Genomic DNA, 917,500 nt, shown 5'->3' on the forward strand with positions numbered 1-917,500 from the left:
TATATATATATATATATATATATATAACTAAATTTTTTAATAATATTAAATATATTAGAATTACAGAGCATATATACAAAATTAAAAATAATAAAATAATACATCAAATAAATTTTCTAAGTTGATGACTTTATTGTCTAGAATTCCATTTATAGCTTAATTTGTTATATTTTGTATTTATTGTACTTTTTAAATTATACACACACACACACATATATATATATATACACTGTATTATTGTATCTTTAAAGATGTCTTACATAACATATCTTATATAAACATAATACAAATGAGTTGATCTTTTTTATTTTATTCTGTATATAGCTTATTGTATTATCGTATTTTTATTAAATCTGTTGTTAATGTGCCTAAGTGTTATATTTAAATTTAACTTTTAAATTTTGATTTAATTTTATAGTAAACCCATAGGTATAAACTAAAATTGTGTGTGCGCGCACAGTTATTGTTTAAAAATACTACATGTTGAAAGCGGTGTTGGTGTGGGAGGGCAGAGAGAGGGGTGTTCCTTTAGCAGGGCAGCCAAAGTACAATGTCTTCCTCTTGGCTCTCTGTCTCTCTCTCTCCCTCCCCCTCTTTAAGGTGGGGCTCATTTCCTCTGACACACACACACACACACACAGTCTTACAGCAGAAGACCATCACCGTCTCTATACTGTAGCGCGGTGGCTCAGTACACTCTTTAATGTCTCTGTAGCACCACAGGATGACAGTAAGGTCAGCATGAGAATAAGAATGTAAAACTGAGATAGGCATGTCTTAAAAAATCCAAAGGGCATTAGATACAATCTAAATAGGCCCCAAAAATATTTGAACACTTCAGTCCCACCTAAAAATGTTTGGATGTCATTACCTAATGAAATATATAATCAGCCAGTCAAGATGTGGGGAAAGCTAGTTGTTAGCTTTCACATGTTGAAGAATCACTCTTACAGTATCAAGAAAAATACTTTTTTAAAGCATTTATACAACTGAACTTTCAGTGAACCTTCTGAAATAATGTTTTCATAACTTAATGGCAACATTAATAAAACAATATTAGTACATACATTTGTTAGCTGGGATACTGCTTAATACACCACAGCATAATGTATATTGCCTACTATTTTTTTAAATATACAGGTATGTGAATCAATACATTGCATTACCAAGTGATTAGTCACATGACATTTACAGCTCAGGTGAGATTGGCTCTTACATGGTCCCACGAGTAAAGATCTCAAATCATGTATGTACTTCGAGACAATTCTGTGCTATTAAAAGAAGAGTAAATACTAACAGACAGCTTTCTCCAAATGTTACAGACCTGCTTGGGTCGTTTGGATATTTAAGGTTATGTTTAAAGAATATGTGCCTAAGGTGCACAGTAGACATATTACATAATGGTATTATGGTAGCATGCTATTTTGAATATAGCCAGTGTGTCTGTTTAATGAAAGAGAATGTGGAGCATTACAACTGATGGTCACCAGATGGCAGTAACAGACTGGAAATCCTGTACATGTGAGCTAAAGAGAATATATATATATATATATAAATAATCCTGCTGTCAGCCAGGAGAGGGCGTCAAGCAATGAGATACAAGGATGTGAGTTTGCCTATAAACCACTGTAATGATGGAAGGACACTTAAAGGCACTCATAACAAACTTAAGCTGAATAATGACACTGTTTTGTTGTTTGAAATTGTCTCATATTTGAAGAAGTTTGCATCATTGTTTATTACTGTGAATCTGCTTTGAAACTAACCATTTTGTAGAAAGTACTATCGAAATGTGAAAAAGAAAGAAAGAAGAATGGGATGATATTGTAGTAATAGTGACAGTAGTCGTCTTAAAATTAAACATTGAAATTAATGTATAGGAAATATTCAAAATTAATATTATACAACAGACAAAATGGGAAAAATATACAGTTAAATTACATTAAAAATGTAATAAATAATAATAGCAAAAAAATTTGAATTAAAAATGAATAAAAGATTAAAAGAAAAAATGCTATGCAAATGGCAATTTACTAAAATATTGTGCTATTGTAGAAGATTTTTATTAGTCAAAATATGAATTAATCAAGTATAATTAATGTGAATTTAACCACTTATGTATTAAGCTATTTTTCCATTATAAACATGTGCATGTGTGTGTTGGAGGCATGCACGGATGAAATGTGCAGAATGTGGAAGGGGGCCTCTTTCTTTACTATAACACCTATAGCTTCTCCCTAGAGAGAGACTAAATTGTATATATAAGGTAAACACGGCCTAAAAAGGTAAAACGTGTTTCTGAAATGTATTGAACACGCCTAGAGAAAAGACTATTTAAAGAGAAGACAGAAAACGTTCTGGAGATCTTTTCTGCAGAAAACTTCTCGGCTTTATTCTCTTTTAATAAAGTCTATTTTCTGGCATCAAAACCCCAAAGCTCTGAGAGTGATTCTTCATAGGAAAGGGAAACCACCATACTATTCAATACATTAATATAGAAACGTGTTTCCGCCACGTGATAAAAATAAAATAAAAAGGAAATTGCTATTTTTTTCTCATAATTCATACTTCTGAGAAAAAAAAAAAAAAAAAAAACTAATAATTGTAGAATGTAAACTTGGAATAGTTAGGAAAAACATCGGAATTATACACTCATATCATATTTTCTTCTCAAATTTGCAAGTTTATATAATTGTGATATTTAAACAGAATTGCAAGAAAAAATATATATCTGCAAAAACAGGCTTTTGTTGATGTATTAATATATCATATATATATACACACACACACATGCTATATGCTACAGAAATGTAACATAAAATGTTTGACAGGCTTAAGAGTCGATCTATTTGTGGAGTCCTCCCTGGACTGTGTATTTGCACAGGGATTCCTGTTTATCCAGTCAGAAATACACTGCTGAACACAGACTCTCCATTCAGCCCAGGCGTGTGTGGCGTGGGTGAATGTGAGCGCAAGTGTCTACACTGAGAAACTCTCTGTCTCTGTGCTATAGGACTGGGGTTAATTACAGTAAAATACCCCTGCAGTTCATTTAACACCAACCCAGTATGTACAGCAAAACTGCATCTACTAACTTAAACACACTCAAGACTGAGAACTCCTGGACACTGAAAGACTAAAGTGAAACCAATGCTGATACAAACACATACTGTTCCAAACTAAACTGATGGCGCATACATGATATTTGACTGCGAACTAGATTTGCAATCCCTGAAGGACACTGCTTGCAAGGCAGCAAAAGAATTGTGTTGAAGTATGAAGTACATTTAGGTTGTAGTCTTTGGTTTTTGGCATTATGCATTTTGTTTTCTGTCAGCTGCACACAAGAAGCAGAACAGTTGTGAGGTTAAAAGGAGCATATAAATAGTTAAACTGCAAAGAGATTAATCCAATCACAATTGTATGCAAATACATATACGAAAGAAGACCAATCACAAACATTACAATGATGATACTGCTGCCAGTTCATTGGCTGATTTTGAATTGCTGAACATTAATTTGTTTTCAAATGTATGATTATAAAAAACAAAAATAGATTAAAAAATCAAAAAAACAAAGATGAAAACTTGAAATAATATTAAATGGAGACTTTTAATATTACTTAAATATTAAATAATATTTTTTACCCCCCCCCCCCCCCCCCCCCCCAGTAATCTCCAAACAATCATGTCAAAGAGTTGTAGATACATTTTTAACAATGTCCCCAAACTGTGATCTTCTGCAAACAAGTCAGAAATTTCAATATGAAACTAAATATTTTGCATCAAATTCTTCTAAGAGCAAATGATCTGAGCTATCATCTACGTTAATTTTACAACTCTTTACTCCCACTGTATGTCAACGACTGATTCATCTGCATTTATTTTTAAGTCTCCTGGGGAATTTTAGGAAATCATATGAGACAAGCCTGATACTTAAATGAAACATGACAGAGAACTCCATTAAGGTTCCTGAGCTATTAAAGAGCAACCTCATGGCAATCAGATATTCCTCTGGGTGAAGTGAAGCTATATAGTAACTGCAGCAGTGCTAGTATTTATAGCATTACTGTAAGCTGCCATCATCGTCCTACTCTTCTTACAGACGCAATCAAATCATAAGCAAAGTTTTGCACCTTTTAGTCTGTCTTTTAGCTTGATGCTATATTAAAAGTTGGAAAAATTTACTTTTTAGCACACTACAATTGAAAAGTTTGGGATCGGTGACATTTTTTAAATGGTTTTAGTCTCCTTTGCTCACCAAGGCTACAATTATCTGATGAAAATGACAGTAAAAGAAATATTGTGAAATCTTATTACAATTCAAAATATCTGGTTTCTATTTGAATATATTTTAAAATGTAATTTATTCCTGTGATCAAAACAGAATTTTCAGTATCATTGCTCCAGTCTTCAGTCACATGATCCTTCAGAGATCATTCTAATATGCTGATTTTCTTATCAATGTTGTTTTTATTATTATCAATGATGCTTAATATTTTAGTAAAAAACCATGTATTTTTAATGTTTTGATGATTACGAAATGCATTAAAATTAATAAAAAAATTATATTTAAATCATATGATTTTAAACATATTTATTATTATTTTTTTATGAACCTCACTCTCGATCAATTTAATGCATCCTTGCTGAATACAATTCTTTATATATATATTAATGACTCCAAACGTCTGTACTTTTTATTGCTTATTAATGCTTTTATTGCTTATATATATATATTTATATACACACAGTGGGGTAAATAAGTATTTGATACACTGCTGATTTTTCAAGTTTTCTCACTTACAAAGAATGGAGAGATCTGTGATTTTCATCGTAGGTAAACCTCAACTGTGAGAGACAATATATAAAAAAAAAATCCAGAAAATCACATTGTATGATTTTTGAATAATTAATTTCCATTTTATTGCATGAAATAAGTATTTGATACAATAGAAAAATATAACTTAATATTTGGTACAGAAACCTTTGTTTACAATTACAGAGGTCAGATGTTTCCTGTAGTTCTTGAGCAGGTTTGCACACACTGCAGCAGGGATTTCGGCCCACTCCTCCATACAGGTCTTCTCCAGATCTTTCAGGTTTTGGGGCTGTCACTGGGCAACACAGAGTTTCAGCTCCCTCCATAGATTTTCTATTGGGTTCAGGTCTAGAGACTGGCTAGGCCACTCCAGGACCTTGAAATGCTTCTTACGGAGCCACTCCTTAGTTGCCCTTGCTGTGTGTTTGGGGTCATTGTCATGCTGGAAGACCCAGCCACGACACATCTTCAATGCTCTTACTGAGGGAAGGAGGTTGTTGCCCAAAATCTCACGATACATAGCCCCATCCATCCTCCCCTCAATACGGTGCAGTCGTCCTGTCCCCTTTGCAGAAAAGCACCCTCAAAGCCATCCCCATGCTTCACAGTTGGGATGGTGTTCTTGGGATTGTACTCATCCTTCTTCCTCCAAACACGGCGAGTGGAGTTTATTCCTAAAAGTTATATTTTGGTCTCATCTGACCACATGACCTTCTCCCATGCCTCCTCTGGATCATCCAGATGGTCTTTGGCAAACTTCAGACGGCGGACATGCGCTGGCTTAAGCAGGGGGACTTGCGCACGCTGCAGGATTTTAATCCATGACGGTGTAGTGTGTTACTAATGGTAACTGTTGAGACGGTGGTCCCAGCTCTCTTCAGGTCATTGACCATGTCCTCCCGTGTAGTTCTAGGCTGATCCCTCACCTTTCTCAGGATCATTGATACTCCACGAGGCGAGATCCTGCATGGAGCCCCAGTCCGAGGGAGATTGACAGTCATCTTGAATTTCTTCCATTTTCTAATAATTGTGCCAACAGTTGTTGCATCCTCATCAAGCTGTTTTCCTATTATCCTGTAGCCCATTCCAGCCTTGTCGAGGTCTACAATTTTGTCCCTAGTGCCCTTAGACAGCTCTTTGGTCTTGCCCATAGTGGAGAGGTTGGAGTCTGATTGATTGAGTGTGTGAACAGGTGTCTTTCTTTCGTTTTTTTTTGGCGCGTTGCATTCATTGTGCATATTCATTGCGCCACCTACCTTTGCTGTTATGCAGTCATGATTTCTCATGATCAGTATTGCCCTTTTTTTTTTCTTTTTTTCTCTCTCTCGCCTCTTTCTCACATATCCATCCATATATAGAATTATTTGATGCTCCATCCCATTCCATCTCCCAAAGCCCAACCTGGCGCTGCGTGTTCAGCTCCTCCAGACAGGAACCTAAAATCTGGAATAGACCAAAGCATCCTTACTCTATATCCTTTCACTTAATCCAGTAGTATATATATATTCTATTAATATTCTATAACCTACTCCATGTCTATTAAAATCATAACCTAACAAATATTCCAATCCTTATTTACCTTCCCTCTCTCATTTAAATATATAAATTCCTTTCTTTCCTCATCATACCTTTTACAATCATATATCACATGCTCCACTGTTTCTTTCTCCCCGCAATTCTCACAGAAACCAGTCTCATGAACTCCAATTATAAAGAGCGATGCGTTCAATCCTGAGTGTCCAAGTCTCATCCTAGTCATTATGACCTCTTCTTTCCTATTTCTACCGTTTATACTTTTCTTAGTATCTACCATTTTTTTATATTATATAAATACCGCCCCTTATTATCTGTATTCCATTTTTCCTGCCACTCTTTAATAATATTTTCCTTAATAATAGATTTAACTTCACTTTTACTTAATGGAATATTAAAATCTATTTCTTCCCTTTTTAAATAATTTGTTGCTAATTCGTCAGCATATTCATTACCAGCTACTCCTACATGTGCTGGCACCCAGCAGAATCCAACTACTACTCCTTTCCTTTGTATTCGCCATAATAATGAAAATATTTTGCACATCAAATCTTCTCTAGAAGTACAATGAGTAAATAGTGATGTTAAGACAGAAGCAGAGTCAGAGCATATCACTACTCTGTCTGGCTTTACCTCCTCTACCCATGTTAATCCTATTATAATAGCGGCCATTTCCACAGTATATATTGACAATTTAGATGTTAATCGTTTGTGAACAGGTGTCTTTTGGACAGGTGTCTTTTATACAGGTAACGAGTTCAAACAGGTGCAGTTAATACAGGTAATGAGTGGAGGATAGGAGGGCTTCTTAAAGACAAACTAACAGGTCTGTGAGAGCCAGAATTCTTGCTGGTTGGTAGGTGATCAAATACTTATTTCATTTAATAAAATGGAAATAAATTATTCAAAAATCATACAATGTGATTTTCTGGATTTTTTTTTATATTCTGTCTCTCACAGTTGAGGTGTACCTACGATGAAAATGACAGATCTCTCCAATCTTTGTAAGTGGGAAAACTTGAAAAAACAGCAGTGTATCAAATACTTATTTGCCTCACTGTATGTGTCACACACACAATGGAAATATATACACACAATGGAAATATATACAGTATATTATGATTCTGGATAGATCTTGGGCCCTCTCTCTTTAAATTGTCAGACAGAAAGAGGGCTGTGATTTGGTGGCCGGCTTTATGAGACGCACTTGTGTTCAGCAGGCCGCTGGAAAGGGAGGGTAGGCGGCAGTTACAAACGCTCCTCTTAACTCACTGACAGCCTCTGGCACTACTCTGAGTGAGAGAGAGCTAGGGAGAGGGAGACATTTCTGAGCATACAGGGAGAACTTGTTCAGTGGTAGACTTTTATCATGCTGAACTGACCAGCGTCTTCCCTCTGGAATACTCTACCAAACAACTGCAAGGAAGAGATTCACAACACAGGGATCATTTCACTGCAAGACAGAAAAATGCTCAGCTTTGGTGAGTCTTTCAATCCTCTTCAGTGGAAACTTACATGCGACATTTAGCCACACCTGATTCAGAGCTCAGAAACAGATGTTAAGACACAAACACACACAGTTCACCATGTCAGGTTAAATGGCATCAACCACACAAATGCAGAGAAAATAGCATTGCATGCAATCACTGCACGCGTATCCCAGAGCTTGTGCACGTTTCCTTTGATACTGTACTGAACTCCAGACGCTAATGTTTGTCATAAATGGATTGGATGGAGACAGATCCATCAACGTTGTCCCAGCTAAACCATGCAATCTGTCCAATGCATCAGAGGAAGCATAACATGTGCTGATTCATATTGCAGTTATGAGGGTAAAGTACAATTTATTACCATTATAAAAAAGTTGAATGTTGAGTAATTGAATGCAGAGTTTGCTGGGGCGGCTTTTAATCATTGCATAATATGGAAATGGTTTGATTAGAAAAAGCACCGCTTGCTGGGATCTGACAAATGCTTTTGATTAAAGAGAAACAGTGACAGAGTGGTAATAACGTGAAAATTAAACAATGGAAATCTGCAATCTAGACTAATTAAACTAGATATTCAGTTAGTTTGCAAATAGCAATAATTACCCTAGCAACCACCTAGTAACATCCCAGCAACCACCATTATGTTTCATGCATTATTCAGTTGTGCTGTTGTTGATAAAAGGCTATCTGTTCATCAGGGGAACAGGAACAAACAAACACATTTTCTAAAGGTTTTCATTGTCATTGATTTATTTAAATGCTACATCCTGTCACTTCATCGTTTCCTTGAACCAGTGTTGCTTTTGGTCTATTTTTCTTTCAAAAGTCTTCAAACTAAACACTATGACGGCTCTGCACCATTACATCAATGGTTGAGTCAGCACATTTCAAACGGGAAACAATTTCATACTGTGCCACTGAAATTACAGCAAATTATATTCTGCGCACAGTTGGAAAATATTGCTGCAAATAACATACAAATAGATGGAGTGTGCCATTAAAACCTTTCACCTACATCTTACCATTTTAGTATTCTGGGAGGTAAATGACATTTTATTGCTCAGATCACATTAATTTACCCATATTGCAATGTACCAAACCTTTTTAGCATATTTTTCACTTTTTAAAAACATGCTTGTGATGCTTGCAATGAAGAAAACATATGTTTTGTTCCAGGATCAGATTAAACAATTTACTCTAGTCTTAAAATGTTTACAAAAGTGATCGACAAAGTAAAGAAGCTTGTTTCCTTGTATGTTAGTCGCTTTGGATGAAAGCATCTGTTAAATAAATAGATGTATCAGCTAAAGAGCTGATCTCAGTGATTGCAACACATCTTGGCAGATATATTGCTACTTTTGCTCCGGCCTAAGCAGGCAAGCACAAGGTTTATATTTTATCGTGAATAAGACAGTACATCTCAGTGATTCATCCAGACATCCATTAAGAAAAAAACAACCCCACAAAAGTACAGGCTCTGTTTTAAAACACTGTGAGCTGCCCTGCTGGCTACAGCACATACAATTGAAACACCATACAAAGGCAGGAGCTAAACTCTAAATTGGTTTCAATAGAATTTGGTGTAAGTTAGGGTGACTATATGTTCTCCTGGTCTCTGAAATCTAAATTGCCTAAAATATCTGGTTTTCGGCTTTTTTAAAATTGTCTTATTTTTGTTGAAGGTATTGAAGTAGTTTGTAAAAAGTAAAAACCTTAAAAATTGTAAATTCAATGAATCATATTTTTCAGTGTCTGACCAATAGCGTGCAGGCATTAATCGATCAATCATGGGGCGTGAGTGGGGTGGGGTCTAAACAGAATGGACTGTAAAGAGCATGTCAATATGAAACCAAAGCCAAAATCTACAATCCGAATTCCGGAAATGTTGGGACATTTTTGAATATTGAATAAAAGGAAAACTAAGACTTTCAAATCACATGAGCCAATATTTTATTCACAATAGAACATAGAGGACATAAATGTCAAAACGGGTAATTTTTACACTTTTATCCACTAAATAAGCTCATTTCAAATTTGATGCCTGCTACAGGTCTCAAAAGAGTTGGCACAGGGGCAAAAAAGGGCTGAAAAAGCAAGAAATTTTGAAAAGATTCAGCTGGGAGAACATCTAGCAAATAATTAAGTTAATTGACATCAGGTCTGTAACATGATTAGCTATAAAAGGGATGTCTTAGACAGGCAGAGTCTCTCAGAAGTAAAGATGGGCAGAGGCTCTCCAATCTGTGAAAGATTGTGGAGTACTTTAAAAACAACGTTCCTCAACATCAAATTGCAAAAGCTTTGCAAATCTCATCATCTACAGTGCATAACATCAAAAGATTCAGAGAAACTGGAGAAATCTCTGTGCGTAAGGGACAAGGCCGAAGACCTTTGTTGGATGCCCGTGGTCTTCATGTCCTCAGACGACACTGCATCACTCATCGGCATGATCCTGTAATTGACATTACTAAATGGGCCCAGGAATACTTCCAGAAACCCCTGTTGGTAAACACAATCCACCATGCCATCTGCAGATGCCAACTAAAGCTCTATCACGCAAAAAGGAAGCCATATGTGAACATGGTCCAGAAGCGCCATCGTGTCCTGTGAGCCAAGGCTCATTTAAAATGGACCGTTTTCAAAGTAGAAAAGAGTTCTATGGTCAGATGAGTCCAAATTTGTCTTTCTTGTTGGAAATCACAGACGCCGTGTCCTCCAGGCTAAAGAGGAGGGAGACCTTCCAGCGTGTTATCAACGTTCAGTTCAAAAGCCAGCATCTCTGATGGTATGGGGGTGCATAAGTGCATACGGTATGGGCAGCTTGCATGTTTTGGAAGGCACTATGAATGCTGAAAGGTATATAAAGGTTTTAGAGCAACATATGCTCCCCTCCAGACGACGTGTATTTCAGCAGGACAATGCAAAACCACATACTGCAGCTATTACAACAGCATGGCTTCATAGTAGAAGAGATTGGGTGCTGAATTGGCCTGCCTGCAGTCCAGATCTTTCACCTATAGAGAACATTTGGCGCATCATTAAATGAAAAATACGTCAAAGACGACCACAAACTCTTCAGCAGCTGGAAACCTTTATCAGGCAAGAATGGGACCAAATTCCAACACCAAAACTCCAGAAACTCATAACCTCGATGCCCAGATGTCTTCATAATGCTTTGAAAAGAAGAGGAGATGCTACACCATGGTAAACATGCCCCCGTCCCAACTATTTTGACACCTGTAGCAGGCATCAAATTTGAAATGAGCTCATTTTGTGCATACAATTGTAAAATTTCTCAGTTTAAACATTTGTTATGTTAGCTATGTTCTATTATGAATAAAATATTGGCTCATGTGATTTGAAATTCTTTTAATTTTATTCAAATAAAAAAAAAAACGTCCCAACATTTCCGGAATTCAGGATGTAACCATTTTAGGCATTTCTGGTGCTGAATGAATTCTAAGTATATTTATTATTAAAATCACTTCTCTCACTCCACTTGCCATCTTGAATGTATTTTGCCATATTGCTGTGGCTATATCACTATTAGTCAAACAAAGTTGTCACATTAATTTATTCCAACAATTACAAAAAGCACAATAACAGAATACCAAACAACGTATATTATAGCTTATACAAAGTGAAACTCAAGGTTTAAATCACTGTTAACTGAACAGTCACATTCACATCTCATTCAAAAGATAAATCCAAACATCTCAATTGTTCACGACACACAAGAGCCAATGGAAATTCACATTAAAGCTGCCTTTAATGCAATATCATGTTAACGTTTATTTAGGTGGCCATTTTTGAAAGTGAGCAGGTCTGCAGGTTTGATTTGAGTGTTTCTATGAATTGGGATGGCGATCACCTTTGAGACATTTCTTTACACAAAAAATCGCTTGACCTCGGAAGACTTAGATTTTTTTTTATAAATTATTTTGACTTTTCTTATATTGTTCTATATTGAGAATGTTTAGGTTTAGAAGTTGGTTAGGTGCTAAGAAATATCTACATAACAATACAATGTGACTGACAATGACAATCATCCTCTAACAAATAATTTCATGATAAAAAAAATCCCCATGTCTTTGGAACAAGTAAAAGGTTATGTCAGTCCTGTGTCTTGTTTCCCCCTCCTCTCGTGTCCATATTTGGCCTTCCTGTTCCTGTCCTCGTTCCCTGTCATCATGAGTTAATTTGTTCCCAGCCCTGCGTTTAATTGCCCCGCACCTGTTTCTGTTCTTCCTTGTTGATTTCCCTGTGTTCATAAGCCCTGTGTTTCCCTGCCTCTGTGTCCAGTCTGATCATCGTCTAATACGTCAATCTGTGTGTGGCTCGTAAATAAAATCTAAGTATTCGAGACATTCCTCGCCTCCTTGATTCCCTGCTCCTAAGTGTGATGTGACAGGTTACAGTGTATTCAAGTCCTCTTGGCATAATTACGACATCAGATGTGTTTAAGTTGGAGCAAGATGCAAGGTGGCCGAGAGAGGTCAACGCGCAGCAACTTCAGAAAACACATGCAAATAGTAAAAGCACCATCAAATCAAGAAAACATCTTCATGTGGTTGTGTATTTGTAGTGCGTGTTGTAAAATTGCTTATTTTTAAGTTGTTTTCTTAATTTGCAGGTGTTTTTTCTATTTGCAGCGTGTTTCTTTGTTTGGTTGTGTTGTGAGTATTTGCAGCGCATGTGTTGTCAAATTGATGAAGTTGTTTTCTTCATTTGCAGGTGTTTTTTCTCTTTGCAGCGCATTGAGCTCTCTCGGCCACCGTACGAATTCTTCAAACCTGATTCTAAAAAAAAAAAGAAGATAAAGAATGTGCATTAGCCTTGCTTTTGCTTTGTTTTTATTCAATGTATAAAGTTGCTGTTAATTGAATGGTTATTCTACTGTAATTGAACAGTACAATCATATTTTTGTACATGCAATTTAGACAATTTTATTGCAAATGTAAAATAATAATTTCATTAATTTCAACAAATTTATCAGTAGGCTACAGATGCTGCGTCCGCCATATTTTCTCACTGTCACACCCCGAACTCGGAAACTCAGGGCTTAAAGAAAGTTCCAAGGTTCCCGCTAACAATTACAACATTGTGGCGGCATTGATGTGCGTTCAATTAAATGCGCTCTTTCCTGACATGACTTTAACACATGCACCATTAAAGACTGTGTCAATTAAATTACGTTATTTGTATCTTGACGCGCGTTTCTCCTACCTTTCTGAACATCCTTTACACCAGCAGCACGTCTGATGATTTTAAATGCAGTCTGCGCATGTGCAGCTCACTTGGTGTTGGAACAGAACCTCACTGTTCATTGCATCAGCATCCATGCTGCTAACGAGCCTAGACAAAGCTCTCTCGGTAGACTAATTACGCTATCAAACTTCAGCAGCACCAGAACGTTAGAACACTTTGTTGATGCTGGAGTCATTTATCAGTATTTAAAGTTGGGACTTTTTGTGGAAATCAGTGCCAGAGAAAACAAAGGATAATGTAGTGTTTAAAGGCCAAGAGTGGGAGCTGCTCTCATAAAGTTTCATTTGTGGAGGTCATAATATTTCTAGACTTCAAAGGGGGGAAATATTTTAATTCACATATGAGCAATCTTAATAAGATTGAGGGTAATGTCTTTCCATAGAAGTGATTGATGTAAAAGTGATGCGGATTAAATATCAAATAATTGTTTGACCACTAGAATGTATTATGACATATAGTTCACCCAAAAAATGAAACTTTACTCACCCTCATGTCAATCCAACCCATATGAGAGCAAGTGTTTTTTTTTTGAGAAGCCAAAGGAAAATTTCCACAATGGTGGATAATAAAGTTTAATCGATCGATCAATCAATCAATCAATCAATCAATCAATCAATCAATCAATCAATCAATCAATCAATCAATCAATCAATCAATGGCCAAATACAAGTTATTATTGAAAAAGTGAAAAATAGCTTTACACACTGTAAAAAAAAAAATTAAGTTGAGCCAACTTAAAATTTTAAGGCAACCAGCTTCAGCAGATTTGAGTTTTCTCAACCTGTTTTAAGTTTATACAACAAAAAGTTGAGAATCTTCTACAAAAATAAGTTGAGAGAACTAAAAAATCTGCTAAAGCTGGTTGCCTTAATTTTAAGTTGGCCCAAAATTTATTTTACTTATTTTTTGACAGTACAGTGGATATTGTAATGTAAAATCATAGCATGAAAAATCATAATCTTGACTATATGCACATAAATGAGTTGCATTAAATTAATAAACCCACCTTTGACCCTAAAACTGTGTAAAATTGTATTATTACAAATATTATTTTTTATATAAAATACATTTGTCAATGTCATTATTTCAATGATTTTGTACATTTATTTCTATGTTTGAAATTACATTGATCTAATCAAATTATTGACATTAGATTTTTGACGTAGACTTTTTGAAATAAGCAAATGCTCAACTTAAACTTACTCTATAGATCAATAGATCTCATATTTATTTATCAAAACAGATCATGGTACAATATTTACGCAAAGTGTGTCTCTGTGATAATGTATCTCAATGGCAAGTCCGTGTGGTACATTTAGCTACAAGGCCTGAAGGATAAATTTGTGAATTTTATCAATCCTATCATGATACATAGTATTTATATAACACAAAAATATGATTTACATGATCTGCCCCTCCCATTTCAAAACTTGAGTGGCATCTGTGAAGTAAATAGGAGCAATTTTAGCCAACAACTCCTGGAGGTGCAGGAAGTTTACTAACTGACCATCCCAAACAAATCAATCTGTTGAGTCTCAGACCCCAAGGCTTCTTGTACACAATACCACAAAAGGACTTCATAATGCATGAATATCTGAGAGGTCATGAAACTGCAGTAATGCTCACTATCCCCAGCAGGTGATTATGACTTCATTCTCAGCAAAGTACAGTACATGGCGCTTTAGACGGTAGCAGTCACAGTATATTCCCACATGTAAGCATGAATATGAGCTCATCTCACATGACTGGTAATGTATGTGCATGATGGATCCCGTCATGCAAAACAACAAAACCATTAGGTTTAGACTCCTCAATATTGTACAGATAATATAATTCTGTTGAGAGATTTGCATCAGACTGGGTTTTCTAATTAGAAAAAATAACTTGACCATCATACATTTAAATGAAGAGCCAAGATCAAAATGTTCAAAATTTCTGTCTTTGTTTACTTACAGTTATGTGAGTCCAAACTTGTATGATGTTATTTTTTCCTTCAAAAGGAAGATTTTGAAGTATCTTTATGCTTTATTACAGCAGATTAAAGTAACTATCTGTCAAACTCCAAAGAAGGATTAAAAAAGCTCAAGTTTTATGGGACTTCATGGTGCTTTTTTGTCATTTTTTGGAGATTTTGTCACTTTGAACGATTGTTTGTCTGAAAAATAACTGCATGACGCATTCTTGTGTGCTTCACTGAAAAATAAATATATAAATAAATAAGAGCATATGCATTGAAAAAAACAAAACAAACAGTGTAGTCTTTGAAAAATTTTCACTTAGAAACTGCTAGTAAAACAAAGGAATGGTAAGTAACACTGAATTAAATGCAACATTTTAAAGTACACTGAAAAAAAATTGGTGAATAACAGTTTTCACTCAGAAATTGATAGAAAAAGTGTTAGAATTTGTTAAAATTGTTAGACTAAAATAGTATTTTCTTTTAAACTTCAGCTTTTCAATAATCTTTATTTACAATTTTGCTAAATATTTTTTTAGTGTATTTTCTTAGTGTAAAATATACTGAAATAATTTTTGTTTTCTATACAATTTTTTTTACTGTTTGGAATTAAAACAGCATGAGGTTGAGTAAATAATGACAGATTTGTTTTTATTTTATATACTATTTTATTCTATGTTATTTTTATTTCTATTTCAATTTTGATTTAAATTAAAAAAAAATTTTTTTACTGTATTATTTTTATTTTATAATTTTATTGTATTTTCCATGAACTATCCCTTCATGTCTGAGCAGAACATTTCACTTGACTATTTCCCTCCTTTTTTCTTTATACACACAATAAAAAAAAAACTCTCTCACAGTAATGGGGCAATACTATCTTTTTTTACTCTGTCATGGATCAGAGAAGAAAAGCGCTTTTATTGCGTCTGTAGCCTCTGCGATTTCTGAGAACACTTTGGGCACGGGAGGATGGCAGAACATACTCCTAACTGAATTTTCTAATTACTCTCGTCTGCAGAGCAGCCCCCTCCATTAGCAGTGATGCATCCTGGGAGAGAACCTCCCTCTGTGGCCATCCTGCCTCTGAGAAACACCCACCACCAGCAGCTGCATCACAGGAGGAGAACCAAGAGGATGGAGAAGGGCAAAGCGGGACTGCGCTCCAAGAAACTGGCCATCCTGTCACGGTCGCTCATCACCTGCAGCTCCAGCACCAATGAGGATGCGTCCAGTCCAGAAGAGAGGTACCGTGAGCCCTGGGATGGTGGGCTGGAGGAGACACACCACAGGGACCCGCTGGAAGGGTCCATGAGAAACTCGGAAAAGTACATAACAAGGAGCGTCAGCATCCAGGTGCCTCAGAGGGGCCAAGAGGCCCCCAAAAGAACCATGAGGAGGTCCTTCTCCATCAAGGTATGTGATACTGATGACATCACAGCAGCTGGGCTTGCCTATTGGTTGCATCTGATGACATCGCAGAAGAATGAACTTCTGTCAGACCTGCTTCTGTCAGAAGTTTTCATCACTCTTATTCCAAATATGAATACTTCTGGGTAGCTATAGATACTTTGAACACTTACATTGTGAATTTAGCAGACTTATGAGGAACAAAAGCAATTGGTCAAAAAGCCAACAATATTCTTAATTTATATTGCCAGGTTTATTCGACTATCTAGATATAAGAAATAAAGACTAATAATTTTTCAAGTAAGAGCATTCCAGAAGTTGTTAATGCACTGCTTTCCTGTCATGTTCACAAAACACGTGTCCACCAGTCACTGAAGTGTTCATATATTAAGTAAAGCAAGTATATTTATTATATAGTACATTGCAAACACAATGTTAAAAGAAATGTTTACACAATGAAGAAAAAGTCAAGCTTAAAACATAAGGAAAGAAACATATAATTATTCATTTATTAAATAGATGATACCACAATAATACAGAGCAGGAAAAAATAATATAACGTATGTTGTATCACATTCTGCAAGTGAGTTGTGCAGAGAAAAAAAATATATATATGTGTGTGTGTGTGTGTAAAAATACAGTTAAAACTTTTGTAATTTAATAAGAAATGACAATTTTACACTTAAATTAAAAGAACTGTACAGTATGTTCATATGAATGACTGTGGAAATGAAAAGCTATGTAAAATCTACAAATTATTATGTATATAGACAACAATAACATACAGCATTGAACTATGACCCTTGTATTATCTTCCGTGGAGCTGCTTTACATCTGAAATTGAATTAGTTTCATATTTGATGAATCCTGATGATGATATCTGAGAATGCCAGAGTATTTCTCAAAAGTTTTCCGTGCAATCTTTAATTCTGGCTTGCCTGCCTGGATCACAGGGATGTCTCCTGCTGAAATGAATCATTATCACATGGCTGGTGTGATGGGAGATTCTGTGGTTCTGCCCAACTCATTACTCCTGCACAAAAGAGAACTTGTTGTGATACAGAGAGACACAGAACGCAGCTCTCATACAGCTCACATACTGTAGGACATTCACTGTAAAGTCTTAAATCATAACATACTGATAATACACCCCCACATTGAAACAACATTTACTTTCTTTATATTTACTGTAATGGCACTGGTGGGACTTTATGAATAAGAGATATGCTATGTTCGGAAAGGAATGATATAGCCAGACGACTGATTTTACAGCATACAGTCTGATACACGTTGTAACTTACTCTGGTCAAGAAGAATAAAATACTTTTTTGTTTTAGTGCAAAGTATCCTTTGCATTAAGATGAAATAAAACATTATATATAAATATTCATTGTATTATCTTTTTTTTTTAATTTAATGTATTAAAATGCTAAATTATGTGATATATATATATAATTCCTACTTCTATGTATAATTATATATCTATATATATTACTATTTTTTTTGTCCTTGTCATTAAGGTGAAATAACATCAAGGAGATGTAGAAATCACAGCCAAATTAGTTATTTATAACACTGACAGTGAAAGGTCAAGTCAACCATACTGCATTGTGGGATACAGTGTTTCACAATTGATCATCTGAATATTTCATCCACACAGAACATTTGCATACTGTGCACAGCAAGCATACTGCATGCTGCATAAATAGTATGAGTAGTATGTTAGTATGGTATTTCGAGCAAAAGCGGGACTGAAGATTTTACCAGCACTTGACAGTTTTGATCATGATGATTTTTGTTTCCTAAGCCCTTCACATATGAAGTTACCCTGCTCTCTCCTGCTCTCTTAACTCTCATCTAGTTAATTCTGTGAAACATTACAGCTCTTTATAGCGGGGCCTGTAAAGGTCACTGATGTGGTTCATGGTGTAATAAAGCACAGCTATTATGGTCACATTTACCTCAGCTGTCAAACCGTAGATTTCTTTTGGGTTGTTAACAGCTCTTTTTATATGGAGGAATAGTAGTGCCCTTGTCTGACTGATCTGATGGCTCCTCTGGAACAGGAAAGCAGTTTCTGGAGAATGTGTGTCGCCACGCGGGAGGAGGGTCTGCAAGCGGGTGATAACAAACTTCAGTCCAGCAACAATGGCGCGTCTGTTGGACAAGATTTACACCGGTAATAATAAGCTCATTTTGACTGCTTTATATGTTGTCCAAACACATGGTTCAACAATAAGGATCTTTCTGCTGGGTCAAATGAGCAGGTAATTTCACTGAAGCATTTTTTTTTTTATAGTTAATATGCTGAGAAATGTTATACATGAAACATAAAGAAAATACCATTTCAGTCTTTATTTAATCTTTAATTCAAAGTGTTACTACAATATTTTTTTTACTCTAAGAATTTTCTCACAAGACAAATTTACAAACGATAACTTTTATTATTAAAAGTTAAATATAGCAGTTCATGCTCTAATCAAAATTTATAAAGCAATCTTCTCAGTATATAGAGGAACTTGAAAAAAACATTTAAATTACATAAAAATAGTTTATAATAAATAATAATAAATAAAAGTGATTAAAATGTGAATTAATTCAACAATAATAATAATATTATTTAAATTAAAGAAAAATAATTATATTTTTTATAAATTGTAATGAAATTAAAAAAAATTTTTTAAACTAATGAAAATATTTAGTAATACAATAATAGTAATAGTAGTAATAATAATACTACTAATAATAATTGTACTTAAAAGTAATTGCATGGTTAATGTAATACTATTAATAATAATAATAAATGAAGAATATGGTGGAACTAAATAAAATTAATCACATTATATAAAACATTAAAATAATATTATTATAAATACATTTTAATTCATTAAGATTAATCTAATGTTGATGTAATGATAATACATTTTACTAATACATTAGTAAAATATTAATAATAATAATAATAAAAAAATAAAACAAACACTTAAATCATGTAAATAAGTGCTCACACTGACCCTGGTCCATCTGTCTATCCTTATTGTTGAACCCTCTAACAAATGTCCTATTCACATGTTCCCATGAAATATGCATGTGTGTGAACGTACACCGCACATACACACAGCTCTCTGCATATTACAGCGTAAACAGAAGTGCCTTAATGGAGATATTTTGTTGTTTTCTGTCTCTAGGGACACTTATGTCTACTTTGGAGACAGACTTGCCCCATTTAATGGACAGATTTTAAACGATCAAACAAAACTGGAGGCTGATCCAGAGAAAAGGCCCATGCTGAAGACTGTGTGTAGAACCAGCAGCACTGAAGTAAGACTTTATCAGCTGTTTGACCAGTTTAAACATCAAAACATTCCTCTAAACTGATCTGAAGCCAGTTCTGTGGGTTGGGATAGATGAACGTCTTTTCTAAGCATTCTGAAAATGTCAGACGACCGGCCGAGATCCCAAATAACTCCTACACTCCCATAAACTCAGCTATGCCTCTGACAGCAGGCGGACATTGCCATGCAAAAATCAGGAGGATATTTCTTTGAAACAAACTATCTATTGTTCTTGTTTAATTTGAAAAATCTAACAAAATGAGTGTGCTATTTAGTTGAGAATGGTTTCAATTAGACAGAAATACTTAAACTAATCAGCGAAGTTCAAAAATATCAGGAAACTGTCTGCTTTGGAAAAATGTAGGAACTCAGACCGTCTGAAACATTTTTAATCATTGCATGATTATTTTCAGTAAAATGAACCATTTTGCTTTGTAGTTCTGACATATAGGTTATATTTATTCAAACAAGGTAAACTTTAGAAAAAGAAGATAAAAATGAATGTCAACAATTTTCAGGAGGTTTACATTAATTGAAGAAAATGTGAATGCAAACATCAAACAATATGTTTTCAAATACATTTAAAATATACATAAAATAGCCTAAAAAAATTAAATTAAATGTTTAAAATTATATGTAAATATATTTTCTAACAATACATATTTTGGCCATTTTTTAAAAATATAAATATATTTTTAAAAGCATAGATTTTGCCCTCTATACAGTATTTCAGTTAAAAAAAAATACATATCTCACATTTTAAGAAAAACTTAGTTGTCTATAACTTGTGTGATCATATAACATAAAAGTCAAAAGGGCGCACCATTAATTCACTAGATATGGTTTGGATCCTTTTTCAATGTAAAAAAAAAAAAAAAGTCTAATCACTTAGAAAAATAAAAATACACTTCTCGTCCAAAAGCAACATGATTTGAGGTACAATCTTTTGCATAAATTGTGTGAGACAAGTTACAACCAAAGTTTAATACTTATGGGTTATGGGTTTCTTCAAACGACTGAGCTGAAGTATAAGTATTAGTAATAGTGAAGCTTACCTTAGCAAACTGCACATAACCAGCCAAGCATACTTGGTTCGACCTCTCTTAGGGCAGATCTGAAACGCAAAGTCAAATGTGATTAAACAGACCTTAACCAACACAGAATCCATTCAAGACACTGAGCAGATCCCAGATGCAGCAGAAACTAATTTAATTCAGGATGGAAAAAGAGACACCGAATAGTATGAATAGAATAGAATGGTACAGGTTTTTTTTGGTGCGACCCATTCAGATTTTGAGGAGAATCGTAGCATGTTTATCTGTTGTTTGTACTGCAGGGTTTCTCTCCATGTGAAAGCAGAGCTCTGTTCGCTAATGTCAGTGAATCAGACCAGCTTGGCTACACTTATGGAGAAAAGGAGGCAATGGGAAACAACAATAACTTGAAGGTGGGGAGCATACCCTGTTTTTCCCTTCAGCTGTAAAATCCTCAGATTCAAAGTGATCTTTAGCTTAATTAGGGTCATACGTTGTGTTTTGAAAGAGGGGTGGGTGGTATGACTGAATTGGATATGCTATGGATGCCAGTTTCTGCCTTATTTATATCTTATTGTTTATTATTTAATAAAAGTCATTTTGAGATATCTACAGTTTGAACATTTAGGGTCAGTAAGATTTTTTTTAAATAATAATAATAATTATTATTATTATTTGTGATGATTTTGAAGTCCCTCATGCTCACCAAAGCTGCAATTATTTAAACAAAGGTACAGTAAAAAAACAGTAATATTATTTAATATTATTACAATAAAAAAAAATCTAGAGGGAGAAGCCATGCAAGAGCCGGGGGATGAAAACTTTTGAACAGAATGAAGATGTGTACATTTTTCTTATTTTGCCTAAATATCTTCTTCTTTTTTTAATTTAGTACTGCCCTTCAGAAGCTACAGAAGATACTTGTATGTTTCCCAGAAGACAAAATACGTTCAATGTACCCTCATCTTCAAATTAAAAAAGTTTTCACTTAATGCATGGTTTCTCCTTCTGGAGCATCATTGAGCGTTTGAACCTTCTGTAATAGTTGCATATGAGTCCCTCAGTTGTCCTCAGTGTGAAAAGATGGATCTCAAAATCATACAGTCATTGTTGGAAAGGGTTCAAATACACACAAAAAAAAGGCTGGAAAACCAAAGAATTTGTGGGAGCTGAAGGAAAAACACAGCTGTGGATCATTCAGGTAGCAACACAGTATTGAGTATCAAGTGTATGTAAACTTTTGAATGGGGTCACTTTTATAAATTCAACTATTATTTACTCTTGTGGACAAAATTAACAGTTTGCAGATTCTGCAAGGTGTATGTAAACTTTTGACTTCAACTGTATATTCATACTGTATCTCAGAATTCAGAAGATTCTCTCAGAAGAGCAGCATTAATTTGAAATACAAACCTTTTGTAACACTATAAATGTCTTTACTTTTGTTCACTTTATTAATTTCTTTAAAAACAAATCTTACTGAAACTTTTCAATGTTAGTTAAGTCGCTTTGTGGGATATGTGACCCTGGACCACAAAACCAGTCTTAAGTTGCTGGGGTATATAATAGCCAAAAATACATTGTATGGGTCAGAATTATCGATTTTTCTTTTATGACAACAATCATTAGGATATTAAGTAAAGATCATGTTCCATGAAGATATTTTGTAAATTGTTTTGTAAATATATCACAACTTATTTTTTGATTTGTAATATGCATTCCTAAGAACGTCATTTGGACCATTTTAATTTTAGAATAACTCTTGTAACTTGTCAACTATGAGATATAAAATGGCAATAACAAGGTATAAAGTCACATTTATGAGAAATAAAGTTGCAAATGTGAGAAATAAAGACAATTATGAGAAATAAATTACACAGTGACTTACATATAGTTACATTTGCTGACAATTTAACTGAAAAGGGTTTATTAAATAACCAAGTGATCATTTTTAGGATAATCCAAGAAGTGTTTGGGACACATCTCGTTGTACATTTTTGCATTAATCTGTGTTTTTTGCTCCATAACATGATGCCGCCATGCCCACTGATATACACACTGAAATCAAGAATACAGTATAGTCTCTTTTGGTCGACACATATCCACCGTATTTTGTCATAGCATCCAAGCCCATTTCTGAATGATTTCTAGAATACCATTTCTTCTAGCATGCTAATACCATGTGCATGTTTGCAGATGCCAATTATTAAGGTGTCAGACGATGACAGCAAGAACTGCGACAACGAGGATCAGAGCTGCCAAGAGACGTCCTGCAAGAGATCCCGCACCAACTCCACCAGTGAGACAAACCTGCATGAACACAAGAGTCATAGCACTGTCCCAATCCATCTCTCAGTATTTGTTAATAGTATAACTCAACTGTGCTAATCCCAGTTCAAGCACTGACTACACACATGCAACACTGCACTGAAGAAGAATGGCCTTTTTCGTTACATAACTTCATGGACTCTTGAGAATATCCCACAGGAGATGTGAACATGTTTTTGTGCTCCTGAACATAAACATATGATGTTGTACTCTTGCCACACTGATGCTCACATGCTGTTCACATCATCCAACATCGAGAGCATATTTTATGTAACTCCACATATCCACATGGTTTTAGGCGTTCACCCGTACTGGATCGGAGACTTGGATACCATCATTATGAAGACGCCAGAGCTGTTCCTGTGTCCCGCCCACGCCACCGCAGGCTTTTACGGCAACAGGAAGTCTCTCTCTCAGCAGCTGGAATTCCCTCACAGCATTCCACAGGTGAGGGAGGGAGAGCCGGTCACAGAATCTGGACTGTTTTGGTCGCATTAAAGGGAAAAAATGGAAAGTTCACCCAAAAATAAAAAGTTGATCATCATTTACTCAAGTTGTTCCAAACCTGATTTTGAAGAATGTTGGTAACCAAACAGTTGATGGTAGCCATTGACTGCCATTGTATTTTTTTCCATATATAAGTCAATGGCTACAGTTAACTGTTTTTAAGAACGTGTTTTTTGTTGCCAGAAATAGATTGCCATTCAGACATTGTCATGGTCTATCACAAGTCTATCTTGTATTTATTAATATTCTAAATTGGCTTTTATTTTTATATTTTTAGTTCATTTTAGTTTTGAATTTAGTAATTTTGTTGTATGTTTTTGTCATGTTTTTATTAGCCTGTTTTAGTTCTAGTAATTAGTACTTTAACTCAAACTTATTTTAAGGCAAAATTATTTAACTTATGTTATTTGCGAATGGAACATTTCCAATTTTTGTTTACATATTTACATTTTATTTTATTTCAGATTTATATCAATAAAAAAAAAAAGGTTTCGTTAACATTAACAATAACTGTATGGTCAAAATGATATCACGGCATAAGTAATTTTATATCATAATAACGTTATACACCACACTATATATTTATATGTATGTATAATGTATATATATATATACAGTGTATATATACATATATATACAGTGCCCTCCAAAACTATTGGAACAGTAAAGACAAAATTGCTCTGTTGGCTGTGGAGTCAAGACATTTGCAAATATGATTAAAAGATGAATATGAGACAAAACTACAGAATGTCACATTTTATTATTGGGTGATTTAACACAGATATTTTACCAGCTAAGCAGTTCAGCACTTTTAGAGTTTCATCCCTCATCTGATGTGAGCTTAAGTATTGGAACAGTTGCCTCACAGGTCTTTCTAAGTGATCAGCTGTGTCCTGTTGCATTAATTCTTCAGATATTAAATGCAGGGAATGTGTCGAATCCGTTATATCCATTACTCCTGTATTCTGAATCTTGCATTTGATGATGACACACACAAAGCAGGATGAAGATGAGGGAGCTGATTTTGAGAGAAAAGCAAGTCATTTGGATGCTAAAAGAAACGAGGAAATCAATTAGAGCTCTAGCAAAAACAAAGGGCATGGAGAAATCAAGAGTTTGGAAACAACCAGCGACACCAGCAACCAACAACTACCTGATTGGCCGAGAAAACAACAGTAGTTGATGACAGACAAATCATAAAAGCTGTGAAAATGAACCCTAAAAGAGGTGTCTGTAAAATCACCAACAACTTCCAGAAAGCTGGGGTGATGTTCTGACAATTTACTGTCCTCAGGAGTCTTTGACACAGAATTACAGATGCTACACAGCAAGATGCAAACCTCTGACCAGCACCAAAAATAGAAAGGCAAGATTAGAGTTTGCAAAAAAGCACAAAGGTGAGCCAGAAGAGTTTTGGAACTGTGTTTATGGACCGATGAGACAAAGAGGAACCTTTATCTAAGTGATGGGAAAGCAAACATGTGGGGGAAAAAGGGAACTGCAATGATCCCAAGGATACAGCCTCATCTGTAAAGCATGGTGGAGGTGGTGTCATGGCATGGGCATGCATGGCTGCCTCTGTAACAGGCCCTCTCAACTTTACTGATGACTTAATATATGATGACAGTAGCAGAATGAATTTGGAAGTGTACAAAAACCATCTTGCCTACCAATATTCAAGAAAATGCAACAAGATTCATTGGGAAGTGCTTCATATTGCATCAGGACAATGACCCAAAACACCCTGCCAGTTCAGTCAAGGAATTTATAAGAGCAAAGAAATGGAAAGTCTTAGATTGCCCAAGTCAATCTCCAGATTTAAATCCGATTGAACATGAGTTTCACCAGCTGGAGAGGAGAGTAAAGGCAGAAACTCCATTAAAGCATTAAAGGCATTTCAAAAGATGAGACCAAGAGTCTGGTGATGTCTATGGGTCACAGACTCACTGCTGTGATTGAGTGCAAGGGATCTGCAACTAAATAATAGCTTTTAATCTTTTGTATCTGCCTTATGTTCAACTGTCCCAATACGTATGCTCACATCAATGAGTGGGATGAACTCTAAAAGTGCTGTTCTTTTTATTTGGTAAAACATGTATGTGTTGAAACGGCTAATAATAAAATGTGACATTCTGTAAGGGCTGGGCGATAAATCGATTTTATCGATTAACTCGAATGTGTAGTTTACATCGATTTGTTTGATTGAAAATCGGTTTTCTTTTTTACATCCGCCGACGCTCCACTCTGAGCTTCCGTAGCTCCGAATGAGCTCAGTCCTCCCCCCGCCCGTTTGCCATATAGGGTTTGGCCGATGGCTGATAGACATCATGATGTTAAAGGCCTAACGTTACTTCGTTTTTGTACGCGAACGCGCATCCTTTCAAAGTTTACTCCATTTGAAGTTGTACGCGAACGCGGGCGGCCAGAAAAAAGTCCATCATTTTCTCCACACTCCAGCAGCTGTAGCGACAATGTCTTGTAAGCAATGCAGGTGATGTTTTGTGATGTAGAAAAACATAAGAATCTTAATTTTTTTCCTGACATCAGAGCCACTGAGGACGCAGTGCATTAGTTTTGTTTTTAATGGTAATGTGCCACCGAATACACCTAAATTTGTTTATGTCTGCACAAATAATTTTACTCCACACTGCTTTCTGAACGAGGGACAATTCAAGGCAGGTTTTGTTAAAAAGTTCAAACTCAAGGATAGATCAGTACCCATTGTTCGTGATCCAGCTGCACCTCCAGAAGAAGTAAGTCTGACACTTTATATTTTTTATGATTATTTGCAAATTGCCTCTTCCACAGAAGAAAAGGGCAGGTGAGCAGACCTCATTAGCATTTAAAGGGACATGCCCCAAAATGAGTCGCTGTGAACAGAGCAAGGTAAAAACGGTGTTGTTTTACATGACCACTGAGGAATTTTAACCAATGTATGTTGCAGACCTTTCATGAAGACACTAAAGAATCATACCAACTTGTGGAAGATCAATGTCCCCTTTGAAACACAGCCCCTGCAAAAAATCTGACTTATTTTGAAATCATTCTGAGGTTAAATACATATTTAAAATCATAACAAGAAATATTTTATTTGCTATGATACTGTTTTTGAAATCAAATCTTTGCATAGCTATGACACTGGAATTTAACAGTACCTTGGAAAAAAACAGTTAATCTTTAAAAAGTGAAGCATAGCTATACATAAACCCATGTATGAAATAAAAGGGTTTTCGAATAAGCATGTTCTAAACTCCTGAAACATTGGTGTTTCATATTTTAGAGCAGTCACTGCAATTTAAGAAAGAAATCAATTAAATTTGTATATGGGAGTGTGTGTGAAAAAAATCAGATGTAACCCCGTTTGTAATCCTTAACATTTTCATAAGTAACTGTAAATTAATTACAATTCTTTTTCTCCGTAACTGTAACTGATTACAATTACTTTTATTTTCTAATTAAATTAAGTAATTCCGTTACATGTAATTAGTTACTCCCCAACACTGCTTATGGATGGTTAGTGAATAAGTCATGGGTGTTTACACTGAAATAAATCAATGGTGCAGCTGTTTAGTTCTAAGTTCAGAACGTGTTTTGCCTGAACAGTTCTGGATGAGAGAACGGCAGTGACTGGCTGTTGCACTTTATCTGATAAGGCAATCATTATACTGGTAATCAAATAAATGGCTGTTGCAGTAAGTGCTCAAAGCATCTCTCCTTCTCTAGAAGTGCTCTCTACAAAGTGCTTCTCTGCACATAAGCAGAGTGGCTGTTTTTAATGAATGTCATAGGAATGTCACATGTAACTCAAATACAGAATGGCCACTTCTGCTCTGGGTAGCAGAATTTTATAAAATGAAAACATCTCATATTGTTCTTTTTGACCCTGAACGTAGGCCGCTCACCTGCTTACCACATTATTTGTGCTCTTTTTGGTCTCTGCAGGCTGTGGTTAGACCGTCTCGCTCTCTAAGTTCAGCACACTTGGTCCCGTCCTGCAGCAGCGTACAGGCCTTCATCATCTCCAACATTGTTCTCATGAAGGGCCATGGAAAGGTATCCAAATGTGTATCTGCAACAAATAATAAAATGCTCTGAATTCTCAACATTAAAAGCCACTGTCCTGGTATTCCAGGGCCTGGGATTCAGTATAGTTGGAGGAAGAGACAGCATGTACGGCCCAATGGGGATTTACGTGAAGACCATCTTTCCTGGAGGCGCAGCAGCCGCTGATGGAAGACTACAGGAAGGTAGGCTCATTAGTTAAATATCACACTGTAAATGGTAATGCATGATCTGTCCAGACACTTACTTCAAAATGAAGCTTTCCCATCAACACTCACAGCTGCATTACCCAGAAATGGATAGAAAACTATATTAGTGTTTCTGGTTCATAGGAGACGAGATACTGGAATTGAATGGTGAATCTCTGCACGGCCTGACCCACGAAGATGCCTTACACAAGTTTAAAGTGAGTAACCTCATCCGGATGGCTTCATGTTTCAAAGCTGATCTGTAATTAATGAACTGGCACACATAATGAAGAAACACATAATGCATATTAGTAGACTGATAAGGGCTGTTTAAGCGCTGATTGCTAACAGTAACTAAATTAAAATGCCACAATAATATGGTTAACTGGAAGTGAACCGGGAACCTTATATTTATTTTTTAAAATTAAAATACGATATGTATATATATATATATATATATATATATATATATATATATATTTTATTTCAGCATTATATTAATTAATAATTAAAAAATATTTATTTATTTTTTACTTTTCAATAACAACACTGGTATGTTCAAAATTATGTATCACAGCTTAATAATTTTTTTTTTATCACAGTAGTGTATATACCACACAATATACTTATTTTTGCTGTAAATATAAAATTACAAATAATTACATTTAATGTTAAAATTATAAGTTATAAAATTATCGAATTTTTTATACAATTAAATATTGAATTACATAAAATTAAAACGTAAATTCCATCACAGATATAGTTAATGTTACAAACAAGCTCAAGAATATTGTGCTGATCATGATTTGCCCAGCAAAATTCCACATTTTACAAATGCATATAATTATTTTAATCAGTATCCCTTTTTCTTTCTCTCTCTCTCTCTCTCTCTCTCTCTCTCTCTCTCTCTCTCTCTCTCTCTCTCTCTCTCTCTCTCTATATTAAATATATAAAATATATTAAATAAACATTTATTTAATACAAAGTAAAAAAATAAAAATAACCCAATATAATAAAAATGACCCAATATCAGCTGATTAATCCACCTAGAAAATATGTCGATCTATCATTAATCTATCAGGTTTTACCTGTCTTTTATTGTCTTTCTGAAGCAAGTGAAGAAGGGTTTGTTAACGCTGGTGGTGAGGACCAGTCTGCGGATGGGCACCATGCTGGGCAGCCATGGCCAGGTCTCTCAGTTATGCCGATCCAGATCTCTGAGCTCCAGCACTGGTATCAGTCGAGTCAGTGCTGATCTGGGAGACTATAACTGCCTCAATAACCCCGCAAAAGCCCAGGACAGAGTCATGATGGATATCACGCTGCAGAAGGGTGAGTATCCAAATCTCATCAATCAAAGTTTCATCACATACACACTTCAAAGGCAGTGAAAGTTTTCGATTTGTCTACCAGGCAGTTAAAAAGGTTTAACTTTAATGCAATTAAAATTTTTCTCATGCAAAGCTATAAAAGTTGTATGGACTAATTTTATGATATTGTAATGATGATTTATCATGCTTTTTGAAGTCTATAATTGCAAATAAATATAAATCATACATGTTTGAAAGACATGAGGGAGAGTAAATAACAGACATTCTATTTATGGATGGACTATCCCTGTATTTCTAATTCTGACTGGTTTAAAAAACTGCATTGCAATTGTTGGTTAACTGTGTTAATGCGGAAGGCTCAGAAACATACGCACAACACACCCTATCAAAACTGAACACTGTCTTGGGTGTGATAAACACTCTGATGAGCTCCAGTCAGCTTTTGCTGAAGTTTCACGTCAGACAAACATGTTCATTCTGAGCCTTGCACATAAACGTCTTCAGAGCCAAACTGTCGTGTTTGTGTAGTTGGGTGACAGCATAAATTAAAACACACATCCTTGAGTTACTAAAAATACTTGCCTGGCAGTAAGGACGTGGTCTCATCTTTACTTTAATTTAGTCTTAAAGCCATACTTCACCCAATAATGCATGTTCTGTCCTCATTTTGTTTGATTTTGTATCCTACAATGGAAAAAATGGGAGATGGTATGTTTTGAAAAAAAAAAGTAAATTGCACTGTCACACTTCAAAAGGACAAAAAACATCATAAAAGCAGTATAAAAAAAGTCTCTTGTGTGTTAAATTTTGAAGCTGTGCAATAACTGTGTGCCTTTGTTTCAAGAACAGACATGTAATAAATATACAGCTTTCAAATGTCATCTCTAAACTTCAAGATGGAAACATGTAGAACACTGGGGTGGAACAATGTTTAAGGACGTAAATAAAGACCTGACCCCATGGGGAATGTTCTTTATTTAAAATAATGAAATAAATCAAGAATTTAAATGGATTAAGGGGAATAAAGAAAAAGAAACAAGAACATTAAAAGGACAATAATACGTTTTTTTTTGTAAAGTAGGCTAAACTATTTGAACTGTTTGCTAATATTTTTTAGGCAGCGGCTATTTGCACTAAGTGCAAATAGCATATTTTTTTAGTGACAGATGCTATTTACACTAAGTGCAAATAGCGATGGATTCTATTTACACTAAGTGCAAATAGCGATGGATTCTATTTACACTAAGTGCAAATAGCGATGGATTCTATTTACACTAAGTGCAAATAGCGATGGATTCTATTTACACTAAGTGCAAATAGCGATGGATTCTATTTACACTAAGTGCAAATAGCGATGGATTCTATTTACACTAAGTGCAAATAGCGATGGATTCTATTTACACTAAGTGCAAATAGCAATAGCAGTATTTTTTAACGATATGCTATTTACACTGTGCAAATAGCTATAGATTCTATTTACACTGTTAAAATAGCAAGATTTTCTGCTATTTATACTACTTATTGCAAATAGTGGCAATTATCTGCACCTCAGTATTGTAGTACATTATAAAACAGTACGCAATAATAACGTACTGAGTGTAAATTATAATTTTAATTCAAATTTATTAAATGGATGCCACCTTATTGGGACAATAAAGCCCTCCCTACACCTACCCTAACCCTACCCGATACTTTATTTTCAACTTTTTGATTATTTCCTTCATTTTTATTTAAAATAAATGCCTTTCTGATGCGATATGAGATTTGAAAAGGGGAAAAAATGTTTGGCAAAAGGTGGGCTCGAACTCGGGTCGATCGCGTCAAAAAGCATGCGCCTTACCACCTACGCCACTGAAACTTATGCTGAGCTAGCTTCTTTTCTTAGTGGGCGGAGTTAGTGTAAATAGCCTTTGCCAACAAGATGGGCTATTTGAACTTAGTGTAAATAGACACTCCGTATTTTTTTAGCCTGTATTCACCCATTCATTCTTATTTGTATGCCTAATGTGTTGAAAATGCAAAACAGAAAAATGCTTCTTCCCTCGTCGCATTCCTTTTATGAATTAAATGGATCATGGAAATGACAGCCTATATTTTCAATTCAAAATGGCCAAATTTGAAAAAACAAAACAAAACAAAACAAGACAGTCTACAAAAAACTAGTTTGCATCACTGGATATTACTGTTAGTCATTTGACATTTTTTATTATAAAACAATTGTCAGATATTACATATTTAGCTTCGTACCTCGCACTCTTTCACTCAAGCGTCGCTGCGCTCGGATTCTGTGAAAAGTAAAGCCCCGTCTTCTTTTATTTGATTGGCCTTCTTAGTCATTTTGACATTGAGGAATGGCAGGTGAGCCTAAAAATGTGACTTGTAAATTTTTTGTCAAATATTAAATATTATAGGGGACAGTTTGGCCATTTCTAATTGCTTTACGGCCCTGCTAAAATTGTATGTTATTGTAACAGATTACGATGCCTACAAACATCTGAGAAGAAAGTGAACGTGAGTATTTCTAAATGTGTTTTCTGCATTGGCTCAGAGTTTGGTGTAGGTTTAGGTATTGGCCTGTGCTGTGTACCTTCTGCTGGCGGCTGTCCAGGAATCTACATTCACACTCTGTCACCAGGATCAGTGGCCCACATGGATGGACGATTAAGGTCTGACACATCTTTAAACATTTGCCAATAAGAGACATAGATATGAGACACTACTGTTGGCTTCTATACATTTTTTTCATAATTAGTTAGCCAGTCTAAATTTAAATGGTCATAGTCAGTATATGATTCGTGGAAATAAAAAAATAAAAATCCACCTACCTGTAGTTAACAAAAACATTAGGCCTATATTTAAATACAATGAAGGGTCTCGTATGTAAGTTACATTTTTTTTGCACACTTTCAAACAAACTTCTCCATCAACTTTGAATAATTTTAATCTCAATTTACTTTAATGAATAAAACAAAATTATAAATAAAACAAAGATTATTGAAGTATGTTTCACAAGACAATACTATTTCGGTTTTTCTACTTCAAAATTTCATGTTTAATTTGATGTGTTACTTTCCGTTTCAGTCTTTGAATAAAACTATTTTCTGCACTCTTTTTTTCAGTGTACTGCTAAATCAAGAAAAATCCATGCATTTAGTTTATACCCGTAAAGCAAGACGAAAGAAATAACATTTTCTTGAAACAATTTAATAGATTTAAGTTCCTGTTAGATAAGCATGTGAGCATGCCCAGCCCAATCTAACGGCAATTCGTACATATTTTACGAGGTGGCTAATTCGTACAATCTCACTCGTACAAATTCATAAGATTTTTGCTAAATCGTACGTTTTTTACGAGTTGCACAATTCGTATGAATTTGTACAAATTACCTAGACTTAACCCCCGTCCCTAAACCTATCCCTCACTCAGGTTAAGACAAATCGTACAAAATCGTATGAGTGAGGTCGTACGAAATAGCCACCTCGTAAAATACGTACGAATTGGTCGTGCCTTCAACAATTATGCCAATGCGAAGCTTACTGGGAACTACAGATCCACTGCCCAGCTAGTTACTGTATATCAACAAAAACAATTCATGTAGACTCAACACAATATGATTGTTTTTACATTTTAAATCAAATTTTACAATATAAATGGATTGGACATTAAATTGTGACAAATTGTTCAAGAAATATGTTATTAGCTAATTTTAACAAAGTAATATGGTCTGGTTTTATTTAAAGCAAAAGCAATTTAAATTGATGTTTTGATGTTACTTCAAGGTAGACACTTTAAAATTAAGACGTATTAAGCTGAAAATGTAGCGTTTCCCAAAGTTGAAGTTGGGTACTGATCAGTTTTGGTTATAAATGGCAACATTCTTTTATGTTCCTAAGTGTGGTTTCTAGAAGGTTTTACAACTAACCAGACTGCAGCCCTGTGAATTGTTGTAATAATGTATGCGGTTGCTGGGATGTTAGTAAGTCGTACGTGAATGTTTGTCAGATGTGGCGATGAGATCATGGAGATCAATGACACAGTGGTTTGCAACATGACGCTGAACGATGTGTACACGGTTCTAAGTCAGTGCAGCCCGGGCCCGGTTCAGATCATCATCAGTCGACACCCCGACCCAAAAGTAGGTCTGCTTTCCTTTCAGACGTACAAGAGAGCATAACAGAGGCCAGATTCACTAAGCCACACATTAACACAAACTGTGCTAAAACAATTTACACTTCATAATGGCTACAGTCAAACCTACACTTTTGTCTTCATAGCTAGATTTAAGTTGTCAGAGAGTGCTAAAATATAAACTTGCATGTGTTTGAAGGTTTCTGAACAGCAGCTGAACGAGGCCATCGCTCAGGCGGTGGAGCACAGCAGACTGAGGAGAGACAGGAGTCAGTGGAGTATGGATGGATGTAACAGCAGTGAGTTATTGATCTTTTGTTTGCTCTGAAATCAACTTGTGATGGTCATTTCCGAGGCCTGTTTCACGCATCCTGCATCTGCAGATTTTAAGTAATGTTGCAGCGTAATTTCAACTGTAACTGTAGCTCTATAGAGCAAGTAAAGGTTACCACACTGCATACTACTTGTATTAATGGTCTTAAAATTGCAACAGGAAGTGGATCAACATTATCACGAAATCGAATTAATATTATGAGGACCACAATTGCACCCAAATGGTAATGCCTCGTAGATATGGTTGTGTTTGGATTCAGTCAGATTTACAGGGGGAAACGTGAGAAACAGGCAAAATTTTAGTTGTAAATTTATGCTCCTGAGGATCCCGAGGCACATGACTTGGACTAAAAAAGGCAAAAATATTATGAATAAAAATATTGCCCACCTGAGACATGGTTCAAATCATGTCCAACATGATTTACAGTGTTCCTCCAGTCATGGAAAACTTGGGAATGGATGGAAATTTTCCAGACCTAATAAAAAAAAAAAAAAAAAAAAAGTTGTTGTTATTATGAATTATATACACTGTGTTGTATAATAAAAATATTACATATTTTATAACATATATATATATATATATATATATATACACACACACACACACAAATATATATATATATATATATATATATATATAAAATAATTAAAATAATCATTTAATATGATTACAGCAATGATAACTATATAAATGTTATACTTTTTTTTTTAAATTTACTATTAATAATTAAAATATATATCATTTGGTATAATTTAAGAATGTATTAAAAATTATACTATTCTGTTAGATATTGTATTTTTTTAAGTGTTTGTGTAGAGTACAAACAATTGTGCAAACCAGAGAAAAAATATCCATTTGTTTGTATAATAATAATCATTTAAATTCATTATTTAAAAAGATTGGTATCAAATGGAAACCTGAATAAATTATAATTATTTTTATTTCAATTAATTTATTAATCATGAACTCATGTAGATGTCATGGAAATTCATAGGTCAAAAAGTGTGGGAACCCTGGACTTGCATCAAAGATGAGCCATGTCTGCTTAGTGTCTTGTTTACTGTTTGTATAAAATGAACTGGTCTATGATTATTTCTCCTGTGAAGAAGATCAGTAGTTGGTTTAGACATGTCTGTATCTGATCTCAGGTCTGAGGAGATCCGATGCCTGTTCTCACAGCAGACAGAAGTGTATCCGCTGTCTGGACCGGAGCACGAGTCAGCTGACCTGTAGACGAGCACAGAAACCCATGATGCGATCGTGCAGTGAGGGTGCCTACAGCCAGCGCTGTATGCCGGCCAGCGCCACCACTCAATCCTTCCTCGAACCGCAGAATGTCACAAGAGTACAGAGCATGAACGTCTCTTTAACAACCAACAGTGAAACTTCACTTAATAACACACTGTCCCCAGCCTCGTTCACAGACGACGACTATAACATTCCCTATAAATGTCCAATGAATTTCACTGGACAACAAACATTAGATGTGCATGCAGGTGTGGTGAGGAGCTCTACGCAAGGAGCAACAAACCAGGCACGGAGGTACTGCAGACGACAGGAAGTCAGTAGTCAGGAAGCGCTGACTGATTCGAGCGGCTCTAGTCGAGGTTCACCACTGAAAGAGGAAGATCTGCTGCCTTCTCAAAGCAACTGCCAGGTAGGGCTAGTCACATTTGTGAAATGCACTATTTTTATAAAACAAAGAATATTCAGGTGTTGTTTTGACTCAATAAAATGATTATTTCTTTGTTTTCTTCTCCTTGTGTAGGTTTGCCCAGCAATACTTATCATGTCAGTGAGGTTATGCACAATAAATTAATTATATACAGGTTTAAGTCTACTTTACACTACTGCTTTTTGGCTCTGTCAAAGAGACTGTTTACAAGTGGGCGGTTTTCACTGTAAGACTGATGCATTGCCCATAAATGGTAGTTGAGTAAGTCAAGACACGATTGGCTTAACTGCAACCCTTGCCTTATTAATCTTGCACCATCAAAGCGCAAGTGAGCAGCTGTCATAGTTCTCAAAGAGAAAAAGGGCATTCGTTTTTTTTCCCTTATATTTTTTGAATGGATTTTTGAATACATCTGACTGGACAGCAAATAGAAAATTATATATAAACATAACACAGTGTGTGCAAATAGTTTTTTATTTTATGCAATTTCCGCTAAAATGCGGAAATTGTTCAACAGGATGACTGTCCTCATCATGATCTGTGAAAAACAGAAATGTGTCAAATTTAACGACGTGAAAACTGTTTAAATATATTGCCATTATCTATTTTCAAATATAGCAATATAAAAAATCATTAAAGTAAGTCCATTACTTGAATATTTTGTCAATTATAGACATTTTTAAGTTTTTAAAGGTGCACTCAGTCATCAGTCTCACACAATGCATTATTTGATTCATTTAGTTTCATTTATTTTACAAACAAAAGTGCACCATAACAGGGGTCAACCAAATAAAACTAAGCAGTATTCAGTTGGTCAGACTACAGTGAATACATGCACACCATCTTTCGTCACACCACAGGATCATTGAAATGAATCAGTGAAATCAGAAAGTTGATTAAACACTGATAAAAACATGAAAAATGGGGACAAATCTAAAACATGCACTTACATTTTTACAAATGTATTTCCTTTATGCTTATTTCTATTTCCTTTACAAAGAAATAAATTTTAACCTGAATAGGCATTTATTTTACAGTGACTATAATTATTTAAAATCCTTACACAATCTTTTATTGTCTCTCCACATTCATCTAGTATTTCTGCAGTCTATACAGGGCTTTGAGAAAGATCTCAAGGCTTCTGTTTAAGAATGTACGTAGAAATTCATGCTACCTCTTTCTGGACGTGTTCATGTCAGTGTTTGATGACAATTGTTTTAAATGAATCTGTGTGCACTTTATATGAACATTTATTTGCACAATAGTGCATCTTTTTGTCATATAATTCAGGTATTGAAATGCTTGAGTGTTTGGCATGAGGCATGGCTCTAGTGTGTGTATATGCCTGTGTTTCTGTGTGCAACAGTGATGCATGACGAAATGATGCCGAATGCATTTCTACACCTTTTCGATTTTTTTGTAAGACTCAAACTCAGCCAACCATTTCCTGTTTTTGTGACAGGAAGTGGTTGAACGTGCAGAAGTCGGAACTAAAGCATCTGCCTGTATCTCTGAGCATAAAAGTGACTCAACACACAGAGGGGACAGACAGCACAGAGGTACGTTAATCTGAAATACACCTACTACTGGATAATATTATTACATGACAAAAAGAGAAACATATGTCATGTAGGTTTGATCAAACTTTGATTTAGATATTTACTTTATACTATTCTGAGCAAGATCAAAACATGTATGCTGAGACTTTTCATTTCCTGATTCAGCTGATAACAGTAAGTGGCTGTATAGCAAGGTTTTTATAAAAGAAAATCAATGTTTTTTTGGGTTTTTTTTTTTGTAACATTCCTATTATAGATATTCTTTTTTTGAATGAAAATAAAACAATTGTGACAAATATTGGATGTAAGGCAGCATGTGAGTTAGTTCTCACTTTGCACTTCTCTGTTCGGCGGTTTATTAAAAGGAAATTAATAGGACACTGTTATGTTGCAGGTCCAGAGTCCCCATCTAACGTGTGTAGTCCGAGTATTCGGGTCGGTCTGAGACGTCAGGCTCGTTTGGAGGTCAGTACTGATCAATCACTTGACCCCTGGGTAAAGCTGACTGACAGCCCAGAGAACCAGTCTTACTGCTACCAAACCATGAGTGACGAAAATGGAGATAGTGAGGTTAATGGCACGGCCCCTGACACCACAAACACCACCCCAGACTCCAAATCTGAGCAACCTCCCAATGTCAAAAAAGGCCCCCCGGTGGCTCCAAAGTCTGTATGGGCACGGCAGAGCATTAAGAGCATTAAGTCTGGGAAACCGATAACAGAAGCTTTGAAGCATCCGGATAACAGGAGTCATGATACTGGCAGGACCTTTGGGATTAGTCTGAGGGCTGCTTCATCGGGAGCCAATTTGTCAATCAGGCAGAAGATCAGCTCGTTTGAGACTTTCTCAAGTCCCGATGGAGCCGAAAGGCCAAGCAGGCGACTGGCCCCAACTGCATCTCTTCCTCCAGTGGAGAAGACGACTAAAACCTCATCTGCAGACTACAGCAATGCAGGGAGAACTAAAGTTACCACAAGCAACTTACACAATAATGATGACTGCCAGTCTACACCAACAATTTCAGCCACCACCCAGCCTCCAGAAGAAGAAAAGCAAGAACCAGCTTCCATCGGTTCAGATATCATTTCAGAGCTCCATCATTCCCCTGCAGAGGAAGAAAATCAATCAACTTCTCATGATTCAGAGCCCTGTAAACCGATCCCTGTTGAGGAACCTGCTCTTGACTCCACAAAAGAGCTTCCACCTGCTACTGAGACTGAGCAAGAACCCTCACCTTCTGAAGAGGATTTGCCCCCTTCAAGCCACGTCCCGAGGAGATCGAGCAGCTCAAAGGAGGGTCCTATAGAAAAAACTGAAGATGCAGGAACTCATGCGGTGAGTGTGAGGACTCGGAGTCTGCCCCTCAGTTCCTCTTCAGATGCCCCCAACTCAAGCGGCTTGGAAGGGGAGAGCCTGGGGATCATCTTGTCCTTCAGTAACCAAGTGTCCAATGCTTTGATGCGATCAATGCAATCCCTGCCGCAGTCGCCTTGCATTCGGTTTGGGAACCCCTGGAGCGCCCCACCAGGATCCCCTCTTCATGACCCAATAGAGGAAGACTCTCCGGGTGAAAAGCCCCCACCTTCAACAGCACTAGAAAACAACGAAAAGGGTTTCTCTGTAAGGTATGCAACTTATCCAAGCATATTATCTCTGAAAATGATGCAGGACAAATGTGCTGGGAACATGAAAGCGTTTGGGGTATAATTGCACTCTGTGCAGTGTTGTGTTGGCTGATGGGATGGGATAAGATCACTTGCAGGGGCCGGAGCCAACAATGTCAGCTTCTTTTATGTTGAGAACTGGCTGCACGATAAAGGCATTGCAGAGGTTTGAATCATTGGGGAATCTGTTTTAAATTAAACAAGAAGTGGAAATACAGCTCTTTTGTTAGTCACAAACAACAGACCATTTCATGCTAATGTCTTGCAAGCTCTCATACTAGTCCTTATCGCTGTTAGAAAAACAACACTTTCCTGTCATGTGGTGAGATGTGATTAAATTGGCCACAACGTGTGCAAGTGAAACATAAAATTTGCTTGTAGTTCGAAGAAGTCTAAGGCTGGCCACACACTTAAAGATTTTGAGGCTTCTTTGCACCCCCATAGCAATGGGGGCAGGGGATTTTTTGTCCAAAAAATCTTCAATTGTGTGATGTCAATATGACTGTCTGGTCTAATCGTGTAGAGCAGGGGTAGGTAACGTCAGTCCTGGAGTGCCGCTGTCCTGTAGAGTTTAGCTCCAACCCTACTCAAACACACCTGAACAATCAAGGTCTTCAGAATTACTAGGGCTACAGGCAGGTGAGGTTTTTTTCAAGATTGGAGCTCAACTCTGCAGGACATCGACGCTCCAGGACCAACGTTGCCTACCCCTGGTTTAGAGTGTGTGTTTGGAAGATTATAATGTTAAACATCTGTTGGAACTGGCCTTAAAGGGTTAGTTCACCCAAAAATGAAAATTCTGACATTAATTACTCACCCTCATGCCGTTCCAAACCAGTAAGACCTTCGTTTATTTTCAGAACACAAATTCAGATATTTTTGATGAAATCCGAGAGCTTTCTGACCCTCTATAGACAGCTACGCAACTAACACGGTCAAGGCCCAGAAAGGTAGTAAGGATATCGTTAATAAAGTTTGTGACATGAGTGGTTCAACCATAATGCTAAGAAGCTATGAGAATCCTTTTTGTGCGCAAAGAAATAAAAATTAATGACTTTATGCAACAATTTCTTATCTTCCGTGTCAGTCTTCAATGGTTTGTTCAGGAAAATACCACAATGCAGCGTCCATCTCGCTTAGTTCATCATCTGTACATTCTGATTCAAATAAGTAAGGCTGGGCAAAAAATTGCAAGTCATCCTCTGTCAAAATCTTCAGACATGCTTACAAAGTCTGTTTTATATACAGCATGCATCTTCTTCTGCTTGTAAACGAGATGCAGTGCATCTAATTCTACTAAAAGTATTCCCGTAGATTCGTAACATTACGGTTGAACCACTGATGACACATGGACTATTTTAATAATGTCTTTACTACCTTTCTGGGCCTTGAACGTGGTAGTTGTCTTGCTGTCAATGCAGGGTCAGAAAGCTTTCGGATTTCATCAGATATCTTAATTTGTGTTCTGAAGATGAACAGAGGTCTTATAGGTTTAGACCGACGTGAGGGTGAGTAATTAATGACAGAATTTTCATTTTTGGGTAAACTATTCCTTTAAGTTTGTTAAAGGAATCGTTTAATAGTTTAATTCCTTTAATCGGCCTAATGTGTCCCAGGCCTAAGTTGTCCAATCCTGCTCCTGGATGGCCATTGTCCTGTTGAGTTTAGCTTGAGCCATAATTAAACCCACCTGACAGAGCTAATCAAGGTATTTTGATATTTTACTAGAAGCTTTCATGCAGGTGTGTTGTGTCTCCTTATTGAATTATCAGCTCATTTGTAGAGACTCCAAGTCCTGAAATGGGTGTGTCAGATAGCGATGTTCAAAACATGCAGTGTTGAAGGGGCAGGAACAACTGGTCAGGGCAGGGACACCTTCCTACAGACTTCAGTTACAACCCTGCTCCAATGTATATTTTCAATTAATCTTGAACACCTTGGTTAGCTGGTTCAGCTGTGTTTGAATAGGGTTGGAGCCAAACTCTGCAGGATGGTAGTCTTTCAGGAACAGTGATGGCTACCCCTGGTCAAAGGTACTTTCAATCAAGCTAACTTGTATCTGTTCTACAGCTTGGCTAAATTGAGAGAGCGTACCATCGAGAGAGGGGAGGAGTGTGAGAAGGAAGAATGGAAACCTGAACGACCGTTCACTTCAGCCACAGATGTCTGTGCCCAATCCATGCTCTCAGCCCTTCCGCCACAGGAGATTCAGCGGATGATTCAGGAAGTCAAGGATCTGGATGAAGACACGCTAAGGGTGAGTTTAGCTCTGGTTTGATAATCATAGAGCCATTACAACAAAGTACACGCTGTTGGCTATTGTCTGGCATTGATTACTTCCACATCTTGCTCCGCAAACCTGAATATGTATGAGAGGTGTGACAGAAGAACAATCGGTTCTCTATAACGAAACAGCATATTTGAAGGTCAGTGAGCTTTCTTTTATGTTTTGCTATATTCTGAAGCTCACTTGCTAGCAGAGTTGAAAAAAAATATAAAAAGACATGCTTCTCTTGGTCAAGAGTGCAACTTCCTGACCATGGCAGTGTTGCAATGTCCCTCTTAAGTGCATTTTGTTGCACTGTTTTACATTTACGACTGTTCCCTCTGCCCCATTTTCTGTCTGCAGTTAAACAAAGCTGTCCATATTCCTTCAGATTAATGAAGTGATGAGCACTTTGTACATTCCCTTAGACATAACGTGTTTTGTGCTGTAGGAGCAAAATGCAAAAAAACAGGAAGTGTCACTATTTTGCAGAAATGTCTTGAGGCCATGCCAGCTTTTCTGTTGGCTATATAAATAAGGGAACTGTAAAGTAATCCAAAATGAGTGGTTTGCTGTATTTAGCTGTATTTGTAGTTAGCAGAGCTGCATTATGGACTCAATGAATCAAATGATCTTTTTGATTTTTTCTATTGTTTATTATAAATGGTCCTGTGGTGTGACTATATATATTTAAATGTAACAATCTTCTATGCAGTCTCTCAGTCATTTTAGAGGGAGTTTGAGCATGTCATGCCAGAGGATTGTTTAAATTGGGCAGACATTTTATAGCTTTAAATCTAACATCTAGTATAAGGCCTTTAAGTCCCTCAATATAATTTGTATTTATAAATAAATTCAAAACAGGAATGGAAAGAAATGTTAAAACCAAATAAAATTTAGTTTAATGATCAAATTACTTTGGTAATTCTTACAAATATTATAGCAATTTCTTGCTATAAAATACGTCCCGAGACAAATTCAGTATGTGCCTTAAAATCAGGCTTTGTACTTGAGGACAATCCTGTTACAAATTTATATTTACAACCAAGTAATCTATAAATCATATTTAGACAGGCGCCATCTTTTTAGACAGTGTCAGATGCTTATTTGATTTGGACAAAATAGTTATTAACGAGATTCTTAAGTGCTATTTAACATTAGGGAAGGCAATATCTCTATATTTCTCTCAAAACTGCATGATGTAATGGAGTGGGAACAGGATCCAGCCCGCCTGGAAATCATCAATGTGGCAGCTGTTCTTTACAAAGCGATAAACCCGTGTTCACAAATGCAGATTGTTCTTCAGCACGTTCTAGAACAACTGCTTTGCTAAATGCAGTTCTGCTTACAGTACAACCACAGATACAAAAGGGGGTTTGACCCACAAAATACACTATAAACAAGTCTGATTTGGATTTCTTAATGTCCATTAGCAACTGGAAGACATCCATGTTGTGATTCTACATAAAGAAGAAGGAGCTGGCTTGGGTTTCAGCATCGCTGGCGGTATTGATCTGGAGAACAAAGCAACTACAGTGAGTGATGTCTCTATATCTCTATAAACCACACACCATAGCTCATCCACTTCACCTGTCAACAGGAGACACAGCCTCTTCAATTTGGCCATCATTTGCACATGCGTAGATCGGTATTATTTTCTTGCTTCCCTGAAACACAAAATAAGATCTCAGGCAGAATGTCTAAGCTTCAAATCTCATTCATGAGTGTAATAAATAAAAAATGATGCATTTGGACCAGGGTTGACGTCACTGACAATAATCAAATTTAGGTTTCAAATTTGTTTTTCCACATTAAATGTGAAATCTATGGCAGAAGGGATGATTTTTAGTAGACAAACCACTGAAATCTTGGGAAATTAGTGCACAAACAGCTGAAATTTTGGTCTATTTCTTATATAATATGCCACAACAGACTACTTCTGAAGTCCTTTTAAGAGTTTAGCAGCGATTATCATCATGCACTTTTGTTGTATGAAAAATAAATAAATGGACATTAGGATGACATGGACATGAGGATGAGTAAATGCTGACAAATTTTTAATTTCAACACTACCATTGAACACTACGGTTAGATTTTTAATTTTTATTTTTTAAATGGAAAATAATACTTTTACTTGTTCAGGTGACAGTAAACACATTAATAATGTTACAAAAGGTTCTATTTCAAATAAATGCTGTTCTTTTAAACTTTCTATTCATCAAAGAATCCAGAAAAAAGGCATATGAAGACTGGAGTAATGATGCTGAAAATTCAGCTTTGCATCACAGAAATAAATTACATTTTAAAAAATATTCAAACAGAAAGTGTTATCAATTGAAAAAATATTTCACACTATTACTTTTTTTTTTTTTTACTGTATTTTTGATTAAATAAATGCAGCCTTGGTAAACATAAGAGGCTTCTTTAAAAAACAACAACAAAAAAAACAACAACATAATGCTACCCTACACTTTTAGGATCTTATAGAATAGTTACAAACTTCCAGTGGTTCCACTGTAAATGCAAAATGTATACTGTTAATACTAGCAAAATAATTGTATATATTGATTTAATTTACTGTATATGCTTTTATTTATTTACTGTATCATGTACCTTCAGGTTCACAAGGTGTTTCCCAGTGGTCTGGCTGCTCAGGAGGGCACCATAGAAAGAGGAGATGAGGTGCTGTCCATTAACGGTCAAACGCTAAAAAACATCACACACAGCGACGCCACGGCGATTCTCAGGCAAGCCCGCACCATGAAGCAGGCGGTGATAGTGGTGTCCAAAAACAAAGACCCAGAAGGGAAGGAAGGCGCTAACGCTAATGAGTCCAGCTGCAGCAGCGGGGCAGAGAGCACCATCACAGGTGGGCCGCCAACATTACTGACGTCAGCACAGAAATGGCATTAATGTTTAATGTCAATGTTTAAAAGGGCACAAAAGGAATACAGGAATGTTACAAGCGCTATATGTTGTGTAATAAAAATAAAATAAAATAAACTGTATGACTGAAGTCAAATAAAAAGCCCTATTTGAACTGGACTAGTTTTCCATGAGGAGGAGAATTCATGTTTCACAGATGGACTAATTCTATCCAAATCTGACACATCATCTGTTCTTGCACAACTTTAATGGAAATTGCTGAGAAATTTTAGTTTTAGATAACTTGGATGGAATATTAGTTTTTCACAATGCTTCATAACTAAAGCCAAATGTATTGCGCAGCCATTATGGATTTAGTCCTTTAACAGCTGATGCTTCAAGAATCACATTTCAGTGGGTTTTATGATATATCTGGACACACTGTTAATGTCAATCTTATCCAAATAGTGCTTAACACAAATATAAATATGCAAAATATGTTAATTCATTCTATGGTTTTTGTTTCAAAAAATGACTGTTAGGGGAAGATGGAGGTGAAATTGTAACAATCGAGCTGGAGAAGAATGCAGGTGGAGTTGGATTTAGTCTTGAGGGAGGAAAAGGCTCCATTAATGGTGACAGACCACTAACCGTCAACAGAATATTTACAGGTGAGACTACAACTGAACCTTAAATGAATGATTCACCCAAAAATTAACATTTGCTCAAAACGTACTCACCCTCAGGCCATCCAAGATGTAGATGAGCTTATTTCTTTATCAGAACAGATTTGGAGAAATATAGCATTGCATCACTTACTCACCAATGGATCCTCTGCAGTGAATGGGTGCCGTCAGAATGAGAGTCCAAACAGCTGATAAAAACATCACAGTAATCCCCACCACTCAAGTCCATCAATTAACATCTTTTGAAGTGAAAAGCTGCATGTTTAGAACGGTTTAAGAAGTGTTAAAACGTCTTGATGGACTTATTACAAACATGCATTTTTTCACTTCACAAGATTTATCAGCTTTTTGGACTCTCATTCTGACGGCACCCATTCACTGCATAGGATACATTGGTGAGCAAGTGATGTAATGCTAAATTTCCTCTTAAGAGTACTGTGAAAATGTTTTTTTTTTTTTTTTTTTGTAAGTGGGAAATAAAACCGTGATTATTGGAGTTCACTTTACGAGCATATACCATTTGTCTTTCTACCAAAAAAAAATTCACAACTCAATGCTACTTTGCTGTTTCTTGTAATTGTAAAATTCTGAGCATGTGGGCCTGCAAACTAGAATGTAACATGAATCATTCGGTATATACTGTATTTTCTCTGACAGGGAGTGATGCTGAGCAAAAGGGGCTGAAGTCTGGTGATGAGGTACTGCAGATACAGGACTCGTCTCTGCAGGGTCTCACACGCTTTGAGGCCTGGACACTCATTAAAGGCCTTAATGATGGGCCGTTTACACTCGTCATTAAGAGAAAAAAATGCGATTAGAGCTAAACTCTACTCCGAAGCACCCAGAAGAAAATACTGGACTCATCCCAAATTTGAATCAACTTTAAATTATGCAAAAAATCATTTCAAGCCTTGGGGAAAATGCCTCCACTTGCTAAAACATTTTATATTACAAATCAGTGTTTCTTAAAAGCAGGGTTCCCATACGATTTGACCAATTAATTTATTTCAGTTTTATTTTTCTCACCGCAATCAAGACTGTAGTAAAAATCCAATTAAGTGTTTTAGAGTTGAGCAAGAAAAACATTTCCATGACTTTTTCCATGACTGGGTAACCCTGCTGGGATCATTCAGTTGCCTTGATTGCTCCATTTTGACAGTATGACTTTCATCTCCTATATGATGTGCATCACTGCATGATGTGATACTACATGATCAGGAAAGCTTGTTTTTCTGGCCAGTTTTATAGCGCGTCACTGTGCTTGTATAATACTGTTTTACCGTCACAATCAGGGATTCGTAAAAAAAAAAAAAAAAAAAAAAAGATACTTTTCAAGTCTGCCTGTTTTGATGCAATGATTTGCACAAGCCTGTAAATAGTTTTAGATATATTTCTACACCATTTCACCAAAGCAGAATGTAAAGAACATGTCATGAAGCATCTGTGGCATGTGGTTTTCAAGAGATCAGAAATAGAATATTTCAAAAATCTTTTTTGTCAAATGCTCCCCCTAAGAATACATTGCTCTAGTTTTTCATCAAAGCCAGAAATAATAAATATATTAATTTGATATTTTCAAAAATATCTATTATCTAACAGATTACACCTTTGACAGTTAAAAAAACAACTTCTGTGCCTCTAGTATTCTGGTCTTGTTAGTTTTTTTTTCCCCTTAAAAAGAAAGGCCTTAATATATTGTAACAGTGTCAGAACAAATGTTTTACATGTAATTACTTGTTAACGTTTGTAATGTTGAAATAAAGTGAGATACAAATGATAAATATGGTCATCAATCATTTTTAATATCTGAAAACAGAATCTAAAAGGAGAATCATACATGGGTTTTACAAAGTGCAATTTCCTTTGTTTTTGCTTCTTTTAAGTATTAACAAACAGTACACAGATGTCCCACGGTCAATGGCAGGTGGACATATAATAAACTGCATTGAGCAAAAACAGACACATTTGAAGTCAACATGAAATGATAAATGACCTGATTTCAATGCATTTTTTCTAGGTCCATCACTGCATGTTATTAAAAATGATGTACAATGAAAATACACTGGCTTGCTTCGACCGTTACGAATCTCCCATCCAATAATCTGCCTCCATTCTGGTTTTTACCGCCCACTTATCACAATCCAATCAATTCCAGGAAGATCAAATAAAGTACAGACAAATGTTTTATTATAAATACATCAGTTTACAGAAATAAAATGACTTGCGAATGACATTTCATGTTGGCTTCAAGAAAATTACAAATCTGGAATAATCAAAAACGCACTTGACAGAATTGACAAACTGTATACACTGCTTTCGGAATGTAAATCGGTGTGTATTTTTAAAATATACAGAGACCTTTGCACAATACTACTGAAGGCAAGCACACACTCCTTGCAAAACGGATGTAAAATCTAGACTTCCAAAATAATCCTGAAATGCACTAGAGCATACTGCTCATTTACAGTATATAAAAAAAACACATGAGCATGCGTTCACAGAAATTTAACTGATGGCATACAGGCATAAAAATACAAAGTACCTACAGCTCGAGATGCGTGTCAGGAGGACAATCGTGCAGCTAGACACAAACGGGCAAACGGTAATTAAAGAGATAAAAAATAAATAAAAAAAAATCACACAACAAACTGGGTTCTCTCTGAGGTCAGTCATATCATAGACTGATATATTAAACAGTCCCTTTCTCCATGTGCGATTACGACAAGCACAGAAAAAAAGGCCAAAATGGGATTCATTTCTACTATGTCTATGAAAAAAATCATAATTTCCATATTTTTGGATTTTTTTTAAAAGGGTTGGGCAAAACTGTCAATTTAAAAAAGCACTCCCTTTTAATTCATGCATGTGAATTTGAATCGAATTGGCTAGGCCCCACAGGATGCAAAATTGGAATAGAATTTGAAATGAGGTTTGACTCAATTGAAATTCAAATATGTTCAACATTATCAAACAACAGAGGAATTAGTCTAACACAATCATTTAGACTTTGGGGAAAATTAGAGCATTTTGGGAAATTAAAGGGAGAGTTTCCACCAAACCTGTATGAGTCTGAACCATATAGTTGCTGGTAGCCATTGCCTTCCATTGTTTTTTTTTCTCATACTAAGTCAAAAGTCAAAGGCAATCATTTGTTTACCCACATTCTTCTAAATATATTTTGTCTTCAGCAAGAAGACAGAATCTCATACAGATTTGGAACAGCTTAAGGGTGAGTAAATGATGTCAGAATTGTTCGGTAGACAATCCCTTTTCACTTTCTTCCACCATGGTTCATCAAATTATTAACTCATTGAGTTAACTTATTAAGTATATTATATACTATATTTGATATTAATTTTAAATATTTCAGATGATTTCTTTAAATCTCATAAAGTCACTTGTTTAATTCAACTTAAATAAATTCAGTAAATTCTAATTCAAAATTTGCATCCTGTTCTCTACCTCAATTCAAACTCAGGAACTAAACAATTTGGAATTTCCACACAGGATTCCACTCAACTCCCTGTTCTATTAGAATTCCCATTCATCTTAATGGCAGTTGCTGGTCTGGTTGGCACAGGACCCAGTGGATGTGGATACTTGTATACACAAACACAAGGATACTTTTGGTCGGCCATCAGTGGAGAAAAATGCTTTATACTGGTTACATAATCACCAGCAGGGGCCACTGGGGTCATGCTAACCAGCTAAACCTCGAGCCTGCGGGCTATTCTTTTATCATTATATCTAACATCCCTCATCATAATTCTGTCATGATTGTTCTGTCCTTTTTTTAATACAGTACATAAACTCAGTTGTGTTAACCGAGAACAGCAACAAATGCAATTCTTCAAATTTGTCTGAAGATATGTCTGTCAGTAAACTCTGATTTGCCAAAGCCATTTATGCGCTAAAATATCACTATTCAAATATAGAAATACTTATAGGAAGTTTCAGCATAATTAACACCCAGACTTGTGTATAAGAGTCAAGCTTGAGCATCTATCAAGAGCTGTATTACTCAAAAATGTAGTCTCCAATCTAAGACAACTGTCCTCAAATATGCAAGTGTTATTAAAATAAAACTCTGTTCCAAAAATTAGTGAACTGCTTGTTTAGGCCAGACATCAAACACATACTCCTGACACAGAAGCAGCAACCTTAGGTTGCCTTCTAAGATACCTCATTCTAAAGCAGCGTCATGATACATGTTAATGCCAAACTATGTAAATCTTTCATGAGTCGAGTCCCTTATGCTTCATGTGAGGAGCATTATTTGTGTTGCCTATGTAGGGAGCTCCAAACCAGTAACTCTGCAGATGGCAAGGCAGCTCACTACCTTTTAAAATAGAGCTGTAAAGTCCAAAAAAGTTAACAATAGCCTAAATGAATGACAATAATCTAAATATATTATCATGCTACATTATGGGATTACACTGCTGAATTATGGTAAAAAAAAAAAAAAACAACCCTGATGGAATGAAGCAGGAGAGCATGATGCTAGCAACACCAACATCATGTGTTCAATTCCCATGAAACAAACAGACTGATAAAATATCACTTGAACGCACTTTCAGTCACTTAAAATATAAAACAGGGTTTCTGCAGGTTTTTATGAAGATATTTTATGACAATGTAAAGAAAATGTATGAAATAGAGTGAAGGGAACACTAAAGATCAATATGTTCATTGTCTAGGGACAATGGGTTGTATTAGCAACAGTTTGAAACTTCCAACAAAACTCTTTTACTTTTTAATACATTTTACTAAAAAATAGCATATGGCTTAAATACCTCTGCTCCCAATCAAAAATATGGAATAACTTTTATTGTAACTTCCGATCACACTGCAAAAAAAGAGATGTTCTTCCTCAGTTATTTTGTCTTGTTTTGTGGTGCAAGCTTCTAAAAAAAAAATTAAAATCAAGAAGCAAAATGACGTTTCTGAGAAATGTATCCAAATGGAGTTTATGAATAAAACAAGAACAAAAATCTGTTAAAGGGCTAAAAAAAAGACCCCATTTCAGAGGTGTTTAGTTTTTAAGGTGTCCATAATACAGAATAATTACCTAATTAAGTACTTCGTAGTAGCTGTTGTGCTTACATGAAACAATGTATTTACCATGTAACTAAGTTATGGAACAGCCTGTAATTACAGTTCTTAATTATATAGATGTAATGGGCAGTTACTGTTACACACATGTAACAAACCAAGTCTGTTACGCAGCTACTTATGTCACCAAAAGACTGTTACGTGTTGCAGACATTATAAAATGTAATTATAAATGTAAGTACACAGACATAAGCTACTTAAAGTGTATCAAGATTGTACTTAAGTGTATTTCAAGTGTATCTATACTGTACACCTTATTCAGCTGCACCTTAGTTTGATTTATCCCACCAGTACACAGCTTAAATACATGTAATACCTTTCTAATTACATTAAAATTACAGAATATTACACAGGCATAAGCTCCTTAAAATAAAGTGTATCAAGATTGTACTTAAGTGTACAAGTAGCTGTGTAACAGACTCGGCCTGTTACATGTGTGTAACAGTAGCTGCCCATTACATCCACATAATTAAAAACTGTAATTACAGGCTGTTCCATAAATAGATTAAATAAAATGTACTTACCATGTAACTAAGTACAACGGCTACTACTAAGTACTTAACTAGGTAATTACTCTGTATTATGGACACCTTAAAATAAAGTGTTACCCAGACTTCATATATTCATTTTGCATCTCAAGTAAATGTATCTTGATTAAGGATGTTCAGATATTTGATCCGCCAAAATATCAAGACAAAAATACTGAGGAAAATATTCATTTTTTTGCAGTGCATGCAACATTTAATGCCATAACTTCATAAATGTATAAACTTTCTGCACTTGTTTAGAGCCTTTTTAAGACCTTAATTTGTGTAAAAGTGAATTAAGACTAAGATCTGAAGAAACCCTGCAAGAGCTGAATTATCTGAAATAATATGTCAAACAAACTGTTCCAGTACTCTTAACTCTGCATAAATCGGTCTATGTGCAAGTGTGTTTGGACACGTGTAGCTATTGGAAGAAGCAGGAATCAATCTAAAAGTAAATTCACTTTCCACTAAAGCTTGATTAAATGCAATTAAGTGCTTCAAATTATTAAAATATTCACATTTAAGATTAAAGGGGGGTATTATTTATAAAGTGCCATTGGTGCTATTTCAGCGATTTTACGGCTTTGGTCAGGTTGCTGTAAAACTCCACCATACTAGTGGGGAAAAATGAATCGACAACCGAACGAGGAAGCAAACCTCCAAGATCAGTCTGGAAAAAGCTGAACAGATGCGTTTTGCCTGGTTCCCTACAGAGAGGGGGGGAAAAAATAAACATTCTAAGCTATTGATGAACCAATGCATGTAGAAAAAAAAACACCATCTGAAATGTAATTTTTTGCCACCATCTGCTGTCTTATGTTTGAATTACATCAACCAACGATATGAGAAACTCACCCATGAACAGGAACACAAAAACAGCCACACGGATGGTTGAAGCCTCTAACGTAGCGAGGTTGAGGAGGACAGTTTGGATGGCTTACATTGGTAGCTAAAAATCGATAACAATACCATTAACAACATTAAGATGGATATATGGTCTAATGTTTATTTATAATGATCCTATTCAGTATCAGATTCAGATCCAACTAAAGGAGAAAGGCCATGCGTACCATTTGATGAAACTGTGCCATCCTCATAGCGTTTAACGGAAATAACATCAACAAAATCTCGAGGTGATATAATACCCATAGCAGCCGAAGGCGTGATCGTTCGACAGATCGAAACATCCTATGGAATGAAAAAGGAAAGGTATAGAAATCTATAAATCTACTGTTGCATCGCTGCTTTATGTACTAAATCATTGCAATACCATGTGCATCATGAACATCTCAATGTAATTTAAAAATATGAATTATTAATAGTGACGCGAAGGCAAAAATAATTACTGTTTTCAAACAGGTATCCCAGATATTTCTCTCGACTGACATTGATGGGACAAACTCATGCTATTGCTTGAGCAAATGTTGATTTTTGGGCAGGTTTGTAAACTCAACAAACAGATCAATGTGCCATACACCCAGTGTTTACACTTTTCAGGATGTTAGCCAACAAATGGCATACTAATAGCTGACTGTGCACATTAAACCGGGATATAAGAGACCGTTTTAAAATAAGAAGTAGCATCACCGATCTTTGAGAATTTAAATAAGAATCCTGAAATAAAATACTGTTTCTTACACCTAGCTGAAAGAGAAACTGGTCAGGTCATATGATTTAACTCAACAATGATCTCCTTTCACATGGGTGTGTATTTGTGTTATTCTTACCGAAGAAACCTGCTCAAGCAGCTCAAACTTTTTTATATTAGCATCCCATTTTACACGAAGTCCATTGATTTCAGGTTTCAAGCAGTCCCACACTTTCTCTGGACTGCCATTGACAATCCCCTCTCCCTTATACCTGAAAACCCCAAAGAACACACAATCACTGCTCATGCATGAGGGACAAAGCTTAACGTCACTGCTTCTGCCATGATGTTTGCACACGACTTAGACGGTGTTCAAAATGCTAGAAAAAAATAAATATGTAAATATAAATAAATGTAAATAATACAATTAACATTTGTATAAAATATCACTGTACTAGGCCTATATAATGTTTATTAAGCAATATTACAGGGTTCTCACCTTTTCAATTGTACACAACTTTAATTTATATATACATATATTTTTGTTTTTGTTTAAAAAATAAAAATTTGTTCAGTTTCATTAAGTTTTTAGGAACAAGTGCAACTTTTAGTTTGGTTTAATCTATGAAGGGAAGTTTTCTTAAAAGAGGAGTAGCCCAAAATAATAAAATTCTGGTAAACATTGTTTAATATTCTTACAAAAATGTCATTAAAAAGAAAAGAAAATTAAAGTTTTTTTTTTTGTTTTTTTTACCAATGTTTCTATAATAGAAGCAGCATCCATGTATGCCATGAACATAGAAGATATTTCAAAACAATTAATTTTCAGTACATTATACAAAAATCCTCACGTTTGTTAAGGAGGTGGTCAAATGATGTCTTCCGGACTTAATAGTTGAACAATGTTTAATTTCCTACAAATTGAAGTATTCAAAACTGACCCTAAATGAAGACTGAGCTGGTGATTACGCCAATTAGAGCTAAGCATAACTAAAGCAATATATTTCCAAAAGAGAAATGTCCTTTTATTTTTCCTTCCCTGACAGCATGAGTATGGATATGTATCGATCTCAGTCTCACAGGCTGAATAATGTCCAATTTTATGATGATATTTCTCATATAAAAGCTATGTAACAGGAGTTTGGGTTTTTTTTGTTTGTTTTTTTACTTTCAAAATTACAAAATTCAACAGCAAGTTCTTCTCATATTTACACAATTTGTAAATATAAATTGAAACCGTTTTAATTAAAAAAAAATAATAATAATATTAATTAAAAAAGGAAAGGAAAACAAAATTATACAAAATAAAATACAATTATAGAAAAAGGGCATCACAAGCATATTTTCAAATCATTTAGCAGAGACACAGTCCTTTGGGCTTTCCTTTTAAAGACTTCATTTAAAGGCTCTAACTAAAGTATTTATGCAACACCAGAAGTCAGCACATATAACACACCACGGTGACAAATTTGTAATTTACAAATGTATGCTTACACATATCCTGCGAATTCACAAGAGGGTCTCCAACACACCACAACATCATTCTAGAAATAAAACACAATGTTTATTAATAGACCAACAACTGCAAAAGGTGACAGAATGAGACAGTTCTGTTGAATACTTACAGTTTTCTTGCACGTTTTCCATCCGGACTCGTCATTTCTATAGCTCAAGAGACGGTCTTCCACTGATCTGGCCGTGTGAATGTAATCCATGGCGATGGAGAGTGCTTATATAGTTTATTTTATATTACTTTATCGCTCGTCCTCTAATAGCACATGCATTCGAAGCGTTATAGCGCGAGCGACCGGTTGTGATCTGAAAAATAGCGTCGAATTAAACAATTTACCTTCGATTCTTCCGGGATCTTTGTTCAAGTACGTCCAATATCCAGACACTAACAGTGGCTACAGTAAAATATGCCAGTTTGTGGTATAATAGGTCAGATGTTTTCGGTTCATTCATTAGTTACAGAGTGACTGTCATCGTGACTGACCGGCTGCGACAGATAATAATCGATATACAGATCAATGGAGCGATGCATTTAAACATGCGCGATCAAAACTGCTAAAAAAAAGATTATTTAAAAAAATTAAGCCCTCTAACGCCACAAAATCTTCACAATTAAAAAAGAAATCGGTAAAAGGCCACTTCCTTAGTCAGTGGCTCGTCAGAAGAATGTTGCATTCTGGGAATTTGAGTTTTCTGTTTTACATTGACTCGTCCCCATAGTCGTATGTATTAGTTATTAAATAAACAGACGAATTATTTACATATGAGTTAGTTTAATCAAAATATTTTATTAATCTCACATTTAAATGACCATAGGGCAATTTTAAATAATCAAGCTACTTTTGTTTGAACAGATTTTTCATTTTTATCTATAGCATAATAAATAGGCTAATTCAGTAGTATTAACAATGATTTGATTAGTTTTGTGGTATATTATCTCAAAACGTTATATCCTTCGATAAAGTTACAGAAATCAGTAGCTACATCAATCTCATCTAAACTAATTTTTTAAAAATGGCATGGATTTTGTGCTTGAGCTTGATAAGAAATTTTTGCCCTGCCCTTTATAAAAAATGCTTCCTCTTAAGACCCTGCGGCCTCATATGAGGACATTATATTTTAGCGAATTCCTCTGAGACTATACATGCCAGGGCTTTTCAGAGATAATAAATGATTGGAAGTTTCACCGTGGCCACGCCCTCTCCTGGGTCTTCAAAAATGTCTGAAATTAATTTTGTGACACTCTTATAGAAATATGATAATATTTAGAAATTATCATTTAAATCTGTCAAATTTTTAAATTGTGTGTCATGAATCAACATCTCAGGAAAATGTTATGGGGTTTCAAATCAAAATATGACTGTTATTAAACAGGGTGTTGATTTCATGTCCTCATATTAAGCATGTTTATTACGCATTTTGGGAGACATAAATGAATAGGGATTTCAATATTCTATGAAATATATATTATTATTAAAATCTTGTCAATTATTACATTATTACACTTATTTTTCATTACATGTTGCCCCAAAACACATTAACATGCAAATTAGATTTAGTTTATAGACATTGTATATAATGAGAAAACCCGTTTGTGGCCATTTTACACACATTTTGCAGAAAGAATATCAAATCATTCTGTTACAACATAGTTGAGAATTATCTTTATACAAAGTTTGGTAAAAAAAGAAAAAAAAAAGAAACTAAAACTGTAGGCGATTTAAAAAAAAAAAAAAAAAAAATCAATTGTTTTTGCCTATGCATGTTCATTCATGTATTTTTTTTTTTTTTTTTAAATTTGAGCCCCAATGTCCTCTACCGAGGACATAGCATAACTTATGAATGAAATATAATTTTTTAATTATTATTTTTTAAATTATTTTTAATGCTCTGAACAATGTAAAGACATGGAAATAACTTTTTTTCCTAAAACTTTTTTTCTCGGGTCATAAGAGGTTATAGCTTACTTGCAACACAAGCATATTCATAACCCTCCTGGACTCAAATAGTGTTTATTTCAAACACATATTCCTATTTCATGCCAAAGCTTATGGAGAACGAGAAATGACTTAAGTATAAATAAATAAATGAATAAATACATGAAATACATAAATTAAGAAATAAATAATTAATTAAATGCTGAAATAAATAATGAAATGCTGAAATAAATAAATAAATAAATGCAGATATGAATAAATGAATGAATAAATAATTGTCAAAAGTGTCATTTTTTAATTGTGCAGCTTTGTTACCACATTCAGAATTGTAATAATTTGGGATTGGCCATTAACCTGTTAATCTGAATATTGATATTCAAAGTGTTGCGCTAATCATAAGTGCTTAGCGGGAACGCTTACATAACCTTTTCCCCTGTTGCCCATGATCATTTGGATCAATACCACAAAGCCCAAACACACTGAGAGGGAAAAGTGTTTGATGTGGGGTTTTCAATGGTTGACTCTTAGGCCTGGTTTCACAGACAGGGTTTAGACTAAGCCAGGATTAGGCCATAGTTCAATTAGGACATTTAAGTCATTTTTATAAACATGCTTAGAAAAAAGCATTACTGGTGTGCATCTTGAGACAAAACAAAGGCACAGATGTATTTTAAGATCAGTCAGAGCAAGTTTCTTTCAGTTGAAACAGCTCAGATTTATATTTTAGTCAGGGACTAGTCTTAAACCTAGTCTGTGAAACCAGGGTTTAATTTTTTATTTTTGTACACACCTAATCTTGAATTAACATTTTTAGCCTTGAATCAGACAGCACAATCTACAAATATCCAAACATTATAATTTGTTTTTATCAGATTTAATGGAAATCTAGATACAAGCAAAGTATATAGACTAGTTATTTCTTTGTGCTTTACAAGGCAAATCTGCAACTTTTATATGATAAACCTATATGTATTACACCACATCACTGGCTCTGTTTCAAACCCTAGTAAATTGCCATGCTGTCTACTGCTTACATAGGCAGCTAACTTTTAAGGAGGGATCCTAACTACAATGGAAATTCATAAATGACTGATTTGGAACGATTTTGGAATAGATAGCACCTGGCACTCAGAGTTTGTCATTTGCATGTTGCTACACTATACACAAACATATTTTTTTCATTATTTAATGGAATGTGCTATATTTATAATAAACATTTCTCTCACCTCTATCCACCATCTTGGATGGATAAACTGTACGCTGTGTTTCAGATACAGTTAAAGGTGGGAATACTCAAGTTCCCCATTTGCGACGTCAACCATTTCTAGTCATAATGTGCTCCAAACAACTTGGAACTCAGAATGAACACACCTTCACTTAAAATAACCAAAAGAATGTCAATTTAGTTGCCATCAACTTGAAAAGTGTGCTTCTCCTTGAGGTTGGGAGTTAATTGATCTGCTCTAAATAAGTTGGATTATACTTGTGCACTCTTCAAGTGGTTATTTTTAAGCAGAAGTGGGGGGAACTCATAGATATATATATATATATATATATATATATATATATATATATATGATCCCACATTCGATCACTCCGGAGCCACCATCTTGGAACGGTCACTGTCATCACTTGCAGTTAAAAGCAATTATTTTTCCAAGATGCCACAACATTGTGCAGCCTCTAGTTGTAAAAACTGCCATAATTCCTGAAGAAATGGGATAAACTTTCATAAGCGACAATGTGTTGGCTCGTGTTTTTAATATGCATTAACTCAATATTACAGGTTTTTAAACTATAGTAAGTTTTTAATGCGGTGTTAGCTAATGGCTTCATCTGCTTGTATTGTATTAGTGTATTGTAACAGCTTACCAGTGTTTTCGAACAGAGCCATAATCTCAGTTTAACTCTAAACAGGTTAAACTTTGGAGCAGACAAGATCATTAGTACCAGACACATTGAGTTTAACGCGGTTCTTGGATTTCTTTTTGGTCACCTTGGCGCTGGACTTCAGGTACTTCTCTTTGTTGTGAATGACTTGGATGTACTGGTCAGTGCTGCTGTTTTGTTGGTCACTACTGGACGCCAGCGATGCCGAATCCGACTCGGTCAGCGACGGCTCCACTTTATGCTTGGTCTTGGGCTTGACGTATGGTTTGCCGTACCTGTGAGCCGACTCTGGGCCTCGGATGTTTGTTTGAGGGTCATTCACCCAATCGTCTTCTTGATCGTCCTCTTCTTCATTGCCGTGTAAACCCTGCTCCATAGACAACTGACTGTTTATTGTATCGCCAATGTAGAATCTCGCGTTCTGATGGATATCCGACAGCGATCTTGGACGGTTCGACTGTTTGGACGACCCCCTCCTCTTGCTGCTCTTCGGATCTTCCTCCTCCTCTTCCTCGCTGAGGTGTGGCTGGTGGCTTCGGTGAGGAGTACGAGGAATGTAGCATTTCACGCTTCGTGGATAAAGCTCTACGATCTCCGTAGGTTCGTCCGCGAGGTGGTAATGTCTCGGTATGCGTGTATTTGGGCGCATGAGCTTCTTGCGAGCTTCGTGTTCGTTGACGATGACGTAGCGTGTGGTATGTGCCCGGCGGCCCGCGTAGCTCTGAGCTGTGATTACGTCGGGCTCAGTGCGCATAGGCCGGAGGGTCTTCCGAAACAGCGGATCGGAGTGGATGTTCTCGGCATACCGTGCACACAGGTTGTAGGCCATGTTGTGGTAGGACTTGGAGCGGGAGGAACCGCTGGTGCTGCCCGAGCACCCAGAATGTCTGGATATCAGAGAATGCAACATGTGAAATTAATATGTAGCCTATGCTTGCACATATTCACCCTACCTTTTTTAAACTCAAGAAACAGACATTTACCTTTATGATGCAGCTTGTAATTTATGTTAAAGGAATAGTTCAACCAAAACTGCAGTTCTTTTTTTTCATCATTTACCAAGTAATTCCAAAACCTTTATTGTTCTTTCTTTTTTGAAGCAAAAAGGAGATGTTAACCAGAAAAATGGATGGTGATTTATACTGTCAAGGACTAAAAGCACCATAAAAGCAATCTGCCCACATTCTTCTTAAGAGCTCACTTTGTGTTTCACAGAAAAAAGAAAATAATGTAGGGTTGGAATGACATGAGGGTGAGTAAATGATGACTGTTTTCAGTTTTAGTGAATAGTTCCTTTAATTAAGTAGTATGAAGTGCATTGCATTTTATGAAATGAAAGGTAAAGCCAAATGAAGTTTTACTCTCAAAGTGCAAGCACTAATGACCCAATCTGTGATCTGATATGATAGAGCAATATAAATAAGGTACAGATTCAGATAGATATTTAAATGAGCTTTTTTTTAAGTTAAGCTCTTTCAACAGCATATTTACATTTATTCTTTTAGCAAGAACTTTTATCCAAAGCGACCTACAAAGAAAGAACATCACAAGCAATGTCAATGCTTCATGAGACACATAGTGCCAAGTATAATATAAACAAGTAAAACATCAAAGGGTTTAAAAGCAGAAATATAAAGTTTGTATTTTGTTAAAGCACTTAACATTAATTATTCAGAAAGTATTTACTGCAGTTTTTTGTTTGGTCAGTAAAGCAGTCTAAATTATAATTTTTGAGCTGGGACTAATTTGGATGAACTTTGGGTTATGAATTATAGAAATAATTCATCCGCCCTCAAAAAAAAAAAAAAAAAAAAAAAAACACTCTTTCCCTCTATCTTTCTCTCCCTCCCTTACTAGCTTGTACTTTGGATAAAAGCGTCTGCCAAATGACTAAATGTAAATATAATTCCTGCAATGCAATTGCTTTATGCATCCTTATGCATATCAAGCTGAAGTTACACAGTATAACATATTAAATATTTGGATTTATTACTTCAGCATCGGCCAGTGCTTCTGTCACAGTAGTCTTACATTGTCAAAACCTATAATGTTTGAATATAGTGCCTGTGCTTTTGAAACAGTATTTCAAGTAGGGATGTAACGGTATGAAAATTTCTTATCACGATTATAGTGACCAAAATAAAAATGTGCTGGAGATGTTCAAAAATTAAATCGCTTCACCAAGTTTTATATTTAAAAATCAACAAATAAATTAAATAAAATGACTTTTTGTTTGCATAATCACTAAAACAATAACATTGTACTAAAATGTTATTGTTTGAAAAAGTTTGAAAGGCTTTGAAAAAGTTTCATACGTATTTTATCTGCACCATAAATATAACTTATCTGAATTGTTTACATGTGTAGAATCCACATAAGCTTGTTTTTCATCAACCAGTCAAAATTTACAGCAGGGCATGCAAATTTGGTCCGTTTTTGGTCAGACAGAAACTGCACACAGGCTGAATATAAATATAAGTCTCTGTAAATCCACTCTCTGACACTAGGTGGCGCTTATGAAAGCTGAATCACAGCCGTTTCCCGTAAACTACGTGGACAAACAAAGCAGCATTGCGATTAAGAACACTTATTTTGGGTATTACATGGAGCACACTCTTAAAACCTCCCAGCTTTTCCGCCCTATTTTCACTCAAAACTAAAGTACTCTGCTGCTGTGCGCACGTGAGACTCTTACTGAAAACTGTGCTTTATGCTGGACAATATTTATTTATTTATCGTATATTAAAATATGAAACGGTAATACTAACCGTGGGGAATTTTATCATGATTTATCGTCAAACCGGTAATTGTTACATCCCTAGTTTCAAGTGTAGTATTTATTTTTGGAATTAGCATTTATTTTTCTTCAGTATTTTAATTTTATTTTGCGATTTTTGTTTTTATGTAGCTTTATTTTAGTTTGAGAAATTTATTTTTCAACTTAAATGAACAAAAAAAGCATTTAGTTTAAGTTTAAGTTTTTTTAATTCAATATAAATCATTTTTTTCAGCTATTTCAATTTACAATTTAATTTTAGTTACAACACAACTGTAATCGTTATTTTTACCTTTAAAAAAGGACATATTTTCTGCAGTAATCTACATTATGCCACAAATGCTGTTGATAGAGCTTCATTTGTATTGAATTCTGGAACACTGCTTTAATAGATTACCATCATAGGTAAAAACTAAATTGCAGAATTACGTTTATGCATAATCAAACTTCATGAATATACCAAACCTGACGGGTATGTACTCCACTCGTCGTGCTTGTCTTTGAGGAACTGAGGGGCTGCTGTACATTCTGAAAGCACTACATGGGCAGAAATGGAGGGCAGTGAAGCTTCATGAACTGCAGATGTATGGAAGCTAAGCAGCAGTGAAATATAAAGCCAGAGAGCAGCACAGACCTACTGGCCACAGGCTCTGCTTTGTGTTTCTGCCGTACGGGGACAGAGGGGCTCCGTGGCGCTCCGGTGGCTCTAGGGATGTCCGGCCTTGAAGCCGACTGTGTTATGGTCTGGATGCTGTTGCCATGGAGGACGGGAGATTCGAAGTTGGTGACGGTACCGTTGCGGCGTGGAGGAGAGGCGGAGCGGGCGGACAACTCCATACTAGTAATGTCGCTCTCTTGTTCCGGCTTTTTATCGCTGCCCTCAGGTGGCTGCAGACATGCTGTAAATCACACATTTACACACCCAAATGTCCAGCCAACTGGTGACAAGCTGATATTGACTTATGACGTTATATATTGGGAGTACATCATTTTGGCCATTACTGCTCAGCAGCCTGAAATGGGCCCAAAATGTTCTCTTGTATTCGTAATGAAGATAGTTTATAGACAAAGTACCTGCAGCTAACTGAAATACTTTCTTCTTGTCGTCTGTCCTCTCCTGCAACAGGAGATTTAATTAGCGTTATAAAATAAACTGCTGGAGAAATTAGATTATATGAAATCCAAAGACCTCATCCTGTTCTTATTGTAAATCATGGATCTGTTAAATGAACTGAAATGCATCATGATGATATTCAGTTTCGAGTGCTTACGGTCTGCAGCTGCAGTCTCAGCTGGCTGTTGGTGACTTTGAGTGATCTAGCGATGGACTGGAGGTAGTAGATCAGCATGCTGAAAGAGACAATGACGAACAGCACAAGGTTGAGTAACTGAAGGCATCTGTCCTGCTCGCCTGGTCAAATTATGTTGGCTTGACAAAACCAACATGCTGATATTGTACAAACAGGGGTAAGGACTTTTTCTAACTCTCTAACCATAGGCCAAAACTTGTAAAAGTAACTCCTAAAGTTTTCAGTCTACATCCTCCTCCAAACTCCGCAGCAATAAAGCTATGCTCTTCCTTAATTAAATCAACCTGTGTTTTTCCTACATCAGGCTATGAAAAACACCTACAATACATAATATAAGTATTTTCTGTTATCTGTTTTATTTATTATTTTTAAATAGTTGTCAGCAAGGACACATTCAACTGATCAAAAATGACAGTAAGGTTTAATTACTTTCTATTTGTCAAAAAAAAAAAAGTGGCAAAATGACTGGATGATGATGAGATCAGATCTGTGTGGAACAAACTCTGTGTGGAACAAAAATCTGACTGGATCTATTTTTGATCAAATAAATGCTGCCTTGGTGAATAAAAGAGACTTTTGAGATCTCCTAAAACACCTTAGTATCCACTTAGCCATGCATAACAAACAGAACATTCTACGAAGAAGCTAATCTTTCAGATAAAACTTTGTCAAGCCAACATCTGTTTGTTGTTGGTAAGACTGGCTTTTTTCTCAGTGGTAATTAAGGCCAGTGTAGAGAGAAGTACTTACAAGAGTAGCAGCAGAGCGGGCAGCACCACCACAGGACTGGTGACGTAACTCATCACTTTACTGAACCACAGCGGAAAGTCATTGGCAATGGTTTCAGAGATGATGTCGTAAATCTTCTCCTGTCCACTACAGAGCAGTAGAGGAGATGTGAAGAAATGCAGCTGTGCACTTTAATGCAAATTTTAAACAATTTTTATACTGCGCTAATATTTGAATCTGAATGGTGAATCATTTTGCAGTGCAATAAATGATGCTAAACTGTATGAAGCAGGCAAATGATTTTCTACATATTGGTGCTGGTCACATTTTAAATTAATTTCAACTCAAATTTCACATGCATTTATTACATTATTTTGAGCGCAGCTGTGTAGTTAGTAAGATAACCTAGGCATCACTGCAAAATTGGATTGGATTGGATTGGAAGTCTGATCACATGGATTTATTTTGCACATGACCAGTTGACTAAGCATTTGTTATTAAATCGCAGGGGCGATGTTATTATAGTATAACTAGTTTATTAATTTTTATTTTTATTTTCCATTTAATTTTTGTTTAAAATTGAAGTTTGAAGTTTTAGTAATTTCATTGTTTTTTAATATGTCTATATACTGTAGTATTCATTAATTATTTTTGTAGGCTATTTTCAGTTTCAATTATTTTAGTACATAAAGTTAAACTAAATGAAAATGTAAAACCTCGCCTACGCAAATAGCTGAAAAAAAAAAGAATATATATACAGTGTTGGGGGTAACGCATTACAAGTAACGTGAGTTACGTAATCAGATCATTTTTTCAAGTAACTAGTAAAGTAACGCATTACTTTTTAATTTACAAGAAAATATCTGAGTTACTTTTTCAAAAAGGTAATGCCAGTTTTCCCATTTAGTGACTGACAAGTCTCCTGTCCCCATGTTCAGAAGTACAGAGGTGCTGTGTGAACATGTTACTGTAGTTCTAGACTAAATGTCAACATGTATTAATTCATCTCACTCACAAAAAAACTGATTTAGTATTCCTCAAAATGAATTAAAACTCAGAATATGACGCAAGCCTGCAATACTTAAATATGTTAAACAACACAAATGTGTCTAATCCCATTTTATTAACCAATATCTTTGCTGCTGACCTTTGATGATCCAGTTCAACCATACTAATAAGCAAAAATGACTTTAGATAAACTAACAATTGTGCTTCATTGTTTCTTGTTTTTTTTATTGCTGAAGAGTATTGAATCTTGAAAGTGAAAGTGACGTGAAATACGGCCATCTTCTCCTGCGTTCTACTGTACAGACGTGAATTTACTTTTCCTTCAGCCTGAGGTTTATTCATTACACTTTTTGGTGTGAAAGGGCTTTTACATTCGCTATAATTAGAACTTCTTGTATTAAACGCAAACAATCAAGCCCTGCTCAAATTTAAAAAGTAATGCGAAAGTAAGTTAGTTTACAACCTAATTAGTTGCTTTTTAGGGAGTAACGCAATATTGTAATGCATTACTTCTAAAATGAACTTTCCCCAACACTGTGTGTGTGTGTGTGTGTGTGTGTGTGTGTATATATATAACTATGTTGCAATGTAGAGTATACTGTATGGTTTCTTTGCATTTCCATTAGAGCCACCAACCAAAATGACAAAAACAGTGATAATTTCCAAAAAAGATACAAAACGCTCCCTGCATCTGCAATTTAATCTCATCCCAAACTCACACCAATGTTTGAGTCAGTATCGCTGTGTCGGCCTATTTGTGATTCAGAGTAATGCTTTAACACTTTGAAGGGTAGTCAACCGCAAATGGCTTATTTATAGGTGTCTCCACATATCTCTGGGATACGAGAAAGTATTTCAACATCCCAAAAATGATGATACACATCACCTTAAATGAGATTGGATTTAAATGCAGCCCCACACAGGACAGTTTTATTCACCTGAACGGTCCACAGTACTGAGACGGCCGGTACCTCACAATGGCAAAAATGGTCGGTAACATACACAGGAAAAGCATGAAGAGAAGCATCGCCAGATAGAAGTTATTTGATCTGGGGAATAAAATTAATTTCAATTAAAAACCATAATCTACTTATAATTCACTCAGGTAGACAATGAAACTGATAATATCTGATAAGCTACACACTCCCCACCTGCAATGGAACGATTCCTTTTTATCATTTAGAACACAGCACTGAAGATGAAATACGCTTAGACTACACGGTAATGTTTCGCCTCACATCTGCGACTGACTGATAAAGCTATGAAGATGCAATTACATAAATCTGAAAGGGAGAGCGAGAATAATGCGTTGACCAACCCAGTCGCTTGTCACACTGAAGTATCCTCTGTTATCTCTATACTCACCACACTGGAAAATGAGAGGGATTTGAATTCAGTCAAGCAGAGAACAAAAGTGTTGCGATCAGAGAGACCCTGAGCCACACACTGAATGCTGGCTGACTTTAAATTAATCTCACAGCTCGTCAAAAGCTAAATTGTTTCACATTGCAGCTCTTGCTAGAGGAATTTACACTCATTGTTTTCCATCAAAGGAAACATGTAGAAATAGACTGGGGATGTTTTTAAGTAAGAAAGATGTAGAAATAACAGTTCTTTGTTGTAATTAAATCTAAACGTATCTGGATTTGACAAAAGCCTCGGTTTAGGTTAAGGGTCGATTTTACTAACTCTGTACACTAACCATATGCAATGCTATACGATTATAAGAACAAGCTATTTTTTTTTGTCCAAACTGAATGTAAAATGCAACACAATTCATCAGCTAATCAGAATATATTTGATGTTTACATTTAGATTAATATGCATTTGGTATACACTTTTATATAACAGCCTAACGTGCCTTGCCGAGATATTAATGTCAACAGTTTTAAGTGAATGTAAACAAACAGGACAAAAACTGATTACGCTTCAAAATATGGTGTCTGTGCAAGCCTTGCAGGGCAAATGTAGAAATGCTGAATATATCCATTTATAGATTCTTTTCTGCCACTGTCAGTGCTTCATTTAAAGTGGTCTGTGCTTTAGTGTTGATGCCAGCTCTGTCGAGCGGTTTTGGCAGGCTGCCTCTTACTGCCTACAAGTGTGTGCAGTGTCAAATATAGGAAAACATCAAAGGCCAAGAAATGCAACTTACAAACACTGAATATTAAATGTCAACTGCAAACATTAATATTAAAAGAGATTTGATGATTAAAATGAATCAAACAAAGCTCCTTCAGTATTTTAAATGCACCTATCTATCATAATGTGTGCAGTTTTAGTATTCTGGATATCGGATTATTATACATTGAATATTCACATCCACTGATTACTTGCATCCACTTTGGTTTAGTGGTTCATTCAAATCCTTAACTTAGCAAGCACCACTAATTATGAAAAATACCTACATAGATGGGCTAAACCACTTTGATCCCAATATGAAATTAAAGAATTAAGTATTTTAAGTTTTTTATTAAAGACATTTTTACATTTCTACAAATGTGTGGAATGATCTTTAGCAATTATACTAATTGTTACAAATAATTACAAAACCTGGGAATATGAGGAAAATTAAATAAATGTAATATTTGAAGGAATATATAATAGAAATTTTACATTAAAATGAATTTTAATATTTAAGTAAAATAAGTTAATTGATTTTTACATTTGATCTGAAATGAGGATTTAATAAAATACATTTCTAGTACTTTCATCATTTCCATTTCTTTGATTTAAACATGCAATTTTTGAGACTGAACTCAACAATTTAGAGCTGATGATTTTTTCTAGGGATGAATATTATTTAAAAAAAGTTTGTATAATTATTAAAAGACAGAAAGAATGAGTAATGTTCAGCCAAATTCCACACATCTGTAGAAATGTAAAATTTTTCTTTATTAAAAAAAAACTTACTTACTTACTTAAAACTTACTAAAATACTATAGCATCAACCTGCTCAATCGGCCCCAGGATTGATGAAACCAGTATTTCAATGGTTTTGTTATAAGCAAATGATGGCAGATTAATCAAGCTCAGCTCGTAAGCCAAATTGCCTGAGTAAGTTCTCATATCAAAGCATTAGATTGACACTGACCTCAGGTTAGTTCTAAATGAATGTACTGTATAAACTCTAATGACCTAATTCTGCCTCGCTGACCTGGAGGCCCTAAAGACCTGCTGATGGGGAACATTACAGGTCAGCACAGCCCAGCTCCGCAGGTACATCAAGCCAATCAGCTTCAGGACATTAAAGGCGGGCAGACAGGGTGAAAAGAATGCTCCCATCCTACAGGGAGAGACAAGGACACCGGAAAGATTTATTTCCCATCTTAAAGGAGTTCTGCTTGTGCACCTATAGCTTCAGACAAGTCATTATTGTAGGATTACAGTCTGAAGCTGGAGAGCAATGGAGCATTGAGGACCTGGTAAAGAGCACCATGGGAACAGGAAGAGTTTATTGCAGATATAGATAGGAAAGCTCATATATGATAATAATGATATACACAGAGAGAAATAGTATTTTAAATTAGAAGTGTGTATCAGAGATAAACAGCAGTCAATCTTATCTTAGACAATATATTGATAAATGATGAATCATCACTCACTTACCATATCATTCCTTGGTTGTATATCAGATGAAGAACATTTTCTGCAATTTTAAATTCACCATATTCTGGCTGGAAAGGGAATTTAATTTCATTAAATAGGGAATTTAAGGCATGGTATAGAAGAGGGTTTCCCAAACTGGGGTTTGGTTCACAAGCTGATGAAATGTCAATAATTAAAAACATCTTAAAATGTAAAATTAATATAAAGCATTTAAATAAATACAATGACAATGAAAAAAAAAAGTAAATTGTTATGTTATTTTTATTTTTATGACCATCAACATTAGAGAACCATGGATATGCGAATGTGTTGTTAAAATACTGAAATATTAATGTCAAATTTCAGGAAGTACTTCAAATAAATATTTTAGGTCACGGTGGCTGAGAGAGCTCAACGCGATGCAACTTCAGAAAACACATGCAAATAGAAAAAGCACCGGCAAATCAAGAAAACATCATCAATTTGACAGTAGGTGCTGCAAATACTCACAACACAACCAAATAAAGAATCTTATTTTGTTTTTATTTTATGTTTCTTTGTTTGGTTGTGTTGTGAGCATTTGCAGCACGCGTGTTGTCAAATTGATGAAGTTGTTTTCTTAATTTGCAGGTGGTTTTTTTTCTATTTGCAGTGCGTTAAGCTCTATCGGCCACCGTATTCGACCGACAAAAAAATGTTTGGGAATCCCTGTTACAGAAAAATGTGAATCTAGAACAAAAACGACAACTTGTAAATTCACTTCAATTAACATAATTCTTTTAATCATATCGGTAGTATTAGCCCACATGATTTTCTGCAGTTTATCAGAGTACATCAGTATAATTCTGCAGACGTACGATTTACTTTAAAATTAGTTTTTGTCAACAAGAATTTAGAATTTACAAGACACTTTAACAATACAAACTAATTAACAGATTTGTCGTCTAGCCTTGCTTTAAATTACATCATAATAACAATTTCGAAGGACTAGGGTCTGTTGCAAGTATATTACTATACATCACAGTTATTGCTTGTTTAAACTGAAGTATTAGTTATTTTTTAAGGAACAAGTATATTCCTGTGGTAATCAAAAGCACATCACAGATAAAAGTGATGTGTGCAATGTTTTCAATATTAAAATACTTTATTCTGTCTCAACTTAATTGACTGACCAGATATAGAAACATTTGTTCAATATTCGTTTCAAACCTGTTTGAAAATATTTAGCTATTTTGTTTGGTTTTGCTGGCAGCACAGATTTGACACACCTGATCGTTAACTTGTATTGAACCTGGAGCGTTGCTTTAAATGTGTTAAATTTGTTAAATGTGTAAACAATATGGAGTCCTACACAGTTTTTGATGTTGTTTGAAAATGTGACCAATGTTTTCAACAGGTGCAGATTCCAGGCAGGTCTATCTATCACTCATATATCTGTTTGAAACACCTCTGAAAGTGTGTTTTTGAACAGAAGTGACCGACTTACAAACTTGCTCTCCAAGTCCCAACAGCAGCAGTCACTCAAGTATCGAACCACCAGTCCACGGATGAAATCAATGAGCAGGATACTTGCCACCGTGAAGATCATATCAATGATGGAGAGCTTTAACATCTCCTGTAAATAAGATAAACAAAATAAACCGTCTGCATTTACCTTCCTTGTGCAGGGTGCAGTGTTACCCCTCCGCAGACCATCAGTGTCACCAAGCAGCACTCTCAATCAGTCCATTGGATTGAAACCAAGAGAAAGTCAGCGCTGACAGCACTTTTATTTAATAAAAGCCGGGCTGGATATTTCAAGCCACGTATCCAATCCATATTCCTCTCCTTCAGAGGGAAACGTACTTACACTGTCACAATAATGCCGTTAATAAATAAAAGTGTAGCTAGGAATTGAGATACTTCATTAGTTCACTTGCTTTCACGGTTAAAAATAATTGAAAAACGGCTCAGAAAAGTGGCATTAGTTCTAAGAAAGCCTTCCAGAATCACTTGTTTGAAGATGCCACTTTTATTTATTTATTTTTAATATATTATATATTGTTTCATATTTAAGGAATTTTTAGTTGCAACAGTAATATTTTAAGATTTTATTGGGGTGTTTTTGGAAGTAAAATTAATTTTTTTGGAAGGAAAGTAATACTTTTATTTAGCAAGTAAATATTAAACTCATCTAAAGTGACAGTAAATCCATTTATATAAATGATTAGAATACATAAGCGATTACCATTTCAAATAAACATTGGTCTTCTGAACTTCCTATTCATTAATGTATACTATAAAATGTATCACAGTTTCCACTAAAATATTAAGCAGCACAACTGTTTTCTATATCCACGACAATAAATAAATCAGAATATTAGAATGATTTCTGAAGGATCATGTGACAAAAGTGGAGTAAAGATGCTGAAAATTCAGTTTTGCATCACAGGCATAAATTACATTTTAAAATATATTCATATAGAAAATAGCTATTTTAAATTGTAATAATATTTCACAATATTAATGTTAAAAACAGTAGACCCCCTAACATTTGAATGGTAGTATACACAACTATATTTTGTGAGATATATTTTTAAGAGCTTCATTTTGCTTGGCCATAATTTCAAGACATTGAAAACAATTTAGGGAGGAACTTTATGAATCATATTAACTATGAATCAAGGATTATGAAAACCTTTTGTTTACTTGGTATAACAATGATGCATTGTGTCAAATAAAAAACAGAATTAAAGTAAATTTTAGAGATTTAAAAGATTTAAAATTTTCATTTTTAAGACCAAGCAGAAGGCTCTGCCAACTGGTAACGTCAGAGTGAAGTCAACAAATGTGCTAAGTGATAATTGTTTAGCTAGCACCTATGAAGGGTTCATTGGTATCGTCCAGTCAGGTGTGGAAACCAGGAAAGCCCCGCTAAGCTAAATCTGGATCAGAGCAATGATTTCCATGTGAGCGAGTACCTGGCCGACATATGTTTCCCAGCAGGGGTCCTGCTGTGATCTGGTGTTGTACTCATAGAGGACGGTCTGGTTTAGCAGAGACTGCATTCTCATCGGTTGTGCGGAGGATGCGGTGCTCTTGATGGTAATCATGCTGTAGTTGAGGTCCAGGAGAGTCATGGTCAGTGTGCTGTTCCGCCGCTCTGTGATATCCGGGACGATGGTGGACAGGTTGTCCTCGGAAGGCTGGGAAATTGTCGCTAGGTATGATGTTGAGTCAGACAGGTTTCCTGGAACCCCAGTGATCTGAAATTATTCAAAACCTCTATGATTTGTTTGTTTGTTTATTTCTGTTGTGTTGAATTTAATTTTTACATAAGTAAATTTCATTTTCTAACTAAAGGGTGGTAAAAATCTGAATATTTTCACTGCACAGATATCAATCGTTTGATGTTAAATGAATGTTCTGATTTCATTCATTCATTCAAACATGTTATATATTTTCAGCTGAGTAGTACATCAGAAAACAATATGGCTGCTCAATTTGGGAAAAGAGTGTTTAATTTTTTCTTTTTTTTTTCTGATAAAGTTGTGAATGTGATAAAGTGTGTATTTGTACTGTGTAAAGTGCTGCACAATTTGGCCAAATTTGTTTGATTATTATCACTATAAAATTATAATAATCATAATAATACTTATTATTAGGCCTATTATTATTATTATTATTATTATTATTATTATTATGTAAAATATTAGACAAAATAAAGATTACTATTCTAATATTTCACTGTAAATTAAGTATTAGTATTTAAGATTTTTTTTATATTTAGTATTTAAGAACAACAACTATTATTATTATTTCAATTACACTAAATATTTATGACTGTCCTAATTCCTTCATTTTCAATGCAAACTGAGCCATTCTGAGACACTAAAAACACTGGATCATGAGTTGCTTATGTGTAAAAGAACACTGTGCCACACTATTTGCAGTGCATATTTGTATTGTTTTAATTAAAACAAAGCTTTTACAACTAGATAAACGCATTAAGTGATGCTGCGATTTCAATTTTATTGATTAATCATGTAGCCCTAGAGAAAAGGTTGAGAATGCAAAAAGAATGTAACTGTGACTCACAGCAGAGCTCATACTGTTGACTTTATCCAGGAGGGCAATAATCAAACTGTAGAGGTTTCCAAGGTACAACACCAAAACTCTAAACAAAAGGCATATTACTCTTTTGAAAAACAAAATGTAAAAAGGTAGATCCAAACTAGAGAACCAAGAGTGTTGAAAGTGATTTTCAGACCTGGCAAGCTGGAAGCGGAGACTCGTTCTGGGGTGGTACATTTCCAGCTGAGCCACTAACTCAAAGGCTGAAGGAGCAATCATTGTGATGAGGGACACAACCACACTCACCTAAAGAAACAACCCAATACATATACAGTAAAATCACTCATCTTTCTCTAATGCACAGCACATCATCCCTAATGAAATATGGATATGGCAGACAAAAGAAAAAGAGGCAGAAAAAGCAAAAGAAGAAGAAAGAATAGTAATTAAATAATTAGAAAAGAAAAAAAAAAAGAACAATGCTGCGTCCCAATTTACATACAATATTGTCCACAACCCATTTTTCTTTTCTTTGGATGTGGATTCATTTAGAACTACAAACAGCAATATATATATATATAAACAAGACCGACAGACAAGTAGAGAAAGGGGTTTGAGTGATTACCAATAAATATCTAACCTGATAATAAAAAAAATAATAATTATAATAAATTGTTATCCATGTTATATCTCATCTGCAACAAAACTGTGAACTTCTATAAAGATAGATTTGGTCATTCATTTTTAAATGCATCATCAACGTACCTCTTAATTTCTCTTCAATATGGTAGGAGATTAAATTGAACGAAATGTGGATGATGTTAACTGAGACAAGATGATTGACAGGGCAGTTTAAACGTAACAACGAGCGCTCCGTTAAAGATTATGACCAAAAAAGGGTACATACTTTCAGGGCGTAGTACAAGGAGGCAAATTGGGATGCCACACAAGAAAAAGAAGAAAATAAGAATTAAATAGAAAAATAAGGAGAAGGAGCGGAAAACTTAAATATTTTGTCAAGTACTCATGTAGACAATGTATAAAAAACATAAAAACTCAAGTGTACCTCGTTCTTCTCCCAGAGTGTTAGCTCAGGTTTCTCCTGCTCTAGTTTCTGAGAACGATCCACCACAAAGTAGATGATGTAGATGCTGCCGGTCAGGGACAGCAGCACCAGAATGTTTGCCAGAATCCGCAAACTGATCAGTACGGCTCTGCTGGGACAGAAACAACACAGTCAGATACACCTGCAAACATCTGATCCTGTATCATCAAGAAAGGAATTTATTTAGCGATGATGAACAGCTGACTGTACATGAACCCACTTACAGGGCTACTTTCAAATCAATTGACATGAACTATCATTTATTCACTTATAGTTATTTTATGTAAGAGTTCAAAGAGATATGGAACCTGAAACTAGGACTAGGTAACATCTGTATAATGCTACGATTATTATAGAGAGCCGAGAATAAGAAAACCACATTGTATCATATTCTGATTTACTTTATGACTGAAGTGTGCACTTTCTATTTCCAGGGACCAATAACCCCAAAAGATTACTTTAATAAAAGTTTTTTTCTGCCAGCATCTTTCTGATTCAGGAGGTTGTATAATTCTAATATCATAACAGGGGTTTTTTTTCCACCCTAAAGCTCTAAAATTCGGCATTGGATGAACACTGCAAGCACATTATCAATAAACAATTCCTTTCTGACTTGATGCACTTCATTTCCCAGTTTGCCTGACAAGTTTTATCACAGACAAAAGCACAAGTACTTCAATATCTCATGGGTTTTGTAAGATAATATAAGATAAGAAACAAAATGACAAAAAGTCTTTCTAAAAAAAAAAAAAAAACATCCACTGGGCGCAGACAAATAATTTCTTAATTTTCGCGTCTTAATTTAAAGGGAAAACAAGTTTTCATAAGCATAAACTTTTTTTTTTTTTTTTTGCAATTTCTCAGAAAACAAGACTTGATATCTTCATTTTGCATCTAAGTAAATATATCTTAATTTAAGGATGTTGAGATATGTATTGGAAAACAAGACAAAAACACAAAAGGAAGATTTTCATTTTTGCAGTGCATGCAATATTCCATGACTTTATGAATTTAAAACTTTCTGCTACCTTTTTAAGGCCTTAATTTGAGGAAGGACTTTTTAAGACCTGCACAAATCCTGTTAAATGTCCATAATTCAATAAATAAATAAAATAAACAAATACATAAGCAAAATATACATTTATTACTTCTTTCAATTATTTGATTCTGGGGTGAAATGTGTCCTGGTCTTGTTAGATTCAAGTATAGAGTTTAGCTATAATTATCTAGAGATAATGTACAAATGTTAGCATAACCCTGTGTGCATGGGTGTCACAGTCCCACAACATATTAATCGGTTTTAATGTGTGAGCAGGTCTGCTGGCGATTTAGGTGCAGTCATCCGCCCGCAGTAAAAGCCGCTTTTGTATAAAATATAGCGGGAGGAGATGTATAAATCACGGCGGTCTGAGGAAGCATTACAGGCGCTCTGACAACAGCTTCAGATAGAGAGAAACAGCATATCACTGTAAGTCACTTACTGATACTATCTTTCCCACCCTCAAAAGACAGTTCTGTTAAACATGCACTTCTGAGAGAGTTTGGAGAAAACACTTTGTTATGTTATGTTGAGGTGATAATGGAAACTCAAATAAAGAGGAAAACTTGCAGGCTTGTGTCTTTCTTCTTTTCTTGCTCCTCTACAATGGCCTCCTAAAAACAGTAGCAATTTTTTTGGTTAGTTAGCATCAGGGTTATTACAGTTGTCTAAAACTAAAACCATAAAGGAAAATAAATAGTTTATACTTTATATATGAAAAACAAAAATACTAAAAAAAAAAAAAAAAAAAAAAAAAAAAAAAAAAAAAAAAAGACAAAACAACAAAATTGAGCTAAATTACTAAAACTTTAAAATGAAAAAGAAAACATGTTATTTGAGTTTCATCTGTGTCATGCTAAATTACAGATATTTCTTTGGAATATCATTCAATTTGTTCATACACAAATGTTGCACTTGATTCATGTTTTTAAAAGTGCAAAAGTTGTAATTTCACATAGATGTATGTGATGACGACTAACTGGGGTCGACGAGGTCGACTAACTGGACCAGATTTGGCCATTGTTCACATTTGAGGTATTATATTTTCTAGATATCAGTAGCAGAATCAACCATGTTGGTCAATCATTTCCAAAATATGTCATTTTCTTTCTATTTTTTGTTTTTTAAATGACTACCAAATTACCACAATTTTTCTGAGGTAACAGTTACTATAATATGTGTACCTGTTTGGCAGAAATGGATGTCAACCAGTGCTATTTTGGTATCATTGAGAAACTATTACAGTTTTTATTTATATTTTGAATCAGTATTTTTTCATATTTTCTGTTTTCCTTGGAGAAATCAGCACTAATAGTGGAACATAAACCTCCTGTGTAGGCAATGATGAAGTGAATTAAAACTGGATGATCATTGAGAATTGAATCAAGGACAGATTGTTTGTTTGGGTCTGTTGGATGTAGGAGATACTCACTCTGATGCTATTGACGATGGCCGCCCCTTTACTCTCGGCCGCCTCTGGGTTCCCAATCAGGTAGTCCCACGCACAGAAAACACGCCAGCAGAAGGTATAATTCTCATCTGAGGCGCCAGCTAAACTCATGCGGGAGTTTTTAGCCATTCTGATAAAAACAACAACACAAATTGAGTATTATTAGTGAATATGACCCAGAGAGAATGTCTGGAAATGCTAGTTCATGTTATGACATTGGACTAAAATGCACTGACTTGGCATTTTGCTCAAAAATTTATCATTTTTGTGGGATTGTTTGCCACCTTGTTACATTTGTGGCATTCCCTGTCGAAAATGACAGCCCTACAAAATTGTATAGGGATTTTCTTTTGTGATGCTATATTATTACTAAATCTTGGATTAAATCTTTTTATCAGATTGTTTTCTTTTACTTTTTGGAATTAACTGATTGTAAGCCTCATTGATCTGAGCTCATGCACCTCAGTACCAAAATTATCCACAAATAATTGGATGAAAAAAAAAACTGCTAATTGAAAGAAAACAAGATGACAAAAACACAGAATTTATGTTTTGGTGATAATGTAGCATAATAGATTTACAAGCAACATCAAATTAAGCAAAAGATTTTCAGCACAGCACAAGGGTTAAAAAGCACTATAATTTTTTTAGCAGATACTTTCATCAACCCTGTTAAAAAAGACAGGTTAACCAGATCCTGTCTTATCTGCAGTTAAAGCCATGAGTTTGACATGAACTGAAAATATCTAGCTTGAATGGACTTGTAAGTCGCTTTGAATAAAAGCATCCACCAAATGCATAAATGTGAATGTACGGAGGTTAATCAGTGATTTCAAGCAAAGCGTCTTTGAAGTAGTGATTACTTTCTAAGCAAAGTGATGAAGCTGTAGGCAAAAACGGCCATCCCGACCAGAAAATAAGCCAAGGGTAGTCTGTAGCCGGCACTGCCGATTTTACGCACATTGCTGTAGTAGCCGTAAAAAAGCACAGAGTATTGTAGATATCCCTGAAATATGGACATAAAACAAAAATGGTTGACAAACATCAAAAATAAATTATTTGTAATTAAACCCCGAAGTTCTGCAGATAATATGCACATCATATTTGTAAAGCAGTAAAAACGAGAGATGATAGTCTTGCCCCCAGCGACCAGATGGTGTCCAGGTCTTGTGCGGAGGAAAGGTGCTCCTTGGGGATGGTCTTGCTGCGGGTGGTACCGAACGGAGCACCGGCCAGGAGCTGATTAGACAGATTGGAGAGACAGAGGGAATGATAGAGGACAACAGATGATACCGAGCAGAAATTGGTTTGTGTCTCTGCACTGCGAGTGAAATAAATCTAACCATATTTTCCATTTCCTGGTCTAAAAACATCCTTGTTGAGTTTTAATAAAAGATGTTGTCTACAAATTATATACGAGCACACAGCAGCATCTAAATATCTGTATGTGCTTTCGGAAATAATAATAGAGAAGCATAATGTCATGCACTGTGCAATTCTTTTTAGTATATCCTTATGTAATGTACTTTTAAACTGCCGTAACCTTTTGATTTGTAAGCTTTCATATCTGAACATATAGCCTATTATTTACTTTTAAGAATGAATGCAGTGCATACTTGCCTCAGGCAGCACGATAAAGGCTCCAGTCATAATAGTGAGAACTATATTGATCCCAAATAGCCATCGCAGGAATATGAAATAAGAGGCCACACCTGATCCAAAGTGACCTTCAAAAACAATATATACTGTACATTTAATGCAGTATGGGGTTATTTTGACCTGATCTGACCCTTAAAATACTTTATTTATAGGGTTATGCTGATTCAGTCAAATTAAATGACATTTTTGACTTTAATCACACTACTAATTAATCTGAATACTTTCCACATGGATGCACATTTTTAAGTCACCTAATATATTTTACAGCATATTTTACAGTGAATATGCATATTTACCATATCAGAGCTAGTTTATCATTCACAAAAATGTGATCAAATGTTTTTCTTTATGCCTCGCAATAAGAGATTAGCATATTTATCTGCAGACAAATTAAACATATTGTGTTTCAAGATACTAACTTTCAATCTTTTTAATCCTCATCTCCCAGGGAATGAACAAGACAACAATGTTGTACAAGACTCTAGAAATCTTCTTTAGCAACTGCAAACATTTACAAAAAATACAACAGTTAGATAATACATTAAACATTAGATTAGTATAGTTTGCAGACAGAGGAATCCAAAAATAAATGCATATTCAATGAATGCATATTCAGTGTTGAAAGACCTGTAAGATCTGAGCTCTCATGTATAAGGATAGGAGATCATATAAAAACTGAATTTTGTTAAACCAATGGGTACAGATATCTGATTTTCAGTCTGCCATGAAAGCCATAATCAAAGTTAATAATTTACCATCAAATCCACTTGCTAAAAAGTCAATTTTAATGGGGCTTGAGCAGCCTTGGCGAATGCCATTGGACATTTTAATTAAACCAGGCTATAACCACAGGCCATAAATTTGAGTGCAGCGTCTGTGAACAGATGAGGAAAGCTGCTGAGGCAGAGACACGCACAACCTAACCAGAATCTCTCATACACATAGAGGGAAATAAATTAAAGAGAAAAGGAGAGAAGCTATAATATGAAAAAGACAAAAGCAGGATGGATGGATAGACAGATAGAAAACACACCTCTGCCCCGGCTGCCTGGTAACCCCTCGTCCTGGTTAGTCTGCCCTCATATTTCAGAACAATCTCTCTGGCTTGCCTAAAACACACAGGAATTCAAACAATCTAAGAATGCTATGGATTGACAGCTGTTGCTAGTGATAGTGAGGGCAATTATAGAAGGCTTTCCTGTTCTATGATCCTGAACACATTTCTAGAACACTTTTTTTAATGTTTGTTTCCATAGATGTTTTACCCATTAAAAATGGTGCTTCATTGGTTTCTTTATTAATAAAACGAAAAACAAACCAGCAACAACAAAATTAGGCCATAAAGTTCAATGACAACATAACAGAGGAATCAAACACCTCATCCAGATGGAATTTTTTTTTTGGGTTCTTCAGAAGGTGGGTGTATATAATCATGAGCGCATGATGAGGACACTCGTAAAATGGAGCATGCATCTTCTTCATGCACCATCAAGCAGAAACCTGCCAGTTATTTTAAGAAACTTCATAGATAAATGTGCTAATGAAAGAATTAGTTGGACAAACAAACATTCAGAACCCCTGAAATAAATGAATAAAGAAAGCATATGTTGGTAGCTATATGTGTGTGTGCAAATTTAATGCGGTATTTTTGACTTTCTTACATTATAATTATATTAAATACGATATATTTTTATTGCACTGAATTTGGACTCCAATGGTCTCCTTCTGTCGAGTGGGTTGCACACATCGGATTGCACTACCCTCTGATCGTGTTGCAAGCGGCCATCTCCCCTGTGCGCTTCAGCACACTAAAAGAGTGCTTTTCTCTAAAAGAGCATTCACGGGTGGAACGTCTTTTTAAAGACGCGTCTTTTTGAGAATATATTTGAGGTGAGAATATTCGTTGCGTGCATGAGGGTGGGAACGTATGCTTGTGTATATGTGTGCTTGTTCGTCTACGTCTATGTGTCAGGTCGGGCCTTAGACTCCACCTCACTCATCATCTCAGTCGACCCCCACCCCACCACCATGCCCTGCCGGTGGAGGATGCCGCCGGTGCTTTGGTGGTTTCTCGCGCCGGGGCAGGATGCTCGGGTGAGCGCTGGCCCACTCTCGGCGGTCGCTTGGCGGGGCCTGGCCCTACTGGCCTTGCTGGGCCCCGGTTGGGGGGTGGGGGGCCCTTGGATCTCCGGGCCCAGGGCTCGGTCTGCCCTGGTGTGGTCGGCTGCCGGCGGAGCCTGCGGGCTTGCCGCCACGGCACCCTGGGGTGTCTATACTGTGGCTGTCGGATGTCCCACCTTCGGGCTCTCCTCTGCCCTTTTCTGGGTGGGGGCCGCAGTTGTCCCTGCGGTGGTTCCCCTGGGGGTCCCGTGCCCTGGGGGGCCTCCGGATGTTTGGGGCCTGGGTCTCTTCCATGCCTGCTTCATGCCTTGCGGGATGGGGCTGTTGTTCCCCACACACACACTATTAAACATTTACATGGAGGAACCTTATGAACACAAGCGCGCTCACACACACAGGTGTACACTCAAGCATTCACATTGGTGTAAAAACGGGTGCTCACAGACACACATTGTTCTGATCTGCTGTTGCTTCAAAACTTATTTTGTAATATTAGTTATGCGTGTTGCTCAATAACATTTAACATTTAGAATTTATTGTGATTCATACAGATGTTGGTTGTTGCTGCAGTTTCTCTGATGTTGTGTCTTCTGTTGTTTTCTCTTTTTGTCAGCAGGTATCGAAGCAAATTGTCTGTTTTTTTTTTTTTTTTTTTTTTTCCTCTCTCTCTCTATCCCCCATTCTCTTTTTTTTTCTCTCTCTCTCCCCCTTCTCTGTTGACTTTATCCACAATTTTTTTTTTTGTTTGTTTTGTTTTCTAATTCCTTTTTTTTTTATTATTATTATTATTATTATTATTTTTATTATTATCATTATTATTATTATTATTATTTTTTTTCTTTCTCTCTCTTGTTTTCTCTGTCCCCTGGTCTTGTCGGTCATAGTATGGTTAAATAAAAGGGTATATAAAATTTTATTAATTAATTAATTAAAAAAATAAAATAATAAATAAATATATAAAAAAAAAAAAAAAAAAAAAAAAAAGGCTGTGAATGATGATAGCATAGCTACACATACGTACTGTCATGTGTTATCTGTGTTACTGACAGGCCGGGAAAAAAAAAAAAAAAAAGACGCGTCTTTTTCAAGATGCCTTTCCACCCGTGCGTTTCTGGATGCGGTTGTTACCTGGCGCCGGGTGATGGTCACGATCGTTGCCTCTCGTGTCTGGGCTTTGATCACGCTGAGGCAGCTTTCGTGGACGAGTCATGCTCTCACTGCGGGAGGATGACCGTCGCGGAGTTGCGGACCAGGCTCCGTTTCCTGCAAAGGGGCGGAGTGCCCGTGCCCCTGCCTAGATCTAGGGCTCCTCCTGGCGGCAGCCGGGGGACCACTACCTCTGACAGTGGCCGGACTGGTCTGACGGTGACAGTGAGGAATTCCCCTCAGGGGGGGGTTCTTCCTGCCACCGGCACTTCGCAGCCTGTGGAGCTGCCACGGGAGCATGCTGGACCCTCTCATGGAGTACCAGCTGTATCCTTTGGTGCTCCCCTCAGCGACCAGATGTCAATCGCTGCGTCGGAGGGTGAGTCTGACCTCTCTGGAGGTGATGATTCGGCACCGTTGCCACCCTCTGGGCGGTCAGCGGTTCCGGATTCGGATCCAGAGATGGTGGCTATGCTTGCCCGGGCCGCCGAAAGGGTCGGGCTCGAGTGGAATCCTCCACCGCGTCCCGAACCCTCTAGGTTGGACGATTGGTTTCTCGGGGTGGCTCGCGCTGGTTCTCAGGGCCCCACCCCGGTGCCTTTCTTCCCGGAGGTGCATGATGAGCTCACTAGATCATGGAAGGCACCTTTCACTGCCCGAAACCGGTCTGGTGGTTCATCCTCCCTCACCACCCTTGATGGTGGGGTAGCGCGGGGGTATACGGGCATCCCGTCGGTGGAGCGGTCAGTTGCGATGCAATTGTGTCCGACTACTGCTACCACTTGGCGTGGGGTTCCATTGCTCCCCTTCCAGGCCTGTAGGCACTCGTCGGCCCTGACCGGCAGTGCGTATACGGCTTGTGGTGAAGCTGCTTCCGCTGCTTTCCGCTATGGCGTGGTTGCAGGTTCATCAGGCTAAGGCACTGAGAGACCTGCACGAGGGTGGTCACGACCCAGAAGTTCTCAGAGAACTTCGTACCGCCACGGACCTCGCGCTACGGGCGACGAAGGTTACGGCGCGGTCTCTGGGCCGTGCGATGTCCACTATGGTGGTCCAGGAGCGCCATCTCTGGCGGTGTCTGGCGGACATGAGGGATGCGGAAAAGAGACAGTTCTTGAACGCCCCTGTGTCCCAGGCCGGCCTTTTCGGCGACACAGTGGAGAACTTTGCCCAGCAGTTCTCCGCTGCACAGAGACAGACTGAGGCCATCAGGCACATCCTGCCCCGGCGTGCAGCTGCTGCCTCCACCCGGCCGCCGGTGGCAGCACCTCAGCCTGCTCGTCGCCGAGGGCGGCCGCCTGCCGCCGCCCCCGCTCCTCCAGCTAAGCAGCCTCCAGCTAAGAAGCGCCGTGGAGCCGGCCGCAGGGCAGTCGCCCCGCCCGTCCAGGCCCCCGCCAAACCTGGTGGCAAGCGTAAGAGCAAGCGACCCTGAGACGGGCGACCCAGAGATGGGGGGGGGGGGTGCTCTTCGGGAGATGGTGAACGCACCACTCCCTCCCCCGGAGGAGGGCCGGGCGGAGAATCTTTTGTTTCTTTTTTCACCCAAAAACTCGACAAAAGAGCAGTTTCCTCTATCTCTGGGTCCCCCGAGGGGACGGGGAGTTGTGGACGAGGCAGTCTTGATTCACACTATCCCACCTCTCTCGCCAGTGAGCAGCTGTGGGCGGTTCGGGAGTGCGGTCAACCGTACTACCCACGCACCCTCTGCCAAAACGCAGGTTGGTGTTCCACACACGCTGACCCTGCTTCGGACCGGCAAAGAGACCCTGTGTTTCTCCTCGCTGCCCCGCCGCGGGTACATCAGTGGTTCCGCTGGTGCCACTTGTATGGTTTCTGGGGGCCTGGTTAGGGCTTCCCAGTCTGTCTCGTTGGCTCCGCCAGACCATCAGACTCGGCTATGCGATTCAGTTCGCCCGGCGTCCTCCCAAGTTCAGGGGCGTCCACTTAACTTCAGTGAAAGCGTTAGATGCTCCTGTCTTGCGCGCAGAGATCGCAGTCCTACTGGCGAAGGATGCGACAGAGCCGGTCCCTCCAGCCGATATGAGGTCGGGGTTTTACAGCCCCTACTTCATTGTACCCAAGAAAGGCGGTGGGTTGAGACCGATCTTGGATCTACGTCTCTTGAACCGGGCTCTTCACAAGCTTCCGTTCAAGATGCTCACGCAGAAACGCATCTTCGGGTGCGTCCGTCCCCGAGATTGGTTTGCAGCGATCGACCTGAAGGACGCGTACTTCCATGTGTCGATCCTTCCGCGCCACAGGCCATTCCTGCGGTTTGCGTTCGAAGGACGGGCATATCAGTACAAGGTCCTGCCCTTCGGGCTGTCCCTGTCGCCCAGTGTCTTCACGAAAGTTGCGGAGGCAGCCCTAGTTCCCATGAGAGAACAGGGCATTCGTATTCTCAACTACCTCGACGACTGGCTCATACTGGCTCAGTCTCAGGACCAGTTGTGCGAACACAGGGATTTGGTGCTCTCACACCTCAGCCAGTTGGCAAACTCTCCCCGACGCAGAGGATCTCTTTTCTCGGTATGGAGTTGGATTCGGTCAGTCAGACAGCACGCCTCACGCAGGAACGTGCTCAGTCGGTGTTGAACTGCTTGAATGCGTTCAAGAGCAGGACAGCGGCCCCACTGAAACAATTTCAGAGGCTCCTGGGGCATATGGCAGCTGCAGCGGCAGTCACGCTGCTGGGGCTGCTTCATATGAGGCCGCTTCAACACTGGCTCCATGGCCGAGTCCCGAGGTGGGCGTGGCAGCGCGGCACTCACCGGGTCCAAGTCACACCGGCCTGCCGCCGAACCCTCACCCCGTGGTCAGACCTTTCGTTTCTGCGGGCAGGAGTGCCCCTGGAACAGGTCTCCAGGCATGCTGTGATTTTCACGGATGCCTTCACCACCGGCTGGGGTGCCACGTTCGACGGGCTTGCGGTGTCGGGGGTTTGGACGGGCCCCCAACTGCACTGGCACATCAATTGCCTAGAGTTGCTAGCGGTACGTCTGGCCTTGATCCGTCTCAGAAGGCGGTTACGAGGCAAACACGTACTGGTCCGCACAGACAACACTGCGACCGTTGCGTACATCAACCGACAAGGTGGTCTGCGCTCCCGTCGCATGTCGCAACTCGCCCGCCACCTCCTCCTCTGGAGTCAGAAGCATCTGAGGTCACTTCGTGCCATTCATATTCCGGGCTTGCTCAACCGGGCAGCCGACGAGCTGTCACGAGCTGCGCTCCCCGGAGAGTGGAGACTCCATCCCCAGGCGGTCCAGCTGATTTGGAGACGTTTCGGACCCGCTCAGGTAGACCTGTTTGCGTCTCTAGAAACCTCTCATTGCCAGATGTTTTACTCCCTGACCGAGGGAACACTCGGCACGGATGCACTGGCACACAGCTGGCCGCGGGACCTTCGCAAGTATGCGCTTCCCCCAGTGAGCCTTCTCGCACAAACAATATGCAAGATCAGGGAGGACGAGGAGCAGGTCCTGCTCGTGGCGCTGTACTGGCCCACTCGGACTTGGTTCTCAGAACTAATGCTCCTCGTGACAGCCCCTCCTTGGCAGATTCCTCTGAGGAAGGATCTACTGACTCAGAGACGGGGCATCTTATGGCACCCGCGTCCAGACCTCTGGAAGCTACATGTCTGGTCCCTGGACGGGACGCGGAGGTTCTAGGTGACCTACCCCAAGGGGTAGTTGACACCATCACTTCGGCTAGAGCGCCGTCCACGAGACAGGCCTACGCCTTGAAATGGAACCTGTTCATCGAGTGGTGTTCTTCTCACCGAGAAAACCCCCGAAAGTGCCCGATCAGAGTAGTGCTTTCCTTTTTGCAGCAGGGGTTGGAGCGAAGGCTGTCTCCCTCCACCCTTAAAGTCTATGTGGCTGCGATTGCTGCCAACCATGACCCCGTGGAAGGGAAGTCGGTGGGTAAGCATGACTTGGTCATCAGGTTCCTTAGGGGGGCAAGAAGGTTAAATCCTCCACGGCCCCCCTCTATACCCTCTTGGGACCTGTCTCTAGTGCTCAAAGCACTACAGCAGGCCCCATTTGAGCCTTTGCAGTCAGTTGAGCTGCAGTTTCTTTCAATGAAGACTCTGCTCCTGCTTGCATTGGCCTCCATCAAAAGGGTAGGGGACCTGCATGCATTTTCGGTCGACGATTCGTGCCTAGAGTTCGGTCCTTCAGGGACCAGGTGGTGAGCCTGCAAGCGCTGCCCTCGGAGGAGGCAGACCCAGCCCTTGCTTTGCTTTGCCCCATCCGAGCGCTAAGATGCTACGTTGACAGAACACAAAGCTTCAGGACCTCAGATCAGCTCTTTGTCTGTCACGGAGGCCGGCAGAAGGGGAAGGCCGTCTCCAAGCAGAGGATGGCCCACTGGATAGTGGACGCCATCACCCTGGCTTATCAGGTACAGGGTGTGCCCTGCCCGTTCAGGTTGAGCGCTCACTCTACTAGAGCTGTTGCATCCTCCTGGGCGTTGGCTCGTGGCGCCTCGCTGGCAGATATTTGTAGAGCTGCGGGCTGGGCGACCCCTAACACGTTCGCTAGGTTCTATAGCCTTCGTGTGGAACCGGTTTCCTCCTGTGTTCTCACCTCAAACGGGTAGAAGCACTGAGAGGTTCCGTTTTCGGGTCGGCTTGCTAAAACTGCTCCAGAGAGTCCGTACTGTAGACCCTGTCGAGTTCCTCCATCCCCTCGGCAGTCAGATGTGGCGGAGCATCTGACGCCAGGCCCTCACTCGCTGAATCCATGAGAACCGGTAGAGGGCTGGGTTCCATATGAAAGGCCTTTTGGACCCATATGTGTATAGTCCACGGTATAGCCTGAGAGCCCGTGTTTCCCCGCCAGGTCTTCTGCCAATCTCCATGAGGTACAATTTCCTCTAATTCTCCATATGCGCCTAAGGTTGATCATATGCGTAATTGCTCCGAACCTCCTGCGGGAAGGGCGAGCTTCCGTAGCGTCCGGTTCCAACTGGAACGGGTACGTTTTCCCAGTGTTATCCAGTCTTACTGAGTGGGTAGTGCCATGGCAGCAGTAGCTGGTCTTCTGCGGTAGCCCTGACCTGCGCCAAAAAATAGGGGCTCAGGAGGCTTCCACAGGACACTGGAAGGGGCAGTACCCGTGGCCCTTTGGTAGGGATCCCAATTCGTCGGTCACCGACGTGACTCGGAGTGACCGACTGATAGGGAACGTTCGGTTACGTATGTAACCCTCGTTCCCTGAAGAAGGGAACGGAGACGTCACGTCCCGTCGCCACGGCTGCTGTACCACCGCTGAGCGGCCGGGTCACCGGCTCGGCTCCTCAGCGAAAACCTGAATATGCGCTGCACCCGCTGCCTACTTATACTCACGCTGTGATTAGCAGCAGCTGGATGCAATAATCGCATGCCAATATCCATTGGCTTGTTTAGATACTCTCGTAGGGGATTGGTCTCTCTAAGTGAGATCCCAATTCGTCGGTCACCAACGTGACGTCTCCGTTCCCTTCTTCAGGGAACGAGGGTTACATACGTAACCGAGACGTTACAAACGTAACCTGAGACGTTCCCTTCCAGGAACTCGAGCTGCGTCAAAACGCTAGGGGAACGAGATGCCCACGCCTCCAGACTTCCAAGTCTCTGCTCTGTGTTTGTCCCTCAGGAGTACAACGAGGGCGAGAGAAAAAAGGCCACGAGTGGCTAAAGTGGGCAGGCCTGCGCTTTCCCAAAGGCCAACTTCTGAGAAGCGAGTCTTGATCCCCGAGAAGGGGGAGAGCAGAGGACTCGAGGCTATGAAATAGCATCCTGATCCACCACATAGCATAAGCTCTCTGGCCGGAGGCCTCAGCCTCTGAAGGAAACATGTAACTAGGGGGTGCCTACCCACTGAGAGGCCACCGAGAAGGGCGTGGTAGGCCAATAAAGCCGCCACGTAAACCTTCAGGGTGGAGTGGGTTACCCCTGTGGAGAAACGCCCTGCAGGAACTCCAGCACTGTACCAATCGGGCAGTTAACTGGGTCGAGGTGGCGGTCTCCGCATCATGAAGCGTACAGTTTCCTCGTAGAGGGAGCTCTGGATTGGAGGATGGTCTCAGCAACCTCGGTTGAGACACCTGAAGCTATGAGCTGTGCATCCTCAGAGGCCACACCCACAGCAGAGGGTGGACGATAGTGCCCCCCCCGCCTGTGAGAGGAGATCTCTCCTGGCAGGAATCTCCCATGGAGAGCCGTCGAGGAGAGAAATCAGGTCCGAGAACCATACTCGGCCCGGCCAGAAAGGTGCTACCAGTAGTAGACTGACCTCGTCCCAGCGCACTCTCGCCAGAACTCCCGGGAGCAGAACAATTGGTTGGTTCAACCCCTTGGTTCTGAGCCACCACTGTAGGGGTCTCATGTACAGCAGGCCAATAGATATCACGTTGGACGCAGCTGCCATCAGACCCAGCAGTTTTTGAAACTGCTTGACAGTGAGTGACCGGCCTTCTTTCACTCTCTTGACTGACGTGAGGATCGATTCGATCCGAGCAGGGGACATGCGTGCCTGCATCGTGGTCCAATCCCACACCATGCCTAGATAAGTGGTTCTCTGTACTGGAGAAAGCACACTTTTCTTGGTGTTCAGTCTCAACCCCAGCTCTTTCAAGTGCGCGAGAACGACACCTCGATGTCCAATCGCCAGCTGCTCCGATTGAGCTAGAATCAACCAATCGTTGATGTAAAAGTGCGGGGTGAGAGTGCAAGGCCAACGAGAAGAACTCGATATTGGTAAGCTTTGCCCCCAAAAACAAACCTCAGGGACTTCCTGTGAGTGGGAAGGATGGAGACGTGGAAGTATGCGTCTTTTAGATCGAACGTGACAAACCAGTCCTCGGACTTGATCTGAGATACTTACCTGTTTGAGTTTTGAGCATCTTGAACTTCAGTCTGCTGACTGAGCGGTTCAACTGACGCAGATCTAAAAAGGGACGCAACCCTCCATCCTTCTTCGAACAATGAAGTACCGGCTGTAGAACTCGGGCTCTCTTTCGTGAGGAGGGACCACCTCAATGGCCTCCTTCCTCAAGAGTGTGTCTACTTCCTGTTCCATGACCAGAGCCTGCTCGGGGCCCACCAACGTGGGAATCACCCCGTTGAAAGGCGGCAGCGGAGCACCGACTGAATACGATAGCCTTTCTCTACAGTACGCAGGACCCACTGAGACACATTTGGCAGTAGTTTCCACGCTGCCAGATGGTCTACTAAGGGAATCAGTCTCTCGAGACTGGCCTCTGATGTACTCAAGAGCTGCTGGCTCGGTGCCCTGAAGCGGAGGACCGGCAGGACACGGACAAAACAAGGAGCTCTAGAGACCCCCGCGGGGGTGGCGAGCTTCTCAGCTCCGCTACACTTCGGGGCAGAAATAACTGAGAGAAGCGCTCGCTGGAGCCAGCTGCGCCCTGGAACTCTGGCAGGGTTGGCAGACTGGTCTCCCAAGGGCACTGGGGGGAGACGGACACCGTATCATGAGGTGTAACCCGCTCTGCCCCAGAGGGGTCTGTCCTCGTAAGCCCGGTTCCACGCATGTCAGGGGTTTTTGGCCGAGGATCTCTTAGACTAAAGAATGGTCCGCAGATCCGGCTTAGCCTTAGAGGTCCCCGACCCAGAATGTTTGCTGCCACGGCCCCACCTCGGTGGGGTGCGAGTAGCCACGCTCTGTTTTGTGCCTCTCTGTACAAGGAGCTGGGACGCGGCGAGGGCTGCTCCTGCCCAGCTGCCCCCTGAGCTAGAGATTGGCGAGGGAGAAACCGCTGAAACTCTGCCACCTGTTTACGGGCCTCTTGGTACCTGTCGACGACAGAATTGACGGCGTCGCCGAACAGGCCAGAAGGCGCAAGCGGGGCAACCATGAGGAAGACTCTATCTTCTCCTTCATGTAAAATATGGTTAACCACAGTCAGCGTTTCTACAGAGCTCAGAGGTCAGTTTTTCTTTCAATCTAAATTGAGCTCCTCTCCCTCATCTAGCTCTCTAAGCAGGTACGTCGGCTTGGTACGCCTGTAACACTGCCATGGTGTGCAGACACGCACCAGCCTGACCTGCAGCCACGAGCCTTCAGAGACGACGCCGTTCCAGGGGACAGATAGCTTGCGAGCGTCTGTTCCACCCGGGGCATCGCTTCTGATATGAACGAGAATGAGGTAATGCACACCTCGGCAACACACGCTGCAACAGCGAGCTCTCACTCAAAGGGGGAAGAACCACACCGCAGGCTTCCACGAGAGAGAGCGCTAGATCTGTGGGAATGCAGGAGGAGATGGGGCGAACCCGTTTCCAACCCGTCCGCCAGATCCATGTTGTGATCCCCGCGATCTCACTCGCCGCCGTGCCTCATCAGTGGCGGGACCGCGAGATGTACGGCAGGGAGAAGCACAATCAGCCCCTATTTTTTTATTTTTTTTTTGGAGCTGACCGCGTGTCGTTCTCATTCATAATATGCTTGTGCAAACACTGTTACATTGACGTCCTTCACGTCCACCTCCTCGGAGAAAGACAGGCGGAGCGTCGAGCCCTTTCTCTGGGGGGAAGAGACCGCGGGGCGGGCTTACGATCCCAGAGAGCGGGCGCTGGATCTGATGGGAAAGGAAGAAGATAGGGGCTCGCCCGTCTTCATTCCCTCCACCTGATCCATGGGTGATTCCCACGAGCGCAACCACTGCTCCACCTTTTTTTCTTTTTCTTTGGCAGAAGTGGGGCCGGAACCACGAGGAACGCTAGTGAAGGCTCGCTCCTCAAACAGATTTTTCCGAGAGCAAGCAGACGCAGTGACAAATGCTCACAAAGCGGGCAGCTCCCTCGAGAGCCGACTATGCGTGCTCTGCTCTCAAGCAGACCACACATGAACTGTGTGTATCCCCAGCAGTGATATAACATTTTCAGGGAGGAACATACAGCCTGTAATACGATCTGCACTCGCCCAAGTGCTTGCATACATTGTGGAGCTTATTTCAAGTGATTGTGCTTAGGGACAAACAACAATAAAAAAGACTCACAACACAGATCGACAGACGCGCACACACACACACACACACACACACACACACAGAGTAGCGGTTGCTGAATGACAAAAAGCAAATGCCGGTTCCACCGCACGCGCTTTTATGATTCCTGGTCGATTACGTCACCCGCCTGTGACGTCTCACCCTTCCATTGGACAGATTACACACGTGATTCAGAGCGCGGTCACACTGAAGACGTTCCCCTAGCGTTTTGACGCAGCTCGAGTTCCTTGAAGGGAACTATAATTGCTTGTACACTGTACCAGAATGTGATCTTGGCGTAATCCATCATTCACAGCGGGTACATTTGCGCATCCCTGAGCCCAAAGAAGCCGCAGCGATTGCTACCCAGTAAAATTAGAAACTGCTGGCCAGGCTAATGAAAAAATTACTCAGCCAATTTAGTTTGTTCGGCAATCATGTTGTAAATATGGCGATGGCTTACAGGCACTGAAAGTTAATTGTTATTTACCTTACGGGTTCAATGCGAGGATGCTTCCCTAAGCCATTATCATCAGTTTAAAACATTTTCAAATGCCATTTCCTAGCAGGCTAGTGGCAGTAATGGGGATAAATAATAATTTTAGACAGAAATAATGCTTAGTTCTTTGCATCCTTCCTATATAATAAATCTTACTCATTAACAATCATGTGAACTGCTGTACAAACACTGGCATCAGCTCAAAAATACCTTTACAGCACATTTTACCCACACATTCACATTTACGCTCACATTTTGGTCTTATAAATGCTGAACTTATAAATCCTTTATCCTTTTTTATCTTATGCTATTTAAACCGCTCTACTAGAGAACTATTCAATTTTATGATCTGTAATAATTTCAGTACAGGATGTGCAGAAATTTTGATGGCATTTTCCTAACATACACTTGGCGGGGTCTTACTTGAGCACTTTTAGCTTGCGTCTTATTGGCCAGGGTTTAGTTCGGATGTTGGCGATGATTTCCTTCTGAAGCTGAATGTTCTGGAACAACTCCTCTGGATCATTACTGTCCACTCTTTCTCCATCCTTATCCTCATCATCAGATGGTCTGAAACACGACCAAAGATCAATAATCACTGCAATTAATCTAACAGTAACATTAGATTTTTATTTGTGCAGCACATAACAAATCATTGTTGATTTATATTAAAAAATAACATGAAAAATACAATGAAAATATAAAAAATAAAAATTTAAATTAAATAAATAAAAATACACATACACATTTGCATAAATTCCAATATTTGTAATATTATAATTACTAAATTCACTTTATGTTCTCTAGTTTGCTTATGAAACTTGTTATATGCAAAGTGGGTCGCACAAAAATCATACTGTATTTATGTGAAGCAATGTGGACTGTGTATATAAAGCAACAGATCCACATACATGTGTAAAAGACATGGATATTTTTCATTTAAATTCTGTGCATGATAGAAATAAGACTCAGAAATTATGAAAACATGATATACAACATTTTTCAAGAATTATATACATTTTTAAACATACATTTCTATAAATATAGTTTATAACTAAACAGTTTATATGCAATCCACAAGTTAAGAAGTTTTACTTTTAAATTGAATATAATGCTTTGTTCTGCTATAAAGGATAGATATTCCAAATAATAAATTAATTAATGAATAAATAACAACATACCTAAGAGACTGAATGCTAGTCTACAGGTGTCAAGTGCAAAATTAGCCAATGTAACCTAGAGTTAAAAAATAATTTCTATCAGATTTAGACAGAGGTGACTTACCCATTATCGTCTTGATATGGGGAATAAATCCTTCTGGAATTCTGTCTTATGCTCTTATGTCGCTTGGAGGATATCAGGGGTCTGGTTATAGTTGCTGGTTCTGCCATTTCGCTCATTTCCCAGCATTAAAAGTTTCTGCAGTCTTCTGCGAGCATGTGTCCCATCTGTAGGAGTTCTCCTGTGCCGGCGTTGCTGACGGGACTCTGAGGAGAGCAGGAGCGAGGTGCGCTATCTGCCCGATTGGATCCTACTGAGACGCTGCATAAGCCCCTCCACCAGAGGAGCTTAAACTCAGACAATCACTCCAATGACAGCTGGACTGGCTTCTTAAAGGGACAGCGCGAGAACTGTAGCCTGCTGATGAATACATACGCCTCTGTACAAAGCGATACTAACAAGAGAGATGTAAACACTATCCTCACACTTCACAACAAACATTGTACATCAAAACACTAGTTAACAACCAAATATTAAATTGATTAATTCTCCAATTTACTTCCCCAAATGTTATTCTTTCTTCTATGAAACAAAAGCAGAATGTCTGAGCTTCTGCTTGTCACATGAAAAGAAGATTAAAATATTTATATAGCTGAGCTTCAAATGGGACAAAACTGGCAGCATAAAATAATTACAGCAATTAATACATCTAGTTATATTTTAAATGCCATATAATTCCATTTTGTATTTTTTCTTAACACTGATATTTTTTAAGTCATTAGTCATAACCATTTGTCATTTGTGGTCATGTTTATCCAAGTTGCAACGTCACATTCAGGAGACGTGATATAATGTTATGTCCTGCATGATACTTCTAAATATGTAATTTTTTGATTGCACACCAACACAAACTTTCCTCTTCCTTTTAACATTCTATTTTAAATAAAAAAAAAATTAATTCCCCCTGGAAAGCTGCATGCATACTAGATTTTCAGTTTTTCTCTTGACAATAGTTAGTGTTCTGTGCCAATAGTGTTAATTCAATCGTGTTAATTTACTCTGGAGTTTTGTCTGAGCAGTAATAAACAGACAGATAATATAGCCTGAAAAACACACAATGAATTTTAAGTAGGCACACATGGGTGAATTTCCAGTTTTCCTTATAAAGTGGCCTTCGAGTGCGCTGAAATTAAACAAGATTCTCACGTACAAGAAAAATAAATGTCCCCACATGTAAAAGACAAAAGGCCATAGTAGCTCAATATGATAATGTGCCATATGTAACACTAGCTCACCGCTTTCATTTTCTATAAGCACAAGTAGTAAGCGATGCAATCTTTTTCTCTGAAGCAGTCATCTTACTAAGCAAAGATATCTGGATTATAGTTAGTCAGTGCTTGACACAAACCCCAGAATGGCCAACAAATGCAAAAATTATGAGCTTTGACATCACAAAATAAGAAATAAAGAACAATAGTAATAAAAACAAAAAAGTATGAAAGTCAGTAAACAGCAAATCAATAATCCTATAACCACACAATTTATTCATGCTGCAATGCATGTTGGGAACTCAATTCAGCTATAACAAATGCAACTGATACTGTGACAGTAGACAATATAGAGCTGTATGGTCTAATACAGGAACTGGTCAGGTATTAAAAATGTACTCAAGCACTGAATAATACGGAAGCGTATTGAATTCACTTGAGGAAAAAAAATCTACTCTGTTTTTCTGAATTAACGACTTAATTATCTCGTAATTCTGAGATAATTAAGTCATTAATTCAGAAAAACAGAGCAAAAACTTTTTTTTCATGAAAAATTATCTCGTAATTCTGAGATAATTAAGTCGTTAATTCAGAAAAACAGAGTAGATTTTTTTTCCTCAAGTGAATGCAATACGCTTCCGTAGAATAAAGCAATAAGAAGAATTCTTCTTTTTGGAGTAGGCTATAGCTAATGCTATAATTATCATAATTGAAAATCTATTTACAATCTCTTGAAATACTTAAAACTATGCACAAACATATGGAAGTAAGATGCAAGAAATAAAACTTGTGATTGCAAGATAAAAAGTTGCAATTACCTTTTGTAAAAATGTTTCATTCCTTGGCAGAATTTGTTTAGTTTTTTTAATAAAGAGAAAGAAAGTCAGAAATGCAAATTCTCTCACCATTTCAAGTTTAGATCTCAGAATTCTGACTGACTTTCTCTGAATTATGAGTTTACATCTTGCAATTTTGTTCAAGTTCAAGTTTATTTGTATAGCGCTTTTTACGATACAAATCGTTGCAAACCAGCGCTACAGGAAATTAAGTTTCCACAATATATTTATATATTGCAGAAACTTAATATATTTAACTTATGGCAAAATTTATTAATTCTGTATGTTGTCTGAGCGTTGGCATCCTCTGAGGTCATCCTTTCTCAGGTGTTCGGTCATCTCAGATCATTTAATGGTTGGATCCAGACTGAAGCTTCTGTAATTCCTAGTTATCACGGTATGTTAATCCTGTGGCAGAAACAGAGAAACAAATAGAGTCATAATTAGCGTAGCTGCTGTTCCATCTAAGCAAAAATGATTTGTTCAACCCAAGTTAAAGAATAATAATAATGTACATTTGATCAGATATAACTGCAGTACAAGATTATAAGATGCATTATGTGAATGCTTGGCTAAAGAGATGTCTTTAATCTAGATTTAAACAGACAGAGTGTGTCTGAACCCCGAACGTTATCAGGAAGGCTATTCCAGAGTTTGGGAGCCAAATGTGAAAAAGCTCTACCTCCTTTAGTGGACTTTGATATCCTAGGTACTACCAAAAGTCCAGAGTTTTGCGACCTTAGGGAGCGGGTTGGATTGTAACGTGGTAGAAGACAAGTTAGGTACGCAGGAGCTAAACCATTTAGGGCCTTATAGGCAAGTAATAATATTTTGTAAATGATACGGAACTTAATAGGTAGCCAGTGCAGAGACTGTAAAATTGGGGTAATATGATCATATTTTCTTGACCTGGTAAAGAATTCAAAAATGCATGATGCAAACTTACAATTCAGAGAAAGAATGTCAGAATTTTGACAGAAATATAAACTCAAAATTGTGAGAAACTTGACGTTTACATCTCAATATTCAGTTTCTGCCATAGAAAAAAAAAAGAAAGAAAAAAAAAAAATAGTAGTGAGACAAAAAGTTGAAATGACCTTTTTTATTTTTTAATTCCGTGGTGGAAAGAGACTTCCATATATTTATGTCTAGTGCCTTTATTTTTTAAAGTATGTGTTAAGCCATGTAAATAAACAACCGTTTTTTTGAGGAATCACTGCAGCACTGCACTCCTTTAGTTGTCTATAGGGATGTGCTTTTATTAGCTATAGTCCACTAAAAGTTATGTCTCACATTGTGCACACACATCTAACCCTGATCATTGTCGTGACTAAAATGTGGTCAAGAGAATGAGCATTGTGCAGTCCATATGTGCAAGCGGAAATTAATTAAATGAATTCTAACAGAGCACAGTTTTAATAGGCCTTTGTTAAATGTTCTCTCATTAGGTTAATTCTCTATTCTTCACAATGCTTGGACTTTTAGATCAGTTTATATCAGATTTCATATATGCACATTTACTGTATATAGCATAATACAAAAGGCGGCAGAAGTTACAGGTAATCAAAAAATACCTCTAAAAGCATTTATGCCATCATTGGTCAGAATCATATGTATAGAGCCATTTTGTTGTAATTTTTCCACCACCGACTGTCTATCTTGAGCCCTGAAACAAATGACAAATTACAGTCCCAGAGATCAGGTTTCAATTTAACATTTAACACAATAAACACAAATCAATGAGGCTTATTGATCGCATATGAGCTGTGCTGAAACAGTAACGTAAAAAGATCCTTTCCCAAACATCAGTTATCATTCCAATCTTATTATGATATCAGTTATCATGCAAAGAAGAGTAAAATCTATTTTACTAAATACTTTACTAAAAACTGAATGACAAACATATTTACAACCATCATAAATTCAGTTAGAATAATAATTGTGATTACTTTTTTATTAGCTGTTCTTTTTGTTGTTGTTTCTACTTTCTACTGAGCAAAATTAAAAATAAAACAGAATAAATCATTAATGGTGAACTATGGAGGCACCAAACACAGGTCAAGTTCAAAGTCACTCATTTACACTTCACTTTACTGTGGTCCCAAATAGGCATTATAGTCTTTATGAGAGGACAATCCTAAAAAGAGTAGAGTCAAGTCAAGTCAAGTCAAATTTATTATCCCATAGAGGAAATTTGTATTGCCGGCATAGTGGGTAGTTTAGCCATTGCTATAACTCTAAAAGACAATCAAGGCTGGCCAAAGTGAATCGTTTGAGTTGCGATATAATCAATGTCAATTCAAAAAGTAATTGCATGCCCCTCTGTAAATCCTATACAAGGTTTTATCTGGTTTGCAGTAATGCAGTTCGCACATGGGCAAAGACCTTGCGGGGCAAAGAGAAGACATTGGGTCTCACTCTCTGTTAGGTAGAGGTAATGAGAGAAGTTGGTAAAGAGACAATTACAAAAGTCTATTGATAAGAATACAATGCCATGGCACATGCACAAAACTACAGAAGTGAACACAATGCATCACTTTAGAGAATACACAAATCAGATAAAAACATGTTTTTCTGTAGAAGCCAGGTTAATTCATTGAGAAGGTTTAGACTCAAGACCAGAGATAAAAGAGTGAAAAAAGTAGATATTTGCTAATGCACTTAAATAAACTGCCTAACTTGTCTAAACAATGCGGTACCAAAACAACCAATCAAATAAGAGAAAGAATGTTACTGCATGTGTCAAACGACCAATCAAAAGAAAGACAAAATAACCAATCTTCTCAGAGTTTCTAAACGTCGTTTTCAACATGACATATACAACAAGGGAAATAAAGTAAATATATTATCTGTTTAAAGTGAAATCTATGATTGTAATCTACAAAACGGTACGAATAATAAAACATTTATTATTAGCGAGCAGCAACACCAAACTTGAAGAGTTTACTGTCCACAAGCTTTTACAAAGGCTTATGTAAATGGTATTTGGTAAATTTAATTATCTTTAATCTAGAAAATATGTATTAATTTGTGGAATATAAACTGCCATAAAACACCAGAAGAAGATTTTTTGGAATATGTCTGAATAGTGCCATTTGGAAATTAACAGATGCCATTTTGTCCAGTAACAGTTAATAAACTTGACTGGGACAGCTTATTTGATTTGAATGTATAAATGAATTATTCAATAATATCGATACACTCAGTTTACTGTCATTTTCCGTTCACTTGCCTGCGACCACCATTCACGACAATCTCCCGCGTTCAAGATGGCGAGGCTTGCATGAGGAGGACAAACGAAACAGAACGGATTAACGTTCCTGCACGATTCCCCTCACGTATTTTTTTTTTCACGTATTTGGCTTAGCTAAATTGACAGTTCCTCAAGAAGATTGATATAAAGCATTAAAATAAATTTTAAAGAGATCTTTTAGATTTGGGGTCTGAGGAGTTTCTGATCTTTGATGGTTGATTCTTCAGAGTTGTTCGGATGTTAAGTTTCGCTGTGGAGTTGTTGTCATTACCTGTGCCTGAATTTGGTGAAGATTATCAAATTTAAGAAAGAACAAGACAGGACAATTTAGAAAATTTTGTGAATGAAAAAAGTAGGATTTAATTTGTTCTTAATTGGAGAAAATATATATATATTTTTTTGTGGCTAACCAACAACGTTCTCGGAACCAAAAATTGTAAGCTGGTGGTAATACTTTCTTTTTTGTCTTGGTCAGAATATTTGTTCAGAATTTTATATCTCATGCTACTTTAGTGTTGGCCAAGTAATGAAGTCAACTTGATTATTTGGACAGTGACACAAGGCAACTACCATATTGTGAGTGTGGACAATGATACAAAGACAAATATACTGCCATCTGCAGTGATTTAATCACGGTCAGTGTAAGCGCCACTTAATGTAAAATCCTAGATTTATGTTACAATTCTAGAGATGAAATTGAAGATCGTAAGTGCTGCAGTAGTGTTTTTTTTTCTGAAATCTGTGGTGGCTGTTTTGTTGTACTGTCCAAACTCAGAGTGAACAATTTAATTCCAAAATGTTATGTATAAATGGGGAAAAAACAAACAAAAAACTAATTTGATTTATAGTATACAACCAACTTTTGCTCTACAACTCTGTATATGTATCCCATAATCCTTAGAGGGAAGACATCTATACTAAAAAAAATTAATAACTTAAAAGCAGTGCTAAAGATTTTTTTTTCTTTCTTAAGGTTGTTAGGTGAATGTTTGCAGGTGAAATCCAATCATTTGATTAATAGGACCCATGCTAATAGGAATTTCTTGTGAGGGCAAAAGATTTTGCAATGGGCTCATGTTGCTTCCATCCTCTCCTAATCACTATCTGTTATTGTGTCTTAGATTGGGGGGTGGGGGGATGATTAATGCTAAATTTTAATACTTAAATGTTGTTAATGCATTACAAACTTTGTCATATTATTGTTTAAACATGGCACCTTATTTATCCCTGTAGGTGGGGGATGTAATCTTAAAGTATAAATGGTGCTGCTAGAGGCACATAATTAAACACAACCTCTGAATTTTTCTTATGCAGTATAAGGCACATTTATCCAGAAATACTTTTACATGCATCAAGGATGGCAGTTGCAAAAACATTATTATATAATAATAATAATAATAAAAAAACAACAATATTTTTGCTGAACTTTCTTTTAAAGGGTTAGTTCACCCAAAAATGAAAATTCTGTCATTAATTACTCACCCACATATCATTTCAAACCTGCAAGACCTTTGTTCATCTTCAGAATACAAATTAAGATATTTCTGTTGAAATTCGAGAGCTTTCTGACATGAGGTTGATTAATTAATAACAGAATTTTCATTTTTGGGCGAACTAACCCTTTAACGTCTTTGAGAAGTGTTTGTTGTTTTCACTCCTCTGAGATGGTGGCGTGGTCAGACAGCGGCTGCTCCGGGTCCCAAAGACGGTGCTTCTATGTCTTTTAATGTCATCTGTTTGTCTCCAAATAGTGTAAAATTACTGCTAACTCACAAGGAAATCACTCCAAAACACATATGATCGCCAAAGCCTTTTGGATATCGGCAACGCATACAAACACCAACTCTCACCGGCGGCTACTGAGAAGCTACGAGGACTTTGTTTACTGCTGGAGCTGGACCTCGAGACTGCGGCCTCGCCTACTGACGCTAACCGCACAAGGCAGCATCGCAAGCGGTGTGAGAGAGGACGGAAGCGCGGTAAGCGCGGAGGTATACGAGCTAGGCTAAGGGCTAACCCCACAAGACCGACTCTTCCAACACTCATGCTCAAACGTTCGCTCTCTGGAAAACAAACTGGACTTAATTCAACTCAGTCGGTCTACAAAGCATGAGGCAAGGGATTGTTGTGTGTTTGTTTTCACCGAAACATGGCTAAACGACAACATCCCGGACTCCGCCATTCAGCAGCACGGGCTAACCAGCTACCGAGTGGATAGAGATTCATCACTGTCTGGTAAGACCCGTGGAGGTGGCTTGTGTGTGTATATATCAACAAAGACTGGTGTAACGATGCTGCCGTATTATCAAAACACTGTTCATCGCTGGTGGAGTTCATGTTTGTGAAGTGTCGAACGTTATATCTGCCGCGGGAATTCACGGCCATTGTTATTGTTGCGGTCTACATATACCTGTGTGCAAACACTAAGGACGCGCTTCATGTATAGCGCCATCAGTGAACAACAAACAAATAAATCTGGCGGCTTTTTCATCATAGCCGGTGACTTCAACCACATAAACTTAAAGACAATTTTGCCAAAGTTCTACCAACATGTGAACTTTGCAACAAGGGGAAACAACACACTGGACTTTGTTTACACAACAGTAAAGAACACTTACAAGGCTGTACCCCGCCCCCACTTCGGGTACTCGGACCACATCTCTGTTATGCTAATCCCAGCATACAGACCACTTCTCAAACAGGTTCAAAAACTCATCACAATTTGGCCAAATGATGCTATCTGCTTTCAGTGCACAGACTGGAACATGGAACAGAGGCAGCCACCTACAACAACCACACAGACCTGCATGAGTACACTGAAACTGTGACTGCTTACATCAAAAAGTGCACTGATGATGTGACAGTCACCAAGACCATCACCACACGTGCAAACCAGAAGCCATGGATGACAGCAGAGGTTCGTGGGCTGCTAAAGACCAGAGATGAAGCATTCAGATCAGGAGATAAAGCAGCCCTCAAAACAGCAAGAGCCAATCTGTCCTGTGGCACTAAAAATGCAAAACGTCATTGTTGTAAAACAACGAGATTACATTAGAGCCTCAATCGACAGTGCAGTTTCTTAAAGTGCAAATACATAGAATGTAAACATAAGGTCTAACATGATCAACAATATCCCAGTATGTAATTGACACAGTACGACATTGACAAGGAATAAGGGTATGAGGTAGAGAAACAGTAATAGCCAATAATGATGTATATTGTTGTGTGTGCTGCAGCAATGCAAAGTCTAGTTCACAGTTAATGCTATTGTTGAAGAGTGGTACATGATAAATCCAAATGTAAGTGGGTGGCCAGGGGAGAGGGGAACAGTATTTGTTCAGCAGTCTAACTGCCTGGGGATAAAGGCTGTTGGCCATTCTGGTGGTCCTGGCCTTAAGAGACCTGTAACTCTTACCAGAGGGCAAAAGGTGGAACAAAAAGTGTGCTGGATGAAACCGGTCTCTTATGATGTTATGTGACTAAATGACTACCGTCCCATAGCACTGACTCCAATCATGATGAAGTGCTTTGAGAGGTTAGTCATGCACAACATCAAAACCAGCCTCCCCAACATACTTGACCCGCTCCAGTTTGCATAATGTCCAAACCGCTCTACGGATGATGCAATTTCCTCCACCCTCCACCTGGCTCTTACCCACCTAGAAAATAAAGACTCCTATGTTAGAATGCTGTTCATTGACTTCAGCTCGGCATTCAACACAATAATCCCACAATAGCACATAAATAAACTAAACCTGCTGGGCCTTAACAATTCCCTTTGTAATTGGATCCTGGACTTTCTAACCGGAAGACCTCAGTCAGTCCGTGTCGGTCACAACACCTCGAGCACTACCACACTAAGCACAGATGCCCCACAAGGCTGTGTGCTCAGCCCGCTGCTCTTCACACTGCTGACCCACGACTGCACTGCCAAGTTCAGCTCCAACCACATCATCAGGTTTGCTAATGACACAACAGTGGTAGGTCTCATCAGCAAGAATGATGAAACGCACTACAGAGAGGAAGTGGCACAGCTGGCTGAATGGCATGGCACTAACAATGTGTCCCTCAATGTGGGGAAGACAAAGGAGGTTGTCTTCTGGTGAAAAGAGCAAGTCTCCCTCCACCCATCCTTACCACATTCTACATGGGCACCATTGAGAGTGTGCTGACCAGCTGCATCACTGTCTGGTACGGGAACTGCAGTGCTGCTGACCGCAAGACCCTCCAACGGACAGTGAACACAGCTGCAAAGATCATCTGTGCCCCTCTCCCCTCCATCCTGGACATTTTCCTTACACGATGCTCCAGCAAAACCAACAGCATCGTGAAGGACTCTACTCATCCCTCCCACAGTCTCTTCCAGCTCCTACCATCAGGAAGACGGTACCGGAGCATCAGAGCCCGCTTCGCCAGACTGTTCAACAGCTTATTCCCCCAGGCTGCGAGAGCCCTGAACTCAAACCACCCTGCCCCCCTCTGAAACACCATGCAAACCCCTACCTCCTGAAACATGGACCACCCCCCACCCCAAACCTTACCACACCAAAGAAAAAAAACTGTATGGAACTTTTTTGTGCAATTCGAAGTGTGCTACACACAGGTGAGTGGGCCTGTACAAACCACCTGTAGTAACACACTCTCCTCTATGTGCACTAGACACTTTACACACACTGCTGCGTGTACACAATCCCACAAAACACTCAGCAATATATGTATGTTTACATGCTCACGCACTACAAATCATCCTGCAATGTTCCCCAACCAGCTGCTTGACTCAAAATGTCTCTCTTTGCACATGTACAGTATTTATGTGAAGTATTCGTATAGTTTGTATTTTTTCATCTTTTATTTTTTTAGTTTGTATAGGGTAAATATTTATTTATGTGACGTATTCGTATTTTTTTTATCTTTTTTTATTGTTTGTTTGTATAGGGTAAATATTTATATATAGTATACTTATAGTTCAAATCTGTCAGTAGGTTAGTTGTGTATAGGTTTATAGTGTTTTTTACTTCACTGTTGTATGTCTGTATTTATGTAGCACCGTGGTCCTGCGAGGCACGATATTTCGTTCCACTGTATGTCCCCACATTTAGCGGAATGACAATAAAGCTCAACTTGACTAACTTGACTTGGCATTTCTCTCAAGAAGGCTCGTCAGAGCGCTGATAGATGGGATGACATCTGCTATAGATGTTGCTAATATCTCTTGTCGGCGCTTCAAAGGGTACAATAATCAAAACAGAATTTTCAATTAACTTCCACTGTGTAGCAGTGAGTTTTAGGATGTCATAATCTGCTGTGTAATCGATTGTAGCACATTTTATTCCAGCAGAGAGCTAATTTTGTTGTAAGCGCTATTTCAGCATGTGTTTACGAGCCTGAAATCCCCAATAGTGTGTCTGCCATTAACCATAGCATCACAGATTGCGCACTGTGAAAGGTTGGCATCTCTCACGGCCTTTGGCATTTTGATAGTGAGAGTCACCTGCTACTAGCTACAGCTTCACACTTTCTAGCTTTTTATTCAGCTGTTTTTGGTATAACATGCATCATGACACTTTTTAAGCATACAGCTCTAAATGAAATGCTCCTAGAAACATATATATATATATATATATATATATATATATATATTCTGTTCTCACCAATGCGTTACTTAAGCAAAGGGTTAACAGATAGCAAACAAAGGAACCTCCAGAAAGCAGTCTTGTGACCTGGTGACTTTACTGGTTATTTTAACTGTAACACTACAAACAAAGAAGAAAATGATGTTTGTTTAAGCATTATATTTATATCTATGACATATACAGTTAAACAATACAATGTATAGTTTCTTCACAACATTATTTTAGCTTTGTATATACTATACAGGGGCAGGGGCTCAAGTGGAAAAAAGGGCACTTCTCATATTAATTTCATTATTTTCTAAACAAAACGCTAAATATATTAGGGGTCTGCGATATTGACAAAATATATCAATATTTTCTGGGACTTTATCGATAATTAGACAATATTTTGCTGAGTGTGTTATTGTGCTGATATCTTAAGGACTACCGTGGACAGCTGACAGTTTTTGATATTCTGCATATTCTGTGGTGATCAGTTCACAGTAGTGGTAGAAATTAATCTTTTCCAATAAGTTTAAATGTATTTTTTACCTTTCATGGGCATTTTTACCTTTATAAAGCCCTGCATGAGTGTGCATCATATTTTTAGTCAAATTCTTAAATTGAATCAGTCAATTAAAATAAGTCATTTAAGCTGTTACCAAGCAAATTAAATCAGTATTGACAAAATTAATCTTTACAATGCATAGAAAACAGAAGCTGCATTAGAAGTGGTATTTAGATGCATTTACACACCGTTTAATGCAGGACACGAATGCATTTAACCTGTAGTTACAAATGCATTAATACTGTTTTGATATTTTAAACAAACCATTGAATACTGATAAAAAAAAAAAAAAATGAATAGATACTTTAAATGTGAAATTAAAACTGCCAGTAGGTGGCAGCAAGTCACTGTTAATAAGGGAGTCATTGCAACTGAACCGAATCATTTAAATGGTTAATTCAACAAAACAGGAACAAAACAGCTGTTGCTCAGATACGCAAATTTAAATTATATTTGTTGGGGAAATAGAGCAAAAACCGTCAATATTGTGTCTAAAACATAAGTGTGTTAATATAAAATTCTTGTGTATTTAACTGCTTTATAAAATCAACATCACATTTGTAATCATGTTGCTTTTTGCTGGGGAAAACAACAACAAAAAAAAAAAAGTCAGTCTTCGCGTGATACTGATTGATTGCATGAACTATATGAATTGATATAAATATATACATTTCTGACCCCATATCTTGAATATTGTGATCATTCTTAATCTAAATGCATTTTAATAAACTGAATCATGCAGTGAAAGAACGCGCACTGGTCTATGGTAGCTGATGTTAGCAAGACAAATTAACTATATTTGCCTTTTGTCTTTTGGATAATTAGCTGTAAATTCGAGGCACAGGTAGCTAGTCTTTTGTTTATCACCACTCACCTCCACACCAAGATAAACACAACTGGAGAGGGAGGGAGGGCTTCACTTGTGCAGGTCTCTGCCTGTCTGTGATGTGCATATGCCGGTGAATGTGTGCTACACTGGCTGTGCTGCGAGACGTGGAGGGGAGAAAGGTATCGGAACTCAACACAGTCTCAACATTTTCCGACCCGACCTGATATTTGGATTCTTTTTATTTGTTTGACAGGGAGAGCCGTGCGCAAACAGAAACACACACGCATACATATATACATAGGCCTATATTAATTTATAAAAAAAAAAAAAAACTCCCCAGAAAAAAGGGCACTTTCTCTCGAGGAAGAAAAAGGGCAGGTGCTCCAGCCCCCTTTTATATGTCTATATGTGCACGCACCTGTATAAATATATGCATTTTGTGTTAAACAAAGAGAAACCTAACGTTCCCTTAAACTATTAGCATGCAGCATTAATTATTAAAGCAATTTGTTTTCCGACAATAAATGCAGTATCAATAAATTTTCAACAATTAAACAACTCCAGCAACAACATCAGGATGTTTTAACACAAATGTGGCACTTAAAAACTGTAAAAAAAAAAAAAAAAAAACCAACAGGTCCAACAAACACGCATGCACTAATTTGTGACTGTGTGTTTTGAGTTTGAGCTCTATCAAGTTGATTCTTTATCGTCTATTTTCTATCTTAAAAACAATTTTATACACTATCATTTTTGTTTCTATAACGTGTGAATATATCCCCTATAGCGTTCTAAAACAATAACCACCAAATGGATTGCAGAATTATACAAGCTATTTTAGTCATTATACATATTCCTGCATAGTTTTTCAATTATAAAATAATAGACAGATTTATTTGAGCACTAAAAAAATACAAAAATAATTATGAGTAATAAAAAAGGAAAATAAATAGAAAAAAAATGCTTTGTATATAGTATGTACACTGAAGTATTCTGATTGCCAGACATGAAGTGATATTGGCAGACATGGTCATATAGTCAGTAATCACACGCTGATGTGCTTCCATACAGATGATAATCATACAGATGGGCCATATAAATCAATAGCTGATCATTGAATCACAATGATAGCCATCATAGAGTCGTAATAAACACGTTGATGTCCGTCCATACATATTATAATCATGCAGATACAGCCACATTCCCCACACAATACACACACATATATAAAAAAAAAAAAAAAAAAAAAAAAAAAAAAAAGTAGAAGAAAACAAAAACAGTTTTTTTATGTAAAAAGCAGATCGCTAAGTTACGCCCCGCTCAGATGACAGCTGCGTCACGCTTTCAGGAGGGAGCGTCAAATTCAAATAAACTATATTCCGCTTTTCTGAGACTTTTTTTTTTTCCGTGGACGGTCTCATTCTGTTTGTAAAACTGTATGCTACAACACAGTGTTGTTTTTTTACCACCAAGACGCTGTTTTTGAGCGTTATTTATTCCATAACGAACGCGAACAATAACGTTCCCGAGTTAGATTACGGTACAGATTACCGTAAGGCAAATGCAATTACAAAACCTGATTCGTTTCCTCTGCCTTTAATGGAAGATTGTGTAGATTAATGTGGGCTCAGCTCAGTTTGTATCGAAATTAGACCTTTTGAAGGGTTACTGACAAGTTCCCTTAACAGAACGGGCAGCTGAAATTTCTGCATTTGTCACTTCCGATAACTTCCTTAATTATACAGTAATGCCTTTCGGACTTCGGAACGCTCCAGCGACCTTTCAATGCTTAATGAACATCATATTAGGCGATGTTGCAAATTGTAAGGCTTATTTAGATGACATTGTGGTCTTTTTGTCTAATTGGAGAGAACATGTGAACGCATTATTTACTGTCTTCACGCGTTTGCTTAATGCTTCCCTTACGTTGAACTTGGCAAAATGTGAATTTGCCAAGGCTTCTGTTACCTATCTAGGGAAACAAGTTGGACAAGGTCAAGTACGTCCTGTTGCTCTAAAAGTACAGGCAATTGTTGATTTTTCCGTGCCTCAGACGAGGTGCGAACTTCGCCGTTTCTTAGGAATGGCAGGCTATCATAGAGCCTTTTGTCTAAATTTTTCCAATTTTGTTTTGCCTTTAACCAATTTGCTTCGTTCTTCTCAAGTTTTTGTGGTCTGATGAGTGTCAACACGCTTTTAAATCCGTTATAGCCCTGTTGTGTAGTGCACCAGTTCTTCCTGCTCCGGATTATTTGCGTGGTTTTAAAATTTAAGTTGATGCCAGTGCCACCGGAGCTGGTGCGGTCCTTTTACAGGACGATGATGATGGTGTTGAGCATCCGGTAGCGTACTTCTCGAAAGTTTTTACAACACCAGAAAAATTATAGTACCATCGAGAAGGAGGCACTAGCTTTGTTGTTATCGTTACAACATTTTGAAGTCTATGTTGAATCGAGTTCTTTCCCTGTACTTATTTTTACTGATCACAATCCGTTGATTTTTCTATCACGAATGCGCAATGCTAATCAAAGACTTATGCGTTGGTCTTTGTTTATTCAAAGGTCCTTCCGCAAACGCTGAAGCTTTCGGTTTCTTTTTGACATTTTTCTTTTGTTAGTTAGGTTAGGGAATTTGGGGAGCTTTATGGGAATTTAGTTCTACTTTTGTTTTTTGATTTGGGCGCCACTCAAGTTCCTTTTCCCTATGTTAGTGGTAATTTTGTTTTGGTAATTTCATTAATTTCCTTTTTTTTCTCTCTTTATTATTATACTCATTCCAGCAGTTGTAAATAGTGCATCCCATTCATATTCTTGTGGTTTCGGCTTTATGAAATAAATTACTCGCAATCAAGCTTTATCCTTGTTTATGGTCATTATGGTTCAATCTACCCAGCAATAATCTATTTTTCTAAGTTTTGCGAACTAACTGACTTATAAGTTCGTAACAGTTGCAAAACTCTGGACTTTTGGTAGTACCTAGGATAGCAAAGTCCACTAAAGGAGGTAGAGCTTTTTCACATTTGCCTCCCAAACTCTGGAATAGCCTTCCTGTAAACGTTCGGGGTTCAGACACACTCTCTCGGTTTAAATCTAGATTAAAGACATATCTTTAGCCAAGCATTCACATAATGCATCTTATAATCTTGTACTGCAGTTATATCTGATCAAATGTACATTATTATTATTCTTTAACTTGGGTTGAACAAATCATTTTTGCTTAGATGGAACAGCAGCTACGCTAATTATGTCTCTATTTGTTTCTCGGTTTCTGTCACGGGATTAACATCCCCTGGTAACTAGGAATTACAGAAGCTTCAGTCTGGATCCAACCCTTAAATGATCGGAGATGACCGAACACCTGAGAAAAAATAATGCCAACACCTCAGAGGACCTCAGAGGATGCCAACGCTCAGACAACATACAGCATTACCAAATTTTGCCATAAGTTAAATATATTAAGGTTCTTCAATATAGAAATATATTGTGGAAACTCAATTTCCTGTAGAGCTGCTTTGCAATGATTTGTATCGTAAAAAGCGCTATACAAATAAACTTGAACTTGAACACTTCTCCCAAGATGACCCAGCCTAAATCCAGACGCGGAGCATCAGTTTCCCGTTTCATTATCTCACGTTTGACAGGGTTAACATGATAAGCATTGTTTGATTGGACGGCGATCAGCAACATCAATATCATGCTTTATCACAGAAGTTACAGTAGGCACATCAGAAAAGTGATGAAAATCTTTCAATTAACTGTAACAACTCATTCCGAGATGATTCAGATAAATGGGAGAGTTTTGAACTTAAAGTTACAAGGGTTTCTGAATTTTGTAAGCGAGCACTAGATATGGCAGCACTGTCCAAACTAAGATCATCCACATATGGAGAGTCAATAGACGAAACAACTTCTACAGAAACTGCTACAGAGGGAGAAGTTGTTGGAGCAGAACTAGAAATTTCAGAGTCTAAGCGGGAAACGTAGGACTTTAACATGTTTATGTGGCAAACACGGGACTTTCGGTGTCTCTCAGGAGTTCGTACAACATAGTCTGTATCACTTAATTTCTCCTCTATTTCATATGGGCCTGCAAACCTTGCTTGCAGTGAGGAACCCGGCAAAGGCAATAACACAAGCACTTTATTGCCAACCTTAAATTAATGCTTGACAGACTTTTTGTCATAATTATCCTTCATTTTGGACTGTGACGAGACTAAAGACTGATGAGCTAGCTTCCATGCAGAATGCAACCTTTCACGAAATGAACTGACATAATCTAGCACAGGGGTGGGGGACTTAGAAGGTCCCTCAGCAAGGAGATGCGCTTGAAGCAACTTTAATGGCCCACGAAGGGAGTGACCGAAGACTAATTCAGCTGGACTGAACCCCAAGGACTCTTGCACTGTGTTCCGAATAGCAAACAATAAAAGTGGTAACTGCTCATCCCAATCCTTCTGATGTTCTACACAATAAATACGAATTATAGTCTTTAAGGTTTGGTGGAACCGTTCAATAACACCCTGAGATTGAGGATGATAAGCACTAGACACAGTACGGGTAATGTTCAGTTCGTTCATTGCTTTACGAAATATACGCAAAGTGAAATTTGTTCCTTGATCAGATTGAATAACCTTTGGTAGACCAAAAGTGGTGCTAAATTTTACAAGGGCTTTCACAATGTTAGGGGACTTCAAAGATCGTAATGGAACGGCTTCGGGAAACCTGGTAGCAGAGCACATCATAGTCAACAAATACACATGTCCTGATTTAGTCTTGGGCAACGGTCCTACACAGTCAATCACAAGTTTTTCAAATGGTTCATTTAACACCGGAACTGGCTTTAAATGTGCTGGGGACACAACCTAATTGGCTTTCCTGCAACTTGACAAGAGTGACATGAACGCCAATACTGTGACACAAAGGATTTAATTCCTGGCCAAAAGAAATGTTTCAAAAGGTTAAGATAGGTCTTCCTGACTCCTAGGTGTCCTGAAAGTTCGTGGTCATGGGCTAGATTTAGTACATAACCACGGTAGGGCTGTGGAACGACAACTTGAAAAACTGAACTCCAGTCATGTTTTACTTTCTCGGGACTCCACTTTCGCATGAGTACACCATCATCTAGAAAATATGCAATTGCATATTTCGGCAAATCAGACTTATCTATCACAGAGGATATACAGGTTAACAGTGTTTCATCAGCGTTTTGAGCACTGATTAATTGTTGCCTACTGAAAGGAAAGTCAAAGCAAGGCTGAACAATCACACTTGTAGAACTATTTTCAACTTCGGCCTTTGTATCTGGCATTATTGAACCCATAAATGAGTTAGAAAGATCAACCTCATCCTCGAACTTACGGGCTTGTGCTCGAGTGACAACACATGACTGAAATACATTGGGAAATTCCTGCACTAACACTTCATCTTCAGATGCACATGGTACCTCAGTAACTTCTGGCAGAGAATTAACCTTACTTCCAGCAAGATCGTTTCCAAGAATAGGGGAAATCCCTTTCACTGGCAATTGAGAACGTACAGCAACTTTTACTACACCCGTCACAATGTTAGAACGCAAGTAAATGGTATGTAAAGGAACCCTTACTATCCCCAACTCAATTCCTTGAACCAACACATCGGAGCCACGACTGGAGTGAGGAGAGAACGGTTGCGTACTTGGTAAAATGAACGACTGCACAGCACCCGTATCCCGCAGGATGCGCACAGGTTTAAACTCAGAATCAGAAGTAGACAAAGCTACAGCACCATCAAAAACAAGCGGTTCAAATGTAGGGTCAACAGAGTTTAGAGTCTCAGCAGAGGGTACGCAAGTGAAAGCTACACCCTTAGACGTGTTTTGAGCTTTCCGCTGACTTTTACGTTGTAGTGCTGGACAAGCAGCAATCAAATGCCCTTTTTCATGACAATAGAAACATTATCTGGCTGCCAAAGTGTTGTCAAGTAATTGGTCATCTTTTTGTGTAAATGACATACGCTTAGAATTATAAGAACGATCTGCAGAGGTGCGTGGTAAAGAACGAGGTGACGAAAAAACAACCTTATTGGTGAGCACAAACTCGTCTGCAAAGACAGCAGCATCAGCAAGAGCGGAAACTTTCTGTTCATTAAAGTAGACAACAATCTTTTCAGAAATGCCATTTTTAAACTCCTCAACCAAGATTAACTCCTTTAGCTGATCAAAAGTAGTGACTTTACTAGCATTACACCATTTCTCAAACAAAGTAGTATTCTCATGAGCGAATTCAACGAATGTTTGACTGGGAATTTTTACATGCCTTCTGAATTTCTGACAATAAGCCTCCGGAACTAACTCGCACGCACGTAATACGGCCGCTTTAATTGCATCATAATCCAAACTTTGTTCTAACGTTAGAGCGGAGCACACTTCCAGTGGTTTTCCTAATAATTTGCACTGCAAAAGCAAATGCCAAATATTCTTAGGCCACTGTAATGTGGTCGCGATGAGTTCAAAAACAGTGAAGTACGTGTCAACTTTACTTTCTCTGAATGACGAAACTAACAATATTTGTTTACTAATATCAAATTCAGAGGAACTTACCCGTACAGATTGCGACGCTGCAGGGAGAGGAGAGGAGGCATTTACTGGAGTCTGCACTGGAGTATTTTCCCGTGACACGGTAGAAGGTGAACGCAGAGCCAGCCCGGTCTTTAGTTCAAGCTCCAGCTCTTTCAGCCAGATGTCTCGATGCGTCTCAAGCTCAACTGCTCGGACCTGCAAAAGCTGATTCTGGTATTGTTGTTGGCATAATTCCACTTCCAGTTCTTTCAACCGGACTGCCAACAATGGGTCTTTTGGCGAAGGATTAACAGGATCCATGCAAGCAACATCTTCCGATTCGAATTTTGCTTTCGCAGCCTCCAAATCGTCAGATGAAGCGGTAGTTGCAACACCCTTAACCACAATCGCACCAGGTAAGATCTTTTGCCTCACAAGCTCCGTGTGCAGTGCCTCCTTTATCTCCCTTTTTAGCGCACTTCGAGGTATGACTATATCATAAAAAATCAGCGATCAACAACAAAATCATCTTAACAACATTTTTCAAATTGCTCCTCGATTGGTGTGATCGCAAACTTATCAAGCTCAAATTTCGATGACATGCTAAACTCTATATTTCCTCCCACACGAAGTAAAAACCCCAGGCAAACAATCAGCTGAATGATGCTTAAATTACCTTGTTTCACTGACGAAAAGGTTTGCGGTTTCATCTGAGAAATAAAAATCGGACGAGTCCCCAATTTCATGTTACGCCCCGTCTAGGGGTAAAGGCGCAACATGAAAGGAGTACGAGAACACAGTAGTTTTGAAAAGCAAAATGATCAGTATTTTAATGAGAACAATGGTTTCAATGGTAATTTAGCTTCAGGAGCCGACAAGGCCAAAATAACAAACAAAAGCCAACTTATTTTTTCCCTCTAAATTCCCTAATTCACAAAACAAAAATAAAATAAAATACAGATTACTTACCTAACTCCCCATCCAAAAACAAATCAACAAAGAAATTCCAACAAAAATAGCGTTGGTCTCCCTAACTCCCCAAAAGGTTATTATATACAAATATTTACAGTGGTTAGCAAACAAGTCCAAACAGGGGCAATACAGAATCTAGGTCAGAGAACAGGCGGTAGTCAATAGCACAAACAATTGGGAAAAACAAACTAGCAAACAACAATTGAACTCTCTCACGGCCAAACAAACACAGATTCTCAGGCTAACTATGTAACTAACAAGCTGAGCAAACAGCAAGTGAGCACGAAGCAAAAGCAGGAAGTGATGACGAAGTCTCTTATAGGCATCCAGAAGTCAGCTGACCAGGCAGGGTGTGGCACCAATTGGATGGCAGGAACCAATCAGACATCCTCCTGCACAGAAACACACACAAACACCTCCCAAACAAAAGACAACACACAGAAATAGAACAAAAGGTGCATAACAATATGGTGTGTTACCAGGTCCACTTGTCAGCCATTGGCTTGAGATGAGAGAAGTACTTTGCTATTTCAGGTGTTGGAATTTCGTCTCGATTTCAGGCAACATATTACATTCTAAGAGTGTTGGAAGTGACACCTGGATTTAGGTCTAGGAGCTTTACCACAAATTTATGTGCACATGGAGGTAACTTCGGATGATATGTCTCCTTCGGACTCCCCGCCTTGCTCTGTCACTGGAGCTCCCTCTGCCCATGGAGCAGGCCCTGGGTGCATTGCAGAGACATGGCGATCACTGTGACACTCTCGACATTTAACATCTGCCTCACATTCTTTTGCCATGTGTTTATTGGAACCGCAACACCTGAAGCAGATAGACAGATCTTTAAGGTATTTCTTTCATCCAGGGACTTTACTCTAAATCCACGGCATTTCGACAATGGATGCGGCTTGTTGTGAATTGGACATTGCTTACTAGGATCCAGAATATTCTGTTCAGGGAGTTGCTTGGCTTGGAATTTGAAACCGTGGCTAGCACCTCAGTTTTCCTCACTCACACAGGTATTTTGTTGCTGAGCCGTGAAAATTTATCCTGTTTAAGATGACTCTGCATAGACTGGGATTATATCTTATTCTTGCTTGGTCACAAACAATTTGCACACAGAAGCCAAACAGTGGGAAAGAGTTATGATGATCCTGTTTATACTTGGCTCCCTGAGTGATCCATCTTTCTTGCAGGTTAAAGGTGCCATAGAATGAAAAACTGTCTTTACCCTGGCATATTTAAATAATAACAGTTCTGTACATGGAAATGACATACAGTGAGCCTCAAACACCATAGTTTTCTCCTTCATATGTAAATCTCGTGATTAAAAAAGACCACTGAAAAACACGCGAATCAGAACATAACACCGACTGTGACGCAACAGTCAGGATCACTACGCCCCCAACATTTGCATAAACCCGCCCTTGTTCTAAGCCGGCCGAACCATCAGAAGCTCTGCAGGTATTGTAAATAAACAAGCGCGGACAACAGCGAAAATAACACAATAAATGTTATGTTCCAGGCCGTGCAGGGGGTGTGAAGTGCAGGGATGGGTTGGTGTCTGTATTCAGAAAGGCACAGAAAGCAAATAACGCGAGCCACTAAAGGGACATGGTTAGCTCCTTGCTAGCGGTAGCCTGTGACAGTACATAAGATTTCACTCTCAGTAAGGAGAGATGAGGATGATGGCGAATGACTTACAGATCCTGAGCACCACTGACAAGCATCTGATCTTGTGAAATGTGTGGTAAGTGCTGTTGCTCCATAATGTAAACATAGTTTGTGTGATCGCGTCTCTTGAAAGTGAACTATAACGCGATCTATGGATCGTTCAAAAGCAGTTTCAATGCCTCGCATATTAATAACGGCTCCCTGATGCCCGCGTTTTATAATACAGTATAATTACCCGACGATATAACTGCGAGAGAAAGTATTTAAATATATATTTTCCTCCCTGTGCTTCCTTCTTGCTGATGAGCCGTACTGTGAAACAGCCAATCAGAGCAGAGCTCATTATTATTCATGACCCTGCCAAATAAGCCAATAACAGACCGTTTCATTCTAGGGAGAAATCCTAGGGTTGTAAATGGACATGTAAAATCGTTTCTGGAGATTTTTTGCCCTTACCTAAGCCACATACCTTCTGTGTAGATATCAGAGAACAATTTAAAAATACTGTATCAATGCATTCTATGGCACCTTTAAAGGGAAGTTTTTCAATGATGAGATTGACTCCCCTTGCTGTGTCAAGAATTGCCAACCCAGGTAAATGTCCACCTGTCTTTGCCGATTCCAATTCCAAAATCATCTCTCCTAGCTCCCTGAGTCTCTGTCCATCTCTGTTAGAAATCCTTGGAAACTCTTCCAGTTTTCTCAACAGTGCATTCTCAATTACTTCTGGGCTCCCGTAACACTCTTCCAAGCGCTGCCAAAGCATATGAACACCTGCTATTGGATAGTGTGCATGGACAGATCTAATGCGTTTGGCTTGCATGGATAACTCTGGGCCGAGCCATTTTGTAAGACGAAGCTCTTCTCTGGCTGTTAAACCAAGGACCTTTGTCACATCTTGAATAGAGGATTTCCAGGCCCAGTAGTTCTCAGGACAATCATCGAACTTCATGAGACCAGAAATTACCATCTCTTTTTTCACCATGTAGTTAGCTAAATCAGATGTGTATGGCAAACTAACCATGGGAGCTCTAATGCTGGGAGTAGGAGATGCTTCGGAAAACAGAGCGACATCCATGCACTTCATCTTTCTGGTTATCCATTGTCTCCTGTTTAATTTGTTACTCCTCCATCCCATTTGATGGATATTCACGATGAGAAGTTCCTGTAGCCTCATGCTGAAGGGGTACTCCTTTGTCAGTCTATGTGAGAGATGCGTTCAGAATCAGCACATGGTCACTGTTTAGTGGGCTTTGTTTTCAAGTGCGGAACTCATGGCATTCGCTGTTCTTCTGCTGGCGGTTATCAAACAGTGTTGTATTGCTGCGGGCGCCCCCTTCTGGATTGGGAGTGAATTGCCTGTATTCGTCGACCCGTGTGCTGATTCTGAATGAGTCTCACATAGACTGACAAAGGAGTATATACTTTAAAGGCTTGCGCACTCAATTGTTTGCTAATTGGCGCTTTGTGCTTGTGTATCCTACCTCTCTCATTCGGCACACATCCAAATATTCCATAATATTTCCATATTTGCGATGTAACGAATCTGAATGATAAACTATTATTTATTATGTAAATGATAGGCTTTGTACTTCAGTCGCATTCCAACGGTGACACAGAGGCGGGTGCGGTGATGTTTGGCTCACTGTTTTATTTTGATAAAGTACCAACTGCACTGTCAAGTTAGCAATGCTGGAACTGATGTGTGTGTTTTTTGTTGAGTTTTTTTGTGTGCGCGCGCTCTGGCGTGATCACTTCAACTGTTCCTCATACCAGCAGAATCAACTTTAAACACTTATTGTCTTAATTATTAAACACTTTATAAAGGTCTTTAATATACAATTAGTAATTGTATATTAAAACTGGTCTGTTTGGACGGATATGGCTCTTTAATTATAGACCTTTTTATTGTGGTCTGCGGTAGGAAAGTTGACTAATAAGGGGTCGTGGAGTAGTATTAGAAATGCAGGTCTCTTTGACATTAGTTAAGAAATACTCAATGGTGCTCAGTCTGATGAAGAATCCATCCATCCATCCATCTTCTTCCGCTTATCCGGGGCCGGGTCGCGGGGGCAGCAGTCTAAGCAGGGATGCCCAGACTTCTCTCTCCCTAGACACTTCCTCCAGCTCTTCCGGGGGGACACCGAGGCGTTCCCAGGCCAGCCGGGAGACATAGTCTCTCCAGCGTGTCCTAGGTCTTCCCCGGGGTCTCCTCCCAGTGGGACGCGCCCGGAACACCTTCCCGGGAAGGCGTCCAGGAGGCATCCGGAACAGATGCCCGAGCCACCTCAGCTGACCCCTCTCAATGTGAAGGAGTAGCGGCTCTACTCTGAGCTCCTCCCGAGTGACCGAGCTTCTCACCCTATCTCTAAGGGATCGCCCAGCCACCCTGCGGAGAAAGCTCATTTCAGCCGCCTGTATCCGGGATCTTGTCCTTTCGGTCATGACCCAAAGCTCATGACCATAGGTGAGAGTAGGAACGTAGATTGACCGGTAAATCGAGAGCTTCGCCTTGCGGCTCAGCTCTTTCTTCACCACGACAGACCGGTACATCGACCGCATTACTGCAGAAGATGCACCGATCCGTCTGTCAATCTCCCGTTCCATCCTTCCCTCACTCGTGAACAAAACCCCAAGATACTTAAACTCCTCCACTTGAGGCAGGAACTCTCCACCAACCTGAAGTGGGCAAACCACCCTTTTCCGACTGAGGACCATGGCCTCGGATTTGGAGGTGCTGATTCCCATCCCAGCCGCTTCACACTCGGCTGCAAACCGTCCCAGTGCCTGCTGAAGGTCCTGGCCTGATGAAGCCAACACGACAACGTCATCTGCAAAAAGCAGAGACGAAATCGTGTGGTCACCAAACCTGACACCCTCCGGCCCCTGGCTGCGCCTAGAAATTCTGTCCATAAAACTTATGAACAGAACCGGCGACAAAGGGCAGCCCTGCCGGAGTCTAACATGCACCGGGAACAAGTCTGACTTACTGCCGGCAGTAAGTCTGATGAAGAATATTAGATATTAAAGTTATTAAATTTATGTGAGCATTTATCATTCGGTGTTATTTTAGTAATATTTATGTTACAGTATAAATATTTTTAATTGGCTTTTATTTTTATATTTTCAGTTTTCATTTTAGTTTTATTAATTGTATGTGCTTATGTAATTTGTATTTTTTTGTTAAAATATTTCTATTAAGCTCAAATTTAAAATCTTTTTAGGACTTTAATTTATTTTATTTCTGTTTAGTAAATGTATGTGCATTTTTATTTGTTGTTTAATGTTTCTATCTAGCTTAATTTGTGTTTTTTTTTTTTAGTTTTAGTAAATTTAATTAAACTTTTCTATTTCAGTTATTTGCACCATTTCTAACTTGTTTAGTCGATCATGTTTCATAATCACAGTCAAAAGTGAGCTGTAACACAGTGAACTGTAAGACATTGTATATCTTTATATGTCAAAGACAGCAAGCATAGGATTGCTTGCTCAGATTTGGCAAATTATTATCGGCTCTATCCTTCTCATCTTGTTCTGCAACTTGAGTAGAAGTCTTTCACTTTCCCTGCCTTGTGTCCTACCCCTGGGGAATGTAATAGCAACTGTAAATGTTTTAATAGAACTCTTGGCGTGCATCTCAAGCAGCCTGATGTTGAGTGGGGGAAATGCAGGATTGAAAATAATAATAAAAAAGAGCTATTAATAATTTTACTTGTGGTGTACAGAAAAGGAAGCAAATTTTGCCAGTCATAAAATTAAATCAAGTGCACTTATGTAAAGCTATTGTTGAACAAATCTAACCGTTCATAGAGCACTGCTAACACCTAGTGGACAAATCGTCAGCTTGATGCCAGTTAATATTTTTGTAAAGTACATGATATGTACAGATATAAAATAAGCCATATAGCTGTGCTTTATAAAGGACATGCATTTACTTTGCGAGGATTATGGGTTTTTGAAGAAGCAATAAAATAATGAAAAACCTCTCTGTATGCCTTCAAAGAGCACATTAAAGTATGGAAATGCAGTAAATGACAATTATTAGAATCCCCAAATCTGCTAAATTAGACATATATAATCTTATCATTTCCATTGCATTTTGAATGTTAATCAAAAAGGTTCAAATAAATTAAGCTTATTTTCCTGCTAATTATAGTAAGTGATTTTAATTTTTATTATGCATAATTCAAGGAGAACATGAGCATGTATCATTTTATGGAGGCTAAAAACGGCAGCATTAAATATTGAGCTGGTTTGATTCAGTATGAAGTGCAGATTAGATCCTTTTGCTACAGTGGGCGGCTGGGAGACAGACATGAAAGGCTTGTCATATGAAAGAAAAGCAGACGTGAACTTCCTGTGAACTTGTCTCATTTTTGAGTATACTGGAGCCAACTGAGAGATCAGCCCTACTACCATAGCTGCCGCTTAGACAAGTTTCATTTTTCTGCCTTTTTTTTGGCTAGGTAGGCAGAGTGACCCTATTAAGTCCATGTACTACATAAGCCCTCCGTTTTGTTGTTTTGCAATAAGGACAAAAAGCATGAAAGAAGTATTCTGTTTTACAGAACATCATATTGTTTTCTTATCATGGAGCAAATTAACATTGAGTTGATTATGAAGTTGTCTGAATATTGAATGCTAAATTTAAGATACTCTAAGCATGCCTATTAATAATACTATTTTAGTATTATTTATACATTATATTATTTAGAGTATTTAATAATATTTTTAATGAGCTTGTATTTTTAAATGTTCAGTTTTCATTTTAATTTCAGTATGATTTAGCTAATAATCTTGGTATGTGCTTATATGTTGTACCTTTTTTAATTATTTTTTATTTTGCTGTATTTTTATTTCAGTTTTATAAAATGTTAGTAATTTAAGTTAAATGTTTTCATCTACTCATTTATTTTATAACAAATTTTCATTTTTTAACGAATGTTTAATTTTAGTACTTCCTGAACTTTCAACCCCTTACATTGTAGAAACAATGGCACGCTGAGAGAAAAATTATACAGGCTACCTAAACATAAGGGAAGCCAGTTGTATGCTGTAAGTCTCACAAGCATGCTGCTCTGGCAAAAATGTGGAGCTGATAGGAAGACTATATTTCAGAGGGTGAAGGAACTCAGGCATTTAAAAAGTACTAAAAAAGACACATGCACAGTAAGAAAGGTTGTAGACAAGACAATTCTAAGGTAATATATAATATGTCCTTCAAGTGGGGTCATATATATTGAAGCAAAGTCATGTTTACACATGGAAAACTCTTTGAGTTCTTTGATACAGAAGTTGGCGAGTTGTGATGTTGGCAGGGGCATGTTGATTTGAATATATCTATAATCCAAAGAGATCAGTAAGCAGAAGTTGTAATTTCACATACTGTATCTCATTCATTTTAAAGGTACAGTACAGATGATAAACAACACTTAGTTTTTATACCATGTACACTTATAAATAAGTGATTAATGTTAATACTTATCATAATTTTGAATTCAGACGTAGTTATTTGGGGTTATTGTTCACAATAAGTTTTATTTTGGCAACTTCTGTGTTATGTTTCCATGTGACAATATCGAATGCCCGACTCTGAGATGCAAGTTTCCCAGGTGCACTTGAATGCAGGAGATGTCATGGGTTAGAGATGTTTTTCTTAAACTGGGATACAGCGCCCGCTGGTGGTGTTAAGAATTTGACTTGTCAAGTTGAAACTCATTCACAAGCTTTTGTTTTCACAAGGTTTTGTTTTCTCTCTACTAAAGCTGTAAATTATATTGAAGTATTTGTTAAAAGCCTCATTAGAGTAATGTGTAAACACTGATTTTGATTCTCTATAAAGAACTGGCTTATAAAAGGTGATTTATTTGTGAATCAGACTATTGTGTATTGTTTTTCATCATTTCTTTTTTAAATATTGTGCTCATAGAGATTTTTATTTGCCTGGTGTCGATAATTTTTTTAGAGTGGACTTTAGTGACCTTTTAAACGAGCAAAAGATTGTTCTTAAGCTGAAAGAGAAGCACATGGTTAGACAGACCAAAAAAACAAAACAAAAGGGAAAATCCAAGATTTTCGATTAATTTTAGGACCAAGACAAAGTAGGAAAGAATGACTTGTGGAAGAAATGACAGCCCTGAAATGCAATGAAATAGATGGCAGAGCAATGGTCTTAAAATTCTTCCTCTGTGATCTGGAGATTGTCGAGTTTAATTTATTATGCTTATTGTACTGGATGAATTAATTGTGTTTGCCTCATGTTTTATCTTTGAAAATAGGCCTGCTTTGCATCAAATGTGCAGATTTTTCGAGTACAAGCATCTGTGCACAATTGTAGTTTTTGTCCTGTATGTTAGAGCGTAAGACGGAGGTGCGAGCACACGTCTGCACATTAAGATTGATGAGTATGTGCCTATGAGAAACCCAATCTCTCTCTGTTAATGAAACAGGCCTGAAGTCAGCTCTGTATCTACATCAGCAGAAGGTTTATTCTTTTCAAGAGACCTTGATACTGTAGCACACAGCTGATTTACTTTTGCTAATCGCATTGGTCACCTAACCAGCAAAATGAATTTTATCAATTTCTTACAGATGTTCACCTAGAATGTGATGTGAAGGAAACGGATTGTGTCTTCAGTGTTTTTGTGATTCTGAAATTCTGGGTCTTATTTTCCTAGCTGCCAAGGCTCTTTTGCATGCTTCACAAATCTAAGTAAAAGTAAGAGGATTTAGCACTAATCTGGAATTATATAGTCAACCCAATATAAATGAAAAACCTGGGCATGGTGATGCCTAACCTAAAACGGTACAAGGTGTACAGAAACACACGGTGAAGATAACTCGAACTAAGCAGTGTTTTGGAACGCAACCTGCAGGCCGTCTATGAGTTTTCTGATGCATAGATTCTTTTTGTACTTCTTTATTAGCGATGATCGCTAAAGATTTTTTAGAATACCTAAGACTTACTGTTAAACTTCTGCATGCAACTTGTCCTGTACTGTTTTTGCTATGTACATGAATGATGCCTCAAATCAAGCTTGAGGAGCTGTTGCATTAAGTGATCATGATGCAAAATGTTTTTTTTTTTTTGCTTGATGATTGATAAAACAGGCCAAATTATCTGATAGAGTTACACCGAAGGAGGGACTCAAAATATAGTTTCCTATATTGAGAATTTTTTTACACTTTTGGGGGGAATCAAATTGTAGACCATATAATGAATTAAATTATGTATTTCATCTAACTAGAAGTTAGAAGTGTATATATGTATACATATACATGTATGTAGGAGCCTCTTGGGACTTTTCTCGAGTGAGAGCATGATGCTTTACCTTTCTTCCTCTGAGGAGGTTGAGGTGATCAGCAGGGGCTGCTGGGCGGAACAGCCCCAACCTTGGTCCAGCTCCTCATTTAGGGAGCATCACCTCTCGTACTCCCGATAATATTAGAGTCAGAGTCGCGCTCCCGGGCATGATGCTTTACCTTTCTTCCTCTGAGGAGGTTGAGGTGATCAGCAGGGGCTGCTGGGCGGAACAGCCCCAACCTTGGTCCAGCTCCTCATTTAGGGAGCATCACCTCTCGTACTCCCGATAATATTAGAGTCAGAGTCGCGCTCCCGGGCCGAAAGCTTCTAGCAGAAGGCGGATCTGTGGATCGTCATTCTCGCTGGATAGTCTTTGGCTAAAATATCCTGCTGCCTATGACCCAGGACTTCTGAGGGCCGGCCCCTCTGGGGAAGAGCGGCGTGCATCGCATTACACGGTGCCCATCTCTCCTCAGTGCCCTCGGGAGATCGGTCTGCCAACCCTGTTCCAGGGCGCAGCGGTCTCCAGCGAGTGCTTCTCTCAGTTACTTCCGCCCGGAAACGTAGCGGAACTGAGAGGCTCGCCACCCCTTCGGGGGTCTCTAGAGCAGCTAGTTCGGCCGTCTCCTGCCGTGCCATTCCAGGAGACCGAGCTAGCAGCTCTAAGCACAGCAGAGGTCAGTCTCGAGAGACTGGTTCCCTCAGTAGGCACCTGGCGGGGAGAGATCCCCTGCTAAGCGTGTCTCATTGGGTCCTGCCTGAGCAGGCTCTGGTTCTATCAGTCTAGTCTTCCTATAAATGATGCGGGTCTGAGGACCGTCGTCTCAATAGGAGACTTCAGCTGAGGCAGTCCTGATGCTATGGTCCAGGACTCATGAGGACAGGCCCCTCTGGGGAAGTTCGGCGTACACCACGGTACACAGTGCCCGTCTTTTCTCAGTGCCCTCGGGAGATCGGTCTGCCAACCCTGTCAGTGTTACAGGGCGCTTCTCTCAGTTACTTCCGCCCGGAAACGTAGCGGAACTAAGAAGCTCGCCACCCCTTCGGGGGTCTCTAGAGCAGCTAGTTCGGCCGTCTCTTGCCGGTGTGCCATTCCAGGGTACACCAGAAGCCAGTCTCGAGAGACTGGTTCCCTTAGTAGACTATTTGGCTATTGCCAAATGTGTCTCCATGGGTCCTGCATACTGTAGAGAGAGGCTACAGAATCCAGTTTGGTTCTCCTCCGCCTCAATTCAACGGGGTGAATCCCACTCAGGTGGGCCCTGAGCAGGCTCTGGTAAGGGAACGAGAAGTAGAGTACTCTCTTGAGGAAGGAGGCCATTGAGGTGGTCCCTCCTCACAAAAGAGAAGTCCGGGTTCTACAGCCGGTACCACATAGTTCCCAAGAAGAATGGCGGATTGTGTCCCATTTTAGATCTGCATCAGTTGAACCGCTCAGTCAGCAGACTGAAGTTCAAGATGCTCAAAACTCAGATCAAGTCCGAGGACTGTTTTGTCACGTTAGATCTAAAAGACGCATACTTCCACGTCTCCATCCTTCCCACTCACAGGAAGTCCCTGAGGTTTGCTTTTGGGGGCAAAGCTTACCAGTATTGGGTTCTTCCCATTGGCCTTTCACTCTCACCCCGCACTTTTACATCAATGATTGGTTGATTCTAGCTCAATTGGAGCAGCTGGCAATTCGACATAGATATGTCGTTCTCGCCCACATGAAAGACCTGGGATTAAGACTAAACACCAAGAAAATTGTGCTTTCTCCATTACAGAAGACCACTTATCTGGACATGGTGTGGGATTCGACCACGATGCAGGCACGTTTGTCCCCTGCTTGTAATGAGTCGATCCTCACAGTCAAGAGAGTGAAAGAGGGCCAGTCACTCACCAAGCAGTTTCAGAGCCTGCGGGGTCTGAGGGCAGCTGCGTCCAACGTGATACCTTTTGGCCTGCTGTACATGAGACCCCTACAGTGGTGGCTCAAGAAGACCAAGGGGTTCTCCCCGAGGGGAAAACCCCTCCGCACTTTCAAGGTCATGAGACGTTGCATACGTGCCTTAGACATGTGGAGGAAACCTTGGTTCTTGTCCCAGGGCCCGGTGTTGGGTGCTCCTTGTCGCCGTGTAACACTAGCGTCCCTCACCGGTTGGGGAGCGGTCATGAGTGGCCACCCTGCCTGCGGTCTGTGGAGTGGCCGCCATCTGACATGGCATATCAATTGGCTGGAGATGCTGGCCGTGTTTCGAGCACTCAAACACTTCCTCCCAGACCTAAGAGACCACCACGTGTTGGTGCGCACCGACAGCATGTCGGTGGTCACGTACATAAACCACCAGGAGAGTCTGCGGTCGCGACCCTTGTACAAGCTGGCACACCAGATCCTTGTGTGGTCCCAGGGAAAACTCCTCTCATTAAGAGCAGTGCACATTCCTGGGCATCTCAATGTGGGAGCAGACGTGACTCTGCTCCTCAATGTAGGAGCAGACGTGACTCTCTCTGAATCCTCCAGTTCCTCTAGGACTGGATGCTATGGTACAGACTTGGCAGAGGCTTCGTCTGTACGTTTTTCCCCCTATCGCTCTGCTCCCGGGAGTTCTGGCGAGAGTGCGCCGGGACGAGGTCAGTCTACTTCTGGTAGTGCCGTTCTGGCCAGGCCGAGTATGGTTCTCGGACCTGATTTCTCTCCTCGACGGCACTCCATGGGAGATCTCCTCTCACAGGCGGGGGGCACAATCGTCCACCCTCTCCCGGAGCTGTGGAAGCTGTGTGTGTGGCCACTGAGGGGGCATAGCTCATAGCTTCCGGTCTCTCAACCGAGGTTGCTGAGACCATCCTCCAATCCAGAGCTCCCTCTACGAGGAAACTGTACGCCCTGAAGTGAAAGCTCTTCACTTCATGGTGCGGAGGTTGCCAGCTCGACCCAGCTAACTGCCCGATTGGTACAGTTCTGGAGTTCGTGCAGGCCCGTCTCTCCGCAGGGTTAACCCACTCCACCATTAAGGTGTACGTGGTGGCCATTGCGGCCTACCACGTTCCTGTCAGTGGTCGGTCAGTGGGTAGACACCCCCTAGTTACACGTTTCCTCCGCGGTGAGCTGAGGCTGAGGCCGCCGGTACGTTCACGTGTCCCCACGTGGGACCTGGCTGTGGTACTAGAGGCTCTTTGCAAGCAGGCCCTTTCAGTGGCCCCTGCCTATCTTGACTTTGCGCACGGTATGGCCAAAGTTTTTTCTGTACCCCCGAGCGGGGTATGTACCTAAAGTTCCCTCTGTGATGCCACAGCCCGTCGTACTTCAGGCCTTCTGTCCTCCTCCCTTCAGGGAGCCCGACCAGCAGAAGCTTGGATAGTGGATGCTATTAATATTGCCTATGAGTCCTCTCAGCTCCTCTCGCCGATGGGAGTCAGAGCTCAATCAACCCGAGGTGTGGCGGCCTCCTAGCAGGTGTGTCTATGCAGGACATCTGCAATGCTGCTGGGTGGTCCACGCCCCTCACTTTTGTAAGGTTTTATGACCTCGACATTCGAGCCGCTTCGGACTCTTCTGTCCTCTCGTCCTAGTACACACTAGGCAGGGACTTGTCAGTCTGGCGGCGTAGGTATCTCGTTCCCAAAGCGTATCTGACGCAGCTCGAGTTCCTGAAGGGGAACGTCTCAGGTTACGCATGTAACCATGGTTCCCCGAAGGGAACGAGATGCTGCGTCTCGAGGCCATTCCTCTGGCATCCCTGCCAGCACTTGCTTCATTCTTAGAAGCTGAAGCCGGCTCCACCTCACGTGCTTTTAAAGCTTCCTGGTCGTGACGCCACCCGCCCGTGACGCCTCGCACTTCCATTGGACTGATTGTACAGATAATTCAGAGCACGGTCACGCTGAAGGCGTTCCCAAAGTGTATCTGACGCAGCGTCTCGTTCCCTTCGGGGAACCATGGTTACATGCGTAACATGAAACGTTCTTCTTTTAAATCCTTCGAATATTGTCTCTGTTACTTCCATTGTAAGTGCCTCACACGTCAAAAGCTAATTTTCGCAGCATTAATACTATTCCTGTTGTAAGTGCTGTCATTTGAGACTGACTTGTACTGATGCCAAATATAGGAATAGGACCACCTGTAAATAGCATGAACAAAATAGATGTTTTATGGTATAGTTCAGCAATGAGAGTAGGATAATACAGAAACATAATTATGTTCTGTTTGCTTGTTTTCATGAATGGAGGCATATATCCAGTATAAATATCCAGTGGCATTGGCCTCAATACCTGCATGGTGTTTTTTTCACAGCTCCAGGTTTGCTTCCTGTGTGCACTTAACCTCAGATGCATAATGTTAGCCAATATGCTCCACATCTGTATAATGACACACACGGCGATCTGTTATTCTTTCCCATAATGACCAGCAGCTCAGATTAGACCTGTAAGCATCAGCCACCTCCTTAAAAGGCATTTATTTTCCATTTAGTCTAGCCGCCTCGCTGAATTTTAACACTGCGGATGTATTGTTTGCTTTAGGCTTTTACTTCTGGGCTTTTGCTATTTTGTAATGTCACTTTATTATCGTGTGTAAATGTTTTCTGAGTTTGCTTGGAAAACTAAACACAGCTGTCTAATCTATAAGTAACACAGGGATTCTTTGTGAACTGGAGGAATGTGGACTCTGGTGGAATGTGAGATCGCCATCTTCACCAAACCAACAATAAAATAGCAGAAGATGGAGTTTGAGTTCCATTAGTGGGATTTATTTTAAACAATAGTCATGGAACACATTTCAGATGGTATCAAAGTAAACAACAGTACAGTTTCATCACCTCCAGGATTCAATAATTCTGGTCCAGTAGTTCTGAGTTTTACTTTCTATGTGAATTTTCACTGCTCCCATCACAAAAGTATGATCAATTTTTATTTTTATGCAGTTTTTATGCATATTTGCTGGAGATATTTATATTTCTCATTACATTAACATCAGTTCATTAATTATTTTAAAAAATTTATTTGATTTTAAATTACTTTTCTTTCTTTTTTTACAAAAAAGAGTGAGAAGATGGGAAGCTATTTACATAAATACACTTTTTCTGGAAACTGATGGTAAATGATACAAAACATTTGAGATTGATTTGTAATTTTCAGTACTGATGCTTTCATGACTTATTACAGCCCCCCCCCCCCCCCCCCCCCCCAACCTCATTTGCTCGATACAATGATGTTACAGATTGCTGAACTGTGACCAAGATAATGTAGAGTACATCACAGAAAACTAAATGTTTGCAAAAGTTTGCAATGCAGAAAAATACAAGATTTCAGATCTAAATTGAATTATTTTCGTTTTTTTCTTTACAAAAAAAAAAAAACTAATTCTAACTCTATAAACACACTTTTTACCCTTTTAATTAATGGCATACGATGCAAAACATTACTGACGTGGTTGTAGTTTCATTGTTACTGAGGATTTCAAGACTGTCACAAATCCTTTTTGCAAGCATTGTCAAAACTCAGATTTTCCGTAAACTGTCACGCAGCAGGCAATCCTTATTGCTGAACCCTATTACTTGTCTTCTTTAGAAAAAATGCTTGTATTGAAAAGTTTTTTACAATGATGTAATGAATGACAAAAACATTTTTTTTATATATTGTAATGTTGTGCCACTAGGGGGCAGCATCAAGGTATCAGAAACTGTGCATTGTCTGTAGTCTTTTGTTGGGTTGCTTGTTCTTAATGTTTCCTCAGTCTTCTTGTCATCGCCACACTTCTTACAACACCCACTTACTTGTCCATTCAAAGAGACATTCAATTCATGTGAGGGCCAAATGGCTGTTGTATCTTTTTAAAATATAATAGGCCTTCCTATTATATCACTTCCATATTATTCACCACTTTAAAATAATGCATCTTTCTCATTGCTCTGTGTGCCCACACACTTTTGGGTAGTTATTTGTCACAAAGCTTCAGTCTACGTGGTGCAGGTCTGATTCATGAAGAAAGGTTGCGTAACCGTTAAACCAGCATGTTATGAATGATTGTTGTTCATTATGCTGCAGGGGAACCAAATCAGGTTCCTAAAATAGCAAGCTCTTCTGTAATTCCAAAAGAAGTTTCATATTCCTGATGCATGCTGAAATACTGCAGTAGATGCTGAGGAAGCTTTCTGTGATTGTGCTGTAATAATGTCACATTAACACCGTGTTAGCAGGCTAGCTGGTTTGGGGCTTGAAGTATTTCCTGGCCCATTTAAGACTGGTGATGGAGTTCAGCAGGCCTGCTCTACTGTTAGTCTAGCTGTCCGTGAGGGAGCGTCACGGCCGGCGCAGCCCGGCCAGAGATCAAAGAACATTATTGATGAAGGTTCCTCACACCTCTCCAAGTCTGTGCTGTAATGAGGCCAGCTGCAGATTCATGAAGATCCTGTAGGATGGGTTGCATTGACGAGCAAGTTAAAAAGAGATGTTCTGTAAAGAGAAGTTCAACTTAAGTTTGAGTTGGTTTGTTTACATAGTAATATGTAATTTAGAAAAATTACACTCAGTGCATTGCTTGACTTCTTTATTTGCAAGGTAATGGAAAAAATTAAATGATTGAGGCCGGGGATTCAGACTCGCAGCTGAACAAGTGTGCTAACCCATAGGTCATATGTCCAAGTAGATTAAAGTTCACTTAAATTAAGAATTTCTAGAATATGACTAAAGCTTTGTGAATGCTTGCAGTCAGGAAAAGAATCTTTTCATGCTACCGATGGTTTTTGAGATGTTGCCTGTCCTTGAGTGTCTGTACTTGCTGTAATGACAACATCACACCGGAATAGCTTTCATTTGTGTACACCTTGATGAGTTATGCACACAAAAAAAAAAAAAAAAAGGGGAAGTCTAATGGTTAGAGAGTTGGACTCGTAATCCAAAGGTTGCGGGTTCGAGTCTCGGGCCGGCAGTGATTGTAGATGGGGGGAGTGAAAGCGCTCTCTCCACCCTCAATACCACGACTGAGGTGCCCTTGAGCAAGGCACCGAACCCCCAACTGCTCCCCGGGCGCCGCAGCATAAATGGCTGCCCACTGCTCCGGGTGTGTGTTCACGGTGTGTGTGTGTGTTCACTGCTGTGTGTGTGCACGTTGGATGGGTTAAATGCAGAGCACGAATTCCGAGTATGGGTCACCATACTTGGCAGTATGTCACTTCACTTCACTTCACTTAAAAACAGTGTGGTTTCTCAGCCACAGCAGTCCGTTTCTGCCAGTAAAAGACTCTGTATATTTAATTAAGGTAAATCAATTCAGGTTCACAGACAAGGTTTAAGGCATCTCCCAAACTAAAATGCATGTCTCAACTGAAAATATCTTGCTCTGACATATCTTAAAATATGTCAGTGCCATTGTTCTATCTCAAGATGCACACCTGTCACATTTTCTTTTAAGGCATTTTTATAAAAGCTGCTTAAATATCTTAATTTTTTACTAAGGCCCAGTCCTGGCTTAAGCTAAACCCCGTCTGTGAAACTTTGTTTTATTTTTGCTTTCAAATTGTAGAAAATAGTGAATTTAAGAATTAGTTTTTAAAAATGCACATTGTATTATAATTGGGTATAATACAACATTTACGTTGCATACCTCTGTTTTAGACATTTATAGAAGTACTAGATGCAGCTATACCTACATGCATAATTGTGCTCTGAATTTTCCTTTGGGGCTTTGTAAACTACATTAATATATCATTGTGTCGTAAAAGCATGCACCTGCTTGAGACTCTAAATGTGTAACATACAACTTCATATAAAGGTCAGGAGTCAAAAGGTGACACACAAGAATAACTGTACAAACAGCCAGAAATCTGGTTCAGGGGTCTTGGGAACAGACCGGGATGGGTAATAATGGTCCACAGAGTCATTCTTGTGTATCTGGAATATCTATTAGGGATGTGCGTTTTGGTAACTTTCGAGTACTTGACAAATAAATCAGCAAAGTATGCAAGAGTTCATAGGTTGGGGGATTCACAGCCAATTTCAGAGGCGGATCAACTTATTACATTTTGATAAAAGATTATGAAGATAAACAGTTTAGTTTGTGCTTATATGCATCAATAATTCATGTACAACAAGAGCAGGAAAGTTAGTTTAAGTAGACCACCTCGATTTTGATTTCATGTTGACTTTAAAATACTCATCGTATGTTTGTGATTTGTGCACAGCTAGATTGCATGACTGGTGTCTGGCTGCGTCTATTCCTGTCAGCCAGCAATTCCCTGCAGTGTCTCTCTCCTATTTTTCTCTACCTCCCTCTCCCTGTTTCTCTCTCTCACTCTCTCTATTGTTGAAAGCATGAACAAAAGATAAGCAGAAACAAAGGAGAGCTGTGGAAGCTCAGCAAGCATGTTGCAGTTCAGCCCGACACCTTCCCAAAGTCAGGAATATGAATCTGCACATACAAACCAGTCTAGATGACAAACACCTCAGCTTTACACAAAAAGGTCTGCATTTCAGTGAACTGAAGCCAAGAACTGTTTAATTGTCTCTCACCCGCACAGACTCCTTAATGCAGTCTAGACTGTGCTCAGTTGTAGCCTGAGGATGAATGTGAATTCTTAACACGGCTTTGGCAAGAGTTACTGTAGATTTGTAGCAAGCGATAACAAATAGAACGTGAACAAGTGCTGTATAAGTTGAAACGAGATTAATTTGCTTGGGGTTGTTTTTCGATTGGACAGTCATGAAAAGGACTGGGAAAACATACTTTGGATCAGCTCGATGTTTATGATACCTGTAGGGACCTGAATTATTGGCAAGAATACTGCGATTCTTTCAATTGATTTCACTTGATTCAACTGAGACTTTGTACAAAAGATGTTTTGAAGGGCGTTGGACAACACATTACCCCTCTGACTTTTACTGAATGGAAAAACACATTGTTCAAAATATCTGTTGTGCTGCGAAGAAGAGGGAAAGTCATACAGGTTTTAAACGACGTGAGAATTTCAAACCTTTAGAAATGTTGACAGTAGAGCTGCACGGTTTGGGGAAAAATGCTTTTATTTATTTACATTTATGAGTCGGTATATTTTTGATTTGGATTCAAATAAAGATAAATATAAATATATTAATATAACTATAAATATTGTTATTGCAATTTTACATTTGCCATATGGTAAACTATGTAAAAAAGAATTGTAAATTATATTTTATATATTTTTTATACATTTATTTTTTATTACAATACTAACATTTTTATTTAGTAAATGATATATTTTTTAGTAACTTCGATTTTTATTTATTTTTTTATATTTTATATTTTACATAGTCGTACAGCCCTAGCGTCTGTGTGAATTGTAGTTTTGTATAAATCTATAAACTCTTGTTCCATGAATTGATCACATAGTGAGAATGCGGATGTTTTGGACGAAGAGAGTGTAAACGTTATGTCTGAAATCAATGTGTTTGTGCGCTCTGCAATAACAGTGTTTTGACTGCGTTTAGCTAGTGGACCGCGCTGACAGGAGATGAATCAGACCCAGAGAGTGGGAAATTACGGGGGAGGCGCGTACATCCGGCGCCCCACTGTCTCCCATTGTCTCGCTGGAAATTAATTTGCATTTCCCTTGCTTTCTTAAAATTCCTCTCTCTGGTGAATTCCTCTCCATATCTGGAAGGCCTGTTTTTTCAGCACCCTCACTTCTGGGATCGAGTCTAACACCTGTGTGTGAACATCACTTTGCAGACAGACCAGATTATTACAGTCAGACTCTTGACGATGTAAATGCATCTTACTCAGCAAGCTATCCAGAACCGTTCCGCTGCATTTGAGCTGATGCATCCGTGCGCAAGAGACGTTTCACAGTCAGATCAACTCACGAGGATCATAAAATGTGCAGATAAGGACTTGTTTACAAACAGGGGCATACTGTTTTGCCAAGCCAAACTGCTTGTTAATGTTCAAGTGCATCCTTGACTATTTGTACAGGCACAGAAAAGCTCATGGAGATGAATTTCAATGCATGACAAGGCAGTGGCATCTGTCTGGCGTCTGATGAGAAATAAACCAGCATAAAGAGAACCGCATGTAATCAGTCTGTTCAAGTTGAATCTATCGAATGACTTGGGCAAAACTTTTGATGAGCTTTTAATGGCATGTCTTTCAACATAAATGAAATATTGGACTTGAAACAGACTGTGGTTTTATGGGATTAGCATTAGTCTGACAACTTTCTATTGGTGCTTTCTGGCAGCAAGATGATAAAGACCAATATTCAATTACAACCATAAAGTAAAAAAACAATCTATATCCCATCACCCCATGCACTTTTACATGCAATTTATTGTGTCTATATAAAACCACAGATTAATGTTCTCCCATTTTTTTCCCAGGTGCCATGTGATATTAAAAATAGTTCAATGTGACATAATTGATCAATAAATGTGTTCGGTACATGTTTCATCAGTGCTAATGTTGTTCTAAAATGTTTTTCCTCAAATTTGAATTTGCTTCTGAAATGACTTTGGATAATGTTAATCAATAATATTATAGCCTAACTTGTTTGATCCAGTCAGATCCTGTCTTAATTTATTTTTTGGCTGAAGTTAAATGTATTGTCAATGCAGTTTAATGTCTTTTAAGGTCAACATGAAACACGGCAGACTGTTTTGCTTCTGTAGTGAAAAAATAACCTCAATAACAAGAAAAATTTCTTTGGATTACCATGCACTGATGAATCATGCACATTAAGATCTAATGTGCATGATTCATGTGCATTAAGAAGGAAAATTTTGGGTCCATTTTGGGTTTATGTTCACCTTTATTGCTGTTTGAGTAAGACCTGAAATTTCTACATACATTTATGCAGGAGACATTTTACGAGCTGTGCTCTGAAAGCTCTGAGGCTTTTTTGAAACTTGTCATTTTACCCAAATCTGAAGCTGTTTGCTGTAGCTCGGGGAAGAGGTGGAGAATTGTGAAATATTTTATATTAAACAATATGCTTTAGTGTACAATAAGTCAGCGTATTTAAACAATCTCCTGAAGCAATGACACACTCACTAGAGGCAGTTATAAACACAGCGCATTGTTTTAGTGCAAGGATATCAATGCAAGTTTGAGAGACTAGCTTTATATATTTGTTTATTTTAAATAAATTGCTCTTATCAGAGTACACTAGCCTTAATTCAAACAGAAAATATCCGGCTGTATGGCTCCAACCTGTACTTAATCAACTCTCCTTTATTTTATATATGTGCATGGCATCTGGTTTTGATTTAAGCGCACTGGTAGACATGCCATGTTAAAGCCCACTTTATGCCAAGAAATATTATTTCTATTCGTTTTACTTCCATGAGCAAATATCCAGGACGTTGAGTTTAAAGAGGAAAAAGGAGAGTAAAGTTGAAGGATGGGAGGAGAAGGCCAGAGAAAAGAGCGGTGCTTTTGTAAACACCCTCTGCTGCCCTGCTCTGGGCTGAAGAGGTGATGGTGAACACTGCGATGAGGGCACCTGGTTTTGATTTGGCCTCCATGTGATCAGCTGCAGTGCGCAGTGATGAGTCTAGCAGAGCTCCACCAGTATTAGATTCCACGGTGACAAATTAAAGGCACTAACTCGCTCGTCTCTCCTTTTTCTTCATTTTATCTGTAGACTTCTCACTCCATCTCTCCCATAGAGTATTGTGCTTTCCCTCCGACCGAGGGACATTACAGGAGTAGCGGCTGCCAGGAAAAATAAAGCAGCCGGCTGGATTTGGAATGTTGGAAAATTAATCGGCTGCCAGCGAACAAAGAGATGTAGTCAGGCGTTTGCATCAAGTGCTGTGATGGTACTGCAGGATGACCTTGTTGCACAGCACTTAAACAGCCTCAGAGTCCAGTAGGGCCTTGAATGGTTCACCAGTGTATTGAAATCTACAGCACTTTCTTGCTGTGTAGGATAACATGACTTAATGTGAAAGTCAAGGGTAGACACCGTATTTACTTTCGCTCATACAAAAAACAAGGCTTTTGTGTTTCTGGGCATTTAAGTGAGAAATGGACGTCTTCACAAATTTCTAATGGACAAAAAACTCATGGGCTGTTGAAACTTCAAGGAATAGTTCACCCAAAAGTGAAACTTGTCATCATTTACTCACCTTCATGTCATTCCAAACCTGTATTACTTTGTTTCTTGTGTGTAACACAAAATAAGATATTTTGTAGAATGTTGGTAACCAAACAGTTTTGGTTGAATTACATTGACTGCTATTGTATTTTTTTGTTCATAATATGGTAGTCAATGCAATCCGAAACTTTGGAGTGAATTAGAGTCACAAAAGGCAAAACATTTCCAAAAAAAAATCTGGAAACTTTCCAGGATTGTTTGGAAACTTTCTGAAAATTTTGGAATTTTTCCGGAAATGTTCTGCCCCTTTGCAAGTACTTCATGATGATTTTCATTTCTGGATGAACGTTACAGCTATGCAATTGAAGTACTGCATTGAAAACTGGGGGGGAAAAAGTATATTAAGTTTGATTTACAAATTGATAATAGTTAGGTCAAATCTTGATCCTTTTTTTTTTTCTCAATGCTAATGTTTTTAGAAGCAAGTAAACTTATTCCTTGTCAAAATAGAATGGTTTCTTATATTTAATGTCAATGTGTTTAATATGAGATTTTCAAAGCTATGGCCAGTTGGGCAGTCCACCTATAGCGTGAGAGGCATGCACTTCTAATCCTGACGCTCTCCAGTGGTCAATGTGAACGTTTAGATATGACCAAGGACAGTACCGCAAAACCGTAATTTTGTCCCTCATCCTCGTTTTTCTTTGTTTCAAATTATAGGCTATGTGCTGTCTACTTTGATTAACCCGAGATAAATGAAAGCAGATCATCGTTATCCAGTCTAGTATCTTTTTACGTCATGAACAAAGCTACATTTTCAGCCTAACAAAGAGCTTTTCAACTTTATCTCATAAATGTGGAGAGCGAGACACAGGAAGCACATTTAAATGCCATTAATTACTACCTGTGCTAAAAATAGATACTGTGAAACTGAAGCAGTTCCCTCTGTCCGGGATCACTATTGCCAAAAGGCTGCTGTGGGAAATAATGTTTATTGGAATGAAGCTTCATTAAAATTCCGTAGAGAAATGTTCTCTCATTGTTAATTGGGTGCTGCTCATCACGGAGCAGTTTAAATATCTGCTTGGTTCATTTGCACAGTCTGTCTTCTGGAAAAAAGAAGAATATATTTTGCTCATCTGAGTGCGTTCGGAGCATGCGGTACTCAAACAACATTCTGCTTTTCAATGCTTTGCTTTGGAGGTTGCTAATCTTTGGTTGTGTAAGCAAGACATTGATCCCTCCAGCAATCAGGAAGACTTTCTCACTGTGAAATTGTTTCCATTTAGCTTCATTATTACTTTCTGTTATTCTTGTTTGATACCGGTGTAGTGTTTGTTTGTTTCAGAGCACCCTTCAAGAAGAGACAAGCTCTGACATGTTCCTGATTTTATTAAATCAAGTTCAAATTTTACTTTTAATAGTTAAAACAAATATAATTAAAAAAAGAATGTTCCAAGTGCAATTCAATTTAAGCTCTATTGACAACATGTTTGGAATAAAGTTGATTTAGCTCAAAATAATTTCAGCATCTCACATTTTCTACACTAATGCTCTTACAAATACGTTTTGTACCATTTAAAAGCAATATGAAACATATTTTTGTATAAGGGTCAAAGACGAAAGGGTTTAAGCATAAACACAATGCAATACTGCTTTAAATTGTTGTTGTATTTTAATATGTACAAGTCAGAATAAGCATTTTTTTTTTTACATTTTTACATAAATATTGTGTTACACTGAATGACAATATAACATTATTTCAACCAAATTGACATTTTATTCTCCAAAAACGTATTTGAAACCTTAAAAGTAGACACTTTACTTACATTTAATGTGCTTTATATGGACAAAGTCACTTTTGTATATATTTTTTTTTTTAAATTCTTAACGTCTTTGACCCATAAACACTGAATGTTTCAAGAAATTAAGATTTTCTGAATCACCATTTGAGGTAAGACTGATTTAGGTGGATGAAGGTTTGGTTATGCGTCCCTCAAGTTGGCTGGCAATAAAACTGACCACATATTCAGATTCACTATCACTATTTACTAGATTGACAGATTCACTACTGCTTTATCTGGTCATGACATTGAAGACTGGTTGTATACAGTAAAACTTTTTATATTAGTTTCATGCCAACACATGTTATGTCTTACAGATACACTTATACATTTTTTTCATGATTGTTCCTTGCCCTTTAACCTCAATGTTGTTTTGTAGATTGAGGGATGAGTTGAAATTATTGTAATCGATATTATGTCACAAATTCTGTCAACAAGAGTTAAACTTGGCCAGAATATTCCTTTTAAGGCAAAACTGAATTCAAACCTTTGCATCGCTGATGTAAATGATTCCTAACGCTGCTCGTTGGACTGTCACCTTTTATATAATCCATAAAGCGATGTCTTGCAGAGGAAATGACCCATACGCGATTCAGGGCAATTTATTATCTTTCTTGCGTGCACTGCTGTCTCATGTAATATATTATTGCATCATGTTACTACTGAAATGCTGTGTTTATTTTCAGAAACGGCAAGCTGAGGTGTCATCTGGCAGTACTAGGTAATGTTGAGTGATCTGCAAAAGTAATAGGGCTTAGCGAAAGAATATATCCACTGTGTGCGTCCTGTAGAGGTTGGCAAGATTTTTATTGGCTCTTGCCAAGCATCACTTACTATTGAACAAACCCTTAACCTTAAGTATTAAGTGTCAGCGTGCAACTTGTCTTGCACTGTTCATGCTACAAACATGAATGATACCTTAAATCATGACTTGTGGTCGGCTAAAATTTAATTAGTCACGACTTTTCTACAAACGTTGTGTATTGTTCATGGGTTATTATACACCAGTGTAAAATTTAAAAGTACATGGGAGCAAAGGTAGTCTTAGATGGACAAATTAAGAGTGAGTGGTGTAATATTTATTATTCGAGCAGATGAAGTGTCTATGTTTTGAGGGCCTCTGCAGGGAGAAAGAGGCAGTTAATGAAGGAGGATCCTAATTACAGCTGCTCTGTGGAGCCAGGAGGAGAAATCTCCAATCCAATCAGCTTGAACCTGCCAGACACAGCAGGCCCTCTCCCAATTTGAAAGCACAATTTAGATGGGGAAAGAAGGTGTCTGGAAAGAAGTTCCAAAGAGGATGATGAGCTCTCGTACACTGGAAACTGTATATGACATCTCTCTCCTGATGCTGATAGTGGAAGTGGAGGAGACGTGGCCAGTCTAGCCACTTGTTTACACCTGGTAATGATGACATGATGCCAGACTTTCCTCATTTGTTGCATGGATATAGAAACACACACCTACAGTATGATTCAGATTTTTTTATTTCCCAAAGATTTTTTTTTCAGGGTATTCTGGAATTACTGCATAACTTCATATTTCACTAGCTGATGAGTCAGTGTTTACCTTATGTAAATGAGTCGCCACATGCATGCAGCATCAGCGGTCTGACAGTCAGCTGGAGAGCTTCTCCCACGCTTAAACCAAGCATCTCGCATATCTCCATTCATGCTGCTTGTGTTTCAATCTGCAGTTTGTGAATAGAGACATTTTCCTCTAGCTGTAGCCATATAGAACAAGTGCAGATGACCCTGATATTCCATGCAGTTTAATCAGTTCTGTGAATTTATTTGAAGACATCAGGTGATTATCACGGTGCTTGCTCATCCAGCTCCTCTCCCCTTCTAGTCAGCACTGAAGAGAGTGATCATAAAGTAGTAAAACATCATAAAGTAAATTGATTTAAGCAGTCACCAATAATTCCTGTTCTAAAGAACATCTACAATCATCTGTGTCTATCTGATTTATATATCTATCATCTTTTTTTCTTTGTTGTTCTATCTGATGGTCTGTCTGTCTGTCTATCATTCACTCATTTGTTCTATCTATCTATCTATCTATCTATCTATCTATCTATCTATCTATCTATCTATCTATCTATCTATCTATCTATCTATCTATCTATCGCTCGCTCATTTGTTCTACATCCATCCATCCATCCACACATCCATCCATCCATCCCTCCCTCCCTCTGACCGGACTGTTTTTGAAGCTGCTGCAATGATCTGGAGGAGCTCACAGAGACTGTAACATCTTATATCAGTTTCTGTGAGGATATGTGCATTCTTACCAGGACTCATCTAACTTATAACAATGACAAACCATGGTTCACTGCAAAACTCAGACAGCTCCGTCAGGGCAAAGAAGATGCTTACAGAAAGGGGATAAATTCTTGTATAAACAGGCCAAATACACACTGGAAAAGGAGATCAGAGTGGCAAAGAGTAATTATTCTGGCAAGCTAAGGAACAAATTATCTTCCAGTGATTCTGCTTCAGTGTGGAAAGGTATGAAAGATATCACCAGTTACAAGACACCATCCCCCAGCACTTTGGAGAATCAACAACTGGTAGACGACCTGAATGAGTTCTACTACATGTTTGAAAAATCACCCATTCACAACCATTCACACCTCCAGCAACCCCCCCTCTCCCCCACACTTACAATTCAGATCAGCAAAGATGACGTGTGCCAGGTCTTCAGAAAGAACAAAAGAAGGAAAGAACCAGGCGCAGACGGTATGTCACCAGCCTGTCTGAAATCCTGTGCTGATCAGCTGGCCCCCATCTTCACACAGATCTTCAACAGATCACTGGAGCTGTGTCAAGTCCCCTCATGCTTCAAACGCTCCACCATCATCCCCGTCCCAAAGAAACCCAAAATTACTGGACTTAATGACTACAGACCTGTGGCTCTAATGTCTGTGGCCATGAAATCATTTGAAAGACTGGTTTTGGCTTATCTGAATGAGTCCACTGGACCCTTAATGGACCCCCTGCAGTTTGCCTACAGAGCAAACAGGTCTGTGGATGATGCAGTCAACATGGGACTGCACTTCATCCTGCAGCATCTGGACAGACCAGGGACTTATGTGAGAATCCTGTTCGTAGACTTCAGCTCCGCTTTTAACACCATCATCCCGGACACCCTTCAGAATAAACTGACACAGCTCTCCGTCCCCACCTCCATCTGTTAGTGGATCACTAGCTTCCTGACAGACAGGCAGCACTTAGTGAGGCTGGGAAAATTCACATCCAACACCCGCACCATCAGTACTGGAGCTCCTAATGGCTGTGTTCTCTCCCCACTGCTCTTCTCCCTCTACACCAACGACTGCACAGCTAAAGACCCCTCTGTCAAGCTCCTTAAGTTTGCAGATGACACCACACTGATCGGCCTCATCCAGGATGGTGACGAGTCTGCTTACAAACAGGAGGTTAAAGAGCTGGCTTTCTGGTGCAGTCTTAACAACCTGGAGCTTAACACGCTCAAAACTGTGGAGATGATAGTGGACTTCAGGAGAAACCCCCCTGCTCTCCCCCCACTCACCATCATGAACAGCACTGTGACTGCAGTGGAGTCATTCAGATTCCTGGGCACCAGCTGAGGAAGTTCAACCTGCGACAGGAGCTGCTGAAACAGTTCTACTCCGCCATCATTGAATCCATCCTCTGCACTTCAATAACTGTCTGGTTCAGCTCAGCTACCAAATCTGACCTCAGAAGACTACGGAGGGTAGTCCGGACTGCTGAGCGAATCACTGGTACAACCCTCCCCACTCTCCAAGAACTGTACTTATCCAGAGTGAGCAAAAGGGCTGGTAAACTCACTCTGGACGCTTCACACCCAGCACAATCCCTCTTTGAAATATTACCATCTGGTCGACGCTTCAGAGCTCTGAGAACCAGAATGATCAGACACAGAAACGGTTTCTTCCCTCAGGCAATCCATCTCATGAACACTTGACAATAAACGCGGAACACACAAATCTATTATACATTATTTATTCACCACCAGTGTTGGGGGTAACGGGTTACAAGAGTTACGTAATAATATTACTTTTTTCAGGTAACTAGTAAAGTAACGCATTACTTTTCAAAAAAGTAACGTCAGTTACTTTTTTCCCATTTATTGACTGACAGTGCACTGTGTGAACATGCTGTTACTGTAGTTCTAGACTAAATGTGAATGTGAATTCATTCATCCCACTCGCAAAAAGCAGATTTAGTATTCATCAAAATGAATTAAAACAGTGAAATGCAGAAATCAGAATATGACGCAAACCTGCAGGGGCGTAGATTACGCGGGGGACGCGGGGGATGTGTCCCCCCCACTTTTTATAGAAAGTAAATTCGTCCCCCGCACTTTTTCATTGGACAGTTGTGTTCTCGACATGTTGAGGTTTTAATGGAGCAATGTATATAAATGCAGAATGATTTAAAATTCGAAGAGACAGGATAATTTATACATGACGTTTACGTTTCCATGGCAATCAGTCACTCAGTTTGTGACGTCACGACATGCCCAGGCTCGCGCCTGCGGTCCCGCGCTGTATCCATCATTCATTAGCGGTCGAGATGAGTTCAAAGCGGCAAGAAACTCTTCACTCCTTTTTTACGAAAAAGTGAAGCAGCGTAAGTTGTCATGTGGTATCCGAATAGTGTTGCACAATGTTGAGTGACTCTGCCTATTGCTCTTGTTGAATAATTAGCAAGTTTTGATGTTCATTATATGGAGGGGAAAAAAGCTGGCTGGACAAACATGCACTTATTTTCAGTGTATTTGTCCGTAACTCTTTTGTGACGTCTTTTATTTTAACACGTATGTATGTTATCAGAACCCTTCAAATAAGAATAAAGATAATGTTGAACTGAGATTTAACAGCGTTTGCAGCATTGTGACATGTTTAACTCAATTCTACATGATGTATTTCAATCAAATATGCAAGCACTGATCTGATACAGGACCGATCTTCATTTAGGGCTGCTCTGTCATTATTGCACTAATTTGACTTTTATCTGTTGTCAAGAATGAACAAGAAACAGTCAGCCTAGGTTTGTTAGCAGAAGCAGGACGACACACAAGAAAAACAAACTTCACAGGTGAGAAGAACTGATAGAGTGGCTTTTAACACCTGGCTGTTTTTACATTGTATAAAATCTATTAATACACGATCGTTTGTAGGATTATATATGGACCAATCATAGAAAACACAATTAGTCAAATATAGAAAAATAAAAAATAACATTAGTATGATGAACAACTTCTCAGCTATCATTTTTAACTACAGTATGTAATTATTAGCTTGCATATTCGTTGTTTATTAGCACTTAAGCACATATTAATTCTGTATTCTTCATGACCATATTCTACATCCCATAATCCTACCTAATACCTAAACAACTACAACGACTACCTTACAAGCTATTAATAAGCAGTAAATTAAGAGTTTATTGAGGCAAAAGTAATAGTTACTAGTGAATATGTGTTCCCCATTCTAAAGTGTTAAAAATATATTTAGGATACAAATTATTGGTTATTGTCCAGCAGTGTACTTATTGTGTTATTTTCTTCTGTATGTCACTATTCCCTGTATGTAGATGTTTCAAACACTACTTTCTTTGCTATAGACAGAGGCAGAAGTGAATTCACAGCTGAGAGTGAATGAGGCAGATAGTTTCAGTGAGGCTTCAGAGGTAAAGATTATTTAGAGCATTGTCTATGATAAGATATTTCTTTTAACATAGAGTAATCAGACTAATATATAATAGAACAGAACAGAATAAAGGACTATGTGAATGTGCAAGTATCCATTACTGTGTGCCATGTACTGTACATACAACACACACAAAATACAATCTGAATTATGCAAACAATAGTACCCTTATAAGGACATCTTTGTAACTTATACTCAAAAAGGTGCACATTAGTACATTAGAGTACCAATATGTACCGTAATGTACAACTATGAAACTTTTTGGGGTAAATAAGGTACAAAGATGTGCTTTTAAGTGTACTGTCCCAGTGACAAGCTGTTGTATTTCTTTCTTTTTCTTTTTTCTATCTTTCTTTCCTTCTGTTTTATAATCATATATAACAATATAATCATAAAGCATATTAAGCAAAAAGGTATGATTAAAAATAAAACCTGTCAATTAGACAAGGGTTAACTGAAAAAAAAACAACAACAAAAAAAAACAGGTATAACACTAGACATTCCGTCCCCCCCACTTTTGAAATGATGGCTACGCCCCTGCAAACCTGCAATACTTAAATATGTTAAACAACACAAATGTGTCTAATCCCATTTTATTAACCAATATCTTTGCTGCTGACCTTTGATGATCCAGTTCAACCATACTAATAAGCAAAAATGACTTTAGATAAACTAACAATTGTGCTTCATTGTTTTTTATTGCTGAAGAGTGTTTAACCCTCTTCTCCTGCGATCTACTTTACAGACGTGAATTTACTTTTCCTTCAGCCTGAAGTTTATTCATTACACTTTTTGGTGTGAAAGGGCTTTTACATTTAATATGATTAGAAATTCTTGTACTAAAAACAATCAAGCCCTGCTCATATTTAAAATGTAACACAAAAGTAACGTAACGCATTACTTTCCATAAAAAGTAGCTAAGTAACGTAATTAGTTACTTTTTTAGGGAGTAACACAATATTTTAATGCATTACTTTTAAAAGTAACTTTCCCCAACACTGTTCACCACACATACTTATTTTTTCATTTAAAATTTGCACATATCAGACCTGTACACACATAATTGTCTATATTATATTGTGTTTTTGCTGTTTTTTTACATTGCCTGTTTGTATATTTGTATATTATTCTTTTATTATCTGTGGCTGTCTTTCTGTTGCACTGTGGAGCTTATGTCACTATAACAAATTCCTCATATGTGTAAACATACCTGGTCAATAAAGCTAATTCTGATTTTGATTCTGTTATATGAATTTCTTTATATTTTTATGAATTTTTATTCTGTTTACTCGCATTAATAATAATAATTTATTACATTTATATAGCGCTTTTCTGGGTACTCAAAGCTCTTTACATGGAAGGGGGGGGAATCTCCTCATCCACTACCAATGTGCAGCATCCACCTAGATGATGCGGTGGCAGCCATATTGCACCAGAACGCCCACCACACCATCTTACATTTGGAGAGGAGACAGATTGATGCAGCCAATCAGTGTATGGGTGCAGTGCATGAGTGCATTCAATTTCAAAGTGCAATTCTGCATCATTTTCTATCGCAATTCAAATTCAGGAACACCTAAAAACATGTCACCCTGACACCCTGCAGATGTAATGCAAGAACATGTCTGGTGTTAAGGATTTCATGTTTGCATTCTCTTCCTCATCAGAAGTTTGGTTTTTATTTTGTGACACAATGTTCTGAATATCCTGAGGAGTAGGCCACAGACTGTCATGGAGAATAATGAAATGCCCTGTGCTCTGGCCATCACTGCTGAAGGGCTTCAGGGCTCCTCTTCACAGTTCTAATCACACACTAAACATAAAACTTTCAGGACTGCTCAGTCTGATCAGAGCTGTGGCCTAACAGCTTTGACACATTGCCACATGGGCACCAATATTGAGTCTGACTCGCGTCATTCGCAACCCTCCCACCTAATATCCTATAAAATTAATAAAGGCCCCAAAATAAAATGAATTACATTCAGAAACACTCTCTTCCTGTCAATCATTTGGTGGGTTTTGCGTTTGCTGACATGTCTCTTTTTTTGGATTTCTGTATTCCAGTTTCATTAACAATCACAAACTAACGTTAATTTCTGTGTATAATACATTTTAACATTAAGTTACAGAAATTAGCATTTAACGTAGATTAATAAATGCTGTAAGAAATTGTCAACCCCATTTCATGAGAAAACAGCTGTTTTGCCAGTTGGTGATTTCATGTGAATTTGTATGATTTGAAAACTTGAAGGTCGTGAAGTTCAACCTCTCAATGGAGTTTAAGCAGATTCTACAGAAACATGCAAATGAGAATGAATTAATGTGTAAATTTGGCAAATCGTAAAATAGTTGTAAACATACAATGTATTCAGAATAGTTCATTGTTGGATATCTGATAACTTAACAAATTCAACCAAATTATGTATGCATGTAGTGTTTTTTAATTAGCTCTTTAAGCTCTCCCTTGGTAACCATTGCAATCGATTAAATATAATCAGACACGCTTTTGTTTTTCCTAATGTAAGTCTGTGCAGGCCTTGTGTGTTTGGATTGTTTGAAAATAGAATTTGCAGAAATTACCTTAAAATGCAGCAAATGTAGATTTCTGAGGTGTCACACTTTCCAGATTCTTGGGTAATATTAATTTTAAATTTAAATTTTAAATATTAATTCAATCCTTATTAATTAAATTTGTTTTATATGATTTTTATTGTACTGAAAATCGCAATGTTTATAATTGTTTATATTCTGAAGATTCTGTGGGATGTTTTGTCTTGTCAGAGTGAGACACAGTAGCCCAGAGGTGCAGAGCTTAGTGATGAGTCAGTTAGACATACAGACAAACAATTTAAGTTTGTGTATCGTTGGGCAGAGTATATGGCTTCAGTAAGAGCTGTTGACATGACAGCATTGTGCTTTTCATCAAGGAGACATTCATGAGGCATTTTCATTGCTGCATCTCCGCTAAGAAATATATACAACGATAAATTGCCTTGCTGACTCCTTTTTTTTGTAGTATGAGGTCATTCACATCATAAAGCCTACTGAATTAATCTTAAGTTTTCTGAAAAGATCTGAAGACATAAATTTAGAAGAGCATTTGTTTGATTGTGCACTCTTTGCCATTAAATGCCATGTCTGTCCTGTGCACACTGTGCTGAGTGCTTTTGTGCTTTACAATTGCTCTTAGATTCTATGAATTAAGGCACTTAGTGATATAATTCTATAACGATAGCACATTCAGTGTGTCTTAGTGCAAATATGACCTTTAATGTGGGGAAGTACTGTACATGGTTACAGTACTTTCGTACAGTACTTACTGTACATCGCTCTGATATGAATGAGAATACATAATGCACGCGTCGCCTCGGCAACACGTGCATTATGTATTCTCATTCATATTAGAGCGATGCCCCGGGTGGAACAGATGCTATCTGTCCCCTTGCGTGGTGGCATTGTCTCTGATGGGCGGGAGCAGCCCTTGCCGAGTGCCAGCCCCTCTTCAGAGAGGCACAAAACAGAGTGTGGCTACTCGTACCCCACCGAGGTGGGGCTGTGGTGGCAAATGCTCTGGGTCGGGGACCTCTAAGGCTAAGCCAGCACTGCGGACCGTTCTTAAGTCTAAGGGTCCTCGGCCTAGAAGCCCTACGGGCGTAAGGCTCCGGGCTTATGAGGGCAGAACCCTCTGGGGCAGAGCGGGTGTCCGTCTCCCCCCAGTGCCCTCGGGAGACCAGTCTGCCAACCCTGCCGGGGTTCCAGGGCTCAGCTGGCTCCAGCAAGCAATGTTCTCATTCTCTTCCGTCCCGAAGTGTAGCGGAGCTGAGAAGCTTGCCTGCCCTGCGGGGGTCTCTAGAGCTCCTGGTGCCAGCAGCTCTGAGTAAACCCTTAGTAGACCATTTAGGCAGCGTGGAAACTACTGCCAATGTGTCTCTTTGGGTCTGAGGACCGTCGTTCATTAGGGGGCTTCGGCTGAGGCAGTCCTGATGCTATGGCCAGGACTTACGAGGGCAGACCCCTCTGGGGCAGAGCGGGTTACACCTCATTATACAGTGCCCCCCCCCCCCCCAGTGCCCTCGGGAGACCAGTCTGCTAACCATGCGAGAGTTCCAGGGCGCAGTTGGCTCCAGCGAGCGATGTTCTCAGTTTCTTCAGCCCCGAAGTGTAGCGGAGCTGAGAAGCTCGCCACCCCTGCGGGGGTCTCTAGAGCTCCTGGTGCCAGCAGCTCTGAGTACATCAGAGGCCAGTCTCGAGTGACTGGTTCCCTTAGTAGACATGGATCTGGCGAACGGGTTGGAGACAGGTTCGCCCTATCTCCTCCTGCATTGCCCAGATCTAGCGCTCTCGCTCGTGGAAGCCTTCCCCCTTTGAGTGAGTGCTCGCTGTTGCAGCGCACGTTGCAGAGGCGACGCGTGCATTACGTGTGGAAGCTGTGGCCTCTGAGGGGGCGCAGCTTATAGCTTCCGGTCTCTCAACCGAGGTTGCTGAGACCATCTTCCAATCCAGAGCTCCCTCTACGAGGAAACTGTATGCCCTGAAGTGAAAATTTTTCACTTCTTGGTGCGGAGACCGCCACCTTGACCCAGTTGACTGCCTGTTTGGTACAGTGCTGGAGGTCCTGCAGGCCCGTTTCTCTGCAGGGGTAACTCACGCCACCCTGAAGGTTTATGTGGCGTCTTTATCGGCCTACCACGCCCTTCTCGGTGGCCTTACAGTGGGTCGACACCCCCTGGTTACATGTTTCCTCCACGGTCGTACAGGAGGCTGAGGCTTCCTGTATGACGTGTCCCTCCAGGGACCTGGCTGTGGTTTTAGAAGCTCTCTGTAACCTCCATTCGAGCCTTTGAATAGATTTTTGATCGCATTCTCACTTTGACACTTCCTTCCTTTTGGCGATATCTTCTCTTAAGAGAGTAGGGATTTGCAGGCCCTTCATGGCCCCTTCTTATCTAGTCTTTGCCCCTGGTTTGGCCAAAGCGTTTATCTACCCTTGAGCGGGTTATTTCCTAGATCCCCTCTTCTATACCACGGCCTGTCGTTTCTATACCACGGCCTGTCTATACCTCACCTTTGTTTGGTTCTATGACCTTGATCTTAGGGCCACTCCGGGCTCTTCTGTTCTTTCGCCCTCGTAGTGCTCCTGAGGGATACACACAGGGCAGGGACTTGGAAGTCTGGTGGCGTGGGCATCTCGTTCCCGTAGCGTCGTTGACGCAGCTCGAGTTCCTGGAAGGGAACGTCTCAGGTTACGTATGTAACCCCCGGTTCCCTGAAGGGAATGAGACGCTGCGTCTCAAGGCCATACTTCCTGCACGCCTGCGAGCGGTTGCTTCATTCCTAGAAGCAAACGCCGGCTCCACCGCACGTGTTTTTATGCTTCCCGGTCGGTGACGTCACCCGCCTATGACGTCTCGCCCATCCATTGGACAGATTACACTCTAGTGGATTTACCTTTAGCAGCTGGGTGCCGTGTGGTGGTTAAATGGTCTTCATGAGCATAGGTGAAGATGGGATGCTGTGATATTCTGGGATCAGTATAATTACAGTTAATCAACAGCATTTGTGTCATATTGTTGATTAATTATTTTGGCTTTTTGTTCTTTAAAATAAAAAATAAAAAGACTTATAATGGAAGTGAATGGGGCCAGTTTTCAGAAGATGTAAAAATATCCAAAATCATCATGTTTGAATCAGTCAAAGTTTGTCATAGTGATTGATTGATTTATTGATTAATTTATATATAAATAAATAAATAAACAACACAATTTAGGATAGATACATATTGTTTACATCTTGTCTTCAATATTTTAATCAGAATCAGAATTATCTTTATTGCTAGGTATGTTTGCACATACAAGGAATTTGTTTTAGTGACAGTAGCTCAGAGCCGGCGCCAGGGCACCTTCATCAGGGGGGCATTTGAATTTCTAGGGGGGGCACAAATCATGTTGTGGGGGGTGGGGGGGGGTTGGGGTTCGATCCAGGTGGAAAGCGTGCTTGCAATCTGTGATCGCATGCAGTTGCTGACGTGCAATTGCGCTGTTTTATTGATTTCACTTTTGCTTTCGAAATCGATCACGTTCAGCAAGGAGGGGAAAGGATGGAAAGTGGCAGGCACAGTAACTTGTTTGGGGGGGCACGGCCCGTGAATGCCCCCCCCTTGGCGCCGGCCCTGCAGTAGCTCCACAGTGCAACAGAATGACAGTGACAGGACAGGACACAGATAATAAAAAAAACAATGTACAAATATACAAAATGGGCAATATGAAAAATAGCACAAACACAATATACAAAATAGACAATTCAGTATGTACAGGTATGTTAGGTGCAAATTTGAAATATAAGAAGTATGTGTGTTAAAAAATAAAAAGTATGATAGTGTTGTATGTTTCATGTTTATTGTTAAGAGTTCAAATGTTCATGAGATGGATTGCCTGAGGGAAGAAAATGTTCCTATAGGTCGTTCTGGTGCTCAGAGCTCTCAACCAGATGGTAACAGTTCAAAGAGGGAGTGTGCTGGATGTGAGGGGGCCAGAGTGATTTTACCAGCCCTTTTGCTCACTCTGGATGAGTACTGTTCTTGGAGACTGGGGAAGGTTGTACCAATGATTCGCTCAGCATTCCGGATTACCCTCCGTAGTCTTCTGAGGTCAGATTTGGTAGCTGAGCTGAACCAGACAGTTATAGAAGTGCAGAGGACAGATTCAATGATGGCAGAGTAGAACTGTTTCAGCAGCTCCTGTGACAGGTTGAACATCCTCAGCTGGTGAAGACAACCTCTGCTGGGCCTTTTTGACAATAGAGTCAATATGAATGTCTCACTTCAGGTCCTGAGAGATGGTGCTACCAAGGAATCTGAATGACTCCACTGCAGTCACAGTGCTGTTCATGATGGTGAGTGGGGGGAGTGCAGGGGGGTTTCTCCTGAAGTCCATGATCATCTCCACTGTTTTGCGCGTGTTGAGCTCCAGGTTGTTAAGACTGCACCAGACTGCCAGCTCCTTAACCTCCTGTCTGTAAGCAGACTCGTCACCGTCCTGGTTGAGGCTGATCAGTGTGGTGTCATCTGCAAACTTCAGGAACTAGACAGAGGGATCTTTAGCTGTGCAGTCGTTGGTGTAGAGGGAGAAGAGCAGTGGGGAGAGAACTCAGTCCTGAGGAGCTCCAGTGCTGATTGTACGGGTGCTGGATGTATAGTTTCTCAGCCTCACTAGCTGTTGCCTGTCTGTCAGGAAGCTGTTGTTCCACTGACAGACGGAAGTGGGGATGGAGAGCTGAGTTAGTTTGGGCAGGATGAGGTTTGGAATGATAGTGTTAAAGGCCGAGCTGAAGTCCACAAACAGGATCCTCACATAAGTCCCTGGTCTGTCCAGGTGTTGCAGTATGAAATGCAGTCCCATGTTAACTGCATCATCCACAGACATGTTTGCTCTGTAGGCAAACTGCAGGGGGTCCAGTTATGTCCTTCAGATAAGCCAAAACCAGTTTTTCAAATGACTTCATCTTGTCTTGTAATTGGTGATGTCTTTCAGACCTTTCCACACTGAAGCCGTGTCACTGGAAGAGAATTGGATCCTTAGCTTATCGGAATAATTCCTTTTTGCCACTCTGATCTCCTTTTCCAGTGTGTATTTGGCCTGTTTATAAGACTCTGTCCCCATTCCTGTAAGCATCTTCTTTGGCCTGACGGAGCTGTCTGAGTTTAGCAGTGAACCATGATTTGTCATTGTTATAAGTTAGATGAGTCCTGGTAGGAATGCACATATCCTCACAGAAACTGATATAAGATGTTACAGTCTCTGTGAGCTCGTCCAGATCGTTTGCAGCAGCTTAAAAAACACTCCAATCAGTAAGGTCGAGACAAGCTTGTAAAACCCGCTCTGTCTCATTGTCTAATGTTTATAGATTGACCCATTCACTTACATTGTAAGTGCCTCACTGTAACCCAATAGTTTTTTTAAGGAAAAGGATGGAAAAGTGAAAAATTATTGTGGTAATCAGTATTATGCCACAATTGCTGTCAAATGAGCTTCACTTTACAGAACCCTGATAATTGCTTTAAGAAGAAATGTTATGTTAAATAATGTTATAATATATTATTTTACTGTAGGATATACTTGTGGAACTTTCAAGACAATGTCAAAGGAAACAGCCTCATTAAATTAAGCTGGAGTTGAACAGCATCAGTACACACGAAAGCTATTTTGGATTGAAAGCTTAAAATCATCAAAACACTAGTAAATTAAAAATGAAGCCTATTAAAAATCTTCTGTGGTCTGTGAAAGAAGAATTCATTTTCATATGAGCCATGAGAACCCTTATATGGGTCCATGGGTCGTTTACATAAAAAGAAAATACTACATCCATATGGTTATGCAACCTGATTTATTGCCTGCTTTCTCAAAAGACAGCAGGGAAGAGATGAAGACAATGCTATAGTAAAGTGGATCTGAATAAAATGTGATAGAGCTGGGAAAAAAGGTGGGGAGAAGGAGGACATGTAAGAGGAAATATGTGCTTTTTTTGGTTCCTGAAGCTGACACACCAGTGTTATGGCCTCCTTCTCTATTCATATAGCTTTCAACCGCTCAGGGCTTTGGCTGTGCTTCTAACAAGCCCGGCACCAATCACATTGCTGCTGAGCATCTTATATCGGCGTGTGTTGTCACCTGGTGCATGCTAAGGATACTTTGTGCCTATCATTTGAAGAGCAGACTGAAATAAGCCTACAGGAACAAGAGCAGAGAGAGCAGGAAACAGTGAAGACTTCATATGGGAGCGTCTGCTTTGACTATGGCTTTGATTTGGGGGAAAAATCCAAAGGCTGTCCCTTCACAACCAGTGGCTGATAATTTAATTTATATACTGTACATATAACACACACAAAGGTTGATACACTAACAGTTTGCTAATGTTTTATACATTTATCCACCTTATTTTTCTTGTAAACAGCCAGGCACAGCCATTTGTAAATTAAATGTGTCTGGTTTACAGCTATTTTTAACTGTACAAAACAGCTTGTTTTGCTGCTTGATATAGCAAATGGGTGTTTCTTACTATATTTTTTTACCATGTATTGTCTTAATTATAAACACACTGGTTTGTATTGCGAACAATCTTACAGTTTACTGCTCTTTATTATTCTTTTTATATCCCTATAGCGGCAAATTAAGTGGAACTCTTGCACATTCACAGAAAGCGGCTTACTTCCATGTTGAAAAATAAGGTGGGTATGTATAAAACATGCATTTATATTTTACATTTAAATGTCTTTGTTCATTAAACATTCTGTCTTTGAGAGAGAGAGAGAGAGAGAGAGAGAGAGAGAGAGAGACTTGCTCTATATTTATAGACCTATTTATATTATATATAAATATATTTATATTATATTATATTTCTATATTTATTATTTATATTTATATCTATATTTATAGATTTATAAATAGACCATTTTTAGTGATAAACAGGAAAGTGGGTCCAAGCGCCAGCTGAAGACAGTGTAAAGAAATAATCTTTAAGAGAAGCAGTCTATCAGCGGAAGTTAAAAACAGCTCGTAAGTGTATTTACTTGTCTTAGTGTTTAGCGCATTTGCCGTTGCTAGGAAACGCTTATTTTTGTTTACTGTGTTGAGAGTTGCTGAAATCGCGTTTGGTCTCGTACTGTATCGCGTATCTTGTCAGTGTCTGCACTTTCTTGGCCATTTTTAGAGATAAACAGGAAAGTGGGTCCAGCTGAATTGTAGTAGTGATTTGTTTGACGGGTATAAAAAAAGGTTATTATACCGCGGCAGCGGTCGCGGCAGCCCTCGTGTGAAGACCGAAGAGTGTAAAGACCATCGACTCTACCGTGCGACTCCACCGAGCAGGGACACCGGCAGAGGTTTTTAATTATCATCATTCCTACTACTTGTTTCACTTCTGTTTCAGTTTATATAACCTATTATTACTATGTGTTTCCAGATCACTACCATCACTACCACTCGCAAACCACGCATCACACACTGTAGACAGCGCAATCCTATCAACCTGCGCACTTTGCCTATGTCTGCTAATACATTAATTTCTTTTTCTATTGGTCTCTGGAATTGTCAGTCTGCTGTCAACAAAGCTGATTTCATTACTTCCTTTACTAGTCATTCAACGTTAAACCTCATGCCCCTGACAGAGACCTGGATCAAACCAGAGGACAATGTTACACCTGCAGCACTCTCCAATAATTTCTCCTTTTCCCACACCCCCCGTTTGACTGGAAGAGGTGGAGGTACTGGTCTGCTCATCTCTAATAATTGGAAATTTACTCCTTTACCATCTCTGAGTATCAACAACTCTTTTGAATTACATTCCGTTACTATTACCTACCCTCTAAAAATCCATTTTGTAGTTGTTTATCGTCCTCCAGGATCACTAGGTAACTTTGTGGAAGAATTAGATTTATTGCTCTCAACCTTTCCTCAGGATGGTACTCCCTTTGTCTTACTTGGAGACTTCAACATCCACCTAGATAAACCTCAGGCTGCAGCCTTCCACACTCTGCTTGCGTCTTTTGATCTCAAGAGAGTGCTAACTACGGCTACTCACAAATCAGGGAACCAACTGGACCTTATTTACACACGGCACTGCTCCACTGATCATGTGCTGGTTACTCCACTGCACACCTCAGATCACTTCCTCCTTACTCTTAACCTCAACATGATTCCTGACACATCACATATCCCTCCACATGTCAATATTCGACGTAACTTGCGTTCACTCTCACCCTCCCGGCTATCTGCTATGGTTTCATCTTCGCTTCCTCTCCCTAAACAGTTATCCTCTCTTGATGCTAACAGTGCTACTGATACTTTCTGTTCCACTCTGACATCTTGTTTAGATACTTTTTGCCCCTTTTCATCCAAGCCAGCCCGTAGTACCCCTTCTGCCCCTTGGCTATCTGATGTTCTCCAAAAACATTGTTTGAAACTCAGGGCTGCAGAAAGGGTATGGCGCAAATCACAAAATCCTACTGACCTTAATTTATATCGATCACTCCTCTCTGACTTCTCTGCTAATGTTTCCACTGCTAAAAGGACATACTATCATGACAAAATTAACAACTCACCTAACTCTCGCATGCTATTTAAAACATTTTCCTCCCTCCTTTGTCCTCCTCCTCCCCCTCCTTCATCATCTCTAACAGCTGATGACTTTGCCACGTTCTTCATTAATAAAATTACAAACCTCACTGCACAATTTTCCACACCACAATCTATCAAGCATATCTTACCAGCAAACATACACTCGTTCACATCCTTCTCTCCACTCTCTGAGGCAGAAGTCTCTAAACTCATCCTTTCCAGTCATCCTACTACCTGTCCGCTTGATCCTATTCCATCTCATCTCCTTCAAGCCATTTCTCCTGCAGTTGTACCTGCACTCACTCATATCGTTAACACATCCCTTCACACTGGAATTTTTCCCTCAGCATTTAAACAGGCTCGTATAACTCCACTTCTTAAAAAAAAACACTCTTAACCCAACTCTTTTTGGGAACTATAGACCGGTTTCCCTTCTTCCTTTCATTGCAAAAACACTTGAACGAGTTGTGTTCAACCAAGTCTCTGTCTTTCTCACACAGAACAACTTCCTGGACAGTAACCAATCTGGCTTCAGAAGTGGACATTCGACCGAAACTGCCTTGCTTTCTGTTGTTGAAGCCCTAAGACTTGCAAGAGCGGCTGACAAATCTTCATTACTCATCTTGCTAGATTTGTCTGCTGCTTTTGATACAGTCAACCATCAGATCCTCTTGTCAACCTATTGAGAAAGGGCTTCTCAGGAACCGCACTCCAGTGGTTTGAGTCTTACCTCTCTGATAGGTCCTTCAAAGTATCTTGGAGAGGTGAGGTATCCAAGTCGCAACATCTAGCTACTGGGGTGCCTCAGGGCTCAGTTCTTGGGCCACTTCTCTTTTCTGTCTACATGGCATCACTAGGTTCTGTCATTCAGAAACATGGCTTTTCATATCACTGCTATGCTGATGACACTCAACTCTACCTCTCATTCCATCCTGATGATCCGACGATAGCTACTCGCATCTCTGCGTGTCTAACAGACATTTCTTGCTGGATGATGGACCATCACCTTCAACTTAACCTAGCTAAGAGAGAACTGCTTGTAATTTCAGCTAACCCATCGCTTCATCACAATCTCAGCTTCCAGTTAGGCTCATCTACCATAACTCCTTCAAAAACAGCCAGAAACCTTGGAGTTGTGATTGATGATAAGCTGAATTTCTCAGACCACATTGTTAAAACTGCCCGGTCCTGCAGATTTGCATTATATAATATTAAGAAGATCAGGCCCTTTCTCTTGGAACATGCAACACAACTCCTTGTTCAGGCTCTTGTTCTGTCCAGACTTGATTATTGCAATGCTCTCTTGGTAGGTCTTCCAGCCAATTCTATTAAACCTCTACAATTAATCCAAAATGTCGCTGCAAGATTAATCTTTAATGAGCCGAAAAGAACGCACGTCACGCCTCTGTTCATCAATTTGCACTGGCTACCAATAGCTGCTCGCATTAAATTCAAGGCATTCATGTTTGCCTACAGAACCACCACTGGCTCTGCTCCCCTTTACCTAAATTCTTTACTTCAGACTTATGTGCCCTCTAGAAGCTTGCGTTCTTCAAGTGAACAACAAATTATTGTACCATCCCAAAGACACAGAAAAACACTTTCAAGGACTTTTTCATTAACTGTTCCCATCTGGTGGAATGACCTGCCCAACTCGATCCGAGCAGCCGAATCCTTACCCATCTTCAAGAAACGGCTAAAAACTCATCTGTTCCATCTTTACTTGACTCTCTAACTCTAGCACTATCTATTCTAATTGTATTTTATCTATGTCTTTTTATTAAAAAATAACAATAATAATAATAATTATGTGTACTGCGTTAGGCTAACCAAGACTTGTAATAGCACTTGCACGTTGTTGCTCTTTTGTTGGTTTTGATTGCTTCTTATCTCCTCATTTGTAAGTCGCAAATGAGCCATTTGCAAAATTGCTAAAATTAAATGAATAATTACTCCACGCAGTGTTTACTGCATATTCACCCCAGGTATATTTGAAAACCCCAAAATGTGCTCTGTGCATTTCCAAAGGAAAATTGTCTGCTAATCGGCCTGGTCTTTATATTAGTCCATAATAGCGAACCATAAGCTCTATAATGTGAAAAATCAATATTCAGTACTGTACAGGTACATCTCAAAAAATTTGAATATCATGAAAAAGTTCATTTTTTTCTTGTAACTTATTTCAAAAAGTGAAACTTTCATATATTTTAGATTCATTACATGTAAAGTAAAACATTTCTAAAGTTATTTTGATTTAATTTTTATGATTAGAGCTTACAGCTCATGAAAGTCAAAAATCAGTATCTCAAAATATTAGAATATTTACATTTGAGTTTCAGTTAATGACCATCCCTACAGTGTACATTCTGAGTATCTCTTGTTCTTTGATACCACAATAATGGAGAAGACTGTTGACTTGGCAATGATCCAGAAGACGAACATTGACACCCTCCACAAAGAGGGTTAGTTACAGAGGGTCATTACTGAAAGGTGTGACAGAGTGCTGTATCAAAGCATATTAAATGCAAAGTTGACTGGAAGGAAGAATTTGGGTAGGAAAAGGTGCACAAGCAACAGGGATGACCGCAAGCTTGAGAATACTGCCAAGCAAAGCTGATTCAAACACTTGGGAGAGATTCACAAGGAGTGGACTGAAGCTGGAGTCAGTGCATCAAGAGTCACCACGCTCAGACGTCTTCAGGAAAAGGGCTACCAAGCCACTTCTGAACCAGACACAACGTCAGAAGCGTCTTACCTGGGCTAAGGAGAAAAAGAACTGGACTGTTACTCAGTGGTCCAAAGTCCTCTTTTCAGATGAAAGTAAATTTTACATTTCATTTGGAAGTCAAGGTCCCAGAGTCTGGAGGAAGAGTGTAGAGGCACAGAATCCATGTTGCTTGAAGTCCAGTGTGAAGTTTCCACAGTCAGTGATGATTTGGGCTGCCATGTAATCTGCTGGTTTTGGTCCTCTATGTTTTCTGAAGTCCACAGTCAACGCAGCCATCTACCAGGAAATTTTAGAGCACTTCATGCTTCCTTCTGCTGAGAAGCTTTATGGAGATGCTGATTTCATTTTCCAGCAGGACTTGGCACCTGCCCACACTGCCAAAAGTACCAAAAGCTGGTTCAATGACCATGGTGTTACTGTGCTTGATTGGCCAGCAAACTCATCTGACCTGAACCCCATAGAGGGATCTATGGGGTATTGTCAAGAGGGAGATGAGAGACAACAGACCCAACAATGCAGATGACCTGAAGGCCGCTATCAAAGCAACCTGGGCTTCCATTACACCTGAGCAGTGCCACAGGCTGATTGCCTCCATGCCACGCCACATTGATGCAGTAATTCATGCAAAAGGAGGCCCAACCAAGTATTGAGTGCATAGAAATGAACATACTTTTCAGAAGCCTGACATTTCTGTTTAAAATATCCTTTTTTATTGATCTTATATAATATTCAAATTTTCTGAGACACTGAATTTTGGGTTTTCATTATCTTTAAGCCATAATCATCAAAATTTCAAGAAATAAAGGCTTGAAATATTTCACTCTATGTGTAATGAATCCATATAATATATGGGTTTCACTTTCTGAAATGAGTGACAAAAAATATTGACCTTTTTCATGATATTCAAATTTTTTAGATGTACCTGTATGTGTAGGCAAATTAATATGTAGGTGTAATAATGTCCTGCATGCTTTGCTTTGGTTCTCGTTGGCTTTTCTGCTTGTGATTAGCACATATGAATCTGCATTCAGAAGCAGTGCGTTTGAAGGCCTTTCTCCCTTGCTGACACCTTCCCCATTTGCACAGCGATCATCTGGGTGTGTTTTCTCCATACAGAGAAAGACATGAAATGCCAAAACACATCCGCTCTGTTTGGAATTAGAAGCCAAGCATTACCCATGATACCTTTGTGTAGATATTCATATTAAGGGCAAGGAAAAGGTTGCACAAGCATTAATTGCTTATGCATTAACTTACATAATGGTTGGTACAACACAAATAAAGTAAAAAAAACAAAAAACATAGATGCTTATGCTTTACATGCTGCGCTTTGGCTTGATGGATCTTTCTGTATGAAATCATGAGAAACGCAGCAAACATCATATTTACTTCAATCCTTCACCAAATGTTTTGGCATGTGAATTGTTATTACAGCTGGCTGTTTCCTCTGTGCAATTAAATTAAAGTGGTTGACTCAAGGGCACAGTATCCCAGTCCCACCCAAGCACTGGTTTGCATTTATAACTGACAAAACATTGAATGTAGCTTACTGGGATACTAGTATTTTAATGATGTCGCTATAGCTTTGTAAATGTGGTCTTATGCAAAGCTAGTGAAATGAAGGCACTTGTATGCACAGAAATGACCTTGTAGTATATTTTGTACTGTACCATTTGTGTTCTCAATCAATGAATGGCTCAATGCTACCTGAAACACTTTGAGTTGTACCTCATTTGAAAGAGCTGGTGATTCACTGAGAAATTTTTAACATTATGTTCAGTTTTTGTGGCATATCAGACGAGTTTCTGGCCAATTTCATGTGAAGGATTTAAAGGGATAGCCATTGTAAAAAAAAAAAATCAGGGGAAATGGTGTGGTCGGCGGGGGGTGGCAGGGGTTGTGGTCCTGTGGCTAATTTTACACAATGATTACAAAATTGGTCTCATTTTTAAAAAGGTTTCTATTGAATGAAAAATTACCCTTATTAAATGAACTATTATTTATAAGTTTTGTTTTGTTTGTTTTTTCTTCTGGGGCCTGAAATAGAGGAATTTTGTTCAATATTGATAATTAAACAATATTTTGCTGAATGTGTTTTTGTGCTGGCACCTGCTTTAGGCTTATATCCGAGAGCATGCATCCGGTTTTTGAGAGCAAAGGAAATCCACGTGAGAGCGGGGAGATTCGTGCTCGCACATTATATTAATCTACTTTCGCGCTACAAAAATGCGCTCTCAACATTTGGCAGTAAAATAACGCCATATCCCATTGTCTCTCAGTTCCTCGCGGTCACACATACATTATGTCAGGAGAAATTCTTTAAATTCTAATCAAGGAAAAACCACACATTCTTTTTCACAATCTTCTTTTCAAAGAACTTCAAAAGTTGCGCTTGAACCATTTTGAGCCAAAAATGACGAAATTGCTTCCACTTGTGAACAGCTTGTTACAGTACCAAGTTCCGATTGGCCAATTGCCGTTATTGAGTTCATAAATGATCATAAGTAGAGAATTTTAACATTTCATGTGCATGATAGGTTTTACTTAATACACAAAATGTATAATCCAAAGGGGATGGTGGTTTTACAGAGGGGATGCTTTTTGGCATTTTTTTTTTCGACCAGGGGGATGCCATCCCCAGCATCCCCCCTCAATTCGAGCCCTGGGGATAGTTCACCCAAACATGAAAATTGTCATAATTTGCTCAACCACATGTTGTTCCAAACTTGTATTACCCCATTGACTTTCATTGTATAAACAAAAAGGAAATTTTTTTCAGAATACCATCTATTGTGTGCAATTTCCATGTACTTCTTTGTACTTCTTCTTGAAAACAACGATTTTGTGAGTTTTGCCAACCAGTGGACCAACAAATTAGTGCAGATGACATGGACAGTCCACATGGATGCCACTGGTTATGAAATGTATATCACATAATGTGTGAGAGACATAATGACAACCATAAACCTGAAGAATACTTTCTCCTTCACTTTTAACAGTCTAGTCAGTTTCTTTTTTTTTTCTTGTTTATCACTTTTTCACTCTGAAATGCATCAGATTACAGAAAAAAAATAGGTTGCAAATGCCATTTCACATAGTTTTCTTATGTTTGTTCCTGTAAGAATGAGCAGGAAGGTCGACAATCTATCATATTTTTCAATGTGGACGTAAGCCATTTTCTGCGAATGGGCAAGACTTCTGGTTCATTAGCCACTGTAGGGAAATACTGAGAAGAATAATAAAGTTATAATAATATGGTAAGACACACAAAATGAGCTGTTTTGTAGAGCTAATAAAAGCTGGAAGTGGATGAGACCAGAGGCCTCGCAAATAAAATTAAAAAATTGATGTGCTCGCTCTTATGGGAAAAATAAGGTGGATAAATTCTAGCTGTGTAGCTGATTTTGAGAAGTAGAAAGGTTACAACTAGTGATGCACAATATATTGGAACTTTATTGGTTATTGTTAAATAATAGTTGTTTTTTTTAAACTGGTGATGTTAAATATTTAATTGTGTGCGCTCATTTCCTCTATTATTACATTTAGATGATCTTTGTTGTCATCTAACACTGATTTTGTTAATTAAAAAAAATGAAAACTACATTTATAATGTTTTGATGCACTTGCAGCATTTTAAATGATTTATGTTTCTACTGTCTTGTTTTAAAAATTGTGTAGAATTTTAAAATCGGTCATAATTTTGAAAGTAGTTGTCGACTTGGCTAGTGTTGGTCAAAATTTTAATTCTCTATGAGTTTTAGCTGAAATGATGATGAATTTGCCAAAATATTTCATGTACAATGGGCAAGGGAAATGTCCCTACATGTGGGAATCAAACCAGTGACCTTTCAATTGCAGCTGTGAGCAATATCACACCAGTGCTTGTCATTAGATGGAAGACTTGATCTTGCAAATTAACTTCCAGTATGATTGCAGTCCCTTTGTTTCATGGCCAGTGTTTCCAACTGCTTTATAGTTTGTATAATTTGTAATGGTTTGCTGACCTAATTCAGAGGCAGACTGTGTAAGACAGAGCAAGAGAAAGTATCTATTGAAGTAACAGAGAGGCATGAAGATGGAAATGTTGAAAAATAAGTCTCTTGGGCCACCTCAAATGTTTATTTGGGATGTCGAACATGTTTTTCTGTGCCAGAACCCCATCAGGAAATAAGCCAGACGAGGCTTGTGACCTCCCTCATTTCTTTGAGATGTCAAAGTAATATCCAAGCAGTATGGCCGAGTGCAAGCCGATAGCTTTAGCAAAGCATTTTTTAGAAGTTCAGCTGCAGCCTTATCTAAAACAGAGTTTGATACCTGGTTAATGGGATGTCTAGCCACCGTGTGACCTTGTCACAGCGCCAGCTGACAGGACACATTTGCACCAATATCATACTGCATCATTAAACTTACCCTAGTGTTCAAATGTGTGATGCAGAGCAATGAAATCTCATCCATTTTTATGCAAACTTGACAGATATGTACGTTAGATCTTATTCAGCAATGCTTATTTTGATGAATCTACTTCAATATCAGTATTTAGAGATGCCATGTTATAAATATGCATCAGCCAAGTGAATGTGTTTATAAGTGTCCATGGGAAGAATGTTTATGTAGAGATAAACACAATTAAAGGAATGCATAAATAATCACATGAAATTAATTATTTTAAGAAGCAGCAATGACATGCAAATACATTCATTTGTTGCTAATTTTGTAGCCTTTGGGGAAGAAAATCATTGTGCCGCCAGCAAACACTTCTATACTGTGTATAATTATATATAAAAACAAAAAAGGCTATAAAAATGATAGTTTTAATGTGGGTGAATGATTCATAATACTAGTAAAACAGGTGTGATTTCACCCTCAAATTCAAATTCATCACATTGCAGTAGGAAAACCTTTAGAAATCAATTACAAATTGGCTGTGTGGTTTCATTCTTGCTGTCCTGATGTTAAAAATAAATAGATATTTAAGCAAAATCCTGTCTAACTTGAGATGATACTTTCCAGCAGATGAAAAAGACATCGCTATGCAAAGTACGACTTTATTACTAGCCAGGGAATAGGATGAGAAGGAAACGAGGAAGAGATAAATGAGGATCAAATGAGATAATTACATCCATGTGGTGTTCTTTAGATGCCTTGCTTGACTGATTTCAAAGCAGTGCTATTTAGTCTTGGCCTAATACCTAAAGTCAGGCATGATTCACAAGTGCAGTACAGTGTAGCTTAACTCCAGTGAACTCTGTGCCCTCGCTGGGGCTTTGAATGAGGGCATGGTGAAAGGAGGAAGATCTCTGTCAGCATCATAGAGCTCCACGCCAGACTGCAACTTAATCCAGACCTTTGCCAGAAATCAGCTGTGCAAACTACAGGACGCTAGACGTGAGCTCACCATATTGAGAAGTACACACACATACAATGATGCACATTAACAACAAAAGAGATTGTTGTTCCCCAAGAAAATGTTGTTTTTATGGCAACATGAAATCAATTAACAATGTTTGCTTTCTCCTAGTCTTATTGTGCATTGATACATTAGTGCATGCCATTTAATAAAAAAATATTTTATCAAATGCAATGACTTTATCTACCTCTGAAATGACTTCTCATTTCTGCTAATGTAACCAAGCAAAGGTGGACAGAGAACAATAGTAAGGGATAATGGGATAAGGAATAAAGAAAGGGATTTGTTTTTCTGATTAAGCATCTATTACATGAACGTAGCATTAGTGGACCCTTTTCACATTTCTGGGGTCCTGGGTTCCCATTTGGTCCAACAGCAAAATAATTACTATGTCTGTGAAAAAGAGGAAAAAATTGATTATGCTGCTCAGAAAAGAGAAAGATTAACATTTGTCGTCATTCTTTCAGACGATGTATTAGAACTAGTTTTCTGTAATTTAGTTGCAAGGTAATATAACACAAAGTATAGCATTACAAATGTACATGTATTTCTTTAAATGAAAAGTGTATATACAACTTGGCTAGATTTACAATAACTGTAAACACAGCACCATAGTCTGTGAAAAGGATCCATCACCTAAAATCATTTGTCAATCAATCAGAATCAAAAATTGATAAATAGGTCTCATACAATCCTCTCTATCCACAGAAAAGCTTGAAACTTGATCAATAAAACAACATTCAAAAGAGCCTGTGAATCTCATTGATGTATATGTATTAATTATTATTTTTTTTGTCCTTCAACCAGTCTTGTTGACCAGTGGTGGGAGAGGAAGTGAGATCATTGGAGTCAGTTGCTGAGTAAGCACGTCCTCCCTGCACTTCTAAGTTTCTTCCTTTCATCTCCTTGCCATCTCCATCTCTCAGTGTCAGACTTTCCATTCATTAAAATACCAGAGGGGATTCCTCTGAAAGATGGAGCAGTGTTAATGGTTCTAGTCGAAAGGGTTTATCCTTTATCTGCTCTGGGAATGGACATGATTTGTTGATGTTTCACTTTGGATGTATGAGCAGTATAGAGACGGGTCATTCAGTTAACATACAAAGCTTTTAGGATAACAGAGTAGAATGAAAACACAGGTTATATTTCTGATCAAATAATTAATTTTCCATATTGCCTACACGAACTTATTGACCTATGCAAGGGGAAAAAAGCTAAAAATAAATAAATAAAAAACCGAACAGCTCAGACAGAGAATATAGTTTATGTACGGTAAGTGAATATACAGTATGAATCATCCAGGTAATGAAGAAGAGATATTAGACCAGTGGCATTTGTAGTGTCAGTCTCAAATAGCAGGAGTACAAACTAATCATTGCAATTTTCCAAAGTTTGCTGTGGAAGTTTTAAATATTCTTTCAGTATCTATTTTCTCAGAATTCCACCTCTAAATGACATGTAAAACCAAAATATACCATGATTTGTCACTTTTCCTGTCAAACAAATGGTTTCTTCCTGTCTAAGTGGGCAGTTCTTTGTCAGAAACGGTTGCAATGTAAAGCATACTTTGTTCAATAAGTCTATGTGAGACCACAGAGCCAGAGTGTCTAATTTCTGCTTCTTGTTTGCTTGGGCTTACTGATCGCCTGGTTTCTAAACAATAATGGGTCAGTGGACAGAGATTTGGTTCTAGTTCAGCCTTGTGTGGGTAACAGGCTTGACAAGCTACGTTTTAATAAACCACTGTGATACTACCTGGACATATCTCTGACTGTGTGCATGATGACCAGACCTGTGAGAAAGGCATAGACCAGAACATTCTTGTGGAAATATGAGAGAGGAAACACGCTGAAAGAATGTAGACTTCTTTCTTTTCAAAACTGAGATCTGCAGTAGGTGTGTGTATGTGCGTGTTGATTAGATGGTGTCTGTCCCTGAGGAAACTATCGAAGAGGATAGGATCCTAGAGTTGGTCTCAATAAAGAGATGTAGCTGGCCTCCTCTGGGAATTTTGAAAATATCTACTCTAATACTAGCAGATGTCCATCAAAGGTCTACTGCTAAGTCACTTTTTTAACAGTCAGAATCCAGTCTAAAGTCTGTGCCTGAGTCTTTGGACAAATCATGATGCTAATTTGAGGAAAAAGTCTCCAGAATAGATTTAAAATACAGTATATCAAACAGGTCAGATAGTATATGATTAGTGTTTGAATTCAGGCCTAATTATGATGGAAAAAGCTTGACAGAAAAGTCACAGGTTGTAAGTGAAGTCAAATCACCTCACCTCAGGTACTGAAGTCTCAAACTATACTGTAGAAAATCTGTAGAAAAATGCATAAGGTCCTGGAAGAAAGTTACCAGGACCTTTTCCGTTAAGTTTAAGGACATTTCTTTTAACCCTAAAATACAACACAATGAAATGCGTAATTCAAAATACAAGTAAAATACCTGTGAAACAGAAAATTCTTTATATTAGCATGATACATTTTACCATATTTTTCAAAGTATTTTGTCATCAAAGCCTTTCTTAGCTGGATGACATCAGTACCTCATTTGCATGATCTGATTCAGACTCATACATTCATAAAACCTGTTTGCTTCACGGAGTTGTCTTCAATGAGGATACTAAATAACAGAAATAACTCTTGTAGGGACGATGAAAGGTCATTGGCACAATGAATCTAGTGATGGCACCACCTGGTGGAAACTATTGGCTAATTATGTCACATTATGACTAAAATATTAACATTTATGAATATTATTTTGAATATTAATATTCACTTGGATTGTGAAACATGGGCATTACTTGTAGTTGGAGGGATTGAGAAGATATTTTTATTATTTGAAAACGGTTTAGAAATCGCTGTTATCGAGACTTTAAAATTACAAATTTATATGAAGTAGGATTGGATAAAGCAGCTGCAGATCCAGTGTTTACGTGTATGTTCAATTTTAATGGAAGATAACCAGTGGTTGGTCAGGAATCAGGCACAAGAAAAGCAGCTACAATCCCACAAAGCATCTTAAGTCCAGCAAACGCTTTTAGAAAATACCAGTGTCGTTTCTCGCCTGGATAAATGCATAGAGCCGGCTCATCGGCTCATTTTCGGTAGTTTTCAGCCCTTTCTGTCCGCTAATACATCCCTGCACGGCTTTTAAACAACAGCTTGTCATGGAGCCGAGGGTCGATCTGATCGGGACAATGGTCACCTAAGCTCTTTTTCCCAGCTTGTAAAGATAGTAAAGGAGGGATAAGGGAGGAAAAAGGCAGATTTATTCTCTGCTGATGTCTTCTTTGCTATGCCACAATGCCTGCTGTACACATACGCAAGATTTATGAGCCTCTGTCTGACAATAAGGGCCATTCAGTGGAAAGCCACTGAGGCAAGGCCTGAGCACAAGGAGGTTAGAGGTCATGGACTTTGACCTGCAGAGTCTGAATTGGCATGACTTTGTGCAGTCAGACTGAATGGCTCAGAGAAGAGTAGGGTGATCCCTCTGAAATGGGTCAGTGTTTTCTTCTCAAATGTCTTTAAGGGAAGAAAAAAAACAAGAGAGAGAAAGGAAGTCGTGCTATGAAAGATCAGAAATGAGAAATAGATAGTCGAGCTGACAGAAGATGGTCAATTTATAGAACGCCATCATGCATGGTTAGGTACACAGCTGAATGCTGGGAAAAGACGAGGTGCCAAAGACACAAGGGGATGAAAAAACAGAGCACCGACTCAAATTGGATCAGTGAACAAATTCATTGAGTGTTGGAAAAACACTTTGGGGATATTTTGAGGTCTGTCTGTCTGGTATATGTATTCGTGTAGGAATATAATGTGTGCTAGTAAAATCCTTTTAGTCGAAAACATAACAATTCTGTATGCGCACAGACTGTATTTTATGCCAAGTAAGACAAACAGAAGAAAGTAAAACTAGTAATTATAATCTAGTTTATTTTGAAAGGGTGGAAATAAAGAAGTAAAGGGATTGACAATTTTGTTTACATAGTTATGAGGGTGTTCATTTTTTTTTTAACAATCATTTAACATTATCCTATCTTACTGGGTTTCTGAGAACTCGTGCAAATGAAATCTATAAGATAACGGAGAAACGGTAAAAATTAAGAACAATCTGGATTTTTCATTTTAGAAGGGAAAATGTCAAAAATAACATTTACTCCGTCACTCTTAAAAATAAAAAGTTCCAATAGGGTGTTTTCAGAGTGATGCCATGACTAATAATTTTGGGTTCATCGGAGAACCTTTCATTGAAAAGACATTTATATAATCTATTCTAAAGAACCTTTTTTTTGCTATTATAAAGAACACTTTTATGCAATGCAAAGGTTCATGGATGTTAAATGATGCCAATAAATAACCTTTCTTTTAAAGAGTAAAGACAAAGTAATAAAATTATTTTGAATTCATCCATATGTTCACATAATTTTGATGTTGAAAGGAAATGATTTATATATTTAAAAACAAATTTAATACTATATATATATATGTATATATATATATATATATATATGTGTGTGTGTGTGTGTGTGTGTGTGTGTGTATATATGTATTGTGGCGGGAGGAGCAAACGACAGACACAGTGGGCGTGGCGTCAGGCCTTGGAGAGGTTTTTATTAAACAATAATAATCAAAATAGTGTCCAAGGGGAAAAAGTGTCCAAAATAAACAGGGGATCTGGTGTCCTCGTCGTGCTGCGGGGTACGTGAAGGAGGGCAGTGTTCAGGAAGGAAGGGTCCAGGGAAGGGGCGGAGTCCGGTGGCCGCACGCGCTCCCCTCTCGGGTCCGGGAGCGAGTGGCGGCGGCTTCTCTCGAGCGGCTTCGTCCTACTCCTTGGCCCCCGGAGCTTCTGGGGTATTAAACGGCCCGGCATCCTGGCCCGTCAGCCGGAACGGGTGCGGCAGTCTTCCTTCTCGACGCTCCCTTCCTGGACCCACGAGGACACCAGCGTGCATGCACGGGGAAGAGACCGGTCTCCCGAGGACAGGCGCGCTCGGCATTTAAACGGCGGCGGTGATGAGGCTCTATTCACATCAAGTGCGCCTCATCACACGCCGCCAGCCCTGGCTGTTTCAGCGCCCCTCCTCTCACACACACCCACTCCCGTCGGGAGCCTGGTGAAGGGCGGCGAATACGGGACGGGATGGTGATGATGATAAGGGGGGAGGCAGCCGACTCGTCACAGTATTTATAATATATTAAGACCCCAAAAGTTTTTGGGCGCCTTTGAAAACTTAAGTCCAATTGTAAATTGAGTAAATGAATGTCACTACACTGCATAACAAATCATGAAAGCATTTTCAATAGCGTATCTATTGCCTATTGCAATGACTTTCAGGCATTTTTAGTGTGGTAAATTTTGGGACCTCTGTGTATGATAGGGACATCAAAATGTAGGGCTACAGCAGAGCAGTAGTAAGTGTTATGACCCTGCTCTATCTGAGAATGGACAGCTACAGCTGAAATCACTGCCTTTATATGAATTAACTTTGTATGAAAGGGTCAGTGATGGAGTCTGTGAAAGACCTTCAGCAAAGCACAGTTTGTTCCTTGGGCTTTTTTTTTCTTTGCTTTTCAGTGTAGCACATGTTCTTGGCCACTAGACTCATTTCTCAGATTGCTGATGAAAGGGGAGCATTACAGTGATCAATGCCTCGTGCTTCTTAAGCCAAGAGATTTTAGCAGTAGATGGCTTACGACGCTCCTTACCTTCTCCATAAACAGCTTTCCCTGAGGTATTTTGCAGATGCAATTCTTCAAATTGGGTGCGAAATCCAACAAGATTTACATAAACTTGCGCTGATAACTTTAAAAAATCTGCTCATTAGAAAATCCCCACAATGCAAGTGTTTACATGAGATTTGATAAAGATTGCTGATAAAGACATTTATATGCCAAATTAAATTGGACTAAAATTGTCAGCTTATTATTGTGGCGATGTGAACATGCTCTTTGTTCATCAGCTAACCTAGCTTGAGTTTGATTGTGTTTACAGCATCTTACATGCATTCGACATTTGTGAGATTTTTTTTCTATTATTATTTTTTTTTGAATCATGTGAAAGTTATAAACAGTTCAGCCCACAGTTTCTTTTTGTCCTTTACACTAGATGGAAATTGCAAAAACTCTTGTACTGTCAAGAGTTTTATGATCTGATTTTTTTAATTATCAGTGTTTTATTGTACATGTAAGCACACTGAGCTTCTTTTTTCAAAAGAAGATATTTTGAAGAAGTGAAAGTCACATACAGCCAAGTATGGTGACCCATACTCAGAATTTGTGCTCTGCAATTAACCCATCCAAAGTGCACCTACACTGTAAAAAATATCTGTGTATTAACAGTTGTATGACCAGAAATTTTACCAGAAATTGTCCGTAGGCCGTGATTCACATGTGTTTTTCCATCTATTTACATTTTCGCTTTGCATTATGCGATCTTGATCTCTGCTCCGACTACTTCTGGTGGCCGTTACAGCACATCGTTTTATTCACCTGTTTGAGCGGTAAGTCTTTTTATGAAACATTATCACTGCAATTTAACAATTTGACTGTTTAAATGAGATATTGTCTTTGTTGGTCATGTGAAATACTATACGGAGTTCACGTGAATATTCAATATATTTTGACAATGTTCCTTGTCCAGTTTAAAGTATACTTAATTTTGCAATGCAAAGTGGCATTATCATTTTTTTTGTTTGTTTTTGTCTTTGACACAGGAGCCTGTTGGGTATAAATCCAGAACGTGGGTCTAAAGTGGAAAAAAGGGCACAAAACAATACAACACCAAAACACCCTGAGTGACTTTCAGAATCCTTGGAAGATTTAAAGGTCATTACACACTCCCTTTTGATTTTCACACTTTCTCTCTCTCTGTTCATCCACAATATAAATCTATCTTTTATAATATAAATTGTCAGAACAGTAATTGATTAATTTATGACAAGAGTGTGCATAAAACATGTATATCCTGGCTGCTAAATGTCACTGTTCTGCCTGTAGAACTTGTTTACTTTAATATTTTGCAATAGAATTAGCCTATTTCCAAAAAACGGGAGTGTTCCTTTAACTAAGTGACCTTTAGGAATCACTATTGAAACACAGCATCTGAAAGTCTCCCAGAAAACTTTATTACACACAACTTGGTTAGATTTGAGGCTCTGACTTTCTAGTATTTTTTTTGCTGAAACATTTTTTTAAAAATTTGGTAACACTTTATTTTGATAGTCCACTTTAGACATTCTACTAACAGTAAGTAACTTTGCAACTACATGTCAACTAGCAGTCATTAGAGTATTAGTAGACTGTCTGTTTAATATCTTCTAACACTTTATTTTTATGGGTCCACAACATACAATATACTAACTATCAGAAACTCTGCAAGTATACGTCAACTTCTTCTACTAACCCTAAACCTACCCTAACAGTCTACTCTGAGAGTTAGTAGACATGTAGTTGCAAATTAATGAGAATTAGTTGATATGTAGTTGACATGTAGTTACAAAGTTACTTATAGTTAGTAGCATGTCTAAAGTGGACTATCGAAATAAAGTGGAACCAAAAATTTTATTAAAAGAAAAATATAATATTAATGTACATTTTCATAACAATAAATTTAAACTTGAATAACTTTTAAGAAGTAGCATCTGGAGAGGACCGAACCAATACAACATGACTGCTGTAGAGACACATCCCATAGTGTTTCATTACAGCACTGGTGCTTTGATGCAATAGTGATCCGATAGGCTTTGAGAATGATCCCTCTGGGAATCAGTGGGTGGATTCTGCGTTGACAGTGTTCTTTTTCTTATGACCAATATACCTTCAGGATTACACATTAGACAGACAGCACACCCATGAGCAGGACCCTGACCTTTCTACGTCAATATGACAGTTGCCATTCTCTCTGAATGCCTTTTTAAAGGTACCTTTTTGTGTATTTTCAATTTAACCAAGGATTTAAACAAGGCTTCACTCAACATAACCCTCCGTTAGGCTCTGTTATGTCTTAGTTCTGTGTCTAAAATGTACAATAATTTTGTACTTAAGAAACCTCATGTTGATCTCTATTCCTGAACTGTATTGTGCTTTTGCTTGACCCATGAAAGTGGTAATTTTCAAGTTTATGTTCATATCCCAACTGTTAAGGATGTTATGAAGTTTCATGTTATTTTTTTTTCTTTCATAAAACAATGAAATTGTTTTGAGGCATATCCTATCGTCAATAAGTTAATAAAAAAACACTGTTTTTCTCAGAGTATTTTGCTTGTTTTTTAAAAGGTCACTATAGCTACAGTTAACAACAAATAAATGTAATTGTTTGCTGTTGGTATAATATTGAACAATTTTGTTTTAGAAATGTTTAGTTTTTTTCATTACAGGACAAATTACAGGATGGTTACCATCATTCTTCATCACATCTTCTATTGAGTTTAACAGAAGAAAGAAACTCGCACAGGTTTGGGCCAACTTGAGGTTAAGAAAATGATGACAATTTTAGTTTTTTCTAGTGTCATTGTGAACAAATTTGTCAGTTTATGGCCATTACTGTACATCTACAGTGATATTATGATGATTAGAGTTTTACAGAAATCCACTGGAAAATCTGTTTTTTAAGTAAAAGTACTACGCAATTCAAATGTTGGTTGTCAAACTCTTACTGTAGATGAAATGCTCCAGTGCATTAGTAAGAGTGGTGGGAGGTTATATGAAAGCAGGCTTTGTTCTCCACATGTTGTTACTTAACTGTAGAGTCCCTGAATCCCTTCGACCAACTGGACTCCAGCCAGCTCTGCTCAGTTTGACAGTAATCCAGACAAACCAGCTATGTGAATAACCAACATAAATTAAGGGACATTTAATGGAAATCACATCCATTGGTGACTTGCAATTGCTGGTCACACTCATTAGTTATCCTTTTAATGCAGTTTGTAAAAATGCAGACTTTATTGACTTAAGCCCTCATGGTTTTCAGAGACAAGTTACTGTACAAAGATCTCTCAAAGTTTTAAAGCAGGGGTGTCAAACTCAATTCCTGGAGGGCCGGAGCCCTGCAGAGTTTCGTTCCAACCCTGCTCCAACACACATACCATATAGTTTTCAAATAAGCCTGAAGGACTTGATTAGTTGGAGCAGGTGTGTTTAATTAGAGTTGAATCTAAACTCTGCAGGGCTCCGGCCCTCCAGGAATTTGAGTTTGACACCCCTGGTTTAAAGTTTAAGGTTGTCGAGAGTTTTTTTTTCTTTCATGAGGTTTTGTTTAGTAAAGGCCCATGCTGACCAATCCAGAGACTTTGGATGAGATGAAGAACACGGTTTAACTGACAAATCTAAATGTATTTACATAAGAAATTTTATATCTTTCTTCGCCTCTGAAACATCTTTCCATTTCAGCAGACACCACTAATCACTTTTATTTATTCCTGACTCCTTTCTGCTATGTATTTTCTTATGAACCAATCAATTCCCAATTGATTGATAAACTCTTGCCCCTGATTTTTTTTTTCTTGTTGAACGTCCTGTTTAATTTGGAAGTACATCAGATTGCATAAGTTAAAATGGGTTGTGTGATCAGTGTTTCATGCAGAGTTTAATGATTTGAGGTTCAAAAGTACAGTTGTGCTTGTAATTTTCTCTCTCTCTCTTTTAGTAAAACTACCAAATATTGTCAATATTTTGCAAGTGGCATGTCTTTGTCATATGTTTTGTGCTGCCTTAGGTGAAGCTCCATAATGTCACGGTGCACTCACGAGGAGGACACAGGAACGCGCAGACAAGGACGTAAACTCAAATAATAGTCTTTAACGTAGACATCAGGACAAGACATGGGACACACAGGACACATTATTGCATTCAGTCTGTTCTATATTTTAATTGTTAGTGTATGTAAAAATGGTTTGTTTTTGTGTGACGTCTTGCTGTTTATTTATTAATTGTTTTGTAAACCATCTTCTATCCACTACAGCACAGTGGCTTTTTGCCAGCCAAGGATTGGGTAACTGGGAAGGTAGGACCAGAAGTGAATTCTTTCTTGACATATAGACAAGACAAGCCGTAGCCGAGGTCTTTGTAATGTAACTTATCTACAACCTGCAGACACTGAATTAGTACTACAGTACATACCAGATGTTTAAATGATAGATCCTAACGAATGAGCCCTACTCCCTTACACTTTCTGGCCAAAGGTAGGATGTCCTTAAACAAGGTTAGCAGCGGACAAAGAGAACTATTGCTCAGTTGATAACGGACACAGGGGAAAAAGTGAACAGACATATAATTTATCTTCCCTCCCAGGACAAATAGTTAATCATCACAAAGTTAGAGAGGTTGAAATGGAAGTTTTGGCTCTTGTGGTACCAGAGGCTGTCCAGTGGCATAATTAAATACATACATAACATGTAGGTGCGGTGTCGATATGCTGTCTAATAGAGTATGACAGTGGAAAAACAAGAAATTGACCATATTAACCTCGCTCACATGCAAACGAAAACCGGTTGCAGTTTTGAAGGGGAAATTCATTTCATTGACTGATAATGATGGGCCTCTGTCCACAAAGCAGCTGCTCCAAGAAGTTTAAATGAAAGAATGTGTATTATTGTATGTGGTTTTACTTGGATTCACTTGAATTCAACAGGTAATGGCATTCTGGGAAATTCATTTCTTCTTAAATGTGTCTGTCTGTAAGAACAAAAACTGTCAAGCCAACATTTTCCTATTTCTTCCTATTTTCCTCTTTCCTATTACACTTGTTATGAATGTACATGAAGTACAAAGAAAGAAAGAGAGAAAGAAAGAAAGAACATGGCTTTTGGCTTACAATAGGACTGCATGTATTCTTCATGTACCGTAATAATTGGCACAACTTCATCTGCAAGAAGAATTTGCTGAAATCTTTCCTGTAGCAATAATTATATTGTCAGTGGTTCTCTTCCGATGAGTTGCTTTTCTGTCTACATGGGCAGCTGCCTTCTAATGCTGCTTCCTAACTTAAATGGAATGACATTAGTGGCAGATTTTGCCTCCAGAATGGAGTTGTCATCATTGCATCTACCAGTATAAACTGGATCATGCTAATCAGCCATAACACACTGATAATGCCTTAAAATGCTGCTTGCATAAGCATTTTACTATGTTTTGGAACAGTGTCATTTAGTAACTGAGATGACTGTCAGAAAAGTGAACCTGAATTCTAAAAATGCACCTGAAAATATGCAGCACATATAATGATACAGCTGTGAGTTAGGAGGATTCTTGTAAAAGTATCAAACTAAACTACTATCTTTTATAGAGCTGAGGTTATTAACCTTTGGCAAATATAGTCACTGTGTCTTTCCTGGAAACTGAAAAGGGAGTCAGATTAGTGGTTGATTGTATTTACTTATTTTAATTGCAGTTTTGCATGCATTATGCATAAGGTATATGAGAGGTTCATAGGTGGTCCGTGGACATCTGATGAGATTTAGCACCCATTGAAGAGGTGGAGGCCAACTGATTCAGTTGTTCCGTGTAAATAAGGGAGAATACACAACACATCTCTCTTGCAAAAGTGTTTTATTACTGTTATTGTTGTTGTTTAATGAACTTTACTGCAGCCGTGAGCATTATTTATGGCCAATTATTTCCATTTTAGCTTTTGCTTTCCTCTTCAAGGCAGCCTGTTTATTATGAGTAATCACACTGAGGACTGCACATTCATGATTCATTGTTCCTTGATCTTCCAAAACAAACAGTGAGAGAGGAGGTCCAGCTGAACAGACTGTATGCAGACAGTATTTTCAGAGTCTATGTGAAGGTACGACAATGTCAGTGTTTGAGATTGAAGATCCTCTCTGGAGAAACATCCAGCACTCTAGGGGGTTTGAAAGTATTTATTTAGTAGGAATAACTGAGCTGACAAAAATTCAGTTCATGTGCTCAAAACTGCTGTGTGACATGGTTATAAATTTGTGTCAGTGATCAGGTAGGAATAGTAGCTAACAATGTACAAGGTTATGTAAAATGTATAGTGTTTACATAACATGGTCACTGGCCTCCTTGCACCATGTCTGTCTGCTGAGGATAAAACACAGCAAGCTTCAAAGTAAGTATTTGACCTGTAATGTTTTAAACACGTTTAGCGATTAAAAATGGCACCATTCCCAACAGACAACTTTGGCAACAGTTTGTTCTATTCACACAACCAAGCCCATTCAGTGAGGTATAGTATTTAATAATGTTGAATGCTTGATTCGGATTGATTCGTAGATGTTCCAAGGTGGTGATTCATTTTTAAATGAGAAGTAGCTCACATTCAGGGTTGGCAATGTACATGTGGTCACTGATGTAAGCGGAATAATTGACTCCAGAGTGTTGAATTATTAAAAACCCTTCATGAATATTGGCCACATTACCATCTCAAGTTGTGCAGTTTTTTTTTTTTCTAATGAGATGATCATACTGAAGTTTATGTCTTTTTGCTGGGCTTTTATGAAGCTCAGGGCAAAAGTGCTAGACATTCCTCTAAGCATGCATTTTTAGACAGTGTCATAGATGAATCCAAATATCAGCTTCCAACTATAGGGCTGTGCAACCGATCGCAAAAAAAAAAAAAAAAAAATGCGATATGAGAATGTGCAGTTTCTAAATAGTAAAAAAACCTCCATTTAAGCATTTTAATTAAACTTATGACTACACTGTGCAAAAGATGTTCACCCATCAGAATGCAGCATGCTGAAAGAGGTACACAGTGTGGTACCGTTATTAATCAAGCTGCTAAAAAGCAGCCAATTTTATTTCCTTCTGATACATTTTTGAACAATAAAACTGCTTTGATTAAAGTGAGTGCATTTTCCAAATATTCCACAATATCTTTCAACAAATTGGAATATGATTAATTTGTCCATGTTGCACAGCCCTACTTCCAAATTGAAGGAAAAAAGTGCCAAACCACATTTTTGCTATACTTGTATGCTTATTTATAATACTGGTGTTCTTGGAACCGTTTTGCAACATTATTTTTCCAAAATTCACTCCAAAGAAAAATATACAGGTTCACCCTGATTGGGCCTAATTACTACAAACCCAAATCCCACAAAAGGGAAACAAAAGAATACATCATCAGTGCTTTGGTGTCTGAGGGTGATTCATAGTTACAATAAAATAGTCTTTTTGAACAATGACAAAACTTCAGTGCTAAAAGAGGAAAAAATCAAATAAACTACAAAAACATCATCATCCATGACGTTGTCCCTCGAGTGCCCATCTGGTTATCATGAAATGGCCCCTACCCCTCAAACACAAATATTAATTTGGAGGGATATGGATTTCTGAAATCTCTAAATCTCACAAATAATAAGGTAGCCTTTCACTGAGCAAACATGGAATAAAATGAAATGCAGTGGGTAAGAAAGAGAGAAGCGGAGAGAGGTATTGCATATTCAGAGAATGTTTTATAGCATCGGATAACAGAAAGAGTAAGACATTATCCAGTTTTTAATTAGATACGGATCCTCTGGTTTCGCTGAAGGAGCTCTCGCTGGAGACTGTCTTAAAGGAAGTCGCTGCCATTGAGGCGTCTGGAAACTTAAGCTAATGGACCATAACGCACAGTTACAAATTGGGACAAAACAATTTTGAAATTTGGACATAGTGAGAAACTGATGAACAAAGAAAGGTCAAGCATTCCTTGTCAGGCCACTGTTGACTACTGCATTACTGTAATTCAGCTGTTGACAGATTTGAGAAACCATGAGAAACTAGAGCCCTGCATTTCAGCCTTTTTTACTCCTCTAGAGCCGGGCTTCGGGCCAATTTCCTCGTCATAGTTCAGACACGGGCCAGGCCTCGGGCCTGTTTTGGGTTTCTCCTTATTTTTATATTGTAGACCTCTATCAATTAGTGATGAAAAAAATTGCCGAGCTGGTGGAAACAACACGAGACCGTGCTGCGACTGAGAGCAACTCGACGGTGTTTAGTGTCCCGCAGCAGGTGCGCAAGTGACTTCAGCGCAGCTGAATAGTTCTGCGTTCAAATGCACGCAATAGGCTAAAGCTTGCTGCAAAGCCCCAGCAAACATAACCATGAATGTCTGCGGGAAATAGTAAGGAGATTTGAATTATTTACTAATAAACTAATATTTTCTGAGTCTGTGTCGCAAGGATGAAGTTGCTGATCCTGACTCGCCGTCTCCTCATTAGACGTTATTGATTATGATTAAGATTATAATAAAAGAGTTTTTGTTTTAATTTAAAGCGTTCTATAGATATATTTATCATGTCTGTGAGGCATGTATTCGCTCAGCTTCGGTTAAATTTTTTGTGAAGCGCTCCTGTTCAAGACGGCAGAAAATGCATCATGTTTGTTTTCTTTGTTTTATAAAAGAACTACCTTTTGTTGGTATTGTGAGTGCATACAAATACAAGTAGACCCTTTACAGGTCCGAATGATGTATTACTCTTATAAAAAAAAAATCCAAGTGTTTGCGCTGGTGCCTCCATGTCCAGCAGAGCGCGCTTTAGCTTCCACTCTCTGCACAAACTTAGATATAGGCTAGCGCACATTATTATTATAGCGCAGGTTTAACGTTTAAGCATTGTTATATACTTGAACTGTTTTAGTATATCTATAGATTTTATTTTAGGCAAGGCGTGATGATATGAGAAGGCTAAATTGATCAAACATAGGCTATGATCAGCTCATGCAGCTGACCGCTTGGTCGTCACTTTAAAAAAACTAAAACTTATAGGCTATTTAACGAACAAAAATGCTCCAAACGTTTTTCTAAATTAACTTAATAAAAACAAAACGAAATATAATAAATTTGCCATTACACACAAAACTGAACTATTTTAATAGCTGAAACAGTAGTATAAACTGTTTTAGGAGAAGGGGGAAAAAAAAGACTGGCTCGGGTCAGTAACTCTTATAAGCTGTCGGACCTGGGCCGGGCTAGGGCCTGAGCGTCTCGGGCTAGGGCCTAAATTTGGGGCCCGTGCAGGGATTTATGAGAAACTCAGTAGCCCAGCTGGAAAACAATCAAAATAAATAGTATAAATCAACAAGTGTGAAAAAGCAGTAAGGCAAAAAGTATTTGTGGATAAAAAAAAAACACTCTGAAGTATAAAATTACATGTTTTGATGCAACCTGAATTCCAGAAATGTTGGGACGTTTTGTAAATGTGAATAAAATGAAAACTAAAAGATATTCAAATCACATGAGCCAATATTTTATTCACAATATAACATAGATAACATAAAAAATGTTTATATGGAGAAATTTTACACTTTTATCCACTAAATGAGTTCATTTCAAATTTGATGCCTGCTAAAGGTCTAAAAAAAGTTGGCATGGGGACAACAAAAAAGCAAGACATTTTGAAAAGAGACCATCTAGCAACTAATTAAGTTAATTGACATCAGGTATGTAACATGATTAGCTATAAAAGGGATGTCTTAGAGAGGCAGAGTCTCTCAGAAGTAAAGATGGGCAGAGGCTCTCCAATCTGTGAAAGAGAACGTAAAATGATTGTGGAGTACTTTAAAAACAATGTTCCTCAATGTCAAATTGCAAAAGCTTTGCAAATCTCATCGTTTACAGTGCATATCATCAGCAGATTCAGAGAAACTGGAGAAATCTCTGTGCGTAAGGGACAAGGCCGAAGACCTTTGTTGGATGCCCGTGGTCTTCGGGCCCTCAGACGACACTGCATCACTCATCAGCATAATTCTGTCACTGACACAATCCACTCTGCCATCTGCAGATGCCAACCAAAGCTCTATCATGCAAAAAGGAAGCCATATGCGAACACATGTGTCCTGTGGGCCAAGGCTCATTTAAAATGGACTGTTTCAAAGTGGAAAAGTGTTCAATGGTCAGACGAGTCCAAAATTTGACATTCTTGTTGGAAATCACGGACGCCGTAAAGAGGAGGGAGACCTTCCAGCGTGTTATCAGTGTTCAGTTCAAAAGCCAGCATCTCTGATGGTATGAGGGTGCATAAGTGCATACGATATGGGCAGCTTGCATGTTTTGGAAGGCACTATGAATGCTGAAAGGTATATAAAGGTTTTAGAGCAACATATGCTCCCCTCCAGACGACGTGTATTTCAGCAAAATTTCTCAGTTTAAACGTGTTGTTATCTATGTTCTATTGTGAATAAAACATTGGCTCATGTGATTTTAAAGTCTTTGTTTTCATTTTATTCAAATTTAAAAAACGTCCTAACATTTCCAGAATTCCGGTTGCATTTCGTGTTTGGACTGGAGCAGTTGTGCGTTCAAAATGATACTACATAAACACACGTTAACACAGCCAGTTTTGTGAACTCCAACAGAAGTCTAGTCCTACTTATCACCAATTTTGAAGATTCCTCAGGACATCAGAGTTACCCATCACTCACCTTGTAATCAGTCATTATTTCATCTAATTTTACATCTTAATAAGCCCCTACTCTCATTCTTGGAGGCTTTCACTAAACCGGTGCTTCTAACAAGAGTGTGGGCTGGTGTTATTTTGTTTTAGGTCCCTAATGCTTTTAACTTCTCAATGTAGCCTCGCAAAATGCAGTCTCTGCAGTTCTAAAGATCATTATGAGTCAATTAAATGATCTCTTGATACCTCCTCGCTTTCTAGGACACTGTAATGCGGTTTGATCATCAGATAAATTTTGTCTTTGAGAGCGCGTATGCTAATGCAGTTGTTAACCATGCAATCTAAAGGAAGCATAATATCAAACGAATTTGCCCATTTAGGCTTGTAAGGGGTGTATCCCACTTGGTATTTAATGTGCTTTTCAACAGAGCTGGGTAGTAACTGATTACATGTAATCTGGATTATGTAATCAGATTCCAAAAATTAAGTACTTGTAATGAGTAAATTACATTTTAAAATACTCGTAATCAGACTACAGTTACTTTTTTATGGATTACATGATTACATATTATTCACACAATAGCAATAAATTATTCATAAATCATTGATTCCCCCTAATTTCTCTTTTTCATCTTTTAAATTTTCCTTTCTAAAATAGCCTACTGATTATATACTTATTATATATATGTATAAATAGTCCAGTCTTGCGGACATTCACACAAAGATCAGTCATTAGTCAGGTGGCGACAGCATTTGACCACTGGATTTACAAAAATCATTTCAGGTTTAAGAAGGGTTTCAACATTGCATCAACTACTGATGAACACATTCATTTTTATTTGAATTATTACTCTGTAGGTTTTTTAACCACGTATTATTAATTATTCATAATTAAAATGAACATATTCACGTTATTTCTTAGATACATGTAATGCAGGCATTCCAAAACGTTTTGTCATCTAAACCTTATTCACCAAATATATTTGCTTTAAGTACCCCTGAGATTTTAAAATAAATATTTCAATAATTAAGTATCACATTTGCATGTTCACAGTTTCTTTGATTAATGATCACATGGCATGCAGGTAAATAAAAATATTTTATCTTTTTTAGTAAGTGTTTTATTTAAAACAAAGACTATAGAAACACAAAGACTGTTCACTCCTATACTTATGAATGGGAGAAACTGCAACACGCAATATGGAGGAATAGTCCCACCTTCGAAATGAAAGAGTAAAATTTCCCATAGAAACCTGACTAGACCTGCCAATCCACATGCACAGTATAAGCAGGTTATGATTCTGCATGCGCATTGCCTGGTCTAGCCTGAAAAATAAGCTTTTTAAACGCTATTTGAGCATAAGAAACAACATTCATGGGGCAATTAATTTCAGATTTTTGTTGCTGATTTGACATAATGTGAGTTCAGCGAGCAGTTTTTGAGATTTCAGGATTCCCCTGTTCACTAAGATTGTATTGTATGAGCTGACTGGAGGCGTTGCAAATATGGCCGCCAAGTGAAGAGACTTTCCTCAAAAGGGAGTTCAAAAAAAAAAAAAAAAAAATTAATAAAAAAAGGGAGTTTGTTTTAAAATGATTTATTTTAAATTTATTTTTTATGATTTAATTAATTGTCAGCTTTTCATTTAACTCACAACCCCCCTGCAGTTCCTTTACGAACCCTAGCTTGGGAAACTGTAATATAATGTTTAATGCGCTTCATGTTGTAAATTACAATGAAGGGAACAAGTTTTCTTACTCTTTGCATTTTTTACATCATTATGGTACAAGATAATGCTATTTAAATCAATGTGATAAACGAGTTAAATCAAAAGTAATCTAAAAGTAATCTTAAAGTAATCTGATTATATTATCTAAAATGTGTAATGTAACAGATTACGTTACTGACTACAATTTTTGTCATGTAATCTGGAATCAGTAACAGATTACAATTTGTAAGTAATCTACCCAGCTCTGCTTTTCAATGTACTTTTTAATACTATCATATTAGTCCACTTTAATTAAATAAAAGAAAGTGTGTACTGCTGGTTTAACATAATTGTAAAAGAAGCAACAAAATTAACTACATTTCTACAGTTTTTTGTGAAGATGCTTGTTCATGCAGAACATCTTTATGGTAGGGTGTCATAATGGACCAGCCAAGACACTGAAGCCAACCAATTCTCTGATATTCTGGATATGGCTTGGGTTCTACTTTTAGTGCTAGTCTATATGATTTAACTATAAATTACTGTAAGTCGAGTCAGTTTTATTTTTATAACACTTTTTCAAAGTGATACTGTTTATTTGTTGACCACATTGAATAGTAAAGAGCTGGGCAATACAATAGTATAGGCCTACATTTTGGTAACTATATTAACAATTCGCCATTCTAGATTTGCTATAGTTTATAGCTTTATGTGAAATGGCATACAAATCATTTTAATTATTCTTTTTCAAAATGTACTGTTTATCATAAAAATAGCATGCTATTTGAGGTAGAATTCTTGTCTGTAGCACAAACGGTGTGATGCAAGTTAGACGCTAAATTTCATGCATTGTTATGTGGTTGCTAGGGTGTTCTAGGTGGTTACTAGGGCAATGCTAGACACGTTCATAAATCTAGCAGTATAACATACGACAAAATAAGCCAACAAAAAATTAATTTCTTTAACAAGCTGCGGGTTTCAAAATTAAGCTATGATTGACCAGACAGAGAGGAATGTTCATTTTCTTGACCAAACGTCAATTCAGTATACATCTTTTTCTGTGATGGCATTGACTGGATGTACACCAGATCGTGTTCTGAAAGCTCTCAAGGCCAGAAGTGTAACACTGCAGTATGGATTTTATTTTATAATGAAAAAGAAGAAATTGCTGATCCCAGCTCAGCCTTTGAAGCGCAAGACAAGACGAGGAAAATAATGAACTTCAGCGTACAGTATCCCGAGCCGCTACATGCCGTTAATTGGCAGTTGCAGTCTATTAAGATGCAGCGAGGGCTCTGGGATGGCAGTAGCTGGGAGGCTGGGCACTTTGTCTCGAGCTGCGCTGGAGAGCGTGAGCTGCAGCCTTGAGAGGTGTAATAGCTGCCCCTCCCAGCTCTTTGTTCGACACTCCACTGAAAACACATCTGTTTCTGCCTCCCTCTTGCTCGCTGTCCTTCTTTGTCTCCATCTCTTTTTCTGCTGCTCTGTCTTTTCCTTTTCTCTCAGACTTTCTCTCTTTTGGGGGAATGCTTGTTCAGTTTCTTTCTAGATATCGTGATGAAGTCTTCCTGGCGCTTTCGGATAGTCTTTTTAGGTTATTAATGTGCTGGCCTGCTCTGACATCTGAGATCTCGTACTGGGCTTTCATAACAGCACAGTACACCATCATAAAAATTAAGCCAGCCACGCACACACAAGCACACACGCATACACACACACACATACAGAACAGATCTGCAGCCTTTCTAAACCGCCCCATCATAGCCATCATGGGACTGTCCAACTATGCTGCAGCGATAAGAGGAGGGAAAATAGTATAAAGGAGATAGGAAACAATAAGACAAAAGGATGGGAGAGAGAAATAAGAGATGGGGTAGTGGAAATTCAGCTGCAGTTCCTGTTGTATCCAGCGGTAGGCGATGCAAGTCTCACTTGGGCTCTGTGCCTCTCCCAGATAACTCATTGTCTCCCTGATGCGCACACACACAAACGCATAATCAAATACACAATCAAAAACACATACACTCATCATGGATCTTGGGCCCATGTCATTCTATTAAACTGGATTTTTATAATAATAATAAAAAAAACCTTGTTGTAACGTCCAAGCTACCATCTCCAGCTTCAGGCTTATGGACGAGTTTAAAAATAGTTATAATGTGCCACCCTTTGCGTTTTTTTATTTTATATCGTAATATTAAATATGAAAATGTAAATGCTGTAGTTCTGTTGTGCAAACAAAACATTGCTCGCCATAATTTCTTAACCAGTGGTGTGCATTTGAGGCTGAACTATCTGTTGGTTTGACCAGTGGCAGAAGAGGGGAGTGTCATTTTTTTTTCTTTTGCAATTACATTTGGTGACACTTGTGGGACAAAAATAACACACTTTACCTTTTAGAAAAAAATAGTAAATACACGAGGACTTAATTTCTTGACTGATTTGAAGGTTAGAGCTGCATGTGTCCTAATGTGTAATAAGACATTAATGACTAGCTCAGATGTTGAGGTAATTTTGTGAATGACTTGTGTTCAAGTTATGCAGAAATGCTGCAGAATTTTGCAGTTTTTGAGTGCACATTATTTACAATATTATCTCAATGTAATTCTGCACACATGAGGGCCATAACAAAATGTTTAATAGGTATTTCTCGGATTTTGGATCATTTATTTACATTACAACTACACAACTACAGATGTTATGAAAAAAGATCAGGGCGCGCAAAATTTCAAAATCCCTGGTAGCCCTTTGGGGGTTACAGATCGGCCAGGCTCTATTACCAGCCAATCACAGCGCACTCCCTCACCTGAATTCTGATCACACACACCTGCACATTGTTTGGCCACTAATTACCCTTACCACCTTGTATACTTACTTCCAGTGTTCTCTCCAGTGTGTGTTCTCCAGTGTTTCCCAATCTGTCTGCTCCAGTGTCCAGTCCCGGAAACCGCCTGTATGAGGTGTATGTTTAGCTCCTTGCTCCTAGAACTCCTGTCAAGACAAAAATTCCAAGTTACTGTCTCATCGCACTTAATCTGGTCTATCGAATTATTCACTCACCTTATCCTGATCCATCTGCTCTGCTGTTCATCAATAAACACCTGTTATTTCACTAATATCTCTGTTTGAGTCCTGCTTCTGTAACAGAAGACCAGACCAACATAGAAGGATTTACAGCATGAGCAACACCGATCCCTTCCAAGAACTCGTGGATTCCCTCAGACGGGTGCTCACACCAGCTCAATCTGCTCCGCCCCCTGCACCCCCCCATCATTCTCTGGTGTAGCGGAGGAATGCAACGGGTTTCTACTTCAGTGTTCCCTAGCTCTTGAAAAGCAACCACATCTTTATCCCAATGAAAGAGCTAAGATCGCCTTCATTATCAGTGGGCTGAAACCATCTGGGCCCAAGCCGGGTACGGTTACTCAATCACTTAATAATTTCATTAATCACTTCAGAGAAGTTTTTGGCAAACATGCAGGAGATACCTTTATCAGTGACAGGCTGTACCATTTACGCCAAGATTCATTGTCTATTAATGAGTATGCTCTCCAGTTTCGTACCCTTGCAGCAGCTAGCGGATGGAATGAAAGATCGCTCTTAACTGCCTACCGGCAAGGGTTGGAACCCAGACTGCGCTTGCAACTCGCTGCTTATGACAACTCTTGCGGTTTGGAAAACATCATCCAGCTATCCATTAGATGTTCCACTCGGATGTTGTCTTGTATTGAGGAACAAAATCAGCTCTCACGTTGCATTCCACTCCTCCACCACCCAGAAGTTGTTAACCCTCCAGAACCAGAGAATGAACCCATGCAAATGGATAATGCTCGACTCTTTTACTATGAGCGACAGAGAAGGTTTAATCTTGGCTTATGCATGTATTGTGGAGAGAATGGACATCTACGAGCATCATGCCCAGTTCGTCCACCTTGACTCTTGGTGAGTGTGATTCAGCTGGCAATTCAAAACCTGAAACCACTGTCAATCGTTGCAATGCTTACTGCTTCAAAATTCTCTCTTCCAGTCTATGCCCTCCTCGATTCCGGGTCAGCCGGGAACTTTATTTCAGGGAACCTCTGTCACCAGCTCAACCTCCCGACCACTGCCACCAAAACCATTTACCAAGTCCAGTCGGTAAACGGCAAACCCCTCAGCCGTAAGGATGTCCAATACAGTGCCGGTCCTGTCCAGCTTAAAATTGGACTGTTGCATGAAGAGGAGATCCATCTACTGGTTCTGGAGGAATCCACTGCAGATATCATTCTTGGACGACCCTGGTTTGCACAACATGAACCATTAATTTCCTGGTGAGGTTCTTAAGTGGGGTAACCAATGTTTTCTTGGCTGTTTTCCTCATGTTCCTCAACCTGCCTCTCTCCGTGTCAAGACTGTAGCCCTTAATTCCACGTCCATTTAAAGTCCTCTGGAGAAACAATCAGTGACCATTCCAGCCTGTTACTCCCAATTCAGTGACGTCTTCTGCCCGAAGAAGGCCTCCCAGTTACCTCCACACTGGCCATGGGACTGTGCAATACATCTAATACCGGGTGAGCCAGTGCCCCGTGGAAAGATTTATCCACTTTCACTCCCTGAACAGAAGGCCATGGAGGAGTATATTGAAGAGGCATTACAGCAAGGTTACATCTGTCCATCGACTTCCCCTGCTGCATCGAGCTTCTTCTTTGTTGCCAAGAAAGACTGAGGCTTACGATGTCAGAAGGTTCGTCCAGGGTTGTGCCAAATGCGCCATGTCCAAGAGCCCATGCCATTTACCATCTGGCAAACTTCTCCCGCTGCCCGTTCCTAATCGTCCTTGGTCACACCTGGGAGTGGACTTCATTACTGACCTACCTGCCTCAGATGGTAACACATGTATTCTTGTGGTCATTGATCGATTCATCAGAAGTCATGTTGCCTTCTCCCACTCAAGGGTCTTCCTACGGCTATGGAGACTGCAGAATTGATGTTTAACCACATCTTCCGGTACTATGGCATCCCTGAGGATATCGTTTCAGATCGAAGGCCACAATTTGTATCAAGGGTATGGAAATCCTTTTTCAATCTCCTAGGTGTGACCATCAGCCTGTCATCGGGATACCACCCCCAAACGAACGGGCAGAGAGAAAGAAAGATCCAAGAGATAGGACTATTCCTGCGAACCTTCTGCCATGGCCACCAGGACTCTTGGAACCAGTTCATTGGCTGGGCCGAGCACGCCCAGAATTGTCTGCGCCAGCCCTCCACCTGAATGACGCCGTTCCAGTGTGTGCTCGGCTACCAGCCACCCCTGTTTCCCTGGTCAGGGGAACTGTTGGATGTACCATCAGTGGATTACTGGTTCCGAGAGAGAGAGAGAGAGGGTCTGGGACGCCGCTCACCACCAACTTCAGCGTGCAGTGCGTAGGCGCAAAATGACAGTTGACCTTCTTAGGTCCGAAGCCCCCCAGTATCAACCTGGACAGAAGGTCTGGTTGTCGACCAGGGACATGAGGATGCGCCTACCCTGTAAAAAGCTCAGTCCCAGATTTGTTGGCCCCTTCATCATCTCCAAACAAGTCAACCCAGTTACCTACCAGCTTCAGCTCGCTCCTCAGTATAAGATTCACCCCACATTCCATGTCTCCTTGCTCAAACCTTACCACTCACCTGTTTCTCCTTCCACATAGCCTGGAGGAAGGAGGAACCCCCTCTCCCACTGATTCTGGAAGACGGCGCCACCTATGAAGTCAAGAAGATCTTGGACTCCTGGCGCCGTGGTGGTCAGCTGGAGTACCTCGTTGACTGGGAAAGGTACGGCCCAGAAGAAAGAGCCTGGGTTACCAGAGACGACGTCCTAGATCCCAAACTGCTCGAAGATTTCCATTCAAGTCACCCGGATCGTCCAGCACCCAGGGTAAGAGGTAGACCACCACGACATTGGGGTCCTCGGACCTCTAGAGCGAGCCGTGGAGAGGCGGGTGATGTTATAGATCGGCCAAGCTCTATCACCAGCTAATCACAGCACACTCCCTCACATGAATTCTGATCACACGCACCTGCACATCGTTTGGCCACTACTTACCCCTGCCATAAAAGCACACACCTCACAACACCTCATTGTCCGGTCTCATTTTTACGAAGAGGACTGCTTATGATACCACAGCGAATTACCTGCTACTTACCTCCTTGTATACTTACCTCCAGTGTTCTCTCCAGTGTGTGTTCCCCAGTCTGTCTGCTCCAGTGTCCAGTCCCGTGTCCCGTTGGTGGTGAGCGGCGTCTCCAGTGTCCAGTCCCTGTGTGAGGTGTGTGTTCAGCTCCTTGCTCCTAGAATTCCTGTCAAGACAAAGATTCCAAGTTACTGTCTCATCGCACTTAAACTGGTCTATCAAATTACTCACTCACCTTATCCTGATCCATCTGCTCTGCTGTTCATCAATAAACACCTGTTATTTTACTAATATCTCTGTTTGAGTCCTGCTTCCGTAACATCGAGGAGGTACTTTTCAGATTTTGGTAGCCCAGAAATTAGTCTAAAAAAAAAAAAAAAAAAAAAAAAAAAAAAAAATATATATATATATATATATATATATATATATATATATAATCAGATAGGAGTCTAATTGTCAATGAAAAATATTTTCAATACACAGATATCAACAAATATGAAGGAAGGAAATTTCACTATTTACAAGGTATCTGGGACAAATCAAGCATATAAATTATTATATTAAATTAAAACTAATAAATATTACTGTCTAATTATTTAGATTTTTAAAGGCACATTAACTTCTTTCTCATTTACAACTCTGTGTTTGCTTCTTAACAACATGGGTCGATATTTGCATTGATCTGACAATAAACAGCAAGAAAGGCTTATTGGAAATGCAAATTCATCCTCTGCCACAAGGTGGCGCTTTAGGAGCGTCTTAATATAGCGGTTTCCAGTACACTAAGCAGCACCGTCCGCGCTCAAACGCTGCTTTATCAGGCATTATGGGTAAGATGAAATGAAAATGCCAACGACACGTTTATGAGGATAGTCAGTTCCCTTCAGATACATTCAAATAAAGACATCCGTGTTGTGTTTTGACTTGAAATGTGCAACGCTCATATTTATTCAATGACAAAATTGCCTTTTGAAATTTAATCCAGCCGTATCGCCATTCTTGTCTTTCTGTCCCCAACTGTAAAACCTCTTGAAATTATAATTTATTATACCATTTAACGTTACAACTAAATTGAAAAGTTTTTAAGGACCTGCGGGAGCCCTGTATTTTAAGGTAGCCCGTCGGGCAGGGCAGTGATACATTTTGGTTGCCCGACTAGAAAACACAATAGCCCCGGGACGTCAGGCTAGCGATTTTGCGAGCCCTGAAGATGCTTCACTTTTTGTGCAGATTCAATGTTTTATATTTGGAATATAGTTTTTGATTTGTTAAAATGACTGTACATGTAATGAGTGTAAACATGGAAAGCTTAATTTTTGGAAAGCTTGGTCTTGTACCATATGACCACTACAATGTCATGCGGAAAAACTAAAAATGGCAATGGCTTAAGCAGTAAGAAATAAAATAATTAAGCATAATAATGTTCCTGTTTAATAATGTTATGATAATCAAGAGAAGGATTCAATTGCGGATAAACAACAGTTTATTGAGAGAACAAACAAAGTCACTAGAACGGTGGAGCTCGTGCACAGCGTGGATGGAACCGGACGCAGGGACGCAATGGGCAGTCCAGACCAGCAGAGAATCCTCCGAAGACAGAGCAGAGACCAGAAGGCAGATCGAGTGGCAGAAACAGGAACACAGAGAATACCTGAGGATCTGACAATGAGAGGAGCGTGAGTTGATCTTAAATAGACCCAGTAATGATCCACAGTTGGGACAGATCAGCCCGTGATCACGAGCTAGGACACACCCACTTATGCCACACATCACAACAGACAAGCAAGGATGCGACAGTGATTCTATGAACCGTGACAGTACCCCACCCCCTAGGAGCGCCCCCAGCCAATCTTACCCGTAGATGGTAATCATCAATAAGGGAGTGATCCAGAATGTCCCTGGCAGCAACCCAACTTCTTTCCTCCGGACCGTAACCTTCCCAGTCCACCAAATACTGAATTCCGCATCCCCTCCGCCTTGAGTCCAGAATACGATTGACCGAATACGTTGGTTCCCCGTCTATGAGACGCGGCAGTCGAGGAACCGGGGTAGGCGGATTAAGGGGTGAACGAAATATGGGTTTTATTTTTGAAACATGAAACACGGGATGCACTCTCCTGTACACTGGAGGAAGTTTGAGACGGACTGCCACCGGACTAAGAATTCTGGTGACAGGAAACGGGCCAATGAATTTAGGAGCAAGTTTATTACAGATGGAGCGGAGTGGAAAGTTCATTGGCTGGAAGAAAGCCACACTTTTTGACCAACTACGTATATGGGAGGCTTTGACCAGTGGCGATCGGCCTGAGCATTAGTGCGCGCTCCCACCCGGAGGAGAGTCTCTCTGGCTCTTATCCAGGTGCGATGGCACCTCTGGACGAATGCGTGGGCAGAGGGAACCACGACTTCGGATTCCAGACTAGGAAAGATAGGTGGCTGGTACCCTAGACTACACTCAAACGGTGAGAGGCCCGTGGACGACACTGGTAATGAGTTATGTGCGTACTCAACCCATGAGAGTTGTTGACACCAGGAAGTGGGATTCTGCGCAACCAAACATCGCAACACTCTCTCAAGATCCTGGTTAGCCCGCTCCGTCTGGCCGTTGCTCTGAGGGTGAAAACCAGAGGACAGACTGACACTCGCCCTCAGCAGACGACAAAACTCTCCAAAATTTGGATACAAATTGGGGCCCCCTGTCGGAAACTACGTCCATTGGGAGGCCATGAATACGAAAGACGTGATCAACGACAGTAACCGCTGTCTCCTTAGCAGACGGTAATTTGGGTAAGGAGATGAAATGAGCCATCTTTGAGAATCGGTCCACTACGGTCAAAACGACCGTCTTGCCCAGGGAGGGCGGGAGGGCTGTAACCAAATCTAATGCAACGTGGGACCAGGGTCTCGAGGGGACAGACAGCGGTTGAAGTAACCCCTCTGGGGTTCGATTGGAAGTCTTACCACGAGCACAGACTGAACAGGCCAAAACAAGATCTTGAATATCGTGAGCCATAGCGGGCCACCAGACCTGTTGTTTAACTAGAAACCTAGTGCACCCAATTCCTGGATGGCAAGCCACATTGGAACCATGACCCCACAGAATAACGTCGGACCGTAATCCCTCCGGCACGAATAACCGATTCGGTGGGCACCCAGGCGGAGGCATTTTCCCCTCTAAGGCTGTGCGAACCTTCGACTCGATCTCCCAAGTGAGCGTAGAGACAAAGAGTCTCTCGGGTAGTATGCACTCGGGAGATGACGGGCGTTTGGAACGATCAAAAATACGAGACAGCGCATCGGGTTTGATGTTCTTGGAGCCCAGGCGGTACGACAGTGAAAAATCTAAACGACCGAAAAAAAGTGCCCACCGTGCCTGCCTGGAGTTGAGGCGTTTAGTGGATCTGATGTATTCCAAGTTCCTATGATCGGTCCAGGCGACAAAAGGTACCCCCGACCCTTCTAACCAGTGATGCCATTCCTCCAATGCTAACGTCACCGCCAACAACTCTCTGTTACCAATGTCGTAGTTACATTCGGCAGAGGACAATCGATGGGAGAAAAACGCGCAGGGATGCACTTTGTCCGAGGAAGCCCGCTGGGACAGCACCGCACCTACCCCCACCTCTGACGCGTCGACCTCCACCACAAACTGACGTGTGGAATCAGGGGCGATCAGAATAGGCACCGAAACAAAGCGGCGTTTCAATTTGGTAAATGCAGCCTCAGCTGCACTGGACCACGTGAACGTCGTTTTGGGGGAGGTCAAGGCCGTCAGAGGAGCGACTAGTTGGCTGAAATTCCAAATAAAACGTCGGTAGAAATTGGTGAACCCCAGAAACCTCTGTAGGGCCTTACGGGAATCAGGGATTGGCCAATCCACCACAGCCTTAACCTTATCGGGGTCCATGCGAACTCCTTCGACTGATACAATGTACCCTAAAAAGGGAACCAACTGTGCATGAAACACGCACTTCTCTGCCTTGACAAAAAGCCCATTCTCAATCAGCCTCTGGAGCACTCATCTGACGTGCTGCACATGTTCCTGGAGAGACGAAGAAAATAATCAATATGTCATCCAGGTAAACATATGAACTGATCAACCATGTCTATCAACAGATCATTGACGAGTGCTTGGAAAACTGCGGGACAGTTGGATAACCCAAACGGCATAACCCAATACTCAATATGCCTCCTGGGGGTATTAAAAGCAGTTTTCCACTCATCCCCCTTCCTTATGCGAACCAAAGGATAGGCGTTACGTAAATCTAATTTGGTGAAGATGGATGCTCCCTGCAACCTCTCGAATGCAGAAGACATCAACGGTAAAGGATAAGTATTCTTTACCGTGATGTTGTTCAGACCCCGGTAATCAATACAAGGTCGCAGAGAGCCAGCTGCTAGAGAATCAGAAATATATTTCTCCATGGCCTCCCTTTCAGGAATCGAAAGGGAGTATAACCTGCCCTTAGGCGGAGACGTACCTGGAACTAGATATATGGCACAGTCATAGGGACGATGGGGAGGAAGAGAAGCAGCCCTGGACTTACTGAACACCTCCTTCAGGTCAAGATACTCCTTGGGCACGTTTGACAGACTCACCACCTCATCCTGCAACGGAACACAAGAAACAGGAGAACAGGCAGACACAAGACAAGACGCATAACAGTTCTTGCTCCATGCAGAGACGGAACTCTGGCCCCAATTTATTGTAGGGTTGTGTCGGATGAGCCAAGGATGTCCCAGTACCACTGGTGTCATAGGTGAATCAGTCAATAAAAACTCAATCGTCTCTGTGATGACGGGAAGTGATTGTTTAGTAAGTGCACTGACAGCGATCTTGTGACGGAGTGGAGTTGTAGGGATATGGAGCCAGTGATAAGGGATAAGGCTTGCTTCAGCCCCAGAATCCATCAAAGCCGAACCGTCATGTCTTCCGGCCACCCATTGCAGTCTTATCGGGAGGAGCGTGGTGGTAGAGGATTGATTCAACTATACTCCACCCGACAGTAACCTCAATTCTACTGTCGGGCTTGCGCTTTTACTGGGCATTCTGCCAGGAAGTGCCCCGATGCACCACAATATAAATATAATCCTCTAGCTCATCGACGTTCTCTCTCTTTCCGAGAAAGCCGAGCTCTACCAACCTGCATGGGTCCGCCGTCGGACAGTTGGTTGACAGTACGTCCAGACTCGACAGGGGAATAATCAGGAAATACTGGTAACAACTGATGATGAGCTCGCTGGTCATGTTGTTGTAAACGTGAATCTACACGGAGAGCTAAGTCAATCAATCCATCCAAGCTGGTGGGTAATTCCATGACGAATATCTCACTCTGGACCCAGTCAGCCAACCCATGCAAGAACATGTCCCACTGCGCCTCCTCGTTCCACTTGCACTCGGACACTAGGGTTCGGAACCTGCGCACTGCTTCGCGTCCAACCACCGCACAATCGAAGACTCTCTTCATCTCCTCAGAAAGTGCATGGAACGAGGAACAGCAGGAATGATGATTCTCTCACACCGCCGTTCCCCATAAAGCAGCCTTCCCAGACAGCAGGGTGAGAACTAACGCCACCTTGGACTCCTCTGTGGCGAAAGTCTGCAGTTGTAGGGAGAAAAACATTGACCATTTTACTAAAAAGGCTCGACATAGGTTAGGCTCACCGTTGTATGTCTCCGGTGTCGGGAGCCGCGGCTCGCATTGAGTCACGCTGTTAATAAGAACCGGGGAAGCAGGCGGGGGGAGTGGCGCAGCGGGCATTCTCAGTTGTTGAAGTTGAGTGGTGAGCTCAGACACCTGCGTCACTAACACTTGCACGGCTCGTCCCGTCGCGAGCAATTGCTCATACTGATGATCCAATCGTGCGTTGTTATTTTCGAGGCATCCTTGAAAGGTTAAGGATTCCGCTGAATCCATTGATGGTCAGAGCCTTCTGTTATGATAATCAAGAAAAGGATTCAATTGCGGCTAAACAACAGTTTATTGAGAGAACAAACAAAGTCACTAGAACGGTGGAGCTCGTGCACAGCGTGGATGGAACCGGACGCAATGGGCAGTCAAGACCAGCAGAGAATCCTCCGAAGACAGAGCAGAGACCAGAGGGCAGATCGAGTGGCAGAAACAGGAACACAGAAAATACCTGAGGATCTGACAATGAGAGGAGCGTGAGTTAATCTTAAATAGACCCAGTAATGATCCACAGCTGGGACAGATCAGCCCGTGATCACGAGCTACGACACACCCACTCACGCCACACACCACAACAGACAAGCAAGAATGAGACAGTGATTCTATGAACCGTGACAAATAATTGCTGTAATTGACTATTGTTAATGTCTAAATGTGAGAATAATCTGAAAATAAACAAGACACTCAGTCCAGTTTAATGCAGCTAATACAGAGTTAATAACAATCCAATGTTCTGCTAAATAAACTATAAGTTTATTTACTATCAATTTAAAATTTGCACAGCCACTTGTATTGTTGTTTTGTCTTTTGATTACTCAAATACACATTTTGGCATTAGAAACATAATTCCTGCTCCAAAGACATGCACTGCTCTTGAGTAGAGCGTTGTCATATAGTAATTATGGTAATTATGACATGGCGTGAATGCTGCACATCATACTAGCATCCTACTTGTACTATTTCTGCAGTGCGTGCTATATATTCTGTGCATTTTGCATATGCACGGCATACTTGGATGATTTTTCTCATCTGTCTGAAAAAACTAAATACAGCTTGCTAGAATAAACATATTACACAATGGGGTTAGGTGACAGCAGCGTGGCATGCTACAGACTGACACATCTCGTTAGATAATGCATTTGTCTGCATACTATTTAAAAAATAAGTAATGTTCAGTGCATACTTGTAACAGAAGGACCAGGCTCCTCCCAGAGCCAGTTACCCCGATCCACTTCACCTGAGTTTTAATCACCTGCACCTGCACCTCATTATCACCAGCCACATATAAGCTCAGTCACCAAAGTCACCAGTTGTCCGATCTCAGGATTACTCCATGGACCATCTCTGCTTCCTGATAAGCTGAGTATAACTACCTACGATAACTTACCTGTCCTTACTTACCTTCTGCCTTGTCCTCTTCCAGTCCTCCTCGTCTGTTCTGGTGGCTTGGTCGGATCCACGTATGTCTCTGCCGCTCTGCTGCGGCCAATCCCCAGGATCTGTCAAGACAGAGACTGATTGTGATTTACATTCTTATCTCCTTAACCTCACGAAGTGACACTCACCAAGTCCAAAGAATCCACACGTTTGCTGTTTCACCCTGTAAATAAACCCCTTGTCATTTCACTTACCTTCTGTGTCAGACCCGTTCCATTACAATACTGTCTGAAAACAAAGGACATGAAACATTGTTTGTTGAAAAAGTTTGGCTTTTCTCACTTAAACCTGAATTACAGTTCATAGCGACACATCTTTAAAAAGAGACACTCACAGAATCAGATCTTTCGATATAGGTTCTAATCTTCCATTATTCATGTGTGTTACACAGGCATCAAATGGTTGAATATTGGCATCGCCTGCAGCTCTCAAAGCCATGCTGTCTGATGGGGGATGGTAAGCATCTCTCTTACTGTCTGAGCGAGTACTGTACCGAGACACAGGAGAAAATGTTCCAGTCTTTGTCTGTCTGGATGCATGCATACATTTGTGTGAATGTCTGTACAGTGTGTTCACTTTGTTTTGGAGTGTGCATATTGTGTGCGTGTTCTGAGCGTGTGTGTGGGAGGGCGAGAGCTCTTCTCGCAAGACCCCATTAGAGAGCAGAACAAGAGGTAAAGGTCTGCCTCATGTCTGCTGTTCCCCACCGCAACAAAGCCAATAAATGGTATCTGCTGTATCGCTAATGACATAATTGTGTGCAAGTGTTCAGATTCACACAGTTTCTAATGTGTTTTGTTGTGGAGGCTTTTCAGTGGATACTCACAAGTCTTGAGAAATAGTGAAAAGGAGTCATGAGTTTACATTTAGTATGCCAGTCAGAGAACAGAGATATTAGATAACATTTGCATAATACGAACTCGTAACAATATCACTATCAAGGTTTTGATAGATTTTGAGAGTAATGTTTTTCTGTGTTAATCTCTGCAGTTGCTAGGATGTTCTGAGTGGTTAGGAAATCTGTTTTCATTTTTCCTAGATTCTTTTTTTTTTCCCCCCACTTTTTCTTTTCCTGGATTATATTTTTTTTAACGGTGCAGTTAAATTTTAGTCATCAAAAGGCGTCTAATTATTTGAAATCACGAAATGTATACAAATTAGCATTAGTGTATTAAAAGTTTACCAAAAATTTAAGCTATAGGGACTGATGAAATCTGTCATTCTCCCCAAATTCCCTTTTTGCATTTTAAAGATGAAGTATGTAATATTGACTGCTAGAAATGGATACTGCAGTCCACATTCAGAATATTGTTTCTGCCGCCCCTTCCTCCTTAGACTTATCACTCACACAGGTTGCCTCCATGCAGACACACTGAAGACATTTAACAGGAATGAACGTAATTGACAATGGAAGGTGACTGGCCTTACACGATTTGCTGATGAGGTGATTTATCCACATTTAATATGCCTCTGGTCATAGAGCTTTTGTTTGCTTGTTTCCATAACTGCAATATGTTGTGCTTTCCACCAATTGGCAACCCGAGGTGTCAAAATGCTATTGGGTAAATTGGCATGGGGCAGAATCATGCAAAACAAGAACAGACATTCCGACGTTGAACGCACGTTGCAAAGCAGAATAACCCCTGATAGCACACATACATCTCGGAGACATCTATTTGACATCTGCATTTACATCTGCAAGATGTATTTTTTTTAGGGTGTTTGCTCATCTGCAATACGTCTATAGGATCCTTTTAGATGTCAAATAGATGTCTATTAGATGTCTTTAAGATGTTTATGATTTAGAATGTATGTAAAACTGACATCTTAAAGACATCGGTCAGACGTTTGTAGACAGCAGATGCTTTCCAGATCAAGAGATCTTTAACAGACATCTTGCAGACGTGCGTGTGCTATCTGGGACTGTCCGTAGCACGGTTTTTCAGAGAAACAACTGTGAACTTAGCATGTTTCCTAATTATCTGCAATTATATGTGGCATTTTTATGCTTTAGTACAGTCAAAAATTACATGCAGCACTTAATTTTTTAATGGTTAAATTTTAAAGGGGTCATATTCAGGGGTGTGCGATATACAGTGCCCTCCAAAAGTATTGGAACAGTAAGGCCAATTCCTTTATTTTTGCTGTAGACTGTAAACATTTGGGTTTGACATCAAAAGATGAATATGAGATGAGAGATTAACATTTCAGCTTTTATTTACAGGTATTTTCATCTGGATCTGATACACAACTTAGAAGATAGCACCTTTTTGTTTGCACCCATTTTTCATGTTTGGACTACAAAGTTGTTTTCCTGTATTTGTGACATCACAAAAATAAATCCCGCCTACGGAAATTCGAATGGTTGGCGGGTGGGGAGAACGCTTGGTTGAGCACTGCAGGTTTTCAAAATTATTTCTGATGGAAACCGTCTGTTTTCAGAACATTTTGGATGTCATTTTCATTTCATCTTGCATGTAATGTCTGATAAATCAGCATTTGTGAGCGGAGCTCTGCTTTGTGTACAGCGTTACCGGAGAAACCTCGCTCTCTCCTGCTTCAACAGCGCCTCCTGCTGGCAGAGAATTCATTTGCACATATATGCGGCACAAATAGTGTAAGTCTGTGGGACTATGGTATAAATAAATCCACTGTATAACAGTTTCACTGCAATTCATGTTATAATGTTAGAATCAAAGAACAATAAACATAATACATATTACCATTGCACTTATCTGTACATAGTAAATGCAGTTTTTTTTTTTTTAAGCTGTTGTTGACATCCTGTCTAAAACGTGATTTAGCCAAAAAAACAACAATATTCTCAGGGTCTGTATTGATATGGCAATATTGACGAACTTGCTGTTTTGGCAAGGGGTGAGGCAGTACTGAAACACTTAGCTGTTCATCTATCACAACGCACTAAAACAGCTAACCAATCACAACATATTTCGTTTTTCGGAAGGCTGGCCTTCATCAAACCTGGAACTGATCGAGCCGTTTGTGCCAGGCTGGGGAGAGAGGTATTGTAATAATGTAACAATAAAAAGCATGTTTGTAAAACTTAATTTAATTATTTTATTAACAATTTTAACATTTTTATGCCTAGATTTTGTGACTTTGCCCGCGTTTTCTGCATGGCAGAGAGATAGGGCCTTAGGTGATGCTCCGTGGTTGTTACTGTGTGGATGTCACTAAGTAATAGTGCTGCTTGCCTTTGCAAACGCCACTGATGAATAACTCGGAGAACTGCATGTGCGTGTGCATGTGTGAATGAGACATGTCTTTGTTCCTCTCCACATGCTCAGGACTCTCAGGCAGCTCTTTGTGTGAGAGCGCTCTGTGTGCTCATGTGGGTGTGTGCCCAGTCAGGGCGACTGAGGCCATTCCTGCCTCATTTATTGCTTAGGGTCAACTTTGTCTCAGGTATCTCTCCTTTTTTTTTTTATTATTATTATTATTATTAAGTGAAATTTAAATTACAAATAAGACATTTCATTGCATGCTGACTTTAATATATAAAATAACTGCATAATATATTCATATTTAATTAATAATATTAATAATAAAGAATAAACTAAAGTATAAAAATTTAAAATAAATAAATTATTATTTAATATCTATTTTAAATTATTTTTGAATGATTTAGGCCAATTCATGCACTTTTTTTGTAGATGGACAAAATCCAATACATATGTGATGTTTTATTAACAAATTTCGGGAGGAGCACGCGCAGATAATTAACATGGCCAATTCATAGTCAGTAATCACACCATCTATCCAATTCATAATCAGTAATCACACCATCTATCCAATCAGCATGAGAGAGAACCCCTATAAATAATCAAGCAGTCTTACCTTCATCATTTCTAGTCTTTCAGCATTTGGTTCGCTCCTTTGCCATTATATCACAGACCCAATTTTTCCCCATCCAAACAACAAGACATATACTCAAGATTTTCAGATCCTCTGCAGCAAATCCACCGGCCCCAGGATCATCCCTTCTCCGCCAGTCATCGCCGCCGAGCCCCAGGCTCCATCGCAGCCGCAGCTCCGCTCGACCAGCCACAAGATTTCCGACACCGGGGCTTAACCTCGCTTCCACTGCCGAAACTTCCAACTTCCCCAGCATCCTCGTATCATGAAATGAAAGTGGACTGTATTTAAAATCGTATATGAAAGTGGACTGTATTTAAGCCAGAGGCAAACGCTGATAAATTCCGACGCACCGTTTTCACGGAGGATAAAAAAACAAATCTGTACGATCTATTGGTCACCCTGCAAATCAGCCAACCTCACTCCTAAATCCACTCCAGCCGCCAAGGCGGCCAATAGATCGAGCAAGCCCCGAACTCACCTTGCCCGACACCATCATTGTCGGCGAGCGTCAGGTCACAGAAGCAGGCCTTCAACGAGCCTGGGCCGCGCCCCAGTTCTCACTGAAGCAAAGCTTCCCGCTTCGGCTCAGCCTTTCACCATGGCTCTTCCACGGAAACTTCCATCTGGAAACAGAAGTTTCCAGATGCTAGCGCAAGGCTGCCTCCGCTAGCGGCGCAGGCCACCAGTGTTGCCAAATAATTTTCAGGTAAAAATTGTTAAAGGCAGATCATTTGTTGCTAAAAGTTGTTAAATGACATCGTGACATCATCGGATGTTAAATGTCATTATGTAATCATGATGCAAGTGCTTAGAATACACACTGAAATTACTCAAAACTTTCTGTATTTTCACCAACATTTTACCTGTATTTAATTTTCTCATTACATTTCGATAAATGGATAATTGGATAAGATTAATTTTTGTTTTGTGGTTAAGATTAACAGTGGAAGAGAAAGTTTCACTGTTGATCACAGTGGACCAACAGTAAATGATTAACAATAAGTACAATCTAAAATTATTAAGGCGTTTCATAAATAAACAATTACTGAACAAGTGCAACCTGCAACAATTCATTTGTGAAGTGCGTACTGCTAGGCACCTCAAGTGTCTAACGTTACCAGCCGATGTGCCGCTTAGCTGGCTAGCTGTTTCAATACTTTTTTGTGTGTGGTTAAGAGAAAAACACATGCCTTTTATCATTTTAGCACTTTTTAAAGGCTGCCAAATAAAATTTTTAAAATATCTACAGTACATTTGTTGCTATTTGCTTAAACAAGTCGCTAGGGTAGTCTGAGAAATTGTTAAATCTAGCAACAAAATTGCTAAGTTGACAACACTGCAGGCTACCTGGACATTTCAGCATGTCCCGCCAAAGTCACAAACCACTCCCCTTTTTTCCGCAGCCTACAGCTACAGCAGAAGCAAGCATGTGCCTGCCTCCACTTGCAACACAGACCCTCACATCTCAGACTTTCCTTCTACTTCCCCTAACCCCTTTCTTTTTTTAGCGGCCTCCAGCTCCCGTATCGGACATTATCGTGAGGCCGCCTCTGCTAGCAGTGCAGGCTGCACAGGCTCTACAGATTTTCTCCCCGAATGTCACAAACCCCCGTGGCCTGCAGCTACAGCAGCTGAAGCAAGCTTAAGGCTGCCTCCACTTGCAACACAGGCCCTCACATGTCTTTTTCTCCTGTTACTTCTAACTCCTTTTCCTTTTCAGTTGCCTCTAGCTTCCATAGCAGACGCTAGCGTGAGGATGCCTCCGCTAGTGGTGCAGACCCATCCACAGTCTTTTCCTTACCTCACTCCCAACCCCATCCCCTACCCATGGCCCGCAGCGCCACTGTCCAACTCTAGCGTGAAGACACCTCTGCTTGAAGCACGGGCCCACACAGCTTGGTCTTTTCTTGCTGCTACTAATAACCCCTTTTCCTTTTGTAGCCCGTTGTTTCGAAACACCCTTAATAATAACCAAGTGCAGTTTTATGGGCACAATAATCAAAATCTAGGTTCGAAGGGAGGATTCTTTCTTCGTTTTTTTTTTTTTTAGAAATGGACAGCAACACAACAATCACGAAGGTAAGAATTGGAAAACGTACTGTAAACAAAATGAACTAGTATCACCACATATGCAAAAAAAATCAGGCCTGTAACCATAGAGAATAAGAAGTCCCAAAACACAGTAAAAGAAAAGTTCCTTTCCAGTCTCTTTGTCTGTCTTTTATAGAGTCAGTTTCCCCCCCCAAAAAAAATATGAAAAGGAAATTAAAAGTTCTCTACCCGGGTAGTTTAAATGATCCAATCATGTATCAACGTGTGTGTGGTATTTGGTATATTCCCCTTATCTATCTGCATCCAAGAAAACCGATGCCCTCCAGGGAGTGCTGAATTTGACCAGGAAGAATGCAGTGCAATATCGAAGATCGTGGATGGCTCGCCGTTCAGTTTCCGTTATCGACTCGGGAACTGTACATCAAAAAGGGACTACAAAAAAAGCCAACCTGCACAATGCAGGCAAGGTGTTACTCATTGTGCTTCACATGATCTAAATTAACGACAGACCTTTCACATGAAATGACATTCAAAAAAATTGATTATTTTCTTTCAACTGTCTGTCACCCTCTTTTCGCAAAGAAAATACTAGGTTGTCACACACTGAACACATTTTAACAATCGACTGTTTTTTTTTTTTTTTTTTCACAGCAAAATAATGCTTATATCTTCATTTCAGTGCACATCTGTCAATAGTAGTTTGTCATCCATTACAATCAGTTATATTTCTTAACGTTGACATGTAAGAACAATTACAAAACCAGTTTCAAATGAAGACGGCAAAACTCACCGGAGTTCCATGAAACAAATCATGAAATAGTGCATCATCCTTTGAATTTTATTAGAATCAGCCTAAACTTTTTTTTCACTTGTTTCACTTTTTTTTTTCTTTTTAGTAGTTATCGTGCTGAGTCAACAGACCTTCTCTCCGTTCTGGTTTTTTTTTTTTTTTTGCAAGATCGTCTACTTCTCTCTCTGATTATCTTATCACTCACCAAGAGGAATTTACTAGCTACTACAACATTTTCTATTCTTTTTCTTTGAATGTCTGTGACCCTGAAATTTTATTGGGGTTACACTTTTCAGTGACCTTCAGCTTCTATAGCAGATGTTCGCGTATGCACGCCTCAGCTAGCACAGTCGCTAATGTTTGGAGTCAAGAGAAACATTTAGGTGGAAACCCGGTGACGTGTCAGTATACTGGATCTGTACATTTTGATCTTAAAGTAACAGCAGTATAATTTATCCTAATGTCACCTGCAGTCGGTCATAATTTTAATCAAACAACAAAATACTAAAGAGAAAATCACAAAATGTATAGCGGCACAGACCTATCCACAGCCCTTGCCTCACCCCACTCCCAACCCCCTCCCCTACCCATGGCCCGTAGTCCCACTGTCCAACTCTAGCATAAGCACGCCTCCGCTAGAGGCACAGACCTATCCATAGCCCTTGTCAGACCGCTTCCATATCAAAGGAGCTCACCGAACGCTCATCAGCTGACCCCTTTAACGCTAGTCCATCCCTATTCACTCTAACTTCAGACCCGCCATAACCTTCCCCTCCAACACCACCTAATCCACCCATAGCAGCTCATCTCCAGTTCAACCATCCCAGCAGCACCTCGTTCCCCCAGGATCCTTATGTGTATTTTCCCACGGCCGCAGCAGTGTCTGCTCCCCCAGGAGCCCTATCTGTATTTCCCCACTGTCGCAGCAGTGACCGCTCCCGCAGGTGCCCTATCTCTATTCCCCCACTGCCGTAGCAGTGTCTGCTCCTGCAAGAGCTCTATCTGTATTTCCTCACTGCCGCAGCAGTGACTGCTCCTGCAGGAGCCGTTTCTGTTTTTCCCCACTGCCACAGCAGTGTCTGCTCCCGCAGGAGTCCTATCTATATTTCCTCACTGCCACAGCAGTGCTCGCTTCCGCAGAAGCTGCTATCTCTTTTCAAATGTTGCAGCAGTGCTCACTTCCGCAGAAGCCACATTCTCTTTCAGATGCCGCAACAGTGCCTGCTTCCGCAGAAGCCACTTTCTCTTTTCGGATACCGCAGCAGTGCTCACTTCCGCAGAAGCCTTTTTATCTCTCGTTCCCACCACCATAGTGGTGTCTGCTCCCACAGGAGCCAAACTCTCTTCTATTTTATTCTAAAGCCACAGCAGTGCCGTTACTCCAAGTTTCGTCCAGAACCCCACCAACCTTAAGCTCTGCAAATTTTGGGGGGTTATCAACACACCTCTCTGGCTGCTGTCCTGCGCTTATTGCATCTTTAGGTGTAGCACTCTGGGTCCGGGCTAAATGCCGACCTCGGACCCCTCTCCCCAGACAGGGGGAGTACCCCGGGCTTGGGAGCAATTACCGAGCTCGGAGCCCCCTCCCTGGACAGCACGCCAAATACGCATAACCTTTATTCAGTTTATTATATGTAAGTGTGAACTCGTGAAGTGATGTTTTATTAATAAATTTCGGGAGGAGCATGCGCAGATAATTAACACAGCCAATTCATAATCCGTAATCACACCATCTATCCAATCAGCATGAGAGAGAACCCCTATAAATAATCAAGCAGTCTTAACCTTCATCATTTCTAGTCTTTCAGCATCCCTCCACCACCCCAAATCCTCACCTTCAGTCCGTAACTACCCCAGCATGGGGAGGAGCACTCGGGGGGGGGGGGAATGCTCTGGGTCCAGGCTAAATGCTGAGCTCGGACCCCTCTTCCCGGACAGGGGGAGTACCCCGGGCTTAGGGGCAATTACTGAGCTCGGAGCCCTCTCCCTGGACAGCATGCCAAATATGCATAACCTTTACTCAGTTTATTATATGTAAGTGTGAACTCGTGAAATAGAAAATGTGTGAGTGCAGCTCAGATGATTTGCTTTTGGAAGATTTTAATGTTATTGTGGAGATTTTGATATATTAGTCATGCACATATGTTATCACTGTTTTGGGACCATTTTGTTCACTGTTACAAATAGTCTACATGCTCTTCCATACACGTGTCTCCACTGCTGTTACAGTATGATCAATTGAACAAAACAAAGCAGTCCAACTTCCTGTATCAATGTGATACAAGTCATAAAACATTTTACCGTCACATCATTCATAGACCTGAAGGCATCATAATGTAGTTTGCATGTTACATATGAGATTTACAGGCAAGCATTGCACATAATTCTCTCTGCAACAAATCCCTGCTGATCCTGTGCTGGTGCAGAGCATTGCACTTGGCATGCTGGTACGCTGAATGGCTTTGGTTAGTTTGGACAGATGGATGAGGGAGGATGTGAAGGATTGATGGCACAATTCTGGGCTTATCTCCACTTCCTGTTGGTGTGCTGTTGGCCAGCTCATTGGCTAATTAGTATGGCAGTGATGATGTCATTGTACAGTCGAGATCACTGAATGAATTTATCAAATTTGGGGAAGCCTTTTGTATTAATATTGATCGTAATAAACATTAAGAATGCCAAATTACTATTTATTATTAATAATATAATATTATTTTTGTAGCTATATTTTATAATATATTTGTGTATGATTTGTAATATATATTAATATAAATTATAAAAACATAAATGTTTATGAATAAGAAAAATGCAGTGACATTTTCTTGTCTTTTAATATCTTTCTTTAAAAGGATGTCTTTAAAATAAGTTAACCTTCATTATAAACCTAATTAATAATAATAATAATAATAATTCATTACATTTATATAGCGCTTTTCTGCTTATTCTAAGCACTCAAACTGCTCTACATTGTGAGGGGTGGTGTCTCCTCGTCCACCACCAGTGTGCAGCATCCACCTGGATGATGCGACGGCAGCCATAGTGCGCCAGAACGCCCACCACACACCAGCTTAATGGTGGAGAGGAGACAGAGTGATGAAGCCAGTCAGTGTAAGGGATGATTAGGAGGCCATGATGGTCAGAGACCAATAGGGAAATTTGGCCAGGATGCCGAGGTCACACCTCTACTCTTTTCGAAAGACATCCTGGGATTATCCTATGTTGTGATGTGTATCATAATATTGTTTTTATAAATATATTTTATAATGCACAATATATTTTATTTTCTATTTATAATACATGTATAATTAAAAATATGTATTATTGTTGTTGTTTTTACTATTATTATTATTATGTTTTTGAAATTATAAAAAGAATAAAATATTTTTATGAATTTATATGCATGTGTGTGCATATATATATTAATTAATTAAAAAATATCATGACATTATCTTGCCTTTTAATATCTCTTTTCAAATGGATGTCTTTGAAGTACTTAACTTTTATTATAACACTAATTATCCTAATGTTACGATGTGTATCATATTTTTATAATTATATTTCATAATAATTGATGGCATTCATGTACAATTTAAATTTACAGTGTATTTATAATTCATAATATATTATTGTATACGTCATATTTAATATCATACATGCAGTATGTACAGTGAGAAAAATAGTCACATTTTCTTGTCTTTTAATATCTTTTTTTCAAAAGGATGCCCTTTATTATAACCCTAATTATCATTATGTTGCAATGTTGATCATGCAACTCCATGAGTTCATAAATGGAGATGAGCTGCAGTATGAAGTAGGTTTAAGTGTGTTGGTGTCTGGTGTTAATGTTCTCTGCTGCTGTACTACTGCATGATTTGCTATGATTAACAGAACAGCCCAAGTGCCTGAGGGGCTTTATTAAGACCGCCAAGCAAATGAAAATGACAGGTTGTTGACCCCTTTTTGGAAAGTGTGTCCTGTGATCAGAGTCTCTCTCACTCTCCTCGCCTGGCTCAAGCCAATATGACAATGAGGACACATCACAGGGGATCGCTGGGTTGGAGAAGACCGCCCTGCATTTCAACACACACACACACACACACACACACACACACACAAGTAAGTAGAACGTGACCTTGAGAAGCCAGCATTCATTTGTCTCTGTTGTGGAAGTTCGAGCAAGTAACAGTGTGTGTATGTTTGTGTGTTTAGTTCTTTTATGTTGAGCTACTTTCCTAACACTTCTTGAGTATATAGTTTAACAAATGAAACCCTAATTAAACTAAAGTAAGCCATTTACAATTGTTGTGTGGCTGAATTATCTATCTGTGTATGTATGTGTGTGTGTGTGTGAGATAGGTTTGATATAGGTTAGATTTTTATGAAAATTTTTATGAAAAGCAGCACAACTGTTTTCAGCATTGATAACAATACGAAATGTTTCTTAAGCAGCAAATCAGCATATTAGACTGATTTATGAAGGATCATGTGACACTGAAGACTGGAAATTCAGCTTTGATCACAGGAATAAATTATATTTTAAAATATATTCAAATAGAAAATAGTTATTTTAATAATATTATTTCTGTAATTTTTGTAATAATAGTTCAAAATGTTACAGTTTTAACAGTATTTGAAAAAAAATGAATGCAGCTTTGGTGAACATAAGACACTTTAAATATATACAGGTATATTACTGAACCCTTTTAAACATTAATGTAAATAAAAAGATTTCCACTTTAATAGCTCTCCATACATTGGTGTTGTACATTTCATTATCTACTAAACCCTGAAAAATGTATTCATGCTGCAACTCTACAATACAAATACCCAGAAATACTAATGAAATCATGTTTAATATTGACAAAGTCAATATTAAAAGTTAAAGATGGTTTCATTGAATTACAGGACACGAACTAACCTATAGCTGCACAAAAAGTTACTTTGAAGATGTGGAGTGAGTGAGAGATGAGAATGCAATCCAGTGATTTTAGTCGCTGTTGTACTGTATGTGATCAGTCTTCAATAGACGGACCGTTCAGATTATGAACACTTGGAAGAGAATGAGTTTAATGGAAGTGTCTGGGCTACATTTCTTGGTTCATTACTGTTCCTATTAGCTTGAGGTGGAGGATTGTACTGTGTGAAGAGGAGAGAGTGCACTGCCTCACTAGACACACAGAGTCAATGTTAAGGTCATCTGTATAACTACTGCCTCAGAAGTAATTTTTTCACTTATCTTATTCTGTGTTGGACAAGCTTGATTTTTTTATTATTAATATTCACTGTAAACCCTAATAAGTTAACAGAAATAAAAAAAAATTCAATGCAATTTGAGTGAAATAAACTAATTTAATTTGTTTTTATAATGTTGTTTGTCAAAATGTATTTTCAGAATTTAGCATCTTACTCCAATAACAATTCTGGGTGAATCCGGATGTTCGGAGAGAGAAAACATTAGTAGCATTAGTATCTGACTGGATCATGAAAAGTGGACGATACTTACTAGAATGGAGTCAGGTGGTTGAGGAAGAGGAGTTGCAAAGTAAATCATTGTACTGCACAATTATATTTTTCTACTACTGTTGCAGACATGTAGTGTTACGTATGTACTCCAGGGAGGTAAACAAGACATGGCAGGCAGGTATATCCAAAACAATCAACTTTACTCAGGACGATTAAGGCTGGTGTAACACATAATAGCGGACAACAGAACTGGGGAGAACACAGGCTTTAAAGGCAGAACACAATCAAGTGGGGAACAGAAACAGGTGTGGAACTAATGAACTAATAAACATGGGCACAAACTAGAAAGGCTGAACACAGACATAACTAAACAAAAACAGATAATAACTGTGACAGTTCGCTCCCTCCCGGAACGGCGCGTCCTCGCGCCGAAAAACATAAACCAACAGAGGAGGGAGGGTGGGGGTTCAGGAGGCGGGCATGGAGTAGGAGGGAGCCGGGCAATAGAAAAGATTTCAAGATTTCAAGATTTTCAAGATTTTTATTTGTCACATACACAATTATACAGAGTATAACCAGCAGTGAAATGTAGGTCAGGTCCGCTCCAAGGACAGTGCAATTATAAAGTATACAAATATTAAGAAAAAGAAATAAAAGAATAATAAAAGAATAAAAAAAATAAAAATAAAAGAATAAAATAAAATAAAAGATAAAGAATATAAATATAAATGTGCAGGTCAGTATGTTGTTGACTTAAATAGTAATAAGAGGAATGTGCAAAAGTTGTGCAGGGTATTTAAATAGCAGCAATATGAGGTAGAAAAAATTATGAATAGCTTATTGATATGGTGATATTTACATGGAGTCAAGTGATGTTATGACACAGAGTTAGAGTTTAGGAGCCTGATGGCCTGGGGGAAGAAGCTCCTCCTAAGTCTCTCAGTTTTTGCCATCAGGCTATGGAAGCGCTTACCAGATGGAAGCAAAGTGAATAGTCGGTTACCAGGGTGATTAGAGTCCTTGGTGATTTTGACAGCTCTATTTTTGCAGCGTTTGAGGTAGATGTCCTGCAGAGAGGGGAGAGCAGACCCTGAGATGCGCTCAGCTAAGCGCACAACTCTCTGTAGTGCTTTGCAGTCCTGATTGGAGCTGTTTCCATACCACACCAAGATCCAGTCACAGAGTGAGGAGTTTAGGCCGAGGTCTGTGAGTTTAGAGGCCAGCTTGATGGGGACTATAGTGTTGAAAGCTGAGCTATAGTCAATGAATAGCAGCCTTACATAATTCCCATTGTTGCTGTCCATGTGTGTGAGGGAAGAGTGGAGGACGTGAGAGATGGCATCGTCCGTAGATCTGTTTGGGCAAACTGAAGAGGGTCCAAAGTATCAGGGATGGAGGAGCAGATGTAGCTCTTTACAAGTCTCTCAAAAACCTTCATGACTATAGATGTGATGGCAACTGGGCGATAGTCATTCAGGCAAGATGGTTTATTGTTCTTAGGCACAGGGATAATGACAGATTTTTTGAATGAGGTGGGAACCACGGAGGTAGCAAGGGACTCATTAAAGATAGACGCGAACAAACCAGCGAGCTGATCGGCGCAGGACCTCAGAACACGGCCTGTTATCCCATCAGGTCTGGCTGCTTTCCTGACGTTCACTTTCTTTAGTGCCTTCCGAACCTCATCCTCCAACACGGTGATTACAGGACCATCGCTGCTCTGCCTGCTGCTTCCTGACGCGCTGGGCGGCAGAGACGCGCCGCCGCCGTTGCAATCGAAGCGGCCGTAGAAGATGTTTAACTCGTCGGCCAGCAACGGATCTGATTAGAGAAGGTCCTTACGGTTATTGTTTCTGTAGCTTGCTCGGTTAGCGTGTTTACAAAGCTCAATGCTACATCCGTGAACTCACTGGAGCCGGAGGGAGGGAGGAACCCGACGGAGCAAGAGGAATGGAGGGATAAAGCGAAGCTGGAGGAGTGGAGTAGGCAGGGGGACCACTGACCAAGGCGGAGCCGGAGGGACGAGGGAGCCCAGCGGAGCTGGTGGAATGAGGGGCCACGGTGGAGACGAGGGAGCCAAGAGCCAAGGTGAAGCCGATGGGTCAGAGGGCCGAGGTGGAGTCCGGGTCTCGCAGGCTGGAGGCGAAGACTGGGGATCCTCCAACCCCGAGGTAGCTGGTCGCAGGAAGTCCCGAAGCACAACCGACCCACCGGACATGGCGTGCTGAGGGTGAGCTGAGGGGCCTTCCTGAGGCAGCTGAGGGAGGACTGATGGACTGGCTGGCTGGTACAGAGGAGGAGGGAGAGGGAGGCTGGGAGGGACCCTCAAGACATTCTTCGAGGAGCTGGCTGAGGAAGGTGTACAGGACGGAACCAGCAGGGGCACTGGAGAGCATGGGGGGTGGGTGGGAGCAACGGGAAAGGGAGAAGCCAGAAATCCTCCTCACACCAACAGTCCAACAGATCAGAGTCCAGTACTAGCTCACCCTCAGTGGTGGAAGTGTGGGCTGGGAATTCATCCATTCCCTCGATCTCCACTAAGACTCCCACGATGCACGATGTTGCTGGCTCACACACCTGGTCAGTCACGTTGAGTTCAGGTTCCGGGGCGATGAGTGGCTCTGTCACTTTAAGTGGTGACGGCTCAACACTCGCGGCCGGCTCGGGCTCTGCGGCTGCGGTGGGCTCTGGCGAACACTCCGTGCAGCGAGATGGTGAGGCTGGGCTCTGGATCGGGAGTGGGGCTGGAGCTGTCCTCAGCAGGGCCGACGGAGAAACAGTCCATTATTCTCCAGCACCCACTCCACACAAACGGCGAAATTCTCCTTGGGACCGGTCGCTGGTAGGCGTGCACAGAGCGAGCGGTCCGGGAAGTGTGTAAGGTACGCCAGATCGAGAAAGTCCCATGTATGATCCTCCAGCGAACGGTCCATCTGCTCCAGGCACAGGAGCTGGATGGCGGGGAGATCCATAGTAGGAGAGGGAAACTATTCTGTTACGTATCTACTCCAGGGAGGTCAACAAGACACGGCAGGCAGGTATATCCAAAACAATCAACTTTACTCACAACGATTCAGGCTGGTGTAACACATATAATAGCAAATTATTTATTTATTTATATATATATATATACATACATATATGTAGTGAGTGGTGCGGGGCCGAGAGCCGTGGGAGCGAAACGAGGCAGGTGGAGTTAATGATAATGAGCGACACCTGCGCCACTCACCGGTCTCGAGTCACACGGAGGAGCTCCGGAAGGATAAAAGGAGGAGTGACGACAGTGGAAGACGAGAGAAGACCAGGCCTGGACTTTATTTTGTGTGCGGCAGTCATCCGTGAGGGGCTGCCGCTTTACTTTTGTGTTATATATATATATATATAAAATTTACTTTTGTGTTATATATATATAAAATGTAATTGAGGTGGAGCAATTTAATTTAATAATTTAATTCAATTTATTTAAATGAATATATATTAACAATAAATTGTTTATAAATGTATTTATGTATTTAGTTAGTTACCTTTTTTTAGTAACATTTATTTGAATTGTTCATAATGTGAAGTGGGATTTGTTGTCAGGCAAAAGGAAAGTTGTTTCAGAGGTGAAGCAAATTCATTTTATATTACATTTAATTTTGTTTTAATTGTTTAATTTGTTTCAGTGAACATTTAAAGAGACTTTGTCTTGACTCTGAGAAATTTAGCAAACCAGGTTTTTTGGGGATAACAGGCAACATGGTTTTAAGCCATTTTGTAGTACAAACCCAAATGCTGTTCCATGCTGGTCGATACTTTAACACGTTTTCCTCTGGACCACAGGACATCCATCACACCATGACATGATCCTACTTCCTCATGCCCAATCCAGCCTTTAGCCTACTTTCCCCAATGATAGCGCCGGATGTCCCAGACTTCCCAGTTCCGCCTAACTGAGTGAAGCACTCACAGAATCAGTTTTAGTATACTCTTTTTGAAGGAATTTTTAAAACCATGAAATCCTGTGGAATAAAAATGTTATAGATTTTTTTAAAGATAAAAGAGCATGATGTATAATAAAAAAAAATCTTTAACCTTGTGCAAAAGGCACACAAAACACTGAATCCAGCAGTTTATAGCTACACTTAAGGATTTGAGTTCAGTTCTGTATGCATTACCATATAGATGTAATTTAATGTAATTTAAACAAAACATTGCTTTATTTTCTGTACAGACCTGCAGTTTTGTTCACAGATGTTGTGCTTACTGTATGTGTGGCGTGAAAGATATTAAGGGTGGAAAATGGTCATGAAAACTGTGAAAAAAGTATGATGTGACCCCTTTCACATTTCTAAAGATAAAGGCCAGACTTACGAGAAAAGTTTGCAGCTGCATGTTTTTGTTTTTTGTCAGATTCAGAGACTGAATCATCCAAGGAACAAGGTTATCCTGCGCTCTCCTTCTTCACTCTTGTTTTAAGGGGAAGATGCGAATACTTGCATTATGACTCACTGAAAGGGAATATTCTAAAGAAACATATTTTGCTGGCAATGCGATATGCATTTCTAATTCCACCTCATTTGAACTGCATACAAAGGCGATTCCAGGATAAACATTCGGATGAAAGCATACTGTCTGGCAGCGCATCAAATGAATGAGATCAACATCTAAACATGCAGCACAGTGGAAAACGATATGACCACCAATCGAGCATCACGCATAATACATACAAATCAAAGGCTCCATACACATCTGTCTTCTGTTCGCATTGTTGGTTATTTGAGGATACAAGGAGCAAAGCTGCAGCAATTGTGTCTCTTCTTGTAGTCTTTCTCTTAGCTTATTTATCTGTCTTGTTGGGGCAAGGATTGTCGGGAATGTAATATTAGTAAAAATGAAATAATTCTATCATGGGACTGTTACAATAAGAAAATAAACTGAGATTCTTTTTATGTTTTTCAATAAATTTTGTACAGGACATTTTTGTCTGACTTCAGTAAGTATAATGTTTCTTTGCATGATTCAAATTCAAGACTAAATTTTCCTTGTATAAGATATTGCAACATATGTTGTACCCTTTTCTAATTGATTTCTAACAAATAGACTTGAAAACTTTATTTCCCATACTTGTAGAAATAGTGGTATATTTAAGGTGTGCGAGTATTGTAGTAGTATTTGTGAGCATGGTGAATACTGTAGTTCAAGTGTGCTTATCAGTTTTCTTATAGGCCACGAGTGTTATTTTAGTATTAATTATACTCTATAATAATTTTTATTAAATAGTATATATTTAATTTTAATTTATATTTAATTAATTATTATATTTTACATTACATTTTAATTCATTTTGTTTAGTAATTTTACTCATATTTTCATTTTACTTGTACTCTCTCTCTCTCTCTCTCTCTCTCTCTCTCTCTCTATATATATATATCAAATTAAAATAAAATAAGAAAATATATATACAGTATATAAAGTAAGTGCATGTGTATATATATATATATATATATATATATATATATAATTACACACACAAACAGTATGTATTTTGAAAATATTTACATGTATACACATTTATATATTTATATTCTTATATTTGATATTATATATATATATATTTAATATATAAACATAATATATTTTTCTTAAATATATATATGCATGTGTTTGAATTTATATATACATATTAAATATACACAGTACACAGATAAATATTGTATAAACAAAAACTTTTATTTTGGATGTGATTAATTGCGATTAATCGTTTGACAGCACCAATACATACATATATATACAGTATATACTTACTATATAATTATTTAGTTTTTATTTATTTAATTCTAGTTTTTGTTAATGATAATAACCCTGTAGCCCACAGAAGAAAAATTCTAAATACTGCATCCAAGTAAGCAAATAAATCTGTGTGCAAATTGAACACCAGTTTGCATTTTGCTGTTCTTCTTTCCTGGAGCTTCCAGGTGTGGTCACCATAAACTTTGCCATTTTTTTTTTATATTAGCTGTGGATGAAAAAATTTGTGACAACTTAATGATGTTTAGGTGCTGTTGTGCCTGTATTGAGTAGCTCAAAGCATTAACAGTCTCTTGTACTTCACCATGCTTTCAAATATTTATTAGTCTTCGACCCACTTTTTTCCCCTTCTTTAATAAACAACCACTTCAATTGTCAATGTGTTTTTTTTTTTTTATCACAGATACACTTAGTGAAATCAAAATGATGCGACACAAATCAATAAATATGAATAAAACACACACTCATCTTCCTTTCACTTCTGTGTGTGTGATAACATAGTATAGCCAGCCAGGGAATTTAAAGTCAACATGCAATTAAAATGATTGATGATGATATATTGACTTTAATGCTATGTCATGCTGAACGTTATGTGTTGTAGCCAAAATGCCAGTGCTAGAAATTAAAAAATGCTGCCATCATTTCCATTTATTCTCGTACACCTGCACACGTTTTCATAGTCTTTCATCATCTTTTTCTGAACTGTATCTAACTTTCGATGCTTATATATATATATATATATATATATATATATATAATTGCGATATATAATTATGATGTGTCTCATTACAAACCTGCTGCTGTTACACACGTAAACAAACGTAAACAAAACCATTGCGCAAGCAGCAATTATAATATAAGAGCCGGTCGTATAGCAGATATAAGAGCGTTTTTTTCCATCTGAACTAATCTGTCACAGTTTAACCACATCACTCTGACAGTTTCCATCCAGCATGTGGTGGATATTTCACCCTCCACAAGCAGTCACTTCTTGTAGTTTTTGCATATTTAATCTGTTAAACGTGTTAAGCAGGATTCCGTCTGTCAAAGAATAATGGAAAACATCCATTAAGGAATGTTATGGCGCACTCGACTTTCAGACATATCAATTATGAATATGAAGGAGGTGTGAGGTAAAGAACGCTGTAGATGGCACAAAAAAAACTGATGTATGCATGACTGAATTTGAGCGCATGGCTGTGTTTGTGTATAGCTGCGTCTGTATTTTCTCTCTAGAGCTCTGAACAGTGGGATGTCCTCGACCTGAGGGATTGCACTCGGCAACAAGAACCGTCTTGTCTTTCCCACACTGTTTGAGAAGTGAAGGCATGTTTTCTGCGAATAAAGATAAGAGAAGGTCCTCAGAAGATCACTGCAGTGCGGCGCTCATTCTGTTAAGCTTTTCTTCACGCAAACAGAAGGCCCACGTTCAATGACCACACAATATTTAATTACCTGCTGCAAGTCACCGTTTGTACAGAAACATGCAAGATCAATAGACTTGTGGTGTATTTTAAACACAATGATTGCACTTGCTCTGAAGGCTGTACATACAGCACTGTTCAAAAGCTGCATTTACTTGAGCAGGCATACAATAAAAACAGTAATATTGGGAAATATTATTACAATTTAAAATTACTGTTTTCTATTTGAATATATTTTAAAAATGTAATTTATTCCTGTGCTCAAAGCTGAATTTCCAGCATCATTGCTCCAGTCTTCAGTGTCACATGATCTTTCAGAAATCATATTCAAAACAACAGCATTTTTTTATATATTTTATTTTATTTTTAATTTTTTTGGTAATACAAATGTCTGTAATACTGTGTACTGTCATTTTTGGTCAATTTATTGCAACGCTGTGGGATAAAAATATTATGTCTTAAAAAAAAATATTGTGTACTCCAAACTTTTAAACTGTAGCGTATAATGTACCATAAAGCTTTTCAAATTGCTTCAAATTATATTTTTCATAAATAATTGTAGCTGCAGTTATTTAAGCAATATCAAACTAGCTGTGCCGTTTTCCACAACTTTGTCTATTTTTGCTCCGGCAGCGAAAATAGTTGGACAGCAATTTAAAAAAATCGTCTTCCTCATTTTTATTTAAAATGTTGTGACAAATTAAATGGCAGGTTTAATGGCCAAAGCCTTATACAAAAAAAAAAAAAAAAACTAGTTATGACAGAAAATATACAACATAACAATAAAATGTTGCATTAAAATAAGGTGTGAAGTAAAGAATGAATAAGCTGAAAAAATAAATATGCTTATAATATAAAACCAATGATCAATTATTAAAAAAAATGAAGACAAATGATGTAATATGGACATGGATAGACTTTGATTATATTGATTAAGGCTGTAGTTGGTTTCTGAGGGTGTGCAACTAAAAAATTTTGAATTTACATCTACAAAAAGAACTGGAAAACTTTGGCACAAGGTTACAGAATTTATCAAAGTTTTTCCCTCTCACCTCTTTATATTTAGTACAGACTTTTCTCTGGTGACTTCTGCCATCATTTCATCTGCTTAAACTCCAGCCCATTCTTACATTCGACTGCAAACTCGCATTTACGCTGCGTCAGTTTTTGAGTGCAAGGTTTGTCAATACACTTCAGCCAGGAATCATGAGCCTCTGCTACATATAAACTGATAACTCGTGTTCAGGTCTTATTTGCTTAATAACTAACTGTTTTTTTAACTTTATGATGCATTATACATATAGTCTTTAGAGGAAGTGTTACCTGCCTCTCTTTTAAAGAGAACCCAGGAGCCACTCTCTCAAGGTGAGGCTCGTGTTGTCGCTCCGCATTAGGGCTCTTTTAGAGGTGTGGTGACTAATGCATGAGATGGCACAGTCATAAGAGAAGCTGACAGGTGGGCGAGCAGGTGGAGCAAGTAGACTGAATTGAATCAAAGCAATGACAGAGGCAACCCCTGCAGGCTAGTGCCCCATCAGAGACACTCTCTGCCAACCAGATACCTGCAGGTAGAATGGCAGAGGTCAGAGGGAGAAACGCAGGGGGGTGAGAGGCAGGAAGAGCTGCAAATGAGTGTGGAAACAAGTGAATGGGGAAGAGAGAAAGCAGCGGGAGCAGGTTGGGTGCAGTGCGGATCCAGACACCTTCTGGGTTCACCTCCACAGGCTTAACGCACACACAGGGCATCATGCAGATATTTTATGAAGGGGCTACAATGATGTTCAAGGCACATTTGCTGCCCCAGACAATAATGAGTAGTTGGTTTATATGTTTGATGCTTTTATCTGTGAAAACCACAGATTTCTTTATGATGCTTTATTCAGTACTGTTCAAATGTTTGGCATCAGTAAGTAATATTGTTTTTTGTTTTATTAAGAATTATTCAGTAAAGATGCATAAAACTAACATTTAATAATTTTAATCAGCATCAATCTGTAATCTGTATTAATAAGTAACAGTATAAAAATAAGTATTTGAATAACACATAATTACCAATAATATTTCCAGTTGTGATGCAGAAAAATAGCCTTAAGATCAAAATTAATAATCAAAAAATCCAAAATTACCAATAATAGTCTAAATTAATCACTGCAATACAGAAAAATGGTCTGAAATTAATAAATAATCAAACAATATAAAATTGCCAAAATAGTCAGTTAATCCCTGTAATATAGAAAATTGAATCACTGCAATATAGAAAAAATGGTCTGAAATTGACAATCAAGCAATCCAAAATTGCCAAAAATAGTCAGTTAATCCATGCAATATAGAAAAATAGTCTGAAATGAATCAATAATCTAATAATCCAAAATTGGCAATAATAGTCTATGAATCACTGCAATATAGAAACATTCAACTGTAAATCACCTCCAAATCAACATATTGGAATGATTTCTGAAGGACCATGTGACACTGACGACTGGAGTAATGATGCTGAAAATTCAGCTTTGAAATCACAGAAATAATTACATTTTAAAATGGATTAAAATAGAAAATAGTGATTTTAAATTGTAATAATATTTCACAACATTGCTGTTTTAACTGTATTTTTGATCAAATAAATGCAGCCTAGGTGAGCATAAGAGTCTTTTTTTTTTCCAGAAACTTGTGTGCGTTTATGCATATGTGTATGTATGTTGAATGTTGCATTCAGAATCCAGTAGGCTGAGCTATCTGCAGGAGTCTTCTGCACACATGTGCACACACAGCAGTCAGCTACATGTAATCATGCTGCTCGCGCACAGTCTGAGATATCAAATCCTCCCTCAGCCATTTTCCCCCTGAACACACCTCATGGACCCCCGTAGACTGTCTGCCTCCCGATTCATTCAGGCTCCCACAAATTCATTCATTTATTCATCTGTGCATTCATTTATTTATAAATGCATGCATTTTTATGCAATGCAATATTTCCTCATGCAAACATAATTAATTCATTTTTCATGTATATTATTTAATGTATCTTGTTTTATTGATGTTTAGATATTGTGCTGGAAAACAAGGCAAAAACAGTCATTGGTCCCTCTGTTTCACAGCACCCATGCTGCATTACCTGGTTCAGAGCCAAAATGGTGGTGTTGTCCAATTTGCCTGGTGTTAATTTTGGCTCCACCCTGCCACTGGCATGTCTGCTGTTCAGAAATTAGCATAGCCTCACGCCTCATCCCTCTCTCGTTCTGTGTGTCTGCTCCATCTGCCGTGCGCTAGTCACCAGCTTGCCTGCTGTGTGGCACTGTATTCCCAGCGCTCACGGCAAACATGTGCGATACCCACAAAATCACCACTCGCCTTACAACAGCATTTCAGCCATTGCACGCTGAGTACTTGATGATCAGGACAAAGGCAATGTGATTTCAAGTATCAGATTTACTATGGAATAATCGTATAAGGGTAACACTTTACAATAGTCCAATTTGTTAGTATTAGTTAATGCATTAGCTAACATGAGCTAACCATCAGAAATATACACAACATTTATTAATATTAGTTATGAAAATACTCATCATTTTTTCATGTTAATCCATAATGCATTAACAGTTTTTTAAAATGTGTTAGTAAATGTAACTTTAGCTAAGATTAATAAGTGTTCAAAGATTAGAATACAAGAATAATATAATAATAATATAACAATAATACAAAGATTGTCAAAAATGAAAAAGTACTTGAATATTGTGTAGTTGCCAATAATATTCCAAGTTAATCAGTTTGATATAGAAAGATCGCCTGTACATCGAAAATAATAATCCAAAATTACCAATGATATTACAAAGTTAATCACAGCGTTATAGAAAAATGCCCTGAAATTAATAAATAATGAAATAATCTAAAAAATGCCAATAATCGTCAGTTAATCAGTGAAATATAGAACAAAATATTCAAAATTAATAATCAGTCAGATTATCTTAAATCGACAGTAATTGTTAAAGTAAATAACTGCAATTTTGAAATAAAAAACAAATGATTTTATATTGCCAATAGTAGTCAGTTCATCTCTGAAATATAGAAAAAATAATCTAAAATTAATAAATAATATAGGAATCCAAAATTGTCTAATAATAATGGCAATAATAGTCAGTTAACCACTGCAATACATTTTGCCTACAGGACAGAATCACGGCCTCTACTATAACACATTATGTGATGTATATGTAACTGCGTTCATGTTATCTAATCAGTCTGTTTTCTTTGTGTATGTTTCATGCTGGATTCATCCATCATGAGCATAAGCAGTATTCAGCACATTACATTGCTGAGCTCAGAACAGGCCGCTTGGCACCTGTGACCAAGTATAGCCAGTTGTGTGTGTGTGTGTCTGCCCCAATTCCACATAAAATAGGTCAGTACTAACCAGCATCTGTTGAAATCTACATGTCCTCTGCATGCTAATTATAAAAGGAATATTACATCTCTACATAAGTCCCCACAGGCACCGCCATCGACATGCAATCATTTCCTCTCCTGTCATCTTTCTAGATCAACAAGTAGTGTGCAGGATCTCTCCATTCACGGGACGTGTGCGTAGGAACCGGACAGGTTGAAGTGAAGAGGCTTGCATTTGAAAGGAAAGGTTAGCGTGTCTATTTGCATGGGCTATGAAATGAGGCTGGAAGCTTTCTCCAGCTTTCTTTTTCTCTGTCTCTGATACAGACACACACACAGAAAGGTTAAAACGGAGAGCTGGCGCCCATCTGTATGAGAGGATGAGAGCTTTATCTTCACCAGCACTGACGCACAAGGGCAACCGAATCATTTAAATGCATGGCGGTGCACTTGGAGAAACAGATTCGGTTGACAATCCAGTAGGAAAGATGCATCACAGATGTGATCTCTAATGTCTCAGTTGTTTCTCCTTGAAAGCATAAAATAATAATTATCCTCTTTCTCAGATTTATCTCTGGAGAAAGAGATCTCAGGAATCAAACACGTGTGTCCTGTAGAGCTTCAGAAGAGATCAGTGAAAATAATGTCTCTCTGTGCTCAGATTGGGCCAAAGTCTGCAACCTTAACTGACAATATTGACTCATTTGTTGCTATTTTCATTCCTAATCATTTTAGGACAAGAAAGATAAAGCTGATACTGTGAAGCAGAGCTCTATACTGTCCTGAGCTATGAAAGAGCAATATCTGAGCAATAATTTATCAGAATCAGAATTAGCTTTACTGCCAGGTATGTTTGCACATACGAGGAATTTGTTATAGTGACAGAAGCTCCACAATGCGACAGAATGACAGTGACAGGACAGGACACAAATGTAAAAAAAAATTACAAATATACAAAATGGACAATATGCAAAATAGTACAAACAATATACAAAATAGACAATTCAGTATGTACAGGTATGTTAGGTGCAAATTTGAAATGTAATAAGTATGTGTGTTAAATAAAAAGTATGATAGTGTTGTGTGTTTCATGTTTATTGTTAAGAGTTCAAATGTTCATGAGATGGATTGCCTGAGGGAAGAAAGTGTTTCTGTGTCTGGCCGTTCTGGTGCTCAGAGCTCTGTAGCGTTGACCAGACGGTAACAGTTCAAAGAGGGAGTGTGCTGGATGTGAGGGGTCCAGGGTGATTTTACCAGCCCTTTTGCTCACTCTGGATAAGTACAGTTCTTGGAGAGTGGGGAGGGTTGTACCAATGATTCGCTCAGCAGTCCAGACTACCTTCTTTAGTCTTCTGAGGTCAGATTTGGTAGCTGAGCTGAACCAGACAGTTATAGAAGTGCAGAGGACGGATTCAATGATGGCAATATAGAACTGTTTCAGCAGCTCCTGTGGCAGGTTGAACTTCCTCAGCTGGTGTTCAGCTCCAGGTTGTAAAGACTGCACCAGACAGCCAGCTCCTTAACCTCCTGTCTGTAAGCAGACTCATCACCATCCTGGATGTGGTGTTATCTGCAAACTTTGGGAGCTTGACAGAGGGGTCTTTAGATGTGCAGTCGTTCGTGTAGAGGGAGAAGAGCAGTGGGGAGAGAACGCAGCCCTGAGGAGCGCCAGTGTTGATGGTGTGAGTGTTGGATGTGAATTTTCCCAGCCTCGCTAGCTGCTGCCTGTCTGTCAGGAAGCTGTTGATCCACTGACAGACGGAGGAGGGGACAGAGAGTTAGTTTGGGCAGGAGAAGCTGGTCTGTCCAGGTGTTGCAGTATGTAATGCAGTCCCATGTTGACTGCATCATCCACAGACTTATATTATATTACACTACATTATATTATTATTTATTTTATTTAATTGCTTATATTGTATTAAATTGAGATATTGTATATTTTTATAATTTATAACATTCCTAAATGATAAAATATTATAAATGTTATGTATATTATACTTAACATATTATAAAATAATATATATTTATGTATATGTATTATACATGTATAAATATGTATATATATATACATGTATTATACATATTTTGTTTTTGCATACATATTTATACATGAACAGTGTACATCTGTCAATGCAATTAACTTTATACTAATAATGTTATTTTAATATAATTAATTTTTTACATTTACATAGCGCTTTTCTAGGCACTCAAAGCGCTTTGCATAGTAAGGGGGTATCTCCTCATCCACCACCAGTGTGCAGCATCCACCTGGATGATGCGACGGCAGTCATAGTGTGCCAGAACGCCAACCACACACCAACTTATTGATGGAGAGGAGACAGTGATGAAGCCAATCAGTAGATATGGGGATTGTAAGGAGGCCATGATGGTCAGAGGCCAATGGGCAAATTTGGCCAGGATGCCGGGGTTACACCCCTACTCTTTTTCAAAGGATTTTTTTATGACCACAGAGAGTCAGGACCTCGGTTTAACGTCTCATCCGAAGGACGATTAATAATATAATATTATTTTAGATTTTAGATTACATTTTATAAAATGTATTTGTTATTAAACAGTATTTAGTATTAAATGCATTATCCATCAATTAATGTCATTTATTTATTTATTTCCTCAGTACTTGTTTTTATTGACAGTTTTTAACATTTCTGGAATCACAAAATTAATCATGGTTAATTTATAATTACATATAGATACTCCCAGTTTCTGTTAGTAAAAAGTTTTGAAAACAAGGAAGCTTTGTCATAAAAGTCAAAGAGGTTGAGAACCACTGGCACAAACAAATCTACTACACTTCTCTAATCTGATTTATTTACAATTAATCCAGAATATTTAATGTGGGAAAAAAACGTATGACTTGGTGATTTTTATCCATTGGAAAATAATTAGTCTCTAAAGTGAACTCTAAATGACAGGTGATGGAGGAAAGCGTTTGAAAAATAAGAAGACTGATGAGAAGGAAAGTCTTTTTAGAGGCAGAGCATGTTGTTATACTGTGATGAGCAATTACAGAGACAAAGCAGATCAGAAATGTCCATGATTAAACTCCATAATCCATTTTGATTTCATGGTGACAGTAACTTTTTAAGATTCACTGTCATTTTATCCTTAAAACTGGTATTATTCATTAAAACCAGAGGGTTTAAATGAGCGTCACAGCCTGCAAGAGACGGGGATGGTCATTTGGCACAGAGGACGATGCATATTTGCTGTCTGGATGCATATTTAGAGATATCACACATACACCCACTGCTTCAGTGACTGAGACGCATATGTAAGTACACACACTTCTGTGTGAAATTACACCCGTGTATTGTAGTCATCACCATCCACATCCAACCTGTTTTCTAGAGATGCATTTTGTAGCTTCACCTTGAGAAACTTTGTGAGCACACACACCAGTTTCGCTGAAAAAGCAGCACGTCGATTCAAACCTGTCCAAGCAAAAGGTCAATCCCGATCTGTCTGTGCTGAATGAAAGGCCAGCAGCCTTTTTAGTGGGCTGCAGTATTGATGTATCTTTAGAATCACATGAGTGCGAAAAATCATCATTTTTTAGCACTCTTTGGGATGGTAGAAGTTTTATTTATTTTGTTAAATTTATTTTACATTTACATTTTACATTTAGTCATTTAGCAGATGCTTTTATCCAAAGCGACTTACAGATGAGGACAATGGAAGCAATCAAAATCAACAAAATATCAATGATATGTTATAACAAGTCTCAGTTAGCTTAACACAGTACATGTAGCAAGGTTTTTTAAAATTATATAATAAATAAAAAGAAAACAGAATAGAAAAAGTATAGAGCAAGCTAGTGTTAGAGGCCTTTTTTGCTTTTGTTAATTGTATAACAAATAAAAAGAAAACAAATAGATAGAATGCAAAAAGATTAGAGAAGCTAGTGTTATTTTATTTTTTTATTAGAATTCAAAAGAACTGCATTTATTCAAATCAGGATTTTTTTTTTTTGTAAGATTATAAATGTCTTTAATGTAACTTTTGATTAATTTAATGTTTCTTTGCTGAATAGAAGTTTTAATTACTTAAAAAAATTACTGACACCAAACTTTTGCACTGTAATATGACATGCTCATGTAATATTTCTCTCATTTGTTCATTAAACAATGATGTGTATCTCTTTATTACCAACCAGTTCATTTTCTTGTCATTGTGTAAACAATTACGATATAATAATGCATTTAAGTCCTTGAACTTAACCAGAATCTGGTTTACCTTTACGTATGCTTTTATACCAAATTTAAGTGGTATATAAACAAAAGCATATTCATTGTTGAATTTACCAAATTCAGGATGAACAGGAATGATCCAGTAGTGTGATATGAAATCAAGGACTCATTACACTTGAAAAAATAGGGTATGTACCAGTTTAACACAGTGTCAGTGGAGTGAAAGCATGGTGGATGTTAAAATGCTTTTCCTGTGAGGCTGATGAGTCACAGACAGGATGATGGCATGTGTCATATGTAGGCGCTAGACGCCACACAGATGGAGCGGATGAGTGTCTTGCTCTCTCTCATTTCTTACCATTTATTTAAAGAGACAAAGACAGTCTGACTGTCAGCCCAGACTCAACACTGGGCAACAGCACTCTTTAATAGAGAAAATTACGTCTCACTTGACATTTTGTATAGTGTCTTTAAATGATTTATAATGTGCAACTGAAGGAATGGTTTACCTGAAAATGAATATTTATGTCATTTACTCACTCATGTTGGTGATTGGCATCATTATTATTGGTATATTTTATTTTTATTCTGTGAAACACAAAAGGAGATGTTTTGTGTGAAACACAAAAATGTCAGAGTTTTACATACAATGGTGATGAAGTGAATGGTGATTTATACTTAAGAGCTTTAAAAAAGAACACAAAGTCTCCATGCAATGCAATTGAATCAAGACTTCCGAAGTCATGAATGTACTTTGCATAAGGATCAGTCTGAAACTGAAGTGTCTAATCCGCTCATCACAATTAAAAGCACAATTTTTCAATTGAATACAAGATCTGTAGTGAGTAATGATTGCAGTGAATTAAATGCATTCATTCTTCTTTTATGATGATCTTGTTTTGTAGCTTACCTGTAATAATTACATGCAATGTTGTTATTTGGAAAGCAGAGTCCTGAAAATTCTTCATTACATCTCCTTTTGAGTTTCAAAACAGCATGAGGGTTAGTAATTGATGACAAAATGTTTATTTTTGGTTGAACCATTCATTTAAATGCTTGTAAGTAGCAAAACAGTCATAACAATAGCATTCATTATTTTGCACATTCAACAGAAGCGTCCTTGCTATTTTTTATGTAATTTATTTTTTAATTCATTACTGTTTTAACATTTTGTAATAAATGTTTCACTTTTTGATATTTTTGTGCAGATAAAAGCATATTCGACATGAAAAGTTAGAAGGTATTCTGATTCATCTTTGTGAATAACAGTATTTATTTTTTCTATCATTAAATATAGAACAGAAAATTTTTCCTAGTTCTTAGTCCCACAGAATTTTTTAATCCTTGTAGATTCGGCAAAATCTGTTTCAAATTTGACCTTTGAGAAAAACAATCCATTATTGCATTTCATTAGGCAGAAAGAGATTTCAGTATTTCAATAATGAAATATAATTTCTGCTTTACTACGGATTCCACTACAGTCATTTCACTCCCTCATTGGAAGTGGAAAATTTAAGTTTTTTTTTAATTACCAGCAATTAGTCATAAATCGCGGGCTGTTATCTCCAGCTCTCAGAACCAGAGACGTTATTTTAAATCAGACTAAAAAATTCACCAAAGTCAAGTGACATCCATTAATGTCTCAGTCCACACAAGTGAGACGATGAGTTTCTGTTCTCAGTTGAAGTGGTTTTGGGTTTCTATGATTCATATGCCATTGTTCATTTGCAGTATTGCTCTTCATACACATCTAAAAAAAAATAATAAAAATAAAGAGCCTGAAGCACACTGAATGAATCTGTTTGAGAATAATCGGTCAAGTAAGTGCACTAATGTTATTCTCACTTCAGCTAAATTATCAAATCAAGTCAAGTCTGAAAAGTATAGGACAGATTGATCTTATCTATAAGAAATTGATATATCTATCTATCTATCTATTAGGAGTGGCACGATACACAGATGTCACGGTTTGGGGGGTCACGGTTCGATATACGATTTCGGTACAACTGGGAAAAAAAGAAATCTACTATGCTCAGTTTCTTTTCATTTATTTTGAACAGACAGTAGTGCAAATTACAATGTGTTCCATCTAGATGTGAAAATACTGAATATTATTACATGTTATATACTGTATATAAAATCTGTTTTGTTTTCATTGTGAGTGTACACAAATAAAAGCAGATATTTATACAGTGATTATTAATAAGACAATAAGTGATTAAAGTTGATTCTGCTGGTATAAGGAACTGTTGAAGTGATTGTGCCGGAGCGTGCACACACACACTCACACACACACACAGACACACACACACACACACACATCAGTTCCAGCATTGCTAACTTGACAGCGCAGTTGTTACTTTATCAAAATAAAATACAGTGAGCCACTGTGTCACCGTTGGAACGCGACTGAAGTACAAAGGCTATAATTTACATAATAAATAATAGTACGTTACGTTACATAGTAACAGGTACGTTACATCGTAAATATGGAAATACTATGTAATATTTGGTTTGTGATGAATGAGAGAAGTAGGAAACACGAGCACAAAGCTCCATTTTGCTATCTATCTATCTGCCTGCCTGCCTGCCTGCCTGCCTGCCTGCCAAAAAACAACTGCATATGTGTATGTACAACCACACACACACACACACACACACACAGACATATACATACATATATATATATATATTGTGACGAGTCGGCTGCCTCCCCCCTTATAATCATCACCACCCCATCCCGTATTCGCCGCCCTTCACCAGGCTCCCGACGGGAGTGGGTGTGCGAGAGAGGAGGGGCGCTGAATAGCCACGGCTGGCGGCGTGTGATGAGGCGTACCTGATGTGAATGGAGCCTCATCACCGCCGCTGCTTAAATGCCGAGCGCGCCTCTCCTCGAGAGACCGGTCTCTTCCCCGTGCATGCACGCTGGTGTCCTCGTGGGTCCAGGAAGGTAGCGTCGAGGGATTCCCCGCACCTCCAGAGACATGAGCTGCCGGACCCCCCCCCCCCCCCGCCCGAGATGGGACCAGACTCCGCCCCTTGCCTGGACCCTTCCCTCCTGAACACTGCCCTCCTTCACAAGCCCCGCAGCACGACGAGGACACCAGATCCCCCTGTTTATTTTGGACACTTTTTCCCCCTCTCGGGTCCGGGAGCGAGTGGCGGCGGCTTCTTCCAGCGGCGACATCCTACTCCTAGTCCCCCGGAGCTTCTGGGGGACTCGACGGCCCGGCATCCTGGCCGTGAGTCTAACGGGTGCGGCAGTCCTCCTACTCGACGTGCCCTTCCTGGACCCACGAGGACACCAGCGTGCATGCACGGGGAAGAGACCGGTCTCCCGAGGAGAGGCACGCTCTGCATTTAAACGGCGGCGGTGATGAGGCTCTATTCACATCAGGTGCGCCTCATCACACGCCGCCAGCCCTGGCTGTTTCAGCACCCCTCCTCTCTCACACACCCACTCCCGTCGGGAGCCTGGTGAAGGGCGGCGAATACGGGACGGGGTGGTGATGATGATAAGGGGGGAGGCAGCCGACTCGTCACAATATATATATATATATATATATATATATATATATATATATATATATACACACACACACACACACACACACAAACACATTTATAAATTCAGTATATATATTATTTCATTTCCATTTAGTTTTCTTAAGTATTAAAATAACACAAATTAAATAAAACTAAAATTTAATAAAAGACCTATACAGACATAATAAATTCAAACATAATTTAACTAAAATTAAAATAAATAACAAATACAAATCAAATGACAGTAGTTTATCAGTAATCCTTAAAAATAACACCGCCAAACACACATGCTGAAAAAAAAAAAACTTACTTGCACATAGTAAGAAATGGTTATAAAAACTGAAACAGAAGTGAAACAAGTAGTAGGAAAGAGGAGAAATAAAAAGTGATACTTATGTTATATCCTTTGCCAGTGTCCCTGCCCAGTGGAGTCGCTGGTCTTTACACTCTTCTGTCTTCACACAAGAAGGCCTTCACGTGACGGCTGCTGCGGTAAACTAAGCTTTTTTATACTTGTCTAACAAAATACTAATTGAATTCAGTTGAACACACTTTCCTTATTTTTTTCACAACAAATGGCCAAACAAGCACAGATACGGACAAGATACACGAGACAGAACCGAAACCAAATGCGATATCAGCATATTATAAATTATATGTAATATATATTTATTATTAATATTTAATTTTCACTGGAAAGTTTTCTACAAGATCTTGGCAAAAAGTCTGATGATTTATTTCCAGAACATGATACACGATGGGTTACGCTTTGCCTCGAAAATCGCTTTGGAGAGGTATTTGTGCATTTAGTGTGCCTTATGGGCATTATGCTTTGGCATTTTTGAGACCGGGGACTGTCTTGCACACTTGCTTCCTGTTGCATGCACATGCTCTGAAGTTTAACTGAACTTTCTTCAGTTAAACAAGGAGAAAACTGAAATCATTGCATTTGGAAACAAAGATGAAGTTCTCAAGGTAAATGCATACCTTGACTCTAGGGGTCAAACAACTAAAAATCAAGTCAGAAATCTTGGGGTGATTCTGGAGACAGACCTTAGTTTCAGTAGTCATGTCAAAGCAGTAACTAAATCAGCATACTATCATCTCAAAAACATTGCAAGAATTAGATGTTTTGTTTCCAATCAAGACTTGGAGAAACTTGTTCATGCCTTTATCACCAGCAGGGTGGATTACTGTAATGGTCTCCTCACCGGCCTTCCCAAGACCATTAGACAGCTGCAGCTCATCCAGAATGCTGCTGCCAGGATTCTGACTAGAACCAGAAAATCTGAGCATATCACACCAGTCCTCAGGTCCTTACACTGGCTTCCAGTTACATTTAGGGTTGATTTTAAAGTACTTTTACTCGTTTATAAGTCACTCAATGGCCTAGGACCTAAATATATTGCTGATATGCTCACTGAATATAAACCAAACAGACCACTCAGATCATTAGGATCGAGTCAGTTAGAAAGACCAAGGGTTCACACAAAACAAGGGGAGTCTGCGTTTAGCTATTATGCGGCCCGCTGGAACCAGCTTCCAGAAGAGATCAGATGTGCTAAAACATTAGCCACATTTAAATCAAGACTCAAAACTCATCTGTTTAACTGTGCATTTGTTGAATGAGCACTATGCTATATGTCCGAACTGACTGCAATACATTTTATGTATAATTCTTTAAATTTATTTTAAATCATTTTCTATATCATTTTAAAATTCCTTGTTTTTATTATTTTTATTACCATGTTTTTATTGATTTTAATGTCTATTTCACTTTCTTTTATGTAAAGCACTTTGAATTACCACTGTGTATGAAATGTGCTATATAAATAAACTTGCCTTGCCTTGCCTTGAAGTGTCCAAGACTGAAAATGTGGGTATTTGGACAGGCCCTATCTTTCTGTCTGTTGTTCTATCTATTCTACTACATTTGCTTAATAGCTCTGTGCTTAACAGTTGTCTGATATGTTTCTATTTTTATTTATTATCCGCTTATATTTTTGCTCTGGGTGCAAAACATTGTCTGCAAGATCAAATTTACTCAATTAAGCTCAGGCAAAGAATCATGAAGGTTAATCGTATCAACCCAGATCCATTTCCTCGGATCATTTCACTTGGATGGTTGCTGTCATGTGATGGAATTCGGTGCCCATCCCATGTCACTTTGTCATTGTTGTGTCTCCTCCTCCCCTCACACGACTTTGTGACCTTTGAGCTCTTTCATGATGTCACACCATAGGACTCTGTGACCTCTGACCCCAGGTCCTCAGTGCTTGCGCTCACAGCCAGTGGGAACACAGGGTCATCTGCACGCTCCAAGCACACATGAGAACAGGGGGAAGGGTGGGAGAAAACCTGCAATTATTGATACTCCTCAGCAACCGAGTCTGTTGAATATCAAAACTGCGGCCTGCTCTTTGTTCGTCCGACAAATGCACTACAATTGATTAGAAGCTGAATACTAAGAGGAGCATCGGTCTTGAGCGAAGGCTTTCTTCTTCCCATGCTTTCAGAGTTCGAAGGGCCATGCCAAGAGAAGAGTCAGTCAGTGTGTGAGAATACACCATGCTTAATTAATGGAGACAAACCTGTGGTTCACAACATACTTAAAGGAATATTGTGGATTATTTTCGACTTAATGTCTATGGGCGCCATCTGTGCCATGCTGTCGTTTACCTCAAACAATAATTTGGACTCATCCCTCATTGAACAGACGACGCATTTACAGTAAAACAGAAGTGGATGAAGTATAGCAGGAAAGTTGAAAGCACTTTGTATCTTTATAACAATGTTTTGAAAATATAATTTACTAAAATAATCAAATTTATTCATATAGGCCTAGCACTTTTCACAATAAACATTCAAAGCAACTTTACAGAAAATCATGATGTTTTATAATATATTTTTTTCCTCATGCTTTATTGTCACATTTAGCACATTGGGGCCAGACGATAATATCATTACAGTTTGCAATGATACAAGCAATGACACAGTTGAGATTAGCTATATGGTATATATTTCCCTATGCAAGTATACTGTATGTAGATGAAGTTGGATATAAAGAGCTGGGGCGATAATATAGTTACATTTTGCTACAACTGAAACAAACACACAGCTCCGATTTGCTATATAGTATATAGTAAAATAATGAAATTGATTTGTATAGCACTTTCCACAATACACATTATTTCAAAGCAATTTTACAGAAATGATACATCACTTTTAATATATTGAAAAGTATCTAATATCTAATAACTTTTAATTGCTAATTTAGAATACTTATTTAGTTTAGATTACATATAGTAAAATAGTAGTAGTAGTAGTGATGTAGTTTACAAGCATATAGTACATACTGCTTAAAGTTGGATATACTTATAGTAGTATAATTTGTTATTATTTGTATTATATTAATAATGATTTAAGACTTTCTAAAAATTGCTGTTTGTTTGAACAGCCTGATAACAGAATTTTAATATACTTGCTATCTGTTAGCATTCTCATTCAACTCAATGGCAAATAACCCAGAATATTCCTTCAAGATCTCAATCACAGGCCGATATTACAAGTAGTTCTTGCTGGTGAGGCTATCAGCTAGAGAGCGCGAGAGCTCCTGAAGGACTAAACCATCACGACTGATAACCATGCCAGCGAACACTCAAAGATAGAGACAGAAGGACAGAAAGAAGAGTTTGATTTGATTAAGCTCGCAGACACTCACGATTTCCCGCTAACCTCTGAAAACACACATATGTGGATGCCTCTCAGAAGCACTTGAAAGAGTGAAGCAGCTCTTCAGAGACTTTTAATGGTTATAGTACATCCCGTTGCGCTTCCGAGACAGACGAAGATTAGAGAGAGGACAAGTGTGACACATTAGAGTAAGAGAAAAGCAGAGACAGACGCTTAAGACGGAAAGACAAAGACATAGTACGAAAGGAAAGGGAGTTAGTGAAAGAGTGTTCATCAATGTTTGGCTTTTGTCATAATGGTGAAAAACAGATTCAGTTCAGTTTTGCAAACAATTTAGGATGGCAAGAGGCACTTCTATGTCACTATTGTGAGTTTTCATTTATCACACTATTTGCTTTTTTTAGTGAACAGTTTAATGCCCTGTATGATTCACTCCTCTATATCCAAGATGCACTTAGTGTACAACCAGTGTACACTTACTAATTCATTAATGCATTAGCCAAAATGATACTAGTGCTAATGAGTTGCCCCCCCCCCCCCCCCCTCCCAATTAACTCACCTTAATGCTAAATTAAAAAAAAAAAAAAAAAAAAAAAAATTAACGGTTTAATTGGAAATTATAGTCTAATCAATGTTAATGATAAACTGATGTTAATGTTAATGATATTTAGGCCTGTACGTAAGATGTCATCACATAATCACTTCAATTGGAAGGTTTCCATACAGCATGAAACATAATAAACTAAATAATGTACAATGTAATAATGTATAATGTTATTCTTTATTTTTGAAATCACTATGATATACAGTACAATTTTAAATACGTGCATATATAAAACACACATACAGTGCATTATATCATACCATTCACAAACATATGTATTGTTCATCATTATTTGAATAATTTATTATATCTAAGTGTTCTTTTCTTTAGTATTCCATTTTACATCAGCAACCTATCTACATTTTGTTAACACTTTTTCCACCATATAGTGCAATATGTGGCATTCACTATATAGGGAGTAGTCAACGAGTGAGTGATTTCAGACACAGCAGCACATTCTGAAGAGACAGAGCTAGCAGAAGTTGAGATGTGGGCCGATTTCTGAATCAAATGAACACTGGGTCACATGGGTATGTGTTGGTACAGCTAATCTTCTCAAAACGTGCTGACCCTGCTCTTTCTGCTCTCTCCTTTAGGCATGGGTCTCTGTGATTCTCATTTGAGCAGAGGTTGGCTGCTGTGGCGTAGGGTGGTGGTGTCTTCAAATGTCAGACTGTCCTCATTAAAACATTCCCAGGTCTAGCGCAGTGACTTTTCTCTTTTAGCGCTGTGGAGCGGAAGTGCAATTCTAGGTGTCAGGCCTTCCATCTGAGGCAACTGAATTAATGCCTCAACACTCTGCACTTTATGGCCCATATCTGCAGTTATTGAAGATTTCGGAGAGCCATGGCTATGGGTTTTTGAGTTGATGTTGCATTGAGCTGTTTGCTGTAACATCAGTGAGAAGCTCTTATAGAAGATATCTCAAAAATATGGTTCATTCTATGAAACGGGTGCCTTTTGTGTCCCTCGTATTCGTCTAATAAAATGATTTAAAAAAATTAATGGCTAATGTTAACTTTTATTTTGCATGAAACACATTATTTTATTCATTCTTATATTTCCCCCCTCTTTGTTCCTAAAGATGTATTTTCTGTATTTTTCCTTGCTGTATTAGCAAATATGTCAGTTTTAATGAAAACAAGATATACAATATGAATTATATTTATTGCTGTGGCGACAGGAACAATTCAGTGTCAAGTGATCCTTCAGAAATTATTCTAATATGCTGATTTGCTTCAAGAAACATTTATTATTATTATTATTATTATTATCAATGTTCAAAACAGCTATACTGCTTCGTACATTGTTTTTAGGATTTTTTAATGAAATTATTAATTATATAAAAAATATACATTTTTGTAACATTATAAATGTCTTTACGCTCACTTTTGATGAATTTAATGATTGAATTTTGTTAGCAAAACAAAATCTTACTGCCCCCAAACTTTTAACTAAATGTTTTTATGATACAAAATATGTGTTTCATAAATCTCCCTCTGCAGCTGGAAAAGGCACCTGTTTCATAGATTGACCCAAATGCTTAGATCATCACTTTTGCCCTTTTCTGGCTTAGAAAGTGGAGAGATGACAGGAAATTATGCAAGTATAGTCTCCCACATGAGCACCACAACTCAATTTGCAGGACAAAACAATGACACTGACTGCTAAGCCACAAAACATTTCTTGCTCTGTAAGGGTTTGTTCAGATACAATAATAATTTGAATTAATACAGAGGGATTTGTGTGTACTTTTATGTTCATGTGATGTTTTCTAAAAAGGGAACTGACAGAAAGTTTTGACCATGAACAAATTAAATTTGTTGTCAGGCAGAAAATTGCTACTAGGTAGCGTTTGGACAACTCAGAGCTGGCAAACACACAGAGCGTTTGCCTGAAGGAGACAGAGTTGTTAAAATATGTGCAGTTTGAACCTTATGGTGATGGCAAGCGGATTATGGTGCTGTGGTCCAACTAATCGTCCTGGCAGGAAGATATACGTAAATCAAAATACTCAAGAGAAACGTGGTTTTACTCTTAAATACAGGCCACTGTATTTCAACAGAAAATATCCTTACATTTGTCAGGACTGGGAATGCTGCCATATTCGGATGTGGAAATTAAACCGTGATGTGACAAAATTCTTTACACGAAGAGATTCTTTTGACACGAATGAGAAGTTGTAATGGTCTCTACAGAGCAAGTATTATTTCCATTGAGGAGCCTTTCAGAAAGAGCTAGTAATGAGGATGTGCGTCAGATTATGCAAAATAATTGCCTGAAGAAACTGTGCTGTACGTGTCCCCTTGACTTACTACTGTTATAATTAACAGCATACTGAACTCTGTCACTTTTTTGGTAGTATGTAATGCAAATTGCAAACAAATTTAAATTTTATTTATGTTTCTATTGTTCGCCATTACATTTTATTGGGTTAGTAGTATAATTGTATAGTATGTATTTTTTTAATACTCTATATAGTCTAAATAGTAGAAAAAAATATTGTCTAATATTTCAATATTATTTTTTTATATTTATTTTCATTTTTTTATATTAACCATATTGTGCTAGTTTGTTTTTCTACTTTTGGTCATTATTAGTCATGTGTGCACACTGGATTTTCATAAATTGTAATATAAATTAAGTTTCTCACCAAATTACAAGTATTTAAGCATTAGAATTACAACTGAATTTCATAAGGTGCTGTGACCAAATTGAAATATTTAATTGCTTTAGGGTTAGAGTTTATTACTTTAACCCTCTATAGGACTAATTGTAAATTTACGGCTTAAAAAAATAATTGACTTTATATTTTACATATACTTAGGAGTAAAATAATTTTCCAAAATGTCCTTTTTTTTAGGGATCCGTCATTTATAACTGATGTTGTCCAATTAGGGTAAATTATTTTTGCCAAATTGTCTGAAACTTCACACACAATCAAATGCTTTTTCACCATCTGGAGAGAGGTGAAAAGCTCTTACTGTCAAAAACACATTAAAAATCTTTATGAACATTACATTTTTTTCTTGTGCTGCTATATTTGATTTGGAACTCGTGCGTGAAAATGTCTAAAACTTGACACAAATTTGGATGCAATTTCCCTGCCTGAAAACCATGTCTTAGTGTTTCAAAAGCATTAAAACAACTTTAACTCTTTACTACGATGGTAGCCTACATAATGAACATGAATTAACATCAAAAGGTAGGCTATTTTATAAGAGATCCTACAGTACAACTTACTGAAATGTCTCACGTAAAAGCTCATTCAGTGTTTCAAACTGCTGAAAAAGTGTAAAGCTTGTAAACATTTGCAACGTGATAAGTTTACCTCAGAATAACCATTCTACATACATAAGCTCATTAGTTAGCTAGAAAAATAACTATAAAGGAGCATTTTGCTATATTTATGCGCTATTGCATGTTAATATTTTTACTTAACCTGTTGTCTACATGATTCAACTCCTCCTATAAAATTGCATTTATATAAAAATAAATAAAAACAGACTGAATGTGTGAAAGACATATGGCAACATGTATTGGATGCATTGAGGAGGAGCCCAAACTACACTCAGTGAACAAGTGAAGCTTATGGTCCATGACATTGGTACAGATTCTGTGTAATGAACAATTCTTTGTGACTGTATATTTCAAGTTGGAAAATATATTTTGGTCTCACTTTAAGTGGAATTTAGTTCCCAGGTCATCTACAAGATGGATTAAAATGATGATAAAGTCAAGAAAAGATGAGACATAACAGTATGATTGAAATTTAAAAAATATATATATAATAAAATAAATAAGACATGTTTATTCTGTGGCACCTAAAAAAAATTATATTGCGCCTAATTTTTTTCTTATAGGAGCCAATGGCTACTTACTTGATTTTTTTTTGTCTGGAGCCCTGTCACTATGGAGCTTTGAGAGCATGTGACCTAATATGTGCTAACGCCTCGTTTACTACATTGTTACCAAAAATGTAAAGCACATGGCAAATAAATTTAAATTTTTCTGGTTGTTATTTGACATCACTAAAATTAAATTTTGTTGGTTGAACATTAATGTTGTATTTTAAATGCAATTTTCTTAGCGTCATTTATAAATGTTAAGTTTACTTTTCAGATTTGTGGTAGTTTTAGAATTGGAAAATGTGAAGTTCAGTAACTTTTTTTTTTTTTATGAAATGATTAAGAATACATTCTGACATTTCATGAAAATGGGCCAATTGTTGTAGGAGAGGAGAGGAGGAAAAAGAAACAAAAAACACGAGGATGAATCCGACAAAGCCTCAATATGACTTAATGTAAGGTATTCTAGAGGCTTCAGGGTTTGTGGCTGAAGGAGGATTGGTGGTGTTCTATGATAATTTTGATTGTCCCTTCAAACGTGCACATACACAACATGCAGCTGTGACTCACTAGAGACGCATTAGCTCTGGTCTAATCCTCTGTGTGCAGGGGACCAGAAGACCGAGGTGGAGGAGCAGATTTCACTCTGAGGGTGGATATGCTCTCAAACCAGTCATTTCCAATTACACATGTCTTAGGCTCTTTTGCTTTCCCGTTCTCTTTCTCATTCTTTCTCCTTTTGACAAAAGACGTTTGCACCTTTTCTTCAACCTGAGCCACAAATATGAGCCTTTTAAAGGTAATCTGTGTATGTTTTCAGAAAATATTATTTATTTCCCAGCTTAATATGTTGAGATGACTATAAGTAAGCCATTTTAAGTTTGATTACCTTGAGTGGATGCTGAAAATGTCATATACTTAACTATAATGCATATTTGGCCAGTTTGATCAGCATTAATTTGTTAGGCTGACTAATCAAAAATTAATCTAAGTTGGAGTGTTTATAAATGTTTACAAGTTGACTTAATGTGGACTTTTAACCTTTGCAATTAATTTCAGTTTTTATCAGTTTATGCCAAAACATAACTTTGAGTGTTTAGGTGAGTGAATAATCCTTGATTTAATATTCACGTAACTGGAAGGCAATTCAGATATCTAAAAAAAAGAAAACACTTAAAAACCAGATTCGGGTGGAGGATATTTGGCTGAAACTGAAGTGCTTGAAAATCATTTAAGAACATTTATTACTAAGTGCAGCAGATGAGAGACATGATTTTTAACATTTCAAGAAATTTAATGCTAACTGCACATCACTGTGATAAAGGGAGGATCTAAACCTTCACTAAAAATTAACATAATTTTAACAGTAAAAGACAGTAAAAACCCGTTTCCTTGCTAAATATATGGGGAAACATTTCATGCAATTTGTACAAGTACAATACTGTTAAATTCACATTTTTTGGAAATTAAAAACAGCAAGTCATATTATATAATTTACAGTAGAAACTGTAAATTGACATTCTCAGAATTCCCTTTGTGGCAGTTATTTCAAAACTCATCAAATGTGAGCTGTTTCTTATTAGTTTTTTCACTTATGTACATCAAGGTTTTGTGTTACATCTTGTAACATGTTGTTAAATGAATGTTCATTGCATTATTTTAGTGTTGTGTGTTACCATGGTGGCATTTGTATCTGTGTGAATGACATGGTATGCCATTTATAAATTACTATTCAACTCAGTTTGTGGTAAAGCTACTTATGATGAACTTTGATTCATCATATGGTTTTCTTATTACCACCTGTGTTTTTAGTGCTTGTCAGTGCATTAAAAAGATACAAATCAGATTTCACTAACATAACAGTTAATTATATACAGGTTTTTCACTGTAAAACCAAAACTTTTTTTTTTTTGTAAAACCTCAAATTTGATTTATGGTAAGGTTCTGGCAACCCAGCTGCCGTTATTTTATAGTAAATCATGAATCAATAATAGCATGACTTGAACGTATCATAACACACCAACCACAAGAAATACATTACAGATGCAGAACATCCTGTGCTTGCATCACATATGAAAATCTTATATATCCCGTCTCTACTCAGCCATCAAATGCTACCATCATATAATGGTTTCCAGCACTCTCAGCTGGATGGTGGAGTCCTCTGTTGCTCTTCAGGGAGGAGGACAATGGCCCACTCCCAGCTCTCCTCCGTGGGAGCTTGTGGAGATCTGAACCCTGTAGGGGGAAAATGGCTTTGTATTCCAGAACTTTCCATGACATCTGCTTGACACCTGTTGCCAGGATGTGATGAGTGTAACTTTCCTGTCGTATAAACAAATCTGTGAAATTTACAGTAAAAATGGCATCTGGGTTGCCAGATCTTTACCCGTAAAAATACAGTAGCAACTTTTTAAGTCTCACAGATTGAACTGAAATATACATTAACTCAATTCATTAACTGATTTAATGTTAATATAACAACTTACTGAAGCACTAAAATCTGTTTTTAAATCCAAAAACACAAGTGGTAATAAGAAAACCACATGATGTATCAAAGCTCATCACAGGTAGCTTTTCCACAAGCTGAGGTAAGTATAGAAGGTGCAATACAAAACCCCATCATGGCAAAATGAAGAATAACTTAATGTAACATTAACATCAAATTTGATTAACATCAAACCCTAACATACATAACAAAAAAGAAAAGGTAACATTAGTTTAGGGACCAATTCTCACTATTAACTAGTTGCTTATGCTTTATACTGCATTATACTAGCATATTGGCTGATTATTAGTACTTATAAAGCACATATTAACGCCTAATTGTACATGACCATATTTCAGATCCCTTAATCGGAGCCCATACTGTTCCTAAACGCAATAGCTACCTTACTAACTATTAATAAGCAGCAAAATAGGTTTATTGATGCAAAAGTCATATTTAATCGTTAGTTAATAGTGAGAATTGGTTCCTAAAATAAAGTGTGACCAAAGAAGGAACTAACAATAAAAAGTTATTTCAATGAAAAATCATCAAATGTGGAGTCATGTGACGTGTTCATGAACTTAGTCGCATTCGAGTAGAGCTCCATACGTTTGGCCTCTTTTTGCAGATTTTTTTCGTTTTGTTTTAAGTTTTATTCATTGGTGGTGCTTTACCTGATGGCATGCAGTCGTAAACAGCAGGAGTTGTCTCCATCGGCTTCTCCGATTAAAAATAAATCCAAGCCATCGACCGTGAGCAATATGATGGACAAGATGGCGAACACTGTTACACACTTTGAGGACATTCTAAGAACTGAGTTGACGGTGACGCGGAACGAGTTCGCTTCTCACATGTCAGTTGTTAAGTTGCTATGCTCTAAACTGGAACTTCTTACAGGGGAGATGAGAGAACAACAGAAAGTTGTTGTTGTATCACAATAGGCGAGCAGCCCCGCTCGAGCAACAGGTTGTGGACTTGCAGGATCACAATAGGCGCAATAGCAATCTGCGTCTGGTCGGATTGCCTGAAGGTTCCGAAAAGGATGACCCTATGGGCTTTTTGAAAAGATCGCTACCGACGTGGTTCCCGTCTCTGGAGGGCAAAGAGATTGAAGTGGAGCGAGCGCATCGCGTGTACACAAGGCTCTCCTCAGATCGTGCTAAACCACAGGTTTTCATCTTTAAACTGCTGCGGTACACGGAGCTCATTCTGTGGGCCACCAGACTTCATTCCCCGGTGAAAACTTCCGACGGAGCAGCGCTGTCTTTCCTTCCAGATTTTTCTCCAGTCACCACAAAAAGTCGCATTTGTGCCAATTAGGAAGGAGATGAGATATGCTGGCATCCAGAATTTTCTCCTTTATCCTGCAATGCTGAAGGTCATTCTCAATCAAGGTTAACCTAAAATGCTACACTCCCCAGAAGAAGTTGATGTGGTGAGCGTCGATGAGGATTCGCCTCCTCAATCTCCCCAGTATGAGGAGCTGTTGGAGGTGTTTGGCAGTTGCCAAGCAAGACATCAACTGGCTCGCCGAGAAAAAATCTGAGCCGCAGAGAAGCAGGTTAGATGAACGCTTTCTGCGAGCAAGGCCACCACCTCCACACAGGAGCCTCCCATTTTTCCCGATCTCCACACTGAGGTGTCGAGATCGTGGGCAAAGCCATTCTCGGCCCGCCTCTTCATCCCCGCATCTGATTACTACGGTAATATGGGGGGATTGAGTGAGCGCGGGTACAGAGCGATGCCATGGGTCGAACAGACGCTCGTGAGCTATCGGTCGCCTGGAGAAGCATCGTCTCTGAAGGCTCCACATTGCCCACTAAACCGCTAAATCTGCATTGGTGAGCAAAGGGTATGCGGCAGCAGGTCAGGCTGATGCGTGTCTGCACACAATGTCTGTGTTACAGGTGTACCAAGCCGAACTGCTGAAGGATTTAGATGAGGGCGAGGAGTTCAAGTCAGAAGACATTTCTGAGCTTAGAAGAACCGCTGATTTAGCTCTCTGCGCCACCAAGGAGACCGCTCGTGCCATTGGGCGCTCCATGGCAGCTATGGTGGCAGCGGAGAGGCATCTGTGGCTGATCCTCTCAGATATGAGTGATAAAAATCGGGTCTGCCTCATGGATGCCCCGTTTGCGCCTTCTGGCCTGTTCGGCGATGCTGTCAACTCAGTCGTCGACAGGTACCAGGAGGCCCGTAAACAAGAGGCGGCGTTCCAGAGGTTCCTCCCTTGCCGCTCTCGACCTCTGGGGGCCGCTGTGTGGGAGCGGCCTCCTCCGCATACCAGCTCCTCATACAGGGACACACAAAAACAGAAAAACAGAGCGTCGCCTCTCGTGCGCCCCCGCAGAGAGGCAGAGGTCAGCGGCGCTCTGCGCCGGGGACTGCCCAGCCTAGAACGGACCTGCAGGCCGTCATCCAGGCGAGAAAGTCATCGGAGAAGAGGTCCTGATGCGTGTGGCCTACTGGGGTGAAGCGGTGGACACCCCATTACACTGTGCCCGTCTCGCCAAAGTTTTTCTCTACCCTTGAGCTGGGTATGTACCTAAAGTTCCCTCTGTTACACCACAGCCCATCGTACTTCAGGCCTTCTGTCCTCCTCCCTTCAGGTAGCCAGACCAGCAGAAGCTTAATTGTATGTGTCCAGTGTGAGCACTGGGCACGTACATCCACAGAGCTGCCCTGTGGAGAAAGGCAGACCAACTGCTTGTGTGCTATAAACGGGTTTATGGAACCCGTTGTGCGTTTGAACTCATTTACAATATGAACACTTGCTTTAAAGACTTAAAAGTCGACGACTGCTGGCTTTGAAGACCCACATCAACGTTGCCTATACCTCCGCGTGGGTTGGTGGGATCAGTATATAAGTTATAACTTTGCACAATGACTAAGGCGGGTCCGGTTCTTTGAAGTTCTCCATGAACAGATGCGCACCCTCTGCAGTTTGTTTATCCCCACTCATCTGGCAGCTAGGCGGAACAAACTGTTTTGTTTTTCCTTTCAGGATATTAATTCATCCTCTGAATGTTTAGGATTCAGAGGATGAATTAAGAGGGGTTAATTCCCCCCAAGAGGGGTCTTCCTGCTATGAAGCAGACCCTCAGTAGGTGGAGAGTGGATGCGATTAACACTGCCTATGAGTCCTCACAGCTCCCGTCACCTATGGGAGTCAGAGCTCACTCAACCCTAGGTGTGGTGGCCTCCAAGGCCTTTTTAGCTGGTGTGTCGATACAGGACAACAAAGTGTAAAGACCATCAACTCTACCGTGCGACTCCACCGGGCAGGGACACCGGCAAGGGATAGAAGTATCGCTTTTTATTTAAGTTTTTTCATTTATATGTTTATTATTGAAATGTTGTTATATGCATGTGTCAATTTTATTTCATTTCTTTATTTTCTTAAATATGTGGGTATATAGTATTTATAGAGTTGTAACTTTTAGTTTTAGTTACTTTTTCTTATTTGTAAGTCGCTTTGGACAAAAGCGTCTGCTAAATGACAAAAGTAAAAGTAAAGTAAGTAAAAGTAGGACATCTGCAACGCAGCTGGGTGGTCCACGCCCCTCACTTTCATGAGGTTCTATGACCTCGACATGCGAGCCACTCCGGACTCTTCTGTTCTCTCATCCTAGTACACACTAGGCAGGGATTTGTCAGTCTGGCGGCGTGGGCAAAGTGGGCATCTCGTTCGCAAAGTAATTTTGGACTCAACCCGAGTTTCTGAAGTGGAACGAGATGCTGCGTCTCGAGGCCACACTTCATTCTTCATTCCTAGAGGCTGACGCCGGCTCCGCCGCACATGGTTTTAAGCTTCCTGGTCGTAACATCACCCCGACCGTGACGCCTTGCCCTTCCATTGGACTGATTGCACATGTGATTCAGAGCACGGTCACGCTGAAGACCTTCCCAAAGTGTTTTCGGACGCAGTATCTCGTTCATTTCGGGGAACCATGGTTACATGCGTAATGTTACGCCTCTCTAGGGGTCAGCCGTAACAGGAAGAAGGAATAGTCTCAATACCAGAGAGATGTTGGATAACAAGAATTTATTAACAAATAAGGGTTTAGCGTCAGGGACGCTAAACCTGAGACGTTTTCAGATTTTGAAATTGTATTGGGTGCAGATATGAATTCTGTAATTTCGCATATCCTAGATAGATCTGGACCAAAGGAATCACACTCTCAAGCTTTGTGTTCTGACAAACTTCGGCAATGTGTAACCTCATCCTCGTTGGTGGACAGTTGGCGTTTATTAAACCCTTCTGCTAAGTCTTTCACTTTCTTTTCTGCTACTCATAAATCCTATTTGCGAACTGACTATATTTTAATTTCTACTTCTTTATCTTCAGCTGTTCGTTATGCCGATATCTGTTCCTTATCTCTATCAGATCATGATGGAAATTTGTGCAGATTATCTTTGATCCCTCTACCATCTCATGCCACTAGATGATGATTTAACCCTAAATTGTTACAGGATGAAAACTTTTGCAGTCAATTCAGAAATAAATTTGCTGAGTTTATTGAAATTAACCTAGGTTCCTCGAACACTTTGAAATGCAGTTAAAGGATTTATAAGGAATAACTCAATTTCATATGCCTCTTTCCTTCAGAAAAACCGACACAAAAAGATAGTTGTTACGTGTCTGTTTCTGTTCAGTTTGGTTTTGCCCATATTTGGTTCTTCCTGTTTTAGTTCCTGTCCTAGTTTTGTTAATCAATGATCGTCTTCACCTGTGTTAGATTAATTATCCTGTTTCCTTGTTTGCCCGATCCCTTTATAAGTCCTGAGTTTTCCCTTAGTCCTTTGTCGGATCTTAAGTTAGTTTAATGTCAAGTGTGAGTTGATGCCGTTTAATAAAGAATACTCCTTTTTGTTTACTCCTTCGTCATGCGCCTTTTTACTACAACCACCCGACCGTAACAATAGTTGAACTGGAATCACAGCTCCAGAGTCTGACTAGAGATAATTAGCATTGTTTCTCAGACAATACACTCAGTAAAATCATGGTGGTTAGGTCCGAACTCAATTCATTACTGAGATCCAGGGCACAATTCCTGATTCAAAGATCCAGGCAGAATTACTATTTTCAAGGGAGTAGACCAAGCCACCTTTTAGCCCTAAGATTACGCAAGAATTAAAAGTTTGCTAATATTTCAGCTGTGAAATCCCAATCTGGGCTCATTATGACAGACCCAAAAGACATTTATATCGCCTTTCACTCTTTTTACTCTAATCTCTATACTTCTGCTGATCGTGACCCTGACTCTTTTGCATCTTTTCTGTCCAAACTTGATTTACCTAGGCTGTCAGATTCGGATTCGGAATACCTGGCTGAACCGATTACTCTTCAGGAGCTGGAGTCAGCAATTCGATCTATAAACCAGGGGAAATCCCCAGGCATATATGGCATTCCAATCAAATTGTATACTACTTTTTGGTCGGATTTAGGCCCCCTCATGTTAGATACGATACATTTTTCAGTTACTCAAGGCTCATTTCACCCATCCATTAATATAGCTGTTATTTCTCTCTTGTTAAAAAAAGATAAATATCTGACTTCCTGTTCTAGTTACCGGCCACTTTCTTTGATAGGGACTGACGTTAAATTATATGCTAAAGTACTATCTCATCGTCTAGAGAAATTTATGAACAGGCTAGTTCATCATGACCAAACAGGATTCATTAAATCTCACTCAGCTTCGGATAACTTACGCAGGTTATATCTTATTATATTATTAATTCAAAGAATAGTTTGTCCTCTCCTTGCGCAGTATTATCTCTAGATGCGATTAAAACTTTTGAACAGCTAGAATGGAACTATTTATGGGCGGTTCTACAGCATCTGGGTCTAGGATCGAGTTTCATAAATATGATAAAAGTTCTGTATGCCAATCCAGCAGCCACTGTTCTCATAGGTGCTGTTCGCTCTACCCCATTCTTTATACATCAAGGTACTCGTCAGGGTTGCCCGCTGTCTCCTCTGTTATTTGCCCTATCCTTGGAACCCTTAGCTCAAGCGGTCCTATAATCCAAAAACTATAATGGTATTCTAGCCAATGTATCCTCAGATTTGGAAAATTGGTCTCGTCTTCCTACTTCTTTTCAGGCCCGTATATCGGTGATTAAAATGAACGTTCTCCCACGTATCAATTTATTTTCTTCCATGATTCCTCTCGCTCCACCGGTTGGCTACTGGAATTTCACGGTATATATGGGATGGGAAACATCCTCGTATTAAACTGAATACCTTATAACGATGTGTATATTACATGGAGGTCTTTCTTTCCCTAATTTTAGACTGTATACTCAAGCCTTTTTCCTCCACCCTTTAGCAGTTTGGTTTGATCCTGACGCTTCTGTGTCTTGGAAAGCAATTGAGGAATCTATTGTTTATCCGTATAAATTGATGCATCTTGTTTTTTGGGGAGTTCCGCTTAGGCAGTGTAAATCTTGGTTTGGTCCCATTGTAACCCACCTCCTCTCCACATGGACGGACGTTCACAACTAGCTACAAAATGGCATAGGCATTCGCCTATTTTCCACAATAATAACCTTTTGTCAGGCAGTACTCCATTTCATTGTCCACAATGCACTCATAGTAAAATAAACACTCTGGGAGATATCTATGATGATAGTGGTTTAAAATGCTTCCAGAATCTTAAAACTCAAAAAAGGAGGTGCCTGGCAGATTATATTATGTATTTGCATATTAGATCGGCCCTACGGGTATATGGGGTGCCTTGGAACTCTCAACTGCCTGTTCTCCCTTTGCACAAACTAATCCTTCCTTCTGAGGAATCTCCCTCCTCTGCTTCAGTCATCTATCTCTTTCTTCTTGAGCATTCATACAAACCTTTATCTATTATTACTGTTTGGGCTAAGGTTCTTAATGAGGATGTTTTATTTTCCGATCAGGTATGGGGTATGTTTAAATTGTCTTCTAAAAACCCTAATCACCAAACTCTTCATTGGAAATTGCTGCATAGGGTTTACTTGACTCCAATGAAAGGTTTTTATATATCCCCATATCTGTCGTCTTCTCCTAAGTGTAATCTATGTTCCCAAAGAGTTTTAGGCACATTTTTGCATTTTTGTTGGGAGTGCCCCTCTCTCTCACTGGACCTTACATATTTGTTGGGTACTGAGATATGTTTGACTCCGTGCCATTTTTTCATGAATGAATTTTGGGACTTCACCTTGTCCGTCCAACAAAGATCTTAACTGTTAGCTGCTCTCACAGCAGCAAAAAAAATTGCTGGTCACCCGTTGGAATCCAACTCACACAATGGACAGACGAACCTGGACTGTGTATTTGTTGGACATTATCTCAATGGAACTCTCTACTTCTCGTATACATGGATCTAACATGAAAACTGTTCATTCATGGCATTCAGCTTTTAATGCTGTGTCTTCTTTTCTAAAATCTTTGTAAAAATTATTTTATTGTTATTTATCTATTAATATTAATGAATATATTTATTATTATTATTTATTTATTTTATTTTTAAGTCTACCGGGGGGTGAGATGTGTTGGGGTGGGTTCTAAATTTGTACAGCTGCTTTTTGTTTTGTACTACTGTTCCACAGAATAAAATTCAATAAACAGTTGTTAACAAAGAAAAAAAAAAAAAGAAAACAAATGTGAAACGTCACACAGGGAATTCTGGGAATGTAAATTTGTAAAATGTTTTTGTAAAATTATGATCATTGTAAACAGTGTAGGATGCACAACATTGTTTTAGCACTGGTTTGGTTAGGTTATGGTTATCCACTGGTAGCCACAACACAAGGTTATAGCTTTGAATCTCAATCATCTATCGCCAGTCAGGGTCGTTTGCCTTGTGTTTCTCCAGAGTGATTGGATAACAGTGCATCCAAAATGGTAATTTATTATCCTATTTAGGATGCAGAATAGTCATTCAGTCTTCTTTTAGCAATTGGATTTATTTGTGGTCAGCAGGCTTATTTCAATGTGACCGAAAAAAAGGAAAGCTCAAACTTAAATAAATAATAGACCAATTGGAGGATGCAAATAAGTATCAAAGGCTATGTCTAAGATCACAGTCCTACTATGACCCTAATTAATATCTGAGAATGCTGAGTGCAAGTGTGCCAAATTTCTGGTCAGATATAATATCTCAGTGCTTTTGCTGCCTGCTGGAGGATCGTAATTACTTTTTTGCCAGCTGCACAGCAGAAGCTCCTACACGATGGAAACTGTGCAACAGCAGGGACCGTTTACATCAAGCCAGCAGATAACTAGAAGGGTGTTCATCATTTGGAGAGGTTCTTTACTGACAGATAGGTTGTTCGTTAACTACCGGAGGGAGAATAAAAATAATATATATATGTCTGTGTGTATATACACCTTATATATGTATATACACACATACATAACATATATATATATATATATATATATATATATATATTTGTCACGGTGCCCACAGCAGGGAGGAACACGGAACACGGAGACGAGGACGAGGACGTAACTCAAATAATAGGTCTTTACTGACAACATCACGGCAAGACATGGCTGGACAAGGAAAGGCTTACAAACAGGAACACCGGGGAGTAATGAGTAGACCAGACGAAATGGCACTACACAGACAGGACTTAAATACCAGGGATAATTAACTCAAACACACACACCTGGAACAGAATAAACTACTAATCATCAAACGCGGACAGGAAACAAACCAAATAAGGACACAAGAGGCAGGAACACATGACACACAGGACAGAGGACTGACAATATTTGTTTTTTATTTAATATTTTATTTATTTAATAAATGAATATACAGTGCCTTGTTGGCTGTGGAGTCAAGACATTTACAAATATGATTAAAAGAGGAATATGAGACAAAACTACAGAATGTCACATTTTATTATTGGGTGATTCAACACATAGATGTTTTACCAGCTAAGAAGTTCAGCACTTTTAGAGTTTCATCCCTCTATCTGATGTGAGCTGAAGTATTGGAACAGTTGCCTCACAAGTCTTTCTAAGTGATCAGCTGTGTCCTGTTGCATTAATTCTTCAGATATTAATTAAAAACAGGGAATGTGTCGTATCAGTTATATCCATTACTTCTGTATTCTGAATCTTGCATTCGATGATGACACCCACAAACTAGGATGAAGATGAGGGAGCTGACTTTGAGATAAAAGCAAGCAATTTGGATGCTAAAAGAAAAGAGGAAGTCAGTTAGAGCTCTAGCAAAAACAAAGGGCATGGAGAAATCAAGAGTTTGGAAACCACCAGCGACACCAGCAACCAACAACGACCTGATCAGCTGAGAAAACAACAGTAGTTGATGACTGACAAATCATAAAAGCTGTGAAAATGAATCCTAAAAGACTTGTCCGTAAAATCACCAACAACTTCCAGAAAGCTGGGGTGATGCTCTGACAATTTACTGTCCTTAGGAGACTTTGACACAGAATTACAGATGCTACACAGCAAGATGCAAACCTCTGAACAGCACCAAAAATAGAAAGACAAGATTAGAGTTTGCAAAAAAGCACAAAGGTGAGCCAGAAGAGTTTTGGAACTGTGTTTATGGACCGATGAGAGAAAGATTAACCTTTATCTAAGTGATGGGAAAGCAAAAATGTGGGGAAAAAAAAGGGAACTGCAATGATCCCAAGCATACAACCTCATCTGTAAAGCATGGTGGAGGTGGTGTCATGGCATGGGCATGCATGGCTGCCTCTGGAACAGGCCCTCTCAACTTTACTGATGACTTAATGCATGATGACAGTAGCAGAATGAATTTGGAAGGGTACAAAACCATCTTGCCTACCAATATTCAAGAAAATGCCACCAGATTCATTGGGAAGTGCTTCATATTGCATCAGGACAATGACCCAAAACACCCTGCCAGTTCAGTCAAGGAATTTATAAGGGCAAAGAAATGGAAAGTCTTAGATTGCCCAAGTCAATCTCCAGATTTAAATCGGATTGAACGTGAATTGCACCAGCTGAAGAGGAGAGTAAAGGCATAAACTCCCCAAAACAAGCGACAGTTGGAATTGGCTGCATTGGCTGCTGGGAAAAGCCAAAATTGGCTGATGAGACCAAGAGCAGTGGGGGAAAGAGTACTGACAAATATACTCAAGTAAAAGTACCATTACCTTCCAAAAAATGTACTGTGAGTAGAGTAAAATTACTTGTCCAAAAAAGTACTTGAGTAAGAGTAAAAGAAAAGAGTAGCCTGTTTAAAAGTACTGAGTAGTGACTACTGAGCTGTGGATTCTACCCAGTCACAATAAACGCTGTACACTGCAATTTATACATTTAAAAAACGTTGTACATTCTGTAATTCACATTATCTTGTTTGTCATAAAGAACGAAGAATATCTATCATCCAGCAGTTTTAATTTTGACTGACAACTCTTTAAAACACATCAAAATAGCACGTAAACAGTATTCATTGAGCAAAAGATGAAAGTTATTCTCAGTACAATCATCATAAAGTGTAAGGCCACTGAGACAGCATGCTGTTGTTGCACATAAAATATTAATGTTTAGAATAGTGCAAATACAAACACCATTAGAAACTCATAGTTCAGCATCACACACCATGATATGGGTTCAAATGAGAGCCCATATTTCTCTCCAAAACAGTGCCAGTTTTAGTGTTTTGCAATAAAGAAATAAGAATAACTAAACTTGATAATTTGTTACAATTTTAACATAAATGCACATTGTTCTAGAAGGGTGACATCATGCCATTCCTTTTATACATTTACTCAAATCGTTAAATGCATTAAATAGCAAAGTATTTCTGGGAAAACATTTTCAAAAGAAAACACAAACGCACGTCTCTTTGCTGAGCCGCGGCGGTCTCGGTGAATCAGCAGCATCCACAACTGAATGGAACAAAAAGTGCTGAACCTGAAAATTGTTTATGTGCGAGTGCACTTATTCGTTACTTCACACCCCCGACCAAGAGTCTGGTGATGTCTATGGGTCACAGACTCACTGCTGTGATTGTGCTCAAGGGATCTGCAACTAAATAATAGCTTGTAATCTTTTATATCTGCCCTAACTGTCCCAATACTTATGCTCACATCAATGAGTGGGATGAACTCTAAAAGTGCTGTTCTTTTCATTTGGTAAAACGTGTGTTGAAAAGGCTAATAATAAAATGTATTCTGTAGTACATGTATTCATCTTTTAAACATATTTGCAAATGTCTTGACTCCACAGCCAACAGAGCAATTTTGTCTTTACTGTTCCAATACTTATGGAGGGCACTGTATGTATATATATATATATATATATGTGAAAGTGAAAGTGAAGTGACATACTGCAAAGTATGGTGACCCATACTCGGAATTCGTGCTCTGCATTTAACCCATCCAACGTGCACACACACAGCAGTGAACACACACACACCGTGAACACACACCCGGAGCAGTGGTCAGCCATTTATGCTGCGGCGCCCGGGGAGCAGTTGGGGGTTCGGTGCCTTGCTCAAGTGCACCTCAGTCGTGGTATTGAGGGTGGAGAGAGCGCTGGACATTCACTCCCCCCACCTACAATCCCTGCCGGCCCGAGACTCGAACCCGCAACCTTTGGATTACGAGTCCGACTCTCTAACCATTAGGCCACGACTTCCCCTTCCATATATATATTTTTTTTTTATATGGATTTTTAAATTTCCCATCCACAGGGCCAACCAAAGCGGTCTCATCAGCTTCTTTGTCCATGTTCACTGTGGTTTGTTTTTGTCTGTTTCTCAATATGCGTTCTTCAGCGATCTTGCGTCCTTGTGTTCTCGTTAACCGTCGAAGTTCAGTTCCAATTCTCAAGAACGCAAGTACAGAGGATGCATGAAAGTGCCCGGATATGTTCTTGAAACTGAGGATGCATCGAGTGCAGACTTAAGAGAATCGAGCCGTTAGAAATCGCAGAAAACGCTGTGGGCGGCCGGTGTACGGAAGCCTGTAAGCTTTAAAGTCGCTCTCACAAATACTTAACGGCTCTTCAAGTTGAAAGTAAACATTTATCGTTTTGTTTTGGTTAATTTTAATAAAGTTATAAGACCCGGAGAAAGTCTGCATTTTTATTTGCATATTAAAATGAATCTTAACAGTAAAACATATAACGCTGTAAAATAAAACAATACAATTATATGAAAGTAATATCTATAATAGTATGAAATGTTTTAATAAGTTCTGATATGACATTTTGTAATATTTATTGTTCATTGGCCGTTTCTTATGCTGAGACTATGCGGTCAGTTAAGCAGGAATGCAGTAAGTTACATCTCAATTCTCATAAGTGTGCGTCCTTCCGAGTTCGTTCTTCCAAGGAAGCTTGCCAAGACTAGGGCTGGGTATCGTTCAAAAAATTTCGATATTGATACCGATACCTTGAGTTCGATACCGGTTCCTGAACGGTACTTTTTTCGATACCAGTTTTATAAAATCAGTTTTAATAAGATTACATTATCTGAAAAAACTATTTTTTTTAGCTTGTTGATATTTATACAGACTCAAAGTCTCATCTCCTGAGCCACTGCACAAAGGAACAAAATATATCCAACACAATAAATAAATAAATAATTTTAATAAAGTTCAAATTGTTTTCAGTTTACACATCTGTTAGGCTACGTTTACATTTGTGCATGTTCATTTTAAAACACATAGCTCAGACAGAATCATCATTTCTAGGTTGTTAAAGACTTCAAGAAATGTAAAACCTTCATCCACTTTCATAAGTGGGTGTTTTATTTTCTTTCACCACATGTTTTATTGTTATTAAATTCTGGTGTAGTATGTCTAATTATTTGAATGCATAAAAACAACTTAGTTTATTTAAATTTATTCTTAAAATAGCCTAATGAAATGTTTTATTTTTCCTCAGAAATTCTGTGTTCTGTATCTGGTTTTCAAATCAAGACATAAAACATTAATTTAATTTCTCTTTAAATTATTGAAAATCAAAGTTTATTTATTTTGGCAAACAAAGGGAGGTTACTATTAAAATTAAAACATGGAATAACTGTTGAGTGATCATTACTAAAAAAAAAAAAAAGTTTTAATAATTTTAATAGTAGCCTAGTATTAGCAGGGCTGTCTGCTGAACAATATTAATACCGTTAATATTAAAACCGAACTTTTATTTTGACGGGTTGCCTGGAATACCTTTACAGTTCTGTGTGTATATGAGATGAGTTCAAACGGTAAAATCAAACGAATCAAACGGTAAAATGCTCATGAAGTGACTTTCAGAGCAGGTCTGGAGATGTTGTTCATGTCCTCATTTAGTGAGGCGGCAGACGCTGAAATGACCGCGAACGTCACTCGAGCTTCAGTCTGTGTATAATGAACAAACCGCGCGATTTAAAGAGCTGACTGCTCCGTGCGCTTTCGAAACGCTCTCGCGGAGGTCAAACACTGATCAATCTGCACGTCGCCGTTTCTAGTCAAACACAGCTAGTGATGCAGGCTTATTGGCTCACTGATGTGATGAGATTAACCCCTTAGGTATCGAAATTTGGTACCGAACGACAAGACGTTTTTCGATACTCGGTGGTATCGAGGCAATTCGGTCGGTGCCTAAAAAGTATCGAACTCGATACCCAGCCCTAGCCAAGACCGGTCTCCACGAACGCAAGTCCGTTCTGACGCTAGTTGGTGCTCCAGTATAATCGGTCCGCCGAAACTCATCCAGTGAGAAACGTTCCGCGGTGCAAAAATAAGTGCGATTAAAATGCGTTAAAAAAAATTAACGCGTTATTTTTGTGTAATTAATTAATCTAAATTAACGCGTTAAAGTCCCGGCCCTAATATATATATATGGAAGGAAGGTGTATATGGCTGGAAGGTGCTGACTCCACTCTTCAACATCAATTCCAGCACACAGACTGGAGTGAGTTTGCTGCCCAGGCCACCACAAACTCTCAGATTAACATTGACATTTATACCAACTCTGTCCTGGAGCACATCAACAGTTGTGTGAGCAGAGTGACCACACACAAAAAAATAAACATTTTCCCCAATCAGAAGCCCTGGATGAACAGAGAGGTTCGCCTCCTGCTCAAAGCAAGAGATGCAGCCTTCAGGTCTGGAGACCAGGAGGCTTACAGCTCAGCCAGAGCCAACCTGAGGAAGGGTATCTGCCAGGCCAAACTCATACACAAACAGAAGATTGAAGATCACTTCAATTCTTCAGACCCCCGGCGTATGTGGCAAGGCATACAATCTATCACAGATTACAAACCACCTAACTCTGTGCCCCCCTCCAGCTCTGCCTCCCTACCAGACGAGCTCAACCACTTTTATGCTCGTTTTGATCAAAATAATAAGGAGATCTCACTCAAAGCTGAGCATCAACCCAGTGAACTGCCTCTCACACTCTCCACATCAGATGTTTACTCCACTCTGCGTAAGGTGAATGCACGGAAGGCAGCTGGCCCTGATGGAATACCTGGTCGTGTGCTTAAAGCCTGTGCGGAGCAGCTAGCTGAGGTCTTCACGGACATTTTCAATCTGTCCCTGGCCCAAACAACTGTCCCCACTATCTTCAAAACCTCCACCACCGTACCAGTACCGAAACACTCCACTGCCTTGGTCCCTAACGACTTCCGTCCTGTTGCACTCACCCCCATCATTGCCAAGTGTTTAGAGAAACTGGTTGCATCCCACTTAAAATGCTGTCTCCCTGCTACACTAGACCCATTCCAATTTGCCTATCGCCACAATAGGTCAACAGAGGACGCCATCTCAACAGCACTTCACTCTGCCCTCACCCACCTGGACAGTCAAAACACACATGTGAGAATGCTGTTCATAGATTTCAGTTCTGCATTTAATACTGTAATCCCCTCCAAGCTGATCTCCAAGCTCAGCCAGCTTGGAATCAGCACACCCATCTGCAATTGGATTCTAGATTTTCTGACTAACAGACCTCAGTCCGTTAAGTTAGATAACCTCTCCTCCTCCATCATCACCCTGAACACCGGCGTGCCACAGGGCTGCGTACTGAGCCCTCTCCTGTACTCCCTCTTCACCCATGACTGTGTTCCTGTTTATGGCTCCAACACCATAATCAAATTTGCAGATGACACCACGGTGGTAGGTCTGATCAAGGATGACGATGAATCAGCCTACAGGGATGAGGTGCAGCACCTGGCTGTGTGGTGTGCCACCAACAATCTAGAACTAAACACCCAGAAGACAAAGGAGGTCATTGTGGACTTCAGGTGGACTAGGAGTCATGCACACACACCCATCTACATCAACGGAGCTGTAGTGGAGCGTGTGTCGAGTTTCAAGTTCCTTGGCATCCACATCTCTGATGACCTCACCTGGTCCCATAACACCTCCACTCTGGTCAAAAAGGCACAGCAGCGCCTTTACTTCTTTATTAAGAGCCTTAATAAAGAGCCTTAAGAAAGTTCACCTGAATCCCAGGATCCTTGTTGAATTCTACCGCTGTACCACTGAGAGCATACTCACAAACTGCATCTCAGTATGGTACAGCAATTGCTCCGCATCTGACCGCAAAGCACTCCAGCGGGTGGTGAAAACTGCTCAACGGATCACCGGCACCCAGTTAACTTCCATTGAGAACATTTATCATAAGCGCTGTCTGGGCAGGGCAAGAAACATCATCAAGGATGCCTCTCACCCTAACCATGGACTTTTCACCCTCCTTCCATCCGGCAGGCGTTACAGTTGCCTACGCTCTCGCACTAGTAGGCTCAGGAAGAGCTTCTTCCCCGAGGCTGTGACACTTCTGAACGCCACACCACCAATCTAACTCCTGCACCTGCTTATTACTGCACTGGTCACAGTACTTTACACACATGCATTTGCACTACTCATATTTTGCACAGACTGCACATTGTTAAAGTTATTAAAATATAAACTGTCTAAAGTTGTTACTGTACAAAGCACAGTAAACTATTTCTATAAAATATTGCACTACTGTTATTTTGCATAGAATACATTGTTCTATCAATACTTGCACACACTCATCCAGCTGTATTTATTTATTTATTACCACTGTTCTCACGTCTCTGCTGTTCATAATGTGTATATATAATCCCACATTGCTCTGTTCATAATGTACATACAATCCCTACATTGCACTCCTATTTATATTCTGTATATACTCTGCTCAATACTCTATATAGCAATTCCACTGTACATTCTGTAAATCATATCTTCATTTACTCTGCACTTATATGTATATAAAACACTATATTCTTGCACTTCTGGTTAGATGCTAACTGCATTTCATTAGCTCTGTACTTGTACTCTGCATAATGACAATAAAGTTGAATCTAATCTAATCTAATCTAATCTAATGTATACCTTATGTGTGTTATATTATGGTTTTTAGAAGTATATATAGTTTAATGTGAAATAATAAATCAATTAAAAATAAAATTGTGGTACACATACATTATATATTACTGTAAAAAGTATGATTATCTTTCTGGACATCATGTCCTCACATCAAATCTGTGACACTTTTATCTCATATTGTATAATATGACTGAAAACCTAAAAGCTCTGCATCTTAATTTAATTGTCCCTTCTAATAGCCTGAGCATACAAAGGTGCACAATGTCTGTCGTGTCATGCAGATCTTGCTTGTGGCGGTGTTTGGCATACGTATAATTGCTCTAATTGGACTACAAACACTCTGGGATGAAATTGAATTAAGGCCGCTGCAGTGGTTTAATTAAATGCAATCCTAATGTACTTCATTAAGAAGGCTGTGGCTAGCAAATTAGACAGTAAAACTGAGTCATTAAGAAAGGCTCATGAAATCTAAATGGGTCTCTTAAATGATTCTATTTATGGTACTAACTTATGATTATCATAAATGCTCAGCAGGCTCGTGTTTATATATTCAGCATTTACTTTTTGAACTTTGATGGTGGAATTTGGGCAGCTAATAATTTACCGCACACAAAACACATTGAGGTCGACACAAACCATGTCTATTTTCACTGCAAGTGAACCCGTATTTTTATCTAGTCCTGATTGTATTTTTTGTACTTTGTGTTTTGTTCATGGTTTTTAATAATAAGGGCACATCACGCAACCCATCCACATTGGCACTGGTGTAACATGGCTTCTACTAAGTGCATACTGGGGTCTACAGAACAGCAAACACCCAGTAACATGCTAATATTGCAGGATTTCTTGCTTTGTTCAAAAAGAAAGGCTTCTAGATTTTGCATCGTCGTAACATTATGATCAGTGTTTTCAGTATACAGTTCACCTGGTTATGTTATATTGTCGTTATGCAACCATGCAGAACAATCATTTGACCTAATGGTTCTTATAAGATCTCTGCCAGTGCTATTACAGATCTCCTGATATGTTTAACTGGCCACAGATACTATGGGTTGAAGGCATACTTTGGCATCCTGTAAGCATAGCCCATATGGATTAAGAAAACGGGAAGAAAGATGACTCATCAGAACATGTTACGTTTGTTTCATTGCTTAGGTAGTCTACAGACAAACTTTTCATTTGCGGCATAAATTGTAGCCCACATTGAAGCTTATCCAAATCAAGACATTCCTACTTAAACAGGAAGACACTTTCTGACCAAAGTGTATATTTTTTTATTTTTTTTTAGGAGTGGGTTGATCTGAAATGCTTGATACCACAATAATAGACTGTCTGACGGCCGGAATTGAGCAGAAGCCAATTAAAACTGTGAGCTTTTGAATAGTACATGTCAGTTTTGTCTGCAGTACGCCTCAATATGTCAGTGAACGACTGTGGAGCATCTGAGGATGTTGCTTACATATCCATTTTTTGGCATTGGCCTTTAAAAAAACGCTTTCCGTATAGCAGCCCTGACTGAAATTCCAGCTTTGTGGTGTTTATAACATAAATTATTTTTCAAAACGGGTGCGGAATTAGTTCCCTATCTGTCGGTGACTACAAGTTATGTTGTGACGACATTAGGGCATTCACTTGGGAGCCCCAATCATCTCTGACTTTAAGAGAAAATGCCAATGAATATTGGCTTGTGGATTTTGCATACCTGAGCCACTCCCCGTGAATACGGGTATAAATAGGCGACAGGTGCATCCACTCATCAGAATTTTGCTTCGGAGCCGAATGGATGAACGTGTTGATCTCCACAAAGCCATTCATCATCTGTCTGGAAGCTGTTCTGGTTGGCGTCACGGTGCAAACAGCGGTGTCCCTGTCTGCAGCAATTACCCTGGGCACTTCAACTAAAAGAGCAGATTTCCTAAAAGAGCAAATCACGGTCTGTTCACGTCTTTTTAAAGACTTTCCGGCCGTGTCCTCTTGGTTGCGGTCGTTTCCTATTCAGCCACGATCGTTGTCTGGGCATCCAGCACACTGAAGCTGCGTTCGTGGATGGTTTACGTGTTTGTTTGAGCGTGTAACCATGGCAGCGTTGTAATCGTGCCTCTCTCATGGGGATGGGTGGGGCTCCCTCTGTCACTACCAAGCCAAGGCATTAAAATGCACGAGGGTAGTACCAACCCGAGGTTGAAGCAAGAATTGCGCTTAGTAACTGACCTCGCCCTATGGGAAACGGAAGTCACAGCGCAGTGCCTCGGGATGGCGATGTCTGCACTTGTGGTCCAGGAGCGCCATCTATGGCTCAGCCTTGCTGAGAGGAGTGATGTCGACAAAGTGCACTTTCTCTATGCTCTCGTCTCCCAGGCTGGACTGTTCAGCGACACTGTCGAGGACTGTGTCCAGCAGTTCTCGGCAGTACAGAAGCAGGCCGAGGCCATCCAACACATCTTGATGCACCATCTGCCACCGCTCCGCCGCAGGGCAAGCCCCAGTCTGCTCATCGCCGTGGGCGCCCTCCTGTGTCCTCCAGAGCTGCTCTGCCCCATGCTGAATCGTCACCTAGGCAGCGCGTCGAGCCTCTCGCGGGAGCGCGACGCCCCCCGTGTTCCAGTTGGCCCCGATATCATCCAGGGAGGCGATAAAGCGGCCAAGACATGGGCAAACCAGAGATGTGGGAAGCTGCTCGATCTCAGGAGATGGCGAGGACAGCGCCAAGAGATTGCGGTTGGGAGACGCAATGCCTCTCCACGCATCTCTGGCCAGTTCCCCCGGAGACCTGAGGAGTTCGGTGGGGATGTGTCAGAACGCCACGCCTTCTGTACCATCCAGCTCTGCTCCGCTGCATCACCGCAGGTATGTCGATTGTCCCTTTGGTGCCACTCGCATGAAGTTTGGGGGCGAGGCTTGCACTGCCCAACCTGTCCTGCTGGCTCATTCGCAAAATCTGACTCGGCTATGCGATTCAGTTCGTCAGGTGACCTCCCAAGCTCAGCAGCGCTCTTGAGACTTCGGTGGCAGTCTGAGACGCACTTGTCTTGTGCGAGGAGATTGCTGTCCTCCTGGCAAAGGATGCAATCGAGCCAATCCCTCCAGCCGAGATGAGGCAGGGGTTTTACAGCCCTTACTTCATTGTACCTAAGAAAGGAGGTGGATCTGCGACTCTCGAATCGGGCCCTTCTCAAGCGCCCATTCAAGATGTTGACGCAGAAGTGCATCATCAGATGCATCCAACCCCAGGATTGGTTTGCAGCGGTCGACCTAAAGGATGCTTACTTTCATGTCTCGATTCGCCCTCGACACAGGCCGTTCCTACGGGTGGCGTTTGAGGGTCGGGCATGGCAGTACAGGGTCCTCCTCTTTGGGCTCTACCTGTCCCCTCGTGTCTTTGCAAAAGTCACGGAGGGCGCCCTTGCCCCATTACGGGAAGTGGGCATCAGGATCCTCAACTGTCCTGAGCATGGCCCACGCTCGAGAATAGTTGTGCGATCATAGGGACCTGGTGCTCCGGCTCCTCAGCCAGTTGGGGCTTCGGGGCAACTGGGAAAAGAGCAATCTCTCCGCCATGCAGAGAAACTCTTTTCACACTATGGAGTTAGACTCTGTGAGTGTGGTGGTTGCGTCTCACCAACAAGCGTGCCCAGTCTATGCTGACCTGCCTGAGTTCCTTCAGAGGCAGGATGGTGGTACCACTGAAACACTTTCAGAGGCTCCTGGGGCATATGGCAGCCACAGTCTCGCCACTCGGATTGCTTCATATGGGGCCACTTCAGCAAAGGTTACACACCCGAGTCCCGAGATGGGCATGTCGCCGAGGTACAGTTCACGTGACCATCAACACATTGCCGCTCATTCAGCCCCTAGACAGACCTTGTCTTTCTATGGGTCGAAGTACCCTTAGAACAAGCGTCTCGGCATGTCGTTGTCACGATGGATGCCTCCAGTGCGGGCTGGTGCGCCACATGCAACGGGCAGGCAGCCTCAGGGTTCTGGACAGGGCTTCGACTGCTTTGGCACATCAACTGCCTCGAGTTGCTGGCAGTGCTACCGCCCAGCACCATGTTGCACCCGTGTCCAGATCTTGGAACCTCCATATGTGGTTCCTGGATGAGACGTGGCAGACTTGAGTATTTTTTCCACCGTTGGTGGAAGACACTTTCACTCAGGCCAGAGCCATCTCTACGAGGCGAGCTCTTGCCTCAGAGTTGAGTCTGTTTGCGATCTGGTGTTCTTCTCGCTGAGAAGACCCCTGAAGATGCACGACTGGAGTAGTGCTTTCTTTCCTACAGGAAAGGTTGGAACGTAGGCTGTCACCCTCCACCTTGAAAGCATATGTGGCTGATATCGCAGCACATCACGTTGCAGTGGACGGCCGGTCCCTGAGAAAGCATGGTCTCATCGTCAGGTTCCTGAGGGGTGCCAGAAGGTTAAAGGTCCCATGACATGCTGTTTTTTGGATGCTTTTATGTAGGCCTAAGTGGTCCCTAGTACTGTATCTGAAGTCTCGTTCCCGAATTCTCATTCCAGAATTTCAGCCACTACAAGCCAGTCCCACAATGAGCTTTCCTTAGGACGTGCCATTTCTGTGTCTGTAGCTTTAAATGCTAATGAGGAGGAGAGAGGCGGGGCAAGGTGGAGGGTGGGTGTGTGGCCTTAACCAGCTTGCGGCCACGGTACCATGCGCTAATGTTGACAGTGGATGTATCGCAATGGCTCACAGACACGCAGTAGTTCAAACTTTTCAGTTCGACCCAGAATCTGATCCAGATGGAGAAGCACCGGATGAAGAAGTTGCAACTCAGCGACTACAGCAGGACGTCTCCGAATGGTTAGTTTAAAACAGGGATGGGCAACTTCGGTCCTGGAGAGCCACTGTCCTGCAGAGTTTAGCTCCAACCCTAATCAAACACACCTGCCTGTCGATTTCTAGTGATCTTGAAGACCTTGATTAGCTGGTTCAGGTGTGTTTGATTAGGGTTGGAGCTAAACTCTGCAGGACAGTGGCCCTCCAGGACCGAAGTTGCCCATCCCTGGTTTAAAATATTGTGTCTGTTTCCCACACATAGATTTTACCTGGGCGGGCCGCAACAATATCCACCGCCCACTGCCATCAGCTCCCGTGTCTCACACACACACGCGCGCGACTTTAGAACAATATTTAGTAACTTTCATACCCTTTTGGCGGCTTTTTTCCCATAACGGGTACATACTAACAAACCTAGCGACTTTAAAAAAAAAAAAAAAAACCTTAGCTATCATTCAGTTGGAAGATGTCTCCAGTAGTGTTGCTTTCGTCAACGAAAATTATGACTAAATATCGTCGTCAACGAACCTTTATCACGTGACGAAAACGAGACGAGACAAAAATGCTGGTCATGTGACGATGACGATAACTAAATGTATAATGCAATATTGTTGACAAATAAAAACCAGACTAAATGTGGTATACAAAATGAAAACTATGCTAAAATATCTCTTCATTTTCGTTGACTAAAACGAGATTAAACGAAATGTTATAACGTTATTTTGTTTCGTTTAGTCGCATTATTATTATTATTTTGCAGTATTTCTGTTTCCGGTGTCTCACTTCAGGTTGCACTGCACAGACGCAGGTGACGTCACTTCCTCAAGCCCCACTCGCAGCATTATTTAGAAGACGACAACAAAAGTGAAGTCATGGGCGGACAAAGCAGAGAAAGGGGAGGTAATCTTTCCCCGTATGATGACATAAGGGGAAGATTCCATATTGGGCCATCTGAGCTTTCATTTTCTCAAAGGCAAAGCGGGATACCCAGGGCTCGTTTTACACCTATCGCCATTTCTAGCCACTGGGGGACCATAGGCAGGCTAGGGGAACTCATATTAATGTTAAAAACCTCATAAAGTAAAATTTTCATGCCATGGGACCTTTAAATCCTCCTAGGCCACCCCTGGTGCCCTCCTGGGATCTCTCCATCATCCTGTCTGGACTTCAGAGGGGTCCCTTTGAGTTGCTGGTTTCAGTCGAGCTGAAGTTCCTGTCTGCTAGGACAGCGTTCCTGACCGCGCTCACTTCCATCGAGAAGGTCGGGACCTCCAAGCATTTCGGTGAGCGAAGAGCGCCTTGTGCTCGGGCCGGACTACTCTCACGTTGACCTGAGACCCCGGCCTGGATACGTGCCCAGGGTTCCCACCACGCCCTTCCGCGGTCAGGTGGTGAACCTGCAGGCACTGCCCTCGGAGGAGGCAGGCCCAGTCTTGGCGTTGCTGTGTCCCGTAAGAGCGCTGCGCATATATGTGGACTGCACCTGGAGCATTAGAAGCTCTGAGCAGCTCCTTGTCTGCTACGGAGGTCAGCAGAAAGGGAAGGCTGTCTCCAAGCAGAGGTTGGCCCACTGGATAGTCGATGCCATCGCCTTGGCGTACCTATCTCAAAGCGAGCCGTGCCCCCTGGGGGTGAGGGCTCACTCCACACGGAGTGTTGCCTCCTCCTATGCTTGGCGCACGGCGCCTCTCTGGCAGACATCTGTAGAGCTGCGGGCTGGACGACACCAAACACCTTCGCAAGATTTTCAGTCTCCGCGTTGAGCCGGTTTCTTCCCATATGTTGGGTAACAGGTAAGTGGAGGGAAGAGCTGGCCGCTGTCACGCTTGCTACGCCTTTTTCCTCCTCCAGTAGACTTCCCCCGGATGGTGAACCCTGGTGGAGTTCCTCCAGCACCCTCGGCAGTCAGACTGGACGGAGCAGTCTGACACCAGGCGTACTGGTGTTAGCTTGCCGGGTCTCCGGTCAGCCCCTGTACTGGGCTAGGTGTCCATATGGCTTGATTCCCTATGGGCAATTCCATATGTGTATTCTTCCCGTGTCTTCCCTTTGACAGAGCACTCTGTCTGGCTTTGTTGGCAGCTCTCCTCCCTACTCCTAGGTGGGATCTGCCTCAGAGTCCCATTTCGTATGTAGTACTGCCCCAAGCCTGGGTCAGTCCATATCAGTGTCTCCACATTTTACCTCCCTTCAGGCAGGATGTGGCCTCCGTAGCGCCCTGCTCCGGAAGGCTCGCTTCCCCGTCTTTACTGCCAAGCTGTAACAACAAATAGGAAAAACTTGAAGCAATCTTTCGTTGAAGGTCGAAATCCCTTCTAAATTCTGTGGTGAAAGGAACAGCGCCTTGGCTATATCCAGCAGCGATGTACTCACCTGTGGTCCCTGCGGGTACCAAGGTCAGCAAATTTGCGCTGGGGCGATGGGAAGGTTATGACCGTTGCATGGCTAGCTTGTCAACATTTGCAATGCCATAAGGTTGTGACGGGGTTCAGGTTGTGGCGCATTCCATGGTCCCCTAATGCCGTCACGACATAACTCGTAGTGACCGTCAGATAGGGAACATCTCGGTTACGTATGTAACCCTCATTCCCTGATGGAGGGAACGGAGGCGTTATGTCCCCATGCCACAATCTTGAACCATCGCTGGGTGCCAGGGACACGCTCTCAGCTCCTCAGCGGAAAACCTGATGAGTGGATGCACCTGACGCCTATTTACACCCGTATGCATGAGGAGTGGCTCAGGTATGCAAAATCCACTAGCCAATATTCATTGGTGTTTTCTCTTAAAGTCAGAGATGATTGGGGCTCCCAAGTGAATCCCCTAATGTCGTCATGACATAACGTCTCTGTTCCCCCATCAGGGAACGAGCGTTACATACGTAACCGAGACGTTCTGTGGTCAGTTTTGAGGTTGTGCTTTTAGGCAGTTTAGCAAAAACCCTGTAAAATGTCCGTCAATGATAGAAGCTAAGAGCCTGTGTGTATCTGAAAGCATGTTTTTTATTTGCTTTGAAAACTTGCTAGTTGAATTAGTTTCAGAAACATGTCCGACTAAAAGTGCAGACTGTATGAAAAGCATTGACATTACCATCGCGGCTCAGAGCAGTTGACTGCCGGTAAAGTCAGCAAGGCCGTGACCTTTTGGCAGAATATGTTTTGTATATCTGTTTTGTATTAATAACACAGTCTTTCAAAATATTCCCATTTTCTGGACTTCAGCCTCTCAACTGAGAATGAAATCATCTCTCATAAGTGGATGTCCTCAGTGACTGAAGGCTGTAGCTTGACATATTTATAACTTGACTCGATTCACCTCCGATATCTGTTCCAATAGAATGTCAAAGGTAAAAAGTAAAGAATTTCCTGTTTTTGGCAGCTCTATTTCTAATATATAGGTGCAGTTCTTGGAAAAATCAAAGAGAAACATCTCGCTTTCACAGACACTCAAAGTAAAGACTGTTTCAGAACTCTTTTAAGTGATAGAGGCTGTTGTAAGGATCGATAAAAATATCTACAGTCCACAGAGTCCCATTAATGATTTTTTCCATAATGTGGCTGTGCTTCTTTTCCCATTCAATTTTCATCACAAAAGTGAATTTTATAATGCTCTATAATCAAAGGCTTGATTTTAGTTCAAAGATAAATAAACCATTATTATTTCGATTAAGTGTTTCAAGTTATTTCCAATTGATCACACTCAATTCAGTCCAAGGTCTTGCTTCTTGAAGCACTACGTAAAATATTAGTAGCCTGTACATTATTCTTCATCTCTACATCATGTTTCCTTAACGCATCATTCTTAGTCCATATGACATGGGGCGTAATTTTCCAAGTCTTCTGAAGTCATGTGATATGAGTTTTTGTATTATAGAAATAATAACATGGATCTTATGAAGAACATTAGAAGAGCATATGATGGCAAGTAAAGCTTTGCATACATAACAACTTAGAGCTAACGATTGAAATGGACCTGTACACTCAAAAAAAAAATAGTTTTGTCACTGTTCATTTTACTCCAATATTTTTTGTTAAAACAACAGTTCACAGTTGTCAGTTCAGCTTTTACTCCTTAATCGCACTCTGTACACACATAATTCACTAAAATACGGGAGTGACAACCGCATTCGACAACCACATTGTGTCTTCCTCTGTGTGAGATGCAAGAAAATAACAGTGAAAGAAGTCTTAATCTTAGCACATTTTGACACGGAACTAGTTGCACTCACGAGCACTGTGGTAGTTTTAGTGTTGCCAGATCTTCATAAAAAACAAAAAAACAAACAAGGACGAGCACAAAAGACACTAAAACGCCCAAATGCTTTGTTTTATAACACCAAAAAAAATCATATCTCATATCCGCAACAGATTTTATTAAACTTAACACTTGGAGTTAACACTTTATTAACTCCATAAAGTGCCTATCTTTATGAGCTAAGATCAAACAACATTCCTAAAAATGCTTGTAAATATGAGGACATGGCAAAACTGCAAGACAGCGTTCTCTAAAGCAGCCTCCTGAGTATAAACAGAATGCAGCACGTCTATCAGCGGTAGTTTATTTAAAATCGATGAACAAAAAGAGTCTTTAGCCAAAAAACTCCTGCAAGAAATGTAGCTATGGTTACAAATGCAGGAGTGACTGCTGTTCTGTACACACATGGAACGATAATTAACAGGACTCACTCTTGCATTTAAATGCGGTTGTCCTAGCATCAGGGCTAGAAGTACCAGGTACTTCTACGAATCATAATGACGGTGTTGTATCGACATTCACACACACACACACACACACACACACACACAAACAAACACATACAGTGGTGTTCATTAGGGTCACACTGTAAATCTGTCTAATTTAAACATTAAACATTTTTTTTTAGGATTTTGAAAAATTTAAAAACCTTTTATGAAAAAATGCTTCAGGAATATTAGAAAGTTTGCACTATTTGTATATCATCCTAGCACAGGGTAAGTCTCAAAATGTAATGGTATTTATAGATGTGTGACTATGAGGAATGATTACCTCAAAATGTACGTTTTCCGTTATTATCCATTTGCATGCCAATGTTGGTACAAGTGCCATAGGTTGCTGACCCCTGGTATAGGCTCTCATTGAACTGCGGGTTATGATGTTCATCTCAAAATGAGCAAGAACTGTTGTGATATATTTGTTATTTATTTAGTTACAAATTTTGCTTAGTTAAATAAATGCTTAAGACTTCTTATGACCCCACTAATCCAGTATGTCCCTATGAATATAAGACAGCTTTCCATCTGGGATCATGTGCTGCATTTTAGCTTTCCCTGTAGTTTTCCTGGATTAATTAGGATAGAAATTGAGAATTTATTCCAGCTATTATACTAACTGTCAGTGGATGTGCTGTTATGTTCATTAGCACACTGAGATGCCAGTTGCGTAGCTGATGCTAATTAGCATTTAAATTCAGTCAACCCAAGCAATGCACTGATATTAAACTGAAGCTCTTTCACTTGGAAATTTTAAAGCAGAAGTTATTAGAAGGGATGACAGTCTTTAGTTTTTTTTAAACAGACTTTTTTTCAAACATATTTGACAAACTCAAGTGGATTGCTGTGGACTCTGTGGTGATAATGATATTATTTATAATTATTCTTTAGAAATATATCAGTTTTGCAATTATTGTTTTAACAAATGATCAGAGTGCATTTGCCTTTTGAAATCACAGTTCCTCGTGGCTAATTCTAAATCTTTTATTTGCCAATGTACACTTCCTCTTTGTGCACTACATTAATGATTCTCCATGATTGCATAATAGACAATCAATTAATGAACACAAGCTGTTTTAAACTCAAGTGGATGCATCATTAATGTCGGCCGTCTGTCTGTTCTCACAGTTACAAGAGGATAAAGAAGGAACAAACCAAGGTCGCCATGTTACTTTGCTCAACATCGGCTTTGTGTGAACGCATAAATCAGCAGCAACAAGCACCATCCTCAAAAAACCCCTCAGGGTTCAGACAACTACTTCAGTTTTCAGTGTTTTGGTGGGCAGTGGGGGAAAAAGACTAAAGCGGGTCTGTTAATTACCTAATTTTCTTCTTCTCAGCGAACACTGATATATTTCCAAATGATCCAGTAAGTGTTACATGTATGATCTGTTTTATGTTTGGTTTCATGGTTTTTTGATTCATTAATTACACACCTGTTTTCTGTTCCTAAAATTACACACCTGTTTTCAGTATTTAAAGCCTGTGTTCTCCTATGTTTCTTTATCTGCTATCGTTTTGGATTTGTGTTTGGTTGTGCCCTGCCTGTGGATTATTAAAAAAACTCTTTATTATACTCTTTCGTTTTGCGGTACACACTAGACACGTAGTAGTAAGTTGACTGGCATATTATATAATTGACTTGATTAATTTGTTTAGTTAATTGACAATCCTAGCCTAAATCTTAAAAGCCTAGTCATTTCTTTCGTTAATCAGATGCATTGGTGAAGGAGAAACACCAGCCAAGCGCTGTGGAACATCTGTTGAGTTAGTCTGCTTTGCCCCAGACGAGGGAAGCTGTCATGATGAGTTTGCAGTGATGGGAAAGAGGATGAACAGTAGGTATGGGAAACTGGAAATTCAAATCAAAGATGACGCCAAGCACATATCATGTCTCTGGTTGGGAGACGAAACCCAGAGTGGAAGTTTAGCAAGCTGTTAAACACATGAGCCTAAACGTGTTGTGCGTCTCATTCTCTTATGCAATTTTGCCTCTCAAGTAACCGGACCCAAGCAAACCATAAATGTGTTTGCACATCTCAACAGTAGCAATCAATTCAAACTGTATTTCCTAAATCTATCAGAGTGACTGCATGCTTCATTTGGTTTCTGCACTTCCCGTCTGTCCATGGGATGTGTCTCTGTTCTACATTGATTCCAGTGATGCTGACACAGATGTTTTATCACTGTAGAGGGAAAATCTGCCAGGGGTAACTATTGCCTCAGACTAAATTTGTCTTTTGCGATTGGAAAATAAATATTTAATCTGGCGTATAAGCGTATTGCCCAGTTTGCAAAATGATATGAAACACTAAGCCGAGTCCCTGTGAGTTTCCTCACAAACACTATTAATTTTTCACTCATCTGCTTCGTGGTAGCACTTCATTTAGCATACAATGAAAGTTTATATAACAAAAATGTCCATTTTGGCATCAAATTGATGGTTTTTTTTCTATGCTTGACTAATGTTATATATTAATGTATCCTGGATAATATAAACCCAGAAATGCCAAGAAGATGCCTACTTGTGTGCATTAAAACGGTCAGAAGCGGTTGAGCGCCAGTTTGGACTAAGCCATTATTTACGTTGTTTTTGTATTTTTATTTGTATTTATTCATTTATTGGATCCTGATACAGCTAAAAAAAAAATTAACCCCTCACTGGGTCACATTGCATTTTGAATGACCATCCAGAGTCAAAGTACTATTTCAGTCTCAGAAAGCAGGGCCCAGGATAGATTTAAATATATATATATATATATATATATATATATATATATATATATATATATATATATATATATATATTAGATCTTGCATGCAAATGTGGTCAGTCACGAATGGGGCAGAAGTGATATCAAGCTTGAAGAAGCAGACCTAAGATGAAAGCAGCTCAGTTTAGAAACATTCTGGCACTTTTCTCTTGGATAGCACATCTATAATTTATTGACCCAGATCTCTGATAACACTCCCCTCAAGTTACATGAGTATATATGGTTTCTATATTTTCAAATTTATATTTGGTATATGTACACACACATTTTATATATATATATATATATATATATATATATATATTTATATATTTATTTATTCTAGGCATTTTCTCTCTAGCCAACCTCCAATCACAGACAAATTGTCAGGCCTGTGTTATTGGCACCTTTGATGAATGTGTAATAATCTACGTAAATAATTAGTTGCATTTCTTGTGTACAAATAAATGCTGTCAGCTCATTAGTGATGAGTGAACAATTTTTTTTCAGTCTGTGGCTTCTGTAGGCTGCGGTTTGAACTTGTAACATGTGCAGAGGTGCTATTTGGCTAACAAATGGCAGTGCTTCCCTCTTATGACAATTAATCCTCTTTATAGGTAGACTAATGAAATGATCCCCCCTGGAGATGAGTGCAAGTTAGTGCTAATGGGTTTGCATATCATTGTTCATCCCTGTGCAAAAAACTCCTCTCTAAATGCTAAACACACTGTGGTTAGTGGTAGTGCTTCATAATTTGCTAATAAATTATTACATGTAGTCTCCCGTCCTGTACATATACAGTATCTTACAGAAGTGAGTGCACCCCTCACATTTTTGTAAATATTTTATATCTTTTCATGTGACAACACTGAAGAAATGACACTTTGCTACAATGTAAAGTAGTGAGTGTACAGCTTGTATAACAGTGTAAATTTGCTGTCCCCTCAAAATAACTCAACACACAGCCATTAATGTCTAAACCGCTGGCCACAAAAGTGAGTACACCCCTAAGTGACAATGTCCAAATTGGGCCCAAAGTGTCAATATTTTTTGTGGCCACCATTATTTTCCAGCACTGCCTTAACCCTCTTGGGCATGGAGTTCACCAGAGCTTCACAGGTTGCCACTGGAGTTCTCTTCCACTCCTCCATGACGACATCACGGAGCTGGTGGATGTTAGAGACCTTGCGCTCCTCCACCTTCCGTTTGAGGATGCCCCACAGATGCTCAATAGGGTTTAGATCTGGAGACATGCCAGGCCAGTCCATCACCTTTACCCTCAGCTTCTTTAGCAAGGCAGTGGTCATCTTGGAGGTGTGTTTGGGGTCGTTATCATGTTGGAATACTGCCCTGCGGCCCAGTCTCTGCTTCAGTGTGTCATAGTACATGTTGGCATTCATGGTTCCCTCAATGCACTCATGTAGCCTCAGACCATGACACTCCCACCACCATGCTTGACTGTAGGCAAGACACACTTGTCTTTGTACTCCTCACCAGGGGCTCGTTCTTCGTACGTTGCTTAAAACATCCGAGATCAAATGAGACATCCGAGATGATTTCATCGTGCTAATTATGATTCGGCTAATTGGGTTCTTCGAACACACCTGTTGTTTATGATTAGTATCGCTGGATTGAGTTATCTGAGAGAATTGCGCGTTCATGCGTTGGTTTAAAAGGGGATATGTATCGATAGTAGAAACAATGATTTTAAACGCTGTTATTGGCTGTTCAGCATGGCCAAAGAACGTGCCCAGTTTTTCTCCCAAGCAGAACAAGAGCTTTTAATGGAAGGTTATGCCGAATTTGAGTCTTTAATTAAAACGACAGGAAACACCTCAAAGTCTGCAAAAGCCAGGAGAGAGGGCTGGCAAAAAGTAGCAGACAAATTAAATGCGTAAGTGCTGTCCATGGTAGATGTTTCTATTACTTTCTACAGTGTGTATTTTTGCATTTTAATAATTTCATATTTACTTTGTTCTTTTATGTCAGAGCCACCACGGGACCCACTAGAACATGGGGACAAGTAAAAGTGAAGTACAAGAATATTCTACAAAATGGTAGCCTTTAATTGTTATACTGTCTTTATTTTAAAAAGCCACTTTTTTCCTTTTTAAAAGCCACTGTTAAATAATGTGTTTGTCTGTTTATAACAGCCACCAAGAAAAAGGCTGAAAAAAAAAAACAGGTGGTGGTCCTGCACCACCACAATATACCCCAGCAGAGGAGCTGGGGTATATTTTAATGAAAACCGAACCATTGTGGAGGGCATCCCAGGGGGCAGCTCTTCCTCAGACCCAAAGCCAGGGACCAGTAGCAGCAACACCTTCATTACTGGTAGGCTAAATGAGCTTTCAATTCGCTTAGTACACTGTAAAATTATTTGTTGCTGCATTAAATGAAGTATAATCCAAATGGCTGGTACAGTCATTTCAACCATTTGTGAAAGTGAAGACTTCTACACTTTTAGTTAATATAAAATGTTGCCATGAGTTATTGATCACATTATTTTTTACAGTGTAGTTAATTGTAATGACATTTTTTTCCCCCTCTTTTGTGCAGTTTTACATAATACACCAACACTTTTACCTGTTCCCAAGCAAGTGGTGGCTGAAGCATATGCAGTAAGTTGTGTTCTTTTTCTAACTTGCATAAAGGGAAGAGAGTGCAACACTTCGGAATACCCATTTATTTCCATTGCACAGGACAGTGAAGAAACCCTCTCAGATGACTGTCCTTTGGAGGAAGAACCTGTAAGTGCATAAATAACTTTACACTAATTTGTATATACTTGTGTACCTATTCTTTCTGTCTGCAATATGAGTTGCAGGAGTCCACACCTAGAGAAAGGCCTACAGAAAGGCTTGCAGAAGAGTCTGCACAAAGAACTGATACAGAGGTGGACAGTGTTGTACTTTTACTTTTTACTTTTGTTGCATGAGGCATGTTTTGACCCTTTTTTTTCTTTCACAACATGACACAGGGTGACATCCGTTCCCTATATAAACGGCATCTTCAACAAAAAATCGAGTATTTTGACCTGGAAAAAACACAAATTAAGAGGAGAAATTGAACTCGACAACTTGAAAAAGAGAAAAACTGCACTAGAGATAGAGTTGCTTCAAAAGGACCTTCAGAGTAAGTGCTAATACACCATCTGACACATAGTAGTATTGTTGACTTTACATAACTATCTCTTATTGCAGGCAAAAGATGACTTGCTGGCTTTTCTTTATAAAAAAATGTTTAAATAAAACTCCAGGAACTAAGCATATTTGTCTTGTCTTTTATTTTACACATTCAAAAATGGTGCTCCACAATTCTGTCCCGTGCAGCTCTGCCACTAGGTTGGTCCAAGTGCACTGGCTGGAGGTCATCATCAGGCTGCACCTCCACCACAGGGGTCCTCTCCTTTCTGATGGTGGCAATATTGTGGAGGATGGCACATGCAACAATTATGTCACAGGCCCTGTCAGGTGCAACCCTCAGACCCTTCAGACACTGAAATATTTCCTTTAGTTGCCCAAAGGTCATTTCAATGCGTGCCCTTGTCCTGGCTAGAGCTGCATTGTAACGGGTTTGTGGTCCAGGGTTTGGGTCAGGGAAGGGCCTCATAAAATGCTGCCTGCACGCATAGCCCCTGTCTCCAAGCAGGATCCCATCAAAATCCCCTGTATAATGGAAAAATGCAGTTTTGTTAGGCTCAGCATAAGTGTGTGTAATACTGTGAGCTTGACATTTGTATGTTCCCTTACCACGTTCAAATAATGTGCATAAATGTGACTCTCTGAAAATTCTTGAGTCATGCACTGATCCTGGCCATTTTGCTTCCACATTTGTTATATGGAACATAGCGTCACACACCATCTAAGAGATTTTAGTCAGTCAACTGCATACTTTTTGATCCATTTCTTTTTTTTTATGTAATATATTACTAATCTGGAATATTATAAATTGTAATAGTAATTTACCTGCACATTTATACTGTGAACCCCCTTTCTGTTCACAAAATCCCCTTCATTGGGGCCTGGTGGGGCCTTGATGGGGATGTGTGTGCAATCTATGGCACCAATCACGTTAGGGAAGCCTGAAGGACACATACTGTTAGTCATACTTTTTGGCATGGTCATGATTGCATGTCATTAACAATTATAAATGTACCTGCAATAGCAAAAATAATCTGCTTTACCACCTGGGGTCTTAAGTGGCTTGGAAATACCACAAAAACCCTTAAAAACTGCTTGAGTGCCAGGTAAACTTTGCGAATGGCATGACAGACAGCACTTTTCACTGGGTTCTCTGCATTTCCAATAGTGTAAAGGAAAGTGCCACTCGCAAAGAATCTCAGGGCAATGCACACAGTCTGTGCAGTTGTCAAAGCCCGACTCCTCCGTGTTGAACACTTAATGTGTGGTTCCAACAAATTAATGATGTAAATAACACCCTCACGAGAAAAACGATATCTCTCAACAATTACATTTTCGCGCTGCGCCAAAGGATCCTGTCTATCCCGCAATACGCGATTAATTCGAAAAGCTCTGCGAATTATTCTTGCACCTTCCGCAACAGGTTGCTGTCGTAAAAATGGACAAGACGTGGCTGCGACAGACTTCCCTATCTCCTCCGCTTATAAAGCCGCGATCTAATCCTGTTTACATGAAATAAGCCTGCTCCCGAGCAGGTTTAAGCTTGCGCACCTGTTGCTATGACAGCAAGTCCAGGATGAGTGTCGAAGAACCAAACAATCCAAGATCATGCCAAATCGTCAACAATCAAATCCAGCTAACTGAGTTAGCGACGTACGAAGAACGAGCCCCTGGTTGCTGCCACACACCCTTGACACCATCTGAACCAAATAAGTTTATCTTGGTCTCATCAGACCACAGGTTCCAGTAATCCGTGTCCTTAATCTGCTTGTCTTCAGCAAACTGCTTGCGGGCTTTCTTGTGCATCATCTTTAGAAGAGGCTTCCTTCTGGGACAACAGCCATGCAGACCAATTTGATGCAGAGTGCGACGTATGGTCTGAGCACTGACAGCCTGACCCCCCACCCCTTCAACCTCTGCAGAAATGCTGGCAGCACTCTTACGTCTATTTCCCACACACAACCTCTGGATATGATGGCGAGCACATGCACTCTTCTTTGGTCGACCATGGCGAGGCCTGTTCTGAGTGGAACCTGTCCTGTTAAACCGCTGTATGGTCTTGGCCACCGTGCTGCAGCTCCGTTTCAGGGTCTTGGCAATCTTCTTATAGCCTACGCCATCTTTATGTAGAGCAATAATTCTTTTTTTCAGATCCTCAGAGAGTTCTTTACCATGAGGTGCCATGTTGAACTTCCAGTTACCAGTATGAGAGATTGAGAGCAATAACACCAAATTTAACACACCTGCTCCCTGTTCACATCTGAGATCTTGTAACACTAACATGTCACATGACACCGGGGAGAGAAAATTGGATTGGATTGGATTGGATTGGATTCAATTTATTGTCATTGCACATGTAGGTACAAGGCAACGAAATGCAATAGAGAAGAAGAATACAGCACAACATGAGGAAAGAAAGGAGAAAAAAATAATCCTCACACTATGCTCCTAAACGGGAGTACAGTGTGAGAACAGACAAAAACCTCAGCATAGAGCACAATCAACACAGGAACAAACAACTTGCAGTAGGGTGAGAGTAATCCAGTTCAGACAAACAGCCATCCGGTCTGCAGCCATTACAGCACCAACACAGACCCGTTTATCAGACTGACGGGAAGAAGCGGCAAAGGCGTTGGATGGGGGTAATGGGAGGTGAATGAATATCTTTATGTATGAGCGTATGAGTGTGTGTATGTGTAAGTTCGTGTGCCTAGAGATCCGCCACGCTGGCACTCCAAACAAGTTGTCTCAGTCCGCAGATTTGTGGTGCGACATAGCAATTGCCATGGAAACGACCTTGGCCGGAACCCAAATGCCCAACAATCACAAGGTGTCTGTTGAGGAGGGAGGGAAGAAAGAGCGTCTCCCTGCAGCATTCATCCGGGGAGTTAGATTCCAGAGCAACCTTGCCAAGCTGTCTGTTGTTTTGGGAAGCCGAAAAGAGATAAGATTGTTTGGTCTTTGGGCGAACAGCTGCCTTCTAATTTCACAGCTATTCTCATTGTCCATCAATTTTCCTTTCCAAAGCCGAGAGCTTAGCCGTGATCGAATCCATATTGCGGTTAATAGTCTCTGTCGCAGAGCCGACCGCTCTGCCCACTGCTTCAATCATGACGGGCAGCCTTGTGAGGTTTTGGACAGCTGTTCCCGTCTCCTGAATTCTCCGATAACAGGGCAAAGCCTAATCCAATCAGCAGAAACCCAGTTATCATGGTTCCGAATAGGTAGATGTCTTCAATGTCCTCCACGGAAAGAGCCGCCAGACACACGACCCGCCACCTCTCCCATGCGTCCATCGTGTAGCCAGCTGCGAAAGTCCCAGCAGGACACTTGGGTTCTCCCGATCCCAAACTTCTAGTCGAGAAGATGGTGTCAATTGCGTTAAGAGACCAGTTGATCAGATCCATAATTTCGGTTTTGTAGAATAGTGCAGCGAGAGTCTCTTAAGTGTTAGACAAGGACAAGACAAGAGAGCAAGCAGGGGAGATAAGGGTAGGGAGAGGAAGAAAATGCGACCGCCTTCGCTGAGAGCCAAACGAGAATGGCTAATGGGGCCAATTTGGACATTTTCACTTAGGGGTGTAGTCACTTTTGTGGCCAGCGGTTTAGACATTAATGGCTGTGTGTTGAGTTATTTTGAGGGGACAGCAAATTTACACTGTTATACAAGCTGTGCACTCACTACTTTACATTGTAGCAAAGTGTCATTTCTTCAGTGTTGTCACATGAAAAGATATAATAAAATATTTACAAAAATGTGAGGAGTGTACTCACTTCTGTGAGATACTGTAACTACATACATGCCTACATCTTGTTTGAATTCTTAGTGAGGTCTCAAATGAATTCTCAAATGGTTTGCTAGACAAAACCCCTTTTATGATTTCCACATCATCTAACACTTTATTTCAGTAAGTGACTCATATGCAGATTCATTAGTTCTGTGAGTTAATTCAGTGAAGGATATGTTAGACTGATTTAAACCAAGTCTTCTGGGTGATTTATTAAAAGAACCGACTCATGAGACTTGATTGTGAATCAGACTACACAGATCGTGCTGCATTATTCTTTACATGTTCAGCCTGTGAGTTAACTGGCTTTTTTTTTTTTTGCAATTATTGCAGATTTTGTGTGATATGAAGTCATGCATTTCATTACAGCAGGCAACAATCTTAGCAATTTTAGTTAATCTGCTTGTAGATTCACTGAATCCATGTTTGCTCGTAGTGTTTCATAGATACCTATATTGCCTTTGTTTGCTTGAGATTTTCTATTTCAGAAATGGCAAATATGTTCTAGCTATGAATTTCTAAATTCCAAGCCATAGTATCATCATATTTGTAAGAAAATCATTGTTTTATTGGTTATTTTCAATGAAACATATCTTGAATTGGTCTGAATGTTTCATTAGTAGTTTTTAATCAGCTGAACAACTACTTAAAGTCAAATGGATACCTGGACAATTTTCAATCTGGTTTCCGAGCACATCACAGCACAGAGACAGCACTCATTAAGATAATAAATGATATTCGCGTCAATTCTGATTCTGGCAAAATATCAGTGCTGGTACTACTAGATCTTAGTGCTGCGTTTGACACTGTCGATCATAACATACTTTTAGAGAGACTGGAAAACTGGGTCGGGCTTTCTGGGATGGCACTCAAATGGTTCAGGTCATACTTAGAAGGGAGAGGTTATTATGTGAGTATAGGAGAGCATAAGTCTAAGTGGACGGCCATGACATGTGGAGTCCCACAAGGCTCAATTCTTGCACCGCTCTTGTTTAACCTGTATATGCTCCCACTAAGTCAGATAATGAGGAAGAACCAAATTGCCTATCACAGCTATGCTGATGATACCCAGATTTACCTAGCCTTATCTCCAAATGACTACAGCCCCATTGACTCCCTCTGCCAATGCATTGATGAAATTAACAGTTGGATGTGCCAGAACTTTCTTCAGTTAAACAAGGAGAAAACTGAAATCATTGCATTTGGAAACAAAGATGAAGTTCTCAAGGTGAATGCATATCTTGACTCTAGGGGTCAAACAACGAAAAATCAAGTCAGAAATCTTGGGGTGATTCTGGAGACAGACCTTAGTTTCAGTAGTCATGTCAAAGCAATAACTAAATCAGCATACTATCATCTCAAAAATATTGCAAGAATTAGATGTTTTGTCTCCAATCAAGACTTGGAGAAACTTGTTCATGCCTTTATCACCAGCAGGGTGGATTACTGTAATGGTCTCCTCACCGGCCTTCCCAAGAAGACCATTAGACAACTGCAGCTCATCCAGAACGCTGCTGCCAGAATTCTGACTAGAACCAGAAAATCTGAGCATATCACACCAGTCCTCAGGTCCTTACACTGGCTTCCAGTTACATTTAGGATTGATTTTAAAGTACTTTTACTCGTTTATAAGTCACTCAATGGCCTAGGACCTAAATATATTGCTGATATGCTCACTGAATATAAACCAAACAGACCACTCAGATCATTAGGATCGAGTCAGTTAGAAATACCAAGAGTTCACACAAAACAAGGGGAGTCTGCGTTTAGCTATTATGCGGCCCGCAGCTGGAACCAGCTTCCAGAAGAGATCAGATGTGCTAAAACATTAGCCACATTTAAATCAAGACTCAAAACTCATCTGTTTAACTGTGCATTTGAATGAGCACTGTGCTATATGTCCGAACTGACTGCAATGAATTTTATGTATAATCATTTTCTTTAAATTTATTTTAAATCATTTTCTATATCATTTTAAAATTCCTTGTTTTTATTATTCTTATTTCCATGTTTTTATTGATTTTAATGTCTATTTCACTTTCTTTTATGTAAAGCACTTTGAATTACCACTGTGTATGAAATGTGCTATATAAATAAACTTGCCTTGCCTTGCCTTGCCTTGCCTAGCAAATCTGTCTGAATCAGATCAGTGATTACAAATGCCAGGAAAGTCATAGAAACTCATTGGTCAGAATGTGAGAACCCTGAATTAATCATGCCATTATTGAGATCTGGTTTTCAGATGTGCGTCATGTGTGTCTCGTCCAGCTAATACTGATACCTGCAATTATGTCTCCATCAAAACACGTTTGGGTTAAATAACGGTGCATCTCTGACGTCCGGTAATTTCCTAATGCTGCCGGCACTCATTTATTACCTTTTCTTCTTTTTCCCTCCATTTTTATTTATTAGCTCAGTGCTTTTGTTCTTTCGTGTAATGTCTGCTTTTAATTTTATTTTAATTCATACGCGGCTATTAAAGGTAACGGTGCCGTTTCTAATTGCCGGCTGTCCTGTGATTATTCTTGTGTGGAGGGATTTTTGAAAGAGTCCATTGAGGGTCCTCTCAACTGACTGCAAATTTTAATCAGTCCAATTATTCTGCTTACATAAAGCTCTAAACTATGCTAATGCTATTGCAGTGCTTGTACGGCCCATTATCAACTGGCTACAAAAGGATGGGTGGTCAAACCAGAGGAGGAACAGCCACTAATATCTGTTTTAGAATTTAAAAGTATGTTGATAGACACAACATGATTGATAAGGTTTGTCCTCAAGGTCAGCAGCATGTGACATCAGTTAACAATAGCAATTCAAGAGTGAAAAGAGGAGGGGGTTTTGGTTGTTCTCCAGTCCATTTCTGCAACTAGTCCTCTTAGTTTTCTGAACTACGTGGAGAAAAAAACAAACCTATATGCAGCATACTGTTTTTATTTCTGAAAACAGAAGTGACTAGCAATTATATTTCTGCACACTACTTCCATCTACTTTAAAACTTTTGGTGTTTCTTCAACTTTTATGTCCCATGCAGGTGTTGATTTTCCTTATTGCTATAGGAAGGTCACATTGAATCTGGCCTGGGAACTTTTTTTTTATTTTGCTACCTTTAAAGTGGCTTTTATGTATTTTGGGATTGTATTGTTTTACTCTTGTCTCAGACCCTGGTTTTCAATCTTAAACTTTTAAAATCTATAAAAAAATAGAATAAAAAGAATAAAATAAACAAACCATTCCACATTTAAAGTGTGAAAATAAAAACATGCTACTCTTTCCACTACAGTTTTACCACTATAGTTTTTTTTTTGTTTTTTTTTTTCAAATGTTAGAGTACTTGTAGAAGCCCATAAAAACTTTATTTCTAAGAGTGAAGAGTCAAACTTCTGATTCCAAAAATGTAATTTCCACCGTATGATCTCAAACACAAAACATAATTTTGATGTCGTGGCAATTACATTTATTGGTTCATTGGTTTAAAAAAAAAGACAGAATTGTTCTCTGCATGCATGAATCTACACTGTTAAACATTGTTGGTAGACATATCAAACCAGTGAAGAGTATGAAATGTACGTTTTAAGAGAGTCGACAGGGTCAAAAGAGGCCATAGATGAACAAACACTTTTACACAGACAGTCAATAGCACTGAATGTCTTGATTCAATAACATTCTTCAAGTGAAGCCATTTTATAGAAGATCGTTAGAATGCATTGAACATCACAAAGAACAGACTCGGTCTTACATCAGTGACGATCAGCAAGTGGTAGATTATAGAAATGCTTGTGAGTGGCGTCGTGTGATGATTATGCGTGGGTTTTTCACCTCGTTCCTCTGGCTCTTGAGGTCCACTTAGCAGCCTCATAAATCTGTTCCCAGACAACCCTTTCCACCCTCACTCCTGGGGCTCACAAGGGCTTTCTTTAACATTTGAATAATTAAGCCTGACTTTCTTTTACCCTGCCGTCATGAGTCAAACCTCCTCTTTAGCTTATGCGAGTTTGCACTGACACTGAAGGGGGTTTAAGAGGGAGAATGACTTGTTTTTAACGGCAAACAAGGGCCGTCCACACTTCAAAAGCTGTAGAACAATTGGTGGAGGTGGACAATGGAGAAAGCTTTATTCAGATCACCCAGTGGATCGACCAGTTGTCTAAATCCAATTTAGATTTTTCAATATGCAAATCCTTGTTTGTGCAAACTGTGTTTATAGTAAAGTTAATGGACTGAACATTTTAAATATTAACTCAAACACAAAATATTTAGTTGTTTTACAAATATTCTTGAAACCAAATAAAAGAAGAATGATTAGAGCGGTATTTTTTACTTCTTCAGATTTACATAAATAAAAGTTGAAGTAAGGAAGACATTTACACTAGATGCAATACTAGAGATCGTAAATTATTTGTGATCTTTATCCCTATCTCCTTAACTCATGAATACTTTTATTTTATTAAAAAACAATGAAACAAACTTTTTGGTGATGATAAGAGCTTTTTGTTGATGCACATTTGGTGATGCAGGTTCGATGTTGTCAAAATATGTATTTGTTATGTTTAAATATACCCCAGAGGCCTGGCACATTAAGTAATAAGATAAAATGATTCATTGTTAATCATTGCAAATACATTTTTGAAACTTAAAAAAAAAAACATGCAGCTAATTAATTTAAAAGGGTCATTTGATGCGATTTCAAGTTTCCCTTTCTCTTTGGAGTATTACAAGCTGTTAATGCGTAGGTAAGATCCCTGAAGTTGCAAAGACTAAAGTCTCAAAAACTGTGAAAGTGAAAGTATTATGTTTGGGCTTCCAAAAGAGGACACAACTAGAAATCAGTGGTTAAGTTGTATTTACAACACTGTTCCAGAGCAGTACAGCGCAAATATTCCAGTGTGTGCAGCGCAATTTACGGAGGACTATTTCCTGAACCTGGCAGGAGAGTAGTCTACAATGCTGGCTGGCTCAAAGGCTGTTTCTATAAAGTGGGGCAATTCCAAATTTGAAAGAACTGTCTGACGGTTCTGACTCACAGCCTGTAAGTACATTTGTCCTACCGACTTCACTAGTCAAACGTGAGTTTTGAGCTCTTGTTGTTTGTTATTTCTCTGATCTCAAATGCAGACATGGCAATGTTTATGCAGCGCGATGCAAAACGATGCGTGAATAGACAGTATAAGTCATTATAATCAGTAATTATGTCCCCACTGGATGCAACAAATGCTTAGTTTGTAATGGGTTTTTGTGTCGTTGTGCCGGGAAACGCCATCATTATACGGTGAGGGGCGTAACATTTCAGTCACACGCTTGAGGTATTCAGCCAATCACAATGCACTGGATAGCTGGCCAATCAGAGCACGCCTTGCTTCTCAGAACGATGAGGTTTGTAAAAATCGACACGTTTCAGAAAGGCGGGGCATAGAGGAGCAACAATAATGTACAGTATGTGGAAAATGTTTTTTGAACTTTAAACCACATAAACACATTGCATTACACCAAATACAAAATATTGTTCTTTTTAGCAATGTCATATGACCCCTTTAAAATATATATAAATTTAAAAGTGAACACCAGTTTTGTACAATATATACATGCTCATGAACTGGTGTTCACTTCCAGTTTTTAAAGCATTACAGACACAAATACCATGTTTATTTTTTTCCCATGTTGGTGAGATCTACTGTATTATTACATCTTTATATTGGTAATTATTATATTCTGTAGATTCTGAAGTACTTCATTATTTTTTAAAAAGCATTTATTTATTTATTTTTAGATTTTTTATTTTTTTTTGTCCTATTTTGTACCCTGTTTCAAGACAGTTTCAGACATATAATCCACTATGGACAGCACAGTTGAATGAAACATGTATGAAAGAGGGAGGATGTGTTTGATGGCCTCTGACCGCCCATCTAAAGGCCCTGTGCTGAAGATCCAGAACCTTCCATCCCAAGCGCACAGCAGGCCTGCTGATTCCTAGCCCAGTGGGAGGTAAACTGAAGCCAAGACATTGTTCATGAACCAGCAAGCATCATGTGGCCCTCCTTCCCAAGAGCTCGTCTCCAGCTGAGGGAAGGTACTGCTACTACTTAGCATAATGCTTTGCTTCGCGGTAGAATGTGGGGGAGGTTTGCGTCTACTGTTGAGGAGTGTTCTTGTTATCCATCAAATTATAGGTGGACAATCGCTGTCAGTGTGCATTCAATTCATGTCACACTCTGTGAACTAGATTGCCTGTTTACACGGGGTTGTGAAGTGTAAAGGGTCTATTTACAGCAAAAGAATAACATTAATCATCCCCAAAAAAAGTTTAATTCTGAGCACATTTTGAACTTTCAAGCTCTTCAAAAGTTTGTGTACCTGAACGAAAGTGATTGTGTGTGAATACAAAAGATTGTTTTAGCAGCCTAACACTACTGTAAAAATAATTTTCTGAGGTTTTAGAAGAATACACCGTACTATTTCATTATTTCTACTTCAAAATTTCACATTTAGTGCCATGTGTTGCTTGCATCTTCCTTTGGAAATATTATTGTACTTTTACAACTACTCATAATATTGTAATATATACTGTATATATAATATATATATATATATATATATATATATATATATATATATATATATATATAATTTTATTTATTTTTATTTTATTTCTTTCCATGAACCCCATCAGACCCAATTTTAATTGTTGTGATGCTGAAAGTACAATTACCTTGTTATTCCAATTCATTCTAGAAATTAGAACAATCGTCAAAATTGTCACACGACAACTGAACAAAATTATTTTCTTATTCAGAATATGATTAAAGATAAAGATTAAAAACCAGACATTTTAATTTAACTCGGCTTACATGAGCGAGGGTTCAAAGATTAGCATTTGAAGATTAAGACTGTAAAATGACCCAAGAAAACAGAGATAGTAATGTGACCAAAAAGAATTGGATGCAAACTAAATCCCTTACAGTTGGATATACTCAGGTGGCACCTCAAACGTGTAACTTTATAAAGAACTTAGAGCAGAGCACACAAATAAGGGCAGAGCCCAGTGTGCTCTTACCCAGATATGCCTCAGTACACAGTATTAACAAGTAGGGTGGGTCTTCATAAATGGGACGGCTGTAATACTTAACAACTTGCAGGTGTAGGACCAAATGGGTCTGTTTGTAGACTGTAGTACTGCTTTGCCCCTCTGGCTTTGGTTCACATCAAAGTTGCTCGCTCTCATTTGGCCTTTACCAAATTAACTACAGTACCTCTTCCTACCATCCACAAACACTCCAGCAACAGTGTTGCTTGTCTTTTATTGTCTCTTTCCTGTGTTTAGACGGCCTTTTATTTGCTTGTTAAAACAAACAAAGTAGGATTTTGTCCATTGAGACATTTAAGCCATTCTTTTGGTAAAAAAAAAAAACATGAATCACATAGCTCAATGAATTTTCTTTGTACATTTTGAGTGAGTAATGCTGGGTGTACTTATCATATCTAACAACTTGCAACACATTTCATCACCTAATTCTGAATGTTTCTTCTGATGTTGGTTCGCTGTGAATAGTAATCAGATTAAAAAAAAAAAATGTGGTCAGTGTTTTGTTTTACTATATTCTTTACAATAACTAGCTGGAACATACACTGAAGATACACAACCGTTCAAAAGTTTGAGTTTTTTTTTTTTCCAAATATAAAATAAAAAGTCCAAATATATTTGACCAAATATAGGAGTATTAAAATATCTCATTACTATTTAAAAATATTCTAAAATGTAATTTCCAGCATCCTTACTCTAGTCTTCAGTGTCACATGATCCTTCAGTAATCCTTCTAATATGCTGATTTGATGCTCAAGAAACATTTATTATTATCAGTTTAAAAGAGTTGTGCTGCTTCATATTTTTGTGAAAACCATGATGCATTTTTTTTATTATTCTTTGATGAAAGATCAAAAGAACAGCATTTATTTGATCTAATTGTTTTTGTAACATTTTACTTAACTGTCCCTTTTGATCATCTTTAATAATGCATATATAGGAAAAGGTGTCCGTAACCATGTTTAAAGGAATAGTTCAGTCCAAAATGACTATTTTGTCATAATTTATTATAGCTCCTAAATCAAAGTACAATTAGACAGTCACATTAAGCTTGATATCCAAATTTTCAGTAATAAACAGCTTACATTTCTTTTTGTTTATCACACAAAACTGTCATACTACTTCAGAGGACATGAAATAGTGAATACATACTATGGTATGTATTAGAATATAGACTGCTTTCACTATTTGTCTTGCTTTTCTGAAGTTTGACAGCACCATTCCCCCTTTTGCTTTCATTGTATGGAAATTAATGGCTAGAAAATTTCTCCTTTTGGTTCGGAATGACTAAAGGATGACATTTTTAATTTTCAGGCGAACTATGCTTTTAAGTACTCTAAATAAAGTTTTACACCCTAAGAAATAAATAGTATTTAGGTCAACGTGCACTTCTGTTTCAAGCCAACTTTCACATCAGGCAATACAACTACAACAAAAATGACAGCATCTTGTAAGTAGTTTTGTGCCCTTTATGTCTTTAATGGCATAACCGCTATTTCAAAGCAAGCATCATTATCTCTTCCATGCACTATGTTCTTTTTCATGTCAGTTAGTTATATCAGTTGTTGCCACATGACCAGATATCTGTGTGTTTTATCTACAGACTCTCCCTGACCTGCAGTAATGCTCTTGTCAATTAGCCTCCAATTTCCACCGCATGCTTTTATAGTGCCTCTAATGCATCTTAAAGTACAGAAGTGGCTTCCACATCACAAGAACATCGCTCCAGGTCAGTGACATCATCAACCTGCGATTGCTGCAGACAGAGCATGTGTTTGAGACAGCTGTAGATGTGACATTTCAGAAACTTCTCGACACATGCAGGCTTTACCCTCATGCTCTGTTCAGATTGATTTTTCTTCTACATTGTTTATCCGATGCCTTATGAAATATATATGATGTGTATTCCGATTGCTTCAAGTCGGTGAGAACATGATTGGCATCTTCTGACCTTGGAATATAATATTTAAGTACCAGCTAATGATTGGAATCAGGAGGATTTGTTTGAGGTAAATAAAGGATCGCAGAAGGCTGAGTAAATGACGTAAATTGTGTGAAAACTGGTGAAGTAATCAGTGCTGCGTGAGGAGAGACCACTTACCTTCTGTTCAACCTGTCAACATGCACAGCGTTTTGTGCAACGGGGAGAAAGGTGGAGCTTGTTTTCAAGAGGGAAAACAAAGAGAGAAAGCGAAAGAAATCACCAAAACCCTCAGGGCTTCTTGAAACAACAACAGCATGTGTGGAGAGAGGAGGCCTCGACAATCGGTCCATTCGCATTGAGCCAGCGTGTCTGTATCCGACTGCTGCCACAAACAAATGAACATCATTCGATATTTATTGAGCTGTTTGCAGCATCAGGCCTGACTACTGGACGCACATTGATTTGAGTCCGTACGCACGGCATCTGTCTTTAATAAACTGGTTAGTCAGGTGGCATGCAGCCACTTTTTTGAGCGGTTTAGATTATTTGTGTTTTTCCTGTAAGCAGATGCTCACACATATGTTAGGGGTGATGTGCAGTCAGTCATTATTGCAAAATATACCCAGACGGGATGGTTCATTCTAAAGGGGTTTATTTTGCAATAATGACTGATTGACTTTAAATTAAATGGACTGCACAATTATTTGCGAAGTAATTAAATGCATAGGCATGAAATATTAGTTTTTGGGTGTCAGTAAGAAATTAATTTTTTCTAATTAAATTTAGCAAGATTGTATTAAATTGATCAAAAGTGACAGTACATATTTTTACATGATTAAAAACAAATTCTATTTTAAATAAATGCTATTTTGAAATTTGCGTTAAAAAATCCTGAAAAATGTGTCACAGTTTCCACAAAAATGTTTCTTGTGCAGCAAATCAGCATATTAGAATGATTTCTGTAGGAACATGTGACACTGAAAATTCAGCTTTGCATCACAGAAATAAATTACACTTTAACATTTATTCAAATAGAAAATTTATATTAAATTTCAATAAAATTTCACGATATTAATATTTACTGTGTTTTTGATAAAATAAATGCAGCATTGGAGAGATGTGAAATAAAAAAATATAAATTATAATCTTAACGATTAAGAAACGTTAATTGTAGTGTAGGAAGAGAATGTGATCCAAGCATAAGCGTATGTTTGGAATTGAGAGCGTGTCAAAAATATTTGACCGCAGAATGCCACAAATGACTAATTGAATTAAATTATTGCTTAAAACTGAAAAATGAGATGCTGCAATGCATTACCTGCTGCGGTGGCACTGGTGGTGCAGTTAAAATGTAATTAAAATATGCATTATTATTGTAGTAGTGATATTTTTAGTCTTTATTTGTAATTCTTATTTGTTTTTCGAAGCACATACGAGATCTGACAGAATGCTGTAGTAAATGAAACGCTGTTGTTTGCTCGTCTCTGTGTGAGAGATGTCGTACTCTTAAACTTAAAAATGGAATTTGTTTGACTCTGCTCTTTGTTGCTTTTCCTCCTGATCAAAGTTGCTTTCATCTTGGTGAGGAACACAACTCAAAGCTCAAGGAATCTTTGTTTTTTCTGTGCCGCTCTAGGGAATTTGAAGTCATTGTAAAGCGTGGTCTCATCAACCAGTTCATGGTTTTAACCCTCCACGTTCTTCTCCCACATGCAAGTCGTTGTCTCTCTAATTCAAAAAATCATTTACGTACTCATTATTTTTGGCATGTTTTGTGTTCAAAATAATAGCAGTCCAACATCACAGATCCATCAATGTTTTTGGTAGAAATTATATTTCTACATGGCGAATATTTTACTAGTAGGTGTGGTAGAGTAATAGAAAACCAACAGACCCAACAGTCAATGACATGCATGCTGTTGATTCTGTGTAATTGAATCATTAATTGAAAAGGACATGTTCAAAATAATAGCAGTGTGGAGTTTAATTAGAGGGGTAAATCATTCTGTGAAAAAATTGGTCTCAAGCAAGTGGCCCTTATTTAAGGATGAAAGCAGCAAATCTTGTACTGTGCATTTCTCTCTGAAAATCTGAGTAAAATTGGTCGTTCCAGACATTATTCAAAAGAATAGCGTACTTTGATTAAAAAGTTGATTAGAGAGGGGAAAACATATAAAGAAGTGCAGAAAATGAATGATAGGCTGCTCAGCTAAAATTATATCAAATGCTTTAAAATGGCAAACAAAACAAGAAAGATGTGGAAGAAAACAGAAAAAGATAACGTTCAAATGGATCGAAGAATAGAGACTCCAATGATCAGCTCCAGGGTGATCAAAGAAAGTCTAAAGTTACCTGTGAGTATTTTTATTGTAACAATTAGGAGACGCCTATGTGAAGCCAAGCTATCGGAAAGATATATATATATATATATATATATGTATATATATGTGTGTGTGTGTGTGTGTGTGTGTGTGTGTACACACACTGTAAAAAATAAAAAAGTTGAGAAAACTTAAAAGTTTAAGGCAACCAGGTTCAGCAGGTTTTTTTTGGTTTTCTCAACCTTTTGTTGTATAAACTGGAAAAAAAAACAAGTTGAGAAAACTAAAAATTCTGCTTAAGCTGGCTGCCTTAAACTTAAGTTTTCTCAACTTTTTTTATTTTTTACAGTGTGTGTATGTATGTATATATATATACTGTATGTATGTATATGTATATGTATGTGTGTATATGTGTGTATATGTGTGTATATATATATATATACAGAAGAACGTGAAGGGTTAAAACTATGAACTGGTTAATGAGACCTCGCTTTACAATGACTTCAAATTCCCTAGAGCGGAACCAGCATTAACTTTGTGCGTACATAAATCTTTACATTTCCATCTCAGATCGTTAACTATTTTGTTACACCATATATAACCACAACCTCCTGTTTCACAATTCTCTTCACTTGTTATTATGTGACAGCAGAGCAGGGCTGTCAAACTCAGTTGAAAGGCAAGTTAGACAAAACGATTTTGTTATCGTTAAAGAATAGAGAGTGCAAGCACAACACAACAGTACTGAAAAGAAAATGACAACCCCTCACTGCTTTAATAAACCATCTGAAATGAAACATTAGCACATAATTAGGCCTAAAAAAAGAAACTGTCCGACTGTTAATGTTAACTATAGGCCTGCAGCATCAAATCATGACTAATATATGTATATCTAATAATTATTCAGGTGAGACTTGTGTAATTCTCTTATATTCCTAATATCTTTCTCCATACCTGTCCATGTTGCCTTTCCTCCCATTTAGTTGAGTTTTGCACAATATAAAATATAAACAATAAAAAGCAAGAATAAGTATATTCTTGCTTTTGTATTGGTTTATATATATATATATATGAAGAGTTCAGATGCAAAACCCTCTAAGAAATTTACTTCTATAAATGCATAATCAACAATAAATTAGGAAAAACTGTTACAAAACAACAATAAAAATAAAATGGTCTTTCTGTAAAATGTAATAAATAGACAGGTTTTCGTTAGCATATTTACTGTTAGTCCTCAAATCATCCCACAGGCTGGATTGGACACCTGCACAGGATGCATACGGTTCACGGGTCGTGACTTTGACACCACTAAAGCAGAACAATACATGACCTTAATTTTTGTTTCTATATTTTGCACCTGCAGACTCATGGCCTGTTTTGCAATAACATTGTCAATTCAACCTCCACACTGAAAAAAAGATCCTTCTTAGTATTTTTGTCCTGTTTTGCTTTACAAATACCTAAATATTTTTTTTAAATCCAGAAACATTTAATTGAGAAGCAAACTGACATAAGTGTTTTGCATTCCAGTCAGGCTTTGTGTCCTGGAGCGGGACCTTCCTCCGCTGCTGTGCCACTTGGCTCGGTGCAGATGTGCTGTGACACTGTTCCTGGCCAGCCAAGAATGACATCATCCACTTCGAGCCAACTGTACGGATTCACAGCCAACCCAGAGAGGCTGCACCGTCACATGTTTAGCACCGAGCCAAGTTTGTTTGTATTCTCCCAGGCTCTACTGTAAGCACACACGCTACCTCAACAATACCCCCTGTGGCTGGAGAATACTGTACACCAAGGAGAGGACGACACGTTTGACCTCATTGGTCCCACTGCATGCACACCGGTGGGTACGGACACACTGGAGGACACTGGAAAACATGTTTGGGCTTGTTAGACACACACACAGTTTACTGACACAGCTGTACAAGTGTTGTCACACCTGCACATATACAAAACACACACATATATGCAAACTCAGACATGGGGAAAAAGGATCTGTACAAAATCTGGTGAGCCCCATTGCTGTCATAGGCAGCATCCTAACTGAGATGGAACGTGATTTGGGACACTTGCATCAACTCTGTGCATCATAGTGCTCTTCATGGGATGTGCATAATAAACTGACTTGATACTCAAGAATAAAATATGTTGATACTTAAAAAAAAATACTTGAAAAAAATATATATTCATATTTAATTTATTAACGTTTATAATTAAGAAATATTCTGTCAAATATTAAAGCATATTACAGTTTTTCTCAGTCGCTTTGGTGCATTTCTCGAATCATCCTTAATATTTGCAAAGAAGTTTGTGCATTTCTCAAAACAATTCGTACAAACAGCACCACACAATAGATTACCTGCAAAAGTCTACCTGCAAAACTTAAGCCCGGCTCACACTGTGCGATTTTGGCCACGATTTGTTCGTCTGAGACAAATTTTGAAAATCCTAACATCCTAAAAGATTCCTATAATCCTAGGCTAAAATCGGTTGTCTAGATCGCTGGTTTGACATGTTCACCGACAGCCGATTAATGGCCGTTGCGATCAATTTTTTCCTCCGATTAAATTCTGGCAGTGTCAGAAGATTTCAGACACTTTCCTCAAGTTTCCTGCAGTGTGACATCTCCTACGACGACCGTCAAACCAAGAACCAATAGGAGCACTGAACTTGATGACGCAATTAGCGCGACAACTTCAAACCATTCATTATTTGTAAAAAACAATATATGTACAACGTAAAGTTTACTTAAAGTTTATTTATTAAGGGGCAGGATGTTTAAACTCGAATAACAAAATTACCTCAAGTTCGCTCTGTAGAACTGGAAGTCCATAAAGTCCTCTTTTGCCCAGCCATGACTTGCTCCACACACGTCGTCTTTTTCGTTTTTTGTTTTTTTTTTTACATCAAGGCATGTAATTAATAAAACTAACGCTACACGTTGCTGTTGTTTGCTAGCTACCATTATAGCGAGAGAACGCGGGTCACGTGTTGATGACGTAAAACTCCGGACAAGTCTTCTTGAGTACGTCCGTTTTTGTCGCGTCTTGACTGTCGTACAGTCTGACATTAAGACAACTGAGATCCTACAGTCTGACATGGGGATCATGTTCGTACAGTGTGACAAGCAGCAATCGCAAAAGACTATTAAAAATCGCACAGTGTGAGCCTGGCTTTACTCAAAATCTTTAGTTCATCTCTCAAAAGTAAGTATTTGTCAATGAACATATCAGTGCCATCAGAATGAAAAGTCCTTGTTTCAAACAAGATAGTCAAAATGCTTAGTCATGTTGTCAATATAACACTGCACTCTGTTAGTATTAGCTGATGTAAACTATGGCAACAGTTTAGATGATAGGTAGCTGAATTTGTCCGCACACTGCAAAAAAACAGACCAAAAAGGTTTAGCAAAAATCAAATTATTTTTCATATGCAAAAGTGAAAAAGTGACAAAAGTTCATGAGCACTGAAGAAAGCATGAGCTGAAACATCTGCTCTCTGGTCTGTTTTTACTGTAATACATTTTGCATTTTTGTCACTTTTTCACTTTTGCATATGAAAAATAAATAATTGGACCTTTTTTGGTCAGGTTTTTTTGCAGTGTACGGACAAATTCAGCTACTTATTGGACTAAAAACTTTCTTCTTTTTGTTCTACGCACCTGAGAACCTTTGTTTTGTTTTTTCTGAGCACGCACAATTCCTGCTTTATATAACAGTTTAGATGACAAATGCAGAAGGCTGCACTTCTTATGTATGCCATATATCCTTTCAAAAGTACACATTTACACATTACTGTATGTGGGAAATTGATTGAAAGAGACTGTTTCAAAATGTTTGAATTATTGAGGATATGATCGATCTCCCAATATTTAGCTGCACCCTTCAGCCACTGTAAGGCCATGATTGACAACATTATTTCATCTGATATGCACCTCTGTCCTTGGCCTCTTCTTCCTCTTCCTCTGTTTTGCCTCTGTACACTTCCATGCATCCTTACTCATCTTCTTCCTCTCGGCTGTTGTCCCTGATCGTTTTCTGGATGTTCATCCATCATCAGAAATTGTAACTCTTGTGTTGTCCTCTGTCTATATATGCTTTCCAAATGAAGGTTCATGAGATGCACCTTTGAGCTTTTTCAGAGAACTGGTTTATAATCGGTTGATCTATATTCTCTTCTTTAGTGAAAGCCAAGATTCACCTGCACAATTCATGGCAAATTTACAACAAGTCTAATAGAAATGTGTAGAAAATATGCTTGACAGTTTATGACAACTAGATCAACCATTTAGCATCTAATGACTTATACGATGAACTAATGACTAGATGTTTTGAGGGGAAAGGCTATAGCACAGAGAACTATATAATACATTTTGAGCAACATATGATATTAGCAACTGAAAATGTAGGAAACCGCAGACAAATGTACATAATCAGTTGCATGAATGTACCAAAGCAATCACAACTTGTTCAAAAGAATGAGAAACTGCTTGTATGATGTGCACAAGTGACTAGATGACGTGGAAGTTGAACAAGTAGTTTTGAAATTTCATTTCTGATCAGAGAAATGCACCAAAGTGACTGAGAAAAACTGTAACATTTCTTAAAATATATTTAATATTTAATTTTTATTTAAAATACACAATATTTGTGGTATATATGCAAATATTTTTAAAATAATCAAAAATAATACTATTTTAAGTTATTGTAAAATTTTTGTTTTAATAAAAATTTGAAAAAAAGTTTAATTAAAAAAATAGTGAAACAAATTTACTCAAAAAATAACTAATGTGTCTTATGTAAAGAAATATTATATATTTTAATTTTTATTTATATTTATGTGTTTATTTATTTATTTTTAAATAAATGTATATATTTTTAGTGTTTAATGCATTGAGTATATTTATAGTCACCATTTTCTCATTTCATCCACTGTCTTAGATGTTTTATCACTGAGCTTGTTGCATTGCATTTTGGGAATTTTACCAAAGAATGTATTATGCTGCCTACATTTTACCTGTTTCAAGCATGCTTGAAATGTCTATAAAGACTGCCTACATAAACAGCTCTTTAAATTTTGAAACAAAGCCAGATACTCCCTCTTTCTGTATCGAACACACTCATAAGTGCTCAAAATATTACGCAAAGACCTTCACTCTCATGCAGTCTAATAAAACCAGTTGCATTGCATTGCTTCACCAACTGCCATCACATCTGCGATGGTCACCACAAACAGCGGTTCCATGCAATCCAGTGCTGTTTAAGTAAAACCACATTATAGCAACCAATTAAAGACTTCCTTGCAGTTAAGAGGGCTGTTAAATCCAGCAACAAGATTGTGAATGTAAATATTTCCTCTGTCACGTTATGTTAAGTGAAGAGTGGATTCTGGGAATCTGTGAATCATAAGTCACCGTTTAATGCCAGTGATCAAAGTGTAAGTACGAGTGGGGTGACGAGACCCCAAATGGACCGTGTCAGCGTTAAAAGCCTAATTATTTCGGCTTGCACACTGTGCAAATGTGGCTTTGCCATAAGTCAAGGGTTGCACACTGCCTTTGGCCCCAAATAGGTAATAATTTAGCACCGTGAAGACACCTGGGACTGTTCGGATAAAAGCAGGTGACCACTTTTGTTATTAAAAAACAGTCAAAAGTTTGATTTCATTAGTGCACTTTAATGTCTTTTCACGCACATGTTCTTGAGAATAAAGTACACTAATGAAGTTCATATGAGGCTGGAGGAGTGTGACCCGTCTGTTCATAAAACATTTAATAACCCGCAATATTTCTTGTGTATTAAAGCCATTAGCTAAAGCAGAGATCAAAGTGATGGAGGTGGGCCCGCAGAGCGATCGAGACTCAGATAACACTCTTAAACGGCTTAGAGGAAGTGAGTGATGTGCTTTTTAGACGGGGTGGCATTCCTCAATGGAGTGTGTCTTGATAAAATGAGGCAGTGTGTGAGTTCTCAAGCATGCACACACACACACACACATGCAGGCGTCAGGGTTCAGGTCAGTCTCTGTTCTGGTTTCTTTACCTTGAGATATTTTGTTTATACGTGGGAGTGAGGCCCGAAGTCATCCGGCTTGGGCAGAAAGCGATCTGAACATCTCTTTGCTGCTTTAGTCATGCTTTAAAGTACTTATGTGTGAATGTGTAGTGTTGTTTCACTGATCTGAGGTCATTTTCTGTTGTCTGCAGTGTCAAGCTATTAGCGGCTGCTGTCTGTAAGATGCACGTCTTTTGAAGGAGTTCAGACTGGAGGTGGGTGATGCTCTTACAAAACTTTTGTACAAATTCTGTGCCTTCCAGAATTTGACCGATGAGAAGAGAAAATCATGTCTTCTCAAAAAGTACAGGAAAAAAAACTTCAAGTCAACATGAAATCAAAATGGGCCTGTTTATTTAATACATGTTCCTGGTCTCCATATGAATGGTTCATGGCGCACATTATTTCAAATAGTATCAAAATGCAGTAACTTACTCTGGTGTGATTTGCCTTTACAGCTGGTATCATAAATCTCTTGCTTTTCAATTTCTTCCCTCTAAACAACAGATTCCATTCTGGTACGTATCACCCACTTTTCACAATCCACTTGTCTTGCTGAATTATGAAATATGCCAAATAACAGCAGTTTCGTGTCTGTCTTTGAGCATTGATTATACTGAAGTTGCATCTTAATATTTGATGTCATTTGAAACTATGGCAGTATTTCAATTTATTTATTTTTATTTTTTTTATGATTTCTAAAAATACATCAGTGTTCTGGGTGATGGCCAGGTGGTGTTAAAGTGTTTAATGTTAGCACATTGCTGTGCATTTGCTATAGAGTGTTGTACTGGAAACATGTGTCAAAAGAGCCTGTCCACAAAGTTGCTATGATATTCTGGCCCTCATTATTGTAAATCTGTGGGATTTTTTTTTTCAATTTTATTGTCCACCATGTGAAAATCTCTTAGCAAAGTCATGATTTGAGGCATCATTCTTGTCTGTATATCACAAACTTTAACACTGTGCAAAATGTAACACTCAGAGTAAAGGGCTTTGCAAAATGCTTAGCAAACACTATTATATTTGTGTGAATAAACTAAGACAAAAATCATTAAGATTTTCTTTAAGAAATTTACACTTATTCAGCAAGAATGCTTAAAACTGATCTAATGTGACAGTAAAGACATTTATAATCTTACAAAAGATTTCTATTTTAACTAAATGCTGTTCTTTTGAACTCTATATTCTTCAAGAATCCTGAAAATAAAAATATATCTCAGTTTCCACAAAAACATTAAGCAGCACAACTGTTTTTTTTCAACACTGATGATATAAAACGTTTCTTGAGCAGCAATTCAGCATGTGACACTGAAGACTGGAGTTATGATGCTGAAAATTCAGCTTTGCATCAAAGGCATAAATTACATTTTGCAATATATTCACAGAAAAAAATATATATATTTTAAATAACTAATTTCACAATATTACAGTTTTTTATCAAATAAATGATAAAAAACATTAAAAAAACACACTGACCCAGACTTTCAAACAGAAGTGTAGATTGTATTGAAATCAGTGGATAGTCTTTGATCTAACTGTACATAATAATAGTTTATAACTGAACAGTTGTCTGGCAAGCAGTGTACTCAAGAGATTATTTGGTGTACAGTCTTTGTCATAATACCTTTAAGCCTTTTCTTTTAAAGTCTAATTTGATTCCATGTAAATTCACTGTATTTGTATAGCACTTTTTGCATTACACACAGTTCCAAAGCAGCTTAACAGAAAATAGAAAAATAAAATAAGATAAAAGTACACCCTCAAAAAGGATGTGTTAATTAATAACACATTTTTTGTGTTATGGCTATTTTAACACATTTTGTGTAATTTTAAGTTGATCATGTGTAAAAGAGAGAGAGAGAGAGAAAGAGAGAAACAACACAGTGTGTCCAACACAACATGTGTTAACTATCATCCAATCACATTGCTGCTACGTCACTCCGCAAGCCGTTAAGCAATTTCGCGCCTCCATCTCCATCCATGGGTGACTTGGATGCACATATGTCAGGTATTTGGATTTATTATTTTTAATTATTAGAAACTGTCATATATATGTTTAATGTGAATTTTTTAGACGGTCAAATGTGCGTTTAGTTAGCAGCCTCTAGTCGTGCATACGGGTATTTTCGGTAGTCACGAGAGGCGGTGTTGAACAGGGCGAAAACGGCGTCAGATAGTTAATGCTTCACACATTATTATTTCTTTACATTTTGGTAAGTTTGTTCCTCGCTTTCTGGAGCGAACTTATTTTTAACGAGTTTTATGTTTTTCTTTGCTTGATTTGTTGCCAATTATATGACGTCCGATAAAACGCTGCGGCCATGGCAGGATTGTCGTTAATGAGTTTGACAAAGCGGTAGCTGCTAGCAGCTAACTCTTATCACTTTTCACTGCTATCCGTCGCCTTTCTTTCATTAAACAACATAATGTATTGATGTCTTGTTAAATGTCTTTAAATAATACTATGATTTATTACTGTAACATTTAAAATTTGATTGACTTCGACATTCGCATGTCTTTATCTCAAAAAGGATGTTTAGGTTTATATCTTGGTTTATCTAGCTTTTGTTAGCTGTTTTTGTAATAAATATTCATTATAACACTGTTTGTTAACTACATTTTACATTATGAATGTATGTGTAATCAGTATATGTATATAACAGATTGGTGTTTTTCTTTGCCTTTTTGCAGCTTCAAATGGAGGACACTCCAAAAACACTAGTTGCAGTTCTTCTAGATGAAAAGGAGATATGCAAAAAAATTCTGCATCTCAAGAGTGCTGCAGAAATAATTGATACTTGCAAATGTCTTATACCCTGTGCTGCAGAGTACCACCGAATTTTAAAATTTAATGTGGATTTTAATGAATTTATTGACACAGATCTTACTGAGAAAGTGGAAACCTTGGACAAGTTTCAAGTTTTTTTTAAGTCGGTTAAGAGAAGTGGATCACAGGCTCTGGTATGTAATATCCCTTTTTATAACTGTAATATACTGTAATATAATTATAATAACTGACCTGTGTGTCATGCATCAATTTTGAGCATGGTAAGAAACGGTTCAAGTTGCATTTCCACTAACTTGAAGATGGTGTGGCATGATATAATTACAAATGATAATGGCAGTGTAGTTTCATTCTACACTTTCTTTTTCCATTGGCATAGTAAGTAATGGTAGTTAATTAAATCTCATATAACATGTCACAAACACACTAGTTTGGGAATGTTCAACTTTGTATATATTATATGATCATCCACCATGGAATGCTTCAGTATTTACCTATAGTATTACACCATCACACCTTTGTGTCACATACATTGTAATCCTGATTTCATATAACCACAGTTTAAAAAAAAAAAAAAATTTTTGTTTGTTTTTTTTTCATTCAGACCAGTGGTGGAAACAGGCAACTTTATCAATTAAAATTATTGTGCAAAACAGAGTATATGCGCTTTCATTTTATTTCATATATTTATTGTAATTTTCATCTTATTTGTTGTCCTTTAAGGATGAAAAATTGGATGTAGATGCAGCCGGTCCAAGTCATCAACAGAATGTATGTTCATGGAGGACTTACATGACTAATACAAGTTATATATTTGACCATGTTTTAACAGATTTTTTTTCTTTTGGAAGGTTGCACCAAAGAACATACGAGAAGCTGGTCCAAGTAGTCAACAGAAGGTTTGTATATATAACTGAGTGCTGAAATAACAGCACCCTTTTCAGTATTTGTATCACTCTGTTTGACTTTGTTTTTCCATTCCAGAGAGACTGTTAGTTTGTACACTTGTACATCTGTATGTTTTGTCAGTAGATGGTGATAAATGATTGTCTTTATGAGCGAGAGAATCATTCAACCAGTTTATTTAAAATTTCTGATTCATTCTTTAAAAATATACATGACTGACTTTGAGCAACTGAATCATTAACTTTTTATATTTCCAGCATCAACGCAATAGAATTGATGTAGACACCCTGCGAGCACTAATTGAAAGCAAAGGTCCAAGTATATTGAAGGATTATGAAGCTTCAGGAATGCTTTCAGAGACATCAAGAAAACTCCTCGTCAAGATAGGAGTCAGTGCGTTGGTGGAACAAAGTGGATTGTAAGTTTTTACGGTTAAGAAATTTAACTAAAACAACTCTGAATACAACAATGTATGAAAATGATAAATACTTTGAATACACACTGATTACTTTTAATAATTTGAACATAATTATGAAAAAAACTTGTGAAACAAACTGCTAATCACCAGTAGAGAAAATTGACTGAATTTTATTCATGTATTTTGTTTTTGATGTGTTATATACAAGTTTAATTGAATTGGGTAATTCTTCTATGTTTTGTTTTTGTTTTGCTTAGTTACCCTTGTAATGATGAGAAACAGATGTTGGCAGAAAGTGTGGTAACACTGTTTCCTTCTCTGAAGATCAAGATGGAAGAAGAGAATGAAGGATTTGTAAGTTGTACTTACTTAAACACACAAAGCTCACTTGTAATAAATGCAAATTGGAATAGTAATTGTGGTATGTTACTTGGTTAATAGGTTACACAACAACTGAAAATTGTGTAAAATTGTAGTGTAAAATTTAGAAAATTTAGTTTTTTTTAATATAATGAATTACCAATATTAATTTTACAATAACACTAAAAGTGCATCCATTCTGCTGTTTGCTCGTCACACATGATGGGTTCTTAAGAAATTAAAACAAAATTACAATTTTTGTACTTCCCCTATCATACAGGAACATTTCTATGACCCAGTCTCCCACAGTGGATTTATTGAGATGAGACTTAGAAATCTACGGAGGAAACTTCATGATGATCAGCGTCGCTACCAGCGCAAACGTAGTCGAATCAGTGCTTCCTCTGGAGTGTCTATTACTTTGGATATAACATATGCTGAAGGGGAGGAGGACTCCACTCAGGAGTGGATGACTGTGATCAAAAGGATGAAACCATCTCCAGAAAACCTCAATACCATCAAATTGGGCATGGAGAAAACATACAGTAATCGCAGGTTATGGATTGCAAACACGTCCCCAACAGTGCAAGAGATTTTTGAACAATATCCTCGATTTGTAGACATGCCATACTTGGTAAGAACATCTTGTGTTTTGCATCTTGTGTTTTGTGTTTTTTTCTTCTAGCTAGGTCAGTACAGGGACAAGGCTGCTAAATATTAACATTTAAAGTCCAAATGAATTCAAAATGTTTTTTTTTTATACTTTGTTAGTGCACATTACTAATCTTGTGATGAAAAATTCTATGCAATTTAATTAAAATAAAGTATAAAATAAAGTCCTTTAAACATCCTGCTGCAAGCTAGAGATTGTAAGGTGCACTGAAATCAAGCTCCACCATTTATTTTACTTCAGTTTAATTCAAATCATAAAACTGAAGTATAGTAGTTTTTTTTTTTACTGTTATGATTGCATAAACTTAGATTTGATCATTTGTGAACATACTGAGAAAACACGGTAGTGTTGTAATTGTGTATTGTATCCTATGTTGTAGCTTGACACTGAGTTTGGAAAAATGTTTCCTGGGAAGGCTGACCTCTTTCTTCGAAAATGGGAAGGTAATATTGTTCCGAAGTTGCAAAAGATGTCCACAGTGAAAGATCCTCTGGTCATGCCAACTGATAATGAGAGTGAAGGTAGGCTACTTTGCTTGTTCTGTCAAACCGTTGTTTTTCTTTCAGTGGACACCATTAGTTTTACTAGTTCTCTGAAGGCAAAGTTGGAGATCAAAGTCTGCCATTATTTCAGCCATTTGAAAAATGCCATTATATTTTGTGTTTTTTTTTTATTATACTACAGAGTCATGTTACAGAGCTCTTCAAATTCTTACTACACTGCTGCCCCCCACTGCGTCCGGAAGGAGCAAAGGTTGGGCCAAATGCAGTACAAAGTCAGCCCTTTCTTACCTCTTGGACATTAAGCCGGTAAGCAGCTTGATTGCCCTAATATGTTTATGTTTTAGTTTGTTAGTTTTCTGTGCAAGCACTTTGTGATGTTACTTAATTACATGACTCTCTAATTTACATAAAACTATACTGTTTTCATTTTGTTTTCTTTTAGGGATGCACAATATTAGGTTTTTGTCAGTATTTTTTAGCTCACTTTGGCTAAGTATCTTAAGGTTATTTGTGCATTTTACTTTTTATTTTGTTATAAATAGACCAACAGCGGCCACTAAACAAACAAAAAAAACGCCTTACCGAATGAACATTAGTACCAAAGGGAGGCTGTTGCTGCTGTTGTCACTGCACGGTATCACACTAAACACATCATTCTGTATGTGCATTCTCAAATGAAATGCAGTGATACAAAACAGTGAAGTGATAATATTGTGCATTCCTGTTTTCTTTTGAACATAAATAAGAAAATATCCCTGGCCTTCAGTTCAATGAATGCAAATGAATTAAAGAGATAGTTCATCCAAAAAAGTTTTATTACTTAGTCATTAATTATTCACCCTCATGTCGTTCCAAACCCGTAACACCTTCATTCAACTTTGCAAACACAAATTAAGATATTTTTGATGAAATTCAAAAGCTTTCTGACCCTCCATAAACAGCAACACACCTGAAATGTTCCCAAGCACAGAAATGTAGGATATAGGTAAAAGAGTCCATGTGACATCAGGGGTTCAGTTGTGCTGATATGAAGCTATGATACATTTGTGCTCAAAGAAAACAAAAATAACAACTTTATTCAACAACTCTTCTCTTTATCATCTGACGTGGTGTGCTGCAGTTTTGGAGAGAGTATCACGACGTATGCACAGGCTTTCCTGTCCATGTAAACAAAGCACTCGTCGTGTTTTGTTTATGAGCAGAGGACAGCAAATGCATGCCTTGTTTACATCAAGCGGAAGCAAGTACATGCGTCATGATACTCTCTTCACAATGGCGGCATACAGGCAGCAGATGGAATGAGGAGGAAAAAGTTGTTGAATTTGTAAAATTACAGATGAATCACTGATGTCACAGACAATTTTACTGATGTCCTTTCTACGTTTCTGCATTTGGGAACATTTCAGTTTTGTGTCAGTTTTGTTTCTGTTGTTGTTTATGAAGAGTCAGACAGTTCTCAGATTTCATCAAAAATATCTTAATTTGTGTTCCGAAGATAACAGAAGGTCTTACGGTTTTGGAACGACATGAGGGTGAGTAATTACTGACAGAATTCACATTTTTGGGTGAATTATCCATTTAAGAAAACCTTCAGTCACTTGAATTGTTTTAATAATAGCTTTTAAAAAATGTACTTTTATGTTTACAGGCTGGAACCAGCATCTCCAGCCTCCTGGATCATTCCCAGACAATGGTGGAAAACCATCAACCCCACATTGTCTGTTTAGGAGCCCCCAGTTCTACAGCGCAATACATCATTGTGGCCGAGAATGACAAAGTCACCATTCCACTCAACGATAACAGTCTGACGTGTGCCATTGACAAGCTGTTCAAAACGTATTGGGTTTGCAATGTACAATATCCTGTCCAACTTACATCGGTCTTTAATTTCCTTGAAAATGTATATGACATTCCTTTCTCTGGTGGGAAGAGATCCAAAGTTGTGGAGCTTATTTCGAAGCTTCAAGCACTATCCTAAATTGTACCACCATGTACATATGTCCAAGGTGTAAAAAATCAACTTCAAAAGACGTCCGGAAACTCATAAGTCATCTTAGGCATGTCCATGCACTTTCTGATGGACAGGATTATACAATTGTTTGTAGTCAAAACAATTGCCAACGAACATACCATAATTTCAATTCTTATACTAAACATCTCAATAGAGAGCATGCTCAGGTTGCAAACCCATTACATTTAGAACAAGACCGTGACACCAGCACGAGTGAGGACTTTCCAGCTCCATCTTGCTCTGCTGCTGTTGATATTCCAGAAACTAATTTTGATGGCTCCAGTACTTGCAGCACCTCTGACTACCAAAGCTGTGCAGCAGCATTTGTTGCAAAAATGTACTCCTCTTCAAATTGTACTCTGACTGATGTGCAAAGAAGCATCACATGCACAAAAGAACTGCTCTGCGAAACCCTGGACTGTTTGCAAGAGAAAACCACATCTCTGCTTAATCGTTACTCTATACCCAGTGATGAATTGCAGACTTTGATGGATGAATTTGAAAGAGGACGACATATGTTTGAGGAAGTTGATACCCCCTACAAAATGACCAAATATTTTGCAGCAAACCACTCTTTCATCAAGCCAACAGAAATCTTCCTTGGAAACAGAGGTGATACTGCAAGAAAGCAAGGTACATTAACTCAAGTGTTAATAGCAGATACATGTCAGTACATATCTATTATTGATACTCTGAAGTTTCTTTTTGACAATGAACAAATGCAAAAGCTCTTTGTGGATTCAACCGAAAGTGACGGCAAATTGCGTGATTACTGTGATGGCTCACATTTTAGAAATCACAAATTGTACAGCAGATATCCTCAAGCTTTACAAATTCAACTTTATTTTGATGATTTCGAAACAACAAACCCTTTAGGGTCTAAAACCAAAGTTCACAAAATGGGAGCGGTTTATTTTTGTTTGAGGAATTTACCTGCTAGATTTAACTCGGCTCTTGAAAACATTCACCTATGTTTGCTTTTTAATTCAATTGACAAAGACGTTTATGGTTTCAACAAAATCTTTGAGCCACTGTTGGATGATATTAAACTTCTTGAAACCAGAGGGATAGAAGTACAGATAGGTGGCCAAAGTACATTGTTATTTGGCACAATATGCGTATTCACTGCTGATAATCTGGCCTGCCATTCACTTGGAGGTTATTTGGAGAGTTTCGCAGCCAACAAATTCTGTCATTTCTGTCTGATTGACAAACATGAGATGCAGCGTATATTTGATGACGATTGTTTGGAGTTGCGCAATGAAGTAAATTACAATGAACACGTCATGCTTAAAAATCCTGGTTTAACAGGCATAAAAGCTGACTCTTGTCTAAACTCTCTAAAGTACTTTCATATTACTGATAATGTCTGCGTTGACATTATGCATGACGTTTTAGAGGGTGTGGCTCCTCTTGAGATCAAACTGATGTTACAACATTTCATTTATGAAGAAAAACTTTTCACTTTAGACCAGTTGAATGATCGAATGATTAGCTTTGACTATGGTGTGGCAAACGAGAAAAACAAGCCTAGTGCCATTCATAATTTAAGAACATCTGAGAACCCCATTAAGCAAAATGCCAGTCAAATGTGGTGTCTCATACTTTTTTTGCCTTTCCTGATCGGAAATTTTATAAGTGAAGGTGATAGTCACTGGAAATTGTTTCTTCTCCTTAGAGAAATTTGTAGTATCATTTTTGCACCAGTTGTTACCAACGGATTAGCTGTATTTTTAAAGCAGCTAGTTATCGATCACCATAACTTGTTCAAGACGCTTTACCCAAACAAATCACTAATACCAAAGCATCATTTCATGACGCATTACTGGCGAATGATGATCAAATTTGGCCCACTGTCTAAATTTTGGTGCATGAGGTTTGAGGGAAAGCATGGTCCTCTAAAAAGACAAGCGCAAACTGTATGCAATTTTATAAATATAAGTAAGACATTAGCATACAAGAGTCAGGTTCAGACCATGTTTCATTGGAAACTGGGCAGTCCATTAACAGAAAAAATTTCTGTCCCAAAAGTTTTTCCGGTCATGGTTGGATCTTTAGAAAAAAATCTTCTGTTTGTTGAAGGTATGAAAGACTTTGGCTATGAACTTGTCACATGTAGCACTGTTCTCGTTTCTCACTCTGTTAATGCGTTCGGTCAGACTTTTCAAACTGGTTGTGTAATTGCTTTAAACCGTGACTTAAGAGAAGAGCGTCTCTTTGGTGAAGTTTTACACATAGTTCCACAATGTGAAAAAGAAAGGGTTTTAGTTTTTCTTAGAGTTCTATCTCAACTGTATTTTCACCCACACTTGTATGCATATGCTGTCCAAAGAACAAATGAATATAAAGTCATTAATTTAAGCAATGCTGCTGATGTAAAACCACTTCACATGATTTCTAACAAAGAAAACCTTTTTGTAAATCCAAGATATAAAATTGTTTAAAAATCTTTATGACATTCAAATGACATGTGAATATTGCCTTTGTGAAAATTCAGAAGTGAAGTTTTAATAAATATGTATATATTTGAAAGAAAAGAGTTGTTTTTGTATTGCATTCATTGTAACTGGTAAAAAATAGCACATCTATGACACAAATTGTGTTATCAATGACACATTAGTGTGTTAAATATTTTAACACACTGAATGTGTAAAGAAGAATAACACACTGGTTGAGTTAAAAGTAACACAAAATGTGTTGTCCTTAACTAGACACACGGGTGTGTTAAGATATAACACAGGTTGTGTTGTTTTTAACACATCTGTTTTAAGAGTGTAAGAGGAAAAGACAGTGCCAAGTAATCATGTGCATTCCTGCCACCAGCTGCTTCATCAGGCCCAAAGAGCTGCCAGAAAGAGAGAGAGTGTGTGTGTGTGTGTGCGTGTGTGCGTGCGCGTGTGCGTGCATGTGTGCGTGTGTGTGCGTGCGTGTGTGTGTGGACAAGAAATGGGCATCAACCGGACAGATGGGCAAACAGAAGTCATGTATTGTGGTGACGATTGAATTCCTTTGAAAGCCAAAAGAAATACTGCTTTTCCATATTTATATAGAGGCAAACATTCTGACTTTTAATCTGGTTGGAAATCAGATCTGATGAGACATGTGACTCACGTTGAGCTAAGAAGTAACTGTTTTTCCATCTAACAGAATTTGCATTGGACTTTCTCTAGTCTGTCACACCCATCGATTTTCACAGTAGTGGTAAAACAGCTCTAGTCCAATCGTAACAGGGGAATGTAGACTTAAGTGGGTCAGAATCTCATCTGCATCCCAGGTGCTGTGATTCCTGGTTAGGTATCAGGAAAGCATGCCCCGCTGAATGCACTGCCACTTTACCCTTCCCTAGCGAGACTTTAAGGCCAATGCCTCTATTGCATTTGAGAAGGTTTTTCCCTGTATATTTGATGGGAGGGAATGTTGATGTAGCAAGACTTCTGTTGTTTCCTTCACCATTTAGACTGGAGGAACAATCCTTAACCAGTTCAGACCAGCAAACCATCTCATGCTGGTTTAATCTTCAATGTTTGTTCACTGTGATTGTTGTAAGCTATTTGTCTCTGGCCAAAAGTCACTGCAGTGTAAATGAATATACGCTCATATCCAGCCACCTGCCCTCTTCATCGTGTCTGGGCATGTTGCACGCCGACTCACTCCGAACGCTGCTGATCTTGGATCAGTTTCCCATTCTTCAGATTGTGCTCGTTATTAATACATGAGTATTTATGGAATTGGACTTGGATTGGTGCAAAAGGGCACACTTGGGAAATATACCAATTGAGCTTGAGAAGCGTTATGACTGAATTCCTTTACAGGATAACATAACATGCCATTGCTCCCTTGTTTTCATAATTTTATCTCAATTTCCCAAGGAAAGGTTTGACAATTTGACACATATAATATAATATAACAAATATGTTATTTCTATCAAATTATTATATAAATAAGCTTTATTTTGTTATCTATTCTAAATTATTCATTTAGTCTAAATTACATAGCAGGTGCTTAAAGGTTTAAGGTTAATCATTCTAATTGTATTTTTACTAACTGTTTTATTATACTAATTGTATGTTTTTAAAATAATAATAATTATCATCATCATATGGTACTACTATGGTAACTGTCAACAAACATGGTTTTATCATGGTGCTTTGTCCAACCAACCAACAAATTAATAACTAAATATATGGTTTGATGGATCTTAACCTTGGATCTTAATGTTAATGCATTGAATTTGCAAATCAAAGTACTATGGTATGACCAAAGTACTTTTTGTGAGGTAAATAAAATAAGTGATAGTTTGGTTGCATCCCACATGGTCAGTAAGTAAGACAATAAATGCAATAATGCATTTTTTCATTATGAAACACTTCTGTATCCCCATGAAAATCCTGTTTTTTTTTGTTTTTTTTTTACATACTGTACATGGTCTAGAAATGGCAGATGTCTCTGTGTAGATGTCTCTGAGAGAAATCAAATGCTAGGAGGGGGAAAAAAATATATTTGTTCTTTGTTTACAGTGGCACCTGCTTGCACTGCTGTGAAGTCCAACTGCAATTTTATAAAACCCAGCTGAGAGCACACAGAACAGAGAGCTATAAACATGAGTGGGTGGACTTCATATTTCCATATTCAATGCACTCACATAATGGGAGGTCAAAGAGAGACATTAAGAGTTTAAGACAAACAGAGAGGGAGAAAAAGAGAACTCTGTATTCACAGGATAATTAAACTATACAGTCTGAAGCAGACAATTAAAAATAAATAGTTTAAAATGTTAAAATACTACACAAATCAAACAAACAGTGCACAGCATTGTTGGGGTTTCTTTTTGTTTCCAGCATATGCATATAATGAGACCACTAATGAAAACATCTTTATTTTTTCACAATGGAAATTAGAAAGATAACGAGTGAAAAAGAAGTCTAGGCATGTAGACCATCTCCCAGAATGCACTGCATTGTATCCCACCCGTCAGTCTGTTTGTCAAAGCCCGTGTGAATCTGTAGTATGCATGTGGCCAGACGTGTTGATGTGACATTGAAATGTTCTTCTCCAAAGGAAGCCTGAATCCTCAGTGTTTCTTGCAGTCTGCCATGCTCTCCTGGGTACATTGTGTCCAAAAATACAGGCAGCAGGAAATTCTCTGTGAGTGATGTGATATATTCTCTGTGAGTGATATCATATTCTCTGAAAGGGCAGAAACGCGCTGAAAAAGCCCCCTCTAATTGCACACTACACACGCTCCCTCTTCTCCTCTCTTTCACACCCGAGAAGCATATCACTCAGCCCACACATCATTTGTATCAATCATTTTATTGGACTCCGAGTGTGTTGAAATATGATAATTGGGGGGAGGGAGGTGGAACTGAGAGGAAAGGAAGTGAGATTTGATAGAAATAAAGCAAAGGAAGCAAGGCATGAGAGGAGGAACGGAAGTGAGGCCTGAGATGAAGATGAAAACAAGAATATGTGAGTAAGAAAAAGAAGTGAGGTCAAAGAGAAAGATAGGTAAGGACATGACAGGAATGGAAGTGAAAATGAGTGGAAGACAGGAAAAGGAAGGAAATAAGATTCGAAGTGAGATGTAAGAGCAGGAACGGAAGTAAAAGGAAGGGAAGTGAGACATGACAGTACTACAGGGATGGAAAAGAAAAGAAAAGAAAAGAAAAGAAAAGAAAAGAAAAGTGAAAGCAACTGGAAGAAAATCATTTAAGGAAAGGAAAAGGAAGTGAGGCATGAGAGGAGGAAAGGAAGAGATGCATGAGATAAAGACGTGTAAAGGAAAACAGTGTTAATTGAGTAAGACAGGAAAATAAGTCATTTGTAAGAGGAAGAAAGAAAATAGAAGGAAGTAAAACAAGGAAGGAAGGGAAGTGGAAGAAAGGAAGAAAGGGAAGTGAAACAGGAAGTGAAACAAGAAGAGAAGAGGAAGTGATGTGAGGAAAGCAAGACAGTACTGGAAAAGAAAGTGAGATGTGTGGAAGGGAAAGGGAAGAAAATAATACACAGAAAGGAAATTAAAAGCAAGTGAGGTATGATGAAAGGAAAGGAAAGGAAAGGAAAGGAAAGGAAAGGAAAGGAAAGGAAAGGAAATGAAATGAAATGAAATGAAATGAAATGAAATGAAATGAAATGAAATGAAATGAAATGAAATGAAATGAAATGAAATGAAATGAAATGAAATGAAAGAGGAAGAGAAAGGATGTGAGACATAAGAGGAGAACAAGAAACTAAAAGGAAAGAAGAGGTAAGATTGGGATGTATGAGAGGAAGACAAAGGGTAAGGAAAGGAAGCAGTATGTGTAAAACAGGTAAGGAAAATAAGTGAGTTGTGATTAGAAGAGGGGAAATGAAAAAGGAAGGAAGTGAAATGAGAGGAATGAAGAAAAGAATGCGAGATGTGAGGAAAGTCAAAAAAGTGACGAGAGTTTATCTAGAAAAGGAAGTGATGTGTGAAAGTAAGATTATAAAGGTAAGGAAGAGAGATGTGTGGAAAGGAAAGGGAAAAAAGGGAGTTATGAGAGGAAGAACAGGAAAGAAGAGGCGAAGAAAAAAAGTGATATGTGAGAGGACGATAGGAAAAGAATGGAAGTGTAACAAGAAAAGAAAGGGAGTGATTTGTAGGAACACACTGTAAGAAAAGATACACCATATCTAATTAATAAAAATGAGGCAACAGATTACAAGCAATATTATTAATTAAATTTCACAAGGTTTGGTATTGAGTAAATATTAATTAAATGAGACCCTTAATAGTTATCCATTTAATATGAGTAGATTTGAATAGAAAACAGTACAGAATTAATTAAAACCTAAACAAAAATATTGATTTGATTTGAAAGAAACTCCCTAATGTGTAAATAGTACTAATAAAAATTAATTTAATTCTACATATCATAATTGAGTAATCATCATCTACATTAATCTGCACATTGATTTAAATTTAATCAATGCAATTAATTAAATCTAAACATTCCTTTCTCATGAATAATATGGCCCAGAAAGTACAGAACTTAAATACTCAAATAAGAATTTTATTAACAATTCACTTTTGTGCTTTCAACACAGTGTAGCACATCATTGTACACTGTAACCACAGTCTCATTTCAAGCCAGAAGTTGGATCTTGCATTTCAAACCAGATATTTGAAAAGGACAGAATGCTAACTTCAAAATATTTTGTAAAAACAAAAATAAAATCCATATTACATAATGGTGATGTGTCCATAAACCTGTTTCCATGCTCTCTCACCTCACTTAGCCACTAAATTGGGTCAATAATGATCTTAAAGAAAAATCCTCCAGAGGTGCATGTATCAAAACAAAAGCAGAAAAGTGTAATTTGTACGGAGTAAAAAACATTTCGTACCTTTCGTAACTAGAAATCTCACAGATATTCGTGGGATAAGAGTCCAAATTAGTGCTAACTTACAAACATAGCACTTTCAGATGTGCAATTCCCAAGCTCTGTAGAAGCTAAACATTGTGTAGCTAAACATGTACACTGCAACTACAGTCTCATTTTCAAGCCAGAAGTTTGCTCACGCATTTAAAACCAGAACTATGAAAAGGACAAAATGCTAACTTCAGCTATTTTAAAAAAAGAGCAATATTGATCTTAAAGAAAAATACTCCATAATGGCATGTGCCAAAACAAATCATAAAAATGCAAATTGAACAAGAAAAATACATTTGTACTTTGAACTTACAACAATCGAAATGTCTCGACATTTGTGGGACAAATCAGTGCCAACTTACAAACATGGCACTTTTAAATGTGCAATTCTCAAGCTCTGTAGAAGATGGACATTGTGTAGCACAAAAGTCTGCACTGTAATACAGTCTCATTTCAAGCCTGAAGTTTGCTCTTGAGGGACTGGACTTTGTTTGAAAGCTTTGAATCATTCAGTTCCAAGAAAAGTTTTTGGAAAACCTCAAAGGTGTACTTCAGCTGTCTGGGATAATCGAGATTCAGCGCGTAGGTCAAGCCAAGGAGGAGAGAGCAAGCCCTTGCAATATCTCCAAGTCCTGTGATGACTTCCACACCCTCTATGATGATCCCAATGTTCTTTGGGCTGTTGCTTGTAGAAGCTCCAGGCTTTGGGGTCACAGTAATGGCCATTATGACCCGTTCAAGTTCCTCCAAGTTCTCAGTGTCCTGCAACATGAAATTGTTATTGTCTTAGTATAAAACTGTCAGAAATATATTGCAAGCATTTCACATTACTATAAAATACATTCATTATTGTTTTCATAGCTTATAAATCTATTTTATTTTTTTAATTTAAATTTTATTTTCTCGCAGGCCTTGGGTTCAAATTGTTCTTTGTTTTGTTTTCTTCTCTATTTTGATGTTTTGTAGTCTACAAATCTTCTTCCATTGTAATGAGGGATTTATGCTGTTCTACTATTTTCTATTTTCTATATTTTCTATATTTTTCTATAGTTCTCTATGTACAGTATCTTCATCCCTCTATAGTGGAGTTCAGAGATTTAGACAAGAAGCACTGAAGCTATTAAAAAAAAGATACTACAAAAAACAAAGGTCACATATCTAGATCATGCACCTACTTGAGGATTTAAGGAAATATGGTCCTTGAATTAAGTTAATGTAAATTAAGTTCACCTACGTTTAATTCTTTGATAAGATGTCCCCCTTGTTCTCCAATGTATTCTATAAGACACCGAAGAACAACCTCTCTGGTCCTCTCAATCGAAGAGTGCACTGAGTCCTGGGGAGAAATGCAACAACTGATAAGTCAATCACTAAAAACTAAATAAACAAATACAAATAAAATTGCCTTGCCTCTGATCAATTTGTAAAACAAAAAAACAAAACAAAACAAAACACAGCATCTTACAGGCATGAGCTGTTATTAGTTTTTCCTTTTCTAAAATAGGGCAGCAGCTCTGGAGGACAATGGTCTATCTTTCAGATTGATGTCCTTATTCATATAATTTGGAAATCTTATGGAACAAAGCTACTTCTAATTTGGAAAATTACTGTACCTGCAGCAGTTCCATTATGATCTCCAGTCTTCTTCCAAGTGCTCCACCTTTGGCACGAAATAGCGTCAGTAGCTTGGGAGTGTGACGGTCTAACGCAGACATAAATTTCGGTTCCAGAAGTACAGTAGTTGTTCTTTGAAATTCTGCATTGATCTGAAACACAAAGGCAACAAAAGAGACAAAGGTATCACATCAGTTCTTAGCCTCTTAAACCTCTTTCATATAAATTGTCTAACATTCAATACCAAAGTAAGAGTATTTTTTTTACATCTTGAAGTCAATTTGACAAAATTATTTGGAAGCAATCCCATACAGGGTCGTCAGTTTCACATTTTCATTATTTCTTAACTGGAATTACAAATTCCAACTTACTTGATAAGGGTCAAAAAGGGCAGGCCAGCGGTCCTTCATGGCTCGAACAGTTGGACACAGATTGATGATTTCATGCCGTCTGAGGGCAAATGTTTTGCTCATTTGATCTTTGACTACATTTTCGTTGTTCTTCTTTTTTGACTCTGTGACCAGCTCTTCCCTTACTTTCTCCAAGCTCTGCTCATTTTCACCAGCTGGGTAGGGTGGCAGATAATTGACCTCTGCTCTTTTTGCCTTTTTCAAATTTTTGGCAGACTTCCTGTCAGCAGAGCATTTATGTTTTAGAGCATTGCATGTAACATCTGGAATACCAAAGCCTCTTAACTTGGTTCTGTAGTTGGCCATCTTGTATTTAATACTATTCTGCCTATTAGCTAAGTTACCTTCACATTTGCAAATTGCAACAAAACAGTGAAACAACAGTGAGAAGTTACGTTACCTGCCTCGGGAAGACGAGCTCCACACACGGGAAGAAAAGCCAACGGAAGTGCGTCAAGTGCCGTCTTGAAATATAAGATGCTCTTCCAGCGATAACCCCAAATATTTCTCTTTATGGAACCTTAAAATTAAACCCAATGTACTTATTAACGCAATTTCATAAAAACATACTGAGGATATGATATTAACACGCAAAGGACCTAGGAACCATGATAAGTTAGTGGAAATGCTAACCCACATCCTTCAATATAAAAGTTTGACTTCAATACATAAGAATTCTTACAAAATGTATAATCCTGTGTTCATATTATAGCGCAGCAAAATCACACTAACTTTCTACGTTACATTAGTTATATAGCCTTTCAACAGAAGCCAACTTTGTGTTGCTGCTGAGTCTCTTTTTCTGTGATAACTCATTTTATATTGTAATATACCACTAACGTTACATACGTTCTTCACTAGCCCAGTGATAACAAAAGACGTTTTCTTACCTTAGTCAACCAGTTTAATTTTGCAAGATGAGCAATGTGGAAGAAGACGAACATTCACTGTCTGTAGCCTACTCTCTTCAAATGCCTTGTGGCTAGGTAACGTTAGCCTGCTGCATTTGTTTTGTTATTTTCTTTTTTTTTTAAAAAGGCGCGCTTTGACAGGAAGTGCTTTTCAATTAAAATTTGCCTGATTACATTAATTTGAATTCACTCAATATTCTCTCCATTTGGGATTAGATAAATATAATGCTTAAGTTTTATTTAACTACAATGGGTAGATTTTATTCCAAACATTTTTATTTTAAATTTAATTAAATATTTGCCTCAAAATCCAAAACACAATTATATTGAATACATTTTAACCAAAAACATTAATTGAAATCTATATGACCACAGAATCATTTCTTACAGTGCAGGAAAGGAAATTAAAGTGACAGGAAGCGACACAAGAAAGGAAAGGAAAGGAAAGGAAAGGAAAGGAAAGGAAAGGAAAGGAAAGGAAAGGAAAGGAAAGGAAAGGAAAGGAAAGGAAAGGAAAGGAAAGGAAAGGAAAGGAAAGGAAAGGAAAGGAAAGGAAAGAAAAGAATAAAAAAAATGCAAATGCAATGTAAGGAAAGGGACAGGAAATGAAAAGCCGAAGGACAGAGTAAGGAAGGGAAAGTGAGTTGAGAGCGATATGAGAGGAATACATGAAAGGTGAGTCTTTCCTCGTCATGTGGCAGCAGATGTGCTCGGTAGGAACCGGAAGCTGAAGCTGTGGAGTTATGACACTGATACTTGGAGCGCCGTTAATAATTGATCAATTAGCTCTCTCTCACACACTAGTGCCCTGCAATAACAGCCTGAGGACTGGACTGCTAAACATCACCGGCAGCACAACAGAAGCATTCACTGTATTATTTCAGTCTCAGGTGTGAGGCCATTTAAAGTAGCAGTTAAAAAAATCAACGTTAGTCTTACATGTATGATCTGTTTGAGTTTAGTTTCTATGTCCCTGTCTTCCTGCCTCGTTTGTTTCCATGGTTTTTGATTAATTAGTTACACACCTGTTTTCTGTTCCTCCCTGATTACATTTAGTATTTTAAGCCTGTGTTCTCCCATGTTCCTTTGTCTGCTATTATTTTGTGTTTGGTTGTGCCCTTCTCAGTCAGTGAATTATTAAAAGAACTCTTTGATTTCTACTCCTTCGTCGTGTGCTTTGTTTTATACACGCCAGACCCATTACAAAATAGCAGACCTACAAAGTTGAGTATATATAGCAGCGTTTTTCTTTTATTTGTTTTTGTTTAATTATTAATTACAGACCGATCTCGACTCTCCCTTTTCTGTCAAAGATATTGGAAAAAGTAGTATCATCACAAATATGCTCTGTCTTAGAGAAAAATTATATGGGCGAATTTCCAGTCAGGTTTTAGACCATATGGTACTATGGTACTGAGACTGCTCTCATTTATTTTATTTATTTGTTTAGTCATTTAGCAGACGCTTTTATCCAAAGCAATTACAAAGGACATAAGAGGACATAAGAAACAATCAAAACCAACAAAAGAGCAACAACGTGCAAGTGCTATTACAAGTCTTGGTTAGCCTAACGCAGTACAGATTATTATTATTCTTATTATTTATTAAATAAAAAGACATATAGATAAAATTAGAATAGAGACTGCTAGAGTTAGAGGGTCAAGTAAAGATGGAACAGATGAGTTTTTAGATGTTTCTTGAAGATGGGTAAGGATTCGGCTGCTCGGATTGAGTTAGGCAGGTCATTCCACCAGATGAGAACAGTTAATGAAAAAAAGATTATTAGATCATTAGAGTTACAAACGACCTGCTTTCATCATCTGATCGTGGTTGTTTCTCTCTATTAGTGCTACTGGATATTAGCACCGTGTTTGACACTATCAACCACAACAGTCTTTTAAACAGACTAGAAAATTATGTTGGTATTAGAGGAAGTGCACTGGCATGGTTCAAATCGTACTTATCTGACCGCCATCAATTCGTGGCAGTAAATGAAGAGGTATCATACCAATCACAAGTGCAGAATGGAGCACCTCAAGGCTCAGTACTTGGCCCCTTACTTTTCACGCTTTACATGTTACCCTTGGGAGATATTCTTAGAAAACATGGTGTTAGCTTTCACTGTTATGCTGATGATACTCAGCTCTATATTTGTTCGCGACCTGATAAAACTTACCAATTTGCAAAACTAACAGAATGTATAGTTGATATCAAATCTGGATGACTAGCAATTTCTTACTTAAATTCTGAAAAAACAGGTGTTAATTATTGGACCAAAAACTTTTGCATGCAATAACCTAGATCACTGTCTAATACTTGATGGCTGCTCTATAAATTCATCCGCTAGGAACCTAAGCGTACTTTTTGATTGCAATCTTTCCTTCGAAAACATGTTTCTAGCATTTGTAAAACTGCATTTTTCCATCTTAAAGATATATCTAAATTACGACCTATGCTCACAATGTCAAATGCAGAATCATTAATTCATGCATTCATGACCTCGAGGCTAGATTATTGCAATGCTTTATTGGGTGGTTGCTCTGCACGTTTAATAAACAAACTCCAGCTGGTTCAAAATGCAACAGCTAGAGTTCTTACTAGAACCAGGAATTATGACCACATTAGCCCGGTTCTGTCAACACTGCACTGGCTCCCTGTTAAATATTGTATACATTTTAAGATCTTGCTAATTACCTATAAGGCCCTGAATGGTTTGGCACCTCAGTATTTGAGTGAGCTCTTATCACACTATAGTCCTTCACGACCGCTGCGATCTCAAAACTCTGGCCATTTGATAATACTTAGAATATCAAAATCAACTGCAGGCGGGTGATCGTTTTCCTATTTAGCGCGCAAACTCTGGAACAATCTACCTAACACTGTTTGGGAAGCAGACACCGTCTGTCAGTTTAAATCTAGATTAAAGACCCATCTCTTTAACATGGCTTATAAATAATACACTATCACATTTCTATAATTCAAATCCGTTAAAGGATTGTTAGGCTGCATTAATTAGGTCAACCGGAACCGGGAACACTTCCCAAAACACCCGATGTACTTGTTACATTGTTAGGAGAATGGCATCTACGCTAATATTAGTCTGTTTTTTTTTTTTTCTTATTCCGAGGTCACCGTAGCCACCCAGATCCAGTCTGTATCCAGATCAGATGATGGATCAGTACCTAGAGATGACCTCTACAGCTCTGAATGTCAGTGGAGACCAGGACAACTAGATGAGCCCCAGAGACTGTTCCCCAGTGAAGACCCTTTCTCCTAGACGGCCATCGGGACAAGACCACAGGAACCAGATGAGACCTCAGCACAATCTGACTCTGCTTTAGCCTAGATTTAAACTGCTGATTTTGTCTGGCCAAAGGAGAATGACACTATTTCGAGACACTATTTCCCCGTCTAAATACTGTAAAGCTGATATAAAGCCACCAAGCTTTATATCAAGCTGATGTAAAGATGCTTTGACACAATTTGTATTGTTAAAAGCGCTATACAAATAATAGTGACTTGACTTGACACAACAAATTAAACATTTCTAGAAATATGGGATTTTATTAATAACGACACTATATAATTTACAGACCATATCACAATATTTAATAAATTAACTTTAATTTTATAGGCCCTGGTGGAAGAACACTTAATTTCCAAGAATGCACAAATTTACCACAAAGTCTTTCAAATGGAGCTAAATAAGACATGTTTTGTTCTTAAAAATAAGTTTTCTGTTCTTGACAATTTTGTTGTTTATTTTATTTTATTTTTTATAGGAATTGAATTGCGTTTTTGGACTAATTTATTACTCATTAATTAAAAGGGAACACCCATTTTTTTTTTTATTTTGCCCTGATAGGGATGTATTGTGTCTTTTACACAAACTGCCAAACTACCCACTTGCGCTATTTTTTCTTTAACCCTGTTTTAAATGGAACTTTTTTTTAGACAATATATTAAAAGAAAAATGCATGTTACATGTTTTTGTTTAGTGCCATATTTGATAGCTCAGGATTTATGGCACATATGATATAGGAGAATATAGAGCTAATAATCAAGTTTCAGTTTTATTCAGAAAACAATACGTTTTATTCAGATGCCCAAACTGAGCAAAAATATGCAATTTTGATTCATGTGGATTTATTTATTTGTATGGGCTTTTTATGCATTTTTTTATAGATAGGACAGTAGAGAGAGACTATAGGAAAGCACTGGGAGGAGAGAGGGAGCAGGATCGGCAAAGGACCTCAAGACGGGAATCGAACTCGGGTCGCTGTGAGTGCTGTATGTCGGCGTACTAACCATGAGGCTATTGGCACTGACATGTGGAATTTTTTTATGAAAAAAAGACATTTGTAATGTAAACCACTGAGATCTTCATAGCACTATAACAGACTATATACATAAACTACATATAATATCAGTTGACATTCTATTTCTTTCTATATGTCTTTCTATATGTAAGATGATATTTAAATGCTTAGTTGTATTATTGAGGCTCTGTAGTTTTTATTGGGGGCAAAACATATAATGCAATGCAATACAAGGAGGATTGAAATCAAAACAAATGAACGTTCCTCAAAAGGTTGATATTTCACATTTTCTAAAAATAATACTAATAATATGTATGAATGATCAAGTAAACCTACACTGGTTCATTCCAGTAAGTGTTCATTTTGAAATATTACTAGCAATATAAAATATTAGAAAAAAATTATATCAGTAAACAGTAGGCACGTATTTTTTTATCATATTGATCATTTAGAGGCCTAAGAAATTTTCATATCAAATATGATACAGTGGGCTTTGTAGGGTTAAAAATAATTGAATCTACACCTCTAAGATATATAAAATAATAAATGTGATACAGGTTGTCAGGCAATTGTTAAACAAAAATATTTGTTTTTCAAGGTGCATATGCCACAGGTTATGGTAAGCTGTGGAGTCAACACAACAGAAGTAAAGTTTCAGCAATCAGAGAACAGAGCGGATCAGTCACAGGAGGCATGAGGAAGAGTCTGTTCTGAACATCCATCCCCTGCAGTTCCACTGCCCTGAAGGCCTCCGTCTTCTCTAAAGTTCTCCAAAGTCCTCCACCGTGTTCGAAACTCGCTGCTGGCACTCACCAAATGTCACCTTTCATGCCTCCAACTTCAGCTCGACTTCAGACTTGGCACCAATTGTTCATGAACCCATGGATGTCAGTTCTATACGTGCATTAGGCAGAACTCAGCAAAGGTTGTTGTCAGGACTCAATGGTGCGCTTTCTCTGGCGCGGATGCAGGAAACTTTTCAATCTATATTTACATCAGCCGGTCTGCCTGGAGCTGCGAGTCAGCCTGGCTTATGTAAAAGAAAAAAGGGCAAAATCAATAAGCACATGTTGCATCGGGATTCTGAGTGTTGAATGCAAGTATGTAATAAACACATGCGGGAAGTATGTGTAACTCAAATACAGCTTCTTCACAAGGAATTGGGGACTAACTAATAAAAAACACAAATTAGAAATACTAATAACTATATTTTTCAGATCAGGTATTTTCACAGTAACAACCAACTTTTTTGTCCAAATGAAGTAATAAACTGCTCACCTGAAATGTCCACTCACCTATATTAAGTATTGGAATTCATTTTAGCGAATTGGTTCATTCAGGTAGTTAATTTCAATGAACAGTTCCATGAAATGATTCAGTGATTCTTTTGAGTTATATGAACAAACACTGTAGTGGTTCGTATGCAGCAGCTCTCTTTTACTGGCTTATGACAAACAATAATTAATTTAAACAATATGGAGCCATTAAGCAATCCAAACTCAATTATTAGCTGAATCACTTTTACGATACATCATTCTTCTTCCAGAATGTTCCAGTATGTCATATATTAGCTCTTCATCAAACCCAGACATAAAACTCACATTAATTGCAGCATAGATGGTTCATAAAAAATCATAGAATGGTTTATACATTTATTCAAATCATGATTCAGTTTGTCACCTGGCTAATAATCGAAAAGGAATAGTTTCATATGTCATTATTGCTAAAGTATTAAACTTGAATGCAGCTTCTTGAGATGTTTCAAAGCAATTAAACTTAGTGTTTGCCAGCAGTCAATAAAACAAGAAAAATGACATACGTTTATGCAAAAGAAGGGAATAAGCCATTTCAGAATCTAGTGCCCAATTTCGACAAACCCCTAAAAGTTAGGAAAATCATTCATGCGGTACATTTATAAGGGTAGAAGTCATAATTATATTATCACTAATGGTTTACACATTCATAAAAACAAACGTTCTTTACTGGCATCTAAAGGTTTCATGAAGAACCTTTAACATCAATGAAAACTTTTTGTTCCACAAAATGTTCATGGCAAGAACAAAGGTTAGATTTTAAAAATGTTCTTGACACTAAGAAAAAAACTCTCAAGAAATGTTCCCTGAGGGTTCTTGGGGAACAAAAAAATGGTGGTTCTATGGCATTGCTTCAAAAAATATATATATATTTTTAAGAGTGTGGGAGTTTTATGTTTTGGGTGCTTACTGGTTCAAGTAACCTCCAGAAAGCACAAACCACTCATAACAGCTTAGCAACTACATGGCAACACCAGTGAGAAATGTAATAATACTTGCTACACACTAACCATTGCATGCCCCTTACAGCATTTATAGGCCTTAAGGCATGAGCATTTTTATTTGTAAGTCTATGTTTACAGAGGTTTTATTACTGTTGTGAGCCATTTTCAGAAACGACACACAGAGAGATCAATTCATACTTCACTCTTCTCAGGTCATGAACGTACAAACAGGGTAATTCTGAGAGCTTGTGAATGAAGACGCGAGCAGGTGGCTGATCTGTAGGAGTTTGCTGGATTTCACACAGAGCCATAAACACAAGAGGTGGCTCAGGATGAGCGGCTATTGTCAAGCAAATAGCACCATCACATCAAAGGAGAAACCACTGGTGTGTTTTAATGCAAAGAGGAAAGGGGGAAGGTGGGATCAGAGATGGAGGAGAAAACAGGGGTGATGGAGAGTATATCTGAGACAGCTGACTACTTGAAGGCGTTGAGATTGAGAAGCATTTGCCACAGCTGAAGAGTTAGAGAACATTAACATGGAGCTTCTCAGAGTTCAAAAATAAAGGTTATTTTGCATTGATGGTCACAAAAGGTTCTTTAGATTATTAACATGTTCACACTTAGAAAATATGGCTCTTTTAAAAGTATCATTCACCGAAAAGTTCTTTGGGGAACCAAAAATGGTTCATTTGGTGTCACTGCAAAAACAACCTACATTCTAAGGCAGCATCATAATTGAAATGGAGCCAAATCTAGAACATTCTTAATTACATCATACTACACAAGCATTATGTAAAGTCTCAAAACTAAAGGTTCTTATTTGGAATCTTTGGTTCTACGAAGAACTGTTAACCTCTGTGGAACCTCTCCATTGCACAAAAGGTCCGTTACAGTGGGAAAAAGTTACTGAATTAGCAATAAGACTTATAACCAATCAGTTCCAAAAAGAAACACAAAACCTGTGCTATCTAAAAAAAACAAGGTAACAAAAAGATTGAATCCAAGTTTTGGTGATTTACATGCTACTTTAAAAGGCCAGCCATTTTTGTACTGGGAAGGCAAAATATTGATTAAAAGTGGCAAAAATACAAATATATTTGAATATATCATTTGAAATATATAATATACAAATATATACCTGTAAATCTTGAATAACCGAAAGGATATACCGAAACCTTTTTCTGCCTTGGAATAAAAATAAATAAATAAGGTAATTGACCTTATTTCACAATTATTTCACAGTTTTCTCGCAATTGAGTGTATATCTCATAATTCACTTTTTCCTTGCAATTTTCTCACTATTTGTTCTCAGAATTGTCAGATATAAACTCAAATCTTTTAATTTGCAAGAACAGCTTACATTTCCAAAAATCTGCAGTACTCCGACAAGAAAAACTGTGTACGTCTGCTCAGACCCTGACATGACGCTCAGCACTTTTCCACGTCAAAGGCAGTTTTTGGTCAAAGGCACTTTTCCACGTCAAAGGCACCATAGGCCTCATTTATAAAGCATGTGTATGCTCAGATTTGATCTTAGGGTATGCGTACACTTAAATCGCTTAAATATTTGTCTGAGCGTCTGCTCAGACCCTGACATGACGCTCAGCACTTTTCCACGTCAAAGGCAGTTTTTACAAATATTTAAGCGATTTAAGTGTAAGCATACCCTAAGATCAAATCTGAGCATACACACGCTTTATAAATGAGGCCTATGGTTCTTTTAAGAACTGTTCACTGAAAAATTTAAGGAACCCAAAATGGTTCTTTTGAAACCTTTACTTTTATATGTAAATAACAAAACCTTTTGTGAGTTTCACAAAAGACACTGCGATAAAGTATTTGGAGTAAATACTTCCATTAGATGACCTTTCGTTTTTGGGGTTAATTCACAGGTAAATGAAAAGCAGGAGCCTCAAATGGGAGCAGGAAATATAATTTGAGTAAACTAATTATCAGAGCTGAATTATTCATCTTCCTTCAAGAGTACTAGTGACGTGAAAGTCAGCAGCTGAGAGCGGGATGATCAGACGGCATTTGTGCTTTCTCTTCCTTACATACTAACAGACGCAGCGAGAGCCTTATTAACACTAGAAGTTTGTGTCCTTTAATTAGTGAGGCAGAGCAGAGATTTGTATGCTTCAGTTACTGGAGATGACATAAAGATGTGTTATCAGTAAATACAACCCCAAATCAGAAAAAGTTGGGACAATATGAAAAACGCAAATAAAAAAACAAAGTAGTGATTTCTAAATTGACTTTGACTTGTATTTCATTGCAGACAATATGAACAGAAAATATTTCATGTTTTGTCTGGTCAACTTCATTTCATTTGTAAATATTCATCCTTTCCTGTCATTCAGACCTGCAACACATTGCAAAAAAGGTTGGGACAAGAGCAATTTAAGGCTAGTAATCAGGTAAATTGGTTAAATAATGATGTGATTTGAAACAGGTGATGTCAACAGGTGATTGTAATTATGATTTGGTACAAAAGCAGCATCCAAGAAAGGTCTAGTCCTTTAGGAGCAAAGATGGGCCGAGGATCGCCAGTTTGCCAACAAATACGTGAGAAAATTATTGAAATGTTTAAAAACAATGTTCCTCAAAGAAAGATAGGAAGAGATTTGGATATTTCACCTTCAACAGTGCATAATATAATTAAAAGATTCAAGGAATCTGGAGGAATTTCAGTGCGTAAAGGACAAGGGCGCAAGCCTAAGCTGAACAACCGTGATCTCCGATCCCTCAGGCGACACTGCATCAAGAATCGTCATTCATCTATAAGCGATATCACCACATGGGCTCAGGACTACTTTGGCAAACCTTTGACAAGTACCACAATACATAGTTACATCCACAAATGCCAGTTAAAACTGTACTGTGCCAAAAGGAAGCCCTATATTAACAGTGTCCAGAAGCGCCGTCGACTTCTCTGGGCTCGCAGGCATCTGGGATGGACCATCACACAGTGGAAACGTGTACTGTGGTCAGATGAATCAGTATTTCAGTTATTTTTTGGGAGAAATGGACGCCGTGTGATCCGGACCAAAGAAGAAAAGGATCATCCAGACTGTTACCAGCAACAAGTCCAAAAGCCAGGGTCTGTCATGGTATGGGGTTGTGTCAGTGCCCTTGGCAAAGGTAAGGTAAACTTCACTTCTGTGATGGCACCATTAATGCTGAAAAGTACATAGAGATTTTGGAGCACAATATGCTGCCTTCAAGAAGACATCTTTTCCAGGGACGCCCATGCATATTTCAACAAGACAATGCAAAACCACATTCTGCACACATTACAAAGTCCTGGCTGCGGAGGAAGAGGGTGCGGGTACTTGACTGGCCTGCCTGCAGTCCTGACCTGTCTCCAATAGAGAATGTGTGGTGCATTTTGAAGCGCAAAATGCGACAACGAAGACCCCATACTGTTGCCCAGCTTAAGACTTGTTTGCAGGAAGAATTTGACAAAATTACTCGTGAAACACTTCATCACTTGGTGTCTTCAGTCCCTAAACGTCTAAGTGTTGTGAAAAGGAATGGCAACATCACAAAGTGGTAAATGCTTTACTGTTCCAACTTTTTTTTTAAATGTGTTGCAAGAACCAAAATTGGAATACGTGTTTATTTTGAAAAAACAAAATTCATGAGGAACACATTAAATAATGTGCTGTTGTATTGTTTTCAATGTAATAGAGGTCAAAGATAATTTAACACAGTACTGTTTTCAGTTTGATTTTAATTTAACATACCGTCCCAACGTTTTCTGACTTGGGGTTGTACATCCTGGTACCAGCTGTCAGCTCTCATATCAATTCATGTGTTAATTTGAACTTAATCAATATATTTACTTGTTATAATATGTGCCTGTCATTGACTTAATGTACAAACAAACAATACAATGCGCCACAGTACAAAGACAAAAAAAAGTTTAAACTTTAAAAATATTCCTTTTTAAATTATATGTAGCAAGTAAAACAAAATTCTAGGCCTGTTATAAAAATATAAATGCAGTGTATTCTCATCCAAAACAATGAAGATGATTATATAGATTGTTGTTTTTGTTGTTCACTTGCTTGTGACTTTTTCTGATTTAATAAGAATGGATTTATTCAAGAAACTCAAGCAGCAAAATTGATTTCTGATTTCTGTGTAAATAAAAATGTGATCCTGGACCACAAAACAAGTCTTAATGTATGGGTATATTTGTAGCAATTCCCAACAATACATTTCATGGGTCAAAAATATTTTGGTATTTCCATGCATCAATGGAAAACTTCTTTATTCAAAACTTGACCCTTATGATTTGTGTTGTGGTCCAGTCTCACAAATGTCCATAAATTGATTAGAAAATTATTTAACTAATTGAGGCACTTTTTTTTTTATTAACCCATAATTTAGTTTTAGTTGTGTACCATTTTTAATATCCATTAATGTGTTCACCTTCTCTGGGCCTCTGCAAAAGTTACGCAGTGTCCTGCCATAAACCCTGGCAAATTAAGCCAGCTGTTAACGTTTACTCTGTCCTCAATGTTAAAGATGTTTTGAAAGCATAACAGAAAATTTTATTGCTTCTAAATGACACCAAGGGCTAGAAATTGATCAGAGGAAATCTCAGTCAGGGCTTCACGTGATTAATAAAGCTTTTCCCTTTTCTGTGTCATTACGCAATGATGTAGCAGGCGGACGAGGACACAAAGGGTTAATGGTTTGAATAAAAACAGCTGCTATGATGAATTTTAGTCCATTAAATGTTACTTTATTAACCAAAGAGATGTATTTGCATTCATAGAACCAATAGTGTCCTTTTATTCATAAGCTCATTTTCAGCTAAGTAATGGGGTGAAATCAGGTATATTGAGCAGCTTTTCACAAATAAAGAGCAGCATTAAAGTGTCTCTGCACATAATGCTGTTTTCGTATAAAGTCAGGTCTCTATATAGGATTTAAAATGTTAACCATTTAAATATCAAATGTGTACATCAACACAAGTGTTTAGGCAAAATAGGCCAGTTACTCAATTGTGCTTTTTCTTAGGAACCATCACAATTTTATTTAAGCTTGCAATAAAACATTTAATTTTTTACCAGCATATTAATTTTCTCATTCAAAGTTAGTATTTCTGAGAAGAAAAGAAAGAATTAAGAGATGAAAGAATTAAGAGATATCAACTTGTAATTACAATACAAAAACAACAAACAAAAAACAAAATTGTGAGATAAAAAAGGAGCTTGTTTCTGCCATGGAATAAAATAAATAAAACTTAAATGCAAATTTTTTTAAAGACTTTTTATTGCACAATTTTGACTTCTTTTTTTTTCTGAATTGTGATACTCAAAAGATTTGTGAAATACAAATTCTCAATAGATTAAAAAAAGCTGTAATTGTGAGATTTTAAAAAACATGAAAGAGGATTTGGACCAAACTATTTTTTTTAATTTTGAGAATAAAGTAATTGTGATTCGAGAAAAAATATTGTTAAATTGAGTACAAAAGTTTAAATAAAATGTTAAAATTAAAATCATACTTTAAGAATAAACTTGTGTTTCAAGAAAAAGTCAAAACAAAATGAAAACACACTCATGTCTTGTTCATTTTATCTTGTAAGACAGTATTAAACTGCATCTGCAATAGTGTATGTCGTAATGAGTAATGCTCGTGGATGTGGCATATGATGCGATCGACCCGAGTTCGAATCCTCCTTTTGCCGAACTCACTCCACTTCCTTTTCTCATCACGTATTACATCAGAAAGTGGAAATCAATTGCCTAAGGAGTGTTTAATGTGTAGGTTTAGGGGTAGGTATGCTATAGGGAGGGTTCTGTTGTCCCAATAAGGCAGCATGTATTTAATCATTTAAATCAGTAATAAATAAATAAAATAATTTACACTGTATATTATTATTGCACCCTGTTAATGTAAAACAATACTGAGGTGCAAATAGCATCTGTCACTATTTATAAGAATAAATAGCATCTAATTACTGTTTACACTTATTGCTTTTACATAATCTAAAAAGAATCGCTATTTTCACTTAGTGTAAATAGCATATTGCTAAAAAAAATCCATTAACTGTTTATTTGCATATGTAAATGATCCATTGTCACTTAGTGTAAATGGAATACATCACTATTTTCACTTAATGTAAATACAACCCGAATTCCGGAAATGTTGGGACATTTTTTTTTTAAATTTGAATAAAATATAAGCTAAAATACTTTCAAATCACATGAGCCAAACTTTTATTCACAATAGAACATAGAGAATATAACAAATGTTTAAATGGAGAAATTGTACACTTTTATCCTCTAAATGAGCTCATTTCAAATTTAATGCCTGCTACAGGTCTCAAAAAAGTTGCCACGGGGGCAACGAAGGGCTGAAAATGCAAGACATTTTCAAAAGATTCAGCTGGGAGAACATCTAGCAACTAATTAAGTTAATTTACATCAGGTCTAGCTATAAAAGGGATGTCTTAGAGAGGTCTCTCAGAAGTAAAGATGGGCAGAGGCTCTCCAATCTGTGAAAGAGTGTGTAAAAAGATTGTGGATTACTTTAAAAACAATGTTCCTCAATGTCAAATTACAAAGGCTTTGCAAATTTCATCATCAACAGTGCATAACATCATCAAAAGATTCAGAGAAACTGGAGAAATCTCTGTGTGTAAGGGACAAGGCCAAAGAACTTTGTTGGATGCCCATAGTCTTTGGGCCCTCAGATGACACTGCATCACTCAGCGGCATGATTCTGTCCTTGACATTACTGAATGGGTCCAGGAATACTTCCAGAAACCACGGTCGGTAAACACAATCTGCCGTGCCATCTGCAGATGCCAACTAAAGCTCTATCATGCAAAAAGTAAGCCATATGTGAACATGGTCCAGAAGCGCCGTTGTATCCTGTGGGCGAAGGCTCATATAAAATGGACTATTTCAAAGTGGAAGAGTGTTCTATGGTCAGATGAGTCCAAATTTGATATTCTTGTTGGAAATCACAGACGCCGTGTCCTCCAGGCTAAAGAGGAGGGAGACCTTCCAGCGTGTTATCAACGTTCAGTTCAAAAGCCAGCATCTCTGATGGTATGGGGGTGCATAAGTGCATACAGTATGGGCAGCTTGCATGTTTTGGAAGGCACTATGAATACTGAAAGGTATATAAAGGTTTTAGAGCAACATATGCTCCCCTCCAGATGACGTCTATTTCAGGGAAGGACTTGTGTATTTCAGCAGGACAATGCAAAACCACATACTGCAGCTATTACAACAGCTGGTTCGTAGTAGAAGAGTCCGGGTGATGAACTGGCCTGTCTGCAGTCGAGATCTTTCACCTATAGAGAACATTTGGTGCATCGTTAAACGAAAAATACATCATAGACGACCACAAACTCTTCAGCAGCTGGAAACCTATATCAGGCAAGAATGGGACCAAATTCCAACACCAAAACTCCAGAACCTCGTAACTTCGATGCCCAGACGTCTTCAAACTGTTTTGAAAAGAAGAGGAGATGCTACACCATGGTAAGCATGCCCCCATCCCAACTATTTTGAGACCTGTAGCAGGCATCAAATTTGAAATGAGCTCATTTTGTGCATATGGGGTGGTGATGGCGCAGTGGATAAGACACATGCCTTTGGTGTAAGAGACCCGGGTTCGAATCCACTGTGAGACACCAATGTGTCCCTGAGCAAGATACTTAACCCCTAGTTGCTCCAGAGGCGTGCGACCTCTGACATATATAGCAATTGTAAGTCGCTTTGGATAAAAGCGTCAGCTAAATGAATAAATGTAAATGCATAAAAATTTAAAATTTCTCAGTTTAAACATTTGTTATCTATGTTATATTTCGAATAAAATATTGGCTCATGTGATTTGAAAATCTTTTAGTTTTCATTTTATTCAAATTTTAAAAATGTCCCAACATTTCCAGAATTCGGGTTGCAGCATCTATGGCTATTTGCACTTATAGTGTAAACCGCATCTATTGCTATTTTTCACAAATAGCCACTGAAAACTGAAATCATACGCCATTGGCTGTACAGAAGGTTATAGTCGTTCATTGTAAGGATGGAGACGTATCACAATTCAGATGTTTTCCCCCAGAATTTATTTATTTATTTTCAGAATTGTTGCACATAAACTCAGAATATTGAAATATAAACTCGCAATTGTGAGAAAAAAAAAAGTTCTTCTAGTTCTTGTAATAACTTGTAATAAGATTAAAAGTTGCAATTATCCTTTTAAATTGTTGTTCTGTGGGAGAATTAAGATTCCAGATGAGTCTGTCAGGTTTAGCTCTTATTTGCATGACTTAATGGATGTGTGGTGGTGCTGCTGCTGTGATGAGAGCCACAGACAGCAGTGAGAGGAAGCAGGCGACGGGATGCGCAGACACACACAGGCCTGCGTTTGATGTGCAGACAGCTGGAGGTGTGAACGGCGCACACACACACACACACCAACAAACCTACTCTACCGACACTTCCACAGCCTGCCTGTCTCATATCAGCAGATATTTTCTTTATCTCTGTTTCTCTGTCTGTATTATGTTAGATCATCAGCTGTCCATTACTGCTCAGCAATGTACTGTCCCAGCATTCATCACAGCTCATTTACATATGCAAATAATCAAGCCATTTTCACATTTTCAGGAAACAAAAATATATATCTATATGTGTATGTGTGTGTGTATGTATGTGTATATATATATATGTATATATATATATATATATATATATATATATATATATATATATATATAATAGAATCATTTCAGGGTGTGACTTACCCAGCACTTTATACTGAATTACATTTATATGCGACATGAAATACATATATGTATTGACATCAGTTATTATATATATATATATATATATATATATATATAATAACTGTTGTCAATACATATATGTATTTCATGTCGCATATAAATGTAATTCAGTATAAAGTGCTGGGTAAGTCACACCCTGAAATGATTCTATTTAGGGTGAGTGGTTTGTTCAAATTACTAACAGCAATAATGAGCAATAATAACAGTGATACTTTATCAAACAGCACTAATTACCACAATAAATTAAAGAGGTAAAAAGCCAGCACATTATAGCACATCTGAGAGGCAATAAACTAAGAAATGATCTGCACTAATCTGGGTGCCTTTCTAGTATAATGCTCATATTGCGAAAACAAAACTAAGCACAGTTGACTTTATATAGTAACTCTGTAATCTTCACATTATCCCGTAACAATGAGGTAATGTAATCAGTGTGTGTTGGGATGAAAGTCATTACTGGAGCTCAGGCTTTTATCTGACTGCTAATCAGCATCATGTCATTGTGAAGGAGATTAATATGAGCATTTAGGATGAGATGTCAAACACACTGACTTCTGTCATGAGTTTGAGCAGGGGATTGTGTCCCAGCTCAGCATTAGCACAGGATTTACATGTATCATGTTCATTCATGGTCAGGTAAATAAAGGGTCATAGCATACGCTGTTTTATCTTGTTATTTGATGTAAAGAGTGATGGGCACCTCATGCATTTTATTCTTGTGTGATCAGATGTATTCTGTCTGACATAATGTTGTAGAAATTCTGAATTCAGAGTTGTTTTAGTGGTTTAGTTTGAATTAATGGTGGGTTCTTTTTACATCGAGTTTAGAAAGTTACAGGATACTTTTATAATACATCAAGCTAATTTATAAAAAAAAAAAAAAAAAATAAGGTGATGATTAGAACCTTCTATGAATCGGTGGATGGGGAAAATGCATTTTTCCACAACACACACACACTACTGTTCAGAAAATCTGAAGTCTGGAAAAATGCATCATGGTTTCCAAAAAATATGAAGCAGCACAACTGTTTCAAGATTGATGATAATCAGAAATGTTACTTTAGCAGCAAATCAGCATATTTGAATGATTTCTGAAGCATCATGTGACACTGAAGACTGGAGTAATGATGTTGAAAATTCATCTTTGCATTACAGAAATAAATTATATTTTAAAATATATTCAAATTAAAAACAGTTATTTGAAAGTGTATCTTTCCAAAGCAGTGTTCACTGATAAAAAGTAAAAATTACCAACATAAAAATGCACTCACCACTATGTCGATCCAAGCACATTTTTTTCTTCCACACACAAAAGCTGGTTTGTAATACACTGATAGTGGATTGTGATCAATGTCTGTCAAGCTCCGAAAACACAAAAGTGCAACATGAAAGTAAAATATTACTCTATAAACAATTATCCATATGATACAATACAACTACAAGCAAATAAGGAATGGTCATTATTTAATAAGTTAAATCTATGCATAATATGCAATCCTTCAATAGCTGGCATTCGGTATGACAGAGAAAAGGATTGAAAATATTTATGTGCTAATTAATGTTCCAAAACTTTCTGAACTGCAATAAGTCTGTATGAATAATCTTCTTGCATTAATCACAGTTGTAAATAGTTGTGGATTAAGCTAAACAATACTGATAGCACACCGGTCATACCTATTAAACTGGTAGCACATGTTTGATCCTAAACTGGAGCAGAGTTTGATACTGAAGAGAGCTTGATAAGACTTGTGAAACATCTCTGCAATTACTACTGCTTGTGTGCTGATGTTTTAAATTCCACTCTGTATAATGAAATCTCGCCATTTGGGTCTCGTAAATGCTCCAGTATGCTCATTTAAAACAATAACACATGCATTTGTATTACAACCTGAAGTCTCTGCGCACACCTTTACTTAACCAAACAACCCAAAACAGTCAGAACATACAGCATTTGAAAACCACGTGTCCTGCAAAAGTAGTGTATGAGACTAAAATTAGTATACTGTATTTTGTCATTGGCTCAGATGAAAAGCTTAGAAAGAGTTTCAGTAGCTTTAGGCAAAATGAAGCAAAACTTAAGATCCCCCCACTTTAATTTCCAAGTCCTCTGGAGAAATGAGGCAGTAATTACTAATCTAGAGAGTTATGATGCCTACCTAATTGCACTTTTTGCATAAAAATCCCTCAGCAAGAGAAACAAAGGGGTTCGCCCATGAAAAATGCACCCAGCAGCTAGTCTTATATTTCATTAGCTTCTTTTGTCTTGTTCCTGCATCTCATTCCCGGTTATTAACGCTCCTCTTCTCCACAGCTGACGAGCGTTCAGCATTACATAAGACCTCAAATAAAGCAACCTCTCCGCTGCGAGCGACACAGGCTTGTATCTAATCATATTTCCTGGGAAGCACTTTGCTGCAGAGTGCATGGGCTTATCTGTCCAGAGATGGCTTGTGCTGATTATAGGATGAGTGCAAGTCGTCTTCTTTTATTGACCCACAATGCCCTCTGTCATGCAATTGCATCACACTAATTCAAGGAAATGGAAGGGTTTCATATGACCTAATGGAGGCTTCATCTGTTTGCAAATGGGTCCGGGCACTTCCTATATTGAAGGAAAATGCTCTTTGCGTTTTTTAAGCGAGCTGATGCATATTATGCGTATAAATGTTTTTGTGCGATAAAACATTTCTGTAAACCTCTCAGGAGGGAATTTGTCAATGGCCAGATTCATCTTGTGAACAATTACTTAGCGTTTCCACCATGCAGAGGCTGGAAGTCTTTTTTGGTGGCCAAGAGTGTTGTCTTCTAGCGCCGGATCAGGAGAAAAAAACGCATGAACAGCCATATCTCCTCCAGAACGGGTCTTCACAGACCAAGCACAATTCATTTGGAGAGCAAAGGACCACGCTGACTAAGAAATTAGCAAAATAGCACTAATTTTATAATATATTATAATACACGCTGTGCGTGTCACAGCGGCTTTTGAAGCCGGAGGCTGATTGGTCTCAGCTGTGGCCGGCCCGCCGGTGATGATGGTGCACAAGTGTTTCTCCTCTGTTCCCCGTGAGAGGAATCAATGGTAAGTGCATCATGGCTGCTGCTCAGGGATGTGAGTGAGGAACATCTGCAGTGTTAGTGAGGTCACAGTCATGCCACACCACCATTATACACTTGAGCAGTGCACTTAAAGATAAATAAATTATAAAAGCATAATCACTCGCCCCGTCCCTGAAATTAACACGAGAGCCAGCAATGCACAAACCGCTGTTTGTTTTCCATTAAACCTCTTTGAGAAATGTTTTACAATTTCACATTTTAAAGAAGTACTATGGTATTTTACATGTACATTTACGCCTTTAGCAGAGGAAATACTGACATGGCAACATTGTAACTTTTTTTACTTTATTTTATTTTAGGTATTCTATTCAGAATATCAGAGTAAAAAGAGCAATTAAATACCATAAATTAATTTATTTATTTGCCATTTTATACTTATTATATACGTTTTATATATTTTAGATATATTTTAAATGTTTTTGAAAGTCTCTTATGCTCACCAAGGCTGTATGTATTTGATCAAAAATACTGTAAAAAATAGTAACATTCTGAAATAGTATTACAATTTAGAAGATTTAAAAGAAAAAAAATGTCAGCATCATTACTCCAGTCTTCAGTGTCACATGATCCTTCCGAAATCATTTTTAATATGCTGATTTGCTGCTCAGGAACATTTCTTATTATTATAATCAATGTTATAAGCAGTTGTGCTGCTTAATATTTTTTGTGGAAATCATGCAGGATTTTTTGAGGAAAAGAAAGTCTAAAAGAACAGAATTTATATCAAATAGAAATATTTTGTAATATTATAAATGTCTTTACTGTCACTTTTGATCAATTTAATGGGTCTTTGCTAAATAACATTTCTTTAAACAAATTAAAATACTACTCAAGTTCATTTTAATCATGGTGTTTGGAAGATGCATGATCATATCATGGTATTATATTAAGAGCACAGGAGAACTATTTAAATACCACAGTATTTGTACCTGATTCCATCGCTGTACCATGGTACACACCACTAAAGCTAGACATTTACTGTTACAATGGTGAAATTTTGGTGAAAACACTGGTATAGGGCCAGAAATTAACTGAGGAATTAAAAACAAAAGTTTGTGAAGACTAACTCTGAATGTTTGAACAGTTGAAGGTTAGTTTGACGTCTGAAGGTTTTGTAGGCCTCATGCAGTATACTTTGGCAGTTCTGGGATGAGTTGCATTTAGACGTTTTGGTCTCTGGTTGGGCATTTTGAAAGAAAAAAAAAACTAACCTAAGTTTGTACTATAACAGTATGTTAGCTTTGTCAAACAAGCATAATTAAGACACTCCAAAAAGCATGTATTTCTAGCACTGTTTCCAGAGAAAACCATCAATTGGCAAGCGGTGATGTTCTGTGCTCCTTTTACGACCAAAATGCATGTTGCACATCTCATACTAAGAATCATGTGAATCACACTAACATTTATGTATGCCTACCTGAACACTGTCTAGCATTAACAGCTGAAAGGCAAGAAAAGCAGAGCTCAGAGAACACATCCTGCCAATAAATAGTTATCATATATATGTATCAATGTATATATTGTATATATAGTATATATGAAACAATTACATATATCATTGTCTGTGAATGGAAACAGGTGTAATATTTCGCCAAATTCTGAAAAAAAAGTCATTGCAAGATATAAACTTGTGAATTGTGAGATATAATGCAGAATTGCTGGGAAAAGGTCAAATTTGTAATTCATAAACGCGGAATTCTGACTTTTTTCTTGTAAATCAAAGTTCTGAGTTTTATCTTAAATTTCTGAGTTTGAATCTCGCAATTCTTGCATTTTTTCTCCAAATTCTCAATTTTTTCTTGTAGTTGCGAATTTATATCTCACAGCTCTGACTTGTTTTGCAATTCTGCATTTATACCTCACAATTCCAAGTTTAGAACTTGCATTTCTGAGAAAAATTTCAGAACTGTGAAACTTGTGAGATATAAGTGCAGAATTGTGATTGAGATTGTGATTGAGCTTCTCACTTTTTCTTGCAAATTTATCTCTCACAATTCTGAGAAAAATTCTTCAGAAATTGCGAATTTCAGAGCTGAAAGCTCAGAATTGTGAGATAAGTGGAAGATAAGTGCAGAATTGTGGGGAGGGGGAGGGGGGGGGTCATATACTCAGAATTATTATTATTATTTTTTTTTTCAAATTGAATTCCATCATTCTTTTCCCTTGGTATTCTGATTTTATTTTCTTGCAGTTGTGAGTTTACATTACACAATCCTTATTTTTTTTTTCTCAGAATTCTCAGTATTTTCTTGCAATTGCGAATTTATCTTCAAAATTCTTTTTATTTTTAATTTTTTTGCAATTCTGCATTTTATCTTGCAATTCTGAAAAAAAATCATAATTGTGAGATACAAGTGCAGAATTGCAGAAAAAAAGTCAGAATTGCAATATTCAGAATATAGTCTAAAGTATAAAAATAAAAATATAGCCTACTTTTTTCTCAGGTTTGACTTCTCACAATTCAGACATTTTTTCTCGCAATTCTGTTTACATCTCACAGTTTGCGCATTTGCATCTCGCAATTCTCACGTTTTTCTTGCAATTGTGAATTTAGCTCTCACAATGTTTTTTGTTGTGTGAGATACAAACTCAGAGTTTTGACTTTTTTCTCACCATTACAAGTTCACATCTCATAATTCTTACTTCCTTTTCATAGACTCTTTACTCATTCAGACATTTGCTTGCAATTCTGAGTTTATATCTCGCAATTCTGAGATAAAAAGTCTGAATTGCTAGATAAAAATCATGATTATCTTTATTTTTTTATCCCGTTGTGGAAACAAGCTTCCATACAAGCATGACGTGCACAGTTTCCTCATTCAGAAGTTTGTTCATTGTTTTCATTGGGCAGTTAACACAGAGGTTTCATTTCACTGGTAATGTCGTACGATCCCCAGAGGCTTATTGAAACCATTTGAATACTTTCCCCATCAGCTAATCACTTTCATAGTCGTAACCAATTGCTCTTTTGATTCCGTAGGCTTTGCGGGACTTTAAGGGGTAATTTCGGGACAATTAAGTTGTTATAGTTGACAGTCGGTGGATGTATAGGCTCATCAGCACGGTACGTTGATGATGGAGGGCTGTTATCAGGAATAGCTGTGTCTGGCGCTCTCGCGGTGGACGTGAGATGGTGCACTCTGACAGAAATCCTGGATGGTAGTTAGCAAGCAGCAGTGCACTGTCAGGTGGCAGGAGTCAAATCAAATGAAAGCCAAGCCACTCCAGCGCACAATGACAACCACTGTGTCTCATGAATTAAAGATGACTGTATGACGAGAGGGAGGAGACCCAGAGCGAGAAGCACCAGCAGAGACAAAGACGGATCAATCCCTTCCTCTCATACTTCTTTGTGGGCCACAAGCTTGAATAATAAACACAAGTGGGGTTTTTTGGCCAGATGCGACGTGCCAAACGGCAGTCTGGAGCGCACAGACACACTGCTAAATCTAATGGCTTAAGTTGGCGATTTAAAAATAGATAACGACCTCCTTCCTACAAATCGTTACCGTCACATCCAGCTAAGGCTGCTGGGAGACAGACACCCCAGACATTTGCTCCCAATCTCAGTTTCCTACTTAGATCCAGCGGTTTGATTAGCTAGGGGAGCAAAGGGCTGGGAATATGATGTACTTGGAGAGGACGGAGATATTTTATTGGTATTCTGGATGTTTCCAGGATATTACATTTACATTTATGCATTTAGCAGACGCTTTTATCCAAAGCGACTTACATTGCATTCAAGTTACAGTTTTTACATTTTATCAGGTCTTGCTTTCCCTGGGAATCGAACCCATGACTTTGGCGTTGCTAGCGCCATGCTCTACTATTTGAGCTACAGGAAAGCTTTCTCTATAATATCTACAGGAAAGATATTAATACTTTCACAACTGAATATTAAGCCAATGCTGCAGCTTGATATACAACAGGGTAACCTGACCCAGCTGTGGTTCGCAGGTTAAAAAACAAGGTTGGTTGGCAGTATTATATATTTATTATACGATTAATTGTTTAGTTTAAAAAAAATATTTTTTTTAGTTTGGTTGGCAATGTTAAAAAGCTAATATATATATATCAGACCCCCTTAAATGTTTCACTCTTTGTTACATTGCAGCCATTTGCTAAAATCATTTAAGTTCATTTTTTTTCCTCATTAATGTACACACAGCACCCCATATTGACAGAAAAACACAGAATTGTTGACATTTTTGCAGATTTATTAAAAAAGAAAAACTGAAATATCACTTGGTCCTAAGTATTCAGACCCTTTGCTGTGACACTCATATATTTAACTCAGGTGCTGTCCATTTCTTCGGATCATCCTTGAGATGGTTCTACACCTTCATTTGAGTCCAGCTGTGTTTGATTATACTGACTGAACTTGATTAGGAAAGCCACACACCTGTCTATATAAGACCTTACAGCTCACAGTGCATGTCAGAGCAAATGAGAATCATGAGGTCAAAGGAACTGCCTGAAGAGCTCAGAGACATAATTGTGGCAAGGCACAGACTGGCCAAGGTTACAAAAAGATTTCTGCTGCACTTAAGGTTCCTAAGAGCACAGTGGCCTCCATAATCCTTAAATGGAAGATGCTTGGGACGACCAGAATCCTTCCTAGAGCTGGCCGTCCGGCCAAACTGAGCTATCGGGGGAGAAGAGCCTTGGTGAGAGAGGTAAAGAAGAACCCAAAGATCACTGTGGCTGAGCTCCAGAGATGCAGTCGGGAGATGGGAGAAAGATGTAGAAAGTCAACCATCACTGCAGCCCTCCACCAGTCGGGGCTTTATGGCAGAGTGGCCCGACGGAAGCCTCTCCTCAGCGCAAGACGCATGAAAGCCCGCATGGAGTTTGCTAAAAAACACCTGAAGATTCTCTGGTCTGATGAGACCAAGATAGAACTTTTTGGCCTTAATTCTAAGCGGTATGTGTGGAGAAAACCAGGCACTGCTCATCACCTGTCCAATACAGTTGCAACAGTGAAGCATGGTGGTGGCAGCATCATGCTGTAGGGGTGTTTTTCAGCTGCAGGGACAGGACAACTGGTTGCAATCGAGGGAAAGACGAATGCGGCCAAGTACAGGGATATCCTGGACGAAAACGTTCTCCAGAGTGCTCAGGACCTCAGACTGGGCCGAAGGTTACCTTCCAACAAGACAATGAACCCAAGCACACAGCTAAAATAACGAAGGAGTGGCTTCACAACAACTCCGTGACTGTTCTTGAATGGCCCAGCCAGAGCCCTGACTTAAACCCAATTGAGCATCTCTGGAGAGACCTAAAAATGGCTGTCCACCAACGTTTACCATCCAACCTGTCAGAACTGGAGAGGATCTGCAAGGAGGAATGGCAGAGGATCCCCAAATCCAGGTGTGAAAAACTTGTTGCATCTTTCCCAACAAGACTCATGGCTGTATTAGATCAAAAGGGTGCTTCTACTAAATACTGAGCAAAGGGTCTGAATACTTAGGACCATGTGATATTTCAGTTTTTCTTTTTTAATAAATCTGCAAAAATGTCAACAATTCTGTGTTTTTCTGTCAATATGGGGTGCTGTGTGTACATTAATGAGGAAAAAAATTAACTTAAATGATTTTAGCAAATGGGTGCAATATAACAAAGAGTGAAAAATTTAAGGGGGTCTGAATACTTTCCGTACCCACTATATATATATATTCTAAAACAAACTATCACTTATTATTAGGGTATACATTAACAATATACATAATTAATCAAATAATATTATATTAAACCAAATAATTTTAAACCAGACTAACACCTATTAAAATAATATATAATGACAAAATAAATCATATATAATAACTTTTTTTTTAGGTTGGCCGTCAGTAATAAAAAGCTAAAGAAAGCTATTTTAAACCAAACGGACTCCTATCATAATATATATTTATAATATACATAATTAAACAATAATATGATAAATTTATCATTATTAATTTTAATCCCTTATTTTATTTTAGGTTGGTTAGCAGTGTTAGAAAGCTAAAGAAATGTTTATGTTACACCAGTCATAATACATTAATAATATATGATACATTTATATGATAAAATTAATTCTAACCTTCTTTAGATTGGTTGGTTGTCAGTGTACTAAAACTGTACTAAATCATAAAATATCTAAACTAATAATACACAATCATAATAATATAATACATTGATGTAATTTATGATCTAGGCCTATTTATGATATGACTAACTTAATAACTAACTTAAGGTTGGTTGCCAGGTATATAATATATAATAAATAACACCTATGATGATGATAAAATAATAAAAATGAAAAACCATTTTAAAACAAACTAACACCTATGATAATAATATAAATTAATAGTATACATAATCAGAATCATATGATAAATTCTATCCCATTTTTTAGTCTTAAATGATGGTTTTAGCTCCATCTTTCATTTAAATAAACAGCAGGGAGGCTCATCAGCTATAAATAATTAATTAACCTTAATTTAATATTCAATGTGCCAACCAGCCCATCACTATGAGGGAAAATGTACAGTTTATTGCACCAGCACACACTCCTGACCCAAAAGTGCAACCTTGTGCCAACCAGCTCCATTCTACCTTACACAATACAAAATATACCCACCCAGGGACCAGCCCGACAAAATATTTGCTTCCTGCATTTATTTGCGTCTTGTTAAGAAGTCAAGCTGAGAGAGATGGTAGTTCACGTTGTGTCAGAATTATTGATTTATTACCCTCATAAAAATTCCACCCCCCTCCCATAACTGGACACCTGTTTGGACACCTGTTTGTACACCCCTAGCCCCCACCGTCTCTAAGCGGCCATTTTATTGACCTTATGGTGAACTTAAGAATTTATGACTGTGTGTGTGTGTGTGTGTGTGTGTGGGACCAATGTTATGTGCTTTAAACTTTAAATGATGAATTTGTGTTAAATGGGTAAAGGGATATTTTATTAAAGTGTTTTCACATACACATCAAGAAATAAAAAACATCAAACATGTACGTAAAACGTACAAAGACTGTTTATTTCCCTACAAGTGTAGACTTAAAACAGGAAAAACGTAGAAAATAAAACCAAAAAAGCATTAGATACTATCTTTCCTATCTTAAACTAGTTGTTTGACAAAGTTAAATAGAAGAAGTGAGCGCGTTCGTTTAAACCTATTTTGCGGTTTTAAAAAGTTGTGAGTTTATAACAGGTACAAAGTTAGATAATATAGATTCGTTTTTATCTTACGATGGTACGTGTGTTTTTCCCTTACAAGTGGACACTAGTCTTGTTAAAACAGTTTTAGGAAAAACTAAAACAAATAAAAAAGCATTAGATACGCTATTTCCTATCATTAGAATTTAAAACTAGATCGTTTGACAAAGTTAAATAAATAGAAGAGTTGCGAGCACGTTCGTTTATCTATAACAAAAAAGAATCGGATGCGTTAGTTAAAACAATAAGATATTTATCAAAAAACTATGTCTTGCTTTAAAAAAATAGTTTGACTTTATAACAGACATAAAGTTAAATAATATAGAGACGAGTTCTCTTACCGTGAAGTGAAATAAAAAATATCAGACCGTTAAAACACCAGCATAAGATAGCTGTAAAATCTTCTCACATTACAATTGAAAACCTAGTCTTTGTCCCAACTTAGAAAAGTTAAACAAATGTCTATCTTACGCAGCGTCCGTTTACACAACCTCACGCTTCTGTGTCAAAACTGAGAATGAGCTGCGGGCCGCTGTCAGGACACACCCACAGCACCGCCCTCTAACGCTGTAAGGACAAACCGGGCTGAAGATTTGCATGTTAAAGAAATTAAAGTAATGTTTTAACATTAGAACAAAGTTATTTATAAATATTTTACATTTCTCAATTAATGAAACCGTTCACCATTCATCATAAAGCTTTTCACTTTTGAAATTAGGTTAATCTATACAACTTTTCTTTTAAACATTCACCTCTAGGACACAGGGGAAAAATGTTGTTTTCAAAAACATTGTTTGAAAAATGTTCTTATTTTATTTAAGCGTCTTAATTCCTATAATAGACCTTTGATATCTGTCAAGCTTCTGCCGTGGTATAACCCAGACTTTTTTTCGTTTTAAAAATGAGGTTACACAAGCTTCTTCTAAACATTCACCTCTAACCCAGGAAAGTGTTGTTTTATTTTATTTTATTTTAGTTATTTACACTTAACACCTTTTATTTATTTACTCTTTGATATTGTCAATCTTAAAACTTCTAGGATGCTATGTCGGTTAAAATACACATGTGTGAGGACAAACTGAAATGTATACAGAGTAATAAAATCAGCACACCTCTCTGATTTTCTTGCCGTAAGACTTGTTATCAGTTGAAACAGACGTACAACCTCTAAACATTTACATCAACACACAATATGCAAAATATCACCGCTCATGCACCGCAATGAAACGAGAGAAGTTTGAAGATGGCGCGCAGAATCCTTGACGCTGTGCTATATCAGTTGCACGCGCAAATATCAGAATGAAAAGTGGTAAGAGAGGATTACACTTTGATTTTCTCACCGTAACACTTGCGTGTGTTATCTATCAATTGAAACAGAAGTGCGTAATTAAACCTCTAAAGTTTTACAACATGCACCTGCGAGCGCGCAGGGTCTGATGCGAACTTTGCCTAAAGTTCACTGATCAAAGCATCTCTATGACATCTATTTTATGACGTGCACCTGCGCGTGTGAACTCTGTCGAAGGTTTAGGCAAAAGTTCACTGTCCGGTCAAAGAAACTGTGACCTATTGAACCTTTTCATGACACATATCTGGTGAAGTTAGGTGTACTTGAGAATTGAGTATTTATAATGTATTTATAATCTATTCGAATGGTGGGGTTTAAATTAACGTTCAGGAAGTGATGAGATAGAAAAAGAAGGCGATAACCACAAACTTAAATACATGTCCCACAAAGATGACGATTTTAATAAGACGGTGCTGTAGGAAAACATTCTTTAATTTACTTCATTCACCTATTATTTCTTTGTTTCACTCATATATTTTTCAACCGTCAACACACACACACACACACACACACACACACACAAGCATTCAACATATCTACATGTAAACATCCACATAAACAACCATACAGTTAAATATTTAAACTTTTATGATGTCTCATACAAACCTTTTTTAAAGAACGTTTAGAATCACGCTGGGTATCTTTACAAGATGATGAAAAGCAGCATGATTAAACAATGATATAACTTTTGTTTTAACAAATAAGTTTAATCTAAACTTATAACAAACCTAAAATCATGATCCTTTAGACCAGACCAAGGATTAGAAGCCAAACGATCCTCTGAGTAAAGCAAGACACTTACAGAGATTTTTCTTTAGGAATCGGACCTAAATTAGATAGATAAAGAAAACACACACACACACACGCAAATCTGAGTATGCTAAATTTTAAATACGAGCAAAATCATATATGTTGTTTTTATTTAAGAAATGTTTTCATTTTAATCTACACTGTAGATAGTATGTGTACTGTAAAAGAACAAATATACATTTCACTTAAAACTTCAGTAAAATAATTACACCGGCAGTTTTAAACATGATTAAAAAGTTTTAAACACTTTGTGTGTCACTAAAGTAAGTCATGATGTCAATTGTCTTTAAATTAAACTTTAGTTTATTCTTCAATTTCTTTAAAATAGCTTGATGATAATGTGTCCCAAGTGGTTTTCTCACGAGTAGATAACTCTTTGGATGTCTTTGTGACAAACATAATTTTTTACTTCAGAAAAGTTTTCGAAACGTATGACTGAACTTTTACACATTTGACAGACCTACGTTTCAAATTATTTACCCGAGGCGTTTAACACCCAGACGGGTTACATGTTATTTTCTAACGTTCGTGGGAACCTTTATCGGTGTAAATTTCTCACCTAGAACGCAAAACTTGTAAATCTTTTGGATTGTGTATGTTTTTAGGTGAAGACAGCACTTTGCGAAAGACACCTCTTTAAGTCTTGCTGTTTTAACCTTAAACCTATTACAGCTGAAGCAAATCAAACTATTGCACTGAAAGCTGCACAGTCATTTAAGTTTGAACATGTTAAAATGTCCGCACTCTTGTAAAGACACATAAAACACACACACACACACACACACACACACACTAAAACAAAACCCTATACAGTTAAACATTTAGACTATTATGATGTGTATTTATGTTTTCATCTCTACAAGATGATGAAAAGCAGCATGATTAAACAATGATATAACTTTTGTTTTAACAAATACGTTTTTAGATCTTCCAAACCTAAAACCACAATGTTCTAAAGCAAGGATTAGAAGCGGTCAAATCATCCTCTGATTAACGCAAGACACTTACAGACATTTTTCTTTATGAATTTGACCTATATTAGACTGAAAATTACTTAAGGTTGTCTGCAACAAAAGTATAAGGTCCCGCAAATGCTTCTCAGAATCTTTACAACAGATTAGACTTTCTTTCTCAATTTAAAAACGGTATTATTAACCGCAGAGTTTAAATGTAGCATTTGTTCACAGTATAATGTTCTATTAAAATAAAAACAACTGGTCTATATAGGTTTATTTGACTAAGATTTGATCAAATAACTGATATAAGAAACATGCAAATATTTGATAAGTCCATCTTATCACACCACAACCTGACGTGTCTGATGGTTTATGATAAGATCTTACTGATACAGATGTGTTAAGTGTCTGTAAAATAGTTTAAAAAGTCATCTTTTTAGCTTCCACGTAGGATTTGTGTCCACGCTCGAGTGGTTTTTGTGTAACAGAATCCTGAGACAAATGAAAACAGAATGTGTGAAAGGCTTTACTCTTTAAGATATTTGTAATGACAGACTAAAAGCTTTATAAAACAATCGTGCGTATGCATTTCTCTCGTACATGTATACAGTAACCGATGAATACACAAAACACCATTAATACATAACCTTCCTGACTCCATTGTCAGGAAGGCCCAGCAGAGGCTGTACTTTCTTCGCCAGCTGAGGAAGTTCAACCTGCCACAGGACTTACAGAAACAGTTCTACTCTGCCATCATTGAATCCATCCTCTGCACCTCAATAACTGTCTGGTTCAGTTCATACCAAATCTGACCTCAGAAGACTACGGAGGGTAGTCCGCACTGCTGAGCGAATCATTGGTACAACCCTCCCCACTCTCCAAGAGCTGTACTTATCCAGAGTGAGCAAAAAGGCTGCTAAAATCACTCTGGACCCCTCACATCCAGCACACTCCCTCTTTGAACTTTTACCATCTGGTCGACGCTACAGAGCTCTGAGCACCAGAACGACCAGACACAGGAACAGTTTCTTCCCTCAGTCAATACATCTCATGAACACTCAATAAATAAACGTAGAACACACAACTAATACATTAGCCATTCACCAAACTCACTTATTTTATTTTCTCATTTCTAATTGCACATACTTGACCTGTACATACATAGTCGCCTATATTATATATTATATATTGTGTTATTTATTTTTTTTGCTGCTTTGTACACTGGTTATTGGCTATTTCCTGTTATTTTGTTTCATTACCTGTGTCCTGTCCTGTTACTGTCCTTCTGTTGCACTGTGGAGCTTCTGTCACTACAACAAATTCCTTGTATGTGTAAACATACTTGCCCAATAAAACTCATTCTGATTCTGATAAATTCAGTGTGATTCTATCATATCAATCAATAATAAAAGATTTAATTTATATACCATATCTGACTTTCTCTTCAAAACACAATAAACTTTCTTACGACTTTTTAAAATGTGTTGAACAACCGGTTTTGGGGGAAAACCGTATAGTGTTGTGTTTCTAATTTAGGATGGTTGTAGTTAATCACGTCTTTATCTAAAACATTTTTTATTCAAACTCTCTTACGCACACACACACACACACACACACACAGAGCTTTCCCGGACAGCTGCAAATTGGCAACAAATTATTTTCTTTGTTTTATCATTCAGCTGTAGCTAAAACCCTATAACGGAGTTATTTTATGCATTATCGCAACTATAGATGCTGAAAGTGCTCATTAACCTGTTTAACTCTAAAAATGTGAACAATGTCACTAACGACTAGTTTAACAAACAATGGTACGCTTATAAAACAAGTCTGGAAGCGATTTGAAGTATTCTAACAACAAGTTCAACCGCTTCAGAAAATAGCACCGCAGTAAACTCTGGATGTGATAACGAACGCCTTATCAGATGTTCAACATATTATTACAAGGCCTTGCTTATAGTTTATGATGAAGGTAGAAAAATATAAGAACACAACCAAATCCTAACACTATTTCACGAAATAACGCAACAACGGGTGCTCCGTTTCAACATATAACTTACACGTCAAATCTGTTTTACCCTAAGTATATCGTATTCTTCTTATATATATCTATATATATCTATATATAGATATATTTATATATTTGTTTAGGCTAAATAGCTACGTTTTAACAATTCTTTTTGTTTTTACAAAGATGTTATATTGAACGCGTGTAACTAATACCTCCTTCAAACGTTGCGGCCTTTCAGGTCAGCGAACCACAATACCCAGCATACACCTCAGACTACAAACGTGGCCGTCGGGGATCCATATCCCAAAATGCTTGTGCGTGACAGCGCTCTAAACCGTAGGACTTCTGATTATACGGGCGCACAGATATAAAAAGACACGCATTTCCACACTTTTTGTGAAGTACACGCACCTTTCCGTGTTGTGATGATGTAAACCCTTTTTGTGGTCTCTGTTAGCGACGTGAAGTCCAATACATTTCTGCGAAACGATTCTTTCCCACAGTTCGGTTCAGTGATTCGGTTCAAATAACCAATTCTTTGTCTCATTAAGTCGTCTCGCTGTAATCAAAACGGGTGTGAAAGGTGGGATAACATATTAACGTGATGTTTTGGTACGTGTCTTACACAACCGTGCGTTACTTAACGTTTTTATTAAGTTTTAATATAAAAGGTAATAGTCTGTTAACAATTTTGATGCTTTTATTATGAAATCGTACAAAGAACCACTAAAGTACGCACTGTTTGTTAACACGGAATAGTCAAAATAATAACCTACTACGAGGTTTATTTACAGCATGCCGAATGTAATACAGTTAAACAGAAACATTACAACATTTCAAACTTGTTAAACAACAGCTTCAGTACATTCCTCTTATGAAAACGATTAAAATCGAATGCTGTCAAACAGAACGTTGTCTGCAAGTTCCCGACGTGTAAATTACCAACAAGTTCTCAATATTCTCAATATGAAAATATGTTCAAAACGCATAAACATCCATCACGCATATAGTTTGTGCGTCGATTTAACACGTTCTGTACATACGATCAAAAACACGACCGACAGACAGACAAAACCTCAACGATAGCTGAGATGGATCAGGAGGGAGGACAAAATTATTATTATTCGTCACAATAACATACCGGGTCCGAGAAATTTGATACCCTTACTACAGATTTTCGCGACATTCTTTATTCTAGTTGTTATTTTCCTCTTATTCAATCATAAACCTGCAAGAGTTAAATTAATTGACAACATTTGAACAAATTCTCTAAGTGAAAAAATGAAATCCTGTGTTTTACGTTCAGATTTGTCTGATCGTTTTGCGATATTGCATCATTCTGTAATTCGGGTTAACGGGGTTAAATTCTCAAAAGAAATACAACAACGATTAAACGACAGTCCTTCTACATGACACCGCTTAAGACTAAACAACACTAAAGGACTTCTTTCTGGTCTGTCTACGATGCGTGCGTTCACAAGACAACCCGTGCACGAAAAACGGGGGTTTGTGTCTTTCTGTTAGCTACATACGACTATTTCACTTCAAACTTTTCTAACTATTACGCTTGAAGCTACGCGTTTCACAGTACATACGCAGATACGTGTTTCTTTTTCGCATGTCTCTAAACAATAGTTAGGTAAATGACTTACATACAGCTGATACGTCATTTTAAGTAAAAGGTGGGACGATTTATGTCTTTTTTATTTTGACCACACCAATGCTTTGATACCCACGTTTTCGACGTCTGTCTTTTAAGCCTGACCCCAGAAAACAGATGTCTCAAAATTTAGTTCTTCTTTTTATGAAAACGTGCGGTAAACAGTTTTTGTCCTCATCTGCAGTATACCGATGCGTTTTAACACGACATAAATCCCAATAGTTAGTTAGCAAACACGACTGTTTATTACTGAGATAAGTCACATCAGAGCTGCATTCTAGTTTATATTCAACATTTTTCATCTACCTACATGTTTAACGGCGCTACTGTTCTAGGTCTCCTCACGCCGTTGTGAGATATAAACCGCAAACTTTTTTCATAGCGTTAAGCTTTGAAACCATAACAATTTTTACGTTTCCATGACTTTGCGCGCTCTTTCTGCTTGAATTTGTTTACCGCAGTTTCACCATCCTTATCTTATTTTCCCCCGCCTAATTGTATTTGTTAGGCCTTACGCTTGCTAGTTTTGTGCTGTTCATATAATTCGATATTTCTGCTATTTTTTATTCAATAAATATACCCTCTTCATTCACAATATTGTATCAGGTATAAGATACAAGATCCTTTCTTATTAAATTGATAACAAACAAACAAAAAAACTTATCTTAGCCGTGACCGATGTTTAGGAATTCCTGGCGACAACCCCACCCACCCTGTACACCAGCCAACAGGTTGAGGGCGGTTCCGAAATCTAAAACCGTCGATGACTGGCCTGACAAACTCAGTTACGGCGTTGCTACCAGGTTTGAAAGTGCAGACGGCGGAGCTACCAAAAACAATCAAAACGTTATATACATGGATCGACAGAATCAGCTTCAAGAATCCAATTCATCTGAGCCTGACGCCCCCCGCAATGTTTCTACTGATAACGCCTCGGCGGATCTGAACCATAAACCGGAAACTGAAAGCGAAATTCCACAGGACCATCGCGGATTAAAACGGTCAATCAAGATTTTAGGAAACGGGGACAACGTTCTATATCGGTTAGGGGACAAAACGTATCTCTTGGAAAGAATCGAATTCTGAAAAATCGTCTGACGCTGTGCAAAAGCTAATGGATCGTGACCGGAGTTCTGGAGATGTTGCGGATGTGCGACTGGAGTGCGACTACGGTACTGGAAAAACGTGTCTTGTAAAAGACGTCATAGACCCCGCTGTTAAACCGCATTACCGAGGACAGATGATCAAACTGATGCAAACGGTCACCGAGCATGCTTGCGATCCGAATCACGATTGTGCGGGGGATACAGAGCGTGTAAAAAATCTCAAGAACGAAACGGACGTTGTAAGAAGCCTGAAAAATAACCCATGGCCTGATTTGAGTAGCATGTTTCTCACCACCAAAGAGTCTGCCTTTTTAATAACCAGAAAAATTCTGGATGTAACGTCCGAATGTGAGGATGAAATGGACATTAACGAGGTTCTCTGTCTGTGTACGTGCATAACAGATTTATGCACGTCGTTGGCTGCAAAAAATTGTGATTCTATAACGTGTGAAATTGTTGAATCGCTGGTTGATTTTATATTTGAGCAAAACATGTTTGTCTGCAGAGATTTTCTTTTCTGGCTAGACCACCGGTATAATGTCGTTACTACCGCTTGTTTGTAAATTTGTCACTACTTCAATGTATGATTGTATACTCAACGATATATTGTTGAAATAAAAGGTTGTCACAACTCCTTGTTCTGTTCTCTGACTTCATAAAAATGTCATTATTTAAAACGTTTAAAGGTAACTATTTAAGCGGTACAGATAGTAAGTTTTTTGTTTGTTTGTTATCAATGTAATAAGAAAGGATCTTGTATCTTATACCTGATACAATATTGTGAATGAAGAGGGTATATTTATTGAATAAAAAATAGCAGAAATATCGAATTATATGAACAGCACAAAACTAGCAAGCGTAAGGCCTAACAAATACAATTAGGCGGGGGAAAATAAGATAAGGATGGTGAAACTGCGGTAAACAAATTCAAGCAGAAAGAGCGCGCAAAGTCATGGAAACGTAAAAATTGTTATGGTTTCAAAGCTTAACGCTATGAAAAAAGTTTGCGGTTTATATCTCACAACGGCGTGAGGAGACCTAGAACAGTAGCGCCGTTAAACATGTAGGTAGATGAAAAATGTTGAATATAAACTAGAATGCAGCTCTGATGTGACTTATCTCAGTAATAAACAGTCGTGTTTGCTAACTAACTATTGGGATTTATGTCGTGTTAAAACGCATCGGTATACTGCAGATGAGGACAAAAACTGTTTACCGCACGTTTTCATAAAAAGAAGAACTAAATTTTGAGACATCTGTTTTCTGGGGTCAGGCTTAAAAGACAGACGTCGAAAACGTGGGTATCAAAGCATTGGTGTGGTCAAAATAAAAAAGACATAAATCGTCCCACCTTTTACTTAAAATGACGTATCAGCTGTATGTAAGTCATTTACCTAACTATTGTTTAGAGACATGCGAAAAAGAAACACGTATCTGCGTATGTACTGTGAAACGCGTAGCTTCAAGCGTAATAGTTAGAAAAGTTTGAAGTGAAATAGTCGTATGTAGCTAACAGAAAGACACAAACCCCCGTTTTTCGTGCACGGGTTGTCTTGTGAACGCACGCATCGTAGACAGACCAGAAAGAAGTCCTTTAGTGTTGTTTAGTCTTAAGCGGTGTCATGTAGAAGGACTGTCGTTTAATCGTTGTTGTATTTCTTTTGAGAATTTAACCCCGTTAACCCGAATTACAGAATGATGCAATATCGCAAAACGATCAGACAAATCTGAACGTAAAACACAGGATTTCATTTTTTCACTTAGAGAATTTGTTCAAATGTTGTCAATTAATTTAACTCTTGCAGGTTTATGATTGAATAAGAGGAAAATAACAACTAGAATAAAGAATGTCGCGAAAATCTGTAGTAAGGGTATCAAATTTCTCGGACCCGGTATGTTATTGTGACGAATAATAATAATTTTGTCCTCCCTCCTGATCCATCTCAGCTATCGTTGAGGTTTTGTCTGTCTGTCGGTCGTGTTTTTGATCGTATGTACAGAACGTGTTAAATCGACGCACAAACTATATGCGTGATGGATGTTTATGCGTTTTGAACATATTTTCATATTGAGAATATTGAGAACTTGTTGGTAATTTACACGTCGGGAACTTGCAGACAACGTTCTGTTTGACAGCATTCGATTTTAATCGTTTTCATAAGAGGAATGTACTGAAGCTGTTGTTTAACAAGTTTGAAATGTTGTAATGTTTCTGTTTAACTGTATTACATTCGGCATGCTGTAAATAAACCTCGTAGTAGGTTATTATTTTGACTATTCCGTGTTAACAAACAGTGCGTACTTTAGTGGTTCTTTGTACGATTTCATAATAAAAGCATCAAAATTGTTAACAGACTATTACCTTTTATATTAAAACTTAATAAAAACGTTAAGTAACGCACGGTTGTGTAAGACACGTACCAAAACATCACGTTAATATGTTATCCCACCTTTCACACCCGTTTTGATTACAGCGAGACGACTTAATGAGACAAAGAATTGGTTATTTGAACCGAATCACTGAACCGAACTGTGGGAAAGAATCGTTTCGCAGAAATGTATTGGACTTCACGTCGCTAACAGAGACCACAAAAAGGGTTTACATCATCACAACACGGAAAGGTGCGTGTACTTCACAAAAAGTGTGGAAATGCGTGTCTTTTTATATCTGTGCGCCCGTATAATCAGAAGTCCTACGGTTTAGAGCGCTGTCACGCACAAGCATTTTGGGATATGGATCCCCGACGGCCACGTTTGTAGTCTGAGGTGTATGCTGGGTATTGTGGTTCGCTGACCTGAAAGGCCGCAACGTTTGAAGGAGGTATTAGTTACACGCGTTCAATATAACATCTTTGTAAAAACAAAAAGAATTGTTAAAACGTAGCTATTTAGCCTAAACAAATATATAAATATATCTATATATAGATATATATAGATATATATAAGAAGAATACGATATACTTAGGGTAAAACAGATTTGACGTGTAAGTTATATGTTGAAACGGAGCACCCGTTGTTGCGTTATTTCGTGAAATAGTGTTAGGATTTGGTTGTGTTCTTATATTTTTCTACCTTCATCATAAACTATAAGCAAGGCCTTGTAATAATATGTTGAACATCTGATAAGGCGTTCGTTATCACATCCAGAGTTTACTGCGGTGCTATTTTCTGAAGCGGTTGAACTTGTTGTTAGAATACTTCAAATCGCTTCCAGACTTGTTTTATAAGCGTACCATTGTTTGTTAAACTAGTCGTTAGTGACATTGTTCACATTTTTAGAGTTAAACAGGTTAATGAGCACTTTCAGCATCTATAGTTGCGATAATGCATAAAATAACTCCGTTATAGGGTTTTAGCTACAGCTGAATGATAAAACAAAGAAAATAATTTGTTGCCAATTTGCAGCTGTCCGGGAAAGCTCTGTGTGTGTGTGTGTGTGTGTGTGTGCGTAAGAGAGTTTGAATAAAAAATGTTTTAGATAAAGACGTGATTAACTACAACCATCCTAAATTAGAAACACAACACTATACGGTTTTCCCCCAAAACCGGTTGTTCAACACATTTTAAAAAGTCGTAAGAAAGTTTATTGTGTTTTGAAGAGAAAGTCAGATATGGTATATAAATTAAATCTTTTATTATTGATTGATATGATAGAATCACACTGAATTTATCAGAATCAGAATGAGTTTTATTGGGCAAGTATGTTTACACATACAAGGAATTTGTTGTAGTGACAGAAGCTCCACAGTGCAACAGAAGGACAGTAACAGGACAGGACACAGGTAATGAAACAAAATAACAGGAAATAGCCAATAACCAGTGTACAAAGCAGCAAAAAAAATAAATAACACAATATATAATATATAATATAGGCGACTATGTATGTACAGGTCAAGTATGTGCAATTAGAAATGAGAAAATAAAATAAGTGAGTTTGGTGAATGGCTAATGTATTAGTTGTGTGTTCTACGTTTATTTATTGAGTGTTCATGAGATGTATTGACTGAGGGAAGAAACTGTTCCTGTGTCTGGTCGTTCTGGTGCTCAGAGCTCTGTAGCGTCGACCAGATGGTAAAAGTTCAAAGAGGGAGTGTGCTGGATGTGAGGGGTCCAGAGTGATTTTAGCAGCCTTTTTGCTCACTCTGGATAAGTACAGCTCTTGGAGAGTGGGGAGGGTTGTACCAATGATTCGCTCAGCAGTGCGGACTACCCTCCGTAGTCTTCTGAGGTCAGATTTGGTATGAACTGAACCAGACAGTTATTGAGGTGCAGAGGATGGATTCAATGATGGCAGAGTAGAACTGTTTCTGTAAGTCCTGTGGCAGGTTGAACTTCCTCAGCTGGCGAAGAAAGTACAGCCTCTGCTGGGCCTTCCTGACAATGGAGTCAGGAAGGTTATGTATTAATGGTGTTTTGTGTATTCATCGGTTACTGTATACATGTACGAGAGAAATGCATACGCACGATTGTTTTATAAAGCTTTTAGTCTGTCATTACAAATATCTTAAAGAGTAAAGCCTTTCACACATTCTGTTTTCATTTGTCTCAGGATTCTGTTACACAAAAACCACTCGAGCGTGGACACAAATCCTACGTGGAAGCTAAAAAGATGACTTTTTAAACTATTTTACAGACACTTAACACATCTGTATCAGTAAGATCTTATCATAAACCATCAGACACGTCAGGTTGTGGTGTGATAAGATGGACTTATCAAATATTTGCATGTTTCTTATATCAGTTATTTGATCAAATCTTAGTCAAATAAACCTATATAGACCAGTTGTTTTTATTTTAATAGAACATTATACTGTGAACAAATGCTACATTTAAACTCTGCGGTTAATAATACCGTTTTTAAATTGAGAAAGAAAGTCTAATCTGTTGTAAAGATTCTGAGAAGCATTTGCGGGACCTTATACTTTTGTTGCAGACAACCTTAAGTAATTTTCAGTCTAATATAGGTCAAATTCATAAAGAAAAATGTCTGTAAGTGTCTTGCGTTAATCAGAGGATGATTTGACCGCTTCTAATCCTTGCTTTAGAACATTGTGGTTTTAGGTTTGGAAGATCTAAAAACGTATTTGTTAAAACAAAAGTTATATCATTGTTTAATCATGCTGCTTTTCATCATCTTGTAGAGATGAAAACATAAATACACATCATAATAGTCTAAATGTTTAACTGTATAGGGTTTTGTTTTAGTGTGTGTGTGTGTGTGTGTGTGTGTGTGTTTTATGTGTCTTTACAAGAGTGCGGACATTTTAACATGTTCAAACTTAAATGACTGTGCAGCTTTCAGTGCAATAGTTTGATTTGCTTCAGCTGTAATAGGTTTAAGGTTAAAACAGCAAGACTTAAAGAGGTGTCTTTCGCAAAGTGCTGTCTTCACCTAAAAACATACACAATCCAAAAGATTTACAAGTTTTGCGTTCTAGGTGAGAAATTTACACCGATAAAGGTTCCCACGAACGTTAGAAAATAACATGTAACCCGTCTGGGTGTTAAACGCCTCGGGTAAATAATTTGAAACGTAGGTCTGTCAAATGTGTAAAAGTTCAGTCATACGTTTCGAAAACTTTTCTGAAGTAAAAAATTATGTTTGTCACAAAGACATCCAAAGAGTTATCTACTCGTGAGAAAACCACTTGGGACACATTATCATCAAGCTATTTTAAAGAAATTGAAGAATAAACTAAAGTTTAATTTAAAGACAATTGACATCATGACTTACTTTAGTGACACACAAAGTGTTTAAAACTTTTTAATCATGTTTAAAACTGCCGGTGTAATTATTTTACTGAAGTTTTAAGTGAAATGTATATTTGTTCTTTTACAGTACACATACTATCTACAGTGTAGATTAAAATGAAAACATTTCTTAAATAAAAACAACATATATGATTTTGCTCGTATTTAAAATTTAGCATACTCAGATTTGCGTGTGTGTGTGTGTGTTTTCTTTATCTATCTAATTTAGGTCCGATTCCTAAAGAAAAATCTCTGTAAGTGTCTTGCTTTACTCAGAGGATCGTTTGGCTTCTAATCCTTGGTCTGGTCTAAAGGATCATGATTTTAGGTTTGTTATAAGTTTAGATTAAACTTATTTGTTAAAACAAAAGTTATATCATTGTTTAATCATGCTGCTTTTCATCATCTTGTAAAGATACCCAGCGTGATTCTAAACGTTCTTTAAAAAAGGTTTGTATGAGACATCATAAAAGTTTAAATATTTAACTGTATGGTTGTTTATGTGGATGTTTACATGTAGATATGTTGAATGCTTGTGTGTGTGTGTGTGTGTGTGTGTGTGTGTGTTGACGGTTGAAAAATATATGAGTGAAACAAAGAAATAATAGGTGAATGAAGTAAATTAAAGAATGTTTTCCTACAGCACCGTCTTATTAAAATCGTCATCTTTGTGGGACATGTATTTAAGTTTGTGGTTATCGCCTTCTTTTTCTATCTCATCACTTCCTGAACGTTAATTTAAACCCCACCATTCGAATAGATTATAAATACATTATAAATACTCAATTCTCAAGTACACCTAACTTCACCAGATATGTGTCATGAAAAGGTTCAATAGGTCACAGTTTCTTTGACCGGACAGTGAACTTTTGCCTAAACCTTCGACAGAGTTCACACGCGCAGGTGCACGTCATAAAATAGATGTCATAGAGATGCTTTGATCAGTGAACTTTAGGCAAAGTTCGCATCAGACCCTGCGCGCTCGCAGGTGCATGTTGTAAAACTTTAGAGGTTTAATTACGCACTTCTGTTTCAATTGATAGATAACACACGCAAGTGTTACGGTGAGAAAATCAAAGTGTAATCCTCTCTTACCACTTTTCATTCTGATATTTGCGCGTGCAACTGATATAGCACAGCGTCAAGGATTCTGCGCGCCATCTTCAAACTTCTCTCGTTTCATTGCGGTGCATGAGCGGTGATATTTTGCATATTGTGTGTTGATGTAAATGTTTAGAGGTTGTACGTCTGTTTCAACTGATAACAAGTCTTACGGCAAGAAAATCAGAGAGGTGTGCTGATTTTATTACTCTGTATACATTTCAGTTTGTCCTCACACATGTGTATTTTAACCGACATAGCATCCTAGAAGTTTTAAGATTGACAATATCAAAGAGTAAATAAATAAAAGGTGTTAAGTGTAAATAACTAAAATAAAATAAAATAAAACAACACTTTCCTGGGTTAGAGGTGAATGTTTAGAAGAAGCTTGTGTAACCTCATTTTTAAAACGAAAAAAAGTCTGGGTTATACCACGGCAGAAGCTTGACAGATATCAAAGGTCTATTATAGGAATTAAGACGCTTAAATAAAATAAGAACATTTTTCAAACAATGTTTTTGAAAACAACATTTTTCCCCTGTGTCCTAGAGGTGAATGTTTAAAAGAAAAGTTGTATAGATTAACCTAATTTCAAAAGTGAAAAGCTTTATGATGAATGGTGAACGGTTTCATTAATTGAGAAATGTAAAATATTTATAAATAACTTTGTTCTAATGTTAAAACATTACTTTAATTTCTTTAACATGCAAATCTTCAGCCCGGTTTGTCCTTACAGCGTTAGAGGGCGGTGCTGTGGGTGTGTCCTGACAGCGGCCCGCAGCTCATTCTCAGTTTTGACACAGAAGCGTGAGGTTGTGTAAACGGACGCTGCGTAAGATAGACATTTGTTTAACTTTTCTAAGTTGGGACAAAGACTAGGTTTTCAATTGTAATGTGAGAAGATTTTACAGCTATCTTATGCTGGTGTTTTAACGGTCTGATATTTTTTATTTCACTTCACGGTAAGAGAACTCGTCTCTATATTATTTAACTTTATGTCTGTTATAAAGTCAAACTATTTTTTTAAAGCAAGACATAGTTTTTTGATAAATATCTTATTGTTTTAACTAACGCATCCGATTCTTTTTTGTTATAGATAAACGAACGTGCTCGCAACTCTTCTATTTATTTAACTTTGTCAAACGATCTAGTTTTAAATTCTAATGATAGGAAATAGCGTATCTAATGCTTTTTTATTTGTTTTAGTTTTTCCTAAAACTGTTTTAACAAGACTAGTGTCCACTTGTAAGGGAAAAACACACGTACCATCGTAAGATAAAAACGAATCTATATTATCTAACTTTGTACCTGTTATAAACTCACAACTTTTTAAAACCGCAAAATAGGTTTAAACGAACGCGCTCACTTCTTCTATTTAACTTTGTCAAACAACTAGTTTAAGATAGGAAAGATAGTATCTAATGCTTTTTTGGTTTTATTTTCTACGTTTTTCCTGTTTTAAGTCTACACTTGTAGGGAAATAAACAGTCTTTGTACGTTTTACGTACATGTTTGATGTTTTTTATTTCTTGATGTGTATGTGAAAACACTTTAATAAAATATCCCTTTACCCATTTAACACAAATTCATCATTTAAAGTTTAAAGCACATAACATTGGTCCCACACACACACACACACACACACACACAGTCATAAATTCTTAAGTTCACCATAAGGTCAATAAAATGGCCGCTTAGAGACGGTGGGGGCTAGGGGTGTACAAACAGGTGTCCAAACAGGTGTCCAGTTATGGGAGGGGGGTGGAATTTTTATGAGGGTAATAAATCAATAATTCTGACACAACGTGAACTACCATCTCTCTAAGCTGTGAACCCAACAAAGGGCATGTGGTCTGAATTAAGGTCTTGCACTTGTCAGCTCTTTTCTGCGAGCGCTGGGATTGTTTCCTAATAGTACGGTTTATGAGGGCTGGTTTGTGAAGCCAGCATTTGGATGTTTCCATTATAAACCGGTCATTAAAGCCCTTTTGCTGTGCATTTATTAGCTACAACCAGGGAATATTCTCAGTCAGTCTTTCCACAAAAAAAACACATGACACTGCAAATGCTGCTGGAAGGAATGAACGTTAAAAACCAGAAACGAGGAAAACATGAAGATGCACATTACTCAATAACTGTAAACAGCTGACATCAATGTAACCCCTGACCTGTCTAACACAGTTTGAAAAACCATAATAAGTGTATTTTAACCTGTCAGATACTATATCAATGACGTCACTAGACAAGTAAAAGCCAATTGTAAATTTTTTCATGACTGCAGTGGTTTTAAGGGCCAAATATGATCTAAATGCAACATATGATGCTGTATTATGAAAGCAAGCAGTGTTTTTTTTTCCTCAAAGGCCTCCTAAGAGACTTTCCAACAAAAGGAATTTGAAGCTGCAAGCAAGCATAAAAAACACAGTACAGATGTTTCCACAATAAGCGAAGCAACACTTCTCGTTCATGTACCATTTTATTGGACTTATATAGAAATACTTAAAAAAAACATGAAGTAGCACCATTACTTAAGTTTTACTTTATCATGTAGAACTTTAAATGTCAGAAAAATAAAACTCTTGATACATTTTCAAATCTTGTTTCAGCAAATATAATATTAGTATTTGACCATGAGGTTAAAGGCCTTTTATCATAAAATAAAATATACTTTGTTTTTAAACTTTGCTCAATAAAGTACATAGACGCTCAAGTAACTTCACCTACATATACATAAACAAGTGGTAAACAAATGTATTAAAATAGAAATCCTAAACCTATAGTGGCGCAACAGAACAGAACTCTGTGATACCCACTGGAATCTAATTCATACAAATTTGTAGAAAGCTTAAACGGTTCCTTTTTGTCTGAACGTACTTTTATACATTTGAACGTAGTTTTATACATTGACATATTTTGTAATAATATAGAATAAAATATGCTTTATATTACTGAATAGAAAATATGCTGGGTGAAACGGATTCAAAAGACTTTTTTTTTTTTTTTGCTGAACCTAGAAACCCTCCAACCCAACAGAATACGGCAAATGCACATTTCGTTGTCTGAATCACCATCCGCTTTTCGAGTGATATTAAAATAATACAGTGTTCATTGCCATGAGGCCATTCTAAAAAATAAAAACATATTTGAACCCAGCTACAAAAAAAGTTCACTGAACTTAAATTAAAATATCTGTAAACATCTTTGCAATACGAAATATAATCTTTCAAGTCAAAAAAGAATAAAACACTTCAATCTGTATTAATGTCATGAATATTTAAAACTTGTGGAATTTCTGCTTTATCTATACATATATATTTATATATATATATGTAGGATATGTTGCTGTTCTTCCTCATACGAGTTCCATCACATAAGCTGCAGTATCTCCACACCGCTGTGAGTCTCTCTCTCTTTCTCTCTCTGTGTGTGTGTTTGTGTGTGTCAAACAGGAAGCCGTCCAGATTCCCCTGAACTCCAGGTCTGCTACCAGTACATTCGATCAGTGGAATCGAAAGGCTCGTTTATGCTAACAGTCTAAGGAACCTCGGGTGAGACCGTCGGCCGTCCTTACTTCATTAACGCTTGCTTGTGTACAGTTGACTAAAACTATTGATTACTAGGCTTGAATATTTAAAACATGCATTAGATGTTGAAAATATCTGTCCCGAGCTACAGCACAGTACGAACAATGGCCGTCCCTTTTTGGATACTGCAGCTCTACATACATATGTATATACACGTACAATAACATGTTATTAGGCTCTCACGAAGTCACCGAGGGCGCGTGGACGCCCTTTAGGAAAATATACGTATAGCCTGAGTAACTGCAGCATGGCAGACGGGGCATTTGGGCTCGTTCCTCTCGCAGATGCGGTTGGCACACTCCATGCAGAAAAGGTTGTGGCCGCAGGGCACCAATGCCGCGATCACCTCGCTCTCAAAGCACACTGAGCAGTCCCGACTTCCCTTGCGGCTCGTCCCAGACGAGGATGAAGAGGAGGATGAGGAGGACGAAGAGATGGACGAGTCGGAGGGAACGCCAGGGTGATGGGATTCCATTGAGTAACCGGGGAAGCTGAGTGTGCCTCCGCCCGGATCGCTGCACACCCGGCGCGCCAAAGGATGCACGGCCGCACCATTGGCCTGGTGCAAAGGCGGGGACAGCCTGGGCTGGTTGGCTCGGCGCTGCAGGCCGTTGGCGTTCGTGGAAGCATTGGCAGGGAAAACGGGCGATGAGGCCGAGGTGCTGTTGGCAGCACGCTCATACTGCGACCACATCAGGCCCGGTGGCGCCGGAGTAGGGTCGAATCCCGGCGACGGATCGAAGGCCAAGTCAGCGCAATCGGGCGAGATCACCTCACCACCATAGACAAATCCATTGGTGGTGGTGTTGTTGTTGTTGTTGTTGCCGTTGCTGGAGGCAGTGTAGCTGAGGGCGGGGCTTGGTGGGCTATAATCGGCCAGCCTCGAGTTGTTATTGTTGCCGCCAAAATACGAATCGGTAGAGGCGCTCCCTAAGGAGCTGGAGCTGTCGTTGCGGTAATTGGAGAACGGCTTGCGACCCGAAGTGGCAGTGACGCTGGAGCTGGGCTTGCTCCACAAGCTGGCGTTCCCATGCAAATCGAAACCCACGTCGGTGCCGTTGGCGTGGAAGTCGTTCTCGTCTGTGAACTCGATCAGGCCGCCAGTGCGCATGGCGATGTGTGCTTCGATCTCCTCTCTGGCCCGGTCTACATTTTCCGGCATGCCGGTCACCTCAAACACGGGCTCCTTGTCGCGGCTGGGCGTGACGATGTAGGTGTGCGTCTGCTGCTGGATGCGCTTGATGGTGGCCCCCTTGGGGCCAACCACTAGTCCCACCACCCGATAGGGCACCCGCACCTGAATGGTGGTCTGACCGGGCAGGTTGGGCGGGCCGGGCGCCGTGGCGTTCCCGTTTAAGCTGCTGTTTTTGTTCCGCGAGGCTCGGATCATGGAGAAGTGCTCGGCTGCGGAGATGATTTCCCTCCGAGCCATGGCTACATCCTCTCGCCTGCCTGTCACAACAAAGACCGGCTCCTCTCCCCGCACTGGAGTTTTGATATATGTATTGGTCTTTGCTCGCAAGGCTTTAATCTTGCAACCTACAATTGCAAGAAAAAGCACAAATGAGATGAAGCAAACACAATCGGGGACAAATCAAAAAAGATGCAGGATGGGTGAAAGCGCACAGTCTTCAGGGGACAACGATTTAACTTCTCTTTTTTTTTTTTTTTGGTGCGGCATAAATTCAAACCACATGGCTCGGCTACTTGACATACAGGGTCAAAAATAGCACAGGCAGAGAAAAATAATGCATGCTGAATTAAGGATTTTCCAAAGAGTCTGGTGCTCTAATCATACTGTCAATAACTTGTTTTCTGTAGATAACCAACAGAACGTGTTGTCGCCTAGATCCAGGCTATATAATGGTGTTTCCTGGTTAAGGAAGTCTACTCCCAATAGGCTACATAGGCAGTGTAAACAAAGTCCATTGAGACAAAGAAAGAAAGAGCCGCTGTCTTTAGAAAATGGCACTTCGTTCTAGATATAACACAGGAATGTTGTGTATTTAACGGAATGACACATTAAAGGTAGATATGCATGGGTTGTGTGTCAGCGCTCCCTTGCTTGCTTGCTTTTATTTTTGTTTGGTCGGACATAAGGAGGGCAGTGCAGTTGAAAATAGGCTATAACCTACATTCCCCATGCAAATGACTACACATGCTACAATAACAGCATGCACGCATGTCTTTGAAGAGGATAATGATGACGATTACCTTGTCTGCCGACGATTTCAGCAACGTGTTCGGAGCTGGGAACGGGAACGCATTCGGTCATGTTCACGCTCTTTTTCCTGGGCTCGTTGTCATACAGCGAATTTTCATCGTTATCCAGACCGAGCAGCGAGAGCTGGTCCAGGGCGATCTGCAGGGCTCTTTGGTCATCCAGGGCGTCCCCCTGTCCGCCGCTGCCGCTCCGCTCCATGTCGGCGAACAGCGAACTAGGCATCTTGGATGGGTCTGGAAACAAAGAGGGAAAACTTACAGGAGGAGGGTAGGATTGAGCTGGGAACGGCAGGTTTTAAAAAGCTCCACTGGTGCTAATTCAATACGCGTCCTTACTCCTTGTGTCCAAACAAGTGATAATAAAAATAAAAAAAATCAGTGCAATCCCGAAGCGCGGAATACGCGTTATTCCCGGAGACTGGAAAGCCGGCGGTGGCGATATTCCCCTTTAGAGTGCGCACCCCTCCCTTGCAGCTCGTTTCTGTTCGCTGTCTGATTCGCTGCAGCCAGACGCGGCACTACCGGACAATATGTGCGCATGACGTCACCCCCGGTCTGATGGGGCAGGGACGGTGCGAAGCTCGTTTGCGATTTGCATGCGCCGGACTTGGACGGATTCCGGACCGAGTTCAGCCACAGCTCGGCGCGCACCGCGCTTTTCTTTTGTGGTCTTATTAAAAAGCAACACAACACATTTTATGTGGATTACAGTTATTGTTTAACTTTCTCGTTTTCATGATGCTTCACCCAACAAGTGTGGTTAAGACGTGCGTTAATAAAGAGCTGTTGGTTTACATAACTGCATTTTTTTATTACAATTATAAACATTTTTTTATTGCAAGTATAAACAAAAATAAACTTCAACACTTAAATAAAGCATTGGATGGCTTTTATGAATGCAGAAATAATACAGGAAGAGGTTTACATAACTGAGGTGCAGTGTTTAGCACCATTGTCTTTGTGGGCATGGATTTGCTTTACTTGTTAAAAACTGGCCAAATAAACCAAATATCTAGATTTTAAGGTGATAACACTGAAAATGTGCAGATTCGGGCAGTGTTACAGTAAACCTGCATCATTTTTTGTCCTTTTGTTAGTATTAACCCCTATAGGTGGCTTCACTCAAGAATTGTTAACATAACATTTTTTACGCATAAATAAATGAACAGCATTTTTGAGAAATATCATATACAAATATCTTTCCACATGGTTTGATTGTCATCATGTTGGCATTGCATGACCAAAGCATAAATCATCCGAACAAAGCATAAATCAAACAAACGCAGTAATTACTCATTGTCACAATGTGTGCAAGGCACCTATCCGGGCTGATAGGTGCAAATAAAGACAAATCCACTGTATTTATGGGATGATTATTGGGAGCCAGCTAAATGTAAACAAAACCTTCTTTGTGCACCTTCAATATTAGTCAAGCCCCTAATAATGATAATTAGCATTTAGAGTATATTAGCTGCTTAAGTTTGCATCTAATTTAGGTTCTGCAAAACAATTTATAATTATTTTCGGTTTCCTCAAAGTGACCTTTACATGTGTTGTTCAAAAGCCTCAATGAAGGACAACGTGCCAAGACATGCACTCTCTTTGTCTGCAGCACACACTCTCTCTCTCTCTCTCTCTCTCTCTCTCTGAAATACGTTTAGCATTCATTCACATTTCGGTTACAGCGTGCTTATAAAGTGAACCACCACATTTGTATAATTTTATGCATTTATTCAAAACACGCAAGCCTCTCCTCCCCTCTCCTCTCACAAGCAACTTTCAAGTGATTGTGTTAAATCATTTAATTTCCTTCAGATGTCCTCCTGTTTACACCTCGGTCAGTAACATTTGGCTGGAAATACATATAAAAAATAGAACATTTAATAAAGCCACTGAGATCTGAATTTGTGAAACTGATTTAAATATTTTTTGGTATTGGGCATGATGGAAATGCTTACTGGTGATCTACCAATGGATCTAAAAAGCATCTACAGGCAAATGCGCCTTTTGTGGCCCGAGCGGGAAGACAGGGTGGGTGCAGGGAAATCTGCTTCTTTTTACACAAAGAAAATTTCAAACCAATTCAGGGGCATTGAAACGAGAAGCACTTTCTTTGTCACCTCACTCCTGAGGAACAATAGGTATGCTAATATTAACTGCCCCCAAACCTGAGAATGTGAGTCAGGGACTTTATTTTTTTGTTCATATTCACCCCTTTTTTTATTATTCCCCCCTTCTTTTTTAGTTTTACCACAAGCAGCTCACAATCTGTGCTTAAGAGCTGCATTGAGAAACATCTGGAGGTGGGAATTATGCTAAAGCCACATGTATGGCTTATTTCTATGCTTTTAAGCTTCAGAAGCTCAGAGTGAGTCACTTTGGTTTGTGATTTGAATAGTTATAGAGCGTATTCTGTACTGTCTTGTGAAATCAAACACTGCCGAAGCACTATAATATATAAGTGTATATATTTACATATTGACTACTATTCAATATTCACATGTATTATCATGTTTCATGTGTATTTAACACTGGACTGCACGCAATGGGATAAAGTTGACTACTCTGAAAGATATCACATTGCATGTCCAATGCTGATCAATCGCATTTACAGACTGTGGAGAACAAAGGCTGAGGAGCAGCCTCTGTACGTGCTGGCTTCATTACTCCTCACACACACAGAGAGAGAGAGAGAGAGAGAGCCAGCGGTCGAAAGCCTCAGCCACAGAGTCTGTTTAAAAACCACCACTTCGCACGTCTTTCCAGATCCGTTTCAAAAGTGTGTATGATCGATGTCCTCTCTGCTGCCCAGATGGAGTGACAGACAGAAGATCATTGTCATGACATAACTTTTAGGAGGACATCTTTTTCCTGTTAAACTCGTTTTATGACAGCTCACACATTTTATTCCATCCCAAGAAATAAAAAACTAATTTAAAAAGATGAAATGGTTCCTCTATCTCTATATAAAATAATGTAAGTCTGTCAAGACTTAAGCTTTATTATGAATAAAGTTTGAAGGACAAAATTATTTTGAATAACTCTTGAATTTATAATTGATTATGATAATTGTATTATTATCAGTAGTAGTAATTATTTTAATTATTATTTTTATTATATAAAATATTTAAATAATTTATTATTACATTTAAATTTTATTTTGTAATGTATTTTTATAAAAAAAAACTATTATATAAAATAATTTGATTACTATTAAAAATAATAATAATTATTATATTTTTTAATTATTATTAATGTTGTTGTTAAAATATCCTATGACATTATTTATATAAAATATAACACAGGTGAACTGGAAAATCACATTGGAAAATTCTGCAAAAAAAAACATTCCTGTATAGGAATATCAGAAAAATCTAAAAGCTTTTGAAGGTGCTACATGCAGGAAGGAAAAAAACAACATAAGTTGTTTCACTTAAAATGCAATCAAGGGAGAGAAAATTAGGTATTCTATCTCTCAGATCTTTCTCTTGGAAGAAGAAAAAAATCTGTAATCTCATATTTACTCCTGTAGAGTTTCAGAAGAAACCTCAACGATATCTCAAAGTGCATTCAGATTGGCCAATTTCTGCAATCAAAACTCATCAAGTTCAAATGATCTGATCTGTACTTTCCACAGTAGCACGTTCCTCCAAAGGAATTTTAGGAGAAACATCTGACACAAGTTGAAAATTGCCCTCCATTAAGTCTCCTGATCAATAAAACATCCCTCTGACTGTGTCACATTATATGCCTTACATATGATTTGCACTAGCACCTTGATGAATCAGGTTTTTCTATAAATTTGCCTCAGTCTTAGTTAATTTAAGGTTCTTAGATAATCTCAGGTCAGCGCGAATAAGCATAGCGCTAGCGTGGAATAGACAAAATGTAGGTCATCCCTGCTTGCTTTTCCACATGTCCACATTTGGCAGCGTGAAGAGGTTGCTTTAACACGTGCAATATTTGCTGTTTAGCATTAGGAGTTAACCAGCTGCTTAGCGGCGATTATCCGTTGCTCTTTAATGAGAGGAAGAGGGGCTTAGCTTGACATGACCCAGACCTGTCTGAGTGCAGTGCGCGGCCATGAGCTAGCTAATAAGCCACCGGTCCCTGCCGTCTGGGTGGAAAAAAATAACAACGGGAACAAAGACAGGGTGGGAGGGAGGGAAGGCATGGACAGAAACGAGAGAAGAGAGGTCACAGAAGACAGACTCTGACATCATCTTTTTTGGTTTGTTCTGTATGCATGTATTGCACATGCATTCACGTATTCACATGCATGCACTTGTTTTTTAAGTGAACGACTGAATAAACCCCATCTCTCTCTCTCTCTCTTTGTCTGCGCCACACACAGACGCATGGCAGTGTCGCGTAATTGAATGTGCTTTTTGCAGCTCTGCATCACTGCAGCAAAACCGCTTCTTCTGTTACGGCTGCGTTCTCAACACAAGCCGCCCAGTTCGTTTCCAACTCCGAGACAGAGATGCATTCAAATACGGTGTGGTGCATTACATAGGTGAAAAGGTAAAGTAGGCCAGTGCTGCAGTGGTGCAGTGTGTGTTTGCACTGGCCCATCCCTTCGCAGACTGCTACCCGCACTGACACACTGAACTTGAGTGCCACTGATTCGCCTCCTCCCATTGGCTGCCTGCCAGACGCCTGGAGAAGAAGCATGCAGCAGAGCAGAGCGCAGCGGTAGGACAGCTGGGGCTGCTCCCCCACAATGCACCACTCCCACCCAGGCCCTCCTAATCCATTCTGCCTCTGCGCTCGGCCCCTCCCGCCTGCAGCGCCGCCGCAGAACCCTTCGGATGCTGTACAGCCCTCTGTGTCTCAGCCAGGACCAGGGAAGCCCGCGCCTATCGCGTTAAATAATAAACATTAAGTGCAAAAAGCTCCAGCTCATCAATATTTAGCAGTCTGGATGCATTATGTAAAAAATTACATTGTTCTGAAAATGAACACATTAGGTTGTCTGGAACATTTCAAGGATTGAAATTAAAGGGTAGAAAGAAGCAGAAAGCAAAACAGCAAAAACTAGAATTTAGTATTTGCAAATAATATTTTTATTTGACAAGATGCATACATTCATCCTACTATTCTGAAAACAACTGTTTATGTTTCTCGTCTTGTCACATTCAATTACATGAATCACATGTCATGAATCACAGTCTGCATTTTCAATTCAAAACAGTGACAAAAAGTTGAGATGTTTGCATCACTGGATATTATAGAGTGCTGAAGGAATGATGTATTTTTGTAGGCCAGAACCCAGAAACGAGTTGCATTTTAGCACGTCCAGTTCCATCGTCCTGTGTTTTTGGAATGGGTTTTTGGTTTAACGCCTGAAATATGGTCTGTGGTGAACTCAAGCTCAAGATGCTTTCATGTTTTATTATACAGCATAAAATACATCAGTAATGCCCTCTAAAGCCTTTTCTGGTCTTGAAAAAGGTGGTTGCTAACAAGTGACTAAATTGGCACTACAAAGGTTATCGGATATTAAAACCAACATGCCAAACAGGTAAACTCATCAACTCACTATAGTCCACTTTTACAGCCTTGTTGGGTTTTATAATCTCACTCTTGCAAACTTTTCTAACTCAAACTTTCAGGGCAAATGAATAAAGGCTGAAAGAGTTGTCAGAAGCTTTATAGTGTAGTTCGTTTATATCTTTTCACTTCTGGCAACTGTATTCAGGCTTGAAAATTCATAAGTTGTGTTTATTTGTGACTGAATTGTGTTACTGATGAACAAAACGTAAGAATCATAAACCTTTTTGCATAGACCTCATTTTCTTTAATAATCTAAAAGCCAGTGGAAAAATTCTAATGGGTTTATGTCGAGGGAACCAGGGTGATAGTAAATTCTGGGTTGCCCAACAAAAATATGTGACCCCGGACCACAAAACCAGTCATAAGGGTCAATTTTTCGAATTGATTTATACGTCATCTGAAAGTAAATAACTTTCCATTGATTGCATTGGTCCTAACATGTTTGTTAGGATAGGGTAATATTTGGCCGAGATACAACTATTTGAAAATCTGGAATCTGAGGGTGCAAAATAATCAAAATATTGAGAAAATTGCCTTTAAAGTTGTCCAAATTAAGTTCTTAGAAATGCATATTACTAATCAATTTATTTATTTATTTATATATATATATATATATATATATATATACAGCAGGAAATTTACAAAATATCTTCATGGAACATGATTTCTACTTAATATCCTTATGATTTTTGGCATAAAAGAAAAATCGATAATTTTGCCCCATACAATGTATTTTTGGCTATTGCTACAAATACACGTGTGCTACTTAAGACTCGTTTTGTGGTCCATGGTCACATATGTCATCACTGCAGCGCTCTATTGCTACCCATTTAACATTTATATTCTAGAAATTGTCAAAATATATTTTAACTTGCACTCTTTCACTGTTAAAACTGCAAGCCTCGCCTTCTTTGATTTGATTGGTCATTTCATTAATTTTGACATTGATAAGTGCTGATGGACAGCTGAGGCAGACAAACCTAAAAATGCAACTTTTAAAACTTTTATTCATGCAACAAACATGCAACATGCAATTTTTTGTATTTTGTATGCAACAAACAAAGCAGCATCAAATAATATCAGATATTGGTGGGACAATGTGGCCCTGTCTGATTATTGGTGGTTACGTCCCTGGAAGACGGAAATGAAGAATGGACCGGTCCGGCATCCCTGCCCAGTGGTGCGCTGGTTAAGTGAGCTACTAATGAGCAAAGGGAAGCTGTGCTGCTTTTGCAGGGAAGTCAGCGGGTAAAGATGCTCACCGTGCCGACTTCCAGTCTCCAGGATGAGATCGGCGACAAAAGGCATCCACTCAAGCTTAAACAACAGAAGAAACAAGGGCTCAGACAGGTCTGTCTCACGGAAACAAAGAAAATAGACCTGCTACTACAGCCCTGAGGGATCACTTTAAATTAAGCAGGAAGAAGGAAGGGATTCAACAATCATCATCACTCACCGTGAGGCTGCAGGAGACAAACGATACTCATTCACAGACAAACACACACAGCATTAGACTTGTCTTCATGCTAACACGTTGTGTTTTTACCTTGCTAAATGTGGTTAAAAGCAATGCATACCTTCTTTGCATTCCACAATAAACTCATCCTGATCAATATTCACTCCTGATGCACTAAAAACTTGGTATCCTGCCACATATTGGAAACGGTAATGTGAGTCAGTAGGGCAAAGTTCGTGGCTCATCCTGCCAGCTTTGTTTGGGAGCGTCAACTTTCCTTTAAAGCATAATAAACAAATCAAGCGGGATCTCAACAGCAGCCTTTCCTAAACTACTTTTTAAAGTAAGACTACTTATTTGTAACCACAGTCTAGAAGTGGGGTTTCCTTTCGTTGTGGAGACTGATTAGCTAGTTTTTTTTTCCCTTAATCAAGCAAGTTCATAAATAAATACCATGTTGTATATGGTTTTCTTTTCATTCGGCATGGAATTGGGTCAACCGCACATATTAAGCAGATTGTTTTTTTCCTCAGTCTCTGCATGTTTCCTTTCTCTCTCTCTTTCTCAGTCCATATGCATTGCAGTTTAGCAGCAGCTGGATTCAGTTGAGAAGTAAAATAAATACTATATGCTTACACCAGGTAGATGTGAAGTTTTGTTTTTGAAGAATTGTTTTTAGGGAATATCTTGAGTAGAGCTGGGAACTGAAATTTGAGGTTACACCTCTACAAAATTGGATTTTTGTGGCTTTTAGTACATAATTTTTTAGCTTTGTGGCCAATTCGTCGTGGCCTAATGGTTAGAGAGTCTCGTAATCGAAAGGTTGCGGGTTCGAGTCCCCGGCCGGCAGGGATTGTAGGTGGGGGGAGTGAATGTACAGCGCTCTCTCCACCCTCAATACCACGACTGAGGTGCCCTTGAGCAAGGCACCGAACCCCCAATTGCTCCCCGGGCGCCGCAGCATGGCTGCCCACTGCTCCGGGTGTGTGTTCACGGTGTGTGTGTGTGTGTGTGTGTGTGTGTGTGTGTGCATTTGTTCACTACTCACTGCTGTGTGTGTGCACTTGGATGGGTTAAACGCAGAGCACCAATTTCGAGTATGGGTCACCATACTTGACAATACGTCACGACTCGACTTGACTTGACTTGAATTCTATATGCTAATGTACTCCTAAAAGTTGACATTTGTTTTAGCACATAGTGCATGCTTTTTTTTCTTTTGGAAATGAATCAGAAATACTGGCTTACCCTTTATTAAAAAGATTTTTGTCCACCAAATGCTTTCTAGAAAAAGGAAAAAAACAAATATGAGGATTAAAAGTTGGTCACTTTCAATAGTTCTTAAACATTCATAAGAAACTTACAGTACAATGCAAGAAGTGTAGCCAAGCCAGATGTATTCCTATAAGTTGACATTTGTTTTAGCACCTAATGTATGCAGTCTCTCTTTTGGGAAATGGACCAAACATTCTGACTTGTCCTGTACTTATCCTGCCTAGCAAATGCTTTCTAGAAAAGGAAATAATATGTGTGTGTGTGTGGGGGGGTGGGGTGGGGGGGGGGGGGTAAAGTGTGTGTGTGTGGGGGGGGTAAAAGTGTGGTAGCATTAATGGTCCTTAAATGTCAGCAACAAACATAGAGCACAAGCAGTGTAGTCTGATTCACAAATAAATGACTCTTATGAGAGTATAATAGTATATATATATAATATATAGTAATTGAAAAAAAATTGTAATAAAATACAAATGCATTCACATTTTAATGACCAATGAATTTTTCAAGTATTTGTGATTACATGATAAAGTTTTTCTTTTTCATTTTTTTTTTACTTACAAATAGCAAAATAAGGTCACAAATAATGTTTTATTACTGTTGTTATTATTTGTATTTACTTTTTTTTACTGAAAAATAGCATTTCTACCAAATAACTAAAAATTCTATTTATTGTAGAAATTTCTATTACTTTGAAAGCTTTTATTGAATTCCATTACTTTATCGGTTCAAGAATCATCATTTTAAAATTCCCTCATATAGCCTATTTAGGTTTGCCAAGACCATGTAAATCCTGGTTTCTAAATAAAATCAGCAGTTGTTAAGGAATCAAGTTAAAATGAGAGAAATTACGTCAGATCACATTTAGATTTTTAGCCGTTTTAGTTTATTTTTAAGCTTTAAACCGCAAATCTTCACTTTTGTCATGTCAAACTCAAAATGAAGTGCATTCTAGGCTTGTGAGACTTGCTACTCCAACTAAAATAAAAACATTAAAATATGTAAACAAAAACAGTGTTGTTTTGTTTAGCAGTCATTAAGAAGTCGGAATTGGAATCAGAATTCTGTTCGATTCCCGTCTCTAAGTCTTGCAGAGGTAGAGACGAACAGGAATAGGATTTGAAGTTCCACTGACTCCAGGCTGCATTGATTGCTGCTTGGAAGCCGGCCAGGCCTGAGGCAGCGCAGTAACAGCAGTAAAGTGTGACTGACACTCTCTCTCTCTCTCTCTCTCTCTCTCTCTCTCTCGCTGCATCGAGGAAGAGCTCTCTCTGAATGCAAGCCCTGTTCACGACCTGTGGGTCATTCCTCCAGAGCTATGCTATCTGATCACAAACAGAGTAATTGGCTCCCATACAACCCAAATCAAATCCAAAGAAACCTCTGGCTGATGTGGAAGAAACATATTTTGTTATGTCAGACAAAATTCGTTACCCCCACACGCATACGCATATATATCCCTGCCTCTGATCTGAACACCATCTCGCTGACACAAAACTAAACGGATTCCAGAGGCTCCAGGAATGACATGCTAACAGGCCCTGTGAAGGTTTGCCTAGCCGGGTTCAGTATAAGTGAAAGCCGCAGTACTCACAGACACCAGAGGGGGGAACTCGACATGACTTCCAAACAAAGACGTGTGCAGTTCAGCAGTGTTGTGTGGAGGGGACTCGCTCATCCATCAGTCCAAACTGTGTTCAGCATCGCTGAAGAACCAGGAAAAACTTCTCACAGATGAGCCGCTACATCCACAGTCCCACACCGTCACTCATCATGCTCATTTTCACCATAGGAAAGCAGAGAATGAAATGCCACGGTTACATAACAATTCCCTTCATCACTATGATAATTCTCATATCTGAAGGGTCACAGACAGTTTATTTACAGATCTATAGCAACACTGAAAAAAAAAACATATTCAGTATTTTTGTCATGACTTCCATTACAAAAATCTAATCCTAAAAACAAGATAAATGAAATTGCATAAAACAATAAGACTTGGTTTAGACTTGGCGACACAACATAATGTGTGTGTGTGTGTGTGTGTTTATACAAAACATTAATCAACAATAAAAGATCAGAACCTAAGCCACTATTAATGCTACAAGAGAAAATCCTGATTAGGAGATTTTTTTTTTCTTTTTCTGAAACCATTTACATTTTTGGTTTATATTCAAGTGTTTGATTGTTGCAGACCTGTGCAGTTACTAGTTTTGTGACACTGAAGACTAGAGTAATGATGCTGAAAATTCAGCTTTCAATCACAGGAATAACTTAAATTTTAAAACATTTATTTTCATTTGTAATAATAGTTCACAATTTTACTGTTTTTTTTCTATAACATTTTTTCATCAAATACATGCAGCCTTGGAGAGACTTCTTTCAAAAACAACTTGAATGGTGTTGAAAGGTGTTTTTTTATTATTATTAAAAATGTAAATGTGTATTTGATGTTTGTGTATTTAATTGGATTATACAGAGATAATTTAATACATGAAGCATAGCTTTATTTAATTCTTGGCAAAATATACCACACAGAGATACAGTCAGGTCCATAAATATTGGGACATCGACACAATTCTAACATTTTTGGCTCTATACACCACCACAATGGATTTCAAATGAAACGAACAAGATGTGCTTTCACACTGGTCAGAGTGAAGTATTTCTCTTTAGAGGTTCAGTCAGGTTCATTTCTTAATATTATGAATGTTGAAAATATTTGTGCCGCTTAACATTTTTGTGGAAATTGTGATTCTTTGAAGAACAGCCTTTATTTTAAATTTATTTTGAAATTGCAATGCCTTTACTGTCACTTTTGATCAATTAAATGCGTCCGTGTTAAACAAAAGTATTAACTTCTTAAAAAATACAAATCTTTATGCTAATTTACTAACTAATGTCTGTATTGCACCAATGTTGAGAATTATTATGAACTGGCATATTTCAGAATGCATCAATGCATGCAATTGTGGTTGTGCAAGTAGAGTTTGCACTGCTACTTGTGTAGAGGACATTTCGGGTCTTAGTCTTCCTTATGGTGAAAATTAGACTTCAAATAATCCCAGAGAGAAGCCGTCACATTGTTCTACTGACGAGAAATATGCACATTCTTTCCGGAGCACATGTAATACAGCGTGTGTGGCCATTTTGAAATCAATATGCCAGTGTGCAGGCCCAGACTTTGAAGTGGTGCTCATGATGAATCAGGCATTGGAACAAACGATGATGTGAATCAGACAGGAAACAAATGTTTGAGGGTCACAATTCTGCGCTTACCTCCACTGCCATTATGAAGTATCATCATTACTGTTCCTAGCAATGAAAAAACACACAGCGTGGAGGTAATAGCTAGAAAAGGCCATGTTAACGCTTCATTGTCTAAATGGTTGTATAAAACTGATTGATATTCAAAGTAATAGCAAACCCTCGGTTGTTGTACTATTTGACATTTTGGTCAAAACAGAGCTGCCGACCTGGACAAACTAGGACAGTTATTCTGTATCATATCTCATCTCATATTCTTTATATACTATATTTTTGCACTAGCTCACAGAAAAAGTCACATTTGACTGCTGTTTATCAAATGAACACTTTTATTTATTAGAAGTTATTTATATATTGCAAATGCAATTTTTTTATCTGTCATAATCCCACAATGCAATGCAGCCAACCTTCCATTTTCACTGTGGCAAATAAAGCCAAAGTGATAACAATCACATATTTTAAAGGAATAGTTCACCCAAACATGAAAATATGCTGAAAATGTAGTCACTCTAAGGTCATCAAAGATAGATGAGTTTGTTTTTTCTTCTGAACATATTTACATTTACGTCACATAATAGTGAATGGGTGCCATCAGAATGAGAATCCAAGGAGCTGATAAAAACATCACAATAATCCACAAGTAATCCACACCAATAAATAGAAATAGGCACAGACCAAGCACCGCTTGCAAGCAAAATCAGTCTAAAACAGTTCTAAACAAATATGTGACCCTGTCTGTGAAATCCAGGCTAAAGTCTCAAAATGTAATTATAAGATAACAAGCATGAAAGTTGGATTTCAACCATTAATTTCACTATGATTTCAACATTTGACATGGCCTTACTCAATATTAACGATATGAAGGTTAAATTTACACAAAATCATCCTTCATACGGTAAAGAACATTCTATGTAGAAAACAGTAAATCACAAAAAAAAAAAAGACTTTAGCTGGGTTTTCACAGAGAGGGTCACATATGTCAGTGGATTTTTATGTGAGAGGACAACAGGAGATGGACTTTTTCACTGAGGAAGCGTTATTAAGGATTATGGACAGAAATAACGGTTTAAAGTTAAAACGCCTTAATGGTGGATTTGTTTCTCACAAACATGCAGCATTTTACTTCACAGGATGTTAACTGATGGACTGGAGTGGTGTGGATTATTGTGATGTTTTTATCAGCTGTTTGACTCTCATTCTGACGGCACCCATTCACTGCAGAGGATCCATCGGTGAGCAAATGATGTAATCGTAAATTTCTCAAAATCTGTTCTTATGAAGAAACAAACTCATCTACATATCAGATGGCCTGGGGATGAGTACGTTTACAGCACATTGTTATTTTTGGGTGAACTATTCCTTTAACATTTGATCAGTATACCAAAAATGAATGTAAAAACTTATTGCATTAAACATACAATATACTGAGGTCATGATGTGAAAACAATTGCTGAATCTTGCATAACGTTTTACAGCACATACTATTTTTACTGTGCATGTATGCAGTACACTAGCATGCAGTATGCTTCATATGCATTAAAGTAATGGTAACACTTAAGAAACTACTGTCTAAAGTTTGCACATAGATACTATAATGGCAGAGAAAACTTTTAGGAAGCAATGTAATACAAATGCAAAAACAGAGAGAGTTTTTGTAAAGCCATTTAATAAATGTGCCAAAACAATATACAGAAGAACAATTGGGACTGACAAGCTGTGTCTAACAATGCACTCCCTCTTTTTGTTTTCACACCATGGAGGGTAAAATTATTCAGAGATGTAAAATTGTTGGATGAATAAAAGTTAATGCTGAAATACACAATTTGGCATTTAATTATGAGACAATTAATGTAACTTCCACAGAAGCACATACAAGTTCGACATTCTGGCATAAACATGCATTTGGCAATAGCGAGGCTGTCTGTATTTGCTTTACACCCACTGATCGCCAGACTTTGGAGGTTACTGTACTAGTTGTAAAAGTAAGAGATGGGTGCATTCGAACCCGATGGCAAAATACATAATGAAATTGTCACTCACGGACTTTGCAGTCAAAGTGGCCCTTCAAAGAGTTCCTCTGTCACAGAGAGATCAATATCTGCAGACAACAACACAACACCTCACACCATAATGAAGTGCTCACAGGCATGATCGGCTCCAGGACGGGGACAACAGAGAGAGATATATATACAAATATGGAGGATAGAGAGATGAATTGTGTCCAATCACTCTCACTTAACACTTCCAGTGCTTACTCTTGGAAATAAAGCTTCCAGATAGACACAAAAATAAAAAAGCTTTTATAACCTCGTGTCACATGAAAACCTAAATGATTGCCCTTTATTCTCTAGTTCTTTAGAAAACCATCAATGAACTGGTACGTTAAATCAGTCTTTCTGCTTCAGCATCCAGATTTTACAGTGGCGACCCAACACAAAACTGTTTATTGCACAAAAGGAGCTAAAATGGCTATAAAATCAAACATTAAATGGAAAATTTACCAAATAAGGAAAATTCTGTCATCATCTATTCACCCCCATGAAAACAAATATTTTTTTTTAAACACTACTGCTGTCCAAACAGCCCTGGACCCTATTGCCTTTCATTGTAGTTAATTTTAACGTCATGACAACTTCCTTGGCTATTTCCATGAGTAACAAGTTAAAAAATAAAACAGCAATTTAAAAACCTGTAGAAGCTTTTTTTTTTTTCATTGTATCAACATAATAAAAATTTAAATTTTTTTTATAATATATATATATTTATGCTGTTATTGTTAAACATGATGGTAACACTTTAGAATAGGGAACACTTATTCGCTATTAACTATGAATTTTCCCTCAATAAATTCCTAATTTGCTGCTTATTAATAGTTAGTAAGGTAGTTGTTAAGTTTAGGTAAGTTTAGTTGTTAAGTTTAGGTATTGTGGAGTAAGGCATTAATATGTACTTAATTAGTACTAAAAAATGGCTAATATTCTAGTAATATGCATGCTAATAAGCAACTAGTTAAGAGACCCTAAAATAAAGTGTTACCATATTGAATTAAAAACTCTGCCTAACTGAAATATAAAAGTTTAAATTGAAATCCTAAAATTACTACAACAGGAAATTTGATAAAAATAAATGAAAGCTACTTAGAATGTTTTTTATATATATATATATATATATATATATATATATATATATATATATATATATAATGACTAAAGGGCATAAAATATTACTAAAATTAAAATGAAAACTGAAAATATAAAAACAAAAGCTAATCCAAAATAGTAATAAATAGTGTATCTAAAGTAATAAAAAACATAAAAAAAATAAAATGGAACACTGGAAGGGGACTAAAAATGGCAAAAAAAAAAAGAAAAAGAAAGAAAAAAAAGAAAATTACATTTTTGGGCGAGCTATCCCTTTAAGACTGACATCTCCACTGGAGAACCTTTATTTTTAAGAAAGCAGAGTAAAATTCAGTATAACAAAAAGCCAAAGCTTACTCTTTTACCTTCCTCTGGGCCACAGGGTGGGCATTTGTCTGTTTTGGCACATTATGCCGGGCAGAAATGGGCAGAAGCGGGCATCAGGTGCCGCTGTTTCCATCTTTGATCAAGCACACCAGCTGTCTACACACACAGCCTGGTCGACGCAGGATCCCGATATAGCATCATTATTGTACATAACCATATCCACTTAAGACACATCGTACACGTCTGAAACAGACACAAACCAGAGAGGAGCAAAGTTCAATAACACTCTGAAAGGAGAAATATCGAGTGTAAATAGCGAATGGTAAGATGTCTTCAGGGTTATATTAACATCTAGAAATGTTTATGTCTACAATGCAGCATCTTATTTCCATGTTTCCACAGTGAAGAATTTTTATGGGCTCTTTTTAAGGATCGTGTTTTTGTTCCTACGCTTTTTTCTCTCTTGAGCTATATAGGAGCTTTTGTCATGCCTGACGTCTGGCCTGGCAGCTCTAAGAGCGCGTTCGCTTATGAAATCCATCATGACATTAGCTGGCAGGGTTAATGGTTTATAAAGCAAAGAACAGCTGCTGAAAGAAAGGAGAGCGCTGTCAGACGCATAAACATCCCTCGTCTTTCATAAGCTCTGGGGAAGATGGTGTGGGGGAGTCGCTTCGGTCCAAAAAATCCACAGACAGGAGGGGGATTCGGCATCTTTTCCTCTGTCGCTCTGTTTTTCATTCGCTCACTCTCTCCTTTGTGCTATTTGACCAAGTGCTGCCTGTGAGAGTTTGTGTGGGTGGGTGGACGGGCCGGATCCATCAGCGACACAGGTCTCTCTCTCTCTCTCTGCGTGAGTGCAGGTGTGTTTTTCGGCTGGAGATGTTGAGTTCTCTGTGTGTACTGGAGTGTGGTAATTGAGCGGCAGTCTTGCTGGGACTCGGCCCAGATGGAAATTGTTTTGGCGAAGGGAAGGGAATGATGGAAAAATCTCAGAAAAAAGAAAAAGTTCACACTGGCACAGAAATCATCATTATAAAGCTCTATGAAGGCACTTTCATTGAAAAGGGTGTAAAATAGGGTCTAATATATATATATATATATAAAAACACAGAAATAGCTTCAGAAATACTAACTGTAAAAGTCAGGGTTGGTTACAAAAATGTGATATGTCTATAAACAGTTTAAAATCCTGATTTGCTTGAAAATCTATAGCAAAAAACATGAACTAGAAATATACATTTTGTTGACAAAATTCATAAAATAATAAATAAAATTCAGGGTCCAGAGTTATTAAATAACTTTATTAACTAACAAACTTTTTTGTTACTTGAAATAAAATAACTGTTTAAAAAATTAAACATTTTATTTCAGCAACATTTCTCATTTTTCTTTATTTTAAAGGGGTCCTATCATGCTTTTTCACTTTTTGAATTTTAGTCAGGGTGTAGTGTGTATGTTTGGGCATAAAAAGATCTACAAAGTTACAAATCTCAAAGTCCACTCCAAATGGAGATATTTTGTTTTTAAAAATCCTTTTTCAAGAACTACAACGAACGGCTCGTTTGGACTACAAAGTTGTTTTCCTGTATTTGTGACATCACAAAAATAAATCCCGCCCACGGAAATTCGAATGGTTGGCAGGTGCACATTTCAAAATCGAAACCCGGTGTGGGTGTTTTTATATCACTGCATTTCTGAAGGAAACCGACTGTTTTCAGACAATTTTGGATGTCATTTTCATTTCATCTTGCATGTAATGTCTGATAAAGCAGTGTTTGTGAGCGGAGCTCTGCTTTGTGTACAGCGTTACCAGGGAAACGTCGCTCTCTCCTGCTCCAATAACGCCTCCTGCTGGCAGAGAATTCATTTGCATATATATGCCGCCACAAATAATGTAAGTCTGTGGGACTATGGTATAAATAAATTCAACTGTATAACAGTTTCACTGCAATTCATGTTATAATGTTAGAATTAAGGAACAATAAACATAATACATATTATCGTTGCACATCTGTATATAGTCAATGCAGTTATTTTCAAGATGTTGTTGACATCCTGTCTAAAACGTGATTTAGCCCAAAAAAAACAAAACAACAATAACGTTACCACTTTAATATGTCTTGCAATAGTCATGCGTTCAAAGGCTCTGCACGATCCTCTTGTTCAATATTCTCAGGGTCTGAAATGATATAGCAATATTGACGAATTTGCAGCTTTGGCAAGAGGCGGGGCAATACTGAAACACTTAGCTGTTTGCCTATCACAACGCACTGGGACAGCTAACCAATCACAACACATTTCGTTTTTCGGAAGGCGGGCCTTCATCAAACCCGGAACTAATCGAGCCGATTGTGTCAGGCAGGGGAGAAAGGCATTGTTATAATGTAAATTACGTGAAAAATATTCGATTTTCAAACCACCAAGCATGAGAGCATGTTCTAGTACACCCCTAAAACTAAATCAAGACTTTGTAAAAGACCATAATAACTTTTAAAATACCTTTCACTTTATGTACTAAAAAACTAAAACTGAAATAAAAAAATCTGACTACATGTCTAAATAATTCTAAGCAGCTAAAAAGTTAAATAAAAAAAAAAAAATTAATGTTTTGCATGCAAAAATATTAACTAAACTACGCTGTAAAAAGTGATAAGTTGACTTAACTTAATCACTCCAAAAAGTGATAAATTGACTTGACTTAAAAATTTTTTAGGAAACTCCTTGCTTTAAAATTATCAAGTAAATAATAATTTAAAAAAATAAGTTAAGTGAATTGTCAGGTTCACTTAACGCATTTTTTTATTATTATTATTTACTTAAAAAATTAAGGCAACGGGTTTCCTCAATTTTTTTAAGTTAAGTCAACTTATCACTTTGTACAGTGTGTTGACAAATTCACATAAATAATATATATATATATATATATATATATATATATATATATATTATTAATTTACTGCAATTGTAACTCTGTTACAAAATTAGTGACTAAATATTAAAATAGGTTGGCCAGTCAGGCCAAAATCACCAGTCTAAGGTAAAGATACAAATATTGAATGTGTTTAATACAGGTTTTATATGAAATATGATTGTATCAATATCTCTTATACCTCACTGGTCTTACATCATCAAACATGGAATTTGTGCCTTTAATGCTTTTTAAAAGGGCACCAAAGTGAACCCTCTTGAAATGTGCCGTACTTGAGCAGTACAAATGTGCTCAAGAGTTTACACAACCTTGCAGAATCTGCAAGATGCTTATCATTTGAAGACAAAAAAAAAGGATAATAAAAATGACTGGTTGCAGCCTCTCATGATATAGTTGTGTTTGTTGGACTTTACTGGACCTGGAGGATTTTTGTCTGGAACAGAGCAGCTTCACTGCACAGGAGAAACCAGAGACTCATAAACAACGGTCACAGAAGGCTACAGAGAGTTATTTATGCCTCAGACCACACATGACATTAAGAACCAAGGGTTTATAATCTTTTTTAAACAGGATAATTTGTGTAATTTCAGTTATTAGGTCATCTGGAATATACTAAAAAATATGTTATGCAGTTCTAATGTATTTCTAATACTGTTCAAAAGTTAATTTAGTCTATTATTCTCACTGCAAAGGCTGAATATATTTGATCAAAAAAATCAGTAATATTGTGAAATATTATTACAGTTTAAAATAACATTGTATTATAATATATTCAATTTATTCATGTGATGCAAAGCTGAATTTTCAGCATCATTACTCCAGTCTTCATTGTCACCTTCAGAAATCATTCTAATATGCTGATTTGCTGCTCAAGAAACATCTCTTTTTATTACCAGTGTTGAAAACAGTTGTGTTGCTTAATTTTTTTTAATTAGATAGATAAAAAAAAAAAATTCAGGATGATGTGATGAATAGAAAGTTCATAAGAACAGCATTTAATTGAAATACAAATCTTTTGTAACATTATAAACGTCTTTACTGCCAGTTTTGTTCAAATGAATGCATCCTTGCTGAATAAAAGTACATGCACAAACCTGATGATCATGTTCTCCAGCATGATGTCTGAATGTTTTTAAGAGCATCCTGTGCTTCGCCATCTGTTCAAAGAAGTTCACATGTAAGGGGAAAGTCCCCGTCTGTCTCTCTGTATGCTGCAGTTTCTCCCTCAGCACTACATCATGAACACTTTGTACTTGACTGGTGTTATAGCTGCTGTTTACCAGAGAAACATCATTAATCTCTCTCAGTTTGATTCCTCACAGTACCATAACTGAAAATATTCTTGTTTTTATTGTTTTTATTTCATCCTTTAGCACCACACAAAAAACACACTGTGCATAAAATAACTCACACAGTACTGAATGGACGGATGGACAGACAGACAGACGGACGGACAGATGGGAGGAGGGATGGATGGATGGATGGATGGATGGACGGACGGACAGACTGATGGATGGATGGATGATGGATGGATGGGAGGAGGGATAGATAGACTAATGAATGGATGGATGGATGGACAGACGGACAGACTAATGAATGGATGGGTGGATAGATAGATGGATGGGAGGGGTGGATGGATGGACAGATGGACAGACTAATGGATGGATGGGTGGATGGACAGACTGATGCATGGATGGATGGATGGTCAGACTAATGGATGGATGGGAGGAGGAATGAATGGATGGATACAATGGATAAAATAATGGATGGATGAATGGTTAGATGGGTGGATAGATGGATAGACGGATAGATGGATGGGAGGAGAGATGAATGAATGAATGGATGGATACAATGGATAAAATGATGGATGGATGGGTGGGTGGATGGTTGGATGGATAGGCGGAGGGATGAATTGATGGGCAGATGGATAAAATGATGGATGGATGAAATTATGGATGGACAGATGAATGGTTGGATACAATGGATAAAATGATAGATGAATGGATGGATAGATATATGGACAGATAGATGGATGATAGACGGATGGATGGATAGATAGATATTTGGATAGACTAATAGATAAAATGATAGATGGATGAAATTATGGATGGATAAAATTACAGATGGATGGAAGGGTAGATGGATGGATGGAGAGGTGGAGGGATGAATGGATGGGCAGATGGATAAAATGATGGATGGGTGGATAGATAAAATGACAGATGGATGAAATTATGGATGGATGAGTGGGTGGATGGTTGGATGGATGGATGGATGGATAGGCGGAGGGATGAATGGATGGGCAGATGGATAAAATGATGGATGAATGAAATTATGGATGGACAGATGGATGGATGATAGGAGGGATGAATGAATGGATGGATGCAATCATAGATGGATGGAAGGATAGATATCCTTGATTGAGCACCAAACAGAAGGAAACCTCTGCACTGATTGCATTGCATTGTGATCAATTGCTTCTGTCTGTCGTGCTGCTGAGAGATTTGCGATTGTAGCTCAGTGTAGCTTCGCTTTTCTGTTGAAACCCATCCCATCCCCTGCGATGTTTGTACTGGCTACTCTATACAGGCCACCAGGGCACCATACAGACTTTATTAAACGAATTTGCTGATTTTCTATCTGAGGTAGTGCTGGCTGCAGATAAAGTCCTAATTGCTGATGATTTTAATATCCATGTTGATAATGAAAGAGATTCGTTGGGATCAGTATTTATAGACATTTTAAACTCCATTGGTGTTAAACAACAATCAAATGGTCACTGTAGCCACTCGGATCCAGTCTGTATCCAGATCAGATGGTGGATCAGCACCTAGAGATGACCTCTACAGCCAGGACACCTAGATGAGCTCCAGAGACTGATCCCCAGTGAAGACCCTGTTTCCATCGGGACAAGACCACAGGAACCAGATGAGTCCTTTGCACAATCTGACTCTGATTTAACCTAGATTTAAACTGCTGATTTTGTCTGGCCAGAGGAGTATGACACTATTTCGACAAACTATTTCCCCGTCTAAATACTGTAAAGCTGATATAAAGCCAAGCTTTATATCAAGCCGATGTACAGTTGCTTTGACACAATTTGCATCGTTAAAAGCGCTATACAAATAATATTGACTTGACTTGATAGATAAATGGATGGAGAGGCGGAGGGATGAATGCATGGGCAGATGGATAAAATGATGGATGGATGGATAAAATCACGGACGGACGGACGGACGGACGGACGGATGGATGGATAAGCAGAGGGATGGATAAGCGGAGGGATGAATGGATGGGCAGATGGATGAAATTATGGATGGATGAAATTATGGATGGACAGACGAATGGATGGGAGGAGGAATGAATGAATGGATGGATACAATGGATAAAATGATGGATGTATGGATCGATAAAATGATAGATGGATGGAACTATGGATGGGTGGGTAAATGGATGGATGGATGGACGGATGGATGGCTGATGGATAGCTGGATGGATTGATAATATGATAGATATATGAAAATATATATAGAAATTATAGCTATATAGATAATTTAGCTATATATCTATAGCTAAATTAGATATATAGATATATAGATATATATATATATATATAGATAGATCGATAGATCAATAGATAAATAGATCGATAGATAGATAGATCGATAGGTACCTGTACATTCATTTAAAGAAAAACCTTATGTTTTTAGAATGGTATTTTTCTGTTAGTGATTATAACTGTGGAGTAAATCAGTCTGTCTGCTGTGACAAAAGAGAGGAGAGATTTCTGCCGGCCAGTAGTCATTCACTCTTCAAATGCACAGACGGCTCCTAGTCAGCATGTGCAAATGTGACTAATGCAGCGGCACTCTGCCCCGCCGAGGGGATTCATGGGATACGAACGTGTGGGTGTACAAATGTAGTCGGCCTTCTTAAAAAAGAAAAGAAAAAAAAAAACAACAAAGAAAAAGAGAGAATAAATAAAAAGAAATTAAGGTGTGTGTGGGGGGAGGGGGGACACTCGGATCTGACACAAATAAGAACTAGGAGGTGGAAGACAGAGTTGAGTCAGATGGAAATTACGGCTCCCCTCGCGTTTTCTCTGCCTACATAATTGGCCCATGAGCCTAGTTTGATTAATTCTAGTGTGCATTAATCTGGAGCTCGGCGACCTCTGTGGCATAATTACTTCTGTAAAACTCACACACGCACGCACATGGATCATTGTACACACTGCAAACAAATTGATTACAGATTAAACGCTAAGATGGAGGTGCTCGGAATGGGCAGAGGAGAAAAGAAGTGCCCACAGCTCGCTTAGCGTCCTAAATCAAATCAGAGCCAATGGGTTTAAAATTCAATCTAAAGGGGAAAAACACAAAAAGCCAGGTCGAAAGGAAGAGGGAATGGCTTGAAAACGGAGCCATTTGTGCACGATAACGATCAGCGGCCCACCTCTAGAATCGCAAACAGACTCACAAGCCGCTCCTTCCCATGGAAAATGTAAATAAGAGTTGACTTTCCCTTCAGTGTTCAGTAACAGATTTCATTTTGTGGTCTGACATGGTAACATTTACGTTGCACAAGGTCCAAAAATCTATTTCTTAGTATGATTGAATAAATCTACACTGGCAGTCAAAAGCTTGAAATAATTATGATTTTTATTTTTATATTGAAAGAAGTCTCATATGCTCAGCATGCCTGCACTGATTTGATTTAAAAAAAAAAAATTAAATAAAAAAACCCCCAGTAAAAACAGCATTCTTGTTTCAAGGTTGTTTATGTATTTTTAATTGAAAACAAAAAAAATACTTTTAAAAAATTATGTTTTTCAGATAAACGACTTGCACAATGATTTATGGCTTAACTTGTTGATCAATTGTGCCAGCTTGGCCAATTATTATTAGTTCCACAAATTCAAACTGAAAATAAAATTAAATAAAAGAGAGCCAGGTTTAGTTATTCAAAAATAAAACTACATAAAATATATATATATAAAAAAATAAAAACCCTTAAGATTAAATTTGGATTCACTTTGTATAAATGTCAAACGTATACAATATGAAGGACTATAAATATTAATAAAGTAACTTAATTTAATAAGCTGAACAAATTCAAGATCAAAATAAATAATAAAAATACTATTATTTATTAAATCTATTAAATTTAAAATAAATCCATTAAATCTAAATATTTATTAAATTAATTAAATAAAATATTATTTGACGTCACTAAATTGCATTATGTTTATTAGGCATGTATTAGCAACATTACATCAGCCCGCTAGACATCTAGACATCAGTATTAAAGGAATAAATGTCAAGTCAAGTGGTTATAAAAATGCACACACACAAACAAAGTACATACACGTTATCTCTAAAATACAAATATTCAGAATCAAACAGAGGCTAATGAGTTTCTTGAGGCAGAAATAAGGGAGTTTTCCGTGTTTCAGGGAGGTATGGGGTGGCGTTCCCAGCGTTCTTCTCTTATCTGAATGAGATGAACATCCCTGCTGGTGTTCAGACTGTGAGTGAGTAATGTAGTGACATTACAGTGAAGTCACTCTGCAAACCCTCAGCAGAATGATTTCATTAGGAATCACACATCTAAGAAGCTGTAGAGTCAGTCAAGCATGCGGAAAACTAAAAAAAACAAGAGTACAATAAAAATATATATAATGAGTATCCTTATATATAAATAACTTTCTAGCTTTCTAATTCTAAAGTGATTAAAAACATGCAAATTACTATATCAAATTAATCAAATGTAAGGCAAAAATTTTATAATTGCTGTATCATCATTTAAAACAATGAAGAATGAACTTAGACTCTCAATTAGGAAGTTAAGACAGGCAGGCAGGCAGACAGACGGATGGACGGATAGACGGATAGACGGATAGACGGATAGACGGATAGACGGATAGACGGATAGATGGATAGATGGATAGATAGATAGATACATAGATACATAGATACATAGATACAGGAAAAGGGAGAATTAAACATTTTCAAAGCAAATTTTAAATAGAATTTATGATATGTAAACAAATTAATTTTTTTCCATAGTTGCAAATAATAGTTACTGGAGTACATTTTACAAGATAACACTATTTCAGTCTTCCCATGCCAAGTTTAATTCAATGTTAGTTCCAGGGTTTTTCTGCAATTATTTATAAAATTTACTAGCAATTTATTTTTTCAACGTATAAGATAAATAAATGCCACCTGTTGAATTTAATTCGCAATCCTGACAAAAATATTAAAAGTTAAGTGAAAGTACACAGAATACACTGTGAAAGTCATTACTGTCCAGCAGAGATCATGTCTTTTACTAAAATCCATTTTCAATACTGAATATCAATGAAAAGTCCTGACAGTCCAGGATTAGACCTCATTTGAGTCTAAGAAAGAAGAACTTAAGATGAGATGGTTTCTTAAGCAGATAATGGTTTAATGATGATTTTCTGTGGGTGAGACGGGAAACCGCTTATGCCTGAAATACTGTAATATAAAAACACTGATGTCCCGTGTCACGCAGGACAAATGAGATCAACGATTATGAGCTGACAGATGAATATTCAAATCAATCTGACACAATGTCTTCAAGGATTTAAAGGAGAAGTGTTTAATTTCTGCGCAAGTCATTTGAAAATACTTAAATGGCTTGCAAAGTGTTTCATGTAAGCCTAAAGAAACATCAGGATGTCCCAAGCTTCCCCAAGCGAGCCGACTGACATGCCAGGACTGTCCAACAGGATCTGAATGTGTTAAAGCTTCATAAAACATCACATGCAGACAGCTCCTGTAGACACTACAAGCATTGCATTTTATTTGGAATGGCATGGAAATCATTAACGTTCACATAAAATCAGCCAAACGGTTCTCTTGCCAGTCTCCTATTATGTTTTATGACAAGGGTGAGTTTTGAATTAGAGAAGACAGATAAGAACAGGATTAAGCATAGTGTTGGACTGGATCTTTACATACAGACAAACCAATAATGGAGACGTTTGAAACGATTACAAATAAAGGCTTTTATAACCTGTTCCTGAAGGACAAGCTGTTGTCCTTCAGGAACAGGTTATAAAAACAGGTTATACAGAATGCTCAAAAATGACATTCTGTTGTTGTTTACTCACCCTCATGACCATCAAAACCTGCATGCTGTGATGTTCTGTGAAAAGGGAAAATGGAAAATATTTTGTGCAGATATTTTCCATTGTTACACCTGGCTCAAAGATGTAACATAAAGGGAGACGACACGGCGGAATAGCTTCAAGCATAATATTCATTACAACAAAATTTAACCAAAAATAACAATCACAAAGTCAGTATCAGTAATATCAATCAGTATAATGCAAGTGAATTGATGCACAAAGTGAAGTGTGTGCAGCGCTAGTGAGTGGATGTGAAACAAAACAATGCCACAAAATTGGAGAGTGGCTCTGGCAAACTGCTCGAGCGACAGGGGAACAGCGGCGCCGATGAACTCTCGCACCAGGTTTAAATAACAGCCATGACGAGCATGAGGTGCACTCCAGTCTCGCCCCAATCACAGAACCTGCCACAGAGAAAAGAAACCAAAACACCCAAACCAACACACTCAATCCTAACACCATACAATGATAGCTCAACAGCTCAAAAAATAACACCATAAAATCATTCCAATTCTTTATATAATTATGATTAAGCACTATATTACAAGCCTTCTGAAGCCATACAATTCATTTTTTGTGGAAAATAAAATAATAAAATAAAAATACACAACCGTTCAAAATTTTAAAATGCAATTTATTTCTGTGATGCAATTTTCAGCAGCCATGATTTCAATCTCCAGCTTTATTTTTTATTTTTTTATCAATGTTGAAAACATTTGGACTGCTTAATATTTTTGTGGAACCCACAATGATGTATTTTGATTAATTTAATGCATTCTTACAAAATAAAACTTAAATAATTTTTCAAAAAAACAAACTTACTGTACATCTACATTTGACTGACTCCAGACTTTTGAAGTGTAGTGGAAGTTGCTCTAAAGAAAGAAAATTACAGCATATGGGTTTAAAATGACATGAGGATGAGTAAAAAAAAAAAAAAAAAAAAAGATTCCAATTTGCAGTTTTGGATAAACTATTCTAAGTTCCTTAGAAAACCATCTGTGCTTCAAGAAACCCAGGAGGACTTTGCTTTTGCTTTGTTAGCAGATCTAATACAGTGATCTAAAGCCTTTAATGTTACATCAGAAACTTTTTTAACCCCTGAAGAACGATATAAACACATCAAGAAACCTCTAACAACATTCCTGCAGCTCAATTCCTCAAGCATTGGTTTCATTGCTTAAATTCCCAGAGAATTCAAGTTGGGATAAAAACGATAGTTTCAAAGCACCATAAGTCAACTTTGGAGCATCTGCCAGATATACAAGCATAAATCTATGGAGCGAAAAAGTGAAATATAGAAGGGGAGTCCATACAGTGCATGTTCATAAACATACTGTACACATATACACATACTTCTAAGGGTTCAAAGTGCTGCGTGTGTCACTCGGCTGGGCATCAGAGGCTCGGTTCAAACACTGAAGGGACGGCTGACACAACAAGCAGCTTTAAATGAGGCTGGGCAGGCAGCCAATGCCATAATGGCACTGCCAGAGAAAATAAATGACTGCTAAAGGAAACAGCTTATTTTTATGACAAATGAAGTCTGCTGGTAATGTGGCTTCACAGCTTTATTCCAGTTTTCTTTTTAAAAAGTGCTTTTATAACCTTTTATCAAAATGCAGATTCCCCCTTACTTTTCAAGTGCTTCAACTCTTCAACACCAGCCTGGTTTCTAGTACATAACGCCCGCTTCTCACGATCCATTCAATTCCTTACAGATAAAATCAAGTCCTGCCCTACATTTTTTCTTCTTGAATAAACTGCTTCTCTCAGAAATACAGTAGAATACAGAAATGAAATGGCACAAAACAGCATCTCAAGTATTTTTCCAAAGGGTATGTGGGCTTTGGGAATGGTACAAGCATTCAAAAGCTGGGGTCAGTTAAATCAATACATATACAGAGAAAGGAAGAGAAAGAAAGAGAGAGACCTAAGTTTAAGTTTTATGTCTTTGAATTGCATATACAATTATCTATTTTGAATACACAGTTTTATAAAATAAACACATACACTTAATGTAATGCATATTTGTCAGTCATACATAATTGAAACAGGTAAGGCTTCTGTAATTATTACTAATAAGCTACACTGTAAAAAAAAAAAAAAAAGGTTGAGCCAACTTAAAATTTTAAGGCAACCAGCTTCAGCAGATTTTTGAGTTCTCTCAAGTTATTTTTGAAGGAGATTCTCAACTTTTTGAGAAAACTCAAAAATCTGGTTGCCTTAAAATTTTAAGTTGGCTCAACTTTTTTTTTACAGTGTAGATGTGTTTTTAATAAATATTAACCAGGTTTATATATAATGAATACATTTAATTTGTTTCAATCTTATACATTCTAACTAAATATTTCTTGTTTCACAAGCTAGACATTTTTCAACCATGTTCATACTTTTTAATTGAATAAATTTACATTTTCCACAATTAACAGATTTATGCTGATTCTTAGAATTTTGAGTAAATGCATTTTGAAAATATGATTTTTAAAATAAAATAAAAAATGCAAATAAATCAAAGTGCAGAAGTCTTAATTGTTCATTTATGTATGACTGACAAATATGCCTCACAATAAGTTTATTAGTTAGTTAAAAATGTGTAATATAAATAGATGGAAATTTTATATGCATTTCAAATATATAAATCTTAAATGCAGGCCTTTTTTAGAGCAATAGAGATATTATATTAACATTATATATATATATATACACATTACATATATATAACATTTATGTTCCAAAAGATTTCTATTTCCAAATGAATGCTGTTCTTTTTAATTTTCTATTCATCAACAAAAATGTATCATGGTTTCCACAAAAAAGTACGAAGCAACTGTTTTCAACACTGACAATATTAAGAAATATGTATTGAGCACCAAATCAGCATATTAGAATGATTTCTGAAGAACACTGAAGACAATGATGCTGAAAATTCAGCTTTGCATCACAGGAATAAATTACGTCTTAAAATATATTCAAATAGAAAACATTTATTTTAAATAGTAATAATATTTCAGAATATTTATGATTTTACTGTATTTTTGGATCAAATAAATCCAGTCTAGTAATGAGCATTAACGGCTTCGTTCAAAAGCATTAATCCTCACTAACCAACTTCTGAACAGTACTTTTTTTTTCTTTACCTGTGCCATCCAATTTTTTATTTTTAATCTGGACACACAAGACAAAATGACTTGCAGTAGATTTAGCTGTCAAATACTGGTGGAAAAAGTCCAGGAGTGAGTCCATCAGTGCCAACCTGCAGCCTGGCACACTTCAGCTGGCATTAGCCTCTGACTTCCAGGCACCTACAGCATATTATTTGGCCTTTAAGCAGCCACTGCCAACGGGGGCCACCGCTCTGGCACAGACCCACGGAGAAGCACCACCTCCACACACGCCCAAGACGTCCAACAGCCTGTTAACATCCTCAGCAGCCTCACAGTGGGACCTCCGCTCAACTCTCTAAATGCTCTTTAAGAGCAGAGAAAAAAGCGCAGGGAAGAAAAGACTAGGGGATTGTTGCGCAGGAGCTCTGGGAAACGCATTAGCCGCCGATTGTCTCTGCAAACGCTTGGCTGTTTCTAATGAATCACTAGAGAGAGTCTAGAACAATCCATACGCAGGAGCGATGGAAATACAAGCCTGGCTCGTTGAAGTGAGGGTCACGGCTGCATTCCCTCAGGGCTTCAGGAGTATACTAAAGAAAAAGGAGGAAAAAAAAAGCTTTTGTGAAGTAGGGAGAAAAGCAGCATCTGCTGCAACGGTGAGCCGAGCGCCAAGTTAGTGTGACCGCAGATGCCCAAGACCCCCCTCTGTTTCCATCCGCTCATCGGCCTTCGAGTAACAGAAGAGATCGATGAGGTAATGCCTCACAAAAGCTCTGAAAACAAATGTAATTAATTTCAGGACAGCAAAGATCATGCCCCTCAAATCAAGTCACATTTACATGCACTGCTTCTGAGCAATGAAAATAATGTGCCAACATAAAAATACTCCATACTGTCATGTCCAGGGCACAATAAATCAACTTTTGAATCTAAAATGCCAGAGGACAACAGAAAGACAGAGATTAGTAAATACGATAATTCTGCCACTATTAATTCACCCTCCAAACCTGTATGACTTTTTTTTTCAGAAAAAAAAGAGATGTAAATAAATGTAATAAAAATGTAATAAAAAGAGAAAGAAATAAAATAAAAAATAGCATTAGATATTTAGTAATTTATCAATAAAAAGGAGAACTTATTAAAAAAGAAGGTATTTAGTAAAATGTCCAAACTGCTCTAAATAAATAAATAAATGTCTAGTAAAAGTAGTCCATATGAATACATACATTTAAATACAGATCCACTACTACTGAAAAGTTTGGGGTCAGTAGTAAGTATTCTTAATGTTTTTGAATTAAATCTCTTATACTCAAAAAAAATTAAATATATATACATATATAAAAAAAAGTTTTCTATTTGAATATATTTTAAAATATTTTAATATTTTGACTGATTTGGAAACGGTTGAGGTGCTTATTTTTATTTTATTTTATTATTTATTTATTTATGTATTTATTATGTTTTTTTTGTTAGTTAAAAAAAAAAAAAAACATGATACAAGTTTTTCTGTATTTTTTGATAAATGGAAAATTCAAAAGAATAGCATTTTTTTTGAAACAGAAATCTTTTGTAACATTATAAATGTCTTCACTGTCACTTCTGACCAATTAAATGTGTCATTCCTGAATAAAAATTATTACTTACTGGGGGAAAAAAACTAAAAACATACTTGACCCTAAACCCTGTATATTTTGTCATATAAAAGCTTTGTGTGAGGAAGAAACCAATATTTGAGTCAACATTGTTTTGACGAACCAACCAACATTGTTTTGTGTTGATGACATCAAACCTGTTTCACCCTTTTTTATTTCTGCTTGCAAAGTCAAATATGAATATGCACATAATTAAGATTATAGAGTTCTTAAAAGAGAGGTTTAACACTAAATAGCACAGTTATTATATCATTTCAGATGACTTGGAACAGACACATGTATAGAGTTTTTATGTTTTCTGGAGCTTGACAATGAAAATAAGATGAAAATTCTGCAAAACATATTTTATGTTCCACAGAAGAAAGATAGTCATACACATCATTTTCATTTTTGGGTGAACTATCCCCTTTAACATGCCATTTCTACACAGGGTCACTGAATGTGTTTTCACTCTGTTCCGACATTATGTATGTCTATTACTTTAACAGGTATGGGGGTTTTTATGAGATGATATTGAGATATACACACACACACACACACACACACACACACAACCAAAACCACACCTGGCTCTCTTTACAGGAGGCGTGCAACTCAATCATTTTGCCCATGAGCCTTTGCGTTAGACACCACTCTGTAGCCTTTTCCATAATTCATGCAGCATCTCCCCCTGGCCTGTCTAACGTTTCTACTGTACTATGTGGTGGATTTTATGGCGCATGTGTGTTTTCTTTTATTGAATAACAAACAAGCGCCATTCAACATGAAGTAAAGAAATAGGCCCTCTGGAAATATATAACAAAGCAGGCTGTTTGCTGAATGATTTTGTGTGAGGGTGTGTGTTCTGCAAGTATTAGTGCAACATCAGAGCAAAAAGGGAAAAACCTCTGGGACTCCGTGGAAAATGCAACAAATATTTGGGCTTGGTGAGATTTTTTAGTTTCTTATGCTCACCAAGGCTGCATATATTTGATGAAAAATACAGTAAAAACAGTAATATTCTGAAATATTATTACAGTTTACAAAAACTGTTTTCTATTTGAATATTTAATTTTTTTTGTTAACAACTGTTTATTGAGTTTTATTTTGTGGAACAGTAGTACAAAACAAAAAATAAGCTGTACAAATTTAAAACCCACCCCAACCCTTGGTAGACTTAAAATAAATAAATAAAATAACATAAATAAAATAACACCCTTGGTTTTAGTATCCGAAGTTGAGTGAGATAGCACTTCATAAAACCTATTATTGCACCTGCGTATATCCTCCTCTTTCAAATAGGATTCTTGAACTAACACTATATCAGTCTTTCTTCTTGGCAAAAAATCCAGAAAACCTGTATGTTTGTGAGGGCCCTTTAGCCCATTAATATTACAGCTCAGAATATTAAGGTCAGTCATATATATCAAACAGAATTACTGCATAATAAGATTAAATACAAGTTTGAAAATAAAACCAGCTGAGTCTACCATTAAACCACCCCCCACCCTCCACGTTACCATTCAAAAAACATAAACACATTCTCATGAACTATGGCAGATCAAACCAAGAACAAACCTTGATCTGCCAGCACACCTTAATATGGTCCGTGGCATCAACAAAACCCTGCTCGTTACTGTAGCACCAACATTTGGCCCCATAGTCACATATTGACTAGGTAGTATTTCTTTAAAAAAAGAGAGAAGAGAGATAAAGAATACAACTAAAACAAATAAAATATCATAATCAGTAAGCGATACTGTATGCACAATGAACTATGAATTAAGAAGTGAACATTAAAGTGAACAGTGAGAGACACCTAACCATTTAGAGCATCTCTTCTCCGATTAGACAGCAAATGTCCAGCTGGAGTTCACTGAGAGTTGGTGGATGAATGGGATCTGAGAATATTCCTCTTGCTTCTTCTGGGGAGTGTAGCATTTTAGGTTCACCTTGATTGAGAATGACCTTCAGCGTTGCAGGATAAAGGAGAAAATTCTGGATGCCAGCGTCTCTCATCTCCTTCCTAATTGGCGCAAATGCACTTCTTTTTGCGGTGACTGGTGAAAAATCTGGAAAGAAATACATCGTTGCTCCGTCGGATGTTGTCTGGTGGCCCGCAGAATGAGCTCCCTGTCCGTGTACCGCAGCAGTTTAAAGATGAAAACCTGTGGTTTAGCACAATCTGAGGAGAGCCTTGTGTACACGCGATGCGCTCGCTCCACTTCAATCTCTTTGCCCTCCAGAGACGGGAGCCACGTCGGTAGTGATCTTTTCAAAAAGCCCATAGGGTCGTCCTTTTCGGAACCTTCAGGCAATCCAACCAGACACAGATTGCTGCGCCTATTGTGATCCTGTAAGTCCACAACCTGTTGCTCGAGCGCAGCTACTCGCCTATCATGATCTGTGACAACTTTCTTTTGTTCTCTCATCTCCCCTGTAAGAAGATCCAGTTTAGAGCATAGCGACTGAACAACTGACATGTGTGAAGCGAACTCGTTCCGCATCGCCATCAACTCGGTTCTTAGAAAGACCTCAAAGTGTGTAACAGTGTTCGCCATCTTGTCCATCATATCACTTGAGTTCGGTGACTTGGATTTCTTCTTAATCGGAGAAGCCGACGGAGACAACTCCTGATGTTTACGACTGCATGCCATCAGGTAAAGCACCACCAATGAATAAAAATGAAAACAAATGAAAAAAATCAGCAAAAAGGAGTACGGAGCTCTACTCAAGTGCAACTAGGTTCATGAGCACATCACGTGAATCCTCTATTTGAATATATTTAAAAATTGTATTTATTCCTGTGATGCAAAGCTAAATTTTCAGCATCATTACTCCAGTCTGTATATATATATATTCCAGTCTATATATAATTATATATATATATATATATAGACTGGAGTAATGATGTTATAATATGTTATAATGGAGTAATGAGTAATAATATTATCATCAGATATTGAAAACAGTTGCTTAATATGTTTGTAGAATCTGCTATTGTTAGAGTGATTTTTAAAAATGTGAAGAGATAAATAGGTACAAATATCTAATATATTAAAATGTATATGTATATATACATTTTACTTTACTTACTTATATATACATTACATTTTATATGTAATGTATATATATATATATATATATATATATATATATATATATATACTTCAGTTGAAAATTATAACAAAACTAATATTAACCATCACCTTTGGCATTACACAAAGCAAAAACTACTTTAAAAGTCAACATAAAATCAAAATGTAACCTATTTACATTCTTAATACATCTCTTTTTGTATTGAGCACAATTCATTGTAGCAAAGTATTCACAGTCTTCATAATTTTCATCAAAATGGAACAGTTACAACAAGTTCACTGTCAAAAGAGACATTTTTTCACAATCCAATTAATTCTTGGCTAACAAATCAAGTTGTCCTACTTTTTTAACCTGTGAAAGCCCTGTTTCACTCAGAAATATGTCAGATCACAGTCAAGCGTTGTGAATAGTGTATCATGTTGACTCATCCATCTCTAGGCAGGAAATCTGTCAGAGCAGGATGATCAGTGAAAGATTAGGCCAGATTATGGGAAAACTTGTTAGAAAACAGTCATTATTACTGTAAACGGTGCTGATAGTTTTGCTGAAATCACACACAGAAGTCTTAAAGGCAGGTAAACTTAAACTGTTCTCAACCTTTGCCCAGCACAAGAACTCTGGACACCTGCTCAGATCATCAATCAAGATAACAGGCAATTATCAGTCACTGTGAGCAAACCCCCTCTTCAGCCGCTTTTGTGTGTCTTCTCAAATTGCACGCTTACTTGAGTCGGGGAATCCTCCTCCTGTCTGTTTCTCCATTAAGTCTCCATGTCTTATTTGTTCCTCAGGATTTCCATCCAGTTAGCAGATAAAGAATCACTTGAGCGTACTTCCTGTTCTTCCCAGGATGCAGTTTAAGCCCGGTTGAAGATGGGCTCCTCAAATCTGACCAGCATAAAAAGAAAACATGCAATCCAGATTACACACACAGACATTCAAAAACATCTTACTATTTATCTCAAACATCTCATGTTGCTGAAGGTGGACAGTATGAGTAATTTAATATCACAATAACTATATAAAACTATATAAAGCATACAGCCAATTTTGCCGTAGACTGAATTAATAAAATATATATTTTTGTGTGTTTTTTTTTTTTTTAATAATTGTAATTATTAGTTCATACCCTAACCAGATATTTTGGAATAATACAACCATACAAATATTTCCTTTAAAATTATTTATTTTAATTAGTATTTTTTTTTTTTTTTAATAAAAAAGAATATAGAGTGCCTTGTGAAAGTATTCATAACCCTTCATTTTTTCACGTTTTATGTTGCTGCCTTATGTTAAACTGCTTTAAAATACTTTTTTTCCCCCACATCAATCTACACTCCATACACTATAATGGTAAAGCAAAAAAAAAAAAAAAAAAAAGTTTTTTTTAACATCTTTGTACCTTATCTGGGACAGTTGGAATTTAGCTCAGGAGCATTCATACTGCTTGTAGGTGTTACTAGACTTTGAGTGAAGGTAACCTGTGGCAAATTCAATTGAATGGGTATGATTTGGAAAGGCACACACGTCTTAATAAAACGTCCAACAGCTGATAATGCATATCAGAGCAAAAACCAAGCCCTGGGGTCAAAAGAACTGTCTGTAGAGCTCAGAAACAGGTTTGCGTCAAGCCACACATCTGGGGAAGAGTTCAGAAAAACATTCTGCTTCATTGAAGAGTCACAGAAGCATGTAGTCTCTGTTACCCTTAATGGAAGAAGTTTGAAACAACCAGGATTCTTCTTAGAGCTGGCCTCCTGGCCAAACTGAGCAATTGATGGAGAAGGGCTTTGATGGTCACTCTAGTTGAGCTCCATGATCATATGTGGAGACTGGAGAAATCTACAGAAGGACAAACATCACTGCAACACTCCACCGATCTGGGCTTTATGGCGGTGTGGCCAAACTCAAACCTCTCGTCAGTGAAGACAAAAGAAAACACACTTGGAATTTACAAAAAAGCACCTAAAGGACCCTCAGACTCTGAGAAACAAGAATCTCTGGTCTGATGAACCTCAATTCTAAGCATCATGTTTGAAGGGAACCAGCTCTGCAGAGTACCATCCCAAAAGTAAAGTGTGCTGGTAGAAGTCTCATGCCATGGGGCTGTTTTTCAGCGGCAGGGACTGAGGGACTCATCAGAATAGAAGAAAAGCTCAATGCACCAAAATATTGAGATAGCCTTAATGAGAACCCAGTCCAGAGCATTCAGAACCTCAGACTGGGCAGAAGGTTTACCTTCCAACAGGACAGTGACCCTAAACACACAGAAGGAGTGGCTTATAGACAACTCTGTGAATGTCCTTGAGTAGCCCAGCCACAGCCTGGACTTGAACCCAATCAAATATTTCTGGAGAAACCTGAAAATGTGCGTCTGCCCCCATCCAACCTGAAAGAGCTTGAGAGGTGAAGAGGCGAGGAGAAGAATAGCAGATAATTGCCAAATGGTGATGAGCAAAGCTTGTCACATCAAACAAAAAAGACTGTAAAGGTGCTTCAGGTAAATATTTAGTTAAAGGCATGAATACTTATGCAATGTACTTATTTCAGTTTTTTTATTTGTAATTAATTTACAAAGTTCTGTTTTTGCTTTGTCAATATGGTGTATGGAGAGTAGACTGATGTAGAAAAATAATAATAATAATTTAAAGCAGTTAACATAAGGCAGCAACATAACAAAATGTGAAAAAAATTAAGGGGTATGAATACTTTCGCAAGGCACAGTATATATTTTTGATTTTATAATCAAAGGTTAGACTAGTATTACAAGCAGGGATATTATATTTAATCAAAACTAAAATTAAGACAAACCATTTGTTTTATTCACTTGAAACAAAACAGTTAACTGAAATAAACTAGAATAGTTAATTTAGTTTACCTTAATATACTAAATAACCAAAACTAAATTAAAATGTAATTAACTAAAATTAAAATCCAAATATAATAAAACTGAAAATGTAAAATAAATAAAAAACTATATCACCCCAATAATCCTACAAATAACGCTGATTACAAGATAGCAGGCTTATTTTATATTATAAACTTATAGTTTTTATTATTATTTTGAATAATTAATAATAAATTATAATATATACATTTATACTTATAATATTATGTATTATAAATTAATTTTTATTTCAATTTTTGCTCACATTTGAATAACTGTTATGTGCTATTTTTTTTTTTTTTTATTTATTTGTTTCAGATTTATTTCCATTAGCAATATTAGTACATAAACTTATTTCAGCTTGCATTTCTAATTGTTTAAGTCCTCTAATATCTTCTAATAATTTACTATCTTCTAATATCTCTATTGCTAGGTTTTATTTAAAGCAACATTAAAAAAAAAAAAAAAAATAGTTATAGTTAACAATACCAACACTGCAAGTTAGTCATCCAATTTCTTTATTTTTTAATCAGTTGCATTAATACCTACAGTAAAACTAGTTGTGAGCTAATACTGATTATCTCTAACTGCTAGTCAGACTATAGTTCCTAAGACTTAACATAATGACTATTTATGCAACTGGCCACACATTATTGAATCAGATAAACTTACGAATGATGAATCTCACATTATACAACAAAACAGGTTCAAAACAAATGACTCAAACCTTAAAAAAATTACTTTATAAAACAATATGACATCCTGTCATTGTTTTTCTTTTTAACACAGCAATGGAAACGGAGTCACACTGCTATCAGCTGCAGCTTTAGTTCCAATGAAGGTCTGCAGATCCAGGGCCTCGTAAGCTTATCAACATTATAAAATATGATTTTCAGCAAACAGCTGCTCCTCAGTTGGAGATAAAACTGCATTGATATGTCTTATTATAAAACGTGAGCTTTTGGCTCTGATGAGTGGCGTTTGATGCTATAGACGCTCACACCTGTGACCACACCATAATTCAGCTCAACATTAACACTCAACATGCTACAAGAGTCAACTTTCATTATTGTGCTGCTTGGCAACAGACTACGCTTAAGCTAACGAACCATATAACATGGCATAAGTGATTATTATTAATAATATATTTAAAGCAGATGTGTTAAATTCACGCCATTGTTCAAGTCTATTGCTGTAATGTTTTAAAAGTTCCACAGAGTCCAGTGTTCGTTCTTCAGGATGTCAACCGTTATGGAAGCATTTGAACATCATAAAAGACACGTTTCACCTTTATAAACAGCCACAAACAAATTCGATAGTGCTTGTTGTGAATTTAAGGCGCATTTAAACCTTTTAATATTCACTAATTCTAATTTGTCTAATTTATTTGTGCACACATGATAATGTCACTGCAAAATACCTTATTAAACTCCTGATACACAGGTTAAAAAAAAAAAAAAAAACACTACCCAAGTTTATTGGCATGATAGGTATACAGCATATAAGCTGTTTTTTCCTGTTTATTTTCTCTGGAGGAATTTTTAATTATTCTTAATAAAAAAAAGGATGAATAACAATGCAAATTTGGACTTGAAGCAAAAAAGATTTATGAATGAGAAAAAAAAAAAAGACCAATGGATTGAACTTTTCCCCATGAAGCATTGTTTTTGAGTCAATTGATGTAACATAAGAACAATGGTACAAAATAAATACTTTTGACCAAAAGTCATTAATGTAAGCAAACAATAACAATAAAACAATAGAACAATATTTAACATGTATTGCAAAATATTTAGATGTACACTACTGTTTAAAGGTTTGGGGTCTGTATGATTTTATTAATTAAATTAATAATTTTAATCATTAAGGACACATTAAATTAATAAGTATTAATAATAATATTTAAAAAAATCTATTTTAAATAAATACTGTTTTTTTTTTTTTTAGCTTTCTATCCATGAAAGAATCCTTAAAATGTTTGTTTCCAAAAAAAATAAGCGCCACAATTGTTTTCAACATTGATAATAATAATAAATTCTTCTTGAGCCACAGATCAACATATTAGAATTATTTCTGAAGGAGACACTGAAGACTGGGGTAATGATGCTGAAAATTCAGCTTTGAAATCACAGGAATAAATTATATTTATATTTAACTAGTAAACCATTATTTTAAATTCTAAAACATTTCACTATTTTTACTGTATTTTTGATCAAATAAGTGCACACTTAGTAAGCATTACTTCTTTCAAACCGATTACATCATTAGCAGAGTTTTATGGAAGTGGGCGATCACTGGTGACTTCTTTAACCACCAAATTTCTGTTTCCATGGAAACAGCAATTTCTCTGATTGGTGAATCTCTCTTTAGAATTATGGGTAGTGTCATTTTTCATCAAGAATCAAAACACATTAAAACACACACATGGATAGAAGCAGATATCACCTTACAATTTCAGAGCTTTTAGTGACTGTCTCACAAAGCGTATACATCACCATTAAAAGTTAAGTTCATTACAGAGAAAATGAATGTGATTTTCACTTCTGAAAAACAGCACAGTCAATGTTGCAATACAGAGCCTTAAATAAATGCAGGAGAAGTGTTCTCCAGACGCCGCTGGCGCGGTGCTGCCGTACATATCTCTAATTTCCCCCACATGGCCAGCATAACGAGTCTGAAGCCGTAAATAAGCTCTGGAGTCTAATAGCTGTGAAGGCCTGAGTGGAACTTGCCATTTTCATTGGTTAAGTTTTATCTGCAGCATCTGAAGGCTTTGTCTGTTCTGCTGACTAAAGCCATTCGTTCCACTAAATTATCCCCATTAGCTTAATGCAACATGCAGCTCATTACCCTCCGCTGCAGAAGTGACCCCTGTGCTCAGCATCTGATCTGGGATCAGTCCTCGAGACGGGAATATCAGCACTGGGTGCTGTGAGAGGCAGGTTTTAGATCAGCCAGCTACTGATGCGTTTGACGAATCATTTTGAAGAGGATCTCAATTCAGAATGTTGCACTATGATCCATGCATAAAGTCAATATTATGATTTAATGGGCAAATAATATAAAAGAGCTAATTATAATTATTATGGTTGGCTGGTGTTTTTTTAATTGTCATGCCAGCTTCCTTGGCTAATTTCATTGCAAATAACACGTTGAAATAGTATGAAAGTGCAATTTGCTTTAGACAAAAACTCTAAAAGGTATACAGGGTTGACTCTATTAAACATTCTTGGATATAATCATCATCATCTATACCCAAATTTGAAATGTTCAAAGTACAAAGTAACAAAAAAAAAAAAACAGATCATGTAATAATGAACACTTCATAATTTTTTTATTGCTGTTATTATTTTTTTTAATGTTTTTCAATTAACTGTCAACTTTTGTAATCTAATTAAAAGAAAACAAACATAAAAGGCAACAACATCTTAGACGTTATAACAATAATATTTTAATTAGGGCTATCAATCAATTAAATGCCAATCATGTTGTTGTTTTATTAATTGTCCTAACATACTGTAACATGTTGTTAACAACAACAATAATAATAAATAATAGTATATTTAAAATTACTATTATTTTGATCGCATTTAATTATTTATATTTACATATAATAATATTAATTATTATTAACATTATTTTAGGGCAATTAATAAAAACAACTTAATTGTGACATTTAATTGATTGACAGCCCAAATTGAAACAAATACTAATAATATTAATTATTATATGTAAATATAAGTCATTCTGTAAGATAAAAATAATATTAATTTCAAATAAACATAAGATTATAACATGTAGATGACTACATTTCAGAAAATAAAAACAATGACGTGATTAAAATGCACAGGCACAAACTAAAGCATTCTGCACATCAGAGGCAACAGCTTGTGTGTTCAGTCAAGTTTATTTCCTAAATCTTGGTAGTGATTTCACACGTGTGTAGAATTCTGTAGGCTGCAGTATTCTGGGAGCTCCTCGCAAGATATTTGCTCTTTCTTACTAAAGAATTCAAATCCTTCTCCCAACGCCATTAAAGCTGTGTTCCACACAAATTAAAAAGGGTTTAAATGTTTGTAAACCAAAAGGGAGCGATGGTGGAATTCATTTCAGGGCCGCTTCACTTCAAACTAATTGAAACTGTATTTCAAGAGGACTCTTAAATGATGCAACGGCAGAGCCCAGCACAAGATCCTAAACACGTAAGGAGATACGGCATGATTTGAAAGCATGTCCCTTTAATTGTAGAATTTAATCCTGTCCTAAATATCTGAGGAAGGAACGGTTGTTTAAGAACATGTGATGGGAAAACAAGAAGAAAAATCAATCTGTGTGCACCAAAGTCAGCGCAAATCAGACAATCTATTCCTTCAGTCTGGTCCAAAAACGTCTTGAACTGTGTAATTACTTCAATTGCTGTATAATATTTACAACATTAGGTTGCAGAGTGCACTGCAATTGCTTAATTGCTTAATAGCACAACTGTACAATAGATGAGTGCAGATGAATATAACGCAGAAATTTTTATTTGTAGTTGAAGTATCTCAGCAGATTGAACTGATATTAGTTAAAGAGGTTCAGTCACTGAATCCATTAACATTTTGAACATTGGTTTCTCAACAAATTTGCAATAGGAAATCATGAGATCCATTATAAACTAAACTGATTTTAAAAGTACATGTTGATTTTTGAAGATATTGACTGAACCGCTATCAGTTTCAGCCAATTGGTTGGTCATTAGAGACTGATACTATCAAGTCAAATGAAGAAGTGGTTGTGAGACACCAAATAAGTTAATGAAGCTCTTTCATAAAACATGAGCAAAACAATTAAATAAATGAAACAACTGTGCAAAACCATTCTTACATACAGTATATTGTTGCATTGAATTTAAAGCAAAAGTTGATATAAGAAAGGGTTTCCTGAATTCTTTCTGCTCGTGTTTCATGAGTGGGGATCACTGGCTTTATTTGTTCTTGCTGAGAGTTCGCTGTTTTTCTGCATGCTCTACAATCTTCTCCTCCACGTAGAGGCCTTTGCGTCTGCGAACAGCGTTCATGTACTTCAGAGCCTGATTGGACGAGTCTGCTTTTTCTCCAAAGTGTAAGTACTCCTCTTCAGTGGTGGGAACCCAGAATGGATCACTGCTGATGACCTAAAACACACACACACACACACACTGTTAAAGACTTCTGTGCTGTGGATATAGATTTGCAACACTTTAAAGCAACAAATAAACAACAAATCATTAATATGTTATTTTTACGACTAACTGAAACATTGTTCTTTCTTCCAAGGCACCAAACAAAAATCATGTCTAATGAACTACTACATATTTGAGTGAACTTGAGACATACCAAGCAATCGATATATACATTCTGCAACACTATTTTTATTGCGATGCATGCATTTGAATTGGGACTGCAGCCCAAATAAGTTAAGATGATGATGACTACCAAACCAAAATATCAGTTTAACCATTCCTTGTATAATGTTAGTTTTACTGTATTACAGTTTATTTTTATGAGATAACAGATGATATTTACACCCTTAAATTAAAAAAAAAATAAAATAAATTAGATGAATTACTGGATTCACTGGATTATCCAAAAATATCTGAATTTGAAATTTGAAGGTATTTAATTCATTGGATTATCTAGAATATATCAAATTAAATCTATTAAATGCATACAATTATGGTCTAAATTGACCAAAATTGGAATTATTACTATTATTAAATAAAACATAAATATATAAATAAACTTAGATATACTATAAATTATATAAACTATAAATAAAAAGCAATGCAATTAATTAATTTAATAAAAATTAACACTAACATTAAAATATCTAATTTGCCACATATTTAATTTCCTGTATTAAGCATAAACAGATGATTAATAAATAAATAAATACATAATCACACAACACATGCTTCACTGGATTATCCAAAATAGGCATAAGCACATGATAGTAAAATATGATTATACTGTCAATAAATTTTCTCCCTCTCTCTCCCTCTATATATATGTTTGTGTATATATATATATATATATATATATATATATATATATATATATATATATATATACACACAGGTCCTTTTCAAAAAATTAGCATATTGTGATAAAGTTCATTATTTTCTGTAATGTACTGATAAACATTAGACTTTCATATATTTTAGATTCATTACAACACAACTGAAGTAGTTCAAGCCTTTTATTGTTTTAATATTGATGATTTTGGCATACAGCTCATGAAAACCCAAAATTCCTATCTCAAAAAATTAGCATATCATGAAAAGGTTCTCTAAACAAGCTATTAACCTAATCATCTGAATCAACTAATTAACTCTAAACACCTGCAAAAGATTCCTGAGGCTTTTAAAAACTCCCAGCCTGGTTCATTACTCAAAACCGCAATCATGGGTAAGACTGCCGACCAGACTGCTGTCCAGAAGGCCATCATTGACACCCTCAAGCAAGAGGGTAAGACACAGAAAGACATTTCTGAACGAATAGGCTGTTCCCAGAGTGCTGTATCAAGGCACCTCAGTGGGAAGTCTGTGGGAAGGAAAAAGTGTGGCAGAAAACGCAGCACAACGAGAAGAGGTGACCGGACCCTGAGGAAGATTGTGGAGAAGGACCGATTCCAGACCTTGGGGGACCTGCAGAAGCAGTGGACTGAGTCTGGAGTAGAAACATCCAGAGCCACCGTGTACAGGCGTGTGCAGGAAATGGGCTACAGGTGCCGCATTCCCCAGGTCAAGCCACTTTTGAACAGAGAAGCAGCACTGGACTGTTGCTCAGTGGTCCAAAGTACTTTTTTCGGATGAAAGCAAATTTTGCATGTCATTCGGAAATCAAGGTGCCAGAGTCTGGAGGAAGACTGGGGAGAGGGAAATGCCAAAATGCCTGAAGTCCAGTGTCAAGTACCCACAGTCAGTGATGGTCTGGGGTGCCATGTCAGCTGCTGGTGTTGAACCACTGTGTTTTATCAAGGGCAGGGTCAATGCAGCTAGCTATCAGGAGATTTTGGAGCACTTCATGCTTCCATCTGCTGAAAAGCTTTATGGAGATGAAGATTTCATTTTTCAGCACGACCTGGCACCTGCTCACAGTGCCAAAACCACTGGTAAATGGTTTACTGACCATGGTTTTACTGTGCTCAATTGGCCTGCCAACTCTCCTGACCTGAACCCCATAGAGAATCTGTGGGATATTGTGAAGAGAAAGTTGAGAGACGCAAGACCCAACACTCTGGATGAGCTTAAGGCCGCTATCGAAGCATCCTGGGCCTCCATAACACCTCAGCAGTGCCACAGGCTGATTGCCTCCATGCCACGCCGCATTGAAGCAGTCATTTCTGCAAAAGGATTCCCGACCAAGTATTGAGTGCATAACTGAACATAATTATTTGAAGGTTGACTTTTTTTGTATTAAAAACACTTTTCTTTTATTGGTCGGATGAAATATGCTAATTTTTTGAGATAGGAATTTCGGGTTTTCATGAGCTGTATGCCAAAATCATCAATATTAAAACAATAAAAGGCTTGAACTACTTCAGTTGTGTTGTAATGAATCTAAAATATATGAAAGTCTAATGTTTATCAGTACATTACAGAAAATAATGAACTTTATCACAATATGCTAATTTTTTGAAAAGGACCTGTATATATATATCTCAGAATGTAATTAACTGCATTAGAATATGCATTAGCACATGTCTAGTACAACATTGTTATATTAATTGTTAAATAACTTTTGATTGCATTGAACAAACGTTTGATTGTATTGTATATTATGATACTGTTAACGTGAATCTGCTATGATTTTGGTTAAAACAAGCATCCCTAATGTCATATGTAAAGTACATGCCAATGTAAAGTGCTACTAATTTTCAGAATTTAAAATCTAAATTTTATCACAAGTGAAGGCACATTTCTAAAGTGTTTAGTTAATTTGTGAGTCAGTCAAGAACTGGCAGCACAATATTTCTATCCCTTTGTCTTCCTCTCTCTCATTATAAAAATAAAACGAGTCGTTCCAGGGCAGAACTAGACTACGCAATTGTCCGCTGTGAAGAGATACACATAATGGTCATTATAAGAGGCACAGCGAGAGCATGTACCAGCACACACACATACACATACACACTCATACAGCACTGGAAGCAGGTGCTCGACGGATGATGCAATCCCTGCAGCAACACACACACACTCACACACTTCCACACAATATGACCTCATGCTCAGACAATAGCGCGAGTGGTACAATTACTGTAAGAGTCCAGCGGAGCCCCTGCACCTGGTCCCAGAGAGGCCCCACGGCATGGGCTCCGTTACCTCGGGACAGATGGCAGAGGCCAACAACGACCCAATTTACACAGCCATCGACTGCTGCCCACACACCCAACAGGTCCAGCGCTTCAGGAGCATCACTGGCACATCAGAAGAGAACCAGCTTACAGACGATTAGTATTTAAACGGCCATCAAGCACGAGCAAAGAGCTTCCTGAGTGCTGCTCTTTGATTCGATATCTGCTTTCTTATTCTCATTTGTCTTATGCTATCAGTTTCTCTCTCTCTTTCTCCGTTGACCTGACAGCTTGGGTTACCATCCCTGTTTTTCCCTCCACTAAAGAGCTTTTGTCTTGTGTGTGCACTCACTCAAGCACAGCCCAACAAGTGGCAGGGCACTTTTCTTTTGTCTGTGATGTGTACACAAACACACACACTCTTACTGGCTGCACAAACAGCATTGTGACTGTCACAAAACCCTGATCTGGAACATTCTACATGAGCTGAAATAGCGTTCTTCACACAAACTGCATGAAAAAAAATCGAATCATCGTTGATTCAAATAGGTAGCGTGTTGTTAAGATAACAATACAGTATCCTAAGAGAAGTCAGAGAAACACACAGAACACAAATATTGGCTAGAATAGTCTGTTTTTAATAATAATTACTTTTCTGTAGTAAATTAAATAGACTTTACCCTGTTACATACACTTTTTAGGGTTTAAAAACAGAGTTTAGGTTCAATACGATTAAGATGAATGAAAAAAATCATTTATAATTATTAATTAATTTATTATTTTTATTAAGCAAGGACACATTAAATTGATCAAAAGTAAGAGATTCATAATGTTACAAAAGATATCTTACAAATGTTACAAAACAATTACTGACCGCAAACTTTTTAATAGTAGACTATATTACACACATAAATATTTGGTTATTTTTATTTATATTGACAGTTTTCTGTATTGCATAATATAAATATATATGCCATTAACAGCTATGCTAACGATTCAAAACTCTAATTATCATAAAATATATAGAACACACTAATATTAAGTAAAATAGCCAATTTAAGTATTACTGTTCAAAAGTTTGGGATGAGTTGGTAAGGTTTTTCAGCATTTTTAAAAGAAGTCTCTTACGCTCACCAAGGCATTTATGTGTAAAAAAAAAAAGAAAAAAGTAAAATAAATATTTTTCAAAAAAAGTGAAATATTTTACAATTTAAAATTTACAGTTTTATATTTGAATATATTCTAAAATGTATTAAATATTAAATATATTCTAAAGCTGAATTTTCAGCATCATTACTCCAGTCTTCAGTGTCACATGATCCTTCAGAAATCATTATAATATGCTCAAGAAGCAAACGCTATAAAATGTTCCTATCAAAGCTCCTCTATCAAATAAAACATCAAATAATTATAACACTCATTATTCACAGTTATTGTTTTACTCTCAAGGTTGATTTGTTGTTCAGTCAGTCATTACGTTGATTGCTCTAGACCCTGATAACTGTTACATAATAAACGACAAATCCAGTGAATGGAAGTGTAGCGAGACGGAAGGTATTAATGAGCAACCGTCCGCCGCTGTCCATGATGGGGTGGAGTGTGTTTGATAGCAGCACCAACACTGAATGACACCAACTGTGTGTCAGAATTGCACAACCGCCCAGTGTAACACACACACACACACTCATTAATCCATTTCTTTGTCCATCTCACACAATTAGATTACGTTGACCTGCATGTGTCTCGCTCATGGCCGGCGCTGATTTAGTGTGTGTGTGTGTGTGTCATGGCAGGGGCGGGCAGACGCTTGGCAGACAGATCGAGGGCGGATTCGCGGCCCTGGCATATGTCGAAAGGTGTCGAATGGGCTCTCCGCACAGTAGGGAACAAACACACACACAAACACGCGCGCACACACACACTCACTCAATGGAAGTGCTGCTGTCAAAGCTTGACATCTGCCCACACACAAAAGCATACACACACATGCAGGCATGCAGGCTGTCAGACGGAGTGTGTCGTTTCTCTAAGATATGGCTGAGTTTTTTTTTACGTCCTGCGTTTGGCACCTTTTCAACTGAAAGAGAGAGAGAATGAGACAGGTGAGAGATCAACAACAAAAGCAATGAGGAAATGCTATCCAGACCAACTTTATAAGACTCCTGTCAGTTATAATTCCTGCTCAACCAACTTCATTTCCTGACGCATCAGTCACCCTGAAATGGATCTGTATAATGCCTTTAGCAGGAGGACACATGTGCAACCGCAAAACCACATATCAATAACCGTCTCCAAAGCCCCGATTCCACCGTACAAAACACATCCAGTCAGAAATCATGTTCATGGGTGACAAAACGCTACTTAGAGGGTGAATTTAGCAGAAAATCGTTCTTTACTCACCCTCACATCATTTCAAACCCATTTGACATTTGGAAGAGAATACAAATTTCTCTTTCTATATATCTTTTGATGAAAATCTATGGTGTTTCAAGATGCCAATCAACCCAGGTCTGACATCAATGATTATGAGTCATGAAATATGTGGCAAACAAAAACATTTGATGCGATACATTTCAAAACTGGCACATTTTGACGAATCTGAATGTATATGATGCATCATATCTGAATGCATTCGCAAGTATTCAGTGAATAATGATTTTATGAATTCAGATAAAATATAAAATTATTTAAATATGAATACAGACAGAGATACACTACCTTTCAAAAGTTTGGAGTCAGTAAGGCTTTTCATATTTTTGAAAGTCTGCATTTGCATTTAATTGATCAAAAACACAGTAAAAAAAGTAAAATATTATTACAGTTTTAAATAACTGTTTTCTATTTGAATATATTTAAAAATGTATTTTATTCCTGTGATCAAATCTGAATTTTCAGTGTCATTACTCTGCAGTCTTCAGTGTCACATGATCCTCCATAAATCATTCTAATATGCTGAAGAAACATTTCTTATTATTATCAATATTGAAAATAGCTGCGCTGCATACTATTATTGTGGAAACCATAATACATATTTTCAAGATGTTTTGATAAAAATACAGTCCCAAAAGAACAGCATTTATTTGAGAAAGATTCAGTAACATTATAAATGTCTTTATTGTCACTTTTGATCCATTTAATGAATCATTGCTGAATAAAACCATTAATTTCTTTACAGACCCCAAACTTTTTATGAACATGAACTTTTATCAGCATGCTTCTTTTGTTCTTTATGAACAGTCAATGGCAAATTTTTGCTTTCTTTGTATGGAAAAACACAAAAAAGGATTACAGTGCACGAGTCATATGGACTGTGTTTATGTTTTTGTTTTTTTTAATTCTCGTAAAACTAGATCATTATGTCATATGCAAAAGAGAAGTGAACATTGTGCTGAGGATCATCTTTGTTTCACAGAAGAAACAAGTCATACAAGACATGAAACAGAATGAGAGTGAGTAGATGATGACAGATTTTTTCATTTTTTGGTGAACTATTCTTATAAACGCTTTAGGCCTAACAAAACAACACAGATTTGTAGAAATCCTGCAGTCAAAACAAGCACCTTAAGACCCATAAAACGTCCAAAAGAGAACAACAGCAGTTCAGCTGTAAGAGACGACTCTCCCCCCCCCCCCACACACACACACACACATACGGGACAACAAAACGGGCTGCAGTGATCCGCTTTACACTGTCTTTAGTCTTTTCTCTGCACACAAAGGCCAAATTTAGAAGAATTGAAAATGCAGCCGGCCTCAAAATCTAGCAAGGCAAGGTTTGAATTAAACATGGAATTGAATTACCTTCCTCCAGCAAGGCAAACACAGTCTGCAAGTACCAAGACCAGAGGACAAATGTGTGTTAGTGAGTGTGTGTGATACTCACACTACTCAAACACTATGAGTACAAGAAAGCTCATGTGAAGGAGGAGATTATTAACTGTTCTTCTCCTTGTAGAGATACAGAACATTAATCATGGCTTATTTCTCAGAAAATCAAGTAAAATTTCTCTGCCAGACTAAAGGAAATTTAACACTCATGCTCCAGCATTGACTACCAAGACATAATAATGTATTGCATTATCATAAAATGTAGTATTACCTTGAAGCAACATATTTTCTGTAAATAACCAGATGACTATGCATAAACTTGCTTTTTAAGAGTAGCCACGGAATTATCCAATCAATAAAGCTAAAAAAAAGCAAACAAAAAAACAAGCCTACTTTTTGATGCAATTATTGCAAATATCAAATGAATAAATGTTAAAATAAATAAACAAAAATACTTTTTTTTGGCACAATAGTATTTATCATCACATTATTATGTGAGAGTAAGGGTGTATTCACACCAGGAAAGTCCGCTAGATCACTTGCTTTGATCCGGACCAAATACAATGTTGACTTTTTTTGTTTGGTGCGGTTCGCTTTCACACTGCCCTTTTCGCAAGTGAACCAGAAATTGTAAACAAAACCACACATGTGCTAAGGTCATCCATTCATTGGACAGAAATTCTCAAGCAGGGAAAACAGGAAGTGCAAATACAGGTCAATCATGGAGATCTTTCGTAATGCAATTTTTATTCTTTTGCTGATTTGCTGTTACGAGATACTAACGCAATATGAAGAAACTTATGCGCATCAAATGAGACAATGTCATACAATGTTGTAATTACGACTTGCCGAAAATAAAATCTATAGATATAAAATACTTAACATTTAACCTAGATAAATGTGCGCTATTAGGAGCATATCCAATCATTTGTGCTGAGAGTGGAAGCTGAAGCGTGCTTCAGGACATCAGTAGAAATAAATTAAATACGCCGTAATTGTTGCTCATGAAGGTAAGAATAATGCATTGTTCGGAACTGTAAGGGGTCTATTTTTATTTGTGTGCACTCACAATATCAAGAAAACGTTGTGCTTTTCTAAAATAAAGAAAACTAATAGGATGCGCTTGCCGTCCCAGTCTTGAACAGGAGCACAAAAATGAACCGAAACTTAGTGAATATATTCCTTACAGACATGATGAATGACTACAAAATGAAATCATTCATATCCAAAACCAAAACTATTTCATTATAATCCGTAAAGATGCATTTCTTTCTAAAGAAGTGTCCAATGAGTTTTTTTTAACTTCATCTTTGTGACACTGACTCAGAAAACACCAGTTTATTAATGAATAATTCAAATATCTCCTTACTATTTCCCCCAGACACATTCATTGTAACTTTTGCTGGGGCTTTGCGGCAAGCTTTAGCCTATTTAGTGCGCTCATGTCACGTTGCTGTGCGCCATGGTCACGAAAACTCATAATTTGCATGCGGTTTTAAGCATTGCAGTTTAAAAACTAGTGATTTAAGCTATTGAAATGCAAACAACAGCACTATATGTGCAAGTTGTGTGTTTCTGAGCATGTTTTCTGCAAATGTTTCAATCGGACCAAACAAGACAGGTGTGAATACACCCTAAATTAGAACGCAGAGTGGTATGAAATGAACTTGCACAGCTATGTAGGAAATCAGTTTCCTGGGTCAATTAGGCAGCTTTGTGGTCAAAATGTAAAAATATCTGACCACAGAATGAACCACTGACCAATCAGAATCAAGTATTCCAGACATGCATAATAAACAGCATTAAAAAAAAAAAAAAAAAAAATCAAGATTAGCACTAAATCTCACCCTGAGTTCATCAGCTGTCAGATGATGCAGAAGACTGATTGATCAGGAGTGCTGCAGTTTAGCGAAGGATCAAAAGTAACTATGAGGTTGTGAGTTCAAATCCCATTAGCTATGATTGTGATTTAATTTGAATCATTTTAATCCTTGAAGTACTGTGCTATATAAGCACAATTAGAGTTTGCGCTGAACTGTGGGTGTTTTGTAAATAAGACACAGGTTTCTGCACTCAGAGACACAGCATGAAAAAGTGATGCAACTGTGTTGTGAAGTAGAAGACAACCTTATATGTCCTTTGTGTGTGTGTGTGTATCATGTCCGGCTTAACTCGACCCATCATCCTGGCTGACAGTAGCACCATATGGCCGCAGAGCTCCGTCCGCTCACCCAACCCTGGCATGCAGAGAACACGTCCAGCCAGCCGTCGGGTTAAAGATGGCACACATGTGGCGTCTACAGCCTTTGATCCTCTTTCACGCCAATCTCCCACCAAACACACACGCACACACACAGCATCTGAAACACTCTACTAACTCACAGTGAACTCTCACGTGAGGAACAACCTGCTAAAATACACACAACCGAACGCCTCCACTCCATTGAGTTAAAAGACCAGAGAAGAATAACACTTGATTCAGTCTTTCAGCTTACACTACTAGCAATATATATCTATCTACCTACCTACCTACCTATCTATCCATCTATCCATCTATCGTCATTCTATCAGTCAATCTTCAATGCTCAATCCATCATCTATCATTCAATGCAGAATATTAATAACTATGACTGGGACTGTCATATACATAACATTAAAATGAGAATACTATTATAATAAAAGTCTGTGAATTTTTAGAGTTTGGTTGCCGTGTTTCTGCACGTTGTTGCGTGAAGAACGTGTCCACAAAAGGAGTTCAGGCAGACCCGTTCATGTGCATTCGGGCATTTTGTGCCTATAAGTCGTAATATTAATGTTGTATAAATAACGAAGCGTATATATATTTACCCCGTTTGTAGAGTCCGTTACACATTTTCTCTGTGTGTTAATGTCAGTAATTATGACTGTCGAATGTCTGACTTGACTCTTGGTAATGTATTTTGACCCCGCCCCAAACATCTGATTCGACTATCTGTCGACTATCGGCAAGATTCGAAAATTCCGATTCAACTATGAAAATCCTTAGTCGGGGACACCCCTAATCCAATGTATATCTATCAATCCACCCAACCATTGTTATGTCCATCCATATCTAGTTTCAATATCCACCCACTTACCAAATAAATGTATCCATCTATCCTTTATTCTATCCAGCCATCCATCCATCCATTCCATCAATCTGTACATCCATCCATCCATTTCTATTGTTCCATCCATCCAGCCATCCATCCATCCTTCTGTCCATCCACATCTATCCATGATCTCTCTATCCATCTGTCTATCTATCACTCCATCCATCCATCCACCCACTAAAATTCAAATTACAATTCTGCATCCTATTTTCTAAATGATCTGAATTCTGTTCAGTCACTGTCATTTTACTCTGAATGCCGCTCAGCCCTGACGGCTGAGTATCACTATAAGCGCTTATGTGACATTACTCCAGCACTGTGTACGTGTCTCTGCCTCATGTCTGTAATGCACAGATCAATCCAGAGTGCTCTCTGGGTTCAGACATTCTCACACACACACGGCTCGTTCGCTGACTGTTCCACAACTCTCAATGTAAACACGCTTTTGCCAGATCAGCAGTCCTGACATCTGACAGCAGATCAATATGACTGGATCTGATGGATTGGCCTGCCCATACAGTTTTCCAGCCACATATGATCACATATTATCAGGCATCTGTATAGATATGAACGTCTGGCACTGGGTCCAGTATCTTTGCGGTGTATGCATGTCCTATCCTGTACAGCAAACTAACTCTGTGTTCTGAGGAAAGTATTGACTGACGGTGAGATAACTGAACACTAAACATGTCAAAGAGCAAAGTAGAAACATCTCCTTCATTCGTCAGTTTGCTGTCATTTGTTCATTCATACACTGTTCAAAAGTTTGAGGTCGGAAATATTTATTTTTTTACAAAAATGAACAAAATTAATACTTGTATTCCGCAAGGACACTTTAAATTGTTATTTTTTTCTTTCAACAAATAAAATTTCCACAAAAACATGAAGAAAATATGAAATATAATGCAAACAAGCATATAGTTTGATTATTCATTGATTTGTTCATTCTTTCACACTGATTCATTAGCACATTCGTTCAACATTAATAATTGTTAAAATCATTAATTACTTCACTTATTTGGCAATTAATTCACTCTCATTCATTTATTCTTCTTGTTTGTCCATTATTCATTCATTCATCATTTATACTCATTCTTTAATAATTAATTTGCTTATTTACACATTCATTCATTCACTTGTTAATTCATTCATTCCTTAATTATTAAACATGGATATTGGATTTTGCAGATAACAACCACTAAGGTGGAAAAATCAACCATTTCTGATTGATTGGTTGATGGTTTTTAAAATCTATATATTGATCCTTAGTGGGAAAGGGCAGGCCAGACATAAAAGCTACAGGAATCCAAAATATATGAAACCATTGCACAACCATTCATTTAGTTGTGAGTCTGAGTGAATGTTTTAGTTTGTTCATTCATTCGCACAGCCATTCCCTCCTTCCTTCATTCATTCACTCATTTATTCATTCACCTCCCAGTGGCTGAACACTAGCTGTGGGCTGGCCAGGCCACTCGTCCTCTTCCTGATCTCGTCAGCGAATCCAAAACTCTCGGCAACAGGAAGTACAGCCTTAATGATGAACATGTCCGTCCCTTCCTTCATCTCCTCTTGGAGGACTCGTCCTTCCCGCTTGGACAGAACGGCATACACACGACCTGCAACACACATATATTTACAAACCTGAAGAACCTCACTTGGGGAAAAAAAAAAAAAAAACATATGCAAAGTAACTGTAAACTGATCTAAAGTTCTACTCCTTTTTGCAATTCATTATTATTATTAATTAATTGCAGTATTTATTAATATTTTGAATAAGCGTTTGTTTTATTTTCAGCTTTAATTTTAATAGTTTAAGTTTTTTGTTACATGCTTTTGTAATTAGTTTTTTAAACATTTCTATGTAGCTTTAATTTATTTCTATTTCAGTCTTTGTCTTTAGTACTTAAACTTATTTCAGTCAACTAATCTTAACTTAATTGATCTTAAATATCTACTCATTTTGCTGTTAATGAAGACTATTAAAGTATTTATTTTGAACTAACTTTCATATTTTCTCATTATATATAATGATATATTTTTATTTATTTTATTTCAGCTTTTGTTTAAGTACTTTAGGTACTCTCACTTAAGTCATCAAACTAACCTTAACATGCGTTTTTTTATTATTTTAATTTCAGTAATTTAATTTAAAGTACTTTTATAATTATATATTTATTACATATATACAATATATATAATTTCACAATTTTATATTATATATTTTTATTTATTTACTTTATTTTTAGTTTTAGTCATTTTAGCGCTTCAAGATAAATTTATTTCAAACACTTCTGATTCTCATTAAGTTTTTTAGGTTTACGTTTTTCATCTAATAATTACATTTTATTTTATTTTAGCTTTATTTAAATTACTATCCCCAAATGCACACAAAATCCATCATCACGAGGCAGAATCTCACATGCAATCAGATGTTTGTTAAAATTAATCTGTTGCGGATATCCTTCTCCTTTAACTAATACTCGATGACAGACATCTATAGAAGGTCATGACCTCTGTACATCTGGGCCATGAACGCTCACCTCTGTTACTCTGTTATATAAAACTGTTATTGACTCGACAGTTAGAGGGGATGTATAGTGGAAAACAGGATTTTCCTTGCTCTTAAAAATTATTGATGGACTATGTAGACATATTCCAGCATTCACAACGCCAAGCTCCTTCTGCAGCCCACTGGGACTATTTAGTGAAACTAGGCAGCAAAAACGGCTCAATCAGAAATCTATGAGCACTTTAACATATGACCATATATGCTGATGCAACAACACCTACTCAGTTTTCAAGTTGGCTGTGTTGCTGAACTTTACCAGTATGTGGAGTTCATTTATATATAGAAGACCTAAAGGAACAGCAGCAAAAACGGCCTGTCTAATTGTAATGACAGTGATTTTGTTGATGGAGGTCATAGATCAGATGTACTAATGGTTATTGCAGCAGTTCCTACTGCTGGATGATGTAATGTTATTGGTGGACCATAGAATTTGAAACTTGACTCTACAAATTAACATTAACTGGAAAAATAACATAATTTGCATGTATGTATGTGTGTGCGTACACACACACACAGACACACACATAGATATATGCAAACACACACACACACACACACACACACACACATCTACTAATCTGATCTACTGGGATTTTCACACACAACCATCTCTAGGGTTTACAGAGAATGGCCTGAAAAAGAGAAAATATCCAGTGAGCGGCAGTTGTGTGGACGAAAATGCCTTGTTGATGTCAGAGGTCAGAGGAGAATGGGCAGATTGGTTAGAGATGATAGAAAGGCAACGGTAACTCAAATAACCACTCTTTACAACCAAGGTATGCAGAATACCATCTCTGAACGCACAACACGTCGAACCCTGAAGCAGATGGGCTACAGCAGCAGAAGACCACACCGGGTGCCGCTCCTGTCAGCTAAGAACAGGAAACGGAGGCTACAACTCGAACAGGCTCACTAAAATTGGACAATAGAAGATTGGATCCATCCTGCCTCGTCTCAACGGTTCAGGCTGCTGGTGGTGGTGTAATGGTGTGGGGGATATTTTCTTGGCACACTTTGGGCCCCTTAGTACTAATTGAGCATAATTTAAACGCCACAGCCTACCTGAGTATTGTTGCTGACCATGTCCATCCCTTTATGACTACAGTATACCCATCTTCTGATGGCTACTTCCAGTTGTATAATGCACCATGTCACAAAGTTCAAATCATCTCAGACTGGTTTCTTGAACATGACAATGAGTTTACTTTACTCAAATGGCCTCCACAGTCATCAGATCTCAATCCAATAAAGCACCCTTGGGATGTGGTGGAACGGGAGATTCGCATCATGGATGTGCAGCTGACAAATCTGCAGAAACTGCGTGACGCTATCATGTCAATATGGACAAAAATCTCTGAGGAATGTTTCCAACACCTTGTTGAATCTATGCCATGAAGAATTAAGGCAGTTCTGAAGGCAAAAGGGGGTCCAACCCGGTACTAGCAAGGTGTACCTAATAAAGTGGCCAGTGAGTGTATATGTATATATGTATATGTATATATGTGTATATATATATATATATATATATATATATATATATATATATATATATATATATATATATATATATATATATATATATATACACACACATATACACATACATATACACACACACACACACACAGATTTATTAAAGGGGGGGTCCAATGCTGTTTCATGCATGTTGACTTATTTACACTGTTAAAGAGATGGATTATCATGCTTAACATGGCCAAAGTATCAAAAAACGATTTGGACGTATAACAGATTATTTCTGTGCCAAATACACTTCCGGGTTTCTTATAAGTTTCGGGAAGTTTTTTCGATCGTGGCTCTTAATGACGTCATGAAGGGTGGAACTCTATGGGCATTTCTCCCAGAAGTACGTGTCTGCACACACATCGACCGGAGCGAGAGCAAGAGCGCGCCCATCAACGTGCTTCATTCGGCTGCACTGCACGGGACTCGCTTGGTGTTTTTACAGAAGTGTTTTTGGTTGTGAGGGAAAGATAACCTTGTTCAGCTTCCCGAAGAACCCAGCGTTAAGTAAACAGTGGATGCAGTTTATTTTTCGGGTCAGCAATGGAGTTTCACAAGTATGTTTGTTAACGAAAGTTTTATAAACAGGGCTCAGTTCGACGCTGGATTTGCACATCGTTTGATACTGAAAGAGAAACACACGCATATTTATATATATTCAGAAGATTTACAATGTACATTTATATTTTCAGATTTAGTTTTACATGCATATATTCAAAACTATAACAGTAAATATTTTCATTTACATTTATATATTTAGAATTGTACTTAAATATTACATTATTAGATGTATTAGATGCAGACTGATAACTAGATTCAGATTTATAAATACATATTTATATTTATATATTCATACAGTTATAATTATATTATTATTCAGATTATAATATAATAAAAAATAAATATTTATATTCAGATTTACATACATTACAAGTGAGTACACTGTCTACAATTTATTAATATATATATTCAGATTTTAAACAGTCATGGCCAAAAATATCGGCACCCTTGGTAAATATGATCAAAGAAGGCTGTGAAAATTAATCTGCATTGTTAATCCTTTTGATCTTTTTTTTTAAATAATTCACAAAAATCTAACCTTTCATTGGATGATAAGAATTTTAAATGGAGGAAATATCATTATGAAATAAATGTATTTCTCAAATACACAATTATTGGCACCCCTAGAAATTCTTATGAGTAAAATATCTCTGAAGTATATTAACATTCATATTCACAATTTTGAGCACTCCAGGGTGATTATGAACATGAAATTATCCAGCCATGGCTTCCTGTTTCACAGAAATATAAATAGGAGGGAAAACAAAGCCCAAATTCCCTTAATCATCCATCACAATGAGAAAAACCAACGAATATATTTCTGATGTGCAGCAAAAGATACTTGAGCTTCACAAATTAGTGAAGTGGCTTTATGAAAAGAGCTAGAGCAGTGAAAATTCCCATTTCCACCATCAGGGCAATAATTAATTAAGAATTTCCAATCAACAGAAAATGTTACGAAACTGTCTATCCTGTCCTAATGCATGGTAAGAAGGAGAGTTTGAGTGGCTAAGGACTCTCCAAGGACCACAGTTGGAGAATTGCAGAAAATAGTTGAGTCTCGGGGTCAGAAAACCTTAAAAAAATAAATAAATAAATTGTCAAACAGCACCTACATCACCACGTTATACGGGAGGGTTTCAAGAAAAATTCTCCTAGCTCATCCAAAAACAAACTCCAGCATATTCAGTTATCAGACACGACTAGAACTTCAAATGGGGCTGGCTTCTATGGTCAGATGAAACTAAAAAAATTAGCTTTTTAGCAGCACTCAAGATGGGTTTGGTGAACACAGGGATAAAAAGTACCCCATGTGTACAATGAAATATACTGCTGTATTTTTGATGTTGTGGGCCTATATTTCTGCTGGAGGTCCTGGACATCTTGTTTAGACACATGGCATCATGCATTCTGTCAAATACCAACAGATAAAATGTGACTGACTCTTATAATGGGCCATGTTTGGATCTTCCAACCGTACAATAATCCAAACACAAACCTCAAAAACAACACAAAAATGGGTCACTGAGCACAAAACCAATCTTCTGTTATGGCCATTGCAGTCCTCTGACCTGAACCCTGTAGAAAATGAGTGAGGTGAACTGAAGAGAAGAAGCACCGTCATGGAGCTGTGAATCTGAAGGGTCTGGAGTGATTCTGGATGAGTGAATGGTCTCTGATCTCTTGTCAGGTGTTCTCTAACCTCATCAGGCATTATAGGAGAACATTTAGAGCTGTTAAACTGGCAAATGGAGGTTTCAAAAAGTATTGAATAAAAGGGTGCCGTTAATTGTGGCCAATGTGTATTACAGAAAAAACATTTATTTCATAAAGATATTTCCCCCCATTTTAAATTCTTATAATGCAATGAAAGGTTAGATTTTTGTGAATTATTTTAATAAAAGATCAAAAGGATTAACAATGCAGATTAATTTTCACAGCCTTCTTTGATCATATTTACCAAGGGTGCTGATATTTTTGGCCGTGACTGTGTATACATACACACACACATTCACGCGCACACATTTTTTTGACTAACATTGTAAATTGGCATCTGTAAAAACCTTTACCTGATACAAAAGCATAGAATGTTTAAGAGGCCCTTTAAGCTTTAATGTATACATGTAAGACTGTATCTCATCTGGAAACATCTGCAATACATACACCTGGATATCAACAGTGTGACCTAGTTATCTGGATATGGAAAACATCCTGCCAGTGAAAAATGAAGTTTATATATTTTATATCCAGAACCATTATCTTCTCTAATACACTCCAGCTGCACTCCCAAATACTTTTGCTCTCATTGTAGTTACGGAAAAGAAATGCCTGCGTTTCATTTACAGATTTTAAACTTTTTTCCCAAGCGAACAAAAACGATCAGGAAGGTAATTTGCACCATTTGTTAAAATATTTACGTATTTTCTCCCCTTTGGCCCCGGCCGGCTGATTTTCTCAGAGGTTTTTGTTCTCGTGGGGCAGGATTCTCTTACCCCTTCAACTGGGTTCGTTTCACACAGGCATGTCAGCCAGACAATCTCGCTTTTGTTCTGGAACCTGGTGCAGTGACGACATCACATATGGCTGTTTCACATCAGCTTTCAATCAAGGAACTGGGAGAACTATTTCCTCTTTGCACGGTATAGGGCCCTTTTTCTCTATGTCAGAGACTGTGGATTTATTTAAGATACAATACAAATAATATAATATAAATATAATACAAATTAATTAAAAAAATAGCAAACACTCTAATAGTATTTAAATAATACTAAAATAAAACTGACAAAAAAGTCATTTTTTGTAGTGTGGCTCCATGATCTTCTTAGTATTACAATGCTATGGGAAACAAAACCATGGACCGACAATTTGTCTTTCATAAAGTTTGATTCCCGACTGTGTTCATTGTATGTTTTTGAGACTAAATAAACTGCTTACCCAGGACTTCAGCAGTGGCCATGATTTCGCATGAATACATGGCCGCCATCAGCCGCTGAGGTTTAGCTTGGAAGGCGTATCTGCAGGCCTCCTTCATAGCAGCGATGAGCTGCCCTGAGAACGGCCCATAACAGTCCACAGAACTCCAGGCGGCCTCCACTCTGCTCCTGCTTCGGTTAGAGCTCACCGATGAAGCGTTCCTCTCGTTAGCATCAGAACTCTCAGTTTGGTCATCATTATTTGGCTCTGCAGCTTGGGAATCCTCATCGATTGAGTCTTGCTGAGCTAGAGCTGCAGAAAGCTTCATGTCCCAGGTCTCTACAGAGAAGCAAACCCCCATCAAAGGTTCCTCACACATGGGACCAGAAAGCGTGGCCAACTGGAAGCCACTCGCAATGCTGTTGTCAAAGTCTCTGATCTCAGCCTCTTGTTCCAGACACTGCCACACGGAAGGTCTCCGGTAGCCCTCGATGCTGTTGAGGAGAATATTTGGCCCACAACGGCGTGGACCAAATGCCCAGATACGCTCCACGGCTCCCCTCCACTTGCGGCCTTGCAGGTTGCGCTCCAACTTCACCTTGAAATCCTGGATGTTCTTCAGGATTTTCTGGTTGATGTCCAGAGTCTTGCCCTCCCGGGCGAACAGGCTGAACTGCTCCATTGTGCGAATGAGCACCACATTGTCTTCCAGAAGGCGGGTGACTTCCTCAGGAAGAGGAATAGCCCGCACCCTGACCGTGGCCATCTTGTTAGGGGTGGTGAGCATGACCAGACCGGTGGAATCCACCTGGACGCCTTCGGGATACTTTGTTTGTTCCTCCTTGACCTGATGAATCACCGCCACCTTCTGCTGCTTTCCCATGTCCTCGTTCACCATGTCCACTTTGGGAGGCCGGATCACCGTCTCGCGGAACGGGATGATTGGTTCGGATGCACTGATTTTAATTTTAGCAAACCTAGAGGATAAAGAGAAAACAGTGAATATCAATCATAAAAAAAAAAACATACACGGTCAAAAGTACTTGTCAAATATGGATACTTAAATTAAATTAAACTTGATTTTCTTAATTGATGTTATTACTGTTTGCTTAATTATAATAATGACCTGATTAGCATGAAGATTATTTAATTTTTAATTGAGTAAAAGTCATTATGTGTGTGTGTGTGTGTATGTATATATATATATATATATATATATATATATATATATATATATTGTGACGAGTCGGCTGCCTCCCCCCTGTCCATCATCACCACCCCGTCCCTTATTCGCCGCCCTTCACCAGGCTCCCGACGGGAGTGGGTGTGTGAGAGAGAGGAGGGGCGCTGAAACAGCCAGGGCTGGCGGCGTGTGATGAGGCGCACCTGACGTGAATGGAGCCTCATCACCGCCGCCGTTTAAACTCCGAGCGCGCCTCTCCTCGGGAGACCGGTCTCTTCCCCGTGCATGCACGCTGGTGTCCTCGTGGGTCCAGGAAAGGGAGCGTAGAGGGAACTACCTGCCGCCGCCAGAGACGCGAGCGGCCGGACCCGCAGTCCGGCCGACACTGCACCCGCGATACGGCCGTCGGGCAAGGACGCCGGGCCGTGGAATCCCGTCGAGCACCCGGGGATGAAGGAGTTGGACGAAGCCGCCACAGAAGCCGCCGTCACCCGCGCCCCGGGACCTCCAGACGGGAGCGCGTGCGGCCGCCGGACTCCGCCCCTTACCTGGACCCTTCCCTCCTGAACACTGCCCTCCTTCACGAGCCCCGCAGCACAACGAGGACACCAGATCCCTGTTTATTTTGGACACTTTTCCCCCTTTGGACACTTTATCTTAAATATTGTTTAATAAAAACCTCTCCGAGGCTTGACGCCACGCCCACTGTGTCTGTCGTTGGCTCCTCCCGCCACAATATATATATATATATATATATTTATTTATATTTAAATTTAACATAAAATGTTACAAAAAATTTTATTATATATTTTTATTAAATGCATTAAATGATATAAAATATAAATCCCAGATTATACAGGTGCTGGTCATAAAATTAGAATATCATGAAAAAGCTGATTTAAGTAATACCGTTCAAAAAGTGAAACTTGTATATTAGATTAATTAATTACACACAGACTGATATATTTCAAATGTTTATTTCCTTTCATTTTGATGATTATAACTGACAACTAATGAAAGTCCCAAGTTCAGTATCTCAGAAAATTAGAATATTGTGAAAATGTTCAATATTGAAGACACCTGGTGCCACACTCTAATCAGCTAATTAACTCAAAACACCTGCAAAAGCCTTTAAATGGTCTCTCAGTCTAGTTCTGTAGGCTACACAATCATGGGGAAGACTGCGGACTTGACAGTTGTCCAAAAGACGACCACTGACACCTTGCACAAGGAGGGCAAGACACAAAAGGTTATTGCTAAAGAGGCTGGCTGTTCACAGAGCTCTGTGTCCAAGCACATTAATAGAGAGGCGAAGGGAAGGACAAGATGTGGTAGAAAAATGGGTTTCAGCTGTCGCATTCCTTGTGTCAAGCCACTCTTGAACAAGAGACAGTGTCAGAAGCGTCTTGCCTGGGCTAAAGACAAAAAGGACTGGACTGCTGCTGAGTGGTCCAAAGTTATGTTCTCTGATGAAAGTAAATTTTGCATTTCCTTTGGAAATCAAGGCCCCAGAGTCTGGAGGAAGAGAGGAGAGGCACATAATCCACGTTGCTTGAGGTCCAGTGTAAAGTTTCCACAGTCATTGATGGTTTGGGGTGCCATGTCATCTGCTGGTGTTGGTCCATTGTGTTTTCTGAGGTCCAAGGTCAACGCAGCCGTCTACCAGGAAGTTTTAGAGCACTTCATGCTTCCTGCTGCTGACCAACTTTATGGAGATGCAGATTTCATTTTCCAACAGGACTTGGCACCTGCACACACTGCCAAAGCTACCAGTACCTGGTTTAAGGACCATGGTATCCCTGTTCTTGATTGGCCAGCAAACTTGCCTGACCTTAACCCCATAGAAAACCTATGGGGTATTGTGAAGAGGAAGATGCAATACGCCAGACCCAACAATTCAGAAGAGCTGAAGGCCACTATCAGAGCAACATGGGCTCTCATAACACCTGATCCAGTAATCCAGGCCAAAGGAGCCCCAACTAAATATTGAGTACTGTACATGCTCATACTTTTCATGTTCATACTTTTCAGTTGGCCAACATTTCTAAAAATATTTTTTTTTGCATTGGTCTTAATTGATATTCTAATTATATTCTAAGATACTGAATTTGGGACTTTCATTTGTTGTCAGTTATAATCATCAAAATTAAAGGAAATAAACATTTGAAATATATCAGTCTGTGTGTAATAAATGAATCTAATATACAAGTTTCACTTTTTGAATGGTATTACTGAAATAAATCAACTTTTTCATGATATTCTAATTTTATGACCAGCACCTGTATATTGTATGATAATTATTTAAATAGCAACATACAAAAATATGTAATTTATATATGAAGAGTTTCTTTTCAAAAACAGATAACTTTTAAAAATTGGTTTATATTATGTTATCATGTGTTTATTGTGTTAGTTAGCTGTATTTGTTAGTTATATTTAACCTAATCAAAATAACACAACTGCAGTATGATTTAGATTAATTGGAATGCACAAATGAAAAAACATGATTTTTGAAAATTAAATTATCTTTTTTTGCAAATAAACTCTTATTTTATATATATATATATATATATATATATATATATATATATATATATATATATATATATATATATATATATATATATATATATATATATACACACACACACACACACACACACACTGGACAAAATTTTACTTTTTCAAACTTTTTTTTGCCCCCATTTTTCATGTGCTGAACTCAAAGATCTAAGACTTTTCCTATGTACACAAAAGGCCTATTTCTCTCGAATATTGTTCACAAATCTGTCTAAATCTGTGTTAGTGAGCACTTCTCCTTTGCCGAGATAATCCATCCACCTCACAGGTGTGGCATATCAAGATGCTGATTAGACAGCATGATTATTGCATAGCTGTGCCTTAGGCTGGCCACAATAAAAGGCCACTCTAAAATGTGCAGTTTTATCACACAGCACAATGCCACAGATGTTGCAAGTTTTGAGGGAGCGTGCATTTGGCATGCTGACTGCAGGAATGTCCACCAGAGCTGTTGCCCGTGATTTGAATGTTCATTTCTCTACCATAAGCCATCTCCAAAGGCGTTTCAGAGAATTTGGCAGTACATCCAACCGGCCTCACAACCGCAGACCATGTGTAACCACACCCGCCCAGGACCTCCACATCCAGCATCTTCACCTCCAAGATCGTCTGAGACCAGCCACCCGGACAGCTGCTGCAACAATCGGTTTGCATAACCAAAGAATTTCTGCACAAACTGTCAGAAACCGTCTCAGGGAAACTCATCTGCATGCTGGTTGTCCTCATCGGGGTCTCGACCTGACTGCAGTTCGTCGTCATAAACCGACTTGAGTGGGCAAATGCTCACATTCGATGGCGTCTGGCACGTTGGAGAGGTGTTCTCTTCATGGATGAATCCCGGTTTTCACTGTACAGGGCAGATGGCAGACAGCATGTACGGCGTCGTGTGGGTGAGCGGTTTGCGGTGGCGGTGGGGTTATGGTATGGGCAGGCGTATGTTATGGACAACGAACACAGGTGCATTTTATTGATGGCATTTTGAATGCACAGAGATAACGTGACGAGATGCTGAGGTCCATTGTTGTGCCATTCATCCATGACCATCACCTCATGTTGCAGCATGATAATGCACGGCCCCATGTTGCAAGGATCTGTACACAATTCCTGGAAGCATGTATATATATATATGCACAGTATATACGGTAACTACCCAGGGAAAAAAAGAATGGTTGTATAAAAAGGCTTATTTTTCAAACTAACTGGGAGGACATGAAAGAAAATTATTGCCGGCATTCAAGTCTGGCATTCAGCCAACGGTAAGAGCCGGGCTCCAATTCTCCAGCAAGTCGTTATGGCACAGTAAAATCTCATTTACAGTGGGCCATTCATGCAGAATTTATTCAAATACACATTAATCTCTCTCTGTCTGCGTGAGGAAACAGACATAAACATTCTGCCGGAAGATACAAGCGCACTGATTCCAAAGAATATCACACAATCCAGGACACAGTCGGACACTTGGGTCTCATGGGTCACTAGGCTTTGTTAAGTGGAGCAGACGGTTGACATGACTGCTGTCCTCGCGGAGACATTCAGTAGTCCAGTTGGATCCAGACGGCCACAGAACGGTTTGGGAAGCAGATAGTCCAGTGGAAAATGTTTACTAGAAAGCTCCCGAGAGCTATGACTGGGCAGTCTGCAGGTGCTGCTGTCTCACCGCTGACAGCTCCTGGTGTGATACGATTCACACAGTTAGCTTCCACTTCTTCAACCTCATTATTTTTTGTTATTTCCCAACTCAGTGTTTCTCAACCTCTACTGCCTCATGCACCTCCATGGCCCCATTAGTGGAGCTTTTAAAACAGAAATGAGTTCCTGTTAACTCAAATTACACTGCTATCATGTAGAATTATCATTAACGTCATTAAAACGGCCATAATTACAATAACAGCACACTTTTATACTAAAACAATCGGTAATGTGGGTAAACACTCACCAAATAGCTTCCTCTCAAACTGCTTACAGAATCGGTTTAATTGGCTGAAACATTTGATGGGAAATAAATAAGAAAAAAAATATTGTACTGTTGTGGAGACGAGTGTTTGGGGTCACTTATTATGAAATAAATATTTTAAATTAGCAAGGGACATATTGCTTTAATCCAGTGGCTCTCAAAGTGTGTGTGGGGGGGGGGGGGGGGATTTCATGTTTAACTTCATGTTTAAAAATCAGACAATGTGATTTCCTGGATTCTTTCCCCCCATTCTGTCTCTCATAGTTGAAGTGTACCTATGATGAAAATTACAGGCTTCTCTCATCTTTTTAAGTGGGAGAACTTGCACAATTGGTGGCTGACTAAATACTTTTTTGCCCAACTGAATCTTGTGCATTAGCCAAAGCTTTTCCAAACCTTGACAAGACGGACTCCATTACAGTCAAGCCAAATTACACCTGAGGGATCTCTATCCCCATCAACGGCCGTTAAACACGCTTGAACTGAGAACGCTTGGGCGGAAATGTTAAAAACAAACTGATGAGTCTTTCCTTCACGATGCCCGAAAACAGGACAAAATAACTTACTGGCCCGCAGCTCGAGACAGAGCAGCAGATGGGGAGTGTGCGAGAGCTCATTTGTGTCTCCTTACACCAGTGGTCTCAAACTCAATTCCTGGAGGGCCACAGCTCTGCATAGTTTAGCTCCAACCAGCTCCAACTCACACCTGCTTGGAAACTTCTAGTGATCCTGAAGACCTTGATTAGCTGGATCAGGTGTGTTTGATTAGGGTTGGAGCTAAACTGTGCAGAGCTGTGGCCCTCCAGGAATTGAGTTTGAGACCACTGCCTTACACCACTACGAGGTTTTTTAGCGAAGGAATGTTGGTGTGATTTCACAAGCCAATCACTGCTCTAGCAGAGCCAATTTAATCTACATCCACAAAACATGACATATCCCTCACTGGCTTTCTCACTCCTTTGTGTTAATGTGACACTTTCTCACTCGATTTGTCCCCCGCTATCTCTTGTCGGTCTTAACTCAAACTGATTTTGTAGTACTATCAATGAGATGAAGGACAGTTTCTGGAACAACAAAACTGTAACAAACTGTGACACACAGCCAACAATGTACCGTAGCAGCGTGTAGAAATCACAACAAAAGCCATTCTGGTGACTTTCCAAACATCCTGGCCAATTTTATTCTCATATAAATCACAACAGAAGAGCTTACCAACTACCAGTCACCTAATTTACATTTAAAATGTAGCAACCAGTTGCACAAACAGTGCCAGGAGTTATCAAACTTCCCCAAATTTCATACAGAATAACTTGTTTTATTTGCATTTTAGGTGACAATTTGCATTGCGCCTCAAAACAAACGCATTGAATTTCTTTCCGCCTTCGATTGACGACTGGTAATGTATTCATTAAATTTTTTGGCCAGTTGATACCCAAATGAGCGAGGATGCTGCAGTTTTTAGTGGGAATTAACCCAGTGGATTCCAATTTTCTGAACTGAGTATTTTAATCAGGTCTTTACCCTGATGGTTCAAATATGTTGCTGCATGTCCACTTTCTGCATTTTCATCATATAATGTACAATGTAGAGTATTTTCTGATTTGTAATCTCACTTCATTCAAAGCACATTGTCACTGCAAAAATGACTTCTTAAGTTTTCAATTAGGCTTTTTTGGAATGATTTTTGATATTGCAAATTGAAAACAACTAGTGCTGTCAATCGATTAAAATTCTTAATCGCGTTAATCACAGTCATGGACTGTGATTAATCATGATTAATCGCACATTTAAAATACTAGGATTTACCTGTAAATGAGTTGAAATAAAGAAATACATGACAAACTAGATAAAGGAAACAGAACCTTTCACACCTCCGCTAGTATGAGACATAATCCTTATTATTCTTTTTTTTTTTTCAGCCATTATCAGCCTTTATACTGGTAATAAAACGTTTACCATGTCACATTACTTCAATCAAGTATACATTTACCCGACTATTATCAAAAGTATTTCTAAATAGATACAAAAAAAAACATTTTCTTGCGACCTTACATGAAGTAATATGACAAAATACATTATGAAGAAGATTTGGACCTGTTCTGCTGGTGCATTAGAGCTAACATTAGCATCATGCTACATAAGGCAATTTACGAGATTAATAGTACACTTTTACTCAGAACTCACTTTAAACCACCATCGAGTGTTTGTAATAACTTCCTTTTGCGATCACATGTGTAGACTTTGGGGGGACGCGGTACATTATAAAAGTAGCCCAAAAAAAAAAAAAAAAAAAAAAAAAAAAAAAAAAAAATCGCAACCCACAGCTCTGTAATTTTTCCCGCGACTGTACTTTCAAAATAGCCCAATTGTGCGGGAAAACCATGATCCTGGCAACACTGGTTTGCTGTACCCTTATCACATATGAGTATACATATCTCTCGCGCACTGTCGCTCTCTCTCTGTCTCTCTCTCGGACACACTCGCTCTCTCTCTCCGCGTTCGCTTCACTTTTGTCACAAGAAGAGAAGAAGCTCCAGAGGTGTGAATTGGTCTAAGCTCTGCTATAGTGCAGCTCATGCAGATTAATGTGCATTAGAGAAAAACATTTATTTCATAATGATATTTCCCCCCATTTTAAATTCTTATTCTCCAATAAAAGGTTAGATTTGTGATTTTTTTTTAATAAAAGATCAAAAGGTTTAACAATGCAGATAAATTTTCACAGCCTTCTTTGATCATATTTACCAAGGGTGCCAATAATTGATAATCTGGCCACGACTGTATATATATATATTACATACACATATTATAAATAAATAAATATATATATATATATATATATATATATGTATAAATTAAATACAGATTAATCATTTTTGATGTTACAAAGGTTATTTAACTTATTTAACATATTTAACATGTTATTTACATATAGAGTAAGCACGGGTTTAATATAGCCTACTGATACACATGCGTTTTCTTTCTCAACTGTTTACGTTAAGACATATGCCTAATTATAACCCAATGTATTTACTAAGATACTCTCCAAAACGCGCATTTTGATGCAGTTTTGTCTGTATTGAATCATCCATGCACAAGAGAAAGAAGAGGAAGAGAGCTCAATTTAGTATTTGCGCGGTATAAACGCGGCTGTCTGTGTGCGTGACCCGAAAACGTCTCACAGCGCAGAAAACAGCGCTCGACTGTTCTGCCAACAATCCCGAGCGTCTTTTATGCTCACCTTGTGCCTTCGGGAAGTCCTTATATCGAGTCCTGATACGTGAGTTTGAACGAGAACGCATGCATTGGCGGTAATGCATAGACGGACATTATGTGAAAATGTGGACAGTGCCAAAATAAAGGTGCCTATTTATACTACAGATACCGATATTTTACACGTGGCATTGATGCATCGTATCGATGTATTGATCAATATCGATTAATTGTTACACCCCTATTTTTTGTGTGCGTGTGGTTCCTCACCTCTCTCTCAAGTCATCCAGGCAGCGTTGTAGATGCACTTCACCTGCAGTGACCAGAACATGCTCTCCTGTCTCCTGAATCAAGACTTCGGCACATGGGTCGGCCTGGTTCAGTAACTTCATCCCACGCACCAGCTTCGGCATCTCACCTACACACACACACACACACACACACATTTGTGTGAAAATTTGAGTCTAAATTTTGTTTTGTGGAGTTGTCAGTGTGATGCAGCTTTGTTAAGAGGCTGATGAAGGACAGAGCAGCGTAAACCATATCGACCCGACTGCAAACCCGAAGCCCGCGTATCAGTGCACAAAACGCTGTTATTCTTTTCACAAACAGAGAGTATTTTAAAAAATGAAGTAAAAAAAAAAAAAAAAAAAAAAAAAACAACCAAAAAAAAAAATGTTTAAAGTTCAAAGGGTCATAAGGGCTCATAAAAAATTAATTCTGAGACTGTTTGGGGTGCAACAATCTAACATTATAAGTAGACCTCAGGGGGAAAAAAAGAACAGATTTATGATATAACCCTTTAAACAGCATCTCATTCTCTCCTAAAAATGCTGTCTAACATCAAAGTATGTTTCTGTTTATAATGTAGTGACAGCAGTAACACTAGGACTATGAGAGCGCTTCCAATAAAGAGTGTTTTCACCAGAAATGGCCTCTCCTGACCTGAAGGCGAGCTGAAGTTACGGTTATGAAACTAGACCCTGAAACAGCGCTCTGGGACGGCTATCGCCCTCACAAAGAGCTCTTGTGTTTGTGTGTGATCGCGCAATCCAGATCAGACAGTTCTTTGTTGTGCTAAACTGGGAAACATTTAACTTCCTCATTACAGCTGTGCTCTTGACTAATGCATCCCACATGAGCGAGTGCGATGCTTTGAGACGGACGGGGTTTCCATGCCATCTCTGAAACTCCAGAGTGAACCTGGAGACGTCACCATTAGGGATATTTGCACCTTAGAGACTCATGAGACGTGACGACATAATCTGTACGCTCATGCATCTTTTTTTTAGTTAGTCAATGCTCTGTATCAGTGTGACTTAGTGAGCTGCCTACGTAGGCAGTATATTAAGGCATCATAGGTATGCTAAATAATGCAAAAGCTGTTGCAAAAGACAGACAGCATAATAATGTTGCCGTCTAAGATACCTAATTTTGGGAAGATTATAAGGTATTATTGCACGTAGCTTTCACAGAGAAGTCAATTCCATAATAGAGCTGCACGATTAATCGTTAAAAGATCGCGATCTCGATTCAAATACCCACACAATCTAATTTCTAAATGACAACGATTCACCCGTGTCTATTAAAACTTTGAAAAAATCATACCGTAAAATTCTAATTTGCATTCGCGCTGCTGCTGATCCAGAGAGCAGACAGATCTACCTATCTTTTTTTAGGTAAGAAAAAGTTTCACAAACAGTCTTTTCAACTGTCTTACAGTCATTCATAGAAATACTGGGATAAAAGTTTATAGTTCGGCTACAAACATTGATGTCTATGGTAGCGATCGAAATAGAGCCACTCATCTTTTGAAAGTAAGTGAAGCTTCAAATAACGTTTGTGTCGATTGCATCGTTTCGCCACTAGGTGTTGACAAGTGACTTTTAAAAAATGTATTTGTCATTGAATCATTCATTCGAGATTCGTTCAAAAACACTGATTCATCCATTAATGAAACAAGTGAGGTATGAGTGAGTCATTGAATCATTAATACAAACCAGTTTTTCATCATTTTAATACTAAAAATTGGTGTATTAAATAGAGTATATTTTAAATACATATACCCCGGGTTTCACAGACAAGGCTTGAGCCTAGTCCTAGTCTAAAATGTAAATCTGAGCTGTTTCATCTGAAATAAACTTGCACTGACTGATCTTAAAATATATCAATGCCTTTGTTTTGTCTCAAGATGCACACCAGTAATGTTTTTTTCCTAAGCATGTTTTATAAAAATTGCTTAAATGTCTTAATTGAACTATGATCTAATGCTTAGTCTAAACCCTGTCTGTGAAACCGGGCCACACTGTATTATAGATTAAAATGTTAAATAATTAATTTAAATGAAACACTTTTAAATAGACTGCAGCAATTAATATTTTGCCACACATTATTTTGTTTAGTTCAGAATCGTAGAGAATCGTGATCTCTATTTGAGACAAAAAAAATTGTGATTCTCAATTTATCCAGAATCGTGCAGCTCTATTCCATAATGTACTAAATTTGTAAAAAACAAAACAAAAAAACAACTAGACCATGGCACTTGCAACAAAAGGATCATTGGTTTTAATCTCTTGGAATGCATGCAATTGAAAAAATAAATCAATAATAATAATTACATGAAAATTGCATGCATGTACTTTAGATAAATGCAAAAGCAAAAAAAAATAAAATAAAAACAACAAAAAAAAATTCAGCAAAGACACATTAAATCAATCAAAAGTGATAGTGGACTTTTTACACTGTTACAAAAAAATGTCTATTTCAAATAAATGCTGTTCCTTCTATTCATCACAAAATCCTAAAAAATAGTATATTGGTTTTCACCAAAAATATTGCACAGCTAAACTGTTTATAACATTGATGATAGTAAGAAATGTTTAATGAGCAGCAATTTAGCAAATAAGACTGATTTCTGAGGGATCGTGTGACACTGAAGGCTGGAGTAATGATTCTGAAAATTCAGCTTTGCATCACAGGAATAAATGACATTTTAAACATATATTCATATATCAAATAAAAAAAACGTTATTTCAAATATTTTACTGTATTTTTTGTAATTATTAAGCAAATCTAACAATGTATTAAAATAGAAAAGTTTTTTTTATTTATTTATATATATATAAATTATATTTATATAATTAAATATCTAAATGTGGCCTTGGTGAGCAATAAATAAATTAATGAATAAATAAATAAATATTGTGTGTGTGCATATATATATATATATATATATATATATATATATATATATATATATATATATATATATTAGGGGTGTAACGGTTCACAAAATTCACGGTTCGGTTCGATACGATACATTGGTGTCACGGTTTTGGTACGTTTTCGATACAGCAAAAAGAAAGATATGCCAGAGAAATTTCCTTGATTTTTCAATTTTTTTATTTATTAAAACTAATTTTTTACTTTGAACAATTACAGAGCTATACTTGACTCATCTCCTGGGGTGTCTTCTTAGCAGCATATAAAACAAAAACAGCTCCGGTTTGAAGTATTCCAGCTGATGTTGCCTATTGTCATGTAGCAGATTAATCTTTTCCAATAAGTTTAAATTATTTTTTTTCCTTTTATGGACATTTTTTACCTATATAAAGCCATTTTTTCTAAAAGTGTGCATCACCTTTTGAGTAAAGTTTTTACATTTAATCAGTCAATAAGACATTTGAGCTGTTACCAAGCAAATTAAGTTGGTATTGACAAAATTAATCTTTGCAATGCAGAGGAAACATAGAAATTGCATCTGAATGGCATTTAGATGTATTTACACACTGTTTAATGCAGCCCAGAGGGACATGTAATGCATCAACCTACAGTTACAAATGCATAAATAATGTTTTGATATTTTAAACATAAAACGTTGACAACTTATGTTTGAAATTAATAAAAAATAAAATAAAAGATACTATAAATGTGAAATTAAAACCGCCAGCAGGTGGCAGCAAGTCACTGTTAATAAGTGAGTCAATTGAACCGAATCATTTAAACGGTTGATTCATTCAGGAACGAAACACCGTCATGTTGCTCAGAGATGCAAAACAGTGCTGTGGCTGTGTTTGGATTTATTTTTGTTGGCGAAATTGAGCAAAAACAGGCAATATGCTGTCTAAAACGTAAGTCTCTTCATTAACTTCTTGCTTATTGAACTGTTGTAAAAATCATTTGTAATCAGAAAAAAACGGTACTCTTCTTTGATATTGACTAACTATATGAAATTATGTAAATATATATATTTTCTGCCACCATATCTTAAATTTTGTGATCATTCTAAATGCATTTTAATAGACTGCATTATGCAGTGAAAGAAGCACTCTAAATGTGCACACGCACTAATCAAACCTAATAGGATAATATGCTGTAATAGGACTAGTCCAACAAATAGTTCGATTTGTAATGCGTACCGAACCGAAAGCCTCGTACCAAACAGTTCAATACGAATACGTGTATCGTTACACCCCTAATATATCCAACATTAGCACGTTCTCTGTAGTGTTAGGCTTATCACTTTGCAAAAGGCAGCTCATAAGGTTTTGTAACAGGATCATCACAGACACTTGGAAAAGATACTAAGCTTCTTAAATATATACCCTAAAAGTTTCTATTACATTCAGATGCACGACTAGCTCCAGGGCAGAGAAAAAATAACTCTTCTGAACAGCCAGTTCATTTTTACTACTGAGTCATCGTGATGATTCAATACACTCTTCTTTGCTTTTTGCTTATCAGATATTTTTGCTTTATGTGTCCAGAAGTGTACTGCAATGCTTTACTTGTTGCAGCACAATACAAAATGATACTCAAGATGTGTTCTGTGTGTGACTGGTTTTGCTCATCAACACGTACTTGGATGTTTGGGCTCCACTGCTACTCTGACGATGGGCGTAGCTTCAAAGTTGAGTGGCGTGAAGGGCGGGCAGGCCGGAGATGTTGAGATGGTGGCGGATTTGAGAATGAATTCCTCCATTCCACCAATACCTGCAGAGATACAAACATTCTGCATTCAAAAGACCAGTCAAACGGTTTCAAATAACAGGATTTTAAACCTCAGGCCTCCAATAATGTTCCATAAAAAGAGTTGTTTTTTACATTAAACGTTATTATTTATACAACGGCTGCCTGTTATAACAAAGGCCCCTGTGTGCGCCCGTTTAGGTGGGAGGTTGTGTGAGTAAGAGTGTAAGCATGTGTTGTGATGGAAAAAGAAAAACACACTTTGGAGAACTCTGACATTTGCAATAACAGACATGATTGCAGGGCTGTGATGGAAATGGACAACCCAAAATTCAGCTGGTGATATGACATCTGACCTAGGGAAGCATCCCAAAAAAGTGTGCTTAGTTGTGAAAGGAATATAAATATTATTTGCTAGAAAATAAATAGAACAAGTAGTCCAGTGGTTCATGTTTTTTCAAACTCATCCTTTAATAAACAAAACAAAATTTCAACAACATAAAACTTATCATCAGTATTGATCAACACAAATTTATCTTGCTGCCTGTAATGATATTCATTGTGATACTGATATTTATTAAAGAATTATAAGTAATTTCAAATATTAAAAAATAATGGAGTTAAAAAATAAGAAAAATAATTAAAAAATTATTTTTCTTATTAAAAAAAAAAAATAGTAATTAAATGTATAAAAAATATTTAAAAAGAAAATGTAAACTTTTATAGATGTATACACCTATTTGAAAAAATGAAGAAAAAAAGATACTGTGAACTTAATATAATGTAAATACTTTCCAAAATGCAATGTTTTCTAATTAAATTAAATTAAACTGTATTAAATTAAAATATATTAAATTAACTTTAATTTTAGAATATATAGCTGCAATTTTATTTCCAAGCTGTCCCTTCTGAATGAATGAATAGATAAAATGCAGACACAATTTAAAAAGTTTTTAAAATAATAATAATAATAATAAAGTAAACCAAAAATAAATTAAATAAATAAAAATGTAAAAAATAAAATCAATTTAGAGAGAGGATGAGAGTGTGAAATACTGAGGCCGATCATGGATTATGAATATACCGTAGAGACACTTCTCACAATTATCTTGCTGTGATTTGGTTCATTCTTGAAGCAATTCCCACATGCAAAAGTTCATAGCAAGATACTCTATTTAACACCCTTCTTACATTTACCTCCAACCCCCCTTTTTTTAAGGACTGACTGGTGGGCAGAAATGAGAGGAGAAACATTCATATAAATCCGGACTGATAGGAACAACCGAATGACGTGCTTCAGCGACTCAGCGGGATGACCATTTCACTTGCCCCTCGAATCCCATTCAGTCAAATTACATCAGTTCCAAGAGTATTTCCATCAGGAGAGCGGAGCCTCAATCCGAGAGGTTAGTTTGTTCATTCAATGAAGCAGCCATGAGTCAAGAGCTTCTTTCACAGGCCGGCCTTATTAAGGTCCAATTCCAGCCAGACTTGCATTCATGTTCATGAGCAAACACCTGGAGGCTGTAAAGTCGGTAGTAAAAATGGCTTAACGGTAATCACAGCGCAGGCCTGCGGAGGCCGAGCGGCGTATGAAGTCTTAAGTCTGACGGTTGGGGCGGTGTCGATCTCTCCCGCGGGATCAGAGCATGACATCACAGATCGGCTCGCAAACGTTTATTATAGCAGACATACCAAATATAGAAAAATAAACCATGTACACGGAGTCAAATGTGCATAAGCATTAAATCTGCTAAATGAATTTAAAACAGAAGGGTTGTTAATGCAAAGTGAGATACAGAGCGGATGAATTGCTCATTGGAGGGATTGTACGTGTCCTGCTTTGACATTCTTTCTATAAGTGTTTGCATATGTCAGGATCAGGGAACACATTTTTCAGGGCAGGATGTTGCACAGATGCCTCAAGGCCTGGGAAAACGAGACAATCTCTTTAGTTTAGAACACACAAAACTAGTTTAGAACGAAACATCCAATCAGATCCTGTAAAATCTGGAATGCTTAATTCTGATTGGTGACATTCTATGTTCAAATACTTGTGTAGAAATATACATGCTAGTTAATCAAAATATTTTTGAATTTAAATCAAAATTTTATTTCCATTTACTTATTTAATTGGCTGAACAATAAACTCAATGTACAATTATCCAGATATTCTCTTTCTGAATTTATTATATGTTACTTATTTTTCATACTAAATATATTTAAAGGTTTACTAAATAATAGAGAATAACACGATATTGCAAATTTAGCCAATGAACAATTAACACGCCCCCATCTGCCATTGTTCGGAACAAACAGAAGGCTCCGCCCCCAAATGTACACCATTAGGTAAATCAATGCTGCATGTCGGTTTTTGTTGTGATGCTCAAACTGTGTTTTCAAGTAGAATTGTCCTTCAGGTGACTCACTCATAGTTGTCTATCCACATTAAGCTAAAATGCATGAAAATATCGGATAATCATAGTAGCATATGCTTCACTTTTCCATTCCAATGTGGATAGAGAAATATAAATGATTTCTGGAATTATTCTCCAAAAACAATGTGGCCCTACATTGTCAAAAAAAACAGTTTGTTTGAGTATCACGACCAAAACGACATTGGTCAAACCAATGGTGTAAGTTTGGAGGCAAGACTACCTGTTTGAAAACAGTCATTGACCAAACGGAATATCATATACTTTTATTATTCCTGCCACATAAAGATATTGCAGAAATGGTAGGCAGCATGCTAGTATGTCATAACAAATCAATTGTGTCAATTCAAAATATGAATGAATACTATAATAGTATTTAAATAATACTAAATGAATCATTACAGCCAAACATTTAGAAACAAAACAAATGCTTGAATTTTAGTTCAAACAACACTTCCTAAGGCCTATACACACATGTCAGTGGATTTCTCTGGATCATGACAGCAGGAAGAGAGAAGGGTGAGTGATTTAAGTAGGCGTTATTCTCCCCCTCCTGTAGCAACAGTCTTTTAACCTGCGAGTCACTCGTTCATCACTGAAAGTCAAGCCACATGCAGTGGTCAGTCTAGACACAAGAGCTCTTTGTGAGCCTTTAATATGTCCAGCCGGGACCGAGGCACACTGCCATATTTATTCATAGCGCTGATGATTTCCTGTTCGTGTTGACCCCTCTCACCCCCTCCTCCCGAAGCACTGATTCAGGGCCAGCTCGTCCCCGACTCACCCACCATATACCGAAAGCACGACAGACTTCAGATCAGCGGCTTGGGACAAATCCAGCCTCTCTAAAAACAAGCAAATCCTTCGCTCATCGCCATCAGATGGTTTTTTAATGACTGCTGCATAAATCCATCCTGCTCTAAACTTTTCACCTCACACATGCTTCTGATTTCCACACCACAGAGCTGCAGATCTTCAGGGCGAAAAACTGAGAAAATGAGCACAGGGTAATTATTGAAGCATGAAAGTCTAAACTTGTATTTTCTAAAGGAATTACCTGTGTACTTGATACTTCTCTATCTGTCTGTAAACCTGACAAGCACCTTTGTTTCTGCATTATAACAATGTTTTTAGATGACAATTTCAAATGTAAGTCTTATAGTATAAAGCCCAAAGTATTCTTTGGTTGGGTATGGTGCAAATTTCATCATCAGCGTACTGTACATGCATACCTGTTTTTTTCGAAATAAATGAAGTCTGTACACTCAGTTTGTTGCAACAATGTGGAAACATTTGCCCGGACTGTTGTTTTATAAGCAAAAAAGAAAGTAAAGAGACAGAACAACAACAACAAACTACTGGAGAGTGCAATAACAACAGAGATTTAAAAGAGTGCAAAAGACTATTTTTATTGTTCTTAACTTCTGGAGAGAAATAGCGAAGACACTGGATAGTGCTCAGATAATTATTAAAACCTAATAAATATTTATTTTTGAATATAATGAGCTAAAACGATGTAAAGCAAAATTGAAATAGAAGCAGGAATTGATGCAATAAAACAGACAGACAGAAAAAACAATGGATAAATTATTGCTGTTCTTTTTAACAGGGTAGATAAATAATGACTTAATATAAAATGATTATAATAAAAGATAAAATAGTAAAACACTGAATAAAGGACATTCTATGACTATTAAGACAGATAGATAGACAGAACGATCGAACAATAGATAGACAGACAGCCAGACAGAAAGACAGAGATATAGATCATGATTTTTATGATGAACAGTCTAATAAAATGCACCAAAGGTTTACTGTAATGAAGCTGAAAATATTCTTTGATACATCTACACATCCTCTTTTGCTAGTCAAGTACTTTTTTCTGCATTCTAAAAATACACATTTTCAATAGACATTTTTCAAACTTTAATCTTAAATGTCTTTAAGTCTAAAGTTAATAAAGACCAGAACAGAGCACAGTGTGTGATTTTCACCACTTGAGGTCTGCCGGTGAGGAAGTCTTGAATCCAGTCACAGAGTGAGGAGTTTAGGCCGAGGTCTGTGAGTTTAGATGCCAGCTTGATGGGGACTATAGTGTTGAAAGCTGAGCTATAGTCAATGAATAGCAGCCTTACATAATTCCCATTGTTGCTGTCCAAGTTTGTGAGGGAAGAGTGGAGGACGTGAGAGATGGCATCGTCCGTAGATCTGTTTGGGCGATAGGCAAACTGAAGAGGGTCCAAAGTATCAGGTATGGAGGAGCAGATGTGGCTCTTTACAAGTCTCTCAAAAACCTTCATGACTATAGATGTGGCAACAGGGCGATAGTCATTCAGGCAAGATGGTTTATTGTTCTTTGGCACAGGGATAATGACAGATTTTTTAAATGCGGTGGGAACCATGGCGGTAGCAAGGGACTCATTAAAGATGGAAGTGAACAAACCAGCGAGCTGATCGGCGCAGGACCTCAGAACACGGCCGTTATCCCATCAGGTCCGGCTGCTTTCCTGACGTTCACTTTCTTTAGCACCCTCCGAACCTCATCCTCCGACACAGTGATTAAAGGATCATCGCTGCTCTGCCTGCTGCTTCCTGATGCGCTGGGCGGCAGAGACGCGCCGCCGCCGCCGTTGCCATCGAAGCGGCCGAAGAAGGTGTTTAACTCGTCGGCCAGCAACGAATCTGCTCTCACCTCCGCGGAGGATTTGTTTCCAAAGGCACAGATGGTCCTCAGTCCCTGCCACATCCGTCGAGAGTCATTGAGCTGGAAATGAGACTCAATTCTCTCTCTGTATCTGTGTTTAGCGGCTCTTACTGCACGACGGAGAGCATAGCACGATGTTTTGTACTCGCTCATATTCCCGGTCAGAAGAGCCTCATTGTAAGTGGCAGTGCGTGTGTTAACCGCAGCACGGATTGATCTGTCCACCCACGGTTTCTGGTTGGAGAATGTCCTTATCGTTATTGTTTCTGTAGCTTGCTCGGTTAGCGTGTTTACGCTAACCGAGCAAGTTGATGAAGCCATGTCAGGGAGCACTGTCTGTTTCTAGGTGAAAACAAAAGCACTTTCTTTGGCCTTCCGAAAGTAGATGCAATTACGATTCATTAAGGTTACTTACAACAGAACAATAATGCATTTTATGGACGACCGTTTCGTGAACCTAGGAGAGGAGGTCATTCTGACTTTGCTTTGACAATCTGGCGCATCTGAATCAGCAAATGTATGTTTTGTTATTAGTTTAAGTATTTGCTGTTGTCTGTTTAAATGCGAAATTTTGCGTGTCGTGTGTGTGTGCGTGAGAGAGAGAGAGTCACAGCACAGCATCGTTTGTGTGTGTTGGCCAATCAGTGCATCACTGACTGCACTTGTCGGAAGCAGGAACTTTGTAGAAAACGAAGCGTTTGAGAGAGGCGGGGCATAGAGGACATACAATAATGTACAGTATTTGAAAAATAATGTGTTTTTTGAACAATAAAACATGTCAACATATTCTGTTATACCAAATACACAAAATAATGATCTTTAAAAAGCATATGACCCCTTTAAGTGCTTGAGCTGAACTAATTGAAGAAAATTGGGAAGAAGAATAGGGAGCCGGAGAACAGATGAATTTCAATACAGTGCTCAACTTGCAAGAGGTTAACTTCTACTTGAAGGGAAAAATCCAAAATGCCCGTTTCTTATACGGCATCCTCTGATAAGAGCTTGATCCCAGAGCTGAGGACAGCGCTCGCTCTGCTCTTTATAACTGTAAAACAGAGACGCTCTTTCAATATGAAACATGAGCAGGTAATTACTCAAAGGTGACTGCGTCTCAGAGGCATTCCTCAACAAAAGCACAGAAAAACAGAGAGTGCTGCCGAAATAGCCTGGGAAGAGTTACATACAGTAGGAGAACAGTCCCACTGCAGGAATCTGGGCCACACATGGAAGAAATAGATGCTCTTGAAAAAAATGGAACTAAATCTGAGCTGAAGGGTTTTGGAAATTAAGAACAATTACATCCTGGCAGAAACGATGGTGGAAATCAAGAGAAGGTTGTTGCAAAAAACTTCAGACTGATGTTTTGGAATTGTAGAATGGAATTACTTATTGGTCTTTTTAACAGGGTCGATAAATAAACAGACAAACAAATAAATATATAATGACAGACAAATAAGGCAAAAGAACAACAGATATATAGACAGATAAAATGATAAACAGAACGATAGAATGATAGATAGAACGATAGATAGAACGACAGACAGATAGATAGATCTGAGTTGAGTTTGAAGCTGTATTTTGTTGATGCTTGAATTGACACCGAATTTCTGCTAGTGAAAGTAAAATGTGCACATCACTTTTAAGCTGTTTAGAAGCGAAGGAAAGAAAGGAAAAGAGGGAAAACTCAAACGAACTAATAACGAACAAGTCTGAGAAGTCGAACAAATCTGTCTAAAATCTGTTAGTGAGCACTTCTTTGCGGAGATAATCCATCCACCTCACAGGTGTGGCATATCAAGATGCTGATTAGACAGCATGATTATTGCACAGGTGTGCCTTAGGCTGGCCACAATAAAAGGCCACTCTAAAATGTGCAGTTTTATCACACAGCACAATGTCACAGATGTCGCAAGTTTTGAGGGAGCGTGCAATTGGCATGCTGACTGCAGGAATGTACATCAGAGCTGTTGCCCGTGAATTGAATGTTCATTTCTCTATCATAAGCCATCTCCAAAGGTTTTTCAGAGAATTTGGCAGTACATACAACCGGCCTCACAACCGCAGACCATGTGTAACCACACCCGCCCAGGACCTCCACTTCCAGCATCTTCACCTCCAAGATCGTCTGAGACCAGCCACCCGGAAAGCTGCTGCAACAATCGGTTTGCATAACCAAAGAATTTCTGCACAAACTGTCAGAAACCGTCTCAGGGAAGCTCATCTGCATGCTGGTTGTCCTCATCAGGGTCTCGACCTGACTGCAGTTCGTCGTCGTAACCGACTTGAGTGGGCAAATGCTCACATTCGATGGCGTCTGGCACGTTGGAGAGATGTTCTCTTCACGGATGAATCCCGGTTTTCACTGTACAGGGCAGATGGCAGACAGCGTGTATGGCGTCGTGTGGGTGAGCGGTTTGCTGATGTCAACGTTGTGGATCGAGTGGCCCATGGTGGCGGTGGGGTTATGGTATGGGCAGGCGTATGTTATGGACAACGAACACTGGTGCATTTTATTGATGGCATTTTGAATGCACAGAGATACTGTGACGAGATCCTGAGGCCCATTGTTGTGCCATTCATCCATGACCATCACCTCATGTTGCAGCATGATAATGCACGACCCCATGTTGCAAGGATCTGTACACAATTCCTTGAAGCTGAATACATCCCAGTTCTTGCATGGCCAGCATACTCACCGGACATGTCCCCCATTGAGCATGTTTGGGATGCTCTGGATCGGCGTATAGGACAGCATGTTCGAGTTCCTGCCAATATCCAGCAACTTCGCATAGCCATTGAAGAGGAGTGGATAACCTGATCAACTCTATGCAAAGGAGATGTGTTGCACTGAGTGAGGAAAATGGTGGTCACACCAGATACTGACTGGTTTTCGGACCCCCCCAATACAGTAAAACTGCACATTTTAGAGTGGCCTTTTATTGTGGCCAGCCTAAGGCACACCTGTGCAATAATCATGCTGTCTAATCAGCATCTTGATATGCCACACCTGTGAGGTGGATGGATTATCTCGACAATGGAGAAGTGCTCACTAACACAGATTTAGACAGATTTGTGAACAATATTTGAGAGAAATAGGCCTTTTGTGTACATAGAAAAAGTCTTAATCTTTGAAATCAGCTTATGAAAAATGGGGGCAAAAACAAGTGTTGCGTTTATAATTTTGTTCAGTGTAAAAGTGAAGGAAAGTGTGAAAAATAGGGGAACCCGATTCAGACCAGTGCAGATCCTTGACTTCTGGGAGCCCTATGCAAAACGGGGGGCTGGGGGGGGTGAAAGACTGGATGAAACGCATTTGTCCGTGTTGCACTCCGTCTCGAACCGCGCTCGAGAAACAGTATTTCTTCCATGTTTAAGTTGTTAGGCCTAATTGTAACCTTATAATATAACGGCTCCCTATAGTTTTAAGCATAAGCTGAGGTAGATTTTTATCACTAAGAAAATTTTAACTATAACAGAATGCATTTAAAGAAAGAGCAACTTGTTCAGTAAACCACTGATTATTTAAAAAAAAAAAAAAAAAAAAAAAGTTTAGTTTTTCCCCCTGCTGTACTGAAATCATACCGAACCGCGACATTAAAACCGAGGTAAGTACCGAGCCGTCATATTTGTGTACCATTACACCCCTGATGGACAGACAGACAGACAGATAGATAGTCTTAACACAAATATGTAATTCTGCAGTTTAACAGAAGTCTGAAGGTTTTGTGAATCACTCAAACACCACAAGCTGCTAAAGGCAGATGACAGACTTCTTACTCAAGTCTGTCAAACGCTATTTTTAAATCACTCACACAGTAAGACTTAATCATTACTAAGATGAAAACTCCATTTATATGCATTTCCTATACTTTAAATGACGCTGAATGCATGTATAGACATACAGCTTTACGCAAACAATCAGATGTTCATCTGTTTTACACTATACTTCCTCAGTGTTTTTAACTCCACTGCTTCCAGCAATACAGTACAGTACTGTGGGAGATCATTATTTAGTCGAACAGCTTCAGTCGAAAGCCAAGCAAACAAACAAAAGTGTGTGCAGTCTCTCTTGGCAAGCGTAGAAGGCGAGTCCTCTGAGGACAAGCAGAGGTCAAAGGTCAAACACAATCACCCCAGACCGACGGTTTCCGCTCGCACTAGGCAGCGAGGCCTACGGAGACAGTGTTTGGATCCCGTCCTGATTGCGGTGTTAGTGCGGGTCAGGGAAGAGAGCGCTGCATCTGTCTGAGTGCTTGGAGGGAACAGATAGAGCGAATGCAAGAAAAGACTGATCAAAGAGCAGAAAGGGGCAAACAACCCAGAGCTAGTGATCTCAATGACTCAAGCAAGGAGAAATTTCCTCCAACCACAAATACAGTTGGCCCAGGCGCAAGTTATATAAAGAGCTTTTTTTTTTTTTTTTCGCTCGCAGTGCCTTTGGCAGCTGCGCCGGCTCTCAGCTGTGGTTCTTCAAAGCTGACAAAAGCCTGAATAATAATCACGGCTAATGTTTTCAACAGATTTTGGTCTTGCGTGTTCCATCATGTTTAATAGCACACATACATTTTCGATCAACGTAAAGCCAAGTGAAATTAATTTCACGACAAGCTAATGAGGAAGTTACGTTGACTTGGAATTATTAAAGAAATAAAAACACCAGTATCAAGGTGTTCTGGGTGATTGCTAGGGCTAGGCAAGTTTACTTTTTTATTTTATTTTGTTACTTATTTTTGTTTTTCTTTCCGTTTATCATGAATACTATATATTATTTAGATTTGCATTTTTTTGAAAGATATAAATACTTTTATTCCACGAGGATGTCATGGTCCCACTTTTTATTAAGTTGCCTTAACTACTATGTACTTTTAAAAAAATGAGTACAATGTAGGGGATGGGTCAACACTATAAATGCAATTACAGACATGAATTACAGATGTAATTACATGCAGGATTTAATAAAAAAAAATACTATATAAGTACAATGTAAAAGCATGTATGTACAAAATTTGTGCATTGTACCAAATTATTAATTTAAATGTAAATACATTTAAATTAATTTAAGTTAAGGCCAAAGTGGGACCAGATGCATTAAATTGATCAAAGGTGTTCAAATATGTTAATGTTACAAAAGACTTATTTCAATATTTAAAATAAACTCTGTTCTTTTGTACATACATAAAATATTAAGCAGCACAGCAACTGTTTTCAACATTGATAATAATAAATGTTTCTTGAGCAGCAATTCAGCATATAAGAATGATTTCTGAAGGATCATGTGACACTGAAGAACTGAAGTTTTGAACAGTAGTGTGGTTCATGATTAAGAGAGTGGTAAGTGAAATCTATGAGATTTTCAAGGTTAGACACAAATAGCTGCAGTTAATAATCACAATTCAAAGTGATTAAAGGTCACATGACTCGAAAAATAATGGCATAATTTGACTAGTTTCAGAACTTTTAAACCTCTCTCACACACGTTAGACTTTCTCCTCAATAGCAGGGCTCACACTTTACCATCTTCACCATATTACTCTTTCTCACGCTCGCTAAAACAATTGATTTCTGGCCACCCATCTTTGAGTTTGTCATGTGAGAGCTGCAGTGTCTGAATCACAGGTCTTCCCTCGAACACTCCCTTCCTTTTGTTCCTCTCTGTGTTTTTTCTGCATGAGATTGACGCGGTTAGAATTAGGATGCACGTTGATGTCAAGTTTGTGATTAAGGTTTCGCTTCATTTGTTGTTTACAGCACAGGCACAAGGCTTTGTTTTTGATGCCAAGTGCGGCCCATGTTCAGAGGTAAGAGACGAGAGATTTCCATAAAGAATAGACAGATTTTGGCTGCAGAACTGGATTGTTTATATAATCGGTTTCTTTTTAAATCCCGGTCCAGACTGTCAGACCTGCTTTAATCACTGGGGTAATGAACACTGACGGATAGCTTGAAAAATGTTGACTAAACATATTCAGTCTCTTTGACACCCTGCTGAGGTATTAATTTGATAATGAGGTATTTATTATCTTTTCCTTTTAGTCTGATATCATAAAAGATACTGTCATGAATGCAGTAAACTGTAATTAGGACATAAAATCAGCCATTTTTTTTTATCTAGCTCTGTTTCATCAATGTTTATTCAACAAGCAGAAAACATTGCATAAAGTCATAGTTCACCCAAAAATAAGCATTCTGTCATAATTTACTCACCTGCATGTCATTACAATCTGGGACGAGTTACTTTATCTCAAAAGGTGATTTTTTGGTACAATATTCTGGCCAATCCAGTTCATATTAAAGTAAAAAGGACTAAGGTCTAGCACTAAATCGACAAATAAATAAATAAATATATATATATATATATATATATATATATATATATATATATATATATACACACACACACGCGCACACACATAAGGTAAAGTCACTAGTAAAGTAAAACTTCAGACTTTTTAATTTAATTTCATCTTATTTTTTTAAGGATTATGAAAGCCATATTTGGTCAACATTTTTATTACTAAGAAGATAAATTTACACAATTTTTCTGTTTAAATAGCTAAAACTTATAGTGACTTTCTGATATCTTATAATCTACGTTAGAGATGCATAATGTGTAATACTGAATGCATGAATACAAAATAATTAAATAAATACAATTATTTATTTACATTATTTCATTATTTTAGTTTCAAATTATCAAATTTGTATATTATTCTTATACTTCTTTAGTATTCTGCCATTTGAAGATGTCCGAGACTTTGTTGCTTTAAGCGGTGAACACTATCTGACGTTTCCAAAAACGCCGTCCATCAGACCGGTGAGATTGGGAGTCTCACCTGACCCTCACCGCTCCTCAGAGGCTTGCAGTGCTTTAGTGACTTGATTAGGCATGAGATGAAACTCTTGTGGGTGATTTCTGCAGACACTGCGCCTCCCCACACAAATTCCACCCGTGCCAGCGGGCGGCTATACCAGCGCTGGACTCAAAAGCGGATAGTTTGGTGAAGTTGGCTCCAGAAGGAAGAGGATTTTTTTCCTTGAGTGCCTTAGCAGATTTTGTTAAAGAAAAAACATGAATCTGGAATGCACTTTCTCTGAAGTTTTCATACCAATTTGAGAATAGTTTGTTGTTGTTCATCACTTTTATTTTGGTAGATTTAACATTTTTAAATACTTTTTCATTAGTGGTGCTTGCCAAGGCATTAAAAAATATATTTATTTTTTATTAATGGAGCAAAAAGAAACGGTAACATGTTTTGATTAAAATGTGTGAAGAAAAAACAAGTCACATGGTGAGAAAAAGTATCATTAATTAATTGATTTAGGCATTTCATAAGGCAAGGCAAGGCAACTTTATTTATATGGCACATTTCATACACAGTGGTAATTCAAAGTGCTTTACATAAAAGAAAGTGAAATAGACATTAAAAATCAATAAAAACATGGAAATAAAAATAATAAAAACAAGGAATTTTAAAATGATATAGAAATTGATTTAAAATAAATTTAAAGAAAATGATTATACTTAAAATTCATTGCAGTCAGTTCGGACATATAGCACAGTGCTCATTCAACAAATGCACAGTTAAACAGATGAGTTTTGAGTCTTGATTTAAATGTGGCTAATGTTTTATCACATCTGATCTCTTCTGGAAGCTGGTTCCAACTGCGGGCCGCATAATAGCTAAAAGCAGACTCCCCTTGTTTTGTGTGAACCCTTGGTATTTCCAACTGACTTGATCCTAATGATCTGAGTGGTCTGTTCGGTTTATATTCAGTGAGCATATCAGCAATATATTTATGTCCTGGGCCACTGAGTGACTTATAAACAAGTAAAAGTACTTTAAAATCAATCATAAATGTAACTGGAAGCCAGTGTAAGGACCTGAGGACTGGTGTGATATGCTCAGATTTTCTGGTTCTAGTCAGAATCCTGGCAGCAGCATTCTGGATGAGCTGCAGCTGTCTAATGGTCTTCTCGTGAAAGCTGGTGAGGAGACCGTTACAGTAATCCACCCTGCTGGTGATAAAGGCATGAACAAGTTTCTCCAAGTCTTGACTGGAAACAAAACATCTAATTCTTGCAATGTTTTTGAGATGATAGTATGCTGATTTAGTTACTGCTTTGACATGACTACTGAAACTAAGGTCTGTCTCCAGAATCACCCCAAGATTTCTGACTTGATTTTTAGTTGTTTGACCCCTAGAGTCAAGGTATGTATTCACCTTGAGAACTTCATCTTTGTTTCCAAATGCAATGACTTCAGTTTTCTCCTTGTTTAACTGAAGGAAGTTCTGGCACATCCAACTGTTAATTTCATCAATGCATTGGCAGAGGGAGTCAATGGGGCTGTAGTCATTTGGAGATAAGGCTAGGTAAATCTGGGTATCATCAGCATAGCTGTGATAGGCAATTTGGTTCTTCCTCATTATCTGACTTAGTGGGAGCATATACAGGCTAAACAAGAGCGGTGCAAGAATTGAGCCTTGTGGGACTCCACATGTCATGGCCGTCCACTTAGACTTATGCTCTCCTATACTCACATAATAACCTCTCCCTTCTAAGTATGACCTGAACCATTTGAGTGCCATCCCAGAAAGCCCGACCCAGTTTTCCAGTCTCTCTAGAAGTATGTTATGATCGACAGTGTCAAACGCAGCACTAAGATCTAGTAGTACCAGCACTGATATTTTGCCAGAATCAGAATTGAAGCGAATATCATTTATTATCTTAATAAGTGCTGTCTCTGTGCTGTGATGTGCTCGGAAACCAGATTGAAAATTGGCCAGGTATCCATTTGAGTTTAAGTAGTTGTTCAGCTGATTAAAAACTACCTTTTCAATAATCTTACCTATGAAAGGAAGATTTGATATGGGTCTACAGTTGCTCAACATGGTGTTATCAAGATTGCGCTTTTTCAGAAAGGGCTTAACAACTGCAGTTTTAAGGGAGTTTGGAAAAGTCCCAGAAAGAAGTGAGGCGTTCACTACTTCTAAGAGATCAGCTTCTAAACAGTTAAGCACATTTTTGAAAAAGGATGTGGGAAGTGTGTCAAGATAGCAGGTTGAAGATTTAAGGTGCTGTACTATTTCTTCCAAAATTTTGTTATCAATTTTTTTAAAAACACACATAGTCACTTCTTTTTGAAACTGCGGTCGAATCTGTGTGACCTCTGCATAACTTGAGGATGTGCCAATCTCCTTTCTGATATTATTGATCTTCTCAGAAAAGGAGGAAGCAAACTCATTGCATTTGCTGTCGGAGAGCATTTCACTGGGAATCTGACTTGGGGGGTTTGTCAGTCTCTCAACAGTCGCAAAAAGAGTGCGAGTGTTGTTTAAGTTACTGTTTATAAGGTTTAAAAAGAAAGTCTGTCTAGCTGTGGCTAGTTCCAAATTGAAAGCATGAAGGCTGTCTTTATAGATGCTATAGTGAATTTAATCTAACATAATCTTTTATGTTAATTTGTTCATTAAATTCTACACAAAATACTATTAATGAATTTTGGTAGTCAATAAAAATCACCTTAAACAAAATTGAACATCGTCAACAAATCTTTTATCACAAATATGTAATAATTTCATAGATTCTTAGTTCTCACTTAGTAAAAAAAATCCAAATTAAATTTTGTAGGTTTTAGTCCATGTCAGATATTTTTATTATTATTTTTTAATTGATTTACTTTAGTCTGTTAGAACAAACTTTTACACGGCAAAAGATAGTATGCTTATTGTCTTGTATTTGTTTAATACATATTTTTCTGTTTTTATCTCGTTTTCCAGATTAAATATTTAAAAATACCATCCTCTGCACTTCAATAACTGTCTGGTTCAGCTCAGCTACCAAATCTGACCTCAGAAGATTACGGAGGGTAGTCCGGACTGCTGAGCGAATCATTGGTACAACCCTCCCCACTCTCCAAGAACTGTACTTATCCAGAGTGAGCAAAAGGGCAGGTAAAATCACTCTGGACCCCTCACACCCAGCACACTCCCTCTTTGAACTGTTACCGTCTGGTCGACGCTACAGAGCTCTGTTCACCAGAACGACCAAACACAGGAACAGTTTCTTCCTTCAGGCAATCCATCTCATGAACACTCAACAATAAACGTGGAACACACAACTATAATACACTATCCATTCACCACACTCACTAATTTTATCTTTATTTTCTCATTTCTAATTTGCACATACTTGACCTGCACATACATAGTTGTCTATATAATTTATTGTGTTGTTGCTGCTTTGTACATTGCCTTTTGGTTAATTGATTCCCTTCCAGGAACTTCGAGCTGCGTCCGAAAACGCTATGGGGAATGCCATCAGCGTTACCACGCTCTGACTCACCTGTGCAATCAGTCCAATGAAAGGGCGAGGCGTTACGGGCGGGGTGACGTCACGACCAGGAAGTATATAAGCACGTGCGGCGGAGCCCGCGTCAGCTTTTTGTCATTCAGCAAGCGCTCTGTGTGTTGTCAGTCCTATCTGTTTGTGAGTCTTATTTAGTGTTGTCTGTCCTTAGAATAGCGACATGCCTAAAGCTAAGACTAAGACAGGGGGCGATTTTGGATCGCATTTCAGATCATGTGTTAGTCCCTGCCCGCGTTTTATTACGAGTGGGGGGACACACGATCTGTGCGTGGTCTGCCTGGGTGCGGAGCATGCGGCAGCGGCTCTCGAGGGAGCCGATTGCCTGCATTGTGAGCGGCTCTCGCTGCGCACACCCCGCTCCAGAAGGGCTCTTTTTGAGGAGGGAGCCTTTGTGAGCACCCAACGCGGCGCTGGTCCCGCTTTTGCCGAGGCAGAGCGGCGGCTGCACTCGTGGGGCTCACAGGCTGATCTGGCTGGCGAGAGTGAGACAGGCATGTCTCTATCTCCTCCCGTATCTGCCAGATCTGGTGTCCCGTCTCTCGGGGAAGTGGTTCCTTCCTCCCGAGACGAGGACTCAGCGCTTCGTCTCTCTTCCTCCGAGGAGGTTGACGTGACGAGCGTTGACGAGGTTTCGCCGCCTCTCTCGCCCCAGTATGAGGAGCTCTTAGAGGTGTTTACTCGGGCTGTGGCCAAACTCGACATCAGCTGGCTCCCTGAGAAGATACCTGTGCCGCATTTGAGAAATCTTCTCGACGAGCGCTTTCTACGCTCGCGGCCGCCACCTCTTCGCAGGAGCCTTCCGTTTTTCCCCGATCTCCACACCGAGGTGTCGAGAGCGTGGGTTAAACCATATTCATCCCACCCGATTACTACGGCAATGTGCGGGAACTGGATGTGCGCGGGTACACGGCGATGCCCCGAATCGAACAGACGCTTGCGAGCTATCTGTCCCCTTCGGCGGCATCGTCTCTGAAGGCTCCTACTCTGCCCACTAGACCTCTGCGCACCACCTCATCTCTAGTGGGCAGGGGGTATGCGGCAGCTGGTCAGGCCGGTGCGTATCTGCACACTATAGCGGTGTTGCAGGCGTACCAGGCCGAGATGCTGAAGGAGTTAGATGAGGGCGGGGATGTTTCAGCTTATGACATCTCTGAGCTCAGGAGGACCGCTGATCTTGCCCTCCGTGCCACCAAGGAGTCGGCCCGTGCTATCGGCCGCTCCATGGCAGCTATGGTGGCGGCGGAGAGGCATCTATGGCTGACCCTGTCAGACATTAAGGAGAAAGACAGGGTCTGCCTTTTGGACACCCCGCTTCAGCCTTCTGGCCTGTTCGGCGACGCAGTCAGCGCTGTCGTCGACAGGTTTCAGGAGGCTCGTAAGCAAGCGGAGGCGTTCCGGTGGTTCCTCCCCCTCCACTCTCTAACTCTGGGGGCTGCTGGGCGGGAGCAGCCTCCTCCGCATACCAGCTCCTCACACAGGGCTGCGCAGAAACAGAGCGACGCTCTGCGGCGAGGGCTGCTAGGTCTAAGACAGACCTGAGGGATGTCTTGGCGGCCAAGCGGTCCTCGATGGAGAAATCCTGATGGGCGAGCCCCAGGACTATGGAGGGCGACCCCTACTGGGGTGGAGCGACTTACACCGCGGTACCCGGTGACCGGCTCCCCTCGGTGCCCTCCGGGGACCTGTCTACCAACCCTGCCGTTGTTCCAGGGCGCAGCGAGTATTTTCCTCAGGTTTTTCCGCCTGTGATTTCAGCGGGCCTGAGGCACTCGCCTCAGCCGCCAGATCATGCGTCTCCTGTCGGTGCGCTGCAGCGAGGCAGCGGTCTGGCCGCTTCTCTGACACCAGAGGTCAGTCTCGAGAGACTGATTCCCTTAGTAGATCGTTTGGCAGCCTGGCAGCGACTGCCGAATGTGTCTCCTTGGGTCCTGCAAACCATAGCGAATGGATATCGCATTCAGTTCGACGGGTCATCCCCGCCGTTCAACGGGGTCGTTGTGACTGCGGTCCGCCCCGAGCAGGCTCTAGTACTGGAACAGGAAGTCGAGACTTTGCTGAGGAAGGAAGCCATCAAGTTGGTTCCTCCTCACGAAGTTCACACCGGCTTTTACAGCCGGTACTTCATTGTTCCGAAGAAGGATGGGGGGCTGAGGCCCATACTGGACTTGCGTCTGCTGAACCGCTCAGTCAGAAAACTGAAGCTCAAAATGCTCACTGTCAAGCAGGTCGTGTCACAAATCAGGTCCGAGGACTGGTTTGTCACGATAGACCTATTTCCATGTTTCCATCCTTCCCTCTCACAGGAAGTTCTTGAGGTTCGGTTTCGGGGGCAAAGCGTACCAGTATCGGGTTCTTCCCTTCGGCCTAGCACTCTCACCCCGCACTTTCACCAAGTGTGTGGATGCGGCACTGGTCCCGTTGCGACTGCAGGGCATCCGCATACTCAATTATATTTACGATTGGTTGATCCTCGCTCAATCAGAGCGGCTGGCGGTTCGGCATCGAGATGTCGTTCTCGCCCACATGAAAGACTTGGGGTTAAGACTAAACGCCAGGAAAAGTGTGCTTTCTCCAGCTCAGAGAACCACTTATCTAAGCGTGGTGTGGGATTCGACCACGATGCAGGCGCGGTTATCCCCTGCTCGGATCGAGTCGATCCTCACGGCAGTCGAGAGAGTGCGAGAGGGCCAGCCATTCACTGTCAAGCCGTTTCAGAGGCTGCTTGGGCTTATGGCAGCTGCGTCCAACGTGATTCCGTTCGGCCTGCTGTACAATGAGACCCCTACAGTGGTGGCTCAAGACCAGGGAGGTCTCCCTGAGGGGAAACTCGCTCCGCGCTGTCAAAGTGTCATGCCGTTGTGTCTGTGCCTTAGACATGTGGAGGGATCCTTGGTTCTTGTCCCAGGGCCCGGTGCTGGGAGCTCCTGGTCGCCGCGTTTCGCTTGCGACGGACGCCTCCCTCACCGGTTGGGGTGCGGTCATGAGTGGCCACCCTGCCCGCGGTCTGTGGAGTGGTCGCCACTTGACGTGGCATATCAACCAGCTAGAGATCCTAGCTGTGTTCCGTGCGCTCAAGCACTTCCTCCCGGACCTGAGAGGTCACTACGTGCTGGTCTGCACCGACAGCATGGCAGTGGTCTCTTATATCAACCACCAAGGAGGTCTGCGGTCGCGCCCCTTGTACAAGCTGGCACACCAGACCCTTGTGTGGTCCCAGGGCAAGCTCCTATCACTGAGAGCTGTGCACATTCCTGGGTATCTCAATGTGGGAGCGCACGTCCTGTCGAGACGGGGGCTGAGGCCCGGGGAATGGATGCTTCACCCCGAGGTGGTCAAGCAGATCTGGAAGGTTTTTGGCCAGGCACAGGTGGACCTGTTTGCGACTCGAGAGTCGGCTCAATGTCCCCTCTGGTTCTCTCTAGCTCCTCCAGCGCCTCTGGGACTGGATGCTATGGTACAGATCTTGCCGAGGCTTCGTCTGTACGCCTTCCCCCCGATCGCTCTGCTCCCGGGAGTTCTGGCGAGGTCAGCCTACTGTTAGTAGCGCCGTTCTGGCGGGGCCGAGTATGGTTCTCGGACCTGATTTCTCTCCTCGACGGCACTCCGTGGAAAGTGCCCATCAGGAGGGATCTCCTCTCACAGGCCAGGGGCGCCATTGTGCACCCCCGCCCGGAGTTGTGGAAGCTGTGGGTGTGGCCTCTGAGGGGGCACAACTCATAGCTTCCGGTCTGTCAACCGAGGTTGTCGAGACCATCCTCCAATCCAGAGCTCCCTCCACGAGGAAACTGTACGCCTTGAAGTGGAGGCTCTTCACTTCTTGGTGCGGAGACCAGCAGCTCGACCCAGTCAACTGCCCGACTCGCGCAGTTCTGGAGTTCCTGCAGGCCTGCTTCTCCGCAGGGTTAACTCACTCCACGATCAAGGTCTACGTGGCAGCTATTTCGTCATACCACGCCCTTATCGATGGCCAGTCAGTGGGTAGACACCCCCTAGTTACACGTTTCTTCCGCGGTGCGCTGAGGCTGAGGCCGCCAGTACGCTCCCGCGTCCCTACGTGGGACCTGGCTGTGGTCCTGGAGGCTCTGTGCAAGGCACCCTTCGAGCCCATTGAGGAGATAACTGACAGACTCCTCACCATCAAGACGGTCTTGATGGTGACAGACTCCTCACCATCAAGACCGTCTTCTTGTTGGCCATCACTTTTCTGAGGAGAGTGGGTGACCTTCAGGCCCTGTCTACGGCCTCTATCGACTTTGCGCCCGGTATGGCGAAAGTATTCCTCTACCCTCGCGTAGGGTATGTACCCAAGGTTCCGACGGTCGTACCACAGCCGGTCGTACTCCAGACCTTCTGTCCTCCTCCCTTCAGGGAGCCTGACCAGGAGAAGCACAATTGTATGTGTCCAGTGTGAGCACTGGGCACGTACATCCACAGAGCTGCCCTGTGCAGGAAGTCGGACCAATTGCTCATGTGCTTTGGTCCGCCTAAGAGGGGTCTTCCTGCTACGAAGCCCACTCTTAGTAGGTGGATAGTGGATGCCATCAATCTGGTATACGAGGTCTCTTAGCTTCCCCCGCCGTTGGGAATCAGAGCACACTCGACCCGAGGTGTGGCGGCCTCCAAGGCCTTCTTGGCAGGTGTCCCGGTTCAGGACATCTGCAACGCTGCTTGGTGGTCCCTGACATTTACCAGGTTCTATAACCTTGACGTCCGAGCCACTCCAGGCTCCTCCGTCCTTTCGTCCTGACATCAGGCAGAGACTTGTCAGTCTGGCTGCGTTGGTATATCGTTCCCCATAGCGTTTTCGGACGCAGCTCGAAGTTCCTGGAAGGGAACGTACCAGGTTACGTATGTAACCCAGGTTCCCTGAAGGGAACGAGAGCTGCGTCTCGTGGCCACACTTCCGGCATCCCTGCCAGCGCTTGCTTCATGACTTGAAGCTGACGCGGGCTCCGCCGCACGTGCTTATATACTTCCTGGTCGTGACGTCACCCCGCCCGTGACGCCTCGCCCTTTCATTGGACTGACTGCACAGGTGATTCAGAGCGTGGTAACGCTGATGGCGTTCCCCATAGCGTTTTCGGACGCAGCTCTCGTTCCCTTCAGGGAACCTGGGTTACATACGTAACCTGGTACGTTTTCTAATGACCTCATGGATGAGGAAGCTTGTGTTGGGAAAGTGCAGTGGTATTTTGCAAGCAAATAAACTCAAAACAGCATTTTGTACTCCAGCACTTAGTAAGCACCACTAATGACACAATCTCAACCGGTTATTATAGATTTAGGAGCTGTTAAATTCATGCTGGCAGTCTCACTTTTTTAATTTCATTCAGTAAAATTCTCTAAAAATAATTTACGCCCAAATCCCTTTAGTCAAAATAAAAGTGAGCGACCAGGTTCCTGTGCTTGAAAAGCAGCATTCAGCAGCGATGGCTATTCTACAGGGAGATCGTATGGAGACGTGGAAAAGAGCTCTTTCTGGCTCCATTTGGAGCAGCATGGAAAGTCCCCTCGGTGGAAAGTCCCTCTCCTAAACTTGACAGATTGTGGATGTGTAGGATCATGAGGGGCCGAGACAGACTTGCCCTTTGGCCAAGAAACACACACTGAATATTGTATTACATCGGTCTTCTGCGCACGCACACACACACACAAGACTTTCTTTTCCCTAAAGATCACCACTAATTGTAAAAGAAAAAGAGCACATGCAAAAAACCAAAACAAAGACAGATAAAAAGCAGCATATGAGAAGCGGTGGACACAGGGAGGCACTCATACATGCTCACATACATCCCCAGCGTGTCTGTAACAGCTCTGACAGGCAGCATGTGGCGGCAATATGACCGCCGTCACCACAGGAAACAGCCATGTAGAGGAAGTGAGTGATTCTGTAGAGGGAGCAACAGTATGAACATTGTGTGGACCGAGGTAGAGGTGAGGTGAAGAGGTTGGGCTTCTGAAAAAGGCTTCAACATCCTGCCATATCCTCATATAAAGTTCCTTGAGGAATTTAAAGAAGGTACTTAATAGTATAAAAAGAGATGGTAACGCTTTATTTTAAGAACCAATTCCCACTATTAACTAGTTGCTTATTAGCATGCATATTACTAAAATATCGGCTGTTTATTAGTACTTAAGTACATATTAATGCCTTATTCTGCATGACCATATTCTAGATGCAATAACCCGACCCAATACCTAAACGTAACAACCATTCATAAGCAGCTAATTAGTAGTTTGTTAAGGGAAAACTCTTAGTTATAAGTGAATATGTGTTCGCGAATCTAGAGTTCTTTTTTTAATTTTTTTTATTTATTGTTTTGTTTGCTATAGTGTACTCCTGAACTATTAACACTGCAATAAAATACAATAAAATTAAATTAAATATCATTCTTAAGTATTTTGTCTTGTTTTCATGTTAAAATATCAGTTTAAAAAAACAAAGATACATTTACCTGAAAAGTGTAGATGTTTTATTTGTTATGCTTTAAATAAGTGGAATCTGACAGTGTATTAAAACAAAACAAACTTGTATTAGGTATACAAAAAACTAAAAGAGACAAAAAATAGTGATGACTCATCCTGCACTGTCCTCCTATTGCATGATTTTATATGTATTTGCACTCACATTTAACTGCAGGTTGTATTCTGTATTTAAATCATGAATTAAAAACCATTAACAAACTCTTCAATATATGTCCCCTGCTTCCTGTTTCAATAGAAATATGTCAACACGGGAAAGATAATTTAGTTGTCACACCATTCTATAGGGTCTTTAAAAGAAAGATCCAAAACCGGAAAAAGACGCACATCATAAGCCTTTAACATGGTGCGGTGAATCTACATCATGATGAAGCACATCTAGCACAAGTAATCTTTCTGAAGAGCAGCCGGGCCACTCTCCTTCAGTAATTCACCTGAAAGACTTTCTAAATAGCTCTGGAGAGTGTGTGAGAGAAAGCAATATGCAGAGGAGATAATTAGGGATGCACGATATGAAAAATTTTAACCGATACGATAACCGATAATTAAATCCTTCTCATGGCTGATACCGATACCGATAAGTTCATATTTTTATATTATAATTTTCATATAATCTGCAGTTTGTGCACCCAGGAGAATACAAAATCTAAGATTCACTGATTAAACTGATATTTTAGTAGCTCTGGCCTAACTATAGCAAACATCAGTCCACAATACTTTGTAACAGAAATGGTTTAACAGAATTATGACAGAACTATGGTTTATCTTCAATTAACAACTCATTAACGACAAATTTTATATTCAAATATTTCATGCATAAAGAAATGCATCTATTCAACGTTTTTAGTGCACGAGGATGATAAATATATATATATAGTCTTTAAGCAGTGTTGGGAGTAAGGCGTTACAAAAGTAATGCATTACAGTAATGTATTACTTTTTGCTGTAAAGCAGTAGTGTAAGGCATTACTAATCAATTTTCAGTAATATTTTACTCGGTACATGTTCAGTAACGCTTGCATTACAACACACGTTTAGCCCCCAATTATTATTATTATTATTTTAAATTTAATTTAAAGTCGGGCTCCTACTTTTTTATGTCCCTAGGGCCGGGCTTCGGGCCAATATTCATGTGATAGTTCAGACGCGGGCTGGGCCTCGGGCCCGTTTTAGGCTTCTCCTTATCTTTATATTTTAGACATCCATCAATTATTGATGAAAAAAAATTGCCGCGCTGGTGGAAACAACACGAGTCCGTGCTGCCGAGACTGTCAAGAGCGACTCGATGGTGTTTAGTGTCCCAGCGAGCAATCAGCACAGCTGAAGAGTTCTGCTTCAAATACACGCAATAAAGCAAAAGCCCCAGCAAAAGTAATTACCATGAATGTGTCCGCGGGAAATAGTAAGGATTCGCCATCTCCTGGTTAGACGCGCCTTTAGAGAGAAGTGCATCTTCACGGATAATGATTGTATTAAATAGTTTTTGTTTTCGTTTTTATTTATTTCGTTAAGTAGCAATTTAAAGCTTTCTTTAGATATATTTATCATGTCTGTGAGGCATGTATTTCGGTTCATTTTTGTGAACGAACGACAGTCGCGCATCACAGATCAGATTTCATTTATCACCTGAGGAGAGTGAGTCGAGCTGACTGACAAGAGTGAGGTGAATAAGACAAGACGATGGCAGAAGAGTTTCAAAACGAAATGTAAAAGCGCTTGTTTTAAAAATATTTTTGGATTTTGAAAAGCCTGTTGACCTGCCATTTATCTAAGGTGATATTGGAAGGTCTATTATTTATTTATTTTTTAAACATTTGTTTCTCATTTAGCCTATTTGGTTCCACAGTATTTGCTGATTTTTATTTTATTTAAACTGTGATATTTTTCCCATTATTTTACATCAAGGTGTATGCAGTCCGTGCCTCAAAACTTTCCATCTCACTAATAAACGTTCTACGTTTTATAATTATTTGTTCCTCGGTCTTTACTGATTTTCAGTTTTGTATAGGCCTATCATGCATATTTAAAATTTGTAAGTTATCTGTTATTTTATATTAGGCATATAGCATGGTGCATTTTTATTTGTTTTGTTAATAAAAGTTAGCTATATGTTCTATGTTGTATTTTGTTGTTGTTTGATGCCAAATTGCCGTTAATTTAAAAGTGAAAATAAAATACGCACGGTGCTTTTACAAGCTATTTAAGCAAAGGAAAGTGAGAAAACTCAAGCGAACTAAAAACAAACAACTGCTTGATGCCGAATTGCCACTAATTTGAAAGGGAAAATAAAACGCGCACAGAGCTTACAAGCTATTTAAAAACGAAGGAAAGCGAGGAAAAGAGAGAAGACTCAAACGACGTCCACCCCCCATCCACCGAGGTGATACCGGTGAGGTGTTGACACACGTCGATTAACCAGTGGGAAAATTTCCTCACTGTCACAACCCTACTTGATGCCTTTTTTCCTCCTTGCTGAATCCTTGCTGAACACGCGTTGGAAATAGCAATGGCATTGTCCTCCTCTGCCACCGAGAAAAACTTCCAGACCGCGAACTATGCGCTGCAATGCAAATGGCTAAATAGGCACGCAATGAAGCACAGCTCCTAATGCCATCGTCATCTATTTTGGAGTGATTGCAATGTATTATAAATATAAACTTGTTCTGTCGATCAGCGTCATTTCTGGAAAGATCATTCACTGCTTTATTACAAGAGTGCGAGTGCCACTGACGACGCAACGCTTTTAATTTGCATGTACAATGAATGACATCGCGTCAGGAGCTGACTAGCAAAATAGCTACAAAAAGTAAAAGCAGAGAAGTTTGTATTGTATTTTTTGTAATGGTTCAAATAAAGTTTTTTATTATGGGTGATCAGGCAAATAAAGTTAATTATTTTTTAATAATTTGCAGATCCTGAGCACCACTGACAAGCATCTGATCTTGTATAAAGTGTGGTAAGTACTGCCGCTCCATATTACAAACAGAGTACGTGCGATCATGAATCTCCATAGTGAATGTGAAAGTAAAAACCGATCGTACATTCAAAAGCAGTTTCAATGCCAAGTATAATAGCGGCTCCCTGATGACTGTCATTTTTAAGGTAACAATGCAATACATAATATCATATTTTAATTAATAATATGACAATATCTGTAGTCAATATTGATTAAATAGGAGGGGGAAATCCTGCCCATATCCAGCTAGGAAAAAAAATTATAAAAGTACTTACTGAAGTGGTATTCTGGAACTGTGATTAAATTAAATAAAACAGCAAAATAATAATAACAACAACAACAACAACATCTTCATCAAACAACAAAAAAAAGAGATTACCTTGGATAAAGTTTGAGTAATATACAGTACTGGTCAAAATTTGGACCCATTACTATTTTTAATGTTTTTAAAAGAACATAAAATAAAAACATTTCTTATTATCATCAAGCCTGTATTTATTTGATCAAAAATACAGAAACAACTGTAATATTCAGCAATAATGTGTTAGATAAAAAGTGATATTAAAGCCTTATATTGTTCATATTTTTCTAAGATTAATATTTTGAAACATTTTACTTTTTAATAATCAAAACAATCATGGGTTATAAAATAAACATTAAGCACTGTTTCTAAAACTGATAATAAATTAGCATATTAGGATGATTTATGTAGGATCATGTGAAACTGAAGTCTGGAGTAATGACTGATGAAAATTCAGTTTTGCATCACAGAAATATAGTAAAATAGAAAACCATTATTTTAATTATTTTTTTCTTTCTGTATTTTTGATCAAACAGGCTGAATCCAGGCTTGATGACCATAAGAGACTTTTCTAAAAAAACATTTTAAATGGTAATGTTTCCAAATTTGTGTACTGTATAAGTAAAAACTTACAAAATTTAAAATTAAATGTTGTATAAATAAAAAGGTTAGGAATTATATTTGTTTCAAGTGCTTTTTATTGGGGGTGGGGGTGGGGGGGGGGGGGTGTACCAACATGAATTTTGCCTAGGGCCTCCTAATGTCTAGACATTAGAAGACATTAGACATGTCTAGGTTCTAGACATTAAAATTTAAAATATTATTAAAATTTTATGTGAATATATTTTCAAATGTAATTTATTCCTGTGATGTAAAGCTGAATTTCCAGCATCATTACTTCAGAAATCATTCTAATATGGTGATTTGCTGAAAAAGAAACTTTTTATTACTATCAATGTTGAACACAATAGTTGTAATGCTTCCTATTTTTGTGGAAACTGTGAAACTTAAACTTTTAAGGGTGAATAAGATTTGAAAAAATAAATTGAATTAAATTAAATTAACAAATAAATAAATAAATAAATAATAGTTTTTATTAAGCATGGATGCAATAAAGTCTTGTACAAACAGATAAAGGGGATAAAGTCTTGATACTCCCACCTTACAGTATACCATGCACTGCACTTTAATTCCACACAGTTCAAACTCGACTACCAGTACACTACTGCACTAACACAACAATCTTTTTGCTACCACTGGATACCATCCAATGCACATCCATGACATTATTGTGTGTATATGTGTACATAATGTAGAATGAACAGTACAGAAATTGTAGATGTCTATTGATTAGTGATTAAAAAAATTGCCGCGCTGGTGGAAACAACACAAGACCGTGCCATGACTGAGAGCAGCTCGATGGTGTTTAGTGTCCCGCAGCAGCAGCAGGTGCGCAAGTGACTTCAGCGCAGCGGAATAGTTCTGCGTTCAAATGCACATAATAGGCTAAAGCTTGCTGAAAAACCCCAGCAAGCATAACCATGAATGTGTCTGCAGGAAATAGTAAGGAGATTTGAATTATTTACTAATAAACTAATGTTTTCTGAGTCTGTGTCGCAAGGATGAAGTTGCTGATCCTGACTCGCCGTCTCCTCATTACACGCGCCTTTAGAGAGAAATGCATCTTTATTGATTATGATTAAGATTAGAATAATTTAAGATTAGATTTTTTTATTTCGTTAAGTAATAATTTAAAGCTTTCTATAGATATATTTATCATGTCTGTGAGGCATGTATTCGCTCAGCTTCGGTTCATTTTTGTGAAGCGCTCCTGTTCCAAGACGGCAGAAAGCGCATCATGTTTGTTTTCTTTGTTTTATAAAAGAACTACCTTTTGTTGGTATTGCGAGTGCACACAAATACAAGTAGACCCTTTACAGGTCCGAATGATGTATTACTCTTATCAAAAAAATAAATGACGGTGTAGGCTATTTTAATTTGTTTCCACTGAAAAAAAATCCAAAACAGGTGCCTCCATGTCCTGCAGAGCGCGCTTTAGCTTCCACTCTCCGCACAAACTGAGATATAGGCTAGCGCACATTATTATTATAGCGCAGGTTTAACGTTTAAACATTGTTATATACTTGAACTGTTTTAGTATATCTATAGATTTTATTTTAGGCAAGTCGTGATGAAATGAGAAGGCTAAATTGATCAAACATAGGCTATGATCAGCTCATGCAGCTGACCGCTTGGTCGTTAATTTAAAAAACAAAAACTTATAGGCTATTTAACGAACAAAAATGCTCCAAACGTTTTTCTAAATTAACTTAATAAAAAAACAAAACGAAATATAATCATTTTGCCATTACACACTAAACTGAACTATTTTAATAGCCGAAACAGAAGTATAAACTCTTTTAGGAGAAGGGGGAAAAAAAGACGGGCTCGGGTCAGACTCGGGCCGGTAATTCTGATAAGCTGTCGGACGTGGGCCGGGCTGGGGCCTGAGTGTCTCGGGCCAGGGCCGGGCTAGGGCCTAAATTTGAGGCCCGTGCAGGGCTCTAATGTGTGTATCGATAACTGTATGTATGTCTAATGTGTGTACTGAGTATATGTATGTGTATATTACACATTGTCATCTGTATAAGTCTGTAAGTATGTATAGTAATGTTTATATGTAAATAGTTTCTGCACTGTCTGGAGCACGCTCTCAAGAATTTCACTCACCAAGTCACGTGTGCTGTGATGATGTGACAATAAAAGTGATTTGATTTGATTTGAAACAGGCCAAATACACACTGGAAAAGGAGATCAGAGTGGCAAAGAGGAATTATTCTGACAAGCTGAGGAAAAAATTATCTTCCAGTGATCCTGCTTCTATTTAAATATAACCAGAGCAAACAACATGCAAAGTTCATGGCTTTTGTGTCCCGAATGTACAAACATCAACCCAAATAACAATTAAAAACCATTTCTCCCTGTCTCACAGACATCTAAGCTCATTTATTACACAAATCCCACTACAAGTGTCTAGGGGTTACCATTTAACAACCATGGTTGAAACTCCACGCTGCTAATAAAAGCATATTTCATATCTTAATCTCACTCTGTGCTGCTTTAAATACACCATCTGTGTCTATCAAAGACCCGTGGAAACATGAACTCGTGGAAGCGTCCTGATTTCACAGGGGCAGGCGGTTTGAAATGACAGCAGCAGATTAAGAGGGGAAAGATTTGTGAACAATCACAGAAAGACAGGCTAATCCACAAAGCGGCGGGGGGCGACCGTGACAGTCTGTGCTGAGCTGGTCGTCTCTACTGCCTGTCTTTGAAGATTTCTGCTAACTCTCGTTTTTTTAAACCGAAAGACGGATGGAATGACGCTCCCGGGATGGTGCGACGGAAGAGGAGAGGGGTTTGGGGTTATTGTGGGATTAACTATAAATGATTAGTTATCGTAAAATGAAACCTAGATGACGGAACGCCTTGATGTTGCTTTACGGTCAGGATCATGATTCACACTGTAACCCTCAGAGTTCTGAATCAATGCTGGATCAATTCTGCCTTTAAAGTATGAAAATACTGCTCTGACTACATCTTATTAAAAAGAAAAATCTTATTTTTTCATTTGAAAGAAATTTATATTTTTATTTAGCTATGAAGCATTGATCAAAAGTGACAGTAAAGACATTTATAATGTTACAAAATATTTCTATTTAAAATAAATGCTGCTCTTTTGAACTTTCTATAAATCAAAAAACCCTGAAAGAAAATGCATCACAGCACCAAATCAGCATATTAGTATGATTTCTGAAGGGTCATGTGACACTGAAGACTGGAGTAATGATGCTAAAAATTCAGCTCTGCATCACAGGAATAAATTACAATTTAAAATATATTACAATAGAAAATGGTTATTATATATTTTAATAATATTTCACAATATTACTGTTTTTACCATATTTTTAGTCAAATAGATAATGTCTTGTTGAGAGTAAGATACTTTAATGAAAAAATCTTACCTTGGAAATATTAACTTTAGTGTATTTTAAAAGATAAGACATTACCAAAAGGTTACATTGTTGCTATCACCTGAGTAAATTATTAAATGCAGTCCTCTAAAATAAAAATCTTATTTATTGTAGTGAGTCAGTTCATTCAGATGATTCATGGACAGGTACCAGTTCAAAGATTGATTCACTGAGTCATTCAATGTAGCCAATTTTAGCATTAATACTTCCTGTTAGATTACAGGGCTCCAGACAAAAAAAATCGAGTAAGGAGCCATTGGCTCCTATAAAAGAAAAACTTAGGCGCCAAATTATTTTTTTAGGCGCCAAATTATTTTTTTAGGTGCCACAGAATAAAAGTGGTTTATTTTATTATTATTTTATTTTCCCCCCCTATTTTAACATTTCAATCATTTTGTCATGTGTTTATGTCTTATCTTTTCTAGGCTTTATCAGCATTTTAATCCATCTTGTAGATGATCAGGTCGACCGGGGGACTAAGGTTCACTTAAAGTGTGAATTAAATGTCTTTTACAACTTGAAATATACAGTCACAAAGAATTGTTCGTTACACAGAATCTGTACCAATATCATGGACCATAAGCATCACTTGGCAACTGAGTGCAGTGCATCCTATAAATGTTGTCACGTCTTTCACACATTCAGTCTGTTTTTCTTCATTAGTAAAATGCAATTTTATAGGAGGAGTTGAATCATGTACAACAGAATAAGTAAAAATATTAATATGCAACAGCACATAAATATAGCAAAACGCTCCTCTTTATAGTTATTTTTCTAGCTGACTGATGAGTTTATGGACACTGAGTGGTTATTCTGAGGTAAATGTATTACAATGCAGTGTTTACAAGCTTTATACATTTCCTCAGTTTGAAACACTGAATGAGCTTTTACATAAAACATTTCAGCAAGTTGTACTATAGGCTCTCTTATTGCCTACCTTTTGATCATGTTCATTTCATACTATAGTAGTAAATCGAAATATATAATGGGTTCACTTGCTGCTTTAACTGAGGTGCTAAAGAGATCGCGCCTGAGCATTAAGTGCGATACTCTCCGCTCGCGCGATCCAGACGCATACACGGACCGTGTGGACGCGGGGTACTGGTGTTTATATTACCGAAAGTGTGCGCTTGTGGTCCGCGTTAAAGAGCACCCAAACCGCATAATTTGAATTTCGTAGCATTTTAAAGCTGATACTTTGTTTATTAAAAAGTAAGACAGCACAAAGCTTTTTGAGATTACTGGATGGCAAGTGCGCTTCAAATAACAGGAAGTCCATGCATTAACAGAACACAGCATATAGACTAAGATCTCGATAAGAAGAAGCCATATTAGTAATGATTATAAATGAGAATTGTTGACGATATTGCAGGTATCCACAGAGCTGACAGCTTTACCTGTTGAAGTTTGTTCAAGTTGTGCACGAAATAGACACGGCTTTTCTGCACTTGCACTTTGGGGCTGTTTACACCTGGTCACTTCATCTATTTTTTCCTGATCGGATAGCTATCTGATCCTGAAAAGACCAGGTGTAAATGCCGTCCGAAACGCATTCGAGACGGATATAAATCCAATCGCTCGAACCACTTCAGGAGGTGGTCTGGGCGAAACCGGACAAGTGTAAATGCATCTGGTTGTTGAAACCACATATGGTAATTTTACTCCTCCCATAATATTAAAATAATAGACGTGTGAGAGCGTTTTATAGGCTATATGGCATGTTATAGTCAGATATGACAGCGCGGATGAGTAGCGGAGTATTTCTTCAGCAAGCGACGCGCAAACTGAATGAACCTGAAAGTAAGTCGCAGACGCTCAACACACAATCTTCTTCATTAAAAGTAGCGAGACTAGTTTTCCAGTGCTGATGCCGCGCGCTCTCTTGTTGCGGTCTGTGATTTTGAAATTAGCTGATAATTAATAAAATTATCCATTGCTTTCATTGACGTGAACTCCGTTATATTTGCATATGAAGCGGGAATTGAAGAACGGATTTATATCCGTTTTGCGAAGACACATTTATGTGGCCAAGTGTAAATGGGGAAACGTTTTTACAAATCATATAGATATCCGATCAGAGAAAATGCATGAAGTGACCAGGTGTAAACAGGCCCTTTCAGGTCTCTCTCACTGCGTTCAGCAGACTGTGTGCGGCAGAGACGAGGACTGTTTGAAACTCTTTTCCAGTAAAACTTTGATGCGCATCGTCTTATGTAAGTTTAATACGTGAACATAACAAAAGATGTGAGCGCAAAACAATCGGGAAAAAAAGTCCTTTCATGAAAATTATATATAGTCGCAAGTGGCGACCTCAGCAAAAACTTCACTCGCAAATTAATATTTTTGGTCGCAAATGCGACCATTTTAGTCGCAGTTTGGAGCCCTGGATTAGATTATTAAATTCTGAGAACCTTACAGTTTCAAAGTAGAAACATCAATACTGCTTCTGTTTAAAAGTAACCATGGTCACAAACACATGATTGTATGGACAGGATGAGACTTGATGCTTGATTAGAGCTGCTTTTGTATAAATACTTCTGAGTGCTGTCACGATCTGAAAACAAGATCAGTTAACAGGTAGTTGATGCCGTCATAATATAAATATTATATTCACCAGTAAACAGTGAACATGACGGGCCCTAATGAAACCATCAAAACCAGATGTGAAAAATGATTGGACCAAAAAAAAAAAAAAAAACACAATGTTCCTGGGTAAGTCTAATGATAGAGCCTCAAGTACAGAAGTGTGGGAGGAAATGAAGACAAAGAGGAAAGAACATGACAGATGGATGGATGGACAAGATGGATGATGGAAGGAAAGAAAGAAAGAAAGAAAGAAAGAAAGAAAGAAAGAAAGAAAGAAAGAAAGAAAGAAAGAAAGAAAGAAAGAAAGAAAGAAAGAAAGAAAAAGGATGGATGGATGGGGAAAAGGAAATACAGAGAGATGGATGATGAAAGAAAGAAAGAAAGAAAGAAAGAAAGAAAGAAAGAAAGAAAGAAAGAAAGAAAGAAAGAAAGAAAGGAGGACGGATGGATGGATGGATGGAAAGATAGACTAAAGGAGAGATGGAAAATAAATTAATGAAACTGAAGGAAGGACAAATGGATGGACAGACAGATGATAGAAGGATGGATGAAAAGAAAGAAAGGAATAAAGGACTGAATGGTCGAATGAATGACTGAATAAATGAAGAAAGGAAAAAGGGAGGAAATAAGGATCGATGGATGATGTATGAAAGAAAGAAAGAAAGAAAGAAAATGGATGGATGAAGAAATGAAGGATGGATGGATGGATGGAAGAAAGGAAGGATGGATGATGGAAGAAAGGAAGGAAGTATGGACAGATAGATGATGGAAGGATGGATAAAAGAAAAGAAGGAAAAGAAAGGAGTGGAAGGAATGGAATCTTCCACCAGGAAGGCAGACAAAAAATTATAGATGGACAGATGGATGGCTGGATGGATGATGGAAGAATGGACAAAATGAAATAAAATGAATGAATGGAGGATGAAAAAGAAAGAAAGAAAGAAAGAAAGAAAGAAAAAGAATGGATGGATGAAGAAATTAAGGATGGATGGATGGATGATGGAAGAACGGACAAAATGAAATAAAATGAATGAATGGAGGATGAAAAAGAAAGAAAGAAAGAATACAGATGACTGTCACAGGATGTCACGACTGTCTATGTGAAAGAGAGAGAGAAAAGAGAAATAGCGAACGAGTGAAGAACTGAAAACCAGTAACAGACAGGTTCCTCGAGCTGGCACTGGCATCTGAGTGAACAGGGTCCACACTGCCCCCCGCAAGCTGGCATAGCTCCTAGAAAGCCATTCTGGCTCCAGCAAACAGAGCCGCACGCTTGCAGCTGCACTCTCGCCTATTAAACCTCCAGCTATTATGGGAAACCCAGAGAGATCACGCCACTTATTAGCCACCCGCCATGTTTCTGAGCCATGATCCTGTCTTACTTCTGCACGGACGCCGAACAAAAGAGCTAAATTTAGCTTCCCTAAGACTCTTACAACAAAGCAGCCATTACTGACAAATTGAGAGCTCAAACGACGTAAATTACTATAATTTTGCCAGTGTGAAGTTATTTCCTTTATAATTTGAGTGTGCATCCAAAACGTATGGCAAGAGCGAATTCATTCACAAGTGTTCTTCACAGTTGTTGACGTTGCGCTCTGCAAAATGTTGACTTGTGTACGTTCTTTCAGACATTGCCGTCTGGCTTTGACTGACGATGCAGCACTTAGCGAGTTGCTAATAAGCCAAATAACCGCTATCAGAGTTCGTTACTGATGTCTTCAGCCAAAGACAGAAGGATAACCTGCAATTAGTCTAGCGGTGCTCAGTCAGCCAGACAAAGAGAACTCAGAAGAGCAGCAGGCAACTGTGGACGGTCACGCAGACATGAACCGCTGGAAACTGAGCACAGGGGTCGAGTAGCCATTACAGACTAACTGAGCATTTCATTGCATGCATAACCTTAGAACTAACAATAACACCATAAGGAAATAGTCTGCAATCCTACAAATTACCCATCATTTTTACAAGGCAAATATCTTTTGGATTATGTAAATAATTTGCAAGGACACAATAATTTGATTAAAAGTTACAGTAATCAGGTTTATTATATATACATTTATATTTAAAATAAATGCAGCCTTAATAGCATAAGAGACTACTTTCAAAAACATCTATCTGCAAAAACCGATAAACGCCACTTTAAAAAAAATGAGCTGAGTGCCGTACATTATTCTCCACATAGAGTGCGATCTGAACCCTAAACATGTTTTGTCAAAAAAGCCGGTATTGTCCACTTTCAAGGCATCGCAAGTTCACATTTTACTGCAGAAGCCGACAAGCGCCCTTGTTGTTTTTTGAACAGAAGCTGATAAGTCCATTTTAGCGAATCAGCACGCTGTATTCAGGTCAGGTGACAAGGCTACTTTCACTTTGACAAGACGCGCTAGCTGAGACGAGTTTCGTCAAAGCTGACAAAGTGATTGAGGATGGGTAATTTCGACAAACTTGAAGGACCTGTGATATCTTCAGGGAGAAAAAGGAAAATAAAAGCGGCTATTTCGCCATAGGATCCTCAGATTTCTTCTCCTTCAGCGACGGCAACTTCGTCTCCACTGATCCCAGAAGCCTACTCGCCGTTGACACGCCTCCCAGCTGGACCAGCGACCAAAAAAATCTGCTCGGCTGATCTGCCGCCTTTTCCTCGTGCTCTAGCATCGCAGCAGTTCCGGGTCCCGTTCGCTGCCGCCATCTGGTGAGTGCTCTAAAAAGAGCAAATTTCTCGGCGTTGTTGCAAATGCCGCAACCATGAGTGTGGCTCGTGCAGGAAATCCTGCACGATGCAGAAGAGCAGTGAGCGCACCGCCTGTCTGGGTCACGCCCACACAGAAGGGCTTTTCACACTTGAAATTGTTAACCCTGGGTCATACTAAACCCCGGATAAGCGGAATCCTGGGTTATCTGTAATCACGTTTCACACTGCTCATACTATACCTGGGGTTAACTGTTAATCCTGGATATTAATTAACAGACGTTTCACACTGTACATTCCTGAACCCTGGCTTAACGTTCTTATTTGCATATTTGCGTTGTTACCGTCACTGATTGAACAAACAGCAGGCAACCTGTTTACACGGCTTTTCCAGTGTCTTTTCAGTTATTAAAAAAAAAAGTTGCCGCATAGGTCTTTAGCCGTTTTAAGCCTCATGAGACGCACAAAGGCAAGAAAACAAAGACTAAAATACAAAAGAAAGAAAACACGTAGCAAAGTATGTTAATATTTCTTGGAATTTCTTTTAAGATAATAATACCATCTCCTCATCACTCCAGTTCACACGCTGTCTGTCTTTTGACATTTCTTACTTTTCTCTCACCAACTGCTGTTTACACGACGCGCGTTTCCTGTTACTGGTGTGACACAAGCCTCGCTGCTCAATTTCTGATTGGCTGTCTGTTGAGATGTGTCCAGCAGCAACAAGCAAACACCGCTCCATTTCACACTGAACAAACTTAGCACGGCAATGCAGGGTTAACACCACAAATGCGGTGCTAACCCTGCTTCAGAGCAGGGTTTCATAACCCCGGGTAAAATGCGGTGCTAACACCACTTTCAAATTGCTGGTGTGAAACGTTTCTTTACCCGGGGTTAAACACAGTGTTTAGAACGACGATAACCCAGGGTTAAGCGCAGTGTGAAAAGCCCTAGAGACTGCACACTCACTGAGATGGAATGCTCGTTCAGAGTATGAGTCTCGCTCTTCCCCGCTCGCTGACCGCCTTCTTGGAAGGCAGCTCCGCTCTCCCGTTTCTCCTCTCTCAGCAAAGCTTGGAGAATGAAACATCAGACCCACGAAACATCCCGCAGCGCTCTGATCCGCCGGTGTTCACACGTGAGAATCAGAGCTCCTCATTCATTGAGCGGCTCTATCCTCTTGGGCGGGTCGGAGTGGAAAGCTATGCGTGTGCGTTGCTGAAGCTGCTCTCACACAGGCAGCCTGCTTTCATTATGAAAGCGTCAGTCTGTCCCTGCCGCGCTCACGGTCCCCATTTCTTCAATGAAGGTGGCCCCACCTGCCCTGCTCTAGTGTTCCTCCCAGTTCTTCCCAGTTATCTTGGAGAAGAAACAGCAAGCTCGAGGTTTGAGCGATCAAGCTTGAGTGAATTTATGCCGGCGCAGCCCCGCATTTCACTCTCCACTCAGCTCTTTGATCTGCCAGCGTGAGAGCTGTGCTTCGCTCACTACTCGCCTTCTTCAATGAAGGCGGCCCCTCCCCTCGTCCGCTACGAGCAGATCTGAGAGGATGCGCGCAGCACTTTTGATCTGCCGGTGTGTTTACACAATGATAGTCAATACCCCTCTTCTAATGAGCGGTTTGATCTTTTTAGGCAGATCGAATGAAAAGGCTGTCACTATGATTATAACTGACAGCTTCAGACTCCTGACGCTTCTGGGCCGTGCCCACGGGGGCTGAATGCTCTCGTTACAAAAGCATCGAGTCTCACGCCCCCAAACGGTCTCTTGTTGCCGACGGCAATGTGTTTGTGGTAAATACTGTTGTGAACACTGGGCCCATTCAAATAGCGCTCACACAACTGATCGCTGTTATGGCGAGGAAAATAAAACACAAACATTAAAAAAAAAAAAAAAAAAAAGAGCACATTCCTGTCCCTTATCACAAGCTTCAGGTCCCCGCTAGGTGGCCTGCCACTCGAAATGATTCAACCCCTCACCACGCGGGCCAAGGCCTGGCAGGCCATCCCCGGAGTGTCAGACTGGGTTATGGGGATAATAAAACGAGGTTACTCACTGCAATTCGCTGGCAAAGGGCGCCGTAGAAACGGTCCCTCCAGCCCAGAGCGAGTCGGGTTTCCACAGCCGTTACTTCCTCGTCCCCAAAAAGGATGATGGCCCCTGGCCCATCCTCCATCTCAGACACCTGAATCTAAGACAGATGGGAATCCGCATTCTCAACTACCTCGACGACTGGCTCAGTCTGGCCCAGTCAGAGGTGGAGCTACTATCACACAGAACCCTTCTCCTCAGCCACCTAGAGTGCCTGGGGCTCAGGGTCAATTTTTTGCCTAGCTTGTCAGTGAACTACGGCTCTGTGTATTAACTGCCGCTCCATCTGAAAACAGGTGATGGAGATTTACCGCCAATCACGGAGCCGGCTTTACTGACGAGATGCGCATGCGAATCGCATGCGATTAATTGCACAGCCCTAGAGAAAGGCTTCCACATCAACTGCTTGGAGAGTCTAGCAGTATGTCGAGCCTGCCAGTTCTTACCGTCAGACCTAATAGGACGCCATGTGCTTATCCGCTCAGACAACATGTCCGTGGTGTCATATATAAATCACCAAGGAGGTCTCTCCTCGAAGCGCCTCTTCATTCTGGTAGAGCGCCTCTGCAGTGGGCTCAGCTCAACCTGTCCTCACTGAGAGCAGCACACTTACCGGGCAAATTAAACCAGGGAGCGGATATGTTATCTCGGAGCAATGTCCCCTCAGAGGACTGGATGCTCCATCCGCAGACGGTTCAGATGATTTGGAAGATCTTTGGCAGGGCCGAAGTAGATCTTTTCACCTCCAAATACAGCTCTCGCTGCCCAACATATTATTCGAAGGTCAGGGACGCGTTGGCCCACGATTGGCCGAACCTCCTCCTTTATGCATTCCCCCCGATCGCCCTGATCCCACAAGTCATCAGGCAAATCAGGGAACAAGGACACAAGGTTCTCTTGGTGGCCCCCCTTGGGAAAACCAACCTTGGTTGTCAGAGCTGACTCTGCTGACCCTGGCCCGTGCCCCTGAGACGGGATCTCCTCTCTCAAGCGAACGGGACAATATGGCACCCTCGAACTGAGCTGTGGGCTCTTCACCTTTGGCCGCTCGACGGGAGCCTCCCAGAGCGAGTGTTAAACACCATTTCTGAGGCCAGAGCCACGTCTACAAGACGCCTCTATGCCCTTAAGTGGTCTGTTTTCTCCACCTGGTGCCTAGACCGCGGTGAAAACCCATCTACCTCTGAGTTATCGGTGGTTCTGTCCTTCCTGCAGGAGCTGCTGGATAAGGGACGTTCCCCTTCCACACTCAAGGTGTTCGTAGCAGCTATAGCGGCCTTCCATGCCCCTATAGCAGGCCAATCGGTGGGCAGGAACAACTCAGTCTATGAACCTTTGTTCACTGTCGCTAAAGACTGCTCTGCTACTTGCACTAGCATCGGTTAAGCGAGTAGGACACCTACAGGTGCCCTGCCTGCCTGGAATTCGGGACCAACAACTCCAAGGTCGCCCTGAAACCAAGGCATGGTTACGTACCCAAGGTACTTTCCACTCCATTCAGAGCTCAGGTCATCACGCTCTCCGCACTTCCTCCTTCTGAAGAGGACCGGGAGTTATCTTTGCTCTGCCCTGTCAGAGCTTTGAGGATCTACTTACAGCGTTCCTCCTCTTTTAGACGTACGGAACAGCACTTTGTTAGCTTCGGTAACCGCGCCAAATGGCATCCGGTCTCGAAGCAGAAACTCTCTAAGTGGATAGTGGATGCTGTTACGCTGGCGTACTCTTCCTTGGGCCTGCAACTCCTTACAGGCCAGGGTCCTCTCTGCTTAGATGAGCGTAAATGCATACGTTGTGGGAACAATCCTGACGGAGAATTCTTGACTGCGACGCGCTCAAGCTCTCTGGTTGGTCGGTTGCATACTTTTGGTCCTGGAAGTGCCGAATATGTAAAAGTCATATGGAACGATCACCCAGGCCGGGCGTAACCTCTTTCAGTTTAGCCCGCTTTATCCCTGGGGTATACTATTGTGCTTCCCTATGGGCAATTGAATGCTTACGGAGGTATATTATGCAGTTGTTCCTCTACCATAGCATGGCGTGATTGAATTGAGTTACCATATGCGTCTATCTCAAGATGCAGTACGAGTGGAGTATCGACAGGGAACGTACTCAGTTACTGTCGTAACCTCGGTTCCCTGAGATACGGAACGAGTACTGCGTACTTTGCTGTGCTAGGTAGCTGCACGACTCAGTCGTCACTTCAGTGGAAGTAACCTGAGGATCCTATGGCAAAACGGCCGCTTATATAGCCAGATGGCTCCGCCCATTCTGGCGGGCTCTGGCAGGTTTCGTTGCCATAGGCTCGTGCAGCTTTGCTGCCGACCCATTGGTTTGTTTTTTACACACTGCACAAACCAATAGTCGTGCAGTTTCACTGCATGATTGAATAAGGCTTCAGTTCAGGAGAAAAAATATTTTTTCCCATATGCGTCTTTATCAAGACACAGTACTCGTTCCTTGAGGAAGTATCTCAGGGAACCAAGGTTACGACAGTAACCGAGTACGTTATCTGCTTTTGCAATAAAACAAACTTTTAATATGTAAAAAAAAAAACACTTTCAATTAACTTTAATTTTGTAAATTACCTGTATTTGTTTAGTTATTATTACTTAATCAAAACAACCCAACTGCAGTTTGATTGATATTCCTTGGAATGCGCAATAAAAAAAAAAAAAAAACTCTTCATATATATATATATATTAGGGGTGGCACGGTTCGCGGAAAAAAACCGAACCGCACGGTTCTCCACACACGGTTCGGCACGCGCTAGGACCGCGGTTCAACTGAATTCTGACAACGCATGTGGTTTGTTATAAATAACACGTAAAACAAATAGGGTTCGGCTAATGTATGTTTCTGTTAATGGATGCGCATTCTGGCTTCCCAGTACATTATAACAACAGCGATGAGAAAGAAAAAAAAAAAAAAATAAGTGGACAAATCATTCACTCTTGTTCAATGCGAGTGCCGTATGCTGGAATATGAGCATTTATTCCGTCATCACCCGGGTGCTGATAGCGCGCGCACAGGTGAGACCTGAACAGCACACGTTGATATCGGTGTTTAGACTAAAGTCATGTAAGCTTTGCCAGCTCAAATATTTAAGAGCCAGAGGACGCGAGCTCGCGCGCGCAGTGAGAAGATTTGTGCGTGAGCTCATCAGAAGCGCACAAACCTGCGCCCCAGAACGCGCGCAAATATGAAGCTCTCTCTGAAGTATTGTGTTTTAATGGATAAATTCTGTCAAAATGCCCGTCTTGGTAAGTATCCTATAGCAGACATAGCCGGCTGGGCGTACAGTATCAGTGCTTTCTCTTAAAGTGACAGTTAATATTAAATAAACAGCAACAACAAAGAAATCACTCACTGCTCTTGATTGAATCGCTTTTGTAACTTTAATAAAGAGTAATCTTTAATTTATACAGTCAAATATGCAATGCTGTTTTACCTTTGATTACTTTATTCGTACTTCAATTTCTGTACCTAAAAAACCCCCTGAAAATCACTGATTATTTTATTTGTATCTTTTATTTTTATTTGTGCTGTTGCTTGTAGTTAAAGGTCTGCTTTTATTTGTGTACACTCACAATGAAAACAAAACAGATTTTATATATATAACATGTAATAATATTTAGCATTTTCACATCAAAATAAAAGCAACTGAGCAAAGTATGTCTTTTTTTCCCTGTTGTACCGAAATTGTATCGAACCGTGACCCCCGAACCGAGGTACGTACCGAACCGTGACATCTGTGTACCGTGCCACCCCTAATATATATATATATATATATATATATAAAAACTCTTCATATATGTAAGCGACTTACAAATAAGAAAAAGTAACAAACTAAAAGTTACATATATATGAAGGTATATAACCAACTTAGTTCATCCAAAAAAGGAAAATTATGTCATATTTACTCAACGCCCTCTTGTTCCAAACCTGAACGAGATTCATCCAAACCGGTAGCCATTGACTTCCATAGCATTTTTTTTTTCATACTATGGAAGTCAATTGCTACTGGCAAATGTTTGGTTATCAACATTCTTCAAAATATCTTATTTTGTGTTCAACAGAAAAAAGAATCTCATACAGGATTTTATTTTTTGGTGAACCATCCCTTTAAAAGTGATGTTTGCAATATTCTGCTTGCCTAATGTTTGTAGGTTTTTGCATAAATACTGAAACACTAAATAGATCTGAACTCTACATTTTGTCTGTAAGTGTATTTTTGTCCTCTTAAGATGCAAAAGTATGTTGGCAACCATCTCTATGGTCACCAGTTTCAACATTTTTGCACTGAACGTTTACAGCATCACTGGAAAATCATTTAGAGGGTGAATAATCTCTAGAGAGGAACAGACAAACACAGACGCAGGTAATAAACATCTGGTGTCGACTGACTAATTAACAGCTACACACTCATTTCAACATGGATGAACTGAACAGCAAACGACCTCTGAATTTCACAGACCACATGACCAGCAAATGAAAGCTGTTTTCCCCAGCGTTAGTGGGAAATAGAGCAAGGACATCTTTCTTGATCAACGATTTTTTCGGTTATAAATAGAGGGTCTGAGTTTCCCAGAAGCTTCTTGGCACTAAGAGCTCTTGCTTGCTCCACAACAGAAGAAAAACAGTAAAATTGCATTGATACACCTTGAAAACGTTGCTCTGGCAAGCAGCACAACATATGAGGCCATAGGAAAAATATAAATGTTTGGCTAATTAAATCCTGTAGCATATTATATAGTATACTATAAAGTCAGATATATCAGCCAATATGGCAATATTGTCAATTGTCAATCTGTTGAATCAAATTTAAAATCAATTAATAATGCAAATAATGACATGGTAAGCTGATAAAATAATATAAGTATTGTTAATAATAATAATAATAATAATAATAGAAGTTGGTTAATTTTCATAATGAACAATGCTTTAAGGTGTTTCAATGTTAAAAAAAATATATATATTTAAATGTATATTTAAATAAATAAGTAGTGGGAATTAAATAGTTCAGTGGGAAACAAATACGTTTTCTGCCATGCGAAACCATTACAGATGCTAATTTCAACCTGTCTCTTAAAATTTGGCATTAGTTATTATTTATCATGTGTTAATCCATTATTACCCCTTCTAAAAACCTGCAAAAATATATAAATATTCTTTAAAAAAACTGCAGATTTCCCCTGGGCCTAGTTATGAGAAAAGCCAGCCTGTAATGAAGCACGAAAAGTTCAATGACACAAAATCCTCAGTAGTAATAATTAAATGTTTGTAATGTACAGTAAGAATGTAATTATGAACATCATTAACATGAAGCCTGCAGTGATTATCAGCAATAAGAATAGCAAGACACAACTTAATCCAATAAATCACTTAACACAATGCGCTTGTCAAACCCAGCCGCGCACACAAACATAAACAACAGAGAGAGAGCGTAGATATCACAACCACAACAAGTGTGTGTGTAGGGCTGGGTATCGTTCAAAAATGTTCGATACCGATACCTTGAGTTCGATACCGGTTCCTGAACGATACTTTTTTCGATACCAATTTTATGAAAACAGTTTTAACAAGATTACATTATCTCAAAAAACTTTGGTTTTATTTTTTTCAGCTTGTTGACATGTATACAGACTCAAAGACTCATCTCCTGAGCCACTGCACAAAGGAACAAAATATAGCCAACACAATAAATCAGTACACATTATTTTAATAAAGCTCAAATAGTTTTCAGTTTACACTAGTGCGTGCTCGTTTTAAAACGAATAGCTCAGACAGAATCATCATTTCTATTCATTTATTCTAGGTTGTTAAAGACTTCAAGAAATTTTAAATCTTTATCCACTTTCATAAGTGGATGTTTTATTTTTTCACAATATGTTTTATTGTTATTAAATTCTGTGTCGTAGTATGTCTAATTATTTGAATGCATAAAAACTACTTAGTTTATTCAAATTTATTCTTAAAACAGCCTTATGAAATGTTTTCTTTTTCCTCAGAAATTCTGTGTTCTGTATCTGGTTTTCAAATGAAGGCATAAAACATTAATTTCATTTTTCTTTTAAATTATTGAAAATAAAACTATTTTGGCAAACAAAATTTTACTATTAAAATTAAAACATGGAAGAAATGTTGTGTGATCATTAATTAAAAAATAAGAGTTTTAATAATTTTAATAGTAGCCTAGTAGTAGCAGTATGTACACACTGCTGAACAATATTAATTTATTTCTGCCGCAGTGTCTTCCAAGTTAATCCGAACGTTTATTTTGACGGGTTTCCAGGAATACCTTTACAGTTCTGTGTGTATATATGATATGACGCAAGTTTTACTCAAATCAAATGGTAAAATGCTCATGAAGTGACTCTCAGAGCAGTTCTAGAGCTGTTGTTCATGTGTTTATGTCCTCATTTAGTGAGACGGCAGACGCTGAAATGTCACGCGAGCTTCAGTCTGTGTCAAGTAAGCGAAACTGCGCGATATAGAGAGCAGACTGCTCCGTACGCTTTCGAATTGCTCTCGCGGATGTCAAACACTGATCAATCAGCACCGCGTCACTTCTAGTCAAACACACCTAGTGCTGCAGGCTTATTGGCTCACTGACGTTAATGAGATTAACCCCTTAGGTATCGAAATTTGGTACCAAACGACAAGATGTTTTTCGATACTCGGTGGTATCGAGGCAATTCGGTCGGTGCCTAAAAAGTATCGAACTCGATACCCAGCCCTATGTGTGTGCGTGTCTGAGTATGTGTTGTTTCCTGTTTTTCCCAGTGATTTGTACGGATATTAAGTCATATGTCTCCTTGCTCTGGCAGAAAAAGAGCTCTTAAAAGATCCAACATGGGAAATAAAATCTTAAACAGACCTTAAACGGGGTGCCAACACCTTTTGACCAATGCATTTTTATGATTTTTCCAGTCGTTCATGATTCCTGGAAAGGGATTTAAAAAAAAAATGATCCTACAGATGATTTCCATTTATTCATTTGACATTGCCTGATTGCCAGGTTTCCCTTGACTCTGATAACCCTGTTTTAAGTTTAAAATACATATTTAAAGTGAAATATATATTTAACAATCATATTTTACATTTAGCATAACATCACTTGCTCAACAATGGATCATCTGCAGTGAATGGGTGCCATCAGAATGAGAGTCCAAACAGCTGATAAAAACATCACGATAATCCACAGGTAATCCACACCACTCCAGTCCATCAATTAACATCTTGTGAAGCGAAGATCTGCATGTTTGTAAGATACTTATCCATCAAGCCATCAACTTTTAACTTAAAACCATTGTTCCTGGTCAAAATACGAGCCCAAAATCCTTTATAACACTTCCTACAGTAAAAAAGTCCATCCTCTGTTGTCTCTTACATCAAAATCCACCTAGACGTATTTGTTAAAAACCGTTCCGCTTCTAATTTGTGCTTGATCTGTGCATATTTCTCTTCTGATTCAGACAAGATGGAGAAAGATTTTTTTACTGGAGAAAGCAATTTTATGGATTATGGACTATTTTAGCCGAAAGCTACAGTTTGAAGTAAAAAATGTCTTAAAGGTGAATTTCTTTCTTACAAACATTTATCTTTTCTCTTCACAAGATTGAGTTACTTGTGGATTACTGCAATGTTTTTATCAGCTGTTTGACTCTCATTCTGACGGCACCCATTCACTGCAGAGAATCCATTGGTAAGCAAGTAATGAAATGACAAATTTTCAAAATCTGTTCCCATGAAGAAACAAATTCATCTGCATTTTGGATGGCCTGAGGGTGAGTAAAATTTTGGCAAATTTTAATTTTTGGTTGTTCTATTCTTTTAATTTATGTTAACATATACATCTTTGGGTTTGCCAGAGTCATTACATTGTAAATAGCTCTTCAAACAGGTTTCAGGGCCAAATGTGTTGTCAACAATCAGATATGTGTTTTTGTGCAGCCAGTGGAACATTTTATGCCTCTATGTGTGCGAGTGTGTGTGTGTGTGTGTGTGAACTGATCAAGGTCCAGCATTGTAAGAGACGTGGTGAAGTGAAGACTGAAATCACCACACTCAGCAATTCAGCCCAGTTAATGGCATTCACATCTGTGAGGCGTGTACAGCTTCCAGAACCTTCTCTCTGTGTCGCTCGCTCTCTATCTTCACGACGTCCTCATAAAAACACTGCCAAACATACTGGACCGCAAAGCATACAAGACATTCTCACGTATCTCAGGTGAGCTGAGTGGAACTGATGCAACGGTTTCCCTTTATATAAGACGCATCAGGTTTTCTCAAGATGTTTTGGTTGAATTACTCTTGCAGACCTATTATAAAGTGAATATCAAGATGTCGTCTAGGTATTTCATATTTCACTCAAATTGCTTTTATGTTTTTGCTCGTTTGTTCACTGTAACACTATTTAGGCAATAATGAACAATAAGTGTACTTCTCCAAATCTCATATCATAATGCAGAAAAAAAACTGTTTATTATTTAAATTGTTAATAATAATAATAATAAGAAGAAATATTTATTAAGAAATTAAGATAAATTAAATTGTAATAAATATTAATTAAATAAAAACAAGTCATTAAGATACTTTGGAAAATAGCCAAAACTATAACCTTACTGTACTAACCATCATGATTGTTAAATCGACTGATATTGCCGCCTTCTTATGACTGATGATGATACAGATTAATTTGAAATAAAATGCAAATAAAAAATTATTTATTATTATTGTTGTCGTTTATAATAATATATTTATTATATAAAAATAAAATTGGATATAATAGATTCTTACTTTACAAAAATACAATTATATATATTTTCATTTATAACTCTTAATTTTACAAAAAAAATTAATACAAACTCATTAATAAGAATTATTATTTTTGTTTTATAATAATAGTTTTCATTATATAAAAATTAAACTGTATATTTATAATAGATTTTTATTATAAAAAAAATAAATTGTATGTATTTTCATTTATAATTGTTAATTTTTACAAAAAAATTAATAAATACAAGCTGATTACACTAATGGAAATTTGTGTTTGATTGTCATTAAAATAATGTCACTATTAAAAAAAAAAGAAAAAAAAAAGTTTTTATTTCAATTCTGATGTGAAATACGACCCTGTCCTGACAGGTTTCATGAGATTCAACCATTAAGATCATTGTCATCCCATTAATTCAACTTTTCAACCTGGGTCATTGTGTCTGCAGAACGGTCCCTAGACACAGAGGAAGCTGAACTTCAGGAGCTGTTTTCAGACGTCTGGTCACCGTGAGCCCTTTATCTTACAGGATCTGGGGGTGGGAGGGTTAGACCATCTACTCAGGCAGTTTGTCTCTTTAACTCCATCTACTGGAACGAGCAGAGAGCAGAGAAGCTACAGGAGGAACCGAGGAGAACAAAGAAACACCTCCAGTCGACATGCTCAAGGACAGTGGTTCTCAAAACATTCTGTTTTAGGACACAGATTTCATTTTGGAAGAAAATACAGGAACAAACATATATATTTATATTGTGTTTTTTTCTGATTTTCCCATCAAAACTGCAACCCAGTGCACATTATGCTCTTACCCTCTTGTAAATAAGGAGGTTTTTGCAGTGATGCCATAGAAGTACCATTTTAGGTTCCTCAAAGAACCTTTCAGCAAACAGTTCTTAAACTAAACCCTTTTCTCTTAGTGTGAAGAACATTTTACAATTTAAAGAACCTTTTTCCTCTAAAAAATAGCCTTTTGTGGAATGAAAAGGTTCTTTGAATGTTAAAAGTTCTTGATGGCAGTAAAGAAACTTTATTTTTAAAAGTAAAGGTTCCTAAAACAACCATTTTTTTTAGTGTTTAAGAATATTTTAAAAATCCAAAGAACCCTTTTTCCACTATAAATAACCTTTTGGGTTGAAAAGGTTCCATTGGTGTTAAGGTTCTTCACTGAACCATCAATGCCAAAGAACCTTTACTTTTAAGAGTGTAGTTTGCTTTTACAGCAGCATTGTGGACAATGTTCACCTGGATATGCACCACCGTGAATCATCATGTTGAGTGAAGATCACAATGTTTTCTCCATGGCTTTGAGGAGGACAAACTGCCAGAAAAGAGGCATTTTGAGCTAAGAACAGAAAAACAAGGGTGATGGTGGCCCGAATACACACATTCCATCCGTCAAATTCACAGGCAGCTGCAAAGCTGGAAAAATATCCAACTTTTTTTCCACACCAAAAACTAATTTTTTAAATACAGATCCATTGATGGTAACAACACAACCTGGCGAGACCTCACCAAGCTAAAAATCTAGGTCACGCTGGAGGGAAGGAGGGGAAAAATAAGAGTGTGTGGGTGAGGACATGAAAAACAAAGTGAAAAATGGCCAATAAACTGGAGGAGAGTGCGGAGGGAATGTTTAGGTGAGCGTGTCTCACGGCTGCGTGAGTCCATGAGAGTTTACGAGGGAATGAGAGGAAAAGTGTGTCATGCTTGATTGGACACCAGAGTGATGAGTCAGTGAATCTTTCTCTCACACACAAAATATCCACTGCTCAGTCGGGATGTGCAAAGCTATATCTTCAGAAAAAAAACAGGTTATCTAAACAACTAAACAATTAGTCTTGTCTTGTATAATTGTATTTCTTAAAAAGGAACGTACATGTGTTTCAAGTAAACAGATGTAAGTAAAATGAGTCTTTTACTATTTTTATGTCGACACAGCATCTTAAAAACAAGACTGTTGTAAACACACTGCTAGAAAAAGAGAGAGAACAATGCACAGTCTTTCAAAAGACTGTATGGCAGACAAGTACGCATAACAACAAAAACACCATAATTAATCACAAACAAAAAAAATAGTGGTGCTTTAGAGGAGAAACTGACTGACATTGCCTTCTTATGACCAATACTGACACAGATTATAAATAAATAAACATTTATTTGATATTACAACTTTATATTACATGCTTGATAAATGTAAAAATCTGTTATAATTATAAAAGATAATAATAATAATATAAAATGTATACTATTATTGCATATATAGAATTTAAAAATGATTTTTTAAATTCAAATGTAGTTTTATTTGTATATCGCTTTTCATATTACATATTGTTAAATATTTGATAGTTATATTCATTATATATATATTTTTATATTTATATATTTATTTATTATAAATCTTAAAACTAAGTATACTATTAAATAATATATCATTATAAAATAAAATTTAAATATTATTATTGTTGTTGTTAAAACCATAATATTTTTGTGATCTAATTAGTCAAATACAGGATGGGGGGGGGTGAATATAAATTTTTATTTAAAAAGTAAAATAATTACGCAAAACAGAACAAAGACACTGACTTTGAGACTCACCAAATGAGTCCCCCCCCTCGCAAAGCTCACCACCATGAATCAGCATTATTCATCTCGTCTGCTGTGTAGCAAGCTGACGTGACTTTAAACCAGAGAGCGAGGCGGTTGGTTCACATTGCGGCCTAAAACCCAGGCAGCCGAGCCGAGCCGCCGCTCTCGCTGCACACACATCAAACAGACAATCATTCCCGTACCGCAGGCCTGTAATAAACATCTGCTTATTCTTCTGATCTCGCATGTGTATCGCTTCTTCAGCTGAAAGAGTCATCTCTGCGGTGGGTGAATTTCAAAGTGCAGTGGACCATGGGTGTGTGTTTTTTTGGGTTGTGGTGGCCAGATCTTGAGGTAATACAGTATTAAACTCCCTCATCGTTTTTCTCTTACTATGACCATTAGATGTTCAATTTTATTCTCAATACTTTGCTGTTTCCCATATGTATATGAGTTCTTCAACAGAACAGATTTGGAGAAATGTAGCATTACATAACTTGCTCACCAATGGATCTTCTGCAGTGAATGGGTGCCGTCAGAATGAGAGTCCAAACAGCTGATAAAAACATCACAATAATATACAAGTAATCCACACCACTCCAGTCCAACAGTTAATGTCTTGTGAAGTGAAAAGCTGCATGTTTGTAACAAACAAAGCCATCATTAGGGTATTTTAACTTAAAACTGTTGCTTTCGGCTAAAACATGAGTCCATAATTCACAATATTGTTTCCTCCAATGACAAAGTCATCTCTACTGAATCAAGAGAGAAATATGTTTACAAGAAAAACAGTCCTAAACCGTTTCAAACAAATATATCTGGTTGATTTTAATGTGAGAGACAACAGATGATGGACTTTTTCACTCGAGGAAGCATTATTATGGATTATGGACTTATATATCTTATATATAAGGTATATAAATATATATCTTATATATAATTTATATATTTTATTTATTATAATTTATTTGTTTCTTACGAACACACAGTTTTTTTACTTCACAAGACAACTGAATTAGTGTGGATTAATATTAGTATTATTTGGATGGTGTGGATTACTATTATTATTGTAATCCAATTTGAGCTCCTCAGGGCTGCGTACTCTCCCCACTGCTCTTCTACCTCTACACCAACGACTGCACATCTAAAGACCCCTCTGTCAAGCTCCTGATGTTTGCAGATGACACCACACTGATCGGCCTCATCCAGGACGGTGACGAGTCTGCTTACAGACAGGAGGTTAAGGAGCTGGCTGTATGGTGCAGTCTTAACAACCTGGAGCTTAACACGCTCAAAACTGTGGAGATGATTGTGGACTTCAGGAGAAACCCCCTGCACTCGCCCCACTCACTATCATGAACAGCACTGTGACTGCTGCAGTGGAGTCATTCAGATTCCTGGGCAGCACCATCTCTCAGGACCTGAAGTGGGACAATCATATTGACTCTATTGTCAGGAAGGCCCAGCAGAGGTTGTACTTTCTTAGCCAGCTAAGGAAGTTCAACCTGCCACAGGACTTACTGAATCAGTTCTACTCCGCCATCATTGAATCCATCCTCTGCACCTCAATAACTGTCTGGTTCAGCACAGCTACCAAATCTGACCTCAGAAGACTACGGAGGATAGTCCGGACTGCTGAGCGAATCATTGGTGCAACCCTCCCCTCTCTCCAAGAACTGTACTTATCCAGAGTGAGCAAAAGGGCTGGTAAAATCACTCTGGACCCCTCACATCCAGCACACTCCCTCTTTGAACTGTTACCGTCTGGTCGACGCTACAGAGCTCTGAGAACCGGAACGACCAGATACAGGAACAGTTTCTTCCCTCAGTCAATACATCTCATGAACACTCAATAATAAACGTGGAACACACAACTAATACATTATCCATTCACCACACTCACTTATTTTATTTTTATTTTCCTCATTTCTAATTTGCACATATTTGACCTGTACATACATACATACATACATACATACATACATACACAACTTTTTTTTTTTTTTTTTTGCTGCTTTGTACATTGGTTATTGGCTATTTGTTGTTATTTTGTTTTTAATATATGTGTCCTGTCCCTGTCTTTCTGTTGCACTGTGGAGCTTCTGTCACTACAACAAATTCCTTGTGTGTGTAAACATACTTGGCCAATAAAGCTCATTCTGATTCTGATTATTGTAATGTTTTAATCAGTTGTTTGGCTCTCATTCTGACGGCACCCATTCACTGCAAAGGATCCAGTGGTGAGCAAGTGATGTAATGCTGAACTACTCCTTTAAAGCAATAAGCCAGAAGAAGCAATGTAGTAATTTTATCATTGTTATTGCTATTTTCATCACAGGATCAGGATTTTTATTTTTATTTATTTATTTTTATCAATTTTCAATCCCCAAATCTTAAACTACAGTACTTAAACCAAAGTACTAAACAAATGTTCTCAAATCATCTGCATGCTTCTACTTTTTAGGTGGATTATTGCTATTATAAAAAAGCGGCAAAATCAATATGACAAAAGACTATGGCAATCACTACTATTATTATTGCTCATAAACAGGGTTTGGGTTTTTTACAAAACCCAAAACTCAAACCATGGTACTTAAATCAAACTTTGTTATGAAACAAATGATTCCTCAATTCATGTGTGTGCTACTACATTTTAATTGGCCAGACATACCATTTTCACTTAGTGGATAGTAAAACAGCCAAAACCAGAATTGCACTGAAGGAAGGACCCGAGCCATATCTAGAGACCAGAACATCATACAGAAGAACCACTCATGTTTTCTCAGACATTTAAAAAGCAACTTAGGCCAAGAAAAATATGTGATTAGTGTATCTATAGCACATTCATAGTTTTAAACATGGCTCATCCAAGCAGATTTTAGAGACAGAAATATCCATTTAAAAAATATTTTTACAATATTTTAGATGAGCTCACAGTGTTTTTTTTTTTCCTTTTTCCTTTCCTTTTTCATTCTACATGAAAATAAATAAATAAAATAAAATAATGATTACAGTTAAAAAAAATTACAATTAATTTGAAAATAATTAATAAAATTAGGCTTAAAATATTTTTAAATGGAGTTCAATATGTGACACTACATATCAGCTACCCAAATAAAAAAATTAAATAAATAAAAATGATTTAAATCAACTGGAATCCAGGAAACACTAAATCACACAAAAAGATAAGTAATAAGAGAAAAGATATTTTCCCAAACCAAAAAAAAAATTTTAAATCTCAGTCAAACATGCCGTGCCAAATCAAACTCTTCAGACAAAGGAATGGCATGATATGATAAATGATAAAACAACCACAGGCATCTGTAAAATCCCATTCAAATATCAAATATCACAAAGAGCTTCTCAAGAAAGCAAAATTAATGTGGGAGTCAGCGAGAGTGAGTTCACTCCATAATTAATGAGTTCCTCTCCATTAATTAAATTCTGCTCTTTAGGTTACTACACTTGATCATTAATAACAGCGAAGTCGTTTAAGGCAGGTTTGTGTGCTGGTGGGGGGGGGGGGGGCACTTTCACATATTTTAAGAGGATTTAATAATTGGATTTCCTGTTTGAAAAGGAACAAAGGCAGGTGGGTGGCTTTGAAGTGGGAAATGATGGTTTGCTAGACAAGCTCTGCTGCATGTGTGTGCCGTTATGAATTAGAGCAGTGGGAAAGGCCACAGGAATGAATGATGTCATTTTATATAAATGCGAATCATTGTGCTGATTTTCCCGATGAGAGGCGACAGGATGTTCCTGTCACAAACTTAGAGATCTTGGTAAGTTTAGAGATCACAAACTTACCACCGAGCGGTACGGGTCAGTACAGTACAGTACGGTACAGTTCTGGACCGAACACCCTGATCCAGCTTGCGTTTCCACCGCCAGCAGTACCCTTACTTGATAGGCATGGTGTATGCCGGAAAGTAGCAATCGACGATAAAGTGCGACAATAAGCACAACTCGGCCTCTTTTATGTCAGTTTTAATAAAAATAATAGCCATTATAAAAGTATAAGAGGCTTATATAAGAGGAAATAAAGACAAAAGCAAAAAATTCAGTCAAACATGTTACAAAGTCAGCGCTGCACTACGGTAAAGTTCAAAATAAATATATAAAGTTAAACATAACTTTGTGCTCAGCCAAAACGATATGACCAGGAACAAATAATAGATTCAGGAGACCATGAATGCCTGTTAAATATACCCAAAACGAATTGTATCTCATGTTTAAATCACTACTAAGACATCAGAGTCAGCGGCAAATGTCAGAAGGACTAGCCGAGCTAAAGCTGCTCGAGGCGGATATATGAGCACTGAGTGCCCGGTGATGGCCTGGAGCTCCAAAATTGGCATAGCAAATTTTCCAAATAGGCGCTATCTTTATAAATAAACCGCAGATATAAGTTTTAAACAACTACATTCTTGCCTGAAAAACTCTTAAAACAACATTTCATGACAGAATAACAGTAATATTTTGAAAATTACACAGGTTTTTGGGCAGTGATGTTTCACAAGTCCACAAGAACGCATATTGAGAAATGGCAATTGTCTGTGTGAAAATATAAAATGATATAATACAGTTATATTTTTTGTGTTTGTGCACTCTGATGTAAATAAGCCTCATGCAGAACGGAACGAGTGAAGGAGAAGCTTTATCCCCTTGTATCACGCAAAAGTGACGATTCTAGTCAACCAATCAACGTTCTGCGGTGAGTTTAGCTCCACCCTTTTGGTACCCTTTGCTGTGCTAGGTACCCGAATGGAAGGGTATCAAAAAAGTGGTACGGTATGGTTCGCTATTTTGGTACCATTCACAACTGACAATGGAAACAGACATAATTGCGTACCGTACCGTACTGAACCGTACCGCTCAGTGGAAAAGAGCTAATATATGATACCATTTAAGAAAAGACAAAATTGCTGAAATTAAATGAATGCCATTTAGCATGTAAAACTAATACTGCAATAGTAAGTGAAGTAGAGAGAGATTTTATGTCAACTTTCTCTCTTTCTTTTTTTCTAACATAGCCACTAATATGCCAATCAGGTTTGGACAGAACTGAGAAAATTAGTTAGAATTTGAATTGAACCGGCCAGACAGAATATTAAATTGGAATTTAAACTGACAGGAAATCTCAGTAAAACATTTAATTTATTATATTATTTTTTGCGGTCATCCAATATATCACCAAGGCCAATATATCAGCTGATATTTGGTATTGGTTATTTATCAGTATCAACCATTTTCCCGTTTGGCCAATTAGAGTTTTATTTTGACAGCAATGAAAACCCAGCATCTGACATGAAATTTGAGTTAATTTATTATATTATTATTAGTGGTAGCCAATATATCACAGAGGCCAATATACGGCTGATATTTGTCATTTAATTATCAGCATCGGCCATTGAGTTTTGAAGTGGGACTCCTTATTTGAACAGGAGAGACAACTTATGTTTGTAAGGAATAGATCTACAAAAAAGAAATGATTTAGGTAATAATCACAGAAATACTATGTGAATACCTATAATTAACATATATTTTATTATATTTAATGAATTCACTTTAATTTTGGGAACATAATTACCCCCACAGTCTTCAAAATGGAGCCAAACAGCATGAAGCAGGATTACAATGGAAACCCTCAAGCTGTTCCAAATAAATAAATCATAATTATTAGAATTTTGTAGAATGTTGACGGTACACCTAAACAGTTAAATTGTTTTTTGTTTTATTTCTCATATTGTTATGTATGACTGATGAAAATTCTCTGCTGTATGACTGTGCAATTTCTACAAGATGAAGTTCAGTAAATTCCTCTTCCTATCATTACAATCCTGTGGGAATTCAGTTCAAATTTAAGGAAGCCAGTTCTTATTAACCCTGGTGAAGAAAGAGGGACATTGAAATCCATCTCACTTAAATTTCTCATTTCCTGTTTCTGTGGCGTTTCAGCAGATGGAAGGAAGCTTCAGTAAGCCGTATAACAGAGAAAGAGATTGTTTGTCCCTGCCTTCACTCCTCTTTTCTTGTTATTCCTGCTCTATTTTTCATCCGCTCCGCTCTTCTCCTTGGCTTGGTTTGAGGGTGGTATGACAGCGTTAAGCCGTGTGATGTGGCGAGTCGAGCGGGCCTGTTTTTGACAGTGCGTCTGGTTTGAGTTTTGTCATTAGGGGGTCCAGTCAGCCAACCAGATCAAACGCCGCTTTTAACCTGTCATGTGGTTTAAAGACAAATCTTTCATCCACATATTTGACATTTATTTATTGAAGAGGAATAACCCCTTGAGATGAACCATCTCGTTTTCGAGGGGGTCCTCAAGTCCAAATACAAAAATTGACATTGACCTTACAGCGGCAGTCAAATATAACAAAAAACACTTACACAAATGAAACAGAAATATATTTCCATTATTTTTTTGTATTTGGTCCTCAAGTCCAAATTCAAAAATTGACATTGACCTTACAGCGGCAGTCAAATATAGCAAAAAACACACACACAAATGAAACGGAAATATATTTCCATTATTTACAATAATGGTAAATGCAGAAACATATAATACATAACTCATACAAACAAGACATTCACTCATACAAGACTCTCCAAAGGTTGCACAAACTTCCCTCAACAGAATAAACACATGTAATATGTATGTACCAAAACACACATCTAGACACCAGTAAACAAATATGCACACATAGAGCGATAGTACAGTAGTGACCACCAATAATGCCAGCACAGAGAGAAAACAATTAAAAATAAAAAAATAATTAAAAATCATCTAAAGTCATCTAACATCTAAAGGCTTTCTTGCATTTGAACTCCTCCACACCTCGCTGCAAAAACGAGCCCAATCAAGCAGGAATACAGGCTAATCTACAATCAACGTCCCCTCAAAGCTGCAGTAACACTATAAAACAATGAAACGATGGCTAACACATGTCACAGAAAGCTGACGATCTCTGACCTCCATCTCCATTATGAAAGCGCGCATTACCATTGATTCGTGTGACGCGCGAGCACTCACTAAGACAATTCAGATCTGGTTAGGGCTGTTTGGGGGCCTGATGCTTAAAGTGAATTATGAAATAGCGCTCAGTAATGTCCACTCAGAGGCGTAGAGTCTTATTGATAAGAGCCTGCGCTCCACTCTTGAGCTAGCATTAGACGAACATGTTGATACATTAATGCGCCCCTCCTACATAATTCATTAAAATCTCATAAAATAAACAAGGACTGTGCAGTCGGTCAATGTACCGCCATGCAAACTGCAGAGAGACCCATGCAATTTCAAGCCTTTGTCGTGCAAGATTCAACATGCTATTGAATAAGAGGTTATAAATCAAAACTGAAAATGTAAGCTAGGCATTTAATATATTAATTATATGCTTTCATGTCAATAAAACCTGATACTCCAAACATGAATAATTTGTGACTACCAATAAAGCTCTATACAACTGTCACCACTTTACAAGCACAATTCGTTCTAGCAAATATGCTTGTAAAGCTAATTATTGTAAAACAAACCCTGAATTACCAGAAATAAAACAGGCTGCTCATCTACAAAAAAAAAAAAAAATAGAACAAAACACACCAACAAAAAGTCTCTGTTTGTCTATGCATTATACAATTGTTTAAATTATATATTGTATATATTGTATGTATATATATATATATATATATATATATATATATATATATATATATATAAACTGCCTATAGAAAGTCTTCATACATTTTTTTCACATTTTGTTATGTTGCGTTATGTTAAACTGCTATAAATTACTTATTTTTCCCCCCACATAAATCTACACCTCACTCACCATAATGACAAAGCAAAAACCGGATTTATCACAACTTTGCAAATTTATTAAAAAGGAAACACTGATAAAATGACATTGCACAAGTCTTCATACCCTTTGCTTTGACATTTGAAATTTAGATCAGGAGCATTCAAGTTTCACTGAATTGTCTTTGAGCTGTTTCTATACTCTGACTGGAGTTAACCTGTGGCAAATTCAGTTGATTGGACATGATTTGGAAAGGCACACACACCTGTCTATATAAAGTTTAACAGCTGAAATGGATGTCAGAGCAAAAACTAAGCCATGAGGTCAAAGGAATGGCCTGAAGAGCTGAGAGACAGGATTGTGTTGAGACAGATCTGGGGAAGACTACAAAAATTAGGTTCACAGGAGCATTTGGCCTCCATAATCCTTAATTTGAAACATAATCCTGTTTCAAAGTTCATCCTTAATCATGAACTTTGAAACAATCAGGACTCTTCCTAGATCTAGCCTCCTGGCTATACTGAGCAACTGAAGGAGAAGGGTCTTGGTTAGAGAGTTGATCAAGACACTGATGGTAACTCTGGTTGAGCTCCATAGAGATGGGAGAAATTTACAGAAGTACAAACATCACTGCGACACTCCACCAATCTGGGCTTGATGGCAAAGTGACCAAACTCAAGCTTCTCCTCAGTAAAGATACATGAATCCATGATTGGAATTTACAAAAATACAACCAAGTAACTCTCAGACTATGAAAAAAAAGATTCTCTGGTCTGATGAACCTCAATTCCTTATTCGTGTCTGAGGGAAACCAAGAACCGCTTATCACCTGCATAATGCCATCCCAACGGTGAAGCACGGTGGCGGCAGCATCATGCCGTGGGGGTGTTTTCAGCGGCAGGGACTGGGGAAGTGATCAAAGACGACGAAAAGCTGAATGCAGCTAAATACAGAGATATCCTTAATGAAAACCTGGTTCTGAGTGCTCAGAACCTCAGACTGGGCTGAAAGTTCACCTTCCAACATGACATTCACCCTACGCACATAGCCAAGACAATGCAGGAGTGGCTTAGGGACGACTCTATGAATGTCCTCGAGTGGCCCAGCCAGAGCTGCGACTTGGAACCAATCGGACATCTTTGAAGAAACCTATAAATGGCTGTCCACTGATGGTCCCCAGCCAACCTGACAGAGCTTGAGATGATCTAAAGAGAAGAATGGCAAAAAAAACAAAAAACAAATGCAGATGTGCAAAGCTTGTTGCATCATACCCAAAAAGACCTGAGACTTTAATTGTTGCCAAAGTGCTTTAACTAAGTTTTGAGTTAAGGGTATGAAGACTTGTGCAATGTATACCTATTGCATGCATACTTATATATACCCTTATTATAATATAGAATGACTCATGACATTAAATTTGGGTCATACCGCCTATTCTTAATATGAATTCAGACCTAAACAAATTTTAATGTCAGCACATCATTGCAATGATCTAAAGCAGAGGTGCCCAAACCTTTTAATATGAAGGGCCAAAAATGTTCCTCCTCTTGTGATATGGCACGGTGTTCATCACAAAAAAAAAAAAGACATTTTTTTTTTTTTGATATCTGATAGTTTCACCATAGTCCAGTTTCACATTAGAGCACACAAAGAAAAAAACGAGAGTTGAATGTGCATTAAAGAGGTGACTGAGGTTTGGAATGAGAAATGAGAAATGGAAATGGAGTCTCATCGGCGCATTACACACGTCTATGATGCTAGGAACGCTGGGAATCATAAATTAGATTTAACTGCTCCTGCCTCTATCTGGATGCTGACTCAGATCTATGGGAGTCCTGGATGAGAATCACACAGCCCTTCCACTGTTAGATGAGGAGCCAGAGCGCCTCTTTACCACTGAGGTGAAGACCACAGCAGATAATAAAGCCAATCCATCTCACGCTGCAGCCTGACTCTGTTGTTTAGGAATGTTTAGTGACGCAACCCAGAAATAAAGCCTGAGAGCTTGTTGATATGAGGATAACAGACTTTAACCCTTTTGAGACCTAACACAAAATGTTTTGGGATTTTGTTCCTCTCACATCATTATACTGATTAGAGAATAATATATGACCTTTAACTTTTTATATAACTGTGACGTTTTTCAACTGTTATTTAAAATATTTAAAATGTACTTCCTGATTTCGTACATAATTTAAGAAAACTAAACTAAATAATTAAATTTTTTAATTATTTTATATTTAAATAATAATAATTGCATTTTTTATTATTATATTTTGAATTATAAACATGTTTTTTTAAATGTGAATAATAAGAACTTGACAGCATTTCTAAGGAATATATATATATATATATATATATATTAATGTAATTCATCTGTTAGGGAAATAATTAGAATAATTAATGACATTTCTACAACAGTCCTGAAAACAGTCGCTTGCAGTTAGGGCAAACATGATAGACTTTTGAAACATTCAAAACATTTAATTGTTTTATTTGGTATGATATTTGCTTAATACTTGATTTGATTTTTCATATAATTTCATTTCATATTTATTTATTCAAATACAATTAATAATTATGAACAAATATTAACTATATCAAATCTAGAATTAATAAAATAATTATATATTATAACATAATGACATAAATGTATATATTTATAGTGAGAATGCATGCTAACCTCTAACCCATGACTCCAACAAAACAAGTTATGATTAGGAGGTGCTGTAAAGACTACATGACACCAGCTGCCCCTGTGAAAAGTTCAACAGATTTCTGAAGAAAGCTGAAGCCGTGTGTAATCATTTGTGTTTGTTGAGAATGATGGCAACTTATGAGAATGAGAAGGGGAATTCAGGAATTGTTGAACCAAGTCGTCATTTTGAACTTGAATATTTTGAGCAAAAGCCTTCGGGGTATTTTTAGTCCTACTTTGATACATATTTGGTGTTGAAACATTTGTAACTGTAAACACAGACAAAACAGAGATGACGAAAAATATCTGCCAAAATGTCCTAATTCAACCCATGCTGCCAGGGCAACAAACCCCTATAAGTCAAAACTACTTCCAGAAAAAATCGCTTCTCTTTGTAAAGCACATCACTGGTTGTTTATGGGGCCGCATTTAAGTTCTCTTGCAAAACCTAGTGAGCTGCCTTGCTGTCTGCGGTCTAAAACTGTATTTTTATGAAAGAAGAATGCATTAACTTGATTTTTTAAAAACAACTATTTTTAACACTGATAATAATCAGAAATGTTTCTTGAGCAGCAAATCAGTATATTAGAATGATTTCTGAAGGATCATGTGACACTGAAGACTGGAGTAATGATGCTGAAAATTAGACTATATTGCAATATATTTTTTAAGGATATTTTTTTTCCAAAACTAAATTAATTATAACCACTTTTTATAATGAACTTTTCTCCTCTGCAATTGTCTATTAACTCAGATAAAGGATTTGAAATACAGCCTAAATGCGATTGCTTTGGTCCACAGAAAGTGACATCCATGACAAGCCATGACAGTTACAAGACTACTGAGACATGCAGGTTCTTGTCTGCTTTGTTTTTTAATAACTAAAAGTAGGAAATTTATCTTGATAGCTCAGGGCTATTAACAAGAAGGTTGCCAGTACAATCGTGCAGGAAAAAAAAACAATTGTACACGATCACTGCACCCTTAAACAAGACATTTAACCCTAGAATTTTTCTAGTCTAAATTTGTTTAACATTTTGCTGTTAACACAATAGGAAAAGTGTTGCAGAGAAATTTTTTGACGCAGAGAGCACTGGTTCATGTGTGCAGCATGTGCATAACAGTCCTGAGTGCAGGCTGTACAGGTGGGTCAATAAGAATAAAGCACATGCTGTTCTGAAAGGACCTCAGGAACGGGATATTGTTAGATCAACCGCTCCTGTTTATATTACACCAGTGTAATATAAAACGCTCCGGTCGAGAGCCGTGGAAATGCAGACCTCTACCCCAGAATACTCTATAAAAACTGACCCTGTCAAAATAACATGCTATGTAAACTCACTAATTGTCTAGCTTTACACAACCTCCATAGCATTTACAAAGCACCACGCCGCTACAACGAAGGCCTCTGGTCTGAACGAAAAAAAAAGTTGCAATCCAATCCGTACACATAAACCAAGCTAAACAAACTCTAAAATCTGTCAGAAATTATGCTCCAGGAAAACAAGGACATTTGACCCAGTAACGCCAAACTCCATGAAAAATAATCTGTGATTTTGGACCATGAAAATTCTGACCATCTAACACATTTCCTGTTTTTTGGTCCTTTCTCTGCCAATATTTGAGATTTTCAGCGCTAGTTTATTATTGTAGCATGGTCAATTCCAGATGTACCCATCTCTAAAAAGCACCAAAAAACAAACAAACTGTAGTTGCTCCATTTACAAAGGTATTTCCCTATCTAAGTGGCCAATCCTTGGACAGAATAAGCTATGATGTGGAAAAGACATTTATTTTGAGCACTCACATAATGCACTACTGCACCAGAATGTCATGGCATTCAGCTTCAGCCTAACCATGCATAAGCCAAACATAAAGCAAGAATATTACAAGAGTTTTGTCTTTGAGAAGTGCGATCACAGGTAAAAGTCAGTCTACTATCCTGTATTATAAACCAAAAGCAGAATGGCAAAAACAAATCATCTGAAACCTGTGAAGAGGAAAACTGAAGAAAACAGATGACCTACCGAGAACATTTCCTGAGGGTACTTCATCCAGATCCTCCAGCTCGCGGCCCATCAGCAGGTAGAGGCTGTTCACGGTACAGCAGGCCATGTGAGGGACGCTGGGTAAAACATCCACTACTGAACAACCCTCAGGCAGCTGAAGAAAAATCCCACATCAGCATTAGGCCTCACATTACCAGACAACACATGATTACATCCATCACATTTTTAAATAATTATTTTTTTAATAATTACTTAAAGTAATATTTTTATCAATTATAAAAAAAGTAAATTATTTCTAAATATAAAAATACACAATACTAATTTGAATAATAATAATAGCAATAATAATAACGATGCAATTGTAAATTGTAAATAAGACATTATTATTATATTCAGAGATATATTATAATATATTCGGTATATTATATACATACAATGAATGAATGCCTCAGCTGTAGAGTCTTTTAATAGTTTTTGGGTTATAATGTTATAATTAGCTCCAGACAGCTTCAAACATGTGGAAATTAATTGGAAATGAACCCGAACGAGGCAGTTCTTTTACCCGAGTTCAAGTTCAGCAGGGTTAAGGATTATTAATTGTGTGATGATTATGTTATGAATTGCATTAATTCTTGGATAAGGAAACCGTCAGCGGTTATAAAGACAGACAAGCGGCTGCTCACCGCTCTGAGCGCCAGTGACGGATCGTATTTGGGTCCGAGCACAAACACCTTTTGGCCTTTTCTGACAACACCGCTGTAGACTCGTGCGAAGGCCACAAAATGCTCTTTGTTGTCCTCCTCGACTGCAGTTTTGACCGAAAGAGCCTCTGTCTGCGCACACAGAGCATCTGCGAACAAAGTTGATGTACAGTGGTGACCAAAATTATTAATGACAAAATGAATGTTTGGAAATATAAACTGATATTTCCTACTGACACACTACAGCAAAAGATAGAAATAACTGACTTAAAACCATTTTATAGCTGGTGAAACTACTAGTGTTCTAATAATTTTGGCCACCACTGTATCAATCTAAGTATGAAATGGACATCATGATACTTAGGAAATATAGCCTGTGACATGCAAGCTCAAAGACAGCTTATTTACTCATTCACTGTCACACATGCAGCATTGAAAGTGTTAAACTCTTGCCTGTGACGGCACCGCTGGCCGGGGCCACTGGGGTTGAAGCCCCTCTAGCATCAGCTGACCCGAGGCTTTCTGCGCTCTGATTGGCAGCTTGTCTCTCTGCGTGCCGCTGCCTGGCCAGTTCCCTTCTCTGGGCGATCTCCTCGTGAGTCAACGGCCTGGAGGTACGAAAACATCACAAACCATAATGCACGGTTATGAACCGCACTTGGCAAGATCACAACTGGACAGCGGGAGATACTACTGCGGGTTATAGTGTTTTCTCTGCACTTTATTACAGGCTGACCGAGTCACCTGTTTGGTGATTCATTGGTCAACCTCTCATATATAAATGTGTGATGTGCTCAGCTAAAGTAATGAGTGCTTAATAGTTATTATTTAGCCAAACAGTTAATAAACAAACATGCAAAAACATACGTTCCCTGTCGATACTCCACTCGTACTGCGTCTTGTTAAAGATGCTATGGGAAAAAGCCTTTTTTTCTCCTGAACTGAAGCCTTATTCAATCACGCAGTGAAACGGCACGACTATTGTTTCGTGCAGTGTGTAAAAAACAAACCAATGGGTCAGTAGCGGAGCTGCACGAGCCTATGGCGATGAAGCATGCCAGATCCCGCCAGAATGGGCTGGGCTATCTGGTTATATAAGCGGCCTTTTCGCCAAGACGAAGTCGTCGTTGCTGAAGGAGAAGAAATCTGAGGATCCTAATCCTCAGATTTCTTCTCCTTCAGCAACGACGACTTCGTCTTGACTGATCCCAGAAGCCTACTCGCTGTTGACACGCCTCGCAGCTGGACCAGCAAACTCAAATCTGCTCGGCTGAGTCGCCGCCTTTTCCTCACGCTCTAGCATCGCAGCAGTTCCATTCCCGTTCGCTGCCGCCATCCGGTGAGTGCTATAAAATAGCATATTTCTCGGCGTTGTTGCAAATGCCGCAACAGAGAGTGTGGCTCGTGCAGGGAATCCTGCTCCAGAATCCCGATGCAGAAGAGCAGTGAGCACACGCCGCCTGTCTGGGTCTCGCCCACGCAGAGACTGCGCGCTCACTCTTGAATGAATCTCACTCTTCCCGCTCGCTGTCCGCCTTCTGTGAAGGCAGCTCCGCTCTCCTGTTTCTCCTCTCTCAGCAAAGCTTGGAGAATGAAACATCAGAGCCACGGAGCTTCCCGCAGTGCTCTGATCCGCCGGTGTTCACATGTGAGAATCAGAGCTCCTCTATTCTCTTTGGCGGACCGGAGTGGAAAGCTATGTGTGTGCGTCGCTGAGGCTGCGCTCACACAGGCAGCCTGCTTTCACAGAAAGCTCCTGCGTGCTCGCTTTGAGCCCCGCCTCTCACGTTTCTCTTCTCCCAGTCACCTCGGAGAAAGAGGCGGTAAAATCGCGGGCTGAGCGTTCAGGCTTAAGTGATTTTTCGGGCCGGCATAGCCCCGCGTGTTTCACTCTGCATACAGTGCTTTGATCTGCCAGCGCGTGTGGATTAGCGCCTCTCATTACACTGAGTGGCTCAATCCTTCTGCGCGCATTGTAAAATGCTGCGCTGGGCGGCCCCGCCTCTCACGTTTCTCTTCTCCCAGTCACCTCGGAGAAAGAGGCGGTAAAATCGCGGGGCTGGACGTTCAGGTTTGAGTGATTTTTTGCGCCAGCATAGCTCCGCGTTTTTCACTCTGCATACAGTGCTTTGATCTGCCGGTGTGTTTACACTAAGAATTAGCACCTCTTGCAGCTCTTTGATCTGCCAGCGCTGCTTTCATTATGAAAGCGTCAGTCTGTCCCTGCCGCACTCACGGTTCCCCTTCTTCAATGAAGGTGGCCACGCCTCCCCTGCTCTAGTGTTTCTACTCTCCCAGTTATCTCGGAGAAGAAACTGCAAGCTCCAGGGTTCGAGCGATCAAGCTTAAGTGAATTTACGCCGGCGCAGCCCCGCGTTTCACTCTCCACTCAGCCCTTTGATCTGCCAGCGCGGGAGTTTGTGTCTCGCTCTGTTTTGCTAACGGCTCGCCTTCTTCAGTGAAGACGGCCCATCCCCTCGTCCGCTACGAGCGGATCTGAGAGTATGCGCATGGCACTTTTGATCTGCCGGTTTGTTTACACAATGGTAATTATTACCCCTCTTCTAAACAGTGGTTGATCCTTTTAGGCAGATCGAAAGAAAGTTGTCACTATGATTATAACTGACAGCTTCAAACTCCTGACACTTCTGGGCCGTGCCCACAGGGGCTGAATGGTCTCGTTACAAAGCTTCGAGTCTAGCGCCCCCAAACGGCCTCTGTCACACCTCCAAGCACCCCCTTCAGCTCTGGGTGCCGACGGCAATGAGTTTGTGGTAAATACTGTTGTGAACACTGGGCCCTTTCAAATAGCGCCCACACGACTGATCGCTGTTATAGCAAGGAAAATAAAACAAACATTTTCAAAAAGAGAGCACATTCCTCTCCCTCTTATCACTGCCACTCGAAACGATTCAACCCCTCACCACACGGGCTGAGGTCTGGCAGGCCATCCCCGGAGTGTCAGACTGGGTAATGTGGATAATTAAAATGAGGTTACTCACTGCGATTCGCTCAGAGATCCCCGCACTTCAGTGATGTGGTTCCCACCTCTGTTCAAGATTCAAGAGTTTTATTTGTCACATACACAATTATACAGAGTATAACCAGCAGTGAAATGTAGGTCAGGTCCGCTCCAAGGACAGTGCAATTATAAAGTATACAAATATTAAGAGAAGAATAGTAGAAAAAAAAAAATAAATAAAAAGAATAAAATAAAAAGATAGATAAAAAATATAAATATAAATGTGCAGGTCAGTATGTTGTTGACTTAAATAGTACTAAGAGGAATGTGCAAAATAATGTGCAAAAAAGTTGTACAGGGTATATAATAGCAGCAATATGAGGTAGAGAAAAATTATGAATAGCTTATTGATATGGTGATATTTACATGGAGTCAAGTGATGTTATGACACAGAGTTAGAGTTTAGGAGCCTGATGGCCTGGGGGAAGAAGCTCCTCCTAAGTCTCTCAGTTTTTGCCATCAGGCTACGGAAGCGCTTACCAGATGGAAGCAAAGTGAATAGCTGGTTACCAGGGTGATTTGAGTCCTTGATTATTTTGACAGCTCTAATTTTGCAGCGTTTGAGGTAGATGTCCTGCAGAGAGGGGAGAGCAGACCCTGAGATGCGCTCAGCTAAGCGCACAACTCTCTGTAGTGCTTTGCAGTCCTGATTGGAGCTGTTTCCATACCACACTGAGATGCACTGAGTCAATACACTTTCTATGGTCCCTGAATAGAAAGTTTTCAGGATTGCTGGTGAGACCCTGAATTTCCTCAGCTGTCGCAGATGGTACAGTCTTTGCCTGGCTTTCTTAACCTGTGTTTGGATGTGTGTAGTCCAAGTCAGGTTCTCGGAGATGTTTACACCGAGGTACTTGAAGCTGCTCACCCTCTCCACAGGGGTCCCACTGATCATAAGAGGAGTGTAGGGCTGCTGCTGTCTCTTCCTGAAGTCCATGATCAGCTCTTTAGTTTTGCTCACATTCAGAGAGAGACAGTTGTCCTGGCACCATGATGTGAGTCTCTCTACCTCGTCCAAGTATGCGGTCTCATCGTTGTTGGAGATGAGGCCCAGAACCACAGTATCATCAGCGAATTTGACAATAGATGTGGAGCTGTGAGAGGACACGCAGTCATGCGTGTAGAGAGAGTAGAGCAGGGGACTCAGGACACAGCCCTGTGGGGCTCCTATGTTCAGAGTGATGGAGTTTGAGGTGAACTGGCCAACTTTCACCACTTGAGGTCTGCCGGTGAGGAAGTCTTGAATCCAGTCACAGAGTGAGGAGTTTAGGCCGAGGTCTGTGAGTTTAGATGCCAGCTTGATGGGGACTATAGTGTTGAAAGCTGAGCTATAGTCAATGAATAGCAGCCTTACATAATTTCCATTGTTGCTATCCAAGTGTGTGAGGGAAGAGTGGAGAACGTGAGAAATGGCATCGTCCGTGGATCTGTTTGGGCGATAGGCAAACTGAAGAGGGTCCAGAGTATCAGGGATGGAGGAGCAAATGTGGCTCTTTACAAGTCTCTCAAAAACCTTCATGACTATAGATGTGAGGGCAACTGGGCGATAGTCATTCAGGCAAGAGGGTTTATTGTTCTTTGGCACAGGGATAATGATGGATTTTTTGAATGAGGTGGGAACCACGGCGGTAGCAAGGGACTCATTAAAGATAGAAGTGAGCAAACCAGCGAGCTGATCGGCGCAGGACCTCAGAACACGGCCGGTTATCCCATCAGGTCCGGCTGCTTTCCTGATGTTCACTTTCTTTAGCGCCCTCCGAACCTCATCCTCCGACACGGTGATTACAGGATCATCGCTGCTCTGCCTGTTGCTTCCAGACGCGCTGGTCGGCAGAAACGCGCCGCCGCCGTTGCCATCGAAGCGGCCGTAGAAGATGTTTAACTCGTCGGCCAGCAACGGATCTGCTCTCACCTCCGCGGAGGATTTGTTTCCGAAGTCACAGATGGTCCTCAGTCCCTGCCACATCCGTCGAGAGTCGTAGAGCTGGAAATGAGACTCAATTCTCTCTCTGTATCTGTGTTTGGCGGCTCTTACTGCGCGTCGGAGAGCATAGCACGATGCTTTGTACTCGCTCGTATTCCCAGACAGAAGAGCAAGGACACCTCCTGTGCTCTGAGGTGATGACTTGGCTGGCAAAGGGCTCCGTAGAAATGGTCCCTCCAGCCCAGAGCGAGTCGGGTTCCCATTCCTTGTCCCCGAAAAGGATGACGGCCCATCCTTGGTCTCAGAACACCTGAATCGTGCCCTCGTAAAGAGGTCATTCAGGATGATCACGCTGAAGCAGATCCCCTCGCAAATTTGCACAGGGGACTGGTTCTTTCTCTGGACCTGAAAGGCCATACTTTCACATCCAGATAGCCCCCCATCACAGACTATTCTTGTGATTTGCCTTTGAGGGAGTGGCTTATCAGTACACGGTCCTTCCTTGGATGGTCTCTGGCCCCCCCGCACCAAGATAGCTGGCTCATTCTGGCCCAGTCAGAGGTGGAGCTACTTTCACACAGGACCCTCTTCCTCAGCCACTTAGAGCGGCCTCCCTCAAGAGCAGCACCGCTCGCCCTCTCAAAGCGTTCAGAGAATGCTGGGCCTCATGGCCTCAGCATCGCCAATGCTACAGCTGGGCCCGCTTCACATGCGAAGGGTGAGCCAGGCCTGTGTTACAGCCCTGGAGGGGCGTGGTCATGGGAATGGTCTGCATCAGGAAAATTGACACGATAGACGCCTCCAACACAGGTTGGGGGGCGCTGTGTGAAGGCAAACCGGCCTTCGGCCATTGGTCGAAAGAAGAGAATGGCTTGCACATCAACTGCTTGGAGATGCTAGCAGTATGTCGAGCCCGCCAGTTTTTCCTGCCAGAACTAATAGGACGCTATGTGCTGATTCGCTCAGCTCAACCTGCGCTCGCTGAGAGCAGCGCACTTGCCGGGCAGATTGAAGCAAGGAGCGGATTTGTTATCTCGGAGCAATGTCCCCTCAGAGTTGTGGATGCTCCATCCGCAGGCGGTTCGGATGATCTGGAAGATCTTTGGCAGGCCGAAATAGATCTTTTTGCCTCCAAAGACAGCTCTCACTGCCCAATTTATTATTTGAAGGTCAAGGCCCACGATTGGCCCAACCTCCTCCTTTATGTATTCCCCCCGATCGCCCTGATTCCACAGGTCATCAGGCGAATCAGGGAAAAAGCGAATCGGGAGTTATCCTTGTTATGCCCTGTCAGAGCTTTGAGGATCTACTTTGAGTGTTCCGCCTCCTTTAGGCGTACGGAACAGCTCTTTGTTAGCTTCGGTAACCACGCCAAAGGGCATCCGGTCACGAAGCAGAGACTCTCTAAGTGGATAGTGGATAGTAGATGCTGTTATGCTGGCGTACTCTTCTTTGGGCCTACAATGCCCCATTGGAGTACATGCCCATTCTACTAGAAGCATCGCCTCGTTATGGGCGTGGTCTAGCGGTGTGTCCATTACAGAGATTTGTGCGGTGGCTGGCTGGGCCTCGCCGTCCACATTTGCTAGGTTTTATAACCTGGACGTACCAGCCTTACAGGCCAGGGTCCTCTCTGCTTAGATGAGCGTAAATGCATACGTTGTGGGAAAAATCCTAACGGAGAATTCTTGACTGCGAGGCACTCAAGCTCTCTTGTGGGTTCCTTGCATACTTCGGTCCTGGAAGTACTGAGTATGTAAGAGTTAAATGGAACGATCACCCTGGCAGAGCATGTCCTCTATGAGTTTAGCTCGCTTTAGCCCGGAGTATACTTTTGTACCTCCCTATGAGCATTAAATGCTTATGGAGGTATATTAGGCAGTCGTTCCTCAACCTTAGCACGGCGTGATTGAATTGTATACCCATAGCGTCTTCAACAAGACGCAGTACGAGTGGAGTATCGACAGGGAACGTACTCGGTTACTATCATAACCTCGGTTCCCTGAGATACGGAACGAGTACTGCGTATTTTGCCGTGCAAGGTAGCAGCACGACTCAGTCGTCGCTTCAGTCGAAGTAACCTGAGGATCCTAAGGCAAAACTGCCACTTATATAGCCAGATAGCCCAGCCCATTCTGGTGGGATCTGGTGGGCTTCGTCGCCATTAGCTCGTGCAGCTCCGCTGCCAACCCATTGGTTCGATTTTTACACACTGCACGAACCAATAGTCGTGCAGTTTCACTGCGTGATTGAATAAGGCTTCAGTTCAGGAGAAAAAAAGGCTTTTTCCCATAGCGTCTTTAACAAGATGCAGTACTCGTTCCGTATCTCAGGGAACCGAGGTTACGACAGTAACCAAGTACGTTTAGCAAATTACAATTTTTACTGAAAAAATATGTCTGTTTATATATATATAATTGCAATAATTAGCCCCAGATAGCTAATATGAGTAAATAGCAAATATGAGGAAATAAATTGAAAATAAATTGGAAATGAAGTCAAACGAGGCTATTAAAAAATAATAATAATAATTTATCAATTAAAATATTATTACTATTAATTTATTTTATTGTATTATTATTATTATTATTAATAAATTGCAATTTGAATAAAACATTTAAAAGGAAATTAAATTGACAGTTGTACAATACATCTGCGATGCTAACATACACCCATTTCTAATGGATGAAGCCTTGGCCTGGAAGAGAGGTCATCAGGTGGTCCCCAACCTTCTCTGGGTGTTTCGACCCTTAACCACAACACCCCAAAATTACAATTATGAGAAAAATAATAAGAATACAAATTATTATTATTATTATTATTATATTCTAATAATTGTATTTTTGTCCATTTAATTTCCTTTACATATTATATTCATATTACAATTCAAATTCCTGTTGGATATATCTGATTCAATTCCAACTCATGAATTGCAAATTTTAAAATTTGCTCAACCCTGGTAATAAATCGTTGCAAAATTTTGTTATTATTATTTGAATGCCAAATGTAATGATGTTGAACATGGATGTACTCCATGTTTTAGCCTCTATTTAGTGTAAATTTTATGGTCAAATAAATTAAATCATTCATGGAACATGGAAAAAAAAATATTATTTCTGAATAACTACAGTGTCTTAAGGTAACATAAAACCATAGCCAAAACCCCCAAAAATCCAAGACGGGCACTTTTTGCGCAAGCCATTATCACAGACATCCAATTTCAACAGTAGAGATAAGTGAATTGATTCAAGAATTTCTATTTCAAAAAGAAGCGGACATGCCATTACAAGAACAAAAGGAGCTACAGACAAGCTTTAATATAACACCAAACTCTTACAATTGTTTGAGATATAAATCTCTAATTGCTTAAAGTCAAACTGGGTGGAAGGTTAAACTGTACTGGTTAACTACAGTTGCTATTAACCACAAATAAACAATTTTAGGTCTTAATCACACTCAATAGGTTTTTACCCACTTGGCACTTTTTTTTCAACTTCCGCTCCATTAGTATTTCAATCATGTTGCGTGTGTCATGTTTCATTTCAGTCCTTCTCCGAATCGTCACGTTTTCCTTTTCAAAGGTCTGAATGTGTTGCTTATTGGCAATAATGGAAACAGCATGAAGCTCATGTACAAGCTCGTCCACTGCGGTCATGAAGTAATGGGTACAGAACCTAACAGCAAAGTCTTTAAAAACCACAAGAGGGATTGTTTTTTAATACTCTCAAGGGAAGAAAAAAAATGATATAGGAATGGAAACAAATTGTTTCTAAATCTGTACACATAGCACACAATCTACTCACAAAACACACTTCATCAGACATTAAACTACAGATGTTTTCCACAGAAAACAACTTTTATGGAAATCTGCCAATTCAATATCTACATTTTACATAATTATGTTTTCTAAAAATAATTAGACATATCAATAACTCTTGGGCTCAAGACGACCAAAGTACACAAATCTGACCAAATTACCATTGTTTTATCTAAGAAAATAAAAAATAGAAGGTCATTAATAATGTACACATCTGCATGCTTACACATTTTTCAAATATACTGATATTGAAATAAGCATCACCAATCTAAAGCTAATTTGCTCATATATTATTTATTTCATGTGTGTGTCTTTGCATGTGAGCACTGAACAGCCCAACCAATTTTCTGCCTACCGACTGCCTTGTGCCATTAATAAAAACCTCCGGCACCAGCAGCCAATCAGTCGAGCCAACATATTAGCGTTTCATGCAGGGCATGTGTAAGAGTGGCTGACAAACCTCCCACACGTCAAATTACACACACACACACACACACTGACCCACATTGATCATTGCTATGACAACCCCAAAGGTGGAGGAATGCATGTGTGCTTTGCAGGTTTCCTGATGTAGATCATTCAATTGGAAAAAAGGAGAGCAAACTAGCAGACTTGACCTGAGTATATGTCAGCCGTGTGCCATTCAATTCCTCAAAGTGAACTGAGGTGACAGGCTGGATGTAAATCTGAACCGAGGAATAATGTATGGAAAGAAATGCATAACAACTTGTATTTTGTTTTATGTTTAAATAGGGCAAAAAATTAGTTTTGAATTGCCAAAATAGACTACCATTCAAAATTTTGTTCAAATGTTTAAATCATTCTAATATGCTGTTTTGCTGCTGAAGAAACATTTATTATTATTATCATCAATGTTGAAAAAAGTTGTGCTGCTTCATATTTTCTGTGGAAAATGCAATACATTTTTTTCAGGACACTTTGATGAATGGAAAGTTTAAAAAGAACAGCATTTCATGAAAAACAATATAAATAAATATACAGTGGGGCAAATAAGTATTTGATACACTGCCGATTTTTCAAGTTTTCTCACTTACAAAGAATGGAGAGATCTGTAATTTTCATTGTAGGTACAGCTCAACTGTGAGACAGAATATAAAAAAAAAAACCCAGAAAATCACATTGTATGATTTTTGAATAATTAATTTCCATTTTATTGCATGAAATAAGTATTTGATACAATAGAAAAATAGAACTTAATATTTGGTACAGAAACCTGTGTTTACAATTACAGAGGTGAGAAGTTTCCTGTAGTTCTTGACCAGGTTTGCACACACTGCAGCAGGGATTTTGGCCCTCTCCTCCATATCTTTCAAGTTTTGGTGCTGTCACTGGGCAACACAGAGTTTCAGCTCCCTCCATATATTTTTTATTAGGTTCAGGTTTGGAGACTAGCTAGGCCACTCCAGGACCTTGAAATGCTTCTTACGGAGCCACTCCTTAGTTGCCCTTGCTGTGTGTTTGGGGTCATTGTCATGCTGGAAGATCCAGCCACGACCCATCTTCAATGCTCTTACTGAGGGAAGGAGGTTGTTGCCCAAAATCTTGCGATACATGGCCCCATCCATCCTCCCCTCAATACGGTGCAGTCGTCCTTTCCCTTTTGCAGAAAAGCACCCTCAAAGCATGATGTTTCCACCCCCATGCTTCACGGTTGGGATGGTGTTCTTGGGATTGTACTCATCCTTCTTCCTCCAAACACGGTGAGTGGAGTTTCTACCAAAAAGTTATATTTTGGTCTCATCTGACCACATGACCTTCTCCCATGCCTCCTCTGGATCATCCAGATGGTCTTTGGCAAACTTCAGACGGCCTGGACATGCGCTGGCTTAAGCAGGGGGACTTGCGCACGCTGCAGGATTTTAATCCATGACAGTGTAGTGTGTTACTAATGGTAACCATTGAGACTGTGGTCCCAGCTCTCTTCAGGTCATTGACCAGGTCCTCCCGTTTAGTTCTAGCCTGATCCCTCACCTTTCTCAGGATCATTGATACTCCATGAGGCGAGATCTTGCATGGAGCCCCAGTCCGAGGGAGATTGACAGTCATCCTGAATTTCTTCCATTTTCTAATAATTGCGCCAACAGTTGTTGCCTTCTCACCAAGCTGTTTGCCTATTGTCCTGTAGCCCATCCCAGCCTTGTGCAGGTCTACAATTTTGTCCCTAGTGTCCTTAGACAGCTCTTTGGTCTTGCCCATAGTGGAGAGGTTGGAGTCTGATTGATTGAGTGTGTGAACAGGTGTCTTTTATACAAGTAACGAGTTCAAACAGGTGCAATTAATACAGGTGATGAGTGGAGGATAGGAGGGCTTCTTAAAGACAAACTAACAGGTCTGTGAGAGCCAGAAGTCTTGCTGGTTGGTAGGTGATCAAATACTTATTTCATGCAATAAAATGGAAGTTAATTATTTAAAAATCATACAATGTGATTTTCTGGATTTTTTTTTAGATTCTGTCTCTCACAGTTGAGGTGTACCTACGATCAAAATACAGATCTCTCCATTCTTTGTAAGAGGGAAAACTTGAAAAATCGGCAGTGTATCAAATACTTATTTGCCCCACTGTAAATGTAACAATATAAATGTCTTGATAAATTTTCTTGCTGAAAAATAATTAAACAATACTGACCCCAACAGAGACTGAATGACTTCTAAACAGTTATGTATATAGGCAATTCATATACATTTATTTATTGTTATTATTATTATTTTATTTACTTATTTTATTTTATAGGTCAATTCATTAATTAAATCCGGTTAATCAATCTGGTTTAGCGGATGAAAATTTAGCCTGGCTGAATCTAGTACAATGCTTTAAATGGAAACGTTTATGTTAAAAACTGAAAACTGTCCCTTTCCAAATTAATAAACTAAACTAACTCAATTCAAATTCACACCAATTAATTGAAATGCAAATTTACATTAAAAATTCTGGAAACATGGACATGTAAGAATTTTATTTAGGCTACAAGTCAGTCTAACAGGTATCCACATATGGATTTTAAATAAACCCTTCATTACAAACAAAGACATAATATATTATTATTAAAATGTAATATTCTCTCATGCAAGCATTAGTTTCCTCCTGGCATGTTTTGTAAAACTCGCTCAACAGAAGCCTCTAACAAATCAAGACGAAGGATCAAATGAACTACAAGTAGCAGTGCTGCTTTTGCCAAAGTCTCCCTCCAGCACAGGATATCTGGGTTTGCTTAAATGACACTGTTTTGATATGTAAAGGCTGAAACAGTGCCTTTGAAATGTGGGTCAGGGTATAATGCTAGCAGCTGCTGCCGTCGCAAATTTATAAGCTGAAATCTGAGATGCATTGTGGTCTAAACGAACGCTTTGTTCATTTTCTCAGCATCTTTGTGTTTGCAACGCTCCCTTCTCTTAGTTTTATCAGCTCACTCCAAAGGGTCAAAGGTTATCTGATGTGGGAGGGTCTACATGCATTTGATGCTGTCAGGCTAATGTGCTTATGGACTATCACGTGTAGATATGATGTTTTGAAAGAAAATACGAAAGGAAAGCTCATTTACAAGCTAAAAGCTGTACTCACAGGAGATGATGTCATCCTTCAGACCTCGCCACACCCCCCCACCCTTCACTTATAGAGCCAAGAAAATAAATACATGGGTTTTTCTTTAAATATGGGCACTTTTGGCCCAGAGAAATTAAACTCCCTTAAATAACCTTTTCAAACACTGTCCAACAGTTCATGCACCACAGAAGAATTTGTTTTTTTTTTTTGTTTTTTTTTATATATACCTTAACTGCAATGAATAAACGTTATTCCCATCTCAAACCACCAATAATTCTACAATGGAAATGACAATTTAAGCATTTTTAGAATAAACAGCTAACTCATTTGTCTTGCTAAGGCTAACTTCACAGCTAGGATTTTATTTATAGTAATAATAAAAAATAAAAGATATGTTGATATGTTCACACATTGGAAATAGTATACAATTTTTTTTTAAATGTATGCATTTACATGGGTAAAAATCTTTAATTATATTCTAATATATATTAGAAAATAAATCGAATTATAATATATTAATTATAATAATTATAATTAGATTTATTTTTCTAATATTCATCTCAAGAAATATGTGCTCTTCTCTGACATAAATGAAAAGGAGTCATAAATTGTGAACGGATACAGAAATAAACTATTATCTTTATTTAAGAGCAAAGCAAGTATTGATATAAAATAATCACACTGAAATTCAGTTCATTTAATTAGATTACCTTAAATCTATCTATCTATATTTACAGTATCTCACAGAAGTGAGTGCTGCCAGCATTGCTGCAGAGGTTGAAGGGGTGGGGGGGGGGGGTCAGCCTGCTCAGACCATACGCCGCACACTGCATCAAATTGGTCTGCCTATTCTAAAGATGATGCACAAGAAAGCCCGCAAACAGTTTGCTGAAGACAAGCAGACTAAGGACATGGATTACTGGAACCATGTCCTGTGGTCTGATGAGACCAAGATAAACTTATTTGGTTCAGATCGTGTCAAGCGTGTGTGGCGGCACAAAGACTGTGGTGAGGAGTACAAAGACTGTGTGTCTTGCCTACGGTCAAGCATGGTGGTGGGAGTGTCATGGTCTGGGGCTGCATGAGTGCATTGAGGGAAACATGAATGCCAACATATACTATGACACACTGAAGTAGAGACTGGGCCGCAGGGCAGTATTCCAAAATGATAACGACCCCAAACACACCTCCAAGATGACCACTGCCTTGCTAAAGAAGCTGAGGGTAAAGGTGATGGACTGGCCAAGCATGTCTCCAGACCTAAACCCTATTGAGCATCTGTGGGGCATCCTCAAACGGAAGGTGGATGAGCGCAAGGTCTCTAACATCCACCAGCTCTGTGATGTTGTCATGGAAGAGGACTCCAGTGGAAACCTGTGAAGCTCTAGTGAACTCCACGCCCAAGAGAGTTAAGGCATTGCTGGAAAATAATGGTGGCCACACAAAATGACACTTTGGGCCCAATTTGGACATTTTCACTTAGGGGTGTACTCACTTTTGTGGCCAGCGGTTTAGACATTAATGGCTGTGTGTTGAGTTATTTTGAGGGGATAGCAAATTTACACCGTTATACAAGCTGTACACTCACTACTTTACATTGTAGCAAAGTGTCATTTCTTCAGTGTTGTCACATGAAAAGATATAATAAAATATTTACAAAAATGTGAGGGCTGTACTCACTTCTGTGAGATACTGTATATCTTTATATCTATCTATATCAGCGGATTTCAAAGTGTGGGGCGCGCCAGAGAATGTCAGGGGAGGCGCGGGGGGAAATTATTATAAATAAAATTTATAATTTAGTTTAATTATTATATGGATTTTTTATTATATTTAAATATTTTTATTTTAAACAATATTAAAAAATAATAAGTCAAAAATATGAAAAACATTTTTCACCCAGAAGGCCGTAGCTGTGAATTCGCTGCTGTTTAGCAAGCCCGCCAATATAGGTATATGCCTATTAATACAATGGAGCGGTTTCTGAGACCCCCTGATTCAAAGCCTTCAACTTCAGGGCTTAAACCCAAAAGACGACGATGTGATGATTAGTATTTGAGTTTAGGATTTACGTGGACAGGACCAGCTGATGAACCACAACCTTTGAGTGTGGTTTGTCAAGATATTTTGGCTAATGACAGCATGAGACCCGCAAAACTTCGACGGACGGACGGATGGATTAGGAAAAAAGAAACAAAGACAGCAAGAGAGATTGTCTATCTGGAGAAAAGGAGGGTGAGACGCAACTGAGTACAACAGAGAGTGAACACAAGCAAATAATGAAGATAAAAAGACCCACAAACACAGTAAAGAGCCACTGGGAGCCGCCCAGCTCCTCTTTGAATCTCTTCCTCACACTTGCCAGGGAGGAGAAGCAGGGAGCTGGCGGTCAAGGCCGAAATGCAGTGGCATATTAACCACAGCATTCTTGATTGAAGGAAACAGTATGATGTTAGACTGAATAAACAGGAGTACATTACCGCGGCCCAACTCTTTTTCCGTTCACAAATCACACTCACCCCTCGATGGCTCTAGCAGACCCAAAAGGAAATGGACTTGATCTCCATCGAGCTAGACATCGTTCGAAACACGCGGAGTAGAAGGTATTTAAGCATCAAAAGTGGCAAGGGAAATTGGCGTTTGAAAATCACCGTGCTAAATCCAGCTCAAACTGTCTCTCTCTTTCAGTCAGCAGAAAAGGTGTTTTGATGGCGCAGGGAAGAGAAGTCGTTTGGCACACATTCACCGGTGTTGTTCGCAAGTATGTTCAAAAGTTAAAAGAAACATTTTACACTCTTCAAGAATTAATTTTCAGTCAAGTTTTCTTAAAAAATAAATCATAGTTTAGTTTTGCATCGCCATCACCTAATTCTAGAAAATAAAATAAAACAGTAGAAACTGACAAGAAGTCACAATTATCATATAAAAAGTAAACAGCATTTTACACCATAATTCATAGTCATAATTATGACACAAAAATTTGAAATTGACAAAACAATTCACAATTATGAGAAACAAAAAATAAAGTCAAAGACGTGAGATAAAAAAGCATAATTATCACATAGAAACCAGATGTGTCAAAAATTACTAGATGATCATACAAATACTTATGAGATTGAAAGTCATTATGACAAAGTCGAAATTATGACACAAAGTAAACATTTTAGAATAAAAATTAATTAAACGTCTATGATTAGTTCAAATTAAGCCAAAAAGCAGATATGGGATTAAAAATTAATTTTAAATATAATTAAGGCATAAAAAAAAAAAAATCACTATACAAAACCAATAATTTTAGAATAACATGGCATATTGCGAGATTAAAAAGTTATAATTATGACAAAAGTTGAAACTGACGAAATTGAGATAAAAAATGTTCAACCTGTGAACATTAAAGCACTTTCAAGACTCAATTTTACAAATAATTTGCATAGAATATCTAATGTGCACAATCTTATGATTATGATCTGAATGTCATGATACAGATTTGACATACAGTACAAATCTATACAGTTTCTCTTCTATCCTGCTTTGATTTTTACACCGGCACCTCCTATGTAATGATAGCAATGTGAATTGCCAGTCTGCACTTCGAGAGGTCAAAGTTGAAATACTCTGATCTTTGAGCATGGCGTAACCACACTTGACCCGCATACAACATAGTCAGCATTAACACTAACTTGAAGCTTAGCTCAGTAGAGTTCAATGCACTGGGGAATATGGACAGAAGTCAGATCTCCATAATACATTCTATCTTTTAATTTCAAAAGACCAAGTAAATCCTGCTCCCATGACTCATGACTCATTTAACGTAAAACAAAGAATCAAAAATGACTATTTAAGCAAATACTGATTAATCAATTTACTACATTGGATCCTAGGATTGAATCATTTCTCTACATTAATCCCATCTCTCCCTGTACTTTCCTGTCACATCTCCACTATCCTGACAAATAAGGGAATGCATACATTTGGCGCCAATAAGACTATTTTTTTACAGCAGGGATACATTACACTGACCAAAAGTGGCACTGAAGACATTTATACTGTTACAAGAGATTTCATTTTCAAATAAATGCTGAAGTTTCTGTTTATCAAAGAATCCTGAAATAATAAAAATAATAATAATAATAATAATAATAATAATAATAATAATAATATGAAGCAGCGCAACTGTTTTCAACATTGATAATAATCAGAAATGTTTCTTGAGCAGCAAATCGGCATATTAGAATGATTTCTGAAGGATCATGTGACACTGAAGACTGGAGTAATGATGCTGAAAATTCAGCTTTGCATCACAGGAATAAATTACATTTTACAATATATTCCAATAGAAAACAGTTATTTTAAATTCTACAAATATTCTTGATTTACTGTTTTTTTTTTTTTTTTATCAAATATATGCAGCCTTGGTGAGCATTAAAAAAATACTATCAAATCCAAATACATATATACTGTACATATTTCTCTCCAAAGACCTGTCTTTTCAGCCAAGCCAATTTTTCACGATCCAATCATTTCCCAAAAGCTAAAAGTTTTCCATTGAATATTCTGTTACGCTATGTAATAAATCACATTGCAAAAGCAAACTGAAAACAGCACTTCATCTTGACTTATAAAGTTTAACCAGCTTACAGTTTCCCATCTCAACGCTGCCAAGACAGCAACTGGCTCCAGAACAGTGTTTCTTGCGTGTGAGTTCTGGCAGTCACATGCACATCTCTAATCACTCTTCCTGCTCTGCGCAAACATGGATTTTATTATCTGCAGTCTAATGCTACACGGGAGCTCTTGCAGCCGAAGAAACGCTACATGCAGCCTGCAAGCGTCTACACACGATCCATGACCCCTCTATCAAAACAACAGCGTGCGGGTTTGCCCAGGCCATCTGCTTCTAATGATTCAAAGTGCAACGGTCTCTCCACCCATTAAAGTTCAGATAATTCACTTTGACATCAGCGTGCCATAGCATCGACTGTCCAGTGTCACGACTAGCCGCTCAACGTGAAAGTGCGATGGTGAGGTCAAAGGTTGAGAACAAAGGCCCTAAAATCTTTCATGAATGATTTGTTGTTTGATGTGCCAAGACCATGAAAAATGTATCTATTTTTTAAGGCTGTTGTTATATTTATATTAAAAACATAATATCCCATGCACACACAAACACAATGTATACATTTTTAATACTATAAATTTTTAATACCATATAGCATGGTTTATTACTGTGATACATTTCGGATACAAATTTATATATTAAAGTAACATAACATACTACACAAAATTTATAATGTATTCATATATACATATATAAAATGATATATATATATGTGTGTGTGTGTGTGTGTGTGTGTGTGTGTGTGTGCGCATTAGAATGAATAACAATATATTTAACTTCTATATATACACTACTAAATTTATGCAATATTATATATTTAAAAATATATTTAATAATATTATATTGTTTCATATTATTTAAACTAATAATTTATTATGAAACTATTAAATAATCATTTTTTCAAGAACTATAAAAATCAGCCTGCCTGGAAGAAAACAAATTATATATATACACATATACACAGTGATGTGAAAAAGTGTTGGCCCCCTTCCTGATTTTTTATTTTATTGCATGTTTGTCACACATTAATGTTTCAGATCATCAAACTAATTTAAATATTAGTAAAAGATAACAAGTAAACACAACATGCAGTTTTTAAATGAAGGATTTTTTTATGAAGGGAAAACAAAATCCAAACCCACATGGCCCTGTGTGAAAAAGTGCTTGCCCCCCTCCCCCCCATGTTAAAACATAACTGTGTTTATCACACTGAGTTCAGTTTCTCTAGCCACCCCCAGGCCTGATTACTGCCACACCTGTTCGCAATCAAGAAATCACTTAAATAGGACCTGCCTGACAAAGTGAAGTAGACCAAAAGATCCTCAAAAGCTACACATCATGTTGTGTTCTGAGAGACTGTGCTGCACAGCTGACAGATGTCCTAACAGATATCTTCAACACCTCGCTGAGCCAGGCAGTCGTCCCCACGTGTTTCAAATCCACAACAATCATACCGGTACCAAAGAAATCACCTGTGTCCTGTCTCAATGACTACCGTCCCATAGCACTGACTCCAATCATGATGAAGTGCTTTGAGAGGCTAGTCATGCATAACATCAATACCAGCCTCCCCAACACACTCGACCCGCTCCAGTTTGCATACCGTCCAAACCGCTCTACGGACGATGCAATTTCCTCCACCCTCCACCTGGCTCTTACCCACCTAGAAAATAAAGACTCCTATGTTAGAATGCTGTTCATTGACTTCAGCTCGGCATTCAACACAATAATCCCACAACAGCTCATAAATAAGCTAAACCTGCTGGGCCTTAACAATTCCCTCTGTAACTGGATCCTGGACTTTCTAACTGGAAGACCTCAGTCAGTCCATGTCGGCAACAACACCTCGAGCACTACAACACTGAGCACAGGTGCCCCACAAGGCTGTGTGCTCAGCCCGCTGCTCTTCACACTGCTGACCCACGACTGCACTGCCAAGTTCAGCTCCAACCACATCATCAAGTTTGCTGATGACACAACAGTGGTAGGTCTCATCAGCAACAACGATGAAACGCACTACAGAGAGGAAGTGGCACAGCTGGCTGAATGGTGTGGCACAAACAATATGTCCCTCAATGTGGAGAAGACCAAAGAGGTTGTGATGGACTTCAGGAGAAACTCCGTTGACCACCCCCCACTGACCATCGACAGCTCGACTGTGGAGAGAGTCAGCAGCACTAAATTCCTGGGGGTGCACATCACAGAGAATCTCACCTGGACCACCAACACCATGTCACTCTCCAAAAAGGCACAACAGCGCCTACACTTTCTCCGCCGGCTGAAAAGAGCAAGTCTCCCTCCACCCATCCTCACCACATTCTACAGAGGCACCATTGAGAGTGTGCTGACCAGCTGCATCACTGTCTGGTACGGGAACTGCAGTGCTGCTGACCGCAAGACCCTCCAGCGGACAGTGAACACAGCTGCAAAGATCATCGGTGCCCCTCTCCCCTCCATCCTGGACATCTTCCTTACACGATGCTCCAGCAAAACCAACAGCATCGTGAAGGACTCCACCCATCCCTCCCACAGTCTCTTCCAGCTCCTACCATCAGGAAGACGGTACCGGAGCATCAGAGCCCGCTCCGCCAGACTGCTCAACAGCTTTTTCCCCCAGGCTGTGAGAGCCCTGAACTCAAACCACCCCGCCCCCCTCTGAAACCCTATGCAAACCCCTACCTCCTGAACATGGACCACCCCTCACCCCAAACCTTACCACACCAAAGAAAAACTGTCTGGAACTTTAATAATTTTTTTTTTATTTATTCTATTCTTATTTACACTATGGACACTCTCCTCTATGTGCACTATGGACACTCACACTTTACACTATGTGCACTATGGACACTTACACTTTACACTATGTGCACTATGGACACTTACACACACTGCTGCGTGTGCACAATCTCACAAAAGACTCAGCAATATATGTATGTTTACATGCTCATGCACTACAAATCATCCTGCACTGTTCCCCAACCAGCTGCTGACTCAAATGTCTCTCTTTGCACATGTACAGTATATTTGTGAAGCATTCGTATAGTTTGTATAGCATTCGTATAGTTTGTATTTTTTATCTTCTATTTTTTAGTTTGTATAGGGTAATATTTATGTGAAGCATTCGTATAGTTGTATTTTTTATCCTTTATTATTTTAGTTTGTATAGGGTAAATACTTATATATAGTATACTTATAGTTAAATCTGTTAGTAGTGTATAGGTTTATAGTGTTTTTTTTTTTTACTTCATTGTTGTATGTCTGTATTTATGTAGCACCGTGGTCCTGCGAGACACAACATTTCGTTCCACTGCATGTCCCCACATGTAGCGGAATGACAATAAAGCTCAACTTGAACTTGAACTTGAGATCCAAAGAAATTCAGGAACAATTGAGAAAGAAAGTAATTGAGATCTATCAGTCTGGAAAAGGTTATAAAGCCATTTCTAAAGCTTTGGGACTCCAGCGAACCACAGTGAGAGCCATTATCCACAAATGGCCAAAACATGGAACAGTGGTGAACCTTCCCAGGAGTGGCCGGCTGACCAAAATTACCCCAAGAGCGCAGCGACGACTCATCCAAGAGGTCACAAAAGACCCCACAACAACATCTAAAGAACTGCAGGCCTCACTTGCCTCAGTTAAGGTCAGTGTTCATGACTCCACCATAAGAAAGAGACTGGGCAAAAATGGCCTGCATGGCAGAGTTCCAAGACGAAAACCTCTGCTGAGCAAAAAGAACAAAGACTCGTCTCAGTTGCCAGAAAACATCTCGATGATCCCCAAGACTTTTGGGAAAATACTCTGTGGACTGACGAGACAAAAGTTGAACTTTTTGGAAGGAGTGTGTCCCATTACATCTAGCGTAAAAGTAACACAGCATTTCAGAAAAAGAACATCATACCAACAGTAAAATATGGTGGTGGTAATGTGATAGTCTGGGGCTGTTTTGCTGCTTCAGGACCTGGAAGACTTGCTGTGATAAATGGAACCATGAATTCAGCTGTCTACCAAAAAATCCTGAAGGACAATGTCAGGCCATCTGTTCGTGACCTCAAGCTGAAGCGAACTTGGGTACTGCAGAAGGACAATGATCCAAAACACACCAGCAAATCCACCTCTGAATGGCTGAAGAAAAACAAAATGCAGACTTTGGAGTGGCCTAGTCAAAGTCCTGACCTGAATCCTATTGAGATGCTGTGGCATGACCTTAAAAAGGCGGTTCATGCTCGAAAACCCTCCAATGTGGCTGCATTACAACAATTCTGCCAAGATGAGTGGGCCAAAATTCCTCCACAGCACTGTAACAGACTCATTGCAAGTTATCGCAAACGCTTGATTGCAGTTGTTTCTGTTAAGGGTGGCCCAACCAGTTATTAGGTTTAGGGGGCAAGCACTTTTTCACACAGGGCCATGTGGGTTTGGATTTTGTTTTCCCTTCATAATAAAAAAAAAAACATCATTCAAAAACTGCATGTTGTGTTTACTTGTGTTATCTTTGATTAATATTTAAATTTGTTTGATAATCTGAAACATTAAAGTGTGACAAACATGCAAAAAAAAAATCAGGAAGGGGGGCCAACAATTTTTCACACCACTGTGTGTGTATGTATATGTATGTATGTATGTGTATATATATATATATATATATATATATATATATATATATATATATATATATATATATATATATAAAAAGAGTTAATTTGCAAAAACAGATAACTCCGTTTCTATCAATTCTCGGAAATCATGCGTTTTCATTGTGCATTCCAATTAATCTCAATCAAACTGCAGTTGGGTTATTATTACTAGGTTAAAAAATAACAACAAAAAAGGTAACTAACACAACATGATAAAGTAATAAAAAAAACATGTTTTTTGAACATATAAAAAAACGGAGTTATCTGTTTTTACTGTTTTTCACCTACTGGAGAAGGTGAGAAGACAGACAAAATGTGACAACAAAAGGGCTGAAATCATGTACGTAAGTGTAAGATTTTGTGAGTGGGTGGAATGTTTAAAAAGAGATGGAAACAAAGATCCACTTGACTGAATTATCTTCAACACCATCTAATTTAATTTTACAGTTCCACCCGACCCAATTAATAATAGAAAGTGTCTAATCCGAGATCAGTCCTAAAGGGGCCATGTGCTTTTGTTTCCGTCTGCGAGCTGACTGACACACTGACTCCAGAACAAAGAGTCTGAGCAGCTCATGTCCTCAGATCCAGGGTCATGTGAGGAGTCTGACGCGGATGAGAGCGCCATCTAGTGCCCGCTCTCGGATCTGCGACGGGCATTGTTCCACAGCGCTGACACAATGCCACCTTACTTAAGGTGAAAGCTGAAAAACATTTATTTATAGCCCAGACACAAAGTACATCAACAGGGACAGGATCTAAGCCAGCGACTTTACCGTAGGATATCAATTCTCATAGTCCAGCAACAAAGGAAAAACACAGCAGCACAAACTTGAGCTCACACACAGAGCGAGCTCGGTGCCGTATCGATCAACTTTACTACAGTGAAGCTACATCACTGTTTGGCCAAGGTCCATTAAGTTTGTAGAACCCAAGGGCTACAGCAAACTTAAACATACACATGCAGATCTATTATTCAGGATCCTAGAGTTTTCATCCTACACAAAAGCCTGAAGGAATGTACACAGGATTCCTTCTGGAATTTCTCTTATCATTTGGAACCAAACCTAAAAGAATCCTAATGGGAAATGAATAAGATCCCAAAGGATAAACAGCAACTAGAAAACAATACTAGTATTTTTATAGCCATTGAATATTTTTATCAGAAATCTATTTACACTACTAATAATGCCGGTCAAAAGTTTGAAAATAATAAAAACAATTAAATGTTTTTGTCTCTTCTGCTCCCCAAGGCTGTGTTTATTTAATCTAAAAAGATTAATAAATTGAACAGAAAAGCATTATTACAATTTAAAATAACTGAATTTGTTCCAATTTTTTATTTGAATATATTTTAACAAAAATATTAACCACCAAAAATCCTTTTCAACACTGATGATAATAAGAACCATTATTAATAATTGAGCACCAATAATAATTGATAATATTAGAATGATTTCTGAAGGATCATGTGACACTGAAGACTGGAGTAACGATGCTGAAAATTCAGCAGTGCATCAAAGGAATAAATTACATGATATATTCAATATATTAAAAATAACACAAAAACTGTTATTTGAAACTATAATAATATTTCACAATATTTGTGTTTTTACTGTTTTTTTTATCAAATAAATGCAGCCTTGGTGAGCATTACATACTTTAAAAACATTTTTAAAAAATCTTACTGACCCAAAAACTTTGAACGGCAATGTACTTTTTGAAAATAAACATTATTTGAGTTTTTTTTTTTTTTACTTTTAATAATCCTAATTATTCAAACCTTTGACTGGTAGTATACATAGTACTGGAATAACCTTTTGCTACTGAATAGCTGAAGCAAATCAATCAGAATCAACTAGATACATTTTTAAACACTAAGATTTCCTTTAAACGTCCTACTCTGCAAAACCACAACTCGATAGCTACACCAGCACTGGAGCTGAGAAAATGGCTTAAAGGTTTTATGACTGATTTTTGATTTACTTGATATTAATTTCACACACTGTTAATACAAATCCTTCCATCACAGGACAGATCGCAGTCTAAGATCAATGTGTGTAGTTGCCTTTGCAGTACGGTACAGCCAGGATCCAAAATGATCACCCACCAAGGGCAAATGCAAGTAAATAAAACATTTTAGGAATTGCAACATAGTTGCACATGGTTTGAGTCGGAATGACAGTCTAATCTTCACTGATGTAAATTACGTGAGCGACTCAAATCAAAGTCCTATAAACCATCTACAAAAGAAAACATCTGTCCGGGCTCTTTCCTCAGTGGAAGATTTACCATCAGACGTTTATCTATAATGCCTAAAGGCTGTTTTCTCCAGAACACCATGCGGAGACACATATGTGGAATGTTCCTCACACTAAGCCACCAAAACAAAAATATGAAAAACAATATCATAATGCGTCTTCATATTTATGTGACAAGAGACAGAGAGGCTCATTTTGTATGTGATGCTGTACGACAAAACAACCTTCAAGAACATTTGCCACACATATCCAGGATAAAATGCTAAATAAATATATATTCAAAATAATAACAAAACATCATAAATTATATTTTATAAAATGTGAAATAAATTAAAAATTTTCTTTTCTCCGAAACATATGTGCAACAATTGTTGGCACCAAAAAACCAACTAAATGTTCATACCATTCATATAGTATGTTTTTAAGTTCACCGAAGTGATAAGTGGTTCACCATGATGTTTCACTAGGACAGTAGACACTAGAACTTTTTTTGTCAGCTGAACACCTTTAACCTAATATATTTACTCAAAGTTGCCCCTGAGATTTTAAGATATGAATTCAATAATGAACAACACATTCACACGTTCATGTTAATGATGACATGACATGCTCAGTAACAAATAAAATACTTATTTAATAACGTTTTAGTCATTTTTATTTTTTAACATTATTTTTTAATAAATTTTCTGTTTTTATTATTTAAGTAATGCAACCCTCTGCAGTTGCATTATAAACCTCCGTTTGAGAAAGTTGGAGAATTGTATATAGCATAAAATAAATAATAATAATAAAAGAGTGTTATTTAAGTATCACTGAGATACTATTATAGATTTTATTAATATTTTGAATTAATTGTTTTCATTTTAAATTTAGTTTTAGTAATTGTGTTTTTGTCATTTTTAGTAGTTTATACAAGTATATTTATATCAATTGAGGTTTTTTCACTTTAAATTTTTAATTAAAATGATCAATTTGGCCTTGACAACTAACTGAATTAAAGCTTTTTTAAATTATTTTATTTCAGTTAACATTTATTTAATTTCAAGTAACAAGTCTTTTTTTCAACTTTTGTTTTTAGTTTTAGCTTCAGTTTTAGTTAACTATAATTTACATTTAATCATTTAGCAGATGCTTTTATCCAAAGCGACTTACAAATGAGGACAACAGAAGCAATCAAACCAACAACAGAGCAATGATGTCACATGCTGTGACAAGTCCTGGTTAGTCCAAGGCAGTACAAATAGCGGTACACAGATGTCACGGTTCGGTACGTACCTCGGTTCGGGGGTCACGGTTCGATACGATTTCGGTACAACAGGAAAAAAAAAAACTGAAGAAATCTACTATGCTCAGATTCTTTTCATTTATTTTGAACAGACAGTAGTGAAAATTAAAAAAATTTCCACCTAGATGTGAAAATACTAAATATTATTACATGCTATATACATAAAATCTGTTTTGTTTTCATTGTGAGTGTACACAAATAAAAGCAGATCTTTATACAGTGATTATTAATAAGACAATAAGTGTTTAAAGTTGATTCTGCTGGTATAAGGAAACAGTTGAAGTGATCGCGCTGGAGCGCACACACACACACACACAAAAAAAAACCAAAAATAACACACACAAACACACATCAGTTCCAGCATTGCTAACTTGACAGCGCAGTTGGTACTTTATCAAAATAAAACAGTGAGCCAAACATCAGCGCACTCGCCTCTGTTTCACCGGTGGAATGCGACTGAAGTACAAAGCCTATCATTTACATAATAAATAATAGTTTACCATTCAGATAGGTTACATCGCAAATATGGAAATATTATGGAATATTTTGATTTGTGCCGAATGAGAGAAGTAGGATACACAAGCACAAAGCTCCAATTAGCAAACAGTTGAGTGTGCAAGCCTTTAAAATATATACTCCTTTGTCAGTCTATGTGAGAGACGTGTTCAGAATCAGCACACGGTCACTGTTTAGTGGGTTTTGTTTTCAAGTGCGCATCTCTAAGGCTAGAAAGAGATACGGATGGCACTACATGGCATTCGCTGTTCTTCTGCTGGCGGTTATCAAAGAGTGTAGCATTACTGAGGGTGTCCCTTTCTGGATTGAGGGCGAATTGCCGGTATTCATCGTAAGGCCTCACGCACCAAACAGAGATGTCCGTACCGTGACGGTTCGGGATGAATACATGTACCGTGCCACCCCTAATATATATATATATATATATATATATATATATATATATATATATATATATATATATATATATATATATATATATATATATATATATATATATATATATATACACACACATGTGTGTGTAAAATAAGTGAATAGAACAGAAAAAGTATAGAGAACGGAAGTGTTAGAGGGTTATTTTTTAATAATAAATAAAAAGAAAACAAGTAGATGGTATAGAAAGAGTTAACTATAATAACCCTGTATCAGATCAAGCCATGTTTCTATTACTCTATAACTAATTTTGATCTGAAAATAAACACCACGCAACATAGGAAACAGACATTTGCTTAAAATAACACATGAAGACACACATCTGCAAGTTCAATACCTCTGTTTGTTCTGTGGCAGAGCTTTGGAGTCCACAGCAAACATCTTTGACACAAAGACGATTACCGGCGCCGTCTCATCAGCCGAACAATCTAGAAATGCTACAGGGGACAAACACACAGAGCAAACAGATTAAAGAAGTCTTATTTAATGCCAGCAACACCAGTGTAATTGTAGAATTCAGACTTTGAACACAATACGGATGGAACACGGTGTGGTCTTTTCATATGAATACAAAATCAAGCAAGTTTCACACCTAAGCGCCATCAGACACGACTTTAAAGCGTGATATTACAAACCCTAAGCCAGAATCGAGGAGCGCTTGGCTTTTTAATGCATGAGCTCAAAGAAACCTCAGCCTGAGGCCACACGAAATTAAAAGCATCCTAATATTTACACAAACTCTTGTCGGAACTGTGTGAAAGCTGAATAAACAAATGCCCCGCCGGCAACTTTTATCACAGACGGCTGCAAAAGTTGTTTAATCAACTACAGGTTCTTCAATGCACTTTAGTTTTCACAGAGAACCTGCGTATCAAGAACCCACTTTTGGCTCTACAGGGTTCTTGAGCAGCTATATGGTCCTCTGTAGATTAAAAAAAAAACATTCTTGATGATTTATTAAGGGTTCTTAAGAACAACATACTGATTTCTGCAGCCTTTGAAAGAGAAACAAAAAGATGGTTTTATAAAGAACTAGAGAACAACATGCTCTTTGTAGCACATCTACAATATTTATAGTATTTCAATTTCTCATACGATATGTATTTTTCAAATATTGTGTAGTTGCAGAGCACTGTATAGACTGTAATGAGAGGGGACATTTATTAACTGCATACCCTTCTTACTAATGGTTATAACTGTTACAACTAATAACCCACACAACTGACTCTCTTTAACACGGCAAATGCCATGCAGGGCCCTGTGATTTCTGCAATGCAGAAAATGCAAAAAAAAACAAAAAAACACAAAATCAAGTCATAATGTCAATTTAGCAATATTTGATGAATAAATCTAAGAAATTATGACAAATATTGTACAGTAGAATTTACTTTCTACAAGTAATAATAATGATAATGATAATAATAAGAATTTATTAAAAGTAACAGAAATGTATAGGTCTTCACTATAACCTGCCAAAATATTTTTTTAAAAGTTTGATCTAACTAGAATAATTACCACAGAAATACATGTACGTAGAGAACTTAAAGACATTATAATAATAATAATAATAATAATAATAATAATGATAAAACATTATTTTTAAAGAGTATCACAACCTGAAGCAGTTAAAAAAAAAAAAAGTTCATTTAATTGCATTTTAAAATACTTACTAAATTGTTAAGTTTTATAAATGGATTTGATTACCAACATTTTTTATAGTAAATTTGTATTTGGCATATTTTTTTTATATAAAACTTGTACTATATAAAATGTCCAGACATGCAAAGGAAAAATAATGTGGCATACTGTGAATCTTAAAATTTCTTTGGTCATACCCCTTTGTAATTTCTGGGTGAAATATTGCCTTTAAAGAAGAGGAACACAACAATAGGCTACCATAATACACTGTAAAATATTATTATTCAAAGTTGTGAATAAAAACAAAGATTCCCGTTTTACAATAAAATACAATTTTCATCTTTATACTTCAAAATTTCATGTTGCTTGAAAACACATTAACTGAAAAAAAAAAAAAGTAAATCCTACACCATTTTTTTTTTTCAGCTTTAAAAAAGCCACGTCAAATGTAGAGCTATTGTATCTAAACACAGTTCATAGAGCAATGAGTGGACAGCTGCTGCAGACCTAGAAAGCTTCCAGTGGGCAGAAAGTGCTAGAAAAGATCTGAGGGCGCCGTTTTCATGAGAAAAGAGCACATGCGTGCAATACGAGTGTGAGTTTTCAAAATAGTGTATTCACAGATGGAGTCTGGCAGCAGGAAACGCCGTGTGAATCACATCCTCTGCTTACAGGTTCTCTGCTGTAGCCGTTAACATGCACTCACCCTTTTTTAGCTCCTGCGTTTGCTCGGGCAGAGAGTCGAACCTGCGCGCTCCCACACTCATCAGCTTTTCCACTCTCTCAGCCGACATCTCAGCTGGGCTGGGCAGCTTTTCACACACCATTGCTGAGTAACAGTTCAAGAAAACACACTCCACTGGCACTTTCCACAAATAGGGTACAAATAGGACCTGAAAAGTTTATTTTTTTAACAAATGGATTGCCAAGAAAATTGCTTTACTTTGGAAAAAAAAAAAAAGTTGCTAGTCAACCTCAGGATGCAAATTTTAATATTTTATGCTTTCATATTAAATTTATTTATTTGAGGTTTGCAGCCCTGTTAGCAAATTTTGAGATATGTGCAAATAATAAAAAATTTAAATATAAACATTTTTTATTTTTAAAATAGTCAATCAGTAAGAGTTTTTATGTTTTAAAAGATGAACTTTATAAACAATAATGTTATGAAATATTATAATTTATTAATAACATATTCTTTTAGTGTTCATTGTCACATGATCCCATGATTGTCACATGTTAAAACAGTTGTGCTGCTTAGTTGTTGTTTTTTTTTCTTTGTTTCTTTTTTTTCACAGGATTCTTTGATGACTAGAAAGTTCAAAAGCATTTATTTGAAATAAAACTCTTTGGCAACATTAAAATAATGTTCTCATTGTTTCTTTACTGTCCTGACTAATTAAAGTATTAATGTTTTAAAAAAAATAAAAAAATTAAATTAAAATCATACTGATCCCAAACTTTTGAACTATACAATAATTAAAATTAATACATTTTGAAATAAAATTAGGAAAAGTATTAGATTCATGATTTTTTGTTTTCTTACAATAACCTTGGTAACAGGGTTAAATATTTTACAGATGAAATTATGTTACCATTGTGACGCTGTATGATTTAAATTACCGGATATTCAAGAAGATCAAGACTTGTGAGGTGAGACAGACCAAAATTCACCAATTTTAGGGTAAAATACAGACATCTGTGGTGTTAAATTAGCTACCAGGTTAATTTGACATTAAATAATAGTTTATCTTACATATCGAGTAGTTCTCAGTACTAAAAAGCAAAAGTTTGTGCCTGTAATGTCTTAAAAGTAATGGTTCACCCAACTGTGAAAAGTTCCAACTACTTTCAATTCACAAAAAAACAACACGCAAACATAAAGCTCCTGCCAAGTGGGCCAAAATTGTACATTTGCAATGGATTTTGAGAATCACTCAATTACATGCTTAGAGGAACAACTGACATTTTATCAAAAGCTTTAATCGCGGTGCAGTGTCACTCCGAGCACCTGTCACCACAGTAATTGCGAGGTGTGTCTGTGTCAATCATATCGGCGCAGAAGGAGCCGTCTAATAATGGTCGGCTGTGCGTTTCCTCCCCGTACAGCTGGTGAGATTGTGGCAGGACGGCTGACGGCTGAGGAGGTGGACAACGGCAGTAAAATGCCTAGTGCTGATGTGGCTAACGTCACTGGAGGTTGTGTATAATTAGCAGACGACTGTGCGCTCTATGTTACTCTGAAATTCTGACTTTTGGACAGTCCAAAACACAGGACCAAGAGGTTAAACCAATCTTTATATTCCAAATGTATTCCCTTCTGCTTTGTTTTACTCATACATTGTATCAAGGAAGATCTCAAGTTGATCCCACTACAAAGAACGGCCATTTATATTAATTATGTGAATCAAACTACATCTATAACCAACTACACCACCTGAGAGAAACAATGCCAGAACTCGCACATCCACGAAAACTGCTGATAAAGTTTACATTGTTCATAGGGCTGATATCTCTAATCTAATATCTCTCTCGTCTACTGTATTTGTCTCCTTTCTTCCCCAGTTTATCGGAGACAGTTATAGATGCAAGAAAGTATGGACTAATTACAGTTCATTATGTAAATCAATGCAAGAACACCAATGCAGTGATTACACGTTAATGATGTCGAAACAATACTGTAAATTCTAATATTACATTTCTTAAAAAGTTAAAATTTTATAAATGCCAAAATAGGCTAAAAATGATCAACAAAACTAGTAATTACCTAAGAAATCAATACTTTTATTCAGCAAGAATGCGTTAGATTAATCAAAAGTGACAGTAAAAACTTTTAGATTAGATTTTAGATTTAGATCAACACAGTTTCCACAAAATTATTAAGCAGCATAATGGTTTTCAACACTGATGACAACAAAATAAAAAGTTTCTTGAGCAGCAAATCAGCATATTAGATTTCTGAAGGTTCATGTGACACTGAAGACTGGAATAATGATGATGAAAATACTATTTGTTCCATAAAAGAAAAAAAATTAATTTTAAAATAAAAATGAAAATAAAATAAAAACTTACCAACCGCAAACTTTTGAATGCTAGTGTTTGTGTAGTAAAGGATACAGAGCACGGCTTGAGACACAGGAAGCCACTGGCTGCAGATGGCACTGAGGAGCACTTTGGGGTCAGAGTGTCTCAGGTCACGAGACATGACCTTTAACCCCAGAGAGGTCACCATCTTCTCCACCTTTTCTTTGTCCCTGGAAAAGTGTAAACGAAATGTAAAAGAAATTGGAAATACACATTTAATGTGGCTTTTTCATTTTGAATTAAAAAATAAAACACGTTGATGAATTATGCACAGTTAGACCGAAATTATTCATTCAGAAGTAATCAGTATAAATGTTTATTTCAAGTTTTATTTCATGACTAAACATTGTACACCAAGTTTTAGTAATTTTGTTGTGTGCTTTTGTTATTTATATTTTAGTTTTAGGTTGTTTTTTTTTCTATTTTGCTTTAATTTAATTTTTTTGTAAAATTGTAGTACTTTTTTCATATTTTTGCACATAAACGTACAATTATTTCTGTTACTTGCCAAGAAAATAATTGCAGTTTAAGTTGTAGTAATTTTGTTAATTGTTACATTTCAAATTTAACTTTAGTACATCAACTTCTTATTTTAGCTTGTTTTTATTTTTTGTTTCAGCTTTTATTTTTATGCTAATTAATGAAAACTATTTTTAATAAAATGTTATAGATTTAGTTAAAAACAGCACTGACTTACAACATGACACTGCATACAAAAAAAGACATTTATAAAGAAATATCAATATCATTTTGCAGCACATTCAATTTCTAAGTGTAAACGCAAATCATGTGTTGATGTCAATTTCTCATTTGTACTGACAAACATATAGGACGTTACCTTCTAGTGACCACAGCATCATACATACTCCAGATATTATCAAGGACAAGCTGCACAAACAGAGGTTTCTTTCCTTTGGACTGTGAAGATAAAGAAAGACAAAGTTAATGAGCATGATGTCCAATAGGGCAGTATAAGGAAAAGAGAATGCACCATAAATAAATACACAAATTAAGCCAGCATGTAAATGACCCATGGACTATAAGGACTCATTAGTTGCTTTTAAGATTTGCAGCCATAATAAAAGCCTTTGATTTGACTGAACAGGGTCAAACTCTTCACTAACATATGAGCTCAAATGAGTTTAAAGTCTTAAGTTAGGCTCGACTCTGTCAGTCCTGCAAATCAATGTTGATGTCTGGAGGTCACGTCGCCCTGTATAACCAACTCTGTCTGAATGAGAGCTGTCTGCCAGAGTGGAATAATGGCAGTGACTGATCAGTCCAGGATGAAGACTTTTTTTTGGTTTTTTTTGAGTGCTGTATGTCTGGCGAGCCAAGTCATCTGGTAACTGCAGACCGAGGCATAGATCGTCAAAGGATTCATTATTCAGATCCTAGTCCTGCATTACTGTAAACATCTCCGACAAGAGGGTTCTTATTAACCAATGCACAAAATATCCTCATATCGTTTATGAGACAATGACAAATGAAATCTTTTCACATTGAGTTTAAAACACTCATGCTTTAAATGTGGTCACTGCTCACAAATTGACAGGAAAGAGGATCAATAAGTTAAACCAAGATTTATAACTCAAACGGCCTCCTTATTTTACCCCAAACATAGTGTTATTAACTTTAGGTTACGGGCAAGTTTGGGTTTTATGCTTTGGCTCTACGTAATGCTGTGTCAGAGCTGCTTTGCTTGAGAATCAACAGTCTTTACAGTACAAATGTTCTTAGCAATGATGCACAGATAAAAAAAAAGGGCCAAATCACAATACGCAAATAAAAGCAAAAAATACCACAAAATAACTTTCTATCAAGGTCAAATAATATTTCACAATAATACTATTTTTTACTATATTTTTGATAAAATAAATTCAGCTTTGGTGAGCATAAGAAACTATTTTCAAAAGCATTCAAAAAAATCTCCCCGACCCCAAACTTTTGAACAGCAATGTGCTTTTTTCAGTATTTTATTAATGCATTTTAATTCAGAAATATAAAAAAAAGTCCATCATAGAAGTGTAGAGTCAAATCACTGTCTGTATAATTTTCATGTACAAAATATGGGAGTCACATTATTGACCCTTATAACACCATATCCAGGTCTGCTTTGTTCAGATCATTTGCTCATGGGAGGGAAGAGGATGTTCCAGACTAATGTGTGTGTGTGTGTATGTGCTCTTATTAAGGTGAGGATTCAGTGAGGGAACTGACATCCATTAGCATAACTACGGCATATTTGAATGCCCTAAATGGCACTACAAACCCAGAGCATCTAATGGAGGGTCTCTGCTGTCACATCACTCCTGTAGCTCTGTCAGCCCACTTCCTGTCAGTCTCTCAAAGGAGAACAGCAGATAGATGTGGCTGCTTCAACATTTACAAAAATAATCAAATCAAGTATGTAATGTGACACACACTCTATTGATTTAATGCACCACAACACAGACCTTTTGGAAATGCTTCTGTAGGCTTTATGAAGCTAAATTTAAGACTTTTTAAGACTATTTTGAGGTCAATTAAAGTAAATGCAAGTAATACATTAAAGGGAACACAATACATCAATATATTCTCTAAATGTAAACATCTAGGGCAGCAGACAATGAGTAAAAGCAACAGTTATACAACTTCCAACAGATCTCCATTGCTTTTTAAAAAATAGCTCAATTAGAATATGGAACTAACTATTACTGTACCTTCAGATCACACTGCAAAAACATGATGTTCTTTCTCAGTATTTTTGTCTTGTTTTCCAGAGCAAATGTCTAAATATTCTTAAATCACCGAGAAGCAAAACGTCATAAAAAGTCTTGTTTTCTGTGAAAGTGATCAAAATGAAGCGAGTTTATGATTTAAACAAAAACAAATCTGTCAACAGGGTCAGATAAATCAAATTAATCCAAAAGGAAAAACTAATTTTCATACCACATTGAAAGGTATTTGTTCTTGTTTTATCATTTAATGTGATGTTTTCCTCAGAAAACAAAACTTTAACTATTTCCATTTTGAATCTCAAGTAAATATATCTTATGTTTAGATATGTTAGATATTTGTACTGGAACATGAGACAAAAATACTAATGAAGATATTTTTTTTTTTTCATGCCATAATTTTATGAATTTAAGACTTTCTGTTCCAATGTACGATATTTTTAGCCTTAATTTGAGGAAGGGCAAATTAAGACTTTTTAGGACCAGCGTAAACACTGTTTTCTTAACATGAAACACATAAAATATATTTTCTCGGATGAAAAACACCATGACCATATTGAAAACCCATACTGTGGTGAAACCATAGCATAATGATGGCATCAGTTTACAGATAACTTTTACTATTATGTGGTTTATATATGGCTTTATAAAGTATACCAATGTATTTCCATGGTACAAGTACATAAACCATGTTAAAAAGAGTTTAAGTGTAAGATAGTACCTGAGCCCCCTTCATGATTTTATGGGCTTTGGCATTGAGGTAGAAATCGCCCCAGAGGGTTTTGAGCAGAACCGAGGAGCGGATGCCCATTTTCTGACTGTACATCTCTGCAAACTGATGAATGCTGTCAGAGAATTAGAGAAAAGACAACTCAGCATCATTATTTGCTCTTGTTATTTATATTATTACATCCCATTAATTTGTAAGAATGCAGTTCAAAGAGGTCTGTGTTTTCAACAACGTCTCTAATCTATGACAGCTGTAAGATCACTGCATAATTAACAAGTAACTAAATTTAACAGAATATTCACAGCTGCAATGATAAACATCACGCTGTTTTTACTGAGTTATATTGAGTAAGATATTATTAACCTTCAGCTTCGAAAACATATTTCCGTCAGAGCCGTAGAGCAGTGGTTAGTGCATGTGCATGAAAACATGTTGGACATCCAGCTGACGCAATGTTCACATTTGTCTGATGTTGATTAATGTTCACATGACTTTTAGCTATACAAATCACATTATTAAAAATAGTTTTTTAGAAAGAGTTTTATTTTGATATATTTTATGTTAAAACTATGTATTCATTTTAATTTTAAATTTTTATGATTTAATTAATAACTCAAAAACAGGTCCTTCTATGCATCTCATATATAAAAATATACACATTAATTAAAATGCATGTTGATTTTACATGAATAAATGTAAAGGAAACAAATTATGAATGCAATTTATATTAGTCTACAGTGCATGTAATATAGCTTAAATCCTCCATCCAAGATGCAGACATTAACTAACAACGAGCAATACTTTTGTTACAGTATTTATTCATCTTTGTAAGCATTACAACTCTTCATTGTTAGTTTATGTTAGTGTAGATCCATTAAATGCTATTAACAGATACAACTTCTGTAATAATGTATTAGTAAATACTGAAACTAAAATAAAATCATTGTAAGTTCATGATAATGTTAACAAACGAACGAACAAACGAATCTGAAGCTTAAGTTTATACCTACTCTAAAACTTTTTTAATTTGGTTAAATGTCCATGTTTGACTTCTAACTCGTCCACTTTTTTCTGGTCTACATAAAAAGCACCCTTAGACGTTTGTGTTTCTGCTTGAGAGATTGATGCGTCACATTTGCATCAGTTCAGCACAACTTAATGGCATCTAGAAATCACAAAACAAGGCCTCCTTACGGTAATGGACTGAAACAAGTCTTTCTAAGCCATATGCTAATATACTCTATGAGAATTAATCTTAAAGGCAAATTAAAAGATGTATGGCGCACTTTAGTATTAGTACACGATGCCACATTACACTTGTATGGAAATGAGCAGCTCATACATTTTGTCTAACATCATATTTTGTGTTTCACTCAAGTAACAACATTATAAAGGATAAAGAATGACATGAGAGTGAGTAAATGTGTCCAACTTTTTGGCTTACCTATTCTTTTAATCTAAAACTGCAAAAAGGTACTTGAGTCTGGAGTGCTTTTATAATAAAACATGCTGAAAGTAATGAGCTTTGGTGCAAAAAAACATCCCCATGCTCACCAGAGGAGTGCTTTGTTCGGTTTGGTCAGCTTTTAGAAATGTACACCTACGCCAGTCGTATTAGTGCTTTACTTTAGCCCTTATTTCAAGTATCTAAATCCACCATTATGAAACAGCACAAAAATGTGCAATACATTATAAGGGTGGGGAGTCCTGATGTTGAAATCTAGTATAGTATTGCCATCTTGTGAGCCATCGTAAGTACTATAACCACTGGCAAGACGTAAAAGGGTGAAAACCAACAATGTAAGCTTTTGATAAAATATTCTGACAAATTAATTTAAAAAAATGTGAAAGCTCCCTCAGTTTGAGAAAGATGTACCTGAAGCCCCAGCCGTCTATAGCGCTGGCAAACACCACATTTCCACGGTCAGGACTGAAGTAGAGGTCAGAGTCATCGGTTTCTTCTAAACCTGCGCTCCAGTCGTACACCTGATCTTCGCTGCCGTTCTCTGTACAGCTGCTCTGAGCTTCTGCGTCCTTCTCCGCTCGCTCCTCCAGGACTTTAGAGGTGAATAACGTGCCAGTAACTGCATTCACCTACACAACAGGCAGAAACAAACATTTAGAGAACTTAATTTTTGTCCAGTAACAAGGTACTGAGACACGTCAAATGGTCATATCACGAAAATGATTACATTTCCTTGATCTTTGGACTATGAAAAAAAAGAGTAACTTTCATAAGTCAAAACATCCTCCCCCGCACACAAAAAAAAAGCAAAATGCAGTTTTTGAAAGAAGTCCCTTATCTCCACCAAGGCTGCATTTATTTGGTCAAAGATATAGTAAAAATATTTTAAATATTTACAGTAAATATATTAAATAATATTGTGAAATGTTATTACCATTTAAAATTATTATATTTATTAATTGATGTTAATTGTTATGGTTACACTTTATTTTGATAGTCCACTTTAGACATTCTACTACTTTGTAACTACATGTCAACTAATTCTCATTAATTTGCAACTACATGTCTACTAACTTTCAGAGTAATCAAGACTAACTCTCGTCTTGAGGCATGTGTTGGTTTACGGGGCATAGTATTACAGTGGTTTAGGTCATATCTTACCAATAGGAGATATGTCGTCAACATTGGCATCATCTCTCCTCTGAGATGCATTTAAGATCTGGTGTACCTCAAGGATCGACTCTAGGTCCAGTATTGTTCTCACTTTATATGCTTCCTTTATGGCTTATTCTTAACAAGCATGGGGTCTCTTTCCATCTATATCCATCCCAAATTTACATCCCCTTAAAGCGGGGCAATAAGCATGCTATTGAGCCCATTTTGGATTGCCTAGAAGAACTGAAACTTTGGCTTGCAACAAATTTTTTTATGCCTCAATGAGAGTAAAACTGAATTCATTATGTTTGGTCCCAATAATCAAAGTGTACATGATTTCATACATCTCTGTCACCATACAGTACCACTTGTGTCAGAAATTTGGGTTTTGGTTCGACAATGACCTCAAATTTGATAAGCAGATAAGTTCCGTTGTTAAGTCCTTTTTTTGTTATGTCCGGCTTCTCTCCAAAGTGAAATCGTTTCTATCATTAAAGAAGCTTGAAATTGGAATACATGCATCGGTTACATCTAGGCTTGACTGCTGTAATTCTTTGTACACTGGTGTTCCTCAGTCCTGTGTCTCTTGTCTGCAGTTAGTCCAGAACGCAGCAGCTCGGCTTCTTACTGGAAAGCGCAAATATGATAGTATTACCACTGTTTGGGAGTAACTAGTTACATGTAACAGAATTAAGTAATTTAATTACAAAATAAAAGTAATTGTAATTAGTTAGATCAGGCCCTTTCTGACAAAGCATGCTGTACAACTTCTTGTCCAGCCCTGGTCATTTTTAGGCTGGACTACTGCAATACTCTTCTGGCTGGTCTGCCATCAAACACAATCAAACCTCTACAAATGATTCAGAATGCAGCGGCACGACTGGTCTTCAACGAGCCCAAAAGAGCCTGTTACACCTCTCTGCATCTCCTTGCACTGGCTACCAGTGGCAGCTCGCATCAAGTTCAAGACACTGATGCTTGCATACAGAACTACCACAGGCTCAGCACCCTCCTACTTCCACTCACTTTTACGAACCTACATCCACTCCAGAAGTCTGAGATCTGCTAGTGAGCGACGCCTTGTGGTACCATTACAGAGAGGCTCAAAATCACTCTCCAGAACATTCTCGTTCACCATTCCTGACTGGTGGAATAATCTTCCCACCCCAATCCAGAACGCCGGATCCCTGGCAATCTTCAAGCAACAACTGAAAACTCATCTCTTTCGGCACTACTTGACTTCATCCTAAACTCAAAAAAAAAAAAAAAAACTTAATCTTTCCCTCTATCTTTCTCTCCTTCCCTTACTAGCTTGTACTTATTTGAACAATGACTGAGACTTGGTGTTACAAGCACTTCCTCTGTCTGACTGCCTCTTCAAGATTAATCGCTTTTTGTATTCCCCTATTGTAAGTCGCTTTGGATAAAAGCGTCTGCCAAATGACTAAATGTAATGTAAATGTAGTTACAGTTACTAAGAAAACGTGTAATTAAATTACAGTTACTTATGAAAATGTTAAAGATTACAAAGGGGGTTACATCTGATTTTTTTCACACACACTCCCATATACAGATTTAATTGATTTCTGCAGTGACTGCTCTAAAATACGAAACACCAATGTTTCAGAAGTTTATACTGTAACATGCTTATCCGATAACTCTTGCATGTCCTGTATGGGTTAATGAATATGGGTTAATGAATATGCTTTTTTTTTTTAAGATTAACTTTTTTTTTTCTAAGGCAATGTTAGACTCCAGTGTTTCCCATCATAGCTATGCAAAGATTTGATATCAAAAACAGTATCATAGCTAATAAACTATATCTTATGATTGTAAATCTGTATTTAACCTCAGAATGATTTTAAAGTAAATCAGATTTTGTGGTGGCTGTGCTTCAAAGGGGACATCGGATGCCCATTTTCCACAAGTTGGTATGATTCTTTAGGGTCTTCTCGAAATGATCTCAGTGGTTGTGAAAAACAACACCCTTTTTACCTGGTCAAAAGCAGCTCTGTTCACAGCAGCTTTGTATCGATGCATATTTCTTTACATGCTAATGAGCTCTGCTCACCCCGCCCCTCTCTTCTGTGGAAGAGCAAAGGCGATTCGCAAATAATCATAAAAATATAAAGTGTGAGGCTTACTTCTTCTGGAGGTGCAGCTGGATCATGAACAATGGGTACTACTCCATCCTTGAGTTTTAACTTTTTTAACAAAACCTGCCTTGAATTGTCCCTCATTCAGAAAACAGTCTGGAGCAAAATGATTTGCGCAGCCATGGGCGGGCCTTGGCCAATGAAAGCGGACATCTATTCCAGACCTTCAGCCGTCAGTCTGAAGGTCTGGCTATGCGAGACTACTCTGCATTTAACACATCCAAGTACACAGTGCACACACACTGTGAACACACACCAAGAGCAGTGGGCAGCCATATTGCTGCGGCACCCGGGGAGCAGTTGGGGGTTCGGTTCTTGTTCAAGGGTCTCACCTCATGGTATTGAAGGTGGAAGAGAGTGCTGGTTATTCACTACAATATCAAAATGGCTTGATAATGTGGACGCCCTCCACAAAGAGGGTAAGTCACAGAGGGCCATTTACAAAAGGGGTGGCTGTTTACAGAGTGCTGTATCAAAGCATATTAAATGCAAAGTTGACTGGAAGGAAGAATTTGGGTAGGAAAAGGTGCACAAGCAACTAGAATGACCGCAAGCTTGAGAATACTGTCAAGCAAAGCTGATTCAAATACTTGGGAGAGCTTCACAAGGAGTGGACTGAAGCTGGAGTCAGTGCATCAAGAGTCACCACGCTCAGACGTCTTCAGGAAAAGGGCTATCAAGCCACTTCTGAACCAGAGACAACGTCAGAAGCGTCTTACCTGGGCTGTGGAGAAAAAGAACTGAACTGCTGCTCAGTAGTCCAAAGTCCTCTTTTCAGATGAAAGTAAATTTTGCATTTCATTTGGAAATCAAGGTCCCAGAGTCTGGAGGAAGAGTGGAGAGGCACAGAATCCATGTTGCTTGAAGTCCAGTGTGACGTTTCCACAGTCAGTGATGATTTGGGCTGCCATGTCATCTGCTGGTGTTGGTCCACTGTGTTTTCTGAAGTCCACAGTCAACGCAGCCATCTACCAGGAAATTTTAGAGCACTTCATGCTTCCTTCTGCTGACAAGCTTTATGGAGATGCTGATTTCATTTTCCAGCAGGACTTGGCACCTGCCCACACTGCCAAAAGTACCAAAAGCTGGTTCAATGACCATGGTGTTACTGTGCTTGATTGGCCAGCAAACTTGCCTGACCTGAACCCATAGAGTATCTATGGGGTATTGTCAAGAGGAAGATGAGAGACACCAGACCCAACAATGCAGATGACCTGAAGGCCGGGTCTTCAGCAACCTGGGCTTCCATACCACCTCAGCAGTGCCACAAACTGATCACCTCCATGCCACGCCGCATTGAGGCAGTAATTAAAGCAAAAGGAGCCCCCACCAAGTATTGAGTACATATACAGTAAATGAACATACTTTCCAGAAGGCCAACAATTCACTAAAATTGTTTTTTTTATTGGTCTTATGATGTATTCTAATTTGTTGAGATCGTGAATTGGTGGGTTTTTGTTAAATGTGAGCCTAAATCATCACAATTAAAAGAACCAAAGACTTAAACTACTTCAGTCTGTGTGCATTGAATTTATTTAATACACAAGTTTCACAATTTGAGTTGAATTACTGAAATGAACTTTTCCACGACATTCTAATTTATTGAGATGTACCTGTATAATCTTAATTCAAGATGAAGGATTTCGAAAGTCTGACAGTAATCAGTGTTGAGTACTACTGTAAGGTTAACCCTGCCTGCTTTAGATGTTTGAAAGTGATTTAACAGTTAAAAACGCATTAGGAATTAAGAAAAGTAATCAAAAAGTAATCAGTTACATTACTTTAATAAAGTAATTAAAAAGTTACACTACTTATTACATTTTAAGTAGGGTAACTTGTAATCTGTAACCTATTACAATTCCAAAGTAACCTTCCCAACACTGAGTATTACACCGGTTTTAATCTCACTTCATTGGCTTCCAGTAAAGTACAGAATTGATTTTAAAATTCTACTGTTTGTTTTTAAATCTCTTCACAATCTGGCCCCACTGTAATTAACCGAGTTGTTACAGCCTCATACTTTATCGAGATCGCTCAGATCTACTAATTCTGACCTGCTGCATGTTCCAATACGAGAGGTGACCGTGCCTTTTCTGTTGTCGGCCCAAAACTTTGGAATGGTCTCCCCTCTCGCATCAGAATTGCTCCAACCTTGTCTGTTTTTAAATCCACTCTAAAGACCTATTTGTTCTCGTTGGCGTTTGATATTCCATGACAAATTGTCTCTGCTCTTGTTTTTGGAACCCCACACATTTTTATAGCTCGTGTATATTCTGTGAATATTTAAGTATATATTGGTTAAAAAATGAACCAATAATTTTTTTTCCCCCTTCCTCTCTCTCTGTTGTTGTGTTTTAATTTGCCCATTGTTTGTATAGTGTTGTAAAGCACTTTGGTCAACTCCGGTTGTTTTTAAACTGTGCTATATAAATAAAATTGTATTGTAATCTGAAGGATCTGGAGTGATTCTGGATGAAGGAATGGTCTCTGATCTCTTGTCAGGTGTTCTCTAACCTCATCAGGCATTATAGGAGAAAACTCCAATTCTATTTTGGCAAATGGAGGTTTCAAAATGTACTGAATAAAAGGGTACCGTTAATTGTGTCCAATGTTAGAGAAAAAACATTTATTTCATAATGATATTTCCACCCATTTTAAATTCTTATTCTCCAATGAAAAATTAGATTTTTGTGAATTTTTTAAATAAAAGATTAACAATGCAGATTTATTGCCACAGCCTTCTTTGATCATATTTACCAAGGGTGCCAACAATTCTGACCGTGTGTATAATTTATAATATGTTTTTGTAACAATTTATAAAACTTTTTACTGGTACTTTTGATCAATTTAATGGGTTTTTGCTAAATACAATTATCAATTTAAAAAAATCTTACTGACCCCAATACTGATGATATATAAATGATATTAAGTATAAATAAAAAAATATCTAAACATTACATTACACAAAAAATACATTTCAATATCCCTATTTGTAATAGTTGATAGTTTATTTGTAACAGCTCTGACTCACCTGCTCTAGTATTTTCTGCAGGTGAATGTATGCCTCATGTGATGTGAGTTTCAGCTCCACGATCAGCCGGTCGATTTTGTTGATGACAAGAACAGGACGGATATTCTCCAGCCAAGCTTGTCGCAGAACAACTTGTGTCTAAAGTAGAAAAAAAAGAGATGTTGTAGAGGTTTCAGAACAGAATCGACCGTACAAACATAGCTGTCAAGTATATTCAGAATGTTTACTGCAAGAAATAAAGCAAAAATCGAAATATTATCTAAATACTATCATTGTGATTAATGATGCTTTTCATGAACATTTGAAGTCTGGTGAACAAACATAGAGTCAAAAAACAAATCAATTCACTGATATGCAAACGAAGGACATGAATCAAACAAATTCTAATGTTGTGAATTTTAATGAGATGCCATTTGATTACCTCTATTTTTACATTAAATTAAAACTTTAGGAAATGTAATGATCAAATAAAAGGTGCGTAACAGTAACTGCAATTCTTAAAGTGTGTCAATTCTACACATTAATGCTTTGAAACACAATAAAACCAATATAGAGAAACCTGCATATAAAAAAAACACACTGGAGTGACGAATGATACCTGCGGACACACTCCCTCCACAGCATCAACAACAACAATGGCCCCATCACACAGTCTGACAGCAGTGGACACCTCTGAGGAGAAGTCCACATGACCGGGAGAGTCGATCAGATTAATGAGGTACTCGTTTCCTCCTGCAATGACAAGTTCTTACCTATGAGTAACAGCAGAACATAGTGCTGAATCAGTAAAGCTACAGACCACAATGGCCATTACCTGTTGAATAATGTAATGAAATAGCGCTGGACTTCATAGTGATTCCTCTGATCTGCTCATCCTCCCTGCTGTCAAGATATCTCAGCTACAGAAACAGACAGAAAACAGCATTTTAGATCACACTGACAGGGAGGACATGTCTGAGTCTTATTCCACCTCCAAAACAAAAGTGAAAAAAGATCTTTTGTTTTGCATGAAGGCTAATTCAACACTATTTTCTAAATTAAGCAACCCAATTATTTCCCTCTGATTTTATGGGTTGTAAATGGTTAGAGATGGAGTAAGGACTATGTTTGTTTGACAGAGTGCAACATGTTCTACAATTTTCCCATGAATCGCTTTATGTTTATGTAATACATTTTAATGAGACAAACTGGTTTACTATAAACTAGTCTGAATATCTTTCAGGAATCAGGAGTCACTGGTTTGACTCACTCACTGAACTGAACTGAAGGTTATAATGTTTGACTTAAAATTATTATTATGTATATAACATTATATATTATTACAGAATCTGTAACCATTTTGAATTCATTTTTATTTTTATATTTTCAGGTTTCATTTTAGCTTACGTTTTAGCCATTTAGTTATGTGCTTTTGTCATTTTTTATTATTTTTTATTAACTTTACATATTTTAACTTTAACATTTATTTCAACTTTTTACTTATTTTATGTTTAAGTTTTATAGATTTAAGCTTCTCATCTAATATTTATATATATATATATATATATATATATATATATATATATATATTTTTTTTTTTTTTTTTTTTTTTTTTTTTTTTTTTTCTTTCAGTGTTTATCATAAAAACACACACACAAATATAGGAAAAGCATTAGTAATTGTGTAGATTTTTATTAGGCTAATCACTGATAATTCTCTGTAGGTCCACTTACCTTTCCTGCTAAACGACTGGATATAATACCATTATTCGCCACCAGGCAGTCTGCTAATGTCGTCTTCCCTATGGAAAACACACATTTACAAACTCAAAGTTTTAAGTTTTAACCAAAATCTTGTGGTAGATACCTAACAGTTAATAAAAACAAAGGTCTGAGTCATATCAACGTCCTTTAAACTCACCATGATCTACATGAGCAAGAATACACAGATTCCTGATGTGTGATGTTTTCTTCTGTAGTGCAATTATCTTCTCCAAACTCGTGTGACCCATTTTGACTTTCTACGCCATGAAGATGAAGCACAAAAGATGAAGATCACTTCATTATTAGTGCAAATACATACATAGCGATCCCAAAAAGCATTTGGATGCTTAAGTTGCTTAAAAATGTACAAGTGTCACTGCACTATACAGTAAAACAAAATATCAAAACAAGTGACATCTGCAAACAAATGCTACTCAAAATATTGTAGTACAATAACAACAAATCTGTTTTTCCCCTAGAATTTATTCTATTTATTCTACTGTAATAAATAAATAAATTTAAAAAGCTTCTTTTTTTTGATATCCTGAAATGTAGATGTAGGGCAGGCTATAAATTCTAGAGGTACTCACTGCTTCACCACTTTCGTCCATTATTTTGAAAGTATATTGTCATAAACACAAAATATAATGGCATATAAAGAGGACTGTCAAACAGAATTATGGTAAAGGATGAAAAGTGGTGGTTTGGACATAAAATCAATCCTGAATGGTTAGAAATGTTATAAAAGAGCTGAAGGCAGCATCAGATGACTAATTTTTTAACAGTATGTCAACTGCTTTATCATTTCAAACCTTTTTTTGTTAAATGTTTTTGCGTAGCGCCACTTGTTTTGATATTTTGTTATATAATGCAATTTCTGTCTGGCCAAATTATTTCTTAAAACACAAAATATGGCTTTGAAGTCGATCAGGTTTTAAATGCCGTTCTTTCGAAACAAACCAGCGTGTTTCATCGAGAAACGGAAGATTTCGGCACTTTATTTCTCACATAGACTCATTCAAACAAAAGTTTTCAAAACAACGTCAATTCAAATAAGATTGACAGACTGAACATTAACAAACTGAACATTCCCCGCAAACATATATAATATCGTCGTAATATTTAAACGCGCATCCTCAGCAAAAAATAAAACTGATATTCACCGTTTCTCTTCCTTGAATAATCTTTGATATCCTCAGCATGAGAAATGACAACAGATACTCACATGTTTCCTCCAGTCCAGGAAGCGCACGTGTGCGTTGTGCCCGTCGTCGCACTCGTCAGACGTAAGTACGTTACGCTGCGTCGTCACCAGGACGCTGCAAACAGTAGTTGCCAGGGAAACGGGACGCTTAGTGCAAGACAAACGCCAGGGAAGCAGTGTGTAAGTGAGGGAAATTCACAATTTTCCTCAAAAAAAGAGGAAAATGACGCGTCTCTGTATCTGTGAGATGTGCAGCTGTGGGTAAGAGTATTTTTTTAATGTGTTTGTTTGTTTTTGTAGTAATGTTTAAAGCCCGAGAAAGAGTTTTGAATAATTGATGGATAAATGGTAGAAGAATATCAAGTAACGTTAACGTCGTAAATGCTTCTCCGTTATCTTCAGCCGCCACCGTTGCACACACCAGCCCACGGCACTTTACAAGAAAGGCAGTGAGACTAATGTGTTGACAGAGTACTCAGAGAAGTATCCTGCCTATAAAGGGCACACGAGGCCCAAGAGCGTCAAGCCCCAACTGCAGTATAAAGCTCATCAGGACACAATGGAAGGAACAACCACCTTCAGGTACATTCTGGGAATTCAGTTTTATACATACATCTACTCACTAGGATTCGATCAATTTTGTTGCATGTAAAGTGGCAGCACACTAGATGTTAGAACAGCTCCTCTATGTCTTTCTATAGGCTTCAGATCATCATATAATCTTTATTGTTTTCTCATTTTCTCAGGACAGACTATGTCCCGTATGTGGTCACCCCTCGCTCTAAGAAGCCGCAAGCCGAGTACAAGCCCAAGCCTGGGGAGATTGACTTAGGAACAACCTATAAACAAGACTTCAACCCACATGAAGTGCAACCATTTGTTCCTTCACGTCCTAAAGAGAGAGTACACACCACAAGTGCAAAACTGGACACCGTACCCACCTATAAAGGTAATGACAATCTAGGTCAGTTAGAGCATGTGATGCTTTCTGAGCATGCAGTTTCAGAATACACACACTGAACAACTGGAGCATTTTTTTTATTAACAACCTTATCTAGGTATCTGCTGTTGCGTATGTTAAATCAAGTATTTTTAGATTCGAATGAATTTATACTCAGCAGCTTATAAGGCACATCATAAACACTAGTGTTCAAAAGCATGGATGGGGTGAGTAAGGTATTTTATTTCAATTTTTTTTTTTTTTTTTTAGAAATAAACACTTTTATTCCGTAAGGATACATTAAATTGATCAAAAGTGACAGTTAAGACTTTGCTGTTTGTTTGGGCTTTCTATTCGTCAAAGAATCCTGAAAAAAAAACAGATTTCCACATAAATACCAGATAATAATAATAAGAAAAGTTTCTTGAGCAGCAGATGATGCTGAAAATTCAGCTTTGCCTCACAGGAATAAATTACATTTTAAATTATATTCAAATGGAAACCAGTTATTTTAAATTATAATAATATTTCTCAATATTACTGTATTTTTTATCAAATAAATGCAGTCTTGGTGAGCATGGAAGACTTATTTTAAAAACATTAAAAAATCTTACCGACCCCAAACAAACATTATGGATGAGAGTATATCATAAAAGCCAACAATATTTTCAGTACTCGGTACAAAAGCTGAAATGCATAAAAAGAAGTTATTACAGCAAATGCCTTTGTTTATTAGTAAATGTTTTGTATGATGTTTTTAAAGAGGATTTTCGTCAGTGGGAGATCAGCAGACGGGAATTGACTAAGCCTGACACACTATATCAACCCCCTGTTACAAAGTTTGGGAATTCCACGACATTCCAGGACGATTTCGTCCACAAAGGCCTCGTCCCACGTGAGAGCTACAAGCCCCCTAACATAGCCAAGCTATCCGATGCTCCTTTCGAAAACATGACCAGCAACAAGCTCTCCTATGTTCCGCACGCTCTAGAAGCCCGGTACTTTAAACCGCCAGTAGAATACACACCCAGCAGCCAACCTTTCCAGGACCTCACCACCCATCGACAAGACTATCAAGGCCTGCCAAGTCCACCGACAAAAAGCTGCAAGCCTGAGCAGCTCAAAGTGGCCTCCAACAAGCCCTTCCAGGGCAGCACGGAATTCCGTGACCATTTCCAGCAGTGGCCCGTATCCCTCCGGCAGGTGCAGAAGTCAGTGGAGTATATGAGTCCAACGGAGCACATGGACCTGACCACCACCTCGCACACCGACTACATCAAGCACAAAATCCAGCCCTTCCTTTCCGCCAAACCCTTCTTACTTCCCACTAAGTCCTCCGGGCCCTTTCAGGGCAACACCACCATGAGAGACGACTTCCAGCCGTGGGCGGCTCCCCGTCAAAGCATGATCCGGAAACCAGAGGAAATCCAGCGAGCCAGTGGGAAAATGGAAGATTTGACCACCTTCAGGGCTCATTTCGTTCAGCATGAAGCTCAGCCTAGTTTCAGCTTCAAGCCCCAAAATGCACCGCTGCGGACCGACGCTCCCCTACAGAACGACACCATGTACCGCACCGAGTTCACTCCCAAGAAAATCAGCATGTGTCCGGCCAGTTTCGAGTCTCCGCCGGGGTTTGTTTTCGATAATTACGACGATCGAGGCCACCGCTTCTTCCGCAAGAGAACGTCTGCTGACAAGATTGAGACGCCACAGGAAATGGTCTTGACAGCTTAAGAAAGTCATCATCTTGTTTCTATAAAAGGAGACTAGCATACAGTGTGATCTCTCTAAATTATTGTAATCTTACGGGGAATTGTAATGAATTACGGTTAAAGGTCAGTGGGTTGAACTATCTTTCATAAAACATTGATTATGCAGAGATTCAAATTTTAGCTAGTTTTAAATTTTCAATAGGATGAAACTGCAGTACAGTTGTAGGATATAAAATATGCAGTAAAATTACTATAATATGTCATAAATCAGTTTTTGACAATACCAATTAATTAGTTCAGTATCAAAATCACTTCCACACTTCCATGTAAAAAAGTTTGCAGTAAATTTAAAAAAAATGAAATTAAACGTTTTATTCAGCAAAAGAACACTTTAAATTATTCAAAAGTGACAACATGGGCATTTATAATGTAACAAAGGATGTCTATTTCAAATAAATGCTGTTCTTTTGAAGAATCTTTTAAAAAATGTATCATGGTTAGGTTACCGCAAAAATATGAAGCAGCACAACTGTTTTCAATATTGATAATAATCAGAAATGTTTCTTGATCAGCAAATCAGCATGAAGGATCGTGTGACACTGAAGACTGGAGTAATGATGCTGAAAATTCAGCTTAACATCACAGGATTAAATTATTTTTAAAATGTATTGAAATAGAAAATAGTTGTTTTAAATTGTAATAATATTTCACAATATTACTGTATTTTTATCAAATAAATGTAGCCTGTTGAACAACAGTTTAGTTAAGCATATAAAACACGCTCTTCACATTACACACAATAATTGTTTTAATCACAATATAGAATACAAAGATCAATAATTATAAAGATATATAAACTGATTGGTAAAACTGTATTTATTGTTTTTGTATCACATAGACTGTTTGCAATATTGACATGTATAGAACCAAAACTGGCGCTTCCTTAACCGAGTCATGTAGCGGCACGTAGCAATAAAATGCAATGGATTAAATTCATGGATAAATTCGGTGAGTGGCTTATGTACAACATTTGTTGATGTACTTAAAATGCATGCATAAAGGCCAGAAACCATTATATTAGAGATATGGATAATTCACTTCAAGTGCTATAAGTGCGTAGGTCTGTGTTGGGTTTAATCTTAAATATGGATTATAAAGACTAACTAAACCAAGTAAGAAAATAAAATCCAAACTTTCTACACTCAATGTACAATATTGCACTTAAAAACAAATTATATACAAGACATATTACAAGACATATTTTACACTGCAGCACATTGGTTGAACACAAACATACATCTAAAAGACGGCTGGAGAAATGTGGCTTCAATCAGTCAACGTGTTTTCTGTCATACATTCTACATCCATATTAAAACATCATTATTTAATATTAGAGTCGGCATGGAAACAAAGTGGACCCTTTTTACTGTGTTTGTCTTTGTAATGTTTATCAAAATATAATAACTTTAGCTCACTTCCACCAAAGAATAAAAGTTTATATGAGTTTATATCTCACAATTCTGAACTTTTTTGTGATATAAACTCAATTATGAGATATAAACTTCCAATTTTGAGAAGAAAACTCTTATTGTGAGTTTATAACTTGCTATTCTGAGAAGAGAAAAAAAAGTTCAAATTGTGAGTTGTAATTACCTTTTATTTTTTTTTATTCCTTGTTTTTGTTTGTACGATTTAAAAAATATTCTGTATTACGAGAGACAATCAGTGCGGTGACTGAAAAGGGCTTCTGTTGGTTTGGGCTCTTGTGCTCTGGAGGTCACTGGGTGGCGCTGGTGTCCTGTGAGCAGGTCTGGCAGCAGCGTTGCCGGTACAGATCCACGGGGCAAAGCTTGAGCCGTTTGACCACAGGACAGTAGTGGGATCTGTCCTTACACTCACCTACAGAAGCACAAAAGAAAACAAAGCTTAGTCAAAATATAAAGTTTAGAAATCATACTTTTCAAAAGCACAATCCACACAGTAATTGGCAAACAAATGCACATTTCAACGTATTAAAATACAGACAAATAATCAGAAAATAGAAGTTATTTACACAAATGAGTTTGTAAACAACAACATTTAAATATGTTTTCAAAAGCAATAGACTGAATTAACTTGGAATGAATTAACTAGTTGAATAAAAACTATGAAGATAAATAATAATGAAAGTGCTGAGTCTTTTCTTGGTCTTTAATTATTATTATTATTATAGCAATTATTCTTTATTATTCATTGTTATTAATATATTTTCATATAAGGTAAATATATGAACACTTTTTATTTACTTTATAATCCACAGATAAAATAAAATAAATGAGCTGTGAACAACAACATTTAAATGTTTTTGAAAACAATGAACTGAATTAACAATGAAAGAATTAACTAGTCAAGCAAAAACTAATTTAAATATGAAAAGATAAATAATAATGGCAGTCCTCAGTCTTTTATTGGTCTTTAATAATAATACCAATAATAATAACTATTCATTATTAATAATTGTTATTTATATATAAAAATTTTTTTTTATAAAATAATAGAAATTATAAATAATAAAATAAAATGAACCGAATTAACTATGAATGAATTAACTAGTTAAACAAAAACTAATTTACATATGAAAAGATAAATAATAATGGCAGTCCTCAGTCTTTTGTTGGTCTTTAATAATAATAATTATTATTATTATTATTATTAATATTTAAAAAATAAAATAATATAAATTATAAAATAATAAAACAAAATAAAATAAGCTGGTGATGTGAGTGCTAATAAATGAGGACCAGGCCTAGAACACTTAATGTTTTGTGTATGTTTTGCTTGTTCGTTTTTGAGTTGTTAATTAAAGTTTATGTTTATGTTGAGTCGGTTGCTGCCTCCTCCGCCCCGTATCTAACGAACCTTGCTCCATACACCCTAGTAACATATCTGATGTGAAACACCTACTTCTGTTCCTCTTGCTTTGTCTACCTAGGATCTTGGATTGATTTTTACAAAGATTATTGTGAAATTTTGGCTCCAATGACATTAATACTCACAGAATGGTGGGAAAGCAGAAATGCAAACTCAGTCACATTAATTTTGTCCTCTGCTACATTTCAAATTCAGGTTTGGTGACCTCCAAATTCCCATAGCCCAAAGACGTTTGAGGATCTAAACGTCACAGACTGACCTCAAGTCAAAGAAAACTAAGCAGTGTTGCTGCTCAGTATATTTCCACTTTTTGTTTTTAATCATTTATTTTTTCTCAAAAAGAGAATACTTGTGTGTGATATCATATCCTGTTCGCTGCGGTGTGAAGCAAAATTTTGTGCTTAAAGTCTAGCGTGACCACGGCTTCACACTCTAATAACAATATAAGTTCATTTATTGGTTTTGTTTTATTAAACATTTCTGCACAAGAAACAAGTTAGGTGACACAAAAATGATGTTTCATTAAGTTTCACCGCAGAAGAGCGAAGAACAAAAAGCAGATGTTTGGACAGACAGGATTCCTGAAATGACCGATCTTAAAAAAAAAATTAAGAAAAACCTGCGAATGAGAGCGAGTTCTCTTGGGACGCTGTGATAACTTGGATTTCCAGAGGTGATGGAACAAGCCAATATATTTGGCCCTCAGGTCGCTAATATTTTCCCTAATAAAACATGAACGCTCTAAAGGTGGCCAACGAGGGCAAACATTCCCCGAACTGTACTGACGCTCTGGTTTATAACAAGGTGTTTTAAGAGACTCACTGCCACAAGAAGTGATGTTGCAGTGTTGCCAGGTAGAAGGCCGCCGTTGCCAGGCACAGTGCTGGTCGGGGAGGGTTTTCTTGTTCTGCCGATGGATGCATTCCACTCGACGGGACTGGAAGCCGCTGCCACACGCCGCTGTACACATCCTCCACGGTAACACCGTCCAGTGCACATCACACATCTCAGATGAGCAGTTCCTCACTGATGACGGCCTGAAAGGTGTTCAAGAACCAGATCACGAGAAATAACACGTTAACAGAGCTGTGCATGAGTGATGCTGAATATTGCATAACAAGTCTGGCACCTTTCTTTTGGGTTGCAGGTTTTGGACGTGGAGTTGCTGAAGTATTTGCATGAGACGCTTCTGCTCTGCGTGGCCACCGCAGGCCCCAGACATCGACCTGTGCACTGTGAACACGCATTACCATCACAGTAAATATGATGAGGAGGGGACTAAACAAATGCAGCGGCTCTAATACTAAACAGGCATAAGCTACGTACAACTGATTATGGGTATCTCGCAAATAACATGAATTTTATATGATGGAAGTGCATATTTTTAGATTTTATAACTTAATAAACATTACAGTAACCTAATTTACTTTCCTAATACATCACAATAAATCAATTCCCAATGGGGGGAGGGGGTCTGTCTTAAAAAAAAAAATCCTCAATGGCAATAATTTACAAATAACAAATTACAAATTAATTCAAAAGTTTGAAATTTGTAATATATATATATATATATATATATATATATATATATATATATATATATAATTCCTGCTTTTATTCAGAAAGGATTACTTAAGGTATAAATAACAAATATTTCTAAATTTGAAATATTGCTTAGATTTCTAATTCAAATAAATGCTGTTTTTTTAATTTTTCAAATTAATAAAACACAAAAAAATATGTATAATGATTTCCACAAAAATATTCAGCTGCTCGAGTTTTAAAGATTGATAATACAAAAATATTGTTTTTGAGCAGCAAATAACAATATTAGAATGGTTTCTGAAGGATCATGTGACATTGAAGAAAATGTAGCAACTATTAACATTAAATAAATATATAAATAATCTACTGTATAATCTATCTATCTGTCTATCTATAAATACTTGATCAATTTATTTGATTAAAAGTATAGTAAAACAGTAATATTGTGAAATATTAATACAGTTTAAATAACTTTTGTGCTAAAAAATAAATAATACATATAAGTGTTAAGGTTAAGGTTTAATAGTAAATCCACAGAATATAAAATAATTATGGATAATTGCTGACCAGTATGGGTTTTTATTGGTTACCATCAATATCGATATCTAGAAAATCTGCTATTTTGGCTACCGGACAAAGCTAATGATCTCAAAAATAACCACTAATATACTGATCTATCACTACTTACATACACGGTTTTATATCATTGCTCCACATTAAAGAGGTTAAAATGAATGTAAATGTGGCAGTAAACGTACCTTGCCCCAGGAGCTGGTGAGCCACTCCACACATGCGTGGTGTAAGCTGCACTCTTCCCTGTCTTCAGGTCGACGAGATCCTTCACACGCTGAGCTGGACAAAACCCTCACGCTCCCCGAGGCCTCCACCTGCTGACAGGAGACCCGCCTCTCTCTGAAGCCCCGCCCACAGGAACTGGAGCAGCTGGACCAGACTGTTGACACCCAACTGACAGATACAGCAAAAACAGTCGGGAGAGCTTCAAAATGATTTAAATCTCATTTGATAATGAAATATGAAATACTGCACAATCAGCTAGAAATTTTCAATATGCATGAAATTTGCAGATGACCTACGTTTTTTTTAAATGTGCAGTATGCAACAAAGCGCACTGTATGAGTGTATCCCACAATGCAATGCACTCAACTAGACCTTGCAGTTCCAGTGTGACTGATGAGCCAAGTTATGATTTCACATCGGTTTTTAGTCAGACTGCCAAAAAATATAGATCATAACTGTATGCTATTCACTGAATAAATATGCAACATAATGAGGCCATGTGATAATGTAGCATAGTCCTGTTTGATGTTATCTTTGTAGTATAAAGTAGACACAGTATTCAGTAAGAAGTAAGATCAAAAGTATCGGGTTGGTAAATTTTTTTTTTTTTTTTAAGATTTTTTTGAAAGTCTCTTATATATGCTCACCAAGGCTGCATTCATTTGATTTAAAAATACAGTAAAATAGTCAAATGTAAATTGAATTTAAAACAATTCATTTCTATTTCAATATATTTTAAAATGTAATTTATTCCTGTGATGCAGAGCTGAATTTTTAGCATCATTACTCCAGTCTTCAGTGTCACAGGATCCTTCAGAAATCATTCTAATTACTGATTTGCTGATAAAAAAACATTTTTTTTTAATTATTATCAATGTTGAAAACAGTTGTGCTGATTAATATTTTTGTGAAACTGTGATGCTTTGTTGTCCTCAGGATAAGTTTAAAAACAGTATTTTTTTATTTTATATATATATATATATATATATATATATATATATATATATATATATATATATATATAGTAACAATGTAAAAGTGTTTTCTGACCAACTTAATGCATCAAAAAGCATGAATTTCGTGAGTTTTCATTTTGACCAGCTTCCATCTCAAAAAAATACAAATTTATTTAACCTTTTGTGAATCAATTTTATGTATAAATGCTTTCAAAGTATGGAGTACAGCCAAATGAAAATGCCTCTTTACTTCAAGCTCATTAATCACAATTGACATTTACAGAAAGAACATATTTCAAAGTCAGAAGTGCTTTAAAATTGTTTAAAAAATGATTATTACAATTACAATGCACACTTTTTGCCATTACAATTCCATTTAGTGCTGCAAAAATTACACAATTTATCTGTAAAAACAACATTATGGACGGGAAAAAAAAATTACGTTTAATGTCATTCGAATTATTACAGTACATGATTTATCGTCACACCTGTAGCATCCTATAATAGATTTCACATTTATCTAGCTGCATATTACCAATTTTCTTTGCACTCGCACAGTTAAACACAAAACTAACAAACCTCAAACTTCTAGCTAACTCTGGATACGTGCCATTTCAAACCGACAAGAATATATATATCTCCATACATTTCAACAGTGGATACATCCGGCTGGATATATTTGGTTTTTAAAAAAGCACAGCTTGTACGCGACACACTGGGGACCTGGGAGCCTCTGCGGGGCATTTGGGGTTGTGTTAGAGCGTAAGAAGCAGTAACAAAGACATGCTTTGTGAGAGGATCTCCCGCTGATGGCTCTGAACTGACGCTAAGTGCTTTCACAGAGCCATATGATTCATGCGCTGAGTCCAGACGCATGGCAATAATCAGATGATGTTTTTGGCATGGACGTATAGAAGTCGGAGAGCGTTCGTGTGCACTATCTATCCTGTTTTCTCCAAGAAACCCTGAAACCCTCAATCAATCAGCGCACAATATGAAACGTGGACTATGCTATTGATTCAAGCTAGAATATTTTTTTCTGCAAAAAACTCCTGCTCACTTTTATGTGAAAGAATGGAAATACAGTACATGCTAATATCATTCAGTTCAATAATTGCCCTTTTAAAGGCAAAATTTAGCTTTTTAAAAAATGTTTTAAATGTGTCCATGTCTTGTGCTTTTTAATAAAAAAAAAAATAAAACAATGCAAATTATCATTATTAACTTGCAATTTGCTGATGTGACCAAAATGAAATGGGCAAAAATAACATGATCACTTTACAGAAGTGCAAATGACATTTCACACCATCGTTATAAAAAGCATGGTCATAAATTGAAATTAATTGAGACTTAGGGAAAAAGGCCACTAAAATGAAGAAAATTCATACCCCTGTACAAACAGACTAACTCTATTAGGCTCTTGTGATTAAAGTGAAATGTGAAATTGAAAGAAAAGTGTATATTGTGCCATTGCATTTAGATCTGCTCATGTTGCATCAGCATTCTAACCAATCATGCAAGTTTCTCTTTAGCTTATGAACACAATGGCCAATCAGAAGTGATTAGATTAGTCACCACTGACAGTGAATTCTGCACTCTTTTGCCAATTCTATCATCATTAAACAACAAACTGCAGATATTAGGAATGAGATTCATTTTGCAGTGAAGTCACTGAAGCTGAAGAATTTTATGGGAATTTTTGCGAGAATACATAACTCGTGCTAGACTAAAGCCAATGACCTCTTTGGTGATGGGGTATCATTTATTCTCAGTTTGAAGAACCATGTGATGAAAATAACCAATGTAAAGTCTTGATTTTGTGTAAAAAAGAAATAAACTAATTCATAAACGGTTCTTAGCTTGTTTTGTCTGTGTAGCCTACAAAAATATGACATGCCATTTCCACAAACACAAAAACATTTTTTATTATATTACTAGACATTAATAATATTAATGTCTATAATATTACAAAATCAAGAGCAATAATCAACACTGACTTCTGTTATAATATTTCAGCACATTTAAAAAGAAATGTGAAAAAAAAAAAATATTTTTTTTTTTTCTAATTTTACTGACTTTCCGTTAACCCTACAACATAGCACAAGGAAGTGCAAAATTCTAAATACAGGTAAAATACCTGTAAATAACTATGGACTTTTTTTCATATTAATATGGCACTCTGCACCCTTTTTATCTGTTTTTGTTTCCAGTGTTCATAATTTATATATTAATTTATATACTTCATGAAGGTTATTTAACATTATGCAAACACTGTGTAAATGCATGCATGCCAACTTTGAGCAGCATAAAACAGTGCAAGTACACATGTAAAAATCCTAGCGGGTAAATATTGCCCCTTAATTGAAAAAGTTCATTTCTGAACCTGGTGATAAAGATTTTCACAATACTTTTTTATTCTTAATGTTCTGATTTCTCAGAAATGGTAAAAACCCACAGGGGGTTCTCTGGCCAGACCAGTGCACTGACAAAAAGAAGCTCTTTTACACTGACAGCTGATATCTGCTCTTCTCTGGCCCCATTGGACTCATGCAGTTTGATTCATGTGCTTCGTTGAGCGTCTACACGGCCCCTGAAAAGACTAATGCTTGGAAGGGAATGATAGACGGGCTGTTTGATGGAGAGAGGCACTTTGGCTGGGAATCAGAGGACCGGGGTGCTGCTCGCAGTCAAATGCATCACAGCTCGCAGACTTGTGAAGGGTTCTGCTCTCTTTATATTAAAGTCTATAGAGAGATCCATCAGCAGATTCTCGTTTATCAAAGACGGAGCGGCTGTCACTGTTTCTAACTACTGAATCGCTAACGGTCAAAGAACTGGGCTAATTATACACTAGGTTTGACTGCAGAACATGGCAGTTTTTATTCATTTGTTCACATTGCATGCAATCCTCATTGGTTTTTCTCATGCTGACTGAGTCGTGACAAATGCTGCATATTATTAAAGGAATAGTTCACCTCAAAATGAGAATTTGCTGAAAATGTATTCACTCATAGGCCATTAAAATGAGTTTGTTTCTTCATGGGAACAAATCTGGAGAAATTTAGAGTTAAATTAGCATCATTCCTCAATGGATCCTCTGCAGTGAATGGGTGCCATCAGAATGAGAGTCCAAACAGCTGATAAAAACAATAATCCAGAACATGACTCCAGTCCATCAATTAATGTCTTGTTTGTTAGAATCTATCGAATTAGATTATTCATAATATTGTTTTTTCCAGTGAAAAAGTAATCTAGTCTGAATCAGGAGAAAAATATGAACAGATCAAGCACCATTTACAAGCGAAAACAGTCCAAACAGTTTTGCAAAATATGTAGGTGGATTTTCATGCCGAGACGACAACAGTGGATGAACTTCTTCCCTGAAGACAGTGTTATTATGGATTATGGACTCGTATTTTGACCAGAAGTGATGGTTCAATGTTAAAAAGCTTTAATGATAGATTTGTACAAACACACAGCTTTTTGCTTAAGAATATGTTAATTGATGCACTGGAGTTTTGTGGATTACTTGTGGATTGTGATGTTTTTATCAGCTGTTTGGACTCTCATTGTGACGGCACCCATTCACTTCAGAGCCTCCATTGGTGAGCAAGTGATGTCATGATGTCCCATGAAGAAACAAATTCATCTGTACCTTGGATGGTGTGAGGGTGAGTACATTTTCAGCATTTCTGGGTAAGTTGTTTCTTTAAGTATTTTTATTATTCGCTTAGGGATGTGTACCTGGGAGGGCAGTCCAGGAGGTTGCATGGCTGTGGTTGACTGATCGGTTTGGGAAGATGATGACAGATTGAATGAGGCATCTCTTGGCCCTCTGACGTCAGACATCGTACCTTCCTCATCTGAGTCCCTCTGTTACCACAGGAAGCGCTGCATGTGCTCCACTCGCCAAAACGCCACTCAAACTCTACACCCCGTAAAAGACACAAAGAGAAATACAGTACACACACAGTTAGGCATAATATAACATTTTTTGGTGATACAAATAAGTTAATATTTTTAGTTGTTGTTGTTGTTCTGTAGTCTTTGTACCATTTAAAGGGGTCATATGATGCGATATCGTATTTTCGTTTCTCTTTAGAGTGTTACAAGCTGTTTGTCCATAGATAAGATTCCTGAAGTTTCAAAGACTAAAGTCTCAAAACCAAAGAGATATTCTTTATAAAAGTTAAGGCTTGTCCACGCCCCCTAAAACGGCTCATTAAAACACGCCCCCACATGTCTATGTCACGGTGTGGGAAGATTTTCATAACACCGCCCAAATGTATAGAGGGCGTGATTTTTATTCTCGCTGTAGTGTTGTTGCTGCCACTAGCAGGCTGTGTTTCGTTGTGAAAGCGAAACTACTTTGTTTGGGTTTCCAAAAAAAAAAAACACAACTAGAAATCAGTGGTCAAGTTGTATTTACAACACTGTTCCAGAGCAGTACAATGCAAATATTCAAGTGTGTGCAGCACATTTTACGGAGGACTATTTCCTGAACCTGGAAGAGTAACGTTAGCCTACAATGCTGGCTTGCACAAATGCTGTTTCTATAAAGTGGGGCAATTCCAACTTTGCAAGGACAGTCTGACGCTTCTGACTCACAGCCTGTAAGTGCGTTTCTGCTACTGATGATTCAAACGTGAGTTTTGAGCAGTATAGAGTAGTGCTTGTTGTTTGTCGTTTCTCCGATCACAAATGCAGACATGGTAATGTTTACGCGGCTCGATGCAATGCGACACGTAACAAGACAGTCTAAGTCATTATAATCAGTAATTATGTCCCCACTGGATGCAACAAATGCTTTGTTTGTAATGGGTTTTAATGTTTTAGTCTCGTCGGCATTAGGAAACGCCATCACAGGGGCGTAACATTTCCATCTCACGCTTGAGGTATTTGGCCAATCACAACGCACTGGATAGCTGGCCAATCAGAGCACACCTCGCTTCTCAGAACGATGAACTTTGTAAAAATTGTTGCTATCTGTGTTATGTGTGTAGTGGTTGTAGTAAAGCGCACGCCGAAGGAGTAAACGAAAAGGAGTATTCTTTATTAAACAGCATCAACACTCTTTACATTAACTTAACTCGAGATCTGACAAAAGACAAGGGGAGAACTCAGGACTTATAAAGGGATCGACCAAACGAGGAAACAAGATAATTAATATAACACAGGTGATGAGGATAAACGATGATTAACTAATGACAGGAAACAAGAACAGGAAGACCCAAATAAGGGCAAAAGAGAACTAAACGGAAACAGACACATAACAGTTATCGCCCCCCTCCCGGAAGGTGCGTCCCGCACTGTAACAGTCACATCGTGGAGGGGGGGTGGGCGCCCTGGAGGCTGGAGAAGGGCCAGGACAGGGAGGAGATGAGGGAAGCCTCCGGGGCGGATCAGGAGACTCGGGAGGCCATGGCGGAACTGGAAACTCGGGAGACCATGGCGGGACTGGGGACTCGGGAGGCCATGGCGGGATTGGAGACTCGGGAGGCCATGGCGGGTCAGGGAGCTTGGACGGCCATGGCCATGGCTCCATGGCTATATGGCCACCCCCCAAAATTTTCTTGGGGAAGTTCCCCTCAGAGAACCATTGAGGAGGAGTGGGCTCTGTGGGGCGCTCTGGAGGAGTGGGCAATTGAGGGCGCTCTGGAGGAGCGGACTCTTGGGGGCGCTCGGACAGCGCGGACTCTTGAGGGCGCTCGGACAGCGCGGACACTTGGGGGCGCTCGGACAGCGCGGACACTTGGGGGTGCTCTTGAAGCGCGGAGCTGGACGGAACCAGCGGAGACATAGGGGAGCTGGACGGAACCAGCTGAGACGCAGGAGAGCTGGACGGAACCAGTGGAGACGCAGGAGAGCTGGACAGAACCAGTGGAGACGCAGGAGAGCTGGACGGGACCAGCGGAGACGCAGGAGAGCTGGATGGAACAAGTGGAGACGCAGGAGAGCTGGACGGAACCAGCGGAGACGCAGGAGAGCTCTTGCGAGCAGCAGGCACTGGAGGGCATTTGCGAGGAGCAGGCATTAGAGGGCACTTGCGAAGATCAGGCACTAGAGGGCACTTGCGAAGATCAGGCACTGGAGGACACTTGCGAGGAGCAGGCACTGGAGGACACTTGCGAGGAGCAGGCACTGGAGGGCACTTGCGAGGAGCAGGCACTGGAGTGCACTTGCGAGGAGCAGGCACTGGAGGGCACTTGCGAGGAGCAGGCACTGGAGTGCACTTGCGAGGAGCAGGCACTGGAAGGCACTTGCGAGGAGCAGCGCTAATTCCTGGGGGCGCTCGTGAAGCACTATTTCCTGGGGGCGCTCTGTTAGCATAAACACAGGAGGGACTGGCCCTGGAGAATCGGGCACTGGAGAGACTGGCCCTGGAGAAGCGGGCACTGGAGGGACTGGCTCTGGAGAAACGAGCACTGGGGAATGCTTATTAAGAGCGGGCACAGGGAAGCGCTGGCGTGGAGCAGGCACAGGAGGGCGCTGTCGAGGAGCGGGCTCTGGGGAGAGGACAGAAGCCGAGAATTCAGGGGGTATCGCCAAATCCAGGAGCTCCAGGGCAAGAACCGGCAGGCTTGCCATATTCTCAGGCAGCGGGCTTGCCACATTCTCAGGTGCCGGGCTAGGGTTAGGCGCGAATGGCGGCGGGCTTATTGCGGGCGGCAGAATCATCATCACCGCGGGCGGAATCCTCGTCATCGCGGGCGGCGGCATCATCATCGCCGCGGGTGAAGGAAGCGGGCTGAAGATCCCAGGATATCCCTTGCGGGGAACCAAAACCAGCCGCCTCCTCATCTTCTGTTTGGTCAGAACTTCTATTATGCGTGTAGTGGTTGTACTAAAGCACACGCCGAAGGAGTAAAGGAAAAGGAGTATTCTTTATTAAACAGCATCAACACACTTTACATCACACTTCATCACACTTAACTCGAGATCTGACAAAAGACAAGGGGAGAACTCAGGACTTATAAAGGGATCGACCAAACGAGGAAACAAGATAATTAATATAACACAGGTGATGAGGATGAACGATGATTAACTAATGACAGGTAACAAGAACAGGAAGAACCAAATAAGGGCAAAAGAGAACTAAACAGAAACAGACACGTAACAATCTGTTCTAACTATAAAAAGGTACAGCTGTTATAAAACCAGAGAGAAAGGCTGCATGGCTATGATAGTATGTGAGAGAGTCAGTGGTAATATTGCATTCCTATTGGTCAGTGTTAGAGGAGCTCAGCTTAGCCTGACAGTTTGCCTGCCCTGAACCAGTTTAGCTTTCCAGCATAAGTAGCCACAGTGACTGAGGTTGATCTTTGTTACATTTGCTTTATGGAACCAAATCATTTGACAGTGAGTCAGACTAACTGAAATAAGCCTGGCCTATTTGGTAAACTTGTTTTATGAAACAGGCCTCGAGGCGTTAGAAGTCAGAAGACACATAAGTTAATTTATGATTTGCTGTCTGTCTGAACCAAAGAAATGAAAGCGATCATATTTTTTCCATTGCATCATATTGCATCGAATAGCATTGTGTTGAATCGAATCGAATCGCACTGCATCGTAATAGGGGTGAATCGTACCGCATCGCATTGCTAACTGCTTTGTATGCATCTTCAATGTATCGTATCGTTGGCTATGCATCGAGATGCGTATCGCCTCGGCCTCAGTTATGGAGATGCACATCCCTAATCCAGACATAAAACCTCTGAATTTCAATTATAAAGGACAAAACAGGTATGGCATGAATCAATATCAGGGAAGCACTATTAGAGAAGCACCACTATTACTCAAGTGCTGCCAAATAGCCTGATTCAAAGAGAGAGGTTATAGACACCATTTACAAGCCCTTAAAGATTTCTAGGAATCTGGGTTTGAATATCTACAATCGTCTCTGGCTATTAAAATTCCTGGCATTGTGTGGGAACTGAAAGGAAGACATGCAGCTTTAACAAGACACAAATGAGCTCTGAGTGCAAGTCCAATTCATGTCCAAACCTTCAACATAACAGTCGAGTTTTACTTTGCTGTCTATTCTGGGTGTTGAGTTTCGTCAGAAGACTACGGCTATTCATCATCCACACACTTTTTTTATTAGCACTTTTTTCTGACTTTAAGCATGCACTTCTTATGTATTGTCACATCACACATATAACAAAGATACAAAAACCCAGTCGCAAACAACAACATAAAGAACAAACCACGTATTACATAGAAATTACAGTTGCATAGTGTACTTAGATCTTAAATCCATAGCATAACGACTTTCAATCAAAAATGCATAAATAAAAATATAAATCAATAACTATATATAATGATTAATATATATGTATATCTATATATACATTTACATTAAGTAATTAAGTTTTTCCTGCAATAGATATATGAAGAGTTCATTTGCAAAAACAGATAACAGATTTTTTCATCGTGCATTCCAATTAATCTCAATCAAACTGCAGTTGGGTTATTTTGATTAAGTAAAAATGACTAACAAATACAGCTAACTAACACAATTAAACACAAAAGCATGATAACATAAAAAATAAGATTTTTGAAAATAAAAATAAACGGAGTTATCTGTTTTTGCAAATAAACTCTTCATATATAAACAAGGGCTTTTTCTGCTATATGCTGAAAGCTTTGATTATATGAGTTTGTTACAATGTATTGCCTCATCTGCGAAGGATATATGTGATGCTGCTTGCTTAAAGAAGCTATTGTATCTTAATATTAATCAGCAAGAGTGTGCATCTGATTCCTGAAAATGCTGCGTACAGAGGCAGCTCACTAGGATTTGGAAAAAAGCCAAAGAATTATTTGGCACGTTTAGTGAAAAATCAGCATTGTTGTATGCTGCACACATGTTGGCAAATACAGCAGATCATCTGGCTATCCATACATGCATACTGTGCACATGCACATTGCACAATGAATATGTATTTCCAAAACTAAAGAGAGCTCTGAGTTTATTCCCCCATATTGTTTTGATTCACACCAACCTTGTGAAAGCACATGAATCCAAGCTGTGAGATGCTGTTGGTTGTTGGTTTGTGTTTGGCACTCGTAGTGTCCCTCAAACGTCCCTCCGTGTGTGTTCATCTCCAGAACTCGTCCCCCCATCAGCATGCGGTAGCTCACGCCTGGACTCTGCTTCAGGGTCTGGTTCTGATGCGACCACTTGATGGGCTTCCTGTGACTGGGGACCACCGGGCAACCTTATGGGTGAATTTTAAGAGGAAATGGGGTTGAGGTCTTCAGTCATTTGCAATTAGTCTTAAAAACAAGATATTTATTTACTGAAGTGTGCAAACTGGAAATCAAGTTACTGGAAATCTGAACTCTCACACACAGAGAAACAAGAATAAAAGCTACAGCGGCTGTGCAGTTTGACAAACACTACAGTAAACTCTAGTCCTTATTCAGCAACAATTCATATTTATGTCATAGAAGAAAGCATCTATTCACTGCAAAAAGTTTTTTGAAGTTATTATCCAGGTAAAATATCTTAAATCCTTGAAATAAGATACGTTTACTCTGCAAAAGAAGTGTGGTAAAAAAAAAAAAAACTTGAAAACTTGTCTTAAAATCTTATACAGTGTTGCATAAGATAAAGATTAACTAAAATAATATAAACTTATTTTTATTTCACCAAGCTGTCAAAGCAACATTTCTCATTTTCATTTAGTTTAATAATGTACTAAAATAACTAATACTAAAACTGAAACTATTTAATTAACAAAAACTATATAAAAAAACAAGAAATAATACAAATGACACTACAGAAAACATTGCATCCTGAATAAATAATAATAAAAATAATAATTATTATAATTAATACTACTACTACTACTAATAATAATAATAATACATTTTAATACAATTTACATTTACTGATTTTTAATTTATTCAAAGTGACTTGATAAACAATCTTACTTTCTTTATGTATGAAAATACTGAGTATACAGTCCCATGAAGCTACGAGACACAAGCCTTAACACGCAACAAAAAATGGCAAACTATGTAGGTAAGACTAATAATGTGGTGTTCAAATTTCAAAACAAACTCATACACTCATAAAGGTTCTTTATTAGCATTGACCATTCCAATCTTTCCATTCCACAAAAGGTTCTTTATTTTGAAAAAAGGTTCTTTAGATTATAAAATGTTCTTCACACTAAGATTCCAAAATAATTCTTCTACAGCATTGCTGCAAATACCCCCTTTTGGAATCTTTATTCATAAGAGTGTATCATTTAAACAACATGAAAGTGCAGTACCTATCCTCAAGGTGTCTCCAGGTTTGACCGTGACGCTGGTGCCGATCACAGAAGCCATCAGAACCCTCTTTCTGTTCATCTCCTTTGAAGGCTCAGATTCACCCACAGCTCCTCCTGGCGTCAAGACAGCACTGTGTCATCAAACAGCTCACCATCAAACGCAATCAACCAAATCATTCCTACAGGTAGATTGTTCGTTTTGATGGTTGAACGACCTCAAGCAGCTGAATTATTACTCCTAGTTAGAGCTTTTTCCAAATCAGCAGAGAGATTACAGCCCGTTTCGACCGTGATGGAGACAGAGATGGCCTCAATTAATGAAATACGGCGGGAAGTTGTGTCATCTGAGGCCAAACAAGGCCTCGACTGCCTTCTGTTTGTGGCCTATAAGATCTCCAGAGACAAGCAGCCTCTATAAAGAAGGGAATATTTCTTCATTTCACTGCAAAAATGGATTTTACCACCCCTACAGTCTGTAGGTCTCACGTTATTTCTCAACAAGACGCGCCAAACAATGCCAATATCAATAAGCGACTCGCAAATCTCCCGCCGAGTTCGCTGACTTTGTGGGAAACCGAGCCAACCCACAGACAGCAGTTCACTTAGCACCGAAATGCTGTCGTGCGAGGATTTCCCTGTCACCCGGAGAAGTGTGGACTGACATACGGCTGCTATGGGAATCGCTACTCACCCGCCACACGCAGCAGGCTGGAGGCCACCGACTTTCCAATGCTGTTGGCAGCCACACAGGAGTAGGTGCCGTAGTCTGGCGGTGTGAGGTTTCTCAGGAGCAGAGATCCGTCCGGGAGAGGACTAGCGCTGGCGCCCAGCTGACCCTCCTTACGGTGCCAGCTCAGCGTTGGCCGCGGGACACCTGTTCAGAGACAAACGTCATGTCACTCTCAATCAATCACTTCACACTGGAGTCTGGGACTGACGCTAATCACCGCTTTCTATGAGTAGGGTACACTTTAGGTGTCCCATTATTTTTTAAAGGTGTTTGAGGGACAAAACATTGTATGTTGTCAGAATTGTTAGATACTTTACATGAAGTATTATTTAAAATAAAATTAGCATTGCAGAAAAAAATTGCATTTTCCACCATGTCCTTCTAGACCAGGGGTATTCACTATTTTTTTCATGAGAGCCACACTGATCAGACAAAGTCAATAGGAGAGCCACTTTTACCGCAAAGTATAAAAAGTTACATCCAGTCATAAAGAGCATGTCTGCTTATCAATCTGTCATCCCTGACCATATAATATGCAATACAAAAAATACAAAAGGTGGGAAAAAGCATTCTTTTTTATTTACCAGTCTGATTTGTAAATGATTTCCCTTTTTGCAAAAAAGCAGGATTACCTTAATGCTGGGATGAGCGGAAGCATGCATGCATTTCCTTTACTTTTTTCATGTTGTATTTGTAACTTGTTGTTGCAATCCTTGTGAGGCACTCAAGATGTTCATTGGTGAGGTGGTTTCTCTGTTTCCTCTTTATAGTGTTCATGGTTGAGAATGTTGACTCACAAGTGTATGTGCTCACAAAGAAGGACATCACTTTTTGCACAAGTGGCTTCAAAGTGGGAAAATCTTCTTCAGACACCAAACTCCAGAAGTGACCAACACCTGCTCTGAGTTCATCTTTGAGAATGTCTTTTGTCTGCAGTTCTACGATAACACTTTCTACAGCAGCACGCTGAGTAGGGCAGAGCAGAGTGATAGTTGGAGTGAGAGATGACACATCCATATGGAAGGGGTTTTCAATTCACATCCTTGAATCTGGATTCAAATTCCCCCCTCAGCTCTTCCAAAACATTCACAAATTCTCTGTGGCTGAAGTGCTCCAGTAGAGATGGGTCATTTGTGGTGACAGCTCTGAGTTTGGGGAAGTGAATGAATTCTCTGTCAGGCATGTACAGGGCAGTTATTTTGTTCTGAAATGCTCTGATTGCATTTAGCATGTTGTTTGGAAGCTTATCTCTTCCTTGAAGCTTCAAGTTAAGAGTGTTCAGGTGACAGGTGATGTCAGTAAGAAAAGCCAGCTGTGTGATCCAGCATGGGTCTTCCAGCTCTGGCTCCCGTTTTCCTTTGATGTCCAGGAAAGTGCAAATCTCAGGGAGGAGACTCAGAAACCGTTCAAGCCCTTTTCCACGAGACAACCATGTCACTTCACTGTGCATCAGTAAATCACCATACTCTGTGTCATAGTCCTCAATGAGTTGTCGGAACTGTCTGTGGTTCAGCGCTCTGGAGATGATGAAGTTTACCACAAGAACAACTGTTTGCATCAAGTTTTAGAATGTATTATTTCTCAGTTTTGATACCAGTGACTCCTGATGGATGATGCAGTGGAAACTGATAAAGTTTGGTATTTCTTCCCTTTTTTTCATAAGTCCAACAAGCCCCTTCTCCTTTCCTCGCATGCTAGGGGCGCCATCCGTGCACACACTTGCTAGACCTGACCAACAGAGATTTTTTTCATCAAAAAATGCCAGAAGTGCATTCAGAATGTCCTCACCTCTCGTTTGGCCAACAAGTGGAAGTAAGCACAGCATTTCTTCTTGGAAAGACTTCTTTAGGGAACCTTACCCAAACACACAACTGAGCAACATCTGTCAAATCGGTGCTTTCATCCACCGCGATGCTGAAACACGGTGCTGCTGACACATCTGTGCAGAGCTGGTCACTCACATCCTTGCCAATGTTTTCAATCCGCCTCATTATGGTGGAATCTGATAATTTTAATCCTTTAATTTGCTTAATAATTGCGTCCTTGTTGTCAAACTCAGCAAACAATAGTTCTGCTGAAGCCAAAAAGCAATCTTTCACGATTTCTGAGTCTGAGAAGGGTTTTTTTCCCCGAGCCAAAATCCAAGCGATCTCAAAAGATGCCTCAGTTAAACGTTCAGCTGTAGAAGTTGTCCTGTTTATGAGCCTTTGTTGTTCAGAAAGACAGGAAGAAAGCTGCTCTATTTTTCTTTTCCTTATTTCACTTCCAGGTGGATAACTTTCATTGAATTTTGGGTGCGTCGTTTGGAAATGCCGCTCCAAATTACTTCGCTTGAAACCAGAGCGGGTTTGTTTGCATAGTAAACACAAAGGGTTTGATCCATGGAGCACAAATAAAAATTCCTCTGTCCACTTTTCTTGAAATTTTCTATGCTCATCTTTTAGGGCTCGTACCTTTCTCTTTTTAGCAGGAGTTGACTCTCCACAAACCCCGTCTCCATCATCTTCCTGACGATTTGCGGTTGTTGCATCCTCTGAATCTTTAGTTCCCTCATTTGACACCGTCACATTGCTTTGTTGCTGTCCACTTGGTGCGTGACTTTGTTTAATAAGAAATCGATCCATTTTCAGTCCGTATATGACACAAGCTGACTAGCATAAAATTCTGGAAATAACCATAGCAAAGCTAGCGTTGTTATAATGTGCGTACTAGTAGGCCTATGAATTGCCAGGTTAGTGTCCTCTAATTTAATTGCTCCAATTTAGCGATAGCATTTTATTTTTTAATAAATGTCCAAGTATATTCCATATTCACAAGCATGTGATGGATAGAGGGTTTGCATAGTATATATTTGTTAATATATTTTTTAATGATCTTAAGTTTTTTATATAGCTATCTGGAAAGACCGCCAAAACTGCAGTTTGCCATGGCAACTCTGCAGTGAGTCAGTGACATGGACGTAAGAGCAGAGCAATTTTAAATATCTTTTCTAGTCTATATTTCCATCTTGTAATGCCGCGGTTTTGGGTAATTTTAAATATAAATTAGTTGTAGAGCAGACACTGATTTGTATTTTTTTATGTTATAGCGCTGCTTGTTTTTAATGTTGTTGTGAAATATCTGTTTTGACTGCATGATCATATTACCATATAAATTACTGCCATGCGAGCCACAAATTAAAGCTTGGCGAGCCGCACAATTTTTTTATTCTGAAAGCCATTTTATTAATTCATAAATACATTTTATGAATTAATAAAAAGAAAGAAATAAAATTTACACTCAAGAAAGTTGTGAAAATATTTTTCTATAATAAAATGCTGTGTGTGTGTACGTGTATATATATATATATATATATATATATATATATATATATATATATATATATATATATAGAGTGGTGTGAAAAAGTGTTGGCCCCCTTCCTGATTTTTTATTTTATTGCATGTTTGTCACACTTTAATGTTTCGGATCACCAAACTAATTTAAATATTAATCAAAGATAACACAAGTAAACACAACATGCAGTTTTTAAATGAAGGGTTTTTTTATGAAGGGAAAACAAATCCAAACCCACATGGCCCTGTGTGAAAAAGTGTTAAGGTCAGTGTTCTTGACTTCACCGTAAGAAAGAGACTGGGCAAAAATGGCCTGCATGGCAGAGTTCCAAGACGAAAACCGCTGCTGAGCAAAAAGAACAAAGACTCGTCTCAGTTTTGCCAGAAAACATCTTGATGATTCCCAAGACTTTTGGGAAAATACTCTGTGGACTGACGAGACAAAAGTTGAACTTTTTGGAAGGTGTGTGTCCCATTACATCTGGCGTAAAAGTAACACAGCATTTCAGAAAAAGAACATCATACCAACAGTAAAATATGGTGGTGGTAGTGTGATGGTCTGGGGCTGTTTTGCTGCTTCAGGACCTGGAAGACTTGCTGTGATAAATGGAACCATGAATTCAGCTGTCTACCAAAAAATCCTGAAGGACAATGGGTCTCATTCACTAAACATGCGTACACACAAATTTTTGCGTGAAATGTGCGTACGGACGTTTTCACGAATAAATCATGATTCATCAAAAACTTTCGTACTAAAATTTATTCTAAATGTACGGAAAAATTATTTTACAACTTATACCACACATACGCAATAATCATGCACGCCCAGGGCCTTATAAGCATGTATAAAGAACCCCACATATAATTAGATATGTTATGTACAGGGTGGGTGAAAAGTAACTAGACGTTAAAATTGATAATACAGTATAATTAGAGGTCCAATTATATCCTATCCTTATATAAACGGTGATTATTGTTTCTCACCTTGTGTTTGGAGGCATGGCACACTTGGTACTGCTTGAAGACATTGCGGCGCGTGCTCTAAGGAGAGAGCGCGTCTTTAGAGAGCGCACAGCAGGGCCGGCGCCAAGGGGGGCACTCGTGGGCCGTGGACCCCCAAACGAGTTACTGTGTTACGAGTTACTTTCCGATCGATTTTGAAAGCGAAAGTACCGATAAAACAGCGCACATAAGAAAGCAATTGAACGCTTTAGCGAGCGTCAGCAACTGCACGCGATCACAGAATGCACGCTCTTCACGAATACACCCCCCCCCCACACACACACAAAATGTGATTTGTGCCCCCCGCCTAGAAATTTAAATGCCCCCCGATGGAGGTGCCCTGGCGCCGGCTCTGGCACACAGATATGTTTGCTGAGAGTGACGAATGGCTGTTCAGTTGCTTTTAAATAACACATTTTTTCTGGCTTCCACCTCCGACAGCAAAACCTCAAGTTCATTATCGTTAAAGTTATTTTTCTTTGTCTTTTGTTTCGATGCCATAATTGTCTTTCTCTAGACGAGTGCCGCTTTGCGGAAAGCCCTTATATGGAGCTGGTTTGGACGTGTATTATGCTAATCACTAACCTCGTGCATGCGGGCGCTCTTTTGGAAGACTCCAGATTCACTACCAGAAGGACGCGTTTAAGAGCAAGCTCATGTGCGTACGCACGTGTTGTGAATTAGGTGTAAAGTTTTCGTGAGAAGTTCAAATGTGCGTATAAATACGAAAAACGTATGCACTTATTAGTGAATGAGACCCAATGTCCGGCCATCTGTTCGTGACCTCAAGCTGAAGCGAACTTGGGTTCTGCAGCGGGACAATGATCCAAAACACACCAGCAAATCCACCTCTGAATGGCTGAAGAAAAACAAAATGAAGACTTTGGAGTGGCCTAGTCAAAGTCCTGACCTGAATTATATTGAGATGCTGTGACATGACCTTAAAAAGGCGGTTCATGCTCAAAAACCTTCCAATGTGGCTGAATTACAAAAATTCTGCCAAGAAGAGTGGGCCAAAATTCCTCCACAGCACTGTAACAGACTCATTGCAAGTTATCGCAAACGCTTGATTGCAGTTGTTGCTGCTAAGGGTGGCCCAACCAGTTATTAGGTTTAGGGGGCAAGCACTTTTTCACACAGGGCCATGTGGGTTTGGATTTTGTTTTCCCTTCATAATAAAAAACATCATTCAAAAACTGCATGTTGTGTTTACTTGTGTTATCTTTGATTAATATTTAAATTTGTTTGATGATCTGAAACATTAAAGTGTGACAAACATCATAAAATAAAAAATCAGGAGGGGAGCCAACACTTTTTCACACCACTGTATATATGTGTATATATACAGTGGCCCTGTTGGCACACCTCCCGCCCCCGCCCCCGCCCCCTGGTTATAAAAAAAAAAAGGTGGGCTCACCCAAAGTCCACGGTATAGTTCGAACACTGGGGGCAACTGCTATCGTGCCCTTGAAAGACTCATATGTCAACATCAAAGCCCGCGCCAAATAAATCAAACCACAGAAAATGTTGATTCAAAGAGCAGATCAACAAGAGGCCAGCAGATTGCCACGAATTACTTGTACAACTGGGCACAATGAATGCAAATTGCCTCCCTCCAACCAGTTCCCATGGGACGCCCCTGCTGAAAATAATGAGCAGCACATGGATTGGAGTCTGAGTTTTATGTTCCCCAGTTCTGCCGAATGGAGACATTAGTACTGACATACGGCCGTTAGTCTGAGAGCCAATGAATAGACATACTCTTAGGAATGGAAAATCACATCAGAGGCCTTGAGGTGTGTGTGTGCATGAAGCGCACATGTGGGCATTGACACACTCTGGCACCAGTAAACAGTCAGGCATGCCTGCAAAGATGGCAGGAAGTGATGTTGTTAAGATGTAGGTAGGATTAATAGTGGCCGCCGCAGTGAACTCTGCTCTACTCCAATTTCCACTGGGAAGAGAACACAGTACACAGGAACAATAACTGCATGATGGTGAAGTAAAACAAGGGACATTAAAGGAAGATATATTACATACAAAATGTTTATCTCTACGTGCTGACTGCCTACCGACTGCAGACTCAACACAAACACACGCTCCGTTCCAATACCCATTAGAAGTGCTCCGACCCGAAGCATTTCAAAACTACTTCTTTCATTGACTTCTGACCATTCAGAGAGATCGAAAGGTAGTACTTTGATGCCAGTGAGCTTTGTTTTTATTATTATTGTTATTATTTGCTAAGGTTTTGCATTAATTGATGTAAAGCACATTGGCCAACTTATGTTTAACAGTGCTATTTAAATTAAATTGACACACAATGTCTGGCTACACTGTTAGCATTTTAACTATCCGCCTGTGTGCTTTGCTCATCTAATATGATGAACAGAGTAGCTGCCTATGTAGAGTGTTCCAAAATCACATCCAAAGTCCCGTTTGAGGTTACATGGAAGTTTATGTAGGCAGCTCACTAGATTTTAGAACGGATCTACGGTTAATGACCTGCATGATAAGCAGACTGAATTGTGCTCTGTAATAACGTGACCTGGAACAGACACTAGCTGTATCCGGGTGTGTGTGTCCTCTAACAACACATCTCTCCACACCATCAGCTTAACCACTCAATTACAGTATCTTCTTACATCATTACCCATACTGCACTGCTCCGTGCCCGCCTATGTCAAAGCCAACTGGACGCATCTTCAAATCCTGTTTATTCATCTAAGGGAATCAGATGGTGATAAAAGCATGAGAGAACAGCTGACACTTGTGGCTTTCTGGCCTTTTGTGAGGCCAGTGTTCACAGCAGGTGTCCTCTGCATCAACCAAATCATTAGATAAACAAGTCTACATAAACAGCGATGGTGAGTGAAGACAGACACAACGACCTCAGAGACCTTTGTTTATATAAACATGCAAATAAAAAGAAGGTGAAAGGGAGAATAGAGTCCAGTTTGGAAAGTTTGAGGGGCATGAAAGACCCAAAACTACAAAAAATGTATCTCGTTTCAGGGTTTTATTGAACAATGAGGCTATTAAACACAATAATTACATCTGAATTATATGCATTAAATTCCACCTGCGTGGTAGAAATCTTTAGACAGCCCTATAAAAAGTATATTTTAGTACAACAGAGCGACAAGAGCCCTGTTTTGCTACAGTAGATTGGAGTTTGTAAATGACGCAGCGCGGCATAAATCCCATCGAAGGGCCCCGCATCCTGAACGCCTGTTGACTTTACAAACCATTTCTGTTCAATTAGCCGAATCTTTCCCCAAAACCACACGGACAAGAGCTATTAAGCATGGCATATGCACACATCAAACATGTTCGCTTTTTCAGAGTGAAGCATCTCGATAATTTGAAGAATCTACATTGAGGCTGCACTGGAGATTGCAGCAACTGGTTATGACGAAAAGAGGTTTGCTCACGAAAATACACATTAGTGCAATTAAAGCCTTAGAATGTGTGTGTGTTTGTGTGTGTATCAGATTGATTTTTAGCATTTTTTTGACAAATCTCACTAATTAGCTTTCATTTGATAAGTTACAATGTGAAACAATGCATTGTGTATTTATGTTTTATGGGTGAATCTCAAAATAGAAATGTCAGATCATATTTCACCCTAAAATTTTAAATACATGTCCTATTTTTGTATTATATCTTAATATATAATATAATACAATAATATGATTTTTTGCTAAATAACACTATGTGAGATTAAGCATTGGTATTTATTATTTATTTATTAATTATGCGTCAACTTTTTATGACATGACAATGATTTATTTAAATATGCAAATTTTTAAATATAATTTTTCTATTTTTCTTTTGGTTGTGCAGTGTCCTACATTATTGTATCCTCTTATTATTATTTTAGCATATTAAAGTAAGTACATTAAAATATTAGAAATTTATTTTAAAACAATTAATTATAATATATATTTAATTATAATTTTTGTATTACATTTTATTAAATATTGCCACAGCGCACACAGCCGGGAGGAACGAGGAACACAAGACGAGGATAAAGTCAAAATAACAGTCTTTAATAAATCCAAATAGGGCAAGACAAGGCAGGGCTGACACACAGAAACACCGGGGAGTAACGAGTAGACCAGACGAAATCTAACTGAACCGACAGGACTTAAATACACGGGCTAATTACAAAACACAGCTGGATAAGAATTAACTGATAATCACACTTAACAAGGACAGGAAACAAACCAAATATGGACACAAGAGGGAAACACATGACACACCCGACACATGACTAACAAATATAATATAATATAATATAATATAATATAATATAATATAATATAATATAATATAATATAATATAATATAATATAATATAATATAATATATATTTTTTAATATCACTACAAATTTGCTTTTAGATCACATTATGTTAGACTAAGCACTGGTGTTTATTATTTATTTATTAATTATGCTTCAAGTTTTTATGACATGATAGTGATTTCTTTTTTTTTAAATATGCAATATACACTTTCTTATTATTCTTTCGATTGTGAAATTTCATATTTCTGGAGATTCACCTGTAAATTGTCCCATACCTTTGACGGGGCACTCGAGGGTGAGGTTGGCACCCAAACGGACACTGATAACCCCTCCAACCACCACCTTCAGACTGTTACTCTTCAGATCTGACGTGTTTTTCCGCGAGGCAGCGATCGTGGGAGTTTCTGTTTATAAAGAAATAAAAACCATCCGCTCACATTGTATACAAAACAGTCATTACAGAGAGAAACCGTGTGTAATGTCTCACCAGCCAGCAGAACTAGTGTTGTCTCTGAATCGGAGCCAAAGTCGTTGGTGGCGGTGCATCTGTAGATTCCCACATCACTGGCGCCAGGGCTGAGGATACGTATTTCTCCATCGCTGTCCCACGATACCCTGGGGAGGGCAAGAGAGACACGTCCAATCAGCCGTAGAGTTCAGAGAACAACATTTCATTGCGTTTCCCATTCTCACGTATGCAGCATTAAAGCTTTTAACATTGTTTGCATGTCTATCCGGGGTTTTCAATGTGCTTAAAGACAAACCATGTGCAAATTCATCAGTCAACATAATTGCTGAGCATTTTTCTCCTTAAAACTGTAGTGTAATAAAGACAAAAATGCGGTTTGAAACGGACCCCGTTTCCTGTTGACACAAATAAATACACAAATACATAACCAATCCCATGAACTTGCAGTTTGGGGCTTTTCATATTATTAGCAAAGTGTTTTTACCTAAAGATGATAAGTGTCAGAAGCTATCTGTCTGAAATGGCAAATGGGAACATGGTTTGTGAACAACAACACATTAAAAGGGGAGCAGATAGTGAAGGTGGGGCTAATTTGCATATTCATGACTGCTAAGCGAGTAGAGTTTTATTCGAGCCATTTTAAGGCATGAAAAAAATTTTTTCACAAAAAGGTATTAATATGTCATTTTGATTATCAAAGATGAGCTTTAAAGAATAAAATTAGTGACTGCAACCTGGTTGTATCTGGTTTCTATGTATTACAGACTGAGGTGAGACCACAGGAGCTCAATGCCCTTTCAGTGAAAACACACACCATGATTGTATCTTAAGTCACACCCTCGGATCAGGTCGAGATCTGGTTCAATCTTTCATTTCCTGTGTATCAATCAGAGTTGTCCCTCAGGCTCTGCTACTCTTAGTTCTGGTTCAAGTGATCTCCTACATCAATCAGGAGTCACAGAAGAGCCAATCAGAGGCAGTGTGATGGACTCTCAGAGGTGTTTATATACCTGATTAAAGTGTTTATTGAGCAGACGCCATTGTGGTGTGTCTGGAGGGCTGCTCGGGGACTTCATCTGACACTTGTGAAAGACTAGTGGGCCTTCAGAGCCAAAGAAAAAAGTTTTGAATTTGTAGCGATCCTACAGTAACAAGTAACACTAGAGAAGGCATCCGCTTAATATATATTTTCTCAAAACTAGAAAAAATGTATTATTCTATCCATTATTTGTATATACATTTTTAATCAGAATATTTATGTACATTTATTGAATTATTCAAAGTGACATTTACTAGTTCATGCATTCCTTGATCATCAAACCAATGAGTGTTAATAACTACTGTATGAAATGCCTAACAAATATCTTCCAGATCTAGTTTCTCTATTTTATTTTTTATTATAATATATATATATATATATATATATATATATATAATATAATTATATTATATTATATTATATTATATTATTCATAATTTAGATATATGGTAATATGTTAAACAAGCCCATAAGTATTAAATACCTGAGTATGAAATCACTGTTAAATATTTTCCAGATCCAGTTTCTTGAGTTAACTAAAAAAAAAAATAATTAAAAAATTAATGGGTATATATATATATATATACACATATATATATATATATATATATATTGTGGCGGGAGGAGCAAACGACAGACACAGTGGGCGTTTTTATTAAACAATAATACTCAAAATAGTGTCCAAGGGGGAAAAAGTGTCCAAAATAAACAGGGGATCTGGTGTCCTCGTCGTGCTGCGGGGTACGTGAAGGAGGGCAGTGTTCAGAAAGGAAGGGTCCAGGGAAGGGGCGGAGTCCGGTGGCCGCACGCGCTCCCCTCTCGGGTCCGGGAGCGAGTGGCGGCAACTTCTTCCAGCGGCTTCGTCCTACTCCTTGGCCCCCGGAGCTTCTGGGGGATTAAACGGCCCGGCATCCTGGCCCGTCAGCCATAACGGGTGTGGCAGTCTCCCTACTCGACGTGCCCTTCCTGGACCCACGAGGACACCAGCGTGCATGCACGGGGAAGAGACCGGTCTCCCGAGGAGAGGCGCGCTCGGCATTTAAACGGTGATGAGGCTAGCGGATGTTGAGCAACCTCCCTGCTGGACCCATGTCTGCTGGTTGCATTCTGTCCCGGAACGCTAAGAGGAGCGCTGTGGAAAAGACGAGGTCAGGGTCCAATTGCAGGTAAGGTGCTCTTTAATAGAAAACAAAAACCAAACAAAATACCTCTTCATTCACTGCTACGAACTGATGGTGTTCAGATAAGTACGATTTGAATCATGCTAATGCACTTCCACTAATGCCAACAAAGTGTTCTAGTTTATTTAAAAGAATGTTGTGGTCGATAGTGTCGAACGCAGCGCTAAGATCCAGTAGAACTAATAAAGAGATACAACCACGATCAGATGATAGAAGCGGGTAATTTGTAACTCGAATGAGAGCAGTCTCAGTACTATGATACGGTCTAAATCCTGACTGGAATTCCTCACAAATACTATTTTTCTCTAAGAAGGAATATAATTGCGAGGATACTACCTCTTCTATTATCTTTGACAGGAAAGGGAGCTTTGAGATCGGTCAGTAATTAACTAAATCTTTGGGGTCAAGTTGGGATCAAGGTTTTTTAATGAGAGGCTTAATGACAGCCAATTTGAAGGTTTTGGGGACATACCCTAATGAGAGAGATGAATTAATAATAGCCAAAAGAGGATCTATGACTTCTGGAAGGAGCTCTTTTAGTAGTTTAGATGGAATAGGGTCTAACATACATGTTGTTGGTTTAGATGTTTTAACACATTTATACAATTCTTCCTCTCCTATAGTAGAGAATGAGTGAAATTGTTCCTCAGCGGATCTATAGTGCACTATCTGATGCGGTATTGTAGCTGATGGCTGCATGGTTACAATTGTATCTCTGATAGAATCGATCTTGGAAGTAAAGTAGTTCATAAAGTCATTACTGCTGTGCTTTTGGAAAATGCCAACACCTGTTGATGCTTTATTTTTCGTTAATTTAGTGACTGTATTGAATAAATACCTGGGGTTATGTTTGTTTTCTTCTAGAAGAGATGAAAAGTAATAAGATCTAGCAGTTTTAATGCTTTTCTGTAGGATAGGGTATTTTCCCGCCAGGCTATACGAAATACCTCTAGTTTTGTTTTCCTCCATCTGCGCTCCATTTTCCGGGCTGCTCTCTTTAAGGTACGAGTGTGCTCATTATACCACGGAGTCGGACTGTTTTCTTTGATCTTCCTTAAGCGTAAAGGAGCAACTGTTTATAAAGTGCTAGAAAAGAGAGAGTCCATAGTTTCTGTTACATCATCAAGTTTTTCTGCGCTGTTGGATATGCTGAGGAATTGAGATAAATAAGGAAGATTACTTACAAAGCAGTCTTTTGTGGTAGAGGTGATGGTTCTACCATACTTGTAACAAGGTGTAGAATTTACAGTTTTAGCTATATGGAGTTTACACAAGACTAGATAATGATCTGAGATATCATCGCTTTGCTGCAGAATTTCAACACCACTAACATCAATTTCATGTGACAGTATTAAATCTAGAGTATGATTTCGACAATGAGTAGGTCTGGAAACGTGTTGTCTAACCCCAATAGAGTTCAGAATGTCTGTGAATGCTGATCCTAATGCATCTTTTTCATTATCGACATGGATATTAAAATCGCCAACAATTAAGACTTTATCTGCAGCCAGTACGAACTCAGATAGAAAACCCGCAAATTCTTTAATAAAGTCTGTGTGGTGCCCTGGTGGCCTGTATACAGTAGCCAGTACAAACATCACAGGGAATTCATCACTAACGTGTGTTTCTCTGGATACTACTATACCCAGCACCATAACTTCAAGCGAGTTATACTTAAAGCCTGCCCTCCGAGAAATACTGAGAATATTGCTATAAATTGTAGAAACACCTCCCCCTTTACCTTTCGGACGTGGCTCATTTTTATAGCAGTAATCTTGGGGGGTGGACTCATTTAAAGTAATGTATTCATCTGGTTTTAGCCATGTTTCTGTCAAACAGAGCAAATCTAGATTATTATCATTGATCAAATCATTTACAAAAAGTGATTTTGTAGAAAAGGACCTGATATTCAGTAAGCCAAGCTTTATCAATTGTTTCTCTGTATTGTAAAAAAAAATTATTTGTTGAACATCAATTAAATTGTTACTCTTAATTTGGTTTGGAAGTTTTCTGTATTTTCTAGCTCGGGGAACAGACACAGTCTCTATAGTGTGATATCTGGGTGAAGGAGTCTTTATGTGCTAAGAATTAACTGACTTCTGTGACGTAAGGCGGCTAGCAGACGGTCGGTTTAGCCAGTCTGTCTGCTTCCTGACCTGGGCCCCAGTTAGTCAAGTACGAACTCTAATGGTGCATTCACACCAGACGCGAATGAAGCGTTAAGCGTGAGTGATTTACATGTTAAGTCAATGCAAAGACACGAATAGACATCCTGCGGCGCGAATGACGCGATTCGCATGAATGACGCGGCGCAAATTGAGCGTTTCGGGCATTTGACGCAAGTTGAAAAATCTGAACTTTGCCGGATATTTGTGCCGCGTTAACCAATCAGGAGCTTGTTCTAGTCGTGACGTGATTACGAGCGGAGGCAGAAATCTGAAACAACAAAATCATGATGACAAAATCATCATCCTGTATGTGGATACCCGGAGCTGTACGATAGACCAAAGATTACCTGTTAGATTTACCCAAAACAAATTATATTTTATGTTTATCCACTACAGAGACATCAGAGCCAGCGGCAAATGTCAGAAGGACTAGCCGAGGTTATGATCCTCTCTTCGGAATACATGAGCACGAGCGAACTCAAAATGTTCAAGCATCCAACTATGCGCAAATAGCGCGATTTATTGACAATCTTACAGAATTTATGTTTAGCATTAGCCAGCACTTTTAAATTTGCCAAGATGTCAGGTGCTCTGGCTCCCGGTAAACATTGGACTATGGTGGCTGGTGTCTCTATTTTCACGTTCCGTACAATAGAATCGGCAATTACTAGAGCACTTTCATCAGGTTTCTCAGTGGGTGCCTCACTGAGTGGGGAGAACCTGTTTGATGTTCTGATCGGAACGGAAGAGCGGTGTTTTGACCCGCGACTAGGCCGCCTTACAGTCACCCAGCTGCCCTGCTGCACGGGCTCAACCAGAAACGAACAATGTACAGGATTCCCTGAGCTAGTCGCATCCAAAGCAGTATCTACAGCCCTCACATGCTTACTATCCCCAACTAAGGTTTGGATGCGTGTCTCTAATTCTGAAACCTTCTCTGTCAGCCTAACTATTTCCCTGCATTTATCACATGTGAATCCCTCATCGCCGACAGAAAGAGATAAACTATACATGTGACATGAAGTGCAAACAACAATAGCAGAAGAAGAAGCCATTACTGACCGTGACTGATGAATGATACCAAATTAACTTACCACATTCCACTGTTGTTTGATGAACTCGTGAAAAACGGAGTGAGAAAAAAGAAAACAATAATAGGCGCGAATGGAACCGCGAGTAACAAGCTAACCAGCTGATGCGCTGCACTCGCGGTTTTAAAAAGCGAACGATCAAATTAGTTCGATTAGTTTGATAGATAATACCAGAAATATGGTGGGAATCAAGTTATATATTATCACTTTAAACAACACAGAGTGGAAGTAAGGTAAAGATTCAATAAAAAAGCGGAGCTACAAACGCAAACCTTCAAGGTTTGCGTTTGGTGTCAAGGTTTGCACCCAAACGGTGGTCAAGGTTTGCACCCAATAGCTCCAGGGTGCAGTGAGATCTCCATCCACTCCCACCCAAAGCCACAAAGGGACACCAGCACAAAATGTGCATTGTATCCCATCCAGCACACATCTCATGAAAGCCCACTCATTCAGAGCCACTAATAAAAACACAGCAGCTGAGTCATGTCTGAAGTATCCAACTCATAGAAAAGATATCATCTAAAGTGTGATGGCATGTCTGGAGTGACTCAAATGTGTGCAGAAAATCAGCTCCGGGACAATGGCAACATTGTTTCCACAATCACAAACAATATCCTACTATACACTTACATGCCACATTTAATGAACAAATGTCTTTGGGAAAATTGGAGCTTGCATTTCAAATAATTTCAGATTATTGCTTTTTTCTTGTTTTATGCATAAACCTAATTTGAATGTTTCTAACTTGAACTTAATTCAAGACATATTGTCTGCAAAAGTCTAAAAAACGTTGTCCCTCAAATAAATATATCTTGTTTATCTGATGTTTACATATTTTTTACTGGAAAACAAAGCAAGAATACTGATTATAAGATTAAATGTGTTCAGTGTTCCTGTGTCGACATACAGTGTTTCCTGTTGAAACACGAAGTTGAGGCAGAACCAAGTTTTGTTATTGTTTCCTAAAAGTAAAAATAAATAAATAAATGAATATTTTTTGTTTATTGAAATAAAGCTGAAATAAAAACACGGTACAAAGAATAGATAAAACTTAAAAAGTTTAAATGAAAACTAGAAAATTACCGTCACAACTAACAGATTTTTTTTAAAGAGGTCATTGGATGCAAAATTCACTTTACAAGTTGATTGAACATAAATGTGTGTTGGAAGTGTGTGTACACATCCATCCTATAATGATAAAAATCCACCCAGTGTTTTTTTTTTTTTAATCCCTATTTTAAAATCCCCTTTCTCAAATCCGGCTGTTCTGAGATTCCTATCAGAATGACGTAGTTCTGCACAGACCACTCCCACGATAGTTGATTGACAAAACCGTCTTACCTTAGACCCACCCTAAATGAGCTGAGACCTCTCCGCCTCCATGCAGGGGAAGACAAGATGTCTCAGATTAAACGATTGAAGTGTTTAGTTGTTGGATGTAATAATGAATATAGCAGTCGTCATTTACTCTTGACATCTGAGCCACAGAGGATTAACATTACTTTCGCTTTGAAGTAAATGCGACGATCCGCGATCTACATAAATGCATCTATGTTCGCCTGAATCATTCGTGATCCGGCTTCATCTACAGAAGAAGTGAGTATAAGGGTTTTTATTAATCTTTGCAAATCGCCATAGGTATATATGCTCCATAGGTATATATACCTAGATGCCTCAATATGGACTGTTTCTATGGGCCGCGATACGTAAGCCAGCCACCATCTTTGGAGCGAATCTTTGAGCACATTGACTGTGTGTTTACAACAGCAAGTTATATGCTTGTATATCTTTGAATATTCATTGATTATTATGGTGAATGTGAGATGGCTGCCGCATCAACATATCTGGAGAATAGGGAATCTACACATATCTATGGTCTGCTCGTCACTCCACGGAAGAGAGGGGCGGAGTCAGCAGAGCTCACTAGGATTTAAAGCAACATGGACTAGATCAGTGTGCTGAAAACAGAGCTGATTTTGACAGGGTAAAGGTGTTTTTTACACTATGATTGAGAAATTTTAACCAAAGTATGTTATAGTCTTTTCATTAAGACCCTAAAAAATCATATCAACTTGTGTGAAATGGGCACCCGATGAACCCTTTAAGTTTTGTGGAAATTGCATGAAATTATTATATTTAAATTATTAAAATATTAAATACTTGCTAAATAATATTACTTGAACAGAAATGAAAGCTAAATGTAACACCTAAAAAAAAAGATAAAAGCACCTAAAACTACTAAAATTAAAACCTCAAAATATAAAAACCATTTAGATGAAAACTTTAAACTTAAAAAGGTTAAAAGGAAATTAGAAAAGTTACATTAACAACTAACTGAAAAACATTTAATTGAAGAAAATTACATGAAATTACTACATTTAAATTATTAAAATATTAAAAAATAAAATTACCAAATAATCATTAAAGATAAAGTTTTATATTTTATAAAACAAAACAAAATGACAAAAGCACAAAAATGACAAATCAAAGAGATTTAAATCCAGATGTGGTTTGAATGCATTTTTCACTTGTCTTATGGTGGAAATCATAAAGCGGTTTGCTTAAAAACAGAACAGCACATCTCTTCTCATCAAGATTCGAGGTATAATTCATATCTAGACCACAAAAGTGCAGGTTAAACTCCAAAGGATAATACTTAAAGTTAAGGTTTTGTTTAAATCACTAACCCTACTGTATAAGCAATTGTAATTAGTAATTCTCAGGAGCAGGAACTGCAGTGGTTTGAGTGTGAAATCCCGTTCACAGCTCTAAGGGTAAAGCAACCTTGTTAGGATCTGATTTAGAGTGTCGCAGCAGTGCCAAGACACATCTGAATGAAAGAGCGCGAAAGGGTGAGACTTCACACAACTTTAGAGTCCGTGAACGTCAATCACCTCGTCTATGTTTTGCTTCACTTTTGGCCAAAAATAAGAAGCGCTATGTAAGCGCCACAGCAGAGACGGCCCCGGGGCCACGAGCACCACAGGAGCCACGGATGGGAGGAGAATGCAGATCTACAGCGTCACACAGAGCCATGCTTCTCCACTGAGGCTGCCACTGCACACGTTTCATATGAAATCACTTCTTTTTTAGATCAACGCCCAGTTTACCCACAACAACATGGAAAAAAAGAAAAGTTTTTTTTATGTATTAACTGAAATACCACACATTGTTTTATGTGTTTATGTAACCTGATATCAGATTCCAAATTAGAAAAAAAATATATATATATATATATTTATTGATATGATTTGTGAATTTATATAGGATCTGGAAACCCACAATCATATATTTTGCGAAGAAAAATAATTAATATAAAGACTAACTGAAGCATACTCACCCGTGTTATGTTTAATTTTATATAATCATAATAATATTATATATACAGACCACAAATGTATCAGCAATTAGGACTGTATTTTTTTTATTTGATTTTTATGTACCCATTTATGTTTTTAATTATTATTTATTCATTTGTTAATTTCTAAATTATGTACATTATGCTAAAATTGATCTTTTTACTTATTTTGTATATTGCCTTTGTTGTTATTGTTGTTGTTATATTTGTTAATATTTTATATTTTAATTAATTTAATTTTATTAATGTTGGAGAACATTTTTTTTACAATTTTGCAATAGTGTGAAGCTTTTGTTAATGCTTTGGAAAAGATTACAAAATGTATAAAAATAACGTTTTTACTATTTTCACTACATAAAACATTAAAAACTAAAACAGTCATATTTTAAAATATTATTCAATAAAAATATTACTGTTTAAAAACAAAACAGTTATGCTGTTTAATTTTTGTGGATTTTATTTATTTGTTAGTTTATATATTTATTTATTTCCACTTTTGAATTGAATGCACCTTTTCTGATTTAAAGTAAATTAATTAGTATGTATTTTTATTTATTTATTTATTTTACCCCAAACTTTTGAATGATAGTGTTCATAATTAAAATAAATAATAGAAATAATTAAAATGCTATCAAATTGGTACCGTCACAAATTGTCTTGAACATCTTGACAGACAAACGGATAGACAGACAGTTTTTGTTTCAGTCAAAAAAAAAGACGCGTTTAAAATATCCCGAATACCTGCAGTGAGAGAAGAATAACATGCTCTAATTGTAAATATTACTCTGAAGGCGTGGAATGCATTCATTTTGGGTTGGCACTGGGCTGGCATGAGTTGGCAGTGATATTATATTTGGTTTTGGAGTGAAGTGGCTTTGAATAGCAGTGGTGGCAGTGATGCAGTAGAGACCGCACGCAAACACGGCTGTCAACAAAAGAGTGGGAGGCAAATGATTTGGCAGCTCTGAGCAATACTGTGGTCAAAATAACTGGGGTATAATAAATAAATAAAGTATTATAAAAGAATTGTGCATAATCCAAAAATATATTACGACAAAAATGGTTATAGCTGAAAACAAGATTGTTGCACTCAGCCGAACTTCAGATTTCTTAAAAAAAGAAAAAAAAAGGAAAAGTTTTTCTTGCTTGCCAGACTTGAGTTCTATCAAGGATCTAAAGATGATGTGGCATCAAAAATCATAGAAACAAGCAATATTCAATAGAACTAAATGAATCTATTTAATTCCAAATCCACTAAAATCAAATTTGATTCCAATAAAATCTGATAATGAATGTGACATTTAGCATAAAACCAAGCTGTTAAAATCAACATCTGCAGGGTAATTCTACGAAACGAGTGCCGTGTGTCTTCCTTATGAAGTACATATGTAAAAATGATTTTTAACAATGATTAACTGATGTCAGCTTTCACAGTGTGTCAACACTGTGAACAAAAATACAATAACTTTATTTGATTTTTTATGTATTTTATTTTCTAAAACAGCTGTTTCCAACTTATATTAGCAAACATGCAAAAAATCTAAGGAAATAAAAGCTATAATATAATATAGTGTAATTAATATAATATAATATAATATAATATAATATAATATAATATAATATAATATAATATAATATAAAAAGACAAAGTCCTATTAAAAAATCTTCAAGGAAAAGTCTCCTCTGTTTTTTTTTGTTTTCGTTTTTTTGTCAGGTGAAAATCATACATTTTCAGCCCTGTTCAACGCTTTTGCAGTTGTTGGATATTGGTATAAATTTCCATATTATATTCTCTTTCTAAATGCCCTTTCACATTTCTGAAGGTAACTCAACCTTTTAAAATGTGTTAGCATGAGATGATGCCATTAACACTTACACACATTATTTACTGTATCTGCAAAAATGTCTAAAATCTCAAAACTGACTTCAAAATCGCTTTGTCAAACTGAAAAAGCACACGTTTCATAGTCATGTCAAAAGTGACCTCTGAAAGTTAAAGCATTTCAATATTTCATGATTCCTCTCAGGGCTGCTGGGTTTTCAAACCAAGGCTGCGAGAAGAGGCCTGAACAATGTTCGCACAGCCATGTCTCTTTCAGGTCCCATAGCGCACGCCAGGAAGAGGGGAAGAGAACGTTTGGCGACTGTCTGGGCGGAGGCTATGTTAAGGCTGTGAGCTGGACAAAGCTGAGTTACTAAGTCAATGTTTTCAATGATGGTATTTAACAGTCAACAGTATAGAGCAGACGATTAGACCACAATGCGACCCTGGAGAGCAAGTGAAAGAAGCACAGCCAGTATTTCTGACCCCAACAGACCGCATAACGTGAGATCTGGGGTGCTCTGGAGGTGAATATTTGAGTGGGTTGGTGATTAACAGGCTTTTGGAATATGTGGTTGCTCAATCAAGATCAGTCATGGCTGGACTCAGAAGTACACAGGGAGTCTTGTTTTCTATAAAGAGAGAAAAAATGTCTTTTCGGTGTTAAAGTTGAACTCTGATCGTTTCCAACATCATGTTTGTTCAACTAAAGAAATGCGGTTGATAACCAAAAAAAAAAAAAAAAATGAATTCCAGAAGATTTGTAATCAGACACTGTACTGGTGTGTTATAGTAAAAAAGCCTATGCTGTTAGTTATATTTTGAGCCACATAATGCAGGCACAAAATGATCATCTTTTAATCATTTAAAGGAATAGTTCATCTAAAATTGATCATTTTATTTCAGTAGAGCAGAAAAGGTGATATTTTATCCTTAAAAAAAGAGATTCACGAATATAGAAATTGAGGCCGATATTTTTGACTAAAACTAAAACTGTTAACAATCATTTTTATTAATTATTTGAAAAAAGCTCAAATAAAATTAAATTAAATATTTGGTGATTTCAGGTAAATTGGACTTTTTCCATTGAGAGAGCTGGGAGAAATTGGATGTCCTGAATTAACCCCTACAATTTAGATGGAAAACGTAAATGAAAACCAGAGATGTTGCCTTGGCAGCTAACTGAAATAAAAGTAAGTTACACCTGACGTACTAAAATTACTAAAAACTGAAATAAAAAAAAATATCAAGAAAGAAAATAAATAAATAGTTACAAATGAACATAAAATTACTAAAACTTAATGAAAATAAAAAAGACAGTAAAAATGGAAAATATATAACTATATATATATATATTAGGGCTGTTAATTTAAAGTGCTAATTAGATAAATTAATTACGGTGAAAAATAACGCGTTAAAATTATTAACGCATTTAATGCACTTGCCCCGCCCCAGACCTATGTGGGTCATCTGACATTTTATACAGTTGAATGATGACAAACATGAGGCAGGGCAACAACTCACTGTGTGATGGAGGCTAAAGAATGTAGTTACAATGTCCCTAAAATTCAAGATATGGGGCAAAAATGCCTCTGTTTGAGTTTTTGTCTCATATTTACATCATATAGTCAAGCAATATCACACAAGCAATAGGCTAAGTGCAATATCACACGAGTGCAAATGTGATACTGATCTTATCCAACAGTTCAATAAATAAGAAGTTAATATTGTGTTATTTTAGACATTTTGTCTGTTTTGCTCAATTTTGCCAACAAAATTGAGCAAATTTTTTACAGGCAAGGCAGAATTGACTCGATGACTTTCCTGTAGCTCAAATAGTAGAGCATGGCGCTAGCAACGCCAAGATCATGGGTTCTATTCCCAGGGAAAGCAAGAGCTGATAAAAATGTAAAAACTGTAACTTGAATGCAATGTAAGTCGCTTTGGATAAAAGCGTCTGCTAAATGCATAAATGTAAATGTATGGTTGTCTATACCTGTCACTATTCTGAAGCGGAGCTCCATCTTTGCTCCAGGAGAGGTTTGGAGGTGGCAATCCCTGAGCGGGACACATCAGCGTGAGGCTGTGGGTAGCATTGGTTAGGTAAGCGGTCCTGCCCACATGGATGCGGAGATCCCTCTGGAAGCTCATGGAAGATCCGTGATGCTTTTTTCGAATGATAACCGCTCGATTGCCTTTTTTCCCCTCAGAAAGTTCAGAAATATTTGGCGTCTTATCTAAATGATTGCCCGTCGTAATGCTTTCCTCAGTAGGTGCCCCTTGCCCCGCGGCAGCCAAATCCTCCATAAGTTTGCCAATCAGGTGCAATGCCATTTCATCTGTCACATCTCCGCTCTCGGCCAGCTGACTGATGTTCTTCATGAGCTCCTCGAACTGTGCAGGATCAAGGACAAAGGCTCCCGCGTGGCTCCTGGCGGCTGATGCCATAGCGTAGTTTCCTAAAGCAAGAGTATCCCAGAGTTCCTTAGGCTGGCCATCGTCTTCTCTGTAAAAGTTGTTTTTTTGGATCCAGCTTGGGAGAGATTTTGGAGCCTTCTTTCCAGATGGAAAGGCCCGTTTCAGGCCCATGACCTGAGGGCAACGTTTTTTGGAGTGCTTGTGCTCTGCAGAGAGAGATGGAATAAGCTGAAGCGGTTCAAACATCGGTTAGGGATAATTACTTTAGTTTCGCGTGAGGTTGTGAACGCTCTAGAAACCCCCAAATAATCTTAGCAGTTCAGACTCTTGATTTCGAGCCCAATGAAGTCAAATCACACAGGACAAAAGGACTTTGCAAAGTTTAGGTGAAAGAGCAAAAACCACGAGGGCACAATGTGAATGTGTTCTCCGCTTGCAGACTGATCTGCTATGGGACCGTCTCTTCATACCGCAGGACCTTATCAAGATATACAAACCGATAAACCTAATTCAGCTGGAAACATTATCAAGACCGATCTCTCTGCACCACAGCGTTAAACTATAATCTGAAAGCATCTCAAAGCAGTTCTGGAAGTTTCATATGTTCACATATATGACCACAGAGAGTTCATTGGTTCACAGGTATCATGAGAATAAAAATAACATGCTAAGTGATACCTACAGAACCCTGCTTTTTATTTGAGAAACTTGAGATGAAACCCAAGTAGGATTGCGCTGTTACTACAGCTCAAAACATCAGGGAGTCCCGAAATCTTTTTATGAAATTTCCCTTGTGCTGCTATCAGAATGCATGGAGACCATAGTGAGAGCAAGATCAAATAGAGGTCAGTTCTAAGTTAAATTAAAACCATAATTAACACGAAATGTGCAAGAAATCGAACGCTTCACACAGAAATATTTGGGCTTAAACTGACGTGGCAAGTAAAGGATGGCTGGAAAATGGGAAGACAAGTGTAGAGTATCTTACTGCTGCATGGGCTCATACGGCAGCTCCTGATCAGGGGAGGAAGAGGAAGGTCACTGCAGGCTGACCTGTCCAGAGTGACAAGCTGACCGGAGGCCGTCTGTCTCCTACACACGGGTTCCCTGCGCTGAACGCCTTTTCCACATGTCACAGAACACTGCAAACACATATGGACAAATACATACATTAAATACTCTATTAAAGAAAATAGCTCACACAAAATCGAAAATATAAAGGCTCATTTCCACCAATGACCATAACTACAGTGATAACTATATTTGTGTTCACACCAGTGCACAATAAGTTTCTGTTTATTATAAGTGTGTGCTGAAGTTTTGTTATCTGCCACTTTAAATGCTCAAGCTCTTTAAAATTTGGTCGACTCTGATTGGCTGTTGATGTTTTATCATTCATCAGCTGGAGAAAATCATTCTGAAAGTGACTGAACGAGCCTTAACATCTTCAAAATCTTTGAATACGCCTACCTAAAACCTACTTTTGTGTTTCTTGCGAGAAAGAAACAGAAAGATCTGGTTGGAACAATATTCACTTTAGAAATATATTTACCTTTCTACCTAAATTTTTGAGTGACGAGGTACAATTAAAAAAAAAAAATGTTTTTGAAAGAAGTCTCCTTGAATTATTGGATCTAAAAAAAATAATATATAAAAGCTAGTTATTAAAAATTATTGCAAATTAAAATATATGTTTTATGTTTTAATGTGTTGTAAAATGTCATTTATTCCTGCGATGCAAAGCTGAATTTTCAGCATCATTACTCCAATCTTCTTTTAATGCATCTCTGTTCAACAGAAATATTCATTTCATATTCATATATATATATATATATATATATATATATATATATATATATATATATATATATATATATATATATATATATATATATACGTAGATATAACCAACCCCAAACCCTAAGTACTGACCCCAAACTTTTGAACGATAGTGTATATTATTGAAATAATACACATAAATAATTAAAATGCTTGACAAAAAATTTACCATAAATAAATAAATAAAATACTGACCCCAAACTTTTGAATGGTAGTGTAATTTCTACAGACTAAAGGCTAGAATACATTACACAACTTGTAACATCTGAACAGATTTTGAAACACTGGGCATCATGCACCAGCTGTCTTTGTAAGTAGTTACAAAAACTGGGCATCATACACCAAATGACTGACTAAGACACATGAAAAATTCAAACAATATGTGTTTTAAAATCGGCTCAAAACATCAAACATGTCTGATATCCTCCAACTGGATGGAATCATAGTCTCAAGCTAAACAAATTTAGAGTCTGTGACCATCATACACTATGTGATTTCCTATGAAATTTGTCAACTCAAATCTGCAGACTGGCTCTGACTTTCAGCAATTAGCTTCATCTTCTCCAGACTATAAATCAGTGCAAAAATCTGGTCAAACATTGTGTATTGTATTCCAGCCTTAACCCACTGTTTGTGCAGAAATATTATTTATAAAGTATTTGTCTCTTCAAGGTTGTCCCCAAATAGGTTGTGAGAAAATTTTTATAGGAAATGTATTCCCAAAGTTTAGCTTGATTAGCAACACAAGCACACCTTTGACCACTCTCCTCCTTCCAGACGCGGTAGCAGACAGTCAGGGTTGATGCAAATCCTGTGGACGTTGGGTTTGGTTCCAGCGCACTCCTCGTTGCTCAGCCTGCGGTAGCTTCCCGTAGCCAGTCTCTGTTTACAGTAAACCTTACGCCACTGGGTGCCTCTGCCACACGAATGAGAGCACTGACCCAGAGACCAAACAAACACCAACATCAACACAAACAAACCAACCAACCCTCACCACATATGCCACAACCAGAGAGGGCGCAGCATGCGAGCATATACAACTACACGACACTTGATGTGCTTATGTTGTTTATCCAAATAAATAAAAGCCAAGTGAAGATTCAAGATCAGCTATAAAAATAATTCCACGTCATGTTCCATAACAAAATATTCTCAAAAACAAATGCTCAATGAAAATAACATGTCCTTTGTGTTTATGTGAATCTCTGGTGCCTTCTGCTGTTTTTATCAAATAAGAAAATGTATGCAAAAGTCTCTCCTTGCTGTCTATGAGAAATGGTAAAGAAATTTAAAGTGGTTTCTTTGTCATTTTCATCGAACAAAAATAGATGAATCCTGCACACTGCTATAACTTGCAAATCATTTTTTTAATTAGGCTTGCACGATATATTGAAATAAAATTGATATTGCAATATGGATTAATGAAATTAATTTAAATGACATTTTTATTTCATAATAATCACAGTCACAAGTTATTATTATTTTAGTCAGATTAAATTAGTGAAAAACAGGGGAAATGTGGCCTATGAAATCTCAAATAGAAAGAGATTTTGTTCAGTCTTAAATGGATTCCGAAACAAATAAATAAATCTTTAGATCTTTAGTTTATTTTCAGCTCCCCAATCACCAATAAAATAAACCCACTAATTCTAGAATGATTAATTATTTCCAATTATACCTATTCAAGGCATCTAGTGAAAATTCCTGTATTTTTTCTCACATCGCAATATTTATACATAGCAGGAAAACAAATTAATGCAATGTAAATTTTTCCCAACATTGTGCAGCACAAATTTGAATGCAGCATTTCTGACATATGAAATGTTGCATTAAAATATTGCATGCAATAGCAGTGTACGGGATTCATCTTCTTTTGTCCTAATTTATTCCCATGCATCAGTTTATACTGTAGATTTTACAAGGATATGCGATTTCATTTATATTTTGACTTTTGTCAGATTTTGTCAAATGACTAACCTGCTGCCACTCCTCAGCCTCCCAGGCCGGTGGACAGGCCACCTGGTTGCAGGCCTGCAGTTCTGGAGGTCTTCTCTCCACACACTCTATGCTGGACACAGATTCAGTACGGTTTCCCGCCACAGACCTCACGCAGGACACACTGCGCGTCTGCAGCCCCACGCCACACGACACAGAACACGGGTTCCACATGCTTACCTCCCATCTGAAGAAATCACACCAACACACAAACCATTTCAAATTAATGTGATGTACAGGATATTCAGTGAAAATAGTGAAAGATTAACTTTTTTTCCCACTAGGAATTGTTCGGATCATGAAAAGTAGATATTTTACACCACAATGAAGTCAGAACGGAATGTAGGTTTGGAGTGGATTGAGGAGGTCCAGCTCTATTTACTTATATATGGAAATAGCTATTTGGAAAGTGGTTGATGACTGATATTTAAGTATCATTTATATATTATATTTATTATTATGTATTAATACTATATTATTTTCAGTTTTTAATTTAATAATATTTAATAATTTCAGTTTGAGTTTTTAATTTAATTAAAAAATTGGATTTCATTTTAATTTGTGTTTTTATATTAACATTTTTAAATAGCTTTATTTTTTTTTAGGACTTATTTCAGATAGTTGCCTTGACAACATATATACTGTGTGTGTGTGTGTATATATATATATATATATATATATATATATGCATATATATATATATATATTCACCAAAAGTCTGAGAAGTCTAAGTGACGTCAGACGGATGTAAAGTTGTTTCAGATGTTGGGCAATGTCGGATGTAAAGTTGTTTCAGATGTTGGGCAATGTATCACTTGATTTATTAGATAAGTAATAATAATGTAAATATAATATAAAATAATAGATTCTAAAGGCAAATATTTTCTTTTGAATAACAAGCACTGAGAAGTCATGAACAATAAGACCAGGAACACTAAGAAAGTAAATAATTTAATACAAAATGCCAACAATAATCCTTACCACAATAATCTATATGCTTATGATTTAGCAGAATATTTTTTGTGTATATATATATATATATATATATATATATATATATATATATATATATATATATATATTGTATAGTAATGCAAAACATAAAGTGACATTGCCATAGTTTTTGAACTTTATTATCCCTGGCATTCCTAGACAATCATGACTGGAAAGATCCATATGAAGCGATCATATGGCTTAAAAACCAGGCATTTCGAATTCAAACAATCCTGCCCATATAATCTGAGATAACAATCAAGTTTTTGTCCATAAGAAAATTAACTATTGTAATATTCTGAGCCGTAGTATGTAAAAAGCCACATGAAAGATTTCAGCTCCAGTAAAATCATTTATTCCATAACGCACCGCACTAAAAAGCCAGCTGTCCTGCTTTCGTTGGCAAATGGTCAATTAACAGGAAATCACATTATTTTCATCATATGTCCTTATTTTCAGAGCAGCCTGACAGCCTGCTCAGATTAAATCTGAGTTTGGTCTTTGAACATAATATAGGCCAGCGGTTCAATTATAGCTCCTTGTTAAGGAGCTGGATGAATTATAATGTAGTTTTTTTTTCTTACTTGCTTTTGCACGCAATATCTTTCCATGACAAACACATTCGGTTTCGGAAGAATTAATTAGTGGCTTCTGCTAAGGCAAGCATCACTGTAATATTATTATTGTGCATATTTATGGTATAGGGTTGTGCTATTACATTTTTTAAATGAACAGACTGAAACCTGCCAGTCTTGTGAACAGATTTTTGCCAGACGGACGATAAGCTATTGAAAAAATGCCATAGACTTAACTGAGCCACATCTAGAGATCACAATATCACACACTAATATCTGGTTACAGCAACTTACCAACTAATCACAGAATTTGGGCACAATTATTAGTAAATAAATTCTTTATTTTAGGCTGTTCTTCACACAAAGTGATTGTATGACATTAAAAACAAAACGTTTTGTGTACTTTTTAGACCTTCACAGTCTTTGTCGAATAGTCCTTATATTAAAAAAAAAAACTTTCGAAAATTTCTTATTTTGTCTTCCAAGAAAAAACATAACAGCACACAGGTTTGCAATGATAAATAAAATTATGTCAGAATTTTATTTTTTTGTCAAACTATTCATTTAAGAAACATATGTGGAACTAGTGACTCAACAAAGATGAAGAAATTTTATTTAGTTCTTTTCATCATTATAATGATTATTCACAAAGCATTGTTTATTTACTCATTGTTTAGTTCACTCTTTTTACCATCTAAACTTTTGGGGTCAGGAAGATTCTTTTTTTTCTTTTTCAATAATTGAATATTTTTATTCTGTAAGGATGCATTCAATTAATCAAAAGTGACAGTAAAGACATTTATAATTATACAAAAGATTTCTATTTCAAATAAATGCTATTCTTTTGAAATTTGTTTAAATACAATAATATACATATATATATATATATATGCATGCACTCAGTGTGTGTGTGTGTGTGTATACGTCACGAGTCCGGGCTGCAGTTCTTCCTTTCTCCACTAGAGGTCACCATATCCCGTCCTCCCGGACTCCACTCCCCTAACTGCACACACCTGCCGCATATCATTCACCTGACACTCATTATTACACCCTCAGCTGTTCCCCATTGCCACAGATTATATAGTCTCCTCTCTCTCACCACTGCCTGGGTGAATTAATTGTTATTTTGTGTATATGGTAATCGTTGTAGTGTTCGTACATCTCTGGGGATACATGCATTGTGTTGATTATAGTTGCCGTTTGATGTATCCCATTCCTTAACCTGTGTTGTTTAGCCTCGTTGGCCTTTTTGTTTCGTTATTAAAGAAAGCCTTACCTGCATTTGGACCCTGACCTCGTCTTTTCACGGCGCTCTCGAAGTGTCCCGTGAAAATGCATACATGAATAAATTTATGCATGAATAAAAGATCCTAATGCACACACACCACCGCACTTTCTCATAAGGGAGAAATTAGCTTATAGTTATCCTGAAATAGTGCAATTTGTTTAAGCAACAGATACATTTTTCTATAGTAATTTCTTGCAGTGTCGTTTGGACCGTACCTCGGAGGACATGGCTGAGGGTTACAGATGCGAAGCGAGGAGGGCGGCGCTTTGGAACCGTTGCAGAGTGTGTCATCAACAATTTCCTTCTTCAAGGTGCTCACACACCTGACAACAGCCATCTGTTTGCCTGCAAAACAACACTATGAGGAACAAGGCTTTTGGCAGAGGAGTATTTCAATATGTATTTTGTAGCCCAGGCTGATCACTATCAGCTCTCTTAGCAATTTTAGATTTCATGCCAATTTCATCTCATCTGGAAAGCTGTACATGTAAAACTCTAAATCAGTTATTTTGCTGTAGAAAATTGTTGATAAAAGCTATTTGGGCAGTAAATGCATTAGAGCAGTTGTTTTCTCTAATGGCTTTCATGGAGACTCACCAACAGCACAGGAAGCAGAGCAGGGAGTGAAGCCCATGTTTTCCCAAACGTAGCCGTGCTGATCAGGGATCTCATGGGGCCTCCAGGATGAGTCTGGAGATGCTAAACAGGGGCCTGAATCACAGGTCCTTTGTAAGGAAGGCTTGTCCTTGTCACACTCTTCATCAGGTAGTTCAACTTCAGCTTGAGTGAAAGACAGCAGTACTTTACATTTCACCTGACGCCTTTGAATGCCCAGACCACAAGAAACACTGCAGGACGACCACGGATCTGGGATAAACCTGCACACACACGCACACAAAAAAAATCACATTATGAATCAGAGCACATTTTAAAGATAGGCAACTTTCACAACCAGTTTGCATGAACAAATGTGAAGAGATAAAAAAAAAAAAAATTGCGTTGTTTTGCTATTGCATTGTCCTCACTAACTGCACACAAAGACAAGATTGGTCAAGTCAGAAGAATCAGTCAATCTAATTAGTGAATTATAAAGCATATTATGTAATATAATAAAGTATTTTATATAAATGTTACACTAAAATCATTACATAAAATTTATACACACACTACATATATAAATAATTTTACATTTATCATATTATTATATAATAAAGAATATAGCAGTTTTAGATAAAGTTATACAATTATATATGTTTGATATGTTTCACTATTTCTATATTTCTATCTATCCATATTGCTGTGTGGGAAAAGTGAAAAGTGAAGACTGTTAAACTTGAAACACTGGCTTTAATCCTTTCTGTAACTTATTATTGTAGATTTTACAATAATACGGGGTTATATTGATAAATATATCATTAACATGGACCAAAAGACTTTGATATTTAAGAGTCAACCGCACTTAGAATAAATGTGATTATAAAAATAGATGTGGTAAAGTCTCCTAATGAACCACAGAATGATTTTTCCATATTTCTGGAGAGAGGAAAATGACTCTTTCGGAAAATATTGCTGAAATTCATAGCTTGCGTGATCTGTGCGTAATTGGATTCAGGAATAAAAGCACGACATGTTCTTTACCACCAATGCAATAAACCCGAGGAGAGAGATGAACATGCTTTGCCGACTCATGCTTTTCAGAACTTGTGTACATTTCTTCCTGTAATGTCATTAAATGCAACTAAAACATACATGAAACACTAGTGATCTGTAAAAGTATTTAAGTATTTTGGAAATGCACACCTCACGCCGACCACTGTCTAAACACTTTCCAGGCTTAAGGGATTAAAGTTTATGAGATCTGTACTTACCCATAAGCCCCAAACATGTCATGTTTGGACTAATGTAGGGGTGTCATTCAGGGAATATTATGATGTCAGAACTCCTCATGTGATTGAGAAAACAGGCAATGAGAATTAGTGACTGGACGTGCACGAGTATGAGTGTTAACTTATTCGCAGTTGATTTACATTGAATTTGATTAGTCTTTTCATTTGAATTAATATATATATATATATATATATATATACAGTATCTCACAGAAGTGAGTACACCCCTCACATTTTTGTAAATATTTTATTATATCTTTTCATGTGACAACACTGAATAAATGACACTTTGCTACAATGTAAAGTAGTGAGTGTACAGCTTGTATAACAGTGTAAATTTGCTGTCCCCTCAAAATAACTCAACACACAACCATTAATGTCTAAACCGCTGGCCACAAAAGTGAGTACACCCCTAAGCAAAAATGTCCAAATTGGGCCCAATGGACCATTTGACTCGTTAGTCAATATATCAAAAATATCTTACTTTATGTTCCAAATATGAACAAAGGTCTTACTGGTTTGGAGTGACATGGGAGTGAGTAATTAATGACATAATTTTCATTATTGGGTGAACTATCTAAGATGTAGATTTTCTAAGATGTAGATTTTCATCGTAGAAAATCTAAGATGGCGCCGCAGATGGCAGCTACAGTGCTTTGCTCTTCAGTGTTTGTACTGTTTTATTACTGTTTTAAATACGATCAGTTTTACCAGGGATGACCTGCTGAACATTCGGCAGAACACACCACAAAATCTTTCACCGGATTTTGATTTTTCTGACATTTTGCTGGACATTGTAGTTGGCGGAGCCGTAGCTCTGGTCAAACGCTACAGGAGGCGCAGGCGGGGGAAGAAAGCCGGAGCGCTCATGAAGCTTCGTCAGCGCGGTTTTAAAACGGCGTTGCCTAGCATCTATCTGGCAAATCTCCGCCCTCTACCCAACAAAACAGACAAACTCCTTCTGCTCTCCCGGACAAACAAGGATTTTTCTAACTCTGCTGCTCTGTGTTTCACGGAAACCTGGCTGAATGGCGACAAACCGGACAGCGTGCTACATCTGCCTAATTATAAGCTGATCAGAGCAGATTGGGATGCAGAATCAGTGGCGGGACGTGCTTTTACATCAATGAGAGGTGGTGTACAGATGTAACTGTGTTAAAGAAGATGTGCTGTTCAGATCTAGAAACGCTCTTCATTAACTGCAAGCTGTTCTACTCACTGCGGGAGTTCTGCTCGTTCATTCTCGTGAGTGTTTACATTTCACCGCAAGCGCAACAATAAAGGACGCATATCACTCGGTTCCACGAGCAGCTTTAGGACTCTCTGATCACTGTTTGGTTCATCTTATACCGTCCTACAGGCAGAAACTTAAATCTGCAAAGCCTGTATTAAGATCTGTTAAAAGATGGACTAACAAAACAGAGCGGGATCTACAAGCCTGTTTCAACTGCCTACAGAGCGAACAGGTCTGTGGATGATGCAGTCAACATGGGACTGCACTTCATCCTGCAGCCTCTGGACAGACCAGGGACTTATGTGAGGATCCTGTTCGTAGACTTCAGCTCTGCTTTTAACACCATCATCCAGGACACTCTTCAGAATAAACTGACACAGCTCTCCGTCCCCACCTCCGTCTGTCAGTGGATCACCAGCTTCCTGACAGACAGGCAGCAGCTAGTGAGGCTGGGAAGATTCACATCCAACACCCACACCATAAGCACTGGAGCTCCTCAGGGCTGCGTTCTCTCCCCACTGCTCTTCTCCCTCTACACGAATGACTGCACATCTAAAGACCCCTCTGTCAAGCTCTTGAAGTTTGCAGATGACACCACACTGATCGGCCTCATCCAGGATGGTAACGAGTCTGCTTACAGACAGGAGGTTAAGGAGCTGGCTGTCTGGTGCAGTCTTAACAACCTGGAGCTTAACACGCTCAAAACTGTGGAGATGATCGTGGACTTCAGGAGAAACCCCCCTGCTCTCCCCCCACTCACCATCATGAACAGCACTGTGACTGCAGTGGAGCCATTCAGATTGCTGGGCACCACCATCTCTCATCTCTTGTGGGACAATCACATTGAGTCCATTGTGAAAAAGGCCCAGCAGAGGTTGTACTTCCTTCGCCAGCTGAGGAAGTTTAACCTGCCACAGGACTTGTTGAAACAGTTCTACTCTGCCTTCATTGAATCCATCCTCTGCACTTCAATAACTGTCTGGTTCAGCTCAGCTACCAAATCTGACCTCAGAAGACTACAGAGGGTAGTCTGGACTGCTGAGCGAATCATTGGTACAACCCTCCCCACTCTCCAAAAACTGTACTTATCCAGAGTGAGCAAAAGGACTGGTAAAATCACTCTGGACCCCTCACATCCAGCACACTCCCTCTTTGAACTTTTGCTGTCTGTTTGACACAGAAACAGTTTCTTCCCTCAGGCAGTCCATCTCATGAACACTTGACAATAAACATGGAACACACAACTCTATTATACATTATTTATTCACCACACATACTTATTTTTTCATTTCAAATTTGCACATATGAGACCTGTACACACATAATTGTCTATATTATATATTGTGTTTTTTCTGTTTTGTACATTGCCTATTTGTATATTTGCATATTATTCTTTCATTATCTGTGTCTTGTCCTGTTGCTCTCTTTCTGTTGCACAGTGGAGCTTCTGTCACTATAACAAACTCATCGTGTGTGTAAACATACCTGGCCAATAAAGCTCATTCTGATTCTGATAATGCATGTTTTGGGCCTGTGATTATATGTGGGTGCATCTGTGAGGCTGATGATACACAGAGCAACTTTTTGAGCAATTTTTCCAGGCAACTTTTCAGAGCAATGTTGCTTGGGCACTTTCCCATTGAGAATGGGTAACAAATTTCTATCTGGATATTTTAGATCAGTCGTGGGTCCTGTGTCTCACCTGGTTTCCCATTGACGGCAACATTTGCTCAAAAATGTTGCCCGGCAACATTGCTCAAAAAGTTGCCCTGTGTATCATCAGCTTGAGAGCGTGTATATCAGTGAGCGGATTATAATCTCAGGATTAGAGTTCAGGAAGACGACAGGTCTGAGTGGAGGTTCCTTCCTCAGTAGGTCTCCTCCGCTTTTATCAAAGCAGGGATAAGATGTAGCGTGAGACTCCACAACTACATCCAACCCACATAATCCGCCCACCCAAATCACAGAGGCAAGCGTCCAGCCGTGAATTCCACAGCAAAGTGGACTGTATGGGCTCTCTATAAGATAGGGCTGAGTACCGAGTCCTGGTGCACGCCACCTTAGATCACACTAAATTTAGTAACTGGAGCAACGGAGCAGAACGCAAAAGAAGTGCTGCTATCGCTGAGTGATATACTCCACTCAAGAGTGTAATTCAAGAAGGGTTTGCAGACAAACGGTAGATCTCAACCCCCCAAAATGCATGTATACGAACTGAAGCGTTCTTCAATGGCTCTTCTGTAAACTCTTAAACACTTTCACCCCTCATTCTTCTCGTTTTATGAGTCTCTGTGATAGATGCCTTTGGTAGACCACAGGGAACAGTGGCTGTCTGGATGTTGGCAGCCCACAGTTTGTGGCTTTAAGTGGGGGTAGTGGGGGTTCATCAAGCTCCCCTGCCAACTATTAACAGGAGTATAATTTCAGAGACAGGAGGGGGAATATCTCTAATAATACCACAACAGGGGGTGAGAGTGGCCCGTGGGGCCTTGTTGAAGTAATGAAACTGTGCATCTCAACTCTGGTTTCAGAGGCCGTTTTATTCAGATGAAGAACCAGCTAATGAAGCCTAATTCTTGTCCAGTTCTGGTTGAACAGAGTGGGGTGAAATGTAATTTTACTGCCGCTGTATAAAAAAGAACACTCCCAGTGTGAAGTCACCAGAAATCCCGAGTAACAGGTGAAAGAATTCATCTCTACAGGTTGAGAATATTTCTGAATTAAAAATACATGACTGTACTCAGTTGCAATGCACAGAATGTGGCGAGACTGTCTTGGGATACCTGAGGATTCACGGTTCAGTGGATTATTGGTTATAAAAGGGAAAAGATTGATTTATATGTTTAATCAGACACTTGTAGCTAAGCCCAGACGGAATCTGCTGACATTTTCCGTATATTCAGCAGATTCCCTGGAAAAGTCTGCAGAATTATGCAGAATGGATTTGTCTTAAAATGTGTTAAATGGAACTAAAAGTATACTAGTATACTATATATAGTTTTCATTGCTGAAAGCAAAATCAAATGAACCAAAATAACAAAACAAACATTTGCTGATCTTTAGTTACAAAACTTTCGCTGGAACCTCCAGTTCATTGTCAGCTTGCTTGTAACTAACCAAAAGCTAAGGATGAAGCCAGTACTGAATCCTTGGACTCACTGTCTGCTGGATAAACTCACACAAAGATATTGGACAGGTTTAGTTTAAATAAATAAATCAGAGGAGAGCTAATGTTTATCTACATGACATCATGACATCTTATGGTCTCATATTCAAATGACCTAGAAATTCTCAGTAGTGAGTTAAAGGTAGGGCAGAAAGATACAGCTAAAATTTTCAACAATGCAGATATTTTTCAGTATTTTGATAATATTAAAAAAAATATATATATATTTATGCAAATGCATTTGATAAATTAACACAACATCTCCAACATTTTTTTGCCACTAAAACATATTATTAAAATGCATTATTATTCAAAAACTTGAGGTCATGTTTTAAATAGAAATATATATATATATATATATATATATATATATATATATATATATATATATATATATACAGTTGGGCAAAAAAGTATTTAGTCAGCCACCAATTGTGCAAGTTCTCCCACTTAAAAAGATGAGAGAGGCCTGTAATTTTCATCATAGGTACACTTCAACTATGAGAGACAGAATGCGGGGAAAGAATCCAGGAAATCACATTGTAGGATTTTTAATGAATTAATTGGTAAATTCCTCTGTAAAATAAGTATTTGGTCACCTACAAACAAGCAAGATTTCTGGCTCTCACAGACCTGCAACTTCTTCTTTAAGAGGCTCCTCTGTCCTCCACTCGTTAGCTGTATTAATGGCACCTGTTTGAACTCGTTATCAGTATAAAAGACACCTGCTCTAGAGGAGCTCTGCAAGGAGGAATGGGCCAAAATACCAGCAACAGTGTGTGAAAACCTTGTGAAGACTTACGGAAAACGTTTGACCTCTGTCATTGCCAACAAAGGGTATATAACAAAGTATTGAGATGAACTTTTGTTATTGACCAAATACTTATTTTCCACCATAATTTGCAAATAAATTCTTTAAAAATCCTACAATGTGATTTCCTGGATTCTTTCCCCCCATTCTGTCTCTCATAGTTGAAGTGTACCTATGATGAAAATTACAGGCCTCTCTCGTATTTTTAAGTGGGAGAACTTGGTGGCTGACTAAATACTTTTTTGCCCAACTGTATATATATTTCTATTTAAAACATGACCAAGTTTTTGAATAATAATGTTGAACAAATGTGGAACAGTTGTACTGTTTATTTGTTTTGTTTTGTTTTTGTGTGAAAACCATGGTCCACACACACACACACACACACACACACATATATATATATATATATATATATATGTGTGTGCATGGTTTTCACACAAAAACAAAACAAATAAACAGTATAACTGTTCAACATTTGTGAAGGATGTAACAATGCTGAAAATTCAGCTTTGCATCACAGTAATAAGTTACATTTTAAAATGCATTCAAATATAAAACAATTATTTGAAATTGTAAAAAACATTTCACAATATTACAGTTTTTCTGTATATTAATCAAACAAATACAGCCTTGGTGAGCATAAGAGACATCTTTCAAAGGCATAAAACTTACTGTGCTTGTTTAAAATTATCTCATACTTGCAAAATGCCATGCTTTTTAGGAATCTTAATGGCCAAATTGAAAAGTGAATGAAAATTACGACAATATTTAAAATGTTGCTTTATATTATGTTCTGAAACCAGCATTTTTTTTTTTTAATATTCACCCATGAATATCGCCCAATACTAGAGAAAATAAGCAATGAAATGTTAGTGTGACTATATAATGCACAATATAAAAAAAAAAAAAAAAAAAAAAAAAACTCACGCTGGATCTTCCAAGGCTACTTTGGTTTCTTCCAGCTGTTGAGCCTGTTTCAACCAGGGCAGCTTGGCTTCAACAGGTTGGCTCTCTGAGAAAGCAACAACAACAAAAAAACACAATATTGGACATATTATTGTTAATCAAAAAAAGTAGAGCCGAGTAGAGCAATTAAACTAAAAAGGCCGTCTTATACAAGTATGCATTTTTATGCTGATAAATGCGCCTTTGATCATGTTGCAAAACTTCCTGGTTAAGCTAGTTAAAATGCCTGATGGAAATTAGCACACCAGCATCTAATACACAACAGAAACCGCTCTTTGTATTGAAACTCTAGCTAACCACAGTACAGAATTTAATCTCAGATATTAAAAAAAAAAAACATCAAAAATTATAAAACATTTTTGAGGTTCATAATCATAAAAAGTGGTGCTTGGCTACTTATCAGAAGCCATTAGTTGAGAGTGGTGTGGAAAAATCAATTCAAAGATCTGGGCTGATAACCAAAAGGTTGTAGGTTCAAGCCCTGTAAGTGGTGATCCGCAAACCATCACCCATTGTACTCTTGGGCAAGACGCACAACCTCAGGTTACTCAGAGGAGGACTTTCAAGGTATTAAGTGTTCTGTAAACTGTTTTGGATGAAAGTGTCAGATAAAAGATGACAAAAAGATACAGTAAGCCAAGTCGGTGCGAGATCAGTGCTGAGGGACACTCACATTTCCCCAGAAACCCTTCCTGCTACAAACATCTGTAGTACTATCACTGGGTCATACGTCTTACTGAAGGTTACAAAGCCAGCTTGAGTCCGGCTGCTTCCCCTCCAACCCCCAACCAAAACACAGCTAATAAAGCTCAACATAAATCTCCATGTGACAACCAAATATTTATGCAAGCAACCATTTATTGATCTGGAACAGGATTATCACAGCTGTCGGTGACTGTGGGACAGCAGTAAAGTCTCGCGGCAGAACATGCCGAGGGCTCAGGGTTTGGCTCTTCAGTCTGGGTTTCTGGGTTTCTCTGATGGCAGACATCCTCAGATTTGGCGTGCGGGACGGTTGAGATGAAATGTGGCCTCTGTCATTTCAACCCACTGAGTTTTTACAAGCATGTCAGGCTCAAGTTAAGTGTGGAATTGATTGATTCGATGAGAATTATTGGTGAAAAAAGCACACAGATGTTTCTGATTAGGGTTATTTGAATTTTGGCATCGTTGTGTAACTGATATTACATTTAAAGGAATACACTACTGTTCAAAAGTTTGGGGTTGGAGACATTTTTTTTTATGTTTTTGAAAAGTCTCATGCTCACCAAGGCTACAATTATGTAGTCAAAAATACAGTAAAAACAGTAATATTCTGAAATAGTATTACAATTTCAAATAACTGTTTTCTATTTGAATATATTTTCAAATGTAATTTATTCCTATGATGCAAAGCTTGAATTTTCAGCATCATTACTCCAGTCTGCAGTGTCCCACGATCCTTCAGAAATCATTCTAATATACTGATCTGCTGCTAAATAACCATTTATTAGTATTATTAATGTTGAATACAGCTGAGCTGCTTAATATGTGATCAGAAACCATGTCTTTACTGCCACTTTAGATCCATTTAATGCATTCCTGCTAAATAAATAAAAGCATTCATTTTTCATATAAAAAAGTCTTACACCAAACATTTGAAAGGTATTTCACTCAAAAATTAAAATACTACTTCCTCTCATTTCATTTCAAACCTGTGCATTTGTTCAGTGTAACACAAAGGAGAATTATAAGGGATCTTCAAGTTGCTCTTTGGGTTTGGAATGACATTATGGTGATTCAATTATGACAGAATTTTCATTTTTGGGTGAAGTATTCCTTCATTGAAAATTTGGAGGATTTAAGCAAAGCTTGTAAATGTAAAACATGTGTGAGGAGGAAAACTGTTAGCCGTCTAGATGACAAACACCTCCTGTTATGTGCCTGAATATAGGTCTCGAATAAGGAAGTTTGATTCATGAGCAGACGGGACTATGTTTGGCATGACTTGGCATGAAAAAAAGCGCAATTTATTCATGTACTCAGACAAATCACTTGAACTAATTACACAAAACTTCATGACAAGAGCGTCTTGCCAAAAAGACGTAACATATTTAAGTGAGAAAAGACACAGTCACACGAAGAGACCCAGATGAAAAAAAATGTTGTTTTCCTGTGTTTGATTCCTGTCCACGTTTCCTGGATTAACCCCTTTGCCTTGCCATTTGGACTCTGTTTGCCCCTCGTTTGGATCTTTGCTTGTGTACCTGGATTATCTCTCTGCCTTGGCCTATTGGATATTGTTCACCGATCGTCGACCCACGCTTGCCCTAGGATTACTCTGTGTCTTGCCCATGCCATACCTGTCTGCCGTTGTTTGACCCTGCCTGTGAATTGACTATGTTTATAAATAAAAGTTTGCATATGGATCCGCACGTCTCACGTCTTGTTCGCCCCGTAACAGGGTCACTGACTCATACTGAACCACTTGTTGAATTAATTTGTTTTAACATTTTGTGACATAAATAATACAAACACAGTCATAGTGTCATGAGTCCGGGTCCGGGTCCGGCACTTCTCCCTGTCGCCACAGGAGGCCACCATCTCCCGTCCTCCCGGACTCATTTCCCATAACCAAATACACCTGCCACATCACTCACACCTGCCGCATCATTATTACACTCACGACACCCGCAGCTGTTCCCCATTGCCACAGACTATTTAGTCTCCCCTCTCCCACCACTCTGCCTGGTTGCGTTATATGATATTTGATATCTGATGTATTTGATATCTGATATTTTGTTTCTAGTGTCTGCTTGGATCTGGGATACATGCACTGTGTTGCCGTTTTGTATCCCAGTCCATTTCTGTTTTATTGTTGTGCCGTGTTGGCCTTTTTGTTTCAATTAAAGAGCACCTTCCCTGCACTTGGACCCTGACTCCGTCTTTTCACGCCGTTCCCGAGGCGTTCCGTGACACATAGCCATTAATAATAATAATAAAATCAATCACAATTCATTTAGACTTTCAGAATTCATTTTTCAAAATCAACAGTTGCATAACATTCTAATAGCTCTGTATTCTTTCTAAAGACATTTTAATTATTTTTATTTATTTTCAGCCACTTGTTTAATTAATTTCTGATATGAAGAAGTGAACTGTAGTTATTGACAAATTTTACTTTACTTCACTTCGCGTAGGGAAAACAACAGAGATCATAATGAGATTTCAAAAGAGATTTCATTCTAATGTTTTCTCCTACGGGAAAAAACACTGAAAGAAAACAATGTCAGAAGTAACAGGGTATTCTCAGGTATTAATTAACTCCGCAGCAAGAAAGAGCTCTAAAACACACCGTGACTGACTCTCCATGAGCTCACAGTGTCTGTCTGCACTTATGGAGCATTTCATATTCACATCACACATTATTTCATGAGCGTGTCTGCGGCACACACTCCTCTCTCCTGTCGGACAGCTGTAGGCTCTGACTGTTCCCTAATGGAGTCCGCTCTGGCTGTGTTCCAAAGTCTAGTGAGCTTCACTGCTGCCTACATAGGCACCATCCTACACGGAGATGAAGACTCTACACAGACTCTACGCAGTCAGCACTTCTGTACCTCACTCAAATACAAATTACATAAATGATAAAGGTTTCTTCCCTGCAGTTCACTATATCGGATGGATTTTTTTCAGTGCACATTATCATTATGTTCTCTGTGATAGATAGATACACGCAATGCTGCAAAATGGGGTTCCTTAAAGGGCAGTGTAATTTTATTACTAGGTTTTGGAACAGAGACTTTAAATGCCTCCCTGAAACAAATAAGTTCTAACAGCATTTTAATCATATCATTGTTTTAATGTTAGTTTTTATTAGTAGATGAATGGAGCTCAGCAGTGACTGCTCACTTTATCAGCGGCCTTGGCTCCAGATTTATTTCCCATTTATTTTCTCTGAAGGCATTTCAGCAAATTCTTCCTTAAAGGGTTCAAAGCCTTGGACGAAACTAACCAGCTACGATGAATCACAGTATTGCATTGTTTGATTTGTCAAAAAAACCAAAGGAACTTATGAGAGAAAGAAGTCAGAACTGAATGTATATTTCACCAAGAAGGCTATCCTAGATGGCATTGTGACAAGGTCAATGAAAAATGTTAGAGAAATATTTTATATCATATTTAATATTTTGATTTTTAAAAGGGTTTTTAGAGTCTTTGAAAACCTAGATATATAAGGGATTCATAAATGTGTGATTTCTAGACCTGGTCATGAAAATGAATAAAATGTGGAAAAATAAATAACCTTTCTATAAATTAATATACATTTTCTAACTCTGTCAAGCTGTAATCAGATTGAAATTAATATTTATATTGCTATTTATTTAAAATAATAAAATAAAACAAAACAAAACAAAACACTGTAATCACAAATGACTTGAAAAGTCATATAAATTCATGGATAATAAAATGTTTACACCATGAAAAACATTCACTTCTGGAATTATTATGAAATTAGCAGAAATATTTAGAATTATTATTTTTAATCATTTTGATTAAATATCATTATAATAAATAATTGATTATTTAACTATTTATTTACACTAATTTAAAATGGCCACTCCTAGTTTCTTTAATAAAAAAATGTGAAAATAAGCAGTTTTGTCATTACAGCAGAAGTATTGGAAATAGTTTCAAGGGCCTTCAAATATTGTCTTTGACAATGAGGGGCCGGGCCTTGGAGTCAGAACAGTTGAAAACAGCTGTATTAGAGCATTATGTGGTTAGCTTAGCAACACGCTTACATCAAAATTAATCTGAATTAAATAATTTCACATGTGCAGTTCCTGCTTCAAATCCACATACTGTATAAGGTTCTATTTCAGTGAGGATGCTGACTTATGTAGACAGTAGTAGCTCACTCGATTGTGGATTTTGTTGTTTGTACCTCGTGGTTTGTGGCAGGTGATGGGGACCAGGCAGTCCTCTTTGATATGGGGTTTGAGGTGAGGACTGCAGCCGCCAGTATGTTGTCCACTGTGATCCACACACAGCACCACTCTGTACCGTAAACCTGGGCCGCAGGTGACCGTGCACTGGATAACACAGATACAAAAACACCATTAAATACATGGAGCAGTTCAGGCATGCTGGTAAGTGATCATATTACAGTCAGTATGTACTGTGGAAGCACTATACACATTTACATTCATTGAAATTTGCCTATTTAAGCCAAGAATAAAGTGAAAAATATGTGAAAATAAAAGTTTTTTTTAAATGACTTTGAAAGAAGTCTCTTTTTCTTACTGCATTTATTTGTTCAAAAGTAAAGGAAAACAGTAATATTGTGAAGTATTATTACTATTTAAAATAACTGTTTGCTATTTAAATATATTTTAAAATGTAATTAATTCCTGAGACGTAAAGCTGAAATTTCAGCAGCCATTACTCCAGTCTTCAGTGTCACATAATCCTTCAGAAATCATATATTATCATACAAGTCTAATATGATATAATATATGTTATATTATATATTACATATTTTTATTAGATAATATCTAATATTCAGAAATCATTCTAATACACTGATTTGGTGCTTAATAAATATTTCTTATTATAAATGAAATTGTCAATAAAATGACCAAAACCTTAACTTTAACTAAAATTAAAATGAAAAAGAAAATATAAAAATAAAAACAATTCAAAACATTAATTAAAAACTAAAAATAGCATCTCAGTGATACCAAAATAATCTGCTTTACTGTTTATTATCAGTTGACAACAACTGTGCTGCTTAATATTTTTGTGAAACCTATCTATAATGTCACTTTTAATTAAATATGCCTTTGCTGTATTATATTAATTTCTTTTCAACAAAACAAAACATCATCAGAAACGGAAGAAGAGGTCAGTAAAGGTTACTCACCTGAGACCACTCCATGGCCATCCACTGCGGACACTCAAAGGTGTTGCAGCTCTGTTTGCTGATTGGTCGAGGGGAGTGTGTGCACTTCCACTCCTCCACCTGCACGATTTTCCAGTGGACGTCCTCCTCGACACACACCACGCTTCTCTCCTGAGAGCCTCCTCCACACGACACCGAACACGACGTCCACGGGTTCTGCTCCCACCTGTAGCAATATTACACAAGTCACGTTTAATCTTAGTAATCTAGATAAGTATTAACTCCACGTTATGAAATATTATAATGTAAATGCGTCAACAAGGCAATCACTATTTCAGTAAAAACTGTAAAATTGAGAAATATTATTGCAATTTCAAATAACTGTTTTCTATTTTAATATATTTAAATGTAATTTATTCCTGTGATGCAAAGCTGAAATTTCAGCGTCACATGATCCTTCAGAAACAAATCTTATATGCTCTTTGCTGCTCAAGAGACATTTCTTCTAATTCTTAATCTTGAAAACAATTGTGCTTTACTGACACTTAGAATTAGTTTGTGTTTTGTTTTTCTCCAGGATTCTTTGATAAATAGAACTTTTAAAAGAGCAGCATTTATTTGAAACAGAAATCTTTTGTAACATTATACATGTCTTATAGTTATAGTCATTATAGTTAAGGTAAGTATAGTTATAGTTATTATAGTTAAGTAAAATTAAAACCATACAATTTTTTGTTACTTAATAAATAATATAGTATATTAGCATTTATATACACAGTGATGTGAAAAAGTGTTGGCCCCCTTCCTGATTTTTAATTTTTTTGCATGTTCGTCACACTTTAATGTTTCAGATCATCAAACAAATTTAAATATTAATCAAAGTAAAGTAAACACAACATGCAGTTTTTGAATGAATGTTTTTATTATGAAGGGAAAACAAAATCCAAACCCACATGGCCCTGTGTGAAAAAGTGCTTGCCCCCCCGTTAAAACATAACTGTGGTTCCCTATCTGTCGGTCACTACGAGTTATGTTGTGACGACATTAGGGGATTTACTTGGAAGCCCCAATCATCTCTGACTTAAGGGAAAAACGCCAATGAATATTGGCTAGTGGATTTTGCATACCTGAGCCACTCCCCGTTCATACGGGTATAAAAGGGCGACAGGTGCATCCACTCATCAGATTTTTGCTTCGGAGCCGAGTGGATGAACGTTTGATCTCCACAAAGCCATTCATCATCTGTCTGGAAGCTGTTCTGGTTGGCGTCACGGTGCGAACAGCGGTGTCATCGCGCCTCTCTCTCCTCACGGGGATGGGGAGGGGCTCCCTCTGTCACTACCCGTGCTGGCTTCTCTGCCACGAGCAGAGAACCATCGGCTAGTGCTTTGGGCGATCTGAGGGTTACAGTGAGAGCCTTTCCGCCGGGCCAGTCCCCACGGACCTGTCACTCCTCCTGCAGCAGCTGTTCTGTGCGGCTCCCCGGTGATTCTGCTGTGCCGTCTTAGGGCGTGCCCAGCATTTTCATTCGGCACGCCGATAGAGGATTAGATGTCGATCGCGGCATCGGGGGATGGGCAATCGTCCTCTGAGGATGAAGGTTCGGTGCAGCTGCCCCCTCGGGGTTCGCGGCCGCCGCCGAATCGGACCCAGAGTTGACGGCCGTGATTTCCCGGACCGCGGCGAGATCGGGCTGGAGGCGTGCACACCTCCCAGTCCCGAGCCCTCGCGGTGAGATGATTGGCTCCTCGGCATGGGCTGTGGCTCGCGACCACGCCCTGCCCTGGTTCCTTTCTTCCCGGAAGTGCACGAGGAGCTGATAAAGTCGTGGACGGCCCCTTTTTACGGCCAGAAGTGGCGCATCTGCCTCCTCCATCCTCGCTACCCTGGATGGCGGGGCGGCTAAGGGTGACGCTGACATTTCCCAGGTGGAGAGAGCGGTCGCGGTTCACTTGTCCCCGCGAAACGCCGCCACTTGGGGGAATTGTTCGTGCCTCCCGTCCAAAGCCTTTAGGCTGATGGCCGTTCTCGGCCAAAGCTTACAGTGCTGCGGGCCATGCCGCCCCTGCCCTGCATGCCATGGCTATCCTGCTAGTACACAAGCCAAGGCATTAAATGCACGAGGGTAGTACCAACCCGAGGTTGACGCAGGAACTGCGCTCAGCGACTGGCCTTGCCCTACGGGCAACGGAAGTCAAAGCGCAGTCCCTCGGGAAGGCGATGTCCGCACACTCTTGGTCCAAGAGTGTTGTCTATGGCTCAGCCTGCTGAGAGGGGCGAAGACGACAAAGTACACTTTTTCGACGCCTCGTCTCCCAGGCAGGACTGTTCGGCGACACTGTCGAGGACTGAGCCCAGCAGTTCTCGGCAGTACTGCAGCAGGCCGAGGCCGTCCAGCACATCTTGCCCCGGCGTGATGCACCGCTCCGCCGCAGGGCAAGCCCCAGTCTGCTGGTCGCCGCGGGCGCCCTCCTGTGTTCCCCTGAGCTGCTCTGCCTTGTGCTGGTGCGTCGAGCCTCTTGCAGGAGCGTGGCGCCCCCGTGTTCCAGCTGGCCCCGATATCGTCCAAGGAGGCGAAAAAACGGCCCTGACACGGGCAAACCGGAGATGTGGAAAGCTGCTCCATCTCAGGAGCTGGTGAGGTCAGCGCCACTCCTTCCCCTGTAGGAGGGCTGGGGGAGAATCATTCATTGTGTTCCCACATTGTCAAGTGAGAGCAATTTCCTTTCCTCCGGGTTATCAGGTTCGCGGGTTGACAGTGTGCAACACGCTGCCTCCTCACTCTCGCCCGCGACCCCTCTTGCCAGCGGCCAAGAGAGTGCAGTTCGGGGATGCAGTGCCTCCCCACGCACCTCTAGCCAGTCCCCTTTGGGACCAGGGAGTTCGGTAAGGATGCTTCAGAACGCGCTGCCTTCTGTACCATCCAGCCCTACTCCCCTGCGCTGCACCACCGTCCGCAGGTACGTCGGTTGTGCCGTTGGAGCCCTTGCACGGCGTCTGGAAGCGTGGCTTGAGCTACCCAGCCCGTCTTGTTGGCTCGCGCGCACAATTCGACTCGGTTACGCGATTCAGTTCGCCAGGCGACCTCCCAAGTACAGCTGCGTTCTCGAGACCTCGGTGGTAGCTCGGAACGCTCCTGTCTTGCACGAGGAGATTGCTGTCCTCCTGGCAAAGGATGCAATCGAGCCGGTACCTCCAGCCAAGATGAGGCAGGGGTTTTACAGCCCTTACTTCATCGTGCCCAAGAAAGGTGGTGGCCTTCGGCCAATCCTGGATCTGCAAGTCTTGAATCGGGCCCTGCACAAGCTCCCGTTCAAGATGTTGACGCAGAAACGCATCATCAAGAGCGTTCAGTCCGGGGATTGGTTTGCAGCGATCGACTTGAAGGACGCTTACTTTCATGTCTCGATCCTTCCTCGACACAGACCGTTCCTACGGTTTGCGTTCGAGGGGCGGGCATGGCAGTACAGGGTCCTCCCCTTCGGGCTCTCCCTGTCCCCCCGTGTCTTCACGAAGGTTATGGAGGGAGCCCTTGCCCCGTTACGGGAAGTGGGCATCAGGATCCTCAACTATCTCGACGATTGGCTCATCCTGGCCCGGTCGCGAGAACAGTTGTGCGGTCACAGGGACTTGGTGCTCCAGCACCTCAGCCAGTGGGGGCTTCGGGTCAACTGGGAAAAGAGCAAGCTCTCCCCTGTGCAGAGAATCTCTTTTGTCAGTGTGGAGTTAGACTCCATGAGTATGACGAAACGTCTCACGGACGAGCGCGCCCAATCAGTGCTGAACTGCCTGAGTTCCTTCAGAGGCAGGGCAGTGGTTCCGCTGAAACAGTTTCAGAAGCTTCTTGGGCATATGGCATCCGTAGCCGCAGTCACACTGCTCGGATTGCTTCATATGAGACCACTTCAGCACTGGTTACACTCACGGTCCCGAGATGGGCATGGCGCCGTGAGACACATCGTGTAACCATCACGCAGTCGTGTCGCCGCTCTTTCAGCCCCTGGTCGGACCTTGCGTTTCTACGGGCAGGGTTGCCATTAGGACAAGTGTCCCGGCATGTTGTTGTCAAAACAGATGCCTCCAGCACGGGCTGGGGTGCTACATGCAACGGGCAGGCAGCCTCAGGGCTCTGGACGGGGCCTCGTCTGCTTTAGCACATCAACTGCCTAGAGCAGCTGGCAGTGCATCTGGCCTTAAGGCAGTTCCGGCCGCTGCTGGTAGGCCAGCACGTGTTGGTCCGTACGGAGAGCACTGCGGTTGTCTCGTACATCAACCGTCAGGCAGGTGTACGATCACGCCGGATGTCACAGCTCGCCCGCCATCTCCTCCTCTAGAGTCAGACGCAGCTCAAATCGCTGCGCGCCATCCTCATTCCGGGGGAGCTCAATCGTGCGGCCGACGCGCTCTCACGACAGCTCACGTTCCCTGGAGAATGGCGACTCCATCCCGAGACGATCCGGCTGATTTGGAGTCGATTCGGGGAAGCTCAGGTAGACCTGTTTGCTTCCCGCGAGTCCTCCCACTGCCAGCTGTATTACTCCCTGACCGAGGCTCCCCTCGGCACGGACGCGCTGGCACACAGCTGGCCTCGGGCTCTGCACAAGTATGCGTTTCCCCCATTTGTCTGTCATGCGCTAGCTTGTCAACATCTGCATGCCACAAGGTCGTGACGGGGTTCAGGTTGTGGTGCTTTCCATAGGACCCCTAATGTCGTCATGACATAACTCGTAGTGACCGACAGATAGGGAACGTCTCGGTTACGGAGATGTTATGTCCCCATGCCACAATCCTGAATCATCGCTGGTTGCCAGGGACACGTTCTCGGCTCCTCAGCGGAAAACCTGATGAGTGGATGCACCTGTCGCCCTTTTATACCCGTATGCATGGGGAGTGGCTCAGGTATGCAAAATCCACTAGCCAATATTCATTGGCGTTTTCTCTTAAAGTCAGAGATGATTGGGGCTTCCAAGTAAATCCCCTAATGTCGTCACGACATAACGTCTCCGTTCCCTCCATCAGGGAACGAGGGTTACATACGTAACCGAGACGTTTATCACACCTCAGTTCAGTTTCTCTAGCCACACCCAGGCCTGATTACTGCCACACCTGTTCGCAATCAAGAAATCACTTAAATAGGACCTGCCTGGCAAAGTGAAGTAGACCAAAAGATCCTCAAAAGCTACACATCATGTTGAGATCCAAAGAAATTCAGGAACAAATGGGAAAGAAAGTAATTGAGATCTATCAGTCTGGAAAAGGTCATAAAGCCATTTCTAAAGCTTTGGGACTCCAGCGAACCACAGTGAGAGCTATTATCCACAAATGGAGAAAACATGGAACAGTGGTGAACCTTCCCAGGAGTGGCCGGCCGACCAAAATTACCCCAAGAGCGCAGCGACGACTCATCCAAGAGGTCACAAAAGACCCCACAACAACATCTAAAGAACTGCAGGCCTCACTTGCCTCAGTTAAGGTCAGTGTTCATGACTCCACCATAAGAAAGAGACTGGGCAAAAATGGCCTGCATGGCAGAGTTCCAAGACGAAAACCGCTGCTGAGTAAAAAGAACAAAGACTCGTCTCAGTTTTGCCAGAAAACATCTCGATGATCCCCAAGACTTTTGGGAAAATACTCTGTGGACTGATGAGACAAAAGTTGAACATTTTGGAAGGTGTGTGTCCCATTACATCTGGCTTAAAAGTAACACAGTGTAACGTAATAAAAGTAATATTAATATGTAATTTAAAGCAATAGCTTAATTTAGCTCAAAGGGAATCATTTATGATTTTATAGGAATTTGAACAGAATCAGTGTTACGGCGATTCACTGAAGCCGTATAACAAACTCTGGATATTAAAATCCAAAATATAGTGAAAACACTACTAAATAGCACAGTAACAAAATTGGCAGATTAAGACATTAACTTGTGAGCAGAAAACACAAGATGCTTCTCTTTTCAATATACATAAGATTTTATTTATATAAACCTAAGACATAAACTAATCTAACACATGAACACAAGCATTCACACATTCACACGTTGCATAAAGAGAGAAAGTGAGGAAAGGATGAGTTTAAGAGAATGGAAATGTGATATCCCAAGTTTACAGCAATATGTTCAATTGCATAGACCTGAACAACCATCAATCACTTATTTAACCCTCGCTTTGAGTTTCTCAATGAGAAGCTCAAAAATTTATATTAAATGCACCTGATTCAGTTAGAACCTGGAGGTGTACTTGCTTGCTTTGCCTGTGTTAAGAGGTTTCCTTTGTGTCATCGTTGCAGACAGGGGGTTCACCGAAGTGTCTGATTGGCTGGAAGTTCAATAGTCTTTGAAGTGAGGACTTGGGCTTTGGCTGAGGATGCGGAGTTGGTCTGATTGAAGTTTGAAGCAAGTGCAGTCGGAGCTGGACTTTGTAGCAAACTTGCATTAGAACACGAAACTCCACGGAAAGAAAAGAAACTATAGTAAAAGAATAAAAATAAAAGGATGTAACGAGACTAGGTGGCTTTCTTCTCATTATGGTAGCAGCTGGCACGTGGGCCAGAGCACGCTCAAAGAGCAGCACGCGGTGGCAAAAGAGAAGAAGAGAGAGAGTGACTAAGAGAGCATTTTTACGAAGAAGAGTAAGAGGAAGAGGAAAAGGAAGTTTGATGGTGTCCTGAGTTTTTAAACTCAAATTTCAGACCGTCCCATCTGGACGTCTTGACCAATTAAATACTGTCCTTGCTTGGGGTATTGCTTTGTTTCTCCACCCCACTAATAAATAGTTGTTATCTGTTCAGTCAGAGGTCCGAACTTTACAGGCTCTAGCAAAGTATACTTTTGAACATGATTTCTATAACAAGGCTATGATGCATTTGGCACAGAATTGATTGGAAGAAACATTTAAAGCATGAATTTTCAAACTCATACATACCACACATGCATCTGAATCCTTCAGCTATTACCACTACATACACAATGAGTGATTAAAACAAGGATATTCAAATGTGTGTTACATACATAATATGCAGTTATGCATAGAAATGATTAGTTTCATTAAAAATTGAAAATGAAAGTCTTTTATGTAGTTCTATGGAGAACGAAGGCATGTTCTTTTAGACAAAGGAATTTTGGTTTGGTCTGTCTTCTATGTGTGGAGACCTGGCCAAGAGAGTCTGTAGCTCGTGATTTTCTATCACAGGTTTACATGTGAACATCAGTCTTGATTACTTGCAACAAATTGACAGTCTCCTTCTTGAATTGGAATTATCAATAAGTGTTCTTTTGTCTCAATGTTGCAAGCTGTTTTGGGAAAGAGGCTTGCTGGTTAGGCTTTCTTCAGACTAGCTGGTGCTAGGATCTGGACAGATTTATGACATCCTGTTTCTTGGAGACTCTCTTTGTGGAATCTCAGCTTCTCATGTTTCGATGTCCTGATGGAATCTTAACTTTGTCTGATTCAGTCTCTGATATCTTACAACAGCATTTCAGAAAAAGAACATCATACCAACAGTAAAATATGGTGGTGGTAGTGTGACGGTCTGGGGCTGTTTTGCTGCTTCAGGACCTGGAAGACTTGCTGTGATAAATGGAACAATGAATTCAGCTGTCTACCAAAAAATCCTGAAGGACAATGTCCGGCCATCTGTTCGTGACCTCAAGCTGAAGCGAACTTGGGTTCTGCAGCAGGACAATGATCCAAAACACACCAGCAAATCCACCTCTGAATGGCTGAAGAAAAACAAAATGAAGACTTTGGAGTGGCCTAGTCAAAGTACTGACCTGAATCCTATTGAGATGCTGTGGCATGATCTTAAAAAGGTGGTTCATGTTTGAAAACCCTCCAATGTAGCTAAATTACAAAAATTCTGCCAAGATGAGTGGGCCAAAATTCCTCCACAGCACTGTAACAGACTCATTGCAAGTTATCGCAAACGCTTGATTGCAGTTGTTGCTGTTAAGGGTGGCCCAACCAGTTATTAGGTTTAGGGGGCAAGCACTTTTTCACACAGGGCCATGTGGGTTTGGATTTTGTTTTCCCTTCATAATAAAAAAACTTCACTCAAAAACTGCATGTTGTGTTTACTTGTGTTATCTTTGATTAATATTTAAATTTGTTTGATGATCTGAAACATTAAAGTGTGACAAACATACAAAAAAAATTAAAAATCAGGACAGGGGCCAACACTTTTTCACATCACTGTGTGTGTATATATATATATATATATATATATACAGTATATTGTCTCTTCGCTGTATTAATTTAGTAAAGTATAAAGTCTTACTGACCCCAAACTTTTAACGATAACATATCAAAGTAATTACTTTTTTATATATATATATATATATATATATATATATATATATATATATAGAAGTTTAAATCTTTCTTGAAACTGTCCAGCATTGAAACTATTTCCTTAGAGCCTTTAAGCTTTCAGACTTGTCAAACTAACATTCAAAAGTTAGTCCTGATGAATTCTGTCAGTGACTATCAGTGATCTGCAACAGTATGTGAGCAGAAAGTGTGCTGTACAGTAAATAACTTCATACCGTGGTAGAGGTTGGTACTGGTCATAGGGCATCACTTCTTTGAAGCCATCACTGCAGAGAAACAAACACCATTAGCCTTCAAGCCATTATCCACACAATCATAAGCTGATGCACAGGAAGTCTAATGCACAGACATGCTCTGGTTTACTGAGATTCATTCTTCACTCATTGTGTTTAGTCATGGAGGGTTGATAAGACAGAACTAGCCTCTCAAGGCAGGGATCCATGTTGCACTCCTTGAGTTTGGGTGTGGGTTTGGTGTTCTCTGGGAAGCTGTGGCAGAGGTGCTCGGCAACTGATTTGTTGTAACGAATGTCCATGCAATCAGCCGAATTCAGCTGATAACCTTCAGGGATGACACAAAGCACCATTAAGCATCAAAACTAATAGTCAAATGTTTATCAGAAATCAGTATTAGCCAAAAATGCATCCAACAACTTTCCAAATCTAAAAACAGCTACAGCAGCATTTTAAATAGTATGTATGATAAAGCATGCATGAATCCTATTTATGGGTAACAAATCAATTATCTGCCAATAAATGTTCAAATAGAGATATTTTTAATTTATCGTATTATCATTGGTCGATATATATCAGTGGATACTGAATATTTAATTTCATGTTTTTTTTGTTTGTTTGTTTTTTAAGCTGATAAATATTTTAAGGGGGCGAGACAAACCCCCAACAAGCATAAAAACTAATAGACTAATGTTTATCATGAATCAATATTTACCAAAAACGTATCCAAAAACGTTCAGAACCTAAAAAGTTACTGTTTATGAAAAATGGACCCTATATAGGCAGCATTTTAAGTATCATGCATGGTAATACATGCATTTATCATATATTAATGCATGAAAGGTACCAAATCAATTATCTGCCAATATTAAGAGTTTTATTATTATTATTATTTATTTATCTGTGTGGCATTTGTTGATATACAGTATACCAGCTGGATATATATCAGCAGATATTGAATATTTAATATTTATACTTATTTTTATATTTAAAGCTAATAAACTTCAGGGAAGAACCAAAGTACATCAAGTATCAAAACTAACAGTCAAATTTGATCATAAATTAATGTTATCCGAAGACACAACCAACTTTCAGACTCTAAAAACAGTTATTATTTATGACAAATACACCCTATGTAGGCAGCATTTTAAATAGTATTATCATATTAATCCATGATATCTGGGTAACCAATCAATTATCATATTAATGCAAATATTAGATTTTTAAATTGATCGGTATTGCACTGTAAAAAAAAAAAAAAAAAAAGTTGAGCCAACTTAAAAGTTTAAGGCAACCAGCTTCAGCAGATTTTTTGAGTTTTCTCAACTTATTATTTTAGGAAATTTCTCAACTTTTTGTTGTATAAGCTTAAAACAAGAAGTTGAGAAAACTCACAAATCTGCTGAAGCAGGATGCCTTAAACTTTTAAGTTTGCCCAACTTTTTTTTCACAATGTGACATTGGTTGATACTGGATATATTTCAACTGATATCATTTGGATATTTAATTGCACAGCTCATTTGCCCTATTTTTACATTTAGATTATATATTTGCCCTCATCTAACAGTTAATTTTTAAAAAACACTAACCCATTAACAACTACATGTACTCTTAAGCAAATAAATATGAATTTTTATAAGGTACATTAAATGCAATGCTTAAATTCAGTTGTCTCATTCAAAATGACTGACTTTAGTTTTTAGTGTTTTTTATTTATTTATTTTTTTAGACACAATAGTGAAGAATTTTAACATTTGCAATTTGTTAGTTATCAGCCATAATCTGAAAAATAATTATTGGCAATCAGTATCAATCAGATACCAATACACCAAATTTTAAAGCATCATCGCGTAGGTGTGAAGATCGAATGTTTTTAGTGAATTCAAACCATTCAATCACTGGGAATAATTCAAAATGGCTATATTGAATCAATTCATCACTCACCCCCTCCACAGGTGGCGGAGCAGGGGAAGAAGTCAGTTTCCCTCCACTGGTAGCGGATGGGCTGGTAAAACATGAACTGAATCACTGTGTCTTTAGGGCCGGCGTACTTCACCTGAGGAGAACCCAAAATCAATTATAATGTGTCTGATGGTTTACTTTTAATCAGATCACAAAAAATGAGATGGGTTACCAGATAAAAGCCCATTCATTCTTAAAAACCAAATGATTTAGGCATGTTTAATAAGCAGCAAATTTACTCAAGGGGCCACAGTCCAACTCATGTCATGATTTCCATAGAAAACGCAGCATGTGTCATCTGCCACTGAATATCCTCTAGTCTTGATAATTACTTAAATACTGTTTGCGTGCTGCTGCAATTAACCACAGTAATGAGTCATGTTCAATTACTGTAAGCCGTAGTGTCAAGACTAATCAAGAATCTTCAGGTCGCGAGATTAGAAAGTCTAACATGATTCCAATCACACTGTTCTGTGTTTACAGTTTCAAATGGAGAGTAAAAACTTTACACTCTTTACACTCACCATGAAGCTTCATACCGAGTTTGCATGAAACTTTCACAATCATTAGTATGCAATACATATAAAAACACTACAGGATTATGATGGTTGGTGAGAATTATGACTATGCCAAATCATTAAAAAAAATCATTTAATCTACCTATTATAAATTAAATAATATATGACATCTGTCAGCTGATTGATAGTTTATACTTTTTATGGCCTTTTAGTGTAATTGTAAAAATGTTTACATTCAGGTTGCGGTTCACGTGTCTTTTTGTTGTAAAATCTTGAATGATTTTTATAAAGTAAACATAAGAATAACTTTTATATTGTTAGTAACATTTCAAGATGAACACTTACTGGACTGAAGCAACTTCATGTAAAATCATATAAATGTAAGTATCAAATACGATCCATCGGGCTTTTGAGGAACGTTTATTTGTTTATCTCTCAATCATCACTGCACTGCATTATGTGTTTTATCCCTACAATAAAAACTACAGAGATTTGACATTAAAACTAAGCATTTAAATATCATCTTACTAAGACATATCATTGCATTTTATGCAAGTACAGTAGTCTGCTTTACAGTTATAAAAGGTAGGAGCTTCATAATCATCTATGTTATTGTATATGAGCCATAATAGCTTGATGTATAAAATATGATTACTTTCTAAATCCCATATCAACCTTGATCAGTTTAACAATACAAGCAGACATGAAACTGCTCTTTTAATTTTAAATAAAATATATTAATATAACTTATTCTTGAACTGACCAAAGTTTTTAAAAGCACTAAGTAGGCCTATTAAAAACACAGATTTTAACATTAGATGTTAAATCTTGATGATAAATACACTATTGTTTTATATAAACTTGTTCTACAGTCTACACAGTATTTAAAGCAATTACATCAGAAGTAACAGAAATTACATTACAGAAAAATTAGGAGTAATCCCTTAGTAATGCATTTCACCAAACACTGATTATTAACATTATACAAATATAAATTAGACCATATACATAACATCATAAGTATTACATATAATAAAAACAGGATTAAAAAATATAATAATTCTGCAATCTCCTTTGTAGTTTTGTTTTACAAAGCAGCGTTATGAATACAACAGACTGTTCACTTTTGTTCTGTGGAAAAGAAGTGCATCACATCTTGTTTGTACACTGTAAAAAAAAAAATTGAGAAAACTCAAAAATCTGCTGAAGCTGGTTTCTTTAAAATTTTAAGCTGGCTCAACTTTTTTTTCTTTTTCTTTTTGACAGTAAAATGTTTAAATTAGTTAGTTTTAATTTTCTTCCTAAATGTTTCATTTTTGGTTAAACTAGTCCTTTAAAATTTTAGGGAGGTACTTCAATTAGATGACTCATTGGTTCAGTTGGAAGCTCCAACAGAAGAGAAGGTATCTATACATCAAAAAGACTCTTGCTGGCACACAATTCGGCTTTCATTACCCACCTTTATAGTGAAGTCTGCAGACAGTGGTCCGTAGCAGCGTAGGGTCTGTCTGTCTGCTCCTCTCTGGTACTCCACCGTGTTGTTACCCAGAGCGTGAGAACCTGAAGAGCTGAACACCACCTCTTCTCTCCTGCTGTTTGGTGCATGAGCTTCAATCACTGAAATACAACATTTAAGGTTCTATGAGTGATTCTGTGTGATTACCACAAATAAACTCTTGCTATTACCTGACAGATATTGCTGAAACAGGTGTCCTGAGAAAGCACACCTGTCTCTGAAGCAGTGCTAACTGACAGTGAAGCGGTTCACTCTTTACTCTAAACTGTAAGATTGTCTACCTGTCAATCACTCTGCATGTTAGGGTTGGCTGACCTGTGTTTGGAGGGTGAGGATTTAGATGGAGGTTGTGTGGTTGTCTGGCAGATGATGAACAGATTAAATTACCTACAACTCTTTGAAAAAAATTAAATTTACTTTTTTGTTAAATCCCACATTTGAAGGTCTATGAAGGTCTAAGACTGAAGTTACACTTTGACGCAATTACTAAAATTATTTATGCTAAGATTTTTGGTCATTTTGCCAGATTTAATGTAAGTAGAGTTGAAAGAGGACAAGAAATATGGTGAAATAATAAATCATATTGCTTCTTCAGTCTAAAAATAGTCACAGTATGCATCCGTCCATCTATGCATAGTATCCATCCATCGTATATTATATATCCATCCATCCATCCATCGTATATATACATCCATTCTATCATCCATTATATCTATCCATCCATCCATTGTATTCATCCATCCATCATATGTATCCATCCATCCAACCATCCATAGCATCCATCCATTGTATTCATCCATCCTTAGTATGTATCCATCCATCCATAGTATGTATTATCCATCCATCCATCGTATGCATCCATCTATCCATCCATCCTATTATCCATCCCATCATATGTATCCATCCATCCATCCACAGTATGTATCCATCCACCCATCCATTCATTGTATCCATTCATCCATCCATCTATCCATCCATGATATGTATCAATCCATCCATCCATAGTATGAATCATCCATAAATCCATACATCGTATACACCCATCCATTCATTTATAGTACGTCCATCCATCGTATGCATCCATCCATCCATTAATCCATTAATTCCTCCATCCGCCTCCATTTTGGTATGCAATCCTACTTTGATTTCTTTTTTTTCTTGTTTGCAAAATGCATTTCACAAGAACTTTGTGTCCAACTTTGAAATACAGAAAAACAAAAACTAAAAGTTAACATCCTTGTTTTAATCTTTGGATCTCTCACTTAAGTTCTCAACCCCGCCATTCTAATCTGTAAATTGCCAAAACACAGAAAAATCATCATCCAATCTGTTTGTCTGAGCAAATAAATGTTAATTGACAATTTTTATCACAAGACGCCCTCAAGAAGAACAGAATGACAGTGTGGGAATTTAATCTCTTTTGTGAGCTGTTTGGAAAAAGAAGGCATAATTATATTCAGCTGCCGCTAGTTGCTTTGACCAGTTGTTTGATTTTCCCTTACCGCTAACACATGTTGTTCTCTTGCTCTATTTACATGAAGGACCCGCAATTATTTCCAAAACAGTGTATCAATTTGCAAACAACGGAAATACATTTATTTATATCTGAAATTGTTAAAATCACATTGAATATTTTCAACAACGGATGGCGATTTGATATTTTACGGATTGAAAAAATAAACAATGGCAATTATTGGCATATTATAAAAGACCTATAATATCTAAAACATCTCAAAGAACAAATCTATAGGGCAAGTTCATAAACCTGGCTGTTATATATGGAATTAAATGTATTTGTTTTCTTTATTTTTCTAGTCTTTTAAAACATTTTATGCATGGAAAAAATGCCTAATTCATTACTTGAGCTTTGGGATAGTTGATCGGTGCAAGTAATCTTCAGGTCACTCAAACCCCATTTTTAAAACATCTGACAAGTCAAACATCCACTAAATGCCCTGTAGTTCTTGATGGATGTCTAGTTTGCAACTAAAAAGGAGTTATGCACAGGTTAAAGGGTTTAGATATCGGTGTGTGTACAGGGAAAATAGTGGTTTTCCACAGAACGGAAGTGTGAGTGTGGGTCCGTCAGATGTGGAACGGATCACTGGGATTGGACCTCAGCATACTCTATGTGTCCGTTATGAAAGTCTGCAAGATTACTGGCCCCGTCTCCATCGTACCGGGCTCTCAGCCACCACAAATTAGCCTGCATACACACTTCATTCTTCTGCTCTATCCTAAAGTTCCCTCAAACCTCTTAGCATTTGCCAGTCCCACTCAGGTAATAGGAAATCTCTTTTATTGGTCTTTCAGGCTAGATATAGACATAAAATCCATATGCATTCCCACACTGTGCTACTACACCAGGCGACCGTGTCAAATACAGTTTGGCCGTGTCACTTTGGAAGTACTGTAAAATTCAGACTATATTGCAGAAGTTGGAAGAGCTCTTTGGAAAGTCAGTCTCAGATGTTTCTGATGGCCTGTGACAACTTCCTGAGAGGAGCAAAGATGTTACAAATTGAAAACCCCCAAATGTTAGGGAAAAATGTGGGGAAAATACTCAAGATAACTGAAATGACAGTGTGAGAGGTCAGAATTTCATTAAAGGTATATTTTGTGTAAATATGCAGTGAAAGCTATTCCATACAATCAAGAAAAGTTCTTATAAAATTTCCACAATTCCATGTCCTATATAATCAAATACAGTATATTCCTAAATAAAGAACTGCTCAAATGTGGAAGAATGTCACAAAGACATTTAAAAAATAAATAAATATATTATTTTGCATAAATATTAAGTAGACTCAGTTAAATTTATGCTGAAATGAATGAATAAATTGATTTTTAGAATTTCTTTATTGTAAATATTACTCAACATTAATATAAATTAAAGTTATCCTATAAAATAAATATAATTTATATAATTTGCTAAATTATTTATAATGAAGTCCTATATAATCAAATATAGTATATTCCAAATTTCCCATATAAAGAATGACTCAAATGTGAATGAATCTCACAAAGCTTTTCAAAAACACATTTGGGCGATATTTCACCCCAAGATAAATAAATAAATAAATAGAAGTTGCATAAAAATTGTATTGTATTTGTATCTATTTGCATTGAAATAAAGGTAATATACATTAAATATATAAATATGTTATCCTACAGTGTATATAATCAAGATGATTATTTAAAACACATTTGGGTGACATTTCACCCCAAAATAAAAAAGCATAAATAAATGGTATTACATTTGCATACATTTTCATATAAGCCTACTTCTTTTATTAACCACGTAAATAAATAAATACATAAATAAGTTTTACTTTCTGTATGCTAGATATAATACCTTATTATATTTTAGCTGATTTTAGGATGACAAAAAAATAGGAGAAACCGAGAGCGTGCAAAAACTCCTTGATAGCTTAATATATTATCTGACTAATTCTCAAACCGCTGTGACATACTATTATAACTACACTCTAAGGCCTCAGTCCTGTGGCAGAAAGCTGGATTAATTCATACTGATAATGTTGAAAATCCTTTTGAGTCGGAACCATTTCTGACTAGTCTTCTAACTGCCAGAATAAGCCGAGACTTCATTCATGATAGTTTTATTTCAAGTCAAGGACCCAGAAACTTTGAAGCACCACAGATCGTTGCATAAAGTAAATATGCATAATCTCACCAATCATGTCTGGTCCCTTGGCTGTGATTCTGAGGCCTCTGCTACCCATCGGCACTTCGATCACTGTTTTTACGGCTGCAGAAGAAGAATCACAAACCAGAAAGTCATTAAAGCGTCACATAATACAGTGCATGAAATTACATATAAAATTGGATTAATCTGCAAAACAACTGCATTTATTTCCAAGATGATAACTGACAGGTCACTCACTAAATTCAACATGCAATGCAGTGTTTCACTCCAAAAACAGATCAGAAGTACAGCATCCCTCACGGTTCATGTCAATATCCACTGATGATATGAGATATGGAAGTGCACATAAATACAGTCATTACATCTGAGAGTAAATGAGTTGCAAACACACACACACTGCAACGCACTTAATGTGTTCGACCTCTCTCCATAAAAAACATTTGTGGCTACCCAGTGTAATACTGAAAAAAGAAAACCCACCAATTTACAGCTCAGTAAACAGAAAACCACAACAGAGAGCAGCCTGAGTGCTTTCAGTTATGGTTGGATTGAGAGTGTTCTGTAAAAGCAAGTGGAACGGGATAATGGAGAGAATGGGGAGAAACTGGAGTTGTCCCGAGAAATGTCCCTGTTTTACAGGATTTTCAAATATATACTGCAAAATGCATTCACAAATGTATCCACACATACATCTAAACCTATTAATAAATAGTAATAAAAATAAACAGTTACACTTGCATTAATTACATTTGCAGATAACAATACTTTGTGCTTAAAATTATTATTTTGGGCCTAAACCGCAAAATAATAAGCCTAAATAAGGATAGTAGGAGTAGTTTCAAAGGCACAAACAAAACATTTGAAGTTAAAGTTAGAAAAAAAGCTGTAATTGCTTTTTTCAGTGTGAAAATGGAAATAAACACAATTCTAAAATGTTGAGAGTATTTGTTAAATACAGTTTTATTTATCATGTCTTTTCATATTTCATTTTTATTTCTTAATGTGTTTTTGTAAAGTCATAATTATGTTATAATATTGTCTTGAACTGTTTTGAAGTCAATATTAACCATTTTCATAGTGTTATTTCTGCTGTCTCGTACTAAAAACAGAAAAAAAATCAAAAATCAAAAACATCATCATAATTATCAGTTAATATTAGTATATGGAACCCACAACAATTAAAAAACAAAAACATTCAAAAATGTTTAGTTCCAAAACTTTATTAGAGGGAGAATTTTTATCAAAAATTGTGTCTAAGAAAAATCTGTAAAAATACGCCCCAATATACAAGGAATTTTCAGTATTGATTTTTAACATATGTTTAATCAGTATATTAAATAATTAATTGCATTGTGTGGTGTTTTAGGGTTGAAAGAAATGTACTGTTATTTTCTATACACTTTTCTACTGATTTTTCTTTTCTTACAGTGTACCAAAGGACATGTTTGAAATGAAATATGAGACGTGCATACAAAACAACTAAAAAATAATGTAAATATCACTCGCTCACAGCATTTTTTTTAATTGTGCTTCATTTCCAATCAAGATGTAATTTCATAGAAATATGCAAACAGTGTGAAAATATTATTTCACCTTACAACACATAAAACGGACACAACAATGTCTTAAATTATATAAGGACACTTCTTTAAAGATAAAATATGTATGCTCCTGTATGCCATGGTAGCTATATATTAAATTGGCCTAAACAAGGTAAAGGAATTTATTCCAAAACTGTTTAAATGTCATTTCCTTTACTATCATTTTCACCATATGCTATTAAACAACTTACATAATATGTGGTCATGATTTTCCAAAGCAAATTACAAGAATTACATAAATATTCTGTTATACGTTAATACATGTTAGCCCTTGGACATTTTTAGTTGTCAAATAAATATATGGTAAGAGTGCCAAGTGTGTTTTAAGTCCAAAAGTGCCCTTTGTTTCAACAGCAAACATCCTTAAGTAGCTTCCTTAATAAGTTCTTTAACAGTTTTAACAGAGAAACTTTGAGCTCAAATATAAAGTGAGCGGTTTGTGTAGATGCTAAGTGTTAATGCAGTTTATTGCATTAGCGGGAATTAGTGCAGGAAAAGAGGTGTTTTCCCCTTGACTCAGCAATCGCTCACTGCATCCAGCAATTATAACGTCATGGGAGCCCCAAAATATTTACTTTTGGAAACATATTTAGAAAGTTCTGGAATTTATTGCTATAATGAAATAAAGTTTCAGAGACTAGTCCGTTGTAAACAGGGCAAAAAATGCTCAAACAATGCTGCGTTTCAAAATTACCACTAAAAAATACCCAAGACGTAATTGCCCTCGCTTTAAAAATAACCCAACCATGCAAGTGTGACTTTAAATTTGTTTATAACGATGGGGGAAAAAAGTAATCTAATGTGACCACACAAAGATGCATCCACCAGCGAGTAAAATTAAAATCACACAAACGCTCCCATAATGCATCTGTGCTTCTTTCGCTCTCCTTTCAAAAATGCAGAAACGAGTCACTGCAGAGTAAAAGGAATGAATTGTAAGAGCCAGAGGCTTATTATCAGCTTTATTGCATTTTAATATTAACAGATCCATGTGATGCTCTGGAATCCTGACCATCATCCAGGCCGGATTGAAGTCTTTTGGGCAATGACCTATCCAATCACCGGTCTTCCATCTGGAGACCTCATGACGACTTACGAGAAGCCTACATGTCAGTGCCACGCATGTGAATTATTAGTGAGAAGGCTTTTATTAAAGAATGCATAACTTGTTTGGATCGAGTTACCTCGTTATTGCTTTAACGGGCTTTGAAAATGAATAGCATGATTGTGTGAAAATGTTTTGGTTAGGAGAAACGTTCCAGTCGCTCATGCTCTGCTCCAAAACCGAGTGAGCTGCCTTGCTTTCTACTGCCTACATTGACAGACACATTCTAAGGAAGCATCAACCGAAACTGTGAGTCTGTGTCTCGTGTTTCCCCGCCTCTCGTGTCCATATTTGGCCTTCCTGTTCCTGTCCTCGTTCCCTGTTCATTAGTTGATTAGTCCCTAGCCCTGTGTTTAATTGCCCCGCACCTGTTTCTGTTCTTCCTTGTTGATTTCCCAGTGTTCTTAAGCCCTTTGTCTCCCTGTCTCCCATGTCCTGTATTGTTCATCCAGTCCCCAAGCTCTACGTTCCGTATGTTTGGATATTTCAATAAATCTCCGTGTTGGATATCTCCGTGTCTCCTTGCACCCGGTACAGCGTGACAGAAACAAAATCGATTGGGAACAATCTATGACCTAAAACACAACTGATTCAATAGAATTTGTTAGCATGTACAAAGCATACACATCCATAAAACATACAGAAAATAATCCGATATTGAAGGAATTATGTACACTAACATTCAAAGGTTTGGGGATAGTATAATTTATTTATTATTTAAATATTTAAAGGACGAAAATAAATACTTCTATTCAAGAATGAAGCATTAAATTGGGACAAAAGCAATGACAAAAAAAAATATCTATTTCAAACAAATGATGCTCTTTTCAATTTTCTTTTCATCAAGAAATCCTTACAAAAAAATATCACAACGTCCACAAAAATATTATGTAGCAAAACGAAGAAAAATAAATCAGCATATTAGAATGATTTCTGAAGGATCATGTGACACTGAAGACTGGAGTAATGATGCTGAAAATTCAGCTTTGATCACAGGAATAAATTACATTTTAAAATATATTTAAATAAAAAATCTGTTATTTTAAATGGTAATAATATTTCAAATGTATTATTGTTTTTACTGTATTTTTAATCAAAAAATGAAGCCTTGAAGAGCACAAAACAGTTTTTAAAAACATTAAAAATCTCACCAACTATAAGCGTTTGAACGGCAGTGTATATTTATAATTAAGTTGTCCTGTGTCATCCATCTCACACGGGGTCATCAAAATGCATTTTTTTCCACATGTGATGTTGCCAAAGGTATCTTTCAAGTCAGCAGAGTCTAGCTTCCTACACTTTGGAACAGCCTTTGCGTGGGAACTGTGCTTATGATGCCTTAAAATGCTGCCTGTGCAGCCAACTAGGCTTTGCAACGGCACCGTAATCAAAGTCGTTGGAGCATTTTGCTGTAAGACAAAGAAATTTTTGGATGAGGAAAAATCCTCGGCAGCCACCAAACACAATACACTGCAGAATCTTCCCAAAACCAATATAAAAGGCGAGAACAAAGTGTCACAGAAATAGCCTTGTGTTCCTCAGGCTGGAATGTTTAAAGGCAACATTCAGCTGTACCATGTGCAGAAATAAAATTAGCTGTCTTAATTAATTTGGGGTGTGGTTGTCACATAAAACACTTCTGTTATTTGATGTTTTTAAACAGACGTGATTTCAGCAATGGCGTCCTGCCTAAAAACCGAATACTTGCCCAGCAGACAGAAACACAAACTGAGTATTTGGGTAATAATCTTAAATAAATGACAACTAGCTATTTACAAGCAAGAGCCACAGCATGCAGTGTGTTATTTCTCACAAATGGGCTGAGATTCCCTCACATGCTTTAAAGGGAATCAATAACTCTATCTTCAGTCCCAGAATGCAAACAATCCATCTGCTGGCATTCACATAAATTAAGCAGGCAAATAAAACTGCCAATGCTTGCACTAACTGAAGACCACAGGGAATGTAAGACTGCTTAAAACACATACGAGTTTGTGGCTTTAGAGTGTTTCTGAACCTTGAGGATTATTTGATTTGATAAAGCAATAAACATTCAAATTTAAGAAAAAGGGAGAAAGGTCCACTGACATATTTAAATGCATAGTATCATGTTCAGTGGCACAGTTAATCGAAACAAAAATAAAATCGTGATAGGGTTTAGTGAAATTATTAAATTATTAAATCATCTTAAATTAAATTAGCTGTGATTCAACTAAGTAAATATATGTGTGCTGTGTGTTTCAGAGTGAAGCACTGTGTTCATTTACACGTGAGCAGCTTATGATCCAGTGTTTTCAGTGTCTCAGAGCGGTTCGTAGTTAATGCTGCTCCATAAGAACTGCTCATTTCTGCATCTGCTCTGAGTTTGGATTGCATTTGGTAATGCAACATGCACCAACCATCTTCCCAAACTTGTAATGAAAACCACTAATAAACTGGCTGAAAAGATTAAAGGGCTTTCTGTGGTTTTCCACCATAATAACATTTTGATATTTATGACTGTCTTAATGCTAAAAATAGACATTTAGTTAGTCAGTTAAAATGTAAAAACCAGTTGAACCACTGAAATGTCACAATAATAATATTTCTTATTTGTTTAATATTTAACAATAATTATAATCATTATAATTACAACAACAACAACAATAATAATAATAATAATATTGTTGTTTTTATTAATATTATTATTGTAAACTTTATTTTATAGTTGTTTTCTTAAATACTCATTTTTCACAAAGCCAAAAATACAAATGCAAGTATTTTGTATTTGTTTAGTGTTTCAATATTGTTATTATTATTATATAAAATTGCATTTTTTTGGCCAAATTGTGTAGCCCTACAAAAAAAAAAAAAAAAAAAAAACAACACATTTTAAATCACATTTTTTATATAAAAATACAATTATATTTTATTATATTTTTTCCACTTTTTTTTAACTCTTAACTATATTTATAAACAATTCCAGTCCAAATATCATTGGCAATCCAAGGCAATACTGATGTCTTGAACCCTGGTGGGGACAATTATTATTATTATTTTTTTTAATAAAGTATAAAGGAACAGAATAGTAAAGGAAATGCTCTAATTCTAGTAGGGAAGTAATTCACTCCTATTTGTGTACCTAAAAATTTCAACAACCCAAACATTTCTTGTCTCCTCACAATCAATTAGGAATGACATGATTTACACATAAATGATACCAAAATGGCCATATTTGAGAAAAAAGTTGTAGCTGTCGGTCATTTAAAATTTCATAAAACAGTTGTCAAATATTAAATGTTTTGCTACTTCCATCTTACTCCACTCTCTTTCAACATTAAAACTGAAGCTTTGTGCTGGAATTCATGGTCTGCTTGTAAACAGTAAACTCCTTCTACTTTAATTTGATTTCATTTTGATATTGACAAGCACTGTTAGACCACTGATGCAGTCCCCCTCAGTGTCTATGGTGGCTACGGCCCTGGGTAGATCCAATGTTGTTGTGACTGGCTGCTCGGGATGCTCCAGCAACCAGAGCAATAGTCTAAAAACAAAACCACAAACATGTGCTCATGTATGCGTGTACCTACGTTCTTCAGCTGACACGTGAGGCAAAGCCTGGCCTCGGACCAGTCGACAAGTGGAACCGTCTCCAGCACAAACGCCACAGTTGTCCTCTTTAGCATTGCTTCCCAGTTGTCTGTCACAGCCAACTTCCTGTTGGAAAAAAAAATAAAAAAGCATAAAAAAGCCTCAAAAAAAGGCAAAATGGGAAACTTGGCTTAGACTCCAAATTAGACTCATTATCCACAACAGTATTTTGAATTGAACATTTTCCTGTTTCATCCCTCCAGCTGAAACACTATTTTGAGAGGCAACTGATTTTGCGGGAAACAGACCTGCAGGACCTCAATCAACAAATCATGCTTCCTCCATTACAGAATAGAAACTGACAATAAAATGACATGGATTGAGAAACTGGCCAGTGCACAGCTCCAAACTACAATGTTTAAGCTCTAACAAGCATCATAAAAATTCATGGAGAACCAACATATAAAACATGCAAGAATACTGAATCATTCTTCATAAGTTTTCATCCCCACACATTCCCCCCAGCGTTCCTCAATATTTAACCAGAAATATGTGCATCGGACAGTGATGCTCTGCTAGGAACCTGCCATCTGCACCAGAAAAGCTGCCCAGTTTTAATGCAAAATTATGTTTACACTAGCGGGGCAATAGGGAAAGCAGCCAGAGAAAGCAAACAACACGACTTTACCCAGTAGCTCTTGTAAACAAGCACAAGTAAACGGACAAGCTTCATTTACGCCAATTTACCTAATACTCATGGAGACTGAGGTCAAATTAGGTGCAACGCAAGAGAAGTTTCATCAACATTGTCGAATTTAGTTACCGTGCAGTACTGCATTAAATACTGATGATTGCATCTGATTTGGTTTGAGTATTTTGTGTTTCTTTGCTGTGGGCCAAATGGAAAACAGCGAGTCTACTGAAAACATTAAGAAAGTTCACCCAAGAATGAAAATTCTGTCATTATTTACGTACCATCATGTTGTTCCAAACCTGTATGACTTTCTTTTTTCGGTGGAACAGAAAAGCAAAGTTTAGCTGAAAGAGCCAGAAGCTCTTGTCAACAAAATTAAATTGGGATGCATGCTTTTGAGCTCCACAAATGACCAAAACATCTGCATAAAAGAAAGATTTGTGCACTTTATTCCAAGTCTTCAAAGTCATATGATATCAATGTGTAAGGAATAGACAAACACATATAAATTTAAGCTGTAATTTGGTTAAAATCATGCCCTCAAATCTTATTAAGGCTTGCATATATTTAAATGTATGTTGTACATCTTTTTCAGTTACACAATATGCAAGAGCAAATGGAAGTCAAACCTGGCTTTTATGCACCATTTTTGAATATATTCAGAACCACAAAAGAGATTTTTAAAGAGTTTAAGTGAATTATGAGTTGTTCTAGACTGTCCACAAAAAGATAATGACTTCACAGAACTTTGAATATTGTGCATAAGTCATATGGACTACTTTTATGGTGCTTTTTTGTCCTTTTTGGGGCTTAATAGTATTCATCCTCTTTTATCCTTCAGAATATTTCATGTTCCCCATTGGAAAAGAGAGCCATATGAGGCTAAATAATGACATTTCTGTCTGTTTTTTTGTATTCAGTGCATCAAACATAGCCAAGAAACCTTAAAAACAATGCAAAGTTATTCATGCTTTAGGTGCACTGGAAAGCTATTTGCAAAATTAATGCAAAATTAGTGCTAAATAAACTGTTTTATGTATGCAAGTAATTATGTTAGTTCCCTTCCAGGAACTCAAGCTGCGTCGAAACGCTAGGGGAACGTTTTCAGCGTGACCGCGCTCTGAATCACATGTGTAATCTGTCCAATGGAAGGGCGAGACATCACGGGCGGGTGATGTAATCGACCAGGAAGCATAAAAGCACGTGCGGTGGAACTTACGTTTGCTTTTTGTCATTCAGAAACCACTACTCTGTGTGTGTGTGTGTCTGTCGATCTGTGTTGTGAGTCTTATTTAGTGTTGTTTGTCCCTAAGCACAATCACTTGAAATAAGCTCCACAATGTGTGCAAGCATTTGGGCGAGTGCAGATCGCATTACAGGCTGTATGTTCCTCCCTGCAAACGTTATATCACTGCTGGGGTTACACACAGTCCGTGTGTGGTCTGCTTGAGAGCAGAGCACGCATAGTCAGTTCTCGAGGGAGCTGACTGCCCGCTTTGTGAGTGTTTGTCATTGCGAATGCTTGCTCTCGGAAGGCTCTCTTAGAGGAGTGAGCTTTCACTAACGTTCCTCGTGGTCCCGGCCCCCCTTCTGCCGAAGAAAAATAAAAAAAGGGGGAGCGGTGGCTGCGCTCGTGGGAATCGCACATGGATCAGGTGTAGTGAATGAAGACGGACGAGCCCCTATCTTCTTCCTTTCCCATCAGATCCAGCGCCCGCTCTCTGGGATCGGAAGCCCGCCCAGCTCCGCGGTCTCTTCCCCCCAGAGAAAGGGCTCGACGCTCCGCCTGTCTTCCTCCGAGGAGGTGGACGTGAAGGACGTCAATGAAACAGTGTTTGCACAAGCATATTATGAATGAGAACGACGCGCGGTCAGCTCAAAAAAAAAAAAAAAAAAGGGGCTGATTGTGCTTCTCCCCGCCGTACATCTCACGGTCCACGGAGGCGAGTGAGATCGCGGGGATCGCAACATGGATCTGGCGGACCGGTTGGAGACGGGTTCGCCCTATCTCCTCCTGCATTCCCCAGATCTAGCGCTCTCGCTTGTGCGGTTCTTCCCCCTTTGAGTGAGAGCTAGCTGTTGCAGCGCGCCGAGGCATTACGTCATTCTCGTTCATATCAGAAGCGATGCCCCAGGTGGAACAGACGCTTGCGAGCTATCTGTCCCCTGGCGCGGCGTCGTCTCTGAAGGCTCGCGGCTGCAGGTCAGGCTGGTGCGTGTCTGCACACCATGGCAGTGTTACAGGTGTACCAAGCCGACTTACCTGCTTAGAGAGCTAGATGAGGGAGAGGAGCTCAATTTAGATTGAAAGAAAAGCTGACCTCTGAGCTCCGTAGAAACGCTGACTGTAGTTAACCCTATCTGACATGAAGGAGAAGATAGGGTCTTCCTTCCATTTCTATAAAATAAAGTAAAGTGTATGTCAGTGATAAAGTGTCCATGTGCTGTGCAGTGCAGTAAAGTGTGTAAGTGAGTAAAAGGAATACTAAAGACAAATGGTATGTACCCACATGGAAAGAACCTATATGAGGATATATGCGCATATATGAAACCTATATGCAGTATATATGCACATATATGATAACATATATGCTGCATATATGCGTATATATGCCACATATAGGCAAAATTGAGGTGCATATATGTGCATATAAAGGCCATATAGGTCTCCTGTATTGCTTCTTTATATCCACATATAAGCCCTATATGTACATGTAAATGTAAATTTTGACATTTTGGGCTTTTATTTATGTTGTCTAGCAGCTATGGATTTTAATAATTTTACTAATATATAGGTAAACATATAGGTGCATATATGCACACATATATATACATGCATATATGTACCTATATAGGTACATGTATGCACGTATATGTGTACATATATGTATGCATATATGTGTACATATATGTACGCATATAAGTGTACATATATGTACATATATTATAGGAAAACGGCCAATTTTATATGTCACATATATTAAAAACATATATCAAAACCTATATTAAAACATATATGTTTATATAGGTTATTTCCGTGTGGGTAAATCCCACTCCTTTATCCTCACGTAACCTTCTACAACTGAGACTGACATTAGTGCAGATTGTGGTTGAAATTGTGCAAAGTGAAAGTGTGGGGTGATGTGATTAGAGTGGAGAGTGGTTAAGACTCTGAATGGCCTGCGGGAAGAAGCTCCTCCTCATTCTCTCTGTGTTCGCCTTCATGGAGCGGAAGCGCCTCCCTGAACGCAGCAGAGAAAAGAGTCCATTGTTGGGATGGCTGAGGTCCTTCACTATCTTCCTGGCCCTGGTCAGGCACCGCTTGCTGTAAATCTCCTGCAGGTCAGGGAGCTCGGTGTGGATGGTACGTTCCGCTGAACGCACCACCCTCTGGAGGGCTCGTCTGTCCGAACCAGGAAGTGATGCTGTCCGTCAGGACGCTCTCGATGGTGCAGGTGTAAAAAGTCTTAAGCACCCGAGAGGGAAGTCTAAAGTCCCTTAAGCGTCTCAGATGGTACAGACGCTGCCTTGCCTTCTTCACCAGGGTGCTGGTATGACAGGACCAAGTCAAGTCCTGCGTGATGTGAACACCCAGGTATCTGAAGCTGTCCACTCTCTCCACTGGAGTCCCGCTGATCGTGGTCGGCTGGTATGACCGCTCCTGCTTCGTACTGAAGTCCACTATCAGCTCCTTAGTTTTGCTGATGTTCAGGTGTAGACTATTCACCTGGCACCAACTCTCCAGGTTCTTAATCTCCTGTATGTAGGCCGTCTCGTTGTTGTCTGAGATCAGGCCCAACACAACAGTGTCATCCGTAAACTTGATGATGGTGGTGGAGTTGGAAGTGGCCACACAGTCATAAGTGTACAGTGAGTACAGCGTGGGACCTCCCTCTGCACCGGGGCTTCCTGTTTCAGCCTCTGTTTGTAAACAGGCATGAGGAAGATGGCGGCATGGTCCGATTTCCCAAACGGTGGTTGTGACTGTGCCTTGTAGCTGTTCTTGTATGGGGTGTAACAGTGATCTAATGTCCTTTCACCTCTGGTGGGGCAGCCGATGTGCTGATGGAAGTTCGGCAGTGCACGCTTGAGGTTGGCACTGTTGAACTCTCCCAAAACAATGAGTACGGCGTCCCAGTGCTGTGTCTGGTGAAGGTGTAGTGTCTCATGTAAATCCCATATCGCAGTGTCCGTGTCAGCTTGAGGTGGAATGTAAACGGCACTGACGATGACCAAGCTAAATTCCAGAGGGAGATAAAAAGGGCGACATTTGATGGTCAGAAGTTCAAGATTCGGTGTGCAGGAGCGTGAGAGGGGAACAATGCTCGCGCTGTCGCACCAGTGTTTGTTCACCATCAGACATACTCCACCTCCCCTAGTCTTCCCCGAGTCCAGCGTTCTGTCCATGCGGTAAACCAAGAAGAACTCGGCCGGCTGGATGGCGTGGTCTGGTACCGCTGGGTTCAGCCATGTCTCGGTGAAGCAGAGAATGTTGCAGTCCCGAATGTCCCTCTGGAACTTGACTCTTGCCCTGAGGTCATCGAGCTTGTTATCCAGCGACTGGACATTGGCGAGCAGGACACTCGGTAAGGGAGCGCGGTGTGCGCGTGCCCTCAGCCTATTCCTGACGCCGGTTCGTTACCCTCGAGGACGCCGGTACGGGTCGCGTCCTTTGTTCCTCCTCAGGATCTAGCTCAGCCAAGATGGGTCCGGGTTCAAAGACGGCGAAAGGTGAGTGCATTGTGCACCAATAGAAATAAGAGTGGCCCTGTCGTATGTAGAGATGGCCATCTTACAAAAAGAAACCGGTGTTTATAGCTTACAATACGAAAAAAAAGACCAAGATTTGGTCAGAGCAGTCGTGACGGCAGCCGGCATTTTTTCATTATCTTTCCATTTTAGCCGCAAGTTTTTTTATATTTTTAGGAAATGTGAGCTGCGCTGTTAGAAATATCCATAATGGAAAACCTGTTGGCGTCAGTACCACCAAACAATAATATTAAGCCTTTGTACACGCAGAAAAAAAGACTGATACTATGGCAGAAGCAGATGGTTTGGTAACTTCAGTGGATGGAGACTTGATCCATATATATTCGGGAATAGAATTGGATAAAACTGTGAAGCTTATTCTCATTGTACTAATATTACTGTAATGCATGTCAGAACAGGGCTGAAAAGGTCAAGAATTTTGCCTCGTAAATACTGAGTGGCTTTGACTTCAGAAGAGCGATTTTCACCTCATCAACAAGCCTAGAACCTTAAAGGACAGATGTATTAGCCTAAGTGCTGTAAATGCTCACTTAAGTAGGCTTATGTATAAATAACCTTTTCAGATTTAATTTGTTTTACTTTTGGTTTTCTGGGAGTTCTGCCAACTCGCACTGCGTTCAAGTGCACCTGGTAAGCTCCCACTTCCGTTAAACAGTTTTTACAATATTTCACAAATCCAAGCGAGAAATAAAGTACAACAACAGCCAAAACCAAGCAAATAAACAATGGACAAAAAAACAAAAAAAACAAAACAATGAATGATCTGAAAAAAAGTTCTTCCTCTCATACCAGTGGATAAGCATTATTACATGCACATGCAATAACATCAAACGGTAACGCTTTAGAATAGGGAACACTAATTCACTATTAACTACGACTTTTCCCTCAATAAAGTCCTAATTTGCTGCTTATTAATAGTTAGTAAGGTAGATGTTAAATTTAGATATTGGGTAGGATTAGGGATTTAGAATAATATTCTGTAGAATAAGGTATTCATTTGTGTTTAATTAGTACTAATAAATAGCATGCTAATAAGCAACTAGTTAAGAGACCCTAAAATAAAGTGTTACCCATCAAAATGTTACATTGATCTGTTTTAGTTGTGTTTTGCCATGTCTTCCGTTGACCTAGTTTTCCTTAGTTGCCCTGATTAGTTAATTAGCTCCTCACCTGTTTTTGTTGCCCCATTATTACGTTCAGTACTTAAAGCCTGTGTTCTCACCAAGTCCTTTGTGTGCTATTAGTTTGATTAATGTGTTTGCTACCCCTTGCTCCTGGACTTTCTCTGGTTTGACTTCTCATTAAAAGACTTTATTTTGATTATCTTGTGTTGTGCGCTTCATTAGCAAGCACCAACATAACAGAATAGCAGACCCTCATAGTGAGTAAAGTTTAGTGGCGTTTTTCCTTCTGTTTTTTTTTTTTTCTTTTCTCCTCGTTCCTGTCACCAGCCTGAGCGAGCGGTGTAAGGCACGCCTGCCAGCGAACGGTCCCAAGGAGGATTTCACCGCTTTCGTGGAGTGGGTGCTGGAGAACAACGGATCTCCAGTTACCATCTGTCCCTCTGAGGAGGATATCTCCAGCCCCACTTCCAAACCAGAGACCAGCCAGCCATCATCCCGCTGCACGGAGCTGCTGCTGTGCCCACTGCAGACAGAGAGCTGGAGCCTCAAGCATCGTCTGGCCAAGTGCGTGAGCCGGCAACATCATCCATCCCCGAGGGAGTTTTGGTGGTGATCGAGGGCTTGGAGGGAAGCCCCGCCCTCACTCCCGCGATTGAGGGTGAGCTGCAACTGGTGTCTGAGAACCATTTTGAGGAACTTAAGGACATCTTCGAAATGGATCTTATAGACTGGTTTGGGGAGGTATTACCCAGTGCTCCTAAATCTGGTTCCGTGTCTCCGCTGGTTCCGTCCAGCCCTGCATCTCCTGTGTCTCCGCTGGTCCCGTCCAGCCCTGAATCTCCTGCATCTCCACTGGTTCTGCCCAGCTCAAGTCCTCCTGTGTTCCCTCCCAGCCTCCCTCTCCCGCCTCCTCTTAAACTGGTCAGTTCCTCAGCCCAAGTTCCGCTGGTGCCTGTCAGCCCCTCAGCTCACCCTCAGTCTGCACCAGCTGGGCGCTCTGATCCATCGCCTCGGGACTTCCAGCCTCCAGCTCTGCCAAGGCGTGAGGATACCCTGTCTCCACCTCCAGCCTCCGAGCCCTGGACTCCATCTCAGTCCTTCGAACCATCGGCTCCACCTTGGCTCATAGCTCCCTCGTCTCCACTGTGGCCTGTCCTCCCACCAGCTCCACTGGGCTCCCTCGTCCCTCCGGCTCCGCCTTGGTCAGTAGTCGACCATCTGCCGCCTTGGGACTCCACTCCTCTGGCTTCACCTCGTCACTCTGCCCCTCCGGCTCTGTCAGGCTCCACCTTCGTCCTCCGTCACTCCGGCTCCACCGCGGCATTCCGGATCCCCGCCTCAGACGCCTGAGCCGCTGGCTCCGCCTAGGCCCTCCGGATCCTCGATGTCACCCTGGCTCTCCATCTGCTCGGCTCCATCCTGGGCTCCTCATCGACCGACTCAGTCTCCGTCAGTCAGCCCCCTGGTGTTGTCGGTCCCTTCACTACCATGGCTCCTCCCGCCGTCAACTCCACCGTGGGCCGCCATCCTGGCTGGCCTCTGGATTGCCACCTGGCTCCTCCTGCTCCGGGCTCCTCCCTGGCTCCTCCCACCCTCCACTCCCCCATAGACTTATTTTTTGGACTATTTTTTCTGCCCCTTTACCTGCTCCTCATCTGCTACTCGCCCGCCTCCTGAACCCCACCCTCTCTCCTTTGTTGGACTGTTTTTGTCGGCGCGGGGACACGCCGTTCCGGAAGGGGGGTGAAATGTTACATGTTGATCTGTTTTAGCTGTGCTTTGCCATGTCTTCTGTTGACCTAGTTTTCCTTAGTTGCCCTGATTAGTTAATTAGCTCCTCACCCGTTTCTGTTTCCCCATTATTACGTTCAGTACTTAAAGCCTGTGTTCTCACCAAGTCCTTTGTCTGCTATTAGTATGATTCATGTGTTTGCTACCCTTTGCTCCTGGACTTTCTCTGTTTTGACTTCTCATTAAAAGACTTTATTTTGATTATCTTTCATTGTGCACTTCATTAGCAAGCACCAACGTAACACAAACGTTTTATTTGATCAAAATTATAATTTTTGTTTTATTACAATTATTTTGTCATAATTATTTATTTTATTATAATACATATTTATTATTGTGATGTTTTATTATAATTATTTATCATAATAAATATTATTTATTATTGTAAAGTTGTATTATTTGGTTAAATGCTACTGTTAAATAAACCTACTGTTCAATTCTTACTGAAATTGTTTACTGTTCTTGTTTACTTCTTACTGCTATTGTGTTGATCTTATTTTTAATAATAAAAAAAAATAATAACTTTGTGATACATATTATTATCATGAAATGACTCACATCATTAATCGCATCCAAAATAAAAGTTTTTGTTAACATAATATGTGAATACTGTGTATATTTATTATGTATATATAAATACAAACACATGCATGTATATATTTAAGAAAAATATGTTATGTTTATATATTAAATAAATTTCTATATAATATAAAATATAAGAATATAAATATATAAATGTATTTACATATATTATATAAACAAAAACTTTTATTTTGGATGTGATTAATCACGATTAATCGTTTGACAGCACTAAAATAAATAAATAAATTTCATGTTTAATTCACAGTGTTACTTGCCGTTTCTTTGTAACTGTTTGTGAAGTTTACTACCGATTTTTGAGTTTCAACACCACATAATACAAGTATAGAATACAGCTAATGCTTGCTATAGTGCCTCTTATGGCAACTCTTATAATGCCATGGACTGATATTTCAAACTCAAAGGGTGCTTCATTATCAGCTTACGTAGCTTAAGTTAATTGATATTCACCTGACAAATCCCACTGATGCACATATCCAGAGAGTCCGCTTTGCACCGAGTGCCGTCCAACACTTTGGGCGCCAGTTCCACCACCAGGCTCTTCCCCCGGGCTTGACATCGGAGGGCACAGGGTGAAATAGGGTCATACGTCACAGGTATCCACTCGTAGATTTGTCCTTGGTACTTGATGTCATTGTGGGCAGAGCATTGTTGAGCCCTGAAGTCACCTGACTCTGGAGGACAGTCCTGATTGGAAGAAAGACAGAGAAAGATTTGGCAACTGTCAAATATTTCTTAATCCCTTTAGGTAGATTTCTTACAAATTGCAGTCTGGAAATCATAGTTAGTAACAATAATTCCTGTACCATATTGATATAAAAACAAATAAATAATTTAATTTAAGATATTTTATTTAAAACATACTATTTAAAATTTTAAATATAATAAATAATTGTAAAATAAAAACGAGTATAAAAAACACTTAATAAAATCCACAAAACTGGAAGATTTCCCAAACATTTATATAAGGAATAGAAAGGAAAATAACAGAACAGTAACAGAAGAATTAGGAAGAATCATAGTAATTTACTGCCATATTGTGTATGTAGTCTGATTATGAGTATTTAAAAAATAGTGCTGTCAAATGATTAATTGCGATTAATCGCATCCAAAATAAAAGTTTTTTGTTTATATAATATATGTATGTGTACGGTGTATATTTATTATGTAGCCTATATATAAATGCACACACATACAGTATATATTTTGAAACTATTTACATGTATATACATTTATATATTTATATTCTTATATTTTATATTATATATAAATATATTTAATATATAAACATAACAGATTTTTCTTAAATATATACATGCATGTGTTTGTATTTATATATACACATAATAAATATACACAGTATATACACATATATTATGTAAACAAAACTTTTATTTTGGATGCGATTAATCGTTTGACAGCACTATTTAAAATGTTCTATAATCTAATAACAAGTGTTGAATTTTTGGAATCTGATTACATAATCTAATTATATATATATAGAGTTACTACTCAGCACTATCTTTACCTACAAAATAGAAACACTGACATTTATTAGGCCCAAAAATAACAATTGACCTGACAATGGCACTGGAAATATTATTTTCTATATGGCAAGATTAAATCGTGATCATGTGTGTAACATCATAAAGCTTATGCAGATGACTTGGTGCATTAATGAATGGTGACAGTGTAATTGAACTGTGGCAGGCCTCCGTGTTTTGAAAAACAATATTTCCTATGTCATCTCCTGTGCACTGAAGAAAACCACAATTCTTCCTCTGCAGCTCGGGGCTCTGAACTCATTTAATCATCTGATTGGCTCTGAAGCCCCCATGTGCAAAGACCATCAGTGATGCCCGTGACTGAAGCGTCTCCATCGGATACAATTACAAATCACAAGTCTTCAACGTCAGGACCAGGAAAAGAACAATTCGACAATAGACCTCATCAACAGCAATTATAAAGCCTGACAGGGAAGGCCGAGCATCAGTTCTCACTGTTTTGACGGAAATGGGATAAATGTTATGCTGGGAATCTTTCCCAGATGGCTCTGATTGGAATTGTGGGTGAAGGTGGAATGTGATTCCAGATTAAACCACTTCAATGGTAGAAAAACACTGGCTTTTGATTAAAATGGTCCTTGAGACACACAGGCATCTAACAGCTCTCAAAATGAGTTTGTCTAGTAGTTGGGGACTATTGACTGAATCATAGGGCACTATTCTGGTTCCATAACAACTCCATTAACTTTTATTTTTATTTAATTTCGAGCTGTTACACCAAGACGTTTGTGAGTCATTTGAACAATTCGTCAAAGAATCAAATAAACAACTGGTTATAAGAGTTATTTGTTCACGAATCAGACTACACTGATCATGCCTATAATACAATGATCCAAGATCCAACTGAAATAATGAATTCATTCACAAACCAGACATCGCTATAAGAAAATTTACTTCACTTGCATAAAAAACAAAATCAAATGTAAATCATTTGGTTCCATGCCAGTTTTTTTTTTTCATTTATCTGGTTGTAAGAACCAGTTTCTCATTCCCACCCTCATAATTTACATTATATTATGCAAAAATGCACATAAAAGAGAAAATCACACATGAAATGGATCTTATAGAACTTTTCCTTTTCCTTGGAACACTAGCTTTTGCAAGCAGATTCACACAGTGTTTAGTGTTTCAAAATGTTCAACAATATAAATTGCTTATTTTTTGCCAAAATAGTAAAAACTAAAATTGCATTCGGCATGTTATGCAGGCTACTGTATTCTATAAGCTATTTTGAATAGTGTTTTTCAAAATATTGTATGCTATTTTGAAAAATACACTGCATAGTATGCAAAATATAGAATACATAGTAAAAGATTTTGGTAACACTTTAGTTTAGGGACCAATTCTGACTATTAACTAGCTCCTTATTAACATGCTTATTAGTTTATTAAAGGCAGGGTTCCAACACATTTGTCATTTCAAAATTCCATACTTTTCCAGACTCAAATTTCCAAACCTTTCAGACCACATGTGACCCTGGACCACAAAACCAGTCATAAGGGTAATTTTTTTTTTAAATTGAGATTTATACATCATATGAAAGCTGAATCTTTCCATTGATGTATGGTTTGTTCGGTTAGGACAATATTTGGCTGAGATACAACTACTTAAAAATCTGGAGTCTGAGGGTGCAAAAAAATCAAAATACTGAGTAAATCGCCTTTGAGGTTGTCCAAATGCAGTTTTTAGCAATGCATATTACTATTCAAAAATTAAGTTTTGATATATTTACAGTAGGTAATTTACAAAATATCTTCATGGAACTTCCTTACTTAATATCCTAATGATTTTTGGCATAACAGAAAAAATCGTCTCAAGGTTACGTATGTAACCCTAGAGAGGAAATGAGACACTGCGTCGGAACGCTTTGGGAACACCTTCAGAGTGACCATGCTCTGAATCACGTGTGTAATCAGACCAATGGATGGGCAAGATGTCACCGGTGGGGTAACGTAGAGACCAGGAAGCATAAAAGCATGTGCGGTGGAACCGGCATCAGCTTCTAGGAATGAAGCAAGCGCTCGCAGAGATAGGGTGGAGTGGGTCAACCCTGCAGAGAAACAGGCCTGCAAGAACTCCAGAACTGTACCAAATGGGCAGTTGACTGGGTCGAGCTGGTGGTCTCCGCACCAAGAAGTGAAAGCTTCCACCTCAAAGCATACAGTTTCCTCGTAGAGGGAATTCTGGGCTGGAGGCTGGTCTCAACAACCTCGGTTGAGAGACCGGAAGCTACGAGATTCATATCTTCCACCACTCCGAGTGGGGGTGAAAGATCATACCCTCCACCTGAGAGAGGAGATCACCTCCTGACGGAAATCTCCACAGAGAGCCGTTGAGAAGGGAAATCAGGTCCAAGCGTACTCGTCCCGGCTAGAACGGGGCTCTTATGGCCGTCCGGCGCACTCTCTGCAGAACTCCCGGGAGCAGAGCGATTGGGGAAAGGTGTACAGACAAAGCCTTGACCACGTCTGTACCATGGCATCCAGCCCCCGTGGAGCTGGATGAGTTATGGTGCATTCACACCAGACGCGAATGAAGCGTTAAGCGCGAGTGATTTACATGTTAAGTCAATGCAAAGACGCGATTAGACATCCTGCGGCGCGATTCGCGCGAATGAGGCGGCGCGAATGACGCGATTCGCGCGAATGGCGCGGCGCGAATTGAGCGTTTCGAGCGTTTGACGCGCGGAACGCAAGATTCGCGCGAATCGCGCAAGTTGAAAAATCTGAACTTTGGCGGATATTTCGCGCCGCGCCAACCAATCAGGAGCTTGCTCTAGTAGTGACGTGTGAAGCAGAGGCAGAAATCAAAACAACAATAAAGGACAAAATCATTGTCGCTGTATGTGGATACCCGGAGCTGTACCATAGACCAAAGATTACATGTTAGATTTACCCAAAACAAGTGATATCTTATGTTTATCCACTACAGAGACATCAGAGCCAGCGGCAAATGTCAGACTAGCCGAGGTTATGCTCCTCTCTTCGGCATACTATGGCGTTCCGATCGGCTCTTTAATATGACTTTGCTACATGCACTCGTCTCAATGAACGTCTCACTCAACGTCTTATTTTTTTTTTCTTTCTGCTATTTATTCCATTCATTTTAAGACGCAGACGTGATGCAGACGTCACGCAGACGTCACGTAAATCACGCGTGGCAGTGAAGTGTCGAGTCAGACGTCACGCATCATTCACGTGTGGCAGTGAAGTTATTAATTATTTTTTTCTCTAACACGTATTTAACACTCTACTCAACATGGCTCAGTGCAGTGTGCCAGCGGTTGCGATCGGTTCTTTAATATGACTTTGCAACATGCACTCGTCTCAATGAACGTGACACTTGCGTCTGTTTTATAACGTGATGTCTGCGTCTGTGATTTATATATAGGATATTGTGTGTGTGTTGTTTAACCCACATTTTGAGGGCCAAATGCCCCCACAAAGATAGAAATATGAAGAAACAAACTTGATATAGGCTATTGCATTTTTATAGCTTATTGTTGGGGTTGTTATTGTGTTTTTTTATATAGTTTTAAAAGGCCTAGGCTACAGGACTTTGGTAGACTAGAAAACAGACAACTCGATCGCGTTTTCTGTAGATCCTTTAAATAGAAGAATAGAATTGAAAAATAGGCTACTATTTTTTTATATATATATAAGTCACCTGTGGTGAAAAAAAAAAAACGACTGTAAACTTTTTTTTAAATAGTTTGTAAACTATTATTTGACTTTTGTTTATGACGTTCTGCCCCTTTATTAAACATTTAAAATATTCACAAATTAATATGGATTTTTTTTTTTTTTTGATTTTACTGGATTTCTAAGGCCAAATTATTTTCCCGCAGTGCTGAATGAGAAGAGCCATCTCTGGAACCATACAGAGAGCTGATTTATAGGTGGTTTATAGGCTAATGATAATAAATGTGGATATGTAAATAAAATCAGGATATGTTGTTTAAGTGTGATGTTAAAAACCATGGGAGACTTGAAAGAGAAACTCTGGGTCTATGTTAATTCTCTTCCGGCTTTTATGACTATTATGCCAAAATATTTCTGTACCTGATACAAATCTAAATGTTTTTATGCACAAGCAAAGACATTTAGGCTAAATAATAATAATAGCTTAATACTAATAAACTGTGCTCACCTTTCTCTTTTGAGGTGTAGGCCTAACTGTTTTTTAGTGTAATTCTGTTAACTGTCAGATCGCCTGTCAATCAAACTTCTGCGAAACTCGAAAACGAAATATTTCTAAACTCTAAAATTAAACATTACATAGGCTATTACAAATATTATTTATGTTAGTTAAATCAGCCCAAATGTTTACAACTACTCTTTTGTGTTGGTCAAGAGACTCCTAGTGGTGAATAGTAGCCTAGGCTACATGATTTCTTGATAAGTAGGCTATCTGTGCATATGTTGACAAGAAACAATGGCAAACAAATATTTTAACATGAACATTTGTGTAAATTCATTACTATTTGGAATAAAAGCTATACAGGTAAAATCACTTAATTAAATACAACTGAAGATCAGTGGGAAAAAATAATAAAGAATGAGTGAGTGGAATGTGCTGGAAACCGCCGTTGCAGCAGACTATGGCAGACGTCACGTTCGGCAGACGCAGACGTCACGTTCGGCACACGAACGAGTGATGTGGCAGACGCAGACTAGACGTTCGGCAGACGCAGACGTCACGTTCATTGAGACGAGTGCATGTAGCAAAGTCATATTAAAGAGCCGATCGGAACGCCATAGCATACATGAGCACGAGCGCCCGGTGATCGCCTGGAGCTCACGGCTCCGAAATCGGCAAAGCACATTTTCAAATAGGGGCTGTTTTTGTAAATAAACAGCAGATTTGAGTTTTAAACAACTACATTCTCGGCTGAAATACACGGGTCCAGTGTTTCCATAGCACATAAAGGTGATTTTATTTGCCAAATTCTATACATATGCTCTCTGTGGCAGTCATTGTGCCCCCTGGCAGAAGCCCTGCCCATGACGCGAATTCGCGTCTGTTGTGCAGTGAATTTCACGCGCGAATGAAGCGTATTTCACACGCGAATGAAGCGAGTAAACCCAAAATGTTCACGCGTCCAACTACGCGCGAATAGCGCGATTTATTCGCGCAAGTCGCGTCCGGTGTGAATGCACCATTAGAGAGAACCATAGGGGACAATGCGATGTCTCTCGAGTCGCAAACAGGTCCACCTGAGCCTGACCAAACTCTCCATGTCTGCTTCACCAACTCGGGGTGAAGTCTCCATTCCCCATGCCTCAGCCCCTGCCTCGACAGGATGTCTGCTCCCATCTTGAGATGCCCAGGAATATGAACTGTTCTCAGCGAGAGGAGTTTGCCCTGGGACCACACAAGAATCTGGCATGCCAGCCTGTACAGGGGGCGCGAACGCAGACCGCCTTGGTAGTTGATATAAGAGACCACCGCTGTGCTGCCGGTGCGCACCAACACATGGCGAACTCTTAAATCTGGGAGAAAGTGTTTTAATGCTAGAAACACGGCCAGCATCTACAAGCAGTTGATGTGCCACATGAGATGGCGACCACTTCACAGACCACGGGCCGAGTGGCCACTCATGACCGCTCCCCAACCGGTGAGAGACGCATCCATCGCTAGCATACACAGCGACCAGGAGCGAAGCGGGTTTCCCCTCGGGGAGAAACCCTTGGTCTTACGCCACCACTGTAGGGGTCTCATGTTCAGCAGGCCAAAAGTAACCACTTTGGATGCAGCTGCCATCAGACCCATCAGTCTCTGAATCTGCTTGGCAGTGAGTGACCGGCCTTCTTTCACCCTCTTGACTGTTGTGAAGATCGACTCGAACCGAGCAGGGGACACACGTGCCTGCATTTTGGTCGAATCCCACACCACGCCGAAATAAGTGGTACTCTGTAATGGAGAAAGCACACCTTTCTTGGCATTTAGTCTTAACCCCCAGCTCTTTCATGTGAGTGAGAACAACATCTCGATGTCGAACCGCCAAATGATGTGGTTGAGTATGCGGATGCCCTGGGATCACGGAGGAGCCAGAGCAGCATACACACACTTCGTGAAACTGTGGGATGAGAGTGCAAGGCCAAAAGGAAGAACTCTGTGTTGGTAAGCTTTTGCCCCCAAAAGCAAACCTCAGGAACTTCCTGTGATGAGGAAGGATGGAAACATGTGCACCGTTTAGATCGATCGTGACAAACCAGTCCTCAGACTTGATCTGAGACACGACTTGTTTGAGTGTGAGTGTGCTGAACTTCAGTCAACTGACTGAGCGGTTCAAATGACGTAGATCTAAAATAGGACACAGCCCTCCATACTTCCTCGGAACGACTACTTGAGTAGGGACCACCTCGATGGCCTCCTTCCTCAAAGGAGTAATACTTCAGTTCCATGACCAGAGCCTGCTTGAGACCCACCAGAGTGGGGATGACCCCGTTAAACTGAGGCGGAGGAGAACTGAACCAGTGTTAATTTTGGCAGGCATTTTTGATTTAGTATTAGTCTTTATCTTGAGATGAAAATACTTAATAGTCTTAGTCACATTTTAGTCATTTGAGTCTTTCAAAGTTTTAGTCGATGAAAAGTCATTGCATTTTTGTCAACTTTTAGTCATAACTTTTAGTCAAACTGCAGTTACCAACATTTATTTTGGTAGCTATTTTATATGTAGTATTCAAACAAAAATAATAATCCATTCTTCTCTCTTTAGACCAGTGCTTGAAGTGGAAAAACAGAAGTGCCGGTAAAACAGAAGTGCCCCCCCCACACACACATACATTTATTTATTTATATTAAATAATTAAGTACTTTTTAATCATTCACAATGTATGTATTGTGCCATAATTAATCAATCAATAATTAAAAAAATAAATTTCAATACAAATTAGCACAAGTCAAGCTGCAATACCAAACAGGGAGACGCCAAAGACCACTAAAGTCTGCCTTTAATATACGGATCCATTCAGAATCGCTAAATTTCTGACCACCGTATAATCAGCGTTCATTATAAAACACCCTTGCATTTAAGCCAAATAAACGCTGAAAATAATAATTTTACTGACATCTGGATCTTTTATCGCTGATAAAATTAGCGCTGTTTTGAGCTTACTGTTTGAATTCGTTCACTGGATCCTTGGACCTTCCAGGAGTTTACGGTTTAAAATGAAGCGATTGCCAAAGCCTGCTTCTTTTCATTTTAAGATATAATTTTCGTTATAAAGTACTAATTCAAATTAGTAATAAATAATTAATTATTATTCTACTACTCCACATGCCTCCCCTGACATGCTCTCGTGCACCACACAATGAAGTAGACGGACTCTGCTTGCGTTCATTCAAGTGATTGGACGAGATGAGAGGTGATCTGGCCTGGGTAGTGTGATTTACATAGTTTCTATATAATTTCTAATCATATACGGGATCATATAGCCTAATAACCCAGACCCTGACGATTTTGACGATAGTACAGGCAACATGTCAGAAGTGCCAGTACGCACAAAAAAGTGCAGGTACTCTAAAGGCTAAAATATAAGTGACGCTAGTGCATACCGGCCCACTTCAAGCACTGCTTTAGACCAAATCAATTAAGCTTATGAGAAATTTGAATCAAGGATTGAATTTGGAAAAACTGGAATAAATTTTCATTTTTTGGTAGAGATACAGATTAAACAATTTTTTCAGATACAGTAGGTTTACTTAAGTATATATTATTTAAAAAGTCTGTGTAAAGAGAATTATGAGAATTGTTTCTAAACACATTACAAATGTTAGAAATGTATTGCTGAAACACATTACAAACACTCTGAACTATGTAGTACTGAATTGTGGAGTTAAACCATTAAACAGTTTTTCAGCAATTCTGTGTTCAGGTTTTTTTGGGGCGGGGCTAAAACGGTGGTTCGATGACACTATAATAACTACGTTGAGAGGTCAAGTTCTTAGTTTGTCTTTTTGAATGTCTGTGATGTTAGATATACAGATTCTAGGCAGGGACGGTTCTAGGGTGAATGGATACCCGGGTCTTAGCCCAGAGACATCAATATGTGGCAGAATATACAATTTGAAAACATGAAGCGTTCACAATTCGTATCTAGAAATGCAAGTTGTACCGCTTTCTCTTCTTTCAAAGCGCACCGGAGCTTGCGCTCTCGTGGTGTTTGCCGTTGCTAAGCAACCATGAGCTGTGCTTGCCTTGACGACGAGAAGGTTTCAACCACTGATCTATATATAATGTAAGACAGTTAACTTGGCCTATATGATGTATTTTGAATGTCTGGTAGTCCTCAAATAACATTTTAGTACCGTCTCGTCTTATTAACGAAGACGCGGCATAAATTTAGTCATAGTTTTTATCATCAGATATTAGCAGGACCCACCGGGACACGTTTGGCAGTAGTTTCCATGCTGCCAAATAGTCTACTAAGGGAATCAGTGTCTCGAGACTGGCCTCTAGTATACTTAGAGCTGCTAGCTCGGTGCCCTGAAGCAGAGGACCGGCAGGTGACAGCCGATCTAGCTGCTCTAGAGACCGCTGCGCCCTGAAACACCGGCAGGGTTGGCAGACTGATCGCCTGAGGGCACTGAGGAGAGACGGGCACCGTATAATGAGGTGTGCACTGCTCTTCCCCAGAGGGTGCTGGCCCTCAAAAGTCCTGGGCCATAGGCGTCAGGATGTTTTAGCCGAAGATTATCCAGCAAAAATGACAGTCCGCAGATCCGCCTCCTGCTAGAAGCCTTCGGCCCGGGAGTGCCACTCTGACTCCAAAATTCTGAGGAGTACGAGAGGTGACGCTCCCTGAATGAACACGTTGGGGCTGCTCCCGCCCTTCCTCGGAGGAAGATAGAGCACTGTGCTCCCTACTCGAGAATTCATCCCAAGCACTGTAAGTTAAAAAATATCTATATATAATATATATAAATATTGTATTTGGTATATACAGTAGTACAGTCATCTGTAAATATTTTTATTTTCACAGGGTTTTTAAAAAACTTCACTATGGAATTTAAACATAAAACTGTTAAACAGAGCTGTGGGTGCTACACTCTTACTGGTAACAGGATGAATGAATGACCAAAATAGTACAAATATCTAATAAATGAACAGGCAAGGTATGAGGGATCTGTATAATTTTATGAACAACAGGCTCTCCAATTCTGTGCAAACCTGCTTCTGCAGACACAGATTGCTGGTGGGCCTCATAACATTGACTTACTGTATTGCTGCATGTTCTGTAGCGGATGTTCCTGCCCTCACAGTTCCTGTGGAACAAACACAAAACAACAAAATCAGATATGTTACAAAGTCATTGTTCTTCTTTGGGGTGCAGCCCCTCCATCTTTTGTCTCAATATTACAGTACACTATCAAGGGGAAAGGGACTACTATTTATCCCTACAGTAATGATTTTCAGACCTGCTCTTGATTATTCTCTCTTTAAACCACTCACTCGTTTGTGGGACTCTTTGTCTATTTGTGCGCTTCTTGAGAACAAAATGAATACATGCTATATGAAATAAATTCAAAAAAATAAATTCCCTCGACCAAAAAAAAAGCTTTATTTTCTATTGTGAAATATTTTTTCACTTAGACTAGTCAGGTAATAACAACAATACTGTCAATCAAGTATAAGTGCATTTTAGACAGAAATAGAGAGAAAACCAGAAAGATATTGACAATAACCAACAGGATATCGACTTTCTAAATGTCCTATTAACTCAGCCTAAAAACATTAGCCTATCATTAGCCTATCACAGTCACCCTAAACAGAAAAGGTTCACATCACAAGACTTCTGAAGAGTGGAAGGAAGATGCAACCAGACTGTTATTATTTATTTATTTATTTAGTCATTTAGCAGACGCTTTTATCCAAAGCGACTTACAAATGAGGACATAAGAAGCAATCAAAACTAACAAAAGAGCGACAGCGTGCAATTAAGTGTTATTAAGATCTCAATCTTTCTCTGCAATCGTCCTGCCCTTGAGAGACACAATTTAGGATGAAATTATAGTTTTATTTACTGAATACTAGAGCTGGAGTCAAGTCCAGCTTTGTCGAGTCCAAGACAAGTCCAAGACCAGGACTAGTCGAGACCGAGTCCAAAGAGGCTCAAGTCCAAGTCCAAGTCGAAAAATTTTGAGTCCAAGTCAAGACCGAGTCCAAATGAGAGAAAAAAAGGATCCTCTTCAAGACCACATACTCAATTATTGATAATGTATGTGATGCGAGAGACAGCATATCTTCTATTCTAAGAAAATAATTTTGCATTATTATTTGTAATGATCAAAAAGCAGTGTGCAAAGCAACAACTCTGTACGACAGGGGTCTTCAAACTAGATCCTGGAGGGCCAATGCCCTGCAGACTTTAGTTCCAACTGGCTTAACACACCTATCTGGAAGTTTCTAGTGTGTCTAAGAGCTTGATTAGCTGGTTCAAGTGTGTTTAATTAGGGTTGGAGCTAAACTCTGCAGGACACCGGCCCTCTAGGACCAAGTTTGGAGCTGTAGGATCAAATTATTTTTATTTACTTTATTTAAATTTTATTTACTTTAGGTACACAGCAAAACATCCAGGGTGAAATGAACTCTCCTGGGAGTATATGTGAGACCACACTCAAGTGTGAAATAAGTGTTAAATTAACACTGACTCTTATTTCACTCTCTTGAGTGTGGTCTCACATGTATTCCCAGGAGTGTTAATTTCACTCTAGCAATTTCACACAAGCTGAAGTGCAACTTCAACTTTTTAGACATATCCACTGATTTGCATTGATTTTGCCTTTGTAATAATAGTCCTGCACGAAATGAGGAAATTATGCGATGTGTGATAACAGTGGAGTTTTTTTTTTTCTTTTTTTTTCTTGCAATGATGATTACTTAATAAATAAATGAATAATTAACTGTGCATATTAGGGCCAACAAAAAAACTTTTTTTTTTTTTAACAGCGCGAGCGTTACAACATATGATTCCATTGAGTTTATTAGTGCAATGGCCAATCAAAGGCGTTCAGATGAGTCAAGGCTATAAGGGATACGTTTGGCGGTACTGGGCATGCGCACATAAATACAGCATAATTTGTCACACTGTACAACAATAATTATTATTTAATTATTGTAAAGAGTAAGTTTAGGGCTGGGGTAGGTGTAGACGTTAATAAAACACAATCTAACAGATAGAAAAATGAATTAGAAACATCTAAACTTTTCAGAACCAGCAAGTGCACCGTGGGTCATGTGACAAGAACCAGCCAATCAGCTTCATCCTTTCCCGTAACAAAAGTGAAAGCTAAGCCAAGATGGAGAGACAGCTGATCATAGCTGTACAAGGATAGCCATTTTTTAAATAAATGTAGTTGCAGAGCTACTGCAAGGGATTTTTAGTGCTGGAAATCCATTTATCCTTTGCTGAAACCGCCGCGTCTTCATGGAGAGCATAGGTCATGGTTGCTTAGCAACGGCAGACGCCACAGGAGCGCGAGCATAGAGCGCAGGCTACAAAGTGCTTTGGAAAGAAGGAGACAGCCGCGCGCATAGCTTTTTCCACGCGTTTTTAGGCGCGACATGCGAATGTAGTTTTGTTTTGAAGGAGAAAAAAAGCATAATGCTGGACTCGGTCGAGACCAACGAGAACATTTGGCGAGTCCAATAACCAAGTCCGAGACAAGTCCGAGTGCAAACACCAACGAGTCCGAGACAAGTCCGAGACGATAGAAAAATGTCTCGAGACCGGACTCGAGTATTACAGCCCTACTGAATACTGCACAGTGTGCACTGCATACTGCATACTATTTATTTTTAAAAAGTAAGAGATTATTCCACATTGCTATATTGTTGTCGCATAATATCAATTTGCTGCATAGATAATTCAGCAAGAGATAGTTATCATAGAAATGGCTGTTTCATTTTTAATTCAAGTTTGTGTAAAAAAAAAAAAAAAAAAATCTTAACATTTGGCAGTCAGACCAAATAATGAGTCACGCAAGAGAATGCAGCTCATATGACTTCTGTCAGTCAGTGATCAGTCACAGTTTGTAATGTTCCTATGTACCATTTTAAGAGTTGTCTGAAATATATTATTTAACAGTAGAGCGGAAAAATTGTGCGATTTAAAGCTACTGAACATGTAATTAAAAACATTTGATTTTGTATTTTTCTTGGCACTGAAATTTACACTACCATTTAAAAATTGAGTCTGTAAGATTTTAGATTTTTTGATTGATATTTTTTATATTTTTATATTTAAGTCTCTTATGCTCACCAAGGGTGCATTTATTTGATTAAAAATATATTATAAACAGAAATATTGAAAAATATTAATACAGCCTAAAATAAGTTTTCTATTACAATATTTTTTTTAAATAAAATTTATTCCTTTGATGGTAACGGTGAATTTTCAGTCTTCAGTGTCACATTATCCTTCAGAAACAGGGTTATTACAGTTAAACAGAAACTAAAATGAAAACCATTAGAAAATTCTTAGTTGAAATAAATTAAATATTAACTGAAATAAAATATATTTAAAAATGCTTTATTTCAAATAGTTACCAAGACAACAAATAACTAATACAAAATTAATAATTCATAATTAATAATGCAAACTATACACAACAAAATTATTACAACTTAATTAAGACGGTAAATAAAATAAAAAATTGAGAATATATATTTAAAAAATTAAAAACTATAATAGTATCTTGATACTAAAATGTTCAGAAATCACACTAATATGCTAATTTTGTTCAATAAACATCTCATTATTATCGATGTTGAAAACAGTTGTGTGGCTTCCTATTCTGATATTGTGAGAATTTTTTAAGAATAGTTTGATGAACAGAAAGTTGACTTTTGTTGTAAATTTTTACTAAATTTTACTGACCCCAAGCTTTTTGAACAGTACTGCAATCTACAGTAATTCAATAATTCAACATGCATGCACTGCATTCCTAAGGCTGCTTCAAGGGGTAGAATAGAGTTATTTGGTTAAACTGTCTTTTTCTATGGTCAGTCTTCTCTTTCAGGTCAACTACAGCCTGCCCTGTCTCCACTCCAAACTATCGATGTCTGTTATTTCTGCTGCAGTGCTCTTTAACAGGTGCTCTGGCCTGTGTGCAAGCGATATTGCTCGGATGCTACGATTCAGAAAGAGCGTCTTTGTTCGCTGACCACATAATCAGCTGTGGAATCACTTCCAGATCTTCCTGTAATCAGCAGAACGCAATCACAACACAAGCTGGCCCGCCGCTGCAGCTCTTCTAAAGTTCTACTGACAATAAACAAAAGGAGGAAGAGAGCCGAGGTTATTCCAGCAGCACACAGCAAACTCATGATGGTCTGTTTAATATTGCAAAGACTTTATCTGTGCAAGGCATTTTTCTGTGCGTGGATGAAGTGGCATCAAATATCAAAATAGTTATTGATTTGGGAAAAAAGATTTGTAGTTGTATGAATTCCCAAACTATATGTCAAATTAACTCAAGAACAATATAAATAAGAATAAGAACAATAACAATAACAATATATATTTCATAGTATTTCTGTTATTCCTGTATTTTTGTCAAATAAATTCAGGCGGCATTAATCAAAGTGACTTGAAACCGTTCTGCATTTTGTTTGGATATTCTTGGAAAAAACTAATCTTCACACAGGAAGCATTTAATTGCAAATCATTGAGAACAATTTTACGTTGAGGGTCAGCAGAAGCATTTCCAATGAGACCTGAAGCAAGCCGTAATTGGCCTTTTCTCTTGTTTTCAGTCAGATCTAACCGGTCAATTAGCTTTAAATGAGTATCGCGGCTCAAATGGTGCATGACTTCCATTTTCTACATGCATTGCTTTAGCTCTTGGCATCTACCTTCCAGCAATGAAGTAATGGGCAGTGTGCTACAAAAACACAATTGCATCCAACACAATAAAAAAAACAGATATCTATCCCAGTATTAATGTGCATAAACAGTTCTAAAAAAGTCATTAATTGGGTGATTTCCACTGCTGTGCTATCAAAACACTGCTCTGCTTGCTTCAGTGAGGTCCGATACACCTGGAAAGAGCGATCCGTTAGTGTTTCCATTCATTTCAGTGGGAGTTAGTCACTCGAAAGTACATAATTTATCTCTCAGGTTTGGAGCCAATCATCTGAGTCGTAAATAGCATGTGACTAATTACACCAGAGCAGTAGGAAAATAACATCATGGCAGCGTTGATTGGCGAATGGGACTCAGTACTGTACCAAACCTTTTATTAACAACTGAGCTTATGTCAGGTGCATTTCTGTGAAGTCCATCCAAAAAGAGAGTCCTCCAAAAACATTTCCAGTAAATCATCTACTATAATGAAATACAAGCTATTTAGATACGGTGTGTGTTTCTTGCAAAAAAAAAAAAAAAGCATTTCATTATAATGGAAAATCTCAATGCTTTTCACCTGCACAACATCTACCAGCAGGGGCTAATGGGTCTAAATCTTGATTTAAGCAGTATATGACAAGGGGACAAAACAAGCAAGGATCAGCTTATACCCAAATATCACTTAAGAGTGGAATTGTCTCCAACATATTAACCAATGCAAGCAATTTGTGCATTTTTCGAGTGAGTAAAAGATAGACAGACATTTCCTAAAATTTGCACCATTGCTTAAGCCAGTGTTTACTGTAAACCCTAATGCTCAAAATCAATAAGTTAGCATACTCAGATATTTCAAGAGCAATTATACATGTATGAGTACAAAATAATAAAATAAACTTTAACTTTTATTTAGTTTAACTTTAATTAAACTTTTTAAACTTAATTTAAACTTTAAACTTTGAGGTAACTAACTCCAGTTTGTTTTTTTACTTTTGCCAACTTATTTGGGTTTATAGTGTTGCTGTGTTTGGCTAGTCAAACAATATTTTTATATCCCCACAGTGGGTTACACTTTTCAGGAGAAGCATCTGATGAATATCTAAGCATATTAAGCTGGGATAAGTGTTTAAAAAAAAAACAAAAAAAACCAGACATTTCGCCTTCGAAGCTAGCAAACTTTACTTCAGCAAAGTTTACTTTAATGTTCAAGAAACTAAAATTAGCTAAAAACAAAACAAGCAAATTAGCATTTCAAGACTAATATTATACACAGAAAACACATTTTTCTGTATCCATGAATGATTCAATTCTCTTGGCTTCATTTTAATGACAATGACTTCGCTGTAATATATTCTAAATCATGTAAATTATGCACATGCATAATTAATGCAATGTGTACTTACATTATTATTTGAGCAACAAAACTTTTTTCCTTCCCTTTAGAAGGGGAAAGTGAGGCAGAAATAGAAGTGGAATTAGAAGAAGGGAGAAAGACAGACTGTTAAATCCAAAGTGTATGTCATGTTTTCCATTCTTTCTTGAAATGAAGCACTTCTCGGTCCTCTCTGAGGTCAGCCATAACCACGAGCGGCCTGACATCACAATGACAGATATATGCTGTTGATGACTGAAATCTACTGTGGCGCTGTCATGTAGAGCACAATATGACAAACACAGATATTTGACAGGATTTCTTTTACTGTGCTCTGGTCTGTGAAGACAGATAACAAATACAGTTGGGCAAAAAAGTATTTAGTCAGCCACCAATTGTGCAAGTTCTCCCACTTAAAAATATGAGAGAGGCCTGTAATTTTCATCATAGGTACACTTCAACTATGAGAGACAGAATGGGGGGAAAGAATCCAGGAAATCACATTGTCTGGTTTTTAAAGAATTTATTTGCAAATTATGGTGGAAAATAAGTATTTGATCAATAACAAAAGTTCATCTCAATACTTTGTTATATACCCTTTGTTGGCAATGACAGAGGTCAGACGTTTTCTGTAAGTCTTCACAAGGTTTTCACACACTGTTGCTGGTATTTTGGCCCATTCCTCCATGCAGATCTCCTCTAGAGCAGTGATGTTTTGGGGCTGTCGCTGGACAACATGGACTTTCAACTCCCTCCACAGATTTTCTATGGGGTTGAGATCTGGAGTCTGGCTAGGCCACTCCAGGACCATGAAATGCTTCTTACGAAGCCACTCCTTCGTTGCCCGGGCGGTGTGTTTGGGATTATTGTCATGCTGAAAGACCCAGCCACGTTTCATCTTCAATTCCCTTGCTGATGGAAGGAGGTTTCACTCAAAATCTCACGATACATGGCCCCATTCATTCTTTCCTTTACACGGATCAGTCGTCCTGGTCCCTTTGCAGAAAAACAGCCCCAAAGCATGATGTTTCCACCCCCATGCTTCACAGTAGGTATGGGGTTCTTTGGATGCAACTCAGCATTCTTTCTCCTCCAAACACGACAAGTTGAGTTTTTACCAAAAAGTTCTATTTTGGTTTCATCTGACCATATGACATTCTCCCAATCCTCTTCTGGATCATCCAAATGCTCTCTAGCAAACTTCAGACAGGCCCGGACATGAACTGGCTTAAGCAGGGGGACATGTCTGGCACTGCAGGATTGAGTCCCTGGCGGCGTAGTGTATTACTGATGGTAGTCTTTGTTACTTTGGTCCCAGCTCTCTGCAGGTCATTCACTAGGTCCCCCCGTGTGGTTCTGGGAATTTTGCTCACCGTTCGTGATCATTTTGACATTTACATTTATGCATTTAGCAGACGCTTTTATCCAAAGCGACTTACATTCAAGTTACAGTTTATACATTTTATCAGCTCTTGCTTTCCCTGGGAATCGAACCCATGATCTTGGTGTTGCTAGCACCAGACTCTACTATTTGAGCTACAGGAAAGTTGACCCCACGGGGTGAGATCTTGCATGGAGCCCCAGATCGAGGGAGATTATCAGTGGTCTTGTATGTCTTCCATTTTCCAATAATTGCTCCCACAGTTGATTTCTTCACACCAAGCTGCTTGCCTAATACAGATTCAGTCTTCCCAGCCTGGTGCAGGTCTACAATTTTATTTCTGGTGTCCTTCGACAGCTCTTTGGTCTTGGCCATAGTGGAGTTTGGAATGTGACTGTTTGAGGTTGTGGACAGGTGTCTTTTATACTGATAACGAGTTCAAACAGGTGCCATTAATACAGGTAACGAGTGGAGGACAGAGGAGCCTCTTAAGAAGAAGTTACAGGTCTGTGAGAGCCAGAAATCTTGCTTGTTTGTAGGTGACCAACTACTTATTTTACAGAGGAATTTACCAATTAATTCATTAAAAATCCTACAATGTGATTTCCTAGATTCTTTCCCCCCATTCTGTCTCTCATAGTTGAAGTGTACATATGATGAAAATTACAGGCCTCTCTCATCTTTTTAAGTGGGAGAACTTGCACAATTGGTGGCTGACTAAATACTTTTTTGCCCAACTGTAACTTAGCCAAAATACATCTGTCTCTAAACAGGAAAGTTAATTTAGTTTTCAGGAAAGAATCATTTGTTTGTGAAAGCCATTTGCTTTGATATAATGCAATAAGATTCAATGATTTTAAAGTGTGACTAAAATGTCCAAATATTTTTGAAGCACCTGCACACTGCAAAAAATATCCTGTTTGATCTGATTGCCAGTGATTCACCATAAAAAAAAAACTAAAAAAAAAACTGGTGATATTGTTTCAGGTATTATGGGATGACAAATTGCTGCCAGTATATTATACAACTTGTAACTGTATAGTGTGTCAGTTGGTATGTCAATATAGCATTGTACTTGAACTATCAAATTTGGCTTTTCACCTTACAGTGTGCTGATAACCACCATTATATTATAAGATAAAATAAGATAAAACTACATGATCAATATTACATGTCAGGATAACCGACATGACACTGCATTAAACGTTCATTAAATAACACATAATGTAACAAAACAGTCAACTTAAGTAAAACCATTATTTAGACTTTTTAAGGTTGGCATTATGCTATACCTTAATGTTTGCTTACCTTGAGCGTAGAAATTTACTGTAAATTAACAATTTTATGGGTAATAAAGTTTTTAAAGTTGACTCAACAAAAGTTTTACTGATTTTAAATGTTTTTTATTGTAAGATATAATGTAACTCATAGTTTTAAAAAAAATTCAGTATTTTACAGTAAAATTACATATAATACAATGATCTGCCATTTAAAGTTTTTAATAATGGAAAATTTGGAGTTTTACTTGCAAAAACTTCTTAGGTTACGTATGTAACCCCAGTTCCTCGAAGGAATGAGACGTTGCATCAGGAGACGCTTTGGGGAATGCCGTCAGCGTGACCGGCTCTGAATACCAATGAAATCTGTCCAATGGATGGGAGGGACGTCACGGGCGAGGTGAAGTAATGACCAGCTGGTATAAAAGCACGTGCGGTGAAACCGGCGTCAGCTTCTAGAATGAAGCAAGCGCTGGCAGTGATGCCGGAAGCGTGGCCTCGCGACGCAGTGTCTCGTTCCTTCGAGGAACTGGGGTTGCATACGTAACCTAAGACGTTCCTCTTCAGGAACTCGAGCTGCGTCAGGAGACGCTTTGGGGAATGAGATACCCACGGCACCAGACCGCCACACTCCTCGTGGAATGAACTCTGACTCCCATCGGCGAGGGGAGGTCAGAAGACTCATAGGCCATCTGAATAGCATCCACAATCCACCAACTGAGGGTCTGCTTGGAAGCAGGAAGACCTCTCTTAGGGGGACGCACTGCTCGCACTGGACACATACGATTTAGCTTTTGCTGGTCAGGCTCCCGAAAGGACCGTACTGGAGGCCTTAGCCTCAGTGCACCACGGAGGAAACGTGTAACTAGCGGGTGTCTGCCCACTGTCTGTCCACCAAGAAGGGTGTGGTAGGCCGAATTGCCGCCACAAAAACCTTCAAGGTGGAGTGGGCTAACCCTGCGGAGAGTCGAGCCTGCAGGAACTCCAGCACTGTACCAAACGGGCAGTTAACTGGGTCGAGCTGGCGATCTCCGCACCATGAAGTGAAGAGTCTCCACTTCAGGGCGTACAGTCTCCTCATAGAGGGAGCTCTGGATTGGAGAATGGTCTTAACAACCTCGGTTGAGAGACCGGAAGCTACGAGCTGTGCCCCCTCAGGGGCCACACCCACAGTTTCCACAACTCCGGGCGGGGATGCACAAGGTGCCTCCTGCCTGTGAGAGGAGATCCCTCCTGACTGGAATCTCCCATGGAGAGCCATCGAGGAGGGAAATCAGGTCCGAGAACCATACTCGGCCCAGCCAGAACGGGGCTACTAATAGCAGCCGGAGTCCGTCCCGGCGCACTCTCTCCAGAACTCCGGGGAGGAGAGCAATCGGGGGAAAAGCGTACAGACGAAGCCTCGGCCACGTCTGTACCATGGCATCCAGCCCCAGCGGAGCTGGATGACGTAGAGAGTAACAGAGGGGATATTGCGCTGTCTGAGTAGCGAAGGGTCCACCTGAGCGTGGCCAAACACTCTCCAGATCTGCTTCACCACCTCGGTGTGAAGCATCCATTCCCCGGATAATAGCCCCTGCCTCGACAGGGTGTCTGCTCCCACATTGCGATGCTAACTCAGACGCTCAGAAGGGAGCGGCATGCTCAAGGTGACCCTCTAAGTTGAGGGGAACAATGCCAGCTTGACCAACAGGAGAGCTGGGAGGGAGCAGCATGCTCATAGGTGACCCTCTATAGTGAGGGGAGCAATGCTAGCTCTACCAAGGCAGAGCTCTGGAGAGCGGAGAACTTAACTCTCTGCATGAGAGGGAACTCAGACGCTCAGAAGGGAGCGGCATGCTCAAAGGTGACCCTCAGAGTTGAGGGGAGCAACGCCAGCTCGACCAACCAGGAGAGCTCGGCCTCATAGCCCACACAAGGATCTGGTGCACCAGCCTGTACAGGGGGCGCGAACCGCAGACCTCCTTGGTGGTTGATATAAGAGATTTGTTGTCGGTGCGAACTAACACATGGCAACCTCTTAGGTCTGGGAGAAAGTATTTCAGAGCCTGAAACACAGCCAGCATCTCGAGCCTGAGCACGTGCCAAGCGAGATGATGACCCCTCCACAGACCATGGGCAGGGTGGCCACTCATGACCGCTCCCCAACCGGTGAAGGATGCATCCGTCGCTAGTGTGCGTGGTGACACAGAGCTCCCAGCACCGGGCCCTGGGACAAGAGCCAAGGTTGTCTCCACATGTCTAAGGTACGTAGGCATCGCCGCTTGACCTTGATCATGCAAAGCGGGTTTCCCCTCGGGGAGAACCCCTTGGTCTTGAGCCACCACTGTAGGGGTCTCATGTACAGCAGGCCAATAGGATTACCGTTGGACGCAGCTGCCACCAGACCTTTTTTCACAATCCTGATTTACGTGAGGATTGACTTGATCCGAGCAGGAGACATACGTGCCTGCACCATGGTCGAATCCCCACCACCCCCAGATAAGTGATTCTCTATAATGGAGAAAGCACACTTTTCTTGGGGTTCTGTCTTAACCCCAACACTTTTAAGTGAGCGAGAACAACATCTCAATGTTGAGCCGCCCTCCGCTCTGATTGAGCGAGAATCAACCAATAGTCGATGTAATTGAGTATGGGGACGCCCCGTAGCTGCAGCGGAGCTAACGCGGCGCCCACACACTCGTAAATGTGCGGAGTGAGAGTGCTAGGCCGAAGGGAAGTACCGATATTGGTAAGCTTTGCCCCTGAAAGCAAACCTCAGGAACTGCCTGTGAGTGGGAAGGATGGAGACATGGAAGTATGCGTCTTTTAGATCTACGTGTCAAACCAGTCCTCGGACTTGATCTGAGATACTTACCTGAGCATCTTGAACTTCAGTCAGCTGACTGAACGGTTCAATTGATGCAGATCTAAAATGGGACGCAATCCTCCATCCTCCTTGGAACTATGAAGTACCGGCTGTAGAACCCGGACTCTCTTATTAAGGAGGAACCACCTCGATGGCTTCCTTCCTTAAGAGAGTATCTACCTCTTGTTCCATTACCAGAGCCTGCGTGGAAGTCACCCCGTTGAATTGAGGCGGACGAGAATCGAACTGGATTCTGTAGCCTCTCTCTACAGTGCGCAGGACCCATCGAGACACATTTGGCAGTAGTTTCCATGCTGCGAAATAGTCTACTAAGGGAACCAGTCTCTCGAGACTGGCCTCTGGTCTAACCCTGGAACGGCACACTGGCAGGTAACGGCCGAACTAGCTGCTCCAGAGACCCCCGAAGGGGTGGCGAGCATCTCAGCTCCGCTACGGTTCCGGGCGGAAGAGAATGAGATGTGTGCTTGCTGGAGACCACTGCGCCCTGGAACACCATATGTGGCAGGGTTAGCAGATCGATCTCCTGAGGGCACTGGGGGAAGACGAGCACTGTATGCTGCAGTGAATCATGCTCTACCCCAGCGGGGCTACCCTCATAAGCTCTGATCCCACTCACAACAGAGCTTCTTGGCCGAAGACCTCTTTGCCAGCTTGGCTGGGAGGCCCTGACCGCGCACCCCTCTTACCGCCCCGACCCCGCGGGGGCGAGCTTGCCTATGCGAGGAGCCAGCACGCGGTAGGGGCTGCTCTCGCCCAGTAGCCTCGTGAGCTAGAGAGTGGTGAGGGAGAAACCACTGGATTGCCGCCACCTGCCTCCCAAACCGAAAAGGCCAGAAGACAAAGTGGGGCGTCCAGAAGGAAGACCTTGCAGCGGTCTTTAAATCCGACATGGTCAACCAAAGATGCCTCTCCGCCGCCACCATGGCTCGCCTTGACGGTCTCCCTGGGGGCACGGAGAGACAAATCAGCGGTTTTGCGAAGTTCACGGATGTCCTCCGCACTAAATCCCTCGCCCTCATCCAACTCCTTGAGCAGGTCAGCCTGGCATGCCCGCAACACCACCATGGTGTGCAGACATAAGCCAGTCCGACCTGCTCCCGCGTACCCCTTGCCTTCAGAGACGACGCAGCGTTAGGGGACAGATAGCTCGCAAGCGTCTGTTCCACCCACAGCATCGCTCTGTAACCGCGCTCACTTGTCCCCATCACATTACTGTAGTAATCAAATGAGGGGACAAAGAGGCGGGCCGAAATGTTTTCCCTACGACCTCGACACCTCAGTGTGGAGGTCGGGGAAAAAAGGCAGGCTCCGATGTGGAGGTGAGTCTGAAACCACAGAAAACGCTTGTATAACGGTTCTACAAGACACTCCACAACCTCCTCATATTGGGATGACAGAGTGGGTGCAACATGCTCGACGCTTCCCATGTCAACCTCCTCGGAGGAAGACACGAGAAACGCCGATGTCGTTGCCTGAGGGGAAGTATCCGCAAGGCGGGCTTCCGATCTCGAGGAGCGGTCATGGGATCTGACAGGTGAGGATGGAGATAGAGACTCGCTCGTCTCCGATCCCTCCATCAGATCCCGATGCGAACCCCACGAGCGGAAGCGGGACCAGCGCCGCGGGGAACGCCAAACACACACAAGCTGTGTGTATCCCCCGCACACAAAAAAAACCTTTGCAGGGAGGAACACACAGCTCGTATTGCGCTTCTCCCATAATCCTAGCCTTAAACTGGCTCTTCTTAGACATAGCTAAAGACAGACAACAGTAAATAAGACTGACAGAAACACAGAGCGCTAGCTGAATGACAGAAAGCTGACGCCGGTTTCACCGCACGTGCTTTTATACCAGCTGGTCATTACGTCACCTAGCCCGTGACGTCCCTCCAATCCATTGGACAGATTGTATTGGTATTCAGAGCCGGTCATGCTGAGGGCGTTCCCCAAAGCGTCTCCTGACGCAGCTCGAGTTCCTGAAGAGGAACCATATATTTGACAGCATTTTACAGAATGGTTTTTATTTTATTTTATTTTAAAGGTAAATAAGACAAATATTTTTTTTTTACAGTGTAGATTTAAAGCAGGTGGATGTAGTTTTGTGTATTTTTATGACTTTGGAGCCCCCTACGGTTAAGTGGTTGGAAATCAATGTCGTAAATATATCACTTAATTACAGTGTAATACTGTACACATATGTTGCTGTCATAAAGCAATCTGCCGTCTTCACAGAATTTTGTACATGCTCACCAAACTTACATATTCCCTACATATGCCCTTCACCTTATTAGAAGTCAGTGTGCCATCAGAATGATATTGAAACTGATATTTCAAGATTACATACAGTGGCTTTAAAGGAAGGGTTTGTGTTTGAGATGTCATGAAAAAATGAATGCATGCATGTGCACTCACTTACCCTCCATTGAGACACCTGCGTAGAGAATACGAGGCTCCGCCTCCACAGGTGCGAGAACAGTCACTCCACGTGCCCCAGGCGTCCCAACCGGTGTCCCTCTCCTCATCCGAGCGAGTCGTTCTTGAGGACTGTAAGACACAAAAACATCAACATATACTAAAGTGTACTAATTATTTATGTTAAACATTTTTTCGAATCCCAGTTTAAAATGCAGAATCCATTCTTCATTGCAGTCTATTTCAGATGTTAGATTTATGAATCTGAATGACCAGGCATTTGCTGATCTGCTCTGTTGAAAAAACATATTTTCAATGGCTACCGTCAACTGTTTAGTTACCAACATTCTTCAAAATATCTTATTTTGTGTTCAACCAAAGAAAGAAACTCATACAAATTTGGAAGAACTTGAGGGTGAGTAAATGATGACAGAATTTTTATTTTTGTGTGAACTATCCTGTTCACACACCATGCGAGTGGATTATGATTGGCTGTCAAAGTTTTTATCGCTCATCAGAAAAAAATCTTCTGTGCTGGCATCGTTATAGTTAAATTTTGAACTTTTAAATCATCTCAGGTCACGGATGTAACCATGGTTCCCTGAAGGGAACGAGACGCTGCGTCCAGCGACGCTTTGGGAACGCCATCAGCGTGACCATGCTCTGAATATCAGGTGTAATCAATCCGAAGGAGGGAGAGGCGTCATGGGCGGGGTGACGTCACAACCAGGAAGTATACAAGCACGTGCGGCGGAGCCGGCGTCAGCTCCAAGTGATGAAGCAAGCGTGGGCAGGGATGCCAGAAGTGTGGCCAAAGGACGCAGCGTCTCGTTCCCTTCAGGGAACCATGGTTACATCCGTAACCTGAGACGTTCCCTTCCAGGAACTTCGAGCTGCGTCCAGCGACGCTTTGGGAAAGAGATACCAACGCCGCCAGACTGACAAGTCCCTGCCTGGTGTCAGGACAATAGGACGGATGAGCCTGGAGTGGCTCGGATGTCGAGGTTATAGAACCTGGCGAAAGTCAGGGGCATGGACCACCCAGCAGCGTTGCAGATGTCCTGAACCGGGACACCTGCCCAGAAGGACTTGGAGGCCGCCACACCTCGGGTCGAGTGCAGGCTCCCAGCGGCGGGGGACGCTCAGAGGCCTCGTATGCCAGAGAGATGGCATCCACTATCCACCTGCTAAGAGTGGGCTTCGTAGCAGGAAGAACCCTCTTAGGGGGACCATAGCACACAAGCAGATGGTCCGATTTCCTCCACAGGGATGACCTGTGGATGCACGTGCCCAGTGCTCGCACTGGACACGTAGAGTTGTGCTTCTCCTGGTCTGGCTCCCTGAAGGGAGGGGGAGAGAAGGCCTGGAGTACGACTGGCTGTGGTACGACCGATGGGACCTTAGGTACATACCCCACGCGGGGGTAGAGAAATACTTTCGCCATGCTGGGCGCAAAGTCAATAGAGGCCGTAGAGAGGGCCTGAAGGTCACTCACCCTTCTCAGAGAGGTGATAGCGAGCAAGAAAGCGGTCTTAATGGTGAGGAGTCTATGAGTTATCTCCTCAATAGGCTCGAAAGGTGCCTTGCACAGAGCCTCCAGGACCACAGCCAGGTCCCACGTAGGGACGCGGGAGCGTACCGGCGGCCTCAGCCTCAGCGCACCACGGAGGAAACGTGTAACTAGGGGGTGTCTACCCAATGTCTGGCCACTACTAGGGGCGTGGTATGACAAAATAGCTGCCACGTAGACCTTAATAGTGGAATGGGTTAACCCTGCGGAGAAACAGGCCTGCAGGAACTCCAGAACTGCGCGGATCGGGCAGTTGACTGGGTCGAGCTGGCGGTCCCCGCACCAAGAAGTGCAGAGCCTCCACTTCAAGGTGTACAGTTTCCTCATGGAGGGAGCTCTGGATTGGAGGATGGTCTCAACAACCTCGGTTGACAGACCGGAAGCTAAGAGCTGTGCCCCCTCAGGGGCCATACCCACAGCTTCCATAACTCCGGGCCTGTGAGAGGAGATCCCTCCTGACGGGCACTTCCCACGGAGTGCCGTCGAGGAGAGAAATCAGGTCCGAGAACCATTCTCGGCCCGGCCAGAACGGTACTACTAACAGTAGACTGACCTCGTCCCGGCGCACTCTCGCCAGAACTCCCGGGAGCAGAGTGATCGGGGGAAAGGCGTACAGACGAAGCCTCGGCCAAGTCTGTACCATAGCGTCCAGTCCCAGAGGAGCTGGAGGAGCTAGAGAGAACCAGAGGGGACACTGCGTTGACTCTTGAGTCGCAAAGAGGTCCACCTGAGCCTGGCCAAAAATTCTCCAAATCTGCTTCACCACCTCGGTGTGAAGCATCCATTCCCCAGGCCTCGGCCCCTGTCTCGACAGGACGTCTAGTCCCACATTGAGATGTCCAGGAATGTGCATAGCTCTCAGTGATAGGAGCTTGCCCTGGGGCCACACAAGGATCTGGTGTGCCAGCTTGTACAAGGGGCGCGACCGCAGACCTCCTTGGTGGTTGATGTAAGAGACCACTGCCGTGCTGTCGGTGTGGACCAGCACGTGGTGATCTCTCAGGTCCGGAAGAAAGTGCTTGAGTGCACGGAACACAGCTAGGATCTCTAGCCAGTTGATATGCCACGTCAGGTGGCGACCACTCCACATACCGCGGACAGGGTGGCCACTCAAGACCGCACCCCAACCGGTGAGGGAGGCGTCCGTCGCAAGCGAGACGCGGCGACAAGGAGCTCCCAGCACCAGGCCCTGAGACAAGAACCAAGGGTTCCTCCACATGTCTAAGGCACGAATACAGTGGCGTGACACTTTGACAGCGCGGAGCGGGTTTCCCCTCAGGGAGACCTCCCTGGTCTTGAGCCACCACTGTAGGGGTCTCATGTACAGCAGGCCGAACGGAATCACGTTGGACGCAGCTGCCATAAGCCCAAGCAGCCTCTGCCACTGCTTGACAGTGAGTGACTGGCCCTCTTGCACTCTCATGACTGCCGTGAGGATCGACTCGATCCGAGCAGGGGACAACCGAGCCTGCATCGTGGTCAAATACCACACCACGCCTAGATAAGTGGTTCTCTGAGCTGGAGAAAGCGCACTTTCCCTGGCGTTTAGTCTTAACCCCAAGTCTTTCATGTGGGCGAGAATGACATCTCGATGCCGAATCGCCAACAGCTCTGATCGAGCGAGGATCAACCAATCGTCGATATAATTGAGTATGCGGATGCCCTGCAGTCGCAACGGGACCAGTGCCGCATCCACACACTTGGTGAAAGTGCGGGATGACAGTGCTAGGCCGAAGGGAAGAACCCGATACTGGTACGCTTTGCCCCCGAAAGTGAACCTCAGGAACTTCCTGTGAGAAGGAAGGATGGAGACATGGAAATAGGCATCTTTGAGGTCTATCGTGACAAACCAGTCCTCGGACCTGATTTGAGACGCGACCTGCTTGACAGTGAGCATTTTGAACTTCAGTTTTCTGACTGAGCGGTTCAGCAGATGCAAGTCCAGTATGGGCCTCAGCCCCCCATCCTTCTTTGGAACAATGAAGTACCGGCTGTAGAAGCCGGTGTGAACTTCGTGAGGAGGAACCAACTCGATGGCTTCCTTCCTCAGCAAAGTAATGACTTTCTAACGAGTTTCTCGGCTACGCTTTGCTTACAGGCGGAAAGACCTGAGATAAACGCTCGCTGGGACCAGCTGCGCCCTGGGACAACAGCAGGGTTGGCAGACAAGTCCCCGGAGGGCACCGGGGGGAGACGGTCACCGTGTACCGCGGTGTAAGCCGCTCCACCCCAGTAGGGGTCGCCCTCCACGGTCCTGGGGCTCGCCCGTCAGGACCTTTTGCGCTTCCCTGCGCGAGGAGCTGGGGAAGGGACGCTGCGCCCGTCCAGCAGCCCCTTGCCGCATTCCCTCTGCCCACTTAAAAAAGATGTTGTACGCAGAGGCTTAGTGGGCAGCGCAAGAGCCTTCAAAGACAATGCCGTCGAGGGAGACAGATAGCTCGCAAGCGTCTGCTCGACCAGCGGCATCACCCTGTACCCGCGCTCATTCAATTCCCTAACGCTGCCATAATAATCAGCGGAGGGAATGAATGGTCGGGACGAAAAAGGTTTCACCCATGATCTCGACACCTCGGTGTGGAGATGGGGGGAAAACAGAAGGCTCCTGTGTAGAGGTGGCGGCCGTGAGCACCGAAAACGCTTATCCAAACGGCTAGTCTGCAGCTAAGATGCTCTCTGGGGGACCAGCTGATGTCAAGCTTGGCCACTGCCCGAGTAACCACCTCTAAAAGCTCCTCATATTGGCGAAAGAGGCGGCGAAACCTCGTGAACGCTCGTCACATCAACCTCCTCGGAGGAAGAAAGATGTAGTGTCAAGCCCTCGTCTCGGGGGGAAGAGACCGCTTCCAAACGAGAGACGGGGCGCCAGATCTGGCGGATACGGGAGGAGATAAGGACATACCCGTCTCACTCTCACCAGCCAGATCAGCCTGCGAGCCCCACGAGTGCAGCCGCCGCTCTGCCTCGGCAGAAGCGGGACCGAAACCGCGCGGAGAGCTCGTGAAGGCTCCCTCTTCGAAGAGAGCCCTCCGGGTGCGGAGCTATTTTTTTTTTTTTTTTTTTTAACAGCGGCAGCCGCTCGCAATGATGGCAACCAGCTCCCTCGAGAGCCGATTTCGCGTGCTCCGCACCCAGGCAGACTACACACAGATCGTGTGTGTCCGCACTCGTGAAATAGCAAGGGCAGGGATGAACACACAACCTGAAACGCGGTCTGAAACTTTCGCACCTAAGTTATTCATACTGGGGCGAATGAGGCGGCGAAAACCTCGTGAACGCTCGTCACATCAACCTCCTCGGAGGAAGAGAGACGAAGCGTTGCGCCCTCGTCTCGGGGGGAAGAGACCGCTTCCAAACCGAGAGACGGGGCGCCAGATCTGCGAGCCCCACGAGTGCAGCCGTCGCTCTGCCTCGGCAGAAGCGGAACCAACACTGCGTGGAGAGCTCGTGAAGGCTCCCTCCTCGAAGAGAGCCCTCCGGGTGCGGAGTGTAAGCAGCGACAGCCGCTCGCAATGAGGGCAATCAGCTCCCTCGAGAGCCGATGCCGCATACTCCGCACCCAGGCAAACCACGCACAGATTGTGTGTGTGTCCCCACTCGTAATATAGCGAGGGCAGGGACGAATACACAACCTGAAACGCGATCTGGAATCGCCCTTGCATTTGGGTATCTTTTTATATTTGAAAGACAGACAACACCAAATAAGACTGACACACACAGAGCGCTTTGCTGAATGACAAAAAGCTGACACCGGCTCCGCCGCACGTGCTTATATATTTCCTGGTCGTGACGTCACCCCGCCCGTGACGCCTCGCCTTCCTTCGGACTGATTACACCTGATATTCAGAGCATGGTCATGCTGATGGCGTTCCCAAAGCGTCGCTGGACGCAGCTCGAAGTTCCTGGAAGGGAACTAAAAATTTTTTTTTTCATTTTTAAAAATATATCTTCATTATAAGATATCATCCTTGGTGTGAATGTGTCTTAGGCAGTTCAATGATGCCCTCTACTTTAAGATCTCGGATTTCTCGTTTTGCCCTGAAAAATCATATCGCTCTCAACTGTGAATGTTATTGCTGGATGAACATTTTTTTAGAAGAAAAACACTAATTCATTCTCCAGTATTATTTATGTTTGGTCGTCCACCTATCCATTTAGCTGCTTCAATCTTCCCATCAGTAAATCCCTCTTGGACACCGACTACACACTGACCTTGAACATTAGCCGGGCTCCCAGCGCTCCGGAATACTTCTGCTTGATTTCTTTACCCACTCAAACTCTCCTGTGTGTTGATACAATTTATAGAGCAAAATATACTCACGTCTAAGTCTGACCGCCTTTTTATTTGGTGTCAAATCAATTGAAGCTCACATTTACCGAACACAATCTCCCATGTGTCTGATGCCAAAAGAAACCAAGACTGTAATTAAGCAAAAAGACACGAGAAACTTGTGTTGCATCTAAGAACAACATTGTTCAGAAATCTCATTTCACATAAAATTTAAAAATGACATGTCAAGATTGACATCATTGATTTCATTGGTTCGTAAGCATGGTGGCGTTTAATTTACACATACTGGAAGAGACTCAAGTGCTGAAGAGGAGGGCAAAATTTACAGGGAATAACTAAATTATCTATCATCTATCTATCTATCTATCTATCTATCTATCTATCTATCTATCTATCTATCTATCTATCTATCTATCTATCTATCTATCTATCTATCTATCTATCTAAATTGCCTGTCTATCTATCTACATTTACATTTACATTTAGTCATTTAGCAGACACTTTTATCCAAAGCGACTTACAAATGAGGACAATAGAATCAATCAAAACCAACAAAAGAGCAACAACATGCAAGTGTGATGACAAGTCTCGCTCAGCCTCACGCAGTACACGTAGCAAGGTTTTTTTTTGTTTTTTTTTAAGAAAACGAGTAGATAGAAAATAGAAAAAAGAAACCTAGAGGTTTTTATTTATTTATTTTATTTTTTATTTTTTTAAGAAATAATTAGATAGAATAGAAAAAAAATAAAGCTTATGTTAGTTTTTCAAGAAAAGCTTAGCAGTTAGAGAATAAATATGCAATTCATAGAGGGTCAAGTGTGTGTTTTTTTTTTGTTTTTTTATAAAAAAGAAGACAGATAGATAAAATAGAATAGTGCTAGAGTTAGAGGGTCAAATAAAGATGGAAGAGATGTGTTTCTTGAAGATGGCTAAGGACTCAGATTGAGTTGGGCAGGTCATTCCACCAGGAGAGAACAGTTAATGAAAAAGTCAGTGAAAATGATTTTGTGCCTCTTTGGGATGAACAATAAAGCGACGTTCACTTGCAGAACGCAAGCTTCTAGAGGCACATAGATCTGAAGAACTAGGTAAAGGGGTGCAGAGCCAGTGGTGGTTTTGTAGGCAAACATTAATGCTTTGAATTTTATGCGAGCAGCTATTGGCAGCCAGTACAAATTGATGAATAGAGGTGTGACGTGCATTCTTTTCGGCTCATTAAAGATTAATCTTGCAGTGGCATTTTAGATTAATTGTAGAGGTTTGATGGAACTGGTTGGAAGACCTACCAATAGTCAAGTCTGGACAGAACAAGAGCTTGAACAAGGAGTTGTGTCGCATGTCTGTCCGTCCATCTAAATCTTTCTTTAAATCTCTTATGCTCACCAAAAAGTGTACAGTAAAAAATAAATGAACTTAAAAAATATTGTCAAATATTATTACAGTTTCTTTCAATTGCTAACATCCCTTTGACCAATCTGTAGTCACATTTTCAAAACTCTAAACACAATTAGCACAACATCCGTCTGTTGTGACTATACCATTAACACAATTTGTGTTGTTTTCAACAATATGCAGTCAATTACCATGTTTTCTAAAATGCTTACATTTTCTATTCATACAAGCTTACCCAAAACCAAAATCATGGATCTTTTTAGTCTTATTTACAAATGCTTAACACAGCATGTCAGAAATGAAGACCTAATGTTTCAAACCTTAAATATAGTATAAAGCTTCTACTTCTGCAACAATAGCAGCAGCTTAAAAGTATTGAAAAAAAAATCTCTATATATAAAATATTGTAACAACTGATAAGCATTTTTAAGTAGCAGATCACTGAAATATTTAGAAATAGCTGATTCCAGTCTCCAGCCAGGTGTTGAAGCTCTTTCCATTACATCAACATAGAGTAAAAAAGACCTCTTTGAATTGGTTTTGTGGATGCAGAACAACACAAAGAATCAGAGAGAGAAAAAATAATGCCTGGCAGAGGGAGAGAAATAGTTGTACGGTGAGAGGAGTAGTTGGATCAGAAAAAAGGAGAAGAGTAAGAATGTGTGCTGGACTGTATATTTTTATGTTTGTTTGTTTTTTTCCCCTTGCACATGTGAAACCCATGAAAGCTTATTTCTGCCATGGAGTGTAAAGGGTAAAGGGTAATTGTGATTTTTTTATCTCACAGTTCTGATAAAGTCTGAATTGCAAGATGTAAACTCACAATTCCAAGAACAGAAGTCCGAATTGGTAAAAAGGTCACAATTACTGTTTTTACTTTTTTATTCTGTGATGGTAACAAGCTTGCATAGTAACCAAAGGCCATGTATGTGGGGATTTTTGTTGATCACTGGCATCAGCTCCCATGGGGGCACCATCCACATCCAACACTCACCCACTGGAAAGCAATTTTAATCAAGGTTCCAGTTGAATTCCTGCACAGGGGACCCTATATTTTCTTTTGTACATTCTATAAAGTAATGAGCCATTCAGTTTTAGATAGTATGTTGCAAAAAATGAACACATTCAACACTTAAAAATGTAAAATGAGTTTCAGTTGAAGATAAACTGAAGGCTAAATTACAAAAAAAAACTATGGATATGCAGGTAGAACTGAAACATGACAAGTAATGCAGTTTTTGTAAAGCTATCAACTTTTAGTATTTTGACAGTCACTATGCTATGCTTGACTAGATAGAAATTAGTGCTAATGTTTTGACCAAATATCTCAATTTTGAATCGGGTTTGATGTGTTTTGATAGAGTTAGTATATGTAGAAAAGGGTATTTAGCATTTTGAAATGTAGAGTTTGTATTTATTTAACAAAATGTGGTTTTGGTCAGAAAATGAGGTGTTCAGCTAATTGTTTGATGTTGGTGTGTTGTGTTAAAAGTTTAGAAAAAGTACTTTGAGTATTGGTAAAGGCTTGTTAGCAATTGAAAAAAACTGTAAAATGACTGTTTTCTATTTGAATATATTTTAAAATGTAATTTATTCCTGTGATGCAAAGCTGAATTTTCATGATCCTTCAGAAATCATATTTCTATATGATATGCTGATCTATATCTATATGCTGATTTGGCACACAATAAATATTCATTATTGTTATCAATGTTGAAAACAGTTGTGCTGCTTAATATTTTTGTTTAAACCACTATAGTTTCCTTCCAGGAACGAGATGGTGTTCCCTTTCAGTCTGTCACTCCGAGTCACGTCGGTGACCGACGAATTGGGATCTCGCTTAGAGAGACCAATCCACTACGAGTGTATCTAAACGAGCCAATGCACATTGGCATGAGATTATTGCATCCAGCTGCCGCTGATCACAGCGTGAGTATAAGTAGGCAGCAGGTGTAGCACATATTCAGCTTTTCGCTTCGGAGCCGAGCGGTTCATCGTTCAGCGTACGGAGATCCCGCCTGTGGAGCGGTCGGTTGCAATGCAATTGTATTCAAATACCGCTGCCACCTGGCGTGGAAATCCATCGCTCCCCTCCCGGGCCTGTAGGTACTCGTCTGCCCTGACCGGCAGTGCTTATGCGGCCTGTGGCGAAGCTGCTTTCGCCCTACATACTATGGCGTTGTTGCAGGTTCATCAGGCCAAGGCACTGAAGGACCTGCACTCAGAGAGCTTCGTACCACTACTGACCTCGCGCTACGACCTCTCTGGCTGTGTCTGGTCGACATGAGGGAGTCTGACAAGATGCGGTTCTTGAATGCCCCTGTGTCCCAGACCGGGCCTTTTCGGCGACGCAGTGGAGAACTTCGCCCAGCAGTTGCGGAGGCAGCCCTTGTTCCCCTGACAGAACAGGGCGTTCGAATTCTCAACTACCTCGACGACTGGCTCATACTGGCTCAGTCTCAGGACCAGTTGTGCGAACACAGGGACTTGGTGCTCTCGCACCTCAGCCAGTTGGGCCTTTGGGTCAACTGGGAAAAGAGCAAACTCTCCCCGACTCAGAGGATCTCTTTTCTCGGTATGGAGTAGGATTCGGTCAATCAGACAGCACGCCTCACATAGGAGTGTGTTCAGTCGGTGTTGAACTGCTTGAATACGTTCAAGAACAGGACAGTGGTCCCACTGAAACAATTTCAGAGGCTCCTGGGGCATATGGCAGCTGCTGTGGAAGTCACGCTGCTGGGACTACTTCAAATGAGACAGCTTCAACACTGGCTCCATGGCCGAGTCCCAAGGGATTGGGTCCAAGTCACACCAGCCTGCCGCCGAACCCTCACCCCGTGGTTAAACCTCTCGTTTCTTCGGGTGGGAGTGCCCCTGGAACAGGTCTCCAGGCATGCTCTGATTTACACGGATGCCTCCACCACCGGCTGGGGCACCACGTTCAACGGGCTTGCAGTGTCGGTGGTTTGGACGGGCCCCCAACTGCACTGGCACATCAATTGTTGTGCCGAGAGCGCCGTCTACGAGACATGCTTACGCCTTGTAGTGGAACCTGTTCGAGTGGTGTTCTTCTCACCAAGAAGACCCCCGGAAGTACCTGATCGGAGTCGTACTGTCCTTTCTGCAGCAAGGGTTGGAGCAAAGACTGTCTCTCTCTACCTTTAAGGTCTATGTAGCTGCAATTGCTGCTAACCACGACCCCGTGTACGGGAAGTCACTGGGGAAGCATGACCTGATCATCAGGTTCCTTAGACGCCGCTTACCCCTGCGTTGAGAGGTTGAGAGCCCACTCTACTAGAAGTGTTGCATCCTCCTGGGCATTGGCTCGTGGCGCCTCGCTGGCAGATATTTGTAGAGCTGCGGGCTGGGCGACCCCTAACACGTTCACTAGATTCTATAGCCTTTGTGTGGAACCGGTTTCCTCCTGTGTTCTCACCTCAAACGGGTAGAAGCACTGAGAGGCTCCGGTTTCGGGTTGGCTTGCTAAAAACTGCTCCAGAGAGTCTGCACTGTAAACCCTGTCGAGCTCCTCCGTCCCTTCGCCAGCAAGACGTGGCGGAGCATCTGGCGCCAGGCCGTCACTCGATGAATCCGTGAGAACCGGTAGAGGGCTGGGGTCCATATGTGAGACCTAATTGGATCCCATATGTGTGAAGTCCACGGTATAGCCTCAGAGCCCGTGTTTCTCCAGCAGACGTTCTGCCATTATCCAAGAGGCTACAATCACCTCTAATCTTCCATATGCACCTAAACGGTTGTTCATATGTGTAAGTGCTTCTGAACCTCCTTTGGGAAGGGTGAGCTTCCACAGCGTTCCGGTTCCAAGTGGAACGGGTACGTTTTCCCAGTGTTATCCAGTCTTACTGAGTGGGTAGTGCCATAGCAACAGTAACTGGTCTTCTGTGGTAAGTCCTGACCTGCGCCAAAAAATGGGGGCGCAGGAGGCTTCCACAGGACACTGGAAGGGGCAGTATCCGTGGCCCTTTGGTAGGGATCCCAATTCGTCGGTCACCGACGTGACTCGGAGTGACCGACTGAAAGGGAACGTCTCGGTTACGTATGTATTCCTCGTTCCCTGAAGGAGGGAACAGAGACATCACGTCCCGTCGCCACGGCTGCTGTATCACCGCTGAGCAGCCGGGTCACCGGCTCGGCTCCTCAGCGAAAGCCTAAATATGCGCTGCATCTGTTGCCTACTTATACTCACGCTGTGATCAGTGGCAGCTGGATGCAATAATCGCATGGCAATGTGCATTGGCTCGTTTAGATACACTCGTAGTGGATTGGTCTCTCTAAGCGATCCCAATTCGTCATCACCGACATGACGTCTCCGTTCCCTCCTTTTGGGAACGAGGGTTACATATGTTATCTGAGACATTTTTTTCATTGATGAATAGAAAGTTAAAAAGAATAGCATTTATTTGAAGTAGAAATCTTTTGCAACATTAAAAAATTACTTTACTGTCACTGTTGATCATTTAATGCATTCTTGTGGAATAATAGTATGAATTTCTTTAAAATAAATAAATAAATATATACAGTATCTTACTGCCCCCAGACTTGTGAACAGCAGTGTAGCTCTATTTTAACCACGCTGCTCTGATGGATAATGTGCAGTTGTTCTGTGGGAAAGGCCAGTTTCTTTCAGCATTCTACAAATTCTTGGTCATTTTCGTTTGGAAAATGTAACATCTCTGCTTGTACAGTTCTATTACCATGAATGCGTGTGTAGAGGCTTTCTTAATTTCACATGTTGGACCGCAGTCCTAGTTAAACAGCCCATCAGTAGTTGCCAACGAAAACAGACTAGCAGCGTTGGGCTTTGACTAGCTAGCCTCGCTACGCTGATGGGATGTCAGCTTTTACAATGATCTAACAGCAATCAATTTCCCTGAGGCCTAAACTTTCCAGTCAAGAGAGATGCTGTAAATTGGCCTCAGATTAGATTTCAAATCCCTACTGTTTTAAAAGTTACTAGCGTAGGTTCTTCCTCTGTAAGACTTCCTGACTTCTTTATGGTTTCTCGCCAGGCTCACCAGGTACAAAAGCAGCCGCTTTACTCCTGTCTTCTCTTATTACAAATCCTTGACCTGAAAATGGTACCAGAAGAGCTCACTTCAATGCTTTGGAGGAGAAATCCACACTCATTTAGTGTCTATGCTGAAGCTGAGGACTCTATTGTCTAATGCTATCTAGAGGTTAGCTTAGTTCAGGTTTCATTAGCCATGGTTGTCAAGCCCTGTGTATAAACAATGGTACTCAACAGACATTACATATCGATAGAAATATTTCATTTTTTGCTACAGTTCAGTGAGTAACACCTTTAATTGTACTTCCATTTAATTAAATACAATTTTATTTAATAGAGCACAACAGCTATATATTATGTTGTTATATACATACATACATATATATATACACATACACACACACACATATATATATATATATATATATATATATATATATATATATATATAATTAAAATATGTTTACGATAATTGGAATAAAGATAAAAATAAAATATAAATATTAGGTAGGCAACATAAACGTAAAATAAGTTAATGTAATAAAATAACTAAAAGTAAAATTGAAATAAAGCTAAATTCAAGGTATGAAGAAATGAATCGAAAATTGAAAAGTGAAAACAATAAGTACACAGACATACACATATATAAAATAATAAAAGAATACCTATAAATATATGTAAAAGGTATTAAAAGGTTTAATTTAAACCTTTTATATAATAATAACAAGGTTAAAATTGATAAAATGATTAATTAAAAGTAAAAAAAACTAAAATAACTTTGAAAAATAATTTCATATATATTGATTTAATTTATTAACTTATGTTTACTTTACAATTTCAGATTAAGTACATTATATATATATATATATATATATATATATGTGTGTGTGTGTGTGTGTGTGTGTGTATGTATACACAAAATAATCTAAATAAAATAATAAAGTAAGAAAATAATTAAAACAACTTCAAACATATAGCTTAAAACTATATATTTTATATTTATATAGATATATACAATTAAAGTTACATTTACATTTATCTGACGCTTTTATCCAAAGCGACTTACAATTGCTATATATGTCAGAGGTCGCACGCCTCTGGAGCAACTAGGGGTTAAGTGTCTTGCTCAGGGACACATTGGTGTCTCACAGTGGATTCGAACCCGGGTCTCTCACACCAAAGGCATGTGTCTTATCCACTGCGCCATCACCACCCCATCAAGTTATTTTAGTTATTTTACTTTTATTTTCATTTTCACTTCTCAATTAATTTTTTTAGATTAAGTTATATGTTGCTCTATTTATTTATTTAATTTTAGTTATCCTAAGGAAATTAATTTTTGCATGAAGGCCAGACCAGTGGTGGGATCAAATGCTTGAGCCCAGAATGAACGAGAGAAAGTAAATGACAGAGAGACCACGCAACAAACGTGTGACTCAGAAAACCCACAATATTCAGTGGGTTCTCTGGTGTGTCGTTTAATAGGCTCAGGAGCGCCCAATAAATGACACACCAGAGATCCCAGTGAAAATCTGAGAACATAAGAGCAAAAGATGGCAGACTGCACTGGCAGCCGCACACAGACGTGCTGTTCAGCGTCTCCACGGCATCTCAAGACCGAGGTCTCTGACGCCTACAGAGAGACAGACAGAGGTGTCGTTTCACAACACTGGCTAATGCAGCTCAGCAGAGAAAAACCAAACACCTCTCTCAGGTTACACACAGATTTCTGATCTAGCACACAGTCACATCGACTTTGTTTACATTATGAGTTCATATTGACTTAATATTCACTCTTTGAATTCAGATGCATACACACCATCAATGCCAAACATAGCCTGTCATTATTTAATTCAACTAGAATCTGTACATTCGACAGATTTAAATGAACCTCATTTATGTTTCTAGTGTTTGTTTTAATGAAGTGAAAGAAATTTGTGTAACGAAGGTTGCAAGGCCAAAACATTTCAGTAAAAGTGCTGGATTTACTGAAAGCTATGGCTGTGTGTGGGAATTTCTCCATATTATTTCTTGCGTCCAACACCTGCTTGCAATCATTCAGTTGTGAGAGTTGTTTATGTATTGTTCTGTATTGTTTTAATGAAGTGAAAATTGCTAAATAAACATAATCTGAATGTTTAGTTTATGTTTCCCCATCATTATGACAATTTAGCATTTTAAGAGCAAGTACATAGAGCCTGACTGGGCCTCAACATACACTAAATCAATCCTTAAAAAATAATAATGGTGATTGATAAGGCATCTATTTCTCATGCTAAGTTATGCATCAAGTTTAAAATTTAGAGTAGAGAGGAATTTTGTTAAATTCCCTAACCTGAAATTGTAAACTTTGCTGCATAACTTGTTCAGTACTGTTTTTGCTACAGACGTGAATGATGACAAACTTACAATGAAGGAGGGACCCGAGCCATATCTAGAAACCCGGATATCAGAGGGGTGGGACTTAGAAACCATCCCGATCAACCTAGAAACACTAAAAGTCCTTCTGAACACCCTGGTAACCACTCATAACATCCCAGGGTCATGGGAGTCTGTCAAGCACAATTAGAAAACTGAGTATTTTGATATTTTCAAATACAGGAATCTTAACAATGACTCTGAAATGGAGAAAGACTGAAAAAAATATCAAATTAAAATAAACAAATCTTTTAAAATCATGCTAAATTCATAATTTTCTAAACCAATGCACTTCACCATTTTTAAATCATTAAAAATGTTTTCTGTTTTATATAAAGACACATATTAGATAAAAACTTCAACTTATTTCAGTTAGCAACATTTATCATTTTCATTTATGTTCTAATGGCTAAAACAAAAACTAAAAATTAATTAAACTTTTTTTTTTTAAGAAAATCAAGTTTATTTTCATATTTTCAAATATGGATATCTCAACAAAGTGTAAAAGGAAGAGGGCAAGAAAAAAAATCAATTTAAAACTGATAATTAAATTTAAATCATCCTAAATGTATCATTCTGTTTTCTTTATAATAAAATATATAAAAAAATAAAACTAACATGAAATAAACTATAAATTTTATATGTAAAGCCTAAACTTAAAAAGCTTACAATTAGAATTTACAAGACGTTGTGGTCTTGGCAAATAACTGCAGTAAGTTGTGGTACTAAAATGGTTAAAACTAAAACCAAAATAATAAATATATGAATTTATATACTTTTGTTTTTTTTGAAAATTAAGTTAATTTTGAAATTTGCAAATACAGGTATCAATATTGAGCCCCTTAGAGCTCATAGTGGTGGAAAGATTTCGGGGTGGGTGAAAAAAATTTGGGGTGGGAGGAAAAAATATTTTTCAAATCTTTTGCGTTCTCTCGCAAAACTTTTGCGTTCCGTCGCAAAATTTGCGTTCCCTCGCAAAATTTGCGTTCTCTCGCAAAGATGTTTGCGTTCTCTCACAAAGATGTTTGCGTTCTCTCGCAAAACTTTTGCGTTCCCTTGCAAAATTTGCGTTCTCTCGCAAAGATGTTTGCGTTCTCTCGCAAAACTTTTGCGTTCCCTTGCAAAATTTGCGTTCTCTCGCAAAGACGTTTGCGTTCTCTCACAAAACTTTTGCGTTCCCTCGCAAAATTTGCGTTCTCTCGCAAAGATGTTTGCGTTCCCTCGCAAAACTTCGCGTTCTCTAGTTTTGCGAGGGAACGCAAACATCTTTGGATTTGAAAAATATTTTTTCCTCCCACCCCAAATTTTTTTCACCCACCCCAAAATCTTTCCACCACCATGAGCTCTAAGGGGCTCCGTACAACAATGACCTATAAATAGTACTAAAGGAAAAAGCAAGAAATCAATCAAATTATTAAAAAAAGAAAATGTTTCAAATTATTCTAAATTCATCATTCTGTTTACTTAACCCATGCATTTCAAGATTTATTTGAATAATTTAAAAAAAAGGGGGAAAAAGGTTTTTGGTCATTGAAATATATCTAAAATAAACTAAAATATAAACATTAGATAACAATTTAAAACGCTACATAGTAATTATAAACAGTGCTAAAGGAGAAAGCAAGAAACAAATACAAATAAAATAAAATAAAAAATTCAATTAAAATTATTCTCAATTTATTATTCTGTTTTCTTAACCCAATGCATTTCACTTTTTTAAATAATCTAAGAAAGAAAGAAAGAAAGAAAGAGAAAGCTTTTTGGTAATTGAATTAAAACAAACTATAAAGAAAAATGCAATAAAGAATCTAATAATATTCAAAATTCAATTAAAATAATTTTAAATTAATCATTCTATTTTCTTAACCCAGTGTATTTTTGCAGAGGGATGCGTTTTATGATCGAGTTGGGAATTCAACTTCCAGGTCAGTGCAATGTACTTCCTAGCAACAGTGAAAGCAATGTTTGTATATTTTATTTTGTGGTTGTGTCTGAGATTAAAATCAGTGCAATTTCCTAAGAGACAACGTTCTGAGTCCACTGGAAATGGAGTGTCCAATATTTTGGCCACTGTACTTCTAAGTTCTTACCAACATTTTTAGCTTTACTGCACCCAACTGTAGAACTCAATATACTTTCTTCCAAGCCAATATTTCTCTAGAACTTCTGGATTATAACTATACAGCTTTAATGTTGTGTAATACGGTTAGTATATAATCCAGTTGAGTCTAAAGCTAAACTTGATTCAAATAATTGCTTTGATCCAAGTTCTAGTGAGACGCAGTAGCCAAACAGCAAGGTAACTCAAAAAGCCAGTGCATTGTTCAGAAAAAAAACATTAAGTCTACAGAGACATACATTTCCCCTGATAGCACACATACATTTTGGAGACATCTATTTGACGTCTGCATTTACATCTGCAAGACGCATTTTTTTAGGGTGTTTGCTCATCTGCAATATGTCTATAGGACGTTTCCTTTTAGATGTCAAATAGATGTCTATTAGATGTCTTTAAGATGTTTATGATTTAGAATGTACGTAAAACTGACATCTTAACGACATCTGTCAGACGTTTGTAGACAGCAGATGCTTTCCAGATCAAGAGATCTTTAACCGACATCTTGCAGATGTATGTGTGCTATCTGGATCATCTTCCCATGTCTCTCTCGATTTATCAACATTAGGAACTGAGTGAGCTAAAAGTATATTTTGGACAAGAGTGCTCGAGAATAGAGCCTGTGATTGCCAGGACTGCTCCTTGGGAAAAATCTTGTGGTAACAAACAACGTGCTTGTTAGATAGATCATGTTTGTTTGTCACTTACGTTCTCTCCTCCAGGAGTACTTTCAAACAAAGATGCAACAAATCACCGTTTGTGTAGCCGAATAGTCACTAGATGAATTACTATAATCTGTTTAATGGATCAGTTTATGGCAAGAACAAAAATACTCTACGGTGGAGGCTTTTCAGCCAATATTGAAGCATTAGTTTAAATGTTAGCATGAGGTTTATGATGCAGAGCTTTCACCCAATTTAAAAGACACATAAATGTTGAATTTAGAAAAAAAAAATAATACATACTTGCAAACTCATGAAAAGTGAAAACGATGGCATGGCCTAAGTAGTAAAATCTTACAATATATTTGAATGAATATAAATTCAATAAAATGTTAATAAAATGAATAAATAATCTCTCAAAATTACCCAAAGAATTGGAGAACTTGGCAGTAAAATATATATATATATATTGCAATCAATATTCTATTTTTCATTTATGCATAGCTATTTGAAAACTAAGAATACATAAGAGCACTTTACATAGTTAGTGAACTGAACCAACACTGGCTTTGTTTCCTTCAAAATTTACTCTTTTAACTGGTGTGCATAATTAGAATAATCGCAAAAACATCTGTGAACAAACCATTGTTTTTATCCCATGTGTTCAAGAGAAGAAAATCATCACTTCCTAGTGCAAAGTATCAATAAGGAAAGTTTCTGCAACTGGGCTCTTTTTTTCATATAATAAATTCCAGACAAAATGCAATAACAAATACGGTCATGTCATCTTGCATTCAGTGATGTTTGGAAAAGCAATCTTGTGAGACAGTTATGGGAGGTGATTATACCATAGACTTTAAAAAACAATAGTGGTTCATTTGGAGTCCGAGTATGAGCAGTAATCATTCATTTGGAGCCCGAGCCTGCGCAGCAGTGATTCATTTGGAGCCCGAGCCTGCGCAGCAGTGATTCATTTGGAGCCCGAGTCTGCGCAGTAGTGATTCATTTGGAGCCCGAGTCTGCGCAGAAGTGATTCATTTGGAACCCGAGTCTGAGCAGTAGTGATTCGTTTGGAGCCCGTGTCTGAGCAGTAGTGATTCATTTGGAGCCCGAGTCTGAGCAGTAGTGTTTCATTTGGAACCCGAGTCTGAGCAGTAGTGATTCATTCGAGTCTGCGCAGTAGTGATTCATTTGAGTCTGAGCAGTAGTGATTCATTTGGACCAGAGTCTGAGCGGTAGTGATTCATTTGGAGCCCAAGTCTGAGCAGTAGTGTTTCATTTGGAGCCCGAGTCTGAGCAGTAGTGATTCATTTGGAGCCCGAGTCTGAGCAGTAGTGATTCATTTGGAGGCCGAGTCTGAGCAGTAGTGATTCATTTGGAGCCCGAGTCTGAGCAGTAGTGATTAATTTGGAGCTCAAGTCTGAGCAGTAGTGTTTCATTTGGAGCCCGAGTCTGAGCAGTAGTGATTAATTTGGAGCCCGAGTCTGAGCAGTAGTGTTTCATTTGGAGCCCGGGTCAGCGCAGTAGTGTTTCATTTGGAGCCCGAGTCTGAGCCGTAGTGTTTCATTTGGAGCCTGTGTCTGCGCAGTAGTGGTTCATTTGGAGCCGAGTCTACACAGTAGTGTTTCATTTGTAGCTGAGTCTACAGAGTAGTGATTCATTTGGAGCCCGAGTCTGAGCAGTAGTGATTTATTTGGAACCCGAGTCTGAGCAGTAGTGTTTCATTTGGAGCCCGAGTCTGAGCAGTAGTGATTTATTTGGAACCCGAGTCTGAGCAGTAGTGATTCATTCAAGTCTGAGCAGTAGTGATTCATTTGGAGCCAGAGTCTGCGCAGTAGTTATTCATTTGGAGCCGAGTCTACACAGTAGTGTTTAATTTGGAGTGTTTAATTAACACGATCTACCTGACAGTGAGCATCTTGAACTTCAGCTTTCTGGCTGAGCGGTTCAGAACACTCAAATCCAGTATGGGCCTCAGCCCCCCATCCTTCTTTGGAACAATGAAGCACAGGCTGTAGCAGCCGGCGTGGACTTCGTGAGGAGGAACCAACTCGATGGCTTCCTTCCTCAGCAAAGTATCGACTTCCTGTTGCAAGACCAGAGACTGCTCGGGGCGGACCGTAGTCACACAGACCCCGTTGAACAGCGGAGATGGCCCATCGAACTGGATGGAATAGCCAGCCTCTACCGTCCGCAGGACCCAAAGAGACACATTCGGCAGTCGCTGTCAGGCTGCCAAACGATCTACTAAGGGAATCAGTCTCTCGAGACTGACCTCTGGTGTTAGAGAAGCGGCCAGACCGCTGCCTCGCTGCGGCGCACCGGCAGGAGACGCGTAATCTGGTGGCCGAGGCGAGTTTCTCAGGCCCGCTGAAATCACAGGCGGAAGAACCTGAGAGTAATACTCGCTGGGACCTGCTGTGCCCTGGAACTGCAGGGTTGACAGACAAATCCCCGGAGGGCACCGAGGGGAGACGGTCACCGTGTGCCGCGGTGTAAGCCGCTCCACCCCAGTAGGGGTCATCCTCCGCAGTCCTGGGGCTCACCCGTCAGGACCTCTGAACGAACCAGACCCTGCAAGGCAGGACCCAAAGAGGCACATTCGGCAGCTCGCTGCCCAATGATCTTCTAAGGGAATCAGTCTCTCGAGACCGACCTCTGGGTTCAGAGAAGCGGCCAGACCGCTGTCTCGATGCGGCGCACCGGAATGAGACGCGTAATCTGGCGGCTGAGGCGAGTTTCTCAGGCCCGCTGAAATCACAGGCGGAAGAACCTGAGAGTAACACTCGCTGGGACCTGCTGTGCCCTGGAACTGCAGGGTTGACAGACAAATCCCCGGAGGGCACCGAGGGGAGACGGTCACCGCGTGCCGCGGTGCAAGCCGCTCCACCCCAGTAGGGGTCGCCCTCCGCGGTCCTGGGGCTCGCCCGTCAGGACCTTTTGCACGAGGATCTGGTATGCGGAGGAGGCTGCGCCTGCCCAGCAGCCACCTGTGTTTAGAGAGCGTGCATACTCTCTGCCCACCAAAGATGTTGTAAGCAGAGCAGGAGCCTTCAAAGGTGATGCCGTAGAGGGAGACAGATAGCTCGCAAGCGTCTGTTCAACCCGCGGCATCGCGGCATACCCGCGCTCATTCAGTTCCCGCGGGAACGAATGGCCGGGACGAAAGATTTCACCCGCGATCTCGACACCTCGGTGAGGAGATCGGGGAAAACGGAAGGCTCCTGTGTAGAAGTAGCTCCTCACACTGGGGCGAGAGAGGCGGCGAAACCTCGTCAACGCTCGTCACATCAACCTCCTCAGAGGAAGAGAGACGAAGCGTTGAGCCCTCGTCTCGGGGGGAAGAGACCGCTTCCAAACCGAGAGACGGGGCGCCAGATCAGGCGCGGGAGGAGATAGGGACATGCCCGTCTGACTCTCGCCAGCCAGATCAGCCTTTTTCTTTTTTCTCTGCAAGCCCCGCGAGCGCAGCCGCCGCTCTGCCTTTTTTTCTCTCTTTTTTACGGCAGAAGCGGGACCGGCTTATTTTCTCTTTGTGCTTGTGCAAACACTGCAGCTTACAAAGCTCATAGTTATATCATATTGGGGTGACAGAGGCGGCGAAACCTCGTGAACGCTCGTCACATCAACCTCCTCAGAGGAAGAGAGACGAAGCATTGAGCCCTCGTCTCGGGGGAAGAGACCGCTTCCACACCGAGAGATGGGGTGCCAGATCTGGCGGATACGGGAGGAGATAAGGACATGCCCGTCTCACACTCGCCAGCCAGATCAGCCTGCGAGCCCCATGAGTGCAGCCGCCGCTCTGCCTCGGCAGCAGCGGGACCGGCACCGCGTGGGGAGCTCGTGAAGGCTCCCTTCTCGAAGAGAGCCCTCGGGTGCGGAGACCGATTCTGCGTGCTCCGCACCCAGGCAGACCACGCACAAATCGTGTGTGTCCTCGCTCGTGATATAGCGAGGGCAAGGATGCACACACGACTTAAAACGTGATCTGAAAGCTTCACCCCTGAGCTTGCCCTTGGCTTTGGCATGATACTGAATCCTTTCCACTTAAAACTAGGACAAACAACACTAAATAAGACTGACACACACAGAGCGCTTCGCTGAATGACAAAAAGCTGACGCCGGCTCCGCCGCACGTGCTTTTATACTTCCTGGTCGTGACGTCACCCCGCCCGTGATGCCTCGCCCTTGTTTGACTGATTACACATCATATGCAGAGCCTGGTCACGCTGAAGGCGTTCCCATATGCTCTGAAAAAATAATCCGTATGAAACCAACGCGAGGTCCAGTCTTTCCCGTCTGAGCTCACCTATAATGTTATCAATCCCAGGCATATCGCGTGCTAAGATAATCATCCACACGAAACCAAGCTTGAGACGTACAAACATGTAAACGCTCATGTCACCTCTGTAGAAAGATTCAAGTTCATCATGGCTACTTTTCGTCTTTGGAAGAAGACGCGCTGTGAGGAATAAACCTTGAATTGTGATGCCGAGGCAGTTTAATCCAAATGATGATCTCATTCTGATGAGTCATTTATTTTTTTACTTTATTAGTGTTACTGTGACATAAACTTGTACACATTTTTGTGTGTACTTTTCCCAAACTACAGTATAATGCCAGACTAAAATATGTCGAGTGCACCATTTTGAAATATGATAGGCAACCTCATTGCATGTAAATGTTGTAGGACTCTCATTTTAGCTCCCATTCTCCAGTGATTTATTAAAGGGCATACTGACGCGCAAAACATGATTTTTACTTTTTTTTTAACACTGCATTTGTAATTTAAGTAACGTTATTTCATTGACATAAGTAACTGTAATCAAATTACATAAATTTAAAATGTAACATTACTTTACTGCGTTACCAGGAAAAGTAATTAGATTACAGTACTCTGATCGTTGCATATTTCTCTCCTAGTTCAGACAAGACATCTTCACTGGAGCAAGTTGCATTAGAAGACTCAAATTTTAGCTAGTTTTAAGTTAAAAACGTCTTAATGATGGATGGATTAAGATGTTAATTGATGGACTAGAGTGGTGTGGATTACTTGGGGATTATTGTGATATTTTTATCATCTGTTTGGACTCTCATTCTGATGGCACCCATTCACTGCAGAGGATCCATTGGTGAGCAAGTGATGCAATGCTAAATTTCTCCAAATCTGTTCGGATGAAGAAACAAAATCATGGGTGGGGGGGCTGGGGGGTTGTAGGAGAGGTTTGGAGGGGAGTTTAAAGGAATAGTTGACCCCAAAATTAAGAAATCATTCAGGTAGTCTCTCATGTTAAATATCTTGGTATTATCATTGATTCTACTCTATCCTTCAAAATACAAGTGAAGAATGTATTGCAAATAACTAAATATAATCTTGCTAATTTTAGGTATATAAGAAATTGTTTAACAACTACAGCAGCAAAATTATATATAAATTCAATGATTATTCCTCACTTAACATACTGTATGACAACTTGGTCTCAAGCTAAAGGAACAACACTAAAGCCTATTCTCTCTCTGTACAAGCAGGCATTTAAAGTATTAGATAGAAAACCCAATACTTACCACCACTGCAATATTTGGGGCAAATATTTGTTGGGATAATTTAACAAAATACAATGGTGCCTTTCTGATGTTCAAGATTTTAAATGGAAAAGCTCCTTCACCACTTAGTATTTTTATTAAGCAGAAAAATTTAAACAACAGATCTACAAGATCTACTCAGAGAGGAGACTGTGAAATTCCTTTCAGGTCCACCTCCTTTAGTCAATCATGATTTTCTGTAAGAGCTTCTCAGTTGTGGAATACACTTCCAACTGAATTAAGAAAGTGTGCAATATATAATTCCGTTAGACAAAGTCTTAAAGCCTGGCTGTTAAAAAAACGTGATCATTTTTTATTTATAAATCTTACAGCTCATTTTACTATTAATGTTGGTATTTTAATCTGCTGTTATCTTGCTCCATGACCTTTGCTCGCTGTCAGGTGGCTAAATTTATGTTTTGGATTATTTTATTAATATTTTACTAATTGTCTGGTAAGTATTTTGTGCTTCATGTATGATTGATGTTTTTCAGCATGCTTACATATACCTATTGAAGGTTGTGTGTTGTCGCTTTATGTGCTTGTATGGCTGACTGTGTGAAAACGTTGATTGTTGTCATAGTGTTAGTACTGTTGTCATGATGATTTGTTTAGTGTTCTTTATATTTTTAAAGGGTTTTGAAACATCTTGCCAAAGGTCTGCTTTTGAAAATTAGCCGACTGGCTAAACATTGGCATATTTACAGAAATGTTGATTAATGTGTGTTGTCCTTATAAATAAATAAATAAATAAATAAATAAATATAGAGAAATCTTGAAAAAAAAACTAGTTAAAAAAAATCAAACAAAAATAATAAATAATATATAAATATACACTATATTGCCAAAAGTATTGGGTCACCCCCTTCTAATGAACAGGTTTGACTACTTTAGTAATTTCTATGAGTACAAATCTTAATGTTTAAGCATACAAAGATATTCTAGGGAATTGTGTGCTTCTAATTCTATTGCAACAGTTTGGACAGGGCTCTTTTCTATTCTAATATGACAGTGCCTCTGTGTATAAGGCACGGTTCAAAAAGAAATGATTGATTCAGTCAGTGTGGAAGAACTTGACTGGTCTGCAGAAAGCAAAGTCCTAATCTCATCTGAACACCTCTGGTGTGACTTTAAATGCAGACCTTGAGCCAAAAACTCATCACCAAACACCAATGATTTGTACATGCACTATATGGACAAAAGTATTGGGACACCCCCTTCTTTAGAACAGAAGAAGGCACTTCCAAAACCGTGGCAACAAAGATGGAAACATAATTCCCGTATTTGAAAAATGTATTTCATTCTCTGTTGCAACAGTTTTGAAAGGGTCTAAAATGACTGTAGCCATATACAAGTCATTGGTGTTTGGTGATGACACCCTTAATTAACACAAAAATATTGCATTTTTAAAATATCATGACAATTGTCAATACGGGTATATCGTGACACCCTAGTCTACTCTAATAGGAGATTCTCATTTTTCAAGAACTACAACAAACGGCTTGTTTGGACTACAGTGTGCTTTTTCTGGATATAGTGACATCACAAAGTGACTCATTTAAATAATTCTGGACTAAAGAATACACAATAAAAGGCCTGGTTGAGCTATGCTAGAGAAAACAAAGAAGTAATTATGATAAGGGGCGTGTCATTTCTGGAACACACGGTTCACCAATCACAATGCGCTGGGCCAGCTAACCAATAGGAACACATTTCATATTTCAGAAGGAGGGGTTTCATCGAGCCCGGTCTCATGAAAATGCGTATAAATAGTACGCCAAATAAAAACGAAAATTCATGGTTCTGATACGCAAAAATGGACTTTGGCGTTCATATGATACGCACGTGTTTGGCTTGCATATAATACAGTTTTTGCATGCATGTGATACGAAATTTGTTGCCGTGCATATGATAAGCAGTTTTCGTGTACATATGATACGCATCTACCCCACAACCCTAATCCTTCCCATCACGTCTCATATACACGCCAAAGTCCATTTTTGCATATCAATACCACGAGTTTTTGTTTTTATTTGGCGTAGTATTTATACGCACTTTCATGAGATCGGGTTGACCAAACTGGGCTGTGTTTCCCAAAAGCATCGTAACCCTAAGTTGATCATAGCTCCATTGGTTTCAATGGGCCCTTACGATGCTTTTGTGAAATGCAGCCCAGGGTGTTTGAGACCGACTGGGAAGAGAGGCACTGCAATAATGTGAAGTAAGTAAAAATAATACGTTTTTGGAACAATCAATAATGAAAACCTTTCTAGTACACCCCAAAAACCAAATTTGTGGGTTGGCCTACAAAATTATGTAATGACTGCAGCACTGTATTTTGTAAACTGAGATATTCTTATTTACATATTTATGAAGTCAATAATATCAAACTGTATTTGTCCAGTCAATGTTACTGAACTAACTACATGGGTGAAATGTTGCTTTAAAAGTGACATTAGCCCAGGAATAAGCTCGGTGTGAGAAGCCTTAAAAGGCTCTTTTTAATGCAAAAAAATCAGATGTCAAGATCCAAAATTACCATAAAATGTCCATTAGACACACGCACTATTGGTCCTTAGTCTCACTTCTGAAGCCATCTACTTCATGTGAGGAACAGACAAATCATTAAATCACAGAATTGTCCTGTTTGGATGAACTATTCATTTCAGGAATAAAAGTGTTAACAAAACATGGAAAACATTCAAGAAAACCAATTTGGATCGAACCCACTGTTATCAAAATCTTTATCTATGGGAATGAAATCATTCCAATAGTCTCAAAGCTCACACTCTTCCAAGTCACCCCGCTAAAATCTCTTTCCGTTATTCTGACTCTCTTTTTCAGACGTTTGTTTGCAGTTTCATCCAGGGGGCTGGTTACACTAACAAGCTGTGACAAACACAATTGCGTTCTGCTAGTGAAGAACAAAGTTGTCAGGGAAGTGAGCCATATGGCCAACGCATGTACAGCTTCAAACTCTCAACATAATCAGCCACTGTCTGATCTTCTGCACGAGACAGAAATTGAAGCCAAATGTTTAGAGGTGTTTGTCAAAAGCGTGAAATTTTCCTAATGCAATGCACAATGTTTGATATTCGCTGCTTAATAGATTTGTCTATATTATAGGGCTTCCAGAACACAGCAGGTTTTTTATGTTAAATTTATAATCAACAAGAAATAGTTGAACAATTTACATATCTTGCTGTTAAAGCTCTGTTTTTGACATTATAACTCAAAGACGCTTGTTGCTGCCTATCAACATTCGTTGCCATCTAAGACTCTAAGACGCATTTAACCAAAATTCGAACACAATTTTGAATGCATCTTTTATGCATAATACAATCCCAGAATGCATGATTATAATTTTACAAAAGATTTCTTTTTCAAAAAAATTATGTTCTTTTAATCTTTCTATTCATCAAAGAATCCTGAAAAATGAAATATCATGGTTTCCACAAAAATATAAAGCAGCACAACTGTTTTCAACATTGATATAAATGTTTCTTTAGCAGCAAATCAGCATATTAGAAGGATTTCTGAAGGATCGTGAAGACTGGAGTAATGATGCTGAAAATTCAGGTTTGGAACAAAAAATAAATTCTTTTTTTTTCAAATTCTTAAATTTTTCAAATATAAAACAACTATTTTAAACTGAAATAATATTTCACAATATTAAGTTTTTATTTAATTTTTTTAACAAATAAATGCAATCTTTGTGAGCATAAAAGACTTTCAAAATAATATAAAATAATGAATCTATCATTTGTGACCCTGGACCACAAAACCTTAAGTTGCTGGGGTATATTTATAGCAATAACCAAAAATACATTGTATGGGTCAAAATAATCCATTTTTCTTTTATGCCAAAAATCATTAGGATATTAAGTAAATATCATGTTCCATGAAGATATTTAGTGAATTTCTTACCACAAATATATCAAAACTTAATTTTTGATCAGTGATATGCATAGCTAAGAACTTCATTTGGACAACTTTAAAGGCGATTTTCTCAATATTTACACCCTCAGATTCCAGATTTTCAAATAGTTGTATCTCGACCAAATATGGTCCGCTCCTAACAAACCATACATAAATGGAAAGCTTATTTATTCAGCTTTCAGCTGATGTATAAATCTCAATTTCGAAAAATGTACACTTATGACTGGTACAGGGTCACATTTTATTTGTGCCTGCAAAGGTTCAATTTGAAATCATCACTAGGCACTTAGATAAGATGTTGCAGCAGCTATATACAATCAGAAAAAGCAAAAAAAAAAAAAACTGAAGTATGGAGGTTTGTGAGAAAATAAAAGCATTGACAGCAGATGTATTGTTGACGAGAGAAGATAAAATGATAAGGTGTCTGCAGCTTTCTCCTCTCGTAGATACAAGATGCTTGAAATGAGAAATACCAAACAGCTGATCCCGTTCTCCTGTGTGCCGCGTGTCTCTGACAGCTTGTTCTCAGCATCGCTGTGAGACTGCAGACAGGATACACATCTCATAGCGAGAGACACAGAGACAGACCGGATGAAAGACAGACAAGCAGAGAGAAACAAAGCCAGAGATCAAACTAAACTCCTAGGACTCTATATCTCTGTTCCACACCCTGGTGAGCTCCCTATAGCCGTCTAGACTGCCTACATACAGTAGGTATCTTAACAGACTGACTGATTGGAACACTCTACATAGCCAACAACTCAAAAACCCACAAATCAACACATGAAATGCATGAGAGACTCAACTCACAACTGAGCTGAACAGAGTTTGAATTGGCATGTTGCTTTACAGACACCACAGCATAAGAATAAACATACATAGTGCATACAAATACTTTATTTAGATCAAATTAGATTTTTTAAATGTATATAATTATATATATTTTTTTATCTTTGTCTTGAATCATCCACCATCTTACGTGGATTTTTTTTTTGTTTTTTTTTTTAAATCAATGCAATGCATAAATAATTTAAGAAATACCACTCTTTCTCCCACCACCCATGTTTGTTTTAATTTTAACAGTAAACTTCTGTTGTGAAGCACTTTATTTGCCAATAAATAAATAAATGACATTTTAAAGTACTGATTACATTTGTTATGTTTTATGCTTTCAGATGACTACCACCGATTTGTATCGATTTGTAAAATTAAAAAGACAACACAGAATTTCTAGAAAAAAAATCAAAAAAGGCCCTACTATTGTAAAACATCTTGGATTGTTTTGTTTTGTTTGTTTTGTCAATGCATTATGGGATTCTCAGTTTTGGACCAGTAATAAAAACGTTTCATCTCTAAGGTTTTTGCATTTGTTATTTAAATTATTAATGACCTTTATAGACATTAGAATTTTTTTTAATTAAGTGAATGATAAATTTCACTCAGAAATTGCTATTAAAATTCACAAAGAATCACAAAGAAAAGGCAAGTAACACATTGAAATGAACATTCAATTTTCAAGTACAGTAAGACTGAAATAGTATTTTCTTGTAAATGTACTCTATCAAACTTTGTTTTATTTATTACTTTGAAAAGTCATTTTTACAGTGCATGCAAGAAGAACATTATCTGGCCTTATTTGCTTCAGTATTATGTTCTTCAGTTCAAGGCTTCAGACCAAACAGCACATACGAGGCATAGTTCTGGTTTGGCAAAGGGCGTCTCATGTTTTCATTAAGGTGAGAGCAAAACCACAAAATAGGACTCTTCATCGAAGATCTGGCACATCAAGGCAGTGCTGCTATCAACAGGAGCTTAAATTAGCTCACCTCAGCTCTTAATATTAATAGACTGATTAATATGGAATTGGGCCTGCAACTAGACAGCTGTAGTTTATAATACAGCAAACATAATATACTTCCTATGTAAAACTATTAGAGAGCCAGACACTCTCTAGGCCTAAAAAATACATTTAAAGACACAAACACAGTCTATTCAAGAAAATAGAAAACAAACATCATTGAATGCAATGTAAGTTGTTTTGGATAAAAGCATCTGCCAAATGCGTTACAAACACAAGATTTTCACATTTTCTAATGATAAGTGGTGCATGCCTGTGTAAAACTCACCACCACAACGTTAGTGTGTTCTGGGTGGTTTCCAGATCATTTCTATGTGGTTATGAAGGTGTTCTGAGAAGGTGCTAGCATGATGGTATGCGGTTGCTAGGGTGTTCTGGGTGGTTTCTAGATGGTTAAATCAAAAGAGCCCACACACAAGTCTCAATGATATTATGTAAGTCTGTGTGATTTTTCAATCACACAGTGTTCGCCAGGCAAAAATTGCATGAAAAAAAGTTACAGTCCAACAATCCATATGATTCATTCCGATCTGTAGCACAAACAGTGTAGGAAAAGTCATACAAACAAAGTTTAATACAGCATGAGAGGTTTAAATTAATAGAATAATAATAAAAACTAAAGAAAAAAAAAAGAAAATAAACTTTGTTTATCTGCATATACCATGTGACCATTAACCAACATTAGAAAACATTCAAATGTAATGTTACATTGTTACAATATCAAGGGGAATGTCAATATTTTAAGGTAAAAGATGTTCGGCTGACAAATTTGTAGTGCCCTATGATTTCTACGATGATGAAAACTATTACAGTATATTACAATATTACAGTATAGCATGAAAACGTCACGGAATATGGCACATTTTGGATGAATAAATCAAATTGTTCCACCGAATTGTTAACAAAAAAAATGTAATAATAATAATAATACTTACATTTAAGAATTGTTACATATTCAGTTGATTGCATTTTATTATTTATAATAGATTTTTTTTATTTTTAAACATCAATATTTTTTAAAAAATAATGAAAAATATTGAATACTGTGGTGATGTACAAAGTTTTGACTGTTGAACAACAACAACAACAAAAGTTGAATTACAAAAAAATTCTAATAATCATTAAATGAAACCAGACAATCCAGAAAAATCTAAATGGAAAACATGTCATTTAAAATAAAACATGATTTATGTAAAATAAAAAAAGATTTCATAGCACCCTAAAAAGTACTTTGTTAATGAATAAATTGTTGTTAAATTGTACAATTTTCATGATTTAAATTAATTAGACATGCTTTTTGATTACTAATATTTTCATTTAACCATTAACATTGAATCCAGAAAAAAATATAATGGGGGGAGGGGGTAAAATTCATTTCAAAGGGCCCTAAGTTTAGAAATCCCTGTAAGTTCTGATTGAAGAATGTGGTGATGGGAACTGAATAAAAAAAAAAAAAATAGCATAAAAATATTGGTTAAGACGAATGCAAATCTAAATGTTTTCTTCTCTCCCTCCTGATTTCATAAGTCTGACTCTAGGCAAAATCAGGAATTCTCATTAAGATCGGTGCATAATAAGATGTCCTAATGGTGCAGTTTATATCTTCTCTAAAAGGACAGAGCGATTGAGTCTCGCCGTGAAGCTAATTAGCATGATCCACGACAGCTCGGGGAATTGAGGTCAGAGAAATCAAGATTTACAGATTAGACGAATTCTTCTGACCTATTTGGCCCGAAACGTTTGCGATCCATTACAGCCATAACGCATTCTCAAAAGGAAAGAATTCAAATGCAATGTGAAATTCCTGCCGCTTTAACAACTAGCATTAGCAGGTGCTAACTGTCCTGTAGAAGTCACTGAGGCATAAAACCACAGAGATCTGCATTCATCATAATGTGAAAAAGATATAAACCAATCGCAGCGCCAAATCATGCCTCAAATGAAAGTGGATCCCGAAAAAGTCGGCCCCTGCTGTAACGAAATGCTAAAAATTAGAAAACGTCTCTGCTTCTTGGTCTGCAAGTTTCTGGATAATGCTCCAAGAATGCTCATCAAACCGTTCAGACTGGGAGGTCTGTTTTGATTAAACGATTTCTTCCTATCCAATGCAAGGTTAAATAAAGCTGGAAGGGTTTCCAAACTAATAACTCTTTATCATGGACAAGATCAGTGTGATGAAAAAGCTAAACAAGAAAAACCTCATTCTTCTCTCCCTGTCGACATTCCCTCTAGGATATCACTTACAACCGCACACTCACATATGAGAAAACACAGGACGAGCCCCATCGGATTCAACACAACCGCTCTCTAATAGAGAAGACTGCGCCATCGAGCCGGTGCCAACGCAAGATGGCAGATATAAAAATGAAGCTGTGGCAAAGCACAAATTCACAGTTCATAGACCTCAAATGTTCTTCCTTCGTTGAAATGCACCGCCTGAAGACCACATTTGAGTTATGTTCCACCCCAATGCAACTTCACTCATCTTGAGCAAGGTCGTAGAATAAGGTAATACTAGGTAATAAAAAACACTTTTCTGTCAATCAAAAGTGCTTTAATTCAGAACAGACTTGTAAAAACACACAGTCGGTTCTGACACACACACAAAAAAAACATGATTAAAAACAATATTTCCCCCAAAAAATGACATTTCTGTCATCATTTATTCATCCTCATGTTATTCCAAACCTATATGCTGTTATTTGCTTTCATATGGGGAAGTTTCTGAAGAATCCCAGGAAAGACAAAGAATTTCTGTAAAACAAAGAATTGTAAAAATAAATTCATAAATAATAAACTATCAAATTATTAAACTTGTGTTAATTCAATTGATTGTTTTTTTTTTATTTTTAAAAATGTAATTAAGCCAGAAAAATAAATAAAATTTAAAAAACCTGAAAACAAGGATTTTGGAAGAATAATGGGCCTCAAACTTTTAATAAATTGTTGTTAAATTAAATAGTGCACTAAAAATACATTTCTGTGATTATTTATTCACCCTCTCATTGTTATTTTGTTGAGAATTTACTTGACAAAACATTGATTTTGACAATTCAAATTTAATTAGACCAGAAAATTTTATAAGAAAAACAGAATTTTGACTATAACATTTTATAGGATCCAAAAAAAATTGTTAATGTTTTATAAATAAAAAAAAACAGAATTTGGGGAAAATAGAACCTAAAAATGTGTTTAACAAAATTGTTAACCTGTTAATAAACTGTTAAATTGTAAAGCAATAAGTGCACTAAAAATTTATTTCTGTCATTATTTATTCACCCCCACATTATTTTATTTTATTATTAATTTAAGACCAGAAAATCCAAAAAATTTAAGAAAAACACATAATTTTGAAAAACTATAACATTTCATAGGGTCCTACTATTGTTAAAAAAAAAAAAAAAAAAAAAAAAAAAAATTTGGGGGGGAAAATAGAATGGATTTTATACGACCCTAAAAAAAATGCAAACCGTAAATAAATTATTAAATTGTAAAGCAATAGTTCACCCCAAAATGAAATGTCTATCGTAATTTATTCACCCTCATCCTCTTCCAAATCCATATGCTGTTTTTTGCTTTCTTATGAAGGTATTTCTGAAGAATCCTCACACAGACAATTCATAATGTCAACCTCCAAAAAAATGACCAAATAAATAAATGAACAATTCAGTTCAAGTCAAAGAATATTTTTAGATATGTCCCACCACCATGGGCTTTTTCCAGAAAAATACTGTTTTGATTTAAAATATTATGAGTAAATAATTATATACTCAGAATAAATCAGTTATTGTTGTTACGGAAGCAGACGGACACACAGGAATATATAAAAGGTAAGGCTTATTGTACAGTGAGTAGGGTCAAGGGATTTCCAGGGGAAGTGATAGTAGTAGCGATCTTGAAGAGTGACAATGGTAACTAGGCTGAACGGCGTGGTTTGTTGACAGGAGCTTGTGGAGAACTTGACGCCACACACCTCGACGCTTCGTCGTGACGTACAGGGACTGACAGACAGGGATCCAGGACACGGAGGACAACACTCGGAGAAAGAACAAGAGGTAAGTTCACAGGCAGGGTAGTAACAGGAAAGTATCAGCATATACTTGCGTAGAGTCCACTTCGTTGGAACGAGACCGGACATTTGACTGAGGTGAGGTGTGTGGCTTTATAGTGGTTCTTGAGGTGACGATGGTGTTTAGGTGTGCCGATTAGAACTCACGTGAGGATGTGTATTGTAATTGGCTGGGGTGAGAGCCTGGCCGGTCTGTGACATTACCCCCATCTCCATGGCCCGCTCCAGAGGGCCGAAAGTTCCGACGCCGTGGTGGCCTACCTCTTCCTCTAGGGGCTGGATGTTCAGGATGGGTCTTATGGAATTCCTCCATAAGCGTGGGGGCTAGGATGTCGTCTCTGGGAACCCATGATCTCTCCTCTGGACCATACCCTTCCCAGTCCACCAAATATTCCAGACGGCCACCACGGCGCCGGGACTCCAGGATTTCCTTCACCTTGTATACCGTGCCATCCTCCAGGATCAGTGGGAGAGGGGGTTCCTCGCTCGGACCAGGCTCTGTGGAAGGAGAGACGGGTGAGTGATAAGGCTTTAGTAAGGACACGTGAAATGTGGGGTGGATGCGAAATTGTGAAGGTAGTTGCAGTTGATAGGTGACTGGGTTGATTTGCCTTACGATGGTGAAGGGACCAACATTTCTGGGACTCAGCTTCTTGCAGGGCAGGAGCAGCTTGATGTCCCTAGTTGACAGCCAGAACTTCTGTCCCGGTTGGTACTGCGGGGCCTCGGACTTCCGAAGGTCTGCTGTCATTTTGCGCCTGCGTACTGCTCGCTGGAGCTGATGGGGAGATGTCAACTGCAAGTACTTCCGATGGTTCCCCGGACCAGGGGAATAAGGGTGGCTGGTAGCAGAGTACGCACTGGAGGGGAGCGAGTCCAGTAGCCGCTTGACGAAGAGAGTTCTGGGCGTACTCGGCCCAGCCAATGAACTGGTTCCAGGAGTCCTGGTGACCATGGCAGAAGGTTCTCAGGAAGCGGCCGATCTGCTGGATCTTCCTCTCCGTCTGCCCGTTCGTCTGAGGATGATAGCCTGATGACAAACTCACGGTCACATCTAGGAGCTTGAAGAAACCCTTCCATCCACGGGACATAAATTGTGGACCACGATCTGACACAATATATTCGGGAATGCCGAATGCTCTATTAAAGAGGAGTTCTGCCATCTCCATGGCCGTGGGGAGACCCTTGAGGGGAATCAGTCTACAGGACTTGGAAAACCTGTCCACAATGACCAGAATACATGTATTTCCATCTGATGCAGGTAGGTCTGTAACGAAGTCTACTCCTAGATGTGATCATGGACGAGTGGGAACGGGCAGCGGGAGGAGTTTGCCTGCTGGTAGCTGACGAGGACTTTTGGTCATGGCACAGCTTGCGCATCCCTGCACGAACCTTCTCACATCCCTGGCCATGCTGGGCCACCAGTATTGATCCTTCAACAGCGAGAGGGTACTGTTGGTCCCTGGGTGGCCAGTGCCCAGAGATTCGTGAGCGGTGCGGATGAGGGAAGTGCGTTGCAATCTAGGGATGTATGGCTTATCTGGAGGACAGCCCGGCGGAGTGGCAGTGGAGGCATTGGCAGGAGTCGCTGGTCCAAGGTTCCACTGAATGGGAGATGCGAAAATCTTTTCTGGGATGATGGCTTCCAGAGATGGCTTCCACAGCTCCTACTCCTGAAGTGGAGGCGTCGACCTCCACTATGAATGGTCTTTGGGGATCAGGATGCACGAGGATAGGAGCGTGTGTGAAAGCTTCCTTCAGCTTCTCGAAAGACTCCGTGGCAGCTGGAGTCCAGGACAGAGACTTGGGCCTGTTTTGGAGCAGATTCGTGAGGGGACTGGTAATGGAGCTGTAACCTTGGATGAATCTTCTATAGAAATTTGCAAAACCTAGGAATCTCTGGAGCTCTTTGATCGTGGAGGGTACCGGCAAGGTCCGGATGGTTTCCACCTTCCCCTCGTCCATGCGGATGCCACCGCTATCAATGATATAGCCCAGGAAGTGCACGGATGGTTGGTGGAACGAACATTTCTCGGCCTTGAGGAACAGATGGAACTTCCTGAGCAGCTGTAGGACCTCCGCAACGTGGTGGCGATGTTCGGCCAGACTCCGGGAGTAAATGAGGATGTCATCTATGTAGACCAAGACAAATCTGTGGAGAAACTCCCGGAGCACCTTGTGCATGAAATCCTGGAATACGGAGGGGGCATTGACTAGGCCATACGGCATGACCCGGTATTCATAGTGACCGGTGGGCGTCACGAAGGAGGTCTTCCACTCGTCTCCCTCACGTATCCGGATGAGGTTGTACGCGCTGCGGAGGTCTAGCTTCGTGAACACGGTGGCACCACGAAGATGTTCCAGGGCTGCCGGGACAAGAGGAAGGGGGTATCGAAATTTGACTGTGATCTTGTTCAGAGCCCGGTAGTCAATACAGGTCCTCAAGCCTCCGTCCTCCTTGGCCACGAAGAAGCTGGAAGCAGCAGGAGAGGTGAACGGACGGATGTAACCCTGTTTTAGCGCCTCGATATACTCCTCCATGGCCTTCTGTTCCGGCAGAGAGAGTGGGTATAGCTTTCCCTTGGGCACTGGCTCACCTGGCAAGAGATCGATTGCACAGTCCCATGGCCGATGGGGAGGTAACTTGGAGGCCTTCGTCAGGCTGAACACATCACTAAATGGGGCAAAACAGGTTGGATTGTCGACGGATTGACTCTCGACTGGACTTTCTACAGTGGTGGAATTCACAGGAATCTTGGAAACGACTTGGAGTGGTTGAGGGACTTTCGGGAAGCAACCTGGAAAACATTGATTGCTCCACTTCAGGACCTCCCCGGTACGCCAGTAGATGTGGGGTTCATGTTGGACGAACCATGGGCGTCTGAGGACAATGTCCATGTGCGCTCCCTCCAGAACCAGCAGAGTGATGATTTCCTCGTGCAGTTGCCCAAACCTCAGGTGAACCGGCCCAGCACTATACCGGACTGTGGTTCATCCAATGGGTCTTCCAGTTATCGAATGGATTTGGTAGATGGTTTGGTTTGCAACGGTCGGGAGGTTGAGTTGGCGGCAGAGGCTCCCCGAGATGAAGCCAGAGTCAAGAAGGGCTTGTACTGGAAGGGATACATTGGAGGCAGTAAGCAATACTTAAGCTGTGAGTGGCTTCATATTCTGAGAGATAGGTTGAATGGCACTCACCAAGATTTGCGGGGGACGTACAGGGCAGGCTACTCGAATGTGACCACCATCTCCACAGTATAAACAGAGGCCTTCCTTCAATCGCCTCTGCCGCTCATGATCCGTAAAGTATCAGCATATACTTGCGTAGAGTCCACTTCATTGGAACGAGACCGGACATTTGACTGAGGTGAGGTGTGTGGCTTTATAGTGGCTCTTGATGAGGTGACGATGGTGTTCAGGTGTGCTGATTAGAACTCAGGTGAGGATGTGCGTTGTGATTGGCTGGGGTGAGAGCCTGGCCGGTCTGTGACAATTGTAGGTTGCTTATAAAAAGAAAATTTTAATTCAAGTAAGTGTTTAAGATTCAATTTCCATTTAATTCCAACTTTCCTACAAATTAAGAATAGTTTAGTTTTACAAGCCACAGTTTCAAAGTAGCTTCGCACCCTAACCATATCACTAATTCAATGGCTGAGCATATGTCAGCAAATATTATACATAAACTCTTATGAGTAATTACACTTAGCATGCATTAAAATAGTAGGAAATTGTGAGACAACTGAAACCGCTATAGCTGATTAGTTCCGGTGAATAAAATCTCATGCTTTCCAACACCATTACCCTTCAATGAAAGCACCTTATTAAACTCATCTTTGAGATTTCTCGCTTGGCTCAAAAGCACCCAGTGGAAAACATCTTGCAGGTTCAATATTTACATTGGCAAATGTGCGCTCGCTTCATCTGCTCTCTAATATAGAGCTCATTCACGTACATTTAGATTTCAAATTCAGTGTTTCAGAGGTGGTACACAAAAAGTCACGGCTTGGACTTGGATCCAAAAGATGGAATAAATCAGCATGTTCAAGTGTTTGACACGTTTAAAAGTAAGGTCATCACCCTCGGTGTACGCTGATGTGAACCGAGCCGAATGGCTGTTTGTAATTCGTTCCCTATGCCAGTGACTCTCCAATGGTCAGTTATGACTTGTAAATAGGTCACAGATCTGTTTCTGATTGTATGTTGACTGCAGAAAGAAACGATGCTCAATGCAAACAACAATGTTAAATGAACTTCACAGCAAAAATGCAAAATAAACAAGCTTAACTTCTATGAAGGAGGCTAAAGCGCTTCCATTTACATCTTTATTTGGCATAAAATCTGATACGTGGATTACCAATGTTTGATTTTAATGTTATTTAACATGTGTTACCATATGCTGCCTGAAGCAAAACCAGATGAGAATTACTACTACATATTGTGGGAGGCTTTCTGAGCAGCAGGCTCCCAATGGGAATTGTGGGATTGACAGCAGAGCAAGTGGAACGAGAGATGCTCAACTTACTGCAACTGAGAGATGAAAAAGTAAACTGTATGCAACTGTATTTGCGCATAGAAATAATACAACTGTTGACTTAATATTGTTAGCAATCGTAGACCACACCAAAGACAACCATACGCACATCTTTTCAGTAGACGAGTTTGTTTCTTCATCAGGATAGATTTGGAGAAATGTAGCATTACATCACTTGCTCACTAATGGATCCTCTGTAGTGAATGGGTGCCGTCAGAATGAGAGTCCAAACAGCTGATAAAAACATCACAACAATCCACAAGTAATCCATAGCACTCCAGTCCAATTAGCGTCTTGTGAAGAGAAATGATGCATTTTTGTAATAAACAAATCCATAATAAAGACGGTTTTAACTTTGAACCAGTCCTCCTTCGATATTGCTTTCATCAGTGAAAAAGTCATCTTGTCTGAATAAGGAGAGAAATATGCCCAGATCAAACACCTTTTACAAGCAAAACAGTCTAAACTAGTTCTAAACAAATATGTGCGTTGATTTTGATGTTAGAGGACAACAGAGGATGAACTTTTTCACTGGAAAACCATAAGTGTTATTATGGACCCATATTTTTTAATGGTTTAATGTTAAAAAAAAATTTATGATGAATTTATTTCTTATAAACACACAGCTTTTCCCTTCACAAGATGTTAATTGATGGACTGGAGTGGTGTGGATTTCTTGTGCATTTCTGTGATATTTTTATCAGCTGTTTGGACTCTCATTCTGACGGCGCCCATTCACTACAGAGGATCTATTGGTGAACAAGTGATGTAATACTACATTTCTCCAATCTGTTCCGATGAAGAAACAAACTCATTTACATCTCGGATGGCCTGAGAGTAAGTATATTTCCAGCAAATTTGCGAGACTACCAAATTGCACCAACAGCCTGTGCTTCACTGTCTGTTTATAGAAATTCCTAAAATATGAGTATTACTTTAGTCAATGATCCATTTATACTTGAAAGTGGTGACACAGGTTAAATAAGAGGGACAGCACAGAACCAGATGTTATATTGTCCCAAATAGACCAAGTGACCTTTGCACTGCGTCAATATCAATTTCACCCCGAGCGATCTCATGAACTTGGTCTTCATGAACAATTTTTCTGCTGGAGCAGTCATATGAGGAAAAGCATGCCATAAAACATCAGTGAAAAAGAAAAAGCATCATATTCAGCTGAATACATAAATTACAAGTAATTTTATGAGCTAACTTTACCCTGATTTTAAACCAAATCCATTTATCTGTGCAGAAAGTTGCACTCTCAAATCCAGAGACACCAATTCTACTCAAGCTAAACACACCAGCGATCATTAATCCCGCGGATCCAAACATTTGCTCAGCGCTTGGCCCTTCCTCTGCCTGCTGTGAAAGAGTTTAGTGATACTAATTCCCATGCCGCTAATTAATCCTCATGTAATTTTGGAAGTGAGAGCAAAAATGTAAACGAGATGAGATGAATATGAGTCTGTCGTGAATCATTTGGTGAGAAAAATGAACTAAGCCTCCATCTACCCCAAACTCGCAGCTTGGAAAATTCATTATGAACATTATTTTTCGAAGTCTAGAGAAGAGTAAAAAATGCCGGCCTGCCACAAAAAGCTAATGTGCACTTGCTAATACAAAATAATTGTATATATGCATGTATACATTTATAAAATATATATAAAAAAATAATAATACATAAAAGCATAAAAACTTGCTAATGCAAAATTATTATATATAAATGTTTGCAAGTGTTTATGCTTTTATAAATTAAAAAAAATTATGCATACATGAAATATATATAATTAAACATGAAATAACTAACTTTTCACTGTAAATGATAATGCACTGTTAACTTAGTAAAATTACGTTGATCTTATTTGTTTCTGCTCTGTTGACATTACTCAGTTTGATTGAGTTTTTATTACTTTCTGTTACTTAAAGCATTGCAATTAAGTTCAATAAACTTAATTTCTTTGTGTTCAATGAAAAGGTCGAACACGTGGCTCCTTTGTGCATGTGCTATAGACAGAGGTGCACATTAGTTTTTCAGCCTGGTTCTCTTAAGAGAACATGCAGATTTGGTTTGGTCCTCACACTGCACATAGTGTAACCCATTAAATAAATAACAAATAAATAAGTGCTGTCAAACGCTTAATTGCGATTAATCACATTTAAAATAAAAAAATTTGTTTACATAATATATGTGCATATACTGTGTGTATTTATTTTGTATATATAAATACAAACACATGCATGTATATATTTAAGAATTTTTTTTTATATATTAAATATATTTATATATATATAATATAAATAAGAATATAAATATATGAATGTATATACATGTAAATATTTTCAAAACATATACTGTTTATGTGTATGTTTACATAATAATATACACAGTACAAAACAAAAACTTTTATTATGGATGCAATTAATCATTTGACAGCACTAACATATATATATATAGACAGAGAGAGAGGAGTTTATTTGCAAAAACAGATGACTATTTATAATTTTCAAAAAACATGTTTTTTATTATGGTATAATGTTTTTATTGTTTTATTGTTTTAGTTAGCTGTATTTTTTGTTATGTTTTAACCTAATCAAAATACTGCAGTTTGATTGAGATTAATTGGAATGCACAATTACATTTTTTTTTGAGTTATCTGTTTTTGCAAATGTACTCTTCATATAATAAATAAATATAAATAATAGAGATAATATTATTGCACTTTATTTACTTAGTTTTTTCAAATAAAATAATAAACAACATAAAAGTGTGATAATTGTATACATCATTTTAAATATTTAAAAATAAAAAGTGAGTATTAAATACAAATACAAATATTATATAGTAAACTTAAAAATAAAATGCTAATATTTACTTATTTTTTAATATGAATTTTCATAATTTTCTAACTTAAAAAAGTTGTTTTAGGGTTTAGTTACCCTTTGAGTTAATGATCTGTAAGACTGTGTCTTTATTAGTGCTGTGCATTGATTCGAGTAAATGTTTTGAGATTTGGTTATAAAGTGTTTTAATTCTACAATATACGGTGTAAAAACGTCTGAGTGCTGCCCTCTTCAGGTTGAACGGTGGCTACTGCAGTTGAATTTTCTTATTGGACATTGCATACCCCTGTGACGTATGATGGCACTTACTAACCATGCCCCTGCACGAGCTCACCACGTCCCCTCTGTCTCTGCTGGGCTCTGCCCACTTTTCCAGCATTTTTGAAATATTGCCAGTGGGTGGAGTTAGGCTCTGACCAGGTGTTTAGTTACGCTTTAAAATCAGCAGGCTTTTATTTTGTTGGGTTGCCGGCGTTTCCGACCGACGCGTGCCAGCACTTGTGCTACAGTCCTTGGACATTTTCAAAAGACTTCGCGGCCTCACTAACATAACGCAGTAACGGTCATCTGACGGATGGACGGAGGGGTGATAAGCTAAAGGTAAGCTTTATAAATGTAATTTTATTCGTTTTTTTGTCCACGTAATGTTAAATTTCCCACTAAATGTATATTGTTCTATGTTAATAAGTTTTCAAATTCCCCTCTTTGTTATTTTACATAGGCTAGTCCTGTTGGTGTATTTGCGCATGAAGTGGTTCAAGATACAGTCTGAGGTAAATTTACGGTTATCCCTTTTAGTTCTTTGTATTGGTCACTAAAACGTATAACTTTACAATAATATATTTAATATTTTCTAAACTTTATCTAGTGTGATGTGTTTGTTCTTGTAATAAGGCTTAGTCGTGGATCCCGGACGTGAGCCTGTGAGAGGAGTTTACAATTTAAAAAGAATTTAAAAAGGCACACTGAAACGATTCAGTTGACTAAATATCAGTCTTACAGAAGACAAATTGAGCATTGTGAAGGTATATGATAATCGTTTTTCAATTGTGTTTCAGGGCAGTTCATGAAGTCAGTTGCAGTTCCACCTGCCACACCAGACTCTGCTGTATGGAGGCCCTAATAGGGCCTTTCGCACCGCAGGAACCTTTTCATAGTACCCGAACTAATTATGGAACTACCCACTTTTTGGCGTGTTCACACCGTGGGAACTAGGAACAGTTTTAGTTCCAGGAACTCTGTTTGGAGGAACTAAATTAGCTCCTATTCAGAGTAGGGGTCTAAAACAGTCCTAGGAACTATCCGTGACGTAAGTGTATGCTGATTGGCTAAACACGTACGAAAACGCCCTCACCCGCCATGATTTAAAACACTGTGTAAACATTGTATCATACTGAGAGTATTAACGTGGTTCTTCTTTGTTTGAACGCCGCGTACAAATGATGTCGCTGTCGACCGGTTTATGTCACTTCTTAGTACCGACTGTCGGTGCGAATGCAACCCTTTGAATGGTACTGGGAAATAGTTTGCGCAAAATCGTCCCAGTACTTTAGTACTGTACTTTTAGTTCTGGAACTAAAGCAGTGCGAAAGGCCCTTACGTGTGTACTTTCCATTGTGCATGCAGATATAATTCAGGTACGTGAACACTTGACTATTGCATGAATAATGAATGTAGCATCATTTTAATTGGTTAATTGCAGTTGAAATAAATATAAATTCGAATTTTCCCCCCAATTCAGCTACAACAGGTGAACATACACTACTAGTCCAAAGTTTTTGAACCGTAAGATTTTTACTGCTTTTTTTTTAAGTCTCTTCTGCTCACCAAGCCTGCATTTATTTGATCCTAAGTACAACAAAAATATTATTAGTAATTTATATAGTAAATATATAATTTTAAAAATATATAAAAAAATATTTTGAATATTTGGTGAGCAGAAGAGACAATAAAAAAAAACAGATCTTACTGTTCAAAAACGTTTGACCGGTCGTGTTCTTTATGGACCCAACTAAACTAAATTGTTTGTTATTTGTTAATTGTTATCCACCGTATGATAAGTAAAGTTTCTTTGTTTTACTGATTTTTATACAAACACACTGTGTCTGTGAGTTGATTTGCATGAGTTTGAATTGAATGCAGCCTAAGGGGCAATTCACACAGAACGTGTCTTTGTGTCTAAAAACGCGAGACACAGTGCTCAGCAATGGTTTTTAAAAAAGCGCAGCGTAGAGGGCCTCCTCCGCCATGTTTCCGTCAAATAAAACAGACACTATTTGAAGAGAACTGAACACAGCTGGATGATTATGAGATCACTGAATCAACGATGAACTGACTTTAACTGAAATATTGACTGTTTACTTTTGTTCTCTTTTTAGGGCTGCTTTACTGCATAACTGAATTTTGTTTGCATTATTAACACTATTTTCCTGTTTAACAATGTAAAGCTGCTTTGACACCATCTGTAGTGTATGAAGTGCTATGTATAAATAAGGGCGAGTTGACTTGCTTTTGACAATTCTTCATGGAAATGTTTGTGTGCAGTCTGTTTTGAACAATTTAGCATTTTTGAGAATTGTATTAGTAGCCTTTAATGTGAAAGAAATCAGTAAAATAAGATTACAACAAATCAGTCTCAAGTGAATTGTAATTACACAAATACAATAAGTTGTGGTTACTTAATTTTCTCAAGGCAACGGGTTTCCTCAATTTAATGAAGTAGACAGAACTCAGATTAACTTGTTAGTTTTAAGTTAAGTAGATTCACACTTAAATAATCGCAATTTAATGAATTTAAGTTAGTCCAACTTACAATAAAAAGTGACCACAACACATTTTCTTTTGTTAATGAAACTTTTTTTCTTTTATGTATGAATTTCCTTTACTTAATTTCAAGGCAGTGGGTTTCCTCAATTTTTTTTTTAAGTAAAGTCAACTTTGAGTGTAATCAAATATAAAAACAGTTTGTGATATAGTGGTTGCTGGTGATTTTATACATTCAAAAAGTGTATGTGTGTCTGTGTGTAAAACTTAAAATATACATTTATATACTGTAATATATTAAAATCAATTACTTTCTGATCATCTGAGAGCCGGATCCATGTGGTGGCCATTTATTTCCTTATGTTGAACATTTAGTAAAGTTTAATAACACTAATTTTAATTCTTGAATAATTGCTGAACCTAAATGTATGGAAATGGCAATGGATCTTTATATAAACTTTAATTTTTCTGTGCTGCTCAGTTCCTGAATAAGGTGGATCGGGTCGGACAGAGTGCAGATTGCAGCATTTGGCTGATCTCCAAACCAAACAGCGCTGAAAAGCATCTCAATTAAAACAATGAATAGCCAACACACGCTGTCCTTCATCGTGTCAGGCCCTCAACACTGAGCTAATGACAGAGGTCGTGGGATAATCATCCATAATTAATTCAAGTCAAGCTTAATGAGACTGTTTTTCCTGACACCAAATCATGCTTGCAGAGAAGTCTGAAAAACAAAGAACAAAGATATATGACTATTACGATCAAGCCAATAAACCACCACATCCTTTTATCAGATAACTTTAATATTTCTTAATTACCGTAAGAAATGTAATAGTTGTTGTTATATTATTAATGAAAAATGCATTTAAAGGGAAAGTTTACCACAAAATGAAAATTCTGTCATCATTTAAGATGTTTCAAACCTAAGTGTAATTCTTCTGCAGAACACAAAAGTAGATATTTTGAAGAATGTTAGTAACCAAACAGCTGACGGTAGCCACTGAGCTCCATAATATTTTTATTTTTTTCCATACTATGGAAGTCAATGGCTACTGTCAACTATTTGGTTGCCAACATTCTTATCTTCTTCTGTGTTAAGCAGAAGAAAGTAATTTATACAGGATTGGAACAAATTGAGGCTGAGTAAATTACAAAATTTTCACTTTTGGATGAACTATCCCTTTAACTGTGCCAAAAGCCCTAAATTTAAAAAAAAGTAATGCAAACTGGTAGATTTATTCAAATATGCAGCAATATATAGATAATAGCATATGCTATATAAGGGGGTCTAAACATTTTTACTGCCATACTTGAACTTTCCTGTATTCATAAAACTAAAAAAATACAATGGGAATCTGAAACTAGATACAGCTCAATTCCCAACTTCAATGTAAATCTATGGGATCTGTAAATCTGATCGCTTAAAAGTAATAGCACAACTCTTTTAAAAGAAAATTATATGATTTGAGGTATCATTTATTTGAAGAAGCTACATGCCAAAATCTGTAACCCCAAGTAATTGCTACGGTAGTGATGCTTGCCATAGCAACCCCCAATAATTATCACATGTCACCCAGAATCAGACGCGTACCGGGAAGTAAAACACAGGGTTGGGAGGGTCACCTTCAGTCCCCTACTGGCTTTACCCCATGGGCCAAATACATTACCTTCTCACCCACTGCATTTAGTGTTTCTCCATGCCAAAAGCCCAGTCTTATGCAAATCCGAGCCAAAAACAGCTCAACAGCAGCAGAAAACGAAGGCCTTGTTGCCTTTTATTAAATACAAGCAGAAAATTAGGCTACATTTCCCCAGTGATGTGTTCCTGATGTCACTTCACAAGAACATTAGGCCTGTTACTTTTCTTCTTAGGTGCTAAAGGCAGGGGGACGTCGAGGGAGAGAGAGATTTCTGGGTAATGGGGGATGGTGAGGGGTTATTTGGCAGCTGGTTTGTATCTAAAGTAACATGCAGTGTATAAAACAACTCTAAAGCTTGTAGTTCCTCGTGGATCTGTGGCTACCCCTTTTAAGGGTATTTTAGTACTAGAGGGGACATATCAGGTGCTACAGACTGACAACTGAACTGGTGGACTAGGGGTGTGGATATATACCATCTACGATGATATGATATTTGTTGTTTTAACAATGTGCAAGCTGACTTTATTAAAAATGTCACTCAATTTGCAAAAAACAAACAAAAAGCATTCACTGTGTGATGAAGACTATTACAATACAGTTAGAATGGCCCCAGAGTATAATTCAACTTATGAAAGCAAAAAATATCCCTGTTATGGGTTTTTGTTTTTAATATTTATAAGATTATCTAGTCAAGTAATATGTGATATGTCAGGTGTGAGCGGGATTATGAATGTGATATTGATCTTATACAACAGTTCAACAACCACTGAGTTTGAAAAACTGAGTGAGTTACATTTTAGACAATATTGTCTGTTAATTTTATTTCTATTTCGCCAATGAAAATAGTTCCAAACAAAGCCAGATCATTTGTGCATCTCAGAGAAACACTGCGGTTTTTCGTTCCCGAATTATTCTTTTTTGAATGAATCATATGAGTCAGTAATTCGATGATCCATTCATAAAGACAGCAACTGGCTGCATTCGAAATCGCATTCTTCCCTTGTGTATATAGTAGGTGAAAAACAGTATGTGAGAGAAGTATGTCCGTAAAAGAGTAGGCAAAAAGTAACCGGATGACCTACTACTTCCGGGGTGATTCTGAAGTGTGCATACGATGGACACTTTACTATTCCTTTAGGCATCAGGAGAGGATTTATGAATGGCGGTGACGCGACACACGTTCATACTACACACAATCATATATATATATATATATATATATATATATATATATATAACATACTCTTTTTGCAGTCGCAAAGTAATTACTTATTCAGAAAAGTACCTACTCAAGATAGTATGTGATTTCGGATGCAGTTGATTCATTTCTAAATGAATCAACTATTTGAACAAATTGTTTGAATGAATGATTAAATGAATCATTCAATGAATCATGAGAGGCCTAAACCAACCAAAGTGCCAGCACAAAAACACAGCAAAATATTGTTCAGATATCATTATCAAATAAATCCCCAAAAATATTGAGGTTTTTGTCAAAACTGCACACCTTTCTATGGACCTTTTATGGTCATCCTAATTGAATGGCAACAGTAGTACAAATAGGTAAAAAAATATACAAGTGTTGCACAAATATAATACAATAAAAAAGGAAAGAACAATACAGCAATTATAATTATACAATATATTTTACATTTACATATGATAAAAATTCTAAAACTTTTTTCTGGTAAAATCTTACTAAACGCATCCTTAAGTGGGCTTATTGAATAAAAATGTTCACTTGTTCTCTAGATTTACAATAACAGTGAACAAGAACCACTATTGTTCACTCTACTGAATCACAAACCACTTTAAAGAAGTCTTTTAGAAAGTAATAAACTTTGGCACGTAGCCCAGCTCTAATGAGCTTGAGAAGTGTGCTATTTTTTCTAAGCAATCAAACTCGCTACTGTCATTTGCTGGATAATCAAAATCAGCCATTTTAGGAACCAGAATACCACTGATATTTTGGCATGAGCTCTTTTGACTTGGGCCAGTAAGCAACCACACAAAATCCTGTAGAAACTGCATAGCAAGACCTTTGCAACAAACTAGAACTCTCTACAATCATAATGACAGGTTTTGCATGGGCAAGTATCACTCATGATACTACTAACAGTAGACTGCCATCCCAGAGTTCACAGATCCTTTGACAAACTTGGGTCGTCCCCCAAGAAAAACGATGGAGCAAGGCTACAGTTGTTTTTATGGACACAGACTGTTTAAGAGACATCAGGCTTTACCCTGCGCTTGTTTCTGCACCTTAGCAACTCTCACTGGCAACCACAGTCGAGTTTTGATGAAGATAATAAGGAGTACACAGTCAGTCACTAGTGGATGGTCTCTGGCTGGGTCTCAGAGGCTGATCTAAGGGACAATAAGCCCTTTTTGTTAGTAATGCTGTTGGCTTTGGAACTAAAACTGCATCTGGTCAAGGGGAAGTTACTGCCTGACAACATCTGCTCGGCCTCAAAGACACTCTCCTACACTGACTTTCATTCTCACAGACTGTCCTCCCAACGCCATGAGAGCAAACCAATGCTTTATAATGAAGCTTCTTCGATGGTTCTTTGTGACACATTAAACTCAGCAAGGATACACTCGTGTTATTATTTGCTGTATTTGGTTCTTCCACCAGTGGTCACAAAGCTCTTTTTGGTGTCACCGAACCTACTTGTGCTGTAAACATAGAAACATCCATCCTAGCTGAGTGAAAAAAAATAGCTATCATGAATTGTAAAGATGAGAATAAAGACAGTTCAATGTCTTGAGATGCCTGCGTTCTGGTTCAATGTTGCAATCCATCTAGCTTTTAAAATGCAAGAAACACTTTGCAAACGACCCCTAATAGATTGAAAAGCAAAAACTATGAAGCATGAAACATTTGACTTGTAAAGTAGGGTCCCTTGACTAAAAGTTTGGGAATCACTGTTACATTTATTCATTTAGCTGACGCTTTTATCCAAAGCGACTTACAATTGCTATATATGTCAGAGGTCGCACGCCTCTGGAGCAACTAGGGGTTAAGTGTCTTGCTCAGGGACACATTGGTGTCTCACAGTGGATTCGAACCCGGGTCTCTCACACCAAAGGCATGTGTCTTATCCACTGCGCCATCACCACCCCATCACCACTGTTCTTTGGTATCACTGGAATCATATGAACTTAAGAATAGGGACTTAAAAGGACATTCTGTCATCATTTACTCACCGTTATGTGGTTTCAAACCTATACAGAACTTGAGATCTTTTGAAGAACTTTGGGAATCAAACAATATTGGAGTAAATATGACTTCCACTGTAAGGACAATAAAAAACACACATTTCTCAAAACATTCCCCTTAATGTTCCAAAGAAGACAGAACGTCATACCTTTTTGAAACTGATTCCCAAAGCCTTGGGAATGTTCGGATATTATGATTGAAATGAGGAAGATGCAACTCATTTTTTTATTATATTAATTTGACAAAAGTGCTAGTAGAATGGGACATTTTAATGTTATGTTTGAGTTTAATTATATTACATGTATTATACACAAACAAATCCAATGATTTCTTCAACAGACATTAAAAATAAAAACCTCTCCAACTACTAAAATATGTCTAATGCATACAGTACTAAAATATGTCTAATGCTATTGTGACGAGTCGGCTGCCTCCCCCCTGTCCATCATCACCACCCCGTCCCGTATTCGCCGCCCTTCACCAGGCTCCCGACGGGAATGGGTGTGTGAGAGAGGAGGAGCGCTGAACACCTAGGGCTGGCGGCGTGTGATGAGGCGCACCTGATGTGAATAGAGCCTCATCACCGCCGCTGTTTAAACGCCGAGTGCGCCTCTCCTCGGGAGACTGGTCTCTTCCCCGTGCATGCACGCTGGTGTCCTCGTGGGTCCAGGAAGGGTGCGTCGAGGAGGACTGCCGCACCCGTGAGACGGCTGACGGGCCAGGATGCCGGGCCGTCGAATCCCCCAGAAGCGCCGGGAACCCAGGAGATGGACGAAGCCACGCAAGAGACGCCGCCGCCACTCGCTTCCGGCCCCGAGAGGGGAGCGCGTGCGGCCACCGGACTCCGCCCCTTCCCTGACGAACACTACCCTCCTTCACTAGCCCCGTGGCACAGCGAGGACACCAGGTTCCCCATTCCTTTGGATACTTTATTTTCCCTGGACACTTTATTTTTCCCCTCTATTTGTTTAATAAAGCCTCTCCGAGGCTTGAAGCCACACCCACTGTGTCTGTCGTATGCTCCTCCCGCCACACTATATAATACAAATGTATATAACAAATACCATAAATATATTTTAATATAAATATTTTATAAAATAATATATATACTCTATACAATCAATATAGAATAAATTATTTAAAAAAATCATATAATATTTAAAATAAAAATTAGTTGTTAAATAACTTGATAATATTGAGAGTTTGAATCGAGGCAGATGCAACTACAATATTTTTATTACATATGACAAAATTGCTAATAGAATAAGACATTTTAGGGCCATATTTATAAAAATAAATCTAAAAGGAAGATACAAAAAACATATAATCTTTTTTAATAAATAATCTCATAATAGGACTTCCACATGAATAAGTCAAAGTTTTTTTTAAAATAAACTCATAACATTATGAGATAAAAGTTGAACAAATGAGATTAATTAAACATTGCAAATGTAAAATCAAAGGTTATAAAATGCTTACTGTTCTAAAACAATGCCATCATTAGAATTATTAGATGGACATTTTTGAAAATGAGTTAAATTAATTTTAATGGTCTAGAACAGAGGTTGCTAGAGTGACTTATGTTAGTGAGTTGGTTATGGCATTAGAAACTTATAAAAAATGTTTTCATATGGCATCATAGTAACAAGGTCCCCTTTGGATTCAGGCTTCAAACCCCTTCATGCGTAAGAGAAGTCATGATTCATTCCGCTCTTCACAGAGTCTTCACTGCGAATATACAAAAAATACCACAGGGAACAACCAAGCAATCAGGAAATGGAAGATAACACTGACAAGATGATGCCCAACGCTGCTCAGACTTCACAGGCGCTTGCATGTGGGTTTTGAGGAGAAAATGAAGGGTTGCTAGCAGAATCAAATACATATGTCAAGAATTTAGAAGGAGGCCGTGTAAAGAAGAGGTGGTTTTAAGAATACACAGATTCTGATGGCTCATCGTTACCATGCTTGAACTAGACCAGAACATCTTTCCTGCATTAGAGACTTTCCAGCACTTATCATGAAGAGGAACTGATATCATAAATAAAGTATGTTAACATGCTGTCAGTGTGAGTGGACGTTCTGTTTGATATACAATTAAATTGTTTTCTCTTTGTGTTTTAAACATTAAACCACCATTTCCTATTTATCCAGAATCTAAGATTTACATGCACTTCAGACAAGGACATCTGCTTTTTGAATATATATCAACAACTTAGTCTTCATGAAAACATACAGTACTTGACAGTATCGCTGGTGCTAATCATTTTGAGGCTCTATACACAAACAGATACTTCCAACAAATCCAATGACTTCTTCAACAGACATAAGAAATAACAAACACTCTGCAATGGCTAAAATACGTCAAATCGTCCTTGGACAACCAAATACCAAACATACACAGTCACTCAAACATGTGGAAAGAATACCAAGCAATTGCCATTAATCAAATATCATTAAATACTAAATATCATAAAGAAAATTGTATTAACATTATAAATACTTTTAGATATTTTTTAATAAAATAAATATATAAAAGTGTATAATTGAGTTAATGAAAATCTAAATATTAATCAAATATAAATATCATAGAGAAAAAACGTCACTTAAATATTAATCAAATAGCATTCAATATTACATATAATAGAAAAAATATAGTAAAATATCAATAAAATTACTAATATCAATAATTAAAATTCTCAATAATTAAATCTTTATAAAATATTATATATAAAATACAATTGTATATTAAATACATCTACACAAAAACAATATACACAAATTTATTTATGAAGTAGTCAACAAAATGATAATTGTATAAGAAAATAAATTTCAATACAAGCTTTTCTACTTCAGAATTTTGCTTTTAGTTCAATGTTATTTTGCTGTTTTTTGTATTTGTTTGAAACATTTACTAGTAATTTCGGAGTGAATTGTTTCTAGACCTTTTTTCCAGTGTAAATTCAAAATATAAATAATAAAATATCAATATCATAGAGAAAATATAATTTATATCATTCAAAAACCAAATATTATTCAATATTTATGAGTAACAACTACAGAGTTGTATTTAGAAAAGCTAGAAAAGCAAATTTACTTTAAATTTTACTTTAAGCAAAAGTAAATTTCATATACGTACTCTACTCAAATGTCTTGTTACACAAAGCTAAATGGACTGAGTAAACACTACAAAATTACACGTCAAACAAACACAACAGTTAATAACTACCCTGATGGCACACATACATCTCGGAGACATCTATTTAAACGTTAATTGCTTTATGAGTAAACACAACAAACAAGCCTACTTCAGCTTTTGTTCAATACCGATTTACACTCTTACTGCATATCGCCACCTATTGGGCTGTTGCGCAATCAAGCAACACAACGATACCCCAAAACTCTTCGAAAGCCTAACAAACTCTTCTAAATCCCAACATAACAGAACATTAAACTCCAACAACTCTCCCTCTTTTCTCAGCTTGCTCAAAAACATATAAAATAGCAGCTAATTTCAACATTTACTCTCCCCATCTAGTCTCAAGCAAAGCATGCTGGGAACTAGATATCCCCTGCCCAGTTTCAGCAATGCCACGTTAACACTACTGGAAATCATTGAAGAAGTCCCAACACAAATGGATTGAGTAAACATCTGTTTTGCAAATGTAAATGGAGCCATTAAGCAGCTAAATCATATTTTAAGCACATCTCATGCAGTATATAAGAATATACACAACCGTACCACATGATCCGTGGCATTTTAATTCTAACAAGATATAAAAGCTCTTGAGTTAGATTTGTTTCGCTTCACCGAAACAGGAAGAAAGACAGGTTTAAGTGAACCATAAGCGAACAGGAAGTCAGAAGAACAGAGGCACAGCCAGCAGTGTGTGTGTGTGTGTGTGTGTTGGAGAAGAGCCGCAGTCCTTCACTTCCAGCCATTTTTCGTCCAGCAGCCCCACAAGTTAACAGCACACTAATACAGATGTGCAGGCCTCTGCTTGTAAATCTCCCCGAATCAGGAAATACAACACAACTGGAAATTTCAGCAGAACGTATTACGGTCGTATCAGCTTGCACAGCGACCACTGAACCCTTGCGACTGTCAGGTCTGGGAACTCAGAAAGGAGAGGACCACAGCGAGCTGTCAAAATATGTCCTGCTCAACACATCCCTATGGGCGCAACGGATCCCTGTTAATGCTCAGATTTAGTTTGCAATGTTAAATGTTTCAGATTTAAAAATCAGCTAGTTCGTCAGTGTAAAACCTGCTCAGATACTAGATTGTTACGCTTTTTACATGGATTAATGACTACAAGTAGACCTACATAAGGATACGCTTATATGCAGTGCCTTACGAAAGTATTCATACCCCTTCATTTTTTTCACATTTTGTTACAGTATGTTGCTGCTTTATTTTAAACTGCATTAAATTACTTTTTTCCACATCAGTCTACAAGTTTTTTTTAACATCTTTGCAAATGTATTAAAATTAAAGACCTTAAATGATTCCATTGCATAAGTACTCATACCCTTTTCTGGGACACTTGAAATTTAGCTCAAGAGCATTCATATCACTTGTAGATGTTACTACACTTCGAGTGGAGTTAAACTGTGGCAAATTCATTTAAATGGGTATGATTTGGAAAGGCACACAAGTCTTAATAATAGGTCTAACAACTGAAAATGCATATCAGAGCAAAAACCAAGCCCTGAGGACAAAAAACTGCCTGTAGAGCTCAGAAACAGGTTTTCGTCAAGGCACAGATCTAGGGAAGAGTTCAGAAAAAACTTCTGCAGCATTGAAGGTTCACAGAAGCATGTAGTCTCTACCCTTAATGGAAGACGTTTGGACTCTTCCCAGAGCTGACCTCCTGGTCAAACTGAGCAATTGATGGAGAAGGGGCTTGATTAGACTGGTGACCAAGAAGCTGATGTCACTCTAGTTGAGCTCCATGATCGTATATGCAGATAGGAGAAACCTACAGAAGGACAAACATCACTGCAACACTCCACTGATCTGGGCTTTATGGCGGTGTGGCCAAACTCAAACCTCTCGTCAGTGAAGACAGATTAAAACACACTTGGAATTTGCAAAAAAGCACCTAAAGGGCCCTCAGACTCTGAGCAGGGACGGATCAACGCACAGGCCTACCGGGCACATGCCCAGGGCACTGGACCAGAGGGGGGCCCAGCCGAAATACCGATTTCCCCCTCAGATTTTTCAGGCAAGTGGATTTTGAATGCAGCTTCCAAAAGACAAAAAAAATAGCCGACTAATATTTTTTATATTTAATAAACGATCACACCGGTGTGATTAGGTCATTCAGTGCGGCACATCATCAGCTGTTTTGTTCAGTGCGCGCTCCCTGAAAGATTTCTGCTCTCTGCCGATTTCTCTCATCAGAAACAACAAAGTGCAGAAGTGCTTACGATGTAAGCAAGATATTAATTTGACAATGTAAGCAACTTCAGTGATTAATGGGAGTTTTTGAGATTGCTTTAATTCTGCCAATGATAATGTACATTGATAATGTAAATGAAGTCTATTTACACTTAGTGCAAATTGCCCACCTTTTGGCAGAGACTATTTACACTAACTCCGCCCACCAACGTGTGATTGGGCCTGTCAAGATTATAAAAAACGGCTTTGACTTATAATTTCCAGTGGCGCAGATGGTAAAGCGCACACTTTTTGACGCAATCGACAAGGATTCGAACCCGCCTTTTGCCGAACGTTTTTTTCTCCCTTTTCAAATCTCATATCACATCGTAAAAGCATTTATTGTCAATAAAAATTAAAGAAATAACCAAAAAGTTGAAAATAAAGTATCGGTTAGGGTAGATGTTGGGAGGGCTTTATTGTATCAATAAGATGGCATCCATTTAATAATTTGAATTAAAATTATTAAAAATTTACACTCAATATGTTATTATTGCATACTGGTTTATAATGTAAATACAATACTGAAGTGCAGATAATTGCCACTATTTTGCGACAAGTAGTATACATAGCAGAAAATCCTAGTATTTTAACAGTGTAAACATAATCTATAGCTATTTGCACTTAGTGTAAATAGAATCCATTACTACTTGAATTTAAGAAAAAATGAGCACAATTTCAACTGAGGGGGGCCTTTAATCAATCTGAGGTTCACCTTCCAACAGGACAATGACCCTAAGCAAGAGTGGCTTATAGGCAACTCTGTGAATGTCCTCGAGTTGCTCAGCCACAGCCTGGGATTGAACCGTATCAAATATTTCTGGAGAAACCTGAAAATGTGCATCTGCCCCCATCCAACCTGACAGAGCTTGAGAGATGAAGAGGTGAGGAGAAGAATGGCAGATAATTACCAAAAGCTGATGAGCAAAGCTTGTTGCATCATACCCAAAAATACTTGAGGCAGTAAAGGAGCTTCAGCTAAGTACTGAATACTTATGCAATGTACTTATTTAAGTTTTTTTTTATTTTTTAATACATTTACGAAGATGTGACAGTTCTGTTTTTGATTTGTCATTATGGTGTATGTGGAAAAAAAGTAATTTAAAGCAGTTTAACATAAAGCTGCAACATAAAACGTGAAAAAAATTAAGGGGTATGAATACTTTCGCAAAGCAGTGTATGGGGAAAAAAAACTTTTATAAATTTTCCCCATATTTTTATAAAAAATGTAGTATAATTTTTATAAATTTTAAATTATAAAATTTAATTAAAAAATATTTTTAATTGCCTGGCCAGTATTTCTAAATTGCCTAAAATATCCTGGTTTTGGTTTTATAGACTTTGTTTTCCTACTGACATGCTCTATACCAAGCTTTCTCAACCCTGGTCCTCGAGGGCCACTGTCCTGCAAATATTAGCTCCAACCCTAATCAAACACACCTGAACCAGCTAATTAAGACGGTCAGGATTACTAGTAAGCTACAGGCAGGTGAGTTTGATCAAGGTTGGAGCAAAACTGCAGGACAGCGGCCCTCCACCAGGGTTGAGAACCCCTGCTCTATACAGTCCTCATACACAGAGTATTATATCTTTTAAATGAGTATTTGAGTATTAAGTATTTGCTAAAAAAAAAAAAAATTTGCTAAATTTTTAGCAAATTTAGAAAAGTTTGAAAATGTTAAACTTAGCAAAGTTAGCTAATTTAGCCAAATTTAGCTCATTTATTTTTTGCTAAAAAAATTAAATATTAAATATTCATTTCAATTCAATAGGGTGACTGTATGTCCTCTTTTTCCCAGATATTTCTCAAATGTCCAGGTTTTGCCTTTGTTTTCTAATTTACTGGCTCTCTACAGTCATCATACATATATGTATGCATATTTGTATTGCCGTTTTCTGTAGATCCCGCCTTCTCACACACCATGATTGGTTGATTATGTACAATGCCTGCACGCTATTTGTGAAACTACTTTTCAGTCATTACCTTCAGCAAGTATGAAAACAATAGGAAAACAAAGTCAAAATCTGGATTTTTTTAGGCAATTTAGAAATCCCAGTCAGAACATAACCAGGAAAAAGCGGATGTATGGTCACCCTAATAAGATAAAATTATACTGTATCAGACCCTTTTAACCAAGGAGTATACAGCTACAGCATACTTATTACAAAGTAGGCTCAAACCTAAAACTTTTGGATATCAGTTTATATTTATAACCACAACACCATCTCATAAATGTTATTAAAGTTGGAGAGGATGAAAATCCCATAGAAGGTATAATTATGTATTTAATTTTATTTTTCTTTCATTCAAGTAGAGGACCCAGCAAAACTGTCAAAGCAAAACTCTGTTCAGCCAACTTCAAACTCTGCCATATGCATAAACACTTCAAGTGACTATTAGAACTTGGATTTAAAAAAACATTTGATGAGTCCAAAGTCTAATGAAAGGCACAGACGCATGCCATGTTTGGCCTAGATTCCTGTCCGGTCACCGTCGCAACCAGTGCCAATCTAACTAAACACACATTGCCTGATCTGGATGATAGAAGACAGCTTGTAGTGCATCCCTGACCTGGCTCTGTTCAAAAACCTCACAAGCTGCCTACGCAGACAGAATTTTAAGAGATTATAAACACACACTAGATCAGTGCTGTTATTGTTAACTAAAACTATTAAAAATTGTTTTCAGTTTGGCAACTACAATTAATAAAACAAATTATAAAATTTGCTAAAAAACTAAACTAATAATGATGACAATAGCACATAAAACAATTACTAAAACAAATTAAAATTAAAATATAAACAAGTTTTAAATTTTAAAATGTAAATAATACTAAAATAACAGCTCAAGATATGAAGACTCTAGTGACAGAATGTAAGATTTTCTATAATAACTACTCTTGGCAAAATTCTAAAATGCATACTTTTACAGAAAAATTGCATTGTAGAAAGCTTAGCGGGGGGAAAAATAGAATTTAAAAAAACAATTCTAGATTATGACAAAACGGGAGAGAAAATAAATATACTTAAATTTTCAAAGCAATAAAAAAAAAAATCTATAAAAAAAAGTTCAATTCTACTGAAGACGAGTGTCGTTATTCAGCTTGAGTCAGTTCAATGTTGATTTAGTTCAGTTAATTCAGTTCAATAACAGTGTTGATGTTGCAAAATTCATAAATTATGTAAAAATTCGATTCAGCTATAAAGCAGAAGACAACAGTTCATTCATCAGCAACATGCTAACATCAAATGTTAATTAAATCAATTGAAAGTTATGAATCAGATGCCATTTTATTTAAGAAGTCAGTTGTCCAAGTAGGCGGCTCACCAGGTTTTGGAACAGAGCCCATTAATTCCCCAGCTCTTTTGTTTAACAGACCATCAGTTGTACTTCCACTTAAGGATGCCACAGTTTCTCACTACATCACAACAGACTGCACTGATTTATCGCCCTCTCTCTTTGCCAAATACATGGAGGCCTATGAGCACAGATGGGACACGTCCCAGGCTAGATTATTTGTACACTCTTGCTATTTAACAGGGTGGACTTTGCAGTCTGAAAAAGGGTCTTACTAACTAATCAGAGTGCAAGCCAAGAGGCACGTCAGAAATCTGGCCGATGCTCAGCAGATCCAGATAAGATAAAACAGGCAGGAAGAGATGGGTTCACTCGCTCTCAGACGAGACAAAGGTGAACATCTGTCTGGAACAACATGTGTAACATTTGCTAGATACTTACAAATAGTGTCCAGCCACTCTGGGGAATCCATGTAAAACCAGCTTCTGAAGGTACAATAGCTGGTTTTAAGATGTATAAAGGTCATTGCACACTGAGTCTGAAATTTTCACACGTTAAAAAATATATACAACCTCACGTTGTAACGGAACTGCAGGACACAGAGGTGAGTGGTTCAAGTGAAAGGGTTTATTAACAGAGTTGGTGAACACACAGCTAAGGTGGACGACGTGGAAATAGGTGAGTGGTGATTCTCCGTGAGTTTGGTGATAGATTGTCAGGATTCTAACAGTCCCTTCTTTCTTTGCAGGTCCGTGGATAACTGGAGTACCAGAGAGCTTGGGGAAGACGGCGTTCACCAGGAGCTGGATCCTGAGAGCGAAGAGGATGAAGAGGAACAGGGCAGATGGTAAGTAAGACAGGTAGGGAATTTCAGGTAGTATACTCAGCCAGTAGCTTCGTACGAGGTCAGTCCTTGTAATCACAACAGCTTGCAGCATGTTACTTCAAGATCGGACAAAGAAGTGAACTGAGGCAAGTGCTTTTATGAGCGTGGTGATTGGAGATTGATGAGGTGCACATGCGGGTGATGATTGAAGACAAACAGGTGACAGTGATGAGTGACGGGGAAGACGGGCCATTCTGTGACATTACCTCCCCCTCCCGGACGGCGCGTCCCGCGACGTAACAATACCGGGGAGGGGGGGTGGGCGCCCTGGATGTCAGAGGAGGGCCTAGACCTAGGAAGGTCATCCAGGGCGGATCAGGAGGTTCTGGAGACCATGGCGGATCAGGAGACTCGGGGGGCCATGGCGGATCAGGAGACTTGGGATGCCATGGCGGGACAGGAGGCTTGGGCAGCCATGGCGGATCAAGAAGCTTGGGCGGCCATAGCGGATCTGGGAGCTTGGGAGGCCATGGCGGATCAGGGTCCTCGGGCGGCCATGGCGGATCCGGGTCCTCGGGCGGCCATGGCGGATCCGGGTCCTCGGGCACCATGGCGGATCAGGGTCCTTTGTGGCCTTGGCCTTTGGCCTGGCCACACAGACTGAGGCTATATGGCCCCCCCCCCCCTCCCAAAATTTCTTTGGGGACGTTCCCCTCTGGCGGCCATACTGGAGGAGCAGCAGGTTCATGGGAACGTTCAGGAGGAGCGGGCACTTGAGGGCGCTCTGGAGGAGCGGGCGCTTGAGGGCGCACGGGAGGCGCGGAGCTGGATAGAACCAGCGGAGACGAAGGAGAGCTGGACGGGACCAGCGTAGATTCAGGAGGGCGCTCTTGTACCACGGACACTTGAGGGCGCTCTTGCAGCGCGGACTCTTGAGGGCGCTCTTGCAGCGCGGACATCTGACGGCTGGGCGGGACCAGCGGGACTTCAGGACGGCTGGGCGGGACCAGCGGGGACTCAGGTGGGTTGGACGGGACCAGCGGGGACTCAGGTGGGCTGGACGGGACCAGCGGGGACTCAGGTGGGCACTTGCGAGGTGCAGGAATTGGTGGACGCAGACGAGGCGCAGGCAATGGAAGGCACTGGCGAGGAGCTGGCACTAGAGGGCGCTTGCGAGGAGCATGCACTGGAAGGCACTGGCGAGGAGCGTGTACTGGGGAGAGGACGGGAGCCGAGAATTCCCGGGGAAGTGCCTCATCCAATAAACCCCCATTCAGTGTCGGGGAAACCCACTTAGTGGGTGGCGAAACCATCTTAGCCGCGGGGAGCGGAACCACTTTCGCCGCGGGCGGAACGTTCATCGCCTCGCACGTGTATAGGATACCGCCGTGGACGGAACATTCGACGCCAAGGTCGGCGGTTTCCTCTTCGCCGCAGATGATTCAAAATTCCCCTGGGACGCGGGTCTAGGGAAGTGGCGTATTGCGACCCGTTCTCCCCAGAACGGCAGACTAGCGGACGCCGCGAATGGTGACCCATTCTCCCAGGTACGAGGGGCACGGGCGAGCCGTGAACGGCGGCGTGATCCCCCGCAGACGACGGGAACAAGCTCAAGCATTATGAGCGTCGATGTCGTCTTCGGTTATGGTCCGATCTTCTGTAACGGAACTGCAGGACACAGAGGTGAGTGGTTCAAGTGAAAGGGTTTATTAACAGAGTTGGTGAACACACAGCTAAGGTGGACGACGTGGAAATAGATGAGTGGTGATTCTCCATGAGTTTGGTGATAGATCGTCAAGATTCTAACAGTCCCTTCTTTCTTTGCAGGTCCGTGGATAACTGGAGTACCAGAGAGCTTGGGGAAGACGGCGTTCACCAGGAGCTGGATCCTGAGAGCGAAGAGGATGAAGAGGAACAGGTCAGAAGGTAAGTAAGACAGGTAGGGAATTTCAGGTAGTATACTCAGCCAGTAGCTTCGTATGAGGTCAGTCCTTGTAATCACAACAGCTTGCAGCATGTTACTTCAAGATCAGACAAAGAAGTGAACTGAGGGAAGTGCTTTTATGAGCGTGGTGATTGGAGATTGATGAGGTGCAGGTGCGGGTGATGATTGAAGACAAACAGGTGACAGTGATGAGTGACAGGGAAGACGGGCCATTCTGTGACACACGTTGTGTCAATCACGTTTACACACTGCCTCCGAAACTTTCGTCTGTCATAAACAATTCGCATCAGGTTAAATTGTTTGGGTTTTCACATACATAGCATGCATTTTGATAGGAAAGGATAAGGAATACGAAAAAACAGAAGAACGCACGCGAAAATTTCGGACTCAGTGTGCAATGACCTTAAGATGGTCATTAGTTGGTTGGTTCATCAGATGGACTGATTACATAATTAGGACTGGTAAACCACCTTGGAGATCTGCTAAATCACCTAAACCAAATTGTACCAGCTAATTAACAATTTAGACTATCAAGAATATAAATATATATAATACAATTAATATATTAAACATATTAATAACAGTTTGTGTGTATATATTCAATGTCATGGTCTAAAACGATAATTTGTTGATCCAAGTCAGTTTAGATGGTTGATCAGATGGACTTAATACATAATTAGGACTGGTAAACCACTTTATTTTATGTGGTTTCTAGTGTCGCGTAGCCAGACCTTCAGATTGACGGCTGAAGGTCTGGAATAGATGTCCGCTTTCATTGGCCAAGGCCCGCCCATGAGGCCGTTTGACTGACATATCAAACAACAATCATAGTTCGTTTCGTTTTTCGTTTCGGGGCGTGGAAATGTCGCCACAATAAACCGGTGTATGAAACTCTCGGACGCATTTTAAAGATTCTATGCCGCAAACTTTTAATATTTCACATACTTTTGAAAATCCAGCGTTTAGTTGACCCTGATAAGTGTTCGTCGGCTTTCTTCTTTCGTGAGGGGGTTTGGCACCACGGCATCTTTGTTTCCCGGCGGACCGAAAATAAACACGACACTCGCGTCTGCTGGAAATCCGGTTTAATTCAACCAGTCAGATGATGACTTCGACATTTCTGAAGTGTTTCCAGAAAAGTGTGCCATATGTATCAGACGTTTAGCCAGCGTTCCGTGGGCGTGACGTCTGAGGCTGAAACTATGTGGTTTCTAGCTTATTTGGTTGATCACATGGACTGATTACCAATGCTGGATAGATTACTTGCAAATTGTAGTAAATTACTGTTTCATATTTGCATAAAAAAATTGTACACTTTACATTCTACATTTTGATTGCTTTTAGATTGGCCTAAATTGTTCATCACATTGATTTACTGGGGTTTGTGAAAGAACTAAGGGGGTTTGTGAGTTTAATGAAATGCTAATAAAAATGTGAAATTAAAATAAATATTTTTTTAAATTATAAAAAGTATAAAATAGGATCCCTGTTTACCTGCATGGCATGTGACCATGTGAAAAGTATATAATCAAGCAAGTAATAAAAAAGTAACTGTAGTCTGATTACAATTATTTTAAAATTCCATATAATCTAATTACAAGTACGTAAATTTTGGAACCTGATTACGTAATCCAGATTACACATAATCAGTTACTACCCAGCACTGCTGATTATGACTGGTAAATCACCTAAACCAACTTGTACCAGCTAAAATATATCTTAAACAAGATGAATGCAATAAAGATGATTGATCAGAAGGACCGATTGCATGATTACGACTGGTAAACCCCTTTGGTGAGCCGATCGATCACCTAAACAAACTTGTACCAGTTAATAGCCAATTTAGACCATCAAGACATTTCATATATTGAAAATATTAATAATAGTTTGTGTGTGTATACACAATATTATAGTGTATAGTCTATTATAGTCTGCTTATAATCAACTAGCTAACTTAGTTAATAGATTACATAGTATTTTTGTGCATGCAGTATATACAATAGTATGGTTTAAGAAGGTATTTAGCTGGTTAGATGGTTGATTGCGTGATCAGGACTGGTAAACCACTTTGGCTGAGGGAGTGGAGACTCAGTTGAGCTGATGAACCACATTTCCAAACAGTTTGAGTGGGTCTGACCACCTTAAACTGGTATGACCTGATTTTTTCTGGCAGGAAAACATAAATAAATAATTATGTTCTTTTAAGCAAGCTTTGATCACAAAGCTAGCAGTTAGCTGGAAAGAAGGTAAAAGAGTGGCTCAAGTAAAAATAAACGCAAGGATGACATATTCATTTGTTCTGATTAAAAAGCTTTCCACCGGGTGGGAAAAGGCAGTGGTAGAGGAAAGAGTGAGAGGAATGGTATATGCCGAAAGGAAAGAAGCAGATCAAGAAAGAGAGAAAATAGACAGAACAAACAAATGGACTAATAAATGCTTCTGCTATATTTGGCTTGAGGGGCTCCGGTGATAAATGTCTTGAACATCTGAGTTCAGATTAGACTCAAGTAAAGTCAGCATATGTAGCAGCTCTCTGATCTGCAGTCGTGTCTACATGGTAAACCTCGTTCTGCAAAAAAGGTAGGGGCCCAAAATATACTACAAAACAAAACAAATCACCTGTCTTGGATTTCTTGCTGAAAAATACATGAAATAAACAACCCACTTCTACAACATATACAGACCCGACAGATAATGACTCTTCGTGCTCTTAAAGCGACTGGGATCTTCGTGAGTTGAAGTGCAGTACAACAATTGAATATAAATCTAAATCAAATGTATTCAAGATCTAACAAACACGTCTCTATATTACGAAGAGCTACAGCATCCCAATAACAGATGAGAAATGAAGCGAGTCGAGTTTTATCAATTGGAAACCAATGATTGCGAGACTGTGATACTTACGCGGCTCCCTTAGAGACAACAGCAGTAATTGAGGTTTGAGAGGTTGTTATTGCAGAATTGAAAAAGATCTCTAGACTAACAAAAGTTGCATAATATGATTTAAGGCTAATATGAAAACTAAACTGAAACACACCACAAAACCTGATGAGTCCAGCATCTTCTCAACTAGTGCAAAAAACCTACACATGATAATTAAAAATATATATTTGTACGGTTTTAAAAGTTGTACCATAAAAGCAGGGGAATAAGACATTCATGACACCTCAATAATAAGCAGACACAGCAAAAACAGCACCCTGTGCATCAAAACAGATGGATGGATGGATAAACAGATGACAGAACAAGGACGATAGATAGATAGATAGATAGATAGATAGATAGATAGATAGATAGATAGATAGATAGATAGATAGATAGATAGATAGATAGATAGATAGATAGATAGATAGATAGATAGATAGATAGATAGATAGATAGATAGATAGATAGATGGCAAGATGCACAAAGGCAAACATTTCGATTTGAATAATGTGCAATAAAACAAGGAAAAATCATTAAGAAAGTAATATGTATTTGTTTTGATTTCATGTTCACTAAAGCTTGATATATCGAAAGGGGTTTTCCACAAAAATAAACATCATTTGGGTGCAGCATGGGTTCAACGAGCAAATGGAAAATTGTTAATGCTAAAGAGACAAATGAAATGGAACTGAAATTGTTGCACTGGAATTGTTGCACTTTGTCATGCCAAATTTTTTATATATTTGTTATCCATCTTTTTTATTGGACCTGTAGGAGAAAACAATCTGCCAAAAGCAGCACGGTCTTTGTCCTAATTTTCTGAACATAAAATCCATGCATAATGAAAATATCTATTGCTGTTTTGCTCTATTAATCCAAACATATGAGCGTATGCAACTGTTGCAGATCAATTTCTCCTCACTGTGAATCATATTTAACACAAATGAGACTACAAAGTATGTACAAAGCATTAGTTCCATTAAAATACATAAAAACATTATGCCTAATATAAAGTATTGGGGAAGTCGTGGCCTAATGGTTAGAGAGTTGGACTTGTAATCGAACGGTTGCGGGTTCGAGTCCCCGGCCGGCAGGGCTTGTAGGTGGGGGGAGTGAATGTCCAGCGCTCTCTCCACCCTCAATACCACGACTGAGGTGCCTTGAGCAAGGCACCGAACCTTGAGCAAGGCACCGAACCCCCAATTGCTCCCCGTGCGCTACAGCATGGCTGCCCACTGCTCCGGGTGTGTGTTCACGGTGTGTGTGTGTGTGCATTTGTTCACTACTCACTGCTGTGTGTGTGCACTTGGATGGGTTAAACGCAGAGCACCAATTTCGAGTATGGGTCACCATACTTGACAATACGTCACGACTTTTTTTACTTTAAAGTAGAACCAGTTTTAAAACCAGAGCCTACCAGGAGACTTCTGGTAAAATCCTCACAGATTACACTGACACCAGCCTGTATCCACACAGAATTACCTCATATTTAAGCAGTACCGCAGATGTATGAGGCTGATGGGAAACTAATCAAGGTGTAACTCCCGTGAGGTTAATGAAGCCAGGTCCCTGTCAGTAATGAAGTGGTCTGGACATGTTCCACAGCTTTCATGTGGTCCTTATGGGCTGGAGAAGTGCCCGTGTCTTCACTGGGAAGCAGTCAACATCCGACCAGCCCATCACAGCTGGAGAACAGCAGTTGCGCTAGACATGTTCAGCATGCATCATTTCATTTAATCATCTAAAATCCAACTATTAAAGGTTGACCAAATTAATCAATGTAGGAAAATATTACATTAAATATTAATAAAGTAAATTATTTGGCCATTTAGTTTGAGCAACAGAGAGAATAATAAGAACTTGCAATGTCAAGTTCAGTGTATTGTAAAAAAATTATTTTAACTGTAAATTCAATGGTACAGCAAAAACCTGTTAATTGGTTGGCAAGTTCCATTGTTCCTACATGTTAAAGGTACAAAACCAGATTTTAGTATGCAGTGCGGCCTTGCTAATTCAGCAGTATTTTTCTTTGTTTATTTATTAATATTATGTTTGATTGTTAATGTTTTTTATTATTATTATTTTGCAAAAAAATTGTTTTAAACTGCACAGGTTGTAATTTTACAGTTGTAAACTGTAAAATGTTCAGGTTGCAACCAGGTTTTTTTTTTGTTGTTGTTGTTTTTTTTATTTTTTTTTTGTATCTACAAGTAAAAACATACATTTTGGTTCCACAGAACTTATTATACTGTGTTTGATGAAAGCACAGACCAACTTTAATTAAGTTGATACAACAATGTTTACATATTCCTCCACAAATTCCTAAATTCGGTTGCTTCAAGTTTTTGAGTTTTATCAACTTTAGATTTTTTTTTTAAAGCATATGTTGCAAAACAAGGCGGGACGTGGGAATGCAAAGCATCATTTCTTTTTTCTCAAACTGAAGTGACAAACAAAGGAAAACCACAGACACAGTGAAGACAATCTGCACATCATCAAGCAACACATCGGTTAGAAACAGATGCAGAGTTATGAAAATCCTCCCATCACAAAAGACGCCGTTCCCAGCGGTTTGTGGAGAAAAGGGTCTGCTAAGCAAACTCTTCGGTTCTCTGCTTGATGTGTGCGTCTATCGTCAGCTTCACCACCTCATGTCGTCAATCAGCTAATCAGCTGCCCAAAGCAGGCAGATGAAGTCATGAGCAAAAACCATCAGTCCCTGCTGAAGAACAGCCTGCTACTGGCAGTAATATCATTAGCTTAGCAAAGTAAAAGCCCAAAATCATCCCTTCAGCTGCAAATGTGCATTTCCTGACGTAAACAGCAGTTTTTGCAAGGCAGCATAAACAACAGTGTTAAAATTGAATATTAGTAATATTAGTTTAGTTAGTTAATATTAGGGTTGTGTATAAATAAAATCTCATAACAAAGAACATTGTCATTGTCTGTCAGTTTTGCACGAGAATCAACAATGAAGATCCATCTTTGTAAATAAAAGTGGCTTAAATATATGCAACAAAGACTTTTGCAATCCAGTATACAAAAAGACAATGAAATCTGTTTTCTGTTAGTTTTGTATGTGAATCAACAATGCAGAATAGTCTAAGCATTTAAAAGTGGCTAAAGAATTGCGGCTAAAATTTGAAAGGAAGACTATTGCAATCCAACATGAATGAATGAATGATGCATTTATTTAGTGCTTTATTGTGTATTGTTGTACACCCAAAGCGCTTTACAATCATGTGGGGGGTCTCTCCTCAACCACATGCAAATAATAAGACTATGAATTCAATGTAAATATAGCAATGACATCATTGCCTTTGCCTTTTTTCATTTAAATCTTACATTTCTAAAAGAAAAACTGAAAAATTTACAAAACAAATTCGATAGCACATCTAAGACTAAAATGATCCACAAAACAAAATTGTGCATGTTAATCAATTTTAGCTGAATTCACTGCAGAAGTTTAATACTAGGGGGGGGGGGGGGAATAAAATAAAATGATTGTGGAATGTCAATACAGTGCTGCCTAGCACTTTCTAATACTTTTTATGAAACCTGTATCCATAGGAGATGTGCAAAACTTCATATTTTTCAAAATTGACCAGTCCTAAGAAATCCCTGTATGATTAGATTGGTTTCAGGTTGAGCTGACCTCGATTAGACGTGTTTCTAGAAAGCATAAGATGCATTTTTACTACACCTAGATGGAGTGAAATAGAACAGAACAGACCGCAGTGGGTCTCGAGATGCATTTTTAAAAGTTAGACTATTTTTAACTTAAGACAGCATCTTAAAACTGCAATGCTCGCGGTGGTATGCTCAAAAACAGTATAAGATGCATAAAAACTGCCAAATATGTTTTTAAATGAATCCACAGACACAACTTTTCCAAAAGGCTTGTGCTATGCCATCGAATGCTATTAGCGTGTTAATTAAAGCACTTCAAAATAATACAAATTTTGTTTTATTTTATTTATCAAAAAACATTTGATAAATAAAATAAAATTAAAATACTGTATATTATGTGTGTGTGTGTGTAGTTAACAAAGCTATTGTTAACTAAAACTAAAACCATAAAACACCTTTCTTGAAATAAAATAAACACTGACTTAATTAAACAATTATAATTATTATTATTATTATTATTTCAGTTAATTGCCAAGGCAACTTTTCTCATTTCCATTTAGTTTAAATTGAAGCACTAATATAACTAAAAACCAAATAAACAAAAACTAAATTTTAATAAGAAAGAAGACTACATATTTCATATATTAAAAAATAACAATAAAAATTACAAAAACAAAATTACATATTTAAAATAAAATCTAATTCAAAATATTAACAAAAACTAAAAAACACTGATATACAAGTAAGACAGTATGATTATCCACTGTATAAGCAGCTTTATAATGCATGATCACAGTGATGGTCGATTGCTCTTATTACAGCTTATTCGTTCTTTGCTCTATGGTCTCTCTGAATACTAAGAGATGACAGCGCAAACTAACCATAGAAGATTATGCAACTTAATACATGCGACTAATGCATACAAGAGCTACTGTCTCGTAAGATAGACACGAACTGTAAATATTCACCTCTGGCTCACCTTTATCCAGCTTGAAAGAGCTTTCCATCTGGGCTGATCTTTCCTTTAATATCATCATGTCGTGTAGGTCACCCCACAAACCCGTCACAGAGCTTCTATCATTTAGCGGGAATGCCAGGTGGCCTTTTTAGCAGCATTATATCAGGAAGAAATAGTTAAATAAAGGAACGGCGCATGGAAGCTCAGAGGCCCCCTGTTGCATGTACCTGCAGGGCTGCAGCAGCTGTGAAGCAGGCTTTTCATCTAAAAACGTCCCCTAATTAAGTTAAGTCCACCGAAGCCCTCCATGACATTCCGCTATTCTTATCCACCTCGCTCCCTGAGGGCCGACTGACCTATTCAACAAGCGGGCCGCTGTGGGTCTGCGCTGGCCAGATGCCGAGACTTAGCCACAGTCAACATGAATCCCAAGCAGCGTTTCAGGAGGAGGACGACACAACAAACAGATTAGACCAATCTCACTATCAAAGATGAGGACGGATAGCATGAGATCTCTTCAGAATCTCAAACGTTTCACTTTGAGATTAAATGGAGAGGGACTGGAGACTGCATAGATTTGACTCTTAAGAAAAGACCTCGGTAATCTTTCATGTAAAGTTCCAAAAGAGATCAAACTTTGCTCACATTTGCCAAGATACCAAAGTCTGCAGTCAAAAAATCTGAGAACTCAATGTGAACTCAAACATTTCTCATCAGATTCTCCCAAAACCAAATGTGAACTATCCACTTTTAAAAAGTTTTGGGTCAGTTATATATATATATATATATATATAAACACTCACTGGCCACTTTATTAGGTGCACCTTGCTAGTACCGGGTTGGACCCCCTTTTGCCTTCAGAACTGCCTTAATTCTTCATGGCATAGATTCAACAAGGTGTTGGAAACATTCCTCAGAGATTTTGGTCCATATTGACATGATAGCATCACACCGTTTCTGCAGATTTGTCAGCTGCACATCCATGATGCGAATCTCCCGTTCCACCACATCCCAAGGGTGCTTTATTGGATTGAGATCTGGTGACTGTGGAGGCCATTTGAGTAAAGTGAACTCATTGTCATGTTCAAGAAACCAGTCTGAGATGATTTGAGCTTTGTGACGGTGCATTATACAGCTGGAAGTAGCCATCAGAAGATGGGTACACTGTAGTCATAAAGGGATGGACATGGTCAGCAACAATACTCAGGTAGGCTGTGGCGTTTAAATTATGCTCAATTAGTACTAAGGGGCCCAAAGTGTGCCAAGAATATATCCCCCACACCATTACACCACCACCAGCAGCCTGAACCGTTGAGACAAGGCAGGATGGATCCATGCTTTCACGTCAAATTCTGACCCTACCATCTGAATGTCGCAGCAGAAATCGAGACTCATCAGACCAGGCAACGTTTTTCCAATCTTCTATTGTCCAATTTTGGTGAGCCTGTGCCAATTGTAACCTCTGTTTCCTGTTCTTAGCTGACAGGAGCGGCACCCGGTGTGGTCTTCTGCTGCTGTAGCCCATCTGCTTCAGGATTCGACGTGTTGTGCGTTCAGAGATGGTATTCTGCATACCTTGGTTGTAACGAGTGTTTATTTGAGTTACCGTTGCCTTTCTATCATCTCTAACCAGTCTGCCCATTCTCCTCTGACCTCTGACATCAACAAGGCATTTTCGTCCACACAACTGCCGCTCACTGGATATTTTCTCTTTTTCAGGCCATTCTCTGTAAACCCTAGAGATGGTTGTGTGTGAAAATCCCAGTAGATCAGCAGTTTTTGAAATACTCAGACCAGCCCGTCTGGCACCAACAACCATTCCACGTTCAAAGTCACTTAAATTTCCTTTCTTCCCCATTCTGAAGCTCGGTTTGAACTTCAGCAAGTCGTCTTCACCACATCTAGATGCCTAAATACATTGAGTTGCTGCCATGTGATTGGCTGATTAGCAATTTGTGTTACCAAGCAATTGAACAGGTGTACCTAATAAAGTGGCCGGTGAGTGTATATATATATAGGAATTTATATATTTATATATATAGGAAATTTACACTTTTATTCAGCAAAGATGCATTAAATAGATTAAAAGTTACAGTAAAGACATTTATTATGTTACACAAGATATATATTTTTTTAAATAAATGCAGTTCTTTTGGACTTTCTATTCATCAAAAAATCCTGGGGAAAAAAGCATATCACGGTTTCCACAAAAATATGAAGCAGCACAACTGTTTTCAAGATTGATATAAATGTTTCTTCAGCAGATCGGCATATTAGAATGATTTCTGAAGGATCAAGTGACACTGAAGAATGGAGTAATGATGCTGAAAATTCAGCTTTGCATTAAAGAAATTAATTATATTTTACAATATATTCCAATAGAAAACAGTTATTTCAAATTGTAATAGTATTTCACAATATTACAGTTTTTACTGTATTTTTGATCAAATAAATTCAGCCTTGGTGAGACTTCTTTCAACAACTTGACAATTGTCTCAATTGTGTCTATATTACTGCTAAATATTTCAACAGGAATTAGTTAATGGAATTAATCAGTTATGTCTCATTACAAACTCTTAGAAATTTCTCAACCTTTTGTAAGAAGTTCATAAACAATATGCTAATTCACAATACATTAATGTTCATTTATACAACTTGAAATGTTAAAATTATTAAGCAAGGCAAGCTTATTTACATATCAGAAAAATATAGAAAAAATAAAATCAAAGAATGAAAAAATGTAGAAGTTAGTTAAAAAATAAGAAGAAACAAAATAGACACTTGCAGTATATGAAGCATAACTTCTGACTTAATTAGGAATATCTGAATCAATAAAATATAATTCTGGTGACCTTGGTATGACAAAGCTGATTCAGTAAAGTGAGCACCAAAAAAGTGCACTCATTAATTGAGATCTTAAACATTCTGCAACTTCCTGCAGAATAAACGAGCGACCTCAAACCGCACGGCCTGCTGTGGCGAGTTGCGCTTTTACTTTTCCAAGCGATCATATTTACAACACACTAGCGGTGTGGTGACAGTTTGAGCGTTCGTCTGAGCACTGAAGGTTTATCTAACTGTGTGACGCTGGTGTGTGTGTCTGTACGCATTAGTAGCAGTGTTTGCAGATCTTGTGGAATGTTCTCGGAATTTGCCAAATAACACACTTTTCCACCCACCCGACAGCAAACATCCCAAGGGTGGGTTTCCCAGGTAACAACACTACTACATGCTTATCAGATTTACAATATCGCAAAGCAGTCCAAAAACACAAGTACACAGAGGATGAGAGCTCATGAGAAACAGAGGTAGCGAGTGGAGGAGGAACGGCATTGAACCCCACAGAGCATCTGGGCTCACGGCCCAAATCTCAACACTCCAGAGCAAAAGCCCAATTGAAGTTTCTAATCAGCATCTATGAGCTGCTGTTCTGCTCTTATATTCAACAATATCACACACAGCAAGAGAGCATTTTCTAAGCACTGAAACCAGTGTGAAAGTGTGTTTTTATATTTTTATTGTTTACTATATAGAAATATTACAATATTATAATAATATTCATTATTTATTTTAAAATTAAATGATTTAAAATACAAATATATTAAATCTATTTTCTAAAAATTATTTATAAAATATTTGAAAATTAACAATATCTATATCTATATATGTGTGTGTGTGTGTATTGTACATGTACTGTATGTATGTATGTATATATATATATATATATATATATATATATACTGTACGTGTGTGTGTGTGTGTGTGTGTGTGTGTGTGTGAGTATACATAAACATACAGTTATTTTAATAAATATTTGGTATATATATATATATATATATATATATATATATATATATATATATATATATATATATATATATATATATTGTGACGAGTCTGCTGCCTCCCCCCTGTCTATCATCACCACCCCGTCCCGTATTCGCCGCCCTTCACCAGGCTCCCGACGGGAGTGGGTGTGTGAGAGAGGAGGGGCGCTGAAACAGCCAGGGCTGGCCGCGTGTGATGAGGCCGAGCGCGCCTTCCCGCCCCTTCCCTGGACCCTTCCTTTCTGAACACTGCCCTCCTTCACGTACCCCGCAGCACGGCGAGGACACCAGATCCCCTGTTTATTTTGGACACTTTTTCCCCTTTGACACTATTTTGTTTATTATTGTTTAATAAAAACCTCTCCGAGGCCTGACGCCACACCCACTGTGTCTGTCGTTTGCTCCTCCCGCCACAATATATATATATATATATATATATATATTTACTATTGCCTTTTGGAAATATCTGTATAAAATAATATAAATGTAAATAAATAAATACAATTCATGTATAATAAATATTAAATGCTAATATATTTTATAATTAATAAAAATACAATATTTCAAAAATAATAACAAAAATGATAACGTATTAGTATTAATATAAAGCAAAAACAGCATGTGTATTTCAGGAATATTTTAGTAAATCTTAGTCTTTTTATTTAATTTTGATCTTAGTAATCTGAATTCAACTGATCATCTTCAACATTAACCACTTATCATCTTGACAATTTATGTAGTCATTGTTATGTTTATTATTATTTTTAATTAACAATGCATAAACTTTTTGCAATCTGATCAAACAATGAGTCATAAAAGAGATTGTAGCTTACATCATGTCCAGTTCATTCATCACACACTATATAGAAGTGTCATACTGTAGCATGTTATCCTGAACACGACCCAAGAAACAAACACACAAACTTGCCAAAGTTGGTCTCCTGCTGTCATCTGCTATATCAGACTCAGAACTGATACTATGCAAAGTTGAAAGGAAAAATAAAAATATGATCTAAAGAAATGGGGTGCTGTATAAGCACTTAAATGTTTACTTTAATTTGGATTTGGACTGAATATCAAACACTAGATGCAGAATGACCACATAACCATATACAGTACCCTGATCCTGAGCGATTTACAGCCTTTGATCAGCGCAACACACTGACTCGACCAATCCAGAACAAACAACATCACCTCAGTAAAAACAGAAAACATCAGCCGAACTTAAATCAGCAGATGACCTTTGGCTTTAACAGTCAACATGAAATCATAACTGATCCTACCTATTTTCCAAATACATGTTATTTATTGTGCATGACTCATACAGTATGTGCATGTTATTCCAAAGAAATGTTTGTCTTTGTAATCCTTCATCAAAATGCACAACTTTTAAGGCTGATGTCACCAAAGCTGCTTAGATTTGATCCAACGGTTCTGCAGACTCAGTTAAGACCATTTTAACTAGAAAATAAAATACATTTTAAATAAAAATATATTAAATACTGTAAATGTAATTTTTTTAAAAATCCATGTTTATAATCCTATTTATAATTTTTAATTTTTAATATTATATATATATATATTTTATTTATTTATTTAGTCATTTAGCAGACGCTTTTATCCAAAGCGACTTACAAATATACTGTATGTGTATATATATATTCCAAAACAATAAGTAGTTTGTCCTGTGGGAACAATGCACATATTTTGTAAATATATCATGCCTATTTATTTATTAAACAAAATCATCAAATAAAAATAAATATGCATATATTACATATATTTTATAAAAAATAACACAAAAATAATAAAAACATAAAACCCAAAATATTAATATAATATAATATAATATAATATAATATATGTCACGTAACGGGGAAGCAGGGAGAACGCAGGAGACGAGGAGTAAACTCAATAGTCTTTAATAAATAAAAACACGGGATAATCCAACAGGAAAGGTTGAACATGAACCAAAGAAACACAGGGAATATAACGAGTAGACCCGACAAAGGAAGACGAAACAAACAGGAACTTAAATGCAAGGGATAATTAACAAACGCAGGTGCCAGGAATTAATCAATGAAACTGAACAAGAACAGGAATAACCAAATAAGGTAACAGGAACCCAGGGTAAACCAAACCAAAACAATCAAACCCCCCCACCACTCCGCACTCTCAGGGCCGGATATGGGGACTGGAGCCCTCCGTGGGCCAAACTCAGGAACAGGAGCCCTCCGTGGGCTAAACTCAGGAACAGGACCCCTCTCAGGGCTAAACTCAGAAACAGGAGCCCTCCTTGGGCTAAACTCAGGAACAGGAGCCCTCCGTGGGCTAAACTCAGGAGCAGGAGTCCTCTCAGGGCTAAACTCAGGAACAGGAGCCCTCCTTGGGCTAAACTCAGGAACAGGAGCCCTCCGTGGGCTAAACTCATGAACAGGAGTCCTCTCAGGACTAAACTCAGAAACAGGAGCCCTCTTTGGGCTAAACTCAGGAACAGGAGCCCTCTGTGGGCTAAACTCATGAACAGGAATCCTCTCAGGGCTAAACTCAGGAACAGGAGACCTCTCAGGGCTAAACTCAGGAACAGGAGCCTTCCTTGGGCTAAACTCAGGAACAGTAGCCCTCCGTGGGCTAAACCCAGGAACAGGAGCCCTCTCAGGGCTATACACAGGAACAGGAGACCTTTCAGGGCTAGGCTCGGAATCTGAGGCCCTTTCTAGGCCGAACATGAGACCAACAGCCCTCCTTGGGCTGAACGTGGTGACAGGGGCCCTCTCAGGGGTGAACTCAGGAACCGCTTCCTTCAAGGCAACACGAGAACCCCAACAGACAAGATAAGACAGACAAGATTAATTAAAAATGTTCCTGTGGACAATACTTCAGGGGGCTTGGCTTGACTTTGGTCAGGGGCTGGAGCCTACACTGGACTCTTGGTCAGGGGCTGGAGCCTACACTGGACTCTTGGTCAGGGGCTGGAGCCTACACTGGACTCTTGGTCAGGACACTGGAGCGAACTTTGGAGCTGAAGTGAGCCGCAGCCGTCGGGCTTGACGTCGGACTGGCCGGCATACTTGACTTCAGAACAGCCGGTGGGCTTGAGGGAGCTGCAGCTGGCAGGCTTGACTTCGGAGCGGCCGGCGGGCTTGAGGGAGCCACAGCCGGCAGGCTTGAGCGAACAGCGACCCGCGAACTTGACTGATGAGCGGCTGGCGGGCTTGAGTTAGCCGCAGCTGGCGGTCTGGACAGCTGAACGGCCGGCAAACTTGACTTCGGATCAACCGGCAAGCTGGAGTGAGCCGCGACCGGTGGGCTGAACTTCGTGGCAGCCGGTGAACTTGACTGACGAGTGGCCAGCGGACTCGCAGCGCTCGCGGCAATCCCGCCGAAATCCCACACTTACTTTCAGCGGGCAGGGACGGATTATGACTCACCAGTGCCCTGAGCACGGACTGATTAAAGGCCCCCCTCAGTTGAAATTGCGCTCATTTTTTCTTAAATTCAAATGGTAATGGATTGTATCTACACTAAGTGAAAATAGCAATATTTTTAGCGAAATGCTATTTACAAAGTGCAAATAGCTATAGATTACATTTACACTATGTTAAAATAGCAAGATTTTCTGCTATTTATACTACTTTATACTACTCGCAAAATAGTGGCAATTATCTGCACTTCAGTATTGTATTACATTATAAAACAGTATGAAATAATAACGTATTGAGTGTAAATTTTTTATAATTTTAATTCAGATTATTAAATGGATGCCACTTTATTGATACAATAAAGCCCTCCCGACACCTACCCTAACCAATACTTTATTTTCAACTTTTTGGTTATTTCTTTAATTTTTATTGACAATAAATTTACGATGTGATTTGAGATTTGAAAAGGGAGAAAAAAAGTTAGGCAAAAGGCGGATTCGAACCCTGGTCAATCGCGTCAAAAAACATGCGCTTTACCATCTGTGTCACTAGATCTTACAATTCAATGCCGTTTTTTTTTTTTTTATAATCTTGACAGTCCCTATCACACGTTGGTCGGAATTAGTATAAAATAGTCTGCCAAAATGGAGTGTCTATTTAAAGTGTAAATAGACACTCCATTTGCATTATCAAAAAACATTATCATTGACAGAATTAAAGCACTCTCAAAAACTCCCATTAATCACTGAAGTTGCTTAAATTGTGAAATTAATATCTTGCTTACATCGTAAGCACTTCTGTACTTTGTTGTTTCTGATGAGAGAAATCGGCAGAGAGCAGAATTAATTCAGGTAGCGCGCACTGAACAGAACAGCTGTTTCAGCGATGACTCATCTGGACGCCTCTTATTGGTCATTGTCCTCATAAGCTCAATAAAATCATGTGTGATTGGTTATAATGCGCAGTGCTGTAGAAACACAGACTGTCTCTGGCTCCGTGCCAGCCAGTGAAGTGGAGCGAACACAGATTTTAATTTAGCAGCTGATGATGTGCCGCACTGAATGATCTAATCACACCGGTGTGATCGTTTATTAAATATAAAAAATATTATTCTGTTATTTTTTGTCTTTTGGAAGCTGCATTCAAAATCCACTTGCCTCAAAAATCTGAGGGGGCACGGTTGAAATCGCGTTCTGGGAGTAGGGTTATTTCGGCTGGGCCCCCCTCTAGTCCAGTGCCCTGGGCATGTGCCCAGTAGGCCCGTGCCTTAATCCGTCCCTGTCAGCGGGCTACGGCGAAATTACGAGCGGCAACTTCTATGCCGCGGGGAAAAACAAGCAGGGAAACCAAAAACTAAAAAAAAACGGAAAAGAAAATGGGGAGAATGGGCGCCTCTTACTGTTTAGGTCCGGTCTTCTGTCACATAACGGGGAAGCAGGGAGAACGCAGGAGACAAGGAGCAAACTCAATAGTCTTTAATAAACGAAAACACAGGGGATAATCCAACAGGAAAGTTTGAAGATGAACCAAAGAACCAGAGAATGTAACGAGTAGACCCGACAAAGGAAGACCAAGCAAAAAGGAACTTAAATGCAAGGGATAATTAACACAGGTGCCGGGAATTCAGAATCTTTATTCAGAATCTTTATTGTCATTATACAAAGTACAGTGAAATTGTGTGCAATCCTGTATCAGTGCAAAAAAATAACGAGGAATAATCAATTAACTAGACAAGAACAGGAATAACCAAATAAGGAAACAGGAACACAGGATAAACCAAACCAAAACAGACCATAAACGTGACAATATAATATAATATAAAGTGGTTTGCCTTGTAGGAGTAGTGCACATTTGTATTTATTAAATACAATCATAAATCAAAATCAAATCAACAAAATAAAAAAATATATTAAAAACAAATATTATATGCATTTTATTTAAAACACAAATCTCTTAAAAGATATGTATAAATAATATTATCAATAATAATAATAATTATTATAAATAATACTAATACTAATAATATGTTTGACTAGTTTGAAATAATAACAGGATTGTGTTTAATTCAGATTCTTAAAAATCTTTTTATTCACATTACAGATGTAAAATGGTTTACAGGCCTCTCTTGTACAGTTTATTAGCGTGGATTGTCTTGTTTAATTTTGCATACGGGGTTGAATAAAGGATGAACCTGTGCTGGTGTGTGTGTGTGTGTGTGTAGTAGCAAGACACAAAGCAGGGGTATACACAGCTCCTCTCTCAAACAAAGCCAGTTACGGGCAGTTCCCAGGAAGGAGTAACGTGGCGTAAAATCTATACACAGCCTTTCTTTGTTGCGATTCAGGCCTAATCCATCTGAGCGCTCTGTAATAAAAGTTAGCGACAGGTTGTTGCGAGCGGGAACCAGCAAACGGGCCGGAGTTCAGCTGGATAACACCAAACATGTAGCTATGGTTACTCAGTGCTGCCCAGCTCAATGAAAACCATTTGGTTTTCATTCATTTTTTTATGTCTTTTAATGGCGTGGATCTGCAAGCATAACGGGACAGTCAGGACAGAAAGAAAAAACAAAAAAAAAACATTGAATATCTTCCAAATTTAGGGCTTGAATTAATCTAATTGAACTTGGATACCATGAACTTTACACACTTGCAGCTGCGTCTTGTTGTTTCTTCATATTATCAGCGTCTGAAGTTAAAATACTCAATTAAAAATGTGTTTTTAACCCTGTATAGCCAGACATATGAAATAATAGTAATAATATATATAAATCTAAATATATATATATATATATATATATATATATATATATGTTTTTTTTTCAATGTTTATTGAACCATTAGACATGATAAATGAAAAATAAATAAATAAATAAAATAAAATAAATATGCATTCATGTTTTGTATCATGCCCTGCATTTTATGTTTTGATACATCAGGCTTTTACAGCCCATATTATGATATAGTCAGAATAATCAAGGAGAAAAAAAAACAAAAAAAAAACACCAAAGGCACAAACTGAGCAAAAACATGCAATTTGGTGCAGATGTTGATGTTAATGTGGCCAAAAAAGTAAGATGACATTGTTATTACTACCATAAAATGCCTTTAAATAAATGTATGATCAAAGCTCTGTAGTTTTATTGTGGGGATTAAACATAATGCAATGTAATACAATGCTGATTGAAAGATGAACAAATAAGTGCTCTTCAAAAGCCCGATGATCACATTTAATACTTACATTTTAACATGATTTTTCTAAATTGATGTGTGGATAATCATGCAAAAACTAAACTAAACTAAACTGCTTCAGTCCAGTAAAGGCTGCATTTATTTGATAAAAAAATACAGTAAAAACAGCTTGTGGAAAAAAATATTGTGAACCTATTTAAAACAGCTGTTTTCTATTTTAATGTATTCCAAAATTGTATTTATTCATGTGACAGCAAAGCTGAATAAAATGAGAAATATGCTGATGTGGTGCTCAAGAAACATTTTTTATTATTATCAATGTTGAATAGATTTTTGTGGAAACTGACACTTTTTTTTTTTTTTGGATTGTTTCAATCTATTTGTATCAATACCTTTAAAAAAAAAACATGACAAATTTACAAAACAAAGCAAAAGGAAGGTGGTACTGATACAATAGTATAGTCATAACAACACCATATCAGTAATGAAAAAAAAAAAAACTTTCTAATTGTTATATTAAAGCGTTCAATAAGTCTCTGCTTTGACCACTGGGGGACCAAAGACTTACAAAACTTTACTTTAATTGTAAATTCACATGTCAAAGGAAAAGCACACGCTGTTTAATTTATGCTATTTGCATTTGCTTCCCAAAATCAGGGGAAACTTAATAAAAGCCAGGAAGTGGGTTGTAACACACCATGGAATCTAAACTGATAAAATTAATATTACATGCACCAGCTACACCATTACATCTTTTGGAAGAAGACGTAGTTCCCTGCTGACTCCACTTCTCCACAGACAATTTGTTCTTCTGATTGTCCTCACCCATAAAACGTCAGCGAATGAGACATTATCTGACCTTATTTGATTTAGCAGGTAATTGCTGTTGTGGAATATTTCTTCTCGTATTCTAAGGTCTCTTTGTTCGTTTTGTTTGTAACAACTTAATTTAGACCAGCGTTTCATGCAAAGTCCTAATTTGAGACACATAAAGCACAGAGGGAGGACAATATCTGATCTGTCCAGCATGTTAAGAATGTCTTAAAGAAGCCTCTGTTTGAGTTAAACCTTGTTGAACCTCTGCTCCACAACCCTAGAGACGACCCTGGCATCATCTATCCTTTTGTTATCTGTTCCTGTTTCTCAAATATTGGAATTCCTCTCAGAACAATAAATTCTTAGCGACTCAATCTGATCCCTCCTGGCGTCCTTCAAAGTAAACGCAACCGCTGCCCAAATTCAACGTAATTCCAACGCAGCAGTAAAGTTAAAGGGATAGTCCTCCCAAAAATGAAAATTTGCTGTTAATGTACTCACCCTCAGGCCATCCAAGAAGCAGGTGGCTTTTTTTCTTTAGTAGAAAAGTAAAGAAGATTTTTATCTGAAACTGTTGATTGCGAAGCAATGGCTAATGTCACTTTGAGAGTCAAAAAAAAGCGGGGAACACAAAATTAATACTCGTGGCTCCTGATGATATATTGAGGTCTTAGGAAGTGAAACGATCAGTTTGTGCAAGAAACTGAACATTATTTACAACATTCTCATCCGCTGTGCCAGTTATTTTTTTAACACCATATATGGCATTTTCTCACACACATACAGTACATCAGCTTATCTCTCAGTATGATCTGTCTTTTAGTTTAAAGCAGACCAATTCGTGGCACAGAATGAGTTTGCAAGCACCATTACAGTGTAAATGAATGGACATACAGACCTATACCTGAAAAATAAAACTAGATACAATAATATTCCCTCCACACTGCACACACATATCTCGCATGCGAGAAGAGTTTATATTAGAGGAAAGGGCATGGGCTCAAAATTAAAGGTGAATGATGCAACAAAATGCCAGCAGAGGTCACTCATATTTTATTGCATAAATAATAAACAGTTAATTTTGCTGAAATACATAATACATGGAACAGCTCTTAGTTGTAACAGCAGGGTCTTACAACTAAGAGTGTAGGATTTGTGAATACTGTAGATGCTGAAGAACTTGAGTCAGTTAAGCCTGATTGCAGTTACGAACCTTTTTTAATGGAAGGTTTAATTTCTGTTTCGGATAAATCTAACGAACAAGTAAGGGTTAAAATGCTCCGGGATACTGGCACCACTCAGTCTTTCGTAGTTGCAGGTGTGTTGCCATTCTCTGAGCAGACTTCTTGCGGAAGTAATGTTCTGGTCCAGGGCATAGAGATGGGCCTTGTTAAAGTCCCGCTGCACCAGGTTCATTTGCAGTCGGGGTTGTGTACAGGGTTTGTGAAAGTAGGTGTTCGTGATTGTTTGCCTGTTAATAGAGTGGAGTTTATTTTGGGTAATGATTTGGCTGGTGGGAAGGTTTTTCCTGTATTGGAAGTGTTTGACAAACCCGTTTTGTCAGATCACACTGATGAATTGTCAGAAATGTACCCTGAAACTTTTCCTGCTTGCGTTGTCACTCGGGCTCAGGCTCGACAAGTAGACGCTGATGATTTATCCACATCCTTTATGGCACCTATATTTATTGAAGACATTTTGCCAGCTGAGGAGGAAAAACTAACGAAAATTTTGCCCGATTTAAATTTAAGTCACCTTAAATTACCTGTAACTCGTGAGAAAATTGTTTCCGCACAGAAGGAAGATTTAAGTCTTCAAAAGTGTTTTTCTGCTGCTGTTTCTGTTGAGAGAGTGCAGCAGAGAAAATCTGCTTATTTTCTTGAGGACAGGTTGTTGATGCGTAAGTGGTCTCCTGTTATGGCAGATGATCCTGAATGGAGTGTCGTGTACCAGATTGTTATTCCTGAATGTTACCGACAGCAAGTTTTGTATCTTGCTCATGACCATGATTTGTCGGGACATCTAGGAATTAAAAAAACATATCACCGGGTTTCGAGACATTTCTTTTGGCCTTGTTTAAAGGCTGATGTCGTTCAGTACTGTCGTACCTGCCGCACCTGTCAGCTAACAGGTAAACCGAATCAGACGATTCCAAGTGATCCGCTCGTTCCAATCCCAGTTGTAGGCGAACCATTCGAACGTTATAGTTGATTGTGTCGGCCCTTTGCCTAAAACAAGAAGTGGTAATCAGTTTTTGTTGACAGTAATGTGTAGCGCTACGCGGTTTCCGGAAGCGATTCCTTTGAGAAAAATTACGGCACCCGTTGTTGTCAAAGCGCTTGTGAAGTTTTTTTCTACCTTCGGGTTGCCGAAAGTTGTGCAAACAGATCAAGGCACAAATTTTCTTTCAAAACTCTTTTCGCAAGTTCTGACAACATTGAACATTTCTCACAGGATCGCGAGCGCTTATCACCCCGAGAGCCAAGGTGCGCTCGAACGTTTTCATCAAACATTAAAAGCGATGCTCCGAAAGTACTGCTTTGATACTGGGAAGGATTGGGATGAAGGAGTGCCGTTGGTGTTGTTCGCGGTCAGGGAGGCCGTGCAGGAAAGTCTGGGGTTTAGTCCCGCTGATTTAGTGTTCGGCCACACCGTTAGAGGTCCGTTAAAAATGCTTAAAGAGAATATGCTAGCTTCTAATTCCAGCTCTGAAGTTAATGTGTTGGATTATGTTAGTAAATTCCGTGAGCGTCTACATAAAGCTTGCTCGATGGCGAAAGATTCGTTGGCATCTGCACAGAAGAAGATGAAATGTCAATTCGATCGTAAATCTGTACAGCGTGCCTTTGGAGAGGGTGATCAGGTGTTAGTTTTGCTGCCGATTGTGGGTTCTGCTTTATCAGCACGATTTTCTGGGCCCTACGAAGTGCTGAGAAAATTAAGTGACACCGACTATGTAATTCGCACTCCAGACAGAAGGTGAAAATCTTGTGTGTGTCACATTGATATGTTAAAGGGTTTTCATGACAGAGAGTCGTTGCAAAAGAATGCTGCAGAGGCAGATGGGAATGCCGTTTCTGCTTTGCATTCGGTTGCAGCCTGTGGTGCTGCGAATTTGTTTGATATTGCTGATGCTGAGGATGATGTGGTGTCACGTCATACTCAACAGTGTGCCAGATTTAAGAATTATGAGATATTAAGTGACTTAAATTCTCATCTATTGCACTTGTCTGATCAACAAATATGTGATATTACACAGCTGATTAACGATTTTTCTGTTCTGTTTAATGATGTGCCTTCTTGTACCACAGTTCTGCAGCATGATATTGATGTAGGTGATGCTGCTCCAATCAAGCAACATGCGTATCGTGTGAACAGTGCGAAAAGGGCTGTTATGAATACTGAGGTCGAGTATTTGTTGAAGCATGAGTTTGCCAAACATAGTTGTAGTCCATGGAGCTCACCATGTTTACTTGCTCCGAAAAGCGATGGTACGGCCCGATTTTGCACTGACTATCGTAAGGTAAATGCTGTAACTGTGCCAGACTGTTTTCCCTTGCCACGAATGGAGGACTGTGTGGACAATCTTGGCTCAGCTCAGTATGTCAGTAAGTTAGATCTCTTAAAAGGGTACTGGCAAGTGCCTCTTACACCGCGTGCTTCTGATATTTCTGCTTTTGTAACGCCTGACAACTTTTTACAGTATTCAGTAATGGCATTCGGAATGCGCAACACGCCGGCAACTTTTCAGCGGCTTATTAATATTGTTCTTACAGGAGTCCCACAGTGTAGCGCATACCTGGATGATTTGGTAGTGTATTCGACAGATTGGTCAGAACATGTCTCTTTGCTACGAACTGTGTTTGATCGTCTTGCTAAAGCTTCACTGACGTTAAACCTAGCGAAGTGCGAATTTGGCCAAGCAACCATTACGTATCTTGGCAAAGAAGTCGGTCAAGGTCAAGTGCGTCCGATTGAAGCGAAGGTGACTGCTATAGCCGAATTTCCAGTTCCAACAACTCGTTGGACGTGTTGCCCGCTGATCATCGGTGTGACGTAGTCCTCTTCGTCCAATCTGCTTTCGCCCTGCTGGTTTAAAGGTCCTCCCGCGAACATGGGAGAGTAGCTCGTTTGTACTTGATTGGTGTGCTGTGCGTCTGTGTACGCTTCGTTTTACTGGAATGAAGTGTTTTGTAACTTTTTCTTTGTTTTGATGTATTTAACGCTTAGTTTCTAGTGTATCTGATTTATGTTTCATGTTCTCCTTGATTTGGGAAAAGCGAACAGGTAAGCATATCGCGCGATATACACTTTGCACGTAGTAACGATGAATGTTTAGATACATTAGGGAAGTGGTGTGCGCCATCCTTGTACTTTGGTTATTATTGGTGAGAATAGGAAACTTAGAGCGTCGATACGCTGAAGCTTTCGGTTTCTTTTTGACATTTTTCTTTTGTTAGTTAGGTTAGGGGATTTGGGGAGCCTTATGGGAATTTAGTTCTATTCTGTTCTTTGATTTGGGCGCCACTCAAGTTCCTTTTCCCTAGGTTAGTGGTAAACTTGTTTTGGTAATTTTTTATTAATTTTACTTCTAATTTCTTTTTTTTTTTTCTCTTTCTCTTATTATTATTATTATTATTATTATTATTATACTCATTCCAGCAGTTGTAAATAGTACATCCCAATTATTCTAGTGGCTTCGGCTTTATGTAATAAATTACTTGCAATCAAGCTTTTTTCTTGTTTATGGTCATTTCTCTGCTTGATTCAATCTACCCAGCAATAATTCATTTTTTTCTAAGTGTTGCGAACTAACCCTAGACTTTTAAGTTCGTAACACTACATATTGACTGTTTATGTTGCTAAGGCTGATTGTAATGTGTAGTAATGCACAGAACCATTGGGTAATGCAGCCATTGCCATGCTTTAGTGTGAATTATACTACAGGGCCATTGAATGCTTGAATCTGATTGGCTGACGAACGTTCTAAGGTGTGCAATTATTTTCAGGGAAACGCACGGCGAACGTAGTTCCAGGCACCGCATTACATGTCCATATCAAGTTTTATAATGTATGGAAAGCACATACACTATCTCTCTCGCGCTCTCTCCCTCACAGACAGTTTGCACACACAGATGCGCTAATGTTGTTAGCGCTACTCTGACAATTTTACGATTTAAAAAGTACATGACTTATCACAAGCGAGGTAACAACAACGCCGCTGTTCGTGAAGAAAGTTAACTTTGTCATTGCTGCCGAACACTTTTGAGAGACACACAGACTCAGGTAACATTAATCTCCCTCTCTCTCTCTCTCTCTCTCTCTCTCATAACTTTGTTATTAACTGTATTAGTCTGCTATCAACGGCTCAAGCCTCCATTACGGTTTAAAATGACGTTTTGGAATTAGCAAGGGAGGCGATGGATAAGATGCGGAAGAAATGATCCTACTCACAATAGCGATTTAAGTAGAAAAATCGGATGAATGCCTTGAAACATATCATCTGATCAATGTCTTGAGGTGTGGCAACAGTAGTATAAGCAGAATAATTGACTTCAGTCCGTTGAATTATTATAAAAATAATGCACACCCAGTGATGCAGCCACGACACGATTCAACGGCCCGTCGTCAATTATTCCTTACTAAAACAGCTGCCGACCAATCAGAATCAAGGACTGAAACTAACCAGTGCACCCAATAATAATGTGAAGTTTGGATGTTTTACATTTCTAAAGCATATAAAGTGAATAACTAATCTTCATCATCTCACCTTTTTACATAAACCGTGAGAAACCATAAAAACTTTCATTTTGCCCCTTCATTCAAGTGCTCGGGTATATGCACATATCAGTTAGCAAAAACCAGCATCATAGGATCATATAGGCCAGTATCTTGGCTCATTTCAAGTCAGGGAACCTGTCAGACGTCCAAAAGTAAGTTTTTATTGAGTAACTTGTAGATCTGTGCTGCTCGAGCCACAAACTGTTTCAAACTGGTTAATCTAGTTTACTAAAAAGAACCAGTTCAAAAGAATGATTCGTTTGTGAACCGGACATCACACTGGGTTTGCCTGAGACTCTGGATTACAGGTAACAATGTTGTAAATGTTGTAAATGTTCAACACATATTCAGTTTCTTGCACAGACCGATCGTTTTGCTTCATAAGACCTCAATATATCGTCAGGAGCCACAAGTATGAATTTTTTTGTTCCCTGATATGCTTTTTTTTTTTAACTCTCAAAGTGCCGTGGACATTGACTTGCATTTTCTGAATAACCAGTTTCAGCTAAAAACCTTTTTTACTTTTCTATTGAAGAAAAAAAAATCACCTACATCTTGAAAGGGAGTAAAGCATAATTTATTTTTTGGGTGAACTATCCCTTTAAGAGGACGCTGCCGTAATGTGTTAATGTTAAGCCGCGACCAAAGAACGCCGTGTCAAAGTACGTGAAATAAGGCCACAAAATGAGGCAATTGCTAAATTCGGCGCACTCTCAAAAGACAGGCAAACGAGATCCAGATGGCTGTTCTGTTCCAGGGGCCACACCTGTTGTCCGTGGGGTGAGACAGGAGACACACACACAAATAATGCAGTTCGCATATGTGTTCAAACGTGGCCACTGTGTTAAAAATATGACCTTGAGTGAACTTGAATGCAGGGAATTGACACAACAGGTGTACAGCCCGAGTGAGTCCCTGATGTAGTCGATACAAGCTATATCTGAGAACAGCCACAGCCCCCCACATAGCAGGAACGGCAAAACACACACACAAGTTGAAGGTTTAATGACAATAACAGCAAAATATTTGAAACGAAAAACCCACATTAGGTGAATTAACATGGCTGTAAAAAATACTCTAAATAGTTCTGTTCCAAAACCTTGTGAGCTCCCTACTTAAACAGCATTAGGCATCATGTGTGTGCTGCAGACCAAGTAAAATACCTTGTTTCTATCCTTAAAGAGATAGTTCACCCAAAAACGTCATGGTTGCTGATAGCCATTGGCTTCCATATTTTTTTCCTACTATGGAAATCAATGGTTACCGTCAACTTTTTGGATATCAACGTTCTCCAGAATATCTTCTTTCATGCTCAGCAGGAAAAAAATAAACTTAAGAGTCAGTACGAATTAATTTTTTTTAATGCTGGGGTTTCACGGTTGACTGCTCTACATTAAGTTACACAATTATGTCCCTGTGTTTCTCTCCGGGTAATAACAGCATAAAGCCACACTACAGGAATCCTTCACCCAAAAGTGAATATTCTGTCATCATTTACGCCCCCTCAAGTCGTTCCAAAGCCATAAGCTGTTAAATTTACAATGGAACGCACTCCACACAGCTATTTTTCAACAGCGACTATGAATAAAAGCACCATCAACGTAAGAAAAGCAATCAAATTAAAACAAATGTATGATAGGACTCATTCGGATAACGAAATGGCTGTGAACAACTATTAATAAAGTACAATGCAATGATAAATTTGGATTATTGTAACATAAGTTTCTATAATTTTTGTGCTGGGGGCAGTTGAGGATGTAATATTTAATTTCAAATAAAACTCTCAGAAAGGAATACAAATATTTCACCTCTTACCCGAATCACGACGTGCCTGGCATGATTCCTCTACCAGTACCAACATGTTTAATTTCCTTTCCATCTTGATTCTAGTCTCATCAACAGCTTGACATGCCGAGGTCTGAGGATAATTCTATCTGTGGTCTGACCGTGAAAGCAGCTTGGCAACAATGAATGAAACATCTTTCACTAAAAACTATTTCTTTTCAGACAGGAGGTTTGGTCGTCATGTTGAAGTTCATGTTGAACTTTGTGAGGGTAGTTGAGGACACGTTTTTGCTTCATTTATCAAAGGCAAAGTTCAGTCAAAACAGAAGAATAACGTCAAACACGATTTTTTTATGTAACAGTTGTGCTGCTTAATATTTTGACTTTTTTTCAAGATTATTTGATGAATTCAAAAGAACAGCATTTATTTCAAATATCAATTTTTGTAAGATTATAAATGTCTTATTTGATAAATTTAATGCATCCTCGCTGCATAAAAGTATTAATTCCTTTAAAAAAAAAATCTTACCGACCCAGGCTGTTCTTGTCAATGTTTCCAGCATCAACCTCATTACGCCCTTGTTTTATGTCTCCACAGCACTAAATTCTTTGATAATAAAACATCTGTAGCTAATATTTGCCTACCACGTTGAACTTGACCGCATGCATTGCGATCTAATTTCAAATGTCAAGCATTAGCCTATGACTGAGCCGCATTTTATCATGTGTTTTTGAGGATTAGGCAAATGAAACTTTACACAAGCCTCGACTGAAAGTGCTCAGGGTAAAACACTAGATGTCCCATATAACTAAGAGAGTCTTGATTAGCATCTCAACTTTGGCATTACCAACATCCTTTTTAGCACGAGGACCTGAAAGTCAGAAGAGGCATTTCAGAGATGCGAATTTATGGAAATGCCACATTAAAAATAGATCAAGGGTGTCATTGCATAAAAAAGCGTTATGAGCATTAGCAGGCAGTGGGGTGATGAAATGTGTTTTTTAACAGTTGGAAAGAATTCAGGCTTTAATTAGAGACAATTAGGAGCTCAGCATGTACATTCACACACACACACACACACATGTTGGTTTTTGTGGTTTATGGGGACTCTCCATAGGCGTAATGGTTTTTATACTGAACAAACTGTGTGTGCTATTGCCCTACATCAACCCTACACCTAAACTTAGCCCTCACAGCAGACTTTGTGCATTTTTAGATTTTCAAAAAAACACCATTTAGTATGTTTTTTAAGCCTTTTGAATTACGGGGACATAGGCAGTGTCCTCATAATCCACCTTCATATTGTAATACCTCTGTCATGGAGTGGTGTGGATTACTTGTGGATTATTGTGATGTTTTTATCAGCTGTTTGGACTCTCATTCTGACGGCACCCATTCACTGCAGATCATCCATTGGTAAGCAGGTGATGTAATGCTACATTTCTCCAAATCTATTCTGATGAAGAAACAAACTCACCTACATCTTGGCCTAAGGGTGGGTACATTTTCAGCAAATTTTCATTTTGGGGTGAACTATTCCTTTAATGCTCCATGTCTACACATCGAAATGCTAAAATGTCAATTACAATACAGATTGTTAAAGTCTTGGATGCTAATTGGTCAATATAGTTTCAGTTGTGGTAAAACACACAATATAGTAACAGCTATAATGCAAAACACCTCTTGACCCTCTAACTACAACTACATAAAGCATAAACCGTCTAATTATTAAAGGCGTCTCATGCTTTTTACGGCTCAAATTTAACATCCTCCTGCTTTCTTCCTCATAGTTCACTTCAGAGATAGTTAGTATGCAAGTTCCTTTAGTCCTGCTGAGCCTGACTCTCCCAATTAAAATCTCCATCCCCGTACATTGGCATGCCACAGATGGGGGCCGGTTTTACAAATACCCCATCAAAGGCCTTCAATGATGAAACCTGGCACTTGCTTTCTAAAGGTGAACACCTTCTCAAACCCAGACATTCAAATCGCCCCAACCGTAGCTTGCTTCTTGACCCAAATTAATCAACACAATCCAAACCCATACATTAAAAATCCACCTTCTGCCTGCACAGTGTCACCTCTTTTCAAACGAGAACTTATTTTAGAAAGGACTGAACTGGCTGCAAGTGGAAACACTGGCACTAGCATGCCTCTCGGAGCCAAAAAGCTCCAGCTGGCTAAACTCAAAGTCTCAAGCAGGTAGCGCAACACAAAAAACCATTAGATATGCTTTACAGGGCTCTCTGAGGAAAGCTGCTTTATACTATGGGCCTGTCTGTCAGGTGCTTCGGCAGACCGGGAGATGCCTGAAGGGAACATGTGCATTATCTATTAGTTTAAGCCCCGTGTCTGTAGGGGAAAGCTCTCCATCTGTGGCTAACCTCAGCAGGCACAGGCCTGGATGGTATCCACCCTCTTTCTGGCTAGAGAGACGACTTACTGGAGAGACGCAGCACGCAAGGAGTGGCACTGGGGCCGGTGGCATTTTCTTTTGTAAGAAGAGCCCTTTACCTTGCAGACTGGATGACTGGGAAGATTTCACATCCTTTGACACATTCTAAAGATGAAACATAAGTCAGCATAAAAGACTTTATTCTACCATAATGGGCAGAAATGGGACCCTTTTTTCAGTAAGGCCATTTTCTGTGTCTGCCTAAGAATGGAAACTGTGTTGAAATCATTGGGAACTGTATACTGTAATAACTAAAGCAAAAACTTAATCGCGATTAATCTTATCCAAAATAAAAGTTTTTGTTTACGTAATATGTCTGTGTACTGTGTATATTTATTATGTTATTAAGTATATATATAAATACACACACATGCATGTATATATTTAAGAAAAATATGTTACGTTTATATATTTAATACATTTATGTATGATATAATTTATATGAATTTAAATATATACATGTAAATATTTTCAAAATATATGCTGTATGTGTGTCTGTATATGCACACATATATTATGTAACCAAAAACGTTTATTTTGAATGGGATTAATCATATGAGAGCACTAATATCTGAAATAAATGACAATATACTGTAAATATTTCATGAAAAACTTGAAAAATTCAAATTAGAAATGTTTTTGGCAACTTACTAAAATACGTATATTTAAGTTGAAGTACTAAAAATTAAAACCTAAAATAAAAACATTTATATGAATATTATGAATATTATAATACATAGACAATATTAAAATTACAAAAAATAGCACAACAAATACACCTTTCAAAATATAATATGCTACTTGTAGTTTTTGTTAGCAGTAATGTTTTAACACTGGTGAATGTAATTTCAGTTATGTAATGTAATTTTTTATAAATATGTTTACCATTTGTAGCATATTTTTTTTATTCTTTATACATGAATTGTTGCACAAAATTCAAATGAAATGTGATTTTTTTATTTCTAAAATGCTAATTGCTGTCTTTTTGATCAAGTAGAAACACATGTTCATGTTTCCAAAAGTAAGTAAAGTAAAATGGCAACAAATTCATTTTTGACTTTAATACATGTTATATTCTATAACTGGAACATTTACAACCCAACTGCAATGCAACGACCTAAAACTTTTTTAAACGATACAAATAGTGCAACTTTAGATTGCCCTGAAATAACTAAACTAAAATAAACTGAAACTAAACTCTGGGGAAAAGCTAAAACCAAACAAATACTAACAATAATATAATAAAAACTATTGAAATCCATGCCAAATTGATAAATTGGAGGAAATTGAAAAATACAAATTAACATACGATATATATACTGCAGCAAAAGTAAGAGCAGTATGGTAGAATGCAATTGCAAACACAGCCATTGAAAATGTTTTTGCACACACACACACTCACACACACCTATCAGCATTGATATACAACAGCAGTGAATTAGTACGAGCTCATATGAGCAGAAATGCTTGGAAGTTTGTCCTAACAACGGGAAGTGGCATGTGTTTGCGTGGTTGCCATGCCACAGCCACATTCCTGTATTAAATCACCATAATAAAAGCCATCCTTGACATGCATGCCAACACGTCACAAACATAACAACTGGCCTGGAAACAGACATCAGTGCTGGACTGACACGAACCAAGGTTTCCATAACAGGCCCCAAAACAGTCCGATGGCACAGTGTGTCTGGATTAATGGCTCCCAGGGAAGGCACTCAAAAGAAAACAGTCAGGCAGAGCTTTATAATGCCTATAAACTTCGGATTTACCTGGACTTTCCTGTTGCAGAGGGTTTACCGAGACGGCCTGGCCCAAATTCCCCTTAAGCCGAGGGGCTGATCTGAAAGTCTTAACTGATCGTTCCGAGAGGAAATAGCCCAACAGCGGAGTCCTGAAACACCGCTGCTAACACAGCACCTGTCACTGAAGCTTATATTATAGCTGGGATTTGTGATCAAATCAAAATCTACATTATCGACAGGTCTTGTGCTCCTATATTTAATAACTCTTTCACTATTTCAAAATGGATAGTTCTGGTCCTGGATTCTGATTGGTCAATAAAGCTAAAAGCAAAAATACTGCTTAAAATAAAAATATATTAAATCCATTATTGTCGGGGTCAGTGAGATGTTTTTGAAAAAAGTGTCTTATACTCACCAAGACTGCATTTATTTGATCCAAAATACAGTATAAATTGTAATATTGTGGAATATTAGTACAATTTAAAATAGCAGTTTTATTTAAATATAGTTTCAAATGTAATTTGAATGTAACACTTAAATGTGAAACTTACTTTTTATTGTGGAGACTGTGATGCATTTTTTCAGGATTCTTTGATGAACAGAAAGTTCAGAAGAACAGCATTTCTCGGAAATGCAATCTTTTTAAACATTCAATTTAATTTAATGCATCCTTCTGACCCAAACCTTAGAGCGATATTGTATAAAAATTGAATGTTTTATATAGATATACAGTAGACTTTAGTAAACTGCATTTATCCATTTCTCCATAAAAAAACCTGGCCAATGAAAAAATGTAATTTAAATCAGAATTTGTTAAACTTGACAATTAAGGTTATGTCTTATTAAATGTTAATCATAGCACACAACACAAATAAAAATAAAAAGGAGCACTAATGTCATTTCTCACTATTCTTCCGAAACGCACAGACAGAGATTATTTATGATTGGCAAATTAATTGCTGACTCATTCAATCATACGCCAAGTTCACTTTTCTACAGAAAACTCATGCAATGCTAATAACAAATTTATAGATTTGATCCAAAACCTAGTGAGCTGCCTACCTAGACAGCATGTTGAGGCATCATAGGTGTGCTTTCGACATACTGACTGTTCCAAAGCATAATTAGGAATAATTAATAGGAATCATAATAAAAGTAATTCAATTCATACCTTTCATTCAACATTGAATAACATTGATAAAGAAATGTTAAACCTCATCAAAAATGTTTTATTTTACCCAGTGCTAGTAGACAGCAAGGCAGCCCACCTGGTTTTAGAACAGAGCCTATTAGATAGTATTAAATTCAAGAAGCTAATGAACCATGATCATTTCTCAGAACAGCAGTTGTACAATGTGAAATTAAATCACCACAAAAGGAAGTGCCAAGTGTGACTCGGGTTTAATCAATCAACAGAAATAATTTCAACAGATGAGTACTGAGCGTGTGATGCTGTGTTTCTGACCTGGTCATCATAGCGGTAGGTGAGATACTGCTCTCCTGTTGTGTCTTCCAGAAAGCTTCCTTGTGGAGAAAGTGCAAATTCAGGGAGGAAGTAAGCACTCTGCGTCTGGCTCGCTACTCCCTGTAAAACAAGACCACAACAACCACATTAAACTTATCAAGTACTGTAGACATCATTTAGGGGCCTGCAGCTAACATTTTTGCCTAAAAAGGTTAAGCCTATGTGTACATTTTGTTCCAAATTTCCATACTGAAAAAATAGAGGTAAAAAAAAATTGCACTCGGAAACTGCTAGTAAATTTCACAAACAATTACAAAGTGCTTTTAAAGTGCAATTACTGTTAAGTGCTGTATTGTTAAAAGCGCTATATAAATAAAGGTGACTTGACTTGACAAAGAAACAGCAAGTAACACATCACATTAAATATTATTTTAAAGTAACTACACACATTTTGAAGTAGAAATACATAAGTAGTATTTTATCTTATACATACTAAATGAACTTTGTTTTATTTAGAACTTCAAATAAAATTCTGTGTATAAAATACATTTTATACAGTTTCAGCCACTCTTTCAATCAGCCACTCACAAAATAAACTGAAAACTGACATAAAATAACCATCCTGACTCATAAAATGAACCTCAATACCTGCCAGCTGCTATCCATCTCTGACATCCCCCAAACTAATAGGAAATAAAAGACTACATCATGGACAAATAAAATAAAATTTAACTGTTAGTGTGTCAAAAGTTCATTGTGAGACAGTAAGAAGCCCAGAAGAGAAAGCAGCTCCGGTTTGTTAGAGCTGAAATTCCCTTTGCCTTAGAGGTTTATTGAGGAAGATTAGCACATGAACTAAATCCTGAATCGTTCAGACCAATTTGAATTAGGCTACCATGTGCTTACCGTGCTAATGCTAGGCCAACGGCTTTCTCAGAACGGCCTGGTGACACACTTATAAACAATTTATGGAAGTTAAGGAGGTTATAAAATCACAGCGAGCTCCTGAAAAGCTTTTTTCCCCTCCCTCATTAAAAGGGGAACTATTTACAAGTGCTTGAAGCTTCAAAACAAAATGTACCAGGTAGCAAAAGTGAATCTAATTTTGTACCTGAGCCCAGGGAGTGTCTGCTAGGGCGAGAGTGTGAGGCTGACAACTTCTCCAAGCACTTACGGCCTAAAGAGCAGCAGAGTTTGGCACACGGTCAGAGGAGCCGCCCGGCATGCTTTCATCAGTGACATAGACTTTCACTGACAAGCCTGAATTAACAGTTCTGCTATCCATGTGTGTGTGTGTGTGTGTGTGTGTGTGTGTGGAAGGGCTGGACAATTCAAATTCAGAAGACTTTTAAGAACTGGCTCCAAATTCAGAGTCACAACACAGAGGAAGTTCATTAGTTCAACATAAGTTTTGCATCCATTAATTATTTTTCATTCAATTAATTTTGAATATATACATAAAAAATGCTGTGTTGTTTCAACCCAACTTTGTGTCAAATATGGACTAACCCAACATTTGTGTTAAAAAAATTAATGTAAAAAAATTAACCCAACAGCTGGGTTAGTCCATATTTGACCCAAAGTCGGGTTGAAACAACACAGCAAATTTTAGAGTGTATGTTTATTTTTTCAGCATATGTAGAATACAGTAATATATACAGTAATACAGTACATATAAAATAATACAATTTGAGTTTTATTAGAATGGAATATTAATAAATTTCATATATTAATAATAAAAATTATTTATGTACCATTTTCTAGACTGCTTTAACTTAATATCACTTTGTGTGTGTGAAAATATTCTATGTTCTAGGATAACAAGGATAATTCATACCCAAATATTAACATTTATTTTTTTCATTTAAATTCCACTAGTAATTTTTTTTCATTCTATAGGTCAAAATATAGGATGAAATTAATTTCAAAAGATATTATTCTTCAATACACGTCAATGTGTGTGTGTGTGTGTGTGTGTGTGTGTGTGTGTGTGTGTGTGTGCGTTTTTGTGACTTATACTGAACAAAATTATAAACGCAACACTTTTGTTTTTGCCCCCATTTTTCATGTGCTGAACTCAAAGATCTAAGACTTTTTCTATGTAAACAAAAGGCCTATTTCTCTCAAATATTGTTCACAAATCTGTCTAAATCTGTGTTAGTGAGCACTTCTCCTTTGCCGAGATAATCCATCCACCTCACAGGTGTGGCATATCAAGATGCTGATTAGACAGCATGATTATTGCACAGGTGTGCCTTAGGCTGGCCACAATAAAAGGCCACTCTAGGTATTACAAGGAGAAGGAGATGTATAAGGACAATTCCTCGTGTCCCCATATTTCATAAGGCTTATAAATCATACAGAATGAGTTTTTTTTTTAGAAAGTAAAAATGCAGAAAGTTTCCTGTAAGGGGTAGGTTTAGGTGTAGGGCAATAGAAAATAAGTTTTAAATAAATAAGTTTTTTACAAGTTTTGTGTCGGCCCCACAGTCAGCACCTGAACGATTTCTGTGTGTGTGTGTGTGTGTGTGTGTGTGTGTGTGAGTGGTGTGTTTATGTTTATGTTTGTCATGTATGTTTCTGCAGTCTGTCTCCAGACACACAGTTCAATCCAGACTCCTTACAGCCTAAACAAGTCTTGTGTGTCACCTCTCCTGTCCCTCTGCACCCCTGTAAACACCCCGCCATTTGTGTATACAGGAGTGCACACACACACACACACACACACAGAAATCGTTCAGGTGCTGACTGTGGGGCCGACACAGACTTACAACAACAAACTCCCTCCTGTATGTGCGAGCAAAGGAAAGAGTGGAGCAGCTCAGCCATCTCTCATCATCTCTCACAGGAAACAGCCCTGACAGAGCAAAAATAATATGGCTAACAGGAATGAATTTCATTTCATAACCAAGAATAGAAACCAAAGGGATCTGCACAAAGCACTGCGAGGATGTTCATATTCCAACATACGATCCTTTAAGTGCCCTAAAAAAAAAAAAAAAGTATTTCAGTGGATGAGGGCTTCAGACTACCTTCATAAGAACCACTTCTGTTTCTATACACAAATCAGATCTTAATAGGCTTAATGCTGGGTTTTTCTTATTTTATGAGAAAGTACTTGGATGGCTGCCTATAAATCAGTTTAAAGGCCTATTCACACTAAGAATGATAACAATAAAGATAATGATAACTATATTAGTGTCCACACGAAGAAACAATAAAGTTGTGTTTATTATAAGTGTGCGCTGCAGTTTAATCATCTGCCTCTTTAAATGCTTTAACTCTTAAACTCTTTCCCCGCCATTGATGTAATTTTTCAGCTTTCCTTATGTTAAATTACTGAACGTCTGGATTAAAACAGGGCAAAGAACAAGCAGAAACAAGCAATAACATATGTAAGCCAATGATTAGGTAGAATAAATCGATCATCAAGCATTGAACAGCATATAAATCAAAACTACGTAACATTACGGAATGAAATCATGACCCAAGAATTGGTATAGGACTGTACAAGCTTTGGGGTATTGATGATCTACTCTATCTATGTTTTGATCATCATTCTGAACCCAGTCCATACGTAGTCTTTGACAAAAATGTAATTTTCTCAGCTTTTTGATCAAAATGTTGATTTTTTTTATATATATAAAACTTGTCCATATTCGAATGTTGATAAAAACAAAAAGAATGCATAAAGCTAGATTAAAACTTTTTTTGTTGTTGTCATTCACACCAAGAATGATAACTATAAAGATAACATAATGATAAATACATTAGCTTCCACACTGTCACGTTTTGGTCTTGTTTTGCCCTGAGTTCTCCCTGTTTTTCCTTATATGGTCTTTTTCCTTTTCTTGTTTAGTTAATTGATTATTCTTTGTTTAGTTTAATTACGATTCTTTGCTCCTGTGTTTGTTAATCATCCTGGTATTTAAGTTACTGTTTGTTTGGTCTTCCTTTGTCGGATCTACTTGTTACTCGTTACTTTGTCACCTGTTATGTTCGTGAGTTTGAAAGCTGTTCTATGTTAGATTACCCATGTGTTTCATCATTAAAGACATTTTAAATGTGACAGTGTGGAAGCTAATGTATTTATCATTATGTTATTAATGCAACTCTTGATGAAAATAAATGGTTGCTGGAACAAGGCAGTCTAATGTGTGCGACTTTTCTTTTTAGCCAGGAAGTGTAGCTGTGGTGTGGACTTACCTATTCTAACATAATAATTTATTTTAATTTAACTTTTGAAACTTCACCTTTAAAGATATAGTTAAGGCCTGTATACACCAAGAACTAAAACTATTATAGGGATGCACAATATTATCGAAACGTTATCAGAATTGGCCGATAATGGCTTAAAATGTAAAAAACGGCCCAATATGAAAAATTATGCCGATATATTTCGGATATCGGCCAAAATGAGTTTAAAAATAGCGGCATATTGGATATCAGCAAAAATCAAATATTTTATATCCCTACTATATTAGCATCCACACCAACAGATGACAACTTTATAAGTGTGCACTGCAGTTTTTAAACGCTTGAGAACTTTAAAGCTGAGTGGATTCTGATTGGCTGATGCTTTTATTGTTCATCAGCTAGAAAAAAAAAAAAACAATTCTAAAAGTGATTCCAACAATAGATAGAATGTTTAATTAAACTTTATGTTTGGCACTATCTTGCTTGCTGTGAACATCAGACTTGAACATCAGGCGGTGTGGGAGTAACCGTACTGGGTTTCCTTCAACTTAGAGCCACATACAAGCTCATTACTAAAGGCTCCGCTCACTTCCACTGGCATTTACTGGCAAGAGCCGGCACAGGTGTGCGTGTTTTTATGTGCCAGAAGATGTTTCATCAGGCATTCTACTAGGGAACTGTAGATACATTGTCTCAGCAGGGTATAAGTGACAAATAAGTAAAGCACTAAGTCGACGGCCGTGCCGTGAGTTCTAACTTCAAAGATTGGAAGTGAAAGGCTCGGCTTTGAGTGAAGGAATGTCACAACGCTGTCAGAGCGAGTCTACTCAACAATGTGGAGAAAACTCTGGCTGGTCTCTGGGTTTATGGCAGCAGGCCAGTGCCTTTTCTCAGACCGGACTAACCCTAGATAAGCTTTTGACTTTTAGCGCTCGGTGCCAAGGATCAGTACAGTCAGAGGAATACCTAATCCTGGATCATAACTTCCAGAAAGAGCGATTCGTTAAAAGGGCCATCTGGTCACTCGAGCATTCCTCAGCTCTGAAGTCAGTGGGACAATGAAGATTCATCATTTACCCTGAGCAGCGTCTATGGGGTGGTAAAAGCATCCTGGCTTTAAATCCTTTGGAATAAAGTGTCAACATCAATTTGGGTCACATGCTCCTTGTAAGACAATCATATAATGTCCCTGACGTCACGTAAAAGCTTTCAGAGTATTTTTTAACGGCAGTCAGTTACTATTGGCAGAAGCTACAGAAATGTAGTTGCATAGAGAGTCATAAAAGAAACCTACCAACTTTTTTTTCACAGCACAATTCAAATTTAGATCTCTCTAAACTCAATATATTGTGGACAGCATGCTGAAGAATACTGACCTGGCCAACAGAATTATGATTCTGAAGTGGAGGATATATATTTATAAATATAAATATGAATGCATTAAATATATATACTGTAGATTTTGTTTTTAAAGAAATTAGTACTTTTATTTAGCAAGGATGCATTGAATTCATCAAAAATGACAATAAAGACTTTTATAATGTTAAAAAAAAAGATTTTTGAAATGCTGTTCTTTTGAACTGTCTATTTCTCAAATAATCTTCAAAAAAGTATCACAATTTCCACAGAACAACTGTTTTTTAATATATAATAATAAAAAAGTTAATTGAGCAGCCAATCACGGAAGCAATAATGGAACATTTGATTCAGACTGCAAGCTCAAAGTCACACCTGTTTACTTCTTTTGCCTGATACTGAATCTCCAGCAAGACTAAAACTACGCTCCACCACTGAAAAGTGATGCTGAAAAAAAAAACTGGACCAGGAGAGTCTGTATACACCAGAGCCTATAGTAGTGACATGCACCGATAGTTCTGGTGGCAACATCATCCACCCACCTGCTGATGGGTAATGCAAATTCATCAGTGTAATCTCAGTATGTTGCAGCCTATTTGAACATATTCCAATCAGCAAAAACAAAACTGCCCAGCAGGGTTGAGCTTGCTCCCTATGGCCATACTTTGATGTTCTTGGTGACTGTTTTTCTCGTACCAGAAGCGTTTGGTATGCAGGGATTAATAGAACAGAAATGTGGCTCATTCTTGAGAACAAAAAGCAATCCAGTTACAAACTTCAGGCTATTGCCAACCAAAGTGCTGTGATTCTGCAACATTATGCACATCGAAATTAGTCCACAACATCCCACTCAACTCGAATACAAACTATTGACAAACTATTGGCAACTTGCAAAATTTGAAGGTTAAAATACCAAAGTACAAAGTTAACGGAGTTCATTGTGTGCTTTCATTAGCCACTGACACTAGTCTGTTCTGCTGGTACTACCCTCAGGCTGAATGTTTTAGCAAAAGCAGGTGTTAGAAGATGGTGCCAGATCTTTGATCTCATTATGAAAGCAGGCCTTCCATCACTCAGAAGTCATGCAGCACAAAAAACACTTTTGTTCACGTTGTCCTCAAGTTCCTGACATGTCATCCTGACGTTCTTACCTCCAACCCATGAATGTCCATCTCACAGGTACTCAGTTCTATCGAGCAATAGTCAAATTTAGATTCAAAAAGAGAATAGAGTTGTTCACTTAATTAGGGCTACACAATATATCAAAATAAAATCAATATGGCAATAAGGTTTGTCAACATTTCTGTCTAACTTGTATAAAAACAATACATTTTCAGTCATGCTGATATTTGGGAAAAACAGCAGGCTCGCTCATGTGACATACACTCACTGGCCACTTCATTAGGTGCACCTTGCTAGTACCGGGTTGGACCCCCTTTTGCCTTCAGAACTGCCTTAATTCTTTGTGGCATAGATTCAACAAGGTGTTGGAAACATTCCTCAGAGATTTTGGTCCATATTGACATGATAGCGTCACGCAGTTGCTGCAGATTTGTCAGCTGCACATCCATGATGCAAATCTCCCATTCCACAGCATCCCAAAGGTGCTCTATTGGATTGAGATCTGGTGACTGTGGAGGTCATTTGAGTAAAGTGAACTCATTGTCATGTTCAAGAAACCAGTCTGAGATGATTTGAACTTTGTGACATGGTGCATTATCCAGCTGGAAGTAGCCATCAGAAGATGGGTACACTGTAGTCATAAAGGGATGGACATGGTCAGCAACAATACTCAGGTAGGCTGTGGCGTTTAAATGATACTCAATTGGTACTAAGAGTCCCAAAGTGTGCCAAGAAAATATCCCCCACACCATTACACCACCACCAGCAGCCTGAACCGTTGAGACAAGGCAGGATGGATCCATGCTTTCATGTTATGTACGCCAAATTCTGACCCTACCATCTGAATGTCGCAGCAGAAATCGAGACTCATCGGACCAGGCAACGTTTTTTCCAATCTTCTATTGTACAATTTTGGTGAGCCTCCTGTTCTTAACTGACAGGAGCGGCACCCGGTGTGGTCTTCTGCTGCTGTAGCCCATCTGATTCAGGGTTCGACGTGTTGTGCGTTCAGAGATGGTATTCTGCATACCTTGGTTGTAACGAGCGGTTATTTGAGTTACTGTTGCCTTTCTATCATCTCTAACCAGTCTGCCCATTCTCCTCTGACCTCTGACATCAACAAGGCATTTTTGTCCACACAACTGCCGCTCACTGGATATTTTCTCTTTTTCAGGCCATTCTCTGTAAACCCTAGAGATGGTTGTGTGTGAAAATCCCAGTAGATCAGCAGTTTTTGAAATACTCAGACCAGCCCGTCTGGCACCAACAACCATTCCACGTTCAAAGTCACTTAAATTTCCTTTCTTCCCCATTCTGATGCTCGGTTTGAGCTTCAGCAAGTCGTCTTCACCACATCTAGATGCCTAAATACATTGAGTTGCTGCCATGTGATTGGCTGATTAGCAATTTGTGTTACCAAGCAATTGAACAGGTGTACCTAATAAAGTGGCTGGTGAGTGTAGAAATGCAAGACAAAAACACATACAGAGGTATTTTTGTCCCCATATATATTTTGTTTTGTTATTTTTTTTGCAAAATGAGTGTCATACTTAATAATGTCAGCTTCCACATTGTTAAAACAACAATTACTATATTATATCACACACCACTAGTACCAGCCATCCTTATTTTGACACTGTCATTAGTCTTATAGCAAGATTGTCCTTTTTTTGGCTAGTTCCAGCTGTCTGTTGATCTCTGTTATCTTTTGAAGGCACTTTAATAAGCAAGAGCTCAAGAGGATGGAGGTTCATGTCATGGTAACACTTTTATCAACCCGACACCTGTGACAAATGTGCTTGCAGCAAGCCAGCAAGTGTTTCTGGGTAACTAAGGTAAAGCTTGGCAGTTGCCAAACACTCATTCACATATCTAAACATACATAAGCTTCAATACTTACAAGGCAATTACGCACAACTTGCTTCCTAAAACAATTAGGAGGCACTTGATGGCATCAGCTGCTGCTCACTGAGATGTGTAAACAAGAGCAGACCACTGGAGGAGGAACCAAACATTTTTGAGCACTAATCAAATACATCCATTAATTTCTAGAAGTTGAATGTTAGTAAGTTTCCAAAAACACACCAGAGTGAGCCATCCACTATAGAAGCCTGTTTCCGCCACTGAATAAAAAAATAATAATAATAATAACTTTTTATCTAAATTATGACCTTTTTCTTGCAATAGAAAGTTTATATCTTGCAATTCTGACTTTCTCGCAATTCTGACTTTTTTCTAGCAATTGCGGGTTTATATATCGCAATTCTCACTTATTTTCTCAGAATTGTGAGCTATAAACTTGCAATTCTGAGTTATAAAGTCAGAATTGTGGGATATAAACTCGCAATTGCAAGTTTATTTCTCGCAATTCTCCCTTTTTCCCTTGCAATTCTCACTTTTTTTCTTGTAATTCTCACTTTTTTTGTAGAATTGTGGACTATAAACTCAGCATTGCAAGTTATAAAGTCCAATTTCTGAGGAAAAAATACTGACTTCTCAAAATCGCAAGTTTATATCTCACAATTTTGACTTTAGAACTTGCAATTGCTTGTTATAAAGTCAGAATTGCAAGATATAAACTCATATTTTTTCTTTATTTCTCAAAATTGCAAGTTTATCTCGCAATTCTGACTTTATAAATACATTTGTGACTTTTTATTACACAATTCTGACTTTATAACTGACACCTGTGAGCTTATATCTCACAATTCTATGAAAAAAATTAAAAATGGCAAATTTATATCATGCAATTCTGAGAAGAAAGTCAGAATTCCAATATGTAAACTCACAACTGGGAGAAAAAAAGTCAAGAGTTGTGAAATAAAAAGTCGCAATTAGCTTTTTTTATTCAGTAGTGGAAACAGGCTACCATAATCGACTCCACAACCAGCCAATAATCCAGCTTGATTGATGGCTTCTGTGCACTGCTGAGGTTCTGACAAAACAATAAAATCCTGTTGAGGAATTCTGAGATGGGTCTGGCTGACCTTGAGAATGGGAATTGGGTAAACATGAGGATCTGCTAACAGCTGCTCCTGATCTATTTGGGTACCTGGACATAGTACGGATTACCATAGTATAGGATATTTGTTTTGAGGTGACATGGGCTCTGTTCCAAAACCTAGAGAGCTTGCCTGAATGGGAAAAAATAGTATAAGTAAAAAGGTTAACTTAGTTAGCTACAGGTGAAAGTTTAAAACAATTAATTGTTTTATTATTTGATTAACAGGATGTTCAAAGGAACGGCGTTTTTTTTTTAAATAGAAATCTTCTGTGACATTATAAATGTCTTTACCATCACTTTTTATCAATTTAATCTATCCTCGCTGGAAAAAAAGTATTAATTTTCTTTGAAATAAAAAAACAAAACGTATACTGTACCGAACTGAACCTTTTGAATGGTAAAATGTAAATGCATTCTGTTTTTTACTACATGTATGTTTAAATAAATGTCCTAGTTTTGTTAAATACAGTCTTATCTGGAATCTTTCAGGAGCTCAGAAGTGATTCAAAATCATGGAGCAGGTCGCAAATATTTGCCTGTGCTATGTGTGTTTATGCTTATTAGAGGCCCACATCATTTGATTAGCAACATATGCTAAAATTCAAACTCTGTTGAAATCACTAGTGACCTGATTCTCCTCAACGCTCTCTGTATGACACAAGAATGTTATGTTCCAAATCTTTCACTTACAATGTTGCATTTCAGACTGACTCCAAGGTTTTGGAGCAGAGAAATAATCTTTTTACCAAAACAAAAAAACATTTGCTCATATTGGCCTGTCGAGGCGAAGTCTTGATAATTGAGATATTTATGAGGGTAAAAACTGAACACATTGTTGCAATATTTCCATCAAGAATTGATTGGACGAAAAAAATTTCTGTTGCATACCAGATCTGTTTTGATTTAACAGATTAAACCGATTTATGACAAAAGAACAGTTTAAAGCATCTGCATGACCTTTGTTGCATTATTACTAATAATCAAAGTAAGATCGTGCATGTAAATATTTACTGGTGGAGCCTTTTGAAAACCTATTTGAAAACAATTATTATCAATCTAAAAATATATATATATTTTATTATTATTATTATTATTATTTTAAGTCTTAAATTTGTTATAATACTGTTTTGATCTGTTTACCTTTTTCAAATGTTACCATTTACTTTGCTTTATTTTTGTATAGTGTGATTTTTGGTGAATTGTATTAAAAGCTGTTAAGATCAATTTGACATTATTTTAAATTTTCACAATAGTATATGAACCCATAACAAAAAAACAAAAACAAAAAAAAACATACAAAAATTGTATTGTTCACGTTTTTCAATTCATTATTAATAACAGGTAAGATTTTAATGATATTATGACCACTGAATCTCTAAAATTTCCCTGATTTCCAGGATTCTGGTCACCTTATTTTAACTTGCAAACTGTAAATTTGAATTATAGTATCTCATTTTTGCTTTCCAAGTTTCCAGTTTTCTGCTTTCCTTTCAAAAGTTTATCTTAGCATGCAACATATAGCTACTTTCAGCTATTGATTTTTATACAAATTAATTTGTTAAGAAAGCATCTGGTAAAAATAAAAACAAATGCAAATCATCAAGGATCAGCTAGACACTGAAGTTCCAATATGAAGACTGAATCATCTTGTTTGCTAACGTCACGACTCGAGCCCCTGAGGAGCAGAATTTATTATAAAATATAATTGAAATGATTCCCCATCAGTCTGAGCATTCATGACTTTCACCTCCTCCACAATCAAATTGCATTTTGATTTCACTCTATTTTTGTTATAAAATGGAGATGCACAAGCTAACAGATGCTGTGAGGTCGAAAAACACTGAGGTCAACAGTTGCTGGATATATACATATGCAAATCCAAAAGCTGCTTGAGGCGCTTCAGTGCGGAGATTGAAATACTTACTGAGAATAATAAATAGTAAAGGTGAGAGAACACACAGTTTACTGTATTTACAAAGCAAGGCTCCTTCAGGAAGTGCCTTAGTGCTGGGTAAGCAGTTCACACGACTGAATTTAACACTTTGATCACATATCATATGCAGATCACACTGTAAGTAAAATTATATAGTGTCAGTGCTGTAAGAATTATCTGAAAATTGGGGTAAGATGCTATAAACCTTATGAAAGCTAAATTCTTAATAAGGTGACATACTCCAAACTACATACTACAAACTGGTTTGCTGAAAGGCAGGTAAGTGGCACTAGTAACACTAGCACGTGCTAAGCTTTCAGTACACTGGCATTGCAATAAGCTGGCAGAAGCTGCTGCTTGGTCTTAAAGAAATAGCTCACCCAGAAAAGAAAATTTGCTGAAAACGTATTCACCCTCAGGCCATCCAGGATGTAGATGAGTTTGTTTCTTCATCTGAACAGATTTGGAAAAATGTAGCATTACATCACTTACTCACCAATGGATCCTCTGCAGTGAATGGGTGCCGTCAGAATGAGAGTCTAAACAGCTGATAAAAACATCAGAATAATCCACTTGTGAAGTGAAAAGCTAAGAGTTTGTAAGAAACAAACCCATCACTGAGATGTTTTCAACCTCAAACATTGCTTCCAGCTAAAATACAAGTCCTCTAATATTGCTTTGTCTGTTGTCTGAATCAGGAGAGAAATATTCACAGATCAAGCACCGTTTATAAGTAAAAACAGTCTAAAACAGTTCCAAACAAACATGTTGGAAGATTTGTATGTCAAAGAACTACAGGGAATGGATGTTTTCACTGGAGGAAGCAATATTATGGATTATGGAGTCGTGTGAATTACTGTTTTTTTTCAGCTGTTTGGACTCTCATTCTGACGGCACCCATTCACTGCAAAGGGATCCACTGGTGAGCATGAGTAATGCTAAATTTCTCCAAATCTTTTCCAATAGGGAAACAAACTCATCTACATCTTGGATGGGCTGGGCGCAAGTATATTTTCAGCAACTTTTCATTTTTGGATGAAATATTCCTTTAAAGCTGCTGTTGAACTTTTTCTTTACACCTCACCAACATGAAGCTACTAATAATGCTGTATGTAATTAATCTGCCACTAGCAATGTAATTACAAACATTATGAAAGTTTTTAAACAGATTTCTCAAATACTCACTCCATGTATCATTGGCATTGGTCGTGATGCTCAAAGAAGCAGAGCGATGTTTTGACAGCACCACAGTCACAGTATTTTCACTTTTCAGGGAATCATTCCACAAATAACTTACTTATAGTGGACCATGCACATTAAATCTGACAGAAAAGAGTATTTTATCTTCCCAAAAATTATTTCCCAGAAAGTGGGTTAAAGAATTTCTAAAATGATATTCCCCAAACAGGCTGTAATGGTTGCTAAACTTGAGGTTATATTCCACACTGTCTTTGAGATCGGTATGGATGTAGCAGTGTAGTTATTGTTAACTGAAATTATAACTATTTAAAATAGTTTTTATTTGTATTAGAAAATAGAAATGTTGCCTTTGCAAATAAATGAAAATAGAATGTATAAGTTTAATAAAATGAATAAAACTAAAACTAAAATATTTTTTTAATAATAAAAAATGACAAAAGAACTACAAAATTACCAAATCATAAACTAAAATTAAAATGAAAACTCAAAACATAAAAAATAAAAGCAAATTCGAAATAATAATAAACACTGTAGTAGTACACTAAAAGAATACTGGGATGTGGTAAACCAGTTATCTTACCGTTAAACTGCAAAGGATCTGCTGGCAGTCGGATATCACAGTCCTTTCAACAACTAGAGATTTGTGAAATGAGGCAGAACCTACAAGCTGAGTCACAATCAACGTTTACGGAGGCTCAAATCTAAAACGATTACTTTTCAAATGAATTGTCCTAGACATTCAAGGAAATAGTTCACCCCCAAATGAACATTTTGTAATCATTTACTCACCCTCATATGGTTTCAATCTCATTTTACTTTCAATCTTCTTTGAAACTCAAAATGAGACACTACACAGAATAGCCATGCTGCTGTTTTTTGAGACAATGAAAGTGGATGTGATTTATAAATTCCAATGATAAAAATCAACTAAAGTCATAAAAAGTAGATTAAACATTAAAATTACAATAGTAGAAAATGCAAATAATTTAAACTTAAAAAGTGTCTCTTTAGATGCACACACATCAGGGCTGCGTTCAGCCCAGAAAAAACGGTGCAAAACGTTTATTAAACGGAAACGGTGATGCGTTGAACACCCTGTTCTGATGACGCAAGTGTTGCAACTATGGCAGCTGAGAAGGCCATTCTTTATGTTCTTTTTGAAGAATTTTCAGAGCCTGATAAAATCGGTATAAATACATTTTTAATAATGCAAAATATGCTCAATGTTACAGTCACTGCCCTTGCCGTCCAGAATAAGAGAGAACATCCCAATCGAGTGAAGGGAAATTTCAGGTGAGGGATAATCCACTTCTTAACTCCGAGACTGTGTTATGATCTATATGACCTTATTATTTTTATTGTCAGTATTAGGCTTATCATTATTGCTCATCACTGTTTTTGTGCTATGATATTGTTATATTTACCATTATATAATCAGAGGAGCATAGAAAAGTTTATGAAAGTGTCACTCCACAATACAATAGCAAAATATATAAATATGTATAGTATTTTTATGTTACATTAATCAGTGTCTAGCACACCTTCCTGAGGAAAGGATATGGACCAGAAGACATTGCAATTACTACATATATAGACAGACTTAAAGAAGTTCCAGATCTATACTTGTGCTTTTAGTATTTCAGTTATTTTGCCTTTAATGTAAATAAACATGTGCAAACAATATACTTGCACTTGTGAATTTATTTAGATGTTAATTACATTTACTTTGAAATTCATTATCATCATGTTGATATGCTATGTTACTATAAAACTCTTATGACAAACATGTCTTCTAATATCTTCAATTGTTGCGCATACCGAGCTGCAGCAGACACATATTAAATGACTTCACTTGGACCCATTGTACGAGCTGTCTCTTTATTACCGTGTGGTTTATATACACGTTGCTGCTGATTTGACTGACTTTTTTGACACACCCACCAAACAAGAGAAAACCACACCGTTGCACAGCGTTTCCAGGAAGCATGTCGTTCAACCCGGAAACCGTAGCAAAACGTTGGGACCTGAACGTGCCCCAGGTTTAGCATCATTATATCTTGCGTGTCATGTGACCAGTCACGAATAAAATATAAAATAAAAATAAATGTTCTTTTTTGGAATCGCTGGTTCCATGAAGAACCTTTAACATCTATGGAATCAAAAGGTTCTTAAGATTATTTAAATGACAAAGAAAAACTAAGAAAAATATTATTCTTTAAAAAAAATTCCACAGAAAGGTTCTTTGTGGAAACAGCATGGCATCACTGCAAAAACCCCCTTTTGAAACCTTTTATTTTTAAATAGCAACTTTTCACATAAAGGATAACAGCAAATCAGACTGCAAAAGAGAAGACTTGAAATTGAATGCTTGAATCTTTCATGATACTTGTATGGTACTTTTTTGTCCCTCTTGGAGCTTGACGGTATAAATCATCATCCATTTTCCTTCTATTTCTGCTCTTTCTATGTTTCTTTGATGAATGAAAATAAGGGTTGAGGCTTGAAACAGCGTAGACATGAGTAAATTATGATGGTGAACTAAACATAATGTCACATTCTCTATCAAAGCTGACTGGGGCCATTAATGAAATCATGAAATATGTGCCAGGGCTTAGTGTCAAGAGCCTATTTGCCATGCCAGAGAGTGAAGGAGAGGAGTGAAGAGTGAAGAGAGGGGGGGCTCCAATCCAACAGATTAGCAGTGCAGCGGGTGTAAAAAGGCAGCGAGTCTGTTTACAGCTGGTCAGAGTGAATGGCCACACAGTAACTGTGTATGAATGAGCCTTTCAGTTCAACTCGACTCACCATAGATTGAGAGAGAGAGAGAATTCATGAGGAGCCGTATATGTCAAAACATACAGATAAGAGCTCTTTTACCCTTTCACATAACTGATGGAGGCTCAGACACAATCTGCAGACTTTCTTTTGCATTTTCAGTCTTTATTCTGGGGGGAAATATGCAGAATGGATTCAAAGAGCACAAGCACTTCTATGCCACCTTCAGTAAAAAGATGTTTGATGAATGAAGCTGTCTAAAGATAAATGTTTAAACTCACGTGTGACTGGTAAAACAGAATCAAATACGCAATCTGCAAACTCATGCATGAGTTAAACCGAACAGTTTAACCTAATGTGCCAAATATATGCTTTCATTTTCATGGAGTAAAGCGGACCTACATGAATTGCAGCCGGATTTACATCATGCATGAATTTAAAGATGCAAAACAATAGTTGGTATTCAGTGATTTAATGCAGAATGATTATCCTGCACTCAGGGTTTGACTGTCTCAGAGTAACGTATTTATGTGCTGCATTGATTTAAAGCTTTATCTGTAAAACTGCAATTAAAAGCAGCTGTGTATTTATGGCCCTGCATGGACCAATAAATCAAAACATTAACACCCTTTGAGCCATCAGCAGATATTCTGAAGCTGTAGAACACATGAAAGCCACATGATTTTGCCTCATCAACGATATTTTCTGAGTACAAAGCAGCAAAAATTAGTTTAAAATTTGTCAACCCCTATGACGAGATCTTGAATGCCTCAAAATTTTTTACTACCTAGCAACCTTTTAAAATCACCCTTCCATGACGCAACACTTTCCTGTGGAGGTCAAAGCCTCTGTTAACGCATAACCTGCCATTTTTAATCAATTTGAAAATTTGGATTAGAAGGATGCATCATTAAAAGATATATATCATCATTGGAACTGGACTAGAATTATTTCATAATGCATGGTCAGATCATGTTTAGATTTAAAATCTAAGACATGCAAACCACTAAAATGAATATTGCAAAACCATTAAAAGATAATAAAACTATAAAGCAGTAGATATACTGAAATTAAGTCAAATTAAAAAATATTTTTTTTTTTGTTTCTAATTTATATATTTTATATACATATATAGATAATATGTATGTATGTGTGTGTATGCATATTATTTTTTAAATTAAATTTAAAATTAATTTTAAAATAATTTCTGAATGCCGTTGCCATTAAAAATGTCTGAATACCATTGCATTACATACAAAATATCAAGTCCAAGTGGCATGTTCAAACAAATAATGCATTTTTCAGAACTAACTTTACTTTTTATTTTATATTTTGTTGTGTTTTGGAAATTTTTAGTGGATGATATTTTTAGTCAGTTTTCCTTAGATATATTTATAAAAAATTTTACTGGCAATGTATGCTTGTGCTCTCCCCACCCAACTTCTTTTTAGATTTTATGCAATGCAACAACATTCAGACATTTTTAAGTATGGCTTAAGTGTGCACATATTGTGGTGGCCCCTGTAGCCTTCTTGTTCATCCATAAAGAACAAATACACAGACATACAAGCACACACTAAAACATCCACAACCTATTCCCAGCTCTCAGCGATGAGGCTGTCTGGAGCCAGGTTTTTTGTCTCTGCTTTAGGTGTCAGCTGTTCAAACAGGCTGGAGCTGCAGCCGTAGTGTCTCTGGACACATAATACAACAGCAGTGAGTGACCAAAGCTTTCATACTGCTGCCTGACAACTCCACGGACAACTTTACACTCTCCTCCAACACAGCATGCTCACTCATTTAAATATCCACGCACGCAAACACAGTATCTGTTGAGCGCTAGCCAGAAATGACATGGGAGATTGAGCTGTTGTTCTGTTGGTTTGTGTGTTGATGAACACGTCTCTTACACTGTTTACCATCTTGGCTTTGTTCCAAGCTAGTGTGCATTTTAAGGCATCATCAACACGGAGGATGTTCCAAAAGGTAGGCGGCATAACACACCTCATTTGTTTGCAATGAAAAAGCAACCTCTAAGGTTTGAATTCAACCCATTCTCATTCCTCCTCTCACTGCTGTATAATTTCCGGTCGTCTCTCTAAGGTCTCTGTCAATAACAAGTGCTGAAAACTATCCCAAAAAATGATTTAAAAACTTCACAATGTGATAGAAAGAGCGCATTGTTATGCATTTCCCGTCTATGAAAGGCAGAGACAAAAAAAGGCTCATTTATTCGTCCGCCTACAATGCAGCCCTTCAGTAATATTTCTGAATCTGTAAATTGGGAATGAAAAAAATGGAAAGCAATCGAAATGGAGGAGATGGTGACATTGAAAAAGGGGGCACAAATGGCTTCAATTGAGAACTTGAGAATATCAATACCCTTAAAAACACAATGCAATAAAAAGCAATCAGGCACAAGGTTAGTGCAACATCTGCTTGTCATAATCTACGCTATAAGCCAAGCAAGAATCGGTATTTCAAAATCTACTCTGACCCGTAATTGTTGACTATGTACTCATTTAACCTCTGAGCTTCTTCTTAAATGTTACATTTCTCTGGGAGAAGAAGTGCATGCTTTCTGTCCCTGCAGAATTAACATTGCTCTGCTGAGATGAAGTGTTAGGTTCTGGATTATCCAAACAAGTGAATTTAAGAGCTTAATAAGAACCTGCTGCCAAAGTGCAGCAAACTATTGAAGAATATGAGGGCTGAAAGCACTGCAGTTTAGCTAAGAGCAAATCCATGCTGTACGCAACAGGTTGAGTAGAAATTCATTGAAAATGTCTTTTAAATTCTACTTTATTTGCTGAATTTGAATGTAGCATATGCACATACATATAGATAGATAGATAGATAGATAGATAGATAGATAGATAGATAGATAGATAGATAGATAGATAGATAGATAGATAGATAGATAGATAGATAGATAGATAGATAGATAGATAGATAGAAGAGAAGAGAAGAGAAGAGAAGAGAAGAGAAGAGAAGAGAAGAGAAGAGAAGAGAAGAGAAGAGAAGAGAAGAGAAGATGCCAACTCTTCAGAGGACCTCAGATGATGCCAACCCTGAAACAACATACAGAACTACCAAATGTTGCTATAAGTTTGATTGCAACATATAATCCTTGCTGTTAACAGTGTTCATTGTCTGTTTGATTAAGTTTTTACAGTTTTTCCTCAGTCACTTTGGTGCATTTCTCTGATCAGAAATGAAATTTTCAAAACTACTTGTTCAACTTCCACATCATCTAGTCACTTGTGCACATCATACAAGCAGTTTCTCATTCTTTTGAACAAGTTGTGATTGCTTTGGTACGTTCATGCAACTGATTATGTACATTTGTCTGCGGTTTCCTACATTTTCAGTTGCTAATATCATATGTTGCTCAAAATGTATTATATAGTTCTCTGTGCTATAGCCTTTCCCCTCAAAACATCTAGTCATTAGTTCATCGTATAAGTCATTAGATGCTAAATGGTTGATCTAGTTGTCATAAACTGTCAAGCATATTTTCTACACATTTCTATTAGACTTGTTGTAAATTTGCCATGAATTGTGCAGGTGAATCTTGACTTTCATGTACTTTTTTTTCTATGTACTATTGACTCTTCTCAACAAATATCATATTTCTTTTTATAGAACTTTAATTTCCATGGTTGTCTGTCATGGTGAAAAAATAACTAAATATTTTGATCAGTGTGGCTCACACGATGACAAAAATACTTCATATTTTGGTGGCCTTGGCCAAATTACTGACACAATAACTAGGTTTTGAAGCATGAATGAAATGTTTTGGGTGAGTTAGATAGATAGATAGATAGATAGACGTGGTATATAATACGGCGTAAAAGAGAGTGCTGCTGCTGTCCGTCAGCTCGCGTACAAACTAGGGAATGAATAACATTAGCCAAATGGTGCGTGCATGGAAAAGGCGCTCGACGTGGCCGACTGTAACTCTATCCTAGAGTGCACTGTTGCACTAATGCCACTACCTGCTACCTGCTCTCTCCTCCATCTTTCCACTTGCATTTCATTTGGAATCCCACAAAGGCAGGACTTGGCTTTCAGCTGTCGTTATTCATGTACCGGCGCATGGGACAAAGAGATTTGGCCACTTAAGGCGGCAGCTCCGCGATGTAAATTGCTGTTATCAAGTGGCCCTATTGTACAGGATTAGGCTGGCGTCCACGTCCATGCCAGCTCTTCCATTAACATCCACACCAGCCCACTACATATAACCCGTTTCTTGCAAAAAAGAAGGCAACGTTTAACGGTTCCCTCCGGACCTGTGATGGAGCGCATGACTATGAGCTGGCTTGAGAGGCTGGAGGAGAGAGCTGATTTGGGCTTGTCTGTTGCTGTGATGTATGTGTGTGTGTGTGTGTGTGTATCACAGGTTGATGTGCGTTGCAAAACAGAGTTCACTCAATAAAAAACTACAGACATTAAAACTACTGGTCAGCCAGTGAGGTTTTAATGGCTGATGCAGATATGATATCCAAAGCCACCCTCAGCTGATGGGTGATTTATTACAAGCACTTAAATTTAATTGACAGAAAATCATAGTTTTCACAAAAATATTAAGCAGCGCAACCATTTTCAACATTGATAATAATAAGAAATATTTCTCAATCAGGACTGAAGTAATGATGCTCAAAATTCAGCTTTACCATCAAAGGAATACATGTAATTTTACAAATAATTTAAAAACGGTTATAAATAGCAATATTTTACAATATTAATATTTTTGACAGTTTTTTATCAAATAAATGCAGCTTTGGTGCAAAAGAAACTTTTTAAAAAAATGTCTAAAAGTATATCTAAAAATGTACACAGTTGCTAGATTTACTCAATTCATTAAACATTAATCAAATTAAATAAATATTAATTTAAGATTAATTATTAATCTCAAAATGGTCAAATATGAAATGATTCATCAGTCTGGATTGGTTACTAAAATTCACTAAACTAACTCTAAATCACTAAAACTGATTAAAACAAAATACAACATGTTAGACATAAATTAAAAATTGTTTTTAGATGTTTACCAAATATTTTGATGTGACAATTTTTTGTTTTTAAACAATTTAAACAATTTTTGTTTTTAAACAATTACTATTTAAAAAATGTCATATAAATAAAAAATGACTTGATGTTGTATGATAGGTGTTATTTGTGATGCATGTGTGCACAATTGTAATTACACACCAATTATACAAAATAAATATCAAAAGCATAAGTAATACATTTCTTGTACTATTTTAAGTAAAAATCTAGGTTAATCTGAAGGCCGTTCTCTGTACACCTCTTCAAATTTTCATGCGCTCTAAATTCTTCCACAGTAATTTCTTCAAAAATCTAACTTTTACTGTAAAATCAACATAATTTTCTGTCAGAGGACAACAAATTACTTTAGAAATGATCAGATCACGCTGCACTGTGAGATTCGAATAAGGCTCAAATGGCCATAGTGAAACATCCATAAACTCTCATGTGATGATTAACCAGTATAAAAATGCAAAAAACTGTAATGGTTGAAGTCTGATTACAACTTGCAATGTACACTACGGTATATGTGGCAATATAGCATGTTAGCAAATGGGTTTCAAAATATTGTCAGCTAAACAATGCTGCAACAGTAATAACCCGGCCTGCTCATTATGATATCACAGTGCAGTTTGTTTAAATATGAACTGAATACTAAAATGTAATTGTACAGCAAATACTGCAAAAATGACTAAAAGTACAGCAGCCTGTGGCCAAGAAAATTACTGTGTAGAGAATCTGATCTGATTGATCGCATTGAGCGATAACTAACTTCACGAAAACAATGTTTGACATTTATCATACCCGACCAGTGGACGATATCAGTGTCAACATCAAGCTGATCCGACATACTGGCAAAACCCAGAGCTCCATCTTTAAAATCCTGTTCCAGAGCTGCCTGGTGAATGATGTCAATCAGATATCAGCCTGAGGAGAGACAGACAGAGATGCGTTTAACCACAGATCATCATGCAAGAGCTGCTGCTGCTGTAAGCAATGATGCTCAATTATTTACCTCTGATGAGACTGTTGATTTTAAATTGAAAGTGCCAGGCAGTGGTGCTCCTGATTGACTTAATTACACTATCTAGTCTGATATGAGGTTTCTGGCAGTGAAAAAAAAGCCTCTTTCTCAGGTACTCCCCATGCATAATGCAAAAGCAGTAGGAATGCAGTGTAATAGGTTTATGTGAATCATTTCTGTGCAGAGGTGCATGTCATATATATATCTATCTATATATATATATACCAATATTCACATGACACTGCTTTTATTTGATCAGATACGTGCATTATGAGATGCTGCAAAGAGATGGAGCAACTGACCAAATGCACATACAGGTTATGTATGTCAGACAAATTAAAGTTGCTTTATAAATGACTCATATTATAAAACATCTGAAATAAAAACCGATAGACCTGCTGTTATTACTCGTCTTATTCAGTGCAAAGCTACGCAAAAACGTGCATTTATACGATCGGCTCTTACCTTTTGCTGCAAAGTAACTCATAGATTCACATTTTAATCCATTAAAGGCGGCGCCGCACCAGTAATCAATAAACACCGCGCGAGCCTCGGTGATGTTGATTTGAATGGCGTGCGTCAGTCGCGCAGCGGTCAGTCGGATGATGGAAAGGCTGAATGCAGCGCGAATGACTGCGAGTTTCTCCGATATCCTCAGCGCAGGGCTACCTACTGAACACTGAGCTGACAGAAGTTATGAGCTGATGGTCCGCTAGGCGTCCCACACCGGACGCGACGCGACTAGATCGCTCCGCCCGCAGCGGAGCATGTTGTCACACTTCTTGGATCCTGCTATTATAGAGACAATGTGTGTCTGAGCTTTTTCCCCCGAAAAAAAAAAAAATGAATAAACTGTCAAATAAATATGAGATACAAACCATTCAACGAACAATAAAAAAGAAAAAAGTAACAAAAATATCAAACCATTGTTTATATAATTATACCCTACATTTATAACATTTAAAACAGAACCTGATAACATGCCCTTTGTTAAAATCGAATTTCATTACGTAGACTTAAATTGATATGAATAGCGCATACAAAGCTATTATTGGGTTAATATTAATAAATAATGTATATTACTTTAACTTACTTAAGTAAATAATGTATATTATAATAAAAAATATAGTTTTTCTGTCTATTCAACAATGTAACTTTCCTTGTATATAGATAACAAAATATCAAACCAAGAGGTTCAAGATCCACTACAATCTACAAAAATAAATCAATAAATAAAATACAAATCACTAAAACCCTTGTTGATATAGCCCTCTCTATGTATTAGCCTATCTATCAATCTATCTATCTATCTATCTATCTATCTATCTATCTATCTATCTATCTATCTATCTATCTATCTATCTATCTATCTATCTATCTATCTATCTATCTATCTATCTATCTATCTATCTATCATCTATCTATCTATCTATCTATCTATCTATCTATCTATCTATCTATCTATCCATCCATCCATCTATATATATATATGGGTCATTCTAGAATTGGGGGTACATTTTGCGTCTCCTAGCTAAACCTTTTATTATTTTTCAAAAACAAAAAAATTATTGAAACAGTTTTGAATAATTACACAAATTATATCAAGCTATCACTAAAAATAATATTTATGTGTATTTAGGAACATTTTTGTCTTGAAAATATTAAATTAAAGACTCCCTCTATACCTATTTTTGACTGTCTATGCCTCCTGAATCATATATTCAGCTTCAATTATCATGAAATAATTACGTCTAATTTTAATCTTTTTTGTGTGATTACTCTACTAATTTATGTAAACAGTTGCATAATACATCTATTTTCTGTATTATTTGTCATTTTAGTAATTAAAAAATACATTTAGTGTCTGTCCCTATGTTCTGGTCAACTCTGTTAACTCTGTTATTAAAAAGGCATAACAATCTTTAAAGCACTGATAGAAAAAGCATGTGACTTGCTCCAAGTGATGTCACTTCCTCTGGCGGGAACATCTGGAAGGCACTGAGGTATGTCATTATTCCTGTCTCATTCATTTGTACAAAATGTTTAGGATACACCAATTGTAGATTAATTATTTGTCAAATCTGTTATTTCAGTGAATCTCTCATTCACTTTTTTAAAAACAATAATATGATGAAAATGCATACATTTCTGTTTTAGACATGCCATGTGGTATCTGTCTTGAGGTTAGCATCTTGATCCCTATCACATTTAAGCATTTTGTATTATTTTACAAGTATGGATTAATTTTACTGTAAATTATACATTTGTTGTTGTATATCATTCCAGGTCAAGAAAAATGAATGATAGGTAAATGAAGCTGTCAGCAGCAGAAAGGCAGCGGCCATACAGGGCACGGCGAGATGCCAACCCTGTAAGGCAGGCAGAAAATTTGAGACAGGACAGAAAAAGATGGCACAAAAGGAAAAATGCAACTTCTATATGTTTAGCACAGAGTTGTTCAAGAAGGGCTTCAAGAAAGGCACATGGAGCTTCTTTGAAGAAAGCCACGGAAAAGGTGCTCCAGATGGAGTCGGAGGCGTTCTAAAGAGAACTGCTGACAGACTGGTCGGTGAAGGAAAAGACATTCAAAATGCCAAGCAATTGTATGATTGTCTACTGAATGCCCAGACCTCTATACAGTTGTTCTACATTGATGAGGAAGCTGTGGGCAAAGCTGTACAGAAGATGCCAAAACAACTCCCGGTGGTTCCTTCAACAATGAGCCTCAGATGATCACTCTTAAACCAGGAAAGATCATCTACAGAGATGTCAGCTGTCTCTGCTCTACTAAGCAGATTCTTGAGTGTTCATGTCACAAAACACAAAGGTTTGAATTTGATGTTCAGCCCATCCTTTATGCCACCACTGAATGTAATGTTGAGCCAATCCTTTCTGATACCACTGAAGATCAACTAGCACAGAAAACAACTGGGAAAGCAAAGACATCATTGGATAGTGGTGTGTAATCAAATATGATGATGACATTTATCCTGAGACACATTCAAAAGTGACATGCATGCACAAAATTGGAAAAAAATCACTTCTTCTGGCCAAACCGTGAGGATACTTTGTGGTATCTCTTCGATGATGTCCTCAGAATCATCCCTCAACCAACCCCAGCGACGGGACGCCACGCAGAAATAAACAAAGACATATGGGCAGAAATTGCCAATAATTGATGTGCATGCCCAGATTGAGAGCAGCTGTTGAATTTTATTTTCCAGACACATGCAGTTTTAATTTTCAAGTTCATGAAAGATCTGTAATTTGTATTTGTTAAGATTAAATAGTTGTTTTTACATTTAAAATGGTTTCCAAAGTTTCAGAGTGTGACAGAAAACGTTGTTGTTTTTGGACTTATAACTATGGGTGGTCAACTCTGTTATTGATATCAACTCTGTTACCATCAGTGTCAGCTCTGTTTGTTTAAGATTTTGCTTTAAAAATATCATTATATGTGTTTTATTGTTAAAAATTGATTAGTAGCTGATTAGCCTAAATAGTTTTCTTACTACATGAAATATTGTAGAATTTCAGTCATTTTTAAAGCTATGTTTAGAGAAAATGCACAATATCTCGGCAACGTTTCAGTTAAAGGTGTTGATATTTTTTACTCTAAAATAAAATGTCAAACATTGATCAGGCTTAAAGTTGAATTAATTGATGAAAAGACAGAAGTTCTCTTAGAGTAGACAGTGTTTTAAATTGTCACGTTTGTTAACTGTATATATTCGACCCAGTTTGTCTATAACAGAGTTGACAGATTTTTCTGTTTGTACTTTGATTTTCAGAATAATTTTTAAAAATCTTACAAGTTTAAGATCAGCAAATATTGAAAATATTAAATCTGAAGTGTGTTCTGTGAAAATAAAAAAGTTTAGCATGGTTAGCAAAAGAAAATCCTATTTTTTGTCTTCTTTTTCTATTTGAAATGAACCCGCAATTCTAGAATGACTCATGTATATATTCCTCTTTTTTTTCCAAATACTTCCTCAACATCATGTAACTCTTTGGATTGATTCCAGAGATCAGCCCAGCGCTTCATGAGGGCTTTTATCATTCTATATGCTCCTGCGAGTGATCAAAGAGCTTGTTGGGGCACAGCATATCTGTTTTTTATGAAGTGTAGAGTAGCATTTGGCAGAGAGAGGCCTGCCCTATAGTTCAAGTCAAAGTGAGCAGCAGGACAGCAAAGCTTTTCATTATTTTAAAGAGACTATTAGTGAGCTCTTGGATCTACAGGGTTCATTATTATTCCACATAAATCCAGCAGCAGATATTATGATGACAGAAATATAATCTTATAATCTGAATGGGGCAGAAACAACTGTGCATTTAGATATTAGAGTTTGAACCGCAAAATACAACAAATTATATTTTAATCATAAGATGCATGAGAAATGTTCGAGGTCATTTCTGGCTGTGTGCTTCCTTTCAGAAGGAATGAGTTCTCATGCTGTTGAGCTGTACACTTTGAGTGGATTCATGGACTTTTATCTCCACCTGCTGTTGAAGAAAATTATGCAACGGTTTTCATTCAACAGCTTTCTTTTTTTTTTTTTTTTTCAAAAACTAGCAGTTATTTATATTTCAAAAGAATGAAAAACTGTTTTATGATGTGCATAAGTGACTATGATGTGGAGGTTGAACAAGGAGTTTTGAAAATTTAATTTCTGATCAGAAAAATGCACCAAAGCGACTAAGAAAAACTGCAAAGTTGGTAGTTCCCTGGAACACGATAAATGATGCTTATTCATATCAACACCATCTATTTCAAGGAGGCAATGGAGAGGTCAAGTAAAGATTTTCGGTGGCTGCAGGCCGAACATAAGGACAGGTGACTGATTTATCTATTTACTGCAGATGCTCTTGTCAATAATAACACCAAAGACAACAATATTTTGCAGTTTAGTAACAAACATAGTTGTTTCTATTCTTAGTTTTTCTTAAAATGCCTAAAAAAGAAAAGCATTGCTAAATGATGCAATTATAGGACAATGAGTGATCTACTGCTACTCATTTTGCCAAGGGGTAAAACCTGTGCTGTTCTCCTCTCAAATCTAGACATAGCATAAGTCTACTTACATGTCTTTTCCTATTTTGTGCCCATTAGACTAACATTGGACTAAATCATTTCAAAGCAAGAATACTAACACATAGTGCTCTTTCACTGACTGCAGACCCATTCATCTCTCTGGACGGAGCCATTTGTATTCAGACGGTGTTGAATGCATCATCTCTCTGAATGATTCAGATCACAGTGGAAGAAACAGCCTCAGTTTATTTGTAACAGCGGAGACACAAAATGTAAGGTAAAAAAAAGTAAAACCTTTTATTTGCTTGTTTCTCACTTTCCCAATAGGAATCAAATCATAGACACACTAAAAAAAATTCCACCTATTTCAAGATAAAAACTTACGTTTAGTTGTCGCCTTAAATTTTTAAGTATAATAAACTTGATTGTATGTATCATTTGAACTGACTTTAAAAATCAAGTCGAACTTCATATAACTGATTAAAAAAGTTCAATTTATTTTGATGCGTTAAAGCAATGTAAAAACATAAGTTGCCATGATTTCATATTTTTACAGTGAGAAATGCAGACGGAGAGTCAAAACCTTGCTTCTTCATACTGACAGAGATATTCAACCCACTCACCTGAAATTTGCTGTTGAATTGAACTGACAATTCATAACTATTTTAGATTGTGGCAACTGGTGGCAAATTTGTATGAATTTGTTCAAATAAAAATTGAATAATAATAAAAAAAAATTAAAAATAATAAAATAATAATTTGCAACTTTACATCACCAAAAAAAGTTTGGGATATGATAAAAAGACTCTTATGCACACCTGTTTATTTAATCAAAAATACAGTAAAATAGTAATATTTTTTATAATATTTTACAATTTTATTCTATTTGAATATATTTTGAAAAGTAATTTATTCCCGTGATTAAAGCTGAATTTTCAGCATCATTACTCCAGTCTTCAGTGTCACATGATCCTTCAGAAATCATTCTAATACGCAGATCTGCTGCTCAAGAAACATTTATTATTATCAATGTTGAAAACAGTTGTGCTACATCATATTTTTGTGGAAACTGTGATAATAAAAAAAATACTCAGGATTTTGTGATAAATAAATGGTTTTACTGTCACTTTTGATCATTTTAATGCATTCTTGCTGAATAAAAATATTAATATCTTTCAAAAACGGTAGTGTATATTTTCCCATGGTGTATTTTCTGATATGATATTTACAATGCACACAATGTACACAGGATTCGTTTTAGGTTTTTCAATTCAGCTACAACATCAAATGATTGAAAGATGATTAAATGTTCACATTTTTCATGGAAGGAAACACTTTTAAGTGTTTCCATGATAAAGCAAACAGTAATGAAATGATTTGCTAATCTTATGATTGTCTTACCTAGCCACTGTATGTTCATCTAGATACATATTCGGTTGAATAATTATTGTAAGGTAAAACCTGCAGGTATAAATAGATATAGATATAAACCTCAGTTGTTATCATATCAAAAACATTGTTCTCTGGTTTATTTAAGAAGACGTGTTCTTTTCTTGTGGTTTGGCACGCTTTTCCGATGAAGTTTCTTCTTTTAGTTTTCCATTATTTAAAACAGATATTCAGATGAAACCATCCGCTCCAAATCTCAAAATTGGGGTTTCACTCCAAATTAGGACATCACTTCATATCAGTCCTAGATCAGAATATCATTCCAGATCTGAGTGTGACTCAAAGTCAGTGCTTCCCTCAAAATCAGGACGTCGTGAAATCAGAGTTTGTCTGAAACAGCCGGCTGTTTTCTTGGCACTACACCATGGTCTCCTTACTCTTGTATTTGCACAAGAAGTGCATCACTAGTTGTTTTGGTCTCTGATGTGTCTTCACAGTACGGGGAATCTGTAGCCGGATGCTGGGATTCGTCTCATTCCACGTCCTGAAGAGGTGAATGTGGTAGCGTAGGGATACCTGTGGTTAAAAAAGATGATTGTGTGGAAAATTTTGTACCATTTTATCATCATTTGACTTTTTAATCACTCTTTTACAGATTTGTTGTCCATTTTTAAATTTTTTACTTTTTCTTTATTTAATTCTCAGTGTATCATCCTGGATGTCATAAAACTAATTGTGTGTTTTTTGTTTTCTAAATCAGAATAGTGTCTAATCCCACATCAGCCAGAAACACCGCAGGTGTAAAATGTCTTTGCACTTTCATTTTGCTCTGCTGAAAACAAGAGTAAACTTACAACAGTCCAGAAGAGGTAAATAGTGAAGAGTGTGAGTGTGAGAATAATGAGTCCCACAGCCTCCATGCCGTTGCTGTAATACAGATCCATGGCTCCCTGCACACACAGCCAGCCTGAGAGACTCGCTAAGGGTGTGATAAACAGGAAACAGATGGCGTCCCCACACAGCGTCCGTCTCTGCTGCTGCATGGAAGGTGTGGTGAACCACTGCAGCCATGAAACACAACTCATTAGGAGGGGGCTATATTTCAATTAAATCAGTTTGAAAGCTTATTTCATATATTGTTTGGATAGTAACTCAACTTTTTAGTTAACCTTTTTAATATGGAGCTTACAATTCTGACAACCTAAGATAAACAAAAAAATTTATTTGCAACCATCCAGATCACAAAACCACTTTACATAATGCATAGACAAGTGCATATTTTAAATCAGTAGATGTAAAAAGAATAAGTAGTAAGTGCAGAAAGAAAGAAAGAAAGAAAGAAAGAAAGAAAGAAAGAAAGAAATACAGAAGGTAAAAGAGAAAAAATGCAGAACGAAAGAAAGAGAAAATAGTGAAAGAAAGAAAAGAAAAAAGAAAGAAAAATGCATAAAGAAAAAGAAAGAACAAATGAAAGAAAAAGAAATACAGAAAGAAAGAAAAAAGAAAAAATTCAGAAAGAAAAAGGGAAAATGAAAGAAAATGCAGAAAAAAGAAAGAATGAAAGAAAAAGAAAATGCAGAAAGAAAAAAACAAATGAGTAAATGAAAGGAGGTAAATGCACAAAGAAAGAAAAAAGAGCTGAAAAAAGGAAAATGCAGAAAGAAAAATGATGGATGGATGGATGGATGGATGGATGGATGGATGGATGGATGGACGGACGGACGGACGGATGGATGGACGGATCGATGGATGGATGGATGGATGGATAGATGGGCGGATGGATAGAAAGATAAATAGATCAGTTATCAAACAGCTAAATCCATCATGAGATCGCTGGTTCTGTATTTGTTGACAGAGCAGGCAGGTTTGTGATGCTCGTGGACCGTAGTGTCATCTTCCTGTCCTCCGCCCAAACATGAGATAAGCAGCAGCGACAGGTATATAGTCTCTAATCTCATTTTCCTGCTAAGTGGATGAGTGTTTAAAAGAAGCCGAGGGAAAGCAGACCCGCCAATATGTGACCCGGGGACACGACTGACTCGAGAGTCACTTACAGCAGGAGAATGGATGCTTGATGCTTGATGATATGTCCATTTACAGCTTTAGCTCTCTTTATTCCTGTGTCTCACATGAACTCTGAAGTCAGATTGACAGACAGATAGTGCAGTACATGTCAGCTGAGGTCAGACAATATCTTCCATAGCAACATGCAGCCAACGACAGAATTACAGACAGCGCAAATAGACGGTTCGCAGATTCATCACCTGCTAAACCTGCAAAATAATACTTTGGTCACATCTTACATTGCCTAGAGCAGGCATCCTCAAATCTGGCCCACTCCTGCAGAGTTTAGCTCTAACCCTAATCAAACACACCTGAGCATGCTAATCAGAGTCTTCAAGATCATTAGAAAATCACAGGTAGGTGAGTTTGATCAGGGTTGGAGCTACACTCTGCAGCAGATTGGCCCTCCAGGGAAAGATTTGAGGAACCGTAGCCTAGAGCGTAAAGTGAGTGAACTCATTAGAAGTCCTTCAGAGAATATAAGTCATTCCCAAGCTCTGCTGCTGATGATTTTACCTCGGTGAGTGGTTTGGGAAGTTTCTCCAGAGCAAACTCAAAGTGGCAGAGCTCACAGTGGCTGGTGCCGGAGGCCGTGAGCCAGCGCTCCAGACAAACACGGTGCACCATCGCCAGAGAGCCAGCACACTTGCAGGGAGATAATAGATCACCCGCACTGCTGCCTTCATGACAGATACGACAGAACGGCTCCTCAGTGTTCAGACTGAAAACAGAGTATTAACCATCAATTCGACAAATTCAGAGAACAATAACTAAAAATCACACAATATTCCAGGATATTAAAATTAAACATTTATAGTCTTCTTAACGCAATAGTCCACCCAAAAATGAAAATTTACTCACCTTCAGATCACCTAAGAAGTGGATGAGTTTGTTTCTTCATCTGAACAGATTTAGAAAAATTTAGCATAACATCACTTGCTCACTTGATTCTCTGCAGTGAATGGGTGCCGTCAGAATGAGAGTCTAAACAGCTGATAAAAACATCACAATAATCCACAAGAAATCCACAACACTCCAGTCCATCGATTAATGTCTTGCGAAGTGGAAAGCTGCATGTTTGTAAGAAAAACATCCATCATTAAGGTGTTTTAACTGGCCAAAATATAAATAAATCGGCATAACGCATCAGTGGAAAAAGTCCAGTAGAACCAATGACGGCACCCATTCACTGCAGAGGATCAATTGGTGAGCAAGTGATGTAATGCTACATTTATCAAATTCTGTTCCAATGAAGAAACAAACTCATCTACATGGACTGAGGGTCAGGAAATTTTCATTTTGGGTGAAATTTGTTAAATATTTTCATACGGAAAACAGTTATTTTAAACTGCAATAATATTTACTCTTTATACTGTGTCTTTGAACAGATAAATGCAGCCTTGATGAGCACAAAATACATCTTTCAAAAACATTCAAAATTGCAAATTATTATTTATTTATTTTTACAGCTTCCATAGTTCATTTTACTATGAAAACGTACTTTAACTTTCACAACTCACAACTTCATCTAATATGCAAAATCAAGCCAGTTCTGATATCAGATGTACACTATGAATACTAACACATGACTGCACACATTTACATGTCACCAGTGTCTAATGGGATTTCAGATACTTTGGGCCATTTGGCTGAACGACTTTCTCAAATCTCACCCTGGAGGGCCAATGCCATGTAGACTTTATCTCCAAACCCAATCCAACGTTCCTGAGCAAGTTCATCAAGGTCTGAGGAACCCTGACTTTGACCCACCTGATGCTGCCGTGTGCAGGGCTGACAGAGGAAACATAAGTGCTCCTGTGAATGACCTCCTGTACAGGATCTGTGGAGGTCTCAGCAATCGGTTTCTCCAGAACCACAGAATGGGGACCAGCACCAGGTGATGAGTCCTCACAGAGCATGACTGCTGCACATGAGGGCGTTCATACCTGAACAACTGCAAACTGAGAGACACACAGAGACATGAGGGACATGTGATGAAAGCAATGAAGAGACACTGATAGAACAGGGGCCTGTACCATGATGGTAGATGAACAAATTCAGGGTTACGAGTTGATAAAACCAAACCACTCCAATCCGGCTTTAAAGGTGCTGATCATCAACTTTCTTTGTCAACTCAGGCTTTGACCCTGAGTTTGTGGAGCGTGTGCACATGACTGTGTGACATCAGTGGTGGACATTCACTTTTCACGAGAGAGCCAGCGAGATTCAAAACTCTTTTGTTGAAGGTTAAGAGATTAAAGAATATGAGGAATTTAAATGCATTTACACTGAAGTACTTGTCCACGAAAGAGGACAAATAAAGGAAATTATCTTGCTCTATTAGTGCAGTCACAAGTGAAACTTGTGTATTTAGTTTATATAGTTGATGGCGATAGAGATTGATCACATGTATCCATTTTTAAAGTGTTAGCTATTGATTCTACCACTTATTTATATTACATATGATCTGTATATATTAATATTCATTTAAAATAAATGCTGTATAATAATTGTTGTCACTTTGCTCACATCTGATTGGTCCAATTTCAGTTTGAGTTCGCTTACCCAGAACATATCCTGCCCTGGAGCAGGTTAGCTGTGCAGTGTAAGGTACTATTGCAATAAAAGCCAAGCCACGTTCATGGTACCTAAAACCCAGGATTGGTGCAAACTAAACTGAAACTATCCTTGCTAGCCAGCTAATCCGGCTTCATGGTACAGGCCTCAGGACAGAACAGGAGACTGAGTTTGTGTGCATCAGCTTTGTGTGAGAAACAGACTGAAACAGCTGCTTATTTGCACTTGAGATATCATTTACAGGGTTAATAATTTACTCTAATTTATGTGAAGAACTACATTTAATGTGAACATGAATGTGCAGGACATTTGTTCGCTCCCATTTTTGTGAATTACCAATTTCAGTGAATACTAAGATGTTTATATGCACACATTGGGGTCAGTAAGATATTTTAATGTTTTTATTTGGTTAAAATACAGTAAAATTAGTAATATTGGGAAATATTATTAGAAATTAAAATAACTGTTTTCTATTTTAATATACAATTAAATACAATTTATTCCTGTGAGTTCAAAGCTGATTTTTTTAGCATGGTTACTCCAGTCTTCAGTGTCACACGATCCTTCAGAAATCATTCTGATTTGCTGCTCAAGAAACATTTCTGATAATTATCAATGATGAAAACAGTTGTTGCTTAATATTTTTTTTTTGGAAACTGATACTTTTTTTTCTTTGCTTCTTTGAAAAAGAGATCAAAAGAACAGCATTTACTTGAAATAGTATTCTTTGTTACAGCGTAAAAGTCTTTACTGTTATTTATGATTATTGCCATGTACCCTTACTGAAAAAGTATTCATTAGTTAATAAAGTATGAGAAAAACTTTTGAACAGTAGTATATATTTGCATACATACAGTACATATAAGTTTCCCCCTCTTCAACCTGTTGCAATGGCCACATTTGTTAAATGGTGACCATTTACATCAGTGCATAACTGCAACAATTGCATGCACATGCATTATGTTATTTACATTCGAAACATGTTTTTAGCAAAGGTGTCACGAATCTGGTCCGTGCAACTTCCATTTGTTCACCACCAGAGGTCACCCGCTTACCACATGGACTTTCACACTACACAGCACATTGGACTCCATTTCCCATTATACATTGCACTCACTAATCACTCACAGCTGTGAACTATCACCCAATCACACACACACACTTTATAAGCCTTGGACTTTCTCTGTTTCACTGCCGAGTATTGTTTAGCCCAGCTACCTTACAAAGCGTTCCTGTATTTCTTGTTTGGTTTCCTGTGTTTTGATTCCTGCCCGTGTTTCTGGATTATTCTCTCTGCCTTGCCCTGTTTGGATACTGTTTGCCGATCGTCGACCCACGCTTGCTCTAGGATTGCTCTGTGTCTTGCCCCTGCCATACCTGTTTGCTGTGTTCTGACCCTGCCTGAATATGACCTTGTTTTATAATAAAGCTTCGCAAATGGATCCGCATGTCTCACGTCTCGTCAACCCCGTAACAAAAGGTACTTATTACAGTTGTGACACAGTTATGAATCTGCTCCATACTGTTGCTGTATGAAAGGATTTAACAGATACACTGTATTCCACTGCCTGATGTACAGATGACATCAGAAACTAAACTGTATGGGGTGCAAAAGTGTGGTAAATGCCACAAATTAGTTTTCTGAAGACTGTCCAAAAGTTGTTTCTGAAAGACATCTTGCCTCTCTGAAATTCTCATTGGTCAACAGATGCTTACGTCAGAGAGCAAAAGTTAAAAGTTTTGGTTGCATGATGGAGCGTCACTTTTGCAAACCATTGCATTTCCCCTCAACATCCTTACGATGCACCGTCAACAGATTCAAAGTTCTCTGAAGCAACAATCTACTCTATAGGCATACATTTTACCAACTACTGTAAAATTACCATTCTATCACTTAGCAATATCAAATCAACAACTTAGGAACTTACCATCAGACAGACCGTGTTCTCCATCCAAACTCCCCATTACCTGGGCTCTGAAGGCTTAAAGACTCGTAGGCTTTCTCTCTCGCTCTCTCTCTCCGGTCAGATTAGCATTGAGCCCAAGGTCGTTGGTGAGAATAGTTGAGGATTAGCTGGAAAGCACAGGCACAGAGCCGACAAAGGGAAATCCCTCTCACATCACCGTTGGTTACACTCCGGGCACCTCCTCATTCAAACTTTAATCCAGTTAGCCATCACCAGTGGCTTTTCATTTTCCTGACATTATGCTAACTGAACAGGGTCTAAGCTTTGACTGTAAACTGCTGCAGACACAACAACAACAAATGCTGAAACTGTTGGGGGGTGTCTAAACCTCATGGACCAGACCTAATTTTAGCCCGCTGGTCTAAGAGCGGCCTGATCTCCTGCTAAATACCACATTATCTTGTTCACAGACTGATGTCTAAAATGGTGCATCTATTTTTCTAATCCATTGCTACAGTTAAGCAGCAGGTGATTTTTGTTAAAGTATTTTTGTGTTGATAATAATTTAGAGCTCGAATGGTCTGGTGGAGCATCAGTATTGGTATCTTCATTGTACTTGGACATCTTTCACTCTTAAGTAGGCATAATAAAATAGGGTTACATTTTATAGATTTTTAGATATTTATCCGAACTTTTATTCCATGCAAGATATAATCTTATCAATTTTTGCATTAACTGGCTATTAAACTAATGGTCTTAGTGTTGCTAATACCATGCTCTACTATTTGAGCTACAAGAATACTATTAAAATGGTTACAAATAAATAAATGGTTAACTAATAAATAAATGTACTTGGTTAATCATCTTTATCCCATGTGAGACAGAAGGTCAAAAAATAAATGTGCAGATAATTATATGACATTTATAATAGGCCTGCTGGTAGCTGTCAGGACTGTAAGGACCATTTTTAATTCAATAAGCATTTTTTTTTATTCATAATACTATGAGAAAGTTATTTAAAAATATAATATATATTCAGTATTAACATTAACTGTAGGCTATAGGCATTTAGTGATACAGCTATAAGGCAATTTTAAAATAAAGTAATTTTGCAACTTTGTTATTATTTTGTCACAATATTAAAAAAATAATATTCATCACACACTATTTTACAACATTTAAAAAAATTTTTTAGACATATCTATATTATTGATACACCTGTTGGGGTGATAATTTAAATTCAGTTCATTTAAAAATCGTTTTGTTTTTTACAAATTTAAATCTGGTTCTTGAATCTGATTGGCTAAGAGATCTTTCCAAGCATGAGATATTCACACAATATCACCACAACGATTTCACCGTTAAAAATATTTTAAAAAATATTGATCACATAATATGTATTTATATTCAGTATAAATATTTTAAAGGGATTTCAGTAAATATTAGGCTATAACTCCTATTATAACAGTAAATGACACCTGTTGACAACCCTATAATTATATACAAATATACAGGCAGGCAGTATGATATTTACATAAATAATTTTATTATTTCACTTACATTGTATGATCTTATATCTTTTTTTTCAAGGCTAGCCTACGTGTTACAAAGAATTTGTTAAGCAGTGTTAGATATGAAATAGAGAATACTTGTTGAAAAATGAATGTTGAGTAATTTTGAGTGTTTGCACAAGTCTATTTATTTGCCATATTTGAACACAGCTCTTTATTAAACCATGTGACAGTTTCCCTCGTCTGGTGGCCGGTAGACGCAGACACAACACAAGCATGAATAAAAAAAATAGCAGATCACATGAGAAACTCAGCTGCAACAATCACGGGAGATTAGGCAGCAAAGGGTTAATGCGTTCATTTTCATGACTTGATCTCTCTTCGTAGCTTAGCTGAAAGTGCAGAAGGGGAAACACTGTAGACAAGTAGTCATATGAGGGACTTTCACTCTCATTGGGTCTCGCCCCATAAATCTGCCCCTTTCTTTCCTCCCTCTGTCTGCTCGCTTCTCATTCTGTTCTGTTGGTGCTAATCCTGTCTGCTATTCATGGCCAAGCTGCCTCATGACCTCTTTTTGGCAATTTATAATTTGATGAGATATAAAACAAAAAGCAATAAGGAAGGGATTGGAAAAGACTGCATGCTAGATTTGAACTCATACCATCTGCATAAACACCACTATTCCGCTAAGCCACTGCTCCAACATGACAAATGCAATTTCAAAATATTCTCTGTGCAAAATTGAACATTTCTTTAATAAAATTAAATAAGCCAACATGATACACTGATCAAATTTTGAGTGTAACAGTATATCAAATGAGGGGAAAAAAAAGATTTTATTTGGAATTTACTGGAAAATAAATCATCAAGTGGCATCTTTTTTAACATTTGCCCTTGGATATATATATATACACTCACCTAAAGGATTATTAGGAACACCATACTAATACTGTGTTTGACCCCCTTTCACCTTCAGAACTGCCTTAATTCTATGTGGCATTGATTCTGAAAGCATTCTTTAGAAATGTTGGCCCATATTGATAGGATAGCATCTTGCAGTTGATGGAGATTTGTGGGATGCACATCCAGGGCACGAAGCTCCCGTTCCACCACATCCCAAAGATGCTCTATTGGGTTGAGATCTGGTGACTGTGGGGGCCATTTTAGTACAGTGAACTCATTGTCATGTTCAAGAAACCAATTTGAAATGATTCGAGCTTTGTGACATGGTGCATTATCCTGCTGGAAGTAGCCATCATAGGATGGGTACATGGTGGTCATAAAGGGATGGACATGGTCAGAAACAATGCTCAGGTAGGCCGTGGCATTTAAACGATGCCCAATTGGCTCTAAGGGGTCTAAAGTGTGCCAAGAAAACATCCCCACACCATTACACCACCACCACCAACCTGCACAGTGGTAACAAGGCATGATGGATCCATGTTCTCATTCTGTTTACGCCAAATTCTGACTCTACCATCTGAATGTCTCAACAGAAATCGAGACTCATCAGACCAGGCAACATTTTTCCAGTCTTCAACCGTCCAATTTTGGTGAGCTCGTGCAAATTGTAGCCTCTTTTTCCTATTTGTAGTGGAGATGAGTGGTACCCGGTGGGGTCTTCTGCTGTTGTAGCCCATCCGCCTCAAGGTTGTGCGTGTTGTGGCTTCACAAATGCTTTGCTGCATACCTCGGTTGTAATGAGTGGTTATTTCAGTCAAAGTTGCTATTCTATCAGCTTCAATCAGTCGGCCCATTCTCCTCTGACCTCTAGCATCAACAAGGCATTTTCGCCCACAGGACTGCCGCATACTGGATGTTTTTCCCTTTTCACACCATTCTTTGTAAACCCTAGAAATGGTTGTGCGTGAAAATCCCAGTAACTGAGCAGATTGTGAAATACTCAGACCGGCCCGTCTGGCACCAACAACCATGCCACGCTCAAAATTGCTTAAATCACCTTTCTTTCCCATTCTGACATTCAGTTTGGAGTTCAGGAGATTGTCTTGACCAGGACCACACCCCTAAATGCATTGAAGCAACTGCCATGTGATTGGTTGATTAGATAATTGCATTAATGAGAAATTGAACAGGTGTTCCTAATAATCCTTTAGGTGAGTGTATTTCTAAAGTATATATTGATCTATTTTTTATTTATTTTGGTTTCTATTACAATTCTGAAAGGTGAACCAATAAAGTTCCCTAATACTATCAATGATCTTGGAACCAAAATAGTCATAACCTGGCAAAAACAATTTAAATATTCCTTAAATATCTAGAAAAAGTCATTAACCAGACACAAGTGAGATGTAGTGCAGTACTGTATTCTTATCTGCATTTAAGAATTGCAGATTATTAAAACTTGTTAAAATCACTTATTATTAAAGGATTATTAATAGCTGGAAGCTAAAATTCAGAGAATGTATCTTGACCGTTATCATGTTTTCTAAGCATAAACCTGACTAAATGTGTCATGTTATTTATTTTCAGTTATTTTTTATGTAACAAAACATCTACCACACACTACATGCAAATAATCTGGTTATTGACTGCATATTAAATGTGTTGTTTAATGGTTACACATGTGCCTGTGTGATAAAGGTTCAGACATTGTTGACAGCTCATTAAAGATCAACAGAAATGCTCTGAGAGCAGCCTTCCTGGAAACACAACATGCACAAGTAACAACATGTACTGCAACCTCAAAATATGCCTTAAAAATACTGGCTTAAGGCAGGATACCAGAGAATGGTTAAAAAAAATAATAATTTACTAATAGATGTCACCATACATTCCAAGTTGATTGATTTCGTTATGAATTTCACGTTTTGTATTATGAGTTTTCTAAAAATGTTAAATACACAAATTGTGCATCATTTGTTAAAAAAAAAAAAGATTATATTTAATTTTTTTTTTATCCTTTTATTACTCATTAATCAGAAAATGCAACTGTGCAAGAAATAGTCAAATGCGGTCTCATTTTGAGAAAATGGCCTTTTAAAAGATATTGGTATTATAAAGATAAACTTAAAAATAAGGTTTTGTAATTAAAATCTACATTAATAGTTGAAGTGCAATTAAAAAAAAGTTAAGAGTGTATTTTTGGATGTTTTCTTTCCACTAGTCTGAAACAAAACATTATCTCAAAACTGACCAGTGCATGAAAAAAGTCTTTCACCTGTAGTTGTATCCCTTAAAAAACAACAATACATTGTAAAAATGTGAACATAGCTGATATTCCCAATCATCACATGTGAGCAGCACAATAGCCAGCATTGTGCAACTTGAACCGATGGAGTTTTGTCATGTTGCATCACCAACGTGCACTCAATACACTCAATTTTGCATGAAACCAAATGCATTTGGATTGGATTTGGCTTAAGATGCCACGCACTCCTTCACTCTATTCTAAACCTTAGTGAACTGCCTATGTAGGCAGCATTTTAAGACACCATATGTGCTCCCAATGTGAAGACTGTTCCAAAACATTTGTCTTTCTAAGGCAGCATCACATGTACTCTTCTCTGAGAAGGCAATCTTGCATTGCAATGGGCTGAAAAAAAAAGACTTGATAAACAAAGAATATGCTGATTATAAATACACTTATTAACCCATTCCATACCAAAGGTATAAATAAAGTTAAATTTAATAATAATAAAAAAAAATGTTTTAATCCATTTTACTATTTTAAGCTTTGTGTGTGATGCCAACGCCAAACTTTGTTGAAATCACTTGTGGGTTGAGTCTCCTGTGCTATGGAAAGCTATTTCTATGACGCATGGAGATGCTGGCTATAAAAGTGTTCCAAGCTGCTTTACTTTACTTACTTACAAAAACTTAGTGAGTTGCCTTACTGTCTGCATAGCTGGCCTCTAAGTTTTGAACCGGAGCCACAGTCTCCAATTCCCAATGGTTACTGCCTCTTCTTTTTCTTAAGTCCACTCATGTCAGACCTTTTAAAGGCTCTTATAATCACAAGGGGCTTGCTAGCTGATAGCATGAAGATAAATGCTATCACATCTATTTTAGTTTAACATTCAAAATAGCTGCCATCACTTCTGTAAACAACCAGTATCATCAGTATCAGGACATCCTATACCATTCTATCCTTATCATATACTGGTAAAAAACACTGGATACACTATAACATTCCGAACTTTGGGTTGGCAATAATTAATAATGCTGAAAATTCAGCTTTGCAACACAATAATAAATTGCATTTTAAAATATATTTAAATAGAAAACAGTTCTTTAAAATTTTAATAATATTTCGCAATATTACAGTTTTAACTGTATTTTCATCAAACAAATGCAACCTTGGTGAGCATAAGAAACTTTTCAAAACCTTTTAAAGAAATCTTACTTACTCCAACTTTTGAATGGTAGTGTAAATGATGATTTTTAACTCAATTTAAATAGATTACAAAGTTACAAACATGACTGACAAAGTGGACAACCTCTAGCCACTTGAATTCCGATAAAATTAAGTAGGCCTACTTTTAATTTATCCATTTAGCAGACACTTTTATCCAAAGCATCTTACAAATGGGCCACATCACAAGCAATTTCTCATAAGTGCCATCAATATTCATAGTAAACAATGCCAAGTTTAAAGTATAAGATAGATTAGTATACAAACTAGATTAGCACATGGACGTATCCACTATCTGTGGCATATTTTTAAAAGCGTGGAACCCATCCCATCATGGATGGCGGCAATCTGAAAAGAGCGCAATCTGCCAACGCTATCAAGAGCAGGATGAGTGATGTCTCTCCAGCGGTTTGTAAATGGACTCTAAAGACAAGTGACGGCACCATGTGACCAAAGTGAAGTGGACAGCACGCTCTTTATCTCTGAAGGAGAAAGGGATGGCTGGAAGCAGTGATGGCACCTTCGCTCTCTGGCCAGAGCTGTAACATGAAAACGGCCGTCCTTGCTGGCAACAGAGCTAAAGTGGATCTATTTCAGGTGCTGTACTTCAAGAGGCCGGTGCGTAGAGACATGACAGAATGGACGCTGCTCAAGCGGCTGCTGGACGCTGTGCACCAGCACTCCACCATGATCGGACGCCTCTGGCTCACGGTCATGGTGATTTTCCGCCTGCTAATTGTGGCCGTGGCCACTGAGGACGTCTATACGGATGAGCAGGAAATGTTTGTATGCAACACCCTTCAACCAGGATGTCCCAACATCTGCTACGACGCCTTCGCCCCAATCTCGCAGCCTCGGTTCTGGGTCTTCCAGATCATCACAGTGTCTACTCCTTCGCTTTGCTTCATCATCTACACCTGGCACAACTTGTCCAAGCACCCAGAAGGCGAGCAGTCGAGGGAAGCGTATGATCGCAGTTGCAACTCAGATAGTTGCTCCATCAAGTCGCACAAACATCTCGGACACAGTCTTGCTGATGTCCTCGAGGGCATCGCCAACCAAAGCACCCCGGCGTTGCAGGAAACCACCAGGGCTCCATCCAAATGCTCCTCAGGCGTCCTTTCCAAGTACTACGTCATCCACGTGTGCTTTCGCGCCGTTTTGGAGGTCGGTTTTGTGGTGGCTCAATGGCTCCTCTTTGGTTTCCACGTTCCCGCTCATTTTGTGTGCTCAGCGACGCCTTGCATGCAAAAGGTCGACTGCTACATCTCGCGTCCCACCGAGAAAACCATCTTCCTAATCTTCATGTTTTGCGTTGGGGTCTTCTGCATCTTACTCAACTTCCTAGAGCTCAATCATTTGGGCTGGAAGATGATCAAGAAGTCGGCGCTCATCAAGAATGGCTCCTGGAGGGGATACGGTGCTATAAACCAAGACTTGCAGTCGATAGCCTCACTAACTTTCAGAGACGTGACCAGCACTATTTCTTTACCTACCCTAGATCTAGTCATGGACCATCAACATGACTGGACCTGCGCTGGGAACTGCTCGACGAAAAAAGACAAGGACACTTGCAGAGGAACACAGTCGCTCAAGATTAAATCGCAACCGAACAAAGGAAGAAAATCAAAGCAAAGGAGCACTGAGGTTTGGATATGAACTCAATTATGGACAATTCGAAGAGTCTTAAATTTGATTACGATGCTATTTTTGTTGGTAGGTTTTTGAAGGCAGATGCTACTAGTGAGCTTAAGAAATAAAATGCACAATCAGTCGTGACATGTAATCAATATTTCCACGTTGTTTATTTATGCAATATACAATGTGTAATAATATATTCATTTACAACATCTATAAACCACTTTGTGTATAAATTATGCCAGAGAGCAAAAAGAAAACAATTCACAGCCTTTCCTTTCACTCAGTGATGTAGTGATGCATATTTGAATAGAAGTTTTGTAAGAACATTAAAATTGGTACAGGAGTTAGTAATAGTGTTTGGAAGCGAAGAGCTATTTTACATCTAAAGTCCGAGATCGAGATTATTGGGGTGCCACATTTTCTTTCGAGTCGAGCAATTTCTTGTTTTCATAACGAACTCTAGTATTCACCAAGATCGCATTTATTTTATTTGAGATACATTGAAAAAAGTATGTTTTGCAGTATATAAAAATTCTTTAATATTATTACAATTAATATATTAAATATATTTTCAAATGTAATTTATTCCTGTGATGCAAAGCTGAATTTTCAGCACCATTACTCCAGTCTTCAGTGTCACATGATCCTTCAGAAATCATTCTAATATCCTGATTTGCTGCTCAAGAAACATTTCGTATTAATAATGTTGAAAACAGTTGTGCTGCTTAATATTTATGTGGAAACCGTGATGCTTTTCAAAAGAACAACAATTATTTAAAAAATATTTTGTAACAACTGGCTTTACTGGCACTTCTTGTCAATTTAACGTTTCGACAGAAATAAACTCTAAAATTCTTAAAAAAACAAAAAAACATTTACTGACCCCAAACCGTTGAACGGTAGTGTATGTATGCTAACTTCCTGAGGATTGTAAACACTTTTAAAACAGTTTGTTTGAGTGATCTGAAAAATGAACGTTAACTCAACGAGTGGCGTGGGTTTGGGCAAAACTACAAGTTTTTTCCAAACAATTAAAAATGGAGCGCTTCTAAAAAAAAATAGGGCTGAATAAAAATATCTAACCAATCTCTATAGAGATTTTTTAAATTCTAAGATCCAAAGGATTTGAGATCCATTCCAAAATTCCTAGATTTTTTTACTCAGAGCCATTGTTTCCTGCACTGATTTTCAGCAACTGCTGCTAAATCTACAGTAAAACAAGAGATATTTTAGTGATGGTTTGAATAGTTGATGTATTGAACTGCATGGTTTTGACCTGTTAATTAATTAAAAAATATATTTTAAATTATTTTTGGAAGGTTCTATTGCAACAGCTGAGAGGGAATTTCTTTCCCAACTGACATTTTCTTTAGAGAATGCAAAAATACAGTACTTTGGCAACTCAGTTTGGTGCTGTTAGTGGCACAGAAGTTACATGTTGCAGTTTTAGGCATCATTTGCATCAAAACAGCTTTTTCCTTTTTCCCTTTTTGCTCTCTGACTGCTTAATTTGGCCAGAAAAAAATACAACAGGGAATGACCAGTCAAAAAGCGAATGATCTGAAAACATCTGTGATGGATAATGGCAGAATCTGTCCAATACAAAAACAAAAACAGTCATTCAAAGTTCAATTTCATGCACAAGAAACATACGGCTCAGAGTAACAAAAATAATGTTCAACATTACTGGAATACAGTCTATTTTTGGGGGACAAACGCAGACACAAATTTTGTCAGTTCAAACTAAATTGGTCTGATTAGAAAGATGTCCACTGCCACTGATAAACACAGGACGTTTCGAAAACAGAATGTTTTATTAACATCTGCAAATTTTAAAATGTCATTCAGAATATGACATCAGTCAAACAAACCACATAGGCGAGCAAAAAGTTCTTGTTACATACAGTACGAAGTTGTGAACCATATCAATATATATATTTATATATATACTTTTTAGCACTCCATAGGATAAACTGATAAAATTTTGTATTTCTCGGCATGGCAGAAAGAGATACAGTAGAAAGTGCAATGTCCTAAAACCAAAAAACACAACACAAAAATAAAATGTGCACATCAATGGGTGTTATTCTAAAGCTTTAGTGCAATACAGCCACCGTTCAAAAAAAGCACTTGAAGGCGCGAGATAGCGAAACCCATTAAAAAACACTCGCGATGATACCTAAGATCACAATAAGTCTGTAAACGGAGACAGACAGAGAGAGAAAGAGGGCATTCATAAGAGTAGCAGTCAAGAGAGTCACAGTTTATAGAAAAATTGTGTTTCAAAAAACACATAAGACCACCGCAGGCAGGTAAACCCCATATCAGAGCAAAATAAAAATAGACCTAGACAGCGAAAGTCCAAATCCACCCCATTGGATGCATTGCATTTTCAAATGAATAAGGTAAATGCTGCGTTGAAGCTGAAATAAAATTACACTGCAAAAAATAAAATAAAATTCTTAATCAGTATTTTGACATTTTTCCAATAACAAATATCTAAACATTGTTAAATCTAAACTATTGTATTATTTGTTTTATTATTTATAAGATAGATATTGGCAAGATATACATAAAACTAGAAAAACAAAAAACACCAGTATCTTCACCAGCTACAAAATGGTTTTCAGAAGAATCGGAATCAGAATCAGAATTAGCTTTATTGCCAGGTATGTTTGCACATACGAGGAATTTGTTTTGGAGACAGAAGCTTCACAGTGCGACAGAATGACAGCGACAGGACAGGACACAGATAATAAAAAAAATAATGTACAAATATACAAAATGGACAATGTAGACAACTTAGTATGTAAGCTATTTTTATGAGTTATTTGTTATCTTTTGCTGTAGTGTGTCAGTAGGAAATATCAGTTTACATTTCCAAACATTCATTTTGCCATTAATTGTAATAATGACACATCATCCAGTCTGTCTGGAATGACATGAAGAAACAGAACAAACTGAGACAGACTAAATCCAGAAGAACTGTGGCAACGTCTCCAAGATGCTTAAAGAAACCTACCTGCAAAGCTATAAACTACGCGCAAGCGCACCGACGGCAAAAGCTGCTTTAAACGCAAAGGATGCTCACACCAAATGTTGACTTAATTTAGTTAATAGAAGTTAATTGATAAAGAAAACCTACTTATGACATTATTTTGACAGCATCCTCATTTTACATTTTAAAACTTTTAACAGTACTATAGCTTTGCAGGTAGGTTTCTTGAAGCATCTTGGAGACGTTGCCACAGTTTTTCTGGATTTAGTCCAGAAAACTCAGTTTTTTGTCTCAGTTTGTTCTGTTTCTTCATGTCATTCCAGACAGACTGGATGATGATCAGATCAGATCTCTGTGTGGAGCAAACAAAAATCTCACTGGATTACTACAATTAATGGAAATATAAACTGATATTTCCTACTGACACACTACAGCAAAATATACAAATAACTGACTTAAAACCATTTTTTTTGGCTGGTGAAAATACTAGTGTTCTAATAATTTTGGCCACCACTGTATATATTTTAAAGTAAATTTCTAGTAAATTATCAGTGTTTTATCATTTTTAGATTAAAAAACAACTTTAAATCAAAATAATGTTACTTAAGAAACAAAGTTTTATCTTTGTTTTATTTTTCATTTGACTTACACATTTTTGAAGATATGTATATATTATGCTGTTACATCTTTTAAAAATAAATGTATCTTGTTTTAAAGATGTTTAGATATTTTTACTAAAGAACAAAGCAAAAACTGATTCAAAATCTTTTTTGCAGCGTAAAAATCTAGATGTTGCACCATGAGGCCTGGAAAATGTAATAAGATAAATAAATACTGAAATGTAAAAGGTTCAAAAATTGTCTGTGGTCAAACGCAAGGCTTTCATTGGTGAGAATGCAGCAGAGGATGTTGGGTGAGCGGACGGTTCAGACAGTCTGGTTTGGCGTGCGGTCAGTGCTCGGCTCATTGAGGCAGGGGCACTAGGACCTCGACGTAGTTTATGGGGAAGAAGCCAGATTCGCCGTTAATCATGCCTTCATACCAGTTCTCATCGATCTGATTGGTGAGGATGATGATGTCGCCCTCTTTGAAGCCCAGCTCGCCCTCGTTCTCTGGATCAAAGTCGTAGAGCGATCGACAGCAGGGCTGGTCCAAGTGTGACTCGATCTCTGCAAAGAGGACAATACAACCATCACATACATTTAAAAACCCATATAAACCCATATGCTGCTTTTTAAATTTTATGACCTTGTCCTACAATGTTCACAGTGACCATGGCTGTCAAACCAGTGTCATTTTAGTATCATTGATATACCACTATAGTTTTTGTTAATATTTAGAATCAGATTTTATGTAAAAATGTTTACATTTTTAGTACTTTTGGTGTGCATTTTTGTCATTTTTATCAGGTTTTTGTTTTTAATATAGTTTTAAAATTTTACTTTAGTTAAAGCTGCAGTCTGGAAGTTTTGCCTCTTTGTCGCCATCTCTGTTTGAAAGCCTGGAATTGCAGTTACTTGCGGAATTATCTTCCGTGCGTGGGGTTGTGAGTCGGCACGGCTCCAGCGCGGATTAATCTAATGTTTTGAGGAGTATGTGTGGCAGTCAGTCACCGCACCGGTGTGGATATTTACTGTACTTCACAATCACAGATTATAGCCTACGTCTTGGAATATATGACCCAAATAAGAATTTTGACCTTATATTGCCATCTGAACACGTAAGTAACCAGTCTGCCACGTTTGTTCTGACCAACTGAGGAAAAAAGGATTACCATAAATCGCGCTACCAATGGTGATTAAATCTAAAGATCGGTTACCTCATATCACATCAAACCGTGCAAATTATTATTATACTTTATTCTCAAATTAATGTTAACAACGTCATCAATGCGTGACTATGCGTATAGTATGTCTAACTGTCATGCCATTCGAATTTCATATTAAGAAATGACCCAAAAAGCAAATTATGCTCCCTTTGAAATGGTTTTCTTTAAAATACAAATCTTGTGTAATCCCAGGCTATCTGTAATCAGAAGCATATTTAAAACTGGAATATAATTGAATTTCATTCACATGTGTTTCATAAACATAATCCTTTCTGGATCACAATCCGCCATCAAAATGATCAATTTAATTATTGTAGCTGCTGTGAGAAAAGGCTAAACGATCTGCCACCTGCAGGATCCTCACATGCGATATAGTCTACTAGCCGGGACAGCTTCTTTATGTTTACAGACCGACGTAATGACGCAGTGCCATGCTCGAATTTCCTACCAGTACCACTCAAATTAGAAAACATTATTATAAGTTAACCGTTGTGAATCGGGCTAAAGTAAGGCGATAGTTTTGAACACTGGCTGGTTATGTACTTGCTCAAATATTGATTTCGGATCATTTTTAACAAAAAAAAAAAGTTACAGACTTCAGCTTTAAATACTATTACAGTTTTTCTGAATATTTCGAATTAGACTTTATTTATATTTGTTGTCATTTTTAAAGTTCAGTCATTTTGTGTTGTGTTTTTGTCATTTTTATTAGTTTTTCTTAAGATTTGGTTTTAGCTTACTTAGTTTTAGCAATTTTAGTACTTTTTATTTTCATTTAGTTAATCTTTCTTTTATTTCAAGTAATGGATTTTTTATGGTTTACTCCAAAAAAAAAAGCATAATAAAAGTATAAACATATTATATTCATTATATAAACATAACTAAATTTAAGTTCTTATTACATTTAAGGCTCATTCCTATCCAGTATATTCCTTATAAAAGTATATTAAGTATAATGCAATTAAAATGCAAAAAATAATAATAATAATGCATAAATATAATGCAGTAACTTAAATAAGTTGCATGCACTTTTTTTGTCATTTGTTGACAGACCCCCGGCCAGGGGGCTTCAGCTTTTTTCCACAGAAAACAGGTCTGGAATCAATTGAGGGTTGAGTTTAAAATGAAATATTTAACACCTACGTGCTGCATTCAAACATCCAGTGCAACTAATGGAAAATAGCACAGGGTTACTGAGAGGAAAGTAATAGAAAATCAGTTTGAGAGCTAATGTGTGGACAGATGAGATGAGTGGGTCCACATGAAAACTGTGACTGCAGATCTCCAACAAAAGCTTTACATATTTCTGCAGGATTCAAATAGCCATTATCGACCAAATACTACAATCTCCTGGCCTTTCCAGGGCCGGGTTTCGCCTACTACCTCACATTTGGTGAGCGTCTAGGCATGAACCTACAGGATGATACTCACGTTTGCTATCACCATTGGGGCTCTCAGGCCATGATAGAGTCATGGGTGCTGTGTGTGTGAACTCATCAACTGAGAGCAAAAACACATGAGATCAAACATGAGAGACAAACACATACTAATAAAACACACTATTGATGAACATGAATATGACCACAAAAAACATCCATGTCATCTATAAATTACGGATGTAAATTGTAAGGTTGTCTGGTTTTGATTCTGATTCTATTATTTTGTTTTTATCAACCTCTTTGTTTAAATGTTTTCCCAATGCTTTTAGTCTTTTCAAGTCTGATTCATATTTTGCATCATGTGACTGAAATATAAATAGTCCAAACAGGTAAATATTTCCATGATAAACATTACCACCTACTTTTTCCATTTACAGTGTGGTTGACTTGGATATCTGAAAGGAATATGAATGAATATGTAAGAAAACATGATGGTGGTGAAATATGTGAGCAACACACAATAAAAGCCATTCATGAAGCTCTAGTTTCTTTAAAAAACAAAGAACGACAAGCCAGAAGGGAAAAAAAACACAAAATGAAACAATGAAACCCCAAAATAGACAAAATATAAAATGTAATTTTTCCACCAGTCAATGGCTGGTAAATCAAGAAAATTATTTTTATTATTAGTATTTTTTTGCTGGTAAGCACTGTGCTTGCATTATTTTATTAATAAATATACTGTACAAAAATTCTCAAATCACATAAAAACTAGGAATTTTATATTATGTAATATATTATGTAATTTCTAATACATATGTATTATGTATTAGAAAATAGGAGCATGTTTCAGGATCTTGAAAAAATGAAAGACATTTAAGATTCTGCATATGTTCTGACTTCACAAGTTGAGATGTTTTCTTGTCGATACCTGTGCTTTTGACTGATGAGGTGTGGGCAAATCCATTGTGCTGTGTATTTTCGACGTTCTCCAAACTGGACACGATCGATTTTGGCTTGAACTCTTTTTTGGGCCGACTGCTTGCAGTAGATATCCTGCGAGAGCAAAATATATGTGCATAAACTCATATTGCATATTAGCAAGAAACCTAAAATTGCTATTGTTGACACTTTCATAACATATGTTCCAATGAAGACAGATCAACAGTAGGCTAGATAACAAAATACATGGAAAAATACAAAATGAACTTTGACTAGGAATATGGGATGGTTTCGAGCTGATTTGCAGCATGTGTATTTGAAGATACCTGTTCTGTAGTTTGCTGTCGAGCTCCTTCAGGATCTCCAAGGACTGTCGATGGTAATCCAGCGCTGCCTCAATCAGAGTTGATAACTGACTGACCTGCTCCACCTACAGGTAAATGAAAGACATAATGTTTTCACTGATCCCAGTACAGAAACCTTACTGATGCCCTAGTGCAATATATAATTAACAGGAAAACACATATAGTGAACATACAGATTATATATAAATGTATTTGGACACTCAAACAAAACTTAATAATGTAAGAATGTAATGCAAGAATAATGATGTGATATTTCAATAATAAAGTCCCAAAGTTATGATAGTTCATGCAAAAATGGAAATATTGTCATCATTTAATTACCCTCATCTGATTCCAAACCTGTATAAGTTTCTTTCTTATGCTGTACATAAAGAAGATATTTTAAAGAATGCTGGTAATCGTACAGTTGTTGGTCCTCATTGACTTGCATAGTATTTCTTTGGAAGTCAATGGGGACCAACAACTGTTTGGTTCTTCAAAATTATACAAAATATCTTCTTTTGTGTTCAACATAAGAAAGAAACTTATACAAGTTTGGAACGACATGAGGGTAAGTAAATGACGACAATATTTCCATTTCTGGGTGAACTATCCCTTTAAAGCCATATATATACAGTATATATATATATATATATATATATATATATATACTAGCCAACATTTGAAGTCGATCAAAACCTTTCATCAAAGTTGTCCTAAAACCTAAAATCTAAATGGATCAAGAAAAAATATACCTTTTTGATCTATATATACATACATACTGTGACGAGTCGGCTGCCTCCCCCCTGTCCATCATCACCACCCCGTCCCATATTCGCCGCCCTTCACCAGGCTCCCGACAGGAGTGGGTGTGTGAGAGAGGAGGGGCGCTGAAACAGCCAGGGCTGGCGGCGTGTGATGAGGCGCACCTGACGTGAATAGAGCCTCATCACTGCCGCCGTTAAATGCCGAACGCGCCTCTCCTCGGGAGACCGGTCTCTCCCCCGTGCATGCACGCTGGTGTCCTCGTGGGTCCAGGAAGGGAGCGTCGAGGAGGACTGCCGCACCCGTTAGGCGGCTGACGGGCCAGGATGCCGGGCCGCCGAATCCCCCAGAAGCGCCGGGATTTCCGAAGATGGACGAAGCCGCGCAAGAGACGCCGCCGCCACTCGCTCCCGGCCCCGAGAGGGGAGCGCGTGCGGCCACCGGACTCCGCCCCTTCCCTGGACCCTTCCCTCCTGAACACTGCCCTCCTGCACAGCCCCGCAGCACGACGAGGACACCAGATCCCTGTTTATTTTGGACACTTTTCCCCCTTTGGACACTTTATTTTAATGTTTTGTTTAATAAAAAACCTCTCCGAGGCTTGACGCCACGCCCACTGTGTCTGTCGTTGGCTCCTCCCGCCACAATACATATACAATATATATATATTTACATACATATTACACATACACATTTATATATATATATACATATATACAGTCATGGCCAAAAATATCGGCACCCTTGGTAAATATGATCAAAGAAGGCTGTGAAAATTAATCCGCATTTGTTAATCCTTTTGATCTTTTATTTAAAAAATTCACAAAAATCTAACATTTCATTGGATAATAAGAACTTAAAATGGGGGGAAATATCATTATGAAATGTTTTTCTCTAATACACATTGGCCACAATTATTGGCACCCCTAGAAATTATTATGAGTAAAATAACTCTGAAGTATATTCCCATTCATATTCACAATTTTGCGCACTCCAGGGTGATTATGAACATGAAATTATCCTGCCATGGCTTCCTGTTTCACAGAAATATAAATAGGAGGGAAAACAAAGCCCAAATTCCCTTAATCATCCATCACAATGAGAAAAACCAACGAATATATTTCTGATGTGCAGCAAAAGATAATTGAGCTTCACAAATTAGTGAAGTGGCTTTAAGAAAAGAGCTAGAGCAGTGAAACTTCCCATTTCCACCATCAGGGCAATAATTAAGAATTTCCAATCAACAGAACATGTTACAAAACTGCCAGGAAGAGGATGTGTGTCTATATCGTCCTAATGCACGGTGAAGAGGAGAGTTTGAGTGGCTAAAGACTCTCCAAGGATCACAGCTAGAGAACTGCAGAAAATAGTTGAGTCTTGGGGTCAGAAAACCTTAAAAAAAAAAAAAAATCATCAAACAGCACCTACATCACCACATGTTGTTTGGGAGGGTTTCAAGAAAAATTATCCTAGCTCATCCAAAAACAAACTCCAGCATATTCAGTTATCAGACATGACTGGAACTTCAAATGGGACTGGCTTCTATGGTCAGATGAAACTAAAAAATGAGCTTTTTAGCAGCAAACACTCAAGATGGGTTTGGTGAACACAGGGATAAAAAGTACCCCATGTGTACAATGAAATATACTGCTGTATTTTTGATGTTGTGGGCCTATATTTCTGCTGGAGGTCCTGGACATCTTGTTTAGACGCATGGCATCATGGATTCTATCAAATACCAACAGATAAAAAAATCAATAAGTGACTGACTCTGTTAGAAATCTTATAATGGGCCATGTTTGGATCTTCCAACCGTACAATAATCCAGACACAAACCTCAAAAACAACACAAAAATGGGTCACTGAGCACAAAACCAAGCTTCTGCTGGCCATTCCAGTCCTCTGACCTGAACCCTGTAGAAAATGAGTGAGGTGAACTGAAGAGAAGAAGCACCAACATGGAGCTGTGAATCTGAAGGATCTGGAGTGATTCTGGATGAAGGAATGGTCTCTGATCTCTTGTCAGGTGTTCTCTAACCTCATCAGGCATTATAGGAGAACATTTAGAGCTGTTAAACTGGCAAATGGAGGTTTCAAAAAATATTGAATAAAAGGGTGCCGTTAATTGTGGCCAATGTGTATTTGAGAAAAACATTTATTTCATAAAGATATTTCCCCCCATTTTAAGTTCTTATTATCCAATGAAATGTTAGATTTTTGTGATTTTTTTTAAATAAAAGATCAAAAGGATTAACAATGCAGATTAATTTTCACAGCCTTCTTTGATCATATTTACCAAGGGTGCCGATATTTTTGGCCATGACTGATATAATATACATAATCACTTTTTAAAATAAATTAAACATTCTCATTTGTAATTTTCCTTACATCATTCTCCAAAAAGTTGAACATGCTCCTCTCAGCGAGTTCTTTGGATTCCTCAAACTTCTCCACAGCCTGTTTGATCTCCTCATCAGGAATCTTGCCTTGACGTTTCTTCTTGTAGTCAAAGTCTAACCGTCGACCCTCCAGTTTCTTCAGATGATGCTATCAGGAAATCACATGAGATGTAAGCATGTACTTCACTAACCTTAAACACAAACTGCAAATGGACAAACTGCTATCTGTAAGTGATAGTGTCTGATAATAGAAGGAGTCAGGGAAATAAAATGAGTAGTTATTTGTTTGGTCAACATAACGGCCACCATAAGGGGGTGACATGCTCCATGTAGATTTAGGGTGCTTTCAGACCTATAGATTGTTTGCTTTGTTCCGAAACAGGGATTAATTTGTTACATTGTTGCATTTTCTTCTTGGTTCGATTCGCTTTCACACGGCAACATTGCAAAGCGTACCAAACTGTGTTTATGCAAGTCACATGTGAGTAAAGCTGTCCTCTTATTGGTCAGATTTCACTTGTTTACGTTCCTGTTACATTTATATAGCGCTTTTCTGGGTACTCAAAGCGCTTGACTGCTAGACACAAAAGACACTGACTACTGCTTTTTATATAACATATTTCCCGTTATGAATTATGATAGCGCTTGGTTCATTGGTCCGTTGGGTCGGATTGCTTTCTCACTACAAACAAACCGCTCCAGGGTTCGTTTGAAAGCATGCCGAGACCACCTCTTCAAGGAGGTCTCGGTATGCTTGTTTAGTCCGCTTTTGGTGCGCACCCGAGTGCGATTGCTGCTTTCTCACCTGCCCAAACGAACCGCACCAAGAGGGAAAACGAACTCTAGTGCGATTCAGCCGAACTAAATGAGGCAGGTGTGAAAACACCCTAAATCAGCTTTTTCTAGGCCACTGATGTGCCTGGAGTATTCATCTTATGTATATCTTTTCAAGCCTCATTTCAAAAGGTTCTTTCAGGTATAAAACATTTTAAATGCAAAATTGTATTGAACCTTTAATAATTCTTTGTTTAAAATTAAAGGTTAATAAAAAAAATAGCCAAACAGTGTCGTACCACAATCTCTTTGAGGTCTTTGTCTTGTAGAGTCTGAAGTGGGTCAATGAAGTTCTGTTTCACATTGATATCAAGGGCATCTTTAATATCAGCCATCTGCTTCATGGCTTCACCAATGTCCACCAGCGCAGCTCCTGAGAAGAGGAGGCAGACATAATATTTTGACTTTCATATAAAAATAATGAAACATTTAAATGTGTAGAGAGAGAAATTCAATGAAAAAACACAACATTTATTCCATAATCACATTATAATGCCTTTTTGCGATAATATGATAACCCAGTGATTAAATACTTTACAAATGAAAGGTACAAAGCACCACAAGGTGTCAGAGTTGTGTTCAAATGCTATAAGTACAGCAATATTGCAGGAAACAGTGTGCAAGATTGTGTGACTCAAAGAGAGATAGAGTTCTTGAGATCAACCAGCACTCCTTCGCGTTGCAGTGGGATTTCCGTAACCGTCGGCCTGTGGTTCATGTCTGTGCATGCATGCACTTGACTGTCGGTATGTGTAGACGTTACCGAAAGTGGACTCCTCCCCCAGTTCCCGTCCATATCGCAGCATGCAGTCTCCTAAAAGCCCTTCAGTCTGCGGATAACCCGTCGTCTTCACCTGCCCTCTGATTTTAGACACGGTGTTGAGCATTCCCAGTTTGGCTCTTGATGCTGTGCGGATACACGACATACACTCATGACCAAACCAGAAATCATAACACTGCACTCCAAACATAAGTCACTGACTGAGAAATTATAATAATTTAGTAGCATCAGGAGGCAAAAGGCAGTGCCTACTCAAAAAAAAAAAGAAATAAATAAATACTGCATGAGAAAATAATCAACAACACCAAAAAAACAAAGCAATTTCAAAATACAAGATTAAATAGTATGTAAATCACTTTTTCCAAAGTATTGCGCAACAGTGATGAAGCTTCAAAGGGAGGTGAGTTTACTGTGTTCTTCTCATTGAGTAAGAATCATTTTAATGAGATAATGGGCAATAATCATGTTTGAACAGGTCAGCCTGAATGGATCAAACTAGTAATAATGGATTTAAATAAATTTGTTAACAACTTAGCCACGCAACATTGTTGATTAAGTTTAAATCAAAATGCACAAAAATAATTGTGAGCTTGAAATCTTGAAAAAGATCCACCTCCATCATGCCATGAAGTGTTAACTAAGGATTTGATGACTGATGTTATGGGTTTTAACTGCATTATTATAGTCATTTTTAAGCAATCTAAAAATGTTAAAGTTTGGAGTCAGTAAGATTTTTTTTAAAGACAGTAATGTGGTGGCTTTTGCCGGTGCTGTGAGGAATCATTCGTAATGTCTTGGAGTTTTGATGCCAGAAGAGACTTTATTATCATTTAGACAATAAGGCCGAGACAACTCTGCAGAGCAAATCTCCAGAATCTTCTCTTTTATACAGTTTTTTTTTCTCCAAACTTGTTCAATACATTGCATACATGTTTGTCATGGGACCACGATGTAGCCAGGACGCCTTAATTTTATGTTCCGTGAAAATTATGTTCCCATTATATATTTGTCCTAAGGGAAAAACAGGACAAGCAGCTTCCCTCCATGTCTGCACTTCTCATACATATTTCTATACACGCAGGCAAATACACATGATTATAATAGTTGAATATGTTGATATATAAATGGCTATATTCACATTGATTATACTCAAATAATTTATATTTAGATGAATAAGTAATAACTTTTATTAATTATCAATAGGATTGCTATTTCATATAAACGCTGTTCCCCTCAACTTCCTATTCAGCAAAGAATCCTGAAAAAAAAAAAACAGCTCAACTGTTTTCAACATTAGCAATAAAAAGAAATGTTTCTTCAGCAGTAAATCAGCATATTATAATGATTTCTGAAGGATCATGTGACACTGAAGACTGGAGTAATGATGCTGAAAATTCAGCGCTGCATCACAGGAATAAATAAAATTTTATAATATATTAACATGGAAAACAGTTATTTGAAATTGTAATAATATTTCACAATATTACTGATTTTACTGTATTTTTGATCAAATAACTGCAGCCTTGGTGAGCAGTTTAAAAAACATATTTTGATTTAAAAAACACATGATAATTTTTTTTTTAAACAATGAAATTTGTAAATATAAATACATAGCACGGCAGTATAAACATACTATGTTATTACAGCATTGTTCACATTTTGATGAGTATAAGCTTAGTGTTTAACAAGACTTCCACCCTGTAATCAAACTAGAACCTACTAGTCCACTACACAATGCTGCTTAGTAGGTGGTGTTAATAATATTTAATGACTCAGTGAAATCATAAGTGTTATGAATATGTCAGATCTGTGATTCATACCTGGGTTTGGCTGAAGGTATTCTGTGGTTTTCGTAATAAGTTCAAAAACAGACTTGTTGGTGACTTCTATTTTCTGTAGAGGTGGGAAAAGGTAAGAGTAAATATGTGTGTCATATAAATCAGGGGCTCATTTCTGCAGTTTTTTTTCTCACCCGCTCCATTTCCATGAAGTCTTCTTCAAGCTTTGTCCCTTCTGCACCGCTTATCTTCTCACTCAATAACTAGAAAGAGACATAGAGAGAGAGAGAGAGAGAGAGAGAGATATTAGATCAGAAACAGGAAGCAGTGACATTAGGCAGGAAGAAATCGCATATTGTTTCTCTGTGCACACACTGGGGTGGGCAGAAGAAAAAAATAAATCAATAAAGAGCCTCCATCATAGCTTATTGTAGAAATGATACCTGATGTCACGGGTCTGAATTTAGTTTTTTGTGTGTGTTGAAGCAGCAGTGATAAGACGATAAAAAAGACTGATATTTCATGATGCACTGTTATTAATATTGTGATTACTTTTCATTTCAAATATGGTTTCACATCACTTTGTTTTAAACAATCATTATAATATCAGCTATTTATAAGTTATCAACCATAACAAGTACAAAAATGATTATTAATTTATCTGTGTTGGTGCACTACTAGACTGACTGTTGTGACTTTAGAAACACACACAACTAGGTTAAAGTAGCTATCATTATGTAACACTGTCCATGAGTGGCCACGCTAAAGGAAGAGGAGTTTGTGTCAGTTTGTGAATGGGCTTCATGTAGCGCCACTGGTTAACTGTACGAATGGTGCTAAACATAATAATTCAGACTAGTTATAAGCACCACTAATAATCACTAAGAGGATTAACATATCTTGCACCACAAAATGAAACAGGTTAACATTTTTGTCATGCAGGTCAGTGAGAGAACAGATTTGAAAAAAAAAAAAAAGGGAAAAAAGATGACAAATTGAACAGTGCATAGTCAAAGGAAATATAATGTGCAGTACATATATGGAAAATGCAGATTTTTAGTTTTGGTTTGTACTTTTAATATTTTCAACTGTGCCTTAAAGCAGGTTCATTTAGAGTCAAAACTTTTCAGAACGGTTTGAGCGTGCTGACAGCATGCTGTGCTTTAGCCTGCTAAAAATCCAACATTTACACGCCAAGAATGGTAAAAGCATCTGTAAAAAATGCCTTCACATTCAATTATAAAATAAATCCAAATAAATTCTGTCAGACTTCAAACCCGAATGTCAACGTGCAATGCTGTTCATCTATTTTCCTTCCATAATCTGAGTGAAGGATATTAAACATGAAAGAAAAAATGATTTAAATGTCATCACATTAATTGGATCATGGAGCCAGGATGTTAAGAGAGATCCATTTCATCAGTTGAAAAGGAAATGCAATTATATTTGAATGAAAAATTTAAAAGATTTGTTTTTCCCTGCACACTGATGGATTGCACAAAATAAAGCCTAAATGTTTATATATAAAAAATAGTAAAATTGGTCCATTATGATTTCATGTTGACTTAAAGCATATTTATTAACTAAATATCTGTCAATTACATTATTGAGAGGCTGCAATTATCTGTGTATAGCACTAAACCTGTTTTATTATACATATAAACTTGACTAGCCACCAACTAGATAATTATGAAAACGCGTAGTTTTTCCACACCTAACGCCCCAGTTGTCTAAGCTCAGAAGTTCATCTGTTTCAAAAATGGTAATTATACTAAGCACCGACTGCGGAGGCTGTTCAAACACCCACACGAAATACTCGCACTGTTCAGAACACGCTTGTAATGTCAAGAAAAGCAGAAAGAGTTATGAATCAATCACAGGACTGAATCGGATCAGATGGCTCATTTACTTACTGAACCATAGGTTATGATGTCTCAGAATGATCTAGATCACACTGACATATTCCAACAAGAAGAAGTGCACTTCAACTATTTAAATGATGTACTTATTTTACCCAAAAAATGAAGCGTGGCATGTTGGAAACTAAGTAAACCTACCCTTCTAAAATTAATACACTAGATGGTAGAGTACATAGTGCATATTAAATCACAATTATTGTAATTTTAGAATTTATTTTTACATTTCATCAGAATTAATGCACTTTGACATTGATACAAATCAAGAGAATGTCAACTTGCATGCAACTTGCAGAAAACTGCATAAATGGCCAGATGAAAGAAAACAAATAAAAAGACTTCTTACACTGTCATTTGAGAAAAATATAGCATATTTTCAGATCATCAGCTCTTTTCTCAGTGCAGAAAGAGTGCGTGTGCATGGTTGCCAGGTTGAGATGATTAACTAAAACCCTGAGCAGAAAATGATGGGAAAAAAAGCTCTGATTGGCTGAATTAAACTCTTGACATGTGGTAACCGCAAACATGAAAGCCCTTGGATCCTTGTTACTAATGCAAGATGTCAAATGAAAGGCTTTCTGAAAAAATATAAATAAATATCACAAACCATTATGCTTAATCGAAATAAGCAAAAACAAATCCTGATTAAAATACGATGTATCTTGCAGACAGAATTTGGCACCCAACTTTTTTTTGTTTTTGTAATAAATACAATTCTTTTTCTGTAACCTGTTGAAAGATTTTCATTATCATTATCATACATCATAATGGAACAGAGCTGTAGAAATGTTTTCAAATAGAGGGAGATTCAACAACTGCCAAAAGATTTTCCAGTGTTTGTAACAAATCATTTGTGGTATTAAATGGTGTTTGTATGTTATACTTAAAAGACAAATATTTAAAAAAGAAAAACAAATTGCAAAATTACATGAAGCAAATTGTTACATATATAAAATAATAATAATAATAAAAAATAAATATATATATATATATACACAGTAAATAAATACATTGTTAAAACGATTTATAAACAATTTATATAATTAAAATATTTTTAAGTAATATATTTTTAAACTATTTATCTATATCTAGACTAGACAGATATAGCAAAAATAGCTTTGTAATTGTTTGTAACCCAATTTCGGGAATAAAAGATCAATGAAAATCATTTCTCTTGATATGACTAGGGATGTGCACTACGACTAAAATCTCTGCCGTTTAAAGCGTAACTGTGTAACTAGTTGACTAGTCTAAAAGTAAGAAACCCTCAGAAGCCAGTCAAAAACACTGTATATTCGATCCATTTGAAAGAAGTATCTAGGATTATTTGACACTCATAGCTATTTAATTTTCCGAATTGATCTTATTTACCATCAAATGGTTAAGAATTACAACACTGATGGCAACAAAATCAGCAGATGTCATGAATGAAATTGAAACTTTACTCCCTGACAGCAGGTGGCGCTTTTGGACATGCAGAAATACAGCAGTTACCTTGGTTACCACTGTAAACAAAGCAGCGCTGTGCTTATAACACTATTTTATTAGGCATTATATGGATACAACATGAAAAATTGTCAATGAAACTTTTCTGAATAAAGTCGGTTCCCTTTCATTCACAATGTTTCCCCCTTTAAACTCCCACACCTTTCTCATCATGAAGAAAACGCTTGCATGCAATGTCTGAAGTGAAATGAACTGATTTTGTTTTCTGCTCAGGATATTAACTTGATGATAGTATAACAACCCACTGCTACTTTAAGGCAGACAGAGGCCTTGGTCTCATAGCAGTTCCACAGACACTAAAAAAAATGATAATTTCCTCTTCATGGACAAACATACAATTCACCGAGGAATGAACGAAGCGTTCCTCTGTTTAAATGAGGAAGGAAATTGCTACAAGTCCAGACAGTGATGACACTCACTCCAGCAGGTTGCACTTTCCCTTGCAAACAAACATTGTGTTGTGGAACAAACACCTAATAAAATCAAGGGCAGACATATTCAAAGATGCAGACGCTTGTTAGAGTCAACAAGTGAAATGAAAGTTTCCGTCTGTGAGGGTGGAAACTCACAGAAAGCACATGCAAACCAAACTCTGACCTGGATTAAAAAAAACATGATAGATAGCAAAGCGCTCGCTAATTAGTACCGACATACAACCGTGTGACACCTTGTAAAACAGAGACTAAGAATAGAAAGAGTGATAATGTCTTTCAAAGCAGCGACTGCTTTACTGTGATCTCTCCAATTAGACTCCTGCGATGTCACCATGAACCAGTCTGTTTAACAGCAGCACTGGATAATCGTCTGGTGAAAACAGATTAACTTGCTAAAGAGCGAAGGTGGAATAAATGTGTCCATGTACCAAACATTAATATCACTGATCATGTTCACAAAATAATCCTGGAACCATCTGACTGATCACTACACAGCTACTTACCAGATAATGTCTAAATAGTCATAAAATATTGATTTCATTCTTTATCTTAGCTATTATATATATATATATATATATATTTTTAATTATGTCATTAAATCAAAAATCAAAAATCAAAAGTACATTAATAGCGTATACAAATTATTTAGTTATTCCGTATTTGAAATGATGCAATTCTACATTATAAATTAAATATTTTATGTCAATCTTTTTTTGTGATACAACAAACATGAGAGTAGCACTAATACATACAGGACCGACTGTCAGTTACAGCATTGGCTTAATGTCATTATTAAGAAATATGCTGAATGCTGCAATTGCACAGAAAGCTGTATAATGAAATACTGTTCATTTGTATTGTACTAATCTTTTTAATTTCGCTGATGGTGATATAAAGCCTAAGCATAAGTGGTTTCTTGTGGGTTCTGATGGGGTCATATAGGCAGCAAACACAAATGCAAAATGCACGAACTGTAGACAGTGTGTCAGTCCACTGGGGTTTAAACAGCTGGTGTGTCAACATAACCACTAACTTTCCCAACATTCAACCCAGAAATTAAAATCTTAGAAACATCCTTAACTTCCCCTCTGAGAAAACAGATGATGATACAGTTTAGAAATGAGGAAGGTGATCTGAAATGAAGTCTTCTGATAGGAATTAAGGATATGTGATGTAACTCGATGATGTAAGATGTATTGAGACAAAAGATTTCTGTTGAGCATCATTTAGGAAGATAAAATGCACTCTTAACATGACTTTAACAGTAATTAAGTGATTCAGTAATATTGGGTAACATCAGGCCCCTTTGTGCAGCACACAACAGTATAAACCTCCTACACACTCAGAAACACACTGACATGCAAACCTACGCAAAAGGCAAACTGTATGCAGCACAATGCAATATAGTTCGGCAAATAAAATTTAATATTTCATATTAATATAATAGCAATATTGTTGATATACTGCAAGGTTAAAGGTGAAAATTTAGCTCCTAAGTCCTGCTGAACTTGTACAAAAAATAGCTTGCTTAGTTAGATGTATAACTTAATATATAAATTCATTTATCTATATGGCAGAGGAAAAAACTAAAGCAATATTTCACCCATAAAAGAAATTTAGCTGAAAATTTACTCAACCTCATGTCATCCAACATGTAGATGAGTTTGTTTCTTCATCAGAACTGATCTGGAGAAATGTAACATTACATCATTTGCTCATCATTGCAGTGAATGGGTGCCGTCAGAATGATAGTCCATTCTGACGGCACCCATTTTACCAACAGCTGATAAAAACAGCACAATAACGCCACACCACTCCAGTCCATCAATTAACATCTTAGTTTGGAAGAAATCCAAACTTAACATCCATCATTAAGGTGTTTCTGGCACTTGATCTGTGCATATCGAGAATATATAAGTCGTGACGTATTGTCAAGTATGGTGACCCATACTCGAAATTGGTGCTCTGCATTTAACCCATCCAAGTGCACACACACAGCAGTGAGTAGTGAACACACACACACACACACACACACACACACACACACACACACACACACACACACACACACACACACACACACACACACACACACACACACACACACACACACACACACACACACACACACACACACACACTCAGTCGTGGTATTGAGGGTGGAGAGAGCGCTGGACATTCACTCCCCCACCTACAATCCCTGCCGGCCGGGGACTTGAACTCGCAACCTTTCGATTACGAGTCCGACTCTCTAACCATTAGGCCACGACTTCCCCATATATAGATAAATCGTAATTTAACCTATAGTAATAGTTGGAATTTAAAAACGTCCTAATTTACTTACATTACTTGTGGATTATTGTGATGTTTTTTTCCGCTGTAACATCAGCACAAACTGTTCCTCTCTAATAAACCACAATAGATTTGACCTGACCCTCTGAACTGTGTGTCGCCGATGTTGGGCGGCAGTCTCACAACAGCAAGCAACACTACCGCTGTGTTATTTATGTAAGGCCATTACACACATCTCAAGAGCACAGGATGAAATGAAATGCACATCAAAGAGCCTGACACACAGTCGTGCGAGAACACAGGACATTTGCAGCAGTTTGATTCTAAAAGGAAAATTATGAATGATAATGTCAAACATCAAGAAAATATTCTAAATGTTTGGCTTGAGTAGTTAAAAAAGTGATTTTGTGTGTATTTTAAATGTACTGCACATAATATTTCAGTTCTACTTGACAAAACAGGCAAAACATTTGTAGAAAAATTAGATACGAAAAAAATTATTTGTTATCACAGGAATAAATGACATTTTAAAATATTAACAATTATTTAAATATTTTCCCAAAATACTAAAAATTGTATTATATATAAATATTAAATTATTATATGTAATATATAATAATAATATATAATAATATATTTAAAATATTAAATAAAATTACTAAATGTATGCATTAATATATTTATTAGGGCTGGGTAAAAAATATTGATTCTCCGATTTTAATCGATCTTCAGTTTAACGCAACGATATCGATTCGGGAAAATCCCCGAATCGATTCTTAATGCGCGTGCTTCACGTAAGAGGATATGAATGTTCACCTCTCGTCCTGAAGGTGTCACCATCTTTCGAATTGCTCCACTAAAAAAAACAACTGTGTGCACCCTATTATTAATGTAGATGTGTATTTCAGTAATAAACTTAAGTAGTAGAGTTTCAGTTACCAGCATTTATATCAAAATATGGATCCCATGTCTGCAAAACTAACATTTTAAATGAAATATTGATAGCTAATCGAAATTGAATCGAATCGAAACCATAAAAATAAGAATCGAATCGAATCGCAGAATTGGTCACAATACCCAGCCCTAATATTTATAATATATAAAATATATTTATAATAACACTTTTAATCAAATTAAAAATACCCCATCAAACGGCTTGACAAATGCAGTTTTTCCCCATAATATACCAAAATGGATTTCTAGTGGAGACCATCTATAGACATTATATAAACTTCAAGAGAGTTACATGGTTTAAGATCACACACTCTAAAAACTTAGGCATGGAAAATTATCTAGAGGCCTGACAATTTTTGATACTTAAGAACTTCACAGCTGGTGACTCCCTGAAATAAGGTTCTTACCCAAGATACCCATGATCACATCAGTCTCTGTGGCTTCCTCAAACTCCGCTCACTAGCAACCAACTAGGTCAGGCTAAATTTAGCCATAACACACAAAAGAAATTAGCCTCATACACTGAAAAAAATGATACTAAGTGGTTGCAATCAATCTATTTTAGCTACATTTAAATAATCAAATTTAGTTGACTAACTTTCAGCAAAATTTGTTTATTTAAATGTAGCTAAAATAAATTGATTGCAACCACTTACCTTAAAAAATAGTAAATTCAATGTATCATTTTTTTCAGTGTATGGCAGTATTGCTTGTGACTTACACTGTTCAATGACAATTTTTGACAAACCTTGAAGCAGAAGGACACTGCGATATGAATTAGCTATAGAGAGAAAAAATATTTGAATGCATGATTAAAGTCAGCCTGACATGAAAATTGACCTTACATTTTTCAACGCTCATTCCTGGTTTAATCATGCACAAACACTGCATGAAATTTCACTGAAATTGCACTCTCTGTACAATCCTCCAACAACATGTCATTGGTTCTACATTAAAAAAACTACTTTTTCAGAACGTTTTGGCTGACTTACGAGTTTCACAATCCAATTAAGAGCAGACAGAATTTTAACAGCCACAACACTATTTTAAAATTATAATTAAATACAGTGTACTTTAGTGTGGCTGACTTACAATCACTGACAAGTTACCAAAATAAAACCACATAGGACTGCAATCAAACAGTCAACACAAGATGGATTAAAATTGACTGTCAGTCCAGTCAAGCTCTTTTTAAAAAAAAAAAAAAAAAACAGTACCATATAATTTCCGAATTTAATTAGGTACCATGGTTATTTATTGCACAGACAATACATTTGAATCGTGCATCAGTTTGTATAAACAAAAGGCAGGTGTGTTTACAGTAGCATATTAATAATGTGTACAATATGTGGTCTGTAAAACCAAAAGGGAGAAAAAAACCTGCAATATTCCTTTAATTCCTTGTTGACGTTTGTCAGTGAAGGAATGAAGCGAGCTTTGTAACCTGAGGCTGACAACAATCCATTACAGATACAATCGAAGCAACAGGCTTGTGGGAGCCTAGCGGTGATAATGATGACTGAACACAGCCGTGTCTGTGATAACAGGAAACCGTGACTCCATTACGAATCCAGTGGTGCTTTATCACTGCACACGATGACAGACGAACAGAGAGTGTGAAATCAACTTGACGTCGGTGTGGTGTGACTCTCCTCTCGAGGAAAGCATCATCCTGACTCATTTACTAACAACACGCTGCCTGGATTCATATCTTACCGTGAACGTCAAATGGCACTCACGGTCCATTATCAAGTGAAACAGGAAATTCAGTTCAAAAATTATATAGGGTTATTGTATTTTAATGAAAGACAAACAAATATTTTTCTGTAGAATAATGTGCACTGATGAATTGCTCACATTTCGATTTTATGTTGAATTATTGAATATGAATTTCAGGAATGTAACATTTCTGAGTGAATATTCAGTATTTAATATTAGTTCTCCCTGCCCACGCAGTCTTGGTTAACTATTAAAAAACATTTTTTAAATGAAATAAAGCTGAAATAAGATCAAATATAAATATTAGATATAAAACTTAAATAAAAAACAGAATTGATGACGAAGTACTAAAAATAAAAAAGCTAAAAACTAAATAAAACTATTTTTAAAATATGACAAAAATGAACCCTATACAAAACAAATGAATTTAAAATTAAAATAAAATAACAGCTAATTCCAAAAAAACAAATGCTATTGTATTATTTAAATACACTGCAAAAACTGTTAACCTGCAATTATTACTTTAAAAAGCTATTAATCCATGAAATTAATGTTGGTGTAAAGTGATGTGCATAGTGTAATGGAACGGGTCGGACACAGAAGGTAAGTGAAATCACAAGGTGTTTATTTACAGGGTGAAACAGCAAACAGCAATCGTGTGGATTCTTCAGACTTGGTGAGTGTCACTTCGTGAGGTTAAGGTAATAGGAATGTCAATCACAATCAGTCTCTCTGTCTTGACAGATCCTGGGGATTGGCAGCGGCAGAGACATACGAGGATCCGACCCAGCCACCGGAACAGACGAGGAGGAGGACTGGAAGAGGACAAGGCAGAAGGTAAGTAAGGACAGGTAAGTAATCGCAGGTAGTTATACTCAGCTTATCGGGAAGCAGAGACGGTCCATGGAGTAATCCTGAGATCGGACAACTGGTGACTCTGGTGACTGAACTTATATGTGGCTGGTGATAACGAGGTGCAGGTGCAGGTGATTAAAACTCAGGTGAAGTGGATCGGGGTAACTGGCTCTGGGAGGAGCCTGGTCCTTCTGTTACAGTACCCCCCCCTCCACGGCCCACTCCTGGGGGCCGACCTCGGCGTCGTGGTGGTCTGCCTCGGCCTCGAGGTGCAGGACGATCAGGATAGGAGGCGTGGAAATCATCCAGAAGGCTGGGATCGAGAATATCATCTCTGGGGATCCAGGAGCGCTCCTCAGGACCGTACCCCTCCCAGTCCACGAGGTATTCTAGTCTCCCACCACGACGCCGGGAATTTAGGATGTCTCGGACCTTGTAGATGGCTCCATCATCAATGATGAGTGGGAGAGGGGGTTCCTCGGTCGGACCAGGCTCTGGGGAAACAGAAGGGTAATATGGTTTGAGTAATGAGACGTGAAAAGTAGGGTGAATTTTATATTGTGCAGGGAGCTGAAGCTTGAAAGTGACTGGGTTGACCTGTTCCAAGATGGTGAAGGGGCCAACGAACCTGGGACTCAGCTTACGGCTGGGCAGGCGTAGCCGAATGTCTCGTGTGGAAAGCCATACCTTCTGTCCGGGCAGATAGGTGGGTGTTACTGAACGACGAGCATCGGCGGCGATCTTCTCCCTGCGTACTGCCCGTTGCAGGTGGTGATGTGCTGAGTCCCAGACTCCCTCGCTCTCTCTGAACCAGTGGTCGACCGCAGGCACATCAGAAGGTTCTCCGGACCAGGGGAACAATGGAGGCTGGAAACCGAGTACGCACTGGAAGGGAGAGAGTCCAGTAGAAGATTGACGGAGTGAATTCTGGGCGTACTCGGCCCAGCCTAGGAACTGGTTCCAAGAATTCTGGCGGCGATGGCAGAAGGTTCTCAGGAAGCGCCCAATTTCCTGGATTTTGCGTTCAGTCTGCCCATTTGATTGAGGATGGTAACCTGAAGTCAAACTGATGGTCACACCTAGGAGAGCGAAAAAGGCCTTCCATACGTGGGAGATGAATTGTGGACCTCTGTCCGAGACTATATCTTCAGGGAGGCCGTAGTAACGGAATACATGATTGAATAAAAGTTCTGCGGTTTGCATGGCAGTGGGGAGTCCGGGCAGAGGAACGAGACGGGTGAATTTGGAAAATCTGTCGATGATGACGAGAATGCAGGTATTATGGTCGGAGGGTGGAAGATCAGTTATGAAATCCACTCCTAGGTGTGACCACGGGCGGTTGGGAATGGGTAAGGGCACCAGCTTGCCTGAAGGGAGATGACGGGAACTTTTGGATATGGCGCAGTCTGGGCAGCCCTGAACGAACCTTCTCACATCCCTGGCCATGTTCGGCCACCAGAAGCGATCGCTCAGCAGCGAGAGAGTAGCGTTGGCCCCTGGGTGACCAGTACCAAGTGAAGTGTGAGAGGAGTGGATGAGTGAAGTGCGTTGTGTCCTGGGAACATACTGACGACCCGGTGGACAGCCCGGCGGATTGGCAGGAGGAGTGTCGGAGACTACTGGAGGAGAGGACCAGGCAATGGGACTTACGATGATGTTGGAGGGCAAGATACCTTCGGGCTCCTCGAGAGAATCCTCCTCGGTGTGAAGACGAGATAAAGCGTCTGCCTTGGCGTTATGGGATCCCGGACGATAGGAGATTTCGAAATTGAAACGGGTGAAAAACAATGCCCATCTTGCTTGGCGTGGATTTAATCTTTTGGCGTCTCGTAGATATTCGAGGTTCTTGTGATCTGTGAGCACGAGAAATGGTTGAGCTGCCCCCTCCAACCAGTGTCTCCACTCCTCCAGGGCAAGCTTGATGGCCAGAAGCTCCCTGTTGCCGATGTCGTAGTTCTTCTCCGCCGGGCTGAGCTTTTTGGAGAAGAAGGCACATGGATGGAGCTTGGGAGGCTTCCCCTGCTGCTGAGATAATACCGCACTTACTCCAGTTGTTGATGCGTCCACCTCTAGGATGAAGGGCAGTTCTGGATTGGGGTGGACGAGGAGTGGTGCGGTAGTGAAGGCTTCTTTGAGACGGTTGAAGGCATTGGTGGCATTCACATCCCAGGTAAGGGACTTCTTACCTCCTCGCAGGAGATCGGTGAGGGGGCTTGTGATAGAACTATAGTTGCAAACGAATCTTCTATAAAAGTTTGAGAAACCCAGGAAGCGTTGTAATTCCTTGATCGTGGTGGGTCGGGGCCAGGATGTGATGGCTTCCACCTTCCCCTTGTCCATGCGGATGCCACCGTGACTGATGATATATCCAAGGAAGTGTACTGATGGTTGGTGAAATAGACATTTTTCTGCCTTGAGGTAGAGCTGGTGTTTCCGTAACTGCTGAAGGACCTCCGCAACGTGGTGGCGATGTTCGGCCAGGCTCTGGGAGTAGATCAAAATGTCATCAATGTAGACGATTACAAAACGATGAAGGAACTCCCGGAGCACCTCATGCATGAAACTTTGGAAGACAGATGGGGCGTTGACAAGCCCATAGGGCATAACCCGGTACTCATAGTGCCCGGTGGGGGTTACAAAGGCGGTCTTCCACTCGTCACCCTCTCTGATGCGGATGAGGTTGTACGCGCTGCGGAGGTCCAGTTTGGTGAATATGGTGGCACCGCGAAGTTGTTCCAAAGCTGCAGGGACAAGAGGAAGGGGATAGCGATATTTAACTGTGATGAGATTTAACTTACGGTAGTCTATGCATGGACGGAGCCCTCCGTCCTTCTTGGCCACGAAGAAGAAACTCGAAGCAGCAGGGGAAATGGAAGGGACGATGTAACCCTGTTTGAGTGCCTCCTCAATATACTCCTCCATCGCTTTCTGCTCGGGAAGTGATAGGGGATAAATCTTTCCCCGTGGTACTGGTTCACCCGGAACGAGGTCGATTGCGCAGTCCCATGGCCGATGAGGTGGTAACCGAGATGCCCTTTTGGGACAGAACACATCCCTGAAAGCCTCGTAGTCGGGTGGAACCTCCACAGATTGTTTCTCCACAGGGCTCTCTATGGACGTGGCCTGCACAGATAATTTGACAACTGGACGTGGAGATGGTTTTGGCATATGTGGGAAACATTGCGGGAAACAGTTTGTACCCCACTTCAGAACATCTCCAGAGGTCCAAGATAAAACGGGATTATGCTTAACCAGCCAGGGTCGACCCAAAACAATGTCTACAGTGGATTCCTCTAGAATTAGTAAATGAATACTCTCTTGATGGAGCTGCCCCATTCTTAGCACTAGGGGACCGACACAATATTTAATAAGGCGACGGGTGAGTGGAGTACCTGTTATGGCCTGGATCTGGGAAGTGGTTTCGGTTGCAATGGGTGTGAGGTGGAGTTGCCGGCTGAGTTTCCCCGAGATGAAGTTCCCCGCTGATCCGGAGTCCAAGAGGACTGTGACGGGCATCAGGTGATTGACAAGGACAATGTTAGCACAAGTAGTTAAGGGGTTCATCTTGGGTATGTGAGGTTGCATACCACTCACCCAAAGCCTGGGCGGACGAAGGGTACAGGATTGAATTCTATGGTCAGAACTTCCACAATACAGGCACAACCCATTGGTAATTCGCCTCTGTCGTTCTGTTGGTGATAAACGGAAAGTGTCAGTCTGCATAGGTTCAGATATGGGTCTAACCTCTGGCTGGTGGCTCGGAGGAGTGTCAATGGCTGTAACGGTCGTGGTCTCCGATGTACAGGCCCGCATCCAGTTGGAGCAGCGGATGGCAAGTTGAATAAACTTCTCTAGCCCAAAGGTGTCATCGTAGGCTGCCAGATGAATTTTCAGGCGGGTATTTAAGCCTTGCCGGAAAGCAGTTATCAGTGATGGCTCGTTCCATCCACTCGCGGCCGCGAGGGTGCGAAACTTCAGGGCGTATTGATGAATAGTCATATTACCCTGTCGAAGCTTATTTAACTGTTCTCCAACTGAAGAATCACCAGGAGAGCTGCTAAACACCTCTTTGAAATGGGCGAGAAACTGGGCAAAAGAGTGCGTGGCGGGTCCTGCTTGACTGAGAATAGTCTCCGCCCATCTCAATGCGGGTCCTGTGAGCGACGTGATCACAAACGGTATCTTCGCCTGATCGGTCAGGAACATCTGAGGATGTAAGTCAATAGTTAGAGTACATTGGAGAAGGAAGCCATTGCACTCCTCTGGATCACCTGAATAGGGCGCTGGTCGGGCCATGGGACTGGCGTACAATACTGCCGAAGAAGTGGTGGTGGCGGGAGTGACGGGTGTGGTAACAGAGGCCGGTGGTGATGGTGAAGCCGGATGGGCTAATACCCGTTTCAAAGTGTCGACCAGTTCCTGAAATGGGTCGTTTACACTCATGGTGTAGCCGTCTGGGTCCGATCTTCTGTAATGGAACGGGTCGGACACAGAAGGTAAGTGAAATCACAAGGTGTTTATTTACAGGGTGAAACAGCAAACAGCAATCGTGCGGATTCTTCGGACTTGGTGAGTGTCACTTCGTGAGGTTAAGGTAATAGGAATGTCAATCACAACCAGTCTCTCTGTCTTGACAGATCCTGGGGATTGGCAGCGGCAGAGCGGCAGAGACATACGAGGATCCGACCCAGCCACCGGAACAGACGAGGAGGAGGACTGGAAGAGGACAAGGCAGAAGGTAAGTAAGGACAGGTAAGTAATCGCAGGTAGTTATACTCAGCTTATCGGGAAGCAGAGACGGTCCATGGAGTAATCCTGAGATCGGACAACTGGTGACTCTGGTGACTGAACTTATATGTGGCTGGTGATAACGAGGTGCAGGTGCAGGTGATTAAAACTCAGGTGAAGTGGATCGGGGTAACAGGGAGGAGCCTGGTCCTTCTGTTACACATAGGTTGGTTCAGCGATGTTAAATAATATTTTTGACTTGAATAAAACCAATCATTTTGAAATGTTACATTTTTTCAGTCTAATAACATAATAACATTTATTTTAGAGGTAGATTAAATTTTCTGAAAGCTTACAAATATATATACAGGTGCTGGTCATAAAATTAGAATATTATGAAAAAGTTGATTTATTTCAGTAATACCAAAAGTGAAACTTGTATATTAGATTCATTCATTACACACAGACTGATATATTTCAAATGTTTATTTCCTTTCATTTTGTATAATAACTGACAACTAATGAAAGTCCCAAATTCAGTATCTCAGAAAATTAGAATATCAATTAAAAAATAATTTTTAGAAATGTTGGCCAACTGAAAAGTATGAACATGAAAAGTATGAGCATGTACAGCACTCAATATTTAGTTGGGGCTCCTTTGGCCTGGATTACTGCAGCAATGCGGCGTGGCATGGAGTCAATCAGTCTGTGGCACTGCTCAGGTATTATGAGAGCCCATGTTGCTCTGATAGTGGCCTTCAGCTCTTCTGAATTGTTGGGTCTGGCGTATTGCATCTTCCTCTTCACAATACCCCATAGGTTTTCTATGGGGTTAAGGTCAGGCGAGTTTGCTGGCCAATCAAGAACAGGGATACCATGGTCCTTAAACCAGGTACTGGTAGCTTTGGCAGTGTGTGCAGGTGCCAAGTCCTGTTGGAAAATGAAATCTGCATCTCCATAAAGTTGGTCAGCAGCAGGAAGCATGAAGTGCTCTAAAACTTCCTGGTAGACGGCTGCGTTGACCTTGGACCTCAGAAAACACAGTGGACCAACACCAGCAGATGACATGGCACCGCAAACCATCAATGACTGTGGAAACTTTACACTGGACCTCAAGCAACGTGGATTATGTGCCTCTCCTCTCTTCCTCCAGACTCTGGGACCTTGATTTCCAAAGGAAATGCAAAATTTACTTTCATCAGAGAACATAACTTTGGACCACTCAGCAGCAGTCCAGTCAAGACGCTTCTGACGCCGTCTCTTGTTCAAGAGTGGCTTGACACAAGGAATGCGACAGCTGAAACCCATGTCTTGCATACGTCTGTGCGTGGTGGTTCTTGAAGCACTGACTCCAGCTGCAGTCCACTCTTTGTGAATCTCCCCCACATTTTTGAATGGGTTTTGTTTCACAATCCTCTCCAGGGTGCGGTTATCCCTATTGCTTGTACACTTTTTTCTACCACATCTTTTCCTTCCTTTCGCCTCTCTATTAATGTGCTTGGACACAGAGCTCTGTGAACAGCCAGGCTCTTTAGCAATGACCTTTTGTGTCTTGTCCTCCTTGTGCAAGGTGTCAATGGTTGTCTTTTGGACAACTGTCAAGTCAGCAGTCTTCCCCATGATTGTGTAGCCTACACAACTAGACTGAGAGACCATTTAAAGGCTTTTGCAGGTGTTTTGAGTTAATTAGCTGATTAGAGTGTGGCACCAGGTGTCTTTAATATTGAACATTCTCACAATATTCAAATTTTCTGAGATACTGAATTTGGGACTTTCATTAGTTGTCGGTTATAATCATCAAAATTAAAGGAAATAAACATTAGAAATATATCAGTCTGTGTGTAATGAATGAATATAATATACAAGTTTCACTTTTGGTATTACTGAAATAAATCAACTTTTTCATGATATTCTAATTTTATGACCAGCACCTGTATTTTTTATGTTCACAGACGAATTGTACTTAAGAATAAAAAAGACTAAATAGTTTATCTATATATTTTCAGTAGTTTTCATTTAAAGGATTAGTTCACTTTTAAAAAAAGTAAACTTTTACTTGTACTCTGCACAATGACAATAAAGTTGAATCTAATCTTTCTTTCTTCAGTCGAAAAGAAATTAAGGTTTTTGATGAAAACATTTCTCCATATAATGGACTTCATTGGGACCCAAACGGTTCAAGGTCCAAATGACAGTTTCAGTGCAGCTTCAGCCTTGCTCTGTTCTGTGATGCGCGTTCGTGACGTCACGTAATACGCAATTACGTGGAAAAGGTCACGGTTGACTTAGGCGGAAGTACCGAGTCAGTGTTTACAAATGTGCGGAAGGAGGACCATATACACATATTCAAATGTCTTTGTGTCAGTTTATCGTTTAAAATGCCCATTTCGTGTGCGTATCCTGGGTGTTTTAATATTAAAAAGCCTACTGACTCGGTACTTCCGCCTACCTCAACCGTGACCTTTTCCACGTAATTGCGTATTACGTGACGTCACGAACGCGCATCACAGAACAGAGCAAGGCGAGCATTTGTGCTTATAAAACTTAAACTTTTTTATTTATTTTTTAAATGACCGATCGTTTCGCTAGATAAGACCCTTATTCATCGTCTGGTATCGTTTAAAGCCCTTTGAAGCTGCACTGAAACTGTCATTTGGACCTTGAACCGTTTGGGTCCCAATGAAGTCCATTATATGGAGAAATGTTTTCATCAAAAACCTTAATTTCTTTTCGACTAAAGAAAGAAAGACATGGACATCTTGGATGACATGGGGGGAGTAAATTATCAGCAAAAGTTTTTTTAAAAGTGAACTAATCCTTTAATGTCATCTTTAAATGAAACAAATCCAAGGCAAAGTAGTTGAATGAAGAAAACTGTACTTCACTGGACAGGTCCGTACATCAAACATCTGAGAAAAGATGTTCTCTCAGAAGTGTAATTTCCTGCAGGGTGCCGGAGTAAAAATACAGCGGCTTGTGAAAGAGTTTCACAGCACAAGCACTCTGACCTTCTTCCTCCCAAGAGAATAGAAACAATGCGGCATGATCAATGGAACAGTTCTGACCGACGAGACCCTTTCCTTTGCGGGTAAAAATCAACAAAACAATAAAAATAACAACAACAACAGTGTGTGTTTTTTTTCATGGGTGGGATCGGTTTCCTATTCTAGCTTTTCAAGAACTGATTCATCAATGCAGTAAGTTTCAATAAAAGGTCACAAAAACAGGAACGCTCTACACACACTCCTAAATGTCACCTGTTCCAGAATAACATACCAACTAGCAGGGACGCCCACAAGTACCAGAGATGACTGATCATCAAAACAGAATTGCGTGACTTTTGTTCAACACATTTCACACTGAAATCAACATGTAGCAAAAACTAGATGTGCACAACCACACGTTCATAATTAATTTATTTGAAATGGAGATCTTGTGTAACATTATAAATGTAACTTCTGATCAATTTAACATGCCCCCCCCAGAAAGATGCAGTGTTAACCCTAACATTTTATTTTAAGATTTAACATTTGTGGATGGTCTAAAACAAAAGAGTTGTAAAAAATCTAAAAAATCTTTGGTTTCACAGCACCTCATACATAAAGCTGTGGATTCAAAATAATTACAGGAACATTGCAGTGGTAGATTTGTACACAAGCAGTGCTTTAAAAGAGATAATTTGACGTCTAATCATGCTGATTTTTAGTATACTAAAATAGAGCATATTATCAGCCTGCAAAACACTCTCAGAGAAGCTGAATCTCATTTTAAATGCAATAATGCTTAAATAAATACATACATATTAAACTACTAGCCACTACTAGCAGAATAGTTGACAGTTCATGTAAAATAGGCATTGTTTTTTCATGTTTTAGATTAATTATAGCATAATTTTCTGTGGTAACTAATACGTGATGCAAGACCTTTCAATGAGACCTCCATCATAAACAAACTATGAAGAAATTGGAAGATGAGTTTTGACATTTGCCTCTCTATTAACAGAAATCCAATCAAAACTCTTAATATGAGAAAATTCTGCCCTCTCTGAGGAAAGCCTGTTTTGTTTCATTCTCTTAACCTTCGCTTCTGATGCCAGGAAATTTCTGTACGAGATAGAAAGCCAAAAACTTGAAATGAACCCATCTATCAGGCGCAGCACCTCAGGAAAGGACGAGGTTTTAACATCACAGTTAATAGTCACTTAGCCTGCCTGGCAGAGTGAAACGTTGAGAAGGTCTCTTCCCCTCGGGTGGAAAAGTTCATATAACTGCCATCTGAGAGAGTGAAGTAACATTGGTTACATCAGGGTGCTTGAAGTGAAACACTTTTTTTACATCACCAGGGCGTCCAAGACAAAAAGCATAGTGAACCATCTTAAACTGTATATTTAAATACTACTTTTGTATAGTATATATCTACCTAGACAGACAGTCAAACCGTCAGACAGACCGACAGACCGACCAACAGACAGACCGACCGACCGACAGATCGACCGACCGACAGACAGACAGACGGATCGACCGACAGACAGACCGACAGACAGACAGACCGACCGACCGACAGACAGACAGACGGATCGACCGACAGACAGACCGACAGACAGACAGACCGACCGACAGACAGACAGACGGATCGACCGACAGACAGACAGACCGACCGACCGACCGACCCTCAAACAGATAGATAGATAGATAGATAGATAGATAGATAGATAGATAGATAGACAGACAGACAGACAGACAGACAGACCGACAGACGGATCGACCGACAGACAGACAGACAGACCGACCGACCGACCGACAGACAGACCGACCGACCGACCCTCAAACAGATAGATAGATAGATAGATAGATAGATAGATAGATAGATAGATAGATAGATAGATAGATAGATAGATAGATAGATAGATAGACAGATCGACCGACAGACAGACCGACAGACAGATCGACCGACAGACAGACCGACCGACAGACAGACAGACCGACAGACGGATCGACCGACAGACAGACAGACCAACCGACCCTCAAACAGATAGATAGATAGATAGATAGATAGATAGATAGATAGATAGATAGATAGATAGATAGATAGATAGATAGATAGATAGATAGATAGATAGATAGATAGATAGATAGATATCAACAGACAGATAAAGGACTCTCATCAAATATTTCCTGTGGGAGTGGCAGCAACATTTCAACAATAGTGTTTCACATAAATAATTAATATTACGGCTCTGTCCAATCAGAACTTCCTGAATGAGAGAGAGCACAATCAGACAAAAAGATTATGGAAGATAACATTTGAAAAACCAAATAAAAACATCTGGGATGCACTAATCCTAAAATGCAAATTGAGATTCAGTCATACAGTCCCCAGTTTTAAAAAAACAAGTCTTCTTATGCTCGTGATGATACCAGACTGAAGAGCTGAAGACTGCGGCCCATTTAAGTGGTTTACATTCCTGTGTGCACTGGAATAACTCTAGTAAGCGTCTGCTCCCATAAGACTGCATTTCATTGGCTCTGTACTTGTACTCTGCACAGTGACAATAAAGTTGAATATAATCTAATCTAATCTCCCAACCATCTGCAGTAAAACCATTACTGTGCCAACTGACAGTGGGAGTACTCGCTAATGTGAGTAATAAACAGAGATCAGCCTCGTTACAGTGATGTTCCTCTCCAGCAGTGGGTGCTCCAATCGATAGCAAATAATAAATAATAAATGTGGCTGTACGTGAGCTGGAGTCTTGTGTAAACATCTGCCGGTTAGTCTCATTTCTGTGAAGAGGAACTGCTGTTTTCACATAAATCGCACATTCTCTGCCAGCCAGAGATCTGTGTGTTCTCTTCATAGCGTGAGGCCCTGATTTCACAGTTGGTTTCTGATTTTAATTTGTGCTGAAAATATATTATGCTTTGGTTTAACATTACTCTCTGTAATATGCAGTTTTGGGGTCTGCTGCTGCATACAGAGACAAATTACCAAATTCAAGAAAACAAAGCATATCTAGGGTGATCCTGAAACCATTTTTTTTCTTTCTTTGCAATTATGTTTGGAGAAAAATAACTGCTGTTTGACCCCTAGAAACATAAAGTTACAATCTTTTTGCTCAGTCAGTTTTCAATGCCAAATAAAGTAATTTTTAATACAATTATTTTAATTTAAAAAATGTTTCAAATATATTTCTATTCAAAACCTTTTTAAAAAAAATGCATGCCAATTAATCATGAAAAGGCCATTACATACCATTAAGCCCAAAGAATACTTTAAGGATATCATTTAAAGATTAATCATTTCTCAAGCACCTGTGGTCATGCATGCTATAAAATAGAGTATATTTTTGAAAAAAAAGTATATTTGGGCTTAAGGCTCAAACTGTTCAAACTGCAGAAATTGGCAGTAGCAATGCCATTGTCATGGGTTTAATTTCAGGAAATGCATGAACAGATAAAACATTTACCTAGAATTTGCTCTAGATAAAAGTATCTGCAAAATGCATAAAAGCATAAAGAAGCGGCCACCAGATTTTCTGTAAAATCAGTCTATCTGTTCCAAATTGTGAAATGAACCTTAAACAAAACAGTGGAATGAATCATACAGTTATAGTATTATGCATAATGTAAGGAGCCAAAACAAGATTTGGACAAAATGTTAACAGCTGAAATATAGGCAATATAATTAAGATGTTTTGCCACCATTTACAAGTTTCTAACCTTTTCTGAATAGATTCATACAACTTCAGAATTGTCTCCTGTGGACTGTTGTCTATCAAAACATCTGCCAGTTGCTTCAGATGTTGGAGGAGGAATTCTGCTTCTCACTCTTCTCTCCAAAACTATCCATAGTGGTTTCCAACTGACCAGGTTTAATGACACCATCTTTTTTGCATTTTCCCACTGGTGTCTGTAATTAAAATTTTAGCATTTGCAGCTCTTTCATGATGTTGGCTTTGTGAGGTTCTTTAGTGGAAACAGGGTCTACAAAGTAAAGGGAGTAGGGAGGTTTTCTGAGAGTTTTTTTTTTTTGCAGTAGTTCTGTTTGGACACGATCCTTCTTAAAGTTTGAAGGTCTTTATCAGGTTTTCAGCCACTATTGTTCTTCACTGATAAAGTATTGCCATGCTTTGTGTCCGCAGTCATTATCGCAAAGAATGATGTTCATAAACACCAAACAGTTTAGCTAGGGTTACAATTTAATGCCCCTGCTAAACAGGCTTCCATGATTTGTCCTTATTGGAAGTCTGACAAGTCACCTATTTCACTCAAGGCTTGTACTAAACACGGCTGGACACAATTTATATTACATTTATTGAGAATATAGACAATGAAAAGATAAATAAAAGACAATAACATTTGTTTTGTCACTGTAGCCCGCACAAATTGTATTAACTCCTATAATAATTGGTGTTCACAACTCTGTATGTATATTGTACCAACATCCTTCTATACTGGAACTTTGAATCAAATTTTTTTATTTCTTTTTTTCTGTATAATACTTGCATGTGTAAAAAAGAATGGTTTCCTTAAAGAAAGAAAACCCTTAGCACTTACAGTAACGTGTATAAACAGCAATGAATCATTTTGCCGGGTTCCCATAACTCATGCTATCACACACACCTAGTCCTGATTCATGTTGACATCTGGTTACTAAGTTACTCTGATCCTGGTGTGCTGCTTATGTGGGAAAATCCCACCTAAAATTTCCTGTATTCATTCTTGAGAGTTAAGCTTTCTTGTGCAATCTCGGTCTTAAAAAGAGCCACTGACACCAGATGCATTTAATTCACACAGTGATTTGTTGCATACAGTGAGAATAGAGCCTTTGGAAAAATAGGACAAGATTATAAACAAGCTCTTGCCTGCCCAGCTCTTAACAGCCATACATAGATTTAAACAATGATGTCAACTAATGACAACCAGTGAACTTTGTATTAGAAATAGACTATTGAAGAGCCAACCAAGGCAGTGTGGATGCCTATGCATGCAGGGAACAAAACCTATAATAACCAAAATATTATTAAAAATATAATTTTCAACACTGCTTATGTCCATAAATTAAATGCTGGCTTATGCCTCCAAACTAACAGGTTGACAGTGAGCAGCATCTATGCTGAATTTAATTTCATGCATTTGCATGCTCTTGCATTTCTACTATCAAAAAACCTGTAGGTGGTTGAAATGTGCTTCTTCCATCCATATTCAATAATGTGTTCATAACCAGCACTACTGCACTGGTCATCTGTAGACTGTAGGTTCAGACTAAAACATAGGGCTTTATTGTATAGCAGCAAGTGTGCAAACAGACTATGGGCTAGAATAAACAAGAAAGAAGATGATATATCTAATCATCCAATCAAATTACATTAAAGTCTAATAAGTGAACTATATTCGATATACCAACAGCTTTCTATATTGTGAGAGTCTGTGTTAGAGGAACAGTTCACCTAAAAATTAAACATGCAGCTTTTCATTCAGAGTGGTGTGAATTAGCCTACTTGTGGATTGTTGTGCTGTTTTTATCAGCTGTTTGGACTCTCATTCTGACGGCACCCATTCATGCATGTTGTACATCTGCATCACTGCATTAAAAGTCTGTTTAAATGCACCATATAAATTAGGGGTCGACCGATTATCGGCCTGGCCGATATTAAGCATTTTTATAATTATCGGTATCGGTCATTTTCAAAACCGATTTGCCGATAAAATTATTTAATTTTTTAAACGCGCTATTTGGCTCCGATGTAGCCTGTCGGAGCTCAACACTCTGTAGCCTAGAGCAATCTCCGCCCACCGCGCATCTGATTTGTTGGGAGTCACGAGTCCGACCAATCAGTGTGGAAGACTGAAGACACTCTCAGACCGAAAGCGCTTGCCAACTGGAGCTGCGTTAGTGATCACGCATCAGTTTTCTCTCAAAGGTAAGGCAGCAGCAGACGTTGCTGAAGTTGCAATAAATCACAATCCACTACACTGAAGTTGCAAAATAACTCAATATAACCTATGATGTTCGCGAATCAGAAAACGCGGGCGGAATCGCGGAATGCAGTCATATAATGGAATTTACTGTATAACGTGGAATGTCACGGAATTTGTCAAAGTTTGGATGAATTAATCAAAAGTAGGTGGGTACACTTAAATCGACTCACGCTATGGACTAGTATCTGTAAATATTAAGCCACAAAAACACTATTTAAATATGAATCCTGCATGTTCTACGTCTCTGTTAATGAATGACACAGACGCGCGGTTTCATTTACTGCACACATACTGAAGAGCGTGTGACGCTCGCGGTGTTTTCAGCATCTGCCGTCTCACTAAATGAGGACATAATTACATGAACAACATCCCCAGAACTGCTCTGAGAGTCACTTCATGAGCATTTGACCATTTCACTTGAGTAAATCTAGCATCATATCATATATATACAAATATATATAGAAACTTAAAAGGTCCTCATGGCAACCTGTCAAAATATAAGTTCGGTTTTATAAGTTTCGGTTTCCGAATATATTACTGTGGTGCAGTAGCATATACGTAATGCAACTACAACAATTACAGCAACTTTTGTTGACAATAATCACACAATACGCTATTTCTTCCATGTTTTAATTTTAATAGTAAGCTCATTTGTTTGCCAAAAATAAAGTTTACCTCTCATTTGATTAAAAGATTAATTAAATTAATGTTTTATGCCTTCATTTGCACTGTACTGTAAATTAAAACCAACGGATATTTCAAGTGTCACATAGGCCAAGATAAGGATGGCAAAAATTTAGACATTTCAAGGATATAAACTAAGTGTGCCTATAATAGGCTATAGTGTTATAGTTTCATGAAAATAGTTGCAGTCTTCTTAAATTCTACAATGGAATTATGAAGACAATTAAATTTACATTATCGGTCTACTTGATCTGTAATAATCGGTATCGGCATCGGCCCTGAAAAACACATATCGGTCGACCCCTAATATAAATGTAAACGTGTACTACATAAATAACAGCAATGTCAACAGCTACTGATGCCTTTGCAGAAATGTACTATACAAGGTCGGTTACGTGTCTGTTTCTGTTTAGTGCCCTTTTGACCTTATTTGGTTCTTCCTGTTCTGGTTTAGTTAATTGATAATCATCGTTTAGTTCTGTCACCTGTTTTGCATTAATTATCTCGTTTACTCGTTTGTTCCGGTTCCCTTTTAAGTCCTCAGTTTCCCTCTTGTCTTTGTCCAGTCACCCTAAAGCATCCTTTGTTGGAATTGTTGTAACCTTAGTTCTGAGTTTGTGATTCTTATTAAAAAAAACCTTTTTGTTATATCTGGCTTCCTGGACTTCCTTCAAGGAGAGTATCGTTACAGTCGGCCATGAATCATGATTTATTTAACTAGTGAAAGTGTCCAATTATACACAATACAATCGTCAGTGTTAATTAAGCAGTGTTACTCTCCGTTTACTCTTAAGGAGTTAACTTAACAACAAATAGTGAAAAATGCCCTCTAGTGTTGGTGAAAGTGATCAGAGTTGAATTCTGCATTGTTAACTTTACTTTAAGCTCCACCCCTCAAGCCAACCCCGAAGACCAGAGCAAAAGTTGTTTCGTCGCCATTTTCTTTTGCCTTGCGCCAAAAGGTAAGCTCTTAATTAATTAGTTAAAACATAAGTTTAATATTTGAGGTTAAGAATTGTTACTATTAATGCATAAGTTATAGTTATTTTTAACTTTGGTTTAAACTCAGTATGTTGGAGAAATGTGCTTTTTCATCTCAATGTGGTTAATGATAAAGTTTAAATGTAATCTTACTTAATTAGATTTTCAGCTGTATTTAGTTTTGATGTTAGAATGTAAGTATAATGAATGGCCCGTTATGTTGTTGTGGAATGAAGTGTCTTATAGCATTTCCTATGACGTTCGATACGTAACTCTGAATAAATTATATTATGTTATGTAAACCGTTGGAATGTTATATAAACTCTATATTTGCTACTGTTCAGCTCACGAAAGACTAAATGTGTCCAACGGCATTAAGTTCTGTGAAGACAAATTAGTCGAACGCCGCCATTGCATCTTTACTGAAGCCACATTGATGGCAATAAGTTTTTATTACTTATGCGTTTGGGGGACTGTTAAATTCATAAATCTACTTAAAAACACAACATTAATTTGATCTTTATAAGGTAAGTGTTTAAAATTAAGTATTGTTTGAAGTAGTATTTTTATTGTTTATATATTATATTTAATATTTAAGTTTTTGCTTTGCTTTTTAAATTTTTTTTTTTATTTATTTTTTTTATTAAGCTGGTCTGATCGATTCTCGATGAAAAAAGAAAAACTGTCAATATTCTGACAGCTGACATTAAAGAAAAGAATGGGTCATATTTCATATAAATAACTATATATATATATGTATGATAACGATATGATACATAATTTTTATATGAAAAAAATAATAATTTTTGCAGTATATCACCACCAAGGAAGATGAACGAAAACCGTGCCAGAGGAATTGTGCCTTTGTTCCTGTACCTTCAAAAATGGCTACGCAAGTATCACACTGTTTTTGTTTTAGTTTTAATGCATTGTTGACAACTTTGAAATGTTTTGATCACATGCCCATAATACAGGTGGTGTATTTTTCTCTTGGATTTTAAAACACTTTCTCCTCCTTTTTCTGTATTTTTGTCTTTTTAAGAAGCACCGGAATCATAACTATACAGAGAGGCATTTCAAGACATTGCTGGAAGTGCTCAGCCCTGTCTCCTGGCTCAGGGAAGAATTATTCAGTTCACCAGTACTTCAGTTTTGATCCGTGTAAGAGATGGGTTGTTTTTTGTGGTACGCTCAACGGATGAACATTTAGAGACTGAAAGTCTATTAGGGGATACACTCAAGGTTGCAGACTGGTGTAAATCATATTCAAGGATGGAACTGATGCAAAACATCATTATCTCCTTGAGAATGAACAATGCGTTTAGGACTTGGTTACATCTCGACGTTGATATGTACTGGGTGCAGACTTCTGGCACAATATACTTAGTGAAACCTCAGAAATATTGCTGAGTAATGGTTCATCTTTTGTAAATTGACACAAAGTGCACCCAACTGAGAGGGGGATCGAGCCTGATCAACTTGCTTTCTCTCTCACTTGGAGGGGTGTTCTTAACCCGCACCTAATTTTGAAGTATAAAACATGGGGTTTCTTTCAGTTTCAGTGGAAGCTCAGCCGTGGGATAAGCTCGCATCGGCATTTCTCGGACAGGTGTTGGTCTTCCACTGTGACTGAAACGGGCTCCCCAGTCTTTTGAAGAGTGAAGATGATGGCACAGTTCTGAGGTTGTATATTGGTTATAATACTTTTGCTTAGGGTTTTAGTGTGTGCTCAAGTTAGTGTATTATTCACGAATATTATCTTATTCATTTATTCATGATCATCCTTGTATTATGCACTGGTTTTATGATTATCTTTCTTGAATGTGTTTCTGGTTTGATTGTCATCATTTTATACATTTACTTATAATCAGTATCAGTATTATTGATATCAGCTGTGTACCAACAATAAACAGTTGTTATTGCTTGATTAGTATGGTGTACGGACCTTTTTATTGACACCTTCTCTCGCCGAATTAGCACCTCACTGGTCTCACATCAGATTTGATTATCAAAACAGAAACCATACTAAAACAATCAGCATGCCATTCCATTCAAGTCAATCTCTTCTCTTGATGCCTTTGACAAACTGTTTAATGGGGTTAATTTACCCAAAAATGAAAACTGTCATTTACTCACTCTCATGTCGTTTCCAAAACGTCTTAAGGCACACTTTGTTTTTGGCACCACTTATAACACTATTCTACACAAGATGTACTATTCTGTTGTTTAAATTATTTACTTGCTGCTAGGAAGGAATAGTTTGTTTCCTACCTATTTCTACTGTGCATTTTCTTTGGGGTTTTATGTTTGATTGCACTTACTGGTAATTAGAATAATTTGCGCCTCAGCTGAGAACGAGCCTGTGTGATTGTGCTAAGTGTTAGTTTCGTCTTGAGCTATTAGCAGTCCTTTTAACCTTATTGGCTGGGCTGATCAGAAGCCGGCCACAGCTGTTTTCACTCTAGTTTCTTAGACTGTATTTATTTGATGTTCAGCCGTCGTGCTCAGCCTCCTCGTGTGAAGACCAATGAGTGTAAAGACACAACTTTTTCCTGCGCGACTTTGACCGAGCAACGACACCGAGCGCACACACTTAAGTATCGTTTTTATCTTCCCTCACACTTTCCTATCCTCTATCCTTCCACGTCTATCACGTGTTTCCAAACCATTCCGGTTCTCTCTCAACCTCGCTCTAAAAACACACGCAGAAGGCTACGTGACCCTGCGCCCTATCTCTACATCTTCCACTGTACCTCTTTCTTTTGCTTTGTTGCCAGTCAGCTGTCAACAAAGCCGACTTCATTTCTGCTTTTTCCTTACATTCCACACTCAGCATCCTGGGCTTGACTGAGACCTGGATTCGTCCAGAAGACTCGGCAACCCCAGCTGCTCTCTCTAACAATTTCTTTCTCTCACACCCCTAGGCAAGTTGGCCGGGATGGGGGCACTGGTTTGCTCATTTCTAACAATTGGAAATACTCTACCCACTCTCCCCTAGGCAATCTCAACTCATTTGAATATCATGCCATTACTGTAACAGCTCCTATAAGACTCCAGATTGTGGTAATCTGCCGTCCCCCTGGCCAAATTCTAGCAACCTTCCTAGATGAGCTGGACGGACTGCTGTCCTCTTTCATGGAGGATGGCACTCCACTCTTAGTCTTCGGCGATTTCAACATTCACCTAGACAGGCCTTTATGCTAAAAACTTCCAGTCACTCCTAGCTTAATTTGATCTCAAACGCCTCACCACTACTAGCACGCACAAATCAGGCAACCAACTCAACTTAATTTACACACGCAATTGTTCTACAGATAACATTCTGATACAACCACTACATATCTCTGACCATTTCTTCATTACATTTACTTTATATTTTGCTACCCAGGTGCCGCATTTCCCTTACCGGTTACTTTCAGACGCAACCTACGCTCCCTTTCCCCCTCCCTTCTTTCCTCTGTAGTATCCTCCTCTCTTCCCTCGCCTAGCAATTTCTCTTCTCTGGATGTGAATGCAGCTACTGACACTTTATGCTCTACCTTAACCTCTTGTCTAGACAACATCTGTCCTCTCTCCTCCAGGCCAGCACGGGCTGCCCCTTCTAAACCCTGGTTATCCGATGTTCTTCGTGAGAATCGGACCAAACTCAGAGTGGCAGAGAAAAAAATGGCGCAAATCAAACGATCCGTCGGACCTGAGTAGGTATCAGTCTATGCTTTCATCTTTCTCTACTGAAGTCCACACTGCCAAATCCTCACACTTCCACAACAAGATCAACAGCACTCCAGACATGCGTAATCTCTTCAGAACATTTAATTCTCTCCTCTGTCCACCTCCCACCACTTTGATAACCGCTGACGACTTTGCCTCTTTTTTTCACTGACAAAACTAGAACAATCAGTAACCAGTTCTCACCTCCACAGGACCTCCAATCAACCACATCCACTGCTCTAACTCCCATCTTCTCCTTCTGTCCCCTCACCGACAGAAGGAGATTCAGTTAGGCTCATCAATGATTACCCCATCAACTTCGGTCAGAAATCTTGGTATAATCTTTGATGACCAGCTGACCTTCAAAGAGCACATTGCAAAGACTGCTCGATCCTGCAGGTTTGCCATCACAGAGAGGCTCGAAATCACTCTCCAGAACATTCTCGTTCACCATTCCTGGCTGGTGGAATAATCTTCCCACCCCAATCCGGAACGCCGGATCCCTGGCAATCTTCAAGCAACAACTGAAAACTCATCTCTTTCGGCAGTACTTGACTTCATCCTAAACTCTTTCCCTCTATCTTTCTCTCCGCTTACTAGCTTGTACTTATTTGAACAATGACTGAGACTTGGTGTTACGAGCACTTCTTCTGTCTGATTGCCTCTTCAAGATGAATCGCTTTTTGTATTCCCCAATTGTAAGTCGCTTTGGATAAAAGCGTCTGCCAAATGACTAAATGTAAATGTACACTTTCATTCAGACCACTGTGTTCAACAAAGATGTTGGCAAAGTGAAGGTCCTTGTATTGCTGAGGTTAGAGCAAGGCTGCTTAGCTAGGTGGTTCAACAGCTTCTGTACTGAATATAGTGATGTATTGTCATTTCATGCAGACGTGATGTATTTTTGTGCATGTAATTGTGTGTTTCTTGAGCATAAAAGCATTGTAATAAATTTGACGTCGTTAATCTTGTTTTCTGTTCTGTTTTTAAAACACCAAATGGGATTTAAAATTAGAGAATTTTTCGCTATTATAAATGTAAATGAACTCTACATAAGTGAAATATTAACACTAATTAGAGTAAATTTTCTTGCAGAGTTAAATTGTGGTAACACAGAACAGAGTTAATTTCCCCTAGTGTTAAACTCTGGTAACACTATTCAGTGTTGAACAGTGTTATTTTTTTCTCAAAATAGTTCATTTAACTCTAAAAATGTAACACTACAACGAGAGTCAATTTATCACCAATTCTGAGAGGGACCAAATACACTCGGGCCGAGTGTTAAAATTAACTCAAAGAGTTCATTTTAACACTGCAAAATTTACTGTGTAGGGTTCCTGTTTTAAAGTGAGTATTGAGGTCAGTCATGTGATCTCATGACTTGACTCAGTGTAAAATAACACATCTGATTAGGCTTACTCATGAAATCTTAAAATGTTCATTTAAAATGCACTTTGTCACTTTAAATGAAAATAAGTTGCAAAATGAGCAAAAAAACAATCAGATTGCCTTAGTGTCCATGGAAATGTCAACAGAGCAAATAAAAATTTTAAACAAAACATTGTTGAGCCATTTAGATAGACAATGGAAAATATCCATTAAAACAAGTGTACTACCATAATATTTGTTTTAAAAACTAACTGCAGACCTTCTAGTGAGCACAGCATGGGGTGGGTACAAAACAATAAAATGAAAAACAACTGCCACACTAGGAGATAGGCTTTGGTGAGGCTACATGTCAAAATATAAATATATGAGAATATAAAAAAATACATTTTTGGTTTTGTTCAGTTTGACTGGAATTACTATCATCTAGATTATGGGATAATATTTTATGGCCTTAATTTGTGGAAGGGTAATTTAAGACCCGCGGAAACCAAACCACACATATGAAAATCATTTACACTTTGGGACAATATCATTTTTTTAATTGCTAAAACATAAAACTAGTGGCCAAAAAGGAATGACCTGAGCCATATAGAGACCAGAAAGTCATAGAGACACCAAATCAACACTTTAAAATCCCTCATAACACCTTAGAAACTGCATAGCAACAAATCAATTTCAATTTCAACTTTAGCAATATGCCAATGAGTTTTACACAAACAAGCCTTCTTCAGTAGATGTAAAACAAATTAGTTCATAAATGTAACACTAATATGATTCTTGGTCTCAGTTTTTGTGCCATACACTACAGATTTCAGATCAAGTTGGGATAATTATTCACTATGCAGATTGTGCAGAGTTATGCATTAAATCTTATTTTACAGTCTCTGATGACTGCAGTTGTAAATTACATGAATTACAGTAAACTATCAGACCACTATAATTTGAAGTGTACAGCTGAAGCTAAATCATTAAAGTGTAATGATGCAGAACCACCTACTACCTGAGACATGGCAAAACATTAATCAGGCAAAGAGCGACTGGACAGTTCTTCCAAACAAACACATCCTACGCTTCCACTGAATGTCTTTATTGAAAGAAGAGGATGTTAAACTCTGAACGGCCAAACAAAGAAGGTTACTAACACAGAAGTGGAACTGTCGAACAATTACAGTATGAATGTGCCTACTGTTGGGGTTTTGTCCAGCTGTTAAACTGGGATTTCTTTGGCAAAATAGATGGGCATCATTCATTAACTCTACAACATTAAGTGATGACATATTGTATTTTGCCTATGATGTTAAAAAATACCACTAACAATGTAAACAGTATTTGCATAATGGTATTAAAGTTTAAAGTGAAACTGCAGTGGTGATTAATTTTTTTTTTATTCCATATTGTGATGTACATCTAATGATAATGGATTGAAATTTTTTTTGAGTGGGGACTATGCAGTGGTTGTTAACTGGATTTTGTGTACTGCCACATCCCATCAAAGCTGTTGTTTTGTTCGTTTTCACCTCTTTGTTTGCACTGTTGATCCAATTGTTACTAGTAACAAAGCAAAAACTAGTTTTAATGCTCAACGAAAAATCATTAGAAAATAACATTAGAAAAATTACTAGTAATAAATGGAAAATGCACTTGTTTGGCTAATGCTCTGGCAAGGTTCTCTCAAAAGTTATTCCAGTAATGTTAATACAATGTTTACTCAGAGTTATCTGGTCTTAATAATGTTCTCAAAACGTTAGCACAAAAACGTTATTTATATATCGTCTATGATTCAAGATTCAAGATTTTTATGTCACATACACAATTATACAGAGTATAACCAGCAGTGAAATGTAGGTATTGAGGAAGAAATACAGGAATATGAATATGATATGTCTGCAACGTTTCATCTAACATTGTTATTACTTTCAGAATGTTCAGAGCACATTCAAAAGTAACGTTCCCATAATGTTTGCAAAATTCTAAAATGGAATGTTCCACAGAACATTCAAAAATAACGTTTATAAAACGGAGAGTTCCGGTCCTTGATTCTGATTGGTTGAGCCAAGTTCGGAGCTGTTGTAAAACATACACATTTTTGCTCGGCAACCACTTTGATGGAACCACAACTGTTTCTGAGGAACTGCATTGTTTGGTGGAAGAATAATGTTTTTATTAATATCATTACACTTTATTTACTCCATTTTATTTTGTGAAACCTTACTACATATATGGAATAACCGTTTTATAAAAGCAATAAGCCCCGTGAAGCCGTGGTTTACAGCCCCTTAGCTGTTATAAATTCACTGTAAACCACGGCTTCTTGGGGCTTATTGTTTTATTTCATAATGTAATGGGGGTTAGCAAAGCATTCTTAGGAAATATGTTTTTTAGCTGGAATGCATCTAAAAACTCAAATCAGGACAGGTGATATCTACAAACAGAAGACTTACATATTTATAATAGATATTTACTATAAAATGTCACTATTGAATAATATAACTAGTACGAAGGAATCACTTCTAGCATGTGCTGAATAAGTCCAAGAAACTCACTGAATAAATATCAGTCACTAGTAACACATTAATAAACAAGTTTTATGGAATAATGTCAAAACGGTTTGCCACACGTGACAACATAACAATATCGCTTAACATCAATTCATGATTACAATTACCAGTTTCATTTAAGCAGGCCTCACAACAGCAAGACGAGGAAGAATTTGCAACATTTAAAAAAAAATAAAAAAATAAAAATAAAAACGCACGGTTACGTGAACTTAAGTCACAGTGAGCGGAGATTTATGAACAAAGGCGCTGATACAAATGTAACAAAGTTGATACAAATATCGAGATGGGAAGTCAAGCGGCTCTCTGGCGGGCCTCTAGAAACACAGAACCCCATCAGACAGCTTTTTCTCCACATCCACCTGTTAAGACCCTCAGAACTTGGGTATTATAAGATAAACAGCGTAACGCGGGCGTCTCCTCACCTGACTCGCTTTGTGCAGCTGCTTCTTAAACCCCGCCACAGACATCCTTAAAATAACACGAAACGCGAAGGGAGATAAAAAAAAAAATTCAGGAGGCAGAAATGGTGATATAATCCTTCAAAGGAGCACAAGAATCTATATATGAAACGTTTTCGGTTTATTTCACCGCCGCTGGGAAAAGGACCTGCATTTCGCGGTGGTTTTTTTTCCTCCTCAGTCCTCACTGACAAGTGCTGCTCGGTTATGTTTGATCTGAGGATTGTGATTGGCGGAGAGCCGCATACGTCACGGTAGCATCTCAGAGAACCCCCCTCTTACGAACAAAAACACGATCAAAGCTTGTCACAATTATAGGAGGAAGAGTCAGCTGCAAAGCAGAGCAAGCGCTCGAGCAGCCTTACGGGAAATAAGTGGCAACTGTCCAAAGCATTCTTTAAAGGCACTGATTCAGCGTCCAGATTACTGTGTAAATATTTGCGATATTGCAAGGAGCTGAGAAGAGTCCGGATGTCTCGAGATCCGCAGGCCATTAACAGCCATCCGCTGCCCCCTAGTGGCACTTCATGAACCGTACAAAGAGAACACAATCTGCTCTGTATGTAATTAGACTTAACTTTTCAGTTGCAGCAGATTTCTGTTTCTGCATTTTTGAGTTAGTTCAAGCTGAAGTAGCCTATGCATCCTATTTGTTTGCTTAAATGACCTTCATATATGCCTTTGACTGTATCGTTGGTTTGGTATTGTCATTTTAATATTGGAAAGTCTTTTAAGATTTTTGTTTCACTGTGTTTTCACCTAGATAATGTTTCTGAGCACACAAACTCAATGTCAGTGTTGCATTTGGATGTCATTTGAATACTGAGGCAGATTTAAGTGTTTGCTGTGAATTGTTTTCACATATTATACGCAGAGAGGTTCTGTTTTTTGTTTGTTTTGAAAAAAATAATTTTTTGTCAAGGACACAATAAATTGATCAAAAGTTACATTAATGACATTTATAACGTTACAAAAGATTTGTTATAAAGTTATAAAGTTCATCTGAAATTTCAAAGAATTAAAAAAAAATCTATTTAAATGTCATAAAGATTTATTTTAAATTGTAATTATTTCTCAATATTACTGCAAATATAAAACATATTTTGGGTTGAAATATGAATCAGAATCAGAAAAAGCTTTATTGCCAAGTGTGTTTACACACACAAGGAATTTGTGTTAGGAGCTTCCAGTACAAACATAGTGCAGACAACATATAATTAAGGTGATAAAGAACACAAATAATGAAGAGAATAGACAATAAATGATAAATAACAACAGTAATAAAAATACAAATATACAGAAAAGAACAAATGTCCATAGACAGAACTGTGAATGTGCATATGTCCTATGTACGGATGAAGGTTTGATGAGTTGTTTACAGATACTGGGGTGTGTTATGTGTTGTTCAGGTGGGATATGGCCTGGGGGGGGGACTGTTCTTGTGTTTGGCTGAAGACTTTTAGACAGGCAGGTGAAATACCGTCTGGTCCTGACGGTAGGACAAAACTTCATTACATAGCTTAAACATATCTACACTAAAACTTGCACTTAAACTTAATAGTTTTATCAAAATAAGCAACTTGCATATCCAACTAAATGTATTTGTAAGGTCACTGCTTCCCAAAATGTCAATAGGGTTTCATTTATTTCATTCTCATGCAGCACAATTGTCTGCCATGAGTAGATAAAGATAAAATGTAGATGTCAGATAAAAATGTTGTCTAAATGTTGATGTTGATGATATATTGCCTCATTTCTCCACTGTGGCAGAACCACTGATGATTCAAGTAGAACCTGCATACTAAATTTCAGTTGCTGGAGTAAAAATATTGCTATTGATGTGGTACCTCTACTTCCTCTACCTGCATGAGGTGGAAAAATCTTTCTCCACTGTTCCAGAGCCATTGCTGGTTCAGTTCGAGGAACCTGAACAGCAAACCCCACCTGAGGTGAAATTTTTACCATGTTCCTCCACTAAAGTAGAACAACCGCTGATGGTTCAGAGGTACCTTAGCATCTCACGAGGAGGAGATACTGTCATCCATCTCTAATGTGGCAGAGCCAAGTGGCACCTAAACATCTCAATTTCCCTTCTGACATAGAGCAGGACCGTCCACTAGAAGGGCAAGGGAGTAGAAAGACAAAAACAGACCATTCAGCTATAAAATGTGCATGGATAGAGACACACATCATACAAGTTACCTGTAAAGCTGGATGAAGGGAATAGAAAAAAAATGAAACAAAATGAAGAGGAAAATTCCAGAAGATGCAACTCCACCACAGAAAACATGCAGAAAATAACAAGACAATGGAACAGACAAAGAAAGAGAGAAAGATAGAAGATGAAAGTCCTGAAAAGCAAGAGAGAGATGGTGCAGAAATCATAATGGTGGAGGAATTGAGACAAGAAAAGAGAACAAAAAGGAAGGAGAAAAAGACTGAATATGAAATTCCACCACCTGCATAAGCAAAGCTTGTTTGGATGGAGACGAACACTGTGAAAATTATACGTGTATAAAAAACATGTCTTATAAAAGCTTAAAGTTGCCAACAACATCAGCCGGCTGTCCTCTGTTAGTCAGCAGGAAGAGAGAGTTTTATAAACCGGCAGAAAAAAAAAGGTCACTTCAAAGAAAGAGAAGATGAGAAAAGAGCAGGAGATAATCCAGAAGCAAGTACTTTTTGAAAAATGTCAACAATTCAGCCATTAAGCACTTGGGGGCCAATACCATGATGGAAGATGAACAAATTCAGAGTTACAGGATTAGTTTCGAGTTGACAAAACAAAACCACTCCAATCCGGCTTTAAGTGATGCTTCCATGTATTATTTTGTATATATTTTATGAATTTGTGTAAGTATAATATCAACCTGTCCAGGGACTGCGGGTGGAAATTAGCATTTTTTGCTATAACCTGGCACATGACATCTCTTCTTTTTTAGACTAATGTTTTTTTTGTGCATTGTCCCTGATCAAATAAATAAATTCAATTCAATTCAATTTATTGGTACATGATAGTGATCATCAACTTTCTTTGTCGGCTTTGATCCTGAGTTTGTGGAGTGCATGCACATGAATGTGTGTCAGCCAATCATGAGCCTTGGTTAAAGGTTAAAGGTTTTGCTAAAGGTTAAGAGATTGAAGAAGATGAATAATTTAAATGCATTTACAATGAAAAATGTACTTGTTCATGAAAGAGAACAAATAAAAGAAATGATCTTGCTTTATCAGTGCAGTCACAAGTGAAACTTGTTAAATTAGTTTATATGGAAAGTAATAGAGACTCGAACATAAGGTCACATGTAGTCATTTTTAAAGCAGTATCTATTGATTCTACAACTTATTTATATGGCATACGATCTGTATATATTAACATTCACTTAAAATAAATGATTTATAATAACTTAAACTGAAATTGCTTGTGTGTAATTCTAAGTTATTATCATTAAAGTCAGACAATTTTCTTAGTACTAGTGACCTTTAATTTGGAGCAAGATAAACTGGGGGAGTGACTTTTTTGTGTCAGACACGTGTCAGTTTGCTCACATCTGATTGGTCCAATTTTAGTTTGCGATCTCTAACTCAGAACATAACCTGACCTGGAGCAGGTTAGCCATGGAGTGTAAGTTACTATGGCAATGAACACAGCTAAAAACCAAGCCACTTTCATGGTATCTAAAACCCAGGATTGGTGCAAACTAAACTGAAATTTATCTGGCTAACCAGCTAATCCAGCTTCATGGTACAGGCCCCTGCTCATCAACAAACACAACAGGTTCAAATGGCCTGTCGAGATGGTCTCACTCTCAGTGTTTGAGCGTGAAGAATACAGATGCAGACCAAAAGGCAAGAAAAGAAAATGATTTAAAAGAAAAAGAGAAAGATTTAACTTCATGAAAATAAATAAAAAAGCAACAAAAACAAAAACACATTTAGATAATTGAGTCAAATTAAAATAAATAAATAAACTTTTTAAGAAATATATTTCTGCTCTAAATATGTGGACAAAATCGAATTGTATAAAATGAGGTATGGAAATCCTGCAAGTTTGATGTTGTAAACAACATGATTATCAAATCTCTTTTAGCAACCCAATTGCTCTCAGACTCTGATCTATCTGTATCTATACTGTTTTGAAAATATGGCTTTTCACCTGTAGCTTCATATGTTCACCACTAGATGTCCTACCTAGAACTAACAATGTTCTATTATCGTTATGGCTTTCTGTGGTTTCGGTTTGTCTCTTATTCACATATTCCTCAGCTCGTTTTAAAGTATTGTGTGTTTCATGTTTTCAAGAAAGAAAACGGCTTATGCATTCATATGAACACAACAATTGAATATATCTCCTTCATCCTTCAGCAGTTTTATTTGCACTTCATATTCAGTGTTGGGGAAAGTTACTTTTAAAAGTAATGCATTACAATATTGCGTTACTTGCTAAAAAAAAGTAACTGGTTACTTTTAATGGAAAGTATAGTGACTTATATTATTATATTATAGTGATGTTATAATATTCCATTATATTAATGTGATGTTCAGTTAATTATTATTATTGTTCTTATATTATTATTATTATTATTATTTAATCTTTTTGTAGATGTATACTAAGCTTTGGCAATATTGTATAATTTACAGTTATGCCAATAAAGCAATTAACAAGCCTCCAATAGAAGGTGACCAATTACCAGTAGAGACCCACAGGGTCCATTACAGTTTCCATTAAAGCCAATACAAGTCACATTGTAACCAGTAAAACCATAACAGATTTTGTGATGGTGTCTATTGTCTTTTTCAGCATTACATGTTGTTACAAATGCCTGCAAAGGGAGCCAAAGGCCTGGTAATTGCTGCCGTTAATGTTTTACCCCCGACACTGGTCAAATTAGCCACCGGTCACTCTGCTCTTCAGATATTGGTAGGCTACTGGTATCAGGCACTGAAAAACCATATCTGCACTTTGTGTTTGGATTAAAATGATCTGCAGTGCGAAAAAGTCCATTTGATTGTCTGTTTGCAGTTAATATTCACCTTGCAGATGGTTTTTTTACCTGTTTGATGAAAGTACACAGTGACATATAAAAAATATATAGTGATAGTCTTATAGTTGTGGCATGTTTATGCATTTAGGCTCCAAGGCAATGGCTAGTGTTAGAGATGACTAGCCAGAACATCATACTGATTAGTCATAGCATGAGGCATGAGTAAATGATGAGAGAATTTTCATTTTTGTCTAAACTATCCCTTTAAATTATAACGTGGATTGAAACACTGTCAGAATCCACATGCTGGTCAGGGATTTCCAATATGACATAAGAACAACATTGCTGTTCTTCAAGATCCACATATTTAATAATAGGCTTTTGTCTAATAGAAAGTTTAGTGGCTCATAGATAATGGTCTACCCGTTATCATCTCAGGCTAGTTCTTTTGTGTGACTTTTTTATTGCAAAAAACACCAGTAAAGATCTATAAGTAAAAATTCAGTGTAAATGAGTAAAACTTTAAAAGCAGCCCATAATCCATATCTTTGCAAAAAAAAAAAAAAAGTATATGTCATACACAATGAGTATAATTACACTTTTAAGATTTATTATTAATCAGTGAAACCATAAAAGTATTGGTGATTCATTCAAAATTGACAATGATTAACACAATGTGGTTTTATGAAATGTAATTATTTTCTAATTTCTTGGGCCATTATGGAAGGTGCTGCCCTATATAATGAGAACAATATAATGAGATGATTTATGGAAGCCACTGAATAAAAAAATAAAAAGGTAATTGTGACTTTTTATCTCACAATTATGACTTTTTTCTCATAATTGCGTGAGTTAAACCGTAATTTCGAGTTAAAAAGTCATAATTCTGAGACATAAAGTCGCAATTCTGAGAAATAAAGCCAGAATTGTGAAATATAAACGCACAAATTTGACTTTTTTTTTCTCGGAATACATTACATCAATTATGTTTATTAAAAGTTCACACCTTCAGTATTTCTATTTATAGTTATTACAAACAAGTGTTGAAATCTGGCCTGTTATGTTATGCTGATTTTGAACCATATAAAATGCTTTGTTAACACCATATCATCTTCTAGCTGCACACTGAGCATATGAGTATGATTTCACATTCTGTTCTTTTCCTTTAGTCATAATGAACGCAATAAAAGCTTCTGAAAAAAATCTGGGATTGTAAAAGACTGGTAAAAATGAACTTTGCTCAAGCCAAACTAGAACATATTTCCCAACTAAACAACCCAATATATAAAGATACTGCATATGCTGTATAAAAAGTACACCTTTTTGTTTGATGGATTTAAAAATAGTAATAATTTAGACTAATAGTTCTTAACTGTAGAAAACCCTGCTAATGAGCCAGCAAAACAGTCTCTGACTCAGACATTTACTGTTACACAATATAATGTTCCCCAATATTTGCAAGTTCTGGAAAATGTTGGTGTTCACCATGTTACGTCACACTCGACGTGTTGTTGACTGCGGAACTGGATTGACCAATGTAGGGAGTGAATAAGTGACAGTAAGCTTAACTGTTTCAGCGCTTTTTGATAACACGTTTCCAGTGGGCAGTGGTCTCATGAACCTCAATATACTGTTACTGTCTCATAGCAATGAATTCTTCATACGGAGTTCAGCTGATTAGTAAAAGCGCCAGTGCCATAGCCTCTATATAGGCCTTTGTAGGCCAATAATAAAAAACCATGAGTGTATATAGTGACATATAGTTGTACTTCAAGCATTAAATCATAGTTTTTTCAAGATTATGTTGCACAAAAGCCGCACCCAAACCCTTCAATCCGATGAACATGCCTGTTGAGTCAGCGAGATGCTCCAGATACTCCTGACATCCTGGGTGTAGCACCTAACAAGCTATTGAATTTAAACCTCATATTACATATCCCACTGATACGCACAAGGACAAAGCGTCTAGACATTCTTCCTTCCCCTGTATTTTATGAAGGACTGCAATTTTTGGTAATTTTGAAGCCCAGCAATCGCAAAGCATGTCATTAATGCTTCTCAAATATAGGCTGTACCCATGCTAGCTTAAAGGAAAAACCTAATTATTATATGGAAAACTTCTATCCTTTCGGACTTCTCTTGTTGCTGCATTTTGCTGATATTTGAGATCCAAAACCAAACATAACAGCTGGAAGGATTGAGGAAGTTTTTGCTATTTTAAGGAGGTAATACAATATAAATTAGTATGTTTAAAGGGAATAATTGTGTTTACTCTGTAAGCCAATTCTAGTAAGATTTTCAATTTTTAAAAACATTTTTTTTATTTATTTTAATTGTAGTGCCTTGATTCTCTATGGAAATTTCATTTTGAGTTTCATTTTTGAGACTTTTGTAGTTATTTATTTTATATTATTATTATTTACATTTGTCTTGCCTTGTTTCTTCTTGGGGCGGATCCTGTACGCTGTACGTGTCGCGTCATACGTACAAATGCACTGTTGTGCGTCCCACAAATACTCCTGCGACACAGAGCACGCATTCATAATCATTACAGCCCCGAGGACGGACTGAAGGTTACCTGCTTCAACAGTGCTTGAACGGAAACCGATCTTCTGTCTTTTCGCCTTTTCCATCAATCGACTCCTTCGATTCCAGTCATTTTGTTTTCGGTCAAAATCGAAAATTAGATTTAAAGACGCTTGCTTAAAATAAAACTATTCTACGCGAACCAGCGTCGTTGACCATCAGTGCAAATAACACCAGAAAAGCCGTAAAACCGAATAGAAGGTAAGTTTTCTATCAGAATCAACACATATTCAACTCAAATCGTTTGTTTTTGTTTAGATGGATGTATAACTCTGTTGCATAGCGACCGCCTCTTACGATTAGCGTACGATCCGCAGGGCGCCATCTTTGTTTGTTTGTTTTTGTCGATTAAATCCTTCAGGGAAAACCGAATAGGATCAAATAAAACTACGAATTCGCTTCGTTTACCAAATTGTTATGCATTTGGATGGATGTAATGTTTGAAAAGGCCACAATATCCTCAAATGCCCGCCACGCCATTAAGTCTCATATTTGTTCCCTTTTTACTTTATTGCGTTCGTTATTTCCGGTTAATCCTTTACTATACTTTGTTATAATCGCTCAAACATTTGTAAAACACGTTAAACAGATTTTATTAGTGTTTTCCCACTGAAAATGAATGGAGACGGGAGCTGTCGAGCTCCGAAGGGGATTAAAAGCGACCTCAAATTAATATTAAACGTTTTCTGAAGTAACGTTATTTTGATATTCTTCATTTACATTTCCTCAAGACTGCGTTTTGTTGTTGTTTTTTGTTTTCTTTGTAAACACCCACGACGTAAGGTATAATTTTGCGATTATTTAGCGGGTGTTAACTCAGTCCTTTTTCACGGTTAACGTTAGCTTTATTTAATGTCATAACATAATTGCCAAAATACTTAATATGTTCAACTAATTTTGTGTGTGTGTGGTGACGCTGCTTTCCTAATGAAAGTGGATGGGGACTGGTGCTGTCGAGCTCCGAAAGCGATGAAAAGCAACGAAAAATAATTCTACACGACGATATCGTTGTATTTCACGTGTTTTAAAGCAATTCATTACGTCTTCTCGTTACTGCAGGTATTTTTTTTATAAAAAGGCTGTAGTCGTCTTTTTTATACAATAAAAGTGAATGGGGACTGACGCTGTCAACCTCTTAACGGCACAAAAAAAAAAACGCTTGAAGCCAGCCAAAGGGTTTGTCTATAAATGCTCCTAGGTCTCGTAATCCCTTGTTTAGTATACATATTACAAGATTGTCTATAAATTGTCACCACAGGCCAATTTTCAGATATAGGTATTCATAATTGTTTTATATCGCTTCTTAAAGTTAAACATAGGTTACTGTATGTAAATTGACCAGCTCTTGAGCAGGTGGGATTGGGCCAGCAGGCTAAACCCTGAGAAGAATTATCTAAGTGATCCAGGAAATGTCTGTCATGCATTCATGTGTGTTTTCCCATACCAAACAAATGATGAGTAACCGAAATGGGGTCGAACTTGAACAGCACCTGTCCTGAGAACGCATTAAACCTCGTACAGCATCTTACAGAGAGCATAAACACATACTGGCATGTCTGGAACAGACAATAAACGCTATTATTAGTGGGTTTGTGGTGCGTGGTAATGCAGAAGTTGACATTGTTCATTGATAACAGGGGGTCCATAAATTACGGTGCAGCAAGGGTGGCAAGCTTATTTGATGTCCTCTCTTACAGAAACATGAGCTCTCAAGTGAGACAGAACTTTGAGGAGGCCTGCGAAGCGGCCGTCAACCGTCAGATCAACATGGAGCTGTATGCATCCTACGTCTACCTTTCCATGGTGAGTGTCCAAGGCATTACAGCGTACTAGACCCATCCCATTCCCATTTAGAGTAAAATGTAGTGTTCTAGTTGAAGGGGCATTGAGTTCAGTATGTGAATGAACTTTGCCTGAAAGTTTAGTTAATTATCCATTTCGTTCACTGTGTCTCTTGTGACCTTTTATTTAATTTATTTCTCTCATGCAGTCATACTACTTTGACCGAGATGATCAGGCCCTGCACAACTTTGCAAAGTTTTTCCACCATCAGTCCCACGAAGAGCGCGAACACGCTGAGAAACTGATGAAGTTTCAGAACCAGAGGGGAGGGAGGATCTTTCTGCAGGATGTGAAGGTACATCTATAATGTGTGTTCACGTGATAGCGATACAGTTTGGCATGGCAAGGCAAGGACGCCGAGATAGAGAGGATAAAGTTGGGGTGGGGCTCTTATCTTTTACCGTCACTAACGATAAACTTCAACTGACAGTCAGCATGTATATTAAGTGTTACTTTGTCATAGGGAAAGATTAAAGCGCATAACTGAAGAGTATGAATGCTCTTTGGACAACACGTGACCGGTATAGATTTTTCTGGGTAGAGCTGGTTTACCAGTTTCATTGGTAATGGAAAATTGCTTAGTTCACATGAAATTAGTATTGGGAAGTTGACATTTGATGCCACACCATCAAAAATTTTCAACAGCATTTTACCTGATGTTTCATTTTTATCTGTAAGGCTGCAACTAACAATTAAACAATAAAATGAATACATTTTAATCAGTTATATAAAAAGTTATTCCATGTTGTGTCCTGTGTTCTCCAAACAATGGAAAATTAAGGCAATTGCTCAAAAAAGGGGTTAAGCTGATAGTGTACTAATTGAAAGAAGGTAAAATCACTAAAAAATTAAGAAAAAGAAAAGCACAGGCTAAATTAGCTGGTACAAGGTAGAATTTTAAACAAGTACTCCATTATTCTCTTTACTGTTTATTTTATGTTCTCCTAAAAAAATTTTTAGTTACATGTAGATTTTTACATTTTACATTTAATGCCTTTTAAAAAGCATTTAAGAGTGTATTTTATTAATAATTATTGCATTCCGACAATGACAGAGGCCTGCTTGTTGCCTTAATGCAAAATGGAAATACTTGCATGACTTTCTGACATTTACAGATAAGGATACACCTGTAAAATGTAAGTTATGTGCTGAGGAAATGCACTTTGAATGCATTAAACAATAAATGCTTCTGTCAACACACATGACACATGATAGAAAATGAAAATAATCGATTGGAAAATCTGCTGAAAATATACTCGCCCACAGATCATCCGAGATGTAGATAAGGTTTTTTCATCATAGGAACAATTTGAAAATTTAGCATTGCATCACTTGCTCACAAATGGACCCTCTGAATGGGTGCCGTCAGAATGAGAGTCCAAACAGCTGATAAAAACATCACAATAATCCATAAGTAATCCACACCACTCCAGACCAGTGTTAGTTTCCATCTAAAAAATGAGTCTTCTATCCAGAATATTGATTTCTCCAGTAAAAGTAATTTTGTCTGAATCAGGAGAGAAATATGCACAGATCAAGCACCGTTTACAAGCAAAAACAGTTCTAAAAGTTTTTATTTTATTTTATTTTTTATGTGAGACAAATAGTATAGTATAGTTTTTGATGTGAGAAGACAACATGGGATGGACTGGAAGAAGGGTTAGTACTAACTTTTGTGTTTGACAGAAACCAGAGAAGGATGAGTGGGGAAGTGGTGTGGAAGCGCTCGAATGCGCCCTGCAGCTGGAGAAAAGCGTCAATCACTCCCTCCTGGAGCTGCATAAGCTGGCCTCTGAGCACAACGACCCTCATGTGAGTCTGCAGCTACTGATACGAACGCAATCTCATTAACCAACAACACCTATTCCAAACTCACTCTTCTTGTTTCTTACAGATGTGCGATTTAATTGAGACACACTACTTGGACGAGCAGGTGAAGTCCATCAAAGAACTGGGCGACTGGGTGACCAACCTGCGCCGCATGGGCGCCCCCCAGAACGGCATGGCCGAGTACATGTTCGACAAGCTCACACTTGGCAAAGAGAGCAGCTAAATACTCTGTCCATCTTTTCCTTTGTTGATTAGTTTTGCTGTATGAGTGTTATATACCTTATAGGCCATCAGACTTTATTTTATGTTGTTTGACTGACTGGTCAACCTGTTTGTCCAGTGATTTAAGCAGAAAAACCTCTTAGCTTGTTTGGCTCTGCCATGCTTCGCTGTTTTAAAGTCTCTCTTCTCATAAGCCATTGAGCTCTATATCTCTTGCTTGTTCACAGTTTGACCTGCCTGCATGTGATGTGTGATTTGTCAATGAAATTATGCTCCAAACCAATAAAATAGAAACCTCTGGGATCTGAACTTGTCTTGTGACTACTTTATCATTTTGAGACATGAGTTTTCAAAGGGGGTTATTAAAGGGATAGTTCACCCAAAAATGAAAATTCTGTTATCATTTACTCGCCCTCAAGTAGTTCCAAACCTGTATGAATGTCTTTGTTCTGCTGAACACAAGGAAGATATTCTGAAGAATGTGGGAAACAGAGCAGTTCTTGGGTACCATTCACTTCCGTAGTATATATTTTTTTCATACCATGGAAGTCAATGGTGCTCCAAAACAGCTTGGTTACAAACTTTCTTCAGAATATCTTCCTTGTGTTCAGCAGAACAAAGACATTCATACAGGTTTGGAACTACTTGAGGGCAAGTAAATGATGACAGAATTTTCATTTTTGGGTGAACTTTAATAGAAATGTGCAAAGAATGACACTGGTGTGTTATTTTGTCAAATATATTGAACTTTGATTTTCTTGCATAATTGAATCGATATTGAGTTACAGTCTGAGGGCAGGAGGTTTAAAAAGCGTGTGACAAGTGTTTTTTTTTTGGACTAAACTGGCAGTAAATCGGTATAAAGTAAGAAACAAACTAAAAGCTAAGATTGTTAATGTTACTGAAAGACTTATCTGCTTACCAAGGATGCATTTTATAAATCAAAAATATTCTAATGCTTGAAAGATTAATGTAATTTATTTCTGTGAACAAAGCTGAATTTCCAGCATCATTACTCCAGTCTTCAGTGTCACATGATCCTTCAGAAGTCATTCTAATATGCTGATTTACTGCTTAAGAAACATTTCCTTTTCATTTTGAAGACCGTGTGCTAAATTTAAGGATTCTTTGCTGGATAAGAAGTTCAAAAGAACATAATTTATTTTAAATAGATTTAAAAGAAAAAAACCTAAATGTCTACTTTCACTTTACATTAATTTAATGCATCCTTAAAGTACTGACTTCAAATGTTTGAATGGCAGTGTAGGTTGACAAGAAATAAGCCAAAATAATACCGATAGCTATAATACAATATTCCTTATAACAGTGTTTAATACCTTATTCTGGTGTGGGTTCGTGTGTTTTCTACTGGGTATCACATAATATTGAACTGTGATTCAAATTGTCACATTTCAAACTTTAGCATCAGGTCTCTTTTTTTTTTTTTCATCATGGAAAATGCAGTTATTAAGGTTTTATGATATTTAATGGTGATTGTAGTGGTTGTCCGCATATCAACTTAACAAATGTGACCAAAGTTGTCTCAGTCTTAGGTTAGCTATATTTATATAATATGAGAAGTCTTGCGCTGAAGCCAAGGAAACTAGACACCCATCCGATGAAATGTTCAGTTATATTACAATACAGCGAAAATGTATCATTAGGCTGCTGAAGAGTCATGCACTCCTGTTTAAGTCTTGCTGTAACAGCCAGTGGTAAAAGGCTTAATATTTCAGCCAAATGAGGGCCCGTATCCCTAAAGATTCTGAGAATCCTCTCAGAGAGCTCCTAACTTAACCTAAAAATTCCTTGCCAGGAGTTTTAGCTTAGAAGTGATTCCAGAACATTTTCAGTGAACTCTGAGCAAGGAATGGATGGAAAATCCTATCTTAGTGAGGAGGTGTGGTTGACTCCGTTGCTAGGTATGAGTCATCATTTCAAAAGCCGTGATTGGTTGATCCTACAAGTTTGATGAAAATGAACTTTTGGTGATAATGAGCAAAGGATGTACCCTCAAATCAATAAACATAATTATACACTCTAATCTTATGCAGACTGTAATTGTAAATAATATTTCACATTCAAGAAAATATCTGGAAAATGAATAGTAAGCTGTAGGGGTTATAGCCTAACATTAGAATCTAAAATATGTGAAAACTTAAGCTCATTACACCCTGTTCAAATAATGATTTGTGTCTTATTTGCTCATATTAATATCCTAGCTGGCATATTTTGTACTTGCACTCCCATATGGACCCCATTGAAAACAAGATGGCCTATCTCAAGGGGCTGTCCTTAATGAAGTAGTAATTGCATCTCTAAGGAGATCCACCACAAACATGATTCCTGCACGATCCAATCTGTAGCGTCTCAATAATTCCCTGTCATCCAGTGTTTGCAGGACATCTCTCCTGCCTCCTCTGTTGGCCATTTTGTGCAGCTGCTTAGGGGAACTCCTAAGCCACTAAAAGTCCTCTTCCCTGCTCTTAGCAGATCTCGCCTTAGGAGCCCTTTTAAGAGCTAGGAATCTTGAGGAATAGCTTTTATATTAACTGGGATTTTCGTGTCACTTTTAGGGGAAATTCTAAGAAAACGTCATGACTCTGAGAATTTTCTTAGAATTTGGCCGCTAGGAGCCACTTTTTGCACAAAAATTCTTTAGGGATACGGGCCCAGGTGTCTAGTATCTTTAATCATCAAATCAAAACAGCAAAAGGGGAAATACAAGAAGGAAATATAAACAGCCCACTTCTCTTTTCATAAGAAACAGGTGTTATATAACCTGACTATATCAGTATTTCCTCTTCTATTAACTGTAATTTATATGAAAAACGTCAATAATGTATGATCCTTACATATATATATAAGAAAACATACCAGTAAGGAAGTATTATGCATTAAATATTTATATTGTGAAAATACACAACACATTTATAGCATGTAGAAACATGTTTGTGCAGACCAAAACCAACACAAATTTGCCTTCAGTTTGATCCACACACCTGTGAGAATAACCACAAACACAGATGCAACGAACATCTACCGTAGCTCATGTGTGTTAATCTGTTGATCTGGTTTACTGTAAACCATTGTTACCATAGACCTAATTTTTCATTTCTGACTTGAACTGGTCAGTGTTTATCCATCCAGAAGCTCATCATATGTTGAATCACATAGTGACTGAGAAGTCTGGGAATATGAAGTGCAAGACTAAACAGGACTGAATAATGACTATATAATCTTTTTAGACTGTTAACAAAGCAGATATGAGGAAGCTAGCGTTAATATGTGGTGAAACAGGAGAGACTTTAATCCAAGACACCTGTAATGTGTCTTTGTGCTTGTCAAGATGAACATAATTCTGTCATGAACCTGAACATATGTTATGATGAAAAAACTGCATGTCATCATGAGCACTGTTTTGTTGCGCTATATATACAGTGTTGGGCTAGTTACTCAAAGAATGTAATATATTACTCATTATTAGTTACTCCTTTCAAAAGTAATATTGTTACTTATTACTTTCGGGCAACAGTAATTAGTTACACTACTAGTTACATTACTTTTTCTTCACACCCCACAGAAGTCGTAACTGTGTATCTTCTACATAAAATTCTGGAATGTTACTAACAACATATTTCTGCCTCATCATTTGACCAAAATCCACATTGGATGGCAGTCAGACGTTATTACTCAAACACTCAATAGTAATTGATGGTGACATTCAAGTAGAAGTGTTGTATTAATCTCAATTAATGAATTGTCATGTGTAGCTTGAAGCTAATTGTAATTTCTCCATTACTCATATATGATTATATTTCATTATGTATTTTATCAAGTCACATAAGTTTGTAAGAAACTGTTTAACTTTCCAAAAATATTTTTAATTATAGTAATATATTATAATGTACCACATGCTGTGTGGGATGTAATGCCAGAATAAAGTACAACCACAACTTACACAACAGTGTTCTCCTGACAAAATCAAAATAATGCAAGATTTCCATCTGCTGAATGCAAGCTTTTCCATATTCCAAGCTTGCCTGCTGCACTGGGGACATCATATGCATCACATCGAGTCGTGAAAGATAATGAAAATAAATCTAGGAATTATTTGATTGTTTGGTTTTAAATCAGTGGGGTTGAAGCATCAAAAGCAACTAAGCTGTTTTATGGATGGTAACTAATATTACTGAAATCTTATTAGTAATTAGTTACACTACTAGTTACTGCAAAAAAGTAATATTATTACAGTAACTAAGTTACTAGTAACTAGTTACTGCCCAAGACTGATAATATATGTGACCCTGGACCACAAAACCAGTCTTAAGTCGCTGGGGTATATTTGTAGCAATAACCAAACATACATTGTATGGGTCAAAATTAACCATTTTTCTTTTAAATCATTAGGATATTAAGTAAAGATCATGTTCCATGAAAATATTTTGTACATTTCTTACTGTAAATATATCAAAACTTCCTTTTTGATTAGTAATATGCATTGCCAAGAACTTAATTTGGACAACTTTAAAGGCCATTTTCTCAATATTTAGATTTTTTGCACCCTCAGATTCCAGATTTTCAAATAGTTGCATCTCAACCAAATATTGTCTGATCCTAACAAACCACACATCAATGGAAAACTTATTTATCCAGCTTTCAGATGATGTATAAATCTCAATTTCGAAAAATTGACCCTTATGACTGGTTTTGTGGTCCTGGGTCACATATATAAAATATTATGTGTGTGTGTGTATTCTTTCATTTTTACAGGATTTTAAGGCCATCAGCAGGCAGATTAAAGTAATAAAGTATAAAGTATTGAGTCCTAAAATGGGATTTATCGAATTCATAAGTACACTACCATTCATTTTTATTTAGGAAGGATGCATTATAATGATCAAAAGTGGCAGTAAAGACAAAGATGTTTATTTCAAATAAATGCTGCTCTTTTGAACTTTGTATTAAACAAAAAACTCAGTTTTGTTTTCTGTATTTTTTGGATATGATAGTTCTTGTAACTGCAAACTAAACAAGTGATTTCTTGTATGCTTGAGAGTCTGGATTTGTAGCAATTCATTGATTTATTGTCTGATAATCTTTTCAGGTCATAACCCAAAGTGATGAAACAATGCAAAAAAAAGGATAAAAAAGTGATTAATTTCTGCCGTTATGGTGCTAATTGCTGGGGATGTGACCAAAAAGTACTGAAAAAAAAGACCACCAGTGCGACAGAAAATGACTGAAATCATTTTTGCTCTAAAACAGCTTAATTAAATTTAGCATAAAACCATTTCACACTTCTTTTTTTTTTTACATTAAATCTGCATTTATGACATAAAAATGTTTTACACCACAAAACTGATTAATTTCTGCCATTCTACTTTTTAGTGTGTCTAATTATTATTGATTACAGCTTCATTTTGTTTCAATGTTAGTATCACTGATATACTATTATTGTTTATATTAATATTTTGAATTGGATTTTATTTTCTGTTTTAACTTTTATTTTTAGTTAAAGTTTTAGAAATTTAGTAGTGGTTTTGTATTTTTAGTTTCTTTAATATGTCTGCATAGTATTTATTCACTTATTTTGATTTAGTTAGTTTAGTACTTCAAGTTAAACGCAAGTTAAAGTTTTTTATATTTTATTTTAGTCATGTTTATTTTGAAGTAACAAAAAAGTTTTTGTATGGTTTTAGTTTAGTTTCACTTTGACACAATGTTAAAAAAATATAAACATTTGACAAATGATGGTTTTTCCAGAAGTGGTTATGCAACACAGGATTAGCTTTCAGGATTAAATTAGTCCCAATTTCCCAAAGCAAAGTGTGTAATCGCAGTTGGGAAAATCCATGTCCAGCCCAATCCGAGCCTTATAAAATGTCTCTGGATGAGGACCTGATGTGTCTGAACTGAGCGAACCTGAGAGGTAAGACACTGACTGAACTATCCTCTTTCTTAATGCAAACATGTTAAGTTATAGATTTTTTATCTATAGCTGCACTCTTATCTCTCTATGCACAGAGATCATTCTTTACCTATGGAGTTTTTAAACTTTTACTGTTTGTGGCATGGTTAATATTACCATTTGTTCACTGTTATATTTTCATATGTTCAGTTTTGTAATCATGAAGCTTATTCTTGCTGTGCTGGTGTTGGTTTTGGTGATCGAGACCCAGGCGCAATGGCACCAGTACCCAGGACAAGCCATTGGAGGTCACTTATTTTCCTTTTAATCTGCATTTACTCTTAAATCATGCACTCAGTTGAGTCATTTCACGGGCAGATTTTAACCACTTCACTGTGTTTTGTAGGTGCAAAGGACATGTTGCGTGCTTACCAGGATATGAGGAAGGCCAACTGGAAAAACTCAGACAAGTATTTCCATGCACGTGGGAACTATGATGCTGCAAGAAGGGGCCCCGGAGGCAAATGGGCAGCCAAAGTAATCAGGTATGTCAGATTTGACATGATTTTATTCCTTAGAGATTAATTTGAGCATTTATACTGAGCAAGAATGATTGCTCCCTTGCACTATAATGCAACAGCAGCTCAGTGTGCTATTATAGATGTTTAAATTATTTTTGAGAATGTAATTAAATCACTGTTCTGATGTGTGCAGTAATGCAAGAGAGGCTCTGCAGGGATTGGGTAATTCGGGCCGAGGTAAAGCGGATTCTGAAGCTGACCAGAGAGCCAATCGATGGGGACGTAATGGTGGTAACCCCAACCGCTACAGACCGAATGGCCTTCCCAATAAGTACTGAAAAGAGGATCATCAGTGCAAAAGAAAATGACTGAAATCATTTTACTGTAATACTGATGATTCAATTTTGCATAAAAAAAACATTTAACTTTTTTTTTTACTACATCTTGACAATTATCTTTAGTTAAATCTGCATTTATGACATGAAAAATGCAATCTTTATGTTTTAGCATCATTTAGTCTATGTAACCCGCTATAGTGTCTGAATAAAGAAGACAACTTTATTTGTACTTTGTGTGTCTGTTTTCATTACCAGCTGGTCACTCAAGCACATTGTCTTTATCTAGCAACATCTTTGTCTTGACTGGACATTAAATCTGCATTTATTACATGAAAATGCAACCTTTAATGTTACATTTATTGGATTTACATAAATAAAAAGGCAGAGTCTCTTTTTATCAAGAATATTGATTGTTTGCACTGCCTTTCTGTTCACAAACTTTATGCTAAAGAGAGGATCTTTAACTAGGCTATGTGATCCTTTATAAACCAATGCTCACTTCATTGCAGTGACAATTTATTTATCCCTCCAAAGGATAAGGGTTAGGGTTACATGATAACGTGAAATCGTGAGATCAAAGTCTACTGAATATGTTTTAATATCTGATTAAACAATTTCAACCGTTTGTATGTCTATTTTCACCGGCTGCTTTTTATGCTTTTAATGCTGTTGTGCCTGATGTACTTGGGCATTGAAACTAAAATAAAAAAACTAAAATAAACAATGATTTTACCAAAGTTTCCAAGTGAAAGTGAAAGCATGAGTGGTAACACTATACACAAGTGTTGGCTGCATGTGCAGGCATCTGGAATTTCCATCCCTTACGCAACAAAAATAGATGGGAATATGCTGCAAAATATAATGTAATATGTTACACAATACATTTGGAAAACCAGTGATTATACTTTTCAATATAATGGATAATAATTATGGATAATAATGAATATACTATGGGGATGTTCCTAGATTTAAAAAAAGCTTTTGACACTCGATTATGGATTATTAATGATGAAACTGGAGAGATATGGTATAAGAGGGAAAGCTTTTGCTCTGATAAAAAGTTACCTCGATAACAGATATCAATTTGTACAAATTAATAATGTTAAATCAGATTTAATGAAAGTTACTTGTGGTGTGCCGCAAGGTTCGGTGCTAGGCCCTAAGTTGTTTGTACTGTACATAAATATTATTTGTAAAGTGTCTAAAGTATTAAAAAAGGTTTTGTTTGCTGATGATACTAATTTATATTGTTCTGGGAAAAGTTTGGAACAGCTTCTGAGTACAGTGGAAATAGAATTGAGGGTTTTCAAAAAATGGTTTGATGATAACAGACTTTCACTGAATTTAAGTAAAACAAAGTTTATAATATTTAGTAATCGACAAAGTAACAATAAAGTGAAACTAATGATTAATAATGAGGAAATAGAAAGAGTGTACGAAATTAAATTTTTGGATGTTATAATTGATAATAAATTATGTTGGAAATCACATATTAATCATGTAAAAACAAAAATGTCTAAATCCATTGCAATATTAAATAGAATAAAACATATTTTGAATGAAAAAACTTTATTGTATTGTGCGCTCATAGTTCCATACATTACTTATTGTGTGGAGGTGTGGTGTCACGCATATAAAACCAATTTAAATTCAATATATGAGTTACAAAAGAAAGCTATTAGGATTGTTAAAAAGGTTGTTTATTACGAACCAACAAATAAATTGTTTATTCATTTACATGCATTAAAATTTCTCGATTTAGTTGATCTATATACTTTACAGTTAATGTACAAAGTTTATAATAGTTTACTTCCAAATTGTATTCAGAGGTTGTTCAAAATAAGAGAAAGACAGTATAATTTAAGAGGACTGTATATGTTCAAAAAAGTAAGGGCAAGAACTAATGCAAAAAGTAGGTCTTTATCTGTTAAAGGGGTAAATCTATGGAATAAATGTGATAAGGAACTAAAAGTATGCTATTCACTTTGCTTATTTAAGAAAATGTATAAAAACAAGGTGAAAAATAATTATATGACTCAGTATAAATAAATTGTGGTTGATTTGTTTAAAAAAGTGTTTATTTTTATGTTTGTTTTGAATTATGTTTGTACATTTTGGGAAATGTTTTTGTTATATTGTATTTTGTATGTTATATAATATTTTGTTATATTGTATATATATTTTGTGTTATTTAACTTAGTGAAAAGTGTCGCCCATTCAGTTAATTATGTATAAAGGGTAGGCATAATAAGCAAGGCTTCTGCCTACTCCTTTTTCGGTAACAAAGTATTTTATTTTGTGAAAATTTGTTTGTGAGGACCGGAATAAAATTATTATTGATTGATTGATTGAATATACACCATCTATCTATGCATTGACAATATGGCTATAAATTGATACATACAAATATATTTAGAAATGAAGACAAAAACACATCAATATTCATAAAGTTTGATCCTTTATTGAGTATATATTGCACATACAGTCATGGGCAAAAAATCGGCACCCTTGCAATTCTGTCAGAAAATGCAACACTTCTCTCAGAAAATTGTTCCAATTGCAAATGTTTTGGTATTCACGTGCTTATTGTTTTTGTTTGCACTGCAACAACACAAAAAAAAACTGAGAAGAAAAGTCAAACTTGATAAAATTTCCCACAGAACTCAAAAATTAACTGGACAAAATTATTGGCACCTTGTCAAAATTGTAAGAAATAATTGTGATACTCCTGTAATTTGTATTTAGACACACCTGTGACAAGTAACAGGTGTGGGCAACATAGTAATCACACTTACAACCAGTTAAAGTCACACTGAGCATGAAGAAAAGAAAGAAGTGTAAAGAGTTGTCTGGCTTTGAGAGAAAAAATTGTGGAAAACATGGACAATCTCAAGGCTACAAGTCCATCTCCAGAGATCTTAATGTTCCTGTGTCCACTGTGCGCAATATCATCAAGAGGTTTACAGCCCATGGGACTAGCTAACCTCCCTGAACGTGGACAGAAGCAAAATTAATGAAAAATTACAACAAAGGATTGTTTGAATGGTGGATAAAGAACCTCGATTAACTTCCAAACAAATTCAAGCTGATCTGCAGACACAGGGTACAACAGTGTCAGCTCGCACTATCCGTTGCCATCTGAATGAAAAGGGAGGAGACCCAGGACACCACTGCTGACACAAAGGCATAAAAAAGCAAGACTGGAGTTTGCCAAAACTTATGTGACAAAACCACAAACCTTCTGTGAGAGCGTACTGTGGACAGATGAGACAAAGGTAGATCTTTTTGGTAAAGGACATTGTTGGGGATTGCCCCACTGAAAACTGGTAATGATGTTATTGACAGCAACAGAACTCTGGTCAGGGAGTTGGAGTCATCAGATAGAGTTTAACCATTTATTGTGCAAGAGGCACCATTCACACATTGTAGTGTACTTGAGGTAGTTTCTGGACATTTAAAACAACAGAAATAAATACTTATTGTACAAATAACTTTACAAATATAACAATTATAGCCTTAATATTAAACAACTCGTAAAGTGCAGTAATATATGAAAGACGAAGAAGTATCAATCTCAAATAATAATAAGTTGCAAAACTGCACAGTGCAATGAATCATATGAAGAAATTAGAATGTATCAGTATCTAGCACACCTACGTCTGCAAGATGTCTGTTAAAGATCTCTTGATCTGGAAAGCATCTGCTGTCTACAAAGTTAAGTAGTAAAGCATCTGCTGTCTTAAGTCGCTGGGGTATATTTGTAGCAATAACCAAACATACATTGTATGGGTCAAAATTAACCATTTTTCTTTTAAATCATTAGGATATTAAGTAAAGATCATGTTCCATGAAAATATTTTGTACATTTCTTACTGTAAATATATCAAAACTTCCTTTTTGATTAGTAATATGCATTGCCAAGAACTTAATTTGGACAACTTTAAAAGCGATTTTCTCAATATTTAGATTTTTTGCACCCTCAGATTCCAGATTTTCAAATAGTTGTATCTCAACCAAATATTGTCTGATCCTAACAAACCACACATCAATGGAAAACTTATTTATCCAGCTTTCAGATGATGTATAAATCTCAATTTCGAAAAATTGACCCTTATGACTGGTTTTGTGGTCCTGGGTCACATATATAAAATATTATGTGTGTGTGTGTATTCTTTCATTTTTACAGGATTTTAAGGCCATCAGCAGGCAGATTAAAGTAATAAATTATAAAGTATTGAGTCCTAAAATGGGATTTATCGAATTCATAAGTACACTACCATTCATTTTTATTTAGCAAGGATGCATTATAATGATCAAAAGTGGCAGTAAAGACAAAGATGTTTATTTCAAATAAATGCTGCTCTTTTGAACTTTGTATTAAACAAAAAACTCAGTTTTGTTTTCTGTATTTTTTGGATATGATAGTTCTTGTAACTGCAAACTAAACAAGTGATTTCTTGTATGCTTGAGAGTCTGGATTTGTAGCAATTCATTGATTTATTGTCTGATAATCTTTTCAGGTCATAACCCAAAGTGATGAAACAATGCAAAAAAAAGGATAAAAAAGTGATTAATTTCTGCCGTTATGGTGCTAATTGCTGGGGATGTGACCAAAAAGTACTGAAAAAAAAGACCACCAGTGCGACAGAAAATGACTGAAATCATTTTTGCTCTAAAACAGCTTAATTAAATTTAGCATAAAACCATTTCACACTTTTTTTTTTTTTTACATTAAATCTGCATTTATGACATAAAAATGTTTTACACCACAAAACTGATTAATTTCTGCCATTCTACTTTTTAGTGTGTCTAATTATTATTGATTACAGCTTCATTTTGTTTCAATGTTAGTATCACTGATATACTATTATTGTTTATATTAATATTTTGAATTGGATTTTATTTTCTGTTTTAACTTTTATTTTTAGTTAAAGTTTTAGAAATTTAGTAGTGGTTTTGTATTTTTAGTTTCTTTAATATGTCTGCATAGTATTTATTCACTTATTTTGATTTAGTTAGTTTAGTACTTCAAGTTAAACGCAAGTTAAAGTTTTTTATATTTTATTTTAGTCATGTTTATTTTGAAGTAACAAAAAAGTTTTTGAATGGTTTTAGTTTAGTTTCACTTTGACACAATGTTAAAAAAATATAAACATTTGACAAATGATGGTTTTTCCAGAAGTGGTTATGCAACACAGGATTAGCTTTCAGGATTAAATTAGTCCCAATTTCCCAAAGCAAAGTGTGTAATCGCAGTTGGGAAAATCCATGTCCAGCCCAATCCGAGCCTTATAAAATGTCTCTAGCTGGATGAGGACCTGATGTGTCTGAACTGAGCGAACCTGAGAGGTAAGAGACTGACTGAACTATCCTCTTTCTTAATGCAAACATGTTAAGTTATAGATTTTTTTTATCTATAGCTGCACTCTTATCTCTCGCACAGAGATCATTCTTTACCTATGGAGATTTTAAACTTTTACTGTTTGTGGCATGGTTAATATTACCATTTGTTCACTGTTATATTTTCATATGTTCAGTTTTGTAATCATGAAGCTTATTCTTGCTGTGCTGGTGTTGGTTTTGGTGATCGAGACCCAGGCGCAATGGCACCAGTACCCAGGACAAGCCATTGGAGGTCACTTATTTTCCTTTTAATCTGCATTTACTCTTAAATCATGCACTCAGTTGAGTCGGTTCATAGGCAGATTTTAACCACTTCACTGTGTTTTGTAGGTGCAAAGGACATGTTGCGTGCTTACCAGGATATGAGGAAGGCCAACTGGAAAAACTCAGACAAGTATTTCCATGCACGTGGGAACTATGATGCTGCAAGAAGGGGCCCCGGAGGCAAATGGGCAGCCAAAGTAATCAGGTATGTCAGATTTGACATGATTTTATTCCTTAGAGATTCATTTGAGCATTTATACTGAGCAAGAATGATTGCTCCCTTGCACTATAATGCAACAGCAGCTCAGTGTGCTATTATAGATGTTTAAATTATTTTTGAGAATGTAATTAAATCACTGTTCTGATGTGTGCAGTAATGCAAGAGAGGCTCTGCAGGGATTGGGTAATTCGGGTCGAGGTAAAGCGGATTCTGAAGCTGACCAGAGAGCCAATCGATGGGGACGTAATGGTGGTAACCCCAACCGCTACAGACCGAATGGCCTTCCCAATAAGTACTGAAAAGAGGATCATCAGTGCAAAAGAAAATGACTGAAATCATTTTACTGTAATACTGATGATTCAATTTTGCATAAAAAAAACATTTAACTTTTTTTTTTACTACATCTTGACAATTATCTTTAGTTAAATCTGCATTTATGACATGAAAAATGCAATCTTTATGTTTTAGCATCATTTAGTCTATGTAACCCGCTATAGTGTCTGAATAAAGAAGACAACTTTATTCGTACTTTGTGTGTCTGTTTTCATTACCAGCTGGTCACTCAAGCACATTGTCTTTATCTAGCAACATCTTTGTCTTGACTGGACATTAAATCTGCATTTATTACATCAAAATGCAACCTTTAATGTTACATTTATTGGATTTACATAAATAAAAAGGCAGAGTCTCTTTTTATCAAGAATATTGATTGTTTGCACTGCCTTTCTGTTCACAAACTTTATGCTAAAGAGAGGATCTTTAACTAGGCTATGTGATCCTTTATAAACCAATGCTCACTTCATTGCAGTGACAATTTATTTATCCCTCCAAAGGATAAGGGTTAGGGTTACATGATAACGTGAAATCGTGAGATCAAAGTCTACTGAATATGTTTTAATATCTGATTAAACAATTTCAACCGTTTGTATGTCTATTTTCACCGGCTGCTTTTTATGCTTTTAATGCTGTTGTGCCTGATGTACTTGGGCATTCAAACTAAAATAAAAAAACTAAAATAAACAATGATTTTACCAAAGTTTCCAAGTGAAAGTGAAAGCATGAGTGGTAACACTATACACAAGTGTTGGCTGCATGTGCAGGCATCTGGAATTTCCATCCCTTACGCAACAAAAATAGATGGGAATATGCTCCAAAATATAATGTAATATGTTACACAATACATTTGGAAAACCAGTGCTTATACTTTTCAATATAATGGATAATAATTATGGATAATAATGAATATACTATGGGGGTGTTCCTAGATTTAAAAAAAAGCTTTTGACACTCGATTATGGATTATTAATGATGAAACTGGAGAGATATGGTATAAGAGGGAAAGCTTTTGCTCGGATAAAAAGTTACCTCGATAACAGATATCAATTTGTACAAATTAATAATGTTAAATCAGATTTAATGAAAGTTACTTGTGGTGTGCCGCAAGGTTCGGTGCTAGGCCCTAAGTTGTTTGTACTGTACATAAATATTATTTGTAAAGTGTCTAAAGTATTAAAAAAGGTTTTGTTTGCTGATGATACTAATTTATATTGTTCTGGGAAAAGTTTGGAACAGCTTCTGAGTACAGTGGAAATAGAATTGAGGGTTTTCAAAAAATGGTTTGATGATAACAGACTTTCACTGAATTTAAGTAAAACAAAGTTTATAATATTTAGTAATCGACAAAGTAACAATAAAGTGAAACTAATGATTAATAATGAGGAAATAGAAAGAGTGTACGAAATTAAATTTTTGGATGTTATAATTGATAATAAATTATGTTGGAAATCACATATTAATCATGTAAAAACAAAAATGTCTAAATCCATTGCAATATTAAATAGAATAAAACATATTTTGAATGAAAAAACTTTATTGTATTGTGCGCTCATAGTTCCATACATTACTTATTGTGTGGAGGTGTGGTGTCACGCATATAAAACCAATTCAAATTCAATATATAAGTTACAAAAGAAAGCTATTAGGATTGTTAAAAAGGTTGTTTATTACGAACCAACAAATAAATTGTTTATTCATTTACATGCATTAAAATTTCTCGATTTAGTTGATCTATATACTTTACAGTTAATGTACAAAGTTTATAATAGTTTACTTCCAAATTGTATTCAGAGGTTGTTCAAAATAAGAGAAAGACAGTATAATTTAAGAGGACTGTATATGTTCAAAAAAGTAAGGGCAAGAACTAATGCAAAAAGTAGGTCTTTATCTGTTAAAGGGGTAAATCTATGGAATAAATGTGATAAGGAACTAAAAGTATGCTATTCACTTTGCTTATTTAAGAAAATGTATAAAAACAAGGTGAAAAATAATTATATGACTCAGTATAAATAAATTGTGGTTGATTTGTTTAAAAAAGTGTTTATTTTTATGTTTGTTTTGAATTATGTTTGTACATTTTGGGAAATGTTTTTGTTATATTGTATTTTGTATGTTATATAATATTTTGTTATATTGTATATATATTTTGTGTTATTTAACTTAGTGAAAAGTGTCGCCCATTCAGTTAATTATGTATAAAGGGTAGGCATAATAAGCAAGGCTTCTGCCTACTCCTTTTTCGGTAACAAAGTATTTTATTTTGTGAAAATTTGTTTGTGAGGACCGGAATAAAATTATTATTGATTGATTGATTGAATATACACCATCTATCTATGCATTGACAATATGGCTATAAATTGATACATACAAATATATTTAGAAATGAAGACAAAAACACATCAATATTCATAAAGTTTGATCCTTTATTGAGTATATATTGCACATACAGTCATGGGCAAAAAATCGGCACCCTTGCAATTCTGTCAGAAAATGCAACACTTCTCTCAGAAAATTGTTCCAATTGCAAATGTTTTGGTATTCACGTGCTTATTGTTTTTGTTTGCACTGCAACAACACAAAAAAAAACTGAGAAGAAAAGTCAAACTTGATAAAATTTCCCACAGAACTCAAAAATGAACTGGACAAAATTATTGGCACCTTGTCAAAATTGTAAGAAATAATTGTGATACTCCTGTAATTTGTATTTAGACACACCTGTGACAAGTAACAGGTGTGGGCAACATAGTAATCACACTTACAACCAGTTAAAGTCACACTGAGCATGAAGAAAAGAAAGAAGTGTAAAGAGTTGTCTGGCTTTGAGAGAAAAAATTGTGGAAAACATGGACAATCTCAAGGCTACAAGTCCATCTCCAGAGATCTTAATGTTCCTGTGTCCACTGTGCGCAATATCATCAAGAGGTTTACAGCCCATGGGACTAGCTAACCTCCCTGAACGTGGACAGAAGCAAACTTAATGAAAAATTACAACAAAGGATTGTTTGATTGGTGGATAAAGAACCTCGATTAACTTCCAAACAAATTCAAGCTGATCTGCAGACACAGGGTACAACAGTGTCAGCTCGCACTATCCGTTGCCATCTGAATGAAAAGGGAGGAGACCCAGGACACCACTGCTGACACAAAGGCATACAAAAGCAAGACTGGAGTTTGCCAAAACTTATGTGACAAAACCACAAACCTTCTGTGAGAGCGTACTGTGGACAGATGAGACAAAGGTAGATCTTTTTGGTAAAGGACATTGTTGGGGATTGCCCCACTGAAAACTGGTAATGATGTTATTGACGGCAACAGAACTCTGGTCAGGGAGTTGGAGTCATCAGATAGAGTTTAACCATTTATTGTGCAAGAGGCACCATTCACACATTGTAGTGTACTTGAGGTAGTTTCTGGACATTTAAAACAACAGAAATAAATACTTATTGTACAAATAACTTTACAAATATAACAATTATAGCCTTAATATTAAACAACTCGTAAAGTGCAGTAATATATGAAAGACGAAGAAGTATCAATCTCAAATAATAATAAGTTGCAAAACTGCACAGTGCAATGAATCATATGAAGAAATTAGAATGTATCAGTAGTCACTAGCACACCTACGTCTGCAAGATGTCTGTTAAAGATCTCTTGATCTGGAAAGCATCTGCTGTCTACAAACGTCTGGCAGACGTCTTTCAGATGTCAGTTTTACATACATTCTAAATCATAAACATCTTAAAGACGTCTAATAGACGTCTATTTGACATCTAAAAGGAAACGTCCTATAGACGTATTGCAGATGAGCAAACACCCTAAATAATACGTCTTGCAGATGTAAATGCAGACATCAAATAGACGTCTCGGAGATGTACGTGTGCTATCAGGATAGTAGTAGGCTAGTAATAGCGATTATTAGACATCACAGAAAACCCCAACACTCCGGCGGATTAAACTTGTAAACATTTCTAGCGCTGACAGTGATGGTAGCGGGTTAACGCGGCTGTTTAACGATTGCAATCATGCTCAAAAAGATCGCTAAACATAGTCAGCATCCTACAATCAACATCAGGAAATATGTTCTAGGGTTGCTTTGCTGCTTCTGGCACTGGATGCCTCGACTGTGAGAACCGTATCATGAAACCTGATGATTACCAAAGAATTTTGGGGCGCAACGAAGTGGGTTGCATTTTCTGACAGAATTGCAAGGGTGCTGATATTTTTGGTCATGACTTTACATGTTCCAAATGTGAATGTATTAATGAGTTACAGCAGATTTCTAGTTCCCAGCATGCTTTACTTCTGACTGTTAAAGGAGAGTAACAATTTTAAAATTAAGCCTGTAATGCGACATGCCATTTCGTTTTACTTCTGTATTATTGTAAGTAAAGTATCGTATTTATACCATAATCGCTGTACTTAAGCGACTAACCCTCGCGTCAAAACTGCTCTCAAAACCACTTTTTTACTGCGGAGGAGACTGCTAGCAAGATTTCTGAGGTAAGATGTTACTTGAAATCCTATTTGCTTACATTTATTAACAAAAAACAATGTTTCCTGCTGCTTATTGTTTTAATACTGTTTTAACCGTGCGGTCACAGCGACATTTTGTGGGCAAAAACCCAATCATTGTCAATAACGTTAATTAGCTGAAGCACATATGCAACGTTGTTACTGTAATATAAAGTTACATCAAGCAGCTTGTTAGCGCGGCGAAAACACCTTGAAAACTGATCTCAGATAGACTATCTTTTCCCACTTTCACTCCAAATTCCCAGGAATAAAGACACCTTTACAAATGACTGAATTTAGCACGCAAAATTTTTCCAAGCAGTGGTAAATATGACCGCACTTTTAGACTTTTTTTTGTCAGTAAAGAAATTGTGCTGGCAATGCGCTTTATTTATTATGTCTAAAGTATTTCAAAGTTTGCTGAAGTGATTAGCAATATTAAATGCAGACCAGGTAGCTTACAATCTAAATTTACTAACATTATATCAAATATGTGATGTCTAACATGTTTATTATACAGCAAATGAACCAATCAGAAGATGGACCATTTTCTATGTTCACAATTCAGGTAAGCACTGCAGTAAAACTCACATTAAATCATTCATTCATACCAAATCAAGCATTCTTTAGTTTATATTTGAGCTTTATTTTGATCTTTCGTTAGGCAGCAGACTCTCTGCCATTGCAGTCCCACATGACCAGGAAGGAACCTAATATCAGAGCACAGGTGGGTTAACTACTCTAGGAAGGAGAAAGATCTTCACATAGTGATTGCTTGCATGTGTCTTCATATCCCAGTAAGCTTTCATAAATTCTTAAACTCATCTACATCTTGGGTGCTCATCTACTGCTCTGGGTGTGTGTGCACTTGGATGGGTTGAACGCAGAGCACAAATTCCAAGTATGGGCCATATATATATATATATATATATTATATATACATATATATATATGCCTAATTATCTGCCGCGCTGCAACTTCAGAAAACACATGCAAATAGAAAAAGCACCAGCAAATCATGAAAACATCATCAGTTTGACAGCAGGTGCTGCAAATGCTCACAACACAACCAAATACAATTCTTTATTTGGTTGTGTTGTGAGCACTCGCAGCACGTTTGACAAAGTTGTTTTCTTAATTTGCAGGTGTTTTTCTATTTGCTCTCTCGGCCACCGTAAGCATGCCTACATTTTCATTTCCCGAACAAAAGTTTGAACATGACTGACAACATTCATGAGTGTCTCCAGGTAATTCAAGTTTTGCCATTTTCAAATTACACAGAAAAGGGAGAAAGTATTAAAAAGCTCAATTTAAAGTATTCACAACTTTCAAACAAATGACCACAAGTGCAGTTATCTGTAGGCTCTTGGGTGTGTACAGATTCCCATCACTCATCCTCCACATTACAAGCATCATTTGAACATTCTGAAATGACCAAAGCAGCAGAAATCATTTTGTAATTAACTTTATTTTGGTCCCGAGGAGACAGATTAGTCAAAGAGTCCGAATCCCATGTCATCGTCGGATTCTTCAGACTCCTCTTTCTTCTCTTCTTTCTTCTCCTCTGCTGCAGGAAAAAGAAAAGGAATAGACATTAACGTTACAGGGTCTACACCAAACCAATCAACAGTTCACAATTATATGTCCATGACAAAAGCACAAGACAAATTACATGTTTCAAACAGTCACAGCATTTTACATTTACTCCCTTAAGTAGTTGATGCTAACTTCACTAAGGTTTATCTACTTGCCCATAATGGATATTTGGTTCAAATGACAGTTGACAGAAAATCAGCAAATACGCATAAGCTGAAAAGCACTGAGCTGTATCGTCCAGCTCTATTAGAGAGCCAGGCGGCACTGACCTGCAGGGGCGGCAGCAGATCCTCCAGCGGATGGGGCGGCAGCGCTGGAAGCAGCTACAGCTCCTCCGGACGGCACGCTGGCCAGCTTACTGAAACCTGTCAGACGCCACAAACACAGACTCTGAGACATGCTCACCCAAACTGACTGATTTCTTATCCATGATGCTCATATTTTGAGATACCAGAAATCATGCTTAGTTTGTCAGGCGCTTTTATCCTGAATTTTAAACTAAATGCAGAAACCGCCTGATTGGAGTAACCTGAGGTTAACGCGACTCTGTAGGGTTCCCACGCACTCTCTTTAGTGATTACCCGATAAGGCACTTTAGAAAACATTTTATAAAGATTATACTCACGAAACACAATTCCCCCATTAAACTATTTTAGAGCTGGAATTTACAAACTTTGATATCCTCAACTCAATCTTTATTTAATAAAGTACTTTCAAAGCCACCAAGGTTGTTTTTTTTTGTCATGCAATGAAAAAGGGAACAATTACATAAAACATTACATGACAATTAGCCTAAATAATCATACACTGTGAAAAATTGATTTGATAAAAATTCAAAGTTGTAAATAAAGACTATTAAAGTACATTTTAAGTATTCTATTTATTCCCTAAGTACTAGTATCCTAAGTACTCCAATGTATTCCCAAAATGATGTACCTAAAACTACAAACATATTAAAAAAAAAAAAGTCTTAAGACTGCCTTTAAAAAAAAAAAAAAAAAAAATACTTTGAAATTTATTTTTTTAAAGTTGTAAATTAAAACATTACTGCAGTAGCTTACATAAGAAAATACCATTTCAGTTTTTCAAAATTTCACATTTAAATCAAATTATTACTTCTTGTTCCTTTCTTTGTGAAGTTTATTAGCAATTTCTGGGTCAAAATAGTTTGTACACCAGTTTTTTCTTTTTTCAGTGAGGTTCATGCCATATCCGATACTTTCTCACGTTTAGAAGAAAAAGTTGAAATTCCCAGACATTTTCCAGGTTTTCCACAACTATGGGAAGCATGTCTTAAACAGTAAGAGGCCTATATCCTCAAGTCAAAGGTTTCCCTTACATTTGTAACCATTATGCTACCAGTTTAAAACAATGACAGCTTACCTTGGGCAATCACTTCCTCCAAATTTTTGCCATTGAGCTCAGACACAACCTACAAATACAAAAGTCAGTATTAAAAAGTATACAAATGACAGATAAATGGACAAAGTCTCTTACAAGCACACCATGCTCCTGGGTGCTCGTGCACAGGTTTACCTTGCTCATCCGGGTGTCATCAGCCTCAATGCCGACGCTGTCCAGGATCTTCTTGATGTCCCCTGTGCTGGGGGTCTCTTTGCCTCCGAGGGCAGCGAGCAGGTAAGCAGCTACGTAACGCATCCTATAACAAATACCAACAAATTCATGCATAGGCAAGCATTGGCAGTTTACAGAAATATTTACAGCTGAATGCCCCAGTAGCATAATAGTAGCTAACAATACTGCTCCATTTAAAAAGTAACCTTAATTTTAACAAAATATTTATTCAATTTACTAAATGGGGTATTTGAAATAAAGAAAATGCATCATAAATGTTCACACAAAAACGTCTACTTGACCACTATTTGAGTCATTAAATAATATTAAATTAAAAGCGCGCGAGAGGACTTTAGTGTAAACAATGGCTCAGCTATGGCATCTTTTACTAGTAATTCAGAGATATGCCACATGGCTGTTTCAATACATCAATCTGAGCTTCTGTACTCCATCAGCCTCGCAAATGAAGGACTGAGGGCCTTTATCGTCCAAACAGCTTCATCGTTTGCTCATTTGACGTTTATATGTGCTTGTTAAATTAGTGTTTTTATTCACTCACTTGGCGGAGAGAGGGAGTCTCGCGTGTTCACTAGCGGGCTCGTGCAGGCAGAAAGGAAGCGGAAAGGCGGCGAAAACCGGGAAAACGACACGGCCGATGACGTCACAAGCGAGGAGCGAATCGATAGGCTGAAAAGCACGTCAATCACGAGGGGGCTTCTCCCCTCCGATTTGAATGGGATATTTATTTATGAATACATTCCGCACAGTTTTATACAACATATTAAGCCGATAGTACTTAAAAAGAGAAACATTATTTATTTATTTTTTGTGCCCAGTTACAGAACAATAATATGACACAGGAATCGTAATTAGGAAAATTTGGAATATATTTAGGAAACACAAATCTTTAAAAACAAAAAATACAATTTTAGAGAAATGGCAAAAATACGGAGTTCTTGGTTCTTCTGTCATGCATGCACGTCCACATAGTGAACGAATAAATTAATCCAGTGAGAGTAAAAAGTATGTTGTTGTTGTTGTTTTTTTTTTAATAAAAATCCACAAGAACAAAATTGGCCGTTATTATGATATTTACACATTGCATTAGTTAAACCATTGAAAGCATTGAATGTGCCACTAGTTTATTATTAATAAAACATGCCAGCAGAGGTCACTGTTTATCATGAGCATATAAACCAAATATAAAGTGACTGTCTGAGATATAGCTCTCATGCACCACATCTCATCTCATCTCATCTCATCAGTGGATTTATTAGGTAAATATGTCATATTTATTTACTACAGATTTGCACTCAAACCATGCTTTTCTGAAATGCACTGTTAAGTATTTGGAGGATATTCTTGCCAAGTATCCTATACAAAATCACATCCACAGACAACACAGTCAGAAAATAACTTTTCTATTAAAATACAAAAATTGCATCCTGGAAATGAGTTTCAGGACGGTTTTACCTTTATGAGAACATATTTTCTATCTATTTGAAAATACAAATGTAGCTGTAGCCTAAATAATGCTTAAGATTGCATATCATAGCAGACAATCTAGAAGGCAAACTGTGTCTTTGCTAGAGTATACCGCTGTCTGTATTTCAATCTGTTCATCACACAAAGCTGTTTTAGAAGTTGTATGATATTATTTGACCCTTTTTGGAGTTTGACAGTATAAATTACATCCACCTTCACTGAAAAAGAGCAACATCTTTTGTTTCTCAGAATAAAGAAAGCAATTTCATTTAAAAAGACACAAGGGTGAGTAAATAATGACAGAATTGTCATTTTCTGGGTGAACTATCCGAGTGCGTCAGCGATAAAAGCTTCATGAAAAGGTCTCTGACAGACAGAAAAATTGGTGAGACTGTGTGCAATGTACAGAGCACATCAAAACTGTCTGATATTAGTAATGATGTTAGGGTGAGAGGTGGATTTGAAGACAGCAGAAAGACAAATAAGTGACTGATAAAGCAGTAAAGATAGTTCACCCAAAAATGCAAATTCAGTCATCATTTATTTGTCACGAGTCCGGGCCCTGCGCTTCTCCCTGTCGCCACCAGAGGTCACCATCTCCCTTCCACCCGGACTCACCTCACGTAATCACGTACACCTGCCACATCACGTACACCTGTCACATTACACACACCTGTCCCACTCATTACACCCACAGCTGTTCCCAATTGCCACGGACTATTTAGTCTCCCCTCTCCCACCACTCTGCGTGGTTGGGTTATTTGATAATTGTTATTTGTCATTGTAATGTTTCTAGTGTTGGCTCTGGGCTGGGATACACGCACCTCATTGCCGTTTTTGTATCCCAGTCCTTTTATGTTTTGTTTTTTGTGCCGTGTTGGCCTTTTTGTTCCTGATTAAACTTGTCACCTGCACTTGGACCCTGACCTCATCTTTTCGCGGCGCTTCTTCGCCGTACCGTGACATTATTTGGCTTCATGTTGTTCAAACCTAGATGACGTTTTTTCTTTGAAATGCAAAAGGTGTTGTTTGACAGGATGCCCTGACTGCTGTTTTTAAAGTTGTTTATTGTCATGTGTACAAGTAAGTACAATGTTAATCTTGAATGCTACTCCACAGACTATAGACAAAACAGAATACAATATACAGTACTGCTATTTACAAAAATATACTTACAGAGATAACTAAATATATATAAAAAATGATTTTCATTAATGCATTCATTTTTTAATTAATAATTATTATTTATTTTTAAATTATTAATATTTAATAATAATAATAATTACGGTTTGCACCAGTAGCTGGCAACAAGTGACTGTCTTTATAAGCGAGTCATTTGCTTCTTATTTCAACCGGTCATTCAAAAACGCTGATTCATTCAGGAACAAATAATCACCTGTCTTTATGAATAAGTAATTGAATCATTCATTCATTAAATCAACCTGTTCAAAAAGGCTGATTCAGTTCAGAAAGTAAACAAATATGAGTGAGTCATTGAATTCTCTACTCAACTGATTCGTTCAAACAAACAGAATCATTCAGGAATAAAGCAAGTGACTGTTATGAGTGAGTCACTGAATCATTCACTTTATTCAAACTTTCCCTGCGTCCCAATGTGTATACTATCCACCCTATCTGCCTTAAATAATACTGAAAATTACTACTATCACTTAGCATTTAGGATGGATAGTATGCAGGGACACTGATTCACGCAGGAACCACTGAGTCACTGAATCATTCCCTCAACTGTTTCATTAAAACAAACAAAACACTGTGTTACGCAGTACAAACTTATCGTTTATTAAACTTGAATAATACCAATATCGCACATGGTGACAGTCGCAATTGTGATGTTTATCTGAAAGTGGAAAATGTTTTGGTGCATGTTCATAGTTATGAGGTGAACTGACTTTACACATTCACAGTAATGATAAGGAAATGTGAAGTTAGTTCTGACAAATGTTCTTACATCATTTGCTTGCTGGTATTTTGGCCAAATATGGCCACCTGTATATTGAATCAGACTGCAGAGGCAAATAAGAAATTGAAATGCTTTAATAAATTTGATTCTTTAGGGGGAAAACTTGCGAAAAGAATAGAAAAGCAGAGAATATTGAAGGCTATGTCTGTGGGACTCTTTCAGGGCTCTGCTCTAATCTTCTCATCTTCCCTCCCAGGTCTTTTCTCTCTCTTCCTCTTTGAACACCCTTATATTTACTTTCTCTCTCTCCTGCCTTGTACACTAGCAGCCTCTGTTCCTGCAGTCTTATCAATGGCTGGTTTTGGGTTTCTGAACATAATCTCTCAATGGGATGCATTGTGAAGACTGCCTGTGGATTCAGGATAAATGTGAGTCTGCTGGCTTTGCCAGACTTTTATTTGTCACATCATTCAACAGGCTTGTTTTAGCTGTAGTGCAAAGAATAAAAAAACTCAAAGCCTTAGCCCAGAAGACAAATCTATCGAGTTGCTTGTTCATAGCTCAGGAGACTTAATGAAGCTCTCAGTTGGGTTTCAGGTAAGTGTTGACTTGGCCTCAGATGTTTCTTCTAATTTCTTATTAATAAGAATAGATACAAATGATATGACTGTATAGAGCTGTGGGTGAATATATGCTTGTGAACAGAGCTCAGATCAGATAGTTTTGGAGGAATTTGATGAGATTTGATTACAGGCTTTATCTTGAGCACTGTTTGAGACACATGTGAGATTGATGGGGGTCTTTTCTATGAAGAAAAAGCTGGTTTCTATTTTGATTGTGGATTGCTGTCCGTTGATGTTAAGAGGGTGTTTTTTGTCATTTTAATTTTTTTCTGAGCTGGTTTTAAAAAAAAACAGTTTTGATCTACAAGTCCCTCTAAAAAGCTACTTTTTGGGAAGCTTTTCATTTGTACTTTTCAAAGAGCCATTTTAATAGAACTGCCACAAGTCCTCACTTGTCAATCATGACTTATTAAAGAACCGCTGTGCTGGAGCTTCAGCCACAAAGCACTTTATCAGCCGCCAGTGTTGCTGTTGCCATGTTTTGTTAGCTTGTAAACTGGAGAAATTTTTAGGCTATTGAGAGGAAATTGAAAATTTCTCTTTCTGATTTTACATATCTTAACTGGCAATTTCCCATTAATTCTTTAAGCATTGAAAGTACAAATTACATGTTCATTAGAGAGAGAACTATTAGGTGTGTTACACTCTAACTCAGTATAGAACATTGTGCTGATCTTGGCTTTGATTCCCAAACAATGCTTAGATTAAATCTATTGCTTGAATGCACTTTAAGTCTCTTTGGATATAAATATCTGCTAAATGAATGTAATGCATCAAACAGTTTTCTGTAATATACAGTATATGGGAAAAACTGTAAGTTAATCACTTTAATCACAATTTACTGTAAGTGAGGTACCCATGCTGAGTAAAAGTTTGCCTTATATTAAGGCTCATATTATAAATTAATATTTTATGTAATTTACTCAACCCCAGGCCATCCAAGATGTACATAAGTTTGTTTCTTCATTAGAACAGATTTGCAGAAATTGAACATCACTTGCTCACCTATGGATCCTCTAGTGAATGGGTGCCGTCAGAATGAGTGTCTAAACAGCTGATAAAAACATCACAATAATCCACATGTAATTTGTAAGAAACAAATCCATCGAGTTTTTTTTTTTTTTTTTACTTCAAACCATCTCTCCTGCTAAAACATGAGTCAATTAGCTTTTATCCTTTGACATCAAAATCTACTGACATTTGTTTAGAACAGTTTTTTTTTTTTTTTTTTTTGCTTGTAAACAATGCCTGATCTGTGCATATTTCTCTCTTGTTTCAGACTAGACTAATATTTTTCTCTGTGGTAAATGTTATTATGGACTCATATTTTGGCCAGAAGTGATGGTTTAAAGTTAAGAATGTCTTAATGAAGAATATGTTTCTTTTAAGCACGCAGCTTTTCGCTTCACAAGATGTTAACTGATGGGCTGGAGTGGTGTGGATTACTTATTGTGATGTTTTATCAGCTGTTTGGACTCTCATTCTGACGGCACCCATTCACTGCAGAGGTTCCATTGGTGAGCAATCTGTTACAATGAAAAAACAAACTCGACTACATTTTCAGCAATTTTTCTTTATCCTTTTAATATGTTTATTTAAGTTTATGTTATTTAATGGTAGCGAATAATGAAACAACACAACCAAGGATAAACTGTAATATAGATATTCAGGCAAGACTTGTGAAAAAAAAAACCTATAATATTCAGTTTGACCCCTTGAGGTGAAAAAACAACATTTTCTGAAGGTTTAGCTAGAACCTACTTTACTATTACACCTCTTTTCATATTTCACATTGTGTTGAATAAGAAACCAAGTTTGACTTAATTTTTCAAGAGTTTCAAGGTGTATTTTTCACACTGCTTGTGGAAAGTACCAATAATTCATGTGGATTTTAGATTCATAACTCAGTAAGTTATGTAACGTCCCTCTCTCTCTCACACACACAGAAACAGAGTGAGACGGTTGTATTATTCATAAAAGGCACAACGATTAAGGTTGGGTCAGACGGGCAGAATTAAGAAGGATGAACAAAAGCAAGAGTGTCCCATGTCATTTTCCCATCACACAGACAAAAATCTGCTTTTATCAAGCTTTCACACGCCACACTGCCTCTAGAGAGATCGCCTGAATACAGAAGAGAGCCGAGCAGATCCTGCCATTGTCTCTGGTATTATTTTGATTTACTGTGCTGCGTTTTCACTAATGGATACTAGTGCAGGCCAGAGTGAACGTGAGAGTCCGTCTTTGATTCCCTGGATTCGCTGCACATGGTTTTGAAGTCCAGAAAACATTGTGATGTTTGTGGTGTAGTCAGCAGTTGCCAAGGTTACAGAAACTCACTCTATATCCTTGAGCAGAGTTTTCAAGCAGCACTGCAAAAATATAATTAGTGGGTGCTTTTTTGAAGCACTCACTATTGTTATTCGGCATACTTATTTTTAGGGGGTGCTTGTCAAAGCACTCACTATTATTATCTCACATACTTATTATTATTATTCTTATTCTTATTCTTATTCTTCTTCCGTACAAACTTCGGCACGCTACTCCTCCCGCACCGTTCGTCACAGAGCCATGAAACAGGCGTCAAATCGTGCGCCCTATTGAGGAGACCTGTGCTATGACTTTTATAAGCGATCGGGGGTACGGTATTTGCCCCAGGGGCAAAAAAGCGGGCAAAAAATCGCATAGACAATGCATTGCGGCCAACTTTGACGGCTCGTAGCTCCGAGCGAGAATTTCGTAGAAACTTGTAAATCACCACATTTGGAGAGGCTATCAAGCTGTGCAAGAAGATACCCCGCAGTGGGGTATAAGTTGTACTCCTGGGGTACAAGAGCCCCCCAAAGTTGCCCCAGTGACTTACTATGGTGAGGGACGGCCCATGAAACAGCGCGTTTTTCCTACTATGGTAAATTGCATAGGGATTTTGTATTGAACATAGCTCTGGATCACAGTGTCATAGAGATAAGGGGGCGGGCTCATTTTACTCAGACGACCAATCAATATCTCAGGATCATTGTGAAGCCATCAAGCCACGCCCTAGCAACCATTTAGAGAACCTTAGCAACAAGTTCCATAGACATTCATTAAAAGAGATCAAAGGAATATCTCCGGACTGAATTGTCATAGAAACATGAGGGTGGTCTCATTTGACTCGGGGCAGCGAACAGCCAATCATGAATCACCTCAATACTTCCTAGCCCCTCCCTAGCAACCATTGTCGAGCAACTTTACAACCAAAATCCAAAGAGGGATATCTTGCATTCTGAATGTCACAGAGGCATGGGAGTTGGTTTATATCATTCAGAGTGACAAGAAGCCTTTGCAGTTTCATCATTGGCAGCTCCAAGCAACTCCATAGCAACCAAATAGACCACCTTAGCAACCAAAATCCAAAGAGGGATATCTTGCATTCTGAATGTCGCAGAGGCATGGGAGTTGGTTTATATCATTCATAGTGACAAGAAGCCTTTGCAGTTTCATCAAGCAAATCCATAGCAACCAAACAGAGTACCCTAGCAACCAAAATCCAAAGAGGGATATCTTCCATTCTGAATGTCACAGAGGCACGGGAGTTGGTTTATATCATTCATAGTGACAATAAGCCTTTGTAGTTTCATCATGGAACTCCATAGCAACCAAACAGAGTACCCTAGCAACCAAAATCCAAAGAGGGATATCTTCCATTCTGAATGTCACAGAGGCACGGGAGTTTGTTTATATCATTCATAGTGACAAGAAGCCTTTGCAGTTTCATCATGCAACTCCATAGCAACCAAACAGAGTACCCTAGCAACCAAAATCCAAAGAGGGATATCGTCCATTCTGAATGTCACAGAGGCATGGGAGTTGGTTTATATCATTCATAGTGACAAGAAGCCTTTGCAGTTTCATCATGCAACTCCATAGCAACCAAACAGAGTACCCTAGCAACCAAAATCCAAAGAGGGATATCTTCCATTCTGAATGTCACAGAGGCATGGGAGTTGGTTTATATCATTCATAGCACCACCCTGGGTACCATAGCAACGGCCCTAGCAACCATCCTGGTAACCCTAGCAACCGCATAGCAACACCCTAGCAACCACCCCAAGTACCCTAGCAACCACATAGCAACACCTTAGCAACCACCCTGGGTACCCTAGCAACCGCCCTAGCAACCATCCTGGGTACCCTAGCAACCGCATAGCAACACCCTAGCAACCATCCAAATTACCCTAGCAACCACATAGCATGACCTTAGCAACCACCCTGGGTACCCTAGCAACCGCCCTAGCAACCATCCTGGGTACCCTAGCAACCGCATAGCAACACCCTAGCAACCACCCCAATTACCCTAGCAACCACATACCATCACCTTAGCAACCACCCTGGGTACCCTAGCAACCACCCTAGCAACCATCCTGGGTACCCTAGCAACCGCATAGCAACACCCTAGCAACCACCCCAAGTACCCTAGCAACCACATAGCAACACCTTAGCAACCACCCTGGATACCCTAGCAACCGCCCTAGCAACCATCCTAGGTACCCTAGCAACCATCCTGATTACCCTAGCAACCGCATAGAAACACCTTAGCAACCACCCTGGGTACCCTAGCAACGGCCCTAGCAACCATCCTGGGTACCCTAGCAACCGAGTGGCGAGTTTTGCCACGCCAAGCACCCCCTCACATTTTCTTCAGGAAATGTACATTCTAGTTATTATTATTATTTTCTTCTTTATTCCGCCGTTATTTTGACGCGCTACTCCTCCCGCAGCTTTTGTCACAGAGCAACGAATGAGGCGTCAAATCGTGCGGATTAATCGGGAATGGTGTGCTATGACTTTTATAAGCGATCGGGGGTACGGTATTTGCCCCAGGGGCAAAAAAGCGGCCCAAAAATCGCATTGACTTAACATTGCGACAAACTTTGACGAATCATAGCTCAGAGCGAGGATTTCGCAGAAACTTGTGATTTGCCACATTTGAAGAGGCTGGGAGGATCTGTAAGAACATACCTCACAATGGGGTAAAAGTTTGACCCCTGGGGCAGAAGAGGCCCCCAAAGTTGCCCCATTGACTTACTATGGAGCAGGACGGCCCATCAAATGCATGCGTTTTACCTACTATGGTAAATTGCATAGGGATTTTGTATTGAACATAGCTCTGGATCACAGTGTCATAGAGACAAGGAGGCGGGCTCATTTTACTCAGACGACCAATCAATCTCTCAGGATCATTGTGAAGCTATAAAGCCACGCCCTAGCAACCATTTAGAGAACCTTAGCAACAAGTTCCATAGACATTCATTGAAAGAGATCAAAGGGATATCTCCGGACTGAATTGTCATAGAAACATGAGGGTGGTCTCATTTGACTCGGGGCAGCAAACAGCCAATCATGAATCACTTCAACACTTCCTAGCCCCTCCCTAGCAACAATTGTCGAACAACTTAGCAACCAAAATCCAAAGAGGGATATCTTCCATTCTGAATGTCACAGAGGCATGGGAGTTGGTTTATATCATTCATAGTGACAAGAAGCCTTTGCAGTTTCATCATTGGCAGCCCATAGCAACCAAACAGAGTACCTTAGCAACCAAAATCCAAAGAGAGATATCTTCCATTCTGAATGTCACAGAGGCATGGGAGTTGGTTTATATCATTCATAGTGACAAGAAGCCTTTGGAGTTTCATGATTGGCAGCTGCCAAGCCACTCCCTAGCAACCAAACAGAGTACCCTAGCAACCGAGTGGCGAGTTTTGCCACGCCAAGCACCCACTCACATTTTCTTCAGGAAATGTACATTCTAGTTTTCTCAGTGTTATTCTGTACAAACATGCCTAGACTGTAAAATCGAATTAGTTAGGCTTACTTTAAAAAACAAACAAACATGCAAACTAAGTTTTGAAGTTCTCAAATTTTTCAGTTGTATTGACATTTCAACATTGATGCCTTTGGGAAATGAGTGAATGCAACTAGAGAAAGATGAGTGAAACGTCTATTAAGAATTGCCCCATCTCAAAAATGCTTTCTTTTTTCTTGACGAAATGGCAACAACAACAAAAAAAACCTTGTTGTGCATGCTCTAGCCTTCCTGATTTCTTCTTCTGTTTTTTGTATTTATTTATTTTTTTTGCTCATTAGACATATTAGTGCACTGCTGCCTCTCATTGGTGTATTAATGTTATTGGTTCCTCTGTGGCTATTTGAATATCAAAGCAGTACGGAATTTGTTTTATTCACCTTGAAATTAGCTGTAACTTGATCAAATCTAGTAAGTATAACAACTAAGTAAAGATAACTAATTATATCTAAGTTAGGTAAACTATTGGATTTTACAGTGTACAATCAGTTTACCCAAGAAGCAAGTTTGCAGGCGTGTGCAAGATATGTTTTCAAAGAATTTTTTGTTTGATGATAATGGAGATATTTGTATGACTTTTCTAGGTATTATGAGAAAGAGTCTGCAAACCAATCTGATCATCTCCATCTTCTCTCTGGCCATGTTGGACATTCCTGATGACTACAAAATGGAGCAGTAATAGAAACCGTGTTTTTGACACTCAAAATATGTGCAAATGTAATTCCACATTATCTGCTCTGTGTCACTGATATTCTTGGCTTTGTTTTAAATGGCTGACAAGCAGATCAGGTGAGTTTTCTTTAGAGGGAAATGGCTAATACTCACTGTAAAGTAAAAATATAGTTAACACCTTAGACTGAAAATATATACACAAATACACAAAAGCAAGATAGTATTTTAACATTACAAAAGTTTACCTTAAGTGTGATTTCTTGTATTACTGTGATGTAACAAACCTCAGAACTCGGGTGGATTTGTGTTAAAGTTATTTAATTTACTTGTGTAATGTATGTTTCAGGCCATTGCTACTTGATTAGACTCTTATGAATTACTTTTACTGACAATTTATTCATTTTGTTTTAGAATATTATTTAATTTTGTTCAATTAACCCTATAATGCCTACTCTATCATCAAATTTCTATAAGGCCTCTAAATAATCAACATGTTCAAAACCTTTCTTAAAAAAAAACCTGTTGTACACAATCTATAATGCTTTCTGTTATGATTGATAGGTTATACTTTGTAGCAAGTAAAAGGCCTTTTAGTGTAATTGTACAAACGTCCACGTTCAGCTCGTGATTCAAGTGTCTTTTGGCTGTGAAAACTTCACTGATTTTTAAAGAAGTAATCTTAAGTATAACGTTTATGTTGTTAGTAATATTTCAAGATGAACACTTACTTGACTGATGCAACTGACGTTTACTTGTTTATCCATACATCATTTTTTTGTTTAAAAAAAAAAATCCTGTTAAAATGTGAGTATCAAATATGATCCATCAGATTTTTGAGGAATGTTTATTTGTTCATCTCTCAGTCACTGTCACACCCACAATAAATACTACAGAGCTTTGATCAAAAGTAAGCATTTAATATCTTACTAAGACATATTTTTGGGAGATACAAAGTGGTATCTGATATTTATATGCATTTTATAAGTAGTCTGCTATACAGTTATAAAGATCTAATTTATTTACATTACAAACTAACATAATTTCTTACTTTTGGCTATATAAATATCAGCAACTGCACCAAATTTCATATAATTTTAACTGAATAAAATTGAGGTGTTTTTTCTTTATATTCTTACTTCTGTATGTTATATGAGCCATAAAAGCCTGATGCATGAAATCTGATACAAAAACACATATGCAAACATTTTTTTTGTTTAAAGGGTTAATAAACTTTTTTTAAAATCCTGAGTATTATTTCTAGTAATGTAAAACGATTAATCACATCCAAAATAAAGGTTTTTGTATACATATGTGTGTGTACTGTGTATATTTATAATGTACTGTATATATAAATACACACATGCATATATATATTTCAGAAAAAATACATTATAAATATATTTATTTATAATATAAATTATATGAATATAAATATAAACATGTAAATATTTTCAAAATATATACTGTATGTGTGTGTATTTATATATTTATAATAAATATACATAAATCACACACACACATATGCAAACAAAAACGTTTATTTTGGATGTGATTAATCGTTTGACAGCACTAATTATTTCATATGTCAGGCTCACAGGGTTAAACCAGTTCATTTAGATGTTTCAACATGCAGCATCAGTGCAGCAGTTTTAATTCGTTTATTTTATAGAAGGTAACTTATCGTAAATGTAGATTTTGAATACAGTGCTTTTACAAATAAAGTGAACTTCTCTTTTTTGATGGCATGGTTTCTTTTGTACACTATAGATTAATCTCTAATGTTGTTTCAGTCTGCCAGCTAAACTCATCAATGGAGGCATTGCTGGGTTAATTGGTGTCACTTGCGTGTTTCCGATTGATCTGGCAAAAACTCGCCTCCAAAACCAGAAGAATGGATCTCGCATCTATGCTAGCATGTATGTTTCCTGCTCCTTTTAATTGTCTGAGCAAATGAATGCCTGTGTTTGTGTTCATGTATAGGTACATTTCAAATAATTAGAATATCATGAAAAAGGTCAATATTTTTTGTCACTCATTTCAGAAAGTGAAACCCATATATTATATAGTTTCATTACACAGAGTGAAATATTTCAAGCCTTTATTTCTTGAAATTTTGATGATTATGGCTTACAGATAATGAAAAACAAAAATTCAGTGTCTCAGAAAATTTGAATATTACATAAGATCAATAAAAAAGGATATTTTAAACAGAAATGTCAGGCTTCTGAAAAGTATGTTCATTTCTATGCACTCAATACTTGGTTGGGCCTCCTTTTGCTTTAATTACTGCATCAATGTGGCGTGGCATGGAGGCAATCAGCCTGTGGCACTGCTCAGGTGTAATGGAAGCCCAGGTTGCTTTGATAGCGGCCTTCAGGTCATCTGCATTGTTGGGTCTGGTGTCTCTCATCTTCCTCTTGACAATATCCCATAGATTCTCTATGGGGTTCAGGTCAGGCGAGTTTGCTGGCCAATCAAGCACAGTAACACCATGGTCATTGAACCAGCTTTTGGTACTTTTGGCAGTGTGGGCAAGTCCTGCTGGAAAATGAAATCCGCATCTCCATGAAGCTTGTCAGCAGAAGGAAGCATGAAGCGCTCTAAAAGTTCCTGGTAGATGGCTGCGTTGACTGTGGACTTCAGAAAACACAGTGGACAAAAACCAGCAGATGACATGGCAGCCCAAATCATCACAGACTGTGGAAAATTCACACTGGACTTCAAGCAACATGGATTCTGTGCCTCTCCACTCTTCCTCCAGACTCTGGGACCTTGATTTACAAATGAAATGCAAAATTCACTTTCATCTGAAAAGAGCACTTTGGACTACTGAGCAACAGTCCAGTTCTTTTTCTCCACCGCCCAGGTAAGACGCTTCTGACGTTGTCTCTGGTTCAGAAGTGGCTTGGTAGCCCTTTTCCTGAAGACGTCTGAGCGTGGTGACTCTTGATGCACTGACTCCAGCTTCAGTCCACTCCTTGTGAAGGTCTCTCAAGTGCTTGAATCAGCTTTGCTTGACAGTATTCTCAAGCTTGCGGTCATCCCAGTTGCTTGTGCACCTTTTCCTACCCAAATTCTTCCAGTCAACTTTGCATTTAATATGCTTTGATACAGCACTCTGTAAACAGCCACACCTTTCAGTAATGACCCTCTGTGACTTACCCTCTTTGTGGAGGGCGTCAATGTTCGTCTTCTGGACCATTGCCAAGTCAGCAGTCTTCTCCATTATTGTGGTTTCAAAGAACAAGAGATACCCAGAATTTATAATGTAGGGATGGTCATTAATTGAAACTCAAATGTAAATATTCTAATATTTTGAGATATAGATTTTTGACTTTCATCAGCTGTAAGCTCTAATCATCAAAATTAAAACAAAAAAAAAACTTTTGAAATGTTTTATTTTGCATGTAATGAATCTAAAATATATGAAAGTTTCACTTTTTGAAATAAGTTACAAGAAAAAATGAACTTTTTCATGATATTCAAATTTTTTGAGATGTACCTGTATATATGGGTGAGGATGTGTTTCATGCACAGGTCTGATTGTCTGATAAAAACCATCCAATCAGAAGGATTCTGTGGGATGTACAGAGGTGATGTACTGTTTCACAATCTTTATAGATCATACGGAATTGTTCATGCTTGAAAGTGGGATAGATAATGGAGTTTTTCCTTCTTAATATCTCTCCTTCACACTTTCATTTCTAGGAGCTGCGGTTAATCTGACTTTGGTAACTCCAGAAAAGGCCATCAAACTGGCTGCCAATGATTTCTTCAGACACCAGCTCTCCAAGGATGGGTGAGAATAAAAACACCCTCAACTTCTTATATAAGTGTATGGGGGGAAACGACAAACAGAGAGACTTAATTATCTTACTTAAATACTTACAATTGCATTGGATCTGTTTAAGAAATTGAGAGACATGACATTTAATTTTTAGCTCAATTCTGAATTGCAAACCTGACTTACAACGCACGCACGCACACACACACACACACACACAATGGCTGGCAGAGGCTGCATTTATTTGAACAAAAATACAGTAAAAACTGTAATATTGTGAAATATGTTTTACAATTTAAAATAATGCTTTTCAATTTGAATACGTTAAAAAATGTACATTTATTCCAAAGCTGAATTTTCTCCAGTCTTTAGTATAAGTCTAATGTGCTGATTTGGTTCTCAAGATTCCAAATTTTGACAGCCAGTGTATATATAAAATAATATTAATATATATTTTTATATATGTAATATTATTATATTTTTGTTTATATGACATATTATATAATTTGTATTACATAATTTTATTTAAATTATTATTTAGCTTATATTAATTTAGTTGGCATACTTTAGACTTCAGTTCATTTCTAAAGGTAGTTTACAATTTGAGAAGAATTCTTTCGTTTGCAATACTATCAAAAGTAAACCATCCATCTTCCACAACATAATTGTATTTAAAATGTGTTATAGGTTATTTAAAGGATTTTTCAGCTATTTAATGAACAACAAAGAATTCAAAAACGTATCAATAGAAAATACATGGTTTGGCCAACAGAAATTGTAATTATAAACACAACTTGCAACAACATAACAATTACGGAATTACCATTTTGTCCAACCAAAGTATAGATTCGTATTCATTAAAATGAATAAATTTGCTCATTTGCGGTGAATGTGCTCAGCAGTGGGATGTAATGGAGGTCTCATAACTTATTTAACAGTTGCACTGATTTAGAAAGAGCAATGCTCGTTTTTTAATTTATTCCTTTTTTGCTTGGGGCATAATTTAGGTTGGATGAAGTCTCAGATCCATGTCTTATTTTTTTTAAAGAGAATGAATCCACAGAGCTGGATTTGCTCACAGAGTTTTGAAAACAGAGCTGATCTGATAAAAGCCGTCCGTATAAGCTTCTGCAATATGGATTGATATTGCAGTATAACTCGGTACACCTTGAATACCTGGAGCTGTGGTGAGCAGCTCCGTGGTGACTAATAGCTAGATGGCTAAATTATTGATTAATAGAGTCCAGTAGACTGCAATGAACCGATGAATTATTGAAATAAGTGTGTGAGTGTGTGTTTGGGAGTGTGATGTCATCAAACGGTGAGGGTCAGACCCCAAAGCTACTTGTTTACAGAGGAAACGGGCTTATTTTCATCTAAAAATAATGCTCTCTTTGTATCTTTGTGTTTTTCTGGCTCTCTCCCAGACAGAAGTTGGCGTTGGTTAGAGAAATGTTAGCTGGCTGCGGTGCTGGTACCTGCCAAGTTAGTGTCTCTGCTGCACTCATAGGACCCACATTCTTCACACACACAAAACAGCTTATTTTTCTGAAAGTAATGAGTTTCTTAAAGTGATGTTCTGGCTTAAGTACAGCTAAGATGGAACGTAGTGCACCCAAAATGCAAATTTGGCATTGCAAAACAATGAGATGTTGGGCAAAATATTCAAACGTGTTTTCCAGATCTATAGAAATATAAGAAATAATAGTCAGAAAAAGTTTGGGGTCTGTAAGATTTTAATGTTTTGGAAAGAAGTCTCTTATGCACACCAAAGATACAATTATTTGATCAGATTTGCAGTAAAAACAGTAAAATTTTGAAATATTATTACAATTTAAAATAAATGTTTTCTATGTTAATATATTTTAAAAAGTAATTTATTCTTGTGATGCAGCGCTGAATTTTCAGCATCATTACTCCAGTCTTCAGTGTCACATGAGCCTTCAGAAATCATTCTAATATGCTGACTTGCTGCCCAAGAAACTTTTCTGATTATTATCCATGTTGAAAACAGTTGTGCTGCCTAATATTTTTGTGGAAACCACAATACATTATTTTTTATGAATAGAAAGAGCAAAACATTTATTTTATTTAAAATTTTAAAAAATTGTAACAAAGTAAAAGCCTTTACTGTCACTTTTGATAAATTTAATGCATCTTTGCTGAAAGAAAAATAATTAATTTCTTTATTAATATTTAAATCTTACTGACCTCATTTCAAAAGAACAATTTAGATGCCTTTACAGCTCAAATAACACACGTTTGTATGGAATAATCCTCATATATCTGCTTTTAAACTGAAATGTCTTGAATTTTAATGGTAACTTCTGTCTGTATGCGGTTTGTGTTTTGGCAGGTGATTGTAACCACTCCTATGGAGATGCTAAAGATCCAGTTGCAGGATGCCGGCAGAATAGGTGAAAGATAGAAAACTTTCTCATGTCTGCTGATAGTCGCTTGTTGATGATGAGGGCGCACGGTATCATATATGCATTCTGTTCTACAGTATGCAATATGTATATTGTGTGTAATATACAAAATGTCTGTATGCATGGAATACTGGATGATGTACTCCATTTGGCAAAATGTGGCATGCACAACAGAGCACACTGCATGTAATGTTGCATCCCACAATGCAATGCACTCATCTTGACCTTGACCACAATATGAACCATGGATGATAACAGGACTCTGCTTGCTGAATTAAACATGCATTGTAGCATGTGACAACAGTGTAACAGAGAACATGAAATGTTGCATATACTGCATCATATACATTCAATGCTGTATGCAGTGTGCAACAATCTGATTCCAAAAAATAGCATGGCATATGCATAAAGCACGAAATAAATTGAAACTTAGTTACAATTGAAATTTTAGTATGCTTTATTGTTGTAACAAGACCATTGTATGTTTCATGTGTAGCAAGTGACGTCTAGTTATTCTCGGAAATAAAAAATTATACTTGTGTTTCAAGTCTCTTCTGCTGACCAAGGCTGCATTTATTTGCTCAAAAAAAAACCCACAGTAAAAACAGTAATATTCTGAAATATTAATGCAATTTTAACTGTTTTCTATTTGAATATAGTTTTAAATGGAATTTATTCCTGTGATGCAAAGCTGAATTTTCAGCATCATTACGCCAGACTTCAGTGTCACATAATCCTTCAGAAATCATTCTAATATGCTAAATGTTAGATTTTTTTTTCAGGATTCTTTGATGAATAGAAAGTTCAAAAGAAAAGCATTTATTTGAAATAGAATACTTTTGTAACATTGTAAATGTTTTTAATGCCACTTTTGATCATTTTTATGCATTCTTACTGAATAAAAGCATTCATTTCTATAAATTTTTTTTACTTTTGAACAGTAGTGTATATAAAATAGAATGAGTAATATGCTATTCTGACCGTATCTCATGTCTCTGACAGAAGCCCAGAGGAAGCTCATTGGCCAGCATGCCGGAGGAGGCGGAGCCAAAGTGAATGTTGTTCAGTTGAAGTCTCCCACGGCCCTCCAACTCTCCAGAGATCTGCTGAAGGACAAAGGCATCGCTGGTCTCTATAAGGGACTGGGGGCTACTCTATTACGGTAGTCCAACAGAGTCACTCAAAGTGTGGGACGCATTTATCCATAATGTGCTTTCTCTCCATCCTTTACCTCACACTGGTGTGTTCTCCCTCTTTGTCTCCCTCAGGGATGTGCCCTTTTCCATCATCTACTTCCCACTGTTTGCTAACCTGAATAGCCTGGGCAGGAGGAACGCTGACGGTTCAGCTCCGTTTTACATCTCTTTCCTCTCTGGCTGTTTTGCAGGCTGCGCTGCAGCTGTTGCGGTCAACCCTGTGGACGGTGAGATGGTTTGTGATATATGACTGGGTGCATTTAATGTGTAATAAAAAAGTTTGGGGCAATTCGTTTTTTTAAACATATACACACATATATATATATATATACACATTTATTTTTTTAAGTGTCTTATTTTGACCAAGGCTGCATTTATTTGATCAGTTAAAACAGTGATATTGTGAAATATTATTGCAAGTTAAAATGGCTGTTTTCTATTTGAATATATATTCAAATGTAATTTATTCCTGTGACGCAAAGCTGAATTTTCAGCATCATTACCCCAGTCTTCAGTGATCCTTCAAAAATAATTCTAATATTCTGGTTTGCTGCTCTATAAACATTTGTCAGTGTTGAAAACAGTTATGCTGCATGCTGACCCAATATTTATGAATAGTGTAAGTGTATATAACAACAAGTACAAATTCACAATGACAAGAAAAATAAAATGAGCCAAAAGCCAGGATTGGGTATAATACACACAAATAATAAAACATATGGGAATAGTAAATGTTTATTTATTTGAATCCTCAATGTTTACTTTTCACAAAGGATATGTTCCTAAATGTAGTTAGCTGCCTTGCTGTTGTCGGCAGATAGACACAGGACACAGAGGTAAGTGCAATACAATCAACAGGTTTATTGAGTAGTAGCAGAGGGGAATGAGATGGGCAGAATGTCCAGGTAAGCAGGCGGGGAATGGGAATGTCTCTATGGGCTTATCTGAGTGTGAATGTCCTTTTTCCTTTTCCAGGGGATCCAAAGGTAACAGTGGAGCGTGCAGACGGTGGAGAACTGGAGCGGTGGAGAACAGGTATAGGAACACTGGAGCAACTGGTAAGTAGACAAAAGGTAAGTGGGTCAGGTTAGTCAATATGGAAAATTTGAGACCAGACCGTGAGTGAACGGGAGGAGTGTAGGGATATAGTGCTGCTGATTAGTGCTGACAGGTGGCGGTGATCAGAAATCAGGGGATTGAGATCTGTTGAGTGTCGTTGGTGGAGACTGCGGTGACTGTGGTGACTCTCTGACAGTACCCCCTCCTCCAGGGGCGGCTCCTGACGCCCTATTACGGCGACGGGGTCGGCCACAGCCTCTGCGTGCGGGACGGTCAGGGTGGTTCTGGTGAAACTCGGCCAGGAGAGAGGGATCCAGCACATCATCCCGGGCCACCCAGGATCTTTCCTCTGGCCCGTATCTCTCCCAGTCAATAAGATATTTCAGGCAACCACCCCGTCGCCGAGAGTCCAAGATGTCCTGCACGCTGTAGCCTAGGGGCTCCTCAATGATCTCGGGAGGAGGTACTGCAGGCTCATCGGGTTCTGTGACAGAGGGAGAGACAGGCTTGAGGAGTGAGACATGGAATGCTGGATGGATACAATACCGTGCAGGGAGTTGGAGACGGAAGGTGACCTCATTTATCTGCCTCTCGATGGAAAAGGGTCCGATATAGCGGGGACTCAGCTTCCGGCAGGGCAGGCGGAGACACAGATCCTGGGTGGAGAGCCAGACCTTATCTCCAGGATGATAGATGGGGGTCGCAGACCGAAGGGCATCTGCATAGGTCTTGTGTCTCCGCACTGCCTGCTGGAGTTGGACATGAGCTAAGTCCCAAAATCTCGCTCAGAACCAGTGGTCGACAGCTGGAACGTCGGAGGGCTCTTCTGTCCAGGGAAACAGAGGGGGTTGGTAGCCGAGTATGCACTGGAAAGGGGTGAGGCCGGTGGTGGTTTGCTTGAGGGAATTTTGTGCATACTCGGCCCACGGGAGGAAGCGCTTCCAGTTGTGCTGGTTGTCATGACAGTAGGCCCGGATATATCTCCCAATCTCCTGAATCTTCCGCTCAGTCTGGCCGTTAGGCTGGGGGTGATACCCTGAGGAGAGACTGACGGTGACATCGAGGAGTTTGAAGAATGCCTTCCTTCCAGACACGGGAGACAAACTGTGGTCCACGTTCGGAGACGACATCTTCCGGGATGCCAAAGGTGCGGAAGAGATTATGGAAGAGGGCCTCTGCTGTTTCGAGGGCTGTGGGTAAACCCCGGAGGGGAATTAACTTGCAGGCTTTGGAGAATCTGTCAACTGCAACGAGTATGCAGGTATAACCTTCTGACTTGGGGAGATCTGTGACGAAGTTGACTCCGACGTGGGACCAGGAGCGATGTGGAATGGGTAATGGGACTAATTTTCCGGTGGGTAAGTGATGTGGAGTCTTGGAGATGGCGCAGACTGAGCATCCAGGAATGTACTGGGAGACATCCCAGGCCATACTGGGCCACCAGTACCGAACTTGGAGGAGCGAGAGAGTACGCTGGCTGCCTGGGTGTCCAGAGCCCGGGGAAGCATGCAGGGAGCCCAGAAGGGAGGTCCTCAAGGAGGTGGGCATGTAGGTTTTGCCCTCTGGGCCTCCCAGCAGAGCGGGTTCGGTGATGGAGGCGATGCGGATCTGTTCATCCAGGGCCCACCGGATGGGGCTCACAAGGATGGCTGAAGGGAGTATGGGTTCAAGTGTGGAGGGTTCGTCGGGGGCATGGATACGTGAGAGGGAATCTGCCTTGACATTCTTATCTCCGGGTTGATACGTGATGGAAAACTGGAACCGGGCGAAGAAGAGAGCCCAGCGAGCCTTCCGGGGGTTTAACCTCTAGATATTCCAGGTTTTTGTGGTCAGTGATAACCATAAAGGGGTGTTGAGCTCCCTCCAGCCAGTGTCTCTATTCCTCCAGCGCCAGTTTAATGGCGAGCAGCTCCCGATTTCCAATATCGTAGTTCCGCTCCGCTGGGGAAAGCTTCCTGGAGAAATAAGCGCAAAGGTGGAGTCGGGGAGGCTCTCCGTGGTATCGAGACAGCACTGCTCCCATGCCGGTGGTGGAGGCATCCACTTCCACTATGAATGGGAGTTGGGGTTCGGGATGTGAGAGGATGGGAGCAGTGCAGAAGGCCTCCATGAGCTTCTTGTAGGCAGCTCGAGCTTCGGAGTTCCAGGACAGAGACTTTGGTTTCTGACGGAGTATGGAAGTGAGGGTGGCTGAGAGGAGACTGAAGTTCAGAATGAACCTCTGGTAGAAATTTGCAAAGCCGAGGAAAATTTAAAGTTCCTTTACTGACTGAGGCTGGGGCCAGTCCCGGATGGCTTGGACCTACCCCTGGTCCATCTGGATCCCATCCGCACTGAGGATGTAGCCGAGGAACTGGACCGTGGGGCAGTGAAACTCACACTTCTCAAGCTTCAGGTAGAGGTGGTGTTTCCTGAGTTGGCGTAGGACCTGCGTCACGTGATGGCAATGTTCGGCCAGGTTCCAGGTGTAGATCAGGATATCGTCTATGTACACAATGACAAACCGGTGGAGAAACTCCTGGAACACCTCGTTCATAATCCCCTGTAAGACGAACGGAGAGTTGGAAAGGCCATACGGCATGACCCGATATTCATAGTGGCCTGAGGGGGTAATGAACGCCGTCTTCCACTTGTCGCCTTCCCGGATACGAACGAGGTTATAGGCGTTCTGCAGGTCTAGCTTCAAGAAGATGCGGGCCCCACGGAGTTCTTCGAGGGCAGCCGGGACCAGGGGAAGAGGATAAGGGAGATTGACAGTGTGATCATTGAGGGTCCGGTAGTCGATGCAGGGCCGCGAGCCTCTGTCCTTTTTGCCCACGAAGAAGAAGCTTGAGGCCTCCCTTGGGGAGTATAGCTCCAGGCAGCAGGTCGATGGCACAATCCCATGGCCGGTGCAGTGGTTACTTCATGGCTGCCTGTTTGCTGAACACATCCTTGAACGCCTACTTGCAGAGTGATCGGCGGAGACCGGAACTTGATGTGCCCATGCCTGAGAGGTTTTCCCTGTATGGTCTCGATCTTCAGCTCGGCCTGACTCTGGCGGGGTAAAGCTGTTTTAGGAGGGCTTGTGAGATTAAATTGCCTGAGTATCCACGAGGGCGGGTACTGAAATGACGTGGGGTGAGCAGTTGTACCGTTAGCAGTGGTAGGGCAGAGATAGCAGGCTCCAAATTGGAGGGTACTCACCGCTGGGCGTGGGGGGCGAGAGAGGCACACCCGAATGAAGTGCCCCGGAACTCCACAGTAGAGGCACAGCCCCGTGGCGAGACGTCGAGCACTGTCAGTGCGTGAGAGGCGATTAGTATCCATTTGCATAAGTTCTGGTACCAGAGGACAGGCAGTTTGTGACGACGGAGAATGAGCGGTTATGTCCGGCTGACAAGCCGTGAGACGTTGGGAGATCTTAACAGCCTTCTGCATAAAGCTCTCCAGACCGACAGTGTCATCATTGATCGACATCTGGGCTCTGAGCAAAAGGGCTGGTAAAATCACTCTGGACCCCTCACATCCAACACACTCCCTCTTTGAACTGTTACCGTCTGGTCGACGCTACAGAGCTCTGAGAACCGGAACGACCAGACACAGAAACAGTTTCTTCCCTCAGGCAATCCACCTCATGAACACTTGACAATAAAACGCGGAACACACAACTCTATTATTTATTCACCAGACTTGCTTACTTTTTTTTATCTAATTTTTCAAATTTGCACATATCAGACCTGTACACACATAATTGTCTATATTATATATTGTGTTTTTGCTGTTTTGTACATTGCCTAATTGGATATTTGTATTATTCTTTATTATCTGTGTCCTGTCCTGTTGCTGTCTCTCTGTTGCACTGTGGAGCTTCTGTCACTAAAACTAATTCCTCGTATGTGTAAACATACTTGGCCAATAAAGCTCATACTGATTCTGATTCTGATTCTGATTTGTGGATCCAAGCCCTGACGGTAAGCAGGGAGTAGTGCTACCTCGTTCCATCCACACGAGGCCGTCAGAGTCCGGAACTGCAGAGTATAGTCACTGGCAGAAGAATCTCCCTGACGGAGTTGGTCAGCGTTGGAGAGCGAGCCGGTGGATAGGCTGAAGACCTCCTTGAAGCGGGAAGAGAAAGCATCGAAAGAGTTAATTATAGTGGTCTGTGAGTTCCAGATGGCTCGTGCCCAGAGCAATGCCCGTCCGGTAAGCAGGGAGATCAGGAAGGCAACTTTAGCCCGTTCGCTGGAAAATTTATGGGATTGCATCTCTATGTAGAGTGACACTTGGAGTAAAAAAACGCTACATTCAACCGCCTCTCCCGAATAGTTTGCAGGGATGGCCATGGGACTGGCAGAGGCAGACTGAGGGTGTGTGACCGGAGAGAGAGCTGTTCGAAGAGCGCTGTCCAGCTCTTTGAGGGGATCCGCAGCAGCGGGGTTCGGGAACTCCATCTCCGGTCGTTGGTTCTGCTCTGGTCTTCTGTCAGCAGATAGACACAGGACACAGAGGTAAGTGCAATACAATCAACAGGTTTATTGAGTAGTAGCAGAGGGGAATGAGATGTGCAGAATGTCCAGGTAAGCAGGTGGGGAATGGGAATGTCTCTAGGGGCTTATCTGAGTGTGAATGTCCTTTTACTTTTTCCAGGGGATCTGGAGGTAACAGTGGAGCGTGGAGACGGTGGAGAACTGGAGCGGTCGAGGACAGGGATAAGAACACTGAAGCAACTGGTAAGTAGACAAAAGGTGAGTTAGGTCAGGGTAGTCAACATGCAAAGTTTGAGACCAGACCGTGAGTGAATGGGAAGAGTGCAGGGATATAGTGCTGCTGATTAGTGCTGAGAGGTGGCGATGATCAGAAATCAGGGGATTGGGATCTGGTGAGTGTCGTTGGTGGAGACTGGGATGACTGTGGTGACTCTCTGACAGCTGTCTATGTCCCACAGCATCTTAACTGAAATGGAACCTCATAAGCAGTGTTGGGAAGGTTACTTTGGAAATGTAATAGGTTACAGATTATAAGTTACCCTACTTAAAATGTAATAAGTAGTGTAACTTTTCAATTACTTTATTAAAGTAATGTAACTGATTACATTTGATTACTCTTTGATTACGTTTCTAAATTTCTAATGTTTTCAACTGTTAATCATTATCAAGCATGTTTACCAGGCAGCGTTAACCTTACAGTAGTACTCAGCACTGATTACTGTCAGACTTTCGAAATCTTTCATCACTTGAATCAAGATTATATTTTAATTTTAAAGGAGACAAAAATATTTTCATTTGCATATAAATGTGTCTTAGCAGTTTGTGGACACAACCACCCTACAATTATAGAAATTCACTCCTTTTTTTAATCCCTCAAAAGCCTAAACAGTCTCAATTATCAAGCCATTCTGATTTTGGAGTGAATAACCAGCGCTCTCTTCCACCTTCAATACCACGACTGAGGTGAGACCATTGAGCAAGGCACCAAACCTCCAACTGCTCCCCGGGCGCCGCAACATTATGCCTGCCCACTGCTCCGGGTGTGTGTTCATGGTGTGTATGTTCACTACAGTGTGTGTGCACTTGGATGGGTTAAATGCACAGCACAAATTCCGAGTATGGGTTATTTAAAATGGGTCAAAATATATTTACATTTATTACATTTACATTTATTCATTTAGCTGACGCTTTTATTATTTTTAAATAATATACACACACACAAAGATATTAAATATAATTAATAATATAATTTAAATATAATATGAGTTTAAATATAATAATATTATATACATAATTATATAAATGCATTTTTATATAAATTATAATATGAAATAATTTCTCTCTCTCTCTCTCTCTCTCTCTCTTAAATATTTATATTATCATATTTTTATACATTTATATATAGAATAAAATGTTTACAATTTCACATGAAATGTAGGTTTGTTAACCATGCCAAATATTGAGTGATCCCTTATTTAATTAAAAATAATTGCATATCATATTCAATCCATAGGGAGCGCAGTTTGCTCCTGTATTTTAGCGTCTTACACCCAAACATTTCATAAGTAGTCAATTACATTTGAATATGTTTTGCCTACAAGAGTCAATGTTAAAAATGACAGATTAGGATGAAAAACAAATGACAAATGATGTGTGTAATGGTGAGTGACACTTTAGTGTGACATAAATATTCCTTTTTTCTTTTTTTTTTTTTTTACAAAAGATGCAATTGTCACATACGTATGAAAGCCAAAATGAAATTGACTGCATCTCAAATGCATTTTAGCACATAATTTAGTCAAGCAGCTGCAGCCTAAGTATCTAAAATGGCAAATGTGGTATTAAAAGTACTAGTTTCCATTTTCCCCTTAAAAAACCCTAATAAAATCAGCAAACATGATATCATGTCATCAGTATTATTACAGTGCCATCTCTATGATTAAGGGGGGGACAGTATTTTGTGAATGCAGACTAATGGTTTGTATGTGTGTGTTTGTGCTGAAGTGGTAAAGACCAGGCTTCAGTCTTTGGCCCGTGGATGTCATGAGGACACTTACAGCGGAGTCAAAGATTGCATCAGGTAAAATTATAATTCCATACTCATTTATCAAAGTATTTCCATGATGTTTTTGCTTAGTTTTGTTCTCTGAAAATCTCATCATCAGTAAGATTCTCCGTCACGAGGGCCCGTCTGCGTTCCTGAAGGGCTCATACTGTCGCGCACTGGTCATCGCGCCGCTGTTCGGCATCGCACAGGTGGTTTACTTCCTGGGAGTCGGGGAATTTGTTCTCAGTCTCCTGGCTGGACAAAAACGCTGAATCTGTACTGTAGATGAAGGTGCTGATCATGGAACAGTGGCTTGTATTTGGACTGCAGAAGTTTCAGATCAGCTTCATTCTTAAAAATAAAGGGTTCTTCACAGCGATGCCATAGAAGGACCATTTTTGGTTCCACAAAGAATCATTCAGTCAACGGTTCTTAAAAAGAACCATCTCTTTCTTACCTTTTTATAATCTGAAGAACCTTCATTCACCACAAAGAAACTTTTGAGAAACCGAAAGGTTCTTCAGATGTTAAAGGTTCTTTATGGAACCATTTAGACAAAAAGGTTCTTCTATGGCTTCAAGTGTCTGAGGACCAGTTTTCATCAACAGCATCATCTATGAGTACAGCATGACAATAGCTCTGTTCCAAAAGCTAGTGAGCACTGTGTTTTGAGACAGAGTCGATGTTTCCTTGCGTTAGAAGATCTGAGCTGGTTTGAGTTGTTTGTAGGCCACACTTTGTTCCATGCTAAAGCTAAAACCAACAGCTAATTATTAACATATTATTAACATTATTATAACAGCTGAGTTAAAATGATGTCATACATCAAAAAAAAAAAAAAAATTATAACCGAAGACAATTTGTTTGGGGTTAGTAAGGTTTTTTTATTGACTTTTTTTTAACGAATTAGTACTTTCATTGAGCAAAAATGCATTGAATTGATAAAAAGTCACAGTAAAGACATTTATAATGTTACAAAAGATTTTTATTTCAAATAATTACATATGGACTTTCTATTCATCAAAGAAGAATTTAAAAACCTTACTGTCACCCGTCTTTTAAAATAGATCGTATATCTTCAGCTACTTTGAATATTCATTATTGCAGATTTTTGAAAGATATATTCAGAATGAGTCATTTATGAAAAAATTAAACCATTTACATTCAAATATTTTGACAAATGTGTGAGAATGATTCTTTGTGAGATCTGTAATTACAAAGTGTTTTACTTTTAAGCTTATTGAAATCAAGCACTGCTGGTTTCCTCAGTGCAGCATTTTATTGAATCGTATTTACCTTGGTCTTATCGGAACCAAAAGAGATGCTTTCTTTGAGCTTGTGACCGTGCATTAAAACATAATCCTTTGTGATTTATGTTAGCTATGTACAGCTAAGACTATCTTCAAAACACATTTTAAATGAAGTCTGTATGTTACACACTGAATTAATTGCAGAACTTGGTGCTTAGGGTTAGAGGTTTAGAACAAACCCTGAGCAGAATATCTGCACTGCAAAAATCGATTTCTTACTCAGTATTTGTGTCCTGTTTTCCAGTCCAAATATCAAAACATTCTTAAATCGAGACATATTTACTTGAGAAGCAAAATGACTTAAAATATTCAGTCTTGTTTTTCTGAACAGTGTATCAAATTTAAGCAAATTTACGCCTAAAATGCCATAAATGTCTGCCAGTGGGGTCTGGAAAATAATGTTATTTTCCCTTTGGTTTAAGTTTCTTTTTCTAACCCCATTGGCAGATATATTTTATTATTTCAAGAATAAACTCTCTTAATTTTTCAGAAATCAAGACTTCAGTTTGCTTCTCAAGTAAAGATGTCTTGATTTAAGAATGTTTAGATATACTGAAAAAACAAGAGAAAAAACACAGAAAGTCAGACAATAATTTCCTAGCAGTGTGAGGAATGTTAATACAGTTCTGCCTTGCAAGAACATGAACAATAAGCGAACAGAAGGGATTGTGGGCAGACATGCTGCTAACCACTCAAGCAAATCAAGGTGGCAGGAGAAATGCATTGATTGCTGGGTATGTGATTGTATCTGCAGGGGCTTTAGATCACATTTAGTATTCGGACCACAGAGCTCCCTTCCATGGCAGGCTTTTAATAGCTTTCACATCGTACTGTCCAAAGAGATGTTTTGAACTCGACTGGTTGCTATTTTCATCTGTGCACTGTAGTGGCCGTCTCTCTATTTCATTCTAATCTCTGCCATCTCCTATCTGCTCTAATCTTACCTCTCTGGCCTCATCTCGGAAAAATTTTCTATCTCCCGGTGGCCGCTGTTATTGATTTTTGTATGTTTTGTGTGCTGGGAGTATATTTCGTCTCATATCATAAGACAGAAGTGGCGGCAACGCAAACTTATTCTGGGAGATCCGTTTCATCTCGTTATCATAGTCCTGAAATGGCCAAGCTCGAGGCGCTGATTGCGAATTCGCAGGATGAACACAGAGTAGCGGAGTATACATGCGATGCATGGACAGCTGTAATAACTGCGCTCGTGTCTTTGCCTGCGCCTTAGGGAAAATCTGTCTGCCGTCTACATTCTCCTCTGATTTCTGCTCACAATGAAGCCAGATCTTTTTTATGTGCAGCTGGTGAAGTCACTTTGTAACCGAGATGCAATAGAGAAGCTGGGAACATTGGGGATTAAATCTTCACAAAGGGGTTCATATGAGAGATGCATTTCTTTTTAAAGTAGAACTTGTAAGAGCAGTCTCATTTACCGTTGTGAAGTTTCACATGAAAAATCCAGTCATTCCAATAGGAATCCATGCGTGCTAAATCCAGTCATTCCAATAAGAATCAATGCATGCAAAACCTAGTCATTCCAATAGGAATCCATGCATGGGAAATCCAGTCATTCCTGTAGGAATAGATGCGTGCTAAATCCAGTCATTCCAACAGAAATCGATGCATGTGAAATCCAGTCATTCCTATAGGAATCCATACATAGGAAATCAAGTCGTTCCAATAGGAATCCATGCATGTAAAATCCACCAGTTCCAATAGGAATCCATGCATGCAAAATCCACCAGTTCCAATAGGAATCCATGCATGCAAAATCCAGCTGTTCCAATAGGAGTCCATGCATGCAAAATCCAGCTGTTCCAATAGGAATCCATGCATGCAAAATCCAGCTGTTCCAATAGGAATCCATGCATGCAAAATTCAGTCGTTCCAATAGGAATCCATACATGTGGAATTCAGTCGTTCCAATAGGAATCCATGCATGCAAAATCCAGTCGTTCCAATAGGAATCCATACATGTGGAATTCAGTCGTTCCAATAGGAATCCATGCATGCAAAATCCAGCAGTTTTAATAAGAATCCATACATGCAAAATCATCTTGTTCCAATAGGAATCCAGGCATGCAAAATCCAGTCTTTCCAATAGGAACCCATGCATGCAAAATCCAGCTGTTCCAATAGGAATCCATGTATGTGAAACAGAAATCCATGCATGTGAAATCCAGTCATTCCAACAGAATTTTGGAATTTTCAGAAATCCAAGCATGCAAAATCCAGTCATTCCAATAGGAATCCATGCATGCGGAATCCAGCAGTTCCAATAGGAATCCATGCATGCAAAATCAAGTCTTTCCAATAGGAATCCATGCATGCAAAATCCAGCTGTTCCAGTAGTAATCCATGTATGTGAAACAGAAATCCATGCATGCGAAATCCAGACATACCAATAGGAATCCATACATGCGGAATCCAGTCGTTCCAATAGCAATCCATGTATGCGAAATCCAGTCTTTACAATAGGAATCCATGCATGCAAAATCCAGTCTTTACAATAGGAATCCATGCATGCAAAATCCAGTCTTTACAATAGGAATCCATGCATGCAAAATCCAGCCTTTCCATTAAGAATCAATGTATGTGAAATCCAAACTCTATATATATTAATCATAAGTGTACTGGTTTGTAGACAACAGAAACGGGTCTTTAATGGTTTTAGCAAGTCAGGTAAAGCTTAAAAAAACGCTAATTTTGTTCATCACTAATTGGGAACCAACCAGTTGCGCCGCTAGGAGTTCTGGACCTATGCACTGAATTTGCTATGCACTCTGTCACATCACATTGTTTAATTCATAAAAAGATAAAGACAATTTCTGCAATGAAATGCACATTTATTTAGGCACCTCACTAGGTTTTGGAATAAAGCCAGGGTGGATAAAATGTGATTTACGAATTTAAGAATTTGTTACGCTAAAGTCTAACAGGTGATGTGAGGATTATGGGTAAATGTCAAGGATGTTGACAAGAATTTAACTTAATGGGTTTTACAAAATAAATTTGGAGTCAAGTGGGTTGAGAAAGCCTGAGTTGATAAATGCTGAACCGGGCAGAGTGTAGTTGTTTATGGATTTGCTCGCGAATGTGTGTGTGTGTGTGTGTGTGTGTGAGTGAGTGAGAGAGAGTGAGTGAGTGTGAGAGAGAGAGAGAGACTGATGTAGGTGTGATCGTGTGATATCAATGAGTCAGCGGCAATGACAAGAAGCCAGCATATCAAGTCCTCTCTCTCACAGGTGTCTGGCTACTCTAAGTCAAGGTTAAGCCCCCAGCAGACACACACACACACACACACACACACACACACACACTATGAAAGGCCGACTGATGCCCGATGCCTTCAGTCTGTTTTCCCTTTTCAACATTCTTTATGCAAAAACAATACATTGCACTCAAATCAGAAGATCACATAAATCAAGCAACTTTCTGTCCTTGGAAATACATGAAGTAATAGAATGCGATGTACAGTATACCTAATCTTTATGAAGTAGTAACAAACTCATGGTGGTTTTCAGGTTGCAGTTGTACTTTATGAAATGCATATGCTTTTACTTGGTTAGGGGGATAAATGGATTATTCACAAGGACACAGAGATACGCAAGGCCTTTCAAGGACGTTCAACTTTGCTCTTATTGAGTGGGTGAATCTCAGACTCCACATATGACATTTTGGCAGGGGCGGACTTAACCAATAGGCGAGGTAAGCGGCCGCTTAGGGCCCCGGGGAATCAGGGGGCCCTGTCTGATATTCGCGAAACATACTTGGCAAATGCACCAGTAGGCCTATTTGTGTTATGAGCATCAAATGTTTACTCACCACTCAAAACGGCGAGTTTTTGTCAGGTGCGGAGTTCTGCAAGCTTGTGAATCCTCTCATTATTACAACGTGTAGATAAGATGTAAATAAGAGATTCATTGTGCAGAGAGATTATTAACGGAACGTCGTGAGATCGTGATGAACTGAAGTGAGTGACAGCTCTTCACACGCATTCTAAGCTGTTTTGACTGTCTCAAAACAGATATATTCATCTCACTAAAGAAATGATTGTGTTTCAAGTCATAATTTTATTTCTCTTGATGTTTCAAAATGACTCTCTTGTGTGCTTTTCCTAGGCGTTCCAGCGCGAACTAATGCAAATGAACTATAAACTAAAAACGTGTAAATGCACGAATGCAATGACTGGAGATTTTCGCTGCAATGACTGGACATTATCGATTTGTTTCTCGGCAAACCCTTTCATATGCCTTAATAACACTTGTAATACAGAACGAGTTTCATGGGATAATTTTTATGACATTTTAATCCTTTTTGTAAAAAGATCGACGAAGTTTGCAATTCATTAAATGCAAGCATTTTTTTATATAATGTCTTCTTTTGTGATCCAAAAGAAAAAAGGTAGCTTAATATGGCTTTAGAATACCATCAGGTCGACTAATTATTTAGGCTAGTTAAGTTGTGAAGGGGTAGGCTACTAATAGCTATAATAAATAATAGTTATAGCTATAATGAGAGAGAGCTAGTGAGCAAAATAAGGGTTAGGCGTAAAAGAGCATATAGTTGTGTTGGGGCCCCGTGCTTGAAATTTGCTTAGGGCCCCCAAATCACTAAGTCTGCCCCTGCATTTTGGTTTCTCCGTTCTAGACAGACTATCTGAAACAAAAACTATAAAAATGACAAAAACACACAACAAAATTACTAAAACATGAACTAAAATGAAAATGGAAAATACAAATAAATCTAATTCAAAATATTATTTAAAACTATAATATCTCAATTATACTAAAAAAAACTCATTAAAATAACACTGATTCATACCCACCATAAATGTCCTTTTTAACATTTTAAAAGTATGAAACTAATAAAAAGTATACAGATATTTAAAATAAATAATAACTAATAAAAATGACAAACACACAACAGCATTTCTAAAACTTGAACTAAAATGAAAATGTAAAACATAAAAATAATTCAAAATATTAATAAAAACTCTGATAGTATCTCAGTTATACTAAAATAACATTTATTTACACCAAGCATAAATGTCCTTTTTAAAACTATATAAAAAGAAAAACGTATAAAAGAAAAACATGACCAAATGACTAAAACTTGAAATTAAAAAGGAAAATATAAAAATGGGAAATAACAAAAAGTTAGAAAAAAAATGTACACCTTCCACTTCCTTCTTAACTTTTTAAGGTATGAACTATATAGACATTACAAAAATAATCAGGGAAAAAAAAAACACAACAAAATTACTAAAACTTGACCTAAAATGATGTTCAACATTCTTCTTATTGTGTCTGTGGTTTTGCACAAGAATCTGAGACTCCACATAAATTATACCATTTTGTTTCTTCTGATCTAGACTGTCTGAAACCAGACAAAATGCTGCCTTCGCAGGTAGGAGTGCTGTAAGGCACGTCTGAGTCCAGTGTTTGTGTAACATTCTGTCTACTAAGACATTCTGCCTTTCACTTGCCGGGCTTTCAAAGCAGCATCGCTACATCCGTGATCTCCCACAATCTTGTGCATTCAGTTTAGCAGCTGATAGAAGTGATAGAAAAGGCATCTGATGATGCAGTGGTTGAAAGAATTGAATTAATTTATACAGTAAAAGAAATGTGCTAATTATAAAATGATTTTTAGCTAGGTTTTGAAGGATTTTTATGTCATTTTAGGAGTGCAGTCTCTTGAAGTACAGAACGCAAATTGTCTTAACCATCAAAAAAATTCAAAATATTAATAAAGAGTTTACTAAAATACAGATTCAGATCTTGCATCAATGTCCTTTTTACATTTTTAAGGCAAAAGATTAATACAAGACAGGCATAATGCAAAAAAAAAACAAATTTACAAAAACTTTGATTATGGAAAATATAAATAAATACTTATTTAAAATATTAATAAAAACTATAATATCTCAGTGATAGTATAATAATCGATTCACACCCAGCATAAATGTCATGCTTATTTTTTTAAGGCATGACATTAATAAAAAAAACTATATAGACATTTTAAAACATAAATAAATAAAAATTGAACATATGTAATAAAAAAAGTTAAAATTAATAAAATTACAACCATAATAGTATCTAACAAAATTAAAAAAAAAAAAAACAATTTGAGGCATGATTCCATTTTTACTGCAAAGACAATCTTTGTAGTCATTAAATATGTGGCTTGGTGTGTCTAAAGCTTACTTGATTTTTGTCTAGACCATTAGACACAATGTTATGCTGTTTTGGAAGCCAGTCTGAAACATTTCTTTAGGCAGTACCTTCATACAAAAACACTCAGACTGACTGTGCAGCATGGCAGCTGCTTGACAGGCTGCTGTTTCCTCTCCATTAGAATTCTAATGCAACTCTTGTGAAGATCCTCTAGGGGGCGTCAGTACCACTGGGTTTCATTGGAGGATCTGAACCTGCAGCCGTGAGCTGAGAGTCAATTGAATTGTTGTGCTGTTCTATTTATAACATGCAGATATTTCTGCATGTTTAGAAAACATGCTGAGCACTCTGTGGGGGGTGCAGGTAATGCTGTCGTCAGCGCATCAGAAGGTATAATTAGCATAAGCAGCTGTCAATCATCCAACATCAAGTAGAGATGCTACATAGCTTGCGAAAATCAGCAGGAATGGCAAAAGACTGGCTAATTACATGCAGTGAAGACCAAATTGATTAGCTTTCAAGATAAGGTTTCAAATGTCGCTAAATATTGGCATCATAAAACTGCCGCTATTCTGTCAAACCACTACAAACTGCTAAAATTCACTACAAAATGCATATAAACGCAAATCTGTAAATGCTTATGAACTATATTATTTGGGTAATTCAGAATGGTTCATTCTGATTTATATTAATAAATGCAAATATTTATTGAACTTGCTCACCAATGGATCCTCTGCAGTGAATGGGTGCCGTCAGAATGAGAGTCCAAACAGCTTATAAAAACATCATAATAATCTACAAGTAATCCACACCACTCCAGTCCATCAATAAATGTCTTGTGAAGTGAAAATCTGCGTGTTCGTAAGAAACAAAACCACGATTAAGATGTTTAAACTTCAAACAGTCGCTTCTGGCTAAAATATAAGTCCTCTATACATAATATTGCTTTATGCAATGAAAAAGTTGTTTAGTTTAAATTAGGAGAGAAATTATAATGTAATGTAATTATAATTATAATGTAAAATTTTGAATTATTATGATGTTTTTATCAGCTGTTTGGGCTCTCATTCTGACGGCACCCATTCACTGCAAAGGATACATTTGTGAGCAAGTGTAATTCTAAATTTCTCCAAATCTGCTGTTCTGAAGAAACAAACTCATCTACATCTTGGGTGGCCTGAGGCTGAGTATGTTTTCAACAAATTTTCATTTTGGGGTTAATTACTCCTTTAAGTGTAATAAAATTGACAAATATAAAAAGAGTCCAAGTGTCTTAAGATGAAGGCTACAACTAACGTTTTTTTATAAAACCCCCATAAAATAAGCATAAAATATGGTTCATCTGCAAGCTTGAAATATAAAAAGAGAGATACGAATGAAGACAAAACAGCAACTGACCTGGCAGATAGATTGGAAAATGCAACATAGCTAAACAATATGAGCCTGATAGCATCAGGGTTATGGGCCTGATTCTGAGGGAACTATACAATGTAAGTCACTTTGGATAAAAGCATCTGCCAAATGCATAAGTGTCAAGTCACAGTTCAAAGGTATATGTACAACATATGTAGTATGACCAGGAATGCATTCTTACAACACACTTGCCTTCCACAAGAACACACACCACCAACTAAAGCCAAGAAGTTCGTCATCAACTTTCTGCTCAAATATGTATATAGAGGCAACACACATGCAAACAACTAATAATTTCAGGGCTTTTTTTTTTTTTTTAATAAAGACTGAAAGAACAAGTCAGAACTTAATGGTGGTGAAATTGAGGTCACATGCATCTGTGGTGTACTTGGTTTATAGCTTTTTACATCTAGTTGTATTGAATCTTCAAAATCCAGGAATGCAGTGTTAATTTGCGAAGATTATCCTGGTGAACAAAACATGCAAGAGTCATAAACTTGTATCAGTCACCGATCTTATTTCCTTCAATAATCCAAAAGCCAATAGAAAAATCCTGTTTTTGTCGAGGGAACCAGGGTCATGCAAACTTCCGGTTTGGCCTACAAAAATACATCATCACTGTAGTGTATTATCGCAAACTGTTGGAAACATTTGCCAATGGGAAACAGTAGGCCTATGTGTCACCTGACCAAACCGGAAAACAGGTGTCATTGCATTTGTCAGAGAAATTATTAACAGCAGTATGAACTAATGGCATAGGCCTATCTATGGATTTTTAAGGTAATCAGCTAACCAAGCTAGTTTTAATTAGCAATTTTAATATCAAATGTTGTTGAGAAGAAAAAAATAAAAACTTCATATAGTAGGGCCTGTGATTAACATACTTTTCGGTATCTCCTTTGAAGGTATCTTGAGTAAAACAGCTCTATTTAACGAGGCATAGGCAATGACTTGAACCAGAAGCAATGAGTATTACTAAAGCTTGACACGTATCAATTGATTTGATTGGTCTGAGTTTGCTAAAGTGGGCAGGGCTAATGACTTTACAAATGCTGGATGGTAAACTTTTAGTTGCTGTTCCATTTTATCAGCTAAAATGGAACACTTAATGAATTTATATAATTTTGGACGATTTTCTTGAAAATTCAAGATTGCACATGTGGTCTTTATATTGCATGAATACAGTATCCAAATATACTATTCACAAACATTTTAACATTTATTTTGATGCCATATTAAAAATAAGTGCATTTACTTACCATTATGATTTTTTTAATTTATTTTTTTATTAAGCCTACTTACAATTATGATTTTGCCGTACAAATTCACGGGCTCGTTTTATCCTGACCTGGTGACATCTGACATTTAAATGGCTCGGGCTTAAATATATTTTTGTGACATTTTCAAGAAATAATGCTAAAATAAACCCGAGAGCTGCCGCCTGCAGAGCTGTGTTAACCGCGCTCTCGGTGACTGACCAAAACGCGTGCCGTTTTACGCGACTTCACCCACATAAACTGAGATGTGCCATCAGCTAGCGGTGACACGGACACACCATTCACCACCACTCCTCGCCCTCATCCCTCCCACTGCCATCTCCCGACATCAGCCGAATGAGGGGACTGGGAAAGAAAAACCAAGTGTGTGAAAGAAAGAAATAAGCAGGGAGCGGTGCTCCATGGTCACTCGCCCACTGGAAGCTCGAGAGCGCATTTTGGATTCGACTTTTTCTCGGAGGGGACTTGAGAGAAGAAACAAGCGTTTGTTGGCGTGCCAAAGGCGAACAGCCATGCACCTGAATCGGGAGGACGAGGACGAGGACGGAAAAGGTGAGCTACTTTGGTGGATTCCTCTCGTTTGTTTTCCGCGAGAACGCCCGCCCTTGAGCGGCAGTCGTTGTGGCGGCACCCGCTATCGCTCGCGTACGGGTCATTTCGATTGTATTCGGCTTCAGTTTGTCCTCAACTGCAAACTGTCACTCGCCGAACGCGCAAACAGGTGCAGCCAGGTTTCTCTATAAGCGTTCGTTCGCGTTTTCACACATTCACAGCACCTGTTGTGTTGCGTAACGCGAAGGTAAATGCATTTACCCCGGTGCCTTTGAGGGAGTTGTCATCTATGCACGCGCAAGGTCATCATCTCTCATCACACAGTCATGATGTGGTGTCTGCGTGTGCGTTTATTGTTCGTCTTATCGACTGCATCTGACACAAAAGTGTCAAAAGCACACTTTTCATATGCAATAGTGAGAGAAGTGAGGATGGGTCATTATGAGGACGAAGGGAAAGGGACATGCATTGGCCTCTGCCCCCTCCTGTTGCGCGCCACGAGATTTGTCAGGTAGTAAAATTACGATGGTCAATTGTGAGTCCTGTCATTTGATTTATTTGCAAAAGACACTGTGGCAGAAAAACAGTCGTGTTTTTGCAAGACGTCAATTAATAATTAAGCAGTCATTTCTGATGCGTGGTGCCAGTGGGGAAATAAATAAAATAAAAGCCTTCACTTTAACCATTGAATGTCAGGAGCGTAAAATACCTTAATTTAAGGCTATACTCCAATTCAGTCATGACATCAATTTGTAGACCAACCCGGAAGGCTAATTCCTCTTGAGTACCCTTGGGAATTTCTTGTGGGTTTTTACAATAGCATTACATCTCAGTGCTGTATGCAAAATATTGATCGCTATTTACAATTTAATAGTTTTTAATCTCCCACGAAAATAATGTAGGCTATGCTGCAAGATTTTCAGGGTCAGCGTATCTTGAAATGTTTTCTAGAGATATTTTCTGGAACTCACTTCTGCTTCTCAAATGTCAGTATCTTCCAGGATATACTGTATAATTAATTTGAGACTTATAAAAAGTTAGAGTAAGGCACATATTGTTCTACCAAACATGCAGAGATGTTGTGAAGTTCAATGTATTTGTACATTAATTGAAAAGAATGGACTCAAAACAGTGATTCATTCACAAATCATGCATCACTCTTCTAAGCAGCCAACAGAAAATGACACTCAAAATGGATTGACCGGCAATGCCCGTGTAATGTAGATCATAGTTAAGTTCTTAACTCTTTGTGATGGAATGTGAGGAAAAATTATATTTCTGTATACTATATTTTGTATACTACCCTTTGCATTTTTTTGCTCTTTTACCGTTTAATTTTGCTGAAAAGCCTTCTGAACACATACAATATGAAGTCCATGGGGGAAAAAAAACTGTTTCTACAAGATATGCAGCTATACAATTGACTTAAAATTACTGTGAGAGATGGTTTCTGCATTGAAAACTGTATCCTTGGTTTTTCTTACGATTGTAACTGTAGTTTCCACCTCAACACCATAGTTTCTTTCTACAGTCGGTGTTCCCACAGTTCACGGCTCCCATGTGGTCATTGCTGGTTAACCCGTTTACCCAGCCAATTTCATGAAATTTTACTGATTTATTTATTGTCTGGTGAGAGCGATTACTGTAAGAACCATAGACAATATTTCATTAATCATGTTGTGAGTGTCCCCTAGCGATGCATGATTTTTTTTCGAGTTGATTCTTTTCAATGAACTGTTCAAATGGGCTGTATAGTGATGTCTGATTCATAAACGAATCATACATTTGTCATGGTTCTTTCGGTGACCCGTGTCCAATTTTTATGGTTATTGCCATTTTGTACCACCCAAATCCTGAAAGATAACTAAACAGAATCAGTGGATGCAATGTCACAAATATTCATTTGAAACTGTGGCACAATTCAGAAACGTATGGCATAATTATAGTATAATACATGTTATATTTAAGAGCCACATAACTATAGTTTGACAGGTTTAATGTGAGGTGAAGTCATATCATATTAGAGTTACATGTCCTACACAGGATTTTTTCCATTAAAATGGACACTGGGTCTCAACACAAGCATAAGAGCTGTGCTGAATATTACTGTAAAGCTGACAGATGTGATTGACAAAAGACATGCTTGACAAAAGATTTCAAATGGACATTTTAAATTCAAACCTGTTTGCCTGTAACAACAGCAGCGGTGTTTTTGTCTTGACATTCAACTTTGTATGTCTTTTGAGCAAGAGGCATATTTTTTTTAATATGAGTAGTTGTTTGCATTCTGTTATTAAATAATTAATTAATTAATTAATTGATTAATTATTTTGGGTGCATGGATATCACGTTTCCACATTGTAGTAAAAAATAAGTGTAGCATTTTGCACTACCATGGTCATTTTTTGTAATTCATGCAAATTTGTATGAGAAGTTTTATTAGCGTTGTGGATGTAATCAGCTTTAGTTGGTCTTAACGTGAATTCAGCTGGGAATCTCAAGATGAACGTATCGCCAGAGACTTCATGCTGTACTAGACAAAAGCACATTTTGTAAGCACGGATTTGGGAATATCCAGTTGAAGAAATGCTTAGCCCAGTCAGCTGAGCAGAGAGGCATTTCCTCCGTTTTTTTTTTTTTTGATGTTTTTATCTGCTGTTTGGACTCTCATTCTGGCGGCACCCATTCACTGCAAAGGATCCATTGCTGAGCAAATGATTTAATGCTGAATTTCTCCAAATTTGTAGAAGAAATAAACTCACCTACATCTCAGGTGACCTGAGGGTGAGTAAAGTTTTTGCAAATTTTTGGGTGAACTGTTCCTTTAAGGACAGCTGAAGCTCAAACTGACAGCTCAAGGATACTTCTCACAGAGACCTGCCCAGTGGTGGTTTTGCATTGCCGCTGTGCAATGAGCGATAAGACTGTATATGTGAGACACTGACAAGGGTTCATCTTTGACAGAGGCAAGATTTCAATCACATCAGATAATTTCACACCCCATAAGCCATCTTGTCTGTCTCCTCGCTAGACGTCCCCACAAGTGATGAAGCATTACCTCGCCTCTAATTCACCACAGAAACTCTGATATTGCTCTGTATCTACTTTTTAGAAACCCTTTCATGTACTCTCAACCCAAGCACACAGCGTTTGAAGTTTGCAGACGATAACAACAGTTGTTTCAGAGCGCTGATAGCTGAAGAGCTTTGACATATTGTGGAGTCGAAACTGGATACGGGGTCGTTTCCTGGATGGGATCTTAATGTCATTGGCATTCCTGGCATGTTCTGATGTTGTAGCAGCGGTAGATAAGACAAACACAGCGAGAAGGTCAAGTGGCGGCCGCAAAGCGGATGGTGGAGGGTTTGGCGAAGGACACCTCTGGACGGAGCAGGGAGAACGTGGAGAGATGCGACGGATGTATACGTGCATTTGTAGGCTCGCCAATCACTTCCACTCAGATTGGAGTGATATTGTGAGTTTGTAATGCTTTTAGCTCGCGTCGATGATCGCTGATGGCCAGTGAGGGATCAGATGATGCTTCTGCATTTAGATGCTTCCTGTATGAATTTCTGAATTTTTCAATTTCGTCAGAATATTGGAGTTAAATGAAAGTTGCCAATGTGAGAGCTCTGTTACCGCTTTTGCACCGAAATGATCCGCTCTGCCAAACTGATGACCAAACCCTTTTGAGAACCGGCTTGTGTTTCAGCCCATGACTTTGAATATATGAACGATGACTTTACTGACATATTCTAGGTTCAATACAAACTCAATTGAAAGCATTACCACAAAAAAAAAAAAAAAAAATACTGATTTGTCCTCGTTTTCTTTCAAAATATCAAAAATAGAGGTTGCAATGAGGCATGTACAATGGAAAGAAACGGGGAAAAGTTTTGGATATTTAAAGTCAAGTCGAGCCATGTTTATTTGTATAGCACTTTATACAATATTATTGTTAACTAATTAAAACCATTAAAACCATTTTATTTTTATAGTATATTTACTATAATTGGAGCAGTCTAGTTTTATGCCATTCAGTTGTGTTTAACTTAAATCTTACCAGACAGGTTTGAAAACCATGTGATTAGGACATTATTCTGCTCTCACAGCCGCTTTTGGGTTTCTTTTTTAATACAAAACTGATTTTTCTTCAGCGGAACGGGGCCGGATTGGGCCCTGGTGTTATGTGGTGTCTCATCTTTGTCCACTTACAAGGTGACTGACAGACCTCCTGAGTCGCATATCGTAAAGATGTTATCGTGAAACCGTCCTCCAGCCGTGGTTGTGGTTTAAGGTGCTGTTGTTACGGTCATCATGCAGTGAGTGCAGTGCTTGAGATAAACCTGCCAGTCTAGGTCAGAGGCTGAAAGACAAAGACGACAGACGAGCGCCAGAGACGCGAAGAAAAACACCGACGCAGGCTGACCTTGTTGTTTGTACACATCACGTCTCTGGGTAATTGCGTGTTAATGGCTGTTTCCAGTCCTGTTGTCAAAGGTCCTATTAATATTTCATTCAGAGACGGAGCGAACAAGAATCAAACAGCTTGAGTAGTGGCTATACTGACAAATGAGATTGACGTGAGGTACAACCAGACAGACAGACAGAGAGAGAGAGGGAGGGAGGGAGCTGGAGATAGAGACAATAGCAGCGATTAGTCAGGTGCTGTGAGTAATGGCTGTCTCAAATTTATTTTTATCCTTTAATGCAACTTGCGATGACTGTGAGAAAAGTGCAATATTTAACCCAATTACATTTCAGACAAATTTAGTGCAGCATTATTGTACACATAATTTTTCCTTTTTTATCCTAACTTTTGAGTGGAAAGATTTAGCTTTTTTTTTCGTCCTGGGCTGAGAATAAGTAGATCTTATAGACTAAAATATTTATTTGAAGTACTTCTAGAGATTTTGAGTTAATATTTGCATGTTTGCATTGGTTAATGGTCATATTTCTTACTTTTAGTAAGTGTTTTTGTTTAATTGTTTAATTTTTATTTTTTTTATGATTAAATTAGATTTTCATCAACTCATGAATTCCCTGCAGTGATCATATTTCCGTTTTATACACATAAATGTAGTTTTATTCACATTACATTTGTTTAATATATTTTTTATATTTTTAGTATTATTTATATAGTTTTAGTATTATTTATAATTTATTATTTTATTTAAATTAACTTTTTATTTTTATATTTTTAGTTTTCATTTTACTTTTAGTTTAAGTAAATGTATTTGTTTGTTATTGTCCAAAAGGATTCTATTATATATTACATATATATTTAGTTTAGTTTTAGTAATTCAAATTAAACTTCATTTATTTCATTTAGTTGCCCAGGCAGCATTTCTTAGTATCTAATATTTATATTTTATTTCAGATTTATTTAGATCAATGAAGATAATTGTATTTTTTTTTTCTTTTGTTTTCTTATATATAATTCTATTTTGAATTAAAATATTTAAATTTAAATTTAAATATTTTTAAAATATTTATTTCGGTTAGTCGCCAAGGCAGCATTTCTAAGTTCTCCATCTAATATTTATATTTTATTTCAGCTTTATATTGATCAATGAAAATGATTTCATGAATTTTTGTTTTAGTTAACGATAACAACATTATGTGCATGCCATGTGACCACTAACTGACATCAGAGAATCGTGAACATGAGAATACATTGTTAAATTATTGAACTATTAACTTCAAATCTCAGGTGTACTTCAAGTAAATATTTTAAGTCAAAGGAGTTCGACTAATAAAATTTGTATGTAGTTTTTTCCTCAAAAACAGAGAAGTGTGACTCCTGTCCAGTTATATTTGGTGAATCACCCTTTCCGGGAACAACCACATTTAGAATAAACTTTGACATTGTTAACCTTCCTCCCATACCAATCCATTTAATAATATGTTCTCCAAAGGACACAGCGGTCCGATGCAGTTCACTACATTCAGCTCATTCATTATCCAAGAGCTGGGCCTCTGGATCCCAGGATGAAGAGGATGAGAAAGAGAGAGATCTCAGGCTGAGTGTGTGCATCATTGTGTGTGTGTTGGTCTTATTGCGTAACCGTCCCTAGATCAGTTCAGTCACACTGGGAGTCTGGGATACGTTTCCGTGCGTCTGCACAGACCTGTTTCCCTCTGCTTTGTTTATCTCTTTATCTTCTAAGCAAGCACGTCTGTCCCTCTCCTTTTGTCTATGTTTATTTCGAGTTTTTATGGTGAAAATAAAAAATCACCATTACTGTGTCAGGGAGACCATGGATGAGTAATATAGCATAGAGAAAGGCGTTCTGGAAAAAGAGACGATTCATATTGGAGGACAGGAGCAAGGTCATATCCTGAAGCAAATGTGAGGGCTGTTTGTTTGTGTTCACAAGGGTGTTCACGTTTTTTGCCTGTTGTAGTTTTTGTAAGTTGATTCATGTTCATAGCAGAAATGTAGCACGATAAGTTATGTGATCAAGTTCAGGCTTAACAAGTAATAATAATAATATTTGTTTTAGCAAATACCCATTAATAATTATGTGTATGATCTTAATTTTATGTATTTTCTTTGAAACGGATACATATTTTCTGATTATTTGTGACCCTGGACCACAATTTTTTCGAAATTTAGATTTATACATAATCTGAAAGCTGAATAAATACACTTTCCATTGATGATAGGACAATATTTGGCTGAAATACAACTATTTGAAAATCTGGAATCAGAGGGTGCAGAAAAGCCAAAATATTGAGAAAATCACCTTTAAATTTGTCCAAATGAAGTTCTTAGCAATGCATATTACTATATATCAAAAGTTAAGTTTTGATATATTTACAGTAGGAAATTTACTAAATATCTTCATGGAACATGATCTCTACTTAATATCCTAATGATTTTTGCCATAAAAGAAAAATCAATAATTTTGACCCATACAATGTATTTTTGGCTATTGCTATAAATATACCCCAGCGACTTAAGACTGGTTTTGTGGTCCAGGGTCACATTTTATTTTTCAGCAGCCATTGTTACCAGAATGGTAATCTAAAACAGTAAAAAATAAAACCTATTAAAAATAATCAAAGCATGTGTTTGATCACCATTTCAAACTCAATAAATTTATAATTTTTATGTATATGCACCAATATAACAAAATATAAAAATAAACAGCAAAATGTACGATAGCCGAGAGAGCTCACCGAGATGCAAATAGAAACAACTTCATCAATTTGACAACACACGCGCTGCAAATGCTCACAACACAACCAAATAAAGAAACCCACTGCAAATGAAATTCTTTATTTGGTTGTGTTTTGAGCATTTGCAGCACCTGCTGTCAAACTGATGATGTTTTCTTTTTTTGCTGGTGCTTTTTCTATTTGCATGTGCTTTCTGAAGTTGCAGCATGTTGAGCTCTCTATCGGCCACCGTTAATATGTCTTTTATATATAGTTTTTACAATAACATGACAAAAATGTCTACTTGACAGACACTTGAACTGTGAGCATGTTTGAGTGGTGACAGAGTTTTGAATTTTGACATTTTTGCTGTTGTAACATCTGCCTTAAGTGCTCCTATTTACTAAATCTTGAGAAAGAATTTAATTGCAATACTAGTTTAATGACACACATTAGAAATCTTGATGGTTGAAACTTGGGGTCAAATAATAGGAGAGATCAGACGGGAGTATTGGAGAAAAGCAAAAATAGTGATGAATGGAATTGAAAAAGAGAAAATTATTGTTCAAAGCTTCAAGCCATATGAGTGGCGTTTTGTCTTCATGTCAAGAATTTTGGAGGGAATGAGGGAAATTCAAGAAGTGGGACTCTGGGATTGATGATGTTTCGAGGCACCATTTGAGATGGAGGGAGGACCGCTGAGTTGTCAAGCATCTGTTTTGGAGAGAAATGAGGCTGTGCTGTCATCCAGTGAATTCAGTGTCAGAATTTTGTAATATCTGTCAGTTTTTGGTGTCATTTGTCTTGAGTAGCGGTAAATATTTGATAAGATTCTAACATGAACGAACAAGAACAAACACAAGTGGCTTTGAGTGCAGAAGGTTTGTCTTTACAGGCTGTGATAATATATGTTAAGACAATTCCCATGTACTTGTCTCAAAGGGGTCCTATTATGCTTTGTCACTTTTTGAATTTTAGTCAGTGTGTAGTGTGTATGTTTGGGAATAAAAAGATCTACAAAGTCACAAATCTCAAAGTCCACTCCAAAGGGAGATATTTCTCTTTTTTTTTTTTTTTTTTTAATCCTTTCTTCAAGAACTACAACGAAGGGCTCGATTGGACTACAAATTAGTTTTTCTGTATTTGTGATATCACAAAGTGGTTCATTAGAATATCATTAAAATAAATCCCGCCTACGGAAATTCGAATGGGTGGCAGGTGGGGAGAACGCTTGGTTGAGCACTGCACATTTTAAAATTGAAACCCGGTGCGGGTGTTTTTATATCACTGTATATCTGAAGGAAACCGACTGTCTTCAGAGAATTTTGGATGTCATTTTCATTTCATCTTGCATGTAATGTCTGATAAAGCGGCGTTTGTGAGCGAAGCTCTGCTTTGTGTACAGCGTTACCGGAGAAACCTCGCTCTCTCCTGCTTCAACAGCGCCTCCTGCTGACACAGAATTCATTTGCATATATATGCCGCCACAAATAATGTAAGTCTGTGGGACTATGGTATAAGTAAATTCAACTGTATAACAGTTTCACTGCAATTCATGTTATAATGTTAGAATTAAATAACAATAAACATATTACCGTTGCACTTATCTGTATATAGTCAATGCAGTTATTTTTAAGGTGTTGTTGACATCCCATCTAAAACGTGATTTAGCCAAAAAAACAACAACAACAATAACGTTACCACTTTAATATGTCTTGCAATATTCGTGTGTGCAAAGTTTCTGCGAAATCCTCCTGTTAAATATTCTCGAGGTCTGAATTGATATGGCAATATTGATAAATTTGCTGCTTTGGAAAGGGGGCGGGGCAATACTGAAACGCCGTCTAAGCTGTTTGCCAATCACAGCGCACTGGGACAGATAACCAATCACAACACATTTCATTTTTCGGAAGGTGGGCCTTCATCAAACCCGGAACTAATTGAGCCGTTTGTGCCAGGCTGGGGAGAGAGGTATTGTAATAATGTAAATTACGTGAAAAATAATGCGATTTTTCAAACCACCAAGCATGAGAATATGTTCTAGTACACCCCCAAAACAAAATCAAGACTTCCTAAAAGAGCCTAATAGGACCCCTTTAAGGAAATCTGCACTGATATTATACACTTCACCCTTATACTCCCCACTTTTTTAATTGGTCTGACTAACTGATGGCTCCGCCCCCAAATTAATGCTATTGGTTGAGCCAGTTTTGCTGTTGTGTTGGTTGGGATGCAATGTTTAGTTAGCCACAGTGATCATACTTTTTTATGGGAACTAACCTACAAATGGCTTACTTGTTATAAGAAAGCATTTCAATGTCAAAAAAACACATCACATTTAAAAGAATAGTTTGCCCAAAAATAATAAAATAATTCTGTTGTCCAAAACACGTATGGTATACTTTCGTGGAACACAAAATTAGATGTTTAAAAAAGGTCTCTGCTGCTATTTTTCCATATAGTGAAAGCATAAAGTGGACTGTCAAGCTCCAAAACCAAAAAAAAGAACGAAAGCAGAAAAAACAAACAAACAAATAAATAAACATAGAATGTGTTTTCTAGTAAATAGAAATATGTAACATTACAATTGTATTTATTGTAGTCATTGAATAAAACTATGAATTTCTTTAAAAAAAATAAATAAATCTTGCCCAAAGAATTTGAACAGTAGTTTAACTGTTTGTAAGGAAACATGGAAATGAGAATTATGCTGCTTTTTAGAGCCTGACAACTGTAAATGTTTTCACTATACGTTTCCATTGTTCAAGAAGCCTTTGTGCTCCCCAGAGGAAAGTAAGTCATACATGAGGGTGATTAAATGAAGACCGAAATTTTATTTTGGGGGGAAAATATTCCTTTAAATGTAATTCTGATGTCTGTAAGGATTCCAGCTATGAGCTTCAAAGTCCTGTAAAATCCTCTGAATGAAAATTAACCCGGTCAAGCAAACGCTTATCTGAAAACCAGGCAGGAGGAGTGCGAGCAAGAGAGAAAATGAGAAAGTGCCCAAGTAGAGGTCAGTAGCACAGTTCGGGCAGCTTGAAATTATGGCACTTTGTAAATTTTTCACAGATAATGGATAATGACAAATAGCATTGACACAAGGAGGATTCAGAATGTAGCTTATGGAAATACATATCAACACATGCATTTAAAATAAAGCAAATGTTTGGTCAAATATTTAAGTTTGCATTAAAATTCAAAATAAAACCAGAAAATATTCAAATCAAATTAAGCACTTGTCCTTTGTAAAGTATTTATATACTGTTCAAAAGTTTAAGGGCCAGCAGAATTTATTTTTATTTGATTAAAAAATACAGTAAAAACAATATTTTGAAATATAATTTATTTCTGTGATGTAAAGCTGAATTTTCAGCATCATTACTCCAGTCTTCACTGTCACATGATCCTTCAGAAATCATTCTAATATGCTGGTCTGAAGAAACATTTCTAATTAATATCTATGTTGTGCTGCTTTATATGCTGTGGAAAACATGCATGATAGGTTTTTATTTTAGGATCCTTAGATACTTGAAAAGAACAGCATTTATTCAAAACTGTTATATGTTCTTGCTGTCACTTTTGATTAATCTAATGCATATTTGCTATATAAAAATTTAATTTTTATTTTTTACCAAAAAAAAAAAAAAGTCATACTGACCCCCAAACCTCTGAACAGATGATTTATTTCACTGGATGATACAACAATAGACATTTACCACATGGTTAAAACAATATACAAAGTAAACAATTCTCTTGAATTTTCAAAAAAAAAAAAAAAAAAAAAAAATGTTACATGCCATTGTGGGGATATTAAATTCATACTGTGATATTTTGGTCATGCCACCCACTCCTGTGACAAGCTGGTACAGTGGACAAGAGCTCTGATCAGTACACACACACACACACATATTCTGAGAGACAGATGCACGCACACACACACCATTGTCAAGAAACAGATGGTGAGACACATCTATTCTCAGTCAGGCGGCAAGTTACACAAACACAGACGTGAAGGTACAAAACAAATGCTTGCGCGCACACACATACACACAGTGATATCTAATTGTATAATCATAAAAAATGAACAGTCACTTGGCTCAGGATGTTGCCTGAATTCATTATTGACTTATTGCGTGTGTGTGTGTGTGTGTGTATGTGTATGTCAGGTTTGCCTATATTTTTCTGCACAAAGATAATACATTTGCCTACATTGTGTTGACCAACTTAACAGTCCCCATGAGAAACTTCATAATAAACATATAATTAGTGTCTTAAGGCGAGACACTGCAGGTGAATAGGGTAAAAAAAAAAAAGTAATAGTTATCACCTTACTTACCTAGTTGATTGATTACACTGATAATCGCAAACATTTTTTGTATTACAACCTTTCTAAAATGTTAGGTTTAAATATGCAAATGAGGCATTATTTAATGAAATATGCGCTAATTTGCATACATTTCTAGAACTAAACAGTGTCTTTTGGATGTTTTCTTTTCAGTAGTCTGGAAAAATACTTAATGAAAAAAACCAAAAAGCCCAAAATCTCAAATTTGACAGGTGCATGGAAAAACTGTGTTTTTGCCTGCAGTGTCTCCCCTTAATGAAAATGTAACAATGCAGACAGGCTTGTGAGCTCGAAGTGTAGGGTTAGGAGAAATAAAATATCATTAGCTTTGTATAAAAACAATATGGAATGCTCGCTCCACTGTGATAGAAAAACAAATGTGCTTTCGAGTCAGTCAAACCCATGGTGTTCATGGCCTTCAGGACTGTCTTAAATCCAAAAAGGTTATGAATGCAGAGATGAAAATGTTATTGCTTAGAGGTAGAGGTTCATAGCTGTGAAGACTTCAGAAAGTGTACAGAGCTGTAAAATTAATGTTGATTGCTTAGCTCAGAAAATGCGGAAATTAGCTCAATTTTGATTACAGACTTTGGTATCTTAGAAACCTGAGTATGTTTGAGAAATAGTTGATCTCTTCTTGCTTACCAGTCCATTTAATATAATTGCTGTCTAGGAGAAACATCTTGAGATATTCATGAGAATGTCTTTTGTGGTTTTACTTTCCTGTGTCTTGAGATTAGTTTTAATGGTGTTCAACCATTAGTATGAGTAAACCATTAGTATATGCATTACTGTTCAAAAGTTTGGGATCAGTTTTTTTTGTTTGTTTGTTTGTTTGTTTTTTACATAAAATGAATATTTTTTTTTCAAAAAGGACACATTAAATTGACCAAAAGTGACCATAAAGACTTTTATAAATCAAAATAATTAAAGCAGCACAACTGTTTTCTATATGAATAATAATAATAATAATAATAAATGTTTGAGTAAATCAGCATATTAGAATGATTTCTGAAGGATCATTTGACACTGAAGACTGGAGTAATGATGCTGAAAATTCAGCTTTGATCACAGGAATAAATTACATTTTTAAATATATTGAAAAAGAATATTACTGTTTTTACTGTATTTTTGATCAAATAATGCAGCTTTTGGGAACATAAGCGACTTCCTTTTTTTAAAGCAAATATTATTCATCCCAGATACATTACTAAGAGATTGCTGAGGCTTTGCACATAGAGAAATATGTATTTAGTTGATTCATTTCACAGTATTTATTTAATAAATGAACTTTTCCCCAGAAAGCTTTACCTGTGTAAATTCTTCTTCCTCTAGGTGATTCTTTAAATTGACACATTTAAAATAGCTTAATAGTGACCCATACTCGGAATTCGTGCTCTGCATTTAACCCATCCAAAGTGCACACACACAGCAGTGAACACACACACCGTGAACACACACCCGGAGCAGTGGGCAGCCATTTATGCTGCGGCGCCCGGGGAGCAGTTGGGGGTTCGGTGCCTTGCTCAAGGGCACCTCAGTCGTAGTATTGAGGGTGGAGAGAGCGCTGGACATTCACTCCCCCCACCTACAATCCCTGCCAGCCGGGGACTCGAACCCGTAACCTTTGGATTACAAGGCCGACTCTCTAACCATTAGGCCATGACTTCCCACATTCTAAATTATAGAATTTAATTTATCCAATAAATGTATCTGTTTGAAAGATATTAGATGTTTTATTCTTGGAAACAAGACAAAAATACTAATTTAAAAAGTGATTTTGTTCCAGGTAGATTTGTACTATAACATTACATTGGCTTTGTCAATGTAGCATAATAGTAAATGTTGCATGAAATGGCCACACAGACCCAAAGACAACAACCTGGTACTCCCCACCATGAGTGCAGCAAACATGCACACGCACACGCACACACACACAAGCTCTGCTGCGGTTGTGGACCCCTTCGGTTCCCTGGGGTTCATCAGTAATCTGCTCACTGCTGGAACACACTGCTTATCATCTGATGTTTGCATTGCCACTACAGTAAAACAGGGTGGTCTACAGAGAGACCAAAACAGCCTTTCCCTCTCCCACCGCCTCTGACTTCTCAATCTCTCCTCCCACCTAATGAATTCATTCTCTCTGTCTAGCATTCACAATGAACAGTTAAAAAACTACTTAGTTTTGAGAAGTAAAGAGAATGTCTGCCTGCTCATTCTGTAGGTCTGTAGTGATGTTTTAGATGGGAACGAATCTTTCAGTAAACTAATCTCGTTCACTTCCATGCACTGACATGACATCTAGTACGTCTCTAATCTAATTTGCACTTGTTTAAATAAAAACTAGCATTTAAGTTCGAAGTCTTCAGTAAACATTGGGGCTAGGTTGACAATATCGATTAGAATTTTTGTACGTATTTTGATAAACTGATATCAATTCTTATATTCTAAAAAATCTTTTGCATTGATGCATGAACAAAACTTCACTAAACATTATTTGTAACGCACCTCTCATCATTTTGACATGAAACAAAGTCTCAGCTTTCGGATTCTGTCCATTTTATGACTAAATTCAAACAATAAATACCTTTTTGGCACGCTTTAATGTGATGTGATCACTGTTCTACAAGTGAACGGAAATAACCGATCATCTCTCCTGCTTTTTACTACTACTAGTTTTAACTCAAAATATACATGAATGAACATCAGAAGGTATGATGAAAGAAAAAGTACAAATTAAAAGTGTCTAGAATAGTTTTGTGTGTCGTGTAATCGTTTAATTGGTCATTCAACTGCAGAAAGATGACGATAAAACAGCTTGCAAACAATGTGCGCATACCACGTTAGACGTTATTTACCTCAGGAAAGCTATTCAGTAACTTCAAGTATTTCAGTACTTCAATAGGTTGCACATTAACATTATATCAGTTAATGAAATTATGATGTTTAAATATAAATTTAAGTTTCAACCGTAAAACCTAAAACGTTGCTACCGTATTTTTTACGGTAAAATTCTGGCAACCACATTATTTACGGTAAATTTTACGGATTGTTTTTACAATGTATGTTTGAATAAATCTGTCTTTAAAACAAGTTTTTAGGACAGTCACCATTTAGATGTTTATATTTCAAAAAAGAGAACAGAGTAGAAACGCAATTATATCATTAAAAAGTTATATAAAACTACCTTACAGGCAATTTAAGTGTTTATATACAATGTTTGTGATCAGTTGATCAGTGTATCTAAAAATAGCCTAAAAAGCAAAGGAATTTGCAACTGAACTTTTAATATAGTAATGTAGCCTATAGTGAGTAGGTTTTTTTGTATAGTTTACAGCATTATTTCAGAGATAGTTTTCCTTAAGAAAAATGTATATGTACTGTACCTGATATATCCAGATGAATTAATATTGAATCAAAATAATAACTGAAGCAAATCAAGAGCTTGTGAATTGGAATCTAATCGATTTGTGAAATATGTTAACACTTAGCCCTAGTAAAGATACTATATACTGCAGAGTATTTTAGTATGCTATTCCAACTAACTATTGGAGAAGGTATGAAAGTTTGACAGAAGTGAAATTGACCTTCTAATCAGACAGAAAGCAGTCCGCTGTGAATAATAAGCCTATAGCTGCTGCACACAGTGTGTTCCCTTGTGCCTGCCAGTGAGTTTGTGTACGTTTACCGCGTATGAGTTCATGTGTGTTGTGTTGCATGTGCGTTTGATGATGTGTTTTGTCCAGGGGCAAAGGTGCAAATGGAAGAAAAGCGAAGGGAAAAGTATGATTAAGCCTGTGTGTGTTTTTTAATTTATTCATTTTGTATGGATGAGAAAGTGAGAGAGAAATGTGAGGATATTTTAGGCTAAAACTGTCCCTCGTAACTGAATAATTTCCCTACAGGCATGCAGTGACAGATAACGCATGACTCGTAAGCCCTAGAGGCCAAATGAGGTGCTGGTAAAGAACACAGATTTCTGATTGGCTGACTGGTATGTGTCTGCACACATGACTAGTTGAATAGTTGTGAGGTCACATGATCAGTTGCGATCAATTCGTATGGATGGATACACCGTCATATATTGTTAGTATTGTGTATTGCATCCAGTGAGAAAATAGTCAGTCAAATTGTGTTATGGATTTTGTTGGTCAGTAAGATTTTTTTCAAAGAAATTAATAATTGTATATAGCAAGGATGCATTAAATTGACCAAATATTCCACAAAAATATTAAGCAGCACAACTGTTTTCAACATATACTGTAAATGTTTCTTATATCTGAAGAATCATGTGACACTGAAGACTCGAAAAATGGCTGCTGATAAAGAAGTAAGATTAAGAATGTAAAATAAAAATTCAATTAAACTGTGTTTTGGAAAATTGAGCTACACTATTGTTCAGAAGTTTTGGGTCTGGGTTTGGTTTTGAGAAAATAATTAGCAAGGATGCATTTAATTGATCAATTGTTTTATTAAAAAATGCATTTTTAAACTTTTTATTAAACTTTCTATTCATCAAAAAATAATGAAAACTGTATCATGAATTCCACAAATATTAAGCACCACAACTGTTTTCAACATTGATAATAATAAGATATGTTTCTTATATCTGAAGGATCTTGAAGACTGGAGAAGTGATGCTAAAATTTCAGCTTTTTTTTTCAAGAGTATCAGCCTTTGCTAAGTCATAGTCATGCACCCTTAAAATTCTGATCCAAATCAGACTCATGTGCAATCAAGTTCATGTGCAATAGTGTTTTATATCCCAATTATGAGAGCGTGTATCTGAGGTTAGTTGTCAGCTCTTCTGTCCTTTAGGGAATGACAGCTCCAGTGCATCTCTCAGCGGATGGACACTGATTCAAGGGCTGTTTTTTGTGGATTTTTTCTTGGGTTTGTGATTACTCAGCAGTGATTCACAGGGAGAATTCAAATGCCAGCGCTGCTCCACAGTGGACTCCGGCATGGCTGTCCCAGCCCTGGAGTCAGAGTGGATCAGCTGGCATCATAAGAGAAAACAGTATTTTATCTGTCGACACACTGGAGCTGGGTGATTAATCTAATTTTATTTTACCATTATGGCTTCTAATGATTATGAAAACAATATAATCAAGATAAAATGATTGTTGTGCCACTTTCCATTTTGTTTGCTTTGTCTTATGTTATAAATCCAACACAACCCTTTCCAACGCTTTCGCTCCTCCCTAAATGTTTTGTAGTTTTCAGTAGATTGGGTAATTACATTACGACAGTCATCTTATTTATTTATTTATTTTTATTTATTATTGTTATGTAGGATATCAGAGACTGAATCAGACAATTTTAAGATGCATCAGAACACTGAAACCTGAGGAGCTGGAATGCAGAGATGCTTTAAGGAACAGGACGTCATAAATCTAGTTTGGAGCCAGCAACTCCTGACTTAACAGGCCTCTTTCACCAAACAACTTGCAACACTGAGACAAACGAACACTTATTGATAATTCCAATTCAAGAAGGAGACTGTCAAATTTGTTGCAAATAATCAAGACTGATTGTCAAAGAGATGGCCATCACGTGTTCCACAATTGTATTCACTAGCTACAGACTCTCTCTTGGGCGTGTCTCCACATAGAAGACAGTCCAACCAACATTCCTTTGTCTAAAGAACATGCCTTCGTTCTCCTTAGAACTATACAAAGACTTTATTTTTCATATGCACATAAAATCATCCTAAAGGACATTTTTATGCAGAACCTAATTTTTATGTTGTACCCACATATCATGTTTTAATCAAATAATATGCATGTCTTTTTAATCATTATTGAATAGCTCGAGCCTTAAAGAGAAATATTGCATATTTAGTATGTATGAGCTTGAAAATCCATGCTTTAAATATTTCTTCCAATCAATTCTTTGTCAAATGCATCATAGTCTTGTTATAAAAATCAATGTTGAAAAGGTATACTTTGAACGAGCCTGTAAAGTTTGGACCATGTGACTGATAACAAGCTGATTTATGATGTAAAGAACACACCCTAGCTAAGATAATAGCCTATCTAATTGGTCAAGACATCCAGATGGGATGTGTCCAGTAGTGAGTTTAAAACTCTTGTCCGCTTTCTCCTCCCTCTCTCTTTTTACTCTCTGACTCTCGTACCCTTGTCCCTCTCACCGCGTGCTGCTCTCTGAGCGTGCTCTGGCCCACGAGAAGGAAAACAACTTAGTCTCGTCACACCCTTTTATTTTTATTCTTTTACTTTAGTTTCTTTTCTTTCCGTGTGTTAATGTAAGTTTGATACAAAGTCCAGCTTCGACTGCACTCCTTCAACTTCCAGCAAGCCAACGCCCAACGCTTCAAAGACTACTGAACTTCCAGCCAATCAGACACTTCGGGAAACCCCCTGTCTGCAACGACGACACAAAGGAAACCCCGTAACACAGGCAAGCAAGCAACGCCTCCAAGTTCTGAATTGGTGACTTTAATGTAAATTTTAGCCTCATTGAGAAACTCAAAGCGAGGGCTAAATAAGTGATTGATGGTTGTTCAGGTCTATGCAATTGAACATATTGCTGTGAACTTGGGATTTCACATTTCCATTCTCTTAAACTCATCCTTTCCTCACTTTCTCTCTTTCTGCAACGTGTGAATGTGTGAATGCTTGTGTTCATGTGTTAGATTAGTTTATGTCTTAGGTTTATATAAAGAAAATCTGATTTATATTTTAAAAGAGAAGTATCTTGTGTTTTCTGCTCACAAGTTAATGTCTTAATCTGTCGATTTCGTTACTGTGCTATTTAATAGTGTTTTCACTATATTTGGGATTTTAATATCCAGTGCAAAGTTTGTCATTCATTTGTTCAGTGAATCGCCGTAACACTGATTCTGTTCAAATCCCTATAAAATCATAAATGATTCCCTTTGAGCTAAATTAAACTATTTCTTTAAATTATGTATTAATATTATATGTAATACCCTTACAGTTATATTTATATAAATATGTATTATATTGTAATTATTTATTTTGTTTTTGTTTTTTTGTTCTTTAGTTTTATTTAATCTAATTGAAATTTAATGTTTTACTTTTTTTAGTTTAATTATATTAATACTGTATATTTTACGAATTCTGAAGTTCAAGGGAATCCGCTGCCAAAAAGATGCAGGTTTTTTTAAGTTAAATGAATGCATGCATGATGTTTCTAAAGTCAAGCTGTCCTACTATAGCTACTTTTCAGTGTATTCGATCAATATAATATTATAATTGTAATTTTGTGTGTGTGTGTGTGTGTGTGTGTGTATATTCGTATATATAATTATTTCTTATATACATTTTAATAGGTAACCTCTGTCTTCAATATCTTCAATATCTGTCTTCAAAGCCCCATTTTAACAAATGTTTTTATTTGTTTATTTATTTATTTATTTTTATTTATTTATTTAAACTTTCTGGCAACTTTCTGTTTACTGTGCACTTTTATGTTTCTACATTTGTATATACAGTACAGCAAATAATATGCACATATTTACGTAAGTCTTAGTCTTTTGTTTATTTCATCTAGATGCTTAAAACAGTATTATTTTTCATTTTTGATACTTTATTCCCGATCTTACTTATGGTGAACAACCCTGTTTCAGTTTGCTTGTGTATATAACTGTGGCAACGTCTCCAAGATGCTTCAAGAAACCTACCTGCAAAGCTACAGAACTGTTAAAAGTTTTAGGCACTTGTGTGAAAATGCTGTAAAATGAGGATGCTGTGAAAAATAATGTCATGAATAGATTCTTTATCAATTAACTTCTATTAACTAAATTAAATCAACATTTGACCATCCTTTGTGTTTAAAGCAGCTGTTGCCCTCATTGCACTTGTGCATAGTTTCTCAGGGAGCTTTATAGGTCTCTTGAAGCATCTTGGAGACGTTGCCACAGTTCTTCTGGATTTAGTCTGTCTCAGTTTGTTCTGTTTCTTCATGTTGTTCCAGATAGACTGGATGATGATCAGATCAGATCTCTGTGTGGAGCAAACAAAAATCTCACTGGATTACTACAATTAATGGCAAAATGAATGTTTGGAAATAAAAATTGATATTTCCTACTGACACACATGTGGATGTGTGTGTGTGTGTGTGTGTGTGTGTGTGGTAAAAAAAGGTAAAAAAATCTTTGCTATTGTAAGTTGTGCTCTCCTTGTTTCACAAATGAATCAGCATTGTGTATTTCAGCACAAGATTTCTCACATGGCCTTAGTTTCCAACTGAAAATCAATGGAAGTGTGGATGGACTCCAGTTGAAACGCTGCCCGTTCATTTAGGAATCTCCAGATTAATCTTTTGTTTCCGAGTTTTTAAGTTGGCTTTTCTGTTGTTTTGTGTGTGTGCGCTTAGTTCTGGGGCTTCACTGCCTGAAACTGTGTTCTAATAGAGCCAGGGTAATGAAGTTAGATAAATGCCAAGAAATGAGTCTTAGCTCCAGGTGAGGCTTTAATGTGCTCATAATTGGGCTAATTTTATGACTCAGGATAATATGCATATCCTCAAGCATTATGATTTTATAACATTTTAATTAAACATAATTGAAGCATCTTCAGTCATGTGAACCCTCATAAAATGCAACTGTCCTGAACTGCCTCCAATTTAAAATAATTTTGAGGACCAAAGAGGCTTGTGTAGGTAGCAGGTGTTTTGTATCTCGTTATTAAATTCGGGTGTACAACAATGTGCTGAGAGCTGCAGAACATTTACAGTGTTTGTACTGTAGTGTTGTTTATTTACAAACCATATCGCTTCATAAAAGTGGACCACAAAGTTTCTGTGCAGAAATGTAAAAAAGCCATGAATAAATGATGCATCCATTGCAAAGGGTGAGTAATCCACCCTTTGTTTAAAAGGCTATGCAATGTCTGGATAAAGTTGTGTTAAAAATCTCTTGGTGTAGTTTTGACTAAAATTCTATCTGTGATTTTATGATCATAAATGCATGAAACATATAGTGCTAAATGGGCCATTCCTACTGTGCAGTACATTTTCTTGTCCTCATCATATTTTAATGTGTTGGATAAAATATGAAACTCACATTATTTATTTGGCTTTCTATCATGTTAGTCTTTCGTACTGTCTCTGTCACGTCCTGCTGGTGTGCCCTGATTGGCTACCAGATGTTACTGTGTGTTTGTTTGAGCACATGGCTTGTTGTTTGTGGTTTGTGCCATGTGCTCTCCTGTCTATTGTCTGACCCCGCCCTCCTTGTTATCTCATTATTGTTTCAGTGACTTCACCTGTGTCCTCCTCATTTGTCTCCCCGTTTATTCTCCTGGTGTCTGCAGTCCTGTGCGGTTTCGTCACTTCATGTAGGATGTGTAATGTCGTGTGTGGGTTTGTGTACATGTACTGCAGTTCTCTGCCTGCCTGCTTTTCCCCCTCGGGGTGTTTTTTGTTCAGTTTTTGTTTCGTTTTATTATATAAAGACCCACCATTTTCCTGCACTTGAGTCCTCACCTCATCTCTCTTCCGGATCCGTGACAGAACGAAACAGCCAAATGAGGACTCAGCGGAAAATGGGCTCACACAATCCACCAGCCTCTAACGTCAGCAGCCCCCTCTACCAACGCATCCTCCAGTTTCAGGCCCTGAGCTCCCTCCGTCAGCAGGGTACTGAAGTGAGGAAGTTTGCCCTGAGGTTCGGTGGTGCAGCAGAGGGTCTGGGGTACAATGATGCAGCCCTCAAGGACCTCTTCAATAGTGCCCTTGAGGAGCCCCTCAACAGGTGGAGGATGAGGGGACTGGACCACAGTTCCTCCCGAGGCGGCGGTGCCCGCTCACAAGTCTTCCGAGGTGGCGGTGCCCGCTCACAAGTCTTCCAAGGCGGCGGTGCCCGCTCACAAGTCTTCCGAGGCGGCGGTGCCCGCTCACAAGTCTTCCGAGGCGGCGGTGCCCGCTCACAGTTCCTCCGAGGCGGCGGTGCCCGCTCACAGTTCCTCCGAGGCGGCGGTGCCCGCTCACAGTTCCTCCGAGGCGGCGGTGCCCGCTCACAAGGCTTCCGAGGCGGCGGTGCCCGCTCACAAGGCTTCCGAGGCGGCGGTGCCCGCTCACAGTTCCTCCGAGGCGGCGGTGCCCGCTCACAGTTCCTCCGAGGCGGCGGTGCCCGCTCACAGTTCCTCCGAGGCGGCGGTGCCCGCTCACAAGGCTTCCGAGGCGGCGGTGCCCGCTCACAAGGCTTCCGAGGCGGCGGTGCCCGCTCACAAGGCTTCAGAGGCGGCGGTGCCCGCTCACAAGGCTTCCGAGGTGGCGTTGCACGCTCACAAGGCTTTCGAGGCAGCGGCAGTGTCTGCTCACGATCCTCCTGCTCTGCCTGCCCTGCCTTGGCCTCCTGCTCTGCCGGGACCACCCTGGCACAGAGGTGTCTCCAGGCCCTCTGCCGCTACACGGGCCTGGCCCACCATCCCTCCCCCTGATCCATCTCTGGCCCACCTCCCTCCCAGACATTTTTGATTTCAGTTTTACTGTGGAGCATCTGGAATCTGCTCCTTAGAGAGGGGGTTGTGTCACGTCCTGCTGGTGTGCCCTGATTGGCCACCAGATGTCACTGTGTGTTTGTTTGAGCACATGGCTTGTTGTTTGTGGTTTGTGCCATGTGCTCTCTTGTCTATTGTCTGACCCCGCCCTCCTTGTTATCTCATTATTGTTTCAGTGACTTCACCTGTGTCCTCCTCGTTTGTCTCCCCATTTATTCTCCTGGTGTCTGCAGTCCTGTGCTGTTTCGTCACTTCATGTCGGATGCGTAATGTCGTGTGTGGGTTTGTGTACATGTACTGCAGTTCTCTGTCTGCCTGTTTTCCCCCTCGGGGTGGTTTTTGTTCAGTTTTTGTTTCATTTTATTATTAAAAGACCCACCATTTTCCTGCACTTGAGTCCTCGCCTCATCTCTCTTCCGGATCCGTGACAGTCTCTTTAAGAATAAAACAGTTACTTAATGATATCATCCTCCAGGAAGTG

The 917,500-nt window shown here is 38.3% G+C and overlaps 18 protein-coding genes and 1 long non-coding RNA gene across 22 annotated transcripts in view; 10 read left to right on the forward strand and 9 right to left on the reverse strand.

Annotated features, from left to right (window-relative positions):
- Nucleotides 1-7,640: 7,640 nt before the first annotated feature.
- On the forward strand, nt 7,641-46,219 carry LOC306857691 (pro-interleukin-16-like). Its single transcript, XM_079397749.1, has 22 exons — nt 7,641-7,835; nt 16,091-16,485; nt 18,546-18,658; nt 19,668-19,800; nt 21,151-21,261; nt 23,045-23,147; nt 23,475-23,623; nt 27,626-27,736; nt 27,816-27,930; nt 28,078-28,151; nt 29,046-29,265; nt 31,813-31,930; nt 33,267-33,399; nt 33,592-33,691; nt 34,875-35,383; nt 36,864-36,960; nt 37,355-38,585; nt 40,695-40,881; nt 42,324-42,425; nt 43,510-43,759; nt 44,298-44,426; nt 45,099-46,219. Exons 1-22 carry the CDS (start codon nt 7,823-7,825, stop codon nt 45,257-45,259), a joined length of 4,554 nt encoding a protein of 1,517 aa, XP_079253875.1. The 5' UTR covers nt 7,641-7,822; the 3' UTR covers nt 45,260-46,219.
- Nucleotides 46,220-50,645: 4,426 nt separating this feature from the next.
- LOC306857933 (stAR-related lipid transfer protein 5-like) lies at nt 50,646-53,386 on the reverse strand (the record flags this gene model as incomplete). The annotated part of the gene is made up of 6 exons (XM_079398215.1): nt 50,646-50,790; nt 50,939-51,032; nt 51,154-51,271; nt 51,811-51,943; nt 53,166-53,215; nt 53,297-53,386. 6 exons carry the CDS (start codon nt 53,384-53,386, stop codon nt 50,646-50,648), a joined length of 630 nt encoding a protein of 209 aa, XP_079254341.1.
- A 3,652-nt stretch (nt 53,387-57,038) lies between these two features.
- On the reverse strand, nt 57,039-89,881 carry LOC306878324 (transmembrane channel-like protein 3; the record flags this gene model as incomplete). Its single annotated transcript, XM_079430600.1, has 22 exons — nt 57,039-57,897; nt 60,421-60,685; nt 60,861-60,903; nt 61,058-61,136; nt 61,847-61,972; nt 63,772-63,882; nt 65,991-66,119; nt 66,443-66,510; nt 67,908-68,036; nt 69,382-69,666; nt 70,499-70,577; nt 70,671-70,780; nt 71,541-71,688; nt 73,189-73,232; nt 74,051-74,198; nt 74,932-75,074; nt 75,209-75,307; nt 75,689-75,795; nt 76,147-76,228; nt 76,761-76,836; nt 88,914-89,060; nt 89,775-89,881. The coding sequence occupies 22 exons, from the start codon at nt 89,879-89,881 to the stop codon at nt 57,039-57,041; spliced, it is 3,384 nt and encodes a 1,127-aa protein (XP_079286726.1).
- Nucleotides 89,882-275,167: 185,286 nt separating this feature from the next.
- On the forward strand, nt 275,168-285,581 carry LOC306858743. Its single transcript, XR_013783228.1, has 4 exons — nt 275,168-275,284; nt 279,331-279,643; nt 284,006-284,068; nt 284,312-285,581. It is a non-coding gene; the product is annotated as an uncharacterized lncRNA (long non-coding RNA).
- Nucleotides 285,582-285,987: 406 nt separating this feature from the next.
- LOC306869167 (uncharacterized protein) lies at nt 285,988-294,041 on the forward strand. Its single transcript, XM_079415803.1, has 10 exons — nt 285,988-286,069; nt 286,548-286,817; nt 287,365-287,412; nt 287,493-287,540; nt 287,805-287,965; nt 288,223-288,319; nt 288,606-288,959; nt 289,378-289,519; nt 289,683-289,807; nt 291,150-294,041. Exons 1-10 carry the CDS (start codon nt 286,037-286,039, stop codon nt 291,477-291,479), a joined length of 1,608 nt encoding a protein of 535 aa, XP_079271929.1. The 5' UTR covers nt 285,988-286,036; the 3' UTR covers nt 291,480-294,041.
- A 4,492-nt stretch (nt 294,042-298,533) lies between these two features.
- LOC306858543 (uncharacterized protein) lies at nt 298,534-302,237 on the reverse strand. 2 transcript variants are annotated; one of them, XM_079399119.1, is made up of 6 exons: nt 301,822-302,237; nt 301,332-301,451; nt 300,893-301,151; nt 300,521-300,673; nt 300,142-300,243; nt 298,534-299,669 (listed from the first exon to the last, which is right to left on the reverse strand). In XM_079399119.1, exons 3-6 carry the CDS (start codon nt 300,992-300,994, stop codon nt 299,361-299,363), a joined length of 666 nt encoding a protein of 221 aa, XP_079255245.1. In that variant the 5' UTR covers nt 300,995-301,151; nt 301,332-301,451; nt 301,822-302,237; the 3' UTR covers nt 298,534-299,360. The 2 variants fall into 2 exon arrangements, with proteins under 2 accessions (XP_079255245.1, XP_079255244.1); XM_079399118.1 differs by lacking the exon at nt 301,822-302,237 and having other exon boundaries at nt 300,893-301,351.
- A 43,861-nt stretch (nt 302,238-346,098) lies between these two features.
- Nucleotides 346,099-348,474, reverse strand: LOC306858214 (RNA-binding protein MEX3B-like; the record flags this gene model as incomplete). The annotated part of the gene is made up of 3 exons (XM_079398641.1): nt 348,447-348,474; nt 348,102-348,344; nt 346,099-347,426 (listed from the first exon to the last, which is right to left on the reverse strand). Exons 2-3 carry the CDS (start codon nt 348,331-348,333, stop codon nt 346,099-346,101), a joined length of 1,560 nt encoding a protein of 519 aa, XP_079254767.1. The 5' UTR covers nt 348,334-348,344; nt 348,447-348,474.
- A 39,355-nt stretch (nt 348,475-387,829) lies between these two features.
- Nucleotides 387,830-526,971, reverse strand: LOC306858073 (elongation factor-like GTPase 1). 2 transcript variants are annotated; one of them, XM_079398456.1, is made up of 20 exons: nt 526,915-526,971; nt 525,847-525,946; nt 525,660-525,727; nt 524,762-524,846; nt 524,546-524,679; nt 523,948-524,085; nt 518,017-518,234; nt 516,132-516,255; nt 513,532-513,611; nt 512,727-512,863; nt 510,316-510,438; nt 508,309-508,408; nt 482,348-482,502; nt 481,877-482,043; nt 481,212-481,347; nt 420,573-420,704; nt 415,983-416,130; nt 406,804-407,759; nt 400,650-400,834; nt 387,830-389,095 (listed from the first exon to the last, which is right to left on the reverse strand). In XM_079398456.1, the coding sequence occupies exons 2-20, from the start codon at nt 525,935-525,937 to the stop codon at nt 388,907-388,909; spliced, it is 3,366 nt and encodes a 1,121-aa protein (XP_079254582.1). In that variant the 5' UTR covers nt 525,938-525,946; nt 526,915-526,971; the 3' UTR covers nt 387,830-388,906. The 2 variants fall into 2 exon arrangements, with proteins under 2 accessions (XP_079254582.1, XP_079254581.1); XM_079398455.1 differs by having other exon boundaries at nt 526,853-526,924.
- A 46-nt stretch (nt 526,972-527,017) lies between these two features.
- Nucleotides 527,018-530,541, forward strand: LOC306858304 (stabilizer of axonemal microtubules 1-like). Its single transcript, XM_079398757.1, has 4 exons — nt 527,018-527,154; nt 527,296-527,475; nt 527,640-527,842; nt 528,597-530,541. The coding sequence occupies exons 1-4, from the start codon at nt 527,117-527,119 to the stop codon at nt 529,565-529,567; spliced, it is 1,392 nt and encodes a 463-aa protein (XP_079254883.1). The 5' UTR covers nt 527,018-527,116; the 3' UTR covers nt 529,568-530,541.
- LOC306857999 (ADAMTS-like protein 3) lies at nt 530,403-759,583 on the reverse strand. Its single transcript, XM_079398333.1, has 31 exons — nt 759,368-759,583; nt 758,683-758,805; nt 737,240-737,359; nt 645,806-645,933; nt 631,866-631,911; nt 621,524-621,760; nt 612,094-612,220; nt 605,846-605,920; nt 602,095-602,252; nt 600,100-600,211; nt 598,345-598,483; nt 598,138-598,188; nt 589,617-589,821; nt 588,639-588,786; nt 583,676-583,760; nt 576,246-576,526; nt 575,864-575,993; nt 572,775-572,979; nt 571,551-571,733; nt 569,947-570,100; nt 568,537-569,164; nt 555,900-556,027; nt 555,688-555,816; nt 546,729-546,911; nt 546,038-546,151; nt 544,760-544,975; nt 539,499-539,682; nt 534,759-534,966; nt 533,585-533,688; nt 533,278-533,492; nt 530,403-531,444 (listed from the first exon to the last, which is right to left on the reverse strand). The coding sequence occupies exons 2-31, from the start codon at nt 758,749-758,751 to the stop codon at nt 531,323-531,325; spliced, it is 4,884 nt and encodes a 1,627-aa protein (XP_079254459.1). The 5' UTR covers nt 758,752-758,805; nt 759,368-759,583; the 3' UTR covers nt 530,403-531,322.
- Nucleotides 759,584-764,938: 5,355 nt separating this feature from the next.
- LOC306858676 (E3 ubiquitin-protein ligase MARCHF3-like) lies at nt 764,939-771,960 on the reverse strand. The gene is made up of 5 exons (XM_079399310.1): nt 771,896-771,960; nt 769,161-769,351; nt 767,907-768,111; nt 766,181-766,387; nt 764,939-765,902 (listed from the first exon to the last, which is right to left on the reverse strand). Exons 2-5 carry the CDS (start codon nt 769,307-769,309, stop codon nt 765,744-765,746), a joined length of 720 nt encoding a protein of 239 aa, XP_079255436.1. The 5' UTR covers nt 769,310-769,351; nt 771,896-771,960; the 3' UTR covers nt 764,939-765,743.
- Nucleotides 771,961-778,270: 6,310 nt separating this feature from the next.
- On the forward strand, nt 778,271-779,416 carry LOC306858447 (gap junction delta-2 protein-like; the record flags this gene model as incomplete). Its single annotated transcript, XM_079399005.1, has 1 exon — nt 778,271-779,416. One exon carries the CDS (start codon nt 778,271-778,273, stop codon nt 779,414-779,416), a length of 1,146 nt encoding a protein of 381 aa, XP_079255131.1.
- Nucleotides 779,417-782,868: 3,452 nt separating this feature from the next.
- Nucleotides 782,869-826,830, reverse strand: LOC306858371 (endophilin-A3-like). Its single transcript, XM_079398881.1, has 11 exons — nt 826,577-826,830; nt 793,641-793,709; nt 793,489-793,561; nt 791,651-791,794; nt 791,127-791,260; nt 790,043-790,201; nt 786,872-786,975; nt 786,535-786,659; nt 786,026-786,058; nt 785,656-785,724; nt 782,869-783,565 (listed from the first exon to the last, which is right to left on the reverse strand). The coding sequence occupies exons 1-11, from the start codon at nt 826,619-826,621 to the stop codon at nt 783,360-783,362; spliced, it is 1,161 nt and encodes a 386-aa protein (XP_079255007.1). The 5' UTR covers nt 826,622-826,830; the 3' UTR covers nt 782,869-783,359.
- A 7,244-nt stretch (nt 826,831-834,074) lies between these two features.
- Nucleotides 834,075-838,383, forward strand: LOC306875401 (ferritin, heavy subunit-like). Its single transcript, XM_079425921.1, has 5 exons — nt 834,075-834,381; nt 835,878-835,983; nt 836,171-836,317; nt 837,709-837,834; nt 837,917-838,383. The coding sequence occupies exons 2-5, from the start codon at nt 835,882-835,884 to the stop codon at nt 838,073-838,075; spliced, it is 534 nt and encodes a 177-aa protein (XP_079282047.1). The 5' UTR covers nt 834,075-834,381; nt 835,878-835,881; the 3' UTR covers nt 838,076-838,383.
- Nucleotides 838,384-843,986: 5,603 nt separating this feature from the next.
- On the forward strand, nt 843,987-845,243 carry LOC306868916 (serum amyloid A-5 protein-like). Its single transcript, XM_079415389.1, has 4 exons — nt 843,987-844,006; nt 844,196-844,293; nt 844,392-844,530; nt 844,700-845,243. The coding sequence occupies exons 2-4, from the start codon at nt 844,206-844,208 to the stop codon at nt 844,842-844,844; spliced, it is 372 nt and encodes a 123-aa protein (XP_079271515.1). The 5' UTR covers nt 843,987-844,006; nt 844,196-844,205; the 3' UTR covers nt 844,845-845,243.
- A 4,927-nt stretch (nt 845,244-850,170) lies between these two features.
- On the forward strand, nt 850,171-851,729 carry LOC306869182 (serum amyloid A-5 protein-like). Its single transcript, XM_079415825.1, has 4 exons — nt 850,171-850,193; nt 850,382-850,479; nt 850,578-850,716; nt 850,886-851,729. Exons 2-4 carry the CDS (start codon nt 850,392-850,394, stop codon nt 851,028-851,030), a joined length of 372 nt encoding a protein of 123 aa, XP_079271951.1. The 5' UTR covers nt 850,171-850,193; nt 850,382-850,391; the 3' UTR covers nt 851,031-851,729.
- A 5,299-nt stretch (nt 851,730-857,028) lies between these two features.
- Nucleotides 857,029-859,359, reverse strand: LOC306869455 (large ribosomal subunit protein P2-like). 2 transcript variants are annotated; one of them, XM_079416234.1, is made up of 5 exons: nt 859,310-859,359; nt 858,712-858,835; nt 858,559-858,607; nt 857,445-857,540; nt 857,029-857,146 (listed from the first exon to the last, which is right to left on the reverse strand). In XM_079416234.1, the coding sequence occupies exons 2-5, from the start codon at nt 858,832-858,834 to the stop codon at nt 857,070-857,072; spliced, it is 345 nt and encodes a 114-aa protein (XP_079272360.1). In that variant the 5' UTR covers nt 858,835; nt 859,310-859,359; the 3' UTR covers nt 857,029-857,069. The 2 variants fall into 2 exon arrangements, with proteins under 2 accessions (XP_079272360.1, XP_079272361.1); XM_079416235.1 differs by having other exon boundaries at nt 857,029-857,143; nt 859,310-859,358.
- A 3,115-nt stretch (nt 859,360-862,474) lies between these two features.
- LOC306859078 (mitochondrial glutamate carrier 1-like) lies at nt 862,475-885,449 on the forward strand. The gene is made up of 11 exons (XM_079399886.1): nt 862,475-862,584; nt 869,212-869,416; nt 871,090-871,215; nt 872,837-872,892; nt 873,008-873,098; nt 874,511-874,568; nt 875,440-875,500; nt 876,515-876,674; nt 876,781-876,935; nt 884,241-884,316; nt 884,402-885,449. Exons 2-11 carry the CDS (start codon nt 869,397-869,399, stop codon nt 884,553-884,555), a joined length of 957 nt encoding a protein of 318 aa, XP_079256012.1. The 5' UTR covers nt 862,475-862,584; nt 869,212-869,396; the 3' UTR covers nt 884,556-885,449.
- Nucleotides 885,450-894,872: 9,423 nt separating this feature from the next.
- Nucleotides 894,873-917,500, forward strand: part of LOC306858974 (synaptotagmin-7-like) — a 151,151-nt gene continuing 128,523 nt past the window's right edge. The window contains exon 1 of the mRNA XM_079399791.1: nt 894,873-895,017. Within this exon, the coding sequence (XP_079255917.1) occupies nt 894,978-895,017 (40 nt within the window). The 5' untranslated portion in view covers nt 894,873-894,977. The remainder of the gene's footprint in view (nt 895,018-917,500) is intronic.

Source organism: Barbus barbus (assembly GCF_936440315.1).
Source record: "Barbus barbus genome assembly, chromosome: 1".
Taxonomy (NCBI): domain Eukaryota; kingdom Metazoa; phylum Chordata; class Actinopteri; order Cypriniformes; family Cyprinidae; genus Barbus; species Barbus barbus.

What these genes read in the sequence shown, in the direction of transcription:
- LOC306858676 (XM_079399310.1), bottom strand. Translation starts at nt 769,309, where the DNA reads ATGCTCTGTGAGGACTCATCACCTGGTGCTGGTCCCCATTCTGTGGTT. An exon ending in CCTGCACACGGCAGCATCAG is followed by an intron (nt 768,112 to 769,160) that starts GTGGGTCAAAGT and finishes CTCTGTTTTCAG; the next exon opens with TCTGAACACTGAGGAGCCGT. An exon ending in TTTACCTCTTCTGGACTGTT is followed by an intron (nt 765,903 to 766,180) that starts GTAAGTTTACTC and finishes TTTTAACCACAG; the next exon opens with GTATCCCTACGCTACCACAT.
- LOC306858543 (XM_079399118.1), bottom strand. Translation starts at nt 301,237, where the DNA reads ATGGCCAACTACAGAACCAAGTTAAGAGGCTTTGGTATTCCAGATGTT. An exon ending in TCATAATGGAACTGCTGCAG is followed by an intron (nt 300,244 to 300,520) that starts GTACAGTAATTT and finishes ATTTCTCCCCAG; the next exon opens with GACTCAGTGCACTCTTCGAT. An exon ending in ATCTTATCAAAGAATTAAAC is followed by an intron (nt 299,670 to 300,141) that starts GTAGGTGAACTT and finishes TTCATGTTGCAG; the next exon opens with GACACTGAGAACTTGGAGGA.
- LOC306869167 (XM_079415803.1), top strand. Translation starts at nt 286,037, where the DNA reads ATGCTTCACACATTATTATTTCTTTACATTTTG. An exon ending in TATTATTTCTTTACATTTTG is followed by an intron (nt 286,070 to 286,547) that starts GTAAGTTTGTTC and finishes GCCTTTTTGCAG; the next exon opens with CTTCAAATGGAGGACACTCC. An exon ending in TTGTAGACATGCCATACTTG is followed by an intron (nt 288,960 to 289,377) that starts GTAAGAACATCT and finishes CCTATGTTGTAG; the next exon opens with CTTGACACTGAGTTTGGAAA.
- LOC306869455 (XM_079416234.1), bottom strand. Translation starts at nt 858,834, where the DNA reads ATGCGTTACGTAGCTGCTTACCTGCTCGCTGCCCTCGGAGGCAAAGAG. An exon ending in ATGACACCCGGATGAGCAAG is followed by an intron (nt 858,608 to 858,711) that starts GTAAACCTGTGC and finishes TTGTATTTGTAG; the next exon opens with GTTGTGTCTGAGCTCAATGG. An exon ending in ATCTGCTGCCGCCCCTGCAG is followed by an intron (nt 857,147 to 857,444) that starts GTCAGTGCCGCC and finishes TTTTTCCTGCAG; the next exon opens with CAGAGGAGAAGAAAGAAGAG.
- LOC306858304 (XM_079398757.1), top strand. Translation starts at nt 527,117, where the DNA reads ATGACGCGTCTCTGTATCTGTGAGATGTGCAGCTGTGG. An exon ending in TGTGAGATGTGCAGCTGTGG is followed by an intron (nt 527,155 to 527,295) that starts GTAAGAGTATTT and finishes CGTTATCTTCAG; the next exon opens with CCGCCACCGTTGCACACACC. An exon ending in CACCGTACCCACCTATAAAG is followed by an intron (nt 527,843 to 528,596) that starts GTAATGACAATC and finishes ATGTTTTTAAAG; the next exon opens with AGGATTTTCGTCAGTGGGAG.
- LOC306868916 (XM_079415389.1), top strand. Translation starts at nt 844,206, where the DNA reads ATGAAGCTTATTCTTGCTGTGCTGGTGTTGGTTTTGGTGATCGAGACC. An exon ending in CCCAGGACAAGCCATTGGAG is followed by an intron (nt 844,294 to 844,391) that starts GTCACTTATTTT and finishes TGTGTTTTGTAG; the next exon opens with GTGCAAAGGACATGTTGCGT. An exon ending in TGGGCAGCCAAAGTAATCAG is followed by an intron (nt 844,531 to 844,699) that starts GTATGTCAGATT and finishes TGATGTGTGCAG; the next exon opens with TAATGCAAGAGAGGCTCTGC.
- LOC306857999 (XM_079398333.1), bottom strand. Translation starts at nt 758,751, where the DNA reads ATGGAGCTCTGGGTTTTGCCAGTATGTCGGATCAGCTTGATGTTGACA. An exon ending in GTAGCCTTGGAAGATCCAGC is followed by an intron (nt 576,527 to 583,675) that starts GTGAGTTTTTTT and finishes GTGTGTGTGCAG; the next exon opens with GTTTATCCCAGATCCGTGGT. An exon ending in TCACCAGCTCCTGGGGCAAG is followed by an intron (nt 533,689 to 534,758) that starts GTACGTTTACTG and finishes GCGTGTTCACAG; the next exon opens with TGCACAGGTCGATGTCTGGG.
- LOC306869182 (XM_079415825.1), top strand. Translation starts at nt 850,392, where the DNA reads ATGAAGCTTATTCTTGCTGTGCTGGTGTTGGTTTTGGTGATCGAGACC. An exon ending in CCCAGGACAAGCCATTGGAG is followed by an intron (nt 850,480 to 850,577) that starts GTCACTTATTTT and finishes TGTGTTTTGTAG; the next exon opens with GTGCAAAGGACATGTTGCGT. An exon ending in TGGGCAGCCAAAGTAATCAG is followed by an intron (nt 850,717 to 850,885) that starts GTATGTCAGATT and finishes TGATGTGTGCAG; the next exon opens with TAATGCAAGAGAGGCTCTGC.
- LOC306859078 (XM_079399886.1), top strand. Translation starts at nt 869,397, where the DNA reads ATGGCTGACAAGCAGATCAG. An exon ending in GCGGTGCTGGTACCTGCCAA is followed by an intron (nt 874,569 to 875,439) that starts GTTAGTGTCTCT and finishes GTGTTTTGGCAG; the next exon opens with GTGATTGTAACCACTCCTAT. An exon ending in GCAGGATGCCGGCAGAATAG is followed by an intron (nt 875,501 to 876,514) that starts GTGAAAGATAGA and finishes TGTCTCTGACAG; the next exon opens with AAGCCCAGAGGAAGCTCATT.
- LOC306858371 (XM_079398881.1), bottom strand. Translation starts at nt 826,621, where the DNA reads ATGTCTGTGGCGGGGTTTAAGAAGCAGCTGCACAAAGCGAGTCAG. An exon ending in ATACCTTCAGCCAAACCCAG is followed by an intron (nt 791,795 to 793,488) that starts GTATGAATCACA and finishes GTATCCGCACAG; the next exon opens with CATCAAGAGCCAAACTGGGA. An exon ending in CCCCAATGGTGATAGCAAAC is followed by an intron (nt 783,566 to 785,655) that starts GTGAGTATCATC and finishes TCCTCTTTGCAG; the next exon opens with AGATCGAGTCACACTTGGAC.
- LOC306875401 (XM_079425921.1), top strand. Translation starts at nt 835,882, where the DNA reads ATGAGCTCTCAAGTGAGACAGAACTTTGAGGAGGCCTGCGAAGCGGCC. An exon ending in CCTACGTCTACCTTTCCATG is followed by an intron (nt 835,984 to 836,170) that starts GTGAGTGTCCAA and finishes TCTCTCATGCAG; the next exon opens with TCATACTACTTTGACCGAGA. An exon ending in CTGAGCACAACGACCCTCAT is followed by an intron (nt 837,835 to 837,916) that starts GTGAGTCTGCAG and finishes TGTTTCTTACAG; the next exon opens with ATGTGCGATTTAATTGAGAC.
- LOC306857691 (XM_079397749.1), top strand. An exon ending in TCATGAAGGGCCATGGAAAG is followed by an intron (nt 27,737 to 27,815) that starts GTATCCAAATGT and finishes CTGGTATTCCAG; the next exon opens with GGCCTGGGATTCAGTATAGT. An exon ending in CACATGGATGGACGATTAAG is followed by an intron (nt 31,931 to 33,266) that starts GTCTGACACATC and finishes AATGTTTGTCAG; the next exon opens with ATGTGGCGATGAGATCATGG.
- LOC306858073 (XM_079398455.1), bottom strand. Translation starts at nt 526,891, where the DNA reads ATGCTGAGGATATCAAAGATTATTCAAGGAAGAGAAACG. An exon ending in GATGCTGTGGTCACTAGAAG is followed by an intron (nt 512,864 to 513,531) that starts GTAACGTCCTAT and finishes ACACTTTTCCAG; the next exon opens with GGACAAAGAAAAGGTGGAGA. An exon ending in ACCCTCAGGAAATGTTCTCG is followed by an intron (nt 420,705 to 481,211) that starts GTAGGTCATCTG and finishes GTATCTCTGCAG; the next exon opens with GTATTGGTGGAATGGAGGAA.